The 1,153,433-nt window shown below is 39.7% G+C and overlaps 7 protein-coding genes, 1 long non-coding RNA gene, 6 other non-coding genes and 1 pseudogene across 18 annotated transcripts; 5 read left to right on the top strand and 10 right to left on the bottom strand.

Moving 5' to 3' along the window:
- Positions 1–25,843: 25,843 nt before the first annotated feature.
- On the bottom strand, positions 25,844–26,581 carry LOC784773 (60S ribosomal protein L31 pseudogene; annotated as a pseudogene).
- A 286,478-nt stretch (positions 26,582–313,059) lies between these two features.
- Positions 313,060–329,485, top strand: IRS4 (insulin receptor substrate 4). The gene is made up of 2 exons (XM_005227898.3): positions 313,060–316,841; positions 326,979–329,485. Exons 1-2 carry the CDS (start codon positions 313,082–313,084, stop codon positions 326,981–326,983), a joined length of 3,765 nt encoding a protein of 1,254 aa, XP_005227955.1. The 5' UTR covers positions 313,060–313,081; the 3' UTR covers positions 326,984–329,485.
- Positions 329,486–345,196: 15,711 nt separating this feature from the next.
- Positions 345,197–596,292, bottom strand: COL4A5 (collagen type IV alpha 5 chain). Its single transcript, XM_002699862.6, has 51 exons — positions 595,921–596,292; positions 482,336–482,395; positions 468,148–468,237; positions 460,319–460,363; positions 453,231–453,275; positions 453,081–453,143; positions 449,793–449,846; positions 449,444–449,470; positions 447,441–447,521; positions 445,681–445,743; positions 444,001–444,036; positions 443,776–443,817; positions 443,519–443,611; positions 442,113–442,166; positions 441,960–442,016; positions 441,632–441,676; positions 439,928–439,981; positions 438,370–438,411; positions 436,242–436,374; positions 427,539–427,712; positions 427,156–427,239; positions 422,768–422,860; positions 420,272–420,342; positions 419,796–419,987; positions 418,829–418,997; positions 416,773–416,865; positions 416,577–416,681; positions 415,257–415,354; positions 412,895–413,045; positions 400,566–400,679; positions 394,724–394,891; positions 393,773–393,862; positions 393,162–393,311; positions 391,464–391,562; positions 389,944–390,033; positions 389,278–389,417; positions 375,727–375,853; positions 372,730–372,810; positions 371,995–372,093; positions 371,395–371,445; positions 369,889–370,074; positions 361,152–361,285; positions 358,677–358,749; positions 358,473–358,544; positions 357,506–357,634; positions 356,571–356,669; positions 355,208–355,420; positions 351,064–351,241; positions 347,768–347,882; positions 347,272–347,444; positions 345,197–346,433 (listed from the first exon to the last, which is right to left on the bottom strand). The coding sequence occupies exons 1-51, from the start codon at positions 595,999–596,001 to the stop codon at positions 346,352–346,354; spliced, it is 5,058 nt and encodes a 1,685-aa protein (XP_002699908.1). The 5' UTR covers positions 596,002–596,292; the 3' UTR covers positions 345,197–346,351.
- On the bottom strand, positions 380,368–380,578 carry LOC112445280 (small nucleolar RNA U3). The gene has a single exon (XR_003033641.1). It is a non-coding gene; the product is annotated as a small nucleolar RNA U3 (small nucleolar RNA).
- LOC112445307 (U6 spliceosomal RNA) lies at positions 442,690–442,794 on the bottom strand. Its single transcript, XR_003033664.1, has one exon. It is a non-coding gene; the product is annotated as a U6 spliceosomal RNA (small nuclear RNA).
- Positions 596,293–597,651: 1,359 nt separating the features above from the next.
- Positions 597,652–935,659, top strand: COL4A6 (collagen type IV alpha 6 chain). 3 transcript variants are annotated; one of them, XM_005227897.5, is made up of 46 exons: positions 597,652–597,933; positions 598,123–598,174; positions 747,673–747,756; positions 862,816–862,950; positions 864,298–864,342; positions 874,791–874,907; positions 878,028–878,096; positions 880,206–880,241; positions 883,791–883,853; positions 884,652–884,687; positions 884,885–884,926; positions 885,930–886,022; positions 887,435–887,488; positions 894,092–894,151; positions 895,205–895,249; positions 895,739–895,792; positions 896,926–896,995; positions 898,027–898,134; positions 899,214–899,354; positions 900,286–900,390; positions 902,120–902,280; positions 902,771–902,950; positions 903,472–903,655; positions 906,520–906,573; positions 909,257–909,328; positions 909,730–909,837; positions 910,953–911,174; positions 911,543–911,704; positions 913,198–913,368; positions 914,252–914,395; positions 914,826–914,951; positions 915,718–915,899; positions 917,768–917,831; positions 920,242–920,316; positions 920,971–921,078; positions 921,166–921,273; positions 922,199–922,270; positions 923,136–923,261; positions 927,519–927,635; positions 927,903–928,064; positions 928,256–928,354; positions 929,747–929,893; positions 930,615–930,731; positions 931,609–931,800; positions 933,092–933,378; positions 934,067–935,659. In XM_005227897.5, the coding sequence occupies exons 1-46, from the start codon at positions 597,923–597,925 to the stop codon at positions 934,325–934,327; spliced, it is 5,121 nt and encodes a 1,706-aa protein (XP_005227954.1). In that variant the 5' UTR covers positions 597,652–597,922; the 3' UTR covers positions 934,328–935,659. The 3 variants fall into 3 exon arrangements, with proteins under 3 accessions (XP_005227954.1, XP_024844573.1, XP_002699932.2); XM_024988805.2 differs by lacking the exon at positions 864,298–864,342; XM_002699886.6 differs by lacking the exon at positions 906,520–906,573.
- Positions 679,566–679,638, bottom strand: TRNAG-ACC (transfer RNA glycine (anticodon ACC)). The gene has a single exon. It is a non-coding gene; the product is annotated as a tRNA-Gly (tRNA).
- TRNAW-CCA (transfer RNA tryptophan (anticodon CCA)) lies at positions 698,116–698,187 on the bottom strand. The gene has a single exon. It is a non-coding gene; the product is annotated as a tRNA-Trp (tRNA).
- LOC112445233 (U6 spliceosomal RNA) lies at positions 799,281–799,387 on the bottom strand. The gene has a single exon (XR_003033601.1). It is a non-coding gene; the product is annotated as a U6 spliceosomal RNA (small nuclear RNA).
- A 2,116-nt stretch (positions 935,660–937,775) lies between the features above and the next one.
- ATG4A (autophagy related 4A cysteine peptidase) lies at positions 937,776–970,958 on the bottom strand (the record flags this gene model as incomplete). The annotated part of the gene is given in 12 exon segments (NM_001001171.1): positions 937,776–937,846; positions 948,509–948,617; positions 950,037–950,093; positions 951,793–951,938; positions 957,230–957,308; positions 957,431–957,618; positions 958,306–958,385; positions 961,547–961,619; positions 962,042–962,143; positions 965,167–965,265; positions 967,908–967,979; positions 970,844–970,958. Coding segments are annotated over 12 exon segments (1,191 nt in total), but the record flags the coding sequence as incomplete, so codon positions are not given.
- An 831-nt stretch (positions 970,959–971,789) lies between these two features.
- Positions 971,790–971,853, top strand: MIR2284E (microRNA mir-2284e). Its single transcript, NR_031278.1, has one exon. It is a non-coding gene; the product is annotated as a microRNA mir-2284e (primary transcript).
- A 43,368-nt stretch (positions 971,854–1,015,221) lies between these two features.
- PSMD10 (proteasome 26S subunit, non-ATPase 10) lies at positions 1,015,222–1,024,711 on the top strand. 2 transcript variants are annotated; one of them, XM_005227878.4, is made up of 5 exons: positions 1,015,222–1,015,405; positions 1,017,691–1,017,789; positions 1,018,886–1,019,032; positions 1,019,128–1,019,294; positions 1,022,162–1,024,711. In XM_005227878.4, exons 1-5 carry the CDS (start codon positions 1,015,292–1,015,294, stop codon positions 1,022,313–1,022,315), a joined length of 681 nt encoding a protein of 226 aa, XP_005227935.3. In that variant the 5' UTR covers positions 1,015,222–1,015,291; the 3' UTR covers positions 1,022,316–1,024,711. The 2 variants fall into 2 exon arrangements, with proteins under 2 accessions (XP_005227935.3, NP_001039871.1); NM_001046406.2 differs by having other exon boundaries at positions 1,015,247–1,015,405; positions 1,019,128–1,019,215; positions 1,022,162–1,022,549.
- Positions 1,024,712–1,029,941: 5,230 nt separating this feature from the next.
- On the bottom strand, positions 1,029,942–1,063,233 carry VSIG1 (V-set and immunoglobulin domain containing 1). The gene is given in 7 exon segments (NM_001045930.2): positions 1,029,942–1,031,377; positions 1,032,172–1,032,319; positions 1,032,645–1,032,764; positions 1,033,150–1,033,305; positions 1,039,710–1,039,908; positions 1,047,693–1,047,856; positions 1,063,118–1,063,233. Coding segments are annotated over 7 exon segments (1,149 nt in total). The 5' UTR covers positions 1,063,167–1,063,233; the 3' UTR covers positions 1,029,942–1,031,064.
- Positions 1,063,234–1,123,194: 59,961 nt separating this feature from the next.
- Positions 1,123,195–1,132,667, bottom strand: LOC132344280 (uncharacterized). The gene is made up of 2 exons (XR_009493483.1): positions 1,126,050–1,132,667; positions 1,123,195–1,125,303 (listed from the first exon to the last, which is right to left on the bottom strand). It is a non-coding gene; the product is annotated as an uncharacterized lncRNA (long non-coding RNA).
- A 3,520-nt stretch (positions 1,132,668–1,136,187) lies between these two features.
- On the top strand, positions 1,136,188–1,141,253 carry TEX13B (testis expressed 13B). 2 transcript variants are annotated; one of them, XM_059883665.1, is made up of 4 exons: positions 1,136,188–1,136,459; positions 1,136,597–1,137,087; positions 1,137,501–1,140,068; positions 1,140,342–1,140,429. In XM_059883665.1, the coding sequence occupies exons 2-3, from the start codon at positions 1,136,629–1,136,631 to the stop codon at positions 1,138,227–1,138,229; spliced, it is 1,188 nt and encodes a 395-aa protein (XP_059739648.1). In that variant the 5' UTR covers positions 1,136,188–1,136,459; positions 1,136,597–1,136,628; the 3' UTR covers positions 1,138,230–1,140,068; positions 1,140,342–1,140,429. The 2 variants fall into 2 exon arrangements, with proteins under 2 accessions (XP_059739648.1, XP_024844422.1); XM_024988654.2 differs by having other exon boundaries at positions 1,136,365–1,136,459; positions 1,137,501–1,138,170; positions 1,140,342–1,141,253.
- Positions 1,141,254–1,153,433: the final 12,180 nt, after the last annotated feature.

Below are 1,153,433 nucleotides of genomic sequence, written 5' to 3'. Positions count from 1 at the left end.
AGTTTAAGGGAAGGAGTAGGAGGGGGAAGAAGCAGAGAGCAATGCTTGTGTGCTGAGGCTACACCATGTGTTTTGTATTTGCCTAGATTTACACGTGGCCTAAAGCCTGTTTGTTTTGTGCCTGTATTGTTTCAACTTCCATCCATTTCATTGGTTCTATAAATTGGCTTTAACCCAATTCCCTCTGTTTTGGTCATTAAATTTCAAATTGATTCTGGCTTTGTGTACAATCTCCTTCTTTCTTTAATAGAATCGATCTCACTCCCCAAAGTGATGGTCGGAAACTTGAAAGCAGGCTAGTTACTGTTCCCTTCCCTGCATTCAGTTTCCTACCATTTATCTTCCTTTGGATTTGCTCATTACAGCAGTGTCCAGCATCTTGGGCCTCAAATTCCTCTCTGATGGGCTGAGACCTCTTACGTGGAGGGAAGCTGGGTAATTCAGTGCCCCTTGGGAATACGCTGTTAGGATGGTCACAGCAAACAAGCCTGAAATGAGAAATTGAACCAAAGCAGTCTAGTCCTAGCCCAGTGAAGCTCTTTAGTTGGTAAAAGCCTTTGGACATTTGCCAAGACCCGAAATGGTCCCATCTTACCTGAGCATAGAAGGGAGCTATATCTGAGCAATGACAGATCATCTGGCCCAGAGATGTGCTGGTAAATGCTTAATGACTGGCATTGTGGGGGATGGGGGGAGGGAGAAAGCTCTGATTTGTCACATTTGCCATTTTCCATAGTGAAAATACTCTCACCATTGCAGGCAAGCTAACAGCATGACATCGCTAAATCTGGAGTTGAAAAAGAGATGAACACAATTGGCCCTTAAGGAAAGTGCCAGCAAACTCCAGTACCTCACCCAACAGCATCTGTAAGATGGGCCCACACAGTCCAAAGCTGCCAGACCTGGGTTTTCTGGGAACAGCAAGGATTGGGGAGGACAGAGTGGTGCTTACATACTGTCCTGCCTCTCCAAACTGCTCTTGGGAAAGAAGCATTAGAATTGAGTATAAAATGTCATATACTTTAAACTCCCCAGGAGAAAAACTCAGTGACATCATGTTCCTCTCAACATGTTTTGTTTTTCCCCCCCCTACAATTTGGGTCACCTTAAATTTCATTCATGGGACCCTAGTAGGCTTTTAAATAAGACTGCCTTCCTGTTTAAGTCTCTAGAAATGAACTTCCACCATATCCTGATAATGGAGAATCCTTTCTCTGTACCTAAAACCTCAGAAATGTGTGGTTCAACATAAATGCTGGAATCTGATTGTATCAAGGGACTGATCATCAAATTGATTGGCTCACAGTTAATCTAATCCACTTTGGTTACCTCAAATGTGATATTATCAGATTTATTTATGTGTGGCTATCCAATCACTGTAATGATTATACAGTGGAAATGAGAAATAGATTTAAGGGACTAGATCTGATAGACAGAGTACCTGATGAACTATGGATGGAGGTTTGTGACATTGTACAGGAGACAGGGATCAAGACCATCCCCATGGGAAAGAAATGCAAAAAAGCAAAATGGCTGTCTGAGGAGGCCTTACAAATAGCTGTGAAAAGAAGGGAAGCAAAAAGCAAAGGAGAAAGGGAAAGATATACCCATTTGAATGCAGAGTTCCAAAGAATAGCAAGGAGAGATAAGAAAGCCTTCTTCAGCGATCAATGCAAAGAAATAGAAGAAAACAACAGAATGGAAGACTAGAGATCTCTTCAAGAAAATTAGAGATACCAAGGAAACATTTCATGCAAAGATGGGCACAATAAAGGACAGAAATGGTATGGACCTAACAGAAGCAGAAGATAACAAGAAGAGGTGGCAAGGATACAGAGAACTATACAAAAAAGATCTTCATGACCCAGATAATCACGATGGTGTGATCACTCACCTACAGCCAGACATCCTGGAATGTGAAGTCAAGCGGGCTTTAGGAAGCATCACTATGAACAAAGCTAGTGGAGGTGATGGAATTCCAGTTGAGCTATTTCAAATCCTAAAAGATGATGCTGTGAAAGTGCTTCACTCAATATGCCAGCAAATTTGGAAAACTCAGCAGTGGCCACAGGACTGGAAAAGGTCAGTTTTCATTCCAATTCCAAAGAAAGGTAATGCCAAAGAATGCTCAAACTACCACACAATTGCACTCATCTCACACACTAGCAGAGTACATCATGAGAAACGCTGTGCTGGAAGAAGCACAAGCTGGAATCAAGGTTCCTGGGAGAAATATCAAGAACCTTAGATATGCAGATGACACCACCCTTATGGCAGAAAGCGAAGAAGAACTAAAGAGCCTCTTGATGAAAGTGAAAGAGGAGAGTGAAAAAGTTGGCTTAAAGCTCAACATTCAGAAAACTAAGGTCATGGCATTCAGTCCCATCATTTAATGGCAAGTAGATGGGAAAACAGTGGAAACAGTGGCTGACTTTATTTTTGGGGGCTTCAAAATCACTGCATATGGTGATTGCAGCCATGAAATAAAAAGATGCTTACTCCTTGGAAGGAAAGTTATGACCAACTTAGATAGCACATTTAAAAGCAGAGACATTACTTTGTCAACAAAGGGTATGACAGAGGATGAGATGGTTGGACAGCATCACATACTTGAATGGACAGGAGTTTGGGCAAGCTCTGGGAGTTGGTGATGGACAGGAAAGCCTGACATGCTGCAGTCCATAGGGTCTCAAAGAGTTGGACATGACTGAGTGACTGAACTGAGCTGAACTGAATTAGTTCTCAGCAAACACTATAATTTGGGCTGTGCTAAGGGTAGAGGGAAGACCTGAGTAACTGGGGCCATATGTGGTTGATTATTATTTCATAAAGGAGGAAGTGGTATTGGGAAATCCACACCATGGCCCAGACACCAATGACAGTGGAGGCTTACAGAGAAAGTCAATAGTCTACACCTCTTCCTGTTAGAAAGATTCATGTCTCCATGAATGATCTGAAATTGGGTTCCTCTGTAAGTTATCATCCAAATCAAGATACTCTTTAGAGTACTCTTTGGTGAATTAAGTCAACAGAAGTGAACTGAACTGTCTTGGGCAAACTAGAAAAGCTAGTTTCCCTGTCCTGGAGATAAAGCTCTCCAAAACTTGATGGTGTGAATTAACAGTAGAGGGCCCTACTCTAGGCCCATGTTGGACACATCACAGAGTGCCCATAGATGCCCAGAACAGCACAAGGAGATGATATATCTCCCTGGGCCATGCATAAACCAGGGCATCAGCTGGGGTTTTGTGTTCATATTTTGCAGTATCTTCTCAGATGAAATTGCCACATTGATTGCAAAAAGGAAGAACGATTAGCACATTAATTAATTAGAATCTTGTTTTTAATTCTGCTGTGAAGACTAATCTTTTGTCAACTTGAATGAGATCCTAAGCTTACCCTAGCTTTAATTATAGTGTTATTATATAAAAATATTGGCTGGCCCTGGTCCAAGGTGCTAGAGTGTTTAAATTTAAATACTCCAGAGATAATTTAAACACATGATAATTTACTCATGGGTACTAATGACCCAAAGGAATTCCACATTGTTTAGTTCAAACAAATGATTATGTTGATAACAGAGCCTGAACTATGCTAATCATATTTTAAAATTCTTGGCCAGGGAGCATGAGTGCCTGTAAAATGTGTGTGTGTGTGTGTGTGTGTGTGTGTGTGTGTGTGTGTGTGGTTGTCTCTGAGCAGTCGTGAGAAGCTGCAGCATGAAGGTGTTTGAGACTTGCAACCTTGCAGGGAGCCTGACTTAATTTGAGTTTCTGCTCTGCTAGAAGCCACCCTACCTGCCTGATTGTTGGTAAGTGACCATCTCCTCTAAGTTTTAGTTCCTCAGCTGTAAAATGAGCTTAATGACAGCCCTATCAGAGGAGTGTTTGGGAGGATTAATGAACCAGCATATTTAAAGTGCTGGGCACATAGTAGACTCCCTCCAAATGGAGGGGTTCCCCAGGTGGTGCTAGTGGTAAAGAATCCACCTGCCAATATAGGAGACATAAGAGACATGGGTTCCATCCCTGCTTTGGGAAGATCTGCTGGAGGAAGACATGGCAACCCACTCCAGTATTCTTACGTGGAGAATCCCATGGACAGAGGAGCCTGGATGGCTACAGTCACTGGGGTCACAAAGAGCCGGATGTGACTGAGGCGACTTAGCATGCACACATGCATTCCATTTTACATAGACATCGTGTTTGTAGTTGTGTATTCTTGTATGTAGCTTCAGGTTTAGATTTTCCAGGTGTCTGTATCTGACTTTGTATCCATGTACTTACCTGGGCTTGATTCCTGGGTTGGCAAGATCCCCTGGAGAAGGAAATGGCAACGCACTCCAGTATTCTTGCCTGGGAAATCCCATGGACAGCGGGCCACAGTTCATGGGGTCCCAAACAATCAAATGTGACTTAGCAATCAAACAGCAACAACAACAACTTACCTGGGTATATGGGTGTGTATTTTGGTGTTTGGTGATATGTCTTTGTGTGTGTGTCTATGTGAGTGCTGAGTGAAGTCTTGTTACGCAGCTGTATGTATGAAGTGAAAGTATATATGTGTGAGTGAGCGTCTGTATGTATGAAGGAGATATGCTGTATCTGCATGAATGAATGGATATCACAGTGCTTTCTGTAGTTCATGATCCCCAGCTAGGCTGAGAAGACCACTTTAAGCATGACTTTTCCATTTCCAGCAATACCTTAAATTCTTTGGCCTTGATTTCATCCTTGTTTAGGTGGTCCATGTAGTGGAGATGGTTTAGTTATGTTTCTTTCTTTTATGGATTTGTGAGTAGTGTGTGTATGTTAGAACCAATAACTCCTTGGCTCACAATTAGCTGTTTCCTTTCTCCTGCTTCCTTTGTTCCTGCTCCTCTCTTCCCTTTCCTTCTTTATTTACAGCCTTACTGGCTTTTCACTTCACTAACATCAGGGAGAAAAACATCTGAAGCAGGTGGGACAGCAGTCCTTGGCTGTGAGACAAATTGTGAACTCATTTCACATGAGCTCAGATTTGGGCCCCTGTGTGTCGGAGAGGCACATTAGCATATAAAAGGAAGAATGTACAGGCTGGAGAATCACCAGAGACCAACTGAGGGGCAGGTGCGCACCTTTGTGGTTTGATCTTAGAATAATCATGAAGTCCTCTTCCCCTAGAAATTGTTCTCACACTGGCCCATCAGGGCACTTGAAAGTCCACCATTAGGTCTTGTGTCTGGTCAGGCTTTTCCCTGTGCTGCAGACATAGCTTAGCAGCATGCACACATGCATGCTCAGTAGTGTCTGATTCTTTGCAACCCTTTGGACCATAGCCCACCAGGCTCCTCTGTTCGTGGGATTCTCCAGGCAAGCATACTGGAGTGGGTTGCCATGCCCTCCTTCAGGGGATCTTCCCAAACCTGGGGATTTAACCTGTGTCTCCTGCATTGCAGGTGGATTCTTTACCCACTGAGCCATCAGGGAAGCCCAGCTTTGTGGCACCCCTGTAATATTAGAGTACCAAGGCTCTGTCCCACCAGGTGAACCCATATCCTCCAGTTCTGAAGAGTCTTGGGAACCTCCAGAACCATTCTGCTGAAACTTGAATTGTCACTGAGGGCAGGGAGGCATTAAGGACAAACAATCCTCACCTTCCTCTTCCTGCCTTTCCTTAATTTCAAGTCAACAGCCTATTATCAAGCATCGACCACCTGAAGTCTCTAGGTTGGGTGTGGGGACCAGGCACACAAAGACCATCTCTTTCCTCTTGTTCTCCTCTCCACCTTACAATCTTTACCTTAGGCCCTCCTCACTGCTGCTAGGAGCAAAGCAGATCAGATTAACCAATCCTAAACTTCGTCGGTTAACCTTTCCCGTGTGTATTGGCATTTTAAAAGAGGGCCTGGGAACAGATTCATGTTCCTCCCCATGCTTAAGCAGTGCCCTTCTGCTGCTGCTGCTAAGTCGCTTCAGTCGTGTCCGACTCTGTGCGACCCCATAGACGGCAGCCCACCAGGCTCCCCTGTCCCTGGGATTCTCCAGGCAACAACACTGGAGTGGGTTGCCATTTCCTTCTCCAATGCATGAAAGTGAAAAGTGAAAGTGAAGTCGCTTAGTTGTGTCCAACTTGTCGCAACCCCATGGACTGCAGCCTACCAGGCTCCTTCATCCACGGGATTTTCCCGGCAAGAGTACTGGAGTGGGGTGCCATCACCTTCTCTGAGCAGTGCCCTTACGTTCTGATTAATCTCTCTGCTAATGACTGGAGACAATCTCTCATTTTGTCCACAGTGGAGATCGTCTGTGTGGTAGAGAGGAAACATTCTGATTAAATTAACTTGATTTAAGATGTGAATGATATCTGGCTTAATGTGTCTATCTTCCAAAATAAATGTACATTTGGAAAATGAACTTGTTAAAAAGAAATCGCCCTCAAAAGGTAGGAGTTTAACAGAAATCTGGGGCCCCTGGGCTTTCTGGGCCTCTCAAGATACAGCATATAAATAATTAACGTTTTCTTTCCCATGTTCATAATGTACTGATATGAGCACCCAGTTCTTCTGATGCTCACTTTTGTTTTCAACAAAGATCATATCATGTTGTGATAATGCAACATGCCATAGGCTTTCCCTTGACATAAGGGATGCTGGTGAGAGGGTAACAGGCAGGAAAGCTAGAGGCCCCCAAACAGAGGAAATAGGCTGCAAGTGTCAGACGTTTTTTATCTCTCTCTTAAGCTGCAGGAGGAAACAAACAAGTTTCATATTCTTTTTCCCTTACCTATACAAAATTAAAAGGAGGTTTCTTTTAAAATTCTGTGTTGCCGTGATGACACCTGGTTCCACCTGAACTTAACTTTCCTCAAACATTGAGCTAACCAATGCATTTTTCTTATGGAAATGCTTTTCTTAGGCTATGTTAATGAACTATGTATTTACCTTAGACTCTGTCTTTCTTCAAGTCGGTTCCACTTAAGACTCATAACCGACAAACGGACTCAGAACTCAACAAACCAGTAAGTTTTTCTCATACAAATGTTCTCTTAATCTATGTTAATGAGACTATGTATTTGCTTGGACACTGCCTTTCTTCAAGATTCATGTCAATAGATTTATGGCCCGGGATGACTCACCTTGTGCCAATGCTATCTCAAAATGCATGTTGTGGGTGAAGGGCCTGGTGCCACTCTCTGAGTTTTGCGACATTTCCTTTCTCTAATTAGCAGCTTGCTAGTAGGTATATAACTTCCTGTTAAAGACTAGAAGGGGGCACTCTTTCTGCCCCCTTCTGATGTCTATGTCAGAAGATTTATCTATCTCTTTTATACTTTAATAAAACTTTATTACACAAAGCTCTGAGCAATCAAGCCTCGTCACTGGGTCCAGATTGAATTCGTCTCCTCTGGAGGCCAAGAATCTCGGCATCTTTCATGGCTCAGCAAAAATCTTTCACTAGGCTCTACAGAAGGGTGAGAATCACCCTGGAGGTGTGGTGTAGGTATGGCAGGAAATCACCACTACCCTATCCACAACCACTAAACTGAACCCCAAGACTCCCATAGGAGTCTAGGTTAGTAGAAGTCTAACCTAGCCCCACATGCGTGTGTGCTAAATCCCTTCAGTCATGCCCAAGTCTTTGTGACCCCATGGACTGTAGCCCGCCAGGCTGCTCTGGGATTCTCCAGGCAAGAATACTGGAGTGAATGGCCATGCCCCCCTCCAGGGAATCTTCCTGGCCCAGGGATTGATCGAACCTGCAACTCTAGTCCCCTGCATTGGCGGGTGGGTTCTTTACCACTAGCACCACCTGGGAAACCCCTAGCCCCACATACCCCCATGTAATTGTTGCAGCCATTGCCTCAAAAATTAAGAACTTTTCCCTCTCTTCCCTCTCTTCTTCTCCTCTAACTTCTACTTTTTCACAAAGCATTTTAAGGACCTACTTCTACTTGGTGATTTACAAAGGGAGCCACATCACTATGGGACCTGGCTTCTGAGAGTAAGACTCTAAAGTTAAAAAGACCTGAAGAGTATATATTTGTATGGGACAGATGGCTAAATATACTGAAATAAAATTGTGAGAGGTTATTCTTAATGTCCTAGTAAATATTACTAGTAGTAGTTAACAATTTTTGAGCATTACTACGTGCTTGGCACTGTATTAAGTGCTTTGCAGGCCTTACATCTTTTACTCTCTTTGGAAGTATTGCAGGGTTGTGGTTAAGAAATAAGACTGCCTAGATTCACACTCTAGTGCCACCACTTACCAGTTGTATGACTTTGGGCAAGTTACCTAACTTCTCTTTGTGTAGGTAGTCCTATAAACCGGAGATAATAATAGTACCTGTTTTATTAGGTGGTTGGGAGGATTATATGAGATAATCCATTTGGGCTTAAAACAATGGCTGATTCCAAATACTTGGTCAATTAACACTATTTTTTGTTAATGATTCCCCCATTAACCCTGTAAGGTAGGTACTATTGTTAGCTTCATTTAAAGATTATAAAACTGAGACTCAGAGAAGTTAACTAACTTGATCAAGCTCAAACAGATAGTAAGTAGTAGAACTACTGTTCAAACTTGGGGGCATGTTACTTCTCCTTGAGCTACTTTCCTACTCTTTATTTAATCTATGTGACAGATGAAAAAATACAATGATCAATACATGAGTTCTGGCTTCACCTATATTTTTAAGTGTGATATCTTATTAATTTTTACTATGTTGTTCTACCTTCATTGAGATCATTAGTAAATCTTAGTTAATGTTACCGCATTCTAACACGTGTGTGCATGTGTGCTCAGTCGCTTCAGTCATGTCTGATTCTCTGCAACCCTTTGGACCGTAGCCTGCCAGGCTCCTCTGTTCATGAAATTCTCCAGGCAAGAATATTGGAGTGGGTTGCCATGCTCTCCTCCAAGGGATCTTCCTGACCCAGGGATTGAACCCGTGTCTCCTACATTGCAGGTGGATTTTTTTTACTGCTGAGCCACCAGAGAAGCCTCATTCTAACACATATCTACATTTAAAATTTATATTTCACAACAGGGACCGGCCTCTGCCAACACTTTTATACCCTAATATCTATAACCAAAACCTAGGATTTTACTTAAGCTACTAAATTAATGCATTGTGCAATAGCATTATGGATAGAATTCTGAGTCTCAGATTTATAAGCTATTTGTTTGTGCAGCGGACATTACTCTCTGTTAAATCTTTGGCCAGAACAAATTCTACCAATGTAAAGGAAAGGTAAGTGTACTTTAGTACAGGTGAGGCAATGAGGGCTAAGTATATGATTAGGGAAGGGAGAAAAGATGTGTGTGTTTCATGTCCAGGCTGAGCCAAAAAACCTGTCAGTTGCCCCATCAATCATAGAAGTGTGGAGGACTGATGGGATTTCAGAGCTGTCTAAAAGATGGGAAAGGCCTTTTGACTGCCTAAAGGAAAAGTATTCCATGGAGAATATATTGTATTGGAAAAGGTTCTGAGGTTGGAGTGGGATGTGCCTGCAGGGAACCTGAAACAGGTGTGCCTTCACACATAAGGTATAACCATAAAGTGATGAATGGGACTTCTTTTGATACAAACATCAGGTCAGTTCAGTTGCTCAGTCGTGTCTGACTCTTTGCGACCACATGAACTGCAGCAGGCAAGGCCTCCCTGTCCATCATCAACTCCCAGAGTCCACCCAAACCCATTTCCATCGAATCGGTGATGCCATCCAACCATCTCATCCTCTCTTGTCCCCTTCTCCTCCTGCCTCTAATCTTTCCCAGCATTACGGTCTTTTCAAATGAGTCAGCACTTCTCATCAGGTGGCCAAAGTATTGGAGTTTCAGTTTCAACATCAGTCCCTCCAATGAACACCCAGGACTGATCTCTTTAAGGATGGACTGATTGGATCTCCTTGCAGTCCAAGGGACTCTCAAGAGTCTTCTCCAACACCACAGTTCAAAATCGTCGATTCTTCGGTGCTCAGCCTTCTTTATAGTCCAACACTCACATGCATACATGACCACTGGAAACACCATAGCTTTGACTTAACGGACCTTTGTTGACAAAATAATGTCTCTGCTTTTGAATATGCTGTCTAGGTTGGTCACAACTTTCCTTCCAAGGAAAGTAAGCGTCTTTTAATTTCATGGCTGCAATCACCATCTGCAGTGATTTTAGAGCCCAGAAAAATATAGTCAGCCACTGTGTCCACTGTTTCCCCGTCTATTTGCCATGAAGCGATGGGACCAGATGCCATGATCTTAGTTTTCTGATGTTGAGCTTTAAGCCAACTTTTTCACTCTCCTCTTTCACTTTCATCAAGAGGCTTTTTAGTTCCTCTTCACTTTCTGCCATAAGGGTGGTGTCATCTGCATATCTGAGGTTCTTGATATTTCTCCCAGCAATCTTGATTCCAGCTTGTGCTTCTTCCAGCCCAGCATTTCTCATGATGTAGTCTGCATATAAGTTAAATAAGCAGGGTGACAATATACAGCCTTGACGTACTCCTTTTCCTATTTGGAACCAGTCTGTTGTTCCATGTCCGGTTCTAACTGTTGCTTCATAACCTGCATGCAGATTTCTCAAGAGGTCGGTCAGGTGGTCTGGTATTCCCATCTCTTTCAGAATTTCCACAGTTTATTGTGATCCACACAGTCAAAGGCTTTGGTATAGTCAATAAAGCAGAAATATATGTTTTTCTGGAACTCTCTTGCTTTTTCAATGATCCAGCAGATGTTGGCAATTTGATCTCTGGTTCCTCTGCCTTTTCTAAAATCAGCTTGAACATCTGGAATTTCATGGTTCACGTATTGCTAAAGCCTGGCTTGGAGAATTTTTAGCATTACTTTACTAGCGTGTGAGATGAGTGCAGTTGTGTGGTAGTTCGAGCTTTCTTTGGCATTGCCTTTCTTTGGGATTGGAATGAAAACTGACCTTTTCCAGTCCTGTGGCCACTGCTGAGTTTTCCAAATTTGCTGGCATATTGAGTGCAGCACTTTCACAGCATCATCTTTCAGGATTTGAAATAAATCAACTGGAATTCCATCACCTCCACTAGCTTTGTTCGTAGTGATGCTTTCTAAGGCCCACTTGACTTCACATTCCAGGATGTCTGGCTCTAGGTGAGTGATCACACCATCGTGATTATCTGGGTCATGAAGATCTTTTTTGTATAGTTCTTCTCTGTATCCTTGCCACCTCTTCTTGTTATCTTCCGCTTCTGTTAGGTCCATACCATTTCTGTCCTTTATTGTGCCCATCTTTGCATGAAATGTTTCCTTGGTATCTCTAATTTTCTTGAAGAGATCTCTAGTCTTTCCCATTCTATTGTTTTCCTCTATTTTCTTTGCATTGATTGCTGAGGAAGGCTTTCTTATCTCTTCTTGCTATTCTTTGGAACTCTGCATTCAAATGGGTATATCTTTTCTTTTCTTCTTTGCTTTTTGCTTCCCTTCTTTTCACAGCTATTTGTAAGGACTCCTCAGACAGCCATTTTGCTTTTTAGCATTTCTTTTTCTTGGGGATGATCTTGCTCCCTGTCTTCTTCAAAATGTCATGAACCTCCATCCATAGTTCATGAGGTACTCTGTCTGTCAGATCTAGTCCCTTAAATTTATTTCTCACTTCCACTGTATAGTGATAAGGGATTTGATTTAGGTCATACCTGAATTGCCTAGTGGTTTTCTCCACTTTCTTCAATTTCAGAGCAAACTTGGCAATAAGGAGTTCATGATCTGAGCCACAGTCAGTTCCTGGTCTTGTTTTTGCTGACTGTACAGAGCTTCTCCATCTTTGGCTGCAAAGAATATAATCAATCTGATTTCAGTGTCGACCATCTGGTGATGTCCATGTATAGAGTCTTCTCTTGTGTTGTTGGAAGAGGGTGTTTGTTATGACCAGTGCATTCTCTTGGCAAAACTCTATTAGCCTTTGCCCTGCTTCATTCTGTATTCCAAGGCCAAATTTGCCTGTTACTCCAGGTGTTTCTTGACTTCCTACTTCTGCATTCTAGTCCCCTAAAATGAAAAGGACATCTTTTTTGGGTGTTAGTTCTAGAAGGTCTTGTAGGTCTTCATAGAACTGTTCAACTTCATCTTCTTCAGTGTTACTTGTCAGGGCATAGACTTGAATTACCGTGATATTGAATGGTTTGCCTTGGAAACGAACAGAGATCATTCTGTCGTTTTTGAGATTGCACCCAAGTACTGCATTCAGACTCTTTTGTTGACTATGATGGCTACTCCATTTCTTCTGAGGGATTCCTGCCCACAGTAGTAGATATAATGGTCATCTGAGTTAAATTCACCCATTCCAGTCCATTTTAATTCACTGATTCCTAGACTGTCCATGTTCACTCTTGTCATCTCCTGTTTGACCACTTCCAATTTGCCTTGATTCATGGACCTAACATTCCAGGTTCCTATGCTATGATACAAACATACCAGAACTTAATTTCCCAGCAGTGTTGTCGTCTTCAAAGCAGACATCTTGGGAGTATAGATTCTTAATGAAGCTCAACATACCTTTGAATATTCTCTTCTGATCTAGCCTTCAGAGCCAAAGGTGCAACTTGTACCCATTCCTTTAAGAAAGAAAGTGGAAATAGCTAGTTGCAATGTAAGAAGACTCTTAAGGCTGGAATATGACTCATGGCTTCTTAGCCACCACCTTTGATGATCACTTGGTAAGCTGGCAAGGTTATCACCTACACCAATATTGTAAACAGAGCTATCTTACTTAATTAAAAATGGTGAGACTCTATGGCCTCTGGGACCATCTCCCAGGTATAACTCTTTTTTCATGTTTATCTTAAGCTGATGGTGTATCACCCTGCCTGAGTTTGCTTGCTTGCAAATGAACTAAATACAGTTAGATGAAAAATCTTCTACACTTTCTACTGTTTATGAAATAGACTCCATGTAGCTGAATGAATTACATCGAGGTCTTAAAGGATAGAGACAAAAGCAGGAGAGCTGTCAGAGGGAACTGGATGATACAAAATTGAATAGATAGAGATCACTGGGTGGTCCAAGATGCCTGATGACTGTTATCCTGAAGCCCATTCAAAGATATGTATGATGTTTATTCTATCAGAGGCTTAGGATATATATGAGGTTTATTCTATCAGAGGCTTCAGAGATATAGACAAGTATGAAAACAAACAACTGTCACTTGGATTTAACAATGAAAAATGTATGGGAAAATTACACATAGTTTGGGATGGAGTTTAGGGTCAGGATCAGGGGTCTCAAATGACAGTGGACAGTGCCCAGATAAATGCTGGGGCTTGTGAATTTTACAATGTGAGTATAAACAGTGCTACTATAAGAACTCAATGTTAAGAAGGGGAAAAGAGATGTCAGCGTGTTAAGTATCAGCATGTCAAATGTTAGATTTTGTTAGTTACGAAGTAAGGATGAACCATAATATTTATTAAACATCTATTATGCTCCAGGTTTTTAAAATATATTGCTTCAGAACAAGCCTATGAGCTAGAGATTATTGTACCCATTTTATTGATGAGGAAACTGAGGTTCAGAGAGGTAAAGTAACTTGCCCAAAGACATAGCTACTAGGTGGCAGAGCTAGGATTGAACACAGATTTCACTGACTCCAAAGCTCATGCTCTTCACTAGTATATTAAGCTGTTCTTTAAGGCTGGGTGCATCTTACTGTGCACATAGAGAAGAAAGAGCTAGAGGAAAAAAGTTTTTTCAATAAAAGCCTAACAGTCTGAAGGAGAAAGACTTAAGAATGTGGGCAGCAATGGGATCCTAGGTTGTTGCTGCCAATAATAGGGAATGTAGGAGGAAGATTTAAGCAGTGTTTTGAACAGAGATTGTAAACTGGTGGCCCATGGGCTAGATCCAGACAGCACATATGTTTTGTTTGGCCAGCACAGTGTTTTCTAAGATATCAAATTTATTTCCAGTATTTAAAGATAATTTTTTCACATAAAAGTTCCACATTCCAGCTTCTCTTAAAAAAAAAAAATCTGGCAACAAAAAGCCTTCAATCCTGCATGGCAAAGTCATCTGGAGCCAGGTTACACACTATACTGGTTCTTGTTCTCCAGTTTCCCAAAGCCTTCAGCACATCCTACACTTGAGTAGCTTTACTCATCAGGTTACCGTCGAATGCCTGTAAGTATTTTGATTTATGACTGGTAGTTTAGATGGTCACCCTGAATGGCTTCTTGTTTTCTTTGAAGAAGATACCATCTTCTGGCAGAGATAGCAATGAAAGTAGGGAAATACACTTTCAGGAGGTGACTCAAGGTGCTGAAATGTCTATGTGGCTCATTTGGTTAATGTCTGAGAGGAGCTAGAACAATTGTGGTTTCAGCCATCAGCCTAGCTGGAGGTTGGTAGGTTCTTTTTTAGGTGTTCTTTTTTAGTCATTTGGGTAGAGGAATGGGGGTGTTGGTTTTTCTTTTTCTTTTTCGCTGCACTGGGTCTTAGTTGCAGCACACAGAATCTTTAGCTTTGGCCTGTGGGATCTAGTTCCATGATCAAGGATTGAACTCAGGCCCCCTGCATGGTGAGAGTCGAATTTTAGCCACTGGACCACCAGAGAAGTCCCAGAGTGCTGTATTTTTTTTTTTCTTGTTTGTTTATGATACAAGGTTGGATTGTAAACAGTTTTTAGTTGGCAAGCAGAGAAGACAGTGAAGACATCTTGTGTCTTGGGTAAAATAGACCTCAAGATAACAACAGTAGGGTCTTTATGCATTGCAAAGAATCAACAGTGGCCAGAGGTGATGGTGTCTACCTGAAAAGGGGGCAGCAGCCTGAAAGCAATAAAGATGTCAGGAGGCAGATTGTCTAACTACATTAGGTGTTGGGAAGAAATGTGGAAATAAAATTGATCCAAGAGGATTCCAGTTTATTTTTTAAGTGAATTAACTAAGGGATTTTATCTAGAACTATTACAATTGAAGGGCTTCCCTGGTGACTCAGATGGTAAAGAATCCACCTACAATGTGGGAGACCTGGGTTCATTCAATCCCTGGGTTGGGAAGATGCTCTGAAGAAGAGGAGCCTGACGGACTATAGTTCATAGTGTCACAAAGAGTCAGATATGACTGAGCGACTAACACGCACACATTACAGTTCAATAATTAAAAGAAAAATAACCCAATTTGAAAATGGGGGAAATTATTTGAATAGGCATTTCTCCAAAGAAGGTGTACAAATGACCAATAAGTAAATGAAAAGATACTCAACATCATTAGTCATCAGGGAAATCTTAAACAAAACTGCAATGAGATACACCTTTACTCTCACAAAGATGGCTATGACTGAAATGACAGATAATAACCAGTGCTTTTGAGGCTGTGATGGAATTGGAAAATTCATTTGTTATTAGTGGGGATATAAAATGGTGCAGTAGCTTTGGAGAACAGTCTGGAAATTCCTCAAAAAGTTAAGCATACAGCTACTATATGACCCAGCAATTCTATTCTTATACTCTACAAAAAAGAAAACGCATGCCCACACAAAAACCTGTACATGAATAGTCATATAATATTATTTATACTAGCCATAAAAGTAGAAAAAAACCCAAAGTCCATCAGCACACAAAAGGATAGACAAGATGTGTTATACTCAGTACAATGGAATATTATTCAGCAATAAAAAGGAATGAAGTACCTATACATGCTATAATATGGGTGAACTTTGAAAAGTGAAAGTGAAAGAAGCCAGACCAAAAAAATATTGTATAATGAACATAAATTTCTCCAAATAAGAGATACAAATGCCAATAGTTACATTAAAAGATGCTCAACATTTATCAAGGGAATGCAAACCAAAACTACCATGAGATATCATCTCACAGTTATTAGGATGGCTACTATTTAAAAAAAAAGCAAAATATACCAGGTGTTGGCAAGGTTGTGGAGAAATTGGAACCCTTGCACACTGTTGGTGGGAGTGTAAAATGTTGTAGCAGCTATGGAAAACAGTATGAACATTCCTCACAAAATTAAAAGTAGAACTACTATATGACCTAGCAATCCCACTTCTGGGTATATATCCAAAAGAATCGAAATCAGGATCTCAAACAGAAATATGCATTCCCATGTTCACTGTAGCATTATTCGCAATAGCTAAGACATGGAAACAACCCAAGTGTCCATCAATAGATGAATGGATAAAGAAGATGCCATATATATGCACACACATATATATTCATATTATTCTGCCTTAAAATGAAGGAAATTTGACTACTTCTGACAACATGAATGAATATGAAGGACGTTAGACTAAGTGAAATAAACTGGCCATAGAAGGACAAATACTGCATGATTCCACTTATAAGATTATATAAAAAATCAAACTCATAGAAGCAGAAAATACAGTAGTGGTTGCCAGGAGGTGGAGGGTGGAGAAGTGGGGAGTTGTTATTCACTGGGTATAAAATTTCAGCTACACTAAATAAATAAGTTCTAGAGATCTGCTGTAGTTAACCATGTGGTATTGTGCACTTGAAAATTTGTTAAGAGGGTAGATCACATCTTAAGTGTTCTTACCATACATACACAAACAAACCAATGAACCCAAAGGAACACAAGAAAACTCTGGGAGTTGTTGGGCGTGTTTATTTCCTTGACTGTGGTGATGTCATCATGGATGCTTGCATATGTCCAAACTTATTAAATTGTATATATTTACAGTGTACAATTTAAATACATGCCATTCTTTGCATGTCAATTACACCTCCAAAAAGCTATGAGAAATATTTTATGAATCTATTCATACGAAGTGTCCAGAATAGGTAATCTGAGAGACAGAACTTATATTAGTGGTTGGTTGCCAAAAGATAGCAAGAAGAATTTGGAGGTATGGGAAATGACTATTAATGGATATAAAGTTTCTTTTTGCGGTGATGAAAATATTTTAGAATTAAATAGTGTTGATCAACTCTGTGAATATATACTAAAAGCCACTGAATTGTAGATGAGTCAAATGCATGGCATGTAAATTATATCTCAATAAAACTATTTAAAAATGAATTTATAAAACAGAAATAACCCTCTGTACTGCATCGTTTCCCAAAGTTGGAAAAAGAGAAAACTTAAAGATTTCTGTTCTTTATTGTAACCTTCATTCTTCTTTATCTCTTGAAAAAGCTTTTAGACCACTGCCCCTTAGAAATTCAGCTTAAGTTCACAAAGAAGGCTAAAGAGTTTTGCTCAGCATAAAAGTTCCTTTCCAATTGTGTGCCTATCAGAAAAGTCTCCCTGGCTTCAGTGTTCATTTGTATAACTACCTCATCATTTACTCCAGGCCACTCTCCTCAGTGTATCTGGTCTTTTCCTGACTGTTGTTAAAGACAAATATCATTGAAAACACACACACACAAAAGCCAGCTAACTAACAAACCCAAAGCACTACAGAGAATTCCCAAAGTCTAGTGTTACAAAGGACCTTGAAATGCAGTAATATACTCTAGACAAACTCAGATGGGTAATAGACAATCTTTTGCATGAACATATCTACATGAAGGCAATTTCATAATTTCTTGTTTTTTTTTCTAACTTTATTAGACATTGTAGTTGATTTTGGGAGGGGGTGGGCTGTGCTGTGCAGCTTGTGGGGTTTTAGCTCCCTGACCAGGAATCAAGTCTGGGCCAGTGGCAGTGAGAGGGCAGAGTCCTAACCACTGGACAGCCGGGGAAGTCCCCATAATTCCTTTTGATATGTAGTACAGCCAGTCTCCTTGCCTCATCTGGCAGTTTCATCTATTGTGAAATCTAAATTAAGTCCTGGGAATCCTCAAGAGAAAAAAGCATTATGAATCTAAAAAAAGAAAGTGGGGCAGAGAAAAGAATGGCTATTTTGTGGGGGTGGAAGTGACTAGCTTTTACTGAAGACTTTATAAACAGCAGTAAACAGGCAGACAGCACTTCAACTCTAAGACCATTACCCTAGCTATGATAACAACTTTTCTACTGATGTGGAGAAAAATGACTTTAAAGTGGAAACTCCCTAGGCAATTAATTCCTAGTTTTATCTAAGACTTTCCTTTCTGAATTTGAAACTGAATGATTTCCTTCTGTGGTTTTATCAATGGGCCAGAGGTCTGATAAAATTGCTTCCTTCCTGCACTTGAAACTATGCCATCTCTCTTGGAAGAAGTGATGTACCTGCCTTTCTGGCCTGGCTCAGGACTCCGTGGAACAAGAGGCACCGGTGTGTGGCCAAAAAGTGCAAAGGCAGACCAGTATGAGTAGTCCAGGGATGGGCCAGAACAGATTTGACTTGAGTCCTCTCTCTATCTCTGTGAATGTTGATCAGCTTGCATATCACTTTGCTTTGTCCAGTGAGTCTGTGAGTTGTATCAAGAACATAGTTTGGAAGTACCATGGTTTATGCATGATCTGGGTTTTCTCTTGTTGGCATTGTCATTAATACAGTTTTAGAAAATGTAGTCAGCTGAGTAAATCCCATGGCAGGAGAGAGCCATTATGTGGAACTCTTGAAGGTAAGTGCTCTTGACCATTTGAGCAACAAGGTGAAAAGTAAAACTCACTTTCATTGGCTTTGCTCTCTCTTCCCTCTAACCAATTTAAGAAAATCACAAGGTGACCTTTCAGCTTTGGCAAATATCCCTGGTGACCTGATACTGCTATCCTCACACCCAAGATCAACCTTTGCCAGAAGAAGAATAGGGAGGTCTCTTATCCCCCAATTTCCTTATCTACCATCATACTTACTATTCTGCCATATGAGGGCTATTCCTTCAGTTCAACCATTATGAAAAGGCAGCAATTACACAAGGGAAGAGTGATACATTAAGCCACCAACTACATTTCATTTGCTAGTTGGCAGAAGGGAAAGCAAGTTCCCTGAGGAATTAGGATATCTACTATTGAAGAGTAGAGGGATCCTGAGCCAGGAGGCTGGATAGAGGGAATCAGGATCAAGGAGAATGATGGTGCTGAAAGGACAGGTAGAAGGAGGCCAAAGACAATCCCTGCTGTACAGGAGATGAGCTCAGAGGAGAATCTTCAAAAAGGGACCCTTCAGCAATCCTGGCTCACCCGAGAGAACTGAGTGACACAATTACAGAGAATAGCACGGCAGCAGGAGATTTGGCAGCAAAAGAGAACTACTTGCAATGTGCAACTTTGTCAGCCACTAAAAGGTAGCTGATGCTAAGGCTGAAACTCCAGCACTTTGGCCACCTCATGCGAAGAGTTGACTCATTGGAAAAGACTCTGATGGTGGGAGGGATTTGGGGCAGGAGGAGAAGGGGACGACAGAGGATGAGATGGCTGGATAGCATCACTGACTCGATGGACGTGAGTCTGAGTGAACTCTGGGAGTTGGTGATGGACAGGGAGGCCTGGCGTGCTGCGATTCATGGGGTCACAAAGAGTTGGACACGACTGAGCAACTGAACTGAACTGAACTGAAAAGGTAGCTGACAGCTAGATTTTAACCACAAAAGGATTTGACATGTCTTGCCATTTGTAGATATGTGGGTTTGGTTACCCCAAAAAATGAGTCTGGAGAGAGAGTTGGGAGAATGAACAAGAATAAAGGTGCAGTGCCAAAGTTCATTGCAGCACTGTTTACAACAGTCAAGACATGGGAAGCAACCTAAATGTCCATCGACAGTGTGTGCGTGCATGCTACGTCGTTTCAGTCATGTCTGACTCTTTTCAACCCCATGAACTGTAGCCCGCCAGGCTCCTCTGTCCATGGGAGTCTCTAGGCAAGAATACTGGAGTGGGTTGCTGTGCCCTCCTCCAGTGATATTCCCAACCCAGGGATCAAACCTTTATCTCTTACATCTCCTGCATTGGCAAGCAGATTCTTTACCTCCAGCACCACCTGGAAGCCCATGGTGTATATATAACAATAGAATATTATCCAGCTGCTAAAAAGAAGGAAATAATCCTATTTGCAGCAACATGGATGAACCTAGAGATTGTTATACTGAGTGAAGTCAGACAGCGAAGGAGAAATATCATATGACATCCTTATATGTGAAATCTGCAAAGAAATGATACAAATGAACTCACAAAAGAGAAACTCACAGACTCAGAGAATGAACTTGTGGTTGCCAGGGGGGAGGAATGAGGGGAAGGGCTTAGTTAGGGAGTTTGGGATGGACAGGTACACACTGCTATATTTAACATGGATAACCAACCAGAACCTACTGTATAGCACATGGAACTCTGCTCAGTGTTATGTGGCAGCCTGGATGGGAGGGGGATTTCCGGGAGAATGGACACATGTATATCAATGGCTGAGTCCCTTGCTGTTCGCCTGAAACTATCACAACATTGTTAGTCAGCTATACACCAACACAAAATTAAAGATTTAAGATAAAAAGAATAAAGTTGTAGTGAATGTGAATGGGGAGTGGGAAGGTTGGGGGGATGACGGCCTCCATGACATTAAAGTGCTTGTCTGGGGCTCTCTGAGAAATGTTTTGCTGATTTCTTTTTCTCCCTTGTACTTCCCTTCTTTCCTCTCCATATTTGTCTCCTCTCTTGCTCTCATTCTCCTAGGAAATCCTGCCTCTCCCTGCCTTTTCCCCTGATGAGCTTTAAGGATGTCAGTGGTCCTCTTTAGTCTTCCTTTGGCTCTGGCTTATCTCAGTCCCAGCTGGTGTCCTTCAGAACCAGGAGGCTGCTGGCAGACATTGTTTTCACAAATTAAGTCACATATTGGGCCCAAAGTCTACATACACGGTGTTAATTATCAGCTCATCAATTAAGGGTGAGCAGCTGTATGCTTTGTGTGTTTTTCCAGAGCTGCACAGGGAGTCCTAGTAGCTGCTCACTAGTTTGGGCTCTGCTTCCCAGTGGAGTTGGAGGGAATAATTTGCTTTGGCTGTGGGTGACCTGTTACAATAGAATTGCTCTGTTTCTCCTTGGTATCCAGACTATTCCGTATTACCCCATCTGATATTCTGTAAGAACTTCCCCTGCACAGGGTGGAGCTTTGATAGCAACCCAAACAAAGAAGATGGAATAGAGACGCAGATCTAGAGAATGGCTTGTGGACACAATGGGGGAAGGAGAGGGTGCGACAAATTGAGAGAGTAGGACTGATGTATATACACTACCATGTGTAAAACAGATAGCTAGTGGGAAGCTGCTGCATAGCAAAGGGAGCCCATCTCGGTGCTCTGTGGTGACTTAGAGGGGTGGGAGGAAGGCTCAAGAAGGAGGGGACATATGTATACTTATAGCTGATTCATATTGTTGTACAGCAGAAACCAACACAGCATTGTAAAGCAGTTATATGCCAATTTTTTTTAAAGTATACATGAATAACTTAAAAGGAATGGGGCTAGATTTAACAAAAAGGGGAGCACAGAAGGAATCTCATCTTACCCAGCAGTCCTTCATCCTTTCTCAACAGCAACCTCCTTCTCCCACTTCCCATCATACTAGGCAGGTGTGGGATGTGGGTGAGGTGGTGTTTTTGTGCTAGGAGTTACCTCCTATAGATTATGGAAGGTTAGGAGAACCGTGTCTTTCTTTGTACCCAAAGGGCCACTGAGAAGGGAATGTAAGAAGCAGTACTCTCTGTCTCTAGCCATTTTTCTCCCCTCCTGGAGACTGGAGCAATAAGTAGAAAACACTGTCATAGATGTTTCTAAAGTCAGGTATTTCCCAGAGGCTCAAAGGCACTCTGAGTCTTCCAGGCTCAGTTGGCTTCTTTCACCTGGGGTTCTGCTGCTTCTTAAGCTCACATCGGAGGAGCAGAAGGAAAGGACCAAGGAGTCTGTTGGCCTCCTTGAACTATGCAGAATCTTATGGTTAAAGAAGTCAGAAGGAGGTAGTACCTGAGGGTGACGAGTAAGAGGCCATTGTGAGAGTTCTCCAGAAAGTTTAGTGGTCTTCAAATTCTACATATACTACTTCAACCTCCTATGCATATGATAGATGCTCATGGAATGCTTACTGACTTGAAAGGAAAATGAAGTCACATTCTTTGAAGCCATGGCTAGCTTCCATTAAGCCCATATAGATTTTTTTCTTGGATAGGGGCTAGTAACATAGCCTGTACCGATCTTCAGGACTTTTCAAATCATTGTATAGGAGCTACAACCATGATACATGTTGGGGAAAAAATACCCTTTTGACAAAAGCCAGCACCATCTGTAACATGCATTAAATTTAAGGGTTTGAGATTCACCGAGGTGAATTGACTTATTGAGCTTCTATAGTAGGATGAGGAGGAAGGTAAGACCATAAAATAAATATTCTAATTCTTCTTCTGCTAAGAGAATAATTTCATTCCCCTGGTTACAATGGTGACAAAGGAAATTCCACTGTTTGATAGTTCTGCTGCTGTCACTTCAGTTGTGTCCGACTCTGTGTGACCCCATAGATGGCAGCCCACAAGGCTCCCCCGTCCCTGTGATTCTCCAGGCAAGAATTCTGGAGTGGGTTGCCATTTCCTTCTCCAATTCATGAAAGTTAAAAGTGAAAGTGAAGTCACTCAGTCGTGTCCGACTCTACGCGACCCCATGGACTGCAGTCAACCAGGCTCCTCCATCCATGGGATTTTCCAGGCAGGAGTACTGGAGTGGGGTGCCATCACCTTCTCCGATAGTTCTGCATACTACTAATATAAAGGTGATCAATTCACCATAAGCGGGATGCAGCCCTGAAATTAAAAGACGCTTGCTCCTTAGAAGAAAAGCTATGACAAACCTAGACAGCATATTCAAAAGCAGAGACATTACTTTGCCAACAAAGGTCCATCTAATCAAAGCTATAGTTTTTCATGTAGTCATGTATGGATGTGAGAGCTGGACAATAAAAAGACTGAATACTGAAGAATTGATGCTTTTGAACTGTGGTGCTAGAGAAGTTTCTTGTGAGTCCCTTAGACAGCAAGGAGATCAAACCAGTCAATCCTAAAGGGAGTCAACCCTGAATATTTATTGGAAGGACTGATGCTGAAGCTGAAGCTCCAATACTTTGGCCACATGATGTGACTGGAAAAGACCCTGATGCTGGGAAAGACTGAGGGCAGGAGGAGAAGGTGGCGGCAGAGGATGAGATGGTTGGATGGTATTATCGACTCAGTGGACATGAGTTTGAGCAAACTCTGGGAGACAGTGAAAGACAGGGAAGCCTGGCATGCTGCAGTCCATGGGGTTGCAAAGAGTTGGACACGACTGAGAGACTGAACAACAAAAGAATAGGGAAGTAGCATTATGGTGACTCATCAGATGCAAGATGCCCACTCCCCAGCCCTGACTAAGTTGTATTTCCAAGAACTTCATATAGAATGTGACAATGCTAACTTTGCATATGTTTATGATTAAGGTCCTGCAACATCTCATCTCTTATGTATTTCCACAGCACATTTCCCTTTGAATACATGCATCTTTTTCATTTTATAAAATGCTAAGTACTATAATGGTTCCTTTTGCACATTCGTTTTCTTTCTGAAAACAATTTCTTCATATACGAACCATTTTTTTGTAACACAGGTTACATCTGCATAGCAAGGGAAGAATGTTCTTTGTCAATTAATGATGCTTGGTCAGTTGGATATCCATATAGTAAAAAAAAAAAAAGTGACTCAACTTCTATTTTGCATATGCACAAAAGTTCATCCCATGTGGGTTAATAAAATAGCATATTTGTGATCTTGTGGCTAGGCAATAAACATGTAGAGTAGCTGTTTTAATACCCATGTCTACTAATTCTCTTGGCTGTGCATTTTGGGGACTATTTATATTGATTGATTTTTCTCCTCATTATGAGTTGTATTTTCCTGCTTCTTTGCATGCCTGGTACTTTTTGACTAGATGCCAGACACTTTGGATTTTACATGGTTGGCTGATGGATTTTTTTTTTTTTTTAATTCCCTTTTTTAAAGCTTTGTTTTAAGACACAATTGAGACACTTGGAAACAGTTTGATCATTCTGAGTTTTGCTTTTAAGAGTTGTTAGATTATACCAGAAGCTACCAAAATATTTTAGTCTAGGGTTAAATTTGTCCTCTCTACTGAGATAATATCCTTCTGTGTACTTTATCTGATGTCCCAATCATTAAGAGATTTCTTGACTTTGGCTTTTAGGAATGTGAACTCTTAACAGTTCTGTCTGAGCTCCAAGAATTGTTCTGCCTGCTCCTTTTCTGAGGGTAGTTTCCTCACAACACATGCTCAGAACTGACTGGAAAATTGGAAAAGGTAGCATCTGCATGTTTCCATAGCTCTCACTCTGTGTATACTCCTATTACTGTGCCCTGCATATTCTAACACCTTGGCCTCCTGAAATCCTCCACTCTATCTCCTCAACTTAGTGAGAATACCAGACTCTTTCCAGTTTTGCACTTCCTGCATTATGTGCTGGAAACTATTTCCCAGAAATAAGCTAGGGCAATCATAGGGCTCACCTTCTGTGTTTCCTTTCTCTCAGGGATCCTGTGAGGTCTTGCTGTCCAATGTTTATAAAGCATTGTTTTGTATATTTGTCTTTTTTCCAGTTTTGTTTAGAAATAATTAACATTTATTTCTGTGTAAGTTGAAGGCACAGAGCATGATGGTTTGATATACATATATTGTGAAATGATTACCACGATAGGTTCAGCAAACATCCATCTTATAAAGATACAGTAAAGAGGAAAGAAAGAAAAAAAAACTTTTTGCTTATCATGAGAAATCAGGACTTACTTTCTTAACTTTCCTATATATCATATAGCAGTGTTAGCTATAGTTATCATATTGTATATTACAACCCCATTCTGTGCTGTGCTTAGTCCCTCAGTTGTGTCCAACTCTTTGCAACTCCATGGACTGTAACCCACCAGGCTCCTCTGTCCATGGGGATTCTCCAGGCAAGAATACTGGAGTGGGTTGCCATGCCCTCCTCCTGGGGATCTTCCCAACCCAGGGATCGAACCCAGGTCTCCTTCATTGCAAGCAGATTCTTTACCATCTGAGAAGCCCATATTATATCCCTAGTACTTACATATTTTGCAACTAGAAGTTTGGACCTTTTGACCACTTCCTCCAATTCCACCTCCATCTCTAATAATCACAAATCTGATCTCTTTTTCTATGAGTTTTTAAAAAAGATTTCACATGTAAATAAGGTCATAAACTATTTATCATTTTCTGTCTGACATTTCATTTAGTATAATGTCTTCGAGGTCCATCCATATGTTGCAAATGATAAGATTTCATTCTTTTTGTGGCTAAGTAATAGTTCACTGTGTGTGTGTGTATTTTTTAGATCATAACTTCTTTATCCATTCATCTATTGATGGGTATTTAAATTGCTTCCACATCTTGGTTATTATAAATAATACTGCTATGAATATTGGGATACAGATATATTTTTTAGTTTGTGTTTTCCTTTGGATATGTTCCAGAAGTAAAATTGCTCAATCACATGGTGATTTTATTTTTAATTTTTGAGGGCCTTCCATACTATTTTTCACAGTGTCTATACCAATTTACAATCCCACCAGCTGTGCACAAGAATTCTCTTTTTGCCACATCCACACCAGCATCTTTTTTTGATGATGGCCATTCTAACAAATGTGAATTTTTAATTTGATTTTAATTTGCATTTCCTTAATGATTAGTGATGTTGAGCATCTTTCCACATATCCGTTGGCCTCTCATATATCTTTTTTGGAATAATGTCTATTACAGTCCTTTGCCTATTTTTAAATAGGGTTATTTGTTTTTCTGCTATTGAGTTGTGTGAGTTCTTTAATATTTTATATGTTAATCTCTCATATGTATGACTTGCAAATATTTTTATCATCCCATAAGTTTTCTTTTCATTTTATTGATGGCTTCTTTTGCTGTGAAGAGGTTTTTTAGTTTGAGGTAGTCCCACTTGCTTACCTTTTTATTTTGTTGTTAGTGCTTTATGTGTCATATCCAAAAAAACCATTACCAAGACTCATGTCAAGGAGATTTAGTCCAATGTTTTCTTCTAGATGTTTTATGATTTCAGGTCTTACATATAAGTTTTTCATCCATTTTGAGTTAGTATTTATGAGAGGTATCAGGTATAAGGCATGTGTTCAGCTTCATTCTTTTTTTTATTGAAATATAGTTGATTTACAATATGGTATTAGTTTCTGGTGTATAGCAAAGGGATTCAGTTATATATATGTAATGTATATAATATATATGTATATATTCTTTTCCATGGTGGTTTATTACAGGATTTTTTTTTTTTTTTTGCAGTTCAATAACTTTATTGGTTAATCAGCAGTTAGTTCTCATCCACATTGACTGTCTGTAGATCTTTGAAGGTGGTGACAGGCACATAGGTAACCAACGTGTAGAGCTTGTTTGGCGAGTCTTCGTCTTCATTACGTTTTCTGGACAACTGCACACGGATCCGGTATGCATCATTTCTTATTCCTTGGGCCCAGATGGCTTTGTTGAGTCTGGTGTCGATGTGCACATCTGGAGTTCCCATCTCCTTCATGGTAAATTTCCAGATGTCTTTGAGTGCCCTAGGGGCATGCTTCTTAAAACCCACTCCATGGATGCGCTTGTGAATGTTGATAGTGTATTCTCTGATCACCATCTCATTGATGGCAGACCAGCCCTTCTTCTTGCCCCCCTTCTTTGCGGGAGCCATCTAAACAAACCCAGGTGACAAGGACGCTCAGGGTGAGTGTGTCAAACCTAAGTCAAGGCCTCCCTCCTGGCCCAGCCTCACGCAGCCGCTCTTGGGATGGTTTCTGGTCACCTATTACAGGATATTGATATAGTTCCCTGTGCTACACAGTAGGACCTTGTTGTTTATCCATTCTATATATACCAGTTTACATCTGCTAAACCCAAACTCCCAATCTAGCCATTCCCTCCCCCCTCCCCACCATGGCAACCACAAGCCTCTTCTCTATGTCTGTGAGTCTTTTCCTGTTTCATAGATAAGTTCGTTTGTGTCATATTTTAGATTCCACATATAAGTGACATCATATGGTATTTGTCTTTCTCTTTCTAACTTCACTTAATATACTGATCTCTAGATCCATACTTGTAGCTGCAAATGGCATTATTTCATTCTTTTTATGGCTGAGTAATATTTCATTATATCTATATATATGTATACACACACACACACACACACACACGCCAAATCTTCTGTCAATGGACATTTACGGTGATATATTGGCTATTGTAAATAGTGTTGCTATGAACACAGGGATGCATGCATCTTTTGGAATGATAGTTTTATCTGGATATATGCTCAGGAGTGGGATTGCTGGATCATATGGTAACTTTATTTTTATTTTTAAGGAACCTCCATACTGTTCTCCATAGTGCCTGTACCAATTTATATTTCCACTAACTGTGTAGGAGGGTTCCCTTTTCTCCAGACCCTTTCCAGCATTTGTTATTTGTAGATGTTTTAATAATGGCCATTCTCATTGGAAAAGACCTGGATGCTGGGAAATATTGAAGTTGGGAGGAGAAGGGGATGACAGAGGATGAGATGGTTTGATGGCATCACCAACTTGATGGACATGAGTTTGAGCCAGCTCCAGGAGTTGGTGATGGACAGGGAAGCCTGGCATGCTGTGGTCCATGGGGTTGCAAAGAGTCAGATACTACTGAGCGACTGAATTGAACTGACTGATTTGGACTGGTGTGAGGTGATACCTCATTGTAGTTTTGATGGGCATTTCTCTAATAATTACCAGTTTCATTCTGAATAGCAATTATTCCAGTACCATTTATTATAGATACTGTCTTTTCTCCTTTGCAGGTTCTTCATTCCCTGGTTGACTGTATATGTTTGGGTTTATTTCTGAGCTCTCAATTCTGTTCCATTGGTCTATTGAAATGGCAACCCACTCCAGTACTCTTGCCTGGAAAATCCCATGGGAGGACTCTGGTAAGCTACAGTCCATGGGGTCACAAAGAGTCAGACACGACTGAGTGACTTCACTTCACATCATACTATTTTGATGGCTATAGCTTTATAGTATAGCTTGAAATCAAGAACTGTGATGTCTCCTGCTTTATTAGAATTTTTTGACTATGAGTATTTTCTGGCTCTGTATAAATTTTAGGACTGTTTTTTTCTATTCCTATAAACAACACCTTTGTAATTTTGATAGGGATTGCACTGGATCTACAGATAGCTTTTGGTATTATTGACATTTTAACAATATTAATTCTTCCAATCCATGAATATAGGATACATTTCCATTTGTTTGTTCCTTCTTCAATTTCTTTCATCAATGTCTTACAGTTTTCAGAGTATAAATCTTCAATCTCCTTAATTAAATTTATTCCTAAAGGTTTTTTAAAAATACTACTGTAAATGGGATTGATTTCTTTATTTCTTTTTCAGAAAAGTCATTACTTTACACAAATGCTACCAATTTTTGTATTTTAATTTTGTATCCTGCAAATTGAATTCATTGATCAAATATGTTTTTTGGCTGAACTTTTAGGATTTTCTATGTATAAAATCATGTCATTTGCAAATAGAGACAATGTTACTTTTTCCTTTTCAATTCTACTATCTTTTTATTTTTTTCTTGCCTGATTGCTCTAGCTAAGACTTCTAGTAATTTGTTGAGTAGGAATGATAGAGTGGGCACCACTGTCTTGTTCCTAACCTTAGACAGCTCTGCATATTACTAATATAAAGCCCACTCAGTTTGCCATAAGCAGGAATAGAGAAATAGCTTTATGGTGACTCATCAGATGTAAAATGCTTGCCTCCACTCCACCCTCCCCAACTAAATTATATTTCATACAGAACTGTAATAATGCTAAATATAATAATGCTTTATGTATGTTCTTGATTAGAATCCTGTTACATTTCCTGTAACATCTGTTACATTTCCATGGTACATTTCCCTTTGAATACAAGTATCTTTTTCATTTTATGAAATGCCAGATACTACAATGGTTCTTCTTGCACATTTGTTTTCTTTCATGAAAATATTTTTTTAAAGTTTTCATTCATTGATTTATAGAAGCATGCTTTACTTTTAATGACACTGTATCTAAGCCGTTGCTAGCCAGGCCTTAATTATGTTCCTGCTTTCTGTCTCCCCTTTGTTTTCTCCTGTCTTTTTCTTCCTACCTTGTAATTATAAATAGTGTAATGTTCAACTTGACTGGCTTGCATTTAGGACTTTCCCCAAAGGCCTTAACAGAGGACCTGGGGATGAGCCAGTATTTCACAAGTTTGGTTTGGTTATGTACCGCAGAGGTTTCCCTAGTTTCCAGTCTGCCAAATTAGCCTAACAATCTCCCCAAAATCACTTCTCCTGCTGTGCTCTGCCCCTTGGACTTCTAGGGAATCTATTCAATTGGGCCCTTGTCTTCTTTTTTTTTTTTTTTTTTTTTTTAGGCCCTTGTCTTCTAAGAGGCCCAGGTGTGCTGGTACCTAAGGCATAGCTAAACAAACCCAGTAGGGAATGGGGAGCTGCCTGTGTTACCACCATCAGAAGAGCCATGCCTCTCATTCATCTTTCACCACAATTCCCAGCAAAGACATTAAGCACTTGGTTTCAAAGGAAAAGACACATTCCCCTGACTCCTGTGGCTCCTGTGCTGTGAGCACCAGTGACACGCTCAACCAACAGGCACACAAATATAAATGACATGCCTGCTGCTAAGTCACTTAAGTCATGTCCGACTCTGTGTGACCCCATAGACAGCAGCCCACCAGGCTCCCCCGTCCCTGGGATTCTCTAGGCAAGAACACTGGAGTGGGTTGCCATTTCCTTCTCCAATGCATGAAAGTGAAAAGTGAAAGTAAAGTCGCTCAGTCATGTCCGACCCTCAGCAACCCCATAGACTACAGCCTACCAGGCTCCTCCATCCATGGGATTTTCCAGGCAAGAGTACTGGAGTGGGATGCCATTGCCTTCTCCGAATGACATGCCTAGGAAATGCTAAAGGGGCAACACTGAACAATGGTGTGTGTGTGTGTGTGTGTGTGTTTCAAAGCCACCTAAGTTGAGGCAATGTTTTCTAGGCTTTTATCCTTTCCAAAAAATGTAGGGTAGAGATGCCTATAAATTAAATGGTACTAGTAGCCAGTACCTTTCCAAGCCCATGGCTTTATGCTTCCCCTTTCTCCATCCCTTTTTGAAATGGAGAAGAAAGTCCTGTAGTAAAGCTGTGTACAGCCATACTTTTATTTAGCAGAGGAAAAACATAACCATCTTACATGTGTTGTCCCTTCACTCCTCAGTTCAGTTCAGTCACTCAGTCATGTCTGACTCTTTGCAACCTCATGGACTGCAGCATGCCCAGGCCTCCCTGTCCATCACCAACTCCTGGAGCTTACTCAAACTCATGTCCATCGAGTCAGTGATACCATCCAACCACCTCATCCTCTGTTGTCCCCTTCTCCTCCCACTTTCAATCTATCCTAGCATCAGGGTCTTTTCAAATGAGTCAGTTCTTTGCATCAGGTAGCCAAAGGATTGGAGTTTCAGCTTCAGCATCAGACCTTCCAATGAATATTCAGGACTGATTTCCTTTAGAACTGACTGCTTTGATCTCCTTGCAGTCCAAGGGACTCTCAAGAGTCTTCTCCAACACCATAGTTCAAAAGCATCAATTTTTCAGTGCTCATCTTTCTTTACAGTTCAACTCTCACATCCATACACAACTACTGGAAAAACCCTTCACTCCTACCTTTCTTTTATTTCTTCCTCCTTCCAGTGTTCTTTTCAGCCCCTTTCTTAAGGAGATAAATCTGATCTCTCTCCATCTGTTCCTCTGTCTTATTAACCCCTAAAAACATCTCTTTTGGAGATTATAGCTGGAGAGAGAGAGAGTAAAGGAGGACAGAGGAAGGAAAAAGGAAGGGAGAGGAAACAAGACAAGGGCGGGTGAGGGCTTTATGGAAAAACAGCTATTTCTCCACGTCCTAGAATACAGATTCTCTGACTTCCCTTTATTTTCGAAGAAACTAACAGTAATAGGTACCATACAATGAATACTTATGTGCAAGTGCTTTCAATACATTATCACATTTAATTCTTATAACAGTTCAAGCTAGCACCATTGATTGCTCCCATTTTACAGATGAGAAAACAGAGGTTTAGGAAGATTAATCAAGTGGAACCCAATAGCTGGGGTCTAAATACTGACTCTGCTCTCTACTAGTTAAGTAAACTTGGGCATGTTGCTTACCTCTCTGTGCCCTGCCTATCACAGTTTCTCTCTTCTAGAAAGGCACATAGTCTGTATCCCATTTGCCAGGAGTTTGTACTTTACTCAACTGTTAAACTTGTAGGTACCAATTTGTTGATTGGAGAAAATCAGCCCAAATGTATTCCAGGACCTTCCTTCTCCTTCCATGGGTTTGATGCATTTAGCCAAGGATCTTAGGAGGACTTGGTTGGTGAGCAGTTCTGGCCAACTATTTGCTGAACAATTAAACAAACAAACAAACACACCTACTTGGTATTGGCTATTCCAAATTTCAAGGTTATAGCTGTGAACAAGACGACATGGCCCCTGTTCTCATGGAACTTTTATTCTAGTGGTGGAGGCAGACATTAATCACATTATCATATAAGTAAATGCATACTTGCAACTGTCATAAGTGCTACAATGGATCCAGTGGATAAGATCATGACACTATTAATAAGGAAGGCAGGGAAAACACCTGCAAAGAAGTGATGATAGAGGTAAGATCTGGAAAGAGATGGGGAGTTAATTCTCAAGAAGAGAGAAAGAACTTGCTAGAAAAAGAAATAGCTTGCCCCTTGTGGCAGGAGAGAGTGATGCAAATATGATGAACTGAATGCAGATGACAGTGACCAGAGTGCAAGGAATGAGCCATGTGTGGTAGGGTATAGTCAACACGTCAGTCTAGCAGGCACCGTTTTTGAGCACATGAACATATGTGGTACCCTTCCATCATCCTTTATAAGCATGGTTATAGCACATCAGAGATTTTCCAGAGCAGTAATGAATTTTAACATTCCATTGTATTGTTGCCGTAAGTACATTCACAGTGTTAGTTCATGTATTCTAATTTATAGTCTAAAGAATATGGCAGCTGTATGCATTCTCAGTTTCCTGAACCATGTCTGTTTTGTGGGAAAATGATTTGGCCACAAGAAGTTTCCAAATAGTGGAAGGGGATTAGGGTTAATATACCATGAAGGACACATTTACAGTAGGGTGAAGGCACTGGCTAGGCATCTTTCTCCATGATGTCTCATCACTTTCTGATCCCCTTTTCTGTTCCAACCCCTCACTACCTTGTGGGCTGAGGCACTGGTCAGGTGGGCCAGTTTCAAGATAGAATTTCCAGAGACAGGAGATTAAATTGGCCAGGGTAGTGACCTAAGACTGCGAAGATCAGCAAAAGCCAGGGGATGAGGGCAAGCCTGTTCTTAGAGAGCATTGAGAAGGTCAAAAGCTGAGCATAGCAAGCCTAAAGGGTGAATGCAGGGTCACAAATAGGAGATAGTTCCAAGAAGGTCTGAAGCCAGGTATGCCAAAGAACAGAGCAGGATGTGCAGAGCAAGGGCAAGAGAGAAGTGAGAGGGTTCAGAGTAACTGCCTCAAATGAAGTCCTGAGGTCTGTGACTCATTTTCTTTGGCCACCTGCCGCATAGTGTGTGGGTGAGTTGGCCCAGTGTAATGGCATGGGGCCAGGACTTCTCCCAGTTTGCCCAGTGAGAAGTTGTGACTTGCTCCAGAGCATTCTTGAGGTAAAAGTCTGGTTCCCACCAGCACTCTCCTAATCCACAGTCTTTCTCTTGCACCAACTCCTGCAACCAGCTCTGTGGATCAGAGAGTTTCAGCACCTCCTCTTCCCCCAGTCCCTGGTTGTCACGGAAGGACAGACATATGGGTAGTTTGGGCTTATTTTAGAGTGCTGGAAGCCACATACCCACTACATGGGCGGAGTTAGTATTGACAGGAAAGAGAATTCAAAGGGTTCACAATTTCTTGAATTGTAAATAGGCCCGGCAAGGTCTTCAAGCACTTAGTGGAGATGATGTAAATTGGGAGGCAACAGTGTTCAGTAGTTAATGTGGGATGTGTTCAGTGTGGGATGTAGAAAGAAAGTAGAAAGAAAGTGAAGTTGCTAAGTCATGTCTGATTCTTTGCAACCTCATGGACTGTAGTACACCACGCTCCTCCATCCATGGGATTTTCCAGGCAAGAGTACTGGAGTGAGTTGCCATTTTCTCCTCCAGGGGATCCCAATTCAGGGATCAAACCCAAGTCTCCTGCATTGCAGGCAGATGCTTTACCGCCTTAGCCATCAGGGAAGCCTGAACTCAAATCCCAGCTCTCCCATGTAATGACTGTGTAATCCTAGGTGAGTCACTCAACCTTTCTGTGCCTCAGTTTCTACAGCTGGGAAATGAGGATAATACTATTTATCACATAGATTGCTGAACAGCTTATGTGAGGGTATACATCTAAAATATTTAGCATTGTGCCTGGGATGGAGTAAATACCTGGTAGACGATAGTGTTTATTTTTATTGGGGAGAATGCTGGATATGATCTGCTATCTGAATTTTCTTCTCAAGTGCTTGGAATCAACAGCATTTGGGATGGGGCTTAGTAATTATGGCAGGAAGTGAAGAACTAAAGAGCCTCTTGATGAAAGTGGAAGAGGAGAGTAAAAAAGTTGGCTTAAAACTCAACATTCAGAAAACTAAGATCATGTCATCTGGCCCCATCACTTCATGGCAAATAGATGGGGAAACAGTGGAAACAGTGATAGACTTTATTTTGGGGGCTCAAAATCACTGCAGATGGTGACTGCAGCCATGAAATTAAAAGACGCTTACTCCTTGGAAGAAAAGTTATGACCAACCTAAACAGCATATTCAAAAGCAGAGACATTACTTTGCCAACAAAGGTCCATCTAGTCAAAGCTATGGTTTTTCCAGTAGTCATGTATGGATGTGAGAGTTGGACTGTGAAGAAAGCTGAGCGCTGAAGAATTGATGCTTTTGAACTGTGGTGTTGGAGAAGACTCTTGAGAGTCCCTTGGACTGCAAGGAGATCCAACCAGTCCATCCTAAAGGAAATCATTCCTGAATATTCATTGAAAGGACGGATGCTAAAGCTGAAGCTCCAATCCTTTGGCCACCTGATGCAAAGAACTGACTCATTTGAAAAGCCCCTGATGCTAGGAAAGATTGAAGGTGGGAGGAGAAGGGGTCGACAGATGATGAGATGGTTGGCTGGCATCACTGACTCAATGGACATGAATTTGAGTAAGCTCCAGGAGTTGGTGATGAACAGGGAGACTTGGCGTGGGGTCACAAAGAGTCAGACATGACTGAGTGACTGAACTGAACTGAACTGAACTGAATTAATGCAGGAAGGTGGCAAATAATGGAAACTGGCATTGCAGTAAGTGGGTTAAGGGTGCATTCAACATTTAAAATATCCTGAATGGGAACTCAGTGGTAGTAAACTAGGAAAATCCATCATGTTGCTATACAACACATACTAGCAGGGGTTTAATCTGATGGCCCTTGACAGTGGCCCAGGGCTTCCACATTGGGAGTTAGGTCTGGGGTTTCACTGGACCTAACTGGAATAGCCAGGAACAGGCAGAACCTGAGGGTGAAGCTACTCTTTGCTTAGGAAGCACTGAGATGGTCAAGTTTGGGAGATCTGTGTGAAGGCAAACACAGTGTGCAGAGCCAAGGTCAGGAGGCAAGTACACATAGGAACCAGTTCGGAGTGAATGAAGAGCCAGAGCAGGAGCAAAGTGAGTGGATTCAAAGTTATTGCCATGAAAAGGGCCCTGAGGACTAGTATTTGGATTTATTGGCTGCCAGCTGAATAGTGTGTGGGTGGGTTGACTGGAGTTGGTTGGTATGGGCTGGGGTAGACAGTAATAACAATCCTGCTAGGTAGATATCATTTCTATTTTGGAGGGGAGGAAACTAAGAATTAAAGATGTCAAGCAATTTGTCTTATGCCACACAGTTCATTGACTTCCCTGGTGGCTCAGACAGTAAAGCGTTTGCCTACAGTGTGGGAGACCCGGGTTCAATCCCTGGGTCAGGAAGATCTCCTGGGGAAGGAAATGGCAACCCACTCCAGTATTCTTGCCTGGAGAATCCCATGGACGGAGAAGCCTGGTAGGCTACAGTCCCTGGGGTCGCAAAGAGTCAGACACGACTGAGCAACTTCACTTCACTTCACTTCACACAGTTCATCACTAGCAAAGATGGGAAGGTGGGAATGATCCCTAAAAGGATAGTTGAGGTAACATGCAAAGCAAAACAAAGTTTCCCGTTGAGGGGTGGGGCAGGGGCAGGAGTAATAATAGAATGTTGGCAGTTGTTACACTCTCTGAGACCCTGTTGATTAGAACTGTCACATCATAAGGGATGCAGTGGGCTTCCCTGGTGGCTCAGTTGTAAAGAATCCACATGCCAAGAGATAGACATATGTTCAATTCCTGGGTTGGAAAGATCCCCTGGAGAAGGAAATGGCAATCCACTCCAGTATTCTTGCCTTGGAAATCCCATGGACAGAGGAGCCTGGCAGGCTACAGTCCATGGGGTCAAGAAAGAGCTGGACATAACATGACTTAGTGACTAAACAACAAGGGATGCAGTATGACTTAGCGGTTAAGGAGTATTTCTGGAGCCAGACTGCGAGTCAGACTTTGTTGTTGGTGTTTAGTTGCCAGGTCATATCTGACTCTTTTATGACCCCATGGACTGTAGCATGCCAGGCTCCTCTGTCCATGAGATTTCCCAGGCAAGAATACTGGAGTGGGTTGCCATTTCCTTCTCCAGGGGATCTTCCCAACCCAGGGATCGACTCAGGTCACCTGCCTGGCAGGCAGAATCTTTACCACTGAGCTACCAGGAAGACTGCTGGGGTTCAAAATCTACCTCTGCCACTAATCAGCTGTGTGAAATGGAGAGATTGCTTAACCTTTTAGTGCCACAGTTTTCTCACATGTAAGGTGAGCAAATAATAATATCTATTTTTAGGGTTGTTATATAATTCAATTTATTTATTTTGTTTATTTTTGTTTTTAATTTTTATTATTATTTTTAATTTAAATTTATTTATTTTAATTAGAGGCTAATTACTTTACAATATTGTATTGGTTTTGCCATACATCAGCCAGAAAGAAAAACACCAATACGGTATACTAATGTATATATATGGAATTTAGAAAGATGGTAATGATAACCCTGTATGCAAGACAGCAAAAGACACACAGATGTATAGAACATTCTTTTGGACTCTGTGTGAGAGGGGGGGGGGGGATGATTTGGGAGAATGGCATTGAAACATGTATAATATCATATAAGAAATGAATCACCAGTCCAGGTTCCATGCAGGATACAGAATGCTTGGGGCTGGTGCACTGGGATGACTCAGAGGGATGGTACATAATTCAATTTATTAATGTAATTAAAGCACTTAGAAAAGTGCCTGGCTCATAATAAGCACTATCTAAAATTTAGTTATAATAATAATAATAGGCTTATCTCAAATATTTAGATAATGCGTATAAAATACTTAGCACAATGCTTGCACATAGTAAGCACTCAATAGATGAATCAGTATTATTATAAATATTCTACAACAATTAAGATTGTGCAAGTATTGATCTCAGACGGAATGAGGCAGCCTCAGAAAATCCATGGTAGGGACTACCTTTATGCTAGAAATCTGAGAGGGACCGACTCCTATCCTGCAAATACTGCCCCTTCTCTCTGATACAACTTTTTAATTGCAAAAGAAATGGGCTAACCTGGGAGACAGAGTGCTCCTATTATTGAAGGCACTGAAGCATAGGCTGCCTAACCCCACTAGACAGCGTTACCATATCAGGGATTGACAGGTAATAATTATATCTAACAGTGATATAAATACTCTTATTATTCCTCTTCTACAGATAAGGAAACTGAGGCACAGAGGGTCATGCTCTTTGCTCAAGATCCCACAGCCAGTAGTGGCTGAGGTTTCCTTCTAACCCCTGACAACCTCCTGTAAGATGTAGCCGATTATCCCAACACAGTAATATGAGTGAAATTATTGGATTCCCTTTCCTTTTTGCCAGGATGAAGGGGAATGATGGTGAGTTCTGGATTAGAGAATTTAAAAGAGGAAAAATATAAAAGAAGACAATGAAGCTAGTGAGACCTCTAAATACCAACTTGATCATCTCACAGTCTTCTTCAGGAAGCCTCAGAACCTTGAACCTAACCTCGGGAGATCAAAACTGCCTGATTCTCTCTCCTAGGAATCCTCAGGGGCCCTCAGGATCAGAACTGCCCCAGAATTGGTAATTGGAGACCCAAGTGCCCACACAAAATTGTTCTGCCTGTTTCAGATCTGCAGGGAGCTAAGTTGCATTTTGCTCACTGCAGTGGGCTCTATTTCAGTCATCAGTTAGATCTCTTGCCAGAGCTGTGTTCACAGAGGAGGGGAGAAGAAGAGAGAGGATTCCTGGCATGTAGGACAGTTCAGAGACATGAGTGTGCAAGTCATTTATTGTCTCAGGAAACAAGATTACTTGGCTAGAACAATGAGTTGAAGTCAGACAGCAGCAAGAACTGAAGGAAGTTTAACAAGGAGTTTTTTTTTTTTTTTTTTTTTTTTTAGAGAGGGCTTTGACAGGGAAGTGAGGACTTTCTATGAGTGGTCATTATCTGAGCAAGAGAAGATCAAAACACTCCAGAAAGATTCCTACTGACCTATGCATCCTACATTGGAGGGAGGTGAGATAGAAGTTCAAGGAGGAGACTTGAAGATAGGAAAGGCTGTGTAATGACCCAGCCCAAAGACAACTGGAGGCAGAACTGGATGGAAAGGTAGTAAAAGCCAAAGGAAGAGAACTAGCAAGAAGGGATAAGTAAATAACTGGTTAATATCAAGCCTTCTTGATATGTGATGAAATATGTGTTTTACTTCATCACATCCTTACTGAATATAAGTCCTCTGCCTAGAATCCACTTCCTACCTTTCTTTAACATTCACTCATCTTTATAGACTTAATCCATCCTCCAGATTGTAAAAAAAATTATTCATATATATATTTTCTTTACTAGAGTTAGAGCTCCTTGAGGATGATATCTCTATCTACCCTTCCTCCCTCTTTTCCTCCCTCTCCATTCTGTCTTTCTTTTCTTTCTTTTACCGAATATTTTTGGATACTTACTACAGTCTAAGGAAATCAAGAAAAAACTTGGGACAGACATTCCACCTGATTCTGGCAATACTGAGCTTGGAAACTGATGGCATGTCTTGTGTGAAGCTGTCTCAGTCACTGCCAGAGAAAATGAACTCCTCTGGTGTCAGTAGAATAGAAGGTGTGATACAATAAAAAAAATCTGTTTGGTCAAAAAATAGAATAGGGAAACTCTTCCAAACACATTTTACAAGGCCAGCGTTACCCTGATAGCAAAACCAAACAAGGATGCTACACAAAAAGAAAATTACAAGCCAGTAACCCTGATAAATATAGAGGCAAAAATCCTCAACAAAATATTAGCAAACTGAATTCAACAGTACAGTAAAAGTGAGAGGGTGACAGGCAGGAAGGCCTGCTGCTGCTGCTGCTAAGTCGCTTCAGTCGTGTCCGACTCTGTGCGACCCCAGAGATGGCAGCCCACGAGGCTCCCCCGTCCCTGGGATTCTCCAGGCAAGAACACTGGAGTGGATTGCCATTTCCTTCTCCAATGTGTGAAAGTGAAAAGTGAAAGTGAAGTTGTGAAGTCGCTCAGTCGTGTCCGACTCTTAGCGACCCCATGGACTGTAGCCCACCAGGCTCCTCCATCCATGGGATTTTCTAGGCAAGAGTACTGGAGTGGGGTGCCATTGCCAAGACCAGGGGTCTCCAAACGTAGGAAATAGCCTGCAAGTATCAGACATTTTTATCTCTCTTAAGCGGCAGGAGGAAACAAACTAGCGATATTTTTTCCTTCTCTATACAAATTTAAAAGGAGATTTCTCTTAAAATACTGTGTTGCCATAATGACACCTGGTTTCACCTGAAGTTAACTATTCTCAAACCTAGAGATAACCGATGCATTTCTCTTATGGAAATGTTTATCTTAAGCTATGCTAATGTACTATACATTTACCCCAAACTCTGTCTTCAAGTCCCTTCCACCTCTTGGCTCAGAACCTACTTGACAAACCAGTATGTTATATTCAGATATTGTTCCCCTAATCTATGTAAACAAAACTATTTGTATGGTGATCTGCCCTTCTTCAAGATTCAAGTTAATCATTTTATAGCCCAGGATGAACCATTTGGTGCCAAGATTATCCCAAAATGCATCTTGAGTGAGGGGCCTTGTGCCATTCTGAGTTTTAAGACATTCTTTCATTAACAGACTGCTAGTGACTATATAACATCCAGCTGAAGACTAGCAGCGGGGTACTCTTTCTGCCCTTCTGATGCCTATGTCAAAAGCTTTCTCTATTTCCTTTATACTTTAATAAAACTTTGTTACACAAAAGCTCTGAGCAATAAAGCCTCGTCTCTGGCCCCGGATTAAATTCTTCTCCTCCAGGGGCCAAGAATCCTGGAGTCTGTGTGTGATTCAACAACAACCTTTCAAAAGGATCATACACAATGATCAAGTTGAAATTTATCCCAGGGGTGCAAGAAGGGTTCAACATCACAGAGCAGTCAATATGTATACACACCACATTAGCAACAACAAAAAAAGGATAAATATAGAATAATTATCTCAATAGATGCAGAAAAAAATGGAAAAGCCCCTCATCCATTTATGATAAAGGTTCCTAACAAAGCAGGTACAGAGGGGAAATACACAAAATAATAAAGGATAAATATGATAAGGCAAGCTAGTGGAGGTGATGGAATTCCAGTTGAGCTATTTCAAATCCTAAAAGATGATGCTGTGAAAGTGCTGCACTCAATATGCCAGCAAATTTGGAAAACTCAGCAGTGGCCACAGGACTGGAAAAGGTCAGTTTTCATTCCAATCCCAAAGAAAGGCAATGCCAAAGAATGCGCAAACTACCGCACAATTGCACTCATCTCACACACTAGTAAAGTAATGCTCAAAATTCTCCAAGCCAGGCTTCAGCAATACGTGAACTGTGAACTTCCGGTTGTTCAAGCTGGTTTTAGAAAAGGCAGAGGAACCAGAGATCAAATTGCCAACATTTGCTGGATCATCAAAAAAGCAAGAGAGTTCCAGAAAAACATTTTTTTCTGCTTTATTGACTATGCCAAAGCCTTTGACTGTGTGGATCACAATAAACTGTGGAAAATTCTAAAAGAGATGGGAATACCAGACCACCTGACTTGCCTCTTGAGAAACCTATATGCAGGTCAGGAAGCAACAGTTAGAATTGGACATGGAAGAACAGACTGGTTCCAAATAGGAAAAGGAGTATGTCGAGGTTGTATACTGTCACCCTGCTTATTTAACTTATATGCAGAATACATCATGAGAAATGCTGGACTGGAAGAAGCACAAGCTGGAATCAAGATTGCTGGGAGAAAAATCAATAACCTCAGATATGCAGATGACACCTCCCTTATGGCAGAAAGTGAAGAGGAACTAAAAAGCCTCTTGATGAAAGTGAAAGAGGAGAGTGAAAAAGTTGGCTTAAAGCTCAACATTCAGAAAATGAAGACCATGGCATCCGGTCCCATCACTTCATGGGAAATAGATGGGTAAACAGTGGAAACAGTGTCCGACTTTATTTTTTGGGGCTCCAAAATCACTGCAGATGGTGACTGCAGCCATGAAATTAAAAGATGCTTACTCCTTGGAAGGAAAGTTATGACCAACCTAGATAGCATATTGAAAAGCAGAGACATTACTTTGCCAGCAAAGGTCCGTCTAGTTAAGACTATGGTGTTTCCAGTGGTCATGTATGGATGTGAGAGTTGGACTGTGAAGAAAGCTGAGTGCCAAAGAATTTATGCTTTTGAACTGTGGTGTTGGAGAAGACTCTTGAGAGTCCCTTGGACTGCAAGGAGATCCAACCAGTTCATTCTGAAGGAGATCAGTCCTGGGTGTTCATTGGAAGGACTGATGCTAAAGCTGAAACTCCAGTACTTTGGCCACCTCATGCGAAGAGTTGACTCATTGGAAAAGACCCTGATGTTGGGAGGGATTGGGGGCAGGAGAAGGGGACGACAGAAAATGAGATGGCTGGATGGCATCACTGACTCGATGGACAAGTTGAGTGAACTCCGGGAGTTGGTGATCGACAGGGAGGCCTGGTGTGCTGCAATTCATAGGGTCGCAAAGAGTCGGACACGACTGAGCGACTGAACTGAACTGAACTGATGATAAGGCAACAGCTAACATCATACTCAACAATAAAATGCTGAAAGTTTTTCTTCTAAGATCAGGGACAAGACTCTCAGCACTTCTATTCAACATAGTATAGCCAGAGCCATAAGGTAAGAAAAATAAATAAAAGACATGCAAATTGGAAAAGAAGAAGTAAAACTGTCACTATTTGCAGATGACATGATATTATGTACACAAGAGCCTGAAAACTACACCAGAAAACTATAGAACTAATAAACAATCCGGCAGGATATGAAATCAATACAAAACTCTACTGTGTTTCTTTGCACCTAATAATGAGCTTTTAGAAAGAGAAACTAAGAAAACAATCCCATCTATAATTGCATCAAAAGAAATAAAATACATAAGAATAAATTTAACCAAGAGGTTAAAACTACAAGGCTTTAATTTAATAAATTGAAGAAGGCACAAACAAATGGAAAGATTTTTGATGCTAATGGATTGGAACAATTAATATTGTTAAACTGTCCATACTACCCAAAGTAATATACAGATTCAATGCAATCCTTATCAAAATTCCAATGGTATTTTTCATAGAAATAAAACAAACAATCCTAAAATTTGTATGGAACCACAAAAGATCCCAAATAGCCATAACAATCATGAGAAAGAACAATGCTGAAGGCATTGTGCTTCCAGATTTCAAACAAAATTGAAAAGCTATATCAATTAAAATAGTATGGTACTGGCTTAAAAACAGACACATAGATCAATGGAATAGAATAGAGATCCAAGAAATAAATCCACAAATATTTAGTCATTACTTTATGAAAGAGAAGCCAGGAATTACAATGGAGAAGGGACAGTCTCTTCAATTAACCATGCTGGAAAAATTGAACAGCCACACGCAAACAAAGGAAATAAGACTGCTATCATACACCATATACAAAAATTAACTCAAAATGGATTAAAGACATGAATGTAAGATTTGAAACTGTAAAAATCCTACAAGAAAACATAGATAGTTAATTCCTTGACATAGATCTTGGCAATGATTTCTTGAACCTGACACCAAAAGCAAAAGCAACAAATGCAAAACTAAACCAGTGAGACCATAATGAACTGAAAAGCTTCTGCACAGCAAAGGGGACAGCAAATGATAAGCAACCTATGAAATGAGAGAAAATATTCGAAAACTATGTATCTGATAAGGAATTAATACCCAATATATATAAAGAACTTACAAAACTCAATAGCAAAACAATTCTAATAATCCAATTTAACATAGGCTAAAAACTTAGACATATTTTTTTCTAAAGAAGGCTACATGAAAAGGTTCTCAATATCATTAATCATCAGGAAAATGCAAATCAAAAGCACAATAAGATATCACCTCACACTTGTTAGGATAGCTTTTATCAAAAAGACAAGTAACAACTGTTGGTGAGCATGTGTAGAAAAGGGGACCCCTGTACACTATTAGTGCGAATATACATTTTTGGTGCAGCCATTATGGAAAACAATATGGAGGCCATTAAATTTTAAGCACAGAAATACCGTATGATTCAACATGCCCACTTGTAGTTATATATCCGAAGAAGACTAAATCAGTACCTCAAAGAGACATCTGCACTCCCATGTACCTTTCAGTGTTATTCATGATAGCCAAGATATGGAAAAAACCTAAATGTCTATTGGCAGATGAATGGATAAAGAAGATATGGTACATATAAATGGAATATCATTCAGCCACAAGAAAGAATAGAATATTGCCATTTGCAACACCATTGACTGAGCTTACTGGTAAAGAATCCACCTGCAATGCAGGAGACTCTGGTTTTATTCCTGGGTTGGGAAGATCCCCTGGAGAAGGGATAGGCTACCCACTCCAGTATTTTTGGGTTTCCCTGGTAGCTCAGACAGTAAAGAATCTGCCTGAAATGTGGGAGACCTGGGTTCAATCCCTGGGTTGGGAAGATCCCCTAGAGGAGGGTATGACAACACACTCCAGTATTCTTGCCTGGAGAATCCCCATGGACAGAGGAGCCTGGCAGTCTACAGTTCATAGGGTCTCAAAGAGTTGGACATGACTGAGTGACTAAGCACAGCACAGAGGATAGTATGCTAAGTGGAATTATGTAGAGAAAGACAAATATCATATGATCTTACCTACATGCGGAATCTTAAAAGAAAAAAGCCAAACCCATAGAATCACAATGTAGAATGGTTACCAGAACATGGAGATCGAGAGATGCTGTTCAAAGGGTACAAGCCTTCATTTATTAGTTTAATAAGCTCTGGGTATCTAATGTACAGCATGGTGACTGTAGTTAATAGTACTGCAATGTGTACTTGAAATTTGCCAAGAGAGTAGACCTTAAGTGTTCTCAGCAACTACAACCACACAAAATGGCCACTATGTGAGATGATGAATGTGTTATTTAACCAGCTTATAGTAATCATTTCACAAAGTGAACATATGAAAAATCATCATGTTGTACATACATAATTTTAAGTTTCTATACAATTTCATGTCTATTACACCTCAGTAAAACTGAAAAAATATCCAGCACAAAACAAGGTAAAATTCACATCGCGCATCCAATAAATTACATATCAGATCAGGCAAACAAAGAAGCAGGAAAATACAATTCATAATAAAAAAAATCAACCAATCAGAGTAAATCCAGAACTGATACAAATATTAGAATTATCAGATAAGAATATTAAAATAGTTATTTTAACACTATTCCATTATTATAACTATACACCAGATGTTCAAAAAGATAAGATATGGAAGTATCTCAAAATTTCTAGAGATGAAAGATACCATTTCTGAGATGAAAAATATACTGGATGGAATAATGGCAGATTAAACATTCCAGAAGACTGATGAACTTGAAGACATAACAGTAAAAACTAACAAAAATAAAACTCAGGGAGAAAAGAGAATTAAACAATCAAATACAAAAAGCATTAGTGATCTGTGATACATGTAATTGCAGAACAAAGTTGGGAGGGCAGATATTTGAAGAAACAATGTGTGAAAATTATCAGAAATAAAGCTATCTCATAATGATAAAGAGGTCTACAAGGAAGAGCACATAATAATCCTCAATGTTTATGTCCCTAAAAAGAGATTCAAAAAACATGTAGAAAAAAATGACAGGACTGCAAGAATAAATAGAAAAATTTACAATTATACCCTAAGATTTCAATATCTGTCTCAATAATTAATACAATAGAGTGAAATCAGAAAGAATATAGTAGACTTGAACAACACAATCAGCCAACTTGACCTAATTAACATTTATAGAATACTGCAGCCAACAGCAGCGGAATGCATTCTTTTCAAGTGTAAATGTTCACAGAATATTTACCAAGATACCCTATATTCTGGGCCAAAACACAAATCTCAATATATTTTAAAAGTTTTAAGTCATATTAAGTATTTTTTTTACCACAATGCAATTAAATTTGAAATCAATAACAAAATGCCCTCTATAAAATACCCCCCAAATATTTGAAAACTAAATAACAAGCTTCTAAATACCAAAGGATAAAAGAAGAAAATTAAGGGAAATTTAAACTGTCCTAAATGAATGAAAATGAAAACACACATCTCAGAAATCCTGGGATGACAGAGGATGAGATGGCTGGATGGCGTCACTGACTCGATGGACATGAGTTTGAGTGAACTCCGGGAGATGGTGATGGACAGGGAGGCGCGTGCTGCGATTCATGGGGTCGTAAAGAGTCAGACACAACTGAGCGACTGAACTGAACTGAATGTTTTCCAGTGCTGGACAGAACCTCCAATACTTCCCCTATCTCCACTCCACTGTCCAGTTCCGTATATTTTTAGCTTTTGTTTGTCTGAAAATATTTACTAAGCATTTACCATGTGTGAGACACTGCACTAGACAAGGGTGGGGTGTAGGGATTTCAGATTACAAGTGAGAATAAGACATGGTCCCAGCCCTTAGAAAACTCTAATGGTAAACAGGTCAAAACAACATCCAACATCTAGGTGTGAAATCAGCAGTGTTTGTTTCTATGCTCCAATGCCCTTCTGCTCTCTTCCTCAGTCTCCTTATTAGAGAAAAGATTGATCAGATGTGGGTTTGCCATCCCTTACACTCAATCAGCCTTTGGCAGGGATTAAGACAGTGCCTGTCTACTTATTGCCTGAGATTGTTGGGAGCCAAGGAGCCTGGGAAATTGGAGACTTTCCTGCTTTTCTGGCTCATGCCTGAACTGACAGCCTTATCAGAATTCTCATTCTCAATCTGCCTGAAAACACGAAGATTCTGTGTACCTAGAGTCTATTGAAAACTCGACCTGGGTTTTCAAGTCCTCACACTTTCAGGTTTTTCTTTCTTTCTTTCTTTTAATCTGGTTTGCATTTTATTTTATTTTTTTATAAGATTTTTTAAAATTTTATTTTATTTAACTTTACAATATTGTATTGGTTTTGCCATATATCAACATGAATCCACCACAGGTATACACGTGTTCCCCATCCTGAACCCTCCTCCCTCCTCCCTCCCCATACCATCCCTCTGGGTCGTCCCAGTGCACCAGCCCCAAGCATCCAGTATCGTGAATCGAACCTGGACTGGTGACTCGTTTCATATATGATATTATACATATTTCAATGCCATTCTCCCAAATCATCCCACCCTCTCCCTCTCCCACAGAGTCCAAAAGACTGTTCTATACATTAGTGTCTCTTTTGCTGTCTCGTATACAGGGTTATTGTTACCATCTTTCTAAAGTCCATATATATGCGTTAGTATACTGTATTGGTGTTTTTCTTTCTGGCTTACTTCACTCTGTATAATAGGCTCCAGTTTCATCCACCTCATTAGAACTGATTCAAATGTATTCTTTTTAATGGCTGAATAACACTCCATTGTGTATATGTACCACAGCTTTCTTATCCATTCATCTGCTGATGGACATCTAGGTTGCTTCCATGTCCTGGCTCTTATAAACAGTGCTGCGATGAACATTGGGGTACATGTGTCTCTTTCAATTCTGGTTTCCTCCATGTGTATGCCCAGCAGTGGGATTGCTGGATCATAAGGCAGTTCTATTTCCAGTTTTTTAAGGAATCTCCACACTGTTCTCCATAGTGGCTGTACTAGTTTGCATTCCCACCAACAGTGTAAGAGGGTTCCCTTTTCTCCACACCCTCTCCAGCATTTATTGCTTGTAGACTTTTGGATCGCAGCCATTCTGACTGGCGTGAAATGGTACCTCATAGTGGTTTTGAGTTGCATTTCTCTGATAATGAGTGATGTTGAGCATCTTTTTATGTGTTTGTTAGCCATCTGTATGTCTTCTTTGGAGAAATGTCTATTTAGTTCTTTGGCCCATTTTTTGATTGGGTCATTTATTTTTCTGGAATTGAGCTGTAGGAGTTGCTTGTATATTTTTGAGATTAGTTGTTTGTTGCTTCATTTGCTATTATTTTCTCCCATTCTGAAGGCTGTCTTTTCACCTTGCTTATAGTTTCCTTTGTTGTGCAGAAGCTTTTAAGTTTAATTAGGTCCCATTTGTTTATTTTTGCTTTTATTTCCAATATTCTGGGAGGTGGGTCATAGAGGATCCTGCTGTGATGTATGTTGGAGAGTGTTTTGCCTATGTTCTCCTCTAGGAGTTTTATAGTTTCTGGTCTTATGTTTATATCTTTAATCCTTTTTTCTTAGCCCCATACATTCATAGTAGAGCCACCCCGTTCCCCTGCCTTGCCTTCCCTACCCACTCTGTGGTCCCCCAAGAACGACCCCTCACACACACCAATCAGGCTGAACCAGATGCCCCAGAATTTTTGTTCCTAGGAGTCTCTTAGATACCCAGGGGTGGTTCTTCAGAAGAGGAACATCACTCTCTGACTGTTCAGAGAGTAATTAAGGAGGGAGGCCAGGGGTTCTGAGAGAATACAAAGGAGTTGGAAATATCTGGTGCTGCAGCCCAATATCTAGGGACAAGAAATCTAGGCATTTCATCTGGCCATATGTCAAAATTTGAGGAATTCGTCATTTACATTGAGTTCCTAAAGTGTGCCTCCCCATGACCATAAAGCACGGTTATTTCTATGCAGATAATTCAAAAATATCAGAATAAACTAATTAGTTATAAGCTGCTTTTTATCATAACATCAAACTTTGTTCATAAATACTGAAGTTCCAAAGTAGTTGCTTCTATACAACTACTTTAAGACACATATTTCTTTAGGACACAAGGAAGTTGTGTCACACCCTGATAATATTTGAAGCAGAAAGAAACCCATGTTATCTTTGAAGGTTAATAAGTTGAAAAGGTATGGTCAATCCAGCAACTCTTTTCCTGGGCGTCATTTAACTGTCTTTTGATGCCATACAAAATGAGTTTGGGGACACAGAAAGTTGTATCTCTTCAGTGAGTTTTTGACTCTTGAAGGGTCCTCACCTTCCTATGATCAGGGTCTTCATCTCCTCCCAGCATGTGTACACCTTTCTAAATTTTTTGGCAGTGCTGGGTCTTCACTGCTGCATGCGGGCTACTCTTCTGTTGAGGTGCATGGGCTTCTCATTGCAGTGGCTTCTTATTGCCTGGGCTCAGAGGTTACAGCCTGTGGGATCTAGAGCACAGACTCAATAGTTGTGGTGCACAGGCTTGTTGCCCAGTTGCCCAGTAGCATGTGGAATCTTTCCAAACCAGGGATTGAACCCGTGTCCCCTGCATTGGCAGACAGATTCTTATCCACTTCACCACCAGGAAAGTCCCCACCTTTCTCAGTTGTTAAATCACTGGTTTCTTTCACCTCAAGGAAAGTCTCTGCAATCATAAAATCCCTAGGGAGAAGGGTGGCCACTAAGGCATAAGTGCATCAGGCCAAATAATATCCCTTTCTTGCTAAAGCTACTCCTGTCTCTTGAGCACCTTAGAAAATGGATGCTCCTTTTCAAAGATTCCTGGTTGTTCTGGAGGTAAGTATCTGAAGACTTCTGATAGTTAGAGAATTGTCTCTTGACTAAAAGGGGTGGGGGGCAAAGATATTATTATATTTGGAGTGGGGTTCTCACAAAGATGGGTGTTCTAGAAAACCCAAGCAGGTATGAGGCCACCGTATCAGTACAGAACCACCTCCTGACCTGGCCTGTTGTGTGCATCCTAACTGTAGGTGCCAGGGTAAAGTGCCCCTTGAGTAGAAGCTAGCCTGCATCTAACATTTCAAACCATTTTTTTTTTCCTCCTTTTTTTGGAACATGGTCTTTTTCCCTCTCCATTTCATTCTGTAAATTTATTTGGGAAAAACTATTCTGGGCCTTTAAAAAGCTTTACTACGAAGGAGGGAAATACCACTGTTTTTTCACACTGTGCTGTGCCAAGCTGTAACATTTTCTAGAATTAACCAAGACCAATGAGTTCCATCCCTGGAGTCTTCATGTTTTCTATATTTAAAGTTGTTCAGAGAATAAGCATCATATTCTACTTTAGGAGACCCATTCTATTATTTACCAAAGTTCAGTGCAGTACAGAGGGTTGAGATGAACACTGCCTTAGTGTTAAACTCCCTGAGCCTAGTTTTCCTCATCTGTAAATCGAGAGGGTTGAACTACATCTCTAAGACTATACTCTCTGAAGTTCCTTCTATTTCTGACATTCAATGATTTAAAATTCATTTATATACTCATTCAGTCATCAAATATCAACTGAGCATGTACCACGTGTCAGAGAGTGAATTGCCAGGGGTGGGATGGGGGTGTCAGATACAAGAATGAAAAAGACATGGTCCCAGCTCTTAGAAAACTCTGGTGGAATTTCTTTTCATGCCAAAGCCTTGAAGCTTTTCTGTAGGTGATGAGGAACCATCGGTGGTTTTATTGGAGAGGAGGAATGGGTCTTCCTCACATTTAGAAAGCCAAATCATCCCAGTAGAAACCACTGAAGAGACTGTTGCAGTGGTACCTGACAGAGATGAGGAATGAATGAGCTAAGTAGAAGGGTGGAGAGGAAGGGACCCATTCAACAGCTAGTCAACAATGTAAAATCCATAAAACTTGAGGGTCTCTTAACTGTGTAGTGTTGTTACCACCACGGAACATGCGAAATAGTATGAGAGTCTGCCTTTGTCTTCATAGCTTGAGGAGATAGTTACACGCTCTTCCAGAAAGTCAAGCAAAGCAAAACTTTCATTGTGGAGTAATGAGGGTGAGAGGAATAATTTGTAAGATGAGAAAGTGAAGTCAGTTGTGATGATTAATTCTTCTCCTTCCAAGGCAGATGCAAAGTAATGTAGGAGTTCAGGAGAGGAAGAAAATACACACTAACTCGAGTGGTCAAGTAGGACTTCATAAGGGAAGGGTTGGCAAATTTGCAATAGGGGAAGAAATATGTAAAGCCACCAAAGTATAGGTTGCGAGTGCCAAGAGATTTGTTTGTGGAATAGCAAGTGGTTGGGCTGGAGAGTAGTATGGAATACATGGTAAAGCTGTAGCATATAAGGTTGGATTAGATAGGTTGGAGTCAAATCTGCAAAGGTGCCAAAAGCCATGCTAGATAGATAAGACTTTGTTCTGAACGTAGTGAGAAACTGTTGACAATTTTTAAGCCAGAAGAGACAATCTGATATGGGATTTATGAATTGAATTTGATAGCAATATGGAAGATGAACTGTTGTAAGGAGAGATTGGGGAAGTTAATTAGAAAGCTCTCGTAGTATACTTTGTATGATCATTCTGCCCTGTTGCTTTCCCTCCCCACACACAGGCACACCCACTCATACCACCTACTTCTCTATTCCCTGGGTCACTGATGAAGCAAGATTCTGCTGGGGTCCTAAGTCCAATTACAGCATTTTCAGGTTGAAGTCACCACTCAGTAGCCAGGTCTTGAAAAATTTTCTTTTGGTCCTGCTTCCAGGCACTTAACCTCTTCCAAGTATTGCTAAACTGAACTTCCCATTGTGATTGGCTCAGAGCTCAGAGTTAACAACACATTTACTTGGCATGAGACTATCTTACCCCACTGCTTTTCTTGGGATTTTTCCAAAATTTTTTCCCCTTACATTTACACAAGATATATCTGCAACTTCAGACCCATGCTCTCCAGGAGACAGAACAGACCCTAAAGTCACAGGGACTTCTGGAGAAAAGGTAGTCATTTTGTTGTTGTTCAGTTGCTGCGCCGTGTCAGACTCTTCGAGACCCCATGGACTGCAACATACCAGACTTCCCTGTCCTTCACTATCTCCCGGAGTTTGCCCAAGTTCATGTCCATTTAATCGGTGATGCCCATTACAGATATCTGAGAACTGGAGTGGTATTCATACAGCCAGTCCAATTAGCTCAGGGTGGGGAAAATTCTGTTCCCCAGGGCAGCCTCCCTTTGATTTCCTAGGATATCAAAACTAAAGGGTTCCTTAGACATCATAATCCTACAGATAAAGTGAGTGAGACCCAGAGATAATAAGTAGATTTTTCTACATTACCCTGCTAATTATGACAGAACTGGGACTAGATGCAGTTTATTAAGCTCCGGATTTATCCTTTTTTTCATTATATTAGCTGTCAAGGCAATGTTGTTCTAATCTGTGTTGCTGCACCTACTGAAAATTTTGCTCTCATGTGGCCATTTTTCAGGAAATTGAAAATCTGAAGATAAGGCAGATTAAGAGACCTATAATAGTGATTAATCAGCTACTCAGAATTTCAAAAGAATGTAATAAGAGGTAACACCTTGAAGATTACAGAATGCCCAAGGGCATAGCAGCAATGGAAATAACATATCTTAAAATATTTGTTGTATTTATGGAATATATTTTGATGTTTCTAATACTTATCTTTTATTAGTTTGTTTTTATGGGTCATTCAACAATTCAGATATCTCTTTTAATCAAAATTTTCATTTTGAGATAATTGTGGATTGTCCTGCAGCTCTAAGAAATAATATTGAATGAACCAAGGGCTTCCCTGGTGGCTCAGTGGTAAAGAATCCACCTGTCAAGGCAGGAGACACAGGTTCAGTCCCTGCATCCAGAAGATCCTCTGGAGAAGAAAATGGCAACCCACTTCAGTATTCTTGCCTGGGAAATCCCATGGACAGAGGAACCAGGCAGGCTACAGTCCATGGGGTCTCAAAAAGAGTCAGACACACTTAGCAATTAAACACACACACACACACACACACACACACACACTTTATCCAGGTTTCTTTAATGGTAGCATCTTGTAAAACTATAGTGCAATGTTGTAGGATATTGACATTGATACAAATAGGATGCAAAATATTTCTACCACTGCTGCTTCTGCTAAGTCACTTCAGTCGTGTCCGACTCTGTGTGACCCCAGAGTCGGCAGCCCACCAGGCTCCCCCGTCCCTGGGATTCTCCAGGCAAGAACACTGGAGTGGGTTGCCATTTCCTTCTCCAATGCATGAAAGTGAAAAGTCAAAGTGAAGTCATTCAGTTGTGTCTGACTCCTAGCGACCCCATGGACTGCAGCCTACCAGGCTCCTCCATCCATGGGATTTGCCAGGTAAGAGTACTGGAGTGGGGTGCCATTGCCTTCTCCAAAATTCTACCACTAGCATTCCTTATATTGCCCTTTTATTGCCATACCCAGTTCCCTCCTGCCCCTCTCCCTTTCATAAATCCTGACAACCATTGATCTACATTTGTAAAATTTTGCCATCTCAAAAATATGTAAATAGCATCTAACAATATATAACCTTTTTGCATTTGCTTTTTTTCATTCAGCATAGTTCTCTGGAGGCTCATCCAGGTTGTTGCATATGTTAATAGTATGTTCTCTTTTACTGATTTCATAATAGGGATGTACCACAGTTTGTTTACCCATTCACCTCAATAAAGGGCATCTGGGTTATTTCCAGTTTGGGGCTGTCACAAATAAATCTGCCATGAACATCCGTGTACAGAATTTGTGTGAACATAAGTTTTCACTTCTCTAGAATAGAAGCCCAGGGACATGACCGCATGTTTAATTTTTAAGAAACTGCCGTACTGTTTTCCAACCGGCTGTACCACTGTACAGCAGCGATGTATGAGTGGTCCGGTTTCTCTGCATCCTTATCAGAGTGTTGTCATTATTCTGGTGTTGTCATTATTTTCTGTTTCAGCCATTATTGTGTATTTGTAGTGATATTTTGGTTTTAATTTGCATGTTCCTCAAGACTAATGAAGTTAAACACCTTTTCATGTGCTTATATCCCATCAGCATATCCTCTTCAGTTAAATGTTTTTTTCATTTTGGGGGCAATTTTCTAATTGTATTATTCATTAGTTTGTTTACTGTTGAGTTTTGAGAATTTGTTATATGTTCCGGATGCAAGTCCTTTGTTCGATTGGCAAACATATTCTCCTAGTCAGTGATGTGTCTTTTCATCTTCTTCACAGGGTGTATCTCAGAGCAAAATACTTTTAATTTGGTGGGGCCCAATTTATTAATTTTCCTTTTCTGAATTGTGCTTTTAGTGTCATGTCTACAAACGATTTACCAGTTCCTAGATCCTGAATATTTTCTTCTATGTGCTTTTCTAAAAAGTTTTATAGTTTTACAGGGTACCCATAGTCTATAAACCATTGTGAGCTAAATTTGAGGAGTAAGACTTAGGTCAAGGTTCTTTTTTATGTCTTTTGTCTATGGATGTCTATTTGCTCCAGTACCATTTTTGAAAAGGATTCTTCCTTCATTGAATTCCTTCTGCATTTTTGTCAATGATCAACTGGGCACATATTTCTGGGGATATTTCTGGATTCTCAATTCTGTTCCATCATTCTATTACTCTTTCAGTATCATTGAAATTGGGTAAAGTGTTTCCTCCCACTCAGTTCTTATTTTCCAAAATTGCTTTAGCTGTTCTATTTCTATTGGTTTTCCAAATAAAATTGAGAAGAATCTTGTCTATTTCTACAAGAAATCTTGCTGGAATTTTAAGAGGAATTATATTAGACCTGAATATTAATTTGGGAAGAATTGCTATCTTTATGATGTTGACTTGTTCAGTCCATGAACAAAGCATATCTCCATTTATTTAGATCTTCTTTGAATTCTTTCATCAGCTTTTTGTAACTTTCAGGATACAAGTTCTATAGCAATTTTGTTAGACTTACACCTAAATACATCATTTTTGAGCAATTATAAAAGATACTGTATTTTTAATTTTGGTGACCTCAGGTTCATTGTTAACATATAGAAAGTCTAATCATTGATTTTAGTGTGTTTGTCTTGTATCCAGTGATCTTGCTGAACTTATTAGCTCTAGGATATTTTTGTAGATTCCTTGGGAATTTTTATGTAGACAATCATGTCATCTTCAAAAAGGAAGTGTTTTATTTCTTCTGATCCATATGCCTTTTATATTCTCCTTTCTGGCTTTATTGCAGTGGTTAGAATTTCAGCCTTATGCTTAATAAGAGCTGTGAGAATGCACATCCTTGCCTTGATCTTATCAAGAAAGCAGTCATTCTTTTACCATTCAGTATAATGTTAGCTCTAGGTTGTTTGTTCCTTTTTAAGATGCTCTTTATTTTGAGGAAGTTCTCTTCATATGTCTTTTTCAGAGAGATATTATCACGAATAAATGTTGAACTTAGTCAAATTCTTTTTCTCTTGCATTGCAGGCAGATTCTTTTATTGTCTGAGCCACCAGGGAAGCCCTAGTTTATAGGGCTATTTAAATTATCTACTTAATATTTAGTGAGTTGTGGTAGGTTGTATTTTTTTTTTTGGAGTGATCCATTTCATGTTAAGTGTGTAGAGTTATTTGTAGCATTGTTTTATTATTCCTTTGATGCCTGCAGCATCTACAGCAAAATTCCTTGTTTCATTCCTTATATTGGTAAATTGTGCTTTATCTCTATTTTCTTTGTCAGTCTTGCTAGAGATTTGTCTATCTTATTGATCTTTTCTAAGAACCAGGCTTTTGTTTCATTGATTTTTCTCTATTGTTTTTGTTTTTAATTGTATTGATTTCTGCTCTTATGTTTTTTTATTTCTTTCCTTCTGCTTCCTTTGTGTTTATTTTGATATTATTTTATTAGATTCTTGAGGTAGAACTTATATTACTGATTTGAGACATTGTCTCTTGGCAAAGTAAACATTTAGTGCTATAAATTCTCCTTTCAGAATTGCTTTTGGTATGTCCCATATATTTGGATATGCATGTTTTCATTTCATCCAGTTTAATGCATTTTTAAGTTTCCCTTGATGCTAAAGCTGAAACTCCAGTACTTTAGCCACCTCATGCAAAGAGTTGACTCAATGGAAAAGACTCTGATGCTGGGAGGGATTGGGGGCAGGAGGAGAAGGGGACGACAGAGGATGAGATGGCTGGATGGCATCACTGACTCGATGGACGTGAGTCTGAGTGAACTCTGGGAGTTGGTGATGGACAGGGAGGCCTGGCGTGCTGCAATTCATGGGGTCGCAAAGAGTCAGACACGACTGAGCAACTGAACTGAACTGAAGTTTCCCTTGAAGCTTCTTCTTTGACTCATGGGTTATTTAGAAGTGTGCTCTTCAGTTTCTAAGTGTTTGAAAATTTTTCTGTGAATTTTCCAGTTTGATTTCATATGGTCAGTGAGCATACTCTAAACAATTTCAATTCTTTCAGATTTGTTAAGGTTTGATTTATGGCCCAGGATATGGTCTAGCTTGGAAAATGTTCCGTGGAATCTTGAAAAGAATATGTATTTAGAATGTGTATTCTACTGTTATTATATGCAATGTTCTATAAATATCAATTAGACCCTGTCAATTCTTCTATGTCTTTGTTGATTTTTGGTCTAGTTGTTCTATCCATCGTTGAGAGAGGGGTGTTAAAGTCTCAAACTACAATACTGTATTTATCTATTACTTCTTTCAGTTCTGTAAGTTTTTGCTTCACACAATTTGTAGTTCTGTTTCTTGGTGCATATACATTTAAGATTTCTGTCCTACTGGTGGATTGACCCTTTTATCATTTGTAATTTCTCTGTCTGTCATTGGTAATTTTATTTGATCCAAAATCTACTTTATCTGGCATTAATATAGCCATTCTTGCCTCTTTGACTAATGTTAGCATGATATATCTTTTTCCACCCTTCGACTTTCAGTCTGTCTAAATTGCTTTAACTTATGTGAGTCTTCTGTAGGCAACATATAGTTGGGTCATGTTTTTTAGTTCACTCTTCCACCTTATATATTGCTAGTGTACTTAGATTATTTACAATTAATGTAATTAGTGATTTGTTAGAGCTTATGTCTGCCTAGTTCCTCTGTGTTTTCTGTTTGTTTTCTCTGTTTTTCTTTTTCATGCCTTACTGTGGGTTACTGGAGTACACATTTCTATCCACATTAAATACTATTATAATATTTGCTTCAAACAGCAAATATAATTAGAAAACTCAAGATAAAAAGGAACGTCTGCTTTATTTATCCATCTTTTTTCTTTCTTTTGTTTTATCTTTCTGAAGTTAAAAAAATCCTTCTTTTGTTGTTATCTTTCTGTATACAGAACTTGTTTTAGGCATTCTTTTAAGGTAGGGCTGCTGACAACACATTCTCTTAAGGTTTCCTTCATCTGAGAATGTCTCAATTTTCCTTTTGTTGCTGAAAAGTTATTTCTATCAGATATAGGAATTTAAATTGACAGTTCTTTTCTTTCAGCACTATGCCACTTCCTTCTGGTCTCCACGATTTCTTAAGAAAAATCTGTGTCATTTGAATTGTTTATCTTCTATAAGTAAAGTGTCATTTCTCTCTCATTGCTTTTAAGATGCTTGCTTTTAGTCTTTAAGTTTTTAGAAATTTGACTATGATGTGTCTTGATGTGGATTTCTTTTTTTGGGTGGGAGTGTTTGCTTCTTGAATGTGTAGTTTTATATCCTTGGCCCAATTTGGCAAGTTTCAAATGTTATTTTTTGAGTACTTTTTCCATCTTGCCCTCTTTATTCTCTCCTCTGAGATGCCAATGGCATGACTGTTAGATTTGAGACTTTGTTCACTTTTTTCCCCAGCTATTTTCTCTCTGTTGTCAGATTGGGCAATTTCTGTTTTTCTCTCTTCAGGTTCACTGATTTTACTGATTCTTTCCTTTGTTCTCTTCATTTTGCTTTTGAGAATCATCCATGATGGGTATTTTTTTTTCTTTGTTTTTGGTAATTGGATTTTTCAGTTCTCAAATTTTCATTTTGTTCTTCTTTATATCGCCTATTTCCTGCTGAGTTTTTCTATTTCTTTGCTAACTATTTTTTCATTTGTTTCAAGCATGTATGTAATTGTATACTAAAGTATTTTTATGGGGCTTATTTGATATATTTGTCATGGATTTTTAATATTTCTGTCATCTTGGTGTTGGAACCTATTGACTCTTTTTAAAAACAGGTTTATTGAGGTATAATTGACATGCAAAGGACTGTACATATTTAATGTGGACACTTTGAGGAGATTGGGCATATACAAACATCTGTGATAGGCATTTCATTCAGATTGAGATTTTCTTCATTCTTGGTATGATAAGTAATACTTTTTATTGAAACTTGGATATTTGGGTTATTATTATATGAGATTCTAGATCTTACTTAAATTTGCTTTAGCTGGCTTCTTCTGATTCTGTTCTAGCAGAGAAGTGGAATGTCCCTTGTTATTGCCAGCTGGAGGTAGATTCCAGTTTCCCTCTTAACCTATTTTTTTTTCTAAATTTTTATTGTGTTAAAATATCTTTAACTTAAAATCTACAGTCTTAATCATTTTTTAGTTATTATAAAATATTGGCTATATTTCCCATGTTGTACAATATATCCTTGTAACTTATTTTATATATAATCCTACTTAGCCTCTCTTGAAACTCAAGTTGGGTGTCCTCATTATTGTTAGCGGTGGTATTTTTAGCTCCGTACTACTGATACATCCCTGATTGGGAGGGGAAGAGTGCCTCATTACTGCTTTCCATATGGCATCTAATGACACCATGAGGTGGAGATTTATGACTGCTGGTTGATAGTGAAAACCTTACTCCCCACTAGGCCTCCTCTGACACCAGCACAAGCTGGGAGGGGGTGAAGTGCCTCATCACTGCTAATGGGGGTGAAAGTCCAGGTTCTCCACACAGTCTCCACTGACACTGTGGCTGGTAAGTGTTTGACCTTGTTACCAGCCGGCAGTGATGAAAGTCCTAACTCCCTATTTTGCCTTCTCTGACTTTAGTCTCTAGTGGAGGGTGTTTTGCTTCCTGGTTACAGACTCCAGCTTGGATAGTAGGCTTGGATGTCCTTTACTAGCATGGATGGGGTGTTACCATTTTATCTGTAGTGTTGAGCTGGAGTAGAGCAGGTATTACCTAAAACGTTTTCTGTCTTGTTAGGCTGTCCTTTTCCTGGCCATTTAGCTAAAGAGAGGAGGCTTTTGTGGGGACCTTTTTGTTTCCACCTGTAGGCATTTTCTAATTAAAGGTTCCTTTCTGTTCCAAGTCTCTGATATGTGAGGCAAAAAAAAAAAAAAAAAACAAAACCCAGGGAACTCACCCACATGTCATTCTTCAGGTCCCAAATTTCCTAGCCTGTCTGCTTTCTTCTCTCCAATTTTCAGTCTTCTCTTATTTGTTTCATACATAATGTCCAGGGTTTTTACTTGTACTTAATTGAAGAGAATAGAAAAAGTAAATCCACTCCATCTTCCCACACTCAGAAGTAATCAAGTATCTCTTTTAACAAAACTTAATTTATACGTGTGTGTGTGTGTGTGTGTGTGCATGTGCTTGTATGTGTTCATACATGCACAGGAACCCATGCTTTTTTTCCTTTCAGTGGGTTTTTCTGGGCCTCTGGCATCCACGAAGTGTCCTAGAGTCCATGGCTCTATACTGAAAATTGTCTTGCTTCTGAATTAGTACCACTAACAAGTCTGGAGAAAATCTTACTTACTTGTCCCAAGAAGGCACATTACATTGGCATAAGACAATATTGTAGAGTGTTTTGGGACATAAACTCTAAAGCCAGACACATTGGGTTTGAGTCAATTTTGTCAGTGTGTGACCTCAGACAGGTTACTTAACTATTCCTCAGTGTTCTCATCTCTTATATGGGGAAAATGATAGGACTTTATATCTATAAAACATTTAGAACAGTATTTGGTTTATTATCGGCCCAAATAATATATAATTTAAACTGTTGTGCTGGCATTCTATGCTACTAAGAAGGATGTCTTCTTCTTGGACTTGGACTTAACTTCCAAGCTTTGAACCTTGTCCATCTATCCAACTCTCCTCTCACACCATTATCTCCTAGTTTTCTATATTCTGATTGCCTTGAATTTTGTTCAGTTTCTTAAGTATATTACATGCTCTTTCAGCTTCAGGCCTCCATACTGTATCCTACTCACTCTTCAGATTTCAGAGAGGTGCTTTCCTGAGTCACAGCCTGGAGGAAGTCTCCCTGCTTTGTGTTCCCAGAGCACCCTGCACTTCCTTATCATTTGTACCCCTGATCCCAAGCAGTTTCAGACCACAAAACTATAATCTGTGGCCTCTTGTGGCCCTAACTCAGGCCTCAAGCTATAAAAAAGTGGCTTATGGTAGTAACAATTCTGGAGCTAGTATGGTTGGGGCTGGGAACAAAGAGAGTTTAAGACTGACTGAAGCATAGCTTTGAGTATACAAATTTGTACAGGAACTTGGAGGAACTTAGGGCAAAAGAAGAGAAAGAGAAAATATAAAAGGAACCTCATTAACTCTGCTTTATAATTTCATTTTAAATGCAACTTCTTACTCTTGAAACTTTAAAAAATAACTTCACATGCAACAACAGTTTAGTTACACAGAGTTTCTAAACGGAGAAATTTATTATTGACTGGCAAAGCCTGAAATTAAGAGTGAATAAATGCTGACTTGGCAAGCCAGTTCTGAAAGGTTGCCAACCCCTGGCTTAGATGCCAGAAGACCCAGAGTGTCATCTTCAGTTGCCAATAATCACCATCGCCTTATGCCTCCTAGCTTAGAGGTCATGTGCTCCTGGAGCCCATCAGTCCTTTAATTCAAGCTATTTTTCTACTTTTTTCCTTCACCTTTAACCTTTTTTCCCATTAGTCAATCCTTATTAGCCCTTTCATAAATATCTCATCCATCTCTCTTTGGTGTCCTACCCCCTTCCAAGGTCAGCCTGTTCTTTCTTTGAATGCATGCTGGAGGCAGATAAAATATACAGCAATTCTTTGTTGTCAAAACTTGCTGGTCTTTTCCCCCTAGTGTCTCCTGTATATGATACTAGATTCCCACTGTGACCATGGTGGGGCAGGCCCCATTATCTAATTACTTTTCTTGCCTCCAATATCTACCTTCTCCAAAGTATTCTGAGTGTCATTGCCAAAATCATCTCTCTACATGGTACTTTTTATCATGCCATTTTATCCTTTAGCTTGCATGATAGGCCAACAGCTTTAATCTGGTTTCAATTCCCACCACAGTCTGATCCCAATTCAAGCCTTAACTAGAGCACAGAAACTGGACATAGCATAACACTTTCTTAGGTTTCCTACAGAAATTTCTAGATTATATCCTTTTAACCCTCCCTCAAAACCCTCTACCCTTTTAAAACCATTATGGATATACTGCTTTCTCCCCATCTATTTGGTTGCCTCTTCTCCCTTCCAAGATCCACACATACACATGACCATCCAGAACTTTGACCCCTGACCTGCAATGCTCTTCACTACTCCAAGTTCTGTTGTCTCTCTGAATGTAGCTGAAATAGTACTTACCAAATATCTCGCTGGCTTGCTTACACTTCTTGCAGTAATTGGGGCCATATAAATTGTACTGACCAGGTGGTGCTAGTGGTAAAGAGCCTGCCTGCCAATGCAGGAGACTTAGACGCAGGTTCAGTCCCTGGGTTGGGAAGAGCCCCTGGAGAAGGGGATGGCAACCCGCTCCAGTATTCTTGCCTAAGAAGCCCATGGACAGAGGAGCCTGGTGGGCTACAGTTAATATGGTTGCAAAGAGTCAGACATGACTGAAGTGACTTACAGTGCATGCAATGAACTATAAGCTGAAATGGCATATCTTACTTTTGAGCTGATGTAGTTAAGAGCCAATAGGCCTAAGCAATCTCTTCTCTTCCTCTGCTGTAGCAACTTTGGAAGCTATGTGTTGAATTGTCAAGATTCAACAAGGAAGAAGCCTGAATCCTAAGTTACTGGATGGAGGAGAAATCCTACCAGCCTACATGGGATTTTATATGAGTGGAAAACAAACCCTTGTTGCATACTTCCAGATTTATTTGTTGTTTCAGGTAGCATTAGTTAGCCTAATTCACTTAATAACTTCAAAATGTAACCTTACCATTTCCTAAGCTCTCTCAACTCCAACAAATATCACCTCTACTCCACTTTAGCAATTCAGCTACCACATTCTAGAGCTTGCCATCTTATAGAACTCATCTAGTTCCAGAAACATAATTCAGATATTTCACTCTCTGGTCAAAGCATCCTAATATTTGTACTCTCAATTTCCCCCACTCTCACTAAAGTTGTTCTTCAATATCTTTGAGACTTCCAAATCCTTATTCTCAAAACTACTCACTTCTTTCTGGCTTCATGTTCCATGCAAATCTGGGGCAAATTCTCATTCTTCTTATACCCTCACTTTTGCCCTTAATTTCCTCACCCACTTATCTTTCCATCACTCCTGCCCTGCAAAACTCCAACACCAGATGATTATAAAGATCCATTTTCTTTCATTTTAATCCTAGGTTGCAGAGTATTCCTGCAGAAAATAGCATAAGCAGCACACTGATGGTTACCATTTTCAAAGTTAAGATTTCCAAACTCACATATACTCTCCAAACTGCTAAGTAAAACTTATGCTTTTGTCTCAATCAGTTTCTTCTCTTTCACATGTCACTAATGTCTGTCACAGCCATTTATTCTACTCTTCTTAATACCCTTAAATTTGTACTTCTCAGTAGATGATCTTGCCTCTTTCACAGTGAAATAAGAAGCCACCTAGAAGTGCCCTAGACTAATTGTCCTATGTTTATTTCTTTTCCTCTTGTATTAGAGGAAGATATGTCTTTACCTTTGCCAAGACAAATCATTCCACTCATGATTTGCCTCCACAGAGTCATTACTTATCAGTTATCCCTCCTCACCTAGTTCTATGTCTCTAACCCTTCTTTTTTGCACTGGCTTTTTCACTCTTGCCTACAAGCATGCTCAAATCCTATCTTAAATAAGTCACTTTCCCTCAAGAGTGCCTCTCCCTCAAGCTCTCACCTTATTCCCTTAATTTTCTTCACAGCTAAGCTTCTGGAAAAAAGCAATTTGTACTCATTGGCTCTATTTCTTTGTCTCTTGACTTATTACTCAATCCACTGCAATATGATATCTGCTTTTTATCTGCTAAAACCATTCTCACTAGAGGCACTGGTGAATAATTAAACCAAATCAAATGATCTATTTTCCCCAAGTAAGATAAGCTACCTTAACTCTAGGCAATATTTAACACTCTTTACCATTCTTTCCTAGAAAGTACCTCTCTCAGTTTCCACAATATTACTCACCTAGTTCTTTGACCTCTGACTAGTTCTTTCTCTGTCTGACTTTCACATATTGATATTATCAAGGGTTCCAATTTGATTCTCTTCTCATATGAATCTAGACAGTTTTTCCTTCTCCTTTATTTATTTTAATGTCTTCAACCACTGTCTGTGAATGGTACTAATTCCATTCGTCTTATCTCCAGCTCTCCCCTTTGCCTTGATGTTCCATAGGAACTTCAAACTCAGTATGGCCAAAACTGTATCTCCCACATTGATGTTCTTGCTGCATTTTCTGTCTCAAAGAATTTCCCCATTTGTTCAATCCAGAAACCTAGAAATGATTCTCTTTTTCTTTAACATCCTCGCTCTTGCCGCTGTGGAAGACAGTATGGGGGTTCCTCAGAAAACTAAAAATAGAGTTGCCATATGATCCAGCAATCCCATTCCTGGCATATACCTGGACAAAACTGTAATTCAAAAAGATATATGCACCCCTATGCTCATAGCAGCACTATTCACAATAGCCGAGACTTGGAAACAACCTAAATGTCCCTTGATAGATGAATGTATAAAGAAGACATGTACATATATACACAATAGAATAGTATTATGCACAGCCATTAAAAAGAACAAAATAATGCCATTTGCAACCACTTGAAATCAACTACAGACTATCATACTAGGTGAAGTAAGTCAGAAAGAGAAAGACAAATACTATATGATATGACTTACATGTAGAATCTAAAATATGACAAATGAACCTATCTATGAAACAGAAACAGAATAATGAACATAGAGAACAGACTGGTGGTTGCCAAGGGAGACGGGTTAGGAAACAGATGGAAAAAGGTTTGGGGTTAGCAGATGTAAGCTTTTAGATATAGAATGGATAAACAACAATGTCCTACTGTATAGTACAGAGAGCCATATTCAATATCCCATAATAAACCATAATGGAAAAGAATATGTGTGTGTATGTGTATATATATATAAACAATGTATATACATGTATAACTGCATCACTTTGCTGTATAGCAGAAATTAATAAAACACTGAAAATCAATTATACTTCCTTTAAAAAAATATTAACATCCTCATTGGTCTTCTTCCTATACTCCTTAAAACCCTAGCACCAAATAATATTAGTTCTACTTGAAATTTTTTATGAATTTCCCTTCTTTTTATCTACTGCTCAAGCTTGGGCTCTTGTCCTATTTCACTTCAACTTCTACAAAATCTGCACAGATTGTTTCCCTGACTTTGGTATTTTCTTCCTGTAAATCATCATTCATCCAAATTGACCTTCAAAACCACGGAGCTTGGATTGTTTTCCATTGCCCATAGGATACGTTTCAAAGTTTTTAACATAGTGTATGAAGTCCTTCTTGGTAGGCCTGAACCTAATTTTTTTTTAAATTTAAAAACATTTTTATTTTATTTTTAATTAGAGGATAATTACTTTATCATACTGTGATGGTTTCTGCCATACTTCAACATGAACCAGTCTTAGATATACATATGTGCTCCCTCCTTAAATCTTCCCACCTCCCACCCCATTCCACCCCTCTAGGTTGTCATGGAGCACTGGTTTTGGGTTCCCTGTGTTATACAGCAAATTCCCACTGGCTATCTATTTTACATATGGTAATACATATGTTTCAAAGCTACTGTCTCAAATCATCCCACCTTCTCTCTCCCCAGGGTCCAAAAGTTTGTTCTCTATGTCTATATCTCCATTACTGCCCTGTCGATAGGTTCATCAGTACCATTTTCTAGATTCCATATACATGCATTAATATACAATATTTGTTTTTCTCTTTCTGACTTCACATTGTATAATAGGCTCTAGGCCTGAACCTAATTTTATAACCTCATTTTCCAGCATTTTTCTTCATACTCTCTACGCTCTAGCCAAATTGCAATATACCATTCCAAAATTCAAAGCCACCGTGTCATTTGCTTAGACCTTTCCTTCAGCTTGATTATGAACTCCTCTTGATTAATTTTATTAATTCTATTTTAGCCTTTATTCATGATGTGGTTCATTTTGAAAAATTTCCATCATTATCTATTCAGATTGACATTTTTTCTGTAATAACTAATCTCCCTTCTCTTCCATCTGGTGAATTTTTCAGGTATTGTATTTTTCAGCTCTAGAATTTTCATGAGTTTATTTTTTAACAATTCCATTTACTTTCTCTGTGTTCATGTATACTTTTAAACCCTGAGCATATTTATAATATCTGTTTTGCATTTCTTTTCTGATAATTCTATCACCTCTGTTATTTCTGGGTCTATTTCTATGGACTGACTTTTCTCCCAGTTATGGGTTGCATATTACAGCTATTTTGTTTGTTTAATAATTTTTTTTTTTTAATTGGAGAATGGAATTTTCTGGTCTTCCTTTAAGGACTGTTGGATTTTGTTCTGGAAGACAGTTGACTTACTTGCATATTACTTTGATCCTTTCAAGGCCTCATTTTAATTTGGTGAGATGGATGTAGGATAATCCCTACTCTCAGCCAATTTAGTCCTACTAGCCAGACATGATCTTTCTTAGTGCCCTACTATCTAATAGGAAGCCCTGGTTGCTAAAGGAGGCTACTTTACTCTAGCTGGTAGGAACTTAAATGTCTCCCAAATCTGTGTGAACTCTGAGAACTTTTTCACTCCACTCACAGTTCTCTGGTCATTCATTGCCCAGACTCACTGAGTTCTGCCTAGTGTGTGCAGGGCTTCTTACTTAGCAACAGACCCCAGGGAACCTCTGGGCAAGTTTCTAGAGTTCTTTCTCTGTGTAGATTCCTCCTCCATGTCTAACTCAGCCTCCCTGAATATTGATCTCTCTGTCCTCAACTCAGTGAAGTCACTGTGCTCTACCTGGATTCCCCTCCCTTGCACCATGGTCTTGTAGTACCTCTAGGTAGAAAGCCAAGGTTAACATCATTTGTTTTCTTTCTCTCAGGAGCTATAATACTGTACTTTCTGGTATTCAATATCTGAAAACAAATGTTTCTCTCTCCTTCTCATTTCTATTCTTCAGGATTTGAGAAAAGAGTCTTTTCAGTAGTTCATTCACCTGACTGCCTTAGTAACTAGGGCGTATGGTCATGCCATTCAGTTTCCATTCCTTTGCATTCAAAAAGCAGTGTTGAGACATCAGTTTGAGCATCTTCCATTTTTTTTCCCACTTAAAAAAGACTCAGATGGGAAGAAATACATACCTTGACTATTCTCATACTACTGCCTCTTACTAAATGTTTGCAGTAGACTGTGTTGAGTGCATTCATCTAGAGAATCCAAAGGGGGAAAAGGGGGGAGATAGAGTGAGAGGAGAAGAGCGCTATTTGTCCCACTAATCTCAATAATGAGTAATATTTACAAATGAATATTCAGTATTCAGTTTCCACTATCCAATTGGTATAGCTACTATAACCCATGTTGGTATCCTTTTTCAGGGATCGGTAGGATGAGCCAAAGATAATGATAGTTTTTGCTACAGATGGCCTATGACTGTACTTCTGTTGTCCCACTATACAAAATCATTTAAAAATCCATGGCACGGGTCCAGGTAAAAAAAGATAGATGCCATGATGCAGAACACATGAGAAGCCACAGCTCAGATGGGTTACAAAGATCACAGATCACAGAAAAAGTGTGCAGTGGCTGGTGCATAGTGTTGCTAATCTATAGTCTAACTTGTCTCCTGCCAGATTGGCATTGTGCTTTGGTTGATAATGAGACTTCTCAAAGCCAAAGAGCTTTAGAACAAATTATACTTGATGGGTTGCTATTTTACTGTGTGATCTTTTATTTATAGGATTCCAGAAAGTCCACAGACACATCAAGTCACTTCCCAATAATATGACAAAAGTAAAAAGAGATTGAAAATGTCACAATTGACATTAGATAAAGATTTAAAGTTAGCATGCAAAATGACTTTTCCATTTAAAAGTCAAATGTGATCTACAAAAACTGGATGACCACTACCTACCCTTCTCCATCTCTTCTTCATAACCATTTTTCTTTCTCTTTCAACTTTTCCTCTCCTTACCCTGTCCTCAACCCATTTAAAGACAGTCAGAGGAGAGTTGTGGCACATTTAGCTTTTGGACTTATTCAATTTTAATCAAGTTGATGATGACAGGGCCAGAAAACAGAATCATAGATGCTTTAGCTTGGTGAGGGAGAGCCCATACTCATCATCTATCTTGATTTGGCAGGTGCAGTAAGGGCCAAAAACAAAGAAGATGTTCCTGTCTCCCACTTAAGACCCCATCTGTTGCTACTGGCTTCTTGCTCAGTTCCAGAACATGTTACTTTATACACTTAGAAAGCAAGCAACCAGACAAAAACATATACAAATACATAAAATGAACAAACACGTAAATTCAAAGTCAAACCATATATAAAATAGAATATTACTCAGCCATAAAATGAAATGAAATTGGGTCATTTGTAGAGATGTGGATGGACCTAGAGTCTGTCACACAGAGTAAAGTGAGAAAGAGAAAAACAAATATCACATATAAATGTATATATATGGAATCTAGAAAAAATGGCATAGAGATGCAGACATAGAGAACGGACTTGTGGACACACAGGGGAAGGAGAGGGTGGGAAAAATTGAGAGAGTAGCACCGAAACATATACAGTACCATGAGTAAAATAGATAGCCAGTGGGAATTTACTGTATAACACAGTGAGCTCAACTTGGTACTCTGTGACAACCTAGAGGAGTGGGATGGGGTGGGGTGGTGGGAGGAAGGTCTAAGAGGGAGGGGATATATATATACATAGAGCTGATTCACTTGGTTGTACAGCAGAAATTAACACAATGTTTTAAAGCAACTATACCCCAATTTTAAAAGATATATATATAATATATATATATATATATATATATATATATAACTGAATCACTTGACTGTATGCCTGAAACAAACACAACATTGCAAATTAACCATAATTCAATAAATTTTTTTTAAAAAAATGCAAAATCTCAGCCCTCATCCCAGAGGGGTGCAGAATCACAGTCTGTGTCTTAATAAGATCCACAGGTAACACAAATGCACATTAATATTTGAGAAACACAGGCCTGGGAGATACTGGAGTCTTGAGCTAGAGGCAGCCTGTGTCCTGAACCACCACTTGGAAGTACACCGCGTGCTGACCAGGAATACTCATCCCACACTAAACAAAGAATAAAGTTCTCTTGTGGCTGAGGCATTTTAACTTGAGGTCTATTTATAACAGGTTAGCATGACTATTCGGAGAAGGCAATGGCAGCCCCTGTGCTGGACACATGCCTGCACAAGACTTTATTTGATACCAACCACATATTAGAGACACAGAGGTAAAGAATCCTCCTGCCAATGCAGGAGACGCAGATTTGGTCCCTGGGTTGGGAAGATCCCCTGGAGTAGGAAATGACAACCTACTCCAGTATTCTTGCTTGAAGAATTCCATGGACAGAGGAGCCTGGTGGGCTATAGTCCATGGAGTTGCAGAGTTGGATGTGACTGAGCAACTGAGCATGCACACACACACACATATTAAAGAATAATATTTTTGTTCTTAATTTTGAATGAGGAAAGTGAGGATTGGAGGGATTAGATGGCTTACCAAACCTCACAGTGAATTGAATATAACACTGTCTGACTCCAGTGACTCTTTTTACAACATCATTGTGCCCTGGGCAGTCACTTATCTACCTCTTTTGTCCTAATGTATTCCTATCATTATGAAAGAGAAAAGACCCTGGGACAGACAGAAAAGTTTAATGCCAGCGACCAAGCGCAAGCTCTTTCCTGTATAGAAAAGGGGCAAGGAGTCAGTTAAAAGCAGATGGAGTGGCCTCCTCATCGCCCTCCCCACTTCTGCCATTCAGAGGCCCAATGCACCTCACACCTGTCTCCTGTTCATTCTCTCTTGCTCCTTTTTCAGTCTCAATGTCCTACCCTTTCTGCAATCCCTAGGCTTTTCTCTCTTTTCTCTGGGCCACCTCACCCTCATTTCCCCTTCCTGTCCTTTGATTCCTCACCACTGGCACCACCACCCCACCCTCTGTCACCATCGTTTGCACCCCCACCTTCATTTCCTTCACTCCTCCTGCTCCTTCTGTTTATTTATCTTCTGCTCAGCTTTCAAGGCCTTATTAGGGCCCCACCATTGACTCTGCTTTTACAACGGCTCAGTGGTTTTGAGATGAAGTAAAACGTCACTAATTTGTTCTAATTGGGGGGAAAGGTCAGTCGGCCTTAAATGAAAAGTATGAGTGATAGGATATTTGGGGGGAGAAAATGCAATCTCATTACTTTCAAGTGCATAAAGTAATCCCAATGACCAAGACAAGAGGATAAAAAGCAGACCTATATGTCTCAGAGATCTGTAAGTGGTTTGACAAATAAGCATGGCTCATTTATAATTAGGACATTCAGTTTGGAAATACAAATACTGATGCTGAGGTCTATGCACTAAGTAGGCTAATATTTCCCTTGTTTACACAATTAGTTTGCAAAAAGGCTCTTTCATCACAGACACAGGTACAATCTCATTAGAAGGGTCCAGCATTTCAGACCCACTTTCTTATGTCACATGACCTGTAGGAAGAGTGCTTTGTTCAGTCAGTTCTCCAAAAGGAATAATGGTGAACAACAACAAAAGTACTCATTTTTCTGTTTCTCTTCTATGCAAGAGTTACTGTCAATGAAAGAAAAAAATCCCTATTCTGGTCTCATTATTTGAGGGTGAGGATGAGGAGGTGTATTGCAAAATATCAAATAGACACAAGCATAGCCAAACCTCAAATGGTCTTAGTTTGGAGTCTACTAATTTAGAATTGGTTTACTAATTTAAAACTGACGAACCAGTCTACCTTATTTTTATGCTGCAAGAAGCCAATTTGGTAAGCTAATTATAATAGTAAATAAGACTTTCCTGCAAAGATTTATAAAATTCCTTAAAACACCAATTTTCCATGCAGTGTTTAATACTTAAATAGCACCTCCTTCATTTGAGTATAATTGTTAAGTTTTTAACACTTAAATAGCACCTCCTTCATTTAAGTATAATTGTTAATTAGCTAAACTTCTTACCAATTTCTGGAAGCTGCTCCCTTGAGCAGTCCTATTAGGAAGCCTTCTTTGGCATATTTTACTTTATTGTGTATGGAAGTGAATAGCCATACTATTTTCTTTTTGAATAGCTTATAATCAAGGTTTCCCATCAATTTGAACCAGCCTTCTCCCATCCTACCTTTCTCATAGCTCAGCAATAATTTCTTCCTGTACAATTAACCAAAAATGGGAAGAAATGAGGGATGAATTCTACAAAGTCTCTCTGCACCATTAGGAGGTGAGGGTCCTTGAATTGCTATGCATCCTGACTCTCTATCCCTGATAGTGTGGAGATAAGTGGGTAACTGACAAACAGGAACATTCCACCATACTTTACCTTGTAGTCTTAGAGTGTTTCTTTGGCATTCAGAATGGAGATATTCCATGTCTTGCTATGGAAACATCATACGAGCTTTTCTTCAGCTACCAGGCGAGTCTATTGATATAAAACTGCTACCTTTTTCTAAAAATCATTAATCAGAGTCTACATCTTACAACTGTGAGAGTCTTCAGTTTTAACCCAAAGGATTCATGAAAGGGGTCCTTGAAATTGTTCAGCAGGCCAAAACTAGGGAAATAAGGGAGGAACTTTTGCTTACAAACCATTAGAAGTACATTTGAAGGGATTAACTTTGTTCAAAAGTCACTAAATTTGCCGAACAAGGTGATGGGGCCACTAGTCTGAAGTTCCATGCTTTGGAGTTCAAACAAACATCATGCTCGGAAAGGAGCAACAGGAATTCATTATTAACAGAGTATACTGAATGGGGTGAGGTTACTGGATTCAGGAATAGGGATCCATACCTGACAACTTTCAAGGAAAAGTTGAAAGGAAAGCACCTGCTTGCAAATTTCAAAGGGACACGTTCTAGATGAGAATATCATGGAGACGAGAATATGATGACTTCTATTTAGGGGTTTAAGAAGATAAAAAGGTCCAAGTTCCCTCCCCCCTGACTTTATCTCCCCAATGCCAAATTAGCACAATATTTTAATGGTAGCACAATCAAATTTAGTGTAATATAGATACAAATCAAGATTTTTCAGAAAAGTACTTGCTTTTTATGTACCATAGTTTAAAAGCAAGCAGGGCTGCCTTCTAAGTATGTTTGTATTCATATTGAGGTTCTGATATTTTCTATGGGTATATTCAGTTTTGACACTAGGATGTAAATAAAAGAGCAAATGGAATTTTGTTGACAAATTTCTGCTTACAAGTCTGTATGAATAAATCTGTAAAATGACCAAGGGTGATTTAAAAGAGTTTTAAAGAGTACATCAAAAGTAGTGAAATATACAAATTGAAGAATTACTGATTAATAAAACTGTTTGGCATATTTTTTAGTATACATGTTCTTAAATGAAGCATATCTGATTCCTGGAAGTAGTCCCACACCTGTGTGCTTTAGGATTGGAATCAGAGATGTTCTGAGTAGAAACAGACATTAGAGATTATCTAGCATTATTTTTTCAAGTTTCTTTTCTTCAAATTGCTTCAATCAACATAGGAAAGAACAATATAGGAACCTCATAAAAAGGAGAGTCTCTAATTGAAGTAGGGATCAGGGAGTCTAAAACCTAGTGTACTCCCTCACCACACCTTCTCCCACATTCGTTGTCCAGAGAAGCTGAGGTTTACAGAAACGAAGTGACTTGGCCTACTTCACTCAACAATAAGTGTGTCAATTTCCAATTAACACTCTTAGAGTTAATTTCACTCCTAATTTTCTTTCATCATCCTCACCTCCATTTTCTACCCCCTTATATCTCTAGGGCTTCCCTTGTGGTTCATCTGGTAAAGAATCTGCCTGCAATGTGGGAGACCTGAGTTCGATCCCTGGGTTGGGAAGATCCCCTGGAGAAGGGAAAGGCTACCCACTCCAGTATTCTGGCCTGGAGAATTCCATGGACTGTCCATGGGGTCGCAAAGAGTTTGACACGACTAAGTGACTTCCACGTTCACTGTATCACTAGTAAAAGAAACACATGTGCAAATACACACACACACAGACACACACACAGACACACAGACACACACACACACCATCCCAGGTGGCCATTAGAAGCTTCTCTTGCCTCTCACAGGCTGCTAACATCTCACTGTGAATGTCTTTATTACATTCTATCTTCCAGGAATATTTGCATTTCCAAAGAGAAAAGTAGGAAGACAGCAATAGTGAAACTAATGAAGTGAATCACTAAAGATAGCATGACAGCACCATGGCAAATTTTGCTGTGTGTGGCCTTCCTCAAATTACACACTATAGGCAACCTCGTATTTACCCAATATTTAAGCCTAACCCTGCTGGCTCATTTAAAAAGAGTGGCTTCAGACAAAACCTCAATAAGAATTTGCATTTAGACCATTTCTATCTTGAGATTTGAACAAGCAGAATGAGGGTGAAAGGTGCCCCCACTCTTCTTTAGGGGTTTCCACTTTACTGAACTTCTTTCTGAATAGGTGCAATGTTCCAGAATACTTTGCTTTGTTTTCTCTATGACTGGGAGACAGGCCTGTAGGCCTGTATGTGTGAGTATGTGTGGTGTGAGAGAGACAGAGGACATCCATGGAGAGAGACACACACAAAGACACAAGACTGACACAAAGAGACACACACACAGAAATAAAAAGAAATAGAAACACAGAGAGTGACACACACACATATACAGAGAGATACACACACAGAATGATACAAGAGAGAAAGAGACAATGACAGTGAAATATGGCAAGATGAAAACAGCGACACACATACACAGAGTGAAACAGAGAGAGGGTAAGATTGAGACTGAGAAATTGAGAGAGGTACACACGAAAAATAGAGCGAGAGACAGATCTACACAGAGAAGGAAACTAAAGAAAAATCTTTGAGAGGGAGAGGGAGGCTGAGAGTGATGGAGAAAACTGAGACATAGAAGAAGGAAAATCATGGTGATCAGGGAAGAGAGAAATCACTCCCATTACTTCTTTCTCATTGGAAACCTTCAATGTTTGTTTCTTTTGTGCTCCATGTAACTTGGAAATTAAGTTTTATTATCTCCTATTCAGAGGCAAACTGCTTACAGCAGTATCTGCTGCTCAGAAACAAATTATTATGATCTGTCTCTAGAAAATATGTTCTTTTTTCCCATTTTAGTTAACAAATGCAATTGTTTGGGAATCACAATTATGGTAGTATGTGAGCCAGAGCTGAAGCCAGGGCTAACAGGGGATCAACATGATGAATTGACCAACAGTTTTCCAGATCTCTAGTGCCAGACATTTACATCCCTCCTTAGCCCTGCAGGGCTATGTGATTTCTGGAGGGTATACTCCTTGTAAGGCAGATACAGGGCTGAATGTAGCCCATTTTCAATGTCTGTGTGCCTGGAGCTCATTACAGTCTTAGGATCTTCTCTGTGCTCTTGGTGGGAGCAGTGCTCACTTCAGCAGGGAGTTCTCCATCTTACCTATTCTGCCAGGTACCTTCCCACTGCCATCTAACACTGGATGCTATAATAGTTCTAAACAAAAAAAAATGAAAAAAGGGAGAGGCTCACATGGTCTCACAAGTCCATATTCTGTAAGTAGTTCTGACAAGCACATATAATAGTTTTGAGCCATTTTTCACACACACACACACACACACTCTCTCAAAGAGAAAAAGAGAGAGAGAGAGAGAAATCAATGCTTATGTCTACCAAAAATGCACACAAGAATGTTCATAGCAGCTTTATTTATGTGCTTAGTGACTCAGTAGTGTCCATCTCTGTGCGAGCTCATGGGCTGTAGCCCACCAGGAGGACAGACTGTAGCCTGTCCATGGGGATTCTCCAGGCAAAAATACTGGGGAGTGTGTTGCCATGCCTTCCTCCAGGGGATCTTCCCAACCCAGGGATTGAACCAGGTCAACCCACATTGCAGGAGCATTCTTTACCATCTGAGCCACCAGGGAAGCTCAAGAATACTGGAGTGGTCAACCTATCCCTTCTCCAGGGGATCTTCCCAACTCAGGAATCCAACTTGGGTCTTCTGCATTGCAGGCGGATTCTTTACCAACTGAGCTACCAGGGAAGCTCACTTTATTCATAATAGCCTCAAACTGGAAACAACTCAAGCATACAAAGTAGAACAAATAAATAATGTATAATTAATTATGTATTCCTATAGCAGAATGCTTCACAACAATAATAAATGAATTACTCATGTATACCACATTGCGGGGGCTTCCCTCCTGGCACAGCAGTGAAGAATCCACTTGCCAATGCAAGAGACACTGGTTCGATCTCTGGGTCGGGAAGATCCCCTGGAGAAGGAAATGGCAACTCATGTCAATAATCTTGCTGGGAAATCCCATGCACAGAGGAGCCTGGCAGACTGCAGTCCCCAGGGTTACAACTTAGCAACTAAACAACAACAAAAACCACATAGCTGAATCGCACAGCAGACAGGACCTATAAGAGAAGGAAAAGTGAAAGTCGCTCAGTCATGTCAGACTCTTTGTGATCCCATGGACTGTAGCACGCCAGGCTCCTCTGTCCACAGGATTTTCTAGGCAGGAATACTGGGGTGGGTAACCAATCCCTTTTCCGGGGCATCTTCCCGACCCAGGAATCAAACCGGAGTCTCCTGCATTTCAGGCTGATTCTTTACTGTCTGAGCCACCAGGGAAGCCCATAAGTGAAAGAAATCAGACACAAAAAAGTACATATTATATGATTCCACCTCTATGAAGTTCAGGCATGCATGCTCAACCACTAAGTTGATTCTGACTCTCTGCAACCCCATGGACTGTAGCCTACCAGGCTCTTCCGTCTATGGGATTTCCCAGGCAAGAATACTGGAGTGGGTTGCCAATTCCTCCACCAGGGGATGGAACCCACATCTCCTGCCTTGGCAAGTGGATTCTTTACCCCTGAGCCACATGGGAAGCCCTGTATGAAGTTCACAAACAGGCAAATCTCATGAATGGTAATAGTAATAGAAGTTCGAATGACTATTGCCTTAGTAGGGAGGGTATAAACTAAGAAGGGGCTTGAGGAAGATTTCTTTGGTGTTGGAGAATTTTTATATTTTAAATGGTTGAGGGAAAATGAAAAAAATAGAATATTTCATACCATGTGAAAATTATATGAAACTCACGTTTCAGTGTCCCTAAATAAATATTTATTGGCACACAGCCACACCCATTTGTTTACATATTGTCTAAGGCTGATTTTGTGCAAAGAAGGCAAAGTTGAGTAGTTGCGACAGAGACCATATGGCTTGCAAAGCCTAAAATATTTACTCTCTGGCCTTTACAAAAAAGTTTGCTGACTCGTGATCTAGGTCATGATTACACGGGTGTAGACATATGGAAAAGCTCGAGATGTGCATTCCAGATTAGTGCACTTTATGCACTTTATTGCAAAGATTTTTTTCATGATGGAGAAAAATGAAGATTAATAAGAATACTTGCTCAAATGCTTGGTGTACATTAGTTCAGAAAAGAAATACTGAATTCAGTCCCTTCTTTACTTTCATTCTTACAGATGAGAATCATTCCTTTATACACCTTCTTTATGACCAAAGTATTACGTGAAGCAGTATTAGAAGCATCTTTGATATAAATTAACCCATCAGTGAAACTCTTTCAAATCATGAAATTCAAATTGACATTTTGCAGGTAGGAAAAACATAATTCATATATCATTTCCTATTTTCTAAAAAAACAAAACAGTAAAATGGAAAGCTGTTTTGGCGATAACAAAATGTTTGACTGTTATTGGTGGTGCACCTCTGAATCAAATCATTGTTAAAGGTCATTATGACTTGACTGCTTAAAAAAAAATCCCCATGCAACCACAGGAAAATATCTGCTACAATGAAGAGGCCAGTGTAAGCCAAATGACAGTGATAAATGCATTATAAACATGTCATTTTGGAAGCTTGTAATGATGCAATTTCTTTACATTGTCAAATTTGCTCCTAACTTTAATTTCATATTTTCACTGTTTCCAATATTCATAAATTGTAATGCATATCAAGGAGCACATTTCAGTGTGAAAACGAAGAAAAACTGGAAAATGTATCTACAAGATGGCTTCAGGGTGGGAAATGCATTTGTTTCTAAAAGCCAGGAGATAAATTTAAAAATCACAGTCTGGCAGTCAGACAAGTCAGTGACAGCCTTTTCATTAAATCTTGGCTAAACTGTATAGTTGTTCTGTTGTTGTAGTTGCTGCTATTTTTACAGCTATAGTTGTGAACCAAACAATATGAGAGTGATCCAAATACAGTGGCAAGACAAAGCAGAGCAATATTGTTAATCAGCTTGTGTTCTTTATGCTCCTATTAAAGACATTTTATATTCATCTTCTAACTGCATCCAGCCTCAGATATTCCAACCAAGCATACTTCAACTGATCTGAGATACCTGGCAGCTTTTAATATAAGGTTGCCAGAGTTCTCCAGGCAAGCTCCAAGTCCTTTTTTTAGGATCTCTGATGACTGACCCCACCTCTTGAAGTGGTGGGAGGTTTTAGCTCCAATTTAAAGTCTACTTGGCTTCAGAAATTCATTTGTACATGAGAAATATCCTACCATGCAGTTGTTAGAGGATTGAATGAAACATGTAAAGTTCCAAGAACACAGTGGCGCTCTATGATTGATACTGATGTCAGCTTTCTAAGAAATCCATTTGGTCCTTTCACCTAATTTGGTGGTAGTTGGATCTGGGTAAAGCGGCACAATCACAGTGCTGTTTAATAGCACTTTCTGCAGTGATGGAGATGTTCTATATTTGCACTTTCCAATTCTATAGCCACTAGCCATATGTAGCTGTTGATCACTCGAAATGTGCCTAATGTGAATGAGGAACTGAACTTTAAATTTAAAATCAAAGGTAAATAGCCATGTGTGACTAGTGGGTGTCATACAGCCACAGCACAGCCTTAGGGGACTAAATTTTACTTACTAAAGTAGCTTTGAATTAGATGTCCTTATCCATTTTGAAGTGCCATGGACTTGTTGGGAAGTTTGGTGAAACCTATTGGAGAATTTCTTTAAAGTCTTTTTTTCCTTTCTTTTAAAATATAGCTTTATTGAAATATAATTCACATGCCACACAATTCACCCTTTTATATAATCAGTGGTTTCTGGTCTATTTACAGATATATGCAACCATTACCACAGCTGACTTTAGAACATTTTTTTAACCAACTCAGGAGGGCTTCCCAGGTGGTGCTAATGGTAAAGAACTCACTCGCCAATACAGGAGGCATAAGAAACATGGGTTCTATCCCTGGGTCGGGAAGATCCCCAGAGGAGGAAATGGCAACCCACTGCAGTATTCTTGCCAGGAGAATCCCGTGGACAAAGGAGCCTGGCATGTTGCAGTCCATGGGGTTGCAAAGCGTTGCACACAACTGAAGCAGCTGAACACCAGCAACTCTTCTACTCTTTCCTTGACCACACTCAGCTGTTAAGCTCCACTACTTGCCTGCTATTGCTCTATTAGCCATTACAATAGCTCTGAGGCATGAATTCCTCTACAGACTAATCTAATCAGTAACTTCCAAGGTCAGTACTTGATATTTGTTCTGATTTCATCAGGGTTCCTCCCAGCTCACTCATTACCCTGATTTCTCCTACAAACTAGCTGACCTATAGTGTAGCCTGTATAGGCATTAGGTTCTCAATCCTCTGCCCCATTTCCTTCACCATAATCTCTACTCTTTTTTTAGATTTACACTTCTCCATGCTCTACTGCAAAGAAAGTATGTTCCTAAAACAGGAGCGATCTGCTTAATGGTCTACTTCTCTCCTTCTCTCCCCATCCCAGGAAAATCTCTGGGCCTGGGCTCTAGCTACAGTGGTGGGGACGAAGGTAAGCTTCTCTTTTGAGTGACAACCCCATTCTAGGAGCACAGTGCTCAGGTAAGGTGGGGTGGCAGTATCTGAGGTTTTCTTGGCTTGTCTCTCCTGGTATGGAAATACCACCTTATGAACTGGGGCATGGGCTATTGAGGCCCAAGTATTTTCAGCATGCCAGAGCCAATGTAGAGCCACTGTTTCACAAGTGTGGAGTAGAGAGAAGAAAGGAATCCCCACCTCAACTGCACTGCCCAGGGCTTAGCCTCAGCAACAAGCAGCTGGGAGTAGGATGAGAAAACACTGACATCTTGGTCCTCCTGGAAAGAAAGCTGAAAGCTGTGGGGAGAGGGTTCTCCACAGAGCCCTGTGTTCTTGGCTCTAGCAATCTGGAGTGGAGTCTCCTCACTGAACTGAGAGGGCAGAGGGAGAGAGTGGTCTTGGTTCAAATACCAGACTTTCTTACAGGGGACTATAGTCAATATCTTGTAATACTCTATAATGGAAAACAATCTCAAAAATATTATCTGTATATATGTATAACTGAATCACCTTGCTGTGCACCTGAAACATTGTAAGTCAACTATACTTCAATAAAATACATATATTAAGAAAAAATTTTTCCATACATTTTCTTGAATAGCTGATTTTTCATTCCTAATTTGCCCTTATTGTTACTGAGTCCAAGCTTGCTCTGCTCGCTGCACAACAGGCCAGTGGATCCGAGAGACGAGGTGTTGAGGCAAGGAAAACGACTTTATGCGGAAAGGAGCTGATGGACAAGATGGCAGGCTAGTGCCTCAAAATAACCATCTTGTCAGGGCCAGGTCGCCAGGTTTTTTTTATGAATCAGAGATGGAGGGGAGGTGAGGAAATAGAGAAAAAAGACTATTTAATCCTTGCAAATGTCCTCAAGAATGGCAAGCCTCAGGCAGGGGAATGTGTTAGTTTCACTTCCTCACAGTTCTTCATAGGTGGGTGGGCAGCTCAGGTTGTCTCCCCAAAGCAGGCCATTATGTATGTTTATAATAACAAAAAAGAGTTAAAGTCACAAAGATCCAGTGTAAATTTTAAATTAACTCTTCCCGGTTACATTATGACCATTTCCAGAGGCTTTAAATGGGATATCTATATATATATATATTACCTATATACATAAATATATATAATTACATATAATATATTGTATGTAAATATATATAATTTTATATAATGTATAATCTCCATTTTATTGGGGAGCAGATCAGCAAAGCTCTTCACACTGTCATGTCAAAAGCTGATCTCTAAAAATCTCTTCAAATAGGTAAAATTAAATACACATGATTCCAAAGGAAACTAAATTGAAATATACAGCTTTCAAAACATTGACACACACTATGATATATTAACATATATGCTTTTAAATTAATGCATTAAATATTGATAATAAGACAGTGATAACTAAGAAATGTCATAAATTCAAAATAGTGATGAATATAAGTTGTATTTTAAAATATCTGGTAAAAGTTTAGTATAATATGCGAATATCTGTGATTATTACTGTTAGAAAAATTACTGGGATGGTTAAAACTACTGCAGTGTGTTGCCTATATTCATAATTAAAGAAAATGCTACATTTCAATTAGAGATTAGTTAAAATAAAGACATAAATTTTTCCCTTACAAATTCGGGGCACTTGAACCATATACATGGACTCTGGGGCAGCGGGGGCGGTCATAGATCCCAGATTCAGAACCAGTGCTCAAAACTGTCCCTGAGACAAGGAGAGAAAGTGAGGAACTCGGAGAAATCTCATCCTGCTCTATGATCAATAAAGCACTAGTAAGGCAAAACTGAAGTTTAGGCTATTGCAAAATCTAAATGTCTTTTCTTCAGTTTCCTTAACCTCCATTCCTTCTTTATCTGGACAGCTGAAATCATGATCTATACTTTTTATAATTTCTTTCTCTACTGTGTCTTTTCTCATATCCAGCCCATCTTTTCTCTCTGAAATGGATCAAAATGTTTCTGTTAAAATTTTCCTCAATTCTTGTTACCATGGCCACCTTAATCAATCCCTCCTCAGACCCCTGACTCTCAAATTGCTTGCTATCAAGAATGGAGCTTTATTATTTCTATCTAACAAGCTCACTGCCACATCACTTTGCTTCCACCACTCATTTCTTCTTCTCTTACAAGGGTTGGCTCAGTATGTGACATATGCAGTCCAGGGCTTTAAGCTAGAGGCACTCACCATCCCATGATTTTTTCAAAGGAAAGCCCTAGCACTAGGATCCAAGGAGAAGCTGGTTTTGTCATAGATTCCAGGAGATGCCACTCTGGACAAATTCAAACTGCCATTCTCATTTGTTGTTTTAGGATGTCACAGTTATTTGGAAAATGATTACCCTGATCCTCTGCTAAACCTTTGTTCATCTGTCTAACTAGCTTCTTCCCTCTCCCTTTTCAAATCCTGCCTTAAAATGTCTCTGATTTTCAAGGTATTGCCTCTGCTTTCTTTCACTTCTGGAGGAAATCAGTGGTTTGTTCATAAATCCAGCTGTTAACATTTGTTCCCAAAACATTTTTCTATTCCATCCCTGGGCAAAAGGCAATCTAAATTTGTAGAAGCCTACCCTGATTCCTTTCATAAAATGGCAAACTAAATGAAGTCCACATATATGCACTGCTTGCTAAGGCCATTTAATCAATCTAGCTACACACTTTATATCCAGACTCTGCAGCAATACTACTGAAGGGCTGTCTTTAAATAGAAGACTATATGCATAGGTAGGTGATGGAAGAAAAGAACAATGAACAATTCTGTTGCTCCCAATAGGCAAAGTCAATCAATTTTCTTTTAGTAAAAACTTCTAAAGGCAAAACGTTGCTATTGGGAAACATTCAGTGTAACAGAACCATTTTAGTGCTTGGGTAGATGACCCATTCTAATATTTCTTTGTTTATCAACTGCTTATACAAATTCTCTTCAATGATGATTCTGTACAAAAAGGCACTTCTCCCCCTACCTGTACATGTAATAACCTCTTTCTGTAATAAAAATACCTGGTCCTGTGCTTTTGTACTATATTCAGGAGAAGAAGAAAATTAAAACTGAACTGTAGATAGGGTCCTTAATCCTCATTTGTCCCGGTATCAAGTAGAAATTGCTGCTCAATTACTCCTCTTGGGGCATTCTTAAAATATTTCCCCATCATCTCCCCACCAAAATAACACACACACACACACACACACACACACACACACACCAAACCTAGCCTTCCAAATCACTGAAATCAAAACAAATTCTTAGGTGATGTTGTGTGTATACTTCCCACATTTCTCTTCTGGTATCTTCAGGAACAGGAGTCTTAGTAAAAACTTCAATGAAGAAAAATTCGGCATAATAAACTAATTGGAGATCCTCTTAACTTAGTAGAACAAGATAAAACCAGTGTGTAGGAAGAAGGAGGGGGCAGAGTGCCAGGTTGCCAGTTTCTTTTTGGATGTACTGAGTTTAAGAGTCTGGAGTAATATTATGGAGATGTTCAACAGGATGTTAGAAATTCAAGTCTATTGGCATTTCACAATTTTGCATTTTATACCAGAATACCAGACTCGTAATCTTAGATATTTATAGTGTTGATCTGAGTAGAAAGCTCCACTTAGACAACTGTCTTGTGGTAATAGAAACAATATGTGAAAAAAATGAATTAATGAATTTATTATTATTTTCTTGTTTTGGACATTGCCCTTTGTTCAGTCTTTGGCTCTTGGAAACACATAAGTTTTGAAAGCATTTGGCTCTAGATAGCATACTTGTGGTCCTAACACTGTTTTATATAACAAAATGTTGACTGACATCCATATTATTATAACATCATGCTGCTGCTAAGTCACTTCAGTCATGTCCGACTCTGTGCGACCCCATAGACGGCAGCCCACCAGGCTCCCCCGTCCCTGGGATTCTCCAGGCAAGAACACTGGAGTGGGTTGCCATTGCCTTCTCCAATGCATGAAAGTGAAAAGTGAAGTGAAGTTGCTCAGTCGTGTCTGAAAGGGTACCCTATTTTTCACTGTTTCCCAGAAGCAACAATGGTCATCTTTGTTTTTTTTTTTTTTCACCTAAACATTTCCTCTGAGCTCTACAGCTCAGCTACCTTTCCAGGCAGTTGAAACCTGAAGGCTGGCCTCATAACAGATAAAAGAAAAGGGTGTTTGATCATCTTTGAGAATTAAGCACATCATATTTCGAATGACACTAATAGTCAATAAAATTGGATGGTCTAATTGTCTTTTCACCCAAACAAAATGTCCCTAGCACCCTCTTTACTCATGTACCATTCTCTAGGTAATTTAGGCAAAAAGCTTCTGCTTTTATACAAATTACTTTGGACTGTCATGTGGTTGTTCTCAGCCTGAATTGTCCAGATATAGTGTGGGTTCATGAAAGAAAGGCAGGTTGCCTTTAAATAGATGTGGGAGTGGGATTTTGTACATTAGGTGCATGTCATTCTTCACTGAAGCCTTTAATGTCTGCAAAGAATACCTTTTGTGGAGAACACAGAAAACATGGTACATAAAAGCACTTCAGGATCTTTACACCCAAATTTAAATGCTAATAACAGGATACAGATTGCTCTATAGGCTTTGATGAACATGTGCACAGACAAGACCAAGTATTCAGTGATACCTAGCTTCACTCCTGTGTTGGTTACTTTCTGGAACCATATTAAATATCTATCCAATAGACATTATGCAAAATGTTACTCAGGAATGGAAACTGAAAGCAAAGCTGGTTTAATAAGTGGATTAAAAATAAGATGATCAGATGGCCCATACAGGTTCCACCTGTACCATATTGGTATGAGGAACCATTAAGTGGTCAAGCAATCATGAAAAGTTCCACACTGGGGTCCAATGAGGAACCAAGTTATACTGATCCAGTTAAAGAGAAGCCATAAAGGGCTTTGGAAAATTTTTCAAATCATAATATTTAAGTTAAACCAAGAAGAGTACTTTTGGGAACAACAACATGTAAACAAAGAATTTACAAGTGTTCTCTATAGATTCTGAACCCCCTCTGATCCTGAACTTGCACATAAAGTTTGGAGACGTAGGCCAAGACTGGTGTACCCTCTTTGACTGGGGTTAATGGGGAAAGTATGAGCAGAATCTTCTTGGTTGTCTTGTTCTGGCTGCAACAACACCTCTATGACTCTGTAACACTTACCAGAATCAGCCTGGAAACTACACAAAAATATTCAGGAATTGTCCTGTCTTGTTAATGTGGCTCATGGTGACTGGTCCATATGTGATTACTTAAATTGAAGAACAGTATATATTTGCTATATGCTTCCACATTACTAACAATTCCATACTTGATAACCCATTCTGAGCTGTTATTTTCAAATACACACACGCATATCTCCCAGTGACAGTATGCTAGAGAATGTTACTGCAGGCAGCCATAAATTCAGGATGACCTCAGCAATATATACAGTCGGTTGACATTTGAAATCATGATCAATATTGAAAGCAATAGTCAAAAATGGCCCTTGAGTTGATTCATATTGTTTATGGCAGACACCAACACAACATTGTAAAGCAATTATCCTCCAATTAAAAATAAAAAAATAAAGCTCAATAAAAATCGTTTAAAAAGGCAAATTTTATGTTATGTATGTTTTACCACAATTTTTAAAAAGCATGAAAATATGATGAGAAGGAAATAAGCAAAAAATTAAGAGAAGCAGTAAAAAAGATTAAAAAAATGAATACTTGGTACATTTGTATAAAAAATGACCCTTGAGTGTAAAAGGACTCCAATGAGTAGTTATTTGAAGAAAAATTTTCATGACATGAAGAATGGCATTTTCAAAACCAAGCAACAGACTGAGTCAGGTTGAAAAATACAAAAACATTATATTTGTCCAGGTGCTCCTAGAGATTCTCATCAATATTTTAGCAGTAAACAGTGAACTTATTACTAGGGTCACATGGCATGCTGGTTAATTTTTATTTAAAATGAGTGCCATTATTCATAATCATCCACATCTCTGAGATGGGCTCTTAAGTCCTGCTGAATGGAAGCTTGACGATGGTGATCTTTCAGAAAAATTCCAGCAGCCACTTGAAATATTTACAAGAATGTCAAGATGGAAAAAGTTATAATAATACTCATGGTCAACCTCATCATCTCTTAGGAGTGAGTCTGCCCATGTTCAGGCTTGGACACTAACGCAAGCTGATGGAGGATGTGGTTCAAAATGAAGATTTTTCAGAACTACAAACAGGAGAGCTGCTAATTTGCAAAGCAGAGTTTTAAAATTATTTGCCTCAGTGCTCCACTGTCTTTTGTAGCTTTTATACCCTAAATTCAATTGGTAGCTAGCTTACCAAAATGTGGCCTTGAATTGGAGCTCTCAGAAGAAACTGAAGGTTTCTACCTTAACTTCTTTCAGGTTTACTTCCTGAGATGGTTAATTTTATGTGTCAACTTGATTGAGCCATGGGTGCCCAGATATTTGGTTAAACATGATTCTGGCCGATTCCCTGATGGCTTAGTTGGTAAAGAATCTGCCTACAATGCAGGAGACCCAGGTTTGATCCCTAGAGATGGGAATGGCAACCCACTCCAGTATTTTTGCCTGGAGAATTCCAGGGGCAGAAGAGCCAGGTGGGCTACTGTCCATGGGGTCGCCAAGAGTCAGATATGACTGAGCGACTAACACTTTAACACTGGGTATTTCTGTGAGGATGTTTTTGGGTGAGATAATCAGATCATCCTCCCTAATGTGAGTGGCCTTCATCCATTCAGTTGAAGGCCTGAATAGGAAAAGAAGTCTGACCTTCTCTCAGTAAAACAGAAGTGCTCTTGCCTTACTGCTCTCCAATTGGAACACTGGCTTTTTCCTGTATTTGCACTCAAACTGAAACATCAGTTTTTCCTGGGTCTTGAACTTGTTGGACTTTAGTCTAGAACTATACCATCAGGTTCTAGTTCTCAGGTCTCCAGACTCAAACTGGAACTATGGTATGGGCTCTTTTGGGCTTGGAGCTTGCTGACGTACCCTGTAGATCTTGGGCCTTGTCAGCCTCCATAATCACATGAGCCAAATAAAAGCATATGTCTTTATGTTTATTAGATATATACATAAAGCCATATCTATTTAAATAGATATCTATCTATCTATTGATAGAAAAAGGTTGGACAACAAGGAGACAAGAAAGAGGACATGAAGTCTAGTGGGGGTAATATCAAGTTGGACAGAAGCCTGTTTGTTTCAATGGAAAAAAAATGAGTAAGTCTACAGAGAAAACACAAAAGAGGATGAACTGATAGAGAAAGAACTAGGAGAAGTTGAAACGGAGAGAACTGTTTCAAAAACACTTGAGAAATGACTGTTTCATAAACACAGAAAGAACAAATTAGTGGTACCTGTAGTATCTATCAGTATTCCTCCAACTGGAATATGTGATCTTCTTAGCCATGTTATCATGGAAATAAGGGAATCTTTGATTCTGCTGCAAGAATTGTGGGAGAACTTGAACACCAACTGCATTTCCCCATAGAAATAAGGCTCTAAATCCTGACTGCTGCTGCTGCTGCTAAGTCGCTTCAGTCGTGTCCGACTCTGTGCGACTCCACAGATAGCAGCCCACCAGGCTCCACCATCCCTGAGATTCTCCAGGCAAGAACACTGGAGTGGGTTGCCATTTCCTTCTCCAATGCATGAAAGTGAAAAGTGAAAGTGAAGTCGCTCAGTCGTGTCTGACTCTTAGCAACTCCATGGACCGCAGCCTACCAGGCTCCTCTGTCTATGGGATTTTCCAGGCAAGAGTACTGGAGTGGGTTGCCATTGCCTTCAATGTGGTTAAAAGAACAATATTACTCTCTTCAGCTATACTTTATTGTTATCTTATCTGAAGATCAAACTACCACTTATGACATTGTTTCTATGGGGAAATTCTCTCTCTCAATTCTCTGAACGACATAGTATCCAGATTGAGAATTGCCTGTTGATAGCTTGGAGGCTGTCCAACTATTCCAATGACACTACTATTGGGGGAAAAAATTGGGAACTCAAAATCATTTTCCTAACCATACAAGAAAACCAGCCTTATTGATTTGTGGGCATATCTCAATTCAACCCAAAGTGGCATTACTCAACTTGTTTGGCTTTCTTATTTACCACCCTTGGTTCCAAATGACTCTTAACCATTCCCTGAAATCAGTTTTCATCTTCTCAGTAGAAATGTTTTTGGCATCTGAGGAAATGCCAAAGAATGGATCACAGGCTCTGAAGGCAATATTAAAGAGGATTTTCAAGGATCATTTTGAACAGTGGTAACCACTTTAGAATAAGTTTGTAAGGTCCAAAGGAACAGCTCAGAAGTTTTGAGAAATAATTTTGCTAAGTTATAATATATTTGTCTGAAATTTTTTTAAAAACCAGAGGCTATATTTTAAACTATTAGTCGTCTCTTCAGGGAATAATTTCTTTTCTGGCCAGCTTAATTGTACATGTTAAGAGCCAGGGACTGTAGTTTCTTTATGGTTCGATATGTATCCCTATTTGGTGCCTTGCAAAGAGCTGATGTTTAAAGGATATTTTACATTGATAATCAATATGATACATGTTCTCTCAGTACTTATGACCTAGACATGAAAATAGTAGTAAATCTCATCTGAGCTGTTTTGAACAGAACATAGTACATGTAATAGAAAAAACTTGCAAAACACAGAAAGAACATATAAAATAGATGATGGCATAGCGCCAAAATTAGCTTTTAACACAAACCAAATGGAAGGAAATAGAGAAGACCCTAGAAGATGGAAAGATCAATCTCATTTTTTGAGCATAAGAACAGAAGTACATACTGAAACTTCCAACTCAATTTGACAGTTTGGGTGTAACTCTCGTTCTACAAACTACTCTGCCTTTCTCTCTCACTTCCCAAGACTTTTCCAGAAAAATCTTATCCTGGTTTTCCCCCAAATCCTATTCTGTTGACTAGCTCCACATCTGACATCAAATTCATCAGCTCTTACTTCTTTTTTTTTGGCTATAAATGACTCCAGATTTCAAAAGGCAAACTTACTATTTTATTGTCATTTTCTGTAGTGTGTTTCTAAATTGTTCTCAATATAATCCAAAGAGGGATAATTTCCCCAATTTATAACAGGACACCAAAATGCAGGTTAACAAAGCTAGCATCTTAATGAAAAAAATTCCACAGATTGATATCTTAATATCAATGCCATATTCTTAAAGACTGAAAATGAAATCTGAATTGCTATTGGATAGAGAAAATGAAAAATGATGATGTTGGCAGGAACAAGAGTACGAATATTCATGAAGAAGGACAAGCATATATTTGCCTAAAATGTAATGCTCTCCTACCCAGGGGAGGCCATCTGGCCTCTTTGATTGTTAGTTAAAACCAATTAAGACAAAACGGGGATACTACCTTATTGGGTTTCACCACAAGCTTTCTGATATCATCCTTAATATTATGGTTTCTTCCTAAATGTGTGTTAATGGTACAAATTGAAAACAACAACAGCAACAACTCACATTTAAGCTGAGCACAGTCCACCAGGTTCAAGCAAACATTCCTCATTAATATCTATAATCATTACCTTATCCCAAAGAAGCAAAGATAATAACAATACAGGCCTGCTCACACACACAAACTGTTTTCTTGGCTCTTAGAACAGCCACAGTGTTTGTTCAAGATCAGTCACTTCAGTCATGTCTGGCTCTTTGTGACCCTATGGACTATAGCCCACCAGGCTCCTCTGTCCATGGGATTCTCCAGGCAAGAATACTGGAGGGGTTTGCCATGCCCTCCTCCAGGGGATCTTCCCAACCCAGGGATCGAACACAGGTCTTTTTCATTGCAGGCAGATTCTTTACCATCTGAGCTATCAGGGAAGCCCTAGAACAGTCAGGCAGCCAGTCAACTGCTTATTCTTCACCCAAGCTGCCAGCACCTGAAGGCTGGGGAGTCTCTCAAGCAGAGTGGCAATAGTGTTGAAAACATTGATGACCCTGATTTCAGACACATTTCCTCAAACTGAGTTATGACAACACTGGAGTTTTGAAGCTTGTATTGCTTTACTTATCTATACATTACAATCACTGGTACATAGCTTCAAGTCCCTCAATATTGCTGATTTTTTCAGTGTTTTAGTCCCATCTTCCACCCCTTAACTGCTTACTAGTGAAGTCTGTTCTCTCCTTAGTCCAGATTTTCTTCTTACTAAAAATTTTTTTTTTCCTGACTATGGCTCCATCAGTCAGCCCTCACTTTCTCTTGTATCTGGGCCATAATCACTTCTTCAGATGGTCCTCATTGTTCTGTAAATAATTCTTCTGGTTCAGTTCAGTTCAGTCACTCAATCATGTCCGACTCTTTGCGACCCCATGGATTCCAGCACACCAGGCTTCCCTGTCCATCACCAACTCCCGGAGTATAATCAGACTCATGTCCATTGAGTTAGTGATGCCATCCAACCATCTCATCCTCTGTCGTCCCCTTGTCCTCCCACCTTCAATCTCTCCCTGCATCAGGGTCTTTTCAAATCAGTCAGTTCTTCTTCTGGAGAAGGTTAAAAAAAAAAAAAAGAAAGAAAAAAGATAGCACCTAATGACCCAAGTTTCATTCAACACATCCATTACCAAGCATGCAATTGTGATAAACTAGCTATATATACAAATAGCATAGAGTAGGGCACTGTTTCCAAAGAATGGCATGCATATTCTTTGTGATATGTAAGATGATTTTAAGTGGTACATAAACTAATATTTGAACTTCCCTGGTGGCTCAGTGGTAAAGAATCTGCCTGCCAAGTAGGAGACATGGGTTCAAGCCCTGGGTTGGGAAGATTTCCCTGGAGAAGGAAATGGCAACCCACTGAAGTATTCTTGCCTGGGAAATCCCATGGACAAAGAAGCCTGGTGGGCTACAGTCCATGGGGTCACAAAGAGTCAGCAACAACTTAGCGACTAAACAACAACAAACTATTATTTTCATGATAATATTTATATATTTATTTTATTGAATGGGTATACACACACATGGGTGGTATTAGAAAACTGATTACTCAGATTATATTGCCTAGGATAAGATTAAGTTTTCTAAAAAGGAAAGAGTAAATTTTTAAATTAAATAAGTAATAATATAGATGTTAATATAGATGTGGCAAAATCATGAAAGTGGTACCCAAAAGAACAAAATTTGGGAAATACTTGTGCTATAGTTAAGAACTTTCCCATGTTTTAATCCCCTGCTCTGCCACTTATAAGCTATGTGACTTTGAGAAAGTCCTACTCATTGAGCCTCAGTTTTCTTATCTATGAAATACATTTACCTCACAGTGATGAAAAATAAGAAAGACATAATCTTCCTCCCTGAAATAGATAGGTATATCCAAATTAGGGCTTGAATCGTTCAACTGATCTTTCAAGCTAGTATAAAAGGAGGAGACAAAACATAGCAATCAAATAGCAGAGGCATGAAATGGGGCTGGGGTTGTTTATAATAGAGCCTTTGCTCAAACTATCTCCTAGGATATCAAAAATTACTTTTTGGTGGATATTGGAAGAATACACTGGGTTTCATAATAGACTCATCTGGAATAAGAGACTGCTCTTCTAACATCCTCTGCATATCTCTATACTTACCAAATTGGTTTAGAAGTTATATGTTTCCATGTCTGTTTATGCCATCAGCTTGGGAGCATCATTACGACAGCAACTATGACTTTTCATCTTTGTATCCCAACTCCTCACAAAGTGTTTGTCCCAATGTAATGGCTCAATAAAGGGCTATTGAACTGAAAATAACAAGGCTGATTTTTTGTTTTTTTAATTTAAAGTCCTTAAAACCCTGGTAACTTTATGATGTAATATGCTATGTCTTGACCCACATATCAGTGAGAACAGAGATCCACTACCTGACTTTTCAATGCCTCCAGAGTACTAGAGGAAATGTCTATTTCATGAACGATACTGGATATAATGAAAATGGGAAAATTTCAATGCAAAGGGAAACCACATGATTCTCTCCCGCAAACAAGCACTTTGAGAAAAGCCAGAAATCCTTAGGTAGAGAAAAGAAAACTCTACTACCCAATGATGACAGGCTCCATATCCCATTCTTACAATTTACTTTATTGATATGAATACATTTCTGTCATTTCCTTAATGAAATCTGGTACTTGTGGCATGAGACTGAAAACACTGCATCTCCCCACCATCACCTGCTCTACTTTCCCTTATGATTGTAGCTAATGAATAAGAAGAGGGAGATAATCAGTATCATTGTTAGCTAACTTTTTGGAAGAAATCAAGACCGATGAAACATGGAACCACCTTACCCTAATCTTTATTATCAAGAAGAGAAGACCTTAAAATACCCCTGATTACTATTCCATAATAGATTAACTGTAGAAGATAGCACTGGGACTTCCCTGGTGGTTCAGTGGTTAAGAATTCGCCTGCCAACCCGTGTCCTCTGGTCCAGCAAGATCCTACATGCCGCGGAGCAACTAAGCTCATGCACCACAACTACTGAGCCCACAGCCTAGAGCCCGTGCTCTGCAACAAGAGAAGCCACCATAGTGAGAAGCCCATGCACAGCAACAAAGAGTAGCACCCATTTGCTGCAACTAGGGAAAGCCCATGCAAAGTAATGAAGACCCATCACAACCAAAAACAAATAAATAATTTTAAAAAAGAGAAGAGAAAGTAATTAGCCTCCAATTAAAATAAATTTTAAAAAAGAAAAGAACACATTGTCCACTCATAATATCAGCTAAGAGATAAATATATATAAATGAGTGATTATATTCTAATACTTGGAATTAGGAAACAAATTAGTTACTCCATTATTTTTCTAGCCTTTTGACACAACTTCAGTAAGTTTCTTTCCTGCTTATAAGTGAACAATTTTGAAGGGTGAAAAGACTCCAAGAACCCTTTCAATGTCAGATTCCTTAGAACTGTAGACTACTAATTTGGAGCACTTGAACAATAACCAGATAGTGATTGTGGCTTACTTGGTGGATATAACTTGATTAAAACTGTGTTGAGACATGGCCACTAACTTATTTCACATGGAAAATTAACATTAAAAGATCTGTGATATAGTAAATAGCAAAAACAAATATTTTAGATACTATTCATTGAATTGTGGCCAAATCAATGATCTAGAGATAAAAGGCTAGGCATTCAGCCATCTATTTAATATTTTCTTCTTTCATAAACATATGATCATTGATGTACTTATTTAGAAGAGATGTAGTAAATTACAAAATTGGGAAACACACCTAGGAAAGTGTTATAATAAGGACTTTCTGATCATCCCAGGTATGAAAGCTCTTTGATTTGGTTCAACTTTATGCTATGGTAGGCACAGTTAACAAACTGTTAACAATCAGTTAACAAATGAACCAAAGCCAAAATTTGAGACATCTCAATGACAGTCTTTTAGTTAATTTGATGTCATTGAAAGAACATCTTTTTGACTTAAATTATTACCTCTGACATTTTGAAAAATAATAAAAAGAACAGAGTGGAAGCCAATGGGCCTGAATTCTAGTCCTTAGCTGTATCTTTTAGCTTGTTTTACCTTGTCTTTTGACCTTTCGGATACTTATTTTTCACATGAGTATATCAAAAACAACATGTGCTTCATAAGATGGGCTTGAAAATTAATGAGATGATATCTGAGAAGTACTTGAATATCAGGTGCTCTGTAAATTCTAGGTACCGTTATTCAATATTAAAATTCATTACCCTTCTCAGAACCACCTAACTAAACTGCTGCATCTGTGGTCTGATAGCACATAGGTGTAAACAAGAAAATATCAAACTGGACACCATGTCCTTCTCACTTTAATAAATTTTACTCAAACTTCATTAGGAACTAGCCATACTTTTCTTCCTGAAGTTTTTTATTCAGAATGTTGAACAATCAGTTTATTAAGAGTGCATGGCCACCATTGATGGGTATTTTGAAAATCGGTTGTTCTTGAATGTAAATTCTTAGCAATACTAAGGAAGAAGGATTTCCACGTTTTAGGAAAGTCCACCCTTGACCAATCTTTTTCTCTCTGCAGAGAAGAAGTACATATCTCCAAAATCCAAAAAGAATCTCTTGTAGTAATGAAAGCACCATCGAGGAGTAAATATTATAGTGTTGAAGTTGCAAATTAACACAACAAAGGCCATATGGATGGCCTGATAATATTGATCTGTCCTTGACAGTACCCTGGAGGAATGTAATTTTTTGTTTTAGTAAACTGAAACAATAACAATAATGATAAATGATTTCTAAGCAGGTGCTTTTCATGTATGATCTCATTTGATGCATGATGAAAATATTTCTGAGATAAATGTTATATATCTGAAAATCAAGGCTCAGTAAAGTTTGCTACCAAGTCCAAGACCATATACCTAGTGAGTGACAGATCTAATATTTAACCCAAATCATCTGACTACAGATTTGATATATTTTCCATTCTACTGTGATAACTGAATATGTAGATATTCAGAGAACCCCCCCCACCTTACATTGAATCTGAGCTTTTTTTTTTTTTAAGACCACGTGGCTAGCCAGTGTCCTTCTCTGTCTGCCTCTGTGTTGCAATGGTTTCTTTCTTTTTTTTTTTTTTTTTTTAGGATAAATTTATTTATTTTAATTGGAGGCTAATTACTTTACAATATTGTATTGGTTTTGCCATATATTGAGATGAATCTGCCATGGGTGTACATGTGTTCCCCATCCTGAACCTCCCTCCCATCTCCCTCCCCATACCATCCCTCTGGGTCATCCCAGTGCACCAGCCCCAAGCATTCTGTATCATGCATCGAACCTGGACTGGCGATTCATTTCACATATGATAATATATGTTTCAATGCCATTCTCCCAAATCATCCCACTCTCGCCCTCTCCCACAGAGTCCAAAAGACTGTTCTATACATCTGTGTCTCTTATGCTGTCTCGCATACAGGGTTATCGTTACCATCTTTCTAAATTCCCTATATATATGCATTAGTTTACTGTATTGGTGTTTTTCTTTCTGGTTTACTTCACTCCGTATAATAGGCTCCAGTTTCATCCACCTCATTAGAACTGATTCAAATGTATTCTTTTTAATGGCTGAGTAATACTCCATTGTGTATATGTACCACTGTTTTCTTATTCATTCGTCTGCTGATGGACATCTAGGTTGCTTCCATGTCCTGGCTATTATAAACAGTGCTGCGATGAACATTGGGGTACACGTGTCTCTTTCAATTCTGGTTTCCTCAGTGTGTATGCCCAGAAGTAGGATTGCTGGGTCATATGGCAGTTCTATTTCCAGTTTTTCAAAGAATCTCTGCACTCTTCTCCATAGTGCCTGTACTAGTTTGCATTCCCACCAACAGTGTAAGAGGGTTCCCTTTTCTCCACACCCTCTCCAGCATTTATTGTTTGTATGCTTTTGGATAGCAGCCATTCTGACCGGTGTGAGATGGTACCTCATTGTGGTTTTGATTTGCATTTCTCTGATAATGAGTGATGTTGAGCATCTTTTCATGTGTTTGTTAGCCATCCGTATGTCTTCTTTGGAGAAATGTCTGTTTTGTTCTTTGGCCTATTTTTTGATTGGATCGTTTATTTTTCTGGAATTGAGCTGCAGGAGTTGCTTGTATATTTTTGAGATTAGTCCTTTGTCAGTTGCTTCATTTGCTATTATTTTCTCCCATTCTGAAGGCTGTCTTTTCACCTTGCTTATAGTTTCCATTGTTGTGCAGAAGCTTTTCATTTTAATTAGGTCTCATTTGTCTATTTTTGCTTTTATTTCCAGTATTCTGGGAGGTGGGTCATAGAGGATCCTGCTGTGATTTATGTCGGAGAGTGTTTTGCCTATGTTCTCCTCTAAGAGTTTTATAGTTTCTGGTCTTACATTTAGATCTTTAATCCATTTTGAGTTTATTTTTGTGTATGGTGTTAGAAAGTGTTCTAGTTTCATTCTTTTACAAGTGGTTGACCAGATTTCCCAGCACCACTTGTTAAAGAGATTGTCTTTTCTCCATTGTATATTCTTGCCTCCTTTGTCAAAGATAAGTTGTCCATAGGTGTGTGGACTGATCTCTGGGCTTTCTATTTTGTTCCATTGATCTATATTTCTGTCTTTGTGCCAGTACCATACTGTCTTGATGACTGTGGCTTTGTAGTAGAGCCTGAAGTTAGGCACGTTGATTCCTCCAGTTCCATTCTTCTTTCTCAAGATTGCTTTGGCTATTCAAGGTTTTTTGTATTTCCATACAAATTGTGATATGATTTGTTCTAGCTCTGTGAAAAATACCATTGGTAGCTTGATAGGGATTGCATTGAATCTATAGATTACTTTGGGTAGTATACTCATTTTCACTATATTGATTTTTCTAATCCATGAACATGGTATATTTCTTCATCTACTAGTGTCCTCTTTGATTTCTTTCACCAGTGTTTTATAGTTTTCTATATATAGGTCTTTAGTTTCTTTAGGTAGATATATTCCTAAGTATTTCATTCTTTTCGTTGCAATGGTGAATGGAATTGTTTCCTTAATTTTTCTATTTTCTCATTATTAGTGTATAGGAATGCAAAGGATTTCTGTGTATTGATTTTATATCCTGCAACATTATTATATTCATTGATTAGCTCTAGTAATTTTCTGGTGGAGTCTTTAGGGTTTTCTATGTAGAGGATCATGTCATCTGCAAACAGTGAGAGTTTTACTTCTTCTTTTCCAATTTGGATTTATTTTATTGCTTTTTCTTCTCTGATTGCTGTGGCCAAAACTTCCAAAACTATGTTGAATAGTAGTGGTGAGACCTTGTCTTGTTCCTGACTTTAGGGGAAATACTTTCAATTTTTCACCATTGAGGATAATGTTTGCTGTGGGTTTGTCATATATAGCTTTTATTATGTTGAAGTATGTTCCATTTATTCCTGATTTCTGGAGGGTTTTAAAATAAATGGATGTTGAATTTTGTCAAAGGCTTTCTCTGCATCTATTGAGATAATCATATGGCTTTTATTTTTCAATTTGTTAATGTGGTGTATTACATTGATTGATTCGAAGATATTGAAGAATCCTTGCATCCCTGGGATAAAGTCCATTTGGTCATGATGTATGATCTTTTTAATGTGTTGTTGGATTCTGATTGCTAGAATTTTATTAAGGATTTTTGCATTTATGTTCATCAGTGATACTGACATGTAGTTTTCTTTTTTTGTGACATATTTTTCTGGTTTTGGTATTAGGGTGATGGTGGTCTCATAGAATGAGTTTGGAAGTTTACCTTCCTCTGCAACTTTCTGAAAGAGTTTGAGTAGAATACGTGTTAGCTCTTCTCTAAATTTTTGGTAGAATTCAGCTGTGAAGCCGTCTGGACCTGGGCTTTTGTTTGGTGGAAGATTTCTGATTACAGTTTCAATTCCCGTGCTTGTGATGGGTCTGTTAAAAATTTCTATTTCTCCCTGGTTCAGTTTTGGAAAATTGTACTTTTCTAAGAATTTGTCCATTTCTTCCAAGTTGTCCATTTTATTGGCATATAGTTGCTGATAGTAGTCTCTTATGATCCTTTGTATTTCTGTGTTGTCTGTTGTGATCTCTGCATTTTCATTTCTAATTTTATTGATTTGATTTTTCTCTCTTTGTTTCTTGATGAGTCTGGCTAATGGTTTGTCAGTTTTATTTATCCTCTCAAAAAACCAGCTTTGGGCTTTTTTGACTTTTGCTATGGTCTCTTTTGTTTCTTTTGCATTTATTTCTGCCCTAATCTTTAAGATTTCTTTCCTTCTGCTAACCATGTGGTTCTTCATTTCTTCCTTTTCTAGTTGCTTTAGGTGTAGAGTTAGGTTATTTATTTGACTTTTTTCTTGTTTCTTGAGGTATGCCTGTATTGCTATGAACCTTCCCCTTAGCACTGCTTTTACAGTGTCCCATAGGTTTTGGGTTGTTGTGTTTTAATTTTCATTCATTTCTATGCATATTTTGATTTCTTTTTTGATTTCTTCTGTGATTTGTTGGTTATTCAGAAGCGTGTTGTTTAGCCTCCATATGTTGGAATTTTTAATAGTTTTTCTCCTGTAATTGAGATCTAATCATACTGCATTGTGGTCAGAAAAGATGCTTGGAATGATTTCCTTTTTTTTTTTTTTTTTTGTCAGGAAGCATTTAACAGGAGGCTTCCTGTGTACTGTTTTGGATCTGTCATGAATCCTCTGTCCCTTATTAATTCCTGAATATTCAGGAATTAAGTGGAGTAGCAAACTACTCCTGAGGGCTTAGGAATGCATGCATTTCCTTTGTTACTTTTTCCATATGGTGATAAGTAACTATTTATGACCCTCTTCCTTTTTATGAACCATACTGTGAAAGTGATTATTTACAACCCTCTCTCTTTCATATGGATGACCTCATGTTTCCTTGATAACTTTTGATTTTATCTCTGCTGAAAATAGCTACCTTGTAAGACAGTATAAATACTCACACAATGTTGAATAAAACACCTTTGCTCCATCAGAGCTTGGGTCCCCATGTCTTTCTTTCTTTCTCTCTCTCTCTTACTTTCTTATTGTCGACTCTGGACTACCAGGTTCCGGTCCATTAAAGGGCCTCAACAAGTGGCGCCCGAATAGGGACCTGGTACATGTGGCAGATTCAGACGGAGTGACCTCAAGGGCCTATTGAGGCCGGTAAGTACTAAGACATGGGTCAAATGGCTGGAAAGCCCCATCACTTTTCTACTTTACTTCAGCACTTATTTAAAGTTCAGGGATTTTCAGTTTTGCCTCAGTGAATAGAGGCTTGCCTTCAGACAGTGGTTGAATGTAACCCTTGGTTCCCTGATGAAGGTAGTTTTGATTTAGAAATTTGGCTCCAGGCCAAAGAGAATGTTGAATGTGCCACCAGACAAGGAAAAAATATCCCGATAGATTTTTGGCCTCTATGGGCTCTCATTGAAGCCGTGATTTTGCCATTTCAAGGTAACTCTAGCCCTCCTAATATTCGGCAACAGGCAGAACACTTATTACATGAATATGAATTAGATGATGAAACCTTATGAAAGGCCCAATTAGAAAAACATAAAATATTTCAGAATTTTCCTACAAGCCCTGCCCCGGTTGCTCCAAGCACTCCTCCCCTGCCAGCAGGCACAAATCCCAAAGTCTCTCCCTTGCCAGAACCTAATGATTCTGGCAATGACTCCCCTAAGACACCTTTTGACATTAAAACCAATAACACCTTTCCGAATAACAATAATCTACCTACTCACTCTCCATCATGAAAGAGGCTCTCTGAATTGCTTGCTTTGCAATCACAGGTCTCTTAAGCTGATGGTTTCTCCACCTTTCCAGTTTTAAGAAATCCTGATGCTCAAGGGCACATAATACCTCAATATAAAGGTATTAACTTCTATCACATGTAACAAATTAAAAAAGCCATAACTACGTATGGCCCACATTCACCTTTTACTAAAGTACTTCTAAATTCTATAACATCCTCTATTGGAAATTTTATTCCCCATGATTGGCGAACTTTAATAAAAGCTCTCCTTAAACCAGGAGAATATCTTCAATGGATGATGTGATTTCATGATATAGCCAGAGATCATGCCAACAGAAATGCTTGAGCTGGTGCTCCCCAAAATCAAATTACTTTTGAAATGCTAACTTGTACAGGACTATTTGACACTATAGAAGCTCAAATACAGTGCCCTCCCTTGCTACATGAACAATTAAAAACAGTGGCCCTTGAAGCTTGGGATTGAATTACTCTTCAAGGGGAGCCTACAGGTAGCTATACAAAAATATTACAGGGACCAAATGAAACGTATGCTGATTTTTTAGCTAGATTACAAACTGCTATTTCCCATACTGTAATTGGAGAAGAAGCCAAAAGGCAACAAGAGAAATTACTTGCTTATGAAAATGCAAATCAGGAATGTCAAAAAGCTATAGCTCCAATTCGTGAGACAGGGACTATTATTGATTATTTGAAGGCTTGTCACAATCTAGGATCAGAAACTCAAAAGATGCAAATGCTAGCTGAAACAATGGCTGTTGCCTTAAGAAAGGGAAATGAAGGATGCTTTACATGTGGAGATAAGAACCATTTAAAAAGGGACTGCTCTAAGAAAGTTAATAAAAAACCTCCAAAAACCTGCCCTCACTGCTGCAGAGGAATGCATTGGGCTAAAGATTGTAAATCTAAATTTGACATTGAAGGGAAACCTATTCCGGAAAACTCCAAGCAGGGGACCCCCCCCCCCAGGTCCCCTTCAACAAAAACCAGGGGCAAATTCCATCTTTTCCCTCAAACCCTCAACATCTGGCAGTGCTGCCATTGATATACCAGCCCTAAATGACTTTCTCCTGTACCCTCAGGCAGTCCCCTCTAGAATACCTACCTGACTTTTTGGACCCCTGCCCCCACAAACCTTCAGTCTTTTACTTGGCTGATCTTGTTTGACTTCAAAAGGAATTACTGTTCACCCTGGAGTAATTGATTCAGATTATAAAGGAGAAATTCAAATTATGATGTCATCTCAGATTTTATGGCAATTCAAAAGGTGGGATAAAATTGCTCAATTCTTTTACCTTACATTGCTATTAACTCCTCTAATGTGCAGATGGGTGGATTCAGCAGTACAGATCAAAAACAATCCTTTTGGACATCATTAGTATCTGAATTTGCCTGACTCACTGTAAATATCAAAATTAATGGTAAAAGATTTTCTGGTCTCCTCGACACTGGATCTGATATTACTATTATTTCCAAACATTTATGGCCCAAATCCTGGCCTGTACAAAAAATTTCTCACCAAATTACAGGGACTTCTCAAACCAAAGTACAAAAGGTTTATCAGAGTACTCAAATTCATCCATGTGAGGGACCAGAAGGCCAACCTGCAACATTAAAACCTTATGTGATAGATGCAGCCCTTAATCTAATAAGAAGGGACTTACTTATGCAATGGCAAACTCAGATATACATTCCACATTTTTCCTAGGGGCCACTGCTCATTTAACAAACAATACAATTATTAAAGTAACTTGGAAGAATGACGAGCCTATTTGGACAGAGCAGTGGCCCCTCATGAAAGAAAAATTACAGGCGGCTAAAGAACTTATAGATACACAACTAAAATTAAAGCATATTCAGGAATCTTGTTCTCCTTGGAACTCTCCTATTTTTGTTACAAAGAAGAAATCTAACAAATGGCATCTCCTAACAGATCTTAGAAAAGTTAATGCATCTATGAGACCTATGGGTGCATTACAACCAGAAATCCCATCACCTACCACTATTCCTCAAAATTGGCATATTATTATTATTGGTTTACAAGATTGCTTTTTTAATATACCTTTACACCCTTTAGACTGAAAGAGATTCGCTTTCTCTCTTCCTTATGCTAATCATATTGGACCTCATAAATGGTACCAATGGACTGTACTGCCACAAGAGATGATGAATTCTCCTATCCTGTGTCAGTAGAACGTAGCCAAAGCCCTTGAGCCTGTGAGAAAGCAATTTCCTAACTTTCTTGTTATTCACTATATGGATGATATATTGTTTTCTGTTTTTGGCTCCATCTGTCTTAGAAACTCAACACATGTTTGATATAGCTCAACTATGCTTAAAAAACTCTGGATTAATCATTGCCCCTGAAAAAAAAAATCAAACCTCTACACCTTACCATTACTTGGGGTTTGTTGTTAATAGACAACGTATTACCCTCCAACTAACTCAGATCCATACTGATAAATTATCAACCTTAAATGATTTTCAAAAGCTCTTAGGTGATATAAATTGGATTAGACATTCTTTAGACATTGCTAATTATCAATTGAATAACCTATTTAATACTTTAAAAGGAGATCCTGATTTAAATAGCCCTCTTTCACTTTCTCAAGAGACACGAGGGGAACTCAATTTAGTGCAAACTAAATTACAAAAACAATTTCTTACTCACAGTAAACTAGATTTACCTCTAAAATTATTTGTACTCCCCTCTCTTCATTCTCCCACAGGACTTCTTGCCCAACAAGAACACCCAGTAAAATAGATCTATACCCGTTTTAGGGGAATAAAGTCACTTAAACCCTACCTTGATTTAATTGCTCTAATCATGATCAATGAAAAAATAGGACTAAAACTCTAATTGGCTCTGATACTCTTAAAATTATAATACCTATCAATAAATCTCAATTTGAGAATGCATTACAAACTTCTACCGATTTCCAAATAGCTTTTCTGGAATATTTTGGAGAAATTTCATTTCATTATCTTTCTGGTAAGCTGTGGAATTTCTTCAAAAATACTGAATTTATTATTTCTCGCATTATCAGCTCACAGCCTATAACACAGGCTGAGGTTTTTTATATAGATGGGACTAAAAACGCCAAAGCTTCATTCTGGTCTCTTAAGGAATATAAGGTCTTTTATACTAAATTTCATTCTGCTCAACAAAATAAATTACATGCTCTTATTCAAGTTATTTGCCTACATCCTTACCCCATTAATATAGTCTCTGACTCTGTATATTCTGCTTTTGTACTAAAAAAATATAGAAACCTCCACCATAGAAACCTCCAATCAACCTATTATTCAACAACTCTTTTTCGAGCTACAATCTGTTGTTAAAAACCACAATTCTCCCATTTATATTACACATATTCGAGCACATTCTTGTCTTCTTGACCCCATGACATGATAATGAGCAGGCTGATAAACCAGTTTCCTTTGCTACTCCAAAAAAACAGCATGCTCTGTTACATAACAATGCTGGCTCCCTACACCAGCTATGGAAAATCCCATACCACCAGGCTAAAGAAATTATTAGTAATTGCTCTACTTGTAGACCTCTACATCTTCGACCCATCACACAAAGTATTAATCCTCGCAGTCTGCAACCTAATGAACTATGGCAAATGGATGTAACTCATTGCCCTGAACTTTCTCCATTTTCTTTCTTCTTCTATTTGGGCCACACCTCTTCGTGGTGAAGCTACACAACACATTATAATTCACTTATTAGCTTGTTCTGCTGTAATGGGAACTCCTAGTTCTATAAAAACAGACAATGGCCCTGCCTATATTTCTAGACACTTTAAACAATTTTTACAATCTTTTTCTATTAAACATATTACAGGTATTCCTTATACTACACAGGCACAAGACATAGTCAAACGAACACATCACACACTAAAGTTGCAAATAAAAAAATTTAAAAAGGGGGAATACACAGGAACACTACTCTCTTCTTTATGTAAAGCAGACTTTACTAGATTCCAACGTAAGATATTTTCTAAACCTCTAACTATTGTTAATACAGCTTTATTTGTTTTAAATTTTTTAAACTTACCACAGGGAGATATCTTAAAGAAAACAGGAAGGCATTTTGAGGAATTGAAGGACACTTCTCTTCCTCTGCCCATTTGGTACCAAGACAGGTTAATGAAACAATGGAAATCTGGGAAACTAATCTTACAGGGAAAGGGGTATGCTTGTATTTCCCCAGATGGATCCAACAAACTCACATGGCTTCCTCTTCGAAAGGTTTGACCCAAGGGGGCACCCGGCCTTCAAAATGGAGACAGGACAACAAAACCCCCAGGAGGAAGAGATTCCAATACGGGCCATGGTGGCATCACCCTTATGATCTCCCCACTTGGAGACAAATAAAAACCTTTACTAATCAAGCTAAAAATCTGGTTTCTCAACAGGAAATGCCTCGGAGGCCTGAAAACCTCAGTAGGCCTGCTCGACCCCTGCTTAAGCCGGATTAACTAATCAGACTTAACTGGGTTTAATTTACCCAACCCCCCTTTAGTGCAGGCCGTAAAATGGACCAATCCTGTCCACCAATGACTCCATCCATATGCCCCCTCCCTGGAACGTGAAGGAGCCATCACACCCTGGCGAAGAGAGAAAACTAATTAACATTTCTTTAGGCTATGAAGTCCTTCCACTGTGCCTAGGCCCAGAGAAATTGTGCATAAACGTCAGCCGACAAACTTGGGCTTTCGCCCTGCCTCCCAAAAAGGACTTCTGGATGTTGCTTGGACTATTTACTGCCCTTTCTTTGTCTGTGAACCATGTATATACTACTGAGACTTTAGGGAAAGAGTTAGGGAAAGAACAAAGAACATTATGCAAAGGGTTTACTTATAAGAACTTTACATATACTCCTGTTCATTGGGACAAATGTCAAGCCAAATCAGGAAAATGAATGCTTGTGGCTAATCATACAATTGTTGATTGGGGAACCCATGGTATGTGGTTATCTAACTGCTCAGAAGAGGTTAATAGCATAGTGTGTGACTATGTTATGCAAGTGACATGGAAGGTCACTGACACTACGATGGAGCATTACCATGACAAAGGACTTCTTCGGTGGCTTGACAGTGGATTAGCCCCACCTCGTCCTAGTATTGTCCTCAACAAACAGAGTGGGCCTGAACAATGGGACATTTGGAAACTTGCTGTGAGCACTGAAGAACTTGGAACTTGGACCGGACATTTCACAGGGACCAGTCGTGGAAATGGTAACTATTTCTTTCGCTATAATCAGTCATATTTCATACAGGCCTGTGTCCTACTTCCATTTGTTATAGCCATAGACAAAGTATTACCCACAGCGTCGGATCTGGAACTATAACTTTGGGGATTGTCTTGGTAATTATATTTGTTGTTTATCGTTGCCTTTCTATAAGGTTGGTTAATACTAAACAAACTCAATTGGTCAGGACCTTTTTTACAAATATAATAAAATAAGGGGAATTGTCAGGAAGCATTTAACAGGAGGCTTCCTGTGTGCTGTTTTGGATCTGTCATGAATCCTCTGTCCCTTATTAATTCCTGAATATTCAAGAATTAAGTGGAGTAGCAAACTACTCCCGGGGGCTTAGGAATGCATGCATTTCCTTCATTAATTTTTCCATATGGTGATAAGAAACTATTTACGACCCTCTTCCTTTTCATGAACCATACAGTAAAAATGATTATTTACAACCCTCTCTCTTTCATATGGATTATCTCGTTTCCTTGATAACGTGTAAGTTTTGATTTTATCTCTGCTAAAAATAGCTTCTTTCTGCTGCTGCTGCTGCTAATTGCTTCAGTCGTGTCCGACTCTCTGCAACCCCATAGACGGCAGCCCACTAGGTTCCTCTGTCCCTGGGATTCTCACACAATGTTGAATAAAACATCTTTGCTCCATCAGAGCTTGGGTATCCGTGGCTTTCTTTCTCTCTCTTTCTCTTTCTTACTTTCTTATCATCGACTCCGGACCACCAGGTCCATTGAATGACCTCAACAATTTACCAAGGCTAGATTTATGGCCCAGGATGTGATCTATCCTGGAGAAGGTTCCATGTGCACTTGATAAAAAGGTGAAATTCATTGTTTTGGAGTAAAATGTCCTATAGATATCAATTAGGTCTTACTGGTCTATTGTACCATTTAAAGTTTGTGTTTCCTTGTTAATTTTCTGTTTAGTTGATTTATCCATAGGTGTGAGTGGGGTATTAAAGTCTCCCACTATTATTATTGTGTTACTGTTAATTTCCCCTTTCATACTTTTTAGCATTTGCTTTACATATTGTGGTGCTCCTATGTTGGGTTCATATATATTTATAATTGTTATATTTTCTTCTTGGATTGATTCTTTGATCATTATGTAGTGTCTTTTTATCTCTTTTCACAGCCTTTGTTTTAAAGTCTATTTTATCTGATATGAGTATCGCTACTCCTGCTTTCTTTTGGTCTCTATTTGCGTGGAAAATCTTTTTCCAGCCCTTCACTTTCAGTCTGTATGTGTCCCTTGTTTCGAGGTGGGTCTCTTGTCACAACATATATAGGGGTCTTGTTTTTGTATCCATTCAGCCAGTCTTTGCCTTTTGGTTGGGGCATTCAACCCATTTACATTTAAGGTAATTATTGATAAGTATGATCGTGTTGCCATTTACTTTATTGTTTTGGGTTCGAGTTTATACACCCTTTCTCTGTTTCCTGTTTAGAGAAGATCCTTTAGTATTTGTTGGACAGCTGGTTTGGTGGTGCTGAATTCTCTCAGCTTTTGCTTGTCTGTAAAGCTTTTCATTTCTCCTTCATATTTGAATGAGATCCTTGCTGGGTACAGTAATCTGGGCTGTAGGTTATTTTCTTTCATCACTTTAAGTATGTCTTGCCATTCCCTCATGGCCTAAAGAGTTTCTATTGAAAGATCAGCTGTTATCCTTATGGGAATCCCCTTGTGTGTTATTTGTTGTTTTTCCCTTGCTTCTTTTAATATTTGTTCTTTGTGTTTGATCTTTGTTAATTTGATTAATATGTATCTTGGGGTATTTTGCCTTGGGTTTACCCTGTTTGGGACTCTCTGGGTTTCTTGGACTTGGGTGATTATTTCCTTCCCCATTTTAGGGAAGTTTTCAACTATTATCTCCTCAAGTATTTTCTCATGGTCTTTCTTTTTGTCTTCTTCTGGGACTCCTATGATTCGAATGTTGTAGCATTTAATATTGTCCTGGAGGTCTCTGAGATTGTCTTCATGTCTTTTAATTCGTTTTTCTTTTATCCTCTCTGATTCATTTATTTCTACCATTCTATCTTCTATTTCACTAATCCTATCTTCTGCCTCTGTTATTCTACTATTTGTTGCCTCAAGAGTGTTTTTGATCTCATTTATTGCATTATTCATTATATATTGACTGTTTTTTATTTCATCTAGGTCCTTGTTAAACCTTTCTTGCATCTCCTTAACCCTTGTCTCCAGGCTATTTATCTGTGACTACATTTTGTTTTCAAGATTTTGGATCATTTTCACTATCATTATTCGGAATTCTTTATTAGGTAGATTCCCTATCTCTTCCTCTTTTGTTTGGTTTGGTGGACATTTATCCTGTTCCTTTACCTGCTGAGTATTTCTCTGCCTCTTCATCTTGTTTATATTGCTGTGTTTAGGGTGGCCTTTCCGTATTCTGGCAGTTTGTGGAGTTCTCTTTTTGTGAAGATTCCTCGCTGTGGGTTGGGTTGGGCAGGTGGTCAAGGTTTCCTGGTTAGGGAAGCTTGTGTTGGTGTTCTGGTGGGTGGAGCTGGATTTCTTCTCTCTGGAGTGCAATGAAATGTCCAGTAATGAGTTATGAGGTGTCAATGGGTTTGGAGTGACTTTGGGCAGCCTGTATATTGAAGCTCAGGGCTATGTTCCTGTGTTGCTGGAGAATTTGTGTGGTATGTCTTGCTCTGGAATTTGTTGGCCCTTGGGTGGTGCTTGGTTTCAGTGTAGGTATGGAGGCGTTTGATGAGCTCCTGTTGATTAATGTTTCCTGGATTCAGGAGTTCTCTGTGTTCTCAGGATTTGGACTTAAGCCTCCTGCCTCTAGTTTTCAGTCTTATTCTTACAGTAGCCTCAAGACTTCTCCATCTATACAGCACCTTTGATAAAACATCTAGGTTAAAGATGAAAAGTTTCTCCACAGTGAGGGACACCCAGAGAGGTTCACAGTGTCCATGGAGAAGATAAGAGGGAGGAGGGAGATAGAGGTGACCAGGAGGAGAAGAAGGGGAATCAAAAGAGGAGAGAGCAAGCTAGCCAGTAATCACTTCCTTATGTGCGCTCCACAGTCTGGACCACTCAGAGATGTTCACAGAATTATACAGAGAAGAGAAGAGGAAGGAAGGAGACAGAGGTGGCCAGGAGGATAAAGGGGGGAATCAAAAGGAGAGAGACAGATCCAGCCAGTAATCAGTTCCCTAAGTGTTCTCCATAGTCCAGAACACACAAAGAGATTCACAGAGTTGGGTAGAGAAGAGAAGGGGGAGGGAGGAGATAGAGGCGACCTGGTGGAGAAAAAGGAGAGTCCAAAGGGGAAGAGAGCAGTCAAGCCAGTAATCTCGCTCCCAAGTAAAAATGGGTACTGAAGATCGGGTTCTTAAAGGTACAAGATTGATAACAAATACCAAAAAGCAAAGTTAAAAATCTAGAGTAGAGGTTGGATTCTCAAAAATACAATATTAAAAAAAAAAAAAGAAAAGTCACAAAAATTATAATATATATATATATATGAAGTTTGCTTTAAAAAATAGGGTCTTTTTTTGCAAAGTAATAGTAGGTTATAAAAATTAAAATTAAAGGAGTAATAGAGGACTTAAAATAATTTTGTTTTAAATTAAAGAATGATAATAGTAAAAATATATCTAGGACTTTCTCTTTTGTTGTTGTGGACAGTGTGGGGTCAGTTCATTTTCAGATAGTTCCTTGATCTGGCTTATACTTCTTAAGATCTATAGGCCCCTTCCTATGTAGTTGGTGCTAACTACAGGGTTTTAATTTATTGCACCTGTCACTTCCAAGGCCGTTCCCTCTGTTTTAGCTTCTTCTGTTTGCTGGTCTCTTCAGTGTCTAATTTCCACCCTGACACAAAGGGGTGAAGGTGGTTGCTTATTTAGGCTCATTTGTTCAGTCGTGTTTTGGGGAGGGAGGAACTCTGAAAACAAATATCACTGGCGTGTGTGGGGAGTGCTCAAAGTGTCTCAGCCACACTGGGTTTGCCCCCGCTCATCGCATGTGTGCTTTCCCAGTCTACACTGCTCAGGCTCTAGCTTGCTCTGCCGGGAACTGTCTGAGGTGGGCCCTGGGTTGTATGCACTTCCCAGGTCTAAGCCACTCAGGTTCAGGTTCTTGGGTACTCCACAAAGGTGCAGACTCGGTTGGGCCTGCCATTTGTGCCCTTCCCAGGAACAAGCAGCTCAGGTGACCAGGTGTTTGGTGAGTGTGGTCGCTGCGACTTATCTCCTCCCTCATCCCTGCCACTCGGTTTTCTGGGTATACAACCAGCACACCTTCTCAGGAGGATGTCGACCATCCAGAATCCCGAGAAGCCTTGGTTAGCAACGAAGTCTGCTTGCAGTTTGGTAGATGATGCCTCTCTGGGGCCGCGATTGCCCCCTTCCAGCTCTGGCTTCCCTCGCTTGCCTGTCTCCAGCGGGGGATGGGCCGGTCTGCAGCTGGCTAGCTCTAGTCAGTCCTTTGTTCTGTGAGCGGGCCTGGCAGTATCTTAAGTTAGGCTTTTCTTTTTTTTTAATTTAATTTTATTTTTAAACTTTACATAATTGTATTAGTTGGAGGGAGGAGGGAGGAGGGTTCAGGATGGGGAACACATGTATACCTGTGGCGGATTCATTTTGATATTTGGAAGTTAGGGCTTTTCGCAGGGTAGCTATCCCACAGTTTGGTTTGCTATCTCAAGTTAGTTCCCTCAGATTGCCCTTGGGGCATTCAGGCCTGGTCCTTACTCTAAGCAATGCAGTCCGCGCCTCCCTGCCCAGCCCCTGCTTGCTAGTGGTGGATGCAGGGGTCTGCGCCACTTCTCCTCTAGGAGTTACCATTGGGCACGTATTATGTGGGGTTTAATTATTTATTTATTTTTTCTCCCAGTTATGTTGGCCTCTGAGGTTCCAAGGCTCCCCACAGACTCGCCAGTGAGAGTGCTTCATGGTATTTGGAAACTTCTCTCTTTTTTAAGACTCCCTTCCTGGGATGGAGCTCTGTCCCTACCTCTTTTGTCTCTCTTTTTATCTTTTATATTTTTTCCTACCTCCTTTCGAAGACAGTGGGCTGCTTTTCTGGGTGCCTGATGTCCTCTGCCGGCATTCAGAAGTTGTTTTGTGGAATTTACTCAGCGTTCCAATGTTCTTTTGATGAATTTGTGGGGGAGAAAGTGGTCTCTGCATCCTATTCCTCCACCATCTTAGGACGGCCTCCCTGAAGCTTTTCTAATGAACCTAAATTCTCTTCAAGTGACTTTTCACTGAAAATTCCTATAGGGTTACCAAGGAAGTTACTCAATCTGCTTTGCTCTTACAAGTCTGTCTTTGATTACCTTCTTCAGAGCTACGATTGTAGGAATTAAGGAATACAACTTTGAAGACTGTTTCCTATTTCTATGCATAAACAGCTTTCCATCAACTCAATTACATTGCTTTCTTTCTGCTTCTCCCTCTTCTCTATTTCTTTTTCTCCCTCTGTTTTCACAAATCCTTTTGATTGTTTTTCCTCTAGGGTCCTGTCCCTTGCAAAGTTTCCACGTGAAGTGCAGCTATTTCCTACAAGAAATTCCAGGATATGGACAGTCATACCACCAAGCACCATAAGCTATATATAGCTCCAGCAAAAGATGGTGTTTTCTGTTCTAACAATGTCCCTCATGCTTAGGGAGTCAAACTCCTCCACATACTGTTTTTCTTTTAACTTTAACCGCTTAAAACACATATCTTTCATCTGTCAATACACTCCTGTTTCCTCTTTTTGTAGGGGAAGAGTGTGAAGCAGGGACTCCTGGTGGAAAAAAAGGCAGAAAGTTAGCCATATAACTAAACCAGGGGAAAGACTCTAAGAAAACATTCTTAGTATGGATGGTGAAGTAACAACAGGGGATATATGTAAGACACAGGTGGTCAGCATGTGTTTTGAGCAAAGGCAACATTATCCAACAGACAGTAGAATTCCTTCAGAATATTGCCATTTGCTCAGATGGCTAGACGACAGGTTTTCCTCCAGGCAATCATTTCTACTGTGTCAGGTTGTATTACACCAAGCAAAGCCTGACTAAAATCCTGTATGCTCTCTAATAAGACTGTATTTTAATTCCACACTAACCAATCTCTATAAGTCTGCAATCATAACTTAGTCCAGGAAGCAAAAACACTGCCTGGCACAGTGCCTCCTGGCATACATAATCCACATCCTCCCTTATCTAAAATATCATCTCTAAACACTGACAAGAAAGCTCCCTGGTAAATATCAGCTATTGTGTTCTTCTAATAAGAGCATAAATTCCAGGTGACTCAATTTTGGCCATCTCAGGAACTAGAGAAGAATCACTTTCTTCATTTTATTGTTATGCTGTGTCTTCCAGAAGTGAGGCTAAAAAATCACCAACAGATGGCTGTGGCAGAGATGAGTCCAAGGGTTTGGCTGTTGACAAATCTTCCCAGAAAGATCTTTCCTTTTGATCATTATGTTAATGCCACACCTGCCCATCTGCCTCTGGACTCACATGACCCATGGTCTGTTGCCTAAATTAGACAGCAGAAATCCAGCTTATGTCAGCTTCTAACCTACTAGTGGAGACAAAGTCTCATGGTACAAATGAGTGCTTTGTAGGCACAGTCATACATTCATTCATCAACTAACAATTATTCATTAAATCCATACCATCTGTTAGGAGGTCATTTTAGGTGGAAAGGGAGTAGCTTCGGGAATTTAAACTTTTAAGGCCTCATCAAAGTCAGAGTGGACACAAACAGGGCAAGGCTGGAGATGTCACACAATTAGTAAATCAACAAGTTTCCCTCACTATATTGAATATAAAATGACAAAAGAATCAACTGAAGACCTAAGCAGTATCAGCCAGTCTCCCTGAATAGTCCTCTTCAGTACATTCTTAGTTGTCTGCATGATCCTTTGATTATGACTATTTGCTTGAAGGTGCTGAGGTGTGATTGTGACAGTTTGGAGAATGCTTCAGACCATGAATTTTGCATACACATCTGGGGAAGGTGTTCTGACAAAAGATGGTAGCCTGAGTACATGTATTTAGTTCTCTTTCTTTCCACAGTCTCATTGAAATGCAAGAAAACACATTTTCAAAATAAATAAACCATAACAGGGCTAAAAAAATAAGAAAGGCATCCAGCAATAGCCCAGAAAGTTTGAGGAAGCCCTTAAAGATAGAAAGTAAATGGGATCTGATCAATGGAGTAAACAGAGGTGGGGGGGTGGGGTGGGGAAAGGTGACCTAAAACTAGGGTTGTAAGAGTTCTTCCTTCCAAGAAGCTCTAAGAAGTGCCATGTCCAGACTGAGACTCAAATACAAGAGCCTAAGTGGGCCATGGGGTAATTTTCAGCATAATTAAGGAACTGTATGATGGATCTAGAGTCTGTCATACATAGGGAAGTCAGTCAGAAAAACAAATATCTCATATTAACACATACGTATGGAATCTAGGAAAATGGTGTAGAAGAGCCTGTTTGCAGGGCAGAAATAGAGACACAGACATAGGGAACAGACCTGTGGACACAGTGAGGGAGGGGCAGGATAGGACGAATTCGGGGAGTAACATTGACTTATATGGTCTTCCCAAGTGGCACAATGGTAAAGAATCTGCCTGCCAATGTAGGAGGCACATATTCGATCCCTGGGAAGATCCCTTGGAGATGAAAATGGCAACCCATTCCAGTATTTCTGCCTGGGAAATCCCATGGACAGAGGAGCCTGAAGGGCTACAATCCATGGGGTTGCAAAGGGTCAGACATGACATAGCTAGTAAACAACAAAAACAGTAGCTGATTCACTTGATTATACAGCAGAACCAAATACAATATTATAAAACAATTATACTCCAATAAAAGTAAATTTAAAAATAAATACCCCCCCCCCCCCCCCGCAAACTGCTAGGCCAGTTGCTAACTCCTCCTCCTACCTAACTCCAGAACAAGCCATTCGAGGTAAACAGTGGCTAGCAGTTCAGACTTGTCCCCAGGATTAAACCTGAAAACTGCATCAGCATTATAAGACAGTAAACTATTCCTGGAATGGAGAGGCTCCAAAGGTATTGAGTTTTTAAGAGAGTTTGAGGTAATTTTAGATCTCCACAACAGATAGCCCTGAACCAATGATTCTCAACTCTGCTTGCATATTAGAATCACATAGAAAGGAGTCAAGTAGAAAACAACTGCTCTAAAGCAATGTTCCGATATTCTAATGCATTTGTGAACCACTTGGGGCCTTGTTAAAATTCAGATTATGATTCTGAAAGTCTGAGGTAGGGCCTGAGGTTATGCATTTCTACCAAGCCCCCAGTTTCCCAAATTCCAAGGCAATTGATAGAGGGACCACACTTTAGGTAGCAAAGTAAGTAAGTAAGTGTTAGTCGCTCAGTCATACTGACTCTTTGCTACCCCATGGACTGCAGCCCACCGGGCTCCTCTGTCCATGAGATTTTCCAGGCAAGGATACTGGAGTGGGTTGCCATTTCCTTCTCCAGGGGATCTTCCCAACCCAGGGATTGAACCTGGGTCTCTTGCACTGCAGGCAGATTCTTTAGCAACTGAGCTACAAGGGAAGCCCTTAAGTAGCAAGGACCTAAAAAAATCACAAAAGACATCATTTCAAAACAGAATGGAAATATTAACCAACTTGATCATATGAAAGGTAAAAGTTGGGAAGCCTCTTATCCTTATCCATTAGAGGGCAGACAGAATGAAAACCACAATTACAGAAAACTAACAAAACTCATCACATGGATCACAGACTTGTCTAACTCAATGAAACTATGAGCCATGCCATATAGGGCCACCCAAGATGGACAGGTGATAATGGAGCATTCTGACAAAATGTGGTCTACTGGAGAAGAGAATGGCAAACCACTTCAGTATTCTTGCCTTGAGAACCCCATGAACAGCATAAAAGGCAAAAAGATATGACACTGCAAGATGAACTCCCCAGGTTGGTAGGTGCCCAATAAGCTATTGGAGAAGAGTGGACAAATAACTCCAGAAAGAATGAAGAGATGGAGCCAAAGCAAAAACAACACCCAGTTGTGGATGTGACTGGTGATGGAAGTAAAGTTCGATGCTGTAAAGAACCATATTGCACAGGAACCTGGAATGTTAGGTCCATGAATCAAGGCAAATTCAGTTCAGTTCAGTCGCTGAGTCGTGTCCAACTCTTTGCGACCCTGTGAATCGCAGCATGCCAAACCGACCTGTCCATCACCAACTCCCGGAGTTCACTCAAACTCATGTCCATCGAGTCAGTGATGCCATCCAGCCATCTCATCCTCTGTCGTCCCCTTTTCCTCCTGCCCCCAATCCCTCCCAGCATCACAGGTTTTTCTAATGAGTCAACCCTTCATATGAGGTGGCCAAAGTACTGGAGTTTCAACTTTAGCATCATTCCTTCCAAAGAACACCCAGGGCTGATCTCCTTTAGAACGGACTGGTTGGATCTCCTTGCAGTCCAAGGGACTCTCAAGAGTCTTCTCCAACACCACAGTTCAAAGGCATCAATTCTTCAGCACTCAGCTTTCTTCACAGTCCAACTCTCACATCCATACATGACCACTGGAAAAACCATAGCCTTGACTAGACGGACCTTTGTTGGCAAAGTAATGTCTCTGCTTTTGAATATGCTATCTAGGTTGCTCATAACCTTCCTTCCAAGGAGTAAGAGTCTTTTAATTTCATGGCTGCAGTCACCATCTGCAGTGATTTTGGAGCCTAAAAAAATAAAGCCTGACAATTTTTCCACTGTTTCCCTATCGATTTCCCATGAAGTGTTGGGACCGGATGCCATGATCTTCGTTTTCTGAATGTTGAGCTTTAAGCCAACTTTTTCACTCTCCCCTTTCACTTTCATCAAAAGGATTTTTAGTTCTTCACTTTCTGCCATAAGGGTGGTATCATCTGCATGTCTGAGGTTATTGATATTTCTCCCGGCAATCTTGATCCAGCTTGTGCTTCATCCAGCCCAGTGTTTCTCATGATGTACTCTGCAATGGAAGTGGTCAAACAGCAGATGTCTAGAGTGAATGTCAACATTTTAGGAATCAGCGAACTGGAATGGGTGAATTTAACTCAGATGACCATTACATCTACTATTGTGGGCAAGAATACCTTACAAGAAATGGAGTAGCCATCATAGTCAACAAAAGAAATGCAGTACTTGGATGCAATCTCAAAAACAACAGAATTATCTCTGTTCATTTCCAAGGCAAATCACTCAATATGACAGTAATCCAAGTCTATGCCCCGACCAGTAAAGCTGAAGAAGCTGAAGTTGAACGGTTCTATGAAGACCTACAAGACCTAGAATTAACACCCAAAAAAGATGCCCTTTTCACTATAGGGGACTGGAATGCAAAAGTAGGAAGTCAAGAAACACCTGGAGTAATAGGCAAATTTGGTCTTGGAGTACAGAATGAAGCAGGGCAAAGGCTAATAGAGTTTTGCCAAGACAATGCATTGGTGATAGCAAACACCGTCTTCCAACAACACAAGAGAAGACTCTACACATAGACATCACCAGATGGTCAACACCGAAATCAGACTTATTATATTCCTTGCAGCCAAAGATGGAGAAGCTGTATACAGTCAGCAAAAACAAGACTGGGAGCTGACTGTGGCTCAGATCCTTATTGCCAAATTCAGACTTAAATTGAAGAAAATAAGGAAAACCACTAGACTATTCAGGTATGACCTAAATCAAATCTTTAATGATTATACCTGGATAGCATATTAAAAAGTAGTGACGTTACTTTGCCAACAAAGGTCCGTCTAGTCAAGGCTATGGTTGTTCCAGTGGTCATGTCTGGATGTGAGAGTTGGATTGTGAAGAAAGCTGAGCACCGAAAAATTGATGCTTTTGAACTGTGGTGTTGGAGAAGACTCTTGGACTGCAAGTAGATCCAACCAGTCCATCCTAAAGATCAGTCCTGGGTGTTCATTGGAAGGACTGATGCTGAAGCTGAAACTCCAATACTTGGGCCACTTCATGCGAAGAGTTGACTCATTGGAAAAGACCCTGGTGCTGGGAGGGTTGGAGACAGGAGGAGAAGGGGACGACAGAGGATGAGATGGCTGGATGACATCACCAACTCAATGCACATGACTTTGGGTAAACTCCGGGACTTGGTGATGGACAGGGAGGCCTGGTGTGCTGCAATTCATGGGGTCGCAGAGAGTCAGACATGACTGAGCGACTGAACTGAACTGAACTGAACTGAACAATTATACAGTGGAAGTGAAAAAAAAGATGTAAGGGACTAGATCTGATAGAAAAAGTGCCTGATGAACTATGGACAGAGGTTTGTGACATTGTACAGGAGACAGGGAGCAAGATCATCCCCAAGAAAAAGAAATGCAAAAAAGCAAAATGGCTATCTAAGCAGGCCTTACAAATAGCTGAGAAAGGAAGAGAAGCCAAAAGCAAAGGAGAAAAGGAAAGATATACCCATTTGAATGCAGAGTTCCAAAGAATAGCAAGGAGAGATAAGAAAGTCTTCCTCAGTGATCAATGCAAAGAAATAGAGGGAAACAATAGAATGGGAAAGACTAGAGATCTCTTCAAGAAAATTAGAGATACAAAGGAAACATTTTATGCAAAGATGGGCACAATAAAGGACAGAAATGGTATGGACCTAACAGAAGCAGAAGATATTACGAAGAGGTAGCAAGAATACACAGGAGAACTGTACAAGAAAGATCTTAATGACCCAGATAACTATGATGGTGTGATCACTCATCTAGAGGCAGACATCCTGGAGTGTGAAGTCAATTGAGCCTTAGGAAGCATCACTACAAACAAAGCTAGTGGAGGTGATGGAATTCCAGCTGAGTTATTTGAAATCCTAAAAGATGATGCCGTGAAAGTGATGCACTCAATATGCCAGCAAATTTGGAAAACTCAGCAGTGGTCACAAGACTGGAAAAGGTCAGTTTTCTTTCCAATCCCAAAGAAAGGCAGTGCCAAAGAATGTTAAAACTACTGCACAATTGCACTCATCTCACACGCTGACAAAGTAATGCTCAAAATTCTCCTAGTTAGGCTTCAATAGTATGTGCACCAAGAACTTCCAGATATTCAAGTTTGATCTGGAAAAGGTAGAAGGACCAGAGATCAAATTTCCAACATCCATTGGATCATATAAAAAGCAAGAGAGTTCCAGAAAAACATCTACTACTGCTTTATTGACTATGCCAAAGCCTTTGACCGTGTAGATTACAAAACTGTGGAAAATTCTTCAAGAGATGGGAATACCAGACCACCTCACCTGCCTCCTGAGAAATCTGTATGCAGGCCAAAGAGCAATAGTGAGAACCAGACATGGAACAATGAACTGGTCATAAACTGGGAAATGAGTATGTCAAGGCTGTATATTGCCACCCTGCTTATTTAACTTATATGTAGAGTACATCATGCAAAATGCCAGGCTAGATGAAGCACAAGCTGGAATCAAGATTGCCAGAGGAAATATCAATAACCTCAGATTTGCAGATGACACCATCCTTATATCAGAAAGCAAAGAGGAACTAAAGAACCTCTTAATGAAGGTGAAAGAGAAGAGTGAGAAGCTGGTTTAAAACTCAACATTCAAAAAACTAAGATTGTGGCATCCAGTCCATGATTTCATGGCAAATAGATGAGAAACAATGGAAACAGTGATGGATTTCACTTTCTCGGGCTCCAAAATCACTGCAGATGGTGACTGCAGCCGTGAACTTGAAAGATGCTTTGCTCCTTTGAAGAAAAGCTATGACCAGCCTAGACAGCATATTAAAAAAGCAGAGACATTACTTTGCTGACAAAAGTCCATCTATTCAAAGCTATGGTTTTTCCAGTAGTCATGTATGGATGTGAGAGTTGGACTCAAAGAAACCTGAGGACTGAAAAATTGATGCTTGTGAACTGTAGTGTTGCAGAAGACTCTTGAGAGTCCCTTGGACTGCAAGAAGATCAAGCCAGTTAATCCTAGAGGAAATCAGTCCTGAATATTCATTGGAAGGACTGATATTTAAGCTGAAGCTCCAATACTCTGGCCACCTGATTCAGAGAACTGACTTGTTGGAAAAGACCCTGATGCTGGGAAAGATTGAAGGCTGGAGGAGAAGTGGACAACAGAGGATGAGATGGTTGGATGACATCACTGACTCGATGGACATGAGTTTGAGCAAGCTCTGGGGGTTGGTGATGGACAGAGAAGCCTGAGGTACTGCAGTCCATGGGGTTGCAAAGATTCAGACATGACTGAGCAACTGAACTGAGACTTAATTTATTATTGAAATCTATTTTAAAACCTTAAAAATAATATAATAAATATAGGGTAGTAGAATAGAAATAGGAAGCCATGAAAATGGGGTAGAATTTTCATCTTTCAGGATAATAAAGATAATAACATTACTGAACCTTGAATATGTCATAAGCACTATCTAAGCATCTTACAAAAACATGTACTCTTCACAAAAACACTGTGAAGTAAATACTACTATTATCTCTATTTTAATGATGACAAAATGGAGATCCAGAGAGATTAAGGAACTTTCTCAGGGTTACAGAGCCAGGAAGCAACAGAACCAGGATTCAAACTCAGGGAGTCTGGCTTCTGGATCTATGTTATTAACCACTGAATTGAAATGAACTAATAGATGTTATTTAAAACATCAAGAAATAGAAGCATGAACATATTATCTAATAGGAAATTTGAAACCACTTGAAGAATAAAAACCTAAATGCAGTTTTTATCTGTGGGACTCAAGGGCAACTGGTGGATAGAGATGAAGATATTAATTTTACTTTTTATTTTAGACATTTCCGAGTTGCTTGAAGGTATTTCGCCATGTACAAAGTTATTTAATTTTTCAAAAGTAGTTTAATGTATTTTAGTGAATTAGAAAAATAGGAAAGAAACAAACCAAAGTACTAATGATAATTATTTTCTAAAGGTGGATGAGGGTAAGGATTTACGGCCATTCCCCCCCGCCCCTTTTTTCAACTTCTTTGTTTTGCTAAATTTTCTGGAGTTACTTTAATCTTCTAAATAATTTAAAACCTCAATCTGTAGTCCACATTGTCAAAAATAGCAGTTCTCATTACTCCATATATTGAAACCAGTTCGCACAACAGAGGTTGGAGGTGGTACTAAGGACCCTCTTTAGGGCATTTTGAAAGTGAGCCTACCTCGATGAAGAAATTGTTACCTTAGAATAACTCTCCAAACTTAATATGGATTCTTACCTAATTCTTCTGATCCCTCTGCTTCTCCATTCCCTCTCATATTCCACCCCTCTGCCCAGTAGAAAAGTAGGTACCTTTAATTTGTTCTTTTAAGTAACTTGTCGCAGGCTACACCCTTTTCCAGTCTTTTTGTATCAGAAAACAATTTTGACACGTCAGAAATATCTTCTATCTGAGGTTTCCATGCAAAAAAAAAAAAATCCTGGATATGCTACATTTAGCATGTCCAAGATAACAAGAAAGCTGACTTCTTGAAAAAAAAAAATGCTACAATTCCCCCATATAAGGCATTCCTTTTGGACAGATAACTCATCTTGACAGCTTTGATGGTTTTAAATTCTTTGGGTATTCCCTCATGGATACACTCTCCTGGTCCAGTTCAATACCCAGGCTAATCTGAGATCTCTTGCACTTAATTATGCAATTTGATCAGCCAGAAAGAGCTGAATCTGGGAGATCTTTCAGCATCAAAATTTCCAATGCAGGTGACTCAATATAACTTAGAATCTGAGGGGACAGACAGCTGATATTATCAGCATTCACTGGGTATGGTCCTAGAGACTTAGCTAAGGACTTCAGTGTTGTCTACCCAGTGACTATACAGAGTGCATCTCCTCTTGATTTGAAAAGTAATCCCCAAAGTGTTGAAAATAATACAAATAGTAAAGAAATATCATGAACCTAATGGTGGTTCTTCTTGATTTCTGTCATAGTAGGGTTGATTTGATAATTTGTGCTGAATTCTCATGTATAGGTAGTACCTGATCTTGAGTTTGCAAGCAAGTGGCAATGTCAGTGCTATTTAACTTTTGGGGTCTAAGCCAAAATAAGAAGATGTAGCTGATTTTATCTCATCATTCTAGTACATACACAGAAGCCAATAATTTCTTAATTCCGTATGCTGATACACCAAAACATAATTTTTTCTCGGTAGACAATGAAGTGACTCAGAAATTATTGACTTATGGAAGAAAAACACAGTAAAGATTGTGTTGCCCTCTGGGAAGCTTACAGATAATGATATTTTAAGGGAGAGGACTCTCCTGTATCTCCCCTTGTTGTAGGTGGTAGGAAGGGGTAGGGTTAATGCCAGTTGCCTAAGAAAGTGACACTGAAACAAAGGAAGTTTTACTTTCCTGTTTCTTTTGTTTGATTTAATTAATCAAGTCATGAAATAATGCCCTCAGATATTACTGGAGGGCATTATTCCAGATCACAACTGGAATAATCAGACACAGAATTTTTACAAAACTCTGAAAAATTCCAAAGGAGATGGCAATTTAATCCATGACAGGTACCTAATTCAGGAGACTTCTTAATAAGAACACTTTTATGGATATCTGTAGCTGCTGGATTCACTTGGGCAAGGTAATTTTTCTGAGATTCTCCTGCTAGCAAGACTATCAGGAGGCTGCTTGACTCCTGGAGCTAGCTGCAATGGTGGGGTGGGGGGTAAGTGCCTTGTGCACAGAGCACTCATAGTTTCTGTAGGCTCACAAGGCACACATTTGTAACTGTTGCAAGGACTTGACAAAATGCTCAATTTCTTGCTTTTCTAACACTTGGAATAAAAGGCATAGTGAATTGGTGAAACACAATTAAGTATTGCAACACATTAAGTAACTCTGGATAGTTTCTGAAAGTTCCCAGATCCTCACAGAATATCTTCAAAATCTGTTTTACAGCTTACTTCAGTTAAAATATTTTAATCTTATATTTCACACTGATTCACGTGGGTATGGACCAATTTCTTATCAAGAGGCCTTTGCACCACTCAGATGCTTTCCTGAAAAAATGTATAAAACAATAGGTTTTCAGCGTTTGATAGTGGACATGCAAGTCTGCTAAACTCAGAGAAGAAACACTCTCGAGTTGAAGTCCATATACCCCTTGACTTTCTGCCTGGGAGCAATTTCCAAACTGTAGTGCAGGGAAACGAAGCCTAAGCAGAATGTAGCAGTCTCATGGAGTGAAGGGAAGAGATCAGAGTCATGAGTTGTTAAGTTGACTAAAATATTTTGGACAGTTACTGGAAAAGGGGAGGAGAAATGTGTATAGGAATACCCATTAGTTTTTTGGCCAAATTCTCAGCTCAACAGAGATTTTAGAAGTCACATAGTGCTGAGAATATAATAAAGTTCTGACCCATCCAGAATAGAGTCCTTTGTGAACATACCAAGCATTCACTTGAAACCTGAGAAAAACCACAATTTTAGGAGTAGTAATTGCAAACCAGGAGTAGGGACTGCACCTCAGAACTAGGGGCAAAATAGAAATTGTACCACCCTCCCCACCCTTCTCCAACAAAACACGAAACCAGACATGTTTTCTTGATCTTGACAAGATCAAGATAAGTCTCCAGTAATGTAACTGCCTTCCAGCACAAAATTTAATCATCTTTGGAAGAAGACAACATAATCCAGAATCTCTACAACATACCATACATGTCTACATGTCCAGTAGACAATAAAAATTAACATACATGTAAAGAGCCAAGAAAATGTGAATTATAATACTAAAAACAAAATTCAAAATAAAAAAACCACAGTGAAGATCAAAGATTCAGTGTGCTGCAACTAAGACCTGGTGCATCCAAATAAATAAAGAAATCTAAATATTAAAAAAAGAATAAGATGGAAATTCTAGAACTAAAAAAATGCAATACCTAAAATAGAGAAGTCATTGGAATGAACAAATGGGGCTTTCCTGGTGGCTCAGACAGTAAAGAATCTGCCTGCAATGCAGGAGACCAGGGTTTGATTCCAGGGTTGGGAAGATCCCCTGGAGAAGGAAATGACAACCCACTCTAGTATTCTTGCCTGGAGAATCCCATGGACAGAGGAGCCTGGTGGGCGACAGTCCAGGGGTTGCAAAGAGTCAGACATGACTGAGTGACTAACACAACACAACCCATTGAATGAAAGATGACTGAACGTAACAAAAAGAGTTTGATGGACTTAAAGACAAGTCAACAGAAATTATACAAACCAAAATAAAGAGACAAAATAAGCAAAAAGAATGAAGAAATAAATCACAACAGACCTTCTGAGACTTGTAAGGCAGTATCAAATGATCTAGCTTAAGGGTCGGCCTGTTAGGAACTGGACCACTCAGTAGGAGGTGAGCAGTGGGTAGGCTGAATGAGTGAAACTTCATCTGTCTTTACAGCTGCTCTCCAATGCACTTGAATCATCCTGAAACTATTCCCCCATATTCCCCTCCAGTTCATGAAAAAATTGTCTTCCGTGAAACCAGTCCCTGATGCCAAAAAGTTGGGGACTGCTGGTCTAGAATACATGTAATTTGAGTCCCATCAGGGAAAGGACAGAGCAAATGAAGCATTTGAAAGTATTTGAAGAAATAATGACCAGATTTTTTTTTAATTGATAAAAGATACCAACTCATAAATCCAAGAAGCTCTGCAACTTCAAGCAGGAGAAATACACGGACCACATCTAGGGAAATCATAGTCCAAATTGGATCAGATCAGATCAGATCAGTCGCTCAGTTGTGTCTGACTCGAAAACCTTGAAAGCAGCCAGAGAAAGAAGTACCATTTTTTACAAGAAAGCAATAATAAGAATGATAACTGCTTTCTTTATCAAAAATAATAAAATCAGCATTTTAAAGTATCCTTTAAAAAGGAAAGTGAAATAGAGATATTTTTGACAGACAAAACTGAAAGATTTCATCTGCCACAGACCTGTACTATAAGAAATTTGTTGTTGTTCAGTCACTAAGTTGTGTCTGACTCTTTGCAACCCCATGGAGTGCAGCATGCCAGCCTCCTCTGTCCTCCACTATCTCTTGGAGTCTGCTCAAATTCTTGTCCATTGAATAGGTGATGCTATCTAGCCATCTCATCTTCTGTTGCTCCCTTCTCCTCCTGCCTTCAATCTTTCCCAGCATCAGGGTCTTTTCCAATAAGTCAACTCTTCGCATTAGACAGAAGAAGTATTGAAGCTTAGGCTTGAGCATCAGTCCTTCCAATGAATATTTAGGGTCGATTTCCTTAAGGAAATTGACTTGTTTGATCTCCTTGCTGTCCAAGGGACTCTCAAGAGTGTTCTCCAGCACCACAACTTGAAAGCATCAATTCTTCAGCACTCAGCCTTCTTTATGGTCCAACTCTCACATCCATACATGACTACTTGAAAAACCATAGCTTTGACGATACAGACCTTTGTTGGCAAAGTGATGTCTCTATTTTTTAATATGCTGTCTAGGTTTGTCTATAGGAAATACTGAAAGGAATTAAGTGAGCTGAAGGAAAATGTAATCAGAGAGAAACATAGTTCTACAGGAAGAAATGAAAACCACCAGAAAGTGTAAATTTGTTAATAAATACAAATAGTCTTTTAAACATTAATCTTATTATTATATTTATTATCATATTAAGTCTCTTTAAAGATTGTTGGCTATTTAATTCGCACATAACACCAAAGGAATGTGCAGGATATAGCATATATGAAAATAAAATATATGACAAGAATCCAAAGAGTAGGAGAGTAATCACTGTAAATATATTTTATGCTGCTGCTGCTAAGTCGCTTCAGTCGTGTCCAACTCTGTGTGACTCTATAGATGGCAGCCCACCAGGCTCCACCGTCCCTGAGATTCTCCAGGCAAGAACACTGGAGTGGGTTGCCATTTCCTTCTCCAATGCATGAAAGTGAAAAACACTGGAGTGGGTTGCCATTTCCTTCTCCAATGCATGAAAGTGAAAAGTGAAAGTGAAGTCGCTCAGTCGTGCCTGACTCTTAGCGACCCCATGGACTGCAGCCTACCAGGCTCCTCCATCCATGGGATTTTCCAGGCAAGAGTACTGGAGTGGGGTGCCATTGCCTTCTCCGAAATATATTTTATAAAATTATTAAATAGCTCACAAAGTAATAGAGTACATTTTGAATGTATAATAAGTTATAGATGTACTATAATCTCTAGAATAATCATTAAAATAAAATATCAATATAAAATATCATAAAAATGATCAAGAAAGAAAGAAAGTGAAGTAGCTCAGTCGTGTCCAAACTCTTTGCGACCCCATGGGCTGTAGCCCACCGTGCTCCTCCGTCCATGGGATTTTTTAGGCAAGAGTACTGGAGTGGGGTGCCATGCCCTCCTCCAGGGGATCTTCCCAACCCAGGGATTGAACCCAGGTCTCCCACATTGCAGGCAGACGCTTTACTGCCTGAGCTATCAGGGAAGCCTGATCAAAATGATCAAGAAGAATAACTAAAATATCTCAAAAGCAATCAAATTTGAGACTCTCAATATTTTCTGTATCAGTAGAATAAAGCATGGAATTAACAGATTCAATGAAGACCTGTCTTTCCCTTGTCACACTAGATGTCTAGTTGCCACTTGGATTGTGTTTAGAAGATGAGGAAGTACAGGTATTTCTTGGTCTAAGTCTCTTAACAGTAGAGATGTAGAAGGGAGAACAAGATTACAAAGAGACTGGCTGTTGACTGCAGAGCACCTGACTGCCTTGATGGTAGAGTTAAATGAATTTGGGGCAGCCAAGGTATTTTGGAAGGAGTTATTCAAAGGGTTACAGCAGTTGTTTGATTTGAATAAATCTTCATGGAAAGGAGTGGCACCCGAAGCAGCAGCCCCAGTCTGAGCCTGTCCACCCTTGCTCTGCTCATGTCCGCTCCACTGTCTTACTAGATGCTGAAACCACTGGCTCTGGGCAAGTGCAGGTAAGGTCAGTACTTAACAGATTTAATTAACCCTCCCCAAATTAGAAAAGTAGGAACTGAAAAATAAGAAAAAAAAAAAAACAGATGAGATAAATGAAAATCAAACACCAAGATGGTAGATTTCAATCTAAAATATCAATTTTATTATGTAAATAGACTAAACATCCTTGTTAAAATACAAGATTGTCAAACTTGATGGTAAAGTAAGACCCTACCATATATTTCTTAGTTGATACACACACTAAACATAGAGACAAAAAGAAGCTGAAACCAAAAGAATGGAAAAAGATATGCCATGCAAACCCTAATCATATAAAATATGTTATGGCTGTATTGCTATCAGACAAAGTAGCTTATGATGAGGAGATATACTAGTAATAGAGACATTTCATAATGATAAAAGTGTTAATTATTCAAGAAAAGAAAACACTCTTGAATGTGTTGATTCTGATGAAAAGTCCTAATATAATTAGGACTTTCATAAGTCCTAAATATATGAATCAAAAAAGTCCTAAATATATGAATCAAAAACTATTAGAAAATAAAGGATAGTCAAATCTACAAACAAGGAGACTTTAACAACATTCTCTCGGTAATTGATGGAACATGTAAAGAAAAAAATCAGAAATAATATGAAGGACTTAACATCATCAACCATTTGACCTAATTGACATTTATGTAACATCAGACCCATTAATAGTAAAATACACATTTGGTAAAGAACATTCACCAATATAGACCACATGTTAGGTTATAAAATAAGTCCCAGTACATTTCTAAGGATTGGCATCATGTAGAATCCTGCACAAGAATAAAAAGTGGTATTTTGGCACCCATAAAAACACAGAAATCAATAACAACAAGATACATAGGGAGTCTTCCAATATTTTGAAACTATGCAGTATACTACCAAAAAACTCAGGGGTCAAATGAAATCACAAGGAGATTAGAAAATATTTTTAAATGAAATATAATAAAACAGTTATATCAAATCTTGTGTGATACATCTGAAACATCTCTTAGAAGAAATTTTGTAAATTTGAATGCCTATTATTGGAAAAGAAGACATAGAATCAATGATTTTTATTTCCACCTCGAGAATTCAGGGAAGTAATAGCCAGCTAAACCCAAGTAAGTATAAAATATATATATATATATATATATATATATATATATATATATATATATATAAGTGAAATTAATAAAATGGAAAAAATGGCAGAGATTATCAACAAAGTTTTTTGGGGAAAATATTAACAGCATGAATACACACAGAACACATTGTATCAGGAAAAGAATGAAAACATAAATTATGAATGTTAGGAATGAAAAGGGAGATATCCCTATAGATTACATAGGTTTTATAATGATAATAAAGGAATAATGGGGATGACTTTATGCGAAAAAATTCAACAACAGAGAAGAAATGAATAAATTTGTTGGAAGAAGTAAATTGCCAAAACCAGTACAAGAAGTAGGAAATCTATACTTGTTAATGAAATTGAGCTTATTACCAAACAATTTTCCACAAATAGAGCTCCAGGTCCAGATGATTTCACTGATGAATTCTATCAAACATTTAGGGAAGAAATAATACCAATCCTATGCAAAATCATTGAAAAATATTTCTTACTAATTTATGAAACCAGTATAACTTTAATACTAAAATATAACATACAAGAAAGATAAATTATAGACAAATATCACTCTTGAACATAGATACAAAAGTCCTTGACAAAACATTAGAAAGTCAGATATAGCAATATATAAAAAGGATACTCTACCTTGATCAGTGAGCTTTTTCATATATAAAAATTGATTAATTTTTATCAGATTAAAGAACATCCTATAATTTCAGTAGATGCAGAAAAAGCATTTGAAAAAATACAAAAATCTTAGGGATAAGAGCAATAGACTAAAAACTATAAAGCATTGTTGAGAGAAATTGAAAGAAACTTAAATAAATGGAAAATAAGATGTTCTTTGATAGGAAGAATAAATATTAAGATGCCAGTTGTCCACAAACTGACCTAGAGCTGCACTGTCCAATCTGGTAGCCATTAGTCACTTTGTGGTTGTTTATATTTATTTATTTTTATTTTTATTGAGGTATAGTTGATTTACAATATTAGTTTCAAGTACATGGCATAGTGATTCAAAATGTTTATAGATTATACTCCATTTATAGTTATTATAAGATATTGGCTATATTCCTTGTGCTGTGCAGTATATTCTTGTATCTTATTTATTTTATACACAGTAGTCTGTACCTCTTAATCCTCTACTCTATCTTGCCCCTCCTCCTTTCCCTCTCCCCATTCATAACCACTAGTTTGTTCTCTATATCTGTGAGTCTGTTTCTTTTTATTATATTCACTAGTTTGTTTTATATTTTAGATTTTTGGTTGTTTATTTTTAAATACTATAATTAAATAAAACAATATCTTTGTTTTTCATTTATACTATCCACATTTTAATGCTCAACAGTTACATGTATTTAGCTACCATACTAGACAGCAGATACATAACACTGTCACCATTATAGAAAATTATATTGAACAGTATTGATTCAATGCAGTTGTGAAAAATCCTTTTTTAATAAACCTACATGCTGATTTAAAATTTTATTTGGAAGGCAAAATACCTAGCACAGCCAAAACAATCTAGAAAAAGAACAGAGTTGAAGGACTCATAACACCTGCTTTCACAATTTTGTATAAAGGAACAATAAACAAGAACATATGGTACTGGGGACATGATTTTTAAAAGGTTAGATGGAACAGCAGAGAGTCCAGAAATAGACCCAACACATATGATTTTTAAAAAGGGTGCGAAGCAGTATAGGGAGGAGGTGGGAGGGGGTTCAGGATGGGGAGCACGTGTACACCCGTGGCGGATGCATGTTGATGTATGGCAAAACCAATACAGTATTGTAAAGTAAAAAATAACAATAAAATTAAAAAAAAGATAAAGGCAAATTTCTTCAACAAATGATGCTTTGAGAATTGGGTATCGTTATGGAAGAAAATCCTAGATAACTACCTCATACCATACACAAAAAAGTATGCAAGATGAATCATAGACCTAACCACAGCAATTAAAATGATAAGGCTAATAAAAGAATACACTGGATAATATCTTTTCAAACTTGTGGTAGGCAGAGGTTTCTTAGAGTGAACACAGAAATCATGAACCATAAAAGAAAAAAATATATATTTTGCTTCATAAAAATGAAAAATTTCTGCTCATCAAAAGACAACATTAAGGGAATGAAAAGGCAAACAACAGATTGGGTGAAAATATTTGGAACATAGAACAGACAAATAACTTGTATTCAGAATATAATGAAAGAATTTCTGTGACTCAATAATGAATGAAAACCTACCCAGGAAAACACTTGAAAAGACACTTTGAAACAAGATATATGTGAATAAACAATAAGAACATGAACAGATGCTTAATATAAATCATCATGAGGAAAATGAAAATTAAAGCTGTAATAAGATATAGAAATACTTAATAAAATTGCTAAAAAATGAATGAAAACAAAAAAATGACAACATCAAATGTTGGAAAGGATATGGAATAACAAGAACTCTTGTATGTTGCTGGTGGGATGGCAAAATGGTACATCTTTGGAAGACTATTCAGCCATTTCTTATAAAGTTAAATGTAAATCTACTTTATAACAAAACTATCCCACCTCTAGGCAGTAATCCAAGAGAAATGAAAAGAAATGTTCACAAAAAGCACATACTGAATGATTCCATTAATATAATATTCTGCAACAGGTAAAACTACCCTATAGATGATAGAAATCATATCAGAGTTTACTTGGAGATGGTAGGGCTGACGAGGAGAGCTGGAGTGAATTTTCCAGGGTAATAGAAATATCCTGTATCTTGATAGGGGTGTGGGTAAAGTAAACATATGCCTTTTACAAAACCGATATGGCACACTTAAGATCTGAGCATTTTATTGAGTGCAAATTATAACTTTCAGTTCAGTTCAATCGCTCAGAACTTAAGTGTCCCATATTGGTTTTGTAAAACGCATATATTTACATTATGTGCAAATTATCACATTATGACATTATGTGCAAATTATCACAAACTTACTGACTTTAAACAACACCCATTTATTACTTCACAGTTTCTGTAGGTCAGAAGTCCAGTATAGCATGACTGGGTTTCTAAACGAAGGGTATTAAAAGGCTGAAATCAAGGTGTCAGCTGTGTAAAATTCTCAGCTCAAGGTTCTGAGGGAAAACATGCTTCCAAACTTATTCATACTGTTGGCTGAATTCAATTTGTTGATGTTGAGGGGTTGAAATCCACTCCCCTTCTTTTTTCTGACTATCTTTCAGGGACTGTTCTTAGCATCTAGAGGCCATTTTCAGTTCCATACCCCCATGGCCTCTTGATCTTCCATTCTAGCTCAGTTGGTAAATAAGCTGCCTGCAAGGCAGGAGATCCAGGTTCAGTTCCTGGGTCAGGAAGATCCCCTGCAGAAGAAAACAGCAACCCACTGCAGTATTCTTGCCTGGAAAATCCCATGGACAGAGGAGCCTGGTGGGCTACAGTCCATGGGATCTCAAGAGTTGGACACGACTAAGCAACTAAACCACCACCACCATGGCATCTTACATCTCATAACAGATAATCGTCCTCACATTGAATTCCTCTCACAGTTCAAATAGCTCTGATTTCTTCTTTGCTGCCAGTCAGAGAAAAATGCTAATGCTAAAAGGGCTAATGTTATTAGGTCAGACCCATCAAGATATTTTAAAACCAACTGATGTGAGACTTTAATTACATCTGCAAAATCCCTTCATAGCTGTACTTAGATTAGTGTTTGAATAACCAGGGACCAGGAATCAGGAGAGGGGCATTTTAAAATGCTGCAGACAACATAACGAAATAAAAAATGAAGGAAGAATAAAAACACTTTCAGACAAACATCTGAGAAATGCGTTGCCAACAGATTTTACTACAAGAAATACAAAAGGAAATTTTTCAGGGTGAAAGGAAAAAGGTATAAAATAAAAAGCCAGTTGTGTCCTTTCCTGGGAAAAATTCCCCAGAGGTCTTCCTTTATATTTACAATAAAATACACACTTCTTACCATGGTTTCAAGACCCTCTGTTTCCTTCTCCAACCTCATCTCCGACTGTCCTCCTATTTCTTCCTTGATCTGCAGCAATTTTGTCCCCTTGTTTGGTTATTTGTTTTGGTCCCTTGGATTTCCTGGTTGCCATAAGGGCTTCCCTGGTGGCTCAGATGGTAAGGAATATGCTTCAGAAGAGCCAGGTTTGATTCCTGGGTCTGGAACATTTCCTGGAGAAGGGAATGGCAACCCACTCCAGTATTCTTGCCTGGAGAATTCCATGGACAGAGGAGGCTGGTGGGCTACATAGTTCATGGGGTTGCAAGGAGTCAGACATGACAGAACAACTACCACTTTCCTGCCTTAAGGCTGCCCCATTTTTATGGAGTGGCCTTCCCAGACTTAATGCTTCTCATCATTCTATTTGTTCAAATCAGAATGATCTTCCCAGATTTCGGATTCCATGATTTTAGCGTCAAAGGAGATATCTACCCGTCAAAGGCAGACCAAATTCCCTGACTCTTACTAGATGTCTATATCACATTACTCTGTTTATTTTCTTCATAGAACTTAATATTCTCTGAGATTACCTTGTTTATTTATTGCCTTGTTTATTCTTACTAGACTGCTTGACCTTTATTGTGTTCTCAATACCTTGTCTCTTTCACTTTTTTTTCCTATCTTGTCCTTAGAGCTTAGTGTGGAGTCCTGTAAGCACACAAAAAGTACTTGTTTGTGGAAGAGAGAATGCAAAGAGAATTGGAATGGGTTGCAACAGATAGGAAGGAGACTTCAAATAAATTTCTGGAAGTCAAAAAAGCAGATGAAAGTATGGTAACTGGTAAAGTAGAAAAAAGAAAGCCACAGCCTAGAAAACATTGGGAGGGAAGCTAGAGGAGATGGAGTTGGGCAATCTTTTCACAAAAACCTCAGGGTGGGAGTAAGAAGTGAGTTGAAAATAAAGGAATGAAGCAGATCTGTATATGAAAATGTTGACCTACCCACACATTTCCCATTCTTCCACACAGAATGCCATGAAGCAAAGCATTTACCCCTGGCTGCATGGCGCTGGAGTGGCCAGCGGCCAAGAGGAGATACCCCAGGTCCAAGGTCAGAAAAATCTAAGACGGTAGGCACTGGAGAAGCTGTGAGATACCCCCTGTCCAAGGGCAAAGGAGAGCCTCAGCAAGAGGGTAAGAGGGGTGAATTCGCGTTCAGGATCAAACCCCATTCCTGCCAGAGATGCTCAGAGGGCTCAAACAAAGCTTGTGCACACCAGGATCCAGAGATCCCACAGAGACTGAGACAGAATTGTGTTTGAGCATCTCCTGTGGAGGTACTGCAGTGGTCTGCTGCAGGGACAGGGGCTCTGGGTGTTTGTATGGCATAAGTCCGCTTGGAGGAGGTCGCCATCAACCCCACTATAAAGCCGCCAGAACTTATATAAGACTGGGAAATAGACTCTTGGAGGGCACAACAGAACCTTGTGCACCAGGACCCAGGGAGAAAGGAACAGTGACCACCACTGGAGACTTGTTTGTGGGTGTCCGGGAGTTTCCGGTGAAGGCATGGGTCGGTGGTGGCCTGCTGCAGGGTTGGGGACACGGACTGTAGCAGTACATGCCTGGGATCTTTTGAGGGAGATCACCATTATCTTCTTACCTCCACTAAAGTTTCAGTCCCTCAGTCATGTCCGACTCTTTGCGACCCCATGAAAGGCAGCACGCCACGCCTCCCTGTCCATCACCAACTCCCAGAGTTCACTCAAACTCATGTCCATCGAGTCTGTGATGCCATCCAGCCATCTCATCCTCTGTCGTCCCCTTCTCTTCCTGCCCCCAATCCCTCCCAGCATCAGAGTCTTTTCCAGTGAGTCAACTCTTCACATGACGTGGCCAAAGTATTGGAGTTTCAGCTTTAGCATCACTCCTTCCAATGAACACCCAGGACTGACCTCCTTTAGAATGGACTGGTTGGGTCTCTGTGCAGTCCAAGGGACTATCAAGAGTCTTATGCAACACCACAGTTCAAAAGCATCAATTGTACAGCACTCAGCTTTCTTCACAGTCCAACTCTCACATCCATACGTGACCAGCGGAAAAACCATAGCCTTGACTAGATGGACTTTTGTTGGCAAAGTAATGTCTCTGCTTTTTATTATGCTATCGAAGTTGGTCATAACTTTCCTTCCAAGGAGTAAGCATCTTTTAATTTCATGGCTGCCATTACCATCTGCAGTGATTTTGGAGCCCCAAAAAATAAAGTCTGATACTGTTTCCACTATTTCCCCATCTGTTTCCCATGAAATTGGCCCCAGGTATATAGCAGGGAGGGAACACAGCTCCACCGATCAACAGAAAATTAGATTAAAGATTTACTGAGCATGGCCCTGCCCATCAGAACAAGACCCAGTATCCTCCTCAGTCAGTCTATCCTGATGGGATAGATTTCATAAGCCTCTTATCCTTCTCCATCAGAGGGCAGACAAACTGAAAACCACCATCACAGAAAGCTAAACAATATAATAACATGAATCACAGCCTTGTCTAACTCAATGAAACTATGAGCCATGCCATATAGGGCCACCCAAGACGGACGGGTCATGGTAGAGAATTCTGAAAAAATGTGGTTCACTGGAGAAGGGAATGGCAAACCACTTCAGTATTCCTGCCTTGAGAACCCCATGAACAGCACGAAAAGGCAAAAAGATAGGATACTGAAAGATGAACTCCCCAGGTGGGTAGGTGCCCAATATGCTACTAGAGGTCAGTGGAGAAATAGCTCCAGAAAGAATTAAGAGACTGAGCCAAAGCAAAAACAACACCCAGTTGTGGATGTTACTGGTGATGAAAGCAAGGTCTGATGCTATAAACAGCAATATTGCATAGGAACCTGGAATGTTAGGTCCATGAATCAAGGCAAATTGGAAGTGGTCAAACAGGAGAAGGCAAGAGTGAATGTTGACATTTTAGAAATCAGCCAACTGGAATGGACTGGAATGGGTGAATTTAACTCAGATGACCATTATATCTACTACTGTGGGCAAGAATCCCTTACAAGAAATGGAGTAGCCATCATAGTCAACAAAAGAAATGCAGTACTTGGATGCAATCTCAAAAACAACAGAATGATCTCTGTTCATTTCCAAGGCAAATCACTCAATATCACAGTAATCCAAGTCTATGCCCCAACCAGTAACACTGAAGAAGCTGAAGTTGAACGGTTCTATGAAGACCTACAAGACCTTCTAGAATTAACACCCCCAAAAGATGTCCTTTTCATTATAGGGGACTGGAATGCAAAAGTAGGAAGTCAAGAAACACCTGGAGTAACAGGCAAATTTGGTCTTGGAGTATAGAATGAAGCAGGGCAGAGGTTAATAGAGTTTTGCCAAGACAATGCACTGGTGAAAGCAAACACCGTCTTCCAACAACACAAGAGAAGACTCTACATATGGACATCACCAGATGGTCAACACTGAAATCAGACTTATTATATTCCTTGCAGCCAAAGATGGAGAAGCTCTATACAGGCAGCAAAAACAAGACTGGTAGCTGACTGTGGCTCAGATCATGAACTCCTTATTGCCAAATTCAGACTTAAATTGAAGAAAGTAGGGAAAACCACTAGACTATTCAGGTATGACCTAAATCAAATCCCTAATGATTATACCTGGATAGCATATTAAAAATCAGTGACATTACTTTGCCAACAAAGGTCCATCTAGTCAAGGCTATGGTTTTTCCAGTGGTCATGTATGGATGTGAGAGTTGGATGGTGAAGAAGGCTGAGTGCCAAAGAATTGATGCTTTTGAATTGTGATGTTGGAGAAGACTCTTGAGAGTCCCTTGGACTGCAAGGAGATCCAACCAGTCCATCCTAAAGGAGATCAGTCCTGGGTGTTCATTGAAGGACTGATGCTAAAGCTGAAACTCCAATACTTTGGCCACTTCATGCGAAGAGTTGACTCACTGGAAAAGACCCTGATGCTGGGAGGGATTGGGGGCAGGAAGAGAAGGGGATGACAGAGGATGAGATGGCTGGATGGCATCACCGACTTGATGGACATGAGTTTGGGTAATGGTGATGGACAGGGAGGCCTGGCATGCTGCGATTCATGGGGTTGCAAAGAGTCAGACACGACTGAGCGACTGAACTGAACTGAACTGAACAATTATACAGTGGAAGTGAGAAATAGTTTTAACGGACTAGATCTGACAGGCAGAGTGCCTGATGAACTATGGACGGAGGTTCTTGACATTGTACAGGAGACAGGGAGCAAGATCATCCCCAAGAAAAAGAAATGCAAAAAACCAAAATGACTGTCTGAGCAGGCCTTACAAATAGCTGAGAAAAGAAGAGAGGCAAAGCAAAGGAGAAAAGGAAAGATATACCCATTTGAATGCAGAGTTCCAAAGAATAGCAAGGAGAGATAAGAAAGCCTTCCTCATTGATCAGTGCAAAGAAAGAGAGGAAAACAATAGAATGGGAAAGACTAGGGATCTCTTCAAGAAAATCAGAGATACCAGAGGAACATTTCATGCAAAGATGGGCTCGATAAAGGACAGAAATGGTATGGACCTAACAGAAGCAGAAGATATGAAGAAGAGGTGGCAAGAATACACAGAAGAACTGTACAAAAAAGATCTTCATGACCCAGATAATCACGATAGTGTGATACTCACCTAGAGCCAGACATCCTAGAATGTGAAGTCAAGTGGGCCTTAAGAAGCATCACTATGAACAAAGCTAGTGGAGGTGATGGAATTCCAGTTGAGCTATTTCAAATCCTGAAAGATGATGCTGTGAAAGTGCTGCACTCAATATGCCAGCAAATTTGGAAAACTCAGCAGTGGCCACAGGACTGGAAAAGGTCAGTTTTCATTCCAATCCCAAAGAAAGGCAATGCCAAAGAATGCTCAAACTACTGCACAATTGCACTCATCTCACACTCTAGCAATGTAATGCTCAAAATTCTCCAAGCCAGGCTTCAGCATTACATGAACCATGAAATTCCATATGTCCAAGCTGGTTTTAGAAAAGGCAGAGGAACCAGAGATCAAATTGCCAACATCCACTGGAAAATCAAAAAAGCAAGAGAGTTCCAGGAAAACATCTATTTCTGCTTTATTGACTATGCCAAAGCCTTTGACTGTGTGGATCACAATAAACTGTGGAAAATTCTGAAAGATAATGGAATACCGAGATGGGAACACCAGACCACCTGACCTGCCTCTTGAGAAACCTGTAGTATGCAGGTCAGGAAGCAACAGTTAGAACTGGACATGGAACAACAGACTGGTTCCAAATAGGAAAAGGAGTACGTCAAGGCTGTATATTGTCAGCCTGCTTATTTAACTTCTATGCAGAGTACATCATGAGAAACGCTGGGCTGGATGAAGCACAAGTTGGAATCAATATTGCTGGGAGAAATATCAAATAACCTCAGATATGCAGACGACACCACCCTTATGGCAGGATGTGAAGAAGAACTAAAGAGCCTCTTGATGAAAGTGAAAGAGGAGAGTGAAAAAGTTGGCTTAAAGCTCAACATTCAGAAAACAAAGATCATCGCATCAGGTCCCATCACTTCATGGCAAATAGATGGGGAAAAATTGGGAACAGTGGCAGACTTTATTTTTTTGGGCTCCAAAATCACTGCAGATGGTGACTGCAGCCATGAAATAAAAATACATTTACTCCTTGGAAGAAAGTTATACCAACCTAGACACCATATTAGAAAGCAGAGACATTACTTGGCCAACAAAAGTCTGTCTAGTCAAGTTTATGCTTTTTCCAGTAGTCATGTATGGATGTGAGAGTTGGACTCTTAAGAAAGCTGAGCGCTGAAGAATTGATACTTTTGAACTGTGGTGTTGAAGAAGACTCTTGAGAGTCCCTTGTACTGCAAGGAGATCCAACCAATCCATCCTAAAGGAAATCAGTCCTGAGGTTCATTGGAAGGACTGATGTTGAAGCTGAAGCTCCAGTACTTTGGACACCTGATGCGAAAACCTGACTCAAAAAAGGACCCTGAAGCTGGGAAAGATTGAAGGTAGGAGCAGAAGGGGATGATAGAGGATGAGGTGGTTGGATAGCATCACTGACTCAATGGACATGAGTTTGAGCAAGATGATTGACAGGGAAGCCTGGCGTGCTGCAATCCACGGGGTCGCAAAAAGTCGGACGTTACTGAGCCATTGAACTGAACTAAAGACAGTCTGAAAAGAACCTAAAGAACTACATGTCTCAGAATACCATCTTCCTTATCCTGGCATTTCGGAGAAGGCGATGGCACCCCACTCCAGTACTCTTGCCTGGAAAATCCTATGGATGGGGGAGCCTGGTGGGCTTCAGTCCATGGGGTCGTGAAGAGTCGGACACGACTGAGCGACTTCACTTTCACTTTACATTTTGATGCATTGGAGAATGAAATGGCAACCCACTCCAGTGTTCTTGCCTGGAGAATCCCAGGGACGGGGGAGCCTGATGGGCTGCTGTCTATGGGGTCGCGAAGAGTCAGACACAACTGAAGCGACTTAGCAGCAGCAGCAGCAGCATCCTGGCATTTAGAGTTCCCCCGCATAGCAGCTCATTAACTGTCTGCTCACCTAAAGCAAAATCTGTGAGACCATGAGCCCAGCTCTCATATAATGACGTAGTCTATTTTACTATTCATAATGACAATGGATAGGCACCCACCACAGGACAACAGAGGAAATACTCTGACCTGAAAGTAAAATACCAAATTAACAAGAAATATTCTTTGAGCTAATAGAATATACGGAACTGAAGATAACTCCAAAACAACTACCACCATCATGAAATTTCAAAAGACCAAGAATAAAAAGATCCTACAGATTTCTAATGGAAAAAAAAGTTTACGCTCAAATGCAAAAGAATCAGATTTATATAGAGTTTATCAAAACCAGATGCTAGAAGATGATAGAACAATACCTAGAAAGTTCTGAGGGATAATTACTTTGAGCCTAGAATTTTAAACCAAACAATAATAGCAACTAAGTAAAGTGTTAGTTACTCAGTCGTGTCTGACCTCATGGACTGCAGCCTACCAGGCTCCCCTGTCCATGGGATTTCCTAGGCAAGAATACTGGAGTGGGTTGTCATTTCCTTCTCCAGGGGACCTTCCTGATCCAGGGATGAAACCCGAGTCTCCCGAATTGCAGGCAGATTCTTTACCATCTGAGCCTAAGATGATAAAATAAAGACATTCTTAGATATGAAAAGACTGAGAAAGTTGACGTCCTAGGCATCCTTTCTTAAACATTCCTTACAAGATTGTTACAGCAAAATGAGAAAGTAAAGAAAAAGAAAGTTGTAGGATTTAATAAAATAGATCTAAATCAGAATAGTAAAGGAAAGAGAAATTCTAGGACAGTCACTATGTAGTAGCTCACATTTGTTTTGTTTTTTTAAACTCTATTTTTATTGGAGAATAATTACTTTACAATGTTGTATTAGTTTCTGCTGTACAACGACATTAATCAGCCATAAGTATAAATATATTCCCTCCCTCATGAGCCTCCCTCCCCTCTCTCATCCCACCCCTCTAGTTCATCACAGAGTAGCTCATATTTCAAGATAGAAGGTAGAAAAGGATTCTGGGAGACCTGTCACTAGCATTGGTGTACCAAGGGTCAGGGCATTAAGAGTCATTTTCTCTGGGTGTAGGCAATAAGAAGATGCAATTTTATAGAGGATTAAAAACTATAGTGAAACTGAATAAAGTTAGTCAGCTTTTTGTTAACATCATGTACCAGAAATTCTAAAATATGTCAAGGATAAATACTCCTCCCTAAAAAAACCTTTCTTAGTCCAAGTTCTAAACAATTGTTGTAGTGACTGTTGAGTCACGGTAACTGCTCCCACCATCCTGCCCTGGGTATACCAACAGTATGCAGCCAAAAAAACAAAAGGAGGGGGGGGACACTGATATCATAATTGAAAATTTAAAACAACTTGAGGATATGATCAAGGCAATGGGTAGAGTATAAAAATACAAGAATCTATTTGAACTTGATCCTCAAAATATTCTCCATTGAATGATACAGGAGCATAATATCATTCCTGTAGAGAAGCAGTTACTATTCCAGCACACAGTCTGGCTATACAGTGAAAACTATAGTTATGATCATATAAAGACTGTCTGCTGGTATTCAACTTTTGGAATCAATAAATAAGTCTAATTATAGCACACTTAAATATGATACCATAACACAATGTAAATGTTATCAATCTTAACAATGTAAAAAATAAAGGTATAACTGAGATGATGAGGAACAGTGAAAAAAAGAATGGGAGTGTTAATGTCTTCATCTTATAACATGGGGAATCAAAAAACATGGAACCAGAGATTGAAATTCATTTCAGAGGTAACTAGTGGCAGAACTGAGAATAGGGCTATATATTACATAGGGAGAGGGAGAGTTGGACAGGGATTTATGTAAACTAACCATACACTTATCTAGCAGAGCAGGACTTCAATAGACAATGCTGAAAATCAATTAAGAAATAATAAACATAGGGACTTCCACTGCAGAGGGTTCCGGTTTGATTCCTAGTCAGGGAACTAAGATCCTTCATGCCTCACAGCAAAAATTTTTTTAAAGAAATAATAAACATATTACCTAAGACATATGGAGATAATGCTAGAAAATATTTAAACACTTTAAAAGTTAAAAGTGTTCATCACTGGGGAGCCATGTTGAAAGTGGAAAGGGGAGAATTTCCTTTTTACCCTCAGTTAAGCCCCTTTGTGATTACTTTGCCAACAAAGGTCCGTCTAGTCAAGGCTATGGTTTTTCCAGTAGTCATGTATGAATGTGAGAATTGGACTGTGAAGAAAGCTGAGTGCCGAAGAATTGATGCTTTTGAACTGTGGTGTTGGAGAAGACTCTTGAGAGTCCCTTGGACTGCAAGGAGATCCAACCAGTCCATCCTAAAGGAAATCAGTCCTGAATATTCATTGGAAGGACTGATACTGAAGCTGAAACTCCAATACTTTGGCCACCTAATGTGAAGAGCTGACTCATTTTAGAAGACCCTAATGCTGGGAAAGATTGAAGGCAGAAGGAGAAGAGGATGACAGAGGATGAGATAGTTGAATGGCATCACTGACTCAATGGACATGAGTTTGGGTAAACTCCAGGAGTTGGCGATGGACAGGGAGGCCTGGCATGCTGCAGTCCATGGGGTTGCAAAGAATCGGACATGACTGAGTGACTGAACTGAACTGAACTGTGATGTTTGATTTTTTTAGCCACGTATTTAACTGTATTACTTTGTGAAAAATTTCTAAAGTTTTAGAAAGGAGTAACTTTGAAGGATTTGACCATAAACTGTACAGAGGTTGAGCATACTGTATATACCCTATGACATATTATCTAAGAGTTCTTCAAAACTGTCTTAATGGAGATAGCACAGCTCTGCAACTAATGTAACAGAGTCCTCACAAGACTATTAATTTCATTTGTTTCATTCACTCAACAATGTGTGATGCTGAAGAGCAATGAGTTCTCCATAATTCCACAAAGTCATGCCATGGCTTCATTCCATGTCATAGATACAGGGCTCTGCGATAACCAGGGGTAGCAATGATAATGGCATATACTGTGTCCAATCAATGTTTAGAAGGAGACCACTGCTTTTCTTTGTTGTTGTTGTTCAGTAGCTAAGTTGTGTCTGACTCTTTGTGACCCCGTAAACTAGCACACCAGGCTCCTCTGTCCTCTACTATCTCCCAGTTTGTTCAAATTCATGTCCATTGAGTTGGTGTTGCTATATAATCATCTCATCCTCTGTTGCTCCCTTCTCCTTTTACCTTCAATCTTTCCCAGCATCAGGGTCTTTTCCAATGAGTTGGCTCTTTGCATCAGGTGGCCAAAGTATTGGAGCTTCAGCTTCAGCATCAGTCCTTCCAATGAATATTCAGGGTTGGTTTCCTTTAGGATGGACTGGTTTGGTCTCTTTGCAGTCCAAGTGACTCTCAAAAGTCTTCTCCAGCACCACAATTTGAAAGCATCGATTTTTCAGCACTCATCCTTCTTTATGGTCCAACTCTCACATCCGTACACGACTATTGGAAAAACCATAGCTTTTAATATATGGACCATTGTCGGCAAAGTGATGTCTCTGCTTTTTAATATGCCGTCTAGGTTTGACACAGCTTTTCTTCCCAGGATCAAGCTTTTAATTTCATGGCTGTAGTCACCATCTGCAGTGATTTTGGAGCCCAAGAAAAAAAGATCTGTCACTTTCTCCACCTTTTCCCCTTGTATTTGTCATGAAGTGATGGGATTGGAGGGCTTCCCTGGTGGCTTAGCAGTAAAGAATTCACCTGCAGTGGAGGATATGCAGGAGCTGTGGGTTCGATCCCTGGGTCGGGAAGTCCCCTGGAGGAGGGCATGGCAACCTACTTCAGTATTCTTGCCTGGAGAATCCCATGGACAGAGGAGCCTGGCAGGCTACAGTTCAAAGGGTCGCAAAGAGTTGCACACTACTGAAGTGACTTCACACACATGCATGCACGATGGGACTGGGTGCCATGATCTTAATTTTTTGAATGTTGAGTTTCAAGCCAGCTTTTACACTTTCTTCTTTCACTTCATCAAGAGGCTCTTTTGTTCCTGTTTGCTTTCTGCTGCTAGAGCAGCACCATTTGTATATCTGAGGAGGTTTATATTTCTCCCAGAAATCTTTATTCCAGCCTGGCATTTCATATGATGTACTCTGCTTATATGTTAACTAAGCAGGATGACAATACACAGCCCTGTTGTACTTCTTTCCCAATTTTGAACCAGTCAATTGTTTCATGTCCAGTTTTAACTGTTGTTTCCTGACCCACATACAGGTTTCTAAAATGAATGCATTTTAGCATATGAATCTTAGGGAGGAGGCTGATTAATTTTAGACTCTTTAAGATAACTCCTATGATCTGTTTTATGTAAAGGATTTTTTCTTGTAATATAGACAATCTGTTAAAGTATTTAATAGTTTTATTAAACAGTTGGTTTATCCACTGTACTGCCCAGAGTTTTCAGAAAAAAAAAGAAGGAATGTCATCCTCACAATCATAAATATGTTAGTATTGAGTACCACTAAGCCAGACAATGGACAAATTGTTTAAGAATGTTTATAGCTACCAAACTATTCTGAAACTAACTTGAATGATTTTAGTGTACAACCATAGTTACTTAAAGGAATGAAAGCAGTGACAAAGCATATAACCATTTCATGGGTAAGGGTTTTATTACTAGAATATATAAAGTTTGAAGGTTTTATAAACAACAGTTCTGTAAACAGTGTTTTTACTTTATTGTTCATAAATAAAGATAAACAAGTTAAAATTTTAACTTGTAACTTATGATCCTGCTATTATAGGATTATATTAGAAGAATTATTCCTAGCTATTCCCTTCTTATGTATTTCCTTTTTTCTTTTTCATCTTCTTTTATTTTCTATTGTATTACTCATTTTGTCTTTCTTTCTTTCTTTTTTTTTTCTTTTTCTCTTACCCAAGCCTTAGGCCTACCACTGGCACCCAGTGGCACCCAAAGGCATTGCTGATTGCACTCAACTATTTTAAGTGATAACTGACCATTGTCATTATTTCTTTGCTAAGAAAAGATCTTTTTCTATTTTAGTTGTATCACCAAAATGCTCCCCTAATTTTAATTTCTCCTCGTCTATAATACATGACTTTGTTTTAAGGTGTCACTGTTCTGTTGTCTCTTATTAGCACATTTTCCAGTACATCATTATCTCCAACCTTCATTCAAAATGTCTTTAAGATGGCTAAAATACATCAATTCATGTAACTTTTCCCCTTGAGTTGGAGTCACAACTGTCTTTGACTGTTTTTCGAAATACTTATCTTCTTATGAACTTAGTTTTTAGGCATGAGAAGTGAGAAATAATGCAGGGGCTTAAGAAAATAAACTTGAAAGTCTAGCCATGCCTTGGCAAACAACTTCAAATGAGATATTTATTAGAAAAGCCTAGTCCTTCAAAAGGGAATTGCCAATGAGGCGAGGAAATGGGTTTGTGAGCTGAAGGAGTCTGCTAATGGAAATCAACATTAGTTTCCAGTTTCTGTTTACAGAGGCAGGTCAGAGAGATACCTTGAGAGCTTCCATTCTAGTGTCTAGTTAGTACACTTCTGAAAGGATACTGGACACTTTTCAGCCACTTCTCCAAAAAGATAATCTAGAGACAGCCCAAGTATGTAAGGTTCCTCAAGTCTACTTTAATTTTCTATCTGGAGAAAAAATGCCCATGTGGATGTCATTCTAAGTAAACACTGCCACTTATTTTATTTTCCAAAACTCACCCACTGAAGATAATTTAAAAATAAGATTTATCTTCCTACTGCTATATTAGAATTTATCTTCTATTGTACTGAATGTTTTCCTCAGAGAACTATTTTCTTGGCTGACAAGTATAGAGAGGGAACACCATACCCTCTCATGACAGCCCCCTCTGTCAGAAAAGAACATTGTGTTGTGCAGTCAGTTCTTAATTAACTGGGGTTATGGGAAGCAGGCAAAGTATGGATTAAGTGTAATTCTACAGGTAAGTCCTACAGTTCATTTTTATCCTTTAATTTCAACCTCTTTCCTAATAACGACTTTTATCAGAGTTCTCAACAATGAAGTAAATACATAGATTTGTTTCACTTCCTTTTTATCCCTGTCTAATGAACAGGAAAATGGAAAGTGGGAAATGAGGGGAAGAGGTATTATCTACTAATATGATAATCAGTCATTGGATCTAAAGGAGCAGTCTGTATTGGCTCATTAGATAGCCTTAGTTTCTTCCTGATGTTTCCAGACTTTCATCATTTTCAAAAAATTAATCAATTTATTTTTATTGGAGACTAATGTTGCCAACATCCACTGGATCATCGAAAAAGCAAGAGAGTTCCAGAAAAACATCTATTCCTGCTTTATTGACTATGCCAAAGCCTTTGTGTGGATCACAGTAAACTGTGGAAAATTCTGAAAGAGATGAGAATACCAGACCACCTGACCTGCCTCTTGAGAAACCTATATGCAGGTCAGGAAGCAACAGTTAGAACTGGACATGGAACAGACTGGTTCCAAATAGGAAAAGGAGTACGTCAAGGCTGTATATTGTCACCCTGCTTATTTAACTTCTATGCAGAGTACCTCATGAGAAACGCTGGGCTGGATGAAGCACAAGCTGGAATCAAGATTGCCGGGAGAAATATCAAGAACCTCAGATATGCAGATGACACCACCCTTATGGCAAAAAGTGAAGAGCAACTAAAAAGCCTCTTGATGAAAGTAAAAGAGGAGAGTGAAAAATTTGGCTTAAAGCTCAACATTCAGAAAACTAAGATCATGGCATCTGGTCCCATCACTTCATGGGAAATAGATGGGGAAACAGTGTCAGATTTTATTTTTTGGGGCTCCAAAATCACTGCAGATGGTGATTTCAGCCACGAAATTAAAAGACACTTACTCCTTGGAAGGAAAGTTATGAGCAACCTAGATAGCATATTGAAAAGCAGAGACATTATTTTGCCAACAAAGGTCCGTCTAGTCAAGGCTATGGTTTTTCCAGTAGTCATGTATAGGTGTGAGAGTGGACTGTGAAGAAAGCTGAGTGCCAAAGAATTGATGCTTTTAAACTGTGGTGTTGGAGAAGACTCTAGAGAGTCCCTTGGACTGCAAGGATATCCAACCAGTCCATTCTAAAGGAGATCAGCCCTGGGTGTTCTTTGGAAGGAATGATGCCAAAGCTGAAAATCCAGTACTTTGGCCACCTCATGCGGAGTGTTGACTCATTGGGAAAGACTCTGATGCTGGGAGGTATTGGGGGCAGGAAGAAAAGGGGACGACAGAGGATGAGATGGCTGGATGGCATCACCAACTCGATGGACATGAGTTTGAGTGAACTCTGGGAGTTGGTGATGGACAGGGAGGCCTGGCATGCTGCAGTTCATGGGGTCGCAAAGAGTCAGACACGACTGAGCGACTGAACTGAACTGAATTACTTTACAATATTGTGGTGGGTTTTGCCATACATTGACATCAATCAGCCAGGGGTGTACATGTGTCCCCCATCCTGAACCTCCTCCCTCTTCCCTCCCCATCCCAACCATCTGGCTTGTTCCAGTACACCAGCTTTGAGTGCCCTGTTTCATGCGTTGAACTTGGACTGGTGATCTATTTCACATATGGTAATATACATGTTTCAATGCTATTCTCTCAAATCATCCCACCCTCGCCTTCTCCCATAAAGTCCAACAGTCTATTCTTTATATCTGTTCCTCTTTTGCTGTCTTGCATATAGGATCATCATTACCACCTTTCTAAATTCCATATATATGCATTAAAATACTGGATTGGTGTTTTCTTTCTGACTTACTTCACTCTGTATATATAGGCTCCACTTTCATCCATCTCATTAGAACTGATTCAAATGCCTTCTTTTTAATAGCTAAGTAATATTCCATTGTGTATATGTACCACAGCTTTCTTATCCATTCATCTGCTGATGGACATCTAGGTTGTTTCCATTTCCTAGCTATTGTAAACAGTGCTGTGATGAACATTGGGGTACACGTGTCTCTTTCAATTCTGGTTTCTTTGGTGTGTATGCCCGGCAGTGGGATTGCTGTGTCACATGGCAGACCTGTTTTCAGTTTTTTAAGGAATCCCCACACTGTTCTCCATAGCGGCTCTACTAGTTTGCATTCCCACTAACAGTGTAAGAGGATTCCTTTTTCTCCATACCCTTTCCAGCATTTATTGTTTGTAGACTTTTTGATAGCAGCCATTCTGAGAGGCATGAGATGGTATCTCCTTGTGGTTTTGATTTGCATTTCTCTGATAATAAGTGATGTTGAGCATTTTTTCATGTGTTTGTTCCAGGCTTTCATCATTAAGACTGGGCCCCAAATCAGGAATCAGAAGAACATAGCTGGGGTCAAATTTTTTTAAATCCAGAATCACATCAGATGCGTGAAATATAGCCTCTAGATACATAGCTCTGGCATCAAAACTACCAATGTAGGCAGTTTTGGTGCTAAAATTGCTTTTGTCTTCCTGAGCAATTTTTTTTTGCTCCCTGGTTTTTATTTCCAATATATGAAACAGGGATTCCTTCAAACTACTCTAGGGTTAGTTTGAAGAAAAACTCTAATCACTAAAGAGCATATTTGATTTAAAAAAGAAAGAAAGAAATATATCCTCAATATGTGCCTGGGTCATTCTGCTGTCTTCTGTGGAGGTTGTGAGTGATCCCAGGACTGCATGTTGGTCTCCCCTTCCTGGCACAAATAGTCAAAGCAAGCGCATATGTGAACTGCATGCTCATAAATAAGATAGCTCAAAATGGGAGTATTTTTCCTATTTCTGCCAAAGAATCCTTACTTAGATTGGAATTTCCCTTTCTCTTGACCTTATTCACTTCCTATCTGTAAAACGGGGAGTTTGGATTGGATTATCTCTAAGGTACCATCTAACTCTGAGTTTCTGATGCTGCTTGTAAAAACTTGCAACTTTACCCTTTCTCTTCTTTACTTCAAGCCTTGCCCTCAGCAGAAAAATAAAAAAGTTGAAAGCCAGTTCACGCTATACTGCTGCATTTTCTTTTTATAAAAAACAGTATAGTTTTATCTTTTCCTTTGGGTACTTTTGTTATACTCTGAAAACCAAAAATAAATATTGGAATTAATGTGGATACTAACTATACTTTCTGTGCTCCAGTCCAATCTTTATGCTTGGTAGTTGAACAAATTTTACCCAGGTGAGTCCATATGTTAAAAGAAACTACAAAGAGTAAAATACCACTTTATAGTGCTGAGTCATTGTCTTGGTAACAAACAAACAGCATCTTTTTCAGTAAAAAAAAATGATGTTATTCTAATTTAAGAAGAGCTTACATATTTGGAAAAACTGAATCAGTATCACCTGGGCTTCTCTGGTGGCTCAGATGGTAAAGAATCTGTCTGCAACACAGGAAACCCCAGTTCGACCCCTGGGGTGGGAAGATCACCTGGAGAAGGGAATGACTATTCACTCCAGTATTCTTTCCTGGAGAATTCCATGGACAGAGAGGCCTGGTGGGCTACAGCCTATGGGGTCACAAAGAGTCGGACATGATTGAGCAAACATAGGCACATAGACCATGGACAGCAATCAGCAATGATTTTCTTAAACCAGTTTATTAGGGACAAAAAGACATGTTAAATGTTATGTGCCAGCCTGGATGGGAGGGGAGTTTGGGGTAGAATGGATACATGTATATGTATGGCTGAGTCCCTTTGCAGTTCACCTAAAACTATCACGATATTGTTAATTGGCTATACGTGTTACGTCACTTCAGTTGTGTCCGCTTTTTTGCAACTCTATGGACTGTAGCCTGCCAGGCTCCTCTGTCCATGGGGAGTTTCCAGGCGAGAATACTGGAGTGGGTTGCCATGCCCTCCTCCAGGGGATCTTTCCCACCCAGGGATTGAATGCAAGTCTCCTGCAGCTCCTGCACTGCAGGCAGATTCCTTACCCCTGAGCCACCAGGGAAGTCTGTTAATTGGCTATACCCCAAAACAAAATAAAAAGATTTTTTTTTAAAAAAGACATGTAAATAGGTATGTGCAAAAAAAAAAAAAAAAAACTGTGTTTATATATGGCATAGAAGGGATTATGAAGGATTATGAAGCAGTCTGAACTGGAGGCAAGAAAGGGTGGTCAGAACAGAGAGTGTAAGTAGGGATTCATGGAGAAGATGGGAGAGTAAGCCTCAAGAGCCAGATCATACAAGACTTTATACATTCCAATAATAGATAGCATCAAAAATAGCATCACTGACTCAGTGGACATGAATTTGAGCAAATTCTGGGAGATAGCGGAGGACAGAAGAGCCTGGCATACTGCAGTCCATGTGGTCAGAAAGAGTCAGGCACAACTTAGGGATTGAACAGCAAATTACAGTAAAAATTTTTGCTTGATCCTATAGGCTAGTGTATCCCAAAGTAGGCTTGTACATATGAGGGATGCTATAAGGTGATATATGGATTACCTTGTTATTTTAATAGTATTTATTTCAACACATATTAGAAAAATAATAGACCTTCAAACTTGATTTTACCAGTATAATTGCTCAGGGGAAAGCTAAAATTATTTTAAATGAATGAATTTAAAGAAAAATATTACCTAAATAATAGTACAGATGGTACACAGATACGGCAAGAAAAATTATGAGGGTGATGAACAAATGACTGATATTTGGGAAAGAGTTCTACATGGGGGATGTTGGAGGGTTTTAAATAGGGGGTATTATAAGATTTATTGTTTTATTTAGAAAGTTCAATTGCCTATAGCATGGAGGATAGATAAAAGAGGGGACAAGTTAGGAGGGTATTGCTGTAAAATCTGAACTAAGGCGGTAGCAGTGAGACCAGGAGTACATATAGATATGAAGGCAGTTAAATAGACAGCATCTATAATGCTTGGTTAATAGGTGTTTTAATCCGTGGTCCAAACGAGAAAATAAAATCCACTCTAGGTATTTAACACAAAGGAAATTAAATACAACAATTTGTAACATTGAAGATGTTAGAACTGAGATGACACCCAGGGGATGTTGGAGCTACACAGAGATTAGCAACAGCAGGAATCCCCTGAGACTCCCAAGGCTGAAAGGACAACAAGAAGAAATGTTGTTACTAGAGACAAAGAGCAGAGGTCACACCTCTGCAGCTGGAATCGTTGCAAGCCTGTCAAGTGTTAGCTGAAGACATGGAGGAGACACAGCTGCTGCCCAAAACCACTGGATTGTCTTTTCCTCCCATCATCCAGTTTCCTTTTGGTTGAATTTAATCAGAGCCTCTTAATATGGAAACATGGGAAATGCAGCCTGCAGTGATCAACCTTCTGCAAAAAAAGAGCAGAGCAAAAAAAGGTAAGAAATGGATCTAAGGGCAATGATAAGCCTATGACTGGCACATTATGGGTGGAAAATAGGGAAGAGAAAACCTAGTTTTATGACTTGAATAACTGGTTAGTTAGTGCGGTTATTCTCTAAGAAATATTAGAGTAGAATAGGTTTAAGATGAGTTCATTTATTAAACTTTGAACTACATGTGAGGTATCTGTGAAATATTCAAGAGGATGGAGAAGACCAACAGGGAGTTGAAATACAGTAGGCAGAGCTGAGTGGTGATAGAGATTGTAATAATTTATGAGTGACAGTTAATAGTATGAAAATAAATTGCTCAGGTATTTAGTATACATTAAGAAGAAAAAATCCAAGTATTATGCTTTAGGGAAAACTAGCATTAAAAGAACAGATAGAGAAGAGAAGCCAGTAAAGGAGCCTGAGGAAGAACACTCAAAGAGGTAGGATTAAAAGTAATGGCATTGAAACATGCAAAATATCATGTATGAAACGAGATGCCAGTCCAGATTCGATGCATAATACTGGATGCTTGGGGCTAGTGCACTGGGACGACCCAGAGGGATGGTATGGGGAGGGAGGAGGGAGGAGGGTTCAGGATGGGGAACACATGTATACCTGTGGTGGATTCATTTTGATATTTGGCAAAACTAATACAATTATGTAAAGTTTAAAAATAAAATAAAATTAAAGAAAAAAGAAAATAAACACAACATATTAAAAACAAAACAAAAAAAAAAGTAATGCCTAAGGAGTCAGAGTAGGACAGAGTCTGAAGAAGGGAATCTTTTTTTTTAAGATCTGTTGTTTTTGTGGACCATTTTCAGTCTTTATTGAATTTGTTACTATATTGCTTCTGTTTTGGATTTTTTTTTGTTTTGGTTTTTTAGCCAAGAGGCATGTGGGATCTTAGCTCCCCAACCAGGGATTGAACCGGCACCCCCTGCACTGGAAGGCAAAGTCTGAATCATTGGACTGCCAGGAAAGTCCCAAGGAGAGAATCTTATACACTGCCAAATTTACCCAGCATGTTAAGTAATGTGAGAATCAGAAGAGTCCATTGGCTCTGACTGTTAGATCATTAGTGTCCTTTGCAAAAGCAGTCTCAATGGAGATTTAGGCAATGGCACCCCACTCCAGTACTGTAGCCTGGAAAATCCCATGGACAGAGGAGCCTGGTAGGCTGCAGTCCATGGGGTCACTGAGGGTCAGACACGACTGAGTGACTTCACTTTCACTTTTCACTTTCATGCATTGGAGAAGGAAATGGCAACACACTCCAGTATTCTTGCCTGGAGAATCCCAGGGATGGGGGAGCCTGGTGGGCTGCCATCTATGGGGTCGCACAGAATCGGACATGACTGAAGCGACTTAGCAGCAGCAGCAGCAATTTATAACGGCCTGATGAGACGATGGGAAATTAGGAAGGAATTGGGAGACAGTGGTATGAATCACTTTTCAAGAAGCTGGTGAGAGAAAAAAGGAGAAGAGAGAGGGTAGTAGTTTGAGAGGCATGCAGAGTCCAGAGACAGTAACAGAATTTTCAGTATGAAAGCAACTTGGACTTACTTGTATGTCAAAGGAAAGGGGGAAGATGTATTAAAGACAGAAAGGAAAGAGAGCAAAGCTAATGAAATTCTTGAAGAAATATTAAGAGATATGCACCAGAGCCAGATAGAAATATTAACCTTGATCAGGAGAAGGAAACTTCTGAGACCAGAGGGAAGAAAATGAGAATGGGAAGATAATCTTTAGGTATGGGAAATTGAAAGAGTTCATCTGTAGTAGTCTCAATTTTCTTGAGACTTCTAAAGAGAGTAGAAAGGTGGTGAAGTAGGACATTTTGGAATTTTCACACTGGGGCTTGGACAAAGGCATCAATCAGGGCCATAAACATGAGATTGGAGAAAACAAATTTGCTGCAACACTGATTAGCACAACTGTGTGGTTTCTTCAACAGACTGGTTGTAGAAGTTGAGAAGCGGGTAGATGGAATGATCCTAGACTGGAGTTTAGCAAAGTAGTTAGGTCAGAAAAACAAGAAGTGGAAGAAACTGTTCTTCAAGACAGACATTTCAGTGAAGCACTATGAGACCCAGGCTCAAGACCAAAGATATTGATGTGATCAAGAGCCTGGAAATCCCAGTATTGGACAAATTCTTCCTCTGCTACATAGCCCTGATGAAGTATTGGCTTCTTCTTGGTTTATTTTAGTTTAATTTAGTTTTGTAGCCTAGGAAGAGGAAGGAAAGAAATGAATTAGAGGGCCAAGTGTGTGTTACATCCTAGCTACAGAAAATACATTATTTTAATTAACCTTCACCACCTTCGCTTGCTTTTTGTTGCTTGTGTATGTGTGTGCTCAGTTGTGTTGACTGTGACCTCATAGACTGCAGCCCACCAGGCTCTTCTGTCCATGGGATTTCCCAGGCAAGAATGCTGGAGTGGGTTGCCATTTCCTTCTCCAGGGGATCTTCCCTGGGAAAGATCAAACCTGTGTCTCCCACATAGCAGGCTGATTCTTTACCACTGAGCCACCAGGAAAGCCACTTCACCACTATGCTATGGAATAAATATATTCATTATGCAGAGGACACAACTGAAGCTCAGAGAGCTTGAGAGAATTTGCTGAAGTTAACAACAGCAAGTAATGAACACAGAAGGAGTTCAAATTCAGTTCTGCCTGATTGAAAATTCAGTGTTTCCACTATTCTCTCTACCAAAAAAGAAGAAAAGAATATTTATAAAAAGAAAACATATTAAGTGAATTTATTACATGATCAAATGAGCATGCAGTACTCTTGGAAAACAATACTTCCCTAAATGGAGTCTCCAAATGAGACTATTACAGTCACCAAAAGTTATCCTAAGCAGGTTCACAGACTGATCCTGTGTGTGTTAACATTTGCAGTATGGCAAGGGCTATATTTTGGTTTCCGGCATGAGTAAATAATTTGCTTATGACATTTAAACCAGACATCATCTCATTGGTTTCTCATTTAAAGTAGTGCCAACGTTCCCATTAGTTTTAAGTTTCAGTTTTATTTTTTGTGCCTGTGGCAAGGGATAGTTGGGGTACAGGTGATTCACAGAGATTTTACCACTGGAAGAGGTCCACAGACTGAAAAAGACCAAGAGCCACTACATCAATGTCCAGTAGCTGTGGCCTGCCCTCGGAGCTGAGTTAAAGAAGTGACTGTGTATTTGAGTGAGGTATACTTGACACTCAAAATCTTGACCAATAAAGGCATAAAGTCAGGAGCAGATTGTATCAGCATAATAATAAAAGCTGGAGAACCAGAATCCAACATGCCTTCCCCAGAAATCTTCCTGGTGCCCAACTTTGAGTTGAGATGAACACAGGACAACTGATGCCTCTAGAACTCAGTAGTAGGTAGTGCAGAGGTGCAGTAGCTCAGTTGTGTCTGACTCTTTGCTACTCCATGGACTTTACAGTCCATGGAATTCTCCAGGCCAGAATACTGGAGTGAGTAGCCTTTCCCTTCTCCAGGGGATTTTCCCAACCCAGGGATCGAACCCAGGTCTCCTGCATTGCAGGCAGATTCTTTACCAGCTAAGCCACAAGGGAAGCCCAAGAATTCAGTAACTAGTATTTAAGGCAGGAAAGACTATTATTTTCTCTTCTGAATTAGAGATACCCTCACCTCAGGAAAAAAAAAAAAAACTCTAATAATTATCATATGATGAATTTTAGCAGTAGACAATCAGGAATGTAAGCAATTCCCCTATTAATACTGAAGTAATAGGAATTTACTGAGCACCTAATGCATGCCAGGCACTCATTTTATTCTTGTCATAAAAACCTTTGCATGCATGTGTGCTAAGTTGCTTCAGTCATGTCCGACTCTTTGTGACCCTAAGGACCTTAGCCCGCCAGGCTCCTCTGTCCATGAGATTCTCCAGGCAAGAATACTGGAGTGGGTTGCCATTTCTTATTTCAGGGGATCTTCCCAACCTGGGGATCAAACCTGGGTCTCTTGCATTGCAGGCAGATTCTTCATCACTAGTGCATCCTGGGAAGCCCAAAAACTCTGAGGCAAGAATTATTATCCTTAATTTACAGTTTAAAAACATGAGACACAAAGAGCCAAATGAAGTTTCTCAAAGTCATGCAACCAATAGATAACATAATTTGGGCTTGAACTTACATCTATATGTTCCAAAATGCCTCATCCCACAGGCATTAAGTAACAAGAAGGAGGTAGACATTTCTGATAGTGATCTAAGCAAGAAGCCTATATCCTGTTCATCCTATTTATGAACAAAGATACTACTTATTCTACTGGAATCCCTGGCAAGATTTCCTAATGTTTTTGAGTGTGCACCATGGACCTCTTTAATATATGGAAAGCCTATTAAAACCTTTTTAAAACTCATGAAAGACATATTAAGTTCTTTAATAAAGTTCTATTAAAATTTAGTTATCAAAAATTGTTTTTAAAATATATGACAATATATGTGCTTTTTTATTAAGGTTTTAAATATAAGATCTAGCAGTAGGTTGTTTGTTTTTTATGTTAAGCTGCATGAGCTATCTGTGTATTTCAGAGATTAAACCCTTGTCAGTTGCTTCATTTGCAAATATTTTCTCCCATTGTTGTCTTTTTGTTTTGTTTATGGTTTCCTTTGCTATGCAAAAAGCTTTTAAGTTTAATTAGATCCAATTTATTTCTGTTTTTATTTTCATTACTGTAGGAAGTACATCACAAAAGATCTTGCTGCAATTTATGTAAGATGTAATTTTTCTTAATACAAGTTTTAGAAAGATCCTAGAATTCAGACCACAGTCCCCTTATATGTTACCATCTGAGCCACCAGGGAAGCCCCCTTCTGATATGTTCCACAGAGATCTATATAGTGGTATGTTGGAGTTGAAATGAAATGGCTTACAAGGGATGACTGTTGAATTTTCAGGCAGTTTGCAAGCTGATTGCTAAATATATATATCCTTTGTTAACAAGTAAATTATATAAATTTACAATTCAATAAAGTATATTAAAAACAGTCAATAAACACTAAAAACTCATCACTTACTAATTATTTCATTGCATTCTATTATTGCCTATGCTCTTCAGGTTATTTATATCTGAAGATCTCTAGGGAACTTTTTCAAATTGAGAATTCTAGAGTAGGCCTAACAAAAGTTTTGTTTTTTTTTTTAATACAAGCATAATCCATAAAAGAAAAGTGAAAATATTGCAGATTGTGAAAGTGAAGATCTTCCTCTCTTCAAAGATACTTTTAGGGGAATGAAAAAACAGGTCACAGATCTGGAGGCACTATTTGAAGATCATATATCTGGTAAAGGACTTATATTTAAAATATATAAAGAGCTCTCACAATTCAATTATAAGAAAAAAAAATCAAATAAATAAAATGAACAAAAGATATAAACAGATACTTCACCAAAGAGTATATGCAGATGGCCAGTAAGCCCATGAAAAATACTCAGTATTAGTCATTAGGGAGATAGAAATCAAAATCACAGTAAAATACCACTAAAATTAAAAAGATTGATTATATCAAATGTTGGTAAATGCATGGGACAACTGGAATTCTCATACATTGATGGTGGGAAGGTGAAATGGTACAACCAGTTTGGAAAACAGTTTGGCAGCTTCTGATAAACTTATACTTCCCATATGACTCAGCCAGTATAGTCCTAGGTATCTTCACAAGAGAAATAAAATCATGAAAGTGAAGTGAAAGTCGCTCTGCTGCTGCTGCTGCTGCTAAGTTGCTTCAGTCGTGTCCGACTCTGTGCGACCCCATTGATGGCAGCTCACAAGGCTCCCCCGTCCCTGGGATTCTCCAGGCAAGAACACTGGAGTGGGTTGCCATTTCCTTCTCCAATGCATGAAAGTGAAAAGTGAAAGTGAAGTCGCTGAGTCTTGTCCGACTCTTACTGACCCCATGGACTGCAGCCCACCAGGCTCCTCCGTCCATGGGATTTTCCAGGCAAGAACACTGGAGTGCTTTCTCCGGAAAGTCACTCAGTCATGTCTGATTCTTTGCAACCCATGGCCTATACAGTCCATGGAATTCTCCAAGCCAGAATACTGGAGTGGGTAGCCTTTCCTTTCTCCAGGGGATCTTCCCGACCTAGGGATTGAACCCAGGTCTCCCACATTGCAGGCAGATTCTATACCAGCTGAGCCACAAGGGAAGCCCAAGAATACTGGAGTGGGTAGCCTATCCCTTCTCCAGCAGATCTTCCCAATCCAGGAATTGAACTGGGGTCTCCTGCATTGCAGGCAGATTCTTTACCAACTGAGTTATCAGGGAAGCTCTCACAAGAGAGAAAGAAACAAAATCATATGTCCATACAAAAACTTGTACATGGATGTTCATAGCAGCAATATTCGCAAGAGCCCAAACTGGAAACAACCCAAATGTCCATCAACAGATGAATGAATAAACAAACTGTGGTATCAACACACAATTGAACACTACTCAGTAATAAAAAAGAGTAAACTGTTGGTACATGTAACAACTTTGATGAATCTTTTAAAAATTAAACCAAGTGCAAGAGGCCAGTAATAAAAGAGTACATGATTAAAATAGTAATGAAAGAGTGTATGATTTCATTTATAGAAAATTCTAGAAAGTGTAAACTAAACTGTTTAGGTGTAAAGCAGATCAGTAGTTGTCTGGGGATGAAGAACTGTGGAGAAGGGCATAAGAGAAGGATTACAGAGGGGCATGAGGAAACTTGGGAGCAATGGATATCTTCATTATCTTGATCATGGTGATCATTTCATGGGTGTATACATATGTCAAAACTTAGCAAATGTTACACTTTAGAAAGTGCAGTATGTCAATTATGCTCCAAAATAAAATTTATTTTTTAAGAGGACTATACATATTATACCATACAATCCAACAATACCACTTCTGGGTATTGTTATTGTTTAGTCACTAAGTCATGCCCAACTCTTTTGCGATCCCATGGACAGAGCAGCCTGGAGGGCTACAGTCCATGGGATTTCCCAGGCAAGAATACTGGAATGACCTAAAGTAATGGAAATAAAAACAAAAATAAACAAATGGGACCTAATTAAACTTAAAAGCTTATGTAAAATGAAGGAATAAAGCAAGGTGAAATTCTCTCATTCTCTCATGAAATTCTCTCAGAATGGGAGAAGATAGTTGCAAATGAAACAACTGACAAAGAACTAATATCCAAAATATACAAGCAGCTCATGAAGCTCAATACGAGAAAAACAAAAAACTCAATCAAAAAGTGGTCAGAAGACTTAGACATTTCTCCAAAGAAGATATAGAGATGGCTAATAAACACATGAAAAGATGCTCAACATCGCCCATTATTAGAGAAATGCAAATCAAAACCAGAGTGACGTATCACCTCACACTGGTCAGAATGGCCATCATCAAAAAGTCTGCAAACAATAAATGCTGGAGAGGGTGTGGAAAAAAGGGAACCCTCTTGCACTGTTGGTGGGAATGCAAACTGATACTGCCACTATGGAGAACAGTACGGAGATTCCTTTAAAAACTAGCAATAAAACTACCATCAGATCAGATCAGATCAGTTGCTCAGTCGTGTCCGACTCTTTGCAACCCATGAATCTCAGCACGCCAGGCCTCCCTGTCCATCACCAACTCCCGGAGTTCACTGAGACTCACGACTCACGTCCATCAAGTCAGTGATGCCATCCAGCCATCTCATCCTCTGTCGTCCCCTTCTCCTCTTGCCCCCAATCCCTCCCAACATCAGAGTCTTTTCCTATGAGTCAACTCTTTGCATGAGGTGGCCAAAGTACTGGAGTTTCAGCTTTATCATCATTCCTTCCAAAGAAATCCAAGGGCTTATCTCCTTCAGAATGGACTGGTTAGATCTCCTTGCAGTCCAAGGGACTCTCAAGAGTCTTCTCCAACACCACAGTTCAAAAGCATTAATTCTTCAGCACTCAGCTTTCTTCACAGTCCAACTCTCACATCCATACATGACCATGGGAAAAACCATAGCCTTAACTAGACTGACCTTTGTTGGCAAAGTAATGTCTCTGCTTTTGAATATGCTATCTAGGTTGGTCATAACTTTCCTTCCAAGGAGTAAGAGTCTTTTAGTTTTATGGCTGCAGGCACCATCTGCAGTGATTTTGGAGCCCAGAAAAATAAAGTATGACACTGTTTCCACTGTTTCCCCATCTATTTCCCATGAAGTGATGGGACTGGATGCCATGATCTTCATTTTCTGAATGTTGAGCTTTAAGCCAACTTTTTCACTCTCTGCTTTCACTTTCATCAAGAGGCTTTTGAGTTCCTCTTCACTTTCTGCCATAAGGGTGGTGTCATCTGCATATCTGAGGTGATTGATATTTCTCCCAGCAATCTTGATTCCAGCTTGTGTTTCTTCCAGTCCAGCGTTTCTCATGATGTACTCTGCATAGAAGTTAAATAAGCAGGGTGACAATATACAGCCTTGATGAACTCCCTTTCCTATTTGGAACCAGTCTGTTGTTCCATGTCTAGTTCTAACTGTTGCTTCCTGACCTGCATACAAATTTCTCAAGAGGCAGATCAGGTGGTCTGGTATTCCCATCTCTTTCAGAATTTTTCACAGTTTTTTGTGATCCACACAGTCAAAGGCTTTGACATAGTCAATAAAGCAGAAATAGATGTTTTTCTGGAACTCTCTTGCTTTTTCCATGATCCAGCAGATGTTGGCAATTTGATCTCTGGTTCCTCTGCCTTTTCTAAAACCAGCTTTAACATCAGGAAATTCACGGTTCACATATTGCTGAAGCCTGGCTTGGAGAATTTTGAGCATTACTTTACTAGCATGTGAGATGAGTGCAATTGTGCACTAGTTTGAGCATTCTTTGGCATTGCCTTTCTTTGGGATTGGAATGAAAACTGACCTTTTCCAGTCCTGTGGCCACTGCTGAGTTTTCCAAATTTGCTGGCATACTGAGTGCAGCACTTTCACAACATCATCTTTCAAGATTTGGAATAGCTCAACTGGAATTCCATCACCTCCACTAGCTTTGTTCATAGTGATGCTTTCTAAGGCCCACTTGACTTCATATTCCAGGATGTCTGGCTCTAGGTCAGTGATCACACCATCGTGATTACCTGGGTCATGAAGATCTTTTTTGTACAGTTCTTCTGTGTATTCTTGCCATCTCTTCTTCATATCTTCTGCTCTGTTAGGTCCATACCATTTCTGTCCTTTATCGAGCCCATCTTTGCATGAAATGTTCCTCTGGTATCTCTGATTTTCTTGAAGAGATCCCTAGTCTTTCCCATTCTGTTGTTTTCCTCTTTTCTTTGCATTGATCGCTGAAGAAGGCTTTCTTATCTCTTCTTGCTATTCTTTGGAACTCTGCATTCAGATGTTTATATCTTTCCTTTTCTCCTTTGCTTTTCGCTTCTCTTCTTTTCACAGCTATTTGTAAGGCCTCCCCAGACAGCCATTTTGCTTTTTTGCATTTCTTTTCCATGGGGATGGTCTTGATCCCTGTCTCCTGTACAATGTCACGGACCTCATTCCATAGTTCATCAGGCACTCTATCAGTTCTAGGCCCTTAAATCTATTTCTCACTTCTACTGTATAATCATAAGGGATTTCATTTAGGTCATACCTGAATGGTCTAGTGGTTTTCCCTACTTTCTTCAATTTAAGTCTGAATTTGGCAATAAGGAGTTCATGGTCTGAGCCACAGTCAGCTCCTGGTCTTGTTTTTGCTGACTGTATAGAGCTTCTCCATCTTTGGCTGCAAAGAATATAATCAATTTGATTTCGGTGCTGACCATCTGGTGATGTCCATGTATAGAGTCTTCTCTTGTGTTGTTGGAAGAGGGTATTTGTTATGACCAGTGCATTCTCTTGGCAAAACTCTATTAGTCTTTGCCCTGCTTCATTCCATATTCAAAGGCCAAATTTGCCTGTTACTCCAGGTGTTTCTTGACTTCCTACTTTTGCATTCCAGTCTCCTATAATGAAAAGGACATCTTTTTGGGGTGTTAGTTCTAAAAGGTCTTGTAGGTCTTCATAGAACCGTTCAACTTCAGCTTCTTCAGCGTTACTGGTTGGGGCATAGACTTGGATTACTGTGATATTGAATGGTTTGCCTTGGAAACGAACAGAAATCATTCTGTCGTTTTTGAGATTGCATCCAAGTACTGCACTTCGGACTTTTTTTTGACCATGATGGCTACTCCATTTCTTCTGAGGGATTCCTGCCCACAGTAGTAGATATAATGGTCATCTGAGTTAAATTCACCCATTCCAGTCCATTTCAGTTCGCTGATTCCTAGAATGTCGATGTTCACTCTTGCCATCTCTTGTTTGACCACTTCCAATTTGCCTTGATTCATGGACCTGACATTGCAGGTTCCTATGCAGTATTGCTCTTGACAGCATCAGACCTTAATTCTATCACCAGTCACATCCACAGCTGGGTATTCTTTTTGCTTTGGCTCCATCCCTTCATTCTTTCTGGAGTTATTTCTCCACTAATCTCCAGTAGCATATTGGGCACCTACTGACCTGGGGAGTTTCTCTTTCTGTATCCTATAATTTTGCCTTTTCATACTGTTCACGGGATTCTCAAGGCAAGAATACTGAAGTGGTTTGCCATTCCCTTCTCCAGTGGACCACATTCTGTCAGTAATTCCACTACTGAGCATATACCCTGAGGAAACCATAATTGAAAAAGATACATGTACCCCAATATTCACTGCAGCACTATTTACAATAGCTAGGACATGGAAGCAACCTACATGTCCATCAACATATGAATGGATAAAAAGTTGTGGTTCATATACACAATGCAAAATTACTCAGCTATAAAAAGGAATGCGTTTGACTTGGTCCTAATGAGGTGGATGAACCTAGAGTCTATTATATGAAGTGAAGTAAGTCAGAAAGAGAAAGACAAATACGAGTATTAGCTCATATATATGGGATCTAGAAAAATGGTACTGATGAACCCATCTACAGAGTAGCAGTGGAGATGCAGACATAAAGAACAGACTTATGGACACAGTGGGGAAAGGAGAGGGAGTGATGATTTGAGAGAGTAGCATTGAAACATACATTACCATTTGTAAAGTAGGTAGCCAGTGGGAATGACACAAGGAACCCAAAGCCAGTACTCTGTGACAATCTAAAGGAGTGGAATGGAGAGGAAGGTGGGAGGGAGGTCAAGAAACAAGGTACATATGCATACCTATGGCTGATTCATGTTGTATATGGCAGAAATCATCACAATATTATAAAGTAATAATCCTCCAACTAAAAATTAAATAAATTATTGGAGTGGGTTGCCATTTTCTTCTCCACGGGATCTTCCCAACCCAGGGATCAAACTCACGTCTCCTGCTTGGCAGGCAGATTCTTTACCACTGAGCCACCTGGGCAGTCTTTTTAAGAGGAAGACTGATTTTATTGGTAAAAGACTTAAATAGACACTTCAGCAAAAAAAGATACATGGATGGCAAATAAGACTATTAAGGGTTATTTTTTTCTTAATTCATGTTTTGAGAGACTTTTGTTATGTCAAGCCACTGGGGGCCAATTATTTGAGGAAAGAACTGTTTCAGATTTGTTAAATGGGATTCCTTATAAATGTCTAAAATAATCCCTCCTAAGTAAATCATACTTTTCTCTGTATTCTCCATTTATTATATGAATGTATATGGAAGGAGTAAGCAGAAAGAGTTTTCCTTTATAGGTGAAGAAGCTGAGGCACAGCAATGCGTCTAGGTCACTGAGTAAGTCAATGGCAGAAATGAGACTAGAATCCAGATCTCCATCTTCTCATTCAAATGATTAAGGGAGGGCTCTCTGTTGGAAGAAAGAGCCTTCTGTGTGATTCCACAGGGTGATAAGAATTCATGGCAGGTCACTAAGAGGTAAGCGTGCCTGTTGAAGGAATCTGTGTTCAGTTCAATTTTAACATACCCTTGGGAGAATAGAATCAAACAAACTTTGTGCTCTGAAATGTTTAAAGAATGTTTTAAGTTGGGTAGCATTTTTTCTTCTTAATCAAAAGGTCTCTTATCAATATGCTATTGCTTGATACTGTTAATCTGTCCAATTTAGTACATAAAAGACTCACATTCATCCACAGATCCAAGAACAATATCTGAGCCAACATTTCATTAACTTGTATATTTTTCCCAAACCAATGATTGGTTGTGTCCCACCTACTCCCTGCACAACCCTCTTTCCCTTTAGATGTTGCTTGGGAGATTTTGGCAGAGCCTAGAAAAGGGAGGAAGGAAATGGGTAGGCAAAGGGGGAGTTAAAGGTGAGTTACCAGGAGCCACTGCTCTCAAAACAGACAAAAAGAAGAAACAAGAGTGGGAAAACCCAAGCCTCTTCAACCCCTCTCTCAGAGTCAGGGCCTCCATATGTGGAATCCTGCCAGAAATTTTAAGGTACCTCTAAGAAAGAAGGCAACAGGGATTGAGGATGTTCTTATACTCCTGTTTAAGGACCATTTACAGAGTATAGGCAGCCTATTATACCCGAACCCCTATCCTTCAATGCGAGACACAGTAAGCCACCCGTTCATACACAATGGTCAACAAAGACCTCAGCAGCTACTGGAGCACGTGTATGCTTTCAAGCAGAAACAAAGGGACAAAGGCAGACATCCAGAAAAACACACGGTTTTCAAGCCCTCAAAAAATTAGTTAGGCAGAAAAGAGAATTATTGGAGAAAGTGTAGGGAAAGCCATAGGTGGTCAGAGAGGCAGGGGTGAAGGTGAGAGACTGGATTAGCAGTGAAGTGTGAAAGAGAGAGGGTAAATGAGTTAGTCTGGTCTCATAGAAACTCCACCTAAGGGTGAATTAGAACAGAATGAGACACAAATCTCCCCAAATACTAATGTTTCAAAGCTAGAATTTTCTATGAAGCCTCTGAATTCCATATATTAAAGCAAATTATAATCACCTTCCCTACATTCTCCAGTAGATTCATTCCCCAGAACAATTGTGCAAGGGCAAAGTGATCATATTAGAATATATATATTTATTTTAATCATTCAGACACTTAGGAAATAGATTTCTAAGAAAATAAGCATGCACATCAGGTGATAGGCAAAAGAAGAAAGCAAATGCCAAAACAACCACGGCTATCTGAAAAGTGAAAAAAAAAAAAAAAAAAACCAAATCCTGTAAAACTGAGAACATCTTCTAAATATTGAAAAGCAGGAATTAGACAAAGGGAATTTAAAAAACTACCTACTATCTTTTTTCTTTTCAGATTTTTTTCTGGGTTGGCACACATTTGAAGGCACACAAACAGATGGCTAAATCAATGCCCAATATAATCTCACCATTGTGAGTCACTGGAGGCAGGGCTAGGCTGAAGTAGTGGAAAATCTGAAATACACAATATTTTTAAAGACATGCATTTTTATTACTTCCAAGTGCAAACAGTTACTCCAACTCTGTTAAGACAGTTTTGCCTGGTAAAGGACCCGCTTTAACAAAGAGTTCGAATGGATTGATAAGAACAATTGCAATTACCTTGAACCCAGCTACAAGAGTTTTTCAATGAAGCAGATTCTACCTTGGCACTCCATCTTTCAGAGAAACAACAATAGCTCATGTTTATTTTGTACTTCCTATATACCAGAGGAAATCAACCCTGAATATTCATTGGAAGGACTGATGCTGAAGTTGAAGCTCCAATACTTTGGCCACCTGATGTGAAGAGCTGACTCATTGGAAAAGATCCTGATGCTGGTAAAGATTGAAGGCAAAAAGAGAAGGGGGTGGCAGAAGTTGAGATGGTTAACATCACCAAGTCAATGGACATGAATTTGAGGAAACTCTGGGAGACCATGAAGAATAGGGAAACCTGGCGTGCTGCAGTCCATGGGGTCGCAGAGTTGCACAGGACTGAGCAACTTAACAACAAAAACATGCCAGGCAAGCACTGTTTTAATCAGTTTACCTGGGTTGTCACATTCATTCCTCACTATTAGTATGTGATATAAATTCAATGATTATCCTCACTGTATTGATGAGGAAACTTAGACTTGGGAAGATTAAGTACCTTGTTCAAAATCATAGTCACTTAAGAGCTAGAACCCAGATTTGAACCCAAACAGGCTGACTCCAGGGCCCGTGCTATTAACTAGGATACTGTGCTGCCTCAGATAAATAACCTTTGGCCTGAGGTAAAAAATTTGATATCAAGGATTTATTTTCAAAACGAAAGAAATTTTCAGAGTATGTTTTGGCATCAGCACACACTGAACCCTCTCTTTTACATTCTCCGGTCTCTGCAGGTACATATGTGGTTCCAAACAAAGGTCATTGACTTTCAGAGTCATGAGCCTTGGGGACCGCAGGATCCTCTGGCATTGAAGAAAGAGCCAGTTATCTGCAGAAGACTGCATTGCTAAAGTAGGAAAGTCAGCTAGCATCTTTCAGAGGAATTGGCAATGAGAGTTGAAATATAATGGCTTTCTGCTTAACTTTTGGTTTACCAGGAAAGTAAATCAATGACAACCTCCCTGCCTCAAGCAGTAAAAGTCATCAAGATTTTGCTGCAGGGAGCCTAACAAATGTTTACATGTATAAGCATACAGTTAAAAATTCCATCTCCAAATGTATCTGTTTAGCAAGCTTTCTGTCTTTAGCAAGTGCACAGATGACCTTCAGTCCAGCTTTGGCTTATCACAGCTTTCAAAGATCTTTAGTGGAATCAGGATTATGAATATTTTTGTATTTACCTCTGATAAACATCCTAGTGACAGTCTAATATGATCATTCAAGATTTTTATTGTGTGGTGAGAAATAATACCCTGTGAACCAGGAAAGATTATGACTACAGACCAAACAACAACAACAACAACAAAGCAGAGGGATAAAATTGAGGGAAAACTAAAGAAATCATCTTTTGATAGGTTGAAAAGTTAAAAAGCTGCTGGGCAGGTTGCCATGGATACCATGTCCTGAATATAATACTGGGCTTTTCCTCACAGATAAACACTAAAGGCCTGACTCTCCACCTGCACACCTCCATTCTGTGCATGCAGTAGTGACTACATGGAATGGAAATTCTCTATTTTGATGAATAAGAATGCAATGGGAAATTTTCTGTGCAAAAATCCTAACCAGCTGAAAGATACTCGAATGGGATTGATTCCAAAGGGATTTTTATCCCATTTTTCCATTACCCAAGACTTCGAAATTAAACTCACTAAACAGTAATCTTTATAAATCTATAATAAAGAAATAGAAATCAGGAATTGGTTATAATGCAGCAGATCTACATAGCTTCCTTTTTTAAAATAAGTAGCACTTGCCAACCAATCTTATTGTCCATCTATTGGAGTTTTATGGGGTCTTAACAGAACAAAGAATATGGCAAGATGGGAATCTCCTCCATAGACCACAGAGGCACTATACCAGAAATATATACAATAAGTTACTGTGTCAGGAGTGCACCGCTCTCTTCAAGGAGCAGAAGCAGCTCTGTGTATAACACATGGACTGTAGATTAAGACAGACCCACAGTTAGAGTCTAAAAGGCTCAAATCTCAGTTCTGTCACTTTACTAGCTGGAAGATCTTGGGTAAATTTCTTAATCTCACTTAGACTCTTCTTACTAATTTATAATATATGGACAACAACAGTACCTACACTAGAGTTGCTATAAGGACAAAATGAGTCATACAGAAAACACTTAGAACAGTGTTAATTCTTCACTAAATGGTCGCTTGTTTATTATTCCTCCACACCTCAAATCTTTTATCTCACTCTGGCTATGGCAAAAATATCAATACAAGCTATGATAGCACTAACTTCCACTTTTCATGTTCTGGGGAACACTGACAAAATCTTCATTGCCTACCTCCTTCCACATGCTCCTTCCAAGTTCCTTCCCCCAACCCCTCAACTTATCTATTAATTCCCAAAGCTCCAGTCTTTCTACCTTCCCACAGAAAGGAGGCAGCTAGATAAATTATCTTTAACATATACTGGCAATAAACTATATAAAAGTAATGAAGAGACAGACCAATGGAATAGAATAAAAGTTTAGAAATAGACAACATCATGGAAATTTTGCATATGATAAAGGTGGCACTTTAAGGGACAAAGATGGGCTTTTTATTAGTGTTAGAACAATTGGATGACTATTTGGAAAAAAAATTGGATCCATATTTCACACCATCAAGAAGACTAAACTGCATGGAGGTGAGAGATTCAATGTAAAAAGTGAAATTATATAAGTTGAGTGTGGGAAAGGCCTTTAATCAAAGATTCAAAAATCCAGATTCAATAAAGAAAAATACTGATGAATTCAACTATAAAATCTTTAAACATGCAGGCAAAACAATACAAGAAAAATTAAAGACAAAGTGCAAACTGGGAGAAAGTATTCTTAGCATATATCATAATATCTCTACTACATAAAGGACTCATAAATTAACAAAGAAAAAAACACCCAAACTCAATTTTAAAAAACAAGCAAAAGACATGAACAGATAACTTTTAAAGTGATATGAATGACCACTGAAGATATGAAATGATGTTCAATTTGACTCATAATAAAAAATGCAAATTAAAACTAATCCAAGATATCATTTCCAATCTATCAGATTGGCAAAAGTTCAAAGCCTTAATAAAATGCTGTTGAAGAGACTGTGCATAAAAGTCACTCTCATACATTGCTGTATTGAATACAAAATGGTGCAACTTTTATAGCAGGTGAGAGATTTGGCATTAACAAAACTACACTCAGTAATTCAACTTCTAGAAATTAACACTGGATATATTCCTCAAGAAAAAAAACATGGATTTTAAAAATTGGGGCATTATTTGTAAATGCAAAATATTGGGGGAAAAGTTGGCTTAAAACTCAACATTCGAAAACTACAATCATGGCATCCAGTCCAATCACTTCATGGTAGATAGATGGGGAAACAATGGAAACAGTGACAGATTTTATTTTCTTGGGCTCCAAAATCACTGCAGATGGTGACTGCAGCCATGAAGTTAAAAGACACTTGCTCCTTGGAAGAAAAGTTATGACCAACCTAGATACCATATTAAAAAGTAGAGACATTACTTTGCCAACAAAGGTCCATCTAGTCAAAGCTATGGTTTTTCCAGTAGTCATGTATGGATGTGAGAGTTGGACTTTGAAGAAAGCTGAGCACCGAAAAATTGGTGCTTTTGAACTGTGGTGTTGGAGAACACTCTTGAGAGTCCCTTGGACTACAAGGAGATCCAACCAGTCCATCCTAAAGGAAATCAGTCCTGAATATTCATTGGAAGGACTGAAGCTAGAACTCCAATCCTTTGGCCACCTGATTCGAAGAACTGACTCATTTGAAAAGACCCTGATGCTGGGAAAGATTGAAGGCAGGAAGAGAAAGGAACAACACAGGATGAAATGTTTAGATGGCATCACCGACTCAAAGAACATGAGTTTGAATAAACTCTGGGAGTTGGTGATGGACAGAGAGGCCTGGCGTGCTGCAGTCCATGGGGTCACAAAGAGTTGGACATGACTGAGAGACTGAAAGGAACTGAACTGAATTGAGAAAGTAGCATTGACATATATACTCTTCCATGTGTAAAATAGATAGCTAGTGGGAAGCTGCTATATAACACAGGAAACCCAATCTGGTTTTCTGTGATGACCTAGATGGGTGAAATGAGGTGTGGGGTGGGATGGAGCCTCAAGAGGGAGAGAATATATTTACACTTATGGCTGATTCATGTTGTTGTATGGCAGAAATTAACACAACATTGTAAAGCAATTATCCTCCAATTAAAAAAAAATAGAGGTAAATACCACAAAAGGATAATAACAATTAATTCATAGTGGTGGGAATATAACTAATTGTTTATTTGTCTGTATTCTTTTACCACTTTTTTTTTCTAAAATGCAAAAGATACTGCAAATTCTAAAAGAAAAGTGAGTTCTCTGGGGAGGAATTACCTTCCCTTACCTTCTAAGATGAAATGTGAGGCAAGTGAGGTAATCTTACTCTTAAACCTTCAGGACATTTTGGAGTTATGTAATTAGGACTTCCTCAAGGAATCTACAGAGAGTCATGATGATCTACAATGGGAATAAAGAGACCAACATTCTAGAGAGCTGGAGAATGGGCTTAACATCTTTCTGAGTCTCAGTTTCCTTTATTTAAAATGACAAAATCAAACAAGCCATGTAAGATCTTTCCAGTTATTAATATAAATATAAATATATAAATATATATATATATATATATATATATATAATTTTGCCCATGCAAACAGTAGAATATCACTAGATGTGAATTATATGCCAGTATCTTCATGAGAGGGCTTCCTGGGTGGCTCAGTGGTAAAGAACTTGCCTGCCAAAGCAGGAGATGTGGGTTCAATTCCTGGATTGGGAAAATCCCCTTGAGAAGGAAATGGCACCCCACTCCAGTATTCTTGACTAGGAAATCCCATGGACAGAGAAGCCTGGTGGGCTACATTCCATGGGATCACAAAAGAGGTGGACAAGGCTTAGTGATGAAAAAAACAACATCTTTATGAGGATGAAGATCTGGAGAGAAAAAAATAGGAAAGATTAGCATGTCATCTGAGAAAGATGTGTCAGTCAAGGTTCTTGATTTCTAGAAAGAGAAACTACCTGTGATGATCTTAGATAAATAAGAAATTTTTTGGAAAATCATCAGAGATTCAGAGAATCAATAGCTAGCTGTAGGATCAGTTCAGTCACTCAGTCGTCTCTGACTCTTTGCAACCCCACAGACTGCAGCACGCCAAGTTTCCCTATCCATCACCAACTCCAGAAGCTTGCTCAAGCTCATGTCCATCGAGTCAGTGATGCCATCCAACCATCTCATCCTCTATCGTCCCCTTCTCCTCTGGCCTTCAATCTTTCCCAACATCAGGGTCTTTTCCAGTGAGTCATATCTTTGCATCCAGTGGCCAAAGTATTGGAGCTTCAGCCTTAGCATCAGTCCTTCCAATGAATATTCAGGACTGATTTCCTTTAGGATGGACTGGTTGGATCTCCTTGCAGTTCAAGGGACTCTCAAGAGTCTTCTCCAACACCACAGTTCAAAAGCATCAATTCTTGGGCACTCAGCTTTCTTTATGGTCCAACTCTCACATCCATACATGACTACTGGAAAAACCATAGCTTTGACTAGATGGACCTTTGTTGGCAAAGTAATGTCTCTGCTTTTTAATATGGTATCTAGGTTGGCCATAACTTTTCTTCCAAGGAGCAAGTGTCTTTTAATTTCATGGCTGCAGTCACCATCTGCAGTGATTTTGGAGCCCAAGAAAATAAAATCTGTCACTGTTTCCATTGTTTCCCCATCTATCTGCCATGAACTGATGGAACCAGATGCCATGATCATAGTTTTTTGAATGTTAAGTTTTAAGCCAGTTTTTTTCACTCTCCTCTTTCACTTTCATCAAGACCCTCTTTAGTTCTTCTTTGCTTTCTGTCATAATGGTGGTGTCATCTGGATATCTGAGGTTATTGATATTTTTCCTGGTAATCTTGATTCTAGCTTGTGCTTTATCCAGCCTGGCATTTCACATGATGTACTGTGCATGTAAGTTAACTAAACAGAGTGACAATATACAACCTTGACGTACTCCTTTCCCAATTTGGATCCAGTCCATTGTTCCATGTATGGTTCTAACTGTTGCTTCTTGACTGGTATATAGATTTCTCAGGAGGCAGGTCAGGTGGTCTGGTATTCCCAACTCTTTAAGAATTTTCCACAGTTTGTTGTGATCCACACAAAGGCTTTGGCGTAGTCAATAAAACAGAAGTAGGTGTTTTTCTGGAACTCTCTTGCTTTTTCTATGATCCAACGGAGGTTGGCAATTTGATGGTAAAGAATAAAAATGTAGGGGTGGTCCTAAGATGGTGGAGTAACAGGATGGTGAGACCACGTTCTCGCCCACAAATTCATTGAAAGAACATTTGAATGCTGAGCAAATTCCACAAAACAACTTCCGAACGCTGGCAGAGAACAACAGGCACCAAGAAAAGCAGCCCATTGTCTTCTAAAGGAGAAACTCTTCAGGCCAGAAGGGAATGGCAAGACATACTTAAAGTGATGAAAGAGAAAAACCTACAACCCAGATTACTGTACCCAGCAAGGATCTCATTCAAATATGAAGGAAAAATCAAAAGCTTTACAGACAAGCAAAAGCTGAGAGAATTCATCACCACCAAACTAGCTCTTCAACAAATGCTAAAGGATCTTCCTAGACAGGAAACACAGAAAGGGTGTATAAACTCGAACCCAAAACAACAAAGTAAATGGCAATGGGATCACACTTGTTAATAATTACCTTAAATGTAAATGGGTTGAATGCCCCAACCAAAAGACAAAGACTGGCTGAGTGGATACAAAAACAAGACCCCTATATATGCTATCTACAAGAGACCCACCTCAAAACAAGAGACACATACAGACTGAAAGTGAAGGGCTGGAAAATGATACTTCACCCAAATGGAGACCAAAAGAAAGCAGGAGTATCAATACTCATATCAGATAAAATAGACTTTAAAATAAAGGCTGTGAAAAGAGACAAAGATGGACACTACATAATGATCAAAGGATCAATCCAAGAAGAAGATATAACAATTATAAATATATATGCACCCAACATAGGAGCACCACAATATGTAAGGCAAATGCTAACAAGTATGAAAGGGGAAATTAACAATAACACAATAATAGTGGGAGACTTTAATACCCCACTCACACCTATGGATACATCAACTAAACAGAAAATTAAGAAGGAAATACAAACTTTAAATGATACAATGGACCAGTTAGACCTAATTGATATCTATAGGACATTTCACTGCAAAACAATGAATTTCACCTTTTTCTCAAGTGCACATGGAACCTACTCCAGGATAGATCACATCCTGGGCCATAAATCTAGCCTTGGTAAATTCAAAAAAATTGAAATCATTCCAAGCATCTTTTCTGACCACTATGCAGTAAGATTAAATCTCAATTACAGGAGAAAACCTATTAAAAATTCCAACATATGGAGGCTAAAAAACACGCTTCTGAATAACCAACAAATCACAGAAGAAATCAAAAAAGAAATCAAAATATGCATAGAAATGAATGAAAATTAAAACACAACAACCCAAAACCTATGGGACATGTAAAAGCAGTGCTAAGGGGAAGGTTCATAGCAATACAGGCATACCTCAAGAAACAAGAAAAAAGTCAAATAAATAACTTAACTCTACACCTAAAGCAACTAGAAAAGGAAGAAATGAAGAACCCCAGGGTTGGTAGATGGAAAGAAATCTTAACAATTAGGGCAGAAATAAATGTAAAAGAAACAAAAGAGACTATAGCAAAAAACAATAAAGCTAAAAGCTGGTTCTTTGAGAAGATAAATAAAATTGACAAACCATTAGCAAGACTCATCAAGAAACAAAGGGAGAAGAATTAAATCAATAAAATTAGAAATGAAAATGGAGATATCACAACAGACAACACAGACATACAAAGGATCATAAGAGACTACTATCAGCAATTATATGCCACTAAAATGGACAACTTGGAAGAAATGGACAAATTCTTAGAAAAGTGTAACTTTCCAAAACTGAACCAGGAAAAAATTGAAAATCTTAACAGATCCATCACAAGCATGGAAATTGAAACTGTAACCAGAAATTTTCCAACAAACAAAAGCCCAGGACCAGACGGCTTCATGGCCGAATTCTACCAAAAATTTAGAGAAGAGCTAACACCTATCTTTCCTCAGTGATCAATGCAAAGAAATAGAGGAAAACAACAGAATGGGAAAGACTAGAGATCTCTTCAAGAAAATTAGAGATACCAAGGGAACATTTCATGCAAAGATGGGCTCAATAAAGGACAGAAATGGTATGGACCTAACAGAAGCAGAAGATATGAAGAAGAGGTGGCAAGAAACACAGAAGAACTGTACAAAAAAGATCTTCACGACCCAGGTAATCATGATGGTGTGATCACTGACCTAGAGCCAGACATCCTGGAATATGAAGTCAAGTGGGCCTTAGAAAGCATCACTAGGAACAAAGGTAGTGGAGGTGATGGCATTTCAGTTGAGCTATTTCAAATCCTGAAAGATGATGCTGTGAAAGTGCTGCACTCAGTATGCCAGCAAATTTGGAAAACTCAGCAGTGGCCACAGGACTGGAAAGGTCACTTTTCATTCCAATCCCAAAGAAAGGCAATGCCAAAGAATGCTCAAACTACCTCACAATTGCACTCATCTCACATGCTAGTAAAGTAATGCTCAAAATTCTCCAAGCCAGGCTTCAGCAATATGTGAACGGTGAACTTCCTGATGTTCAAGCTGGTTTTAGAAAAGGCAGAGGAACCAGAGATCAAATTGCCAACATCCCCTGGATCATGGAAAAAGCAAGAGAGTTCCAGAAAAACATCTATTTCTGCTTTATTGACTATGTCAAAGCCTTTGACTGTGTGGATCACAAAAAACTGTGGAAAATTCTGAAAGACATGGGAATACCAGACCACCTGACCTGCCTCTTGAGAAATCTGTATGCAGGTCAGGAAGCAACAGTTAGAACTGGACATGGAACAACAGACTGGTTCCAAATAGGAAAAGGAGTCTGTCAAGGCTGTATATTGTCACCCTGCTGATTTAACTTATATGCAGAGTACATAATGAGAAACGCTGGGCTGGAAGACACACAAGCTGGAATCAAGATTGCCAGGAGAAAAATCAATCACCTCAGATATGCAGATGACACCACCCTTATGGCAGAAAGTGAAGAGGAACTCAAAAGCCTCTTGATGAAAGTGAAAGTGGAGAGTGAAAAAGTTGGCTTAAAGCTCAACATTCAGAAAATGAAGATCATGGCATCTGGTCCCATCACTTCATGGGAAAAAGATGGGGAAACAGTGGAAACAGTGTCAGACTTTATTTTGTGGGGCTTCAAAATCACTGCAGGTGATGCCTGCAGCCATGAAATTAAAAGATTCTTACTCCTTGAAAGGAAAGTTATGACCAACCTAGATAGCATATTCAAAAGCAGAGACATTACTTTGCCAACAAAGGTTCATCTAGTCAAGGCTATGGTTTTTCCTGTGGTCATGTATGGATGTGAGAGTTGGATTGTGAAGAAGGCTGAGCACTGAAGAATTGATGCTTTTGAACTGTGGTGTTGGAGAAGACTCTTGAGAGTCCCTTGGACTGCAAGGAGATCCAACCAGTCCATTCTGAAGGAGATCAGCCCTGGGATTTCTTTGGAAGGAATGATGCTAAAGCTGAAACTCCAGTACTTTGGCCACCTCATGCGAAGATTTGACTCATTGGAAAAGCCTCTGATGCTGGGAGGGATTGGGGGCAGGAGGAGAAGGGGACGAAAGAGGATGAGATGGCTGGATGGCATCACTGACTCGATGGACATGAGTCTGAGTGAACTCCGGGAGTTGGGGATGGAAGGTAGGCCTGGCGTGCTGTGATTCATGGGGTTGCAAACAGACACGACTAAGCGACTGAACTGAATTGAACTGAAAACCTATCCTACTCAAACTCTTCCAGAAAATTGCAGAGGAAGGTAACCTTCCAAACTCATTCTATGAGGCCACCATCACGCTAATACCAAAACCTGACAAAGATGCCACAAAAAAAGAAAACTACAGGCCAATATCACTGATGAACATAGATGCAAAAATCCTTAACAAAATTCTAGCAAACAGTATCCAACAACATATTAAAAAGATCATACATCATGACCAAGTGGGCTTTATCCCAGGAATGCAAGGATTCTTTAATATCCCCCAAATCAATCAATGTAATTCACCACATTAACAAATTGAAAGATAAAAACCATATGATTATCTCAATAGATGCAGAGAAAGCCTTTGACAAAATTCAACATCCATTTATGATTTAAAAAAACCCTCCTGAATGCAGGAATAGAAGGAACATACCTCAACATAATAAAAGCTATACATGACAAACCCACAACAAACATGATCCTCAATGGTGAAAAACTGAAAGCATTTCCCCTAAAGTCAGGAACAAGACAAGGGTGCCCACTCTCACCACTACTATTCAACATAGTTTTGGAGGTTTTGGCCACAGCAATCAGAGCATTAAAAGAAATAAAAGGAATCCAGATTGGAAAAGAAGAAGTAAAACTCTCACTGTTTGCAGATGACATGATCCTCTACTTAGAAAACCCGAAAGACTCCACCAGAAAATTACTAATCAATGAATATAGTAAAGTTGCAGGATATGAAATTAACACATAGAAATCCCTTGCATTCTTATATACTAACAAAGAGAAAACAGAAAGAAAAATTTAAGAAACAATTCCATTCACCATTGCAACAAAAGGAATAAAATACTTAGGAGTATATCTACCTAAAGAAACAAAAGACCTATCTATAGAAAACTATAAAACACTGGTGAAAGAAATCAAAGAGGACACTAATAGATGGAGAAATATACCATGTTCATGGACGAGAAAAACCAATATAGTGAAAATGAGTATACTACCCAAAGCAATCTATAGATTCAGTGTAATCCCTATCAAGCTACCAATGCTGTTTTTCACAGGACTAGAACAAATAACTTCACAATTTGTATGGACATACAAAAAACCTCAAAGAGCCAAAGCAATCTTGAGAAAGAAGGATGGAACTGGAGGAATCAACCTGCCTGACTTCAGACTATACTACAAAGCTAGTAGTATGACTACAGTCATCAAGACAGTATGGTACTGGCACAAAGACAGAAATATAGATCAATGGAACAAAATAGAAAGCCCAGAGATAATCCCACGCACCTATGGACACCTTATCTTTGATAAAGGAGGTAAGAATATATAATGAAGAAAAGAAAATCTCTTTAACAAGTGGTGCTGGGAAAACTGGTCAACCACTTGTAAAAGAATGAAGCTAGAACATTTTCTAACACCATACACAAAAATAAACACAAAATGGATTAAAGATCTAAACATAAGACCAGAAACTATAAAACTCCTAGAGGAAAATATAGGCAAAACACTCTCCGACATAAATCACAGCAAGATCCTCTATGACCCACCTCCCAGAGTAATGGAAATAAAAGAAAAAATAAACAAATGGGACCTAATTAAAATTAAAAACTTTTGCACAACAATGGAAACTATAAGCAAGGTGAAAAGACAGCCTTCAGAATGGGAGAAAATAATAGCAAATGAAGCAACTGACAAAGAATTAATCTCAAAAATATACAAGCAACTCCTACAGCTCAACTCCAGAAAAATAAATGACCCAATGAAAAAATGGGCCAAAGAACTAAACAGACATTTCTCCAAAGAAGACATACAGATGGCTAACAAACACATGAAATGATGCTCAACATCACTCATTATCAGAGAAATGCAAATCATAACCACAATGAGGTACCATTTCATGCCAGTCAGAATGGCTGCTATCCAATAGTCTACAAGCAATAAATGCTGGAGAGGGTGTGGAGAAAAGGGAACTCTCTTACACTGTTGGTGGGGATGCAGACTAGTACAGCCACTATGGAGAACAGTGTGGAGATTCCTTAAAAAACTGGAAATAGAACTGCCATATGACCCAGCAATCCCACTGCTGGGCATACACACTGAGTAAACCAGAATTGAAAGAGACACATGTACCCTAATGTTCATTGCAGCACTGTTTATAATAGCCAGGACATGGAAGCAACCTAGATGTCCATCAGCAGATGAATGGATAAGAAAGCAGTGGTACATATACACAATGAAATATTACCCAGCCATTAAAAAGAACACATTTGAATCAGTCTAATGAGGTGGATGAAACTGGAGCCTATTATACAGAGTGAAGTAAGCCAGAAAGAAAAACACCAATATAGTATAATAATGCATATATATGGAATCTAGAAAGATGGTAATGATAACCATGAGACAGCAAAAGAGACACAGATGTATAGAACAGTCTTTTGGGCTCTGTGGGAGAAGGCGAGGGTGGGATGATCTGAGAGAATAATTTTGAAACATGTATACTATCATATGTGAAACAGATCGCCAGTCCAGGTTTGATGCATGAGACAGGGTGCTCAGGGCTGGTGCACTAGGATGACCCAGAGGGATGGGATGGGGAGGGAGGTGGGAGGGGGGTTCAAGATGGGGAACACATGTACACCCATGGCTGATTCATGTCAGTATATGGCAAAAACCACTACAATATTATAAAGTATTTAGCCTCCAATTAAAATAAATAAATTAAAATTTAAAAAAGAATAAAAATGTTAGTGATTCTTTTTAAAGTTTTATTGAAACATACATGCACAAAAATGAAGAAAACATAAGCTTTAAGCTCAGTGAATTTTCACAAATTGAAGGCCCCCATGTAACCAGCATCCAGATTTAAAAAATAAAGAATAAAACATCACAGAAGCCCTCCTCAAGTCTCCTTCTAGTCATTCCCTTGATAATGGTGGCTACTCTCCTGACCCATAACATCATATTTTTTTTTTTTGCCAGTGTTTGTACTTCACATAATGGAATCATACTGTATGCACACTTTTGTGTACTCTTTTGTCATATTATAATGTATTTATTCATAGTGTGGATGAACATTTGAATTCAGTATTTACATTTTATGGTCCCCTAGTAGCTCAGATGGTAAAGAATCTGCCTGCAAGGCAGGAGACCCAGGTTTGATCCCTGGGTCAGGAAGATCCCCTGGAGAAGGGAATGGCAACCCACTCCAATATTGTTGCCTGGAGAATTCCATGGTCAGAAGAGCCTGAAGAGCTACAGTCCATAGAGTTGCCAAGAGTCAGACACAACTAAGCAACTAACACATTCACCTTTACCTTTTATGAATAGTGCTGCTATTAGGATTCTTGTACATCTCATATGTTGACAATATAAAAGCATTTATGTTGGTTTATAGAGTCAGACATGACTTAGCTACTGAACAACAACAATTACCTAGAAGTGAACTTGCTGGATTATAGTGTGTGCATATGCTCAACTTTAGAAGATACTAAGAGAGTTTCCCAGAATTGTTATCTCAGTTTATGCTCCCACCAGAATGTATGAGTACAAAGCCTTTTGATATTTGTTGTCTTTCTCGTTTTAGCCATCCTGGGTTTTGTGTTTACATGTCAGTGTGGCTTTACTTTGCACTTCTGTAATGACTACCGAGTTTGAACATCCTTTGTATATTTATTGACTGCTTTCTATCTTTGGAGAAGTGCCTATTCGAATCTGTTATCCATTTTTCTATGAGTATAGTATGTTTTAAAATTGGTTTATGGGTGGTCTTTATACATTCTGTATGTGTCCTCTGTTATTTGAATATGTGAACTGCAAATAACTCATTCTATGGCTTACTTTTACAAGGACAGTTAATTGTGGAAACATCAATAGAGCCTTTTATTTATTATTTAAATTAATTTTTATTGGAGTATACTTGTTTTACAATGTTGTGTTAGTTTTTACTGCACAATAAAATGAACCAGCCATATATATACATATATTCCTTCCCTTTTGGACTCCTTCCCATTCAGGTCACCACAGTGCATTAAGTAAAGTTCCCCGTGCTATATAGTATGTTCTCATTAGTTATCTATCTTATACATAGCATTAATAGTGTATATGTGTCAATCACAATCTCCTAATTCCTCCCACCCTGCCCTTCCCCCTTGGTATGTGTACATTCGTTCTTTATATCAGTGTCTCTATTTCAGCTTTGCAAAAAATTCATCTATGCCATTTTTCTAGATTGCACATATATACAATAATATATAATATTTGTTTTTCTCTTTCTGACTTACTTCACTTTGTATGACACTGTCTTGTTCCATCCACCAGTAAGGCCTTTTAAAAAGTCACTTCAAATACCTAACTTATCCTCAACCAGTCCCTTTAGTAGGCAAGGGAAGGAAATTCTGTCCATTTTATAGATAGGGACAGCAATTAGAAAAATTAAGACATTAAAGTGAAGACTGGATTATCATTACCCTGAGCCTGTTTGTGTTCCATTAATACCAGAGTCTACTTTAGATTCCTCTCTTCAGCACCTTTGCCACCCTCTCCAACAACCACATGTCTACATATAATTTGATTGCAAATTAACATTTAGTTTCCTCTAGGAGGAAGATCAATCTTGATGTCAACTATAACCAAACTCAGTTTCTGGCTCTTCACTCCATTCTGTATTTCCAGAGAGATTACACAAACATTAAACCAGTCACCAACTAAACAAATTTATAATAACATGAAACTGGAATACTAGCAGAAAGGTGTCTCACACATTAAAAGTACAGCAACTTGTAATTTCATGACAAAGGGTTCCCACTGGCATTTTAAGGTTACTTGAGGCAAGAGACGGATGTACTCAGAAGACCTACTTCTGGGAAAAAATGTGATTTCAGATGCTCACTCAATATTCACTAACTGTTAGAAAAGAAGAAAGATTTGCTTTGTCTCTGGAGAGGCCCTGGAAGCCTGTAGGGGTTGGGCAGGACACATTTATGGACTTCACAATAGAGGATAATTTTTTAAAGTTTGACAGAACCTTTGTTCTGGGTGAGAAAAAAATGTATACTATCACAAGCCAATATCCTAACATCTGTGCCCATCACCTAGTGCAACACTATTAAAAGTCATCATTGGACTATCAGGAAATAGAATCACAAGGAAGTGAGTTCACAGACCTAAGCAAGGTCAACTCCACCTCACCCACGTATTTCTTTATCAACTGGCTGAAAATGTAATCCAAACTTTATTTTCCACTTTAAGGTTTTTATCTCTATTAATATTAAATTTGGGTATGTATGCTGGAAAATCCCATGGACGGAGGAGTCTGGTAGGCTACAGTCCATGGGGTGGCTAAGAGTCGGACACGACCGAGCGACGTCACTTTCACTTTTCACTTTCATGCATTGGAGAGGAAATGGCAACCCACTCCAGTGTTCTTGCCTGGAGAATCCCAGGGACGGGGGAGCCTGGTGGGCTGCAGTCCATGGGGTCGCTAAGAGCCGGACACAACTGAGCAACTTCACTTTCACTTTTCACTTTCATGCATTGGAGAAGGAAATGGCAACCCACTCCAGTGCTCTTGCCTGGAGAATCCCAGGGACGGGGGAGCCTGGTGGGCTGCCATCTATGGGGTCGCACAGAGTCAGACACGACTGAAGTGACTTAGCAGCAGCAGCAGCAGCATGGTTGTGATGTTTGCACAACAACACGAATATACTTAATGCCAGAGAACTCTATACGTAAAAAAGATTACAGTGGTAAATTTTATGTATATTTTATGTATATCTTTCATATTTTGTGAAAAATAAACAAACAAAGCAATTAAGTTTGGGTATGTGAGGCCACAGTATAAGGAACATTCTTTAAAATTCTTTCAGATACTTTCCTGAGAAAAGATTTGTATGAGGGAAAATGTGAGCAAGGAAATGATATATTTATGGAAGGCTTTAAGATACTAGGGCTTAATTGAAGAAAAGAATTTCAGAGACCTTTTGTATAAATGTAATTTGTTCTGAGTCTATGCCCCTTTTGTGTGAGCTGTAGTTCAAGTTCAATTTTATACTCTTTTCCACTTTCAGTTCCTTCCTCGGTAAGTATCATTACCCTCAAGTACATTAATTAAACATAGGCTAACAAAAACTGTATGCCTAGAAGTCATTAGGGAAATCTTCTTTAATGAAAATAGACAAGAGTTATTATTAATTAGGATATCAATTATTTTGTATAAATCACTTTAAAATTGTTCTAGGGTACTTGAATATGGTTACTATTATTCTGCAAAAATGAAGAGAGGAATTTCTAACCAAGATAATCTTGAGGCTGGTCCATCTGGATTGTCTCAATTTCTAAATTAGTATAATCAGAATTTATGAGGTTTTAAATGTCTAGATTATATGAGCACCTCATGTCTGATTAGTTCATAATGCATTCTGTACAACATTCAGTACAATGGGTACTTAATAAAAATAATTTATATTGAGGAAGACATGCAAAGTAATAGATTTTGCAATTATTGACTTAAAATATAATGCATTCATATATTAAACAATGAATATTCATGTCAGTCATTGTTGCAGGAACTCAGAATATAAAATGCATCATTCTTGCATATGAAACCTGACAGTCTACTCTGGGGGACAGTCATGTGAGTAAATCATTGGAATATAAATTGAGAAATGCTTTAGTTTTAGCAAAACATTATAAGATAACAAAAGAAAAATCCACTATTTTGGGTGCAGAATCAGAAAAGACTTCTCAGAGAAAGCAACATTCGAGGTAGTTCTTGAAGGAAAAGTAGAAATTGGTTGAACTTTGGTGGGAGTGAGAAATAATTGTGCATGCATAGAGACTGACATTGTTAAAGGCCATGGCAGCTCAAGAAACTTTATACAGAGGAAATTGGGAATGATAAGCTGAATGGTAGGAAGGTTTAGGAAACTTCTCTTAAAGTGACAAGGCCATTTTTTCATAGAAGACACATCATGTTTTCATGCCTGCTTTCACTTTCACACACACTTTCAATTGTGTCTGACTCTGTGCGACACTATGGACTGTACCTCGCCATGCTCCTCTGTCCATGGGATTCTCCGGGGAGGAATATTGGAGTGGGTTGCCATTTCCTCCTCCAGGAGGTCTTCCCAACTCAGAGATCGAACCCAGGTCTTCTGCATTGCAGGTGGATTCTTTACTGTCTGAGCCACAAGAGAAGCCCCATGTTTCCATAGGTTGGGTATTTATTTGGGATGGCTATGGCGGGATAATTAGGTTATGAGAGCTCTAAAGTTCTCTGAAGCTCCACTTACATTAGAGCATATATTTAGGAACTAACAAAGGATTGGTTTGGTGTGTTAGAAGCATTTAGGTGTTGTGCCAGGGTGTTTTGGGGGGGGAACAGAGAGGGTAAGAAAGGTAACCTTCCCTTCCTTAGTAGAAAGGACAGGAGATGAGGATTCTAATATAACAAACCAACGTGTGTGCATGCTAAGTTGGCTTTGGTTGTGCCTGATTCTGTGCAACACTATGGACTATAGCCCACCAGGCTCTTCTATCTATGGGATTCTCCAGGCAAGAATACTGGAGTGGGTTGCCATGACCTCCTCCAGGGGATCTTCCTGACCCAGGGATCGGACTCATGTCTCTTACATCTCCTACATTGGCAGACAGGTTCTTTAGCACTAGTGCCATCTGGGATGCCCAGCAAATCAACACTGGACAACTAATACTTTCATAAACAAGGAATAGTCTTCCTTGTTATAACTAAGACTATTCATTTGTTTGGTTTTAGAAAGAGAATCTGACTTCATTAAAATTATTAATTCCTATGATTAAGAGACAGCATGTTTAGAATTTATATCAATATTTGAAGTTCATGTGTCTTGTATTTTATAGGGGGTATGAGCTTTCATCAACAATCTTATGTGTTTGTCACTGTAATCAAGCCATAACAACTAACTTTAGCTAACAAATAATTATTTTCATATTATAAGAATAACCTCAACTCCAAACCATAAATTTACTAATTGCTTCTCTTTATGGAGCACAAGAACTGCTTTCCATGCCTATATTCTGGCTCTTTACAAATCAAATATGCCTTAGTCTAGATTGACTTATAAAACTTACATAAATATAAATCTTACAACTAGAGTATTTCTTCACTTTTCTATCTACTACCTGGAACATAAACCAAAGATAAGAGTAGCGGTTAGTACCTTTGTTATCAGATATAATTTTTTCCCACTTAATTGCTCATATTAAAGCAGAATATGTTAGCCACTTCAATTTTGTTCTCTTGAGTGGAGCAGATGTGTAGTGGGAGAGAATACCCAAAAAAAGACCAGAGATGTTGCAGTGTTGGCATAGGGTGTGATTTATATGCTTACCAAAACTCACTATGAGGTAGATCATTGGCATATCTACCCAACTGGGAACAATGGGCCAATGGTAGATAGGCAAGTATCAAACAAACAATTCGGGGATAAAAACATGACAGAGGTTTGGTCAACAGGCAGAAGCACACACATAAGCAGAGACACATTAGCATGGCGGGCAAGGTAGAGAGAGGTCAGAAGCAGGAAGGATAAATAGGTAAGGGCATAGTGGTTAGCTGGAGATTGTTACAGAAGATCATTGAGATAAAAGTGAGATGGAAAGAAATGTGGGTTGTAAGAACTCAAGAATATTAAAACAAACAAACAAACCAGGAGTGAGTGATGGTGATCATGTTGCAAAGGAACCCAGCAAGCCATGAAGAGAATCAATGATCTCAGTGAAGTGACTGGAGCAATTTAGAGTCCTAGTGAAATCAGGAAGCTTGTAAGAAGATTGTGGTTTGAAATAGAGCTGGGCTGAGTGAAGTCCTAGTACTGTTAGTGAGTGATAAATGTAGCATGAAGGCAAACATTAACAAGGTTTAGAAGAGCAATGACTCCAGTCTCTGGCATCTGGAAGGTCACTAAAAATAAATATTGATTGATAGATGGCTTAACATAAATGTTGCTGAGAAAACAGCAAAGGAAGAAGTAGAGAGAAAAGAGTCATCTAAGTGCTCAGTTCAGTTCAGTTCAGTCGATCAGTCGAGTCCAACTCTCTGTGACCCCATGAATCGCAGCACGCCAGGCCTCCCTGTCCATCACCAACTCCCGGAGTTCACTCAGACTCACGTCCATCGAGTTAGTGATGCTATCCAGCCATCTCATCCTCTGTCGTCCCCTTCTCCTCCTGCCCGCAATGCCTCCCAGCATCAGAGTCTTTTCCAATGAGTCAACTCTTCACATGAGGTGTCCAAAGTACTGGAGTTTCAGCTTTAGCATCATTCCTTCCAAAGAAATCCCAGGGCTGATCTCCTTCAGAATGGACTGGTTGGGCCTCCTTGCAGCCCAAGGGACTCTCTAGAGTCTTCTCCAATACCACAGTTCAAAAGCATTAATTCTTCGGTGCTCAGCTTTCTTCACAGTCCAACTCTCACATCCATACATGACCACAGGAAAAACCATAGCCTTGACTAGACAGACCTTTGTTGGCAAAGTAATGTCTCTGCTTTTGAATATACTATCTAGGTTGGTCATAACTTTGCTTCCAAGGAGTAAATGTCTTTTAATTTCATGGCTGCAATCACCATCTGCAGTGATTTTGGAGCCCCCAAAAATAAAATCTGACACTGTTTCCACTGTTTCCCCATCTATTTCCCATGAAGTGATGGGACCAGATGCCATGATCTTAGTTTTCTGAATGTTGAGCTTTAAGCCAACTTTTTCACTCTCCTCTTTCACCTTCATCAAGAGGCTTTTTGGTTCCTCTTCACTTTCTGCCATAAGGGTGGTATCATCTGCATATCTGAGGTTATTGATATTTCTCCTGGCAATCTTGATTCCAGCTTGTGCTTCTTCCAGCCCAGCATTTCTCATGCAGTTACCCACAAAAGAGAAAGTGATAAAGGGGTGGCAAAGAGAGAAGTGGGTCTAGCCTACCATAGTTATGATTAGTATGTGAGTGAACTTTGAGATACACACAGTTTAAGGGAAAGTCTCTGGGCCTCAAATTTTTCTACTGAAGAACGTGGTATGGGAGGTTTGGACTAATTATCAGCAGGGTCGCCATTCAGCTTTGATACTTCATGGTACATGTTCTAAGGTGAAGCTCTGACTGCATCACTGGAACACCTTCTCAAGTCCTCTGAATTGAAAGAAACTACACTGAGTTGAAAAAGACCACCTTGGTGAGTCCGTAGAGAAATTTGTGTTTGCAGAAGAGAATCAGAGTGAGCTGGAGAGATAAGAGGAAATGAGTTCTAAGATTTGGTAGGGATTTGAGGCTGACCTACATAATGGATTAAGAATATAGGGAGAAATGATAAAGAACAAGTGATGGTTTTCAGGATATCATGAAAAGAATGCTATGAGATTACTAGATTTAAAGAAAGGACCACAGTAATGACAGGTTTGAAATAAGAACAATAACATGCAAAGGAGGGATGGAGGAGGGATTTTTATTGAGTAACACAGTAAAGATCAAGAGTCAGGCAGACAGAGAGAAAGAGAGAATTAAATCAGGGCCACTGCAAGGATGTTAGCTTGAAACCTAACAAGTGATCTTTCACTCTCAGCCTTCTCTTCTGGCTCCTCTTCAATCTGCAAACACAGACAAACATTTGACTTCTTCATTTCTCTGAGCAACATGGCAGAGTGCAAACACGGGAGCTTTGGAGCCAAACAAACTTAGTTTGAATACAGCTTTGTACTACCTGGGTGACTTTGAATAGGTTACTTCAATGCTTTGTATCTCATTTTTCTCAGATGCAAAATGGTAATAGTACCTACATCATAGGATTGTTGTGAGGCTGAAATGAGTTAATACTCTAAGTTCCTACAAGACTTCTTTCCTCTCCTCCAACCTAGAGCCAATCAACTCCTCACAACTGTGACCTCAACCTTGATGTTACTCTTCTGCTCAAAGTAGGGACCTAAAGGCTAAAAGGCTGATGGGTCACAGAACCCTGCTAAATGTCACATGGTCAGTCTCCTGTAGTGGAATGCACACTACATTTGGAATAAGACAGAACTAGATTCAAATCCAATTTCTGTCACTTAGAAGCTTAGTTTTAACCTTGGTCAATTACTTCTCTCAGCCTTAGTTTCCACACCTTCATTGGGTGGGTGAGGAATGAAATAACAAATATAAAGTGGCAGGTACATTGTAGGCATCAATAAACTTTAATCTTTTTTTTTCATCACCAAATTTCCAGAGTGAGTTCTTAATACTGTGTATTTAAAATATTTGGATTTTCCTACCTTCAACTTGGCTTGTTAAGGTCACTGAAGACCTCAGTACCACATCAAAAGATAGTTTTTCTTTATTATATCTACTTATCTGCTGCTGTTGATACCACAAACCACTAAATACTTCTAAACACACTCCCCAGTCTGAGCCTCAGGAATATTAGTCTTCATCTGGTTTGTGTAGCATGTCTTTGGCTTCTTCTATAGTATCTGTTTCCATACTTTCACATCAAAGCATTTCCCACTGGCCTTAAGATGCCCATTTGGGGATTTTTATTACTATACAAATGAGGCCTTGTTTGTTCTTTGAGGAGCTGTCAGGGATCCCCAAATTAAAGGGACTTACAGGTCTTTGTACTGCAGGAAGAGGAGAAAAGTTATTCTAAAAGATATCAACAAGAGAGATGGAGGTACATCTTCCTTGGCTGAATTAATAAATCATCCAAGCTAAAAGTTCTATCAAGAGAGATTAGCAGTTTTGTGCTGATTGCCCATAGCACTGGTTTCTGCTGAAATTATGAAACCACCAAGTTGCACAATTCTGAACATGGTGGGTTTACTGTACCAGGGTCAATATGATCTGTCTCCTGGATTCAATTATCATCTCTGTGGATGACACACAATTCTACTTGTCTGCACTGAACTTAATCCATGGGTTCAGTCCTGTATAACTAAGGCTACTATATTTTCTGCATCAAAAGTCAGGAGACATATGCATGGCCTGACAAAGGATTTTTTTTTTCTGATCTGTGAATTATTCATATGAAGACTTGCAAAGATTCAAAAATTCAATCACCTTTAGTTGTACTGAATTTAATTTACTGAAAAGAGGTCTAACAGATGTCTATCTGTGTCACCATCAGTGTGAGCATAGATTTATCCTTGGTGGCTTCCTTCAGGCTAAACTTTCCTATCATAAATGGGAAATTTGATCATTTTTTTTAACATCCCCAGTGAGGTAACTTAGGGTAATTAATGTTCAACTCATACAATCCCTGTACACATTTAGTTTTTAGATTATCACTTCTTTGAGAAAAAGTGCTTTTTTTCCTACTTTATTCTTCCTAGTTGTGCTGTCACCATCGTCATACAGACAGGTGGTTCATCAACTGATGTGTGCACCAGGAACGACTGGAGAAACCTGTTAAAATGACCAATGCCTGGGTCCCACCTCCACAGAGCTTGATTTGATAGAGCTGGCATACGGCTCAGAAATTTGCAGCTTTAACAAGTTTCCACTTGTTTCCGATGCAAGTGTTCAAAGGACCACACTCCCGTAACACTGTTCTGTGTGAACTATTTATTTTGTTATTAATGTTTAAATCCAACTGTTTTAGCAAAGGCTTATATTTTTGGCCATACAAGGATATTGAGGGAAAAGTTAATGTCTGAAATTCAACTTGAAGATAAAACACGTGTCTTGTAGATTTAATTGTGATACAGTATGAATCAAGACACCTACTGGGCCCATTATAATAGCCCTGTACTCTAATTGTGGGCAAAGTACCTGATGAAGAAAAAAATAACCCTTTGAGATAAGGCTGAAGAGTTGAGGACTAAACAATCTTGCCTGTGGCACTAAGGAATCTGCATTTTACTCAGTAGATCAATGAGGAGCAATTGATGAGTTGTAAAGAGGAGCAACATGAGCAGGCTTAGATTTTAGAAAGTAATTCTCAGGTGATAATTTGAATAATATACATACTTAGGGAGGTTAATTAGGAATCTGTTACAATAATTATTTTCAATTGTAAAAAAGGAGGAAATCTAGTAGAACCATGTTTCTGACATTGGTGATGAAGTTGGTGCTAATAATTTTCTTTTTAAAAAATAGCCCCTTGAGGGCTGAAGCTGCATATCAAAGATCCCAGATAATAATGGCAATACCACAAGTAAAATTTACAAAGTGAAGTGAAGTCTCTCAGTCGTGTCCGACTCTGCCACCCCATGGACTGTAGCCACCAGGCTCCTCTGTCTGTGGGATTCTCCAGGCAAGAATACTGGAGTGGGTTGCCATTTCCTTCTCCAGGGGATCCTCCCAACCCAGGAATTGAACCTGGGTCTCCTGCATTGCAGGCAGATGCTTTATCCTCTAAGCCACCAGGGAAGCATAAGTGCCTGGCTTCAGCTTGTTTTCATTTTTAATTTCAACCTTATTTGAGACTTTTTAATATTAGTAATAAACTGCTATATTCAACTAATAGTAATTGGGTACCTGTGAATGCCCACCTGTGCAAACTTATAGAGAGGCCACAATTTCAGTTTACACTGCATACCATCTAATTGCTTATTCACTTCCTCATCTGTGAGACTGGAGGCATCCAAGGCCAGAGGAGAACAGGATCTAATGCCAGAGTAGACCTAGATGCCTATGAGTATCACTAATGTAGAATATGAACTAGTGTAATGTTCCATCAATGCAGGAGATGCAGGTTCGATCCCTAGGTCAGGAAGATCCCCTGGAGGAGGAAATGGCAACCCACCGGTATTTGTGCCTGGGAAATCCATGGACAGAGGAGTCTGGCAGGCTACAATCCATGAGGTCACAAAGAGTCAAACGCAACTTACCAACTGAACAACAAGTGTTCCATCTTAGGAGGTTACACGGCCTACATGGGAGAAGGTACACTACACTATCACAGGACTTCGTTTTTGGAAACGCTGGCCCATGTTCTCCTGTATTGCATTCTCTAGCAAAGGACCTATACTCTTGCAATCTTCTTCCTGTTCAGCCTCAGTGGCTGGCTCCTCCAGCCATCTCTCAGGGGTGTTCATGTCTTCACTTATCATTTACCATTTCTTTCCCACTGCCTATATTTTATCTGGTTTCCTTTGTAATCACTGCTTTCTCAGACATTGCTTGTTTAGTTCTGTATAGGACTCCTTGCAAAAGTAATCCTTTTCTATCATTACACTTGCAAATATTCTAGGATAAAGTAGAAACATTTTTTATATTTCTTTGCTGGGGTAGATTATGTTTTCTAACTCATAGGCATGCCAAGACCCTTTGTCACCTTCTTATCTTGGACAAGATTAACAGTTTGTTCAGTGAGATTACCATTCTGCTTCTGTGTCTGTTGGTTTGGAGAAAAGAACTATGGATATGTTAATTTTTAAAATTTATATCTATAAACATTAATATACTACATACACAATATTCTCTACATTAGTTAGTTCAGTTCAGTTCAGTCGCTCAGTCATGTCCGACTCTCTGCGACCCCATGAACTGCAGCACACCAGGCCTCCCTGTCCATCACCAACTCCCAGAGTTTACTCAGACTCATGTCCATGGAGTCGGTGATGCCATCCAGCCATCCCATCCTCTGTCGTCCCCTTCTCCTCCTGCCCCCAATCCCTACCAGCATCAGTCTTTTCCAATGAGTCAACTCTTCGAATGAGGTGGCCAAAGTACTGGAGTTTCAGCTTTAGCATCATTTCTTCCAAAGAAATCCCAGGGCTGATCTCCTTCAGAATGGACTGGTTGGATCTCCTTGCAGTCCAAGGGACTCTCAAGAGTCTTCTCCAACACCACAGATCAAAAGCATCAATTCATCGGCCTCAGCTTTCTTCACAGTCCAACTTTCACATCCATACATGACCACTGGAAAAACCACAGCCTTGACTAGATGGACATTTGTTGGCAAAGTAACATCTCTGCTTTTTAATATGCTATCTAGATTGGTCATAACTTTTCTTCCAAGGAGTAAGTGTCTTTTAATTTCATGGCTACAGGCACAATCTGCAGTGACTTTGGAGCCCCCCAAAAAGAAAGTCTGTCACCGTTTCCATTGTTTCCTCATCTATCTGCCATGCAGTGATGGGACCAGATGCCATGATCTTAGTTTTCTGAATGTTGAGTTTTAAGCCAACTTTTTCACGCTCCTCTTTCACTTTCATCAAGAGGCTGTTTAGCTCTTCGCTTTCTGCAATGAGTGGTGCCATCTGCATATCTGAGGTTCTTGATATTTTTCCTGACAATCTTGATTTTAGCTTGTGCTTCAGCCAGCCCAGTGTTTCTCATGATGTACTTTGCATACAAGTTAAATAAGCAGGGTGACAATATACAGCCTTGACATACTCCTTTCCCTATTTGGAACCAGTCTGTTGTTCCATGTCCAGTTCTAACTGTTGCTTCCTGACCTGCATACAGATTTCTCAGGAGACAGGTCAGGTGGCCTGGTATTCCCATCTCTGGAAGAACTTTCCAGAGTTTGTTGTGGTCCACACAGTCAAAGGCTTTGGTGTAGTCAATAAAGCAGAAGTAGATGTTTTTCTGGAATTCTCTTGCTTTTTCTATGATCCATTGAATGTTGACAATTTAATCTCTGGTTCCACTTCCTTTTTTAAATCCAGCTTGAACATCTGGAAGTTCATGGTTCACACACTGTTGAAGCCTGGCTTGGAGAATTTTGAGCATTACTTCGCTAGCAAGTGAGATGAGTGCAATTGTGCAGTAGTTTGAGCATTCTTTGGCATTGCCTTTCTTTGGGATTGGAATGAAAACTGACCTTTTCCAGTCCTGTGGCCTCTGCTGAGTTCCAAATTTGCTGGCATATTGAGTGCAGCACTTTTACAGCATCATCTTTTAGGATTTGAAATAGTTCAGCTGGAATTCCATCACCTCCACTAGCTTTGTTCGTAGTGATGCTTCCTACTTTTCTCACAACTTTATGCTATGGAGTCTGGTAAATTCTAATCCTTTTCATCCTACTCAGTCTTTTCCTTTTACTTATGCACTTAACCATCAGTCCATCCTAAAAGTAACAATTTGTATTTTTCCCCCTTATGTTTTATCATGTTGTTGTAGGGATACACACACATGCATGTGTGTGTGTGTGAGAGAGGCTAACAGGCAGGAAGGCCAGGGGTCTCCAAAATAGCCTGCAAGTGTCAGACATTTTTATCTCTCTTAAGTGGCAGGAGGAAACAAACAAGTGATATTTTTTTCCTTCTCTACACAAATTTAAAAGGAGGTTTCTTTTAAAAAACTGTGTTGCCATAATGACACCTGGTTTCACCTGAAGTTAACTATTCTCAAACCTAGAGATAACCAATGCATTTTTCTTATGGAAATGTTTGTCTTAACCTATGCTAATACACTATGCATTTACCCTAAACTCTGTCTTCAAGTTGGTTCCGCCTCATGGCTCAGAACCTACTTGACAAACCAGTATGTTATACTCAGATATTGTTCCCCTAATCTATGTAAACGAAACTATTTGTATGGTAATCTGTCCTTCTACGAGATTCAAGTTAATCATTTTATGTCCCAGGACGAATCGTCTGGTGCCAAGATTATCCCAAAATGCATCTTATGGGTGAGGGGCCTGGTGCCATTCTGAGTTTTAAGACATTCCTTTCTTTCATTAACAGATTGTTAGTGACTATATAGCATCCAGCTGAAGACTAGCAGGGGAGTACTCTTTCTGCCCTCTTCTGATGCCTATGTCAGAAGCTTTCTCTATCTCCTTTATACTTTAATAAAACTTTATTACACAAAGGCTCTGAGCGACCAAGCCTCATCTCTGGCCCCAGACAGAATTCTTCTCCTCTGGAGGCCAAGAATCCCGGCGTCTTTTCTTTCAGCAACAACTTTTCATGTGTGCTCAGTCATGTCTGACTCTTTGAGACCCCATAGGCTGCAGTCCACCTGGCTCCTCTGTTTACAGGATTCTTTAGGCAAGAATACCGGTGTGGGTTGCCATTTCCTCCTCCAGGGGATCCTCCTGACCCAGGAATCAAACCTGCATCTCCTGAGCCTCCTGCATTGGCAGTAGGATTCTCCCTGGTGGCTTAGACAGTAAAGAATTGGCCTGTGATGAGGGAGACCTGGTTTCCGTCCCTGGTTTGGTAAGATACATATATATATATCCCCTCCCTCTTGGACCTTCCTCCCACCCTTAACCCCCAACACAGAGCACTGAGCTGAGCTCCCAGATATACAGCACATTCCTACAATCTGCTTTACACAGAACAGTGCACACACATCAGTCCCAGTCTCCCAGTTCATGCCATCCCTCCTCCACTCTGCTTCCCTGTGTCCAAACGTCTGTTTTCTACATGGAACAGACTGTTTCTTGACATATGCAGCTCCTGAATCCCAGAGGCATTTAAGCACAGGTTAGAAAATTCCCATTTCTCTCCTAAATTATACCATCTGTCATCATTAAAAGCAATTAATTAAAATTTAAAATGGAAATATCTATTATTTTACTGAATATACATGAACATGATAGAACATTAAAATTGTACACAGAAAATGAAAGCCCTCATTATTTCAACCCCAGGGATCCCCGCTGTTAACAGCTTCATGTTCATTCATCTAGACATTTAATTTGTCCATGTAAACATCTTGGTTTTTACACAAATGAGATCATATTATATATGATGTTTTGCTAACTGTTTTTTCCATTTAAAAGGTTGGATATTTTGCATGTCAAGAATAAATATTTTTGTACTGTACATTATATAAATTCTGTTAGTTTATAAACTATATGCCAAATTCAAAATCATAGAGAATCAAAAAGTGAGTTACAGTAAGATTATCCTACACATACTGCTTTTTCAACTTTTTAAAATTAAATTATAGTTGCTTTACAATGTTGTGTTAATTTTAGGTGTACATAAAAGTGATTCAGTTATATGCACATGCATTTATGTGTGTGTATATATCAGTTTAGTTCAGTCGCTCAGTCGTGTCTGACTCTTTGTGAACCCATGAATCGCAGCACGCCAGGCCTCCTTGTCCATCACCAACTCCCAGAGTTCACTCAGACTCATGTCCATTGAGTCAGTGATGCCATCCAGCCATCTCATCCTCTGTCGTCCCCTTCTCCTCCTGCCTCCAATGCCTCCCAGCATCAGAGTCTTTTCCAATGAGTCAACTCTTCGAATGAGGTGGCCAAAGTACTGGCGTTTCAGCTTTAGCATCATTCCTTCCAAAGAAATTACAGGGCTGATCTCCTTTAGAATGGACTGGTTGGATCTCCTTGCAGTCCAAGGGACTCTCAAGAGTCTTCTCCAACACCACAATTCAAAAGCATCAATTCTTCAGCGCTCAGCCTTCTTCACAATCCAACTCTCACATCCATACATGACCACAGGAAAAACCATAGCCTTGGCTAGACAGATCTTTGTTGGCAAAGTAATGTCTCTGCTTTCCAATATGCTATCTAGGTTGGTCATAACTTTCCTTTCAAGGAGTAAGAGTCTTTTAATTTCATGGCTGCAGTAACCATCTGCAGTGATTTTGGAGCCCCCAAAAATAAAGTCTGACACTGTTTCCACTGTTTCCCTATCTATTTGCCATAAAGTGATGGGACCAGATGCCATGATCTTCCTTTTCTGAATGTTGAGCTTTAAGCCAACTTTTTCACTCTCCCCTTTCACTTTCATTAAGAGGCTTTTTAGTTCCTCTTCACTTTCTGCCATAAGGGTGGTGTCATCTGCATATCTGAGGTGATTGATATTTCTCCCAGCAATCTTGATTCCAGCTTGTGCTTCTTCCAGTCCAGCATTTCTCATGATGTACTCTGCATATAAGTTAAATAAGCAGGGTGACAATATACAGCCTTGACGTATTCCTTTTCCTATTTGGAACCAGTCTGTTGTTCCATGTCTAGTTCTAACTGTTGCTTCCTGACCTGCATACAGATTTCTCAAGAGGCAGGTCAGGTGGTCTGGTATTCCCATCTCTTTCAGAATTTACCTGTTTATTGTGAACCACACAGTCAAAGGCTTTGGCATAGTCAATAAAGCAGAAATAGATGTTTTTCTGGAACTCTCTTGCTTTTTCCATGATCCAGTGGATGTTGGCAATTTGATCTCTGGTTCCTCTGCCTTTTTTAAATCCAGCTTGAACATCAGGAAGTTCACTGTTCACATATTGCTGAAGCCTGGCTTGGAGAATTTTGAGCATTACTTTACTAGCATGTGAGATGAGTGCAATTGTGCAGTAGTTTGAGCATTCTTTGGCATTGCCTTTCTTTGGGATTGGAATGAAAACTGACCTTTTCCAGTCCTGTGGCCACTGCTGAGTTTTCCAAATTTGCTGGCATATTGAGTGTGGCACTTTCACAGCATCATCTTTCAGGATTTGAAATAGCTTAACTGGAATTCCATCACCTCCACTAGCTTTATTCATAGTGATGCTTTCTAAGGCCCACTTGACTTCACATTCCAGGATGTCTGGCTCTAGATGAGTGACTACACCATCGTGATTATCTGGGTCATGAAGATCTGTTTTGTACAGTTCTTCTGTGTATTCTTGCCACCTCTTCTTAATATCTTCTGCTTCTGTTAGGTCCATACCATTTCTGTCCTTTATCGAGCCCATCTTTGCATGAAATGTTCCCTTGGTATCTCTAATTTTCTTGAATAGATCTCTGGTCTTTCCCATTCTGTTGGTTTCCTCTATTTCTTTGCATTGATTGCTGAAGAAGGCTTTCTTACCTCTCCTTGCTATTCTTTGGAACTCTGCATTCAAATGGGTATATCTTTCCCTTTCTCCTTTGCTTTTCACTTCTCTTCTTTTCACAGCTATTTGTAAGGCCTCCCCAGACAGCCATTTTGCCTTTTTGCATTTCTTTTCCATGGGGATGGTCTTGATCCCTGTCTCCTGTACAATGTCATGAACCTCCATCCATAGTTCATCAGGCACTCTGCCTATCAGTTCTAGGCCCTTAAATCTATTTCTCACTTCCCCTGTATAATCATAAGGGATTTAATTTAGGTCATACCTGAATGGTCTAGTGGTTTTTCCCTACTTTCTTCTATTTAAGTCTGAATATGGTAATAAGGAGTTCATGATCTGAGCCACAGTCAGCTCCTGGTCTTGTTTTTGTTGACTGTATAGAGTTTCTCCATCTTTGGCTGCAAAGAATATAATCAATCTGATTTCGGTGTTGACCATCTGGTGATGTTCATGTGTAGAATCTTCTCTTGTGTTGTTGGAAGAGGGTGTTTGCTATGACCAGTGCATTGTCTTGGCAAAACTCTATTAGTCTTTGCCCTGCTTCATTGCATATTCCAAGGCCAAATTTGCCTGTTACTCCAGGTGTTTCTTGACTTCCTACTTTTGCATTCCAGTCCCCTATAATGAAAAGGACATCTTTTTTGGGTGTTAGTTCTAAAAGGTCTTGTAGGTCTTCATAGAACCGTTCAACTTCAGCTTCTTTATATACATACATATATAATACTTAATATTTTATAATAACTTATAAGAAAAGAATCTGAAAAATTATATATATATATATACACACATATGCATATATATATTGTATATAAGTTCATTTGTGTGTGTGTGTGTTTTTTTTTTTTTAGATTCCACATGTAAGCAATATCACATGATATTTGTCTTTTTCTGTCTGGCTTACTTCACTTAAAATGATTATTTTCAATCATTTAGAAAAATTGAAAGAAATATATAGTGAATTCTAAAATGCTCACCACCTTGATTCTACAGTTGTTAACATCTTATTTGTTTTACACATATCTGTCAGTCCATCATCCATCTTAATTTTTGATACATTTCACATGAAATTGTAGATATCAGTAAAATTTACCCATAAATATTTTTGTATGAATATCTTTAACTGGAGTCTACTGACTTTTTAAAACCTATTTTCCATTCATCTTTATTGAAGTATAACTGACAAATTGTAAGATATTTAACATGTACAATGTGATGGGTTGATATTACATACACATTGTGAAAAGATTCCTCCCATTGAGTTAACACATCCATCACTCCACATATTTCCCTTTTTCTTTATTTTTGGTGAGAACATTTAAGTTCTACTCTCTTAGCAATTTCAAGTATACAATACAGTGTCATTACCTACCATCACCATGTTATATATTAGAGCTTCAGACCTTATTTATCTTATAACTGAAAGTTATACACTTTTACCAACCTCTCCCTATTTCCTCACCTAGTGTCTGACAACAACTTTTCTATTTCTATGAGTTCAACATTTGTTTGTTTGTTTTTTTCCTCTTAGATTCCACATGTAAGTGATACTATGCTGTATTTGTCTTTGTCTGGCTAATTTCAATTAGTATAATGCCATTCAGCTTCATCTATCTTGTCACAAATGACAGGACTTCCTTCTTTTTTAAGGCTGAATTATATGTGTGTATGTATGTATGTATACACACACACACACACACATACACACATATATATATATAAAGACTTCCCTGGTGGCTTCCCTAGTGGCTCCGTGGTATATGGGCTTCCCTGGTAGCTCAGCAGTAAAGAATTCACCTGCCTATGCAGAAGACCCAGGTTCAATCCCCAGGTCAGGAAAATCCCCTGTAGAAGGGAATGGCAACCCACTCCAGTATTCTTGCCTGGAAAATCCCATGGACAGAGAAGCCTGGTGGGCTTCAGTCTGTGGGGTCACAAAAGTGCTGGACATAACTTAGTGACTAAACAACAACAACAAATTCATACACACACACCTTGGCTATTGTGAAAAATGCTGCTATTAACATAAAAGAGCATATGTTTCTTCAAAATAATTATTTTATTTCCTTTGTATATTTACCCAGAAATGGAACTGCTGGCTCATATGGTAATTTTATCTTTAATTTCTTAAGGTAACTCCATACCCTCTTCCATAGAGGCTACACCAGTTTACATTCCCACCAATACTGCACAATGGTTCCCTTATCTCTACATCCTTGCCAAACTTTTTATTTGTTTTTTTTTGATAATATCCATCCTACCAAGTATGAAGTGATATCTCTTTTGTGGTTTTTATTTGTAAATGATTAGTGATGTTGAGCATGCTTTGATGTACTTGTTGACCGTTTGTATGTCTTCTTTGGAAAAATATCTCTTTAGGTCCGTTGCCCATTTAAAAATTTTTATCAGTTTTATTGACAAATATTAATACTTGTAGAAATTTAAGGTGTATGGTGAATTGATTTACATATATTGTGGAATAATTGCCACAATAGATTTAGCTAACATCTATCATCTAATACAGATACATTAAAAAGAAAAGGAAAAAAACTATCTCTGTGATGAGAACTCTTAGGATCCACTCTCTTAACTCTCCTATATATCATATAGCCATGTTAAATATAGTCATCATGATGTACATTACATCCCTAGCACATAATTTGTCTTATAACTGGAAGTTTGTACCTTTTATTAATAAACACCTTCTTCCAATTTCCCCTCCCCTTAACTCCATGCCTCTACTACCACAAATCTGATCTCTTTTTCTATGAGTTTGGTGAGGGTTGTTGTTGTTGTTGTTGTTGTTGTTTGCTTTTAGATTCCACATGTAAATGAAATCATACAGTATTTGTCTTTCTGTAAATTATTTCATTTAGCATAATGCCTTCAAGGTCCATCCATGTTATTGCAACTGGTAGGATTTTCTCATTTTTAGTGGATGAATAAGATTCTTTATCCATTTACCCATTGATAGATATTTTAGGTGTAGGCTACTTGGTTTTTTTGATGTTGAGTTGTATGAGTTCCTTTTAGTTTTGGGCTATTAAACTCTTATCAGATATATGGTTTGCAAATATTTTCTCCCATCTGTAAGTTGCCTGTTCATTTTGTTGACAGTTTCCTTCGATGAGCATAAATTTTTATTTTGATGTAGTTTCACTTTGTCTTTTTAATTTTTGCTTTTGTTGTCTTTGTTTTGGTATCAAATTCAAAAAATCGTTCCCAAGGCCAATGTCAAGGAGCTTACTCTCTATGTTTTCTTCTAGGGGTTTTATAATTTCAAATATTACATTCAAGGTTTTTTTTTTTTTAATTGGAGGACAATTGCTTTACAATTTGGGTTGGTTTCTTTCATATAACATTAAGAATCAGCCATAGTTATACATATATCACCTCCCTCTTTGCCCTCCCCACCACCCCCCATCCTAGTCCTCTAGGTCATCATAGAGCACCAGACTGAGCTCCCTGTGTTATATAGCAACTTCTCATCAGCTTTCTATCTTATGTATGGTAATGTATATATGTCAATATTACTTTTGAATCCACTTTGAGTTGATTTTTCTATATAGTGTAAGTTAGGAATCCAGTTACATTCTTTTGTTTGACTCTTTAATTAGATAAAATTCAGATAAAGTGAAATACAAAAATTTTTAGGGGTACTATTTAATGAGCTTTAAAAAAATGCATACACACATGAAACCCAGGAATCACTGAGATAGACACATCTTTCCAAAAGTTCTTGCTGCATACTGTTTTGTAATGCACTCATTTTGCAGTTAAAACCATATTGTGATCATCATTTGTTGCTAATAAATATAGATCTTATATCTCTTTTTACATTGTAAATGTAAAATATATCCAAGACAAAATTTCAGATATCTTTTCTTTTCAAGTGGTGAGATCATATAAACTATACCATTCTGCACCATGGTTTTACTTTTATCACATTACAATATATCTTGGATATCTTTCCATACCAGTAATACTGAGCTACTAAATCCTTTTAACAGATGCATAATATTCAATAATATGAATAATTTATATAATCGTCCACCTATTGATGAATGTTTGAGATGTCTAGTTTTTCACTATAAAGAACAAAGTTATAATGAAAACCTGTGTAGATATTTATCTCATTTGTTTTATTATATTCTTAAGATAGAGTTCCAGAAATGGGATAAGGGGACTTTTAGGCAAAGTTCACTCCCATACACACCCCAAAAACAGTGTGTGCTGTTTCTGTTATTTGAAAGTGTGTTTTCCAGGTTTCTATAGCTGGCAAGATAAAGTTTATATTCTAAGACAGGAGAGGGCAAATTAGGGATCAAAGGATGGAAAACCAATCTAGGACTTCTGGACTAGGAATCCAAGCATTGCACAACCCCAAGACAAAGGGATCTGGGACAATCTTTATAATAATAATAGTGATTAACACCTGCAAACAATATATCATCAGCCCCATAAAGGAAAAAATAAGGAAGGAAGATACTTAATTATCCAGGAAATTCATAAATGCTAGAAATCTAGAGCAGTGGTTCTCACACTTGAATTCATATCAGAATTACCTGCAGGATTTGTTAAAACACAGATTGCTAGGCCTTACCAGATTGCTATGGAGAAGGAAATGGCAACCCACTCCAGTACTCTTGCGTGGAAAATCCCATGGACGGAGGAGCCTGGTGGGCTGCAATCCATGGGGTTGCGAAGAGTCGGACACGACTGAGCGACTTCACTTTCACTTTTCACTTTCCTGCATTGGAGAAGGAAGTGTCAACCCACTCCAATGTTCTTGCCTGGAGAATCCCAGGGACGGGGGAGCCTGGTGGGCTGCCGTCTATGGGGTCGCACAGAGTTGGACACGACTGAAGTGACTTAGCAGCAGAGAATTTAAGTTTCCAGCAAGCTGTCAGCAGCTCATATTGCTGGTGCAGGTCATACTGAAAAACCCTTACCAAGAGAAGACTAGAAAGAGAATTCTCATATTTTAGCCATACTGGCCGAAATTTTGTTCTAATTTTTCATTTAGCCCACATGGACAAATTCATGTAGATAGAGATCTAGTGATAACTATTTCTAACTTTTGTTTGTCCTTTTTCCTATGTGTTTATGAAACCATGTCAATTTCCTTTTAATCTCTGCTCTCTTATTGTTCTATATTTCTTGAACTCCATTACAAGGCTGATATTAGAAATTTAAAATTTAATGAAAAACATCTTTAGTAACTGATTATCAGGTGGCAACATCTGAAATACAGGTACAGATCTTTGTCACATATGCCTACATAAAGCCTATCTAGAGAAAATCACACAGATTTAATATATGTACTGGAAAGTTGAATTAACTACCTTTCTCTAGATAGAATGGATATTAATTCTGTTCATTTACAAGGTTGTATGTTAAAATCAAAATAATGCTGAATCAGAAAAAGAGAACTATGAATGCTTGTTTATGCATACATACATAGTATGTCTCAGGGTTATTTAACTTTTGAGACATGAAATTTACTAGTCTTTCAGGAACATGCCACCTCCATATGTCACAAAATTTCTTGTAAAATATATATATATACATATATATGATTTCAAAGGTGGTGCTAGTGGTAAAGAATCCTCCTGGCAATGTAAGGAGGTGCAAGAGACGAGGGTTTGATCCCTGGGTCAGGAAGATCCCCTCCAGGAGGGGAAAGTCTTAATCCAATAAGATTGTTGCCCTTATAAGAAGAGGAAGAGAGAAATCACTCTCCCCATGCCCATGCACCAAGGAAAGACTTTGTGAAGACACAGTGAGAAGGTGGCTATCTGCAATCCAGGAAGAGAGCTCTCACCAGAATCTGACCATGCTGGCACCATGATCTCAGACTTTCAGGCTCCAGAACTAGAAAATACAGGTCAGCCACACAATCAATAGTGTTTTGCTATGGCAGACTGAGAACACTAAGAGGATATTGGTAGGCTGATTTTGCACAAGAAGTTATGATAAAACTTTAGAGTAAGTTGGGATTTCTGAGCTCATCTTGGCCAAGAGCCCACTGGGTGCAAGAATAAATTCTACAGTATCCTTTGACTTGAAGCTATCCAGTGATAAAGGACTGGATATCAAATGAGGCAACCTATACCATAATGGATAGCTTTGAAAATTGGAAAAGCCTTATATCAATATTCAATCTGTCTTTCTCTAATTGCCACAGTCTTTTATTTTGCTCTCTAGAGCCACGCAGCACAGATTGGAACCTCTAAGACTGCTAGCTCTAAGAATCAGCAAGGGTTCATTTAAAAAAGCTGAGACTCCTTTCAACTTTACATTTATAAATTGACCTGAGGTTGAAGATTTGTGCTTTTACCAGCAACCATATATGGAAAATGTATACTGACTAGGAATTTCTACCAGAAAAAATTATCTTAAGTCATTTACCTGAGTCTGCAATGTGAATCTTGCAATAGCTGATGCTACACTCAAGCTATGTTCCATCTGTCATAACTCATAGGTTGAAGCTCCCAATGGCTTTATTTTCTCCACAATTTCAAGAATTTTCAGTGTTTCCACAACATACACTAGCATGCATGTATTCACTTATTATAACAAAACAATAATATATATATTGTTTCAATATAATAAACATTGGAAGTTTATTTAGATTATAAAGCTTGACCTAATAGAAATATCCTAGGTTGTTGATAAGAACAACAGGGTTTGGTTCTTCCCATGTACTCACTTGAGGCTTCCCCAGTGGCTCAATGGCAAAGAATCTGTCTGCAATGCAGGAACTGCAGGAGATGCAGGTTTGGTGCCTGGGTTGGGAAGATCCCCCAAAGGAGGGCCTGGCAACCAACTCCAGTATTCTTGCCTGGAGAACTCCATGGACAGAGTAGCCTGGCAGGCCATAGTCCATAGGGTCAAAATGAGTTAGACACAAATGAAATGACTTAGCACATGAGAGTGAAAGTGAAGTCGCTCAGTCGTGTCTAACTCTTTACGACCCCATAGACTGTAGCCCACCAGGCTCCTCCATCTATGGGATTCTCCAGGCAAGAATATTGGAGTGGGTTGCCATTTCCTTCTCCATGGGATCTTCCCGACCCAGGGATTGAACCCAGGTCTCCCGCAATGCAGGCAGATGCTTTAACCTCTGAGCCACCAGGAAAGGTCTAGAACTCACTTAAAAAATCATTACTTTGCATGGGGAAGTATCTAATGCTTCTGGGCCTCAGTTTCCTTATTTCTAATACATGAATATTATTTGCCTTTCCATTATGAATATGTGTTGAGAATAAAATAAAAAGTTCCTTAGAAAAAGTCTAATACTCTGGGAGGTGGGTCATAAAGGATCCTGCTGTGATTTATGTTGGAGAGTGTTTTGCCTCTGTTTTCCTTTAGGAGTTTTATAGTTTCTGGTCTTACATTTAGATCGTTAATCCATTTTGAGTTTATTTTTGTGTATGGTGTTAAAAAGTGTTCTAGCTTCATTCTTTTACAAGTGGTTGACCAGTTCTCCCAGCACCACTTGTTAAAGAGATTGTATTTTCTCCATTGTATATTCTTGTCTCCTTTGTTGAAGATAAGGTGTCCATAGGTGCATGGATGTATCTCTGGGCTTTTTATTTTGTTCCATTGATCTATATTTCTGTCTTTGTGCCAGTACCATACTGTCTTGATGACTGTAGCTTTGTAGTAGAGCCTGAAGTCAGGCAGGTTGATTTCCCCCAGTTCCATTCTTCTTTCTCAAGATTGCTTTGGCTCTTCGAGGTTTTTTGTATTTTCATACAAATTTTGAAATTATTTGTTCTAGTTCTGTGAAAAATAGCATTGGTAGCTTCATAGGGATTGCATTGAATCTATAGATTGCTTTGGGTAGTATACTCATTTTCACTACTGGAAATAAAAACAAAAATAAACAAATGCGACCTAATTAAAATTAAAAACTTTTGCACAAGGTGAAAAGACAGCCTTCAGAATGGGAGAAAATAATAGCAAATGAAGCAACTGACAAAGAATTAATCTCAAATCTTTATAATCTCAAATCTTTATAAGCAACTCCTGCAGCTCAATTCCAACAAAATAAACGACCCAATCAAAAAATGGGCCAAAGAACTAAACAGACATTTCTCCAAAGAAGACATACAGATGGCTAACAAACACATGAAATGATGCTCAACATCATTCATTATCAGAGAAATGCAAATCATAACCACAATGAGGTACCATTTCATGCCAGTCAGAATGGCTGCTATCCAATAGTCTACAAACAATAAATGCTGGAGAGGGTGTGGAGAAAAGGGAACTCTCTTACACTGTTGGTGGGGATGCAGACTAGTACAGCCACTATGGAGAACAGTGTGGAGATTCCTTAAAAAACTGGAAATAGAACTGCCATACGACCCAGCAATCCCACTGCTGGGCATACACACCAAGGAAACCAGAATTGAAAGAGACACATGTACCCTAATGTTCATTGCAGCACTGTTTATAATAGCCAGGACATGGAAGCAACCTAGATGTCCATCAGCAGATGAATGGATAAGAAAGCAGTGGTACATATTCACAATGGAGTATTACTCAGCCATTAAAAAGAATACATTTGAATCAGTTCTAATGAGGTGGATGAAACTGGAGCCTATTATACCAAGTGAAGTAAGCCAGAAAGAAAAACACCAATACAGTATACTAATGCATATATATGGAATCTAAAAAGATGGTAAGATAACCCTGTATGTGAGACAGCAAAAGAGACACAGATGTATAGAACAGTCTTTTGGACTCTGTGGGAGAGGGCGAGGGTGGGATGATTTGAGAGAATAGCATTGAAACATGTATATTATCATATGTGAAATGGATTGCCAGTCCAGGTTTGATGCACGATACAGGATGCTCAGGGCTGGTGCACTGGGATGACCCAGAGGGATGGGATGGGAAGGGAGGTGGGAGGGGGTTCAGGATGGGGAACACATGTACACCCGTGGCGGATCCATGTCAGTGTATGGCAAAACCACTACAATATTTTAAAGTAATTAGCCTCCAATTAAAATAAATACATTTATATTTTTAAAATTTTTAAAAAAGGAAAGAAAAATTCTACACAAACATGTTCTGAGACTTCTGCAGAGACTTATTTTTCTGAGGAGACAGTAGACAAACTTTTCCTTATTTCTTCCACTCAGAACAACCTTGTATATGGAAAGAATATATAGTATATAATTTTACATATATTGTGTGTATATATATATATGTATATATGTTATAGCAGCTATAACATATATAGCCACTATATATGTTATATAGCGTAGAGAAACTGTCCAGTTACCAGTACGAAAACTGGACTTTTTTCCACCTGGCAGTAATTAAATGCACTCTCATTTCCTCCAGTGGGAGAGTCTTAGGGCTGGGAAGCTGAAGCAGAACATTTTAAGAGGAATAAGAGTCTCATAATTCCTGAAAGCTAGACTTCCATCAAAAATATTTTGCAACAAGAATCAGGAAGATATCTAACTGAATGAAAAAAAAGACAATGAATAATATCTTGCCAAGATAACAGAGATATCAGAATAATCTGATAAAGGTTTTAAAGTAGCCTTCATAAAAATGTTTCAACAAGCAATTATGAATATACATTTGAAGAAAATGACAAGATAGAAAGCCTCATGAAAGAAAAAGAAGGTCTCAGCAAATAAACAGAACATGTAATACAGGACCAAATGGAATTCAGCAGTTATAAGGTACAAGATCAACACATAAACACATTGATATCATTATACACTACCAATGAACAATCTGAATATAAAATTCAGAAAAATTCCATTTAAAATAGCACTGAAAGAATAAAATGTACAGGAGTAAATTTAACCAAATAGGTACAAGATTTGTACAACTGAAAATTATAAAACATTGCCAAGATAAATAAAACTTAAATAAATGGAAGAGTCTTCCCTGGTGGCTCACTATTGAATCCACCTGCCAATGCAGGAGACATGGGTTCTACCCTGGGTCAGAAAGATCCCCTAGAGAAGGAAATGGCAATCCACTCCAGTTTTCTTCTCTGGGAAATCCCATGAACAGAGAACCCTGGCAGGCTACAGTTCATGGGGTTGCAAAAGAGTTGGACACAACTTGGTATCTAAACAACAACAACAACAAAATAAATGGGGAAAGATCTTGTGTTCATCAACCAGAAGATTTGATGACGCTAAGATGACAATACTTAGAGCAATCCACACATCAAATGCAATACCTTTTAATATCCCAATAGCTTTTTTCCCACAAGAATGGAAAAGTTTATGCTAAAATTCATATGGAATTACAAGGTACTCATATATCAAAGCAATCTTGAGAAAAAACAAAGTTGGAGGAGTCACACTTACCAATTTCAAAACATATTATGAAGCTAACATAATCAAAATAGTGTGGCACTGGCATAAGGGTAGACAAAAAATCAATAGAATAGAACAAAGAGACTAAAAATAAACCATCAAATATATGGTCAATTGACTTTCAAGGAGGGTGACAAGACCATTCAATAGGAAAAGAATACTTTCTTCAATTAATGATTCTGGGTGGATGACCACGTGCAAAATAATGAAGTTGCATACACTTAACACTTTATACAACAATTAACATGGATCAAGGACTTCTTCTCTGAAGAAGACATAGAAATGACCAATAAGCACATGAAAAGATACTAGGGAAATGTAAGTCAAAGCCACAGAGAGATACCACTTCACCCCCACTAGGCTTGCTATAAAAATAATAATAATAAAAGAGAAGATTACAAGTGATTGTGACAATGTGAAGATACTGTAATCCTCATGCATTTCTGGTGGGACTGTAAAAAGGTGAGGCTGCTATGAAAAACTGTTTAGACAATTCCTCAAAAATTTAACACAGAATTACTATATGACTCAACAATTCCACTCCTGGATATATACCCCAAAGAACTGAAAACAGATGTTCAAAAAAATCTTATGTATAGGTGTTCACAGCAGCATTATTCACACTAGCCAAAAGGTAGAAACAACACACATGTCCATAATTGATTAATGGGTAAACAAAATGTGCGAAATCCCTACAATGGAATATTATTCAACTATTAAAAGAAATGAAGTACTTATACATGCTACAACATGGGTGAACTTTGAAAATATGCTAAGCAATAGAAGCCAAACACAAAAGGCTACATATTATTATTGTATTATTTCATTTATATGATATATACAGAATAGGCAACTCAATAGAGACAGAAAGCATATTAGTGGCTGGCTGGGACTTGGTGGAGAGAAGAATGGGAAGTAACTACTTAATGGGTATGAGATTTCTCCTTGGGGTAATGAACATGTTCTGAAACTAGATAATGGTGATGGCTGTACAACATTGTGAATGTATTAAATATCACTAACAGTAAATTTTCTGTGATATATATTTTATCACAATGAAAGAAAAGAACAAAATGGACATTTTAGAATTAAGAAATGTAAACAAAATAAAAATTTAAAAAACATAATCAGTAAGCTCAAGAACAGAATGGAGGAGACAAATGAAAAAAGTAGCAAAACTGAGGCTAACATAATTAAAATTATGCAATTTGAACAACAGAGAGAAAATAGATTTTAAAATTAAACACAGCCTTAGGGATCTGTGAGACAGTAACAAAAGATCTACTATTCATGTACCTAGGGTCCTGGAAGACAAGAAAAAGAGCACTATACTGAAAAAATACTTAAATAATTGTTGAAAACTTGCCACATTTTGCATGACATAAAGTTACAGGTTCAAGAAGATTTTCAAGCCTCAAACCAGAATAGTACCACAGAATCCACACCAAAACATCATGGTCCGACTTCTAAAAATGAATAACAAATTAAATTGTCAAAGAGCCAAGAAAAATGACATCTTGCCTATAAGGGACAAATAATTCAAGTTATTCAACTAGATATCAGCACTTACATTAAATGTAAATGGTCTAATGACACCAACACCAACTAAAAGACAGGAATTGGCAAATTGGATTTTAAAGCATGGCCAAACTATACACTCTTAAAAAGAAATTAGTATTAAAAATACAGGCTGGTAGAAAGTAAATTGATGAGCAAAGATATGTCATACAAAAATTAATAAAAGTAAAGTAAGAGTGAATATATCAGATAAACTTCAGGGCAAAAGAAATTACTAGGGGCAAAGATGGACATCATAAAATATTTAAAGGATCAATCCACCAAGAAGACATAGTGATCCTTAATAAAAATGGAAGGAGAAATAGTCAAATTCACACTTATAGCTGGAAACTTAACCATTCTCTCAACAAGTGATAGAACAACTAGACGGAAAATCAGCTAATTTATAGATCTCAACATCGTCATTAACTAAAAGGACCTTAGACATATTTATAGAACACTCCACCTGACAAGAGTAGAATACATGCACTTTTCAACTGCCCACAGAATATATACCAAAGTAGACTATGAAAAGTTGTGTCTCATACTTTGAGACCCTATGGACTGTAGCCTGCCAGGCTCTTCCATCCATGTAATTCTCCAGGCAAGAATATTGGAGTGGATAGCCGTTCTCTTCTCCAGGGGATCTTCCTGATGCAAGGATCAAACCCAGGTCTTGTGCACTGCAGGCAGATTCTTTACCATCTGAGCCACAAGAGAAGCCCAGAGTAGACCATGTTGTTCAGTTGCTAAGTAGTCATGTCTGACTCTTTGCAACCCCATGGCCTGCAGCATCCTGGAGGCTTCCCTGTCTTTCACTGTCTCCTGAAGTATACTCAAATTTATGTCCATTGAGTCAGTGATGCCATCCAACCATCTCATCCTCTGTCGCCCCCTTCTCCTTCCATCTTCAATCTTTCCCAGCATCAGGGTCTTTTCAAATGAGTCAGTTCTCCGCATCAGGTGGCCAAAGTATTGGAGTTTCAGCTTCAGCATCAGTCCTTCCAATGAATATTCAATAATGTTTATAACTAGTCAAAAATAGAATTTCTTGGCTGTCCAGTGCTTAGGACTCCATGCTTTCACTGCCAACGGCTCAGGTTCAATCCCTGGTTGGGGAACTAAGATCACACAAGTTGCTTGGCACATCCAAAAAAAATTTTTAATTAAAAAATAAATCGCTTATAAATGTAAAAAACATGTACAGGATTTGCATGTGAAAATTAGAGAACACTGATGAAGGAAATAAAAAATATCTAAATAAATGGAGATTAATACTATTCTTTGGAAGGAATGATGCTAAAGCTGAAACTCCAGTACTTTGGCCACCTCATGCAAAGAGTTGACTCATTGGAAAATACTCTGATCCTGGGAGGGATTGGGGACAGAAAGAAAAGGGGACGACAGAGGATGAGATGGCTGGATGGCATCACTGACTCGATAGACGTGAGTTTGAGTGAACTCTGGGAGTTGGTGATGGACAGGGAGGCCTGGCGTGCTGCGATTCATGGGGTTGCAAAGAGTCGGACACGACTGAGTGACTGAACTGAACTGAACAGATTGAAAAACTCAGCATAGTAAAGATATCAATTTTCCCCAAATTAATAAATAAGATTATCATCAAAATCTCAGTAAGTTTTTTTTTGTAGATATAGGAAAGATTATTCTAAAATTTATATGGAAAATCAAGAGGACTAGAAAGCTAAAACAATTTTGAAAGAGTAGAATAAAATAGAGGAGTAACTCTATATGGTTTTAAGACTTGTATAACTACTGTAATCAAAACTGTATGGTACCAGTTTAGAGGAAGACACATACATGAATTCATATGTAAAGAACCCAGATGTAACATACATATACTAAACTGACTTTCGACAAAGGAGAAAAAGCAATTCAGTACAAGAAAATTTGTCTTTAACAAATGCTGTTGGAGAAATTGGACATTCATAGGCAAAAAACAAAGTGAACACTGGTTTAATTCTCATAAATTATTCAAATGTTAACTGAAATGATTATAGATTAATGGTGTCCAGGGCTTAAGTATGGTCAGGCAGCAAAAATGTGGTTGTGATTATAAAAGCGTGACATAGTGAATTTTTGTGGTGATGAAACTAACTGTGTCAATGTCAATATTTTAGTTGTAATATTGTAGTATAGTTATACAAAATATTACCATTGAGGGAAACTGAGAAAAAAGTATTTGGGATCCCTCTGCATTCTTCTATTGAAGTGTAGTTGATGTATAATATTATATAAGTTACAAGTGTACAATATAGTAACTCACAATTTTTAAAGGTCATACTCTATTTATAATTGTTAAAAATATTTGTTATGTCCCCCATGTTGTACAATATATTCTTATAGCTTCTTTTATATCTAATAATTTGCACCTCTTAATCCCTTTCCCCTATATTGCCCCCTCCCCCATCTCTCTTTCCCCACTGGTAACCACTAGTTCATTCTCTAAATCTGTGAGCTTTGTTTCTTTTTTGTTATATTCACTAGTTTGTTGTATTTTTTTTTAGATTCCACATATAAATGATATCACGCAGTATTTGTCTTTCTCTGTCTGACTCATTTCAGTTAGCATAATGCCTTCCAATTCTATCCATGTTGCTGCAAGTGGCAAAATTTCAGGCTTTTTTATGACTGAATAGTAGTCCATTGGGCCTCCCAGGTGGTGCTACTGGTAAAAAACCTGCCTGCCAATGCAGGAGACATAAGAGATATGGGTTCGATCCCTGGGTCATGCAGATCCCCTGGAGGAGGGCTGGCACACACTCCAGTATTCTTGCATGGAGAATCCCATAGCAGAGGAGCCTGGTGGGCTAGAATCTATAGGGTCCCAAAGAGTCACACATGACTGAAGCGACTTAGCAGCAGCAGTAGTCCATTGGATGGATATATATATACATATATATATATATATAATCTTCTTTATCCAATCATTTGTTTATGGATACTTAGTTTGTTTCCATATCTTGGTAATTGTAAATAATGCTGCTATGAACATTGGTGTACATGTGTATTTTCAAATGGATTAAAGACCTAAATGTAAGACCGGATACCATAAAACTCCTAAAGGAAAACAGGCAAATTGCTCTTTGATATAAATCACAGCAATATTTTATTTTGGATTCGACTTCACAAACAAAGAAAATGAAAGCAAAAATAAACAAATAGAACCTAATTAAACTTAAAAGCTTTTGCATAGCAAAGGAAACAATTGACAAAATGAAAAGATAACCTACTAAGTGGGTGAAAATATTTACAAATGATACAACTGATAAGGAGTTAATATCCAACATATATACACAGCTCATACAACTCAACACCAAGAAAAACACTTAGAAATGGGCAGAAATGAATAGACATTTTTCTGAAAAGAAAATGTAGATGGCCAACAGGCATATAAAAAGATACTTAACATCACTAATCATCAGGGAAATACAAGTCAAAACCACAATATGATATCATCTCACATCTGTCAGAATGGTTACCATCAAAAAGACTACAAATAACAAATGTTGGCAAGAATGTGGGAAAAGGGAACCCTTGTATACTGTTGGTAGGAACATAAACTGGCACAGCCACTGTGAAAAAACAGTATGCAGGTTTCTCAAAAAACTAAAACTAGAACTACCATATGACCCAGCAATTCCACTCCTGGGTATATAACCTCTGTGATTTTTATGACTGTATGTGAATCTACAATTATTTCAAAATTAAAAGTTTGGTTGTTTTTTTTTTTTAAAGATTAGGCTACATAAAATGCTGAAAATTGTAACAGCATGGGTGCTCAGTCACTCTGTCATGTCGACTCATTGTGACCCCATGGACTATAACCCTCCTGGCTCCTCTGTCCATGGGATTTCCCAACCAGAATACTGGAGTGGGTAGCCATTTCCTTCTCCAGAGGATCTTCCCAACCCAGGGATCAAAGCCATGCCTTCTGCACTGGCAGGTGGATACATTACCACTGTGCCACCTGGGAAGCACTATAACAACATAGTTACTGATATTTTACAAGATTTTAAGTAGAGTTCTTTTTCTCCTCCAGCATCCTTCTGACTGTTGGAGAAAACACTAACCAAGAAATATGAAAGATTATTCTAGAGCCACAATTTTAAACTTTCCAATTAAATCACAGGAAGAATCAATAAACCAAATGATACATATATTAATATTTAGAACCCAGGCTCAGTGGCAAAGAACTTGCCTAACAATGCAGAAGACACAGGTTCGATCCCTGAGTTGAGAAGATCCCCTGGAGAAGGCAATGGTACTCCAATATTCTTGCCTGGGGAATTCCATGGACAGGGGAGCCTGCAGGGCTATATTCCATAGGGTCACAAAGAGTTGGACATGACTTAGTGACTAAACAACAAAAACATGTGACATATACTTCAAAGGATTACAGAAAAGTCTAAGACACAGATTCTGCCTTTGAGCAGCTTACTATCTAGACATGTACATAAGAAATGCTACAATTAATAAAAAATCAATTTCATCCATTTTAATATGTACTTTTTCTCATGTTAACTTTTCTGAAATCAAAGTATCTTGGGGTAAATGAAATTCAGTAAACAAAAGGCACTATATGTATGTGACAAAGGAGTAGGTTCAGTAAAGAGTTCTCTTAATATTTCATAGGATAATTCATTGTAATCAGTAGCAAGTAAAGACTACATAGAGGAGGTGAGAATTAACAGAGCCTAATGAATAGGTAACCCCACTCCAGTACTCTTGCCTGGAAAATCCCATGGACAGAGGAGCCTGGTGGGCTGCAGTCCATGGGGTCGCTAAGAGTCAGACACGACTGAACGACTTCACTCTCACTTTTCACTTTCATGCATTGGAGAAGGAAATGGCAACCCACTCCAGTGTTGTTGCCTGGAGAATCCCAGGGACAGGGGAGCCTGGTGGGCTGCCGTCTATGGGGTCGCACAGAGTTGGACGCGACTGAAGCAACTTAGCAGCAGCAGCAGCAGCAATGAATGGGTAAGATTACAAGAGACAAATGACAGACAGGTGAGTGGTTTAAATGGAAAAGCAGAGAATGGAATTAAACATAAAAAGGAGCTGGAAATTGGGAATATGCAGATCACATTTCAAGTAAAAGGGCACAAGGCAGTTTGGCTTAAGTCTCCACTGGGGGGAAAAAAAAAAAAAAAAACATAGAAGAAATTCTCCTTTTGATAATTGTCGGCTAGGTAATTCCTACTGATGGCTCCCTGTTAGGAAGGATGAAATATTTTGAAATCATCTTAAAAGTATCAAAATACTAACTGGATAGGAATTGCTTTTTCAAAGTCTCAGAGAAAGCAATATTCCAGAGAGGAAAGCCTAGTATTAAAAGCTGCTTTTCTCCTAAGATCTTTTGACAATCTGAAATAAATAGCTGTGAAATTGAATAGTAGTTTTTGTAGTGGCATTTGGTGAGGAAAACAGAAATCAAAGCCCTATACCTTCTCAAAGTGGAGATTCTGATAAATTTCCTTTGTCAGAAAGCTCAAACCCCAACAGGCTACATCCTCAGGGTAAAGAGAGTACTGGACTTGCCCTTCCGTGGATGTGCAACCCAGTACTTGAGTAGCCCAGGGACTCTCAAGCCATAAATCTAGGTTAACATGTCTCTGAATTGCTAATGCACCCTGTGCTTAGTCGCTCAGTCACGTCCGACTCTTGGCGATCCCATGGACTGTAGCCTGCCCGGCTCCTCTGTCCATGGGGATTCTCCAGGCAAGAATACTGGAGTGGGTTGCCATGCCCTCCTCCAGGGAATCTTCCCCATCCAGGGATTGAACTGGGGTCTCCTGTATTGCAGGTGAATTCTTTACCAGCTGAACTACCAGGGTAGCCCAGGTATACACGCTGGCACCTGGAAGAAGAATCAAAAATCTTCTCTGGTGAGGGTCCCATCATCCTTGACCTTGAATTATTCTTGCTAATAGTTATTAAGAGTTAATTGTCAGCCTATAGTCAAAGGCAACCAGGCACATATAAAAACAATATATCATGTGGATAAACCAGTAGAAAAACAGCAGAAACCAGCCCAAAGGACTTCAGATTTGTGGCTCATCAGGCACAGACTAAGAAATATCTATGGTTACTATATTTAAGAAGTAAAAGACCAGCATGAATGCAGTCTGCATGGAACACAAAACCACAAAAACAATACAGCAGATATGAAAAAGCACCAAACATACTTCTAGAACAGAACAACTCAGTGTCAAGATTAGAAACTCTTTGGCTGGTATAACAGCATATTAGGATAGGTGTTAGCTCTTCTCTAAATTTTTGGTAGAATTCAGCTGTGAAGCCGTCTGGACCGGGGCTTTTGTTTGCTGGAAGATTTTTGATTACAGTTTCAATTTCCGTGCTTGTGATGGGTCTGTTAAGATTTTCTATTTCTTCCTGGTCCAGTTTTGGAAAGTTGTACTTTTCTAAGAATTTGTCCATTTCTTCCACGTTGTCCATTTTATTGGCATATAATTGTTGATAGTAGTCTCTTATGATCCTTTGTATTTCTGTGTTGTCTGTTGTGATCTCTCCATTTTCGTTTCTAATTTTGTTGATTTGATTTTTCTCCCTTTGTTTCTTGATGAGTCTGGCTAATGGTTTGTCAATTTTATTTATCCTTTCAAAGAACCAGCTTTTGGTTTTGTTGATTTTTGCTATGGTCTCTTTTGTTTCTTTTGCATTTATTTCTGCTCTAATTTTTAAGATTTCTTTCCTTCTACTAACCCTGGGGTTCTTCATTTCTTCCTTTTCTAGTTGCTTTAGGTGTAGAGTTAGGTTATTTATTTGACTTTTTTCTTGTTTCTTGAGGTGTGCCTGTATTGCTATGAACTTTCCCCTTAGGACTGCTTTTACCGTGTCCCACAGGTTTTGGGTTGTTGTGTTTTCATTTTCATTCATTTCTATGAAAAGACAGCCTTCAGAATGGGAGAAAATAATAGCAAATGAAACAACCGACAAACAACTAATCTCAAAAATATACAAGCAACTCCTACAGCTCAACTCCAGAAAAATAAACGACCCAATGAAAAAATGGGCCAAAGAACTAAATAGACATTTCTCCAAAGAAGACATACAGATGGCTAACAAACACATGAAAAGATGCTCAACATCACTCATTATCAGAGAAATGCAAATCAAAACCACTATGAGGTACCATTTCACACCAGTCAGAATGGCTGCCATCCAAAAGTCTACAAATAATAAATGCTGGAGAGGGTGTGGAGAAAAGGGAACCCTCTTACACTGCTGGTGGGAATGCAAACTAGTACAGCCACTATGGAGAACAGTGTGGAGATTCCTTAAAAAACTGGAAATAGAACTGCCTTATGATCCAGCAATCCCACTGCTGGGCATACACACTGAGGAAACCAGAAGGGAAAGAGACACGTGTACCCCAATGTTCATCGCAGCACTGTTTATAATAGCCAGGACGTGGAAGCAACCTAGATGTCCATCAGCAGATGTATGGATAAGAAAGCTGTGGTACATATACACAATGGAGTATTACTCAGCCATTAAAAAGAATACATTTGAATCAGTTCTAATGAGGTGGATGAAACTGGAGCCTATTATACAGAGTGAAGTAAGCCAGAAGGAAAAACATAAATACAGTATTTATGGAATTTAGAAAGATGGTAACAATAACCCAGTGTACGAGACAGCAAAAGAGACACTGATGTATAGAACAGTCTTATGGACTCTGTGGGAGAGGGAGAGGGTGGGAAGATTTGGGAGAATGGCATTGAAACATGTAAAATATCATGTAAGAAACGAGTTGCCAGTCCAGGTTCGATGCACGATACTGGATGCTTGGGGCTAGTGCACTGGGACGACCCAGAGGGATGGTATGGGGAGGGAGGAGGGAAGAGGGTTCAGGATGGGGAACACATGTATACCTGTGGCGGATTCATTTTGATATTTGGCAAAACTAATAGAATTATGTAAAGTTTAAAAATAAAATAAAATTAGGAAGAAAAAAAAAAAACAGCATATTATACAGAGCTAAAGAGAAATTGATGAACTTAAAATAAGTCAAAACAAAGTATCCAGAATACAGTACATAGAGATAAATGATAGAATAAACAGAAAGAAGAGAGGATAAGAGACAGAGGATAGAGTGATAAGATTTGACATTTGTTTAATTGGAATCCAGGAGAGGAGAGAAAAAATGGGGCAGAGGTAATATTAGAGAAAATAATACTTGCCAATATCATTAAACTAATGAAAAAATCTAATCCATGAATTTAAAATGTCCTAGAAATATGAACTAAGATAAAAAGAAAGCTGGACCTGAAAACAACACAGTAAAATCACAGTAAAATAAAGACACAGAAGTAATCTTGAAAGCATCCTAAATTTTAAAATGGTAGATATAACTATTTCTTAACTATATGCAATAATAAAATAGTGTAATGGGTAATAAAAATAATAATATAAAATAAAATGGTAGATTACTTTCAAAGAAGCGAATTAGACAATGGCTGATTTCTCAAAAACAGAGGAAAAAGGAAGACAATGAAATAATAACTTCAATTAGCTAAAAAATAACTACTCACCTAGAAATCTGTAGTCAGCAAGAATATCATTTAAAATAAAGATAAAACACTTTTTCAAACAAATGAAAACTAAATCATCTTTAGAAGAGTGAACTAGAATTAAAGGTATTCCAAAGGATATGATCCAGGCAAAAGGAAGAAGGAGTGAAGAGAAAAGAAAGTAGCAAATCTGTGGACTTCCTTGAAGTCCAGTGGTTAAGACTCCATGCTTCCAATGTAGGAGGTATGGGTCTGATCCCCGCTCACGGAACTAAGATGCTGTCTGGCGTGGCCAAAAGAAAAAAAAAAGTGGTAAACACATGAGTAAATCTAAATGAATACTGACTGTCTGAAACAATAATTATCCTTTGGAGAGTATTAACAATATAGAATTAAAATGCAGCAACAATAGCATAGAAATCTAGATGTGGAAAAAACAGAATTAAATTCTTCTAAGAAATAATGGAAGATAAGTTTGGACAAGATAATTGAGACTAAACGATTAGGAAGATTAAATGCCAAGATAATGAGTTAGGATTTCAATAAAGAGACAGTAGATTCAGATGTTTAATGACACAATGAGAATGGCATGTTAAGAAGATGAGCCTGGACTTCTGTTTAAGTGGTTTAGAAGAAATAAATACAAGAAGTAGAAGGACCAGCACAGTAAACAAGGTGTGGAATAGTAAGGTATGGTGGTGGCAGTGGGAAGTAAAAGGCATAGAGAGTATGAGACTAATTGGGAAGGAAGAACAGACAGAAAATGACTGGGTGTAGAAGGCTGACAGAGAAAGAAGTTGATGATCCAGAGGCTTCATCAACTATGTAATGGGAAAAAGAGCTCGTTAACAGAAATAATTCAATCAGAAGAAAAGTTACTTCACATGAAGAATAGCAAAAGTAGTGAGCTTATTTCAAGATGTATCGAGTTTGGGTGAAACAAGCAAGTGGGATTTGAAGATGAAATGAGCTTGGAGAAATACTAGGACCTGGGGAAGATTTTGGAGTCATGCACATTTCAGTGCCATTTGAAACAATGTGGACACAGTGTGTATTCAAAGAGTGCCAAAGACTGAACTGAAGCACACACATTTGGGAAGCAAGATTTTGAAGGAGATCAGCAAAGATAGAAAAATAGAAAGGGGCAGGGGGAGAAGTAAGTCAAGAACAATACAGTATACAGTGTCATGGAAACCAAGAGCACAAAATTTCAAAAGGTAGAGGATGATCTTCATTAAGTGGTACAGGCAGCTAGAGATCAAGGATAACGGAGTCCAAGAGGCTCCTGAAGCATCACGTGTCCTTTTTATACTATCTCATCGGCCTTATTCTTATTGAAAAAAAAAAAAAAGAAATCCAAAGAAAATAGAAAATGAATTAAAGATCATTTGCAGCTTATTTTTATTTACAGTCTAAATCCAATCTTCTCCAAGCTTTTTGTGGTGAGACACTATTATATTTCTCAACAAAACCAGCAGGGACAGTTGCTGCTGACAACAGAAGATGCAGAAACCTCTGAGAATTCCCCAGAATCTACCAGGAGAAGCAAAAAAAGAGGGGAGAGGGTAAGAGTGACACTAGCATTTCAAGTAGAGAGCTGAGGGTATGGGAGCATTGTAACCCAGCATTACCCAAGTTGGATTTTATGATAAACTATAGTGGCTCCCTGACCAAGAGGCAATATTTTTAGAAGAGATACCTATATGGTTGTTTTCTCTTGTAATTAAATCTTACATTTGTATAATACAACCCACTTAAAAACATAAATGTTGTTTGTAATTAAGTACATGTCTTAATTTTCTGCAAATTTCATTAGTCTTCCATGGCTAACTTTATTTTTCTCACTGATCCAAATAAGGCACAGTTTCTGATTATGATTAAATACTAAAATGCTATATTAGGTCCAGGCATCCACTTTCTGTAATACTTTCCCCCAAATCTCATTCATAAAATGAATAAATTGACTGTTAATATATTATGTTCATTATGGCACACTGTGAATTCATGGACTCTAGATGCTTTGAACATCTCTATGTAATTTGGCTCAAGCACAAATGTAATTATGATAAGAACCCATCTCTACCCACTCTTTGCCCTGCTGGAGAGAGATGGTCAATTATAATTTTCACCTATCAATCACATGCTACCATTTTCAATATCAGACAACTTCTTTCCACCTGGTATCACTCTGGTCTCAGGGTCCTTCAGCTGATTGGCAGCTGCTGCAGGCTCTTGTTTATGGCATCATTTCATTCTGTATGGGCCTGTAGCTAGAGGAGTTGAAAAAAGATGCTAGAAAATTTCTTCTTCACACTCAGGTTCACCAATTAGGAAATCTTTCTTTCACCAAAATACTCTATTGGAGTTGTCAGAGCAACAGGGAACTTTAGGGTAGATTTGTAAGCATAAAGGATGAACAACTAGACTTGATGGGTGATTTATATCAGCCCCAAAGATCAAGCCATTCAGTCGTCATGTAAAGTGAGCAAAAGGAAGGAATTGATGATTCATATTTGGATGAAGTCAACTTTATATCTCATTCTGGGTAGACACCACAATATGGAGCCTTATTTTTGTGTTTGATGTAGCTATCTCATTCCGCAGATCACCAGACTCACTTATTAACTTAATAATAATATTATTAATAGTAGTAGCTAAAATTTATTGAATACTTACTACATGCTAGGCACTATTCCTAGCGCTCTACATGTATAGTATGGCAGAAGGCAAAGAAGGACTGAAGAGCCTCTTGATGAAAATGAAAGAGGAGAGTTAAAAAGTTGGCTTAAAACTCAACATTCAGAAAACTAAGATCAAGGCATCCGGTCCCATCACTTCATGGCAAATAGATGGGGAAACAATGGAAACAGTGAGAGACTTTATTTGCTTGGGCTCCAAAATCACTGCAGATGGTGACTGCAGCCATGAAATTAAAAGACTCATTCCAGTAGTCATGGATGGATGTGAGAGTTGGACTATCAAGAAAGCTGAGCACTGAAGAAGTGATGCTTTTGAACTGTGGTGTTGGAGAAGACTCTTGAGAGTCCCTTGGACTGCATGGAGATCCAACCAGTCCACCCTAAAGGAAATCAGTCCTGAATATTCATTGGAAGGATTGATGCTGAAGCGGAAACTCCAATACTTTGGCCACCTGATTCGAAGAACTGATTCATTGGAAAAGGCCCTGATGCTGGGAAAGATTGAAGGCAGGAGAAGAAGGGGACGACAGAGGATGAGCTGGCTGGATAGTATCACTGACTCAATGCACATGAGTTTGAGTAGGCTCTGGGAGTTGGTAATGGACAGGGAAGCCTGGCGTGCTGCAGTCCATGGGGTCACAGTCAGACACAACTGAGAGACTGAACTGAACTTAACTGAGGCACTGTTCTTAGTGCTATATATGTATAGTGGTAGGCATTCTTACATTTTATGAATGTCAAATAAGTACAACACGATGTATGTGAAAGACACAAGATGATAAAATGACTCCTGTTTTTCAACACAAAATTTAAAGTCTGCAAATATAAATTATATTAAGAATATAAAATGAACAGATTCTAATTGGCAAAAGACAAGTCAAAAGATAAGATGAACAGCTAAAGAGGGAAATATTTGAAATATGCATGGCAGATAAGGGATTAATATCCTTACTATCAAAATAGTTGCATTAAATAAATTAGAAAACAGAACCTTAGTAAAAAATGGACAAGGATGTAAACAAATTCACAAAAAAATAAATACAAGTGCCGAAAATTTTTTTAATATACATCCTCAATATTATTCAAAGAAGTGTAATTTAAAATAGCTATGAGATAACCACTTCTCACACTTCAGATATGCAAACAAAACCTGAATATACTCAAGGATGACTGGAAATAGGCACTCTCATATATTTCTGGCAAGGGTATGTGTTGTTATAACCCTTTATAGATGGCTAGTTGACAATATGCACCAAAAGCCCTAAAAAGAAATATAAAAGAATGTCCTTTGACACAGAAATCAACTAGAATAATTTATTATAAGAAAATAATATAATATTTGCAAGAATATATGTATAAGGATGTTCATCCCAGCTTTGTATGTAATAATAAAATATAAACCAATGTTAAAGTAGGGGAGCCACTGAATACAATACATACATACATACAATAGAGTTTTATATAGCCACTAAAAAGATCAGGTCAATTTGTATCTATTGGAATAGATGGATTCTTGATGAATGGGGAGAAAACCCAGATTTAAATAAATACATATAATATGCCTATAAAATATGCATCCCTCTCTATGCTTGTACCCAGAAAACAAACCAAAAAGGTATAATACCTAAATGCCAACAATGATTATAATTCTTTTTTCTATTTTTAAAATTAAATCAACTTGATTGAAGCATGATTTTCTTAGGATAAAATATAGAGATTTTAAGTAAACATTTCAAGGAGTTTTTAAAATTTCTTTCTTAGCTAGCTTTATTGAGATATTCCAGCACAAGCTGGAATCAAGATTGCCAGGAGAAATATCAATAACCTCAGATATGCAGATGACACCACTCACTGCAGAAAGTGAAGAAGAGCTAAAGAGCCTCTTGATGAAAGTGAAAGAGGAGAGTGAAAAAGTTGGCTTAAAACTCAACATTCAGAAACCTAAGATCATAGCGTCCAGTCCCATCAGTTCATGGCAAATGGGAAAATAATGGAAACAGTGAAAGACTTTGTTTTTTTGGCTCCAAAATCACTGCAGATTGTGCCTGTAGCCATGAGATTAAAAGACACTTGTTCCTTGGAAGAAAAGGTATGACCAACCTAGACACCATATTAGAAAGCAGAAACATTACTTTGCTGACAAAAGTCCATCTAGTCAAAGCTATGGTTTTTCCAGTAGTCATGTATGGATGTGAGAGTTGGACTATAAAGCAAGCTGAACACCAAAGAATTGATGCTTTTGAACTGTGGTGTTGGAGAAGACTCTTGAGAGTCCCTTGGACTGCAAGGAGATCCAACTAGTCAATCCTAAAGGAAATCAGTCCTGAATATTCATTGGAAGGATTGATGCTGAAGCTGAAACTCCAATACTTTGGCCACCTGATGCGAAGAACTGATTCATCTGAAAAAGACCCTGATGCTGGGAAAGATTGAAGATGAGAGGAGAAGGGGACAACAGAGGATGAAATGGTTATGGCATCATTGACTCAATGGACATGATTTGAGTAATCTCTGGGAGTCGGTGATGGACAGGGAAGCCTGGCGTGCTGCAGTCCATGGGTTCGCAAAGAGTCAGACATGACTGAGCGACTGAACTGAACTGAATTTAGATATAATGAACATATAGTAATGTACATTTTTAAATTTTACAATTTGATAAGTTTTGACATACTCATGCACTCATGAAACTATCAACACAATCCAGAAAATAAACACATCTATTATCACTAAAAGTTTCCTCATGTTCTTTGCAATCAAACCATCCTACCTCTTCCACCATCCTGCCTCCATCTAAGCAACTACCAGCTGGTTGTATATCACTATGGATTAGATTTTCTAGAATTTTATATAAATAAAATATGCTCTTTTTTGTCTGCCCTCTTTCACTAAGAATGATTATTTGAGATTCATCTATGCTCTTGGGTTATCAGTAGTTCAGTTCTTCTTTTTCTGACTAGTATTTCCTTGTATAGACAAACTACAATTTGCTTATCCATCCATTTCTCTGTTGAACATTTGGACTTCCCCAGATTGTATCTATTACAAATAAAGCTACTATAACCCTGGATGAGAGGGGAATTTGGGGGAGAATGGATACATGTATTTGTATGGCTGAGTCCCTTCGCTGTTCACCTGAAACTATCACAACATTGTTAATCAGCTATACCCAAATACAAAATTAAAATTAAAAAAAATAATGCTGCTATAAACTTATGTATAAGTCTTTATAGGAACATATCCTTTCCTCAGGGCTTCTCTGGTGGATCAGATGGTGAAGAATTTGCTTGCAATGCAGGAGACCCAAGTTGGATCCCTGGATCAGGAAGATCCTCTGGAGAAGGAAATAGCAATTCACTCCAGTATTCTTGCCTGGAAAATTCCATGTACAGAGGAGCCCAGCCAGCCACAGACCATGGGGTCACAGAGAGTCAGACACAACTGAGTGACTAAGAAAGTTTAATAAAACATAAAAAAAAAAAAACTTGCCTCATATTTTCCCACACATTTCATTCATTATCGCTGTGGTGTTCCTTATTTCTTCCTGTTTAAATATACATTTAATATCATTTCCTTTCTGCCTTAAAAAAAATTCCTTTTAATACTTCTTATAATGAAGATCCGCTGGAGACAAATTCTCTTTGCTTTCATTTATCCAAACGTGTTTTTTTTTTTTTTTACCTTCATGTTTGAAGATTATTTTTTGATGGGTGTCAGATTCTGGGTTGATAGGTTTTTTGTTTTTATTCATACCATTCCGTAGACATTTGGCCTCCACTTATTCTGATTAAATATCAGCTCTTTTATTGTTTTCCCTCTGTATGTAATATGCCATTTTTCTTTACCTGCTTTCAAATTTTCTCTTTATTTTATATTTTTGGCAGGTTGATTGTAATGAAACTAGGTGTGGATGTCTTTGTATTTTTTTTATCCTTATTTGACTTCACTTAGCTTCATGAATCTATATAGATTGCTGAATATCACCAAATTCGAGAAATTTTCAATCATTACTTCTTAAAATATTTTTTTCTGCTCCCTTTTCTCCCTCTCTTCTCCAATCTGGGATTTTAACAGGTCTTGACAACTCTGCTCATTTTCTTCCCAATCATTTTTCTCTCTATTATTTATATTGAGTCATTTCTATGGTATCTTCAAGTCCCTTCAATCTGATTTTATATTCATCTAGCTTATTTTTCATGTATATTTTTGGGCTTTTTGTTTCTATAACTTAAATTATGCTATGGATCCCTGTTTTTTTTGTCCTTTAAAATAGCATTTTCCTTTATGTCCTTGAATATGTTAAAAATTATTAATTTAAATCTGTGATTGATCATTCTAATATCAGGATCATCACAGAGATGTTTTCTATTGACAGCATTTTTTTTTCTTGGTTTTGGTTGTATTTTTCTGCTTTTTCACATGTCTAGTGATATTTTTATTGCATGCCAGATATCGTGACATTTTAAGGAGTCTGGATTTTACATCCATTAAAGAATGATGACTTTTGTTCTGATATTCAGTTTATTTACTAGTGGTTCTCCTTTATACTGTGGAGTCTTGGTTTTAAGCTTTGTTATAATACTCTATGTGTCTAGAGTAGCCCAGTGCTATTTATTGTTAAGGCAAGGCCCTTCTGGTACCTAGGTTTTAACAAGTTCTCTCCATTCTGGCTAGAATTGAATTCTAATATCTCCCTGCATTATGTGACCTCTACAATCTTCATTCTGCTCACAATTGCTCATCTTCATTCTGCTCACCTCTGACAGCCACAGTCTGCTAGGTCTCATGGCATCTTATTCTGCACTTCTGCAATTCAGGCCTAAGTCGAATACCTAAAGGAAACCCTCTCACAAACTCTAGTCTCTGTGCCATTGCTGGAAAATTGTCCCCAGGCAGAGAGATGGGAGAATGTGAGGCTCTCTTCATTAGTCTCCCTCTCTCAAGGTTCATATTCCCATACCACCTATTGTCTAGTTCCTGAAAATAGTGTCCTTAAATACTTTTTCTAGTTTTATTGTTGTTTATGGCAGAAGGGCAAGTCCATTGCCAATTACTCTGTCATGTTTGCAGGGTATGTTTGGTTATTATATTTTTCTAAATTTTAATATTCTTACTATATATATATATTGTTTGAGTAATCAGATGAAAAAATAAAGGCATTCAAAAAGTTTCGGGCCCATGCTGCTGCTAAGTCGCTTCAGTCGTGTCCGACTCTGTGCAACCCCATAGATGGCAGCCCACCAGGCTCCGCCATCCCTGGGATTCTTCAGGCAAGAACACTGGAGTGGGTTTCAGGCCCATAATAAAGTAAAAACTCCAGGTTCAGTTCGGTTCAGTTCAGTCGCTCAGTTGTGTCCAACTCTTTGTGACCCCATGAACCGCAGCGCGCCAGGCCTCCCTGTCCATCACCAACTCCCGGAGTTCATCCAAACCCATGTCCATCGAGTCGGTAATGCCATCCAATCATCTCATCCTCTGCTGTCCCCTTCTCCTCCTGTCTTCAATCTTTCCCAGCATCAGGGTCTTTTCAAATGAGTCAGCTCTTCGCATCAGGTGGCCAAAGTGTTGGAGGTTCAGCTTCAACATCCGTCCTTCCAATGAACACTCAGGACTGATCTCCTTTAGGATGGACCAGTTGGATCTCCTTCCAGTTCAAGGACTCTCAAGAGTCTTCTCTAACACCACAGTTCAAAAGCATCAATTCTTCAGTGCTCAGCTTTCTTTACAGTCCAACTCTCACATCCATACATGATCACTGGAAAAACCATAGCCTTGACTAGACGGACCTTTATTGGCAAAGTAATGTCTCTGCTTTTTAATATGCTGTCTAGGTTGGTCATAACTTTCCTTCCAAGGAGTAAGTGTCTTTCAATTTCATGCCTGTAATCACCATCTGCAGTGATTTTGCAGCCCAGAAAAATAAAGCCACTGTTTCCACTGTTTCCCCATCTATTTGCCATGAAGTGATGGGACCGGATGCCATCTTAGTTTTCTGAATGTTGAGCTTTAAGCCAACTTTTTCACTCTCCTCTTTCACTATCATCAAGAGGCTTTTTAGTTCCTCTTCACTTTCTGCCATAAGGGTGGTATCATCTGCATATCTGAGGTTATTGATATTTCTCCCGGTGATCTTGATTCCAGCTTGTGCTTCCTCCAGCCCAGCGTTTCTCATGATGTAACTCCAGTAGAAAATACCAATTTTGAATCAAAGACAATATTAGATCTCTATTTTACACCCTCCATTAGCAAAATGTTATTAGAGATACAAAGATGGAAAAGTATAAATGATTGAATTATGTTGGGTTGTTGATGACATTTCTTTGTCGATTTGAATATTCAAGTTGGAGAAAAGTATAAAAACATATGAATAGAAGCATCTGTGTACAAGTTAGTGCAATGTGGAAGAGTCTTCAGTCTTTGAGAGTACTTATGGATGTTTGTAGAATGTGAGCATGTGAAATGAAAAAGATATGATTGAGTATATAACAAGAAAATGGGGGAATGGGGGAGGCAAGATGTATGTTGAGGAAAGAATTCTTTTAAAAATAGGAAAAGAGTGCACATAAATCTAGAATATGTTACTCTCATTATTCATATTATGTATTAATTTGCTCACAATATTCTTATTTGCTTGTGGTAACTGGATACACAATAGAGCCTTAATAAGAATGTGATATTTCATTCACTGTTTGTAAACAAATAAATGTGTACTGGAATATCTGTATTTGTTCCTACAGACCACCCTATTGGGAAAGAAGAACCTCTGCTATTGTACTCCAGTTTATCAGCATTACTTACCAAATTAGCAAAGATAGCACCTGCTGTATGTTTCTTGTAAATGAATATTCTTGACTGTATTAACTACTTAGGACAGAAGAGTTAATATCAATAGCTGATGGGTGCAGGGAAGCATTAATTGAGAGTGATTTCAACAGTAGGAATAGTAATTAGACCCTGAGGCCCAGGAAGCCCAGCTAAACAATAGATGGAAAGAAAAGCTTGGGAAGAGGTCGGGGAGTAAAAGGGAGCTGGTACAAAATGGAAAAGTCAGTCAGGGACCAATGATTAGTGTGAAAGTACAGTTCTCTCACACTGCTTCTTTTATGTTTCTGAATTGTCTGTCTCTGGCTCATCCAGCTCTCCTCCTTCCTCCCACTTACTTCCTCTGGCTGTCTCCAAAAATTCAGTTCTTGCCCCCATCCATTCCCCTTTGTACTCACTCCATTAGGGAAGCTAACCTATTCTGATTTTGGCTACTCCTTGTATACAAATGAATCTAATGTGTCCAGAATCAGCACTGACTAACACTAGTTTTTTATTTTCTTTTCTGTATTCTAGGTCCAGTTGCCCACAAGATATTTTTCCTTTAGCTTTCCTACTGTCCCCTGAAATTTAATATGTCAAAATTTTAATAATTCTCCCTTCTCATTCTCAGGATCCTTTTTAAAACAAGAATTCCTCCTAATCTCACCACCACCAACACCAACACCATTAGCTTTCCAGTGTCTTATCCCTGAAACTGAAATGCTTTTTATTTTTCTCAAATTTATACTACATCCAAATATTGCCAAATCTTTCTAATTCTTTCTCTGCAAAATTCCTTAGTTTGCAGCTTAATTTTTCTTTCTAAAATGACATCAAGTAATATCAAGACTATCATAATATCTTTTCAAATGGCTTCCTTGCCCTAGCTTATCTTTGCTCCAGTGCAACTCTCACAGATGCTAAATTTAAATCATTGTTGTTGTTCAGTCACTAAGTCATGTCCGACTCTTTGTGACCCCATGGGTTGCAGCACACCAGGTTTTCCTGTCTTTCACCATCTCCCAGTTTGCTGTAACTAATGTCCATTGAGTCAGTGATGTCATCCAACCATCTCATCCTCTGTAACCCTCTTTGTGTTACTCCATTTCTCAGAACTCCTTTAGTCTGCTGACTTTATCAAGTTAAACTCATCAGCCTAAAATTCAGCACCCTACTTCAGTTGTCTCCCTGTCCATGGCCCTCCCAAACTGTTCTCATTTACCTCCAAAGGAGAATCACAGAAAATATATACTAGAAGGTACTTTTAAGTCAGAAATGTATGTGAGACATTTAGAAGAAGTTTCTTTTAATTTTTTATTTTATATTGGAGTATAACTGATTAACAATGTTGTTATAGTTTCTGGTGGACAGCAAAGGAACTCAGCCATACATACATATATATCTATTCTCCCCCAAATTCACCTCCCATCCAGGCTGCCACATAACATTGATCAGCCTTCCCTGTGCTGTACAGCTGGACCTTATTGGTTATCCATTTTAAATACAGCAGTGTGCATAAGAGACCTAGAACTAGGTGTAAAAGTCATCCAGATATCCATATTAGTTGAAGAGTTAGAAGTAGGTAACATATTGGGAAGGTTAAGTGTGATGAAAGAAGAGATTCAGGGGCAAAATCTTGGGCTATGCAAATCATTTTAAGGATACAAAAGGAGGAAGATTCAGCAAAAGAGATTTTAAAAATCAGTCACAGAAGGTAGAGGCAAATTACTCAATAGTGTCTAGTATATACCATGTATTTTATATCCATTGTTTCTAAAGCTTACAAACTCTTGGCAAACCAAATATTATTACCAACATCTTTTAAAGATGAAAAAAACCTGCAGCTGAAAAAGTTACATAGTTGCACATCTAGGATTTTAATCCAAAACCACATTGGTTTTGGTCCAGAGTCTGTGCTCTTTTCATCGAAGTCCATTGCAAAGGAATCAAGAATGAGGAGGACTAAAAATGTATTTTTGGATTTGGTTAGAAAGGGGATTTATTAACCATCCTGTGTTCAGTCTCTAGTTAGAAATGAAAGTGGAAGTCAAATTGCATGTAGGTTGAAACAGAAAAAACGACAAGACTTAAGAAATTTGATAGGGGAGATAGATGAAGCTGTTGCTGGAGTATGTAGTAGGGTTGAAGGAAGGTATTTTATGGTAAAGGAGGCATGTGCATACTTGTCCCCAGAAGAGAAGAACCCAGCTGAAAGGAAAGGTTTGAAAATGCATTCAAGAAGGGTCATAAAGAGGGAGGGGGAAAAGATGCGAAGACAAAATACAGGTATGAAAGGAATCAGCCATGGCAAGAAGAAAAGAATTTTTTTTTCATAAAGACAGAATATAGTAAGAAAGAGAAGAGGAAGTCAAACATTGTGAAATAAAAACTATGGGTACATGTAACTGGACCTAAGTCACTCCAGTTGTGTCCAACTCTTTGTGACCCCATGGACTTTAGCCTGCCAGGCTCCTCTGTCAGTGGGATTTTCCAAACAAGAATACTGGAGTGGGTTGCCATTTCCTCCTTCAGGGGATCTTTCCAACCCAGGGATCAAACCTGCATCTCTTACATCTCCTGAATTGGCTGGTGGGTTATTTACCACTAGAGCCACCTGGGAAGCCCCCAGAAACTATGGGAGTTCTCACTAAATCTCCATAATACATTTGTTGAAGGAGCCATTCATGGGATACTTGAGAATGGGAAGGAGCTGAAGAAAACATTCCATAAGGACCTATAATGTTTCAAGCACCTTATACATATTTTCTCTTTAAATCCTCATGACTATTTCTTAAGCACACAACCTTGTCATGGTGAAGGGGCTTGTGTAACTCAATGAAGCTATGAGACATGCTGTGCAGGGCCCCCCAAAAAAGATGGATCATAGTGGAGAGTTCTGACAAAATTCGATTCACTGGAGGAGAAAATAGCAACTCACTCCAGTATTTTTGCTGCAAGAATTGCATGAAATTTATGAAAAGGCAGAACAGTATGACACTGGAAGATGAGCCCCCAGGTCAGAAAGTGTCAAATATATTACTGGGGAAGAGCTGAGAACTCCAGAAAGAATGAAGAGGCTGGCCAAAGCAGAAATGATGCTCAGTTGTGGATGTGTCTGATGGTAAAAGTAAAGTCTGATGCTATAAATAATAATATAGCATAGGAACTTAGAATGTTAGGGCCATTAATCAAGGTAAATTGGACATGATCAAGTAGGAGATGTCAAGATCGAACATTGACATCTTAGGAATCCATGAACTAAAATGGATAGGAATGGGCGAATTTAATTCAGATGACCACTATATCTACTATTGTGGACAAGAATCCCTTAGAAGAAATGGAGTAGCCCTCATAGTAAACAAGAGTCTGAAATGCAGTACTTGAATGTAACCTCAAAAATGACATGATTTCTGTACATTTCCAGAGCAAACCATGCAACACCATAGTAATCCAACTCTATGCCCCAATCACTGATGCCAAAGAAGCTGATATGGACTGGTTCTATGAAGATCTACAATACCTTCTAGAACTAACACCCAAAAAGATGTCCTTTCCTTTCCATCATAGGGGATTGGAATGCAAAAATAGGAAGTCAAGAGATACCCAGAATAATAAGCAAGTTTGGCCTTTGAGTACAAAATGAAACAGGGCAAAGGCTAACAGAGAACATGCTGATCACAGCAAACACCCTTTTCCAACAACCCAAGAGATGATGCTACACATGGACATCACCAGATGGTCAATAATGAAATCAGATAAATTATGTTCTTTGCAACTGAAGATGGACAAGCACTACACAATCAGCAAAAACAAGACCTTAAAAAATAAAACCCAAGACCTGGAGCTGACTGTGGCTCAGATCATAAACTCCTTATTGCAAAATTCAGGCTGAAATTGAAGAAAGTAGGGAAAACCACTAGGCCATTCAGGTATGACTTAAATCAAATCCTTTATGATTATACAGTGGAGATGACAAATAGATTCAAGGGATTAGATCTGGTAGACAGATTACATGAACTATGGATGGAACTTTGTAGCATTGTACAGAGGGCAGCGACCAAAACCATCCCAAAGAAAAAGAAATGCAAGAAAGCAAAGTGGTTGTCTGAGGAGACTTTACAAATAGCTGAGGAAAGAAAAGAAGTAAAAAGCAAGGGAGAAAGGAAAAGATATATTCACCTGAATGCAGAGTTCCAGAGAATTGCATGGAGATATAGGAAGGCCTTCTTAAACGAACAATGAAAACACATAGAGGAAAATAATAGAATGGGAAAGACTAGAGATCTCTTCAAGAAAATTGGAGATATCAAGGGAATATTTCATGCAAGGATGGGCAATAAAGGACAGAAACAGTAAGGACCTAATAGAAGTAGAAGAGATTAAAAAGAGGTGGCAAGAGTACACAGAAGAACAGCACAAAAAACATCTTAATGACCCAGGTAACCATGATAGTGTGGTCATGCACCTGGAGCTGGACATCCTGAAGTGTGAAGTCAAGTAGGCCTTAGGAAGCATTACTAGGAACAAAGCTAGTGGGGGTGATGGAATTCCAGCTGAGCTATTTAAAATCCTAAAAGATGCTGTCAAAGTGCAATATGTCAGCAAGTTTGAAAAACTCAGCAGTGGCCACAGGACTGGAAATGGTCAGTTTTCATCCCAATCCCAAAGAAGGGCAGTGTCAAGAATGTTAAAACTACCATACAATTGCATTCATTTCACGTTAGCAAGGGTACGCTCAAAATCTTTCAAACTAGGCTTCAGCAGTACGTAAACCAAAAACTGTGCATCTGAACCAGATATACAAGCTGGATTTAGAAAAGGCAGAGGAACCAGAGACCAAATTGCCAACATTCATTAGACCATGGAGAAAGCAAGGGAATTCCAGAAAAAAACATCTACTTTTGTTTCATTGACTACACTAAAGCTTTTGACTGTGTGGATCACAACAAACTGGAAAATTCTTAGAGATATGGGAATACCAGACCACCTTCCCTGTCTTCTGATAAATCTGTATGCTGCTCAAAAACCAATAGTTAGAACTGCACATGAAACGACTGACTGGTTTAAAATTGGGAAAGGAGTACGTGAAGACTGTATATTGTCACTCTGCTTACTTAACTTATATGTAGGGTACATGTGAAATGCCAGGCTGGAGGAATCACAAACTGGAATCAAGATTGCTAGGAGAAGTATCAACAACCTCATGTATGCAGATGATACCACTCTAATGACAGAAAGTGAAGGGTAAAAGAGGAGAGTGAAAAAAAACTGGCTGAAACACAACATTCAAAAAACTAAGATCATGGCATCCAATTTCATCACTTCATGGCAAACAGAAGGGGAATTGGAAGCAGTGACACATTTTACTTTCTTGGGCTTCAAAATCACTGTGGACAGTGACTGCAACCATGAAATTAAAAGATGCTGGCTCTTTAGAAGGAAAGCTATGCCAAACCTAGATAGCATATTAAAATGCAAAGACATCACTTTGCCATCACAAAGGTCCATCTAGTCAAAGATATGGTTTTTCCAGTAGTCATGTTCAGATGTGAGAGTTGGAAGGCTGAGCGCCAAGAATTGATGCTTTCAAATTTTGATGCTGGAGAAGACTCTTGAAAGTCCCTTGGACTGCAAGGAGATCAAACTGTTGCAGGAAGGGGGACTCCTTCCAGGGCCCGAAACTGGGCTAACACTCAGAAATGAACTGTCTGAGGAGACACATGTGCTGACAAAGCAAGAGATTTTATTGGGAAAGGGCACCTTAGTGGAGAGCAGTAGGGTAAGAGAACCCAGGAGAACAGCTCTGCCACATGGCTCACAGTCTCCAGTTTTATGGTGTTGGGATTAGTTTCTGGGTTGTCTTTAGCCAGTCATTCTGACTCAGAGTCCTTCCTGGTGGTGCACGCCTTGTTCAGCCAAATGGATGCCAGAAAGAAGGATTCTGGGAAGTGGTCGGACATGTGGTGTCTCCTTTTGACCTTTCCCGAACTCTTCATGTTCAGTTCAGTTCAGTTGCTCAGTCATGTCCGACTCTTTGCGGCCCCATGAATCGCAGCACACCAGGCCTCACTGTCCATCACCAACTCCCAGAGTTCACTCAAACTCCATCTTCAGGTTGGTGGAGGCTTATTAGTTCCGTGTTCCTTACCGGGACCTCCTGCCGTAAAACAACTTATGCAAATGGCTACTACGGTGCCTGGCCAGGGTAGGCGGTTTCAATCAGTGTGCTTCCCCTAACAAAACCAGTCAATCTTAAAGGAAATCAGTCCTGAATATTCATTGGAAAGACTGATGCTGAAGCTCCAATACTTTGGCCACTTGATGTAAAGAGCCGACTCATTGGAAAAGACTCTGATGCTGGGAAAGATGGAACACAAAAGAGAAAATATGTCTAATTTATAAATTAAACTTTATTATAGAAGTGTATGCACATATAGGAAAAGACATAGTATATATAGGATTCAGTATTATTCTCGGTTTCCAGCATCCACTGGGGGTCTTTGAACATATCCCTGGAGGATAACAGGGGAACTACTGTACTCTCTCCCATGTGCTGTGCTTTGCTTAGTCGTATACAACTCTTTGCGACCCCATGGGCTATAGCCCACCAGGCTCCTCTGTCCATGGGGATTCTCCAGGCAATAATTCTGGAGTGCATTGCCATGTCCTTCTCCAGGGGATGTTCCCAATGCAGGGATCAAACCCAGGCCTCCCACATTGCAGGTGGATTCTTTACCATCAGAGCCACCAGGGAAGCCCAAGAATACTGGAGTTGGTAGCCTATCCCTTCTCCAAGGTATCTTCCCAACTGAGGAATCGAACTGGGATCTCCTGCATTGCAGGCAGATTCTTTACCAGCTGAGCTACCAGGGAAGCCCACTCTCCTCCATACTATTACCTTTATAAGGCTTTTTTTTGCAGCCTTCCCCCACCTGCCCTTCCTTATCACCGAGTAGGGTGCTGAGCACATTCCTAAATGCTGTTTTGAATTAATCATGGTTGAATATTCCTGAAGAAAAAAACTGACAAGGCTATGGATGGAGAATAAAAGACAGTGTTAAGATAGGAATAACTGACCAAGGCTTGAGGAGGTTGTTTTGAAACCAGAGAGGAAAAGGACAGTGGGGAGAAGGAGGAAGAAGGGAAAGAAGAGAGTAAACTGAAAGGAAAAATGGTGGGAGAGAACTGAAAGGATCTACATTAGGGGAAGAGTAGGGTTTAAGGCGGAGAAGGCAATGGCACCCCACTCCAGTACTCTTGCCTGGAAAATCCCATGGACGGAGGGGCCTGGTGGGCTGCAGTCCATGGGGTCGCTAGGAGTCGGACACGACTGAGCGACTTCACTATTTTTTCACTTTCATGAATTGGAGAAGGAAATGGCAACCCACTCCAGTGTTCTTGCCTGGAGAATCCCAGGGATGGGGGAGCCTGGTGGGCTGCCATCTATGGGGTAGCACAGAGTCGGACACGACTGAAGCGACTTAGCAGCAGCAGCAGGGTTTAAGGAGTATCTCATAAGCCTGTTTTGAGAATTACTAATACAAGAGCACATATTGTTTCTTTTTCCTACATACACATACAAATAACCCAGCTACACTCACAGGGTTAAGCTACAATTTCCCCAAACTCTATCCTTCACACAGTCATTTAAACAAATTTTGTCATATATACCCATACCCATAAAAAGACAAATCTCAGATGCACACACCCTGATACCCTTTTTCTGACAGCACACGTCCACACAGACACACAGCCAACCCCCTTATATATGCTACTGTGCACACAATCCCCTTAAACCCTTCCCCACAAATTGACAGCCATGTATCTGTGCACACACACACAAATACACACATCTACATGGCTTAGTTCCAGAAAATTCATCTCCACTCCTGTCTCCTATTTACCATCTGCAGTGGGAAAGAGCTCTCTTTATAGAGAATAACTATTAAATAGATAGGGACCAGAATAATCATTTGTTGTACATCATTGTTGTCAGTAATTTTGATAACCAGATCAACAAAGCACTATTATAATGGACCATCTGCAGTGACATGGAAATCAGGGTTATAAAGAACCCTTATAATAGGATTTTTACCTCTTGCTAAGAAAAGAGGTCTACTAACAGATTTAGCGTAAAATAGGGGAAACATCAGCCTATTTAAAATTGAGGGCCTTACAGCTGCATAATAATCCTAATTATCCATGATTCTTATGTCTTTGTTACAGCACTTGTATGACTCTCTTAGATTCTGTTCCAGTTAGCAGTGTTACTGGATGTACTTAAAAGTAAAATACAATTACATGTCTTTCAAAATGTTCTATTACTTAGATTTTTCATTAATTCAGACTGACCTTAACTACTCCCTTTCTCGCCCCCCCTCCCCGCTCCACCCCCTACCTCCACTCCACAATTAGAATGACTTAGAGTAGTTTCAGTGTATGTAAAGACTTAAGGTTTTTATCCTTTTCTGCCTTGTACTAGAAGAAAGTAAGGGAGAGAGGAGAATGTCAACATTGAGGCCCTGGAGGGGAGAAATCTGGGAGGTCTGAACAGATGGATCAGAAGGAAGAAAAACAGGAGGGGGATTAGAGGGAAGGGAGGAGAGTGGGAGAGAGGGGTACAGAGAAGGGGAGTGCAGAGAACCTGACACCAGAGTTGAAAGCAGCAGGGAGAGAGAAGCTGAGAGGGAAAGAGGCTAGGGACCCAAGTGGAGGGAAGCAGGGAACTGAGGAGGGAGCGGGATGGGGGTGGGGGGTGTAATGGGAAACCCAACATGAGAGGTAATGAGCAGGGGCTGCAGGAGGAAGGGCCTGGGAAGGAAGCAATGGAGGGCATTCAAAGCCTGAATACTGTGCTGAATACTCTGTGCCTCTAGGAATTTTACACACACACAAACACACTTTACTCAAATGTGTTTCGTTCTCTTAAAATATGGATAAGACCAAAGATAAACTGTGCCTCCCTCACCATTTTGCCCACGAGCAATCGTGCACACTTAAACACAGAACACAAACACTGCCCCGCTTTATTTGGAGAGGACCTGAAATTGCTCAGCTACTTGGAGCAGACTTAAAACCATCCAGCATAGCTGCCTGTGACTGTATATACTCCACTTTCATTTCCCAATATTACACCGATGACTTAGGCACTACGTCGCTGATTGATTTGTTTTCTCTTCATTTCTCTCCGACAACCTTTCCCCCCAACCCCGCCTCGCACACACCAAGGAACCTCCCCTCCAAATTCTTTCCAACCACTCAGTCCTCTGAAGCAGCCAGATACTCCACACCCCAATCCTGGCTTCATAGCAAAAAAAAAAAAAAACAAAAACAAAAACTGCTGCTGTATGGGCAGCTTGTGGGTGTGTCGGGGCCCAGCTGTGAAGCTACTCTCAAATGTGGCAGATCCTTGGGGTCTCTGTGGAGGCGCTGCGCAAGGTAGCAGGCTGGGTGCTGAGGTGGGGCAGTGACTCACCTCACTAATATTTGCAACTTTTCCTGAGGCTCCCAGAGGGTAATCTGGCTTTTTGCATTCACAGACTCATCTGCTGAAGACCTTGGAGCAGGTTGTCAGGAGCTGAGGGGGACAGTATTTTACTTACTTGCTCTTTTGTCTTACTCAAAAATGCTCTTCCTGAAAATGAAACAGCAAGTCAAGATACCATCCAGAGCTCTCAGTGTTCATCTTGTTGTTGTTTAGTCACTCAGACATGTCTGGCTCTTTGCGACCCTATGGACTGTAGCCCACCAGGCTCCTCTGTCCATGGGATTCTCCAGGCAGGGATACTGGAAAAGGTTGCCATGCCCTTCTCACAGGGGATCTTCCTGACCCAGGGATTAAACCCACATCTCCTGCATTAGCTGGAGGATTCTTTACCACTGCACCACCTGAGAAGCCCCAACACTCATCTACCTCTGGATAAAATCCTATCTCACTCTTGACACCATGATCCCCTTCCCCAGAAGGTGAGGAGTAAGGGACATTTTTTGTCCTCTATTTGATCAATAGTATTAAACTTATAGTCTTATATCCTGGCCACCAATCCCCAAGTCTTCTTCACCACTTACCAAAAAAAAAAAAAAAAAGATTCTGATAGTCCTGATCCAACTATGTTCACTGACAACAATTGATCATGAAGGATGTAGGGATAGGGATACGTGATGAGGACCTCCCTCTCAAATGGATGCCAACCCAGACCCTCACTATATTCAGGGACTGCAGTCATAGGGAAAAATAAGGAAGTGAATAGTATTCTAAATGTGCATGCGTGCATGCTAAGTCACTTTAGTCGTGTCTGACTCTTTGCAACCTCACGGACTGTAGCCCGCCAGGCTCCTCTGTCCATGGGGATTTTCCAGGCAAGAATAAGGAGTGGGTTCCATGCCTTTCTCCAGGGAATCTTTCCTACCCAGGGATCAAACCCATGTCTCCTGCCTTGGTTGGCATTTTCTTTACCATGAGCACCACATGGGAAGCCCAATATTCTAAATACAGCAACCAGATAACCCCAAGACTTGGTTCCTAGGATGAAGCAAGCTTCCACATGCCAAATATGCTAGACTCCGTGGGTGGCATCCTTCCCTGCCTGACCCACCAGAAATGTACAGATAAGCCAAGCTACATGTCATAGAGGTTTCTAGCTGCCTTCCCCCAATACCTCTATTCTCAGGACTCTTCTTCCTGGGGAGATTCCTCACCCATATGTCTAAGTTCTTTGAATCATAGAAAAGGTGTTCCTAACAGGGTTCTGGGTGCCCATATCCCAGATTCCAGGCAGCTAGACTAGGGAATTAAAGAATTCAGTACTGCATCTTCAGCAGTAGGTTAAGCAAAGGGGGTGGGGAAGAAAGAATTCTTTGAGATGGATGAGAAGATGAAAACAATGAAACCGTAGATTAGAAGCTTCTCTGGTGACAGAGACAAATGTGCACATACCTACAGTGTGAGAGGAAAGCCATAAACATGTCTTTTTTTCAAAGTTATTTATTTCAGGGAGTGTTCCCCTGGTTACTTCTTTGGGACTCGAAGTTTTCAGCAGGTGTGACATGCTGTGCACTCCATGTCCTGGCAGCATTCGCACCTGAGCAGCACAAGAACAAGATGGAGTCACCCAGGAAGAAGAGATGCCTCTAGCTCACTGATCGCCTGGTTCAAAAGCAGATTTGTGCAAACCAAGTCGCTTTAGTCATGTCCGACTCTTTGTGACCCCATGGACTGTAGGCTGCCAGGCTCCTCTGTCCATGGGATTCTCCAGGCAAGAATATTGGAGTGGGTTGCCATTTTCTCCTCCAGGGGATCTTCCCAACCCAAGGATCTGGGAGTACTATAACTGGCAAGCTATACACTCAAACCCAAGAATGCTGATATCATTATTATTTGAAAGAACTCCCAACCAAACCCACTCCTCACTGTCCTAATATCTCAACAGGTCCAAGATTACAGTGAAGCAAGAAAAATGCCTAAGGTGCAAAGCTGAATAAGGCATTCACTCCCAGGGTCATGCAGCTACTAACCATGCACTTACATGGCCATGAGAAGTGCCTCCTTAAATTTTGCACCTTAAGACATTTCTCTTGTCTTATCCTATTCCTAGCCTTGTATCTCACTCTAAAAGGAAAATTCCATCAGGCCTCATCTGGACTGGGAAAACCAGAAGGAAGCCCATTGTCTCACTGCATCTGATTGTACTATTCAGTTTACACAGACAAAGGAACGCCAACAAAACACGGGGACCACACAACCAAGAATTAAGACAGGGCACATATTTGTAAGGATGCAATTTACCCTCTGCTTAATTTCTTCTCACAGTGGGGAACTCTTAAGCTTCTCAAGCAACTCATTTCATCTTTGGTCAGCTCTATCAGAAACATCTTTCATCACTGAGCAGTAATTTGTCCCTCTCCAAGGCTTCTACCCATAGCTCCTGATTCTAACACATAGCAAAGCCTATCTCATCCTCAACAGGACATTTCTTTCAATATTTGAAGATAAGTAAAACAATTATGCATCCCCACATGTACATAAAGTTACCACTTATTACACATCAACAAAGCCCCAGCACTTTGCACTGAGCCACATCACCCACCATCTCATTTAATCCTCACAGTAATCTTGTATAAGGTATATGATGAATATTAACTCCATTTTACTAGTGAAGAAACTAAAACTCTCTTAGGGCAAGGCACACATGTGCATGTGTGCTCAGTCGTGTCCAACTCTCTGTGACCCCATGGACTGTAGTCGGCAAGGCTCCTCTGTCCATGGGATTCTCCAGGCAGCAATACTGGAGTGAGTTGCCATTTCCTTCTCCAGGGGATCTTCCCAAGCCAGGGATCGAACCTGAGTCTCCTGTGCCTCCTGCATTGCAGGCAGATTCTTTATCCACTGAGCCATTGGGGAAGCCCAAGAGTAAGGCCTGTGCCTATGTATATCACCATTGTAGACTCAATGCTTAGCAGAGTGCCTGACACGTAGCAGGTGTTCATTGATTTGAATGAGTGCGATCCAGCGCCTAAGTCACACAGCCGGTAAGTGGTGGAGCTGGCATTCAACTTCCAATCCAAAGCCTGCTATCCTTTCGTTATTCCCACCTTCCTAGTTCCCTCATCTGACGTTCAGAAGGCTTCATTTGAGTCCCTTCATCCTGATGGCTTTCCTCAAACATTGGTCTGTATCTGTTTGAAGAATGACTGGTGTAACTGACCCAAAAATGCCAGCATGTCTTCTAACAACACCGTTCATGAATTTTCAGACAGGTGTCTATTATATCAGACAGGTGATATAATTGTACTCCAAGTCCGCTCACAGTAGGTGTTCCTGTTACCCATCCACTCCAACTTCCAGCTAGAAGTTCTATTTAATCAGTTCTCCGTTATACTGATGAGCACATTTAATGTCCTGAGTTCTAATACAAATTTCACTTTACTGCACATACAATCTCTAGCCATTAGTAAACAAACAGCTGTGGACACAACACTGACTAGCCCTCTCCCTAATTGCTTTCTCATGTTAATCAGCAGGTAAATCCTAAACTTTGATTTTTTTTCCCCTTTTCCTGTCATACCTGATTTCCCCCACTGAAACTAGATTTAGTATCTAAGCATTTTTCTCTGTTATTTGACACAATCTTCATAATTAGGCAGCCACTTTCCAAAGGCCCAGGCTTTTAAAAGGAGAAACAGAAAAACAAGCAAAGCACCTGTGTTCCTCAATTCCTGGGCCATTCAATTTACTACCACAAATTTCACAATCTTTAGAGATATCTCAGTGATCATCTGATGGTGTCCTAAGAATCAGCAGGAATGGGTAATCATCATAGCTTTGGTAAGTCTCTGCAGGATCTACAGCACATTCTAGATACTCGCTCTTAGAAGACGGCACACTTTCAGGTTGGCAGTATTTGAGTTACTCCCAACTTCCTCTACACCTTCAGTGGGAAATCCTACCAGCTAAGATTTGGCTCCCCTGAAGGTCTGTAGCACGTTGTCTTGCTTCTGATAATGCTCAAGAATCCATGTAATTTGTGCTTTTCAAGATAGTCTAGTGGACTCCATGTGATTAGAGTCACACCCCCTGGAGAAGGAAATGGCAATCCACTCCAGTACTATTGCCTGGAAAATCCCATGGACAGAGGAGCCTGGTAGGCTACAGTCCATAGGGTTGCAAAGAGTCGGACACAACTGAGCAACTTCACTTCACACATCTATTATTATGCCTTATATATATTTATATTTTTTTACTTACAGTTGTGGACTTCCCTGGTGGCTCAGTGGTAAAGAATCTGCCTGCCAATGCAGGAGACACAAGTTCAAACCCTATGTGGCCTTGGAGAAGGAAATGGCAACCCTCTCCAGTATTCTTGCTGGGAAATCTCATGGACAGAGGAGCCTGGCAGGCTAAGTCTATGGGGTTGCAAAAGAGTCAGATATGACTGAGTGACTAACCAACAAATTTACAGTTGTACAGTGATTCCCCTCCTTCTCTTACTTTTCTGTGAACCTTTCTCCTACCATCCTCCATGACTCTCTTTAGCCATGACACCTTTTTCCCGTAGATCCTGGGATGTTGCTGCTTTTTAAAAAATACTCAAGCTTCATCCTCTGGGTAAAAAGGCCTTACACCTAATGAAAATGTTATATATTTTACTGGTTCAGGGAGTTTTATTTCTCTTTCTTTTCCTCATCACTGACAAATTCAATGAAAATTCAACTATGAGCAAGGCATTAGTTTAGGGACAGTGAATACAAATCTATAGTTGTTAAAGATAGAAACGCTGGCATAAAATGATACAGCTGCTATGGAGAACAGTATGGAGATTCCTTAAAAAACTAGGAATGAAACTACCATATGACCCAGCAATCCCACTACTGGGCATATACCCTGCTGCTGCTGCTGCTGCTAAGTCGCTTCAGTCGTGTCCGACTCTGTGCGACCCCAGAGACGGCAGCCCACCAGGCTCCCCTGTCCCTGGGATTCTCCAGGCAAGAACACTGGAGTGGGTTGCCATTTCCTTCTCCAATGCATGAAAGTGAAAAGTGAAAGTGAAGTCGCTCAGTCGTGTCCCACTCTTAGCGACCCCATGTACTGCAGCCCACCAGGCTCCTCCGTCCATGGGATTTTCCAGGCAAGAGTACTGGAGTGGGGTGCCATTGCCTTCTCCAGATATATACCCTGAGAAAACCACAATTCAGAAAGATACATGTTCCCCAATGTTCATTGCAACACTATTTACAATAGCCAGGACATGAAAGGAACCTAGATGTCCATTGACAGATGAATGGATAAAGATGTGGCACATATATAAAATAGAATATTACTCAGCCATAAGAAGGAATGAATTTGAGTCAGTTGTAGTGAGGTGGATGAACCTAGAGCTTGCTATACAGAGTGAAGTCAGTCAGAAAGAGGAAAAGAAATATCATATATTAACACATATATATGAAATCTAGAAAAACAGTACTGATGAACCTATTTACAGGGAAGAAATGGAGATGCACACATAGAGAATGGACTTGAGGACACAGCAGGGGAAGGAGAGGGTAGGACAAATTGAGAGAGTAGCATTGACATATACGCACTATCATATGTAAAATGGATAACTGGTGGGAAGCTGCTATATAACACAGGGAGCCCAGCCTGGTGTTCTGTGATGACCTAGATGGGTGGGGTGGAAGAGGGAGGGAGGCTCAATGGGGAGGGAATATATATATATATATATATATATATATATATATATATATTCTACATATATATGTGTAATTATGAATGATTTGCATTGTTGTATGCCAGAACCAACATAACATTTTAAAGCAATTATCTTCCAATTTAAAAAAAAAGAAAGGCTGGCAATGTTGCCTTAGCTTTGAGCTCTTTCTGTTATTAAAATCTAAAAATTACTTGTTTGCTTTTAATCATATTGCCTCAATTGTTGTGAATGCTTTCCATCTTTCCTGATAATATGGAGTCCAGAGAGATGCTTTGTACAAATTTTCCTACTCTCAAGATGCGGCAGCTAGATGGCTTTTGGTAGCCACTCCAGCAAGAAGTACAGTAGCTTCAAGTTACTAGAGAAGTCCCTTAGGATTGTCTCCTCTTGTTTTGGGTTGAGATTTTATGTAAAGCCTCATCTTTCATGGGCACTATTGGTAACCAACTGGTTCAACATTGTAATTATGCCACATTTTCTGTTGCCCTGGTAATACAAGCTTTCGCTGAGTACTTTGTAGAAAAAAAAAAAAAGTTTTTTCAAAATAAACACTTAAATTACATACAAAAATACCCAAGTAACATGCAATTTTACCAAAAGTTTATAAACATTTACTGCCTTTTTAAGATAGTTAACTCATCATCACTGGGGACATTGAATTTGAGATTGTATGACCACCTGTAAGGGAGATTCCTACATTTTTTTGTTGTTGAGATTTATTTTTTATTGTTGAGATGTGTTAATTTTTAATTGAAGGATAATTGCTTTACAATATTGTATTGGTTTCTGCCATACATCAACATGAATCAGACATAGGTATACACATATCCCTGCCCTCTTAAACCTCCCTCCCTCCTCCCATCCCATCCCACCCCTCATTGAGTTGGAGGCTGCTGCTGCTGCTAAGTCGCTTCAGTCGTGTCTGACTCTGTGCGACCCCAGAGACGGCAACCCACCAGGCTCTGCCGTCTCTGGGATTCTCCAGGAAAGAACACTGGAGTGGGTTGCCATTTCCTTCTCCAGTGCATGAAAGTGAAAAGTGAAAGTGAAGTCGCTCAGTCGTGTCCCACTCTTAGTGACCCCATGGACTGCAGCCCACCAGGTTCCTCCATCCATGGGATTTTCCAGGCAAAAGTACTGGGAGTGTGTTGCCATTGCCTTCTCCGGAGTTGGAGGCTAGTCTAGATAATTTCTAAGGTTCTTCCAACTCTAAAATTTCATGTTCAAAAAACTAACCCTCAGAGGGTATACCCCATGTTATATGACCCAGAGCTAAGTCCTAGGCTCTGGGGGCCCTCTGCATGTGTTGTGAATATCTGGCATTTTTGTTATCCCTGTTATACACACTGCACTCTGGGATAGCTTTAAGATAATTTCAGTGTGTGATGGAATACATTGCCCATAGGTAGGCAGTATCTTCATATTCCTCACTATATTTGGTACAGTCATGCACATGTTAAGAACAGAATGAATGCTTGTTGCATTTGAGCTTTGAGATCCAAAGCTGTCACAGAATACCTGCTTTCTGTCATCCCTGAAATTCATGGTGTTCTGGTGATAACATTTGGCCAGGTTGTATCCATAGGTCTGGCAATTTACTGGACTGTTCCCCCTCTATCATGGCATTTTTTAGGGTGGCACGAACTCAGAGTCATCCAGAGGAGGACTGATTTCCACCCAACCTCTCTTCATATTCCTAAACCTACTTACAGGTAAATAAGTTTTCAGTGTACATTTGAGGTAGCATTCAATAAGGAAAATAAAGTGAAAAGAAAATATGTTGGAAGTAAGGAGAAATTGCCCAATTACTTCACACTGGAGATAACTGGAAGTTTTTATGAGACTGTTTGTACAAAAGTCTCTAATAATTTTAGTGCTCACGAAGGGAATTACTTCTTCACTACCTATGTCCTTAGGCAAGGAGACCTGGGCAATTTTGAATTCACAGGGCCCTAGGGAAAATGTTGCCTCAAATTTTTATTGATTTTTTATTTAGTTGCTAGGATATTGAGTTCTTCCTAGGTATGATCCAAGGTTGTACCACTTACCAGAAAACAGTGATAACAGAAGTTCTTTAAGATGGTATATGGATTAGTGGGCATGTAGATAGAAAGAGAATGGAACAGATGAATGGAGAATAGGTGGCACTAGAAAGAATGGCTCAGTAGGTAGATGATGGAAATTGGTGTCGGCATCTTAGAAAGGTCATCCTTTCACTGCCTGAATTCAGAATCTGTTGTGAACTAAGACAAAACAATGAGCTTTTATCACTCATAAGGGATAGGCTGGAAGATGTAGCTCATAACGTTAGTCAGGAGGGTTTCCTGATACTGAATTCCAGAATTAACAGAGATAACCACCCAGGCACAGGCAATGATCTATGAGACAGGCCTTTCCCCATGGGATATGTTAAGAGTCCTTTTCTTATAAAAGCAAAGGAAGAACAAAAGAGGTTGCAGCTCATTCCCAAGAAGGAAGGAGGGCACTATTCAAATCCACTTTTTGCTCCCAAACTCACTAGCCATGTCACTCCACCTCTCATAGGAAGGTGCAGTAAAGAGTGGAGGGAAGCCAAATGCATGACAGTGATAGCCAACCCTCCACATGATAAGGAAACATCAAGAATGGAGAAGAAGCATTTCATACCTACCTTCACTACAAAGTGGCCTTTTAGTGAGAAAATTAATGGTTAGAAAACTGACCCCAAAATATTAGCCATTTTTATTTTCCACGTGAGAAATACTCTTAGCATGATCCACAGCATGCTATTACTTCAACCTACAATAAGTTATCTGAATCTAGTTAGTTCAATAATTCAGAGCCATATGCTATAGTGATGAAAAAAGAAAGTCCTGGTCACATTTAAATATTGTTTATATTATAAAAACCATATTAACCTAGGGTAACTTTAGTACACATGTGATGACTTATTTTGACTATCCTAATAAGAGATCCAAGGCCCAGAGTGGAAATAACACATCAATATGCATAGAAAGTGGCTGCCAGTGATAATGGATTCCAAATATCTAAGAAACTGGTATAATTAATACCTGAATTCCTCTAAGACTGATCTTTTACTGACAAGCACACGGGTAGGACAAGTTGTCCCTTGGATTTTATAACAACAGTCATCTATCATAGAGGTTGAAAGGTAATTAATATTTTTCCTTATTCTAGAGAGCAGTCACACCTAGAAGACAAAACTCAATAACCCTGTCTATCAATCATCATTTACAGATGGACAAATTCAGTATTGGGTTTAGGATTATGAAAGAGGAAGTTTGAAAGAATTGCAAACAACACGACAAAGATAGAATAATATAACATGAATTATGAGTCCATCTCCTTCAGCATTTTTTAGGATTAGCTCTCAGCTTAGTTCAGTCACTCAGTCATGTCTGACTCTTTGTGACCCCATGGACTGCAGCACACCAGGCCTCCCTGTCCATCACCAACTCCCGGAGTTTACTCAAACTTTTGTCCATTGAGTCGGTGATACATCCAACCATCTCATCCTCTGTCATCCCCTTCTCCAGCCTTCAATCTTTCCCAGCATGAGCTCTAGCTGGAAACTATTACTTTGAACACAGTTATTTTCAAATTTTAAATTAAAAACATATTTCCTTAATCATCACACACAATTATCATTTGAATTATTTCTCTGAAGGTTTAAAAAACTACATGCAATGTAAACATAATTTGGCTACAGACAAAACTGATATTGATATCGGGCAGAGACTAGTTGACAGTAGAACACGCAGATACGCACTGTGCCCTGCTTTTGATCCTCTCCACAATGACTAGGCTTCTTCCCTTGTAGTTTAGGTCAAACAGCAAAATGGAACAAATGGAAAATATGACTAGGAGCTTTATTTTAATTACTACAGAAGCTACAATCAAGACAAACCATTGATGAGGAGAGTAATTAACATCGCTATGAGCTGAACTGGTGTTCATTTCTGTCCATTTCTCTAACACCCATGAGGAAAACCAACAGCATAAAAACAATGTGACCCCCCAAAATGTTAATGTTGGTAATTAACAGCTGATTTTAACATTTTAAAAGAGTAATTACCTTCTAGAGTTTCTAGAACAGTCAGATCAAAACTGAATGTACAGGGCATTTACATGAAAGTAGCTGTTGCTGTCTTTGCCTGCAGTTAGATACATAGTTTCTGGATGCTGTGATTTGTTGAATCCAATAAATATATTTCCTCTGCTGACGACTGAAATTCTGCTCTCTTTTTGGTTTTAAGAACTCCCTCTTTGGCTTTTTACTTCCCATTAGTCTATAAAGGCAACAAATATTTATTGAATACTGACTGTTCCAGACAGCATACAGGTTGCTGGGGTTACAAAGATAAATAAGAACCATTCTCCACCCTCAGGTAGTAAAAACACTCCTCAGAGGAGTATCATTAAATTCGTAACACCTAAGTGAGAATTAGTTTTATCGATCCCCTCCTGCAAGAGATCCTGTGGGATAAAAAGGGAAAAGGAGAGTTTTAAAGGGAGCTTGGAATGCACTTCTACTAGCATTAATTCATGCCTTTCCTCTGAGTCATTAATCCCTTTCAATTTCATCAGGAATAAATTCTAAACACATGAAATAAAACAGTAATTATACAAAATATCTACTTGCTCCAATAATATAAAATACTATTTTTTCAACTACAGGATGGAAACAGGTTCTGTGTGCACACTTCACTTATTAGTTTAAAAAAAAAAAAAGGTGAAGAAAGCCCCTGTTTTATAGGCAGAAAGGCCTAGGGTTCAAACTTAACTCTGCCATTTACCACTGGTGTGATCTCAACCTCTTAATGGCCCTGAACATCTGTTTCTTTTCTTTTTTAAATATTATTTAATTTAAATAATTATTTATGTTTTGGCCATACTACACAGTATGTGGGATCTTAATTCTCTGACCAGGGATCAAATTCACACCCCCTGCATTGGAAGCATGGAGTCTTAACCACACGACCACTAGGGAAATCCCCTGAACATCTATTTCCTCATCTATAAAGTGGGAAAAATAACAAGTAATGTATGCAAAAGGATTCCCTGGTGGCTCAGCAGTAAAGAATCCACCTGCAATGCAAGAGACATGGGTTCAGTCCCTGGGTCGGGAAGATCCCCTGGAGAAGGAAATGGCAGCCCACTCCAGTATTCTTGCCTGGGAAATCCAATGGACAGAGGAGCCTGGCGAGCTACAGTCCACAGGGTCGCAAAGAGTTGGACATGACTGAGCAAGAGTATTGTTCATTTTAAATGAATTAAGAAATAAGTATTTTAACCTTTCTCAGTTTTAATTTCTAATATGGGAAATATTGATGGATATAATTCATTCACAAAAACAAAGCTCTTAAATCTAATTTTAGACTTGGCATTTCCTAAACTTATCTCTATTCTTTTCAAGATTAATATATACCAACAGACTTAAGGTTTACCACATTCTTATTTGGGCTTCTATCACTCTTTGGTAAAAGTGCGACTATGCCATGACTATGCCATGAACCAACAAAGATGTGTGCAAGAAGAGATGCAAAGGGCCTTAAAATTTCCTCATATGATTAATCATCTCTAATTATTAGCCATAATAATTAATTTAATAGCTCACAATTTGTTTTACTACAGGGAGATTTATTGAGATACAGTGAATTTCACCTTTCAGTGTATATTCTATGGATTTTAACAACTGTACTATGTGCTTAGTCACTTAGTCCTGTCCGACTCATTGCGACCCCATTGAGTGTAGCCTGCCAGTCTCCTCTGTCCATGGGATTCTCCAGGCAAGAATACTGGAGTGGGTATCCATTCCCTTCTCCAGGGGATCTTCCTGATCCAGGGATTGAACCCAGGTCTCCTGCATTGCCAGCGGATTCTTTACTGGCTTAGCAACCAGGAAAGCCCTTAACAACTGTATACAGCTGTGTAATGGTGATGGACAGGGAAGCCTGGCATGCTGCAGTCCATGGGGTCTCAAAGAGTCAGACACGACTGAGCGACTGAACTGAACTGTATCACAATCACAAATATTCCCTTTGTAGTCAACCCTTACCCCTTCCTCGGCCACTGGCAATCACTGGTTTGATTTATGTTCTTGTCTTTTTTTTTTCCTTTTCCATAATATTATACAAATAGAATCATACAGTATGTAGCCTTTTGAGTCTGGTTTCTTTCACATAGCAACACAAATATGAAATTTATCCATGTTGTTGCATGTATTAGTAGTTTGTTCCTATTATTGTTGAATTGTATTCTGTTGCATGGATGGGTGAATCAGCTTGCTTCTCCACTCTCTCGCTGATAGATATTTGGACTGTCTCCAGTTTGGGCAATTATGAATGAAGCTGCTATAAAAAGTTGCTTACAGGGTTTTGTATGGGCATATGTTTCTCTTTCCCTTAGGTAAATACCTGTTAAGAAATATCCAAACTGTTTTCTAAAATGGCTGTAAAAATGACTTTTCCACAAAGCATGTCATTGATCAAAATTTTAAAATTTCAGTAACATCTCCTATTGGAGATCTATGTTTGTAGACAGTAAAGAATAGACTTTAGGGAAAGAAAGAAATTAGGGAATATAAATGCATTCTGCTTCTCATCTTAAAATTAATTCTGAGAAATTCAGTTGAAATTTCCATATATTGTTCTGCTTTTTAGCTTTTGTTCAGTATAGATATTTTGTTTACATTTGATTATCCATAGACAGTAAAAGCTTATGCATTTTGAATAGTGATGTCACAAAAAAAATCATAAAACATTTGATGTCTCTTTTTTATCTGGCCTCCCTATAAAATATAAAACAAAACCTTACAGAGAACATTCCCTCTCACCTCTGAAAGGGGCAGGGGTGAACACAGTAGAGTTATTTCTTATTTAAAATTGTGAGCCTAACAGTGTGGCCTTATCCATGATTTGCGGTAAAACAATAAAGAGCCAGTTAGAATCAATGCTTAGAGAGCAGAGTTATAGTTTTCTTTGCTCTTAAAACCACACAGAGTCAAAGGAGATTATTTCCAGGATAGGAGACCTGAGGAAAGCCAAAATTTTTAGAATTCAATATTTTTATCAGTAGCTAAAATCTGTGCTTTTTTACATATTATTAGAGGGCAGATACTCAAAAATTCATAAGCTATCTTGAGTTTTGTTGGTACTGTTTTACACGCTTCTATACCTCTGGTTTTTCTGTTAAAATATTAGATGGCAAGAGGTACTACAGGACATACAGCATTCAATCCTGTGGCTCTTTTGGTAAATGATGGTTACAAATGTGGCTTCAGAATCCCTTAATCCATATGAGAAATTGTCTTTCAAATAGCCATGATGAATTTCTAATCATTTGGTTTTAAGATAACAGTGTTCAGGTGAGTGCATTTAGGTATATTAAACGAAACCTGCACTCTGATAATATGTGAATACAGGAAATTCCTGCTTTAAAACAGTTGATTATATAAATCTATACACTTCAGTTGCCTTGGCAGACATAAACCTATCTTTTCAAAATTTGAAAAGCTCTGACATTAGTCATTCCTAAGGTACTGCTAAGCTTTGAAAGCTTTGAGCCAAGATTCAGATGACTATCTTCACTCAATTTTGTATTATATATCAGTTAAGGTGCCAGAGGAAATGAGGCAGGGAGGTTTAGATGATCACTAGGGCTGAAGCCAAATTGCAGAGTATGCCCAGTTGGTTTTGACACTTCTCATCTTCTTTTCTTGTGGCTCAACTGGTAAAGAATCTGCCTGCAATGCAGGAGACCTGGGTTTGATCCCTGGGTTGGGAAGATCCCCTGGAGTAGGGAAAGGCTACCCACTCCAGTATTCTGGCCTGGAGAATTTCACGGACTGTATAGTCCTTGGAGGAGCAAAGAGATGGACACGACTGAGCGACTTTCACTTCACTTCACTTCACCTTCTTTTCTGATCCCCACTCTCATTTCTGGTTAGACTCTCTTCACCACTATTCAGGACCATTATATTATCCCGTGGCTTCGGTAAGTTCAAAGTAATCCAAGATACCCTCCTCAAAAGTGATTTATACTGACAGAGAAAGACAAATACTGTATGATATCACTTATATGTAGAATTTAAAAAATAGAACTATCTGGTGAATATAACAAAAGGGAAATGGACACAAATATAGAGAACAAACCAGTGATTACCAATGGGGAGAAGCAAGGGGAGGGGCAAGATAGGGATAGGGTTTAAGAGGTACAAACTACTATGTATAAAATAAACATTTTTTAGATTAGTTGTTTGTCAGTTGCTTCATTTGCTATTATTTTCTCCCATGAAATGAATCGCCAGTCCAGGTTCAATGCAGGATACAGGAAGCTTGGGGCTGGTGCACTGGGATGACCCAGAAGGATGGTATGGGGAGGGAGGTGGGAGGGGGGTTCAGGATGGGGAACATGTGTACACCCGTGGCGGATGCATGTTGATGTATGGCAAAACCAATACAATATTGTAAAGTAAAATATAATAATAATAATTTAAAAAAATTAAAAAAAAATAAAAATTAAATAAACTACGAGGGTATATAGTACAATACAGAGACTATAGTCAACATTTTATAATAACTATTAATGGAATATAACCTTTAAAAATTGTGAATCACTATGTTGTACACCCAAAACATGTAACATTATCCATCAATCATATACCTCAATAAGAAAGTGATTTATACTAAAAAATAATCTTCTTTCTTGCTCTTCCCTTTCCCTAAGATCTTGTTCCCTCAGCTGACTAGCCAAAAGGAAATAATTCTGGTTATTGAAAAAAATAATTCATATTAATTATAGTATGAATGATTGATAGACTCAAACTTCTTGCCCTAGCTATTTTCCATTGTGTCCCCAGATCCATTTCTACCCTTTTTCATCCTGATCTGTGACCTGGGAAACTGGACTTTATAGGGTGCATCAACAGGTCATCTTGTCCTCTGGCTTCCCATTAGGTTTGGCCAATGGGAAATACTGGCAGATGACTTAAGGGCATCATAATGAAATCAGCATGTTTATTTCCTCAATTTCTTCTCTGTTGCATTACAATGGTTGTCTAAGTCAATTGAACAAGGGCCATACCTTCTGTCCGGGTGCCCTCTTATACAGTTTTTAATGGGTTTTGTCAGTTGTGCAGTCCTCTTGCTCTCTTGGCGCTTCCCTGATAGCTCAGTTGGTAAAGAATCCACCTGCAATGCAGAAGACTCTGGTTCGATTCCTGGGTCGGGAAGATCTGCTGGAGAAGGGATAGGCTACCCACTCCAGTATTCTTGGGCTTCCCTTGTGGCTCAGCTGGTAAAGAATTGGCCTGCAATGCAGGAGACCTGGGTTTGATCCCTGGGCTGGGAAGATCCCCTGGAGAAGGGAAAGGCTACCCACTCCAGTATCCTGGCCTGGAGAATTCCATGGACTATATAGCCCATGGGGTTGCAAAGAATTGGACACGACTGAGTGATTTTCACTTGCTCCCTTGTGCCTATAGACTCCTCACTGTTTCTAGTCCTAGGATCTCATACCATCCTTTGTTATATTTCCCTAACCCTGCCTACACATTTGCTAATAGCACCTTTAATAAGTTTTCCTCAATTATACCATTTAAGCATGTCATCTCTTTCCTATTAGGATACTAACTGGGTTCCCAAGTAATTTACCCTCCTTTCTTCCTGCCCTGCCCCTTTTCCAGGAAACATAAATTAGACATCCCAATTCTAAAAGGTTATGAGACCTGTAAGATAGGGAAAGAAACCTCTGTTTCTGGACATAGTGATATATATACTCTTCTGATAATTCAAGGATCATCTCTGACTATCTAGGAGATAATGAAGAAAGAAGCTTATAATGATAGTTCATATATTTTGAGTATTTGCTATGTCCCAAGTAATTTCTATGAATTATATCAGTTAATCTTCAAAATGACCCAACAGTTTTTATCCCCATTTTAATTTTCAGAAATTTAATTATGATGTTTCTTGACATGGATTTTCTTGGGTTTATCCTGGTTGGGGTTTATTCAGCTTCTTGAACCTGTAAATCTGTGTCTTTTGTCAAATTTGGGGAGTTTTTGGCCTTAGTTTTTCAAATACTCTCAAGTCCCATTCTCTCCTTTCCTTCTGGACTCCAATGATACAAATGTTGGATCTTTTGTTATTGCTGCACTGGTCCCAGACAGAGGCCATTTTCCTTTTTTCCCCCAGAATATTTTCTCTCTGTTGTTCTGATTAGGTAATTTCCATCAATGAATCTATCAATCTATCTTCTATCAATCTATCTTCAATCTATCTTCAACTGATTCTGTCCTCTTGTCATCTTCACTCTACTAACAAGTTCATACAGTGAGTTTATCCCACTGAGGGAAAGGGGAGTCTTAGGCCCAGGAGATCAAAGGGGTACAGACCTGGCTACTTTTTGTGTCATAGTCCCTCTTTCAGGTCATCCATCTCTCCAACAGCCTCAGGGAAGGAGAAGGAAGTCTCTGACCTGCAGGGACATAAAGGCTTCCCATGTCAGGCCACTCCCTGGTGCCTGTCACCTCAGTATTTCTCAGGGGAGGAACAGAATTTTGGGCCCAGTCTCAAAAAGAGCACTTCACCAAGCTGCTTATTGTCAACAAGACTTCCAGTGCATCAATCTTCACTACTTTCTGGGCTTGCCTGGTCTTATCGGTGGAACTTGCATCACTGAAGGAAGAATGAGCCTACCTAGGCTCTCTTCTATTTCTAGGGTGGGAGTCAGGAAATTCTGGGCCTGGATCATCTTCTTCTGTTGGGTGGTTCTATGCATTGCTGCTGTTTTTCCTCTATTCCTTATGTCCCAAACCAATACTTTTTCCTCTTATCATTACTCAAACTTAGCTTGCATTATTTCCTGGATTTGAAGTTGTGTTTAATAGGGAGAAGCAGGCAGAGACAAGTCTATGCTATCTTAGTCATATGATAGATTCTCATTCTTATTTTATAGAGGAGCAGACTATATTAGAAACCTTAAGGTATTTGTCAAAGTTTGTAAGCTAGGGAATGGCTGAAGTGGGATTCAAATCGAGGCAGTGTTTTTTCCCATGTCCATTTTCTTACCTTTGGATTTGGGGAAATTCATCAAATAACCAAGGCCTCTAGACTAAAATATCTCTTTTCTTGTACATGGATCTAGTGAGCCCAGTATATAGCTGCTTATCCATGATACGTTCTAGGGAATGGTTTCAGTTCCTTCCAATGGTATGGTTCATAAAGAGAAGAATTTGAAGGCATGGAGTTAGGAAATATTGACCTTGATTTAATTTAACCTTTTCTAAAGTACACACCGCTTGAAAAGGAATAAAGACTGAACTGTTTAAAAACTAAGATCTCAGTAACTGAATAATTAATTCTAAATGAACAAGTATGAGATATATTTGCGACCTGAGAATTTAGGAAAAGAAAATTTTGTTAGTTTTCCTTACTTCAGGACTGGGAGGGCATTTTGCTTGAGAGCTGCTGGTTATTGGAGAGGACCCCTTCATATTTCTAGGAATATTTATTAGTATTCACTAAAAGACATCAGAAAGAATTATAAGATATTATACATAATAGTCTGGCTATCCTTATCTCTTTTCACAATTCCTTACATGCTGCTACTGCTAAGTCACTTTAGTTGTGTCCGACTCTGTGTGACCCCATAGACAGCAGCCCACCAGGCTCCCCTGTCCCTGGGATTCTCCAGGCAAGAACACTGGAGTGGGTTGCCATTTCCTTCTCCAATGCATGCAAGTGAAAAGTGAAAGTGAAGTCGCTCAGTCGTGTCTGACCCTCAGCGACCCCATGGACTGCAGCCTTCCAGGCTCCTCCATCCATGGGATTTTCCAGGCAGGAGTACTGGAGTGGGGTGCCATTGCCTTACATGAGTTACACATTAAAGAAGTAATTTTTGATCTCAGCCCTATTCACAAAAGTGCAATTCACTTTATATAAGCTTCAATTGCGAATTCTGTAAATCATATGATCAAATTCACACTCACCTGCTTTTATCCATGTGCTGATGGGGTGGTCCCCCCTTATTAAATAGTTTTAAGGCAACCCACTCTTCCATCTCCTGCTCATAGTACTAAATTTACTAAAGAAGGGATCAAGGAGAAAAATAGGTCATTGGACTCAATACAGGCTCCAAACCTCAAAGGATAAGGGGATTTCAAGACTAGGCACACAACTTCACAAATAAAGAGGTTCCATGGTTTTCAAAATATGAGTCATTATCCCATAATTTAAACCGTACTGTAAACTATAAAAAAAAAGAGTATCCTAATGATCCTTCTACCTTTCTGCTCCCTCTATATGAAGTGGCCTTCTCTGATCAAATATAGAATCTGTTTGATTTATAATTTCTTCCCTGTTTCCTCTTTAACATTGCTATAATATGGTGGCACAAAATTTTTTTTTGGCTCTGTATAATGATGTACAGCATTTTCTAAGTGCACCTACCTATCCACATTATCTTCTCCCTCCCTCTACCATAGTTAACAAAAAGACCTTGATCAGGCAACAAAATGCAATTTCTTTAAACGCCTATGTATATCAACTCATGCAAATAGATCCTCTCAAAGGTATTTGGTTCTACAAACCCTGGTTTTGTAGCACTCATTGCTTGTACAAACTGTCATCCAAATTAGGTACAAATAGAATACCCAGCTGCATTTATAATAATGAGAGAACTGGAAACAACTTATATTGTCCAATCTTAGGGGAAAGTTTAAATAAATATATTATGTTGTAGAGTTGAGTAATATGCAGTCTTTGAAAAGAAAATAAATAGTACTAAAAGGAACCAGAGAGAAATGGCTGATTTCAGAAATGTGGCAGGGTAGGCATAAGAGGAGCCTGGTATTGAAGAAAGTAAGGAAGTACTTTAGAAAAGTGATGGGAACATGTCAAAGGAAACAGGAGCCACCCTGAAGGAGCCACCATTGGCCAAGTCTGAAACAAAATTAGGATCAGGAAAAAAAAAAGGCAGCAATTAATTATAAAACACTGAAAAAGTAAGAATCTGGGAATTCATATTGATAACAACTAGACAGATAAGTAAACTGGAGAGGAAAGAGGTATTTTGCTTTCCTAGAATGCTGAGTGCCAACTGGTAAATGTGAAGGAAGTGATAAATTGAAAGATTATCATTTTTCAGTCATTATGCTAAAGATAGGTCCAGGCAGGAATCATCAATGGATGTTTAGTCTATGGAAAATTTTTGATGAAAAGAAGAATATTTTCGTGTTATGAAAGTGGCTTTCTATAGACTGCTTATTATTTTCAAGGGAAAATACTAATTATACAGTGGATAAATCGGATAACATCTTGACTGAATGATCACAAGTAACATCACCAAGGAGAAACAGATAAATATTGTATGCCTACTGAATGGTACCCCAAGAAGGACACAGCATCATTAAGTACTATTCTGGCCAGAAATGCATAGACTAAATCTAATTATGAGAATATATCAGAAAAAAATGAGAAACCTTTTATGAAAAAAGAGAGGATGAGACTGTATTCTTCAAAACTGTCAGTGCAAACAAAACCAAAATTAGCATGACTGTTAACTGCAATACCTGGCCCAAGACTGAATACTCTACTAGAAGGACATATGGGGGTCAATTAACATAAGTGTAATACAGATAAACGAGTAAGTCGCTCAGTTGTGTCCGACTCTTTGTGACCCCATGGACTATACACTCCATGGAGTTCTCCAGGCCAGAATACTGGAGTGGGTAGCCTTTCCCTTCTCCAGGGGATCTTCCCAACCCAGGGATCAAACCCAGGTCTCCCGCATTGCAGGTGGATTCTTTACCAGCTGAGCCACAAGGGAAGCCATGGAAGACTAGAAAAATTATTGTTCCGATGCTATATTTCCTGAAGTTGGAAAGTGTACTATTTTGTAAGACAATACACCCATTCTTAAGAAACACATACTGAATTATTAAAGGAGTTAAAGTTAAATTATTTTTAGGAGTTATTTTAGGAGTTAAAGTTACAGGACATTTTGCTGCTGATGCCAAGTGGCTTCGGTCGTGTCCAACTCTGTGCAACCCCATAGACGGCAGCCCACCAGGCTCCTCTGTCCCTGGGATTCTCCAGGCAAGAACACTGGAGTGGGTTGCCATGTCCTTCTCCAATGCATGAAAGTGAAAAGTGAAAGTGAAGTCACTCAGTCATGTCCGACTCTTCAAGACCCCATGGAATGTAGCCTACCAGGCTTCTCCATCCATGGGATTTTCCAGGCATTTTAGGAGTCTATTATACAGAGTAAAGTAGTCAGAAAGAGAAAATCAAATATAGTATATTAATGCATATATATGGGATCTAGAAAGATGGTACTTATGAGCCTATTTGTAGGGCATCAGTGGAGATGCAGACATAGAGAACAGACTTGTGGACATATTGGGAGAGGGAGGGAGGGATGAATTGAAAGAGTAACATTGAAACACATGCATTACCATATGTAAAAAAGATAGCAGGTGGAAATTTGATGTAAGACCCAAAGCTAGCACTGTGTGACAACCTAGAAGGGTGGGATGGGGTTGGAGGTAGGAGGGAGGTTCAGGAGGGAGGGGACATATATATACCTATGGCAGATTCATGCTGATGTATGGCAGAAACCCCAACATAGTATTATAAATCAATCATTCTCAAATTAAAATAAATTTAAATATTTTAAAATAGATGAATATTTGGTTAAAGGATAAGAATGAATTAAAACTCTGTTTTAATATATATATGGTGAAATAAATGGTCATTGTATATTTTAAGGGAAGAAAAGCAGACTGTGGTATATAACTAGTATCCAATTTTGTAAAGAAAAAAATATGTATATGTAGGTTCATGTATGCATAGATAAATATGTGGAAGGATATACACAAAACAATTAAAGTTTCTCTTTGAAAAGTAGAAATATTTTCATAAAAACTTATTTTTTACTTTATACCTTTCTGTACTGCTTGTATTTTTACAATTAACTTGAATTACTTTCATGACTATTGAAAATATTTTCCACTTAAAAGAATTCACATGGGTAGACATCTTCTGAATTCTAACATAAAGAACAAATCATTCAAAATGAAGTAATATGAGGAACTAAAATCAGTTTAAAACACACACGCAATATAGACAAGTATAACAGATAATTCAAGTAGTCAGTAATAAAAACGTTAATATCAAGTTGCAGCAGGATCTTTTAGCAAAATAAGCCCAGACCAAGTCTAAAGTGACTTACTCAGAGAAAAATGAAATATTTTGTGAGTGTGCTAAGGACCTATGTGAAGAAAACCACAAAATTTCACTGAGAAACAGAAAAGGCATAAAAGAAGATGTAAATGAATGGAGAGACATATTATGTTTCTCAATGGGAAGACTTAACAGTGTAAAGACAGAACCGCTCTCTTTCCCTTGAAACACATTTTTCTCTTGGCAGTTATGCTATAATCTTCTGTTTTCATTCTACCTTACTGCTTGCTTCTTTTCAGTCTCCTTTCCTGTGTTCTCCTCCTCCCAGGAACCTCTGTGGCATTTAGTCCTTAAGGATCTTCCCTTCTCTATTTGCATTCTCCCTAAACCAATTCACCTCCTCCTGTGGTGTCAAATACTATTTATATGTTGATAACTTCAGTACTGACCTCTCCTCTGACTGCCTACCTGACATTATCACACTGATGACTCTTATGTACATCAAACTTCAAAGGTACAAAACAGAACCCTTGATGTCCAACTTCAGCTTGGGACACCTATCCTCTAGATCCTCATAAGGTTTCTTCTCATTTAGATCTCAGTTCAAATGTCAACTCCCTGGGACAGTTGATCTAAAATACTCCTGTCCATTTGCTGAAACAGATATTCATATCACATTGCATGTGTACTAGGTTGCTTCAGCTGTGCCCAACTCTTTGTGACCCTATGGACTGTAGCCCACAAGAATTCTCTGTCCATGGAATTCTCCAGGCAAAAATACTGGAGTGAGTAGCCATTCCCTTTTCCAGGGGATCTTCCTGACCATGGGATGGAACCCAGGTCTCTTATGTCTCCTGCATTGGCAGGTGGGTTCTTTACCACTAGTACCATCTGGGAAGTCCCTCATATCATATTACCTTGTTTTAAATGTCTTCATGGAATTCATTATTATCTGAATTAATTTCTCTATATATTTACTTGTTTAGTATCCTTCTCCTCACTACTACTACTGACTAAAATGTAAACTCCTCAAGAGCAATGATCTTGTTTGACTTGTTCATTGACTTGTTCATTTATTTCCAGCATGTATTATAGTGTCTGACACAGAACAGATGCTCAATGAATATTTATAGAATGAAGGAAGGAAAAATAATGTATAAATTTTAAATGATTTCAATCATATCCCAAGAATATATTGAGAAAAGGGGTCCTTGACAAAAAGACAATTCAGTTGTTTGGGGAAAAGTAAGAATAATGGTATAGTAAGGAAATCTTTGAGGAAAAAAAAAGAGTAAAGAAGGAGAATTTGCCATAGTAGGAATTTTTAAATGTTAAAAATTGAATAATGAATAATTGAAATAGTGCAGTCCCGTTGAGGGATTGAAGTGGTAGATCCGTAGAAAAGAAAGTCCAGACCAGAGCCAAATACATATAAACATTTACTATATGACAAAGGTAGCATTTTGTATGAACCACTGCCGGTAGTGAATGGTAAATTATTCAATAAATAATGTTAATAATGTACAGATAACTAAGTCTCCCTTTCTCCCATGTACTACAACCTCCCTGAAGTGTTAACAGCTTCTTGTATATCCTACCAGAGATAATCTCTGCACTTTCAAAGATTTTACATTTATACATCCCTTTCTCCCCCAACAAATGGTAGCATACCACCACATTGTTATGCATCTTGCCTTTTGTTGCTTAAAAATATCTTGGACATCTTTCTGTATAACTACATGTTGAGCTGCCAAATTTCTTTTAATAACTGCATAATATTCCATTATATAGACATAACATAATTTAAAACTAGTTCTCAGTGACGGCTGGGATTTCCCTGGTGGGGCAGATGGTAAAGAATCCACCTGCAATGCAGGAGACCCAGGTTCAATCCCTGGGTTGGGAAGATCCCCCGGAGAAGGAAATGGCAATCCAGCCATTTCCTGGAGAAATCCATGGACAGAGGAGCCTGGCAGGCTATAGTCCATGGGGTCACAAAGAGTTGGACATGACCGATTGACTCACATTTTTTACTTTTCACTCAGTGATGGTTATTTCCAATCTTTTGAAAGTATAAATCAGGCTGTAATAATTAGTTCACTCAAATATGACTGTATTTATAGGATGAGTACTTTGGAGTGCAATTTCTAAGTCAGAAGGTTTGTCTCTTTATTTTTGATAGATTGTTTTCAAAATGTCCTTCATAGAGGAAATGTCAATGTATTTTTTCCAGTTTTATTGCAATACTATTGACATAGAACATTGTGTAAGTTCAAGTTGTACAGCATAATGATTTAATGTATTTATATATTGTGAAATGATTACCATAATAAGTTTGGTTAACATCCACCACCTCACATTCTTATGAGAAGAACTTTTAAGATCAACTTACTTATCCACTTTCAAATATACAATACAGGATCATTACTTATAGTCACCATGCCATACATTACACTCTCAGCACTTATAACTGATTGTACCTTTTGACCACCTTCACTCACTTTCCCCAACCCCTCACTCTCCACCTCTTTTTTTCCTCTGCTAACCACCAAACTGTCCTCTGTTTCTGTTAGTTCAGTTTTTAAAATTTCACATATAAGTGAGATTATACAGAATTTGTCTTTCTTTCTCTGTCTGACATTTTACTGAGGATGTACCAGTTTAAACTCACATCAGCAATGCATGGAAGTGCCTGATTCCCTTGACTGTTCCCAAAACAGAGTACTAGAAGCTTTTTGATCTGTGTCAATAGATTAGAAATGTTATCTTGAACTTGTTTGATTTGCATTTCTTTTATAAGTGAGTTTGACATGCTTTCATATCCTTTTATACAAATTATCTAGTTATATCTTTTGCCTATTTTTTATTTTTTGCCTAATTGTTGGTCTGTTTCCTTGTTGATTTATAGGAATAATTTACATAGTAAGAAAAGTTAGCTCACCATTTGGAAAAAAGTTCCTACCCAAAGCCATAAGCCAAAATGAATTCTATATGAATTTAAAATGTGAATATAAAAGAAGAATAGGATACTGGTGAATATATACATAATCTTGTGATGAGGAGGGGCTTCCAATAAGAACTTAAAGGCAGAATTCATAAAGGAAAAAGATAACAGATTGAACTATAAAAAATTTTCAAATTTTATGTAGAGCAAAATTACAAACAAACTTAATAAGCAAAGGACAGCTGTACATGTGCATATATTGGGGGAGGGGGGAAAGAGAAAGCAAACATAGTGAAAGCAGTAAATATAGAAAGTGGTCATTATTCTACTCTAGCAATTTTTTGATAGGTTTAAAAATTTTCAAAATAAACTGTTGAGAAACAGTAATATTAAAAAAACAAAACAGAGAAATCCAAACAAAGTTTAAAATTCAAAAATTAAACAATTTCTATAGCATAATAAAGATTCTTTAAAAAATAAGAATAAAGTTGTATGCAATAAACTGGAAAATCTTGATGAAATACAAATGACAGACACCAAAATAAAAAGCAATATTTAAAATATATATGATTGCCAAAAGAATAATATTCTTAATATAGAATATAATCTTATGAATGAATAAGGAAAAGATATAGGTGAAAGTAATTGACAAAGAACAAGATCAGACAATTTACAAAATAAGAAATACAAATGACCAATAAACTGTAAAACAAAATTTTAAAAATTCAACTTTGCCTGTAATCAAAAAATGAAAATTAAATAATGAAATACCATTTTCTATCTATCAGATTGATAAAGCTTACCAAAATATGAGAAAAGTCAATGTTGAGCAAACGGAGGAAGATGGACACTATCTCAGATGCTGGATGGTGGGCAGATAAATTGTCACAATTTTTCAGGAGGGCAATTTGAAACCATGTATTAAGAGTCCTCAAAAGTTCATATCATTTTACTTTGCAATCCTTTTGCTAGGAATTTTTCTAAGGACATAATTGGACAAACGTAAAAAGACTGGTAGATAAGGAGGTCTAACATACCATTAATTTTCATTCAAAAAATTAGAAACAAAATTATCAATTAGAAACTGGTTAAATACTTATAAGGTCACTAATACAACTATATATGTGTATGTTTATTGATATTCAAAGATTCACAGTAAAGTTTAAAAGTTATGCATATTATGATCACATTTGTATAGAAAAATTTTCAGAAGATATACACCAAAATGTCAACAGTAGTTGACTCTGGGTGGGTGAATTTTGTTTGCTTTTCTTTGGCATTTGCTCATCCATGTTTCTTATATTTTTAGAATGATAATATACAATGTGCATAATGAAATTTATACCATATTAACACACAAAGAATTTTTATCAACCAATATGTAAAGGCAAAATAGTTTTGATACTAGGGGAAAATGAGCAAAAGTCATAAACAGGCAATTTATCAAGTAAACAGTGCAATAGCCAACAACAAGAAATACTAAACATCCTAGTAATTAAATTAGCGCAAACAAAACAATGTACTTTTTTTTAACACATCAGATCAACCAAAATAATCAGGCGGAGGTATAAAATAGTACTCCTCTACCAAAGGTGGCTGTTTCCAATGGTACCAACATTTTGAAGGACTTTTTGTCAATAAGGATCAAAAATCTGTAACTTGTGTATACCCATTGATCCAAGAATTCTGCTTTCAGAAAATAATCAGACAAGGGTGAAAAGATGTATATTTAAGAATATTCAGCAAGGTATCATTTATAAGAGCATGATATTGGGAATAACTTCAATAATAGTTGGTTAAATTATATAAGTCCATCTTATAATGGAATGTTATGCAACCACTAAAATTCTTATTTTTGTGTTACCAACAGAGAATGAGAGAGAGAATCACAATATGCTTTCTTTCCTTGTTCTCTGAATGTGTTTTTTTTTTATTATTTTCTTTATTTAATTGGAGGCTAATTACTTAAATAGCGAAAAAAAAAAAAGATTACGTATAGGTTACAACATGGATGAAACTTGAAAACAGTATGCTAAGGGAAATAAGTCAAAGGCAAAAGGAAAAATATTGTATGATCCTCCTTATATGAGGTACCTAAAACAGGCAAATTCATAGAGACAAAAAAGTTACCCAAAATTAAGGAGAAAGGGGAGTGGGGAGTTATTATTTAATGGGTACAGAGTTTCTTCTGGGGATGATGAAAAAGTACTGGAAATGGATAGCGACGATGGTTGCACAACATTGTGAATGTACTTAATGCCTCTAAATTGCACACTTAAAGCAGTTAATATGGTAAATTTTATGTTACATATATTTTACCACAATTTTAAAAAGCACATTGCAAATAACTCTATGTAACATGATCTCATTTTGTGCTTGCCATGTCAAAGTTGTAGTGAAAGTGTTAGTCACTTAGTCATGTCTGACTCTTGGCAGGCCCATGGACTATAACCCACCAGGCTCCTCTGTTTATGGAATTCTCCAGGCAAGAATACTGGATTTTCCTGACCCAGGGATCGCACCTGAGTCTCCTGCATTGCAGGCAGATTCTTTACCATCTGAGCCACCAGGGAAGCCCCAATCATGTATAACATGATTCCATTTTGTTCTGACCATATAACCATATAATTCACTAAAGTGTCCAGTTGATTAAGCAACACAATGGAAACAGTATTTTACATCATATGGAGATTTTATGGGTGCTTTTATTTTTCCTGTATACATTTGTCTGTATTTTTTCATGAGTGCAATACTTGTATAAAACTATTTTTTTTAATTAAAAGTTATCAGAAATATATGATGAGTGAAAGTGCAGAGTCAAAAAGCAGAGATCTTTAGAAGTTTGGAAGAAATAAAAACCAATTATAACTCTTAGTTAACCTACATGTCCCAAACAACAAAGATTACTCTTTGTTCTCTCAAAGAGAACGTATTTGGAAATACGTTCTCTGCTATGCATTTACAGATTCTTTATTAACCTATATACACTTTTAAAGTTAAGTTTTAAGGTTTTATTTCCTTTGCTCTAAAATGTTCAAGATAGGAAGTTTTGCTTTAAAATAGATATCTTCAAAAATTTTACAATATTTAACAGATAAATATTTATGACCCTTTTGGGTTTTTTTTTCCTTTTTTAAAAAATTTTTTTAATAATTTTATTTTATTTTTAAACTTTACATAATTGTATTAGTTTTGCCAAATATCAAAATGAATCATGTTGTATTGAGTTGAAAATGATACTTTTATCAATTCACTGCAAAATAAAGTTTAGTAGTATTTTTTTCTTTTTAAGTTTTATCCTGTTGTAGGACATACACACACATATGCGTGGGTGCATGCTCAGTCATGTTCGAATTTGTGCTACCACATGGACTGCAGCCCACCAGGCTCCTCTGTCCATGGCATTTCCCAGGCAAGGAGTATTGGAGTGGGTAGCCATTCCCTTCTCCAGGAGATCGAACCTGGGTCTCTTCATCTCCTACATTGGCAGGCAGGTTCTTTACCACTGAGCCACCTGGAAAGCCCCAAGTTTAGTAGAGATGGGAGTAAATTATGTGTCATTGACTTAGTCAATATTTATTGAATACCTAATACAGCAGTGAAAAAACACAAACTTAATACCTGCTTTCATTAAAAAATGAAAATTAACTGAGACTAGAAGAATGAGATGGTGTAATAATAGTTAGGTAAACAATTGGGAAGAGTGACTCCAGGAAGAGTGACTAGTGTCTGCAAATTTCCAGAAGTAAGAAAAAGCTTAAAATAATTCAAGACATATTAGTGAATGAGGAAGAGTATAGCTAGAGTGTAGGAAAGGAGTGAGGAAGAAAATGAAGATGGAGAAACTGCAGCCAGATCATGGAAGCTCTTAGAGATATAGTAATACTCTTAAGTTCAATCAGAAGCCACTGAAGGGGATGACATAATCAATCATACCTTTTTAAAAGGTCATTTTCTAAGGTAGGCTTCCCTGGTAGCTCAGACGGTAAAGTGTCTGCCTGCAATGTGGGAGACCCAGGTTCAATCCCTGGATTGGGAAGATCCCCTGGAGAAGGAAATGGCAACCCACTTCAGTATTCTTACCTGGAAAATTCCATGGACAGAGGAGCCTAGTAGGCTACAGTCCATGGGATTTCAAAGAGTCAGACATGACTGAGCAACTTCACTTTCTAAGACTTTCCTTGCTATAATTATAGCCACTAGTTTTTGTGGGGGTACTTGAAACTTTTCAAGACTTATCCCAACACAGTATCTTCCCACATCCTGTTGGGTAGATATTTTCTTCATTTTACTTAGGAAGAAATCTGAGTTCGCAAAATATAAAAGTGGACTCACTAAGATCATGTTGTTAAGGGACAAAGTCAAGAATCTAGTTGAGGTCTTCTGATACCAAATCTCATACTCTCCATTGCCCTACTTTGGATACTAATCATATCACTGGTATTCAACTATCCACATTATCTTTTCATTAACTTTGAAACATTAAACTTAAAAGCAGGACAAGACAACTCTTTGTAATCCACTTAATTTTTTTCCCTTTGGTCAGGAAAATAAAAGTCTCATGGATCTGGAGAAAAAGTTGAGCATTCCACTTAGGGGAAATCACGCTAATAGTGGGGTTTTTGTACAAGATGAACTGCACTCACCATGGTTAATGCTGTTTCCCAGAAGTTTGATTGTGAGACATGAAAAATATAATAAAACAAAATAGAAAAAGATTAAGGTAGATGAACACCAAATAGCATATAATAGTTAATACAAGTAAACACTGCAAAATAGAAAGCACTTACCAGTAACTCAGATGTAACCAATTATTAGAGAATATTTCCCATAGAAATGGTATTAACAGTAACTACAGCTAGACAAAAAGATATATTTTCAAAAACATACACAAAGCTATGGAGCATGATTCGGGTACATACAGATAAGTACTATTTACCAGCAAGGCTGTATCTATCTATACGTGCACAATGAATGAACTGAAGTCTAGTCAACCAATTTATTTTGGCTTTCTTCATGATTGATGTGGATAGCCAAATGATTGAGTGAACCAGAGAAATCAGCATCAATCTTGAGGATGCCAAAATGAACAAGTTGCTGTAACCTAACTCAACAAGTAAGCAAATCAAGTGAACAAGTGCTTGCATAGCACTGGCTGTATGCCCAGAAATGTTCTAGATTCTGTGGGGGCTAGAGTTAGAAAACATTGTGTCTGCTTATGAACTTACAGTTTTGTTGGGGTTATAAGTATATAAACTATCAAAGCAGTATAAACCTAACTATAGCATATACTTTCAGTTTATGCTATATGGCTTCAGAGATCAGTGAGCCGGAGTGAGCAAAATTAAGTTGGACATCAAAGAAAAGATAGGATTTGAGTTGCTGAAGAGAAAGAGAGAAAAAGTATATCACACATTTGCTGAGTGCCTCCCCTCAAAAATCTGTTTTTCCCTTCTTGAAATAATGCTGAATTCTTGTTTAGGAAACTATTACATCAGCAACTCTCAGCCAAGTGCTTCAGGCCGAGTTGACTCTCACTGTAGGTGTGCATGATAATTGTATTAAGTCAATCAAGATATTCTATCCTCCTGGCACCAATGACTGCCTTAGTGATGGACATGTAACCCAAGCCTAAATGAACTGCTGCATCTTATTCCCCTCTGGCCTTAGTAATTAATATAAAAGATTCCTAAAAGCTCCTACCAGAGTAGACTTCTGCATGTTTTCTGAGAATGCTGGGACACAGATTTCTCTTCTACTGAATATTATATTATGAAGACTTAAAGTTTCTAGTCTTTTAAAATCAAACCACATAGGTGTTTTATGAAGGAGGGACCTGGAGTTGAGAAAGATCTACTATGTGGCCCTTGTGGGTTGGTATGGACACCATTGAAAGAATATTCGGAAGAGACTCAGAGTATACTTGTACCCTTAGTAACATCACTAAATTGCTAGATCTTTCCTTGCCTGACACCAGTTTAATCTCTGGATTTTTTTTTGTTATGTGAGCTACTAAGTTCTCTTTGTTTGAATAAAATCAAGTTCTGCCCAGCCATTCATGTGACTAGAGCAAAGGATTCATGTTGGTGAATAGAGAGCAATCATAGTGGATAATGAAGAGAGCCTATATTGTAGAGAAACAAGTGACAGAGACAGGATTTGGGATATGATAGTCAATTAAGAATCATGAAATTTCATTAAAAGATAATGATATGAATGAAGTGGTAACCTAGGAATATTGATCAGACGGAGGTGAAGTTAATGGATTTCGGGGAAAACAACAAGAAGACAGCAGGAAAATCCTTTAGGAGGATTTGAGGGCCTGGTCTATGGTGGTGGTGATGGAAATATAGAGAAAAGGACTGAGAAGTATTTTTGTTAATAACATGAGTTCTAGAAACTGCCTGAGTTAGAATTTAGAATCTACTATTGCTACTTATACTCTACATTCCCATATTTTGAATAAAACTTCTATCCAGTTACTTCTATCCAGCTAGTCATATCATCTCATTATGATGTGAAACTTTAATCTTAGGGAGATTACATATCTTTTATAAGTTATTTGGTATTTCTTCCCCCCAATTTTCGCATTTGCAAAATGAGAATAAAAATAGTACCTAACATCTTAAGATTGTCATTATGATTAAATGTAGAAATACATGCACAATGAGACAGGGCACTCAGGGCCAGGGCACTGGGATGACCTTGAGGGATAGGATGGTGGGGGTGGTGGGAGGGGGGTTCAGGATGGGGGACACATGTACACCCATGGCTGATTCATGTGAATGTATGGCAAAAACCACTACAATATTGTAAAGTAATTGGCCTCCAATTAAATAAATTAATTTACAAAAAAAAAAGACTGAAGGAAGGAGAGCGTTCTACATACAACAAAAATGGAGTCATATCCAGTACATATTGTTAATTGAAAAATGTGCACAACAGTGTGTGTAATTTAATACCATCTATGTAAAAATGACAGGGAGATACTTCTACTCTTTTTAGTGTGCCCAACATTTCTGGAACAGTGGTTAACTCTAGAGAGTGTGTCCGGAAATTTTACTTTTTACCTTACAACCTTCTTTGCTGTTGGGATGTTTTAACCATGGGCCTATACTAATTTGTAAATAAAAAGCTACTTTTTTTAACTTTTACAAATGAAAAAGAGAAATACCATCTGTTTAAGGAAAGTTTCTGTGGACAACACGGAGTTTTAGTTTTTCACCTCTCTTAAATAATATATTTTCAACTCTATTGAATAAATGGAAGATTCTAAATTTGGGAAAAAAAGAAATACATGCAAAATACTTAGAAGAGTCTGTATAACATAATATATCATATTATATATCATATTATATATAACATTGGGCTTCCCTGGTGGCTCAAACAATAAAGAATCTGCCTGTTATGCAGGAGACCTGGTTTCAATCCCTGGGGTGGGAAAATCCCTTGGAGAAGGAAATGGCAACCCACTCCAATATTCTTGCCTGGAGAATTCCACAGACAGAGGAGCCTGGTGGGCTGCAGTCCATGCGGTACACAAAGTGTTGGATATGACTGAGCGACTAACACTTTCACTTTCATTTATAGCATTAATATGTTATATTAATATATTTTATATAGTTATATAGAAAAATTTTATGTAACACTTTGAATGCATTAATTAATCTTTTCAAAAACTGTGTAGGGTGGACCATTTTACAGATAAGGAAACTGAGGCACAGGATTTTTAAATGATTTCTTCAAGGATATAAATATTTGAAGCTAGAACCCAAAGTCAGAGCTTTGCGCTCTGAATACCACATTTAGTGTGGCTTGATACCTTAAATTTTAAATGTCAGGGTTATCATGGGACCTACAGCATCTCTGAAATGTGTGGTGTTTCCACATTAAATTCAGAGCATGCTTGACCCTCATTGAATAGGGTAAATTTCTGTCAGTAAGTACAGAAGAAGTAGCAGATAAAAACAGCATCAAAGAGCTTCTAGATTACTGTAGAATATCCCCATTTCCATAAGGGCAGTAACTGTGGTGCTCAGGATGGGAAAAAGCCTTAAAGAAGGTGAACTTGAACAGAAAAGGACACTTAGATGAGATCCAAGCATTAATATGTTGCTACAATGTTCTACATATGGAGAATATGTCTCCAAAATAGGTTATCAACCAGTGGTGTTGGTAGATTAGATCGCAGAGTGCATAGATAGCCATGCCTATGATAATAAAGGTTACATAAGAGCATGAAGCATTACTATGAACAAAGCTGGTGGAGGTGATGGAATTTCAACTGAGATATTTCAAATCCTGAAAGATGATGCTGTGAAAGTGCTTCACTCAATATGCCAGCAAATTTGGAAAACTCAGCAGTGGCCACAGGACTGGAAAAGGTCAGTTTTCATTCCAATCCCAAAAAAAGGCAATGCCAAAGAATGCTCAAATTACCACACAATTGCACTCATCTCACACACTAGTAAAGTAATGCTCAAAATTCTCCAAGCCAGGCTTCAGCAATATGTGAACTGTGAACTTCCAGATGTTCAAGCTGGTTTTAGAAAAGGCAGAGGAACCAGAGATCAAATGGCCAACATCCACTGAATCATTGAAAAAGCAAGAGCATTCCAGGAGAACATCTATTTCTGCTTTATTGACTATGCCAAAGCCTTTGACTGTGTGGATCATAATAAACTGTGGAAAATTCTGAAAGAGATGGGAATACCAGACCACCTGACCTGGCTCTTGAGAAACCTATATGCAGATCAGGAAGCAACAGTTAGAACTGGACATGGAACAACACACTGGTTCCAAATAGGAAAAGGAGTACATCAAGGCTGTATATTGTCACCCTGCTTATTTAACTTATATGCAGAGTACATCATGAGAAATGCTGGACTGGAAGAAACACAAGCTGGAATCAAGATTGCAGGGAGAAATATCAAGAACCTCAGATATGCAGATGACACCACCCTTATGGCAGAAAGTGAAGAAGAACTAAAGAGCCTCTTGATGGAGGTGGTGCTAAGATGGCACAGGAATAGAGCAGGGTGACCACTTTCTCCCCCACAAATTCATCAAAAGAACATTTAAACACTGAGTAAAATCCACAAAACAACTTCTGAATGCTGGCAGAGGACATCAGGCACCCAGAAAAGCAGCCCATTGTCTTCAAAAGGAGGTAGGAAAAATATAAAAGACAAAAAAAGAGACAAAAGAGGTAGGAACGGAGCGCCATTCCGGGAAGGGAGTCTTAAAAAGAGAGATGTTTCCAAACACCAGGAAACACTGTCACTGCCAAGTCTGTGGTGAGCCTTGGAAGCACAGAGGGCAACTTAATAGGGAGGAAAAATAAGTAAATAATTAAAACCCACAGATTATGAGCCCAACTGTAACTCCCCCAGCGGAGAAGCAGCACAGATGCCTGCACCCGCCACTAGCAAGCGGTGGCTGGGCACGGAGGCACGGGCTGCATTGCTTAGAGTAAGGATGGGGCCTGAATGCCCTCGAGGGTAATCAGAGTGAACTAATTTGGGCTAGCAAACCATACTGTGGGACAGCTACCACGTGAAAAGCCCTAAGACATTGCCAGGCCCGCACACAGAACAAAGGGTGGAACAGAACTAGCCGGCTGCAGACCATCCCCCTCTGGTGACAGGCAGCCAGAGCCAGAAGGGGGCAATCGCAGCCCCAGAGAGACATTATCTACCAAACTGCAAGCAGGCTTCTTTGCTTACTAAGACTTCTTGGGGTTCTAGACAGTCATCCGCTTGAGAAGGTGCACCAGTTGTATACCCAGAAAACTGAGCGGCAGGGACAGGAGAGGCTATAAGTCACAGTGACCACGCTCACCAAACACCTCATCACCTGAGCTGCTCGGAACTGGGAAGGGCACAAAATCCAGGCCCAATGGAGTCTGCACCTCTGAGGACTACCCTAGTGCCTGAACCTGAGTGGCTTAGACTAGGGGGGTGCATGCAGCCCAGGGCTGGCCTCGGACGGTTCCCGGCAGAGCAACCTAGAGCCTGAGCTGTGTGGACAGGGAGGGTGCACGCGCCATGAGCGGGGGCAGGCCCAGTGTGGCTGAGACACTACTAGTGCACGCCAGTGTTATTTGTTTGCAGCGTTCCTCCCTCCCCACAGCACGACTGAACAAGTGAGCCTAAAAAAGTGTCCACCACCGCCCCCTTGTGTCAGGGTGGAAATAAGACACTGAAGAGACCAGCAAACAGAAGCTAAAACTGAGGGAACCGCCTTGGAAGTGACAGGTGCAATAGATAAAAACCCAGTAGTTAGTACGGACTACATAGGAAGGGGCCTATAGATCTTGAGAAATATAAGCCGGACAAAGAAACTATCCAAAAATGAACTAACCCCACACTACCCACAATAACACCAGAGAAAGTCCTAGATATATATTTACTATTTTTATGATCATTCTTTTTTTTTTCTTCTTCTTTTCTTTTTTTCTTTTCTTTTCTTTCTTTTTTTAACTTTTTTTTAAATTTGTAAGTCCTCCATTACTCCTTTAATTTTCATTTTTATAACCTACTATTACTTAAAAAAAAAGACTTTTTTTAAAGCAAACTTCATATATATATATAAAATAACTTTTGTGACTGTCTTTTTTCTTCCTCTTCTTCTTTTCTTTAATATTGTATTTTTGAAAATCCAACCTCTACTCTAGAATTTTAATCTTTGCTTTTTGGTATTTGTCATCCATTTTGTACCTTTAAGAACCCAATCTGCAGTACCTGTTTTTACTTGGGAGCGAAATTACTGGCTTGACTGCTCTCTCCCCCTTTGGACTCTCCATTCTCTCCACTAGGTTGCCTCTGTCTCCTCCCTCCCCCTTCTCTTCTCTACCCAACTCTCTGAATCTCTGTGTATTCCAGATGGTGGAGGACACTTAGGGAACTGATTACTGGCTGGATCTGTCTCTCCCCTTTTCATTCCCCACTTTTATCCTCCTGGCCACCTCTGTCTCCTTCCTCCCTCTTCTCTGTATAACTCCATGAACATCTCTGAGTGGTCCAGACTGTGGAGTATACATAAGGAAGTGATTACTGGCTACCTTGCTCTCTCCTCTTTTGATTCCACCTCATCTCATTCGGGTCACCTCTAACTCCCTCCTCCCTCTTCTCTTCTCCATGTAACTCTGTGAACCTCTCTGGGTGTCCCTCACTGTGGAGAAATTTTTCATCTTTAACCTAGATGTTTTATCAATGGTGCTGTATAGAAGGAGAAGTCTTGAGACTACTGTAAAAATAAGACTGAAAACCAGAAGCAGGAGGCTTAAGTCCAAATCCTGAGAACATCATAGAACACCTGACTCCAGGGAACATTAAGCAATAGGAGCTCATCAAACGCCTCCATACCTACACTGAAACCAAGCACCACCCAAGGGCCAACAAGTTCCAGAGCAAGACATACCATACAAATTCTCCAGCAACACAGGAACATAGCCCTGAGCTTCAATATACAGGCTGCCCAAAGTTACTACAAATCCACTGACATCTCATAACTCATTACTAGACACTTCATTGCACTCCAGAGAGAAGAAATCCAGCTCCACCCATCAGAACACTGACACAAGCTTCCCTAACCAAGAAACTTTGACAAGCCACTGATACAACGCCACCCACAGCGAGGAAACTCCATAATAAAGAGAACTCCACAAACTCCAGAATACAGAAAGGCCACCCCAAACTCAGCAATATAAACAAGATGAAGAGACAGAGGAATACCCAGCAGGTAAAGGAACAGGATAAATGCTCACCAAACCAAACAAAAGAGGAAGAGATAGGGAATCTACCTGATAAAGAATTCCAAATAATGATAGTGAAAATGATCCAAAATCTTGAAATAAGAATGGAATCACAGATAAATAGCCTGGAGGCAAGGATTGAGAAAATGTAAGAAAGGTTTAAAAAGGACCTAGAAGAAATAAAAAAGAGTCAATATATAATGAATAATGCAATAAATGAGATCAAAAACACTCTGGAGGCAACAAATAGTAGAATAACGGAGGCAGAAGATAGGATTAGTGAAATAGAAGATAGAATGGTAGAAATAAATGAATCAGAGAGGAAAAAAGAAAAACTAATTAAAAGACATGAGGACAATCTCAGAGACCTCCAGGACAATATTAAACGCTACAACATTCGAATCATAGGAGTCCCAGAAGAAGAAGACAAAAAGAAAGACCATGAGAAAATGCTTGAGGAGATAATAGTTGAAAACTTCCCTAAAATGGGGAAGGAAATAATCACTCAAGTCCAAGAAACCCAGAGAGTCCCAAACAGGATAAACCCAAGGCAAAACACCTCAAGACACATATTAATCAAATAAACAAAGATCAAACACAAAGAACAAATATTAAAGGCAGCAAGGGAAAAACAACAAATAACACACAAGGGGATTCCCATAAGGATAACAGCTGATCTTTCAATAGAAACTCTTCAGGCCAGGAGGGAATGGCAAGACATACTTAAAATGATGAAAGAAAATAACCTACAGCCCAGATTACTGTACCCAGCAAGGATCTCATTCAAATATGAAGGAGAAATCAAAAGCTTTACAGACAAGCAAAAGCTGAGAGAATTCAGCATCACCAAACCACCTCTTCAACAAATGCTAAAGGATCTTCTCTAGACAGGAGACACAAAAACGGTGTATAAACTCGAACCCAAAACAATACAGTAAATGGCAACGGGATCATACTTATCAATAATTACCTTAAATGCAAATGGGTTGAATGCCCCAACCAAAAGACAAAGACTGGCTGAATGGATACAAAAACAAGACCCCTATATATGTTGTCTACAAGAGACCTACCTCATAACAGGGGAAACATACAGACTGAAAGTGAAGGGCTGGAAAAAGATATTCCATGCAAATAGAGATCAAAAGAAAGCAGGAGTAGCAATACTCATATCAGATAAAATAGACTTTAAAACAAAGGCTGTAAAAAGAGACAAAGAAGGACCCTACATAATTATCAAAGGATCAATCCAAGAAGAAGATATAATAATTATAAATATATATGCACCTAACATAGGAGCACCTCAATATGTTAGACAAATACTAACAAGTATGAAAAGGGAAATTAACAATACCACAATAATAGTGGGAGACTTTAATACCCCACACCTACGGATAGATCAACTAAACAGAAAATTAACAAAGAAACACAAACTTTAAATGATACAATAGACTGGTTAGACCTAATTGATATCTATAGGACATTTCACCGCAAAACAATGAATTTCACCTTTTTCTCAAGTGCACATGGAACCTTCTCCAGGATAGATCACATCCTGGGCCATAAATCTAGCCTTAGTAAATTCAAAAAAATTGAAATCATTCCAAGCATCTTTTCTGACCACAGTGCAGTAAGATTAGACCTCAATTACAGGAGAAAACCTATTAAAAATTCCAACATATGGAGGCTGAACAACACGCTGCTGAGTAACCAACAAATCAGAGAAGAAATAAAAAAGAAACCAAAATTTGCATAGAAACAAATGAAAATGAAAACACAACAACCCAAAGCCTGTGGGACACTGTAAAAGCAGTCCTGAGGGGAAAGTTTATAGCAATACAGGCACACCTCAAGAAACAAGAAAAAAGTCAAATAAATAACCTAACTCTACACCTAAAGCAACTAGAAAAGGAAAAATTTAGAAACCCAGGGTTAGTAGATGGAAAGAAATCTTAGAAATTAGGGCAGAAATAAATGAAAAAGAAACAAAGGAGATCATAGCAAAAATCAACAAAGCCAAAAGCTGGTTCTTTGAAAGGATAAGTAAAATCATCAAACCATTAGCCAGACTCACGAAGAAACAAAGGGAAAAAAATCAAATCAATAAAATTAGAAATGAAAATGGAGAGATCACAACAGACAACACAGAAATGCAAAGGATCATAAGAGACTACTATCAGCAACTATATGCCAATAAAATGGACAACATGGAAGAAATGGACAAATTCTTAGAAAAGTACAACTTTCCAAAACTGAACCAGGAAGAAATAGAAAATCTTAACAGACCCATCACAAGCACAGAAATTGAAACTGTAATCAAAAATCTTCCAGCAAACAAAAGCCCAGGTCCAGACGGCTTCACAGCTGAATTCTACCAAAAATTTAAAGAAGAGCTGATACCTATCCTATTCAAACTCTTCCAGAAAATTGCAGAGGACGGTAAACTTCCAAACTCATGCTATGAGGCCACCATCACCCTAATACCAAAACCTGACAAAGATGCCACAAAAAGAGAAAACTACAGGCCAATATCATTGATAAACATAGATGCAAAAATCCTTAATAAAATTCTAGCAATCAGAATCCAACAACACATTAAAAAGATCATACACCATGACCAAGTGGGCTTTATCCCAGGGATGCAAGGATTCTTCAATATCCACAAATCAATCAATGTAATACACCACATTAACAAATTGAAAAATAAAAGCCATATGATTATGTCAATAGATGCAGAGAAAGCCTTTGATAAAACTCAACATACATTTATGATAAAAACTCTCCAGAAAGCAGGAATGGAAGGAACATGCCTCAACATAATAAAAGCTATATATGACAAACCCACATCAAACATTATCCTCAATGGTGAAAAATTGAAAGCATTTCCCCTAAAGTCAGGAATAAGACAAGGGTGCCCACTCTCACCACTACTATTCAACATAGTTTTGGAAGTTTTGGCCACAGCAATCAGGGCAGAAAAAGAAATAAAAGGAATCCAAATTGGAAAACAAGAAGTAAAATTCTCACTGTTTGCAGATGACATGATCCTCTACATAGAAAACCCTAAAGACTCCACCAGAAAATTATTAGAGCTAATCAATGAATATAGTAAAGTTGCAGGATATAAAATCAACACACAGAAATCCCTTGCATTCCTATACACTAATAATGAGAAAATAGAAAGAAAAATTAATGAAACAATTCCATTCACCTTTGCAACGAAAAGAATAAAATACTTAGGAATATATCTACCTAAAGAAACTAAAGACCAATATATAGAAAACTATAAAACCCTGATGAAAGAAATCAAAGAGGACACTAATAGATGTAGAAATATACCATGTTCATGGATCGGAAGAATCAATATAGTGAAAATACTACCCAAAACAATCTATAGATTCAATGCAATCCCTATCAAGCTACCAACGGTATTTTTCACAGAGCTAGAACAAATAATTTCACAATTTGTATGGACATACAAAAAACCTCAAAGAGCCAAAGCAATCTTGAGAAAGAAGAATGGAACTGGAGGAATCAACGTGCCTGACTTCAGGCTCTACTACAAAGCCACAGTTATCAAGACAGTATGGTACTGGCACAAAGACAGAAATATAGATCAATGGAACAAAATAGAAAGCCCAGAGATAAACCCACACACCTATGGACACCTTATCTTTGACAAAGGAGGCAAGAATATACAATGGAGAAAAGACAATCTCTTTAACAAGTGGTGCTGGGAAAACTGCTCAACTACTTGTAAAAGAATGAAACTAGAACACTTTCTAACACCATAACAAAAATAAACTCAAAATGGATTAAAGATCTAAACATAAGACCAGAAACTATAAAACTTTTAGAGGAGAACATAGGCAAAACACTCTCCAACATACATCACAGCAGGATCCTCTATGACCCACCTCCCAGAATATTGGAAATAAAAGCAAAAATAAACAAATGGGATCTAATTAAAATTAAAAGCTTCTGCAAAACAAAGAAACTGTAAGCAAGGTGAAAAGACAGCCTTCAGAATGGGAGAAAATAATAGCAAATGAAGCAACTGACAAACAACTAATCTCAAAAATATACAAGCAACTCCTGTAGTTCAATTCCAGAAAAATAAACTACCCAATCAAAAAATGGGCCAAAGAACTAAATAGACATTTCTCCAAAGAAGACATACAGATGGCTAACAAACACATGAAAAGATGCTCAACATCACTCATTATCAGAGAAATGAAAATCAAAACCACAATGAGGTACCATTTCACACCATTCAGAATGGCTGTGATCTAAAAGTCTACAAGCAATAAATGCTGGAGAGAATGTGGAGAAAAGGGAGCCCTCTTACACTGTTGGTGAGAATGCAAACTAGTACAGCCACTATGGAGAACAGTGTGGAGATTCCTTAAAAAACTGGAAATAGAACTGCCATACGACCCAGCAATCCCACTGCTGGGCATACACACCGAGGAAACCAGAATTGAAAGAGACACGTGTACCCCAATGTTCATCGCAGCACTGTTTATAAGAGCCAGGACGTGGAAGCAACCTAGATGTCCATCAGCAGATGAATGGATAAGAAAACTGTGGTACATATACACAATGAAATATTACTCAGCCATTAAAAAGAATACATTTGAATCAGTTCTAATGAGGTGGATGAAACTGGAGCCTATTATACAGAGTGAAGTAAGCCAGAAAGAAAAACACCAATATAGTATACTAATGCATATATATGGAATTTAGAAAGATGGTAATGACAACCCTGTATGCGAGACAACAAAAGAGACACAGATGTATAGAACAGACTTTTGGACTCTGTGGGAGAGGGAGGAGGGGATGATTTGGGAGAATGGCATTAAAACATGTATAATATCATATAAGAAACGAATCACCAGTCCAGGTTCGATGCAGGATACAGGAAGCGTGGGCCTGGTGCACTGGGATGACCCAGAGGGATGGTATGGGGAGGGAGGTGAAAGGGGGGGTTCAGGATGGGGAACATGTGTACACCCGTGGCGGATGCATGTTGATGTATGGCAAAACTAATACAATATTGTAAAGTAAAATAATAATAATAATAAATAATTTTTTAAAAAGTGCTGCCAAAGCTTGGGGGAAAAAAAAAAGAGCCTCTTGATGAAAGTGAAAGAGGAGAGTGAAAAAGTTGGCTTAAAGCTCAACATTCAGAAAACTAAGATCATGGCATCTGGCCCCATCACTGCATAGGAAATAGATGGGGAAACAGTGGAAACAGTGTCAGACTTTATTTTGGGGGGCTTCAAAATCACTGTAGATGGTGATTTCACCCATGAAATTAAAAGGCGCTTACTCTTTGGAAGGAAAGTTATGACCAACCTAGATAGCATATTGGAAAGCAGAGACATTAATTTGCCAACAAAGGTCCATCTAGTTAAGGCTATGATTTTTCCAGTGATCATGTATGGATGTGAGAGTTGGACTGTAAAGAAAGTTGAGCACCGAAGAATTTATGCTTTTGAACTGTGGTGTTGGAGAAGACTCTTGAGAGTCCCTTGGACTGCAAGGAGATCCAACCAGTCCATCCTAAAGGAGATCAGTCCTGGGTGTTCATTGGAAGGACTGATGCTAAAGCTGAAACTCCAATACTTTGGTCACCTCATGCGAAGAGTTGACTCATTGGAAAAGACTCTGATGCTGGGAGGGATTGGGGGCAGGAGGAGAAGGGGACTACAGAGGATGAGATGGCTGGATGGCATCACCGACTCGATGGACATGAGTTTGGGTAAACTCCGGCAGTTGGTGATGGACAGGGAGGCCTGGCGTGCTGTGATTCATGGGGTTACAAAGAGTCAGACACGACTGAGCTACTGAACTGAACCGAACTGAAGAGCATGAAGCCATATTAGCCACACAGCTAACATGTGCTAGGCAAACTGAAAGTGATGGCAGGAGGAAAAGCCAGTAGTCATTGCATATTTAAATATCAAGACTTAATAAAATTTAGTTCTTGGAGGCCAAATATAGAGCACTAGGTAAGAAACCTAAGGCCAAAATCTCTATGTTGATGTTTTCAAAAAAGCATTACTTACAAACAGAAAAATAAGAGTGGACACTCCAAATTATTCCTAACGGAACATAAAATTTTTAATTACTGTTGTCACTCAGTCACTAAGTCATCTCCAACTCTTGGAGATCCCATGGACTGAAGCATGTCAGGCTCCTCTGCCATTCATTACCCCCCGGACTTTGCTCAAATTCATGTCCATTGAGTCAGTGATGCCATCCAACCATCTCATCCCCTGTATCCCCTTCTCCTCATGCCCTCAAACTTTCCCAGCATCAGGGCCTCTTCCAATGAGTTGGCTCTTCACATCAGGTGGCCAAAGTATTTGAGCTTCAGCTTTAGCATCATTCCTTATAATGAATAGTCAGGGTTGATCTCCTTTAGGATTGACTAGTTTGATCTCCTTGCTGTCCAAGGAACTCTTAAGAGTCTTCTCCAACACCACAGTTCAAAAGCATCAATTCTTTGGCACTCAGCCTTCTTTATGTTCCAACTCTCACATCTGTATATGATTACTGGAAAAACCATAGCTTTGACCATATGGACCTTTGTTGACGAAGTAATGTCTCTGCTTTTTGATATGCTCTCTAGGTTGGTCATAGCTTTTCTTCCAAGGAGAAGGTGTCTTTTAATTTAGTGGCTGCAGTCACCATCTGCCATGATTTTGGAGCCCAAGAAAATAAAATCTGTCACTGTTTCCACTTTTTCCCCACATATTTGCCATGAAGTGATGGGACCAGATGACATGATATTAGTTCTGTGAATGTTGAGTTTTAAGCCACCTTTTTCACTCTCTTCTTTCACCCTTGTCAAGAGGCTCTTTAGTTCCTTTTCACTTTCTGCCTTTAGAGTGATATCATCTGTATATCTGAGATTGTTGATATTTCTCCCAGTAATCTTTATTCCAGCTTGTGAGTCATCCAACCTGGCATTTCTCATGATATACTCTCATATAAGTTAAATAAGCAGGGTGACAATATACTTCCTTTACGTACTCCTTTCCCAATTTTGAACCAGTCCATTGTTCCACATCTAGTTCTAACTGTTGCTTCTTGACCTGCATAAATATTTCTCAGGAGACAGGTAAAGTAGTCTGGTATTCCCATCTCTTTAAGAATTTCCCACCGTTTGTTGTAATCCACACAGTCAAAGGCTTTAGTGTAGTCAATTAAGCAGAAGTAGATGGGTTTTTTTAGAATTCCCTTGCTTTTTCTATGATCCAACAGATGTTGGCAATTTGATTTCTGGTTCCTCTGCCTTTTCTAAATCCAGCTTGTACATCTGAAATTTCTTGGTTCATGAGCTGTTGAAGTCTAGCTTGAAGAATTTTGAGCATTACCTTGCTAGCATGTGAAATGACCACAATTGTATGGTAGGCTGAACATTCTTTGGCATTGCCTTTTTTTGGAATTGGAATGAAAACTGACCTTTTGCAGTCCTATGGCCACTGCTGAGTTTTCCAAACTTGCTAGCATATTGAGTGCAACACTTTGATAGCATCGTATTTTAGGATTTGAAATAGCTCAGCTGGAATTCTATCACCTCCACTAGGATTGTTCATAGTAATGCTTCCTAAGGGCCACTTGACTTCACACTCCAGCCAGACATTGTCTGGCTATAGGTGAGTGACCACACCATTGTGATTATCTGGGTCATTAAGACCTTTTTTTGTACAGTTCTTCTGTGTATTCTTCCACCTCTTCTTAATCTCTTCTGCTTATGTTAGGTCCTTACCATTTCTGTCCTGTATTGTGCCCATCTTTGCATGAAATGTTTCCTTGATATCTGTAATTTTGTTGAAGAGATCTCTAGTCTTTCCCATTCTATTGTTTTCCTTTATTTCTTTGCATTGTTCACTTAAGAATGCTTTCTTACCTCTCCTTGCTATTCTCTGGAACTCTGCATTCAGTTGGATATATCTTTCCCTTTCTCCTTTGCCTTTTGCTTCTCTTCTTTTTCAGATATTTGTAAGGTCTCCTCAGAAAACCACTTGGCCTTCTGCATTTATTTTTCTTAGGGATGGTTTTGGTCACCACCTCCTATACAGTGTTACAAATTTCAATCCATAGTTCTTCATGCACTCTGTCTACCAAATCTAAACCCTTGAATCTATTTGTCACATCCACTGTACCATCATGAAGGATTTGATTTAGGTCATACCTGAGTAGCTTAGGAATTTTCCCTAATTTCTTCAGTTTAAGTCTAAATTTTGCATACTAGATCATAAATTTGGAGAAGGAAATGGCAACCCACTCCAGTGTTCTTGCCTGGAGAATCCCAGGGATGGGGGAGCCTGGTGGGCTGTCATCTCTGGGGTCACACAGAGTCGGACACGACTGAAGCGACTTAGCAGCAGCAGATCATAAACAGGCTTCCCTGGTGGCTTAGATGGTAAAGAATCTGCGTGCAATGCATGAGACCTTGGTTCAGTCCCTGGGTTGGGAAGATCCCCTGGAGGAGGGCATGGCAGCTTACTCCAGTATTCTTGCCTGGAGAACCCCATGGACAGAGGACGAGCCTGGCGGGCTACAGTCCATGAGGTCACAAAGAGTCGGACATGATGAGTGGCTAAGCACAGACCATAAACAGGCAGGCACAGTTATGGACATGATAGTAAGTGATATACATATGAAGGTGCCACTTACTCTTGTTTAAAGAAATTCAAGGGTGAAATGGTAGAACAGTAGCTTCAAGAGGTAATATGTTGCCAAAATAGAATCAGGAGATCTTCAAGATGACCTACATCCACCAGAAAAAAAACCCACAAAATCTAGAAAACTTCTTTTGGGAATTTACTTCCATAATCAGCCACCTGATAGATCAAATAGCATAAGACTGAGTCCTGAAATAAACATAGTATGTTGGGGAGACAGAAAAAACTGCCATCTAAGTTTCAGATACTGATATACTCAATTGAATGCAGAGTTCCAGAGAACAGCAGAAAGAGATAAGAAGGTCTTCTTAATGAACAAAGCAAAAAAATAGAAGAAAACAAAAGAATGTGAAAGACGAGATCTCTTCAACAAAATTGCAGATGTCAAGGAAATATTTCCTGCAAGGATGAGCACAATAAAGACAGAAACAGTAAGTAAAGACTGAGCAGAAGCAGAGGGGATTAAGAAGTGGCAAGAGTGTTTTGCCTATGTTCTCCTCTAGGAGTTTTATAGTTTCTGGTCTTACGTTTAGATCTTTAATCCATTTTGAGTTTATTTTTGTGTATGGTGTTAGAAAGTGGTCTAGTTTCATTCTTTTACAAGTGGTTGACCAGATTTCCCAGCACCACTTGTTAAAGAGATTGTCTTTAATCCATTGTATATTCTTGCCTCCTTTGTCAAAAATAAGGTGTCCATATGTGCGTGGCTTTATCTCTGGGCTTTCTATTTTGTTCCATTGGTCTATATTTCTGTCTTTGTGCCAGTACCATACTGTCTTGATAACTGTGGCTTTGTAGTAGAGCCTGAAGTCAGGTAGGTTGATTCCTCCAGTTCCATTCTTCTTTCTCAAGATCGCTTTGGCTATTCGAGGTTTTTTGTATTTCCATACAAATTGTGAAATTATTTGTTCTAGCTCTGTGAAGAATACTGTTGGTAGCTTGATACGAGACAGCAAAAGAGACACTGATGTAAAGAACAGTCTTATGGACTCTGTGGGAGAGGGAGAGGGTGGGAAGATTTGGGAGAATGGCATTGAAACATGTAAAATATCATGTAAGAAACGAGTTGCCAGTCCAGGTTCGATGCACGATACTGGATGCTTGGGGCTAGTGCACTGGGACGACCCAGAGGGATGGTATGGGGAGGGAGGAGGGAGGAGAGTTCAGGATGGGAAACACATGTATACCTGTGGCGGATTCATTTTGATATTTGGCAAAACTAATACAATTATATAAAGTTTAAAAATAAAATAAAATTAAAAAAAAAAGAAGTGGCAAGAATACACAGAAGAACCATATAAAAAAGGTCTTAATGACCTGGATAACCACAGTGGTGTGGTCACTCACCTAGAGCTGGACATGCTAGAGTGTAAAGTCAAGTGGCCCTTAGGAAGCATTACTATGAACAAAGCTAGTAGAGGTGATGATATTCCAGCTGAGCTATTTAAAATCCTGAAAGATGGTGCTATTAAAGTACTGCACTCTATATGTCAGCAAATTTGGAAAACTGAGCAGTGGCCACAGGACTGCAAAAGGTCAGTTTTCATTCCAATCCCAGAGAAGGGCAATGCCAAACAATGTTCAAACTACCATACAATTGTGCTCATTTCATATGCTAGCAAGGTTATGCTCAAAATCCTTCAAGCTAGGCTTCAGCAGTACATAAACCAAGAACCGTCAGATATACAAGTTGGGTTTCGAAGAGGCAGAGGAAGCAGATATCAAATTGCCAACATTCATTGGATCATGGAGAAAGCAAGGGAATTCCAGAAAAAAATATCTACTTCTGTTTCACTGAGTACACTAAAGTTTTGACTGTGTGGATGACAACAAACTGGAAAATTCTTAAAGAGATGGGAGTACCAGACCATATTACCTGTCTCTGGAGACACCTGTATTTGGGTCAAGAAGAAACAGTTATAACCAGACATGGAACAATGGACTGGTTCAAAATTGGGAAAGGAGTGTGTGCTAAGTAGTGTCTGATTCTTTGCAACCCTATGGACTGTAACCCACCAGGCTCCTCTATCCAAGGGATTTTCCAGGCAAGAACACTGGAATGGGTTGCCTTACCCTCCTTCAGGGGATCTTCCTGGCCAAGGATTGAACCCATGTCTCTTACATCTCCTCCATTGGCAGGTGGGTTCTTTACCACTAATGCCACCTGGGAAAGGAGTAGATAGGCTGGATATTGTCTCCCTGCTTATTTAACTTCTATGTAGAGTATATCAGGGCTTCCCAGGTGACATTGGGACATGGTACATGGACATGAATTTGAGCAAACTCCAGAGGATAGTGGAGGACAGAGGAGCCTGGTGAGCTGCAGTCCATGGGGTCACAAAGAGTAGGACATGACTTAGCAACCGAACAACAACTTTTCGGATACTCTGGAGGTCAAACATGTTGCCCTTCTCTTTTTCCACCTCCTGGTGTTAAACCAAGTGATGCCTCTTTCAGAAAGCATTAATTTAATAGTATTGATACTCTCTGATAAACTTCAGAAGACAAAATATTCTGAAAAAATTAAAATGATTTCTACCAAGACAAAAAACTCTGTCAGCTTTTTGGCCTTCACAAAAAAGAGAAATCGGCTTTTCTGGCAAGATTTCCCTGAAGAGGAAAGTCTCCCTCCCAATACAGAAGGGTTTTACATTGAGTAGGAACTATGGACCCCAAGTAAGAGTGATCTTGCCAAAGTAGACAGTGCTAACTTAGGCTCTGAAATCCCTCACTGATTTGGAAATCCACGTCTTTCTGGTAGTTTATTCTAGTAGTATTTCATCAGATAAATGGAGCAACAAAATATCAGTAAAATTACATGTTATAATTTTAAGAAATAAATTTAACTATTTCCAAAGAAGCTAAGAGCATCCCATTTCCATTTATATAGACATTTCTAATTTTTTCCTCTAATGCACAGTTGACCATTAAAGCAATTTTCCATAAAACTACTTCTCATAATTCTGCTTCTTTTTGTAGCTATGAGAATTACAGCATTATTAGATGGTGTTCTTCTTATGAAGTAAAAAAGAATCATTCCTCGTAGATTTAGCTGGTTTCTGATTCTTTCATGCCAAACCATACTTTTTTTAATTTGAACTTTTACACTGGGATTATTGTAGGTTCACATGCAGTTGTAAGATATAATACAGAAATATCACACATAACTTTACTCACTTTTCCCCAAATATAGTACCATATCACAACCAGGATTTTGATACCCATACAATCCAACAATCTTGTTCAGACTTTGTCAGTTTTATTTTTACACTTCCATCATCAAAAAGATCACACATATTGTCTCTTCATAACCACAGGCACTTCTCTTGTATGTCCTTAACCCCTGGCAACCACTAATCTGTTCCCCATCATTCAAATTTTGTAATTTTAAGCATATTACAGGCATACCTCAGATACATTGTGTATTTAGCTCCACATCACAACAATAAAGTGAATATTACAGTTAACTGAATCACACAATTATTTTGGTTTTCCAGGGCATATAAAATTTATGCTTATATTATACTATAGTCCGTTGAGTGTGCAATAGCAGTATGTCTTAAATACAACATAAATACTTAACTAAAAATACTTTATTGCTTAAAAATGCTAAGTATCATCTGAACCTTCAGCCAGTCATAATCTTTTTGCTGGTGGAGAATTTTGCTTCGATATTTGTGGCTGCTGACTGATCAGGGTGGTGCTTGCTGAAGGTTGAGGTGGCTGTGGCAGTTTCTTAAACTAAGACAACAATGAAGTTTGTGATATCAGTTGACTGTTCCATTGATGAACAATTTTTCTGTAGCATGCATTGCTGTTTGATAACGTTTTACCCACAGAAGAACTTTTTGGGCTTGGCAGCTCACTGGTAATGAATCTGCCTGCCAGTGCAGAAGATGTGGATTCGATCCCTGGGTCAGGAAGATTCCCTGGAGAAGGAAATGGCTACCCACTCCAGTATTCTTGCTTGGAGAATTCCATGGACAGAAGAGCCTGGCAGGCTACAGCCCACTGGGTCGCAAAGAGTTGGACGCGACTGAGCAACTAACAAACAAGAAAAGTTATACCTGATAGCACAGAAATACAAAGGAATTATGAGAAACTACTATAAATAACTATATGCCAACAAACTGAAGACCTAGAAGAAAGGGATAAATAAAAATATATAATCTTGAAAAATAGAATCATGAATGAGTAGAAACAGACAAGGACAGCACAAAAATAGAAAATACAAACCCTTGTCCATGAGGAACCTAGATGCAAAAATCCTCAACAAAATATTTGCAAACTGAATCCAACAATAAAAGGATCATGTACCACAGCCGAGTGGGATTTATTCCAGGGATACAAGGATGGGTCAACATCCACAAATCAATCAATATGCACATCACATTAACAAAATGAATGATAAAAATTATATGATCATATCAATAGTTTCAGAAAAATATATTCACAAAATTCATCATCCACATATGACAAATACTCTCAACATTGTGGGTACAAAGGGAACATATGTCAACATAATAAAGTTTATATATGACAAACTCACAGCTAAAAACAGATATGATGGTGAAAAGCTAAAACTTTTTTCTAAATTCAGGAATAAAACAAAAATGCCCACTCTTGCCATTTTCACTTAACATAGTATTGGAAGTCCTAGCCACAGCAATTAGACAAGTAAAAGAAATAAAAGGCATCCAAATTGGAAGGTAAGAAGTGAAACTGTCACTATTTGCAGATTATATGATACTACATATACAAAGTCCTAAAACCTCCATCCAAAAAAACACAAAAACCCTCTTAGAAGTAATAAATAAAATCAGTAAAGTTACAGGATGCAAAATCAATATACAAAAATCTGTGGCACTTCAATACACTAATAAAATAATCAGGGAAATAAATTAATTTAAAAATCCCATTTACAATTGCATAAAAACAATAAATTAACTAGGAATAAACTTAAACTTAACCAAGGAGGTGAAAGAGCTGTACATTGAAAACTATAAGACACTGAGAAAGAAATTGAAGAAGATAAACACAGACACAAATAAGGAAAGATACTCCATGTTTATGAATTGGAAGAATTACTATTGTTAAAATGTCCGTACTACCCAAAACATCTACAGATTTTATGCAATTCCTATCAAATTCCAATGACATATTTCACAGAACTAGTGCAAATATTCTAAAATTTATGTGGGAACACAAAAGATCCTGAATAGCCTAAAAATATTGAGAAAGAAGAAAAAAGCTGGAAGTATCATCTTCCCTAATTTCAAACTATATTACCAAGCTCAAAAACGTATGGTACTTGCAAAGAAACAGAAAAAGAGATGAATGGAAAAGAACTGAGACCTCAGAAATAAACTTCCACATATATAGAATATTAATTTATGACAAAGAAGCAAAAAGCATACAATGGAGAAAGGATAGACTCTTCAGTAAATGGTGTTGGGAGAACTGGGCAGCCACATGCAGAAGAATGACATTAGACCACTATCTTACACCATACACAAAAAACATCTCAAATGGATTAAAGACTTGAATGTAATATCTGAAACTATAAAATTCCTAGAAGAAAACATAGGTAGTAACTTCACTGACATCAGTCTTAGCAATTATTTTGTGTATCTGACTGACTCCAAAGGCAAGGGAAATTAAAGTAAAAATAAACAAATGGGAAGACATCAAACCAAAGAGCTTCTGCACAGTGAAAGAAACGATCATCAAAATGAAAATTCGGACTACTGAAAGGGAGAAATATTTGTAAACATTTATCTTATAAGGGGCTGATATCTAAAATATATAAAGAATATACAACTCAATAACAACAACAAAAACAATCTGATTAAAAATTGGCAGAGGTCTGGACATTTTTCCAAAGAAGATATATAGGTGGCCAATTGGCACATTAAAGACATTCAATATCACTAATTATTAGGGAAATGCAAATCAACACAAAATAAGATACACCTATTAGAATGGCTATTATCAAAAACACAAGAAATAACAAATGTGAGAGATGTAGAGAAACAGGAACCCTCATATACTTTTGGTGAGACTGTAAATTGGTGCAGCCACTATGTAAAACAGTATGGAAATGCCTCAAAAAATTAAGAATAGAATTACTACATGATCTAACTATTCCACATCTGGGTATTTAACTGAAGAACACAAAAAAACACTAATTTGAAATATATATATATATATATATATATATATATATATATATATATACACACACATATATATTTGCACCTCTGTGTTCATTGCAGCATTATTTACAATAGCCAAGATATGGAAACAACCTAAGCATTTATTAATGGATGAATGGATAAAGAAGATATGGTCATCGATACAATGGAATACTATTCAGCCATAAAAAATAATGAAATCCTGTTCTTTTTGACAACATGAATGCATCTTGAATATATTATGCTAAGTGCAATAAGTCAGAGAAAGACAAATAATGTATGATTTCACTCATGTAGAATCTAAAAACAACAAAATGAATGAGCAAAATAAAACAAAAAAGAACACCTCATAGATACAGAGAACACATTAGTGATTAGTAGGGACCACAGGGTTGATGGTTGGGCAAAATGGGTGATGGGGATTAATTATATGGTAATGGAACACAGGAGACTTTTAAGACAATGAAGTTTTTTTTTTTTTTTTTTTTGCATGATACTGTAATAATAGATAACATGTTGTTATACATTTATCAAAAACCCATAGAATGTACAACACAAAAAGTGAATTTTAATATAAACTATGGGTTTCAATAATAGTGTATCAATATTGACTCATCTTTTGTAAATGTACCACATTAATGTAAGATGTAAAAAATTGAGGAAATTGTTGGGACATAAGGGGCATATGGTAACTCTCTGTACTTCTAATTTTTTTCTATAAACCTAAAACTACTTTTAAAAGTCTATTAATTATAATTTTTAAAAGGAATGAAATCAGTTGGGATACACTAAGTAGACAGGAAAAGCAAAGTGTTGAAGAGTGTCTATTATAAGTCATCTTTTGTGTAAACAAAAAGGGAAAATAAAAAAAATGTCTATTCATTTATGCAAAATGAAGAAAAAAGCAGAAATAATGAAATTTATACATATATAGGGGTGGGGCAGGGTAGAAATGATGGGGGATGTGAATGGGATATAAAGGATGGAGGTAACTACATTTCTCTGAGCATTCTTTTGTCTATAGTTCTGACTTTTGGAACCATGTTAGTGTTTCACAAACTCCAAAAAAGAAAACAACTAAAATAAAAAGGGATAGGGTAAAGCATAAAATGGAAATAAAAACAAATGAATCAAGTTTATAACCGAACTGAAGGAGGGGGCAGAGTAAACCCAAGTAATGTGTAAATGCAGTATTTTGATTATATATCTTCAGACTAAAAACCAAAAAAAAAAAAAAAAAACCCTATAAACAAATCTTGAATTTGAGTTATAGGCTTGCTTTTCACAGTGGAATTAGTTAGCAATCATAAAACTGCTTTCTGTGCATTCTAGAATTGAGCAAATGAGTAAATATATTATAGATAATGGGAGTCAGATTTCTCACTGTTGGAAAAGAGAGCTACAACTATAGAAAGGGAGTAGTCTAGAATCAACCCTATGTTATTGGACTAGAGTTAGAGGTATCAGTATGAATTCTTGATGTTCACACATACATATAATAAAATATGTGTAAAATTATAACTTTATTGTTATTGTAACAAACTTATACTTTATGTATATAACTAAACAAATATATATATGTATATGTATGTAGCTTGGCCTATGTAGATATACAGGGCCTAGAAGCAGTGACACTCCAGTAGCAAAAAGCACACATAGTACCCAGGACTCCTTAAAGATATGTCTCATCCAGACTTGGAACTGAGAATTTAAAAGATGAGGCCGGGGGAGCCTATAGAGTCAGAAAGGACGGAAGGGTTCAAAGAACTATGAGTACACTCCCAGGGTACAAATATCTGTATGAAATGGCTTTCATTGGCCAAATCTAGGACTACTTGAATATCAAAATAAATAATCACAGTTATAAATTATAACCTATTAAATAAGAATACATGAATTCATACTACTTCAAGTAAACAAATAAATAAAGAACAAACTGTCCCATTCTTACATTAGAATGTCAACCAACAAATGTAAAATTAATAATGGGATTAGAAAATCTGAATTTGGCAATCAAATCATCATCATAACAATTGGCTTGGGCCAGAATTTTCAGTGGATATTAACACAAATGGCTGAACATTTTAGAAGCAATTAGAGGGACTTCGCTGATGGTCCAGTGGTTTAAGACTTTGCCTTCCAATGAAGGAGGTGTAGGTTTGATCCTTGGTCAGGGAGCTAAGATCCTACATGTCTTATGGACAAAAATCCAAAACATAAAACAGAAGCAATATTGTAACAAATTCAATAAAGACTTTAAAAATGATCCACGTGAAAAATTTTAAAAAGATATCTCTTTAAGATATTCGTTATTTACAAATTGAAAAACTGGAAATTTATAGTGGTGAAACTTGGTAGATTATACCTTAAACAAGTAATTAAAATTAATATCAACAGAGGGGGACAGATAAACATAGTTGAGTCCTCATATAATGTTCTGAGGAAAACACAATATTATTTCTGTGGTAGTCCTGCCAAAATGTGTTGCTTGGATCTAGCCATGGAAAAACATCAAATAAACAAAATTTGAGAGCAATTTACAAAAATAACTAGCCTAAACTCTTCAAAAGTAACAAGGTCATTAAAGACTATGAACGAATAAGGAATTATTCTAAACTAAAGGAGATTAAAAAGACATCACAAATAAATGCAATGTGTGATCCTGGATTGGAACCTAGACCAGAAAACAGAAATCTTTTTCTATAAATGACATTAGCATAATTGGCAAAATTTGAATGAAGTTTATAGATTAGATAATAGAAATGAACTAGTGTTAATTTCCTGATTTTGATAACTGCAGTGTGGTTATGTAAGAAAAAAAGTTTCTAAGAAAATGCATACTGAAATATTTAGGGATAAACAGTCATCCTATCTACAGTGTACTCCTAAGTGGTTTGAAAATTATATATATAATACATATCTTAAAAGTTTAGTAAAAGAATAGTAAAATAAATCCAGGTAAGATAGAAAGAAGGGAATGATCATGAATAAAAGCATAAATTAATGAAACAGATCAAAGCAAACAGAGAGATGAATGAAGGCAAAGATGATTCTTTGAAAAAACTAATAAAACTAACAAAATTACTGTCAACATTGATCAAGAAAAATATGATAGAAGATATAAATAAACAATAATAAGAATGAAGTGGAGTACCTAATTATAGATACTGCTGCTGCTGCTGCTGCTAAGTCGCTTCACTCGTGTCCGACTCTTAGCGACCCCATGGACTGCAGCCTACCAGGCTCCTTTGTCCATGGATTTTCCAGGCAAGAGTACTGGAGTGGGGTGCCATTGCCTTCTCTGATTATAGATACAGCAGACAATAAAACAAGTATAAAATATATCATAAACAAAATTATGCCCATAAATGTTAGTAATCTGTATAAAACAAAGAAATTACCAAAAATTATATAACTTACTAAAATTGAACTGGAAAGAAATAGAAAATCTGAGTGATTTTATAACTCTTAGATAAATGAATCATTATTCAAAAGTGTATCTATAAAGAAAATTCCAGCTCCATAAGGTTTACTAGTGAGCAGTGTCTCACATTCAAAGAATAAGAAATTCCAATTTCACATTAACTATTCCAAACCAGTCTCATTCATGGACTAAGATATATAAATCATTTTTAAAATCAGCAAATTAAATCTAAAAAGTATTAATAATAGCATATCATTACAAAAATGTATTTGAGGAATACAAAATTGATTTTGATATCAAATAATGTAGTCCATGACATTAATTGTTTTTTTAAAAAGTGGTCATTTCAATAAATGTAAAAAATACTTAAAATTTCACATCCATTTATAAGAAAAATTCTTACAAAACTAAAAGGAACTTTTTTAACCTGATAAAATGAAGTGAAGTCACTCAGTCATGTCCGACTCTTGTGACCCCATGGACTGTAGCTTACAAGGCTCCTCTGTCCATGGAATTTTCCAGGCAAGAGTACTGTAGTGGGCTGCCACCTGATAAGGGGTATCAGTAAAAATTCTTTAGAAAAGATCATACTAATTTATTTAAAAATTGAAGACGTTTCCTTTAACATCATAAACAAGAAAAAAATTGCCCATTATTACCATTTTTATTCACCATTGTACTGAAGAACCTAGCCACAAAGACAGAAATATAGATCAATGGAACAAAATAGAAAGCCCAGAGATAAACCCACACACCTATGGACACCTTATCTTTGACAAAGGAGGCAAGAATATACAATGGAGAAAAGACAATCTCTTTAACAAGTGGTACTGGAAAAACTGGTCAACCACTTGTAAAAGACTGAAACCAGAACACTTTCTAACACTATACACAAAAATAAACTCAAAACGGATTAAAGATCTAAACGTAAGACCAGAAACTATAAAACGCTTAGAGGAGAACATAGGCAAAACACTCGCCAACATACATCACAGCAGGATCCTCTATGACCCACCTCCCAGAATATTGGAAATAAAAGCAAAAATAAACAAATGGGATCTAATTAAAATTAAAAGCTTCTGCACAACAAAGAAACTATAAGCAAGGTGAAAAGACAGCCTTCAGAATGGGAGAAAATAATAGCAAATGAAGCAACTGACAAACAACTAATCTCAAAAATATACAAGCAACTCCTGCAGCTGAATTCCAGAAAAATAAACAACCCAATCAAAAAATGGGCCAAAGAACTAAATAGACATTTCTCCAAAGAAGGCATACAGATGGCTAATAAACACATGAAAAGATGCTCAACATCACTCATTATCAGAGAAATGCAAATCAAAACCACTATGAGGTACCATTTCACGCCAGTCAGAATGGCTGTGATCCAAAAGTCTACAAGCAATAAATGCTGGAGAGGGTGTGGAGAAGGGGAACCCTCTTACACTGTTGGTGGGAATGCAAACTAGTACAGCCACTATGGAGAACAGTGTGGAGATTCCTTAAAAAACTGGAAATAGAACTGCCATACGACCCAGCAATCCCACTGCTGGGCATACACACTGAGTAAACCAGAAGGGAAAGAGACACGTGTACCCCAATGTTCATCGCAGCACTGTTTATAATAGCCAGGACATGTAAGCAGCCTAGATGTCCATCAGCAGATGAATGGATAAGAAAGCAGTGGTACATATACACAATGGAGTGTTACTCAGCCATTAAAAAGAATACATTTGAATCAGTTCTAATGAGGTGGATGAAACTGGAGCCTATTATACAGAGGGAAGTAAGCCAGAAAGAAAAACAGCAATACAGTATACTAACGCATATATATGGAATTTAGAAAGATGGTAACAATAACCCTGTATGCGAGACAGCAAAAGAGACACAGATGTATAGAACAGTCTTTTGGACTCTGTGGGAGAGGGAGGGGGATGATTTGGGAGAATGGCATTGAAACATGTATAATATCATAAAGGAAACGAATCTCCAGTCCAGGTTCGATGCAGGATACAAGAAGCTTGGGGCTGGTGCACTGGGATGACCCAGAGGGATGGTATGGGGAGGGAGGTGGGAGGGGGGTTCAGGATTGGGAAGACGTGTACAACCGTGGCAGATTCATGCTGATGTATGGCAAAACCAATACAATATTGTAAAGTAATTAGCCTCTAATTAAAATAAATAAACTTAATTTTAAAAAAGCAAGAAAACTTTTTTTAATATAAAACATAAGGATTGGAAAGGAAGAGACAAAACTGTCATTATTCACAGATATATAGTATACCAAAAATAAGAAAAAAGCAACTATAAATAAATCATTAGAATAAATAAAATTGTTTAGCAAGGTAGCTGAACATAAAATCAATCTACAAAAATAAATTGCATTTCTATAAACCAGAAAAAAAACAAATGGAAAATGTGTTTTTTAATGCTTTTTCTAATGTACAGGACAAAAATTTCAAATAGCTGGGGGGTAAATATAATAAAAGATGTACAACTGCTTTTACAATGAATATTATAAACACTTCTCAGAATAGACATAAATGAGCTGAGAGTTATATCGCATTCATGAACTGAAATTCTCAATATTGTTAGGATATCAATTCTCTTCAAATTAGACTACAGAGTTTGGTTTTTTTGCTGCGCCCTGTGACTTGTGGGATCTTAGTTCGTTGACCAGGGATCAAACTTGGGCCCCAGGCAGTGGAAGCACAGGGTCTTAATCACTGGACTGCCAGGGAATTCCCTGCAGATTCATTTTAATCCAAATCAAACTCCCAGGAAGATTTTTTTGTGGAAATTGATAAGCTAATTTTAAAAATCTAAAATGCAAAGAATCTAGCATAACCAAGACAATCTTGAAGAACAACTTTGAAAGATTCATACTACTAGTTTTTATGACTTCCAAAAAAGCTATAGTATTAAGATAGTGTGCTATTGTCAGAAAGACAGACAAATGGATCTATGTAAGAGAACAGAATTCAGAAATAGACTGCCTTGATGACTATTATAGAGAAAATGAATTCAAAATGGATCTTATTTTTAAGTGTAAAGTGAAACAAAAAATTCTATAAGAACACACAAAGAAATAATTTTGGGACATTTGGATAGGCAAAGATTTCTTAAGTAGGATACAGAATATACATAAAATTACAAACTGGACTTTACTGACATTAAAAGTCCTGTGCTGCTCATCAAAATATCATCATTAAATTCATCAAAATAAAATCTTTGTGCATGAAAGGACACCAAGAAGAAAGTGAAAACATAATTCACAGAATTGAAGATATTAGTATCATATCATACATCTGACAAGGGACTTATATCTAGAACATATAAACAATCTTACAACACGATCATAAAGATAAAATCCAACTAAATATGGCAAAGAATTTGAATGTACATTTCTCCAAAGAAGATACACAAGCTATCAAGAAGCACATGAAAAGATGTTCAATATCATTAGCCATCAGAGATACACATATTGAAACCATAATGAGATGTTATTTCACATCTTCTAGAATGGCTATAATCCAAAAATACCAGGCAATATATATGTATTAGTAAGGATATAAAGAAACTGGAACCTATACAGATTGTTATTGGGGATGGAAAAATGGTGCAATCACTTTAGAAAATGATCTTGCAGCTCCTCAAACAGCTAAACATAGTTAAAATATAATTCAGTGACTTCACTCCTGGATATATTCCTCAGAGAAATTAAAACATATATCCATGCAAAATTGTGTACATGAGTGTGCATAATAGCATTATTTATAATAGACAAAGTGTGTGAACACTCCAAATGTCCATAAACAGATGAGTGGATAACAAAAATCATGATATGTCCATACAATGGAATATTATTTAACCATAATAAGGAAAGAAGCATTGATATATGCTACAACATAGACGCACCTTGAAAACATTCTAAATGAAAGAGGTCAGTCATAAAAGATCACATATGATATGATTCCATTTCTATGAAATATGCAAGAAAGGCAAATCTATAGAGTCAGAAAGCAGATCATGGTTGCCAAGGCTGAGAATACTGAGGCACAGTGAAGAGTGACTGCTAATGGGTAATAGATTTCTTTATGGAGTGATAAAACGTTCTAAAATTTATTTTGTTGCAGGTTACACAACTCTAAAAGCCATTGAACTATACACTTTAAATGTGTGGTCTGTGAATTCTAAGTAAGGCTGTTTAAAAGGACATGTTTACAAAATGAAAAAGCAAACTAGGGGATTCCAAAAGATATTTTCAATGCACATATCTGACAAATGACTCATATTAAATATATAAAAAGAAATTCAATTTATACAAATTAGTAATTTCTACAAGTTATTTCAAAAAAGAAAACAACAAAAATGTGGGGAAAAAACTTGAACAGTTTATAAAGAGGATAAAAATGACCAATTAGCATACTAAAGGGTACTCATCATCATCAGTCCTCAGTGAAATACAAATTAATGCCACAAACAGACTGGTTCTAACTAAAAATATTGACAATATTAATTGTTAGAAAAGATGTAAAGAACTGGAACTCTTATACACTTCTCTTGGAAATGGAAAACTGTATAGCCACTTTGGAAAACTCTTCGGAAGTATTTGCCAAAGCTAATCATATTCCTGTTCTGAGATCTAACAATTTCATTCCTGGAAACATATCCCACAGTAATGAATGAATTTATCCACAAAAATACGTGCACAAGATTGATCATAATACCTTTTCTATAAAAGCAAAAAAACTGAAATCAACCCAAATGCTCATCATTTAAAAAGTTGCCAAATAACTGTGGTATATTCATAAAATGCAATTCTATTGGAAAATAGGAAGAATGACACACAAATGGTATCACAACCACTAAATTATAGGGAATATAATAGGGTGTTATAGTTTCTTTATAAGGGTGATGGTTATATGGGTGTCAAAATAAAATTTTAAAAATTAATAAGATACGTTTACAAAATTAATTTCTTTAAGGTTAAATTTTAGTCACTTATTTTTTAATTTTTTTTAGCTTTTTGATATTTTTATTTAATTTTTTAATATAAATTTATTTATTTTAATTGGAGGCTAATTACTTTATAATATTGTATTGGTTTTGCCATACATCAACATATATCTACCACAGGTATAATTTAAAAAATAAAGATTAATGCACTTTATGTACTTTACTGCGTATATGTTACCCTTCAATGAAAACAATAACATGGTCAATAACAAAACATAATTTAAGCAAAAGAAGCCACATAGAAATCATACTTATGATTTCATATGTATAAAGTTCAAAAATGGGCAAAACTAGACAATGTTCTTTTTAATGATACATATGTAAATGTTAAAACTTTAAAGAAACAAGGACTGATTAACAAAATCAGCCTTGTACAGGGCTTTGGGGGTACAGTAATATTCTATTTTTAAGACTGAGTAGTACATACATGAATGTTTTATTTTTTCCATCAACTATACAAACACATTTCCATATATTCTTCTGTATGTATGTTAATTTTAAAATTAAAAAAATATGAAACAAAACTACTACCATATAAAGGAAAAAATATATTAAAGTATATCACATAGAGCTAGTTCTCTGAGAATTTCACTAATATTCTAAGGCTGAATAATTTAGTAAACTATCCAATCCTGAAAGATGATGCTGTGAAAGTGCTGCACTCAATATGCCAGCAAATTTGGAAAACTCAGCAGTGGCCACAGGACTGGAAAAGGTCAGTTTTCATTCCAATCCCAAAGAAAGGCAATGCCAAAGAATGCTCAAACTACCACACAATTGCACTCATCTCACACTCTAGTAAAGTAATGCTCAAAATTCTCCAAGCCAGGCTTCAGCAATATGTGAACCGTGAACTTCCAGATGTTCAAGCTGGTTTTAGAAAAGGCAGAGGAACCAGAGATCAAATTGCCAACATCTGCTGGATCATCGAAAAATCATCGCAAAGAGTCAGACACGACAGAGCGACTGAATTGACTGACTGACTGATCTATTGTTTGCCATCAAAGGAGAGTGTTTAATAATTGGTGTGGAATAAAAATATTATATTCAGTCATGCCAGGGAACCTGTGTGAAAAAATGTATCTGAACACTAAGAAAATCTTCCAAAAGGAAATACTCAGAATGTTAAAGTTATGAAACATTTATCCAGGTACAGCAAAATATTTCCATAATGGAATTAAGAGAGTAATTAAACAAATTACGTATAGCACTGCCAAAAGATTATGAACTGATAATATATCAGAAAGGTGAACTAGCCCAGTAGTCTTTCAACATATTCTTTATTTGCAGAATTCACTGAACTGTTGTTTATAATAGCAAAAATTGCAAGAAATTTATGCCTTACAGTTACATAGTAACTAAACAAGTTATCACTTCAGTTCAGTCACTCAGTCGTGTTCGACTCTTTGCGACCCCATGAATCGCAGCATGCCAGGCCTCCCTGTCCATCACCAACTCCCAGAGTTCACTCAGACTCACGTCCATTGAGTCAGTGATGCCATCCAGCCATCTCATCCTCTGTCGTCCCCTTTTCCTCCTGCCCCCAAGCCCTCCCAGTATCAGAGTCTTTTCCAATGAGTCAACTCTTCGCATGAGGTGGCCAAAGTACTGGAGTTTCAGCTTTAGCATCATTCCTTCCAAAGAACACCCACGACTGATCTTCTTTAGAATGGACTGGTTGGATCTCCTTGCAGTCCAAGGGACTCTCAAGAGTCTTCTTCAACACTATAGTTCAAAAGCATCTATTCTTCAGTGCTCAGCTTTCTTCATAGTCCAACTCTCACATCCATACATGACCACTGGAAAAACCATAGCCTTCACTAGACCGACCTTTGTTGGCAAAGTAATGTCTCTGCTTTCCAATATGCTATCTAGGTTGATCATAACTTTCCTTCCAAGGAGTAAGAGTCTTTTAATTTCATGACTGCAGTCACCATCTGCAGTGATTTTGGAGCCCCCCAAAAAATTAAGTCTGACACTGTTTCCACTGTTTCCCCATCTATTTCCCATGAAGTGATGGGACTGGATGCCATGATCTTTGTTTTCTGAATGTTGAACTTTAAGCCAACTTTTTCACTCTCCTCTTTCACTTTCATCACAAGGCTCTTTAGTTCGTCTTCATTTTCTGCCATAAGGGTGGTGTCATCTGCATATCTGAGGTTCTTGATATTTCTCCCGGCAATCTTGATTTCAGCTTGTGCTTCTTCCAAGCCCAGCGTTTCTCATGATGTGCTCTGCATATAAGTTAAATAAGCGGGGTGACAATATACAGCCGTGGTGTACTTCTTTTCCTATTTGGAACCAGTCTGTTGTTCCATGTCCAGTTCTAACTGTTGCTTCCTGACCTGCGTATAGGTTTCTCAAGAGGCAGGTCAGGTGGTCTGGTATTCCCATCTCTTGAAGAATTTTCCACAGTTTGTTGTGATCCACACAGTCAAAGGCTTTGGCATAGTCAATAAAACAGAAATTGATGTTTTTCTGGAACTCTCTTGCTTTTTTGATGATCCAGTGGATGTTGGCAATTTGATCTCTGGTACCTCTGCCTTTTCTAAAACCAGCTTGAACATCTGGAAGTTCAAGGTTCATGTATTGCTGAAGCCTGGCTTGGAGAATTTTGAGCATTACAGTTATAGGACATCCATATAGTGAAGTACTCTGTGAACTATTAAAATGAACAGGTAGATATTATATACCTGTGCTGTCCAATAAAATAGCCACTAATTTTATGTGGCTATCTAATTGAAATTAATTAAAATTAAATACAATTTAAAATCCAGTTTCTCAGTTGAACTAGCCACATGTGGTTAGTGGTTACTGCATTGGATCACACAGAATATTTCCATCATTCCAAATGGTTCTACTGGACAGTAGTGTATAGATGTCTGCAGAAGGTTGTTAAGAAATGTAAGTTCTGCAATTAGAAGGTAACTAAGTTCTAGAAAGCTAATGCACAGTATTGGGATTATAGTTAATAATACTACATTACATACTTCAAAGTTGCTAAGAAGCTAGATCCTAAATATTGTCACTATAAAAGAAAAATATGATAATTATGTGATATGATGAAGATGCTAGCTGACACTATGGTGGTAACCATATATCCAAACATGTTGTACACTTTAAAATTACAGTATGATAGATCATTTATATCTCAAGCTTTAAAAGAAGTATAAGAATAGAGTCATATCTAAATCTATATCTGTATTTGTGAATATTTGTGGAAGGGTATTCCAAAATTTTAACAGTGCTTATTTCTAGGACGAGCTTCTGGGATTGTGGGTGGTTTTTGCTTGCTTTGTCCTACTTTTGTCCACTTTCTGCAAACTTCTACAAGCATGTGTTGGTTCTATAACCAGAGAAAGTCAATCAATTATTTCATTTTCTGAAAGAAAACTAGCCAAAATTTTTTTGTGTTCTTTGCTATATTTCTTGAAATATTTCCTAAGGGAATGACCAGGATCAGTAGCCTATTCATGGCAGCATTCTTTATAATAAAGGGAAGCTGGGGTAGGGGTAACTCTAGGAATCCAATAGTAGTAACATATAAGTAAATTTCTGGTTTGTCTCTGTGATGAAATATTATGTAGTTGTTAAAAATAAAATGATTTGATACTTTTATTGTTTTTCAGCTTTATTAAGGTATAACTGGCAAGTCAAATCATGATTATTTAAGCTGTACAATGATGTGATTTAATATACATATACATTGTGACATGGTCACCATAATCAAGTTAATGAACGCTCCATCACCTCACATACTTACTTTTATGTCTGTATGGTAAGACCACTTAGAATCTAGTCTCTAAGTAAATTTTAAGTATACAATACAGTATTATCAACTATGCTGACCATGCTATACATCAAATCCCCCAAATTTACTCATCTTATAACTGTAGGTTTATATCCTTTGATCAATATCTTTCCATTTCACCACATCCCTGTCCCTGACAACTACTGTTTTACCATAACTCTGGTTCTATAAGTTCAACTTTTTTAGATTTCATATAGAAGTGAGATCATACAGTATTTGTCTTTCTCTCTCTGGCTTATTTCTCTTCAAATACTGTCTTCCAAGTTCATAGATGTTGTAGTAAATGGCAGGATTTCATTCTTTTCAATGGCTAAATAATATTCCATTGAACTTATATACCACATGTTCTTTATCCATTCATCAACAGACAAACACTTTGGTCATTTCCATATATTCACTACTGTGAATAATGCTGCAATGAATTCAAGAGTGCATAAATTTATTTCTCAAGTTCTGGAAGTCTGAGATTAGTATGCCAACATGGGGAGGTTCTCGTGAAAGCCCTGTTCTGAGTTGCAGACAATTGATTTCCTGCTGTATCCTTACATGGCAGAAGAGGACCCAATGAGTCCCTGGATAGGCAGGAATTCTCCCGGACTTGGGCTAAGTGGGACTGGAGCTGGTTCACTGGGCTGCTTAAGAATATGCACTTAGACTTGAGGTTGGTGGGCCTGTCTCTGGGAGCACTGACAAATGAGTCTCCAGGAGGGTTGCTGGGCAGGCAGAACTGCTCCTAGATGTTGGCTTGGAGGTGCTGAAGCTAGCTTACAATACCACTTCAAGATCTGCTGTTGAGTTGAGGCCTGTGTGCCACCTCTAAAAGCACAGATGGGTGTGTCTCCTGTGGATCCCTGGGTGGGCAGGACTGTTCCCTGATCATGGCTAAAAGGGACTGGAGTCAGGCCACTAGCCACTTCAAGTCCACAACCACAGGGCAAAGGTTGGTGGGCCTGTTACATGAGACATGGGTAGATGTGTCTCCTTCCAAGTCCCTTGAAAGATGGTATCACTTAGTGGTAGGAGCAAGGCTAAATGGGGCTGTATCTGAGTTCACAGGGGGACAGGGTTATTGCACAGTCTATTTCCAGGACCACAGTGGGTTGAACCTGCCACTCTGACAAAGGCCAGTTCTGTGAAAGTGGTCCTCCTGACTTTGTCGCCACTGGGCTGTCACAGTCTACTACCTGGATATCAAGGCTCCCACAAAGAAAGTTTTATCTGTGGGTGACTGCCAAACTATTGTCACTGAGCAGATATAAGAAGAGGGGAACTACTCTGCCATTTTGCTGATGTCACTCTGTATAGTTTAAATAACATGAGAAAACACAAAGTTAAATGAAAAAAAAATAGAATTGCAGTTGTAATATGCTTCTAATTAAGAAAAATTTTAAAAAGATTAAAGAAGACTAATTTTTTATTTCTTGTTTATACTTACGATTTTCTCATGGGAATTTTTACCCAATGGGAATGTATTTAATATTTAAGTTATGAACATAGCCAAGGAACTCTTCCTTATGAAGTCTTCCAGCATGTAAAATAAAGTCCTAATGAGAAAGGGATTCCAAGCAAAGATGAATAATTGAATGTATACATTTATTTTTCTTCTTCCTCAAACCCCACTAGAGCAATAGTAAGAATTATGCAAAGGTTTAAACTTACAGAGACATGCAAATTTATATCAAGAGTAGATAAAATGCTGCAGGAATTCAGGTAAGCAGATAGAAAATTGGTAACTGCCAATCGTGAGGAAAGTGCTCTCTCCTGACTCAGTTCCCAGAATATTGGAAGCCAGGCCTAGGGCTCCAAGGTAAGAGATTTAAAAATTCTTCTCAGAAATCTGACTCTCCAAAAGAACTGTTTTAGAGAAAGAAACATTGGTGTTTCTCACCAAAATTACCTTAAAACTTAAAATCACTTTAAAAAAAGTATTGTGAAATATTTTATGTATATTTTAGATATAATACATATAATAGATAAACAAACAAGTGAATGATCACAAATAACATTTGAGTAACCACCATTCAAATGAAGAAAACTCGCCATCAGCCCCAGAAGTCTCCTCAAAGCCCCTTCTAAATCTCTACCTGCTCCTTCCTTACCTAGAAGTAACCACTATATGGATTTCTATAGTATTTTCTTGATTTTTCTTTCTATCTCAGTATTCACCTCTAAAAAATACAGTTTAGTTTTGCCTGTTTAAACTACATATAAACAAAACCAAATAGCATACATTACATGTGGCTTCTTACACTCAACGTAATGTTTGTGAGATTCACCTACGTTGTTGTATATAGCTATAGCTCATTCATTTTCATTATAGTAGACCCATGGTTCTCAAGGACTTCCAAGGTGGCTTAGAGATAAAGAATCTGCCTGCCAATGCAGGAGACATGGGTTTGATCCCTGGGTCAGGAAGATCTCCTAGAGAAGGAAATGGCAACCCACACCAGTATCCTTGCCTGCGAAATCTCATGGACAGAGCAGCCTGGCCCTGCTTATTTAACTTACATGCAGATTACATTATGCAAAATGCCAGGCTGGAGTTAAGATTGCTAGGAGAAATGTCAACAACCTCAGATATGCAGATGATAGATACCAGTCTAATAACAGAAAGTGAAGAGGAACCTAAGAGCTCCTTGATGAGAGTGGAAAAGCCATCTAAAACTCAACATTCAAAAAACTAAGATCACGGCATCCAGTCCCATTACTTAATAGCAAATGGATGGGGGAAAAGTGGAAACAGTGACAGATTTTATTTTCTTGGACTCCAAAATCAGTGCAGATGAGGACAGCAGCCACTGAATTAAAAGACGCTTGCTCCTTAGAAGGAAAGTTATGACAAACCTAGACAGTGTATTAAAAAGCAGAGACATCACTTTGCTGACAAAGGTCCATGTAGTCAAAGCTATGGTTTTTCTAGTAGTCATGTACAGATATGAGAGTTGGTCCAGAAAGAAAACTGACTGCTGAAGAATTGATGCTTTTGAATTGTGGTGCTGGAGAAGACTCTTGACAGTCTCTTGGACTGCAAGCAGATCAAACCAGTCAATCCTAAAGGAAATCAACCCTGAATATTCATTGGAAGGATTGCTGATGAAGCTCCAATACTTTGGCCACCTGAATGCAAAGAGCAGACACATTGGAAAAGACCCTGGTGCTGGGAAAAATTGAAGGCAAAAAGAGAAGGGTATGGTGGAGGATGATATGGTTATATGGCATCACCAACTCAATGGACATGAATTTGAGCAAACTCTGGGACATAGTAGAAGATAGAGGAACCTGGCATGCTGCAGTCCATAGGGTTTCAAAGAGTCAGACAAAACTTAGCAACTGAACAACAACATGGTTCTCACACTCAAGTGTCAGAATCATCCAGAAGGCTTCTTAAAACACAAATGTATGGGCCCACACCTCCAGAGTTTCTGATTCAGAAGGTCTAGGATGGGGCCCAAGAATTTGCTTTTCTACTCACTTTATGGGTAATGCTCTATGCTCATCCAGGAATCACACTTTAAGAATCACTGCTATGTAATATTCCATTGTGTGAATATGCCATGGCTTGTTTATCCATTCTACTATTAATTAATGGACATTTGGACTGTTTCTAATTTAGCTAATTAGATAATGCTACTATAAATAGTCTTGTACATGTTCCTTTATGCATATATGCATATGTATCTACTGGAAATACATCTTTGCTGGATATATTTTTAAATAAAGGTACAAATATTTTTAAATTAGTGGGTAAGATCAAGTAATTTTGCAAAATACTGTACCAACATACATTCCCTCAGCACTGAGAGTTTTGATTAACCCATACATATCCTTGTAAACACTTGGTGTTAACCATTTTATTTGATCAATTATGTTATTACATTGTGGTTTTTATTTACTCCCTCATAACTAAGGATGTTGAACAATTTTTCATACATTTATTGGATGTCCTGCTTTGGGAAGAGCATATTCATGCCCATTATTTTATAGATTCATAGGCATTCTGGATATGAGCCCTTTGTCAAATAGATATCTTGCAAATATGTTCCACAGTTTCATTTTTCATCCATCAACTCAAACAGATTAAAGATCTAAATTTATGACTGGAAACCACAAAATTCCTAGAAGAAAACAGGCAGTATACTCTGTCATAGCAATATTTTTTGGACCTGTCTCCTCAGGCTAGGGAAACAAAAGCAAAAATAAGTAAATGGTACCTGATTAAACTTAGAAAAGCTTTTGTACAGCAAAAGAAATCATCAACAAAATGAAAAGACAACCCACTGAATAGAAGCATACGTTTGCAAGTGACAAGTCTGATAAGGGCTTTACAGGTGGCACTAGTGGTAAAGAATCTGCCTGCCAAAGCCGGAGATGCAAGAGACAAGGTTTCGATCCCTGGGTTGGGAAGACTCCCCCAGAGTAAGAAATGGCACCCCACTCCAGTATTTTTTCCTGGAGAATTCCATGGACAGAGGAGCCTGGCGGGCTACAGTCCATGGGGCCGCAAAGAGTCAGACACAGCTGAGCAACTGAGCACATACACATGTTTGATAAGGGGCTAATACCCAAAATATATAATGAGCTCATGCAACTCAATATCAAAGAAACAAACAACCAAAACAAAAAATGGGCAGAAGACCTAAATAGACATTCTTCCAAAAAAGACATAAAGATGACCAACAGGCACATGAAAAGATGCTCAACATCACAAATCCTTAGAGAGGTTCAAATCCCCAAATGAGAAGTCATTGTGATAGGCTGTGAAAGGAAAGGAAAGTGAAGTCACTCAATCGTGTCCAAGTCTTTGCAACCCCATGGACTGTCCTCAAAAAGACAACATATAGTAAATGTTGGCAAGGATGTGGAGAAAATGGAACCCTAATACACTGTTGGTGGGAATGCAAATTGGTACAGTCACCTTGGAAAAGCTTATGGAGGTTCTTCAAGAAACTAATAATAGAGCTACCATATGATCCAGCAATTCTACTCCTTGGTTTGTATCTGAAGTAAATGAAAATACTATTCTGAAAAGATAACATATATCCCAGTGTTCATAGCAGGACTAATTACAATTACAATTACAGTCAAGATATGGAAACAAGCTAAGTGCCCATCAACAGATGAATGGATAAAGAAGATGTGGCACACACACACACGAATATTACTCAGGCATAAAAAAGAATGAAGTTTTGCATCTGCAACAACATGGATGGAGGGTATTATGTTAAGTGAAATAAATCAGGCAGAGAAAGACAAATATTATATGTTTTCACTTATATGTGGAATCTAAAACAGCCAGACTCATAGAAACAGAGAGTAGAACAGTGGTTACAGGGACTGGGGGTGGAGGGAAGAATGGGGAGATGTTGGTCAAAGGATTCAAACCTCCAGTTAAAAGATGAATAAGTTCTGGGGATCTAATACACAGTATTGTGAACATAGTTAACAATATTGTGTAATACTATAGACTTCAAAGTTGCCAAGAGAGATCTTTAAGTGCTTCTCACCACAAAAAAGAAATGGTAACTATGTGTTTTGATGAAGGTGTTACTTAACACTATGAAAGTAACCATATTACCATATACAAGTGTATCAAATCAACACATTGTACACTTTAAACTTACACAATGTTATATGTCAGTTGTCGCTATATGTCAAAAAAGCTGGGAAACAACAAGGATGACAAAAAAAAAAAAAGAAAGCTTAAAGGTTTCTAGTCTCATTACTTCTGGTCAGTCCCATGAGGGAGTAAGCACAAAGACCTTCTCTAGACTTAATTTTTAATCCTTTCTCTGTTTTACTTTGGGGTTTTTTTTTTGGTGGGGGGGTGGGGGATGAAGGCTTCTGGTTGTGTTTTTTTTTTTTTTTTCTGTTTTTGCCTCTGAGGTTTGCCTGACTCTACCTCAATGCAATGGTGGACACATGGAGGTCATCTAAAAATAAATTTGAGAGTAAAGAAAATTCTCTTTGATTTTTGCTAGATCCCATTGTCAGGAAAGAGAATGCTTAAGTGGAGTTTCCTGAAAACTACTTGGGGCCAAAATTTTATCTCTTGCTTGTATTGTCTTACTGATTATCATTGGTTTCTTTTAGGATATTAAAAGTGGTTGGGTTTTTTTAACCCTGAAAGGTAGGCAAATTATAGGAATCTTAGAAAATCAGATTATAAACCGTGAGTACAGCATGCCTCCTTCTGCCTGTCTCTGGACTGCACTGTCTCCCTTGGAAGACAACCCAGTAGCTAAAAGTAGCACAAAGCAAAAGACACACCAACATACTGAATTTTAAAAATCATTTCCTGTAACCCTGCAGGTTCAGTCAGCAGCATGCAGTCTGACTTCCAAGATATCCTAGGTGACTCTTTCCCCTTTAATGAAAGTCTATTGTCTTCTTGATCTGAAAAATCTGCCATTAACACCTGCTGCTTAGCCATCCCTACTTTGTCAATATATGAAGAGGCCATGAATTTTCTGTCACATGCAGAGAATAATTATAGCTCTAATCAATATCTCCAGTGATATTAGAGAAGATATTGCAACTATGAAATAATAAAATGATGCTATTTTAAAAGGAAGATTTAGAGGATGAACAAAGAACTCTAAGATAATTAAAAATATGAAAGCAGAACTAGAAACACAGTAAGAGCAAAGAGTAAAAATATGAAAAATGAGACAGCAAAGAAAATGCAATGATTCCCAGTATCTAAATGAAATGAAAGCATATTTAAAAAATAGGTAGTGGATATATGAATGAATTAGAGATAATAACATAAAAAATTAAACAACAAAATAATTATTAATACAACAGAAAAAAACAAAGTTATAGATGACATTGAAAGTATTATAGTACCTCACTCACCTGTTAATTGCATTTACATAGTAGAAGTACTGACAATACATTGTATTTATAATGGGAAAATGAAGAAATGGGAAGTGTGTATGTGTGTGGTGTGGGTATGAGCATATATGTGAAAAAGAGCAAAATTCTTATATGGCATAGAAAAAAGCCAACAGACATCTAAAACTGAAAAATCAAGAATAGGAAAACAAACATTTAGCTCAGAAATAATGAGGTAAGTAGCAAAAATTAAGCTATAAAGAGTAAACATGGTTCCTCTAGAGAGGAGAAAATGGAAGAGCCCTTCTGTTTTTTTAAGAAGCTTGTAGAGATATTTATTTTTTAAGCCATGTGCTCAAATGCAACAAGAACAAAGATGTAACACTTACCACCCTACCAGGATTCTACAAGTTAAGTATACAGTCATCCCTCTGTATTCATAGAGGATTGATTCCAGGAGCCCCAAAGATACCAAAATCTACAGATGCTTAAGCCTTTATATAAAATGATGTAGGATTTTTGTATAACCTATGGACATCTTCCAATATACTTGTTAAATCATCTCTAGATTAGTTATAATACCTAACGCCATATAAATGCTATGTAAATAGTTTTAAAAATGATGTAAACCCTAAGTAAATAGTTGCAGGTGCTTGGCAAATTCAAGTTTTGTTTTTTGGAACTTTCTGGAATTTTCTTTAAAATTTTTCAATCTGTGGTTGGTGGAATCCACTGATACAGATCCTGTGGATATGGAGGGCTGACTGGTTTCAGATTAAACAGAAGCACTAGAATTTGGCACTCAATTGTTTTTATGACTATCAATCACAGACTACTATAAAGAGCCTGATGGCCTTTTGGAGTTTTTCAATAGTCTCTTCTATGAGACATAATCTTTGCAAAGCAAATGAGAAGGATGGATGAAAGCAGACATAGCAATCTTCAGAAAGGAAATAAGAAGAAGAACAGAAGAAACACTTCAAGGGCATTCTGAATTAAACAGAAAAAAATCAAAACTTCAAACAATGTAGCATTCTATGTTCAGCTGAGAAATAATAGCAATAGAAGGTATATCAGTTTGGTTTGTGTAGCTCTCAGACACTGAACGACTACTTCCAAACAAAGGGTCTAACATACACCACTATAATCTGAAAAAAAGGATTATCATAAAGGTGGGAACCATCTCTGTATGTGTACTGGTTTTGTGCAACAGAATCCTATATGTCTAGCCACACATGAAAATAGCTACAACCACCAGTTAATTCATATCATGTATGACAATATTAGTTATAAAATGGCTTAATACTGTATTTTGAATTAAGTAGGATAAAACTTCCTCGATTGCTTTTAGGTGTTCCATGTACTTAACCTCCTCCAGAGTTGCACAGTATTTTTTTTTTTTTAATTTTAAATAAAATGATGTGGTTAGTTACCTAGTAAGTAAAGGTGTTTAATAAATGCTTGATAAAGATGCAAAGCAGACCTGGGAGAGTAGTATGGAAAGGGCCCCAGAATTAGAGTGGTGGTGTTTTTAAAAACATGTATTTTAAGATTGGTGTGATAATAGGAGATATTACAAATTCAATTCCAGACTACCACAATAAAACAAATATTGCAATAAATCAAGTCACATAATTTTTATGGTTTTCCAGTGCACATAAAAGTTATGTTTACACTATACTATAGTTCTTTAAGAGTGTAATAGTATTATGTCTCATAAACAATGTAAATGCCTTAATGAAAAAATACTTTATCGCCAAAAATTGTTAACAATTATCTGAGCCTTTAGCCAGTCATAGTTTTTTTGATGGTGGAAGGTATTGTCTTGATGTTGATAACCACTGACTGATTAGGGTGGTAGTTGCTGAAGGTTAGGGTAACTGTGGCAATTCTTTAAAATAGTAATGAATTTTGCTATATCAACTGACTCTTCCTTATATGAATAGTGTCTCTTTAGCATGTAATGCTATTTAATCACATTTTACCTGCAGTAGAACTTCTTTCAATATCGGAGTTAATCCTCTCAAAACCTACCACTGCTTTATCAACTAAGTTTACATAATGTTCTAAACAGTTTGTGATCATTTCAACAATCTTCACAGCATCTTCACCATGAGTAGATTCAGTCTCAAAAAAACCACTTTCTTTGCTCATCTATAAGAAGCAACTCCTCATCCATTTAAGTTTTATGACACTGCAGCAATTCACTTACACCTTAAAACACCACTTCCAATTCTAATTCATTTGTTATTTCCACCACATCTGTAGTTACTTTCTCCACTGAAGACTTGAACCCCTCAAGTCATCCATGACAATCAGAATCAACTTCTTCCAAACTCATGTGAATGTGGATGTTTTGACCTCTTCCTACAGATCAAAATGTCCTTAATGGCATCTAGAATGGTGAATCCTTCCCAGAATGTTTTCAATTTACTTTGACTGGATCCACCAGAGGAATCACTATCTATGGAAGTTATAGCTTTAGGACATGTATTTTTTAAATAATAAGACTTGAAAGTTGAAATGACTCTTTGATCCATGAGTTGCAGAATGGATGCTGTGTTAGTAGGCATGAAAACAGCATGGATCTCATTGTATATCTTCATGAGATCTCTTGTATGATCAGATACATTGTCAATGATAGGTAATATTTAATAGGTATATATATATATATATATATATTTTTTTTTTCTGAGCAGTAGATCTCAGCAGTGGGCTTAAAATATTCAGTAAACAATGTTGTAAGTAGATGTGCTGTCATCTGAGCTTTGTTATTCCATTTATAGAGTACAGGTAGAGTCAATTTAACACAATTCTTAAGGACCCCAGGATTTTCAGAATGGTAAGTGAGCAGATGATATCACTCTAATGGCAGAAAGCAAAGAGGAGCTTACTGATGAGGGTGAAAGAGGAGAGTGAAAAGGCTAGCTTAAAACTCAACATTCAAAAAACTAAAATCATGGCATCCGGTCCCACCACTTCATGGTAAATAGATGGGGAAAAAATGGAAACAGTGACAGATTTTATTTTCTTGGGCTCCAAAATCACTGTGGATGGTAACTGCAGCCACTAAATTAAAAGACACCTGGTCCTTGGAAGAAAAGCTATGACAAAACTAGACAGCATACTAAAAAGCAGAGACATCACTTTGCTGACAAAGGTCTGTATAGTCAAACCTATGATTTTTTTCAGTAGTTCTGCATGGATGTGAGAGTGGGACCATAAAGAAGGCTAAGTGCTAAAGAATTGATGCTTCTGAATTGTGGTGCTGAAGAAGACTCTTGAGAGTCTCTTGGACTGCAAGGAGATCAAACCAGTCAATGCTAAAGAAAATCAGTTCTGAATAGTCATTGGAAGGACTGATGCTGAAGCTGAAGTTCCAGTACTCTGGCCACATGATGCAAAGAGCTGACTCATTGGAAAAGACCCTGATGCTGGGAAAGATTGATGGCAGGAGGAGAAGGGGATGACAGAGGATGAGACAGTTGGATGGCATCACCAACTTGATGGACATGAGTTTGAGCAAGCTCCAGGAGATGGTGAAGGACAGGGAAGCCTGGCATGCTACAGTCCATGGGTATCACAAAGAGTCCGACATGACTTACTGACTGAACAACAACACATGAGTACTGGCTTCAAATTTAAAGTCACCAGTTGCCCTAGCCCCTAAGAGTCAGCCTTTTCTTTGAGGCTTTGAAGCCAGGCATTAACTTCTCCACTCTAGCTATGAAAGTACTAGATGGCATCTTCTTTCAATAGGCTGTTTTGCCTATACTGAAAATCTGTTGTTTAGTGTAGCCACCTTCATTAATGACCTTTGGTAGATACAGATAAACTACATCTTCTACATCAGCACTTGCTATTTCACCTTGAACTTTTATGTTATGGGAACAGCTTCTTTCCTTAAACCTCATGAACCAACCTCTGCTATCTTCAAACATTTCTTTTGCAGCTTCCTCACCTCTCTTAACCTTCATGGAATTGAAGAGAGTTAGGGCCTTGCTCTGGCTTGAGCTTTGGCTTAAGGGAATGATCTTCTATCTAGACCACAGAAACGTTCTCCATATCAGCAAAAAGCCTGTTTCACTTTCTTATTATTCATATGTTCATCTGAGTTAGCACTTTTAATTTCCTTCAAGAGCCTTCCTTTGCATTCACAACTTAGCTAACTGCTTGGTGCTAGAGGCTTACCTTTTGCTCTATCTTGGCATGCCTTCCTCAACCAGCTTAATTATTTCTAGCTTTTGATTTAAAGTGAGAAATGTGTAATTATTCCTTTAGTTTAAACACTTAAAGACCATGTGGGGTTATTAATTAGCCCAGTTTCAACTGTCGTGTTTCAGGGAATAGAGAAGTCCAAGTGGAGGGAGAGAGATGGGGAACAACCAGTTAGTAGAGCAGTTGGAACAGACACAACATTTACAAATTATGTTTGTCATCTCATATGGGCATGGGTCATGGCGCCCCCCCAATTACAATAGTAACATCAAAGATGACTTATCTGAGCTAATCATAACAAATATAACTAAATAATGAAGTATGAAACATTGCGAGAATTACCAAAATGTGTACATAAGAAGAGAGCAAATACTGCTGGAAAATTGGCACTGATAGACTTGCTCGATGCAAGGTTGCCACAAACCTTCAATTTGTAAAAACAAAACAAAACACAGGATCTGTGAAGCTCAATAAAGTGAAGTACAAGGCGTGTCCATAAAACAGAGGAATGTATGAGAACGATAGTCATGTTGAAAATAAGGTCAAGTTAAAAAGTAACATCTAACTTTTCAAACTTTCTGCCTCATTTATTACAGTTATGCAAAACCATGAGAGTATATTAAAATGGAAGAAGTTATGAAATCCTATAGAGTGTAAAGTTCAACTGTTCTATATTCTATAAAAATACTTGCACTAAACCTGTTCATGCCAAACACCTAGGAGTTACCTTTGATTCATCCCTATCTCTCACACTCTAAATCCAATTCCTCTGCAACTTCTGTAGACCTTCCTTCCAAAATACATCCCAACTTTGTCCATTTATCTCTGCCTCCACTATTATCACCACTATTTCATCTACCTTTATCTGGAACACTAAAAAATTCTAGTTGGTCGTCAGCTTTCACTTTTAACCACCATTAATCCAAGTGACAGTTGCATGGTGTCCATTTTAAAACATAAATCAGATAATGTCATTCTTCAGCTCAAACCTCTCCAATGGTTGCCCAGTCTATCTAGAAAAATTTCTGGACTCCTTACCCTAACATATAAACCCTTCCCTGATGTGGCCCTTGGCTGTCAGACCCCACTACGGTCCAGCATCCTGCAATCTTTCTGTTCCCCCAACGCTCCATGCTCACACCTGCTTTTTATGTCTTGTACTTTCTGTTCCTCTGCATGGAATCCTTCCTTTGATCTTTGCATGGCTCAGTTCCTCTTGGTATTTGCATGTCAGAACAAATGTCCTCTCCTCTGAGAGACGCTTTTTTCTGATCACCCAACTCAGTTATGTTCTCTATCATATCACCCAATTCCATTTTTTAAACAGCACTTTTCACCATCTGGTATTCTCTTATGCATTTATTTATTTGGCTACTCCCTACTAGAATGTGAACTCCATGAGATTAAAGACATTATCTTATTCACTGCTTTATTTGCAGCTTCTAAAGCACTATCTGTAACATATATGATTTATGATAAATATTCTTAAGTGAATGAAAAAAGATGGAAACAAATTTGTGTTTAATAATTTAAAGAGATATTCAATTGTTAAAATTTTTGATCCAAGGGCACACAGTGAAGCTTACTGTCTGTGGGTGGTTCAAAATAACACTCTAAATATATGGCAATTGTGATGTATATATCTGTCTCAGAAACATTAGAAATCACTTGTTCCTAACTTTTCATTTTTCAAAAGAGTAAACACAGATAAATAAGATTAAATGCACACACAGATAGTAAGTTGCAGAAACGGGACTGAAACCCACCTCGCCTGGGTTCTGACATAGTGTTCTTTCCATACCTTTCTTATTATTAAAAATAAACACTTTGGTCATTATCAAATACTTGTTCTCTTTTTTTTTTTTTCAAATACTTACTCTACTATGATATAACAAAACTTCAAAGGTAGGTCTTTCATGAAAAGAATTAATGAATTAAAGAATGCTTTATTTATGAGTATATGGTCTGCTATGGGTGAGAACTTAACATTGTAAAACAAAAATAAATCACACATGTTCAATCCTCATGAAAAACTAACACTTAGCTAAAACTGAATGATGACATCTAAAAGTTAGAGATGTATTGCAATACAGTTGCTAAAACTAATTTGTAACATTGCAAAATGTGACAGATGATTAAATTTTAACATATTACATTTTCAATTCACAGAAAGATTGTATATAGTAAATCAATTTCCACTTCATGTAACAGAAGTTTTGAAAGGGCATAAGCCGATAGTTCTAGTAGTTGAGTGAGATTTTTTTTTAAATTAGGGTCAGAGTCACAAAAATGTAACCTAGATATCTGAAAATCTTCAAAATTGATTTATAGAATACTATTTTAAAAGATTTCCAGATCACAGCATGCTTCCACATTTATACTTCAATTATTTTCATTGTACAAAACCCCTGAAACATACAATTAATGATTATAATGTCTCCAGATCATATGCATCACAGGACAGAAGGCTGATCCCTATATTCACCAGCAGAAATTCTTTTGGGTATAAAATGGATGAAACAAGGAGTCACAAGCTATCAGAATATGACATGTATGCATATGAAATCAAGCAAAAGTATTAAGTGACTATCACAGAGCTAGGACACTCAGTGTGAAAGATAATAGATTATCCCTGTCCCCAATAAATTTACAGTTGTTGATGAGAAAAAAATTTATATCAGAAACTACAATTGTATTGTACACGCATATACACAGAGGGAAAAATCATAGAAAGTAAATAAACTTTTAGAGAAAAGTAACTCTTCCCTGATAAATATCAGCTTGTACTATTAGGTACTATGAATAAGGCTTCTCAGCTCACATGTCTCAATTTTTGGAGTGCTCTCAGCTTTGATTCTACAACACCTCAAAGATTCCAGAAGAGTGTTGAACCATGTGACAAAAGTCTTCAGGTGGATCTTGAAATAATCTTTAAAGAAATCTTCTCAGGTAGGCAAAACACTTTGTTTCATTTGGCTTTTGTTTTTTAATTTTAAAAGCATTTTTTTATTTTCCAACAGACACCTCTTTTCAGATGCAAATGTAACTAGTCCTTAAACACTCCTTTCAGATGTTAACATTATACCTTTCTGAATGCTAATTAACAAAAAGAAGAAATGGTTGATACTTGGTTCTTGATTTTGAATCAATGTGAAATATTGATGTTTTCCTCTTAGGCTCAGATTTTTCTTTAAGATATCTTTTCTTTGATTGTAAAATATATCATATATACAGAAGGCTGTACAAAATACATTGTGCTGTTTAAATAACTACCTACTGAATGTTCATGTAACCATCACTCAGGTTAAGAAATAAGATCCTAGGTATTTTTTAATGTATTGTCACAGAAGGAAGGGAACAATTTATGATGAGAGAGTCTAAATTTCCTTGTTGTTCTTTAATCAGAAATGAAAAATTCCCCTAATCATTTCTCTTTTGACATGTTACTCCCAAATTTGTTCACTGAAGTAAACAGTAAACAAGTGCAAACATCTTACATCCTAAATCCAAATTAAATTCTTTACCTAATAGTTTATGATGCTCCTTGATGTATTTAAGGGGAAGAGGCAACATATAATTAATAAAGAACAAATTATTTTAAACCTATGCTGTTGATGTTTATAAATTATAATTGTGATTTATTGTCCTATATTGTTGCTAATGTTTTTAAAGCCTCCTGTGAAAATGTTTGACCATGAAGAATGATTAACAAGCCTAAATAAAATGTGGTCTCTAACATGATTTTTAAGTACAGTGGCCCTAAATATTGAAAAGTACATTGAATGACTGTTTCTTCTTTTGCAAAAAATAATCCATTGTCTTCTGGGCTTATCACCTTATGTAATATTTTGCATTAAGGTAAAATCCTGCATTCAACAAGTAGTTACTGAGTTCAATGCAGTACTAAGCACCATGAAGAAGTGAACAAAAGTAGAAAAACATAATCCCTGCCTTCAGGGGAGCTTAAAAACACTGGGGAAGCTAAAGCATTCACTAATGAGGCAACTGAAAAAATACTTACAATCCATAATCAATTGTCTGAGAGTAAAGCACAGACTGATTATAGAAACTCACGAAACTAAAAAATTGGTTGTATGTCAAAAGGAGTTTGTAAGGGTGCTCTTTTGAATTTCAAACATTTTACCAACAGAAATATTATAAATACATGCTGACTGGATTTATAGGTTTGCCAAGAGAAACTCATTTAATTCATAATATATGGAAATTCTCTCTGTATATTTGCCAAGAAAATACAGTAGAAAGCAAAAGTGTTGTAATACTATTAGACAAAAACTGGAAAACAAAAATGGGTATGAAATAGGTTTGTAAAATACATCTTGACATATTCTGAATGCTGATGCTTGAGAAGGAGTGTGTTTATTAATAATTAAAGCAGGTAGATGAAGACTGCTGTGGAGATTTGGAAAGGCATCACTATCAGAAGCACTTGTGGTCCAAGACGTAGCTCTATTTCAACTCAAAATATACATTTTTCATTTTCATTCACTCATTCAACAAGTATTTATTGAGAATCTCTACTATGTGTCAGGCACTGTTCTAGGCACTGGGAACACACGGGGGAGAGAGCATGGTGAACTCAGAGCTTCCCTTCTAGTCGGGGCTGGGAGGGAAAAACAACAGTGTCAAGAAGAGATAAGTGTTTTTCCTTGCTTCATCTTGAACATTACTCAAGATTATAACAAATATTAATTTTATATTTACCTTCATGGTCGGGATTCCCTGGTGGCTCAGAGGATAAAGCATCTGCTTGCAATGCGGGAGACCCAGTTTCCATCCCTGGGTTGGGAAGATCCCCTGGAGAAGGAAATGGCAGCCCACTCCAGTATTCTTGGCTGGAGAATCCCATGGACAGAGGAGCCTGGCGGGCTATAGTCCACGGGGTCGCAGAGTCAGACACGACTGAGCGACTTCACCTTCACCTTCACCTTCACCTTCATGGTCAGGGTTGGAATGTCTCTTTGTCCTAAATGGAACTAAAAAGAAGGGAGGGGAAAGTATAGGGTGCAGACATTTCCTAGGGTTTCTGGCAACAAACACAAGATGGAAAAAGAAGTATGTTGGAAAAGATTACTTCTGTTATGATCAATGAGAGGGGAAAAAATGAGTGTGATTCATTTGATGGGAAGGGTGTTATTTTACATCAGGCAGAAATCACCAAGCCTTGGAGAGCTTGGGCACTGTTAAAAGCAATCTAGAGGAGGAGGCAGTTTTCATTGACCATTTAAACCTGTCTTGGACATTTCTCCTCTTTCTCTCCCTTCCTCCTTCTGTGCTTCCATTCCTCTCTTCCTTCCTCCCTCCCTCCTCCCCTCCCTCCTTCTCTTCTTTGCTCCCTCCCTCATCCCCTCCTTCCCTCTCTTCCTTCCTTCCTTTTTTCCTTCTTTCCTTCTCTCCTTCCTTTTTTAAAGCAAACATATACTGGTGATTACCAGGCACAATCCTAAGCGTTAGAGATAAAAACCTATGACACAGTCCTGGCCTGGTCCTGAAGCAACTTAAGAGTCTAAAAGAGTGTTCCCAACTCAGGAATTAGTTATATCCAGAGGAAGCACTTTTTTTTTTTTAATTTTATTTTATTTTTAAACTTTACATAATTGTATTAGTTTTGCCAAATATCAAAATGAATCCACCACAGGTATACATGTGTTCCCCATCCTGAACCCTCCTCCCTCCTCCCTCCCCATACCATCCCTCTGGGTCGTCCCAGTGCACTAGCCCCAAGCATCCAGTATCCTGCATCGAACCTGGACTGGCATCTCGTTTCATACATGATATTTTACATGTTTCAATGCCATTCTCCCAAATCTTCCCACCCTCTCCCTCTCCCACAGAGTCCATAAGACTGTTCTATACATCAGTGTCTCTTTTGCTGTCTCGTACACAGGGTTATTGTTACCATCTTTCTAAATTCCATATATATGCGTTAGTATACTGTATTGGTGTTTTTCCTTCTGGCTTACTTCACTCTGGATAATAGGCACTTTTAACTACTTAATAACCCATGTAGCACAAGCCTACCAATGAAAATATATGCCAGTCAAGGTTCCAGAGTAGAATCCCGGAAATGCACTGTAGATAGCCTTGTATGGCTGTATAGTGGAGAGGTGGGAGGAGCTCCTGAGCCAGGAGCTGGAGTAACCAGGATAATTGGGAGGTAACGGTACTTGGGGAGGGGGGGGTCACCATAGTAACTATTTACCAGATGCTATAAAAGTATTAGTCATGTTAACAATGATTGTCATTTAATGATGATATGACTGTATCAACGAGTACCAATTAAATCCTTGGCTCTACCTACATCCAATGCTTAGGAAAAGAAGGAAGTGGTTGTAGTGAGATTACGTGAGTGAGGGAAGCTCTGCTGAGTGAGTCCTGAGCTTAGTCTTGAGAAAGAAGATTGCCATTAATTGGTGACTAGGACGGAGAGGACATTCAGACATGAGAAATGGCCCAAGTAACAGTGGAAATGGATAAACCATATACAGAATGTCATTAAAGAGACCTACTTAACTGGAAATGTAGGCAGTGAAAATGTATTACGCTAGAATGAAGAGTGCACATGGAAGAATGGGTTGTGTGCAAGCAGCAAGGCAGAAGGGGAACGGTGGTTGTGGTGCTAGGTTACAAGCTTAGTTCTGACATAGCAGGAAAAAAAGGGGGAGCTACTCTGTTTGTCCTAATATGATGAATGTGACATATGAGGAAAAATATTCTGCTGACTATATGTAGACTGAAGGAGCATAAAGCCAGTTTAAGTGGCTATCTCAGCAGCCCTGGTAAAGTTCATTAGGGCATGAACCAGTGTGTTGACTATGGAAATGAAAGGAAGGGTTCAACCTGATAGATACTGCAAGACCATGTGAGGACTGGAGAAAAAGGAACAGATGATAAGCACAATCTATTATCTTAAATATGACAGCTGGTTTTCTAAATGCCCAAAGAAAAATACAAGTCTCTAATACTAATTTCTTAAAGAACAGCAATTTAGCCATATATGAATCCTATTTAATTTACAAAATAAAGATCCTAACTTCTGATGATGGGGCAGTATGAATTGATAATCTTTTGACACTCAGAATGAGGCTGCTGTATTATACCAACAAGGAAGAGCGTTAAGTTTTTTTTTTTTTTTACTGTTTATTGATATTAACATAGAAAATGCATATAGTATGAAATCATTGACATGTATCTGAAATCTGCTAGATTTAATTGTTTTGATGTTCTGTTTACTTACTAAAAGTCACTTCCAAATGAGTTTTATCTTTTGAAGGTGGGAAGAAATGCTTGATTTTTAACTGAGTTAATTTTCAATTGACTCCTAAGATAACAGGGAAGCTTTAGGAGCCTAATTAAGCCATGTATTTACTCTAATTACTTTAGCTGCAGACTGCTAGGAAACAAAAGCAGCAAACAAACCTGCTCTGTGTGCAACACCCAGGCATTTGACAGTTGTTTTCTCCAGCAGAGATTTTGAGTAGCACAGAAGTTAAGCTGAGATGAAAAGCCATCATCTGCAAAGTGGTGGCTGCAGCTAGAAATCACAGGGCAGCCCTTTTTGCCTGAATAGTGTAGAAAACATCATTTATCATGCATCATTTTATTCATGTCCTAACACAGAGAAAGCAATCATCACTAGCATCATTTTTAATATCAAGGTAGCACCACATTTTTATCAACATAATTGGATGTTAGCTCACAAAGACTATAGAGTTAGTACTTAAAGAACAATTTATATATTGGGCAAGAATAATAGTGCTTTTATACTGCTTACTTTTTCCTCTTAGGCTTTATTCTCTTGAATAATGTCCATATTTAATGTAACAGTTTGCAAGCTAAGTAAATTCACACTTCTTTTATCCATTTTGATTTCAGTACAAGTGGAGTTTAGAAGACTGATGATCATGTGTATAAGGAAAAAAAGCAGATGAGGTTTTATTACTACTGACTACTCAATTCAGTCAAACAATTGTTTTCTTAAAACAGGATTCACAGGAAATTCCTTTTAAAGGCAAACCCCACTCAAGGCATATTTTTTCAATAGAAACTATTTCAAAGGTAGTGTGGCTGTATTTATCTGTTTACCTTAGTTTCTAAGTGTAAAATATCAGCTGAAGTGCTTGAGTTCTCCCCTCAGCTACTCTAGTAAACAAATAAGAAATATTATAGGTTTTATTACTTCTTATCTGTTGCTTTAAAAATCTGTGTTGGAGATTCTTGTTTCAGAGTCCAAACTTTACAGAAATTATGACACTTTCAGCTTTCTGGGGTAACTTGTCCTAAATATAAAAACAGAAAATTTTAGAGATAAGAATCTACAACCAAAGTAGAGTAGAACATTAAAAGCAACCATCTGGTAAGTTCAGGCTGAACACAAAGTCTCTCCATTTTGCCTGAACCATCTAGAGGTCTGTATCAGCTCTCTGCTTTATTTTGCCTATGGAAACCTGACCTAAACTAAACAACTATTCTATATCATTAAGTTGTCCAGGAAAATGAATGTTTAAATATATGTCAGACAAGCTACAGCACCTGGTGCAATTCAGTAATGATTGTCTCCTCCAGAGAGCTTCAGTACTGGAACAAGTTTTAGAACTGAAGAGATTTGGTTAACCCATGTAAAGGAAAAAACATTCTTCAAGCCATACATTCTCCTTACTCACAAATACTAATATTGCCACATCCTCTCCCATTGTAGGAAACATACAAAGTAAAATCAATCCCTCTATAAAACATTTCATTACATCTCTAGTTCCATTCTGCTGCAGTCAAATAACACACTTTGGATACAAATAATCAGCATTCTTAAACTTTTACAGTAGTTGTCTAAAATTATTTTCATGCTTTTTTTAAAAATACATTGATAAGTCCAAAGGGTTCTCTCCTAGAGAATAATGTCTTGTTAACACGAAGTATTGCTTATTTGAGTGCTGCATAACATTTAACAAGTACAGATGCTCTCTTATAGTTTGTTGATATGAGAATAAATTGAGTTCTGTCTTCAAAATAGCACATAAGCTTAGATATGTGAATTTGTTTAAAAGAAGGTTAGAAGTGATCATGGTGAGATGTGTGTTTCAATATCTCCCTTCTCAACTGCACTACAGACCTCCTTATGTCAAATTTACACATCTTTCAAAACAGAAGAGAATGTAGTTTAAAAGTAATGGTTTTTCATCAGTAGACTGGGGGAAATTTGCAACAAATATGACAAAGTTTTAATATCTTTATTATGTAAACAAATCACACATTATAAGAAAAAAACACTAAGAATCCAACAACTAAGGAAGGCAAAGGACACAAAAAGACACTTTACAGAAGGTAATCTATTGTCCACAAATACATGTAAAAGTTTTAAATTCTCACTAGTATAAAACATTGCAAGTTAAAAAAAAAACATGGAATACCATTTCACCCATCTTATCAGTAATTTTATTTAAAAAAGCAATATACAACTCTGGCAATCAGTGTGGTAATCAGGTAAACTGATATATTTTTGAAAAACAACACATGAGATTCATATATTCATATATTTCAACTCAGTAATTCCACTCCTCGGTTTCTACCCAAGAGGATAATTCTCAACATTAAAAAAAAATTTTTATAGGTTCCAAGATGTTCCCTGCATCATTATTTCTAATATTGGAAAAAATGAAAACAATCTAAATACCTCAAACAGAGGGATGATTAAGTACATTAATATACAACTGCCTAGAATATTTTACTGCATTTTAAATGATGTTTAGGCTAATCTATAATCATATGGGCAAATGTTATCATGTAATGTTAAGTGAAAAAAAAATATTATATACATTGTAAGCATACCACTCTACGATAAAATTCTATAAAGACATGAGGATTTTTAAATCTACTATTCTCAGTATTTCCCAAATATTCAACATGCAGTTTAATGTTTTTCAATACATTTTAAAATGTCATTTGTTTTTTACTCAAAGCACTTTCAAATGCACTGCTTTGTTTTCAAAATACGTCTATCTAAAGCAAAACCGGTGCTTGTAAAGGCTTATGAAATATTATAACACCTATCATAAAAATCTCAAATGATTTTATTAATTATCATTTTGGTTATAAGAGTAGGGAATCTTCTACATAATGTGACCAAGCAGCTGAAACGTGGGTAGCAGCTCCAGTCAGAGTTCTGTCAGCATCCACTCTCCTCCTACTTCCAGCCTCTTTCAGAAATCACGGCTGCTCCTAGCACCTGTGAATATACTGTGTTTATAAACCGGTGGCAGCGGAGGGAATGATAATGTTTTTTTTTTTTTTTTTTGAGATAGCCAAAACCAAATCTTTTTTTCTCAAAATCGGAGCATCAAAAAGGAGCCATTCATCCAAATGTGTTTATTCTGTTTCTAACAGAGAACAAATTCTTAAGAGGGCAGGGTTGGGGGTTATTTTTTATGATGTATACCTTGCCTGGTTTACTGTTAGATTTTATAAATAATACGATTTGCAGCATCTACCCAAGGACAAAGGTGAACTGACATTCCATTCCCACATCCCACCCTCCCTCTCCAAAATCCCTCTTTGCAACTGCGGTCACTCCTTTGACATTTTAATGTAACATCAACCCATTGCCACCCTCAGGAAGCTGAAATCCTAGTAAAAGAGAGAGCAGGATAGAGAGATACTGAGAAACACTTCAGGAGGTTGCACTTACACTCCACATTCCAGCAGTTTGTCCAGAAACAGAGGAGGCAGTAGTTCTTATTTTTGTGGTGTCAAGCTGTACACTGAGATTCAGCAAAAAGCTTCCTTTCTTAACGTGAGGAATGTGAAATATATTCTAGGATATGTGTTAAGTATGATCCTTTGTTCTAGGTATGAGCTTTTCTTTTTCTAAAGTTTTTCGCTCTTGATCAAGCAAAGGGAAACAATATTATTTTGAAATTCTCTTAAAGGCGCCTTTCAAAGCCTCTCCCACGGGAAAAGATCACCACAGCTCAACACTGCTGTTTTTGAGTAAGAATCGAGTCCGATTTTTTTTTTTTTCAACATGGCTGTATACTTTGCAGGCCCCCAAATTTGTGCTTTCATAGTCAGCATTAATCAAACAGCCAGAACCACCCTCTTTAGCCAACCTACGTTTCGTGGACTAAAAACGCACCCTGATGAAAGAGGAGGCTCATTGTGAAAACCTCGCTGTTATTTGTGTGCCCCACACTCGCGGGCTTTTATCAGGGCTGGAGCAGGCTCGCGAGTGCCTGCAGCGCGGTGGGCGGCAGGTCTGAGGGCCCTGGTCGTTAACACGTTTCCAGGGGTTGCCCACACTTTCTCCCGAGACTCTCGGCTCTCCGGGCGCGGTGGGAACTAGTGAACCAGACTGTGACAGAAAGAGAGAATTTATGTGAGGGACGGGAAGAAGAGAGGGCACCCGACACGGTCCCCGGGTCAGCGTGGCTCGGGGATTTGCACGAATTTATCAGTACCATTAACAGCTATTTGCAGAGGGTTGTTTACCGCCGAACGCGCGACAACCAGACAGCGGAGCCCACTCTGCGCCCCAAGCCACGCCTCCTTGCCCCTCAGCACCCCTCCTGCCCCCCAAACTAATTAATTCGAGGCGGTCTGCCTGCTAGGCCCTCCCATTGGCTCCCACCCCATCCAATGAGAATCTTGCAACAGTTTCACCTGGCTTCTGCTTCCCAAATAAACAAACAAGCCGTCCCGGGACCCTGCCAGCTCTCCTCCCCGGCGCCGCCCGAGATCGTTGTGCTCCGCCCCCTCCCGCCACCTCTCGCCCCCTCCAGCCAATCGAGCCCGCCCGCGGTGCCCCCGCCCCGCCGCCGTCTCCAGCCGCTCTCTCCTCCGCCCCTCTCGAACTTCTCCTGATACTCCCCCCACCCCCAGTCCGTGCCTCCTTGGGGTCCTCGTTAGGACCAGCGTGGCCAAGGGCCCCGCCTCCTCCCGTAGGTCCTCCCGAGACCCACAGGCCGGGAGATTCTCCCAGAGGGTCTAGGAGGGGTTGGAGGCAGCCCCACCTCTCCGGCCGGCCACCCCCTCCCTCGCACACCTCCGCTGGCGGCGGCTCGCGCCCCTCTGCTGCGCTTGTAGCAGGAGCCGCAGCGGCCGCCGCGTGAGGCAGCGGTCACGTGTTGTTTTGCCCGCCGCCGCGCGCTTGGAGTGGAGTGGGCGGGGGCGCGGGCCTAGGGGGAGGGGGGGGGCGGGCGGAGGGGGTAGACGGCCTCTTCCCCCAACTCTCCCGTCCCCGAGCCCCCCCCCCCCCCGCCTTTCGCTCACCTTAAAACCCTCGTGCATCACCATGGCTAGTTGCTCCTTCGCTCGCGACCAAGCGACAAGGAGACTGCGAGCTGCAGTAGCGGCAACAGCGGCGGGTCTAGCTGCGGCGGCGACCACCCCATTTCTTTCCTCGGGAACCCCCACCGCACTCATTGGGACCGGGTCGTCTTGTCCGGGAGCCATGTGGCTCTCCACGGCCACTGGCTCCCGGTCAGACTCGGAGTCCGACGAGGAGGACCTTCCCGTCGGGGACGAAGTCTGCAAACGCGGCTACCTGCGGAAGCAGAAGCATGGGCACTGGCGCTACTTCGTGCTCAAACTCGAGACAGCCGACGCCCCAGCTCGGCTGGAATACTACGAAAATGCCAGGAAGTTCCGGCACAGTGTCCGCGCCGCGGCGGCTGCAGCGGCGGCGGCCGCCTCTGGCGCCACGGTCCCCGCGCTCATTGCACCGCGGCGCGTGATCACCCTGTACCAGTGCTTCTCGGTGAGCCAGCGGGCCGACGCAAGGTACCCACACCTCATCGCTCTTTTCACCCAAAACGAGTATTTCGCAATGGTGGCAGAGAATGAGTCGGAGCAAGAGAGCTGGTACTTGCTGCTCAGCCGCCTCATCCTCGAGAGCAAGCGCCGCCGCTGCGGCAGGCTCGGCGCGCAGCCGGAGGGAGAGCCGGCCGCGCTAGCAGCTGCAGCGGCGGCAGAGCCACCCTTCTACAAAGATGTGTGGCAAGTAATAGTCAAACCCAGGGGGCTGGGGCACCGAAAAGAGCTGAGCGGCGTGTTCCGGCTCTGTCTTACCGACGAGGAGGTTCTGTTCGTGAGGTTAAATACCGAAGTGGCCAGCGTGGTTGTCCAGCTCCTGAGCATCCGTCGCTGTGGGCACTCGGAGCAGTATTTCTTCTTGGAAGTCGGCAGGTCCACCGTCATCGGTCCGGGGGAGCTCTGGATGCAAGTGGATGACTGTGTCGTGGCCCAAAACATGCACGAGCTGTTTTTGGAGAAGATGAGAGCCTTGTGTGCAGACGAATACAGAGCCCGCTGCCGCAGCTACAGCATCAGCATCGGCGGCCACCTGTTAACCCTGCTGTCCACTAGGAGGCACCTGGACATGCTGCCGCTCGAGCCCGGCGGCTGGTTCCGAAGGTCCCGCTTTGAGCAGTTTTGCCACCTTCGGGCCATCGGTGACGGGGAAGACGAAATGCTCCTCGCCGGGCGCTACATAACACCCAGTGAGCCAGTGCCCCGCTCCAGACGAGGAAGACTACACCTGCCCAGAGGGCGCAGATCCAGGAGAGCGACTTCAGTGCCAGCCAGCTTTTTCCGCCACGCCGCACCCAGCCCTGTGCGCATCCGGTACCCTGCAGAAGCCCTCCACGACCGAGATCCCGAGTCTTCTGAAGCCTCTAGTTCTGGCTCTGGCAATTCAGGGGAAGAAGGCGGTCCTCAGCGCAAAGAGGATCAGGAAGAAAACGAAGGTGACTATATGCCCATGAACAACTGGGGCTCGGGAAATGGCCGGGGCTCAGGAAGTGGACAGGGTTCAAGTGGGCAAGGCTCCAGTAGCCAAAGCTCCGGGGGAAGTCAGTGCTCAGGCAGGGGGCATGGCTCCGGAGGTGGTCAGGGCTCAAGTAGCAGCCATGGCTCAAGTGGCAGCGGTTCCGGGGACCAGAGTGCAGGAGGAAACCAGTGCTCTGGGGATGGCCAGGGCACCGCTGGGCATGGCTCAGGCAGTGGCCAGGGAGCTGGAGGTGGGCATGGCTCAGGCCGTGACCAGGGAGCCGGAGATGGCCATGGCTCAGGCGGTGGCAAGAACTCTGGAGGGGGCAAAGGCTCAGGGAGTGGGAAGGGGCCTGAAGGCAATGGTGATCGTGGGAAATCTCTGAAGAAAAGATCCTACTTTGGCAAATTAACTCAAAGCAAGCAACAGCAAATGCCACCACCTCCGCCCCCTCCACCCCCACCAGGTGCAGCAACTGGTGGCAAAGGGAAGTCTGGGGGAAGGTTCCGACTTTATTTTTGTGCAGACAGAGGGGCCACAAAAGAACGCAAAGAAGCCAAAGAAGGGAAAGACACAGAGCCCCCAGAAGGTGCAGCTCGGGGTCCCCACAGAGCCAGAGCTTTTGATGAAGACGAGGATGATCCATATGTGCCAATGAGGCCAGGCGTGGCTGCTCCTCTCGCAAGCTCCAGTGACTACATGCCCATGGCTCCTCAAAATGTCTCTGTGTCCAAAAAGCGCCACTCTCGATCACCTTTTGAAGATTCTAGAGGGTACATGATGATGTTTCCCAGAGTGAGCCCACCACCTGTGCCAAGTCCTCCAAAAGAACCTGATCCTGCTAAAGAGGATGACTCAAAGGACAATGACAGTGACAGTGACTATATGTTCATGGCCCCTGGAGCTGGTGCCATTCCTAAAAACCCCAGAAATCCTCAGGGAGGCTCTTCCTCCAAAAGTTGGAGCTCCTACTTCTCTCTGCCAAATCCTTTTCGGAGCTCCCCATTGGGACAGAGTGACCACAGTGAGTATGTACCAATGTTACCTGGAAAATTCCTAGGAAAGGGCCTAGAGAAGGAAGTCTCATCTAACAGAGGCCCCAAAGATACAGCTTCAAAGCCTTCAGTCAAAGGGTCTTTCTCAAAGCCTAGAGATGGGGGATCACCTTCCAAGCGTTCAGGTGACGGGCCCCCCAAGAACAAGGCTAAGAGACCTAATCGACTTCCTTTTATGACAAAAGGAAACAAAGTCAAGCCAAAACCACAAAAGCCCACACAGGAGCAGAGAGAAGCCGACAGCCCCAGGGGCTACGTCAACATTGACTTCCCTAAGAGAGGTTATAATATGCCAGATCCATGTCTTCAAAGACTTCCAGGTGTGTGGGGCATAATTGCCGACCCCAGACAGTTTGCCTTTTCCAATTATGTGAATGTTGAGTTCGGAGTGCCATTTCCAAATCCAGCAGACAACCTCTCAGATTTCTTCAGAGCTATCCCAGGTGCCAATCCCTTCTTTCTGGACGGTGCTACCGGGAGCAGTGCTAATAGGGAAGAAGGTGACTACATCGAAGTGATTTTCAACCCAGCGATGACACCAGCCGTGCCTTTTGCTGACAGTGCCATTCGCTACGATGCCGAAACTGGTCGCATCTACGTGGTCGACCCATTTTCTGAGTGCTGTATGAACATTTCTCTCTCCCCCAGCCGCTGCTCCGAACGACCACCTGTAGCGAGGCTGCTACTGCTAGAAGAGCTCGAGCGAAGGCGCCCACAAAGCCGTTCGCAAAGTTTCTTTGCAGCCGCCAGAGCCGCCATCTCTGCTTTCCCTACAGACAGCCTCGAGAGAGACCTATCCGCCTCCTTCGCCGCGGCCGCGGCCGCCGTGCCAACCTTAGCCCTGGGCCGGGCTTTAGCCGCCGCCTCCGCTTTGGTCGCGGCTCCCGGCATCGGCGCAGCAGCCGCCGGCCTCGAGGCCGCCGCTGGATTTGACTCCGCCTCCGTCCGCTGGTTCCTACCTGTTGCCGATGCTGCTGGTGCCGCGGTCAGGGGGGCCCAAGACATTGCGGGTGGCTCGAACCCCAGACCCCCAAACCCATCAGCAGACCTGGCCGGAGGTGAGAACCGAGCCGGTGGGGCTGCTGCTGCAGTCGCCGCTGCGCCTCGATCACCTGGCCGCGGCCGGGTGTCCAGACCCCCAGAGCGAGAAGATTCTGACGACGACGACACGTACGTGAGAATGGACTTTGCAAGACGTGACAACGGGAAGTTCGACTCTCCCCAAAGAGGTTGGTGATTCTTTAATTCATTTCCCTGAAGTTAGTGGTGATTCCTTAATAAATCGATGTACTCCCCCTGTTACAGTGTTAGGAGTATGTTTCATTCACTGGTGCTTATTTAGAATGGAAAGTAGAATTCTGTTTTAATCATTCATTCATGTGAATCATTATTATATTAAAACTTAAATTTTAATATAGTAAGTTTCTTTACCTGGAAAGCTCTGATCATCGATTAAACATTGGTTCGACTTTTTAGAAGTAGTTTAAACGTAAGGATGTGTAACGTGATGCTTTCAGATAGCCTTTGATTTACGCAAACAGGACGTCGTTGTCCGTTGAATCCCATCAACTCATTTTCAAATCAACATGTAAAAGCTGCTTTTCTACAAATGACCACATTTAATTGCAGGTCATTTAATAAGAGCACTGGATATTAAGCAGTAATAATCAACCGTTAACCTTTGAGGGTTGATGAGCTTCTCAGAAAATTACTTTTTAAAGAAGCAGTCATGGTTATGTTGGTTTGCTGAGATTTACCAAGAAGGTTGAATCTCAGTTGTTAGTGTGAATGTCTGGCGGGAACCAAAGGTAAATAATCCAGAACAACAGGTAATTGAAAGAAGATGGTGTTTAACTCTGGAATGTGTTTTGGTGTTGATTTGTTTTGTTTTTACACAGGATAAATTGCCGGAAACCTTGAGAGTTCCTTTTCTATGTCACTAATAGTGACAGGCAAGTCATCTGCTGTGCCACATTTTCTTCATGTAATTCCCCCCCGCCCCGCCCCCACCAAAGAGGGTATGGTGACAACACAATAATGGGTATGACTATTTGTTTGAAAGGCTTAAAAACCATTTAAGATATCTAATTGGTGCATTTTCTGGGCAATTCAGTAAAGCAGGATAGTAAGGCTGGGGGCAGACCTGACCCCAGGGGCAGCTTACCCTGGAAGAGTGAAAGTTTTTTTTAAAGGGTTACTTTTCCAAAGGAAGAAATAAGAAAGAATAGGATCTGTCAGACTTGGAAATAAGACTTCAAGTAAATCTGTTGTATACATCTTGCAGTGTTGTTATCAGTGTCCCTGGAGATATTCTTGAGAAACTATTTTGGGAGATGATGTCTCCATAGTCTCCACTGCCTCCCCTCTTTACTGATATGTGCTTCTTTTCCAGGAAAGAGAAGGGATGGACCCCAGCAGTTTTCATTCCAGTAGTCAGTTTAGTGAAGATTCTTGCTTTGCTTGCTTTGTGGAATGCTTTTGTGATTGGATCTCTGCCCACTGTGCTTGATCAGGCAGAACAAGTCGGGGAATGATCACAACAGTCACCTAACAAGCTCCCTATTTAGTGCAGGTGTAGCCCTCCTCCCCTCTTTCCCCCTGCTTTAGAAAACTTGCCTTACAAAAACTCATGTTTGTAACATGGACACATTAAGGAGTGATCATTAAAACGACAAAAGGATGCTTTGGCATGCCAAAGGATTCAATTCAGGTCTCCTTTAAATTGTGAGGGCCCCTGCCCCCCCCCCACACATGTGGGCACACACACACAATCATCAGCACTAACAGAACCATGCATTTAAAATATACAATTCTATTTCCAAGCATTTAATTCATACCAAGCTTTTCAAGAACAGATCTATTTTATTCTGTAAAGTACACCTGGAAATTGGTCTTAAGCCATTGTTTGAGCCTAACTGATATTGATGTGGGTGTTCCATAGCAATCTATGTCCCTGTGGTGCTTTGGAAAGGACAAGTTTTCATAGAGGTTTGTCTGTATTTTCCACTACTCTTTGTTTCAGCAAAGATGAAAATTAGTGAAAATTTCTTGTTCCTTAAATAAATCCTGTCTTCCCAAATATTATCTAGATCATGAAATAATTAACATTTATTTTAGTATAGGTTACTGATTTATGAATAACTTCAAATAACTTTGTAGCTATTCTGGAGGCTAATGTTCTGTAAACGTGTTGTTCCTTGAGGAAATTCCTAACTTTATGGAGCAAGGAGGCTGTATCTCAAAGGGATGTAAGTGATTAGGTTAAAACAAGAGAGCGAATGTGAAAGGACTTTGTGCCTTTAAAGCACTTTGCAAATATAAGATATTTTAATTTTGTCGTTGGATTAACAAACATTGACATTTCAACAATTTCAACAGGTGATTTAGTTTCTTGCAAAAATGATTGGTCCTGAGATTGATTAAGGCACATTATTTGCTGAGATATATAAAAGGAAGGATATATAGAAAGAAACTGAAGGAAATTACTTTTACTACCACCTTAATGCAAATTGATATGGTGGAATGTTGTCTGTGAAGGGTTAAGAACAAGCTGGCTGATTATGATCATTTTGTGACTATAAAGCTGTAGAATAGTTTTCACCCATTTCTGATCGTGCTTCACCTTCCTAACAAAATTTAAAAAAAAAAATCACTTTAGAAAATAACAAAAATGCTTTGACAAAAGAACAAAAGCACAGTCTTCATTAGGAGTTAGGTATCTCTCGGGGTAATTTTAATTTTTGCAAATGCTTAAAACAGTGCCTGACACGTAGTAAGTGTTACACATGAATTATTATGCAACTAATGCAACTACTGTCATTGTTGTTACTGTTGTTGTTGTTATTACATTTAGAAAAAACACGAAGCTAAAGTTCTGTGTCCCCAAATCCCACTTTTAAGTTTTCACTTAAAATGGTTTACATGCTTGTTCAGAATTGGCATCTTTGTAGTTGGGATCTGTTTGTAACTTAAGTGAAATGAAGGGAGCCCATAAGGCAGTGAGACAGCTTTGTTCATATAACACAAAATTAACATGTAATCTCATTTACCCACAAGTCATATTGCATGTAAGTAAGTACTTCAAAGCCATTTGTTTAAGACACTTGGAACCACCCAGAAATATAAACTGGACTTGACTTTTTAATAAATGAAATAATTTAAGAAGTGTGAAGTCCTCAGATTTTAAACACATGGTTATAAGTATTAACATTTATAAGGAGAATGCAGTTTTTTTATATGGTTATTCTGGCTCTTGATTTATGAATCATTTTTACTTCTTTTACTGTTGTATCTGATGGAGAATTCATAGTTTGAAGTTAGTTAAGGTTAAAAAATTTCACTGATTTTCCATTCCAAAGATGAGAAGGTAAGAGCAGCTCTCAGAGGGGTGAGAGAATTGGGCAAATTAGTAATGTTATAATAGTACTTGGTATTAAAAAGCAAAAAAAAAAAAAGCTGTATTAATTACCTTTTGAAATTTTAGTCCTTGTTATTAACACGTAGGAGGTATAAGCTTCTTTTCAGTGTACCACTGCCAAATCCTCTTGATATAAATTATAGATGCTGAGAGCAAATTTTTTGTTTATTGGACTTATTTATTATACATTACTAGAGTTAAATCTCTGCATAGCAGAGATTTCTCAGTCACCATTGTTGGGTCACTTACTTTAGACAACATTCATCCGCACCAAAAAAAAAAAAAAAGGACAGTTATTTGGAGTAGAGGTATTTGATCTATAACAATTAAAGAGGATTTCATTCTATTAAAGTTAACTAAAGCTATTGGCAATCATTATTTATGTGGATTCATTCTATTTTTGAGTAATGCATCCCAGGTGATTTTGGAATATTGGTTACTCACTAGCAAAGTATCCTCTTTAAACAAGGACTAGCACACATGCATCAATACTCAAATAAGATCTCTTGCTTTCTTTTCCTCCCCCTAATTACCAAACATGAACTAAGAGGCTTCAGAGTCATTGACAGGAAACTATTTGTGAAACAAACTCTTTGAGTGACCCCCAAGTTTTCATGTTGAAATAGGTGAGGATAACCAGTGTAGAGAGAAATCGGGCATCTTGTGTGTGATTTAAAAGGGATCATTGTTAACTTGTTGATGGAGGAAATGCTTTACAGTTGCCTACTGCCTTATAATTTGCAAAGCATATTTACATTCATTATTTTACTGGGGGATAGTAGGTACTGGAACTGAAGCCGGTGTTAAGAACTTTCCCATTGTCGAAGAGGTAAGTGGCAGAGCAGAAAATCAAACCCATACATATGATTTATTTTTTTTAATTTTTTAATTATTATTTTTTGTTTTTACTTTACAGTATTGTATTGGTTTTGCCATACATCAACATGCATCCGCCACGGGTGTACACGTGTTCCCCATCCTGAACCCCCCTCCCACCTCCCTCCCCATACCATCCCTCTGGGTCATCCCAGTGCACCAGCCCCAAGCTTCCTGTACATATGATTTCAAGTCCAGTGCTCCACCCAGCATACCACACTGCCCTTTCATCAGATGTTCAATCTGCTATTTTCCTATTGATGAAGATTATGATATAGGCAAGGTTGGGGAAATTTCCAAGTCTTCTTGAATTTGATAGTATCCAATTTGCTTGTAAGTAATTCATTCAGAGTGTTATAATTGTGAGCCATCCACCAGAGATTGGATCATTTTCATTACATTGAACTGTTTATAGCTTTGGAATAAAAGAATAGAACTTGTATTGGAATTGAAAGTTTTAAATCTGATTGCAGGAGGAGTTTGCTCATCTTTACCTCCCAAACACAAATATTCTGTGTATCTATTTGGATTTCACAGAAACACTGAAAGGAATAAACTTTCTTAATTTAACAGAATAAACTTCTGTTAATGGTCCTTTCCTTAAGTAAAGTCACCCGTGTGTGGTTTTTCCAAATAATCCATTGACATTTGCCAGTTATTGCCCAAATTTTTTCAATTCCTTTTTGTCCATATGTATAAAATCTGATATTCTAGTCGGCACCATCATGGTGCAAACAAAACACAGAATAAGATGAGACAGGTGGGGAAAAAAGCATTGTAGTAAGAGATGCTCTTCATTTGTTTAAAACTCAAATTTGCTCTTGGCAGTCAGGGAAGAAGATTTTAGAAGCCTCGAAAATCAAATCCTTTCCTAGGGACATAAAAATCTTTGTTTAAAAATAAATTCATTTTGCTTAGCACCGTTTTTAAAAATGCTTTACGACTATGTAAAAATAGCTCAGACATTTTATTGGCAGTATTGGAAAATAACTTGTAAAATGCTTAATTAAAGCCTGCAGTATGTTTTTTCTAAGAGGTGCTGCCAGGCTCGAAGATGGTGAAGATCATTTGCTGGAAAACACTGCGTGGTCCTGAGTGAGAAATGAGAGATGAAAAAGGCTACATTTTATAATAATGAAATGAATACAGCACACTCAGTTTTTATCACAACTATCAGATTGCTAATTTTAAGGCTACTGATAAAAATTGCCAAGACAATAGGTTCACCATATGACATTAAATGCCTTCCCTAGCAATTCTGCATTGGTTATTGGTTGTTCAGCAACAGGTCTTAGATCTTCATCTTCTTTTTCAGATGTTAGGCTGCACACTTGAGAAATAGGGATTTTTAAAGTTGTTTTTTTTTTTTAATTTAGACCTATATCCTAGTTCAGATTTGCATTCTTTTAGAGGGTACCTTACTATTTCTGACTAATTCCTTTTAGAATTAATGAAAATGTGTACTGAAATATTTAGTGAAATGAGAAAGTTATTGCACTTTTCCTCTAGCTTCCTGACACCCTCTTTCTTATGGGTGGTTTTCTATGAGTCTTACCCTCGATAATTTCGGGAAAACATGCCTTTCCTAGCCTCTCTCTGGCAGTAAAGGTGAGGCCACTCTCCTTTCCACGAGGAGTTCCACAAGGAAAGGGAGGCCCTCAGAGGGGAAGACTGCTTTCCTGAGAAGTTGCTGCTCCTAGTTCACAGCCTGCCTGTGCTCAGCTCACAGGAACAGCATTGCTTGCCTGCCCTGGTCTCGCTTGTTGGCACACAGGCAGCTGGGCTGGTGTTTAAAGCAGTTTTCATGGTTGGATTGACCACACTATGTTTGGTGCTAGCCAGATCTTCTGGGTTTACTGAATATCCAATTCCCCATAAATTGTAGTCACTTTAGTTTTCACAATTTATATCATTTGCCTCTCTATGATTACTAATTTGTTACTTGTAGACTTGAAACTTAGAGAATATCAATGAAGACTGTCTCTAAATTCACCTTGAAAATGATTCACACCTGCACCCATGGTGCCTTTGAAAGTCTGACCAATAAATATGGTTTTAAACTCCTGCTGCTGCTTTTTCCTTTTTTTTTTTTTTTTTTCTTTTTTTGGCCACACCATGTGGCTTGTGAGATCTTAATTCCTTGACCAGCGATCGAACTCGTGCCCACGGCAATGAAAGCATGAAATTTTAACTACTGAACTACCAAGGAATTCCCACTCCTGCTTTTTGATAAGTTATGCCTCTGTCCTCACCCTCAGACCTCCCCAACCCCACCCACTACTGCCACCCATGAAGGACTTAATTGTGGCTGTGACTCTGACCATAGTTTCTACTGCAACCCTGGCCCTGTTATTACAGCTGCTTGAATTTAGGAGACCCTATTCTTACTGCTATGGCTTGAAGAGATCTTTTCCTGGAGTCTCGTATTGAAACTTCGAACCTGTCTCCCCACAGAAATGATGTTACACACGACCGTCGGGTGCAGTCAAAATCGTTCCCCTCTCAGTTTGGGATCTGCTTGAGTGGACGAACCTACGAACCTGTCCACTATTTATTTATGACATTGTTTTCACAGGATAATTTATTTTGAGTTTCAACTAAACAGTGAGCCCTGGAATATGGCTCTTGTAAATCAGAGACTGCCTGTATTAGAATTCCAGTAACTTGCATTCCTCGAGTCTTCAGTAACTAGGCAGCAGCGTGAAGTGGCCTGAGTGTGTGTTGGGAGGGAGTGGAGAAGCTGACCTGCGATGAAAATCCTGTAGCTGATCCCCAAATAGTTGGTATCCGGATGATCAAGACCTGAATGAGCATGCATAAGTGGTCCAGGGCCTGCTTTCAAATGGCAGGTGTGAAGCTATTGAACTGACCTTTGAGGAGATGGAGGTTTACAAGCATCATTCATTTTCCTTAACAGATTCTTTTGAGTATTCCATCACAAAACCATTGCCAGTTAAGGGAGAAGCATATTTGAGCTTCTAATCTATGAAGGAGACAACAGTCTGTTATGATTGGTGTTGTAAAGACTAGCAGCAGTTATTGCTAGTTTTCACCCTTGAGGGACAGCACTTCAATTAAGCTCTTTAGAGTCATCTTCCTACGTATTTACAGGGCATAGAAAGATGTGATGATCTGTTTCTTATTGGTGGAAAAAAAAATCTACATATAAGCCAGAGGCAATGCTAAGCTAAGTAATATAACTGTATTATTATACACTCATCTTTGGGTTAAATGCTTCCATTTTCTCATTTACTTTGTTCATCTTCAGTGCTTATTGTTGCCCCTGCTTGTTTGTGATCACCAGTTGACCATGGGGATGGATAGCATGTTGTCTAATAAAATTTTCAAAAGAACTTGAATTGTTTCTTTAGTTCTAGGAAGATTGGAAGTAAGATAACTGAGGCCATGGGATTGGGGAGAGTGGAAAAAGAATTAGAGACTAACTGGATGTATTGTTATTTGGGCTTCTCTGGGCAGGGGAACCACTGCTCCTTTGGACTTCAGGCAGTAGTAGAAGCATGTTTGAGATTCATATGAAGAGACCTGGAATGCCCTGGAGGAACTGCCTACATTGTTCACCCTACACATTTGTGGGAGTATTGATGTCATGTGTGTTTTATCAGTATATTAAAGATTAATGGTCAGGTTTATATAATTATAAAAACAGAGAGAAACATTTGCTGCATTTGTTTTTGAGAAGAAAATGATATCTGTCAGATTTGGGGGGCCATGAATAGGAAAATGTTTTGACCCTTCAGAGTCCATTGAGGTTTTCTCCCTTCTGGAGAAGGGGTGAAATTAACTTGTCATTAAAAAGACTTTGCTTAATCAGAAAGTTAGAATACCTGATACAGTAATTATTTATAACCCATCAGTCTCAAGTGGAAGTAATACATCAAAATCAGATCACGTTATTAAAAGCATCACCATTTACCTTCCTGGTGGTGAAATGATATCAAAATGAACAGGAAACAGAACTCAGATATGACTGTCAGCCCTTTGATTCATTTTGCAGACTGTTTCTGATGGAGTGTTAATCCCAAATTGCTTTCCTTTGCCAGCCAGCAAGCTTCTGGGTTATTTCTTATGGTGTTCTTTGAAATGTTCTTGGGGAATGTAAACTCATTTTAATATTGACCTAAGTAAAACAGGATTATACAGGTAAATCTGTGGCTCAAGTTCCCACAATGCATTTCAAAAGCAAATTAAATTATTTTTGGATTATCTTGTTTTTGATAGCATTCTTTCTTTCTACTGGCAAGGCTAATCAAGAGTTGACGAATATATTTTGTAAAGTAAACTTGAAATCACACCATTATTTGCTAGTTTTTAGTATGTTATCAAGCATTCACTCAATGCTGGTGTGTAGGTGTCATAGGAAAGCAATTGAAATATGAATCAAATTTTTATTAGAATCCCTGTCACTTTTAAAAAAGTAAAGAAAGAAAGCTCTAATAGGAACAAATGCCCCTAATTTCAGGCTTAGTGTAATGTTGTTGGGGTAGTCAGATGGAGCTTAATTTGTATGTTTCTAGGAAAACACTAGTGAAATACAGGGAGTAGTAAGAAATCTCCTTTAAAGCATAGTCAGTATACTATGTATGAACGTTTTTATATTAAAACAAAGCAAACCAAATTAGGTACAGTACCTTTCTAACCTTAAACTTCTGTTAAAAACCTCTAGCTGACAGTAGCTTCAAAATTCTGTAATGCTAGTAGAGTCTAATTTTGCAGCAGATAACTGAGCATGGACCATCATGGTTAACCTCTACTGATCACACCTTTCATCGCATGTAAACTTGATAAATACATAGAGTCTAAAATTTCCTAAGCCCACTGCTGACAGGAAAACAATATCTTTCCTAATCTACGGTGTTAATTAAAAATTTTTTTCACATGGAGGAACAGCCCTATAGAGTAAATCATGATGAATGGCCATAAGTAGGTGGGAGGGGAGTGGAGAGCTTTGATGCTGTATGGAGATGCAAGTGGTTACATTTTGAAAACCTCTGATGAAAGAGTGAATAGTTAACATGTGTCAGTTCAGTTCAGTTGCTCAGTCAGGTCTGGCTTTGTGACCCCTGTTTTAACACCAGATCTTGTACTAGCAGCCTACTTTGGGGGATGCTTTCCATGGATTCTTTTAGGTCAGCTATAATGAAATGGAATATTTGGTTCTTCAGTGTGACCTGGTCTTAACACTCACATCCCGTAATCAATTTGCTGACCATTTATCCCCATCCCTTCTGCAATCCAGCACCTTCCTCAGTATACCGGACACCCTTCCTCTGCTCCACTCCCAATTATATACCCTCTCAATAAGCAAAAGGCCAAGAGAGTAATACCAGAACTTTTTCTTCTTCTTTTGTTTTAGACAGATGGAGATTTCATTCAAATCTCCTTTGCAGGTATGACCTTGCTCTTTTAGATGAAATCCTGGTGGCTCAGACAGTAAGAGAATCTTCTTGCAGTGCAGGAGACCTGGGTTCAATCCCTGGGTTGCGAAGATCCCCTGGAGAAGGGAATGGCAACCCACTCCAGTGTTCTTGCCTGGAGAATTCCATGGACAGGGGAGCTTGGCGGGCTATAGTCTACGGGGTCGCAGAGTCAGACACGACTGAGAGACTAACACTTTAGTGATTGAATCTGGAGACTAGCACCAAGGCTGTGCTTGAATCATTTGACTCATGCCACATAACTGGTTAAGGCATAATCAAACATGTGAGAGAAGAAAAAGCTTCTCTTTGTCCACCCAGTGCCAGGCTGACTTGCTGGCCTCACTGGGAGAAAGTAGAGCAGTGCATGCACATTGACAAAGCTGCTATCCACTGGAAAATTCAGAGTGAAGCCTGGGGGCAAAAGGAGTAACTGCCCTTAGGTCTTTGTCGGGCTTGTGCTGGTGTTTGTCATAGGCATTCAGCCTAGTTACGTATGTCCTGGCCAAGGAAGTGTCCTCAATATGGTTCTCAAAACTACTAGTTCAATTTTGTTTTAGAACAGGGTGGGGGTAAAAGTGCTTCAAGTTTAATCCTGAAAGTAACATTTATTCTGTCATCTTTTATTTTTTTCCTAGAGTGATTACATTGCCACAAAAAATTTAGAAGAAACGTGATGCTTATGGAATTTCATCTTTGTCTACTCCAGATCTGCCTAAAAGAGAATTCACAGGCTTCTGAATAGAAAGCAACCTGAATTTCTAAAAGCCTACAAGTGGATGCTGGCAGTTGAATAATCTTAACACAGATCATTCTTAGTGCTGCCTTATAGATCCAATGATTTTGAATTAAGAAATTCACTCTACTTTGTTTTTATTTTCTAATTTCCATCTCTAATGTGTCATTTTGAAAGGAAACAAATGTATAAAAGTGAACATCTCACAACTTGCTCCTTCTTAAGAATGTTACTGACCTATGAATAAATGTGGCCAATACCAATTTTACTAATGTATAATACTTAGATTTAGTTTTGAAGTTGAAAACCCTTGAAATAAGAGGAGATAAAGAAGGTTATCTTCCTGAGAAGGTAGGTATGATCTGGAATCTTTCTGAGTAGTATGTATACAAAACTTTTCTTGATCAAAGACTTAAACCTCAACTAGACTGATATCTGAATGGGACATTTCTAATATTTTAAATGCAGGACCAAAGGGCAGATTATCTCAGTTTTGTTCATGAACAGAACTGCAACTTTCTGTCCACATTCAATGTTAACTAATATCTTGACTGAACTTTGCCAACATTATAAAGACAGAACTGGAGAACAGAGGATCTGTTTCTTCATATACAATACTGTGATGTTCTGCTTGCAAATTGATTGAACATTTCCAAAACCATTATTTTTAAAAAAATTTTAAAACCTACATTTTCCCCCTAAATGAAGCAAAGTTCTTCAGAAAGTCTCTCCACAAAGACCCCCTCTGCCACTCTGGGCCTCCCCCTTTCACCCTCCATTCCCCCCCTCTTTCTGGTTCTTCCCTTGACACACTTTCCCTCCTATGCCCAGGGCTCCTATAAAGAGATCAGTTTCCCATATTCAAGAAATTAGTGTGTACAAATCAATCAGTATTCTGACCAAAACTTAAGCCAAAAGGAACCTCTTATAAGGTTTTGTTTCCCTTTGGATAACAAGACTATATAAGATGAACAGAATTAAAAAAAAAAAAAAAGAATCAGAGCAAGCTCCCCCTTCCTATTTTTGCTTGTCTCTGATGGAAACTGTATTAAGATTTTAGGAACCTGGACCTTTGAGAACATGACACTAACAGGTGGTGATCACAGAGGAAAGGTACAAAGGTCTTGAAGCTTGCTTAGAGCTTTGTTACGTGGTGGCACACAAATCACAACTTGTTGTACCATCACTGGCAAACCTCATCACCGATGGGTGTGAGTGTAATAACTGTGTGAGTGCTAACGTGTGTGCACACATTCGTGTACCTGTGTACATGTGATTGTAGATGTACCTGTTGTGCATAACTCTGTTTAAAAAAAAAATTGCTTCACATTTGGTGTGCAACTTTGAAGTAGTGTAGTATTTACCTGAAGTTTTCTGCCACTCGGTTCTGATGTCTTTGAACGTGTACTTCAATCGTCAAGCAGGCTTCTAGTACATGTGTTGCTACACTAACTTTTCTGAAAAACCGAGTTGACTTCTATTATTCTTCCTTGCCTGTCAACCAAGGGGTTGGGGTGGGGGCTCTTTTCTTGTTTGTTCCCTTGTGAGTGGTGCTGAGGAGAGGATGTGGCTGCAGTACCAATCGCTACTCCAGTTACTGGTCACTGCTAGGGCATCAGTCTCACCAGTTCCTTCAGACTCGTCGCTTTTTCCCAACCTAATCAAAGAAATGCAGGGTGGCTTTTGTTCATTATGGTAGCAATGCAGTCTTTAGGCAGCCTTTCTCAAGCCTTCTCTCACCATTTTCTTTTTCAAGTTACGTCATAATCGTTCAGAATTGTGGAAAGAAAAGATTATTCGGGGGGAAAATGCTTTCTTGCTTTATTTGCATATTAGGTTCAGAGGCTGCCGACAGGGTACAGCACAGACGTAACACTTGCTGAATAAATGAAGGGGAAACCTCATACACAACAGTACACATAGTAACAGGTACAAACAGTCACAGGTACAGCATAACAAATATGCAATCTTATGACACAACTTCTTAGTTCACAGACACAACTAATTTATTCAGTATTGTGCTGGAAGAATCTTTTTAGAGTCAGTGTACCAACATATCACTTACCTTTCAGCTACGAGTTTATGCTGCTGTTAAGAAAAACCAATGATGGAACGATTTTTTGTGACCTCTCCACTTTATTTGGTATCAGACATAGTTAACTTGGTCAGTAAAAACTAAAATGTTCCAGTTCCAACAGTTCATTAATTTGCTCTTTCTGCTTTCACAGATCTGCTTTGAGTTGCTCTGGCTTTGTCTTCCTTTGTAAATACTCTTCTATTCCTTTTTTCTTTGTAAGCATCTCATTTGCAGTTTGGGGAGACAACCTTGCAACTCTGTATAGTGTTTATATATATATCTGACTTGCCTTTCCATAGAGCTACTCGCAATAAATGTGTTCATGAATGTTATTTGTGTGGAGATTCATTTTTTTTAATGAATACTGTTATCTCGACCTGTTGTTTAGTTGGTCAGTCATGTGCAACTCTTTTGCAACCCCATAGACCAGAGCCCGCCAGGCTCCTCTCTCCATAGAATTTCCCAGGCAAGAATATGGGAATGGGTTGCCATTTTCTTCTCCAGGGGATCTACCTGACCCAGGGATTGAACCCCCATCTCCTCTGTCTCCTTCATTGCAGGTGGATTCTTTACCACTGCTCCACCTGGGAAGCCCGTTGCTTCCAGTACTTCATTTTAAATATATTTTTTTCTGCCCCATTAAGAATTGACTGCATTTTTCAGAATAAAGCAGTTGGGATAACTGAGGGTTTGGGTTAAAGTTACTATGCCTCAAAACTGGAGGCTTTTTAATAGTTAATACCTCAAGTGTTCATTCTCCAAATGTGGAGGTAATGCCACGTGGCATGTGGGATTTAGTTGCCTGACCAGAGATTGAACTTGTGCCTCCTGCAGTGGAAGCACAGACTACCAGGGAAGTCTCCAGTGTAGAACTTGAATTTTCATGTCAATTCTGATAATGTATGAATCCTAAGTAGAAGAGACAGGTCAATAAGGCTAAGGTAAGCAGTTACAGTTTTTTTTCATCTTCTCTTGTTACTTACTCATGCCCTTTAAATGACTCCCTTTTCATTTACTTATTTTTAACCACTGGGAAGGCGAATATGAGTACATGGAAAATACACCAGTGAACAGGCCAAAAACGTTTCTGCATCAATGAATGAATTGAATGTCAAGAATATATTAGCACATTTATTGTCAGCCTAATCAGAAGCCAAAGGTTTAACGGAACACTAGACAAATGATTACCTCCTTGCTTGCTCAAGGATCAGTGCGGGAAAGGGGAGGGGATTGGTGGAGTCGGATGGACTACAGGGTAGGAAGCAGTTCCCACATCATGTGCATAATCTACAAGCTGCATGGGTTGTGTTTGTGGACAATAAAGTTCAATGTACAGCTTGACTTGATGTACCTGAGCAGTTGTGTGTAAAAGAATATCACCTTGGGAATGCACAGTTAGACTGCCTTTATCATTAGAAAATGTCCACAACAGAGATTATCTTAAAAATATGTAATGTGTATCTGTGCATGCATGTGTGCTAAGTCGCTTCAGTCATGTCCAACTCGGTGCGACCCTATAGATTGTAGCCCACCAGGCTCCTCTGTCCACAGGATTTTCCAGGCAAGAATACTGGAGTGGGTTGCCATTTCCTTCTCCAGGGGATCTTCCCAACCCAGGGATGGAACCCCTGTCTCTTAAGTCTCCTGCATTGGCAGACAAGTTCTTTACCACTGGGAAGCTGTGGGTATGCATCCATGTGAAGTCGCTTCAGTCAAGTCTGACTCTCTGAGACCCTATGGACTGTAGTCTGCCAGGGTCCTCTGTCCATGGGATTCTCCAAGCAAGAATACTGGAGTGGATTGCCATTTTCTACTCCAGGGGATCTTCCTGACCCAGGGATCAAACCCGTGTCTCTTATCTCTGGCATTGGCAGGTTCTTGACCACTAGTGCCACCTGGGAAGCCCGTATGTGTGTATATGTATGTGTATATCTACACACCTACATAGATATATAGGAACTCTAATCCTCTCTTCAAGGGAAGCAATCTGTATTTATCATGGCATAGCCCAGAGATATTTTTTCATCCCAAACAGCCCCTCAGAAACAGGCACATCTGTGCTTTTTAGTCTATATAATCATTGTATACTCATTTGGTGATTCACATTTTAATGGAGCTTGGATTCCTGGAACAGTAGGCATAGTCAGTGTGGCTGCTTTGACAATCAAAAGAACCTGACAGCTGGAAAGATTTACATTGAAGAGTATGTGAACAGAACTTTAGCGTCTCCACTCCCTTAATCACATATAGCAGCCACATGCTAACTATAGAATGTGAAGGGATACTGTTTCTTTAAAGCATAAAACCTATTCAGAAGACTTGTCAGGTAAAACATGCCTAAGTACGCACTAGTTAAGCACCTCCAGTGACTGCTTAGAAAAATATTACTAGGTGCTAATTGACCCCAAAGGGCATCTTGGAAATGCACCAAAATGCTTTTTTAAATGTTTTGAACTCAAGGCAGAACCTGGAAAATGTGAGTATGGCTATATGGGTCAACCAAATCATGGCCCCTAATTTATAAAATGTGCAAAAGAAATTATGCAAAATTAATGTACAGAATGAGGCTAAACTGTATTCTGTTTTAGAAAAACCAATACATTTTTCCTCTAAGACATGCATTTTAATGGTTGCTGGTTTTCAGGCAGCTACCTTAAGTCCCAGTTTGCTGCTTAAGTGTACTTCAGAGATAAGAAATGCAACTGAGCTGTACAAAATGAGACAAATTTCCCTCCTGTCTCTTGTGAATGATAAATGCTAAAGCAATTAGGAACCACTGTTGCATGCTACATTGGAATTTGTCAGTAACATCAGTGCTGTGCTATATAAATGGGGAAAACTTAGTTAGAATAAAGTCCTAAGAATTTAGCAGGAGACAACTGATTTAACTTAAATATTGTGTCCATCGAACTGAAACAGAAACAATCCCCTCCTTGACATTTCTTGTTTTGTTTTTTTCTTTTTTTAATAGAGGTGTAATTGACATGTAACACCATGTTTCAGGTATACAATGTAATTATTCAACATTGGCATACACTATTACCATAAGTATAGTTACCATCTGTTGCCATACAAAGTTACAAATTTTTTTCTTGCCATGAGAACTTTTAAGATTTATTCTCTTAGCAACTTTCAAATCAGAACTACAGTACTGATTATAAGTCATCTGTAATGCTGTACATTACATCCTCATGATTTATTTTATAACTGGAAACTTGCACCTGTTGACCCCCTTCACTTATTTCACCCATCCTCCATCCCCTGTCCCCCAATAACCACCTTTTTGTTTTCTATATCTGTGGATTTTGTTTTCTTTGTTCATTTGTTTTGCTTTTCAGATTCTACATATAAGTGAGACCACATGTCATTTTTTCTGTCTGACTTATTTCACTTGGCATAATACCCTCAAGGTTCATCCATGTTGCTGTAAATGGCAAGATTTTATTCTTTTTGTGACCGAGCAATATTCCATTGTACATATATACCACAACTTCTTTATTCATCCATTGATGGATACTTAGATTGTTTTCAAATCTTGACTATTTGGTAAATAATGTTGCAATGAACATAAGGGTGCATATATCTTTTCAAATTAGTATGAATTTTTTGGGTAAATACTAGAAGTGGAATTGTTGGATTTTATGGTAGTTTTAAGTTTTCTGAGGAACTTCGGTACATTTTTTTTAGTGGCTATACCGATTTATATTTCTACCAACAGTGACCTAACGTTCTCTTTTCTCCACACCCTCACCAGCACTTGTTATTTCTTGGCTTTCTGATGATAGTCATTCTGTCAAGTGTGAGGAAATATATCATTTTTTTTTTGGATCTGCATTGACCTGATGATTAGTAATATTGAGCATCTTTTAATGTACCCATTGACTGTCTTTTTTTGGGGGAAATGTCTATTCATATCCTCTGTGCATTTTTTAAATCAGATTGTTTTGGGTTATTTTTTGTTTGTTTGGTTTTGTTTTGTTTTGTTTGCTATTGAGTTGTGCAGTTTTTTATATTTTGGATATTAATCCCTTATTGGATATATGATTTTCAAATATATTCTTCCATTCAGTAGGTTGCCTGTTCATTTTGTTAATGATTTGAGTTTTTAATCTCAGAATATGCATTATAAGGTGTTCTGTTTCACTGGCAGTTACCTGAAATATCATTTCAGTAACAAAATGAGCAAGGAAACACTGAAATGGGAAGCAAATTCTTAAGTGTGTACAGAAAAATGTGATGCCCACAGTTCATTCTATATTTCCATATTTGTAACTCCCAAGAAGTTTTTCAACATTTTTGTGCTTTCTACAACATTTCAGGGAATTGAATGCATGTTTGCCATTTAAAATATATCTATGCCTAAACTTTTCTTATTGTTTTAACTTTCTCAGAAGCATTTTGGGAACCACCTTTCCAACCTTGCCTTTTTGTTATGTTTTTTTCCTCTTTATATGAAGATTATGCTCATTCTGGGATGACAGGAGGTGATGGTGCTTAGTACTGAGAATTATAGCTAAATATCTCACATTACACAGTAGATATACTTCATATAAGATATAGAAACTGCAAAAACTTATTTTTTTGCAAGACTACCATGTCTTTCGTAGAAGCACAACAATGACAATAGGTCAACATTCTAATTGTCAAGGGTTTCAGTTGGTTACTTTACGTCTTAGAAAACTATAGTTGACTCTTGCTTTGTTTGTATAGAGTTGATATTCTGGAAATAGGTTTAGAACTACAGGGGATCTTAGACATGCTATAGACCAAGCCCTATGACCTTTCCAAATAATTCTCTTTTCATCCACTTTTCTCCCTTGGAGAAGTTATTTTAACCATCTTTCCTAGCTATTAAAGTCCTGATAAGAGGTCTAGTAGAATAGGATATAAGGATTGGGATTGGAAAGATTTCTTCTTAGTCTAGAGTTCTATGACACATGGTACATGAAAATATTGACAGTTTGCTATGTAGGATTTGAAAGGAGGATTTTCACTTCTCCTTCCCTGTTTTCATACTCCTTACCCCCACTAAGAAATGTGTTCATTCACCAGTAGTGCTCACAATATTTCACTTTGTGTAATCAAAGCCTAAAACCATTTTTGTTCTATTTTTCCCACTTATGATAAAGTAAAACTCTGTATTACTAGAGTTAATGAAAATAATATCTGAAACTCCAATTGTTAAGTCACAGCTGAGACAAAAGACCAGGCTATTCTAATAAAATATTCATAAGAGGTAACAGATGACCCTACATTTAAAGGCCTATGTGCCATATAGTAAACAAAATCCTCTACAAAGATCTAGGCCTGCTGTTGTAATAAATATTTACCCTGTGCTGGCACCAAGTAATTGTAAATAATAAGATATTAAGACTTCTACTTCTGACCAAGGTGGACCATATTTAATCTCCCACTTGAACAACCAAAGAAAGAACCTCAGAATATGAAACAAGGGGTTTCAAGACACTACATATCAAGTAATAAAGAACGGTGATCCCTAAGAGGGTGAAACAAACTTGATAAGACCTACATCTGCCCTGTCTTATTGCCTTCAGAACAATTTCAGGCCATGGAGCTGGGTCATGGATAATCTAAGCCAATTCCTTGAATTAAAGATATGGACCTCTAACTCCAAGGAGGCCAGTGTGGCTATGATTCATGGGATAGACAAGACAAAAGATAAACAGGATCCAAATTATTAAAATCAGATATAAAGGAGAGGCATTACTACTAATGTTACAGAGATAAAAATGACTATAAAAGAATGTGTGTTTTTCACTCAGTCATGTCTGACTCTGCAACCCCATGGACAATGGCCTGCCAGACTCCTCTGTCTACAGAATTTTCCAGGCAAGGATACTGGAATGGGTTGCCATTTCCTTCTCCAGGAGATCTTCCCAACCCAGGGATCGAACCCAGGTCTCTTGCACTGCAGGCAGATGTTTTACCATCTGAGCTACTAGGGAAGCCCATCTACAAAAGAATACTATGAGCAATTGTATGTGAATAAATTAGACACATCAATTGGAACAAACATACTTCTAGAACACAAACCACCAAAACTGACAATAAATAATGAAAAAACTGAATAGATATAACAAGTAAAAAGATAGAACAATTAATTTAAAAACTTCCCACATATAAAACCCTAGAACAAGATAACTGGTGAATTCTACCAAATATATAAAGAAGAATTAATACCAATCATTCACAAAATTTCTCCCCCCAAAATTGAAGAGGCAAAACTTTTCAACTCATTCCATGAGGCTAAAACTTCATAGATACCAAAACAAGAGACACATGATGAAAAAACTACAGAGCAATATTCCTTATGAATATAGACAAAAAAACCTCAAAAAAGAACAATAAATGCCACTAGCAAATCCAATTAAGCAACATATAAAAAGCACAGGACCAGATAGCTTCACTGGTGAAGTCTACCAAACTTTTAAGGAAGCATTAACAAAACCTTGGTCAAACTCCTCCAAAAAAATTGAAGAGGAAGGAACACTTCCTATATCATTCTATGAGGTCAGTAATATGCTGAGAAGACATTGTAAGAAAACTACAGATTCAGATTCTTATGAATATTGGTATAAAAATATCCTCAACAAAATACTAGCAAAACAAATTCAAAAGCATCTTAAAAGAATTATATACCATAATCAAGTGGGATTTCTACTGGAATGTAAAGTTGGTTTGACATATTAAAATTCATCAATGTGATACACATAATTAATAGAATGAAGGAAAAAACCCACATGATTATCTCAATTGATGCATAAAAATCATTTGACAATATTCAACAACTGTTCATGATAAAAACACTCACTAGCTAGGAATAGAAAGGAAGTTTCTTACCCTGACACAGGGTATCTATGAAAAACCCCAGCTAACATCACACTTAATGGTGAAAGACTGAAACTTTTCCCATTAGATTAGGTACAACAAGATGTCTCTTTTCATTCATCTCTATTTAATATTGTACTAGAGTGTCTAGCCTGATCAATTAGTAAAAGAAAATAAATAAAATGCATAGACATTGGAAAAGAAGTAAAATCACTTCTGTTTTGATGATATGACCTTATATATAGAAAATTCTAAGAAATCCACTAAAAGCTATTCAAGCTGTGTGTGCTAAGTAGCTTCAGTCATGTCCGACTCTTTGCAACCCGATGGACTGTAGCCCACCAGGCTCCTCTGTCCATGGAATTCTCCAGGCAAGAATACTGGAGTGAGTTGCCATTTCCTTCTCCAGAGGATCTTCCTGACCCAGTGATTGAGCCCCTGTCTCTTATGTCTTCTGCATTGGCAGGTGGGTTTTTTACCACTAGCGCCACCTGGGAAGTCATTCAAGCTAGCAAATGCATTTAATAAAGTTATAGGATACAGGCTCAATATACAAAAAATTGTATTTCTATACACAAGCAATGAACAATTGAAAGAGAGAATTAAGGCAAAATTTCCATTTATAGTAGTGGAAAAAATAAAATACTTAGGAATAAATTAAAGAAGTATAATATTTGTTTACTGAAAACTACAAAATACCTTTGAAAAGTTAAAGAAGACCTACATAAATGATAAGACACCCTGTGTTCATTGGTTGTAATACTTATTCTTAAAATACAATATTCCCCAAAGTGATATACAGATTCAATGCAATTTATCAAAATCCCATTTGCTATTTTTCCCTTGAAGTAAGTGACGAGCTGATCCCCAAACTTATATGGAATCACAAGGGAGACTGAATAAGCCAAGATAATCCTTAAAAATAAGAACAAAGTTGGAAGACTCACACTTGACAATTTCAAAACGTACTCAAATGTTACAGTAATTAAGACTGTGTGGTACTGGCATAAAGACAGACATATAGATCAATGGAATGGAATTGAGAGTCTAGAAATAAACCAACACATTTGTGATCAATTGATTTTTCAAATTATGCCAAGGCAATTCAGTTGGGGAAAACTGTCTTTTCAACAAATTGTGCTAGAACAACTGAATAGCCACATGCAAAATAATGAAGTTGGACCTTTACCTCGTACCATGTATAAGAATTAACTCAAAATGAATCAAAGATTTGAGTGAAAGAGCAAAGCAATAAAACTCTTGGAAGAAAAATAGGGGCAAATCTTCATGATCTTGGATTAGATATGACTCTAACAGCAAAAGCAACGAAGTGAAAGTAAAAGCTGTGTCTGACTCTTTGCAACCCCATGGACTATACAATCCAGGGAATTCTCCAGGCCAGAATACTGGAGTGGGTAGCCCTTTCCCTTCTCCAGGGGATCTTCCCAACCCAGGGATTGAACCCAGGTCTCCCACATTGCAGGTAGATTCTTTACCAGCTGAGCCACCAGGGAAGCCCAAGAATACTGGAGTGGGTAGCCTATCCCTTCTCCAGCAGATCTTCCCGACCCAGGAACAAAAGGAAAAATAAATAAATAGGATTTCATCAAAATTAAAATCTTTGGTACTTTAAGAGACACTGAGATAGTAACAAGATGACTCTCAGAATGGAAGGGAATATTTGGAAATATTGATGAGGAACTAGTATTCAGAGTATATGAAGTAACTCTCACAGCTCAACAGTAAACAGAAAAATAACTCAACTTAAAAATGAGCAAAACATCTGAATAGACATTTCACTAAAGAAGACACACAAATAGCCAACGAGCACACAAAATATGTTCAACAACATTAGGTATTGTTGTTGTTGTTGTTTAGTCACTCAGTCATGGCCGACTCTTTGCAACCCCATGGAGCCTGCCAGGCTCCTCTGTCCATGGGATTTCCAGGCAAGAATACTGGAGTAGGTTGCCATTTGCTTCTTTAGGGGATCTTCCCAACCGAGGGATCAAACCCATGTTTCCTGTACTGCAAACGGATTCTTTACCCCTGTGCTACCTGGGAAACCACCATTAGGCATTAAGAAAATACAAATCAAAACTACAATGAGATACCACTTTACATCCACTGCAGTAAATACTTAATGTACCTAATAAGAGATTTTGAAAATAGAAGAAGAAAAACCTGATATAGCTGCAATGGGAAAGCCTTAGTACATTGTCTTGTGCCTGTGGCTGCTTCTGCTTGCTCAGAGAGAACAAAAAAAAAATAATAGTTTCTGCACAATGAGATAATACCTCACACATGTCAGAATATCGGCAAAAAGCCTACGAATAGCAAGTGTTACTGAGGATGTGGAAAAAAGGGAACTCTTGTACACTGGTAGTGAGAATGTAAATAGGTGTAGCCACTATTGAAAACAGTATGGAGGGTCCTTAAAAACTAAAAATAGAATTATCATCAGCTCAGTTCAGTCCTCAGTCGTGTTCAACTCTTTGTGAACCCATGGACTGCAGCATGCCAGGCTTCCTTGTCCATCACCAACTCCCGGAGCTTACTCAAACTCAGATCCATCGAGTCAGTGATACTATCCAACCATCTCATCCTCTGGCATCCCCTTCTCCTCCCACCTTCAATCTTTCCCAGCATCAAGGTCTTTTCCAATGAGTCAGTTCTTCTCATCAGGTGGCCAAAGTATTGTAGTTTCAGCTTCAGCATCGGTCCTTCCAATAAATATTCAGGACTGATTTCCTTTAGGATGGACTGGTTTGATCTCCTCGCAGTCCAAGAAACTCTCAAGAGTCTTCTCCAACACCACAGAATTACCATATAAGCCAGCAATTCCACTCTTGGGTGTATATATATACCAGGAAAAAAATGAAAATACTAATCTGAAAGATAACATGAACCCCAAAGTTCATAGCAGCACTATTTACAATTCCCAAGATACAGAAGCAACCTAAATGCCCATCAACAGATGGATAAAGAACATGTGGTTTATATTTATCCATCCATCCATTCATCCATCTATATAGATATACACAATATATTACTCAACCATAGAAAGAATGAAATTTTGCCATTTCAACAGCATGGATGAACTTGGAGGGCATTATGCTAAGTGAAATAAATTGGACAAAGATAAATACAATGTTTTCACTTATATGTAGAATCTAACAAATGAATATAACAAAAGAGAAACATATATTTAGAACGAACTAATGGTTATCAGTGTGGAGAGGGAAGTGGAGAGAATCAAGACAGCAGTAGAGGATTAAGAAGTACAAACTACTATGTATTAAATAAATAAGCGACAAGGATATTTAGCACAACACAAAGAATATAGCTGAAATTTTGTAATAACTATAAATGGAATATAACCTTTAAAATTATGACTACAACATATGCCTGAGACATATTAATATTATAAATCAAGTATACTTCAATTAAAAAAAACAATACAGGGAAAAAAAGAAAATACCACTTTCTCAGAGCAGGAGGATATGTTTGTTAAAATGGCTTTAGGCTGTTATCTCTCTCCATTCTATATGGGTGGTTTTCTGTGTGATTGCTGGCCTTAAGGTGGGCAACAGCTGCCACATTTGGATTCACAGATAATTTAACATATTTAAGCCTAGTAATCTCAAAGTCTAGCTTCTTACTCTACTGATTACTATAAGCTAAGCAGGGCCCTATTTTAGCCAAGATGTTTTCCAACTTGTCTTTAACACTTCCTGTATCTCTATTCTGATAAGTAATCTCATACTCCTTAGCTCAGTTGGTTTGATGTTTGTTCACCTGATTCCCAGCCTAAATTTCTGCTGAGGGAAACCAAATGAGGAAAGTTACTACATGTAAAACATGACCAGTGCATCTCATAGTTAGCAAACTCTAGCTGCTTCTGTGTTTATTTATACTGGTGTTAATGAAATATAATGAACTTCCCAGGGAAGAAAAGTTCCCCTCCCCCAGGGTACTTTTTACATTGTCTAAATCAAATGATAGATAGTATCTTCATGGTCTCAGGTTTCATAGCAATTGATACACAATGTTCCTTACTTGGACACTGGTAGCACTGGAGCATCTGTGAACCAGAGCATTCAAATTCCAGGGGCTCATTTGGATTCAAGATCCCCAAGAAAGGTTATGTGAGGCCAATACCAAGCCAGAGTCACAAGGTTTCCTTTCATTGCATAGACAGACCAGACAGAGAAGAAGATCATGAGGTACCATGGATTTACTGAGTCCCCTAGGTTGAACAGCTAATTCAAGAGGGTCTCAGGTGCTACAAAGGTGCTGGGAAAATCACTCTTCATTAACTAGGGACCAAGATTTCGAAAACATGCAACTTATCATTTCTCAGGAGGCAGAGATCCCTGTAGTGACAAGCATCTCTAGTACATAGGATTTTGAATATTTTGATATAGGTCTCCTAATGACTAGATAGTGATTATTAGATTTTGAGTGAAAAAGAACTTAATAGTTTGTTCTGTGACCTTGGGAAAGTCACTTAACCATTATAAGGCTCAGCTTCTGCATCTATAAAATGGACAATGGACTTTTGAATATATCAGCCTCACTGAGGCTCAGATGAAATAATGTGTGAAGAATGAGATTTTAATGAGAACTGTTGAGTCCTGTCCCCAATGACATTTTAATGAGAACTGTTGAGTCCTGCCCTCAGGCCAGAGGTGTGAGGCCTTGTGCCAAGGCCACAGAAGCAGAGGCCAGAACCAAGGTTATCTTCGAAGCTAACTGAGCCCCTTTGTAACTGCTGCCGAAGACCCCCTGTTCATCACTAACAAGCTTCCTGACTCCCAATTAGGCAAAGATGCCCACTCCAGTAAACAACCTATTATGCCCCAACCAATCACCTAACGTCAACCTTCCAGCAGGAAGTTTCTTTGTCTTGAGGCTATAAAAATTGGCTATTCACGAAAAGTGTCAACTCTCCATGGCCTGTCAGAAGTTGTCACCCCATTGTACTCCCAGTGCCCACTTTATCTCTACTCTTTAATAAACTCACTCCTTTCTGCAATACTCTGTCTGGAAATTCTTTTCCAACTCACACTCAGACTGCCTCAACAAGAACTATATAAACATGTTACTCTTGTTGCCATTGAGGCATCAGGAATAGTGTTCCTTACAGTCCAAGCAAGAGTCAAATTACTGCTTCAAGAAAGACACAAAAAATCTGGCACCTCATTTACCATTCTGGCTTTGTGATAGACTCTAGTGGCCCTAAGGAAGTCAACCATAAAACTACTTCACTTTAAATGAAAGTATCATCACTTCTTGGCAGGCTCTATGTGGCCCTGGTTGAAATTTGCAGGTAGTCTCAGACTGCCTTTGGTTTTAGAGGCTGTCTCATCTTCCATAATCCCCAGCCTAAGTCTTCACTCTTGTACATTCAATGATGACTCCAGTATTCTTGCTGGAAAATCCCATGAACAGAGGGGCCTGGCAGGCTACAGTCCATGCAGTCACAAGAATTAGACATGACTTAGCAACAAAACCACCAACTTTGAAGTTAGAAAACCACTTGTTTTAGGTGGCTTAAAGTTGTCTATTTCTTGGCTTAGTAACACTTTGGGACTTTTTCACTACCAGCAGGCATGTGCACCAGACTTGGCAGATCTCTTGGGTGGAAGCAGTACTTCTAGGAGTTTTCTTTCAGGAGTTTTCAGGAATCAAATTGTCAGTGCCAACTGAGATTCTTCATTTGGTGTGGTGTGAAGCAAACCAAATGACCAACTGGGGGGAAAGTCAAGATGCATTCTTTTGAGACACAGTGATACAATATTTGAAAAAAAGGCATATAGTTGAAGATTATAATGCATATATTTTTGCCTCATTTCACCCTAAGACCTTGGAACACAGCTTCCAATAAAGCTTAGTAAATAGGTCTTAGATTAGGTGATATTAAGTCATTTCTTCTGGCTTATCCCTCAGCACAATGTGGAAAGATGCTAATCATGCATGTCAGCTTTATCAATTCAGCCTCATTTTGCCACCTATAGAATGAAGCACCTCCCACAGATTTTGGAAATGAGAAGTGGTTGTGCATTCATCAGGTTATCAATAACAGATAATACATTTATATTAGGACAAGTCTGTGGAGAGTATAGAAAGATATAGGTAGTCTGTTGGGAAACCACAAAATACAGGAATCCAGGGTGAGCAGCCCAGGAGCAGCAGACTTGTCATCATAAACAGAGACCTGAAGGGGTAAGAGATGTTACTAAAATCAGAGGGGGAGATAATTAAAAACAGGTCATCTTGAGAGGAGAAGAGACATTCGATTGAAAAATACAAGCCAATCTGAGGTGACCTTAGAGGCCTCATAAAAATAAATACCATAATCTCAGTCTTGGCCATCACTCTGTCCTATTGAGGAGTCCCATTGGTTGACCCCAAGCAGAAGTCAGAGAGCACAGGAACCTTTGGGGGCAAAATGTAGGGTGAAGAATGCAATACGAATCTGGAGGAGAAAAACAAGACGATATCTGACATAAATGAATATGCTATCAGCAATTCGTCATCCTATGGAGTCAGGTGTTGGGCATGCTGTCTACTCATAGAAAAATAGAGAATTACAGTTACATAAATGGCTACCCACTCCAGTATTCTCACCTAGAGAATCCCATGGACAGAGGAGCCTGGTGGGCTACAGTCCATGGGGTTGCAAAGAGTCGGACACGACTGAGTGACTAACACTTTCACATCAAATGTGATTTAGTCTGTCCATGTATTAGAGAATGGACTGGTGAATCAGCTTCCTCCAGTCAGCAAAAAGCCTTAGGATCTGTTCTGGTTTGGCCTAGAATTAGAAAGATTTAGCAGTCAAAGACAGAGCAGCATACCTCTTTTTGGAAGTATATATTAAAGTGATGACCTTTCTGGTTGAGCTGATTTCGGATTGCTGTCTATCATTGTGCCCTACAAGGTGCTGCCGCTACTGCTGCTAAGTCGCTTCAGTCGTGTCAGACTCTGTGCGACCCCATAGACGGCAGCCCACCAGGCTTCCCCGTCCTTGGGATTCTCCAGGCAAGAACACTGGAGTGGGTTGCCATTTCCTTCTCCAAAGCATAGAAGTGAAAAGTGAAAGTGAAGTCGCTCAGTCGTGCCTGACTCTTAGCGACCCCATGGACTGCAGCCCACCAGGCTCCTCTGTCCATGGGATTTTCCCAGCAAGAGTACTGGAGTGGGGTGCCAAGCTAATAAGTATCTAATGAATGTTTGTTGTTATGGAACTTGGGAGACAGGCCTAACTTGACTTTTTCCTTCAGTGTCCCAACTTATGAGTGCTTCCACCATAAAAAGCTTCCAAACATCCCAAATATACTTTAGAAACCACTGCTGTAAAATTGAAATGACATATGATTTTAAAATATTATTCAATATATGTTGGAACTGCCTAGGGATGAACATGTTTTTAAAGTCCAGCCTGAGAACAGAGCTTCTCTGCTAAAGATGCCAACTGAAATCCTGGCCAAACAAAAGTGATTGCACAGAGGAGCAAGGACATTTGCTTCTGTGTTGAGAGGCACAGGAATTACTACCAGAGCCAACTCCTAATCAAGCTCTTAAGAAAATCTTTGACAGCAGAGCTGTCCCTTATTTTGGATGCAAATATTGGGTAACTGGGCCATCTCTTGATATACTTGCTATTGATCTTCATGAAGATGAAAGAATACATGAAACCAAAACAAGGAATCTAAAAGGTAGGGCTTTAGACAACTCCACTGCCATCATCAACAATGAGCTCAACAAATACATGCTGAGTTATTTCCATGTTGATTTATTTTTATAGGCTATAGTGCCCTCTTGTGATTAACATATGAATAAACTTCTGATGGCTTGGCATGACCAGTGAGTTTTTGATTATACATGTCAATTGAAGCAAAGAACCTCACTAGCACCATAAGAAAGTACTTTTCAAATTTGGCCAGGTGAAAAAAGACACTATACAATCCACAAGGTGTCCAGTAAAAACACTTCGGAAGCTTGGAAGTGATCAGTGTGATAGCAACGTGGCATACACACACACACACACACACACACACACACACACATAATCTCACTTGGTTGCTACATGTAATAACTATATCTTATTAAGTAGAAAATTGCCTGCCTATGTGGGAAAACCATTAACTATTTGACTGCAAAACTCACTATAGGTAACTACTAGAGCAGTTACATCAGAATAATCTGAATATTCAGTGGCAAGGGTGAGTTAACAGCATTAAGGTTCTGGAAGGGATTTGGTTCGTGTACTTTAAACAACAAAACAGGGTTGGGAATAGTTAGGGCATTCAAGAAACACAAAGACCAGCTATACATGCTACTATTAAAATCTAGGAGGTTCTTTTTGAGCCAAGATTTTCAGTCAGCTAAATATGAAAGAGAAAGCTACAAACAGCAAAATCTCTGGAATCTGTGCTTGCAGCTATAACTCAAGGAGCAACCTTCAGGTGTATAGCATATAGAAAAATGCATAGAATGTAATATGGAATTTCACTTACAATAACCCATTAGTGTTTTCGTGTGTGTAGCTCACAGAAAAATAAAGCTAGAATTTGCAATTGATTAGCCTTGAAATCAACAGCATTACTGGAAATCAGCAGTATTATCTACCATTGTTTAGAACCTAAATTTTACAACTATAGGCTCTAAGCTTTAGAGCTTAGAGCATGAGCTCACATTAGGGTCTAAACTTCTCAAAATCCTTTGGTTGTTTCATATCTTAACTGTAACACACATTTTATTATAGAGGCAAGTCTACGACTATTTTAGAGACCTACATGTGTTCACTCTTAATCAATAGGAATATTAACTCACTAATCCGCTTTAAATACTATTAATGAATTCCCAAAATGAAAAGTAGTTCTGCTTCCTTTCTTAGCCATCAACACAACGTTAATAAATTTATCACCTCAAAATACTTCCCAATGTGTTGTTCTCTTCACTGGAAAAAGTGCTTTACTATGTCTCCTATTGGGCTTCCCTGGTGGCTCAGCTGGTAAGTCTCCTTTCAGGTATCAGAGTGATCAAAGTCTGCAGAAACCTCTTTTGCCTTTGAACTGTTCTAAATGGTTCTCTGAGAAGAGTGACTACTTGGTGATGTGCAGAAGTGTGGTCTATCTGTAAATGAGCAGTATTTTTACACATAGGCTGAAGAGATACACAACAAATCATCCTTAACATATGATATCTTTAATTAAATTGATATTGGTGAGTTAAAAACATTTAGTGAGAAGATGACAGCTAGGGAAATAAGGTGTTCTATGACTATAATAGTGTTTAAAATAAAACAGTAAGAAATATCAGTTGGCTTTGTAATTGAAGAGAGAAGACAAACTAAGTATTGTCTTCCCAGTTCTTGAACAAGCAGAGACCACAGGAGAATAATTCTTATGGAAAAAGCACAGGGAAGAAAATCGTCAACTTTTTAAATGTTTTTGTTTTACAAAATTATATGGGAGAATTTGCCCAGTCAGGGATGAGCAAAATCAAGATGTAAGAAACATCAAAGCTGGGGGCGTCTAGTGTTGAGTGTCTTGGAGAATACAGCAAAAGAGAAGTTGCATCATTAGATATTATCATTTGGTATGTAAGATGTACATTTAAAATTCTGATTAAAGTGACTAAAAATGACCTTTTTTAAAAAAGTCAAATGAGAACTTTGGGGAAAAAACTCAAATTTACTCTCAGTAGTGACTTGATACAAGAATATAAACTCTCACTTTGATAAACCTGGATATAAAATCTTGCTGTCTGTATTCTAGATTTTCCTAAGTTTTCTGTAAAAGTGATTCATGTCAGGTCACCTGTAAATGACAACATTTTGCACTAAAAGGCTGTTTACACAATATACACATTCTTTACTTACAGAGCAAAATAAGCTTAACACTTTTATATTAAAAAACTGGGATACAGTAGGATTAGTAGCACCATGAAAAATAATTCTTCCCCCAAACTGCAGTCTTTTATTTTACTCAGTATGATTCTTCTCTTAATTGAATTTTTAACGTGCCATTTTAGTTACTGGGCAAAATATACAATCTTCATCTTATAATCCTTGGAGAAAGTCATCCTGGACCCAAAAAGTAAATTCATTTCCTCATTTCACTCGTAGAAAAATAGAGACCTTGCTCCGGCACATTGCTGAGGTACATCTGAATCTTCAGGATCTACTAGTGCGCATGTTCTCTTGGTCGTATATAGTAGCACCATGGTGGCAGCAGTGGTGAAACTGGGGAGAGTGAGACATTGCATCCTGGGAATTTTATATACATATATGTATATCTATATCACATTTAAAAACACACAAAGAATTCTTCAAAATGTTATGTCCTCTTCATGCACACTTGACATCGGCTAATACGTGTCCTCAAGTCTCCTGCTTTCAGCGTTTCTGATTGAGGTTTGCTGGGAAATAAAAAACAAGACTATCAAATTAGCCTTTTCTGGTATTTTAATTCTATTATTGGTTCAATTCATACTTTAACACTCTATTGTGTTTAAGTAGTTGACTTAATGGTTAACTTTTGAGCAATGCAATCTAGTGCAATGACTGGTATGGCCTAAGAGCCATTAGTGGTTATAGGTATCTTAGTGATTCTCCTCCCCACCACTCTCATCCTCGTCTATTTGTTTCTCCCTCTCTTTCTCTTATAAATTCTTCTAACAGTCCTAGAACGAGGGGCAATTGATGATGAATAGATGATAATACATAACACATAACGGTTACAGAAAGATAATACATAAGAAAAATGCTAATAACTCAAAAGAAGCAACATATAAAAATAGAAATAAAAAAAAAACCAATAGAATAAAGTCCCCTGCAGGCACATGTATTACAGGTGGCCTTACTCATTCAAATACTTGGATGAAAGCCTTGAAAACAACCTGGGAAAGAGACTACTGGACTGGGGAAGCAACACAGACTACTTCAGTTTCTAGGGTGGCTTCAGTCTAGTCGAACAGTTGCTCATGGGTTACTGAGAAGGTCACACAATCTTTTCTTGCTCTGTTTTGCTTTTAAAGAATTATCATCATGACATCTCAAACCACATACACCTATTATTAGTCAAGTATGTTTTTCTGACCTGAGTCTGTTATATGAGGAGAACAAGCAAGAATAAAGTACATGGTCCTTTAAATTTCTAACATTTGTTGGGTATAAACCATTCACAAACTGCCTCTCTCTTCCTCCAGCACCTCTGAAGGAGGCTTAAGACCTAAACTAAAGCCATAAGCGCCTTACCTGAACATGTCTGACACATCTACAGTCGCCAGCCAAAAGCTGTAGGAGTTGGCGTAATAGTTGCAGGTCCCCCGCCCATGACACTCAATGAAGGGAGCTGAACGAAACTCTTCTAAGCAGGAACCAGGGGAGGCCAGGGCTTGGCCTGAGCCCTCTGCCCCTGCACTTGTGTGCTAGAAAAGACAAGGGAAAATGTGCCACAATACCCATGAACCTTAGTGAGTATCCAAAGATAAGTGCTGACCTTGGCCAAATATTCAAATCCAGTGAAGTAAATAGAGCCAAAGTTAAGAGAACAGAATCCACACCAAAGGTTCTCAACAAAACAAACAGGTAGATTGTGAACATCTGTTCCAGCAAATGTATGAAAGGGAACACAGTGCTTGGATAGAAGCTATACGAGGTTCAAATGACAGGGATTCCTCATACTAGGAAGAAATGTAGATATGGTGGACAGTTGGCTAGGATGACAAAGCCAAGGAAGAGTGATTCATACCATCATGAAGGAATAACCAATCCAGAGAGAATCCCATCCCTGAGGACAACGGGGAATCTGGATGGTCTGACTGTGGACTGCAATCACCACGGCCGGAGCTTCACATACTGCACATCTGGTAAGGGAAAGGCAGAAGGAACACAATCTACAGAGTGAGCACACAGGAAATAGCAGTCCCTCTTCTTTGGAAGCCTTCCTGTTATAAAATCCCATCAAGGGGTCTACAGTGCTCAGAAAAAAGAGGAGAGAAATGTACTTTGAGGACTGCTTTTGAATAAGCCCAGCCTCCCAATATACGTAATAAAGTTATAAATGAAACCTGTAAGTTTTTTTTTTTTTTTTTAAGAAACTACAGAACCACTGCTATGGCACTTTCATTTTCTATCCTGCCCTAAACTTGTATTCATACTTGCAATAGTCAATGTCATAACTGCTGCAAGACTTTGGCTTGGCGTATTGCGCATACTACTTGCTGTCAAAGTGTCCAACTTGAGGGTAGACATTCAGTACTACTGAAACTGTGCTAAGAACAATGTCTGGTAAACTGAAGAAGACAAGAAACAAGACACTTTCTTAATCCCTGCCCATTATTTTTGGCCCAAGGGATATTTATTAACCATTTGGCTCTCTCTTTAGAAGTACAACATAAACAGAATACTGGACAAGTACCAAGGCACTTGGAGATGCGGTGTCTGGGTACTTGTCTATAAAATCAAGTACAGTGCAGCTAAGTCTACCAAATCTTTAATAAAGAGCAAGACGGGACCTTTTGAAATATGACTAAACCAATTTGGCAAACTTTATCTACCAAATAGGGAATGCCTTTAGGAGATCTTTTACTCCAAAGAATTGGGACTGTTAAAAAAAAAAATCACATGCACAAAAATGAATTCCCAGAAGAAGCCCTATTTATCTTTTTTTATGATTTATTCTTCTTGTCCCTGTCTAGGAGATCTTTACTAAACTCATAAGATTTTTACCTTACCCTCTCCTTGAAAACTTACATAGTTTTGGTTTTACCTTTAGGCCTATGATCCATTTAAAGTTGATTTTTGTATATATGTAAGATGTGAGGTTATGGATCTTTTTTATTTATTCACTGCATATGGTTATCTAATAGTTTCAGCACCATTTGTTGAAAAGATTATCTTTTTATAAAATTATCTGAATACCTGTTTTGTACTCATCTGTTAATGATATGAATTTGGATCTATTTTTGAATTCCCTATTTTTTATGTTAGTCTATATGCCTCTTCTAACACCAATTTCATACTATCTTAATTCCTGTAGTTTTGTAGTAATTCACACTGTCAGGAAATGTGAGTCCTTTGACTCTGTTCTTCCTTATCAAAATTTTTTGGGCTCCTCTATGCCCTTTGCTTTTCCATATAACTTTTATTATCAGCTTGCCAATTTCTACAGGAAATATAAAAACCTTATAGAATTTTAATAACGATTATACTGAATCTGTGGATCAATTTGGGCAGAACTGACATGTCAAAAATATTGCATTCTGCATTCCCTGAACATAGTATATCTCTATAGTTACTTAGCTCTTTTTTTTTTTAATTTAAATTTAAGTTACTTGGCTCTTTTAAAAAAATTTTCTCGGTGTTTTGTAGATTTTTAGTTTACAAACATTGTACAGCTTTTGTTCATCTTATTCCAGGTATTTTATGTTTGGATGGCAATTGCAAATAATTTTTCTATCATAGGAATATAATCATTATATATCCTGCAACTTTAATAGACTCACTTGTTAGTATTAGAAAATATTTTATAGATTTGTGAAGGAAAGGGTAAGATTTTCTATGTAGACTATCATGTCACCTGTGAATAAAGATAGCTTTATTTCGTTATAAAAATGAATTCCCAAAGGAAAGATGGTAACAATAACCCTGTGTATGAGACAGCAAAAGAGACACTGATGTATAGATCAGTCTTATGGACTCTGTGGGAGAGGGAGAGGGTGGGGAGATTTGGGAGAATGGCATTGAAACATGTATAATATCATGTATGAAACAAGTCGCCAGTCCAGGTTCGATGCACGATACTGGATGCTTGGGGCTGGTGCACTGGGACGACCCAGAGGGAGGGTAGGGGAGGGAGGAGGGAGGAGGGTTCAGGATGGGGAACACAGCTATACCTGTGGCGGATTCATTTCGATATTTGGCAAAACTAATACAATATTGTAAAGTTTAAAAATAAAATAAAATAAAAAAAAGAGTGGCTGAACTAGGCTTAACCTTTATATTTAATGTCAAAGAAACTAAAGTTTCCAATGATTCATCCTTTATGGTTACTAGACTCCTAGATCAATTGGGTCATGATCAGAATGAAGATGGCGATACCTAATATGCTTAGGAGGTAGAGTTTTACCCGGGTTCTAATGTGGCAACATTCTAGGAAATCTTTATTAACAGTACCTCCCTCCTCTTAGATACTCATGCTCCAAGTCTCAGCTATCACGTTTCCTTCCCATAACTAATCAATTGCCAAATCTTATTTATTCTATTAATGTGATACACGTACCCCACTGAGAGTTCCAAACCACTCCTACAAGGACTATAGCAATATGCTTAATCTATCTGGTCTCTTACCCCTGGATTATCCCCTCTGGAATCATGTTACACATTTATGCTTCTGTAATCTTCCCTGAAATGTAGCTCAAAAACTTCAAAGGTCCCCATTATATACCAAATAAAGTTCAAACTAAAACCTGACACTGAAAGCCTTCTACTGACTGGGTCCAAATTAACTTTCCAATCTCTTCTCCCTCTGCACCCTTTGGACACTAATAGTATATTCTAGACACATCGGTCTACAAATCCATTCCCATTTTCTCTACCTAGAATGCTCTTCTCCATTATAAATGCCTGTCTCAAGTCCTTTACATCCTTAAAGGGCTAAACAGTTCAAAACACATTTCTTCCATATCTCAGATTTCTCCAGTTGGAATTAAATATCCCTTTCCTAATACTTTCATAATACTTTATTAGATTTATTGCTGCATTGAGCCCAAGCCTGATACGTATTAATTTATGTATACTTGCCTAATGACTAGATTGTGAGGGTTTTTTTTTTTTTTTTTTTGGTGATATTACACTAGTATATCACTGGTCCTGGTCAAAAGAAGATCCCCAATAAATATGGATCAAACTACATATTGAACATTATAAAGTTCCTCTGTTCTACCTAACCTGAGAGGAATATGGTCAGATCATTATCTCTGGACTCATTTCTAACTAGCTAAACTAACTGGATATCAGCAAATGTCAACGGTACCCATGTCTCACCGACTAATGAATGGCTGGATGCTCTGCCCCTTCAGGGGTTCCATGCTCATTGGCATGGGCTCTGGGGTGGAGAGCCAGTAAGAATAATCATTTCTTGAAGCAAAGTTGCAAACATTATTGATGTTGCAGAACATGAAAGGCATGGTACTGAAACGACGAAGGCAGCTGCCGGCTGTTCCTGGGAAGAATCAGGGAGAAAAAGGAAAGTGTCATGATAATTAGTTTCTTCTAACATACTAACAAACAACCTGTCAAAGAGGAACTTTTCCCTATTTCTTAGATGATAACCAGGTCTTCTCTGGTGACTCAATCAGTAAAGAGTCTGCCTGCAATGCAGGAGATCCATGTTTGATACCTGGGTCAGGAAGATCCCCTGGAGAAGGAAATGGCAATGCACTCCAGTATTCTTGCCTGGAGAATTCCACGGACAGAGGAGACTGGTGGACGATAGTCCATGGGTCACAAAGAGTCTGACATGACTGTGACTAACACTTTCATTTTCTAGATGATAACTACACTTTAATTCTTCAATTAAAAGATGTACATTTACTCATATTTTAACATTTCTAAAATCAGGATATATCTTACAACTTATGTAGACATTTATTGTGCTAGCTCATTATATATTCCCCAACACTCTTTTTAAACCAGTTATGCGTCTTATAAACAGTGGTGCCTTATGGAGAATATTGAGTAATTTATTATGCAAAAATGAAGGGCACACACTTAGTCCTTACAATATGATTTCCTCTCCAGTATGCCCTCCCTTCTTCCAAGACATCCCTAGTATGTGTCTTATGTGGGTTCCCCATATCTTTAAGCCTAGGGACAATTGTAGTGCTGACTAATAGGCACAGCAACCATGGACAGGTTTGGAAGTAAATAATACAAGGGGGAAAAATAAATGAGGGAGAAAGGAAAGAAAGATGCGGGGTGGGGGGTGGGAGAAAGGAACTAGAGCGTTGAAATTTCTGAGCTGGTAGGGACAATAATATCTCTACCTGCGATCAGGCTTTTCTTTTCTCATTTACTCACAAAGAATGATGAAAAACGATGTATCTCCCTCACATTTTTAAGTTGACACCTCAAATTTTTCATCAGAAGTTTAAATTGATACTGTGCCAGTTATTAAGATATTATTGTCTCTTGGACCCAAACCCACCCTTCTATACTTGGTAATACTGGAGTCTGGAATTTTGCAAACCACATTTCAACGTTACCAGCTGTCATTTCCAGTGTTTTGTGAATATTTATATTTAAAAGCAAACTTTGACATCACTCTTTTAAATGTATCCAATGTAATTATTTGAAACCTAAAACAATAAACCTTTTTAAAAGTACAGAAACTCATATTTAACAATTGGAAATTATACAATGCTCCTTTTACATTGTATTTCCATTCTACTTCTCTCACACAGTTTTATCCTAATGTATTTTTTTTTTATTATTCAATGTCTTTTACTGAGGATCCAATCATATTCTCTGAAACAAGAATTTAAAATAATTTGAACTGATTTTCTGTGACTCTAAGGCTTTACATGTTACATATTATTTTGAATGATCATAATTACTATTAATTCACACTGATCAAAAATAGGTTATTATAAATTTTGATACTGACTAAAAATTAAATTTTTATTAGAAATGCATTTTCTAATGAGATAGATTAGAAGTGAATTATAGAACCTGAGTTAACAGATACTTTAACAAAGCCATTATTTTGAATTGTTCCTCTGAATTTGTCTCTTAGAGGTTTTTATGTTTCAAGGCAATATGCCAAGGTATGAGTCTTTTATAAAATAGGAGATGGGTGGTAGAGAAAGAGGATATAGGAAAAGAGATTATCTAAAGCATATACACAGGCAGTTCAACTTTAGGAGAAAGTACATATGAAAGTTGAGGATTTATAAACTAATACCATTAAAATTATACATTGGAAATTCCTCATATATCCAATGGAGTATGTTTATCTCAGGCTGAGGATGATTGATAAAAGATCAATAATTCTTAAAATTGGTGGACTGTCAGAATCACTGGGAATTTTTATATTATAGTTTAGGAATGGACCTAGGAATCTTTTCAAAATTTCCCCAGGTGGAAAATCATTGATTTAGCCTAATTTATACTTTTTTCAGAGGAAAAAAAAATAGCTCAGAGAGGTGAATGACTCGAAGTCATGTGAGAGCAAATGAGAAAACTGACATAATTGAAAAATGGATGGGTTTGCAATTGATAGGTGTTACAAACAAACCTATCTTCAAAACAGAAACAGATTCACAGACACAGAGAACAGACCGGTGGATGCCCAGCAGGGCAGGGGTTCGGGGAGGGATGGAATGGGGGTCTGGGGTCAATAGATGCAAACCGTTACATATTGAATGGATAAACAAGTTCCTATTGTATAGCACAGGGAACCATATTCAGTATCCTGAGATGCATCATAATAGAAAGAATATATATAAATATGCATACATATATATTCTTTTGTGATTCTGAGACCAGAGATATTTCCATCCCTGTCTCTAATTAGTAATGCTAGTTTTATTTTTAAATTAATTTATAATTAAAAAACACTTTCAGAGACTTCCCTGGCAGTCCATTGTGGCATTGAATAGGTCAGGTCACTTAACCTCTTAGCCAGTTTATGTGTGTGTGTGTGTGTGTGTGTGTATAAATATAAATACAATACTTGCCCTATAACTTTCTTGATTATTTTAGTTTTGAAAATCAAATTGTCTAATGAATATGAAAGTGCTTTTCTTTCTTTTTTTTTGAAAGCGCTTTTCTTTTTGGCTATACCACATGATTTGTGGGATCTCAGTTCCCTGACCAGGGACTAAACCTTTGCCCCCTGCAGTTGAAGTGCAGAGTCCTTCCCACTGGACCACCAGGGAAGTCCCTGAAAGTGCTTTTTAATTATAAATTAAAAATAAAACTAACATTACTAGTTAGGGACAGGGATGGAAATATCTCTGGGTCTCAGAAAGAAGAGACTAGGAAGATGTACATAAAAGGAAGGTCTACAATGATGAGAACATGGGTGTTTGGTTGCATTTATGCTGTAGGCTACCTACAGTGATGCAGAATTCTGGTTATAGTCTCCAAGCATTCAAAGATAGGGTGATCTCATGAACTCTCAATACTCTCATATTTTGAAACTATAAAGTTTTAATACACTAATGATTCTGGGTATGCATTTTGTTTTTTCAGACAGAACATTTTCAGTATTGTCTGTTTCCTCCACCACTACCATCTTTTTTATACACCATAGTCCTTTCACTAATTCAGCACAGACTATGTATGTATTTAGTGAGGTGATTGTTTCTTTAACATCAAACTTCTTATTTTTATTCTTTGCCTAGGCATCAAGATATCTCCAATTTGATCCCTGAATGAGCCCTGGCAGAGACCCTGCAATCCTGTATCACACTTGAAATATTGGGTACTATCATGATGTTCCTATGGCTGAGGCCTAAGCTGTACTTGAGTCAGGTCTAGTTTATAGCCTCTGCATCTGAATACATACTATGACAGCCCTTGCTTGACCAAATACACACATTTTGAAAAGTTGTAGGGACATAGTAGATAAGAGATCCTATTTTTTCTTTGCTTTACATTTGTGAATTTCATGATGTTCAAAAACTTTTAATGCTTCCTGTTCACTTACTAGGTTAGGAGTTTAACATTTATAAGCTTGATTATGGGTAGAAGTTAGATTCTCACAGTAAAGAGAGAATGGACTGAAGGGAAAAAAAGTAGAGAACATTATCTAAAAGATAAGAGTATATTTACAATGAAGATTTGTCAATTGTAAAATTAGAAAAAGATTCTACATAAGGTGGCTCAGATGGTAAAGAATCTGCCTGCAATGCAGCAGACTGGGGTTTGATCCCTGGGTCAGGAAGATCCCTTGGAGAAAGAAACGGCTACCCATTCCAGTATTCGTGCCTGGAAAATTTCACGGACAGAGGAGGCTGGCAGGCTGCAGTCTATGGGTTTGCAAAAGAGTCAGGCACGGCTGAGTGACTGACTGTGAGTGAAAGAATAGAGAGATGCACTTTGTCCAAGGTTACTCTAGAACCTAACAAGATTTTCAAAACAAAATAGAAATGCATAGTAAGAAATAAGATGCTGATTATCTCACCCAAGTCTTGACCATGAGCTCTTTTATTTCCTTGTACATACAGGAGAGAAAAGCCTTCATACACCTGGATGGTTCCCTGTGGGCATTGTGGAGCATCTGTTGTCTGGCTGTGACGTGTGATGAGAAACCCATGGGCAATAGAAGAGGTTCCAGGGGGACCTGGAGGACCCTGCAATCCATCTGGCCCGGGGGGACCATCCAAGCCACGAGTACCTATTTTCCAAAAAGCCATCAGTATACAAAATTAAGTGAGCTCTGATTCACTATTATGGCTACTGACAAAACATTATGACCTCGTTTGATTAGTTAATTTAATCAATATTTATAGAATGTCTACACAGGCATTGTCAGACATCACAGATTTGGAGACAAACAAAACATGGTCCCTGTCCTCAAAGAGATTAATTTTTTTTTTCCCTTCTGGAATTGGTTGATGACATTAGGCACTAAATAAATACTGAGTGAATGGAACACTAGATGGGAAGAAGTGATGCCCATTTGGGAAATTTGTATGTTACCTAGTCTCTCACTGTACTAAAGGAGTCCAAACCCAATGACAAAATCTCAGTCTGCTGTTTAGTTCATCACTTAGAAAGGAAGGGTGTGGTTGCTGTCAGTCTGCCAGCTTCAGTGCTGAAAAACATTTTCCTTTGAATCTGTCTAGAGAATTATTCTCAGGCATACATTCTTGTTTAGAGAATAGGCAGGGTACTCTGAGGAAACTTTTTAAAATGTTTAATTTCAATCTGTCACTGGTTTCTGTTCTCTATTTGGCCACTCGATTTGAGCTTATTTTTTAAAAATTCTCTATATACAGGCCTTTGGCCACTGTGTGTATAGATTTTCACTTGGGGGAAATGTCACAGCAATGCCTGTATGTGATGAAGGTGACACTGACCTGTTTCTTCCCTAGAAAGACAGTTAATGAGATGGCAGGGTGTTGGTTCTAGGAGCAACAGAGACAGCACCAATCTGCTTTGCTGCTACTGCTGTTTTTTTGTTTTGTTTTGTTTTACCAATACAAACCTTTACATTTGTTATTTAGAGTTATATTTACATTATCTACAGTTGTAAAAACACTGAAAATTATCAGAACAGTTAAGCACAATGAATACCTGAAAAATCCTCATCTTGAGGAAAAGCTGACTTTCTAGGGCTGTAAAAACATTTAAAATGAAAACAGCCTTCCTGTGTTTCTCTTATACTGGCAAACCTGTGTCATTGTATTTTTCCCAAGCAACAGACTCCCCAGCTAGCTGTGCTCTCTCAAGAGGAGGCTTTCACAGCTCCAGTTGGAGGGATATGTCCAGAGGTCTCCCAGACTTAAAAACTACTATCAGCAGCAGTGTTTTACTTGTCTCACCTGGCTGGCCTGGCAAACCTGGGTCTCCTTTGCGTCCTCCTGCACCATCAAAGCCAGGGAGTCCATTGCGTCCAGGATCTCCTGGAGGGCCAATTGGACCTACAGGAGAAAGCAGTAGGGTTTTCAAATGTGCGTAGAATAAATCCACATCCAGATAGAGCTAGGACACTTGACATCCATGAGTGGCACTGAATTCATAATCTGGTTTTGTCTTTAATTCAGATAAATGAAAGAATAGTTCAAGCCCAGGATGAAAAGATGCAGACAAGGATTTAGGTTTAATTTTAAACAATCCATTTGCCTCTGTGGAGAATTCTATAATATGGTGGTTGTGTGCTCCTTGCCTTCAGTACAAGACATAGCACAAGGCCCAACTTTTGTTCTATATCCCAACAAAAGGCAAGGCTGTTGCTGCCTGTATACTTCATTTATGAAAAGACTGCTGTTAAGCCACTAATAAACTGGAAAGACTGAAGTTAGTTTCTAGTTTTCTTTTAGAATCACAGTTGGCTGCAAGTATAGAGTGAATTGGCCAACTAGACAGGATTTAGTTTAAAAATCATACAACCTCACAGCGTGGAAACTAACAGCCCATCAAATCAGCCTTCTATCCTTCTGGTGGTTGGGACAGAGAAAGCATCAGATCTTAAATGCATATGAATTTCATTATAGAGATTTTAAAAACATTAACCTAATCATTCAATTAGGATAGCCAGATGAGCAAGAAAAAATTGGACTGGGCCTAAAAGAAATTAGGGCATGAGAAATGAACCTTTCAAGAAAGGTTCAAAAGAGAAAGTGCAACCCATGGTGGTGTAGTATTCTACTAGCTGCTGAGACTCCTGTCGTCAAAGACAAACTCTGACAAGTGAAAGGAGAATGAGGGAAATGTTTGCAAATACATAAGGCTTGAAAAAGATGATCTACAAAGGTACCTGGTAAACCCTGAGGTCCTGGGAGTCCTTGTAAACCTTTTAATCCAGGCTGGCCTGGAATCCCTGGTGGGCCAGCATCTCCTTTGATTACAATACTCTGTCCTGAAGGACCAGGTAATCCAGGGGGACCTAAGAGGCAAAATATATAAAGTTGAAGGTAGGGAAGAGAAAGGTTGGAAAGAATGAATGCCAAAATAAACCTCAGATCAGAATAAGAATTGGTTTGAGAGAAATGAGTTACATGTATTGGAATTTACTATGTCCAACAGAAATCTGTTTGGGAAAATTACCTTTATTTCCCCCAAAGAGCCAAAAAAAAAAAAAAAATTTCTTAGGGTCTTATTTGTCCATAGATTAGGGTCTACGGACAAATTAGGCATATAGTCCCTATTTTCAAGCCTTGAAGTGTGATTGCAAATCTGTGAACACTGGTGTCAAGGGAAGACAGTTCTGTTTCCTGATGAATCCATTCTGATTCTAACGTCATTTGCGGATCTTGTTTGTTGAGTTTGTCAAGGGAGCCACTGAACTAACTAGTAGAGGAATTTAGTAGATACCCTGTTTCATAGTTTATAGGAAATGTCTGTAAGTCTCTCAGCAAAAGGAACTATTTTCATATTAAAAATATAGAAACATACCTATGAGACTTGCTCTTGTGATCTATTCTATTGAATATGGGAAAGTTAGTATAAAAGGTAAAAAAAAAAAAAAAAAACACAACTCAATGAAGCATTCTTGTTGGTCCTGTATCTATCTTAAATTTAAAAAGTCTGTTCTTGATATTACATTATTGAAACAGAGAGCTTGAGAGATTAATATAATAAGAAGAGGGAAAGTCCTGCCTATTTCCCCTCAGTTGTTGGGGACTGAGACTCTGAAAGTTTCAACTGAAAGGCAGAATGCAAACTTTCAAATTCTTCAATGAATTTAAGTATCAGGTATAACTAGCTCCAGAAATAAGTCTTACCTGGTGGGCCAATAAGTCCTGGATCCCCCTCAGGGCCAGTTGAACCAGGTACTCCACTGGGTCCTTTCATGCCTACAAAGAAGGTACAATTGCACAGCAAAGCAACAGGGCCATAGCCTTTACCCAGCCAGATCAGGAACTGTGTGTGTTCTCCCAAAGGAATTTAATGTAAAGGGGGAAACTGCAAAACATCCCTTCAAATACCTGGAAATCCTGGAACACCAGGGAGACCAGGATCTCCTTTCATTCCATTGAGACCTGGCCGGCCAGGGTTACCCTGAATAAATAAAATCATTAATTTTAGAACAATATTGGGGGCAGGGAAGGAAGAGCATAGGTGGTATTGCACAGTGATTTGCAGAACTGGCTCTAGAGTCAAACTTTTAGGATTCAAATCTCAGTTCACCTTTTAGTAGCTTGTGTGACCTTGAGTTGATTGTTTATTCTTTCTGCTGCATCATTTTCTTACCTCTAACAGAGAAAATAATAGTATCTACTTCATGAAGTTGTTGTGACGATTAAATGAGATAATTGATATTAAGTACTAAGAAAACTGGTTATGATGTGTACTTAATGGTAGTTATTATTCTATAATAGCTATATTATTTTATAATATAATGGTAATTATATAATGACAATAATATTTTATTATCATTAACAAAGGCACTTCTTTTGAGTGTAGCCCTGATGTAATAAGTGCGTGAATTAAAATCCAAGAAGTGATGAAGTCTAACAGACTAAGTAAAAAATAGAGTAGGCTTGTTAATTAATTGGGTTTGAGGGCCAGGAAAACTATGGGGAGAGGAAGAGTTGAGAATAACTCTAGAATGAACCTAAAGGAAGAGTAAGTGTGGAACAATGAAGTTTACTAATAGTAACAAACAAAGAGACAAGTCTAGAACATCTTAAGCAAAAATGTAAGAAAGAGCTTAAAGGGGGGCCATGTCATAAAGTCATAGGATCCAGCTTGAAGGGGCTCCCAAATCTAGGACAGTTTGAGAATCAAAATAAGTAAGGATAGTTTAAAAATTACAAATCATTGAAAAGAATGAGAGTTTATGCGTCTATGATGATAACAAAGAGCCAATATATGGAAGAGAAGGGAGGCTCTTGGTTACAGAAGGGCCAAGTGGAATATGTGGAGGCAGTGCTAGAGTGGGACAATCATCAGTTGCCACTATCACAGAATTGAATGGCTGAGGCAGAAATCATAGACAGATATTCTAAGAAGAAATTCTGATGTGGAACAGTATAGTTGTATGATCTTAATGTGTCTTCCTGTAGTTTTGCTTATTAGTTGCAAGGGGAAAAACAGTAACCATGTAGTGGAGAAACCAGGTAACAACTTAATGGGAAAATAAAAATTAAGATAATTAATTAAGGGCAGATGAATATTGTGGGCCTCCATATCTGAGAACACACCACTCATAGAGTATTCCATCTGGGGAGGCACATCTTCAATCTAATTATGAAGAAACAGCAGGCAAAAGAAGAAACATTCTTTTTTTAATGGGAAGGGGCTACACATATTTCTTCAAAAATGCCCAGGTCATGAAAGAAAAAAATAGGCTTATTTCAGAAAAAAAATACATAATTATACATATACACACAGAGAAAATACACATAGAGAGCAAATGGGGCAAAACATTAACAACTGGTCCATTTGGGTAAATAGGGTTTTTTACCATTCTTGAAAATTTTCTATAAGTTTAGTATTATTTCCAAAATGAAAATTAGAAAGGGTACAAATGTAAGAACTTGCATAAAAGAAAATGAATAGAACTTGAAAATACCATGTTTATAAAACGTTGGTATCAGACAGTAGTCTTGAATCTGGCAAAGTGACATGCAAATTGGAACTACATTGGAAATGAATGAGGTAGGGAGTGAGTAGAGAATGAATAAAAAGAGGATTAAAAATTTAAGTCTAGATGTCTAAAAGAATAGCGATAACAGGGAAAAAGGTGGGTTGTTTTAAACTTTAAGGACAATTTCTTTAGATTTTTTTTTCTGCTATAAAGCAGCCATCAAAGCTAAAAGACTAAGCCCAGACTTTGTTGGCTGTCAAATCTAACAACAACCCTCCTGAATGAAGGAAGGAAGCTTTGAGGGTACATAAATAAACATGTGACTTTCTGGGTCACTCAAACCAAGGTGGAAAACGCATGAATATAGACGTGGGGATATGTTATTATTCTCCTTTTACAGGTAAAGACAGAAACACAAAGTATCTGTCTGCCTTCCTCATAGACACAGAGCACAACTGTACAGTGGAGCTGCAAAGTGACTCTAACTACAAAGTCTAACATATCCCCACTCACCATGATCAGTTCTCTATGGAAGACTCATCCACATGCAATGCTTACACACACACACACACACACCACATATCCTTTTATAATTTGCTTTTGCTGAAATCAAAGTTTCTGAAATCAAAATCTATACACACCAAGAACTCCAGTTAAAACTATCTTTGGGGGAACCCGTTAACTATAAGGTAGCAAAGTCCCTTTAGTTGGTAGAAGACAGGAACTTGCCTTTTTCTCTGTACTTCACCAGGAAGCCATGCAAAGAGCCTTGACCAGTAAATGCGAATTAAAACAATGCAGTTTGGAATTCTCATTTTGAATGCAAACACCCACATCCATTTCTCATCAAATATCTATTCCTATTTCCTACCTGGAGTCCTGGAGGACCTTGATCACCTTTCAAACCAGGCAAACCAGGTTGCCCAGGTTGGCCTGGGTTACCTCTTTCTCCTTTAATAGCCCCACTTCCAGGTAGACCCCGGGGACCTTCTGGACCTGGTGGACCTTGATAATGCACAACAAATAGCCACATTTCAGTATAACATAAGAACAGCATAAAAGGCTTTTAAATTATCCAAATACTCTTAGTCATCTATTAGTTTGCAGAATAAAATCCAGAGTACATTAAAATATATAGATCAGTGCTGACTCTCTAATGTAAACTGGGCTGGGTTCTTTTTGTTATGAACACTGGGTTGCAGATTCTTTAATTTTGTATTTTATTATACATTAAATCCAATAAGCTCATATCTAAAGGAAGGACTTCAGACATTGTAACAAAGATTGCTTCTGTAATCCTTAACTGTTTGATTTAAGTGAACCAAAACAGATACCATAGAGCACTGTTCTCAAATTGGAAATGCATCAGAATCCCCGGGAGGGCTTGTTAAAATAGATTCTTGGATATACCCCCAGAGTTTTGGATTCTGTTAGGCTGGAGAGGGGCCCAGGAATTTCCATTCTAACAAGTGCCCTGTAAATAAAAAGTGTCCTGTAGCTAAAGCTGCTGGTACACCGCCACATTTTGTAGGGCAATCAGGGATTCACATCATTTGCTTCATTATGATTAAAATAAAGTTGCTTTATTTGTAAGTAGTTACTTTTATTCAGTTTGTATTACTATGCAATTAAGATAGTTATTTAAGCAAACTAATTGCCTAATTTCATTTTAGTGATATGCTTAAAACATGGGAATATTTTAATGTCAGAAATTCACGGAGTCAATATAGTACTTTTAACTTAATTTAAAAATGCTTTTGTGTTATTTACATTTTAAATATTTCTGAAGAAAAATAAAGGACTTGGCATATAACTTCTGAATAAATAAATAATTTAAAAGGGGATTTTGCTAAGCTCCTTCCTTATACTATGTTTTAAAATGTTCCTTCTAAATAAAGTTATCGGGTTCATTAAGTGACCAAGAAGATCTTATAAATAGCCACATTTTTCCTCACTAGGTGGGAAATAGCTGTCTTGCCTGCAGAGTGCTGAGGTGGAGACTAAATAGCCCTGCCTTAAGAAAATAATTACAAAGTCCCAAATAATGAACAGTACATAGTGAGCACCTATACCTTCTCTCTTCCAGTAATCTTAGTTTTTCACTGGTTTCAACAAAAAAGGAAAATACGTAGAGTTTATTTTTAAGGGAAATTTCACAGGCATATGAATTTAGAATACTGAATTCATGTTTACATACAGACAAAAGGTCACATCTTTGATCCCGTCCTTTCCAGTACTCTTATGACTCAGAATCAGTGGCTTCATGCTAACAATGCAGCATGGCTTAGAGATCATGAATGCTGGACTCATTAATCAATCATTAGCTATTTGACCTCTGTAAGTTTTATTCATCACCTTGGCCTCAATTTCAACTTCTTTAAAATGGAAATAAGAATAGAACCTACTTTATCAGGATGTTCCAAGAATTAAATAAGATAATATCTATAAACACAGTGCCTGGCACATAGTAAGAATTATATAAGAATTTTTAAACAATTATTATCTTCATTACTAGTAAAACTGAAGGTAAGAACATATTTAAAAATATGAACCTGTTTTTAATCTTTCAGCTATTTCTATGTAATTTCATAATATAATACTGTCACTTGAGAAAGAGGAAGCAGGTTCACAACAGTACAACAATCATTTATCTTTAAACAGTTTAAATCATACAGTTACCCTAGCCCAGCAACCAGATAGACACTCTCAGAAATTCCCTTCCCAATCATAAAGAAAGGGTTGGGTATTTTGAATTTAAACAAATAAAAACAATTATTGAGTTCAAACCCCTAGGTAGGGTTTTTGGACAAAAATTGTTACCTTCTTCCATAATGTGTAATTTAGACTAGAAATCAGGTAGCAAATCAGATTATTAAGAGAAAAGTAAACTATCTGTGAATCAATCTACGAGTGACTAGGGTAAGATTAAGAGGAGAAAAAAAGGGAACATTTTATTCTTCTCTCCCCAATCTGAAAAGTAATCAGAACACTTATCATTTTGAAAAAAAAAAAAGTAGGTATGTTTTAGGCATTGTTCTGTTCGCAATTAAAAGGAAATTTGGGTAAATTTACATGTTATTGATTCAGACCTATTGTTCTAGTGTCTCTCAAATTTAAATTACTGATTTGCTAATAACACAAGGGGCATGCAAGTTTTATTTATAACAATACTTGAAAGTTACCCTCTTTCATTATTGAAAATAGCCATGAAAGCACAGCTCTGATCAATCTCAGGCAAAAAAAATTCAAGAAAATAAAATCAACACACAAAGGTTACAAATGGGTCAGATGCCTGCCTAAATAATGCGTCTTAAATATAAAAATAAGTGTATTTCCATTTAAAATTCAACATGTTTCTATGTATGAATTACCTATTATAAAAAATTGAAAGCACAAAGACCTAATGTTATTTCAAACTTGATTATAAACAAGTCACATTACCTTCACCAAAATGTTAAATACCAGAGCACGTAGTTATTTGAGGATAACAGCACTCTTCAATGACTTCTGAATTATAGCAAAAAAAAAGTGCATTTCTCTTGTCACACATACAAAGCATTAAAAAAAAAAAAAAATTGACCAGTCTAACCTTGAAAACCTGGGAAGATCAGAGTTCACCAAAGCCCAAAGATCGATGTTAGCAGTATCAGACATCACACAGTACAAAATAAGATTATGAGTTAGAAGTGGTTCACATTATAGCACAAGTTAAACAATAATTCTCTTTGCCAGCATTTCTTACACCTACAGCATAATCAGTATGCAAACAGAACCATACAGGAGTATAGAGAGCCAAATATTTTAAAATAGAGCTTATTCTATGAAATAAGCTGCTAGTTTTCATTAACTCAAATGAAATGCTACAATGGCTTTCCAAAAGTTAGAACCTCAAAATATGAAAGTTGGAAAGGGAGTACCACTTCACTGATAGCCTTCTACTCCTTTGGGTAAAACTTTTGGGTAAAAGTTTATCTTGGCCTCTGCCATTCTTTAGCAAAAACACAAGGTGCAAATTTCTTGGTATAGGCAGACTGCTCCAAGGAGCTACAGTTGAAGACCTTACCAGGCAAATATACAAAGATCACAGATGACCTAACAGAGAAATTAAAACACAAATATACAATGGCCATTACCAACTGTACTTCTGTTTGTCTTCTTTGAAAATCATTCCATGAAGACAGATCGTGATTTTTAAAAATAATCCATCAAGAAGCTTTCTTCTCTTCCATTATTACTTGTAATATACTCAAAGAGAAAAAACCAATATATGTTTGCTCACCATTGAACTTGAAAACTAAGAGTAGAATTTTCCAAAGATGTGAAGACCATCACTGAAGGGGCCCTTCAAAAATATTTTGGCATGCAATATCCCACCCCAAACTACAGAAAATATCACATCTACTTTATATTATTCAGTGTACATATTAAATTAGACTATTAACTATTAAAAGAAGGATCATTAAAAAGATAAAAAGCTTACAAACAGGACAACTCCTGGTTAATGTTAATTGACTATAAACCCAATTTCCTTTTCTTACAAGTCTTGCTATGATTTATAGGTTGAGGTTTGCAGAGAGAATAAATTGTACTAGCATACTGAATCCTAGAAATTAGAAGACCGAGGATTTATTCTTGGCTCTACTACTTACTTATATCTATGAGATTCTGGGCAATTCAATCTCTCTGAGCTTGTTTTCTCACCCACACAATGGGAATAGTGTTGTCTACCCTAATGTCCTTCAGAGTTGTTTTAAAGATGAAATATATTTTTAAAAATGTTGACCTGCCATGTGCAAGATGACACAGGGAACACAGAGATTAGCTAGACCCAAACTCTGCCTTCACGGAGCGTGATATAAATGATGGTGTGTCATATAAATATAAAACATTACTATACCAAGTAATAAGACTCTTAAAGCATTTGACAATTTGAAATCCAGGAAGCCAAAAAATCAGCTTCTGTTTGTTTAAATGGTTTCTAAATCACATACAGCAAACTGACTCAAGACAACACTTTGAGCAGAGTCTGGCAACACTATTAGCTAGATAAATTAGAATTTCTACTTAAGATAATTCAGTTTGAGTAAAGACATTTTATATATGTGTTTGCTATAGAAGGACCAAAATAAGAACTCTTAGAAAAATATCTCATTGAAATATATGATATTTCAGTCTAAGTAACAAGGAAAACTTCAGATCATATCATAGCAAAACTTCTAAGACTTTAATTTCTAAAAGGTAACATTTTAATGAGTTATATGCCAAGTCAATTTTGTACACGAGTTTCTAAATTATTTCTCAAATGACCTAACAAAGTTTAACTGAAAAACCAAATAAAACAAAAAATCTCTTATACATGAGTAGTAATAATTAAAGATAAGCTAATGAATTGATTGGTAAATTTTAAATCCAGTTTCCACTTAGGGTTGCAGTCTCCAATTGCTGCAAAGAAGAGAATACTACAGATACCGGGTTCCAATAACTGTGATTTAGAGTACATCTTGTAAATAAGTTGTCAAATCAGTTTTAAACTAATATGGCTACTTTCCTTTTTTTTTCTCTGAATATATTCTAGAGCCTTGGAATAAAACAATCTTGTGGCTGACAGTAAAGTCTGGAAGTGATCAAGGCAGCAACTTCTATGCAAGTCAGACAGGGGGGGACTCAAAATTACTTCAAAGTATACCTTAGTCTTCTCTTTATCTTGGCAATAGTTAAATAGCATGCATCTGTCTTAATCTTTTTGATGACATCCATTTAGGAAAACACAAGAAACAGTAGGGGTTGATGGAGACTTAAGAGTTAACAGCAAACAAAAAAGCAAAGGCAAGGCCCAGTCTGCTGTGCTAAAAGTCTCCTAAAATGGCAGAAGCAGCTTTGTTCAATCACTTATCATATTTATAACTAGAGTAAGAGGCCAGATCATAAGCATCAAGATATGTAGCTGTCTGTGTGGAAAGATGATATGTTTTACTAGTAGAACAGATACTTAACTAAGTACTGGGGAACCCCAAGTCAGATTCCCTGCTATGCCAGTAACTAACAATATGACCTTGAGCAAGCTTATTCACTTCTTTGGGCCTTAGTTTTCTTATCTGTGACTAAACTTCAGACAGATTCCTCTGAGCCCTCTTCTCAATTAGGCCTTACTCCTTGGGCCCTGTCCTTGGTCTGTTGAGTCCACTTTTAGCAAGAATCTTGCTAAGTCAGTTTAGGGTGAGTTGCCCCCGCCCCCGCCCCCGATATCTGATCACGTTCCTTATTCCTCATCCTTAATGTCTAAGTCCTTAGACTGCCTTTAGCAAGACTCTAGCAAGACTTTGGCAAGACCTCAAGGACCCTGATAGCCCTTAGACTACCTTTGGTGAGAACTCTAATAGGCCAGTTTAGCAAGAATCTGTTTACCCTTGATATCTCTTTTTAGTAATTTTTCATCCACTGAGTCCTTTACTCTGAATGTGAAGTTGCTCAGTCGTGTCCGACTCTTTGCGACCTCATGGACTGTAGCCTACCAGGCTTCTCTGTCCATGGGGTTTTCCAGGCAAGAGTTCTGGAGTGGTTTGCCATTTCCTTCTCCAGGGAATCTTCCCATCCCAGGGATCGAACCCAGGTCTCCCGCATTGTAGGCAGATGCTTTACCATCTGAGCCACCAGGGAAGATCCTTTACTCTACTAGTTGAATAAAATCCCCATTTGACCTCGTTGTACTCCGACCTGAGCTCAGTCTCTCTTTCCTGTTGCAATAGTCTTTCCCCTAATGCAATAGTCTTGAATAAAACCTGTCTTACTACCATTAGCTGGTATCTAGTGAATATCTGTTTGACTAATGTAAAACTTAGGTCCTTCTGGAGTGATAATATATAGTTATATGAAATAATGGGTTTGTGGGGTAGTAATAAATCAAGGAATCAATTCAGATAGAGATAGACTGCTTTCTAAAAAGCATCTTGAAAAAGTATAAATTTTAAAATAAGAAGAAGATAAAATTTCCTGCCATTCCCAGTAGCTAGAACTTAGGATTATACTTTTTCCCCTTTTAGCTGCTCCTCAGAAATGTGAAAAGGGCTCTTTATCTTGAATAATAAACACATTCAGATATTTGTGATTCTTTTTACTTCTGATTAGGTGAAAATCTTTTAATATTAATCAGCAATTTTCTAATGGGCAGCTCTTGGTAACTATTTCTAGGTGTGTACTGTTTATATGTATAGGATGAAAATAAGATTAAGAGGTTTCTAATCTTTGCTGGTTACACTAAATTTATTTTTAACTCTGAGCCTATTAGTTCATTTATATAGTAGCAGAATTTAGAACTTTGTGACAAACAAAAATGTGAAGGTGGGATGGTTTGAAAAGTTACAAGAGGTATGGTTCATCAAGAATTGCATATTTGCAGGATCTGATAATATATATTATTCTTTAAAAATATCTTTTTGAAGAATAGTTTAATTTCAATAATATTAGCAGATATGAAGCAAAAATAGGAAATACACAGAAAATGTAAAATAGTATATAATATAGTTTTGAATACTATAAATTTCCAACTAAAAAAAACATAGATATATAAATTTTAAAATGATAAATCAGTTTTTCTAAGTAGGTTATTTTGAGTTATTCCAATAGACAGAAAAACTGGACTGTACAAACTCCTAACAACTTTCAGAGATAGACCAACATGTAAGAACTGAATTGGCATATATGCTCTTAAAATATATTCAAATACTTGAAAACATTAGACACATGTGTATATATACCTATATATACACATACACATGTGTATATAAATAATATACACATACATATAAATATATATATATATAAATAAAAGAAAAAGTTTCATATTTCATGCAGATACTACTTTGGAGTTAAGGAGCTAACCTGTAGGACCTGGATAGGGATCAAAGTTCACCAAGGCCCAATGTCATCATTAACAAAAAGGAAAAATATCAAAATTGTTAGAAATATCAAGAAACTAAAGCATTACACTAATTTTTTTCAAGTTAAACTTTAATTCAATAAAAGAATACCCTGCAAGTTTATATTCATGCATCTGTATATAAACCAAATTATTGCCACTTCACATCAACATTAAAATAAAAACAGCACATGTGACATATTTTGAAAAGCCAAAAATCATTCTTATAATAATCATTACTATAAGTGCAGACAACAATCAATTCTAAGAGCAACTGGGTTTAAAATTCCATTTTAATTTGTAGTTTATGAACATGTTGAAAGGTTACAAATACTCATCAGATGTGTGTTCTTCTTCTGACTACTTTTGTTATTATTTCTTTTAGAAATGGTAATTTAAAAAAACTTTTATGAATGATGCCTTTATGTTGACATATTTCAAAATAATTTTCAACATTGAACTCCATTACTGATAATAAATAGCCACAGTGCTGATTAAAATACTAAAAAGGAGAATAGTTTGGTTTATTTGAATTATTACATGCATAACCAAGCAAGATATTCGTGTCAATGCTTTACATTACATGCCAGATAATTAACATAGCTGAGAGCTTCACTGATTTTCTTCAATAGTAAAGCAAAGGAAAACTTTATAAATTATACCTTCTATAAATAGTCAGATCAGATAAAATCTGGTTTTGAAAATGATCTTCTGAACAAAGTATGTGATGCCATTGATTCATGTTTTTACAGAATATCTTATTAAAACTGACTGCAATCACTTCAGAGTTTATGGAAATTTGCACTTTTAAATACATTATAAAAATGAGTCAGACCTTCAAAGGATAAAAAGGCAATTTTTTTGTTTCTTTAATTTTACATTTATCTTACTTTAAAAAAATCAATGAGGGCCAAATTTTCAATAATTAGAAATTAAAAAACTGAATATTAAGTCTCAAGTATCTGTTAATAATCTATCTTCAGCGATTGGGCTCAGCGACATTAATCCAGAATGAAAATGAGCATTTCCAAACTTAGTAAAATGAAATGAAACAGCACAAACACAAAAGGAAAAGTGAACATTGGATGCAAAACTGAGACTATTAGAGCAGTTAACACAAGACAAATGAGGTATAGACATGAAGCTGGTATGAAGAGATCACTATTCAATTTAATCATGCTGTGATGTTGAAGATAAATTTGATTGCCTAGCTCCTATAGAAGATAAATTTTTTTATTGTGCTTAGTGACATGTGCTGATCATATGACAGAACCATAGCAACATTTTTGGTATGGACCACAAGCATCTATTGGGTGATCACTAAAATGATTTCTGTGATAACATGCTGAGCAGCTCACATTAAAAACGCAGCTTGCATTTTGCTGTCAGGTTATCAGTATAGTTTTTTTTTCCCCTCAGTATAGCTTTATTTTAATAAAAAGACTAATAAATTCACTATTTCCTTTTTTTCCTCCAAGTTGGTTTGTTTTAGCTCAACTTTAAGTAAATGATGAAATACATTACTGAAAAGAATTATTAGATGCCATGGAAATGGATGGAGCCAGGAATAAAACAAGCTATTTCTTTTTAAGAAGTTCTTTGGATTGCAGATTTTAACATCCTGAAGACTGAATAACCTGCCAGCAAAAATGGACTAATAAATAGACCATTCCCCTACCACTCATGTACATACCTGGTCTCCCAGGAGGACCTTGGGGTCCAGGGCTGCCTTTAGGGCCTTCCAGAGCTGGACCTGGAGAACCAGGAGGGCCTGGGGGACCCTGCAGACCAGGGAAACCATGAAAGCCTGGTTCACCCTTTGGACCTGGAAGGCCAGGGTTTCCTGGAATGCCAGGTAATCCTTCATCACCCTTTTGACCTATGAAAGCAAAGTCATGTTATAGAACATATTAAGTGATACTGAATACTAATTAGGCTTGCCTGTAAGACTAAAGCTACTCCCACTTATTAGAAAAAATAACAGGATTTACTAAGGTCATTTCTACCTCCTACCAAATTCCCAACCCATCCAGAAAACCCATTTTTTCTATTAGGTTTATCTGTTATCAGAACTATTTGTTAGAGTATGTATAGAAATATAGAAACAATAATAACTTGCATTCTAAAAGATATCCTTTGTGTTAGGAGATAGAGCAATGATCACATGACCAGTAGTTAGGAGGAAAAAAAGGAGAAAAAAACAAAAGTATAAAATATTTACAAGAATAGGTTAGAGATAACTAGAGGAAATTCCTAACACAAAATATTTTTTAAAAATTATTTATTTTAATTGGAAGCTAATTACTTTACAATATTGTGGTGGTTTTGCCATACATTAACATCAGCCATGGGTGTACAGGTATTCCCCCATCTGTTTTGAGACACATTTTTGAGACCATTGGAAGATATGGATCTTCAATGGTTGCTGTGAGTCCCCAACGACCATTCCATCCAAGATTTAGAATCACAATCTAGACAAACTGTTTTCAACAGCTTTTCTATACCACTGACATGCCGGAGAGCAATATCACAGTTGTACATTAGAGTAATAATTTTTATGTTGGATTCATAAAAGGAATACAGGAATTTCTAAGTGGTCTATGTGTGGTTTGAAAAAATCCTCCATAAATAGCTGATGGTCATTTCAGAACATAAAAATACGTATCTGTACACATTTAGTCATTTAATTAACTACTTGGGGCTTACAATGAGGGTAAAAACAAATGAGGGAGGTAGATGCGTGTGCACACATACCATCCAAGATGCAAGATATAAATTAAAATGGAGTTTTCAATAGACATTTTTATGATTGGTACATATTTCTACAGTTTACTTATATTATCTTGGTTTTGGTTTCCATGGGGAAAAAAACAGTATTTTTCTTCTGGCTAAAAGAGCTTTTAAAAAATTACTGAAAAAAAGAAAAACTTATTGAAACCTAACTCTTCCTACAATTTTGCTTTCTTTATCATTTCCTTAACATTTATTTATGAGGTTAATGAAGAGTTATCTGTATATTAATTTTCTTAAGTGTGCATTTTTTATAGTACAATAGCTTATACTAAGTTGCTAATTAATAAATGCTTCAAGATGTAACTCTAGCTTTGAGTTGTCTGGGGTTGTATGTGGAGATGAAAAAAGTGTACTGGAGAATATTATCTTTTTACTGACTGATTTAACATGCTTTGTTAAAGTTTACCAGAAAGTCCTGGAAGTCCACGGGGTCCTGGGATTCCAAAGCCTGGTTGACCTGTCAGAACATAAACCCAAAACTTTCAAACAGATAATAATAACTGAAATAAGAAGAAATTATTTTTGGATTATTTAGGTTTTTAGCAAATGTTGCAATGTATATCATACGAAACATGGAGAAGAGTTATTTCCAACATGGAACTACAATTTGAACATGAAAAAATTATATAAACTTATATTCTACTTGTGATGAGTATTAAGTATATTTTTAAATACACATATCATATATATATATATATATATGTTTATATATATTATATACATTGCATGGTGAAAGAAGGTCATCCAGAGTAGTTAAAAAAAAAGCTAGATAGCTTCTTGACATGGAAAATTGAGCAATAAAAGATTATGGAGTTTTTCATAAGAGGGAGGCAACTTGATTCAGTAAATGTGAGGTAATATTCTCAGGAAGAAGGTAATTAGGAAGGGAGAAGTGTATAGTAGCTTAGAGGATAAGGAAGAATTTCACTATGGGTACTTAAGGGCAAAAGCTAAAGTAGACAAGGAAGAAATTAGAAAATTAAGGACAATTAAAAAAATATAGTACCTGGTTCACCCTTCTGTCCAGCTGGTCCAGGAATACCATCTTGACCTGGCTTGCCTTTTTCACCTGGAGGCCCTGGTGGCCCAGGACGACCTCCACCACCTAAAGAACAGAGTACAGCAGGTTACACTTTTCTTCTCAATTTCCTTTTTCTCCTATATTCACAATTCTTTTGATTTTAGCCTCAAATAATTCTAGCCAAAAGACACAGAGTGTCTCTGGGACATTTCTTTAAGTAATGATACCTTGTGAAAAAGAAATAAAGGATAATGAGAATAAGGAACTGTTTTATCATCCACTCAGTATTCAAACTCACTTTCTCATTTAACCTACCTTTAGAATATGTAAAAAAGCAAGGTGTGTGTGTGTGGGGGGGAGGATGGAAGTGGGGTGAATTATAGGCCTCATAGGGGGCCAAAAGGAGTGATTTGCTCAGAACAGTAAACAAGCAAAACTACACTTTGCCATTCTAAAATAATGAGAACTTCTATCTACTATTATAGGATACCTGAAATAACTCTCCTTGGAAAAAGTGAGCCTGAAAAATAAGGTCCCATAATAATAATTTTAAGCAAATCTTATTAAGAATTGTTCATTTTGTATCTAGCAAGTAGTATGGAGTGAATGATCAGCATGTTTGTCTTGAAAACGCACACAGCTCCCAGAAATGATTTGACTTTCCAAAAATGAATAAGCCTTAATTTTATAGCATGGCAAACCCTTAGTTTTCATTCTTACCTACAGGACCAGGTTCTCCTGGAAGGCCAGGGTTCCCAGGAGGACCACTAATACCTTTTGGTCCAGGAAGGCCTGGGGTTCCTAGAGTAAAGAGCTCAATTTAATGATAAACAAAAACTGCATTGCTTTGAGAGCTACAATTCAAAGTTACAATTTAGAATGTTAGCATAGAAAGAGTAAAGAATAGCAAGAAAACCCCCAAACATACTGGTGTTTGCTTGATGATTTAAGAATAATTTTAAGTTTTATATTGATTTATTCAGAGGCTGGCATTATTATATATTCATAATAAAAATAATTACCATCATATTATACTTGTAGAGTTAACTGGTAGGATTCTATTGTATGGACATACCAAAATTTTAAAAATCCATTCGTGTACTGTTGAACATTTGGGTTGTTGTCAGGTTTTAGTTATTATGAACACTATTCTATTTATGGAAACCTGGTCTACTTAGCTATTATGAGTAATGCTTCTATAAATATCTCTGCACTGGTATTTTTGTAGACACAAGTCTTAATTTATCTTTGGATAAATACTTAGATGGGGTGAAACTGCTGAGTCAGAGAATAGTTATATGCTCTGATTTATAAACAAACAACAATATTTGGGAATTCCAGCTGCTCCAGGTTCTTATATAACATATACTGATCCAATTGTTTTAATAATAGCCATTCTGGGCAGAAATGTAATGCTACTTCATTATGGTTTTAATTTGCATTTCTCATATTGATCACTTTTGCATGTGTTTATTGGACATTCATCTTATCTTCTTTTGTGAAATATCTGCTCCAAGTTTTCCTCATTTAAAAAAAATGGACTGCATGTCTTATTATTGAGTTGCAGAAGTTCTTTATATATCTCAGACATTAGTTATTTATGAGATATATGTTTTGTAAGTATTTTCTCCTAATGTGTAGCTTCCCTATTCATTTTTTAATTGTGTCTTTTGATGATCAGAAGTAAAGAAGAACTCAGTTTCTTTAAAATAAAAAAAACAGTGTGGGGCAATCGGACATTTGTATGAAAAAAAAATTAACCTTGATCCCTAATCACATGATAAAACTCTTTTTATTCAAGACAGACTATAAACTTAAATATCAAACCTTAAACACTGAAAGCTATAGAAAAAATTAGAATAGTTCCATAAACCTGAGTAGGCAAATATTTCTTAAATAAGATACAAAAAGCACTAACCATGAAAGAATATAAGAAATTAGACTTTAAAATGGAGAAGGAAATGGCAATCCACTCCAGTATTCTTGCCTGGAGAATCCCATGGACAGAGGAGCCTGTCTACAGTCCATGGGGTTGCAAAGAGTCAGACATAACTAACTGACTAAACAACAAGAAGACTTAAAAAAAAGAAATTGGATTTTATTAAAATTAACATCACATAACAGCATTAAGAGTGAAAGGCAAATTTGCGACAGAATCTATTTGTAATACATGTATCTGACAAAGAACTCATATCCAGAATATATAAAGAACTGCTCTGAATCAATACCAAAAAAAAGGCAAACAACTCATTAAATAAGAGCAAAAAGACTTAGAGCAGGCTCTTCATAAAAATGCTACCCAAATGGCCAATAAGTATATGAAAAGGTGTTTAATATTATTGTTCATTAGGAAAATGTAAGTTTAAACTTCATTGGGATACTTCTATATACTGACCAAAATTGCTAAAATTAAAAAGACTGACAATATCAAATGAGGTAAGGATACAGACAAATGGACACTTCGCAATACAAAGTACTAACCACTATATGATCATGGCAAGCCACCAGGAACTACCCGTAGACATTCATACATTGCAGGTGGGACTCTAAGGTATAAAACCACTTTGGAAAACTAACACCATCTACTAAACTTAAATGTACACCTACTTTATGATTCAGTAATTCTATCACATAAAGTTTTGTGTGAGAGAAATGAGTATGTAGGTCCCCAAAAAACATGTTAAAGAATATTAATAGCATCTTTTTTCTTCATAGTTCCAAACTGGAAACAACCCAGAAGTCCATCAAGAAGAGAATAGGTAATTGATTATGGTTTATTTCTTCAATGGAATATTATGGAGCAATGATTAAAAAACCAAACTGCTGACAGGCAACAAGATAACTTTATCTTATATACATAATGATGAGTGAAAGAAGCTAGACACAAAGATATATACTGTATGATCCCATTAATGTGAATTTCAAAAACAGGTAAAGTTAATTGGCAGTGATAGAAGTTATAGTAGTAGTTACCTGGGAGAGGGAGATTCACTGTGAAGGGGAATAGGTAAATTTCATGGGGTAAGAGAATTGTTTTACACTTTGATATGTGTGGTGGGTACATGAATATATATATATATATGTGTAAATATTCATCTATTTTCTTGTACATTTTACTGTATCTAGGCTATACTTTAATAAAAAGGTTAAGGAAAAGATAATCAAAGACCCACTCCATCTGTGCCACAGTGCAATCCAAAAATCAAACAAAAATAAACACAAACATAAACAGAGCAGATACTTTATCAAGTTCAGATCACCTACTTGATTATAGTGCTAAGACCCTTTGCTTGCACAACTCAGTCCTTATCATTTGAATAAACTGTATAATTGTTCTACCAACAGCTACCGACTGTGTGCCTGAGGACACACTCTAAGAGAATCAGCAGCAGGCTACAGAACGGTAGTGTACATTACCACCTACAAAAATAGTAAGGCCTCTTAACTGACTTGTGGCTAGCAGTTAGACTCAAAAATGCTCCACCAGTCTCTCTGCCCACAGGATATTGTGCTGCTGAATTGGTAATGCCCATTTTCATTTTCTATGGAAAGAAATGTGGGCAAAAAAAGAAAAGTAAAAGAGATAGTTCAAGATTGCATTGCTGGTCAGTATCTGAGAAATAGAACAGAGGTCTGTCAACTAAGACGTTGCTTTATGACACAGATTAGAGTAAATAAGGAAGGAAAGAAAGAAGCATTTAAGAAAAGTAGTATTACCAGGGAATCCAGGAAGGCCTGGTTGTCCTTTTGCTCCAGGGGTCCCCGGTAATCCAGGCAAACCAGTTTCTCCCATAGAACCTTTGGTACCAGGGTTCCCTGGGTATCCAGGCAGACCAGGTTCACCCTAAAAATATGAATAAGAAGATAAAACCGAAGTCTCTACATGATTTGGATTATATAACAACATAAAATTATTCATAGAGCTTTTACTGGATGTCAGGTATTCTGTTAAGTGCTTTACATAAATTGCTTCATTTAATCATCAAAACAGCCCTTTGAGTTAGGCTTTATCATCTCTATTCAGAAATGTGAAGATTGAAATCTTAGAGAAACTCAAGTGCCTAAGGTCTCTGGTAAGTAGCAGAACTGGGATTTGAACCAAGGTCTGTCAGATTCCAGATCTCATGCTATTCCCATGAAACGTGGATGCATTATTCTCTTTAATACTAACAACTCTATAAAAAAGATACTATTATCCCCATTTTACAGTGATATAGCTAATAAGTGGCGGAATCCGAATTTGGGTCCAGGTAGCTTGATTTCAAAACCTGTGTTCATCATCCCTAGCATGCTACATTGAAATTAATTGCTTACAATAAGCATGCCACATAATAACCACAGTAGGTTCTATTGTAAAAGAAAAATTTCATCTTCACATGAAGAGGTCTATGAATTCTTCACTAGACATCTCAAATCCCCATTTTGTCCATGAAAACTTCCAGGATAAAGACAGCTAACCCTAAAAATTAGGGTGGGTTCTTATTCCATTATGTTTATAATGGTTTCACATATGCATGTCTTAACTCTTCAACTACACTGAAAACTTCTTTGTGGTCAGAGAGAATTCATATATAGCTACTTTTGCTCAACAAATATTTGCATTGTTTTCTTCTAATAAAGCCTTAGAAGAATTCATACCCATTTTCACAATTAAAACAATTTTTCCCAATAACAATGAGAATATATATGATAATACTAAATCTACCACAGTGTTCCCTGCTCTGCTCATGAGGACTGTGACCTGTCCAACAAAGTATTCAACATCACCTACTGAATATTTCCTTCTTCATTTAGTGCTTCTGCTTGTCTAGGGGCATAAGATCATCTATTTGTGACTCAAATGTTTCCACATTATGTTAAAAGCTTTTTAAATAAATGACTTTTCTCCTTACATCCTATTTTTTAAAAAGTTAACAATCTCGCATTTGGAATATATGTATTTTTGTCTGAACACTTATAAATCAAACATGTGGCACACTTTTACACACATAATAGGTATACAATTAAAATTTGGATTGAACTGGTTCCATCTTGGGTATTTACACAAAAAGCTTCGAATAAAGTATCATAATTCTTGTTATTCATGAACCAATGATAGTTATATATCAAAATTAAAAAATAAGAAGAAAATAACATTATCCTGCTAGTGGTAAACATACAAGGCAGTAGACAAACTTTTGATTATTTATAATGAAGTATGTTAAATTCTACAAAAAACCCCATATTGCAGTTTCAACCACTACTTGTTTCCTAATACAGTTCTTCTTACCACTCTATGGCTTACTCCTTCAAAACAACTAAATTGTAAAAAAGAAAGGAAATATTTCACTAAAACTTCTGAAAAGGACTAAAATTTTCTTGCTTAAGTTTCATCTAAGCTTTTATTATTTATACACTTGCAGAAAAAATAATGAGTTTCAAAAAAATATATGCAAGATGGGAAAAAGAAGAGAGCACTCAGAAAATCAACAAACTGACCAAGAATCCTGTAAATCATTCTGAGAAGGGAAAATTCTAGTCTATGTAATATTCTCAGCAAAAGCTAGGCATGACTTCAGTTCAGTTAGTTCAGTTGCTCACTCGTGTCCAACTCTTTGCAACCCCATGAACTGCAGCACACCAGGCCTCCCTGTCCATCACCAACTCCCGGAGTTTACTCAAACTCACGTCCATCGAGTCGGTGATGCCATCCAGCCATCTCATCCTCTGTCGTCCCCTTCTCCTCCTGCCTCCAATCCCTCCCAGCATCAGAGTCTTTTCCAATGAGTCAACTCTTTGCATGAGATGGCCAAAGTATTGGAGTTTCAGCGTTAGCATCATTCCTTCCAATGAATACCCAGGACTGATCTCCTTTAGAATGGACTGGTTGGATCTCCTTGCAGTCCAAGGGACTCTCAAGAGTCTTCTCCAACACCACAGTTCAAAAGCATCAATTCTTCGGCACTCAGCTTTCTTCACAGTCCAACTCTCACATCCATACATGACCACTGGAAAAACCATAGCCTTGACTAGATGAACCTTTGTTGGCAAAGCAATGTCTCTGCTTTTGAATATGCTATCTAGGTTGGTCATAACTTTCCTTCCAAGGAGTAAGCATCTTTTAATTTCATGGCTGCAGTCACCATCTGCAGTGATTTTGGAGCCCCCAAAAATAAAGTCTGACACTGTTTCCCCTGTTTCCCCATCTATTTGCCATGAAGTGATGGGACTGGATGCCATGATCTTCATTTTCTGAATGTTGAGCTTTAAGCCAACTTTTTCACTCTCCTCTTTTACTTTCATCAAGAGGCTTTTTAGTTCCTCTTCACTTTCTGCCATAAGGGTAGTGTCATCTGCATATCTGAGGTTCTTGATATTTCTCCCAGCAATCTTGATTCCAGCTTGTGCTTCTTCCAGCCCAGCATTTCTCTTGATGTACTCTGCATATAAGTTAAATAAGCAGGGTGCCAATATACAGCCTTGACATACTCCTTTTCCTATTTGGAACCAGTCTCTTGTTCCATGTCCAGTTCTAACTGTTGCTTCCTGACCTGCATATAGGTTTCTCAAGAGGCAGGTCAGGTGGTCTGGTATTCCCATCTCTTTCAGAATTTTCCACAGTTTATTGTGATCCACACAGTCAAAGTCTTTGGCATAGTCAATAAAGCAGAAGTAGATGTTTTTCTGGAACTCTCTTGCTTTTTCGATGATCCAGCAGATGTTGGCAATTTGATCTCTGGTTCCTCTGTCTTTTCTAAAACCAGCTTGAACATCTGGAAGTTCACAGTTCACATATTGCTGAAGCCAGGCTTAGAGAATTTTGAGCATTACTTTACTAGCTTGTGAGATGAAGGCATGACTTAAATATACTTAAACCATAAGTATCTACATTTATTCTAATATCAAGCTTTGATATAATTCTTCTAAAATTTAGATATAATTGACATATTACTTTCAGGTGTACAACATAATGATTCAGTATTCATATATATTATGAAATGATCATCATGGTAAGTTAATACTAATCACTTTTGTTCTTGTGATGAAAAGTTTTAAACAATTTTGAATATACAGTATAGAATTGTAACTATAATCACCATACTGTATATTATATGCCCATCACTTACTTAGTTTATTGCTAGAAGTTTGTACTTGTTAACCCCTTTCATCTATTTCACCCACCTCCACCCACCCCTGCCTCTAGCAACCACCAATATATTCTCTGTACCCATGAACTTGGTTTTTGTTTATTTGGTTTTATATTCCACGTATAAATGATATCATATGGTATTTGTCTTTGACTTATTTCATTTAGGATAATACCCTCAAGGTTCATCTAAGTTATCACAAATAGCAAGATTTCATTCTTTTTTATACGCTACTTCTTTATCCATTCATCTGCCGGTGGACATTTAGGTTGCTTCCACAGCGTGGCTATTGCAAATAATACTGCAATGAACAGAGGAGTGCAAATATCTTTTCCAGTTATTCTCTGGATAAATACCCAGAAGGGGCGCTGCTGGATCACATGGTGTGGTTCTATCTTTAACTTTACGAGGAACCCTGGTAGTGTTTACCATAGTGGCTGCACGCATTTACAGTCCCACCAACAGGAGGCAAGGGTTCCTTTTCTCCACATCTTTGCCAGCACTTGTTTTTTTTTTTTTGATAATAATCATTCAAAAAGGTATGAGGTGAGATCTCATTATGACTTTGATTTGCATTTTCCTGATGATTAGTGATACTGAGAACCTTTACATGTACTTGTTGGCCATATGTATGCCTTTTTAGAAAAAATGTCTGTTCAGATTCTCTGCTCATTATTTAATCAGGTTGGTTTTTTGTTATTGAGTTATTTGAGTTCTTTATATATTTTGGATACTAACCTCTAATCAGATGTATGACTTGGAAATTTTTTTCCCATTTAGTAGCTTGTCTTTTCATTTTGTTGATTTCCTTTCCTGTGCAGAACTATTTTAGTTTGATGTAATCCCACTAATTTATTTCTTCTTGTTTTTGTTGCCTCCGCTTTGGTGTCCAGTTAAAAAGCTCATGGCTAAGACCAGTGTCAAGGAGTTTACTATGTGTGTTTTCTTTTAGTTTTATGGTCTCAGGTCTTATGTTCAAATCTTTGATCTATTTTGAGTTGATTTTTGTGTATGATGTAAGATAATGCTCCAGTTTCTTCCTTTTTTTTTGCATGTGGCTGTCCAATTCTCCCAACACCATTTATTGAAGAGACTGTCCCTTCTCCACTCTATAATCTTGGCTTCTCTAAGTTAATTGACCATACATGCCTGGGTCTATTTCTGGGACACCTATTCTGCCCCATTGATCTATGCATCCATTTTGTGTGAATTCCATACTGCTTATTTTATTTCAGCTCAGACAACGTTCTTTCCCTCTTACTCTCCCAAAGGAAGAGAACAATCATCAGTGACTAATGGCAGTTGCAGGAGCAACACCAACAGCTGGCTTCATATTCAGGAGAGACTGCTGTGCCTCCTCCTTGTGGTTTTGGGTAGTCCACACATTCAGAGAAACTTCTCTAGTAACAAACGACAGAAATGATCCCTGAAAGTATAGTTTTCATCCTGTTTTGATTACTATAGGTTTGAAATATAGTCTCAAATCAGGGAGTATGATGCCTCCAGTTTTGTACATTTCTATTGCTTTGGCTATTTTGGGGGCTTCCCACATAGCTCAGTCAGTAAAGAATCTGCCTGCAATGCTGGAGACCTGGGTTCGATTCCTGGGTTGGGAAGATCCCCTGGAAAAGGAAATGGCAACCCACCCCAGTATTCTTGCCTGGAGAATCCCATGGACAGAGAAGCCTGGCAGGCTACAGTCCATGGGGTTGCAAGAGTTGGACATGACTTAATGCTATCTTTGGCTATTTTGGGGTCTTTTATGATTCCATACAAATTTTAGGATTATTTGTTCTATTTTGTGAAAAATGTCATTGGAATTTTATAGGGATTGCCGTGAATCTATAGATTGCTTTGGTAGAATGAACATTTTAACAATATTATTTTTTCCAATCCATAAGCATGGAATATCTTTACTTTTGTTTGTGTCTTCTTCAATTTTTTCATCAATGTCTTACAGTTTTCAGTGGATAGGTCCCTTTGTTAAATTTATCCCTAGATCTTTTATTCTTTTTAATGCAGTGATAAATGGAATTGTTTTCTTAAGTTTTCTTTCTGCTAATTTGATTAGTGTATAGAAACACAACAGATTCTTAAAATATTTATTTGGCGTCCTACAAATTGAATTTGTTTATTCTGATAGTTTTTTGTTTTTTAAATATATAATATGTAACTTGCAAATAGGAACAGTTTTACTTCTTCCTTTTCTATTTGATTGCTTTTTACTTCTTTTCCTAGCCTAATTGCTCTGGCTAGGACTTCCAATGCTATGTTGAATAAAAGCGCAAGGGTGGGCATCCTTGCTTGTTCCTAATCTTAGAGGAAAAGTTCTCAAGTTTTCACCACTGAGAATGATGCTGCTGCTGCTGCTGCTGCTGCTACTAAGTCACTTCAGTCGTGTCCGACTCTGTGTGACCCCACAGACGGCAGCCCACCAGGCTCCCCCGTCCCTGGGATTCTCCAGGCAAGAACACTGGAGTGGGTTGCCATTTCCTTCTCCAATGCATGAAAGTGAAAAGTGAAAGTGAAGTCGCTCAGTCGTGTCCAAATCTTAGCAACCCTATGAACTGCGGCCCACCAGGGTCCTCCGTCCATGGGATTTTCCAGGCAAGAGTACTGGAGTGTGGTGCCATTGCCTTCTCCAGAGAATGATGCTAGTTGTGGGCTTATCTTGTATGACCTTTATTATGCTGAGGTATGTTCACTATATGTCTACTTTGCCTTTTTTTTTTTTTAAATATGTGGGTGTTGCATTTTTTCAAATGCTTTTCTGCATCTATTGTGAGGATCATATGATTTTTATCCTTCATTTTGTTAACGTAGTGTATCATATTGCTTGATCTACAGAAGTTGAGCCATCCTTGTGACTCTGGAATAAATTCCTCTCAATAATGGTGTATGATCCTTTTAATGCATTGGAGTTTGGTTTACTAATATTTTATTGAGGATTTTTTCATCTATGTTTACTAGTGTAATTTTCTCTTTTGTGGCTTTTCCTTGTGTGATTTTGGTATCAGGGTAATGCTGGCTTCATAAAATTAATTTGGAAATGTTCCTTTGTCCTCTAATTTTTGGGAAGAGTTTGAGAAGGATTGGTATTAATTCGTCTTTAAACTTTTGGTAGAACTCGCCAATGACACTATCTGGTTCTAGACTTTTGTTTGTTGGGAGCTTTCATATAACTGAAAATGGAATATATATCACCCCTGATGAGTCAAATTTAACATTGTGAAACTAACAAATACAGTAGCACTATAAGACTAGAAAGCCATTTTTTAAAACTTTTAACTGGAGGATAATTACTTTTCATATTGTGTTGGTTTCTGCCATACATCAACATGAATCAGCCATAGGTATAATACATATGTCCCCTCCCTCTTGAACCTCCCTCCCACACCATCCTTCTCCTCACAGAGCACCCGATTCGAGCTCCCTGTGTACTATAGCAAATTCCCACTGCCTATCTGTTTTACATATGGTAATGTATATGTTTCCATGCTACTCTCTCAATTAATCCCACCATGTCCTCCCACTGTGTCCACAAGTCTGTTTTCTATGTCTGCATCTCCACTGCTGCTCTGTAAATAGGCTTATCAATACCATCTTACTAGATTTCATATATATGCATCAATATACGATATTTATTTTTCTCTTACTGACTTACTTCACTCTGGATAACAGGCTCTAGGTTCATCTACCTCATTAGAACTGACTCAAATGTGTGTTTTTTTATGGCTAATATTCCATTGTATATATGTACCACAACTTTTTCATCCATTCATCTGTCAATGGACATCTAGGTTTTTTCCATGCCCGAGCTATTGTAAATAGTGTTGCAATGAACACTGGAGTACATGTGTCTCTTTCAATTATAGTTTTCTCAGGGTATATGCCCAGTGAGTGTGATTTGTTGGGTCATGTGGTTCTATTCTTAGGTTTTTTTTTGTTATGGAAATCTCCATACTGTTCTCCATAGTAGCTGTATCATTTTACATTCCCACCAACAGTGCAAGAGGGTTCCCTTTTCTCCACACCCTCTCCAGCACTTATTGTTTGTAGATTTTTTGATGATGGCCGTTCTGACTGGTGTGAGGTGACACTTCATTGTAGTTTTGATTTGTATTTCTCTAATAATGAGCAGTGCTGCGCATCTTTTCTAGTGTTTTTTTAGCCATCTGTATGTCTTCTTTGGAGAAATGTCTGTTTAGGTCTTCTGCTCATTTTTTGATTGGGTTGTTTTACTGATGTTGAGCTGTATGAGCTGCTTATATATTCTGGAGATTAATCCTTTGTCAGTTGTTTCAATTGCAATTATTTTCTCCCATTCTGAGGGTTGTCTTTTAATCTTGTTTGCTGTTTCCTTTGCTGTGCAAAAGCTTTTAAGTTTAATTAAGTCCCATTGGTTTATTTTTATTTCCATTACTCTAGGAGGTGGGTAAAAGAGGATCTTGCTGTGATGTATGTCATAGAGTGTACTGCCTGTTTTCCTCTAAGAGCTTTATAGTTTCTGGCCTTACATTTAAGTCTTTAATCTAATTTGAGTTTATTTTTGTATATGATGTTAGGAAGTGATCTAGTTTCATTCTTTTACATGTTGTTGCCCAGTTTTCCCAGCACCACTTACTGAAGAGGGTGTACAGATGGAGAGATACACCATGTTCTTGGAATGGAAGAATCAATATTGTGATGATGAATGTACTAACCAAGTAATCTACAGATTCAATGCAATCCCTATCAAACTAACAATGGTATTTTTCACAGAACTAAAACAAAAAAAATTCAAAGTTTGTATGCAAACACAAAAGACCCCAAAGAGTCAAAGCAATCTTGAGAAAGAAAAAATGGAGCTGGAGGAAGCAACTTTCCTGACTTCAGATTGTACCACAAAGCTACAGTCCTCAAAACAGTATGGTACTGGCACAAAAACAGAAATATAGACCAATGGAAGAAGAAAGAAAGCCCAGAGATAAACTCACACAACAATGGGTACCTTATCTTTGACAAAGGAGGCAAGAACATACAATAGAATGCTTTTTAACAAGCCTGAAACTAGAACTGCTTTCAAGATCACTGTGTGGTATAACAGGCAGTCCATGTAGAAATACTTGTCAGGTTGATAACTTTTTTTGCTTTTAAAATTCAAATTGGTAAACTAAGAGCATTTAGATCATAGTCATTCTCTACTATCTCTTAATAACAGGATCTCCCTTCCATTCCATGCAATAACTTAAGACTTGGAATAAAATATCATGCTGATCCCAATACACAAAATAGAAGACATCAAAGTTGGTGAAATAGCTAATACTCTTTGTTATTGTGTTCCATTGTAATATTGAAGAAGCACTGCCAGTAAGGGAAAAAAAATAGGATAAGCTGAAAATATTTGATGAGAAAGAATAAAAACCATACTTTGTTTTATGGCAAGAAGAGTATTACAATAATAGTCCAATCATTTGGAAGCTGTGGTTCCCACATAATTATTAAAATTTTACAGTTAAATTTATATTTGCAGATTAAAGATACGATGAACCAAGCCATACATAAGTTCTTCTTTAGTTAGGAAATATTAATGATAGGGATACTAAAGAGTGAATGCAGAGATACTCGTAGTTAACATTTTACTAAATGATGTAGCAAAGGCAGTATAAAATAATATCTTCAAGTCTGCATGCTACTTACCTCTCCCAGGTAGTGAAATTTTAAGCTAATAGGGACAAATTGATAAATAATGGCTCAAAGTTGCTTGAGTAGGCCAAAATATGGTACACGGGATTCAAAGTACATGTTAAGGTGATGAATTTAGAGAAAAGGTGATCAACTTAGAGAAAAATATTATGAACTACGTTTGTAACATAATAGGCCCCATGGTATCCTTCACCACCCAAGGAAGCTAAAATCTTTAGTAACTATAGGTCTATTCAGAAAAATCTATTCTTTATCATGCAGCCTTGGTAAATTGTATGTTTTTAGGAATTTGTCTGTTTCAAAGTTATCCAATTTGCTATTGTACACTTGTTCACAGTACTCTCTTTTTTATTTCTGTAAATTTAGTGGTGATGTGCCCTCTTTCATTTCTAATTTTAAGTATGTGAGTCCTCTCTCTCTTAGCCAGTCTAGCTGAATGTTTTTCAATTGTGTTTATCTTTTTGAAAGAACAACCTCTTGGTTTTATTCATTTTCTCTATTCTTTTTAATCTCTACTCTATTTATTGTTGCTTTAATCTTTATGATTTCCTTCCTTCTACCAGTTTTGGGGTTGAGTTTGTTCTTTTTCTAGTTCCTGAAGGTGTAATGCTAAATTCTGATTTAGGATCTTTCTTCTTTAATGCAAGCATTTACACTATAAATTTCCTTGTTAACATTACTTTTGCTGGCTCGTATAAGTTTTGGAATTTTGTGTTTTCATTTGTCTCAAGATGTTTTCTAATTTCACTTGTGTCCTCATCTTTGCCCCACTGGTTGTTAAGAGTATGTCCTTTAATTTCTACATATTTGTGAATTTTCCAGCTTTCCTTTTGCTGTTTACAATCTAATGTAATTAGAAAAGGATCTTTGTATGGTTCCAATGTTTTAAAATTTATTAAGACTTATTTTGTGGCCTAATGTATGCTCTGTTCTGAAGAATGTTTCTTGTGCACTTGAAAAAAGCTGTATACTCTGATGTTGTGAGATGGCCTGTTCTGATGATAGCCATTCTGGCTGGTGTGAAGTGATATCTCACTGTAGTTTTGATTTGCATTTCTCTAATAACTGGGGTGGCATGTTCTGTATAAGCCTGTTAGGCCTGATTGACTTTGCCCATTTAAAAATTGGTCTACTTTCTTATTGAATTAGAGTTTTCTAAAAAATAAATTCTGGATACAAATCTCTTGTCTGATATATCATTTGCAAATATTTTCTCCCTTTCTCTGGGTTGTCTTTTCACTTTTTGACATTATCATTTGCAGCATAATATTTTAATGTGGTTCAATTTATTTCTTTTTCTTTGTTTGCTTGTGTGTTTGGTGCCATGTTTAAGATATAATTATCCTAACCCAAGGTCATAGGATATGTTTTCTTCTAAGATTTTCTGCTTGTCAAAAAAATCTATCTAGGATTATAACAAGAATTGTTCTGTCTATAGTATGATTGGATTTTAAGAAGGAGTAATGGGAGCTAGAAACATTATGCCACATTAAAAGAATATAGTCATTAAATATAAAAGTTATAGAAATCTTAGATACTATCTAGTCCACCTCTCTCATCTCACAAAGATTATGTATAGAATACTTTATAAAGTGTTTTTTAATCTAGTTGAAACCTCACAATATCTCTGTGTAATAGGTTATATAATTCTTCTTTCTATTTTACTGACAAAGTAATGAAGATAGAAAAGAATTAAGTGACTTACAAGGTCATTCAGACAGACTCAGGACTCAAGCTTCTGCCTATTAATTCTCTGTCCAGGGTTTTCAGTGTACTTATATTAATTATACTTTTTGACTAACAAGGACACTCTCTTATAAAGTGTGTCATTTGTAAAACAAAGTACCATCTGACCTTTTACCACTTTATCCTTACTTCTTAACAACTCACTAATTACAGAATTTTTTTTCTATGCTTGACATCTCCTGATCATACTATCATGTTCCTGAGACTTTTATTCTACTCTTCTTTTACAGTAATAGGCAGGAAGTCCTCATTTTGCTCAATAGTATGGGACTACAAAAATGAAAATGTAAGATGAAACCATGTAACAAGATTTTAAAAAATCAATGGGAAAAACATGATTCTATGACCTTTAAAAGTTTTTCTCATAACATTAAAATCCTCTTCACATCAGTTACATATATAAAGACAGTCAAGTTCATATGTTGATCATTTAGTCTTCACTAGCTTTCTTGGCTGCACATCTGAAGTCTCTAAAATGGTGGCAATGTAAACATTTCTTTGGTTGGCTATTTCATCTCTAATTACATCTACATTAGATATAAATTTCACTTCCAGTGTTATTACCTTTCCTTTTTTAAACTGCAGTTTCATCACTGTTGATCAGTTTTCTCTTTGATTATTCACTTTTGTTAAATTTCAAGTTGGTTTGTCAATGAGAGACAGAGGCAACACACCTACATTGCTTTGCTGTCAATGCATGATGGGAAAACAGATTCACAGTGACTAATTACTGACAGAATTTGAAAGAAGTGAAATGACTGCTCACTGATCATGATGCACAGTAGTTCTTTACATAATGGTTTAGGGACTGAAGACTAATATATCATGGTGACTTAAACCTGATCTGTATTGTTGTGGACTGATGTCATTTAACTAATTTGTGGTAACAAATTTGGCATGTCAGACTGTACAAAGCAAAGACTGCCTGCATCTATTAGAACTGAGTGTAAGATCTTATTTTTTAAATGTGTCATCATTTTAAGATAAAATAATACCATCTTAAAGAAACAACAGAATACTTCAAATACATGACTTCCTGGTTTTATCAACTCTGCAAGTATCCAAGCTTAGTGTAGAATTTGCTTATTGAAATACATTTGTAGGCTGCATAGAAAAACTAAGAGTTAGCATCTTACTTAGAGAGTTGAATACATTGTGGACACTGGCTAACTGAAACATGTTTTTCTGCTGAATTTATTATAATTTCAGAGATGATTTGTTATGGTCATTTTGGTTCCATTATATGGATGCTAAAATTCGCTCAGTCTAGAAAAAATATGGATAAACATATCTATAAAATTTTTAAATGAAATTTAAAATCAATGAGTAAAGAATGGAGTTTGTAACAAATGGTTTTAAGTTATACGGATAATTTATTTGGGAAAAATATATAGTTCCTCACCTCACACAACATATAGAAAAGAAAAATTTAAGCTCTATACTGCTAATCTGTAATTAATAAGCAGAAATTTCTCTTGATTACTTCTTGCAATAAGTTGACTAGGCAATCAAAATATAGCCTTTTGCATACTATTAACAAGAAATTATCTTAAAAATATTATTCAGTGAATTCTTATCTCAGTGAGAGCTTTCACTAATTCCACAATTACTTTTCTAATACTCTCAAGTTTTGTGTTGTAACTGAATGATTGAACATCACTGCTGCTGCTGCTGCTAAGTCGCTTCAGTCGTGTCTGACTCTGTGTGACCTCATAGACGGCAGCCCACCAGGCTCCACTGCCCCTGGGATTCTTCAGGCAAGAACACTGGAGTGGGTTGCCATTTCCTTCTCCAAGTGAAAAGTGAAAGTGAAGTCACTCAGTCATGTCTGACTCTCAGGGATCCCATGGACTGCAGCCTACCAGGCTGCTCCATCCATGGAATTTTCCAGGCAAGAGTACTGGAGTGGGGTGCCATCGCCTTCTCCATTATGAGACAAACAATTCACTGTGAGAAGACACTTGCAATGTATATAATAGACAATGGACGCATCTTGGTTAGTTATAAAATACTTCTGCAAATAGGAATTACTACCCTTTTACATGGAATTAAGCAGTTATCAAATATTTGAAAGTTCAGTGATTCTTAAACAAGTTCTAAATTTGATCCCTTGAGAAATAACACCAAAGTTTTCACAGTGACTAGCGGCATAGAGGGATATGTAGAACTGTTTCGGAGAACCACTTCATACATGCATTTAAGAATACTATTTCACTTTAATTAATTTTATAAGTTACTTTGCTTGTAAGCCTCTTCAAGTTAGTTGATAATAATATTAGGACAAAGACCAACAACTCCATCACTAAAAGGGAAAGGAAAACCAAAACTAGGCAGAAATATGCCTTTCAGTTATTGAAACATACTCAAAGAGCAAGATAGAGAGAAAATAAAGAAATCAGAAAGATCCCCCTTCTTTGGATTGGCTGCAAACTCTAAAACAAATCTCCTGTGTTCCCCATCCTGAACCCTCCTCCCTCCTCCCTCCCCATATTTGGCAAAACTAATACAATATTGTAAAGTTTAAAAATAAAATAAAATTAAAAAAAAAAAACAAATCTCCTTACAATATAAAAGAGAAAGGATGAATTTCTTGCCCAGAGATTCATGTCACACTATAATATATCACACTATAGTTTAAGGAAGAATTAGGAGCAAGCACAGTGTTAAAGAAAAATCATATCTGCTCAGGCATATACCTGAGTAGGATTACCTTTGCGCCAGGAAGACCTGGAAGACCAATGCCTGAAATACCAGGATCACCTTTTTCTCCTTTCTGTCCAGGTAGTCCTGGGGAGCCAGGTTGTCCAGGAACTCCAGGAGGTCCGAAAGACCCTTTTGGACCCTGTGGGCCTGTTAAAAACACATAACATGCAATCTTTTACAAAATATTGTATAGAACATATATAATGCACATGACCACACAAAAAGATTTTTAAAAAGAATTTCACAAAGTCTGATTTATATAATAAAGAGCTTTATAATCAGAATTGTATAAAAGCCTATTTTTAAAGGAAGTTTAAGTGAAAGGGAGTATGTGTTCATGCTAAGTCGCTTCAGTCATGTCAGTCTCTTTGTGACCCTATGGTCTGTAGCCTGCCAGGTTCTTGTGTCCATGGGATTCTCCAGGCAAGAATACTGGAGTGGGTTGAAAGGGGGTATAGTTGGAGAAAAAAATGTAAGTTTGTGAATTCTTTCTAAAGTTCTGTCTCTTAATTCCCACTTCAAATACTCGTGTAATGAGAGAGCTCTACCCACTGACTACTTTAGTTATCACCTCAGTTTGACTCTGTCAACAACAGTTTCTTTTCTGATAACAAAGATAGTCAACCATCTTCCATTAATGGAACTAAATATCTGGGAGATTTTCATCACTCACCTGGAAAACCCATATCACCCATGTTTCCTTTCAGTCCAGGAGGTCCTGTAAGTCCTGGCATTCCAGGGAGACCAGGGTTACCCTTGGGACCTAGAAAAGTCAAATTGTTTAAAATTAAGACAAGTCAGCAACATTATGGTTGCTTGGTTTCCTGGAATGGGTCGTAATTAAAATGAAATCATGAGGCTGAATGGACCAAATCTTAATATATGATAAAGTTCTACAGATCTAACTGGACATAAGATAGGCAAAAATTATCAAGAAATCTCCTTAGGAACATATTACAATATAATCACAGCAATAGAGGGCTCCCAATACACATTTATTTAAAAATGCAAGAATCTTGTGTCTTGCCCTAAAACTACTCCAATTAACTGGTCTTATTTGTTGTACACATATAACTATCACCAGGACATCTTGTTTCTTGCCCTAAAACTATTCCAAACACTTGAAGTCTTATCTGTCATATGTATATAATTACCTTACCATATTTATCACAGATAAATCCAATTTAAAGAGAGTCTTTTAAAAAGATTCAGAAGCTTTCCCATTGAAAGCCTTATCATGTGCAACCAGAAGAGGAAAGTGGTAACCTGTCATGATACATACACCTTTGGCACATTAAGCCAGGGTTAGGTAAGAGTTGATGGAGATGTACTGGACTATCTTCCCCCAACAGTCATGGCTACTGTGTTCAGTCATGGCTGCTGTGTTTGCATTCTTCCCAGAGCTTAGATACTTCAGTTCTGTGGTGTCACCTAGGTATTTTCCAAGGATCACAATGTTGCCTTCAACATTATTTGCTTTTATTTTTTCTTTCACACTGTCTTCTCACTTGGGAAAGAATGCAAAGTATATGAAAGATAGATACGGAGATAATTCTTCCAACTACATTAAGATAATATAGTATACAGTTCAGAGCAGAATAACTGATCTAAAGGGCTCTTAGGAGGATGGTAACCAGCCACTCTTTATTGTTTAGGGGTCCAACCAAAAAAAAAAAATGGTTTAAGCAGCAGCAATAAAAAGTTTTATTAGAAATTAAAAAATCCACATTTATTGTAAGAGTGATTAATGCTATAAAACATTACCAATGAAGGTTGTGAAATTCTTACTCCTAGAAACTTTTAAAACTAGAAATGGTAGTCATCTGTTTTACATGGTTTAATGATTAACTTGTCTGAAGGTTAAAAAAATGAAAAGGGTGAATTCTTTAGGCTCCTAACAGATAACTGTCTAATTTACATATGCTACAATGTATATAAATAAAATATAGCACCTTACTTGGATGTACTTCTGATTCTGTGTATATTCTGAGGCCACAAAAAAGAAGAAATTGAGTAAAGAAAAATATCCTACAAGTCTTTTCTGTTGACATTTGTGCCAATGGCAACATTTTTGTTAAGGGGAGGTCCATATCTCAGTTGCTTCAATTATCACTACACATGATAAATACATGATTACTTTGTTCCAGGGTCAGGATCAGCCACCAACTGCTACAGGTGGTTTATCATACTTACCTGCTAGTCCTGGCAATCCAGGTTGTCCACTCAGTCCAGGTTGCCCTGGGTCTCCAGGCAAACCCTGGTAACCTTTTGGCCCTGCAACTCCAGGAATACCTTCCAAGGATGAGTATAAGAAAGACAAGTTAGGCTGGTATTATTAATCATTAAATCCATTTGGCAAAGCAAGCTATCCATACTCTGAAATATGAATGAAATATAGGAACCAGTGATATTCTGATATAGTATGAACCAATAGCACTGGACTCATTAAAATCTCCCACTTTTTAATGTAGCTACCATTAAGAACTTCGGAGCACTCAATAATTAAGCCACTTTCCTCTTTGGGCCTCAGTTTCTTACACTGTAAAATGAAGGAATTGGGGCAGGCTGTCTCTGCATTATCTCTTAGATTCTATAACTATCTTTTATAACCTTATATCAAGGCAAATACAGTTTACTGACACTATTTTGCAGAAGGTATAATGGAAAGAGAAGCTTTGCAAGAAGTAAATCAAGAAATATAACTCATTTTAACAATAATACAAAATTAGGTGGCCTTGCCTCTTTCATGATTATATACAAAATTACAGTAATGTCTTAAAGTTCTTGTTTGAGGAGAAATCTCACCAAGCCCTGCTCACAGGGAAACTTATAACATCTATGTACACACACACACACACACACACACCTGCACACACACTCACACACATACATGGACTGACAATAGTAATGGTTTCAACACAGAAAGAGCCACAAACCTTACCTCAATCTGCAAATAAACATAGTTTAAAAATTCTACGTTGTTTGAAAGGATATTCTATGCAGATTGGATTGTGTTTTATTTATTGATTTGTGCTTATTCATATTTTTCTCCTGGTGGTTCAGCTGCTCAAGAATCCGCCTGTAATGTGGAGGACCTAAGTTCGATCCCTGAGTAGGGAAGACCCCCTGGAGAAAAGAACGGCTACCCACTCCAGTATTCTGGCCTGAAGAATCCCATGGACTATCCATGGGATTGCAAAGAGTCAGACACAACTGAGCGACTTTTACTTCATGTATTTTCTGATGCTTTGTTATGAATATGTTATAGTTTTATAAAAAGAATAAAGGATTTTTATTTTAAAAATCTGTTATTCTTCATATCTCATTTGCTTCTAAAAAAATAACTGTAATAATACAATTGTTCCCTAGACCTACTTTCAGCAACCTTCCCCAGGGGTGAGTTTGGCTGTTCTTAGTCCAATATTTGTTTATTCTTCTAGGTTAGAATAACAGTGAACTGTACTTAAAAATCAAGTATGATATGGGTATCAAAAATCTGCAGGACAACAGTGTACCACTCATCCTCATTTGGTTTTTAAGAAAAAGAATTTAAAGGGCCAGGAAATTTTCCAAACACTGAAATCTGTTTTCCAAGTAATTCTGTTTATTTATCCATTTTCTCTTGATCATATTCTATACACTACTTTCTGGAAGGCTTGAAAGTGACTGTTTATTTTAAAGTCTCATAGTTTGTGATAGATAAACTACAAAGTAAATAGTCAAGCAAAAGTTGATCAGTGAAACAGTATAAATCAGTGAAAACTAACTTACATTACCAAAATTTGATATACCTAATTGCCTTAATCCTGGATTACAAGTCACTTTCCATGCTAATAAAAATTAAACTTCATACACACCAGGAGAAAAATTCAAATAAATGCATTCACTCACCTGGTAGTCCAGGGTCCCCTTTCTCTCCTTTTGAGCCCAGCAGATCTGGATCCATTGGCCCAGGAAGGCCTGGAAGGCCAGGCTCTCCTTTACTACCTTTCTCTCCTGCAGGGCCAGGAAGTCCTGGCTGACCCTGCAAACCATCATCACCTAAAACCAACATGTGTGGGGAAGACACAGCAGATCAGGTTCATCCATCCAGGATTAATGCATATAAAGATTATTCACATGTTACACAGTTGGGTAGGCTACTGACCACCCAAAACACTCATGCACCTTATTTATTGTTTACAAATAACTCGAGCTCACTTTTACACTCAAACAACAATCTCTCTCCTGGTGTTCTCTGACAAATACAGACTGTAAAAAAAAATTTAAATTCCTGTATGTTGTTATTTTGAGTTAATGCTTATCATATTTCATAGTATTCAACTAAGCATGCCATCAAACTGAAAACAGGAACTACTTAAATGCCATGTCACCTAGAAACAAAATACAAGTAAAGCATTGCTCATTTTTAAGTAGTCAAATAAAAGTATTCTGCATTGATGTAAAGCAAAATTTTTAATTTTCTTTCTTTCATAAATCTGCCTGCAAACCCTGAATATTACCTTTGAGACCAGGAACACCACTCCTGCCAGGAATTCCCAAAGGTCCTGGTGGGCCTGGAGGTCCCATCATACCGATTTCACCTTTGGCACCTTTAAAAATATCAATAGGTACCTTTTTACCTTTCTTTGACCTTGGAAAGATAAAAGATCAGTTTAAAGATGTCAACTAGAAAACTACTGAGTTAGAGGGAAGGTACTATAAGGTTTCCCCCTTTCCAACTATTGTAATCTTAGTGACCATTACTGTCTATATCACTGTGGTAGTTAGTCTCTAAATATGGTCCCCAAATGAACTGCACTTCCCAGTACACACAGCTCTGTGTACCCTTCTCCCCTTGAATTTGGGATGACTCTATGCCTTAACATTGACTATGTGTCCCTGTATAACTCCCAAAGCTAGATGATAAGAATTCTTGCAGCTTCCACCTGGGGCTCTTAGAACACTCAATTTCAGTTTTGGGGATTCTCTCTTTTGGAAACCCACTGCCCTGGAAAAAGAGCAACTACCCTGATACTAGCAAATGTGAGGTACTTCTGTGGATAATGAGATACCATGTGAAGAAGCCAATGAACACTCAGGTGTCACAGTAGTGCCACGTTGGAAGTAGATCCTTCATCCCAACCACTCCAGCTGGAACCATGTGGATCAGAGATAAACAACCCTGTCTAAGTCATCCAATAATTCCTGACTCACAAAATCTTGAGCAAAATTAAAAGGCTGCTTTAAATCATCAAATTTTGGGGTCATTTGTTACACAGCAATATATAGCTGGAGCTCTCAAAGAGAAAAAGTGCAATGCAAATAGCAAAGTGAGTTTCCCACAATCAGAGACATTTAATACATTTCCTTAAAGGATAGTGTCTATAGAGAAAAGTACAAGAGAATAATACATCAGAGTCATATTAGTTCTAATTTCTGGAATCCAAAAGCAGGGAAGGCTAAAAAGTTACCTGGAAAGCCAGAGGCACCTGCTTTTCCTGGGAGCCCTGGTGATCCTGGGGGTCCCATAGGACCTGGTGCTCCAGGGATCCCTGGGCTGCCTCTCTCACCAGGAGGTCCTGAAACATCAAATCCAGGAGGCCCTGGATCCCCCTTCTCTCCTGGTAGTCCATGCAAGCCTAGTTAATACAAACCAATATTAAAAAGTATTGAAGCAGTTTTAAGAGATGTATCTGGTTATTTTTCTAGCAAACAGGTAATAGAATCCTGTATATAACAAACCTAACAGTGAGTTAGGGATACTTTTGTTATCATGCACAGAATATAATCTAATAATAAAACTTTAGGATTTTCAAGTATATTTCCCTAAGAATGGACTTCTGAAATTATTTCTCAAAAAAGACCAATCTTTTCTTAATTGCTACAATCATGTACTATTTTTAATAAAATGTAATAAAAAATACCAAAAAACTGAAATAAAAAAGACATAAAAATTCAATCCTATATGGTGGTTATTATCGTCAAATAATATATTAATACAGTTATACAGTCAAATGCTTACTCTCAATTTCTTCTAATTCCAGTGCAGTAACAAACAGTCTGTGATTTGATACTGATCCACTGCCCACACTTGGATTTCCACTTTTCTAAGGTATTATGAATTATTAAGATACATTTCTATAATCCATAAAAAATTAATTACTAAATAAGTCAGTTATATGGGCCCTCTTGACTTTAGTTTGGCTTTGTTTTAACGTGTTGTTTTAATAACACATTACTAGTAGTTTTTGTTGTTAACTTTTGTTTCTCAGTAATTCAGCCAGGATTTTATAGAAAAATTATGATATGCAAAAATACACTCCAGAAAACAAGGTACTTAAAATATGTTTAGTGAATATGTTTAGTGAAAGGAATTACACTACAAATATAGTACAAGTTCCCACACCAACACCTATCAGCTATGTGACTTCTTAAGTCACTTAAAGTTATTGGTCTTCTTCTGGTAAATGGGGATGTGCCATAATGGACTGAAAGCTAGGGGTGAAACAGGTGACCATTCCAAGCATTTCTTCAACAATATGACCAGTTTTACTGTTGAAGATTCACAAGCAATTATTGTTATAAGAGAACAAGATGGCTGGTATTTTAAGACCTGTTTGGTGTCATTTTACCAGCATGCCTTTAAACTGATAAAATTCACTTTGAAGATTAGAGATTTCCATTTAGTTGGCACAGTAGTGATGATTCCAATGCTGCCATTTCATAGTAAAAAATACTATTAAAGGGGAGAGATATTTTATATTTATGAAATATGATGAGATACCTGATAATGTACACAATTATAGCTCTACATGGATCACTGTTTATTGTTATATTACAGCCCAAGTAGTTTTTAATAGCTGAGTTTTCAAGGTAACTATTTTGTCCTTTTAAATATTCTCTAAGAGAGCAGTTCTACAAAATAATTAAAAGACTTCAATGTGGATAAATCTTGCTGCTTTCCAAGTTTAAAGCTTGAAGATATGGCTTTTGGAAAAAAAAAAAAAACAGATGAATAAGGTAGGAGGATCTAATGTAATAACATGGTGACTATCACTAATAACATTATTGCGTAATTACAATTTGCTAATATAGTAGAACTTAAGGGTTCTCACACACACAAATCAGTAAATATGTAAAGGTGATGGATGTGAGAACTTGATTGCGAAGATTCTTTCACAATGTATACATATATCAAGTCATCACATTGTACATTTGAAATATACTACAATTGTCTATGTCTTTTATACCTCAATAAAGCTCAAAAAATAAATCAAAGGAAAAATAAATATCCTATTTACAGCTTCTCAGAACTGTTTTCATGTGCTATCTTTTGCACCTTTTATGATGATGCTATTATATTTGGATGATTTTTTTTCTACTATTTGTTCTAATATAATAAATTTTCAATATTAAAAAAGAAAAATATGGCTTTGAGTGAGAACTACAATACCTGGTAGACCTGAAGTTCAAGAGGCAGGAAGTTACAGTTCAGAGCAAGATGAACCACCCAAGCAGAAGCAAGTTACAAAAAGATTAATTAGGTTAGGAAACAAAACTAACCATGTAAAGATTAGAACAAAAAAAGTCTACAAATAGAATGTATTAGATATTGATTCACTACTAACATATTAGTAATGAGTAAAGAAACTTGTTTTAGGCATTTGCTCAGATGCTCATAAACCTATACTATAAATATGTTTGCCAATAGAATAAAATATTTACTTCAGAAAAATACTTTTTGATGAAGATCAGCAGTACACTCTTGTTTATTTCTGATCTTTATACTGCTTTGAATGATCATTTCGGAATTTAAGCTCTTAAAGGTTAGTTAAATATAAAATTAAACTTGATTTTGTACTCTAACAGGTTAGGTTGTTGTTTAGTCCCCAAGTCATGTCCGGTTTCTTGCGACCCCATGGACTGCAGTCCGCCAGGCTCTTCTGTCCATAGGATTTCCCAGGCAAGAATACTGGAGTGGGTTGCCATTTCCTCCTCCAGGGGAGCTTCTCAACCCAGGGATCAAACCCACATATTGTCAGGTGGGTTTTTTACCACTAAGCCACCAGGGAAGCCCTTACAGGTTAGGTACAGAGAACTCAATAATTATTAGTGCATGTCTATGATGAAACAAACTACATATTCTAGGCTAAGATCTCTTCATTGTTATTAGTAATAACAGTAACATATGTTATGCTGTATTTTTCACAGCATAGATCTTTTCCATGACTATTGTCAGGAATTGGCATCCGGGTAAAATCCAGGATGAAGAAAGTCAATATAAATTCAAAAGTTCTGCTGAATCTTATACAATAACAGGAATTATATGGATATATCTATAGAGCCTAAGTGCATTAGAGGTGTATAATGCTCTTAATTTATGGACAGCCAAATGGAACAAGTTAATGGAAAAAAAAGAAAATTCCAAAAACATGCATTATCTGTGAAAATGTTACACACACACACAGTCCAAGGGTTTTATAGCCAAAAAAAGTTAGAAAATGACAATGTACTCTCCTTCATCTATGAAAATGACATGAATAATGCCTTGTTTCTTTGATTCACATTAGTGGTGATAAGTTTGAACTCATTTAGCCATGCACGTGTTCCTGAGACTGGACAAGTGTACAACACATTTGACTCAGGTTGGGGTATTACCTGTGAATATGGAATTGAGTATATTTAACTGACCTCTAAAAAGATTCACTAAAGCAATTATCTTCCAGCTATTGGCCAGACCAAATAATAAGAACCAACAACTTCCATTTCTCCCTTGCTGCTGCTACTGCTAAGTCGCTTCAGTCGTGTCCGACTCTGTGCGACCCCATAGACGGCAGCCCACCAGGCTCCCCCATCCCTGGGATTCTCCAGGCAAGAACACTGGAGTGGGTTGCCATTTCCTTCTCCAATGCATGAAAGTGAAAAGTGAAAGTGAAGTCTCTCAGTCGTGTCCAACTCCTAGCGACCCCATGGACTGCAACCTACCAGGTTCCTCTGTCCATGGGATTTTCCAGGCAAGAGTACAGGAGTGGGGTGTCATTGCCTTATAGGGCATAAGATGAAAAGCATTCTGCTCCTTGTCCTTTGGCATTTTTACCTATTCCAAATGAGGAATTGATATTCAACAAATCTTTAACTTAAAAACATGCATTAAACCGTACAGTCTGCTTTGGAAAGAAGAGTGACAAATAGTAAAGCTTAATTAAATAATAGCAGAAAACTGGAGTCAAAAGAAAAGCCTGAAAAGGATATATCTCTGGAAAAATGACAAGATAGAATACTTAGCAGTAAGTTTTCTACTACAAAATGAAACACAGCAAGTATATTAAATAAGGTTTTTATTTTAAAAATAGGTAGTTAGAACTTCAGCCATGCAGTATAAGTCGGGTGTATCAAGATATTAGTAGTAGCCTTGCTGATAGTCCTGTTATTGAGATGTACAAACAAAAATAATGGTATTTTTGAAATGCACTAAGACAATATTCTGCTTTGGTGATTCATGTAAAATTTACTTTAAAAATGAGTATACATAGATATTATCAAATACAAAATATAGTCATCCAGTGGTAAAAAAATTGTGATTTGAGAATATTTCTATATTAATAAGAATATATTCAATACATTTTTGTGGCAGTTGCTGTTAACTTCATTTATTTGTTGAACCATATTAGTTCAGATCTTCAGGTGTATGGCAAAATATATATACAGAAGAAAGAGCTGTGATTAAATTCAGCATCATTACTTTTCCCCCTGCCCATCCTATATAGACTTTATAAATATATCTATATATCCATGAATTAGAGAGAACATTAGATGAATAAAATATTGTACAATATTAGCTAAATTTTAAAAAGCATTAAAACACAAATAAATGTATTTTTATTTTGTTCAGATTGGTATTAATTGCTTTAATTATCTCTTTTTTATTCTTGCTCAGCTGTGATTTAAGAGTTCAAAATGCTTCTGAAACCGTATGTAATTTTGGGAAACAAAATGAAAAAACACAACAGAAATCATAAATTCTTTTTAGCCATTTTGTGAAATAGCAGGCCAAGACTATAATGACCAAACATAAAAATTGTTTTTTTCTCAAGATCCCTCTGCTATGCTAGACAGAAGGGTTTCTCATTAATGTTGAAGCACCTGCTTTTTAACCAGTTGGTTCAAAGCAACACCGTAAGTTTTCTTTTTGTTTCTAAATCAGTAGTGACATGTTAGGGGCCATTTAAAAAGAGGTAGTATGTGCCATAAAACAAATGTTTAAAATAGGGCATAAGCAAAAATAACCTTTACTTTTCAGGCTTTTTATATTGTTAATCAGTGTTTCTATATTTTTAGCATAATAAACTAACAAAATACCTATTGGCATTTAAGGTCAGAAACATATTCCATTGCTTCAAAGTCAACGATTGTATATCTGAACAGTGCATTTAAGTCATCCGATGTATTCATGTGAATTAAGGAATGACTAAATGTTCCATATTTGCTTTAATCTCATATATTATTATAGTACTTTGCAATAACAAAATCTTGGCCCACGTGTGACCCTTACTATATCTTCCTAGATTAAGATAAAAGTAATTCATATCACCAGATAGTTCAGAATCTGTAAACTCTCACATGAACACAGAGGAATCATATGATTCTCTATGAGGTTACAAGCTGACAAATCTTTTTTGAGTATTCATATTAAAAAAATCTTAAAAACCTTAAAAAACTCATAACCTTAGCATGCTTATGAGTTGTAAAGTAAATGTTGATTTATGGGCAAAAGAAGAGAAAATTCAATTAAACTCACTTATTTAAAAAATTGAGGATGCCTAAAAAATATTTTTAACAGGATTTTTTAAATTTATTTTTTAACTTTACAATATTGTAACAATAACCCTATATATGAGACAGCAAAAAAGTATTTTTTTAATCCTGTGCTAAGAAATGTTATGAGGTTTCACAGACAAAGCTCTATTAATGCCATATAGCTACTCAGGTCTGAAATGATTAGCACCAGAAGTTCCTAAGATTCCAATGGTATATGATTAGCTCAACGATTATAAGCCATGGAAACATACTGCAATTGCTAAACTGCACTGTTGTTAATAGATCAATCTTAAATGAACAGAGAGGGGAAATATCAGGTAATATTAGCTCTTCTGCTGTGATCTGTGCTCTTTTGCTTTTATATAATTATATACGTGGACATGTTAACTCTCAGATCTGCTTTCTGTAAGACTATTACATAGGTTACACTTTATTGAGGGGCTAACCAACCTCTATATAAATGTGCTACAAAATGCATATTTACTCCAATCTTACCAGGTTGGCCTATTGGTCCAGGAATTCCTGGTGGCCCTGGTGGTCCCTGAAAACCTGTTCCTGGCAGCCCAGGAGGTCCAATTGGCCCAGGTTGTCCATTTGGTCCAATGTCACCTTTAAGGAATAAATATAGTTTAGATATTAAAAACAACAGCTGAGTCACTCGTCTTTAGCATTGGGTCACAAAGTTATAATTACAATGATTTTGTAGTATGTTTTAACTTATGTTTGCTAAACATTAACTTTCAGAATCAGTTATGTCATGTCCAAAAATTCCTACTTGAATTCTCATTGAAAATGCAGTATATGTATAGACAGACAAATGTAGGGAGAATTGACTATGTCTTCCCATCCACACAGAAGACTTACCAAGTTCTTAATAACAGTTTTAATTTTTTTCCACAAATACATTAGGCACATTATGTTTTAGTCATTTCCAAATATGACACAGATGGTTTTTTTTTTGCAAATTACACTTTAGTTCCTATTTATTTTGATATTTACAAACACACCATTCCATTTGTCACAATGATATTTTGCATGTTATTTCTGCTACCTGGAACATCCTTCCCTAAAGACTCAGTTCAAATGTCACCTCTTATATTGCTTCCCAAGGCACCTTAGAAGAGGCCCTGAACAAAAGTAATACATGAGGTAAACTGAATGCTTCCAAAGTCATCTTTTCATTTTTGTTTAATGATTCCAATGGTCAATCTTAAGCACATTTTCTCCTTCATATGGTTCTTTCCTGATGGATATTAGCCTTACTAATTTATTATTGGTAAAAGCAGAGACATTACTTTGCCAACAAAGGTTCATCTAGTCAAGGCTATGGTTTTTCCTGTGGTCATGTATGGATGTGAGACTTGGACTGTGAAGAAGGCTGAGTGCCAAAGAATTGATGCTTTTGAACTGTGGTGTTGGAGAAGACTCTTGAGAGTCCCTTGGACTGCAAGGAGATCCAACCAGTCCATTCTGAAGGAGATCAGCCCTGGGATTTCTTTGGAAGGAATGATGCTAAAGCTGAAACTCCAGTACTTTGGCCACCTCATGTGAAGAGTTGACTCATTGGAAAAGACTCTGATGCTGGGAGGGATTGGGGGCAAGAGGAGAAGGGGACGACAGAGGATGAGATGGCTGGATGGCATCACTGACTCGATGGACGTGAGTCTGGGTGAATTCCGGGAGTTGGTGATGGACAGGGAGGCCTGGCGTGCTGCGATTCATGGGGTCACAAAGTCAGACACAACTGAGCGATTGATCTGACCTGATCTGATGTTGCCTTGAAAATGTTGTATCAATTTCTCCTAAGTTTTAATACCCAATCACTGGTATAAATATATCTAGTGGGTTAACTTTTACTGTGATCTGCTTGCTGTGTTTTGACTGTGGTCTATTGGTCCAAAACATTAGTGATACATACTCATAAAGGTTTCTATAGAGATAACCAAGATCATGGTAATGCCTTCTATGATTATTTTTTTTTACAGTAGAGTACAATCTCTGAGATATTCAAGAACAGAATCAATGCCTTTGTGTTTCAAGTGATTAAAGTAGTAGGCATACAATAAGAACATACTAAATGTTTGAGGAATAAAGGAATTACATAGCAGAAAGTCCCCAATTCTTTTTTTTTTCTAGCACCTTAGAACATTACTGAGTTTTAATATTTGAGAATGAATCCTATGTAGGATATGGGGATTCTATACTTCAGTGGTTAGGCAAGTGATTCATAGGGAGCTGATATTTAAACTAGGCTTCAACCTCTTTCTTCCCAACCTCTGTCTCAAGGCTGTTATTATAAACAAAGTATAGCGAGAGAACAATTTCCATATAGAGATTGTTAGCCATATAGCTTATCATTTGAAATGTTTCTATCTGTAAGTTTTGGGGTCACGGGTCTAAGCCTGGGAAGGTAGGTGATAGGAAACACTACCTATAACTTTGACTATCACAGTTTATAGCTGGCCAGAACTGTCTACTCAAGGACAGGAAGGTATTTTTATTTTTTTAAATATAAATTTATTTATTTTAATTGGAGGCCAATTACTTTACAATATTGTAGTGGTTTTGCCATACATTGACATGAATCCACCACGGGTGTACATGTGTTCCCCATCCTGAACCCCTCTCCCACCTCCCTCCCCATCCCATCCCTCTGGGTCATCCCAGTGCACCAGCCTCGAGCACCCTGTCTCATGCATCAAACCTGGACTGGCGATTCATTTCACATATGATAATATACATGTTTCAATGCCATTCTCCCAAAACATCCCACCCTCGCCCTCTCCCACAGAGTTCTATACATCTGTGTCTCTTTTGCTGTCTCGCATATAGGGTTATCGTTAGCATCTTTCTAGATTCCATATATATGTGTTAGTATACTATATTGGTGTTTTTCTTCCTGGCTTACTTCACTTTGTATAATAGGCTGCAGTTTCATCCACCTCATTAGAACTGATTCAAGTGTATTCTTTTAATGGCTGAGTAATATTCCATTGTGTATATGTACCACTGTTTTCTTATCCATTCGTCTGCTGATGGACATCTAGGTTGCTTCCATTTCCTAGCTATTATAAACAGTGCTACGATGAATATTGGGGTACACGTGTCTCTTTCAATTCTGGTTTCCTCGGTGTGTATGTCCAGCAGTGTGATTGCTAGGTCATATGGCAGTTCTATCTCCAGTTTTTTAAGGAATCTCCACACTGTTCTCCATAGTGGCTGTACTCGTTTGCATTCCCACCAACACTGTAAAAGGGTTCCCTTTTCTCCACACCCTCTTCAGCATGTATTGCTTCCGGACTTTTGGATAGCAGCCATTCTGACTGGCGTGAAATGGTACGTCATTGTGGTTTTGATTTGCATTTCTCTGATAATGAGTGATGTTGAGCATCTTTTCATGTGTTTGTTAGCCATCTGTATGTCTTCTTTGGAGAAATGTCTGTTTAGTTCTTTGGCCCATTTATTGATTGGGTCGTTTATTTTTCTGGAATTGAGCTGTAGGAGTTGCTTGTATATTTTTGAGATTAATTCTTTGTCAGTTGTTTCATTTGATATTATTATCTCCCATTTTGAAGGCTGTCTTTTCACCTTGCTTATAGTTTCCTTTTTTTGCAAAAACTTTTAAGTTTAACTAGGTCCCATTTGTTTATTTTTGCTTTTATTTCCATGCTCTGGGAGGTGGGTCATAGAGGATCCTGCTGTGATTTATGTCTGAGAGTTTTTTGCCTATGTTTTCCTCTGGGAGTTTTATAGTTAGTTTCTGGTCTTATGTTTAGATTTAATCCATTTTGAGTTTATTTTTGTGTACGGCATTAGAAAATGTTCTAGTTTCATTCTTTTACAAGTGGTTGACCAGTTTTCCCAGCAGCACTTGTTAAAGAGATTGTCTTTTCTCCATTGTATATTCTTGCCTCCTTTGTCAAAGATAAGGTGTCCATAGGTGTGTGGATTTATCCCTGGGCTTTCTATTTTGTTCCATTGATCTATATTTCTGTCTTTGTTCCAGTACCATACTGTTTTGATGACTGTAGCTTTGTAGTAGAGCCTGGAGTCAGGCAGGTTGATTCCTCCAGTTCCATTCTTCTTTCTCAAGATTGCTTTGGCTATTTGAGGTTTTTTGTGTTTCCATACAAATTATGAAATTATTTGTTCTACTTCTCTGAAAAATACCATTGGTAGCTTGATAGGGATTGCATTGACTCTATAGAGTGCTTTGGGTTATACTCATTTTCACTATACTGATTCTTCCAATCCATGAACATGGTATATTTCTCCATCTATTAGTGTCCTCTTTGATTTCTTTCACCAGTGTTTTATAGTTTTCTATATATAGGTCTTTTGTTTCTTTAGGTAGATATATTTCTAAGGTTTTATTATTTTCATTGCAATCGTGAATGGGCTTGGTTCCTTAATTTCTCTATTTTCTCTTTATTAGTGTATAGGAATGCAAGGTATTTCTGTGTGTTAATTTTATATCCTGCAACTTTACTATATTTATTGATTAGCTCTAGTAATTTTCTGGTGGAGTCTTTCAGGCTTTCTATGTAGAGGATCATGTCATCTGCAAACAGTGAGAGTTGTACTTCTTCTTTTCCCATCTGGATTCCTTTTATTTATTTTTCTGCTCTGATTGCTGAGGCCAAAACTTCCAAAACTATGTTGAATAGTAGTAGTGAGAGTGGGCACCCCTGGCTTGTTCCTGACTTTAGGGGAAATGCTTTCAATTTTTCACCATTAAGGACAATGTTTGCTGTGGGTTTGTCATACTTTTATTATGTTGACGTATGTTCCTTCTATTCCTGCTTTCTGGAGGTTTTTTATCATAAGTGGATATTGAATTTTATCAAAGGCTTTCTCTGCATATATTGAGATAATCATACGGCTTTTATCTTTCAATTTGTTAATGTGGGGTATTACATTGACTGATTTGCAGATATTGAAGAATCCTTGCATCCCTGGGATAAAGCCCACTTGGTCATGATGTATGATCTTTTTAATAGTTTTTGGATTCTGCTTGCTAGAATTTTGTTAAGGATTTTTGCATCTATGTTGATCAGTGATATTGGCCTGTAGTTTTCTTTTTTTTGTGGCACCTTGTCTGGTTTTGGTATTAGCGTGATGGTGGCCTCATAGAATGAGTTTGGAAGTTTACCTTCCTCTGCAATTTTCTGGAAGAGTTTGAGGATAGGTCTTAGGTCTTCTCTAAATTTTTGGTAGAATTCAGCTGTGGAGCTATCTGGTCCTGGGCTTTTGTTTGCTAGATTTCTGATTAGAGTTTGAATTTCCATGCTTGTGATGGGTCTGTTAAGATTTTCTATTTCTTCCTGGTTCAGTTTTGGAAAGTTGCACTTTTCTAATAACTTGTCTATTTCTTCCAAGTTGTCCATTTTATTGGCATATAGGTGCTGATAATAGTCTCTTATGATCCTTTGTATTTCTGTGTTGTCTGTTGTGATCTGTCCATTTTTATTTCTAATTTTATTGATTTGATTCTTCTCCCTTTGTTTTTTAATGAATCTGGCTAATTGTTAATTTTATTTAACTTCTCAAAGAATCAGCTTTTGGTTTTGTTGATTTTTGCTATAGTCTCTTTTGTTTCTTTTGCATTTATTTCTGCCCTAATTTTTAAGATTTGTTTCCTTCTACTAACCCCCGGGTTCTTCATTTCTTCCTTTTCTAGTTGCCCTAGGTGTAGAGTTAGGTTATTTATTTGACTTTTTTTTTCTTGTTTCCTGAGGTAAACCTGTATTGCTATGAACCTTCCCCTTAGCACTGCTTTTACAGTGTTCCATAGGTTTTGGGTTGTTGTGTTTTCATTTTCATTTGTTTCTATGCATATTTTGATTTCTTTTTTAATTTCTTCTGTGATTTGTTGGTTATTCAGCAGCGCATTGTTCAGCTTCCATATGTTGGAATTTTTAATAGTTTTTCTCCTGTAATTGACATCTAATCTTACTGTATTGTGATCAGAAAAGATGCTTGAAATGATTTCAATTTCTTTGAATTTACCGAGGCTAGATTTATGGCCCAGGAAGTGATCCATCCTGGAGAAGGTTCCATGTGCACTTGAGAAAAAGGTGAAATTCATTGTTTTGGGGTGAAATGTCCTATAGATATCAATTAGGTCTAACTGGTCTATTGTATCATTTAAAGTTTGTATTTCCTTCTTAATTTTCTGTTTAGTTGATCTATCCATAGGTGTGAGTAGGGTATTAAAGTCTCCCACTAGTCAAGGCTATGGTTTTTCCTGTGGTCATGTATGGATGTGAGAGTTGGACTGTGAAGAAGGCTGAGTGCCGAAGAATTGATGCTTTTGAACTGTGGCATTGGAGAAGACTCTTGAGAGTCCCTTGGACTGCAAGGAGATCCAACCAGTCCATTCTGAAGGAGATCAGCCCTGGGATTTCTTTGGAAGGAATGATGCTAAAGCTGAAACTCCAGTACTTTGGCCACCTCATGCGAAGAGTTGATTCATTGGAAAAGACTCTGATGCTAGGAGGGATTGGGGCAGGAGGACAAGGGGACGACAGAGGATGAGATGGCTGGATGGCATCACCGACTTGATGGACGTGAGTCTGGGTGAACTCCAGGAGTTGGTGATATTTATATTGTTATATATTGTTATACCTTCTTCTTGGATTGATCCTTTGATCATTATGTAGTATCCTTTTTTGTCTCTTTTCACAGCCTTTATTTTAAAGTCTATTTTATCTGATATGAGTATTGCTACTCCTGCTTTCTTTTGGTCTCTATTTGTGTGGAATATCTTTCTCCAGCCCTTCACTTTCAGTCTGTATGTGTCCCTTGTTTTGAGGTGGGTCTCTTGTAGACAGCATATATAGGGGTTTTGTTTTTGTATCCATTCAGCCAGTCTTTGTCTTTTGATTGGGGCATTCAACACATTTACATTTAAGGTAATTATTGATAAGCATGATCCTGTTGCCATTTACTTTGTTGTTTTGGGTTCGAGTTTATACACCCTTTCTGTGTTTCCTGTCTAGAGAAGATCATTTAGCATTTGTTGAAGAGCTGATTTGGTGGTGCTGAATTTTCTCAGCTTTTGCTTGTCTGTAAAGCTTTTGATTTCTCCTTCATATTTGATTGAGATCCTTGCTGGGTACAGTAATCTGGGTTGTAGGTTTTTCTCTTTCATCACTTTAAGTATGTTCTGCCATTCCCTCCTTGCCTGAAGAGTCTCTATTGAAAGATCAGCTGTTATCCTTATGGGAATCCCCTTGTGTGTTCTTTGTTGTTTTTCCCTTGCTGCTTTTAATATTTGTTCTTTGTGTTTGATCTTTGTTAATTTGATTAATATGTGTCTTGGGGTGTTTCACCTTGGGTTTATCCTGTTTGGGACTCTCTGGGTTTCTTGGACCTGCGTGACTATTTCCTTCCCCATTTTAGGTAAGTTTTCAATTATTATCTCCTGAAGTATTTTCTCATGGTCTTTCTTTTTGTCTTCTTCTTCTGGGACTCCTATGATTCGAATGTTGCAGCATTTAACATCATCCCAGAGGTCTCTGAGGTTGTCCTCATTTCTTTTAATTCTTTTTTCCTCTCTGATTCACTTATTTCTACCATTCTATCTTCTACCTCACTTATCCTATCTTCTGCCTCTGTTATTCTACTGTTGGTTCCCTCCAGAGTGTTTTTTTAATCTCATTTATTGCATTATTCGTTATATATTGACTCTTTTTTATTTCTTCTAGGACCTTGTTAAACATTTCTTGCATCTTCTCAATCCTCGTCTCCAGGCTATTTATCTGTTACTCCATTTTGTTTTCAAGATTTTGAATCATTTTCACCATCATTATTTGGAATTCTTTATCAGGTAGATTCCCTATCTCTTCCTCTTTGGTTTGGTTTGATGGGCCTTTATCCTGTTCCTTTACCTACTAGGTATTTCTCTGCCTTTTCATCTTTAGATTGCTGTGTTTGGGGTGGCCTTTCCATATTCTAGCATTTGTGGTTCCTCTTAATTGTGGAGGTTCCTCACTGTGGGTGGGGTTGAATGGGTGGCTTGTCAAGGTTTCCTGGTTAGTGAAGCTTGTGTCGGTGTTCTGGTGGGTAGAGCTGGATTTCTTCTCTCTGGATTGCAATGAAGTGTCCAGTGGTGAGTTCTGAGATGTCAATGGGTTTGGTGTGACTTTGGGCAGCCTGTATATCAAAGCTCAGGGCTATGTTCCTGTGTTGCTGGAGAATTTGCGTGGTATGTCTTGCTCTGGAACTTGTTGGCCCTTGGGTGGTGCTTGGTTTCAGTGTAGGTATGGAAGTTTTTGATGAGCTCTTATCAATTAATGTTCCCTGGAGTCAGGAGTTGTCTGTTGTTCTCAGGATTTGGACTTGGCCTCCTGCCTCTGGTTTTCAGTCTTATTCTTACAGTAGCCTCAAGACTTCTTCATCTCCTTTCGAAGACAATGGGCTGCCTTTCTGCGTGCCTGATATCGTCTGCCAGCATTCAAAAGTTGTTTTGTAGAATTTGCTCAGTGTTCAAATGTTCTTTCAATGAATTTGTGAGGGAGAAAGCGGTCTCCCCGTACTATTCCTCCACCATCTTAGGACTGCCAGGAAGGTATTTTTAAAAGTGCTTATCTGAGAAGAATTTGTATTGGTTCAGTTTGGGGTCTTTGCTGGCAAAATATAGCCTGGTTAAATTTTGTTCTGCTGTTCTGTTGCTTTAATCAGAATCAATCCAACTTTTTTCAGGAGCATGGGGTTGTTTAGACTTTTCTTGGGGGGCGAAACTGTTTACCAGGAGAGTCTAGTTCCTTGCAAGCCAGAAAGGAAAAAAGAAACAATCGCCAAACCAGTTAAGATGAATTCTATTCATATATATAATTAGGGAAATCAAAATCAAGGGGATAGAAGAAACCAATAAAGAAATGAACAAAGGACATGAGCCAGTTACATGAAAAATATATATCCTTTAAACATATGAAAAGATGGTCTATTTCACTCATAATAATGGAAATACCATTATTTTCACTATAAATTTAAATTACCCTGAAAGTAAAGGCAAAGGACCTAGTATATCCAAAGAAATTTTTTTAAAAGAACAAAGTTGGAGAACTTACCTTACCTGACATCAAGTCATACTATAAAAATACTGTAATGTAAACAGTTGGTACTGACTTAGGATAGTAAAATAGGTAGAATTGAGAGCACAGAAATACACCTACACATAAAAATTATTTGATTTTTGACACAGGCACCAACATAATCCAATGGGGAGAGAGCTATTTTAAATAAATGATGCTAAGCAAAAATCATTTAAAATGGATGACAGTCTCCAATATAAAAGCTAAAACTGTAAAACTTATAAAAATAAAACAGAATATATTTGTAACTTTGGAACAGGGAAAGTTTTCTTGGGCAAAACACAGAAAATAATAATCATACAACAAAAAAAACTGATAAATGAAAAATCAATAAAATTAAAACTTTTGCTCATCAAAATACACTGATAATAAAATGAATAGGCAAGCCAGACAGGAATAAAATACTCATAAACATATATTTGACAAAGAACCAGCATGCAGGATATGTAAAGGTCACTTTCAACTTATGAATAAAAAGGGGGAACAAACCATATTTCAAAGTGGGAGAAATATCTGAATGTGTAGCTAATCTGCACATACATGCAAAAGAGCTCAACATCAATAGTCATCAGGGAAATGCAAACTGAAACCAAAACACATTACCAACATACCTACTAAAATTCAAAAGTGAAAAGATCAATAACAGCAAATGCTGGAGAGAATGCAGAACAACTGAAACTTTCATACTGTATTGGTTAGAAAATGATACAATCATTTTGGGAAATGGTCTATTAGTTTCTTTTTTTACTACTAGGTATAGGTGATTTACAGTATTATATAAGTTTCAGGTGTACAACATAGTGATTCACAATTTTTTTTCAATTTTTATTTATTTAAAAATTTTATTTATTTTTTAAGTGGTAGAAAGCTGCTTTATAATTTTGTGTGGGTTTCTGTAATACTATAGTCAGTATTACAGAACAACTGTACTGTGATTCACAATTTTAAAAGTTATGTAGTCCATTTATAGCTATTATAAAAATACTGGCTATATTTCTGGTACTGTACAGTATGTCCTTGTAGCTTATTTTATACATAGTTTCTACCTCTTAATCCCTTACCCTATCTTACCCCTCCCCACTGATAACCACTAGATTGTTTTCTATATCTAAGAGTCTGTTCCCTCTTTGTTATATTCACCAGTTTTTTTTTTTTTTTTTTTAAGATTCTACATATAAGCCCTATCATACAGTATTTGTCTTTTTCTGTCTGATTTGTTTCACTAAGCATAATATCCTCCAAGTCCATTCATGTTGTTGGAAATGGCAAAACTTCATTTTGCCTTTTTTTTTTTTTTACTGTGTGTGCACGTGTGCTCAGTCATGACTCTTTGCAACCCCATGGAATGTAGCCCACCAGGCTCCCCTGTCCATGGGATTTCCCAGGGCAGAATACTGAAGTGGGTTGCTGTTTCCTCCTCCAGAGTGTCTCTTGAGTCTCCTAAAATGGCAGGCAGACTCTTTACCACTGTGTCACCTGGGAAGCCCTGTTGTGAATAGTACTGCCATGAATGGGCTCCCCAGGTGGTGCTAGTGTAAAGAACCTGCCTGCCAATACAGGAGATGTAAGAGACACCGTGTTCAATTTCTGGGTCAGTAAGATTCCCCCGGAGGAGGGCATAGCAGTCTACTCCAGTATTCTTGCCTGTATAATCCCATGGACAGAAGAGCCTGGTGGGCTATAGTCCATAGGGTCGCACAGAGTTGGATACCTGAAGCGATTTAGCATGCACACACTGCAGTGAATATTAGGAGGCGTGTGTCTTTTTGAATTATAGTTTTCTCTGGATATATGCCCAGGAGTGGGATTGCTGGATCAATATGGTAGTTCTATTTTTAGTTTTTTGAGAAACTTCCATACTGTTTTCCATAGTGGCTATACCAATTTATGTTCCTACCAATAGAGTACAAGACTTCCCTGAGAAAGGTCTAGTAGTTTCTCATACAACAAACACACATTTTTCTTATGACCCAACATTTCTACTCTCAGCTACTTAATCAAGCATAATGAAAGCATATACCCATTAAAAATTTGTAAAATAATGTTCTTAAGAATTTTCCTCATAATAATACAAAACTTGTCACAGTCCAGGTATCCATCAACACTGAATGGATAGACAAACTTTGATATACTTGTACAACAAAACGCTCAATAAAAAAAAATAAAGAACTACTGATAAACACAACAACGTGAATGGATTTCAAAAACAATAGTCTGAGTGAAAGAAGCCTTACAAAGAAAGTACATGCTGTATAATTCCAAATGGATTTCTAAAATAGGCAGAATTAATTTATGATAAAAAATCATTACAGTATGGTTGCCATTGTGGATGCTAGGGTAAGAACTGAAGAAAGGGGCAAAAGGGAAATTTCTAGCATTATATGTTGATAGGGGTTTGGTGACACAGAATTACGTATCTGCTAAAATCCAGAAAATGTACCCTTAAGATTTGCACATTTCATTTACTGCGAATTTTGTATCAAAGAAAAAGAACCACCATAGAATTGCAATGAATGACAAGCATGCAGCAGTACTGAAGGAGAAGTTATTGCTGTTGTAGTTTACTTTGAGTTGCATTAAAAACAAGTCAATGAAAGGAGAAAGGGATGGACAAATATTTGGCAAATCTTACATAGTAAAATGTTGATAGTAGCATATCAATGGTGGGTATAAAGTAGTCACTATCAAATTCTTTCTACTTTGTTGTATAAATACAATTTTTAAAAATTAAATGTTGGAAGAGAGAAAAAATACTAGTGTAGAATCTAGGTGGTAGATATATGGATTTTCCCTGTACAATTATTGTTAGTATTTTATGTGTGTTTGAAACTTCTCACAATAAAATGTTTAGAAAACTATACTGAGATACCTACTTGTTTCCAACAGTTTGGCAAAAAATCCAAGAGGTCATCAACATACTCATTTAGCAAGGCTGTGGGGAAACAAGCACACTCATACATTTTTGCTGGGAGTGTAAAGGGGTACAAATGGAGAGGAATCTCTCAATATATAGAAATGCATTTGTCTTTCCATTCAGAAAATCCATTTTTATTGTTCTATTCTAACATTATACGTATGAAATTACATGTATGCAAGATTATTCACTGCAGCATTATTTCTAATAAGAAGATTGCTAAAATCCCAATCTAGCAACCAGCAACTGGTAGAACAAACTGTGGTATACCCAAGCAATTCAATACTAGGCAATTATTTTTTTTTAAATCATGATCTCTATACACTAATATGGAGGGATCTCTAGAATATAAAGTTAAATGAAATAAGTAAAATGCAAAGAGTCAAAAGGTAGTGCTCTATTTTTCGAGAAAGGTAGGAAATATATATACATATATATGTGTGTGTGTGTGTGTGTGTGTGTGTGTATATATATATATATATATATATATATTCCTATTGACTTGTATTTGTATGAAGGAACACCAGAAGGATAAATAACTAAAAAATATCTATACATGTGATGTGGAGGAACATAGTAGATGGAGATGAGATAAAGGGAAAACTTCTTATAAATGTGTTACTTCAATACATATATATCACCTATACAATGAAATAAAACACAAAAATATCAATGGAGGATTTTTAAAAAGCCATGATGGGGAGTAACATGGGCTTTCTAGTTAATTGGATTTATCACCCATAAACTTTACCAACAGTTTCAATTTCTTCAAAAGTTAAAAGCAAATTAAGAAGCAGTAAATGCCTCCATACCTTTTGGTCCAGGTAGCCCATCCAAGCCAGCTTGTCCTGGAGGACCTTGAGGTCCTGGGAAACCACGATCCCCTTTTGGACCAAGTATTCCTTTGAAACCTGGGAGTCCTGGAGGCCCAGGTGGCCCAGGTAGCCCAAATCCTGGTTCTCCCTAGAGCATACACATGATAAAACACAACAAAATTCTCATGACTTTCTTGGTGTTTACTGTTTACTATAGAGAATTTAAAGCAGACAACACAAGGTAATATTCCCCCCTGCTATGATACAGGGAATAGGATAAATAAATGAAAAGTAATTGGTACGCAGTACAGAACATCTGGAAGGACAGGAAACGGCTTAGTAAAACAAATTGAATTATTTGGTCTTGTTTCAGGACAAGAAAGAAATATCTGAGAGAGCATGAGACTAAAGAACCCAAGTGAGGAAATGTGATTACAGATTGCTGCTGCTAAGTCGCTTCAGTCGTGTCCGACTCTGTGCAACCCCATAGACGGGAGCCCACCAGGTTCTGCCATTCCTGGGATTCTCCAGGTAAGAACACTGGAGTGGGTTGCCATTTCCTTCTCCAATGCATGAAAGTGAAAAGTGAAAGTGAAGTCATTCAGTTGTGTCTGACTCTTCGTGACCCCATCGACTGCAGCCCACCAGGCTCCTCCGTCCATGGGATTTTCCAGGCAAGAGTACTAGAGTGGGTTGCCACTGCCTTCTCCAGATTACAGATTAGGTGATTATTTTACATTTGACTAAGAATGATAATGGGATTGTGGGTTTTGTATAAAATGTCCATTTACTTAGAGGTGAATACTGAAGTATTATATGTATTTATGGGCCTCCCAGGTGGCTCAGTGGTAAACAATCTGCTTGCCGGTGCAGGAGACACGGGAGACATGAGTTAAACCCCTGGGTAGGGAAGATCCCCTACAGGAGGAAATGGCAACCCACTCTAGTATTCTAGCCTGAAAAATCCCATGGACAGAGGAGCCTGGCGGGTTACAGTCCATGAGGTCACAAGAGTCAGACATGACTGAGTGAGAAAAACATATATATTTATATGTGAAATGACACAATATTGAGATTTAGGTTAAAATCCTTCAGCAAGGAAAAAAAAAAAGAGTAGATGAAGCAAATATGATAAAATCTTGATAATTTGGCATCTGAGTGACAGGTATATGAAAGTTCATTGTTATTATTCCTTGCAGTTTTGCGTTCATTTGAAAAGGTTTATAATAAAATAAAAACAATTACTAGAGAAGTGATTTCTCATGAGAACTGTGGTCATGATCAATGTTTCTTTCCATGGGAAAAAAAGGTAGTAATGATAAAAACACAGGAAATTTAAATTAATTAAGCACGGAGAAAATACAGGAACAGTTAGGATAATTATGTACTACAATAGTTTGCTAAAGACTGACTAAGGAAAATTTTAGATCAGATAAAATATTATAAGAGGAGAGGAAACCAACTTAAACACAGTATTATTATTACTAAGTCAATAGCAGTGATTTGAATTATGTATCTGGGATGGAACAGAGGGAAAAAGTATGAGACGTGCTTGACATGATGTGTGTGTGTGTGTGTTAGTCACTTAGTCATACCCAACTCTTTGTGATCCCAAGGACTGTAGCGTGCCAGACTCCTCTGTCCATGGGATTTTCCCAGGCAAAAATACTGGAGTGGGTTACCATTCCCTTCTCCAGGGGATCTTCCCGACCCACGGATCAAACTCAGGTCTCTTACATTGCAAGCGGTTTCGTTATTGCTTGAGCTACCAGTGAAGCCCACTTGTGATATTCAACACCATTTCAACCAACCACCATACAGACATGGGCAGAGATTAAGTGGAATAGCGATACTACAGTAAAGCACAGAGGAAGCTGACGATTGTATTCTCTCATTCTCCTCAAATAACCAGTCATTCTAAAACAAGTACAGAATTTTTTTTAAATTTTGCTTCAAATTCGACCTCTTGGACTATTAAAAAAGTGTTTGGAGTTAAATATTTTTAAATAAAAATACAGTAAGTTAAGTTCTATTTATATAGTACAGACTTGGGATGATGTCTAAGTCAAAATAGAGAAAGCTAAGGGAAGGAAAGGCTTCCCTGGTGGCTCAGATGGTAATGAATCCACCTGAAATGCAGGAGATGTGGGTTCGATCCCTGGGTTGGGAAGATCCCCTGGAGAAGGGAATGGCAACCCACTCCAGTATTCTTGCCTGGAGAATCCCATGGACAGAGGAGCCTGGTGGGCTACAGTCCACGGGGTTGCAAAGAATCGGACACAACTGAGCAACTAAGCACAACACAAGAAAGGTAGGCGGAATAGAAAAAGAAGAAAGAAGGAAGTAAAATGTCTCAGACCTTTGGTCCTGGAAAGCCTGGTGGCCCAGAAGGACCTTCTAGACCGATTCTTCCAGGTGATCCAGGTGCTCCTGGAGGTCCTGGAATTCCAGGAAAACCTGTAAATTAGAAGTCATTTTTAATCCCCAAAGAGAAGACACTGTAAGAAAGATACCCAAACTCCTAAACCCACATTTCACCCTATTATATCATGCTTAGTGACTACAGTAAGATGTTAAAAGCACAATGACATTCTAGATGACTATTTCAGACCAAGCCTTACAAATACCTGATATTCTCTCTCAATCACCTTGTGGTCCTATTATTTTCATACAGGGCTAAATAGCATTTGTGGCTAATGCTCTTCTAAAAGAAAGTAAAAGCTATTACCAATGAGATAGAAGAACTAAACTTAAGAGATGAATTCCACACAAAAATGCAGAGAAACTTTTATTCTGCTTACATCTTGATATAGTATGATAAAAGGCCTACCACATAATTCTGGAAATGAGCTAAAAACAACGCAGATGTTATACACATATATACACATAAAATCAAATCTGACTCTTTTGATGTCATTTAGTAAAAATGATTAAGGACACGTTTAAGCACTGTTCTCAGATTAAGACACATGCTTGCAGTTCATGAGAAAAAGTTCTGTGAAGAATAAAGCAGAACTGAAACAACAGCCCTAGAAGTTTCAGTGAATCATGAGAATATGACTTAAGGATAAAACATTACTTGGATAAATGTGTGCAATAAATCAGTTTTCTGTTTAATATAATCCATTCATTTAACAAATATCTACTGAGTGCTTACTATGTGCCAAAAACTCTTTTGAGTCCTTAAAATATAATGGTGAACACAAAAGACACATTACTGTGATTTTTAAAGTTTATATATCATTTTTGCATATCTAGGATTTAGATGTTTCCTTGTCTGGAAAGTTTTAGATAAAGACAACAAAACTTTAGCACACACATTCTGTGACTTTTCATTTAAAACTTTTTATTACACAAAGGGTCTTCCTTAATGGCTCAGCAGATAAAAGAATCTGCCTGCAATGCAGGAGACATGCATTTAATCCCTGGTTGGGAAGATCCCTTGGAGGAGGAAATGACAACCCACTCCAGTATTCTTGCCTGAAAAATTCCATGGACACAGGAAACTGGTGGGTTACAGTCCAAACGATAGTAAAGAGTCAGACGTGACTGAGCACTGAGCAAACTACACATAGAAAAAGTTAAAACTAATATATTTTATCTATTGTGTAAACTATATCACAGAATAATATCACCTTAAGCAGTTAACCTACCTTGGCTGCTACCCAGTCCTACATACCTTTGGGACCAGGTGGTCCAGGAAGCCCGATTCCAGGGATACCCGGTTCTCCTTTGCTACCAGGTATTCCTGGCAAGCCTGGCTGGCCTGGGAGTCCAGGTTCACCTATGGAGAAACAGCAGTTTTTTTTCTGGAAGTAGCCAAAGAAAGAAGCCAACAAACGTTGAGGACATGGTCAAATAAATTCCTCACATACCTGGAAGACCTACTTCACCGTCTCTGCCTGGGTGACCAGGCAGGCCAGGCTTCCCTGGTTGGGTTATGGTCTGACCTGGATCACCTTTAGGACCTATGTGGGAATTAATAGTGAATAGGAAGTGTTCACTTGACTAAAGACCTCCATTAATTAAAACAAAAAAAATATTTATAATCTTTTGAAAATGCAAACTAATAAAAATTCAAGAGAAAAACAATCTTATATATATTTTCAAGGAAGATACTAAACAGAAGAATGAAATTTCAAAGAGAAAAGTATATTACAGTTTTAAGAATTTTCATGAAGATAGCATCTATAAAAATATTAGGCATCTGTAAAAATATTTTCTAAATGCAGCTCAAAAGAAAAATATTTCTTTTTGGTTAACTACTGGTACTTTAAGGTTTTATGTGTGCAAAGTCCAAGTACACATACTACTCATTAATTGAAATAAGACTTTGAAAAAGGTTGAGGATAAAGATGGATTTCTTAATCATGGCATAAAAAGCACTAACCATGAGAGAAAAGACTGATAAATTTGGCTACACTCAAATTGATTTCTGTTCATTAAAGACACCATAAAGAGAGTGAAAAGGGCAAGTCACAGTGAATGAAAATTTTGCAAAATAAATAGCTAAGAAAGAACTAATACACAGAATCCACACACACACACACCCCCCTCCAAATCAGTAAGAAAAACAATCCCAAAGAAAAAATGGTCAAAACACTTGAATAGAAATGTCACAAATGGAAAATTCAAATGGTCAACAAACATATGAAAATATTAATGTTTGAACTTTATGTTAATGGAATCATGGGGTAAGTATTCTTCATGTTAACTTTGTGTATGGATATTGCATATTCATTTTTATTCATTTATATATCAGAGAAATATAAAATAAATCTGCCACCCTATATATCACACTCAACAGACTGGCAAAAGTGTAAAAGCAGCAATACAAAATGTTTTTGAAGATACAGACCAACAATAAATTTCTAATACTGCTGGTGGGAGTATGAATTGATACAACTGCTTTGGACATGGTTTGGAATTATCTGGTAAAACTGAAGATGTATTTATTCTGTGCCTCAAAAATGCAAATCTTAAATATATACCCTAACCCAGTTACTGGCAATTGTTTTCTGTAAAGGACTAGACAGCATATACTTTAGGCTTTGTGGGCCATACACGGTCTCTGTGGCAACAACTTACCTCTGCAGCAGTAGTGCAAAAGCAAGCATAACAATAGCGAATGGGTGGGAATCTGTTCAAATAAAACTTTCATTTATGACAACATGTGGAGGGTCAGATTTGATTTATGAACTGTAGTTTGCTGATCCTTGCCACAGAGCACAAGAATATATAAGAGAATGCACATAGAAGCATTATAATACCAGGCCCGAACAATAAATAATCCAATTGTCCATTAACAATAGAATGCATAAATCAATGGTGACACACACACAGTGGGACACTGTACAGCAATAAAAATGCTATATCCATATACAAAGGTAACATAAAGAATACTTACCCTATGATTAACATAAAGTTCAAAAAGAAGCATAAAGTACTTTATTTAGGAATATATATCTAGGTGATAAAACTATTTATGGAAGAAAATTATGCAAAAGTGAAGGCAGTGTTTACCTCTGGAGAAATGGAAGAAGATTTTTAACAGGAAAAGACAGAGAGGGGAGCATAGGTTTCCAGAATACTGGCAATGTATATTTCTTGGCACATGTGGTAGTTACGCGTGTGTTTCGATTATAATTATTTGTTAAACTTTGCATTACGTATGATGCACTTAAAAACAACAACAGGAACAATAAATACAGTCAGAGAAACTTTAAAGAGAAGGCATTCTTAAAACATACACACACATGCACACACATGCACATACGCATTTGTGTTTCCTTGCTAAGGAGCTCTGGAAAGCCCAAATATAAATAGCCAGGGAAAAACACCTCTCATGAAAGGAACCCAAAATGGTCAAAAGATAATGCATTTCTGTTTGTAAGCACCAAACTAAAAATGAAACAGCCATAGCAAACTCACCTGGTATTCCTGGTTGGCCTGGATTTCCTGCCCCACCTTGTACGCCTTTTTCACCTACTGGACCAGGAGGACCAAAACCAACAGGGCCCATAGGCCCCCTATTTCCTGGGAGACCTGGCAAACCTGGGTTCCCAGGGGGACCTCTTTCACCCTTAAAAGCCATTCCACCCTGAAAGGGAAAAGGTTAATACAGAAATACATAGATATAACAGCTATCTGTAGGTTGGTATTAGTACAGCTAGAGAAATGATACAGCCATAATAGTTCTTCTTAAAAACTGAGTGTGTGTTACTATGGGATGGTATGTGTGATCACTCTATTTATACATTCTTTCATTCAACAAATATTTTTTGAGTTCCTACTATGTGCCAGGAACTGGTGATAGAGCAAAGAATAAAAATAGACTAAAGTCTCTATGTTCATTAAGCTTACATTCTAGTGTTAAGTCAAGAAGTTTACAGGCTAGTTAACATTTTATAAAGTATCACTTTCTACCTAAATATCCTAGGCTGTGTGTTGCGCACAAAATAAGGCTCTACTCATTTATGTTCAATCTTTAGGCTCCATGGCACATTTAACACAGCCATCTACTCATACTAATCTCTAAGCTTACTGTATATAAACCAAATTAGACCTTTATTGTCAGGTCTAAACAAAACCACACAAGGCTATATAGGATAAGAAAATGGGAAACTTACACTGATCTACAGGCATCTTAACCTTCTGCCTATTTGGTCATAGCAAACAGTACTCAACATAATAGTGGGTTAAGCAGAAAGAATTAACAAAACCACTTAGAGAAAAGAATTATAAAGAAACTCTACATAGTCAATAACAATGTGCCATTAGTACATATAATCACATTCTTTTAAGCATTGATTAGATGTTCATCTCAGCACCAGGCCCATCCTAGAAAACATCACTAACAATTTGACACCACAAAATCAAGAATATCAAGCCAACTTACAGGTTCTCCTTTGGGGCCAGGAAGTCCTGGCAATCCATCCTGTCCAGGGGTGCCAGGTAAACCAGGAAGCCCTGGAGCTCCAGGGGAACCCAAATCTCCTTTGTCACCCTTCATTCCTGGAAATGTGAGGATGTCACCGGGTTCACCTTTAGGTCCAGGAAAGCCTGGAGCACCTGGAGCTCCTGGTATGCCCTGAGGGGTTAAAAAAGAAATAAAAGAGGAAAAAAAGAGGAGAGAGAAGAAAATCAGTTTCTTTCTTTTTTTCTAATATGTTCTCCAGTTTATCCAATCAACCTGCCCAATAACATTTAGTATACAAAGCTATGAGTCAAATGAGACATATGAGCCAGCAAGAGTAAAAGAAATAAATCATAATATAAAAACTACATTTCCTTTATATATATCCACAAGTGAAAACTCAAGGTGTAAATGGGTTTCTTCTACTTCTTTTGCTCTATAATATACTCAAAACTTACTGATAATCCTTTGGGACCAGTTGCACCAGCATGTCCTTTTTCGCCCTTCTGTCCAGGGAAACCAAGAGATCCTAATACACACACATACACACACACACACACACACACACACACACACACACACACACACACACAGAGAGGAGAGAGAGAGAGTCAAATGAGCTTTGGGCTTGAAATTTTGATAAAGCTTATATAAACATCAGCAAGTCAGGAAGTCAAGTCTTAAAGTAAGAATATCATTCAATCTCATTTGACAAGTCACATGTTGATTTCTCTATTTTATGTTCTCAAGATACAGAGATAATCCCTTCTTTTAGGTAGATCTAACCTTTCATGGTATACACAACATTGTATCCTTCAGTTCAGTTCAGTTCAGTCGCTCAGTCATGTCCAACTCTTTGCGACCCCATGAATTGCAGCACACCAGGCCTCCCTGTACATCACCACTCCCAGAGTTCACTCAAACTCATGTCCATCGAGTCAGTGATGCCATCCAGCCATCTCATCTTCTGTCGTCCCCTTCCCCTCCTGCCCTAATCCCTCCCAGCATCAGAGTCTTTTCCAATGAGTCAACTCTTCGCATGAGGTGGCCAAAGTATTGGAGTTTCAGCTTCAGCATCAATCCTTCCAATGAACACCCAGGACTGATCTCCTTTAGGATGGACTGGTTCGATCTCCTTGCAGTCCAAGGGACTCTCAAGAGTCTTCTCCAACATCACAGTTCAAAAGCATCAATTCTTCGGTGCTCAGCTTTCTTCACAGTCCAACTCTCACATCCATACATGACCACTGGAAAAACCATAGCCTTGACTAGACGGACCTTTGTTGGCAAAGTAATATCTCTGCTTTTCAATATGCTATCTAGGTTGGTCATAACTTTCCTTCCAAGGAGTAAGTGTGTTTTAATTTCATGGTTACAATCACCATCTGCAGTGTATTTCCAATTCCAAAGTGTCTCAAAGCTTGTAGCTACCAAGTACTATGCATAGAAGTACTCGGCTTCTATAAGCATCCCATTGTCAAAGGCAGAATGAGATAAGGACAAAGTCTGCATATTTTTCTCTGTTCTTACTTGAACAATTTTCCTAGATTCCTACCAGTTCTTTATTTGGTTTATCACTCCCTAAAATTTACTTTATGAAAAAGGATTGGTGCTCAAAGACTAGAGGAACTACTACTAAAGCAGTGTTTTCAAAATGGTTCCCTGAAACAGATGCATTTGCACCACCTGGGTACTGGCTAGAAATGCTAATTCTTGGGCCCTCCATCTCAGGTCTACTGAATCAAAAATTTGGGGGGTGGGACCCAGCAATATGGGTTTTAACAAGCCCTCCAAATAATTCTGATGCACTCCCAAGCTTGAAAATCACTAGACCAGAAGTACAAGGCTAGATGATGAACTTCCAGGGGCAGCTATTAGACTTGCTGAAAATCTATTTCCAAGCACCAAATGAAATGGTTCACTAGGGAGATACACTAGACAGAAAGGTAAGAGATCTGGTGTCTATTCTCAGCCCTGACTGACTCAGACATAAAGTGTGATTTCAAGAGAATATTGGGGTATTCCAAGAAGCAGCTAAGTGAAAGTGTTGTGGGTCTGATGGATATCAAATACAGTTCTGCTTGGAAATGGGGAAGGAGTTATATATAGAAAGAGGAAGACAAATATCATATGATACTGGTTATATGTGGACTCTAAAAAAAAGGGTACAAATGAACCTATCTACAAAATAGAAGTAGAGTCACAGATGTAGAAAACAAATTTATGGCTACCTGGGAGTAAGTGGGGGATAAATTGGGAGACTGGGATTGACACATACACACCACTATACATAAAATAGATAATTTATTAATCAGGACCTTCTGCATAGCACAGGGAACTCTACTCAATACTTTGTAATGGCTTATATGGGAAAAGAATCTAAAAAAGGGTGGATATATGTGTGTATATGTGTCTGATTTATTTTGCACTGCAGAAATTAACACATTATAAATCAACAGTACTCCAATGAAAATTACAAAAAAAGAGGAACAGTTTTTAAATTAAAATAAATAAAGAGGGATATTGGCAGTTGATTTCCAAAATCTAGTAAAAACCCCATTTCTCAATGATAACATATGATACATCCCAATGACTAGAATCTGACACTGGAAATGATATTCAGGGGTCAAGCATTATGAACATTTTCCCCAGTTTTCTGGAATAAAAAAGTCTGACTCTGTTTAAGTTATTTTCTTCACCATATGGAAAATAAGGACGATATTTTTCCTGGAATAATATTGTTGAAATGCTTTAATAGAAAATGTGGGTAGCTTCAGGTACAGAAAGCAAGAGCATAATTTATTTCATAGCAGATACTGATATTACATATTCAATTATTTATGAATATGAATGACTAGCTATAAAAGGAAAAACTGGCATCATTCTAAAGCTATAAGCTCACCAATATCTAGCAAGAAATATTTTAAAGGTTGTCCCAAGGCAGAATGTTTTACCTGGGGGACCTGGAAGACCTGGCAAACCAGGCTGACCTGGAGGCCCTGAAACACCAGTTCCAATACAGTTGAAGCAGGTGTCACCTTTGTCACCTAGAGAGAACCATAATAAAAAACAAATTTTACTTCAGTGGTTACATATATCTTCTTTAGACAGGTTCTAAAGAACTTATCGGGGATTCCCAGGGGGATCTATGGTAAAGAATACCCCAGCGAATGCAGGACAAGCCAGTTCAATCCCTGGGTTGGGAAGATCCCCTGGAAGAGGAAACGGCAACCCACTCTAGTATTCTTGCCTGGAAAATCCCATGGACAGAAAAGCCTGACGGGCTACAGTCCATGGGGTTGCAAAAAGTTGGACATGACTGAGTGACTGAACACAAGGAAGTTTGCACTAAAGGACAATATTCCCATGCAACAGTGTAGTTAGAGAAGCTTATATTTAGAATCAATTCATTTGATATATATTTACTGAGCACCTACTATGTGCCAAGCACTATTAGAGGAGTCTATAATACATGATAAACAAAACAGACAAAATCCATACATTCATGGTGCTCACATTCTACCATTGGCTGAGTAAGTCAAACTGGATATACTTAGGGATGGGTGGCAGGTTGCAATTTTGAATAAGATAGTCAGGATAGAAATCATTGAGAAGATGACATATGATAAAAATAAAAACTTAAAGGACATGGCATTTGTGCAACAACTGTAGAGCAGTCCAGGCAGAAAGAGTAGCTATGTCTTCTAGCACACAGAAAGAACATCAAGGAGAAGAGATTACTGGAATAGAGTGAGGAAGGGAAACCAGCTCAGACCATTAACAGGTTATAACAAGTGGTATATCATAAAATATCATATAGGCCACCATGAAGACTGTGGCTTTTACTGTGAGTAAAATAAGAATCTAGGAGAAGAAATTCAACAGAAAAGCAACATGATATGACAAGTTTTAAAAGGAGGACTCTGGTTGCTATGTTAAGAATGTGATCTAAGTACAAGGATGGAAACATATTAACTATGTAAGTAGCTACTGCTGAAGTGATCTAGGAGAGATGGAAGCTCATTCCAGAGTGACGGCAATGAACATGATGAGAATTGGTTAGATTCTGGACATACTGGAAGGTAGAGCCAATGGGATTTTCTCATGGATCACATAAAGAATGCAAAAGAAGGGGGGAATCAAAGATGACGTCAATATACATCAAAAATCAAAATAAAAAGGAAAACAATAAAGCTTTTAGAAGAAAACAGAGGAATATCATCAGGTCCTTGGGGTAAGCAAAGATTTCTAAAATAGAACAGAAATAGCACTAATCATAAAAGAGGACATTTATAATTTGATTTCTGTTAATTAACAACCTCTCTTCAAGAAAAGACATGAGTAAAAAATCAAGTCACAGAACGGGAGAATATATTTGTGATACATATATCCAACAACCCAATTAAACACAGAAAAAAATAAGTACTTTACAAAGAGAATGTACAAACTATACAAGAGGCTCAGCATCAATAATTGTGAGAGAAGTGGAAACTAAATTCTCTTTGTCAAATGGTTTGGTGATATCTATAGAATCAAAATCTATACCTATCCTGCTGCTGCTGCTGCTAAGTCGCTTCAGTCGTGTCCGACTCTGTGCGACCCCATAGATGGCAGCCCACCAGGCTCCCCTGTCCCTGGGATTCTCCAGGCAAGAATACTGTAGTGGGTTGCCATTTCCTTCTCCAAAGCGTGAAAGTAAAAAGTGAAAGTGAAGTCGTTCAGTCGTGCCTGACTCTTAGCGACACCATGGACTGCTTACTACCAGGCTTCTCCATCCGTGGGATTTTCCAGGCAAGAGTACTGGAGTGGGGTGCCATTGCCTTCTCCGATAAGGTTTACACAACAGGAATGAATGCTTATATCCTATAATACACACACACACATATATATATATATATATGTATATATATGTATATACACACACATATATGTATATATGACATAATATATATATGAATGTTCATGGCAGCTTTATTCATAATAGCCCCAGACCAAATGCCCATTAACATTAGAATGGATATTTAGGAATATTTAATACATATAATATTAAGCAAAACAAACCAGATAAAATATTAAGACATAAAAGGGCCTATATGATTCCATTTCTACAAAGTTCAAGGCAAACTGAGAGGACAAAACAGTGGTTACCTTTCCAAGTGCTGATTAGGATGCACAAGAGAGTCTTCTAGAATTCTGGTTAAGTTCTATATTTTGATTTAGATAGCAGTTACATATGAGATGATAGACACACATATAGAGATACACATATAGAGACAGAGTGTATATAGGGAGAGACATATCTATATAGATAGAGACATATCTACTATATATGTGTGTGTGTGTGTGTGTGTGTGTGTGTGTGTGTGTGTGTGTAGCTCAGTTGGTAAAGAGTCTGCCTGCAATGCAGGAGACCCGGGTTCGATCCCTGGGTCAGGAGGATCCTCTGGAGAAGAAAATGGCAATCCACGCCAGTATTCTTGCCTGGAGAATCCCATGGACAGAAGAGCCTGGTGGGCTACAGTTCATGGGGTCACAAAGAGTTGGACACAACTGAGAGAATAACACTTTCACTTTCAACACTTTCCACATAGAAGATAAAATCATCACAGTGTCTTACAAGGTCCTGTATGATCTGCCACAGACTGCCCCCCCTCAAATGATATTACATCATATTCTACGGTTCTCCTCCCAGCCCTGCCATGCACCCTGACCTAGGCTCAGTCTACTCCAATCACAATGGCTCCCTTTCACATATATGCCAGGGAGGAAGGAATAAAAACAGAGCAGGTTATTTATTGAAAACCAAGTGAATAAACTGTTTAAAGAATGCAAAAATCAAGTAAAATAAGGACTGAGACAATATTTGAATTGGTAGTGAATAATCCCATGGACAGAGGAGCCTGGTGGGCTATAGCCCATACAGTCAGAACACTGAAGCGACTTAACACACACAGGCTACTGGTGACTTTGACAAAAACAGCATTTATGGAGTGATGCGAGTGTGTGTGTGTTGGGGGGGGGGCGAGTCCTGATTGGAGTACGTTTAACAGAAAACGATGGGCTTTCCTAATAGCTCAGCTTATAAAGAATCCGCCTGCAATGCAGGAGACCCAAGTTCAATTCCTGGGTCAGGAAGATCCACTGGGGAAGGGATAGGCTACCCACTCCAATATTCTTGGGCTTCCCTGGTGGCTCAGCTGGTAAAGAATCCACCTGCAATGTGGGAGACCTGGGTTCAATCCCTGGGCTGAGAAGGTCCCCTGGAGAAGCGAAAAGCTACCGTCTCCAGTATTCTTGCCTGGAGAATTCCATGGACTATATAGTCCATGGGGTTGCAAAGAGTCGGACACGACTGAGCGACTTTCATTTCACTAACAGAAAATGAGAGGAGAGGAGAGTTATCTAGAGACAGTGAGTAGAAAATTATTGAAGAGTTTTGCTGCAAATGAAAGAACAGGAATAGAGTAGTATCTAGCAGCTGAAGTGAGATTATTATAAGATATTTTTTAGATGGGTAAACAAAGACATATTTGTATACTGCTAGGAATGATCCAGTGAAAGGGGAAAATTGATGATATGGGAGAGATAAGAATTTCTCAAATGAATCTTTGAGGGAAACAAGAGGAAATGGAATCTACTGTACAAAGAAGAACTGTTTTAGATAGGAGCAGTAACAATGATCAGCAGGAGGCAGAATAAATGTGGTGGTGGTGGCAATTTGTGAAAGTTCTCTTGTTATTGCTTCAACTGGTCTGTGGAGGAGGAAGCTAAGTCAGAATCCTAAAATAAGAATAGAAGAGGATGTATTAGAAGTTTGAAAAGGGAAAACCAGGTGCAGGCTCAGAAGAGGTGGTAATTTGGAATTTGTTGTTCTTCAGTCACTTAGTCCTGCCCAACTCTTAGCAACCCCATGGACTGCAGCATGCCAGGCTTTCCTGTCCTTCACTATTTCCCACAATTATTGAATTACCAGGGCTATCTTTTGGTTCCAATGGCAGGAGAGGAGGGCAAAGAAGTCAAAAGTTTATGCATGGGATTGACTACAAGGATTGATCATGGAATTTAAGCTGGGTTAAGAGATAAGAAAAGACTTCAAAAGGCTGAGGGATAATAAAGGTTGGCAGGTTTCACTGAGTTTGAAGTAATGTTGGAGTCAGGTTATTAGAGGTAGTGAGCTAGATAGATAGGATATAGTGGTCAGGAAATCACAATTTGGAAGTGTTCACTATTGGTAATGTATGGTCTTGGGGTCTGACCATGGGAGTGAGTGGCTGAGGAAGGGTGGAGGATATAGGGAAATTTGCTAATGACTTGAAAGAATGAAGGAATATGGGGATCAAACCTTTCATTCCTTGTTCTCCTTGGAGTCCTCTATCACCTGGAGATCCTGGAGGGCCAGGAGGGCCTGCTTCACATATCTTATCACCTGAGATAAGATAAAGCAATAATAGCAAGCCAATTGTAAAATATCCAGAAGACTCAACAAAAAGAAAGTCTGATAGGCTAGAAAAACAAAGATTTATTTTCGGTTGTTTCTATGATATTAATGACAATTTGAAGAACAAATTTAAATATCAAATAATCACCATAAATAAAAAGTAGAAGCAGCGGAAGACTCTTATTTATCAGAAATACAAGAATGATGCAAACCATCAGATTCACTTATAAATGAAGATAAAACAAATACAACAACAGAACTTAGTAGGAGAAAAGTATATAGCTTACTAGGAGGGATGTGAGGGCCGGGAGGGCCAGGGGGGCCAGGAGGACCAGGAGCCCCAGGCTGTCCATCAAGTCCAGGAGATCCAGGAATGGAAATTCCAGGTGGGCCTTCATCACCTTTCTGGCCCCTTTCCCCAGGAAAGCCAGGGGGTCCAGGAGGACCTATAACTGCAGGTCCTAAGATAAAAACAAATACCCATTAAAGTGATCAAAATGATCTTATTTCAGACATATTACTTTGGGTCTCAATGAGACATTAAGTAATGATAAAATCTTTCTTTAATGTATTAATATCAGTTATGGTCTTATTTTTTTCTATGTATAATACGAGCTATGTTCTTATTTTTTTCTATGAGAATCAACATGTAGAGAAAAGATGAAAAGTCCCAATAATGTAAGTACCAGTTTGAATATAAGAAAGAATATTACTTTTGGAGGGCTTTCCTGGTGGCTCAGGTGGTCAAAAAAAAAAAAAAAAATCTGCCCACAATGTGGGAGACCCAGGTTTGATCCCTGGGTCGGGAAGATCTCCTGGAGAAGGAAATGGCAACCTACTCTAGCATTCTTGCCTGGAGAATCCAATGAACAGAAGAGCCTGGAGGGCCTTAGTCATGGGGTTGCAAAGAGGTAGACACGACTGAGCAACTAACACTCACATTACTTTTGGAAACGTACTAGTAACTAATTCTCTACACTTTGACACTACGATCTCTTAATCTCTGAAATACTAGAAAGCCACTGACAAGAGAAGAGGCACCTCAAAGTTTTCAGGTAAACATGGCTCTGTTTCTGGACATTCTTCTGTTCTGCTGTCTCTTCCTGCATCACTAACACATTTTTTCATTACTGCAGCTTTATAATATTTTCAAAACTGGCAAGGAAAATATACTCATCTTTGTTCTTTTTAAAACTATCTTTGTTCTGTTTAAAACCATCTTCACTACACTTACAAATTTATTCTTCTAAATAAATTTCAGAACCAGCTTATCAGTTACATTTTTAAAAAAATCACTGGTATTTTGAATGAGATTAATTTGAATTTAAAGATTAAATTTTGGTGAATCACTTGTATATAATACTGAATTCCCACATCAAGTAATAATTACATATATCTTTCCATTTATTTATTAATTTTATATTATTTAATAATATTTTATAAAGTTATGCAAAGAGATCTTATACATCTTTTGTTAGGTTTATTCATGGGTAAATTTGATTGCTAATGTGAATTTTATTGTTGTTTCTATTGTTAACTGATTTTTTCCCCTCTTGTATGTTTAATCATTTCTTGCTGGTTTAAAGCAAATCATTTAAATTTTCAATTCATATTTGGATGCCTTGCAAACATTAAGTTCTGATAATTCGTCATTTGATTCTTTTAGGTTCTCTGAGTAGATAATCACATGGCTTTTGAATAACCAAAATGTGGGGCGGGGGGTTTGTTTTCCATCCATATACCTCTTTTTCTTCTTCCAGACTTACTGGCTGGGATCTTTAGTTTAAGAACAAATAACATTGGTGACCATTGGTGACCATCTTTATTTTATTCTTGACTTGAATGGGAATACTCCTGATGTTTCACCACAAAGTATATTTCCTGCACAGTCCTATACTTCCTGTATGAAGTAGACTGCTTCATCAAATTGAGATAGTTCCCTTCCAATCTTAGGATGCATGTTGATGTATGGCAAAACCAATACAATATTGTAAGGTAAAAAATAAAAATTATAAAAAAAAGAATTTTTTTCCTTTTAAAAATAAATACGTATTAAATTTTGACTGTTTTCTTTTTATCTATTGTCCTATTCTTTTTCAATATGTCAATGTAGTCAATTAAAGTAATGTTGAACCATCCATGTAGTCTTAGTGTAAATACTATTCAGTTACAAATACATTATTTAATATACTTCTGAATTGATAATATTTAAGATTGTTACTCCTACATTCATAAGTTGGTATCATACCAAACATTCATAGTTTGGTATCAATTGTTAAATTGAATTTCCTTTTTAAAAAAGTGTTCTGGAACAGTTTTTAAACTATGAGAATTGCCTGCTCAGGAACTTGGTAAAATTCATTCATAAAACCAACCCACAAAACTAATACTTTTTCAGGGAGACCTTTAACCTTCCAAAATCTTCTATGACAATTGATCTACTTAGGTGTCCTACTTTCTCAGGAAAATTTTTATTAAATTATGTTTTCTGTTTCATGAAGAATGTATATTTCATATAGAATTTCAAAAATATTGACAATTTTATAGTTTTCTTATAATTCAAGAATTTGAATTGTATTTTATGGTATCTTTTTTTCTTTACTGATTTTGAGTCTTTTCCTGCCTTTATCTTGATCTTACTTTATTTTTACCTTTATCAAGTTTTCCATCTATTTTGTTTATGCTTCTGTTTTAAAAATTTTATTGGCATATAGTTGACTTACAATGTTGTGTTAGTTTCTGGTATACAGCAAAGTAAGTCAGTTATACATAAACATATATCCACTCTTTTTTAGATTATTTTTCCATATGAGTAGAGTTCCCTGTGCTATACAGTAGGTTCTTACTAGTTATCTATTTTTATACGTGTGTGTGCATGCATGCATGTGCTACGTCTCTGTTGTGACCAGCTTTTTGAGATGCCATGGACTGTAGCCTGCCAGGCTCCTCTGTCCATATACAGTAGTGTGCTATGTCAATCCCAATCTTCCAATCCCACCCCCCCCCCCATATCCATATGTTTGCTTTCTACATGTGTTCTTCTATTTCTGTTTGTAGATAAGTTCATTTGTACCTTTTTTTTTTAGATTCCAGATATAAGCAGCATCACATGATATCTTTCTCTGACTTCACTTAGTATGACAATATCTAGGTCCATCCATGTTGCTTCAAATGGCATGTGCTTGTTTTATTTCTTACTATTTTTACAACTTAGCTCATTTAAGTTTAGGATCTCTAATTTTGTGATCAATTAAGTGTAAGACTTTTGGCTATATTTAATGAATTTTGATATGAAATTGTTTAGCATTTAGTAGTTCATCATCTCCATTTCTGGAGAAGGCAATGGCACCCCACTCCAGTACTCTTGCCTGGAAAATCCCATGGACGGAGAAGCCTGGTAGGCTGCAGTCCATGCAGTCGCTAAGAGTCTGACATAACTGAGCGACTTCACTTTCACTTTTCACTTTCATGCACTGGAGAAGGAAATGGCAACCCACTCCAGTGTTCTTTTGCCTGGAGAATCCCAGGGACGGGGGAGCCTGGTGGGCTGCCATCTCTGGGGTCACACAGAGTCAGACACGACTGAAGTGACTTAGCAGCAGCAGCAGCATCTCCATTTCTGTATCTTCTTTACCTATAGAGCTATTTACAAATGTGTACTTTAATATAAAAATATTTGGTGGTTTTTGTTGTTAATTTCTAACTTCATTTTACTGTGGTCACAGAGTATGGCCTGCATATACTTTTTTTTTAATTTATTTTTTATTGAAGGATACTTGCTTTACAGAATTTTGCTGTTTTCTGTCAAACCTCAACATGAATCAGCCATAGGTATACATATATCACCTCCCTTTTGAAACTCCCTCCCATCTCCCTCCCCATCCCACCCCTCTAGGTTGATTCAGAGCCCCTGTTTGAGTTTCCTGAGCCATACAGCAAGTTCCCGTTGGCTATCTATTTTACATATAGTAATGTAAGTTTCCATGTTACTCTTTCCATACATCTTACTCTCTCCTCCCCTCTCCCCATGTCCATAAGTCTATTCTCTATGTCTGTTTCTCCATTGCTGCCCTGTAAATAAATTCTTCAGTACCATTTTACTAGATTCCATATATGTGTGTTAGAAAATAGTATTCATCTTTCTTTTTCTGACACTTCACTCTGTATAATAGGTTCTAGGTTCATCCACCTCATTAGAACTGACTCAAATGCATTCCTTTTTATGGCTGAGTAATATTCCCTTATGTATATGTACCACAACTTCTTTATCCATTCACCTGTCGATGAACATCTAGGTTGCTTCCATGTTCTGAAAGTGAAAGTGAAGTCACTCACTTGTGTCCGACTCTTTGCGACCCCGTGGACTGTAGCCCACCAGGCTCCTCCGTCCATGGGATTCTCCAGGCAAGAATACTGGAGTGGGTTGCCATTTCCTTCTCCAGGGGATCTTCCTGACCCAGGGATTGAACCCAGGTCTCTCGCATTGCAGGCAGACGCTTTAACCTCTGAGCCACCAGGGAAGCTTCCATGTTCTAGCTACTGTAAATAGTGCTGCAATGAGCAATGGGATACATGTGTCTCTTTCAATTTGGGGTTCCTCAGGGTATATGCCCAGGAGTGGAATTGCTGGGACATATGGTGGTTTTATTCCTAGTTTTTTAAGGAATCTCCATACCGTCTTTCATAGTGGCTGTATCAATTTACATTCCCACCAACAGTGCAAAAGGGTTCCCTTTTCTCCACACCCTCTCCAGCATTTATTATTTGTAGACTTTTTGATGATGGCTATTCTGACCTGTGTGAGGTGATATCTCATTGTGGTTTTGATTTGCATTTCTCTAATAATGAGTGATGTTGAGCATCTTTTCATGTGTTTGTTAGCCATCTGTATGTCGTCTTTGGAGAAATGTCTCTTTAGGTCTTTTCCACACTTTTAGATTGGGTTGTTTGTTTTTCTGGCATTGAGTTGTATGAGCTGCTTGTATATTTTGGGAATGAGTCCTTTGTCAGTTGTTTCATTTGCTATTATTTTCTCCCATTCTGAGGGTTTTCTTTTCACCTTGCTTATAGTTTCCTTTGCTGTGCAAAAGCTCTTAAGTTTAATCAGGTCCCACTTGTTTACTTTTGTTTTTATTTCCATTACTCTAGGAGGTGGGTCATAGAGGATCTTGCTTTGATTTATGTCATCGAGTGTTCTGCCTATGTTTTCCTCTAAGAGTTTTATAGTTTCTGGTCTTACATTTATGTCTTTAATCCATGTTGAGTTTATCTTTGTGTATTGTATTAGGAAGTGTTCTAATTTCATTCTTTTGCACGTAGCTGTCCAGTTTTCCCAGCACCATTTATTGAAGAAGCTGTCTTTGCCCCATTGTATATTCTTGCCTCCTTTGTCAAAAATAAGGTACCCATAGGTGCATGGGTTTATTTCTGGGCTTTCTATCTTGTTCCATTGGTCTATATTACTGTTTTTGTGCCAGTACCATACTGTCTTGATGACTGTAGCTTTGTGTGCAGGCTATGTTGTGTGCTAAGTCACTTTAGTCGTGTCTGACTCTTTGTGACCCCATGGACTGTAGCCCACCAGGCTCCTCTGTCTGTGGGATTCTCCAGGCAAGAATACTGGAGTGGGTTCCTCCTCCAGGGGAGGAAATGCTACCAAAAAGAAAGCTGGTTTAGCAATTCTAATACAGTATGAAATAGAATTAAATGCAAAAATTCATTAAAAACAGATATTTCATATGGATAAATAGACAAATTATACCACAATGATATAAAAGTCATGAAACTTACTCATCTAAAAATATAACCTGAAGTCAAGAAGCTTGATTCCTCTAGCTGCATTCTTCTTTCTCAAGATTGCTTTGGCTATTTGGGGTCTTTTGTGTTTCCATATGAATTGTGAAATTTTTTGTTCTAGTTCTGTGAAAAATGCCATTGGTAATTTGATAGGGATCGCTTTTGGTACTGTGGTCATTTTCACAATATTGATTCTTCCTACCCAGGAACATGGAATATCCCTCCATCTGTTTATGTCACCTTTGATTTCTTTCATTAGTGTCTTATAATTTTCTGTGTACAGTTCTTCTGTCTCCTTAGGTAAGTTTATTCCTATATATTTAATTCTTTTTGTTGTAATGGTGAATGGGATTGATTCCTTAACTGCTCTTTCTGATTTTTCATTGTTAGTATATAGAAATGCAAGTGAGTTCTGTGTATTGATTTGTATTCTGCAACTTTGCTAAATTCACTGATTAGCTCTAGCAATTTTTTGATAATATCTTTAGGGTTTTCTGTGTACAGTATCCTGCATACACTTTTAAAAGATTTTTTCTGGTCTAATAGAGTCCATTTCTTGACTACACAATTTCAAAGCTACACATCACAAATGCTTCATGTGTGTTTGAAATGAATGTACATTCTCTGCTGCACAAAATTTTTCTCTCTCTCTCAAAAATACAGCTTGATTGTGTTACTCAAATCATTTATATCCATATTTATATTTTACTTCCTTGATATACTGGGGAATTTCCAATTTATCCCTTGTTGTTTATCAGTTTTCACTTCACATATTCAAAGCTATAATTTTAGATGAGTAAATGTCATGACTTTTATATAGTTGTGGTATAATTTGTCTATTTATCCATATGAAATATCTCTTTGTAATGCATTTTTGCATTTAATTCTATTTCATACTATATTAGAATTGCTAAACCAGTTTTTTTTGGGTAGCATTTGCTTAACATTCTCTCATTGCTTAAATTTCATATTTTCTACATTCTTTTACTTTAGATGTCTCTACTGTGCACAGCATATAGATTTTATTCCAATTTTATTTTAGGTTTTGTTTATTAATCAGTGTTTAGTCCTTTCACATTTATTGAAGTTACTGATTTGTTTTTAACTTCTTGTCAGTTTATGTTTTTTTATTTATCCAGGTTTATCTGTGTCTGTTTTGTCCCAAACCTAACTTGTATTACATAGGTCAAGATTTTGGTCATCTTCTTTCTTCAACAAGTAAGTAATATATATTATTTTAATTATTTTCTAGTGGTTACTATTAAAATGTTTAACCTAGGAACGAAAATATGTATTTTTTGAAAACCTTATATAGTTGGTAGTATTTATACTCTCTCCCTCTAACAAGACAATAAACCATATAATTCACTTCCCCATTCTCTCTGTATCTCTACATTCTATGTTAGTAGTATGTACAATTATACTTCCATATTGTTACTTAAAATATTTGTTATTTTTTATGATCAATACTTATTTAGACTTAAAATGCTTTATTAACATCTTTCTTAACCATTGTTTCTTCTGTGTTACCCACCCCTACTCCCAACTTCATCCTGAATTCATTTCCTTCTTCTTGGAGTAAAAGCTCCAGTAACTTTCAGAGATCTGGAGGTCCTCATCTTCACCTTAGGATGACAGTTTGATGTAATATAGGATCTCAAATTCATAGTTATTTTTCCTTTTTGTTTTGAAAATTTGCCCCATTATCTTCATCTGACTCTCACTGATTCGTAAGTGATCTGCTTTGGGTCACAGACAGTTTTTAAGAACTTCTTTTTATCCTTAAATTCTAAAATGTCCTTACAATGTGTTTAGGTATGTATTCTGTATTAATTTTGTATTATTACTTTTGCTTTGTAATTCATAAGCCTTTTTACAGGGAAATATGCCTTTTTTAAATAGCTAGAAGTTTTAACCATTAATTTTTCGAATATTGCTTCTTGTCCTATTCTCTTTTTGAACTCCTTCATGTTGGATTTTGGGACATCTAGGTTTATCCTTTGTGTGTCTTACATTTTATTTCATACTATCCAACACTTTAAATTTTTTGCTATATCCCTGGAGAATTCCTTATCTGAATTTGCCAGACACAGTTATATCTTTAGTCCACTACCCTGAAGATAGAAATACAAAGGGTATACTTTATATAAAGTATATAAAGTGTATATATAGTATATAAAGTATATAAAGTGTATATATAGTATATAAAGTATATAAAGTGTATATTAGTATATAAAGTGTATATATAGTATATAAAGTATATAAAGTGTATATATAGTATATAAAGTATATAAAGTGTATATATAGTATATAAAGTATATAAAGTGTATATATAGTATATAAAGTATATAAAGTGTATATATAGTATATAAAGTATATAAAGTGTATATATAGTGTATATACTTTATATACACTTTGAGCAAAATGGGACCCACAACTTATTCTCTTTCTTCTTGGCAGAAACACTGAGCAGCACTCATCTTATCATGTTAACATTTCATTAGGCAAATATTTTTTATGGAAAAGTAACCATAATTTATTAAATACTTATGTGTGACAGATACTGTACCAGATTTTTTTTCAAATTTTACATGAGAGGCATACTATCACCTCATTTCAGAGAACATCCAAATAAACATGCTAAACAAGGGCACTGCTCAATGAGCAGCCAAATTAGAAGTGCTCTACTGTACTGTGTATCTTCAATAAGGAAGTGATATAAAATTGGTACTGAGCTCCAAGATTTTACTGCACAGCAAAATCGCCATGGGGATTTCTAGGTAGATGTTTCTGGCATTCTAAGTGGATAGTGCTGTTTACTACATAAAAATACAGTAAATCTTACATAACTAGGCATCATTAGTACAATGTTTCCTACCATAACAGCATGAAAGGTACAATGATTAATATTTGGCTCACAGTAATGTTTGGTGTAATTTATTAATAACAAAAGATAGAAATGATATTTTTTATTGTAAGACAACACTATTCAAGTAATTCTGATTTTTTTTTTAAGTATACATGAGGAACTTGGAAAGGTTATAGTTAAGAGCTGAGGTGTTCCTATCAATTAAAAAATACTTATGTCTTCTAGTGCCATGCTCACCCTGGAACTAGTATGATAATATTATATACATGGATTAGTAAAGATACTATAAACACAAGTGTATTAAGTACAGTACAGTCTCATTTACCTGGAGGTCCAGGAAGGCCGGGTGGACCTTGTATTCCAGGAAATCCTCGATCTCCTTTATCTCCAGGCAAGCCAGGTAACCCAATGTTTCCTTTTTCTCCTACAGTTACACCAGTCCCAGGCCTAGGTATTACCTTTATTAGGAAAGAAAAAATAAAGGAATTCAAAGAGGAAGAGACTTGTTTTTCTGAAAATAACCTGGTAGGTCCATATGATTACAATGCATCGTTTTCACAAAGTGTTCAGATGCAAAATCATCAAGACTACCTTACATAGATTGTGAGCAGCACGCTTCAACAGATTAGAAAATGTTCAATGTCAGTATCAATATTACCATCCACTTGAGCCCCAGGCTTACAGAGTTAGAATTATGTTTGATGTCTCTTATCATTTACATTCAATTCATTCCAATCACCTAAGCCTTATAATTCTTTGTTAAAATAGTCTCTCCAATTTGTCCCCTTCTTTTCTGTGACACCTTCTATCCTTACCTCACACTTGGACTAACAGAAACAACTCTGAGCTTTTCCCTTTAAATCCAAATCTACTACTAGGATATACTTCCTCAAAAAGCAATTTTTCTGTGTTACGCTTCCTGTTAGAGCACTCATAATTGTTCATTACTTCTCACTATATATTATGTCACTTTATAGCCTGGACTCTAAACATACTTCTCACTCCCAATACCTCTCTCATCTGTTTCATGTCCTGTTAGTTCTAGCAATGACTTTTTAGGAGAGCGAAGTCTGATTGTAACCACTTCATGCATCTTGCACATTCCTGCTTTTTCCTTTAAATATGCCATTCTAAGGATGCCTTCCCATAATCTTTCTCTTTGTCAACTCATATTTTTTTTTCTTCTTCTTAAAAAGAAAAAGAAAAGTCATTCTTCCAGGAGGGCTTTATTAATTAAAATCAACTAGCTAATAATTCCCTTTCTATCTTCTTAGAACCTCATGCCTAAAGAATTTTATATTAAATAATCTAATATAAAGAGGTTAACTTCATAGAGTTATGAAGGTAAAGTAAGCTTTACTTTTAAGCAACTATCAGTCTGAGACAGAAATTATCACCTACTGGCAATATTCATCCTGGCTCTTTTGGATACAAGAAATATTCAGACAAATGGCCATTTGTCGGACCTAGAATTGGGATAGTAGTTCAAAGGGGAAGTGAGCTATTGAACAGGACACACTCTCAAAATTTCCATTTCTTCTCAAGCTCATCAAAATTGTATCATCTCATTTTTTAGAAAAAATATTTGTTAGAAAAGTAAAATTCTGATTTTAAAATGAAAGCAAATAAAAATTATCTTAAGATCTTCTTTAAATATAACACATCCTCATCATTGTATTTGATAAAGTACCAAGTATCAATATCTGAGACCCACTATGGACAAAAATAATTAAATAAACATTATTCAAATGTCTTATCATATAGGGTTTATGGCACTTGCCCCTTTGCAACTTTAGTGAAGTCTAAAGCCAGGAGTCTTAGCAAATTTCAATGAAAGGAAAACCAATATGTCAACTGCAACAGAGATATTTTATTCTTAATAAGAATGAAAACATATGTGACTAGAATTTCATGGTAAATACAAATATGACAGAAAAGTTGTAAACCCCTCAAGTATTCTTTCATAGAATAGTTTCCTGCATTTGTTATGAAGAGCCCCTAAAAGCACACACTCCAGGAAGAAAGAGGTGTGAATCAGACAATTACAAATTGAGAAAAGCTATTAAGACCAAATCCATCTTTCTTCTGAGCCCTGCAGGGGAAAGGACCAATCCCTAGTTCCCCAAGTTTCATTTTTTGAATCTTTGTAAGCAACACTTGCACCACCTGCTGGTTACTTGAGAAATGATTTGGCAATCATTATGCAAAAAAACCTAATACCATAATTTTGGAGCTTTATTATGGAGAAATAATACACAGGCAGACCAATACAAAGACTTTGAGGTCAACCTCACTGAAGTTTTAGATGTAAAGACTTTTAAGACAGGAGGAGTTGATAAAGACTTGGAATTTTGTGTTCTATGAGGAAAAGGTACGGAGTATATAATTAAGACAAAAAATTTAAAATGCACTAATAAATTTAATAAATAAAAACTGAAAGAAAAAAAACTTACAAGTCCAGGAGGCCCAGGTAGGCCAGTGTCACCTTTTTGACCCTGTTCAATACAATTATACAATAGATTAGTAAAAATCACATGAAAACATCAATTTCCTCAAAAATATAACTGATAATTAAGTTTCATAAAGACCCAGAAATCCATAATAAAAAATGTCAAAGAGAAATACAAAATGAGTTAATAAAACACTACTTAGCTAAGCCTAGGAAAGCCTGTGCTGTTATGTCAGATTTACAAGCTATATGATGCTGACCAAATCAATTAACTTCTTTGCCTTATATATAGACCAGACTTCTAAAGTATTTCTAGCTGTAACATAGAGAAGACACTGAATTTAAAAATTGGTATTACTAGAATCAGCTAAAATCTTTACCCTTTTCTTACATTTAGCCATGTTTTTTTCAAAAAACTTGTCAGGGGCATAAATTTAGTGTCATTTCCATTAGTAACAGATATTTTAAAGCTGATGGAGTTAACTATCACCAGGAATAGCTAATAAATCATAATTGGTTTGTGACTTTGCTCTTAGACTGTACTGAAAGACAAATTCAGACAAAACTATTACCCTTAACCAGTAGATACAACAGGTGAAGATCACAGTATTCAACTGTTACTCCACTGGCCAAGATCCAAGAATAGGTGTACCTCTCACATCTCTACTCTCATTCTAGACTTATTCATAGAAACCTTTCATCTATCTATAAGCTTCTTTTAGTTTAAGGAGATACTCTGTCCTATAACTTCACATACAACTAGAAAAACAAAATTTTATTCTTTGACTATTTATTATCTTCCTTTATTGTAGTTGTGCCTCTTAAGCCAGTCTAGAACTTGGATCTAGTTTAGAGATAAAATCATCATTAAAACATGTGCCCTCTGGGTACATTCAAGTTTCTCACACGTTCCTGTCCCTGAAAAACAAAGCTTTTCATAGAAAGCAATTAAAGACCAGAGATTGGAAAAATGGATGTTTTGTGATCTGCTATAAATATGGAAACTGTGGGCTTCATACATTTTTTTCAAAGTCACTTTTAAAATAGGGAACTAAATAAATAACTTCAGTCAGGCTGCATGGCCAAATGAAAAAACAACAGCCAACAACAACAATAACAAAAAACAACAACAAGGATTAGCCACCGGCTTCCAGACAATAATTGCCTAGAGAATGGAAATGTTTAGTGCCAACATTCTAAATTCACAGCTATAAGCCTTTTTTAGTATGAGGGCCTCACTAAAATAGTGCTGAATCCTCCTTCCGGAGAACAAAAGTTTTGCCAATACATGCTCAAAGTAAAGGCATCAGCTTTTAACAATGGAAATGCTAAAGTTAAACAGTTCTCCATGTGTTTCTATCAGATGGACTGTGATTCAGGATAGTGAATAAAATTTAGGGAATTGGTATAAGAGAAAAGGGAATACTATCAAAAGATGGATAAAGAAGGTGTAGTTTGAATACAAAATCTAGTCACTTAGAAATTTTTCATTTATAACTGGGATGAAAAGGATTGTGCTAATCAGAATAAAAGCAGTTCCCTAGGCGTTCTAAAATTCTTACCTTTTCTCCATCTCTTCCTGGTTCACCAGGGTAACCAGGATCACCAGGCAAACCCTTTAAAAACATAGAAGACAGCAACATCAGCAAAAATGGTGGAATAAGAACCTCCAAAATCCCTCTCCTCCATAAAAGCACCAAAGACATTGACAAAAATGGTCAATCTTTTTAGAACTCTAGAAATTAAGCAAGGGTTTGCAGCAATCCAGGAAATGTATTTTTTGGGGGAAAAAAAGACTGAATCTTTGTTAGAACAAAGTGGTTTGTGGCTCTGTTCTCATCACCCTTCCTCAGTTTTACAGCAGCCTTGAAAACCAACAGCTCACAATCAAGGTAAAGACCAGCAGCATAGCAGCAACCGGAAGGGAAAGAACCAGGCTGAAGCTTCTTCAAAGCCCCATCCCCACAGAACTGTCATTTCTGGTGGTTCCCAGAAAGATCCCATTACCTGACCTAATTTTACTTCTCCCAGTGCAAAGAGAGAAAAGCCTTTTCCCTAGGGATATCTGTCAAAAACAGAGGCAATTGTTGAACATCATGACTGCATAAATCATTGTTTCAAAAGAAGACAGGAACTGAGGTCCTGAATTGGAACCCCCACTCTGGAGAAGGGAAAGGTTACCCACTCCAGTATTCTGGCCCCGAGAATTCCACGGATAGTATAGTCCATGGGGTTGCAAAGAGTTGGACACGACTGAGTAACTTTCACTTTCACTTATGCCATGTTATATGTTTAAGCCATTGGTGAAGCTACAGTTTGTAAGTTGAGGACTGCCTGTTTAGCAAAATTATTTAGAAATCAATTTATCTGATTCTATTGAATATTACTTTACAACTTCCAGTCTTATTAAGAATGCTCCCTTTCCTGCAGAGTAGTCTCCAAATTTCATCAAATTTTCTATCTGTCCTTGAAAACATCTTTTAACATCTATGGTGGATACTCCTGATACTAAGGCTGCCTGAAATAATGTTCCTGGACTTCCATATTTTTACTTGCCTCTTTTTTAGTAGTAATTAGAATTATATGTCAAAACTTTAACTGGAAAAAGAAAACTTATGTTCACACCAAACAGAGTATGTGAAGGTTTTTAGCAGTTTATTCATGATGGTAAAAAACCAGAAACAACCAAAATACCCTTCAATGAGTAAATGTATAAACCTTGGTACTCCACATAGTCATATACCGGTCAGCAATTAAAAGTGAATGACCTACTGATATACAATACAGTGTGTTATACTATGTGAAAGAATTCTGATTCAAAAAGCTGTATACGCTATGACTCCATTTTTATGACACTCTGGAGTAAGCGACATTACAGAGATGGAGAACAGATCAGTTGTTTCAATAGACACTGGGTGAGGGGAGGGGAGGGAATAACTATGAAAGACCATGAGAGAACTTTTGAGAGAGATGGAACTGTTTTTTATTATGGAGATTGTTACACAACTTATGTGTTTGTCAAAACACATAGAACTGTGCACCAAAATGGTTCATTTTACTGTATACAAATTATATCTCAATAAATCTGACTTAAAAATCTATCTTGAAAAGCAGAGACTTTTTAAATTCATATTTAAAAGAGATGGAAAGGATAGTTTCTATTCATTTAAACTATTTTCAAACCCAAGCCTCTTTGCCATCCTGCTTCTTTACCAACATGTACAAATGTTGCTATTCGGAGGGGAGGGTGGGTTTTAAATACTTACTGGAATTCCTGGTTGGCCATTCTCTCCATCTTTGCCTGGTTTACCCTATTTAGGATTCAAGGAAATGTAATAATATAAATTAGTTATTTAGAAATATAAGGTTAAAGGATATAACAAGCTTTCTTCCAGCCTGGGACTCTCTTCAGTAGACTTTCTGGACTTTAATGTTATAATAAATAAATAAATATGTCATTCATGCCATTTTGAGGGGATCAAGGCAGGATTTAAGAGGAAAAAATAAAATTACACACATGCACACTGCATGAGTACGTGCTCAAAGACATGTTTAAAAATTTTTGTAAAGTTTATTAGAAGCCATAACACTTACTCTTTTGCCAGGCTCTCCTTGCTCACCCTTCTCACCTTTCACACCACCTGGAGGACCCTATACACACAAAAGTAATTTTACATTGGTTCATGCAGTACTATGCGAGATTATCAATTTACATTAAATTTTGCTAAAGAATTTTAGGTTACTTACTGGAGGACCACGTATCCCTGGGGGTCCAGGAGGCCCTCGGTCACCAGGAAGTCCCTATGCAGTGGTAGGGAAAAGGAAAGCAATATTAAAACTGTTAGTACTGTTAGGAACAATTTTAACTAGCTGAACTACAGACTCATGTACTATAACCAAAGATGTTTCAAATTCAAAGTTGAAATCTACTACACAAAAAAATCTAGGGCCATCTTTGCTTATTTCAGTTAATTTTTAGTGTATGTACAAGCCAAGTTTTGAGGTAAAGAGCAAGAAAGCACTTCAAATTAAAGTACTAATGATTTTTTTATTCTTATAAAATATTTTGTATAATATAATTTGATCCCCTCATCTACTCTAGTGCATGTATGCTAAGTCGTATCAGTCATGTCCAACTCTTTGCGACCCCATGGACTGTAGCCTGCCAGGCTCCTCTGTCACTGGGATTCTCCAGATATGAACACTGGAGTGGGTTGCCAAGGGAATCTTCCCGACCCAGGGATCAAGCCAGGATCCCTTAACCTCCTATATTAGCAGGCAAGTTCTTTACCACTAGTGCCACCTGGGGAGCCCCCCCCCCACCGCAAATATGGAACACTTCACAAATTTGCATGACATCCTTGAGTAGGGGCCATGCTAATCTTCTCTGTATCATTCCAATTTTAGTATATGTGCTGCCGAAGAGAAAATCTATCAGTAATACCATCTTTCTCCCTGAATATCAGTGAATTATAGAGAACATGGTCATGTAAAACAGTGACAATCTTACAATGACTTAATTTTGTACATAAAGGCATTATTTATAATAGCCAAAAATGGGAAAAAAGTCAAGTGTCCATCAACTAATGAATTAACAAACAAAATGGGGAATATACATGCAAAGGACTATTAACTCAGCCATAAAAAGGAACAAAATACTAATACACACTACAACACAGATGAACTTGAAAAGATTATAATAAAAAAAGAAACCAGAGAATATCATATACTATATGATTCCATTTATATAAAATGTCCAAAAATAGGCAAATCTTTGGAGCCAAGAATTAAATTAGTGGTTTCATTTAATTAAACTTTCAGGGCTTGAAAGTGTAGGGAAAAATATTAAGTGATAACTAATAGGTGTGGGGTTTTGTTCAGGGGGCTCATGAAAATGTTCTAAAATCAGACTGCAGTGATTGTTTGACTATCTTGTGAATATATTAAATAAATGTAATTGTACACTTGAAATGGGTGAATTTTATAGTATATAGAGTATATCTCAGTCAAGATATTTTAAAATTTTAATTATCTCTAACCCTTGTTATTTCAAAAAGACTATCACAAATAACCTTATTCCAGCTTGTACTGCATTTTAATGGAATGCCACTTTCATAGCAAGATATTCATTGATTTCCTCCCTACATACTCACCTGATCTCCTTTCTGAAACTCTACATCGATTGGTCTTTTTTGTTCACTGATCTGCCCAGGTGGCCCAGGGGGGCCCTGAAGACCTTGCTCACCCTGTTTGCAAGATGAAATAAGTAGGTAATATTTCATAGTTTAAACAGACAATAATATAATATAACATGCAAGCTAATTTAGTTGCAAGAAGCAAAAAGACAAGTTCAAATAACTGTGAAAGAAAAAAACTGAGGGTTGAATAATCAACTTTTTTCTCTACTCACCTTCTCACCCTTGGGTCCCTGGAAATTTAAGCCCATATTCCCCTGAAGAGAGAGATTTGAATTTAAAACCTCGTTGACTATGGCAGAAACCAACACAACATTGTAAAGCAATTTTCCTCCAATTAAAAAATAAACAAATTAAACTAAAAACCTCATTGACAATAACAACAACAACAAAAAAAATCCACACCAAATAAAAGATGCTAAAAGAAGAAAGAAAATTACCTTTGGTCCTGGAAGTCCTGGTGGGCCAGGAGGGCCCTAAGAGTGAAAGACACAGAAAAAGGAAAAAAGAGCTATATTAATGAGTATATTAAAAATAAGTTGGTTTCATAGAAGGACTGAAAAAAGTCCTTTAAAATAATATTTCCTGAGTTTTTTTTTCTCATTGTTTTCTCATCAGAGACACATATTTAAATTGATTTAGAGAAACTAGATAATAGTGGTGACTTCTCTTGACAGGCTACAGATGGGTGAGGGAAGAAATGCAAGGATGGGTAGAGGCCATGGGGTAGCACTCATGCCAAAAATCAATACAAAAATTAATCTCAACAAATATCAAACTTATCATATCAGAATTATGGGTTGAACTTAGGTACCATTAGACAATTAACTGTCCATTTCTAAAAAGTACGTGTTTACTTTTTTAGTGCAATTTGATTTTATATGATTTTGTATATTTGAGAATGTTTTAAGGTTTGAAAAGTTAAATTGGCATTTGTCTGTCCAGAGAGATCACCTCCTGATGTCAACTGATCTGTTTATTTACATATTATACCTTGGTAGCATTTCTAAGACTTTGCTTCATCCTTTGAATCAAGGTTAATTGCAGGGACATTAAGAACAGAGTGAATGTATTATGTGGTCACAAGAATTAAGGAAATTCAAGGTGTAACAATACACCTAGGGTAGGCCAAAGTTGTAAGAGTTCGGAAAAAGTGCCATGCTCCAGAGTCTCATGTTTTGCAAGATATTTACAACTAAAACAAATTAAACAAAGAGGTTTTCTAATCCTCTCCTAAAGATTCCTTAAAAAGCAGAAATCACAAACTTTTCCTGGTAGATCTTCTAGTATTTATCAAACATTATTTCATTATTCCTTTCATTCATGAATAGAGGACCAATGGTCACAAGGAAAAATGTATAATCTATAAAGGTATAATGAAAACTGTCCTTTAAATATATGATAGATGAGAGATAGAGTGGCACATGAGAAATTACTTTGAAGTACAATTTTCTTGCCCTTTTAACAGGGCAACAGTAAAGTTCTAAGTTTAAAATATGACTTAAATGAAATTTAAGTATTTCAGGGGTAAAAGTACTTACAATTTATTAGAGTAGAAATATAAGTGACGATACAGGTAGTAAAGTAAGAGAACTGGTTGCACATTCAGGGTCTTTGTAAGTTTTTGCTTCTTTCCTGGGGAATAAAAATCCTTATCCCATTTCACAGTGATTCACTACCCTCACCAATCCTACCGTTCTGTCACAGGTCCTTAAGAAATGAGAGCCGATACTTTTTTGTGTATGAATATCTATTTTTATTCCTTTTTAACAGAAAACTGCATCTTGAAGAAACACGTTTCATCAAGTGACTTAAGAATTGCCTTAGAAGTCTTCATAAGATGGCCCCAGAAGTGACTTCAAACCTGACACATCAAGAGTTAACCACCAAGATACTTTATTTGAAATCTTTCCTTTTGTGTACCTCATTCTTTCCATCTATAAAATGGAGCTATTATTTAGCATATATATTATTCACCATAACACTATAGAATCTCCTATATAAGAAAATTTAAGAAAACTATAGATCAAATTCATTATACTTTCAAGTAATACAAATAATATTAATATTTTTAAAATGAAAGAAAAGGAGGAGAAATGAAATTACAGAAGCAAGCTCACCATCAAACCTGGTGGTCCTGGGGGACCAATTGGCCCTGGTATACCAGGGGGACCAGCTGGGCCCTGTTATAAAGAAAGTAAAGAAAAGGATAAGAAAAAACTTGTATAAAGAACTAAATGGATGAAATTTAAGTTTAGTTGCCAGAATTCTGTTCTACAATTCTATAATTCTGAAGTTCTATAAGCAGAATTTTAAAATGTAGAAGAACAAAAGGACTGAATGACTATAAAGAAATTCAACTAAACAGAATGAATGCAGTTTTTAGAGAACTTGTTTTACAGTGGTATACAATAAATATGGGACAAATGTACAGTACGGAAGTTTTAAAATATGAAGCAATAAAGATGGGCATTTAGTGAAGCTTTTATGCTAGAAATGGGAAGGGAAAGCCTACTAGTTTCAAGGTGGCTTCCCTAATTTTAAAATAAAAATACATAAAATTAAACACAAAGAGGGAAGTCAGAAAAACTGGGACAAAAGATAAAGGAATGATGTAATGGTTGTGGAGCAAAATTAGGCATCTTAATAAGTTGAAAATTTGACTGCCTTGAAATCTAGCAATTTTATATCTAGATATAAATTATGGATTATTTTATAATTTAAAAAAATCTCAAAACAACCCCAAAATCCAACAACAGGAGATTAGAGAAACAAAATCTAGTATATCAAACAATGGAGTGTAACATGGAAGTGAAACTGAATTAACTATGGTCATATACAATAATATGGGTGAATCTTAACATATCAAATAGAAAAAGTTGCAGAAAACTACACACATATTTCATATTACTCTAAAAACTAAATACTAAATGATATATGTGCAGGTAATAAAACTATTTTTAAGAAGAAATGGAAAACCCAGGATGGTAGCTACATCTTGGGAGAATGCAGAAGGATGTGACTGCCAAGAAAGGTTGATTGAAAATTACAGTGTTCTAGTTCTTAAATACCGCATTGTGTTCATGAGTGCTCATTTGGTCATTTTGCTTTATAACCTACATATACTTTGCATGTATTCTGCTATATTTTCAAATATAATACAGTAAAATTTAGAAAAGATTGGTAATACTTAACATATGGATGGGTGATATCAAGTATGTATTTAGATGATTAATGAAAAAAGTCCCTGACATTGTATCTTAGTGATCAAATATTAGAAAGAATTGATTTTTATTTTTAGTAAAGACAGCAATCGTCATGAAATATAAACCTTAAAAAAATTAATTCCCTAATCAATAAATCCCCAAAAGTTGTCATCTCTGTGTATGTTATGTGTAGGCTGACATGATAATTTTTCTAAAGATTACACTTGATGTTCATGATACATATATTTTATTCTTTCAGCCTTCAAAATATGTTCATACATTATGCATAACTAATAATGTTATAAATGAATTCTTCAAATACCTTGAATGGGAAACCTGAAATTTTTATCAGACCATTTACTCCTACTACCCTATTGATTCCCACAGCACAGAAATAAGACTATATAGAAGGCTGTTTCCACTGCAAAACTCTGAAACAAAAATTTCCATGGAAACTGGATTTGAAAGGTAAAAGAACAAGCCACACTTCTTAAAAAGCTCCCTGGTCAAGACTGCTTTTATTTTCACATACAACATACCTGCCATATCTATCAAACCTTAGATGCTAATTTCTATAATGAAAATAGAGAATACTAAAGGCTGAGGATTAAAAAAACTGATGCTGTGACCTGATTTAATCAATAGGGCCAAGTAGAAAGTCAGCAGATGCTTACTTGAATTCCAGGAGGACCTGGATAGCCTGGATTACCCTTTGGTCCTGGCAGGGATGACATAATTATACTACCCGGTTCTCCCTGAAAGAAACCATAAGTGGCAATTGTAAGTAATAGTTATGATACAGCAAAGCTGGCCAGAATACAAAAAATGAACTAGGCGTTCAATTTGTCACATAAGTGTCCTCAAAGATTTAGGCGACCTCAGTGGTTAAATGAATACATTTACTCTTCAAAGGAAAATGAGGAAGTGGGTAGAGTACATGGAAGTCCACTCAATTTGTTAAGAACCTGTCATACCTTTGGTTACTCATTCATGAAAAACATTAAATATTAATATTTGCCAAGAATTGTGTTAGGCTTTGGATGCTTTGTAGCAAAGAAGATAAAACAAGACACCTGTTCTCACTGTGCTAGTAATATACTGGAGAAATTCATATCATAACATGTAAACAAATAAGATGATAAAATTTTCTGTTTAGGACTATAAAGGAAAACTACATGGTACATGATAAAGAAATGGTGGAGAACAATCACAGAAATGATAATTATGTGATGTCCTAGAGGGGCTAACTATCGTTATAATGGAGATCATATTACAATATATAATTAACATGTACACCTTAAATTTACACAATGTTATATATCAAATATATTTCAATTTAAAAAAAAGAAATAGTGGAGAAAATTTGTTTGGGCAGTAAAGAAGGGCAATCTATAAAGGCAACATTCAGGCTGAAATCTAAAGGATCGTGAGTCAGCCAGGTGAAGATGGGGGAAGAGCATTAGGCAATGTAAGCAGCATGAACAAAGGACCCAGAAAGGGAAGAATCTGGCACATTCAAATAACTTAGTGCAGACTGGTGTGATCAGGGAGCCCAAGGAAAAGCAGCTTAGGGATGAGGCTGGAAATGTGGGGCAAGGACCAGAATATGCAGATCTTACAGGCCATAGAAAAAAATGTGGATTTATCTTGGATGCAGTGGGAAACCCTTGAAGGTTTATAAGGAGACATTTAAATTACTGATTCATATTTTTAAAAGATCATTCTTGGCTGCTTTGTATAGAATAAATCATGCTGGGAGGTGAGGGGGACGAAAAAGAAACTAGTTAAGAGGCTACTACACTAATCCAGATGAGGCATTATGGTTAGTGTGCTGGCAGTGGAAATGAAGAAAAAGTAGATGAATTTTAATATATATACTTACAGGCAAAATTAACAGTATTTAGAGATAGTATGCAATGAGGAGATGTGTGAAGGAATAGAAAATGCAAATACTAACTCTCAGGTTTTGGTACATGTAAAAGTGTACATGGTATATAGTGATGCAAATTTTAGAGATGAGGAGAACAGAAGGAGGCAAAGGTTTATTTGGGGGTCTGGGTTAACTCTGAGGACATTAATTTGAATGTCTGGGAGATAAGTCAGAGGGATGTCAGGGAAGCAGTTTAATGCACGCATATAACTCAGAAGAAAATTCTGTTTTAGAGACAGGAATGTAGGTGTTCCATAACTAGACAGCAATCAATACCATGAGCAATAATGATATTGCTAGGCATAGAAGGGAAGAAGGGATCAGGACTGTGTCTTGATGCCTGCTAGATAGAACAACATGAGCTTGCACAGAAGACTGCAGAACGACTGGAGATGCAGAAGAAAGATTAGGAAAAGGGAAAGAATATTCCCAGAATATTCCCTTGCAGAAGCCAGAGAGAAAGAATATTTCCAGAGGGAGCAGGTGGTCAACTGAATCAAAATGTAATAAGGAAGGTATCAAAAAGAACTGCGAGGCTGATATACACATTTGCAAGCATACCAGCCCATAAAAGGTACTTAAAGCCACAAGAACAAAGGAGAATACTTAAGGAGAGCTCATAAATGTGCACCTGTGCAACTTCTAGAAGCATCCATTTTAACACAGAAGTCAGACACATTATCTGACTGAAGATGCAGGCTTTCCAAATACTTTAAAATGCTTACCTTTCCAACATGAGATACTTACCTTCATACCTGGGATCCCAGGAGGTCCCTATTATTAAAAAGAAAAGGAATTATATGAATGAGAGGAGAAGGAGCAAGCAAAATTGAATAGATTGCTATAAGATCATTCTGAGGAAAAGGTATCTTAAGATACTTAGAGATGACATTTATATTAAATATGCACTACAGAATCTTTGCTTTTACCCAGCAGAAAGCTCTATGCACTACTAACTTCTATTTTTAAAAAATCCTTTTACTTTATTGCTTTGAAAAGTACTATTTTGTTCCATACAAATGCACTGAGCTCACTTTGTACACTTCTGCTTATGTTAATTCCTGTGTTCATTATAATTTCGAATTTTATAACTTACTGGAGGACCCTGTAAACCAGGAAAACCGGGACTGCCTGGAAATCCACGTTCTCCCTAGAAGGAGTTAAAAATAAAAAGCATGGAGGAACAAAAAAAAAAAGCATCATTATACCAACAAACAATGACTTACTGAAAAAATTTCTGCAAGTCATTTTGAAACATGCCAGATTGTCAAAAATTCATTAGCCTTCACTTTTCAATTACCTTATATCAACTATCCATATCAATTCAACTTTTTAAGATACTTTTATCTCCACTCATGAATCCCAATCAGAAATAAAGGAAAAAAATCTTCTACTTTAGTCATTTTCTTCTGACAAATCCATTTTGAGAGAATCATATCACAGATTCCTGGCTATCATCACATTTAATAGTTAATGATCTGCCCCAATTTCCTGCCCATGTATTATATAGATTCATATTTTAACTGCCCCATTGCTTTTTTCTTTTATTGTAAACTATTTCAAATTATTTTTGTAAAGAGGAAAAGATGGTTAGAAAGAATGCCATTAATATCACCAAGAGTATAATCATAGCAATAGTTTTAGCAATTGCAGGTCATTATGTTCTCTAGGCATCCAGTCTTTCTCACTCCCTATTGTAAAGTACTAATATGGACATTTGGTTTAGAAAACAAAGGCTAAAATGGCTGTAGAAGAACCCCATTGCAACCTCCTTTCAAATACCCATGTGCTGTAGTACTTCTAGAAACATCCTCGTCAGAGGCTTAAAAGAGTAAATGATACAGCTATGTACCTTTCACTTATTGTCCAATATCCCTTTCTCCACTACTTTTTATACATGGAAAAAATAAGCCCAAACAGAAAGGAAGTGGCCTATACATCGAGTTTAGAAAACAGAGAGCAAAAGAATCCATATATTTTGACTCCATCTCTAGGGTTCATTCAATTAGTTACATAGTTAGAAATATAAGAATCCATTTAATCTGCAGGTACACATAATGCTTTTTTCAGGCCGGTATTCTGGAGTGGGTAGCCTTTCCCTTCTCTAGGGGATCTTCTCAACCCAGGGATCGAACCCAGGTCTCCCGCATTGCAGGCAGACTCTTTACCAGCTGATCCACAAGGGAAGCCCAGTTACATAGTTAGAAATATAAGATTCCATTTAATCTGCAGGTGCACATAATGTTTTTAAAATTTTTTTGTTGCTTACATAATTGGAGGGGACTCAAATGCAACTAATCATGAGATCTGCTAAGGTGTTGCTTTAACAAAAAAAGAAAAAGATACCTTTAATCACATAGCATACTATACTCATTGTAGATATATCTGGTCTTATTAAAACTTTGACTAGTAGTCTGTCTGTTGCTCAAGACATGCTAGCAAAAAACAATCAAATTACCATAATAGGCACATGAATGTAGCCTGCTTTAACAAGCAATATGCCATGCAAGCTAACTCCATGTTGGTCCTATCACTGTAAGGTTGCCCCAAGCAAAATTGAAAAACACAAGTAAGCCTCACAAATCCAAAATCAGAATATTATTATTAGTGGCAAGGATGACACTGACTTGGAGAAATATTGGAGGTAACAATAACTTTATTGCCTACAAGTATACACTACAATGATTATCATAAACTGTGATGGCCTGCATAATACAAAATAGTTTGTTCAAGTTATTTTAAATATTATGCCCTAATATAAAATATGACAAATGTCATTAATTAGAAAGATCTGCGGTATTTCAGAATAGTTTCACAGAGTATTATGTGCAATATTGAAATATCAAAAGGATACACAGAAAACAATATTTCATTAACCTATATAAGGAGAAAAGTGAGGGAATAAGAAATGGAAACAAATACTTGTAAGCTTTTAAAAAGAGCAAATTTTCCTCTGTTTTTTCTTGTTCTCACTTTATACTTAATCCAAATAGTTGGATTTAGTCTTGACTAAAGAAAAGAGGGCCAGGAAACATTGTTTGTAGCATATGATACTTTATTTTCTCACTTGTTAAATTCATTATTTTCTACGATGGAGAAGTTTCAGGTTTCATACTAATAGTTCATAGTAAAAACTGATGTGGTGTATTACATATAGATTCTTAGGATTTTTCTTCAGGAAGTTATTAGGCAAGATAAAAAAGGTTTAATATGGAGGGAGGTGGGAGGGGGGTTCAGGATTGGGAACATGTGTACACCCGTGGCAGATTCATGTTAATGTATGGCAAAACCAATACAATATTGTAAAGTAATCAGCCTCTAATTAAAATAAATAAATTTAATTAAAAAAAAAGAATATGAAAGATTTGAAAATTTTAAGTGTACCTAGTTTAAAAAAATCAAAGTTAATGAATGACATTCATAAGTATTACTCTTAAAAACTGATAATATAGATGTGTTTGTGTATGTGTGTATATATATATATATACATACACATACATGTATATGTGTGTTTATATGTACAAACATGTACTGTGGTGTTGGATAAGACTCTTGAGAGTCCCTTGGACTGCAAGGAGATCCAACCAGTCCATTCTGAAGGAGATCAGTCCTGGGTGTTCTTTGGAAGGAATGATGCTAAAGCTGAAACTCCAGTACTTTGGCCACCTTGTGTGAAGAGTTGACTCATTGGAAAAGACTGATGCTGGGAGGGATTGGGGGCAGGAGGAGAAGGGGATGACAGAAGATGAGATGGCTGGATGACATCACTGACTTGATGGACATGAGTTTGAGTGAACTCCGGGGGTTGGTGATGGACAGGGAGGCCTGGCGTGCTGCAATTCATGGGGTTGCAAAGAGTCGGACACGACTGAGCGACTGAACTGAACTGATATATCCTAATTCCTTTTTAACTCTCATTTAACTCTCATTTCATTCACTGAAACATGTATATTATCATATGTGAGATAGATTGCCACTCCAGGTTTGATGCATGAGACAGGGTGTTCAGGGCTGGTGCACTGGGATGACCCTGAGGGATGGGGTGGGGAGGGAGAAGGGAGGAGGGTTCAGGATGGGGAACACATGTACACCCATGGCTGATTCATGTCAATGTATGGCAAAAACTCTCATTCTACTTAACACTAAAACACAAAAGGGATTTGGTAGGTAATCTTCAACTCAATGCAATATCCCAACTAATTATACAGGCTTAAAGAATTACTGATGTTTCAGTATATTGAAAATGCTAACTCAGAACATACCCTATGTTTGTCCTAGACATGAAGCTACTATATCTCTTATTTGACATTCTCGATATTGATTCCTTGAAATGTTTAGTCCATTATCAAGCATACTGCCTAAGATTAAGTCAAATAAATCTCACCTTGGTTCCATTGCATCCAGGGATACCTTGAGGTCCTGGGGCCCCATCATGGCCTGGCATTCCCTTTGAAAGGAGATATACCACATGTATAATATTTCTTAGATTACTGTTTTAAGAGATTTTAAAAATAAGAAGCCAAATTCTACTTACAGGAAGACCTGGTGTCCCTGGAAATCCAGGAAGTCCAGGAGGACCCTATAAAAAGAAATAAATAACCAAATAACAACCAATGACAATAAAATAATATCCAACCTAAGGGAATTAAGAAAACTACATTTAGACAGCAACAGACAAAATGTGTCTCATTGATTATTACCACTCATTCTTTTTTAAACACTATAGAAGAAACTATACATGTTTAAAATCTCATTTATAGAAACCTATAGAAGATACTCCTATTTGATTGAATTGTTTTAATTGTCCTAAGTTCAGTTCAGTTCAGTCACTCAGTCATGTTCGACTCTTTGTGACCCCATGGATTGCAGCATGCCAGGCTTCCCTGTCCATCACCAACTCTTGGAGTTTATTCAAACTCATGTCCATTGAGTCAGTGATGCCATCCAACCATCTCATCCTCTGTCATCCCCTTTTCCTCCTGCCTTCAATCTTTCTGAGCATCAGGGTCTTTTCAAATGAGTCAGTTCTTTGCATCAGGTGGCCAAAGTATTGGAGTTTCAGCTTCAACATTAGTCCTTCAAATAAATATTCAGGACTGATTTCCTTTAGGATGGACTGGTTGGATCTCCTTGCAGTCCAAGGGACTCTCAAGAGTCTTCTCCAACACCACAGTTCAAAAGCATCAGTTCTTTGGTGCTCAGCTTTCTTTACAGTCCAACTCTCACATCCATACATGACTACTGGAAAAACCATAGCCTTGACTAGATGGACATTTGTTGGCAAAGTAATGTCTCTGCTTTTTAATATGCTGTCTAGGTTGGTCATAACTTTTCTTCCAAGAAGTAAGCGTCTTTTAATTTCATGGCTGCAGTCACCATCTTCAGTGATTTTGGAGCCCAGAAAAATGAAGTCTGTCATTGTTTCCACTGTTTTCCCATCTATCCATCTATCTGCCATGAAGTGATGGGACCAGATGCAATGATCTTAGTTTTCTGTATGTTGAGCTTTAAGCCAACTTTTTCACTCTCCTCTTCACTTTCATCAAGAGGCTCTTAAGTTCCTCTTCACTTTCTGCCATAAGGGTGGTGTCATCTGCATATCTGAGGTTATTGATATTTCTCCTGGCAGTCTTGATTCCAGCTTGTGCTTCATCCAGCCCAGCGTTTCTCATGATGTACTCTGCACAGAAGTTAAATAAGCAGAGTGACAATATACAGCCTTGATGTACTCCTTTACCTATTTGGAACCAGTCTGTTGTTCCATGTCCAGTTCTAACTGTTGCTTCCTGACCTGCATACAGGTTTCTCAAGAGGCAGGTCAGGTGGTCTGGTATTCCGATTTCTTTAAGAATTTTCCAGTTTGTGGTGATGTAGGAGCAGGCAAATTAGTGGATGAAATGTCTGTTCTAAAAGACAAAGTGATTATCCAAGGTTTGTGATGAATCCTGAATACAGCAGGGTATGGATAAGTGGCAAATACTGACATATCTGCCTCTGAGAACATCAATGTGATCACCCCCAAAATCTTAATCAAATATCCCTGTCAGGATTGACAAAAAATACAAGTTTGACAAAATTCTCTGTAGGTAAGGCCAAGAAGAAAAGGTACTTTCATACAACTGCTAGTGGAATTTAAACACCATAGAGAGAAATTTGGAAATATCTAACAAAATTACACATGTATTTATTTACTCTTTGAAGCAACTCATTTCAAGAAATCTATCCCAAAGGCACATAAGAAATTATAAAACATGAAATCCAAGGTTACTGACAGAATTATTGTAGCTGAAGTTTAGAAATGGACATATAACCAGAATTACAGCTGAAGGTTAGAAATAAGGCATGCATGTGTGCTCAGTCACGTCCAACTCTTTGTGACCCCTTGGACTGTAGCCCACCAGGCTCCTCTGTTCATGGAATTGTCCAGGCAAGAATACTGGAGTGGGCTGCCATTTCCTTCTCCAGAGAACAAATAGGGACATGAATAAATAAACTATGGTATATCTGCATAATAAGAAACCACACAGCTTTAAAAAAGAATGTGGAAGATCTCTGTACACTGAAATACATACTGATCTCCAGGACAGAATGTTAAGTAAAAGAAACAAAGTTTAAGTACTGTATATAATATACTACCTTTTTATAACAAAGGTAGTGATACTAAACAATGAAAAGATAAACAGCAAATGAAAAATGATTACCTCTGGGGAAAAGAGGAAAGAGAATGGGGAGATGGTAAAGAAGGATGGGAAGCATCTCTGACTATACCTAGTCTTACCTGTGGCGGATTCATTTCGATATTTGGCAAAACTAATACAATATTGTAAAGTTTAAAAATAAAATAAAATTAAAAAAATAATGAAAAACTTTAAAAAAAGGTAAAAAGGAAATCATCAACAATTGAAAGCAAGCTGGAACCAATGAACCTAATGTATATCAAACTATGGACAGTGACCATACATAGAAGAAAACTACTTTTGACTGAAATGAGTCAATTCAGCAAAGAAATAATTAGTGGCAGTTAAGATTTCTACTATTGCTTTTAAAATTGAAATGTTTATTTTGTTTATTTATATATTGTTATTTTGAAGTCATTATAGCTATAGTGTAGGACAAAGGAATTAATTATACTAATATAATTGGGAAATGAAGATTTTCATGTTAGAGAGAGAAAGGTGGCAGGGGGAGACAACAAGTATAAAAAAATTTATATTAAAGTTCAGTTGGAAATAATAATATGAACTCATTTTTTCTCTTTAAAAAATACATATTTCTTAACTCTGTCCACTTAAAATGCATCAAAATAGTGACAAAACTAGTAGCAATGAACACTCCTTATATTCAGACTGTGGAATCTAAATCACTGAAAGAATCTGTAATCAGAGACATGGTCAATTCCAGATCTAGAGAGGACATGCATAAGTTGAGCCTGAAGGGTCTTATGTCAGAAAGCAAAGAAATTATCAAAGATCAATAGGGTTTTGTCAATAGGACAAATCACAGGGGCCAACTTGAAGAGGCTCCCACAGACAAAGATGAAATAATTTGAGCTTCAAAAAGAATAATGAGTACAAGTGATTGAAAAACAGAAATTCCATGTTTCTAATGATAAATTAAAGAAAACCTTCTTTGATCATCACTCGAAGTTGCCAGTGTACAAACTCATTACCCCACTAGAATTCAGCTGATAAATCAGAATTCAAGTTAATGAATTAGAATTCAAGCTATTCAATGAAGGACTGATAGACTTTTAAAACTTAACATTTTGCAACTCCAAATGAAAAAAATAAAACAAAAAACAAAAACTTGGATCTAACCAATGATCGTGGATGGATGCTAAACCACTATGTGAAAGTTGATAGGGAAATTCTGGTGGCAGAATCAGGCTCATACATTTGAGACCATTGACCAAATCTAGCATCAAAAAAGTGGGATAGACAGACGTTTGTGCCATGAGATGTAATTCAATAATAAATATACAGCAGTACCTATAAAGTATTGTTTTTCAATTTTCTTTCATTTTTTAATCAGTATAGTTTATATATAGTAAAATGCACACATCTTAAATGTACAGGTTTTTCTTTTTTCCTAGAAAGTTCTCTAGTGCCTCTTCTAAGGCAACCTCAAAGTTGCAGGAAACATGGGGGGCAGAGAAATAAGTTAAATGACATCATGAGGAAACAGTCAGGCAGATCCAGATTGTGGAACACAGTACAACGCCATGATGCAGTTTCTTCAACGGCATAATAGAAGAGGCTTAAGAAATACATCAAGCCAATGCAATATGTGGAACTTGCCTGGACCCTGGTTTGAACAAACCAATTGCAAAAAGAAATCTTTGGGACAATTGAGAAAATCTGAATATGGACTGAGTTTTAAAGGATATTGAAAAGTTTTTGCTAAGTTTTTGAGGTGTAATAATGGCATAATGTGGTGATAAGTTCAAGAAACATAATATTTATTGGTGGAATGATGATGTGAGGGATTTACTTTAAAATATTACAGGCAATAGTGGTGAGGTATAGAAACAAAGCTGTCAAAATGTTGATAGTTTTTGAAGCCAAGTAATGACTTCATGGGGGATGTCATTGTAATATTAATATATTCTCTGTAAATCTGTGTATGCTTTAAATTTTCCATAATAAGTCTTTTAAAATCTGCATGCCAACAGCTGCCTGTGAGCTGAGATCTGAGGATGCAGGAACTATTAGGCCACCAAGTTCTAAGCACTCTCAGACACTTGAAAGTGGGAAGTGATAGAGTAGACAGATTTTCTTAGTCTCAGCAATACTACAGTTCAGTTCAGTTCAGTCGCTCAGTCATGTCCGACTCTTTGCGACCCCATGAATCGCAGCACGCGAGGCCTCCCTGTACATCACCACCTCCCGGAGTTCACTCAGACTCACGTCCATCAAGTCAGTGATGCCATCCAGCCATCTCATCCTCTGCCATCCCCTTCTCCTCCTGCCCCCAATCCCTCCCAGCATCAGAGTCTTTTCCAATGAGTCAACTCTTCACATGAGGTGGCCAAAGTACTGGAGTTTCAGCTTTTAGCATCATTCCTTCCAAAGAAATCCCAGGGCTGATTTCCTTCAGAATGGACTGGTTGGGTCTCCTTGCAGTCCAAGGGACTCTCAAGAGTCTTCTCCAACACTATAGTTCAAAAGCATCAATTCTTCAGCGCTCAAATTTCTTCACAGTCCAACTCTCACATCTATACATGACCACTGGAAAAACCATAGCCTTGACTAGATGGACCTTTGTTGGCAAAGTAATATCTCTGCTTTTCAATATGCTATCTAGGTTGGTCATAACTTTTCTTCCAAGGAATAAGCACCTTTTAATTTCATGGCTGCAGTCACCATCTGCAGTGATTTTGGAGCCCCCAAAAATAAAGTCTGACACTGTTTCCACTGTTTCCCCATCTATTTCCCATGAAGTGATGGGACCAGATGCCATGATCTTCGTTTTCTGAATGTTGAGTTTTAAGCCAACTTTTTCACTCTCCTCTTTCACCTTCATCAAGAGGCTTTTTAGTTCCTCTTCACTTTCTGCCATAAGGGTGGTGTCATCTGCATATCTGAGGTTATTGATATTTCTCCCGGCAATCTTGATTCCAGCTTGTGCTTCATCCAGCCCAGCGTTTCTCATGATGTACTCTGCATATAAGTTAAATAAGCAGGGTGACAATATACAGCCTTGACGTACTCCTTTTGCTATTTGGAACCAGTCTGTTGTTCCATGTCCAGTTCTAACTGTTGCTTCCTGACCTGCATATAGGTTTCTCAAGAGGCAGGTCAGGTATTCCCACCTCTTTCAGAATTTTCCACAGTTTATTGTGATCCACAGAGTCAAAGGCTTTGGCATAGTCAATAAAGCAGAAAAGGATGTTTTTATGGAACTCTCGTTTTTTTGATGATCCAGAGGATGTTGGCAATTTGACCTCTGGTTCCTCTGCCTTTTCTAAAACCAGCTTGAACATCTGGAAGTTCACGGCTCACGTATTGCTGAAGCCTGGCTTGGAGAATTTTAAGCATTACTTTACTAGCGTGTGAGATGAGTGCAATTGTGCAGTAGTTTGAGCATCTTTGGCATTGCCTTTCTTTGGGATTGGAATGAAAACTGACCTTTTCCAGTCCTGTGGCCACTGCTGAGTTTTCCAAATTTGCTGGCACATTGAGTGCAGCACTTTCACAACATCATCTTTCAGGATTTGAAATAGCTCAACTGGAATTCCATCACCTCCACTAGCTTGGTTCGTAGTGATGCTTTCTAAGGCCCACTTGACTTCACATTCCAGGATATCTGGCTCTAGGTGAGTGATCACACCATCATGATTATCTGGGTCATGAAGATCTTTTTTGTACTTAGGACATAGTTAATGGTAGCTATAGCTATTAAGATATATGTTATGATTATTATGAATGGCTTTAATAGTATATTGATATTCAGTTATGATAGAAAAACACAGAAGCATGTCTGCTAAAAAAATGTTAAGGGTTTTGAGTTTCTTTGCTGCTCTTCCACTGCTCTACGTACACTAGTCAAAAGTAGCACACAAGGCAAGTTATGTGTTGTTAAGACGTATATAGCAAACAGAATATTTTAAACATTTATGTAAAATGTATACATCTACTAAATTTCTGGAGATCAGAGGATCAGAATGTTTTTCTTTGTAATACACATAAATATCTAAGCCATCACCCATATATTCTATATTCAAATTCAGGGACCTTGTGAATCTATGAACACAGAATTACAGAGCTAAAAGAGACCATGGAGAAATTCTTGTTTGACTTTCTAATATAACAAATGAAGAAACTGAGGCTCAGAAAAGTTAAATCTGATTTTCCAAAAGCCAGTACTATTTATAAACTATAGTTTCCTCCCAATCTAAAACACACTGAAAAGTATATGTCTACTTAAAAGCTATTCAGAAAAATTACACTAAATGTGCACTTAAATTTTCAAACACATCTTGAATTCCAGAACATTAAAACTTGAATAATCATACATCTCAGAACTGATAAAATACTGTATTTTTCCAAAAATAGTTATTCTTTTTTTTAATATTTTGCTATCATGTAGTTACATGGTGGTATAGGCAGTAAAACTTTATGGAACCAACCTCCTTTTTCAAAAATAGTTATTCTTTAACACAATGGCTTCAACTAGAGGCTTCCCAAACTTACTCTCTTCAAGACACACAAATAAAGTTATACTATTTGTACCTGGTTCCCAGGGAGGGTACAATGACCTGAGGTGATCAGTTCTCTGAACTCTGAGATGATCACCCTGGTTGGGTAGTTCTGCTTTAAACCACTTGTGTGATGTATATTTTTAAGAATTTGAAAAATTATTGAAATTTAACACTTTCACATTTCTCAACCATAAGCTACTTTAAAGTCTTCTTATATTAGTTTAAATAGACATCTGGATATATAAAGACAACTACCAAAATACTAAAGAAAGGCTAATTATAGACATATAAATTCTGAAACATTAAAAGATTTCACTTCTCTTCCTGAATTTCTATATGAGTCTTTTTCCAGTTGCCTTATAACACTTCAGTAGCTTCTTCGTTTGACCAACAAAACATTTGATACAGCAAATATCACTTACTCTGATCCCTTTTGGTCCTGGTGGCCCTGGAATTCCATCATCACCCTGAAAAATACAACATATTTAGTTATGTTTCCTTCAAAAAGAGCCCTCGAATAACTAACTTTATATTGTAAACTGAGACAAATTTTTGTGAGCCTTTGTGAAAGTTAGTGATAAATTTACATACCCAAGGAAGAAGTATTTATTATTGAGACTAAAAGCACTAAGATAAGTCAAAAGCTAAAAAGTAAGAAAGGCCTTTATTTACTAAGAAGAAAACTGTTGACAGGCAGAAGAAACTTTATACCTGTAAAGTTAGTTATGAATAATGTCAAGAAAATAAAGATGAAATAGTGGTACAGATATCCTTCAAATCATTTGTGCGTGTGTGCATGATCAGTCGCTCAGTCATGTCTGACTCTTTGGGACCCCATAGACCATAGCCCACCAAGGATTATCCTGGTCCATGGATTATCCAGGCAAGAATCCTGGAGTGGGTTGCCATTTCCTCTTCCAGGGGATCTCCCTGACCCAGGGATCGAATGCATGTCTCCTGCATCTCCTGCATTGCAGGTGGAATCTTTACCACTGGGCCACCGGGGAAGCCCCAAATCATTTATGCATAAACAAAATTAGAGCTGAAAACCTGAACAGTTTCTATATTGTGTCAATCTGCTTACCATGCTGCTAATAAACAGCATCACCTCTGAACCTCAATATGAGTTGTTCATGAGTTTGCTGTTTTAAAGCTTTGCTACATTTTATACAGGCACTTCCTACTGTCAGAGCTAAGGAGGAGTAAGAAAGAACCACAGACTTTCCTTTCAAGCTTCTGCTGCAGACTCCATGCAAAAGAGGCTGCCCACAGGATTGTTAATCTATTTACCCATTTCTAGTTACAACTGCATTGCTGAGAATTTAAAGTCTTGCCTCACTAAGTTTTCCTAAGTAGTTTTTTTTTTTTAAAGGAATAAAGAAAACCTAATCCTGCTCCAATAGGCAATATTTTCAGTGGAACATACAGTTAGTATGTCACCATCTGAGGCTTTAGATAGTTTTACTAACTTGGGATATCTTGCTTTATACAAGCTTCCAAACTACTCTACTTACAATCCTAGAGATTCCCTTGTAGATTCCTTTATGCCCGTGTCACAGCCCCTCTTCAATCAGTAAAGCTCTGTTTTTATCATTTTTATTTGGGGTTTCCATGAAAATTTTATTTGGAGAAAATGTTACCTGATGTATTAGTTTCTTATGCTGCTCTTACAAATTACCACAAACTTAGTGGGCTAAAAAATAAAACAAAACAATATTACATACAGTTCTGGAAGTCTCAGTGGAAGAGCTGTGTTACTTTTTGGAGGGTTGAGATTTCATTTATTTTCTTTCTCCAGCTTCGAGAGCTACCAGCATCCCTCTGCTCATGGCTCTCTTCAATCTTCACAGTCAGTGACAGCTGAATGAGTTTTTCTAACATTGCATCACTCTGACACTGATTCTTCTGCCTCCCTCTTCCACATTTAAAGGACCCTTATGATTATACTGGGTCTACTCAGAGCAACCAGAAAAATTACCCTAGTTTAAAACCAGTTGACTAGCAGCTTTAATTCCACCTGTAATCTTAATTTCACTTACTTTTATAACCTAACATATTCACAGGTTCTGGGGATTAGTTATGGATATCTTTGGCTTCCTGGTACTCAGATGGTAAAGAATCCACCTGCAATGTGGGAGACCTGGGTTCGATCCCTGGACTGGAAAGATCCCCTGGAGGAGAGCATGGCAACCCACTCCAGTATTCTTGCCTGAAAAATCCCCATGGACAGAGGAGCCTGGTGGGCTACAGTCCATGGGGTTGCAAAGAGTTGGACACAACTGAATGACTAAGCACAATTAGGAAGTGGATATTAATCTGCCTACCATACTCTGCTTAAAAACAAGCTTAATAATCTACTCTTTTCACAACAGATGCATCTTTAAGGAAATTAAAGTAAATCTAAATATATTTTAAAACTAGAAGATTGATTGCTCAATGAATCATTTTATGTCTTCCCACTGAAGGCAGAGATAAGACAAGGATGCCTTAATACTATATTGGACATACTAAGCAACATGGCTAAATAAAATAAATTAGAGGTATAAAAATTGGGGAAAATGAGGCAAAACAAATTATTTGTAAATAATATGTTTGTATGCATGGGAAATCCAAGTTAATTAAATGAAAACTTACTATAATCAATAAAATAATTCAGTAAGGTAGCTGTATATAAAAATAATATGAAGAAATCAATAGCTTTCTTATATACCAACAACTACCTGTTAGAAAACATAATGGAAGAAAACATGCAGAAAAAGATAAAATATTTAGCATCAAACTGAATAAGATGTAGAAGATTTCAAGGTGACTAATGTTTATGTGGAAAAATAAGTAAGCAATAACACTGAGAAAAATTCTGAAGAATAAAAAGACAAATGAGGGGACACTAGCAGGGTCAGATAAAATATAACAAGTCAGTCATTAAAATAGTTTGGTTCTCATATCTGAATAAGCAGACCACTGGAAGAGTATGCTACTGCTGCTAAGTCGCTTCAGTCGTGTCCAACTCTGTGCGACCCCATAGACGGCAGCCCAACAGGCTCCCCCATCCCTGGGATTCTCCAGGCAAGAACACTGGAGTGGGTTGCCATTTCCTTCTCCAATGCATCAAAGTGAAAAGTGAAAGTGAAGTCGCTCAGTCATGTCTGACTCTTAGTGACCCCATGGACTGCAGCCCACCAGGCTCCTCTATCCATGGGATTTTCCAGAAGTCCAGAAACAGGTCCATATAATCATGTGAATTTGGTATATAATGAAAATGCATTACAAGTCAGAGCAGAAAATTATATTGGGGCACACTTGTGAGGACATCTAGAAAATAAAAGTAGAATTTATATCACAAACCATACCAGGGTGAATTAGAAATTGATATAATATTTATATGAAAAAAGTGAAACTATTAATATACTGGAATAAAACATGTGAGAATTATTTTACAATCTTACAGTGGGGAAGGCATTTCCTATTCAAAACCCAAAGCCATAAAAGACCTTCGATAAACACAGAGGCACATAAATATACACATACATAGATAAAGGGCAATCTCCCTGAAATATAAATAGCTCACTGAAATATGAAGACACCAACAATCCAGTAGAAATGTGGGCAAATTATATAAACACACAGTTCACGGAAATGAAAAGATGCTCAATTTTCATAAGAAAATAACATGAGTATTCATTACGAATGTATAGACCTCAGTGGCTAATGGACACAGTGGAAAGGAGGTATTTTTCACTGTATACCTTTTATGTTAATTTATTTGGAACAAAATGAATACACTATCTATGGAAAATCAATTGTTTTTAAGAATAAAGCAATACTTTGGAAATTTTTATATATACACTCCTATATATATTTGTTTTCTATACTTTTACTTTCATATACAAATGTATATAGATTAAAGAATAATCCTACAAAATTTTTGACTTGGTATGTATGTTAATATATACACGTGTCCAAACATCCAATCACATAAAAAGTATAAATTCAGCTATATTGGGAAGTATGAAGTCATAGTGGAGACTGAAGCACAAAGTGCTTCCAATTAAAAAGCCCAGAGCTTAGAAAGCAGTGAAACCTTCTCATTTTATGGATACAGAAATGGAATCACAGCAAAAGATTGAATTGCTTTCTTAATTTAAACTGCACACAACTGCACATTTAAAAATTATCATACTGCTATACAATAGTCCCAATTAATTGTAAATTATTTCAAAAAACCTAATGTAGTTAGTTTTCAATAATTTGACATAAATTTTATTAAAACTGAAACCACTCAGTGAGGAGGGTGTGCAAGAAAACTCAGCACCTAATACCAGTTAAACTCAGATACAGCAAATGTAACTTTATTTTTTTATGGTTCAACTTAATTACTAAGGACCCATTTCACTAACATCGCTGAAATTTAACCTCAATTGGCTGGACTTCCCACCTCATTTTCACAAGGCTGCACCTAAGTTATGGAGAGCTTAAGTAGTTTCAAGGTGTTAAGGGGGTGGGACAGTACAAACTCGAATTCATCGAGATGTCCTTTGCCAACAGTGTGCGTGGGTTACTGCTGAGTTAGTGCCCAATTCTGGGCTTACCTGGTGGCTCACCTCAGCCTGCAATGTGGGAGACCTGGGTTTGATCCCTGGGTTGGGAAGATCCCCTGGTGAAGAGGATGGCTACCCACTCCAGTATTCTGGCCTGGAGAATTCCATGGACTGTATAGTTCAAGGGGTCGCAAAGAGTCGGACATGACTGAGAGACTTTCACTCACTGGTCTTCCTTGGTGGCTCCAATGGTAAAGAATCCACCTTCAATGCAGGAGACCTCAATTCAACCCCTGGGTCAGCAAGATTCCCCTGGAGCAGGAAATGACACCTCACTCCAGTATTCTTGCCTGGAGAATCCCATGGACAGAGGAGCATGGAGAACTACAATCCATAGGGTCGCAAAGAGCTGGACACAACTGAGCAACTAAGCACCTAGTGCTCAATTATACCCACTTGACTCAGATCTTTCTGTTATTTCTGTGTTGCCCTTGGGTGTACAAGAAACATTCTGATGTTTTATACCTCATTAGACTAGAAAATTCTGTTGTATATCCCACCTACTTAAATTTTATGCCTTCATTTGGAGTTTTGATTTTTCCTCAGTGTAAAAGTTCTCTATTCAGGAAATTTATACAAGTCCTGTCTATTCTTGAATCTAGCAAAATTCCTTGGTGAACTGCCACCTCCTCAGAGATCATGCACAAACCTATTCCCGTAATCTATGCTATGGTATAGTAAGTGTTAAAAAGTATTATGTATTTAAGTTAATTTTCCCCCTTTACTAAGAAAACCACTTGGTTAAGTATCCATTTGATTCCCTTCATGCTCTAATGGCATGATGTACCACTATTCCATGAAATAAAATTAGGGGAAAAAAAGGGGTTTTAAACCGGTTTTCTTTTCCAGGAAAATGAACAGAACTAGCCCTTTCACCTATCAGTTAATCAGTCTAATACAGATAATAAAGGAGAATGAGCCAAAAGAGCCATTAAAAAACTTCTCCCAATCTTAAAATTCACTATTATCTCTTCCCATTCCATATCTTAACATGCAATAAGATGTTATCCTTGCTCATGATATAGGAGAGACTGCCCACACAGAAGTCAATGGGGAAAAGTATTACCAACTGACAGGATGGCAGCATCTTTGGATCTTTGAGCGTGGGTACACGCTCAAAGAGAGAGGGTGCATGTATCTACCCTCTCTTCTTTCTCTCTCATAGAAAAGCCTACGTGACTTCCTCCTCACTAGATTCATTGATACATTTGTCCCAGATAGTGACCACTCAATTTGACAAACTGGTAGACATGTCACCCATCACCCAACCCTGCAGATAAATGTCTGCTGTGTCCCTGAATACAACAAATGGGTATTTCTCTAAACATGGACATTCTTAGTACCTCAGATATCCCAACCTTGTTACACAGATGTGTTGCCACAGTTGGACTCTGATGCTACAGAAATAAAACACCTCTTCAGATGTCAACTTTTTCCTAAGCTGGGATTAACTGAGGCATCTGGGAAAAGGGATATGGAATTTGCCACTGGAGCTATTTTGATATCAGTAGTGGTGGCCTTCTCCCCCATACATTCCTCTACCTTATACAATTTTGCAATTCCACTCAAGGACTCTACCCACCAGGAGGGACTTCTGGCTGTTTGGTTCCTGATTATCAATGACTTTTACCCTCCCATCACCGTGTGCACCCCATCTTGGGATATTTCTTTTGTAAAAGTCAGGCCTTTGACTTTCTGACCAATGTGCATAGTGGAGGCATGGACAAGAGACTTCTAAATATTCAAAACAGCCTCTCCCACTGAGCACATCACAGTAAAACAGAGTAACAGTGGAACTCAAGGTAGATTGTGGTTACTCAAGAGAATAGTCTACTCATGTTTATGTTCCTGGCAACTTTTCCCACTGTCAGGGCCATTCATTAGGAAAAGTTGTGTGCAACGTGTCCTTGAAAGTGAAGTGAAAGTGAAAGTTGCTCAGTTGTGTCTGACTCTTTGCGACCCCATAGACTATACAGTCCATGGAATTCTTGGCCAGAATACTGGAGTGGGTAACTGTTCCCTTCTCCAGGGTGTCTTCCCAATCCAGGGATCAAACCAAGGTCTCCCACATGCTAGTGGACTCTTTACCAGCTGAGCCACCAGGGAAGCCCAAGAATACTGGAGTGGGTAGCCTATTCCTTCTCCATGGGATCTTCCCGACCCAGGAGTCGAACTGGGGTCTCTTGCATTGCAGGCGGATTCTTTACCAGCTGAGTTACCAGGGAAGCCCCAACTTGTCCTTGACCTCTCCTAAAGTCATTAATGATACCATTTCAGCTTTGGAAGCACAACAGACCAGCCTCACCAACCTGGCCTGAATAGTACTGGATTAACAGCCTAGTCTTCAACTTCCTGCTGGCCAACCAAGGAATGGTCTTGCTATTGCCAGAACTTCATGATGTACCTACATCACTAAAACTGGCAAGGTAGAGCAGTCTATCACTAGACTTAAGAAAAAAGTCTTCTGGCTCTCTAAATTTGATCAGATGGGCTGTGGGCCATCTATTCCTGGTTTGATAACCATCTGAGCCACCAGGGAATCCCAATGGTTGGGGCTGATGGTTAGACTCACTCCTCCAGGCAGGCCTGATCATCCTACTTGGAGTAATTTTGATCATGACCATGATCCACCCTAGCCTCATACTAATTATATTGTGACATAACTCCTCAAAGTCCGACCCATCCAAGTCCATGTTGGAGTGACCTATGTTTCTCATTTGGGTCTTAAAAAATCAAGAGATGAAATTGAGGAGTCTGGCTCCTGGCTAAAGACCTACGTGTGATTTTTCAGACCCAACAACAGGCAGTTACAAAGACCTCATGGTAAACCTCATATAGAAAAGCTGCCCATCCCATGCCAGAAAGCCTCATATAGGAAAGTGGCCCATCCCACACCAGAATTAGTGCACAGCCAATGCATGTCAGTCTCTGAAGGGAGTTGTAGTTAAGGTATCAGTCCTCCTGGCTGGTCATGCTCTTATTCACATCTGCATTGAAAGGCCTCTTTATATGGAGCCTTGGTGAAGACCTCTTTATTGAGTGCAGGATGGGGACCTTGACATTTGTTTCTGTTCTCTGTACTTTTCCACTCCTAGCTCTTCCCTCTCTCCCTGCATCCATCCAGCCCTCTGGTATACTAAAAAACAGCAGTTTTTTCCCTCCAAGCTTCCGGAGCAATGAAACAATTCCCCATGCTGAAGCATTTGACCCTCACTGGCACTTTTCCATGAGGAATAATGGAACAGTGGGGAAATCCACACTTTCTCTGTTTATGTTTTGCTTATCACACTGTCACAGTGACTAAAGGCTTGACTGTTACTTTCCTTTTGGCTTGTTGTCTTAACCAGTACTCTGACACCTGGCAGTTCAGCTCTCTCCAGTTCAGCTGAGCTCCTGACAGGACTTAATTTTTGTTCAGGATCCCAATAACCACACACCATTAACAGTATCTTCCAAAAGCATTTGAATACAGCAGTAATATTTAGCCTTTTACAAACACCAACAATGAAGTATAAATTCTTGGCCATTCTAATGTTTTATTTAAATATTAGTTTTTGGCTGTAATTCAGTAAGTTTTTAATTCATCTGACACTTATTCCATATTAAGATGGCTTCATTTCTTTGGTATTACTGACTGGCAACTTGGCACGTACCTTTTGTCCCCGAGGCCCTGGGGGCCCTTCTGGACCTGGAAATCCAGGCAAACCTGGGTGGCCTTCCAAACCTGGAAATCCTCTCTCCCCCTGCAATTGAATAAGAAAGAAAGATAAGGTCACTCGTCAATTTTCAAGCAGAAGCATGGATGAGATTCAAAAACATCAAATGACTAGAGAAGATTAATTTATTTATGCTAAATTCAGAGTATCTACTAACATGGAGAAAATAGTATGATATGAGTAGAAAAACACAAACCACTCTAATATCTTATTAGATATATCTAATATTGTATTTGGTAATGTAATCTCTTGCTTTCTCATAAAATTTAAAGGCTTATCAGAGATGAAATAAAGTTGAAACATACTGACATGAAGAATTTAACAGGGAAGATGGCAATAAATTCAGGAAACTAGGTCTGAAGGGGTTACAGTGAAATAAGTATGGTACACAGATGAAGAAGGCTAAAAGAACATCAGAGAAGATTTCAGGTTTGTAGTAGAGCACAGAATTGTAGGATTATTAATAATGGAAATTAATTAACTGGTCAGTGACAAGTTAGCTAGAAAAGGGCTTGATAATATCAAGATCTTTATATATTTAATTGTAAAATTAAATAAAAAAAGGAATCCATGTTTGTTCTGGAAAAAAAGAAAAAATTCACCACTAATTATGACTCAAGTCCCAGTTCTGACCACGCACTTATCAACACCAGCACAGGAGGGCTGCCTACCTACTAGTGAGGATCCACCACATCTTATCAGCATCTATCAACAAAGGTTGCCTGATGTGCAAATCTCTACAACCAGACAGGTAGGGGCTACAGAGCCACCATGTGTACTAACATACCATTAGACATATTAGAGTTAGTTAACTTGCATACAGTCAATTATGCTGAGTGTGAACCCCAACATCTCCAGGGGATCCAATCACAGACAGCAAATTCACCACTATTACATTTAAGAACCCCAAGGGCTCATAGTTCCAAGGCATGAGCTTTCAACTGCTTGGCTGTACGCAGTTCTCTACTTTTCTAAGGCTTGAAGGTTGAGTCTCTGGCCAAAGGCTCTGGACCTTTTTCTGTAAACCCCTCTCCCCAGATTCTATCCATAGTGACAGCCTAGGCAGCACGTGAGAAAGACGAAGCATCTATATCTACAAGGCAACTGACTAATGGCCCATAAGAGGCATATACCCCTGGAGGTTAAGGGACAACAGACTTTCATTCACAATCCCAGTGGGCATGTGTATCTGTGTGTGTGTGTGTGTGTGTGTGTGTGTGTGTGTGTGTGTGTTAAGTACTAAGTTTAGCCTGGATAGCTTAGATAATCTTGTACTGAATACTTTCTTTTTATGTTGAATCATACTATAATAAATATAAGAACTTTGAAAAGGCTACTTCTGGTCAGTTTTCACTTATTACTTCAAAACCAAAAGCAAATGTTACCCAATTAATGTTAGGTCTCAACATTCCTGTAGCATTGACAATAATTATCATTATTGACATATTACTGTATTTTCTATTTTCAATAAATATATCTCTCTGTTGTTTTAATTACTCATAGGATTGTGATAATTTAGCATCCAAAGGGCTTCCCTGGTGGCTTAGATGGTAAAGAATCTGTCTGCAATGTGGGAGACCCAGGTTCGATCCCTGGGTTGGGAAGATGCCCTGGAGAAGGAAATGGCAACCCACTCCAGTATTCTTGCCTGGAGAAGTCCATGGACAGAAGAACCTTGTGGGCTACAGTCCATGGGGTCGCAAAGAGTCAGACACGACTGAGCGACAAACATACATACACATACACACACAGAATCTCAACTCCACTATTTTGAAGAAAACAGAACAAGAAAAGAGAAATAGAAGATTAAAAATTTTTAGACTTGGATTGCCTCAGTTCACTACATAGCCCATTTCTAGCAGAGCTGGTAACAGAAATCTAATCAAAAGTGCCAGTCAGAAAGGAAGCTAGAATGAAATAAAATAATCTAGTTGGAATAGATTTCCATAAGTGGAAAACACAGCTATGTTTTAGGATCTCTGCTGATATTTAGAGCATATCTCTGCCAAAACTTGAGGCTAATGCTTGAAGAGAGCTATATAGTTTCAGAAGCCAAATTGCTACTGAGCTATAGATAATAGAGGAATAAACTAGAAACTGAAAGTAGAGAGTGCTAAAAAGCTTAACTACACTTGTATTAATAAAAATCATATACCTATACCATATTCCTATCCTGAAATTTCCTCACACAATAGTCAAATAATGTTGTAGTCCTATCTAGCTGACAGAGAAGTATCATCCCAAGAAAGACAGAATGGCAGCTACTGGAGGAAAGTAGCAGAAAAATTGCAATAGCAACCCCCAGTCTTCAAAAGGTAGAAAGGTTCCTGCAGTAGAAACTATAAAAGGCTTCCATGAGGAGAGGGTGCAAGAGGGTCCTCTAACCTAATTCCTAATACAGGAAGTAGGGAAGGCTGACATTTGTTGCATGCCTACCCTTTCTACTGGTTGTCAGGCAATTATTTAATCCTTATAGCTACCTAGATTTTACTGTAATTTGCTAATACCACTCACTAACATAGAAAATGATGTGGTGCACCTATTTCTGAAGGTTAAACTTAAACCTGGTTTGTGCTGCCTGCCCACATTTGGATAAAAAATATTATTCTAATTTTTCTTTGTGGAATAATAGTCTTCTCTCTCTGCCTGTCCTTTAAATATTGGTATTACATTGAATGCCCTTTTTTGACCCTTTCTCTGGGATATCTCAAATATCAACATATTTTTTCCTAAAAGCTGGGTTCACAGGGCCAAATGTCTTAAACATCTCTTGAATATCACACAGGCACCTAACACTCAACAATAACAATAGCAAATGTGTATTGAATGCTTTCTATGTGCCAGAGTTCATTCTTAATTCTTTCCATGTTTCATCTTATTTAATCATCCCAATGACAATATTAGGTAAATACTATTATTATTTTCACTTTATAGATGAAGAATTAAAGCAAAGAGAAGTTGAATAATTTTCTCAAAAGCAAATTTAACATAAAGAACATTGAAATCATTATCTTTCAGCCATCTTATTTATTTCAGGAAATAACACAATCCAGCTACCTTGGCCAGAAATTTATAATAATCTCAATTCCATTCTCTCCATTTTCCCTTCATCTAACCAATTATGCTATGTTCATCATTGTATTCTTAGTGCCCAACAGAACAAATATGCAGTAAATATTCATTCAATGAATGAACTTCCTTCAGTTCAGTTCAGTTGCTCAGTCGTGTCCAACTCTTTGTGACCCCATGGACTGAGCAGGCCAGGCCCCCGTGTCCATCGCCAAATCCTGGAGTTTACTCAAACTCATTTATGGCACATGCTTTCCTCAAAGATTCAGAAAAAAATAAGAGCTAGGATTAGGGGAAATTATACATAAGATGACTTTTATTTGCAATAAAGCTGGCTTACATACAAGCTAGAATTTAAGAGAAGGATAATAAACTAATTTCAGTTCAGTTCAGTCACTCAGTTGTGTCCGACTCTTTGCGACCCCATGGACTGAAGCATGCCAGGCCTCCCTGTCCATCACCAGCTCCAGGAGTCTACTCAAACTCATGTCCATTGAGTTAGGCCATCCAAGCAGCTCATCCTCTGTCGTCCCCTTCTCCTCCCACCTTCAATCTTTCCCAGCATCAGAATCTTTTCAAATGAGTCAGCTCTTCGCATCAGGTAGCCAAAGTATTGGAGTTTCAGCTTCAACATTAGTCCTTCCAATGAATATTCAGGACTAATCTCCTTTAGGATGGACTGGTTGGACCTCCTTGCAGTCCAAGGGACTCTCAAGAGTCTTCTCCAACACCACAGTTCCAAAGCATCAATTCTTCAGCGCTCAGCTTTCTTTATAGTCCATCTCTCACATCCATACATGACTACTGGAAAAACCATAAACTTGACTAGACAGACCTTTGTTGGCAAAGTAATGTCTCTGCTTTCTAATATGCTGTCTAGGTTGGTCACAACTTTCCTTCCATGGAGTAAGCGTCTTTTAATTTTGAAGTAGGATCTACTTTGTGAGTAAGACGTACACATAAAAATGTTATAGGAAGGGCACTTTATAATCACAAGAAGAAAGTTATGTGATCATGGAAATAAAAAATAAATTCTAAGAATAGTTTCTTGGGGCTTCCCTGGTGGTACAGTGGTTCAGAATCCACCTTGCAATCATGGGACACCAGATTGATCCCTGGTGCAGGAGGATTCCACATGCCATGGAGCAACTAAGCCTGTGTGCCACAACTACTGAGTTTGCACTCTAGAGCCTGCGAGCTGCAACTACTGAAGCCCACAAACCCTAGAGCCCACAGTCCACAACATGTGAAGCCACCACAATGAGCAGGTCCCGCACTGCAACTAGAGAGTAGCCGTCATTCACTGCAATTAGAGAAAGTCTGAGTGTAAAAATGAAGACCCAGCACAGCCAAATGTAAAAATAAATACAAAATTTAAAAGAAAAAAACAGTTTCTCAAAACAGGTACACAATTAACAGGAAAAATATTGGATTTCTGAGGATAGGAAAAATAAAAATTAGGACAAACTGTCACAATGACAATTATAATTAAAATTATTTGAAGATTATACTATTGTAAAAAGTAAAAATTATATAAACCTATGGACAAAGCAATACCCTTAACAGACAAATGGCAACAATGATTTAATTAGGTAATGCAATTATAATGGTTTTATAAGTATATAAATTATGGGCAACTGTGTCTTCTTTTGTTTAATTTCTATTGTCTTTGTAATTATATACCATAAAGAAATATTTGAAGTAATTACAACAAGAACATGGATCTTTAGGAACTGTCAAAATGGAAATAATCTAGGTCAGAAGATCTCAAATTTTAGCTTGCATCAGAACCACTTGGACAGCTTGTTGAAACAAGGTTACCTGGTCCTGCCTCAGAATTAGATTCAGTAGGTCTGCTATGGAGCCTAAGAATCTGCATTTCTAACAAGCTCCCAGTAAATGCTGATGCAATTGGTAGAGGGGCACACTTTATTTAGATAATATTTGACTATGACATGAATTTTGGGATGTCAATTGATTGATTTCTTGTTCTCATTAGCAGTCTGGTGAATTTTGTTTTTAGCAGTAACACATTCCTTTGGCAGAATGTACATGCTTCTGTGTTAAACTTATTTTTTAAAAGCAGTTTTATTGAAGTAAAATTAATATACAATAAATTTCACTTAAAGTACACAATTTGAAAATTTTTGTCATATATGTGACAACCAAAATAATGAACATATCTATCACTCATAAAAATTTCCTTGTCTTTTCAACAAATGGTCCTAGAAAAACTGGACATTCCCAGAAAAAAAAATTCTAGACACAGACCTTACACCTTCATAAAAATAACTCAAAATGGATCAGAGACTTAAATGCAAAACATAAAACTCCTAGAAAATAACATGGGAGAAAACCTAGGTGACCTTGGATGTGGTGGTGACATTTTAGATGCCACAACAAGGGCACAATCCACAAAAGAAACAATTGATAAACTGGACTTCAAGAAAATGAAAAGCTTCTGCTCTGCAGGAGACAATGTCAAGAGAATGAGAAGACAAATCACAGACTGGGAAAAATATTTTCAAAAGATACATCTAATAAAGGACTGTTATCCAAGTAGACAAAGAATTCTTAAAAACTCAACAATAAGAAAACAACCTGATTTAAAAATGGGTCAAAGACTCTATGGGGCTCCCCTGGTGGCTCAGACTGTAAAGAATCGCTCTGCAGTACAGGACACCCGGGATAGATCCTTGGGTCAGGAAGATCCCCTGGAAAAGGGAATGGCTACCCACTCCAGTATCCTTGCCTGGAGAATTCCATGGTCAGAGGAGCCTGGAGGGTTACAGTCAATGGGATCGCAAAGAGACACAACTAAGAGACAGAGACTCACTCACAAAAACTTTAACTGATACCTCACTGAAAAAGATATACAGATGGCAAGTAAGCATATGAAAAAAATGCTCCACATCATATGTCATCAGGGAAATGGAAATTAAAAAGTAACAATGAGATACCTTTACACACCCATTAAATTGGCCAAAATCCAGGGTATTGACAATACCAAATGCTGACAAGGATATGAAGCAACAGGAACTCTCATTCATTACTGGTGGAATGCAAAATGGTGCAGCCACTTTGGAAGACACTTTGGCAGTTTCTTACAAAACTAAACATACTTTTATCATATGATCTAGCAATCGTGTTCCTTGGTATTAACCCACAGGAGTTGAAAATGTATATCCACACAAAAACCTGCATTGAATGTTTATAGCAGTTTTATTCATAATTGCCAAACCTGGAAGCAACCAAGATGTTTTTCAGTAGGTGAACAGATAAAATGTGGTGCATTCAGACAAAGGAATATTATTAATATCAGTCCAGAAAGAAACAAGCTATCACACCATGAAAAGACATGAAGGAAATTTAAATGCATATCATTAATTGAAAGGAGCTTATCTGAAAAGGCTGCATACCATGTAATTCTAACTATATGACATTCTGGAAAAGGTAAAATTATACCAACAGTAAAAATATCAGTGGTTGCCAGTGGGTGTAGGTTGGGGAGATCAATAGAGGGAGCAGAGTTTTTTTTTAGGTCAGTGAAAATACTCTGTATGATAATTTAATATGGATGCCTGTCATTATACATTTTTCCAAACACACAGAATGTATAACACCAAGAGTAAACGCTAAGGTAAAATTTAAATTTGGGGTGATAATGACATATCAATGTAGGTTCATCAACTGTAACAAATGTGCCAGTATGGTATAGCTGGGGAGGCTATGCATGTGTGGGGGCAGGGCACATACGCAAAATCTGTATCTCTTTTGATTTTTCTGTGAGCCTAAAACTGCACCAAAAAATAAAATCTTTTTAAAATAACAATATTAAATGAAATATTATAAATATTGAAAAAATTTCCTTGTCCCCCTTTATGTCTTCCTCCTGCCTCTCCTCATAACCCCAGGCAATAACTGATTTGCTTTCCATCACCAGAGATTAATTTGCATTTTTCAAAGTTTTTTATTAATGGAATTATACAGAATATACATTTTGTCTAACTTTTCACTCAGCATAATTATTTTGTGATTCAGAAGTGTGTCAATAGTTCATTCCTTTCTATTGCTGAGTAGTATTCCATTGTATGTATATATATATATCACCCTTGAACAACATGAGGGTCAGGAGTGCCAACCCCTGTGTGGTTAAAAATCTGAGTATAATTTTACAGCTGGTGCTCCAAATCTTCAGTTCTGTAACTATGGATTCTAATCAGCTACAGACTGTATACTACTGTAGTATGTATTTATTGAAATAAATCTGAATATACATAGACCCATGAAGTTAAAATCCATGTTGTTCAAGGATCAGCTCTACTACAATTTGCTAAGATTCATTCACCTGTTAAAAGGCAGTTGAGTTGATTCCTGTTTCTGGCTATTACAAATAGAGCTACCATGACATCATGTACAAGGATGGTATAGACACATGCTTTCATTTCTCATGGGTAAATGCCTAGGAATAGAGGGGGTCATATGACAGGTTTATGTTAACCTGTTTAAGAAACTGCCAAACTATTTTCCAAAGTATTTGCTTCATTCTAGATCAGAGAAGGCAATGGCACCACACTCCAGTACTCTTGCTGGGAAATCCGATGGACAGAGGAACCTGGTAGGCTACAGTCCATGGGGCTGCTAAGAGTCAGACACGACTGAGTGACTTCACTTTCACTTTTCACTTTCATGCATTGGAGAAGGAAATGGCAACCCACTCCAGTGTTCTTGTCTGGAGAATCCCAGGGACAGGAGAGCCTGGTGGGCTTCTGTCTATGGGGTTGCACAGATTCAGACACGACTGACACGACTTAGCAGCAGTAGCAGCAGCAGCAGATCTCTACCAGCAATCTGTGATAATTTCAGTTGCTCCACACATTGATCTGTATTTGGTATGGTTATGTTCTAATATTTACACATTCTTATAGGTTTATAGTAGTATCTCCTCATAGATTTATTATACACTTCCCTAATTATTAATATTGAGTAACTTTTCATGTGTTTACTATATGATGCCATCATCTATTCTTTTGGGAAGTGTCTTCAAAGCTTTTGCCAACTTGTTTTTAATTTAATTTTACTTGGGGATGTTTATTATTTAGTTTTGAGATTTCTTTATATATTTTGGTTCCAAGATTCTTATCAGATAGGTAATTCATTAATATTTCTTCCTAGTCTGTGAACTGTCTTTTCATTCTCTTAGTATCTTCAGAAAAGAATACATTCTTGGGCTTCCCTGGTGGCTTAGTGGTAAAGAATCCACCTGCCAATGCAGGAGACACGGGTTCGATCCCTGATCCAGAAAGATCCCACATGTTGCGGAGCAACTAAGCTCATGCCCCACAACTATTGAGTCTGTGCTCTAGGGCCTGGGAACCCAACTACTGAAGCCTGTACACCCTAGAGCCCATGCTCGGCACCAAGAAAAGCCATTGCAATGAGAAGCCCATGCATACAACTGGAGTGTAGTCCCTGCTCACCACAACTAGAGAAAGCCCGTGCAGCAATAAAGACCCAGCACAACCAAAAATAAATAAATAAACTTATTTTTTTTTAAAAAATACATTCTTTATTTTGATGAAATACAATTTATCAGTCTTTCTTTTACAGATCATGTTTTTATTGTCATATCTAAGAAATATCTACCTAATCGAAGGTCACAAGGATTTTTTCCTGTGTTTTCTTCTGAAAGATTTGTAGACTTAGGTTTTATAGATTAAGGCTTTATATTTAGGTCTATGACCCATTTTGAATTAATTTTTGCATATAGGGCAAGCAGTGAGTCAAAGTTCATTTTTGTAAATATGCATATCCAGTTCTTCCAGTACCCTTTGTTGTAAATACCATCTTTTCGCCACTGAATTGTTTTTGCACTTTTGTCAATAAATCAATTTATCATGCACCTATGGTCTAGTTACGGACCCTATTGTGTTCCATTCATCTATATGTCTATCTTTTTTGCTATTAGCACACTATCATGTTTACTGTAGTTTTATTCTAAGTCTTCGAATTGTGTAATATAGATATTTTAGCTTCATTCTTTTAAAAAGCTACGTTAGCATTTACACCTGATTTTATTTAGTTTTTTAAAATATTTATTTATACTGTTGTGTTGGGTCTTAGTTTTGACATGTGGGATCTTTCATTGCAGCCCACAGACTCTAGTTGTGGTGTGTGGGCTTAGTTGCTCTGTAGCAGGTAAGAACTTAGTTCCCTGACCAAGGATCAAACCTGAGTACTCTGCATTGCAAGGCAGATTCTTAACCACTGTACCACAGGGAAGTCCCTACACCTGAATTTTGTGTGTACTAAGTAGCTTCAGTCGAGTCCAACTCTTTGTAACCTTATGGACTGTAGCCCGCCAGGCTCCTCTGTCCATGGGATTCCCCAAGCAAGAATACTGGAATGGGTTGCCATGCCCTCCTTCAGGGGATCTTCCCCATCCAGGGATCTAACCCAGGTCTCCCACACTGCAGGCAGATTCTTTAATGTCTGAGCCACCAGGGAAGCCCACACTGGAATTTTATAATCAGCTTAATTTCTACAAGAAAAGTAAGAAGGTCTATTAATCTGTATATAAATTTGGAGAGAATTGGCATCTTAGTAATGTTGAGCACTTTAATACCTAAACATGATATATATCTATGTTAATTCAGGTATTCATTTCTCTCAACAATATTTTTGTAGTTTTCAATGTACTGGACTTACACATTTTTGTCTGACTTGCTCCCATGTATTTCAAATTTCTGGTGATCTTGCAAAAGGCATTTTTATAACTCCTATTTCCAAATTTTCATTGTTCAATATATACATATAAATGATCTTTATTGATCTTATCATGTTTGTTTATTCTGATCTTTCTACACTCACAAAGTTTATAAGCATTTTAGTATTGTTCATCTACAAAAAAAGAGAGTTTTATTCTTCCATTCTAGTATGGATGCTTTTCCTTTTCTAGTCTTACTGCACTGGCAATGTTGAATAGAAATAGCGAGAGCAGACATGTTCCTATCTTAGAAGAAAGGGATGTAGTCTTTCTCCATTGAATATAATTTTGGCTATAGGGGTTTGGTAGATGCTCCTTAAGATTAAGGAAATCCATTCTATTTCTAGTTTGCTGAGATTATCAGAAATTGATGATGAATTTTGGTAAGTGCTTTATTTGTATCTATTGAGATAATTATATGGTGGGCTTATTTATGTTTAAAATTTTTATTTAGTTTTTTAACATGGTGAATTATAATTTTTGATTTTCAAATATTAAACCTACCATGCATTACTTGCATAAACCCCACTTGGTAAGGACATATTATCTGCTTTATACACCACTGGATCTGATTTGCTAAAATTTTGTTCTTCATTTCTTCAGCTCTATTAATGAGCTATAGTTTAATGATTTTTAACTTTTGTCTTTTGTTTGGTTTTAGGGCGTATTTGTTTCATAAAATTAGTTGGACATCAGTCCTTATCCCTCCACTGTCTGAGTTTATGCAAGACTGATATTGTTTCTTACATAAATGCTTCATATAATTCCTCAGTGAAAACTTCTGCACTAGAATTTTTATGTGAGTGTGGGAAGGGTTTGATAATTAAATTTCCTTAGTAGATATAGAGCTATTCATATTTTGTTTCATTTAATTACTTAGTTGGTTAGTGTTAGGTAATGTGTGTTTCTCAAGTTATTTGTCCATCTTTCTTCAGTCTTCTTCATTCTGCTGTTAAAAGCCCATCTGGTAAATGGTTCTTTCTCATATTTTGCTTTCCTTGCTTTCTTTTTACACAATTTCCAGTGCTCTGTTATGATTCTCTATCTGTTCACTTATTATTAGCAGAGTTCCCTTTAAACCAACAAATATATTTATCCTATCTGCTTTAAATTACTCTCCATTTTTAATTATTTAATTTCACTGTCAGTCATTGATTCATAGGTTTATACTATTTAATCATCAGCAACAATTGCACTCATCTCACATGCTAGTAATGCTCAAAATTCTTCAAGCCAGGCTTCAGCAATACATGAACTGTGAACTTCCAGATGTTCAAGCTAGTTTCAGAAAAGGCAGAGGAACCAGAGATCAAATTGCCAACATCCACTGGATCATCGAAAAAGCAAGAGAGTTCCAGAAAAACATCTACTTCTGCTTTATTGACTATGCCTAAGCCTTTGACTGTGTGGATCACAATAAACTGTGGAAAATTCTGAAAGAGATGGGAATACCAGACCACCTGACCTGCCTCTTGAGAAATCTGTATGCAGGTCTTAGAACTGGACATGGAACAACAGACTGGTTCCAAATAGGGAAAGGAACACATCAAGGCTGTGTACTGTCACCCTGCTTATTTAACTTCTATGCAGAGTACATCATAAGAAACGCTGGGCTGGAAGAAGTACAAGCTGGAATCAAGATTGCTGGGAGAAATATCAAGAACCTCGGATATGCAGATGACACCACCCTTACGGCAGAAAGTGAAGAGGAACTTAAGAGCCTCTTGATGAAAGTGAAAGAGGAGAATGAAAAAGTTGGCTTAAAGCTTAACATTCAGAAACAAAGATCATGCCATCTGATCTCATCACTTCATGGGAAATAATGGGGAAACAGTGGAAACAGTGTCAGACTTTATTTTTGGGGGCTCAAAAATCACTACAGATGGTGACTGCAGCCATAAAATTAAAAGACGCTTACTCCTTGGAAGGAAAGTTATGACCAACCTAGACAGCATATTGAAAAGCAGAGACATTACTTTGCCAACAAAGGTCCGTCTAGTCAAGGCTATGGTTTTTCCAGTGGTTATGTATGGATGTGAGAGTTGGACTGTGAAGAAAGCTGAGCACCAAAGAATTGATGCTTTTGAACTGTGGTGTTGGAGAAGACTCTTGAGAGTCCTTTGGAATGCACGGAGATCCAACCAGTCCATTCTGAAGGAAATCAGCCCTGGGATTTCTTTGGAAGGAATGATGCTATAGCTGAAACTCCAGTACTTTGGCTACCTCATGCGAAGAGTTGACTCATTAGAAAAGACTCTGATGCTGGGAGGGATTGGGGGCAGTAGGAGAAGGGGATGACAGAGGATGAGATGGCTGGATGGCATCACCGACTCAATGGATGTGAGTTTGAGTGAACTCCGGGAGTTGGTGATGGACAGGGAGGCCTGGCGTGCTGCGATTCATGGGGTCGCAAAGAGTTGGACATGACTGAGCGACTGAACTGAACTGAATACTTTGTAATCAGTTGTCTAAAAATTCTAACATCTGTGTCATTGCAGAGTTAGTTTTCATTTATTGGTCTTTTTCTTGACTATGGGTCACTTTTACTTGTTACTTCACAGATCTTGCTGTGTTAGTGTCTAGCAAGTTTTAATTGCATACTGGACATGGTACTTAATATGTACACACATCCTGGATTCTTTTATATTGTCTGAAAAGTACTGAATATTTGTTTTAGGAAATAGCTAACTCGGCTGAATTAACACTTAAAACTCCATTTTCCTTTCAATGGACAGCAGTTAAATCTGTGTTGCCTTATTGAGGCCTTTAAGCGTTCCTTTCTGCTGGGTTGAATGAATCCTCCTGTATACATATAAAGTTCAAGGTTCAACCAAGTATTTTGGTGACATTTGCAAGCAGATATTTGGGCTCTCCATTCTGTAACTCTCTCCATTCCAGCATATCTCCCATCATTTTATAGCCATTCTGGCATCCTCAATTCTGTCCTTGACTTCTCAAGCCACTAGGACTGTGGTTTTCTGTCTGCCATCTTACCATCCGTTGCCATGCAGACTGAAAGGTATACCCAGGATAAAAAGGTACATAAGTGCAAACATGCCCACTGTACTTCCCTTCTTTAAGAGGCAGAATTTGCTCTACTGTTTTCCTACTTTGGTCACTCTCCTATGCTATTAAATAGTTGTTATATTTTGTCCAGAATGTTCACTTCTTAAGAGTTAATCTGATAAAAGGCATTCCACTAATGTCAGAATGAATCCCTCTTGGTCTTTTTACCACTACAGAAATTACCTTTACCATAAAACTACTCCCCTCAAACTAATGTTACTCAAATAATGGTTCTGTATAACACTCTTCAATTATTATTAATAGGTGTTCTGTTGGAAGGAAAGTGGGTTAAATAAATAACTTTGCAAAACAAATAGGTTTCTTTACTCCAGGACTTTTAATGCTAGTGTACCCTTTAATATGCTAGTGTACCTTCTATATGCCTAAACGGAATATGCTCAAGATACTGTCCTGAACTTTTTCTTATATAATTAGTAACATTCAGTTATTCATTCAAAAATATTGAGTCCCAAAGAATGAAGACTAGAGTATGATCACCTTCCCCCAGTACAATTCTTTGTAAGGTACTGTCCCTTTTTAAACACATCTAATTTCAGTGTCAGTCACTGATTCATAGTAGCTAGATTTGTGCTATTTAATCATCACTAATACTTGGTAATCATCATATCTACACAGTAAGGACGCTGTTATGAGAAAAGTAAGATGAAAGTAGAGATGCAGCAATCATTAACTTACATGGACTAGATAAAAATACATGAAATTGCCTAGTGTCTAGCATAGATTAGTAGCCTGATAAATATTTTGTTCCTTAATGTTCTTTTTACTTTCTTTTGCCTATTAAGTCAGTGATTACAAGATGCATCAGAGATTGGCAGACTATAGTTATCAGGCCAAATGCAGTCAGAAGCCCATTTTGTATAGTCCTAAAAGCTAAAAGTCTTTTTAACACTACTAAAGGACTATTTTTTAAAAAGGAGAAAAACATGTGACAGAGACCTTATGTAGCTCAAAAAGCCTAAAACATTTGCTATCTGGCTCTTTACAGAAAGTGTTTGCTGACTTCTGAGATATAGCCTAATCCCTATAGTAATCTAAAATAAGAAGCATAGTAAAATTCATTTTACTTAATTATATTTATCTATTTATCTATTTATTTTATTATATTCATTTTAATTATATGCTGGGGTGGAAGTCCTATTTTTTTAATTAAAATCAGTATTTTATTGGTTTTCTAAATTTTTGAAGGATTAACTCATATCTTACCTTTTCTCCTTTTATACCACTACAGTCACACTTTGATCCTGGAGAACACCCATAGCAAGCCTATAAGGAAGAGAAAGAGGGAGGAAAATCATTAAATATGAACCTAAAAACCAGACTCTGACTTATGGCTCAGATGAATTCAACAATCCAAACTTTTAAAACAACTACCATAAAAATATCTAAAAGGATAAATACTAAACTATAGACAATGTTTATCTCTGAGGAATCATCCATCTTTTATTGTATACATTTCTGTTTGAACTCTTTAAAATGAGAAAATACAATACTTATAAAGTGAAAAATGTCTTTTTATAAATGAAAAAAATCCATACAACTTCCCTTTAATATGATTTTCAGCTCTAAGGAACTTCTTTTTTTCTCCTAACATCACTTGTAAGAAATTACCTCTCAATCTATGTTAGCAAAGTCTTTGGCAACTTGCCAAAGATGACTGCCACTTAAAGTCCCTTGCTTTTCAGCATTCATTAGCAATCAGGGAGCATGAAATATATACTACCTTTTACCACCTTTCTTTCCATTGTTTCCACTCTTTCATCACTAGTAGCTTAGTCTCTAATACCTCCAAGCTTTACTTCAGATGCTGTTCCCAGAGCCTAGGTGTCTTAAACAGCCACTACTAACAAGCTCATTCTCTCATACTAGGAACTGAAGTACTGGAGCCAGAAAAATATCCTTCTCCAAAATAAGAACCTTAGGACAAGAAGACAACAGATGATGTCTGCCATCCCGATCTATCCTTTACTCTTGCATGAAGTTGAACTGCTTAGAAAAACAAATAGTAATTAGTTTAACATATGTAGATAGTTCACCATTTATGTAAAATAAGGGGTTGTGCTCCTCATCAAATAAAAGAAATTTTTATGTGATATAAATACATAAATGTTTATAATGTTCAGCCTTGGGAGGCTATGATTTAAAATGTACTGTAACCTCCTTCCCAACATTCCACACTTTCCTTTACTCCAATCATTACCATAGTACCTTCCCCAATTCTTATCAAAGTACTAACCTTGTCCTTCTATTTAAAACTCCTAACACACTCAGCCACAACTAGAAGTCACTCTCACGCCAGAACTCCTTTTCCTAATTATAACAGCAAATAATAATAGCTTGATATTGGGGGAAATCTCCCACTCACATTGCAAAAAGCTGTTTCAATAAAAGATGTGCATTTGACATTTCTAATGAAACTGTTATATGTCTATAATTATTCATAGGTGATTAAGTTATACACTCTGGCTTTAGTGTTATGTATCAACTACATTACAGGTTAAATAGACTTATTCAGACTTACTTATTCATCAAACATAAACTGAGCATTATAAGAAGTCAGAAAACACGTTAGGTGTTAATACTGAATAAGGCACAGCTCATTCAAACATATATAACTAATTCAACAAATACATATTGATCACCTGTTATGTGCCAGCCACTTGGTTATGTTAGATGCAGGCAGTGATACAAAGACAGTGTATCACTGCTCTCTAATGGGTAGGATAATCCCATACATAAATATTACATTACAATGTGTCAGGAACAGACGTTAGGATATTTAGTAGTGTTCTGTGCAAACATGAATTCTAGATTCCAAAGTAAAACTTAAAAATTTTAGAATTTATTGACTCATGAGAGTAGTTATATTCACTGAATTAGACTGTGCATATTAAGAGCATTCAATTACATGCATTAATGGAGGAGTAAAGGATAGTGATAATCAAAAATGACTGTAAATCTAAGAATTAACCTTTGACTTTGCATTATAAATGTAAATATATTTGCATAGATTTTTGGTTTTGTAAGTAAAAGATGGTGTGATATTCTATTGTCATCTATCATTAACAGTTCTTTTTATGTATTATCTGTATGTTATATATTATATATGTATATATTTATAATACTGCATGTGTGTGTGTGTGTGTGTGTGTGTGTTAGTTGCTCAGTCATGTCTGACTCTTTGTGACCCCATGGACTATAGCCCACCAGGCTCCTTTATCCATGGAATTTCCCAGGCAAGAGTGCTGGAGTGGGTTGTCATTTCCTTTTCCAGGGGATCTTCCTGACTCAGGGATCAAACTTGGGTCTCTGGCATTGCAGGAAGATTCTTTACCATCTGAGCCACCAGGGAAGCCCATAATATTGAATATTTTCACTTATATGTGGAATCTAAAAAGTAAAACAAACTAGTATATATAGCAAAAAAGGAAATAAACTCAGATATAGAAAACAAATTAGTAGTTACCAGTGGAGGGAAAGAAGAGGGGAGAAGGGAGATAGAGATGGGGATTAAGAAGTACAAGCTATTATGTATCAACTAAATAAGCTACCAGTATATATTGAACAACACAAGGAATATAGCCAATATTTTTTAACAACTATAAATGCAGTATAAATTTTAAAATTGTGCATCACTAGGTTGTACACCTGAAACTTATATTGTAAATCAACTATAGCACAGTTAAATTTTTTTTAATTGAAGGAGTTCTACCTTTTTAAAATATAAACTAAGTTCTTGAAAATAATTCAAAGCAACAACCTAATAGGATTTCATCAATATGGAGAAGATAGTATGCAACTTGTCTTTATAATTGCATTTCTGACTTTTCAGTATCCAACAATATCCTTCAACTTGTAATAAGATTTATAAACAAACAATAAAACTTTAGTCATGCATCCCATTTTGGAAGTGATTTTATACAAAAATTTTCTAAAAATTAATAATCTTATCATTTTGCACTTCTTTATAACTTAACATGTGGTTATACTTTAGAGAGGTCACTGCTTGAAACATCTGGTGGCTACAGAAAAATCTCCTTCAATTCAATTTGAACATTTAATTTATATTCTATTTATTGCACCTAGGTGGCAATGGCACCCCACTCCAGTACTCTTGCCTGGAAAATCCCATGGACGGAGGAGCCTGGTCGGCTGCAGTCCATGGGGTCGCTAAGAGTTGAAAAGGACTGAGCGACTTCACTTTCACTTTTCACTTTCATGCATTGGAGAAGGAAATGGCAACCCACTCCAGTGTTCTTGCCTGGAGAATCCCAGGGACAGGGGAGCCTGGTAGGCTGCCATCTCTGGGGTCGCACACAGTCGGAAACGACTCAAGCGACGCAGCAGCAGCAGGTTATGAAAATGACTCCAGTACTCAGTTCAAGAAACAAAAGGAAACTGTAATACACAAACCAACCACTAGATGCCACTTTTCTTATAGTTATAACTGTGATGCTCACAAGGAAATAGGTTCAATTTGACATCTGTTTAATGGAACAATTAATTTTTTATCAACATCTATCAATACTGATTAGGTGCTTAATAAGAACCAAGCACAATATTAGGGCTGAGTTGTACAAAAAAATTAATGAGTGCTGCCTTTAAGGAACTTCCAATCTAGTGAAACAAAACAAATCAGGCCCAAACAAATGAAAAGAATACTTAATATAATGCAATAATGATATAGCATACAACAGGAAGAGAAAAAGCTCCAAGATGCAACAAATACATCCTGATGTTACCTCAGGAACTGATTCACTACGTGACTACAGATAAGTCATTCCTATACCCTAGAGTTCAGGTTTCTTGTTGGTAAAATTATAGAGATAGACAATATAATATCTTTAGGTATTTTCCAGCTTTTATAGTCTGTGATTCAGTAGGATTTACCGAGTGAAAATGAATTGTATAATCAATAATTGTTATCAAACTTAAGAGACTTTCTTTGAGCTTGGGAGTGTCCCTAATGGCTCTGCAGAAAATGTAAATAGCTACACTCCAATTTTTAAAAATGCAGTAGAAATATATCTAGAGCAAAATGGCCATGCTAAGCAATAAAATTATAATACAAATTTTTGTGAACAAAAAACAATATTAAGTACCTCAGTTTAAATGACTTCTTAAATCCACAGGGGAAAACTACTATAGGAGTTAAGTTTAAAAAAAAAACTTTCAAAACTTTGGAAAAACTATTCTACAAAGTCACTGAAGACTGTTGAAGCAAGAAAACCAGTGCAACTATAGCAATGCTGTACACTTTTTAGTGTGGGAGAAAATAATAAAAAGTAAAAAATATTTTTTATTATCACATAATAAAACATATCATGAAGATACAATAATTAAAACAGTATGGTATTGCTCAAAGAATAGGCAGCTCAATTATCCAAAATACAAAGGCCAGATACAGATATACATACACAGACACACACACGTTTACTATATGATAAAAGTTGGAATATGAAATAGATAGGTCTTCCCTGTAGCTCAAATGGTAAAGAATCTGACTGCAATACAGGAGACCTGGGTTCAATCACTGGGTTAGGAAGATCCTCTGGAGAAGGGAATGGCAACCCACTCCAGTATTCTTACCTGGAGAATCCTATGGACAGAGGAGCCTGGTGATTCCTATGGTCTGTGGGATCACAAAGAGTTGGACATGACTGAGTGACTAACACTACTATGAAATAGATGTAAAAATAATGGGCTGTTAACCTTGATGCTGGGTAAGTATAAAAAAAACAATAAATTTAGATTTCAGGGTTCTACAGTAAAAAAAATAAGATTAAAAGTATAAATAAAAGCAAACTTCTGTATGCATTAGGATCATTTATAAAACCTCACAGAAATTCAGATACTAGGACCCCATCCTAAAGATTTGGTTTCAGTCAGCTTGAGGTTGGCTATCAGAACCTAAAATTCTAATAAACATTTCTAGGTGATTTTGCTTCAGATGATCTGAGATATATACTACAAAATAATGGCACAGAGAAATAATATACCAATAATGGAGTTAGGTATCAAGACAGTTAAAAAAAAACAACTTTTATGCTTGAAAAGAATGTAAAAATATCTTAAAAACCTCCAAGAGAAGCACAATAGGATTTATCAGGCCAAAATCTAAGGGGGAAAAACTCCAATAAACTGACCACAGAAAACTACTTTTGCCCCAAGGGCATTTACTAGACTTGGGGAATTTGAGATTCTTGTTTTTAGTGTAAGAGAGAACCATATACAAAATAACTCCAGAGAATTTTAAGAAAAAGATATTTTGGATCTCAACAAGAAGAACAAGGGGAAAATATCCTTGAAAAACTATAACCACAAGCTGGCCATCGTGCAGATTTGCAACTCAAGTTAGCATTTAGCTGGGTGGCCCACTAACTTCAAACTGTAAATTTTTTTAGAGTGGACTCAAACTGCTTCAACCTCCTAGAGTCTGGACAGAAATGCATATAAATCCTATGCAGAAGAGCATGTGTGTGTGCTTAGCAGTGTTCAACTCTTTGCAACCCTATGGAACATGAACTGTAGCCTGCCAGGCTCCTCTGTCCATGAAATTCTTCAGGCAAAAACACTTGAGTGCATTTTATTTCCTCCTCATGCATCTTCCTGACTCAGAGAGGCCACGTCCCCTGCATTGGCAGGCAGATTCTTTTACCACTGTGCCACCTGGGAAGCCCATAGAAGAGCATATGTTCATATTAAACTTCAGAGAATTAAAAAAAAATCCTTTTTGAGAGGAAAATAAGCACTCACATTCAAAAATCACTAAGCATACAAGGAAGCAAAATACCATAAGCAAAAATCAGGAGAAACATGTCACAACAGAAACTATTCAGCAAAGATTTCAAATATTAGAATTATAATGACTGTTTTTACAATGATGAAAGATTTTTAACTTTAAGACAATAAAGGAAATCATGTAAAAAAGGTAACAGCTAAACTGAAATATAAATTCTAAAAGTAAAAACTATGATATTTAAAACTCAATGGATGAGCTTCACAGCAGACTAGATAACAGCTGAAGATAGACTTAGTAAAGTTAAAACAATTAAAGTGAAAAGCAATGATCTATAATGTAACATGGAGATGAAACATATGAGAAATGTAAAAGAATAGTTAAGAGCCATGGAAGAAAGAGTGAGGTCGTATAGCAAACAGGTAATTTGGGTTATAGAAAGAAGAGGTAAAAGAGGGAATGGGGCAGAGCCAATAGTGGAGATAATGGTGGAAAGTTTTTAAGAGCTAATTAAAGACATCTGTGAGTCTAGAAGTCTAGCAGATCCAATGGAAGAAAAATCGAACCCCAAACTAGATGCAAAATAGGGTTACTTCAGAACATAAAGCCAAGAAACAAAAAAGCCCTTCAAAGCATCAATAAAAGCAAGATAGACTGCCTTCAAATGGGTGACAATTAATTTACAGATAAGTTCTCAGATATTCAACAGAAGACAGAATACCATGAAATTGCGCCTTTAATACGAAGAAAACTGTCAACCCATAGTTTATACCCAGTGAAAATACATTTCATTTCTAGACAAACAGAAACTGAGAAAGGATGCCCCCAGCAGGACCTCACAAAAGGAAATTTAAACCTTTTAAATATCTTCTCCTGTGTAAGAAAGGAAATACAAATGAATTAGAAGGTTTAAAATACAAAATGGAAATAAGAGAAAAAGTAATATACTTGTGGTTGAATTTTAAACAATACTAACTATAAAACAAAATTATAAAAATAGATGCAGTGCTCAAAAATACAATACTAACATAAAAACTGTGATAAAATAATATAAGTCAGGAGAGGATGAGTGAAGTTAAAGATCCTAATGTCCTTGTAACTGTAAAAAACAAATATGGACATTGATTACTTTAGACTTTGATATGATAAGCATACAATATAGGAATTCTAATTTCTAGGATAAACCATAAAAGAAGCCAAGTTTTCCACATTATTAGAGAAAGGACAATACTAAAATCCAAAAGAAGACAAAAGAGAAAGACAGAAACAGAAAGTGCTATCTTAGAAAGGACAACACAATGGCACACTGTGATGAAATAATCAGACAAATCTGGAATACGGTACATTTTGGAAAAAAACTATGATGGACTATTCAAAAACTCAGTGCCATGCCATGAGAGAGAGGACTTTGTAAATGAGAGCTTGAGGAACTCTATGAATCATCTCCCTAAGGAAACAACAATAAATGATGAAATTTAGAAAAAAAAATTCTGGATATTATCTGAAAAACCTACAGCAAATGAAGAAACACTTATTCAACAAAATTTACTAAATTTCAGTCTGAATAGAAAGAATGTATGGCATTTTAGCCATGACCCACTCCTTTCCTCTCCTCCTGCCCTGCTGAGTTTGACAAAAGCTCCACGCAAGGTGGGAAGCAGACATGAATGCAGAGCTCCTTCTCCCTCCATCACCCAGTTGAGCATTACAGTAATGCCCAGTTCCAAACTACAGAAGTACTCCAAGCAAGAACAGTTGAGTTTTGTGATTCTTCTCTTCCACACAGTCCCAACTCATAAGATAAAAGATCTAAGCTCTTGCATGGCAGGCTAAGAGTACTGGACTCAGTCACTCGTAGAACAAAAGCTGATGCTAGTGTAATCAAGCTGAGGAGACCAGATGTTACTGTCCTTCTCAGTGCCCTGTTCACAATGCAGGGTGTCACTCTAAAAAAGAGGGTCACTTCGTCTACTATCAGTTCTGGAGAAGTCACAGAGATTTTGCGTGGGTGGGTCAGTTGACAGGTAGGGAGACCATAAAAACAAAGATCTCTGAAGATCTCCCTAAGGGACCTGACTTTACCTGGAACAGATGTGGGGAATTTTAAACCAAAGGGCAAAGACAACAGAAATTTTGGTGGCAAGCAATTAAGAAAAGGCAGTTACCTCCATGAGAACAAGTCAAACCACAAATCAGTTACAATTTACCAAAGATAATTGGAGAAAGAGAAAAATAAGAAGAGAAGCCCTGAGACTAGAACAAGTCTCAAAGATTTGGCTTCAAAGATTAACTTCTGAAACAGGCCCTAAATTAACTGTCAGAACCCGGAGCAATGCGTGCCCAAGTAAGTAAGTGTTAGTTGCTCAGTCGTGCCCCAACTCTTTGTGACCCCATGGACTGCAGCCCACCAGGCTCCTCTCTCCATGGGATTTTCCAGGCAAGGATACTGGAGTGGGTTGCCATTTCCTTCTCTGGGGGATCTTCCCAATCCAGGGATCAAACCTGGGTCTCCTGCACTGCAGGAAGATTCTTTACCAACTGAGCTACAAGGGAAGCCCCATGCATGCCCAAAGACACTGTCAAAAACAATACAGCCACTAGTAAGTCATCAGTGAAGGTTTATAGCTGGGTAAGATACCAACAAAGGAAATCACCTTAAGAAAGAGAGCAGGGGAAAAAACCATCAAAGAGATCCCTGATAAATACACAGTCATATCAAGGTGACTGTGGACATGTCTAAGGCTACAACCTTTGGGTAGTGACATGAGATGCTGTACCATTTTGGGGAAAGAGACCTTAATCAAATAGTCTAGCAAACTCGTTGAAAAAAAATGGACAAGCAAGCAACAAGCCCTGGAGAGGAGGAGAATCAATAATCAGATTGGCTAAAATACATTACCTAAAATGTCCACATTTCAACAAAAGACAGTAAGACATATAAAGAAACAGGAAAGTATCCCATACAAAAGGGGAAAAAACAAGCAATAGAACTACTTTTCACAGGGCTGAGATGATAAAATTAATGCACAAAAATGTCAAAGCACCCATTATACAAATATGTTCAAAGAATTAAAGGAAACAATGTTTAAAGAAGTAAAGTATAATGGTAACATCTCAACTAATAGATAATATCAATAAAGAAACATACTTAAAAGAACAAATGGAATTCTGGAGTTGAAAAATAAAAGAAAACTAAAAAGAAAAATTCATTAGAGGGCTCAATAGTATATTTGAACTGGTAGAAGAAACAATCAATGAACTTTAAAATAGATGGTAACAATCACACAACCTGAACAACAGGAAGGAAAATGAGGAACAAAAATAAACAGAACCTCAGAGAAGTATAGAGCATCATTGAGGGCATCATCTTACATGTAATGAGAGTAACAGAATGAGAAGAGACAGAATAAGTAGGAGAAAAAATAATAGAAGAGGACTTCCCTAGTGGCCAGTGGTTAAGAGTCCACCTGCCAATGCAAGGGACACAGGTTCAATCCCTAGTCCAGGAAGATCCCACATGCCACAGGGCAGCTAAGCCCACTAGTCACAACTACAGAGCCCATGTGCTGCAACAGCTTAAGCCCTCATGCTCTAGAGCCCATGCTTTGCCACAAAAAAAGCCACCACAATGAGATGTCTGCACATGGCAATTTAGAGAGTAGCCCCTGCTTGCCACAACTACAGAAAAGCCTGTGCATAGCAACAAACACCCAATACAGCTAAGAAAAAAGAATAGAAGAAATAATGGCTAAAAATGAACTACATACATAATATGGTAAAAATATTCAAAAACAAGGACAATGAAAAAGTTTTGAAAGCAGCAAGAGAAAAATGGCATTCTCTAGCACTGAATTCCAGAAAGATTAACAAATAACATCTCAGAAACAACGGATGCCCGAAGACACTGGGATGGCATATTAAAAGTACTCAAAGACAAAAACTATTAACCAAGAATCTTATATCCAGCAAAGCTATCTTTGGAACACAAAGGTGAAACAAAGACATTCCCAGATAAACAAAAACAAACAGATTTTATTGCAATCAGACATGCTCTACATAAACTACTATAGGAAATTGTTCATGCTGAAAAACAGTGAATCCAGACAGTAATTTGAAGCCACAGGAAGAAAGAAAAGGAATGCTGTTAGACACAACTATATAATTGTAAGGGCTCCCCAAGTGGCTCAGTGGTAAAGAATCCACCTGAAATGCAGGGGATGTGGGTTCAATCCCCCCTGGGTTGGGAAGATCACCTGGAGACAGGAATGTCAACCCACTCCAGTGTTCTTGCCTGGAAAATTCCATGGACAGAAGGGCCTGGTGGGCTACAGTCCATGGGGTCACAAAGAGCTGGACATGACTGAGCAACTGAGCATGGCACAGCACATATAACTGTAAAAGGCAGTAAAAATGCATATTTCTATATCTTTCTTCTCTTAACTGACTTAAAATTCAATTACATAAAACATATGGTATAATGGGATGGGCCTATAACATATTGAAAGGTAACATATTTGACAATAACATAACCAAGGAGGTCATGAGAGCAAAGTATTGAAATAATTTACAACAGTTAATAATGTGAATTCAAATGAACAAAAAACCCGGAAAAGTTAAATAAGAAGTTCAGTATAAGAAACTATATATACTTCCTTTCCTTGCTTTTCTCAGTTTCTTTAAAGACATAAAGTTATACAACATTCTAATTTCAATTAAAATATTTTATTTTTAAGTTTCTAACATACAAAGATGTAATATGTATAATAATAGGAGGAAAAAAGAATAAAGCACCATAGAAGTAATATTTCTATATTTTAGTGGAATTCAGTTGCTATATTTTAAGTAGATTATGATAGGTTATGATACCCATAAGCCCTAGAGCAACCATAAAGAAAACTAAAAAAAAAAAAAAAAAAAAACACAGTGAAGAAAAACATTAAAGCAAATTTTGTATTAAACTAGAAAATATCCACTCAAAAATGAAGGTAATAAAAGAGGAATAGAGGAAGAAGAAAACAACAAAATGGATGAGAAATACAGAAAACAAAAAGTAAAATGGCAGACAAAATCCAATCATATTAATAACATTGAATGTGAATGGATTAAACAAGCCAATCAAAATTCAGATTTTCAGACTATATAAAAAAGCAAGATCCAATGACGTCTACAGGAGAACACATTGGATGAAAACATACAAAAAGACTGAACATAAAAAAATGGAAATAATATAATTGCCCAAACAGCAATAGAAATGGACTGAATATTTGTTCCCTGTCCCTACAAATGCATATGTTGAGATGCCAATTCCAATGTTATGATATTAAGAGGTGAGGTTTTGTGGAGATACTTAGATCATGAGGGTATGATCCTCATGAGTAGGATGGTTTCCTTATAAGAAGAAGCCAAAGGGTACCCAGCCCTCTTTCTGTCATGTGAGGATACAAGAAGTCAGCAGTTTGCAACATGGACTCTCTCCAGAACATGACCATGCTGGCAGCTTGATACAGAAATCCCACCCTCCAGAAATGTGAGAAATACATTCCTGCTGTTTATAAGCCACCTAATTTGTGGTAGCTCAATTTCCTGGGTAGCTCAGCTAATAAAGAATCTGCCTGCAATGCTGGAGACCCTGGTTCTATTCCTGGGTTGAGAAGTTCCCCTGGAGAAGGGATAAGCTACCCACTCCATTTTTGGGCTTCCCTGGTGGCTCAGATGGTAAAGAGTCCACCTGCCAATGCATAAGATATGGGTATGATCTCTGGGTTGGGAAGATCCCCTGGAGAAAGGAATGGCAACCCACTCCAGTATTCTTGCCTGTAGAATCCCCATGGACAGAGGAGCTTGGCAGGCTACAGTCCATGGGGTCACAGAGTCGGACACAGCTGAGCGACTAAGCACAGCACAGTTTGTGGTATTTTATCATACAGCACAAACTAAGATAGCAACCATAACAAAGCTGTATGGATATACTAACAGACAAAATATATAATAAAACAAAAAACATTACTAGAGATAAAAAAGGATATTTTATAATGATAAAAGAGTCAATGTATCAGAAAGACATTACAAGTAGAAACATAGATGCACCTAGCAAAAGAACCCCAAAATACAAGAAACAAAAACTGACAAGTTAGAAATAGACAATTCAACAATAGCTGGATTGTCTTCAATAATGGGTAAAATAGCAAGGCAGAAAATCAACAAGGAAATAGAGGACTTGAACAACAACATAGATCAGCTAGACCTAACAGACATCTATTCAACCCTCTACCCGAGAAGAGTATAATGTACATTCTTCTCAAGAATGCATAGGACATTCTCCAGGATAGCTTATATGCTAAATCTTATAAAATCAACTTCAATAAAAGTAAAAGAACTGAAAACAAAGTATGTTTTTCCATGAAAATGGAATGAAATTATAAATGAGTAACAGGGGAAAACTGGAATATTTACAAGAATGTAGAAAATAAACAATTTGTTCCAAATTAACCTTTGGGTCAGAAGAGAAATAACAGGTTATATTATTACTCCATTTATGAAGTAAATGAAAATAAAACCAGAAAATATGACAGCATATGAGATGCATTTAAAACTGTTTATAAGAAAATTTATAGGAGTAAATGACTATATTAAAAAAGATGTCAAGTTAATAAACTAATTTTCCACCTTTAGACTCAGCAATTCCACACCTACATACATGCCTAAGCAAAAGAGAAACAAAACACAAACACATACATGAATGTTCATAGTAGTATTCACAATTGCCTAAAAACTATTGAAAAAAAAGAATGTCCATCAACTGATAGACTGGTAGGTAAAATGAAACATATGTGTCTGGTGGAATATTATTTGGCAATGAAGAGGAATAAAGTACTGGTGTACACTACAAACATGGATGAACTCTGAAAACATTATGCTAAATTAAAGAAGCCAGATACCAAATACTACATGTTGTCTGACTCTATTTACATGAAATGTCCAGAGTAGAGAGCCCTCTAGAAACAGCAACTAGATTGGTGGTTACCTAGGTCTGGGTGGTTGCAGAGTCATGGGGATTGTGGATTTCTTTTGGGGCTGATAAAAATGTTCAAAAATGAATTTGAGTGATTGTTACACAACTCTGTAAATATTCAAAAAACCCACTGAACTGTGAACTTTAAGTGAATAAATTGTATGTAAATTATCTCAGTGAAGCTGTTAACAATCAGTGTCATAAAATAAAATGTGAGAAAACCACTCTGTCAAAAACTGTGAAGGGTCTGAGATTTTCTTTACTTGGAAGCAAACAAGTTAGCTTGCCATAGTTTCATGGATGCTGTCAGAAAATACAAAACTTTTTTGACTAGAGACAACACATAATTTATTTACTTACAGTAACAGCCTAGGCTTCCCTGAGCCCCAGTTCCCATAGGCTGACATGAAGAGGACAAGATAATGCCTTCACATACACATTATTGTCACAATAAATAAATTGAGTGTTTAGGGAACCTGCATATTTTCTAATGGGAAGTAAGCTTTCTTGACAATTGCTCTGAGATTTTATCTTTACTACACTGGACAGGAAAGAAATCTGGATTTCACTCCAAAGGGAGATACTATCTTTATTTTCCAAGGTGTTCACTATATAAATATTCTTGAAAAGATAGTTGAGAACAAAGAGCTAGTTCCTCTCATCTCAAGATGAGCTAGTTCCTCTCTTCTCAAGATGTATAGACATACAAGAGATCCATGGAAATTTTTCTTCCAAACCACCCCATACTTTTAGAAACTTAATTCCAGATTTTTAAGAACTTTTAAAAACTTAAGAAAACAAATGTCATAAATGAACAGCTATGAAAGGACCATTTGAATATGACTTGAATATTAAGCTATACTTTAAAATTGTTAACTTTTTTAAGTGTGATAATGATATGTTGATACAGTATAATGTTCTTTTCCTCTGCTAAGTCATGAAACATGCTGAGATATTCAGGTTTATAACATGTCATGATGTCTGAAAATTATTTCTGAATCATTTAGAAAAAGTGCATACACAAACAAGATTTCTTTTAAAGTCACTAAATCAACTTATATAATCATTAAATACATGCACACACAGATGTTAGAGATAATACAAAAATATAAAGCAAATATGGCAAAATGATAGGTATTGAATCTAGAGGGAAAATATATTTGTAATTCATTAAAATTTCTTTCAGCTTTTTGAAACTATTATTAAAAAGTTAGGTTTGTAAGTACATTGTTTAAAAAGTACTCAAGAGGCAAGTATTCTCAGACTGCAGAAAACTGGGTAAACTGCAACACGTATGCTATTTTGGACACCAAAAACAAAAATTCAGAGAAGATGAGAAAAGTTATTCAAATAATAAAGAAAACTTATATAGCTATGTTCAATTCAATTCAGTCACTTAGAGACTCATGAGACTCACGTACATCGAGTCAGTGATGCCATCCAACCATTTCATCCCCTGTCTTCCCTTTCTCCTCCTGCCCCCAATCTTTCCCAGCATCAGGGTCATTTCTAGTGAGTCAGTTCTTTGCATCAGGTGGCCAAAGTATTGGAGTTTCAGCTTCAACATCAGTCCTTCCAATGAATATTCAGAACTGATTTCCTTTACGATGGACTGGTTTGATCTCTTTGCAGTCGAAGGGATTCTCAAGAGTCTTCTCCCATATCACAAATCAAAAGCACCAATTCTTTGGTGCTCAGCTTTGTTTATAGTCCAACTCTCACATCCATACATGACTACTGGAAAAACCATAGCTTTAACTAGAAGGACCTCTGTTTTTTAATATGCTGTCTATGTTGAACATAGCTTTTCTTCCAAGGAGCAAGTGTCTTTTAATTTCATGGCTGCAGTCACCATTTGCAGTGATTTTGGAGACCCAAAAATAAAGTCACTCAATGTTTCCATTGTTTCTCCATCTATTTGCCATGAAGTGATTTGACTAGGAGATCCAACCAGTCCATTCTGAAGGAGATCAGCCCTGGGATTTCTTTGGAAGGAATGATGCTAAAGCTGAAACTCCAGTACTTTGGCCACCTCATGCGAAGAGTTGACTCATTGGAAAAGACTCTGATGCTGGGAAGGATTGGGGGCAGGAGGAGAAGGGGACAACAGAGGATGAGATGGCTGGGTGGCATCACTGACTCGATGAATGTGAGTCTCAGTGAACTCCGGGAGTTGGTGATGGACAGGGAGGCCTGGCATGCTGCGATTCATGGGGTCGCAAAGAGTCGGACACGAATGAGTGACTGATCTGGTCTGATCTGATCTGATTTGACTAGATGCCATGATCTTACTTTTCTGAATGTTGAGCTTTAAGCCAACATTTTCACTCTTCTCTTTCACTTTCATCAAGAGGCTCTTTAGTTCTTCTTGGCTTTCTGCCTTAAGGGTGGTGTCATCTGAATATCTGAGGTTATTGATATTTCTTCTAGCAATCTTGATTCCAGCTTGTGCTTCACTCAGCCCAGCATTTTGCATGATGTATTCTGCATATAAGTTAAATAAGCAGGGTGACAATATGCAGCCTTGACATACTCCTTTCCCTATTTGGAACCAATCTGTTATTCCATGTCCAGTTCTAACTGTTGCTTCCTGACCTGCATACAGATTTCTCAGGAGGCAGGTGAGGTGGTCTGGTATTCCCATCTGTTGAAGAATTTTCCACAGTTCATTGTGATTTACACAGTCAAAGGCTTTGGCATAGTCAATAAAGCAAAAGTAGATTTTTTTTGGAACTCTCTTGCTTTTTCGATGATCCAGTGGATGTTGGCAATTTGATCTCTGGTTCCTCTGCCTTTTTTGAATCCAGCTTGAACATCTGGAAGTTCACGGTTCATGTACTGTTGAAGCCTAGCTCAAAAGCAATTTTGAGCATTACTTTGCCAGCATGTGAGATGAGTGCAATTGTGCAATAGTTTGAAGATTCTTTGGCATTGCCTTTCTTTGGGATTTGAATGAAAACTGACCTTTTCCAGTCCTGTGGCCACTGCTGAGTTTTCCAAATTTGCTGGCATATTGAGTGCAGCACTTTCACAGCATCATCTTTCAGGATTTGAAATAGCTCAACTGGAATTCCATCACCTCCACTAGCTTTGTTCGTAGTGATATTTTCTAAGGCCCACTTGACTTCACATTCCAGGATGTCTGGCTCTAGGTGAGTGATCACACCATCGTGGTTATCTGGGTCATGAAGATCTTTTTGATATAGTTCTGTGTATTCTTGTCACCTCTTCTTAATATCTTCTGCTTCTGATAAGTAACATACAGCTATGCTGCTTTCAGACAAAACAGACTTTAAGGCAAAAAACATTACAAAAGATAACAGCCTCACTTCAATTCAGAATAAAAAAAGGTGTTTTTTTTTTTTTTAAAGAAATACACTTTAAAAGAAAAACAATTAAATTTGTATATACGAATAAGATCCTAAAATATATATAGTTAAACGGTCCAGATTTACAAGGAGAAATAGACAAATCCACAATCACAGTTGCAAATTTTAAACAGATCTCTGTGAAGGTGCAGAAAGATTTGAACATGATTACAAACTTGTTCTAATCAACATAAATAAAACACTGTGCCCATCAAATGTAGAACATACATTTTTTTTAGGTGCACTATTTAAAAAAATAATTTTATTTATTATTAGTTGTCCTGGGTCTTCATTGCTGCGTGGGCTTTTCTCTAGTTGCAGTGAGTGGGAGCTACTTTCTAGTTACTGTGTGTGGGCTTCTCATCATGGTGGCTTCTCTTGTTGTGGACCATGGGCTCTAGGGTGTGCAGACTTCAGCAGTTGTGGCATGTGGGGTCAGTAGTTGTGGCTTCCAGGCTCTAGAACAATGGATCAATAGCTGTGATGCAGAGGCTTAGTTGTCCCACAGCATGTGGGATCTTCCCAGATCAGAGATGGAACCCATGACCCTTGAACTGGCAGACAGATCCTTCACCAGTGAGCCCACACCTTGAATATTTACAAAAGCTGGCCATAAACAGGGCTTTAACGTTAGTCAAGATATATCTCAAAGGAATGGTTTCACACAGGACATGATATCTGACTATAATGCAATTAAGCTATAACAAATAATTTAAATCTAACCAAACTCTTCCAGAGAATGAACAGAAGAGGAAGAATAAAGCTAACATAGCCTTGATGTCAAAATTAAATAAGACTGAATGTGAAAAGCAAATGACAGTTTAATTTTACCAATGAATATTTATGTAAAAATCCTAAATAAATTATGACGAAGTTGGATTTAACTTAAGCCTTAGCCATTATTGAAATGGAAAAAAAGTTTGGAGAAAAAGATACAGAAAATGTCATTCACAGATGATTTGATTGTACAGATAGAAAACTTTTTTAAATATACAGAGAAGTTAGAATTAATAGTGTTTACCAAAGTTGCTAGGTATCAATCCAATAAATGAAAGTGAATTATATTTTTATATATCATCAATATAAGGCCACTTGTGATGATGTCCCAAGTCTATCTCCCAGGAAAAATGTAAGGGAATGAGATACAGTGCAGCTTTTGAAAGAAACAAAGGTCATGAGAAATACATTATGAAAACAGAAGAAATGGAATTAGAGACTCTGGGGAAAAGATCAACACAATAAAAAAAAAAAAACAGGTATTGGCAGGAGACATGATGGAGAAGGAGAATGACTTGAGCTTACCTTCTCTGATGAAAAAAACCAAAATCACAACTAACTGCTGAACAACCATCAACAAAAAAGACTAGAACCTACCAAAAAAGATACTCTATATCCAAAAACAAAGAAGAAGCCACAACAAGATTGTACGGAGGGTGCTTTCACAATATAATCAAATTCCATACACACTGGAATGCATGACAAACAAACGAGAAAGTAATTAATTGCAGAGGTTCTCTCACAGGAGTGAGTGTTCTAAGCCCCATGACAAGCTCCATAGTCTAGGGGTCTGGCATTGGGAGGAAGAACCCCCAGAGCATTTGGCTTTTGAGGTCAGCAGGGATTGAATGCAGAAGCTCCACAAGACTTGGGGGAAACAGAGACTCCACCTGTGGAGGGCACACACAAGGTTTCACATGCACTGGAACCCAGGGAAAAGCAGTGACTTCATAGAAGCCTGGGCCAGATATATTTGCAAGTCATGCAGGTCTTTTGGGGAAGCAGGGGTCAGCTGTGGCTCACTGTGTGGGCAATGTCAGTGGTGGCAGAGGCCCAAGGGAGTATTCATCTGTGCAAGCTCTCCAGGATGTCACCATTTTGGCCCTGATACCTGGCCTTACCTGACAGCTTGCAGGCTCCAGTGCTGGGATGCTGCTGCTGCTGCTAAGTCGCTTCAGTCGTGTCCAACTCTGTGAGACCCCACAGACGGCAGCCCACCAGGCTCCACCATCCCTGGGATTCTCCAGGCAAGAACACTGGAGTGGGTTCTCATTTCCTTCTCCAATGCATGAAAGTGAAAAGTGAAAGTGAAGTCGCTCAGTCATGTCCAACTCTTCATGACCTCATGGGCTGCAGCCTACGAGGCTCCTCCATGCATGGGATTTTCCAGGCAAGAGTACTGGAGTGAGTTGCCATTGCCTTCTCCGTGCTGGGATACCTCAAGCCAAATAATCAACAGGGTGGGAACACAGCCTTACCCAATAAAGATAAGCTGCCTAAAGTTGTTCTGAGTACACAGATGTCTCTAAACATACCACTTGACATGGCCCTGCACAGAAGGGCAATAAAACCCAGCTCTACCAACCAGTGGACAGGCACCAGTGGCTCCCACCAAGAAGCCCATACAAGCACCTGGACCAAGCTCATCCACCAGGGGGTAGATACCAGAAAAGAGAGGAGCTACAAACCTGCAGCCTGAGAAACAGAGACCACAAACACATAAAGTAAGACAAAATGAGACAGCAGAAAACTGCGTTCCAGAAGAAGGAACATGATAAATTCTCAGAACAACTAAATGAAGTGGAGATAGGCAACCTGCCTAAAAGAGAATTAAGAGTAATGACAGTAAAGATGATCCAAGCATAGACCAAGAAATACACAAATGTTTAACAAAGAGCTAGAGAATTTATAGAAAAAAACAAGTGGAGATGAAGAATACAATAACTAAAATGGAAAATACACTAGAAGGAATCAATAGCAGAATAAGTGAGGCAGAAGAACGAGTAAGTGAGCTGAAAGACTGGTAGTAATCACTGCTGTGGAACAGGATAAAGAAAAAAAGAATTTTAAAAAAGGGGGACCATCTCAGAGACCTCTGAAAAAAACATTAAATCCAAGTACATTTGCATTACAGGGGTACCAGAAGGAGAAGAGAGAAAGAGTTTGAGAAAATATTTAAAGAGATAAAAGCCAAAAACTTCCCTAACATGGGAAAGGTATACTCATGCAAGTCTAGGAAGTGCAAGAGAGTCCCATACAGGATAAACCCAAGGATGAAAACACCAAGGTACGTATTAATCAAATCGACAAAACTTAAAGAGAAAATTATTGAAAGCAACAAATAACATACAAGTGAATCCCATTATGGCTGTCAGCTGATACTTCAGCAAAAACTCTGACGGTCATAATGGAGTGACACAATATATTTAAAGTGATAAAAGGGAAAAACCTACAACCAAGAATACTCTACGCTAAAGGGATCTTGTTCAGAGTCAACAGAGAAATCAAAGACTTTACAGACAACCAAAATCTAAGAGAATTCAGCACTACCAAACCAGCATTACAACAAATGCTAAAGAAACTTCTCTGGGTAGAAAAGAAATAGCCACAATTAAAAACAAATTTACAAATGGGAAAACTCACTGATAAAGGCAAACAAACAATTTGGGAGATCATCCACATATAAATATGGTATTGAAACCAGCAATCATGAGAAGACCACAAATGCAGGATACTATAAATGCATTTAAAATTAAGATACTAATAGCATAAAACATTTCAGTACTCTTGCCTGGAAAATCCCATGGACGGAGGAGCCTGGTGGGCTGCAGTCCATGGGGTCGCTAAGAGTCGGACACAACTGAACAACTTCACTTTCACTTTTCACTTTCATGCATTGGAGAAGGAAATGGCAACCCACTCCAGTGTTCTTGCCTGGAGAATACCAGGGACGGGGGAGCCTGGTGGGCTGCCGTTTATGGGGTCACACAGAGTCAGACATGACTGAAGCGACTTAGCAGCAGCAGCAGCAGCAGAAGCATAAAACAATCATGTGTGTGTGTGTATAGACTGCTATATCAAAACCTCAAGGTAACTTCAAACCAAAAACATACAACAGATACACACCAAAAAAAGAAAAAGCAATCCAAACACAACTCTAAAGATAGTCATCAAACCACAAGAGAAGATAATAAAAAGAGAAAGGGAATAAAAAAGACCTATAAAAACAAATCCTAAACAAATAACAAAATAGTAATAAAAACATATATATATTGATAATTTCTTAAAAGAAATGAGTTAAGTGCTCAAACCAAAAGACACAGACTAGATGAATGGATACAAAAATAAGACCCTTATAAATGCTGTCTACAAGAGACCCACTTCAGATCTAGGGACACATACAGACAGAAAGGGGATGGAAAAAGATATTCCATGCAAATAGAGATAAAAAGAAAGTTGTAGTAACAATACTCATATCAGACAAAATAGACTTTAAAATAAAGACTGTTTTAAGAGACAAAGGACACTACATAATGCTCCAGGAACCAATCCAAGAAGATATCACAATTGAAAATATATATGCACCTAACATAGGAGCACCTCAATTCACAGGGCAAATGCTAACAGCCATAAAGGGAAAAACCAATGGTAAGATAATAATAGGGGGGACTTTAACACCTACACCTGCATCAATGGACAGATCATCCAGACAGAAAATCAATACAGAAACACAGGATTTAAATGACAGATTAGAACAGATGTGCTTAATTGATATTTATAGGACATTCCATCCAAAGGCAGCAGAATATATGTTCTTCTCATGTGCACATGGAACATTCTGCAGGATAGATAACATGCTGGGCCACAAAGTAAACCCTGGTAAATTTAAGAAAATTGAAATCATATCAAGCACTGTTTCTGACCAAAACACTGTGAGACTAGAAATCAACTACAAGAAAAGAACTGTAAAAAACACAAACACATGGAGACTAAAAAATGTTATAAACAACCAGCGGATTACCAAAGAAATCAAATAGGAAATCAAAAAATACCTAGAGACAAATGAAAATGAAAACATGATCATCTAAAACCTTTGGGACACAACAAAAGCAATTCTAAGAGGGATATTTATAGCAATAAAATCTTACCTAAGGAAACCAAAATATCTCAAATAACCTAACCTTACACCTAAAACAACTAGAGAAAGAAGAACAAAGAAAATCCAAACTTATTAGAAGGAAAGAAACAATAAAGATCAGAGCAGAAATAAATGAAATATTAATAGAGACAAAGAAAACAATAGAAAAGATCAATGAAATGAAAAGCTGGCTCTTTGAAAAGAAAACAAAATTGATAAATCTTTATCTAGTCTCATCAAGAACAAAAGGGGACATGGCTCAAGTCAATAAAATTAGAAATGAAAATGGAGAATTTAAAACTGATACCAGAGATATATGAGGTTCATAAGAGACAATTTCAAGAACTATATGTCAATAAAATGGTCAATCTAGAAGAAATGAATATATTCTTAGAAAGGTACAATCTTCAAAGACTGAACCAGAAAGAAATGGAAAATGTGAACAGATCAATTACAAGTACTAAAACTGAAAATGTAACGTTAAAACTTCTAATAAACAAAAATATAGGACCAGATAGCTTCATAGTCTAATTTTATCATTTAGAGAAGAGTCAACACCTATACTTTTGAAACTTCCCAAAATTGTAGAGGAAGGAAGACCTCCAAACTCATTCTATGAGTCCACCATCACTCTAATATCAAAACCAGAGAAAGATACCACACAAAAAGAAAACTACAGGCCAATATCACTGATAAACATAAAACAAAAATCCTGAGAGAACAAGACGGCAGAGGAATAGGTGGATGTGAAGTACATCTCTCTCCATGGAGACATCAGGAATACACCTTCAAACACAGAAGTGCTTGCAGAATACCAGCTGAGAGCAGACAGCAGTACGTGACCACCAGAAAAAGAATATACAGAACCACACAAAACTCGGTAGGAAGAAGGAACTAGGGGTAAAAATGGGAGTGTTAGAAGGACTGGACCTCACCCACCCTCAGCAGGTGGGTGAACTGAAGCAGGGTCCAATCTCTGCATCAGGGCAATTTTCTGGGTCAGAGGAGAAACATTTAAGGCTGAGAGTGAAGCAGCTGATCTGTGGCAGCCTAAATGGAATGAGAATCAGACACTCTGTGCCGCAGCCATATGTACCCCAGGGAGGGATGCAGGTCCCCTAGAAGCTGTAGCAGCTGGGAACTGGAGTGTAGGGACTGTGGAGCAATCCCAGGTTGAGGGCTGCTGTTGACTGCAGAGATAGACCAAGGGGACGTGAGGGAGGAGATTGTGGTGGGAAATGCCTGTGGAGGAAAGCCAGGCAGCCTGGAAGCAAGGCAATACTGCTGAGTCATGCATAGCAGGTGAAGCCATTACCGTAGCCTCTCTCTTCCCACATGCCAGCATCCACAGCTGAACAGGCGGAGCGACACAGAAAGACTAGCCAAAGAGGCCTTCTGATCACCAGCTATTAAAGGTTCAAGAAAAGACTCTGATAGAGCCATAACTCCTGCAGCTGAGACAGTCCATGTCTCTGTACATTTGGCACCATCAAGGTCCACTCGGTCCAAGCAGCTGTGCTACCGTTACATTTAACATTCACTGGGCAGAGCTGCCAAAGGCAAAAAAAGTCTTGCATCTATACATGCAGAGCTGCTTCAGTTGTGTCCAACTCTTTGTGACCATGTGGACCGAGGCCCGCCAGGCTTCTCTGTCAGGGAGGGGGGTTCTCCAGGCAAGAATACTGGAGCGCATTGGCCAATACTGGTTCCCATACCCTTCTAGAGCACTCTATTTCCTGATGCCCTAGCCACCAAATCTCTGAGTACCTGGTGCTGCCAGAATCCCTGTGACCCAAGCAACTGCACCACCTCCACACCTGGCCCTCACTGGGGCAGACCCAAGTCCTCCAGGGAAGCCTCAGGAGCAAACCCAAGTGGACCACCCATATGCAGAGATGGAAATAAAACCACAATTGAAACCCAGGGGCACTGTGGCTAAGGAATAAGACCCAAAACCTTCCCACCAGCAAGGTAAAAAGACAACCCTCAAAATGGGAGAAAATAATAGCAAATGAAACAAATGACAAAGGATTAATTTCCAAAATACACAAGCAGCTCATACAACTCAATGCCAGAAAAACGAACAACCCAATCAAAAAAAAAAAAAAAAAAAAAGACCTAAACAGACATTTCTCCAAAAAAGACATACAGAGGGCTAACATACACATGAAAAGATGCTAAATATTGCTCATTATTAGTGAAATGCAAATCAAAACTACAATGAGATATCACCTCACACCAGTCAGAATGGCCATCAACAAAAGTCTACAAACAATAAATGCTGGAGAGGGTGTGGAGGAAAGGGAACACTCTTGCACTGTTGGTGGGAATGTAAATTGATACAACCATTATGGAACACAGTATGGAAATTCCTTGAAAAACTAGGAATAAAACCACCTTATTACCCATCAATCCCAATGCTAGGCATATACCCTGAGGAAACCAAAATTAAAAAAGACACATGTACCCCAATGTTCGTTGCAGCACTATTTACAATAGCTAGAACATGAAAGCAATCTAGATGTCCACAGACAGATGAATGATAAAGAAACTGTGGCACATATACACAATGGAATATTACTCAGCCATAAAAAGGAACACATTTCAGTCAGATCTAATGAGGTGGATGAACCTAGTGCCTATTATACAGAGTGAAGTAAATCAGAAAGAGAAAGATAAATATCATATACCAATGCATATACATGGACTCTAGAAAAATGGTACTGAAGAATTTATTTGCAGGGGAGTAGTGGAAAAACAGACTTATGGACATGGGGAGAGGGGAGGAGAGGGTGAGATGTATGGAAAAACTGACATGTAAATTTACATTACCATATGTAAAATAGATAGCCAATGGGAATCTGCTGTATGTCTCAAGAAACTCAAACAGGGGCTCTGTATCAACCTAGACGGGTGGGGTGGGGAGGGAGATGGGAGGGAGGTTCAAGAGGGAGGGAATATATGAATATCTATGGCTGATTCATGTTAAGGTTTGACAGAAAATAACAAAATTCTGTAAAGTAATTATCCTTCAATATAAAATAAATAAATTTTAAAAACCACTTTGGAAGACACTATGACATTTCAAACAAAGTTGAATAAGTATTAAAAAAAATACTCAACAAAATACTAGCAAACTGAATCCAACAATATACTAACAGGATCATACACCAAGATCAAGTGGGATTTATCCCAGGGATGCAAGGATTCTTCAATATCCACAAATCAATGTGATACACCACAGTAACAAATTGAAGAATAAAGACAATATGATCATCTCAACAAATGTAGAAAAAGCTTCTGACAAAAATTAATCATCCATTTATGGTGACATAGATTGAAAGATATAAAATGTTCTTAGACTGGAAGAATCAATGCTGTCAAAATGACTGTACTATACAAGGCAATCTATGGATTCAATGCAGTCCTTATCAACTAACTCCCCAATAGCATTTTTCAGAGAATTAGAGCAAAAAAAATTTAAGGCTGTATGGAAACACCAAAGATCGCAAATGGCCAAAGGAATCCTGAGAAAACAAAAAACAGACCAAGGAGCAATCAAGCTCCCTGACTTCAGACTATATTACAAAGCGACAGTCATCTAAACAATATGGTACTGCCACAAAAATAGATGCAAAGATCAATGCATAGAAAGCCCAAAATAAACATACATAGCTATGGTCAATAAATGTATAACAAAGGAGGCAAGAACATACAATGGAGAAAAGGTAGTCTCTTCAGTATGTGATGCTAGGAAAATTGAAAAGAATAAAATTAGAACATTCTCTAAAACTATACACACAAATAAACTCAAAATGGATTAAAGACTTAAATGTAAGACTGAATACTATAAAACTTTTAGAGGAAAACATGGGCAGGACACTGACATAAACTTCAGCAATATCTTTTTGGACCCATCTCCTAGAGTAATGAAAATAAAAACAAAAAACAAACAAATGTACCTAATTAACTTAAAAGCATTTGCACAGAAAAGGAAACCATAAACAAAATGAAAAGACATCCCATAAAATGGGAGAAAATATTTTACAAACAAAGCAACTAACAAGGGATTAATCTCCAAAATACACAAACAGCTTATGCAGCTCAATATCAAAAACACAAATCCAACCAAAACATGCAGAGAAGATCTAAATAGATATTTCTCCAAAGAAGACATACAGATGGCAAAAAAACACATTAAAAGATATTCAGCACCACTCATTATTAGAGAAATGAGAATCAAAATTACAATGGGATATCACTTCACATAGTTCAGAATGGCCATTATCAATAATATAAACAATAAATTCTGGAGAGCACGTGGAGAAAAGAGAACCCTCCTACACCACTGGTGGGAATGTAAATTTGTATAATCACCATGAACAACAGTATGGAGGTTCCTTGAAAAACTAAAAATAGAACAACCATATGATCCAGCAATCCCACTCCTGGGCATATATCTGGAGAAAACCATATTTTGAAAAGCTATATGCACTCCAACATTCACTGCAGCAGTATTTACAACAGCTAAGACATGGAAGCATCCTAAATGTTCATCAACAGAAAATGGATGAAAAAGTTATGGTATGTATATACAATGGAATATTATTCTGCCATAAAAGAATGAAATAGTAACATTTGAAGCAACATGGATGGACCCAGAGATTATCATACTCAGTGAAGTAAGTCAGATAAAGACAAATATCATGTAATATCACTTATATATGGAATCTTAAAACATGTTACAAATGAACTTATCTACAAAACAGAAACTGACTCAAACTTCAAAAACAGACATGGTTACCAAGGTGGAAAGGTGGAGGGGGAAGGATAAATTGGTAGTTTGGGACTGACATATGCACACTACTATGTTTAAAATAGATAAGTAACAAGAACCTACTGTATAGCACAGGGACCTGTACTCAATAATCCTTTAATAACCTATATGGGGAAAGAATCTGAAGAAGAATGAATATGGGTAAATGTTTAGCTGAATCACTTTGCTGTACACCTGAAAAAGAACACTGTAAGTAAACTATACCCCAATATAAAATAAAAATTAAGTTAAAAAATAACAAATAAAATTGTAAAACTAAGAATAATTTTAAAAAGAAATATAATGAAGAGAGTTTTACTTGGCTCTATAATAAGCAACATATTCATAATATTCACATATTCAAAATAACTTAAACATAACTTATTGAATTAACTGGTTACAGAGTTAACATATTGGGGGGAGATGAAAAAGAGAAGTAAGGGTGGTAGCAGAAATAACAGCTCATTTTTTATAATACAGAGTAAATAGATAATGTATTGATAAAGCAAAAATTATTTACCCTCAAGGAACTGATCTAGGAAGTCAAAAGGGATGAGAAAAGAAATTGTGGTGTTTACTATTTGCTGTACTTTACACATATGCATGCTACGATATCATATTGTCACACAATGGCTACTCTCATGAGTCTCATAAACTCTTAGAAGACATTAATATAAATTTAAGATTTCTAAACAGAAGCCATCTTTGACCTGGCTATTCTGAACACAAAATTTCCATTTTGGGGGGTAGAGAGGGCATACATTCACCATTTGTTAACAGTCCAAGGGTAAAAAATTTACATATTTTTGATATATACCTCTATTTGATATCCTGACACAATCCATACCTAATAAATGTTATCAATAGAAGAATGCTATCAGAGTTGAAAGGAGTCTTAGAAATTACCTAACATATCCCTTCATTTTAAATACAAAGAAATGGCAGGCCAGTCAATGACAGAGCCAGACCCACAGTTAGCTTCGTGACTTTTTCAATATTCCAAATCGATTCCCATTTACTTTCAAATTCTGAGCAAAAGCCAAGATGTTTCACCAGATTTTTTTTTTATGAAGAGGAGACATATTCTTTTCACTATCATAAAAGTATTTCTTTAAAAAATCAAATCATAGGTGAACACAATCAGTTTGAAAGCCTTTTAACCAAAGCAGCAGCTGCCACTTTCTACAAATCAAGAACTAAAAATATGAGGAAACCCATTAAAAATATGATGACTACAGCATGTAATTCACCTATACTAACACAGGTAATGAGTTTTCTTGATGAAAAACATTACAATTTTTAAGGTAACTAAAGAAAGAGACACACTCATTTAGTTTTGAAGATTCTTTTTTTTTCTTTTTTTTAATTTTATTTTATTAAACTTTACAATATTGTATTGGTTTTGCCATATATCAAAATGAATCTGCCACAGGTATACACGTGTTCCCCATCCTGAACCGTCCTCCCTCCTCCCTCCCCATACCATCCCTCTGGGTCGTCCCAGTACACCAGCCCCAACCATCCAGTATCGTGCATCAAACCTGGACTGGCGACTCATTTCATATATGATATTATATATGTTTCAATGCCATTCTACCAAATCATCCCACCCTCTCCCTCTCCCACAGAGTCCAAAAGACTGTTCTATACATCAGTGTCTCTTTTGCTGTCTTGTTATACAGGGTTATTGTTACCATCTTTCTATTTTCTTTTTCCAACAGGGATGAAAGAATGTTGGGAAAAGAAGGTAGGGGCCTAAGAAAGGTTACCAAGCAGAAGTATTACTATGTCAGACTTTAAGGATGCTCATAAACTAACAATCAATGTGAACTCAAATATTTAAGGACATCATTTATCAGACAATGGAGCTATTCTGGAATCTAGTCTGGACAAATTAGCAAATGCTTCATTATCATAAGTACTTTAACCTTAAAAATCCTCAGACAGTTGCTTACATTAGCTCCAGTGATTTTATATTTAGGGTGGGGAAGCTATACTTATTTCAGATAAATTTTTTTTTTTCATTGAGTTAGGTATAGCTTTTATTTATTTTTTGGGGGGGGTAATTTTTTTTATTTCCAAGAATTTTTGGATACCATTTGGAAATATGTGAAATGGGGGAGCTTTTGATATATGGCAAAACCAATACAATATTGTAAAGTAAAAAAAAATAATAATAAAAAATTTAAAAAAAAATAAACCCCAACTGCTACTGAAAAAAAAAAAAATTAGGTTACCAGATGCTTTTAATGATGTTTATATAAATGGGATTTTTACATTAGAAAATTAACCAGACTCAGAATGACATGTGTTGAGAGTAGATTCCGTGACTGGCAGATAGGAAAAAAACAAGCATAAGCGACCTTAATCAAGGCCAACTTTCTTCCCAGTTTTAGGTACCAGTAACCATAAGTTAAACTTCAGAAAGGTGTATGGATGTTATTAAATATCTTATCTCTCCAGAAAATTTTATAACCAAAAAAAGGGAATTAGAGAAATAAATTAGGATTTATTAGACAGAATGAGATAAATGACATAAGATGAACGTAAAGCATTATGAACACTGAAAAAAGAAAAAAAAATGCTTAGTAAACTGGTAACACACACAAAATATATTTTTTCATGTTACTCTAGTAGATTTTTCCCTAACCAGAATTTCCAAAGTTTTTAAGGGGAACAAGCAATATTTAAAGGAATAAAGTATATGTAAGTATGTCAATAATCTAAATTGAAAATAAACAGAAGAAAATATCACAACATAGCGGAATTAGAAAGATTTCCAGTTCTTAGCTCTATATCATTGATGCTGTCCACCTAAACATTTCCAGCCATCTAGCCTCACCTAGTTCACACCTCCAGTGATGCTGAACTCATAATGTAGCTCACAGCATTAACATACTTGTACAGTAAGAGACTGAACCTGCCTAAGTCTCTTACAAATAAAAGTCAACAATGGGAACTCAAGCAAGTAACAGACTAACATCACTTTAAAATGAGATCAACCCAATGAATCACTTAATATTGTTTCTCAAAGGCTATAATATAAGCCAAAGAAGAAATATTTAATCTCCCTACATGAACTAAAAGCAGTTATTTTACTTTGTGGGTAGGGGGAGATGGGCAATGTTTACTCATAAATTGTTTCTGTTGGAATGATTATTATTCATTTTTCATATGAAACCTTAGTAAGAAAATCCGGTGATACATACATTTTCAGTAGCAAAATGAAACATACATTCTTAAGTGATACTAGCATATCTAACCTGCTACTAAGGGATTGTAAGCAGGAGATATTTATATTAAAGATTTTATGGTAAAAGGGTTGCAAAATACCAAAAATTATAACTGACATTTATATAGCTCTTTACAGGGCTTCTCTGGTGGCTCATGTGGTAAAGAATATTTCTGCAATGCGGGAGAACAGGGTTCGATCCCTGGGTTGGGAAGATCCCCTGGAGAAGGGAACGGCTACTCACTCCAGTATTCTTGCCTGGGAAATCCCATGATCAGAGGAGCCTGGCAGGCTATAGTCCATGGGGTCGCAAAGAATAGGACATGACTTAGCATGCATGTTTATAGTTTACAAATGATATGACATATATCATATTTGGGCTTCCCTTGTGGCTCAGCTGGTAAAGAATCCTCCTGCAATGCGCAAGATCTGGGTTCGATCCCTGGGTTGGGAAGATCCCCTGGAGAAGCGAAAGGCTCAGTTCAGTCACTCAGTCGTGTCCGACTCTGTGACCCCAGGGACTGCAGCACGACAGGCCTCCCTATCCATTGCCAACTCCCGGAGTTGACTCAAATTCATGTCCATTAAGTTGGTGATGCCATCCGACCATCTTATCCTCTGTCATCCCCTTCTCCTCCTGCCTTCAATCTTTCCCAGCATCAGGGTCTTCTCAAATGAGGTAGTCAGGTGGCCATCAGGTGGCCAAAGTATTGGAGTTTCAGCTTCAGCATCAGTCCTTTCAATGAATATTCAGGACTGATTTCCTTTAGGATAGACTGGTTGGATCTCTTTAAAATCCAAGGGAAAGGCTACCCACTCCAGTATTCTGGCCTGGAGAATTCATGGACTGTATAGTCCAAGGGGTTGCAAAGAGTTGGAGAAGACTGAGCAACTTTCACATATCATATTTGGTCCTCTCAGTAATATTGTTGGAATGTATGCAGCTATACTTACCTATGGTTTCAGATGTAAAAATGGAGGTTTAGAGAGCTTAAATGACTTGATTTAGGATGACATAGTCAGCTAAGATTTAAACTCAGATTTTTGTCTTGCCTCTAAATGCCATGTTCTTTCCACTACTAACTCTGAAAAAATATCCAAAATTTCCAATTAAAAAAAAATTGGTGGTCCAGAATGATGGAATTATAAACATAAGTAACATAATAAAATAATTGGACTTTATGTTATAATGTATTTCCGGATATTATGAAAACTTCCAACACCATTTAAAATGATTTACTTTCAGATAAATGAATTAACCAAAACTATGGATTCACTGAGAAAAGAAAATTGAGAAGATAAACCCTGATTTTGTAGCAAGAAGATTTTTATAGACTGGCTATTGAAAGCACTGTGGCTTTCCAATCTACCAGGCCTGTACAGACATATCCTGAGTTTCAACATCTTTCTCAGGATTGCAGTAAAGTGGTTCCATAAATGTAAAGAGATTAGCACAAGTTGAACTTATCTGAGTTATTTGTTTTAACTTGGCCTTGGAAAAGTACTAACATCACAGATAAAAGAAACAAACAAAAAGACCACAGTACCATGATAATAAGAATAAAAACTTCAGAGTTCTGCTGAGCATAAATATGTCTGGAATGTCTCCTATGAAGCAGTTAAAACCTGTATTCTAAGTGTGTTTAAGATTCAGTGTGTCCAACTCCAGGGCTCTATGCCAGTGTAAAAATGCACTAACATGCCCTAGGCATCCCTGTTGGCTGCTGGCAGGAAGGTAAGAAGAAATTGTTTTTTGCCCTTACACTGAGTAGACCAACATTTCCTGTGCATTTCTAACAGAATTACTGGCTGATCATCTCGGCAGTTGGTATTCATGATAGGAGGAGTTAATATGATCTTCATTTCACAGGCAGCAAAGCAGGAAACCCTGCTATCACTGAGTATGGTAACTGTTCTGCATGAAAGACTCCACGGTATTTTCCAACACAAGCAGAAATCAGCAAAACCCTAGTTTAGTACAAACACAAAAAGATGGAATGCTTCAGTTCTGGCTTATAATCAGCTTATAATTTCACTTATAATTAGCAGGAAAAAAAAAACAATGCCTTCTTAATAGTGTTCTTGATGATGGGACACTAGTTACATAAAGTCACATATGAAAGGTGAGAACTACTATGCCACTACCACCATCACAGTCCCTCCTAAATCACAAAAGCTCTACCTACATCTAATAGGTTGGTAACTGTCAAGTCAATATTTAGAAAACTTATAACCTCCTTTAGTAGTAAAGTAAGCAGTACTTTTTCAATATTTGTCATTTAAACAGAATATTTACAAAGCAGCTTCGATTTATGTATTATTCAGAATCTACTGTCATTTTGTGCATGTCATGACAAAAATCTGTCTTTACTTAGCCCTGTCTTAGAGAGATCTGTGGAAGTACAGGTGAGAGAGATGAGTTGACAAACAGATCTAGGAGACTGTAGATGGAAAATCCTGCAGAGGCAGAAGGAGTCCCTATACACCTTACATACAGGGTCAATCAATGAGCTTTTATTTTAATAAAAATAGCAAAAACTTGGCAATTTGCTATTTAATCAAGTTTGTTAACATGGTATTGTACTTGATTTCCATCATCAGTTCCTAGGAACAAATCATCATTTCCTTGGAACAAATACTAGGGTTTGGTGAACAGCTTTAAGAATCATAGATAAACTAGCAAAACAACTTTAGAAATCAAAGTCTACCTGGCTAGTCATCTATAAATATAATTCAAGGCAACATTGAAATTGAAACAAAAAGAATGAAATAAATACTACATACCAGAAAATCATAATTCAAATGGTACATCTGGTAGAACGAGAGCTAACACACACGACTAGACAAAATTGGAACAGAACGTACGCTATCTGACTTGTGGCTAGATATTTGAAAATGGAATGTCTCCTTATTCCTGAGAGAATACTGACCACATTCCTCTGTAATATGCAGACACACGAAGAAATGGGTTCTATGTAATTCAATTTCAAAAACATTTATTGCTTGATTTACTAACTCAGAAACCAATGAGAACTGCTAAGGATGGGGAAAGATGGCACAAAGATAAATACGGTATGCAAAACATGCCTTCAAACATCTGGCAATTTAGTCGGAGAAACACATGGGCAAATCAATTATTGTAATACAATAAAAACAATATGAAATAAAAATGCTATGATGGAAGTTTAAATAATGTGCTAGGAGAGGAGAGATAAAGGATTAATTTTAATTAGGAAGAAATCATGACAAAAGAACAAATCAACGGGCATTTTCTATAGTAGATTTTAAGGTAAAATAATATGGTTGTTGTTGTACAGTAACTAAGTTGTATCCCACTCTTTGCAACCCCATGTACTACAGCATGCCAGGTTCCTCTGTTTTCCACTATCTCCAGAAGTTTGCTCAAATTCATGTCCATTGAGTTGATGATGTAATCCATCTCATCCTCTGCCACACCAACTGTTCATTTGGACCCACTCTGACCAATACAGTGGCCACTAGCCATCTACGGCTACTTAACATTTGAAATATGGCTAGTCCTACTGAACACTTGAAATATAGCTAGTACAAATTGAAATGTGTTATGAATGTAAAATACACACCAAGTTTCAAAGAGTTAATAAATATCTCATTAATAAGCTGAAGTTGAATGGTTCTATCAAGACCTACAAGACATTCTAGAACTAACACCAAACAACGATGTCCTTTTCATTACAGGGAATTGGAATGCAAAAGTGGGAAATCAAGAGATATCTAAAGTAACAGTCAAATTTGGCCTTGGCATACAAAATGAAGCAGGGCAAAGGCTAAAAAGAGTTTTGCCAAAAGAACACACTGGTCATAGCAAACACCCTCTTCCAAAAACATAACAGATGACTCTACACATGGACATCATCAGACGGTCAATACAAAAATAAGATTGATTATATTCTTTGTAGCCAAAGATGGAGAAGCTCTATACAGTCAGCAAAAATAAGACCTAGAGTTGACTGTGGCTCAGATCATGAGCTTCTCATTGAAAAATTCAGGCTTCAATTGAAGACAGTAGGAAAAACCACTAGATCATTCAGGTATGACATAAATCAAATGCTTTATGATTATACCATAGAGGTGACAAACAGATTCAAGGAATTAGATCTGATAGACAGAGTGCCTGAAGAACTATATGGATGGAGGTTCATAACACTATGCACGGTGGTGACAAAAACCATCCCAAAGAAAAACAAACACAAGAAGGCAAAGTAGTTGTCTGAGGAGGTCTTACAAATAGCTGAGGAAAGAAGAGAATTGAAAGGCAAAGGAGAAAGGGAAAGATATATCCAACTAAATGCAGTGTTCCAGAGAATAGTAAGGAGAAATAAGAAAGCCTTCTTAAGTGAACAATAAAGAAACAGAGGAAAACAATAGAATGGGAAAGACAAGAGATCTCTTCAAGAAACTTGGAGATACCAAGGGAATGTTTCATGCAAAGATGGGCTCAATAAAGGACAGAAACGGCAAGGAACTAACAGAAGCAGAAGATATTAAGAAGAGATGGCAAGAATACACAGAAGAATTATACAAAAAAGGTCTTAATGACCCAGATAATCACAATGATGTGGTCACTCACCTAGAGCCAGACATCATGGAATATGAAGTCACATGAGCCTTAGGAAGAAGCATTACTATGAACAAACCTAGTGAAGGTGATGGAACTCCAGCTGAGCTATTTCACATCCTAAAAGATGATGCACTCAATATTCCAGCTAATTTGGAAAACTCAGCAGTGGCTACTGGACTGGAAAAAGTTTCCATTGCAATTCAAAAGAAGGACAATGTGAAAGAATGTGCAAGCAACCATACAATTGCACTCATTTCACATGCTAGCAAGGTAATTCTCAAAATCCCCAAGCTAGGCTTACACAGTATGTGAACCGAGAACTTCCAGATGTTCAAGCTGGATTTAGAAAAGGCAGAGGAACCAGAGATCAATTAGTCTACATAGGTTGGGTCACAGAAAAAGCAAGGGAATCCCCCCAAACAGGTACTTCTGGTTCATTGACTACACTAAAGCCTTTGACTGTGTGGATCACAACAAACTGTGGAAAATTCTTAACAAGATGGGAAAACTAGATCATATTACCTGCCTCCTGAAAAGTGGCTCAGATGGTAAAGCATCTGTCTGCAACGCAGGAGACCCAGGTTCAATCCCTGGGTTGGGAAGATCCCCTGGAGAAGGAAATGGCAGCCCACTCCAGTATTCTTGCTTGGAAAATCCATGGATCATGGAGCCTGGCAGGCTACCGTCCATGGGGTCGCAAAGAGTCGGACATGACTGAGTGACTTCCCTCTCCCTTGAGAAAACTGCATGCAGGTCAAGAAGCGACAGTTAGAACCAGATATGAAACAATGGACTAGGTCTAAACTGGGACAGGAGTATGTCAAGGCTGTATATCGTCACCCTGCTTATTTAACTTATATGCAGAGTATATCATGCAAAATTCCATTCTGGATGAAGCACAAGCTGAAATCAAGATTGCAGGGAGAAATATCAACAAGCTCAGATATACAGAGGATACTATTTTAATGGCAGAAAGCAAAGAGGAACAAAGAGCCTCTTGATGAGGGTGAAAGAAGAAAGTGAAAAACCTGGCTTAAAACTCAACATTCAAAAACCTAAGATCATGGCATCTGGTCCCATCACTTCATGGCAAATAGATGGCGAAAAAGTGGAAACACTGACAGATCTTATTTTCTTGGGCTCCAAAATCACTTCAGATGGTGACTGCAGCCATGAAATTAAAAGACACTTGCTCTTCAGAAGAAAAGCTGTGACAAACTTAGACAGCCAATTAAAAAGCAGAGACATCACTTTGCCAACAAAGGTCCGTATAGTTAAAGCTATGGTCTTTTCAGTAGTCATGGACAGATGTGAGAGTTGACCATAAAGAAGACTGAGAGCTGAAGAATTGATGCTTTGGAACTGTGGTGCTGCAGAAGACTCTTGAGAGTCCCTTGGACTGCAAGATCAAACCAATGAATCCTAAAGGAAATCAACCCTGAATATCCATTGGAAGGACTGATGCTAAAGCTGAAGTTCCAATACTTTGGCCACCTAATTCAAAGAACTACTAACTAATGGGAAAAGACCCTGATGCTGGGAAAGACTGAGGGCAGGAGGAGAAAAAAGTGACAGAGGATGAGATGGTGGACAGCATCACTGACTCAATGGACATTAGGTTAAGCAAAGTCCAGGAGATAGTGAAAGACAGGGAAGTCTGGCATGCTGCAGTCCAAGGGATCACAAAGAGTCAGACACGACTTAGTGATGAACAACAACAATAAACTATATATTACATGATGAAATTATAACATCTTTGGATACAGTGAGTTAAAGGACACATTACTAAAGTTCACTTCACCTGTTTTTTAAAGCATTTTTATGGTCATTTCTAGGAAATTTTAAATTATGTGTGACATGCCTTAAATTCTTAAATTTAAATTCAATAAAGCTGATGTAGAAAACAAAAGTGACAATTGTGATTGTTACTGAAAAGATATATTCAGTCTGTAAGTACAAAGAGTTATTTTTCTAGAAAATAAAGGATTCTTACACAAGACAGAGAACCAAGAAAAAAAGAATAATGAGGAGTGGGTGGGAAAAAGTTATTTTCTAATAAAAGGAAATATTAAAAAACATGATAGTGAATAAACAAAAAATCTCATCACTTGGAAAATAGAAAAATTATTGTACAGCTTCCTTTGTTATTACAAAGGTAGTCCTAAATCGGAGTGCCTTGTCCCCAATCCAGACAAAGTAAATTAAATATAATGTGCACCCGAAGCTGAGAACCAATGTGTTTAAAAATTTTGGAAGACTCGTTGTCTTCAAAAGGTGGTTGAAGTCAGATTATTTTCAACAAGAGCATTCTATTCTATAAGCCTGAAGAGCACAGTTGAACAGACTGATATTTGGTAGCAAAAGGAACCTAAAAATGACAAATTGTAATGTCAGATTGGAATTGTTAATAGTAAGGGAAGAGAAAGCTGAGCATAGTCAACTGCAGACCCTGTAAGCTAAAAAGCAGATTTCGGAAAATTAAAAATTATAACTGTGATTTAATGACCAAAGACTCTAATAGCATAGTGATTATAGGCAATTCTACAAAGTAAAATTCTATCACACAAGTATGAGAATTCAATGACAAAGAAAATAGAGCCATGTGAAATGAACCAGAGGGACAACAGAGGGAATACTCTGACTAAATCGAATTTTTGAATGTCAAATGATAAAAAAAGGAAAAAGGAAAGGAAGAAAGTTACAAACGAGTAACAAAAACCTGTAAGAACAATCATGAGAATGCTAAAAACATAAAAGGGACCAAAGCTCATGGAGGAAAAAATGCTTTAGAAAAGCAAAAGTAGAAAACATAGTGGGTAGTGTACTACTTGGGAAACATTTGGTTTCCTTCATCTCCAAGAAGAAAGGTAGCCTTCTTTTTTTTTTTTTTTATTAGACCCTGGAATTTTATTTTTTTTAATTTTATTTTATTTTTAAACTTTACAAATTGCCTAACTGGACAGAATAGAAGTTGAGACTCTAACTAAAGGGGAGACAATGTCATAACTGTTGGATGTATTCGTGTGTCCAGGTTCAAGTAAATTATGCACTAAGTTAATGCCACCTTTCTCATAACCACTGTTAGGAAAAGTTTTAAATGCATGGAAAGCGGTAAAGATGTTGGGATGACTCATATTGGAAATTTTTCAGTGTTGTTAAAAACAGAATTAGAGGAACTACATAAAAGTTAACATGACATAAATGCCAGGTAAAATAATAGTTTTTTAGATAAAGGAAATGGAATAGCTCAGTGACTTTACTTTCAGCATGGCATTTAACACAATGTACTTAAAAGTGAACATCGAATTCTAGGAATCAGTGAACTAAAAATGGACTGGAATGGACAAATTTAATTCAGATGACCATTATTTCTACTACTGTGGGCAAGAATCCCTTAGAAAAAACATAGTAGCCCTCATAGTGAACAAGAGAGTCCAAAATGCAGTGCTTGGGTACAATCTCAAAAACGACAGAATGATCTCTGTTCATTTCCAAGGCAAACCATACAATATCACAGTAATCAAAGTCTATACCCCAACCACTAATGCCAAAGAAGCTGAAAGGTTCTATGAAGACCTACAAGACCTTCTAGAACACCAAGAAAAAAATATATATATATCCTTTTCATCATAGGGGACTGGAATGCAAAAGTAGGAAGTCAAGAGATACCCGGAGTAATTCCAAAGGAAGTTTGGCTTTGGCGTATAAAATGAAGCAGGGCAAAGGCTAACAGAGTTTTGCCAAGAGAACACTCTGGTCATAGCAAACACCCTCTTCCAACAACACAAGAGACGACTCTACACATGGACATCACCAGATGGTCAACACTGAAATCAGATTTATTATATTCTTTGCAGCCAAAGATGGAGAAGCTCTATACAGTCAGCAAAAACAAGACCGGGAGCTGACTGTGGTTCAGCTCATGAACTCCTTATTGCCAAATTCAGACTTAAATTGAAGAAAGTAGGGAAAATACTAGACCACTCAGGTATGACCTAAATCAAATCCCTTACGATTATACAGGGGAAGTGACAAATAGATTCAAGGGATTAGGTCTGATAGAGTAGCTGAAGAACTATGGACAGAGGTTTATAACATTGTATAGCAGGCTGTGATCAAAACCATCTCCAAATAAATGATGCAATCAAAAAGTGGGCCAAAGAACTAAACAGACATTTCTCCAAAGAAGACATATTGATGGCTAACAAACACATGAAAAGATGCTCAACATCACTCATTATCAGAGAAATGCAAATCAAAACCACAAAACCGTGAGATGAGGTACCATTTCACGCTGGTCAGAATGGCTGCTATCAAAAAGTCTACAAACAATAAATGCTGGAGAGAGTGTGGAGAAAAGGGAACCCTCTTACACTGTTGGTGGGAATGCAAACTAGTACAGCTACCATAGAGAACAGTGTGGAGATTACTTAAAAAATTGGAAATAGAACTGTCATGCTGCTGCTAAGTCGCTTCAGTAGTGTCCGACTCTGTGCGACCCCATAGACGGCAGCCCACCAGGCTCCCCCGTCCCTGGGATCCTCCAGGCAAGAACACTGGAGTGGGTTGCCATTTCCTTCTCCAATGCATGAAAGTGAAAAGTGAAAGTGAAGTCGCTCAGTCGTGTCATACCACCCAGCAATCCCACTGCTGGGCAAACATACCAAAGAAACCAGAATCTAAAGAGACACATTATACCCCAATATTCATTGCAGCACTGTTTACAATAGCCAAGACATGGAAGCAACCTAGAATGTTCATCGGCAGATGAATGGATAAGAAAGTTGTGGTACATATACACAATGGAATATTACTCAGCTATTAAAAGAATGCATTTGAATCAGTTCTAATGAGATGGATGAAACTGGAGCCTATTAAACAGAGTTAAGTAAGTCAGAAAGAAAAACACCAATACAATATATTAACGCATATATATGGAATTTAGAAATGACCCTATATGCAAGACAGCAAAAGAGACACAGATATAAAGAACAGACTGTTGGATTCTATGGGAGAAGGCGAGGGTGGGATGATTTGAGAGAACAGCATTGAAATATGTATATTACCATATGTGAAATAGATCACCAATCCAAGTTCAATGCATGAAACAGGGCACTCAAAGCCAGTCCACTGGGAGAACCCTGAGGGATGGGATGGGGAGGGACGTGGCGGGGGGGGTGGTTCAGGATGTGGGACACATGTACACCTGTGGTTGACTCATGTCAATGTATGGCAAATACCACAATACTGTAAAGTAATTAGCCTCCAATTAAAATAAACAAATTAATTAAATTAAAAAAAAAAAAAAACATTCCCAAGAAAAAGAAATGCAAAAAGGCAAAATGGTTGCCTGAGGAGGCCTTACAAATAGCTGAGAAAAAAAGAGAAGCAAAAGCCAACAGAAAAAAGGAAAGATATACCCTTCTGAATGCAGAGTTCCAAAGAATAGCAAAGAGAAATAAGAAGGCCTTCCTCAGTGATCAATGCAAAGAAATAGAGGAAAACAACAGAATGGGAAAGACTAGAGATCTCTTCAAGAAAATCAGAGATACCAAGGGAACATTTCATGCAAAGATGGGCATAATAAAGGACAGAAATGGTATGGACCTAACAGAAGCAAAAGATATCAAGAAGAGGTGGCAAGCATACACAAAACTATACAAGAATGACCTTAATCACCCAGGTAGCCACGATGGTGAGATTACCCACCTGGAGCCAGACATCCTGGAATGCGAGGTCAGGTGGGCCCTGGGAAGCATCACTATTAACAAAACTAGTGGAGGTGATGGAATTCCAGTTGAGCTATTTTAAATCCTAAAAGATGGTGCTGTGAAAGTGCTGCACGTAATATGACAGCAGACTTAGAAAACTCAGCAGCGGCTACAGGACTGGAAAGGTCAGTTTTCATTCCAATCCCAAAGAAAGGCAATGCCAAAGAATGTTCAAACTTCTGCACAATTGCATTCATCTCAAAAGTTAGTAAAGTAATACTCAAAATTCTCCAAGCTAGGCTTCAACAGTATGTGAACCAAAAATTTCCAGATATTCAAGCTGGATTTAGAAAAGGCAGAGGAACCTGGGATCAAATTGCCAACATCCATTGGGTCACAGAAAAAGCAAGAGAATTCCAGAAAAACATCTACTTCTGCCTCATTGACTATGCTAAAGCCTTTGACTGTGTGGATCACAGTAAATTGTGGAAAATCCTTAAACAGATGGGAATACCAGACCACCTGACCTGCCTCCTGAGAAATCTGCATGTAGGTCAGAAGCAACAGTTAGAACTGCACATGGAACAACAAAATGCTTCCAAATAGGGAAAGGAGTACGTCAAGGCTGTATATCGTCACCCTGCTTATTTAACTTATATGCAGAGTACATCATGAGAAACGCTGGGCTGGATGAAGCACAAGCTGCATTCAAAATTGCTGGGAAAAATGTAAATAACCTCAGATATGCAGATGACACACCCTTATGGCAGAAAGTGAAGAGGAACTAAGGAGCCTCTTAATGAAAGTCAAAGGGGACAGTGAAAAAGCTAGCTTAAAACTCAACATTCAAAAAACTAAGATCATGGGATCTGGTCCCATCACTTTATGGGAAATAGATGGGGAAATAATTGATACAGTGACAGACCTTCTGTTCTTAGGCTCCAAAATCACTGCAGATGCTGACTATAGCCATGAAATTAAAAGACGCTTGCTCCTTGGAAGTAAAGCATGAGAAATAGACAGCATATTAAAAAACAGAGACATTACTTGGGCAACAAAGATCTGTCTAGTCAAAGGTATGGTTTTTCCAGTAGTCATGTATGGATGTGAGAGTTGGACCATAAAGAAAGCTGAGTGCAGAAGATTTGATGTTTTTGAACTGTGGTGTTGGAGAAGACTCTTTGAGAGCCCCTTGGACTGCAAGGAGTCAAACCAGTCAATCCTAACAGAATTCAATCCTGAATATTCATTGGAATGACTAATACTGAAGTTGAAACGCCAATACTTTGGCCAGCTGATGTGAAGAACAGACTCCTTGGAAAAGACCCTGATGCTCAGAAGGATTGAAGGTAGGAGAAGAAGGGGACAACAGAGGGTGAGATAGTTGGATGGCATTACCGACTTGATGAGTAGGCGTTGAGCATGCTCCGCAAGTTGGTGATGGACAGGGAAGCCTGGTGTGCTGTAGTGCCTAGGGTCACAAAGAGTCAGACACGACTGAGTGACTAAACCAAACTTACAGATAAAATTGCAAAATGTGCCCAGATGAAATTATAACTCAGTCACATGAGTTCCCTAAAATCCTTTCCACAGACTACAGGGTGGTCTCACAATACTGTATCTGACTCCCTCCTGCCTTTCAGAGCTTATTTCTCACTCTACCCTATTGTCTAACCTCTTTGCTCAGCCTCAGACATAAAGAAGATTGTTCATGCTTTAAGGCTTTTTCTTCTGCTGTTGCCTTTGGCTGGAACAACACAATCCTAGATATTCACATACTTGGCTCACTCTAATTCATTTCATTCAAGTTTTAGCTCAAATATTATCTCTTCAAAGAGTTTTGCTGTGATTACTCTATCTAAAAGAGCAAAACTATCATTCTCTATTTCTTATTTTTCTTCATAGTACTTATTATTCACTATGTGGTTGTTGTGTATGTGTTTGTGTGTGTGTGCACATGTATACTCTGTCTCTGCACTAGAATGTAACTTTCATGAAGACAATGAGGGCATTTTGTTCACTAGTAGTCCCCAGAAGCTAAAACAGTGGTATTCAACTTCTCCCTCTTCCTAGCCATCTAAATCCCTCTCATCATTAGCTATTCACTCTATGGGTCTTGGTGTGACTTAAATATTCATTCCTAAGGGAATTAATCCTTTGGTAAAGATACACCTGTTACATCAGAGTTGCTTCAGGTATCCATTCACAGTTTAAACAGGGCAAGGAGATATTAAGTAGATCCCCTAGGTTTCGCTCGTATTCTTCCTGACCTTGTATGAGTAAACACAGCTCAACATTCTCATTAGAATCAATCCTTGCCAAGACGGAAGGCCCAGGACTAAGTGCAAGAATGGAATACTGTGGTTCACCCAACTAACCTCTCTCTTCTAAGTTTCCCCTCAAGAAGACAGGATCATGGGCACCATGCATGGACAAACTGCTCCCCAAATTTGCATTGGGAAGTGGATATGTGTAAAACAAGGGAATGTGGGGCTATGGGAATGTACCACTCAAATCTATTGCAGGGGTCATGGTGGATTTATAGTCCAAGCCTCTATCCCTCTAGATCCACCATCATGCTTAGAAGAAGCGGCCATGTTTTACTCAGACTGCTCCAAGACAATGACTGAGCATACCAGGAATTCTATTACAGACCCATTCTTATAGGACAAGGGACTCCACCACCAAATGACTTTGGCTCAAGGACTCTCTGCTGGCCTGGTTAAAACTTTGTTTGAATTGCACTGTTCTTTCCATTTGTCCTTTCACAGGTGTCAGACTACAAGGCAATCTGAAGGTTATTGTTCAGTGGCTCAGTCGTGTAGACCCTGCCTATTACTGCTTTTCTGCAGTTATGATACCTTTTTGAACAAGCCAAGTTATTAAAACTGAGTTGCCTACTGAAGGCTCTAATATGCTCAGAAAAAATATGATGATAATTCTACAAAAAAGTTGATAAAAGACTGTCAGATATAAACTATAATGAAAACCATAAAAGTTGGTAATCACCACTTCAAAAAGACTTTCCTGATGAAGAGGACTTAAGTACATGTGAGTAAACAGTAAAGTGCTACTGATTCATTTAATTCAGTCTAGTTTCTTGAAAGTGAAAGTGAAATTCGCTCAGTCATGTCCAGCTCTTTGCGACTCCATGGACTATACAGTCCCTGGAATTCTCCAGGCCAGAATACTGGAGTGGGTAGTCTTTCCCTTCTCCAGGGGATCTTCCCAACCCAGGGATTGAACCCCAGTCTCCCACATTGCAGGTGGATTCTTTACCAGCTGAGCCACAAGGGAAGCCCAAGAATACTGGAGTGAGTAGCCTATCCCTTCTCCAGTGGATCTTCCCGGCCCAGGAATCGAACGGGGATCTCTTGCACTGCAAGCAGATTCTTTACCAACTGAGCTATCAGGGAAGCCAACTGAGATATCAGAGAGACACACAATAAATGAGATGGCTAGTTCCTTTTGTATCTACTTCAATACCACATGTGTTATTTACATTATTGAGACAAATACTATTAAAGAGTGTGAAGTCTTAGTGTTCAATGAAATTCAATTTAAACAGCCAAATTATTGATATTACTGTTATCCCTAAAACAAACATGATGTTATAATCTATAATGCTATCACTAAACACAACATTTACAGAATTATCTCCACGGGTACAGCTGACTAGTCTAAACAGCCATGAATATATTTTTTAATCAAAAGTAAGCCTTCCTGGGAGTTCCTGGGCAGTCCAGTGGTTGGGACTGGGTGCCTTCACTTCCATGGGCCTGGGTTCAGTTTCTGGTTGGAGAATAAAGATCCTGCAAGCCATGTGGCATGGCCAAAAAAAGGGAAGACTTCTCCCTTACCCTTTCAAATGGGAGGAAATGGAGGCATACAATGAGGAATCTCATCACTATAACAGAGGCCTGGCAACAGAAATGACAACTTAAGAAACTGATAACCTACCCACACAAAGATGTGTGGGTTATTGTCCTATTTCAGGGAAGAGTGTTCAGTTTTGACACACATCAGACACTTTTCAGAAGAAGATGTTATGAATATTAAAAGCTACCTTTCACTGAGCACTTACTTCATTGCAACTACTGTGTTAAGTGCTTTACATGCATTATCTCAATCTTCACAGCAATTGTGGGAGGTAGTAATTGTTATTTTCATTTCAGAGATGAGGAAACTATCAAAAATGTTCCTAACTTGCCCAAATTCACATAGTAAATGGTAGAGCCAAGAATCCCACCAATATCTTTGATTCCAGAACCAGCATGAAAAATCACTTAACCAAAGTAAAACACTCCTATTCTGTAACAATGGTAATTAAACTATAGATTAGAAAATCAGATAAAACACTTATGAATAGAAAATTGGGTAGCAACAGAAATAAAAATAAGCAAATTTCTCTACCTTCTGCCACTTACATAATAGGAACAAATGACAGTTCTGAATTTCTAACCTGTTAGGAAAAAGTCATAGTTCTGATTGAGGAGATCATACTAATATCAACTTTTGAGCATCTCTTAATTATCAGAACAGGGAAAGAAAGTGAAAGAGGCAGAGAATAAAGAAAATATTTGTCCTATTATACAGAATGAAGTAAGTCAGAAAGATAAAATCAAATACCATATATTAACCCATATCTATGGAATCTAGAAAGACGGCACTGATGAACCTATTTGCAGGGCAGCAATGGAGATGCAGACATAGAGGAGACGTGGATACAGGTCAGGGGGAGGAGAGGATGGGATGAATGGGAAGAGTAGCATGGAAACACACACTGCCATATGAAAAATAGAGAGCCAATGGGAATTTGGTGTATGACTCAGGGCACTCAAACCAGGGCACTGTGATAATCTAGAGGGGTGGGATGGGGTGGGAGGGAGGTTCAAGAAGGAGGGGACATATGTCTGTCTACCTATGGCTGATTCATGTTGATGTATGGCAGAAACCAATACAATGTTGTAAAGCAATTATCCTTCAACTAAAATAAATTTTTAGAAAATTTGTAAGTATATGTACAGAATTGTCCTTTATTCATTACACTGAGTTTAACTAGATAGATGTTAGCAACCTCAAATACATAAAATGTCTTTAAATAAACCTGTCTTGTAAACAAGTTCCCCAATGGTTGAAATCAATTGGAGATTCAATAATAAGAGACTGTTGCTTAATTAATTAAATAATTGTTATTTGCTTTAATGGCAAAAAGGTTCAATGAATTATATACCTTTCACTTTGGCACATATATACCTTTTCACTTTGCCAAAGTCTAAAAGTCCAAACTGATAACATCTAAAAGTCCAAACTGCAGTATGCAATAGCCTTATATGCTGGATTTTAACTTTCGGGGCTGTAGAAGATGCAAAGGTGTGAATGGAAGGAGCTCTGGTGATATTACAGACATTATCCTTTAGCCAGAGAGAAGCTGCACTTTTATATTTGCTTCCCTTTTATGATGCAGTTAAAAGAGATGGTTGAAACTAAATTTCCTATTCTATCTAAAGGATGCCAGACATGTGATGACCTACACAATATGTATTTCTCTTATCTTTTCCTCATCTTTCCTCTCTGTTCTCTTTCTTTTATTTACCTTCCTAACTATGCCAGTGTGAATGGCACCCCATGGAGTTAAACAATACAAAATTAGTGTGGTGGTCTTGGATCCTGAGTTCTACTAAGAGTTTCAGGAAAGGTTACCTAATACTAGGTTCAAATATTCCAAAGGATTATGCCCCAAATTACACACATCATCAGAGTAGTTTTCCCTAGTAAATTGAAATGACCTTCTGAAAATTATAATGGTTCATTTAATAAAGTTGAAAATACTCAAAATGAATCACCATTCATATAAGGAAAATGAGGGTATTTTTTATAACTTAGCTTAAAGCTTGTTTTTTAAATTAGATCTTTTGGTTAATCTTAGGGCTTAGTCACAAAGTTGACTTCAAGACTTGTTACAAAGGTACAGCAATTAAGATAGCAGGGTTTCATAAGGATTAAGAAAGAAAGAAATTTAACAGAATATAGCATACTTGATTTTCAATAAAGGTGCCAAAGCAATCCAACAAGGGAAAATATATTTTAAAATGGTGCTGGGACAACTGGATATCCCCATGGGGAAAAATTAGCCTCAATCCCTAGCTGATAACAAACGCAAACATTATTTGAAATTATTCAAAATGGAAAAAAATAGAAAAGCTAAAACCACAAAGTTGTTAGAGGAATATATAAGAGGATATCTTTGTAATCTGAGAATAGGCACATATTTTCTAGACAAGACAAAGACAGGAAAAACCATAAGAGAAAAATCTGATAAATAAGATTTTAAGAAAATTCAAAATGTCATCAAAAGATATCATTATTAATATGAATAAGCAAGGCAGAGATTGGAAAAAGATATTCACAATTCATATATCTGACAAAGAACTGATATCTAGGATATAAAAAGAACTTACAACTCAAGAGTAAAAACACAAACAACCTAATGGAAAAACAGGCACAAGATTTAGACCAACACTTCACAAAACAAGATATATAAATTTCTGATAAGGACATGAAAAAGTGATCAACATCATTTATTATCACTGAAGTGAAAGCCACATTAAAAGCAGAATGAGAAACCACTATACAATCAGCAGAAAGGCTAAATATGGAAGAGGTGTGGAATAACTGGAATGCTCATACATAGTTGATGGTAATGTAAAATGAAATAAACATTTTTGGAATACTGTGGCAGCTTTCTTGAAGCTAGACATATACCTTCCCTATGACCCAACAATTCCAGTACTAGGTGTTTAAGAGAAATGAAAACATACAATCACTAAAAGGCCTGTAATAAAATGTCTATTGCAGCTTTATTTATAATATCCAGAAGCTGGAAAGAGGTTAGGTATGTACCATTATGAAAATGAAGTTATCCTTGATAACTTCATACAGTGGAATACGAATCAACCATTAAAGGAAAACAATATGGATTAATTTCAGAAACAGCATACTGGATAAAAGTATTACACAAAATAATAAGTATTATATGATGCCATTTATATAAAATACAACAGGCAAAATGATTTTGTGGTGGAAAAAAATCAGAACAAAGAACAAAGGATGCCTTTAATGAAGGTAAGGGAAAATTGACTAGGAAGGGGGCATAAGTGAGCTTTTTTGGGGTGATGTTAATGTTCTATAACATGACGAAGGAATGGGTTACACAGGTATATGCATTTGTTGACACTCAGTGAATGCACCTTTGAGATTTATGCATTTCATTCTACATAATTTTTATATCAAAAGGAAAAATCTGTAAACACATCTTTAACAAATATTGAGTATATATTAATAACATTATGAACATATATATTGAAGTACTTGGGGGAAAATGTACTGACTTCCTCATGGGGAAAAAAGAGAGTCTTAGGAGAAGGCATTCCATAAATTTTCAAACTACCAGATCTGTAATTTAAAAAAACCCAAAGAGGGATGGGATGGGGAGGGAGGTGGGAGGGGGTTCAGGATGGGGAACACATGTACACCTGTGGAGGATTCATGTCAATGTACGGCAAATCCACTACAATATTGTAAAGTAATTAGCCTCCAATTAAAATAAATCAATTTATATTAAAAAAAAAAACCTAAAATATATAATTTCCCAAACAAACTATAGTAATCTATAGCTGAAAGGTCTTTTACAGAACTATGTTATGGCTGAAGGTTAAATTTCTCACATTATTGCACTTCCATCACAATCATCAGCAGATAGCTTTCTGGTTAGGATCATTCTGACTAAAAATAAATAGACAAATAAAATACTATAACTCCACAACTATTAGAGACTACCTAATAATGAGCAGAGGAAATACAGCCACAAGGAGATATAGCCGTCCACCAGGCAGTTGCCTAGGCTCACTCACAAACTAAAAGACTTGCCCTATACTGCCTTCTGACTTAAAGGGGGCATTACTCAATTTGGTGCTGCAGTAAAACTACAAGTAACTGTATGTAATGTATCTTTAGTTCAGTACTGAAAAAAGAAATGATAAGGCAGAACAATTTGGAAATAAGTGACATCTATTCCAGATGAAAGAAATTATTCACACTTGTGTTTAAGTGGGCAGGGGTGAGATGGGGTGGAAAAGAGAATTATGGATCAGGAAGGGGCTTCCCAGGTAGCTCAGTGGTTAAAAACAAACAAACAAACAAAAAACAACTGCCTGCCACTGCAGGAGATGTGGGTTCAATCCCTGGGTCTGGAAGATCCTTTGGAGAAGGAAATGGCAACCCATACGAGCACTCTTGCCTAAGAAATCCCATGGACAGGGGAATCTGGTGGGTTACAGTCCATGGGGTCCCAAAGAGTTGGACATGACTTAGCAGCTAAACAACAATAAATGTATCAGGAAATAATGGCAGGAAGTCAGCCTTATACACTAGATAGCAGTGGTTCTTAAACTTTTCTATGCTATGAATCGTCTGTGAATTTTGTTAAAAATGCTGATCCCAGGTTCAAATTCTCACAAATTCATTTCGTTTGAAGCAGGTTCAGGACTCTATTATATTCTATTTAGCAAGCATCTCAGGTGACAAAACTGCGGGCAGTCTTCTGACTATACATTATAAGATACTGATTAGAGAAATGGGACAAAGAAAATTTTATTTCTTTTCATTCTTTCTTCATTTTCATACGGCCTCATTATTTGTCCTTCAGTTCAGTTCAGTTCAGTCGCTCAGTCATGTCTGATTCATTGCAACCCCATGAACTGCAGCACGCCAGACCTCCCTGTCCATCACCAACTCCTGGAGTCCACCCAAACCCATGTCCATTGAGTGGACATGCCATCCAACCATCTGGTCCTCTGTCGTCCCCTTCTCCTCCTGCCCTCAATCTTCCCCAGCATGAGGGTCTTTTCAAATGAGTCAGTTCTTCACATCAGGTGGCCAAAGTACTGGAGTTTCAGCTTCAGCATCCGTCCTTCCAATGAACACCCAGGACTGTTCTCCTTTAGGATGGACTGGTTGGATCTCCTTGCAGTCCAAAAGACTCTCAAGTCCCAAGGGACTTCTCCAACACCACAGTTCAAAAGCATCAATTCGCTGGTGTTCAGCTTTCTTTATAGTCCACTCTCACATTCACACATTACCACTGGAAAAACCATAGCCTTGGCTAGACGGACCTTTGTTGACAAAGTAATGTCTCTGCTTTTTAACATGCTATCTGGGTTGGTCTTAATTTTCCTTCCAAAGAGTAAGCATCTTTTAATTTCATGGCTGCAATCACCATCTGCAGTGATTTTGGAGACCAGAAAAATGAAGTCAGCCACTGTTTCCACTGGTTTCCCCATTTATTTCCCATGAAATGACAGGACTGGATGCCATGATCTTACTTTCTTGAATGTTGAGCTTTAAGCCAACTTTTTCACTCTCCTCTTTCACTTTCATCAAGAGGCTCTTTAGTTCTTCTTGGCTTTCTGCCATAAGGGTGGTGTCATCTACATATCTGGGGTTATTGATATTTCTCCTGGCAATCTTGATTCCAGCTTGTGCTTCTTCCCGCCCGGAGTTTCTCATGATGTACTCTGCGTATAAGTTAAATAAACAGAGTGACGATATACAGCCTTGATGTCCTCCTTTTCCTATTTGGAACCAGTCTGTTGTTCCAAGTCCAGGTATAACTGCTGCTTCCTGACCTGCATACAGATTTCTCAAGACGCATGTCGGGTGGTCTGGTATTCCCATCTCTTTCAGAATTTTCCACAGTTTGTTGTGATCCACACAGTCAAAGGCTTTGGCGTAGTTAATAAGGCAGAAGTAGATGTTTTTCTGGAACTCTCTTGCTTTTTTGATGATCCAGTGGATGTTGGCAATTTGATCTCTGGTTCCTCTGCCTTTTCTAAAACCAGCTTGAACATCTGGAAGTTCACGGTTCACGTATTGCTGAAGCCTGGCTTGGAGAATTTTGAGCATTACTTTACTAGCGTGGGAGATGAGTGCAAGTGTGCGGTAGTGTGAGTATTCTTTGGTATTGCCTTTCTTTGGGATTGGAATGAAAACTGACCTTTTCCAGTCCTGTGGCCACTGGTGAGTTTTCCAAATTTGCTGACATATTGAGTGCAGCACTTTCAGAGCATCATCTTTCAGGATTTGAAATAGCTCTACTGGAATTCCATCACCTCCACTAGCTTTGTTCATAGTGATGCTTCCTAGGGCCCACTTGACTTCACATTCCAGGGTGTCTGGCTCTAGGTCAGTGATCACACCATCATGATTATCTGGGGTCGTGAAGATCTTTTTTGTACAGTTCTTCTGTGTATTTTTGCCACCTCTTCTTAATATCTTCTGCTTCTGTTAGGTCCATACCATTTCTCTCCTTGCTGCTGCTGCTGCTGCTAAGTCGCTTCAGTTGTGTCTGACTCTGTGCGACCCCATAAACGGCAGCCCACCTGGCTCCCCCGTCCCTGGGATTCTCCAGGCAAGAACACTGGAGTGGGTTGCCATTTCCTTCTCCAAAGCATGAAAGTGAAAAGTGAAAGTGAAGTCACTCAGTCGTGTCTGACTCTTCGCGACTCCATGGACTGCAGCCCACCAGGCTCCTCTGTCCTACTATCATTTAATTCTAGACTGATCTAAGAATAACATATTTTAGGTACAGATACAGATAGGAGCATCCTGAAATCATCCCACTTTGAAATTTAAAAAAGTTCCTCACCATATGCCCAATACTCTTTTTGGATTTTTCCTAATTATTTTTTTTTCTAGTTTTTCTCTCTACCTCACAACAACCTCTCATCCTTCCTTGGTCCTCTGGTTTGTTCCATTCTTGGTACATCCACCCCTCACCTAATCCTGGTGGCTCAGTAGGTGAAGAATCCACTTGCAATGCAGGTGACCCAGGTTCGATCCCTGGGTTGGGAAGATCCCCTGGAGAAGGGAGTGGCAACCCACTCCAGTTTTCCTGCCTGGAGAATTCCATGGACAGAGGAATCTGACAGATCACGGGATTGCAAAGAGTCAGACACAAGTGAGTAACTAACACTTTCACTTTTTCATCCCTCACAGGTGATCTGAAACAGCTTAAGTAAACTGACTTCTAATGATTACACCTTTTTTTCACAATTTTATCGGAAAAGAGGATTCATACTAGATCTCTACTACATACAAGCACCTTTTTAAAAGCCCTCTATTTTTGTTCTTTCAATGTTTTTTTTTTTTAACTTATAAGCCTCTATTACCTTGATACAAAAAGTACACAAAGGAATTACAAGAAAATATAGACAAATATACCTCAAGAACATAGATACAGAAAATTTAATAAAATATTACCAGACTGAATATTGATACATAAAAAGGATATTATATCTTGCTCAAATAGGCTTTAATTCCCAAAATGCAACATTGATTTAACAAAGATCAATAAATACAATATTATTCATTAACATATTAAAGGAGTAAAATTATATGGCCATTGGATAAAACTCAACACTATGCTTAATAAAAACTGTCACCAAACTAAAAGTACAAGGGAACTTCCTTGATGATGTGCGTGTAAAAAAAATACATCTAACATTATACTTAATAGTGAAATATTGAAGACTTTTCTCTCTCTGATTAGAAACAGACATATATATCCTCTCTTATCACTTGAAGATAATATGATTAATAAATGTAGAAAACCCCAAGTTATGTGTGAACAACTGCAAAATTCAAGTGCATTTTGTGAAATCACAGTATAAAAATTATATAAAAATGAAGCTAATATTAAATTATAAAATTAAAATTGTTAAATAATATGATTTATAATATTATTAAAAAGTTGTATATTACTTAAGAGATAAAGTTAATGAAAGATGTGCAAGATACATACAATGAAAATAACAAAATATTGCTGAGAAAATTAAATTTCTTTTTTTTAAATTTTATTTTATTTTTAAACTTTACATAATTGTATTAGCTTTGCCAAATATCAAAATGAATCCGCCACAGGTATACATGTGCTCACCATCCTGAACCCTCCTCCCTCCTCCCTCCCCATACCATCCCTCTGGGTCGTCCCAGTGCACTAGCCCCAAGCATCCAGTATCGTGCATTGAACCTGGACTGGCAACTCGTTTCTTACATGATATTTTACATGTTTCAATGCCATTCTCCCAAATCTTCCCACCCTCTCCCTCTCCCACATAGTCCATAAGACTGTTCCATACATCAGTGTCTCTTTTGCTGTCTCATACACAGGGTTATTGTTATCATCTTTCTAAATTCCATATATATGTGTTAGTATACTGTATTGGTGTTTTTCCTTCTGGCTTACTTCACTCTGTATAATAGGCTCCAGTTTCATCCACCTCATTAGAACTGATTCAAATGAATTCTTTTTAATGGCTGAGTAATACTCCATTGTGTATATGTACCACAGCTTTCTTATCCATTCATCTGCTGATGGACATCTAGAGAAAGCCTTTGACAAAATTCAACACCCATTTATGATAAAAACTCTCCAGAAAGCAGGAATAGAAGGAACATACCTCAACATAATAAAAGCTATATATGACAAACCCACAGCAAACATTATCCTCAATGGTGAAAAATTGAAAGCATTTCCTCTAAAGACAGGAACAAGACAAGGGTGCCCACTTTCACCATTACTATTCAACATAGTTTTGGAAGTTTTGGCCACAGCAATCAGAGCAGAAAAAGAAATAAAAGGAATCCAAATTGGAAAAGAAGAAGTAAAACTCTCACTATTTGCAGATGACATGATCCTCTGCATAGAAAACCCTAAAGACTCCACCAGAAAATTACTAGAACTAATCAATGACTATAGTAAAGTTGCAGGATATAAAATCAACACACAGCAATCCCTTGCATTCCTATACACTAATAATGAGAAAACAGAAAGAGAAATTAAGGAAACAATTCCATTCACCATTGCAACGGAAAGAATAAAATACTTAGGAATATATCTACCTAAAGAAACTAAAGACCTATATATAGAAAACTATAAAACACTGGTGAAAGAAATCAAAGAGGACACTAATAGATGGAGAAATATACCATGTTCATGGATTGGAAGAATCAATATAGTGAAAATGAGTATACTACCCAAAGCAATTTATAGATTCAATGCAATCCCTATCAAGCTACCAACAGTATTCTTCACAGAGCTAGAACAAATAATTTCACAATTTGTATGGAAATACAAAAAACCTCGAATAGCCAAAGCGATCTTGAGAAAGAAGAATGGAACTGGAGGAATCAACCTGCCTGACTTCAGGCTCTACTACAAAGCCACAGTTAACAAGACAGTATGGTACTGGCACAAAGACAGAAATATAGATCAGTGGAACAAAATAGAAAGCCCAGAGATAAATCCATGCACATATGGACACCTTATCTTTGACAAAGGAGGCAAGAATATACAATGGATTAAAGACAATCTCTTTAACAAGTGGTGCTGGGAAATCTGGTCAACCACTTGTAAAAGAATGAAACTAGACCACTTTCTAACACCATACACAAAAATAAACTCAAAATGGATTAAAGATCTAAACATAAGACCAGAAACTATAAATTTCTTAGATAAACAGAAAGACATGTGAAGTTCATGTACTAGAGTCTAAATATTGTTATCAATTTTCCCAAAAATTGATCCATAGATTCAATACCCCATCAAAATTCTAAGAGACCTTGTTTAAGAAATGGACAAACTGATTATAAAATTTATATGGAAATGAAAAGGACACAAACTGTTCAAAATAATATTGAAAAAAAAAGAATAAAGTTGTAAAACTTCCTCTACATGATATTAAGAACCACTCACTAGAATCCTATACAGTCAAGACAGTATAGTATTAGAAAATAGATAGATCAGTGAAAGCAAATGGAGAATCCAAAATTAGATACAGAAAAATCAAGTCAAGTGATTTCCAAAAACGATACCAGAAAACTTCACTGGGAAAAGAAAACTTTCTAGAAATTTTGATGAAGCAATAAGATATCCATACTTTCTAAAACAAAATGTCCATTTCTATCTTGCATCACTCAAAAACATTACTTCAAGATCAACCATGCCCTTAAATATAAATAATACTTTAAAGCTTTGAGGGTAAAAAAAAAATGAAATACCTTTTTGACCCTGGTATAGGAAAAGATTTGTTAGACAAGATATAGAAGAAATAAACACTAAAAAAATTAGATTTAATAAAAATGAGGAGCTTATACTCATCAAAGAAAACTGTTAAAATGAATAAACAAGCAACAGACTGGAAAAAGACCTTTGTAAAACATATATAATAAAGGATGATATCCACAATAAATAAAGAACAGTTAAACTGAACATAAGTGGCAATTTTACCTTGGACATGTAGATAACTAGAAAGATGTTACTCCCAAACTTGAAATAAATAAAATGCTGTACAAGTTGCAGGTTAACAACTTTTCTTGGACCTATTACAGATAAAAGAGATCACAGGGCAAACAATAGTTTAGAGCATTTGAAATCAAACTTGTGGTTACCAAAGGGAGGTGGGGGGACAATTAAGAGGTATGATATTAACAGATACAAGCTATTATCTGTGGTGTTGGAGAAGACTCTCGAGAGTCCCTTGGACTGCAAGGAGATCCAACCAGTCCATTCTGAAGGAGATCAGCCCTGGGATTTCTTTGGAAGGAATGATGCTAAAGCTGAAACTCCAGTACTTTGGCCACCTCATGCGAAGAGTTGACTCATTGGAAAAGACTCTGATGCTGGGAGGGATTGGGGGCAGGAGGAGAAGGGGACGACAGAGGATGAGATGGCTGGATGGCATCACTGACTCGATGGACGTGAGTCTCAGTGAACTCCGGGAGCTGGTGATGGACAGGGAGGCCTGGCTTGCTGCGATTCATGGGGTCGCAAAGAGTTGGACACGACTGAGCGACTGATCTGATCTGATCTGATTATGTATAAAATAACATTGCTATACTGTAGAGCACTTGGAATTATAGTTATTATCTTCTAATAACCTATAATGGAATACAATCTGCAAAAATACTGAATCACTACACTGTACATCTGAAACTAATATTGTAAATCAACTATACTTCAGTTTAAAAAATGGGTAGCATACAGCTAAAACAGTTCTTAGAGGGAAATTTATCAGAATAAATACATATATTAGAAATAAAGGGTCTCAAATCAATAATTTAAGTTTATGCCTTAAGAAATTAGAAAGGAAAATACAAAATAAAACCAAAGAAAGCAGTTAGAAATCTAAAGAGATCAGTGAAACTGAAAGCAGAAAAACAATAGAGAAAATCATTGAAAACAAAAGCTATCAATATAATTGATAGGTTCTCTAGCCAGGCTGACTAAAGTAAAAAATACACCTAAATTATCAATAGCAGAAATAAAAGAGGAGGCCTCACTAGTATTCAAGAGCTCTTGAAATGATAATAAGGGAATACTACAAACAACTCTATACTCATAAATTTGACAACTTAAATGAAATGAACCAATTCCTAAAGATCTACAAATTACAAAACTCACCTCAAACATAACAGATAGTTTGAATTGTCTTGTAACTATTAAGGAAATGGAATTCATTGTTAAAGACCTTCAGAAAAAATACTTAAGCCCGATTGATTTCATTGTCAAATTCTACAAACATTTAAAGAAGCAATAAAACCAATTCTATATAATCTCTACTGGAAAGTGGAAGAAGATGGAACACTTTCCAACTTATTTTATAAGGCCAGCATTATTTTAACACCAAAAACATATTTAGACAGTACAAAAGGAACAACATTACGACCGAATACCCCTTATCAACACAAATGAAAAAATTCTCAATAAGAAATTAGCAGATGGAAGCCAGCAATATACATAAATAATAATATACTGTGACCAAGTGGGATATGTTTAAGGAACACATGAAGTACTTCAATATTTGAAAATCAATCAATGTAATCCTGCGTATTAAAAACTTAAAGAATAAAAACTTCATTCAGTAAAAGCATTTAACAAAATACTTATTCATGATAAAAACCTAATGAGTTAGAAATACAAGAGAAATTTCTAGGTAAAAAAGCCCTTGGAAATCAACAGAACACTTCATATAACTAATAACTGAATCTACCAAAGCTGTACCAATAATTGAATCTACCAAGGTTGTACTCAGCTTCCCAGGTGCACAGTGGTAAAGAATGTCCCTGCAAATTCAGGAGATGAGAGACGTGGGTTTGGTCCCTAGGTCAGAAAGATCCTCTGGAGTAGGAAATGGCAACCCACTCCAATATTCTTGCCTGGAAGATTTCATGGACAGAGGAGCCTAGCAAGCTACAGTCCATGGAATTGCAAAGAGCTAGACATGACTGAGCATAGCACACACAAGGTTGTACAGTAGAAGAGAACTACAACGATCAGCTTTAATTAATTAATGCAAATCAATAAATGGAAAAAAGACAGAAAATATCAATTATATTTTATATACTAGCAATGTAATTGAAAACTGAAACTAAAAAAGAAATATCATTAAAAACTCCAACAAATAAAATATTTTGGTATAAATTTAACAAATTGTGAACAGAACTATAGGCTTTTAAAATATTTTGATCACAAAACATTCGTAAGAGAAATTAAAGACTATATAAGTAAATGGAGACACAAACTATATTTGTTGACTGGAAGATGAAACATAACAAAGGCATCAACTCTATCCAAAATGATATATACTTTCGGTGTAATTCCAATACAAGTCGTAGCAGAAATTTTTGTAGATCTAGGAAGGCTAGTTTTAAAATTTATGTGGAAAAATAAAGTAGAATAGCCAAAACATTTTTAAGTACAGTAAATCAGGAAGAATCCCACTGCAGATTTTAAGATTTTTTAACAACAAAGCTACAGTAATCAACAGAGTGGTATAAATGAAAGAATACACACATAGATCAGTGTAAAAAAAATAGTCAGGAAATAAAACCACACGACCATGTTCAAGTGATTTTTAACGAAAGCACAAAAGCAATTCAATGGAGAAAGGGTAGTCTTTTAAACAAATGATATTCAAACAATTGGTAATTCATATACAAAAGCATAAACTTTAAGTGAAATTTCACACCTTACACAAAAATTAACACAAAATGGAATAGACATCTAAATGTAAACTTTAAAAGACTATAAAACTTTTATAAGAAAATATAGGAGAAAATATTCTTTAGGCAAAAAAAAAAAAAAACAAACTTTTCAACAATAAAATCTAACACACACACACAGAAATTCTTAGAGATATAACAAAGAAAGCACATTTCATAGAAAAGGAAAAGGATTAATTGTACTTCACCAAAATTAATTTTTTTTAATTTCGGACCACGTTTTCTCAGAATTCTCCAACATGACCTGTCCATCTTGGGTGGCCCTACACAGCATGGCTCATAGTTTCATTGAATGAGACAAGGCTGTGGTCCATGTGATCAGATTGGTTAGTTTTCTGTGATTGTGGTTTTTAGTCTGTCTGACCTCTGATGGACAAGGATAAGAGGCTTATGGAAGCTTCCTGATGGGAAAGACTGACTGAGGGGGAAACTGGGTCTTGTTCTGATGGGTGGGCCATGCTCAGTAAATCTTTAATCCAATTTTCTGTTGATGGGTGTTCCCTCCTTCTTATTTACCTGGGACCAAACTATGGTAGAGGTAATAATGAAGATAATGGAGACCTCCTTCAAAAGGTCCCATGCACACACCGCTACACTCAGTGCAGCAGGCCACCTCTGACCCACACCTCCACCAGAGACTCCTGGACACTCATGGGCAAGTCTGGGTCAGTCTCATGTGCAGTCACTGGTCCTTTTTCCTGAGTCCTGGTGTACACAAGGTTCTGTTTGCACCCCCAAGAGTCTATTTCCCCAGTCCTGTGTAAGTTTTGGCAGCTCTACGGTGGGGTTAATAGTGACCTCCTCCAAGAGGCCTTATGCCATACCCAGGTCTGCAGCAGTCAGAGACCCTGCTGCTGTGGCAGTCCACTGGTGACCCGTACCTGCACAGGAGACACTCAAACACAGTTCTGTCTCAGTCTCTGTGGGGTCTCTGGGTCATGGTATACACAAGGTATGTTTGAGGCCTCTGAGTGTCTCTGGCAGATACGGGGTTTGATTCTAAATGTGATTTTGCCCCTCCTACCATCTTGCAACATTTTAGGAATCATCGAACTAAAACAGACTGGAATGGGTGAATTTAACTCAGATGACAATTGTATCGACTACATGGGCAAGACTCTCTTAGAAGAAGTGGATTAGCCATCATAGTCAACCAGAGAGTCTGAAATGCAGTACTTGGATGCAATCTCAAAAATGAAAGAATGATCTTTGTTCATTTCCAAGGCAAATCATTCAATATCACAGTAATCCAAGTCTATGTCCTGACCAGTAATGCTGAAGAAGTTGAAGTTGAACGGTTCTATGAAGACCTACAAGACCTTCTAGAATTAATACCCCAAAAAAGATGTCCTTTTCATTATAGGGTACTGGAATGCAAAAGTAAGAAGTCAAGAAACACCTGGAGTATCAGGCAAATTTGGCCTTGGAGTACAGAGTGAAGCAGGGCAAAGGCTAGCGGAGTTTTGCCAAAAGAATGCACTGGTCATAGCAAACACCCTCTTCCAAAACCACAAGAGAAGATTCTACACATGGACATCACCAGATGGTCAATACCAAAATCACACTGATTATATTCTTTGGGAGCCAAAGATGGAGAAGCTCTATACAGTCAACAAAAACAAGACAGGGAGCTGACTGTGGTTCAGCTCATGAACTCCTTATTGCCAAATTCAGACTTAAATTGAAGAAAGTAGGGAAAACACTAGACCACTCAGGTATGACCTAAATCAAACCCCTTACAGTTATACAGGGGACGTGACAAATAGATTCAAGGGATTAGACCTGAAAGACAGTGTCGGAAGAACTATGGATGGAGGTTCATGACAATTTACAGGGGGCAGGGATCAAGACCATCCTCAAGAAAAAGAAATGCAAAATGGCACAATGGTTGTCTGAGGAGGCCTTATAAATAGCTGTGAAAAGAAGAGAAGCAAAAGGCAAAGGAGAAAAGGAAAGATATACTCATTTGAATGCAGAGTTCCAAAAAATAGCAAGGAGAGAAAAGAAACCCTTCTTCAGTGATCAATGCAAAGAAATAGAGGAAAACAATAGAATGGGAAAGACTAGAGATCTCTTCAAGAAAATCAGAGATACCAAGGAAATGTTTCATGCAAAGATGGGCACACTAAAGGACAGAAATGGTATGGGCCTAACAGAAGCAGAACATATTAAGAACAAGTGGCAAGAATACACAGAAGAACTATACAAAAAAGATCTTCACGACCCAGATAATCATGATGATATGCTCACTCACCTAGAGCCAGACATCCTGGAATGTGAAGTCAAGTGGGCCCTAGGAAGTATCACTATGAACAAAGCTAGTGGAGGTGATGGAATTCCAGTTGAGCTATTTCAAATCCAAAAAGATGATTTAAGGTCAAAGTGCTGCACTCAATATGCCAGCAAATTTGGAAAACTCAGCAGTGGCAACAGTACTGAAAAAGGTCAGTTTTCATTCCAATCCCAAAGAAAGGCAAGGCCAAAGAATGCTCAAACTACTGCACAATTGCACTCATCTCACACACTAGCAAAGTAATGTTCAAAATTTTCCAAGCTAGGCTTCAACAGTACATGAACCTTGAACTTCCAGATGTTTAAGCTGGTTTTAGAAAAGGCAGAGGTACCAGAGATCAAACTGCCAACATCCACTGGATCATTGAAAAAGCAAGAGAGTTCCAGAAAAACATCTACTTCTGCTTTATTGACTATGCCAAAGCCTTTGACTGTGTAAATCACAATGAACTGTGGAAAAGTCGGAAAGAGATGGGAATACCAGACCACCTCACCTGCCTTTTGAGAAATCTGCATGAAAGTCCTGAAAGCAACAGTTAGACCTGGACATGGAACAACAGACTGGTTCCAAATAGGAAAAGGAGTACGTCAAGACTATATTGTCACCCTGCTTATTTAACTTACATGCAGAGTACATCATGAGAAATGCTGGGTTGGATAAAGCACAAGCTGTAATTAAGATTGCCAGGAGATATATCAATAACCTCAGATATGCAGATGACACCACCTTGATGGCAGAAAGTGAAAAAGAACTAAAGAGCTTCTTGATGGAAGTGAAAATGGAGAGTGAAAAAGTTGGCTTAAACCTCAACATTCAGAAAAGTAAGATCATGGCATCTGGTCCCATGACTTCGTGGCAAATAGATGGGGAAACAGTGGAAACAGTGACAGCCTTTATTTTTGGGGGCTCCTGAAATCAATGCAGATGGTACTCAAGCCATGAAATTAAAAGACGCTTACTCCTTGGAAGAAATGTTATGACCAATATAGACAGCATATTAAAAAGCAGAGACATTACTTTGCCAACAAAGGTCCATCTAGTCAAAGCTATGGTTTTTCCAGTAGTCATGTATGGATATGAGAGTTGAACTATAAAGAGAGCTGAGCGCCAAAGAATTGATGCTTTTGAACTGTGGTGTTGGAGAAGACTCTTGAGAGTCCCTTGGACTGCAAGGAAATCCAACTATCCATCCTAAAGGAGATCAGTCCTGAATATTCATTGGAAGGACTGATGTTGAAGCTGAAATTCCAATACTTTGGCCACCTGATGCGAAGAGCTGACTCATTAGAAAAGACCCTGATGCTGGGAAAGACTGAAGGTTGGAACAGAAGGGGACGACAGAGGATGAGATGGTCGGATGGCATCACTGACTCAATGGACATGAGTTTGAGTAAACTCCGGGAGTTGGTGATGGACAGGAAAGCCTGGCATGCTGCAGTCCATGGGGTTACAAAGAGACATGACTGAGCGACTGAACTGAACTAAGTTCTTCAGCATTTTCTCTCTTGAATTAGGCACTGGCTATCAAATGTAAGAACTCTTGATCCAGCTCTAGACATGAAGGATTTTCTCATATTTTTTTCTAAAAGTTTTAAAATTTCAGTTTTACATTTAAGTTCATGATCCATTCTGAGCTAATTCTTTTAAAGATGTGAGGTCTGAGTCAAATTGCACCTTTCTGTCTATGGATGTCCAACTGCTCCAGCATCATTTGTGAAAAAGTTATCCTTCCTCCATCAAATTTCTTTTGCTCCTTTCTCACACATTAGGCAGGCATATTTATGTATGTCTATTTCTTGATTCTCTCTTCTGTTTCATTGATCTATGTGTTTGTAGCTCATCCATTACCACAATCACAGCAACTAACTGAAGCTATTCAGTAGGCCTTAAAAGATCAAGCAGAATGATTCTTTATACATTTATTCTTTTTTTTCAATATTCCTAACTGTGTTCTTTGCATCCTGCTCTAATCCAGAGGCTGAACACATCAAGTGTACATCTATATAAGTAAGTTCTCATCCCCAAAGACACTAAGTTTAATCATGAGAGTAGAGAGAATGGGAGGATAAAAAAGCTTAATTTTTTATATGTAACAATAGTTACAAAACTGGCATTATTTCTGCAGTATAGAATCTGCTACTCATATATCTTAATACATTTGAGGCATTCTGAGAACATGTGAGTGACTTAATCTATGATTGCTTATTTATAAAAAGTCAATTCCACATAAACCTCTTGTACATTATTTAATCTATGAATACTGCCTTTAACACATCTGAAAAAACATGAGCACTTTATAACAACAGAAAAAGTCCTTGTGGAAGTAAATGCTTATAGGATGCTGAAATACAAATTAAGAAAACAGCACAAATGTATTAAAACGTGAAATATTCTCTTGTCTATAAAAGATTTAAGCATTTCAAAAACAAACAGAAGCAGATGTCCTCTTATTTCCTGTCTCTTGTAGTTAACTGTAGCTGACTATAACTTTACTTATGGATTTTTTTTTCTCCTGTGCCCTTCCTATCACCCATTTGCCATAAGGCTCGTTTATATAAAATGCTGACCTATAAGGAAATCCATGTATCGGACTGAAATTTTTTTCTAGAATAACAATTTCAAATAATTAAATAATGGGTCTTATTACACCCTGAAGCAGCATCTTTTCTGCATTCTCCATAATGCTAGATCTGTTTGGAATTACAGAGAAATTCTACAAAATGACACACAGAGTCCAGTATTATAACTGTTTAATTGAAACACAGTCTTAAATATTAATATAACCTCAATATAGCCGTTGCTTGAAATTTACAAAAACAAGAAAGAAGTACCATAGACTTAAATAGTTGCCATTTGTATTCTTATGAAGAGTTTTTATTATTTTCTGAGCATCGGCCAATATAAAAATAGACCACAAATAAAGCATGGTCACAATTCAACATTGTATTTTAATATGCTTTGCATATAATTTTAGCCTATTTCAGGCAAAATGCTAATTTACAAAACAATTAAAAGTGAAATCAAATGTCAAAAAAAAAACATTTAAAATATACTATTTTTTGTATCAATTCTAGGTTGGAGACACAAAGTAAGCCCTATTAAATGCTGGTTAATCTTCCACACAACTAGGGAGCTCCCATGAGTGAAATACTGTACATTATTTGATGGCTTTGTAGACCCAAGGATTACATCACTATATTCCTTGGATAACAGAGAAACTATATTGTACACACATTTAACCTTTTTTAGGAAAAACAGAATTGGAGTTAATCAACAGTATATCTATTGCTTCATGATTTCTACTGAGGAAATGATTCACCAACATAAAGTACGTAACATTTTGCTAACTTTGGTAACAGATTTAAAAAACTGTATACATATGATATGTAGATTTGCATTTGCATTTCTGACTCAGTCTATGCAAATGTAGACACAGGCCTGTATAGATAAATCAAACCAATTTAGTTATCTCTATGACATCATTGTGGCTTCCCTAGTGGCTCAGTCAGTAAAGAAACCTCCTGCATCTCAGGAGACCTGAGTTCAATCCCTGGGTTGGGAACATCCCCTGGAGGAGGGCATGGCAACCTACTCCAGTATTCTTGCTTAGAGAATACTCATGGACAGAGGAGCCTGGTGGGCTGCAGTCCATGTAGTTGCAAAGAGTCATACACGACTGAGCGACTAAACACACATGACATCAGTGAGGTTCAAACTAGGCAATGAACAATAGGTAGACAGTTTCCAATTTAAGTTGCACTCCATTATATTTATACAACATATACAAATATTGTTAGATGAAGACCTGAAATTTGTTCATTTTCACAAAAGTAATGTGCACGATGCAAATATTAGGTACCAGCAACTTTCTAAAACAAAGAACTAAGACAACTCTGAATCAATTTTACATTCTAGTTAATTATACACACAGTGGAGATATCCTTTCTAAAAACTAGTATTTAGGCCTAAATAGCCCTACTTCAAGTTAGTATATGCACAGAAATTATTTTTTACTATTATTGATCATTGTGACAACTAATCTAGTTGCAGCATGCAGGATCTTTAGTTGTGGCATGCAGAATCTAGTCCTCTGACCAGGGATCAAACCCAGGTCCCCTGCACTGGGATCATGGAGTCTTAACCACTGGACCACCAAGGGAGTCCCATGACAACTAATCTAAAGTCCTCTCTAAGTGAAATGGTCCTGCAAATAGTTCCTGACACAAGGCCAGCCATGGGCAATTATGTTTTAGATCCCATGAACATGACTATATGTACTCGCTGTTGTTGTACAGTCACAGTTGTATAGTACTCTTTGCAACCCCATTGACTGCAGCACACTGGGCTTCCCTGTCCTTCACCATCTCCCAGAGCCTGCTCAAAATCATGTCCATTAAGTCAGTGATGCCATCCAACCATCTCATCATCTGCCATCACCTTCTCCTCCTGCCTTCTACCTTTCCCAGCATCAGGGTCTTTTCAAATGAGTCAGCTCTTTGCATCAAGTGGCCAAAGTATTGGAGCTTTAGATTTAACATCAGTCCTTCCAATGAATATTCAGAACTGATTTCCTTTAGGATTGACTGGTTGGATCTCCTTGCAGTCCAAGGGACAATCAAGAGTCTTCTCCAGCACTACAGCTCAAAAGCATCAATTCATCAGCGCTCAGCCTTCTTTGTGCTCCAACTCTCATGTCCACACATGACTACTGGAAAAACCATAGATTTGACTAGACGGACCACTGTCGGCAAAGTGACGTCTCTGCTTTTTAATATGCTGTCTAGGTTTGTCAGAGTTTTTCTTCCAAGGAGCAAGTGTCTTAATTTCATGGCTGTAGTCACCATATGTAATTATAGACCAGGAAGAAGTAAGATAACTCAAAAAGCGATCAATCTATAGATTGGCCAGTGGTCTATGATGAGATAAACATGAAAAGATAAATTGTACCATCAGATTGTGTCGATTTCCTCCCATGAATTTAAACCAGGAAACAGCAAGAAATTCACTTAGGCAGCAATGAGAAGGAAGCCAGGAAGCCACAATACAGAATAGCTACAAAGGCATGTTGGCCATGTGCAAGTCAATATACATGCACCTCTGTGTTCACTGCAGCACTATTTACAACAGCCAAGACACAGAAGCAATGTAAATGTCCATTGACAAAGGAATGAATGGATAAAGATGTGGACAGGATATTATGCATCCATAAAAGAAGAACAAAATAATGCCATTTGAATCAACAGGGATGAACCTAGAAATTGTCATACTAAGTGAAGTAAGTCAGGAAGAGAAAGAAACATATCATATGATTTTGCTTATATGTGGAATCTGGAAGAACTGGTACTCTGGAAGAACTGGTACAAACGAACTTATTTACAAAACAGAAATAGAGTCACAGATGTAGAAAATAAAATTATGATTATTGGGGGTAGGGGAAGTAGCTGGGCAGGGGAGGATAAAATGGGAGGTTAGGACTGACATATGCCCACTACTATATACAAAACAGATAACTAATAAGGGAATTAGCACAGGGAACTCTTCTCAGTACTCTGTAACACCCTATATAAGAAAAAAATCTGCTGGTGGGAATGCAAACTAGTACAGCCACTATGGAGAACAGTGTGGAGATTCCTTAAAAAACTGGAAATAGAACTGCCTTATGATCCAGCAATCCCACTGCTGGGCATACACACTGAGGAAACCAGAAGGGAAAGAGACACGTGTACCCCAATGTTCATCGCAGCACTGTTTATAATAGCCAGGACACGGAAGCAACCTAGATGTCCATCAGCAGATGAATGGATAAGAAAGCTGTGGTACATATACACAATGGAATATTACTCAGCCATTAAAAAGAATACATTTGAATCAGTTCTAATGAGGTGGATGAAACTGGAGCATATTATACAGAGTGAAGTAAGCCAGAAAGAAAACCACCAATACAGTATACTAACGCACATATATGGAATTTAGAAAGATGGTAACAATAACCCTGTATAAGAGACAGCAAAAGAGACACTGATGTATAGAACAGTCTTATGGACTCTGTGGGAGAGGGAGAGGGTGGGAAGATTTGGGAGAATGACATTGAAACATGTATAACACCATGTATGAAACGAGTCGCCAGTCCAGGTTCGATGAACGATACTGGATGCTTGGGGCTGGTGCACTGGGATGACCCAGAGGGAGGGTATGGGGAGGGAGGAGGGTTCAGGATGGGGAATACATGTACACCTGTGGCATATTCATTTCAATATTTGGCAAAACCAATACAATATTGTAAAGTTTAAAAATAAAATAAAATTTAAAAAAAAGAAAAAATAAAATAAAAATTAAATTAAATTAAAAAAAAAGAAAGAAAGAAATCTAAAAAAGAGTTGATATATGTATATGTATAACTGATATACTTTGCTGTGCAGCAGACACATAACATCACAAATCAACTGTACATCGATAAAAATTTTAAAAATAAGATGAAACGAGGAAGCAAAAAGTATAATGAAGAGAAAAAAGAGCAAAATAAACATGTATAGATAATACAGAAACTTGGAGTTTATAAACAAGTTATTCTCTTTTCACTGTCTCACCTCTAGAATGTGAGACATTCTACAATAACTACTCCACCCACATGTGGGTAGAGTGGATATTTATCTCTCAGAACCCAAACCATCCTTACTCTTTATTAAAATAGACACAGTACTTCTCCAATCAAGATTCAAGCAATTCTACTGCACTAATTAATTTTATTTAAAGAAATTATAAATATTTGAACAGATTGGGCTTTGATAAAAGGCAACTGCACAAGATACCATGCTATATGCAATGCTATTTCATAAAAATTCAGATTTTTACAGAAACATCTGTAGATATTATTCCCTATAAATCAGATTTAATTGTCTCTACAGACTTAAGGGAAATTTTCCAAAAATGTGCTTACTGAGAATAACAAAGAAAGTGAGCAGTGAAAAATCACTAATGTCTCAAAAAGAATTCCATAGAACAGAAATTCAATAAGAATAGGAGGTTTAACAATGGAAAGTACTCAAAAAGGATTTTTAAAACTTTAAAATATATGGTTGTGATCTAACAAATGAAATAGACAAAAGAATCAATGGTTTGAAATATATAATCGTTTCCAATATTCCTATCAGCATACCATTCAATTTAAACTACATTTTGAAGTGTGATTCAACTGTTTAACATGACAGGAAGCATACCTGTTTTGCTTTTCAGGGTTATCTATTTTAATATAAACTTTACACAGGCTTCTACACACTCCTTGATCTTTTATGAATGAAAAAGGAAATACAATGTGACTCATATTTTTAATATCATCAGCCATTTATGCCAGATTTCTCATATCAAAGGTTATATATGCCTTCCCTTTTGACATATACCTGCTTACTTAACTTATATGCAGAGTACATCATACAAAATGCCAGGCTGGATTAATCACAAGCTGGAATCAAGGTTGCTGGGAGAAACATCAACAATCTCAGATATGCAAATGATACTGCTCTAATGGCAGAAAGTGAAGAAGAACTAAAGAGTCTCTTGATGAGAGTGAAAGAGGAGAGTGAAAAAGCTGGCTTAAAACTCAGTGTTCAAAAAACTAAGATCATGGCACCTGGTTCCATCACTTAATGCCAAATAGATGAAGAAAAAATGGAAACAGTGACAGATTTTATTTTCTAGGGCTCCAAAATCACTGCAGACAATGACTGTAGCCATGAAATTAAAAGACATTTGCTCCTTTGAAGAAAAGCCATGACAAATCTAGACAGCATATTAAAAAGCAGAGACATCACTGCCAACAAAGGCCCATATAGTCAAAACTATGGTTTTTCCAGAAGTCATGTATGGATGTGAGAGTTGGACCATAAAAAAGGCTGGACACCAAAGAATTGATGCTTTGGAACTGTGGTGCAGGAGAAGACTCTTGAGAGCCCCTTGGACAGTAAGGAGATTAAATCAGTGAATCCTAAAGGAGATCAACACTGAATATTTATCGGGAGGACTGATGCTGAAGCTGAAGCTCCAATACTCTGGCCACCTGATGTGAAGAGCAGACTCACTAGAAAAGACCCTGATGCTCGGCAAGATTGAGAGCAAGAGGAGAAGGGGGAAACAGAGGATGAGATGGCTGGATAGCATCATCAACCCAATGGACATGAGTTTGAGAAAACTCTGGGAGATAGTGAAGGACAGGGAAGCTTGGTGTGCTGCAGTCTATGGAGTTGTAAAGAGTTGGACACAAACTAGCAACTGAACAACCACCACCAATTCATCAAAGATATTTAAAATGCTATGTACAAATGGCTCAAAAAACACTTATTTAAGTCATAATTAATCTGACAATAAGATCAATAACCTCAAATGTAAAGAATCTGAAACCTTGAAAAATAGTAAAACAAACTCTCCTAACAAAAATTGATGTACAAAGTTGGTATTCTTTATTGTACTGGCCACTACCAACTGTAAATACACCTACTTAATGAGTTTATCATGTGTTTTACCTGCTAAAAAATCTATAGATGCCATTAATGCTTTGCCATAAATCACATTATAGTATAAATTCCATGAATTCAGGAATCTTATTTTTTTAACAGCTATATATTAACAGGTCTCATCTAAAAGTGGGGAAACCAGGAGTGACTCCATAAATGAATAGATAACTCCTCAGATTTTCCTGTTTCAAGGAGGAGTCACAATCTTATCCAATATGTCCTTATTACTCCATGATGTGATCTCTCTAGTACAGGACAAGCTTTTATATCTCCTGTCATCTAAATAATCACTTACTCCTACCTCCTGACTTTACCTTCTCCATACCCTCAATTTTTTTTATACTGGGCTCAAAAATTACCAAAAAGACATTTTTCAAAGATTACACCCTCCCTCCAATAAGTCCTTACTCATGTAGTCAATAACCCCTCCTTCAGTTTATCATATTTATGTACTACGACAGAGATAAAAATCTTTATAGTAAATATTATTACAAAGTTTCCCTAGTCTAATACAAATGCTATTTCTCTAGTACAATTTCTCACCTGTTTACATGGTTGAGTAGTGAGTAGTGCATACTCAGTTGGTCAGTTGTATCAGATGTTTTCCAACCCTATACACTGTAGCCTACAAGGCTCCTCTGTCCATGGGATTTTCTAGGCAAGAATACTGGAGTGGGTTGCCAGTCCTCCTCCAGGGGATCTTCTAGACCCAGGGATTGAACTCACATCTCCTACATCAGCAGGCAGATTCTTCACCACTGCACCACCATTTACAGGGTTATGATCTTTAAAATTAAACTAATACTACAAACACAAAATATTATTTATCAATTGCAATAGAATAAGATAAATATACCTGCATTGTTAATTAATTAATATTGAATGAGTATTAATAAACAAGCTTAATCATTCTCAGCAAGCCTATAGAAGCCTATAGAAAACCAGATTAATATATGCATTCCAATTTGACAACAAAACAAGGAAAACACCATAAGGACTACTCTATGTAGAAAAATCTAAATAGTGGAGTTACATACCATGCTCATGAACTAGAAGACTCAGCATAGTAACGATGTCAATTCTCCTTTATTTTTCTGTAGGTTTAATTCAGTTTCTATCAAAATTCCAGCAAGGGTTTATAGACATAGATAAACTAATTCTAAAATTCATATGGAAAGGCACAGACCCTAGAATATCTAAAACTATCTTGATAAAAAATAATAAGTGAGAAGAGCCATTCTTTCCAATAGGGCTTACTATAACCAAGATAGGTGTTACTGGTAGAACAGACACACAGATCAAAAGAACAGAATAGACAATCCAGAAATAGATCCACACACTAAACCCAACTGATTTTTTTTTAACAAAAGTTCAAAAAAGCACTTCAATGGAGAAAGGATAGACTTTCCAACAAATGGATCATGGACTTAAATGCAAAATGTAAAACTAGAAAACTTATAAGAAAATCTTCAGTATCTAAGGCTAGGTGAAGTTTTCTTAGACTGACACCCAAAAGCATAATTCATAAAAAGAAATACTGATAAATTGGATTTCATCAGTTTCAATCATTTGTACTACAAAAGAACCTATATAGATGACAAAAAGACAAGTTACAGACTGGGAGAAAATATTTTCAAACCACACATGTGACAAAGGACTAGAACATATAAAGAATTCATAGAACTCAATAGAAAAAAGAACAAACAGTCCAATTAGAAAAGGGGCAAAAGCCATTTCACTGAAGAAGATACAAAGACAGAAAACAAGCCCATCAAAAAATGATCAATATAATTAGCCATAAGGGAACTACAAACAGAAACCACACTGAAATATCACTACCAACCTACTGCTGCTGCTACTGCTAAGTCGCTTCAGTCGTGTCCGATTCTGTGCGACCCCATAGATGGAAGCCCACCAGGCTCCCCCGTCCCTGGGATTCTCCAGGCAAGAACACTGGAGCGGGTTGCCATTTCATTCAATGCATGAAAGTGAAAAGTGAAAGGGAAGTCATTCAGTCGTGTCCGACTCTTAGCGACCCCATGGACTACAGCCTACCAGGCTCCTCTGTCCATGGGATTTTCCAGGCAAGAATACTGGAGTGGGTTGTTGTTTCCTCCCCTAGGAGATCTTCCTGACCAAGCGATCTATCCTGTCTCTCATGCATCGGCAGGAGGATTCTTTATTGTCTGAGTCACCAGGGAAGCCCAATTATACAGTACATACATAAAATGGAATATTACTCAGAAATAAAAGGAAATAACGAAGAACTCAGATGTATCTTCAGGGAATTTTGCTGATGAGAAAACCTAATCACAAACAGTATTCTTCACAGAGCTAGAAGAAATAATTTCACAATTTGTATGGAAATAAAAAAACCTCGAATAGCCAAAGCTATCTTGAGAAAGAAGAATGGAACTGGAGGAATCAACCTACCTGACTTCAGGCTCTACTACAAAGCTACAGTTATCAAGACAGTATGGTACTGGCACAAAGACAGAAATATAGATCAATGGAACAAAATAGAAAGCCCAGAGATAAATCCACGCACATATGGACACCTTATCTTTGACAAAGGAGGCAAGAATATACAATGGATTAAAGACAATCTCTTTAACAAGTGGTGCTGGGAAATATGGTCAACCACTTGTAAAAGAATGAAACTAGACCACTTTCTAACACCATACACAAAAATAAACTCAAAATGGATTAAAGATCTAAATGTAAGACCAGAAACTATAAAACTCCTAGAGGAGAACATAGGCAAAACACTCTCCGACATACATCACAGCAGGATCCTCTATGACCCACCTCCCAGAATATTGGAAATAAAAGCAAAAATAAACAAAGGGGACCTAATTAAACTTAAAAACTTCTGCACATCAAAGGAAACTATTAGCAAGGTGAAAAGGCAGCCTTCAGAATGGAGAAAATAATAGCAAATGAGGCAACTGACAAACAACTAATCTCAAAAATATACAAGCAACTCCTACAGCTCAACTCCAGAAAAATAAATGACCCAATCAAAAAATGGGCCAAAGAACTAAATAGACATTTCTCCAAAGAAGACATACAGATGGCTAACAAACACATGAAAAGATGCTCAACATCACTCATTATCAGAGAAATGCAAATCAAAACCACTATGAGGTACCATTTCACACCAGTCAGAATGGCTGCTATCCAAAAGTCTACAAGCAATAAGTGCTGGAGAGGGTTCGAAAAGGGAACTCTCTTACACTGTTGGTGGGAATGCAAACTAGTACAGCCACTATGGAGAACAGTGTGGAGATTCCTTAAAAAACTGGAAATAGAACTGCCTTATGATCCAGCAATCCCACTGCTGGGCACACACACTGAGGAAACCAGAAGGGAAAGAGACACGTGTACCCCAATGTTCATCGCAGCACTGTTTATAATAGCCAGGACATGGAAGCAACCTAGATGTCCATCAGCAGATGAATGGATAAGAAAGCTGTGGTACATATACACAATGGAGTATTACTCAGCCATTAAAAAGAATACATTTGAATCAGTTCTAATGAGGTGGATGAAACTGGAGCATATTATACAGAGTGAAGTAAGCCAGAAAGAAAACCACCAATACAGTATACTAACGCATATATATGGAATTTAGAAAGATGGTAACAATAACCTATATACGAGACAGCAAAAGAGACACTGATGTATAGAACAGTCTTATGGACTCTGTGGGAGAGGGAGAGGGTGGGATGATTTGGGAGAATGGCATTGAAACATGTAGAATATCATGTATGAAACGAGTTGCCAGTCCAGGTTCGATGCACGATACTGGATGCTTGGGGCTAGTGCACTGGGACGACCCAGAGGGATGGTATGGGGAGGGAGGAGGGAGGAGGGTTCAGGATGGGGAACACATGTATACCTGTGGCAGATTCATTTTGATATTTGGCAAAACTAATACAATTTGTAAAGTTTAAAAATAAAATAAAATTTTAAAAAATGTCACATACTATACTATTCTATACATATAATATTTTTTAAAGGACAAAATTTTAGAAATAGAAAACAGATTACTTGTTGCCATGGGTTATGATAGTGGGAATGGGACTGGAAGGTGTATGTAATTATAAAAGGGAATACAGATATTTTTATGGTGTTGGAGCTGTTTGATATTTTAACTGTGGTGGTAGATACATAAACTTACATATCTGATGAAACTGTATAGAATGAAAACAAACACAAATGAACACAAGCAAATCTAGTGAAACCTGAATTGACTAGTGGATTGTGTTAATATTAACATCTAGTTGTGATATAATATAAAACATTTTCAAGTTGTTACAATTGGGGGACAAAGGCAAAGGGTATAAGAGATCTCTCAGTATTATTTTAGAATTGCATGTGAATCCATAATTATTTCAATAAAAATTTAAATTAAACTGGAGCCTATTATACAGAGTGAAGTAAGCCAGAAAGAACAACACCAATACAGTATACTAATGCATATATATGGAATTTAGAAAGATGGTAACGACAACCCTGTATGTGAGACAGCAAAAGAGACACAGATGTATAGAACAGTCTTTTGGACTCTGTGGGAGAGGGAGAGGGTGGGATGATTTGGGAGAATGGCATTAAAACATGTATAATATCATATAAGAAACGAATCGCCAGTCCAGGTTCGATGCAGGATACAGGAAGCTTGGGGCTGGTGCACTGGGATGACCCAGAGGGATAGTATGGGGAGGGAGGTGGGAGGGGGGTTCAGAATAGGGAACATGTGTACACCCGTGGCAGATGCATGTTGATGTATGGCAAAACCAATACAATATTGTAAAGTAAAAAAAATAATAATAATAAACAAGCAGTAATTTGAAAAGCTGTTCATGCTGCTATAAAACCTTCTAAATTACTTATATTAGCCATGACCAGAACTTTAACTGCACATTTCAAATTACATATATAAATTGGGAATTTTAGTGAAATGAAACAACTAATATGCCTTACCAAAGTGTCCAGTCTACCTATTGCCCAATTAATACTTAGAATTGACTGTGGCTAGAATTAAAGTAGGACTTTGATGGAAAAAAATGAAGAGCAAAGAAATATATACCAAAGAATCTACCTCTTCAATGATATAATAAGAGAAATATTCTAAGTAATTCTTTTTAACACAAAATCAATAATATTAGCAGAAAACAAACCCAAGCAGCATTAGAATGAGATTTTACAAGAAAAAAATCAAACAATATGTGGGAAAATGTTTTGAAAAATGCAACCTCAGAACCCCAATGTAAATGTGATTCAATTCAATTCGACAAACATGTTGTGAGTATGAGATATATGCAAAGCTCTTAAGCTAGTGCTAAAGGGGAATACAAATTATATCCTCTAGAAGTTCACGATCTAGTGAGAAAGGCAGACACATAAATAACTAATGATGATACATGCCAGACGTTGATAAATGCTGTAATAGATGTGATCTAGTATGCCACAAAGCTGAGAACAATTCTGTTGTATGATACAAAATAGTCCAGAGCCATTTATGAATCAGCCAACACATTTAAATATACACTGAACTTCTAACCTTCCTGTAATGTGGCTTAGGTATCAAGAAAGAAAATTGTATACACATACTTCAAATGAAAACATATCATACTTTTAAATAATTCTGTGTAAATTCTAACACACTGGTAAGTTTCTAAGTAAAGAATAATTTTATTTATCTTAGGATATAAAAATATTTCATAAAGTACAATCTATATTAAGAAGTAACAAATAATGAGCTAAGTTCCTTACAAGTAATTTACATTATTTAAAATTATTAGGGGATGTTGGTTCAGTTGTTTCTCAACCATGATATGTTGGCTGTATAATGAGTTATAAAAAGCTAGTGAATTTTTTTTAACCCATAAAATGTTCCTGGCTTAGAGTTTATTTGACCTAAACGTGCTCTTTGGAATCACCTCTGTTCTTTTGTGCAAAAGAACATGTCCATAGGATAAGGAGAAAAGATGCTGTGCCAATCAACCCAGTCGCATTCTGACCATCATAAAAAGGAAATTATTTTTTATAAATATCAAAGGGTCTTAAATATATGAAAAGATAAGGCGAGGGCTGGGGAAACAAGCACGTTTATATCTATTGCTGATATAAGTGTAAACTGGTACAACCTCTATGGAGGATGATTGGCTATATCCGTCAAAATGACAAAGGTACATACTATCCAACCCAGCAGTTCCATTTCTAGAAATTTATCCTACAGATAGGACATATCTGAAATGACCTGTTACAAGGTTATTCATTATAGAAATGCAATAGCAAAAATCAGAAAACAATCTACATATTTCTCAACAGGAGACTGGTTAAATAAATTATGGCATTCATACCATCGAACAATACTATAAACTCATAGCTCTTCACGTACTAATATGAAATGATCTAAAGCAAAGAACATAAAAGTGTGTAAAAATAAGGGAAAAAAGTGTGTCTATGTTTGCGAGTGCCCAGTCTTTTTATGTATGAAATAGCTCTAGAAGCCAAAATAAGAAATGTTAACACAGGAGGCTCTGGGAAGAAGAACTATGTAGCTGGGCATGAAGAGTGCCCTTTAACTGTATACTCTTTTATAACTATTAAAATCTGAACCACCTGAATGTATTATCTAATCAAATATAAACGTAAGGAGGGAACAAAACAAAGAAAAATAATCCAAGGTAGCATAGCTCATTTTCAAGATAGCAATTTTATTACAGCTAATTCCTCCTGTTTAAAAAACACTTTGGGGGCAGGGTAAGAACGATAGATACCAATTTATTTCAGTCACAGAACCAGTGATCAGGTTGATGTTTGTTTCATAGTATTATAGTTTACGTTTTCCCCACTGATGTTTCCTGATATGCTATGTGACAGCTTCACTTTTAGCAGATCCTCCAGATCCAAAAGAAAATACTTGGTCAGAGAATCAACATTTTGGAATAAATAAATCAACATTTTGATAAATACAACACTGTATGGGTCACTACTTTTGAATTAGTGTAAGTGAAATATACAATGCTGTTCGGTTTACTTAATTTTCCTTTCAGATCAGTTAACCCCCTTTACTCTCTGTCCCCCTTCCTCCCTCTATTATCACACACAGACATAAGACATGCACACAAAGAGTTTTTTTTTTTTAGAACTCAATATAGTTATGTGCTTTATGTATAATTCTAGTATTGTACTCATCATGCTATATTATAATTTCTTTCTCATCAGAACTGTGAGATCTTTGAGTTTGAGGGGATTATGCACTACTCAGTCTGACACATATATTGCAATGCGAAAGCTTGACAACTGTCTCACTAACTTCCTCCCTGAAACACTCTCTCACATAATCATTATTTGCTATTATTTTGCTAAGTTTAAGTCAGAAGAAAACAACATTGATATCATGTCCTTTCACATTTTTCTTGTTTAGAAAACTTTGGGAACACCTGTTTTAACCTTAATCTATCTGAACATTTGCACATAAGAATATTTATATTTGGCATATAGACCAAAGGGCTTCTCAGGTGACACTAGTGGTAAAGAACCTGCCTGTCAATGCAAAAGATGTAAGAGACATAGGTTCGATCCCTGGGTTGGGATGATCCTCTGGAGGAGGTCATGGTAACCCACTCCAGCTTTCTTGCCTGGAGAATCACAAGGACAGAGGAGCCTGGTGGGCTACAGTCCATGGGATTGCAAAGCAGCAGATACAAGTGAAGTGACTTAGCATGCATGCATGCACACATATAGACCAAAATACATTGAAATGAAAATATTTTCCAAGGTGTCCTTTGAAAGTACAAATAAGAAACATTTTTATATATGATGTACTAGTTTGAATATTGTCCTTGCAAAATTCATGCTCACACATGACCTTAGAATGTAACCTTATTTGGAAGTTAAGTTCTTTACAGATGTAATCAAACTAAAAGGAGGTCATACTGAATTTGGGTGGGCCCTAATCCCTTGTGGCACAGCTGGTAAAGAATCCACCTGCAATGTGGGAGACCTGGGTTCAATCCCTGGGTTAGGAAGATCCTCTGGAGAAGGGAAAGGCTACTCACTCCAGTATTCTGGCCTGGAGAATTCCATGGACTCTATAGTCTGTGGGGTCACAAAGAGCTGGACACAACTGAGCGAGTTTCACTTTCACTAATCCAAAGACTGATGTATTTATGAGAAGAGACAAAGTTGCACACAGAGACACACAAAGAAAGAACACCATGTGGTGACAGAGGTAGAGACTGGAATGATGCATCTATAAGCCAAGGGAAACTAGGAATCACCAAAATCTAGGAAGAGGAAATGAAGGATTCTATTCCAGCGCCTTCAGAAAAAGAATGGCCACGCATTTCACACCTTGTTTTAACATTTCTGTTCTCCGAAATTGTATGAGACAATAATTTTCTGCTATTTTAAGCCACTCAGTTTGCAGTATTTTGTTAGAGCAGCCCTTAGAAACTAGCACATATGGAAAATTAAAAGGTTAATGCCAAGTAATATTAATACCATTATCACATTTCTAAAAACATCCTAATACTTTCTAGCCCAGCTGTAATGAGATAATCAACAGAAGGGTAAAAATTACTTTCCACATCTCCCAATACAAAGCTCTGTTAGCCAGTGTAGTCTCAGAAATCCCAAATAAATCAAGTGTATTCCTAGATCCAGGTTTTGTTCCAGCTGTTTATGGACCAGGAAGGGGGCTTTCACCAGACATCAACTCTGCCAGCACTTTGATCTTTTGACTCTCCAGCCTTCAAAACTGTGAAAAATAAATTTCTCACCCAGTCTATGACATTTTGTTAGAGCAACCTGTTGGTAATTCACTATGTTAATAGAAAGAGGGAGAACATACTATATAATCATCTGTCTAGAAGCAGAAAAAAATAAACAAAAATTCAATAGCCAATTCTGATGAAAACACATCGAAGTTGGGGAAAAGGTAATTTCTTTAATTCAATAAAGGACATCCTTAAAACTTAGAGCTAACACAGAGATTCTCAGCAATAGCATTATTGCTATTTTGGCCTGGATGATTCTTTGTTTCACAGAGTAGGTGGGTGGGGGTCTTACGCATTACAGGATGCTTAGCATCATCTCTTGCCTCCATCTACTAGATGCCAGTAACAGCCCCCAGTCATGAAGATCAAGAATGTCTCTAGATGTTGCCAACTCTTCTCTGTGGGTAAAGTTTCCCCACAAGTTGAGAAATACTGAACTACCATCACAATGGTAACAAACTGAATGCTCTCCCCCAATAACAAAAACAAAGCAGGGATGACTGATCTTACCACTTTGCTCTCACTGCTTCTACTGCATATTGTACTGAATTCCTAGACAAGAGACCAAGGCAAAGAAAACAATACACAGGCATAGAGAATGGAAAGACAACATAATTGTGCCTACAGAAGATTCTTGAGAATCTATAAAAAGCTACAAATATTGTTAGAAATTATAAAACTGGTACACTGAAAAGTATAAGATATTGCTAAGAGAAATTAAGGAAGACCAAAAAATAAATATAGACTTGTATTAAAAACTCAGTATCATTAATGTCAACTGAACTATAGATGACATGCAATCCCAATCAAAATCCCAGCAGATTTTTCAGAAACTAACAAGCTGTTACCAAAATGTATATGGAAACAATAAAGTCAAAACAGTTAAAAACAACCTTGTCTCATTTCAAGAATTACAATAAAGCTACAATAATCAAGATGGTGTAGTAACTGGCATAAGGATAGACAAATAGATCAATAAAACAGAGTAGAAAGTCCAGAAGTAGATTCACACATACATGGTCAATTGACTTGCAACAAAAAAAAAAATGAAAAAGTAACTCAACTGGGAACAAACTGTCATTTCAAAGAACAGTGAAAGAACAACCAGATAGTCATATTAAAAATTACATTTGGACATGAGTGGAAATGGTGAAGTAGGATGCTCTAAACATTTGTCCCTCCACAGAAACATCAAAAATCAAACAGATGACCCAGAGGGATGGTATGGGGAGGGACGTGGGATGGGGGTTCAGGATGGGGAATACGCATACACCCGTGGCAGACTCATGTCGATGTATGGCAAAACCAATACAATATTGTAAAGTAATTAGCCTCCAATTAAAATAAATAGATTAAAAAAATCAAACAAACTATCAGAACCAATTTTTTTTTAGAAATCTGGAAAACAATTTAAGGTTTAGAACAACCAAGCAAATATTGACTCAAGAAAAACAAAACTTAAGATGGTATAAAATGTCTGTAGTGCTTTTGCTTGCTCTGACCCAACTGCTTTTCCAGCTTAGTGGCAGTTTTCAGACGGCAGCCATATTCACATTGTGGAACCCTTATTCCAGGTTCCAGAGCGGGCGGGGGAAACTGTTCACAAAGAACTGTTTGTCTAATTTCTATGTGGGCTACCTAAAACAATGATGCAGGGCCCTTGCCTTTGTTTCACCTAACTTAGAAAAGACTCTGGATAGAAGAACCATACACACTGTGAGAAAACACTGTAAAGTGAATGAACAACCTACAGCTGCCTGGGGCAAAAGCTTACAGGTGAGGTAATATGGAGTGCCAAAACTCTGGGAGGAAAAGTAGGAGAGAGAGTTTCTTTGGGAAAACTAGGACACTGAAAAGTGCCCATGTATACTAGAAAATTTTACAAACCAGGCCTACGCCCAGAGAAGGACTCATGCTCAGGAAAGACAACATGAGAAAAACCTTGAATTTTCACTCTAGCTGATCTTCAGGCACAGTGTAACAGGAAGTAAAAGCAAAGGCAGAGTTACACATGGCCTGGCTAAGTAGTAAAAGAGTGCCACAATACACAACACACAGATATTCAGTACAGTTCAGTTCAGTCGCTCAGTCGTGTCCGACTCTTTTTGACCCCAAGAACCGCAGGATGCCAGGCCTCCCTGTCCATCACCAACTCCCGGAGTCCACCCAAACCCATGTCCACTGAGTCAGTGATGCCATCCAACCAGCTCATCCTCTGTCGTCTCCTTCTCCTCCTGCCCTCAATCTTCCCCAGAATCAGGGTCTTTTCAAATGAGTCAGCTCTTCGCATCAGGTGGACAAAGTATTGGAGCTTCAGCTTCAACACCAGTCCTTCCAATGAACACCCAGGACTGATCTCCTTTAGGATGGACTGGATCTCCTTGCAGTCCAAGGGATGCTCAAGAGTCTTCTCCAACACCACAGTTCAAAAGCATCAATTCTCAGCGCTCAGCTTTCTTCACAGTCCAACTCTCATATCCATACATGACCACTGGAAAAACCATAGCCTTGACTAGACAGACCTTTGTTGGCAAAGCAATGTCTCTGCTTTTCAATATGCTGTCTGGGTTGTCATAACTTTCCTTCCAAAGAGTAAGCGTCTTTTAATTTCATGGTTGCAGTCACCATCTGCAGTGATTTTGGAGCCCAGAAAAATAAAGTCAGCCACTGTTTCCACTGTTCCCCCGTCTATTTCCCATGAAGTGATGGGACCAGATGCCATGATCTTCGTTTTCTAAATGTTGAGCTTTAAACCAACTTTTTCACTCTCCTCTTTCACTTTCATCAAGAGGCTCTTTAGTTCTTCTTTACTTTCTGCCATAAAGGTGGTGTCATCTGCATATCTCAGGTTATTGATATTTCTCCCAGCAATCTTTATTCCAGCTTGTGCTTCCTCCAGCCCAGCGTTTTTCATGATGTACTCTGCATATAAGTTAAATACACAGGGTGACAATATACAGCCTTGACGTACTCCTTTTCCTACTTGGAACCAGTCTGTTGTTCCATGTCCAGGTCTAACTGTTGCTTCCTGACCTGCATATAGGTTTCTCAAGAGGCAGGTCAGGTGGTCTGGTATTCCCATCTCTTTCAGAATTTTCCACAGTTTATTGTGATCCACACAGTCAAAGGCTTTGGCGTAGTCAATAAAGCAGAAATAGATGTTTTTCTGGAATTCTCTTGCTTTTTTGATGATCCAGCGGATGTTGGCAATTTGATCTCTGGTTCCTCTGCCTTTTTTAAATCCAGCTTGAACATCTGGAAGTTCACGGCTCACGTATTGCTGAAGCCTGGCTTGGAGAATTTGGGGCATTACTTTACTAGTGTCTGAGATGAGTGTAATTGTGTGGTAGTTTGAGCATTCTGTGGCCTTGCCTTTCTTTGGGATTGGAATGAAAACTGACCTTTTCCAGTCCTGTGGCCACTGCTGAGTTTTCCAAATTGCTGGCATATTGAGTGCAGCACTTTCACAGCATCATCTTTCAGGATTTGAAATAGCTCAACTGGAATTCCATCACCTCCACTAGCTTTGTTCATAGTGATGCTTCCTAAGGCCTATTGACTTGACTTCACATTCCAGGATGTCTGGCTCTAGGTGAGTGATCACACCATCATGATTATCTGGGTCATGAAGATCTTTTTTGTACAGTTCTGTGTATTCTTGCTACCTCTTCTTAATATCTTCTGCTTCTGTTAGGTCCCCACCATTTCTGTCCTTTATTGAGCCCATCTTTGCATGAAATGTTCCCTTGTTGTCTCTAATTTTTTGAAGAGGTATCTAGTCTTTCCCATTTTACTGTTCTCCTCTATTTCTTTGCATTGATCACTGAGGAAGGCTTTCTTTTCTCTCCTTGATATTCTTTGGAACTCTGCATTCAAATGGGTATATCTTTCCTTTTCTCCTTTTCTTTTCATGTCCCTTCTTTCCACAGCTATTTGTAAGGCCTCCCCAGACAGCCATTTTGCTTTTTTGCATTTCTTTTTCTTGGGGATGGTCTTGATCCCTGTCTCTTGTACAATGTCACAAACCTCCATCCATAGTTCATCAGGCACTCTATCAGATCTAGTCCCTTAAATCTATTTCTCACTTCCACTGTATAATCATAAGGGATTTGATTTAGGTCATACCTGAATGGTCTAGTGGTTTTCTCCACTTTCTTCAATTTCAGTCTGAATTTGGCAATAAGGAGTTCATGATCCAAGCCACAGTCAGCTCCTTGTCTTGTTTTTGCTGACTGTATAGAGCTTCTCCACCTTTGGCTGCAAAGAATATAATCAATCTGATTTCGGTGTTGACCATCTGGTGATATCCATGTGTAGAGTTTTCTCTTGTGTTGTTGGAAGAGGGTCTTTGCTATGACCAGTGCAATCTATGACCAGATACTAGATGACATATAATATATGTCAGATCATATGACAATATCTATGACCAGATAGATATTAAGTTGGTACAAAAGTAATTGTGGTTTTGCATTGTTGAAAACTTCCATTTGATATTGGAATACATTCTTAAATAAATGTGGTTATGTTACATATCATTTTAATGCACATTTCTCACTTTGTTTTTTTTGCTAATGACTTATTACTTGTTGTGTATTTTATATTTACTTTAGACTAGGGAAATGATGTTAGACAAAAATCAAATTTGAGTGATTTCCTCATTTGAGTTCAAAATGGGTTGTAAAGCAGTGGAGACAACTCAGAACATCAACAAGGCATTTGGTACAGGAACTGCTAATGAATGTACAGTGCAGTGATGGTTCAAGAAGTTTTGCAAAGGATATGAGAGCCTTGACAATGAGGAGCATACTGGCTGACCATTGGAAGTTGATGACGACCTATTGAGAGCCATCATCAAAGCTGAATCTCTTAAAACTACACAAGAAGTTGCCCAAGAACTAAACATCAACTATTTTACGGTCATTCAGCATTTTAAGCAAATTGGAAAGGTGAAAAAGCTTGATAAGTGAGTGCCTCATGACCTGACCACAAATCAAAAAAGTTGTCATTTTGAAGTGTCATCTTCTCTTATTGTACACAACAATGAACCGTTTCTCTATCAGACTGTGATGTACAATGAAAAAGTGGATTATTTATGACACCAGGTGATGACCAGCTCAATGGTTGGACCGAGAAGAAGCTCCAAAGCACTTCCCAAAGCCAAACCTGCACCAACAAAGGTCGTGGTCACTGTTTGGTGGTCAGCTGCCCATCTGATCCACTAGAGCTTTTTGAATCTCTGCAAAACCATTACATCTGAGAAGTACACTCAGCAAATCGATGAGATGCACCGAAAACTGCAACACCTTCAGCCAGCAAGAAAGGGCCCAATTCCTCTCCATGACAATGCCTGACCACATATCATACAACCAACACTTCAAAAGATGAACGAATAGGGCTATGAAGTTTTGCCTCATCCACCATATTCATGTAACCTCTCACCAACTGACTACCATTTCTTCAAGCATCTTGACAACTTTTTGCAGGGAAAACACTTCCATAACCAGCAGGAAGCAGAACATGCTTTCCAAGAGTTCATTGAATTCTGAAGCATGGATTCTTATGTTACAGGAGTAAATAAACTTATTTCTGGTTGGCAAAAAATATGTTGATTATAATGGTTACTATTTTGATTAATAAAGATTTGTTTGAGTCTAGTTATACTTATTTAAAATCCACAGTCCAAAACGGCAATTACACTTCCACCAACCTAATATATATACAGAGAACTTTCAGAATTTAAGCTGAATTTAGAAAAAGCAGAAGAACCAGAGATCAAATTGCCAACATCCATTGTATCATAGAAAAAGAAAGAGAATTCCAGAAAAACATCAACTTCTGCTCACTGACTACAGTAAAGCCTTTGACTGTGTGGATCACAACAAACTGGAAAATTCTTCAAGAGATGGGAATACCAGACCACCTGACCTGCCTCCTGAGAAACTTATATGCAGATCAAGAAGCAACAGTTAGGACTGGACATGGAACAAAGACTGGTTTCAAATTGGGAAAGCAGTACGTCAAGTCTGTATATTGTCACCCTGATTATTTAACTTCTATGCAGAGTACATCATGAGAAATGATGAGCTGGATGAAGCACAAGCTGGAATCAAGATTGCCAGAAGAAATATCAATAACCTCAGATATGCAGATGACACCACCCTTATGGCAGAAAGTGAAGAGGAACTAAAGGGCCTCTTGATGAAAGAGGAGAGTGAAAAAGCTGGCTTAAAACTCAGCATTCAAAAAACTAAGATTGTGGCATCCAGTTCCATCACTTCATGGCAAATAGATGGGGAAACCATGGATGTCCTTATAGTCAAAGCTATGGTTTTTCCTATAGTCATGTATGGATGTGAGAGTTGGACTAAAGAAGGCTGAGCCCTGAAGAATTGATGCTTTTGAACTGTGGTATTGGAGAAGACTCTTGAGTCTCCCTTGGACTGTGAAGAGATCAAACCAGTAAGTCCTCAAGGAAAGCAATTCTGAATATTCATTGGAAGGACTGATGCTGAAGCTGAAGGTCCAATACTTTGGCCACCTGATGTGAAAAGCCGACTCATTAGAAAAGACCCTGATGCTGGGAAAGTTTGAGGGCAAGAGGACAAAGGGACAACAGAGGACAAAATTGTTGGATGGCATCACTGACTCGACGGACATGAGTTTGAGCAAAATCTGGGAGATGGTAAGGACAGGGATTCCTGGTGTGCTGCAGACCATGGGGTAGCAAAGAATCAGACAGGACTGAACAACTGAACAACAACAAATATATACAGAAACAGAGAGATTTTTCTTCACTCTCATCTTTTTTCTTTAATCCTCTTCTCTCTCTCTCTTTTATTGATTCTTGGCATTCTAAGAAATATCTATCCAAACGTAAGCTAAAGGAACACAAATTTCAGCACCACACATGACAAGGGATATGGTCTCTGCAAAAATAGGTTTTAAAGTCTCTGAACAGATAACTGCAGCTTTCAACAATCAACAGTAACAAATTCTGGCAACAACCAATAATCTGATTTCCAGAGTTACCACATTAAAAAATACAAATACCTAGTCTTAGCAACTAGAGAAGGAAATGGCAGCCCACTCCAGTATTCTTGCCTGGAGAATCTCAGGGATGGAGGAGCCTGGTGGGCTGCCGTCTATGGGGTTGCATGGAGTCGGACACAACTGAAGCGACTTAGCAGCAGCAGCAGCAGTCTTAGCAACATTTTTGTTTGTATATATCCTCTCAGGCAAGGGAAAGAAAAGCAAAAATAAACAAATGAGACAACATTAAAAAACTTTGGTACAATAAAGGAAACTATCAACCAACCAAAAAGGCCACCTATTGAATGGGAGAAGATAACGCTACACAATATATCCAAAAATGGGTTAATATCCAAAATATATAAAGAACTCAACTCAACAGCAAATAAGTAACCAACCCAACTGAAAAAATGGGCAGAGGATCTGTTTAGACATTTTTCCAAAGAAGGCACACAGATTGCCAACAAGCATGTGAAAGGATGCTCAGCAACACTATCTGTCAGGAAAATGCAAATCAAAGCCACAATGAGATATCACCTCACATATATCAGAATGGCTATCATCAAAAAGACAGGTGTTGGTGAGGATATGGAGAAAAGGGAATCCTTGTGAACTGCTGGAGGAATGTAAATTGGTGCACTCACTATGGAAAATAGTATATAAATTCCTCAAAAATTAAAAATAGAACTACTATATGACCCAGCAACTCCACTGCTGGGTACTTATCTCAAGAAAATAAAATGTTACTTTGAAAAATATATGTTCCCCTCTTTTACTGCAGCATTATTTACAGGAGCCAAGATACGGAAGCAACCTAAGTGCCCACTGATAGATGAATGGATAAAGAAGATGAATAAAGAAGACTATTACTCAGCGGGAAAAAAAAAAAAAAAAACCTCATAAAACTGAAATCTTGCCATTTGTAACAACATGGATGGACCTAGAGAGTTTTATCCTAAGTGAACTAAGTCAGAGGAAGACAAATACTATATGATTTCACTTACATGTAGAATCTTAAAAACAAAACAAATGGGCAAATCTCACTAAACAGAAACATAGTCACAGATACAGAGAATAGGTGGTTCCCAGAGGGGAGGGGATGGGGGGAAGAAAGAAATAGATGTGGGAGATTAAGAAGTATAAACTTCCAGTTGCAAAATAAATGAGTCAAGGTCTGAAATGTACAGTGTGGAAAATATAGTCAATAACCATGAAATACCTTCATATGGTGACAAATTGTAACTAGATTTATCCTGGTAATCCTTTCAAAATGTATAGAAATACCAAATCACTATGTTGCATAATAAGAACTAACAGAGTGAAGTAGGGCAATTATACTTCAAAAACAAACTTATAAAAAAATAGACCAGATTTGTGGCTACCATTGGTGGGGGATGGAGAGAGAATTGGATGATGGCAGTCAAAAGGGACAAACTTCCAATTAGAAGATAAATAAATACTAGGAATCTAACGTGCGTGCATGCATGCATGCTCAGTTGTGTCTGGTTCTTTGTGACCCCGTGGACTGTAGCCCACCAGGCTCCTCAGTCCATGGGATTTTCTGGGCAAGAATACTGGAATGGGTTGCCATTTCCTCCTCCAGGGGATCTTCCCAATCCAGGGATTGAACCCTCATCTCCTGTGGCTCTTGCATTACCAAATGGATGCTTTACCACTGAGCCACTTGGGAAGCCCAGGAATGTAATGTACAACATGATAAATACAACTAACACTGCTGTATGTTATATATGAAAAGTTGTTGAGACAGTAAATCCTAAGAGTTCTCATCACAAGGAAAAAAATATTTTTCTTGTTTTTTAATTATGTATCTGTATGTGGTCACAAAGAGTCGGACACGACTGAGTGACTGAACTGAACTGATGTGATGATGGATGCTCAGTAAGCTTATTGAGATAATCATTTCATGATATATATATATATATATAAGTCAAATCATTATACTGTACATCTTAAACCTACATAGTATTGTATGCCAATTATATCTCAATAAAATTGGAAGAAAAAATTCAAATTCCATTTTCAACCAAATATTACAAAGCATACAAAGAAACAGGAAAGTATAGCCCATTCAAGAAAAAAAATTGACAGAAATCATCACTAAGGAAGTACAGACATTGGCCTTATTAGACAAAGATTTAAAGCAACTATTTTAAATATGCTCAATGAACATAAGAAAACCATGGACCATGAACTAAAGGAAACCACAAAAACAATGTGTGAACAAAAGAAAAATATCAACAAAATTTAAATAGTATAAAAGGAACCAAATAGAAAATCTAGAGCTCAAAAGCACAATATCTGAAATGGAAACCTCATAAGAGTTCAACATTAGATATTACCAAGCAGAAGAACCAATGAAAATCAAACATAATTAAAATTATCCAATCTGAATAGTAGAAAGAAAAAGAAAGGAGGAAAAATAACAGAGTCTAAGGGACCTATGGAATACCTTCAAGCAAACCAACATATATATTTTGGAAATAAGAGAAGAGAAAGGAAAAGGCTAAGAATGAATATTTGAAGAAATTGTAGCTGAAAACTATCAAAGTTTCATTATACATGAATTTATACATTCAAGAAGTTCAATAACTCCAGGTAGGACAACCTCAAAGAAATCCAAGACATATTATGATCAAACTGTCAACAGAAAAAGAGAGAATTTACAAAACTTCAAGAGAAAAGCAACTCATCACAAGGAAGGGATTTTCAATAAATTAACAGTGGATTTCTCATCAGAAACCATGGAGCCCTGAAGGCAGTAGGATGACATATTTAAAGTACTGAAAGTAGGACTTCCCTGGTGGGGAATAATGGATTAAATTCTCCAATCAAAAGAGTGGCAGATGGATAATAAAACATGGATCCAGGTATATGATCTCTAGAAGAGATTCACTTTAAATCCAAAGATACAAATAGGTTGAAAGTTAAACAAAGGAAAAATATTCAATGCAAATAATGACCAAAATAAAGTGAGGTGGCTGGCTATAATAATATCATACAAACTAGACTTCAAGTCAAAACCTGTTATAAGAGACAAAGAAGGACACTGAATATTTTTAAAGGGTAAATGCATCAATAATTTATAACAATTATAAACACAGTCACCAAAAAGAGTCCCAAATATATGAAATAAACATTGACAGAAATGAAGAGAGAATTAGACAGTTGTACAATAGTTTGAGATTTCAGTCAACCTAGATGAAATAGACAAATTCTTAGACACAGAAATCACCAAAAGTAACTCAAGAAGAAATCTAGAATTTGAGAAGGCTTATGACAAGTAAAGACATTGAATCAATAATCAAAAACCTCACAACAAGGTCCATAATCAGATACCTTCATTGGTGAATTTTACCAAATATTTTAAAGAAAAATTATCACTAATTATTCTCAAAATATCCCCCAAAATAAAAAGAGGAGGTAACACAACCTAACTCATTCTAAGAAGCCAGAATTATCCTGATAACAAATTCAAAGATATCAAAGAAAATTATAGACTGATATCCTCTATAAAATAGATGCAGCATATTTCAACAAAATGCTAGCAAACCAAATCCAGTAGCTGACTAAGAAAGGATTATACAACATGACTTAGGTAAAATTTATTCCAGAAATTCAAGAGTGATTAAACATAAGAAAATCAATCAATATAATATGCCACATTAATAGAACAAAGGGGAAAACACATAATCATTTCAACTGATACAGAAAAAGCACTTGACAAAATTCAACACACGTTCATGATAAATGTACTCAGAAACTAGGAATAGAAGGGAACTTTGGTGGCTCAGACAGTAAAGCGTCTGTCTACAACATGAGAGACCTGGGTTCGATCCCTGGGTTGGGAAGATTCCCTGGAGAAGGAAATGGCAACCCACTCCAGTACTCTTGCCTTGAAAATCCCATGGACGGAGGAGCTTGGTGCAGGCTACTATCCATGTGGTCGCAAAGAGTCGGGCACGACTGAGCGACTTCACTTCTACTTCTTGTTCTCAATATGATTGAATGCATTTATGAAAAACCTACAGCTAACTCAATACTCAATGGTGAAACATTGAAAGCTTTTCCTCAACGATCAGGAGTGAAGAAAGGACGCTTACTTTCACCACTTCCATTTAACATAGGCTGGAAGTTTTGGCCAAAGTTAATTAGGTAAGGAAAAGAAATAAAAGGCATCCAAATTGCAAAGGAAGAAGTAAAACTATGTATGTCTCAGACATACATGCAGTAGTCTTAAAGTATCCACAAATGAAATACCAGAGCTAATAAACATATTCAGCAAAGTCTTAGCTTACAAGATCAACACACAAAAATCAATTTTGGTTTTATACAACCACAATGAACAATCTGAAAGGGAAATTAAGAAAACAATTTCCTTTATAATATCATCCAAAAGAATAAAATACCTAGAAATGAATTTAACCAAGTAAGTGAAAAACATGTACATAGAAAACCAGAAAAAAAAAAAAAAAACTGCTGAAAAAAATTAAAGAAGACATAAATAAACGGATGATTTTTGCTCTCCCTGATGGCTCAGTAGGTAAAGAATCTGCCTGCAATGCAGGAGACAAAGGAGACATGGGTTCGATCCCTGGGTCAGGAAGATTCCCTGGAGATGGAAATGGCAACCCACTCCAGTATTCTGGTCTGGAAAATCCCATGGACAGAGGAGCCAGACGGGCTACAGTCCATGGGGTTGCAAAGAGTCGGACATGACTGAGCGACTAACACTAATACCACCCAAACCAATCTACAGATTCAGTGAAATCCATATGAAAATTCCAACAGCCTTTGAGCAGAAATGGAAAAGCCAATCCTCAAATTCACATGGAATTTCAAGGGGACCAAATAGCCTACATAATCTGCAAAAAATAAAAGTTGCAGAACCCATACGTCCTGGTTTCAAAATTTACTACAAAACTATAATCATCAAAACTATGGTACTGGCATGAATGTGAAAGTAAAGTTGCTCAGTCGTGTCTGACTCTTTGCGACCCCATGGACTTTAGCCTACCAGGCTCTTCTGTCCATGGGATTTTCCAGGCAATAGTACTGGAGTGGATTGCCATTTCCTTCTCCAAGGGATCTTCCCAATCCAGGGATCGAACCCAGGTCTCCCACATTGTAGACAGACGCTTTACCGTCTGAGCCACCAGGGAAGTCCAAGTACTGGCATAAGGATAAACAAATAGCCCATGGAATAGAAGTAAATGCCCAGAAATGAATCCATATGGTAAACTGATTTTTCAGAAGGGTTCCTCAACCATTTAATGGGAAAGGATGGTCTCTTCAACAAATTGTGCTGGGACAACTGGATATTCACACATGAAAGAATGAAGTCAGACCACTACCTTATGTCATTTACAAAAAACTAATTCAAAATGGATCAATGACTGAAATATAAAATCTAATGTCATGAAACTCTAGTAATAAAACAGGAATAAATCCTCATGACCATGGATTTGGCAATGGAGTCTTAGATATGACACCAAAAGTGTGAGTAACAAAACAAAAAAGATAAATTGGAGTTCATGAAAAAAATTTTAATTGTGCATAAAATCATATTATTAAGAAGTTAAAAGACAATTTAAAGAATGAGAGAAAATATTTGAAGTCATGTATTCATCTAGTATCCAGAATGTATACAGAACTCTCACAACCCAACAACAAAAAGATAAATAGCCTAATTATAAAACAGGCAAAAGCCTTAAGTAGACATTTTCCAAAGATAACAGGTGGCAAACGGGCACATGAAAAGATTCTCAACATCATTAGTCAGTAAAAAAAAAAAAAAAAAAATGCAAATAAAGACCACAATGAAGAATTACTTCATTAACAAACTAGAATGGCAATAATAATAAAACAGAAAATACCAAATGTTGAAAGGATATGGAAAAATTGGAATGCTAGTGCACTTCCAGTGGGGAAATAGTTTGATTATTCCTCAAAAACTTAAAGACAGAATTACCATATAGCCAGTAATTCTACTCTAGGTATATACCCCAAAGTATTGAAAACAGGTACTCAAACAAATACATGTACATACATGTTCATAACAGCATTATTCACAACTGCCAAAAGGTAAACTACCCAAATGTCTATCAGTGGATGAGTGGATAAACAAAATGTATGATTCCATTTGGATGAAATATCCAGAATAGGTAAATTCAGAGACAGAATGCAGATTGGTGGCTTCCAGGGCCTGGAGGCAGGGTGGAAATGGGGAGGAACTGCTTATTGGCTAACAGGTTTTATTTTGGAGTAATAAGGTTTGGAAGTAGACAGAGGTGGGTTGCACAACATGGTTAAATGTACTAAATACCACTGAATACCAGTGAATTCTTCACTGGGAAATAGTTTTCCTATATACTGCTAGTAGGAATGTAAAATAGTAAAATCGCTTTGGCAAACATTTGAGCAGTTTCTTATAAAGTTAAATACATTATACGCTCCATTCTTTTGCATTAACCTGGGAGAAATGAAAATTATGTATACAAGATGAGTGTATACAAATATTCATAGCAAAAGATACCAGAGTACAGGAATAGGACAAGATTTTACTGGGAAAGGACACAAGTGAACTCCTTAGGGTAATGAAACTATCTAGTATCTTTGATTGTCAATACTGGATAGTTTGAGGGTATATTGTTGAGGGTGTATACATTCTTCAAAATTCATTGAACTGTGCACTTAAAATGAATGCAGTTTACTGCATTTAAACTATACTTCAATAAAGGTGACTATTAAAAAATAGAAGGGAGGGAGCCTGAATTGGGACTTGGACCTCTTCAGTAAGATTTCCAAAGGCAACTCCCATGAGGGACGCTTCTTTGAGGTCCCTGTTTGCACCGAGGAATGCGGAGGCAAAACATTGTTGGAATAGCTAAGTTATTCACTTGGTCCCATAAACTTACTAAACGGCATGATGTATTTCCTGAACTATTTAAAGTATTTATTTAAATTTCCTTCAGGTGAGAAGGACCCTCAAAATAAGCTTAGGTATAACAAATTTACATATATGTGACATACATGCAGGCTGACATGCATATCCATACTATAACTATCTAAATATTTAGTTTCAACCAAATACATCATTTAATAATTAAAAACCTTAGGAAGCTTCCCAGGAAATTAAAGTGAGCTAAGAAGTTTTAATAGTTTTTCTCTATGGCTGCAGATAAACTTGCTTTCTTATTTATATGCTAGTTTTAATTTAGTCTTTACAACTACTTTCACATCCCCATTTTCCTGTCTCTTTTGGACCATTTCATCTCTAGTCAGACAACACTACATAAGAAATTATATGCTTTTAGTATATCAAATATTGGTATATGTGAACTTAACTGATATAATGTCTAGCCAATATCTCCAGAAATAAACTGAAACAGTGTTTCTATGGCATTTTTTCCACTTCATGTTAAAGACCAGAGATGAAGAAAACTAATCAAGAAAGAAAATTAATTACTAGGCCCAAAGAAAGGCAATTAGATTTCACTAAATTATATTGAAAGAGTCTACAGATCCTGCAGGAAATCATGGTTATCATTTATTGAATATGTATTATATGCTAAGAATTAAGATATTTTAGGCCAATAATATTAGCATAATTAGTAGGTGGAAGAGTCATGACTTAAACCAAACCTGATGTCAATGTCCATGCTTTAAACTAAACCATTACACTATACTACTATGATAACTTTAGAACCAGTCATCGCAGGGATATGTACTGCCACAATAAAGAAGAATCGGTCCTACCTACTGTAAAACACCAAAATTCTAAGGCTGTCCACCATTCTAATTCCTGACCCTTTTCTGTTCAGGATAAACTCTCTATGCAGTCTCTCTGTAACCCAGTTCTACAGAAAAAAAAAAAACAAAAACAAAAACAAAAAATAAAACTTCCAAATCCTGTTCTTTCCAATAATTTCCTGTGAAAAAGTGAAACATTAAAGCAACAATGTGGAGAAAGAGACTGTACCTCCCACACTACATGCTGAGTGACTCTTAAAGGAATGACTAAGAAATGTGCAGAATCCTAAAAAAAAGATGGGTACAACATGACTAATGGGATGCCACTCTCATTTTTTCCAGTCGCATTCACTTACATCATCTTCTGCTGCTGCTGCTGCTGCTAAGTTGCTTCAGTCATGTCCGACTCTGTGTGACCCCATAGGCGGCAACCCACCAGGCTCCCCCGTCCCTGGGATTCTCCAGGCAAGAACCCTGGAGTGGGTTGCCATTTCCTTCTCCAATGCATGAAAGTGGAAAGTCAAAGTGAAGTCGCTCAGTCGTGTCCCACTCTTAGCGACCCCATGGACTGCAGCCCACCAGGCTCCTCCATCCATGGGATTTTCCAGGCAAGAGTACTGGAGTGGGGTGCCATTGCCTTCTCCAAATTGTCTTCTAGACAGACTCAAAAAATGTACCTTCCTCTCAGCAACATAAACTCTAAAAGTATCTCTCTCTACCACAATACCCTATTTCGGCTATGAAGACAACTCTCAAACACTCACTGAGGCTCAACTCTCAGCCTCACTGAGGCTGACATGATTTTGTTTTTCAGGGAAATAAAATGGGGTGGAGATTAGAGCAGCAACAGGTAATATAATCTAATTATTTTCAACCAATACTGGGAAACAGCATAAACTAGTTAAAATGTTTTATTAAGGCTTTAGAATAAATTATAGAACTTGTAAGCAATTAAAAACTAAGATATCTTCTTGAAGTGTTTTGTTTATTAGAGACTTACTACATGTTTCACAAATCTTGAATATTACTAATTCATCCAGAAAACACCCAAAACATAAAGTTGAAAAGTCTTCCTTTTTTCACCAAAAGGGAATTTCAATTTTATCAAAACTTTTTTGTCAATTAAAGATTCTGGATACATTCACAAGACTTTAAAATAATATCACAGGATTCTCACATGCATTACATATTTTGCTCCAAATAAATGTGAAAAGGTTGAATCCAGCATTCAAAATCACTTTTTTTTAATGTTGGGAAGGTGTTTGGCACTCAGTGGGGGAAAGAGATGAGAATACATGTTATATTTTATATGAAAATGTACACACAAATTAAAGAAGACTGGTCCCCATTTGTGTTCAATGATAGAATTACTATTGGCATTAGATTATTCTGGCAGACTCTGAAATTTTTTACTTGGAAAAAAAAAACACCACTTAAATTCTACTTCAAAAAAAAAAGATAAGGAAAACTCTAAAATTTATCTGAAACGTTTAAAATAATAAATTCCTGTTTTAGATTTTTATTAATTCACCTAGCTAGAGGTGGCAAGAATACACAGAAGAACTATACAAAAAAGATCTTCATGACCCAGATAACCACAATGGTGTGATCACTCACCTAGAGCCAGACATCCTGGAATGTGAAGTCAAGTGGGCCTTAGGAAGCATCGCTACGAACAGACCTAGGGGAGATGATGGAATTCCAGCTGAACTATTTCAAATCCTAAAAGATGATGCTGTGAAAGTGCTGCATTAAATATGCCAGCAAATTGGGAAAACTCAGCAGTGGCCACAGGACTGCAAAAGGTCAGTTTTCATTCCAATACCAAAGAAAAGCAAGGCTAAAGAATGTTCACACTACCGCACAATTGCACTCGTCTCACATGCTAGTAAAGTAATGCTCAAAATTCTCCAAGTCAGGCTTCAATAATATGTGAACCGTGAACTTCCAGATGTTCAATCTGGATTTAGAAAAGGCAGAGGAACAAGAGACCAAATTGCCAACATCTGTTGGATCATAGAAAAAGAAACAGAGTTCCAGAAAAACATCTACTCCTACTTTACTGACTACACCAAAGCCTTTGACTGTGTGGATCAGAACAAGCTGTGGAAAATTCTTAAAAGAGATGGGAATACCAGACCACCTGACCTGCCTACTGAGAAACCTGTATGCAGGTCAAGAAGCAAGTTAGAACTAGACATGGAACAACAGACTGGTTCCAAATCAGGAAAGGTGTACATCAACACTGTATATTGTCACCCTGCTTATTTAACTTCTATGCAGAGTACATCATGAGAAATGCCAGGCTGGATGAAACACAAGCTGGAATCAAGATTGCTGGGAGAAAAAACAATAACCTGAGATATGCAGATGACACCACCCTTATGGCAGGAAACGAAGAAAAACTAAAGAGTCCCTTGATAAAAGTGAAAGAGGAGAGTGAAAAAGTTGGCTTAAAACTCAACATTCAGAAAACTAAGATCATAGCATCTGGTCCCATCACTTCATAGCAAATAGATGGGGGAAACAATGAAAACAGTGTCAGACTTTATTTTCTTGGGCTCCAAAATCACTGCAGATGGTACTGTAGCCATGAAATTAAAAGACACTTGCTCCTTGGAAGAAAAGCTATGACCAACCTAGACAGCATTTTAAAAAGCAGAAACATTACTTTGCCAACAGAGGTCTGACTATTCAAAGCTATGGTTTTTCCAGTAGTTATATATGGATGTGAGAGTTGGACTATAAAGAAAGCTGAGCGCTGAAGAAGTGATGCTTTTGAACTGTGGTGTTGGAGAAGACTCTTGAGAGTCTCTTGGACTGCAAGGAGATCCAACCAGTCCATCCTAAAGGAAATCAGTCTTGAATATTCACTGGAAGGACTGATGTTGAAGCTGAAACTCCAATACTTTGGCCACCTGATGTGAAGAACTGACCCATTGGAAATGACTCTGATGCTGAGAAAGATTGAAGGTGGGAAGAGAAGGGGACAAGGATGAGATGGTTGGATGGCATCACCGACTCAATGGACATGAGTTTGAGTAAGATCCAGGAGTTGGTGATGAACAGGGAAGCTGCGTGTGCTGCAGTCCATGGGGTCGCAAAGAGTCAGACACAACTGACTGAACTGAACTGAGCCTTGTTTTCCTTTAACAGGAATAATGGCAGAGGGACTTCCCTGGTAGTCCAGTGCTTAAGACCCTGCACTCCCAATGCAGATGGCACAGGTTCAATTCCTGGTTGGGAAACTAAGATCCAGGAGGCTAGTATTCAATAGTTTTTAAATGTGTTTATTGTAAAAGTAATAAACATTTACTATAGATAACTAGGGCTTCCCAGGTGGCTCAGTGGTAAAGAATTTGCTTGCCAATGCAGGGGTCAGGGTTCAATCCCTTGTCTGGGAAAATCTCCTGGAGAAGGAAATGGCAACCCACTCCAATATTCTTGCCTGGAGAAATCCATGGATAGAGGAGCCTGGCAGGCTACTGTCCATGGGGTCTCAAAGTGTTTATGAATTAGCTGGTGAAGAACAACACAGATTGCTGAAAAAATAGACAAAGAAAAACCAAAAAATAAGGACCTAATCTCTTCATCATCCTCCAAATCTTTTTTCTACATTTAATTTTGGATAAACATTTATCATAGAGACATTCTTTGTTAATATAAAAATTTCATGTTTAGACTGATAATGCATTTTTAATGACAATGGTAGGAAAAGGATATGAAACTTTATGCCTTATTCTACCCAAAATGAACCATGTTAATGTTCCTATGAGTACAGATTTCTATTAACTGTGATTTAATGAGAACGTATGTCTACACTCTTGTACTCCATAATAATTTCTGATTTTATTAATGATTAAACCTATTAAAATCTTCACAGAACTTTTAACTATTATGAAGAATACAGATGAAAAAATAGACACGTAAGCAGAATTAAGAAAACATTATCCTCACTGTTCAGTCACACAGTCGTGTCTCTTTGCAACCCCATGGACTGCAGCATGCCAGGCTTCCTTGTCCTTCACCATCTCCTGGAGTTTGTTCAAACTCATGTCCACTGAGTCAGTGATGCCATTCAACCATCTCACCCTCTGTCGTCCCCTTCTCCTCCTGCCTTCAATCTCTTCCAGCATCAGGGTCTTTTCTAATGAGGCCACTCTTCACATCAGGTGGCCAAAGTATCGGAGCTTCAGCTTCAGCATCAGTCCTTTCAATGAATATTCAGGGTTGATTTCCTTTAGGATTTACTGGTTTGATCTTGCTGTCCAAGGGATTCTTAAGAGTCTTCTCCAACACCACAGTTTGAAAGCTTCAGTTCTTCAGCATTCAGCCTTCTTTATAATCCAGCTTTCACATCTGTACATGAGTACCAGGAAAAACCATAGCTTTGACTATACCGACCTTTGTCTGCAAAGTGACACCTCTGCTTTTAATATGCTGTCTACGTTTGTCATAGCTTTTCTTTCAAGGAGCAAGCATCTTTTAATTTCATGGCTGCAGTCACCTTTACAGTTATTTTGGAGCTCAAGAAAATAAAGTCTGTCACTGTTTCCATTGTTTCCCCATCTATTTGCTGTGAAGTGATGGGACCGGATGCCATGATCTTAGTTTTCTGAATGTTGAGCTTTAAGCCAGCTTTCTCACTCTCCTCTTTCACCTGCATCAAGAGCCTCTTTAGTTCCTCTTCACTTTCTGCCATAAGGGTGGTGTTATCTGCAAATATGAGGTTATTGGTATTTCTCCCAGCAATCTTGATTCCAGCTTGTGCTTTATCCAGCCCGGCATTTCTCATGATGTACTCTGCATATAAGTTAAATAAGCAGGGTGACAATATACAGCCTTGACGTACTCCTTTCCCAATTTTGAACCAGTCCATTGTTCCATGTCCGGTTCTGATTGTTGCTTCTTGACCTGCATACAGGTTTCTCAGGAGACAGGCAAGGTGGCCTCATATTCCCATCTCTTTTAAGAATTTTTCATAGTGTGATGTCATCCAAACAGTCGAAGGCTTTAGCGTAGTCAAAGAAGCAGAAGTAGATGTTTTCCTGGAATTCTCTTGGTTTTCCTATGATCCAACGGATGTTAGCAATTTGAACTCTGGTTCTTCTGCCTTTTCTAAATACAGCTTGTACATCTGGAAATTCTTGGTTCACATACTATTCAAGTTAAAGCTTGAAGGATTTTGAGCATTACCTTGCTGGGATGTGAAATGAGTGCAATTGTGCAGTAGTTTGAGCATTCTTTGGCATTGCTTTTCTTTGAGACTGGAATGAAAACTGACCTTTTCCAGTCCTATGGCCACTGCTGAGTTTTTTCATATTTGCTGGCATTTTGAGTGTAGCACTTTCACAGCATTATAACCTGAAATAACTTAATCCTTCTTGCATTTAATATTTTCAGTTTCTTCAAAAATAAATCAGGACCTGATTCTAAAATAAAGCTGAGTGGTATTTCCCTGATGGTCCAGTGAATAAGCCTCTGAACTTCATTCAGGAGGCATAGGTTTGATCCCCAGTTGGGTAATTAAGATTCCACATAGCAAAGCAAAAGACAAAAAATAAAGCAAAACAAAACAACTCACGACAACAAAGCATGAGTAACATAATGTATATAATGCCTTGTGGAAATCAGAAAGACCTGATTTTGGACTCACCTACTTTTTTTTAGCATATTGTCAATTTCAAATTATAATGATTTAACCATCTGAAGAAAAATGATACTTCTCTTTCCCTATCTGGGAATCATGGAGTGGAGGAAAAATGAGGTCATGGGTTTGATAATCTACTAGGATACAGATAAGTTTATAAGCTCATGTCTTAAATATAACAGTTATCAATCTGAAAATTCAAATGTGTCATTCAAATTAGTCAGGAAAACAAATAAAAGCCCCTGAAGATGAATCTCTTTTTCTGCCTCTAAGAAAGGTGACCTTTCTCAGTTTAATCTCATTTGTTATTTTACAACATTAGTTTGTAGTTTTTTCCATTATACATTATATACAAATGAAGACATGAAGGCTGTGATAAGGTATAATAAGCTTGTGCTATAACAACAACAACAAAAAAAATCTTTACTCCAACTGTGGAGAAAAATGAAATGCTTAAATAGGCTGCAAAAGATAAGCAAGCAAATAGAATTGAGAGGACTAAGAGCTAAGCATGCATTTATTCACTATGAACTATAAATTGAGTACATTCACTCTAAAGAAAATTTTTAAAAAATTAAAAATCCAGGAATTCAACTGACCATAAGAAGTGAAAGAAAAAAGTTATTATTTTTCTTCTTCCAAAATGTATTTAGTATCTTCAAGGAGGAAAATGGGGTAGGGGGAATCTAGGGATATGAATCTTGCTAGACAAAAAAACTTTCAACATACCATACCTGAAGAAAATGTATAGCTTACTTTGAAACAAAACAATAAAATTAACATGACCTTAAAACTATAGAAACCTGGCTATAGCCAGCTAGGAAAAGTACTCAGAAGGGATACTAAAGTTTAAATAAATGATTCACATTTCAGAAGGCTTCCTGAAATTAAATCATATTAATGACAAATAAGGCCATTTCCTACAGGGTCACTGTTCAAGCATTTCTCCTATGAAGTCAAAATGAAGGAAAGTTAGAGTATTCCTCATCTCAAAATAAACTTAACTATATGTTTTTCTAAAATATTTTCATCAGTTACCAAATCTTAGACCTACATATAGCTTGTTTCATACACTGTTGTCTGTGCTTCCCCAGTGGCTCAGATGGTAAAGAATTTGCCTGCAATGTGGGAGACCTGGGTTCGATCCCTGGGTTGTGAAGATCCCCTGGAGAAGGAAAAGGCTACCCACTCCAGTATTCTGGCCTGGAGAATTCCATGGTTGTTGTTTAGTCCCTAAATGGTGTCCAACTCTTTGTGACCCCATGGACTGTAACCCACCAGGCTCCCCTGTCCATGGGATTTTCCAAGCAAAAATACTAGAGTGCGTTGCCATTTCCTTCTCCAAGGGATCTTTCTGACCTAGGGATCAAACTCACCTCACCTGTGTCTTCTGCATTGGGAGGCAGATTCTTTACCACTGCACCACCTAGGAAGTGTCTGCTATTAGCTTAAAAGTAGACATATATATGGAGGAACTTTAATTAAGAGTCCAAAAATAGACCCATCCACATACAGTTAATTGATATTTGTAGGGAAAAAGCAAATTAGCCAAGATGGGGATGGTCAGGCTCTCTCGCCTTACAGCCTCTTGCTCTTGCCCCACATTTTGAAAATAATGATTATGTAACAGTTGAAATCACTTATAGCACTGAGCATACACATCATGAGGTACTTGCTTGGCCACAGGCTACTTTTGTTCTGTACACAAATATAAGCTCCACCTGGAAAGCCCTGAGGTGGGGGGGGTGTGTGTGTGGGGGTGTGTGGGGGGGGGTGGGGGGTGGGGTGTGTGTGTGTGTGTGTGTGTGTGTTGGGGTGTGTTGTGTTATGTCATGTCATGCCATGACTGCTGCTACAGCTGCTGCACCAGCCAGGAAAGAATAAATGTGTCTGCAATTCCTGTGGTTTCTGGCATTTTCTTTCAGCCCCTTAGCTCACACCTTGCCTACCATGGGGTTCAGTGAACAGTGAGCATAGTGAAATATAGCAAGATAATATTCAACAAAAGCACCAAGATAATTAAATGAGGAAGGGAACATTTATTCAAAAAATTGTGCTGGAACGAGTTAAACACATGGGGAGAAAAAACCCTTACTAAATACCATACATGAACAACTAAATGAGTAAAAGGATAAAACTGTTTTCTTTCAACTTTTAGAAGCAAACATGGAAGAAAATCTTGGTGAGTTTGGTGTACTCAAACATTTCTTATAAAGAACACAGAAAGCCATAAACGTAAAAAGGTGATAAACTGTGTCAAAATTTAACTTTTATTCTCTGAATATACCAGTTAAGAAAATAAAAAGACAAGCCACCAAATGGGTGAACATATTCACAGAACTTGTATATATCAAACAAAGATGTTGGATCCAAAATATATAGGAGCTCTTACCCCTCAAGTGTAAGAAAAGAAAAAAGAAATGGCCTAATGATAGACACCATATGGATAAATGTCAAATGTATTACATTAAGAGAAAAAAGTTAAACTCATTAGGTTACATACTGAATGATTTGATCTATAATAAATACATTATGAAAAAGATATAAAATTATAGAATCAGAAAATAACCAGGAACTGTGGGTAAGTGGAGGGGCTAATTACAAAGCAGCAGCATTAGGAAATACTGTGAGGTGATGGAACTCTTGTGAATCTTGTTTATGGCAGTGGTTACAAGATTGTATGCTTTTATCAAAGCTCACAGACCATACATCATGGACAGTAAATTTTACTGAATATAAATTTTTAAAAAAGAGCTATAAGAAAACTTACAAGGAGACAGCAATAATCAGACATCAAAACAGCTAAAATTAAAAAAGAGTTACAGTAGTAAATGCAGGCTAGAGTGAGAGACAACTAGAATTTTTATACATTGGTGGAATGTACAATAGTACAACTACTTTAAGAACAATTTGGCACTTTCTTATAAAATTTAAAATAGACTTATGATACAACCCAGCAATTCCATTTCTTGATATTTACCCAAGAAAAATGAAAGTATGTCCACATAAAAACTTGCTCACAACATTCATAGCAAAACAAGTAGGGGAAAACTCTGAAGACAATTTTCTTCATCTGACACACTATTCAGTACATTTTCATTCACAGCATTTCTCCTCTTCCTCCCCTAGGTCTCTAGGTCTCTAAAACTGCAGGAGCTTTTTGCTTGAGGCTCCTTCATCAGTGAGATAACCTAACCCCCAAGTCTGTACTGATCTGCCAGACCTGCAGTCACTGCATGGAGAAAAATGTAAATGGGAGGGAAGGCGAGTTGGCATTTTCCCTGATTTAGTCTCTTGCTTATCAATCATAGTAAGCAATTAAAGGGATGTTATTTTCATTCTGGCTTGTTTTTTTTAATTGGCTATGAAGACATCTAGCAACCCAGCTGAGTTCCTGACAATATGATCATTGAAACAGATACAAATTATTTCTGATGAAATTTAACATCATTTTTTAATGCCAGCAAACAAGAATAGAAAAGGAGTTCCTCAATCTGCTACTGTGTAAAACTTAAAGGTAATATAAGAGCAAAACATTGAATATATTCCCCAAAAGAGTGCAAAAAAAAAAATGGATGTTTTTTTTTACATTAAACTTACACTGAAAGTTTTAGCCAGTAATAATAAGGCAGAGAGCAGAAAAAGACATTCAGATTGAAAAGGTGAAAAGGAAAAATTATAACTCAAGAGATATTGAGATGATACGATATCTCAAAGATATTTGCAGATAGTATGATTATGTACACGAAAAATACAAAGTTAACTACTAGAACCTAATGAATAATCTTAGAAATGTTCTTCTATATCTTAAATGACTACACTTACTATTGTATGCACCTGTCAAAATTCACAGAAGTGTGCATAAAATGGGTATATTTTACAATATATAAGTCATGCCCTAAAAAAAACAGTAATATCTTGGGATAAAAAGATTGATATAAAAATGAATGTCTATATCATGGCAACAACTAAAAATACAATTTTTAAAATTATACCATTTACTATACAATCATAGGCATAGGAAGAAATAACAAATGCTGAGCATGACATCTATGATGAAGTTAATTAAATAATATCTAAATTAATGGAGAAACATACCATATTCACAGATTGGAAAACTCAATACTTTTAGTATTTCACTTGTTCCTAAACTGATCCTTAGAATTACTGCTATCCTTACCAAACTCTCAAATGGCTTTTTAGTAAAAATTGACAAGATGAATCTAAAAATTATATGGCATAATTATTCAAGACAATAATCAAGACAACCTTGAAGAACAAAAAATTTGAAGGATTTATACTACAAAATTAAAATTATTATATTGGCCACCTGATGTAAAGAGGCAACTCACTGGAAAAGACCCTGATGCTGGGAAAGATTGAAGGCAGGAAAAGGGGACGACAGAGGATGAGATGGTTGGATGGCAACACTAACTCAATGGACATGAGTTTGAGCAAATTCCAGGAGATGGTGAAGGACAGAGAAGCCAAGTGTGCTGCAGTCCACGGGGTCACAAAGAGCTGGACATGACTGAACAACAAATAATGTCAAGATAATGAAGAGACCATAATACTGGAATAAGGATAGACAAGCAGATCAACAGACCAGACTAATAAATTCTGACCTATACCTATACATTCAACTGATTTTCAGTAAAGCCATCAAACCAAACCAATGAAAAAAGGAATTACATTTCAATATAAGGTACTGAAACAACTGGTGATCTATGTAGGAAAATTTGCCCTGAAGACAAAATCTGAAATTATAAATATTCTGGAGAAAACCATGATAAATATCTTTGCAATCTTGGAGTTTAAGTTTTAATAAATGACATAAAAGTCACTGAAAGGAAAGGGGCAAGATGGAGCTTTGAGTAATGGAAATGTCTGTATCTTGACCTGGATAGTGGTTACCAAATTTTACACAATTAAAAAAATAATTAGCTGTTCACCTAAAATCAGTGCATGTCACTTTACGTAAATTACGCTTCAACAAAATAACTGTTAAAAAGCAAAAATTAATATGTTCATAGAAGCTTTACCTGTAATAGCCACAAACTGCAAACAACCCAAATACCCATCAATATGTGAAGAGAAAAACAAAGTGCAGTATATCTATACAATGGAATACTACTCAACCAGGAAATAATGAACTATGGATACATACTACAATGTGGATAAATGGGAAATGATGAGAAAAAAAAGATACAAAGAAAGTGTACATTCCATATGACTCCATTTATATAACTGAAATGCTGAGAAAAAAGATTCAAAACAAAGAAAGTGTAATTATCATTTGACTCCATTTATATAACTCTAGAAAATGAAATTAGTGTACAGAAAGCAGATCAGTGGTTACCTGTTGATGCAGGAAGGAAGAGGAACTATTCAAGAGGATGAAAATCTTTTGGAGTGACTTATATGTTCATTATATTTAATGTACTGATAGTTTCACAAGTGTGTACATAATTGTACACTTTAAATATGTGCAGTTCATTTTATGCCAATTATACCTTAGAGTTACTTAAAATTATAGAGACAAGGATTGGAGCTCAAAAAATTTCCTTCTAACAACCAGAACAATAGAATTTGAGTTGATTAAGACTTTGTGGGTATTGCCAACAAAACAGTATCTGCTCTCTATTCAAGTACTTTTAGTAATGGGGCATTCCTGTTACTAAATACCTTAATGGTTAGAAAATAATTGATATCAAGAGTTCCTATAAACTGACATCATTGATTCCAGTTCTTCCCTCTTGGCAAATATATCTACCCTTCCCTGAAATCCAAACTTCATTCAACAACTAGCTACTGAGAATCAACTACATACAAGGAAACGGTCTATACACTGTGGAGAATACAAAGGTACGTAAGACAAGAACTCTGGTTTTATGAGATTTCCAATTTGATACCTAAAAATAACTAACTATAGTTCATTGCCTTTCTTCATCAGTGTCTCTTCTGCTGTGGTTTGTAATAGTAAGAATGTTTCTGACTTGTCAATTAGACTGAACTTGGTAGGAAAGATACAAGTACAATTAGTACATTTTCTATTTGATATTCTAATTCCATCTACTAGGATGAATAAAATGACAAAGTCATATCACCAATCCATAAGCCAATGTGGTATACTGGAGATAATATACTGGAATATAATATACTGGAATAATATTACTTCTCTGCCTCTGCAACTGACAAGCAGCATCTTCCATCAACCACTTCACTTTCCTATAAAATGATAGAGTTGGTCTCTGGAGAGTGGTGGTTTTCAAACTTTTCAAGATCCTTTTTTTAAAAAATAATTATTTAGCTGCACTGGGTCTTAGTTGTGGCAAAGGGGATCTTTAGTTGCAGCATGCAGGTTTGTTAATTGCAGCATGAGAACTTTTAGTTGCGGCATGTGGGATCTAGTTCCCCGACCAGGTGTCAAACCTGGGCCTTCTGCATTAAGAACTTGGAGTCTTAGCCACTGGACCACCAGGGAAGTCCCTTTAAGACCTTTATCCTATCTTAAAGATCACTGAAAGACCCCAGAGTTTTTATGTGCATTAATATCTATCAATATGTACCATATAAAATAAAACAGTAATAATTAAAATATTTATTCATTTAAAAGCAATAATGAACTTATTACAAGTTAACATGTATTATGCATTTTCATGAAAACTATCAATAGTTATATTTTCCAAAACAAAGAAAGTGAGACGAGGGATTGTTTTACATATTTTTTTGCAAATCTCCTTAATGTCTGCCTTGATAGAAGACAGCTGGATCTTTATATCTGCTTCTGCACTCACTCTTCTGCAATATGTTATTTTGGTTGGAACAGTTGAATCCTCATATCTGTTTCTGTATTCGCTCTGTTGCAATATGTTGTTTTGGTTGAAATATATGAATAAAATCTGGCTTCATGCAGTTGTATATTTGGAAAATTAAGTATTTTAATACCCTCTTAAGATAACTGTGGATATTCTTTGATGTTATGCCAAAGTTCTGCAAGTGGTAGACTCTTTTAGATAAGTTGCAACATAGAATCTGCTATCTATTTACTTCTGTACTTGATTACATTAAAACTGATTGACCTATTTTGTCTTTCAACCGATCTTTTAGCCATGCATGATTTTGTAACATCATGCACTAGTCATTTGGAAGATACTAGTTCACTGGGATTTGCAGAACTTCCAACTGTTGACAGATTTTATTACCTAATATCAAAAAATATACACATTAATATAATTACCAATTTCATTAGAAAAGACTAAGTTTGGGGAAGCTGTCAAGCCCATATTAAAGATTCAAGCTTTCTAAAATTCTAATACTTAACTTGAAAAGCTCAAATTTTGTCACTGGCAACAAATACAGCCAGTTGCTTTCCTTCAAATGACAGACTCATTTTACTCATTTTCAAGAAAATTCCTGCCAAATCCTCAAGCCTGAATAACCATAGTCTCACTTGTTCTCTTTCGTCGGGGCTGCGATGGGTCTTCATTGCTGTGAGTAGGCGTTCTCCAGCTGCGGCGAGTGGTGGCTACTCTTTGTTGCAGTGTGTAGTTTTCTCACTGCAGTGGCTTCTCTTGTTGTGGAGCATGGGCTCTAGGCACATGGGTTTCAGTAGTTTCAGCACACAGGCTCAGTAGTTGAGGCTCCCGGGCTCTAGACCACGGGCTTAGTAATTATGGTGCATGAGCTTAGTTGCTCTGCAGCATGTGGGATCCTCCTGTACCAGGGATCGAAACCATGTCCCCTGCACTGGCAGGAGGATTCTTAACTACTGGACCACCAGGGAAGTCTTCAGTTGTTCCTTCAAGTAAAAATCTGTTCCATGCAAAAATCAGCTAATTCAGGCCATAATTCACACAATTGCACAAGGGCTATTTTTAGAAATAATGATATCATTTCAGCATACAGAAGTGTTTTCTGTATAATCCCCATTTTGTCATACAGAAATTTTAAAATATCTATACTTAATGGCCAAGATTTAATAAAAAAGCAATGCTACACTGAGGACACTGTTAAATAAAATTGGCTTTTTATCCTCCAAGACTATGAAGAATACAACTACTGGGACAATTTGTTTTATACTACAGTCTTACCCATCATCAGAGCAAATATCAACACAGTGAAAAAGGCAAAACAGTCTTCAAATTACTGTTCAAATAGTCCTCATGTTCCTCCTGATAGGATCTTAGGAATCTCAAGTGTCCACAGACCATACTTTGAGAACCATTGACCAAAAGGATCCCTAACATCCCTTCAACACTAAAATATCTATAATTATGTAAATAGCCAACATCTTTCATTTGCACAACTCTATAAAATGTTACTTTTCCTATTAAGAAATATATCTTACATTTAACATATACATCAAATTGTTACATATCTTTTAGTGAACTGATCTTGATGACAAACTCATGAGGTTATAAAGCAGGAACTGTTTCCTCCTTCCTAAAATAATACTGATTTTATTCAAATTTTCCCACTCTCTGGCTTTTCAAGGCAGCAATGTGATCTGGTGTAGGGTGGGGGCGAGGGGAAAGGTGGGGGTTGTAAGTCACTTATCTAACCTACCTTTATGGTTCTATTCCACTTGCCAATGTACTGGTCTAACCATATACATGTAACACAGTTCAAACCAATCAGATGTAAGGGTGAGGGTGTGGGACTCCTGAGAAAATTTTCATTGTTGATTAAAAGGAACACAAAAGAACAGTTCATGCTCTTCTTCTATTGGGCATTGTGGCATCTGCACGTGATCCCTGGAACTGCAGCAGCAATCTTGCAAGTATGAGGGGCACTAATCTGAGACAGTAAACTGATAGGCAGAGTATGGCAGAGCAGAAAGTGGAAAGAGCCAGGGTCACTATTTGACTGAATTAATTAACCTTAGAGGTACTCTACCTCCAAACTTCTTGTTACGTGAGCTAAAAGTTTTCTCTGTTATTAAGGCAGTTCAATCAGTTTTCTACTACTTGCAACAGAAAACAACCTATCTGATACAAACAGGTACAATTATATCTTTCATATACAGAAATGTTTCACTATATCAATTAGATTATGGAAAGAGAAGGACTCTCCTTCTTTAGCAAAGTCCTGGAGAGGTCAAAACACAGAATACATAAAACAATTTTTCACTAGTGTCCCACTCTTTTTATTTACTGGAGGATAATTGCCTTACAAAATTGTGTAAGGTCATCATACGGAAGTTGATGTATGGTCTCTGCCATACATCAAGGCCAATCAGTAATAATTATACATATATCCTTTCCCTCTTGAGCCTCCCCTCATTCCACCCCTTGAGGTCATCACAGACAGCTAGGCTGGGCTCCCTTAATATCATCCCCCCTCCACCAGCCAAAGTTTCAGTATCTCCTTCAGTATTCCATTAATGTCACATATACTATATGAAATTTTGGAAGCAAATCAGCCAGTTCTCTTAATGTATATAAAGAGTGTTATTTGACTGAATTATAAGATGATACAAATGCCAACAGAATTTCTTCCAGTTCTATTTTAGTACTGTCATAAAACCAATTCCATTAACCCGACTAGCACTTACTTAAAGGTGCTTAAGTCTCTGTACAAGTTAAAAAGTAAAGTGAATGATGTAGTAAATTTTTTTTTAAGTTAAAAGCTACATTTACCAAAAACCTGTTTCTTTTATAACTTTTGCCTTTGGTTATCTTTGGTTGGCAAATAGTAAGGGATTTAAGGTTCCCGTTTCAGCAGGGTAGCAGGTACTATCTCAGGCTACACTTTTGGTACAAGGCCAGCAGAAGCTTCTAAAGGAACAGGGCTTCTAAAGGGCAGTTGGACCTGGACAGATTATGAACGTAAATAAACTCAAGCATTGATGCATAAAATGAGAATCTGGTTTGTTAAAATGAAAGAAGCTAATGTATCAGGGATCACACTAAAGATGCCACTCTAAAACACCTCAAGAATTGGTGCTATTAAAAACAGTCTTTGTAATGAGGACTTAGTTAAGTGGTTGGGTGGTTCATTTATAATGTTAATTAGAGAGAATTTATTTTCAAAAATCACTTCTGTTCCATGGTTGCTATTGTCAGAAGGGGATGAGATGATAGAATGATTACATTTTAAAAAGAAAATCATTAGAGGATAGAACCAAATGTGCCAACCAACTGGCAACCAATTGAGCATCAATTCTATAGTCACTATACTAGATAGAAAAAAATTATTAAGACTGTCTCATAGGTACTCTTTTACACTACTGATAGGAATATAATTGGTAAAACCATTCTGGAAAGTAATTTGGCAAAAGCAGATCCCTATCATTCAGAAGCTTAAAGTTCAGCTATTCAAATGCCACCTGGAAAAACCATAATGCTTAACAGTTTGTGATTTTGTGGAGAAATACATTTGAATCGCACAAGCCACAAGGCTATGATAAAGGCTGTAAATTCACTTCGCTTGTGAAGAAACACAAGGAAAAGGCAAAGTAGGGGTACTGCAAAATGGATAGGGGGCCTCTCACTCCATACGTACTTCCAAGTTTGTTGAGAAAAAAAGAGGATATGGGGGCTGGAATAATATCACCCTAAAGTAGGAAAAACGGATTAGCAATTAAAGAGGGTAAAATTCTGGAGTATCACTAAGGGAGGATGAAAGCAAATGACAATATTAGGAGGCAAAGACACAGGTATTTAAGTGTAAAAGCTCATAGGCAGCTACGGGGTAGGGGGTGGGGAGAGAGGGTAAAGGGGTCTCTCATTTCAGACGTGTTCCAAAACTCTCCTGGACGAGGGGAATGTCAGTGAGTTTGGAGTATGTATACCCTTGCTATAGCTAGGAAGAGGTCAGTGGGGGAGGTATTCATGGAGAACAGGTTCCACCTTCAGTACATGGGAGAAATGTAGGCAGCTGCATGGTTTACAAAATTAAAATTTAGGCCCTTGAGGATGAATGGCCTAGGCAATTATAGTAAAGAGTTATTAAAGGATGAACTGGTGGGTGAGCCTATCTTTAGAATCAATTCAAGTGACTAGTCATGGAAAGGGTAGTGGGAATTATTCAACATTTCAACATGACTTATTTTTCTACTGTGAATGAAACAGGGGTTGAATAAAATTTCATGAGCATGTTCTAGAGCTAAACTGCTCAATCACTTACTGTGTGACCTCTGGTAGTTTTTTAACCACCCTGTGAGCCTCAGATTCCTCCTACGTATAATGGGAATATTATCCACTTAACTGGGTACAACATAGTAACCACTAAAAAAAGTTAGCTATCATATTATCTGTTGCTATAGCCTTTCTAAATGTCAGAGTCTACTGAAAGTACCAAAGACTTTAAAAATATGGATGACATCTAACATAGTAATTCCCCATGAAGAAGGCAGTACTAACAAAATAATACAAAATATGGAATAGGAATTGTTTATGGCAGTATTTCTTGCAATGGCTAAAACCTTGAAATTTAAAAATACAGTCTATAAAAGTGAACAGGTAAATTAATTGTGGTGTGTATAAATTAAATTGTACGCAATCATTTAAAAAATTTAAAACTAAGAATTTTAATAACATGGGAAACTGCTGGATAAGTAAATAAAACATTAACATAAAATTGTATACAGAGTAATCCCAACTTTTAAAAAATCTTAACCAATTTACTCTTTAAAGAAAATATTAGATACCTTAAAAAGAAAAATCATTCAAAACAATAATACAGATTATTTCTGTGCTGTTGGTAGAACTGTGGAGAGATTTTTATTTTCTTCTTTATAATTTTCTCTTTTTCAAATTTCCAACATTAAGCATGTATTATTTTTGTCATCAGACAAAATCAACATGTAAAGTAGTTGAATGAATGAACAAGTATACAGTTCTTGCTTCAAAAAGTCTATCATCTAACAAAAGAGACAAAATCCCATGAAACAAAATGTTTGTAAGACGAAATACATTTAGATACTAGTCCAGAGGCTTAATATGACAAACATTCAAAGAAGGGTAAAATCAGAAACTGACATAATAGTAAGGGAAAGTTTCACAAAACTATATATATATGCTCACTAGCATGGAAGCTCCATGAAGGCAGGGACTGTATCTTATTTAATCTATAGTGTCTAACACAAAATGATTTTGTGGATAGTACATATCCATGAGAGTAGAAATAGAAAAACATGAATATAATTCTTAAGTACTTATGAGTTGCTGAATAAATATCTGCTGAATGAATGTAAGGGTTATGCTGAAATTGAGGAAAGATTTGGGTCCATAAGACTCTAATCAAGATGGAGAACCAATGGGATTTCCCTGATGAGCCAATGGTTAAGACTCTTGAACTCCCAATGCAGGAGGCCTGGGTTCAATCCCTGGTTGGGGAACTAAGTCCCACATGCTGCAACTAAAGAATGAGTGTGACCAAATAAATAAATAAGTATTTTTAAAAAAGAAATGGCAAGTCAATAAATAGTTTGTAATGACAATAATGGAATCTAATTGAAATATTACTGAGCATTTACTATATGTCAAGCACTATTTTAAATGCTTTACATAACTTCTCTCATTTTATCCTCAAAACAAGGTGTAATATTCGTGTACCACTGGCTCCCTTTTGCTAATGAAGACATTAAAGCTCAGAAGTTACTGCTTGTCAAAAGGTCACACATCCTCCAATCAGATTCTAGATCTGACTCCAGACGGCAATCTCTTAAAGACTGTCTTTAAGAGATTGACTGAGGAGAGGTACCAGAAAGCAGTAAGATAACGTAGCATCAAAGAGGTATGTTTATTCTGTGGTCTTGGACTGGAATGAGAGGTATCAGTGCAAATTAACAGTTCTGTAAGGAATACAGAAGTGGGTATGTGACTATGTATACATACATCTATTCCCTAGTTCTGTCTGCTGAGAAGGCGTAGAAGCAATGACACTCCAGTAACAATGAGCATGCCAAGTACCCAGATTTCCAAATACCCAGATCTCTAAATACCATTAATCAACAGAGCTTCCAAGAATCAGAGCTTCTTGGAAAAAATAGCTCATTCCAGGGTTGGGGCAGTGGAGGTAGAAAGTGAGTTGGGAATACCTTGTGCTACCAGAATGTACAAGAGCGCTCAAAAAATGATAGGCACACATTGAAAGGACACCAGAGCCAACTGGAAGGGGCATCTACTGGCCAAATCTAGGGTAATTTCAAAAAAAAATAGTAAAAATAGCATAATTCATTAAAGTTCATAGAATAAAACAAGCATCCATAAGTCTATATTACTATGAACAAATTACTGAATAATAGATAAAAACAAATATCAAAGAACGTAAAGTTCTTTGCTACATTAGAATTCAATAAATAAATACAGAAAATTTTGAAAACTTAAGATTACTATTTGGCAAATATCACAGCAGTAATTACTCAGGTTAGAATCCTTAACAGATGCTAAAATAGTGGATCAAACTATGATGAAAGGCAAGACATGAATCCACCACGGGCTGATGTATGGCAAAACCAATACAATATTGTAAAGTAATTAGCCTCCAATTAAAATAAATAAATTTATATTAAAAAAAAGAAAGGCAAGACACGTACACTGTCTTACAATATTGCCCCATACAGTCTCAAAGTCTGGTTGTTTTGTAATTACAAAGGGAAAAACTGGTGAACTTACAGTGCGTAAACCTGGCAGATACAACCTTGACTAAGTTATCAATGTTAACTCAAGATAGAGTCTCATGTGTTGCATAAGCTAACTTCAAAAAGCCAAGTAAAAACATAGGAAAAAAGTTATATACTTTTACACACAGGATAGATACAATATATAAATATATGCACAAGACTTAAGCAAACTGTGCTACCACATACATACTCTGTTTTATCACAACAGACATACATGCTACTGAAAATTTCAGTATATTTAAAATTATTATGAAAACTAATTGAAAGTATAATAAGGCAAGTTTTTCCTCAAAATAATCACCTACCACAAATTACACTTGTTTTATAAATCTAACTTTCTATATATGCAATTATATGTAATCATATAATCTGCAACAAGCAATTGCTTCTAGAGTACTTTTAAATTACCTCTCTATAAATAGACATACATATAGAGATCAAACTCTGAACTTTTTATTCTAGGCCCAGAGCTGTTTTCATTATACCATGATGCTTCTCCTAATATCAGCAGGAAGAGATGTAATCCCCATTATATTTTCCATTTCACTTCCCGTGTCTCCCTTTATTAAAAAAATACAATATTGTAAAGTAATTAACCTCCAATTATAATTAATAAATTTATATTTAAAAATTTTTAATAAAAAATAAAAATTACAATTAAAAAAAGTAGTAGAGATCCCAATACTCTGAACAGCAAATACAACTCTACAGATACAAAGGAGGCAGCATAGGACAGTCATTAAGAGTAAAGAATTTGGAGTCAAACTGCCAGGATTCAAATTTACAGCTTCACAGCTTGCTAACTATGTGATTTGGGCACATTACTTAACCTCTATGATCTGCAGTTCCCTGACTGGTAAAGTAGGAATAACAATAGTATATACTTCATTGGTCTGTTGTGAAGATTAAACATGATAATGTACATTTCCATATTAGCACAGTGCCTGGCACATATTAAACATGCAAAAATGAGAATGGCATTAAAACATGTATAATATATAAAAATAAAATAACAGTGAAAAAAACATGCAAAAATGTTAAGTTTTGATAACAATGTCAACAAATTCTTCCTATGGAGCAGTACACTTTAGAGGAAAAATTGTTCCATGGCCACAAACCACACTGCTACCCTTAACAAGCTGTTGTTCCTAGTCACAAGGGAGATAGTAGATTGAAATCTACTCCATACACACACAAAGTTACTAACAATTGCATAGTAGTAGTAGAAGTTTAAACAAGGTATCCATAAATCTAAGTGTTATCCTACTAATGTAGAGTCAGCATAAATACTTTAACATAAAAATACATTGTTTCCATCACTAGACTTGACCTTTCCAACTAAATTTGCCTTCTTCCCTTATTGCTAATCTTTTGGAATGAGTTATTTTATTCCACCTGATAAACCCTCTACCTAAAAAAATTTTTTCCACATATTTGTGATATTCTAATTTGGCATGACTTCAGAGAGAATGAAATCAGTTAACTATGAAAAATTAAAGCAATTTAAGTAGTAACACTCTTCCTGGTGTAAAAGTTCCAATACTAGACTGAGTCAACAAGTGGCCCCACTACCAACCAGTTTACTCTGCAGGTCACCAATATCCCCAGCACTAGTATGGAGAGCAGATACCATTCATATCTTTGAGATGATTAAAACATTCATCTAACTAGTATTTTAATGTGTGAAGCAGAAAAAACAAGCTTGGTTTTACTACAGGCACAATATACTAATGATAAGGAAATGGAGTATAAAATGTTCTTTAAAAATTATATAGGAAAAAAATAAAAATCATATAGGAGAAAAGAGAAAAAAACTGCCTGGTATCTACTGTAATTTCTTTATGAACACTCAGTTATTAAATAGTCCAAGAAAACAAGCTTGCTCCCAAATTTTATCAATCATAAAAAGAAATTTCATTTTTAACATAACATGATTTAATATAAACTGAGGTATAGTATAGCTGTACATACCTGTATGATTGGTATCTGGTGCACATTTATTAATAGTAACATCAAAAGAAAAAAATGAGAAATATTTAATCAAATATCCACAAAATCTTTGCCCTCAGGCCAAATGCCGCTAGCACCAAGATGATGTTTTTAAAAGTTAACTACTTTCAACAACACAATTGTAGTTTTATCCAAGGGTCTGTAGCCGTCCAGCGTGGCTAAACCTTAGTCCATTAAGAAGCTCTGCATCATAATAGCAATTTTAAATCATCTGTCTACTTTGATGGAGGAAAAATTCTGGCAAGTGGAATTAAAAATAGTTGATATACATGGCCTTTTTTTTTTAGGAGAGTTGCCATTATGTTGTGTTAAGGTAATATGAAGATTAGTTTTCACACCTTTAATACACACATTCTGGAGGATGGAAGAAAGGCTGTAACCTGAGGCATTCTGAGCGTAAAGAACAGCTAGAGGTAACTCACAAGTGGACCCATAGAAGCTATAACATAGCAGTTGCATATAAAGAATTGACAATCACTCAACCATGTGAAGGCCTAAGCCATGATCTCATATTAAAGTGTTTTTAAAACCACCCATTATGTTCACTCAAACATAACTTTTCAATAATTTGTCACACACTTAATTCTTATTTAGAGGTTAAGTGAAATTAAGGAAGATGAGTTTAGGCTAGAGAACATTTTCTCTGACAAAGCCATTCATTCCTTTAGATTTGCCTTTCACCCCCAGAAGGATACTGGGTGGGACTACCTAGACACCCTTATAGGAGATATAATTAAGATTTTAATTCTACATTCCTAAAACTGAATGGTACTTTTTGCTCTGTCATTTCACTTCCCTGCTTCGCTCCCCTTTAAACCAGAACACTCATTCTCCTTTGAAAAAGATAATCCTTTTCCTTTAAATAGGTAATGGGCAAACTCTCGATTTGTTTCAGGTGATTTAGTAAGCAAAAAAAGTAAAGAACGAAAACCTAGAACTTATAAAAAGAAAAAAAAAAGAGAGAGAGAGAGAGAGAGAGATGAAGAAGACCTGAAGCCTGAAACCATTCCTGGTATGTTACCTGCTCATTTGCAACAAGATGTCAAATAGACTACAGAGGCTTTACTGACTAGAGGTGAGGTTAGGTTCCTGTTGCTTAAGGAAAAGGCAAAAGGAAAGAACTTCAGGGGCGCGCTTAACACTTTGGTGGAAGCTGGATTTTAGAAAAGTCAAAACAGTAAACTATCGACAAAGTTGAAAGAGTGTGTGGATTGGGCACAACTAGTGAAAAGCTTACCCGGCAGGTAGGGAAACCCTCGAGGGTGGAGAGTAGAGAGGAAAAGTTTTAAATATCCACCAGAGCCTAGTGATCTATTAACTTGCGTCCTCCTCCCCAGGTTCTGCTCTTGCCCCCAGAGCAACTAGCCGCAGGAAAGCAAGCACCTAAACCTCTCCCTCGGACTTGAGAAGGCTTGAGTTACTAGCGCTGTAAATAATGTTTCTTCCTAAACTGAAGGCACATCTGACTCCCCTAGCCAAGGCCCAGGAGAAAGGAAGATAAAAGGGACAAAAAGTGATTTCAGCGTGAGAGCGAGGTGATGGGGTGGCGGGGCGGGGGGGGGGGGGGTTGGGGGGAGTGTAGAAGGAAGGACTTACCGCAGCCTCTGCGGGCTGCCCCCAAAGACTCAGGGCCAGCAAGGACAAGCCGGCAGCCAGGCTGACTCCACGCAGTTTCATTCTTCTCCGGCTCCCGCAGCTCCTTCAGCACCCGCACGAAATCCCTGGCTGGCTCTGACCAATTGACATAATCTTGAGGGTTTATAGGGGAGAGCTAGAGCCGGAGAGGGACAGCGAGGGTGTCCCAATTGTGCCGGTCGTCTTGGGTGAGGAGAAAAGCTTTTTAAGAGTGGAGGGGGGGGGGAAATGAAGCACCAGCAACTAGTCTTCCCTCCCCCCTCCCCTCCCCAAAGCCGGTCTCTCGGGAGCACTTGTCTCTTCTGTCCAGACTTGCAAACTTTTTCCTCGCGCAAGTCCCACAGATCTACTTTCCTCCCTCTCTTCCCCCGCACCGCCCCCTCCCCACCAGCCCTGGGGAATTTCAGGATCACTCCGCCACAGCTTTACACTGCACCAGCAACCTGCGAGGGAGTGACGCTCAGTTATTTGGCGGAGGGAAACTTCCAGACCAGTTGACTGCGCACCCCGAGTCCCACCGGGAAAGTTTTCTGTTCGTTCAGTGGCACCTTAAGTTGATACTCCTTTTCCCTGCCCAGTTCCACTCTCAGTGATGTGAGCCCCGAAGTCAATTGCAAATAGACCTGAGCTGGGACTATTTTTTGTAGCGGAGGGATCTCAGAGAAACGCTCCTTTTTATTGTTAATGATTAGAAACAAATTTTGGTCGCTGCTCTGGGGGCTGCCGGGGTTGTTTGCTTTCCACCTGCTCGCAGGACGGAGTTTCTATATACAACAGAAAATGTGCAAATATGAGAAATATATAAATATATTTATATAATTAAATATATGCTTACAACTGAAGAATTAAAATCAACATAAGTATATGTATATGAAGACTTTATGCATGTTATATACATATAAGATTTGGGGGCGCTCAGTAGATATTAGTAATTATGTGGTTGGATGTTTAATAAAGTTATATCTTTTTATTTAGCTACATTGAATGCCATAATTAATATTTACATCTTATATTGACTAACATAAAAGTTATTGACTCATTGCAGTTGTTTTTCAGAGAGATGTAAGGCAGGGAATTAAATAACTTTAGTGCAATTTTCCTTAACACTAACATGAATGCCTAATTGGAAATATTTGTATGATGTTAATGGAAGTTGAATTGGTCTCCCAAATAAAATGAGACTTGAACGTTACTTTGGTAATTCTGATATATAGATTTTTAAAAGCACCAACAGGCCCAGAAAATGCTTTATGTGAACTCCTTGGAGGAATTCTTCAGAACAGTTATTATTTTAGACCCTAGAATTTACCACTTTACAGTCTTTCGGGGCTTTGGACTTGTTTCAAGCACACCCACTTATCCTTAGGTTCCACTCAAGTAAGGGTAGGTTTACAACTCCAGAAACCACCACTACCACCACCACCCCAAGAGCTTAGTGTACAATCAATTAGAGTAACTGGTATGCATTTGAGCAAGTGTGCAAGGATACTTTGGGGCCCATTTGTCTCTGTGGGAATTGTATGCCTTAATCTGTGTATTTGTAACAGTTTTTAGTGGTTTAAGGAAGTGTCTTAGTGTATAGGTCTGTGGGTCTGTGGAGATGCGTGGGAATGTTATGGGTGGAGGTGCCTGAAAGTGGGAAAGACGACTGGCTGCCCAAGGTAGGGGGATGATTGACAGCAAACAGCCCCGCCCCCTTCCCCTCCATTCCTTCCTCTCCTGGTGCATGGAACTATCCCTTGAGTGCAGCAAGTTGTAGCGGGCACCGCTGATCGTGTTTCCCTTTGGGGCACCTTTTATCTAGAAGCCGAGTTCAGTTTCTTCCAAAGTGAGCCACTCCGCCCCCCTACTCCATCCTCTTGAATAAGGAAACAGCCGCCAAGCATCAGCGGAGCCCAGATGAGCCGGGGCCGCGGAACCGCTTAGCAGTCTCCCGGGACCCAGCTCTGGAGGAGCCGCAAGCATGCACCCTGGGTGAGCTGTTGCTATCACGAGCTCCCCTCCTCTTTCTTACTTTGGGCTACTTTGCTGGACCTGCACTGTACTTGTACTTCTGTCACTGCAGAAAAAGTGGCTGTAGTCAGCAAAAAGGGGTCGGGGGTCTATGGACAGACACAGGATCCCGGAGAAAACCCATGTTATTCACCCTCCCTCCCGTTTCAGGTTGTGGCTGCTTCTGGTTACTTTGTGCCTGACCGAGGAACTGGCAGGAGCGGTGAGTCTTTTCTGTCGACCCCCTTCCCTCCTTCTCCTTTGACCCCCTCGGCATCCCTCAACACAATCACAACTCTCATGTTTGTGTTAAGGGGCTACACTGTGAAACGGAGTTCACATCACTCTCACTTCTTTTGGGAGTTAGTGGGGTCCTTAGAGAGGAATAGCACAGTGTCAGGCTAATGCCTTTGGGACTCAGACATCATTCTGTCCCAAAACTTCGTAAGGGGTTGAGAAAATAAAAGTAAAAGACACAAAAGGCATACATTTCTGAGCGTCTTCCTGGACGACTTGATATGACTGACATCTGATCCCTTTCTCTATATCGATCTACAAGGCAGAAGAAATGTGTTTTTCCCTGGTCTACAGGAACATGAATTGGCACACACGTTTGAAAGTGGGAGGAGTACACAAGAAATGGGACTTGGAAGTACGGCGAATGCTATAGAAGTTAAACTTAAGTATTTTCTTTGGAGTCATTTGACAGTACCAGGTGACAACATCTGGGCTCTTTAACCAGCTAAACTGCACTGATACTACTAGATGATGTTCAGTTTCTGCCCTATGTTTCCTTTTACTGGTTTTCTCTCTCATCGGAAAGTTAAAAGTTAAAGCGGTTTTAAAAGAAAAAAAAAATCTAAAACTTAACATTTCATAGGCTGTTTAGATAATATCCATCAAATCGGCCAGGGACTGCAGGCAAAGGAATTTCTGTAGACATTTGGTCAAGAAAAGTTTAATGGATCCCAGAAAGGAGTAATTCCAATGAAATTACTCGGATAAGTTACCAAAGGTGGCGAGACCTTAACAATCAGAGATGCTGCAGTTTTCCAGACTCACTAGCAACTTACGCCCACAGAAATAAACTGTTGAGTTCAAATATGAAGTTGTTCAACTATTGAGTACTATTTCACTGCTCTATTTTTAAAAATTCTTAATAATAGCCAAAGCCATACATGTACTCTAAATATATATGTGTGTATATATGACAGATAAATATATATTCCAAATCTTTACCTTCTGAGTTTTGACAAGTTTAACTGATTGACTCTATTTTTAATACTTTAAATATTTAAAAATACTATTTAGAAAGCCATACTTCAGTCAACCCAATAAAATCCCCTAATACTTTTATGGGAAAAAATGATTTACTTGTCATGGTATATGTCTTTAAGAAAATTTTGGAATAAAGTGAAATGACTTCCCTTATGAAAAGAGGATGATTAAAGAAATCTTGACTCTTAACATTTTGTGACCCTTTAACTCAGAACATCAGCTTTTATTTTAAGTGAATTCAATACTTTGTAAGCAGAAGTATTGATCTAGGTTTCCACACTCTTCTTTTTCTGATTCCTCTAGTATACAAGTTTAGTTATGTGTTACCTTGGGGCTCAATACTACATTTATTGAAAATGCCAGGTTTTGATTAGTTAACAATTTGTCTGGGAATCTTGGCACTTATAAAAATGTCATGCATGGGCAGGATACCCTCCAGCAAAACCTTTATTTCAGACTCTGGCTGATGGTATTCAGTGTACTTTTGGGAAAAACATTAACAAATCATTCTATATAGTTGGAGACTATCCAAAGATGGCATCCCATCACTTGAAATCTTTGTAAGTCACTAGAGGATGTTGCCTTCACTTCTCAGAAATATTAAAGCATGTCTCCAAACTCAAGCACTACTTTGGTGTGTGGATTTTAGACTGTGACCCATTGTTTTACAATGTCACCTGCTCTGTCAGTGTGACTGACCCTGGAAAGACTAAAATAAACCTTGAGATGCACTGACAATACTTTATATTTTGCTTTAAGTTCATAACTGCTTCACTGACCTATTGTTTACTTCTGCATAATATCATTGACATTGTAAAGCTTTTTTTTTAATTTTTGGAAAAATGTCAAAGAGAAAGAGGAGAGTTAACAGGGTGAGTTCTCAGAAGGTGACTCTTCTAAGGGGAAGTTCTTTATTTTTTTAATTTATTTACTTTAATTGGAGGCTAATTACAATATTGTAGTGGTTTTGCCATACATTGACATGAATCAGCCATGGGTGTACATGTGTTCCCCATCCTGAACTTTGTTTATGCTCTTTGTACTGGATTCTCATCCATATTGGCTGGATGAGAATAGTCAATTTTACTCTCAATTTCAGTTCATCCTCTGGGTTTATAATGTTTTTCACCTTTCAGATGGTTTTAAATATTTGAATTCTCCATACCTTTCTGACTTATATTAATGAAAAAGAACATAAATAGATTGATAAGAACTATTTTGTGCTTCAGTATGAGGAAGTCTCTTCACTGTGAGAATTACATTGTCTATAATGGAGTATTGGTGAGCATTGGAGATAGGGCCATTTAGATGCTTTTGAGTTCTTTCTTTGTCAGACTTTATTAAGCAGTGTTTTCGAAGGGATGGAATGCAAAATGTTAAAACCCAGAGTTAAATAATGAATTTTCATTAAATTTCATTTAAAACAGTGTTGGTCTTTATTTATGCGAAATATTTTCACAATTTATCTGAGTGAGATAGAGCATAGAAATTCAAAATATCCATAATCATTTTTGGTTATTAAGTTCCTAAGGCACAACACACAAAGATTTATTTAAAAATTGTCTCTAACTCTGTATGAGTTCACTTTCTCAGGCAATGGTAGTCATTATGTTCCTTAAAGGATAGGATTGTTATAGTTATTGTTTAGTCTTAAGTCATGTCTGACTCTTTTATGACTTCATGGGTTGTAGCCTGCCAGGTTCCTCTGTCCATGGGATTTTCCAGGCAAGAATACTGGACCAGGTTGCCATTTTCTTCTCCAGGGTATCTTCCTGATGCAAGGATCAAACCCACTGGCTGATTCTTTACCACTGAAAAATCATGGAAGCCATTTGGGATAGGATACTTGATAAATTATTATCTGCATCTTGTTAGAGAAGAAACTAAAAAACTCCATGTCTCATCATAGGCTGATATGTTTAAGAGTTAAAATATATCCCAAATTAGTCAGGATCCTTATGTTTTCTTCCCACTTTGCCCCAAATCTGCTTACACAAAACGCTGCAATACAACCAAGTGTATTTATAAGTCAAAGCCCAGTAGGAGAATTATTTGAGTGGCGAAGGGGTAAAGGGGAGAAAACACCTCTGTCTATTATCAACTCTGCCTAGAGCACAGGTAAAGCACCTTTGCTGCTGCTGCTAAGTCGCTTCAGTCGTGTCCGACTCTGTCCGACCCCAGAGATGGCAGCCCACCAGGCTCCCTCGTCCCTGGGATTCTCCAGGCAAGAACACTGGAGTGGGTTGCCACGCCTTTAGCCATGTTCAAATCACAGTCTGATTGAAATACAAACTTCTTAAAGTTGTAGTAACTTGCTCAAGTTGGTCCTTTCCAATTTGATTTTCAGCCATAATCACAGTCATCAAAGTATTGAATAGAGTGTTAAGGTTTTTCAGATGAAGAAAATCCCTTCCTAACTAGGGATCAAGAGGAATATTTGCCTTGTTTGGGGCTCTCAGATTTCTTTTGCTTTTTGTTTTATAAAACAGATTTACTGAGATATAATTTAAATACTATAAATTCACTCATTTATGTATATCATTCAATGAATTTTAGTAAATTTGCCAAGTTTTACAACCATAACTATATCCAGTTTTAGAACATTTTCATCACCCCCAATAAGATCCTTCATATCCATTGAATTAATCCCTGCTCCTACCTGCAAGCCCAGGTAAGTATGGATCTCTTCTCTGTCTCTATAGATTTGTCTTTTCTGGACATTTCATATAAACAGTACCATATAATATATAATCTTTTGTATTTGGCATTTTTCACTTAGCATTAATATTTTAAAAATTCATTAATGTTGTAGCATGTATCAGTATTTTACTCTTATTTTTTAGTATTGTTATTGGTATTTGGTATTGGTATTCCACTATGTGGGGGGGCTTCCTAGGTGGTACCAGTGGTAAAGAACATGCCTGCCAATGCAGGAGACATAAGAGATAAAAGTTTGACCCCTGGGTCAGGAAGATCCCCTGGAGGAGAATATGGCAACCTACTCCAGTATTCTTGCTTGGAGAATCCCATGGACAGAAGAGCCTGGTGGGCTATAGTCCATGGGGTTGCAGAGAGTCAGACAGAACTGAAGCAATCATCAAAGGACTACATAAATAGGTAACGATAGATGGTCATGTAGTTACATTATGGACAGGTCAAAAGAAACATTTCCAATAGGAGTAAAGAGGAAAATAGATATTTAATGTGTAACTAAAGAGACTGGGCTTCCCTGATGGCTCAGTGGTAAAAAATCCACCTACCAATTCAGGAGATCCAGGTTTGATTCCTGGGCTGAAAAGATCCCCTGGAGAGGGAAATGGCAACCCACTGCAGTATTCTTGCCTCGGAAATCCCATGGACAGAGGAGCCTGGCAGGCTACAGTCCGTAAGATCGCCAAGAGTTGAACACAACTTAGCGAATGAATAACAACAACTAAAGAAACAGATATATTACTATCTATCTCAAATTTGTTTCACTATATATTTTGATTCTGTTTCAGTATGATTGGTTTCTATTGTAATCCCATGTATTTTATTGACTATGTTTAAGAATATTATTCTGAGAGGGAGTCAGTAGATAGGCTTCACTTGACTGCCAGAGTAATTCATGGTATTGAAAAAGAAACTCTCTAGTTATGAATTGGTTTTTACAATAAACAATTTGTGACTGACCCTGGGTCAGGAAGATTCCGTGGAGTAAGAAATTAAAACCCACTCCAGTATTTTTGCCAGGAAAATTCCACGAACAGAGGAGACTGGCGGGCTACAGTTCATGGGGTTGCAAAGACTGCATGACTGAGCACGAGCATGAAGGCATCTTCAGATGTGAGGGCATTTGTATTGACTACAAGTGCCAACAACCTTTTAGACTCTAGGCATATTATGGTATTTCTAGTAAATATGCCCCTGTATTTTATAAGATCATAGTCAAGCAGGAGCAAAGTGTGTCCTTCCCCTAATTAATTCATTAATATAATATTGAAACAAATAGATTGACCTCAGTTATCAATACATATTGGGTTTTGCTTGCTTCTGTTTATGCATAATTCTGTGATTTCACCACCATGCTTGGAGTATAGACTTGTCCTATTCTGTGTAAATGACAAGACATACGCATATAGAAGAAGATATTAGGAAAACACCATGCTGTATTAAAGGACTGTATTTAAAAGGACTATGAAGTCCTTTTAAGCTGACCAAATATCCCAGTGGGGCATATCATAGGGCTCTAACTTGTTTTAAAGTCTAGCTAAATATAAATACAGACCAATAAGCATGTCCAAGAGACTACAGTGATGGGGAAATTAACAGAGAACAATTATCCACTTTTTTACCATCTGTAATTTACCCCTCTCCTAGGAATTTTTTGGTTCTACAAACAATATTGAAATCTCTTCCATTATAAAAACAAATAAAAATTTTAAATCTATGGCTTCATTTTCCTCTGTAACTCTAACCCCCTCAATCACATTATTGCCAAATTCCTGGTCACTGTCTACTCTTCTTCAACAACCATTTACCCTTAAGCCTATTGCAGTCTGGAATGAGGCTATTCTACCAAAATTGCCCTCTTTTGGGTTTTTAATAAATATCTAACTGCCTAGCCCAAAGATTTCACTGTAGTCCCCATTCTATCTGGCTTGTTGAATTAGTGCTTGGCATTTTCCAATCAAACAACCTTTCCCCTTTTGTCTTCTGAGTCATGATGCTTCATTGTTTCTCATTACACTTCTCTGTTTTTTTGGTGGGAGGAAGTGGACACTGTGCCACTGGCTTGCAGGACCAGGGATTAAACTCTCGCCATTGGCAGTGAAAGCACAGAGTCCTAACCACTGGACTACCAGGAAATTCACTCTGATATTTTTATTTTATTCATTCAACATATATTTATTGAGCAGCCACTGTATTCTAACTAGTATACCATGCTCTGGTGACACAGTGGTTAACAAGTCAGGCATGATCTTTGCCATCACAAAACTCATAGTTTTCATCACCCCCTGCTCATAAAATGGTGGTTTTACTCAGTATTTTTATCCTTTCTTTCTTCTTGCTCCAACAGTTCTAACTATGCCTCCTATACATTGATGACTATCAAATTTGAATTTTCAGGCCAGGTGTCTCTTTGTAGGTCCGAACTTTTATTTCCAGTTACCTACTAAGTCCCTGTGGGCTTCCCTGGTGGCTCAATGGTAAAGAATTCACCTGCCAATTCAGGAGATGCAGGAGACACAGGCTTGATCCCTAGGTCAGGAAGATCCCCTGGAGAAGGAAATGGCAACCCATTCCAGTATTCTTCCATGGGAAATCCCATGGACAGAGGAGCCTAGAGGGTTGCAGTCCATAGGATTGCAAAAGAGTCGGACATGCCTGAGTGACTGAACAACAACAGCTAAGCCCTTGTACCTATATCTCATTTAGTGGATACATACAAAGCACTTAAAATGGTGCCTAGAGCTTAGTATAAGCACTCAACCAATGCCAGCTCTAATTGTGTTGTATTACCCCAAAACACAGTATATCCAAAAATGAAATATTTTCTGGTCCTTATGATGGCACTCCAACCAGCTATCTTTTTTGTATTTGTTCAGTGTCATCACAATCCACCCAGTTTCAAGTGAGAAACTATAGAATCAGGCACCGACCCTCATTATCTCCATCTCTATCAAGTTCCTTTAGTTTTACCAAAAACCTGCATCATCTAGTTTCCTAGTCATATCCTAGTGGCTCCAAATCTCATCATCATATATAAATAACCTTGTAACTGGTTTTTCTATTCCTGACTCCATTCTGATCTCTATCCTGCCACCAGAGTTCTTTTGTTAACAACAAACCCAATTATGTTATTTCGAGATTTAAGTTTTGTTTGTTTCTATTTTCTTCCAGGATTAATATACATACTCCTTGACTTGACACATTAAAGGCCTTCATTTTCAGGCCCGAACTACCTTTCCAGCTTCATGTCTAAGTGTTCTTTTCCTGCCACCTCTCCTTCTCAAACTCATAGTATACATTACACTTCATTGAGACTGAACTTGTCTCCATTCGCAAGCCACTTGCTTTCACATTTTATTTCACATTTGTTCTTTCACATTTTATTGCTTTTGCTTATGCCATTGTCTCCATATGGAATGGCTTTCTCCACCATTTACACATTCTCTTCCTAGTAAACTCCTGCTCAACCTTTAAAACCAAGAAAAAATGTCATTTTCTCTGTAAAACAGTTCCAGACCTCTTCAGAAAGAATTTATTCTTCCTTGCCCTGTGCTTCCAAAGTTCTTTAGGCCCCTTTGGTGGCATCTACCATGTAGTTGTGAAATTCCTATGTTTATATGTCATGTTCCCCTCTTTAAATTATAATGTCCAGGATACTGCCAAGCATATGGGAAGTGAACGACAGATGCCTTTCAAGTGGGTAAACAGATCTACTCCTAATGGCCTGCAACAACTACCTTGTCCCTGTCTATCTTAAAGAATTATGAATGGTGACTCTAATAACAATGCTCTGATGGAAAAATAAGAACCTTGTTCAGTGGGATAATATTTAAGAGAAAGAACTCTGGAATCAGACTTATGTTTGAATGCTGCCTCTGCCCTCTGTGATTTAGGGCAACTCATTTTACCTCTCTGAGACTCAATTTTCTCATCAGTACAAAAGGGATAATAATACCTTCTGTCTTAGAAAGTTGAGAGATTAAAAGAGAGAATTTATGTGCAAGTTATACCATTCACAAGGTGCTAAATCCTCACTCTATCTCTCTACAAGTATTTTCTATTTCTTTCAATGCTGAGGAAAAATTTTTAAGTGTTTCCCAGTTTTGACAACTGATTCATGACAAGATGAGAAAAAGGGAAATGTCAGATAAGAGTCTCACTTTGTAGATTTCTGTCTAAAGATGGTAATATTTCTCAATTGTCCCTCTCAGCTCTTTTTCTCCTCTTCTCTGTGTGTACTAAGTTGTTTCAGCCGTGTCCGACTCTGCGACCCCATGGACTGTAGCTGAAGAGGGTCCTCTGTCCATGGGATTCTCCAGGCAAGAATACTGGAGTGGGTTGCCATACCCTCCTCCAGGAGATCTTCCCCACCCAGGGTTCAAACCTGCATCTCTTCCACATCTCCTGCATTGGCAGGTGGGTTCTTTACCACTGGTGCCAATGGGAAGGGGCTTTTCCCTCTTCTACCACTTTAATAATGACATGTCATTACTAGCACTTTCTCAATATTAATTTATTAGCAACTCAGGACTACCTTAAGAAATATTGGGTTAGCCACAGAGTTCACTCGGGTTTTTCTATACCATCATACATAAAAATCCAAACAAACTTTTTGGCCAACCCAATATATAAGGTGAATACTCAGCTCAGAGAGATTAACTAGATTTGTGATCTAAGATCCAGCAAATGGCAGATTTGGAGTTGAAACCCACTCTACTGGGCTGTCTCTCTAATTCAGGTATTTTATCATCTCTTATCTAGACTCCAAAATAGACCTGACTGTCCTTCTGGTTTCAGTATTCCCCTGCCTCCCAACCCCTCTCTCCTGATCTCCACCCTCTCTGCAAGCAAGGGGCCTGTTCTAAAACACAGATCCGATCATGCCACCCCGAGCTCCCCACACCCATCAGCATCTGGCCCTGCCTACTCATCTAACTCTGTCTCCTATTATTGTCCTCATACTGATGTTTAGACTGTGTTACGGTTTTGATGTTGGCTCAACATGCCATGCATAGTCACCCCTACTCTTCCTTCTGCCTGAAACACCCTTCTTTTCTCATCCCTTCCTTCCTCCTGTCTTTGAAGATGGACTTAGCATTCTTCCCTTAAGGCCCACTTTAGTGAATATTTTCTAGAAGTCCCCCCTTCTTTCTAGCCTTCTGTCTCCACTCTGTTTTCCCCTTTCCTTCCTTCAACAAATATTTATTTAGTGCCTTCTGTGTGTTAAACACTGTGACTGTCTTGGTGTTTGAAGAACCATGGCAAGTACCAAGCCAGTGTGGCTGGAACACAGAGTGGGAAGCATGGGGAAAGAGTCAGAACACCATGTGAGATGAGGCTGGAGGAACAAGAAAGGACCAGACATGTCCTGCACTCTTACTGTCTCATGACTCCTTGGAGCATTTATCTAATGCCTGTACTAAAGGTGTGGGCTACTTCCCTGGTGGCTCAGTGGTAAAGGATCTGCTTGCCAATGTAGGAGGCATAGGTTTGATCACTGGGTTGGGAAGATCCCCTGGAGAAGGAAATGGCAACCCAGTCCAGTATTCTTGCCTGGAGAATCTCATGAACAGAGAGAAGAGCCTGGCGGGCTACAGTCCATGGGGTCTCAAAAGAGTCAGGCATGACTTAGCGACTAAACAACAAATATACACACAATTTGGCTATTGTGAAAACTGCTGCTGTTAACATAAGAGAACATATGTCTCTTCAAAATAATTATTTTATTTCCTTTGCACACAACTGAGCATGAGCACAGGGATACACAAGGTGTATTTCTCCGGATGGAGTGTAGTAGACATTATAAGTTACTGCTGGTCACCTACTCTGTGTCTTTGTTCCTCCTTATGCCCAGAGGGCTCACTCCTGTGGCACATATCTATCCCTTCCAGATTTATAAAACTGAGGTGACTACTGTATAGTTCAGGGAACTCTACTCAGTGCTCTGTGGTGATCTAAATGGGAAGGAAATCCAAAAAAGATGGGATATGTGAATATATTACAGGCTTCGCAGGTGGCGCAGTGATAAAGGACCTTCCTGCCACTGCCAGAGACATGGGTTTGATCCCTGGGTCGGGAAGATCGCCTGGAGGAGGAAATGGGAACCCACTCCAGTATTCTTGCTGAAAATTCCATGAACAGAGGAGCATGGTGGGCTACAGTCCATGGAGTCCCAAAGAGTCGGACATGATTGAGCTACATTACAACAACAATGTGTATATGTTAGTTGATTCACTTGACTGTACAGCAGAAACTAACACTACATGGTAAAGCAACCCTTTCCCTTCTCCAGGGGATCTTCCCAACCCAGGGATTGAACCCAGGTCTCCCGCATTGCGGGTAAATTCTTTACCAGCTGAGCCACAAGGGAAGCCCTGTAAAGCAACTAGCTTACAATAAAAATTAATTTTAAAAGTAAATAAAATTTAGGGAGGCCATGAAGTATGTGTCTTTCCTCCAGCTTTTTGGGGATTCCATGTTTTATGTCTGGAGGTCTATTTCCTGATAGTGTGGTTTAAAAAATACAGAGCTCCATGTGCATGTGTGTTACGTCACTTTAGTTGCATCCAACTCTGTGCAATCCTATGGGCAATAGCCAGCCAGGCTCCTCTGTCCATGGGGATTCTCCAGGCAAGAATACTGGAGTGGGTTGCCATGCCCTCCTCCAGGGGATCTTCCTGACCCAGGGATTGAACCTGCATTTCTTATGTGTCCTGCATTGGCAGGCAGGTTCTTTACCACTAGCGCCACCTGGGAAACCTCCATATTTGGAGCCAAATGTTTCTCGGTGCTGATACAGACACCATCATTAACTATGGCCTGAGGACAAATCACTAGCTGTATTATTAGCTGTAAAATGGTTACTGTTGTTGTTATTCTGTTCCCATCACTCACTGTGACTGCCTCTGTACTAAAAATGAGTGGTGAGCCCATTTGGGGATGTTTTAGAGAAAATTGCTTAATTATGTGTTGAGTTTGTATTTCAAGCTTCCTAGAGGGAGAAAAAGCATTAGAATTGTTATTTTTGTTCCAGTTTCTCCAAAGCCACTTCTATCTCTGCTCCCCTACCTTTGTGACATCCTGTAGAGATCAGGATATCCACTAAAGATTGTGTCTGTAGATACCTCTTCAGGTATCTTTGAAGTCCCAGTTCCCCTTAGTCTAACAATAGGGCTAGTTCACCATTATCTTTCAATCTGGTTGCTCTTACTGAGGGGGAGTTGGTACTCTTTAGTGGAAATTTCCCTGGCCCTAAAATTCTAACTGTATTTACCTCAGAGAGACCAGGCTTTCCCATAAATGTCTGGGATTTCTGGCCAACAGGCTGAGTCAGTCCTTTGGGAGACAGATTTTCTCTAGGGGACAGAAGCAAAGTTAAGCAGTATTTCTCCTTTGCTCTGTAAAGCTTTGTGACTGTTTTCCCTCACCCGAAGGGAAGAGGGTTGGCAGAGAAAATCTGAAATGCCTAGAATCTCTAAATTCTGTTTGTGAGTGTAGCAAATCCCTTGAGGATGGGGATCAACTTGAGAAAGATTTATGTGTCCTTGCCTTGGCGATAAGATTAAATTGCATACTTACCAGCATCTATATACCCAGAGCATGTTCATAGATAAAAATGTTGGTGTAGATGCTGATAATGATGACAAAGATTAGAGCTCTTTTCAAAATTTACAGCTGTAGACCCTTTTCTCCCCCCAAAAAATCTTTTATGACTCCTCCAACATAAAAGCCAGACCAAACTGAGTGTTTTGCTAATAAGTCAAAGTTTTTAATATTTATTTATTTGTAAAGTAAGTAAGAAGGAAGAGAATGAAAAAAAATATATAAAATCTGAAATTGAAGACTATGAAAGTCTTAGTTTCCAGTTTATTCCTGCCTGGATAAAAGTCTAATGTACTGAAATAAGTAGTTGTTTTTTGCTTAATTGTTTGGATTGTCAACTCAGGATGCTCTTCAGTTAAAAGGACAAGGCAGTAAAATCTATATTCTAGGTATACATATACTACCCTCTCCTCTCACTTTCATTCTCTCTTTCTTACCTAAATACACATTGTTAACTTGGCAGCATGCATCGGCACAAGTAGTGGTGGTTTCTGATGTGTGAATGTTTGGTGTGGAACCCATTTGAATGGGACATGCTGTGTTTTATTACAGTCTTAAAATAGTTTAACATATATTTTTAACTGAAATTAAAATCAGATGTGGAACTGTTGAACTACTACCACTATTTTAAAACACTGGATTATAGGATAATCCAGCATTAAACATCATGGATCAGAATGAAGTGTTCTAGAAGGTGAAAGAAGGAAGAGGTCAATAAGGACTGTAGTTTGGGAAACTTGCAGAAGCAAAATTTGTCCTAGGCCTTGAAGGACTCAAAATAAATTATAAATGTGGAGATTTATTTATTTATTTAAAATATTCTAGATTTTTCCAGGACATCTCTGAGATTTCAAGTTTTTGTCTCTAGGACTCTATAAATATACTTGTATTTATCGGGACGGATCATTTTTTTATATTTTATTTTATTTTTTAACTTTACAATATTGTATTGGTTTTGCCATATATCAACATGAATCCATCACAGGTATACACGTGTTCCCCATCCTGAACCCTCCTCCCTCCTCCCTCCCCATACCATCCCTCTGGGTCGTCCCAGTGCATCAGCCCCAAGCATCCAGTATCCTGCATCAAACCTGGACTGGCGACTCGTTTCATATATGATATTATACATGTTTCAATGCCATTCTCCCAAATCATCCCACCCTCTCCCTCTCCCACAGAGTCCAAAAGACTGTTCTATACATCAGTGTCTCTTTTGCTGTCTCGTATACACGGTTATTGTTACCATCTTTCTAAACGCCATATATATGCGTTAGTATACTGTATTGATGTTTTTCTTTCTGGCTTACTTCACTCTGTATAATAGGCTCCAGTTTCATCCACCTCATTAGAACTGATTCAAATGTATTCTTTTTAATGGCTGAGTAATACTCCATTGTGTATATGTACCACAGCTTTCTTATCCATTCATCTGCTGATGGACATCTAGGTTGCTTCCATGTCCTGACTATTATAAACAGTGCTGCGATGAACATTGGGGTTACATGAGTCTCTTTCAATTCTGGTTTCCTTGGTGTGTATGCCCAGTAGTGGGATTGTTGGGTCATAGGGCAGTTCTATTTCCAGTTTTTTAAGGAATCTCCACAGTGTTCTCCATAGTGGCTGTACTAGTTTGCATTCCCACCAACAGTGTAAGAGGGTTCATTTTATGTTTGATTTTTTTTCATTTTGGTCACACTGTGCAATGTATGGGATCTTAGTTCCTCAAGGATTGAACCTGTACCCCATGCATTCAGAGTGTGGAGTCTTAACCACTAGGCAACCAGCAAAATCCCTATCTTTGCTTTTTAAATGTAGTCCTACTAAATATCAGAGAAACAAGCTGATCAGAGCATGAGCAAAAACATAGAGGAGGTATTAACGTGAAGCGTCCTTGAGGAAATTTGAAAAAAAGCACACTTTCGTCCCGGCAGTCAGAGTTCCTTGCTATGACTCACTCCTTGGTGAGCAGAAAGCAGTGTAGATTTCAACTCCCACATGGCCCCTCAGTCAATTTCCTTTTGTAGTGAACCGTATGAACAGTTATACACTGCAACACTAGCAAGAATGAATATGACTGAATGGAAGAAGACATTCCTGGCTAAAGCACAAGAGTAGAAGGAAATGATTATGTAAAGTTGGAGTAGGGTTAGGTTATGGAGGTCTTAAAAGTGAAGCAGAGAGAAGAATTTGGCTACAAAGCACTGTTATTGATTGTTATTTGAGGGAAATACTGACATGATCAGTGGGTCTTTTGCCCACTCTTCTTATGTCAGACAAGTGCCTGTGCATAAAACTCCCTACATCCTATACATCAAACATAAATACACATACACATACCAAAAGTGTCACTGGGAATCAGTTGATGGAGAAAATCAAGACCAGCAGACCAAGAGTCTGCTCTTTCTATTGGTCTCTTTTTTATTGTAAAAACTAACACTCTAGCTTTAGCCCCAGTCTTTGCCTTTACTTTCTTGCCTTCTATTTTATTGTTGTTCACTTGCCAATCATGTCTGACTCTTTGTGACCCCATGGACTGCAGCACACTAGGCCTTCCTTTCCCTCACTATCTTCTCCTAAATCACCACTTTATCCTTCCCCTGCTCAACTAGTTGTACCATCACCCAGATGCCTGTTCCATTAAAAGTGGAGTTGTACTTCTCCCTCTACCCCCAAATCTCTTCCTACTAGACTACCTGAAGAATTGGAGGCACAATGGTCAAGTTGTAAGAGATCTGTACGCTTTCTCTGGTTTAGTGTCCAGCACCTCTCTAGAGCCCTCAGCCTGTGCTTTCCAGTCTCGAATCCCTGAGACTAGCTTGCGGCTCCCAGTTTCCCTGACGATTGTGGTAATCAGAGGTGCTCAGAGAGATGGCTGCTTCTCCGTCAACTGAGTCCCAGTTATACTATCCCAGTCAGAGTATAAGTCAGCAAGAAAAAGAGGGCTCTGACATAAAACATTGCACTTTAGAACCAAATTGATAGAACTTCCTTTGTCTGTTTTAAAGGATCTCCCTATGCATTTCTGTGTGTACATTTCTCTGTAAGTTTGGTTATGCCCTCCCATATACCTGTGAGAATGTATGTTCATTAACATTTTTTGTTAGTCATTTTTTTCTTTTTTTGTGTTGTGTCTTTTACTGTTTTTTTTTTTTTCAGTTTTCAAAAAGTTTCAAAAAGTTCAAAATTACAGAAAGCTTCAAGTATGCTACAAATTTTTTTTCTTCAACCATTTGAGGACTAAGTTGCCCATCTGATACCATATCACTCCTAAATACTTTAGTGTATATTTCCTACAAACAGAGATGTTCTGTTATGTACTCATTTTTTCCTCTTTAAAAAAGATTATTATGAAATATTTTAGGCAACAGAAATGTGATACTGGGTTGGCCAAAAAGTCCATTCAGGTTTGGGGAAAGTCTGAATGGACTTTTTGGCCAATCCAATATATATATATATATATTGGATTGGCCAAAAAGAAATAAAATACTACCAATGCAGTTGAAACCACCTGTTTATTACTTCCAGTTCCATCTCCACCATCTTGAATTTAATATATATCATTCATTCCTAAGATGGAGTTTCTAAATGGGTTTCAGGTGGGTCTATAAGTGCCCTGAAATTGTGTGTAAAATTAGGTATGCATATATATTTTTCTGGGGAAAAGATCCATAGCTTTGATGAGATTTACATGCATAAAAGTAAGTTGTATGTGAAGTACCAGAGTTTATGAAAACATAGTCTACAGTTAATGCATATCTTTTTCTGCCACCCATTTACTGTTCAGCTCTTGGTCTTCTGGCTTTTTCCCCAACAAATTCACTGAGACTGATTTCTTAAAGGTCACTTCCTAATCACCAAATTCAATTGCTTCTTCTCAGTCCCTATCCTCATTGAACTACCAGTAGTATCTTACTCGATGCCCTTCTCTTTCTAGACTCTTTCCCTCACCTTGGCTTCTGCACTATCTTGACATTCTTCAATCTCCTCATTCAAAAAGTATAATACTTACCTCATATGATGATGAGGGTTAGCTGTAATGTTCATAATGTGCCTGATGGTTGTATGTGCTCAGTATATTGTAGCTATTGGCAGAAGATGGCAGAAGATGTTTGATCCCTTGGTTGGGAAGACCCCCTGGAGAAGGAAATGGCAACCCACTCCAGAGTTCTTCCCTGGGAAATCCCATGGACAGAGGAGCCTGGCAGTCTACAGTCCATGGGTCGCAAAAGAGTCAGACACGACTTAGCAACTAAAACAACAATTCTCATACCACTGTGGTGCATCCCCAGCCCCCTGTTTAAGGTGTTGTGAATGGACAGAGACAATTACTGCCTCAGCTCTCTGTAGTGCTGTTCATTAGCCTCGTAGTAGCCCTATACCTATGAGTAGTTCTGGTTAGGGCAGGATCAGTGATCCTAATAGTCTTTAGGTAAAAATAATTTAGGTGAAGGCTGCTGCTGCTGCTGCTGCTGCTGCTAAGTCGCTTCAGTCGTGTCCAACTCTGTGCGACCCTGTAGATGGCAGCCCACCAGGCTCCCCCGTCCCTGGGATTCTCCAGGCAAGAACACTGGAGTGGGTTGCCATTTCCTTCTCCAATGCATGAAAGTGAAAAGGTAGCCTTAAATTACATAGGGATATAGTTTTAAAATTTATCCCCTAAAGTTTGTAACACTGTTCTCAGCCTGGTCTCCTTTAAGAACCTCAGATGGTAAAAGGATAGTTCTCCTTTCCTTGTTTGTTCAGCTTTTTACCACTTTGCTACTAAATAGACTAAAAATTGTAGGTGCCAACTGTATTACGAAGGGCACCTGCTGGCTTTAAACTGGCCTAGGGCCAGTTATCCTGGACAGGCCATTGAAGAACCTTATGACTTTCAGTTACTATTTACTTGGAACAGAATGAGAGGAAGGATTTCTATCAAGTTACCAGTCCCCTGAGGCTGCTCTGTCCTGAACTGTCCTCTTTATTTTTCACATTCTCTGTTAGCTGCCAGTAACGGTGACATACTTTTGTTTATATGCATAACAGAACCTTATAATATCTGAGGGCACAAACCTCTGAGTAGGGCCAAAGCCCTTACTGAGGCCTATCAGTAAAGTTATTTTTGCCCTCTGTTTGGTAAAGTGCTTGACCTCATAACTGCCATCTCTTCAGTCAGCATAGGATAAGTTATGTTGCTATAGCAAACAACTCCCAACATCTCAGTGGCTTAAAATAACAAAAGTTTATTTTTTGTTCATACTGTAAGTCCATCATGGGTCATCTGTGAGACATTGCGTGGTACTCAATCTAGGACCCAGAGGGAACAGCTACCATCTGGGATACTACTGATCATTGTGGCAGAGGGAAAGAAAGAAAGCTCTGGGGGTCTCACATGGAGCTACCAATTAAATCTTATTTTTGAATATGGAACATGTCATTTTTTTCATATACCATTGATCAACCTTGATCAGAGACCAACTGGAAGCTGAGAAGGGCAATTCTACCATGTGCCCTGAAGGTGGAGAGCTGGAAATATTCAGTCACACCGTTATTTAATATTCCCCGTAGAAGGACATCACTGGTGTCTCTAGCTCTGCCCCTTCCCTTGGGACATCTTGCTAAGTCACTTCCCTTCAGTTTCACTCATTCTGGTTTATTTGACTCTGCAAAAACCAAGCTACTTCTTATCAGTTTGGTAATTATTATGCATAGCATAGAAAGCTGTATTGTTTAATGCAAGGATGTTTTCCCCCTTGATTTGAATTCCTTCAGCTTCTTTGGTATTTCTGCAGTTGTACACTGCTGTGATATATAGAGGTAGTAACTTGGAATAGCTTTGTTTCAATAAAATGCTATCTTTTGGACTCATCCTCACCACCTGCTGTTTACAGTTGTAAGTAACAGAATCGCTTAATTCTGTAATCCTCTAACCATAAAGATGGGATTGAATGACTGAGTCCAAACTAGAACTCAGGTTTTCTGACTCAGAGTCTGTTTTCTTTTTATTACACCAGGCCCTATTATAAAGAAAGTTGTCTAACTGGCAACTCTGTAATTTACTACCAGAGATGACTGGTAACTTCGGATTCTAGTCTTTAATCTTGAACAGAAGGAATTTTCCATTTCAGTGTCTCCTTTTGAGTCTTTTGATGAATTCCATGTCATAAAATCAGATTCCTGGGATTCTGATGCCAATAAGTTTGTGTTCTTTCTTGAAGCAAATAAACAACTGGCCCTGAATGAATCAAACACATGATCCTGACTATCTGTAAGTCCCAAACAAATGACTTGCACCTTATCTCAATCTAGAATAACGCATTACATGTATTGTGTTGTCACAGATTTGTTTCTCACTAGTATTTAGAATGCAAGACGATGCTCAAGTCTTCAAATTACAAATGGTATCCATATCTCCTGGTGAAAGCATTACTGCACAAACTGTGTCAACCTATTTAAATTTGGAGTTAGTTTTTGTGTGAACTACTGTGGGCTTTTCTCAGGTATAGTTTACTATTAAGCTCTTCAATGGCACTTCTTGTATTAACCAAATTTACTGTTGCTAGTGGTTTAATAAAAAGCCCTAATCAATGAGACTGTCACTAAAAGTCATAGATAATAAAGGAGGCATCTCTAATACAAAGACAAGACCTAACACCCAGGCACAGAAATCCTGCTAAGATATGAACAAATATGACATAGGTGGTTCAGAGTATCTGCAGGTAACATGAACCTTTGCCTAGGCTTAACAGAAGAATATGTCATTTTATATAAATTTAATAATATAAATTGTAACTTAGGAAGAAATAGCTTTTTTAAAGAGTGCCACACAGTACTCATTAGAACAATATTCTGAATTGTTCCAATAATTTGTCTTCTGGCATCAAGTGATCTTGATTACTCTTTGAACACTAAAACCCAGCATTATTGTCATATAATAGAAGCACAAGGCTAGCTATCTAAGGACACTGGCCATTGGTGCAAGGTCAAAGCCAATTTCCCTTACCTTCTATCTGTGGTGATATAATATCTTCCATAATATTTTTTCAGAGTCCCTTGCCATAGTCATTTAGCTACTAGGTCATTTTTTTTTCCTCATGGAAAATGTTATACATGAATAAAGCAGAGAGAACAGTATCATATGCCCTCATGTTCATATCACCCAATTTCAATAACTGTTGTATCAATTCATGGCCAATCTGCTATGAGAAATTTATAAGGATAATCATAATCATTTGCATTTCATGCCTATGAACTGGTTTTTAATGACTTTTCACTTTTTTATGGTATTTGCATATGTGTGCCTAGTCGTGTTCGACTCTTTGCGACCCCATGGACTCTCCTCCATCCTTGGAATTTTCCAGGCAAGAATAATGGAGCAGGTTGCCATGCCCTCCACCAGGGGATCTTTCCAACCCAGAGATTGAACCCACATCTCTTACATCTCCTGCATTGGCAGGTGGGTTCTTTACCACTAGTGCCACCTGGGAAGCCCTTTTTATGGCAACTGTAAGTATAAATAGTAGACTTTTACATAAAGAAAGTGGATTTATTCACATGACTAGAAAAATAGTGTTCAAAATATTTATGTCAACTGCAGATGTTGTCAACTAAGAAACAACTAAGAATTTCCTAAGACATTCTTAGAGTCAAGGGAGCCAGAATCCTTCCATTAGGATCTAATACATTGCATCAAATCACTGAAAAGCTAGAAAAGCACCACTGCTTCTCATATTGTGGTCTATCAACATTTGAGTATCAGTAAATGTATTCCTCAGTTCAGTTCAGTCGCTCAGTCATGTCTAACTCTTTGTGACCCCGTGGACTGCAGCACACCAAGTCCATCACCAACTCCCGGAACTTGCTCAAACTCATGCCCATCAAGTCAGTGATGCCATCCAACTATCTCATCCTCTGTTGTCCCATTCTCCTCCCACCTTCAATCTTTCCCAGCATCAGGGTCTTTTCCAACGAATCAGTTCTTCTCATCAGGTGGCCAAAGTACTGGTTTCAGCTTCAGCATCAGTCCTTCCAATGAATATTCAGGACTGATTTCCTTTAGGATTGACTGGTTGGATCTCCTTGCAGTCCAAGGGACTCTCGAGAGTCTTCTCCAACACCAAATGTGGCAACATATGGCAACACCAAATGTATTCCCGGGAATCTATAAATTCTTAAGTTTAAGAAACATTTTCCTATATCAAACTGGTAATAATCCTTCTGAGTATTCACTCATACTAATGAATTCTTTTACCAATGCTTATCTTTTAAAATGGCAGTGCATATATTTGTCTTTCTCTGTCTGACTCACTCCACTTTAGTATGATAATCTCCAGATCCATCCATACTGCTGCAAATGGCATTATGTCATTCTTTTTATGGCTGAGCAATATTCCATTGTGTATCATATTATATCACTTATATGGGGAATCTAAAATAAATGATATAAGTGAATTTAACTATAAAACAGAAACAGACTCCCAGACTTAGAAAATGAATTTATGGTTTCCAGTGGGAAAGGATATGGGAGAAGAGATAGACTAGAAGTTTGGAATGGACGTGTATACACTGGTATATTTAAAACAGATAAACAGCGAGGACCTACTGTATAGCATAGGGAACTCTGCTCAATATTCTGTAATAACCTAAATGGAAAAAGAATTTGAAAAAGAATAGAAAAAAACTTTAAATAATTGTTTGAAAACTAAATAAAAAAGAAAGTCAAACTCCAAAAAAATGGCAATGCCTTATTATCAGAAGGCATTATAAAATAAGATCTCACTTTCTTATGCTGGTGTTTCCCAGATAGATCCATGAATCCATTCTAGAGTTCCTTAGAGTTCTGAAGGATATAAGATACTACTCTGAATTAAAAACACAAGAAAATTTGAGAGTTTAATCACATAAGTTACCATTGAAACAAATAGATAGGCCCTGAGAGTTACACCAGTTGTGCCCTCAGTGAATAATATGTGGACATCCTGGTGGAGAAAAAACCTTTCTGAAGAATATTAGGATAAAAAGTTAGTAGTGGAAAATGACATTATAAATGTATATTGGAACAAGATTATTTAAGTTAAAACATAATACCTGACTGTAAGGTTAAGAAGTCTGCACTTTTATTGTTTTTGTCAGTATAAATTTATTTTATGTGAGGTTAGGAATGTTGTCTTCTGTAAATGAGGATTCTATAAATTTGGCAGGCTCAGTAGGAGAATATTTTAGAAGTAATTTTCTGCTCTCATATACATTGTATTAGCCTATCTCCAAATCAAGGTAGGATTTTATACTGGATTTTAGTATTATGTTAGGCAAAACAATATTCTCTCTACATTCATCTCCTAATAAGCATTGAAACTGACAGCAGTGAAGTTTTAATCCTTTTTGTTGTGCAGAACTGAACATTATTTTAATTTCATACCTATAGTACATGTAACAATCAGCTGCTAGGGGGAGGACTCCTGTCTGCTGAAATATAGGTTACTTACTGGCTTTGGAGAATTCTTACAGGTTACTTAGCAGGCTTTGTGATGAAAATTTACTAGTGCTTTCATTTCTCACTCCAGAGCTCTGAAAGGCATGACCATAGCTTAAGCTATTGTATGTAATTATTTCCTGCTAGCACCAATAATACAGTAACAATAGCAAAAGAGGATGATAATGCCATCTGCCAGTCTTGGTACTAAGTATCTTAATTACAATTTTATTTCATCCTCACAACAACCCAAGGATAGTAGGGTGAGAGGATCTTCCTTCCCTGTTTGCTCAAGGTTTGTTTGTTGGTATCAGGTAGTGCATTTTGGTGAAAGGCCCTAGAGCTCATCTGTTTTATTCCTCTGGGCACTTTCTCCATCTTGCAGTGGATTGTGTCGACTGAAAAAATGCACAACCTAAAAATTGAGAATTATGTGTGTGTTTTTTTGGCAAAATTTCTGAGGACTAAAACCTGGAAAGCAGCCTCTCAGATAGCTTTGATGAATTGCTCTGAAGAGGTAAGGGAGGAACCAGGATATATAGGAATTTTGCAACAAAAAGATTACTGTCAAAAAATTGCTATTAATTAAAGAAAACCAGATACTTCAAGTTAATGAATTTAGCACTTTTCTGTCTATGGGAAGATGCAAGAGTCTGGGCTGAGTGAAATCGTCCCTTTAATATGCACCTCAGCTATCTAGGGTGGGTGTACTGTTCTTTCCAATCCTGAGTCCCCTCAGGTGCACTCTTGGGGGTGGCTGCCTTGACTGTGGGCATCCTTTGTTTGGCTAATATGGCAGGTGACATTTTTCATTCACAGTTGCTTCTGCTTTGTCTTTTTCCCATCACAGTATGAGAACTTCATCAGTATCTAATATTTGCATGCAGTTAACAAATCTCTGTTATGTGTACTATCTCATTTGATCCTAGCAGGAACACCATGAAATAGGAAGGAAACATGTTGTACAATATTATACTCATTGAGGATGAAAAAATGCAGGCTCACATACTTCTTACTTGCTTAAGGTATAAGACTTCTTCACATCACCTTCTGCTACTATAGTATTCAGCCTTGACTCCTCTTGAACAGTTGAAAGTGTGTGCGTGTGTATATATATATACACACAGGCTTCCCTGGTGGCTATGATAAAGTGTTAAAGAATCCGCCTGCAATGCAGGAGCCACAGGAAATGTGAGTTCAATCCCAGGGTCGGGAAGATCCCCTGGAGGAGGGCATGGCAACCCACTCCAGTATTCTTACCTGGAGAATCCCGTGGGCAGAGGAGCCTAGTGGGCTACAGTCCATAGGCTTGCAAAGAGTTGGACAGAACTGAAGCAACTTGGCATGCACGCATATATACATATATTGCTTACAAAGGAGACAGAAACTAATCCTCAGTTACTGTATATCTTTCACCTAACATGATATCAGGCACACAGTAGGCACCTGATAAATGCCTGTTGACTTGGATTGTTAAGAGTTTATACTTAAATAGAGGAAGAGCTAGGAAAATAAAATAAATTTGAGATAAGACTTGCTTTTAGTATATGGCTATTCATTAAGCTATATAATCTTCTAAACCTTCCTAAGAACTTCCTGCTACAGAGGGGTCTAAATGTTTTACTTGCTATTTATCACGTTATAAAATTAAACTCCTATAGATCCATTCCCTTGGCCATTGATACTCCTAGACATTATCCTTAATTACATATATCTCTAGAAAGTACAAGTCATTTACACATTAGTGTAAAATATATATTTTTTAAATCTTTGCTGAGGGTTTGGCCAGGGTAACTTTGAAAGAGGCAAAGGATCATTTTGGAGCATGGATCACTACTAGAGAGACTCTGTGCCTTAATTTCTATTATCATCCCATTTTACAAATGAGATATCTGAGACTCAGAAAAGCAAATGGCAAAACTGGGATTTAAACTAAGGTCTGACTAAACCCGAGTCTCCCATTCTTAACCAATAACTTGTACTACCCAATCAGTGGGAGTAAGGAAGAGAAAGGAAGAAAAATGAAAAAGAATGTGTAAATGGTTGCTAGGAAGATGCCCAAGCCAAACATTTACTTAAGTCACAACGAAGACTTCAAATCTGTGGGCTCATAGTTCTATGACACTTATTTTGGCCTGGATTCCCCTGGATAATCACCTTCCTTTCATTCAGCATTACTGGCTACTTTGCCTTTACTTGCGTTTATTTGATTACTCTCTTCAGTCTTCATTGTTATTATTTCTCAAGAGGTGCCTGAACCATATAGTCAGACATTCTTTACATAAATCTTATCTCCCATGTGCAGCTCCAAGTGTGTTCCTTATAAATTCTTGTCATGCAAGGCTACTAGGAATAATGAATAATATGTAATGAGAGTTGCTTTTTACAACTCGTAAATAGAAAGATTGATCATTCTTCCAGAGTGAACTTTAAACAACCCATTCTCACAGGCTGGATTGATGAATAATAATGATGACATTACTTTTACACTTGTGTTTAGGGCTCTCATATGAGCTACTCAGCAGTTGTATGACACTGGTGGTAAAGAACCCGCTTGCCAATGCAGGGAAATAAGAGACTTGGGTTCAATCCCTGGAAAAGTAAGTGGCAAAGCACTCCAGTATTCCTGCCAAAAAAATCCGCATGGACAGAGGAGCCTGGCGGGTTATAGTCCATAGGATCACAGAGTCAGACACGACTGAAGCAATTTAGCACACACTCAGCAGTTAATATGAGAGAGGTAGGAATTATTATATCCATTTTATATATGAAAGGGACTGAAGCTAACTGATTTTAGGTGATCACCTGGTTCATAAGTAGAAAACTCATTCACACAGCTACAACCTGAATTCAGCAGTCTTCCAACAGTCCCACATTATTTGCTTTTCTGTCCATCCTGTGACTTGATATATCCCATCTTAAGAAGAGATCTGCTATTTTATTGCAAGTCTCTTCTGTGAACCAAATAAATGGTATAGACATTAAGTCCTAGAGTAGTCAGTTGGGGGTGGTTGAGGAAAGAGCCCATTTGAGAAGAAGATAATCAGGAAAGTTTCCTTATAAATTTGAGTTGCAAGATGGTGAATCAATTTCCCTCCTTATTTGAAAAATATCATAGGTGGGAAAAAGGATATGTTTTCCTGATTCTAAATTGATGGAGGTATAGATATGTACAGATAGAGAATGGTGATTGTGTGGGGAGGGGTGTTGTTTGTAGGCCTTTCAAAAGTATGTTTACATGAAACGAAAGAGTTGGAAGAAGAGAAATCCTGCTCACCTGCCAAGGTGCATTCAAACTGCACTACTTCTGCAAAGCATGCTTTTACCATTCTGGCCTCCATTAATCTCCCTTTTCTTTAAAATCCTCTAATAATTACAGTCTAGACTAGAGGTTACAAACTGGTGACCCATGGTCCAAATCTGGCTCAAAGATGTGTTTTGTTTTCATCATGCTGTATGCTAGAGGTTGGATTTTATTGGCTTTCTTAGAGAAGAGGGCAGAACTTTGAGCCCTTGGGCTTGCCACAACCCCTCAACGAGGCCCTCCAGATGCTCTGGTGTGATGAAATACAACTATACTGGGAGAGTCAGCTTTCAGCAGTTCGTAGCTAAGGATATGTGTGGTTCATTGAGCAAGATGGCCCTCTTCTTCCTCAGAACTGATGTAGAATACACTTAGGAATGGTCTCAACTAATGCATCTCCCCAGTTGGAGAGAAAAGAGAAAGTGGCACTGAGCCTTCTGAGAGATTAGGTCAGTGCCCTATTATATTTCTTTCTGCCTCAGAGCATTTTCCACTGAAATTGATTAAAGTCTTGTAGTTAACAGGCAGATTGAATATAATCTTTTCCTCCACAACCTATTAGTCACTGACTACTGAGCATAACTCTGAGAGGTTTGATTAGAGAGTTCCATTAAAAATCGTCATACACTGCATTTTCCATGTCTCTATGAATTTCTCTTTGCTCAGTGCACTGGCCATAGATTTAACCCTCAACCCATGAATTTTGTAACACATGAGATAGGGAGAGAATGAAACCTTTAATTAGTATCTCTTGAGGATGTAATGGTTGTGAACAGCTTTGCATAGTGAGAACCATTAGATATTATCCACATGGTCCCTGAAAACCAGTAGTAATAGATGTTTAACTCCTACCTTGCCTTCAGTCTCTGTGAACCTCCAGAGTGCCATGGACCTAGGCTGGGAAACTAGTTCTGAACAAACTGTCTAGAAGCCAGGCAAATCCAGTGCATCCTGTTTCCAGCAAAGCAGTGGGAATTGCCTGAATGCTGCTATAAGCATGGTGTGGTTATCTTTTCCCTTTGGGGTCCTGAATCAGCTCAAATGCACTAGACTGACCCTAGCCCCCAGTGTTATGATTAACTTTGTAAGCCAGGCAATCCACTGACTCAGTTCTAGCCTATGAAAAAGTGAAAATGTTAGTTCCTTTAGTCATGTCCAACTCTTTGCAACCCCATGGGCCGTAGCCCACTAGGCTCCGCTGTTCATGGGGTTTCTCCAAGCAGAAATACTGGAGTGGGTAGCCATTCCCCTCTCCAGGAGATCTTCCCAACCCAGGGATCAAACCCAGGTCTCCTGCAGGATTGAACCTGGGTCTCCTACAATGCAGGCAGATTCTTTTACCGTCTAAGCCACCAAGGAAACATCTTATAGCCTATTTCTTTTCTTTTAAAATGTGTGAACGTTAACTCTGTCATCTTTCTACACCCAGATTTTAACATTAGTACTTTCATTTGGAGATTCACATCTTTACACAACTTTGTGTGAGACTATGGTGCCAACTCCCTAACATGATGATCCCAAATTGAGTCTTTTTACCTCATATTACTTTAACTGAGGTAGCAATCCTCCTGTATGCCATCAATACTACTGAACATTCAGGGTATATAACCTACAAATTCCACAAGAAGGTATTCCCAACCTTCAGTTTCCCCAAACAACAGCAGATGTGTCAAATGATATACACTGCCCAGCAAAAACTAAGAAGACCTTTCAAAAGAAAGTCACTTCCCTAGCTTTGATTATTTGGCACGCATATACCAAGTCAATTTCACAGTACTCCAGGCTGTGCAAACTGATTGTGCCAGAATTTTGTTGAATTAGCTGAACGTGAAATTCAATGTTTTATTTCCTGGATCAGGGAAATGCCTTTGTTCAGCTAACAGGTGTGTACCTGAAATCCTTATGCACTGGCTATCAAAATCCCGGTGCATTTCCTATGTCAACTGGACACCCTTTCCATTCAGTGTAGTTGGGTGCCAAAAAGTCACAGGAGAGGCAAAGGCAGTTTAGTGTTTTTATCAAATTAGTAGGGTGTCGACTAAAAAAAAAAAAAGCACAACCTGAAAGTTGAGAATTATGTTTCTTTGGCTTACTGCCTGAGGACTCAAGCTGGGGAGGCAGCCTCTTGGACAGCTCTGAGGAACTGCTCCAAAAAGGTAAGGGAGGAGCCAGATATATAGGGGTTTTGGCTAGAAAGACTTAGTAGTTGGAACATCAAAAGATTATCACTGCTAATTAAAGAAAACCAGATACTTTAAGTTAATGGATTTAGTGCTTTTCTTTGTATGGGAAAATGCAAGAGTCTGGGTTCACTGAAATCATTCCTTTGATATGCACCTTAGCTATCTAGGGCCTGTATCCTGTTCTTTCCCATCCTGAGTGCCCCCAAGGTGCACCACTGGGGATGGTACAGTGGCTGAGAGCTTGGCAGCCCTTGGTTTTCATCCTGAGTTCCCTCAGGTCCACTTTCAGGGCAAGTCATGACTGACGGATTGATGGCCGCAGCATCCTTTGGTTGATGATATGGCAGGCCACATTTTTCATTCACAGGGGACAGGGATAGGATGGTGAGATCCCTCCACAGATCTCCTACACACAGAAAATGGCCCCTCGTGGCACGTTATGATAATGATGCACCCTTACCCCTCACCTCTGCTTCCCCATCCTTTCTGAATTTATGACAGTGCTGGATTAAGCAGAATGCTCCTTCACGCAGTAGGCTTAAGACATGTTCAGCAGCAAGAGACTACCTCTGTTCTCAGGCTTCTTGGGAGAGGGATATATTAACAGAAACTCTAGCCAGTGCACTGTCCTGCATCTGATATTTCTGAGAGAATATAAATCTTTGTTGGTCCTCAGTTGTGCCAGATCATCTAACTGATATAATGAGAGTGAGTAGTAATAAACCAGTATTTACATGCAATGCTTGTTTGGGGAAAGCTAGATAAGCCTACAAATCTACTGACACCATTTCTCACTCCTTTTATTGGGCAGGCCTTTTGGATGGGTCCCAAAATACATTTCCTGCTTTTCTATTAAAACAAACATTAATATTATTCCTGTAAGGTTTTTTTTTTTCCCCTGATAAGGCTTATCTCATGCTCCTCTTCATTAAGACCTAGGTGTGCTTTTGTGAAAATGTGTACTGTAGCATGTGAAAGGCAGCCCCCAGCACAACAGGCACCGCTATGGCCTCCCTTGCATGTGTGCCTGTGTGCTCAGTCATGTCTGACTCTGTGCAACCCCATGGGCTGTAGTCTGGAGGCTCCTCTGTCCATAGAATTTCACAGACAAGAATAATGAAGTGTTTGCCATTTCCTTCTCCAGGAGATCTTCCTGACCCAGTGGTCAAACCCAAGTCTTCTGTGTGTCCTGCATTGGCATGCAGATTCTTTACCACCTACCCACCTGGGAAACCCCTCACATTCATGGTCTCCAAAAATCTCTCTTCTTCCCTCTGATCCCACCCCTGCCCTCAACATTGAGTATCACCTCCCTCCCAGTAGCAGTGGGGGGAAAAAATGAAACTAAAGAGATGCACTTGAAATGTCTGCAGGTTTTAAAATAAAGCTTAATGTTCAACACTGGCATGCACAGGTGCCCTGCATTTACAGGTCTCAGGTACTTACAGTTCTAAGGCAATTGAAGTACATCTCTGTTCTGCCATTAGATTAGAATATCCTAGATAAACTACATTCATATAAAATTTTTTTAAAAAATTCATAGATAACCTAGTACTTTTATCTAAGCTTTGTTTGTTTCAAAGGGATAGGAGTAATGGAAACTCATTGGGTACCAATTGGAGGGCTTCTGGCCCTACCACTGTGGCCTTCGGTATTTCACTTCAGTTCTTCCTGAATTTCTTCACTTGCAAAATGGTGATAAGAGTATCTGCCCTGTACATCTCACAAGGTTGTAGCCAATTTCTCACATAATAGTTAATGTGTACACAGGGCCGCACAGAACATGAACATTATATTATTTCAGACATCTTCCTTCCCTATCACAGAGGAGCCAAAACTAATTACCACTTCCTATCAATTGGCAGCCAGAGGAAATTGCAACATGAACTTACTATAATCATCAATCTTTTCTGTAGTTTTTTTATATTTTTAAGACACTGTCCACTTACCAACGGAGAAGGCAATGGCAACCAACTCCAGTACTCTTGCCTGGAAAATCCCATGGACAGAGGAGCCTGGTCGGCTGAATCCATGGGGTCGCAAGGAGTCGGACATGACTGAGCAACTTCACTTTCTCTTTTCACTTTCATGCATTTGGAGAAGCAAATGGCAACCCTCTCCAGTGTTCTTGCCTGGAGAATCCCAGGGACAGCGGAGTCTGGTGGGCTGCTGTCTATGGGGTCGCACAGAGTCAGATATGACTGAAGCGACTTAGCAGCAGCAGCATCCACTTACCAAGTGAAAGGTACCTTCTCAAAAAGACTTGATGATCCTGTATGTAATTATGATTTACTGGCAAGATTTTTAAGAAAAGATATTTACTGTGCCTGGCTTAGCCCACCTCTGTGCTTATCTTTCTTGTGCATTAATCACTGTTTGAAGTGCAGTTTATTTACTTTTTAATCTACCTCTACTGTGCCCAAATTCTTCATCTTTGCAGATGTTGATTGTTTTACCCTTTGACAGCTTTCTCTGCTTTTCTAGTATGAGTTGATGTCTAGACAGATAACAGTTATTAAAAGTTGGGGAAATATTGTCCTAGGTGGCCCAGTGTAGAGTTTGTTTAGGAGAAAACATTCTCTGTCTAAGCGTAAAAAAATACACACACAACTCATTTGTGTTTAATACAAGATGGAAATTGAGTTATTCATGCAAAGGTCACCAAGAAAATGGAAATATGAAGTAGTAAAGTAACATGAATTTTGGGACTTCTGTTAGGACAGTGAAAAGTAAGTCTTATTGACCGTGATATTACGATAATCAGTCATTGAAGAGATATTTATTGATGAATTATATTAATTATGTATGCATGCACAACCTTCATAAAACATACTGATCAATTTCCAAACACCCTCAGAGCTGATGCTTGACAACCACTGAGAAACTTTTTCGTTATTCTCAATTTCTCACCTTCCCCAAGGATCTTTTTTCTGGATGATAGGAGGAGGATCCTGGAGAAGACTTCAGGGGACAATCCTGGAATGAGCTGCTTGAGATACACAGAAGTGTTGATCATGCTCAGTTCAGGGGAAACATTGTTGGGGGCTGTCTCATTATCTATTCAATGGAAAAATGAAGACTATCCTCTGCCCTTTACCATACAGTGCCGCTGTTGAGCTTTAGGGTCATAGCTTCCAGCACGAGATTTGGTATCCAACCCCCTTCTTTGCCTGATGCTTTGCCATCCTTTCCTACTACTTTATTTTTTATTTTTTTTTAGTTTTTTGAATGTTGAGTTGTTTTTTTTTAAATTAATTTGTTTATTTTAATTGGAGACTAATTACTTTACAATATTATGGTGGTTTTTGCCATTCATTGACATGAATCAGCCATGGGTGTACATGTGTTCCCCATTCTGAACCCCCCTCCCAGCTCTCTCCCCATCCCATCCCTCAGGGTTGTCTCAGTGCACTGGCTTTGTGTGCCCTGTTTCATGCATCGAACTTGGATTGGTCATCTATTTCACATATGGTAATATACATGTTTCAATGCTATTCTCTCAAATCATCCCACCATCTCCTTCTCCCACATAGTCCAAAAGTCTGTTCTTTACATCTGTGTCTCTTTTGCTGTCTCGCATATAGAAGACATAAAGAGAACAGCAGGATGGAGTTTTTACAGAGCTAACTGGGGGCAGCAGGGTTTGTCATAGTTGTGAAAACACAGGAGGTAGTATTAAATAGACCTCAGTTCAATTCCAGTTCTTCTACTTCCTAGCAGTGGGAACTTGTTGAAATAATTTAACCCCTTCACATTTACTCAAGCCTGAATTTTTGCACTAGTAAAATAGGAATAGTAGTACCCATATATTAGGATTGTTTTGAGAAATAAATGAAATGGTAATAATAATACATGTGCCAGGTAGCACAATGGTAAAGAATCCACCTGCCAATGCAAGAGATACAGGTTCAATCCCCCAGTTGGGAAGATCCCCTAGAGAAGGAAGTGGCAACCCACTCCAGTATTCTTGTCTGGAAAATTCCATGGACAGAGAAGCCTGGCAGGCTACTCTGGGGTCCATGGGGTCACAAAGAGTTGAACACGACTAAAGCAGCTTAGCACATGCACAGCATAGTACTCACGTGATTGCTGGTTGTTGTTCCCAATGTCATAGTTTTGTTATAATTATTATACTAATAAATAGCAACTTCCTGTCTTTGTGGCCATTATAATAGGTCTCTGGAAAGCTCTGTGGGCCGCAGCTCACGAACAAGAGTTTGCTAAATTCTTCTCCTTACAAACTCAGACCAAGTTCCTTCTACCTAAGGTGATTATGCCTTCTGTGAATATAGACTGCTTAAAAAGCTAGGTGTTGTAACCACTAGGTTCCCAATTATAGACACCAAAGATCCTGAATATTTCAGTTAGGCTGTATCTCTTCTTAATTCCCAAAGGGCAGTCCTCAAATGCTCTAGAACAGTGGTTTTCAAAACTTGTTGAATAGCAACTTACCTCTTTTTCACCCACATGAAATCATACAAAGAGCCATAATATGGAAAACATACAAAGGTTTTTTAAATAAAGGTTTTATTACTTTGAAATTTTTATATGTTAATGTATATAATATTTATGTATTTATATATTCAGTGCAAAAAATCAAACTAGGTGTTAAGGATGACAGTTGTAGTCTTTTATCGATGTAATCCAATTTGTTTTGTGTTTTATTTTCCACATGATTAAAAAAGTAAAGTTCACATATAGTAATCAAAAATAGTTGCAGAGTTTGTCTTAATAACTAATCTAACACTTAAAAGATTATTAATAGAAAAAATATGCACGGACTTGTATAAGCTACTTAACTTCTCTGAACCTTGGTTTCCATTTGTATAATAGTACCTAGCTCAAAAGTTTATGAGAGAACATAAGATATTGTATGTAAAGATCTCTGAAGAATTTTGAATCGGTTCTAATGAGGTGGATGAAACTGGAGCCTATTATACAGAGTGAAGTAAGCCAGAAAGAAAAACACCAATACAGTATACTAACGCATATATATGGAATTTAGAAAGATGGTAACGATAACCCTGTATGCGAGACAGCAAAAGAGACAGAGATGTATAGAACAGTCTTTTGGACTCTATAGGAGAGGGAGAGGGTGGGATGATTTGGGGGAATGGCATTGAAACATGTATAATATCATATAAGAAACAAATCACCAGTCCAGGTTCGATACAGGATGCTTGGGGCTGGTGCACTGGGATGACCCGGAGGGAGGGTATGGGGAGGGAGGTGGGAGGAGGGGTTCAGGATGGGAAATGTGTGCGCCCGTCGCAGATTCATGTTGATGTGTGGCAGAACCAATACAATATTGTAAAGTAATTAGCCTCCAATTAAAATAAATAAATTTAAATTAAAAAAAAAGAATTTTGCAGACTTTTCAGAATGCCTGGAACATAGCAAGCAATTAGTATATACTAACTTGCGCTGCTGTGATCACCACCAGCAGCAGCATCTGCTTGAATTCCTTAAATCATATAGTGATAGAATTATTCAATATATTCCTTAGGTCCTTGCATCTTCTCTGTTTGGTAGGAAATACCTTTTCCAATGTATCTTACAACATCATAAAATGCTTCATTTTAAATGTCCATCTGTGTCAAATACTCACTCTAGGTTCTATAGTACAGCAGTCCCCAACATTTTTGGCACCAAGGACTGGTTTCATGGAAGACAATTTTTCCACAGATAGGGGTAGGGGGTGTGATGATTCAAGCACATTACATTTATTATGCACTTTATTTCCATCATTATTACATTGTACCATATAATGAAATAATTATACAACACACCATAATGCTTGATTAGACCATCAGGCTTTAGACTCTCATGAGAAGCACACAACCTAGATCCCTTGCATGCACAGTTCACAGTAGGGTTCATGCTCCTATGAGAATCTAATGCTGTTGCTGATCCTGACAGAAGGCAGCACTCAGGCTGAAATGTGAGTGATTGGGAACAACTATAAATACAGATGAAGCTTCACTAGCTTGGCCGCTGCTCACCTCCTGCTGTGCGGCGGCCTGGTTCCTAACATGCCATGATCTGGGACCAGTTTATGGCCCTGGGTTTGGGGATCCGTGCTATAGTACACAGTTTGGAAAGCACTGGTCTAGACATCTTATTAGGTTTCTGTAAAGTCTTGTCTGACAGATTATGAGCTCTTCAAAAACAGAGGCTATAGATAGATAGATAGATACTTTTTTGGCCACATTGCATAGTATGCAGGATCTTAGTTCCCTGACCAGGGATTGAACCTACACCTTTTGCATTGGAAGTGCAGAGTCCCAACCACTGGATCACCAGGGAAGTCCCCAGAGGCTATATTTTATTTATCTGTGTATTCTTTATAATGCCTAGGATAGCAGATGTTCAAAAACTATTTCTTGTATTATATTCAAGTTCACTTTACTGGACTTGAAAGAACATCCCATCACCCCTAAACCCCTTCCCACATAAAATTTAATTTTCTTCTTGGTCTTCCACTCAATTTTATCCAACATTGGTATTCTTTTATTATCTCCTTAATTAAGGGTCCCAACTTTTACATAGGTAAGAAGATCCTCAGCTTCTCAGTTAGAACCTTCAGATATTGAAGGACTTAATATCCACTAAAGAAAGAAAGCGAGTTACTCCTGTTCAACAGTCACTAAGAGGTCACTGGCCCTCCTTCTCAAACCACAGTTTGGGGCCCTCCTGAGAGCTTGCATTTTAGCATTAATCTCTCATAGGAGAGGCAAGAAACAATTGATTTTAGGCTTGACAGTTTCTGGTTGTAAAAATTACTTTTAGCAGCCATCTAAAAATCATTAGCAGTCACAGCATAGTCAAAGCCATTTGATTACATATAATTCACTGGTAGGTTTCTTGTACTAAAATCACAGATGCCATAAACCCTTGATTGTTGTTGTTCAGTTGCTAAGTCATGTCCGACTTGTTGCAACCCCATGAACTGCAGCATGCCAGGCTTCACTTCCTTCACTGTCTCCCAGAGTTTGCTCAAACTCATGTCCATTGAGTCGGTGATGCCATCCAACCGTCTCATCCTCTATCACCCCTTTCTCCTCCTGCCCTCAATCTTTCCCAGAATCAGGGTCTTTTCCAATGAGTCAGCGCTTCACATCAGGTGGCCAAAGTATTGGAGCTTCAGTATCAGTTGTTCCAATGAATATTCAGAGTTGACTTCCTTTAGGATTGACTGGTTTGATCTTCTTGCTGTCCAAGGGACTCTCAAGAGTCTTCTCCAGCACCACAATCGAAAGCATCAATTCTTCAGCACTTAACGTTCTTTATGGTCCAACTCTCACATCTGTACATGACTACTAGCTATATATTAATACCACCTGTACTTAAAAATCCATCAGGCAAATTTAGGCTGCCATTCCTTACAGAGATGACTGTTGCCTTCCTTTCTTCCACAATACCCTGTAACCACAATCATTACCACCACCATGATCAGTCCTTGCCCTCAAGGAGTTAAATATCTAGCAGACACACAAACAGATTTCCATTGCATTTATTGCATAACATTCTACTTGGGCTTCCCTGGTGGCTCAGATGGTAAAGAATCTGCCTACAATGCAGGAAACCTGGGTTCGATCCCTGAGTTGGGAAGATCCCCTGGAGAAGGGAACGGCTACCCACTCCAGTATTCTGGCCTGGAAAATTCCATGAACTGTATGGTCCATGAGGTCACAGAGAGTCAGACACGATTGAGCAAATTTCACTATTTGAAATATGCAAAGAATATAATGAGAGCAAAGAGAAGAGAAGCACTTAATTAAGTCTCCATGCTGCTGCTGCTAGGACATCCTAAAAGATAGAAAAGAGTTTTCCAGGGAAGAAGGTGAAGATGGAAAGAAAGACTAAAGCAGAGGTTGCTGAACTGAGCATAGAACCAAGGCAAAAGCCAGCCTGGTGTGTTTGGAAAACTCTAAACAGTTCAGTGTTAGAAAAGCACCATGTGCCAGGTAGAAATCAATGAAAACAAACCCAAGATAGGCAAGTGCCAGATCAAGAAGGATCTTGAATAACATAGGAAGCCTGAAATGTATCATCTAAGTGATAATAATTTGCTTGAAAATTCTAGCATAAAGGTGGATACTAGGTGCCTAGTAGAATGATTGGGTGACAGTTTTTCTGAGTTGTACAGTGAGTAAAAAGTGATAAGGGCAGGAACCAGGACAAGAATTGTAGAAGTGGAGTGGAAAAAACATATTCACAAGAGCTATTTTGGACATAAAACTGATAGTATTTTTTATTTGGTGCACATGGGATGATAAAAAGATGAATTACTCAGGAAACCTCACATCTTAGGTGTCTAGTGATGGCAATGATTGATTCAATACATGAAGAGGGAGAAATTTAGGAGGAATTAGACTTGACATCAGTTTGGGATGTTTTAAGTTTGAGGTGCCCAGTGTCCGTTGATCCGTGCAAGTGGAGATAACCATGAGACAGTTGGATGTACTAATTCTTGGTAGAGGTTCGATGCTTAGATATGCAGAGGATGAGATGGTTAGATAGCATCACCAACTCAATGGACATGAATCTGAGAAAACTCCAGGAGATAGTGAAGGACAGGGAACCTGGCATACTACAGTCCATGGGATCACAAAGAGTCTGACACAATGACTGAACAAAAAACAATATATACATATATATATATATGTAAATAATGGATATAATAATGGTAGTTCAAACTATAAGAATGGATGAGCTTACTCAAGGAAAACATATGGAATAAAAAGAACAGATCTGAGAATAGAACACTGGTACATTAATATTTAACAAATGTTTCCTGTCCATGCTAAATATAAGAGGGCCCTGACCTCAAGCACTTTACAGCATACTTAAAGATAATACTGGATTTCAAACTGTTCCTCAAAGTGCCAGGGTTCTGAGAAGCTCTGTTGAGACTGCTGCAAGGAAGAGGCTGTGCAGCCACTTCAGTCATGCTAGAACATGCTTCACTAGCTGCATGCTTAACTAGAGCACCTTCATTTCTACTCTGGGTAGGGGTGAGCAAGGACCTTACTGTTAAAAAAAAGAGCAGTTGGCAAACACTTCTCTAAAGGACTGATTTAAATATAATCAAAAACCAAAACATGTGGGATTAATTTAATGGCTCAAACTCTACTTTTGGTGAAAACAAGGAATGAGATCAGCATTGAAAAATTGGTAATGATATATGACCAGTGTTCAGTTCTGTGTCATTCACTTCAACATCATTAAATCATCACATATTGCTAAGCATGAGCCAATAGATGGGAAATTGGAATTTCTATTCGTTAGAAAATGCCTGCCAGATGAGGTATTGGGTACTGAGACAAGGCTAAATAATGAGACAAGGCTAAATAAAAGATTCTTAAATAGTGTGCTCTCGAGTTTGGATATGATCAAATGAGCAATTAGAAGCCATTGTTCTTCAGTGGGCTTCTGCCATTCAACCTTTTCACTCATCACATATGACACATGAGGTGAATTGATAATCGCCATTACTCAGTGATGAAATTTCTACAAACTAAAACTTTTGGTAGTTTGATGGTCAATGTTTCTTCTGAAACCCTGGGAAAGGATAATCTACATATGAGGATGATAGCTTCTGTCTCTCCTCCATCCCATGCCAATAATTAAGCACTAAACTTTTATCAGGTTTATGAGTTATCAGCAAAGGAAGTAAATTCCTGGAAGTCAAGCATATAAAGATGATTAATGTTATAGTTCTGATTGGAATGGATTAATAATGTTTATACATTTTAAAAGTTAAAAATGAAGTGCTTCTGCAAGTCATTATTTTTCTTTATTAAAATAAGGTATAATTGGTCTATTAAAATAAAATAATTGTGCTTATTTATTGAATTATTATCCTGAAAGCTCCCAGATTCCCCTCCATTGGTGGAAATCCTGTATTCTAGTCAATTAAATAGAACTTATTTATTAGAAATGAGCAATGTATTTATTGAAATAAGAAATGCAGTGACTGGTTAAAATAATACCTCAGGCCACAAGTGAAGAAAGAATTGGTAAGCTAGAAGAAAATCTAGAATTACCTACAATAGAGACAAAAATACAAGGAGATAGAATATATTTTTAAAAATAGAGAGAGATGGAGTACAGAATGTGAACACTTGAGTTATATCTAATTAGTGCCTCAGAAGGAAGAGTAGAGGGAATTGAAGAGAGGCACTATTTGTAGATATAATCACTGAGAATTTTCCAGAACTGCTGAAATACATGAATCAGCATATTCAGGAAGCACAACATATACCAAACAGGATGAGGGAGAAAGAGACAGAGATAGAAAGTTAGGATTGGAAAGAGAAAGAGAGTGAGAGAGAATCCTAACCTAGGCAAATGTAGTGAAACTTCTAGGACCCCATCAACAAAAAGATCTTAAAAGCAGAAAGATCACTTACAAAGGAATTGCAGTTAAACTGGTAGCAAATCCCTTACCACTCACAATGGAATTTAAAGTTTAATACTAATGCAAGAAGAAATTAACAAATCTGTCATCTTACAGGGAGATTTCAAAGCGCCGCCCTCAATTATCGATACTATACTTAAAGCGGCTTCCCTTGTGGCTCAGCTGGTAAAGGATCCGCCTGCAACGCAAGAGACCTGGGTTGGATCCTTGGGTTGGGAAGATCCCCCAGAGAAGGAAAAGGTTACCCACTCCAGTATTTTGGCCTGGAGAATTCCATAGACTGTATAGTCCATGGAGTCTCAGAGTCAGATATGACTGAGCGACTTTCACTTTCACTATCCTTAAAGCAGATAAAAAATTAAAAAGCTATAGAATATTTGAACAACCTAGTTAATCAACCTTGATATAATGAATGTATTAATATAAAGAACATAGTACCCAACAATTAGAGAATATACATTCTTCTCAAACACACATGAAACATACATCAAAGTTGACCATGTCTTGTGCCCTAAAGCAAATCACAACAGAATTCAAAGAAGTCTATATCTACAGAGTATGTTTTCTAACCACATTGAAATTAAGTTAATCAATAACAAAAAATTTTAATCCTCTTGCATTTAGACATTAAAATCACACATTAAAAAAGTAATCATAAATGCAAATTAAACATTGAAACTGAATTATTAAAATTCCACATATCAAAACTGTGGGATGCAGTAAAAGGTATATAGAGAAGAAAACATACAGTGTTCAATGCTTATAACAATGAAAGGCTGAAAATTAATAGTATAGGCCCTTAAAAGAAGTTATAAAAATAGAATAAATCTAAAATGTTGAAGAAAATTAAAATATGAGATAGAAAATAAAGATGCAGTGGAAAGCATCATTAACATCAAAAGTTGATTCTTTGAAAAGAATAATAAAACTGAAAACCTCTGACAGAAGAATAAGGTCATAATCAAATAATCAATATGAGTAACTTTTTTTAAAAAAGGATAAAAATACACATGTAATAGATATCAAAAATACAATAACGAGGCTTCTCTGGTAGCTCAGTGGTAAAGAATCTACCTGCCAATGCAAGAGACACAGGTTTGATCCCTGTTACAGAAAGATCCCACATGCCATGGAGCAACTAAGCCCGTGCACCACAACTACTGAGCCTATGTTCTAGAGCCCAGGAGCCGCAGCTACTGAGGCCACATGCCACAACTACTGAAGCCCATGTGCCCTATAGCCTGTGCTCTGCAACAGGAGAAGCCACTGCAATGAGAAGCCTGCACACTGCAATGAAGAGTAGGCCCTCCTCACTGCAGCTGGAGAAAAGCCCATGCAGCAACAAAGACCCAGCACAGCAAAAATAAATAAATAAAATTATTTTAAAAATATATAATAAGGGTGTTATGCACAACTTCATGGCAGTAAATTTTGAAAGTGGACAATTATCTAGAAGGATAATTATATTTTTCCTTTTAATTTATTTTTTTATTGAAGGATAATTGCTTAACAGAATTTTGTTGTTTTCTGTCAAACCTCAACATGAATCAGCCATAAGTATACATATATCCCCTCCCTTTTGAACCTCCCTCCCATCTCCCCTCCCCATCCCATCCCTCTAGGTTGATACAGAGCCCCTGTTTGAGTTTCCCGAGCCATACAGCAAATTCCCATTGGCAATCTATTTTACATATAGTAATGTAAGTTTCCATGTTACTCTTTCCATACATCTCACTCTCTCCTCCCCTCTCCCCATGTCCATAAGTCTATTCTCTATGTCTGTTTCTCCATTGCTGCCCTGTAAATAAATTCTTCAGTACCATTTTACTAGATTCCATATATGTGCATTAGAATATGCTATTTATCTTTCTCTTTCTGTCTCACTTCACTCTGTATAATAGGTTCTAGGTTCATACACCTCATCAGAACTGACTCAAATGCATTCCTTTTTATGGCTGAGTGTATATATACCACAACTTCTTTATCCATTCATCTGTCAATGGACATCTAGGTTGCTTCCATGTTTTAGCTATTGTAAATAGTGCTGCAGTGAACAATTGGATACATGTGTCTTTTTCAGTTTTGGTGTCCTCAGGGTATATGCCTAGGAGTGGGATTGCTGGGTCATATGGTGGTTTTATTCCTAGATTTTTAAGGAATCTCCATACTGTCTTCCATAGTGGCTGTATCAATTTACATTCCCACCAACAGTGCAAAAGTGTTCCCTTTTCTCCACACCCTCTCCAGCATTTATTGTTTGTAGACTTTTGGTGATGGCCAGAATGGTGATGGCCATTCTGACTGGTGTGAGATGATATCTCATTGTGGTTTTGATTTGCATTTCTCTAATAATGAGCGATGTTGAGCATCTTATCATGTGTTTGTTAGCCATCCATCTGTATGTCTTCTTTGGAGAAATGTCTCTTTAGGTATTTTTCCAACTTTTTGATTGGGTTGTTTGTTTTTCTGGCATTGAGTTGTATGAGCTGCTTGTATATTTTGGAAATGAGTCCTTTGTCAGCTGTTTCACTTGCTATTATTTTCTCCCATTCTGAGGGTTGTCTTTGTACCTTGATTATAGTTTCCTTTGCTATGCAAAAGGTTTTAAGTTTAATCAGGTTCCACTTATTTATTTTTGTTTTTATTTCCATTCTTCTAGGAGGTGGGTCATAGAAGATCTTGCTTTGATTTATGTCATCAAGTGTTCTGCCTATGTTTTCCTCTAAGAGTTTTATAGTTTCTGCTCTTAACATTTAGGTCTTTAATCCATTTTGAATTTATCTTTGTGTATGGTGTTAGGAAGTGTTCTAATTTCATTCTTTTATATGCAGCTGTCCAGTTTTCCTCAGCACCATTTATTGAAGAGGCTGTCTTTGCCCTATTATATATTCTTACCTCCTTTGTCAAAAATAAGTTACCCATACATGCATGGGTTTATTTCTAGGCTTTCTATCTTGTTCCATTGGTCTGTATTCCTGTTTTTGTGCCACTACCATACTGTCTTGATGAGTATAGCTTTGTAGTATAATCTGAAGACAGGAAGGTTGATTCCTCCAGCTCCATTCTTCTTTCTCAAAACTGTTTTGGCTATTTGGGGTCTTTTGTGTTTCTATATGAATTATAACATTTTTTGTTCTATTTCTATGAAAAATGCCATTGGTAATTTGATAGGGATCACACTGAATCTGTAGATTGCATTTGGTAGTACAGTCATTTTCACTACATTGATTCTTTCTACCCATGAACATGGAATATCTCCCCATCTGTTTATGTAATCTTTTATTTCTTTCATCAGTGTCATAATTTTCTGTGTACAGTTCTTTTGTCTCCTTAGGTTAGTTTATTCCTAGATATTTAATTCTTTTTGTTAAAGGTGAATGGGATTGATTCCTAAATTTCTCTTTCTGATTTTGCATTGTTAGTATGTAGAAATGCCGTGATTTCTGTGTATTGAATTGTATCCTGAAACTTTGCTAACTTTAATGATTAGCTCTAGTAATTCTTTGATACTATCTTTAGGGTTTTCTATGTATAGTATCATGTCATCTGCAACCAGTGAGAGCTTTACTTATTTTCTGATCTGGATTCCTTTTATTTCTTTTTCTTCTCTGATTGCTGTAGCTAGGACTTCCAGAACTATGCTGAATAATAGTGGTGAAAGTGGACACTCTTGTCTTCTTCCTGATCTTAGGGGGTATGCTTTCGGTTTTTCACCATTGAGAATAATGTTTGCTGTAGGCTTATCATATATGGCCTTTACTATGTTGAGGTAGGTTCCTTCTATGTCCCTCTTTTGAAGAGTTTTAATCATAAATGGGTGCTGAATTTTGTCAAAGGCTTTTTCTGCACCTATTGAGATTATCATATGGTTTTTATCTTTCAATTTGTTAATATGGTGTATCACATTGGTTGATTTGCATATATTGAAGAATCCTTGCATTCCTGGAATAAACCCAACTTCATCATGGTGTATGAGCTTTTTGATGGTTTGCTGAATTCTGTTTGCTAAAATTTTGTTGAGGATTTTTGCATCTATGTTCATCAGTGATATCGGCCTGTAGTTTTCTTTTTCTGTGTTGTCTTTGTCTGGTTTTGGTATCAGGGTGATGGTGGCCTCGTAGAATGAGTTTGGTTGTGTTCCTTCCTCTGCAATTTTTTGAAAGAGTTTAATAAGCGTAGGCATTAGCTCTTCTCTAAATGTTTGATAGAATTCTCCTGTGAAGCCATCTGGTCCTGGGCTTTTGTTTTTTGGGAGATTTTTGATCATAGCTTCAATTTCAGTGCTTGTAATAGGGTTGTTCATAATTTCTATTTCTTCCTGGTTCAGTCTTGGAAGATTGAACTTTTCTAAGAATCTGCCCATTTCTTCCAGGTTATCCATTTTATAGCCATATAGTTGTTCATAATAGTCTCTTATAATCCTTTGTATTTCTGCATTGTCTGTTGTTACCTCTCCTTTTTCATTTCTAATTTTATTGATTTCATTCTTCTCTCTTTTTTCCTTGATGAGTCTGGCTAAAGGCTTGTCCATTTTGTTTATCTTCTCAAAGGACCAGCTTTTAGTTTTATTGATCTTTACTATTGTTTCTTTCATTTCTTTTTCATTTATTTCTGCTTGGATCTTTATGATTTCTTTCCTTCCACTAATTTTCATTTGTTCTTCTTTTTCTAGTTGTTTAGGTATAAAGTTAGGTTGTCTATTCGATGTTTTTCTTGTTTCTTGAGGTAGGATTGTATTGCTATAAACTTCCCTCTTAGGATTGCTTTTGATGCATCCCATAGGTTTTGCCAACAAAGGTCCATCTAGTCAAAGCTATGGTTTTACCACTAATCATGCATGGATGTGAGAATTGGACTATAAAGAAAGCTGAGTGCTGAAGAATTGATGCTTTTGAACTGTGGTGTTGGAGGAGACTCTTGAGAGTCCTTTGGACTGCAAGGAGATCCAACCAGTCCATTCTAAAGGAAATCAGTCCTGAATATTCATTGGAAGGACTGATGCTGAAACTGAAAACAATACTTTGGCCACCTAATGAGAAGAACTGATCCATTCTTGTAATTTTCTTTATTTTAAGGTCTGTTTTGTCTGATATGAGGATTGCTACTCCAGCTTTCTTTTGCTTCCCATTTGCATGGAATATATTTTTCCATCCTCTCCCTTTTAGTCTATATGTGTCATTAAATCTGAAGTGGATTTTTTGTAGACAGCATATGTATGGGTCTTGTTTTTGTATCCATTTAGTCAGTATGTGTCTTTTGGTTGGAGCACTTAAGCAATTAACATTTAAAGTAATTATTGATGTACATATTCCTATTGCCATTTTATTAATTGTTTGGGTTGATTTTGTAGATCTTTTTTCTTCTCTTGTATTTATTGACTATATGAGTCTGTTTAACATTTGTTGTAAAGCTGGTTTGGTGATTCTGAATTCTCTTAAGTTTTTCTTGTCTGGAAAGCTTTTTGTTTCTCCATCAATTTTGAATGAGATCCTTGCCAGGTACAGTAATCTTGGTTGTAGATTTTTCCCTTTCAGTACTTTAAATATATCCTGCCATTCCCTTCTGGCTTGCAGAGTTTCTGCTGAAATATCATCTGTTAAGCATATGGGGTTTCCCTGGTATGTTACTTGTTGCTTCTCCCTTGCTGCTTTTAATATTCTTTCTTTGTGTTTAGTCTTTGTTAGTTTGATTAGTATGTGTCTTGGTGTGTTTCTCCTTGGGTTTATCCTGTATGGGACTCTTTGTGCCTCTTGGAGTTGATTGACTATTTCCTTTTCCATGTTGGGGAAATTTTCAACTATAATCTTAAAAATTTTTCTTAGACCCTTTCTTTTTCTCTTCTTCTTCTGAGACCCCCTATAATTCGAATGTTGGTGCATTTGATATTGTCCCAGAGGACTCTGAGACTATGCTCAGTTCTTTTCATTCTTTTTACTGTATTCTGCTCTTCAGAAGTTATTTCCACCATTATATCTTCCAGCTCACCGATTCATTCTTCTGCTTTAGATATTCTACTATTGATTCCTTCTAGAGGTATTTTTAATTTCAGTAATTGTGTTGTTTGTCTCTGCATGTTTATTCTTTAATTCATCTAGGTCTCTGTTAATTGATTCTTCCATTTTCTCCATTTTGTTTTCAAGGTTTTTGATCATCTTTACTATCATTGTTCTACATTCTTTTTCAGGTAGTTTGCCTATTTCCTCTTCATTTATTTGGACTTCTGTGTTCCTAGTTTGTTCCTTCATTTGTGTAGTATTTCTCTCCCTTTTTAAAGTTATTGTGTTTGAGGTCTCCTTTTCCCAGGCTTCAAGGTTGAATTCTTTCTTCCTTTAGGTTTCTTCTCTCCTAAGGTTGGTCCAGTGGTCTATGTAAGGTTTGTATAGGGCTAGATTTGTGCTTAGTTTTTGTTTGTTTGTTTGTTTTTGTTCTGATGGGCAAGGCTGAGTGAGGTGGTAATACTGTCTGCTGACAATTGGGCTTGTATTTTTGTTTGTTGTTTAGATGAGGCATCCTGCACAGGGTGCTACTGGTGGTTGGTTGATGCTGGGTCTTGTATTCCAGTGTTTTCCTTTGTGTGAGTTCTCACTATTTGATACCCCCTAGGGTTATTTCCCTGGTAGTCTAGGGTCCTAGAGTCAGTGCTCCCACTCTAGAGGCTCAGGGCTTGATCTCTGGCCAGGAACAAAGATTCCACAAGTGGTTTGTTATGGCATTAAGTGAGATTAAAACAAATATACAAAAATGAGAAACCGAAGATGAATGCCAGACGAACGGCAGTTACAAAATCAGGAAAATAGTAATTAAAATAATGGAATATACATATACACCCATGAGCAAAGCCAAAACAGTCCAACAGAAATAAAGTACAGTAAACCAACCTGGCGAACAAAGGAAATCAAAAATTTTATTTACCAGTTAAGATCAAAACTAACTGAAGCACAAACTGGAAAACAAAACCAATCAAGGTGCCAATTGGGTAATAAAGCAATGAAAACAAAACTCACATATATGTTGAGAGGAAAGGAAAGAAAGAAAAGAAAGAAAGAATAGATATGCAAAGTTAAATAGAGGTAGATGAAGAAAGATTTATATATATTAAAAATTAACTGCAAAGGGAAAAGAACAGTATGAAAGGCAAACAAAGGAATAAATGTAGAAAAAATATAGGTTTAAAAATTAAAAGTTAAAATTATAAAAAAGAGAAAAGGAAAAAAAATGGAAGAAAAAGAAAAAAGGGGGGAAAAAAGGAAAACTCCACAGAACTGCAAAAGCCCAACATAGATGCAAAGGTTTATAACAACAGTAAAAAGTGTGACTGAATATACACATATACATATACACCCATAAGCAAAATCAAAACAGTCCAACAAAAAGAAAGTACAATAGATTGACCCGGGGAACAAAGGAAACCAAAAATTTTACCTACCAGAACAAAACCAACTGAAGCACAAACTGGGAAACAGAACTAAAGCAAGGTGCTAATTGGGGAATAGAGCAATGCAAATTAAACTAACAAATATGTTGAGAGGAAAGGAAAGAAAGAATAGATATACAAAGTTAAATCAGTTCAGTTCAGTCGCTCAGTTGTGTCCGACTCTTTGTGACCCCATGAATCGCAGCACGCCAGGCCTCCCTGTCCATCACCAACCCCCGGAGTTCATTCAGACTCACGTCCATCGAGTCAGTGATACCATCCAGCCATCTCATCCTCTGTCGTCCCCTTTTCCTCCTGCCCCCAATCCCTCCCAGCATCAGAGTCGTTTCCAATGAGTCAACTCTTCACATGAGGTGGCCAAAGTACTGGAGTTTCAGCTTTAGCATCATTCCTTCCAAAGAAATCCCAGGGCTGATCTCCTTCAGAATGGACTGGTTGGATCTCCTTGCAGTCCAAGGGACTCTCAAGAGTCTTCTCCAACACCACAGTTCAAAAGTAGATACAGAAGATTTATATATATTGCCATCTCCAAGGGAACGTCCCAACCCAGGAACTGAACCCAAGTCTTCCCTATTGCAGGCAGATGCTTTACCAACTGAGCTATACAATAAAGAAAGCTAAGAACTGAAGAACTGATGCTTTTGAACTGTGGTGTTGGAGAAGACTCTTGATAGTCCCTTGGACTACAAGGAGATCCAACCAGTCAATCCTAAAGGAAATCAGTCCTGAATATTCATTGGAAAGAGGGATGTTGATGCTGAAACTCCAATACTTTGGCCACCTGATGCAAAGAACAGACTCATGGGAAAACACTCTGATGCTGGGAAAGATTGAAGGTGGGAGGAGAAGGGAATGACAGGATGAGATGGTTGGATGGCATCACCAATGCAATGGATATGAGTTTGAGTAGGTTCCGGGAGTTGGTGATAGACAGGGAAGGCTGGCATGCTGCAGTCCATGAGGTTACAAAGAGTTGGACATGACTGAGCCACTGAACTGAATTGATATATATATTAAAGATTATCTGCAAGGGGAAAAGAACAATAGGGAAAGCAAACAAAGGAATAAATGTAGAAAAAATAATAGATTTCAAAAATTAAAAATAGAGAAAAGAAAAAAAAAAAAAGGAAATCTACCCAGAACTGCAAAGCCCAACATAGAGGCAAAGGTTTATAATAACAATAAAAAATGTTACTAAGAAAAAAAGAAAACCTCAAAAGCTTAATTAGATTCCATAATGCCAATAAAATCAGCAACTACAACAGAGGCGGGGGGGGGGGGAGGAAAAAAAGAAAAGAAAAAACTATCCAAAAGAATCTACAGAATAAGTTAAAACATAAGAATAATAAATGTTTTTCTTGAGTCACTGTTGTCAGAGTCCTTTCCCTCGCTGGGAGTCACAGTTCGCCTCACCTCCCTAGGATGCCCTCTCACACTATGCTGATCTTTGGACCTGCTGTTTGGGCAGCTTAGATTCTAATCTGGCCCTACTCTTCCGTATTCCCCAATGTCCACAGCTATCAGAACTAGAATATTTTCCTTTGTGAGAGCGCTCAGTGACCTTTTTTTATATTCCATAGACACAGATTCTGCCTAGTTGATTGTGTGGATTTAATCTGCAGCTGGTATGGCTGGTGGGAATGTTTTGGGTCTTCTTCCTTAGCCACACTGCCCCTGGGTTTCAATTGTGGTTTTATTTCCACCTCTGCATGTGAGTCATCCACCTGGGTTCTGCTCCTGAGGCTTCCCTGGAGGACTTGGGTTTGCCTTTGTGAGGGCCAGGTGTGGAGGTGGTGCAGCTTTTTGGGTCACATGGGTTCTGGCAGCACCAGGTACTCAGGGGGGTTGGCGGCCAGGGCAGCAGGAAATATAGTGCTCTAGAAGGGTATGGCAACCAGTGTTGGCCAATATGCTCCAGCATTCTTGCCTGGAGAACCCCCTCCCTGACAGAGAAGCCTGGCAGGCCACAGTCTACAGGGTCGCAAAGAGTTAAACACTACTGAAGCCATCCTGTGTGCATAGGTGCAAGACATTTTTTGCCTGTGGCAGCTCTGTCCCAGTGAAAGTTGAGTGTGAAGGTGGCACAGCTGCTTGGCTTGCAAGGACCCTGGCTGTGCTAAGTGTGCAGGGACACGGACTGCCTCCACTGCAAGAATTATGGCCCTATCAGAGTCTTTTATTGAGCCTCTTGTAGCTGGCGGCGATCAGAAGGCCTCTTTGGCCAGTCTTTCTCGATAGCTCTGCCCATTCAGGCCCTTATAGGGCTTCCTTGCCTTATAGGGCTTCCTTCCTTCTCTGTTGTTCAGCGTGTCAGGCACATATAGGGGCCCCCCCTGGCTGGGGTCCTACTCTGTAGATTGGTGTGTCAGGCACTTAAAGGGGCACCATTGGTGGGGTCCTACTCTGCAGTTCAGTGCATCATGTGTTTGATGGGCTAGCCTCTCTGTTGTTCAGCTGCCAATGCTGGCGTGTGCAGGGAGAGAGGCTATGGTCATGGCTCTACCCCCTACACGTGACTCAGCAGTATCACCTTTCTTACATGGCTGCCCCGCTTTCCTCGACAGGCATTTCCCACCACAGTCTCCTCCCTCACATCCCCTTGATCCGTCTCTCCACAGTCAACAGCAGTCCTTGCCCGGGGATTGCTCCACAATCCCTAAAATCCAGCTCCCAGCCCCTGCACCTTCCAGGGGATCTGTGTCCCTGTCTGGGGTATGTATGGCTACATCAAGGACTATCTGAGTCTCATTCCATTTAGGCTGCCACAGATCAGCTGTTTCACTCTCAGCCGTAAATGTTTCTCCTCTGACTCAGATAATTGCCCCGATGTAGGGATCGGACCCCTGCTTCAGTTCCCCCACCCACCGAGGGCAGGTCCAGTTCTACTAACACTCCTGTTTTTCCCCCTAGTTCCTTTGTCCTACCAAGTTTTGTGTGGGTCTATTTATTCTTTTTCTCTGGTCAGGTACTCCTGTCTGCTCTCAGCTGGTGGTCTGCATGCACTTCTGTATCTGAAGGTGTATTCCTGATGTATCCGTGGAAAGAGATGTACTCCACGTCCAGCTACTGCTCCACCATCTTGTGCTTTCCTAGAAGGATAATTATTAAATAAGTGAATTCTGTAGTTAAAAGTTTACCAAAACTTCATAAAGCATATTATTGCAATCTTAAATTCTTCCAGAGAGTAGAAAAACTGGGTGTATTCCCCCAACCCACACAACTCATTTTTTGAAATAGAGATAACTTTAAACAATAAAATGACAAAAAAAATGGATAGTTTCTGTTGAGAATGTAGACATTAAAAGCCTAAACAAATATTAGAGAAATAAATCCATCAGGATATATAAAAGGAAAATCTATCATGACATGTTGGGTTAATTCCAGGAATATAACTCTAGGACATATACAGGCATACCTTGTTTTATTGTGCTTCACTTTGTTGCATTTTTTACAAGTTGATTGTGGCAGTCCTGCATCATTCAAGTCTACAAGCACCATTTTTCCAACAGCATTTGCTCACTTCCTGTTTCTGTGTAACATTGTGTGATTCTCACAGTATTTCCATTTTTTTCATTATTATTATATTTTATGGTAATATGTGATTAGTGATCTATGATGTTACTACTGTAATTATTTTGGCATTTTAAAGCAATAAAAGTTTTTTTTTTTTTTTTGGCTATGCTGGGGTTTTGTTGCGGTGCATGGACTCTTTTTTGAGGCACACAGTCTTCTCTGGTTGTGGTTCATGGGCTCTCAAGCTGTGATGCTAGGGCTCATTAGTCGTGGTGTGCAGGCTCTCTAGTTGTGTGGAGTGTGGGCTCAGTGCTGTAGCCCACAGGCTTCTCCAGTTGTGGCAAGCAGGCTTGGTTGCTGCACAGCATATGGGATGTTAGTTCCCTGACCAGGGATCGAACTCATGTTCCCTGCATTGGAAGGCAGATTCTTTACCACTGGACCTGCAGTAAAGTATTTTTGAATTAAGGTATGTACAAACACAGGCAGTATGATCAATATTTCATATTAACTAACAATAAATGGAATATAACCTTTAAAACTAGTGAGGTGCTATGTTGTATACCTGAAACTTACACAAAATTGTGCATCAATTGTACCACAATAAAAAATACAATAAAGGAAAAAAAATCAAGGAATGTACATTTTTTTAAGACATAATGCCATTGCACACTTGGGGCTTCCCGGATGGTGCTAGTGGTAAAGAACCTGCCTGCCAATATGGGTTCAATTCCTTGGTCAGGAAGATCCCCTGGAGGTGGGCATGGCAACCCACTCCAGTATTGTTGCCTGGAGAATCCCATGGATAGAAGATCCTGGTAGCCTACAATACAGAGTCAGACATGACTGAATGCAAGAACCCACACATTATTGCACGCTTAATAGACTTCAATTTAAAAAAATAGACTATAGTAGAGTGCAAACGTAACTTATTTTTTTAGCCATGGCACAGAGCATGCAGGATCCTAGTTCCTTGATTAGGGATCAAAACCCCATACCTCCTGCAATGGACATGCAGAGTCCTAACCACTGGCCCATCAGTAAAGTCCCCAAACATAATATTTATATGCACTGGGAAACCAAAAAATTTGTGTGACTCACTTTATTGAGATATTCAATTTATTGTATTGTTCTGGAAACAAGCCTGCAAGGTACATCTGTATAAATGTAATTTACCATATTAATAGATTCAAGGAAAAGAAAAACTTATGCTCCTCTCAGTAAGGAGCATTTCACAGAATAGTACATCAATAACTCTCTGACAATTAATTTGATCTCCATAGGGTCTGAAACATTTTTAAAGAAATAATAAATAAATTTTATGTCTCATATTTCAGTTTGGTTCAGTTCAGTTCAGTAGCTCAGTCGTGTCGGAATCTTTGCAACCCCATGGACTGCAGCACACCAGGCCTCCCTGTCCATCACCAACTCCCAGAGTTTATTGAGACTCATGCCCACTGAGTCAGTGTGCCATCCAACCATCTCATCCTCTGTCATCCCCTTCTCCTCCCACCTTCAATCTTTCCCAGCTTCAGGGCCTTTTCCAATGAGTCAGTTCTTTGCATCAGGTGGCTAAAATATTGGAGTTTTGGCTTCAGCATAAGTCCTTCCAATGAACATTCAGGACTGATTTCCTTTAGAATGGACTGGTTGGATTTCCTTGAAGTCCAAGGGACTCTCAAGAGTCTTCTCCAATGCCACAGTTCAAAAGCATCAATTCTTCGGTGCTGAGCTTTCTTTATGGTCCAACTCTCACATCCATGCATGACTACTGGAAAAACCACAGCCTTGACTAGATGAACCTTTGTTGGCAAAGTAATGTCTCTGATTTTTAGTATGATGTCCAGGTTGGTCATAACTTTTCTTACAAGGAATAAGCATCTTTTAATTTCATGGCTGCAGTCACCATCTGCAGTGATTTTGGAGCCCCCCAAAATAAAGTCTGCCACTGTTTCCCCATCTATTTGCCATGAAGTGATGGGACTGGATGCTATGACCTTATTTTTTTGAATGTTGAGTTTTAAGCCAACTTTTTCACTCTCCTCTTTCACATTCATCAAGAGGCTCTTTAGTTCCTCTTCACTTTCTGCCATAAGGGTGGTGTCATCTGTATATCTGAGGTTGTTGACATTTCTCCCTGCAATCTTGATTCCAGCTTGTGCTTCATCCAGCCCAGCATTTCACATGATGTACTCTGCATATAAGTTACACAGTTACACAGTCTTGACGTACTCCTTTCCCAATTTGGAACCAGTTCCATGTCCAGTTCTAACTGTTGCTTCTTGACCGGCATGCAGATATCTCAGGAGGCAGGTAAGGTGGTTTGGTATTCCCATCTCTTGAAAAATATTCCACAGTTTCTTGTGATCCACACAGTCAAAGGCTTTAGCATAGTCAATGAAGCTAAAGTAGATGTTTTTCTGGAATTCTCTTGCTTTTTCTGTGACCCAATGGATTTTGGCAATTTGATCTCTGGTTCCTCTGCCTTTTCTAAATCCAGCTTGAACATCTGGAAGGTCTTGTTTCACATACTGTTGAAGCCTAGCTTCTAGAATTTTGAGCATTACTTTGCTAGCATGTGAGATGAGTGCAACTGTGCAGAAGCTTGAACATTCTTTGGCATTGCCTTTCTTTGGGATTGGAATGAAAACTGACCTTTTGCACTCCTGTGGCCACTGCTGAGTTTTCCAAATTTGCTGGCATATTGAGTGCAGCACTTTCACAACATCACCATTTAGGATTTGAAATAGCTTAGCTGGAATTCCATCATCTCCACTAGCTTTGTTCGTAGTGATGCTTCCTAAGGCCCACTTGACTTCACATGCCAGGATGTGTGGCTCTAAGTGAATGATCACACCATCGTGATTATCTTAGTCATTAAAATCTTTCTTGCATAGTTCTTCTGTGTGTTCTTGTCACCTCTTCTTACTATCTTCTTCTTCTCTTAGGTCCATACCATTTCTGTCCTTTATTGTGCCCATCTTTGTATGAAATGTTCCCTTGGTATCTTTAATTTTCTTGAAGACATCTCTAGTCTTTCCCATTCTATTGTTTTCCTCTATTTCTTCACACTGTTCATTGAGAAAGGCTTTCTTATTATCTCCTTGCTGTTCTTTGGAACTCTGAATTCAGATGGATATATCTTTCCTTTTCTCCTTTGCCTTTCGCCTCTCTTCTTTGCTCAGCTATTTGTATGGCCTCCTCAGACAACCATTTTGCCTTTTTGCATTTCTTTTTCTTGGGAATGTTTTTGATCACTGCCTCCTGTATGATGTCAGGAACCTCTGTCCATAGTTCTTCAGGCACTCTGTCTATCAGATCTAGTCCCTTAAATCTGTTTCTCAGTTCCACTGTATAGTCATAAGGGATTTGACTTAGGTCATACCTGAATTGTCTAGTGGTTTTCCCTACTCTCTTCAATTTAATTCTGAATTTGACAATAAGGAGTTCATGATCTGAACCACAGTCAGTTCTCAATCTTGTTTTTGCTGACTGTATAGAGCTTCTCCATCTTTGGCTGCAAAGAATATAATCAATCTGATTTCGGTGTTGACCATCTGGTGATGTCCATGTGTAGAGTCTTCTCTTATGTTGTTGGAAGAGGATGTTTGCTGTGACCAGTGCATTCTCTTGGCAAAACTCTATTAGCCTTTGCCCTGCTTCATTCTGTACTCCAAGGCCAAATTTGCCTGTTACTTCAGTTATCTCTTGACTTCCTACTTTTGCATTCCAGTCCCCTATATTGAAAAGGACATCCTTTGTTTTGGTGTTACTTCTAGAAGGTCTTGCAGGTCTTCATAGAACTGTTCATCTTCAGTTTCTTCGGCATTAGTGATTGGGGCATGGACTTGGATTACTGTGATATTGAATGGTTTGCCTTGGAAACAATCAGAGATCATTCTGTCATTTTTGAGATTGCATCCAAGTACTGTATTTCTCTCTTGAAGAGAGTACTCTTCTCTCTCTACAAGAGACTGCTGGACTCTCTTGTTGACTATGAGGCCTACTCCATTTCTTCTAAGAGATTCTTGCCCACAGTAGTAGATATATGGTCATCTGAATTAAATTCGCCCTTTCTGGTACATTTTAGTTCACTGATTCCTAAAATATCAATATTCATTCTTGCCATCTCCTCTTTGATCACTTCCAATTTACCTTGATTCATGAACCTAACATTCCAGGTTCCTATGCAATATTGTTCTTTACAGCATCAGATTTTACTTCCATTACCAGTCAAATCCACTACTTTGTTTTCACTTTGGCTCAGCATCTTCATTCTTTCTAGAGCTATTTCTCTACTCTTCTCCAGTAGCATATTGGGCACCTACCAACCTAGGGAGTTCATCTTTCAGTGTCATATCTTTTCCCTTTTCATACTGTTCATGCCTTTTCATTCCTTCCTGTTAATATGAAGATATTGTGAATTTAATTTTATTTAACATTAAAACTGATAATTTCCTTATTGAAAAATTATATATATATACATATATCTTCATTGTAGAAAGTAAAAAAAATACAGAAAAGCACAAAGAACATTATCCATAATTCCACAACCCCTAACATTTTTGTGCATATCCTTCCAATAGTTTTGTTTGTGTGTGTATTTATGTAATTTACATGAATGTGACTATACTATGCACTCTACTCTTTTGTAACCTCTTATTTGCATTTATCAATCATAAATATTTGTCATGACACATCCCTAACAACTCTATACATTATCATTTAGTCGCTGTATTGAATTATATCAAATGACTATTGTAGTTCAGGGGACATGAGACAGCAATTTCACCCTGCTATACTTGGATCCCAGATAGAAGGCATATTCCTTCTATCATGCCTCTGAGATGCAGCTCTAGTCTTGAGCTAAGGGAAGAAAATAAGAGGGCTATGAAAATCTGGGAATGACTATTAACATGCTGATAATTTAAGCAACTTATTCCAAGGTTTTGAAATGATTTAATGAGACAGTACCACGTGTGTGTGGTTTGTATGACTAAAGCCTTTATGCCATGCTGTGCTCGGTTGCATCGGACTTTTTGTGACCACATGGTAGCCCACCAGGCTCTGCTGTCCATGGGATTTTCTCAGCAAGAATTCTAGAATGGGTTGCCATGCCCTCCTGCAGGGGATCTTTCCACCCCAGGGATTGAACCCTGGGTCTCCTGTGTCTCCTGCATTGCAGGCAGATTCTTTACCACTGAGCTACTCGGGAAGCCCATTGTAATAAAGAAATCTTATAGTTTAAGACCCTCTGGGATCGAGAGGAGAGGAAAAGAGAAGAGATAAGAGAAAGAGAGAAGGCAGAATTAAACTATAAACCTAGGGATTTTTATTTCCAAGACATAGTAAGGGCTAAATATTAGCCCAGCAGTAATTGTGGTAGAGAACTCATTTCATGTAGAATTATCATAGATGCATTTTCCTAGCAAATACTAATCTTTACTAACCTTCACCTCACAATAAACAAGTTTAGTGTTGGTCTTCAGAAAAGAAAGTTTTTATTGGCAGCCATGTAGTCTAGATAGAATGTCTTATAGAAATCATAAAGCATGCCTTGACTAGTAGTCATGATGACAAACATAGAATAGCTTTCAGGCATTAAAAGGAACACAGTAAACTCCCTAAAATTAGCCATCTCAATTTTCTTCCTCAATGTGAAACTGACTTTCCAAAACTTAAAACTCAGTGTGACCTCTATGTTAGACAATTAGAAAAATAGAATGGGCTGAGAAGTTGGAAGTTTCTCCATTATCTGTGTTTATATACTTGGATGGACTTTTCCATGGTTCTTTTTCATTGTCAAACTTTCAAAATGGTTAATAATGAAAGATGTTAGGGTGAATCATTGGGCTATTCAATGGTTATTAAAATCTGCTGCCTTCCCTGGGTGTCTCTTCCAGCCCTAGCATTTTGTGTGTTGAAAAGAACATTGCCTGAAGGGGAAACACTTGGACAAATAGTACACTTGGAAACAATCCAACTAAAAACTTTGAGGCATGTTCCTGACCCAAATAGGAACATATCCTATTGTCTTTTTGCCCCAGTTTTGCTTGATTTGTAATATCTGAAGTGTTGCAGTTTTGAATAAGTTGCAGTCTAATTTAAACCAACCTAGACTGTAAATGTACTTTGGCAGTTTATAAATTAGACAGGTCTAGTATTTACAAAAGACATAAAACAGAGAATCTTAGAGAATATTTAAAACCATCAACCAGGGCAGACTCTAATATAGTACATTGAACCTAGTAGGCATTTAGTAAATGCTCGTTAAATTGAACTGAATGGTTTCATAAAACAGTGTTCTTTCTTACTGTTTAGCTAAAACTATCTTCAGTGGCCCTCTGTTAGTGAGGAATCCTAGTTCAAAATCTTTCCATTCTGTAGCCAGCAGTAGTCACCAGCTTTATTTCATCCTACCTATTGTCATTTCTCCTTCACAATGGCCAAAGAGATAAAAGGCCCCCCACGCTCTTGACTACCCATACTACAAGAGGAATGCTCTCGTTTCAACTTAACCAAACAGTTCACACCCTTCCACTTACAACCTGGGTTCCACATCCTCAAATTATTCTGCCCTGACACTACCTCCAAAGTACTTGTTCCCACTTTTCTCTTTTGGCTCCCCCTCTAGTTTGGCTTATCAAGTATACTTATCAGTTTCTTCATATTTCAAGTTAGTCAGTCTTTTTTTGTCAACTAGATTTTTCACTCCTAGAAATGTCTCAAATCTCTTTTGTCTGGATTATTAACCTAAGGAATGGATCCCTTAAAAATCAGTGGATAGAACTGTATTTCAATGTAATAGATTTCTTTGTAATCCTACATGCTTATTTATTTTTAAAAAATTTTCATTGAAATAGAACATACATCCAGAAAAGTACACAAATCATAGGGTACAGCTCAATGAAATTTTACGACGTGAACAAAACTGTATAATTAGCACCCAAAATAGGGAGTAAGCAGATTACATGCACTCCAGAAGGGCCCCTCAGGCCCCCTTCCAGTCAGAACCTCTAAGGGTAACACTGTCAGGACTCGGACACCTTAGGTTAGTTTTACCTGTTCTTAAACTTTAAATGACAAACCTAGATAGTGTATTAAATAGTAGACACATCACTTTGCTGACAAAAGTCTGTATAGTCAAAGCTATGGTTTTTCCAGGGGTCATGTATGGATGTGAGAGTTGGATCATAAAGAAGGCTGAACGGCAAAGAATTGATTCTTTCAAATTACAGTGCTGGAGAAGATCTTGAGAGTTCCTCAGACCACAAGGAGATCAAACCGATCAATGTCAATCCTAAAGGAAATCAATCCTGAATATTCATTGGAAGGACTGATGCTGAAGTGCCAATACTTTGGCCACCTGATGCAAAAAGCTGACTCATTGGGAAAGACCCTGCTGCTGGGAAAGATTGAAGTCAAAAGGAGAAGGGGGTGGGCAGAGGATGAGATGGTTCAATGACATCACCAACTCAGTGGACATGAATCTGAGCAAACTCTGGGAGACGGTGAAGGACAGGGTAGCCTGATGGAGTCCAGTCCATGGGGTTGCAAAGAGTTGGACATGACTTAACAAGTGAACAACAACAACAAACTTTAAACTGTACAAATTCACTGTTATGTGTTTTACATTATGCATTTAAAGACTTTATTCTGTCTCCAAAGCCTTCACCAGACTGCTAAAATGTCCGTGACACCCCTGCCCTCACCCATATACACAAACACAAAAAGTACAAAACCCCTGGACAACCCCTCCACTCTTTCCAGATCTGGGATTTCTAAGAGTCTGATTCTTTACATAAAATGAGGGAAAATGTGCAAACCTAATAGCAAGAGTAAAGTGATTCAGAATCTGATAATGCCTAAAATAGATGGGCAGTGCCGAAGGTTTGCAGAGATTGATTCATCATTAGTCAGTTCTTGCTGCGAGGGCAGGGTGGGGAGAGTACTTTTTGACTGAACAAAAATGAGCTTTATTTAACTATTTTATCATATATTGCTCATGGCATTGTGTTTTGCTTTTTCGAAATAAGTTCCAGGATAGTCACCTGCTTTGTGGACTGAACTCTCACATCATCTAACACAGGGTCCTGCATGTAAAAGGAACTCAGTAAACATCTGATTCCTTATTTTGTGCTTCAGTTGGCCATCTTGGAACAAAATGTCAGCTAATTAATTCTTTCAAAAAGGTACATCTTTTCTACTTGGCAGTCTTTAAACAAGCTTCAGTGGAATGTGTTTGCTTGGTGTCTGTTGTAGGGAGATATGTTTGCACTGAAGGTGAACAATGCTACATAGCCGTCCAAGTATGGGCAGAGGCTGACCTACCCCTAATTGTGTTCTTTCACCTAGCATCTTATTGTTCTGAATCTATTCTGCTCATTTGATGTCATTTTTGAGAGCTTACTATGCACACAGCACTGCTTTCAAAGGCTGTGACAGATGAAACAAATATAATACAGTGATCCCCATCATTCTATAATTTAATAACTAGTTTGAGAAACAAGATATGATAGTAAGAGAGCTAAAAAGATGCAAGGCTGACTATGTTTAAGTAACCATAGTAAATGGTAAAGACAATACAAATGATTGAATGTAACTTCTCTTTGGAGAGGTTGGAGAAAGTCTCAAAAACAGATCGTCACCATTATGTTTGGTTCAGAATTTCTGTATAGGAGAGGCTTAGGGGATGGCAATCTGATTAGAAAGGAGGGCTGAAGGACTTATCTGGAAGTTACATTTATGTTAGAAAACACATAACTCTACTGTAGACTATATGTCTATTTGTGTTAGATCTTAAAGAATAGATGGGGTCTGGCTTGGTGAAGAGGAGAGGGTCTTCTTGGTCAAGATTAAGAATCTCTTGTGTGTCTAACTGCCTAAGGACATAAGGTGTAACACAAGGTACCTATTCTCAAGAAAGTTGCAACCTACATGGAGAGGAATGATTTACATACATAGAAATAGTAGAAATACAAATTTAACTACAAATAGAAATAATTTTCAAATAAGTGTCAAGTTCAGGCAATGAGGGATCAAAAGACAGCATGCTCAGCGTTTGCCTTGGTGTTCAGGAAAAGCATCCTGGATCAGATGGGACTTGAGTTAGACCTTGAAAGTCGAAATTGGATAGGCACAAAGAAGAGGGAACCCATGTAGAATGACAATGATTTGTCTTCCCTGACTTCCTGGTCGCATGGAACTCTCTTCCTGTGACTAACTCATGAGTGGCATAATTTTATAAATCTTAAGTGAAAAGTACTTTGAATTGTTTCTGAATTGTAAGCCTATTTCCCCAACCAGCCTGTTAAATGGTTACTTAGCATTGTGAGGTGGTGCTGTCCTGAAATAGTTAACAGAGCTTCTATAGGTATCTCACTGCCAGGAGTTCAGGCACTGGGCCACAGACTTTAGATAAGAGAATGTCTTTGTGCTGGAGTGCACTTAACTAGAGACAGCGCCTCTGTCCCGATGCATTTGATGAATTCACTCAATTTGGGAAAACCCAAGCCAGTGCACAGACATTAAGATGAGTAAAGAAAAAGCTCCGTTCACCTTCTTCATTCCAAGGTTGTGAATTCATTCTTGTGAGGCCTTGAGAAGGGAGAGTAGAAAAAGGAGGAGGAGGAGTGGAGGTGGGGGATACAGAGTTTCTGACCTGAATTCCTCAACAGAGGAATGTGTGAGCAGTGAGAGGCACAGGTACAGGCTAGTGCTCTCACATACCTGGGGAAAGCAATTTTTATCCAACCCCCATTCCTCCATAGACAGTTGACAGAATTAACATTAAATGGAGACTAATGTTGGAGAATTAACCTTAATATTAATATTTTCTGCTTTTCTTCAGAGTTTGGGGAATGAGAGAGGGACAGCATGGAAAAGGAGAGACAATTAACATTTTTAAACACTTACAGAGATATCCAGAATGACAGCATGAATGGTTTAATGCTGGTGAAAGCTGTCCTGGATCTACCATGTTTAAATGAGGAATACAAGGAATATGAACTGAGTTTGTTCTGATGCATCATAAAACTGCAAGATGATTAAGTAAGTAAGTATTAGTTGCTCAGTCGTGCCCAACTCTTTGTGACCCCATGGACTGCAGCCCACCAGGCTCCTCTGTCCATAGGATTCTCCAGGCAAGAATACTGGAGTGGGTTGCCATTTCCTTCTCCAGGGGATCTTTCCAACCCAGGGATCGAACCCAGGTCTCCTGCACTGCAGGCAGATTCTTTACTGACTGAGTGATTAACTAGGAGAAAAATTGTGGTCCACCCCCTCTTATTATGAAATTTTTTGGAAAAGCTAGTTAAATGTATTTTGGACTGCCTTAGTGAGAGACTCTTGGAATAGAAGTTAAGTTCACAAAATGCACAACATATTCTGGTACAAGGGGCTTCCCTGGAGGTTCAGACAGTAAAGAATCTGCCTGCAATGCAGGAGACCTGGGTTCAACCCCTGGTTTAGGAAGATGCCCTGGAGAAGGGAATGGCTCCCCATTCCAGTATTTTTGTCTGCAGAATTCCATAGACAAAGGAACCTGGTGGACTTCAGTCCACACGGTCACAAAGACTGAGCAAAACTAACACACACATACATACTGTAACAAGCATAGTGCATTTGTTCAAACTGTCATGTAAACTCTAAGGGAAAATACCAAATATAATTCAGGGCATCTAAAAAGGTGAAGGGAATGTGGATCGTGCATAATCAGATTAACAGGATAAACCAAAGTAAAGTCCATTCTATTTTATCAGATTTAATGCACTCTAGATACTGATTTCGGAGAAGGCAATGGCACCCCACTCCAGTACTCTTGCTTGGAAAATCCCGTGGACGGAGGAGCCTGAAAGGCTGCAGTCCATGGGGTCGCTGAGGGTCGGACACAACTGAGCGACTTCACTTTCACTTTGCACTTTCATGCATTGGAGAAGGAAATGGCAACCCACTCCAGTGTTCTTGCCTGGAGAATCCCAGAGACGGGGAAGCCTGGTGGGCTGCCATCTATGGGGTCACACAGAGTCAGATATGACTGAAGCGATTTAGCAGCAGCAGCAGCAGCAGATACTGAGTTAAGGAAAAATCTGAGATACCTATAGTTATAGTTTACACTCATGATTTTTCTTTCTGTCATACTTCTCCTTTGAGATTGATGAATACTGTCAGGGGGCATTTGCTCCTTACTTAAAGAATCATCCTTTTATTGAGGGGGTACATTTCATAGTGCACACAGAATCTACTGTCATGGAGGATAGTCTCCCTCAGCCCTCAAACTGATAAGTTCTTCCCATTCTAAATATTGAATCAGAATCTGATGTTCCAGACATAGCATGTGGAAAGCCATGCAGTAACACACATTTAGCCTTTGCTGAGGAGCTGTTTATAAACTTTGCAGGAAAGGGTATTCTTGTCCTTGTTTTTAGTTTCATTTTTCTTTAATGCACCAAGAGACAAAGGCAAACTGTGGTAAATTGGCTGAGGTTGGGATGGGATGGTGACGATATTAATACAAAAACAACTCCACTCTTCCACTGCAGAGGGGCATGAGTTTCATCACTTGTACAGTAACTAAGATCCTGTATGATGCGTGGCATGGCCACGAAAAAAATTATATATATATATATTTATATATGAATATATATTTTTATATATTATATATCAGAACAAACTTCACTAAATAAGCTACACAAATATACCTTCCTAAAAAATTGATAAATGGCAGCATTGAACCCCAGAATTTCTTTTCATATATGGATCATTTTAGTGTCAATTCTTTATTGAGTAGTAATACACATTCGATAAAGTACAAAAATGAACCTTAGTTGTTCAGTTCAATGTATAAAAAACAACCTCCTAGATGAAAATATAGAACATTTCCAGAATTGCATCGGACTTCTTTCTATCTAACTTCTGTCACCATTGATTAGTTTTAACAGTTTTTGAACTTCATAAAAATGGAATCATACAGTGTATATTCTTTTATGTCTAGCTTTTTTGTCTCATCAGATCTATGAGATTCATTCATGTTGTTGCAAGCAGCACTTATGATTAGTGAACAGCTCAGTAATTCTTCAAGTAGATAATGAATGCCTTTCATATTACCAGGCAATGTGCTAGGTGCTAGGAATCCATAGCCTAGTTATATGTGGTTCTTGCCTTCAGGGAACTTTAGAAGGTAAGATGGACAGATTAAAAATAATAATATAGCCACACCCACTTTCTTGTGACTAATTTTTCTGAGGGTTATCTTTCTCATTATTTTGCTTTTAACCTGTCTGTGTCTTTATAGTTAATTGGTAACATTAAATTCATTTAAGGTGTACAATTCAATAATATTTAGTATATTCACAGATATGTACAAATCATCACTACCATTTTAGAATATTTTCACCATTTCAAAAAGAAATCCTGTACCCATAAGCAGTCACCACCCCCCATAACCTCATCTGCCTAAATCTAAAGTAACCATTTATTTTCTCTAGAAATTTACCAATTTTGAACATTTTATACAAATACAATCATATAGTATGTGGTGTTTTGTGACTGGCTTCTTTCACTTAGGATATTTTCAAGGTTTGTTCCTTTGTAGCAGGTATCTGCACTTCATTCTTTTTATGGTTGAATAATATTCCATTGTATGGATATACCACATTTGGTTATCCATTCATCAGTTTAAGGCCATTTGGATTTTTTCCACTTTTTTACTATTAGGAATATTGTTGCTAAGAACATTCATGTACAAGTTTTTGTGTAGATATGTTTTTATTTGTCTAGGGTATATACCTAGTAGTGGAATTGATGGATCAAATGATAACTCTATACAAACCTTTTAAGTAACTGCCAGACTGTTTTCCAAAGTGGCTTTACCATTTTACATTCCCACAATCAGTGTATGAAGGTTCTAACTTCTTACATCTTCATCAGCTCTTGTTATTGTCTTTTTGATTATAGGTATCCTAGCAGGTGTGAGATAGTATCTCAATGTGGTTTTGATTTCTTTTCCTTAATAGCTAATAATGTTGAGCATCTTTTCATGTGCTTATTGGCCATTTGCATATTTTTGTTGGAGAAGTGTCTATTCAGATCATTTGTCCATTTTTAATTGGTTGTCTTTTTATTACTGAATTGTTGTTGTTCAGTTGTTAAGTCATGTTCAACTCCATGGACTGCAGCGTACCAAGCTGCCCTGTCCTTCACTGTTCCCTGGAGTTTTCTTAAACTTGTGTCCATTGAGTCAGTGATGCAATTCAACCATGAGTTCTTTAAATATTCTAGATACAATTTTTTATCAGATATATGAATGTCTCTCATTGTCTTTTCAATTTCTTGATAATGTCCTTTAAGATACAAAAGTTTTTAATTTTGATAAAGTCTACTGTATTTTTTCCCTGTGTTGCCCATTCTTTTGAAGTTATAAGAATCCATTGGATTTCCCAGATGGCTCAGTGGTAAAGAATCTGCCTGGCAAAGCAGGAGACATGGGTTCAATCCCTGGGTTGGGAAGATTCCCCTGGAGAAGGAAATAGCTACCCACTCCAGTGGGTAGAGAGCTTGGTGGGCTGCAGAGAGCTGGTGGGCTACAGTCTATGTGGTTGCAAAGAGTTGGACCCAGCTTAGCAACTGAGCACCATAAGAATCCATTGCCAAAACCAAAGATTTATCCCTGTTTCCTTCTAAGAGTTTTGGACTTTTAACTCTTACATTGAGAACTTTGATTCATTTTGAGTTAATTTTTATATATGATGCAAGGTAAGGATCCAACTTCATTCTTTTGCATGTGGGTATCTAGTTGTCCTATCATTATTTGTTGAAAAGACTTCCTTTCCCTTGACCTACCTTGGCACCCTTGTAAAATATCAGTTGATCAAGATGAGATGTGTAGGCTTATTTCTCAATAAAGTCTTGATTTTGTTTTCTTGATATAAGTATCTATCCTTATGCCAATATTACAGTGTCTTAATTACTGTTGCTTTGTAGCAAGTTTTGAGATCAGAAAGTGTGAATCCTCCACCTTTGATCTTATTTTTCAAAACTGTTTTGGCTATTCTTGGATTCTTAAATTTTCTTTAGATTTTAGAATTGACTTGTCAGTTTTTACAAAGAGGAAGCTGGGATTCCTTTTTTAAAAGTTTTTTATTTTGTATTGGGTATAGAAGAAAGTGAAGAAGAACTAAAGAGCCTCTTGATGAAAGTGAAAGAGGAGAGTGAAAAAGTTGGCTTAAACCTCAACATTCAGAAAACTGAGATCATGGCATCTGATCCCATCACTTCATGGCAAATAGATGGGGAAACAGTGGAAATAGTGGCTGACTTTTATTTTGGGGGGCTCCAAAATCACTGCAGATGGTGATTGCAGCCATGAAATTAAAAGATGCTTACTCCTTGGAAGGAAAGTTATGACCAACCTTGACAGCATATTAAACAGCAGATATTACTTGTCAACAAAGGTCCATCTAGTCAAGGCTATGGTTTTTCCAGTAGTCATGTATGGATGTGAGAGTTGGACTATAAAGAAAGCTGAGCGCAGAAGAATTGATGCTTTTGAACTGTAGTGTTGGAGAAGACTCTTGAGAGTCCCTTGGACTGCAAGGGGATCCAACCAGTCATCCTAAAGGAGATCAGTCCTGGGTGTTCATTGGAAGGACTGATGTTGAAGCTGAAACTCCAATACTTTGGCCACCTGATACGAAGAGTTGACTCATTTGAAAAGACGCTGATGCTGGGAAAGATTGAGGGCAGGAGGAGAAGGGGACGACAGAGGATGAGATGGTTGGATGGCATCACTGACTCAATGGACATGAGTTTGGGTAAACTCCGGGAGTGGCTGATGGACACGGAGGCCTGACATGCTGCAGTTCATGTGGTTGCAAAGAGTCAGACATGACTGAGCAACTGAACTGAACTGAACTGATAGCCTATTAACAAACTATATTGTGATAGTTTCAGGTGAACAGCTAAGGGATTCAGTCATACATATACATGTGTCCATTCTCCCCCAAATTCCATTCCCCACCCTTCCAAGCTGCCACATAACAGTGTCAGATGAGTTTCTGTTGAGAATTGCATTGAATATGTTGACCTATTTGGGGAGTATTGCCACTTAAAATATTATTTTCTGATGAATGAATATGGATGTTTTCCCACTTATTTAGATTTTCTTTTTTTTTTTTTTTTTTGCGTTAATTGCTTTCTGAGTAGTACTTTTATTTTATTTTTTTTTTTATTCTTCCAATTTTATTTTATTTTTAAACTTTACATAATTGTATTAGTTTTGCCAAATATCAAAATGAATCCACCACAGGTATACATAGATTTTCTTTAACTTCTTTCCAAAATGTTTTATAAATTTCAGAGTATAAATTTTGCACTTCTTTTAGTAAATTCTTACACATGTTATTGTCTTTAATGCTATTGCAGATGGAATTGCTTTCTTAATTTTATTTTCAAATTGTTGCCAGTGTATAGAAATGCAATTGATTTTCATATATAGATCTTGTATCCTGCAACTTTGCTGAACTCTTTCCCTAGTTCCAAAGTTTCTCTTGTGGTCTGTCCTGGGAAATGTTTCATGTGCGCTTGAAACTAAGATGGTCTTTGAACCTGGATCTCAGAGATCAATGTAGGGGTTAATATAACCAATTAATCAGACTAGAATGACCATAATATTTCCACTTATCAATTACTTATTATATGCCAGGCACTGTGTTGACTGCTTGATACACAGTAAACTAAAGCATTTAATCCTCACAAACAGCTAATGAAGTAGATACGATAAAACCAAGACTTAGTAACTTTCCAAAGGTCACATACCAAGTAAGAAGCAGATATAGAATTAAAACCCTGGCAGACATAGTGGAGATGAAAGGGAAATTATATATTATTGTTGGAGTACATTTGAAGACTTCTGAGTAGAGGTAAGATGTGAGCAGACTCGTATTTTAGCAAAATAACTCTGGCTACTGTATCGGAAATGGATTGGAGAGTACAAAAAATGAGGGCTGAGAAACCAATAGATGCTATTGTTACAACCTAGGTGAGAAATGACAAGTGTATAAAATTAGACAGTAATTCTGGAGGTAGAAATTCAAATTCAAGAGAAAAAGAGAAATGTACATATTAGAGCCAATATGACCTGATACATAAGGAGAGAGAAAAGGGGGGGGGGAATCAAGAATTGAAAAGTCCCTACCCTACCTTATGCCTCTATTACTGTGTGAAACTGAGGAAGAAAGAATAAGTAATCATATCAGTTATTAATAACAATATCATCAATTGCAAATGACATATGTTAGAGTGTATACTAATGCTGTTGTCATTAATAACATTAGTGTTGTTGTTTTTAATGATACCCTTGTTACCAATAACCTTTTAAATGAATATGATAATGGTTTACATTTACTAAGTGCTACCTAAGTGCTCCTGACTCATTGGAAAAGACTCTGATGCTGGGAAAGATTGAGGGCAGGAGGAGAAGGGGGTGACAGACGATGAGATGGTTGGATGGTATCACCAAATCAATGAACATGAGTTTGAGCAAACTCTGGGAGATAGTGAAGGACAGGGAAGCCTGGCATGCTGCAGTCCATGGGATCACAAAGAGTCAGACACGATGGAAAGACTAAACAACTCAAGTGCTTAGAACTGTTGTAATTATTTTCTTTACATTACATCAATTAACCCCCATAATAGCCTATGTATGTGGGCTCAGTTGCTCAGTCCTGTCAGAATTCTTCACGACCCCAGGAATAGTAGCCTGGCAGGCTCCTCTGTCCATGGGATTATCCCAGCAGGAATACTAGAGTGAGTTGCCATTTCATTCTCCAGGGGATCTTCCTGACCCAGGGCTTGAAACTGCATCTCTTGTGTCTCCCTCCTACATTGGCAGGTGGATTCTTTACCACTGAATCACCTGGGGAGTCCAGTCACCTATGAACTAGGTACTATTATTCTCATTTTGCAGCTATGGAAGCTAGGGTACAGGGAGGTTAAGTAACTGCCCAAAGTCACACAACCTAGCCAGTAGTGCAGCCCTATCTACTCTGTAGGTGCAACTATCTTTTGTTTGGTCTGTACAATTTTTTTAAAATTAATTTGTTTTCAACATGTAAAGAGCAAGACAATTCATATTTTAAATAGATATAGATTTTTCAGGTTCATTTAAAATATATGCTAAAATCTAGCTACACTTGGCATGTTTTGCCCACATGGCAATATTCAGCTGGACTTAATGAGTTTCTGCTTTAGACAGGCCATAGGCTGTCTTGGACCTCAATGCCTAACTCATTTATGTTATCTGAATGTACTCGTAGGGATATGAGTCCTAGTCCTTCAGGTGTGAGACATCCCTACAGTTCTCAGGGAATTTTGGAGGGGTACAAACATAGATAAAACAGTAAATATTACAACTTATAACTTAATAATAGACCTACAATTGAAGGCACATTTTAAAGGTATAGGTAAGAACTGGGCATTCTTACAGCAGATGACTTATTTTGAAGAGTGGGTGAAAATAGAATCATAGGTGGGGTTGATCTACTTTGTTGAAAATAATACTCCAATAATAGTGTTCACGATGTCCTAGGCATTGAGTAAATATTTATGTGAGTATATCTCTTTGAATCCTTTCAAGAACCCTATGAAGTAGATGATTATTATCCTCTTTTTTGGATGAGGAAACTGACACCCCTACTAGTTTTGTGATTTGCTTAAGAACCCACAGCTACTCAGTGACTCAAGAACCCTGAGCTCCTGATTTCTGGTTCAGTATCCTTCATACATACCTTCAGAAAGAGCTGAAAATCTGGGCAGTTTCTCCATTCTCTAAGGAGAGTTTGTAAACCGAGTAGGTCAGGTGGCTTAGTGGTAAAGAATCCACCGCCTGCCAGTGCAGGAGACACAGGAGACGCAGGTTCAATCCCTGAATCAGGAAGATCCCCTGGAGAAGGAAATGGCAACCCACTCCAGTATTCTTGCCTGAGAAATCCCATGGACAGAAGAGCCTGGCAGGCTACAGTCCTTGGGGTCGCAAAGAGTCAGACATGACTGAGTGACTAAATAACAAAAATAGTTCTTTATAGAGTAGTTTCAGAAAGAGCTGAAAACCTGGGCAGTTTCCCCATTCTTTAAGGACAGTTTGTAAACTGAGGAGGTGATGGTGTTGCAAAGAATTTGCAAGTAGGATTTACCTCAGGTGTTTCACAGTTGCCTCTAAATGTCTTTCGAGGAGCTATTGAAAAAAAGATGAGACAGATCAGTAGTGGTAAAAGAGATTCCCGCCGCCCCCCCCCCAAAAAAAAAGAGATCCCCAAAGTTAATCAATATCACAGATTGTTCTGGATTGAAATTGATGTTATTGCCTGTGGAAAAGCTCCTAAGTCCAAAGTGTATCCTATCCCCTATTATGAAGCTCAGTAAATAACCTGTGGGTCAATAGAGACTTCACTATTCACTCTGGCCAGGGCATGATCTATGTCTCCAGCCCTGAAGAAATCCAGTTTCTAAAAAGTGATTCAGTTAAATTTTTTTTAATGGCAATTCAGCTATTTATGAACTACTTTATGGAGATAATCCCCTTAAGCTGTAGAGAGCAATTTATACAGGAAAGAATATTAACAACATTCTTGATTCACAGAAGGAAAAAATAGCCTTCTTAAATTTAATCCATATTAATTAAATATATTAACATCTCCATTAGCTTGTGTTCTTAAAACAGTGGATTGACACCATTACCTGGTTAACTAAGTGGTAAGCACAAACTCCCCTGCTGAAAAGTCTCAATTACGCATAAACCCAGGAGATTCCATGCTGAGTTCTTAGTGTGTTGGGTTAGTTAGTGGGTGGGTTCTTGGGATCATTATCAAATACTGAGAGCAGAGAGATTTATAAGACAGAGCACCAGGTTCACCTCTTCTAAGGAGCTCTGAAGACCTCTAGTTGTTGGCAACCCGGAGGTGAGCACACACCAAGGGAAGCAGAAGTTAGAGCAAATAGTGCCACATCCTTGGAGGATGTTGTTTCTGTACCATCCAGCCTTGATAGCTTTTTAAAAATATTAATTTATTTGAAATGTGATATGGAGACAAACCTAGTGTTTTTTCACCATATGTGCTGTAACACTACTCCTGTGTCTCCACCAGCTATGAAGTGCACAAGTATATATTAATAATAACATACTAAAATTTGTGAATTTCTTAATATAAATAAAGCAGACGAGGTTATTTCTTGTATCAGTCATGATCCCAGCAAAAAGCTTATGGCACATTCAAAAGACTAATAAAAGACAATTTAATAAAGTGGCTATTCACAAAAGTGTAAGTGTTCTCTCTGGATATAAAACAGAGTAGAAAAATGTGGACAGTCGATCTGGAGGAGCAAGCAGAATGTCTAGCACATCCCCTAACAATGTGTGCTCAATCGCTTCAGTCATGTTGAACTCTTTGTGACTCCATGGAATGGGCTGTAGCCACCAGGCTCCTCTGCCCGTGGAATTTTCCAGGCAAGAATACTGGAGTGGGCTGGCATTTCCTCCTCCAGGGGATCTTCCCAACCAAGGATCAAACCTGCATCTCTTGCATCTCCTGCATTGGCAGGCAGGTTCTTTACCACTAGCGCCTCTCCCCTAACAATATGTTAGGCCAATAAATAAACCACAAATTTCAAGGGCTTAACATAATCAAGGACCCAGGTCCCTTCCATAAGTAGCCTAAGGCAGAGGTCAGCAAAAATTTCTGTAAATAGCCAAGTAGTAAATACTTCAGGCTTGTGGGCCATACAGTCTCTGTCACAGATGCAACAACTATTGTAGCAAAAGAGCAACTGAGGATAATACTTAAATGAACAAGTATAGCTGTATTCAAAAAAAATTATTTACAAAAAATAGGTAGCTGGATTTGGCCATTGGACCATAGTTTGCCACCCCTAGTCCAAGGCATCACGTCTTTCTTAGAATCCTCTGCATCTGAGGGAAAAAAAAAGAGAAGAGAAAGTATGTGGAGGATTGTGTGGGTGGCTTATTACTTCCAGCTTTGCTGTAAACTGTTGTTTCCCAAAGGATGTTCCATGTGTGCAACACATGTACTGGAGACTCTCTTAGGGGGAAAAATGAGGCCATATTCCCAATTTATATGAGGCCAGGTAAACTGGGAAATATGTTTTGTAGATTCCCCCTATGCGTTGAGATTTATAATGGATATTAGTACATCAAAGGCTCTGAAAAATCCTTTAGTATATAAAATTAAAAAAAAAAAAAACTTTGGTAAATGCTGCTTTATAATGAAGTCACTGATACTCACTTGCATTCTGAGTGAGAGATGAAGGAAGCAGAGTTCCAGGTAATGCTGGTGGTATTATTTTCAGTCCCAGAGGTGCCCATGGGAATTCCTCATGCATAAAAACTTTAAAAAAATTAACTGTAAAGTCAGTAGATGCACATAGTTAAAAATAAAAGTAAGATTCCTTTTGATCCTTCTCTACCACCTATACCAATTACTTGCTTACTTCAATTTCTGTATATTATGTTTGTAGGTCTATTTCTATGCTCTTCCTCATGCCTCTGGCATGTTGTCCATCAGGCCACCTTCACCTTCAGCTTTAATTTTGATTCCAAAGACATTTGTCTGTTCTATCCCTCACTGTAGTATCTCCAACGCCTAAAATACTATTTGACACATAGTGCGTGATCCATCGGTCTTCCAGGTGACACAATGGTAAAGAATCCGTCTACTAATGCAGGAGACACAAAAGATGTGGGTTCCATCCCTAGGTCAGGAAGATCCCCTGGAGCAGATCCGATATTTTTGCCTGGAGAATCCCATGGGCAGAGGAGCCTGGTGGCTATAGCCCATGGGGGTTGCAAAGAGTCGGACATGACTGAGCAACTGAACACATACAGGCATGGGTGCTCAATAAATGCTGCATAACTGAAATCTTGTACTGTCTGGTAGAGTAGATTTCCTCTTAGTACCTACAGCTATCTACAGTAAGTCCCCCTACCTACTAATAAGTTTTGTTTTGAGAGCACATTCATAAGTCCAACTTGTTCATACGTCCAACAAAGTTAGCCTAGGTACCCAACTAACACAATCAGCTATATAGTACTATGCTGTAATTGGTTTATAATAAGTGGCTCAGATGGTAAAGAATCTGCCTGCAATGGAGGAGACCCAGGTTTGATCCCTGGGTCAGGAAGATCCTCTGGAGAAGGGAATGGCTACCCACTCCAGTATTCTTGTCTGGAGAATTCCATGGACAGAAGAGCCTGGCAGTCTGCAGTCCATGGGGTTGCAAAGAATCAGACATGGCTGAGCGACTAACACTTTCACTGTAAATACAGAAAAAACAAACACAAAAAAATAAACATTTGTAATCTTACAGTACAGTACCTTAAAAAGTACAGTGGTACAGTACAACAGCTGGCATACAGGGGTTGGCATTTAATGAACAGGGAAGAAGAGCTACTTACTGGAGGAGGGAGAGGAGGTGAGAGATGATAGAGCTGAGAATAATGAGCAATGGGAGATTGAGAGCAAGCTGCAATTTCACTCACGCCTGATGTTAATGGAACACATGTTCACATCTTGGAAAGTTTGCAAGTTGAAGGTTTGTATGTAGGGGACTTAGTGTATTCTCTCTCTATATATATATCCCTATGTATATCTCCATCCAATAGTCTGTTCCAGTTTCAAGCACCCTCAATTTAGGACAGGTCATTTAGGGTATCAAACACAGCCTCCCTTTTGTTTAGAGCAGTGATTCACAAACCTAGATGGTTATAAAAATCACCCAGGGAACTTTTAGGAGAATGTAGATTTCCAGCTTTCCAGAAATAGAATTTCTAAGGATGGGATCAGAGAATCTGGAACTTTGAAAAACTCAATTCTTATACCTTCAGAAACATAAATATTTAATGAAAGGTTGTTGAGAACCAACTGGGAACAAAATAGACCTTTATTTCATGGAGTTTGTATTCTAGTAGGGGAACCAGCAAGTAAAACAATTAACAAATAAATATATAATATGGCAAGTAGCATTATAGGTGGCTCAGTGGTAAAGAATCCACCTACCAGTTCAGGAGCCACAGGAGACGCAGATTCAATCCTTGGGTTGGGAAGATCCCTTGGAGAAGGAAATGGCAACCCAGTCCAGTATTCTTGCCTGGAATATTCCATGGACAGAGGAGACTCCTGGTGGGCTACAGTCCATGGGGTCACAAAGAGTTGGGCATGACTGAGGTACTGAACATCCACATATGCACACAGGTAGCATTAGGTCTTAGGGACAAAAAGAAACAAAACAGAGTAGTGGGGCCCAGAATGTCAGGAATGCATCTAATAATTTAACTAGACTGGGCAATGAAGAGGGCTGTTTTTTCTCTGATTTCCACTACCTCCCCATTCCCACCATCTCACTCTATACCAGCTTTCACTTTGCTCTTACCCATGATAGCCAGTCTCCAAAATGACACCTAGTGATTCTCAGCTCCTGCCTTTAACATCCTTATGTTGTCATCTCCCACTTTGCTCAGAATCCATCTGTATGACCCAGAGAATATGGCAATGGTGGCAGGGTGTGATTTTCAAGGCTGAGTTATAAAAGACATTTGCCAGGCGCCATGTCAGGAGGACACTCAAGTAGCCCTGTGGAGAGGCCCACATGGGAAGAACTGAGGTCTCCTGTCAACAACCAGCATCATCTGGTCAATCCTATAAAATGAGCCACCTTGAAAGGGAATCTTGCAGCCCCAGCTGACATCTTGATGGCAGTCAAATGTGAGACACAGGGCCTGAACCACCAAGATAAGCTGCCCCCACATTCCTGACTCACAGAAACTGTAAGACAAAATAAACATTTATTATTTGAAAAGAAACTCAAGTCACTCTGATGTTTTGTTAGGTTTAGAAACTCCAAGTTTCAAGCATTCTTCTCAACCTTGTTTTCCCTTAGCTTTGACATCAGATGAAAATTCACATGTATGACACAGAAAATATTTGAGTGGCTAGTTCCAAGGAAAGAGACAGGAATATATCTGAGAGAGAGGTAGGAGTCTGTATGTGTATATATACAAATACATATCCAGAACATATATATCCAGAATATATATACACATATCCAGAATATATATACACATATCCAGAATATATATACACACATATCCAGAATATTTATATACACATATCCAGAATATATATATATATATATATACACACACACATGCCCATATTATATATACACATATCCAGAATATATGCACATATCCAGAATATATACAAACATATCCAGAATACTTATATAAACATATCCAGAATATGTGTACACATATACAGAATATGAATGCTAACTCATTTTAGTCATGTTGACTCTGTGAATCTATGGACTGTAGCCCGCCTGGCTCCTCTGTCCATGGGTTTCTCAAGCAAGAATACCAGAGTGGGTTGCCATAACCTCCTCCAGGGGATCTTCCCAACCCAGGGGTTGAACCTGTATCTCTTCAGTCTCCTGCATTGGCAGGTGGGATTTTTATCATTAGCACCACCTGGGAAGTCCTATATATATCCTGGATATATGTATTCTGAAGGTACATATACACATATACATATATGACATATACAGATATCCTGAATATCTGTATATCCAGTATATATACACATCCAGAATATGTATATACATATCAAGAATATATACACAGATTTCCAGAATATACACATATCCAGAAAATATATACATATTCAGAATATGCATACATACCTGGAATATATATGTATCCAGAATATATATACACATATCCAGAATATATATGCATGTGTCCAAGATATATATACACATATCCAGAGTGTGTATATGTATATATTATATATATACACACACATATCCATAGTATGTATACACACACACACACACACACATATCCAGAATATAAGTGCTATGTCACTTTAGTTGTGTCTGACTCTTTGTCACCCATGGACTGTAGCCTGCCAGCCTCCTCTGTCCATGGGATTCTCCAGGCAAGACTACTGGAGTGGGTTGCCATGCCCTCCTCCAAGGGATCTTCCCAACCCAGGGATTGAACCCTTGTCTCTTAAGTCTCTTGTATTGCCAGGTGGGTTCTTTACAATTATCACCACCTGGGAAGCCCTACATATCCAGAGTATATACATATACATATCCAGAATAGATGCACATATCCAGAAGTTATATACATATCCTGAATATATGTACACACATATCCAGAATAATTGTATACACATATCCAGAATATGAATGCTAAGTCACTTCAGTCATGTCTGACTCTTTGTGACTCTATGGACTGTAGCCTGCTAGCCTCCTCTGTTTATGGGATTCTCCAGGCAAGAGTACTGGAGTGTGTTGCCATGCTCTCCTCCAGGGGATTGTCTCCCAACGCAGGGATTGAACCTGAATTTCTTAAGTCTCCTGCATTGGCAGGAATGTTCTTTACTACTAGCACCACCTGGGAACTCCTACATATCCAGAATATATATATACATATCCAGATTTTATACACATATCCAGAATATATATATATAGAATATACATGCATATCCAGAATATATATACATATCCAGAATATATACATATCTAGGATATATCTATACATATCCAGAGTATATATACATATTTAGAATATGCACATATATATCCACAAAATATATATATATCCAGAATATATATGCACATATCCAGAATATATATGTATATCAGAATATACATACATATCAGAATATATATACATACATATCCAGAACATATATACACATATCCAGAATATATATACATATCAAGAATATATATATACATCCCAGAGCATGGCTGCAATCCTACAGATAGGTTACTGAGCTAAGGGAACTAGGAAACTCAGGCAACATAAACAATCCAGGAAAGGATAGAGGAATCCAGTTTCTATTATTAATAAGCATATGAGGTGGTGACCAGTTATCTTTTAGATTCTCATGGCACCCTAGCTCTGAAAAAAAAATTCTATGATATTTTAAGATTTCACATCTGAAACCTAAGCTGAGCTATCTCCAAGGCCTAACTAGAGTACCTGGCACATAATAGATGCTTATTGAAGCTTGCTGGAGTGAACCTAACAGCAGAGTCATCAAACTGTAAGAACTGAGATACAAAGTTAGGGCCAGACTGGCAATGACAGTGACCCAGTAATGACTATAGACGAAGGAGTTGAGTTAGGGCTCTTTAAATGCTCCTTCTTTCTCAACTATTATTTAGATTAATCCTAGGGGTTGGAGCCTGGCTGAAGCTGCAGGTGATAAGTAAATGGCCACAAAAGGGAAAACTGCAAAGGCTGGAAACCAGGGAGAGGCCTGACTGGTATAGTAAGATACCTGAAGAAAAGATAGTGTTGGAATAAGTAGTGGCAACTATTCTATACCAGAATACAAATAAGGGTGTTAAAAGCAAGAATTTCCCAAGAATCTCAGATAGCATGTTAAGTTTATAAAATCTCACTGATTCTGATGATAAAAATTCTCTTCCCCAGACAGCTCAGAAAAAATCTTTGGGAATAATATTCTTTCTTACATTTTCCAGTCAAATTAGTCCACATTCTTGTGATCAGCAATTTGTAGCCCTTAAAATGTTAAGGAGAAGCATACCAGGCATCACAGATTAGTAACGTTCCCCAACGAAGTAGATTGTTACACCTGCCCACACAGGTCAGCATTTTTCATTACATGCCAAATTTGGGGGGAAATTCTCCCTAATTCCTGAGACAAGCACCATCAAAATGATTGAAAATTCTACAGCCCAAATCATTCACATCTTAATCTCTAGAGATGCTCTTCTCTTTCGACCTAACTGAGTGAAGAAGGCACTTCCCTGGAGATGGCAATTAGATTAAAAAGCCCAAGCCTTTCCCTTGATTACTTAAAATGATACTAAGTCCTTGAGCTAACTTAGATGGATGGTAATGGTTTCCAGGGGACAGACAACTTCAAAAAGATAACTTCATTGCACTTTCTTTCCAGTTTACTTACTTAACACATTGAAAATACTTTTGGAAATTTTATTAAAGAGGCGTGAGCCTTTTTAAAATGGATCAGAGAGCTCTCTCCTGATTTCAAATAGCTGAATGAAATTCTGCCAAGTGCTAATAATAACAATCCTTCTGTGTTATGGTTGGTCAACCCTTACTCCCACCCTAGAGCAAGCATGAGGTTCTAATCAGTATAATGAATGAAGTAGTTATTAACATTTCGGGAAAAAACACCCGAAATTGTTGCTCTTTTGTGAATTATACTGGTAGATTGTAGCTCTTTTTCTTTGGTCAGACTGTTCATCCAAGGACTTTGTGATTAAAAAGGCAGGAGGTTATTTACCAAATGAATAAATGAGGGGGCTGTTTAGTAAAGAATTCAGTTACCACTGGGAACCTTCTCTCTGTATTGAAAATAGGATTTGATTTATACCCCTTGACAATTACTTTCCAAGACTGAAATGTCAAGGACACCTGTACGTTAGGGACCATCCTATTAGTGATTTATGAACAGTAAACAAATGTGTAGGGTATCCTTGCTGGGTATATATTCATCAGCTAAGGTTAGCACCACCCCGCTGCCCCTCGCCCCTCAAGTCACTTAACCTGGATGTCTCAGTTTCCCAGTTGTTCAAGTATGGAATAATAATACTTTCCTACCTCAAAAAGGTCTTTTGAGAATGAAGCAGTTAGTGAGCTGCTTCAAAGATGAACTGCCTTGTTTTCATAATTTCTTTGTTTGTAGTCTGGCTCACTCACTACAGCAGTTAAATATATATGGTAAACACGTTATGTTTGGTTTTCACGTAACCATACACTCTTGAAAACAAAATTTACTTGAGATATTTTCCCAATTCTCTGCCTTTAGTCTGTGTGGGACCTGAGGTTAATTAGCATCCACAAGCTCTTATCTGCACCTTTTTGAAGGACTAATTAGTGTATATTTTGTCAAATTCTAATGAGAAGTGATAAGGAGTCTTTTTACCCGGTTTTCTTTTCTCTCAGGGGGAGATACATTATTTTAGCCAACATTTGTTTTTCCCAAGGAGACAATATTTGTTGATTTAACCTATGTTTACTAAGCACTTTTAAGGCCTATGGGGCTATGGAAGAATACAAAAGAGCATTTTTAAAAAGAGCTAATGGATCTGAGAAGGTTGCTGCTGCTAAGTCACTTCAGTCGTGTCCAACTCTGTGTGACCCCATAGATGGCAGCCCACCAGGCTCCCGTCCCTGGGATTCTCCAGGCAAGAACACTGGAGTGGGTTGCCATTTCCTTCTCCAATGCCTGAAAGTGAAAAGTGAAAGGGAAGTCGCTTAGTCATGTCGGACTCTTCGCGACCCCATGGACTGCAGCCCACCAGGCTCCTCCGTCCATGGGATTTTCCAGGCAAGAGTACTGGAGTGGGTTGCCATTGCCTTCTCCTGAGAAGGTTAAGCTAGTTATAAAAAACAAATTGAAAGCCACAAACATTATGCATATGTGAGAAGGGACTCTCCAGTAAATGAGCAGTGAAGTGGGCACAAGGTGACAGGTTTGACTGATGTAGAGGTCTTGCTTTGGATGGTAATGAGCAAGATGAAATGTGTAGGATGGACTTCGGAGAGACATGTAATGGGCTTTATCATGGAAGGAGAGCTTAATCAAGGAAGAGGGTGGGGAAATGAGGAGGAGACTGTAGGAAAAAGAGTTATGGACTGGGATTCAGTAAAACTGGGTTTAGTCCTGATGCAAACTTTATTCTGCACTCAGAATTTTAGGTCACCCCTCCACATTGCAAGGTTTGGGACCACATGTGTATGCTCATTCAGTCTTGTCCGACTCTCTGTGACCCCATGGACTGTATGTAGCCTGCCAGGCTCCTCTATCCATGGGTTTTCTAGTGTTCTAGCAAGAACACTAGAACAGGTTGCTGTTTCCTTCTCCAGGGAATCTTCCCAACCCAGGGATCTAACCTGTGTCTCCAGCATTGCAGGCAGATTCTTTACCATTGTGCCACGTGGGAAACCCTTGGGACCACATAAGGGACTTCCAACTACAGCACTCTAGGATTTAAAAGCTTCCTCAGAGATGTGAGTTTAAAAATTTAAATCCAGTCAGGTTCTCAAGTTCTCAATAGGTTTCATGGCTGAAGAAAGAAAGAATACAAGGCAGAGGAATGAATATCACGAAGGCACCTCCATTATAATGGCCAGAACCAGGGGTTTCCCTGGTGGTCCAGCGGCTAAGACTCTGACTCCTAATGCATGGGGTCGGGAACTAGGTCCTACATGTGGAAACTAAAGGTCTCACATGTTGAAACTAAGACCTAGCAGAGCCAAATAAATATTTTTAAAAATAACTCAGGACCAGAATAAGGCAAACCAGTCATGGAGAAAAAACACATGAGAGAAAATTCTGTATCAAATCAACTAAATTTAAGGGGAGGTGGTATTATGTAGTAGAAGGGACATAAGCTTTGCAATTGACTATACCTGGCCAGGGTTTGAATCCCATTTTATCCACTTGGTTGTGGTTTCAGGCAAGTTTTATAACCTCTGAGCCAAAACTTTCTAACTCAAACTGGAATCATAATACTATATTCTTTTTTTTTAGCCAAAACTTTTTATTTTATTTTATTTTATTTTACCGTGGCAGATTCATGTTGATATATGGCAAAACCGATACAATACTATATTCTTAATAGACTTGTTTTGAAAACTAAATGAGTTAACCTGAGCAAAGCACATTGTACCCACCTGGCTTGCCATAAGCACTCAATAAATGGTGGTCATTTATAGCTCCCAATTACTGAAGCCCTGATTTGTCTTGACTGTTTTGCTAGACAAGTTAGATTACACAAAGGGGCCTCTTTAGCTCCTCCTTAGAGACTGAGCTTTTATCATCTTTAAATTGAGGGCCTCCGTGTCAGCTTACACAACAGCCCCTCCCCCAACACAATTAGACTTCCTCAGCTCCCCAGAAAACAGGTTTTGAAGCATCTCTGCTATTTTCAATTTGTCAGTATCTGGATCTGCCTGGTCCTAGTCAATCTAAATGGAGAGAGTTGGACCATATCCTTGTCCTTCAAATGCCTGTGGGTATAACTGATTTAATTTCTGTCAGTATAAAGAGTTTTCAGAGGATACTGAGGAAGCCATTTCCCATAGCCAGGCAGCCCTGACCGCCCTTCTTCCTCTTGCTCACAGGGGCTTACTGGGGGGCCTCTGCTCTGGTAAAGACTTTGGCTCTGTTACTCAGATATGTTAGGCAAAGATCTGTTTGGTGATTCATTTGATTAGATAGGAGTTCCACACAAAAGGGGGCTTGTGCATTTATTGTAGTTACTGAGATTAAGGGAGCCAGGTACTGCTGTGGGAAGCTGCCTCGTTGAAAAGAGAGGCCATTCTTTGATGTTGAGAGAACCAGCCTTCCTCAATGAGAAAAATAACTATTAGTTTCCTTGATTTGCAAATCACTTGAAAAGCGCATTAACTAACCCTTTCGCTTGTTTTGTATAATGCTTGTTTGAGGGTGGGGGTTTCGGTCTGTGCAAAGGAAGCAAAGAGGAGAATTCACTTTTTTAATTGTTTCCCATGATCTCAGTGGCAGCTCAACTGATTCCCCGCCCCTCCAACCCCAGCTTTTGTTCTTTTTTTCATCTTTTACACTTAGTCACACACTCTTCTTCCTCACCTCCCATGCTGGTCTTTTTTCCAAACAGCACCTCGGTCATGGTCCACATTAATCTAACCCATAGCTCTCTATGCTACTCACCCATTTTATTTTTTATTTATTTATTTTTTTTGACACATGCAACCTCTACCACTGTATATACCTCTTGCATTCAAGTTTTTCTTCTCAGTAACTAATATACTTAGTTATTTGTGTGATTGGAAGAAAAGAAATTATATAATCCTGAAGAGGATAGGTTTGTATTTGGGATCTGCATTGTGCTTAATATCAGAGTAGGAGTATGTCTGATCTTGAAACAGCCACGAAAATAAATTCACAGGGTATACTATGAGGAAGACCTAAATGTGTGAAAACCTGAGAAGTGGTTCACTTCTCGGTGCTCTCTGTTTTGTGTGTCCCCCTACTCTGTATTGAAGCTGGACAGTGTCAGCCCTCAAACTGATTCTAAAAGATAAGCTTAAGCTAAGCAGAGTAGCTCCCTTCCTCCCCCATCCTGTCTTCTTCTTTTCCCTGTCTTTCATTTCATCATGTATGGAACATACTTGGCACTGGGCCAGGCATAATATTAAATAAATAACTTAACCAACCCCTGTACTTCTCTGGTAGCTCAGATGGTAAAGAATCTGCCTGCAATGCAGGAGACCCAGGTTCGATCCCTGGGTTGGGAAGAGCCCCTGGAGGAGGAAATGGTAATCCACTCCAGTATTCTTGCCTGGAGAATCCCATGGTCAGAGGAGTCTGGTGGGCTATGGTCCATGGGGTCACAAAGAGTCAGACAGGACTGAGCGACTAACACTTAACCAACCCCTGGTTGTCCTTATGCCCTTCCCCTACTTTCTAAGACTAGTCACCATCTGCCATACTATATATTTGAGTTAGTTTCTTTGTTGTATCCTTTCCATGCCCCCTAACCCCCAGGTCCTCCCATTACAAACACAATATAGGCTCCACAGAGGCAGGAGCTTGGGGTGTTCAATGCTGCACCACTAGCCTGGTACTTGGTATTTGCTCAATATGTATGTGTTGAATAAAATAAGCAGCTTCTGTCTGTCTGTTCTTCTCTGGGCCATTGGATTATGTGGACACTCTGCTGAAGATCTCAATGAACTCACTCCTCTCAAGTGAGGAACCGCATTTGCTATCTTACTCTTGGTATCAACCAAGACCTATGGGAAGATGAAAAGTCACCCACCTCCACACCAAGGAGACAACAGTGCCAATGACAGCTCAAAGCTAAGAAGTCACCTAAAAGCACCTTGCTCTCAAGTGCGGGTTTTTGTTACCTAGATGTCCAGAGCAATGGATAAAATGAGACAGCATTTTTCTAGAGACGATAGATCCTTTCCCAGAAGATGCCTGACTGGGGGCAGATTTGTGGGCTGGCTGAAACAATGGTCCAGAAATCTGAGAAGACAATCAGCTAAGCAAGGTTAGGAGAGGGGGCAGAGAGAGCTGAACTCTTGCTTCAAATCTGAGTGATTTCAGCTGCTCCTGTGGAAGAAGGCAGTGTTTTTCTTGCATAAAATCTCCAACCCTGCATCTGGCCTTATTGTCTATCTTGCTGTGCTTTGGCTCACAGATGCTGCTTTGAAGAGAAAACTTTCTCCTTGAATGGCTTTACTTGTAAACTTCTAATTTGCTAAAGCCAATTAGTGGTTGAAATTTCACAGGAAGTCAGAGTATTTCAAGGTTGAAAGTTTGAGAGGGCATTTAGTGCAACAATTCTCAAACCACACTTTATGAATGTAAGTTAGGTACAATCACTTTCTTTGGCAATTAAAACATTGGTTACTGCCAAGTGTTGGCAAGAGTGTGGGAAAATGGTAGATCTCAGACCTTGCTGGTAGGAGTGAAAATTGATGTAGCCTTTTTGTGGGGGAAATTTAGCAACACGTGTCAAAAATTTAAATTCATGTACTCATTGACCCGTCAATTCCACTTCTTGGAGACTATTCCACAAATATACCATATTGCATCAATTCTAAATTTTCACACTTATATATATGCATTTTATATACATTTTAATATTTGTGCGATTGGGATGCACCTTTGATTCAATGGAATATGGTACTTCCCCACATCACAAGAAGCTACCATATGGATTTTTATTGCAGTGTCACTTATAACAGCAAGATCAAGGAAAACCTGCATGCCCATAGATAGAATACTGATTAGCTAACTTACATTCATCCCAAATAATATCACATACAGCTACTTAAAAAAATAAGCTTGATCTATATTTGATGATTTGAAAAAAATTTTCTGAGATACATAATTAAGGGGAAAAGTTTAGGTATATAATATTGTGTTTAGAAAACTTTTGTGAAAAAAAGACATTTCAATTATATATATATATGTTTCCCAGGTGGTACAGTGGTAAAGAATCCACCTGCCAATGCAGGGGACACGAGACACGGGTTCAATCCCTGGGTCAGGAAGATTCATCCCATGGAGAGGGAAATGGCAACCTGCTTCAGTATTCTTGCCTGGAAAATTCCATGGAGAGAGGAGCCTGGTGGGTAGAGCCCCTGGGGTCACAGAGTTGGATACAACTGAGCACACACACATATATGTATGTGTGTGTGTGTGTGTGTGTATATATATATATATATATATTCTGACATATACATACAAATGTATTTTTGGTAGGCTATGTAAGCAACTGTTATTAAAGAATTCTTTTAGGGTGAGGGTTGGGTGTTGGAAGAGTTTTACTTGTCATTTTGTACCTTTTTTGTAGAGTTTGCATTTTCCAAGTTTGTTCCCATATTGCTCTATTTTCTTAAAAACCAAAAGAGGTTTCTGAGAGATGAATTATGGTTATTTGCCCCTTTTTTATACTTTTCTGTATCAAAACACACAATAGATGTTATTTTTAAAAGGAAACTGGTAAGACAATCCCTGTCTCAGTGGAGTTCTTAATGTGATTAACCAGAGAACAAATGCTTTACTAGGTCCAATAATAGAGATCTGAATGAAGTGCAGAATGGGAGAAGATGAAGGGAATCTGATTCAGTGTCTCCAGATGTGTCAGGAAAGTGTCCCAGAAGAGGAGACATTTGAGCTGAGGCTTGGTAGAGCAGAGGATATGTGGTGGAAGCATTCCAAGAAGAATAGACAGCTTGTGTAAAGGCACAGTGATCTAGATTGCTAGTTGTAGGAGTGTTGGAAGGTTCCATGTGGTTGGAGACTGTCTGTGGATGAGGGAGCATGATGAGTAATGAGAACAGATGAGTGTATACTGTGTGCTGGACACTGGGCTAGATGTTTTGAGTTTTTCACCTCCAATGCTTAGAAGGATATTAAAGAATAAATACTTTGCCAACAAAGGTCCATATAGTTAAGGTTATGGTCTTTCCAGTAGCCATTACGGATGTGAGAGCTGGACCATAAAGAAAGCAGAGCACTTAAGAGTTGATGCTTTAGAACTGTGGTGCTGGAGAAGACTCTTGAGAGTCCCTTGGAAAGCAAGGAGATCAAAGCAGTCAATCTTAAAGGAAATCAATTCTGAATACTCTTTGGAAGGACTGATGCTGAAGCTGAAGCTCCAGTACTTTGGCCACCTGATGCGAACTGCTGACTCATTGGAAAAGACCCTGATGATGGGAAAGATTGAAGGCAGGAGGAGAAGGGGACGACAGAGGATGAGATGGCTGGATGGCATCACCGACTCAATGGACATGAGTTTGAGTAAACTCCGGGAGTTGGTGATGGACAGGGAAGCCTGGTGTGCAGTCCATGGGGTCACAAAGAGTCAGACACGACTTGGCAACTAAACAACGACAAAGGAATAAATGGCCTTGAGGACTTGAAATGTGGTAAAGACAGCCCAGGGTTTCAACATGAACCAAGCTGAGTTTCAATCCAAGCAGTTTAGTCTATCTGATCCTTCCTTAAAGAGTTGTGAAGAGGTTTTTAAAAATATATTTTTATTTATTTGGCTACTCTAGGTCTTAATTGCGGCATGCAGGATGTTTTAGTTGCAGCATTGAACTCTTAGTTGCAGTGTGTGGGATCTAGTTCCCTGACCAGGGATCGAACCTAGGCCCCCTGCATTGGTAGCACAGAGTCTTAGCCACTGGACAATCAGGGAAATCCCTTGATGAGGTTTTAACAAAGCTGTATATAATGCCCTTGACATATAGTCAGAATCTAGACAAGTTGGTATTAATATTCTCATTCTCATCATTCCTCCCTTCCCAAGCCTACCAGAGTACTGTGTATACAGTAGGAACTCAGTGAATCTCAGCTACTGAACAATTTGTGAGAATTGGGTAAGGTGTATGGTAGGACATGACGTGACAGAGCCCTTGTCTCCTAATTGCCCATCCAGCCCTTTAATACCATATGTCAGAATTTTTGCCTTAGAGAACCTAGTATATACTCTCTGAAAACGTGAAGAGGCAGAACTCCAGGCACCTAAATAAAATAGAAGGAGTTGTAAAATCTTTCTATGAAGCTGATCACTCCCAAGGATTTTAGACTACATGGATGATATAATAAAGAGTAAAGATGAAAAACTGGGCTTCCCTGGTGGCTCCCACCTACCAACCAATGTGGTAAAGCACCCGCCTACCAATGCAGGAGACCCAGGTTCAATCCCTGGGTCGGGGAGATCCCCTGGAGAAGGAAACAGCAACTGCACTCCAGTATTCTTACCTTGGAAATCCCATGAACAGAGGAGCCTGGCAGGCTACAGTCCATGGGACTGCAGAAGTCAGACATGACTCAGCGACTAAACAACAACAACAAAGATGAAAAACCACCAGTGCAAATCAAATTTAAGGCAAAGTCTGTTAGCTTCAATAAACAAAGCAGTATAGGACCAACACCAGGATTGAAGCAGACAGACCCTAAAACATGGCTGCGATGTCCTGAGAACTAAAGTTGCGAAAGTCCCCACTTTGTCCTTTATTAGTAGTGTGGCCTTAAACAAGCCATTTCCCTATGGAGAAATAGCCCCTCTCTCTTCTCACCTATAGAATATGACAGTTGAGTTAGTTAAGGTCAGCAAACTGCAGCCAAATGTAGTCTGCCACCTGTTTTTTGTAAGTAAAATTTTGTTGGAACACAGCTATGCCTATTCATGTCGTATTGTCTATGGTCTGTTTTGCACACAATGGCACAGTTAAGTAGTTGTGACAGAGACCGTATGGCATACAAAGCTGAAGGCATTGACCATTTGACCCTTTGTAAAAAACAAAAAGCTAGCTGACTGCTGGTACATGTATAACATCTCTTCCACCTCTGACATTCTGTGATATCTGTACTGCTAAAGGCTTAATGCATGAGACCATTGGCAGTCACTAGGTTCATCTTGGAAAACTTCCATGAAATTTGGAAATTTTCCAGAGGCCTCATCTGTAAATTTGTTACTAATGCAACAACACTTTTTGAAGCATCTTCTGTTTGCCACAGACTCTACTGGTTCTGGGGTGCAATAGGGAGCAAAATCAGACATGATTCTGGCACTCATGGAGTTTACAGTCTATTAGAAGAGACAATTTTTAACAGAACCTCTTCACAACATCTTTCACTTTGGAAAGTAAAGCCAACTAATTATTCCATAGTAGGTTAATAACTTACTAGGTTTACGTGTGGATTTATGAGCATTTTCATTCATTCATTCACTTATTTATTAGTTTGCTCATTCATTCATTAATTCAGCACATATTTATAGAGTTCTTACTATGTGCCAGGTGCTGGACTGGGTTATATACTGAAACGTACTAACGAAAAAGATGGACAAAGTTGCTTATATTCTGTGGACCTTATATTCTGTTGTGGATTATATATAATAAAAAAATCACTGATATACAGTTTTTAACTGCAGTGAGTGCTTGAGGAACATGATCCTACAGCAGCATATAACAAAGGAACATGCTCTAGACTGGAGAGGTCGAGAATGATTTCTGAGGAAGCATTTCAGCTAAAATTGAAGGATGAGTAAGACTGATAATCTAGAGTGCTAGTGGGAACTGTTTCTTTCTGGGTTGTTGGTTTGGGTGCATTTAAATCAGTATTTTTCAAACTAAAGTTTGAATGAAACCCCTCCTGTTTTGTTTTGTTTTTGATCAATTGTTTGGACCCTGACCAACATTTGTTTCCTAATAGAGTGGAAAGGATAAGAGGAGTAGGATGAGTGAAACTTTCATATTACATTGCTGGAAATAATTATTCTGTGAAACTATGTAAAGTGCATTTCTTACTATGAGTCAGTCCAGAAAGTAGGAGTCACTGATCAGAAGGATCTGCTTTAGCTCTTTAAAGTTGCAATTTATCAGATAACAGCTCTGTTCTTTAGTTTCCTGCCTTTAAAGTCAGAGGGATGTGTTCTTCAGGTCTGTTTCTTTTCATGTCCTTTTTAGAGAAAGCATGACAGTGAGTAAAAGAGCACGAGCCATTATTTACTGAGCTCCTGCTTTGGTGCCAGTCAGTGCTTTGTATAAATTATACCATTTAATCCTCACAGCTATCCTACGAGAGAGGCACAATTCATTATCGCCTTTTCAGATAATGATGCTTGCAGCTCAGAGAGGTTAAGTGACTAGCCCATGGCCACACAGCCAGTAAAATTCTCTTGCCTAAATAGCTAGGAACAAAATGAACACAAATGAGCTTAATTTGGTACTGCCTGAACATTTAACTGATAAGTTAGAAATTAGTCAAATTTGAAATGCTGGTTAAGAACCTCCTAGGTTTCTTTTTTAAAAAAGTTTTAATTTTGTACGGGTGTATAGCTGATTAACAATATTGTGGTAGTTTCAGGTAAACAGTGAAAGGACTCAGTCATGCATATATATGTATCCATTCTCTGCCAAACCCCCTCCCATCCAGGCTGCCATATAACATTGAGCAGAGTTCCATGTACTTTACAGTAAGGTCCTTGCTGGTTATCCCAAATTCCCTAACTATGCCTTCCTCTCCAGCAACCATAAGTTCAAGAACCTCCTAGGTTTCTATCACCTGTTTGATGATACAAGTTCTGTAGACCTTTCAGTTGAGTCCATCTCTCTCTCTCTCCTTCCTAGAAAAAGTGCCTCTTAATTCCTGAGCTGCTTAGATGGAATTTGGACCCATTTAATTCCAACATGGCAAAACTCATTCTTTCCAACTGAAAAGAAAACATCGGAAAAGATGACACTGATGTCACAGCATCAGTCCCCTAGCCCTACAAGTCTCAAAAAAAGTCACTAAAGAAGGGAAATTTGGGAACAATAGACTCCTGTAAGATCACAATAAGCAACAACAGAGTGATCAGGTCTCCAGGCTGGGAGATACAAACAAAAGATGCACAGCAAGTGAAAGTACAAAAGAAGGCCCGTGGGAGGAGACTCTGATGCTATCATTAAGAGATTCCCACTGGTTCCATTTAATTTTCTCAAACAAAATAGATTAGCAGGGACCTCCTCATATTCTTCCTCCAATAATTTCATTCTTTAACATACAATGAGAATGGAGGGCACAGGGAGAAATCCTTCAGTTACTAAATAGAAGGAAATTAATAGCCTTTTGGGTCAGAGAATTATAATTCTAAAGGCAGATTTTCCTTAGTCAGATAATGAGCTGCAGTTAAAGAGAAGATTGAAATAATGTGAAGATAATTTCACAAGTGCCCCTTTTCAGGACCCTCTGTTTTAAAGTGGCAATCTACAACATGATGTGATGAAAAATTACTTTGGAGTGGGTGTCATAAAAACTTGGTTTGGCTACTGTCTCTAATCCAAGTTTGGATAAACTTTGAAAAGTAACTTCACTTCTGTGAGCCTCAGTTTCCTTGGCCTGTAAAATAGCAACGAAAACAAAACCTAACTCCCTGTGTTATTGTGAGGATCAGATGACCTTAATGTGTATGAAATGTGTTTTATAAACCAAACATTTATATAATTATATAAGGTGTGAAGATGATACATCAGGTTCTTAAGAATTTACAATGGCAAGTCCAGAATCCTCAAAAGAGGCTTTGATGAAGCTAATAATGTGGTCCGATCTCAGTCTCTCTAGCCTTCTCACTCATTACGCTCTTATAAGAACTCTCTGCTCTATTTACCTGGTTCCATTTACTCCTCTGCTAATTAAACTTGATCTTTCCTGCTTCTGTTACTTGGCTTATATTGTTCTTCCTGACTTTAGCTCCTCCCGTTGCACCTAGCATAAGAAGTGCCTCCTCCAAGAAGGCTTTCTACATCTTCACTGCTACTCCAAGTATGGTGCCCACACAGCAGGATCAGCATTGCTTAGAAGTCTATTAGAAATGCTGATTTATGGGCACCTCCCAGACTCAGTTCAGTTCAGTCGCTCAGTCGTGTCTGACTCTTTGAGACCCCATGGACTGCAGCATGCCAGGCTTCCCTGTCCATCACCAACTTCCAGAGCTTTCTCAAACTCATGTCCATTGAGTTCAGTGATGCCATCCAACCATCTCATCCTGTGTCATCCCCTTCTCCTCCTGCCTTCAATCTTTCCCAGCATTAGGGTCTTTTCCAATGAGTCAATTCTTCACATCAGGTAGCCAAATTATTGGAGTTTCAGCTTCAGCATCAGTCCTTCCAATGAACATTCAGGACTGATTTCCTTTAGGATGGACTGGTTGGATCTCCTTGCAGTCCAAGGGACTCTCAAGAGTCTTCTCTAACACCACGGTTCAAAAGCATCAATTCTTTGGTGCTCAGACTACTGAACCGCCCAGACTACTCAACTGGTTTATGATCAGGCCATTCAAGATGGCTCTTCTCTTTCTCTCTGTACATCCCCTGCTCCACCAGTGCCTGCTCCACCCTACTCACATGACTGACCTTCCCTCTTAATCATACAGTCTAACCAGTACACAACCTACCTACTTGCCTCGGGCCCCACCTAGTGATTGGGGTGACACAGTGACAATCACTGTACCTAGTGATTGTCCTAACCTTTAGCTCTACCAGGAGAGCTTATCAAAGGTGCAGTGCCCCTCTGCTGGTTTCCCTGGTAATTCATGAGCCAACCTGACATCAATTCACACACACACACACACACACACCCTCTTGGTAGTGAAGACTACTCCCATGTCCTGTCCACTGTCAGTCCCACACAGTGAGGTGTTGCTCCAGGACCTTTCTTCAGATGTGTGAAAATTCCCCATCCATTAAACCACTGATGCCTCTGTCACTGACTCCGGGGCCTTTCTTCGGCCATGGAGCTGGGCAAGTACAGGGCTTGCAGGCCTATGGAGTGCAGCCCAACAGTCAGCTTCTCCATTTGAACAAACTCCTCACTTCACATCACAGCCTGAGAAATGTTGTCCTACACAGATCCAGCCTTCACTTACTTCTCCCTTCTATGAACTTCTAGAGCACTTGGAGTTGGTTGTCTATTTTCCTTCCCAGTTAAACTATTCTACTTTTAGGCTGTAAGCACTTGGGGTGTAGCTATTTAGTGATTTTGTATTTAAGAATAATTTTTTTTAACCTGCTTTCAATTTCACAGAGATCTCCTGTGTATAGGGCTTCCCTAGTGGCTCAGCCAGAGAAGGAAATGGCACCCCACTCCAGTACTCTTGCCTAGAAAATCCCATGGACGGAGGAGCCTGGTAGGCTGCAGTCCATGGGATCGCTAAGAGTTGGAGACAACTGAGCGACTTCCCTTTCACTTTTCACTTTCATGCATTGGAGAAGGAAATGGCAACCCACTCCAGTGTTCTTGCCTGGAGAATCCCAGGGACGGGGGAGCCTGGTGGGCTGCCGTCTCTGAGGTCGCACAGAGTCGGACACAACTGAAGCGACTAAGCAGCAGCAGCAGCAGCAGCAGCAGCAGTGGCTCAGCAGTAAAGAATCTGCCTGCAGTGCAGGAGATGTAGGAGACACAAGTTCAGTCCCTGGGTCAGGAAGATCTCCTGGAGGAGGAAATGGCAACCCACTCCAGTATTCTTGCCTGGAGAATCTCATGGACAGAGGAGCCTGGTGGGCTACAGTCCATAGGTTGCAAAGAGTGGGACACAGCTGAAGTGACTTAGCACGCATGCATGGACACTCCTGTGTACAAGCCATTGTGGGTACAAAAATGAGTAAGATGTAGTACCTACCCTACCCTGAAGGAGCTCAATGTCTAGTAAAGGGAGGAATTCCTCCCTTCCTTCCTTCCTTCTTTCCATCCCTCAACATTTTCCACACACTACTGTGTTGCAGACACTGCTAGTTGTGGGAATATAGGATAGTGAAGACAAAGCCTCTGCTTTTGAGTCTAGTGGGATTACAGATAACTGTAAGCAAGTATCTTTTTAAAAAATTTATTGTATTGAAATATAGTTGATTTATAATGTTGCATTAGCCTCAGGTGTACTTCAGAGTAACTGAGTTATATATGAAAGTGAAAATGAAGTCGCTCAGTCATGTCCAACTCTTTGTGACCCCATGGACTGTATGTAGCCCACCAGGCTCCTCCATCCATGGGATTTTCCAGCCAAAAATATTGGAGTGAGTTGCCATTTCCTTCTCCAGGGGATCTTCCTGACTCAGGGATTGAACCTGGGTCTTCTGGAATGCAGGCAGACTCTTTACCATCTGAGCCCCAAGGAAGCCCCATTATTTATGTATGTGCACACACATTCTGTTTCATATTCTTTTCCATTATGGTTTATCACAGGATACTGAATACAGTTCCCTGTCCTATGGAGTAGGGCCCTGTTGTTTATCCATTCTATATATAATAGTTTGCATCTGCTATTCCCAAACTCCCAGTCCATCCCTCCCCCTCCCACCTACCCCTTGGCACCCACAAGTCCATTTGCCATGTAAGCACTTCTCTCTAATAAATGTCTCAATGCTCTAATAGTATTGCCTTGGGAGTGGATTTGAGTGATTGATTAACTGATTTGGGAACTGAGGAGGCAGGAAAGGCTTCAGGTAGAAATTTGGGTTAAATTTGGAAGTTGACTTTGAACCCCCAGGTAGACTGAAGTTTCCCACACAGAGGGAACAGCATGAACACATGAACACATGTGTGCAAGGGAACTTGCACACATGCATGCACATGTGTACACACACACACATAACATGATATATTTAGAGAAGAGCAAACGGTCAGGTGTGCCTATATCATGTGGGCTCATGTGTGCATGCTGGGGTGGATGAGGGCAGAGGAGGCTGAATAGCTGGAAATAAGGCTCAAAATTAGGCTGGAAGTCACAATACTGAAGGTCCTGTATAACATGTGTAACACTGAGAAACTTGTGGGGTTTTTTTTCCTTTCATTTTGCAATGGGGAGTTCTTAGTGATTTTCAGATACTATCATCTCATAGCAAGTACTCAATAAAACTTCCTTGAATTGATTGTGGAAGGAGAGAGAGGAATCTCTTTAAGGGTTAGGCAAAATGACCTTTTATTTGCTCTGGATTCTGCAGTCTTGATTAGGATTGTCAAGAGGCTGCCATGGTGGGGAAGGAAAGTGTGCCTGACTGAAGAGAGCTTCCAATCAGAACAGTCAATTTAAAGCACAACTTAAAGGCTCAGAATAAATTGATCTGTATAAAATGTGGGTTATTATGTCATTGAAACCCATACAGAATATCTGATGTGAAGAGCACTTGAAGGCCCTCTTTTTACATATGCTTTTCCATTATAGTTTCTTACAAGATATTGAATATAGTTTCCTGTCCTTTACAGTAGGACCTTGTTGTTTACCTATTTTATATATAGTCATTGGTATCTGTTAATCCCAAACTCCCAATTTATTTCTCCCCTCTTCCCTTTTCCCTTTGGTAATTACAAACAAATTTGTTTTCTATGTCTGTGAGTCTGTTTCTGTTTTGTAAATAAGTTCATTTGCATGATTTTTTTTATATTTCACATATAAGCAATATCAAATGACATTTGTCTTTATCTGACTTACTTCACTTAGTATGATAGCCTCTAGGTTCATCCATGTTGCTGCAAATGGCATTATGTTGTTCTTTTTTGTAGCTGAGTACAATTCCATTGCTCTCAGTCACTGCAGTGATGCCAACATAGGCTGGATGTTTTTCAAAAGCAGGGAAGATGTTGTAGAGGACATTTCAGCATTAGATTGGCTCCCTTGGTGACCCCTGAGATGCTCTCGAAGAAGCCTGATTCTCCAAGGAGTCATTGTAAAATCACTGGACTAAGTGACATTTACTGTCTAGTTTATGCCCACGTTCACACATCAGTGTCTTAACGTCTGTAGATTTTACCCATTGGTTGAAGTTCTACAGTCTTGTAATCTGCTTCTCTTTAAATTTTTTTTTTCTTAAACTTCTATGTAAGGAGCTCTGTGCCTCCTAGTAAATTGTATTTCTCAGGTTTCCAAAGGGGGCCTTTAGCCAAATGACCTGTGGCCACTCCATGAAGGCAGGAAAAAGAGTTAGAATTATGTAATACGTGTTCGTTCTCGCTCTCTCTCTCCCTCCCTCTCTCCTCCCTCTCTTCCTCCCCCACCCTCCCCTTCTCTCTCTGTCTCTCTCTCTCTCTCTCTCTCTCTCACACACACAACTAGTTTGATGAAATTGAAATACAGAGATGCCAAATGACTTGTCCAAGATCACATGGCTACTTACGTTAGATCAAGGAATGGAACCAGAAAAACATGTACTTCATTATTAATGGTGTGGCTTGAATTTCTGAAGAGATAGTAAGCCCTTCTCTAATATCCTCCACCAAATATTTTATTTTATTAATTTATTGAGAAGTATGTGTTAGTAAGGTAAATCTATGGTTTCACAATATAAAACAGTATCTCATGGTATTTGTGACTGCATCTATCTCAAATCAGTGAAGTTTTACTTGCCTCTGAAGCTGCTGTGATCTTAACACAAGAGACTTAAGCTGACTATGGGCATGCCTGTTGCTCTTAGGAGCTCTCCTGTGAAAGATTCTGGGGTGTTCTTTATGCATGCTGTCCAGGTTTTATCACTTGGAAGTTCCTCCAGCTTCCTTTAAAATCCCTTGGCTACAATCGAGTGCTGTCCTAGGAATGACTTACTGCACTGGGCCTGGGAGAGAGGGCTTCCTCTCTTGGATGGCTGAGTAGCTCCTTTAATCTATTTATTCCAAGTGTTCATTGCTCTGGGGCTCTGGGATTCTTCAGGATGAAAGCCCTCTATAAATATTTGTTATTGTTATGATAACCAGTATGGCTTCCTGAGTGAGATAAATTTGTCTTCTGGCTTCTGCTTCTCATAGCTTCCTTCCCTATCCTTTTATTTCTCTCTCCAGATAATATTTTGTATTAGAGAATCAATCTATTTGTACAGTTAATTAAACTGAATGCAGTGTAATAGACATTAGCAACTTTTCAGGTTGTGACTGCTAAGGGATAAAGGCATTGAAGCTGAGAGTTTGTACCATAAATATATTATTTTCATCAACCAGAGGGGAAAATATCCTCAAAAATGGAATTAAAAGTGACAGCATAAAAATGATTAAATACTGCATGGAGAGGTCATGGGGACTGGTTTCCACAAAATTAAAAATAATAAAGCAATGTTTGAAAATCCCAGAGACTTGTCCTGATAACCCTGACTTTTCAGGTTCCTATAGGATGAGAGTCAGATCATTTACCAGGAAAACAAGACCTCCCTGATCTGGCCCCAGACTAGTTTTCCAGACTCATCCGTTCCTTCTCTCTCCCATGAATCATTCTCATCCCTCCTTGCTTATAAAGTCCTCCTCCTTCTTTAATCACAACCCACTGGTCCTTCCAGAGTTCAGGTGACAACTCCAATTTGAAACTGCCCTGACTATATTTACCCCCAAATATCAATCTGTTTCCTTTTCTGAAATCTTATATACCTGCCTGCATTCTCATTTGGCATGTCATCCTTCAGGGCAGTAAATTCAAATAGTCTTCTCGTGTGAGTCATTCTTATCTCCCAAATATTAGTAGTTTGCAAGCTCCTGAGAGACAGAGCCTAGTACTGCTTTAAGTTATGTATCATTGTGTTCCCAACAGCACCATGTGCAGAGGAGATAGTAAATGAATCAGTTGAGAACTTCATGTTGAGGAGAGTTGTAGTTAAGCAGAGTAGAAAAATGAGACTCACAATTGGCAGGAATGAAAGGATATAGGGACACAAGCAGTTGAAATGAAAATGGGATAGATCTCTAGAATTTGGGATTATTTAACAGTTGGGTAGGGGTATTTTATGGTAGCCAGCACACAGACCAAAACATCTGGTTGCCTCCAAATATGATTGGCCCAGCTGGTTAGGGTGCTCAGAAATACTTTGCTCTTGAAGTTTAATGGATTTTGTCCAGCTGTGTCGAGTATTCTAGCAGCTGCTCAGAATATAGCACTTCTGGGTCACATCTGTTGATGACACAAGGAAGATATGAACATGGGGATTCTTTTATTTCCTTGACTCCAAATATGCAGGTAGTGTTTCCCTGAAACTTGTACTTCCCAGAGGCAAATGATGACAGCCTCTGTCCTTTAATTTTCCTGACCACGTGTGCATTTGAAATAAATAGTATACATTGGCTCACTCATACCTACTCCCCACCATCTTGCATTCCATATTGATACACTGCTCCCACTTCAAGCTATGAACTTGTATTGAGTTCTGAAACAGAACAGGCACCTAGTAGGCACTTAATAATTTTTTCCAGGTTTGGCTGATTTAATTACAGATCTGCTAACTGGCTCAGACGGTAAAGAATCTGTTGGAATGACATTTGAGGGCCAAAACCAGCATGGAGTGAAATCAGTCTATCAGGTCTTTATTGAGAAATCACCCAGCTCCAGGCCACAGACTGTGAAACAGCCAGTAGAGGAGCCTTTTGGATCTTGTATAATCTAGTTCCCAGGGTGTACAATGATAAAACTACCAGATGTCTTCCAGCTCCAACATTCCTTTTACTCTTGTCCCAGTCCTGTGTATTTTCAAACTCTCTGCCCATCATTGTAAGCATTCACTGAATGAATTATTGAGACTTGTCTGTTTGTATAGATGTACATTTAGAAGATAATACTAAAGAGCATGATACAACTGAAAAGGAATAAAGGACAGTCTAGTATGAGGTGATGTGGACAAAAGTATTTAGACTTCAAAAACCTTCTTTTAAGAGGGAGGGGATTCGGTATACTTATGGCTGATTCACATTGTTGTATGGCAGAAACCAACACAACATGGTAAAGCAATTTTCTTCCAATTAAAAATAAATTTAAAAGAAAACTTTTTTTTTCCTAAAGGAATTGAAAAGACTTTTCTATACTTTGATATTATATCATGAAGACAGTATGTTCATGTTTGCAGGCATTTTTGAGTTTTTTCAGACAAAAAACTGCTACTTCTGCTCTTACTATTTTAATAGATAAGTATTGCAGATGAAAAATTCCAGGGAAATGAAGAATGACAGTTACACCCCTGAACTGACTGTCTGCACTGATGACACGTTGCCAGCTTCTTTACACTTATCTCGTTTAATCAGGCTGTTTTTCTTGGAGAGCTCTTCAGCCAGGTGATAGGAGCTTGGGTTTTATGGTTGTTGTTTGTGAAAAGGGTTAATATTCCTATATTCTGGTATTTCCTGCCCTTTTTCTGATACTTCTGAATGTTTTAGAAAAGTTTAAGTCTGGATGCTGAGGCACAACTCCATAGATCAATATCGCACATTTTAAATCTGATTCACTATAAAGTGAGTTATTTTGTAGTTCAAACATTTTTTTTAGGATCCCAGCTACTTGGGCTATCCCCATAACTTCCTAGCTTGCTTTGTAAGACTTTTCAGTGTGTGTTAATGCAAATTTAAACTCTTAAGGATAGATTCTTATATTGCTTGCACATATCCCCCGCCGTATGGTTTAGATATAGGCTATGGAGCAGGATTGCCTAGATTTCGATCCTAGTCATGTAATTTAATAGGTACTGACTTTTTCAAAGCTTTTATTTTATGGAAGTATAGTTTATTTGTTGTTGTTTAGTCACTAAGTCATGTTGGACTCTTTTGTGACCCTATGGACTGTATCCTGCCAGGTTCCTCTGCCCATGGGATTTCCCTGTCAAGAATACTGGAGCAAGTTGTTATTTCCTTCACCAGGAGATCTTCTCAACCCAGGGATTGAACCCGCATCTCCTACATTTGCAGGCAGATTCTGGTGGCTCAGTGGTAAAGAACATATCTGCCAATGCAGGAGACGCGAGTTTGATCCCTGGGTCAGGAAGATCCCCTGGTGAAGGAAATGGCAACTGGCTCCAGTATTCTTGCCTGGTATCCCATGGGCAGAAGAGCCTGGCAGGCTACAGTCTATAGGGCTGCAAAGAGTTGGACACAACTTAGCGACTGAGCATACACACATATAGTTGATTTACAATGTGGTGTTAATTTCTGCTGTACAACAAAGTGATTGTTATACATACATACATTCTTTTCACATTCTTTTCCATTATGGTTTATCACAGGATATTGAATATAGTTCCCTGTGCTATATACTATAGGACCTTATTGTTTATTCATTCTATATTGTTTATTCATTCATTCTATATATGATAGGTAGTTAGGTAGTTAGAATAGGAGAAAGGAGTCCAGAATGGCGGTGGCTAAAAGACAAGGAAGGGAAAAGCCTGCAAAAATAGAACAAAGGAAGGTCTGAGGACCGGAGTGAGGACCTCTGGTAGAAAAAACAGCACTCCTGGCTAGCCCAATTTATATAGGGCAGGCCCACGGGGAGGAAAAATCATATAAAAAGAGGAGCCAACGGGCCGGGGCTCTCTTCTCTTCGTGTCTTTTGAGTCAGCATGCTCTCATGCCTCAAGGATGTATTTTCCTTTTATTTTCTAAATAAAACTGAGCTCTAACATGAAGCTGTAACACTGATCTGTCCAAGAACTATAACATGGTCTGTCCAAGACCTGGGACACCTTCTGAGGGCTTTACTGTCTGTTGCTTCAAATTTTTGTTGTGACAAGACAGAACCAAGGAATTACACACTCCCCTGACAATAGTTTGCAAAATCTGCTAACCCTAAACTCCCAACCCAACCCTCCCCTATAATAGCTATTGACTTTAGGCTAGTCTTGCAACTTCTCTTTGTCTTCATTTCCATCTCTGAAAACGGGTTATTCATAGTATCTACCTCAGGGTGTTCTGGTGAGAATTAAATGATTTCAACAGTAAAGCATTTGAACAGTGCCAGTCCCAGAGTTAATATTATTATTTGCCTCTGAAACTGTGTATTTGCTCTTTCCTGTCTCCATAACTTTCTTTCCTACATGATATTCATGGCTGACTATTTACAGCATACACATGTTCATTCTAATGTCATCCCTGATGGATACCTCCCCTGTCCACCTGCTGTATGCTAGGTCCCTCCCTGCCATGCACTATTATATCACCATGTGATTCCCTTAACTGTCTATATCCACTCTCTGAAACCATTTGGTTTCCATGTTTACATATGATCTGAATATTCTCACTAGAACATAAGTTCCATGAGGCCAGGGTCCTTATCTGCCCTGTTCACCACTGTATCTGTCTGGTACTGCATAGCACACTCAGTTCAGTTCAGTCGCTCAGTCATATCTGACTGTTTGTGACCCCATGGACTGCAGCATGCCAGGCCTCCCTGTCTATCATCAACCCCCGGAATTTACTCAAACTCATGTCCATTGAGTCAGGGATGCCATCCAGCCATCTCATCCTCTGTCATCCCTTTTTCCTCCTGCCTTCCATCTTTCCCAGCATCAGGGTCTTTTCAAATGAGTCAGTTCTTTGCATCAGGTGGCATAGCACAAGGCAGAGTTCAATTAATATGTGTTGAATGAATAAACAAATACAGTTACTCTATTTTCAAGCAACCTTTTCTGTCAAAGAACCTTTATGTGCTTCAAGGTAAAAGAAACAGTAGCAAGATACACTTTGGATCCTAAAATACTGAAGTGTTTTGCACATTTTCAATGGTTTAGGTGGGAATAGAAGAGAGAATGTCATTAGCACTGGCTTAGAAAATCAAAGCATATGATTTTTGCAATGCCAGTGTCTCCTACAGGGGTCTTTGCCAAATGAGTACCTGATAATGTTGGTCACTGCCTCCTGCTCCCCTCTCTGGACACACCTTGCCATTTTTATTATAGTATCTCAAGAGCATTTAGCACATGATTTGCACGCAGCAGGTGCTCAATAATTATCCACTATATGAATGAACTTACTCTTTTTTTGTCATCAAAACTCTATATGTCAATGAGATATGGAAAGAAAAGAAACCATTTGCATAGCAATTTCAAGAGTTAAGGCTTATACTTGTGGGTTTGAGAAGTGCATACACTAACAACAGCCAAACTCTTAATACAGATTTTCTAACTCAGGCCCTTGGAGACTTCTCAAAGAGACCATTGTTTGGTTATTTTAAGGTGGGCTCCCTCTCAAACTTTCAGGTTTCCATAGAGATGGCATGTTTTTCTTCCTGAATGATATTTGCTTGTAACCTCAGAAGCCTGGTCAGCAAATTAGCACAGGTGATTTAAGAGTGGAGAGGGGTGACTATGGCAGCTTCGAGGTCTTGCTACCCTATAAAGGTCTAGTTTGTTAAATGTAGTGAGGAAAGAGAAGCTAAAGATCATCCTAAAAAAAAAAAAAAAAAAAAAAACAAGGCTACTGTTGGAAAGTCTTTCTTTTCCTCTCTGATGAATAAGGATATGTTAATATGAGGAAAGAAGGAAGGGTTCCAGGTTGCAAGTTTCAAAAGTCAGGACTGGCTGATTCATGTTGATGTTTGGCAGAAACCAACACAATACTGTAAGGCAATTATCCTTCAATTAAAAATAAACAAATTTAAATATTTTAAAAATGTCAGAGCTGCAATGTGCTTGTAATAGTTGTCATAAAATAACATTTGTGGGGGCAAAATGTGTGTTCAGAAGTTGTTACAGTGTTCTACAATAAAGCACTTATATGGTAGAAGTGAACTGAGTAGCGTGGAATTGTTTAATGGTGTTTGTTAGTTTCAGTTTATCTGAGTATATGCTTCTTGAGGGAGAAGACCCTATCTTAACATTCCTTTTGAATCCTATATAGCATGTTGCCCTGTCTCATCTGAGAAAATGGGGTTTCTCTCATTTTCCCACTCTCTTGTATTAATGTTTCTAAATCACCTCTCTGATAGCATTGCTTTCTGTCCAAACCTTTAATGGTGCTTCCTTGCCAGTCAAACCCTTAAGCCTGACACTAAAACCCTTTCAAGATCTATCTTTTAGTTTGCTTTCCCACCCATTCGAAAATATACCCTAATCTCAGACATCCTGGAGTACTTATCTTGCATTTCCTGGTTATTCCCTGTGCTTTTTTGGTTCAATCTTTCCCACCAACCCTTCCCCCACCAAATGTTTGCTTATGCTGTTCCTTCCCTCTGGAATGCCTCTCCCTCACCCTAGAATCTCTAGCTAATGAAATTCTTCCCATCCTTTAAAGCCCATTGAAAGGCCACCTCGGTGGGAAGTGATCTCTTGGTGTTGCGAATTCCATTAGCCTTTTATCCTAATCTTCTTTTCATTCTGCTAAGGCTCAACACAAAGCCTCCATACAGGTATTCAAATATTTGGAGACTCATAAATGAACTATAGGTTGATTCACATGTATCCCAGGGCCAGAGAGGCAGAAATGACCACCATCTAGCAAGGCTGGCCAGGAGGTATTCTATATACTAAAGCCTGTTTTCATTGCCTTCCTTAATAAAAAGAGAAGATGAATTGGGGGGTTGTTTGGGAAGTGATAATCAGGCAGAGAGAAGGAGGCTTACTTGATTACAACTGAGAAGGAACTTCTCAGGAGACCTGACTTGTCGCTGCCCTGAGGAGTACAACATAAGCCTTAGAGGGAAAGGCATCGGGATCTAGAAACACTGAGGACTGTGGCTTTGTCTGGTCTTTTTTACTTCTTGCCACCACTATGCTGTGCAGCTCAACAAGCCTGTCAGAAAACTTATCACCTCTTCAATCAGTGGCCATCACTCTGATGCCAAGGAAACTATAGGATTCCACAGGGAAGTAATAGATAAGAGGAAAGCAAACCATACATATTCCCTTCATTAAGACATTCTCACAAGGAACCCAAGTTCTAGCAAATCACATAAAATGAGAGACAAAAATTGCCTTGTTTAGAAGCAGTATGGCAGAGTGTGATGCCAACAGCAGAGATTAGTAAGCATATATATATATATATATATATATTCCTTAGGGACCATGGCATGGTGGCCCAAAGCACTTCCCATAAGTTTGATGCTTATGCTTTAAATGCAGACCTGCTCTGTAATCTCATCCATAATGTAACTGTGTTTGTATTTAAAATAATGATTATAGTCAAAGTCACCTCTCCAAAGAGGGTACCACGTTTATGCTGCTGGGACTTTCAGGGACTACCTGGCATACCACTGAACATTCCAGACTATTCTCAACCCAGATTGGAATAGTGAGGATTCAATGAGATAATATATAGAAAGCATGTAGCCCAATGCCAGACAGATAGTAAGTGCTCTACATATGGGACCTGTTCATAGTTAATTCCTCTAGGAATATGGTTTTTTGGCCATTAGGAGATTACCATCTTCCTCAAAGCTTTGTCATGAGGATTCTGTGAGGCATGGATACAAAGCAAATTGACTCCTTGATTCCTGGCCAAGTAAAAGTTCACTTTTTAGGGTAGCACTTTATTATTCACATCTTCCAGAGTAAAATGTTGAATTGCATTCACATTAACACATTTTAGAATTTGTCTCTTATGGGTGAAGTGTGTCTCTCCCTTTCTATCCTGAGATAGAGGAAAGAAGACAGGAGTGACAGCCACATAAGAAGCATGCATGCATGTATGCAGGCAGACATGCACATGTGCACACATGCTCACATGCATTCCATGACAGCCTTATAAATACTCCTCCTAATGCCTGTGCTCACCTAAGTGCAAAGCAAGGACCACAGGCCAGAGGGTTCTGACCATGATTCCTATGTACCAAAAACCATTCCACCTTGATCAAGGAAGAAGAGGTCTTATAATATGATGGCAATTATCCAGGCAATTTGCAAAGCATATTTTACCTGCCATGTGCTCTCTGGCAGAAATGATCTCTGATTACAAGCCTTATGCAATAAATATATAGATATCTTGTTTTACTCTCTTGCTTCTGTGTGTGTGTGTGTGTGTGTGCTCAGTCACTCAGTAGTGTCTGACTCTTTGCAACCCTATGGACTGCATAGCTTACAGGATCTTAGTTCCCAGATTAGGGATCGAACCTGGGCCCTCAGCAGTGAAAGCACCAAGTGGTAAGCACTGGACCACTGGGGAATTCCTGAATACTGCTTATTTTTATGTTTAAACCTCAGATTTAAAAATTAAATTATACTTGTTACAAAATATTTTTAAATCAAAAAATGCAGATAAATATATATATTAAAAAAAAGACCATCCCTCTCCCCACCAAATAGCTGCTGTTAACATTTTTTGTTTGTTTTTGGCCACGCTCCATGGCACACGGGTTCTTAATTTGTCAACCATTGCTGGAACCCAGGCCGCCTGCATTGGAAGGGCACAGTCATATCCACTGGACGATCCCCTGCCACTGTTGACATCTCTAACAGTGGTTATTATATTTTTTGAGTACAAAGATTCATTTAATTTCACCTTTGTAACAAATAATAAGCTGTCAATAGGGCACAATTCTTTAGGGGATGACAGTCATGTGACTGGAAGCAACGTCAAGGTGCTAGAATGTGCACCTGAGAACTTATGAGTGCCCTGAGGCTCACCTTGGCTGCAGCAGAACTCCTTGTGGAAGAAATGGAGAACTAAGTGTCAGAACAGAAGCCATTTCAGAGGGATTGACAGTCCCTGCTAAGGCTCTGTAATGTAAGCAAAACTTTCCCAGCTCATTGCTGGTGAAAGCCTTGAGGTCTCGCTCGTGAAAAGGCGGGGTTTGTTTTGCCAGTCACCTGCAGGTGCTCTTCGCCTTCTCATTGCCCCCAGAGTAGAGACAAAGTCAGTACTGAGTACCAAGGTCCTTTGAACATCACTTATTTTCAGAAACCACTCCTTCAAAAAAATCTATTATAGGTGCTTTTGGGGAGAGTGGGATGTGTGGCAGAAAGATGGGAAGCTCAGTGTTCAGCAAGATTTAGTTGTTACTATAGAACAATGAGTGATTTAAATCTTTCTTGAAGCTGTAGCACTTTAAAGACACTGTCACCACCCATAAGCATGTCAGGGCAATATATTTATATGTAAAGATTTCTTGAGACATTTTAATTGTTTTTCATTCTTTCCACCTACACCTACAGCTCTGGTTCTCAGATTGTATATGCCTCAGAAACACTCTGAACATGGGAGAACAGAGGAGAAGGGGGTTTGCTCCCAATTTTGGGGGCCTGAGAATTTGCATTTTCCGTAAGTTTTTAGGTGATGCTGATGTTGCTGGTTTAAGGTCCAGATTCTGAGAACCATTGCCCTACTAGAAATATATAGGAATGATCCTATCCCAAAATACTTAGAGAGAAAATGAAACTGCAAATTATCGAAAATACTATTCTTGAATTAGGTGATTGTTAAATTTTATTATATTTATTTTTCTGGCCTTGCCATGTGGCTCATGGGACCTTAGTTCCCCAACCAGGGATCGAACCTGGGCCCTGGCATTGGAAGCATGGAATCCTAACCACTGGACCACAAGGGAAGTCCCTAGGCGATGTTTTAGAAAAATTATTGGCATTAGCTACCACCACACTTCACCAGTTCTTACATATTGCAGATTTTATTTTTCAGATCCATGACAGTATTTGTGTTGCAGAGTTCCTTTTTATCTACCTCTGTACCTTCTAATCAACAAAATTGCTCTGATATTTATGTTTCTGAAAAAATATAGTCTTCCAGCACTTTCAGGAGATATCTGGGTTATTTGTTTTTGGGAGAGAGGATTTCTGGCCCTGCCAATGATTAACTGTAGATCCTTGAGCGTTATCTAACATCTCTGAACTTCAGTATAGGTGGAGCAGTGATAAAGAATCTGCCTGCCAATGCAGGAGATGTGTGTTTGATCCCTGGGTCAGGAAGGTCCCCTGGGGTAGGAAATGGCAACCCACTCCGGTATTCTTGCCTGGAAAATTCCATAGACAGAGGAGCCTGGCAGGCTACAGTCCCTGGGGTCGCAAAGAGTCAGACACGACTGAGTGACTGAGCATGCATGCATGCATCCACGTCTGTAGAAAGGAAAAAACCCCAAACAGAAAAACACCTGGTTTGCCCAAGGGAGTGTGAGCATTAGACAAGATAAAGCATGCATGAAAGGCCTAGCATGGGGCCAATAAATATTAGGCCTCCATCTCCCATTTATTATCTACATTATTACTTCAAGTGATGCTCTACCACTGTTTCCAGTACTGATTGCTTTGTAACAGATTATAATATCTGACGGAGCCTGGGCACCATCTCACAGATATCTTAGCAATCCCTATAGTTCTAAGGCATTTTGTGTCAGGGCCAAGTGGGAACAGGTTTAATAATAATAGAGTTTATTGGTGCCCACTACTAGGACAGCTGAGAATGATCTCATCTAATCCTAACAACAGCCCTATAATGAAGGTATTATTATTATCATCATTATTTTTCAGATGAGGAAATGGGGACTCAGAGAGGTTAGGTAACTTGCCTGAGGTCACACAGATGCTAGTGAAGGCGGAGCCAAGATTTAAACTGAGGGCTGTCATTCAATAAAAGAGAAAACAGAGAAAAATAAACCCAGGGCTGTCTTCTCTCCAGAGTGTGAACCTCTAGCCACTACCTCTTCACCTTAGAATTACAAGCTGTCCCTGTTTAGAAGAGATTAGACATCATGGTCTGGTCCTCCTACAGTAGAGATGAAAGAACGGAGGTACAGGAAGGGCAGTGACATGCTCTGGCTCACTAATGGCAGATCCAAGAGCTCAACTTGAGTTGAACTCAGCTTCTGTAGCTTTTACAACAGTGTAGTTTTGCTTTCATACACATAAAAGTTTTCATTCCCAGTTCAATCATTGGACAAACAATGGTTCTGCTGAATTAGGAGGGGAGGTTAGATATTCCCATGTTTAACAACAACCGGCTCTCTATGGAAAGAGGGGAAAGCCCTATTTCGTAGCATTTGCCAATTTCCACAATATAAATACTCCCACCAAAGCTGATTTCAAGTTCTCAGTGTGATGTCACTAAATGCAGAGTTCAGAAGAGATGCATACAATCCAGAATCTTGAGTTGGCTCTTGCATGCCACTGCCTCCCTCTTTGTAGAGGATGACAAACCAAACCCTGGGTATTGTTCCAAGGTAAGATTCCAATAGTCAAGAAAAAAAAGTGAATGTTTCTTATATGCCAGGATTCTAAAATTCAATATAATTGGTGTTCTGGCCAACTCTTCTTTTAGAGTTTAGGACTGGCTCTATTAGTGATATTGAGTCCCTGCCAAAGGGAGTCTTGGGATTTATTTATAGAATCTTTTTCCCCCAAAAGGGTACAGGAATATATTGTGTCATGCTCTATCTTTAGACATGCAAATCCCTTTCTCAAATGACATCTTAGAGGACAAATTAAGACACTCCTAAGTTGTTTGTTTGTTTTCATTTTGGGGAAAAAAATCTATGATAGCCAAAAACTCTTTGAAATTTTAGAAAATAGCCTAAGGAATACATGTTTATTTTTAGGAAATTTAGAAAATACAAGCAAACAAAAGAAAATATGTTTAAAACTCATCTGTTCTTCCAAGAGCCAGAGATAAACATGGCTAACATTTGAGTGTGCCTACTGCTAATATTTTTCTCTTATATGCAGATAGATTTTTTTTTTAATGGCTGTACTGCAAAAGAAATCCATTTCCAAAATGAAAAGATATCACAGATTATTATCCTCCAGGTACAGGTCTTGCCACTCTATTTGTATTCACGGAAATGGTATGTTAGCTATATTTATGCTGATGTTCTACACACATTTGAAGATAATATTACTAATGGGGATTGTTATCTGTGAGCACAGATGGGGCTCAAAAGACCAGGGTGACAACATCAGCCCTTTCCAGTCCGTGGACCACTGTACACACAAAGACTGTTTTTGAGTCACAATTGCAGCTGTGCCGATAGTGTGGTTGATTGGGACTCTGCCTCTGAGACCTGAGGTCATCCTGGAGCTCAGAAAACAACCCCCTCCAGCACTCCCTTATTGCCTTAGCCAGCCCAGCCTGCCTGCTGTTTGTTTCCTGCTGCCCGCAGCTCGGCCCCATTGTTTGAAGTGGGGCTTTAGAGCTGCTTTAATGGGTTTTCTTCTGCTGTCCCTGCTTGGGGTTGCCTCACTGCAACTCACCATACAGCAATCTGATCTGGCATCCTGGGGCCATCCTTCACACATGTCCAGCACAGTGGGGTGCTGTTAGAAATGGAATTTGTTCATTCCCTCTGCTTCAGCCTTGATTTTCGGGACACAATATCCTAGAAAAATTTACCAGTCATTGTAACAATGCAAGATCACTGACTCTAGGAGATGAATATTTCTTTCTGCAATAGATTCTCATTATTAAGTTTGGGACTGGTAGCCAGTTAGAGTTGCCAAAAGGTAAGGGAACGTAACCGACCTCTCTGGAATCTTGGCTTTCAGCTCTCCATCTCAAATGTGGATTTTCTTGACAGATTCTTTTCTACTATGTTTCCCAAGTTTGGTTCCCTACCCGAAGGCCACAGTTGAAAGATGGATAACTGCAAAATGTTTGGAAAAATGTAACTCGTGACGAGGAGTTGCTTAAAGTTGTAGTAAATTGCATATATAGACATAGGTGATATTTGGTGGATTTATGCTGACATTTTTGTTCTAATGCATCATTATTGATGAGGGTAGACTGTATGGCTCCCTTCAGAGAGAAGAAACCTTTTTAGCTAGGAAAACAATGTGACCAAAGAGAACCCAGGCCTCTAGACAGTACATGAAAGACCAAGTATTTTTTTTAGTTTCAGAAGAGTGAAGAGTAGCAGCTGGGTGACCTTAGGAAAATCACTTCACCTGTCTGTGCCTCAGTTTCCTCCTCAGTAAAAGGCAATGACTAATAGATATCTCATAGGGATGTCACAAGGATTAAATCAGACAGAGCACATGAAGAGCTTTACACACAATGCCTGGCACAAAGTATCAGTAAATGCCCATTCAATGTTGACTGTTTTCTCTAAAGGGAAGCCAGTGTCCTCATAGCCCTAGTTGTAAGGTAGCGATCCCAAGGCAGGAAGCCAACTGACCTTCCGGTTAGTTCCATGGAAGGTGGGAGGAGGGGGAGCTTCCCCTTTCCCCTTATTATGTTGCTTTGAATTCTTGTGAATCACAACATTTAGACCTGTAGTTCTCAACCTCGGCTGCACATTGGAATGACCTGCAGACTTTTAAAAAATACAAATGTCTGGGCCCCACCTCCAGAAATATTGACTTCATTCGTCTGTGGCGGCACCTGGGGAATGGGAAATTTCACAGCTCCCCAAGTGGTTCTAATGTGTGTTGACATGAGAACCACTTGGTTTTAGGCACATGCTGCACATCTGTGATAAAGATGATGAAAATCAGCATCAAGCCATGGAAGGGAGCAGAGTGCCACTACAGCCACTGCTGCCACTGCAGCCTTGATCATGTATTCCTTCCAAATCTTTTGACTCAGGGCAGTAATCACCAATCCACAAAATTTGCATTGGCTCCACCTGTATTTACCTGATATCATCCCCTCTCTTCCTTTAATATGTCCAATGTGCATAAGGGAGGATTTAAAAAGCTCACACCTGGCCTTGTGTTTAAGTTGAGTAAAGGTATGACGGTAGTCTAAGAGTTAATCTCGTTAAAGCTGATCTCCTATGCTTGGGCTGTTAGCTATTGCTCAGCATCTATTAATTTAGGCTTCAACATGTATCTGCCTTGTCCACAGTTTCAGGTGGTGCTATAACTCATGCCCTTCTGTCGGTTCCAGAAAATGACTGCATGTGTTTTATTTAGATAAACTGTAATTATGCCAACTTGCAAGTCTTTTGGTAATTTTGGCCCATTTGTGGATGATAAGTAGTAAAATCCACTCTTCCCTATTACATACTAAAAATCATCTGAAAACAGGTTTGTTTGGTTAATGAAGTCTTATGGGATGGGGGAGACAAGGAAAGGAACATAGTACTTGAGGTTTTCATTCAGCATGGATTACAAACAAGTAGAACAACTTTTGTTTGCTTAGAGGGCTCAAAGCCAGGCAACAAAAACTTACCTTGAGAGGACAGCAGTTAGGAACATGTCTCCACCCTATGTGACTGTGATGTATTCTAGCTTGGTGTAGACACTTAATCCAGGGTGGGGCCTATTAGTAATATAGGCATAGTCATTCCCCCCTTACCCTCTATGGTTACTGTTCAACTGGGTAACAAGCTCAGTTTGTAGTTAATGTCTATGTAAAATGGAAATATAAATCATCACTCAAATACTTGCTTTTGTGCCTGGATTCTTTCCTATAAAAATCTCATTGCTCTTGATGGAGGAAAATGGATGTGGTTTTTACACAGGAACATGATTTATGAAGTAATTGTCTGAAGCCCCCAAAAACCAGTTGCAAATAAATTTATCAATTTGAAATGAGATGATCTCGAATCAGAAACAAATGATGGTTACTGAGTTTGGGATAGACATGTACACACTGCTATATTTAAAATGGATAAGCAACAAGGACCTCTTGTATAGCACAGGGCGCCGGCTCAAAATTATGCAACAGCCTACATGGGAAAATGAAAAAGAATAGATATATGGATGTGTATAACTGAATCACCTTGCTGTACACCTGAAATTTTCAGAACATTGTTAATCAACTATACTAAAATATAAAATAAAGTTTAATAGAAACAAATGATTGATCATGCAATATTGTATGAAATTAAAGCATTCTCTGAGAAAGAACATTCACTGGAAATGAATTATTGATAATACAGTTTTTAATATGTGATTTAAATTGCTGTAGAAAAGTTTGAAGTTTCTTTCTGAAATGTTAAAATAAAAACTGCCTTCTGGAAGGGACTTAGTGCTAAGCCTCAGCAAAATTTAAGTTTTATCTTAGGCACAAATCTTTTATATTCCAAAATCTTCCTCAAAACTCTGATATTCTGCCAAGTAGGATGAAGAAAGCAGAAGGGGAGGATAGTTGGGTTTGTTTTCTTTATAAAGCTGTTCCTCTTTCTTGTTTATTCGCTGTGGCTGGGAGAGAGGTCCTGGGCTGCTTTGTTCTTCAGCTGGGATAACTACTTTACCGAATGAAGGGTTTTGAAATCTTTAGTCTGCTCCCTCGAAGTGAAAAACACAGGCAACATTTGTTGTCTCTAAGTACATTCTAAGTGGAAACTAAAGTTTTGGGTGTTTCAAGGGGCTGACTTTAGACACAGAGTTTTATCCTGAAACTTTTAATGCAGATCTGAGCCTTCCAGAAATAGTAGTTTTTGAAATGGAGTTGTTTTTATTATTGGAGTTTGATTAAATGGATATAGTACAAACCAGCTACAGTCAGTAAAGTTGGTCTTTATAGACAAAACATTCATGAAAAAGAAAGAAAAATCAAGTTATTATATTTTATTCCTGCCATTTGATTATATACAGGTTGTCTAATCAATTTAACTATTGTTGTTTGATCGGACCACCTTTGGTTAATGAATAGATATGTTTGCTGCTGCTGTTAAGTCGCTTCAGTCGTGTCCGACTCTGTGCGACCCCATGGACGGCAGCCCACCAGGCTCCCCCGTCCCTGGGATTCTCCAGGCAAGAACACTGGAGTGGGTTGCCATTTCCTTCTCCAATGCATGAAAGTGAGAAGTGAAAGTGAAGTCGCTCAGTCATGTCTGACTCCTAGCGACCCCATGGACTGCAGACTACCAGGCTCCTCCGTCCATGGGATTTTCCAGGCAAGAATACTGGAGTGGAGTATGTTTAAATGACAGCAAATGAACTCTGGCCTGTCCTTGCCCTCCCCCTACCCCACCCCAGCTTTTTTTTGGCTTTTGGTCTTTGCAGCCCAAAATAACTAGTAAATTATGTTCATTCTCATCCTAATTTGGAATGGAAGGATAAAAACAAAGTTTTCCTGCAATCTTTTTGGTGCCTCAGTCACTTTTGGCATCCAGTGACTCTAAACTTTATTGAGTGTCTGGATAATGAAGGCTCTGTATCCTACTTAAACTAAGAGTTAATTCAACAATGAAATCAAATCTCAAAGTCAAGGTCTCTCCCAATACCCAATCCTGTTTATCGCAAACCTATATACTGCTATGACTGGAATATTTATTGCTAGATAGTGCCTTTGTTAGGGTTTTATTTTTCTTGAAAGACTTCAGTTCAGTTCAGTTGCTCAGTCCTGCCCGATTTTTGGTGACCCCATGGACTGCACCATGCCAGGCCTCCCTGTCCATCACCAACTCCTGGAGCTTACTCAAACTCATGTCTTTTGAGTTGGTGATGTCATCCAACCATCTCATCCTCTGTCATCCCCTTCTCCTCCTGCCTTCAATCTTTCCCATCATCAGGGTCTTATCAAATGAGTCAGTTCTTCACATCAGGTGGCCAAAGTATTGGAGTTTCAGCTTCAGCATCAGTCCTTCCAATTAATATTCAGGACTGATTTCCTTTAGGATGAACTGGTTGGATCTCCTTGCAGTCCAAGGGACTCTCAAGAGTCTTCTCCAACACCACAGTTCAAAAGCATCAATTCTTTGGTGCTCAGCTTTCTTTATAATCCAACTCACATCCATACATGACTACTGGAAAGACCATAGCTTTCACTAGATGACTTGTGTTGGCAAAGTAATGTCTCTGCTTTTTAATATGCTATCTAGGTTGGTCATAACTTTTCTTCCAAGGAGCAAGCGTCTTTTAATTTCATGGCTGAATTCACCATCTGCCGTGATTTTAGACCCCCCCCCCAAAAAAAAACCCAATAAAGTCTATCACTGTTTCCATTGTTTCCCCATTTATTTGCCATAAAGTGATAGGACCAGATGCCATGATCTTAGTTTTCTGAATGTTGAGTTTTAAGCCAACTTTTTCACTCTCCTCTTTGACTTTCATCAAGAGGCTTTTTAGTTCCTCTTCACTTTCTGCCATAAGGGTGGTGTCATCTGCATGTTTGAGGTTATTGGTATTTCTCCTGGCAGTCTTGATTCCAGCTTCTGCTTCATCCAGCCCAGCATTTCTCATGATGTACTTTGCATAGAAGTTAAATAAGCAGGGTGACAGTATACAGCCTTGACATACTCCTTTTCCTATTTGGAACCAGTCTGTTGTTCCATGTCCAGTTCTAACTGTTGCTTCTTGACCCGCATACAGATTTCTCAGGAGGCAGGTCAGGTGGTCGGTATTCCCATCTCTTTAAGAATTTTCCACAATTGTGATTCACATAGTCAAAGGCTTTGGCGTAGTCAATAAAGCAGAAGTAGATGTTTTTCTGGAACTCTCTTGCTCTTTCAGTGATCCAACAGATGTTGGCAATTTGATCTCTGGTTACTCTGCCTTTTCTAAATCCAGCTTGAACATCTGGAAGTCCACAGTTCACATACTGTTGAAGCCTGGCTTGGAGAATTTTGAGCATTACTTTGCCAGCATGTGAGATGAGTGCCCTTGCGCAGTAGTTTGGACATTATTTTGCATTGCCTTTCTTTGGGATTGAAATGAAAACTCTTTCCAGTCCTGTGACCACTGCTGAGTTTTCCAAATTTGCTGGCATATTAGGTGCAGCACTTTCACAGCATCATCTTTTAGGATTTGAAATAGCTCAACTGGAATTCCATCACCACCACTAGCTTTGTTTGTAGTGATGCTTCCTAAAGCACAGTTGACTTCGCATTCCAGGATGTCTGGCTCTAGGTGAAAGATCACTGTCATGGTTATCTGGGTCATGAAGATCTTTTCTTGTATAACTCTTCTGTGTATTCTTGCCACCTCTTATTAATATCTTCTGCTTCTGTTAGATCCATACCATTTCTGTCCTTTATTGTGCCCGCCTTTTCATGAAACCTTCCCTTGGTATCTCTAATTTTCTTCAAGAGATTTCTAGTCTTTCCCATTCTATTGTTTTCCTCTATTTCTTTGCATTGATCACTGAGGAAGGCTTTCTTATTATCTCCTTGCTATTCTTTGGAACTCTGCATTCAAATGGGTATATCTTTCTTTTCTCCTTTGCCTTTTGCTTCCCTTCTTTTCACAGCTATTTGTAAGGCCTCCTCAGGCAGCCATTTTGCCTTTTTGCACTTCTTTTTCTTGGGGATGGTCTTGATCCCTGTCTCTTGTACAATGCCATGAACCTCCATCCATAGTTCTTCAGGTGCTGTATCAGGTCTTATCCCTTGAATCTATTTGTCACTTCCAATGTATAATCATAAGGGATTTGTTTTAGGTCATACCTGAACGTTCTAGTGGTTTTTCCTACTTTCTTCAATTTAAGTCTGAATTTGGCAATAAGAAGTTTATGATCTGACCACAGTAAGCTCCCAGTCTTGTTTTTGCTGACTGTATGGAGCTTCCCCATCTTTGGCTACAAAGATTATAATCAGTCTGATTTTGGTATTCACCATGGTGATGTCCATGTGTAGAGTCTTCTCTTGTGTTTTTGGAAAACGGTGTTTGCTATGACCAGTGCGTTCTCTTGGCAAAACTCTACTAGCTTTTGCCCTGCTTCATTCTGTACTCCAAGGCCAAATTTGCTAGTTACTCCAGGTGTTTCTTGACTTCCTACTTTTGCATTCCAGCCCCCTATAATGAAAAGGACATCTTGTTTGGGTGTTAGTTCTAGAAGATCTTGTAGGTCTTCATAGAACCTTTCAACTTCAGTTTCTTCAGCATTACTGGTTGGGGCATAGACTTGGATTACTGTGATATTGAATGGTTTGCCTTGGAAATGAACAGAGATGATTCTGTCATTTTTGAGATTGCATCCAAGTACCGCATTTTGGACTCTTTTGTTGACTGTGATGGCTACTCCATTTCTTCTAAGGGATACTTGGGAGAGGCTGTTATTTATGTAATAGCTTTCATTCTATAATTAGACATCCTATCCAACCAAAAATGAACCTTAAGAACCTCAATCACTTTTTTTGCTGCCCTAGATTGTTATGTATGCTTCCCAGATCTTACCATACTACTGTCACCCAGGTTTATTAATATATGCTGTGAAGGCAAGGGCCGTCTTTTACTGGCTTACACATAGCAGATATTTGTTGAATGTATGTACCTTGTAGCTTATGCATACGTTGCCAACGCTTCAAGTTCTGTACATATATAGTATGTATCTTAATAAATCTTAATATATTCTACACATATTAATAAATCTGGGGGAATTGAGTTCATAGTGTGTGTTTGAATTGAAAAAGGGTAGGAATTAGAGTAGGAATTGAAGAATTTCCTTGCTTAGAATATAATTTGTAAATGAGCATGTGTGTTTATGATGTGTCAATGGGGTCATATATACTTTGCTAGAGAACCAGATTATTGCTAAAGTATTCATATTCCGAAAATTATAAAGTTTGTTACAATTTAAATAAAAATGTTTGATACCTTTAAAAAATTTATCCATAAATATTTCAGTGTGCATCGCTAAAAAAAGTGAAAGTGTTACTCACTCAGTCATGTCCAACTCTTTGTGACCCCATGGACTGCAGCCCGCTGGGCTCCTCTGTCCATGGAATTCTCAATTCCAGCCTGGAATTCTGGAGTGGGTTCTCATGACCTGCTCCAAGAGATCTTCCCAGGGATCGAACCCAAGTCTCCTGCATTGTAGGTAGGTTCTTTACAATCTGAGCCACCAGGGAAGCCCCTACTCTCTAAAAAATAAGGAGTACTTTAACACAACCATAGCACAATTATCACAATTGCAAAAATTACCAGCCATACATTTTAAAAGTTAAATGTTCTTAACTATCACCCAAAGTTCCCAACTTCTACCTACTGAGAACATCTTGCTGCTCTCCTAGTCCACCTTTATTTTGCTTCTTCTACTATGTTCTTTTGCTTCCTCAGAAAAGAGAGTCTCATGTGGTTTTTGATGGAGTATGACCAATTCTTCTGAATCACCCATTGTTAAATCCTGGGCTTGGATATTTTTTCAGTTAGACTTCTTGGGGAGGGGGAATATGAGCTTTTTTATGTGTGAATACTGGGGCAGGCACATGAGTTGTGTCCTTTAATCATTACAATAACCCTGCCAATGTAGATTATCAAAAATACCTGACAGTTGAGTTTTCTAAGTCCCTTTTGGACATTAGATATGAGTCTATATAGGTGACCTGGACAAGGCAGAAAGAATAATAAAGGAAGCCAATGACCGTTTATTGATTACTTGCTATGAACCAGGCACTGTATGAGAGGCCTTTTTTTTAATCTTTTGACCTCACTGCATAGCATGTGGGATCTTCGTTCCCTGATCAGGGATCAAACCCATGCCCCCTGCACTGGTGGCACAGAGTCTTAACCACCTGACCACCAGGGAAGTCTCTACTAGAGGATTTTTTAATTCTCAAATCACTCTAGTAAGTAATCGTTCTAATCCCCAGTTTATAGGTAAAAAATAAAATTCAGTGTTATTAAATATTTTGCTTATTTTTCAGACATTTAGTTAAAAAACCTAAAGTTTCTAAAGACATGAGATATGTGTGGAGTTAGTTGTCTAGAATGAGAAAGGAACTGAATGTTTTTTGCCTGTCCTGCATGGTTTAAAACATCTCACCAAAACTCTATAACATATGTAGCATTTATCCTTAATTTAAAGATGAGGCTCAGCAAAGTTACTTACCCAAGGCCCATAGGTAATGAAGTAACATAAAGGGAACTTGGATCCAGATCAACCCTAAAACTGTGATTGTCCCCTTACCTGTGCTATTTCTTTGGTTACTGTTAAGTCTGAACACACAGAGTTGTCTCTGTACCTTACTTATGGCAATTGACATGTTACTGTGTATTCTGTGTATATTTTCTGTATTCAGCTGAATACAGAAAATTAAGCTGTATTTTCAACTGAATGTAAACTCCATGAGGCCAGGGATCTGTCTTTTTGTTGTGTTTTTGGTGTTTGGTTTTTTTTTTTTTTTTTTGGCTGCTCCATGTGGCATGCAGGATCTTAGTTCCCCAGTCAGGGATCAACCCTGTGTTCCCTGCAGTGGAAGAGCAGCAGGGATCTGTCTTTTTGGTTTACTGATCTATTGCCAAGACCTCAAACAATGTTGGAGAAGGCAATGGCACCCCACTCCAGTACTCTTGCCTGGAAAATCCCATGGACGGAGGAGCCTGGTAGGCTGCAGTCCATGGGGTCACTAAGAGTTGGACATGACTGAGCGACTTCACTTTCACTTTTAACTTTCATGCACTGGAAAAGGAAATGGCAACCCACTCCAGTGTTCTTGCCTAGAGAATCCCAGGGACAGGGGAGCCTGGTGGGCTGCCATCTATGGGGTCGCACAGAGTCGGACACGACTGAAGCGACTTAGGAGCAGCAGCAGCAAACAATGTTTGATACACCGTAGATATTAAATAGATAATTGGTGAGTGAATATGTATGATTTTTGCTCCACTGAGATACACACTTCTTGAGGGTAAGTGAGTCTTGGTCATCTAAGACAATGCCTAGTACAGTGCCATGCCCCTAATAAATGACCAGTAATAATGCCTTTAAATTGGGCTTTATATTTACCAAATTATTGTCATGTATGTTAACTTTAGTGTTAATATAAATTGAAGAACCAAAGCCAAGATTTCTAGGAGGCATCAGGGGGTGGAGAGAGATGGTCCCCAGAAGAGTGATAGAAACCTAACTGCACATGTGCATGCATGTGTGCTCAGTCATTTCAGTAGTGTCCGACTCTGTGTGACCCTATGAACTGTAGCCCCCCGCCCCACCCCCCCCACCTCTGCCAGGCTCCTCTGTCCATGGGGATTCTCCAGGCAAGAATACTAGAGTGGGTTGTCATGCCCTCCTCCACTGGATCTTCCTGACCTAGGGATTGAACCCACATCTCTCAGGTCTCCTGCACTGGCAGGTGGGTTCTTTACCACTAGCACCACCTGGGAAGCCCCAACTGCATATCTGCTGCTGCTGCTGCTGCGTCACTTCAGTCGTGCCCGACTCTGTGCGACTCCATAGACAGCAGCCAACCAGGCTTCCCGTCCCTGGGATTCTCCAGGCAAGAACACTGGAGTGGGTTGCCATGTCCTTCTCCAATGCATGAACGTGAAAAGTGAAAGTGAAGTCGCTCAGTCATGTCCGACTCTAGCAACCCCACGAACCGCAGCCCACCAGGTTCCTCCATCCACGGGATTTTCCAGGCAAGAGTACTGGAGTGGGGTGCCATTGCCTTCTCCAACTGCATATCTACATACATACATACATACAAAACTACCACTTAGTACTTTTCTATTTGCATATCACTTAAACAATTCTGTGAGTCACTTTCCATGAGGGCAAGAGCCATGTCTGTCTTATTTTCCACCTTATCTTCAATATATAATACAATGTCTAACATATATCAGGCACTCTAAAATATTTGAATAAGTGGAGACAAAATCCCTTTTCTGGCCCTTAAACCAAGCCCAGACAACTCTCTAATTCCACCATTTAGAGGGCATAGAATCGAAATTTAATTCATTAAGTACCCGCTGGGTACTTACCTAGCCAAGCACTGTGCTGGGTCCTATTGCACACCCAAAGAATTTCACGAAACATGCCTGCACTTGAAAAGCTTGTGTCTAAATATGGATGGAGAACACACCTATGCATCAAGATTTCTGCCTTAAATTATTCATAGACTGTGCCATTGTTATTCACAGTCATTAAAAAACAGTGTGTTTTGGGTTCAAAAGGGGTGATAGATTAGAAGTATTTTCAAGGGAAGGTTACATGGCCCTTTGGATGGCACCTTACTTAGTTCCCCACATTTCTGGGTTTGACTCTAAGCTTTGCCCACTTAGGAGTTTAATTTTGTCACCCTAGGGGGACTGTATAATTTTCTTAGGACAACCTATTATAATTGAGTTCACAAGAAGTGGGCACCTAAACCAGAATACTCATTTATTAATTTCAGTTCAGTTCAGCTCAGTCGTGTCCAACTCTCTGCGACCCCATGAATCACAGCACACCAGGCCTCTCTGTCCATCACCAACTCCCGGAGTTCACTCAGACTCACGTCCATCGAGTCAGTGATGCCATCCAGCCATCTCATCCTCTGTCGTACACTTCTTCTCCTGCCCCCAATCCCTCCCAGCATCAGAGTCTTTTCCAGTGAGTCAACTCTTCGCATGAGGTGGCCAAAGTACTGCAGTTTCAGCTTTAGCATCATTCCTTCAAAAGAAATCCCAGAGCTGATCTCCTTCAGAATGGACTGGTTGGATCTCCTTGCAGTCCAAGGGACTCTCAAGAGTCTTCTCCAACACCACAGTTCAAAAGCATCAATTCTTCAGTGCTCAGCTTTCTTCACAGTCCAACTCTCAAATCCATACATAACCACTGGAAAAACTGTAGCCTTGACTAGATGGACCTTTTTGGCAAAGTAATGTTTCTGCTTTTCAATGTGCTATCTAGGTTGGTCATAACTTTCCTTCCAAGGAGTAAGCGTCTTTTAATTTCATGGCTGCAGTCACCATCTGCAGTGATTTTGGAACCCCCAAAAATAAAGTCTGACTTTCTTTCCACTGTTTCCCCATCTATTTCCCATGAAGTGATGGGACGGATGCCATGATCTTCGTTTTCTGAATGTTGAGTTTTAAGCCAACTTTTTCACTCTCCTCTTTCACCTTCATCAAGAGGCTTTTTAGTTCCTCTTCATTTTCTGCCATAAGGGTGGTGTCATCTGCATTTCTGAGGTTATTGATATTTCTCCCGGCAATCTTGATTCCAGCTTGTGCTTCTTCCAGCCCAGCGTTTCTTATGATGTACTCTGCATATAAGTTAAATAAGCAGGGTGACAATATACAGCCTTGACGTACTCCTTTTCCTATTTGGAACCAGTCTGTTGTTCCATGTCCAGTTCTAACTGTTGCTTCCTGACCTGCATACAAATTTCTCAAGAGGTAGATCAGGTGGTCTGGTATTCCCATCTCTTTCAGAATTTTCCACAGTGTATTGTGATCCACACAGTCAAAGGCTTTGGCATAGTCAATAAAGCAGAAATAGATGTTTTTCTGGAACTCTCTTGCTTTTTCTATGATCCAGCGGATGTTGGCAATTTGGTCTCTGTTTCCTCTGCCTTTTCTAAAACCAGCTAGAACATCTGGAAGTTCATAGTTCACGTATTGCTGAAGCCTGGCTTGGAGAATTTTGAGCATTACTTTACTAGCGTGTGAGATGAGTGCAATTGTGCGGTAGTCTGAGCATTCTTTGGCATTGCCTCTCTTTGGGATTGGAATGAAAACTGACTTTTCCAGTCCTGTGGCCACTGCTGAATTTTCCAAATTTGCTGGCATATTGAGTGCAGCACTTTCAGAGCATCATCTTTCAGGATTTGAAATAGCTCAACTGGAATTCACTAGCTTTGTTTGTAGTGATGCTTTCTAAGGCCCACTTGACTTCACATTCCAGGATGTCTGGCTCTAGGTGAGTGATCACACCATCGTGATTATCTGGGTCATGAAGATCTTTTTTGTACAGTTCTTCTGTGTATTCTTGCCACCTCTTCTTATTAATTTATTAATTAATATTAATTTTTATTATACTAATAAGAACAATATATTATATTAATATTATATATTGTATATAATATTATATATAAAGAATTAATATATTCTATTAATTAATAATATATTAATTAATTAATATTAATTTCTTCTTATTAATTTAGCCTAAAAAAAATAACTACTGAAAAGAACCAGATGGTCACATGAGTGAGTCTTCAGCCAGTAGAAAAACTCACGTAGGAAGCCAAGAGATAAGAAGGTTGGTTGGTGTGTATGGCACCACAACAAGGGGACTTAGTTGTATAGTCCTAATATTTGCTGGCAGTCAACTCTAATGAAGTGATCTTTCCATCTTCAGGATGGGGATGTGCTGATCTCAGTGAAAGGAAAATAAATTTCTTGAGCCAAAGTTTGTTCCTAGCCTTGGATGTTCTACATTTCTAAGGACTTCATTTGAAAAATCCCCTTTATTAATATTTCCTGCTGACCTTCCTCCCAGTGGACTCTCTTTTATTATGCTTTTATTGAAGTATACTTGATTCACAATGTTGTGTTAGTTTCAGGTGTACAGCAAAGTGATTTAGTTATACATATATATGTTTTAAGGGCTTCTCTGGTGGCTCAGTGGGTAAAGGGTGTGCCTGCAATGTGGGAGAGCCATGTTCGATCCCTAGGTTGGGAAGATTCCCTGGAGAAGGAAATGGCAACCCACTCCGGTGTTCTTGCCTGGAGAATTCCATGGACAGAAGTGCCTGGTGGGCTACAGTCCATGGGATCACAAAGAGTTGGACATGACTGAGTGATTAACACTTTCATATATGTTAAATGTTAATATATGTATATGTACATATGCATAATATATATGTATGTATTAATATTAAACTCCTAATTTACCCCTCCCCACACTTTTTCCTTTGGTGACCATAAGCTTGTTTTCTGTCTGTGAGTCTGTTTCTGCTTTGTAAGTAAGTTCATTTGTGTCATAGTTTAGATTCCACATATAAGTGATACGATATATTTGTCTTTCTCTGACTTATTCCACTTAGTGTGATAATCTCTAGGTCCATCCATGTTGCTATAAATGGCATTATTTCATTCTTGTTATGACTGATTAATATTCCATTGTATATATATACCACTTCTTCTTTATCCATTCATCTGTTGATGGACATTTAGGTTGCTTCCATATCTTGGCTATTGTAGATAGTGCTGCAGTGAACACTGGGGTACATGTATCTTTTCAAATTAGTTTTCTCTAGATATATGCCCAGGAGTGGGATTGCTGGATCATATGGCAACTCAAATTTTAGTTTTTTTAAGGAATCTCCAAACTGTTCTCCATAGTGGTTCCCCCAATTTACACTCTCACCAACAGTATAGAATGGTTTCCTTATCTCCAAACTCTCCAGCATTTATTATTTGTAGACTTTTTGATGATGGCCATTCTGACTGGTGTGAGCTGATACCTGATTGCAAAACAAAATTAAAATGGACTGTCCTTTAGATATTGTAGTAGCATTGATTGGGTTACTGTCTGGACTGACTCTCAGCCTGGAACCTCTACTGTCTCTTTTAAGATGACTTTGTATCTCACTGGTCTTATCTTATACTGGTGCTTTCATTTTATTCATGAAATTCCTTGAGTTTGTTGAGTGCATTCTGGGTCCTCTGTGCTGTATAATCTAGTATAGTTCTCAAATGGAACAGCAAAATGCATTTGTGACCCAAGAGTCACTGTCATTTTGTCAGGTGGAAGAAAGATTATTCAGTGGTACAAGTGATTATTTTGTCATGGGCAGTTTTAAAAGACTTTCTAAAGCAAGTGACATTAGAACTGCATCTCAAATTAGAACCTTTGAATGTAGGGTGGAGAATATAGTGATTTTCAAGTAGAGAGAACAACTTGTACAAATGTCATTGCATACCTGAAAGGCACTGTTCTGTATCAGGGTGAATAAAACACAGCCCACTGGAAGTTTAGGTAAGTCCACCGGTAGAGGACTCAGGTACATCCCCTGTGCCGTGGCTCTCAACCGACCTTCCAAACCCTGTGACATAGCAACTACTGACCATTCTCTCTTAATCACTGCACACAGGCTAAGCCTTGGCACTTGAAATGTCAAAATGTGTTCTAATACATGTGATATAAAGAATATCACTTATATGTGGAATCTAAAATATGATGCACATGAACTTATTTACGAAACAGACTGACAGACTTAGAGAATGAATTTATGGTTACTGGGGGTAACAGTGGCCTCAGAGACAGATTGGAGGTTTGGGATTGACGTGTGTGTGTGCTTAGTTGCTCAGTCTTGTCCAGCTCTTTGCAACCCCATAGACTGTAGCCCACCAGGCTCCTCGGTCCACAGGATTTTCCAGTCAAGAATACTGGAGTGGGTTGTCATGGCCTCCTCCAGGGGATCTTCCAGACCCAGGGATCGAACCCATGTCTCTTGCATCACGTGCATTAGCAGGTGGGTTCTTTACCATTGAGCTACCCAGGAAGCCCAGGATTGACATGTACACATTACTGTATTAAAAATGGATAATAAACAAGGACCTGGAATACCAGATCACCTTACCTACCTCCTGAGAAATCTGTATGCAGGTCAAGAAGCAACAGTTAGAACCACACATGGAACAATGGACTGGTTCAAAATTGTGAAAGGAATACATCAAGGCTGTATGTTGTCACCCTGCTTAATTAACTTATATGCAGAGTACATCATGTGAAATGCCAGGCTGGATGAAGCACAAGCTGGAATCAGGATTGCATGTAGAAATATCAATGACCTCAGATATGCAGATGATACCACATTTATGGCAGAAAGTGAAGAACTAAAGAGCCTCTTGATGAAGGTGAAAGAGGAGAGTGAAAAAGCTGGCTTAAAACTCAACATTCAGAAAACTAAGATCATGGCATCCAGTCCCATCACTTCATGGCAAATAGATGGGGAAACAATGGAAACAGTGACAAACCTGATTTTCTTGGGCTCCAAAATCACTGCAGATGGTAACTGCAGCCATGAAATTAAAAGACACTTGCTCCTTTGGAAAAAAGCTATGACAAACCTAGACAACATATTAAAAAGCAGAGATATAACTTTACTGACAAAGGTCCATCTAGTCAGAGCTATGGTTTTTCCAGTAGTCATGTATGGACGTGAGAGTTGGACCATAAAGAAGGCTGAGCACTGAAGAATTGATGCTTTTGAACTGTGGTGTTGGAGAAGACTCTTGAAAGTCCCTTGTACTGCAAGGAGATCAAACCAGTCAATCGTAAAGGAAACCAGTCCTGAATATTCATTGGAAGGGCTGATGCTGAAGCTCCAGTACTTTGGCCACCTGATGTGAAGAACTGACTCATTTGAAAAGACCCTGATGCTGGGAAAGATCGAAGGCTGGAGGAGAAGGGGACGACAGAGGATGAGATGGTTGGATGGCATCACCGACTCAATAGACATGAGTTTAAGCAAGCTCTGGGAGCTGGTGATGGACAGGGAAGCCTGGTGTGCTGCAGTCCATGGGGTTGCAAAGAGTCAGACACGACTGAGTGACTGAACTAAACAAGAACCTTCTATATAGCACAGGGAACTCTGGTCAATATTATGAAACAGCCTAAATGGGAAAAGAATTTGAAAAAGAATAGATACATGTATTTGTACAACTGAATCACTTTGCTATACACCTGAAATGAACACAACATTGTTAATTAGCTAAGTGTGCTCAGTCACTAAGTCACATCCAACTCATTGCCACTCTGTGAACTGTAGCCCTCCAAGATCCTCTTCTCTGTCCATGGGATTTTCCAGGCAAGAATACTGGAGTGGGTTGCCATTTCTTTCTCCAGGGGATCTTCCCAACTCAGGGATTGAACCCATGTCTTCTGTGTCTCCTGCATTGACAGGTGAATTCCTTACCACTGAGCCACCTGGAAAACCCTAATCAACTTATACTCCAATATAAAATAAAAAGTTTAAAAATTTATTTTTTCCAAGTCATCCCATGTATTGACTCTCAATATATGGAAAAGAAAACAAACCCCCAAAAAGCATATGATCTTCAACACAAGCAAGTCCATCCCTAGACATATACACTAGGTCTAGACTATTCAGTATGGTAGCCATTAGCCATATGTGGCTGTTTCAATCTTAGTTAATTTAAGTATCAGTTCTTCCGTTGAACTAGTCACCTTTCAGGTGCTTAATAGTCACATGTGACTAGCGGCTGCTAAATTTAACACCACAAACATAGAGCATTTCCATCATTGCAGAACGTTCTATTGAATTCCCCAGTTTTGCCTTGCAGAATGATTTATTTGCATATGCCCAGTATAATCTGAAAGTAAAAAGCATCTGATATCTACGAAATGAATGAATCTGAAAATTTTGCATTACAAGGCATTATATGGGAATTGTTAAATGAGTTTCAGGAATAAGAGCTAAACAAGTTTATAAGGGGTGGAATTTGAGCAGAGTTTCTAGGTCCTGTGCATGAGTTCGGCCTCCCTGGTGGCTTAGACAGTAAAAAATCTGCCTGCAGTGCAGGAGACCTGGGTGCACGAGTTTGGAGGAGAATTGAGCAAGGTGTTTATCCAGGGCAGTGAAGTGCAACATAGCGAGAGAAGGAGCTGGAATCATTATTGTGAAGGAAATCAGATAGCTCAGAAATAGAGAAGCTGTAGCAAGAATAAGATCCAAGGCAAGACTGCAAGTGGGGAAAATGAGTCATGAGGTCAGAAGCCAAGAAGATTAAAAGGAGGCCAAGAAGTAGAGTGCAAGGCAGGTCAGAAAGAGCAGTTCAGGACAGAGGCAGTGAAAAATGTGAAGATCTCTGAAGCCTGAGCACTCCTGGCTTTGAGATCAAAATCTTGTCATTTCCTGAGCAGATTATCATCATCCACAGGAAGGGAGGCCTGTCTGCTTTTAGCAAAGCTCTCCGTTAGGAGAGGGTTTTCTGGAAGAGTGTGGAGTAAGATTGGGATTGGGGTCCCACTACAAGTAGCTGTGGACATTTGGAAGTGTGAGGGTGGTGCCCGATTAGGCTGCTGAGAACTGCATTCTGAGAGGAAATACACTGGAAGCAGTAAGTGCCAGGGAAAGAGCGGGTGTGATAAAAGAAAAGCAGATCCCAAAGGAAGGAGGATGAAAAGGGAAAGGGTCAGATGAAGACGGAATACAACAAGAGGGGGCATTATACATGCCTTAATACTGGTTTTCAATTAATTGTAGGGTTCTTTCTATAAATTAAAAAATAAGCACAGGAATGAGGTGTGGGATTCAGAAGCCATGGGTCTGATTTAGTCAGAAAGTACACTTCTAGCCCCAGGCTTTTTGAGCTGCTTTGAAGTCCACACCTGGTTTTCCAGAAAAAACCCACCCATCCCCACCCGAATCCACCAACTTTCCCCAAGTTGGAGGTACTGATGAAAAAATTCTGGTCCCTAACATTTTCAGCAGGGAGGGGACAAAGTGTGTGGACAAAGGGGGAAGTGGACTCTGAGTGGAAAGTAAGAAACAGCCATTTGAAAGTGCATGAGTTGAGCAGGGTATCCCATGTCACCCTCTGAAATCTTGTGAAGCTTAGCTTGACAATAAAAATCCTCTCTCCTGCCCACCCCTCATCCTTTCACATGCTCTAGATAGTCCAAACTCAGATTTCTGTTGTTATTTTGAAAACTCCACCAGATTAGTACCTACCTTCAGAACAGATCAAGGTATAACTTCTAGGAACAGATGAAACAAAGCTCTATTCATTCGCTTGATTACAATATTGCAAACTCATTTCTAACCATGGCTTTTGAGGAGCAAAGCTGATGGTAGAAGAGCTAGAGACAGTTCACCCAAAGGGGAAACCAATCTAGCTGACCTTGAGAGCAGCCAACTGTCTGCCAACAGTGGGTTTGCCATCCCAGAAATCTTTCTCAATGGCTTTCTATACCCTCCAGCAACATTGTCAGAGATTTGGATTCCTGAGAAAGACCAGTCTGAAAGTGCTGTGGTGTGTGTACTGCTAATTCTTTACAAAGATTACAGCTCTTTAATTCCCAAGGCTATTTTTTTGTTCTGACTCCTCTTTTTCTTTCCACCTCATGAAACTTCACTCTTTAGTCTCAAATCCCTGTGCCCAGGCATGAGCCAGTCTACTGAAACATGGGCAACTGTCTTGGCATGCATGGGCAATCAGATATTTGAAGAAAATTGATGAATAACCATGTGTCCGAGAGACCCATAGGGCTTAGGGAATTAAAAGGCTTATTCTTGTGGTTAAACACTGGGAATGCCATCTCATTCCCGTGCACTGATTTCTCTATTATCAGCTGGTAAGCCACAAGCAGATCCCTTGTTCATCTGCCAGGATGCAAACTAGCCCTTCTTTCAAGCCCCACTTTTGTTCTCAAGCTTAGGAACGCTGCAGTTATTCCAAAAGGAATCTGGCCGGCACAGTTAATTGGACTTATTAGGTCATAATTACAGTATCACAGCATCAGCCTGCGTTTTTCTGGATTTGATTACTGAGCCTTCCTAATGTATATCTTTGGGCCCTGGTTCCACATTTAGGACCCAATGATTGAATTGATGGATAACTAGGCCGATTACTTCCCTGAGCCCTAAAACTATGAATAAACTGTGTCCTTAGGAGGGGTTTTAGGAAAGCAATCGATAATTATAAATTCTAACAAGTTGAGTACTTGCTATGTATATGCCACTATGCTTGCATTATCTCATACATTTTTTCACCTTGTTTTGGGAAATATAGTTTATTTACAGTGTTGTGTTAGTTTCAGCTATATAGCAAAGTGATTCAGTTCTATATATATATATATATATAGAAAGAGAGAACTTTTTTTTACATTCTCTTCTATTATAGGTTATTACAGAATATTTAGTAAGTTCCCTGTGCTATACAATGGGTCCTTGTTGGTTACCTATTTTATCTATGGTAGTGTGTATATTTTAATCCCCAAACTGCTAATTTATCCCTCATTTTCCCCTTTCCCCTTTGGTAAGATAAATTTGTTCTCTATGTCTGTGAGTCTTATTTCTGTTTTGTAAATAAGTTCATTTGTATATATATATATATATTTTTTTGCATGCTTAGTCTCTCAAGTCATGTCTGACTCTTTGCGAACCCATGGACTGTATAGCCCACCATGCTCCTCTGTCCATGGGATTCTCCACACAAGAATACTAAACTGGGATCTTCCCAACCCAGGGATCAAACCCGGGTATCCCTCATTGTAGGAAAATTCTTTCCTGTCTGAGCCACATCAATATATTTATAACACACAGCATGGGGAGGTACTGTTATTAACATCCCACATTTACAGATGAGCAAACTGAGGCACAGGGGGATATGGTAACTTACCCAAGATTACACAGCTAGTAAACACAGAATTGGGATTTACTCCCATGTGTTTTGAGTCAGAACATATGCTTTTAACTAGTACACCACATTGTCTCTTCTTGAAAAGCATCTGTCTGTTCCTTGATTCACTAGTGAGAGCTCATCTGATTTTAATTTGTTAGAAAGTAAAATTCAGTAGAATAAACAGATGTTTCCTTTCTGATGAAATGATGGATTATATTGTTCTATTTTATATGTTAGTGATGGGTTTGAGGCAGATGTTGAAAATTTGTAGGTCACTCATCAATATTTATTAGGCATCTATTATGTGCCAGCACATGTTGGGTGATTCAAAGATGTGTGAGAAACAGGTATTACCATCAAGGAGTGAGTGTATTACCAGAGATATAAGGCTAACCCACAAGAACCCCACTGAGAACATATACATATATATGTGTGTAAAATATAATTATTCCCATTCAGGTGATAACTCTAAGTGCTGTGGGAGACAGTGAGGTATTAATAGAAAGGGCACTGGTATAACAGCCAAAAGGTGTTGTTTTCAAAACAGTCATATAATGTTTGGAGAAGGCAATGGCACCCCATTCCAGTATTCTTGCCTGGAAAATCCCATGGGCGGAGGAGCCTGGTGGGCTATAGTCCATGGGTCGATAAGCGTCGGACACGACTGAGTGACTTCACTTTCACTTTTAACTTTCATGCATTGGAGAAGGAAATGGCAACCCACTCCAGTGTTCTTGCCTGGAGAATCCCAGGGATGGGGGAGCCTGGTGGGCTGCCATCTATGGGGTCGCAGAGAGTCGGACATGACTAAAGTGACTTAGCAGCAGCAGCAGCATATAATGTTAACTTTTAATATTAATTTTAAAATAAAGTGGGCTTACTTGGGTCATTCTGGATTTCTTGATTAGAAAAAGAGAATAACTGGGGAAGTCTTCATGGAAGGGCTGGTCACAATTGAATTGGTTGGGCTTGGACAGAGGGAGGAGGCTCCAGGTCTTAGGAAGAATCAAGAAGGGACAGTAGGAGTTATGGCAGAGAGGGAGAAATGAACCCAGAATGCTGAGAAGCCAGCAGAGAAGAGACTTTCAGAGGCAAAACCCACAGTTAGACAAAGGGAAGACCAGGGACAGATGGTCTGCTTAATTGATTGATTTTTATTGTGGTAAAATGTGTATCACATAAAATTTACCATTTTAACCATTTTACAGTCTACAGTTCAGTGACATGAGTACACTCACAGTGTTGTGCAACTATCACTACTACCTCATATCAGAACTTTTTCACAATACCAAGTGGGAACCCCATATCCATTAAGCAGTCACTCCCCATTCCCCCCTTTCCTCAGCCCCTGGCAACAACTAATCTTCCTTTGTATCTATGGATTGGCCTATTCTGAATATTTCATGTAAAGGAAATCACACAATATGTGGCCTTTGTGTCTGGCTGCTTCCACTTAGCATATTTTTAAGGTTCATTCATGTTATAGTATGTATCAGAATTTTGCTCCTTTGTATGGCTGCATAATGTTCCATTGGGGCTTTCCTGGTAGCTCAGCTGGTAAAGAATCTGCCTGCAATGCAGGAGACCTGGGTTCGATCCCTGGGTTGGGAGGATCCCCTGGAGAAGGGAAAGGCTACCCACTCCAGTATTCTGGCCTGGAAAATCCCCATGGACAGAGGAGCCTGGCAGGCTACAGGTCTTGGGGTTGCAAAGAGTCAGACATGACTGAGTGACAAAGCACAGCACGGCATAATGCTCCATTGTGTGTTGTGTGTGTGTGTGTGTGTGTGTGTGTGTGTGTGTGTGTGTGTACACCACATTTTGTTTATTCATTCATCTGTTGACAGACATTTGGGTTGTTTACACTTTTTGACTATTATGAATATACCTCTTATGAAGGCTGGTATATAATTTTTTTTTTTTTTTTGAGCACTAGTTTTCAATTCTTTGGAGAAGGCAATGGCACCCCACTCCAGTACTCTTGGCTGGAAAATCCCATGGACAGAGGAGCCTGGTAGGCTGCAGTCCATGGGGTCGCTAAGAGTTGGACATGACTGAGCGACTTCCCTTCCCTTCCCTTTTCAATTCTTTGGGGTATAACTCATAGTGGAACTGTCGGGTCACATTTAAACCTGTGTTTAATTTACTGAGGAAATGACATGCTTTTCATCGAAATCCAGCATAGTGGTTACAAACAAAGGTTTTGAAGTTCGAGCTGAATCCTAGCAGTGCTACTTACTAGTTGTATGGTATTCAGCAAGTGATATAACCTCTGAGCTTAAGTTTTCTCATCTACTGAATGGCGTTGTTTGAGGGATTACTTGGCATTATACATATAAAGCACTTAGCACAGTGCCTGGCACGTAGTAAGCACTAAACACATGGCAGCTACTAGGAATATCCTATATAAATCTCATGCTGAATGTGATGTATAGTCAACATCACAGATAAGCAGAGGCACAGCCCTTTCATTGACTTTGCCACTTACCCTCATGCCCCCTTGTAGAACTCAGCAAGTGATATTAATTTCCAGAAGAATGAGGTACACTGATTTCTGAACCCTTCAATTTTTAATTATTTAAATTGTGTATATGTATAAAAATTTCCACACACATACCTACATACACACATGTACATATTAATTTTTCTACTTGTTAAATTTCTTTAAAATGTCAAAAGCCTGTGTGTTTTTTATATAATACACACTTTCCAAGAAGAGACAGTGTACTAGTTAAGAGCATGTGTTCTGAATCAGATGTAGGGGTAAATTCTAATTCCATGGTTTCTAGCTGTACAATTTGGGGAAAGTTACCTCACCCCTCTGAGCCTCAATTTCTTCATCTGTAAACATGCGGATATCAGTAATAGTATCTACATTTTTTGGTTTGCTATGAATGTTAGATGAGATCACGCACGCATAGTACTCAGTACATGGCAAGTTTTCACAACTCACCCCCCAATATTTACTTATTATTTGGCTGCACCAGGTGCTAGTTACAGCAGGTGGGATCTTCAGTCTTCATTGTGGCATGTGAACTCCTAGTTTTGGCATGTGGAATCTAGTTCCCTGACCAGGGATCCAACCTGGGTCCCCTGCATTGGAAGCATGGAGTCTTAGCCACTGGACCACCAGGGAAGTCCCAACCTTCTGTCTCTTGCTACAGAGATACCCAGGACCTTGCCTTTCCCTGCTTTCCCACATCCCTAAGCCATCGACGTGGCCCAAGGGAATTAAAGAATCAAGGGACTTTAGCATGATTTGAAAGAATATCAAATGATCATAAAGATTCTTTCCAAATGAAATTAGACCAGAACAAAAGCAGCTCAAGACTCTATAATCTCAAATATATCTTTTGAGTTTCCTGCTTATGATTAGTTTCTCTGTTGGAAGCTGTATTTTTCTAAGAGGGATTAATGTTCCACCTACACAAAACAGAATCATATCGTTTTTGTGCTGCAAGGAGAAGGGGCAGTGATAGTAATTAACATCCATTGTATACTGTGCACTCAATTTGTTTTCTTCAATCTGTAACAAACAACCCTGGTGTGAGGTTATTCCATATTCCCACATTGCTGCTGCAGAAATGAGCTCAGTAGCAGCTTACCCAGAACTATTAATAGTAAGTGTCATAAACCAAGATTTGAACCCATATCTGTCTGAAAGCTTCAATTTACTGTACCACAGTTGCTTTAAAGACTGTCTGAGATGTCATCTTGCTGTTGGTGAAGCAGAAACCAAGAGAAGTAAAGTGAGTTGCCCAAGGTCCAGTAAGCCATTTAATGGTAAAGAAGGGACTAGAAACCAGTTCCACAAATGCCAGCTCATGTTACTTTCATAAATCTAAATGAATGAATAATGTAGTGGTGCATCAGTTTACAAAATGATTAAAAGATTGACTGGAATCTAAAACTAAGTTCTGTCTGTACCTTAATTAGTTCCATTTAATGTTTCATGGGCTTTACTGAAAAATTGTTTTGTCCAGTTAGGAATGAAACGGTGACCTGTATTCCCTGATATCTGTGTGCCCACTGTATTTGCTACTTGATTTTCAAAAGTAGATATGCAAATGTGGGCAGCCCACAGGTGATTTCAGTTCTATTTTATAGACATGTATTAACCCTATGGTGGTTAATTTTATGTGTCAACTTGGCTGGGCAATGGTGCCCAGATGTTTGCTCAAACACCAGTCTAGATATTGCTATGAAGGTATATTTTAGATATGACTAACATTTAAATCAATAGATTTTGAGTAAAGCAGATTACCTTACATGATGTGAGTGGGCCTTGTTTAATCAATTGAAGACCTTAGCAGAAAAGACAGATCTCCTAAGGAGGAAGAAATTCTGCCTCCAGACTGCCTTTGGACTTGAGACTAACATTAACTCTTCCCTGGGTCTTCACCCTGACAGCCTGCCCTGAAGATTTCAGACTTGCCAGCCCTCATTGTATGAGCCAGTTCCTTTAAACATGTACAGACATATGTATAGATGCACATACATGCATGAATACATACAATAAACACACACATCCTCTTAGTTCTCTTTTTCTGGAGAACCCTAACTAATACAACCACCTACTAATATACCAGGCACAGTGCTAGGCTCTGGGGATATAGAGAAAAGGTCTCTGTACAAAGAGATTTATACAATGTGGCAAAATATGACAAAGCACATTGACAAAGATAGGACAAGGTAGGAAAATAAAGCCACAAGAAAAGTACTCAGTAAAACAACTATCCTCCAATTAAAAATAAATTAAAAAAAAGAAAAGTACCCAGATGTATTTCCTGCTGCCCTTTACATCTACTAATAATGCTAGTGGCACCCAGCCTTTATCTGTAAATGGACAATGGACTTAATTCTGAAGGAGAAACGTTGCCACTAGGCAACAATAGGTTCTGCTTCTCTCTTTAGGCTACTGTTTAAATGTATTAATTCAATACACATTTATTGAATCTTGGCTCTCTACATGGTGTGTAATGGCAAAGGTGTGACGATCTAAGAAGCCTCAGGGTTGCCAGAGCTTCTCCCTAATCTTGTCCTAATCACTGGAATGCAGGTTAGGGATGGAGAAGTTGCCTCATGTCACTGTGCAGTGAAAACCAGGCACATGGAAGCTCTTGGACAACACACTTGTCTCTCTGGCGACTTGCTTTGAGCCAAATTAGTGCATCGATGGACTGGGACAGTAAACTGTCACCAGCCTCCCACCTCCTCATATTCAGGACTGCCTCTTCAATGTTCAGGCTCTGTCAGTGCCTAACTTGCATGTGCCACCCATCAAAAAGGCTTACCTGGTATTTTAGAGAAGATTTATGTCATTAAAGTTTGCTAAATTCCACTTATTCCCCAAATGCAAGCTCCTCTCTTACTTTCTGCACTGGAGTCATTTACAGGCTTAGGCGAGAAGAGACTAATAAATGCCCATAAAATACTTGGAGAGCCATGCCCAAGGCAGTAGATGAGTATTTTCAAGTTTGTCTTCTCCCCAGTATCTAAGCCAGTACCAGGCCTATAGAGCTTAATTGAGTATGTCTCCTTGGCTAAAGTGTGAGTTCTCCAAATGCAGAGTCTTTGTCCGATTCTGCTTTGTATCCATATAAGTTTGGACCTGACTTTGGCTCAGATCTTTCATTTTTTTGTGTGCTGCATCATCCAGCATGTGAGATCCTAGTACCCTGACCAGGAATTGAACCCAAGTCCCCTGCATTGGAAGGCAGATTCTTAACGACTGGACCACCAGGGGTGTCCCCTTTGATTGACTTTTGAATGTTAAACCAACCTATCATTCCTGAGATAAACTGTACTTGGTCATAATGTATCATCATTTAAATTTAATTATTTATTTATTTTTGGCTCTGCTGGGTCTTTGGTGCTGCATGGGCTTTTCTCTAGTTGCTGAAGTGAAGTGAAGTGAAGTGAAGTAGCTCAGTCGTGTCTGACTCTTTGCGACCCCATGGACTGTAGACCACCAGGCTCCTCCCTCCATGGGATTCTCCAGGCAAGAATACTGGAGTGGGTTGCCATTTCCTTCTCTAGGGGATCTTCCTGACCCAGGGATCGAACCTGGGTCTCCCATATTGCAGGCAGACACTTTAACCTCTGAGCCACCAGGGAAGCGGGGTGGGGGCTACTCTGTAGTTGCAGTGCACAGGCTTCTCATTGCAGTGGCTTCTCTTGTTGCCAAGCACAAGCTCTAGGTTGTGCAGGCTTCAGTAGCTGCAGCATGTGGGGTCAGTAGTTGTGGCTCCTGGGCTCTAGAGCACAGGCTCAATAGTTGTGGCACATGGGCTCAGCTGCTCTGGGGCATGTGGAATCTTGCTGGATCAGGGATCAAACTTGTGTCTCCTACATTGGCAGGCAGATTCTTTACCACTGAGCCCCATCATTTTTATATACTGTTGGGTTCAATTTCCTAAATTTTTGTTCAGAATTTTTGTGTCTATATTCCCAAAAGATATTAGCTTGTAATGGTAATACTTGACTCATAGAATGATTTAGGAGGTAATCCCTCATCTTCAATTTTCTGGCAGAGTTTTACAGGATTGGCATTATTTATTCCTTACATGTTTGGTGAAAATCACCAGGGAGGCTGTCTGGCCTAGGAATTTTCTTTGTGGGAAGGGTTTAACTACAAATTCTACTTTTAAAGTCAATATAGGACTATTCAAATGATCTATTTCTTCTTCAGTGAGTTTTGGTAGGTTATATATTGAAAAAGAATTACCAAAGATGTAGCTGAGGCTTTTCTGTAGATGGGCTTTCTGAAATGAGTTTTACATGTCATTTTGCCTGGAAACAAAAAGTAGATGAGTTTTGAAGTCACAAAAGAGAATCAGAGACAGAAATACTGTCACACTCCTTTGCTTGTGGCTTTTGGCTATGGCCAAAAAGTTTGAACTGCAGTTTAACTTTGCTTATGACATGTTTTGATTTTATTTTTTTTAGCATGTTGCTTTTTAAAGTCTGTTCCCACCAACCAAGTAGACTACTCGACTAGTTTCTATTTTCTGCATATGAAAAGGGATTAGGGCTGTTTTTCCTAATTTTAGAAATGCAGGCATACGTGACAAGTTGGTTTGTTTTACTCACCCTGCAAGCAAAATTAAAATCAACTTCTGAAAGGATTTACAGCTTAAAATTGCAGCCATAAAATTAGGTAAAAGTAACATGCCTTTCTTGGCAAATGAAGACAGCAATCCTAGTCTGCTATTTACTGTGTTCTGTACTTTGGGAAGGGGTTCCCTCTCATTTTTCTTTTAGTCATGCATGTATGTACATGTGTGCTCAGTCATGTCCAACTCTTTGCAACACCATGTACTGTAGCCTGCCAGGCTCCTCTGTCCATGGGATTTCCCAGGCAAGAATACTGCAGTGGGTGGCCATTTCCTCATCCAGGTGATCTTCCTGACTCACGGATCAAACCCATGTCTCCAGCATCTCATGCATTGGCAGGCAGATTCTTTAACACTTCATGAGGGATGGATTTGCTATGAACCATTATATTTCCCTGGTTTAGATCCTCTTCCCCATGTCCTCTTTCCTCATTTATGAACAAACAAAACATCTGTACTCTTATCTATATCAGTAGACCTTACAGACTATTGTATCATGAGCTAAATATATAACTAAAATTATCTTTATGGAAACAACTTGTATTTGTGGCCTATTCTATCTCCTTCTAGTAATTGCTACTTCTGGTGAATTCCATATGGACTTGCTATCCATCTCAACTGAGCATTGGTTAAATTCTCTCTTCCAAATACAAAAGAAAGAAATGGCAGTGTCCTTGATCCTTTGGACTCAATAATAGATGAGACAGTCTGTCAGGATATTTTCAGCAAGCTGAATACTCTGCCCTAGAATCGCAATCCTTCCAGTTCCTGTAGATCTAATTCTTAGAGAACTTACCGACTTTTCCATCTTAACTTCAGCTACCAACTAGAAATCCTAAGGGATTTTTGTCAACTTGGAATCATTTCCCTAAAGACATCATATTATAAATAAGACTTAAGGCTCTGGGCCAAGCCACTAAAGTTCATGACACTGTACGCCTAAAGTCTAATAGCAAGAATAGGCTCACAGAAAGTGAGACACACAGCCCCAACAAGCTTTGAGCAGCTGAGGATTCTTATACTCAGCCTGACCACTCAAAATAATCTTATGTATTTTTATTAGAAACTGTCACTGCGGTTTCTCTGAAGCAGTCAAAAGGAGAAGCTGTTAGAGTGGGCCATGAATACCATCATGAAACAGAAATAGTGCTATTGTTGGAAAAGTGAAAGTGTCAGTCACTCAGTTGTGTCTGACTCTTTGTGATCCCATGGACTGTGTGGCTTGCCAGGCTCATCTGTTCATGGAATTCGCCAGGCAAGAACTGGACTGGGTACCCATTCCCTTCTGTAAGGGATCTTCCCAACCCAGGGATTGAACCCAGGTCTCCCGCATTGCAGGCAGATTCTTTACTGTCTGAGCCACCAAGGAAGCCCCGTTGTTGGAAAAAAAGCAAGGTAAAATTTAAGAAAAGAAATGTGAATGAATGTATTGTATATGAATTATATCTCAATAAAATTGCCACAAAAAAGACAAAGAAAATATGTGACTAGGATTTCCACAGAAATGGGTAGGATATGAACAGCATTCCATAAATATGGAATTGCTGATAAATAGAGCTCTATTAGTAGAATATTGGAGGTGATAGGTTGGTCTACAATGTTGGTTGAGTCTGATTTAAAGAGGCTCTTAAATCTCATGCTTGAATTTTGAAGTTTGAAGCTAAGAGAGAGTCATTAAAGGTTTTCGAAAGAAAACAGGACATAATCACGTCTAAGTTTTAGAAAGATATCTCTTTACCTTTTTCAATAATACTTGTCACTTTTTCTTCATTCGATTATAGTTGTTCTTAGCCTTTAAATTCCTTGCATGTAATGAAAATTTTCTAAATATTTGTCTTTCTTCCATAGTGCTCAACACAGTGCCTTAACATATAGTGTGCGTGTGTGCTTAGCCGCTAAGTCATGTCCAACTCTTTTGCAACCCCATGGACTGTAGCCCACCAGGCAAGAATACTGGAGTGGGTTGCCATTTCCTACTCCATTACTACATAGCAGGTGTGCATTAAAGATTGTCCTCAAATCAGTGAAGTGGACTTGGTATAAGAAAGCCTTGTTCTTCTAGTCTTATTCCTTTCTGATTGTGATTCTTATTCCCTATCTTTAAATATGTCTTAGATTCATTCACTTCTCCCATCCAACCACCGTAACCCTTGTTCAGGCCACCATCTTTCCTCCAGCAGTCTCTTAATTGTCCTCCTACCTCACTATTACCCTCTTCTGTCCATTATCTATACTGCCACTAGAAATTTTTTTCTAAAATATCAATCTGATCACATTACTCTCCAATTAAAATTATTCAATGACTTCCCGTTACTCTGACAATTAAACCAAATCTCCTAACATGGCCCACAATACTCTGCACGAGCAAGTCTTTGCCTGCCCAGACAGCGAAATTTTCTGTCACTCTCCCCTTTCCTTTCCTGTTTCAGTCACTCTGGCTTCCTTCAGCTTCTCATATGTGTCATGTTCTCTCTCACGGCATGTACGGCGATCGTTTCCTCTGCCTAGAAGATTCTCTGCCTTACTCCTATCCCTTGACCTAGTTGATGGTTTCTATTTTTCAGACCTCAGTTTAACTGCACTTTCTTAAAGAAACTTTCTCTGATCCCATCAAGGAGGCCAAGTGTCCCTGTTCTACATTCTCATATCCTTCCATTGGTCTCCTTCATATCATATAACACAATTATAATCAAAAGATTATTATTTACTCTTCCAACATCTATCTCCTCTTCAAGAACATGGAGCAGCGGAGCAAACTTATTTTATTTAATAGAATACTCCCAGGACATAATCCAGTCTCTGGCACAGAGGAGGCAGTCAATCAATATTTGCTGAATGAAGAAGTAATGCTTATGTTTTAATGACTTAAACATTGTAAACTTTCAGAGAACCCTATTTTCCTCCATCACACTTTCAAAATGATTATTTTTCAAATATTTGTGTGTTTATCTATATCCCATATGAGCTCTATAATGGTAGGGATTATACTTACTTTTGAATAAAATTATATTTTACAGACAATAAAATGTGCTGATTGTAAATGTATACTTTCATAAGTTTTGACAAATGTGTACATTGTCTCTCCAAATAAGATACAGAATATGTCCATCATCTCAGGAAGTACCCATACCCCCACTCAACCTCACCCTAATACACCTGCAGAGGTAACCACTGATTTTTATCATCATGAAACCATTCTGATTTCTATCATCATATATTTGATTTGCCTATTCTTGAGCTTTGTATAAGTGGATTCATACTGAATATGGTCTTACCATCTAGCTTCTTTCACTTAACATAGTATCTGTGAGATTTATCCGTGCAGTTACATGCATCAATATTTTGTTCCTTTTTTATTCCTGAATAGTATTCCATTGTACAAATGCACCATAGTTTGTTTATCCACTCACCTACTGATGGAAATTTGGGCCCTTCCAACTTTGGGGTTATGAGGAATAAAACTGCTATGAATCTTCATGGAAAAGTCGTATTCAATTTTTTTATCATGCTATCCCCAGTACCTAGCACAGTACCTGGTACACAGCAGGCACACAATAAATATTTGTTGAGTAAATGAATTAATCTAATCCTTCCCATGTTAGTGATAAGTATACCTTTCCTTCCTGTTTTGGAAACCAAATTAGAAAGCAAATAAGTAAGAGAGACTCAGTTGCAAAAAAGAAATTTGAATACCCTCCTAATGTTTTTAAAGTAAGTTGCAAAGTTTGTACTTTAAATGTTATTACTGACAATTAGTGACTATAGGCACTCCACAACTGAACTTGTCACGTGAGTGTGTCATGATGCTACTTGTAGGATTTCCAAATAAAATACAAGATGCCAAGTTAAATTAAAATTTTATATAAACAACAAATATATTTTTAGTATAAGTATGTCCCAAATATTGCATGGAACATCTTTATGCTAATTTGGGACATACACAAAAATATGCTAACTGGGACACACTTAATGGTTTTTCTGAAATTCAAATTGAACTCTGCATCCTGTATTTTTGTTTCTTAAAACTTGCCACCCTAACTACATGTGAACTGTGTGACCTCTTGTGCTCAGTCTTAAAGCTTCCAGCCTTAAAGCTCAAAGATTCCTCACTTTCTCCCAGTATCTTTCTTACTTCTTTTTCTCACATCTCCTCAGAAATTTTGATCTAAGAGCATTATGGACAACATTTAGTTTGTCTATTTATGTGTCAAGCATTTGGTTGGTGAATGCTCTTTAAGGTCTAGGAGGACCGTACATCCCTTCAGGCCTTGGTTCATTCTGGCTGGCTAGGCCATTTCCAAGTGAAACCCAAAATGCCTGTTCCTCTCCCCATCCCCTGACCCCATCAGTGGCATGTGTGTATGTGTGTGAACACAGTTTCACAGATGGATGGAAATACTTTCCTGAACTACTCAGCCATGTCTGTTGTCAGCTTCATCCTTAAAGTGTGGCTGACAAGTCTCACCTGGTAGCGAGCCAGCTCCTGGAGATCTTTTCTTCTCTTCCCAGAGCCATTTATTCATAAACTCATAGAAATGCACATTAAACATGGGACAAGACTAAGCTGATTCATTGGAAAAGACCCTGATGCTGGGAAAGATTGAGGGCAGGAGAAGGGGATGACAGAGGATAAGATGAGATGGTTGGGTGGCATCACTGACTCAATGGACATGAGTTTGAGCAAACTCCGGGGGATGGTGAAGGACAGGGAAGCCTGGCATGCTGCAGTCCATGGGGTTACAAAGAGTCAGACACGACTGAGTAACTGAACAACAGTACCACAACTACGCTTGGTTTAGTGTGTGTGTGAGTGTGTGTTTGTGTGTGTGTTTAAATTTCAATGGACAGGTTTTGTTTTAGAATTGCTCAAAGTAAAGCTAGACTTTTTAAAAAATTATATTTCTTTTTAATGACTGATGGTTGTTTTACAATATTGGTTTGATTTCTGCCATACATCAATATGAATTAGCCATAGGTAAATGGCAATCCACTCCAGTACTGTTGCATGGAAAATCCCATGGACAGAGGAGCCTGGTAGGCTACAGTCCATGGGGTCGCAAAGAGTCGGACACGACTGAGCGGCTTCACTTTCACTTTCATACATATGTCCCTTTCCTCTTGAACCTCCCTCCCACCTTCCACCCTTTCCCACCCCTCTAGGTTGTTACAGAACTCCAGTTTGAGTTCCCTAAGTTACACAGTAGATTTCCATTAAGGCCAGACATTCTGAATTATTATCACCAAGTACAGAAACCTAGGATTAGGCAACTGGAGGCCAGGCTTAGTGGAAGAGCACAAAGAATTTGAGTCAAACACTGGGTTTGAATTTGTGCCACTCCCTAGCTGTACGACCTTGAGTAGGCAAACTAGTAAACCCCTATAAGCCTCAGTTTTCTCAGCTGTGAAATAATGGTGGTAATGGTGCCTACCATTCAGTGTGTAGCTGGGACAGTCGTGTGAGATACCAAATGTGAAGTACTTAGGCAGGCACACAGCAGATACCCCATCGGTGGTACCTGTTATTATTAATGTGGCCCCAGACTAGTTATGATCCAGCCTAAGAGGCTTCTCTTGGTTTCTGGACTCTGAGGCAACTGGCAGGGATTGAAGGTTATAAAAGGGCACCTCTGTATCTTGTATTATTTTCCTTTTTAAAAGTTTAGCTGTACACTGGAAAGAGAGGCCCTGCTTTGAATCTTCACTTTGTCACTTAACTATCAAGTGATAACCAAATCCGAGAGTCAGGTTTATTTTTTTTTTAATCTGGAAATTTTATATATAATTTTTCCTTGTTTCAAAAGTAGTTATGAGAATTATAAGAAGGTTGTTTATAGAAAGTGTACATGCAATGCAAGTTATTGTAAAGTAAATAAACTCATCTTGATTTAAAAAAAAGGAATAAAAAGTAATCTTACTAACACTCATCTTTCTTTTCCTGAATTGAATTCTCAATTTCAAGCTAATTCCTGGAATTGGTAACAGTGGGTTCAGTGGAAGAGAGTGAGGGCTGGTTTCTTATCCCAAATCTGATACCTAATTTCCTATGGTGAGGAAGTCCCTAACAGCTGAGCCGTCATTTTCTCATCTTTAAAATGCAAATTAGTCATCACATGTTCACCTATGATGTAGGCACCATACTAGATGTTATAGTTATAAATAATACCAGGTAACATATTGCTATACTGAGCATACTATAAGTGCCAAGCACTTTGCTAGGGGCACTATCTCTAACCTGCCAATACCCAGAAGTAAAACATTATTATCCATACTTTATAGTTGAGGAAATTGAAGCTTAGAAGGTTCTTTAACGCATTTGCTTTATGGTGAGCAAACCAACATCATCTCAGAGGAACTTACTATCTAGGGGCATAGGTGAAGATATAAAGAAAGCATTGTAGTACTGTGTGTGTGTGTGTGTTGTTACATCTACCCATACGTATAAAACACCTAGTTCAGATTTGTGGTAGAAAATCAAATGAAATTTGGAGTGACAAGTCTTTTGAGGAAATCTGACAGTAAAACAGAATAGTTTTATGTTGTATGAAAGCAGGATTGAGCAGCCATTTCAGCAACCATTTACTGAGCTAATTCAGGAAGTGGTTATTATATTCCTAGAGCTGTCTTTTCTGGTAGCAGGTAGAGAATTAACAGGCCCTAGCCTCTTTATAAAAAATTTGTACTGATGTATAGTTGGGCGTCCCTGATAGCTCAGTTGGTAAAGAATCCACCTGCAATGCAGAAGACCCTGGTTCAGTCCCTGAGTCGGGAAGATCCCCTGGAGAAGGGATAGGCTACCTACTCCAGTATTCTTGGGTTTCCCTGGTGGCTCAGCTGGTAAAGAATCTGCCTGCAATGCAGGAGACCTGGGTTCGATCCCTGGGTTGGGAAGATCCCCTGGAGAAGGGAAAGGCTACCCACTCCAGTATTCTGGCCTGGAGAATTCCATGGACTGTATGTATAGTCCATGGGGTTGCAGAGAGTCGGACACAAATGAGCGACTTTCACTTTCATTGTTGATTTACAATGCTACACTAAGTTCTGCTGTACAGCAAAGTGAATCAGTTATACATATACATATATCCACTCTTTTCAAGGTTCTTTTCCCATATAGGTCATTACAGAGTATTGAATAGAGTTCCCTGTGCTATACAGGTCCTTATTAATTATCCATTTTATATATTAGTAGTGTATAGTTGTCAATCCCAATCTCCCAATTCATCCCTCCCTGCCCTTACTCCCTCGTAATCATAGTTTGTTTTCTATATCTGTAACTCTGCTTCTGTTTTGTAGATAAGTTCATTTGTACTGTTTTTTAAGATTCCACATATAAGCAATATCTATATTTGTCTTTCTGCATCTGACTTACTTCATTATGACAATATTTAGCTTCATCCATGTTGCTGCAAATAGCATTATTGTGTTCTTTTTTAAGGCTGAGTAATATTCCATTGCATATATGTACCATATCTTCTGGCCCTAGCACCCTCCCCTTTTATTGGTCACACTGCACAGAATGTCGGATCTTAGTTCTCTGACCAGGGATTGAACCTGGGTCCCCTGCATTGGAAGCACAAAGTTTTAGCCAGGGAAGTCCCCCTAGACTCTTCACAGCACCACCTCTTCTTTATTCTGAGATCTGGTCACAATCCTAAAACCCATACATTTCTTCCCAAACCCATTAATGGATCAATCATCCATTAAATCTACTATCTGTATGTTTTTTAACTGCATCTTACCACCTGTGCTCATTTTCCTCCTTAGGAAGCCTCGATTCCATGGTCCATTATTTCAATGACTTCTTTCCATACACCTTTGAGTCCATTGCTCCTCTTTTCCTTTATTATACTCACCTAGCAGAACCCAACCCCTGATTACATCCAAGTCTTCTGCTAATCTGCATCTGTGCCCATCTGGCTTAACAAGGCTAAAGAAAACCTCACAGTATTGGTAACTGGTGTTCCTTGAAGTCCATGATCACTCCCTTAAGGGGGGGCCTTAGAACTGCATCACGATTCTCCCACATTTCCATAATTCTCCTTTCTTAAATTGCTCTGGTCCAGATCACCACCTTGCTGAAATTTCTCTGGTCCAGATCACATTACTAAATCCATTGGTATATTCTTATCTCATCCTTACTTGACTTATCAACAATTTGGTACATTGTATCATCCTTTTCTCCTTGAAATACTTTCTTTACTCGCCTGCTGGGACCTTTCCCTATATTTGTTCTCTACCTATCACACTGGCTCCTCCTTATCAGACTCTGTCTCTGGTACCTTCTCATTTTCTCTTAACATTGAAGCACCTCAGTGCTCAGTCTCCTCTCCCCTTTATCTGTGTTCATTCCCTAGGTGACCTCATCTAGTCTTGTAGCTTTATATCATACCAGTGGTGGCAGAGATGGTGCTCACCAAATAATTCCTGTTTTCTTCTATTTTCCATGCTATTAGGTTGTCCAATGTGTTTAGTTTTTGTTAAGGAAAATAGGGACATGGTCAGGGCAATTAAAAGCAAGATGGTGGAGTTGCTTGACAAAAGTAGCTTGGATGTCCAAGTCACCCTTGAAAGAAAGCCACTAAGGAGAGCTGCCTTTACCTCATTGGTAACATGAGCAAGAAGTGAACCTTAGTTGTGTTGAACTACTGAGATTTGGGGCTTGTTACCATAACATAGTCGGTTCTATACTAAGGTACCACATGCATATCTCCAAGCTAGCCATCATCCTTGAACTCCAGCCATCTACTTGATTTCTCATTAGATGTCTAATAGACATCTCGACACCAGAATTCCTGATGCCCCCCAAAAGCTTTTTCTCCATCTGAATAAATGATAATTTCATGTTTCTAGTTGCTTAGTTCAAAAACCTTAGAGTCATTTTTTAAACGTTTTATTTTGTGTTGGGGTGTAGCCAATGAACAGTGGTGTGATAGTTTCAGGTGAACAGTGAAGGGATTCAGCCATACATATACATGTATCCATTCCTTAGAGTCATTTTTGGCTCCTCTCTTTCAGGTATATCCCACATCCAATCCATCAGCCAGTCCTAGCTATTCTGCCTTAAAAACATACCCAGAATCCTTCTACTTCTGCCAGTTGTTACAACCACCCCTCTGATCCAAGCCACCATCATCTTGCTGTTGGACTACCACAACAGCTTCCTAGGTGGCCTTCCTGTGTCCATCCTTGCCCCACCACAGTTCACATGAAGCTAGAGTGTCACTCCTATGTTCAGAACCATTCAGTGTTTTTCCAAAGGCATAGGTTCTTAGAGTTGTCTATAAAAATCTTCCATTCTCTGGCCCCTGCTACAGCTCTGGCCTCATCATCTAACCCATTCACCTTACCCATTCCTTTCCAGTACTCTGGCCTCATTGCTGCCAACAGGGAAGCCCAAGAATTGGATTTCTAACAGATTTCCAGTGCTGCTGATGCTGGACCAGGAATTGTGCTTTAAGAAGCAAGGTCATCTGCTCCAAAGTCAGCTTTGGGCAAAGCCTTCCCTGACTTCCCTAAATAAAGTAACAACCTGATGCCAATACTTCCTATCCCTCTTACCCTGCTTTATTTTCCTCCTTAACATGTATCATCTGACAAACATGGATGTAATATTTATTTGTTTCCTCTCTGTGTTCCCCTCTGGATGATAAACCACCGGGAGAACAAGGATTTGGTTTCCCTTGTGGCTGTACGATGCAGCCTCTTTCTCCCGTGTCTAGCACAGTGTCTAGCATATGAAAGAAGTGAAAGTAAAGTGTTAGCTGCTTTAGTCGTGTCTGACTCTTTTGTGACCTCATGGACTGTGGCCCACCAGGCTCATCAGTTCATGGAATTCTCCAGGCAAGTATACTGGAGTGGGTTGCCAGGTCCAGGTGCTAAAGAAATACTTGTGGAGTGAATTGGTCAAAAGATAATGTTGCACAGCCAACCTTCTGTGAACTAAGCTTCTGGAGGAATTGCTCACAAGGATAACTCACATTTGCCAACCATTCAGTCACTCCAATTAGGCTGCTCTTAGATTCCATCTTGCTTCCTGTGTTACCTTTTGCGTGGTGATCATCCCTGCCACCACTCATGCCAGAAGACACTGGTGATGCCTAGAAAAGCACATTGGCTTGTGGAGGGAACACTGTGATGTCATTCTTTAGTTCAGGAACCCAAAGAGAGAGGGAGGAGCCCAAGTGGACCTGGTCTAACACTTGTAACTCAGTTGTTCTGAGAGTGATCATTTCACAGCCCTTCCTGAGTATCTGCTGGGCAAGGGCTATAGAGAATAAAACAGAGTACTGTGCCCAGTTTGATTGGCAGAACCAAGAAGATTGAGGCAAATATGGCAATTCACCCTTAACAAAGAGGAAGGAGTAAGAACTTCTGCCTGAAATCGCCAAGAAGGTAGAATTTGAGGGTGCATTCACCAATAAGATGGTGTTTAAGCTAGGCTTTAAGAATGAGTAGAAGTTCGGCCGGTCATAAGTGGGAAAAGGGATAGGGAAGTCATTTTAGACAATTGAACCAGCATCAGCAAAGGGATAGAAGTGTGAAGTAGTAATAACATTAACAATATTTACACAGACATCATCAAATCCAAATAGATGTTCTAACCAAGCAGAGTAGACATCCATCATAGACAATCTGCTGTGGCCATATCGTTGCATACCCCTTAACTGTCAGCTCTAGAGAGAAACAAAAGTGTTACAGAAATTCTGAGTAAAACCATAATGTAAAAAGACACAGGTATCTCAGTGTTTCACTGCAGCACTATTTACAATAGCTAGGACATTGAAGCTACCTAAATGTCCATTGACAGGATAAAGAAGATATGGTACATATGTATGATAGAATATTGCACAACCATAAAAGGAATGAATTTGGGTCATTTGTACAGTTATGAATGGACCTAGAGTGTGTCATACAAAGTGAAGTAAGTGAGAAAGTGGCTTCCCAGGTGGCTCTGTGGTAAAGAACCAACTTGCCAAGCAGGGGATATGGGTTTGATCCCTGGGTCGGGAAGATCCCCTGGAGAAGGAAATGGCAACCCACTCCAATATTCTTGCCTGGGAAATCCCAGGGACAGAGGAGCCTGGTGAACTACAGTGCATGGAATCACAAAAGAGTCAGATACAACTTAGTGACTAAACAACAACAGCAAAATAGGTTGACCTTTCCCTTATAAAGCCTTACTGTTTGGTTGAGGAAACAAGATTCTCAGCCTAAGGAACATTGTAAGGATACTTGCCCAATGAGTGGGATATATTTTCCCTGAACTAGAGTAATCATGAAAGAAATGGAACTTGAAATTGGTCTTGAGAAGTATTGAATAGAGGGAAAAATATGGAATTAGGATCAGAAGTGCTACGGTCTACTCTCTACCAGTGTGACCTGGGCCGAAGTACTTTCCTCCAGTGTTCTCATCTGTACAATGGGTGATTTGGATTAAACTGCTGCTGCTGCTGCTAAGTCGCTTCAGTCGTGTCCAACTCTGTGCGACCCCATAGATAGCAGCCCACCAGGCTCCCCCATCCCTGGGATTCTCCAGGCAAGAACACTGGAGTGGGTCGCCATTTCCTTCTCCAATGCATGAAAGTGAAAGGTGAAAGGGAAGTCACTCAGTCGTGTCCGACTCTTAGCGACCCCATGGACTGCAGCCTACCAGGCTCCTCCATCCATGGGATTTTCCAGGCAAGAGTACTGGAGTGGGATAACATTGCCTTCTCCGTGGATTAAACAAATAGTTCTTAATTGAAATATTCTACTCCCAGGAGGTATTTTGAGAGCAATTTTGGTCAAAATGATTGGGAAAAGCTCTTAGGTAGGCACCAAGTATGACAGATGTTCCATACACTACAAAGAATTGTCCTTCATCCTATGCTACATTTGGGATACCCCTGGATATTCATGGAGGTGAAAACTCTGAACATAATCACACTTTACTTACTGAAATGGATGTATATCTTTTTATTATTACTAATGAAAACTACCCAGTAATCAAAGAATGAATTTTTTTTCTCCAGAACTTTCCCATGAGTTATTCACCATTTCAGACAATCACTACACTAATAGCAACTCCAATTGTAGTACTTGAATCAGCAATACCACATTCCAGAATCATTCTGCTTCAGCAGACGGTAACATTCCTGATGATTCTGCATCTAGCTGTGGGCCTCTGATGACTTCATTACATCTTCTAATAAAGCCATGTATGAGCATTTACATATGAAAATACATATTGTTTCGTTGTAAATGACTTTTTTTGTTGAAATGCAATTGCTTTACCATGTTGTGTTACTTTCTGCTCAACAAAGTGAATCAGCTATATGTATATCCCCTCCGTCTTGAGCCTTATAGATGACTTTTGTTTTTTCTTTGCAATATAATTATGCTTATATTGCATATATATGCAATATATATGCAATATAATAGGTGCTTTCCAAATTATTGCTTCAGATCAGATCAGATCAGTCACTCAGTCATGTCCGACTCTTTGCAACCCCATGAATCTCAGCACGCCAGGCCTCCCTGTCCATCACCAACTCCCAGAGTTCACTCAGACTCACATCCATCGAGTCAGTGATGCCATCCAGCCATCTCATCCTCTGTCGTCCCCTTCTCCTCCTGCCCCCAATCCCTCCCAGCATCAGAGTCTTTTCCAATGAGTCAACTCTTCACATGAGGTGGCCAAAGTACTGGAGTTTCAGCTTTAGCATCATTCCTTCCAAAGAAATCCCAGGGCTGATCTCCTTCAGAATGGACTGGTTGGATCTCCTTGCAGTCCAAGGGACTCTCAAGAGTCTTCTCCAACACCACAGTTCAAAAGCATCAATTCTTCGGCACTCAGCCTTCTTCACAGTCCAACTCTCACATCCACACATGACCACAGGAAAAACCATAGCCTTGACTAGACGAACCTTTGTTGGCAAAGTAATGTCTCTGCTTCTGATTATGCTCTCTAGATTGGTCATAACTTTCCTTCCAAGGAGTAAGCGTGTTTTAATTTCATGGCTGCAGTCACCATCAGTAGTGATTTTGGAGCCCAGAAAGTCTGACACTGTTTCCACTGTTTCCCCATCTATTTCCTATGAAGTGGTGGGACCGGATGCCATGATCTTTGTTTTCTGAATGTTGAGCTTTAAGCCAAATTTTCACTCTCCACTTTCACTTTCATCAAGAGGCTTTTTAGTTCCTCTTCACTTTCTGCCATAAGGGTGGTGTCATCTGCATTTCTGAGGTTATTGATATTTCTCCCGGCAATCTTGATTCCAGCTTGTGCTTCTTCCAGCCCAGCGTTTCTTATGATGTACTCTGCATATAAGTGAAATACACACGGTGACAATATACAGCCTTGACAAACTCCTTTTCCTATTTGGAACCAGTCTGTTGTTCCATGTCCAGTTCCAACTGTTGCTTCCTGACCTGCATACAAATTTCTCAAGAGGCAGATCAGGTGGTCTGGTATTCCCATCTCTTTCAGAATTTTCCACAGTTGATTGTGATCCACACAGTCAAAGGCTTTGGCATAGTCAATAAAGCAGAAATAGATGTTTTTCTGGAACTCTCTTGCTTTTTCCATGATCCAGCGGATGTTGGCAATTTGATCTCTGGTTCCTCTGCCTTTTCTAAAACCAGCTTGAACATCAGGAAGTTCACGGTTCACATATTGCTGAAGCCTGGCTTGGAGAATTTTGAGCATTACTTTACTAGTGTGTGAGATGAGTGCAATTGTGCAGTAATTTGAGCATTCTTTGGCATTGCCTTTCTTTGGGATAGGACTGAAAACTGACCTTTTCCAGTCCTGTGGCCACTGCTGAGTTTTCCAAATTTGCTGGCATATTGAGTGCAGCACTTTCACAGCATCATCTTTCGGGATTTGGAATAGCTCAACTGGAATTCCATCACCTCCACTAGCTTTGTTCGTAGTGATGCTTTCTAAGGCCCACTTGACTTCACATTCCAGGATGTCTGGCTCTAGGTGAGTGATCACACCATCGTGATTATCTGGGTCGTGAAGATCTTTTTTGTACAGTTCTTCTGTGTATTCTTGCCACCTCTTCTTAATATCTTCTGGTTCTGTTAGGTCCATACCATTTCTGTCCTTTATCGAGCTCATCTTTGCATGAAATGTTCCTTTGGTATCTCTGATTTTCTTGAAGAGATCTCTAGTCTTTCCCATTCTGTTGTTTTCCTCTATTTCTCTGCATTGATCACTGAAGAAGGCTTTCTTATCTCTTCTTGCTATTCTTTGGAACTCTGCATTCAGATGTTTATATCTTTCCTTTTCTCCTTTGCTTTTCACTTCTCTTCTTTTCACAGCTATTTGTAAGGCCTCCCCAGACAGCCATTTTGCTTTTTGCATTTCTTTTCTATGGGAATGGTCTTGATCCCTGTCTCCTGTACAATGTCACGAACCTCATTCCATAGCTCATCAGGCACTCTATCTATCAGATCTAGGCCCTTAAATCTATTTCTCACTTCCACTGTATAATCATAAGGGATTTGATTTAGGTCATACCTGAATGGTCTAGTGGTTTTCCCTACTTTCTTCAATTTAAGTCTGAATTTGGCAATAAGGAGTTCATGATCTGAGCCACAGTCAGCTCCTGGTCTTGTTTTTGCTGACTGTATAGAGCTTCTCCATCTTTGGCTGCAAAGAGTATAATCAATCTGATTTCGGTGTTGACCATCTGGTGATGTCCATGAATACAGTCTTCTCTTGTGTTGTTGGAAGAGGGTGTTTGTTATGACCAGTGCATTTTCTTGGCAAAAGTCTATTAGTCTTTGCCCTGCTTCATTCCGTATTCCAAGCAAATTTGCCTGTCACTCCAGGTGTTTCTTGACTTCCTACTTTTACATTCCAGTCCCCTATAATGAAAAGGACATCTTTTTTGGGTGTTAGTTCTAGAAGGTCTTGTAGGTCTTCATAGAACTGTACAACTTCAGCTTCTTCAGTGTGACTGGTCGGGGCATAGACTTGGATTACCCTGATGTTGAATGGTTTGCCTTGGAAGTGAACAGAGATCATTCTGTCGTTTTTGAGATTGCATCCAAGTACTGCATTTTGGACTCCTTTTTTGACCATGATGGCCACTCCATTTCTTCTGAGGGATTCCTGCCCGCAGTAGTAGATATAATGGTCATCTGAGTTAAATTCACCCATTCCAGTCCATTTCAGTTCACTGATTCCTAGAATGTCGACATTCACTCTTGCCATCTCTTGTTTGACCACTTCCAATTTGCCTTGATTCATGGACCTGACATTCCAGGTTCCTATGCACTATTGCTCTTTACAGCATCGGCCCTTGCTTCTATCACCAGTCACATCCACAGCTGGGTATTGTTTTTGCTTTGGCTCCGTCCCTTCATTCTTTCTGGAGTTATTTCTCCACTGATCTCCAGTAGCATATTGGGCACCTACTGACCTGGGGAGTTTCTCTTTCAGTATCCTATCATTTTGCCTTTTCATACTGTTAATGGGGTTCTGAAGGCAAGAATACTGAAGTGGTTTGTCATTCCCTTCTCCAGTGGACCACATTCTGTCAAATCTCTCCACCATGACCTGCCCGTCTTGGGTTGCCCCACGGGCATGGCTTAGTTTCATTGAGTTAGGCAAGGCTGTGGTCCTACTGTGATTAGATTGACTAGTTTTCTGTGAGTATGGTTTCAGTGTGTTTGCCATCTGATGCCCTCTTGCAACACCTACCGTCTTATTTGGGTTTCTCTTATCTTGGGCATGGGGTATCTCTTCACGGCTGCTCCAGCAAAGCGCAGCCATTGCTTCTTACCTTGGATGAGGGGTATCTCCTCACTGCCGGCCTTCCTGACCTTCAGTGTGGGATAGCTCCTCTAGGCCCTCCTGCGCCCGCACAGCCACGGCTCCTTGGATGTGGGGTTGGTCCTCCCGGCCACCGCCCCTGGCCTTGGTCCTGCGGTTGCTCCTCCCCACCGCCGCCCTTGGCCTCAGGCTTAGGGGCGTGGGGTAGCTCCTCCCGGCTGCCGCCCCTGGCCTTGGGCATGGGGGCGTGGGGTAGGTCCTCCCAGCCATCGCCCCTGGCCTCTGGCTTAGGGGTGTGGGGTAGCTCCTCCCGGCCGCCGCCCCTGACCTCAGACGCAGGGTAACTCCTCTCATCACCACCCCCGACCTCAGACGCTGGTTATTTCCTCCCGGCTGCCGCCCCTGACCTCAGATGCAGGGTAACTCCTCTCATCACCACCCCCGACCTCGGACACTGGTTATTTACTCTCGGCCGCGCCCCCGACCTCAGATGCGGGGTAGCTCCTCTCGGCCGTTCCTGCACCGTCGCAGTCTGGTACTCTCCACTGCTGCGCCCGACCTCGGACGTGGGGCTGCTCCTCTCAGCCACGCCATGGCGTGCTGTCGCAGCCGCCTGCGCCATGCTTACATCTTCATTATAACTTATTCCTATGATTTTCTTTCCATGAATCAAGAAAGAATGATAAATACTTATAATAAAATATGGTGTGCTGCTAATGCAGAACAGTATGGAGATTCCTTAAGAAAGTAGGACTAAAACTACCATATGACGCAGCAGTCCCACTACTGGGCATATACCCTGAAGAAATCATAATTGAAAAAACACATGTACCTCTGTGTTCATTGCAGCACTATTTACAATAGTGAGGACTTGGAAGTAACCTAGATGTGCATCAACGGATGAATAGATAAGGAAGTTGTGGTCCATATGTGCAATAGGATATTACTTAGCTACAAAAAGTAACACATTTGAGTCAGTTCTAATGAGGTGGATGAACCTAGAGCCTATTATACAAAGTGAAGTAAGTCAGAAAGAGAAAGACAAATGTCATATATTAATGCATGTATACAGAATCTAGAAAGATAGTACTGATAACCCTACTTGCAGGGCAGCACAGGAGACACGGGCATAAAGAACAGACTTTTGGACTATGTGGGAGAAGGAGAGGGTGTGATAATTTGAGAGAATAGCATTGAAACACATACAGTACCATATGGAAAACAGATAGCCAGTGGGAATTTGCTGTATGACACAGGGAACCCAAAGCTAGAGCTCTGTAACAGCCTAGAGGGGTGGGATGGGGAGGCAGGTGGTTTCAAGAGGGAGGGGACCTATGTATACCTATGGCCAATTCATGTTGGTGGATGGCAGAAACCATCACAGTGTTGTAAAGTAATTGTCCTCTAGTTAAAAATTTAATAATAAATAAATAAATAATGATGTGCTGGTCTGATAGAGTTAAGACCCAGTGTCTTCAGGGATCTCTCAGGGCCTTTCCGGTTCTAATTTTCTGTGGCTATAAGAAGTGGTTGGATTTTAAGAGAGGGAGAGAGCATTCCACAATGGGAATGACACCAGTGATGTAGCCTGGTTTAGCAGGGGTTAGCATGTCCACAGACAAGCCAGGATAGGGCAGAGACTTCCTCTGTGCTTGATCTTGCCATGTTCCCTGGAAGCCACTCCTTTTATTCCCTCCACCCCTCAATGTAACTGAAGACTCCTGCGGGAACTGCCAGGGCCAGCATTACAGGAAATTGCCTTGTGGCCAGTGGGGCTTCTCTGGTTACTTTCCTCAGTGACAGAAGACAGTGACGGCTTCCTGTCTGTTAGCTGGGTGTTTTTGCCTCCTTGTTCTGCCAAGTTCCTAAGAAACCTTAGCTTCTGCTCCTTACATTTTTGTTCAGCTCCTGTTATTGGGATTTCCCCCCACTGTCTTGTCCAGCTCCCTTGCCTCCAGCCTCCTTGCTCCATACTAGAGATCTGAAAACTTTGGGTCCATAGTAGACAAATGTTATGGGACATATAAAGGGCAATGCTTGAAATTAGGCCATAGCTACAAACAGATAGCACTTCAACTTTGGCAATGCCTGTTGAGTCCACTCCCTTGAAAGTGATGAATGTATTATCTGGTTACATACTGGTTTTATTTTCTTCTTACTAATTATGTGTGTTCATTGAAGACTACTTGGAAAATACAGAACTATATGGAAAAGCCAATAGAAATGATCCATTATCCCAGGAAATATAGTACTCAACATTAGACAAAGGGAGCACAGCATCAGTGAGGATTCAGTTCAATGTTGCTGTCTCCCTATTCTCTATTCCATCCCAGCCTGCAGCTTCTGCCTCCCACGGCACCTCTTGATCTCACCCTTATGAAAACTTGCCTGTCCTGTATACCATAAAGTGGAGGGCAAACTGGAAAGTGTACAATAGCACTTACCATGTCAAAGGCATAGGAGAGAGATAAAATATCTCATATCAGGAAGGTGTTTGGAATCTAAAATAGCAATATTTTGTCATAGCTCTGCCATCACTACCTTATTACCGAGGTGTTGTGGTGATAAAGGGTTGCGGGAATGTCTAAAGAGATAAGAGACCATCTGAGAAATTCACAGTGCTCCCTGGGAAGCAGGAAAGGGCTCACAGTACAAAGAGGCAAGAATGATTAAGTGTGAGGCTGGCTCATAAATATGCCTTTCTCTTTTGAAAAAAAAAAAAAAAACAGCCAACATTAAACAAAAAAAAAAGTTGGATGATACTAAATCCATCCCAGAGATAAAGTTCTTATTTCAGATAATAGTTAGAATTTATGTTTTGCTTTTTCCCCAAGGTGGATAGGGTCAGAATGGCAGTTTCCTGATTTGGGGGTCTTTGCACTGAGACAGAAGACTTAGAAAACACTAAGACATAAGGATTAAGATCAAGGCATTGAAGTCAGCCAGACCTGTGTTCAAATTCCAGCTCCATGAGGTCATCAAACATTTGTCACATTGGGAATGCAATGTTGGACAGCACAGATAAGGTCCCTACTTACACGGAGCTTACATTCTAATGGGGAGAGACAGAATGTTTAATGTTGAAAGGTAGCATTGTGGTATGATTGGAAGGAACTAGGGGCCGCTTGGGGTTGAGTGGCAAGGAAAGGACTCTCTGAGAACAGACAGTTGAACTGAGACTTGGGTGATAAAAAGTGGCCAGCTATCAAAAACATCTCCGGGAAGAGCATTCCAGGCAGAAGTGACAACTGGGGCAAAGTCCCTGAGGCAGAACAGGTGAATGGATTGAATACCACTGTGACTGAAGCAGAGTGAGCCAGGGAGAGAGCAGAGGAGAAGAAAACAGAGAGGGTCAGCACCTGGCAGGTCATGTAGTGGGCAGGGGCTTGTAGAAATTCAGCTAGTAATCATTATCATCATAAAGCAAAGAAGGAAAAGGAAAGTTGGCGAGTTTGAGGGGATACTGTACAATATCACCTCAGGAACTTGGATCTGACTAACTGGGCCCCGGGGCATCACTGTAAGGTTTGAATGCTGTGCTGAAAGTGGGGCCTGAAGAAAACAATTCTGAAGGCAGAGTGCAAGGTGGGCACTTTCTTCTACCATTACATTGCTGGCACTTGAATTTCTCTCAAGTTCTCTGCTACAGCCACTGCTTTCTCAGTGAGTGCAAGGATATATGTCCAGTGGGACACAGGGTATGTCTAGAGTCTATTTCCAGCCCCATATAGAGAAATGCTCTTGTATTTTATGACTGGAATGTCTACCGATGAGCGAGTATTTAAGCCACAGTTCCCCAACCAGCTATCAAACTGGCTCTTTAATGAGGTATGTTGAGGTTTGGTTGCTAAGTCATGTCTGACTCTTTGCAACCCCATGGACTATAGTCCGCCAGGCTCCTCCATCCATGGAATTTTCCAGGCAAGAATACCGGAGTGGGTGGATAACCATCTCCTTCTCCAGGGGATCTTCCCGACCCAGGAATTGAACCCACATCTCCTGCAATGGCAGAAGGATTTTTTACCACTCAGCCATCTGGGAAGCCTTAGTGAGGCTTAGACGTGACCTAAAAGGGTGCTTGCTTAAGATGACTTTTTATTTCATGTGACTCATGACACCATCAAGTGAGATGATTAAGCTGCTCTGATTTATTTGGTTAGTAGGAGTGTGGCCGCGGATTATGCTCCCTGGGCAGCATTGCTTTTTGCTTCACATGGTGCACTAACTTTTTTTTATTTTCTTTTTAATAGGGAGAGAAGAAGCCCTATGGGAAGCCATGTGGGGGCCAAGACTGCAGTGGGGGCTGTAAGTGCTCTCCTGAGAAAGGAGCCAGAGTAAGTTGCTGCTTTCATTGTTGAAAGACAAATAGTCACAGGAGCCGATTTCTGAAGTGTGTATGTTTTCTTTAGAATTAAACTGCTTAGAATTTACTCTTGTGACCTCACGGAGCAAGCAAAGTGATGAGGACCAGCTGGAAGGAGCTTTGCGAACTAATGATAGACAGAACTAGATCGGTCAATCTCTGAGGGATCGTGAAGAGGTTTCTTTCATTGACTCAATGCCAAGGTTTCCTCCAGGTTTCATCTGGACTGTTTCCAAAAGGCAATTAGGTTGTGCATATTATGATATGTTTGTAGATACATGTAAATTCCCATAGCTCATTTATATCCACTTGGTCCTTCCCTACCACTCTGGGGAACAAGTGGTCTGATTGTTATCTCCAGACTAGGGATGTGATTCATCCAAAATCAAGGGTATAGGGTAGCCATAAAGTCTAAAAATAGAGGTGACTATACATAAAGAATGATTTATAGCTATTATGTTAAGGCATGGGACATGTTGCATAACATTATGTGATTTATTCAATACATTGTCCTTTAATAGCCATGCCCAGTTCAAACTGTTGTGCAGATTGCAATGAACACAGTGCCTTGACACAGCATTTCTATCAATCCTCTATGCATATGTGATGTATTGCCCTGGGTGACTTGTATTTTTGATTTGCACTGAAAAAACCTGCATCTTCAGTATAACTCAGCCAAAGGATTCAAGGGGCTTCAATCTATAAAACAATAAAATCCAATCTATTAGTATGTTTTCTGAATTTATGGCCACCCTGTAGAATTCAGATCTTCTGACTTCCAGCATTGTATCTGCACTCTCATCACACTCAAACAAGCCTAAGAGCTTATATTGTCAAAGAAAAGTAGCATTAATAGGTCAACCAAACCCTCAAAAACAGCTGAACAGAGAACAGAGTGACCGCTCCACCTCCTCTTTCATTATCTTCCATTTGCAGGAAAGTGAAATGTCAAAGTCTGCCAGAATTTGAAGGAAAAGTATAAAAAGCCATCTCTAAATCAAAATGGGCCAGACCTATTGTATAGTAAAGGCACAGACTCAGAGAATCATAAAATATCAGAAAGGGAAGATATCTTCATGAGCTTCTCATCTTAACCACAGTTTGTATAGAGGAAATAGACTCTGAGAAGGAAGATGACTTCCCAGGGTCACACAGCAAATTGATGACAGATTCAGACTATTACCTGGGTCTTTTGATTTCTCGCCTATTTACTTTACCCACTGCTGTCTCCCAGGGAAGTCTTGTTCACTCTAGTCACTGAGGCCCACGTTCTTGCCTCTGATCTACAATCAGGGAACACTTTGGAAAAAAATAGTAATTCTACAACAAATATGTGAATACGTTCTTAAACAACAGCAAGCAACACAGACAAAGCAACATCTTCCTTGATGTTCTCGCAGTCCCACAATTGTCTTTCTGGTCTTTCCTGTGTGTGATCATAGATATATATGAATATGTATAAAAATATTGGGTTGGCCAAAAAGTTCATTCAAGTTTTCCTATACGATCTTATGGAAAAATTGGAATGAACTTTTTTGGCTAACTCAATAGTTTCATTTTCTGTTTTTCTCCAAAATATAATGGTATGTGTATACTCTGTGCTTTTTTCATTTGTTTGTTTGGTCAAATGATATATCCTTAAGATCTTTTTCCTCTACCCCGCAGTTTAATCTAGCCATTACTCTTTTGGTGAACACTTATTGTTTCCAAATTTCTGCTATTTTAAAAAATGAAAGTGCTGCAGTGGAAATCCATGAACAGGCCTCCTTGTACTCATTTTTAATATAGATACAAAGGATCAGAATTACTAGATATTAGGGCAATGAGCATTTTAAATTTTCAAAGCTACAAGTACCCTACAGATTACCTATTCTAATTTATTTACACTCCGTCAGCATTGTTGTTCAAGAGTGTCGAAGTTTCTGTACCCTTGCCAGCACTTGACATTTTTGCTAATATGGGTGAAAATCATTCCAATTCCCAGACTATATAAAAGCTTAAGCATCTTTTCACATATTCATTGCATGTTTGTATCTCTTATGTGAATTTTCTGGACATATCCTCTCCCTATTTTCCTAAGGGGTGATTCTTATGGATTTATTTTACCCCTGCAAAGATATAGCAAATAAAAATGGCTCAAGTGGAAGCAGATGAGATTTGAAGTTTGACACAGAAGGGCATTTCCTGATGGATTGTGGGGGGTAGGAAGTTGCTCGAACCCTGAGAAACTGAGAAATAGTTCTGAACTGTTGGTGGGGTTGGGGAGAATTTAAAAGTAGAAATTCTTGTATATTCTGAACAGAGGTCAGTCCTACACCAGGCGAACATGCTTATGATGACCTCATTGTTTCACCCCTGGCTGAGATTTTGATCTTTGAAGATGGAAGGCAGTGGATTTCCTCTGTGAGGAACTCTCATCTGGATTCCAAACATCTGGGGCCCTAATCTGGCTTTTCCTTTGAAAACATGAGTGGTTGAAGGGGCGTGGGACAGAGAAAAATAGAATATCATTGCATAGACTTTTTTCTTCAATATTTAAAACACTCGATATCCACACAGTCAAATATGTTCCTAAAAGTTTATTTGTGAAAGCCTGAAGTTTCTGGGAATGTTTGTTGAGGTTCGTGAACTAAACCAAACTGTATTTCTTGAGTCAAGAGCATGGATGTCCTATTTCCCAAGGAGACCAAGAGGGCACCACACGTGGGGCCGATCCAGAGCACATGGGTGCTTGAAGCTGCCCGAGCAGCCAGGTCTTTTTACTCATCCTCCCTACCCTCCTGCGTTCCCAGGGCCAAGCAGGATTGTTTAAACTAGCCCCACAACCATTGACCCTGCAGGGCAGCCCCTCAGTACCCCTTTTGTGCAGATGTCAGAAAGATTTGAGACTGTTTTCCTTAGCCAAGAAGAGGGCCCCATTTGGATTTCAAGCTGTTCCTCTCAAGCTCTGTGGGTTGGGAGTGGAACGGAATGTTGGGTCATCCCTAAGATATGCCACAGCCCTTGGCGGGCCTGCCTCCTGCCTTGGGGAGACATTAAGCTCATAGCTTGCTGGGCAGTGTGTATTTTTTCTTTGCCAAAGGCCTCTTGAACTGACTAAGACATTTACACAACACCTAGCACTTCTGTGTGACTAGGATCCAACTCTTTGGGGCTTAAGTCATCTCAAACTGATTTCTCGAAGGTATGCTCTACCTGTAAAAAGTCCTTGCCCAATGTTGCCGTGCCACTTTGTACTTTCCAATGCATCTTTTTCTCAGGGTCTGTATCATAATCTGTATGCAACAAATAAGCTGTTAAGTGACTTGTCCAAGGTCACTAGCCTGTTGGTGGCTAAATCAGCCTACTTTAGGAGAATGGCAACTTTTTTTTTTTTCCTTTTTGGCTGTGCAAGATCTTAGTTCCCTGACCAAAAATCAAACCCATGCCCCCTGTAGTGGAAGCGCGGAGTCTTAACCACTGGACCACCAAGGAGGTCCCGAAAATGGCAAAGTTAAAAATGACATGCCTGGTAATGTTACATAAAGCTGTTCTCCCCATCTCCCCTGGACATTTAAATTTGGGTTTAATCTTTGACTTCCAGCTTTCTTTCTTGGGGGTAAGTGTTTTTATCTGGAAGAAACATTCTTTTTTTCCCCATATTTTATTTTTTAAAACCTTTTTATTTTGTATTGGGGTATAGCCGATTAACAATGCTGTGATAGTTTCAGGTGGACAGCAAAGGGACTCAGCCATACATATACATGTATCCATTCTTCCCTAAACTCCCCTCCCATCCAGGCTGCCACATAACATTGCGCAGAGTTCGCTGTGCTATACAGTATGTCCTTGTTGGTTATCCATTTTAAATATAGCACTCTGTATGTGTCCATCCCAAACTCCCTAACTATCCCTTCTCCCAAGCAACCATAAGCTCATTCTATAAGTCTGTGAGTCTCTTTCTGTTTTGTAAATTCATTTGTATCATTTCTTTTTAGATTCCACATATAAGGGATGTCATATGATATGAAAGAAACATTCTTTTGAGTTGTATTTTTTTTTCTTCTGCCATTGGATTGATCAAATCATTGTACGTTGACATTTCCATCCCTTGCCCTTTTTTCCCTCCTGGATTTGAAAGCTGTCCCTGCATTATACTCCATCAGTGTGTTTTCTGAGGTGGGAGCAGGCAGGACTGCTGGTTTTATTCTAAGCCTACTATTCCTTACTAACATTTCAGAATTTTCCATTTTAACAGTGTTCTGGTGTTTGCGTACAGAGTGGGGAGCTCCTACTTATCCGTGCCACCTAAGGGTGCATTATTGCAGAAAATCTCAAACTATGGGAAATGTTTGGATGCCCCCAGATAAGGGCTGTTGGCCCCTCTTTTTTGGCCGGGGAAGCTATGTCCTAGCTAGAGAGCTGATGCGGCTAGCCTGAGTTTCACGTGAAACAGCCCAGGTTTCTTAATTCTTTATCTCTGGCTTGCATCATGCTGCTTCTTTGGCACGAAGTGTGTTTCCCATGGATTCCAGAGCTCAGATGCATTCACCACCAGCCCTTAAATTTACTCTCCTCCTGCAAACAGCTGGCGTTCCCTGTGTCAGCTGACTGGTGCCATGGCTACCGAGAGGCTGTTTCTTTTTTTTTTTTTTTCCCCTGAATCAGGGCTTTGCTGTGCACATCTTTCCTTTCTCTCTGGGTGCCCTCCCCCACACCCATGCCCCGACTCACTATTATAACAGACACCGTGGTCCTTAACCTCTGTGGGTCCAAAGCGACAGCAATTCATGTGCATGACCTCCTGGGGTGGCCAGACCTTGTTCCAGTTACCTGCGCTCAGACATCTTGCCTTCATTGCCCACTGACTCCTCATCCTTGTGCAGGCCGGCCTCACTGCTCACACTGGTCACCACTAACCTGCCTGTTGCCAAAAACAATGAATGTTTTTCATTCTTATCTTCTTTGACTTCTCTGCTGCATGAGACACCTCCTTCTTTCCTGAAACACTCTGTGCCCTTGGATGTCATCATGCTTTACTCTCCCGGTTCTTCCCTATTCCGACTAGAACTCCCCAAGGTTCTATCTTCATCCTACTTCTTTTCTCAATGTAGCTCTCTCCTAGGAAAAGTGAAAGTGTTAGTCACTCAGTCATGTCCGACTCTTTGCAACCCCATGGACTGTAGCCCACCAGGCTCCTCTGTCCATGGGGATTCTCCAGGCAAGAATACTGGAGTGGGTTGCCATTCCCTTCTCCAGGGATTTCAGCTACCACCCATACAATGATAGATATTCAGTCTCTAGCTCTAGCTCAGACCTTTATCCATAGCTTCAGGTCAGCACTGTCAGTTTCTTGCTGGATATCTCTGCTTAGAGTTTCACTGGCACCATAAACATGTATCACACAGAATTCAACCAGTAACCCCCACCAGACATGATACTTCCTAAGTCCTACCTATTTCTTCCCCATCTCAGTGCATGGCCCCACCGAGCACTCCATTGCTCAAGCTGGAAATCCCAGAACCATTCCTATCTTCTTTTTCTTTCCCCTACTATCACCTCCATTTCATCATCAAATCCCATCTATTTATCTTTCTAAATCAAGCTCAGAAAATCCATCCACGTTTCTCCATACCTATTTCTTCAATCCAGAGCTATATAGTTTCTTGCCTGAGTTCCCATAATGGCCTCCAGACTGCTCTCCCACCCTCCAGTCCCACTGTTTCCCATCCATTTGTACTCTGCTGTCATCATCTTTCTAAAACATAAATATGATCATGAAAATCTTGCTTAAAATCTCTCAATGGCTCCCCATAGATCCCACAATAAAATCTTAACTCTAGCAGGCTTATCAAGTCCTCCATGGCAGGCCCTTGACTTCTCTTCAGCATTCTCTTTCATCACAAGGAGCCTCCCTCTTCAGAAAAAGAAACAAGACAAAACCATACACAAAAATGGACTATTTACAGTCTATAGTACCTGCTATGTTATTTAATGTGCTCCAGGTTTTATACCTGCCACTCCCTTTACATGTCATTCTACTTTGTATGTGCTTCCACTAGCTCTATCTTTTCTCTGCTGACTTGCTTCTATCTACCCATCCTTTGAAACTGAACAGACTTCACCTCTGGAGAAGCTCTCCATGATAAACGGTTATCCACTCTTCTCATCCTGAACTGCAGCAATCTAGTGATTTGTCTGCTCTCCGTTATCTTTATGAACTCCTTAAGGGAAAAGACTTGGTGTCCTTAGACTCTGCAGGGGCAGTAGGCGCTTACAAACTGTTTCACAAAGGTCTGACCAACCAACCAGCCAATTTGTTTGGGTATGGTTCTAGCCTTGCTCATCTGAATTAGCTCTTAAGTTGCTATGAAGTAGATGAGAGTCTCTTCTAGGGAGGAATCCATCCTGCTAAAAGAAGGCAGAGAGCCAGGGCAGTCATTTCCATATCTCTTCTCAGTCCTGTTCACTGTGAGCTGTTCACTGCAGCTCCTTCCCACACTCTGGTTCCCATAGCTTGCTTTGGGATTCTGCTCTACCTAACTCCTCTGGGTTTTTGACCTTGACTGCTTCTTCTGCCTGATTGCTTCTTTCTCTGTGTCTAGCAATGCCAGAGACTTGGCAAAATGCTGTTGTTTAACTACCAGCAATTCATTCTTTTTCCAAGGTGAGGACCTCTTTATGAATAATTGTGAGTAAAAGATAATCGCAAACTTTCGTTTTGACATTGCTTTCACCCTTCTCTCCACCAAACCTTTTGCTTACAGCCTCGTAGCCTTATGCAGTGGTAATGGTCTTCAGTTGCCCTTGCTCTTCCTTGTGGGGGTAACGGGAAAGTGTCTGTGCAGGGAAGTAACCACTGGGTGTTTAAAGGTAGGGGAGGGAGGTAAAAAACAAACAACAACAACAAAAAAAAAAAACAAAGATCCCTGTGTATTTTAAATATAGTTATTTAGGTCAAGGATAATTGATGATAATGTTAAAAGTCAGTGTCTCTGCCCTGAGTCAAGATGCAGTCGTAGACCAGCAGATGTTTGTGGTTATCTTAATCCTCTCTTTGATCACACAGGGACAGTATAGGATTTATGGAATATATTATCTGTACTAGTGAGGGAGGCTTCTGTTAGAGAGGAGCCAAGGAGCTGGAGGAGGAGATAAATACACAGCTGTGGAGTCAAGGGCACTGCTTTAGATACCCAGAAACAGTGCCAGGCCTGAACTCTGCCAACTGGATGACATTAGGCTGGTGTTCCCCCCTCTCAGGGTCCCAGTTTAACCATCACTAAAGTGAGGGGTTTGGGTGGGGTGATCTCAAAGAACTCACCCGCTCTGATGATCCAAGTCAGACCCTGTATTACTGTACCGTGACAGTTCCTTGCCCCTAAAGTGTCTTATCGCATTTTCTAGTGTTGCAGTGAGATATGGAGGGCCATGTTTGACAGTGTTTTACCTTCTGGAGGGGTGTCTTGGCAGCTGCCTCAGACGGAAATCACTTGCCATGGCTTTTTACTTCAGATGCTGGAAGCGCCTAACAGCTGAAGTTGCTTCCCTGCAGGAATGCACTGTGCTCTCCTCCTTGGCCATCTGGCTGGTGTGATATGAAGAGACTCACAGGGATGTCGCCTTGCCACAACCTCCCCCGACTCCCGATATCTTCCCTGCCTGGCCAGTTTGCAATTCTAGCTTTAGAGACCCACTCCTTACGTTAAGCATGGCTGTATCTTTGCATTGCTTGAATCTGTTACATAGGCTTCTCTGATAAGAGGAGGCAAGCTTATCCTGAATACCTGGGGAGGAGCAGTGTGCACAAATCTTTAGGGACTTCTCAGTTTCCTTGTGCTGCCCTGTTCAGCCATATGTCAGAGACACTGGATATCAAGACATGGGTGAGCATCTCACCTGCCGATGTGTGACATGGTTTCTCCTCCTGGAGTCTGCCTTCCTCTTCCCTCCCCAGCCATATACAGGAAATCCCCTACACACAAGCAAGTTCCATTCCAAGAGTGCATTGTAAGTCCAATTTGTTCATAAGTCCAACAGAGTTAGCCTAGGTACCCAAAGAATACAATTGGCTATGTAGTGCTGTACTGTCATAGGTTAATTATACTTTTCACCCAAATAATACATAAAAAACAGATAAACATAAAAATAAAGAAAAAAAATTTAATCCTACAGTACAGTACTTTGAGAAGTACAGTAGAACAGTACAACAGCTGGCATACAGGGGGCTGGCATGGAGTGAACAGGTAAGAAGAGTTACTGACTAGAGGAGGGAGAGGAGGTGGGAGATGGTAGAGCTGAAGGATAGCCAGAAATAGAGATGGAGGGCAAGCTGCAATTTCACTTACACCTGATGCTGATGTATCTCACGTTTGCATTTTTGAAAGTTCACAACATGAAGGTTCATATGTAATGGATTTACTGTAATCCTCTCTCCTCTTCTTGCTGTTTTCTGATCTCTAACTTTCTTCTTTCTTCTTCCTGTCTTCCCTCCCTCTGGCTCTAGCATCGCTAGCTCTCCATCAGTCATTCTCATTTTCCCTACCATGGCCTCCTCACCTCAGTTACTTCCCTCTGCTTTCAGTTGCCTGGGCTTGCTTCCTTTGTCACCAGTCCCATTTTCTTCTTCTATTGGAGCAGGCATGATAGTAGCAGGAGATGGGAAAGAGAGGCTGAGATGTACTTTACAGAGGAGTTGCACTTCTCCAGAGATTCTAAATCTCAAAATATGAATCAGTGGTCTCCAGAATTGGTGGGGGTGAGGGAAGAGGAGGTTGGCACAATCAGTCCACTGTAAAATCAGCATAAAAGAAAATATTATGACTCCTATTTCCATTTAAATTGAAAATGTCCAGAAAGAAACTAAGATTTGGATTTAAATGATTTAATTTATGTAAAGTGCTTAAAACAGTGTGTAGTACACTGAGAGCTGTCTAAATATTAGCTATTATTATCACTACTATTCAGCCTTTCAAATATGTAATACACATATTGCCACTGGTACCCTCTGTTGCATATGCTTTGTAAGGTATTCTGAGGGAAGAATGGGAGCCCACAGGTGGAAGGGTTGACCCTGGGCCCCTTACTTTTTTTTTTTCCTGAATGTATACCAGATATATTGCTATCTCCTTGGGTCCAGGTAAGTGGATTTCTGGATTATACTGTCTAACTACATTAACCCTCACAAAATGGGCAAGTGGCTTAAGAAGATTCCTGCAAATAAGCCATGTGTTGAAGGTAATGCCAATAATGTAAGAACATGAAAATGGCAGCGCTCACATTTCTCTTACTCCTCGAATGGATTTTTCCATCAGCCTCACTGTGAGGGAAAACCCATGACAAGCTAATCATATGTGACAAGAAGTCAGCAAAAAAGTAATTCAGGGATAATCAAAAAGACTACATGAAATATGGATTTATGCTCATTGTCAGTAATGAAAGATCTTGCCCTAAGTGCATATGCTGCCTTGAAATATTAGCTAATAATATAATGAAAGTGAGAGTGAAGTCACTCAGTTGTGTCCGACTCTTTGCGACCCCGTGGACTGTAGCTCACCAGGCTCCTCCATCCATGGGATTCTCCAGGCAAGAATACTTGGGTGGGTTGCCATTTCCTTCTCCAGGGGATCTTCCCAACCCAGGGATCAAACCCAGGTCTCCCACATTGAAGGCAGACACTTTAACCTCTGAGCCACCAAGGAACACATCACAATTAATAAGACATTTGACATACCATATATTTCATCTTTATCTCATTTTCTATTTATTGTGTGTGTTTCATAATATATATGTGTGTACATATATACATATATGCAGAATAGGACATGTATATAATTTATATAATTACTAATAATGTAGTGTGTACACATATAAAGCATGCTGTATTTTTTAACTGCAAAGCATGTAACCAGGAAGACAGCCATACAGCCAACTTTAGAGCCTCACCTTAACAACTGTACAGAAAATAAAGAAATGGGGATGTCAAGAGTTGGAAGAAGTGAGACAGCAAAGAAATTTTAAGATCATAAAATCTCAAACCTGGGAGACTGGATCCAAGCCCCAAGTGGCATATCATAGTTTATAAAAGGCTTTCCCAGCATGTACATGAATGCTCTTTCCCTCTCTTTAAATATGAAGACTTTTGGAAGAAGCCATTTCAGAGAGGTGAAAAGACTTTCCCAAGGTCCCTTGCGAGTAGCATAGCAGATTTGAATCAATTATTCTATCCCCCCTGCTTGGTGTTCTTTCTACCATGTCAAATGTCCTCTTAATTTCATGGCCGTAATCAGCTGAGCTCATCATAGCCAGATTGTTATGAATGGTAGAATACTTGTAGTGGAGAAAATCTGCCAAAGAGATGTAGACCTGATATCAACAAATCTATCATCCTGCCCCCACCTCGTGAGAAATAACCCCTGACCGCATGTATAGCATCTGTTTATATCCTTGTCTGAGTTTTAAAATGTTTTCCTAGTATCTCAGTCTTTTAAAAGTTACAAGAACTGAAATCCATGCATAAGGAAAGCCTGGTTTTCATCTGTGATTACAAGTCTTCTGAGGCATTACATCAATTTTTACAGCTCTGAAACAGGCCTGTCCCTTTATGTAGGCCACTCACTGTATAGAAATTCTCTGCAATGGAGTTAGAAATGTGTATAGATGAAACAACCAACTATATGTCAAGGAAATAATATGGTGTCTGTTCTGAGAAAACTTGCATTAATGGAAGTCTTCCAAGAATGTTTAACAAAATTAATTGCATGGCATCTCTCCTAAGCTATAGAAGTCGATGGGAAAAATTATGCATTGCTTTGCAGAAATTTGCCTCGCTGTCATCTTTTCAAAAGAGCTTTTATTTTAACAAATAAAGCAGATGGCCAATTATTTAATGACCACCTTTACTAACAGAGGTAGAGGTCCTAGACTATGTTCTATGTTTTATTTTTCTCATTGTGTTGCTCTCTGGAGAATATAGACATATTACAAGTACCAGACTTAAGGAGAGTACACACACACACACACACACCAGCTAGTAACAGCAACAGCCCTTAATTATACAGCACTACACCATCTGATTGAAAGTCTGAATGGCAGAACACAAGTCCTCAGAAGGAGGTATTGGTATGGACTGGAGTGAATTTAAGCAAACTCTTTTTTTAAATTATCATGACAAAAATGTTTCTTTAGGAAGATGAATGTAGTGGGGGCTGTGCAGAATGGCTTAGAGTTAGAGACACGATAGGCAGATAGAATGCTGTCCATTTTTAGAGCTTATGAGGCATGTCGCAAATCCCCTAGCACAACAGAGTGGAAACTTTGCATTTTCTGCTGCTCAGATCCTGTCTTTCTTTAAATGATTCTCTGCAACCTTGAATACACACACAGAGACACATACACATTCAAGGAGTGATTTGATGACAAGGACTTGTCTTCATTTTAGGTGAAGGTATCACCTTCACCTTTGGGGCTTCCCAGGTAGGGCACAGCAACCCATTCCAGTACTCTTGCCTGGAGAATCCCATGGACTGAGGAACCTGTGGGCTACAGTCCATGGGGTCGCGAAGAGTCAGACACGATTGAAGCGATATAGCACACGCACACACACACATCACCTTTTTATCTTTTTAATTAACTGAAAGATGGTACTAGTTCCTTTCCACCACATTCATCTAACTCCTTGGTAACCAGTATCTCCATTAATTAGTCCCTGATATTCCCAACTGAGAAAAACTCATCCCCAAACCAAGTGGAATCAGCAGCACTGAAATGATCCTATTTTGATTACAGAAACAACTGTATGATGCTTCTCTTCATCAGATGCTAAAAGCTCCAACAGTCACTATGATACCCAGCAAGAAAGGCCAGCTCAGTGGGTTCTGAAAGAGCTTCTGTTTCCTACTTGATACATTTCATTGTGGGAGTTATGAGTGAATGGTAGAGTTTGAGGAATCATGAAAGAAAGAAGTCATTGGTTCATAGAAGACAGATCCTAAAGCTTGGTCAGCAGAGAAATCTACAGAATCCCTTAGAATGGTACCCTTATCCTGTATTACCAGTTGGGACATTAGCAGGCTCTGCGGACTTAGCACTTGATTTTGCTTACAGTCAAATGACAGCTTTTACAGTTTTTGGACGGTTAAGTTTTACTCCTTAATTTTTGAAAAGCCAAAGTTAAAAATGCTCATTCCTCTAGACCCCAGGAAGATTAATGTATATGTTTGGTTATGAGCCATATCAAAGAAACCATGGTCTCTGTCCCTGTACATGTCCTTGCTAGTTCAAGTAATTGGAGCGACTTGGCATTCCTCTGCTTTAGTTGGGTTCCTCTTGGATCTGACACCAGTCAGTGGTTGCAGCCCCCTTCATATGTTGCTGGGGGAATGCCAGTAAAGCTATGAGTAAACCAGGGATCTGGGGAGAAACAGGCTGTGGGGCCCAGAATGGAATGAGGGGTAACCAGGTTTCAGGAGCCAGATTTCCCCAGAGAGAGACAAAAAGAAAGCAAACAAAAGGAAGAGACAGGTCTAAACAGGCACCCCAGACAGGGCCCCTGTGCTGTAAGAACAGAGCCTTAAACTTCACAAAGCTCAGGAAGGGAAGGGAGCCAGGGGTTAAACACAGCCTTTGCAATTCACTTGAAGAATGATTAACTGAACACACATAGAAAAGCCACACATGTTCATATAGAACAATATTATTCTTAAAACCCACTTAGACACTCCATGAATTTAGAAATCTACCTAAACCTGTAGATCCACAGAGATATTAATATTGATCCTCAGAAACCCCAAGGGTACACACCTTTAGAAACAGACTCAGAGAGGCTCAGCAGCACAAAAATACCAGGACTCCCACCATGCCTAACAGTGGGCTGGTTTTTGAGGCATGCAACAGAGTTTAATGAAATCATAAAATCCAGTACTGGCACCTGGGCCCAAGCCTCCAGTGACTGGCACCAGAGTAAGAAAAATGAACCTCTCTTTGAATTTTACCTACCAAATCAAGTCCAAACCTAGCTCTAGCTCTAAGAGCAGGATGGAAGCCTGTCTCTTCCATCTCATCCTGTGTAAAATGAGGAGCCAGGCTTGAAGGCCTCCCAGGTCCCTTGGAGGAAGCAGAGCATGCAGTGTGGCCCCCTCCTTCCCCATAGGCTCATTTACAGCCTAACAACAAACAGCCCCCAGACCCACACTTTGACCAGCCCCCACGGGATCTCCCTCATGCCCAGCTATCCCAGAGGAACTTGATATCCTGGGGTTTGGCACCAGCTCTTCACACGGTCTCCAGAAGTTCCTGCTCCTCGGGGCCCTTCCAGCCCAGTTCCCACTCCCACACCCAGCCAGCCCCAGGGGCCTGGTGGCTGGGTCTCCAAGGGGACCTCTGGGGTTGGTTCACAAGGCTGCCTCTGAGGGGAGGAGGCTGGCCTGGCCCGGAGGAGATGGTGTCTCTGGCAGGAGACACAGAATTGCCTCAGCAGCCAGAGAGGGCGGCCCAGGGCAGCCTTGAACCACTGACCCACCACCCCACTGCATACTCGGCCCAAATCCAGTGGCCGCCAGCGTTTAGCAATGGGAAAAGCCAGTTTGGAAGAAGCAAACAGGAAAACAAAGACAACCTGGGAACTTTGGACCAACTTCCAAACTGAAAGTCCTCAAGTATCCCTTGTCTGCCCCCTCGCAATAAAAGGCCCTCTCATGAAAAAATGGGGGAACCTTAGATTCCATGATGGCAGAGCCAAAAGCACCTCAGGAATCCTGTAGTCCAACCATTTAATCTTACGTATGGGGGTCCAGAGTGAGGAAAAGATGCAAACTCTAGGGAGTTTTCCTTGATTATAAGGCCAGGTGTGTGTGTGTGTGTGTGTGTGTGTGTGTGTGTGTGTGAGTGAGAGAGAGAGAGAGAGAGAGAGAGAGAGAGACTATCTGAGCTGCAATCCTGAACCACAGAACTTGTGAGCAGGTATGCCTTCACCCCAGTGACCAGAAATTTTTCCCACTGCCCAGGGATCCACAGGTACTCAGGACAGGGTTAGGAAAATTTTCCATCTTGGTAGTACAAGAAATTACAGTGGTTGAGAGCACAGGTTTTAGAACCAGATCTTTTAAAAGCCCATCTTTTAAGATCTGGCTCTATTATTTACTAGATATGTAAGCTTTACCCAGTGATTCTCAACCAGGGGTAGTCTTACCAACCAAGGAACATTTGGCCAGGTATGGAAACATTTTGGGTTGCCATAACTGGTGGGGTGCTACTGGCATCTAGTCGATAGAGAACAGAGAAGCTGGTAAACATCCTATGTTGCACAGGACAGTCCCCTACAACATGGAAGTATCTGACCCAACATGTCAATAATGTCAAAGTTAGGAAACCCTGTGTTAGGCAAGTAATCATCCTGAGCTTCAGTTTCTTCATCTGTGACCTGGAGTAACAGTAACTATCCCACAGGGTTGTTATAATAATTAAATAGACTAAAATATATAATACCAATTAGTGTAGTGCTTGGCACAAAGTGCTTTACTAATTATTAGCTATTAGTTCCTCAAACCGTCCCTTAACTCCACCTTCTCTTATAGTTATCTGTGCGTATCTCTATTCCCCTTACAGCATAACTCTCTGAAATAGTCGTTTATACTCAAAATGTCCACTTTTCACATTCTCTCTCAAATCCACTCTAATAAAGGTCACCAATGACATCCACTTTGTTAATTCCAACAATCGTCTCTCAGTCTTTGTCTTACTTGACCTGCCACCAGAATTTTAAATGGCTTTCACTCTTTCTTTCTTGAAAAACTTTCTTTGCTTGGCTTCCAAGACAGCACGCCTTTGATTCTCCACCTACCTTGATGTAGAAAGCTTTGCTCCAAGAGGAGAGGTACTTGGTCTGATTTGTTTTGTTTTGTTTTGTTGAATGAATGAATTAATGAATACTATTTATTATAACTCATTGGAAAAGACTCTGATGCTGGGAGGGATTGGGGGCAGGAGGAGAAGGGGACTACAGAGGATGAGATGGCTGGATGGCATCACTGACTCGATGGACGTGAGTCTGAGTGAACTCCGGGAGTTGGTGATGGACAGGGTGGCCTGGCGTGCTGCGATTCATGGGGTCGCAAAGAGTCGGACATGACTGAGCGACTGATCTGATCTGATCTGATTTATTATAAGGATTAAATGAGATCATGTGTATAAACTACTTAGTGCACATCAAGCACTTAATAAATGGCCCCTGTTACCAATACAACTGCAATTATTACCACTGATATTTTTGCTATTATTATCATTCTCCCCTCCAGGGCTGTGAGCCTTGTGAGCATGGATTAACATTTAGTTTATCTTGATCTTTTCTTATATGGAGCTTTATTCAATAAAGAAGAGTATATATCCAAACTTGGATATATATATCCAGAAAACAGTTTGCTATGGATGAGAGCAGCTGATGAAGGCATGAGCCTAGAGCAGGGCCTTAGAGGAGAAACAGGTTTGAAAGAGCTTGATTGGGGGTGGGGGTGGATGGCTAGAGTCTCGTAGGCATCCGAAGGGAGTCACACTTAAGCCATGTCTACTCCCCTCTTCATAAATGATGGGATCATAAAAGGTAGGGAGTAACAGTTCTCACCCATTAATCATCTCAATTCCTTCCCTCCCAGGTATGGGGGAGAAGCAGGACTGTAGCCAAATGTTAGCATGAACAGGGCTTATCTGTTGGGTTTGACAGAGTAAGCAAAATAAATTCACTTGACTCATAGTACTGGTTGAACTTCATTTTCAGTCGTCTTGAACTTTGAGCAACTTTGTACACTAATCAACTCCTATTAGCATCTGTACAAATTTGCAAGTAGCACTTATATTAGCCTGAAAATTTGGACACTTAGGGATCACCGTTAGAAAAAGTACACAATCCAAATTGTATTAGAAAACTTGTGAATACTCAAAACATCCATTAGGTGTTACTGATCACTCTAATAACATAATTTGGCAGCATTTTGAGTGAAAATGAGATAATAACCAAATAGTCTATTTGAACCAAGACTCTTTTTTCCATTAAAAATAGAATGTCTAGTTTTTATAATATTCATGCTATTAACTACTGCCAATTGTGACAGTAAATAATGGCTCATTTCAGTTCAGTCGCTCCGTTGTGTCCACCTCCTTGTAACCTCATGAACTGCAGCACGCCAGGCCACCCTGTCCATCACGAACTCCTGGAGTTCACTCAGACTGACGTCCATCGAGTCAGTGATGCCATCCAGCCATCTCATCCTCTGTCGTCCCCTTTTCCTCCTGCCCCCAGTCCCTCCCAGCATCAGAGTCTTTTCCAATCAGTCAACTCTTCCCATGAGGTAGCCAAAGTACTGGAATTTCACCTTCAGCATCAGTCCTTCCAAAGAAATCCCAGGGCTGATCTCCTTCAGAATGGACTGGTTGGATCTCCTTGCAGTCCAAGGGATGCTCAAGAGTCTTCTCCAACACCACAGTTCAAAAGCATCAATTCTTCAGTGCTCAGCTTTCTTCACAGTCCAACTCTCACATCCATACATGACCACTGGAAAAACCATAGCCTTGACTAGACGGGCCTTTGTTGGCTAAGTAATGTCTCTGCCTTTCAATATGCTATCTAGGTTGGTCATAACTTTTCTTCCAAGGAGTAAGCGTCTTTTAATTTCATGGCTTCAGTCACCATCTGCAGTGATTTTGGAGCCCCCAAAAATAAGTCTGACACTGTTTCCACTGTTTCCCCACCAGATGCCATGATCTTAGTTTTTTGAATGTTGAGCTTTAAGCCAACTTTTTCACTCTCCACTTTCACTTTCATCAAGAGGCTTTTGAGTTCCTCTTCACTTTCTGCCATAAGGGTGGTGTCATCTGCATATCTGAAATTACTGATATTTCTACTGGCAATCTTGATTCCAGCTTGTGCTTCTTCCAGCCTAGCATTTCTCATAATGTACACTGCATAGAAGTTAAATGAGCAGGGTGACAATATACAGCCTTGACGTACTCCTTTTCCTATTTGGAACCAGTCTGTTGTTCCATGTCCAGTTCCAACTGTTGCTTCCTGACCTGCATACAAATTTCTCAAGAGGCAGGTCAGGTGGTCTGGTATTCCCATCGCTCTCAGAATTTTCCACAGTTTATTGTGATCCACACAGTCAAAGGCTTTGGCATAGTCAATAAAGCAGAAATAGATGTTTTTCTGGAACTCTCTTGCTTTTTTGATGATCCAGTGAATGTTGGCAATTTGATCTCTGGTTCCTCTGCCTTTTCTAAATCCAGCTTGAACATCTGGAAGTTCACAGTTCACGTATTGCTGAAGCCTGGCTTGGAGAATTTTGAGCATTTCTTTACTACCGTGTGAGATGAGTGCAATTGTGCGGTAGTTTGAGCATTCTTTGGCATTGCCTTTCTTTGGGATAGGACTGAAAACTGACCTTTTCCAGTCCTGTGGCCACTGCTGAGTTTTCCAAATTTGCTGGCGTATTGAGTGCAGCACTTTCACAGCATCATCTTTCAGGATTTGAAATAGCTCAACTGGAATTCCATCACCTCCACTAGCTTTGTTCGTAGTGATGCTTTCTAAGGCCCACTTGACTTCACATTCCAGGATATCTGGCTCTAGGTGAGTGATCACACCATCGTGATTATCTGGGTCATGAAGATCTTTTTTTTTACAGTTCTGTGTATTCCTGCCACCTCTTCTTAATATCTTCTGGTTCTGTTAGGTCCATAGCATTTCTGTCCTTTATCGAGCCTATCTTTGCATGAAATGTTCGCTTGGTATCCCTAATTTTCTTGAAGAGATCTCTAGTCTTTCCCATTCTGTTGTTTTCCTCTATTTCTTTGCACTGATTGCTAAGGAAGGCTTTCTTATCTCTTCTTGCTATTCTTTGGAACTCTGCATTCAGATGCTTATATCTTTCCTTTTCTCCTTTGCTTTTTGCTTCTCTTCTTTTCACAGCCATTTGTAAGACCTCCTCAGACAGTCATTTTGCTTTTTTGCATTTCTTTTCCATGGGGATGGTCTTGATCCCTGTCTCCTGTACAATGTCACGAACCTCCGTCCATAGTTCATCAGGCACTCTATCAGATCTAATCCCTTAAATCTATTTCTCACTTCCACTGTATAATCATAAGGGGTTTGATTTACGTCATACCTGAAAAGTCTAGTGGTTTTCCCTATTTTCTTCAATTGAAGCCTGAATTTGGCCATAAGGAGTTCATGGTCTGAGCCACAGTCAGCTCCTGGTCTTGTTTTTGCTGACTGTATAGAGCTTCTCCATCTTTGACTGCAAAAAATATAATCAATCTGATTTCGGTTTGACCACCTGGTGATGTCCATGTGTAGAGTCTTCCCTTGTGCTGTTGGAAGAGGGTGTTTGCTCTGACCAGTGCATTCTCTTGGCAAAACTCTATTAGCCTTTGCCCTGCTTCATTCTGTACTCCAAGGCCAATTTGCCTGTTACTCCAGGTGTTTCTTGACTTCCTACTTTTACATTCCAGTCCTCTATAATGAAAAGGACATCTTTTTTGGGTGTTAGTTCTAGAAGGTCTTGTAGGTCTTCATAGAACTGTACAACTTCAGCTTCTTCAGTGTGACTGGTCAGGGCATAGACTTGGATTACCGTGATATTGAATGGTTTGCCTTGGAAGTGAACAGAGATCATTCTGTCGTTTTTGAGATTGCATCCAAGTACTCATTTCGGACTCTTTTGTTGACTATGATGGCTACTCCATTTCTTCTAAGGGATTCCTGACCACAGTAGTAGATATAATGGTCATCTGAGTTAAATTCACCCATTCCAGTCCATTTTAGTTCGCTGATTCCTAGAATGTCGACATTCACTCTTGCCATCTCCTGTTTGACCACTTCCAATTTGCCTTGATTCATGGACCTGACATTCCAGGTTCCTATGCACTATTGCTCTTTACAGCATCGGCCCTTGCTTCTATCACCAGTCACATCCACAACTGGGTATTGTTTTTGCTTTAGCTCCATCCCTTCATTCCTTCTGGAGTTATATCTCCACTGATCTCCAGTAGCATATTGGGCCCCTACTGACCTGGGGAGTTCCTCTTTCAGTATCCTATCATTTTGCCTTTTCATACTGTTCATGGGGTTCTCAAGGCAGGAATACTGAAGTGGTTTGCCATTCCCTTCTCCAGTGGACCACATTCTGTCAGACCTCTCCACCATGACCCGCCCGTCTTGGGTGGGCTCATGGGCATGGCTTAATTTCATTGAGTTAGACAAGGCTGTGGTCCTAGTGTGATTAGATTGACTAGTTTTCTGTGAGTATGGTTTCAGTGTGGCTGCCCTCTGATGCCCTCCTGCAACACCTACCATCTTACTTGGGTTTCTCTTACCTTGGACGTGGGGTATCTCTTCACGGCTGCTCCAGTAAAGCGCAGCTGCTGCTCCTTACCTTGGAGAAGGGGTATCTCCTCATTGCCGGTCCTCCTGACCTTGAACGTGGAATAGCTCCTCTAGGCCCTCCTGCACCCTCGCAGCCACCGCTCCTTGGACATGGGGTTGCTCCTCCCGGCCGCCCCTGGCCTTGGGCAGGGGGTAGCTCCTCCCGGCCACCACCCCTGACCTTGGACGTGGGGTAGCTCCTCTCGGCCACGCTATGTGTGCCGTCACAGCTGTTCCTTCCTTTTCTTCACCATCTACTCCAAACAGAACGCCCACAGATTGGACCCTAAGAGATACTATTAGATAATACCCATATGTTTTCAGTCCCTGACCATCTAAAACCTACACTCCTGCTCACTTGCATTATAGCTCATATGCAGTAACCAATGTGCTTTACAGATGGGTCAGCCTATCTGAAACTTTCCAGATGGGACCTGCCCAGGTGCAGAGAAAAATTGTAACCTGCTTTACATCAACTGACCAAAGATTTTTTTTAATCCACGAAACTCAAACCTTTGACTTCAAAAGGAATTATATTAATGCAACTTTATTTTCAAATCAGCATTTATTTTCTGAGTTTGAACTTGCCATCAACTCAAAGATCTTCTAAAAATTAACTGTTTGAAACTTTTGTAAACTTTTTGAACAGTCTTGTTTTTTAAGGGTTCCTATAGGCACTTAATAAATACACAAGTGACATAAAGGCCACCATGATTTTCCAACTGACTGGGCTGTTGGCGACTTTTAGAAGTTCTATTATTATTTGTCAAAGATCCTCCAATATCCATCTGGGCCCACAGATAGCCAGGCTCTTGAAAGAAGTGTTGATAGAGCCCTCGGGGAGTCGGGGGCGGGGGTGTGATTCACTATGGAAAGATGACCCAACTGCCCCGAGTCCCTTGAGTCTCCTATAGATGCCAAATGAGCTCCTAGCCTAGGAATCCCATCTGTGATCTAAATGTATCCAGAAACCACCCACTCATCTCCTCATCTTGACTAATGTGCTCACAGAGACATATTTTCCCTATTAAGATATAGGAATTGCTATCAGAGAAAATGATTGTCATCTTTTTAATCATTGTCATCGCAAAAATAACATGTAACAACGAGATAATAGTAGTTATTACCATTTAAAACGTTTTTACTCTGTGCCAGGCATTGTGCTGGGTATTTTATATGTGTCATCTCATTTAATATTTTCAATGAGTTATAAATATCATGGATGGTTGCCCAACCATCACCACTCTAATTCCATTTACATTTCATCACCCTGTCTCAGTTAATTTTCACAGTAGCCTTGGGGAGTAGGTATTTCTTTTAAACCCCATTTTACAGATAGGGAAACAAAGATTTAGAGAGGTTAAGTTTTTTGCCAAGTTCCCACAGCATGTGAGTGGTGGAGCTGAGAGTCAAAGGCTGATCTCTCTGGGCCACAAACCTGTACCTCTTTCTATCCCCTTGCTGGTCCTTTATTTGTACCATAGTCCATTATAGGCGCCACTAACAGGGACACCAAAGGGAAAAATTGTAACTTTCTTGTTTCTCTCTTCCACATCTTGCCCTCCTCTCCTTTATCTCTCATGGGATTGATGGCTTTGGTATCCCTAGCAACCACCTTCCTCCCCCCACACTGCCTTCATGTACATCCGAATATACAACACACAGTTCCCCTGTCAAAATCTCTTCTCAACTAGTAATCTGAATTTGCAGTTAAGGTCTTAAAGACTTATAAAACTAACTTGTTTTACCCTCTTACCCCCACCCTCCCCATGCCATACAACATGCAGGATCTTAGTTCCCCAACCAGGAATGGAACCTGTGCCTCCTGCTTTAGAAGCACAGAGTCTTTACCACTGGACGTCCAGAGAAGTCCCTGTTATACTCTCTTAGGCCTACTTTTGTTTAACAGGATTTCCCAGGTGTCTCAATGGTAAATAATCAGCCTGCCAAATCAAGAGACTCAAGAGACGTGGGTTCAATCCCTGAGTCAAGAAGATCCCCTGGAGGAGGAAATGCAACCTATTCTAGTATTCTTGCCTGGAAAATCCTATAGTCAGCAGAGCTTGGCAGGCTACAGTCCATGGGGTCACAAAGAGTTTGACATGACTGAATGATTGAGCACACAAACACAAGCCATCATTTAGGACAGTGATATGAACATAACTTTTGGCATCAAGCTTAGATTTTAAGTTCTGGTCTGGTTTCCCCATGCTAAATATGTTACTCTGGGCAGTTCACCCCTGTGAGCCCCAGTTTCCTCAGCTATAAAATGCAAATAATAATAGTACACTCAAGACTTCCCTGGCAGTCCAGTGGTTAAGACCTCCAATGCAGGAGGCATGTGTTTGATCCCTGGTTGGTGCTAAGATCCCACCTGCTACGTGACATGGACAAAAAAATAATAATAATAGTAGTAGTACACACATCACAGGACTATGTAAGCTGAATGACATATACATGCCAAATGTACAATGCAATGCCTTGAAACAGAGTGCATGCATGCTAAGTCGCTTCAGGAGTATCTGACTCTTTGCAACCTTATGGGCTCTAGTCCACCAGGCTCCTCTATCCATGGGTTTCTCCAGGCAAGAATACTGGAGTGAGTTGCCATGCCTTCCTCCAGGGGATCTTCCCTACCCAGGGATCGAACCTGTGTCTCTTATGTCTCCAGCGTAAGAGAGCCTGGCAGCAAGGTTCTTTACCACTCGTGCCACCTGGAAAGCCCTTGAAATAAAGTACATACTCAGTAAATGGTGGTAGTTATTTTGGTGACTTCAGCGAATGGGTAGAATAGGGAATTATAGAGTACCCATCAAGATATATGGCCTGGAATCTCTTTAATCTCTTTTTTTAAAGCATTTATTATGCAAGGATATGAATGATAGTTTGTCAGGCAGTATACCAATCAAGTTAAATAGTTCCTGAAAATTCTTGCCAGTTTAATCAACTAAAAGCATAAAGATCCCTTTTAGCATTAAATCTCTGCTTTCCTCACAGCAGTCATGGCATTTCCCTCTTTAAGAAACTACACTGCTTCCCTATTGTCATCAAAAAGCAAAACTTGACTTGACTTGAAGGTATTGAGCATAGCCAGGAGTGGTACAGATCTGGTTGGGTCCAACATGCCTGAGAGATCAAGTAGTCCTGGCAGACCCCACATGGTGGGATAGAGGTCAAAGGCCCAAATATAGTTAAGAGTATAACCTATGGGCTATTTTAGAGTTAGTAGGTTAAGATGAGAATCTGGAATATAGATTTTAAGCCAGGTTAGCAGGTTAGGGTTTAGGTCACTTCCAACATACAATCCGAATAGGAGCAGGGTGAGCAGTCAGCAGAGATCCAAACAGCAGGATGCCCTGACACAATCTAAGATAAATGCCAGAGACCTGAGCTTGACTCATGATCATGGTAGCCACTGTTTATATATCGTATAACAGGCACTGCGCTATGGGTTTTACTGTGCATTCATTATCTCATTTAATTCTTACAACCATCTTATAAGAGTAAGTAGCATTATCCTCCCTGTTTTAAAAATTAAGGAAACCAAGGATCATAGCACTGAAAAGTGGTGAAGCCAGGAGTGAATCCTATATCTGTCCAATATACATGCCCTCAATCACTGTGTTATATTAATGCCTCCCAAAATATCAGAGTACTGATGGTAACCACAGGCCACACACCTGGAGACTTTATTGTTGTTGTTAAGTCACTAAATTTTGTCCAACTCTTTGCAACCCCATAGACTGCAGCACACAAGCTTCCCTGTCCTTCACCATCTCCCAGAATTTGCTCAAAATCATGTCCAACATTTTAGGAATGTCAGTGATGCCATCCAAACATCTCATCCTTTGCTTTCCCCTTCTCCTCCTGCCCTAAATCCTTCCCAGCATCAGGGTCTTTTCCAATGAGTTGGCTTTTCACATTAGGTGGATAAGTAGTGGAGATTCAGCTTCTGCATCAGTCCTTCCAATGAATATTCAGGGTTTATTTCTTTTAGGATTAAGAGGTTTGATCTCTTTGCAGTCCAAGGGACTCTCAAGAATCTTCTCCAGCACCACAGTTTGAAAGTATCAATTCTTCAGCATTCAGCCTTATTTATGGTCCAACTCTTACATCCATACATGACTACTGGAAAAACCATAGCTTTGACCATACAGACCTTTGTTGGCAAAGTAATGTCTCTATTTAATACACTGACTAGGTTTGTCATAACTTTGCTTTCACGGAGCAAGCATCTTTAATTTCAGGAGATGGCAAGAATGAATGTCAACATTTTAGAATCAGTGAACTAAAATGGGCCAGAATGGGTGAATTTAACTCAGATGACCATTATTTCTACTACTGTGGTCAAAAATCCCTTAGAAGAAATGGAGTAGCCCTCATAGTTAACAAAAGAGTCTGAAATGCAGTACTTGGGTGCAGTCTCAAAAACTACAGTTTGATCTCATTTCGTTTTCAAAGCAAACCATTCAAAATCACAGTAATCCAAGTCTATGCTCCAACCACTAATGCTGAAGAAGCTGAAGTTAAACAGTTCGATGAAGACCTACAAGACCTTCTAGAACTAACACCAAAAAAAAATGTACTTTTCATCATAGGGGATTGGAATACAAAAGTAGGAAGACAAGAGATACCTGGAGTAACAGGAAAGTTTGGCCATAGAGTACAAAATTAAGCAGGGTAAAGGCTAACAGAGTTTGCCAAGATAAGACACTGTCATAACAAACACCCTCTTACCACATGAGATGACTCTACATATGGACATCAACAGTTGGTCAACAGTGAAATCTGATTAATTATATTTTTTGCAGCTGAAGATGGAGAAGCTCTATACAGTCAGCAAAAACAAGACCTGGAGCTGACCATGGCTCTGATCATCAGCTCCTTATTGCAAAATTCAGGCTGAAATTGGAAAAAGTAGGGAAAAACACTAGGTCATTGAGGTATGACTTAAATAAAATCCCTTATGATTATACAGTGGAGATGGAGACTTAGGCACAAGGATTAAATGATCCCAACAAAAAAGCTGATTTTCTGCTTAGCCAGAGAATTACTGAAGTGAAGGATCATGGTTTTTCCTACTTTTTGATGGGAGTAGTAGGCTGAGAGTCTGAGGTAGGGCTGAGAATATCAAGAAAGGGCTATGGCAGGGTCTGGGTTGAACCGAGGTGGGTTACTGAAATGATTTTTTCAGGCTTTTGCTTTATTTGCTGCTGTACACAAGTTCACTTTGTCTTATAGATGTGCCCTGGAAATGTCTTGATTGCCTCATATATTTTAATTTTCAGTGGTTACAAATAGAATAATAGCTCCGATCACTCTACCTTTAAATGTCTTACCTGTTTCCCTTGATCTATAAACAAAATACAACAAGCAGGAGAAGATGCTTGGATGGAGTTTGGGTGCTCAGAAACAGCTTCAGCAGGAAAGAGCTGAAGAGAGTGGTAAATGCCTCTATTGGAAGCATTTATTGGAGCCTTTATTGGAAAGCACCTTGGTCTTCTTGGAAGTGGAGGTAGGCTGTGAGCTACCTCTGAATGTTTTCTCCCCTCTAGTGGTAAGTGGAAGGAGGAAAGAATGGTGGTATAAGCGATGCCCACTTTGTACTGTAAATGCAATCCTGGAAATAATATCCAAAGAAGATTGCTTCCTTAAGAACAGTGTTATCGGCACCAGAGGGGAAGGAGAGGGTGGGATGAATTGATAGAGTAACCTTGAAACATATACATTACCGTTTGTAAAACAGATGGCTAGTGGGAAGTTGCTGTATAGCACAGGGAGCTCAACCTGATACTCTGTGTCAACCTAGAGGGGTAAGATGAAGTGGAAGGTGGGACAGATTCAACAGGAAGGGGATATACGTATACTTATGGCTGATTCACATTATTATATGGCAGAAACCAACATAACATTGTAGAGCAATTATCCTCCAATCAAAAATAAATATTAAAAAAGAACAATGTTATCATTGGAGCTATATTTCAAACCAAGGACACTGTATCCAATAAATTTAAACTATGACCAACGATTTGTCATATTAGCACAGATACACTTACAATAAGACTATGATAATTCTAAATAATAAAATTAATGTGTGCACCTTATAATGGACACAGATACAGTCTACATAATTATTACAAAACGGAGCCATGCTGCATGCCATATCACCTTTTTCATATAATTATAAAATTCACCTAAAATAAACAATACAATATACATTGACTAAACATTTTATTAACAATTTTTTCACCTTCTTAGACGTTAACTTGAAAGTGCTTTCCAAAGTAATCCAAGTTCTCTCCACAGAGCCATTTATAAAATGAAGTTCCACAATCACCAGGATACTGTTCAAACAATTTCCAAATGTGTCTCTAAAATTAATACTGCCAATTACCCTTCCCAATTAATCCTCTCTGCATTTTGGCAATGTGTATCAATAGCCTTAAAAATGTTCACAGCCTTTGACACAGTAATTCCACTCTTATAAAGCAAAGCAGTACAGAAAGATTTATGAATGAAGATATTCATTAGAGCCCTGTTTATAACAGTAAAAAGTGGAAAAGCCTAAATTTCATACAATAGGAGAATGGTTAAGTAAAGAAATATGGTATATACCTTGCAGTGTAGTATTGTACAGTCATTGGTATGTTTCTTTGAAGAAAGCTTATGATATAACATTAAGTGGGAATTATGGGAAATGAGTATTTATACAGTATGATCACAAGTTTGTAATGATAATTATAATGTATACCCAACTGTGAAAAAAAAATACTGAAAGAACGTATACAAAAAGTTAGCAGTGGTTATCATCAGGAAGTAGAATTGTGAGGGAAATTTTGGACACGCAGAGAAACAAGAGCCCACTAAAAAGACTGAGAAAGTATTCCTAAATATGATGCTAATGAGATCTGAAGGAATGAGGTGATGAATGAGTAGCAAAGCCCAGTAAGTTTTCTTGGGAAGAGGCCTGGGTCTATTCTGTGAATCAGAGGGCAGACTCAAGTAGGATGACCAATCATCCTGGTTAATCCAAGAATAAGGGGTTTCCCAAGAGTGGGAGTTGAAGCATTAAACCAGGAAACTTCTGTGTACACTGGGATGCATTAGTCACCCCAGACTCAAGCCAGCTGAGACTGGGAGATGGGTAGTGTCATGACCAAAGTCACACAGGAAGCAGAGCACTGGGCTGGAAATTCAAAGGGCTTCATTCTACTTGCTATTCTGATGCCTCTTAGCAAGGTACTTCATTTCAGTCTTAGTTAAGGCTATAAACACTTGCCTTTGTTTCTTTACTTGTTCCACAGACTAAATTCAATTATTCTCAAATACAAGGGATTGTCAGTAACAATAAACATGTAGTAGGCACACACTACATCACTTTGAGGCACTGTTCTAAGATTAGGGGAGTATTAATGATTCCCAACATATAGAATTTTGAAGTCTGAGAAGTGAAAGTGAAGTCGCTGAGTCGTGTCCGACTCTTTGCGACCCCATGGACTATAGCCCACCAAGCTTCTCCATCCGTGGGATTCTCCAGGCAAGAATACTGGAGTGGGTTACCATTTCCTTCTCCAGGGGATCTTCCCGACCCAGGGATCAAACCTGGGTCTCCCGCATTGGAGGTAGATGCTTTAACCTCTGAGCCACCAGGGAAGCAAACTTGAAGTCTGATATTATATTTCTAAATAAATTAATACAATGTTTATTTTCTAGTAAACACTCATTAAACATTTGCTCTGATGATACTATGTGACTGATTATATGTCTCAATTTGAAAAAACAGATATGGGAATCCCCTGAAATCAACTCTATGGGATAGTACTAGAGTACAGATGAGAAAATTGTGGCTCATAGAGGTTAATTGCCTTGCCTAAGTGTATATAGTCAGTAAGTGATAGGACTCAAAGCACTGCACTCAATATGCCAGCAATTTGGAAAACTCAGCAGTGGCCACAGGTCTGCAAAAGGTCAGTTTTCATTCCAATCCCAAAGAAAGGCAAGGCCAAAGAATGTTCACACTACTGCACAACTGCACTCATCTCACACGCTAGCAAAGTAATGCTCAAAATTCTCCAAGCCAGGCTTCAACAGTACCTGAACCATGAAATTCCAGATGTTCAAACTGGATTTAGAAAAGGCAGAGGAACCAGAGATCAAATTGCCAACATTCATTGGATCATTGATAAAGCATGAGAGTTCCAGAAAAATATCTACTTCTGCTTTATTGACTATACCAATGCCTTTGACTGTGTAGATCACAACAAACTGTGGAAAATTCTTCAAGAGATTGGAATACCAGACCACCTGATCTGCCTTTTGAGAAATCTGTATGCAGGTCAAGAAGCAACAGTTAGAACTGGACATGGAACAACAGACTGGTTTCAAATCAGGAAAGGAGTACATCAAGGCTGTATATTGTCACCCTGCTTATTTAACTTACATGCAGAGTATATCATGCGAAATGCCAGGCTGGATGAAGCACAAGCTGGAATCAAGATTGCTGGAAGAAATATCAATAACCCCAGATATGCAGATGACACCACCCTCATGGCAGAAAGTGAAGAGGAACTAAAGAGCCTCTTGATGAAAGTGAAAGAGGAGAGTGAAAAAGTTGGCTTAAAACTCAACGTTCAAAAAACTAAGATCATGGCATCCGGTCCCATCACTTCATGGAAAATAGATAGGGAAACAATAGAAACAGTGATAGACTTTCTTTTGGGGGGCTCCACAATCACTGCAGATGGTGACTGCAGCCATGAAATTAAAAGACACTTGCTTCTTGGAAGAAAAGTTGTGACCAACCTAGACAGTATATTAAAAAGCAGAGACATTACTTTGCCGACCAAGTCATCTAGTCAAAGCTATGGTTTTTCCAGTAGTCGTGTATGGACATGAGAGTTGGACCATAAAGAAAATGTAGTGCTAAATAATTGATGGTTTTGAACTGTGGTGTTGGAGGAGACTCTTGAGAGTCCCTTGGACTGCAAAGAGATTCAACCAGTCCATCCCAAAGGAAATCAGTCCTGATTATTCATTGGAAGGACTGATGCTGACTCTGAAACTCCAATACTTTGGCCACCTGAGGTGAAGAACTGACTCACTGGAAAAGACCCTGATGCTGGGAAAGATTGAAGGCAGGAGGAGAAGGGGATGACAGAGGATGAGATGGTTGGATGGCATCACTGACTCAATGGACATGAGTTTGAGCAAGCTCTGGGAGCTGGTGATGGACAGGGAAGCCTGGCATGCTGCAGTCCATGGGATTGCAAAGAATCGGACATGACTGAGCAACTGAAGTGAACTGAACTGAAAGTGGTAGGACCATCTGTCCCCTGGTCCAACACTCTGCTCTTCCCTGGTAGCTCAGTTGGTAAAGATTCCGTCTGCAATGCAAGAGAACCCAGTTTGATTCCTGGGTCAGGAAGATCTGCTGGAGAAGGGATAGGCTACCCACTCTAGTATTCCTGGGCTTCCCTTGTGGCTCAGCTGGTAAAGAATCCTCCTGCAATGCAGGAGACCTGGGTTCAGTCCTTGGGTTGGGAGGATCCCCTTGAGAAGTGAAAGGCTACCCAGTCCAGTATCCTGGCCTAGAGAATTCCATGGACTGTATAGTCCATTGGGTCACAAAAAGTCAGACACGACTGAGCAACTTTCACTTTCTTTTCTTTCCAGCACTCTTTGGGCTTCCCAGATGGCTCAATAGTAAAGAATCCACCTGCCAATGCAGGAGACATTGCGGGTTCGATCCCTTGGTCAGGAAGATCCCCTGGTGTAGGAAATGGCAACCCACTCCAGTATCCTTGTGTGGGAAATCCCATGGACAGAGGAACCTGTCAGACTACAGTCCATGGGGTTGTGAAGAGTTGGACACAGCTGAGTGACTGAGCACCAGCATTCTTTTCCGCTTTCATTAAACTGCCACCCAGCGAAAAGCTTTTTGGCCTTTTTTGAGAACACTGACAACAGGTTTTTTTTTTCTTTTTACTGTAGACAACGTTCCTACCTAAATCTTCAGTTTAGTCAAAGTCTACTCTTAGACCAAATACAGGCCACCAGGGAACATTCTATGGGATATTTGTTTGCAAGCCTCAGAGAACTTCAGGATTCTTTAGAAGAGCTGTAAATTACAAGGCCTGCAGGAGACTTCTCACAGGGTAAGGATGAAAGTCAGTAGTGTTATAGTAAATGTTTAACCACTGGCTCTGAGAGAAGGGGTAGAGGGACCCTAATTTGTAGCATGTGCAGACATCACATCATAAATATTTCCACCAGGGTTGGTTTCAAGCTACCACTGTGATTAGCTTCTGTGAACCAGTGCTAGCCAGTATGAAGTAGTGCAGGCCAGTTCCAGCACATTACTAGAAGCAGAATACTAACTTTGAATCGGTAGCTTTCCTGAGCTTATATAAACCCAGTGAGAATTCAAGTATGGGCATTATTCAAGGAGCTTGGTTTTAGTATGTGAAAAAGGGAGAAGGAAGGGAATACAAGGTAATGGGTTATGATACTCCAGCTAGTGGGATAATTTAAAGGATGGTCCAGGGGAACAGAGAAGCTTCTGGTTACTTCCTGCAGGTACAGATCTGGCCACTCATGAAACCTCTCAGTAAAGCCAAGCACCTAAGGATGAGAGAATTTTTTTCCCCTGCTTGTCAAGCTTTTCATTTTCCCACCAACTTTCTAGTTTGAACATTTTCAAACCTTCATTAAAGTTACAAGAATAGAACAAAGAGCACCCATATAGCCTTCACCTAGATTTACCTATTCTTTATATTTTCCCACATCTACTTTATTTTGTGTGTATGTTATTTGCTCAATTGTGTCCTCCTTTTTGCAACCCCATGGACTGTAGCCTGCCAGGCTCCTCAGTCCATGACAAGATTCTCCAGGCCAAAATATTGGAGTGGCTTGCTGTTTCCTTCTCCAGCACATCTTCCCAACCCATGAATCAAACCCAGGTCTCCTGCATTGCAGTCAGATTCGTTACTGTCTGAGCCACCAGGGAAAGGCTTATGAACTATTTGAGAGGTATTTATAGATATCTTGACTCTTCACCCCTGAAATACTTGAGTAAGAGTCTCCTAAAAACAAGGGCACTATCCTATGTAATTACAGTATAGTCATCACACTCAGCAAATACAACACTGATACACAGACAGGTATAAAGTCTATAGGGCTTCCCAGGTAGCACTACGGGTAAAGAACCCACCTTCCAATGCAGGAGACATGAGTGATGTGGGTTCAATGCCTGGGTCAGGAAGATCCCCTGGAGGAGGGCATGGCAACTCATTCCATATTCTTGCCTGGGAAATCCCATAGACAGAGGAGCCTGGAGGGCTACAGTCCATAGAGTTGCAAAAGAGTCAGACACGATTGAAGCAACTTAGCACACACACATTCATAAAGTTTATTTTCACACTTCCCTTATTGTCTCAATAATGCCTCATAGTTTTTTTTTTTTTTTTTTTTTTTTGATGCAATAAAATATTACGAATTCCATTTAGTTTTTAGTATCTTGGGTCTCCTTTAATCTGGAATCCCACACTCCACTTTTATGATGTCAGCGATTTTTTTAAGAGTCCAGGCCAGATGTTTTGTGGAATGTCTCTCAGTTTGCTTCCTCTGATTATTTCTCGGGCTTCCCTGGTGGCTCAGATGGTAAGGAATCTGTCTGCAATGCGGGAGACCCGGGTTCGTTCCCTGGGTTGGGAAGAGCCCCTGGAGGAGGAAATGACAACCCACTCCAGTATTCTTTCCTGGAGAATCCCCATGGACACAGGAGCTTGACAGGCTACAGTCCATGGGGTTGCAAAGAGTTGGACATGACTGAGCAACTAATGAATACATTAAGCTTAAATTTTTTTGTTTTCCATAATGTTATATCCTTCTTAGTGCCTCAAAACAAAGGAACATGTCATTTCGTCCATTATTGATAATGTTAAACTCAATCATTTGGCTAGGGTGGTATCCAACTGGTGGTATCAGTCCAATTTCTCTGTTGCACTGATATTAGTCAAGTTTTGAGTTTGTGTGAATATTCTGTTCAAGGAGAAGCTTCTTTATGCCACAAGTATAAATTACCTTATTACTCAAGGTATAAATTACATAGTTCACTGCAGAACCATGGGTTGAAAAGGCATTTTCCCTAATTAAAAGGAAAAAATAGACGGGATTTATTTTTTTTTAAATGGCACTAAACCTCTTAGCCAAATTCATGAGCTATTCACATGATGAGGGATCTTATCTAAATAAGGGGTTCCTTATCTAAATTGTGAACTGCTGGTGGAGGCTTATGTTCCAATTTATACATATATGTGTTCCTAGAACGTAGTCTAGTGCCTAGGCAACCATAGGTGCTCGGGGAAAGTTTATGGAATAAATATCTCTCCACTGTACTGTCTCCATGAACAAGAAATTAATCACACTAAGCAAAAAAATGTACCTTATTTTTTCAACTGGCAGCAGCTGGAATTGATTTGGCTACTTAAGCACCACTCTTCTCATGGGAAATGACAGAGCTTTCAGTTTCATCCAGGTATTTGACCTTACTCAGGCACTATTCAAGACTCTGGTTATTCTAAAAATCTTAGCTTCTCTATATTAAAGTCAGAAACTGCTCTAAATAAATCAAGGATCAGCCCTGCATTTGTTAGGATTAGACTTGGCTGCAAATGACAGAAAACCCAAAATAACAGTGGGTTAAACAATACAGTCATTTATTTCTCTCTGATGTAAAAGTCTGTAGTTCTGGCCAAGATGGAGTAACAGGGACTGGATTTACCCTCCTGCCTGAAACAAGTGAAAAACCAGACAAAATGAAAACAGTAGTCTTCAGACATTGGACACCAGGCAACAAAGAACAGTGATTTCTGAGAGACAGGAAACAAACAAGGTGAGCCCTATGATTCCCCCAGCTTACTGCCTGGAGAGAGTTTCCAGGCAGCAATAGAGGGAGAAGGAACCCGGGCAGGGCCAGGTGGATGAAGATATGGAGCTGGGAATTGGAAAAACTAGGGCAGCTAGAATTTGCAAGACAAGACACCAGAGAAGAGAAAACTGTATACAAAGAGAACTTTGGAGACTTGCACAGTCCCCCCTGATTCATCAACTGAATTCTGATCAACACATGTTTATGAGGCTAGGAAAAAAATCACCCAAAAGGATCAGAAGAAACAATCCTCAGATACAATTACACAAGACTATAAATAGTGCCTGTTCCTTCCAGCCAGAATGGAAAATCTCATAATTCAGAGTATCAGAGTTCTCAAAAGGGTCTTGCCTCAATAATGGTGCCAAGTTAGCCCTAGACTCAAGGCTGCTCTAGAACTGCCTAATGAAGTTTTAAAAAGAGCCTTGAAACAATCAAACTGTTTCCAAGTAATTTAACTGTGTTCCAGAACAAAGCCCAAGACTATTTATAGAAATACAAAATATCCAGCAAGATAAAAGTCACATCTGACATCCAATCAAAAACTTCTAGGTATCCAAAAGAAGGAAAATATAACCCATAATAAGGAGAGAAATAAATTAATCAAAACTGACTCAGAAATAACACAGATAATGGGACTGGTATACAAAGCCTTTTAAACAATTATTTTGACTACTTTCCATATGTTCGAGAAGCTAGATGAAGAATTGAACATGTTAAATAAAGACATGGGAGGCATTTAAAAGACCAGAATAGAACTTCAATGTCTGAGATGATATAAAAGTCCATAGTTGAGGGCTTATATGGGATCTCCATGATACCAAGGGACCCAGGTTCCTTCTGTGTTGATGTTCTCCCGTTTTCAACATATGGTTTCCAATTTATGATCCAAAATGGCTACTCTAGCTCCAGCCATCATATCTGCATTCCAACCAGTCAGTTTGCAGACTAGGGGAAAAGAGTATGCCCCTCCATTTAAAGACACTTAGAAATCACGTGACATCACTTTCCCTTATATCCAGTTGGTCAGAACTGAGTCTCAGAAAGTGAGACTCTGCAAGTGAGATCAAGAATTATAGTTTTTATTCTGGGTTACTATGTGCCCAGCTAAAATATCAGAGTTTTACCACTTAGTAAAGAATGGGAGAACCAAAATAGGGGGACAACTAGCCACCACTTTTCAAGTTCAGACTCCTATCAATGCAGGAGATGTCCTGATCCAGTTTTAAGAACATTATGATTCCTGGCTTTAAAACAATCCAAATAAAACAGCACCTCAAAAATTAACAATCTAATTAATTTGGTTTAAGGTTGTTTGACTTTCAGCCCCCATACCTCCATACAATTTTGAGCTTATCTCAAACAAACTGCCAGAGTTGTTCCATTTCCCCAATCAGTGACACCAAGCTAGAGATGGAGTTTAACATTTTGTTTGACTTATGCCAGCATTTGTCCTGGCAAAGAAAGCAGGGTCATTCATTGTGTTTATGGCCTAGTCCTGAAACAGCTCACTTTCTTTCTTTCCTAATAAAATCACTAACACCTGTAGCTGAAATTAACTTTCACAAGGGCATCCATATTGCTCACCCCAGAACCTCAGGGCCTTGTGCCTTCTTCCTGATGGAGAAAGTTTTAGCACACAATATATACAATCTATCTTCCACAAGAGATGGTAGGTGGACATGCAATTGATCTGTTTTTGTCAGGCAAGAAACTATTGCTGAAAAATGGGAGTTCTTTCAAGGTACCATACAAACCAAATGTATATCTGGCTCACTGAGTCTTCCCGCAGAACATTTTGCACTAGCTCTGTGTGCTTTCTTGAGCAACACAGATGAAAAAATCTGCAAGAAGTCATGCCCGGGTGCTATCCAGTTGGTAACGTTTAAAACCTTCTACTCAGACATTGCAGTGTAATATTTCCACTTTCTCCCCATGTGAGCTCTCTCCTCTTATAATCACACCACTGCTCTATTATTAGCATCATTATTATTTACACTAAACAATAGTGATTTTTGAAGTATAACATGCATAGGGTTTGCATATAGCAAACTAACAGTCCAAAGAAATGCTTTGGTGGAAGGCGTTGAGATGGAACTTACAGTGCTAATTTGGACTCCAGATTGTGACCCTCAGGGGAAGACTCTTTCCTTGTTACAGAACCAAATTTGGGTCCACTCTCCTGTGTGCTGTAAAGCCTAATCTACTGTCACCACATTGTGGTGACAGAAAGTACAGCGTTTATTGCAGGGCACCAAGCAAGAAGAATGGGCAGCTCATGCTTAAAAGACCCAAATTCCCCGAGGGCTTTCAGGAAAGGGTTGTAAAAGACAGTGTGAGTGAGGGGGCTGCAGGTATGTGATCAGCTTGTGTGCAATTCTCAGGTAGGTTGGCATCAAGGTGAAATTTTGTGCATCATCAATTTGGTTTCAACCAGTCTGGAGTCTATGTGCTTGTGGTCAGCAGTTTTCTTCTGGTGGGGTCTACTTCCTGTAAAACAACTTAGGAATGTGTGTCAGACCTTTATCTATATCTTTCAGGGAACTGAGAGTTCAGTGATTCTTCTATGTGGCAGATTTATAGTCTAAATTGTTACCAGTTTCCTGGCTCAACAAGTATTCTTTGTTTATACATCTTCACATTTCCTAATCATTAACTCTTGAGCCAGGCTTTTGAGACTCAAGGGAGGCCTGAGAGACTAAAGCAAAAGCCTTTTACTTCAAAGGACAGAGGTACTGGGGCTTGTATATGTTTCAATACCCCCTTTTCTTTGATATTCCTGAATCTTGAGGGGAACAAGTTTGGGACAAGAAAGAGAAGACAATTTTGGGCAGAGACATTAATCATAAACCCAGCAGAGGAACTCAGCTTTAGGGAAACTTGGTTGAAATCTCCACTCCTGTTTCAACCTTCCCCAAATCTTTGGGAGAATGGGGCAACAACCACTTTGGCTACTCCTGGACTCTCTCACTGTGAACCTGTCCACAAGAGGTCACACTGGAGTATATTCAGTAAACACAGTCCTGCTGCACCCTATCTAATTTGGTTTCCCATTGGGCATCCACTAGACCCAGAGCATACCATTTGGGTCACCTGGGAAAGAGCTGATGGTTTCTGACTTAACAAAATGTTTTTTGTCAGGTACAATTTCATTTTCAGTAAGACCTTCATATTTGAATAAAATGAAGGGTAGAGATGGAGAGCTAATGTAAAGGGGATAACTCATGAGACTGGGTGTGTGTTTTCACCCAAGAAATGGATACTAACAGGTTAAGTTGTTTTCCAGGTGAAGGTGAAAAGGAAGCCTTTGTTAGGCTTGGAGGTGTATTTGAAGCTTGATGTTTTATGAGCTCTAAAAACTAGAACTTTGTTCCACTTATTCTAACTAAGCCCTCATTGACTGTACTATCAAAAGATTGGGGTGAATACTTGAACTGTTGATGATTATTAGCAGTGTATAAATCACAAACATTTGCTAGCTGAGTACCTGTTTTTCTGACCGCTCTGTTTTATTGATTTGGAAAACATTCTTTGAACAGGTTAGCTCCAGATCTGTGAAGTGTTTTGGATCCAAATAGTGAATTGCCACAAATGAGGCAAATCAAAGAGGGTTTTTGTGGTCTTTGAAAAAAAAAAAAAAACTTGTTGAGAGTTTCACCCAATAATATACAAAAGGACAATTCAGCTTTAGGTCTTTGTATGTTTCTTTTCAGTGGATTAAACCTAAAGCACAAGAGCTCTCTCTCCTCTACCATTCAGACAGGGCAATAGAGTAGTATTAGCAAATCAATAAATATAACACTAAACCTATTGAATGTGTTACAATTCTGTCTGTATTTTGGGCTTCTTCATCTTGTTCACATTTCTCAAGTGTGGCTCTTCTTCAGATGTTGTCTTATATAACCAGAATATCTTTTCAAACAGTAAATTAGTACCCAACAATCTTCCTCCCCCAGCACCCTCTATTAAAGAGGCTCTACCTTCCTCCCCTCTTTTTTCTTGAGAGCCCATATCTAATACATTCTTGTCACTTTTATGCCCTTGTCATGGCAGATTTTAAGGGCTTTTTAAAGTGCTCCAGTTATAAAGTACTGCGTCCTGCCATTACCTGTAATCAAGGATGTCAGATCCCAGAATTGTCAGTTACAGCTACTGAAGAGAATAAGAATGAAAGACTTACACCCTCAAAAGAGAGCCTCATTTGAGGCTCACTTCCCCCCAAAACTTCAGAGAGCTTGGACAAAAGAGACTGTTCATCTTAAGGTAAAGACACCCCAGTGCAAACATTCTCTTTGAACCAACAGGTACATAGCAAGTGTTGCTGAACACCTATTATGTGTACTAGACAGACATTTCTCCAAAGAAGACATACAGATGGCTAACAAACACATGAAAAGATGCTTGACATTGCTCATTATTAGAGAAATGCAAATCAAAACCACAATGAGATATCACCTCACACTGGTCAAAATGGCCCTCATCAAAAAGTCTACAAACAATAAATGCTGGAGAGGGTGTGCAGAAAAGGGAACCCTCTGGCACTGTTGGTGGGAATGTAAATTGACACAGCCACTATGGAAGATGGTATGGAGATTCCTTAAAAAAGCTAGGAATAAAACTACCAGATGACCCAGCAATCCCACTCCTAGGCATATACCCTGAGGGAACCAAAATTGAAAGAGACACATGTATCCCATTGTTCATTGCAGCACTATTTACAATAGCTAGAACATGGAAGCAACCTAGATGTCCATCGACAGATGAATGGATAAAGAAGTAGTGGTACATATACACAATGGAATATTACTCAGTCATAAAAAGGAATGCATTTGAGTCAGTTCTAATGAGGTGGATGAACCTAAAACCTATTATACAGAGTGAAGTGAGTCAGAAAAAGAAAGATAAACACCATATTCTAACACATATATACAGAATTTAGAAAAATGGTACTGAAGAATTTATTTGCAGGGCAGCAATGGAGAAACAGACATAGAGAATAGACTTATGGACATGGGGAGAGGGGAGGAGAGGGTGAGAGGTATGGAAAGAGTAACATGGAACTTACATTACCATATGTAAAATATATAGCCAACGGGAATTCGTTGTATGGCTCAGGAAAGTCAAACAGGGGCTCTGTATCAACCTAGAGAGGTGGGATGGGGAGGGAGATGGGAGGGAGTTTCAAGAGGGAGGGGATATATGGACACCTATGGCTGATTCATGTTGAGGTTTGACAGAAAACAGCAAAATTCTGTAAAGCAATTATCCTTCAATAAAAAACAAATAATTTTTAATGGTTAAAAAAATTAAAGTGATATCTTTCAGTGATGTGGCTCCCAGTTATTATATAGGCAAAGAAAATGAGGATTTGTGAACCAGAATCCAAGTCCATGCTGAGTTAAATTGGTTTCCTAGATGGATGCCAATTTCATATATTATTTATTGGAGTCAAGGCACATCCTTCCCTTTTCAGGGAACCTGGCAGGGATTGGCAATCGTAGTGTGCCCAACGGTGCCAGGACAGAGAGCTAAATAGAGGGTGTGATACTATGTTTCTTTAAAGCACAGGTCTGGAAAATAGTATGCGTTGCTTTGCATCTCATAATTGGACTGGCATAAATAGAGAAGAAAATTGTCAAAAAGGATGGTTGTTTTTCTTGGATAAAATCAATTCTCAAAAAAAAAAAAATCACAATGAAGGGATTTCCTCACTTGCAGTTAACATACTCATGCATTACTGCAAAGAGACCTAAATGGGAAGAACCCTCTGTTTTGGAGACATAGCCTGGGAAGCATCATTGATGGCATTGCCTGTGGTTTCCTGGAGCATTTGCTTCCTGTTTAGTTTCTGTGACTTTGGCTGGGGAATTTTCCAAGGTGAAGGTTACATTTTGGTCTTGAACTTCAAAGCTCCACTCATTTGAACCCCTAGAGTTGATTTCCTTCTGCAGACATATGTGCTTTCCTTTGAGTTGCTGACTTTGATATTTCAAGTCCAGTGTTCCCACTCTGCTAGTTCTCCTTGGATTGTGGAAAAAAGCCCCTCTTCTCCTACTTGCCTTATCTCTTCTGAGCAGTGGTCCTAACTTATCAAAGATTAAGCAATTTACCCCAGAATTCTTGGATAGAAAGTAGCAAGAGCCAGGAGTAGAATCTAGGCAATATAACCTTAGAATTTAGGAGCTTAACCCCTACAGTCTATTGCTCAGGGATTCCAAAATCAAGAGGAAGCACCTCATGCCTGGTAGAGTCAAGGGTGAGTTTGCAGAGAAAACAGCCATGGGCCTTGAGGGATAGATTTTAACAGAAACAAAGCAGTGAAATAATACCAGTGTACCACACAGGTAGAAAAGCACAAGGTAAAATATGGGCCAGGGTAGGGTAGTTTGGCTAAAATATGGGGTCATTTGATGGGGGAATTGGAAGATGATTCCTTAAGCAGAATTGGGATTATGATATGGGGAACCTGTCTTGACAGGATAAATTTATGCTTATTTCAGTAAGCAACTGAGGGTTATTTCCTTCTTCCTTTTTTCCTTCCTTGCTTCCAAAGTACTATCATTTCAGTTCAGTTCAGTTCAGTCGCTCAGTCGTGTCCGACTCTGTGACTGAATGGACTGAAGCATGCCAGGCCTCCCTGTCCATCACCAACTCCCAGAGTTTACTCATACTCACGCCCATTGACTCGGTCATGCCATCCAACCATCTCATCCTCTGTCATCCCCTTCTCCTTCTGCCTTCAATCTTTCCCAGCATCAGGGTCTTTGCCAATGAGTCAGTTCTTCACATCAGGTGGCCAAAGTATCAGAGTTTCAGCTTCAGCATCAGTCCTTCCAATGAATATTCAGGACTGATCTCCTTTAGGATGGACGGGTTGGATCTCCTTGCAGTCCAAGGGACTCTCAAGAGTCTCCTCCAACACCACAGTTCAAAAGCATCAGTTCTTTGGTGCTCAGCTTTCTTGATACTCCAGCTCTCACAACTATATATGACTAGTGGAAAAAACATAGCCTTGACTAGACGGAACTTTGAGGCAAAGTAATGTCTCTGTTTTTTAATATGCTGTCTAGGTTGGTCACAACTTTTCTCCCTAGGAGCAAGTGTCTTTTAATTTCACGGCTGCAGTCACCATCTGCAGTGATTTTAGAGCCCCCCAAAATAAACTCTGTCATTGTTTCCATTGCTTCCCCTTCTATTTGCCATGAAGTGATGGGACAGGATGCCATGATCTTAGTTTTCTGAATGTTGAGTTTTAAGCCAACTTCTTCACTCTCCTCTTTCACTTTCTTTAAGAGGCTCTTTAATTCTTCTTCGCTTTCTGCCATAAGGGTAGTATCATCTGCATATCTGAGGTTATTGATAATTCTTCCAGCAATCTTGATTCCAGCTTGTGCTTCATCCAGCCCAGTGTTTATCATGATGTACTCTGCATATAAGTTAAATAAGCAGGGTGACAACATACAGCCTTGACATACTCCTTTTCCAATTTGGAACCAGTCTATTGTTCCATGTCCGGTTCTAACTGTGGCCTCCTCACTTGCATACAGATTTCTCAGGAGGCAGGTCAGGTGGTCTGGTATTCCCATCTCTTTCAGAATTTTCCACAGTTTGTTGTGATCCACACAGTCAAAGGCTTTGGCATAGTTAATAAAGCAGAAGTAGATGTTTTTCTGGAACTCTCTTGTTTTTTCACTGATCCAACAGATGTTGGCAATTTGATCTCTGGTTCCTCTGCCTTTTCTAAATCCAGCTTGAACATCTGGAAGTTCACGGTTCATGTACTGTTGAAGCCTGGCTTGGAGAAGTTTGAGCATTACTTTGCTAGTGTGTGAGATGAGTGCAGATGTGTGGTAGTTTGAGCATTCTTCGGCATTGCTCTTCTTTGCAATTGGAATGAAAACTAACATTTTCCAGTCGTGGGACCACTGCTGAGTTTTCCAAATTTGCCTGCATATTGAGGGCAGCACTTTCACGGCATCATCTTTTAGGATTTGAAATAGCTCAACTGAATTCCATCACCTCCACTAGCTTTGTTCATAGTGATGCTTCCTAAGACCCACTTGACTTCACATTCCAGGATGTCTGGCTCTAGGTGAGTGATCACACCATCATGGTTATCTGAGTCATGAACAACTTTTTTGTATAGTTTTTCTGTGTATTCTTGCCACCTCTTCTTAATATCTTCTGCTTCTGTTAGGTCCATACCATTCCAGTCCTTTATTGAGCCCATCTTTGCATGAAATGTTCCCTTGGTATCTCTAATTTTCTTGAAGAGATCTCTAGTCTTTCCCATTCTGTTGTTTTCCTCTATTTCTTTGCATTGATCACTGAGGAAGGCTTTCTTTTTTCTCCTTGTTATTCTTTGGAACTCTGCATTCAAATGGATATACCTTTCCTTTTCTCCCTTGCCTTTCACGTCTCTTCTTTTCACAGCTATTTGGAAGGCTTCCTCAGACAATTATTTTGCCTTTTTGCATTTCTTTTTCTTGGGGATTGTCTTGGTCACTGCCTCCTGTACAATGTCATGAACCTCTGTCCATAGTTCTTCAGGTACTCTATCAGATCTAATCCCTTGAATCTATTTCTCACATCTACTGTAATGGTCTAGTAGTTTTCCCTACTTTGTTCAATTTAAGTCTGAATTTGGCAATAAGGAGTGCATGATCTGAGCCACAGTCAGCTAGTCTTGTTTTTGCTGACTGTATAGAGCTTCTCCATCTTTGGCTGCAAAGAATATAATCAATCTGATTTTGGTATTGACCATCTGGTGATGTCCATGTATAGAGTCTTCTCTTGTGTTGTTGGAAGAGAGTGTTTTTTTATCACTAGTGTGTTCTCTTGGCAAAACTCTACTAACCTTTGTCCTGCTTCATTCTGTACTCCAAGGCCAAATTTGCCTGTTACTCCAGGTGTTTCTTGACTTCCTACCTTTGCATTCCAGTCCCCTATAATGAAGAGGACATCTTTTTTGGGTGTTAGTTCTAGAAGATTTTGTAGGTCTTCATAGAACAGTTCAACTTCAGCTTGTTCAGCAATCCTGGTCAGGGCATAGACTTGTATTACTATGATATTGAATGGTTTGCCTTGGAAATGAACAGAGATCATTGTCATTTTTGAGATTGCATCCAAGTATTGCATTTTGGACTCTTTAGTTGACTATGATGGCTGCTCCATTTCTTCTAAGGGATTCTTGCCCACAGTAGTAGGTATAATGGTCATCTGAATTATATCCACCCATTCCAGTCCATTTTAGTTTGCTGATTCCTGAAATGTCAATGTGCATTCTTGCCATCTCCTGTTTGCCCACTTCCAATTTATCTTGATTCATGGACCTAACATTCCAGGTTTCTATGCAACATTACTCTTCACAGCATTAAAGTTTACTTCCATCACGAGTGACGTCCACAACTGGGCGTTGTTTTTGCTTTGGCTCTGTATTTTCATTCTTTTGGGAGTTATTTCTCCATTGATCTCCATTAGCATGTTGGGCACCTACCAACCTGGGGAGTTCATCTTTCAGTGTCCTATCTTTCTGCTCATACTGTTCATGGGGTTCTCAAGGCAAGAATACTGAAGTGGTTTTCCATTTCCTTCTCCAGTGGACCATGTTTTGTCAGAACTCTCCACCATGATCCATCTGTCTTAGGTGGCCCTGCATGGCATGGCTTATAGTTTCATTAAGTGAGACAAGGCTGTGGTCCATGTGATCAGATTGGTTAGTTTCCTGTGATTGTGGTTTTCAGTCTGTCTGACCTCTGATGGAGAAGGAAAGGAGGCTTACAGAAGCTTCCTGATGGGAGAGAAAGACTGAGGGTGAATCTGGGTTTTGTTCTGATGGGCAGGGCCATGCTCAGTAAATCTTTAATCCAATTTTCTGTTGATGGGTGGGGCTGTGTTCCCTCCCTCTTATTTGCCTGGGGCCAAACTGTGGTGGAGGTAATGAAGATAATGGCGACCTCCTTCAAAAGGCCCCATGCATGCACTGCTACACTCAGTGCCCCCAACCCTGCAGCAGGCCACCTCCGACCCACGCCTCCACCAGAGATTCCTGGACACTCCCAGGCAAATCTGGGTCAGTCTCTTGTGGGGTCACTGCTCCCTTCTCCTGGGTCCTGGTACATACAGGATTCTGTTTGTGCCCTCCAGGTGTCTGTTTCCCAGTCCTATATAAGTTCTGGCAGCTCTATGGTGGGGTTAATGGTGACCCCCTCTGAGAGGGCTTATGCCATACCCAGGTCTACTGCACCCAGAGCCCCTACCCCTGCAGCAGTCCACTGCTGACCCATATGTCCACAGGAGACATTCAAACACAGTTCTGTCTCAGTCTCTGTGGGGTCTCTGGGTCCTGGTGTGCACAAGGTTTGTTTGAGCCATCTGAGCATCTCTGGTGGGTATGGGGTTTGATTCTAAATGAGATTTTGCCCCTCCTACCATCTTGTTGGGGCTTCTCCTTTGCCCTTGGACGTGGGGTATCTTCTTAAAGTCACTCCAGCACTGCACAGCTACCCTTCCAGCACCTACCATCTTGCTGGTACTTCTCTGCCCTTGGACATGGGGTATCTCATTCCAGTGCTGGGCAGCCATAATTCCCAAGTACTATATATGCTAACAATTAATACCTAAAAGAGAAAAAATAATTCCACCTCAAAGGACCTCAGCAGAGATGATTCATGTTAATATACTCCCCCTTTCTCTCCATGTATGTAGATATATCTTTCCAGACTTTTATCGCATCCAAATATATACATAAGCATAATTCCATATTGTGGAAGGCAAAATGCTAAGATGGCTGTTCCCTGCCTATATGCTGTATATAATCCCCTTTTCTTGAGTGTGGGCAGATCTGTGAGTATGATGTGCTATCACTCCCTTAATCAAGTCATATTTTATGGAAAAGGTGTTAGGATAGTCACATCTGTAATCCCATTACATTATATAAGAATTTCCAGCCAACTTGGAAGAAGAATATTTGCATTGTGAAAGGGCCATGTGGCTGGGACCTGAGAGCGGCCTCTAGGGGATAAGAGTGATTCCCCAACAGTCAGCCAGTAAGAAATCTGGGACCTTAGTCTTGAGATCACAAGGCACTGAATTCTGCCAATAAGCAGTGAGCCTGGGTCAGAGCCCTGCTGATGCTGTGATTTCAACCTGGTGAGTGTACTAACTATATTTTCTTCTTGTCTGTTTTCTTGATGCTCTGGCCTTTGGGGCCTGCTGTCTAGGGAGAGACTGGCCCTCTCAGGACTACCCAGGTCTTAAAGATAGCAAATGACTGGCCCAGAAGAGTGCCTTTCATATGCAAACCAACCAATCCAGAGATGGTATCTGAACCACTTCCCTATTTGGCCTACCCTCTAAGAGGCAATATTCCTCTGCCCTAATCATCCCAGGGCCAGGTACCAGACAACTAGTGATAGCTCCAGTAGCCCAGAGCCCACTAAAATTCTTCAAACTAACTGTCCTAAACTTGATTACACTACCTTACCTTGCTGTTCTCATAGAAACTACAATAAAGGCCCTTGCCCATGCTTTTACCACATTTCTTCTGCCACCTGGCCAATCTTGGCACTTCTCATGTGGCCCTCTGTGGTGTGCTATGTCCCTCCTCTTGGGATCTATAATAACAAATTATCTTTTCAATGGCAGTCATCTGATCTGTTGCACTCACTATCCTTGACTGATGATAAAACCTACATTTTAAAAGAGAGACCCGTGTGCATGTGTGCATGCTAGATCAGTCGTGTCCCACTCTTTGTGACCCCATGGACTATAGCCCGCCAGGCTCATCTATCCATGGGATTCTACAGGCAAGAATACTAGAGTGGGTTGCCATGCCCTCCTTCAGGGGATGTTCCCGACCTAGGCATTGAACCTGCATCTCTTATGTCTCCTGCATTATCAGGCAGGTTCTTTACCACTAGTGCCACCTGGGAAGCCGCAAGAGAGACTCTTAGCAGCAGTTAAACCATGCTCAGAGGCCTGGCTGATGGAAGTTGTGACTTAATAAATTTGTTTTGTTTTAAACTGCTAAGTTTGTGGAAATTTGTTATGCAATGATAAAAACTAAGATACACATAAAATTGAGATTTAAACATACTATATTCTTCTCTAACCTGTGTTGTTTTAATATAGCATATATGTTTGCAGAAAGTGAAAGTGAAAGTGAAGTTGCTCAGTCGTGTCCGACTCTTTGCAATCCGGTAGACTGTAGCCCACCAGGCTCCTCCATCCATGGGATTCTCCAGGCAAGAATACTGGAGTGGGTTGCCATTTCCTTCTTCAGGGGATTTTCCTGACCCAGGGATCGAACCCAGGTCTCCTGCATTGCAGGCAGACACTTTAACCTCTGAGCCACCAGGGAAGCCCCATATGTTTGCATATATATAGATAAATAGAAATAGATATATAGACATTCCATTAGAAAGCTTCCCAGGTGGCACTAGTGGTAAAGAACCCACTTGCCAATGCAGGAGATGTAAGAGACATGGGTTCAATCCCTGGGTCAGGAATTGATGAACAGGGAATGATGGACAGGGAAGCTTGGTGTGCTGCAGTCCATGCGGTCGCAAAGAGTTGGACATGACTGAGTGACTGAACTGAACTGAACAGTGTTATTAGGACAGTTTTCATGGGAAGATAGAAACTGGAGGCTGCTTATGCATGCATGGTGTGGCAGGAATGTTGAAGAGGTCTCAAGGAGCATTCCAACCAAAGGAAATGTTATGAGCAGTTTCAAAGAAGGGGATTAGGGTTCCAGGTATAAGCCTGAAGTTGGTAGTTGATGCAATGAGTGAAGTTAGAGCAACAGGGTTGTCACACAGAGGCTCTGATGATGTAAGAAACTGGGAGTCATTCTCATTCTGTGAAAAAAAGGAGAATGAACTGATTTTTCAAAATGATAGCTGGGGAAGATGACCAGAGTGCAACATGAAGAAAAGTCAGAGAAAACTTAAAAGCCAGGGGTCTCACAGGCTGTTGCAGTAAGCAAAGCATGGGGAATGGAGCCTTTTATAGGGCAGAGCAATGGAAGGGGAGAGAAGCAGGACAAATCCAGAGATGAAACTGAATAAAAGGCAAATTGGAAAGACCTGTTGGATGCAGGTTGCCAAGCTTTGGGCTTAGCAAGATGGTAATAAGGAATTTGGTCAAAGTGTATCTATTTTGGCATTGTAGTTAAAGGCAGGGTAAATTGATTAATTGGTTCAGCTGGTAAAGAATCTGCCTGCAATGTGGGAGACCTGGGTTTGATCCCTGGGTTGAGAAGATCCCCTGGAGAAGGGAAAGGCTACACACTCCAGTATTCCGGCATGGATAATTTCATCGACTGTATAGTCCATGGGGTCGCAAAGTCAGACACGACTAAGTGACTTTCACTTTCATTTTCAAACTGGTTAATTAGATTTCAAGTTCTCCTGTATCCCTGATGGCAGCTGGATACTAAGAGAATTCATCGACTGTATGCTTTCGCTGAATCAGAGTGAATGGGTGACAGATCGTTTTCACAAGGGAAACATGGTAGAAATGAAGCGGTTTGACAAAATCCGCATTTTCACAGTCTTTATAAAGGAGAGAGCTCCCTTTGGACAGTTGCATCAGGTGAGAACCAGCAATCCCAGCTGCCAATAAAGAGAGCACACAATTTTTTTCCCCTTTACAGACCCCCAAGGTGGCACTTTCTAAGGCTGTGTCTGGTTGTAATTTATATTTTTGGCTCTGGTTCAAGCCTTGGCCTGTGACATGTAAGCTAGTCACTTGTAGCTGGAGCAGCAGATGGTCGTTCCTCCTTCCCTTAAATGGCTCAGTCTGCCCTGGATCTTTAGGAGTGTAAATAATTTACTCTCTAGTCCACTGATCCCAGTTAATATTACTTCTCAAAATACCCCTGCCTGTGCTCTTATATTTACTTATACTTTTCTTGCCAAGGTCTTCTAAATATCCCTTCTGATATTTATTTTATGGGTAGAAATACTGGCCTGACCCAAACTCTGAAGTAAATTGTGAAGGATGGGAGCATCTTTAGTCAGCCCAGTGGGATTTTTAAGTACAACTGTCCCCCTCCCTTGGGGGAGTTTTTTACCAGAAACAACCGTGTGAGATCCTGCTTTCCATCAAGGGTTTATTGGTTAATGAGGCCTGTGGCTGGTGTGGTTTTCCTGTGTTTAACTTTTGGAAGTCTCAGAGACAGTTGCTTGGAATAGAGAGCTGACAGAATTATTGCCCAGCAAGCCTGCTGGCCACAGCCCACAAGACTCCACCAACATCGATGAATTTTATGGCCAATTCAGTGAACAGAGCAAGTATTTGAAGAGGCACATGGAAGAGCTGTTGGCATCCTGTTCTGCTATCTGAAGAAGTCTGCAAGGCTTCTCATTAAGCCATCCTTTTTCTATCTCCTTTTACTCTAGGCTTTGTTGTTCTTCCTCAGCTGCCTGACCAGGGACTCATGGGCAGCAACGACTTCAGGATGAGGTCGCTGGGGTGGAACCTTGGGACTTAGCTCTGCCTCGTTTACTTGTGGCAAAGGGGACCCTTTCAATTAAGAACTGCAGTAACAGAGCATGACCAAATTCCACTTTATCCTAGCATTCCAGCCCTTCAAGCTACTACCACTCTAAAATAGTCCCTTGCATTTGTGTAAACCTTGGAGATTTTCTACTCTCATATATTATCACATTTGAGACTCATATCACATCTGCAAGTTAACATATTAAATAACTGTCACTATGTAACAAACCATCCCAGAACCCAGTGGCTTAAAACATTTCTCACCAGGCTGCAGCTTTCTTGGGCACAGGCCAGTATTAGTTGGGCTCAGTCATGACTCTGTGGCAAGCCCAGGAGTTACCTGGTTTAGGCTGGGAGTGGCTGTGTTTCACGTGTTCCTCATCCTCCCCCTAGAACCGCAGGCTAACCTGAGCTTGTTATTTTCGTGGTGAAGCAGAAATGCAAGAATGGGTAGAAACCGTAATGCCTCTTAAGGCCTGGCCTCATGATTGTCTTACTGTTATTTCCACATTGTCCAATTTGCCAAAGCAAGTTCCATGATCAAACCCAGAGTCAATGGATGGGAGATGGCAGGGGCAAAGAATTAGGGGTCAATAATGCAATTTTTCACAGGTAGCTAGGGCATATATAACTGCTCTCATTTCATAGATGAGAAACCAGTGACCCAGAGAACTGAAATGATTTGCCCAAGGTCACATGGAAAATTCTAATCCTCTCTGTTTTTTGGCAAGCTAAATTCCATGATCCCATAACGTATGTGGCTAGGTAAAGGTCCATGGCTCTTTTCTCATCAAGGAGGAATCCTTATGGCCTACTCATTTTCTCTTCTCTCTTATGCCCCTGGAATTTGCCTCCTTCACAGTCATCACCATCTACTCTTCCATTTGGACCTGTTTGGGGGTGAAGGATGGATGAAGTTCCTCTATTGAAATACATAGACACAAATTCTCCCATCCCTGAAACAGACATACCAATCTCTCCATTTTTAATAAAAATATTAAAAATTAATTTAAAATATTAGATCTTTAAACTAAACATCCCATGTTAGTTGAACCAGAGTGACATCAAACCTCAATATACCATGGTTCTTTGAAGAATGGGAGGATTATAAGTGTCTGAAATCTGAAATCTGTCAACATGGTTTTTACTAACTCTGAGCTTCACTTAGATGTTAACGGGTTCAGGCTAGCCCTTACCTGACTGCCTTTGTAGAGTTTTTGGTTGCCCTCAAATCGTGACTCTGCCCCATCCTGCCCAATCTGGTCTGGGTAGAATTTTCATCTGAGCTGCTCAGAGCCAGCCTAAAGAGATGTCAGCTGGTATCTTTGATACAGCCTGCAAGATTTTTTCAGGTGTGAGTCTCCATGGCAACCCTGTGTCTGTGGCTTCTGATACACTTGCACTGCTAACTATGGCTTCTGGCATAGTAAAGGTAGAAGGTACCATCTGACAAATTCTCCTCCTCGGGGTTTCTGACCAACATGCACTGGCAATGTGTTTGCCTTATATGAACCTTCTAGACAGAGGTCTCCATGACTCCAGTCTCTGAAAGCCTCTTCCTTTTCCTTAGCATGGTTCTCTTTTATCATTTTTTTAAAAAATTTGCAGCCTAACTTCCACAGCTGGTTGATATGGCTGTCTGGCTATACCATTCAGTGAGGCTCCGTCTAATCTCTTTTGATTCTAAGGGCTAACATGCCTTAGCCAGAGCAACGAGGCAGAGTCCTGATCTCTTTTCCCATACTTCCATGGAAGACTGGAAGACAGATTACTTGCAGTAATTTCTGGAGGCAGAAGGTAAGTGAGTAGCCTCTATAGTGGTAGAACCAAGAGGGAATGATGGTTGTCCTGGAGCCTTCAGAGATGATAGCTAAACCCAGAGAGAAGTAAATAAGGACAAGTTTGAAAAAAAAAATGCTGCTACTCATAAAGAAACTAGGTACATATCCCCTTGTGGTCCCTGTTTATCTTGCTGGGTCAGTGCTAGAGAGAGAAAGAAGCAAAGAAGTCTGGTTAGGAGCATTGCCATAGATATATTTTTTAATTAATTATTTTTTATTTATTGGCTGTGCTGGGTCTTCATTGCTGTGTGCAGGCTTTTCTCTAGTTGTGATGAATGGGGACCACTCTAGTTGCAGTATACAGGCTTCTCATGGTGGTGGCTTCTTTTGTTGTGGAGCATGGGCTCTAGGGTGCACGGGCTTCAGTAGTCCTGGCGTAGGGGCTTGGTTGCTCCACAACATGCGGGATCTTAGTTCCCAAACCAGGGATCAAACCCGTGTCTCCTGCATTGTCTAATGGATACTTAACCACTGGACCACCAGGGAAGTCCTGCCATAGATATTTTGCCTCCCTCGTTGGTACAGCCCACCATTGGAATATTAACAGAAAGCAAGAGGTGGCTGGTAGGGTGGCACCATATGTTATGCTTCCTGACTGGCTTGTCTAATCATTGACCACAGAGTATAATATTAGTAAGTGTGGGATCTTGAGCCAGACTACTTGGGCTTGAATGTCTTCTGATGTGTGACATTTAGTGAATTTCTTAATGCTTAATTATCTCATCTAGAAAATGGGCATAATCCGGCCTACTTCGTATGGTTGTCATGAGGATTAAATAATGTTTCTAAAGCTCTTGGCACCATTATAAGCACTAAATAAATACTAACCATTGTTAACACTAGCTGATGCACATTTTGGATGGGGGCATTTTCAAGAAGGAATTCAGTACAAGAGTACATTGGGACTGTGATATACCTCTTGAGTGCTTCTTTTTCTTTTTTTGGCCATGCCACACAGTTTGTGGGATTTTAGTTTCCTGACCAGGGATTAAACTTATGCCCTCAGTACTGAAAGCACAGAGTCCTAACCAGTGGACCACCAGGGAACCCCCAAGTGTCCCTTTTTTAGTAAACTCTTAAATATAGTAAAAGCTCCCATCACTAACATCTACTTAACCAATATGGTAGATTGAGTTGATGCTTTTCCTTTCTACTGAAATATATACTGACCAATGCTCAGAGCACAAAGAAAGATTATGGGCAGTAAGTCACCCTTCGGTCGACCCATACACTTCTGCTCTCATGTGTCAAGTTGATGCTTACCAAGTTGTTTTCATTATCAGCTGGCACCGTTCATGGAACATACTGCCCTATAGCCAGTGAATTAAATATCATTTCTGTCATATGAGGTCACAAATATATTTAGCTTGATCTGGAAAAAAAAAAAGATTTAGTTGTTTTGTCACCAAACCCATTTTTGCCAGTTGTACTTGCTAATATAATTAGATAACGTAAATTTATGAACTATGAATACAAAAGGAAGGCCACTGTTTCCACGTGAATGAAGTTCAGTTCTTTGGAAAGACTTGATAAAGAAAAGTTACTTTTAAAAACCTCTCTATTGTTAGGGGAAAAAAAACCATGAAGCTGGAAAGCAAATGGGATGTATTAGGGATGTAGTTTATGCAAGAAAGAGTCAGAAATTTCAGCCAAAGGACCCACGCTCAGAAAAAGCACCTTGCTTACGTCACATCACCAGATGGCTGAATGAATATGCATTTGTGTGTTTTAGGTTGAAATAAAGTGCTTAAGGACCATAAGTATAACTTTATATGATTCTTCACTCTAATCAATCAAGTACTTGTTATGCAAGAGAGTGTTATATATACAAGGGAGCTTCTACTATATGGCCAATGTATTGTGTTAAGTAGGACTTCCCGGGTGGCTCAGTTGTGAAGAATCCACCTGCCAATGCAGGAGATGGGGTGTGATCCCTGGGTTGAGAAGATCCCCTGGAGAAGGAAATGTCAACCCACTCCAGTATTCTTGCCTAGAGAATCCCATGGACAGAGCCTGGCACGCTATATTCCATGGGGTTGCAAAAGAGTCAGACACGACTTAGCGACTAAACAACAATTGTGTTAACTAATTTATATGCTCTGGGCTTGAAAGAAAGCTCAGTAGAGTCCATTTACCAGCTTTATTGGTGCAAGTTCGTAGTAGGCAGAATAATGCCCCCCCAAAGATGTCCACATCCTAATCCCTGGAACACGTGAACATGCTATGTTATATGCCAGGGGGAAATGAAGCTTGCAGATGGTAGTAATGTTGCTCATCAGTTGACCTTGAGATGGGAAGATTATCCTGGATTCCCTGGGATGTAATCACAAAGGTCTTTACAAGTGGAAGGAGGGAGGCTGAAGGGAGAATGTCAGAGTGATATGAGGTAAGAAAGACTTGACCCAAGTTGCTGGCTTTAAAGATAGAAGGAAGGGGCCATAAACAAAGGAATGCAGGCAGCATCTAGAATCTAGAAAGGCAAAGGAATGGATTTTACCCCAGAGCCTCCAGAAAGGAATACCATTCTGCCAACACTGATTTTAGCTCAGTGAGACATTTTCAAGACTTCTGACCCAGAATAATAAACTTGTGTTGATAAGCTACCAAGATTGTGGTAATTTGTTACAGCAGTAATAAGAAACTATTGTAGACATTGAGCTAAGTTGAAGACAAACAACAAATTGTATCCCCTAACCATCACCACCACCACCACCACCACCCCCCCTCCCTGTCCTGCAACTGTGCTTATAGGAAACCTAGTCCCTTCATAATTTCAAGTACCATAGACACAGAATTTATACTTAATATCTGGCTCTGGACTTAGAAGCACCATTTTTTTTAAACACTTCACAAATTTACGTGTCATCCTTGCTTGGAGGCCATGCTAGTCTTACCTGTATCACTCCAAATATAGTATAGGTACTACTGCAGTGAGCACAGAAGCACCATATTTACTAAGTTCCTACCATTTGCCAGGCAGTATGCTAAATTCTGGGCTTTCCTGTGGCTCAGTGGTAAAGAATCTGCCTGCAATGCTGGAGATGAAGGAGACATGGGTTTGATCCATGGGTTGGGAAGATCCCTTGGAGAAGGGCATGGCAACCCACTCCAACATTCTTGCCTGGAGAATCTCATGGAGAGAAGACCCTGGTGGGCTATAGTCCATGGGGTTGCAAAGTCAGACATGACTGAGCACACACTCATGCATGCTAAATGCTAAGGCCTCATTTGTAAAAATTATTTTTTAATGTATTTGGTGATGCTGGGTCTTCGCTGAAGCATGCAGGATCTTAGTTGCAGCATGTGGGATCTAGTTCCCTGACTAGGGATTGAGCCCAGGTCCCCTGCATTGGGAACAAGGAGTCTTGGCCACCACATCATCAAGGAAGTCCCCACTAAGGCCTCTTCGATGAACAGCATAAATAAAGGATCTTTGTGGAGCTCTCAGGCTATTTTCATTATGTCTTCCCATTTCAAAACCTATACTTAACAGGAAGGTGGTTCTCAACATCTTCCTGTTTCTTGACTGAGGAATACCTAGTTTTCTGTTCATTTGTAAAACAGAGTGTTTTGGGCCATTACAAACTCCACTCTTCCTCTAATCCTTTTTTTCAGATTGCTTTGGATTTGGAAGTCCAAAATCTCTTCTTTCACTCATTCACCCATCCTACAAAGTGACTTTCCTGTATTCTATTGTTACAGTCTTCCAACATAAAAATATCAGCAACAAAACAGTTATTTCCACCAAGGAAAGAGGATGAATCCTTCATGCTCCATCTTCCCACATGACTATGTTCATTGTGAGCTTTCCACTCCATTCAGGTGTTTTCCTCCATCCAAAATGGGGGACCTTATGAACCCCAAGTCTCTCCTATAGATAAGGTCCAGCTCATGCCTACTTTCAACAATAGCCTCCCCAGCCATAGCAGCTCACCTTTGCCTCTATAGTATGCAGTTCTGAGTCATACCCTTGTGCCCCAAATTACTGGTCATTTTGTCCTCTATTACATGTAGTATCTGTGTTTTATTGCCTTCCTTATTGGACACCCCTTCAATGGTTTCCCACTATCCTAAGAATAAGGTCCAAACTCTTCATCGTATAGCACTGTGAGTCATCATGATCTGATGGCCCTGTCTTCCTCTCCACATTCCAGCGCCATTCTCCACCCTTCCCCACCATCTGTCTTAGTCTTTTAAAGCTGCTATGGGCTTTCCTGGTGGCTTAGATGATAAACGGCTTCCCTCGTGGCTCAGCTAGTAAAAGAATCTACCTGCAATGCAGGAGACCTGGGTTCGATCCCTGGGTTGGGAAGATCCTCTGGAGAAGGGAAAGGCTACCCACTCCAGTGGCCTGGAGAATTCCACAGACTGTACAGTCCATGGGGTCACAAAGTGTCAGAATGACTGAGCAACTAAACTGAACTGAACTGAATCCCACTCATAAGGGCTCCACCTTCATGCCCAAATCACCTCCCAAAGGCCCCACCTCCAAATACCATCACACTGAGGAAGTAGGTTTCAACATATTAATTTGGCAAATACACAAACAGTTTATAGTACTATCCTCAGCAACCATTCTGATATTTTCAGTTCCTGCTAGATGGTAGTTATAATGATTGTTGTTGTTTAGTTGCTCAGTCATGTCTGGCTCTTTGAGACCCCATGGACTGTAGCCTGTCAGGCTCCTCTGTCCATGGGATTCTCCAAGCAAGAATACTGGAGTGAGTTGCCATTCCCTTCTCCAGGGAATTTTCCCAACCTGTGTCTCCTGCATTGCAGGTGGATTCTTTGCCATCTGAGCCACCAGAGAAGCCCTACAGTATACACACACACACACAAATACTAATTAAAAACAATGTTGGCATCTTTGTAGAGTCCAGTCAAAACATACCTTTGTTAAGTCTTAGGCAACTTATATATGAAGGAAGAAATGATGGCAGAGAATGTGCCCTGTGTTTGGGGATTCCCCCTGAACCTGGAATCCTGAAATTCACTCCCATTTCCTTTCCTATCATTTAAATGGTGTTGGTTAATACCATTTAGAAATTTTGCAGTGTTGTTTGTCTCAAGTACTACATAATTTTCTCCATATGAATTAATTGGATATTTTGTAAGATAAACAAGCTAGATATAATTGGCCCTATTGGATAGATCATGCTGTGTGTGCTAAGTTGCTTCAGTGATCTCCAACTCTGTGACACTATGGACTGTAGCCCACCAGGCTCCTCTGTCCATGGGATTCTCCAGGCAAGAATACTGGAGTGGGTTGCCATGCCCTCCTCTGAGGGCTCTTTCCTACCCAGGGATTGAACCCATGTCTGTTACATCTCCAGCATTGGCAGGAAGTTTCTTTATCACTAGTGCCACCTGGGAACATAGAGCGGTGACTCTTAAACTGAATGTGAAGCAGGATCACCCAGAGTGCTTGCCAAATTTGCTAATTCCCAAAGGCAAGCCCAATTCTGATTCTTTAGATCTAGCGTGTAGCCCAGGAATCTGTATTTTAAAGCTCCTCCCAAGTCATTCTGAAGCCTATTGGCCAGGCTAATAATAATATTAGCTACCATTCAATGATAATTACTGTTTGCCAGGCACTGATATGTTCTAAGAGGCCTTATAGAAAGCTACCATTATGTAATTTAATCTTTTCCACTAGTCTATGAGGAAGGTATTCATTTAATCCCTCATTTTGCAGATGAGAGAGCTGAGGCTAAGAGAGGTTAAGTAATTTTGCCTAGAGTCACACAGATAATAAATCACAGAGCCGCTCAATATTATTCTAATTCTAAAGCCCTCTTCTTTCCCTTAATTCCAGGCTACTTGCCTCCCCTAAGGCTTTCCTCATTTGTAGACTTCTGGTTCCTTGGTAGGTTCAGTGTGCACCTACCTCTCCAATCCTAATGAGAGTTACAATCTGTTGCCTTTAAAGGTGCTTTACAATTTAGTGACTAAGCAACAACAACAATGGGAAAAGCTCTGTCTTCCAACAGTTCTTTGTTCTGCATTTGTGCAAACCATGAGTGTCCAGGAAGAGGCCCCGTTTTTTTTTTTAATGGCATAAATATAGACATTTATTTACTTATTTATTTTTAAATTTTTTATTGTGGTAAAAGTCACATAATATAAAACATACTCTTTTAACCATATTTAACTGTACAATTCAGTGGCACTAAGGACATTCACATTGTTGTGCAACTCTTACCATCATCCATCTCCTGAGTTTTTCACTTGTCTAAACTGAAACTCTGTCCCCATTAAATACTAAATGCCTATTCCCCCTCCCCACCCCACCCCTGGCCCCTGGCATCTCCCAATATACTTTCTGACTCTGTGAATTCGACTGTTCTAGGTATTGCATTTAAGAGGAAGTCACTTATAGAATAAAAAAAATTATGTTCTTTCTGCCCTCCTCACATACCACATTAATTATCAGGTACAGAAGAAACTGCTGAAACTTCTGGCCCACTTGGCCTCTCTTCTCCTCCAAAACCAGGAAGCAGTACAGCAAGAGAAGAGCTTCATTTCTGAAGTTCAAGTGCTCTCTCTCATGTACCATTGTTGTTGTTGTTCAGTCGCTCAGTTGTGTCCAACTCTTTGCAACCCCGTGGACTGCAGCATGCCAGGCTTCTCTGTCCTTCACTATCTCCTGTAGTTTGCTCAAATTCATGTCCATTGAGTCAATGATGCCATCCAGCCATCTCATCCTCTGTCGTCCCCTTCTCCTCCAGCCCTCAATTTTTCCCAGCATCAGGGTCTTTTCCAATGAGTTGGCTCACGTACCATATGAAGTATATGAAGTGTGTTTGTCATTCAGTCATGTCTGACTCTTTGTGAGCCCATGGACTGCAGCCTGCAAAGCTCCTCTGTCTGTGGAATTCTCTAGGCAAGAACACTGGAGTGGGTTGTCATGTCCTTTTTCAGGGGATCTTCCCAACCCAGGGATCAAACTCAGGTCTCACACATTGCAGGCAGATTCCTTACCATCTGAGCCACCAGAGAAGCCCTCATGTACCATAGCCTGGGACAGAAGTTCAGCATGCTGCATATGAGTCCTGTGATAAGACAACCGTCAAAGGGTAGAATGTTTATGGAATGTGGATCAGGATATACAAACAAGAACTCTAATTTGGATTTGAGGTAAATACTGAGTGAACTCCCTTTATACTTGGGAACTCCTGTACACTTGATATTAGGAGGTCATACAGAGTCCCTCCATGAGCTCAATACAATAAATTCCTCTGCTGAAGGCTTTCTACTTACATCAGAAGCTGAGGTTGAATGTGTTTCACTTGGTAGTAGAGGTAGCTAGATGAGGGATTTGTCTACTGCACCCACCTCTGGCTTCTACCTTCTCTTACTTAAAAAAAAATGTCCTGGTAAACAGCAATCTGGACCCTTAAGTATGATACTAGAAGCAGAAGCTTGAAGGGTTCTCCATAAGTTGTTTTATTTCTACCAGGCAGGATCTAAGGTAAAGATGGCAAACAGTAGTTTCATGCCCACTCCATGTGTGAGAGTAGCTGCCTAGAACAATATAGTGAATAGAATTATGCGGCCACTGTTGGGTTCTGCAGGAAAGAGTGCCAGAATTGATTAGTGATGTCTGCCACGAACATTAAAGTTTGCCAGCAAATGATCTACTTTTTTGGCTTGGAGCTCTTGCTTGGGGCTATTAGCTCCTTAACCTGATTGTACACAAATCACAGGAAGCTTTTTAAAAAATACTGGCACCTGGAGTCCACCCCAGATTAATTAAATTAGATTTCTCTGGAGGTAAGATTCAGCTGTCCAAGCATCCAAGGTTGAGGACCACTGCTCTGTACCATCACAGATATACAGAAGACCTAACTCAGTAGTTCTCAAGTGTACTTTCTCCAACAAGGACATGCCAGGCTGGTTGCGTGAGAATTGTCTGAATAACTTGTTAAACTGGAGGTCCCTGGGACCAAATCCTCAGACTTTGAATGTGGAAGTACGGGGATAGGTCTCAAGAATTTGTATTTTTAAAAACTTCACGGTAGGAAGCTGATATGCAGCCAGGTTTGGAACCCACTGTCCTAAGCTCTTCTTTTATTTACTATTACTTATTAATTTTAATTGGAGGATAATTACTTTATAATATTGTGATGGTTTTTACCATACATCAATATGAATCAGCCATACATATACATGTGTCCCCCTCCATTCTGAACTCCCCTCCCACCTCCACCCCACCTCATGCCTCCAGGTTGTCACAGAGCACTGGTTTTGGGTGCCCTGAGTCATATATCAAACTCCCACTGGCTATATATTTTTACATATGGTAATGTATATGTTTCAATGCTATTCTCTCAAATCACCCCACCCTTTCCTTCTCCCACTGAGTCCAAAAGTCTGTTCTTGATGTCTGTGTCTCCTTCGCATGCTCTTCTTAATGCCTCAAATAAATGACAGCTCTGAGGAGAACCATGCACTCTAGGGCAGTGGCTTTCAACCCTGACTGCGCATCAGCATTTCCTGGGAAACTTGAGAATAAGAACAGTTGTTACTGTTGTTGTTGTTTAGTCACTAAGTCATGTCTGACTCTTTGCCTCCCTCTGGACTGTAGCCCACCAGACTCCTCTGTCCATAGGATTCTCCAGGCAAGAATACTGGAGTAGGTGGCCATGCCCTCTTCCAGGGGATCTCCACCACTCAGAGATCGAACCTGGGTCTCCTGCGTGGCAGGCAGATTCTTTACCACTGAGCCACCTTGGAAACCCTAGAGACACCAGTTCTTGAGTCTAACTCCAGATCAATTAAATCAGACTCTCTAGAGTAGAACTTGGATGGTTCTAATGTGTAGCTAACACCCTAAGAATAGCTGCTTTAAGAAGTAGGATGCAGGAACCTCATTTGGGAAGTTCATCAGGTAGATTTCATTTCTCTTTTGCTATGGATTTTGTCCCTGACTTAGTCTATTGCTTTGACTTGATGTTAGGTGGCAGAACCACTTCTGTTTCTCAAACCTTGTTTACCCACTAGAATCTATCATTTATTATGGTTATTTTGGTCTTATCGGTCTTCCTGAACTATGTAAACATTGGCTGCAGTGGCTGACTCATTTTTTTACACAAAGAGCTACTGTGTGTATCTGGATGTTTATAAAATGTAGATTCCAATATTTTCTACTTCCATTAAGAAAAGTTTATGAGGATCATTTTTAAAAATTTTTATTTAGATAATCAAATGAAAATTAGGGTAATTGATGCTTTTAAGAGATAGAGTCATTGTAAAGACAAAGTTGTGTTTCAAGTGAGAGGCCTTTGACGGCCCTCACTGTGAATTAGTAGGAGCAAAAAGATCAGTTTAACTTACCCATCCATGACTGGCTCTTGTAGGGGAGAAAAAGTTTTCCTTCATCCTCTTAGTGTCCTTGGCAGGGTCTAAATTACACTGAGAGAGAGACAGAGAAGCAGGGGAAAAGCATACAAATTACTTTAAGTTTTACATGATATGAGAACTTTTAGAGGGAACTGGAGACAACAAGAAGCAGTTACACTTGTGTTTTAGGCTAGGTTTGATGAAGAGTGGGCAGTTGTATAGAAATATGATAAATTAAGTGATGGCAAGAGTGAACGTTGACATTCTAGGAATCAGCGAACTAAAATGGACTGGATGGGTGAATTTAACTCGGATGACCATTATTTCTACTACTGTGGGTAGGAATCCCTTAGAAGAAATGGAGTAGCCATCACGGTCAACAAAAGAGTCTGAAATACAGTACTTAGATGCAATCTCAAAAATGACAGAATGATCTCTGTTCGTTTCCAAGGCAAACCATTCAATATCAGAGTAATCCAAGTCTATGCCCCAACCAGTAACATTGAAGAAGCTGAAGCTGAACGGTTCTATGAAGACATACAAGACTTTCTAGAACTAACACCCAAAAAAGGTGTCCTTTTCATTATAGGGGACTGGATTGCAAAAGTAGGAAGTCAAGAAACATCTGGGGTAACAGGCAAATTTGGCCTTGGAATTCGGAATGAAGCAGGGCAAAGGCTAATAGAGTTTTGCCAAGAGAACACACTGGTCATAGCAAACACCCTCTTCCAATAACACAAGAGAAGACTCTACACATGGACATCACCAGATGGTCAACACCAAAATCCGATTGATTATATTCTTTGCAGCCAAAGATGGAGAAGCTCTATACAGTCAGGAAAAACATGACTGGGAGCTGACTGTGACTTAGATCATGAACTCCTTATTTCCAAATTCAGACTTCAATTGAAGAAAGTAGGGAAAACCACTAGACCATTCAGGTATGACCTAAATCAAACCCCTTATGATTATACAGTGGAAGTGAGAAATAGATTTAAGGGACTAGATCTGATAGATAGAGTGCCTGATGAACTATGGATGGAGGTTCCTGACATTGTACAGGAGACAGGGATCAAGACAATCCCCATGGAAAAGAAATGCAAAAAACCAAAATGGCTGCCTAGGAGACCTTACAAATAGCTGTGAAAAAAAGAGAAACAAAGAGCAAAGGAGAAAAGGAAAGATATAAGCGTCTAAATGCAGAGTTTCAAAGAATAGCAAGGAGAGATAAGAAAGCCTTCCTCAGCGATCAGTGCAAAGAAATAGAGGAAAACAACAGAATGGGAAAGACTAGAGATCTCTTCAGGAAAATTAGAGACACCAAGGGAACATTTCATGCCAAGATGGGCTTGATAAAGGACAGAAATGGTATGGAACTAACAGAAGCAGAAGATATTAAGAAGAGGTGGCAAGAATACACAGAAGAACTGTACAAAAAAGATCTTCATGACCCAGATAATCATGATGATGTGATCACTCACCTAGAGCCAGACATCCTGGAATGTGAAGTCAAGTGGGCCTTAGAAAGTATCACTATGAACAAAGCTAGTGAAGGTGATGGAATTCCAGTTGAGCTATTTCAAATCCTGAAGATGATGCTGTGAAAGTGCTGCACTCAATATGCCAGCAAATTTGGAAAACTCAGCAGTGGCCACAGGACTGGAAAAGGTCAGTTTTCATTCCTATCCCAAAGAAAGGCAATGCCAAAGAATGCTCAAACTACTGCACAATTGTACTCATCTCACATGCTAGTAAAGTAATGCTCAAAATTCTCCAAGCCAGGCTTTAGCAATACGTGAACCATGAACTTCCAGATGTTCAAGCTTGTTTTAGAAAAGGCAGAGGAACCAGAGATCAAATTGCCAACATTTGCCAGGTCATCGAAAAAGTAAGAGAGTTCCAGAAAACCACCTATTTCTGCTTTATTGACTATGCCAAAGCCTTTGATTGTGTGGATCACAATTAACTGTGGAAAATTCTGAAAGAGATGGAAATACCAGACCACATGACCTGCCTCTTGAGAAACCTATATGCAGGTCAGGAAGCAACACTTAGAACTGGACATGGAACAACACACTGGTTCCAAATAGGAAAAGGAGTACATCAAGGCTGTATATTGTCACCCTGCTTATTTAATTTATATGCAGATTACATCATGAGAAACGCTGGACTGGAAGAAGCACAAGCTGGAATCAAGATTGCTGGGAGAAATATCAATAACCTCAGATATGCAGATGACACCACCCTTATGGCAGAAAGTGAAGAGGAACTAAAAAGCCTCTTGATGAAAGTGAAAGAGGAGAGTGAAAAAGTTGGCTTAAAGCTCAGCATTCAGTAAACTAAGATCATGGCATTTGGTCCCATCACTTCATGTGAAATAGATGGGGAAACTGTGGAACAGTGTCAGACTTTATTTTGGGGGGGGGGGGCTCCGAAATCACTGCAGATGATGATTATAGCCATGAAATGAAAAGATGCTTACTCCTTGGAAGGAAAGTTATGACCAACCTAGATAGCATATTCAAAAGCAGAGACATTACTTTGCCAACAAAGGTCCATCTAGTCAAGGCTATGGTTTTTCCAGCGGTCATGTATGGATGTGAGAGTTGGACTGTGAAGAAAGCTGAGCGCTGAAGAATTGATGCTTTTGAACTGTGGTGTTGGAGAAGACTCTTGAGAGTCCCTTGGACTGCAAGGAGATCCAACCAGTCCATTCTAAAGGAGATCAGTCCTGGGTGTTCATTGGAAGGACTGATGCTAAAGCTGAAACTCCAATACTTTGGCCACCTCATGCAAAGAGTTGACTCGTTGGAAAAGACCCTGATGCTGGGAGGGATTGGGGGAAGGAGGAGAAGGGGACAATAGAGGATGAGATGGCTGGATGGCATCACGGACTCAATGGACATGAGCTGAGTGAACTCTGGGAGTTGATGATGGACAAGGAGGCCTGGCGTGCTGCAATTCATGGGGTTGCAAAGAGTTGGACACGAGTGAGCGACTGAACTGAACTGAACTGAAGAAGTATGAGGTAAGTGTAATAAACTGGGGAACACTTAGCAAGGCCTGTTTGTTCAGATTTTTCTTGGCATCTCTTTGTCTTTGAAAGACAAGGATGCTCCTTTCCTCTAGGTATGGGGAGGTCATCTCTCACATGAGGGTTTTACGACCTGTTTCAGGGGAGAAGGGTAGGGGAAGGTCAGAGTGACCTTCCTACATCTGCTGTTGTCTCAGATTCCTTCAGCTTAAAATATTCATTATGCCGAGCTTCCATATTTGAGGGGTAGCATGCCCTGTACCCCATCACCCGGTTGGTCCTTTCTGAAGCAAATGGAATCTCTCTGATTTCTTTTTTTAGAAGCTAGACAACCATAGATAGAGCCAGTCTAGCAGGGATGATCACACCAGACTTGGTAAGCTTTTCAGAATACAGTAGGACTCCTTTTATTCCTCAAAATGCATTTTTGAAAAATTCCATCTATTTCCCCACTTAGGCTTGACTTTGCATCATTAGTGATTAATATACTTGGTTTAAACCTTTCCTCATCAGATCCATGGAGAAGGCAATGACAACCCACTCCAGTACTCTTGCCTGGAAAATCCCATGCACAGAGGAGCCTGGTGGGCTGCGGTCCATGGGGTCGCTGAGTCAGACATGACTGAGCGACTTCACTTTGCCTTTTCACTTTCGTGCATTGGAGAAGGAAATGGGAACCCACTCCAATGTTCTTGCCTGGAGAATCCCAGGGACGGCCGAGCCTGGTGGGCTGCCGTCTATGGGGTCGCACAGAGTCGGACACGACTGAAGCAACTTAGCAGCAGCAGCAGCAGATCCATGTTTTCAAGTATAAACAGGGCTAACCCATTAAGTCCCCAATACCTCCAATGTGTACTGTCAGGAAGGAAGAGCCATGATTATCTTGGTGAAGAAATGATACATAAAAGAGAGGTTAAAAGGACCTCACATGGGGTTCCCTGCTGGCTCAGATGGTAAAGAGTCTGCCTACAATGCAGGAGACCTAGGTTTGATTCCTGGGTCAGGAGGGATGATCCCCTGGAGAAGGAAATGGCAACCCCTCCAGTATTCTTGCCTGAAGAATTCCATGGACAGAGGAGCCTGGCGGGCTGCAAAGAGGTCACAAAGGGAGCCTAAGGCTTTGAGGACTAACTCCTCTTTAATGCAAGTTGTTTTTTCCTGCGCTTCTCATTTTAGGAATTCCTTGCAGCGGTAACCTGTTTTAAAAACCAATATGAGTCCTTCAAAGGGATGTTGGGCCCTTACCGCTTAAGAATAAGGGTATAGAGTCCTTCCGGGGGTGGGGGCATGGGGAATGAGACAGGCCTAGGACCTGGGACCCTTGGCTGTAGTGCTGCAATGCTTGCAACTGAACACACATTTCCTCCAGCAACAAAATACAAGGAAACTATGTTGTTGTTTGTGTGTTGTTTAGTCCCTAAGTTGTATCTGACTCTTTGTAACCCCAGGAGCTCACCAGGCTCCTCTGTCCATGGGATTTCCCAGGCAAAAATACTGGAGTGGGTTGCCATTTCCTTCTCCAGGGGATCTTCCTGACCCAAGGGTCAAACCCATGTCTCCTGCACCCCCTGCATTGGCAGGAGGATTCTTTAAGCCCACAAAGAAACTAAATGGGAGTAAAAATAACTGCATGTATGCACAGTTAGGGTAAATTCTGGACAAAACATAGAAAGAGACCAGAAACACCCAACTGCCACTTTTGAGGAGCCTGGAGCAAAAGCAAGGGGTCAGGAGCAAAAGCAGGGTACTGTGCATGCCCCCTGCACAAAACACCAGCTAAGGGGTGAGCAAATCACCTAAGCCACCCTTCCAACCTGACCCTTGAACATACCCCTACCCTCATCCCATATAAGGAACAAGCTTTCCCCCCATCCTCAGGGAGCAAGCAAGCAAGAGAACCTGCTATTTCTTCTCAGTCCCCTCCTGCTGCAGCAGGGGCCCAATAAAACCTTGCCTGAAAAAAGAAAACTGACGTGAGTCCTTTGAGAAACAGTGTGCTGGGACCCAGCCATCGCTGTAGCCCCAGCACCTGGTTCAGGGTAGTTGAGGGAATGGTAGCCAATGAAAATCTACCATCGCAGAACTACCATGGGAGGTTTTGGATCCAGCCTTGGACCCAGCCAAATGAGTCCCAACAGCCAAACTTTTGGAGGACAGCCTAATAGTCCTTGTAAACAAGACCATTTCCTTTCCCCTCTGCCCATGGAACAGGACCCAGTAAATCCCTCACTGGTACAGTATCCCCATCCATGTGCTCAGAGAATAGACCATTGTATTTTTGCCAAGAGCTGGCTATCCAGTGAATAATCTGTTCCTATACATTTACACTCAGTGCGGAGTATCCTAGGACATGTTTATACTCAAGAAAGGTTAGTGTTAACATTGTGTCAAGGGATTAATCTCTTTTAATTGCATATGTCAAGAATAAACCCCCTTCTTTGGGGCCTAGATGTATGACTTTGCTAAATATTTATAGATAACTTGGAATGTTTACTCTTCATTCTGGAGCTAGGTATTTACTTGCACAATTGCATACTCTTCCCCAACCTCCTACCCCATTCAGTGTTCTCCTGATGTTTTCTCTCTATAAGGAGCAACAGGGAGATAATGGGCATACCTGGCTACTGGAATAGAGCTACTGATGTTGGGGGGAGCTGACCCCAAGCTAGTAGTGTAACCAGAAAAATACTATAGGTATATTACCAGGATCATGGAATGAGGAGAGGCCTCAGAATCAGGAATCCTGGATTCTAGTCCCCAGTCTGCTATCAATTAGCTGTTTGACCTTTGCTGGGCCTCAGTTTCCTCATCAAGAAAACAAAAGAGATGAATTTGAATTTTTAAAATTTCTTCCAGCTCTGAATCATCATGGAAATGCTCTCTAAGCCATTTTGAAAGCCCTACCCACTCCAGGTGTGATACTCAGGCCCTCTGGAGCAGAGCCATTCTATAGTACTTTCTGCCATGATGGAAATGTCTAATAAGGTAGCCTCTTCAGTTCAGTTCACTTCAGTTCAATCGCTCAGTCATGTCTGACTCTCTGCGACCCCATGGACTGCAACACTCCAGGCCTCCCTGTCCATCACCAACTCCCAGAGTTTACCCAAATTCATGTCCATTGAGTCAGTGATGCCATCCAACCATCTCATCCTCTGTTGTCCCCTTCTCCTGCCCTCAATCTTTCCCAGCATCAAGGTCTTTTCAAATGAGTCAGCTCTTCGCATCAGGTGGCCAAAGTATTGGAGTTTCAGCTTCAACAGCCCAGGACTGATCTCCTTTAGGATGGACTGGTTGGATCTCCTTGCAATCAAAGGGACTCTCAAGAGTCTTCTCCAACACCACAGTTCAGAAGCATCAATTCTTCAGTGCTCAGCTTTCTTTGTACTCCAACTCTCACATCCATACATGGCCACTGGAAAAAACATAGCCTTGACTAGACAGACCTTTGTTGGCAAAGTAATGTCTCCGCTTTTTAATATGCTATCTAGGTTGGTCATAATTTTCCTTCCAAGGAGTAAGTGTCTTTTAATTTCATAGCTGCAATCACCATCTGCAGTGATTTTGGTGCCCAGAAAAATAAAGTCAGCCGTGGTTTCCAATGTTTCCCCATCTATTTGCCATGAAGTGATGGGACCGGATGCCATGATCATAGTTTTCTGAATGTTGAGCATTTAGCCAACTTTTTCACTCTCCTCTTTCACTTTCATCAAAAGCCTCTTTAGTTCTTCTTCACTTTCTGCCATAAGGGTGGTGTCATCTGTATATCTGAAATTACTGATATTTCTCCCAGCAGTCTTGATTCCAGCTTGTGCTTCATCCAGCCCAGTGTTTCTCATGATGTACTCTGCATAGAAGTTAAATAAGCAGGGTGAAAATACACAGCCTTGACATACTCCTTTTCCTATTTGGAACCAGTCTCTTGTTCCATGTCCAGTTCTAACTGTTGCTTCCTGACCTGCATACAGATTTCTCAAGAGGCAGGTCAGGTGGTCTGGTATTCCCATCTCTTTCAGAATTTTTCACAGTTTATTGTGATCTACACAGTCAAAGGCTTTGGCATAATCAATAAAGCAGAAATAGATGTTTTTCAGGAACTCTCTTGCTTTTTTGATGATCCAGCGGATGTTGGAAATTTGATCTCTGGTTCCTCTGCCTTTTCTAAAACCAGCTTGAACATCTGGAAGTTCACAGTTCACGTATTGCTGAAGCCTGGCTTGGAGAATTTTGAGCATTACTTTGCTAGAATTTGAGATTAGACCAGTTGTGTGGTAGTTTTAGCGTCCTTTGGCATTGCCTTTCTTTGGGATTGGAATGAAAACTGACCTTTTCCAGTGCTGTGGCCACTGCTGAGTTTTCCAAATTGCTGGCATATTGAGTGCAGCACTTTCACAGCATCATCTTTTAGGATTTGAAATAGCCCAACTGGAATTCCATCACCTTCACTAGCTTTGTTCATAGTGATGCTTCCTAAGGCCCACTTGACTTCACATTCCAGGATGTCTGGCTCTAGGTGAATGATCACATCATCATGGTTATCTGGGTCATGAAGATTTTTTTTGTATAGTTCTTCTGTGTATTCTTGCCACCTCTTCTTATTATCTTCTGCTTCCTTTAGGTCCATACCATTTCTGCCCTTTATTGAGCCCATCTTTGCATGAAATGTTGCCTTGGTATCTCTAGTTTTCATGAAGAGATCTCTAGTCTTTCCCATTCTATTGTTTTCCTCTGTTTCTTTGCACTGATCACTGAGGAAGGTTTTCTTATCTCTCTTTGCTATTCTTTGGAACTCTGCATTCAAATGGGTACATCTTTCCTTTTCTCCTTTGCTTTTTGCTTCTCTTCTTTTCACAGCGATTTGTAAGGCCTCCTCACACAGCCATTTTACTTTTTTGCATTTCTTTTTCTTGGGGATGATCTTGCTCCCTGTGTCCTGTACAATGTCACAAACCTCCATACATTGTTCATCAGGCACTCTATCAGATCTAGTCCTTTAAATCTAATTCTCACTTCTACTGTATAGTTGTAAGGGATTTGATTTAGGTCATGCCTGAATGGTCTAGTGGTTTTCCCTACTTTGTTCAATTTAAGTCTGAATTTGGAAATAAGGAGTTCATGATTTGAGCCACAGTCAGCTCCTGGTCTTGTTTTTGCTGAATGTATAGAGCTTCTCTATCTTTGGCTGCAAAGAATATAATCAATCTGATTTTGGTGTTGGCCATCTGGTAATGTCCATGTGTAGAGTCTTCTCTTGTGTAAGAGAAACCCAAGTAAGACAGTAGGCATTGAGAGAGGGCATCAGAGGGCAGACAGACTGAAACCACAATCACAGAAAAGTAGCCAATCTGATCACATGGACCGCAGCCTTGTCTAACTCAATGAATCTAACTCAATGAAAGGTAGCCTCTAGCTACATATAACTATGGAGCATCTGAAATATGGCTAATGTGGCTGAGGGACTGAGTTTTAAATCTTATTTTATTAAGTGTAATAGCCACATGTGATTAGTAGCTACCATATAGGGCAGCAGAATGCCAGACAATTAGCGGTAGTATTGGCTTGCTTCTTACAGAAGGCCATTATCTGCGCTAATGATGGCTTCTAATTTAGAGAAGATTAAAGAAGTGGTTGGTAAACACTGCTCAGTTGGAATGCTCTTTCTTTGATGTAGAAGGTGGGATACAATCAAATATCCTTAGATGTGTTGAGATTTTCAAAATGTACAACTCCTGAGTTCTTATTAGTTCCACTAAAAAGTGGCAAGCCATTGAACTAATTTCCTCTTTTTTTCTGTCTGAAATGTTAATATGCTTTTAGCTGCACTTTGTTAAGCTGGGGAAACAATATGAGAGTAGGGCATTCTGAGACATCACAGCAGACTGCCCAGAATCAACTTTCATCATTTCACATTAAACATTTTTTATATCAAAAAAGTGCTTGCTTGCTTAATTCTCAAAGTGTTTCTCTGCCATTTAATAGTTCACTGTTCTATGTTTCATAGCCATGGCTGCAGACAGTTAGTCATCTGTCTGAATTAAAAACAGTGGCAGCTCTGCTTTGTACAACTTATCAAGTTGAAAACCAGCTATGGCTGTTCTTGGACTTGTCTTTCATGCTTCCAAATTTACAATATTTGTCTCTATATAGCAAATAATATCAAATATTAGTATTAACTATTGCTAAAACTACTATTAGGAGTAGTAATAACTAAGTAATAATAAATGTTAATAAGAAAGTAAAAATTTACTCTCATTGTTCTTATAGAGCAAATAGCATTCATGATAAGTCTTGGGGATATTTGAAAAAACACTAAACTCCAGTTCCATGGACTAGTTAGAATAGAGGTTTCTAACAAATATGATCCAGTTGCCCAAGTGATATTATCTGTGCCAGGGTTGGTAAATCCATGGCCTGAAAGCTAGCATTTCCCACCTTTGTCTTTGGCTTTCTTTCCTGCTGAACTTGAATCTAGTCTCAGAATTCTTCTCAACAGTGTTCTAGGCAGCCAGTATCAAGCAATCAAGGCAATTAGATGGCAACATTTAAGGTGAAATTTATTTTCCCTCTCTAGTTTTTGCCATGTGGACATGATCAATTTGCAAGAAACAAAATACAGTAAAATACACACTCTAGAGCTGAAAGGACCCCTAAGGAGCATGCCATCTAATCCCTTGATTTTGTAGATGAGAAGACTGAGGCTGAAAGAGGTGAGGGGTGGTAAATAAGGTTAATAAAGTCAGTTGGTGGCAAAAATGGGACTAGGTCCCAGCCTCCTGACTCAGACAGATTCAGCAAGACATGGCCTCCAGCCTACCATGTGGTAATTGTACTTTGGATATTTGGTACAAGATTATCATCATTCTTGAGTTTACTAGAAGTGATATCTACTTTCCTGGACATGTGAGACTGGAGAGGCCTGCCTATTAAACTGGGCCCATCCATTGATTTGTGTGGTAGCCACATCCAAACAGATTATTTGGTTTATTTTCCCATGATTCAGACTTACATGTTTTCCAGACATCTATGTCCAGTGCCACCTGATTGCAAGAAAGAGGTAGTAGCCCATTAATTGAAATGACCAACCCTAGCTTAGCAAAATCTATGGGCATGTTTAGTTCTGATCAACTAATACAATCTTTATTTTTATCATGAGCAAATTCCTGTATGTTTGCCTTTGTTAATGGGTTGCTCTCCACCTAATAATTTGCTCCTCTTACTATGTCCTCAGTAGGCGTTGTTCTTATGCGAAAACTGTGTTCATTAAGTTTTAATAACACTGATATTGTTAGGCTGTGTCGAAGAGTTGAACTCTCACATTTTAAATAGAGAGGAGTGAAACCTGCTATTCTAATCAGAGGCGGTAGCAGGAACCTGGGAGTCTTGGTTATTCATTCTTTATTATTTTTATTTTATTGAAGTGCAGTTAATGTACAATATTGTGCCAGTTTTGGGTGTATAGCAAAGGGGTTCAGCTATATATTCATATATATATGTAAATATATGTATATATGCACATATATGTATACATATATAGTCTATTCCAGATTCTTTTTCATTATAGATTATTATAAGACATTGATATAGTTCCCTGTATTATACAGCAAATCCTTGTTGTTTATTTTATATATAGTGGTGTGTATCTTTTAATCCCATACTCCTAATTTATCCCTCCCCCTTTTCCCTTTAACTCTTCTGCTTCTGTTAGGTTCTTACTGTTTCCATCCTTCATTGTGCCCATCTTTGCATGAAATGTTCCCTTGGTATCTCTAATTTTCTCCTCTAGTCTTTCCCATTCTATTGTTTTCCTCCATTTCTTTGCATTATTCAATTAAGAAGGCTTTCTTATCTCTCTTTGCTCTTCTTTGGAACTCTGCATTCAGTTGGGTATATCTTTCCCTTTCTCCTTTGCCTTTTGCTTCTCTTCTTAATGACCCAGATAACCAAGATCTTAATCACCCAGATAATTGCAATGGTGGGGTCACTCGTCTAGAGCCAGACATCCTAGAGTGTGAAGTCAAGTGGGCTTTAGGAAGCATTACTAAGAACAAAGCTAGTGGAGGTGATGGAATTCCAGCTAAGCTATTTAAAACCCTAAAATGATGCTGTTAAAGTGTTGCGCTCAATATGCCTGCAAATTTGGAAAACTCAGCAGTGGCCACAGAATAGGAAAAGGTCAGTTTTCATTCCAGTCCCAAAGAAGGGTAATGCCAAAGAATATTCATTCAAACTACTGTATAACTGCACTCATTTGACATACTAGTAAGGTAATACTCAAAATCCTTTGAGCTAGGCTTCAACAATAAGTGAACCAAGAACTTCCACATGTACAAGCTGGATTTAGAAAAGGCAATGGAACCAGAGATCAAATCACCAACATCTATTGAATCATAGAAAAAGCAAGGGAATTCCAGAAAAACCTCTACTTCTGCTTCATTGACTACACTAAAGCCTTTGACTGTGTGGGTCACAACAAACTGTGGAAAATTCTTCAAGAGATGGGAATACCAGACTACCTGACCCGCCTCCTGAAAAACCTGTATGCAGGTCAAGAAGCAACAGTTGGAACCAGCCATGGAACAATGGACTAGTTCCTAATTGGGAAAGGAGTATGTCAATGCTGTATATTGTCACGCTGCTTGTTTATTTTATATGCAGATTACACCATGCAAGATGCTGGGCTGGATAAAGCACAAGCTGGAATCAAAATTGCCAGGAGAAATATCAATAACCTCAGATATGCAGATGATACCACTCTTATGGCAGAAAGTGAAGAGTAACTAAAGAGCCTCTTGATGAGAGTGAAAGAAGAGAGTGAAAAAGCTGGCTTAAAACTGAACATTCAGAAAACTAAGATCATGACATCCAATCCCATCACTTCATGGCAAGTAGATGAGGAAAAAATGGAAATAGTGGCTGACTTTATTTTTGGGGGCTCCAAAATCACTGCAGATGGTGACTGCAGCTATGAAATTAAAAGACACTTGCTCCTTGGAAGAAAAGCTATGACCAACCTAAACAGCATATTAAAAAGAAGACACATTACTTTGTTGACAAATATCCATCTTGTCAAAGCTAGTTTTCCCAGTAGTCATGTATGGATGGGAGAGTTGGACCATAAAGAAGGCTGGGTGCCAAAGAATTCATGCATTTGAATTATGGTGCCAGAGAAGACTCTTGAGAGTCCCCTGGACAGCAAGGAGATCAAACCAGTCAATCCTAAAGGAAATCAACCCTCAATATTCATTGCAAAGACTGATGCTGAAACTGAATCTCCACTACTTTGACCACCTGATGTGAAGAGCTGACTCATTGGAAAAGACCCTGATGCTGGGAAAAATTGAGGGCAGGAAGAGAAGGGGGTGACAGAGGATGAGATGGTTGGGTGGCATCAGTGACTCAATGGACATGGGTTTGAGCATACTCTGGGAGACAGTGAAGGACAGGGAATCCTGGTGTGCTGCAGTCCATGGGGTCACAGAGAGTCAGACAAAACTTAGCAACTGAACAGCAGCAACAACCCCTTCCCCTTTGGAGTTACCCCTTCTTTAGATTGTAGGCTACAGTCCACAGGGTCGCAAAGAGTCAGACACGACTGAGCGACTTCACTTTCTTTCTTTCTTTTAGATTGTCTTTATGATCTAAATGATTCTTTAGATTGGCAATGTTAAATGATTTGCAGAGTGAGAATCACATTTATTATTTATTAAGTAGTATAATGACTATAAATGAACAATCAGGAGAAGGGTATAATTGTGGTTAATGGCATTATCATTTAACTGCCAGGTGCATCTGTTTCTAAACAAATATTCGGTGCCTCTGGGTAGAAGGTGTGTTTATATCCTAAAGTTTCCCCCGCTATTGAACATTCCCACTAAACCACAAGTTGTATCAGAGAGTTTACTCTGGTTCCTTTTTTTTTTTTTTTTTTAGCACTTTGTTGTGTCTTAAAGATCCCATACTTGTTTTTGCAATTAGTTGCTTGTGATCCTTTCAATTAGTTGTTTTTCAGTTTGTTGATTATAATCCTTATAATCCTCTCAGTAAAGCAAATTTCAGTGTCTGAAGCTTCTCAGCTCTTCTGAAGGCACAAGTAAGAGAGGCCTGATCCCTAGTTTCCACAGGAAGACACACCTTCTACTAGTAACTTATAATTTTCTTTACAAGATTGGTTTGTGGTACTTACCTGGTGGTCCAATGGTTAACACTTGGTGCTGCCAATGCAGGGGGCATGGGTTCAATCCCTGGTTGTGGAACTAAGATCCCACACACTATGTGTTGCAGCCAAAGGATTAAAATATACCAAAAAAAAAAAAAAAGATTGGTTTGGCTTGGTTCCTGCCATACCCTGGGTCTAGTGGAAAACAGGCCAGACACTCAGGCTTTCTTGGCAGAGAAGAATGTCAGTGTCCTCTACAACAGTGCAAACGTGGGAAAGAGAAAGTTGTAAAAATTTGGGCCTTTTTCATTTATCCGGGCTTCCCTGGTGGCTAAGAGGTTAAAGCATCTGCCTGCAATGCGGGAGACCTGGGTTCAATCCCTGGGTCAGGAATATCTATCCCCTGGAGAAGGAAATGGCAACCCACTCCAGTATTCTTGCCTGGAGAATCCCATGGACAGAGGAGCCTGGTGGGCTACAGTCCATGGGGTCGCAAAGAGTCGGACACGACTGAGCGACTTCACTTTCACTTTTCACTTTCCTCTTTCAGTAAGACCCCATAGCTCACCCATAATGAGCTCTATTCCAACTGTACCGCAGACTATCTCCTCTGAGATGTTCACTCCTAAGATTTTACTTCTCCCAGGGATATTTAGCCTCAAAGAGGTCCCTCCCGAAGAGTATATGTAGTAGAAGTCTACACTCAAAAAAACGAAAGTCTCACTGCCAACATTACCTCCTTCAGCTTTTGCCAGATCATTCTTCTTTCTCATCTTGCTGTCACCACCAGCCTCATTTTCACCTGGAATCAGATACCTTCCAATCAATAAAGAGGGAAGTTATCTCACATGCTTTAGACTTGTCTGGTGGCTCAGATGGTAAAGAGTCTGCCTGCAACATGGGAGACCCAGGTTTGATCCCTGGGTCAGGAAGATCCCCTAGAGAAGGACATGGCAACCCACTCCAGTGTTCTTGCCTAGAGAATTGCACAGACAGAGGAGCCTGGTGGGCTACAGTCCATGGGTTTGCAAAGAGTCAGACACGACTGAGCAAATAATACATCTCATCACACACCAGGATCCACCCATTTTACTCAGATCATTAACTCCTTGCACATTACTCAAGGCCTGGTATCAGAGCTTTTCCTGTGTTATTCACATAGAGAACAAAACCTGTATAATGGTGAGCTTTCCAATTATAATTTATAAAACCCTGACATTTGTCTCTATGTTACTGATAGAATTTGAATGAAGCAGGTCCCCTGTTGTAAAGGTCTGGGTTTAAGGTTATCACAATCTCTACTTCTACTCCTCTTACCTCCTTAGAGTGTGAGTTACTCTTAGCCTCAAAACATTCAACCCTGAGATATCTGCAGAGTCCACATCTTTGCTCATATAGCAAATCATAGTTGGGGAAGAATCCTTTGTTAGCTTAGGACCTCTGTAAAGCAGACTCCAATATGACATTAGAAATTCTCCAGGTTGGTCTTCCCAGGTGGCATAGTGGTTAAGAATCCACCTGCCAATGCAGGAGATGTAAGACATGTGCCTTCAATCCCTGGGATGGGAAGATCCCCTGGAGAAGGAAACAGCAACCCACTCAAGTATTTTTGCCTGGAAAATTCCATGGACAGAGGGGCCTGGTGGGTTACAGTCCATGGGTTTGCAAAGAGTCAGACACAACTGAGCGACCGAGCACGCACACATGCAAGAGGTTTATTGAGTTGGGTGCCCGTGAGGAAAAAAGGAAAGGGACCCAAAGAAAGTAGGGGCTGTCAGATCACAGTGCAGGGCTGACCCTTGTGAAAGAGAGAGGGGAGGAAAGAGGATTGGACCAGTAGAATCTCAGATTACAGGACAGTCCTGAGAGTGTTTCAGCCAAGTCAGTAGGGAGTTTTCAAGCCAAAGCTGCCCATTGGAGAGGAGTCCTCTGTCTCACAGGAAGTGTGTGCTCAGTCAAAGAGTTGTGTCAGACTCTTTGTGACTCTATGAACTGTAATCCACCAGGCTTCTCTGTTCATGAAAGCTTCCAGACAAGGATACTGGAGTGGGTTGCCATTTCCTTCTCCATTTCCCAGTCCAAGGATCAAACCTGCGTCTCTTGTGTCTCCTTCATTGGCAGGCAGATTCTTTACCACTAGGACACCTGGGAAGCCCATCTCACAGGAAGGGGCCCACCTTAGTATTCTTGCCATGCTCAGCCACTGTCTGGGAACTGCCTGATGGAAGCATGACCTTGGCTCAAATGTGGTGATGGATTCAGAGATCAGCAGCTACAGCCATCTGTCAATTATGCTCCCCAAAGCAAGAGACCTTAGTGGCACATTTTCATGGCTGCCACAAAAACCAATAATCACTGGGTTTGGTTTATTGGAAAATCTTCATCTCCAGCTGCTACTATGACCTAAACATTGTGAGTAAAGATTATTTCACCCATGTCAGTGGCTCACAGGAGTTTGTTTGAATCAGTCATCTCTTGCCTCAAAAGCTGGTCAGTTCCCCTGCACCATCACTAAAATCTATTAATCTTTTTTTTGGTCATATGAGTAAAAAGTCAAAAGCATCGGCTTCTTCCCTGGGTCCATTTCTGTCATTTCCAGTACTCAAGAGATAGCCATCCTCTGTCCTCTGTGACCCCAAGCTGCTCTGCTTTCTTCCTCTTCTCCTCTGTTTCCATAATCCATCCATAATCGGACTCCTTCCCTTCTGCTATCACACATGTCCAGGTTTCTCTAATCTTGTATCAACCTTCACTCTACCTCAGTTTGCCATCCACATTACTTTCCCATCATCCCACACTTGTTGCCATTGGTTCAGGCTAGTGCATTACAGTGTGGTACACACTCCAGTGTGAGTTTGCATGTCAGAGTTACCTGCACGGCTTGTTAAAACACAGATTATTGAACCTCCCTCCCAGAGATTCTGATTCAGTAGGTCTGGGGTGGGGATCTGATCATTTGAGTTTCTAGCAAGTTCTCAAGGGATGTGGATGCTACTGGTCCAGGAACCACACTTTGAGAAGCGCTGATATAGACTGTGGCTTCTGCATCCAATCTGCCTGAGTTCAAATCCTGGCTCTGACTCTTAAGTTGCGTAGTGTTAGGCAAGTTCATAGTCCCTCAGTTTCCTCATTTGTAAAATAGAGATAATAATAATAATGCCTACCTCATAAGGTTGTTGTGGAGATTATGTGATTTCATATATATAATTCTTAGTACCTTGGCGCATGCCTGGAACATAATAAATGCTGTAAGTTGTTAGTTATTATTATTTAAGTAAGTAAGTAAGTGTTAGTTGCTCAGTCGTACCTGTTTGTGACCCCATGGACTGCAGCCCACCAGGCTCCTCTGTCCATGAGATTTTCAAGGCAAGAATACTGGAGTGGGTTGCCATTTCCTTCTCCAGGGGATCTTCCTAACCCAGGGATCAAACCCAGGTCTCCTGCACTGCAGGCAGATTCTTTACCGACTGAGCGACAAGGGAAGCCCTATTATTGTTTAATTGGCCCAAAATGCTAGAACCAGTAAGACTGATCTAGCCCATCCCTCACTAAATCCAAGTTTGCATAATACCTTTATTCTTGCTGTATGTAGTGTTTATTATTTAACTAAATGCTGTTCTTTAGGTTGGTTCATGATTGTACCTGGCTAAATTTATTTTAAAATGAAACTAAAAATGGAAAAGCAATGTTTTCCAAATTTAGGATAGAATATGTGCTTAAGCATTAGAATAAAATAAACATACCTTAAGCCACCAGCAGTTTGGAGATCCCTCTTTGAAAGAAGACTGATGTCACTTGTAAGGCTTCTTTGCAAATATGGGAACTGATGGTAGAGCTGAGACCAAGTTTCCTAACTCCTTGGCTAGGATACTGTCATTACTACCTCTTGGAAGAAATACCCCACTATCCTCTCCTCCTGCCTCAGGATGACTTTATAGCAACTGTCTCTTTAATACTCTCTATCAAGGTTTTGTCATTTAACCTGATTTTATAGGTCTGTGACAGCATCTGTTGTTATATCATAGGGATTTTGGCTGTGGTTGATTGTTGTCCTAAGAGCTTAGAGTTGGAAGAGAAGCCTAATATGCTGGCTGCCAGATAATTAGGAGGAAGTGTGAAAAATGAACATGGGCAAGAAAAAGAGTCAGGGCTTTTTAACGGGGTGAGATTGGCAGACCACTGACAAGAGAGAACTAAAAAACAGATTCAGGGCACATACAGAACTTGGATCTTAACAAAGTTAGATGATAGAGGAGAAAAGGGCAAGTAAGAGAAGAGGCACCGAATGCTGTGTTGTTTGGTAGGCCATAGGCTGGCAAGGGAGAAGTCTATTTATGGGTGAGTCTCTTTACTGAACCATCAGTCTTGGGCCTCCCCCTGGTGGTACAGTGATTAAGACTCTGCACTTCCACTGCAAGGGGCACGGGTTCGATCCCTGGTCAGAGAAGTAAGATCCCACATGCCGTGCAGTGTGGCCAAAAAAAACTGTATTGAACCATCAGTCCTTTCTCAAGTTCTTTCAGTCCCCAAGGGCATCCTAGCCCCTCACTTTGTGAAATGCTGTTTTACATTTTTGTGTGGAGCATTAACACAGACTTTTCTAGGTAACATAGACCCTCTCCTTGGGCCAATTCAAATAGCAGGCCATCAGAGCTGAACTTTGCATACAGCTGTCTTGAGGAAGTAGGCCTCCAGCATTCTGAGGCCCCCTTCCTTTTTTCTTCTTCCCTCTGAAGCTCAGAGTGGCTTGGGCAATCAGCAGAACCAACAGTGGTGGTGCTTTGTAAGTGCTCTCAAGAGGGATAGAGCCTTCTTAAGCCATCCAGTTTTTGGAGAGCTTCCATGGCAGATCTAGGGGAAGGTTTATACAAAACTTGGTCAGGGTTTGCTTTTTTCCTGAGGCACCATTTTCCATTGTTGCTTTTTCATCACTGGAGTTAAGAAGTTCAGGATTTGCCTGGATAAGGTAAAGTAAACAGAATCTCCAAGCTTAACTTCCCATCTCCCCATCCACTACCATCTTTCGACCTCAGTCCCATGATCCTGATATATTCTCATCTCTGACTCCTCTTCCAATCAACTCAGTTCCCCAAGACAAGCAAAAGTCATACAGGTAGCTATATACAGAGTATCCACAGGTGTTACCACATCAATTTTTTTTTTAATCTGACCTTCTTTTAGGAAATATTTGTATTTTTTTAACATCTCAGAATCATTTGGGTTTTTTTAACTTTTTATTTTACATTGGAGCATAGCTGATTAGGGCTTCCCTGCTGGCTCAGATGGTTAAGAATCTGCCTGCAATGCAGGAAACCTGGATGGCAGAAATCATCACAATATTGTAACTATCCTTCATTAAAAACAATTTTTTTAAAAGAACCCATTTTACTCTTTCTTATGCAGACATTTATATATTTATCTATACACTTACAAACAAAAGGTAAGATTTTATTTTACTTGTTAAACCCTTCTATCACTATAGAGCTTCCCTAGCAGCTTAGAGGGGAAAGCATTCGCCTGCAATGCAGGACACCTGGTTTCAATCCCTGGGTTGGGAAGATCCCCTGGAGAAGGGCATGGCAACCCACTCCAGTATTCTTGCCTGGGAAATCCCATGGACAGAGGAGCCTGGTGGGCTACAGTCCATGGGGTTACAAAGGGTCAGACATGACTGAGCAACTAACACTTTCAGTTTTTCATTTCATAACCGATCAACAATGTTGTGATAGTTTCAGGTGAACAGCAAAGCGACATACATGTATCCATTCTCCCCCGAATTCCCCTCCCATCCAGGCTTCCACATAACATTGAGCAAGATGTAGAGAAGTGTGTGAGCTGTGCAAAATGGACATTCCAGCCTCAAATCAATGGGCATTTAACATGTACAGTTGATCGATCTCACCTTTTTTTCTTCCCTAGACAGGAATTAATCATTTCCCTTGCGTGTTAGCAAACCAAAGTGTCACATTCTTTGGGACTCGGAATGTGTTCATTCAAATCAAATGACAAAAGGTCCCTGATATCAACCACAACTGTCTAGGAGGATTTTTGTTGAATCCCTACTGCATCCATCTTAGGATAAAAAATGATAGAGTAAAAATCATTTCCCTTAAATGAGGTATGCCCACTGAAGTGCCCACTAAAATCTTAACAGGCCAGAATCTCTGCTATCTGGGATATTTGTGGTATTCCTCTTTTAGGAAGAATCACATATAAATTAAAATGACCTGAGAAGTCAGGGATATAACCCAGAAAAGAAAAGAACCTCCAGGTAGTATCCTTGGACCCCTGCTCATTTAGTCTATGTCCTACACCTCCAAAAAAATAGTCTCAAACAATGGAAAATGATCTACTGGAGAATAACTCAGAAGCCACTGAGTCCTCAAATAGCAAAGAAAGATTTTCCATTATCTCCAAGTGACTCTGTCTTATGAGATAGAAAGGTTGCCTCTAACAATCAAGAGAGATTTGCATCAATAAGGGTTTTCCTCTTAGGCCTCAATGAACCTTACAATTCTGTAAATTTGCACAGTGCATACTCTAAGAGTCCTCATTACATAAAAGATTTACTGTAAGTTCTAATAAATGCATTAATAAGTTAATGAGTTCTCTAGAAAATGGGGCCCACGAGAACTCACAAATCCTAGAATAAAATTTCCAAGGGCTGAGGAAGGGCTTGTGAATCAGACAAGGACTTCTCCAGCTTAGGAAAGAAGTAAGGAGTCTAGTTCTGTTCTAGCCTAACCTGGACTTCACAGAAATCAATGCATTTTCTCTCTCTCTCTTTTTTTTAATAATGTAATTTCTCTTTATTTTGAAAATTTTAAAGAAACACAGAAAACTATGAACATGTAAACCCACAATCCAGAAATAACAAGTGTTAATATTTTGTCATATATGCTTTGCATTTTTTGAAATAAATTTAAATCTGTAAGTATTTGTAGTAACAGTTATACTGTATACATATATATGGAATCTAATTTAATCCATAAGCATAAGCTAGACCCACACAGTGCATTCCCTATTTTTACTTGGGCTTCCCTGGTGGCTCAGAGGTAAAGAATCCACCTGCCAATGGAGGAGATGCAGGTTTGATCCCCTGGAGAAAGAAATGACAACCCACTCCAGTATTCTTGCCTGGGAAATCCTATGGACAGAGGAGGTTTGCAGGCTAGATTCCATGGGGTCGAAAAAGAGTCAAACATGACTTAGTGGCTAAACAACAATGACAACTGTTTTTACTTGGTTCCTGGGCTATGTAAAATCATTCAGTGGTCTCAGTACCTATGACATGGTCCAGGACTCTCATTTCAACAAATATTTCGTGGCCATGTGGCTAGGTTCTAAGGAAATTAATGTGAATAAGACATAGACTCTGCCCTCAGGCACCTCATTACCTGGTGGCAGAAGAGACCAAGAGATTAACAATCACAGTTCAGAGGAGTAAATGTTATTATTGAGGTATAAACACAATGAAAAGTGAGCACTTTTTGTTATTTAACAGATAGTAGATATAGCTATAAGGATGATTATTTCCTTTGCTTATGTGATCACTTTGTTACCATGGGTTAAGATCAGATTTATTTGAACTAGAAAAAAAAGAAAAAACATAATTAGTTCACTCCTATACACTCTAAGGATTTATGTTGACCAGTATAAAAACTTTCAAAAATGTTTTTGCATGCCAATTCATGTTTGGACCTTTATTTTCTTCCCTAATGACTCAGATGGTAAAGAATCTGCCTAAAATGCAGGAGACCAGGTTTGATTCCTGGGTCAGGAAGATCCCCTGGAGAAGAGAATGGCAACCCACTCCAGTATTCTTGCCTGGAGAATTCCATGGACAGAGGAGCCTGGTGGGCTTCCATCCATGGGTTGCAAAGAGTGGGACACAACTGAGCGACTAATAGTTATATACCTACATTACTTAGTATATAACACAACATTACTTTTGTATCTCTAGCTCCCTTCTATGATGTCAACTACATGAGGGCAGGGATTTTTGCCTGTTGTATCTGCAGAGCCTAGAACTGAGCCAGTAAATGTGTCATAAATATTGGTTGAAGAGATGAGTAAATTAAATATAGATAATTAAAAATGACAAGTGCAATGAAAACAAATTAGTGTGTGTGGTTAGAGGCTATAAGGGGATCTGATGTAGATCAGGGCATTGTGATGGGTCTTTCTGAACTAGAGACATTTGAACAGAGACATGAAGAGTTAGTCAACACAAGAGTGTTACCCTTCAAACAACAAACAACTCCTATTTGGCATCCAAAAACCCCTGGTCACCTGAAGATGTTTGGGTTTTAAGTGACTCACATTTGTAGGTTACTCAGCTGACATGTTAAGGAATGGGTTTGAAGTAGCAATTTGTGGGAAGGGGCACTGGTTGATTATCTCAGTCCCCCAGTTCTACCTAAGTCATTGGGTTGAAAACCAAGGCAACAGTAGTTCATAGCCAAGTTTCCCTCCTGCCTCAGTCCCCATGTGAGATTCTGGATAGACTTAGCTCCATGAATTCAGCCTCTTGGAACTTCTCTGTGACCTCTTTGGAGCTGGCACCACTACTCAGGATGCTCTTCTTCCTTGGTTGCCTTGGCAAGACACAGGTCTGCCATCTGGAGTCAGAAAAACCTCCTGCCAGCCACTGAACTGTTCGGCCTGGGCCTCGGACAATGAGAATCAGGCAATAGCCAATTCCTTGTCTGCAATTTGCTGATTATCACACCCCAGGGTGTGGGATTGTACAGCCAGGACCGCTTTGCTCTGCCTCTCATCAAAGCAGAATGAACACAGATCCTGACAGGTCAAATCTTCCCCCAGACCTCAGAGGTTGCTGTACAAAGGACCAGGCTTAATCTCTGGCCAAGTGTATAATTCATTTATCTGCACGGTCATGAATTCTGGGCTCTCAGGGCAGGAAGCGTGGGGCATTGTGACTGGTTCTACAGGCCCAGGGAGTCACTTAAGCCCTGATTGTATTGTGGAGGGAGGGATTTTGGAGACAAAGGCCTCTGTCCTCCAGAGATTGAGCGGACTGGAAGGGGAGCCCATGCACACAAAGGAATGGCGCTGTAGGGAGAGGTTGACAGCCTTGTCATCAGTGCCCATGAACTTCTCTAGATCATGTAAGTGATGACAAGGGGGCTGGAATTAATTATTTCATAGACTTTAGCCAAGAAGAATTGAGATAGGTAAAGAGTTCATCTCAGGATGTTTGCCTACTGCACATCCGCCACTTTGTAGTGGAGGGCTATTTTTTTCATTTGTCCACTTCTCAGGGAGTTGTTGGGGGTCTTTCTGGCCTCCAGCTGTCACAGCTCCTTTACCACCACCCCCAAAGACTTGAAGTAAAAGGCAGTGCTCTATAGAGAGCTGCTGCTGCTGCTGCTAAGGTGTTTCAGTCGTGTCCGACTCTGTGCGACCCCATAGATGGCAGCCCACCAGGCTCCCCCGTCCCTGGGATTCTCCAGGCAAGAACACTGGAGTGGATTGCCATTTCCTTTTCCAATGCATGAAAGTGAAAGGTGAAAGTGAAGTCACTCAGTTGTGTCCGACCCTCAGTGACCCCATGGACTGCAGCCTTCCAGGCTCCTCCTGGGATTATCCAGGCAAGGGTACTGGAGTGGGGTGCCATTGCCTTCTCCAATAGAGAGCAGATACTTTAAAGCTAATTGGAAATTGTTTGGAAATTTACAGTTTCCTGGCTTGGCCAGCTGGCGGTCTCTCTCAGATCCTCTGGACTTCCTGCTGAACAGAGATGGGAATGGGATGGCATTCTGTACTCCTGGAGTTTCATTCACGCAGTTCCACAGCCTGGGGGTCGTTGACCCATTGCAATAAACATAGCCTCGAATTTAGAGTTATTTGGATTTGAAGTATTGATACTTCAAGTGTCATGTTTTTCATGTCACCACAACCTACATTGAACTGTGCAGTGGAGGGCATTTTAATCATGAACTGTATGTTATATACATACTGCAGGCTCCAGAAAGGGAGGAGGTGGAGTGTCATGGAAGGCAGAAAGCACTGCAGAGGAAGGCAAAGAATAGGACTCTAGTGCCTACTGTGACCTTGTGCACTTTGCCTCTTTGTGTGGTAAAAAATCCTGATGCCCTAATTTTTACTTTTTTCCCTATTCATTTTTGGGGTGTGAGGTGAAGGACATGATGAAATACCAAGACTAGATCTCCCTAACCAATTCTGCTAGTACCTACACTGACAATCCCTCACCTCTCCATTGAAGGGTCTCTAAATGCAGCCATTATCTGAGATGGGATCATGCATTAAATACATTATCAGTCATTAATACCTTTCCCCTCAAATGCATTTATCAAATTAGTCTCAAGAGAAAATTGGGACCCCCCGGCAATATGGACTGAAAGTATAAAGCTCTCTAGGGTGACTGGAGAGGATTTTGTTTGCTTGGGCTTTTTACCCTTTGAAAGCTGGTTCCTAGATCATCATCAGGAAGCACTAAAGATGCCCTGCTTTGTATGAGTTCACTTATCTGCCAACCAATAGCTTTATCACTGGTAAAATCATCAGAGGACTCTCTATCCCAGTGCATCTCAAGCAGTTTGTTACTCTTTTCAGCAAATCTGTATTAAGCACTAGTTCTAGCACTGTGCTAGGTCATGAAGCAAGGGTCCTGAACCTCCAGGCCATGGACCTGTACCTCCTGTCAGATCAGAGGTGGCATTAGATTAGAAATAAAGTGTACAATAAATGTAACACACTTGAATCATCCTGAAACCATCCTCTGCCCCCTGGGTCCATGGAACAGTTGTCTTCCACGAAACCAGTCCCTGGTGACAAAAAGTTTGGGGACACTGCGACAGTAGGGAAAATATTTCCATAGTCTTCCTTTAATGAGCTTGCTTTCTGAGTGTTGGAGATAAGTCAATAAATCTGCAATGTATACATTTAAGAACCATGTACTAAGTGACATAGTTAGTGCTCCAGATAGAGTTTTGCAGTGACGTAGCAGATGGATTAGTCAGGAGACTAATCTTAAGGACTCACCTCCTTCTTTAATATGAAGAGAAGAAGGAAGAGGGCCATCTGTGCAAAGAGAATTACATGAATCAAGGTCCAGAGGTCGGAATGAGTTTATCAATGCATATGGAGGGGTTTTGTGAAAGAGATAAGGGCAGTAAAAACAGCTTCAGACCAGAGAGCAAAGAGCAGAGGAATCTTGATTTGATCCTTTACAGCAATATCTTCAAAACCTTTTTGATCATACATTCCTCTCAGAGAAATATCTTAGCATATCCCTAATATATATATACATGTACATGCATGCTAAGTCACTTCAGCAGTGTCTGACTCTTTGTGACCCTATGGACTGTAGCCTACCAGGATCCTCTGTCATATGTATATTTATTTATAAAGGGTTTATAACACACACTAATTTATATAGTTTGTAACATACACTAATGCACTTTTATATAATTTATATAATTATATATAAATTAAATAACACTAATTTATAACATACACTAATGCACTTTTTTTGTTTAGTCACTAAGTGGTGTCCAACTCTTTGCAACCCCATGGACTGTAGCCTGCCAGGCTCCTCTGTCCATGGTGATTCTCAGGTAAGAATACTGGAGTGGGTTGTCATTTTCTTCTCCAGGGGATCTTCCCAACCCAGAGATTGAACCCACATCTCCTGCATTAGCAGGAGAGCCACCACTGAGCCAGCTGGGAAGCCCCACATGAATGCACTAGTTCTTTATAAAACATAAAGAAAATTATACAGGATGATGTAATAGGATTTTAAAAGTCCTGATATTTCCTTTTCATACCCCAAAGAATCATCTGTGTTCCCCCTGGGGTGCCAGTGCCCCCATTCTGGATACTACTGCCTTAGAGCATCAGTTAAACATTTTGGGACCACAGAGCTCTTTAAGACTCTGATGAAAGCGACATATCTTCTTTCCTCAGAAATCCATGTACAGATGCTTAAGCTTTTCCTACAGTTAATTTCAAGAAGGGTAGGGCACGTGATGGACACTCTGAAGCCCAATTTTAGACCCCAGTTTAAGAACCCCTTCCATGTGTGGAGAAAGGTACTAAAGACTTTTGAGTAGTATAACAACAGCCTGTAGACTTTAATCTTGTCCTTGAATTTGGTCATCATGCATAAGGTGAGGGCATTCCTGGTGGCTCAACAGTAAAGAATCCACCCACAATGCAGGAGATATAAGAGACTCGAGTTCAATCCCTAGGTTGGGAAGATCCCCTGCAGGATGGCATGGCAACCCACTCCAGTATTCTGGCCTGGAGAATCCCATGGACAGAGGAGCCTCGCAGCCTGCAATCCATGGGGTGGCACAGAGTCAGACAAGACTGAAATGACTTAGCATGCTCGCATGCACACTTAAAATAAATTAGCTGCAGCCAGGGGTGGCATGGATGGAAGGCAGATGGTATTAACAGAAGCAGGGAGGCAATTTAAGAGGCTATTTCAAAACCTTAGGCCTAGGGTACAAAGATAATGACAAAGGAAAAGAGAACAGACTCAAATGACATTTCAGAGGAGCATGGGCAAGTCTCAGTGATCAATAGCCAATGAAGGGGAGGGAGGGGAATCAGTGGCAACTCTGAGGCCTCAAGTTAGGGGTAGTAGAGGCGGGGCAATGATTCTTGGAAACTGTAAACTGGCTCAGATGACAGCCCAGCATCCCAACAGAAATCAGCCGAGGACAGTGAGAAATGTGGGGAAGAAGCTGGGCAACAATCAGACAGGAGACACAGATTGGGGAGTTGGAAGAATGGGAGTAGAGCAGTTATGAGAAGACAGACGGAATAACAATCCTAAACATTTTTATAGCAGGTACTGTCCTAAGCTTCTGAGGTGGCACTAGTAAAGAATCCACCTGCCAATGCAAGAGACTCAGGACACCTGGGTTTGATCCCTGGGTTGGGAAGATCTCATGCAGAAAGAAATGGCAATCCATTCAACGGCATTCAAATGGCAATTCCATTCTGCCTGGGAAACCCCATGGACAGAGGATCCTGGCAGTCTACAGTCCATGGGGTTGTAAAGCTCAGACACAACTGGGCACATGCACAAACTAAGCACTTTCTAAACACTTTACACACGTTGACTCAGTTAATCTTTATGACAGCCTCCGTGAGGCAAGGGTTATTACTATCTTCATTCCATATTATAAGTAGGAAACTGAAATAAAGCAGCTTGCCCCAAAGTCACACAGCTAGTGGGTATCAATAAGGATACAAACTCCAGCAGTCTCCAGAATCTCTCCCCCTGAGCACTAGTCCATGTGGCCTCTCAAGAGTGAGGGTTGGGGAGTAAGTGATGGGAGAGTTCACAAGGGAGAGGAGAAGAGGAAAGGACTAACACGTACGGAGTACCCGTATGGATCAGACATTGTGCCAGTGCTCTAATAACAATAAAAGCAGCAGCAACAGCAGCATAGCAAATACCACCAAGAGCTTTCAACATGCAAGGCACTGCGCCAAACACTTTATGGAGCATAGTAAATATGTAATAAAAATCACTCAGCACCCATATTTAAAATGGATAACCAACAAGGACCTACTGTATAGCACATGGAACTCTGCTCAATGTTATGAGGCAGCCTGGATGGGAGGAGAGTTTGGGGGGGAATGGATACATGTATTTGTATGGCTGAGTCGTTTTGCTCTTCACCTGAAACTATCAAAACATTGTTGATCAGCTATACCCCAATACAAAGTAAAAAGTTAAAACTAGGCAAAAGATTAAAAAAAAATCACTCAGCACCCAAATGCCATTTCTAGCTGGAAAGAATTCCCCATTGCATGAGTCTTGTTGTAGAGCGGGGCTTGACCCCTTACTGTTGAAGCTGAAGGAGACCAGATACTTTCTTTACCTGTTCTGGGTAGCTAGGAGATGGGCACAAGACCAGGTGAATAGGCTGCTTTCCCTGCAACTTTCAGTCTGGAGCAACTGAAGCTAAGATGAAGAGACAGAATTCAACCACAATGGTAGTCCGTGGCTGTGGCTATGGTACCTTGATCAGACTGTTCCTGCTACTGAGGTTCCAAAGTCTTGTCCACCCTTCCATCTATCCCAGAAGTCTCTATATCACAGATTATCAAACTAAAAATCTGGCCCATTACCTTTTTTTTTTTTTCCAAATAAAGTTTTACTGGTACACAGCCGTGCACATGTATTTACTTGCTGCTTTGGCTGCTCTGGGGCTACAGTGGCAGGGTTGAAGGGTTGCAACACCATACAACCCATAAAGTCTAAAATATTTACTACCTGGCCCTTTACAGAAAATTTGCCACCTCCTACTTTGCATCTTTCCAGTAAATCACCTCCCTCCCCGCCCCCCCACTTTTTTTTTTTTTTTGCTTAGTAAATACAAACTTGACTTCTGCTCACAGCCAAGAACTTTAACTGTTTCAAATGGATTATCTCATCTAATTCTCACAGCAGCCCAGACAAGTAGGTTCTATCATTAACCTCCATTCAAAGAGAAGTAAGACACTGGGAGGTTATCTGGCCGGGATCACACAGAGATAATAGGTGCTAGGAAGTGCCACAGCTGAAATTCCAGCCCAGTTCTACCTGACTCAATCATACATGAAAGAAATGAAAATGGAGATGAAACAGTTAGCAGTCCCAGACCTCTTTTGAGATAGCAAACGAAGGAAAATTCTTTCCCCGTGTTGTTCAGAAGCACCAAAGTGATCAGCACCATGGAAACAGAGAGGAGCAACGAATAGTGATAGCAGCAGCTTGGGTTTGACATGTTTATCTCTCTCTTGGCTGATTCTATGCAGTCTATTAAAATGTTGGTTTGAGTCTCTGTTGAAAGATTACACTGACCTCTCAGTTCTAACATCTTCAGCCAGCCCTTTGCTTGCTGAGAAATGTAGAATACATTTGAGTTGCAGCCCAGAACTTTACTAGTCTGTGGAGTTTGAATTCCCTCTTCAGGTCACTGGGACCAGTGTTGGGTCCAGGTGACAGGAGTCGAGGTACCCTCTGCTAAAATCTTTGCCTTTTGAGGACAGGGTGTGTTGGGCTGCACTCCACAGGCCTGTAAAGGAAAGTGAAGTCGCTCAGTCGTGTCTGACTCTTTGTGACCCTGTGGACTGTAGCCCACCAGGCTCCACTGCCCATGGGATTCTCCAGGCAAGAATACTGGAGTGGGTTGCCATTTCCTTCTCCAGTGGATCTTCCCGACCCAGGGATCAAACCCAGGTCTCCCGCATTGCAGGCAGATGCTTTAACCTCTGAGCCACCAGGGAAGCTCACAGGCCTGTAAGCCTGTAAGCCTTATAGTTATCCAGCCTCAAGACCAAAGAAAGAGCTGGAGACAGCGACAGAGATGTCAGTGGTTTGTTGGGTAAGGGACCTTACCCGTCTTCAGCAAAAGGGCCTGGAGTGACATGCCCACTGTGGATGGCAAGCAAGACATGGCAACCATCTTCGCTCCTGGGGGAGAAGTCAGCTACCGTTTATAGGGGGAGTTATATCAGATTGGCTTCCCAGGTGGCACAGTGGTAAAGAATCTGCCTGCCAAAGCAGGAGACACAAGAGACATGGGTATGATCCCTGGGTCAGGAAGATCCCCTGGAGTAGGAAAGAGCAACCCACTCCAGTATTCTTGCCTGGAAAATTCCATGGACAGAGGACCCTGGTGGGCTACAGAGTCAGACACAACTGAGCATGCATGCATGTATATCAGGTTAGCTCATCAGTTACCAGGGAAATCAGCAGCCAGGGCACAGCCCCAGGTTAACAACCATCACAAGGTTGTTATGTTTCCCTTTAATAAAATAGCAGGTGGAGCCTTTTGAGGCTAAGAATTAGAACAATCACTAGCTAGGCAGGGGGCAAGCATGTTCCTGTGAGTAGGGTGTGGGTGAGGCAGAAACTGGTCGAGCAGGGGATGTACAGAGAACAAGAGGACAGCCATCTTGAGTGGTCTGACCATACGGGTGCAAGGCTTGCTCACTAATACCATCTATATATTGAAATATGTAGCCAGTGCCCTCTTTTGAGATGGCTTATGTGCAGATGACCACAAAAGCTAGTTTAACAGACAGCCCTCTGTCCTCTCTGTTTGACTAGGGCAGATGGTAACTTTCACCCTGAGCTCAGCAGTCTGGAGCATTTTGCTTTGCTAAATGCAGAAGACAATGGCCAGTAAGCCACAGCTTTTCGGGGTTGGGTGGGAGAAGGTTCTGGCATTTACAGCTTTTCATTCTCATCCACTGGGCCTGGAGTTCCTTCTGTGGGGCTCCTGTGAATGCTTACAATAACAGGATGTTCCCTTTGCTCAGTACACCATTTAATTAAGCTAATTAATGGCAAGGAAACATCTCACAGCAGTGAGGTTTCTGTTGAAAGAGTCTGGAGGTAGGAAAGAGCAAAATGCAGACTGGTGAAGGTTTCTTGGACCAAGGCTTTTGGAGCGTTATTGGACTGACCTGTTCATGTATGCTCATGGGCACACACACACATGCACACGTGCGGGCCCACCATGAAAATAATCTTTTAAGCTAGTTGGGAAAGTTTGTGAGTTTCTTTATTGTCTTGTCACATGTACCTGATGGAGTGATTTTACCCCCTGCAAGCTTCTCTTTCTGATCATTTAAAGAAGAAAACCCTACTTCCAAGTAGGTTGGAAGAAATTTTGTGAGGGTCTTGTATTTTGAAGCATGTATGGTCACCAGGAATATCTTTTTTTTTTTTTAACTCTACTAATGTGCCCAAAGGGACACCCAAAATGATGTCTAAACAGAAAACAGATGTCTCTTTGCTGTGAGTCAAAACCCAACTCCATGGCCATCTGAGCTGGCTCTTTTTTGGATGGGTGCTTGGAGTGAACAAGCAAAAAAGTGAACCCAGGGAAGCCATTAGGAACTTTCATTATTATTTCTTGATGATCTGCGTGTTGGAAAGGAGTGTTGGTTAGTGGAGTTGAACCAGCCTGCAGTTTACTCATCCCAAGCACTTCAGCAAACACATTTTTGTGAACTCATCACCATGGTCTGATCACAGTCACCTAGTACTGAATCCTTCTTCAAAGCACTTCCCCACTAGTGCAAGATTCTCATTAAACCCTCAGAACAATCCAGGGCAAGTTACACATTTAGGGACTGCCCTGTAGATCAGTTGGTCAACAGCTGTGCCCTTCAGTAAGTCAGGCACTTAGGTGTGTGTTTCCAGGTGCCCTGGGCCTGGCACTTTGGAATCGTGGCATTACTGGGAGGCTCAAAGAGAAGCAGAGCCCAAGCAACTGAACTCACCGTAGCATGTACTTTTTAATATTTATTTTTCTGTATTTACTTATTTGACTGCACCGGGTCTTAGTTGTGGCATATGGGATCTAGATCCCTGATCAAGGACTGAACCTGGGCCCCCTGCATTGGTAGGGAGGAGTCTTAGCCACTGGGCCATGAGGGAAGTCCCCAGTTGCATATTTTTATGATCAGTGGCCAATGATGCACAGAGAGATGACACTGAGAGATTTTGAGCATCTCAACCCTTTAATTTTGCTGTAAAATTCTTTTGAATTAAATCTTTGCTGACCAAACTCAATGTTAACTCTGAGATGGTTGCTTAAAAGCGAACACTGCATAACACATTGCAGCAACGGAGCCTTGTTTGTGTAATCAGAGAAGAGAGTTTGATAGTTCATCTTCCATTTTCCTGTGAAGGAAGCAAAAAATGTTGATGAACACATCTGAAGAGCCCATTCTTCACAGGGCTTTCCCTATGCCCACTCAGACAAGGGGATCGTATGTCTTAGTTAAGTCCACAGACAGAAAATACAGATCATAACATTGTCCACAGCCTTTCTGAAGATAACCAAAAGAGAAAATACAACAGCTGTCATTTCATTAAATGTCACAGAAGCTGCCCCAAGTTTGGGGGAGGACTTTCAAGTCTTTGATGGATAGGACTAAGTTGTTTGAGCAGGAAGGAGACTTCTGTCTATCCTGCAATAAAGCAGTGATGCAGGTTAATGTTTCTGCAAACACATGCAGTAGCTTTTGTGTTCACACTGGTACAAGGGTGACGCAACTTTGACGCTGCATTCACTTCAACTACCATGTAAAGCAGAGGCTCCCAGCTTTGGCTGCACATTAGAATCACATAGAGAGCTTTTCAAACTCCCAGTGCCCAAGCCACACCCTGCCTAGCATAGGCTATCATAACAAAATATACTGGGTGGTTTTGACAACAAAAATTTATTTGATTCCAGTTCTAGAGGCTGGAAGCCCAAGATCAGGGTGCCAGCATGGTCGAATTTTGGTGAGAGCTCTCACCCTGGCTTGCAGATGGCTACCTTCTCAGTGTGTCTCACATGGTGGAAAGAGAATGCTGGTGTCTCCTCTTCTGATAAGGGCACCAGTTCTTTCTGATCAGGGCTCCACCGTTATGGCCTCATTTAACCTTAATCACCTCCTTAAGACTCTTCAATTTGGTCATGGTAGCAGGAGCAGTAGGCTTCATTATAAATTTTTGTTCAGTCACTCAGTTATGTCCCTCCCCATACCATGCCTCTGGGTCATCCCAGTGCACCAGCCCCGAGCATCCTGTATCATGCATTGAGTCTGGTCTGGCGATTCATTTCACATATGATATTATACATGTTTAAATGCCATTCTCCCAAATCCTACCACCCTCGCCCTCTCCCACAGAATCCAAAAGACTGTTCTATACATCTGTATCTCTTTTGCTGTCTTGCATACAGGGTTATCGTTACCATCTTTCTAAATTCCATATATATGCATTAGTATACTGTATTGGTGTTTTTCTTTCTGGCTTACTTCCCTCTGTATAATAGGCTCCAGTTTCATCCACCTCATTAGAACTGATTCAAATGTATTCTTTTTAATGGTTGAGTAATACTCCATTGTGTATATGTACCACAGCTTTCTTATCCATTCATCTGCTGATGGACATCTAGGTTGCTTCCATGTCCTGGCTATTATAAACAGTGCTATGATGAACACTGGGTACACGTGGCTCTTTTAATTCTGATTTCCTCGGTGTGTATGCCCAGTAGTGGGATTGCTGGGTCATAAAGCAGTTCTATTTCCAGTTTTTTAAGGAAACTCCACACTGTTCTCCATAGTGGCTGTACTAGTTTGCATTCCCACCAACAGTATAAGAGGGTTCCCTTTTCTCCACACCCTCTCCAGCACTTATTGCTTGTAGACTTTTGGATCGCAGCCATTCTGACTGGCGTGAAATGGTACCTCATTGTGGTTTTGATTTGCATTTCTCTGATAATGAGTGATGTTGAGCATCTTTTCATGTGTTTTTTAGCCATCTGTATGTCTTCTTTGGAGAAATGTCTATTTAGTATGGAAATACAAAAAACCTCGAATAGCCAAAGCAATCTTGAGAAAGAAGAATGGAACTGGAGGAATCAACCTGCCTGACTTCAGGCTCTACTACAAAGCCACAGTCATCAAGACAGTATGCTACTGGCACAAAGACAGAAATATAGATCAATGGAACAAAATAGAAAGCCCAGAGATAAAGCCATGCACCTATGGACACCTTATGTTTGACAGAGGAGGCAAGAATTTACAATGGAGAAAAGACAATCTCTTTAACAAGTGGTGCTGGGAAAACTGGTCAACCACTTGTAAAAGAATGAAACTAGAACACTTTCTAACACCATACACAAAAATAAACTCAAAATGGGTTAAAGATCTAAACGTAAGACCAGAAAATATAAAACTCCTAGAGGAGAACATAGGCAAAACACTCTCCGACATAAATCACAGCAGGATCCTCTATGACCCACCTCCCAGAATATTGGAAATAAAAGCAAAAATAAACAAATGGGACCTAATTAAAATTAAAAGCTTCTGCACAACAAAGGAAACTATAAGCAAGGTGAAAAGACAGCCTTCAGAATGGGAGAAAATAATAGCAAATGAAGCAACTGACAAACAACTAATCTCAAAAATATACAAGCAACTCCTGCAGCTCAATTCCAGAAAAATAAATGACCCAATCAAAAAATGGGGCCAAAGAACAAAATGCAACAAACTTTTAAATTACACATAATTTACAGTGTAGCCAAATCATAAGTATACAGCACAAAGAATTTTTACAGAGTTAACATACTCACATTAACAATCAGATCAAGATATAAAACATCATCACCCCCAGAAGTCTCCCATATATCCCTCCCAGTTATTACCCACAATTGCTCATTTATTTTTGTTTCTGTTCAATTTCAGAGATCCTTCCCCCTCCATCTTTCATAATTTAATGTAACTTGTGTGTGTTTGGTTGCTCAGTCCTGTCTGACTCTTTGCAACCTCATGGACTGTAGCCCACCAGGCTCCTCTGTCCATGGGATTTCCCAGATAAGAATACTGGAGTGGGTTGTCATTTCCTCCTTCAGGGGATCTTCCCCACCCAGGGGTCAAATCTGGGTCTCTTGCATCTCCTGCAGTGGCAGGTGGATTCTTTACCACTGTGCCACCTGGAAGCCCATATGCAAAACATTAACATGGTTCAAAAGCCAAAACTGTACGATGGTTAGCAATTCCTTTTTCCTACTTCCCTTTGTTTCCTCCAACATCTAATTTGAAATAAAATGACTGTTTATTTTTAAATGAGAATCACATGGCATTTTTGTCAGAAAATTGTGTGGATAGTAATTTCCAAAGCATTGTGAAGTACTTCACAGACCCCTCAATTCAGTTCAACCATTGTTAAGTGAGCACCTTCTATGGCAAAGCACAGTAGTGGAAAAAGAGGTGAAGCATAAGCCCATCTTTAGATGCTCCAAACCCGGTTAGGAAAACAGACCCTCATATATAGAATTCTATTAATAGTTCAACACACACTCCAAATATACAACAGAAGTGCAAATTTCTGTATGGAAAATTACCATTCACAGTAACAACAACAAAAAAAGAAAACCTGTAACATCTTTTTGTTAGTAATTCACCTAATGAAAATATATTGAACATTTTCAGATAAATTTTTTAATTCCATTATTAGACATAATGATCTGAATAAATGGTGGTATATACCATGTTGGCAGATGGATGACTTATCATTGTAAAGATGTCAATTTTCCCTGAACCTGTCAATTCAATGCCATATCCTGCTGGTATCAAAATACTAGCAGGATATCTTAAGGAACTTGCAAAAACTTACTCTAAAGTGTATATAGAAGAATAAATGTCTATGAACATCTAAGTCAATTCTGAAAAAGAATAGATAAGAGACTTGCCCTTTTATACTTTGAGACATGGTTCAAAGACATGATCTTTGATCTTCCCTAGTGGCTCAGAGGTTAAAGTGTCTGCCTCCAATGTGGGAGACCTGGGCTCGATCCCTGGGTCGGGAAGATCCCCTGGAGAAGGAAATGGTAACCCACTCCAGTATTCTTGCCTGGAGAATCCCATGGATGGAGGAGCCTGGTGGGCTACAGTCCACTGGGTCGCAAAGAGTCGGACACGACTGAGCAACCTCACTTCACTTCACTTCAAAGACATTGTCATCATCATCATCATCATAAACTGTAGGACTGATATAGTAGAAGGCAAATAAAGCATAAGACTAGAACATAGAGCACAGAAACAGATGATAATAAGTTCAATGCAATTTCACGGTAAGGAAAGAATGGACTGTTTGGTATGGGAAGGAGTGGGTCACTATGTGGCAAAACTTCCCAATCAGGTGTCATTCTGAAAGCTACAAAATGGATTATAGGGGTGTAGAGCTAAAGGGGCCAGGGCTCTAGTGGCCTCCACCTCTGGCTATGGGGAGCTCCATCTGTTTACCACATTATGCTGAGCACGTACTATCATAGTCTGTCTATGCCATGACATAGGAAAGATTGAGAAGCACTTTTCAATAGGGAGAAAAATCAAGTTGTATCACTACTGTATATCACTGACCACGGTGAATTGCAGGTGAATTCAAAGCCTAAATGTGAAAGGTAAAACTATAAATATAGAATTTCTTTATAGTTTGAAATTATGTAGGACTTCATAAATAAGACCATGAAGTCCAAAACATAAGGTAAAAAAGCCATGGCTTCTACTACATCAAACCCAAGACTATCAATTCCAATGAAATGATACCACAGACAAAGTCAACAGACAGATGATAGACTTGCAGATGTTTGCAATGTCTAAAACTGGCAAAGCATTGATATCTAGAATATCCAGTGAACTCTCTAAGTTAACAGGAAAAAGGTGGAAAACACAATAGATCAAATGCACAAAGTATATTCACAAAATAGACAACTCACAAAAGGGAAAACTAGAGTGGCTAATAGGCATATAAAGAGATGATTGACCTTGCTAATATTCAGAGAAATTCAAATTAAAATAACAGTGAGAGATCAAAATATACTCGTCCAATTGACAGAAATTAAAAAGTCAGATAACACCAAGTGTTTGTGAGCATGTGGGGGAAAAGAGGAATTCCTGTGTATTGCTGGTGGGAGTGTGAACTGGAATCATTTTTTGAAAAGCAATGTGATGACATCTTTTGATAGTATCTACATATATATTCTGACAACCCAGCAACCTCACCCCTGAGTATATATCCTGGGGAACCTCTCCATAGTTCTAAAATGAAACCCTTATGAAGATATTTATCATAGAATCATTTGTTTTTAAAAAAATCAGTTGTGTAAGAGATTGGAGGCAATTTATGCTTTTGAACTGTGGGGCTAGAGAAGACTCTTGAGAGTTCCTTGGACAGCAAGAAGATCAAACAAGTCAATCCTAAAGGAAATCAACCCTCAATATTCATTGGAAGGACTAATGCTGAAGCTCCAATACTTTGGCCCCCTGACGCGAAGAGCCAACTCATTAGAAAAGATTCTGATGCTGGGAAAGATTGAGGGCAGGAGGAGAAGTGGGCAACAGAGAATGAGATGGTTAGATGGCATAACCAACTCAATGGACATGAGTTTGAGAAAACTCAGACAGTGAAGGACAGGGAAGCCTGGCATGCTGCAGTCCATGGGGTCACTAAGAGCTGGACACGACTTAGTGACTGAACAACAACAAGGTAGTCCATCAGTGAGGGAATATACCTATAAAGCCAGGCAAAATTAACTATAGTCCAATATGAAACAAAAATTTTTTAAAGCAAGGCAAATGCATTCTATGCATACTAACAAGGTTTAGGAACAGTGAAACAGTTGTGCAATTTCTATTATAGATCTTGAAAACATTCTCATGAAAAAAATGAGAAATGGAAATCTATAACCCAATAATATTTGCATCAATTTAAATACCCACACACCAACAATACAAGATAGACATAGATGTTAATATAGATATAGATATACCCATAGGTGTAGGTATTGTTGTTCAGTTGTTAAATCGTGACTGACTCTTTACAATTCCATGCACTGTAGCCCACCAGGCTCCTCTGTCCTCCACTATCTCCCTGAGTTTGCTCAAATTAATGTCCATTGAGTCAGTGATGAGATATAGGTATAGACAGAGATAGATAGCCTGATTGTTGTTGTTTAGTTGCTCAGTCATGTCCAACTCTTTTTGACCCCATGGACTGCAGCCCACCAGGCTCCTCTGTCTGTAGGATTCTCCAGACCCGTGGGTCTGGACCCACTGTAGTGGGTTTCCATTTCCTTGAAATAGATATTCTGGACAGACATCAAATACCTTAGAGAGGGTTCTTGTGAAGTGACAAGAATGAGAATGGAGATTTGAAGGAAGGAAAATTGAAAAATAAAAGGAAAGGCCTTATATGGGCTAATGATGTGATTTTTGCCCTGAACTGAGGGGTATGATTAATTCAACTATCTATAGCTAAATTCTAAAACAAAACTTTTAATTGTTTTTTTTAAAGGAAGACATGAACTCAATCAAGAGAAACATGAGAAGTCTTTTTAGAAGAGGTCAGATTTGAGTTGAGCTTTGAAGGATGTATACAACCTTAGTAGAGAGTTCTGGAGGAGAAGGGTATTTTTAGTGAGGAAACCATGTGGTTGGAAGCCTAGTGGAGAGAGGGCACAGGATGGATTTAAGCATCAGCTTAGAGTCTAGGGCAGGTAAGGGTGTTTAGTGGGAAAAATAAGCCTGCAAAAACAGGTGGGAGCTGAATGGTGAAGGGCTGTTGATGCCTGGTTAAGAAGTAAGGGCTTCATTGCGAAAGTAATGGGGAGTGATTTACAGCTTTGAGCAGAGAAGCAATAGGATCAGACTTAGGAAGATTACTGTCCAGAGTGTTAAGAGAGATTGCAGCAACGTCTGACTGGACTCAGAACTCCAGAGGCTATTGCCATTATCCAGGGGAGAGCTAATGAGGGATTGAGATAAGCTTTGGTTATTGGTCCCTAAGGGGACCAATAATAGTGCTGTGGACATGACTTGGGAAATTGACAGGACCTGAGATATAAATTAGAGTGATGCCTTGTCTTTATAGAGGACGTGGTAGGAGCTGTAGGTGGTGGATGAAATCACCAAGGGACAGGCAAGAGCCTTTGGGAAGAATGGAAGGGGCCAATGAAGAAGATGGTGAGATGATAAAAGACTCACCAGAGTATAGAGCAATGAAAGCCAGGGAGAAAGTTTCAGAAGGTGAAAGTGTGTTTCACAATGACAAGAGCTGCAGAGGAGGCCTATGGGATCAGAATTTAGCAGGGGTCACTGGTTACTTTCCAGAGAGGACTTTCAAGACAGAAGACTTGGGGGACTTCCCTGGTAGGCCAGTAGCTAAAACTCCATGCTCCCAATATGGGGACCCCCAGTTCAATCCCTGGTCAGGAAACGATCCCACGTGCTGCAGTGAAGAATTCAGAGGCCTTAACTAAAGATCCTGTGTGTGGCAACTAATACCCAACAGAGCCAAATAAATAAATAATTTTTTTTTAAGAGAGAGTTGGCCAGCCCAGATGGCCAGGGGGTGAGGAAAGTGGTAGGAGAGGAAGTAGAGGTAATGAGTGATGTGTATTAAGTTTGTTCTGGAAGGGTGGTGGAAAGATGGAGTGGTGAGAGCAGCAGAGGAAGGATTTTTGTTTATTTTTTCAGCATCAGGCAGATCAGAGCACGTTTTGAAGAAGCCAAAGGAAAGCAGCTAGAAAGAAGCTAGAAGAGAAAGAGAGGGTGGTCACAGGGGTAGTATTTGAAAGAACAGGAGAACTCCTCTGAGCCCTGGAGGGCTTCCCCAGTGGCTCAATGGTAAAGAACCCACCTGCCAATGCAGGAGACACAGGACACGTGGGTTCAATCCCTGGATTGGGAAGATCTCCTGGAGGAGGAAATGGCAACCCACTCCAGTATTCTAGCCTAGAGAATCCCATGGACAGAGGAGCCTGGCAGGCTACAGTCCATGGGGTCCCACAGAGTCAGACATGACTGAGCACACACTCTGAGCCCTGGAGCAGCCTCCCTGGCCATGCTTTTTGAAAGCTCCCTGGCTATATCTCCCACCTTTCCCCAATCACGCTTCTTCATTTTGCCCTTGGGAGAGCTTCCCTCTCCCAGAGAGACTTACTAGAGCTTTCGCGCATCCCCCTTTGACACCTCCTCATTTTTTTTTTCCTTCTCCTGGGTTCCGGAGACTAGTTGAAACTAGACTAACAAAGAAACCTCTCCATGTCAGTCAGCAAGTCAAGAGAAGTGATTAGCTGCTAGGTTCTTTGGCCAAAGGACCTGCAGCACTCAAAGCCTTGAAGGGGAAAGCACTTGAAGGTTTGTTTACCACTCAGCTTTAGGGGACAATTGTTGGTACTCTTGGCTACAGGCTTCACTGGGACTTGATTGCTGCAGAATTCTCTGTTCACTTTCTCTGAAAGATTGCCAGTACCAGATCTAGAAGCTTTTAAAAGCCTCATAAAACCAGAGAATGAAAACAGTAGTGAGGGATGGAGAGGTAAGGGGGCCACAGTGCCTCTTGCCCAGATAACATCTCCAGGCCAGGCCCCTGGACAGGCCAGCTCCCTTTTCATATCTTTTGACCCCCCAGGTCCTAAAGTTTGGCTCCTTTCGATTTCTTATTTAGCTGCCACTCCCTCCTGCCCTCATTTCCTACCTGGGCTCCTCTCAAAGTCATCTCCTAATTAATCCCTAGCTGTGCTTTCTCTGGGAACCAGATCACTGTTTTTAAGCTGTTTCAAGTGTATTCATTGCTCCTACCTCTAAGGGAATCGTTGGGCTCAGTGTTGTTGTTCAGTCATTAAGTTGTGTCCGACTCTTTGTGACCCTGTGGACTGCAGCACGCCAGGCTTCCCTCTCCTTCACTATCTCCAAGAGTTTGCTCAAACTCATGTCCATTGAGTCCGTGATGCCATCCAACCATCTCATCCTCTGCTGCCCCCTTTTCCTCCTGCCCTCAATCTTTCCAGCATCAGGGACTTTGCCCATGGGTTGGCTCTTTCACCAGGTGGCCAAAGTATTACAGGTTCAGCTTTATCATCCGTCCTTCCAATGAATAGTCAGGGTTGGCAGAGTTCAGCTCAGTTCAGTCCCTCAGTCGTGTCCAACTCTTTGTGACCCCATGAATTGCAGCATGCCAGGCCTCCCTGTCCATCACCAACTCCCGGAGTTCACCCAAACCCATATCTATCGAGTTGGTGATGCCATCCAACCATCTAACCCTCTGTCGTCCCCTTCTCCTCCTGCCCTAAATCTTTCCCAGCATCAGAGTCTTTTCAAATGAGTCAGCTCTTCACATCAGGCGGCCAAAGTACTGGAGTTTCAGCTTCAACATCAGTCCTTCCAATGAACACCCAGGACTGATCTCCTTTAGGATGCACTGGTTGGATCTCCTTGCAGCCCAAGGGACTCTCAAGAGTCTTCTCCAACACCACAGTTCAAAAGCATCAGTTCTTCGGCACTCAGCTTTCTTTATAGTCCAAATCTCACATCCATACATGACCACTGGAAAAACCATAGCCTTGGCTAGATGGACCTTTGTTGACAAAGTAATGTCTCTGCTTTTCAATATGCTGTCTAGGTTGGTTCATAATTTTCCTTCCAAGGAGTAAGCGTCTTTTAATTTCATGGCTGCAATCAATCACCATCTGCAGTGATTTTGGAGCCCAAAAAACTAAAGTCAGCCACTGTTTCCACTGTTTCCCCATCTATTGGCCATGAGTGATGGGACCAGATGCCATGATCTTAGTTTTCTGAATGTTGAGCTTTAAACCAACTTTTTCACTCTCCTCTTTCACTTTCATCAAGAGGCTTTTTAGTTCCTCTTCATTTTTTAACATAAGGGTGGTGTCATCTGCATATCTGAGGTTATTGATATTTCTCCCAGCAATCTTGATTCCAGCTTTTGCTTCCTCCAGCCCAGCGTTTCTCATGATGTACTCTGCATATAAGTTAAATAAGCAGGGTGACAATATACAGCCTTGACATACTCCTTTTCCTATTTGGAGCCAGTCTGTTGTTCCATGTCCAGTTCTAACTGTTGCTTCCTGACCTGCATACAGGTTCCTCAAGAGGCAGGTCAGGTGGTCTGGTATTCCCATCTCTTTCAGAATTTTCCCCAGCTTATTGTGATCCATACAGTCAAATGCTTTGGGATAGTCAATAAAGCAGAAATAGATGTTTTTCTGGAACTCTCTTGCTTTTTCAGTGATCCAGTGGATGTTGGCAATTTGATCTCTGGTTCCTCTGCCTTTTCTAAATCGAGCTTGGACATCTAAAAGTTCATGGCTCACGTATTGCTGAAGCCTGGCTTGGAGAATTTTGAGCATTACTTTACTAGCATGTGAGATGAGTGCAATTGTGTGGTAGTTTGAGCATTCTTTGGCATTGCCTTTCTTTGGGATTGGAATGAAAACTGACCTTTTCCAGTCCTGTGGCCACTGCTGAGTTTTCCAAATTTGCTGGCATATTGAGTGCAGCACATTCACAGCATCATCTTTTAGGATTTGAAATAGCTCAACTGGAATTCCATCACATCCACTAGCTTTGTTCATAGTGATGCTTTCCAAGGCCCATTTGACTTCACATTCCAGGATTTCTGGCTCTAGGTGAGTGATCACACCATTGTGATTATCTGGGTCATGAAGATCTTTTTTATATAGTTCTGCTGTTTATCCTTGCCACCTCTTCTTAATATCTTCTGCTTCTGTTAGGTCCCTACCATTTCTGTCCTTTATTGTGCCCATCTTTGCAGAGTGAGATATAATAAAAACATAAATGACATTGTGCCAGTGGGAAGGTATAGAAAACCAAGAACTGGAACAAAATATGTCCTCAGGGAACTATGAACCGGGGAGTTACCTGATTGCCCCTGTACCCATGCCAGTAACTCTGCCCTGGGCGTGGGCACCATTATCCAGCCTAATCCATCTCTGTTTGAGTTGGATGCTATGCTACAAAGTCATGTAGATGTAGCATGACATTGCTAACAGTTTGGAGGGGTTTTTTTTTTCTATATTTCAATCCCCAGGTTGCTCCCCCTGACTCCAGATTTGTCTCGACAGCCTTGAATCAAGCAATCCATGCTGTGCAAAATTCATATCTATAGCTAGTTTGGACCTCTCACTTTAAGGAAGGTCCAAATTGTCTTGGAAATCATTTGTTTCTCAGGAATGGCTAGCTCCTCTCCAGCTTGCTCTCCAACCTGGACCCCAAGATCAACAGTGCTTTCACATCCTCCTTTTGGGCCCAGCCCTCACCCCCAGAAATTCTGATGTAAGTGCCCACGTCCAACCCTGGAAAACCCCACCACCTGCCTTGCCTACTCCCACTCCTGGGCTGCCAAGTATTGTTTGAGGAAGCTTCCCAACAACAGTACCTTCTCTTGTGTCAGTGGAGCCCTCAGAAATGCTTGGCAGCCTTTCACACTTTTCTAGCAATTGACTTCCTGCCATGGCCTCTGCAGCATCTCCTCCCCACCCTTTTTAGTTGCCCTCAACCTCAAACCCCTTCACTCTCTATCTGCAACCTCACATACTACATCTATTGAGAACATTGAGGTCAAGTCGAAATGGACTTTCTCCACTTCCCTCTTCTCCAGACTCATCCTGGCTCCTTTTATTTACATATCCTTCTCCACTCTGTAGTCTGAAGGGATAAAAGATGCCCCTCTACCTTTAAGACAAAACTATTGATGGTCCTTGGGTTCTGACTCATATCCCTTCTGCCTTCCTCTGCCTTGTAGTATATTCCTGTGTGTACATAGCTAGTCTTTCTGACATGGACTGAGAGTTCCTCAAGGGCAAAGATCATGTTTTCATTCTGTGTGTTCCCAACACGTGGCACCATGGGTGGCACACAGTAGGCAATCCATAAATGCTTTCTCAATTGATGCATTATGAGGCAACCAAGCAGGTTGAGTTCTCTATCCTTTGTGCATCTACTTAATTGGTTAATAAAGGTGCCACTGGGCAGCAAGAAGGATGAAGGGAAAGTCTAAAGGATTCAATAAGCTCCAGATCCAGAGTTTTGTGTGGAGGTACATTTTTTGTGGGAATTTTGAACCCAGAATTGACCAGTCTCTTAAAAAAGAAAGAGAGATAAAATAGCAGAAAGAGCACCAGAGTGGGACTAAGGTTTTTCAGGTGGCTCAGTGGTAAAAAATCATCTGCAATCCTGGAGATGCAGGTTCAATCCCTGGGTGGGGATCCCCTGGAGAAGGAAATGACTACCCACTCCAGTATTCTAGCCTGCAGAATCCCATGGACCGAAGAGCCTGGCGGGCTACAATCCATAGGATCACAAATAGTCAGACACAACTGAAGCGACTTAGCTCACAGGCACACACTAGAGCTTCTATTTGTCACCTGCACCACACCATCCTCCACCTTCATCAGCCCATCTTTCTTGTTGCACACAGAGATTGATTTCATCTCAGCTTCCCATTGTCCATTACATAAAAGGAAAAGAGATCAGAAATGTGCAGCCCTCTCCCTCTAGACCCCCTCTTGGCCTGTGCATGTCTGGGCTTGTCTACAAGAGCTATTGCATACAGCTGGCAGGGTGAGTTGTAAGACATCGCATCTTCTTGAATTCAAATCCATGGCTGACTGAGAGGTGTAGGGTAGGCTATGCCAGAGTACCAGCAAGTCCTACCATTTTAGCAGACTCTTGTGCCTGTGGGCATGTGTACTGGAGTTGGAACACCTCTTTATCTGCATGCATGTAGAAATGAATGCTCCTCTGGATCTAAATGAATGCAGGGGTGTGGGCTTACAGGAAGGCAGCATGGAGACTATGTGAGTAAGCTGTTCCTCTCCCTCCCCTGCCCTCTCCTCCCTTTTCTGAGCTCCCTGAGTTCTTTGGCAAGGGGATCTTAGCAGGAGATTCCTTTGATCCTATCCTCCATTTCCTCCTTCCGTTTAAGGAGCTGTCATTGGTTCCTCCCTGTTACCGTTTGTTCCCAAAACTTGATGACTTCTCACTATAGGCTTGAGGAAGGCAACATTGATCCAGAAGCAATCCACTCACACCAGCTTAGTATTGGACCAAAGGTTGTACAGTATATCAATGATGGATAATTTACTATGTCAAAGAAAAATGCCACAAGTATCCCTTTTCTAATGGACTAGATACAACTAGCCAATCTGATCACATGGACCACAGTTTTTCTAACTCAATGAAACTAAGCCATGCCGTGTGGGGCCACCCAAGATGGACGAGTCATGTTGGAGAGGTCTGACAGAATGTGGTCCACTGGAGAAGGGAATGGCAAACCACTTCAGTATTCTTGCCTTGAGAACCCCATAAACAGTATGAAAAGGCAAACAGATAGAATACTGAAAGAGGAACTCCCCAGGTCAGTAGGTGCCCAATTACGCTACTGGAGATTAGTGGAGAAATAACTCCAGAAAGAATGAAGGGATGGAGCCAAGGCAAAAATAACAACCAGTTGTGGATATGACTGGTGATAGAAGTAACGTCTGATACTGTAAAGAGCAATATTACATAGGAACCTGGAATGTCATGAATTAAGGCAAATTGGAAGTAGTCAAACAGGAGATGGCAAGAGTGATCGTTGGCATTCTAGGAATCAGCGAACTAAGATGAACTGTAATGGGTGAACTTAACTCAGATGACCATTATATCTACTACTGTGGGCAGGAATCCCTTAGAAGAAATGGAGTAGCCATCAATAGTCAACAAAACAGTCTGAAATGCAGTACTTGGATGGAATCTCAGAAACGACAGAATGATCTCTGTTCGTTTCCAAGGCAAACCATTCAGTATCACAGTAATCCAAGGCTGTGCTCCTACCAGTAACATTGAAGAAGCTGAAGTTGAACGGTTCTATGAAGACCTACAAGACCGTATAGAACAAACATCCAAAAAAGATGTCCTTTGCATTATAGGGGACTGGAATGCAAAAGTAGAAAGTCAAGAAACACCTGGAGTAACAGGCAAATTTGGCCTTGGAGTACAGAATTAAGCAGGGCAAAAGCTAGTAGAGTTTTGCCAAGAGAACGCACTGGTCATAGCAAACACCCTCTTCCAACAACACAAGAGAAGACTCTACACATGGACATCACCAGATGGTCAATACCAAAATCAGACTGATTATATTCTTTGCAGCCAAAGATGGAGAAGCTCTATACAATCAGCAAAACAAAGACTGGGAACTGACTGTGACACAGATCATGAACACCTTATTGGCAAATTCAAACTTAAATTGAAGAAAGTGGGGAAAAACACTAGACCATTCAGGTATGACCTAAATAAAATCCCTTATGACTATACAGTGGAAGTGAGAAATAGATTTAAGGGACTAGATCTGATACACAGAGTGCCTAATGAACTATGGACGGAGGTTCCTGACATTGTACAGGAGACAGTGATCAAGACCATCCCCAAGAAAAAGAAATGCAAAAAAGAAAAAAGGCTCTCTGAGGAGGCCTTACAGATAGCTGTGAAAATAAGAGAAGTGAAAAGCAAAGGAGAAAAGGGAAGATATACCCATTTGAATGCAGAGTTCCAAAGAATAGCAAGGAGAGATAAGAAAGCCTTCTTCAGCGATCAATGCAAAGAAATAGAGGAAAACAATAGAATAGGAAAGAGTAGAGATCTCGTCAAGAAAATTAGAGATACCAAGGGAACATTTCATGCAAAGATGGGCTCAATAAAGGACAGAAATCGTATGGACCTAACAGAAGCAGAAGATATTAAGAAGAGGGGGCAAGAATAAACAGAAGAACTATATGAAAAAGATCTTCACAATCCAGATAATCACAATGGTGTGATCACTCACCTAGAGCCAGACATCCTGGAATGTGAAGTCAAATGGGCCTTAGGAAGTATCACTACGAACAAAGCTAGTGGATGTGATGGAATTCCAGTTGAGCTATTTCAAATCCTAAAAGATGATGCTGTGAACGTGCTGCACTCAATATGCCAGCAAATTTGGAAAACTCAGCAGTGGCCACAGGACTGGAAAAGGTCAGTTTTCATTCCAATCCCAAAGAAAGGCAATGCCAAAGAATGCTCAAACTACTGCACAATTGCACTCATCACACATGCTAGTAAAGTAATGCTTAAAATTCTCCAAGCCAGGCTTCAGCAGTACGTGACCCGTGAACTTCTAGATGTTCAAGCTCGATTTAGAAAAGGCAGAGGAACCAGAGATCAAATTGCCAACATCCATTGGATCATCAAAAAAGCAAGAGAGTTCCAGAAAAACATCTATTTCTGCTTTATTGACTATCCCAAAGCATTTGACTGTGTAGATCACAATAAACTGTGGAAAATTCTGAAAGAGATGGGAATACCAGACCACCTGACCTGCCTCTTGAGAAACCTGTATGCAGGTCAGGAAGCAACAGTTAGAACTGGACATGGAACAACACACTGGCTCCAAATAGGAAAAGGAGTATGTCAAGGCTGTATATTGTCACCCTGCTTATTTAACTTATATGCAGAGTACATCATGAGAAAACTCTGGGCTGGAGGAAGCACCAGCTAGAATCAAGATTCTTGGGAGGAACATCAATAACCCGAGATATGCAGATGACACCACCCTTATGGCAGAAAGTGAAGAAGAACTAAAGAGCCTCTTGATGAAAGTGAAAGTGGAGTGTGAAAAAGTTGGCTTAAAGGTCAACATTAAGAAAACTACGATCATGGCAGCCTGTCCCATCACTTCATGGCAAATAGATGGGGAAACATTAGAAACAGTGGCTGACTTTATTTTGGGGGTGCTCCAAAATCACTGCAGATGGTGATTTATTGCAGCCATGAAATTAAAAGATGCTTACTCCTTGGAAGGAAAGTTATAACCAACCTAGACAGCATATTAAAAAGCAGAGACATTACTTTGTCAACAAAGGTCCGTCTAGTCAAGGCTATGGTTTTTCCAAAGGTCATGTTTGGATGTGAGGTTTGGACTATAAAGAAAATGATTGCCGACGAACTGATGCTTTTGAACTGTGGTGTTGGAGAAGACTCTTGAGAGTCCCTTGGGCTGCAAGGAGATCCAACCAGTGCATCCTAAAGGAGATCAGTCCTGGGTGTTCATTGGAAGGACTGATGTTGAAGCTGAAACTCCAGTACTTTGGCCGCCTGATGTGAAGAGCTGACTCATTTGAAAAGACTCTGATGCTGGGAAAGATTTAGGGCAGAAGGAGAAGGGGACGACAGAGGGTGAGATGGTTGGATGGCATCACCGACTCAATGGACATGAGTATGGGTAAACTCTGGAGCTGGTGATGACAGGGAGTCCTGGCCTGCTGTGGTTCATGGGGTCACAAAAAATTGGACATGACTGAGTGACTGAACTGAACTGAACTGAGATACACTACAGAAAATTTTCTATAAAGTGAATTTCTGGCAAGGCCTGTTTCACTTTGATTTTTTAATTATAAAACCATGGCTATGTTTTGCTAGAAAAAAAATGAAAAAGACTAGCTCCAGGTTGTAATTAAACCATGTCTTTTAAAATAAACTACATATTTTTCAACTACAATAATAGGATAATAGAGTAGGTTCACATCCTTTCTACACTATAACGACAGCCCTGTGTGGACAGTCAGTTTGCTCCTACCTTTCACAGCTTTACATTCTGCTCCTTGTTTCATTCCATTTTTTCCCTACTGAAATCTCCTCCTCATGAGCTTTTATTTCTTTAAGAGCTTATTGCCCTATGAGCCCAGCAAATGGATTTTTTAAAATTGGGAGTCTAGTTACTAGGGTTTTTTGCCCCCAAAACAAAGCTTAGTCAATGGAATGAACCCTCAGCCCATTTTCACATACATTGTCTCCACTGATGCTCAAAGCAATTCAAGAAATAGGTAGGGCAAATAGGCCCATTTTTCTGATGAGAAAACTAAGGCTGAGAGATGAATTGACTTTCTCAAGGTCATACAGTTAGAAAGTGAGAGCAGGGAATAAAACCTTAATCTTATGATTCTGCTTTAAGCAGGTGAATTTTCTGTTTACTAGAGACCTGTGCCATCAAATCATACAGAAGTTGCCCCTCAAATTCTAAGATGGAAAACTAAATTATGGTTAATTATTTCATATTTTTCCAATGCATGGAAAAATTCATGGTTTTAAGTTAAATTCATCCTAAGTAGATAGAGCTGTATCTATTTCCTCATGTGGTCTGGAAACTTACCACATACTTTATCATACGGTGGGGCTCTGTATAATCTGCATGTATATTTGAAGGGTTATGGGGGCTCATTCAACCATTTGTAATGGTTACAGAGGTGTTTGGTTATTTTTTTTAATTTTTGTGGCCAACTATTGGTCATATTTCCATTGGATTTGGGGGTTCTTGACCATCCCAATTATATTATTATCACAAAAGAAAAACGTTCTCTGGTTTCTGATGTGATTTTAGGAATATGTTATAGAGAAAGGGGAGACCTGAAAATTTTTCATCAACTTATTTGTCTCTATCTAGCAGACATCTCTGCTTCATCCTGTTTTAACAATTAACCCACTCCAATGTTCTTGCCTCGAGAATCCCAGGGATGGGGGAGCCTGGTGGGCTGCCATCTATGGGGTCACACAGAGTTGGACACGACTGAAGTGACTTAGCAGCAGCATTCCACAAGGGCAAGGAAAAATACAACATGTTTAAAGCAAAATCACCAATTTCTGCTCATCACAATGATCAAATTAGTATACTCTGCCTGTATTTCCCTGTCCACACCTAACTGAATAAGCTAGCATAAGGGACTCATAACACATCAGAATTTGTCTACAAGAACCTAGAAAAATCTCCATTGATGACAGACCAATCAACAAAGCCACTTCAATTATTAAACAAGAAGTAATCTTCCATCTTTTTAAGGTGTAAGGTGTGCTATTCCTTAAAGTGCATTTTATCACCTAATTTATTAATTCTATTGAGTTTCTATGAAATAGTACCTGTTCCAGTGAAAAGACTGGGCAAATTAAAATAACTTGTCCCAGTATCAATGAAAATAGAAATATTTTCTGCCCAGAGTAGCTCTTACTGCCCCTCTTCAAGTGGGTTTGTGTTTCTACTTTCAGAGCTTTATTCTATGCAGAGAGGCAATATAAACTAGGTAGAAGCAGCAGAGGATTTGATATCATCAAAATTGGTTTCACTAGTTGCTTACTGGGTGCTCTCAAGCAAATTCCTTACCCTTTCTAAATTTCAGTTTCCTCATCTGTAAGAGGCATATCCACCTGTTAGAGCTGTTAAGAGGATTAAAGGAAACAGGTTAAATGAGAGGCACTTAGTATGTGCCTGGTAAAAAGAAGATTTTTATCTTTTAGAAGAGAAATGTGAATAAACAGATAGAAGGGAGGGATGCAGAATATTGCCCAGAAAGAGTTAACTTTAGTGCTCTGGGAGGTGTCTTTCCAAAAATTTCAACATGCTGACAGCAGCCAATGAGATGGGTGTGTGTGTCTTTGCAAACAAAACATGTAGACGCATGTCTTCATGCCTGGGCTGGCTGCTTCAAACACTGATTATTGCCTCAGAACTAGAAAATAAATGTGTTTTCATCTGGGTGTTGAGGCTGAGACTCTGATACTGCTTCTCAGCTAGGCAGAACACTGAGAATTTGGGGAGTTCATTCTTTGGTAGACACCAAGCACTTTTTTTTTTTTTTTTTTTGGAAGACGGGAAGGGTCACTGCTCATGCTGGCAAAGCGTAGATGATGCTAATATTATCAAGCTGAACCAGGGCTTCCTGGGTCATCAAATGGATGTCTGTATATGTCTTTATCTGCCATACTTTAGATCTATTCTTCACCTACTGGTGTTCTTTCTCCCTTATTTACTTCTGCAGACAACACTAGCCCATTAGTGCTCCTGTGCTGTGCGCTGTGCTTATTCACTCAGTCGTGTCCAACTCTTAAGACCCCATGGACTGTAGCCCACCAGGCACCTCGGTTCATGGGGATTCTCCAGGCAAGAATGATGGAGTGGGTTACCATGCCCTTATCCAGGGGGTCTTCCCAACCCAGGGACTGAACCCAGGTCTCCCACACTGCAGGTAGATTCTTTACCATCTGAGTCACCAGGAAAGCCCAAGAACACTGGAGTTACGGGTAGCCTATCCCTTCTCTGGAGGAAATTCCCAACCCAGGATTTGAACCAGGGTCTCCTGCATTGCAGGCAGATTCTTTACCAGCTGAGCTACCAGGGAAACCCCATTAGTGCTGTTACTCAAAGAGTGGACTTTGGGGCTCTCTGGGTGGCTATTTCTGTTTGTTGCAATAGAAGGAGCATAGAGTTGATGGGGCGGCCCTGATACTCCCTCTGCCACTGCATAGCTGTGTGAAATTCATAAGCCCCATTGACTAATTGCTTTTCCAGCTTGGTGCCCGCCACCTCTGTCACAAGTGTATTGTGATGCCCCAAAGGAATGGTGAAAGGAAGCATGTTCTGAAGGTTCTTAAGTAATCTGCCTTTGGGGGATATCACTGATGGTTTCCTTCTTACCACATATTTTGTGGCTAGGAGGGAGAGCCCATCTCCTTAGGCCAGAGTCTGTTAAGTTCTTGCACCCCCTCTGCCATGGCCTCATAGCTGAAATGGGAATTCCAGTTGAAACGTAAGGAAAAGTTATAGAATTTAAGCCACATGGTCCCAGGTTGGAGGTCAGGGATTTCTGCTACCCTTTTCCCAAAGGCCACCAGGGATTTTGAAGGTTGGCAGCAAAGTCTTTTAATCTCATTTTGCTCCTAATAAGACTTGGAAGTGGCCTTCTCGAAGATTCCCAAGTGCGCATTTAGTTCTTTATTTTCATTCATTCCACAGTTGAGCTTTTTCCACACAATTATGTTTTGAGGGTCTACTGTACACCAGACACTGAATCTCCCAGAGATACCAGGACAAAGTCAACTGAGCTCCCTGTCCTCTCGGCCCTTCCAGTTTAGAGGCAGAAGTAGGTTCTGAACATCTTTCGAGACAGTCCATAGGTATCTTAACCCTCACCTCTCCAAATGTGAATGCCTCATCTTCCATCCAAAATTCTTCCTCCCCTAGGCTTCCTCATGTCAGTGAAGAGATTCACTCAGTCACCCAATCAAGAAAACTGGGAGTCCAGACATGAATATGTATGGCTGAGTCCCTTCACTGTCCACCTGAAACCATCACAACACTGTTAATTGACTATATCCCAGTACAACATAAAAGTTCAAAAAGAAAACTGGGAGTCCTCCTTCCTACCTGTCTCTGTCTTACTCACCTATTCCAATCTTGCATCAAGTCCTATCGTTTTTAGGCTCTACAATATCTCTTAAATTTGTCTTGCTAGTTCAGGTCATCATTATTTCTCTCCCAGTGAACCCAACCTCCTCACTGGGTTCCTTGTCTCTGGTCTTGCTATGTAAACTCTGAACTTGAGTTGGTCCCTTTCCCTTTCTAAGAGCTTCAACTTCTCCATCCTCAACTGGATCATTTCCTAAGTCTGGTGCAAGTCTTCTTCTGTAGTTCTGTGATCAGATGGCTCTTAATTATACTCTAGTGTAGCCATCCAGACTTCCAAAGAAGATGTTGATATACCTGAGCCACTGGCTTCTTGGTGTGTGTATTCATTCATTCATTTCTCCATTCAGAAAATACTGAGCACCCACTATATATGAGGAACTGTAGTTACCACAAGTGACTCAATGGAAAGTAAGACACAGGCCCTGTTTTCAAGGAGGTCAATTTTTTGGGGAGTAAGGACACAAACAGGTCACCTAGTCCATTCTGTGGAGGAAGGGTAATCATGTTAGGTTCCTTGGAAGAGCTAATGTCTTGGTTGGAGCCTGAATGATAAATAGGAGCTAACCAGGAAAACAAAGATATGTACGAAAACCCTGAGGCAGAATGCCAGGAGAAAATAAAGTTAGATTAGAAGATGGCAGACCATTTGGGAAGCTGTAGCAACATTCTAGGGGAGAGATGAGGAAGTCCTGAACTAAGACCATCAAAGTAGACAAAAATGAACAGATTTCAGTTATATTTTAGAGGTGGAATTGACAGTCCTTGCTGGTGAATTGGATGTAGAAGATAAGGGAGAGAGGTCATGGAGGACCCTTGGGTTTCTGGCTTTATCAACTCTGTAGATGAACCGCCATTTACAGAGTTAACTCAGAAGGAAGAATCTGCTTTGGGGAATGAAGTTGGGGAAAAGATGATAGGTTCGGCTTTAGTCATGTTGAATTTGAGTTGGAATATCCAGGTGAACAAGTCTGCTAATTCATTGGCTATAAGGATCTGGCACATTGAGAAGAGAACTCTGGTCTGGAGGTTCAGGTTGGGGAGTCATTACCTTGTGGATGAGGTCTACAAGGAGAATGAGCAGACACTGAAGAGCTGAGTGCTCAAGAGAACCAGGTCATCAGTACTAAGAGGGGAAATACTCTCCCAGATATGGAGTGCCCATTCATTCCTGGAACACATTTCTGTCCCACAGAGAGTTTCTGAATAATGTCAGTGCATCTCTTACTTAATAAAAAGAGTTTTAAGAACCCAATTATAACTTCTCCTTTTGCCATAAACATGCCTTAAAGAAGAAAGGAAATGGATACATTCGTATGTTCATGCTATCCACCACATGTGTTACATTCACTGACTCACATGCTCCCCATAACTCTGCTGCTGCTGCTGCTAAGTCATTTCAGTCATGTCCGATTCTGTGCGATCCCAAAGATGGAAACCCACCAGGCTCCCCCATCCCTGGGATTCTCCAGGCAAGAATATTGGAGTGGGTTGCCATTTCCTTCTCCAATGCATGAAAGAGAAAAGTGAAAATGAAGTTGCTCAGTCATGCCTGACTCTTAGCGACCCCATGGACTGCGGCCTACCAGGCTCCTCCGTCCATGGGATTTTCCAGGCAAGAGTACTGGAGTGGGGTGCCATTGCCTTCTCCACCCCATAACCCTACACTAGAGTTATTACTGCTTGGAGCCCTTAGGGACTCAGAGTGGTTAAATCACTTGCCCAAGGTCCCAGAGCTATTAAATGGCAGTAAGATCTGACACCAGAGCCTGCACCATGATACCACCTAACAGCAACTGCACCACTTCTAGCAGTATAGCCAGATCCTTAAGAAAGCGTGTGCATACCCCTTTTCCCTTCTGCGCTTCATAAATATAATTTGAGTCCCCTAGCTTAACGCTTTGCTCTCCATTAAAATACAAAACCCCTGGGGAGAAGTAAAGCTCTAAGTTGTTGCCAGTCATTTATGCTTCAGTGGGAATGAGTTTCAGATTCTTACTTAGGAACAAATTTTAATTTTATGAGAGAAGGACACTGGAACCTTGAGGGAGAGATGAAAAGGCAGAAGTGGGCCTTGGAATGAAAAGTCACCCTCCTCTTAGTTTTACAGTTCTACCTGGTCAGAGGCATGTGCTTTTAATGTTCCAAGATGCTATTTCTGCATAAGTGTACCTCTTTATATGCAGACCCATTTTGGGGTCGGCTACCCTAGTTATCTGGGGCTGGGGCTTGGGTGTGGTCTGATCAAAGGTAAAATTAAACTACGCACTGACCCCAACCCACTGTGATCAGCAGGAGGAAGTCAGCCCCGAGCTGCGGTTCCTTGCCTTATGCAAAAGTCCCAGGCCACTCTTGAGAATTTGACCCTGATGTGCTTATTTAAAATCTGGAGCAGATGGAGGCAGGAGAGCTGGTTGGAAAGACTTGGAGGAGTCCCTTCTGCCCTGTCTGGGTCTATTTGCCAAAATATATGACATGTATCAGGGCAAGGCATTGGTCCAAGCCCATTGAAATTCTGCTAGCAATCCAAACAGTGATGGTATTTCAGATTGGTTCTGTGAAATGATCAGTTAGGAAGAGAGAAATGAGGTGTGAGCATCTGGCTACTGCAGCCTAGTGATTGGGACAGTCCCAGGGGCGGGCTCGGGGTGAGGGGGGCATCCTCAACTACCCCCCCAGGACATCTGCCACTGGAAAACAGGGAGAGAGCCACGCACTGGCAGCAGGTGGTCTAATTTGAGTCGCATGCCGTTTCTCACTACCTACATGATCTAAGCAAGTCCTTCCCATTCTCTCGGCCTCCTTTTTCCCCCAAGTATAAAATAGACCCTGGATGGAATGGTCTCTAAGGGCCCTTCCTGCTAGAATATTCTGTGACTTCTCTGACACTGGTATTTCTTTTTCTCTGTAGTGGGAGAGGTCCACACATCCACCTGTTTATCTGAAGCCTCTATGTTCTCACACTGCCCTCTGCTGGCCATTGTGAAAAAGTGCCACCGATAGCTTCTTTGGAGTAAGGCAAACCAACTAAAAAACCCATCATTGATTTAGTATTAAGCATCAGCAGTACACTGGGCATGGTGACAGAAAGCCTATACATTGGAGACAAGGGAAATATCATACCGGAGAAGGCAATGGCACCCCACTCCAGTACTCTTGCCTGGGAAATCCCATGGATGGAGGAGCCTGGTAGGCTGCAGTCCATGGGGTCGCTAAGAGTCGGACACGACTAAGCGACTTCACTTTCACTTTTTTCTTTCATGCATTGGAGAATGAAATGGCAACCCACTCCAGTATTCTTGCCTGGAGAATCCCAGGGACGGGGGAGCCTGGTGGGCTGCCGTCTATGGGGTCGCACAGAGTCAGACACGACTGAAGCAACTTAGCAGCAACAGACGGCTGACAAAACAGCCCACGAAAGACATGTCTTCATTTTTTTTCTTTGCCATCTTCGTCTGTTCATGGTGTTCTGTGCCACTGTATGAAAGAAAGGAGGCTCAGGGGATGGTAAGGCTCCTTGCCTCATATCCCAGAACTTCAGGCTCCAGGGGCCCTGGCACCACCCTAAAGAGGCAGTTCTGGGCCAGCAGTGCCTCAGAGGTGTCAAGTCATCCCCAAGGCCCTGCTTCCACCTGAAGGTTTTGAAACTCAGGACCAGCTCAGAAGTACACCTTCCATACCATTTCAAATGCCCTTTTTGAAAAATAATTCGAACTCAAAGAATCCATGAGCTCTTTAAGAGCCCTACTTTAAGCTCTCTGGCTAGAACGGAAGAGTCAGCTATGTGACTGTGGTCGATTCAACACACCCTCCCAGACAAGAGACAGGGAGTGGGCCATGGAACCCAGCCTTTTCTGGATGGAATCATATTTCCTATTAAGTGCAGCCCGAGAATTGCCTCACTCCTATGTCTCTTTGCTTATTCTCGCTGAGCATGCACTCACTCACCAAGGCAAGGGACCTGGCATGGGCTAGCCCATGTGCACACACCAGGCACCGCTTGGGCTCTAGTGCCGTGAGCAAGATGGGAATTGGGCCATGCCACAGTCTGCTCTCTTGGTAGCAGCTCAACAGTTTATCAGGCTCTCACCTCTTAGCCCTTGATGCATGAAAGCTTTGGGCAGGGCTCAGATTTGGATCAAGCATTCAGTACCCTGACTGCATGCATCTCCTTTGCTAGTAATAACATGGTCTCGGCAAGCCTCACCCTCCCACCAACCAGTCCTTTCCTCCCCCAACAGCTGGTTCTTATCTGTCTTCCTTGTTCCAGCCTCAGGCAGGCTGCCCTGGCCCTAATGCTCTCTCTCTCTCTCTCACACACACACACACATGCACGTTCTCCTAAATACTCATTGATGAGTTTCAACATTGAAACTGCCTTCCTCCCACCTACCCTGTCCCCAAACCTCTAAGGGTTCCCTATTTCCTGTCACATCAAGTCTTCCACTTCCCTGCCTTGCTTTCCAGGCCTACTTCAGTTGGGGCCCACTCAGCCTTTCCAGTGTGGCCAGTGGCTGCCCCCACCCCCCCACCCCATCATGGACATAATGTAAGCATTCCACAAACCCTCCATGGTCAACCCTGCCTTTGTGTTCCTGCAGCACTTATCCTCCATTCCGGACTTGAACTGTTTGCTATAGCTTTGTGTACATTAGTCTTGAAAGCTAGGCCGACATTTTAGACTTTGTTAATCCTCAACAGCAGCCCAGCACTATTTTTTAAAGTGTTCTATTACTTTTGAGTTGTGTATGTGTAGTGAAAATTTTTAAGAATAATAAGAGAACCACCATAAACAAAAGTTCAGCAGCAGGAGGTTAGAGCATAGAAGTTAAAAGTTCAACTCCCATCCCATCATTCCCAGAAATAAGCCTAAGTTAAGTGCTCTGCAGCCTAGCACCCTCTCTAGGTTTGTGTTGGAAAGATTGCGTGGTAGGTGGTACACCCAGAGAATTAAATTGCCTGGGGAAGAGCATCTTTTACTTCTTGACAAGAGTCCCAGGTCTTTGTCGACCTGGTAGACTTTGGAAATTTTAGTCCAAAATCTGCACACAGCTGGCGGCCACTTGGGTGTCCAGTACGTGACTCTAATCACCCCATAAAGCGTCTGTCCTCTTTTCAGCCCTTTCAAAAGTAAACCTTGAAGGTGAATAGTAAAGAGCACATTTAATGCACTTTTCTCAGAGTTTTTCACAGGACTGTAGGAAATTGCAGACAGTAAGTAAAGGGGCTGAGGGACAGAAATGGGAAGCGTTTATGAAAATAGGCTTTCTACCTGATATGATGTTGTTTTCTCTGAGAGTTAATGCATATTACTAATGGTTTTCATTTTTATGCCAAGAAAATTCAGTCCCTACTGGGATTTGTGCTAAATGGTAGCCTAGCCCACCTAGGTAGCCTAGTTGCACCCACTGGGGTTAATTCTGCATCTCAATCAGCTTGAAAATGTCAGCCTGAACTCTCAGACTTAATTGTTACAGATGCTTTATAAATAGGGCATTCAAAATCCTCAGGCTGTTCCCTCTTGCTATCATAATTGATACTTAATGGATATTCTCAGCCTTCTTTGGTTTTACACATTCAACACTGTACAGATGGCGGGGGTAGTAAAGGGAAGAAGAGAGACACAGAGGGGGCAGATAAACAATGTGTGTGTTCGCTGTGGGTGTCTGTTTCCAGTTGCAGTCCTGGAGTTCTGGGAACGGCTGACAAAGGTGAGCTGGCAGGTTGTCAGCTGGGGGTTTCTGGGTTCTCTTCACTGTGGCCCCCCAAGGCAGTGTTCTATGGGCGCAGCCATCTCTGAACTTTAGCTCAAGCACGTTGGCCATTTGGATGTGAGTTCGAAAACGTTCCAATGCTCTCCAGAGTTCTGTTCATTTGCTCTTTTGACAGTCTGATGGATGACCTGGCATTAACTAGGAAGAGGACAATATTATCCAGCCTGAATAACTAATCTCCTAAGAAGTACAAAGTTGAAGGATCTTGGTGCACATGAATCTTATTAAATGTGCTTATAAAATATGTTCTATCCAAATAAGCTTAGCAACCCCTAAAATAGCCTCTTCTGATCCGTGTCTGGAACTTTGGCACGCTTCATAGGTCTCTAAGCCAAAATTATTCAGTGGAGTGATGACAGTGTTCTTTGTGCATGGGAAAATGGGAAGTGGGGATGGTAACTCCTCTGTTGACTAATTGTACTCCTTCTGTCCATCTCAGGGGAGACCAGGACCAATTGGAATTCAAGGTCCAACAGGTCCTCAAGGACTTCCTGGCCCTAGTGGTTTATCAGGGTTAAAAGGAGAAAGGGGCTCCCCAGGCCCGCTGGGACCGTATGGACCAAAAGGCGATAAGGTAAGAGCACCAAAGCTTGAGTTTTCCTTTGACTCTTGGACCATGGGTATGAAGGTGAAAGGTTCTAAACCTCAGCTGTCTATTCATGAAAAGAATACTAATTGCACATACTTTGGTGCCAGGCTACACACTTTAATAATAGGCAGGATGGGTGATATGCTCCCATTTCTAGGGAGAATCCCATAGCCAGCAAGTCAGAAAGTCAAGATATCAGCTATTTGCCAGATAAGTGGGATCACCGTGGTGGAAAAGTCCAGAGGGTTTGAGCTGGAGATGGATCAGAAGGCCAATCAACAGGGCAGCAGAGGGATCCAAACAAGGGGAATGGGACGCCAGGGGTCAGAATGCTTGGAAACCAGCTGGGCCACAAATGTAGGGGAAGAGATGCAAGAAAGGAGATTGGTCATGTCATGGCAGCTGGCTGTCTGAGGTTAGCAATTAATCACCTCCTATTTACTGCATTGGTGAGAGCAGGATTCCTACCCTAGGGTTCTGCAGATGGCCAAGCATGTGACACCTGGCACAGGACAGAAGAGATCAACAACAGGTTTATAAGTCACATGCACTCACAGCACAGTGGAAGAGGACATCACACGCCGTGCAGGGCCACACAGTACTTTCGCTCTGGAACAAAATAAACCAGAAGGGCTGTGGGAGGCACACTCTGCCATGTCAAGAGGGTGAGTGTCCCTAGGTTCCTGAAGGAGGATATGCCTGGCTTGTTTGAATAATTAATTGGGTCAGCAGGGAATTGAAACCTACAACTCAGGAACAAGCAGGAACTGTGCCCGGTATATTTGATAAAGAGAGTTGTTTGCCTGAGAGATCTCATCAGGAGCAAAATGCCCTTTGAGGCATTCCCAGTTTTCCCAGGGCTTCCCAGGTGGCACTAGCGGTGAAGAGCCTGCCTGCCAATGCAGGAGACATAAGAGACATGGGTTTGATCCCTGGGTCAGGAAGATCCCCTGGAGGAGGAAATGACAACCCACTCCAGTGTTCTTGCCTGGAAAATCCCATAGACAGAGGAACCTAGTAAGTTAGGATTGCAAAGACTTAGCAAGCCCACATGTAGCCTTCCCAGATGTCAAGGCACCATATAATATTGAGCCTTATTTTTAGGTCTGACACCACATGGTCTAAGACAAGAACTGCCTAAGACCTTAGGTAAAGGCTAGTGATCACTTGGAAGTGTAGTAGACAGCAAGGTGATGTGATGTGTGTGGGGGGAGGGGAAGATGGGGTACAAAACACTTCTTAACAACTTAGGTCATTAACTACATGAACAAGCCTACCTCATCTAATGGAGATCAGTTGGACCATCTCTTACATTCCTACTGTTTTTTTTAGGGTCCCATGGGTGTTCCCGGCTTTCTTGGCATCAATGGAATTCCAGTGAGTGTGTTCATAGAAGCATTTTGAAATTTTATTTTATTGAAGTAGACTTGATTTACAAGATTGTGTTCACTTCTGCTACACAGCAGAGTGATTCGGTTATACATGTGTATATATTCTTTTTCATGTTCTTTTCCATGATGGCTTATCACAAAATATAGAATATAGTTCCCCTGGGTTATACCTTGTTGTTTATCCATTCCATAGAGGCAATTTTAATACAACTTCTAGTTTCTGCCTCATAGCTCAAGTATTTTGGTCTTAACCACATCCTATCTCAGGCATGCATGATCAGGGCTAAGTGTTGAGATGTGCTTGGTAAGGTTTGAAGAGCAGTGCTCACCCACACTTTCCTTGGGATTCTGTTATGGGGAGCGCTAAATCATATAGTTGGGGATGCAGAGATATGTACAGGCATAAAAAACCATCAATATCTTAGACAAAAGGAGTTGGGTCTTCTAGGTTGAGGGCAGCGTTCACTGGGAATGAGGGACTGGTTCTGAAGTGTGAAGACAGTGCCACATGAGAACACATGTATCCTCATTATCAGAAAATTAAGAAGGTACACGAAATTAGATAGAAAAATACTTACTGATACTTTAATACATTTAATTTCAATAATTTGTTCTCTTCAGCCTTATTCCCAAGTGAATTTCCCTTTAGATTTTTTGGACTTCTAAGTACAAATTTTAAATATTGCTTTCCATCTGTAGTTATTACAAAATCCTGGTTATATTCTCCAGGTTGTACGATATGTCCACGAGCCTATCTGATGCCCAACAGTTTGTACCTCCCACCCTCCCAACCCCTAAAATTAGTGCCCCCCACACACACCAGTAACCACTGGTTGTTCTCTAGGTCTGAGAGTCCACTGCTTTTTTTGTTATATTCACTAGTTTGTTGTATTTTTTAGATTCCACATATGATTGACATCATACAGTATTTTGCTTTTTCTTTGTGATTTATTTCACTTATCATAATGCCCTCCAAGTCCATCCATGTTGCTGCGAATGGCAAAATTTCAGTCTTTTGTACAGCTGAGTAGTATTCCTTTTATATATATCACATCTTCTTTATCTATTCATCCAATACTCAGGTTGCTTCTATACCTTGAGAATTGTAAGTAATGCTGCTATGAACATTGGGGTATGTATATCTGTTTGAATTGGTGGTTTTTTCATATATATACCCAGGAATGGAATTGCCAAATCATATGGTAGTTCTATTTTTATTTTTTTGAGAAACTTTCATACTTTTTTCCTCAGTGACTGCATCACTTTACATTCCTACCAATAGTGCAGGAGGGTTCCCTTTTCTCCACATCCTCGCAAACATTTGTTTATTTGTGTTCATTTTGAGAATAGCCATTCTGATAGGTGTGAGGTCGTACCTCATTGTGATTTTGATTTGCATTTCTTGATGATTAGTGATGCTGAGCATATTTTCATGTGCCTGCTGGCACATGGAGATGGAAGAAGAAAAGAAGATACTTTTCTTCTTTAGAAAAGTATCTATTCAGTTCTTCTGCCCATCTTTTAATTGGCTTTTTGTTTCTTTCATATTGAGTTTTATGACCTGTTAATATGTGTTGGATATTAACCCCCTATCAGTCATAGTTTTTGTAAATATCTTTTCCCATCAGTAGGTTGTCTTTTCATTTTGCTGATGGCTACTCCAAAGATCACTTGAAGACAACCTCTTCCCTTCATGCTGAGGACCTGGTTTTGCTGGAGATAAGTGGGGAGTCTGGAGCTCACAGACATGTCCTTTTCCCATTCCATCCAGCCCAATCCCCCCTTTTTTATTGAGTTTCTGCATTTTTACTCAATATCCCTACTTATCCTGCCTAATGGATATTGCATGGTAACATTTCTCCAGCTTTTAAAGTACAGTATTTGGAACTTGGTACTATCACTTTTTAGTTTTATTCTTCAGTGCTTCTCTATATATTTAATCTTTAACCTGGGCTATGTTTGCCTCTAGCAGTGGTTTTCAACCTTAAGAACCAAATCTTGTGTGGAAGCTCAGCATGTAGAACAGAAAAAAAGTGGAGCTCCTCCATGTGAGGGAAGTCCTAGAGCCCGCTTTTATCTTTCTAACAGCCTCTAAGGGGTTCTTTTGAGTCATATCAAAACAGTTTAGTTAAGTCTTGACTTAACAGCTTCTCGTGTTATACTACATAATCATCTAAGATCAGGTAAGGGAGTTCAAATTGCTTTGTGCCAATCTACAGGTATTTTTCTTGAGTACCTACTATGTGGTAGCACTCTACTATGGGAATACAAAAAAAAGGCATCTGGCTCTGCCCTCAGAAATATTATCATCTGATTCATTTTTATCCCCAGATCTAGTGTACATTTGTGGCTTTGGTGAATAGAAGACTCACTTACCTTGTATTTGTTACACATATCAACAAATCAGCCATCAAATTTTGGCCTTTTATTCAACTGCAGAGTCTGCAAAATCCCAGAAATAGGCCATTGGAGAAGTAAGAGGTGGATGGGGTTGGTTACTCTCTTATGACATCCCCTGGTATATTCTCATGGCTATATTCGCGTCTCCACTCAGTGTATGTGTCTTGAGGGAACCAATGGATGATTGTTGTTATTGTTCAGTCATTATGTTGTGTTTGTCTCTATGAGACCCCACAGACTGCTGCACACCTGGCTTCCATGTTGTTCACCATCTCCTGGAGATTGTTCAAACTCATGTACACTGAGTTGGTGATTCTATCCAAACATCTCATCCTGTCATCCCCTTCTCCTGCCTTCTATCTTTCCCAGCATCAGGGTCTTTTCCAATAAGTCAGTTCTTTGCATCAGGTAGCCAAAATATTGGAGCTTCAGCTTCAGCGTCAGCCCTTCTAATGAATATTCAGGGTTGATTTCCTTTAGGATTCACTGGTTTGGTCTCCTTGCTGTCGGGGAGACTCTCAAGAGTCTTTTCTGGCACCACAGTTAGAAAGAATGGAAACTAGCAAACTAGAGGTCACATCTTCCATTTATCCTGTGGATCCAGCCTCACCAGATATGAGTGGAGGATTTGAAGCTCACAATAGTGCCACACCCTTCCTCCTGCAATCTCTTTTTAATGGGGGCCGGAAGAAATGAATCCTGTGAAGCAGAGGCTGATTCCCATTCTGAGCTGGAACCCACCCCAGAGTCCAGCTGGACACTTCTGCGTCCAACCGTCCAACTTGTGGCCAAAAGAGCCTGAGAACTTCTAGAAATCAATCACTTCTTTTGGGGGCCTTTGTTGCTTAGGAGAATAAGTCCAGATTCCTCCAAATGAGTCTGCTGCTTCCAGTAGACGTCTCCATCCCCTTGGCTCTCTTCTTGCCCCACCCCCTTGACCCCTTGACCTAAGGTTGTACATATATTTTTTGACTTTCAATCTCTTTAGCTTCAGGATTCACGACTCAATTACTCCAAGAAATTTTATCCCCTGTTCCCTTCCCTCTCTTCCAGCTATTCATGATGTATTAAGGAGCACCTTCTGTTGACAGCTTACCTCTCTTTTCCATCTCTAATCTCCCAGGAGTCTTTGGGGTCTGTACCACAAACTCTAGCTCCTTATTGCATATAGTGCATGGTGTTTATTGATTTTCTTGTATGTTAGTCTTATCTACTTTAGCATTCCAGTCCCCTATAATGAAAAGGACATCTTTTTTGGGTGTTACTTCTAGAAGGTCTTGTAGGTCTTCATAGAACCATTCAAATTCAGCTTCTTCAGCATTATTGGTCAGGGCACTGTATTAGTGTGATATTGAATGGTTTGCCTTGGAAGTCAAGAAACACCTGGAGTAACAGGCAAATTTAACCTTGGAGTACAGAATGAAGCAGGGCAAAGGCTAACAGAGTTTTGCCAAGAGAATGCACTGGTCATAGCGAACACCCTCTTCCAACAACTGAAGAGAAAACTCTACACATGGACATCACCAGACGGTCAACACCGAAATCAGATTGATTCTATTCTTTGCAGCCAAAGATGGAGAAGCCCTATACAATTAGCAAAAACAAGACCAGGAGCTGACTGTGGCTCAGATCATGAACAGCTTATTGCAAAATTCAGACTTAAATTGAAATAGGGAAAACCACTAGACCATTCAGGTATGACCTAAATCAAATCCCTTATGATTATACAGTGGAAGTGAGAAACAGATTCAAGGGATTAGATCTGATAGACAGAGTGCCTGAAGAACTATGGATGGAGGTTCATGACATTGTACAGGAGGCAGTGACCAAGACAATCTCCCCCAAAAAAAGAAACACAAAAAAGCAAAATGGTTGTCTGAGGAGGCTTTACAAATAGCTTTGAAAAGAGAAGTGAAAGGCAAAGGAGAAAAGGAAAGATATACCCATCTGAATGCAGAGTTCCAAAGAATAGCAAGGAGAGATAAGAAAGCCTTCCTCAGTGATCACTGCAAAGAGAGGAAAACAATAGAATGGGAACAACTAGAGATCTCTTCAAGAAAATCAGAGATACCAAGGGAACATTTATGCAAAGATGGGCTCGATAAAGGACAGAAATGGTATGGACCTAACAGAAGCAGAAGATAAAAGGACAGAAATGGTATGGACCTAACAGAAGTAGAAGATAAAGGACAGAAATGGTATGGACCTAACAGAAGCAGAAGATATAAAGAAGAAGTGGCAAGAATACACAGAAGAACTATATAAAAAAGATCTTCATGACCCAGATGATCACGATGGTGTGATCACTCACCTATAGCCAGACATCCTGGAATGTGAAGTCAAGTGGGCCTTAGGAAGCATCACTATGAACAAAGCTAGTGGAGGTGATGGAATTCCAGTTGAGCTATTTCAAATCCTAAAAGATGATGCTGTGAAAGTGCTGCACTCAATATGCCAGCAAATATGGAAAACTCAGCAGTGGCCACAAGACTGGAAAAGGTCAGTTTTCATTCCAATCCCAAAGAAAGGCAAGGCCAAAGAATGTTCAAACTACTGCACAATTGCACTCATCTCACACGCTAGCAAAGTTATGCTCAAAATTCTCCAAGACAGGCTTCAACAGTATGTGAACCATGAACTTCCAGATGTTCAAGCTGGTTTTAGAAAAGGCAAAGGAACCAGAGATCAAATTGCCAACATCCGCTGGATTATTGAAAAAGCAAGAGAGTTCCAGAAAAACATCTACTTCTGCTTTATTGACTATGCTAAAGCCTTTGACTATGTGAATCACAACAAACTGTAGAAAATTCTTCAAGAGATGAGAATACCAGACCTGTGTCCTTAGAAATCTGTATGCAGGTCAAGAAGCAACAGTTAGAACTGGACATGGAACAACAGACTGGTTCCAAATAGGGAAAGGAGTACATCAAGCTGTATACTTTCACCCTGCTTATTTAACTTATATGCAGAGTACAGCATTTCTCATGATGTAGCACAAGCTGGAATGAACATTACCGGGAGAAATATCAATAACCTCAAATATGCAGATAATACCACCCTTATGGCAGAAAGTGAAAAAGCACTAAAGAGCCTCTTGATGAAAGTGAAAGAGGAGAGTGAAAAAGGTGGCTTAAAACTCAACATTCAGAAAACTAAGATCATGGCATCCTGTCCCATCACTTCATGGAAAATAGATGGGGAAACAATGGAAACAGTGAGAGACTTTATTTTGGGGGTTCCAAAATCACTGCAGATGGTGACTGAAGCCATGAAATTAAAAGACACTTGGTCCTTGGAAGGAAAGTTATGACCAACCTAGACAGCATATTTAAAAGCAAAGATATTACTTTGGCAACAAAGGTCCATCTAGTCAAAGCTATGGTTTTTCCAGTGGTCATGTATGGATTTGAGAATTGAACTATCAGGAAAGCTGAGTGCCAAAGAATTGATGCTTTTGAACTGTGGTGTTTAAGAAGACTCTTGAGAGTCCCTTGGACAGCAAGGAGATCCAACCAGTCCATCCTAAAGGAAATCAGTCCTGAATATTCATTGAAAGGACTGATGCTGAAGCTGAAGCTCCAATACTTTGGCCACCTGATGCCAAGAACTGACTGATTTGAAAAGACCCTGATGCTGGGAAAGATTGAAGGTGGGAGGAGAAGGGGAAGACAGAGGATGAGATGGTTGGATGGCATCACTGACTCAATAGACATGAGTCTGAGTAAACTCCAGGAGTTGGTGATGGACAGGGAGGCCTGGCGTGCTGCAGTCCATGGGGTCGCAAAGAGTTGACACGACTGAGCGACTGAACTGAACTTAACTGAGTCTTATCTAGCTCCTTGAAAGCACAGACTTTTGTCTTCTGTTCCTCTCAGAGGCCCCAGGGCTAAATTCAGCACAGGGTAGGAACTCTAGAAATCCAACCTCTAGTACCTCATAGCTCTAGTAGTAGCTACAAGAGGCTTCCCGAGTAGGTCAGTCAATAAAGAATCCACCTGAAATGCAGGACATCCATGTTCCATTCCTGGGTTAGGAAGATCCCCTGGAGAAGGAAATGGCAACCCACTTCAGTATTCTTGCCTGGGAAAACCCATGGACAGAGGAGTCTGGTGGGCTACAGTCTATGGGGTCACAAGAGTCAGGCATGACAGAGCGACGAAACCACCACAGTACCTATAAAAGCAGCAGTACTCAGACTTGCAGGGCTCCCTCAGACAGAGGAAAACACAGAGACCCTAGGATCAGTCAGACTAACTATTTTACCCAGCTTTCAGCAGCACTTATTAAGCAATTTGGCTAAAACCAACACATCTTACTAAACTGGATCACTGCACAAATCTGCTTCCCCTCTTAATATTGGCTGATTGCTCACATCTGTGCCACTGGTTTTGGTCCCAGAACTCCATTTTTGCTGTCACGTAGATGATTTCCACATGAATGAGCAAGATCATCCAAGTCTGTGCACCCAGGGGCACGGTCACCAGTTGAGAGTGAACAAATAAGCAGTCGTCAAGATATTCAACAGTAAAATAACATAGACAAGGGACGATAGGACTGTGGCTTTTAATGATATCACAGACGTGAGTTGAGCTGTTGGCACCTCCCAAAAATGCAGGTTGATCCAATGTTTTCAGTTCAAATAAGTTGGAAGCAGAAGTTTTCAAGTTGTCCTTTGCGATTTATGTCGAGCTTTTCCCATGGAGTTGATCTCAAACATTTCCCCGCCTAGAGACTCATAAATGAACACACCAGATTTATATCTTCAAAGTGACCATGTACCACTCACCAAATGGAAACATTTCCTTTCCAATCTGGGTTCTATGGAACATTTGTTGTTGTTGTTGTTCAGTCACTGAGTCATGTCCAACTCTTTGTAACCCCATGGACTGTAGCACACCAGGCTTCCTTGTCCTTCACTATCTCCAGAGTTTGCTCAAATGCATGTCCATTGAGTTGGTGATGCCATCCAACCATCTCATCCTCTGTCACCCCCTTCTCCTTCTGCCTTCAATCTTTCCCAGCATCAGGGTCTTTTCCAATGAGTTGGCTCTTTGCATTAGGTAGCCAAAGTATTGGAGCTTCAGCTTCAGCATCAGTCCTTCTGATGAATATTCAGGGTTGATTTCCTTTAGAATTGATTGGTCTCCTTTCAGTCCAAGGGACTGTTAAGAATCTTCTCCAGCACCACAGTTTGAAAGCATCAGTTCTTTGATACTCAGCCTTCTTTATGGTCCAACTCTCACATCTGTACATAACTATTAGAAAAACCATAGCTTTGACTAGATGGGCCTTTGTCGGCAAAGTGATGTCTCTCCTTTATAATATGTTGTTTAGGTTTGTTATAGCTTTTATTCCAAAGAGCAAGCATCTTTTAATTTCACAGCTGCAGTCACCATCTGCAGTGATCTGGGGGCCCAAGAAGATAAAGTCTGTCACTGTCTCCATTTTCCCCATCTATTTGCCATGAAGTGGTGAACATGAACTGGGCACACTGCTTTTCTGTAGTACAGCATATCCACCTGTCCTGTGTGTTTAGTCCCTTGTGGTTTTATAGAACCATGGTTTTCTCTTTCAAAGAGCTATATTCTCTTGGAGAGCTAGCACACACATATGTGAAGTCATTCATTATCTCTACCCAGAAAGGGCATAACCAAGGTCCCAGGACTAAGTAAGATCCCTAGTACTGAGCCAGCCTGTTGTCTTAACTCATCTCTGTTACCCAGTTGAGAGATAACCCCTAGCAAATTTGGCTGGGACATTTTTTGATGATGATTAGAACCCCAGGAAGAAGTAGACACTCCACCTAAAGGAATTGACTGAATAGAGTTAAATGAAGGGTATATTTAAAGCAGGTGCCCCCAACCTCTGGGATCTAATGTGTGATGATCCGAGGTGGAACTGATATAATAATAATAGAAATAAACTATACAAAAAATGTAATGTGTTTCATCCCCTTTACTTCTGGTCCACGGAAAAATGTCTTCGTGAAACCAGTTCCTGGTGCCCAAAAGGTTGGGGACTGCTAATTTAAAGGATGCAAACAGGATTAAGGAAACAGCAGTGGATGCAGAAGTAACCAACACAAAGCTTTTACCACGCCTAGTCCCAAATAGGGAGAGGAGGAATAGTAATACTGGAACTCTAAGACTGGGAGCCATGGACTAGCACTTGTCCAATGGGAACTAATATTGTAGAGAAATATGGCCACGGCCACAAATACTGCCAGGGAGGAAGAGTATAGGAGAAATAAACAACCTGAGCTCTTCCTCTTCCTGGTCTCCCATCTCCTGCTTGTGCCTCCCAGTGACCACATACAGCTGGAAGACAGAGGGAAAGGGAGCCTAGGGGTACCACGTGTAAAGGTCAGCCTCCCAACGCACAGATGTGGGGAAGGTAGAGTGTAGATCTCCAGGGCCAATAGGGATAGCCATCTCATTTGGTAATAAAATGTTGATGACTCTAGTGATGTGCTGTGCTGTGCTAAGTTGCTTCAGTCATGTCGAACTCTTGCAAACCCATGGACTATAGCCCTCCAGACTCCTCTGTCTATGGGATTTTCGAGGCAAGAATACTGAAGTGGTTTGCCATTCCCTTCTTCAGGGGATCTTCCCGACACAGAGATCAACTCCACATCTCTTAGGTCTCCTGCATTGGCAGGTGGGTTCTTTACCACTAGCACCACCCTGATCACTCTAGTAAGCTGTCTCAATTTCCCCAGTTCAACTAAGACTCATCATCTGAGTCTGCAGAGGCATAACTTGTAATAAACAGCAAGTTTATTGCAAAGATAAGTTTATTGATCACTCCTCTGGACTCTGTGTTCCGTGAGTCCAGCAGTCTAGACTCACAGTGGACCTCTATCTCCTACAAGTAGAACAATAATAATAAAAACAAAACTGAATTCTCCAGAGCATTCTCACAATAAACATTTGTCAAAAGATTGTTTCCTCTAATAATTTGAAAAGTTGATTTTTGAACACATGACATGTTTTCTTCAAATAAGTAAATATATATTATATATATATATATGTATGTTTAACCAAATACATATATATATAACCAAATACATATATGTGTATATGTATATACCTATATGTATTTATATACATATAGGTATTTGGCTTTAATACATACATATAATATATATTTTATATATATAATATGTATTTGGCTTAAAAAGTGTATGGGTAAGTGGGAGACTACCTTTTGTTGATCTGCCTAGAGTTTTGGTCTTTTAGGTCATCTCTTTGTGCCATACCCAACACATACCTGCTTTTGATTTCCTACACATAGGTAGGAAATACACCAAGTACACTTCCTATACACCAAGAAAGCACAGAATTATTGAATTCAGACACCAACTGTATGTGAATGATTACTGATTCCCCAGCAAAACAACTGCCTCAGTAGTGAGTATGGAGAAAAGGAAAAGATGCAGTTCCCTGGCTGAAGAAATAGCATGACATGAGATAATGACAAAATAAAGTTCCAAGTGTGATTCTTGCTTGTCTTGTTTATTTTTGAGCAAGCGGTGTTCAGGAGAGGTGGTGCTATGGAAACTCCTTCTGCTCTGTTAACCAAAATCCAGCATCATTTCCCATACAGAGCTTCTAATACAGAGAGCCAGGCCAGGCTGCCCAGGTTCCAGTCCATTGTGAGGAATCCCAAGGCCTGGCATGATTCCCTGTTGGTAGCAATTCAGCTGCCAGGCAGCTAAGACCCATCTTAGTGCATCTTTCTACCAAAGGAAGGTAAAGTCACAGCACTCTTTGTAGCCCATCTCTTCATGCTCAATCCCTTTGGTTTCAGCTTGTAAAGCATCAATCCTTTGGGCAGGGGAAACACTGAGCTGTCATCAGCTACCTACACCTGAATATAATGAACAGAGATGGGAGCAGAGGTGATGAGGCAAAGGCAGTGGACAAGGAGCCAGAATTTGGGAGCATCCTTGGCATCTCTCACTGTGGAACTTGTTGGATTAGCTGAGAGTCTAATCCTGTGACTGACTCAATCCCTTCTTTTCTCTTTCATCAGGGCCACCCTGGACAGCCAGGACCCAGAGGCCCACCTGGCCTGGATGGCTGTAATGGAACTCAAGGAGCTGTTGGATTTCCAGGCCCTGATGGCTATTCTGGGCTTCCTGGACCACCTGTAAGCTGCCACATCTTTGTACATTATTTCAATGGTTTTGCTGCCTTCAAGTGTGCCCTCTCTTCTGCTTCTCTGATCTTGTTAAGTATCCATGGGGCAATCACTGAAGCCCTTTGTCCAGTGCAGCACCACAATGTCAAAAGTCTAAAGAATACCAGTTTCAGGGGAGTGTACACATGCTACGCTAGTTAGTTTTTTTTTTTTTTTTTTTTTTAATGATGCTTTTAGAGTTGGCAAGATTATTAAAAAAGACCGTAGTAAATTTTAGAGCAAAGTACATGTTTGGCTATTTGACATTTTCCCACATTAGATGATATTGGGAAATGCAGTACTTGGAAGGCTTACATGGGATCATGGAAGCACTAACAGTGACCCAAAGGGCTTGGCAGGCTTGGTCTCTACCAGTGATTCTTAAGCAGTGGTGATTTTGCATCCTTCCCGAGGACATTTGGCAGTTATTATTGACACTTTTGGACTTCCCTGGTGGCTCCGGTAGTAAAGAATCCGCCTGCAATGCAGGAGTCTCCAGATCGATTTCTGGGTCAGGAAGATCCACTAGAGAAGGGATAGGCTACCCACTCCAGTATTTTCGGGCTTCCCTGGTGGCTCAGTTAGTAAAAAATGAGACCCCAGTTCGATTCCTGGGTCGAGAAGATCTGCTAGAGAAGGGAATTGCTACCCACTCCGTATTCTGGCCTGGAGACCCCCACGGCCTATACAGTCCATGGACTGTGTATTCTATGGACTATACTGGCTTCCCTGGTGGCTCAGATGGTAAAGCATCTGCCTGCAATGCAGGAGACCCGGATTCAATTCCTGAGTCAGGAAGATTCCCTGGAGAAGGAAATGGCAATCCACTCAAGCACTCTTGCCTGGAAAATCCCATGGATGGAGGAGCCTGATAGGCTACAGTCCATGGGGTCGCAAAGAGTCAGACACGACTGAGTGACTTCACTTTCACTTTCATACTGTCCATGGGGTTGCAAAATGTTGGACACGACAGAGTGACTTTCACATCCCATAATATAACTACATATACATATGTAACATTGACACTTTTGGGCTTCCCTGGTGACGCAGCTGATAAAGAATCCACCTGCAATGTGGGAGACCTGGGTTCGAACCCTGGGTTGAGAAGATCCCCTGGAGAAGGGAACATACTGGAACCCACTCCAGTATTCTGGCCTGGAGAATTCCATGGACTGTATAGTCCTTGGGGTCAAAAGAGTCGGACACAACTGAGCAACTTTCACTTTCACTTTCAATGACCCTTTTGGTTCTCACATTTGGGAGCATGCTACTGGTTCAGGACAGCCCCCACCATAACATCAACTTATCATCTGCCCCAAAGTGTCAATAGTCAGAAATAACTGAGAAATACTACTCTACACTGACATAGTTTTCCTCTTGCCATCCTTTCCCCACATCGGAACTCTTGGTTCTGGAATTGATAAGGCATTTATTGGATATTGGTGTCATCACTTTTGCTTCATTCCATTCGTCCAGATAGAGCTCAAATATTTGGACCTAAAAGATCTCTAATAGATGCCATGCCCTTACAAGGCTGCTTTTGTGAGTGGCTGGAAAGAGAAAAATAATATATTTCAAACCCATTCTCAACCTCATTTGAAATAATCTAAGTGAATAAGAGCACTGATATGTTTAAATGGAAATTGCACTATCTATTAGACCAATTCCATAGCTACACGAATGACTTGGCATTTTACTGGAAGGGCATTGCTTTCAGTGACCAAGTTGTAGATGTGAATGTACATGTAAGAAGATGGGCCAGACAAAGCACAAACCCCAAATTGGCATAAGGGACTTTCACAACTAAGGACCAAGCCAATATATAGCAGAGAGTCGGGGAGAAAGATGTATTACCAACATAGTATGAGCTATTAGAGTCACAAAGGCCTCCAACCACTGCCATGATAACAGGGCAAGAGAACAAATCACATCTGTGTTAAAACAATGGAAATCTGGAAAAGTAAGGAATCCCAGCCCCCAAGAGGGAGAAAAGAAATCTTGAAGTAATAAACAGCCCCTGGCAGCCAAAGGACCAGGGTAAAACCCAATCCTGTCCCTACACCTTCCTTTAAGCCTAAATAGGAACATGGTTGTGGATTTTTAGTAAGCTGAACCTTACTAACCCTACTGAACACTGGATAGATAGCCTTCATAATTTATTTGATGAAAGTAGTGGCCACAAGCATAAGGGAAAATAGAAATGTTAGGAAAGAAACAGTTTGTGCTTTGGGAACCACATGGTACGTTTATTATACCTATGGACCTTGAACTCGGGAATCCATCATTCAATCAATGCTTCTGTCCCCAAAGTTTAGGCCTACCCCCAACACTAATCCCAACTTCCATTTAGGTATCGGGACATTGATTTTCCCCAGGAGGTCAACATCTAGCAGATATTAGCTGGTGTCTGCCACTGAGACATTAAAAACTCTGGCTGATTAGACAGGTTGGGCATACTTTGAATAGTTTTCCATGTTGACAGTGAGACACACCTGCTGCTTAGATATCAAAGCTGAAGTTGTATAGTAAAAGCACAAGATGGAGATGGTTATGTAAAGCAGGGATCTGTAAACTGGCCCACATTACCTTTGTCCTGTGGTTTCTTTTTCCACTTTTTAAAAGATTGTGAAGAAAAACAGAATACAGGACAGAGCTCAGATATGACCCCCAAAGTATATATTATTTACTCTCTGGCTCTCTACAGAAAAAGTCCACTAACCTCTGTCCTAGACAAAGTTCCCATCAGTGACTTATACCTGTGACATATGGAGCAGGTGAGCTATAGGCTTATAAGAGACATGTGTATTTTATGTGGATGTTCAGATTGGTTCTCTGAATAGATTCAAAATCTATGTTCTAATTCCTTAACAAACCTCTGACTTGGAGGCTGGGGAACAGGCATATAGCTTTGAGACACAGCACCTGTTCATGGGCTGAACTTTGTCTGCCTATCGCTGCTATAGAATATACCACATGGTTTCAGGCTTTTATTTTTCCATATGATCAGATCATACTATTAATACCGTGTGTGTGCGTGCGTGCATGCGCGCGCGTGCACATTACTTCACAAATTTTTCTTATTTTACGCAGGGGCTTCCTGGTCAGAAAGGCTCTAAAGGTGAACCTGTCCTTGCCCAAGGTAGTTTCAAAGGAATGAAGGTAAGAGCCTTTTAGGCAGACAGCTGAGTAGGCTATAAGCTGAGTTCCCCCAGGATGGAGCACCGCATCCAATGAAAACATTTCTGGAACTAGCATCTGCATCTCTATTTAAGGAACAGACCAAGCTGGATTTAAAAAGGATCTGGAACTTTTTGTGGTGGAAACATTGACAGAAATGTTTGCAACCATACTGTCAAAGAGATTTGCTTTGTCAGAGCAAGACCAAAAATAGGGGACAAATCAGCAAACTGTGTGCATGGGTGTCGTTTTCCTTGACAGGCCGAGATACTTCCTGAAGGCAGATGCCTTTGTTCTACTCCAGAATCCTTGATGTCCGCATACCTTGGTTTGAAGCCATGTGTGTCTCTACCCATCTTAGCTTGGCCACCAGTCCAGGATCATAGCTCTGCCCTTTTCTCTATCTGCATACCAGCCCGTCACCCTTGCTGGGCCCCTGGCTGTCGGCAAAAATTGTCCATCAACTCTGTAGCTGGTTGGAAACTTTCATCTCTTCCTAGAATTGACAAGAACCTTCTGTATTCGTGTGGCTCTATACTTGGTGTAGGCTGCCTAGTATCCTGTGGGCCTTCAGTAAATTCTGGTGTCAGAGGATCGATCCTAATCCCTTGCAGAGTGGGATAGGAGCCCATCATTTCCCTGGGAGCAGACAGGAACCTATTGTAAGTCCAACATGGGAGAGGAAGACGTACCCAAGCTCGCTTAGCTGGAGATGGTACCTTTCTGCCCTCTACCCATGCACAGAGCTGGAGCCGGTATCTCCAGCTCTTTAGAAGGCAGTGATGGGTGTACATAGCTGGGAAATGAAGAATGTAAAGGGTTTGGGGTTTTGATGATAGTGGGAATGGCATGTTAGACTTGGAAAGGACTTTACTTTTATTTTTTATAAAGAAAAACTTTCTTTTCAGCATAAGAAGCACACAGAAACACACACAGTACACACCAACAGAAGTTTAAAAAGTGCACTATGCATCTTTGACTGCCAATTCACAGTTCAAAAGATACTGCCTTTTAAATATATAATATTAAAAAAAAAAGAAGAAAAAATATAATAAAAATCACTGATTTAATAATGCAGCACATTGGAACCTACCTGCAGCTTCTGAAAACCAAAGAGCAGCCCATCTTGGGAAGCTCCTGTTTGGGAGAGGGATGGCCTGTACCTGCATTTTGTTGCAAAGAGCTCAGGACACCAAAAGAGGAAAACAGGGTGGCCTAGGTGGTAATAAAAGCTCTACTGAACAGGAGAACAATTGTGTGATGGGGGAACAGGAGAGGAACTGGGCTGCTCTCCAGAGAGAACCTCATGATTCTCGAATTCATGTGGCTCATTTTACAGATAGAAAGACTGAGGTGGCCCGAGGCTCTGTGACTTGCTCACAGGCATAAGCCAGCTTCCCAAAGAGCTAAAACCCAGGCAGTACTCTTCCCAGGTTGCAGAGAGCCAATTTTTTACTATAAGCTAAGTGGGGTAAGACTAGCAGGTATCCACATATGGCCACTGTTGTAGCAAACACTGATTAAGTGGTTTTGTCAAAAATCAAAGAGACCCTGGACCCAGTGGAACACAGTAATTTCCACAGGATGGTTATATTACAGATTCATATGGTGACTTAAGATGCTGTAAGGTAATTAAAATGTAATCAGAGACTATATGCTCTGTTGATTCTCCCTTGAAATGTCTGATTTGCCTTGTATACATATGGGCACAGATTCTCTGGGGATGAAGGTGCACAGCAAGGTAGCTTTGCTTTCTTCCAAAAAGAGCAGGAAAATCACCAGCCCACAGAAGCAGTCTCTAATTGATAAGTTCCTAGCAAAGTTGGAAATTAATTAATTCAAGTAAAGAATGAAATCCTGTTCAATCAAGGTTATAATATTTTTCTTCTAGAGTCTAGATTTTTCATAGAAAAAAAGAAATGGTTGATTATGTCTGATGCATGCATTATTTAAAACACAAGACCTTGACAGAGGAGGCTCAAGCTTCAGCCATGCATTTTTATGCCCGTGCATCTTAGGTCAGTTATGTGTAAAATACCACAAGCTTAATTTATTCATCTCTTCAATGTCCTGCCTTTGTCTGTTACTCAGGGGGAGTCTGGGCTGCCCGGACTGGATGGAATCACTGTAAGTTGTTACCTATGTGTTGAGCTCTCAGTGTTTGCTTAATAGTTACTGATAACCCCTTTTCATTCCTCTCCATGATGTTTGAAGGTCTTCGTAAACCTTCAAGGAAAATCCAGAGGGTTGGAGTAAAACCGATCAGTCTATTGACATTTTCAAAATAAGAATGTACTAAAGGGATGGACTATCCGCCTCCAGTGACACGGCACCAGGCTTTCAGACCTCTCGGCCAGGGACCTACATCTCACCCAGGGATGATCAGGAAAGAATCTTGCCTTTCACTGCACAACCATTTGCTAAGTTTTCTGTGTGTTCAGAGGGCTATAGGTAAAACAAAAGAAGTAAAACACTCTCCTTTTAAAAGGTAGTCCATAGAGAAATTCCTTTTAGGGATTCAGTAATAGTGAGTCCATGAAAGGCCATGAGGTGTAGTAATAAGAGCTTTGTTTTACCTTGATTTTCCACATTGTCACCACTTGCCTTTGAAGTAGCTTAAAAAAGGCCCCTTCTCTCTTCCTCTTTTCCTGTATCAGGCTTCCTTCCTTTCTTCTTCCATTCCAGAACAGATATTGAGCTCCTACCATCAGCAAAGGGCCATGAGTGATTTCTGAGACAATGCAGACACAGTCTCTGCACACACACACACACACACACACAGCCACCTCCCACCCCCAGGATGTGAAAAACTAGTAGGAGTGTGGAGTAAAAATTCCACAACAGCGTCAAAGAAAGGGATGCTATCCACCTAAGGCTACATCACTAAAAGAAGGTAGCCTCTAAGAAATGTGAGTGATATTTAGGCTGGCTGGCAATGGGAGGACACTTCCTAAACAGAGAGAGTATGTGAGAAAAGGTGGGCAATAAGCAAGATCTGTGCAGGCATACCTGTAAACAGAGATGAATGAAGACCAAGAGCACAGAGGTCTCCTAAAGTGGAACAGCATTGGCTTAGATCGTGGGTTAACTACATTTGTGGAAGAACATCCAGTGTATTTGCTCCATAACTTCTCCTGGAGATGCATTTCCCTGCCCTCAAAGATACAGTGTTTGTCTGCATATCCAGACATGATAAATAAACCACTTAGCTTTAGGGAGGGAGGGTTCATGGCTGGATAAGAGATTTGTGGTCAGTAAGGAGGCCAAAGGTTATTAGTTATTGTCAGAGCAATGTTCTACTCTCATATATTCCTGGGGAACCTGTGAACCCCTACTCTCTCTCCCTCCTAAGTCTTGATTTCACTTAATCTCTCCATCCTTCACCTAAGCACAATCACCTTGTCACTTATCATTAAACTTATCACTTATCATTAAAACTGGGGAGCATACCATCTTTCCCCATACCATCTTTCTCTTCAGATTTCATTCTCTCACTTTTAATATTGTCATCATACAGTTCAAAATATTTTCTAGTTTTCCTTCTAATTTTTTTTTTGACCCATGGGGATTCATGGTGGTTAATTTCCAAATATTTGGTGACTTTCCAGATATCTTTCTGTTATTGGTTTCTAGTCTGATTTTATTGCAGTTAGAGGGTACCCTCTGGATAGTTCCATGCTTTTAAATTTGTTGAGGTTTATTTTATGGCCCCACTTATGGAATTATCTTGGTGAATATTCCATATGTACTTGAAAAGAGTATGTATTGAGCTGGTTGAGAGTATAGTGATATAAAAAATATGCATTAGGTCTAAGTAGTTAATAATGTGCTTTGGATCTTCTTTTTCCTCACTTTTTTGTTCAGTTGTTCTATTAATTACTGAAGGAGGGATGTTCATATCTCCATCTAGAATCATGAACTTATCTATTTCTCCTTACAGTTCCATCAGTCTTTGCTTTGTGTATTTTGAAGCTCACTATTAGGTGTATGCACAACTAAGATTTTTATATCTTCTTGATGAATTGAACTATGTTACTGTTACAAAGTGCCCCCTCTTTATCCCTAGTAACATTCTTTGTCTCGAAGTCTACTTTATTTGATAGTTATATAACAGTTTTTTTCTTTTTTAAGTTTTTGGCTTTTTCATAACTTTAATATGAAAATTTTCAAATAGAGAGCACAGTTGAACCAAGTTTGCAGTGAATAGTGTACCATTAGTACTTTACCTGCTTTATCACACTCCCATCCATTAATCCGTCTTAGTTTTGCTGCATTTCAAAGTTAACTGCAGACAATAATACTCCTACCCCTAAATACTAAATACTACAGCATGGCTATCATTAGCTAGGCTTCGAAATTTGTTTACAGTTTTTCCTTTCCTGTAAAATTTACGTATAATGAAATACACAAATCTTAAATGTGCATTTGCTGCATTTTTACAAATAAACATTTCTGTGCAATTCAACCCCTCCTAAGGTGTAGACCATTCCCATCACCTCAGAAAGTTCTCACCTGGGAACTTGCCTGGTGGTCCAGTGATTAAGACTCCACCTTGCAATGCAGGGGGTGTGGATTTAATCCCTCGTCGAGGAGCTAAGATCCCACATACCCCATGGCCAAAAAAACAAAACAGAAAACAGAAGCAATATTGGAACAAATTCAATAAAGACTTTAAAAATGGTCCATGTCAAAAAAATCTTGAAAAAATAGAGAAAGTTCTCTCCTGCTCCTTCCCAGTCAGCCCACATCAAAGGCAATCACTGTTCTGATTTTTTTCTATCATAGATAAGGTTTTCCTATTCTAGAACTTCATACAAAGAGAGTAATATATATGTAGGCTTTGGGGTCTGGCTTCTTTCACTTAGAACAGAACTTTTGAGATTCATTCTCTTTGTTTCATATATCAATAATTTGTTACTTTATATTGTTGAGTACTTATTCTACTATATAGATGTATTGGGTTTTTTAATCAGTTATTCTATCACTGGACACCTGGGACATTTACAATTTTTAAAAGATTTTATTGAAGCATAGTTGATTTATAATGTTGTATTAATTTCTGCTGTATAGCAAGGTGACTCAGATATATATATATATATATATATATATATATATACACACACATATATATATACACACACATTATTTTTCATATTTCTTTTCCATTATGGTTTGTCACAGGATGTTGAACATAGTTCCCAATGCTATACAGTAGGACCTTGTTGTTTATCCAGCCTGTATATAACACTCTGCATCTCCTAATCCCAAACTCCCAGTCCATCCCTCCCCTACCCCCTCCTCCTTGGCAACCCCAGGTTTGTTCTCTGTATCTGTAAGTCTGTTTCTGTTTCATAGATGTGCTGATTTGTGTTGTGTTTTAGATTCCACATATAAGTGGTATCATATAGTACCTGTCTTCCTCTGACTGACTTCACTTAGTCTGATAATCTCTAGGTCCATCCACGTTGCTGCAAATGGCATTATTTCAATTTTATGGCTGAGTAATATTCCATGATATTAATATACCACAACTTGTTTATCCATTCATCTGACATTTCCACTTTTTAAGTATTCTGAATAAAGCTGTTATGAACATTCTTGTGTGATTCTTATGTGTGTGTTTTTCCTGAGAAACTGTCTTACTTCTTTGACTTTGGTAAAAACTTTGCTCTCTAGGGCCCACAAGGAGCACCCGGATCTCCAGGAGCTGTAGGACCCAGAGGACCACCAGGATTGCAAGTAAGACTGGCCTAAATCTACCATGTGATCACAGCATTTGCATGAATGCTTTCCCCTGGATTAAAAGCCTATGTAAATGTAGGCCTTCCTAGCAGAGAAAGGCAGTTTCCGTTCTTAGAGGTTTAAGTGAAGCATGTTCTTATAAGGAGCTATTTGTAACCTGTATTTATCAAAATCTCTGACCATCTACTCTGGGCCTCCAAAGTCTCCTAGTCTAGCTCAACCTAAAGTATAGCCCAAGGATGGCTAATACCCAGCACATCTATTGTGACCTTCCATTCCCCTCATCCATGATAGACATTGCTAATTAATCATACCACCAGCATCATCACCCACCCTCAGCACAGAAGCAACTTAAAAATCTTTCTCAACACTTCACCTTGGAGAGCTCTTCCCACATACCTATTTGCCATCACTGGTTCTAGGAAGAACATAGCCAGTTAGCTGTGTGGTACCCAGAAAGCCTCTCTCCAGTATGTGAAAACCCACCCCTGATTAGTTTGATTTACTTTCACCAAAAGTCATCATTTAAAACTGTCGGGCCTAATGGGAAGAATGACACATGAAGTCAGTACCTTAGCATGACTGTGATTATCAGGTCAACTGGGGAAATTTCAAAGGAGATTAAAAAAAAAAAAAAAAAAAGGAACTCTGGGGAGAAGGAGCTAGAATCTGCTATACCAAAACAGGGCCACACCATGCCGGTAGGGGACTTACCCTCAGTGACTCTCAACATGACTAGGTTCTTTGGGGCTGAAACTAACAAGAGTTAACTCTTTCTTTTCTCTTTTAATCCAGGGTCCTCCTGGCCCCCCTGGTTTCCCTGGTCCTGATGTAAGTATACTTTGTCTTGGGGCATTTGACTTCCTACCACTAAGTACGCTAGTTTCCCCAGAGATATTTCTTGTCTGGTTAAACATACTCTGGCTAAAAAAAAAAAAAAAAAAAAAAAAACCTGCATTCCAATTTAAGTTCCTGGAACTTATTTAGTAATTGATTTTGTTTTTCTTCCCTACATCCCTGTGCCCCAGGGGAATATGGGGTTAGGTTTCCAAGGAGAGAAAGGAGTCAAGGTAAATAGATTTTGGAACATACACTGCTTTCCATGTGCTTCCAGAAATGTCTCTAGTTGCACACGTGTGCCTGCTTGTGTTGGGGGCTTTGGCTCTTTACCTTGGAAAGTGAGCATTTCCCATCCCTCATGAGTCCTCTGGTGGGTTTCCTTGAGGGCTGCATGTGCACACATAGGCTTGTGTAGTCTTTTTCCTTCCAAATATTGTAGTCTTCCCACTTCCTACTATGAAGTGTACATGTCTGATGAATGTACTCTCTTGAAATTTATTTTATCTTCCTTCCACCTGGGTACGTCCCTACTGATTTGTATTATATTGTGCTATTTTCTCTTTCCTTTTCTCTGCTTGTCTTCTCTCCATCCTTCCTCCTTCTCTTTCTTCTCTCCCTCCATCTCCCCCTTCTCTCCTTCTTAACCCTCTCTTATCATTCCCTTTTATTTTCCTTCCCTCATTCTCCTACTAATATTTCCCTCTATAGAAACTGTAAAGTCATTTAAGAGCCTCAAGGGAGACTGGGAGCTTGCCCTCCCCTTCCTTGGTGGCTGCCTCTTGTAGACTGCACTGTTTCAGGGAGCAAATCCAGTCTTCAGTGTTCCAACACAGACTTTACTGCCTCTGCTTGTGCTCTTGGCAAAGACTGGACCAATTAGATTCTGATCACTGTTGCCAAGAGGTTGCCATTCACCTTGCTCAAACCCTTTTTTGGCTTTCTTCTAAACACCCTTTCATGCATGACCATGGAAACCGTGAACCTGCTGTTTCCTTTCATCCATCTTGCTTCCTCCCTCTGCAGTGCTGGTACAGAATGCATTTGGTCAGGCTTATAATTCTTTTCACCTCTTGGAACTGATAGTTTTGGTTCCTCATTGCTGCAAGGGTGAGAGTGAAGAAGCTAAAGTCACGGACAGTTTATTTGTGAATTATATCTGGAGGACAAACCTATCCTCAGGAGAAATGGTCTGTGTGGTGTCTGCTTTGCTTAATGTTTCGTTTGATCTTACAGGGAGATGTTGGCCTGCCTGGTCCTGCAGGACCCCCACCATCTACTGGAGAACTGGAATTCATGGGATTTCCCAAAGGGAAGAAAGGATCCAAGGTAGTGAACATTTAAGAACAAGTTAATAAGTCTTTCCCTATTAATACTAGAGTTCAACTCTAATAACCAGACTATACTAAGATAGAAGGTTCTGGGTAATGGATTTTTGTTTGGAAGTAAAGATAAATCCTTCTTTGTTCTGTCCCTTGTGAAAGTTTGATAGAGTCTGTTTTCTGCTATATGGTTATGAGTGTGTCTGGGTTTCTTAATAATCATTCAGGTGCTATTGTCTGTGTTTCAGTTATGTAGATTCAGTTATCAAGATGCTGAATAACTTAAAACAAACATTAAATAGTTGAGTTTTTTCCTCCTAACTACCAACCCTCCGTAATAGAACAATAGGGTATAATGGTTGCTCTTGAGTTATCCTCTTAAAGAAGCTAGTTGCCCTCAGAACTGGACCCTGCAAACAGGCTATACTGTTACCAAGTGGCAATAGATGCCCTACTTCACCTGATCTGAACTACCAAGGCTGAACCTGTTTAAGTGAGATATTTTATAATCTGTATTTTGATATGCGTGTAGACCTGATTGTATTTGAATGGCTGTTTCCTGTTAATCTTGGAGAAGGCAATGGCAACCCACTCCAGCACTCTTGCCTGGAAAATCCCATGGACAGAGGCGCCTAGTAGGCCGCAGTCCATGCATTCACAGAGTTGGACACAACTGAGCGACTTCCCCTTCCCTTCCCTTTCCTGTTAATCTGTGCAGATATCTTTTAGTAACCTGCATTCCATTCCTTCCTGGCGATCCCTTTAGTTTTGTGATCAATCTTGTACCTGTAGTCAAGGGAGGTGCTTAGTCCCATTTCTTTGTGGAAGCAACAGCTCTAGGCATCCTCCAGGTTTACAGGAAGTAATCATTGTTTTGGGAACAGTTTGGGAGCATATGAAAAATTCCCTGCCTTCCTAACTATTCCCAAACCTTAAGGAGCCCCTTCAGGGTACTAATTGGTAAATTAGCATATGAAAGAAAGACAGATTAGAGTATTATGCAGCACTTTCCAAACTGTAATCATTACTCTTTGCCCAAAGCCATTGATGTCTTTGCAGCCAGTAATTTGCTAGAGGAAATTGTACTTAACAGCTTCTTCCACTGGAAAGAAAACAGCTGATCATCTTTTCTGCCTCCCAATTAACCTGGGCATTTGAGATTCTGTTTTGGATAGTTTTTTTTTTTTTTTTCCCCTGCCATGGACTTTGGTCCTTTCCACACTACAAAAGGCTCCCTAAATTTAGACATCCTGGTGTAGTTACTAGTTGTGAAGCCTGGGCAATCTGCATCAGCATCTGGCATCCCAAACATGATACCCTATGATTGCCCACTGCCCAGCCCAAGTAACTCAAGGGAGCCATCTCCTTTATGTTCACTGCTGCCTGCTGCTACTCACTGAGCTTTGGTTGATTTTCCAGGGTGAACCAGGGCCTCAGGGCTTCCCAGGAGTAAGTGGTCCACCTGGTCTGCCGGTAAGTCTCCCTATTTGGTCAACATGTATTTGAGGATCTGATTGGACAACAGCTATACTAATAAAAAGCAAACAGAAATACTTGCCTCCTATGGTTATTGTAGAGAATTTAACCATCTTCATTGTTAGAAGGTGTTTAAGGACATGTTCTTGTTTTTCAAACCCATGGGGGCATTAGGTTCTTCATGTGACTTATATAGCTTAGAGGATATTATCTCAAGCTCTAGAGTTGAAACAGACCTATAGGCTTGACTTCTAATTTCACCAGTTTCTAGCTATGTGACCTTGGACAAGTTTCTTAACTTTTCTAAGCCTCAGTTTCCTAACCTACCAAAAAAGGGGGGACAATAATGGGGTGGTTATGAAGATTAAATGAGATAATATGCATGAAAAGGACTTAATAAATGCCTGGCACTTATCAATTGTTCAGTAAATGGTAATGTTAGTGATCCTATTTTCACTTTCCTAAATGCCCTTGTACCTTAGATTTTTTTACCCAACAAATACTTTTTCAGGGCCCCTATATGCCAGGCCTTCTGCTGGACTCTGAAGCTGCAACAGTAAATAACAATCAGATAGGTACCAGTCCCTGACCTTGAGGAAAGTACATTCAAAGGGCAGAGGGGTAAGGGAGAGGAGAGAATTAACAAGTAAACAAATGAATGGAGAACAAGTTCCTATCATGGTAAGTGATACATAGATGATAAAAAGAGTCAAAGTGATGGAGAGTGGATGGGGAATGGAATTGGTAACTTTGGACAGAGTGGTCAAGAAGGGCCTGTCTGAGGATGTGCTTATTATAAGGGAGCAAGTCACGTGAAAGTTTGGGAAGAGTGTTTCTGGCCAAGAGAACCACAGTGTCAAGACCCTGAGAGGAACAGCAAGAAGTAGGTGGGTGGAGAAGAGTGAGAAAGGCTAATAACCAGAAAAAGAGGCAGGAGCCAGATCATCGAGACTTTTGTAGGTCAAATGTGGCTTTTATGTTAAATGTAATGGGAAGCCATTGGAAGGCTGGGACTTGTATTTTTAAGAAGATCTGTCTTTGTGGTGGTAGGAGGTTGGGGGGGGTAATGGAAAATAGGGGCAAGGAGTGGGGGTCAGCAAACAGAGGCTACTGTGACAGTACAGGTGAGAAATGGTAGTGTCTTGGACTAGGGTGATAAAAATGGAAATGGAGAGAAGTACATGAATTCAAAACGTAAAAAGTTGAAATTTCTTGTTCTGGAACATTTCAAACATATACAAAGTGAAGAGAATGGCATAATGATCCCCCTGTGTCCCCATCACCTGGCTTCAATAATTAGCAACTCATGGCCAATCTGAAGCCAGTAACAGACATAGTACTTCACTGCAAACACCTCAGTATTTCTAAGAGATAAGGACTTTTTAAAGATATCATGATGATTTCATCATCACTAATTAATTATCAGTAATGACTTAACATTCTTATCAGAATTCATATTCATGATTGTCTCATAAATATATTTTTTAATAATTACCTTGTTCAGAATCAGAATCGAAACAAGGCCAACACACTACATTTGCTTGATATATCTATTAAACCACAAGATGAGTTCTGAAGGAGCTGATGAAATTTCCATGGATTGGGTGTCAGGGTTGGGAGGGAAATGGATAAATCAAAGATGACTAGGCCTGTCTCGGCTGGCTGGAAAAGTGAGAACAGAGGACTCCAGTGCTTCCCTGAAGTTCTTTGAAACACTTTGGGTCTCTCCTGATGGCCAGAAAACCCAGCCAGTAGAGCCAGTGGCACAGGTGGCTTTCACGATGATGGCTACTACTCCATAGAGACACAGCAGCACAGAGAACCATCTGTTTGATGGCTTTGATTTTAATCAACAGAATCTAATGATTCAGAAAGGGAAAGAATCCTGATGTTGGAGACAGGATACCTAGACTTCAGCCCCAACCCCAGGTCTGGGACTTTAAGTCTCTGAACCTTTCTGTATATATGTCACATGGCAATGGTCATCTCTCCTGTTTTGAGATCAACTCATGATGTACGTCAGGTTTCTTTTGCAAAGTATAAAGCTGTGCTGTCCAATATAATAACCACCAGCCACAAACACCTACCAGTCCCTTGAAACGTGGCCAGTCTGAAACGAGTTGTGCTGTAAGTATAAAACACACAACGTATTTCCAAACCTAGGTGTAAAGAAAATAATAGAGAGTATCTCATTTTTTAAACAATTTTTACTTCAGTGTTGAAACAATATTTATGATGTGCTGTGCTATGCTGTGCTAAGTCTCTTCAGTCCTGTCCGACTCTTTGTGACCCTGTGGACCGTAGCCCACCTGGCTCCTCTGTCTGTGGAATTCTCTAGGCAAGAATACTGGAGTGGCTTGCTGTGCCCTCCTCCAGGGGATATTCTCAACCCAGGGATGGAACCTGCATCTCTTACATCTCCTGCATTGGCAGGTAGTTTCTTTACCACTAGCGCCACCTGGGAAGCCCAATATTTATGACATATTTGATTAAATAAAACATTGTCAAATTAATGTCACCTATTTGTTTTACTTTTAAATGAAACTACTAAATAATTGAAAATAACATAGTAGCTCACATTATCTTTTCATTGGACCACACAGATATAGAGTACTTTGCAAGTGGGTTGGGGGATCAAGTCTGTACCTTTCTTTGTGAGCATTTCACATAGATTCTAGTCACACGTCATGTCTGTGATGTAAGCAAGATGGGCTGAGCTTTTATCCCTGTACTGATGAGGAAACCATGGCCTGAAGAGGTAAAGAGTCTTGTCCAGACTCTTTACCTATACAGCAAGTTATTAGCAGAACTGAGATTGAAATTCAGTTCTCTTGAATACTAGCCAGTTCCAGGCTTTTTCCGCATACCACACTGCCCCCTACAGTTCAGTTGGTTCTTGTCATGGTGGTGGTGGATTGTGTGATCTCTGCTGCTCTGCCTGCCGTTCACTGGCTCCCTCCTTCCCATCCCCTTCCCTGTTCTACCTCAGAGGAATTCCCTTCTGCAATTTCACTCCGTTCCCTTTTGCCCTGTAAAAGAAAGACAGACTGACAGCAATGAACAGTGATAAACTGCAATGCCTTTTCAAGCTCAGCATTTCCAGTGTTTCACAGTGTGACCTGACAAATAGAAACCCCAGCTGACTGTAAAGACATCCAAGCTGGAAAAATACCTTTCTTTATATGGTACAGTGTATTTTCAGAGAGTGGGAATCAAGAAACCAGAGTTCTCAGCCCACTTTGGCATGGATTCCATGTGCAACCCTGGCCAAATCCTGTAACTCCTTTGCTCCTAATATCTCTATCTGCTTAGTAGGGACATTCATAGGTACCTTCTTGCCTTCTGTCAGAAAAGTTGTAACAAGAAAGGTGGTAACGTGTTTCAGATACTCTGAACTTTTCGAAAGGAACACACTTCTCAAAGCCAGAACCCTCCCATCAGCTTTCAATTATCCACACTCACTGAGAAACGAGACAGCACTGAGGGTAGAAATCTCTAGAGAATCCGAAATGTTCCCTTCAACCGTTTGTTTTCTTTCCATTCTAGCCCAGATCTTTGCAGGAGCTGACAAGTGGCCGACCTGACTGGTCTAGACCTCTTCTCCCTTCCCCTGCCCTAACCCTAACCCTAACCCTAACCCTAACCCTAACACTAAACCCTAACCCTAACCCTAACCCTAACCCTAACCCTGCCCCTTCTGCAGTGGCCCAGCATTTCTGCTTTTGTGGCTCAGCCCCAGCTGCACACATTTCACCACACTGTCCCAGCAACACACTCACACGTAGGCCACAGGTGCTCCTGTGGAGACTCTCAGTCATTTACCTCTGTGCCCTCCAAGGTGCCAGCAAACACAGGGTAAGGCAACATGGCAGATGGGGGAGAGAGAGAAGAAAACAAAATGGTGAATCCTGAGGTGATTGTTGGGTAGAGCTGAGGCAACTACTGGGCAGGTGGGAGTTCTCCTTCAGCAGAGCCCCAGGCTTTCCAGGCATCTCAGGTAGGTCTTTCGGAGGAGTAGTCCCAACTTGACAGACTTAAGCTAGGCCCTAGGCTCTGGTGCCCTGAGTGGGCAGTAGCAGCAGTGTGACAGGATCAACTGAGGAAGACTGACTTGTCTAACCTCTCAAGTTTCACATCTCAAGTCCCCCTGCAGTGCCAAGCTGAACTGATTCCTGTAGTTTAGCCTCCCAAAAATGACCCCCAAATATGATCACTCCCTGCCCGTCCCCTGTGGCCTTAGCCCCTCTTTTCAGACTTCAGCCTCCCTCCTGCCTTCCTGCTCTGGTTGTGCAGATGGGCCTCACCCTTCTCCATGGCCCTTATGGGGGCTGGGAGAGGAGCCTGGGCAGAGGGTGACCACCCTGGCAGCCTGCCTTCTGGGCCAGCAGGTCTCTGAGGACCGAGGGCCGGAGTGTCTTTCACTCCACAGTGGGGCCTGACAGCCCCTAGTTGCAGCCTAGTGTTTGCAGCTCGCCTTTTTCTCACACCACGCTCCTCATCCTGCCGACCCCCCTCAACTCCTGGCCATGTGATTGAAGTTGAGTTTTTACAGAGCCACTAATATCCTTGAACCAAAAATACCAGGAGACCAAGACCCCTAGAGAGCAGACCTGTAAACAGCTAAGCTAGTTCTCTAATGAGGCGTTCTTGGCCATGGCTGAGAAGGGGCGTGAGAGCAGTGGGTGCAGTTCAGGTCATGACGAGCACTGACTGGGACAGGGCCGGGGCCCGGGACATCTTGCTAGAACAGCTTGTTCAGCAGGCCTTGTATGGGGCCTCCATGTGCTGGGAGACAAGCTGAGTCTACAGCCCAATATCTTGCCAAGCCATCTATGTTTTATTGGCTTTAACCCACACACACAAATTGCTTTATAATTTTTTTTCCTTTTTAAACATTTTGTGTATTTATTTTTGTTCACATTGTAGCTCAAGCTCTCAGACCCTCTCTCTGAGAAAGCAAGAGTCCAGAGGCTCCTTCTGCTTTCTGAAGAAGGACAAGGCCCCTTTGTCTTTACAACTGTGGACAAGATACGTAGGGGCTGTGAGATGGTTCCTGGACATTCTTCCCCTCACCCTTTTGAACACTTTTGTTCCCTGGGTCACTGTTCGATTTAGTTCAACAAATATGTATTAGACCACCTTGTGTGTGTTCATCCTACAGTAACATGCCTTGGAGGAGACAGAAGTGAATGTGATACAGAACTTTTGCTCATAGACTTTCATCTAGAACCCATTTTAGTGCTTGAAGAGTTTGGGGGCAGCTTGGGCTGCCATGGGCTTCCCTGCTGGTGCAGAGGGTAAGGCATCTGCCTGCAATGTGGGACACCTGGGTTCTATCCCCGGGTCGGGAAGATCCCCTGGAGAAGGGAATGGCAACCCACTCCAGTACTCTTGCCTGGAAAATTCCAGGCTGCCATAGCTTCCTGCCATAGGCCAGGGAAGGCTCCATGAAGTGTTTGACTTCAGACGCCAGTAGACACATGCCACCAGGGGGCATCATGCCTTGGTGTCCAATTTGAGCTGCAGAACTAAGATTTCAAAGACGTTTGCATTCAGTTTGACCCACAAACCATTCAAATAGAAATTCTATTCAGCGTGAGGGCTGAGCTCTTTGACTCCTAGCTGTAGATGTAGAAAAAAGAAAAGATAAGCTGGAACCAAAGCCTGCTTTGAATTGGATCCTTAACAGATATACACTCCTCACCTCAACAACCACAACGACAAGAAAAAAAACTCACATAAAAAAAAAAACAAAAAACAAAACTTGGGCCTAGAAAGGTAAGGGAGCCAAGCAACTGTACCCATGGGAATGCTGTAAGGATGAAAGAAGAAGGAAAAAACTATTCTACAAATGGGTTTGGAGCAGTGCTTTTTACAACCAGCTGAGCCAGATCACATCAAGAGGACAACAGGACGTGTGCCATAACATTTAGTGTCTTTCACAAGCTTCCTTGTGAGAAGATTTCACTGCCTTCTTTACTCTAATAGGCATAAATGTTATTTTCCAAAATCTATGCTCCAGAAAGTCCAACTTTAAACACTGACAACAAAGTAACTCAATTATGTTTGTCGTGAAATACTTTATCCACTTTAGCAATGAATTCTTCGAATATGCTTCCCCTGGACCCAGAGGGGAGGAGGTGCTCTCATTCACTCTGCTTTTGGGATTTCTGCTTGTCCCTGGAAGATCCTCAAGTCATGTCCATGCCTGCATGCCCTCACCTCCTGTGAGCAGGGCAGGAGAGGTTGGTGACCATCTTGCAGTCCCTCTGGGAATGTTCCTAAGGCCTGCAAGGTTCTAGACCATGCCTAGATAGAAATGAGCTTCCCAGGTGCCTCAGTGGTAAGGAATCCACCTGTCAATGCAGGAGACCTGGGTTCAATCCCTGGGTCAGGAAGATCGCCTGGAGGAGAAAATGACAACCCACTCCAGTATTCTAGGCCTGGAGAATTCCATGGACAGAGAAACCTGGCGAGCTACAGTCCGTGGGGTCACAAAGAGACGGACATGACTGAGTGACTAACACTTTCACTTTGGATGGAGCCAGGAGACCTATGAGGAAATCAATGTTATAACTTGTGGTTTCTTTTTTCCTTTAGGGATTTGGAATTGCTGGAGAAAAAGGAGAAAAGGGAATTCCTGGTTTGCCAGGACCTAGGGTATGAATATGGAATATTGCTTGCCTGGATCTGTGAAGTCAGCTGGTCCATTTTCTTTCTTGTTTGCATCTTTCTATTATATAACCTGATGGACTCCTAAGCTTCTCTTATTTCTCTTTCTAAACCCTCAGGCAGGTCCCTAAGTCCTCTTCCTCTTCTCTGCCACATTCCCTTGACTTAGTGGTTCCCTTGAATAAGGAATGATGTACCTTCTACACCAGGGGCTCCTCAGCACATTTACTCTTTTTTTGTCCTCACATATAATCATCTTCTGGGCTAAAGAATGATGTGAATGTTTTCTTACTTTCATTCCATCCTATCCTGGGAGGGGGAAATTTGCAGGAAGGCAAGAGAGAGGCGCAAGTGCAATTTTTATAGAACAGAAACCAGCCTGGGAAGTTCTAGAACATAGTGAATTTGAAGTCAATAGTTTCCAATAATAATCTCACTTCAAGTGGAGAACTAACTGTTAGCCTCTCTGATTTCTAGCTTCAGGCACTTGGGTCTTAGCTTGTAAACAACTGGCCAACCTTCACCTTAAAGAAGCAACATTTCAGAGAATTAATTCATTGTGTTTTTAGCTTGGTCATGAAGCTTGTTAAGAGTCTTGAGTATTCAGCAATGTTCATCCATTAGGCTGCCATTTCTTTCTCCACTATCCTCTACTCCCTTGTCTTGAAAACATATAATCACCAACAAAGAATACATTTGGGGTGAGAGACAAGAGGCCCTCCCACAATCTATTTAAAAATCTCTTGACTTGGAACTAATGCAGACTAAGTATAATACCACCCAGCCCTTCTACCAAATTCCACCTACTACTTAAAATGTTTCCATTTATTTAGCTCTTTAAAAATTCCCTGTGCCTCTATTCAGCCTGATGGATTAGTGCATAGAAAGAAGTCATTAAGCCAAGTCTAGGAACATTCTCTTACCTGATTTTTAGGGGCTGCTAAATCCTGAACTCAGTTGGAGAGCTTTGTTATGTAAGTCTAGTGGCTTTGTCTACTGTGGGCTATTAATCTTTCTAAGGTACCTCTATTCTCTTTACAGGGTCCCATGGGTTTAGAAGGAGTCCAAGGCCCTCCGGGGAGTCAGGTATTTTGGCTAATATCATTAAAGTCTCGGTGTATAAAATCCTGACCAAAAGGCCCTCCTACTTTATTTAACATGACCATCCATCCAAAGGGAAACACCGCTTATAATGCAAATTGTCTACCTCTATTTGGTTGATAGAATCTCAGCTACTCACTTCTTTTGTTTTTACCCAAGAAGATGAGTGTGCAGCAAATTCGGTACCATAATGCAGTCATACTTCTTTAACATGATATCAGGGCCTAGCCATGCCAGCCTGCTTATATTCATCTCTAGCCTTGTGGTCTTTGTACCCACTAACATGCAGTTTGGCTACCTAGCACCATATTGCTTCCTGGAATATTTCATTGCTTTCAGAGTCAGGTACAATCTATGCATGTTCTGGAATGCAAGCCAAAAATCCCTGTGCCTTTTGTCCTGGCCTAATCCAAAAACCAACCTCTCTTATGCACTTAGACACTAAATTTAGTTGTAACTATGTTTCTTTCACAGGGCAGGAAGGGGTCTTCAGGTTTCCCCGGGCTTAATGGATTCCCAGGAATTAAGGTAATGCTGGTGGGAAGTGAAAATCCAGGATTGGGAAGATGGAAGGGTAAGGAATTAGTATAAATGCTATTTTGTCTATTTGGGCTGCTGTAACAAAATATCACAGACTGGGTGGCTTATAAACAAGAGGAATTTATTATTCATAGCTCTGGAGGCTGGAAATCTGACATCAGAGTGCCAGTATGGTTGAGTTCTGGTGGGAGCTCTGCCCTCGTGACCTAGTCACCTCCCAAAGGCCTCACCACCTAATATTATCACCTTGGGCATTCGGTTTTCAACATGAATTTTCAGGGGACACAAACATTTAGATCATAGCAAATGCCTACATAATGAGATGGAGTATTTTTTAGTGTTTTGATATTTTAGATGTCACCCTTTTTACCCCAAATGCATGCAAGCTACTTTGAACACACAAAGCTGATGATCATTCCTTAGAGACGACTTGATCAGTGATAAACTAAAGAGTGGCGGTCAGGGTGTGAGAGCATATCCATCCCTACAAGGAGAAATATTCTATTCTTGATATCATTTAGAATCAGCAACTTTGGGGTTTTGTTATCATTCTTAAATTCTTTCAGACAATGCACCCCCCTTATTGCCTGAACCTGGGGCAAGGGGCTCCTGCCACCCCGCCCTGGATATGCCACTCTATCTGATTCTGGTACCTGAGTCCCTCTTTTGAGAAAAGTAGGACTCTTTTAACTTCCTCAGCTTGATGTCATCCAATAACAAGGGCAGTGACAGTAGCAGTTTCAAGCCTGCCGAACATGGGAAAGAAAGTTAAAACTCTATCCCCTCCTCAGAACCTCTTGAATATAGCCATATTGTTTCTTCCTGCAATATGTTTCCCAGGTCCAGAAGCAGATTGTCCTGGAGTCAGGTTACAACATAAATCAGGACCCCTTGTCCTCAACAGATTTGCAGTTGAGTGTCAGGCCTCCAGCCTGCCTTGTGTCACCTTCATCTTAAATTTATTGGACTTTGAAATTAACCTATGGACAATTTGGCCCTCAAAAATAAGAGGTTACAGAAGGAGGAATCTTTCATTGTCTTGGGGAATGGTTTTGAGGGAACATAACCTTAGGTGATGAGGTCACAGAAATATTTGTGTTTAATGGATTTAATCTTTGCAGGGTGAAAAAGGTGGCATTGGCCTGCCAGGCCCAGATATTTTCATCGATACAGATGGTGCTGTGATCTCAGGTGCAACTTTTCATTGAGTTGAGTGGGAAAAAACAGAAAGTTGAATTCTATATCCCCTGTAATTATTTAAAGGATACTGTGTCAGCCATTGGATTGCTGCTAAACCCAACGCCCACAAGGGCCATTCATGGATCCTGAAGTTGGGGAATAAATTGAACTCCAGTGTTTTAGGCAAACAAGCCAATCCCCATTAATCCGTGTTTGTGTTAGGTCGCCAATCTGGGATTTGCATTGGCCTGGGTCTCAATTAGCTAAAAATGGTCCTCCTAGTGATGCTTAGGAAAGGATTCATATCCTCTCAGCTAGGGTAACTTCAGCCTGATGCAATGGGACACACAGAGTCTCATGTATGTGATCCCATGCATGCTTGAGCTTAACAATTTCACAGGAAGTGGGAAAGTATCTTTAGCTAGGGGAACAAGTGGTCAACAATGCTCAGTAGTATGACACTTTGGAAGTTTGTCTTTACCTCTCCTTGTTGTAGTTACTATATGCGTCCAGTTCTTCCTTTTGGCTTCTCCAGAGATCCAGATGCTCAACCAAAGGCTTCTGCTATAGTACCTATCCACTTGGATCTCCTAACTAATCCCTCTCCTCACATCCTCTCAGGCCCATGCCCTGTCTGGTAAACTCATTAAAGCTGAGGTGTTGGTAGTTGACAGTGGCTTCCTGTGTTCCACGACCAAGAAACCTGTGCAAACTTGAAGGGTACACCTCAACACCTTAACCCAAATGGTAGACGTCCGAGACATGACAGAAGATTACTAGTGGTAGGAGAAACTTCCTAGTACTTATCAGATCTTACCATCGAAGGCAAGCTCTAACCAGTCCAGTTCTGAACACTAGGAGAGCCTTAGCTCAAATAGGCCCATCATCGCATGAGCACATTAGCATCTGGGAGACCTGTGAAGGGCAAGAAAGGCACTTCCAACGTGAGAACATCTCCTTGCAACTCTTTTGAGGCATTTTGTAACATTTGTGGGCCTCCTTTGGTTTGCTTACTGCTTTTTTTTTTTTCTTTGCAATGCCAGGTTATCCTGGAGACCCTGGTATGCCAGGCCTCCCAGGCCTTAAAGGAGATGAAGGCATACAGGGCCTACCTGGCCCTCCTGGCGCCCCTGGATTACCAGCTTTACCAGGTGAAACAAACCAACCCACCAACTCCACAGATTTGTCCTCTATCCACTCTGGCACTCAGCATCCCCTGCTATACCTCTGGTCTGGGGACTTAGTTAACCAAAGTCAAAAGAAAGGTAGACCTAGTCAGTAAGCTCCCCACTGTGAGTGCAAGGCCAAATGTACATAAGAAAAGGGCCTGGGTAAGCAGCATTCCTTTGGCCTCAGTAATGTACCATGGATAGGCCATCAGTGAGGCCTAGACCATCAGTGAGGAGGCCTGGCTTAGACTGCCGAGGCCCTGTCACTCTTCTGTGGGTGTGCCATTGCAGCTGATGCTGGCCAGAGGGAGCTAACAAAAGCCTAGAGGAAAGTTTGTACCCAGACCTTCACTGTGTGCTTAACCCAGGCAGTAAATGGCCCCGGGATCCTGTGGATGACGCCCTTGAAACAGTCATTGGAGGCACACGCCCATATGTCACTCTATTAGCAGTAAAAAGAGAAAGGGCATAACAGAGTCTGGGAGGCACTGATATCCCAAATACAAAGCCAGACATTACTTTTAAAAACAGCAGTCTCTAAATTCCTCAGAGATGGGCCTCTGTAAGGATATCTATGCTTTTAAAACAGCCCACAAGGGACTTCTTGGCAGTCCAGTGGTTAAGACTCCATGCTTCCAATGCAGGGGGCACAGGTTTGATCCCTGGTTGGGTAACTAAGATCCCACATGCCACATGGCACAGCCAAAAAATAAAAATTAAAAAAAAAAAATAAAACAGCCCCTTGGAGGAGGTACAGCTGATCCTAGCACCAAGGTGGAAAAAATCTAGAAATGGGGGGCTGGAGTCCCAGTTTTCTCTCTCATGTTTGCTACTGAGAAGTTCTAGGCCCTTGACCATGTTTCTGTACATCTTTGGGCCTCTGTTTCCCAGGAGGTTAAGCTAGATGATTCCTAGGGACCCTTTTAACTTAGCTGCAGGAGAGGGGCAAATGCTTTCCCAAACTCTTCCTTGGAGTTAGTGTCTAACATATGGCACCAATTGCACTCCCCTGAAGAGGAGGCTGATGTGATTAACATTTTTGTATGGGCTTATCCTTCCAGGTGGCCCCGGTGCTCTGGGGCCCCAGGGAGCTCTAGGCCTGAAGGGGGAACGAGGAAACACTGGCCGGACCACAACGGGGGCAGCTGGTCTCCCTGGCAGAGATGGTTTGCCAGGCCTGCCAGGCCTACCAGGCCCACCTGGTAAGTTGTTTCTCCCTTTGGTCTTGAGATTCGCGTGTGATCCAGACTGTAGAACAGTCCTGATTTTTGAGGGAGGGAGCATTTCACAGGTTAGGGACCACAGCAATCAGAGTGTTCATCAAGGAAGACGAGCAAGGGCCATCTCAGTGACCAGACACTCCCTAATGCCTTCCGACTTCTGTAGTCATTTCATTTCACCCCTCACTGTTCTCAACCTCTAAGCCTGTGGACTGGTAGCTCTCAAAGGAGCAGAATTGGCTCTTTTAAGCTTTCTCTGGTCCTCAGGGCTGAAAGCTCGAGAAATTAGAAACCAACCCTGGATCTTCATGTCTCTGTGTGCTCAGTCGTGTCCAACTGTTTGCAACCCCATGGACTGGGGCCCACCAGGCTCCTCTGTTCATGGGATTTCCCAGGCAAGAATACCGGAGTGGGTTGTCATTTCCTCCTCCAGGGGATCTTCATAGATGGCTGCTGAAAGCCTCCACAGGGCTTATTCTTCTTAGATCATCTACCTGAGGATGAGACTCTAGATTCTAAGAAAAAAGGCTAGAAATACACCCTGCATGTTTCTTTGTAACCTACATCCCCTGACCGCTGCAGCTCGCCCCCGTCTCCTCTTTTGTCCTAAGAGGACTTCCTGGGATAGACACAGGGGTGTCTGAGTTGCTGAAGCTGCCTTGCTTATCTCCACATCCCCACTATCTAGTCCAGTGCCTGACCATAGTGAATGTCCTGTAACTAGTAAAAGTAGAGTGAATTGAGCCAATAGAGTTGGGAAATTGCTACAGACTTTGGGTCCCTGTCTTGGGTTTTTTGGGGGGAGGGTATCTCTGTTTTGATAATTGATGCTCCAGGATTCTTGATGACTGAGCTGCTGTGCATGAGCCCAGGTTCTTGAGTTGCCAAGCTTTTATGTTCCTTCTTCCTGAAGGTGCAGCATCTGAGACGGGAACCCTACAGAGCACAGAACCGGGATCGCCGGGACTCCGAGGGGAACGAGGTCCAAAAGGACACCCAGGCCTCAAAGGAATTAAAGGTGATCTTTGTCTGCTTAGGTTTCTTTGTTCCCCAAACTCCTTGGAGAAGGCCCCCTGGGAAGGAGCCAACCAACAGCCTTGGGAACCCGAACAGGAGCAACCTTGGATCTTGATGTGATTATAAGATTGTCGAAAGTGCTATGTTTGGAGCTCGAAGACTGAGGCTGGCGATTGAGGTTGCACAGGACAAAGTGGCCCCCAGGCCATTCTTCCTGCCCCTCCACCTGTAGAAGCTATTCTGCATATCCTGTAACCCCTCTCTGTTTGCAAGGCCAAGGCAGGAAGTCACTTATCATTACCTTCAGCCTGCAGGAAAGGTCAAGACCTGAACCTCTGAAAAAGCCAGCTGGCTCCAGGAAAACAACTCCAATCCCCACTGATGCCGAAGGACTGACTGATTGTCCCAGCCTTCAGCTGTCCTGCGTACTCCATCTTCCTGCTGTCTTTTGGTCATTCCTCTGTTTCATACTCTAAGGGGCAGATGCTAAAGTGTAAATAAATCAATTTATAATAGTTACAGCCCAGGGCAAGGTGGAAGAAGAGGTGAAAGTGCCAACAGTTGCTGAAGAGAGGTTTGGAGATGACCTGGGGGGTTCAGGTACCAAGATCTCTTCTCAAAGGAATTTATAGCTCTCCTCAGCCTCAGAGAGGTTTTCACTCACTCCCCTCCTGTCTCATTGCCCTATCATAAAATGGCACTACCTAAGTATAGGAGCTCATTCAGACATTTTTGAAAGCTCCATCTCTACTTTTTAGACACAGGGAAGACTGCTGGGGGCAAAGGATAGTAAATTGCAAGTCTTGACCTAGGGTGCCAGTTTTGTTTTCCCTGACTCACTGCAGAGCTACTGTGCTTCTTGATACCATTCTCATACTTAAAAACAGGGCCAATTCTAATGCCTCTCCTTCTATATTCCCATGGTGCCAGAAGGTTTTCTTTCTCTCTCTAAGTCTGGAACGATGATAGTAATTCTCAACTGATTCACTAGACATGAGAATCACCATGGGGAGATGGCTACAGATTAGATTCTTGGATCTGGCCACCTGAGAGTCTGATTGATTAGTCCTGGGGTGAGGCCCAGCAAGCTGTCTTGTAAACAAGTGTCCCAGGTGACTCAAACTCAGGCAGGAGGTCCATGGATGACACTTAAGAAATGATTGTTTGGTGAAGAGATTGTCCTTTCAGAGTTTCAGTGACTATCAAGTGATTATCAATTTTCTAAAAGTAGGAAGAGGCCCTTTGGGATCTTAGGGAAACTCAAAGTCACCTATGTCGGCCCAGAGTCTCTTTTCTTAGACCGTAAGCACAGATGGTCTAGGTGGCTGGGCCACAGTGCTAGTGACTCCATGCTATCTCTTCAAAGATGCTTTGCTGAACTCTCTACCATTAATTTCTTTGGCATTGTCTCTGTATACAAAGACGTTTTGGTGAATAAAACCTTCACATAGCTTGGATTGCAGACTCTCAGCTGATTAGTATAGGTCAGTGGTTCTCAACTCTGATGGCACATTAGACTGGGCTCTACCCTAGATGAATGAAATCCAAATCACTAACACAGATGTACTTTGATCGAGAGTGAAGCTAGTTCATTCGTGTCTGTTCTCTGCAGGCCTTCTGATTCCCTCCATGGAGTTGTTCAAGTCACAAATTACAACTGGCGAGTCTTCCTTCTTCTTGTAAAGATGGCCCACTTAGTTTAATGTTGTCTTTTTTAATTTTTCCTCCAGGGGACCCAGGTTTTTGTGCTTGTGATGGTGGTGTCCCCAACATGGGGCCACCTGGGGAGCCAGGCCTGCCTGGGCCACCAGGACTTCTGGGCCTTCCAGGTCTTAAAGGAACCAAAGGTGATCCAGGCTCTGGGGGTGCACAGGGCCCATCAGGGGATCCAGTAAGTCTTACCAAACTTGGCCCTGAGGAATCAAATGGGAGCTTGTCAAATGTCCCTCACTCCTCAACAAGCACTTTCTTAAAACACATAAAAGAAAGATGGGGATAAAGCAAACCTTCAGGATTTTGATCTGTAATGTGAAGAAATCTGCTTAGCTATCTTGAAAGTCCCTTTCTGCTTGAACCAACTCGTGTTCCCTCCCTTCCTTTCTCCCTTCCTTCCACAAAGTAACTTACAATTGACCCACACTGTGTCAGGCCTTGAAAATAAAATTTGAATTAAGGCAAAGTTCCCATCCTCAAAGATTTCAAAACTTAGAAAGGGTAAGAAAATAAATGGGCAATGATAATCCAAGGTGATGACATAATCCAGTGTCCATTTTTTTTTGTGCCAAAATGTACCCAAAGACTTGTTTTAGGTCGAATCTATGCGAGGTAATAAAATTCCATGAAGTCTGTATCTCCTAATCATTCCCTTCTCTTTTTGTCAGGGTGTATTTGGGCCTCGAGGTCCAACAGGCCCTAAAGGAAAGAAAGGGGACCCAACTCTCAGCACAAGATCAGGGATGCCAGGAGAGCAAGGTGATCCTGGCCCCCAGGGGCTCCCTGGTGAGACAGGAGCCCCAGGCAAGGATGGAATACCAGGTTTACCAGGGCTGCCAGGCCTTCTGGTAAGTTGATTTTTCTTGGGTGACTAGTGCTATAAATCCTCACACTTGACTTGGCAGGGGAGGAGGCTGATGGCAGCTTCCTACCCCTGTCACTAACACTGTGCTTTTCCTTTCTGCAAAATGGGAATCTTTTTCTCAGAATGGGTCATTGGCTCACTTGATAAATGCTAGTGACAACTGACCATTATCACTTAAAATGCTTCAGTTTCTTAGGACATTTCCCTTGCAGGCAATCCAGCTGCCTTCTGTGACCAATCCCTGCCCCTTATACAGGGTTGTTATCTCTGCTCCCCTCACCTGGAGCCTTTTGCATTATCAGATCACGCAGGGTTGACAAGCTTCATTCCCATTACCTCAACTCAGAGGAATTGATTGAAAAACTAGAGTGATAAGGAATTTTAACTGAAAAAAAAAAAAAAAAAGCCTTGCTCCCACTGGTTATGTGTCTCTTTCCTATTGTCAGAGGGCTCTGCAGATGTGTCTTTAAGTCACGCTTTCATTCTTTCCTATGTGTTGTCTAGGGTGATGGTGCACAGGGCTTCCCCGGTGAAAAGGGGTTACCAGGACTTCCTGGTGAAAAAGGCCACACTGGTCCAACTGGCCCCCCAGGAATTGGGCTACCAGGGGCTCCTGGACCTCGTGGACTTCCTGGAGATAAAGGAGTAGATGGATTACCAGGGCAACCAGGCCCCCGTGGAGTTCCAGGTGAATAAGCGAATCTGATGGCTTTGGGCTTGGAAAACTGACTCCTTGAGTATAGATATGACCTAGATATATGAAATGTGTCATAAGAAGACTAATTGTAGTCACTGCTCTCAATCCTCTAGAGGGTTTTCATGTGGAAAAGGGATCGTAATTGCATTGTGGTACAGGTACACAGAACAATAGAGATTTCGGCTCTACTTAGTGAAAAACTTCCTAATAGAACAGTCCAAACAGAGTTGCTTTGGGAGGTTGTGAGCCCATCATCTCTGGAACATTTTAGACAGAAGCTGGATGACCATTTACTACAAGCGTCATGAAAGAAATAAGTGGAAATTGGACAATAAAGGTATCCTCTAAGTTGTATGGTAATATCATCAGGGAAGAACCTTTCTTTAATTCATAAAATCTCAGATTGAGAAGAGACCCTAGTTCTATCTAGTCTGATTTCCATTTCATACTTTAAATCCCTCCTATTTACATCACTTCTTTTTCTACTTGAATTTCAGGAATTATAGAATGATAGCTCTGTTTATAGATTGTTAATGTGCTATGCTAATAATTTCCCTTCTTGCACACAGCTAGAGCAGCTCTTCATCCCAACTTCTGTGTTTCCACAACTTCTATGTTCCCATTAGTGGTACCATACTTCTTATAGTCATCTGGAATTGCAAAACTTGAAATTTGTCTCATATCCTTCATTTGCAATACCTCTTATAATCTTCCCTTCCTCTTCTTGGTATTAAGTTCTCGTTATCTAATGTCTAGCTTATCAAATACCTATATGCTTGTTGGGGTGGATGGATGGATGAATGAATGACAACAATTTCCTAAGTAGTTTTACATCTCCTACCTCTGGACTTCCCCACTCAAATCCACTAGGAACACTTCTGCCAATTTTATATCTGTAAAGTGCTGATTGCCTGTTACTCCCCCAGCCCAAAGCCACAAATGGTTTCTACTGAACAGAGAAACACTCTACTGAAACTCCTCAGACTGGAATTCAAAAGTCTCCAGACATGGACACAACCAACTTCTCTAACCTGGCCTTATCTCATACTGTTCATAATTAAAACCAAACACTAAAACAACAGTTTCTCTCACTGTCCCCGCAAAAAGGTTATTCATTTCCACCGCCAACATTTTGCCCATGTTGCCTTTTTTTCTGGGATACTCTTCTTCTTTTGTCTATGTACTCACATCCCATCCAACTTTCAGTGTTCAATATAAGCCCTAATTCTTTCACTAAGCTTTCTCTTGACCCCTACGGTATGTCATTGCTAGTTATATATTTCCTTCCGTTAATGTTTTTAACTGTTTCTAATTCATTATAAGCCTCTGGATACTAAGGAAGGAGAATAATCCTTTCTAATGTTTCTCAGTCTGCCTAGTATAGTGCAGTACTCCACAAGAGACTAATATACACACTCACAGAGGAAAGGGCCTTCCCCATAACCAAGAGGGTTTTTCTTAGATCTATGTCTCCTCTTTCCACCTCGTCACCTTGAAGAATTACAAAAAAGAGGACAGATACCGGGTCTTGTAAAAATGTATTTGTTTTAAAATGTACTTTTGTGAATTTATATAATAGTACAAGTTAAAAATTGATCATTCATGACTCTTAAAGCCAAGTCAGTATTTCAGTCCAAGGCAGTATTCCTCTTAAGGTTGTGAAGAATTTTTTTCAACCTTTTATTTTGTATTCGGGTATATCCGATTAGCAAACAATAGTTTCAGGTGAACAGTGAAGGGACTCAGCCATACATATACATATACATTCTCCCCTAAACTCCCCTCCCATCCAGGCTGCCACATAATATTGAGCAGAGATCCCTGTGCTATACAGTAGGTCCTTGTTGGTTTTCCATTTTAAATATAACAGTGTGTACATGTCCAGCCCAAACTCCCTATCCCTTCCCCTCATCTTTCCCTACAGCAAGATTGTGAGGAATTTTATCAAACAAGATATGCTTCCTTTTGGAAGTCTTGGTGTCAGCTACAATTTTGCTTCCACCTTGTTCCCCGAAACATTATTCATGGTCATTCCACTGCCCCTCTGCCAATTGGATCTTCACTCTAGGTCAACCCGTTTGGCAGGCAACTAGGCTTTAAACTGAGTTATATTAACATGGTACCTATAAACTTAGATATACTCAAATTTGGATATTATCAATATTCAAACTGCTTGAAAACAGGCTGAGTCAACAGAAGGAACCCCAGGGTACCATTTCTGTCCTAAACTTCACTGCCCCTGGGCCTGGAAAGTTCTCAAGAATCTAGTGATCTAAAAAAGCTACATAGCCTGGGAGATGCCTTATGCAGAAAATATTCTTGTTGCAGTACCAAGACTTTCCAAAAAGTGACTTCAATTAACAGCATTAGCCTTCTTTTTCTCTCTATGGCCACCAAATATAACTCCTCAAGCCAAGCTTTCTTTCCACACAGATTTAAAAACACTTCACCTGTGGGCCCTAAACATTTACAATTGTGGGCATGACTGTTGCCATGAAAGATGAAGATGCCGTTCCTAAACGTACTCACTCCAGCCAATTGTGGCTCAGGCTAGGACACATTGCCAGGAAAGGGAATGTAGTAATTGAAGCTTTTCAACCTAATAGTGTGAATTATTACAAACCCTAGGCAAAGAGACAACTAGCTGTTTCCAAAGAGGCTCTGATCCAGATGCTCATAGTAATCAATCACCCAGGTTATCACTGCAGTGGCTACTGTGTCCTTGATCCTGTGTGGATGCCAGTTTTCTCCACTCTATCCAGACAATTTGATCAGTGGGCTACAGACAAGACTTTCCTTGGGCCTCAAAGAACTTCCATCATGGTTTAATTTTCTTCTTTACTTGATTGGTCTAGGTGACTGCTGCTGCAAGGAGGAGGTTGGGAAAACAGACTTAGACACAGAGGGAGGTGAGACTTAGCTAGGTCTAGAGGTTCTCAGATGCCAGTGGTGGCAATCCTCCCCCCCTTCCCTTTTGTTCACTTTATCTCAGATATTCACAATGGCCTGAGCACCACACTGGAGGCCTGAGTCAGGGAGGGGTGATCTTAAGGCTGGGGTACAAAGGCTCATGCTGACACTGCTTCAAGGCTCCTTAGCACACCTCTTCTGGGAGGGAGGACTGAGGAAGTGGGCACGCAATCTCTGCAAGCGGCTGGGCACCTTCATCATGCATGTTGATGGCTTCACTCATCTCTGCCTTGAGTATCTTCATTTACAAACTTAACTGAGGCCATGACTTGCCTTGGGAGTTACCTAAAAGGATCCACACATCCGATATTTATTCATTTGACCTGGAATCAACTGAGATGTTAGAATCTTGATAACCAGAACTGCTTTTTGATTCTGAAGATGAGTTTTGGCATTAATGGGAAAATTCTGAATAAGGATGTCATTTGTTGCACTTGTGAAATAGAACATGGGTAGAGCTGGTTTCTGCTTTATTGGGGAGAAGGCTCTGAATTGATGTAAAGTAAGAGAGCCAGATGTATGACTTGAAGTCCTTACCTTCTCGCCATTTTGACCCTCTGCTTGCAATACACAAATGTGGTGTGTTGTACAGGACTGGTCTGAGGCAAAAGGGAAGCATGCCCTTGACTCCTTCTGGTATCTACTCATCTTCCATTTTCTCATTATTTTTCCTTCCCTGGAACCTTTCCAGATGCCTGTCCTCAGCCCCATCCTCTAAAGGTTTTGTTTTCCTCTGGTGATCACAAGTGAAAATCATCTATAGAATTGATATGATAAACTGAGGATAGGTGGTTTCATGTTTGGAACCGGCCCAGAGATATTTATCTTTTGCCCAGTTTGTTTGTTTAAGCCATCAAGCAATGGAACTACAATGTTTGATACATTAAAGTCAATTAACTACTGAAATAGTTGGGGCAGGAGAGTTTTCTCCAGGGTCCCTCTCAGAATACCACTTAGGGAGGCAGTTCTTCAGCCTAGTCCAAAGCTGAGGGCAGGACTGGCAGCCCTCTCCCCATGAAGCATCTCATCCATCATGAGATGCTTGCTCATAGAGCATCTTTCTGCAGTAGGGAAATATCCCTCTGAAAGAGCTCCATCATTTCAGCTCCTGGCAGGATGGAGATGGGTATAACCAGCTGTGGAGGAAGATCAGGCTTGTGCCTCTTTCCACCTGTGAAAATGTAACTATAGGAGCTTGAATTCTAGAAGGCAGAAAGCTGCTGCCAAGGCTACAAAATATGTCACTAACCTGAATGAGGTAGAATCTAGGGGATGGCCTCGAGGAAGCTCTTCTGAATACTCCTCCTTAAGTAAGATACTAAAAAACTAGTATTCATGGAGCACATACCAAGGTGCCCAGCACTGCTAAGTGCTATTAGCACTATTCCATATAATCCTCACAAGTACCATATGAGATAAGTAGCTCCAATTTTACACATGAGGCTCAGAGAGGTTGAGTATCTTGCTCATACAACTAGTTAGTAGCAGAACTACAATACAAGCTCAGCTCTGTCTGGCTTCAGAGCCCAACCTCTTAACCAATACATTATACTGTTGAATTCCCAATTTTGATTTAAGACTTAGAACAGGTGGGCTAAAAATGCCATCAAGCTTTTGTACTGGAAAGTAAAAGTGAGACTCGGGGAGGAATGCCAGCCAGTTGAATAAGCTGTCTGAATCATAGGTTATATACATATCTTTAAGAGATGTAATCTGTGATTTAAGTACAGGAAAAAGCTATAGCAGTTTCTTAGAACTGTGGGCTCTGTGACTTAAAGTAGATCTCTGGGGATTGTTTTAATGAATAGGCAAGACTAATTTTAATTAGCAATTGTTTATAAATCGCCTCTGAAGGAGCCAACTAACAATTCGTTCACTGGTATTTTATTAAACCTCCCCTCTGTGATCTTAGACTTTTTATTTGCACTGTGAGTGAGTAAGGAAGAATTTTCTAGGGGAAGGGCTATGCACATCAATTTCAATGTCTTGAATACTGAAATTGACGACCCCTTCTCCCAGTAGCAGAGTTGACAGTTTCAAATGAGGAGCTAAGCAAAAAGATCACCATCTGTCATGACCAAGAAAGTGGAGTTCAGTGTTTGCTTGGTGCAGACATATGTGTCCATCTGACCAAGGATAATGGATAGGTTTCAGTAGAACCTAAATGACATATGTCAAAAGAACCCAGTGGTTTGGGAAAAGCCTCATTCCAAGAAAAGAGCAGTCATGTGAACTTGAAGGGTCTTGTCTTCAAACCCTCCAATCTAGTCATGTGGACATAATAATAACTAACCCTAAGCATGCATTCTAGGGAGGGGCTCCACCTGAGGGCAGGGTGAATAGGCAACTGCTGTTTGCTGCTGTTCCTACACAACAGGAGACTTTGTTAGAATGTGGTGTCCCCGCACTAGGACACGAGGGACATTCTTCTCCATGAGAAATTGCACTAGGAGTAACTCCCAAGAGCTTCTGAAGCCAAGATTTTTCTGCATGGGCTCCCAGCTTCTGGGTGGAAAGAATAACTTAGCTGTTGCATTCGATGGAATGGAAGTAAAGGAGCATGCTAGGGGGAAGTCGTCCCTGACTCGATCGGTTCAGCTGTTTACATGTTACCATTTACAGGTATCACCTTGCCTTGTATTATTCCTGGACCGTATGGTCCATCAGGACTCCCAGGAGCTCCCGGATTCCCAGGTATGGAATGAGGCCAGAAAAAGCCACTGAACACACATGTAAGGGCCATGTACCAAAGTAAGCCAAGGATAGCCCAGTAGCATTGGGGGATCCACGTTCCTCCTGAGAGGGCAGCCTTGAGAATTGAGGAAATAGAATGGCTGCTAGAGAGGGCTGTGTGGGGAGGGGGGAATAAGAGAGGCCCTCCAAGAGATTAGGTTTTTCTTTTTTGACTGCACTGCATGGTTTGTGGGATCCTAGTTCCCCAACCAGGGAATGAACTTGCACTCTTGGCATAAAAGCACGGAGTCATAACCATTGGACTCCAGGGAATTCCTAAGACTAGGATTCTTGACTGGACATCACAAATCATAGCCACACCAATGTTCCTTTCCCCTTACCACTCACATTTGGGTTTTCAGGCCCTAAAGGGGCCCGTGGCCTCCCTGGGGCTCCAGGCCAACCTGGATTGCGTGGAAATAAAGGGGACCCCGGAAGTCCAGGATTGGTTCACCTGCCTGAATTGCCAGGTAAGAAAAGGAGCTTCTCCCCCTGCCCCCCGCCTCTCCTGTTGTGTGAGTATGTGTTTGGATTGTGGTAGCCATCTACCCACTGTAGGAAGTTAGGTTTGTGCTCTGGTGTAATTGGGGTGGTTTTGATTTCATAGTCAGACAAGACAGAGCTTAGAGCTATAGAAGGACAGCATCTCAGAGCAATAAGGGCCATTTGTGATGAGCTGAGCCAACCCCTTCAGGTTCAGAGGAAGAAACTGGCGCATATAGAAAGTGACTCGCCTGAAATCACAAAGTCACTAGTGACAGGGCTAGGACTCTGCCGGGTGATCTGACTGCATGTTCTGTCAGTTGGTCTGATTGCATGTTCTGGCAGTTCCCTGGATCAACTCCTGAAAGGTCAGAAACAGAGATTCAGATAAGGGAGAGGGGAGTTGTCATATTTCAGACCCTTGGCTGACACCCTGTTGTTCCAACCCGAGCTTCATTGTGCTACACTGCACCAGCGGTTCTCAAACCGTGTTCCCTCAGCCAGCAGCGTCAGCGTCACCTCGGAACTTCTCAGTAATGCAGTTCCTTGGCCCCTTGGCAGAGTTACTGATCAGAAGTTTTGTGGCGGGGTTGGGGTATGGGCCCGGCAATCTGGGTTTTCCCAAGCACCCCTGCCCCAGGGGATTCTGACACATGCTCAGTCTGAGGACCACCCCTGCTCAGCAGCAGGGGACTCATCTTAGGCCACGTTTCCTTGGGTTTATTGGTGTCTCAGGTCCCTCCACCACCCAGAAAGAGGGAGGCATGAGGACGCGAGTTAGACAACTCCAGAAGAGACCCGGCCTTTGACAGGAGGTCCTGGCTCTAACCTGTGCTCTTCGGCCACTATAGGAGCCCCAGGAGCGGGTTACTGAGCTCTGCCTAAGGCCCGGCCTCATTGAGCTAGAACCTCCTCTGGGTCACATGTTGCAGTCCCTGCCACCGGGCAAGTCTTCCCAGGACCAGAGACCTTTAAGAAAAGCCACACACATTACTAATGTGACAACTTTTGTAGTAGGAAAAAAATCTGTGTCAGAGTCCTCTAACCAAACCCATGACTTCTAAACCTCCATGGCCTTTTATTTTTGACTCTTCACATTTAGGGTTTCCTGGACCTCATGGAGAGAAGGGCTTACCTGGGTTTCCTGGGCTCCCTGGAAAAGACGGCTTGCCTGGGAAAGTTGGCAGCCCCGGCTTACCAGGTCCCAAGGGAGCCCCTGGTGACATCCTTGGTGCTGAAAATGGTGCTCCGGGGGAGCAAGGCCTACAGGGACTGCCTGGGGACAGAGGATTTCCTGGAGACTCTGGCCTTCCAGGACTCAAGGGTGACTTTCTTTTCCCCACCTATTTGACAGTCTGCAGAAAGGCTTTCAGTACCTGGTGTACCTACATTAATAACTGCATGAATCTGGGGTGATGGATGAACTAGGGCTTGAAATGAAAAGTCATTGTGTTCTCTCCCTGCCTTTCTTAAATCACCTGAGTCCATTCTCCTGTCTCAGTAATTCCAGAAGTATCTAGAATCCATAGTCAGATGTCTTGCAAAGCCCATAATTAGCAGCAAGGCTGGAGCTGATGAGACAGTGGCACGTCAGAGGCATCCCGGGGCTGGGCTCCTCTGCTGGAAGGTGGTTTGATGAGCGGTCCCTGCTATCAATCCAGGCTGTGATCATCTGCCTCTTCCTTTTCTTAGGTTTGCTTGGGAAGTCGGGCTTGCTCGGCCCCAAAGGTGAGCGGGGCAGCCCTGGAATACCAGGCCGTGTGGGTCAGCCAGGACCCCCAGGCCCTAGTGGTCTATTTGGCATCAAGGGCAAACCCGGGCTCCGCGGACCCCCAGGCTTTCCAGGCATTTCAGGTAGGTCCTTCAGAGGAGCAGCCACAATTTGACAGACAAGCTGGGCCCTGGGGCCCTAGCACCCTGAGGGGCAGTAACAGCAGTGTGACAGGGTCAGAGCCGAGAAGGAGACTGAGTTGTCTTACCTGAGTTTCACATCTCAAGCCCCCTATGGTGCCAGGTTGAACCAGTTTGGCCTCCAAAAAGTGACCCTCAAATATGAGCACTTCTCGCCCCTCCCCCATGGCCTCCGCCCACCCACCCACAGACCCCACCCCTGACCCTGGCAGCCTGCCTCTTGGGCCAGCAGGTCTCTGAGGACCCAGGGCCAAAGTGTTTTTCACTCCACAGTGGGGCGTGACATCCCCTGGTTCCAGCCTAGTGTTTGCAACTTGCCTTTTTCTCACACCACCCTTTTCACCCCTGACTCCTGGCCACGTGACTGAAGTTGAGTTTGTATACAACTATTAATATCTTTTTTAATCCTCTTTGTGGTTGTGTGTTTCTGGGGTCTTCACATAGGCTGTCCAGGTGAGAAAACAGCACGCAAGCTCACAGACTAACACCCCCACCAGCTTGGCCTCTCAGGGAATTATCTTACTATACATTACAACCTGGTAAGGCCAGGGGTCCCTGAACTCATACTGTGGGGTTGGCCCCCATTGACTTTCCTTCCCTTGTTGTGGAATCCCCTTCACAGCCTCCCATTAGAATCCTGGGGCTCCCAGCTACATGATGCTTTTCAATCCATAGAAAGCCAAGCCAGCCATTCATTTAGGTCCTTGGGGGCCCAAATACCTCTCTCATCACTGATTTGATCCTTTGATTTTTTAATTTCCTTGCTTTGTACCTGAACATTCCACTTTGGCAGCAGCTCAAGAGGTTAATCCCATTGAGTAACTGAAAGCCTGGTGAAAGAAGTCTCAGAATACCTAGGAGACCAGATGGGCCTTGGGAATTTCTACAGTACTTGGCACTAGGGGGTCTTTCAACTCTAATGCCAAGGAACTGGCTGACTTAACTGCTTGCATGAGGGATTAAAAGGGCAGCCCTGATCCATGACTCCCTGGGAGGCTGCAACAATTGTTGGGCTTTAACCTCTACTTCACCAGTTGGCTCAGGAAACAGCCATTGTGGACTGATTCATGCTGGAATTACCAGGAAACTAGAGTCCACTTGCCACCCTGGCTCCCTAGAGCTCCATTCAGAGGCTAAAGTATGAACCACATTCATAAAGGGAGAAGAGTTGTCATCAGAAGGGGTTTGCTCATCCGCCCTGCCAGCTATAGTGCCATGCTGGTAAAGGTAGCCACTGTGGGGCATCCTGGGTGACAAGTGCTATGCATCAGCCAACTGAAAACCACTCTTCCTGTTAGCCTGCATGGCCCATTGTTCAAAGGCTGTTTACAAACCCCAACAAGTCAACCAACAAGAAGCCAGGGGAATGGGCAGTGGCCCAGATCTGGATAGTCTCACTTGACAGCCATCATGTATTCTCTCCTGTGCTGATTCAGGATATCCTGGAAAGAAAGGTCCAAGAGGCGAGATAGGTCTCCCTGCGTCAGCTGGAAAGAGAGGCCTGCCTGGGCTGAAAGGGCTTCCGGGACTGCCAGGGCCAATTGGCTTCCTGGGGAACTCAGGCTTGCCAGGGGCCACTGGGTTACCAGGCCTGCCAGGTCTGAAGGGTAAGTAAAATGATCAGGAAGGCACCAGTGGGTACCCAACTTGCCTCCTCCCTCCTCTCTGCCTAGGAAAGGGGAATGGGGAGGGAGGTGAACAGGGCTTCCCTGGTGGCTCAGACAGTAAAGAATCTGCCTGCCAATGCAGGAGGCCCCAGTTTGATCCTTGGGTTGGGACGATCCCCTGGAGGAGGGCATGACAACCCACTCCAGTATTCTTCCTGGAGAATCCCAGGGACAGAGGAGCCTGGTGGGCTACAGTCCATGGAGTTGCAGAGTCAGACACTGAGCAACTAACACTTTCACAACAGGAGAAGACAAATGCTAAAGGAGGACTCCCACCCACAGCAAGTCACTTTCCCTGCCTGCTGGGTGGAACACTGGGCTGAATAACTTGAGCAGGAAAGCCCAGGACAGGAACAGCCACACCAGATTTACTCATTTGCATGAACCCTGCATACAGCCTGATGGCTCTCACTTCCTTTGATTATTCTACTAGACACCAGGAGTTGGGCAGGAAGGGAAGTAACTGGTCCAAGGTCACACAATTGGTTAGCAACAGCACCAAGCTAGAGCTCGTATCTCTGCCTCCTGCCTAAGTTTATTTATTTATTTTCTCTGTGCTACACATGACCTCTAACTTGACAAATTGTAAGAGAAGTGCCCAGCTCTTCTTTTCTTCCTGGTACTTAGTTCCATGTCCCTATTCAGGGAAGTAGCATAACATGTACTAAGAGCTTGGGATTTAGAGTTAGAGAAACTTGGGCTTGAGCCTCTCCTCTGCAACTTTCTAGGTATGTGACTTTGGGTGAGTTAATTAACCTCTCTGAGCATCCATTTCCTTGTATGTCAAACAGGGATAATGATAGAATTTCTTGTTTCTCAACAGGTGAGAAGGGGTCTGTTGGACTGACAGGTTTTCCAGGGATTCCAGGTCTCCCTGGTATTCCTGGAGCAAGTGGATTAAAGGGAATTCCTGGGTCGACAGGAAGAGTGGGGCCATCTGGATGGGCTGGTAGCCCTGGTGAAAAAGGTGAGCTGGGGAACCCAGTTCTGGAATTGCCACCCATGCTCCCCAAGGTACATTTTATTTATCCACCTTGTCATTCAAGTGGCTTGTACCAACCTCAGGATTTGAGGTTTCTCAATGAAATCCTTTTAAACCCAGAGAACTCAATCACTCTGCATTACCACAGCATGTTAGGGGCCTTGACACACATTCCCAGATGCTTAGTGGAGAAGGGTTTTGAGTAGGGTCTAAAATTGTAGGATCTTGGGCTTGTCCAAGAAGAGGGCATGCCTGTTAATGCAAAGTTGGGGAAACAGGGGCAGTAAAGAAGCTGGAAGAACCCAGAAAGGGCCCTGGAGTGGTGCGGGAAGAGCTGATATGAAAGAGCTGATATGACATGCTTACCCTGTGTCTAAGCCCCCCTCATGCGGCTTCATTACCTCCATCCCTGCAGGAGACAGAGGTGACCCAGGCCCCTTTGGGATACCCAGTCATCGACCTCCAATGCTGAACCTCCGCTTCAAAGGAGACAAAGGTTCTCAGGGCTCACCTGGAGCCATTGGATTTCCTGGACCCAGAGGTACTGGGGCAGGGAATGGGAAGGAGAAATACCCAAGACAGTTTTCATGACCAAACTGGACTTCTTTACTGGAAAAAAGTCCCCACAGTAGAAGGACCCTCAGAGCAGCAGTGTGGGTGGCAGTGGCTGGTGGGGAGGAGCACGGAGGCCACCTTTCCTGGGCCCGAGGAGTATCTGGACTGTGAGACTGCCGGTTTGCACTGTCCCTGTGGAACTCAGTTTTTGAACCACAGGTGGCTGTGCCCCTGGAGGGGCCAGGCAGATAGTGGGGGGTGGGCACTGAGTGGCTTTCCCACTGAGGAAGCTGGGGTGGCCCTGGCTGGTGCCCCATAAAGCCAAAGGCACCTTCTCCTGCTGCTGCTGCTGCTGCTAAGTTGCTTCAGTCATGTCTGACTCTGTGCGACCCCATAGACGGCAGCCTACCAGGCTTCTCCATCCATGGGATTCTCCAGGCAAGAACACTGGAGTGGGTTGCCATTTCCTTCTCCAATGCATGAAAGTGGAAAGTGAAAGTGAAGTCGCTTAGTCATGTCTGACTCTTAGCGACCCCATGGACTGCAGCCCACCAGGCTCCTCCATCCATGGGATTTTCTGGTCAACAGTACTGGAGTGGGGTGCCATTGCCTTCTCCTGCACCTCCTCCTACCCCAAGCTAACTGTCCCCAAACTTTCCTTTTGCCTGCCTGTGACCCAGGGCACCTGCTGCTTGGGGAACAGATTTTCTTTTGCCCAGAGTGTTTCCCCAAGACTTTTGCTTCTTTCCCAGGTGACAAAGGAGAGGCTGGCCACCCCGGGCCACCAGGCTTGCCTGGAGCTCCTGGCTTCCCCAGCCTCATCAAGGGACTTAGTGGGAGACCAGGCCCCCCTGGCTCCACAGGACTACGGGGCTTACCTGGCCTGAAGGGGTACCCTGGAATTGCAGGTTTCCAAGGAATTCCAGGAGAAAGTGTAAGTGGGCCCAGATCTTTGTCTCCCCACCAGGGAACGGCCTTGATAGCAGGGGGATGGGCCCCTATTGCCCACCTTCCTGATCTCAGCCCACTTCCCATGCCCTCCCTGAGCTAACCCCAACAAGGCACCTCCTTGAGTTGGCCAGGTCTTCTCACTTGTTCCCGAACATCCCCTCTTCCGGGCCTTTGTTCACACTATCTCCCTCACAAGGCAGAGCATCCTCCTTGCAATTGCTGACAACCTGCTGGTCCTTCAGGCCCCAGCCCAGGTACCCGCCCCTCCAGGAGTCCCTGAGTTCCCACCCTGCTGACATCCTACATCTCACACTGCTTCCACTGATCCTGGTTGGTTCTGCCTGGGTCTGATTTCCTCAATGAGATTGTTAGGACTTGAGAGCAAGCCTTGCTTGCTTTTTTGTCTGCATCCCACTGCCAGCATCCCATGTTGAATTTGGCACATCAGAAGAATTCAGTACAGACTATTTGATGTTTTGATTTCAGAAAGATCTTTGTTGCCTCTAGGCAACAACTGGCAAAGAATCAAAGTCAGTTTTTTTTTTTTTTTTTTTCTGGATTTTTTTAAAAGCAGGGTGGTAGGGTAGTTAGCAATGAGACAGGCATAGGCTTGATTCTCCGCTCCATCACTCATTAGCTCTGTGATTTGGGGCATATCACTCCACTTGCTGGAGCCTTGCTTTTCTCATCTGTTCAAAATGGGAATAGTATTCAAACCTTATTCAGCCCATAGTGAAGGTTAAGGGAGCAGGTATGTATAAAGCAGGTAGCATTGTATTTGGTACATGACAGACTCTGAATAAATAGTAGCAATAATAGTACTGAAGGGACTAAATAAATTGGATCACAGGACACCTGTGTTCCCTGCAGGCACAGTCCTTGACCTTTAAAAGTATCAGTCCAACTGATAGAGAGAAAACACACACACATACACACACACCTGAAAAAAAGGCAAAAAAAAACAGTTCTCAACCTGCTACTTACACACTAGGAAGGATGCAGTCAAAGTGGGAAGGCATTCTGGGAGGGGTCCCAGCATAAGCAGGGGCTCTGAATGAGTAGTTATGGCAATGCACAGAAAACCCCAGGTGAATGGGGGGTGTCATGGTTACGGTCCAGGGAGCTAAGTGACCCAAATCAGACTGCCACCCAAGGTCCTGGGTAGCATGTGTCCTTACTGGGTACATCTCAAACCCAAACCATACCAGATGCCAGGGGAGGAACTGGGCCAATTGCAGCCAACATGCCTGCTTCTCAGACTCAATATGTTGGACATTAGCCAGTGAGGACAGTTTTTCTTGTGAAAATTATGGGATTAAACCAAATTCAGACTCCAGTACCTGCCTGCATACAGCCCGCTACCTAGTGGCAGAAAGACTCCACATTCCTTGCAGAACCTGTGGCAGAGGCCTAGCTCCACGTGGGAAGGCCACACTTGTTCTCGTCCATCATGGCTTTGGCATGGGTGGTGATAGCCAAATGTATGCAGAGTGAATCAAGTTCCTGGACTGTCTGTTAGGTTCTGTATTTTCTAAGAGATTTGCTAGAACATCTACACCTCGATTTCCCATGATACCAATTGTGTTAGGCACTGGGAAGTTATGAATGACAAGACCAGGGTTAATCTGTGGATCAAACTCTTCCCCAATTTTTACCATAAATTACCATAAATATGCATTTCTCCCCTTGCATATCAATTTCCCCTCTGCAGGATGCCCCCCTCCTCTCCACCCCAGCCACAGAGTATGCAATGGACAGGTCTCAAGCAATGGCTCAGTGAAGGGAGGGGGAAGAGATGACGGGAGGTCCTGAGTGCTAAGCAGAAATACTGATTTCTGTATTGCTTTGAAGGGTTCACAGGGTCTCAGTGGAGTTCCCGGGCTACCAGGAGCATCTGGTCTCCCAGGTTTAAAAGGTAAGGAGCTTACTTCACTCTGTATACCTGGCTCTAGGTTCATCTACCTCATTACAACTAACTCAAATTCATTCCTTTTGATGGCTGAGTAATATTCCATTGTATACATGTACCACATCTTCTTTATCCATTTATCTGTCAATGAATATCTATGTTCCTTCCACATCCTGACTATTGTAAATAGTGCTGCAATGAACAGGGGGTATATGTGTCTTTTTCAATTATGCTTTTCTCAGGGTATATGCCCAATATATTAATGCATATATATGGAATCTAGGAAGATGGTATTGATTAACATATTTGCAGGGCGGGAATAGAGACACAGACACAGAGAATGGACTTGTGGAGATAGCAGGGGAAGGAGAGGGTGGGACGAACTGAGAGAGTAGCAATGAAATATATACATTCAGTTCAGTTCAGTTCTGTTCAGTTGCTCAGTTGTGTCCAACTCTGCAACCCCATGAATCGCAGCACGCCAAGCCTCCCTGTCCATCACCAACTCCTGGAGTTTACCCATACTCATGTCCATCGAGTCAGTGATGCCATCCAGCCATCTCATCCTCTGCCGTCATCAGGGTCTTTTCTAATGAGTCAACTCTTCGCATGAGGTGGCCAAAGTACTGGAGTTTCAGCTTCAGCATCAGTCCCTCCAATGAACACCCAGGACTGATCTCCTTTAGAATGGACTGGTTGGATCTCCTTGCAGTCCAAGGGACTCTCAAGAGTCTTCTCCAACACCACAGTTCAAAAGCATCAATTCTTTGGTGCTCAGCTTTCTTCACAGTCCAACTCTCACATCCATACATGACCACTGGAAAAACCATAGCCTTGACTAGATGGACCTCTGTTGGCAAAGTAATGTTTCTGCTTTTTAATATGCTATCTAGGTTGGTCATAACTTTCCTTCCAAGGAGTAAGCGTGTTTTAATTTCATGGCTGCAGTCACCACCTGCAGTGGTTTTGGAGCCCAAAGAAATAAAGTCTGACACTGTTTCTGTTTCCCCATTTATTTCCCATGAAGTGATGGGACCAGATGCCATGATCTTAGTTTTCTGAATGTTGAGCTTTAAGCCAACTTTTTCACTCTCCTCTTTCACCTTCATCAAGAGGCTTTTTAGTTCCTCTTCACTTTCTGCCATAAGGGTAGTATCATCTGCATCTCTGAGGTTATTGATATTTCTCCCGGCAATCTTGATTTCAGCTTGTGCTTCTTCCAGCCCAGCATTTCTCATAATGTACTCTGCATATAAGTTAAATAAGCAGGGTGACAATATACAGCCTTGACGTACTCCTTTTCCTATTTGGAACCAGTCTGTTGTTCCATGTCCAGTTCTAACTGTTGCTTCCTGACCTGCATATAGGTTTCTCAAGAGGCAGGTCAGGTATTCCCAACTCTTTCAGAATTTTCCACAGTTTATTGTGATCCATACAGTCAAAGGCTTTGACATAGTCAATAAAGCAGAAATAGATGTTTTTCTGGAACTCTCTTGCTTTTTCGATGATCCAGCGGGTGTTGGCAATTTGATCTCTGGTTCCTCTGCCTTTTCTAAAACCAGCTTGAACATCTGGAAGTTCATGGTTCATGTATTGCTGAAGCCTGGCTTGTACATTACCATATGTAAAATAGCTAGCTAGTGGGAAGTTGCTGTATAACACAGGGAGCTCAACCCGGTGCTCTGTGACAACCTAGATGGGTGGGATGAGGAGGTGGGTGGGAGGGAGGTTCAAGAGGGAGGGGATATATGTTATACTTATGACTGATTCACATTATTGTATGGCAGAAACCAACACAACATTGTAAAGCAATTTATCCTCCAAAAAAAATAATTAAAAAAATTCTTTTGTTAAAGAAAGATAAGGAACATTTCCCCTTTTACTGTGTTTTTCCAGAGCAAAGGTGGATTTCTAACAGGCCCAGGGTTCTCCCTGGGGGAGACTGTGTGTTTACAAGAAAATGAACTAATTTGCACTTCTGCTTTGGCCAAACCCCCTTTGCAATCTTTGTTAGTCAAAAGTAGGCGAATAGCAGTGGTTTGACCCACCTGCCTTCCAGATTCAGCAGCAGAGGACACCCTCAGCTCTAGACAGTCTCCTCTTCTGGTGATATTTTAGGGCTCCTCCTATCGTCTTCTCTGCCCATACCAAGCCTAGTAATGTGTTTCCCAGTGGAGATATGCTGCATGTAGCAGCATTTCTTACCAATAGCCTGGTAGCATCCCAGCCCTGCATTGCAGCATAAAAGCATAACATTTTACCCAATGGGTAATTGTGTCAAGGAGTTTCCCTGGCCGTGATTTTTCCTTCAAAAGATCTTTTTGCTATACCCCAATATAAAAACTTTTTTTCCTATTTGCTGCAAATTGAGCTATACCTTCTCCTGATGAATTAAACAGTATCTTGATATCCCCAGGAGATCAAGGCCAGACACTTGGAATTTCTGGTAGCCCAGGACCCAAGGGACAACCTGGGGAGTCTGGTTTCAAAGGTAAGGCTGCTGTACTTTTGTCTCCTACATTTCACAGACTCCTTAAAACTGAGCATTGGAAGGAATTTTGGAGGCCAAACCTAAGTTCTGCAACTTCTGTCCAGTGCAGAAAAATTCCTACCTGACATATATCCACTCAGAGGCAGTCAACATTTTCCCCAAGCAAACCAGCCTACTTTTTCTTCAAGACTCACAGACTTACAGGATAGTCTAAGACCTTTAAGATAATGGTGTCCACTCCCATAATTTATAGTTATCCAAACTACTTCTGGAACCTTTCCACTCATCACTCCTACTTCTGGGAACACTCAGAACAAGTTTACTTACTTTTTCAGTTGGGCATGTGTGCATGCTAAGTTGCTTCAGTCATGTCCAACTCTGTGTGACCCCATGGATTGTAGCCCACCAGGCTCCTCTGTCAATGGGATTCTCCAGGCAAGAATTCTAGAGTAGGTTGCCATGCCCTTTCAGTTGGGCGGCACCTTTCAAGTATGAAGACAGCTGCCACAATACCTTTCAGAGTTTCTTCATTGGATCCAGCTGCCATGGTGGCTCAAAATGGCTTCACCTTCCTGCCCCTACCCCCACCTCCTGTGGAGGAACATACTCCCTGAACTATACCCTGATCACTCAGCACTTTTCTTGATTTTGTAGGTGTGAAAGGAAAAGACGGACCAGTTGGTGATGTGGGTTTCCCAGGAAACAAAGGTGAAGATGGGAAAGTTGGTATTTCTGGAGATGTTGGCCTTCCTGGCTCCCTAGGTACCATGACACATGACAACTTTATTCTGAAAAATTTCAGATCAGCGTCAAGACTCCTTCTGATTTCTGCCTTTTTTTCATTCTTAGGACTCCCCGGAGTTGCAGGCATGAGAGGAAATCCAGGGCTTCCAGGTTCTCCAGGCCACCCAGGGGCAACTGGGCCCCTGGGTCCCCCTGGCCTAATAGGAACCAAAGGTATGTGTATTAGGGCGTGGCAGTGGGGAAAAGGGTCCTTTCCTCAAAAAAGGGTAGTAACTACTTTCTATTAGGAGACCCTAGCTGGGGTTAAGCCATATCCAGGGGAGTCATTGACTGAGCTGCATGAGAGGTAATGGGAAAGGAGGAAGAAAGGAGGACGGGCATGAGTGGAAGCAGGAAAACATGGGGTCCATGGAGAGCAGAGTTAGGAAGGAAGATCACCGCCCTGGCATAGGTAGCCTTTCCCTGACTGAGAGAGCGGGCAGCAAGTCTCTGGGAGCTGGCAACTCAAGGTCTTGGCATTGCCACTCTGAGTTCTTCTTGAAGTTACCTAATTATCTACCATCCTGGAGGAGGGCATGGCAACCCACTCCAGTATTCTTGCCTAGAGAATCCCATGGACAGAGGAGCCTGGCGGGCTACAGTCCATAGGGTCGCAAAGAGTCGGACATGACTAAAGTGACTTAGCACAGGACAGCACTGCTCTTAAAGCTATGTGTACATGCATGTTCAGTCGCTCAGTCAAGTCTGACTCTTTGCAACCCCTTAGACTGTAGCCCACCAGGCTCCTCTGTCCATGGGATTCTCCAGACAAGAATACTGGAGTGGGTTGCAGTGCCCTCCTTCAGAGGATCTTTCCAACCCAGGGATCAAACCCTTATCTCACGTCTCCTGAATCAGCAGGCAGGTTCTTTGCCATTAGCGCCACCTGGGAGCTGGTCTCTAATGAGAGGCAGAAACACTTAGGGTGGAAGGTAGAGACTAAGGGTGGTCCAGTCTCCCTTAGGGCATTAATTAATGCTTCAAGAATGCTCAGGACCTTTGAAATGAGGACTTTGCAGTGCCCTCGGGGGCAGGACCTTTTGCTGACCCTTCATGATTCAGAGTTGCTGGAATCATTTCTGATCTTCTCTCCCCTCAGGTTTCCCTGGACTTCCAGGTTTACATGGACTGAATGGGCTTCCAGGAACCAAGGGGACTCATGGAACTCCAGGTAAGCAAGACCCTGGAAGGCAAGGAGGAGAACACCAACTCTTCCAGAAGCCTGATGGGGCTGATCTTGAGTTCTAGGCCACAATGTATCCCATATCCTTAGACTCCTAGATGTCCTTAGTATGAGTGAGTGGAAGTCGCTCAGTCGTGTCTGACTCTTTGCGACCCCATGGACTTATACAGTCCATGGAATTCTCCAGGCCAGAATACTGAAGTGGGTAGCCTTTCCCTTCTCCAGAGGATCTTCCCAACCCAGGGATCGAACCCAGGTCTCCCACATTGCAGGTGGAGTCTTTACCAGCTGAGCCACAAGGGAAGCCCAAAACAGTGGTTAGAGGTGGCTAGATTAGAGTTTTATATAAATTTGGTTAACATTTATTGAGCATTAGGCTAAATATTATACCTGAATTACCTTATTTACTGGAGTGGGTAGCCTTTCCCTTCTCCAGGGGATCTTCCCAACCCAAGGATTGAACCCAGGTCCTCCACATTGCAGGCATATTCTTACCGGCTGAGCCACAAGGGAAGCCCAAGAATACTGGAGTGGGTAGCCTATCCCTTCTCCAGCAGTTGAACCAGGGTCTCCTGCATTGCAGGAGATTCTTTACCAACTGAGCTATCAGGGAAGCCCTTTAGATGTCCTTGCCAGCCCCCAGTTGGGGATGCCTTGATGTGTGTGGGGGGGGGGGGCAGGAGGGGTAGAAAGTTGAATGGAGTTTGTCTTTCTACCTGCATCAGCTCTCCTCCCTATCATTTCAGCCCTCAGCCTCTGGTGTCTGTGAGGCAGACTCCCTGCAAGTGAGCTGGGCACAAGGGCCTCAGCCCCACTGAGTTGTGTCCCCGCATCTCTCTGCATCTCCTCCTAGGACCTAGTATAACCGGTGTGCCTGGGCCAGCTGGCTTGCCTGGTCCCAAAGGGGAAAAAGGTTCTCCAGGAATTGGCATCGGAGCCCCAGGAAAGCCAGGTATAAGAGGACCCAAAGGTAGTCAAGGTAAGTAAGCCCAAGTTACACTTGGCTGGGCAGCCAGGGTTGGGGTTCCTTGGGGTCATGTGGCTCCCAGGGATGAGTTGTGCATGTCTTTACATCTCTGGGGATTTCAGAACCCAACTACTGACAAAAAGAGGGTAGGCTCCACCTCAGGCTTTCCCAGGAAGGGGTGTCAGAGAGCAGTTCAATGAGTCCTCTCTAGCCTCCAGCTTCCCTCCAGCTCTCCCTTATTAACCACAGGGCCTCTCTTTCTCACTTTGTCAGAGTCTAGTTTTAATGGTCCTGAGGGACTGGGCTTGTCCACTTAGCGAGAGGTTTTCCAGAAATCTCTTGGTGTCCAGGGCAGTTGGCAGTCATGGGGCCCTGAGAAGACAGTTGTGGCTGCTGGAAGGAAGCCAAGACTAAGAGGATAAATATCTCCCTAGGATAGGCACACAGCAAGCAGTTAATTAGGATTTACTGGGTTTACTAGAAATAGATTTCACCTTAATCTCAGCCCCTGACTCATCACATAGTCTGAAGTCCCTTTCTGAGTCTCCCTTCCCCTACTTCTCGGGCTTCCCTGATGGCTCAAACAGTAAAGAATCTGCCTCCAATGAAGGAGACCTGGGATCAATCCCTGGGTCAGGAAGATCCCCTGGAGATGGGCATAGCTACCCACTCCAGTATTCTTGCCTGGAGAATTCCATGGACAGAGGAGCCTGGTGGGCTACAGTCCATGGGTCACAGAGAATCAGACACAACCGACTGACTTTCACTTTCACTTTTTTCACTTCCCCCACCTCTCAAATAATAAGAATGAATTCTGATTCTTTAACTCTCCTTAGAAATGTTGTAGAGATGCATATACCTCCCACTCAGTGTAGAACAAGACATTCATTTCATGCATCACCATAGCTGAGAGCAGGGGCTCTGAAGTCGGACTACTGGATTCAAATCCCAGCTCTCCTTCTCACTAGCTACATGACCTTGAACAAGCAGGTTACTCACCCCTCCATCCCAAAGGAACCCATAGGTTTCCTTTTCTATAAAATGTGAATAAGAGAATCTACCCTATATATTTGGTGAAACATCAATGAGGAGTGAGGTAATACATATGGAAGCACCTAGAACAGTGCATGGCGGCTTCCCTGGTGGCTCAGGTGGTAAAGAATCTGCCTGCAATGCAGGAATCCTGGGTCTGATCCCTGGGTCGAGAAGAGCCTCTGGAGAAGGAAATGGCAACCCACTTCAGTGTTCTTGCCTGGGAAATCCCATGACAGAGGAGCCTGGCAGGCTTCAGTCCATGGGGTCACAAAAGAGTCAGACATGACTGAGCGACTAAGCACCTTACACCTTAGCATGGCACGTAGTAGTTGGTCAAGAAACATTGGCCATTCTACTATCACATGTTACCTGGGGAAATCATGTATGCAAAATGTTCTGTTCCTCATAGTTCTGGGGCCTGATGTCCAGCACATCACTTTATGCATTTATGTGCATGTTTGTATAATCTGCGTAGGTTTTCCAGGAACTATATTCATGCATTAATTCATTTCCAGCTGCATTTTATGTTGGGGCATCTGCTGTCTCTGTGTTTACTCTTTCCTTTGTCTGGACCAACCTGTACTTTTCTGAAAGCCAGCAGTTTCTCCAGAAGTGAGGGCTTAGGAAGGGAAGCTTTATGGCTTCTTTGGCAGGAGATAGAGAAAGGTCTGGGTCCTGGGTGGAAGCACAGGCATGCCTTTTCTGTTTTTAAATCTTGACTATGAATTCCTGGTCATTACATTATTCATTGCCTTTGGCTATCTGAGGTAATAAAACCACAAATACAAATGCAGCAAACAGCACATGTCAAGATGGATACATTTCAGGTGCATAATGTTGAAGGGGGAGAAAGGGGAAGTTGAAGAGGAATATGTTTAGTGTGATTCCAACCAATATGTTGTTTAGGGATGCAAATATGCATGGATATTCAAACTGTGATGAAAAGGGAATGATGAACACAAACCTCAGGACTGGTTGCCTCTGGGAGGGAGGGAAGATGGTAAAATCTGTAAAGGGTCTGAAAAGAACAACCTAGAGGGATGCGATGGGGTGGGAGGCAGGTTCCAGAGGGAGGGGACTTATGTACACCTATGGCTGCTTCACGATGATGTATGGCAGATGCCAACACAACATTGAAAGCAATTATACTCCAATTAAAAATAAATAAACTTAAAACAAAAAAGCCAGGAAAGAAAAAGAAATTCAAAGGTATTGCTATCTTCTTTTCCTTAAATTGGGTGGTTGGAACACAGATGTTCATTCTATCTAGATGATTGTTTACATATGGTTTATAAATATTCTTCTCTTCTTCTCAGTATCTAATTAAAAGAATTTGTTTTAAAACATACATATCAAATATCATATCCCCCAACAGTAACTGAATCTCTAATTTGATTATAGAAATCAATGTATAACAAAGGTTTACCCCTTAGGAAATTTCCTAGGAGCAAACCCTGTCCCTACAATACATTTATCTAAATAACATTAAATTATGCCATTGATTTCCATATTTGCAGTATATACTTGAGAGGCCACATTAGTATATTTTGGGTTTTTTTTTTAGGGCTGTGATGATGGAATAAGTTGGGAAAATATGCCATCTTGCATTTCCATCATGTGATCACTGAAAATACCTCATTCTTAAAGAAACACTTGAGCTTTTTTTTTTTAACTATGTGAGGTCAGTAGTACCTTTATTTCAGGTTTAATAATATATTAGTGTAATTTTAAAATCAAGAAACAGTTCGAAAAGAGGAGTTGGCTGTAAAAATTGCCATGGAAACAAACTTTATAATCTGTGCCTAGCCCACACTTACTCTACTATATGTGGTGTCTTGTTTACTTGTTTTGCATAATTTCAGCCCATATATATGTATAGATATATGAAGATATATCTTCAGGACAAAAATACAGTATGTCTTTCTTTTCAGATTTTTACCTTTATGAAAATAAAAACTACTTCAAAGACTCATCAAGACATAACTAAAAGTAGTACCATGTGGTTTTGTGACTAGTTTTGCTTTTTGTTTTTACTTTGTTTCTTTTCCAGACTTCTAATAGTTGGAGACTTATTGATATTTATTTTTTCCTCATTTATGTTTCATCAGTATTCAATTAATCAATGAGCTATTAATGATGCCCAAATCAACCAATCTGCCATCTTCCCTTACAAGTTTTCATGGATTTTCTATTTCTTAGCAAAATATGAGAAAGTCTACATTAATATTTTCAGCTTTTTGGTCAGAACAATCAAATGCAACATTAATATTTTGGTATTTTCTTGTCACAAACAAGAATCTCAACCAGCAAAACAGTTTATCAATCAATTTGAATTAATTCCTCTTCATTTAAATACCTTCTAGAATATACCAAAGTAATAAATACACTCCATCCATGTTACAAGAATAAAATAGATTTCTGCATTTGTATATGTGGCTTTGATATGTTTTCCCAGCAAGATTATCATCTATGTTTTTGATGTATGCATATTACATACATCTTCTATAATCTGTTGAAATTTTTTTGGTTTTGAACCTAATAGAAATCATCCCACAAACAGAAATTTGAGCAAATATTATGTACATAGGCCAGTAAGTGGCTATTTTCCTTGGCCAAACGGAGAAGGGATTTAGGCAATTAAGAAAGCATTTAGCTAATATCATGAATCACCTATAACACTGGTTTCCAGCTTGCCTGGAAGACCCAGAAATTAGCCAGATAAGACACCAGGGGTCTCAGCACCCTTCCCACCTCCATTCTGCTGGAGCAGGTGAGGTTCTCTTCTGACTGGTTAGGGGCTACACCCTACCTCCGTCTATAACCTTCTCTGGTCAGCAGCAGACAAGACTGGCTAACTGAATGAAACATTATACAATAGGGACAGTAGGTGTAAAAACACCTCAGGGAACTTCAGTTCCAAGTGCTACAGTTATACCTTCTTTTCTTCCTGATTTTGGGGAAATCTGTTTACCATATTTCTATTACCAGAGAGGTTGGAGAGCTAGAACTTTCTGAGGCTCTATTCATCCCAATTCAATGCCAGTGGGGCCTCTCTGAGCTCCTGTCAGCTGTTTGGGGCCACTGGCTGCCAAGGGAGGAGCAAGGGATAAGAGCCCTCTCTGCTGGCCTAGGCTGCTCTGGCTGCTACCTAATGGCTTCCATTTTCTCTGAGAGAGCCTGGCCCTCTCTTAGGTACACAAAGCCCCTGCAGCCCCTTTTATTTATTCTTTGCAGGTTTTCCAGGTCTCCAGGGCGCCGCTGGTCTCCCCGGTGCACTGGGCCTCTCCTTGCCTTCAGTCATAGAAGGACAGCCTGGTGACCCTGGGCGACCAGGTCTAGATGGAGAACGAGGTAAAGCCAGGAAGCCCAAAAAAGGCTGGCATTGCCTTGTCTACAGTCCAGCCTCACACCCCTCCCGCTGCAGGGACACAGGGGACCAGAATGGGCTACATTTTGCTAAAAGGGTTTGGGAAGGTCTGGTCACTGGGGCCCCACAGAAGGCGAGGGAACATTATTTGCCTTGGGAATGGGCTTTGGCTTCCTATCAATGTCAAGGCCTTCCACAGCGGCCGTTTCCTCTGTCCCCTGCCCTCATCCCTCTTCCTATCTTATTCCTAGGCCGCCCAGGCCCTCCTGGGCCCCCAGGCCCCCCTGGGCCTGCCTCAGATCAAGGCGACCCTGGAGACCCTGGCTTCCCTGGAATTCCTGGCCCTCAAGGGCCCAAAGGAGACCAAGGAATTCCAGGTTTCTCTGGCCTCCCTGGAGAGCTAGGATTGAAAGGTATGACTGCATGGCTGGCAACTGGGCCCTTTCCCACTCCACAGTTGGAGATGGCCCCTTCCTGCCACCCTGTGAACAGAGACCGGCTGATGATGCTCTTCCGGCCTTTGTCTCTGCTTAATCTCAAGCCCCCTTCCCCCACCAGCACCACCGTGCCAGGCCCTGACTTGCTTTCCTTTGGGCTTTGCCAGGCATGAGAGGTGAGCCTGGCTTCATGGGGACTCCAGGCAAGGTTGGACCACCTGGAGACCCAGGACTTCCCGGGATGAAGGGGAAGGCGGGGCCAAGAGGTGAGTTGAGAGCATGTTCCTGAGTTCGAGGGAGGGCTTGGAGTGAGATTCTTTCAGGAGTCATTTATCACCGTGCCAGAAACGGAGTTTGTCCACCTCGGGAATACCTCTGCCACCATCAGCTCCCAGGACTGAAGGCCACTGCTGCCTTGCAACCATGAATCCTACCACTGATCTCCCCTCTCTGCATCATTTCTGCATTAGTGTGTACTGGGCTGGCACTCAGTTACCACTTATCCATTTGCTGAATCCAGAAATGAAGCCTGTCTTTTACACCACTCCCCTCAATCACACACATCCAATCCTATTAGCAACTCCTGGGGGCTGTGTTTCCAGAATGGGCCTTGCATCCACTCCCCTCTCATCACCTCCACCAATACCTCTCAGATCCAAGCCACCAACATTTCTCATGTGAATCACTGTGGTGACCTGCTGACTGGTCTCCGTGCTTTCATTATGCACCTCCCCCAACAATCGTTTCTCCAGACTGTGGTGGGAGAGGTCTTATAAAAGCAGAAATCATCCATTGGTATCCCATGGCATCCCTCATCACCAGCTTTTACCCTTTGCTGCTCACTGTGCTTTTCTCACACTGGCCTCTTTCTGTTATCCAAAAACATCACACCCTGGCTGGCCACAGGGCCTTTGCACATGCTAGTTCTACTTCCTGGAATACTACCTCCAGCCCCTTCTAATGCTTTAATAATCTCAGCTTAGGTGTCACTGATTGTAAAAGGCCACTTATCACTAAAGCAGGTTCTCTCGGAGAAGGCAATGGCACCCCACTCCAGTACTCTTGCCTGGAAAATCCCATGGACAGAGGAGCCTCGTAGGCTGCAGTCCATGAGGTCGCTAAGAGTCGGACACGACTAAGCAACTTCACTTTCACTTTTCACTTTCATGCATTGGAGAAGGAAATGGCAACCCACTCCAATGTTCTTGCCTGGAGAATCCCAGGGACGGGGGAGCCTGGTGGGCTGCCATCTATGGGGTTGCACAGAGTCGGACACGACTGAAGTGACTTAGCAGCAGCAGGTTCTCTACCCTGTAGCCCTCTCTGCTCCATCCCACAGTCACTGCACTCTCCATTTCCTTTGTAGCACTTTTCACAATTTGCAGTAAGGTTAATGGTTTTTGTCAGGTTATGCATATTTCATCTTTATCAACAGACCATTGTCTCATAAAGGTCTTACTCACTGCTCTATCCCCTCATCTACCAGGGACTAGAACTCAGTAGGCACTCAAGCAAATTGACTTATTTGGCTTCTATCAATAAGCCAGCTGGTTGAGTTTGAGGTCCTAGGCTGTGATGCCAACTGAACCTCCAGGGGCCTTCCCTAGCCACCTCCTCTGCCTCTGCCTGACATTTCCGTTTCTTCCACCCTCCCACAGGCTTATCTGGCCCTCGAGGTGCTCCTGGACACACACCCATTGCAGAAGCCATCCAGGCTCCCCCTGGACCCATGGGTCTTCCAGGCATTGATGGAATCCCTGGCCTCATGGGAGACCCTGGGGTCCAAGGACCTGTGGGCCTACAAGGTGAGTAGGGTGCCAGGGAAAGGGAACTTAGTTGGGAGCTGAGATGGCTTTGATTGGGATGCTGAAGCAACTGGCTAGGAACCCCGCAGCTTCAAGGGGGTAGCTTCATCAAGCATTTCCTTGGTTTCCTCACAAAGCTCCCAATCTTCTTGCCAGGAAGGAGGGCCCCCAGGGCCAGCAATTGTACTTGGCTTCAGAGAACGTGGGCAGAGCACAATAGCTAATCCAGACAGCTTGTCCCTCAGTAATGTGCTGCTGCAGAAAGGAGGGAGTATGGTGGGCAATAAAAAGAAAGGGAGAAAACCCAGGGTTGGGGGACAGAAAATCCAGCTTCTAATTCCAGTTTTGCCTCAACTGGAGTAAGCTAACAGTCTCTCTAGGCCTCAGTGTCCTCATTTCTGACTCGGGACCCCAGCATTTGCCCTGTGTCCTTCCCAGAGTTGCTGGGAGGATGAGACGAAGTGAGGACAGGTGTGTGAAGGGGCTCAGAAGGGCTAAGTTCAGAGTGGGGTCCCAGGGCCGAGCTACCCAGACGTGAACTAAGGACTAGCCTGGGAGGCTCAGCCCTGTCCTCAGCCTGCACTCCCAGGTGATGGCCAAATCTGCCCTCTTCTGGTGAGTCCTGGGCATGACACACAAGTCCCCTTTCTCCAGGGAAGACCTGGAGAAGTCCCTCTTCCTCCACATTGAGTACCCCACTGTGGGCCTTCTCTCCTTGCAGGATCTAAAGGTTTACCTGGCATCCCTGGCAAAGATGGCGCCAGTGGACTCCCTGGCCCACCTGGGGCTCTTGGTGATCCTGGTCTCCCTGGACTACAAGGCCCTCCAGGATTTGAAGGTCTGGCAATGTCAGCACTAGCAGGCAGAGGGCTTCTATAAGGGTTTGAGGCTTGGTAGTGAGTCAAAATCTCAAATCTTGGAATTAGGAAATCTGGCAGTAAAGCTTGACACTACTAGGAGGCTGGAAAACTGGGCTCTCATCCATTCACGCCGACTCCATTCTGAGCTGTGACGGATCAGAGCCCTACATTCCAGAAGGTGAAAAACTGTTCCAAATAGTTCTCTGGGTTCTCTTCCAGCTCTTAAGAGCTATGACTCCCCTGCCCTGCACCAACCCCCTTCTACCAAGGGATTCTGATGTGGACAGAAGGGGGGTTGGTTCCAGGGAGAAGAAAAACTGAGGTAAGATATAGCTGTTCTGCTACTTACCTCCTTTTATATCAAAAATGGCAAATCAACATTCCTGAGGCTCACAGGAAAAGTGCCATGATTGTTAGCTATGCCTGACAGGAAAGGAGGGTGTGATTTTGCCTCGCTAACCCCAGCTCTGCCTTTGCTGCCTTTGATTCAGTGAGTCCTCAGTTATCTCCTATGAAAGCCTGCAACGCCAGCCTGAGAAGTAGCCCTCTCTGCTCATCCCATCCCAGAGAACCCAAGGTTGGGTGACTGTGGAAGAAAAACTGGGTCGTGTGCTTTTCAAAATGAGGACTCTCTAGCCAGATACATCTGAGTTGGCATTCTAGTTCTACCACTTACTAGCTGTAGGTGGTGAGAGTCAGTTTCATTATCCACAAATTGGAGAGATGAGGTTGTAAGGATTGAGTGAGCTAATGCTTGTACATAATGGCCCCTGCTCAACGCTTGCCACCAAGTGAGTACCTGCTGTTATTATTGGCTGTACCTGGCTCACCCCTTTTCTGCTCTCTCCATCTCAGGAGCTCCAGGGAAGCCGGGCCCCTTCGGGAGGGCTGGAGTGCCTGGACAGAGCCTGAGAGTGGGCTACACCTTGGTGAAGCACAGCCAGTCAGAACAGGTGCCCCTGTGCCCCAGCGGGATGAGCCAGCTCTGGGTGGGTTACAGCCTGCTGTTCGTGGAGGGGCAAGAGAAAGCCCACAACCAGGACCTGGGTAGGTACCAGCTCCCACAACCACCCCTGGCCATCTGTCCCCACAAGTTCCACTCCTTGTTCCTCCCAACCATTGGTGGGCCCATGTTGGATAGTGGGTTATAAGTACCAGGTCTAGAGTCATTCATGCAGATCTGGGTTCAAACCCTGGCTCTGCCACTTACTCTGGACATGTTATTCAACCTATTTTACCTTCTGCCTCCTTCTCAATGGAACAAGGCTAATTCTAGTACCTGTCTCATAGGTTGGAGTGAGGATTACAAAAATCACCCATGTAAAATGCTTAGAACAGTGTTTTACATATATTTGTTGTTGTTGAGTTGCTAAGTCGTCGACTCTTTGTGACCCCATAGACTGCAGCACACCAGGCTCCTCTGTCCTACACTATCTCCCAGAGTTTGTGCAAATTCATGTCCATGAGTCAGTTATGCCATCTAACTATCTCATCCTCTGTCACCCCTTCTCCTTTTGCTTCAGTCTTTCTCAGCATCAGGGTCTTTTCCAATGAGTCAGCTCTTTGCATCAGATGGCCAAAGTATTGGAGCTTCAGCATCAGTCCTTCCAATGAATATTTAGGGTTGATTTCCTTTAGGATTGACTGGTTTGATCTGCTTGCAGACCAAAGGAGTCTCAAGAATCTTCTCCAGCACCACAATTCAAAAGCATTAACCATCCATTAAACAGTAATGATTAGTGCTAAGGTGCTTAGTCACCCATTTGTATCTGACTCTTTGCGACCCCAAGGATTGTAGCCCATCAGTTTCTTCCATCCATGGGATTTCCAGACAAGAATACTGGAGTGGGTTGCCATTCCCTTCTCCAGGATGTTTCAGACCCAGGTATTAAACCCAGGTCTCTTGCCTTGAAGGCAGATTCTTTACCATCTGAGCCACCAGGAAAGCAATTAGTAGTAGTAATAATAATATGATCTGTGAGTAACAATGATTATCCCAGAATTAACTGAATTGTCTTCAGGTGTGCTGAGTGTGAAATGTAGACTCACTCTATTAAATGTTGGTTTTACAAAATGGGTTGATTTAGGGAGTCTTCATTCAGTTTCTAAAAAGATTCTTTTCATTATCCAATTTCTCTGGTACACAGAAAGTAAGATTTGATCAGCAGACATCAGGGTGTAGTCCAGGACCGGAAGGAGAGGCAACCATGCTCTGGAACAAGCAGTTGGATATGAATCCAAACCACAATCTAGTCCAGTCGTAGTGGCTCCGAGGACAATCCCAGCCTGGTCCCTCAGCCAGACCTTACCTGCTCCTGCCTATCTTCTCTCCTTCCAGGGTTTGCTGGCTCCTGCCTGCCCCGCTTCAGCACCATGCCATTCATCTACTGCAACATCAATGAAGTGTGCCACTATGCCCGACGGAATGATAAGTCCTACTGGCTCTCCACCACCGCCCCCATCCCTATGATGCCGGTCGGCCAGACACAGATCCCCCAGTACATCAGCCGCTGCTCTGTGTGTGAGGCGCCCTCGCAAGCCATTGCTGTGCACAGCCAGGACATCACCATCCCACAGTGCCCCCTGGGCTGGCGCAGTCTGTGGATTGGGTACTCCTTCCTCATGGTGAGGCACCACACTGCCCCTTCCCCCAGGGTAAAGGCCGAGGGTAGGGAGTGCTTGGAGGGAAATCCTGAAATCGAGTGCTGAAGGAGCTGGGTGACACGAGGGCCAGAACTTTAGGCCAAATATGAGGCTCATCTGTACTCAACAGGTGACACGCCCCCTCATGGCCGTGGTACAGATTGCAAGTAAGAGTTCCAATAAAGGTGACTTCAGAGTAGGAGCTGTTAACAGATCCATGAGGGGATGGGCCCATGGTCTAACCCCCTGGTAGACTATTCCATGCTCTCTCCCTTCTCTGGAAAACACCATCATGGGCTTGGAGCAAAGGGTTCTGAGAACTGCATTCTGAATCCCACTGAATTTTCTTTAATTCAGCCTTTCTCAGATTTCTTCGTCAGTGGAAATCTGCCAGGGGCACTAGCATACTTGGGGGACTTGGCGGGCATCAGCAGTCTGAGAGAAGCTGTCTAGCATGTAGCCACAGCCCAGGAACTGTGGGCTAGGAGGGCACTCGGGAGCTCAGAGGGGGCACTCCTGGCCCTGAGGCGGTGACAAGGATCCAAAACACAGTGTTTGGTTTATTGACCTGACATGGGGGCTGAACCAAGGGACCGGAGCTCAGGGCTGGAGAAGCAGAGCCTGTTGGCTCCCAGGTGACCAGCTCACGGCCACCCTCTGTCCGTTTCAGCACACAGCCGCCGGTGCAGAGGGCGGGGGCCAGTCCCTGGTCTCTCCCGGATCCTGCCTAGAGGATTTCCGGGCTACTCCTTTCATCGAATGCAGTGGTGCCCGGGGCACCTGCCACTACTTTGCCAACAAATATAGTTTCTGGCTGACAACAGTGGAAGAGAGGCAGCAGTTTGGGGAGGAGCCTGTATCTGAGACGCTGAAAGCTGGACAGCTCCACACCCGAGTCAGCCGCTGCCAGGTGTGTATGAAAAGCGTGTAGGGTGGCACCTGCCACTCTGCCCCATGCCCTCCCCTCCTGCACACAACGGTCACCTCACAAACCCGAATGGTCTGAAGAAGGAAGGCCTAAGCCCTTTTGCCCATCTGTCAAGCTGCACCTTGGAGTCTCGTTTGGGCTGGACTACTGGACCTTGGTCACCCCCACCCTCAGGCCCCCTGGGTGAGCCCACCCTGCTGAGGTCTGCTATCCCATTTCAGTCAACCTGGTGCTACAATTCGGTCTGGATGTTTGCGTGATTCTTCATGGCTACCTCAGAAAGACCGCTAGGCCACCACTTTCTTAGAATGCTCGCTTTCCTCACCATCTTGATCAGAAAGCTCTTCATGATAGCTAAGGAGTCATTCCTCTATGTCCAGCGGTCACCACACGTTATTTGGCTTAAACTAGAACCCAGTGTTTCCACACAAAAAAAAATTTTCTCTGGTTCAACATTATGGATGGATGGAGCCTGCACAGGGCAAACTCTCACTCTTCACGGAGACCGAATGAGGTGCTAGCCAGTAACCTGGGGTGAGCTTTGACTCCTTCGACAGTAAGCACGACTGTGCTGGAAGGCCAGCTGCCAAGAGGGGCTCATCAACTTCATATGGTCGTAGACAAATCAATTCCTCCTTGTCAGCTCCCTCCCCAGCCACAGGCAGCAGACTTGGCCTGATGTAGAGTAGAGCAGAGGATGTACCAAATGGGGTCAGACCCATAAAGGGAAATGCGAACTGCCACCCTTTCTCCTGGGCTGGGGGTAGAGAGGAGGATGGGTAAGGAGGTGTGAATTTTGCTTTTGACTCCAGGAACAAAAAGGTAAATCCCTTGTCCCAATTTCTCAGAAGCCCTTGTTTATTCCAAATGCCATCCAGATGTGTGCAATGTGGCAAATCAACACTGCAGTGCTGGTTGCTTTGCATTTTGAGGCTGTGAGAGACTTGCCATTAAAATTTCCATCCAATTGCTCTTTCATAGGTAGCCTGTTAAACCATTTTGATGTTTTTTTAATCCTCATAAAAATCTAGCACACTGCTCTCTTTAACAGTTAGCAGACCCAAAGCAAGCCTGGACAGATTATAAACTATATCGTATTCTGTTTAGGGGGATTATTTTAACCATTTCCTTTAATTATCAATTTCCCAGAACACTTAGCTATGTTGACATGAGGCAATTCCTTCCAGGTGATTCTGTTTCCTTAAATATTATATAAACTGTGCCAACACACACAAAGCATAATCAGTATAATCCGACCTATTGTTACCTTCACTTCTTGAGTAATAAGCATGGTGTCAGCTTTGTACATTGCAAATAAAAGGAATTCAATGTGAACATTTGACTCTTTGACATTCTTTGATGAAAATTTTTCTAAAGCCCATGTCACTGAAATTCCTAAGTCCCCCTCAGAGCCTTGGGGGTTCTTGTTACTGCAAGTTGAACTTTACAACATAACAGTGAGGCACAGAAAAATACAATGAAAGTCAAGGGCTGAAAATGTCTTCCAATAGGCAACAAATCTACAAGGTTCAAGATAAGCTTACTACTGTTTTTAGCCCCATCACATGCTTGAGTTCAAGAAAGGGCTTTCCATACTTCTGGGTTCTCAGGATCATTTGTAGATTAATCAAAAGGAGAGAAATTTTAAAGTCATTAAAATCAAATCTAAGATATATGTGCATGTATTTGTATATGCATAAAATATAGCCTCTGGAAGGATAAACAAGAAATTAATAACATTGGGAGGGTTCAAGGAACAGAACTGACTTGTGGGAGGGAGAGACATTTCACTGAATACCATTTTGCATCTTTCAAATTCTGAATTCACTGGAATATACTACCTACTGGGTAAAATAAAAATATGGAATCTAAGGAAGTGAGTATTCAAATATTCTTAACTGTACCAAAAAAAAACAAAACCACCTTAGTTTGGTTTATTTCCTTTATTTGATAGTTTTCATACTGCAGTTGCTGGCCTTCCTGGGGCCTGCTGGGCACTTTGTTGAGCATGGAGGTGAAATGCATACAGGTTGAAAAAGACAACAAGTGGAAAATGGGAAAATATCACTGGGATGTGAGGTACATCCACACAGGAGAATGGTTAGCAAAACCAATTTGATGAATATGTGCTTTAAAACTTAGTATGTTGCTAGTCTTGAAATTAAGGGCTTCCCAGGTGGCTCAGTGGTAAAGAATCGTCCTGCCAGTGCAGGAGACGTGGGTTTGATCTCTGCATTGCAAAGATCCCCTGGAGGAGGAGGAAATGACAACCTACTCCAGTATTCTTGCCTGGGAAATCCCACAAACAGAGGATTTCAGTCCTCTGGCAGGCTACAGTCCATGAGGTCGCATAGAGTGGGACACGACTTAGCGACTGCACAATAACAACAGTCCCCAAATAGTATTTGATACACAGATTAAATGTCACCACATGAATAATTATCTTTCCAATTATGATTATAAAGCAAAAGGGAGTCAAATTCAACCACAATTTTTAATTTCCCAAACAAAAATCAATAATTTAAGTCAGTGATTAGCAAACTACAGCCTGGGGCTAAATCCAGCCCTTCCCCTTTTTTTTTGTAAATAAAGTTCTATTGCATTACAGCCAGGCTCTTGTGCATGCACACTGTCTAGGGCTGTTTAGGTGCTTCACCAGCAGAGATGAGTAGCTGTGACAGATGCTACATGGCCTTCAGAGCCTAAAATATTTCTTCTCTGGCCCTTGACAGAAAAAGTTTGCAGACCCCTGAATTAAGTGATAAATGATTTAAGGACAGGGTGACATCTGACAAAAGTATCAGTTAAGATGGGGACAATGACCCATTCAATAGTAAGCTTCTCTCAAATAGGAAGATCAATAAATATGCATTTGATGTAATGTCTTTGACATACTTTTTGAGATCAATTATGATTATTTAAATACATATTCAAATACTTTAACGAGAACATTTTGTTCTTGTTACAATTGTTCTGATACAATGATTAACACTTTATTATTAGAGCAAGGGAACAGATTGCTTCTTAGTATTTAGCCCAAAGAAGTCAAACCTGAAAGGGTAAAGAAGCACAAGGTAACCATCTCTCATCTGCTGGTGCTGAAAGCAAGGTGGGAGTTGCTGGCTGTCCTCCATACATCCACCTCCTCATTCCAGCAGCTGAAGATTTGCTGTGGCCATGTAAGAAGCTGGGAAGCAAGAGATGGCTCCTAATCTTTCTGCTCCTAGACTCCATGATTGTTTTAGTTCCTTCTGGGGAAAGGGTATATTGTTCATTCTCTCTCTCTTTTTTTTTTTGTTGAGAAATGGTGATTGGCTCAGTCATGATTCCTATCAAGTTTGTATGCTGTTGGCATATTAGGCACTTGCTGACTAAAAAAGTTTTACGTGATGAGTTCGTGTTCTTCTGGTGCCAGATGGAAGACAGATCTCCAAGATGAGCTCCCACTATCCTATATGCTCAGAATCTCGAAATCTTCCTCCAGGTCAAATTCCTCTAGTTGTTCAGTAGAGTCAATGAACTCTATCAGAATACAGAAATGAAGGGGAAAAAAGCTTGAAAACCTTTGGTTCAACAGGTCAGTGCGTTACTCGGTAGTTAAGACCATACATTTTTTAATTGCTTTGCTACACAAAAGCTAGTGTAGAGGAGACTTATAGGTGGGACCACTGCCAAGTGTTAGCAATTCTCCATAAAGAATCAAAATAGTTTTAGGGGCCCAAGATGTGAGAGTAGAAAGATCTTGAGCTCACCTCCTCTTCCGAGCACAACAAAACCAAAACTATCTGCAGAACAACCATTGATGAAACAGACTGGAACCTACCAGAAGAGATCTTCTACAAATAAAGTCATAAAGAAGAATTCACAGCAATATGGGTAGGAGGGGCAGACTCACGATACGATCAAATCCCATACCCACAGGCGGGCAACCCACAAAATGGAGAATAATATCGTAGAAGCTCTCCCACAGGAGTAAGAGTTCTGAGCCCCATGTCAGGCTCCCCAGACTGAGGGTCTGGCATTCGGGGGAGGAGCCCCCCAGAGCATTTGGCTTTGAAGGCCAGCAGGGGTTTATTGCAAGAACCCCACAGGACTAGGGGAAATACAGACTCTATGCTTCAAGGGCCCACACAAAAATTTCATGTGTACTGGGACCCAGGGCAAAAGGAATAATTTGATAGGAGCCTAGACCAGCAAATTTGGAAAACTCATCAGTGGCCACAGGACTGGAAAACGTCAGTTTTCATTCCAATCCCTAAGAAAGGCAATGCCAAAGAATGTTCAAGCTACTGCACAATTGCACTCATCTCACATGCTAGCAAAGTAATGGTCAAAATTCTCCAAGCCAGGCTTCAACAGTATGTGAGCCGTGAACTTCCAGATGTTCAAGCTGGATTTAGAAAAGGCAGAGGAACCAGAGATCAAATTGCCAACATCTGTTGGATCATCAAAAAAACAAGAGAGTTCCAGAAAAGCATCTACTTCTGATTTATTGATTATGCCAAAACCTTTGACTATCTGGATCACAACAAACTGTGGAAAATTCTTCAAGAGATGGGAATATCAAACCACCTGACCTGCCTCTTGAGAAATTGTATGCAAGCCAAGCAACAGTTAGAACTGTACATGGCACAACAGACTGGTTCCAAATTGAGAAAGGAGTATGTCAAGGCTGTATATTGTCACCCTGCTTATTTATATGCGGAGTACATCATGTGAAATGCCGGGCTGGATGAAGCACAAGCTGGAATCAAGATGGCAGGGAGAAATATCAATAACCTCAGATATGCAAATGACACCACCCTTATGGCAGAAAGCGAAGAACTAAAGAGCCTCTTGATGAAAGTAAAATAGGAGAGTGGAAAAGTTGGCTTAAAACTCAACATTCAGAAAACTAAGATCATGGCATCCAGTCCCATCACTTCATGACAAATAGATGGGGAAACAATGGAAACAGCGAGAGACTTTAATTTTGGGGGCTCCAAAATCACTGCAGATGGTGACTGCAGCCATGAAATTAAAAGACGCTTGTTCCTTGGAAGAAAAGCTATGACCAACCTAGACAGCATATTAAAAAGCAGAAACATCACTTTGCCAACAAAAATCCGTCTAGTCAAAGCTATGGTTTTCCCAGTAGTCATGTATGGATGTGAGAGTTGGACCATAAAGAAAGCTGAGTGTCAAAGGATTGATGCTTTTGAACTATGATGTTGGAGAAGACTCTTGAGAGTCCCTTGGACTGCAAGGAGATCCAACCAGTAAATCCTAAAGGAAAGTAGTCCAGAATATTCATTGGAAGTGGAGAAGGAAATGGCAACCCACTCCAGGCAACCTACTCCTGCCTGGAAAATCCCATGGATGGAAGAGCCTGGTAGGCTGCAGTCCATGGAGTCGCTAAGAGTTGGAGACGACTGAGCGACTTCACTTTCACTTTTCACTTTCATGCATTGGAGAAGGAAATGGCAACCCACTCCAGTGTTCTTGCCTGGAGAATCCCAGGGACGGGGGAGCCTGGTGGGCTGTCATCTATGGGGTTGCACAGAGTTGGACACGACTGAAGCAACTTAGCAGCAGCAGCAGCATTCGTTGGAAGGACTGATGTTGAAGCTGAAACTGCAATACTTTGGCCACCTGAGGCGAAGAACTGACTCATTGGAAAAGACCCTGATACTAGGAAAGATTGAAGGCGGGAGGAGAAGGGGACGACAGAGGATGAGATGGTTGGATGGCATTACCGACTCGATGGACATGAGTTTGAGCAAGCCCCAGGAGTTGGTGATGGACAGGAAAGCCTGGCGTGCTGCAGTCCATGGGGTCGCAAAGAGTCAGACATGACTGAGTGACTGAACTGACTGACTGACAGGCCAGACCTACCTGCTGGCCTTAGAGACTCTCCTGGAGAGGTGTGGGTAGGCTGCAGCTCACCAGGGGGACATAGACACTGATGGCAGTCATATTCGGGAATATTCTACCACATGAACATTCCTGGTAGCTGACATGTTGGATCACTAGTGCCAAGACCTGACCCCACCCAACAGCCTGTAGGCACCAGTGCTGGGACACCTCAGGCCAAACAAGTAATTGGGCAGGGCTTCCTTGGCAGCTCAGTGGTAAAGAATCTGCCTGTGATGCAGGAGACCCAGGTTCGATTCCTGGGTTGGGAAGATCCCCTGGAGAAGGGAATGGCTACCCACTCTAGTACTGTTGCCTATAGAATTCCATGGACAGAGGAGCCTGGAGAGCTACAGTCCATGGGACCCCAGAGTCGGACATGACTGAAAGAGTAACACTTCCACTTTTCAGACAAGCTGCCTGAAGAAGTCGAAAGCCCACAGCCTCTAGACATGCTCTCAGACATGGCCGTGCCCATCTGAAGGCCAAGTCCCAGCTCCACCCACCAGTGGACAGGCCCTGGCCCCTCCCACTAGGAAGCCTGAACAAGACTCTAGATCCGCCTCATCCACCAGGGGCCAGACACTAGGAGCAAGAAAACTACATCCTACAACACAGACCAGACCTGACCCTGGGATCACCTCAGCCCTGGCCCTGCCCACAGCAGGTCAATGAAATCTTTGGGACACCCCAGACCTCATACCCAACTGTATCAGGAACTAGCCCCACTTACCAATGATCTGAAACATGCTCTGGGATCCCTGGGCCCAGAAGCCACACTACAGGAACTAGCTTTGCCTGCCAGTAATCCAGCACTAACCTCTGCCATTAGTTGGCACAGCCCCAGAGTCTTCAGAACCCTGACTCCAGCCACCAGTGAGCCAGCACTAGCCCTTGGGCCCCCTTGGATTCTGCAACCAGCCACCTCATGACCAGGCCCCACTAAACAGCAACCAGCAGAATGTGCACAAGGCAGGGCCTGACGACCAACCAGACTTGATGCCAACTAAGTTAGTAGATGGCCCACAGAGTCAGCCCACCACAACAGAAAGAACCAAACAGCCCTCATAGGGGGAACACCTAGAGCACATAGAGAGGAGTGCACTTCTGGGACATATAGGATGCCTCCTTCAGAGGGCCACTTCTCCAAAGTTGAGAAATGTAACTAACCCACCACAGACTTAAAAATACAAATAGCAACTTAGGCAAAATGAGGCAGCAGAGGAGTATATTCCAGACACAGGAACAAGATAAAACTCCAGAAGAACGAAGTGAAGAGGAGTTAAGCAATCTATTCAAGAAAGAGTTCAGAGTAATGATTATAAAGATGATCAAAGAACTTGAGAAGAGAATGGATGCAAAGAGTGAGAAATTAGTTTTTAACAAAGAGAACATACAAAAAACAACCAAACTGAGATGACAAATCCAATAACTGAAATGAAAAATATACTAGAAGATGTATACCTATGGCTTATTCATGTTGAGGTTTGATGGAAAACAAAATTCTGTAAAGCAATTATCCTTCAATAAAAAATAATTTAAAAAAAGAAATGCAAAAATATATATACTAGAAGAAGCCAATAGTAGACTAAATGATACAGAAGAATGGACCAGTGTGCAGGAAGACAGAGCAGTGGAAATCACTACAGCTGAACAGAAAAAAAAAAAAAAAAGGAATGAAAAGAAATGACAGTTTAAGAGATCTCTGGGACAGCATCAAATGCACCAATATTTGCATTATAGGGGTCCCAGAAGAAGAGAGAGATAAAAGACCTGAGAAAATATTAGAATAGATAACAGCTAAAAACTTCCTTAACCTGGGAAAGGAAACAAGCATCCAACTCCAGGAAGTGCAGAGAGTCCCATACAAGATGAACACAAAGAGGAACACACCAAGACATGATGTAATGAAAATTACAAAAATCAAAGATAAAGAGAGAATACTAAAAGCAGCAAGAGAAAACAAATAACATACAAGGGAACTCCCATAAGGCTATTAGCTGATTTTTCTGCAGAAATTCTGCAGGCCAGAAGGGAGTGACACAATATATTTAAAGTGATAAAAGGGGAAAACCTACAACCAAGAAAAAGATTCTCATTCAGATATGATGGAAAAATCAAAAGCTTTACAGACAAGGGAAAGCTAAAAGAATTCAGCACCACCAAACCAGCTTTACAATAAATGTTAAAGGACTTCTTTGCATGGAAAAAAAAGATCACAAATAAGAACAATAAAATTACAAAATGAAAAAGCTCACTGGTAAAGGCAAACATACAGTAAAGGTAGAAAATCATTCAGACAAAACTAGTAAGGAGGTTAAAAGAAAACACTTGTAAAGTCACCTGTATCTACAATAAGCAGATAAAGGATTCAAAAAACAATTAGATGTAAAACATGATATCAAAAACAGTAATCATGAGGGGAGGAGAGTACAAATGCACAGTATTTAAGATGCATTTGAAATTAAGAGATCAGCAACTTAAAATAGTCACATTTATATACAGACTTAAACAAAAACCACAAACCAAAAATCTATAATAGATACACACACACAAAAAGAAGGAATCCAAACATAACACTAAAGGTAATTATCAAATCACAGGAGAACAAAAGAAGAAAAAGGGGGAAAAAGACCTACGAAAACAAACCCAAAACCATTAACAAAATCGCAACAAGACACATATCAATAATTACTTTAAATGCAAACGGACTAAATTTTTCCAACCAAAAGACACACACTGGCTCAATGCATTCAAAAACAAGACCTATATATATGCTGCCTACAACATATTCACTTCAGATCTACAGACATATACAGACTGAAAGTAAGGGGATAGAAAAAGGTATTTCACACAAATGGATATCAGAAGAAAGCAAGAATAGCAATACTCATCAGATAAAATAAACTTTAAAATGAAGACTGTGACAAGAGACAAAGAAGGACACTACAAGGGATGAATCAAGGGATTCAAGGGATGCATCCAAAAAGAAAATATAAAAATTGCAAATATATATGTACCCAACACAGGAGTACATTAATATATAAGGCAAATAATAGCAGTTATAAAAGGAGAAATTGATAGTAACACAATAATAGTAGGCAACTTTAACACTCTAGTTACATCAATGGACAGATCATTGAGACAGTAAATCAATAAGGAAACACAGTTATTAAAATAACACATGAGACCAAATGAACTTAATTGGTATTTATATAGCATTCCATCAAAAAACAGCAGAACATTCTTTTCAAGTGCACATGGGACATTCTCCTGGCCACAAAATGAGCCTTGGTAAATCTAAGAAAACTAAAATCATATCAAGCATCTTTCCAACCAGACTCTATGAGATTAGAAATCAACTACAAGAAAAAACTGCAAAAATCCACAAACACGTGGAGGTTAAACAATATGATACCAAACAACCAATGGATCACTGAAGAAATCAAAGAGGAAATTTAGAAGTACCTAGGGACAAATGAAAGTGAATATACAATGATCCAAAACTTATGGGTTGCAGCAAAAGCACTTCTAAGAGGGAAGTTTACAGCAATATAAGTTTACCTCAGGAAATAAGAAAAATCTCGAACAACCTAAACTTACACCTAAAACAACTAGAGAAAGAACAAACAGTACCCAAAGTTATGGAAGGAAATAAATCATTAAGATCAAAGCAGAAATGAAACAGAGACTAAAAAAACAAATAGAAATGATCAATAAAACCAAAAGCTGGTTCTTTGAAAAGATAAAAAAACTGATAAACCTTTAGCCAGACTCATCAAGAAAAAAAGGGAGAGAACCCATATCAATAAAATCAGAAGTGAAAAAAGAGAAATTACAACTTACACCACAGAAATACAAAAGATCTTAAGAGACTACTATGAGCAACTACACAGCAATAAAATAGTCTAGAAGAAATGGAAAAATTCTTAGAAAGGTACAATCTCCCAAGACTGAACCAGGAAGAAACAGAAACTATGAATAAACCAGTTACCAGTACAGAAATTGAATCAGAAATTTAAAAATTCCCAACAAACAAAAGTCCAAGACTGGATGGCATCACAGGTGAATTCTACCAAACATTTAAAGAAGAGTTAACAGCTATCCTTCTCAAACTATTCTAAAAAATTGCAGAGGTAGAAACACTTCTGAATTCATTCTATGAGGCCACTAACACCCAGACACCAAACCAAACAAAGATATCACACACAAAAAAGAAAATTACAGGTCAATATCACTGATGAACATAGATGCAAAAATCCTCAACACAATACTAGCCAACTGACTCCAATACATTGAAAGGATCACACACCATGACCAAGTGGGATTTATCCCAGGGATGCAAGGATTTTTCAATATCTGCAAATCAATATGATATACCACATGAACAAATTAAAGAATGAAAACCATATGATCATCTCAATAGATGCAGAAAAAGCTTCTGATTAAATTCAATATCCATCTATGATATAAACTCTCCAGAAAGTGGACATAGAAGGAACATACCTCAACATAATAAGGCCATATATGACAAACACACAGCTAAACATCATATTCAATGGCAAGAAGCTGAAAGCATTCCCTTTAAGATCAGGAACAAGATAAGGATGCCTACTCTTGCCACTTTCACTCAATATAGTTTTGGAAATCCAGGCCACAGCAATCAGAGAAGAAAAAGAAATAATAGTAATCCAAATTGGAAAGAAAGAAGTAAAACTGTCACTGTTTGCAGATGACATGATACTATACATAGAAAATCCTAAAGATGCCATCGGAAAACTACTAGAGATCATCAACAAATTTGGTAAAGTTGCAGGGTACAAGATTAACATACAGAAATCTATTGCATTTCTGTACACTAACAATGAACTATCAGAAAGAGAAATTAAGGAAATAATCCCACTTAGTATCACATTAATGGGCTCCAAAATCACTACAGATGGTGACTACAGCCATGAAATTAAAAGACGCTTACTCCTTGGAAGGAAAGTTATGACCAACCTAGATAGCATATTCAAAAGCAGAGACATTACTTTACCAACAAAGGTTCGTCTAGTCAAGGCTATGGTTTTTCCTGTGGTCATGTATGGATGTGAGAGTTGGACTGTGAAGAAGGCTGAGCACCGAAGAATTGATGCTTTTGAACTGTGGTGTTGGAGAAGACTCTTGAGAGTCCCTTGGACTGCAAGGAGATCCAAACAGTCCATTCTGAAGGAGATCAGCGCTGGGATTTCTTTGGAAGGAATGATGCTAAAGCTGAAACTCCAGTACTTTGGCCACCTCATGGGAAGAGTTGACTCATTGGAAAAGACTCTGATGCTGGGAGGGATTGGGGGCAGGAGGAGAAAGGGGACGACAGAGGATGAGATGGCTGGATGGCATCACTGACTCAATGGACGTGAGTCTGAGTGAACTCCGGGAGTTGGTGATGGACAGGGAGGCCTGGCGTGCTGCGATTCATGGGGTCGCAAAGAGTCGGACACGACTGAGTGACTGATCTGATCTGATCACATTAAAAAGAATAAAATACCTAGGAATAAATCTACACAAGGAGGCAAAACACCTGTACTCCCAAAACTATAAGATGCTGATGAAAGAAACTAAAGATGACACAAACAGATGAGAAGATATACCATGTTCTTGGATTGGAAGAATTAATATTGTTAAAATCACCATACTACCCAACACAATCTACAGATTCAATGTAATCCCTAACAAATTAACAATGGCATTTTTCACAAAACTAGAACAAAAAAACTTTCCAATTTGTGTGAAAACAGAAAAGACCTCAAATAGACAAAGCATTCTTGAGAAAGAAGAACAGAGCCAAAGGAATCATGCTCCCTGATTTCATACTATACTACAAAGCTACAGTCATCAAAACAGTATGGTACTGGCACAAAAACAGAAGCATACATCAATGGAACAGGACAGAAAGCCCAGAAATAAACCCATGCACTTAGGATTAATTAATCTACAACAAGTGTAAGTTGCTCAGTCAAATCTGACTCTTTGCGATCCCATGGACTATACAGTCCATGGAATTCTCCAGGCCAGAATACTGGAGTGGGTAGCTGTTCCCTTCTCCAAGGGAATCCAAGGGATTCTTTATATCTGAGCTACCAGGGAAACCTAAGAATACTGGAGTGGGTAGCCTATCCCTTTCCAGTGGCTCTTCCCCACCCAGGAATCAAATCAGGGTCTCCTGCATTACAAGTGGATTCTTTATCAGCTGAGCTATCAGGGAAACCCAATCTACTACAATGGAGGCAAGAATATACCATGGAGAAAAGACAGTTCCCTGAATAAGTGGTTCTGGGAAAATTGGACAGTTACATGACAAAGAATGAAATCAGAATATTCTCTAATACCATATACAAAAAATAAACTCAAAATAAATTAAACACCTCAATGTAGGACTGGATACTATGAAACTCCTAGAGGAAGACATAGGCAGAATACTCTGAAATAAATTTCAGCAATATTTTTTTGGATCTATCTCCTAGAGTAATGGAAACAAAAGTAAAAATAAACAAATGGGACCTAATTAAACGTAAAAACATTTGCACAGCAAAGGAAACTGTAAACAAAACAAAAAGATTACCTATGGACTGGGAGAAAATATTTGCAAATGATGTGACTGCAAGGGATTAACTTTCAAATACACAAACAGCTCATATAGCTCAGTATCAAAAAACAAACAGCCCAATCAAAAAACAAGCAGAAGACTTAAATAGATATTTCTCCAAAGAAGCCATACAAATGGCCAACAGGCACATGAAAAGATGCTCAATATCACTAAGCATTAGAGAAATGAAAATTAAAACTACAATGAGGTATCACCTCACACTGCTCAGAATGGCCATCATCAAAAAAATCTACAAATAATAAATGCTGGACAGGATATGGAGAAAAGGGATCCCTCTTATACTATTGCTGGGAATATAAATTGATGTGGCCACTATGGAGGACAGTGTGGAAGTTTCTTAAAAAACTAAAAATAGAGTTACCCTATGATCCAGCAGTCACACTCCTGGGCATAGATCCAGAAAAGATGAAAAATCTAATTCAAAAAGATATATGCACCCCAATGGTCACAGCAGCACTATTTACAATAGTCAAGACATGGAAGCAACCTAAATGCCCATCTACAGGTGAGTGGATAAATAAGATGTGGTGTGTACATATAATCGGAGAAGGCAATGGCATCCCACTCTAGTACTCTTGCCTGGAGAGTCCCATGGACAGAGGAGCCTGGTAGGCTGCAGTCCATGGAGTTGCTAAGAGTCGGATACTACTGAGCGACTTCACTTTCACTTTTTACTTTCCTGCATTGGAGAAGGAGATGGCAATCCACTCCAGTGTTCTTGCCTGGAGAATCCCAGGGACGGGGGAGCCTGATGGGCTGCGGTCTATGGGGTCGTACAGAGTCAGACATGACTGAAGCAACTTAGCAGCAGCAGTATATATAATATATGTATACACACACATGCATGTATATGTAATGGAATATTACTCAGCCATAAAGAAGAATGAAATAATGCCATTTGCAGAAACATGGATGGACCTAAAGATTATCATACTAAGTAACCTAAGTCAGAAAGAGAAAGGTAAATACCACACGATATCACTTACTTGTGGAATCTAAAAAATGATACAAATGACCTTATTTATAAAACAGAAATAGACCCATAGACATAGAAAACAAATTTATGGTTACCAGAAGGGAAAGGGGGGGGCTACAAATTAGAAGTTTGGGTTTAACAGATATATACTACTATATATAAAATAAATAAATAGGAACCTACTGTATAGCAAAAGGAACTATATTTAATACCTTATAATAACCAGTAATAGAAAATAAACTGAAAAACTTTATCACCTTACTGTATACTTGAAATTGACACAACACTGTAAATCAACTATACATCAATTAAAAAAAGAAATGAACTAGACTTGTTACACAGTCCTGTTCACTATGATGAAGATGAGGCTCTGTAAGATCTTTGAGGAACCTTTTGAATTACCCATGTCCTCTGATTTGTTTTCTAAACCAGACCATGAAAAAAAAGAAATTCTACTCATTTTGATTTTCCATGGAGCTTATTTTCTTTTACTATTATTCTTTGAAATTGCTAAGTATCAGTTCATCAGAAGAAATACCATTCTTTGATCAGTCCAACAGTAGAAATTTTCATTCCACAGAAAGCATGACCCACAATTGCTTCTGTCTCATAAAACAACTGCTATCCAAGGGTCTGCTGGCCAGAGAGCTTCTGAATAACAGCTTACCTGCCCCTGTGGTTGTTACTTCTGGCTTGGCTGGAGGAACAAAGGGAGGCCAATGTGATGGATGTTTCTGAACTAATTCAAACATCCTTAAATTTTCCTTTAAAATTTCCTGAGGAGACATAGAATCAGTTGTAAACACTGCAGAGTCACTACATTTCTGTCCAATTGGCAATATATGACTCCAAACCCCAAGAGAGTGATCTGGTTATTGAAAGGTGAAAGCACAGGCTCAACAAATATACCCATCCTGTACCAGACCCATCTGAAGACCCATCCCTCTTCAATTCTAGATACTTTTGGCCAGGGAAGAAAGGATACTGGTGGGAGGGATCTGATGGAAGGCTAGTACCCACTGCCTGTGCTCCATCATAAGGTTCAGGTCATTTGCCAGTTGCACGGGACCAACTCAACTTAGGGATAATATGTTCCTGAAGTGTTGGCTCCAAAGAAATGTGGGTTAATTAATTAAATCTGCCCCCAAAGAACATCAGTACATGTTGGCATGATTTCAGTTTTAGTCCAAAACATATGGTATATGTCCTAATTTAAAGACCTTGATCTTATCAGAAATTTTTCTTTCTAATGTTAAATGGGATATACAGTTTTGCTGCATTCTGAACTAATTTTAGAAAATAATTCTCCATGATGTCTCAGTCAATTATTAACTGGGGTTTCAGATTCAGCTGGGGACTTTGGAATTATTTGTTTACCTGTGAAGAAAAATCTTCCATCCTTACACTTAGGAGAGGCTCTGGGATCCCATCTCTCCAACCCCTCTGTTTTGCAGATAAGAGAATTATGTCTCCTGCCACCCCACCCAGGGCTCTTTAGACTGCTCCCTATGATCTCCCTTCATTCTTTCAATAACCATTGATCAATGTCTCCCACAAAACTGGCATGTGTTAGAAGCGAATGATGAGGGGGGCAGATACAAAGATTAGGAGCCAGCAAAACAATAAATATCTTTTGACATAAAGTGTCCAAGAAAAAAGAATAGCTTGCTTTCATATTTACACAGATTTCTGCAAACTGTGTTTCCTTTAAGTGGCAGTGTGTCTATATTTTATCAATATATAAATAAAACAGTTACTAGAAAGGTAAGCCCCTTAAACCATAATGGAATACACTAAACTGTAAATGAACCATGAAACAAAGAGAAGAGTAGTTTGGTTTATCCAACCACCTCAACGTTATAATCAGAGTATAGAAGAATTTAGGCTGACCTATATGAAGCTAACATTTTTAGGTTAAAATGGTAATTAGTTGAAGATTTCATTGACTCATAACCTCAATGAGATGGAACATTCAGTAGCTAAAAATATCACTCATTTGACAAAGTAAGCATATTTCACACCAAAGTTTTCCTTTGGTTTCCCCAAAGTTCTGTATAATTCCCCATATCTTAGTTTCTTTCTCTTGCAATAATGTCATATCAGGCTGGATTTGTTACCATGAAAAACCGTTTTGGAAAGGAATTATGTTGAAAAACATTTGGTTTTTTAAGACTGAGAAAAACATAGATCTTTACCTTCTGAACAAGGCTACACCAGCTATCAAAGTCTTTTTCTTCTTTGCAGAAAAACCCCTTGGGGGGAAGCAAAAGAAGACAACTTAGAACTGTTCATGATATATATACACTACCCATCTCATATCTCCAGTTCCCTATTGGCCATTTATATACGAATGTCCCTTCTCTAATTTGTTATTCATCCAAAATTATCTTGCCTCAAAAAAAGCCCTCCTATCTAGAGAACGGACATATGGACACAGTCGGGGAGAAGGTGAGGGTGGGATGAATTTGGAGATCAGAATTGACATACACACACACACACACACACACACACGTAGACCACCATGTGTTAATTAGCTAGTGGGAAGCAGCTGTATAGCACAGGGAGCTCAGCTCGGTGCTCTGTGATGACCTAAAGGGGTGGGATGTAGAGGGTGGGAGGGAGGTTCAAGAAGGAGGGGATATATGTATACATATAGCTGCTTCACATTGTTGTACAGCAGAAACTAACACAATATTGTAAAGCAATTATATTCCAATTTAAAAAAAGAAGAACTGGTCAGGGGTACCAAGGCAGGCCTTATGTATTGCAAGACGGAGCCGTTGGCCCAGAGTCGTGACACAACATGCGGGCCACTTCCTTTGGCTCTATCCTCCCAGCAATAAGGAGGAAGATTGAAGTTTATCACTCTCCCAGATCAGTGCCTCACTAGGACACACACATGCTCATTCATATTTTCTCTCTCTCTGCTTCTCACTCTTATTCTGTCCCTTTCCCTTTCACCCTATCCCTTTCCCTCCCCATCTCCCACTTCACACTGTGAGATAAACTAACATGAAAACCAATCTCCAAAGCACAGGGTTAATTCCATTACATTCAGTGCACAAATATACCTACCTAGAAAAAAAAAAACAATGTAATAAAACCAGCAGACAAAAGCCAAATAGTACTTTTAACTAGAGGCATTAATTAGTAAGGTGGCTTTGACCTTAAGGAAAATATCTGTTAGAATAAAGAGAACCATGGGCCTCTTTATCCATCCTCAGAACATCCTACAGAACTAAAAGAATGGTCCAAAACAAGAGGAGGACTTGGTCAGCTCTCTACCACTGGCACCCTGACAATCAAGTTAAACTGGAAGAGAGGATTCAGACAGGCCTCAGAACCACTGGCTAGTTCCCAGACAGCTGCCCCTTCCATGTGTCAACAGCAGACATTCTTCCAGGGGTGGGTGGGGGGAACCCTGCAACTTCCTGGATTGTGTGCCCAGAGGAATGGACATTTTCCACCCAGGAGGTCTTGGCCTCTTATCTCCCTCCCTATGTTTCACCTTATTCCCTGTGCCTGGGTGGCAATATTTAGGGGGCAAGAAGGAAAACGGAGAAAGATGGTAAGAGTAATAATAACCAACATTTCTAGAATGCTTACAATATGCTGGGCACTGTGCTAAGTACCTTACACATAGCATACCTCACACAAGTCTACAAGGAAGGAACAACTGTTTTGCCCATGGGAGGGATGAGAAGGCCAAAGCTCAAGTTAAGGAGGGACTCCCCCTCAGTCCATGGCTGGTAAGTGGCTTGGATCCTAACTGGAGCAACTCGGCTTCAGGGCCCATTCCTTCCTGCTACACTACATAACACTACCTCTTGTGGGTGTGGGAAGCAAATATTCTCTTGCCATCCTATCTAACAACCTGGATAACTCCCAGGGAACCAAACTGTGACAGGGCAGCGGTGTGTCTCTTGGCCCACCCAACCTTCAGATACCAACCAATGCTACGGAAGGATCCAAGTTCAGGATGTTCATCCGCTGCGGGGGTTGCAGACAATGGAAAGTCTGGTCGTCAACCGTTCCATTCTCTTCAGTGTCAACAAAGGTCTGGGTTGTGTGAGGGTCCAGGAAAATGAGCTCATCACCTGTTTTGAATGACACCTGATTAGCCTTTGAAGAATCACCCGCCCTGGCCCCACTGCTGTCCTTGGAAGGGTCACTCTGGTTGTCCTAACCCCTCCCTTGGTGACAATGGGAATGAGATAACAGAAAGCCCGAAGGAGAGTAAACATGCTCAAAGGAAGCCACTCACCCTCAAAGCCAATCATTCCATGTGAAGATTTGCCCTAGCATTTACATCTCCTCAAAGTCCAAGAACAAAAATGGAAAGGGACAGGTTTGGGGACAAGGGAGGAATGAGCAACCACAGATGACATGGCGGGCTCGGTGAGCAGCAGTAGCCAAGAGGTGGTAGGTGGAATCACCAGGCCATGAGTCCAGGTGCCATTAGGGAAGCTTCCTGACTCTTTCAACACTGGAAAGCACATTGCTCTAGACCATAGGTTCTTAGACCTATGGTCATAGAGCACATCTGGGCAAGAAAAAGGCCTTGGCCTCCCAAAGAAATGGGAATGCTGACTGTGCCACAGATGAGATACCAGGGAGGTGACTTCTGGTCTTAATTTGCTAGCAAGTTAGTCAGTGTTAGAAAGTCAGTAATTCCTGTCAGAAGGCACTGCTTGGTCACATGAGTATAAGCACAGATACACCTCACTGGGAAAACTCAGTTTGAGATGATCAGCTGTTACAAATGGGAGAAAAAACAATGCTTCATCAAAAGGAAAATGTCTAGCCCAATAATGACTTGGGGGGGGGGATTTGGGATAATAAAATCTCTACTTTCATCTGATATTCAAAGGGTTGAGAGTACCACTAAAGATCATGAGCTGATGTACCTAAGGGAGCACCCCAACCTCACTGTCCAGGCCTGAGAACCAAGTGGGCCTCTGTGTTCTAGACTGGGTTAGGGAAGCAAAGAGAGATCTGTCTGAGGCAGGGGGATGGGGTAGGGAAGGACACCCCAAAGGTCTCTGGAATGGCATTCACGATTGTGTTGGGTACATCTAAGTGCTTCTGTTGGCAAAGAGTGTTTGTGACATCTGATGCCAAGTTTAATTTGTCTCTATCACAAACCTAAGACAAACCACTCCACTCTGTCTTAATTTTCTTGTTTTTAAACTGGGGTCACTGGGCCTGTTCTAGTTGGTTCACAGAGAGTATTATCAGAATGGGAAGATCTCACTTCTGTGAACTGCTTGAAATACAATACAAACTCAGGATGTATCTTGCTCAGACTCTTTGCAACCCCATGGTATGTAGCCTGCCAGGCTTCTCCATCCATGGGATTTTCCAGGAAAGAATACTGGAATGGGTTGCCATTTCCTTCTCCAGGGGATCTTCCTGACCCAGGGATCGAACCCAGGTCTCCCACATTGTGAGAAGACTCTTTACTGTCTGAGCCAGCAGGGAATCCCCTTAAATGATCTGAGTGAATTGACTCTTCTGTAAAACAGCTTTATTATGTGATTTTTTTGCATGGGTTCATGCTCCTTTGGGCTTCCTTGGTGGCTCAGACAGCAAGGAATCTGCCTGCAACGTGGGAGACCTGAGTTTAATCCCTGAGTTGGGAAGATCCCCTAGAGGAGGCCTTGGCAACCCACTCCAGTATTCTTGCCTGGAGAATCCCCATGGACAGAGGAGCCTGCGGGCTATAGTCCATGGGGTCGCAAACATGGGGTCAGTCAGACATGACTGAGTGACTAAGCATGCCCACATGCTCATTCAAAAATTGCACAGCCATGTGTCTGACTTCGTCAGGACTTGGTCAATAGATGTGGATCACAGACTTATTTATAGAAATAAAGTAACTTACTGACTAGCCCAAGTTTTTAGTTCAAACCAGTGGTCAATCTTTGACAGGAAAGAAAGCATTTCTTCCTCCAGAGGATCCTGCGTCTTCTGCATTGGTAGGAAGATTCTTTTAGTGCTGAGCCACCAGCGAAGCGTTTGGTTTAAGGTACTAGGAATAATAACAGTGTCCTCTCTGAGTCTGGCCCTTTTCCATGTGTTTGTGTATATCTGTATGTGTATGTATACATGAATGTGTAGTGGAGCTCTGTGGGCTGGACTATTTCTGACATTGCTTAAAAGAGATACAGTAGATTGAAAAAGCCCTAGAAATTACATGGGGACTGTATCAAGGTCTCCGACGAGGCCCGAGAAGAAGGAGCAGGCAGGTCCACCATCTGTAGACACCCAGTTCATGTGACAAGAGCTCCAGGTGGCACCCTCTACCAAACCACAGGAGACAAACATCTCTTCTCTAAGCAGAAAAAATCGCCCAGCCAGGCCACAGTCTTGTACACCAGGAGCATCTCCCAGCTTCCTACTGGGCAAGAGACCACTAGAGAAGCAAGGGGGTATGTTAGCTGCTGCTGCTACTGCTGCTAAGTCACTTCAGTCGTGTCCAACTCTGTGTGACCCCATAGACGGCAGCCCACCAGGCTCCCCCGTCCCTGGGATTCTCCAGGCAAGAACACTGGAGTGGGTTGCCATTTCCTTCTCCAATGCATGAAAGTGAAAAGTGAAAGTGAAGTCGCTCAGTTGTATCCGACTCAGCGACCCCATGGACTGCAGCCTACCAGGCTCCACCATCCATGGGATTTTCCAGACAGGAGTACTGGAGTGGGGTGCCATTGCCTTCTCCAAAAGAGAAGCAAGGGGGTATGTTAGCACAGACAGCCAAATTGGGGTCAAATTCTGGCTTTGTTACTTTTGAGCTCAGTGACCTTGAGGAAACGACCCCTCTAAGTTTTCCACTAGGCATAAATGGAAATAATTATCTCTACCCCTCAGCGTTAAACCTATCTATCTATCTACAGCTAGATACATCTCTATATTCATGTTGCTTAGTCACTAAGCTGTGTCCAACTCTTTTGCGACTCCATGGACTGTAGTCCACCAGGCTCCTGTCCATGGGACTTCCCAGGCAAGAATACTGGAGTGGGTTGCCATTTCATTCTCCAGGGGATCTTCACAGATCAGGGACTGAACCTGTTGTCTCCTGCATTGCAGGCAGACTCTTTACCACTGAGCCACCAGGGAAGCCCCATCTCTATATAACTATTGATACTAATCTGTATCTCTCTATAAATGTATTTATATTTTAATATATTATATAAATATATATTTATATATCATAAACAATATAATGATCAGTATATGTGCTCAGTCGTGTTCGACTCTTTGTGATCCCATGGACTGTAGCCCACCAGGCTCCTGTGTCCATGGAATTCTCCAGGCAAGAATACTGGAGTGGGTTGCCATTTCCTCCTCCGGGGGAACTTCCTGGCCCAGGAAGCGAACCGCATCTCCTGTATCTACTGCATGGCAGGCAGATTATTTACCTGCTGAGCCATTGGGGAAGCCATTATAATGATAAATTATATATATATATATATACATATATATATATATATATACACACATACATGGAGAGAGAAAGGGGGATGGAGGAAGAGAGAGTACCCTCTGTAGAGTTCCTGGTTCAGAAAATGGAAGCTGTCATCTGTCCCCTCCCTTCAGACGTTCTATCAATCAGGTCCCCCACCCCAAACCTAATACAGTAACTGGGTGAGTCAGAAAGGGGGAGTTGAGGTGACTTTGGAGCCTCAAGTAAAGGTTAAACAAAAGATTTATGAAATTAATGGGCAAGTGGACACTATGTAAACCTCTGTTTTGGGAACTGGGGATTGTCACACCTCTTTCATAAGCAGTCCAACTCCACCAAAGTCTCCCCAGCCCAGGGGCCCCCCAGGAGAAGCAGAGCTATGACAACTTGGCAAATTCTCTCTGGGTAACCTGGGATAAGGAGGCCAGGGTGCCCAGGAATTCATTGAGATCCCTCCACAATTATTTTCCAATCAGTTTTCAGTTTGTCTTCAAGCACAGACAATAGGAAATAGATTTTTGCAAGAGTTCCTTTGACAGGAACCCAGAAGCTTAGAAACAGAGAACATCTAAATTTATAAAACTCCAACTACTGGGTTTTGAACTTTAGAAAGTAAAAGCCTCCACGTTTCAAGTGTTCCATCAAGCTGTAGTTCTCAAGCTCGACCAGGAGGTGGCAGCGTTCGAGAGCGAGCCCAGCAACTGCAGAGAAACCCCACCTTAAGGAGTGAAGAGTAAGCAGCTGAAAGAAGCATTGGGGTTAGGCTGGCTCTTTACTGAGTGCTTTACTGTGAGCTGACAACATGGTGAGCTGGGGGTCAGCCCTATTTTACACAAAGGGAACCTGAGACTGAAAGAGTTGCCTCGCGAACTCTGTCACACACCGAGCCAGTGGAAGGCAGGCCACATACAGGGGCCAGGTCTGTCTGTTCCCACTCACCTCACCTCTCTGAATCTCTGAGGAAGAGATGGGTTGGGAGGGTGGCCAAGCTCATCTCACTGTGTCCTCTGCACATCCCTCACACCATTCCCCACGCCTGCTCTGGCTCTCCTTTGTACCCTAAACTCATAAGTTCCTCAAAGCCCACTCCTGCCAGAGGTGGCGGTATTCCGCTTCCCTGGCCACATCGCTCCCTTACTCTGTCGCACTAACCAGGTAGGCCCTTGGTACTCAAAGTGTGGCACCAGCAGCACCTGCCCTACCTAGTGAGAAATGCAGGCTCTCAGGCTCCACCCCAGACCTGCTGAACCTGCATGTTAATCTCAAGGTGATTCGTGTGCATGTGAAAGTTTAGAAGAGCCGGGCTGCTCCTTTTTTGTGCCAAGGGCCTTCAATGTCTCTGGTCACAGCTAGTGAGGAAGATGGCGGGGTTTCCAGAGGTGTCCACTGAGGCAGGAATGTCGGGCTGCTCATCAGGATCCACATTAGGTTAGCTGTTTTAAGGCTGAGCCTCCATTATCATAAAAGGGATACCTCTGTTTTCACCTCCTCTAATTTCCACCCAGTCAAGCCTCTGAACAATAACCTAGGAGGCCCAGCTGTGTGGTCTTGGGAAGTCAGAAGATGGCTCCTGGCCCAAATGCCCAAGCTCCAGTAAGAAGGAGATCGGCAAGGCCAGGGAAGTGAAGCCCTGCCGCTCTGGGTCCCAGAGGAAAAAAGAGGTGCTGAAGCAATGCTGTGACCTTGGGGTCGTCCAGTGTGAACACAGCCATGGAACCATCATATTGAGAGGGAAAGAGACGGAGACACTGGTCTCTGAGGCACAGGTAGGTGTTATCCTCCTGTAACACCTACAGGCAGGATGAGCTGCCTATAGGCCACAGCATCTCCAGGCTAGGCCAGGGCCTCCTAACTGGAATTGCAGACCTTGTTGTGCCCACCCTCCCCTAGCCCACGGTGACTTACTTGTGATTACTCTTTTCTTACCTAAGAATCCTATGAAATAATAGGCGTTATTTGGTTTTCCTCCTAATGCCCCTAAAGACTGTGGCATCTTAAAACACTCCTGGAGGGAAAAAGAACGCAAGATTCTCAGCTCACTTGTGGACTGCTGCTCACGGATCTCCGTGCTCACGATGGTGGTGGGATGGGCGGGCCACAGGCGGCTTGGGGAAAGGTGTGACTTACTTTGAAGGCGTCGACATAGACGGGGTTGATTTGGTTTATGCCTAGGCGGAGGGGCACAATGAGCAGCAAGGGTTTCCAGGCCGTGCAGCAGGCCGAGGGGCCCTTACTTTGGTTGGAAGCAGTCAGAGACTCCAGGGGCCTCTCGGCAGGTGTGTCAGCACTCAAGGACAGGGTACGGCACATTTTTTCTAGAAACAGAAGACAGGGCTAGGTAAAAAAGGGGTACCCGGCCCTAAGAGATGCACCATGGGCAAGACTAAGGGAGACCTGACGTGACAGTCCCCACCTGGAAGGCCCTTCCCGCTGCCACCTGGGCCCTGCTGCCCTACTTGGTACAGGAAGCCCCGGGTACTCGTCCAGCCCTTACTTCTCTTCCTTCTGACAAATGAACACTCCTTGTGTCTCCCCAGATATGATGGGCTCATTGGGAGAATCTCATTTGTCAACTAGGCTACAAGGGCCTTGGAAACAGGGACTGTATCTGTTGGTCTCTCGAGCCCCATGTTGGGGAGTACAGTGGAGGAGGGGAGGCCAGAGAAGACCCATGGGTGGTTTAACTGATTATCTGCACTTGGGGTGTCCTGCAGGGAAAGAATCTGGTACTTCACTGAGCACACCAAAGATCCTCTCATTTTTTCCCCTTTCAGAAAGCTGAAAGGGAAGAGAAAAAAGGGCACAGGGAATGATTAACCAGAGCTCTGTGCTCCCCTGTCTTGCTAGAGGGGCGGGCTAGAGAGAACGTGTGTGTGTTTATTCTTTCTCTTTCTCTCTCGCTTTCTCTTTCTTTCTCCCTCTCTTGCCCCCACGTGTTCTGAATGGTAAAGAAGAACCTCCATACCCAACCACCCGAAAAGGTAAACTGGCCAAGGACTCACTGATATCTTCGATGACCACGGTGTTATCCATTGAAACATAAACAGCCAAGGAATTCCATTCGTCAAATAAAGCAAGTTTTCTGCAAAGCAACATACAATGAAGTCACAATTGGGGAAGATGGACATCTCGACAGAAAATAGTACCATCTATGTATGTCCAGTGTTCCAGAAGTTACCGAATGCTGAGCCACACAGAAGTAGTTCTCTCTGTGGGATTCAGGTCAGGTCTGGCTCCTTTGACCGAGCTCTGGAATATTCCATGTCCAGGGACTTTGAAAATGCCAGAGTCACTGTTTCTGAGCCTCAGAAAGAAGGCCTTGCTTTTTATAAAAATGGAACAGGCTGCCTTGCAAAATGATGTTACTCCAATGGGCAAGAGAGGACCAGTACACCTGCTCCCAAGAGATTTTGTTTTCTTTTCTAAAATGTGAGACATTCTGACTCATTGCTTAAAAAAAAAAGGAAAACTGTTACTTATATATATGTGTGTGTGTGTGTGTGTGTGTGTGTGTATATATAGGCTTCCCTATTGGCTCAGCAGGTAAAGAATCTGCCTGCAATGCAGGAGATTCAGGAGACCCAGTTTTGATCCCTGGGTTGAGAAGATCCCCTGGAGGAGGGCATGGCAACTCACTCCAGTATTCTTGCCTGGAAATCCCCATGGACAGAGGAGCCTGGTGGGCTACAGTCCATGGGGTTGCAAAGAGTCAGACACAACTGAAATGACTTAGCACACACACACATGCATATGTGTGTGTGAATGTATGTATGTGTGTGTGTATGTGTGTGTGTGTGCGCGCATGTGTGTGTGTATATATATATATATATATATATATTTGTTTAGAAGCATATATAATATGAAGAATAAGCCCCAGGGAAATCCAGAGAGAGAGAGAAACAGATAGAGGAGATGATCTCTTCGGTCCCTCCCCAAATGCAGTAAGAATGGTGTCCCAGGAGACTTGCTGGGCCTTGTTGGTCAAGAACTGAAGACATAGATAGAGCCATAGATTGTGCTGAATTGCGTGACTTCAGAGGCTTCCCTGGTGGCTCAGCTGGTAAAGAATCCACCTGCAATGCAGGAGGCCCCAGTTCGATTGCTGGGTTGGGAAGATCCCCTGGAGGAGTGTGTGGTAACCCACTCCAGTCTTCTGGCCTGGAGAATTCCATGGACTGTATAGTTCATGGGGTTGCAAAGAGCTGGCCACAACTGAGTGACTTTCACTTTCAGAGGAGATTAGAAAGAAAACCCGTTTAAAAAGAGATTATCTGAGGAAAATATGTTGTCTATTTCTCCCTTATTTTCTTCTCTAGCAAGTTTGAAGAAGACATTTTTAACCTGGCTACTATGGGATTTTGGGGTAAAACCCAGTCTCAACAACCAACAAAATGAAACAAAAACACATTCTCTCGCAAACTAAAGTAGCTCCCAGTAAGAGGTTAGTTACCATTATATTTTCATTTCATTCATTTTATCTTTCCCCAAAATAATAATAACATAATCATTATCATCACATACTGCTGTTCCTGATAATAACATTCATGATGAGTAAGAATCCACCTAAATTCTTTTTCAAATATATGTTTCCATTGACTTGTTGTTGGGAAGTTCAAATTTTAGAAGAAAGAAGCAAATTCTGAGGGATATCATTTATAAACCAACAATATCAAACTACGTTTTGGGATCAGCACAGCCATTCCAATTTTTTATACTTTCTACCCTGGCTTCTTGCAGTGGTTCCTGAAATACCACCAGATCCTCACTCACCTAACCAACAATGGCCCAAAAGGCACTACAGACTAAAGTAAGAAAGTGGTCTCAGAGAGGCTGCACTGTTAGCAAAGGGTGATTCCAAGATAATAGGTTTCACCTGGGTCCCCAAGAAATCCAGACTACTCCTCTCACAAGCACATTTCCAAAACATTCTAGTTCACTGAAGGTTCGCTAATAACTGAAACAGTGCCCATTTGTATTTTGCATGAAGCAGGTCCTGTCATCATGCTCCAGAGAGCCTAAGAATTAAAGTAGCAACCAAAGAAGGCTGCTGCTGCTGCTGCTGCTACGTCGCTTCAGTCGTGTCCGACTCTGTGCGACCCCTGAGACGGCAGCCCACCAGGTTCCCCCATCCCTGGGATTCTCCAGGCAAGAACACTGGAGTGGGTTGCCATTTCCTTCTGCAATGCATGAAAGTGAAAAGTGAAAGTCAAGTCGCTCAGTCGTATCCGACTCTTAGCGAAACCATGGACTGCAGCCTACCAGGCTCCTCCATCCATGGGATTTTCCGGGCAACAGTACTGGAGTGGGGTGCCATTGCCTTCTCCGACCATAGAAGGCTAGATGGTTTTAATTTTCTGATGCCTAAATCAGCATCAAACTCTGGCTGCCATTTTCATTCACTCATTCATCAGGTATTTTTTGAGCACTTACAGGTACCAGGTGGTTTCATGTGCTAATGTTATAGGCGTGAACAAGGAAAACACAATTTCTGCCCTCATGGAGTTTCCATTTGGTAATAGGCTGTCAGGAAGGACAGTGACAATAGGTGAGGTGGCCTGTGGGTGTAAGTGCCAATGCCACTCACCCCATTCATTTCCAAAGCAGTGGTCCTGGCCTCTCCATGTTACCTCTTGCTGTGGGAGGTGAATTCTGGGACTTAATAGGACAATGGCAAAAGGACCATGCTGGGGTACCCTGAGTTTACTAAAAGATGACAAACTGATTCCAAGACTCCCTTGGGGTTTGTGTCTTCCAATAGGTGGTGAGTCCCTTGAAGCAAGAATTATACCTAGTTTATTTTTGTACACCTAATACTTAGCATAGTAGAGGTGCCCAATAAATGTTGAATGAATCAATGAAGATTTTTTAAAATACCATACAAAGTGGGAGTCTGTGCCTTCCCTAGGCTGGTTTAGGCTTCCCCCTCCTCCTTAGTACAAACCCTTTGGCTTCAAAGTGACCCTCAGGCTGATGGTTGAGTGTCTGAGCACCAATCTATCAAGGGGATACGGAATGAGTACTGAGGGGCCTCTACCTGGACTGATACTCATGACTACAACTCTGATAAACAAAGACAGTTGTCTACACACATTACACACTTCAAGGAAGTATTTGAGCAAAATGGTACAGATGTTTGGTGGCTCAGTGGGATGGCAAGAACTGCTTGGTTGATGGGATACTGAGTTGGTGGAGGCAGGCATAGGAGACAGTAGAATAAGGCTCGTGCCCAACCTTTTTACTTACTTCAACACCTGTGCAACTGTATTTGGTCCAAACCATTCGCCAATTGATTTCCCTTCTCCTACGCCCATCTGTGCTGTTTTCATGTGGAAAAAATAAACATGTTAGTGAAAGGTCTTTCAACAAACCAAAAACTCCTAATTTTTTGCATAAATAATTAAGTAGATAGATGACTTAGTGGAGCCACATATAAAGCAGGGGACAAGAAAAGCAAGTACAGGGGTTTTCTTGGTGCTCCAGGGGCTGAGATGCCTAGCTCCCAATGCAGGGGACCTGGGTTCAATCCCTAGTTGGGGAACTGATGCAACTAAGTTCACATGCCACAGCTAAAAGATTCCATGCGCTGAAATGAAAGATCCCACATGAAATAAAATATTTTAAATTGAAAAACAAGAAAAGCAAGTACAGGCAAAGTAAGCTGAATTTCACAGTGTTTCTTTCCTCTTAATTGGACTATGCAACAGAAAGACAGTCTTTAAACTACTCATGTGACCTTACCCATTTGATGGATAGAGTAGCAACAGTCTTTTCTATCTAAGAAGCACTGTAGGATTCGTTGGTATTCTTTGGGTTGTTCTTTCTGTTTCTCCCAGTTCCAGTCTTTTTAGGGAAAAAAAAAAGAGTTAAAATCATGTTTATAACCATTTGTTATCTCTGCAGTCTTACTCTGACTACAAGGTTAGAAGGAAAACAAAGGCATTACATCCAGAAAGTGGGAACGATCAGGTCAGAATATTCCCAAGTATCTTTAATATTGATGACCAAGACATCTGGAAACGGATTTCTTTCAGAGACTCAGTGGGTGTAAAGTAAAAACAAGACAAGAAGTTGACCAAAAAATTGACTTTGCCCATGAGCTGGAGTTGGATAAATATTACTTGAAAACAGGGACACAAGGCCTTCCTGGTCAGCTATTCAGTGACCAGGATGTCACCTCAAAACCCAGCAGTATATCCGGGTCTCACTCAGACACTGTAGTGTCTCACGTCCACACAAACACCAATGGCTTTGGTTTGTATATTCCAGTAGCACTGACAAGAGTCTCATGGCGGGTGAGGGGAAGTGCCATCCTGACACACCAGTATTTCCAGGGGAATAAAAACAATTTGCAACTAAGAAGGTTTTTTAAAGAAATGCACACTGCCATTTTTTACACAGCCTTTTTAAAAGGCCACACTGAGCTTTGGAAAAACAAATACCTTTGCTATCAGGTGTTGAAGGTTTCCTTATGACCAAAACTAAAATAATTACACCTGTAGAGATCTGATCTATGCCTCAGGCACAGCCCCCCAGTTCTACAGGGGCTGCTTATGACTTGCTGAGGACAACTCTGAAAAAACGCTCATCGTCACCTCTGTGGACAGGACACACTGTTCCCATTCCCTCAGCTCTAGGAACTCTGTCTAATGGGACAGATTTCTGAGACTTAGTTGGCTTCCAAGACAGAAATTTCTCTCCTGAGGTTTTAGAAAGTGTTTGAATTCACAAGTGAAATCTACTGGAAGGCAAAGGCCATTATCTCCAGAGTCTTTAATTCTCTTTGCTTTTTTTTTTTTTTTTAGAATTTTTTTCAATAGGGGAACAATTTTTATTATTTATTTTTAAACATTTAAAATTTTTTTGGCATATAGTTGTTTTACAATGATGTGTGCTTTTGTATTTCTGAAACCAAATGTTTAAACTTTATATCCAGCAGTCTTCAGAGGGTGAACAGCATTCAACTGTTTTTCACCAGCTAATGAACTGTCTGACTCTGGGGGAAATCCCGATTAGCTGGCTGCTATGTACCACTAAATATTTACTGATGACAGTGATAAGTCAACTAATACCCCACCTCAACTGCAAAATAACCAAAAAGGAAATGCTCCAAAATACTTTATAAAATCACATCTTCTCATTCGAATATCTTAGCTACGAGATCTATATCCACATTCTTCCTGCTGCTGCTGCTAAGTCGCTTCAGTCGTGTCCGACTCTGTGCGACCCCATAGACGGCAGCCCACCAGGCTCCCCTGTCCCTGGGATTCTCCAGGCAAGAACACTGGAGTGGGTTGCCATTTCCTTCTCCAATGCGTGAAAGTGAAGTCGCTCAGTCGTTTCCGACTCAGCAACCCCATGGACTGCAGCCCACCAGGCTCCTCCATCCATGGGATTTTCCAGGCGAGAGTACTGGAGTGGGGTGCCATTGCCTTCTTGCTTTTACATTAAAACAGTTGAGACTGCTGATTGTGGGGAAAACCCCCCAGTTTGCTCTCCACAAAATTCATTTCCAGAAGAATCATCTTGAAGTGTTTCATAAATGAGAAAGTAAAAACAGTAAGAATGGATCTGTTCCAAGAAGTCTATGTACAATAGAGAAATCACTGGACAAGAAGGCAGAAGACCTGCATTCTATTCCCAAATCCAGGTCTCTTGCTGTTCAGCCGGGGGCAAGTTACCGTATTTCCTGAGCCTCAATTTCCTCATCTGTTAAACAGAAATTATGATACTACCCAGGGGACGCAGGCACGGGACATTCTAAACCCTGAAAAGCAGGCATGAAGCCCTAAAGCCTCCCCAGACTCTTCTCCAGTCTTCTCTGTAACCACAGGAGGATGTGTGAGGTTGTACAGTCAGGGAAAGGGAGTCGGTTGTTGTACCTCTGAATCTCAAGGAGTAACAGCTGAAGATTTCAGCAGCCCGATCTCATCCAAGGTGGCCTTTCATCCCCTCATCCCCAAGGCAAACCAGACTTTCACCCAACTTCCTGAACTGGCATCTAACCAAGGTCAGCCCACGGGGAAGTATGCATATGTCTTAAGAAAACAAGACTCAAGTGTTCCAACAATGATTACTGGAAGGTTCTAATTTTAAGATAGTGTGTACCCTTTATTATTTAAAAAATTTTGTAAGCTTTATTGAAGTATGACTGACAAATAAAAATTGCATGTGTTTAGCTTAAACAGCATGATTTTTAAAAGGATATATGATGTGATAATTTAATGAACCTATACATTATGAAATGATTATCATAATCTACTTAATTAACACATCTATTACTTCACATAGTAACTTTTTCTTTTTTTAAACTTTTTCTTTTTTAAATTAATTTATTGGAATATAGTTGCTTTACAATGTTGGATTGGGAAGTTCTTAATAAAGCAGCCTCCTGAGAAAGCTAATTTAAGGATTCCTTCATTATCAAGTGGACCTCATCAGTGAACCCACACCAAAATAGCACTGGTTCCCTCATTAGCCACTTCCTTTAGGTCACTGACATCTTTCACCAAATAACTTAAATGAGGTCAAAAAACAGGCTCACCACCACACCCTTCTTCCTGCTCCTTTTGTTATCTGACCTGTTTAAGAACCCACGTGAACAATAGTGAAGATGCAAACTCTTCGATACACTTGACTCAATGTTCAGTTCTGTCCCAGGAAAATAACTCTCTGGCTTAGTGAGTTACAAGGAAATGCAAGCTGTTTCCTTCTCATGAGAGGGTTTGTTGACTTGTCAGCCCCACCACTTGGGCTTACAGAGAGCACTTCAGGACCTGCAGCTGTGTTCCCTTTAGCACCAAGGCTAAACCATCAGCAGTAAATGTGACTGCAGAGGTCTCCAAGACAGAACAAATTTAACTCACCCCTTCCCAAGTGTCTGCAGATAAGGGCTTGAGCCAGCATCATCTGTCCACAGCGTAGCATACATCCCCAGCCAGCATCTGATGAAGGGCCTGTTCCCCCTGTTGGCAAAATGGATGAGAATGAATGTGAGTTCATTAAACTGCCCTTTCCTGAAACATCAGCATATTGGAGAATCATACAATATAGATAGGCACACATACTCAGAATAGAGAGGCAAGAGATAAAGCCAGATATCCAACAAGGTTTGTTACAGGGTAGAACTTGCAAAGATAATGCTGAGTTAACCAAAATGGGTTCTGTGACCTAAGGCAAAACAAACAAATGAACAAAACCTGCCCTGTATGTTTTCTGCTTAGAGACATCCAGGCATGCATTCAATTTTGGTAGATGACTGACTACCATGTATGACTACCAACACTTAATCCATGACATGTCATCATCTGCCTGACCAAATCTGGCTTTTCACAGTTCACTTCCAGAGGAGGGCAATCTTATCTGAGTTAAAGAATAAATGCTACCAAAGTTGATCATCAGTATGGTCAAGGAAATCTGGAAGGCTCTTGACCATTCTAAATATAAGAGACACTGATGTATAGAACAGTCTTATGGACTCTGTGGGAGAGGGAGAGGGTGGGAAGATTTGGGAGAATGACATTGTAACATGTAAAATATCATGTAAGAAACGAGTTGCCAGTCCAGGTTCGATGCACGATACTGGATGCTTGGGGCTAGTGCACTGGGACGACCCAGAGGGATGGTATGGGGAGGGAGGAGGGAGGAGGGTTCAGGATGGGGAACACATGTATACCTGTGGTGGATTCATTTTGATGTTTGGCAAAACTAATACAATTATGTAAAGTTTAAAAATACAATAAAATTAAAAAAAAAAAATAAATAAATATACATTATGAAGCTCTGAATGGTAAGGAGAATGTAAAATAGAGGAAAGAGTCCTAGGTTAGGCATCAGAAGACCAGTCTCTAGTTACCTAATCTAAGTCTCATCTGTAAACTGGAGATAATAGCATATACCTTGCCTACTATCAGTGGATACTATAAGAATTAAATGAGAGAGTATCTATAAAAGTATTCTACCACTCATTCAAGATGATGTAAATATTTGGGATAATGAGTATGGTCATAATGTTGTTGTTTAGTCACTAAGTGGACTCTTTGCAACCCCATGGACTGGGGCCCACCGGGCTCCTCTGTCCATGGGATTATCCCAGCAACAATACTGGATTGAGCAGCTATTTCCTCCTCCAGGGGATCCTCCTGACCCAGGAATTGAACCTGTGTCTCCTGCATTGGCAGGCAGATTCTTTACCACTGAGTACAAGGGAAGCCCTAATATAAAATACTATTAATAAATTAGAAATATACTATATTTTTAAAAGGTACAAAACCAGTTAATAAGACAACAGGTTCCATTTAAAGAACACTTGATGTAACAAAAATCCTATATATGTGGCCGGGCATGGGGTGGGGGTGGGGCACTCAATATCCTTTTTCAAAGTACTTTGAAGTGAGACAACTTGGATGGCAGAGGAGACATTATGCTTTCATTGCTTCCTCTCCCAACACAGAAGTGGAAAAGTATGCTATAAGCATGGTCTCACAAGACTAACCGTAAATGACATCATCAGCCATGTAAGACACGTGGTCCAAGATGGCTGCTCCTTTCCTTTTGTTGTGGGGACTGAAGGAGAGTTGCTACAGCAAGATGAGGAGAGTTGAGCCAACTTGTCAGCTGGAAGTGGAGTACGTTGGCTCTTGCTAATGGTGGGATTATAGGCCAGATTAGTAGGGAAATATGGAATGAAGCCCACATAAAGAAGGGATCATCTCTTTCAAAACATTGTCAGAGTTGAATTGCAAATGTTTTCAAATCTTGCAAAGATCTTGCAAGATCCAGAAAAGTTAACAGTTTAGAATCACTAGGTAGTAAAGATTGTTCTTTTGTGTATTTTACTCAGGTACTTCCTATGGAGAGCAAAAAAAAAAAAAAAAAGTGTGTGAACTTCATTTTTCACACTTATCAGAAAGATAGATTTCACTCCAGTTATTAGGTCCAGTCCCAAAACAAAATCAGTCAGACAGGTTTCCTCTAAGAGAACAGCTTCCACCAACTGAGTTTGGTGATCCTTTTCTATAGGACCACAAGATTAGAAAGAAGTAACCCTGTTTGCAAACATTTTACAAATTTTCTCTGGAGGGATCCTATTCACTTAGCTCATTAAACTGTCCTTTTTTCTAGACAGCAGCTGGTATTCTTAACTGCCTAGAATTAGTTCCAAGGATATCCACTATAATTCATTTCTCAGTGGCAAAGTGTTTTCATATCATAGGAAGAAAAAAAAGCAAGAGAATTATTTTCTTTCCTTCAAGGTACAAGTCATCTTTAATAATCAAATAACTCCATAAAGCAGTGGACTGTATCAAGTTAAAAGTTTGACTGTTTTGTTGCTCTTAGACTTAAAACAGTATCTCTAGTGCCCAAACACTTGGAGGTGGGCTCAAAAGTAAACCGGCATTACACATTAACACCACGGAACCATACATGCTGGGGCGCATTGGCAATGAAACTTCTGTATGAAGCATAAGACTTAATCAACTACTCCCCCAAACTAAATTCTTCACTATAGTGAGTTGGTAATTCTGAGATTTCCATGATATCACTGATAACCTCAGGAAAGCTATCTACAAGGAAGAAAGCACAATATAACAAATGATATACCTACCAATTGGTGAAAATTTCCTCCTGTATGTAAACCATAGACGAGCACTTATATCAGACAACAGCTTAGATTTTTCTGTAATTAAATGTGAAATTAAAATTAAATCACCATATCCCAACTAAAGATATCTGTCTTTGATTTCTGAGCCAGGGGCAAACTAAATTTCAAATAACCAGTCATTTCCATTGTTATGAGGCTAAGGGAAATTCATAGGAAACCCAGTCTCATTTTAGCCAAATAATTTCAGTATTTCCTCCCGCCTATATTTTGACCAGAGCTACTGGCTACAATGATGCTGAGTGGCTCCTATCTCTTCACTGAGCTCCACAGCCCCAGCAGGTGCTTAACACTGAGATCACATGGCCAAAAGACAAGGACTGGGAAAAGCAAGGGTCCTGGGTAACCTAATGATAGGCAGTCAGCCCCTGCCTGATGGTTGGCTGGATCTCTCATCAGCATCCATGGTCTGTTACCTAACACGAGGGATAGGTTGTTGGCATTCGTGTGTGCATGTAAATCTTTAACTAAAAAGATGTCCCTGCTAAGCAAATTAAGTGTGTAAGAAATTAGTGCATTGGCATTTGTAATCTAAATGGTGATATAACATCACAAATGCTTTTGTCATTTTTTTTCAAAGCATGCTTTCCTGTATATATTTTACAGTGTAAATTTACTTCAGTGGCCACAAATATGGCTTCCACATGTCCATCTGTACTTAGTTGTGCTTCTGTCTTTCTTAGTCTTCTCTCTTCCTCTTCTCAACAACACATCTATAATTGTAATTCTGTACAGAATTTATAGTCATTGCACTTTAAAAGAAGAAAAAGAAATTCAGTGTTAACCAATAGTCTCTATTTTCTCTTCTGCCTTTCCTTTGAACAAATCAGAAAGCTGAGCTGTCTGGATTTTTCTTCCCCTTCATGTCACCAGTGCCTAGCACAGTATGGGAGCCAGATGTAAAATGGTCAAGCTCTGCCTGGGTTTGAGACCTGATTCTGCTACTTACCAACTGTGTGGCCTTGTTACTTAACTTTTCTGAGCTTCAGTTTCCTCATCTATATAATGGGGAGAATAATTGCACCTACTTCACAGAGATATGAGTATTCAACAAGATAACACTACATGGAAGGCAGGAGCTTATATGGTACAGTACACAGTAAACCTGAGGTAGATGTTAGCTATTATTTTATCCCCTTGCCTCAAATGCTCATGCCCCTCACTCCTTCCCCTGATATTCTCTATGTATTCTGGCTTGCCTATATGCTAGAAAGGCTGGTGAAAGTTGTATAGACATTTTTTAAAGATTTATTTATTTATTGGCTATGGTGGGTCTTCAATGTTCTGTGTAGGCTTTCTCTAGCTGTGGCAAGTGGGGGCTACTCTTCATTGTTGTGTGTGGGCTTCTCAATGGCCTCTCATTGTGAGGCATAGGCTCTAAGCACTTGAGCTCAGTAGTTGTGGCATGTGAGCTCTAGAGCACAGGTGCGTGGGCTTAGCTGCTCTGTGGCATGTGGGATCTTCCTGGACCCGGGGCGGGACCTGTGTCCCCTGCATTGGCAGGCGGATTCTTAACCACTGGACCACCAGGGAAGCCCTAGACTTTAATAAGAGTTTCACCTTGAAAGGGCTTTTCCAACTTAACATTTGAAACTGGGCATATTTGGCAACTTGGGGATCCCTCTTTTAGGGAATGCACAACTAGAAGAGATCACCTGCAGTCCCTCTCCTAGTAATTACTGGCAAAAGGAGTTAAGATCCAGAAAGTGACTTATCCGAGGTGAAGAGTCTGAATACAAAAGGTCTCCTAATTGTTAGCACTAGGTGCTCTCCACTATTCAGGGTTTTCCAATCAAAAGGATAAAGCCAGACTCAAATGGAATTAGAAGATGCTAACTTCTTCTCTTGCCTTTTTATTTATTTATTTGTTTTTGGCTGTGCTGGGTCTTCGTTGCTGCGTGGGCTTTCCTCTAGTTGCGGTGAGCGGGGGCTAGGTGCAGTGTGCAGGCTCTTTCTCTTGTTGCAGAGCACAGGCTCCAGGGCACGCTGGCTTCAGTAGTTGTGGCTTCCAGACTGTAGAGCACAGGCTCAGTAGTTAGGGTGCACAAGCTTAGTTGCTCTGCAGCATGTGGGATCTTCCTGGATCTCGGATCAAACCCATGTCTCCTACACTGGCAGGTGGACTCCCTACCACTGAGCCACCAGGGAAGCCCCCTCTCTTGCCTTTTGGTCAGTTTCTTCCTGCCCCTCCCTCCATGCTAGGGCCTCCAAAGAGGATCTCTCTTCAGACACAAAACTCAGAGCTGCCTATTTCCAAGTTCAGGTTTTATCTATGTGCTGGGTTGTTAGCACTTTCAGGTAAAAGGTCTTTCTCAATTTATAAGAATGTAATGGAAAGGAAGAGAAAGCCAAGCCTCCTTTCCATCTAGCTGCAGTGGCTAAAAGTTCTGTACAAAATCAGAATAAACTGAGACAGTACCACAGTCAGCAAAAGCTCTAAAACTATATGCCTTCTCAGTGTCTGAGACTGTTTCTGACAGCCACGGGCTATTTAGAAGTCCCTTGGATGGCAGTGTTTTTCATCTAGATAGAAAAGGACATGAGAGGAATGAGAAGTATGTAGTCTTCAAAGACTAGATACTGGTTAGTAATACCCAGAGCCGGTCCATGTTTTTTGAAACCTGAGGCTTAAAGAATTGGTGGGTTCTCCTTTAAGAAAAAAAAAATGACTTTTTCAAATTGTACAAATACCTATGATCATGTGAACACATTGCTAGGGCCTCAGAAGGGTCTTTGCACGCAAGAACTCCTCTGGCTGTAAAGTAAATCTGCCTAGCAGTAGCATTAACCCCTTATCAACCCAAGAAGGAAAACAGGGTAGACTTCAACCTCGGGCACCCATCTCATTTGGGTTCTCACAGACAAATGCAACCAAACCTTACCTGTTTTAAGAAGATGCTGTTTTCCCAAGATCCATACCAGCTCATCTGTATCTGGAAACTCTTCTAGGTAGTCAGCAAAAATAGTAATCTGGTTTTCATACTTGGATAAAACTGAAAAGGAAAGAAACTTAAACAAAATGTAATAGAGGGAACTTGCTTCTATGATTTATTAATTATTACCTTTGTCCTGAAGGTAAAAATTAGAGTTTTTTTAGATTCATCACTGGAATCTAATGGAAGCAAATCCTCCTGCTTGAGAAACAAAGACACTTATGGGGCCTCAAAATCTTTTAAGAGAGGGATTTCCTTTTGACCACCTGTTTAGACCTTCCTTTTCTCATGGTCCCATTTGGTACTATCTCTGAATGATGTTTTGGTCACAATTACATCAAATATTTTTTTCTAATGGGGCTTTCTTTGTAAACAGCCACTTTCTAGCTTGTCCTAGTGTGAGTGGAGTACAAGATGACACAGTAGTACCTGCATACCTGACCTCTTTCCATGTCTAATCAGACCCTAGGGACTAATGTGAGGTTTCTAGCAGCCAGTGGCTTAGAAGGGGCCTATGACAAGCCTGAAACACTATATATATACAACTCTGAAAATGTAATATTTTAGCTGGAAGTCCAGATGTTTTATCAGTAATTTAGTGTTTTATTCACTTACAACTTCTACAAAGAAGAATCTTGAAGCAACTGATAAATAGAACTTGTTCTTGGGATTCACAAATGACCATGGTTATCTCTCAACAGAAAGGAACTGAACAAAATGCAATTAAATCTCATAAGTTCACAGGCCACACTCTCAGAACTTATGTCCAGGTAATGTGGGATGAGTTAAAATTCACTTCTGTACCGCCTGTGGGGAAAGGATCTGCTAAAAGTCCCAAGATTGACTTGTGAAGGGAAGGATCTTATCACAAAAGTTTCCTTTAAGTACTGAGTCAGCCAACAAGTTCGTTCGGATTTTTCCATATGAGGTTATGCGAAAACCTGAACAAACATTTTGGCCAAGCCAGTATTTTCTGAGAGAAAGAATATCATAGGTGGTAAATAAGTTTCCAAGCCAGCCCAGAAAAATCTATCTTAACCTATCAGCAGAAAAATGAAATTGTTAGTATATTTCATAGTTTATGGTGCTGTTTCAATGACAAATCATATTTCAAGTTCAAAGCTGAGACAACCGAGCACACATCTTATCATTTCAGCAATTGGAGGCTACCAGACGCTACAGGGAGGGGAGCTCAGAGCCAGCAGGGGCCATTTTGTGCGGCTACTAGTAGCTCTCCCAGATCAGCCCCTAAGAGCGCCAAGGGAATAGTCTCCTATAAAAAATATCATTGCGGGATGTGTTTAGCTCACTTGAAAGGACAAATTGCTTTCTTCTGGCTTTGTTTTCTAAGGCAGGAGCATGCTGTTTTCATAGAAATAAATGGTCTTTCCTAGAAATAAATAAATGAGTCTTATCTGATCATGAAAACAGACTACTCGGTTGGAGGCTGACGTTATACTTTGTATCATTTGTATACATTGAAGTCATAATTTGTTTGAAGTTATAATTTTAGAAACACAGCTACCCGGGATACTGCCCTTCTTGAAATATGTGACAGAAGTCCAGTCTTTCAGGGATTTAGGTAGCCTTTCTCCTCAAGATGTTTTCATCATTAGGGTCACAGCCATGGCGCTATTTCCAATGTACAGAAGTTAGAAATGAGACAGCCATTTCATTCCCCAGTGAAAACTCATCACTGCCAAATCTGCCAGGGAGCTTGTGTCACAGTCTTAGCCTTTCTGCCCCTGGCCACAGCCCCTGGCCCATGCTCAGGAAATAGCAGGCTAAAAATGATCATCCAGGTCAGGCCATCCCCAGGAGGTGGTGGACAGAGGTGGCGTAAATCACACTGTGTACCTTCCCACCCCATTCTCCACCCCTCACAGGCAAGAGAAATCAGGTTAAAACAAACATTCAGTGAAGCCTAGAAAAGGGGGGCAGAGGGGAGGGGTGAGTCAGAAAATGAGCAATTTGAGAGAAGTGTGGGAAAGGGGCAACCTCTCTGGCATTCCCCTGGTAGGGATGAGGAAGGTGGTATTGGATGAATGTACAGCATGTATGCATATAAGCCTTGGGTCTTTTTTTAGTACTGGCTGAAAAAAAAATTCTCTATCGCCAACCCTGTCTCAGTGAGTCATTACCCAGCTATCTGGTCAAATTAGTACAGCCCCTACAGCCTGTGAGAACTGCACTGCTTCATTTGAGATGGCTCTGACCAAAATGATAGCCAAAGAATTTTCCTCTTGCTCTTACACCCCTCACCCCCAGGCCAGGAAAAAGGGCAATTACAGTCTCTATTCTTCCAGAGTCTCCTCTTAGAAAATAGACTCCATGAACGCAGTGTGTCAGCCCATAACCAGCCTGAGTTGAAAACTAAAGGGATGAAACAAAAGAAAGCCAGACCAGAAGATGAGATTAACAGAAGTACAGAGTGATAACATGAGGAGAGCGTATAAAAGGGAGTCTGGGGAGGATAGAGGGCTTGATCTTCCACAAGAACTCAGAAAGATGAAGAAGCCAACTGGGTTGTGGTTGAGATGCAGAAGTGAAATGGCATTTCCAAACAAATCACTTCTCACTAACAGCAATCCTTCTGAAAAAAAATTTCATAAACTACTTTTGTCCTACCTTAAAATTAACAAATTTTATATTAACAGACTTATATGAGCTCCTTGCGCTTTCAACCTGTTTAAAGACATAGGAACTATACAGGCAGAGCTACAAATATTGCAGCTTGGTGGACCAAGAATCAGCTTCTATAAGGTCTGATGGGCAACAGGCTTCACTCTGTTCCATTCTACTTTAATAATCATTAAAAAGAATGAAGTCTCTGCTGGGTTAGCTTAGTAGTCAAATAATAACTGAGAAAAAGATTTCCATAAGCTCCTGGAACCAAAAAGTCTCCCAGTCTTGGGCAAGACGCTCTGTGTACATGCTAGGGCATGCTTTCAACACTCAGCCAGGCAGTTGATTAACTATGCCTTAGTCTTCCCTTTCTGCTTATACAGAGCTCAAGGTCAGCCAGAGTGAGAGCTGAGGGCCTTCTCAGGTCTTTCCTGAGCATGCACATAGCCTTGGGACTGTACACATCCCTGAGCAGGCATGTGGTCCTCTAGGTTCCCAAGAATATGCTGGAACTTTTCAAAGTCCCAACAAATATATTATTCTTCAGCTTTACCTTTCAAACTTTTTGGTTATCTACTCCTCAAATAGCTGTGAAGTTAATCATTTGCCTCTAATAGTTTTCCAGAAAAGCCCCCCCGCCAACCCAGAGAGGGGGAGGCTATCTGCACCTCCAAGACAAGACAAATAAAGTTTTACATGTGGGGTTTTCTGGGGAATTGCCAGACAGATCAAATAATGACAGCTCTCTAGAAATGAGGATTTAACAGTTTCAAACCTGTTCTGCATCCTCCAGGGGTTACCAGGTTGCTGGCTTTCCCTATGGTTGCAAGCTGTGAATTCTCAAGGCCACTGAAAAGCTGGAGAGCAAAAGATGGGCATAGCACAAGTGAAAATGCCACAGAGCTGACTATTATAAGGCAGTCATTTTTCATGAATAAATGAATATTCCACAGATTGGTGCAAGCCTTTGGTTAATTTCCAGAGTGCAGCAAAAGTTGGTTCTGATCGTCTTTGCCAGTTCTTTTCATTTCTATTATGGGTAGAATTTTCAGAAGTCTTCACTCTGCCATTTTTGCTGATGACTTACTTGAATAATTTGCTTTCCAGTGATTGACTATATTTGTAAGCGTTATTTTGTAAAACGGCAAGTAAATGAAAAAAATCACTTTTTTAACAGATTTTCTGATAGCACTTAACAAAACTTGTGCATCAAGTCTCCTAGATTCTGTGGGGTTTGTTCCCCACAAACAATAAAAAGACTCTAAAAGGGAAATCAAAAGGTCACAGAGTCTCAGGGCCAGAAAAAGCCTGAGACACCACAGAGTATCTTGCTTGTGAAAAAAAAAAGTGAAAGTGTTAGTTGCTCAGTCACGTCCAACTCTTTGTGACTCCATGGACTGTAGCCCGCCAGGCTCCTCTGTCCATGAGATTCTCCAGCAAGAATACTGCTATTTCCTCCTCCAGGGGATCTTCCCGATCCAGGGATCGAACCTGGGTCTCCTGCATTGCAAGCAGGTTGTTTACCATCTGAGCCACCAGGGAAGCCCCATACCATTTATAGTTATTATAAAATATTGACTATGTTCCCTGTTCTGTACTATATGTACTTGTAGCTTATTACAAAGTACTTTGTGCTTCTTAACCCATTACCCTTATCTTCCCCTTCCCACATCTCTCTCCCACCTAGTAACCACTCACTTTTTCTCTGTCAGTCTGTTTCCTTTTTGGTATATTTACTAGTTTAATATACACACATTCAACATATTTTCAGGTCACACCTTCAAAATCATAAGAAAATGGTCACAGGAGACAGGTATGGTAAGTTCTATTCAGTTCAGTCACTCAGTCGTGTCCGACTCTTTACGACCCCATGAATCACAGCACGCCAGGCCTCCCTGTCCATCACCAACTCCCAGAGTTCACTCAGACTCATGTCCATTGAGTCGGTGATGCCATCCAGCCATCTCATCCTCTGTCGTCCCCTTCTCCTCCTGCCCCCAATCCCTCCCAGCATCAGGGTCTTTTCCAATGAGTCAACTCTTTGCATGAGGTATGGTAAGGGCTGAATATAAATTAATATACTCATTCTATAAACTTTTACAGAGTACCTACTATGTGCTAAGGGGGCTTCCCAGGTGGTGCTAGTGGTAAAGAACCCACCTGCCAATGTAAGAGACCTAAGAGGTGTGGGTTCTATCCCTGGGTTGGGAAGATCCCCTGGAGGAGGGCATGGCAACCCACTCCAGTATTCTAGCCTGGAGAATCCCATGGACAGAAGAGCCTGGTGGGCATAGGGTTGCAGAGAGTCAGACACGACTGAAGCAACTTAGCACGCACATACATACTATATGCTAAGCACAATGGAAAAGACATCACTGAGATGTAGCCTCCATTGTCCAAAGCATTTAACCTAGTAGAGAGGATAGGTCTGCAAACAAACAACAATAAGTACTATAAGAAAGGAAAGTGGGAGAGAAGAGATCAAGATGGTGGAGTAAGAAGAAATGGAGCCTACCTCCTGCTACAAATGCATCTAAAATACACCTACACGTGGAACAATTCTCACTGAAACTAACTGGAAACTGGCAGAAGCACTCCTGTACAACCAAGGTTGTAAGAACAATACACACATAATCCAGGAGGAAAGGAAGAAAAGTAATCAGGTCAAGACCTGTACCCCTGGGAGGGGAATCAGAAGAAAAGGGAGGTTGCATAGGTGGGGTGTGATCAGGTCAAGCCACAGACTGGGTGTCCCAGACCTAGGGTCCTATGTACAGGAGACAAGCCCCCTTGGCTGGCCAGAGGACTGGACTCCACTCATGAGGAGGGCATGCATTGGCTGTCTTTGAGGCAGGGCAGAGAAAGATTTGCTCTGAGCCCTCTGGGTTTCCAACAACCAGCTAGCCATGCACCCCAGCCCAAAGTACCAAGCAACACTCCCATCCTGTCTATTCTGTGTCATGGCACAGCAATTGGATCTGGGGAAGCCATGACCAGGGAAAAGACTTGACCATGGGACACAGAGGTGACCAAGTCCCAGGGTAATGCCATTGTTGACACCTACTCAAACAGCAACCCCCAGAAGTTGCCCAGATCTCAGACGGCAGCCACCCACCACAGCTCACCCCCCACCTTGATACACACAGAGTGATCACAAGGGCCCCACCCACCATATCCAGCAGTTCTACAACACGGCAGGAACAGCTGAGGCTGGGAACAGTGATCAGCTGTGAGAGACAAAGGAGAACTGCCCCTGAGGCAAGGCAGAGAGAGGTCTGGCTTAGCAGCTCTGGGTTTCCTGTGACCACTTTGCCATGCCCACCAGCCTGAGACCAGTGAATACTCTGGTCCTGCTCAACCCATGCCATAGTGCTGAACTGGATCTGGGGTGCCCACGACAGAGGAAGAGATTCAACCATGGGACACAGAGGTCTGAGTGGAACTTTCTTAGCTCTTACTGAAGCAGTGCCTCAGAACCCCCCAGATGTCTGACAGCAGCCACTGCACCACAGCTGACCTCCCAATAGACATGGAGAGTTCACACAGGCACCGTCTTTCCTGTAGAGAGGTTCCATAACATGGTAGGGGTGGTGAAGGCTGTGAGGGACAAAGGGGATCTGCACCTGAAGCTATGTCTGAGTGAAGCTGTGGACATCTGTGCAGGCAGTCAGCACATGGGGCCCCACTTGCTTTAGCATTCCCCTTATCTGGGGCAAAGGTCCTAGTGTGAGGAGGAGAGAAAAACAGAGTCAGCTCAGGCCCCACCCCTGAGAGGGTGGTGACAGCCACTGAGCAGAGAGGAAGTCCCATCTCACACTCACCACCAGCTCTAGCTGCTCTGTCTCCAGCCACAACCATTACCAAGGTGATAGTGGCCAGTGCACTGAGGAAAGATGTGACTTGTGTCCACATCAAATCCAGCTCTCCCACCAAAGGCACTGAGCACACACAGCCTGTATAGAAATGGTTCCACCGAGAATGACTTGTGTTCACATCGAATCCAGCTCTCACACCAAACGCACTGGGCACACACAGTATAGAGATGGTTCCACTGAAAAATACACTTTCAAGACTGCAGTAGACAGCTGTTTCACCTAAACTCATAGAGGCGGGAAAGTCAAGCAAAATGAAAAGGCACAGAAACTACTCTCAATTGAAAAAGCAAGAGAAAACCCCTGAAAAATAATGAAAGAGAAACAAAAGAGATTTAAAAAAACAGAAATAAAAAAATTTACGAGATAATTCAAAACATTGATAATAAAAATGTTAACTGAATTAGGGAAAACAATTGATATAATCGAGAACATTTCAGCAAGGAACTAGAAAACATTAAAAAGACCCAGTCAGAAATGAATAATTCAATAGCTGAAATAAAAGACACACTAGAAGGAATGAATAGCAGACAAAGTAATACAGAGGAACACGTAAATGATCTAGAAGTCAGAAAAATGGAAACCACACAATCAGAACAGCAGTAGGAAAAGCAAATTAAAAAAAAAATAATAAAGCAACTGAAGATATTCTTGGGACAACATTAAGCATCCAAATATTTGCATTATATGGGTTCCAGAAGGAGAAGAGAGAGAAAGGAAGATCAAAAATGTATTTGAAGAAATTATGCCTGAAAACTCCCAAACCTGAAGAAGGAAATAGATACACAGGTATAGGAATCACACAGGATCCCAAATAAGATAAACTCAAACAGACCCACACCAACACATATCATAATCAAAATGGCAAAAGTAAATGATAAAGACAGGATTCTAAAGGCAGCAGGAGAAAAACAAGAGTCATTTGCAAGGCAACCTCCATAAGGCTATCAGCTGATTTCTCTGCAGAAACCTTGCAGGCCAGAAAGGAGTAACATGATATATTTAAAGTGTTAAAAGGTAAAAACTTGCAACCTAGGACAATCTACCCAGCAAAATTATCATTTAGAAGGAGAAATAAAGAACTTCTCAGATAAACAAAAATTAAAAGAGTTCCTCAATACTAAATGTACAATAAAAGAAAAGCTGAAGGATCTTTTCTAAATGGAAAAGTAGTAAAAATCTATAGTAAAGGGAAAATCCCAATAGGAAAGGCAAATAAATATGTAGTAAGGACTGGGGTAAAACACTTAAATAAGCCAGTATGTAAATTAAAAGACAAAAAAATTATATAAGCAATTATAACTACAATAAACAGTAAAGGGATAATATTGAAGATGTAGACTGTGATATGACATCAAAAAACACAAAATGATTTAAAAATGGTAAAACCTGATTTAAATGATTTAAAAATGAGCAGACCTGAATAGACTTTTTTCCAAAGAAGACATACAGATGGCTAACCACTATATGAAAAGATACTCAACATCACTAATTATCAGAGAAATGCAAATCAAACTAACAAGGAGATATGATCTCACACCTGTCAGAATGGCTATCATCAAAAAACCTACAAATAACAAATGTTGGAAACAATGTGAAGAAAAGAGAACCTGTGTACACTGCTGGTGGGAAGGTAAATTTGTGCAGCCACTATGGAGAACAGTATGGAGGTTCCTCAGTAAATTAAAAACAGAACTACCACATGATCCGCAATTCTACTGATAATACACTCAGAAAAAAATGAAAACACTAATTCAAAAAGATACATACACCCCAAAATTCATAGCAGCACTATGTACAATAGCCAAGATATGGAAGCAACCCAAGAACCCATCAACAGCTGAATAGATGAATAAGATGTGGTATATACATATATATATATACACGTACATACATACATACAATGGAATACTACTTGGTCATAAAAAGGATGAAATACTGCCATTTGCAGCAACATGGATAGACCTAGAAAATATTATGTTTAGTTAAATAAGTGAGATCAATACAAATGCAGTATGATATCACTTATATGTACAATATAAAAAATAATGCAAATAATATATGTAAAACAGAAACAGACTTATAGATAAAGAAAACAAATTAATGGTTACCAAAGGGGAGAGAGAAGAGGAGAAGGGCAAATTAGGGGTATGGGGTTAAGAGATAAAAACTACTATGTATAAGATAGTGAAGCAACAAGTATGTATTGTATATAGCAAAGGAAATTATAGCCATCATCTTGTAGTAATTTTTAATAGAGTATAAGCTGTAAAAATATTGAATCACAGTGCTGTATACCTGAAACTAATATAAATCGACTACATTTCAATTTAAAAAAGGAAAGTGATGTGGAAGGCAACAAATGATTAACTTGGGGATGAAAAGACCTTCAACAACCTTGAAAAGGTAGCATCAAAGCTGAGCCTCAGGACTTCCCTGGCAGTCCAGTGCTTAAGACTCTGTGCTTCCCAGCCAGTGGGAATTTGCTGTATGATGCAGAGAGCTCAAGCCCAGTGCTCTGACAACCTAGAGGAGTGGGATGGAACGGGAGGTAGGAGGGAAGTTCAAGAGGGAGGGGACACATGTATACCTATGACGGACTCATGTTGATGTATGGCAGAAATCAATACAATATTGTAAAGTAATTATCCTCCAACTAAAAATGAATAAATTTAAAAACTAAAAATAAAAAGATATAAAAAAAAAGACCCCATGCTCCCACTGCAGGGAGCACCGGTTCGGTGCCTAGTCAGGGAACTGACATCCTACATGCCGAGCAGTGTGGCCAAAAATTAAAAAAAAAAAAAAAAAAAAGCTGAACTTTAGTGAAAAAAAAAAAGATAAAAAAAAAGAAAAAAAAGTGAGATGGGGGAAGGGAAGAAACTCCTGGTTGGAGGAACACCAAAAGGATTTGGCAAGCATGTGGGATGGGTCTAGGAAAAGCGAGACAGAGAGTAAAAAATAACTTGTATTTTTCAAGTGTGGGTGATGAAATGGTAGCAGAAAAACATAGTGGTGGGGGGTAGGGGATAATAATCTTGATCCAGCCAGAACATGGTAGAGTCATGGATTTGCTTGACAAAGCAATGAGAGGCTACAAAAAATTCAGAGGAAAATCAACCTGCACAGGGGTCGCACAGAGGTACCTGGCAAATGGCAGGTTGATTAGCAGAGCTGAGGAAAGCAGGAGGAACCCAGAAGAATAACACTCAGCCTAAAGTGTACCTTCATCCCCTTCCTCCTGGGTCCATGTAGTGTCCTGGTCTTCCCAGCCTCTGCTCGTCCGTGCATAGGCCCCGCCCCCATTTTCATTTCTCTTCCTCCCAGTGCCCTGCTTTTCTGACACCCAAGAATTTTGAAAATAAAGAACTAGATAGCAATTCTTAGCATTTCAAAGGGGATTTTTCACATTCAAAACTGCAAGTTTCCTTGAATTTATTCAGCGAGTCACACCTCAGTGATGCTGGGTTGTCAAAGAATGCCAAAGACATGAATGATTTCTCTACAGACCAGTGTAAACTCTGACACCCTAAGAAAACAATCTTGTCATTTTTAGACTTAGGCTAGAAAACCTTAGCCAAAGAGTTACCATTCAGCTAAAGTTTATGACTTTTTGAGATTCTATTGAACTGACTAGTATTGGTGGTAGTGCAAGACAGGAATCTGCTCCTGACAGATTTCAGGACGAGTCAGCAAAGAGATAACCAGTCACATTGTCAAAGGAACCATTGCTAAGTGATAAGACCCTTTGGTTTTCAGCTATAAAAAGCAATTGGGCCATAGAAACTTGGCCCCTCAAAACACAACATTTCTTAAAGATTTCAGTCAGTTCATCTTATTGGCAACAATGGTAGAATCAAATGCAATTAAAAAATGGACTCTTTCTGGTTTTCTTTAAAGTGACAAGTTTGAAAAGCTTATCGTCTTGTAAATATATTTTGTTTGCTTTTTACACTTCAGTTCAGTTCAGTCGCTCAGTCGTGTCCAACTGTTTGCAACCCCATGAACTGCAGCACGCCAGGCCTCCCTGTCCATCACCAACTCCCGGAGTTCACTCAGACTCACGTCCATCGAGTCAGTGATGCCATCCAGCCATCTCATCCTCTGTCGTCCCCTTTTCCTCCTGCCCCCAATCCCTCCCAGCATCAGAGTCTTTTCCAATGAGTCAACTCTTCACATGAGGTGAGTTATTGCCTGCTGTTTGCTACCTGAAATGCCTTTAGATACACCCATGAAGAAATGGGATTCCATATACAAATGGGTCAGGAATGTACGTAACATAGAGACTACTGAATCTCTAGATGGCTGCTTCTTTCTGCTTTTGATAAGGTAACTCTGATCTTCTTGAACAGATGCATTTTTCAGAAGAATAAAAATATGCTACTTTTATAATGGTTATCTTTGTTGATTAGGCATATAAAGATGGTAGCACACTGGAGGGAGGGGGAGGGAAGGAGGAAAAGTATTTGGTCACTTTATAATTCAAGATTTGAGGCAAATTCCACAAACTGAGGTGAGAATCACCTTGATTCTTCATCAGTGGGTTTTGTTGTTCTTAAGAATCAACCTGTTTTTATGAAAAGAATGGTTATATTCCCAAGGAAGACCATGTCACATTAGTGCCAGTGTTACATCATCCAGTGGGTCCACAGCAAGCCTCCATTGTATGTATCTTTGATTTTGGACAGTATCCAAACCAAAAAGCAGCAATACCCAAATACAGAGCTTATATTTTATGTAGGAAGCAAGACAATGTGACAATATTTAGTCAGAATGAGTGTGTCAAATGGTTTTTCTCTAACATTAAAAAGAAAAACATTGGGGGTGGCTTTTATTTTGTCATGGTGAAGAAAAGGAGGAGTCACCCCTCCTGAAAATAGCTCTAGCTTAAGAACCCTAAAATGTAAGTTCTAGTCCCACTCTGCCGCTAACTAGCTATGTGACCTTGGAAAACTTACTGTACTTCTTTGGGCCTCAATTCTCCATCTATAAAATGACAAGCATATGTTTTCAAACAGCATATCATAACTCATCAGTTGGTTGTGTGTATATAAATTGGATTGAAATATAAAATTTATTTCTCAATGTATTCTTGGATTTAAAAAGTTGGAATATCAGTGGTCTAGACGTATGCTATCCAATACAGTAACCATGTGCAGCTGCCTACATTTAAATTAATTCAAGTTAAACACAACAGACTGGTTCCAAATAGGAAAAAGAGTACGTCAAGGCTGTATATTGTCACCCTGCTTATTTAACTTATATGCAGAGTACATCATGAGAAACTCTGGGCTGGAAGAAGCACAAGCTGGAATCAAGATTGCCGGGATAAATATCAAGAACCTCAGATATGCAGATGAAACCACCCTTATGGCAGAAAGTGAAGAGGAACTAAAAAGCCTCTTGATGAAAGTGGAAGAGGAGAGTGAAAAAGTTGGCTTAAAGCTCAGCATTCAAAAAACGAAGATCATGGCATCTGGTTCATCACTTCATGGGAAATAGATGGGGAAACAGTGGAAACAGTGTCAGACTTTATTTTTTGGGGCTCCAAAATCACTGCAGATGGTGACTGCAGCCATGAAATTAAAAGACTTACTCCTTGGAAGAAAAGTTATGACCAACCTAGATAGCATATTGAAAAGCAGAGACACCACTTTGCCAACAAAGGTTCGTCTAGTCAAGGCTATGGTTTTTCCAGTGGTCATGTATGGATGTGAGAGTTGGACTGTGAGGAAAGCTGAGCACCAAAGAATTGATGCTTTTGAACTGTGGTGTTGGAGAAGACTCTTGAGAGTCCCTTGGACTGCAGGGAGATCCAACCAGTCCATTCTAAAGGAGATCAGCCCTGGGTGTTCTTTGGAAGGAATGATGCTAAAGCTGAAACTCCAGTACTATGGCCACCTCATGGGAAGAGTTGACTCATTGGAAAAGACTCTGATGCTGGGAAGGATTGGGGGCAGGAGGAAAAGGGGACGACAGAGGATGAGATGGCTGGATGGCATCACCAACTTGACGGACGTGAGTCTGAGTGAACTCCGGGAGTTGGTGATGGACAGGGAGGCCTGGCATGCTGCGATTCATGGGGTCGCAAAGAGTCGGACACGACTGAGCGACTGAACTGAAACACAACTAAAAATTAAGTTAGTTGCATTAGCCACATTTCAAGCGCTCAACAGCCACATGTGGTAGTGGCTACCATACTGGACAGCACAGTTGTAGAATAGTTTTGTCATCACAGTTCTATTGCAGTCCTATTCTAACAGTGTTTTTATGATTCTACTGGAGGTGACGGTAGGGTGGGTTGTTAGGAGGGGTACTCTAAGCTCTTAGAAAAGAAGATAGGTTCACTTGTCTCTTTCTTAAGAGATTCTGTGTGAATTTCTAAATAAATGAGCCAGCAATTGTTTATTAAGTTCCATACTTGGTTCTGTGAGTAATACAGAGGAAACATCCTCATACACATTCACTAAATGTTAAATGAACAAGCGAAGACATCATAAAGTCATAATCTAGTTAAACACACGAACCTTAGGTAAAAGGAAAGAGCTAAAAATAAAAGGTAATGTACATAGGCAAGTGTTGATAATAACTAAGTACTGTCGAAATTCAGAAATGGGGGAAATCCCCGAGTATTAGAGTCATCAGGGAAGATTTCAAGGAGGACGTAGGATGTGAACTGGTCCCCAAATTACCGCTTGGTCCCTAAATGAGCAGAGATGAGTGGGGAGAATATTCCAGATGAGGGGAACATCTCACATGTGTGTCAGAGATGGGGACTGGTTCCAGAGAATACTGAGCAATGAGATTAAATAGGTGGCTTGGGACTGGGTTGTAGAGAGTGGAAAGCAAGCAGTTGCGTCCATGTCTGAGTAAAGCCATTAACAGTGTTCAGAGTGCTTTCACATGATCCTGTGACAGCCCCTTGAGATAGCCATGGCAAGGATCATTACTTTCATGACCTTCCGTTGAGTCTCAGGTGATATGACTTGCCCAGGGTTATATAGTTAATGAACAGTATAACCAGGGTTCAAACTGAGTTCATCTTATTCTCCATTCAGTATTCTTCCTACTATATCTTGCTGCTATGATAAAACCTTGATGTGAGGCACTAGAGAGAGGGAGACCAAGGAGAAAGTTGTAATAATCCAGGCATGAAGTGTTGAAGGCCTGGCCTAAGGTGGCAAGAAACCAGATACTCTGATTATATAACATCCTATAAAGCAGACTGACAATGCAATACCCACTGTTTATAGGGGAGACTAAGAGTAGACAGTCTGAGGTTGGAACAGTGTAGTTATTTTTAACTGCAAATGATCTAAACTACCCCCAAAGGAATAAATATTAACAATATAATTCATATACCGTGTCTGGATTTTTCCGGACAGCTGAAGGCAATGTTTTGGACACGGTTGCTAAGCAAACAACACTTTATATGTCTATGCATTTTTATGAGCCATTTCTAACTTGATAGTGTTTCTCTCCCCTGTCAATTTCAATGTTCATTTCTCAGAACCATCAGTCATATGATTTCTTACCTCATCTACATTTCCAGTGAGAAAGGACTAGTGCATAAATGTCAAGGAGCTACAGGCCTTGGAGTTTTTCCACACTATTTAGTAAAATTATTAGCTTAGCAATTAATTACCTAATAATGATTTACTAAGAAAACACTAAAGCACACCTTTGCCAGACTAATCTTAAAGGATTTCTCCACCCATGTCACGAAGCTGGTCAGAAACTTCCATGGACTTCTAAGATTGCTCCAATGTATAGGAATCAAATACAAATTCATCGACCTGGCATTTGAGACCCTCTCCAATACGGACACGACTGAAGCAGCAGCAGCAGCAGCCAATACAGCCATGTCCTACGTTTCTAATTGTTCCCCACTGCTCATTACTCCTTCATGAGATCTACTCTTTTCAGACAATATAAACCACATGATACACGGGAGACTCTTTGCTCATTTATGTCCTACTTGCACTTAATTCCTACCTCAAATACAAATGGCTTCCCAGGTGGCTCAGTGGTAAAGAATCCACCTACCAATGCAGGAAATGCAGAAGACACAGGTTCGATTCCTGGTTCAGGAAGATCCCCCAGAGAAGACACCCACTCCAATGTTCTTGCCTGGGAAATCCCATGGGCAGAGTAGCCTGGTGGGCTGCAGTCCATGGGGTCACAAGGAGTTGGACATGATTTAGCAACTGAGCATGCATGCCTACCTCAAATACTACCTTCTCTATGAACATTTCTTCCTCAGTCTTCCCACCAAAAGAAGCACTTGCTCCTTCCACTAAGCTTCTATATGTAGTCCTTTATTTATATCTCCCTAATGGCACTGGGCACTTTGTACTTTAGGTTATTGTTATTTGCAGGCATGTCATCTCTCTGCTATTGGAATGTACTCCCATCTCAGCCCATGTAGTGTTCATCTCTGTATCCCCTATAGCTCTGATTATAATGCCCTGCAGTAAGTTTTCCCCTAAGGGCCTTCAAATGTTTATTGAATGAATGGGGACACTGACTAAAGTCCAAAAACTGGTTTATATGTCCACCTAAACAGAGTTGGACTGTGAAGAAAGCTAAGCGCCGAAGAATTGATGCTTTTGAACTGTGGTGTTGGAGAAGACTCTTGAGAGTCCCTTGGACTGCAAGGAGATCCAACCAGTCCATTCTAAAGGAGATCAGCCCTGGGTGTTCTTTAGAAGGAATGATGCTAAAGCTGAAACTCCAGTACTTTGGCCACCTCATGGGAAGAGTTGACTCATTGGAAAAGACTCTGATGCTGGGAAGGATTGGGGGCAGGAGGAAAAGGGGACGACAGAGGATGAGATGGCTGGATGGCATTACCGACTCGATGGATGTGAGTTTGAGTGAACTCTGGGAGTTGGTGATGGACAGGGAGGCCTAGTGTGCTGCAATTCATGGGGTCACAAAGAGTCGGACATGACTGAGCGACTGAACTGAACTGAAACATTGATTTAATAATCCTTTACTGAATGCCCTTCATATGACCAGAACTGGGCTAGGCCCTGGGGACAGCGACATATTTTAAGCAACATCAAGTCTAATGGAAAGAGAAAGAAAAGGAGAGTTAATTTTGATACAGTATGGTCAGTGTCTGCACATGGGGCTAGGGCAGAACAGCAGAGAGTTGTGTAAGTCAGTCTAGGGTCCAGAGAAGGCTTTGGGAAGAAAGGTGATGGCAGGACTTAGCCTTAAAGGATGAAAGTTAAGCCTATTGGGCAGAGGAAGGATGTTCCAGGTCGAGGGGAAACTTGTACCAAATCACTGAGAGCTGAGAGACTGGAATAGTGATGCCACATGGAGACCATCAAAGGTTGAGGTTAATGGGGCACACAGGGCTGGGAGATACTGGCCTTAGAAGCCTTGGTAAAAATTCTGGATTTAACCCAGGCTTCATGGAGCCTCTGAAGGGTTTCAAAGACATCCAAAAGGAAGTCTAGGTATTGCACTATTTGCAGAACACAAGCAGTGCAGCAAATAATTGCCTATAATGTAGGGTGTTTTTTATTTTTTTTTTTTAACATTCATTATCAAATTAAATTTGGTTAAGAAACAAAATGAAAACTTTATCAAGGAAGGGGTTAAGGTGAGTCTCTGTCTTACCACACGCTCAGTGGTACAGCACAACTGGAAAAACTCTGAATTCTTCCCAGAAACACTACTCTTCATTTGGAGCATTTTTCCAGTTTTCTTCTCTGTTTACAGCCATCTCACCCGCTTCCCAGACCACAGGAATTTTCCCCACACCCTTTCAACATCACACTTCATTAGTAAATGTTGCTAGCAGACATATGATGTTTAAAAATTCTTTACCTTCAAGGTAATGTAAAATTATACTGCCAGACTGAAGTTTTTTGGATTACATAAAATTATATGTGTACCTTAACTTTCAAACCAAAAGATGTACCCCAAGCTCATCCTAAGACAAATTCCTGTAAAGTGAACTTGATTTTTCAATGTTATTCTATGATGATTTGAGCCACATTACCCAAGAAAAGACAATCTAATCCCATCCAAAAAAGGTACAACTTGTATTTAAATGGTTCTTTAGCCCTCATGTGCACTCTATGTACCAGACACCAGAAAAATAAATATCTATCTACCCACAAGCATGAAAGACTCAACCCATCAACCACAGCAAAAATACTTTCTAATATCTTGACATGCTAAACAACACAGGTCCATTTTTAATCCCTAAAAGTGGCTGTTCACAGTGACTTTTCTTATTCTCAGCCATCAGTTCTTTCATTAATACTAAGTTAAATCATTCTAAGTTAAATTAATTCAAAGTTAAAATGTCCTTTTATTGCATCTACACTAGCAATTACACTCTTAGGTTTATAGCCAAGAAAAATGAGTACTCATGCTCAGCTGGTAAAGAAGACCGCAATGCAGGAGACCCCAGTTTGATTCCTGGGTCAGGAAGATTCCCTGGAGAAGGGATAGGTTACCCATTCCAGTGTTCTGGGGCTTCCATGGTGCTTCAGATGGTAAAGAATCTGCCTGCAATGTGGGAGACCTGGATTCGATCCCTGAGTTGGGAAGATCTCCTGGAGAAGCGAACAGCTACCCACTCCAGTATTCTTGTCTGGAGAATTCTATGGATAGAGATGCTGGCAGGCTATAGTCCATGGGGTTTCAAAGAGGCGGACATGACTGAGCAACTTTCACTTTCATGTCCACCAAGAAATATGGTCAAAAACATTCATAGCAGCTTTATTCATAATATCCAAGACCTAAAAACAACCCAAATGCCTTATGACACAGGTACGATAGACTGAACGCTTGTGTCCACCCAAAAATTGCATGTGGAAGCCCTAATCCCCAGTGTGATGGTACAACAGGTGAGGTCTTCAGGAGGTAATTAGGTTATGTGGGTGGAGCCCTCATGAATGCGATTAGTGTCCTTTATAAAAAGAGACATCAAAGAGATGACCTCTCTCCACCATATGAGGACACAGTAAGATGGGGGCCGTCTGCAGCCAAGGAAGAGGGACCTCATCAGATACCTAATCTGCTAGTGCCATGATGTAGGGCTTCCCAGCCTCCAGAACTGTGAGGGGAAAAAATGTCTGTGGCTTAATCCACCCAGTCTATGGAACTTTGTTATAGCAGCTTGAATTGACTAAGACAAGGACAATGGATACATTGTGGTAAATCACACATGGAAATGGTACACAACAACAAAAAAGAGTTAACTAATAATATATGCAAAACATGGATAGATCTCACATACATTATGTTAAACAAAAAGAAACCAGACACAAAACAGTACATATAATACAATTCTATTTATATAAAGTTTGGAATCAGGAAAAGTTAATCTATGATAATAGCAGTCAGAGTAGCTGTTGCCCTTGGGAAAAGATGCTGACTAAAAGGAGGCAAGAGAGAACCTTCTAGGGGACCAGAAATATTCTGTCTTGATATGGGTGGTGGTTACTCATATGAAAATTTCATTGAGTTGTACACTTAAGATTTGGGTACTTTATTGTCTGTAAGGAATACTTCAATTCAAGAAAAAAGAAAAAGATAAATTCTTACAGTGGATATTTCTGGTACAGATTGGCAATGCAAATCAAAAGTATGCTAACAACAAAATATTATTTTGTTATCAGGAGATATAGTTATGAATTTATCCCTGTATACACACACAGATCAAGTCCAACTGCAAGTAGTTTGGGGCTTCAGATATTATTCAGATTTAAAGCTAATTTAATTGGATTTTTCGATTTATAGCACTTCAAAATGCTATCTATTTTTACAGGCTCATTTTGATTGGAAGCTCACTTCATCTGAGAAATATTTTTAATTTGTTCCCTAAATCTTAATGAAATAAAACATAGTAGACTGAAGAGAACACTGACCTATGAATTGGAAGAGCTAGGTTCTACTTCTGCTCTTCAACTAGCCAAGTCACCTTGGGCCAATCTTCAAGCTAAGATTGCCTTTCCTTATCCATAAAATGGTGATAATATTTTCCTCTCTACAGAGCTGTAGTGAGGTTCAAATGACAGAATGGATGTGAAAGTACTTTGTAAAATGTAAAGAAGTACTAATATCCCCAAAGCTGAGTTTAATAACTTGTGTAGCCAATAGAAAATATGCTTAAATTTCAAAGCTTGTATTTCAGTTTTACATATCTTTCATTTCACCAGAGTCAGGATTAGCAAGTACACTCAAATTCTAAGATCTTTGAAAAGTTGAAATAATTCTATTGAAAATAGATATGTTCAGGGAAGTAGAGTTAATAGCTGTCTTCCTCATTTTTTTCTAATTATGACTTCTAGATGTAGCTCTAGCAGTGTAATATACATTATATTCAGTTCTCGCTTCTAGAACTTTGAACTGTTTCTACAACACAGTCACAATAGTTTCCCTCTCCATTATGAACTTCACAATATCTGACCCTGAAGGATGCTCCCATTTCTACCCTCTACTATCCATTGTGACCACTATAGAAAAATTTTTAAATGCTCTGAAGTCCTTGTTAGAGCCTTGATTACTCCTTGTCAGAGAGCCCCCAATGGAAGTTCTTTTGTGTCACCTTTGAAAGCTTGTTTCTCTGATGAGAGGAAGTGGTATACGCCAGAGTAGCCTCAAAATGCCTCCTGTCATCAACTATTCTTTCCAACACATCCAGCAGGAAACTCCTGATTGGAGAGCCATGCAGTGTGAGAGGAACTTGGATAAATTATGGATATTTGGCTTCAAGGCCTCCAATGGTTCCTATTCCTGGAGGTTTTGTTCTTAGTTCCACAGCTAAGCTCCCCAAACTAGAAGAGCCTGCAGATAAACAAAACAGACTAGAGAAGGTAAATCCTGAGCCTCTCAAGACCCTTGAGAAACATTCCCTTTAGGCATTAAGCCCTAGTTAAGAAGTCTTTGCTGAGCCTACTAAGCTATGGAATAGGGATTAATTTTACAAAAGTATATCAACAGCAGCCAGAAAGTCTAGCTGACAAGGAAAGAGACAGAAAACCAAGAAAAACTAACATGGATTCACACACACATACATACACACACACACACACACTAAATGGCCTATGATCAGTTATGCCATATTGCAAGGGCAAACATTAAATTACATTTCAATAGGCCTTAGGATGGGCTTCCAGGTGGCTCAGTAGTAAAGAATCTGCCTGCCAATGCAGGAGATGAGGGTTTGATCCCTGGGTCAGGAAGATCCTTTGGATGAGAAAATTACAACCCATTCCAGTACTCTTGACTGGAAAATCATCCCATGGACAGAGGAGCCTGGAAGGCTACAGTCCTTGGGGTTGCAAAGAGTCAGAGACAACTGAGCACACACATGCATACAAGCCTTAGAATACCACTATATTACAATACGGAGAAGGCGATGGCACCCCACTCCAGTACTCCTGCCTGGAAAGTCCCATGGACGGAGGAGCCTGGTAGGCTGCAGTCCATGGGGTCGCTTAGGGTTGGACATGACTGAGCGACTTCACTTTCACTTTTCACTTTCATGCATTGGAGAAGGAAATGGCAACCCACTCCAGTGTTCTTGCCTGGAGAATCCCAGGGACGGGGAAGCCTGGTGGGCTGCCGCCTATGGGGTCACACAGAGTCGGACACAACTGGAGCGACTTAGCAGCAGCAGCAGCATATTATAATAACTGACACTATTCAACAACTCACAGTCATAATAATGATCCTTAACCAAAAGGATTAAATTATGTACATCAACATTGTATAAGAAGTCAGAGGAGTAGACTGTTTGTTTGGAGTTTTTTGGTTTGTTGTTTGTTGGAAAATTCCATTCAAAATGTTTTATCATGGTGGTTAAAATGTTTTTTAAAACACACATTATACTTAGAAAAATCATGAGCCATTTGAAAAACCTAGTTGTTAAAAACGTCTTTTTCCCAGAAACAGCCACGTAACAGAACTTTTATTTTAATTGGTAAGACAAGATGAATATTGGGTTGTACAGTAGAAGCAAGCGTTAGAGGAGATCTGAAAAAGGATATAAGTATGGGATAGCTTGGCTTCCCTAAATAGCTCAGTTGGTAAAGAAGCCACCTGTACTTCAGGAGACCCCAGTTCGATTCCTGGGTCGGGATGATCCACTGGAGAAGGGATAGGCTACCCACTCCAGTATTCTTGGGCTTCCCATGTGGCTCAGCTGGTAAAGAATCGGCCTGCAATGCAGGAGGCCTGGGTTCGATCCCTGGGTTGGGAAGATCCCCAAGAGAAGGGAAAGACTACCCACTCCGGTATTCTGGCCTGGAGAATTCCACGGACTTTACAGTCCATGGGGTCACAAAGAGTCAGATATGACTGAGTGACTTGCACTTTCACAGGACAGCTTATTCAGAGAAGGCTTCATGGAGGAGGCAGGGCTCAGGGTTGGATTTACTTTGAAGTCTCTCTCCATTCAAAGTCTGTTTCTGCCTTTTTCGATTTCTACCCTTTAGAAGACCTGACAGAGCCTCAGGCTGAAAGTCACTAAAGGAGACTAGTCTTAAGAGAAATATAATGATAATGAATAAAGAGAAAGACAGGATGCAGACCCTGCTGCTGCTGCTGCTGCTAAGTCGCTTCAGTTGTGTCTGACTCTGTGCTACCCCAAAGACAGCCTCCTACCAGGCTCCTCTGTCCCTGGGATTCTCCAGGCAAGAACCCTGGAGTGGGTTGCCATTTCCTTCTCCAATGCATGAAAGTGAAAAGTGAAAATGAAGTTGCTCAGTCATATCCGACTCTTAGCAACCTCATGGACTGCAGCCCACCAGGCTCCTCCGTCCATGGGATTTTCCAGGCAAGAGTACTGGAGTGGGGTGCCATTGCCTTCTCTGGGATGCAGACCCTAGCCCCACTCTATTGTACCACAAAGGAACTAGGTTAGGCATCAATGCCTGAATGAGTAAAACCTCTGGTGTGGGCAGCAGCTGTGCTAAACAGCAAAGAATCTGTAGGAATAATGAATGGTATCCCATCATCCATAGTTCTTTACTCTGGAAAAGCAAGGTTTAGCAAAGAATTTTTACTTGACAGTCAAGTTTTACTAAGTATATAGAAGTACACCAGGCTCACCTGGTGGTCCAGTGGTTGGGAATCCATCTGCCCATGCAAGGGACATGGGTTCGAGCCTGGTCCGGGAAGATTTCTCATGCTGTGGGGCAGCTGGGCCCATGCACCACAACTACTGAGCCTGCATACCACAACTGCTGAAGCCTGTGCTCCCTAGAGCCCGTGCTCTGCAATGGGAAAGGCTACCACGGTGAGATGCCTGCAAACTGCAACTGGAGAGTAGCCTCCACTCACCACAACTGGAGAAGGCCTGTGCACAGCAACAAAGCCCCAGCACAGCCAAAAATACACTATGCACATACAATGAAACATTATTCACCCTTAAAAAGGAAGGGAATCCTGTCACATGCTATAACATGGATGAACCTTGAGAAAATGATGCTAGGTTAAATGTCAGTCACAGAGGGACAAATATGGTATCATTCTATTTATATGAGATGTCGAAACTAGTCAAATTCATAGAAACAGAAAGTAGAATGGTGGTTACCAGGAACTAAGGAAAAGGTAAATTGTTTAATGAGTACAGAGCTTCGGATTTAAAAGATAAAAAAGTTCTAGAGATCTGTTTTACAATAATGTGAATATACTTAACATTCCTGAACTGAAAACTTAAAATCAGTTAAGATGGGTTTTTTTTGTTTTTTTTTTTTTTTTGGTTATGTGCTTTTTTACCATAGTAAAAAAAAAAATTCCTAAAAAGAAGTATACCAATGCAGGTAGGGGTCAGAGTGATTTTACCTATTCTTATCTAGATTTTTATTGGACAAAGGCTATAGCTAATATAGCATCCATGTTTTTAAGTAACCACTTATGTAATTTCTGGTTCTAAGAAAAAATAGAATAGATACATTTCTTTATTCTTCCCAATAAGTGCAGCTGAAAACATTGGACATTATACTATATATGATAATAAAAATATATTAATATATATAATAAGAAACATATTAATATAATGATACAATAATATTAATATAGCATGCACACACACACACACATGAACTTTGAAAGGTAGAAGACAGTTTGGCTAGGGATCTCAAGACCCAAGCAATGACCTGACAATGAGTTTCTTGGGTTTTTTCTATAAGTAATATATCTCTTAGACCTCGTGATGGAGAAGCCAGTAACGCAGAAATGCCAATGGATGCAGACAAAAATGTCCTCCCAAAAGTTCTAGCCAAAAGAATAGGAAAGTGGTAGTCTAGCAAGACAAGAGAAAGCACCAGAGAAAACACTGTGGCCTCATTCCACACTCATCAGCAAAGACCGAGTGGGGAGAAAGGCTTCTACATTCATCTGGCTATAAAGAGCCACCCACACCCTTCCCTCACTCCCTAAAGTGGTTTCAAAAAAGGATAAATGGGGATCTGGGACATTCATCCCTTTCAGGCAGTAATGAAGCCCTTAGAGCATGATGGTAGAAGTGGCCTCAAGCAATAATAAGCCAAGATGATGTCATCAGAGGTTGAGAGGGAAACATGAGATCTCACCCTTGCCCAGTTCCCCCTACTCCTACCTCAGTATCAATGGATTATGAGTGGGAACACTTGACTCCCACCCACACCTGGCAGTAATGAAGCCATGCCTCCATTCCTGCACCTGAGCAATCTCAGAGCTGACCCACTAAAAGAAAAGATTGATAAAAGATACAGGGTCTCATAATACCCAAAATGTCCAGGATACAACAGAAAATCACTTATCATACAAAGAACCATGAATACCTTAAGTTGAATAAGAGAACACAATCAATAGAAACCAATATGGAGATAACATATATACTGGAATTATCCAAGAAAGATTTTAAAGCAGCCATTATAAAAATGCTTCAACAAGAGGGAAGGAGAGAAGTATAATGTGCACCAGCATTTTGGCCTTTTAGGAGAGCTGCCCAAGGGACTGGTATCTGTCTCACCAGAACTGGGGTGGTGATAGAGAGGTAGCATACGTTGGATGCCTGGTGGTGTCACTGAGATGAAAAGAGAGTGGAGCAGCCTGCTGCTACAGAACCAGATAACATGCATCAGCACAGACAGACACCAGTGGGAACAAGGATTCACAAGCTCCCAAAAGACAAACTGGCAAGTCTAACAGAGAAATTGCATGTATAGGACCAGAGAAAACATATCCCCCTATAAAAGGTTTCAGAAACCCCAGAAACTGTAGCCATGCTAATTGGTGAAGGTCTTTCACTGTACCAAGTCAGTCCATGAAAAATGGAAGAAGTGGCTATTTTCTCAAATACACAGACCCAACAAAAAGTTAGATGACACACAAAGGAACAGGCAAATATGACCAAAAAAAAAAAATCTCCAGAAACTGATCCTAAAGAAACAGAGATATATAAATTACCTAACAAAGAATTTAAAATAATCATGGGGGCTTCCCTGGTGGCTCAGTGGTAAAGATTCTGCCTGCCAATGCAGGAGACATGGGTTCAGTCCATGGTCCAGAAAGATGCTGCATGCTAGAGAGCAACTAAGCCCATGCACCACAACTACTGAGCCTGTGCTCTAGAGCCCAGGAGCCACAACTACTGAGCCCATGTGCTGCAACTACTGAAGCCCATGCACCTAGAGCCCATGTTCCACAACAAGAGAAGCCACCTCAATGAGAAGCCTGTGCACTGCCAACTAGAGAGTAGCTCCCACTCACCACAACTAGAGAAACGCCCACACAGCAATGAAGACCCAGCACAGCTAAAAATAAATAAATAAATTTAAAAAATAGATAAAACAACCATCATGGATGAACTACAAGCTCAAGAAAAGAGTGTATGAACAAAACAGGAATATCAACAAAGTGACAAAAAATATTTTTAAGAGGACCAAACAGAAAATTACAGCAGAAAAATATAACTAAAAAATTCACTAGAAAGTTTCAACAGCAGACTTGAGTAAGCAGTGTAACCAGTGACTCACAGACAGGTCATTTGAAATTATCCAGTCAGTGGAACAAAAAGAAAAAAGAATGAAAAAGAGTAAAGAAAGTCTAAGAGACTTAAAGGATACAATCAAATTTTATAAATGTATTTTGGGAGTCCCAGAAGGAGAAGAGAGAGAAAGGGACAGGCAATTTACTTTAAGAAATAATGACTGAAAACTTTCCAAATTTGGGGAAGAAAATCAACATGCATATTCAGAGGTCCAATGGACTCCAATGAGAACCCAAAGAAACTGACATTAAGACATTTTATAATAAAACTGTCAAAATTTAAAGGCAAAGAGAATTATTAAATCAGCAAGAAAAAAGCAACTCCTCATGACAAGGGAACCACTATAAGACTCTGAATTTCTCAGCAGAAACCTACAAGGAAAGAAGGGAATGGCATGATATCTTCAAAATGCTAAAAGTAAAAAATAATGCCAACCAAGAACATTATACCCAAGAAAATTTTTCTTTGAAAATGAAGGAGAAATAGACCAGATAAGCAAAAGCTGAGGCAGTTCATTACTCCTAGATCTGTCCTACAAGAAATTCTGAAGAGAGTCCTTCTAGTTGAAACAAAAAGAAACATGAAATCATATAGAAGTATAAAGCTTATTAATAAAAGTAAATATATAGACAAATACAGTATAGTGAGTACTGTAACAGTAATATATAAATCATTTTAATTCTGCAATGAAGTTAACAGACAAAAGTATAAAAAATGACTCCAACTATAAAAATAGGTTAGTGGATGCACAATATAAAAAAATGTAATTCATGACACTGATAACATAAGGTGTGGTGGGAGAAAAACTAAAAGTGTAAAGTATTTGCATGTAATTGAAGCTATTATTATCAGTTTAAATAAATGATTATAACTATGTTTTATATAAGCTCCATAGTAACCACAAAGAAAATGCTTATAGAATATACACAAAAGAAAATGAGAAAGAAATCAAGCATGTCACTAAAAATGAAAGAAGGGAAGAGAGCAAGGCAGTTAAAAAGGGACCAAAAAAGGTACAAGACACACAGAAAATAATAAAATGGCAATGGTAGTTCCTTCCTTATCAATAATTAATTTATATGAAAATGAATTAAATTCTCCAATCAGAATACAGAGTGGTTGATGGATAAATAAAATCCAACTGCAAGTTGCCTGCAATAGATTCACTTTAGACTTAAGGACACACATAAGCTTCATTTGAAAAGAGGGAAAAAGATATTCCATGCAGAATGCAACCAAAAGAGAGGGGGTGTGGCTATACTTATATCACACAAAAGAACTATAAGTTTAAAAAAACACTATTAAGAAAGGCATTATATAATGATAAAAAGTCAATTCACCAGTAAGTTATAAAAATTATAAATATAAATATAAAGCATGCAACATCAGAGGACTACTGACAAAACTGAAGGGAGATATAGACATCAACATAATTAATAGTAGGTGATTTCAATATGTCACTCTCAATAATGGATAGACATTCAGCCATAAAATCAATAAGAGAACAAAAGACTTGAGCAATACCATATGAACCTAACAGACATATATAGAACATCCCACCAAATAGCAGCAAAATACACATTCTTCTCAAGTGCACACAGAACATTCTCTAAGATAGATCACGTTAGGTAACAAAATAAGTCAATAAAATTTTAAAAACTGAAGATCATACCAACTATATTTTCCAACCACAATGGAATGGAACTGGAAATTAATGGCAGGAGGAAAACTGGAAGATTCACAAATATGTGGAAATTTAAAAAACATAATCTTGAATAACCAATAAATCACAGAAGAAATCAAAAGGGAAATTGGAAAATACAATGAGACCAATGAAAGTGAAAGCACAACATACTAAAACTTATGGAATGCAGCAATAGCAGTAATAAGATGGAAGTTTGTAGTGGTAATTACCTATATTAAGAAAGAAGAAACTTTTCAAATGAACAATCTAACATTACATTTCAATAAACTAGAAAAAGGAACATATTAAGTCCAAAGTTAAAAGAAGGGAGTAATTAAGAACATAAATAAACAAAACAGAGAATAGAAAGAAATTGATGATACTAACTGTTGGGTTTTTAAAAAAGATCACCAAAATTAACAAACCATGAACTAAGTTAGTTTAAAAAATACTCAGATAAATAAAATAAAAAATTAAAGAGGAAAAAAATTAAATGAAAGAAGACATATTGTCATGAATGCCATAGAAATTAAAAGAATTATAAGAAACTACTATGAATGATTATAAGCTCCAATACTTTGGTCACCTGATACAAAGAACCAACTCATTGGAAAAGACCCTGATACTGGGAAAGATTGAGGGCAAAAGAGAAGGGGATGGCAGAGGATGAGATGGTTAGATGGCATCACTGACTCAATGGACATAAGTTTGAGCAAACGCCAGGAGACAGTGAAGGACAGGGAAGCCTGGCATGCTGCAGTTCATGGGGTTGCAAAGAGTCAGACATGACTTTCCAACTGAACAATAACAACAATGAACAGTTAAATACCAACAAACTGGATAACCTAGAAGAAATGGATAAATTCCTAGAAATCTGTAACTTAACAAGACTGAATCATGAATAAACAGAAAAAGCTGAACAGAACTGTAACTAACAAGGAGATTGACTCAGTAATCAAAAACCTTCTAACAACTAAAAAGCCCAGGACCAGATGGTGAGTTCTATAAAACATTTAAAGAAAAATTAACTTCTTTTAACACGACTGAGAGACTGAACTGAACTGAACTGAACTGAAAGAATTTTAAATTCATATCTAAGTTAATTCTTAATTTAAAGAATTAGCTCTAATCCTTTTAAAAAAGAGTTTCAGAAGCCACTCTCAAACTCTTTCAAAAAGCTGAAGAGGAGGGAGCCCTTCCCAGTTTACTTCATGAGACCAGCACTATCCTGATGCAAAACCAGAAAAAAAGATATTACATCCCTCTGGGTCATCCCAGTGCACCAGCCCCAAGCATCCAGTATCATGCATCGAACCTGGACTGGTGATTTGTTTCATATATGATATTATACATGTTTCAATGCCATTCCCCAAATCATCCCACCCTCTCCCTAACCTCCAATTAAAATAAATAAATTTATATTTAAAAAAAGATATTACAAGAAAACTATAAACCAATATCACTGATGAATATAGATGCAAAATTTAAAATAAAATGCTAGCAAACCAAATTCAACAGCACATAAAAATATCATACACGGTGATCAAATGGACTATACCCCTGGAATGCAAGGGTAACTCAACATATGCAAAGCAATCAATGTGATACACCGCATTAACAGAATGAAGGGAGAAAAAAAATCACATGATCATCTCAATAAATGCAGAAAAAGCATTTGACAAAATTCAACACTTTTTCATGTTGAAAGTTGAGTAATCTAAACTCAACAAACTAGGAATAAAAGGGAATTACCTCAACATGATAAAGGCCATATATAAAAAAATCCACAGTTAACATCATACTCCATTGTGAAAAACTGAAAGATTTCCTAATTCAGAAACAAGACAAACATGCCCACTCTCACCACTTCTATTCAACATAGTACTGGAAGTTCTAACCAGAGCAATTAGGTAAGGAAAGAAACAAAAGTTCAAATTAGAAAGGAAGAAGTAAAATTAGCTCCATTTGTGTGTGTATATATATATGACCTTATATGTAGAAAACTCTAAAGATGCCACAAAAATTGTTAGAACTACTAAATTAATTCAGCACATGCTTGAATTATTAAGTCTTTACAGGATACAAAAGCAATATACAAAAATCAGTTATATTTCTATATGCTAACAATGAACCATGTGAGCAAGAAATTTAGAAACCATTTCCATTTAATTTCATCAAAGAGAATAAAATTCTTAGGAATGAACTTAACCAAAGCAGCAAAACTCTTGTACACTGAAAATTACAAAATATTGCTGGTAGGAATTTAAAGGTACAAATAAATAGAAAGATATCCCATATTAATTGATCAGAAGACAATATTGCTCAAATGTCTGCACTACTCAAATGAATCTACACATTCAATATGATCCCTATCAAAATCCCAATGACATTTTTATAGAAATAGAAGAAACAATCCTAAAATTCATGTAGAACCACAAAGAATTCCAAATAGCCAAAATAATCTTGAGAAAGAAGAAAGCTAAAAACCTTATACTTCCTAATTTCAAAACATATTACAAAGTTACAGTAATCAAAACGTAATGGCACGGGTATAAAGACAGACATATGGATCAATGGAATAGAACAGAGTACCCAGAAATAAACCCACATATATATGGTGAAATGCTACTTAACAAGGATGCCAAGAGTACACAAGGGGGGGAAAGATAGTCACTTCAACAAACAGTGTGGGGCAAACTGAATATCCACATGCAAAAGAATGAAACTGGACCTTTATCTTACACCACACACAAAAATCAACTCAAAATTAAAGTCTTGAACAGAAGACCCCAAACTATAAAACACCTAGAAGAAAACCTAGGGAAAAAACTTCAAAATACTGATGTTAGCAATGACTTCTTGAATATGACACCAAAAGCACAGGCAACCGAAGCAAAAACAGACAGATAGGACTACATCAAACTAAAAAGCTTCCGCATAGAAAAGGAAACAACCAATAGAATGAAAAGGCAACTGACAGTATAGGAGGAAATATTTGTAAAGCATATTTTTGACAAGGGATTTATACTCAAAATATATAAGGAACTCCGTCAACTCAAAAGCAAATAATAATAATAGCAACAACATCAACTTTAAAATGGGCAAATAACCCTTCAAAGAAGACATCCAAATAGCCAAATGGTATATGAAAAAAGTGCTCACCATCACTAATCATTAGGGAAATGCAAATTAAGACCACAATTACACATCATCTCACTCCTGTTAGAATGGCTATTTTTTAAAAAAAAACAAAAAGATAAGTGTCGCCAAGAATGTAGAGAAATGGAACCCTTCTTCACTGCTGGTGGGAATACAGAATGACAAAGCTATTATGGAAACTACTATAAAGGCTTCTCAAAAAATTATAATAGAACTACTATATAATCCAGCAATACCATTTCTGGGTATTTATCCAAAAGGATTGAAATCAGGATTTGTAAGAGACATTTGCACTACCATGTTCATTGTGGTATTATTCACAATAGCCAAAAAGTAGAAATAACCTAAATGTCCATCAATGAAGAAAATGTGGTATATGTGGTATATAAAAAGGAAATCCTGTCATAGACTACAAGTTGAGGAACTTGAAGACATTGTGCTAAGTGAAATAAGCCAGTCAGACAAGATAATACTGCATCGTTCCACTTAAAAGACGTGTCTAAAGTAGTCAAACTCATAGAAACTGAAAGTAGAATGGTGGTTGCCAGGGACTACTGGGAGAACAAAATGGGGAGTTGCTATTCAACAGGCATAGAGTTTCAGTCATGCAAGGTGAAAACAACATTGTGCCTACTGTTAAAAATATTGTGTAATGTACACTTAACATTTTAAGAGGGTAGATTTCATATTACATAATTTTTTACCACAATAAAAAATATGTGTGATATGCAGCTAAACCACTGCTGAGTGGGAAATTTATAGCACTAAATGCTTACCTCAGAAAAGAGGAAAAGTCAAATTTAAAAATGTAATTTTCCACCTTAAAAAACAGAAAACTAGAAAAAGAGTAAAATAAACTGAATGCAAGGAAAGAAATAATCAATTTGAAAGCAAAAATCAGTAAGACTAAAAACTGAAAATTAATAGAGAAAAATCAATGACATAAAGAGTTGGTTCTTTGAAAAGATCAACAAAATAGACAAATCTTTAGTGAGACTGCCAAATTTAAAAAAGAGAGAAAACACAAAGTATTAATATCAAAACACAACAGGGGATGTCACTTGAGACTCTGCAAACACCAAAAAGATAAAGGAAATACAGCAAACAAACCTACACAAATTTTACAATTTTTATAAACTGGACCAATTCCTTGAAAAACACAAACACACACAAGCACTCAATATGAAATTGATCATTTGAACAGTCCTATAACTATTAAGGAAATTGAATCTGTACTTTTAAAACTCTAAAATAAGAAATCTCCTGGCCCAGTTGGTTACACTAGAGAATTCTGCCAGCCACTTAAAGGAAAATTAATACCATCATCACATAATCTCTTCCAGAAAATAAAAGGAGAGGAAATATTTCCCAATTCTCATTAGAAGGCCAATATTTCATTGATATCAAAATCAAAGGCAGTACCCCCAAATTAAATACAAAACCAATATCATTCATGGAGACACAAAAATCCTTAACAAAATGTTAGCAAATAGAATTCAGCAATATATAGACAAATTTCAGAGAAGGCAATGGCACCCCATTCCAGTACTCTTGCCTGGAGAATCCCAGGGACAGGGGAGCCTGGTGGGCTGCCGTCTATGGGGTCACACAGAGTTGGACACGACTGACGCGACTTAGCAGCAGCAGCAGCAGCAGCAGAATAGACAAATTTATATACTATGACCAAGTGGGTTTGTTTTAGGAATGCAAAGTGGGTTCACTATTTGAAAATTAATCAGTGTAGTAACAAAAATCACATGACCATATCAATGAAAAAGCTGTTTGACAAAATTCAACATTCACTGATGATAAAAATCCTCAGAAAACTAGGAATTAGGGAGGAATTGCCTCAATTTTAAAAAGTATATACCCCCAAAAAACTACAACTAACATCACAGTTAATGCTGAAAGACTGACTGCTCTCCCCCTAGGATTGAAAACAAAGTAAGGGTTCAGCTCTTACTACAGTTAACTAGAATTCTGAACCAGAACAATAAAGGAAGAAATAAATAAAAGGCATTAAAAAGTGGAATGAAAGAAATACCACTGTTTCTGTCCCACCATCCCTATGACAAGCTGGTCTACAAAATAAATAAATAAATAAAATGCCAAGAAACCAACAGAAAAAACCTCCTAGAACTTAATCCATATTCAGCAACATTGCAGGGTACAAGATCATCATACAAAAACCAACTGTATAACTATGTACTAGCAATAAACATATGGAAACCAAAATTTAAAATACAATACCATTAATGGTCACTAAAAAAAAATGAAGCAAAATTCTAACAAAACACGTACAAGACTTGTATGCTGAAAACTACACAATGCTAACGAAAGAAAAGATGTGAATAAATGGAGAGATATGCCAGAGATCAAATCAGTCAATCCTAAAGGAAATCAGTCCTGAATATTCATTGGAAGGACTGATGCTGAAGCTGAAGCTCCAATACTTCGGCCACCTGATGCAAAGAACTGACTTATTGGAAAAGCCCCAGATGCTGGGAAAGATTGAAGGCAGGAGAAGGGGACGACAGAGGATGAGATGATTGGATAGCATCACCGACTCGATGGACTTGAGTTTGAGCAAGCTCCAGGAGTTGGTGATGGACAGGGAAGCCTGGCATGCTGCAGTCCATGGCGTCGCAAAGAGTCGGACACGACTGAGCGACTGAACTGAACTGCCCTGTTCATGAATCAGAAGATTCAACATAGTAAGGATTTCCGTTTTCCTCAGGTTAATGTACAGGCCTTAAACAATTCCTATCAACATTCTAGCAATTTTTTTTAGATATTGGCAAGTTTATCCCTGTTGGCTCAGCTGTTAAAAATCCACCTGCCAATGCAGGAATTTGATCCCTGGGTTGAGAAGATCCCCTAGAGAAGGAAATGGCACCCCACTCCAGTGTTCTTGCCTGGAAAATTCCATGGACAGAGGAGCCTGGAAGGCTACAGTCTGAGGGGTCCCAAGAGTTGGTCACAACTTTGCGATTAAACCACCACCATTCTGAAATGTATACGTAAAGTCAAACAATATTGAAAAAAATAATAAAGTAGGAGGTATCACTATAACAAATTTTAAAACATTATAGAGCTATAGTAATCAAGACTGTATGATGTGGCAAAGAGACAGACACGTGGATCATTCAGTCAGAACAGAGAACGCTGAAACATGCCTACACAAGTACAGCATACTCATTTTATATTATAGTTCAGTGGAGCTGAAGCAATGGGATATCCATAGTTTAAAAAATTAACTTCAACCTAAACCTCACACTAAATACAAAAATTACCTCAAAATGGATCATGGACTTGAATGTAAAATATAACTAAAAAACTTTGGGAGAACATCTTTGAGACCCGGGGCTTAAGGGTCAATTAGACATAAGAACAAAAGCACAATCTAAAGAATTAAGAAAAGAATGAATTGGACATCATCAAAATCAAAAGCTTTTGCTCTATGAAAAATCCTATTAATAAGATGAAAAGACAAGCCACAGACTGGTAGAAAAATATTTGCAAACTACATATGTGACAAAGAACTTGGATCGAGAATATATAAAGAACTATCACAATTTAACAGGTAAAAAACAAAAAACCCCAAACAATACAATTATAAAATGGGCAAAGGATTTCCAACAACATGGATGGAATTTGAGGGTATTATGCTAAATTAAATAAGTCAGATGGAGAAAGACAAACACTGTATGATTTAACTTATATGTGAAACATAAACAAACAAACAAAATAAATTAACACAGACTTCCCTGGTGGTCCAGTGGTTAAGAATCTGGCCTTCCACTGCAAAGAACATGGGTTTGATCCTTGGTTGGGGAACTAAGACCCTTTATGTCATGTGTTGCAGCAAAAAAAGAACAAATGAAACTATAAACAAACACATAGAAACAGAAAACAGAGTAGTGGTTACAGGAAGGGAATGGGTGGAGGGAGGGCAAAATGGGCAAAAGGAGTCAACTGCATGGTGACAGAAGTGAGATTTTGGGGGGTGAGCATGCTACCATATATGCAGAAATAAAATGTGGTACATGCGAAACGTACAATGTTATGAACCAATTACCTCAATAATCTTTTTTATTTCAAAGAAAATGGGACTACAAGCAATAAATGCTGGAGAGGGTGTGGAGAAAAGGGAACCCTCTTACACTGTTGGTGGGAATGCAAACTAGTACAGCCACTATGGAGAACAGTGTGGAGTTTCCTTAAAAAACTGGAAATAGAACTGCCTTATGACACAGCAATCCCACTGCTGGGCATACACACTGAGGAAACCAGAATTAAAAGAGACACGTGTACCCCAATGTTCATCGCAGCACTGTTTATAATAGCCATGACATGGAAGCAACCTAGATGTCCATCAGCAGATGAATGGATAAGAAAGCTGTGGTACATATACACAATGGAGTATTACTCAGCCATTAAAAAGAATACATTTGAATCAGTTCTAATGAGGTGGATAAAACTGGAGCCTATTATACAGAGTGCAGTAAGCCAGAAAGAAAAACATCAATACAGTATACTAACGCATATATATGGAATTTAGAAAGATGGTAATGATAACCCTGTATGCGAGACAGCAAAAGAGACACAGATGTATAGAACAGTATTTTGGACTCTGTGGGAGAGGGAGAGGGTGGGATGACTTGGGAGAATGGCATTGAAACATGTATAATATCATATAAGAAACAAATCACCAGTCTAGGTTCGATGCAGGATACAGGATGCTCGGGGCTGGTGCACTGGGACGACCCAGAGGGATGGTATGGGGAGGGAGGAGGGATGGGGTTCAGGATTGTGAACACGTGTACACCCGTGGCAGCTGCATGTTGATGTATGGCAAAACCAATACAATATTGTAAAGTAATTAGCCTCCAATTAAAATAAATAAATTTAAATAAAAAAAAAGAAAATGGGAAAGGACATGAGGAGACATTTCACTGAAAAAGACATAGGGATGGAAAATAAACACATAAAAAGATACTGACCATCATCAGCTATTAGAGAAATGCAAATAAAACCACAATAAGATAATGCTGCAGTGAAAAGGAAAAAAGAGGAACGAGTTTTTTCTTTTCCTTTCCTGAGATCAAAGGAGATAAAGGGAACAATGAGTGAGCCTGGTCATTCCTACTTTTTACTTTAACTGTTCCTAATCTGTAGTCTGTAACAAAGTTTGTTTTTCTGCCCCTAACTCTGCATGAGCTATATATTGCACCTATTATCCTTTGACTCTGTGCTAATTACATCATGTATCTGGTTATGATACACAGCACTCTTCGCAGATCACCCCTGGTAGTTTTTCTCTTTTTGCATTACAGAAAGAAGGCTGCAGGGTTACAGAACTGCATGACTCAATTACTGGGCTACCTGACACCAACCTATGACTCTTTTTGAAATGATGCAAGAGGAAGAAGAGTCAGTCAGTTCAGTTCAGTCTCTCAGTCGTGTCCAACTCTTTGCAACCCATGAACCACAGCATGCCAGGCCTCCCTGTCCATCACCAACTCCCAGAGTCCACCCAAACCCACGTCCACTGAGTCAGTGATGCCATCCAACCATTTCATCCTCAGTTGTCCCCTTCTCCTCCTGCCCTCAATCTTTCCCAGCATCAGGCTGTTTTCCAATGAGTCAGCTCTTCGCATCAAGTGGCCAAAGTATTGGAGTTTCAGCTTCAGCATCAGTCCTACCAATGAACACCCAGGACTGGACTGGTTGGATCTCCTTGCAGTCCAATGGACTCTCAAGAGTCTTCTCCAACACCACAGTTCAAAAGCATCAATTCTTCAGCACTCAGCTTTCTTTATAGTCCAACTCTCACATCCACACATGACCAGTGGAAAAACCATAGCCTTGACTAGACGGACCTTTGTTGGCAAAGTAATGTCTCTGCTTTTTAATATGCTGTTAGGTTGGTTCATAACTTTCCTTCCAAGTAGTAAGCATCTTTTAATTTCATGGCTGCAATCAATCACCATCTGCAGTGATTTTGGAGCCCAGAAAAATAAAGTAAGCCACTGTTTCCACTGTTTCCCCATCTATTTGCCATGAAGTGATGGGACCGGATGCCATGATCTTCGTTTTCTGAATGTTGAGCTTTAAGCCAACTTTTTCACTCTCCTCTTTCACTTTCATCAAGAGGCTGTTTAGTTCCTCTTCACTTTCTGCCATAAGGGTTGTGTCATCTGCATATCTGAGGTTATTGATATTTCTCCCGGCAATCTTGATTCTGGCTTATGCTTCTTCCAGCCCAGCATTTCTCATAATGTACTCTGCAATAAGTTAAATAAGCAGGGTGACAATATATAGCCTTGATGTCCTCCTTTTCCTATTTGGAACCAGTCTGTAGTTCCATGTCCAGTTCTAACTGTTTATTCCTGACCTGCATACAGGTGTCTCAAGAGGCAGGTCAGGTGGTCTGGTATTCCCATCTCTTTCAGAATTTTCCACAGTTTATTGTGATCCACACAGTCAAATGCTTTGGCATAGTCAATAAAGCAGAAATAGATGTTTTTCTGGAACTCTCTTGCTTTTTACATGATCCAGCAGATGTTGGCAATTTGATCTCTGATTCCTCTGCCTTTTGGTTGTTCAAAACCAGCTTGAACAACCTGGAAATTCACAGTTCACATATTGCTGAAGCCTGGCTTGGAGAATTTTAAGCATTACCTTACTAGCGTGTGAGATGAGTGCAATTGTGCAGTAGTTTGAGCATTCTTTGGCATTGCCTTTCTTTGGGATTGGAATGAAAACTGACCTTTTCCAGTCCTGTGGGCATTGCTGAGTTTTCCAAATTTGTCAGCATCATCTTTCAGGATTCGAAATAGCTCAACTGTAATTCCATCACCTCCACTAGCTTTGTTCGTAGTGATGCTCCTAAGGCCCACTTGACTTCACGTTCCAGGATGTTTGGCTCTAAGTGATCACACCATCGTGATTATCTGGGTCGTGAAGATCTTTTTTGTACAGTTCTTCTGTGTATTCTTGCCACCTCTTCTTAATATCTTCTGCTTCTGTTGCTGCTGCTGCTGCAGCTGCTGCTAAGTCGCTTCAGTCGTGTCCAACTCTGTGCGACCCCATAGATGACAGCCCACCAGGCTCCCCCGTCCCTGGGATTCTCCAGGCAAGAACAATGGAGTGGGTTGCCATTTCCTTCTCCAATGCATGAAAGTGAAAGGTGAAAGTGAAGTCGCTCAGTCATGTCTGACTCTTCACGACCCCATGGACTGCAGCCCACCAGGCTCCTCCATCCATGGGATTTTCCAGGCAAGAGTACTGGAGTGGTGTGCCATTGCCTTCTCCGCTGCTTCTATTAGGTCCATTCCATTTCTGTCCTTTATTTAGCCCATCTTTGCATGAAATGTTCCCTTGGTATCTCTAATTTTTTTAAAGAGATCCCTAATCTTTCCCATTCTATTGTTTTCCTCTATTTCTTTGCATTGATCACTGAGGAAGGCTTTCTTATCTCTCCTTGCTATTCTTTGGAACTCCGAATTCAAATGGGTGTATCTTTCCTTTTCTCCTTTGCTTTTCATTTTCCTTTTTTCACAGCTATTTGTAAGGCCTCCTCAGGCAGCCATTTTGCTTTTCTTGGGAATGGTCTTGATTCCTATCTCCTGTACAATGTCCAAACCTCCGTCCATAGTTCATCAGGTACTCTATCAGATCTAGTCCCTTAAATCTATTTCTCATTTGCACTGTATAGTCATAAGGGATTTGATTTAAGTCATACCTGAATGGTCTAGTGGTTTTCTCCACTTACTTCAATTTAAGTCTGAATTTGGCAATAAGGAGTTCATGATCTGAGCTACAGTGAGCTCCCGGTCTTATTTTTGCTGACTGTATAGAGCTTCTCCATCTTTGGCTGCAAAGAATATAATCAATCTGATTTCTGTGTCGACCATCTGGTGATGTCCATATGTAGAGTCTTCTCTTGTGTTGTTGGAAGAAGGTGTTTGCTATGACCAGTGCGTTTTCTTGGCAGAACTCTATCAGCCTTTGCCCTGCTTCTTTCTGTACTCCAAGGCCAAATTTGCCTTTTACTCCAGGTATTTCTTGACTTCCTAGTTTTGCATTCCAGTCCCCTATAATGAAAAGGACATCTTTTTTGGGTGTTAGTTCTAGAAAGTCTTATAGGTCTTCATAGAACCATTCAACTTCAGCTTCTTCAGCATTACTGATCAGGGCATAGACTTGGATTACTGTAATATTGAATGGTTTGCCTTGGAAACGAACAGACATCATTCTGTCATTTTTGAGATTGCATCCAAGTACTGCATTTCGGACTCTTTTGTTGAGTATGGAAGAAGAATACAAGAGCCTTATACCTTTGTTCCTCATCACCAAGCCCTGACTGCAAGCCTTCCTAGACTCCTCATGGAAGGAGGGGGACACAGTTCTTAAGGCATAAGCCTTCTGTATCTCCCCTCTGCCAGTTGAGGATTAAAGTCGTCTTTCTGTTTCCTCCAAACTCTCCATAATTTTTTATTTGGCTTTGGTCGGCAGAGAAAACCAAGATTTTGACTGCAACAATATCAATATGCAAGAATGGATAAAATAAAAAACAATGACAACAGTGGCAAGGATGCAAAGAAACCAGATCTCTCATATACTGATGGGAGTGTAAAATTCTATGCAGCCACTCTGGAAAAATTTCTTTAAAAACTAAATATACACTTGCCACATGCATGCATGCTAAGTCGCTTCAGTCATATCGGACTTTTTGCAACATTATGGACTTTAGGCCTCGAGGCTCCTCTGTCCATGGGGATTCTCCAGGCAAGAATACTGGAGTGGGTTGCCTTGCCCTTCTCCAGGGGATTTTCCCAACCCAGGGATCAAACCTGCATCTACTGCGGCTCCTGCATTGCAGGCAGATTCTTTGTCACTGAGCCACTAGGTCTGCCCACACTTACCATATGACCCAGAAACGACTTTCCTGGGCATATATCTCAGACAAATGAAAGTTGTGCTCAGTTGCTCAGTGGTGTCTGACTCTTTGCAACTCCCTGCACTATAGCCCGCCAGGTTCCTCGGTCCATGGGATTATCCAGGAAAGAATATTGGAAAGTTGTGCGTGCTAAAGTCACTTCAGTCATGTTGCACTCTTTGCGACCCTATGAACCATAGCCCGCCAGGCTCCTCTGTCCATGGAATTCAACAGGCAAGAATACTGGAATAGGTTGTTCTGTCCCCCTTCAGGGGATCTTCCCAACCCAGGGATCATACCAGAGTCTCCTGCATTACAGGTGAATTCTTTACCGTTGAAACTCCAGGGAGGCCCACTGGAAAGTTGTCTACCCAAATTCTATACACAGATGTTTATAATAGTTTTATCTGTAACAGCCCCAAAATGCAAATAACCAAAATGTCCCTAATTAGGTGAATGGTTAAACAAACTGTATTATATCCATAGCATGAAACACTCCTCACCAACAAAAAAGAACAGACTATTGATACATGTATCAACTTGGATAGATCACAAGGTCATTGAACAAAGCAGAAAAAATTGAAAAAATCACACTTTATGACTTCATTTACATAAAATTCTCAAAAGGACAAAATTATAGAGTAGGAAAACAAATTCATATTTGGCAGGGGTTATGTATGATGGGGGTGTTAGGTGTGCCTATGAAGGGTGGCTCTCTAGTGAAGGAATATTTCTACATCTTGGTTGCAATCATGGTTGCACAAATCCACACAAGTGATAAATAACATAGACCTGTACATATACAACATTCCAGTGTCATTTTCCTAGTTTTTTGTATTGTAGTATAATTATATAAAATGTAATGATTGGACTAAACAGGATGAAGAGTATGTGGAGCATTTCTGTACTGTTTTTGCAACTTCTTGGGAATCATTCGTTATGTACCATAAGTTAAAAAATAAACCACTTATAAAGCAAGTAACTCAGAAAACAAGAGTGTGGAAGCTAAAACCCAAGGAGCAAGTAAATACAATGTTATAATAATAGCCTATAATAACATGCAGTTTTATGAAGAGATATTTTAAATAGGGAAGATTTGTATAAGCCAGTGATATACAATACCAAGATCATTTTTATCTGTAGGATTAAAACATGTGCTAAAAAATATTAGAGCCACAGATTAAAATGTCTCACCTTAAACCAGCCAACTGGCTATTATGAATTGCTTGCAATTAGTCACATAAACAATGAAAAAATTCTGCAAAGAATTAAAAAATAATTTGCAAAGTATCTTCAGGCTAGTTGTTCAAACTTTATCTAGTAAGTGGTGGGAATGAAGAAGTTTCATAATGGATAAGCCAGAACCTATTCCTACAACTGTCATACAGTTAATTGATTTGTGTATGCCCTGTGTAGGATGTCCTCAAGTTTGTTTCACTACAGAATACATTCATTTTCAGCTGTGCTAGGAAAAGAATATTTGCACTGAGTGAAATGTTTAGTGATAATTAGAAAGGAGCAGATAGGGGAAACCTGCCTCTCCCTCCTTGGACACAAAATGATAACCACTAGCCATATGAAGCTATTTAAATTTTTTAAAATTAAAATCTAATTTAAAATGTAGTTCCCAGATACATTTCAAGTGTTCAATGTGACTAATGGCTACCATATCAGAACAGCTTAGATATAGAACTTTTCCATCATCACAAAAAGTTCTGTTGGACAGTGTTGCTCTAGAGCATGAAAAACATGTCATTTCCCCACAATCATGGGTAGTGTTACAGCCCAAATAGCTCTGACAGAAATTAGTATTGCATTATCTGAGGTTTTCATTTACACACAATTTTATCTTCAGCAATACTGAGCAATATGTTGCAGTGGTTAAGTGCTAGGGTTTTAGGGTAGAATAGCACTGGATTACCATTTTAGCTCCAACCTTTGCCAAGTTGTGTGACCTCAAGCATGCTATTTTGCTTCTCTGTGCCTGTATTCTCCCTTTTTTTTTTTTTAAAGGTGGGGGCTCAGGAATAATGGAAACTCCCTCAAAGAGTTGTTGCGAAAGACTAAATGAGAAAAGCGCAATACCTGACACATGTGATCTGTAAATATTATTCTTGAAGTCCAGACGATGGATTTGGCTTGTTCTAGGACTTTGCCAACAAAGGTCCATCTAGTCAAGGCTGTGGTTTTTCCAGTGGTCATGTATGGATGTGAGAGTTGGACTGTGAAGAAAGCTGAGCACTGAAGAATCGATGCTTTTGAACTGTGGTGTTGGAGAAGACTCCTGAGAGTCCCTTGGCCTGCAAGGAGATCCAACCAATCTATTCTAAAGGAGATCAGTCCTGGGTGTTCTTTGGAAGGAATGATGCTAAAGCTGAAACTCCGGTACTTTGGCCACCTCATGTGAAGAGTTGACTCATTGGAAAAGACTCTGATGTTGGGAGAGATTGGGGGCAGGAGGAGAAGGGGACGACAGAGGATGAGATGGCTGGATGGCATCACTGACTCAATGGACGTGAGTCTGAGTGAACTCTGGGAGCTGGTGATGGACAGGGAGGCCTGGTGTGCTGCGATTCATGGGGTCGCAAAGAGTCAGACACGACTGAGCGACTGAACTGAACTGAGGACCTAGACTCTAGACGACCAGTAGAAAAGGGCATATTCAATTGTACAAGTAGCAAGGGAGTCCATCCCTAACAGGGCCCCCCTTTGACTCTTGATAAATAAACAGTAACCACTCTGTTCCTCCATACTTGGGGACAGTAACGAAAGAGAAGACATCTTCTCCCTTAGAGATCTATTTGTCTTGCAGCTTTCAAAAAGTTGAAGAATATCTTACCCTTGTCCTTAAAGGATTCATAATTGAAGTTAACCACCCGGTCATATCAAATAATTTAAAAGCACAACACACCATCTATAAAAGGTTACCCAAACAAGTCACTCAGTAGTAGGGGCACTTGGAGTTTGTCTCCAGCTGTTTCTGGCAATCAAATCCAATTTTTTGATTTATTATTATAGTAAAATGTTACTATACCCAATCCTTTGTGAGTACCACACAACAAGCCTACTGTACCTCTGAAATCAACTGGATATTTATTGAACACCTACTAAATACAGGACACTTTCACTATACACCAGCCATTAGCAAGCTACATCTGGCAAGTAAAATTAGGTCCACTTTGTATTTTCCTTATGGTAAGGAAGGTATGAATGACTTTTACATTTTTTCACCTGTTGGAAGAACTGCCTTCACCCACTAATACCAAACACCAAATGGCCCTGGACATTAGCTTTTGCTCCAGACTTGATAATGTTTCTTAATTAATTCAACCTAAAATTACAAGACAAAAGAGCACTTATATGTGAAACTTATACAGTAGGAAAGTCATTTCAACAACTAACACTGTTTGAATCATAAGTGATGCCAACACGCTTTATACACTTTCCGTGCTGTTACAAATCAAAACAACAAAATCACAATGAGATACCACTTTGCACCCACTAGAATGGCTGTAATAAAAAAAAATAGACATTAAAGATGTGGAGGAGAATATACATTGTTAATGGGAGGGGAAAATATACAGACACTTTGGTAAATTCTGGCAGTTCCTCACAAATTTAAACACAGAATTCCATATGGCCCAGCAATTCTACTCCTAGATAGGTACCAAGAGAAACGAAAGCATATATCTGCACAGAAACATGTACATGAATGTTTACAGCAGTATTACTCATAATAACCAAAAGGCAGAAGCCAACCAACTGATGAGTGGATAAGTGAAATATGGAAAGCCATACAGCAAAATATTATTTAGCCATTAAAATGAAGTATTGATACATACTACAATTTGGAAAAACTTCAGAAACCTTATGCTAAGTGAAAGAAGCTAAACACAAAAGATTTTTGTATGATTCATACACACTGGCAATAAAAATTAATGAAGTACTGGTACATGCTACAATATGGAGGAACCTCAAAAATATGCTAAGTGCAAGAAGCCAGGCACAAAAGACCACTTCTTACTTGATTTAATTCAGATGAAATGCCCAGAACATGCAAATTTATAGAGACAGAAAATAGATCAGTGGTTACCTGGAGTTGGGAGTGGGAATGAGGATTAATTGTAAATAAATGAGTATGAGGGATTTAGGAGGGAAGTGAAAATGTTCTAAAACATTATGATTATGGTTGCATCATTCAGTAAAGTTACTAAAAATATTGAACTATACACTTGAAATGGGTGAATTTTTTGATATGAAAAATATATCCTAATAAAGTTATTAAAAATAGGAAAGGAAGAGTAGGGGAAACTGGGTGAGGGGTGCACAGAAATTCTGCATTATCTTCCCAACTTTTCTATAAACCTTACACTATTCTGAAATTTAACTAAAAAATAACAAGAATATGTTTGTGCATTCATACCTATCTGTGTGAAAAGACATTTATAAAGATAAAATGTGTAAAATCTCATTATAGATGAGCATTAACATGAACATTTGAAACTATTTTGACAACAGAGAATACTATTAGCCCCAAATAAAATGTTACCTCCCAAAAAGAATTTCATTATTCTCATTAGTTGTCCTGCATTACCTAAAATAAATGCTCAATTATTATTACTTTGAATTTTATCAATAAACATTTGCTAAAATTTGTTTTCTCCTTTGTCATATAAGTACCTACACATTATCCTCGATTTTGTTTTTTGGCCCACAGAGCCTAAAATATTTACTATCTGGTTCTTTACAGAACTGTGTTCTACACTATTACAGGATAAATATAATCAGTCTCCTTCTTGAGTGTATTGTTATCATTACCTAGTTTTGGCATAATGCCCTTAGTATATTAGTCGCTCAGTCCTGTCCGACTCTTTGTAACCCCATGTCCGGCGAACTCTGGAGGCAAAAATACTGGAATGGGTAGCCACTCCCTTCTCCACGGGATCTTCCTGATCTAACCACGGTTTCCTGCATTGCAGGCAGATTCTTTACCATCTGAGCCTCCAGGGAAGCCCGTCCTTAGTATAGATCCTATAATTTTGCCTTTTGACTCACAAAGTCTAAAGATATTTATGTAGCTCTTCACAGAAAAGTTGCCAAGCCCTGTTCTACACTGTAACAGGGTAAATATAATCAGTCTCTTTCTTGAGTATATTCTTATCATAACTTAGCTGTGGTATGATGCCAGTCTGGATATCCCCTATAAAGGATAAGCCGTGCATTTCTTCTGCTGTGGCACTATTTAGGATTCCCATAAATAGAAACACTACTAGATTAATAGTCTAGCAAAACTTCGATGTCACCTTTATTATCATGATATTAAAGAGTCAACACTATAGACAGTGTCAAGATGACCCTCAAGTTGTTATGTCACCACGCCATGGACTCCGTGAGATCTCTTAGATATCAAGTGGCTCCTATGGCATCACACCCTGCCTTTGGCATCACCCTGGCACATCACCTTAGTGTCATATGCCATCACTGTTGTGGCAGAATTCTGCCCTAATGCCACTCCACCGAAATGTCAGCATAATTAACCCCTATTTCCTTCCAATCCTTTGGCAGCGGCAGGAGCGATGGGGAGGGTGGCCACAGGCACTGGTTCGAGCTCAGGAGGTAATACTCAGCTGCTACCGTTTTCCCTTCCGCTTACCACTGCAGATCAGGGCCCCCAGGACCGGACTTTTTGGCTCCCATAACTCTCTTGCCATGACCCCGCACCCATTTCGCGTCACTGACTTAGTGTCCCAACAGCGACCACCCACCCCGGTTCTACACGAAGCCGCTCCCCATACCTGACTCCATTCTCCAGCTGTCATCCTGGGCCAATTCCACCGGCCACTTGACTACGGAGGCTGCAAGGGACCCTGGGACTCGTAGTTCCGCGCCGCTAGGGTCAGAGTCGGGGAGAGTGGCGAAGGCGCCTCCCCGCCCGGAACTGCGCTCAGACTGCAACTCCCAGAGGCGCCCTGCGATGGGAAAAGCAAAGGAAGAAGAGAGGATGGTGATTGGTGGAGCTCTACGGGCTCTTTTGATTAGCGCTCGGAGCCTGCGAAGTGAGGAGGTGGTGGATCTGGCTGCACCGAGATCCTGGGAAAGCGAAATGGAGGGGTGTGTGTCTAACCTAATGATCTGCAACCTGGCCTACAGCGGGAAGCTGGAGGAGTTAAAGGAGAGGATCCTGGCGGATAAGTCCCTGGCCACTAGGACTGACCAGGTAAAGCAGCGCTGGACCCTCTCCGCAGGCGGCGGCGGCGGCGGCGGCGGAGACAACGTGGCTGCACAGCCCTGCCCAGTCCAGGGGGAGGCCGGTTCCGAGAGGGCGGGATTCCCGCCCGCGCCTCCCCATCCTTACCCCTGGGTCACCTCAGGACTCGGGATAGAGCGGCCCAATCTAGCCCCGCAAACTGCCAATGTTTCCCCCCCTCCCCCTTTGGCCCGGTACTTAGCTTGCTGTATTTTGGATATTTCTAGAACGTTTAGCTCATTTCTCAGAAATGCCCAATCTTTGAGGCATCTGTGAGAAGGAAAGTTTTTGGATTTTTGAAATGGATTTCTTTGCTTTTATTAGTGATTTTATTCGAGGCAACATGTGTAACTGAACGCCTCTTCTGTGTCAGGCAGTTACTGGAAGGAGCAGACGTGGATAAAATAATCCCAAATCACGTCCGATTCTAATTGTGGTATTCTTCGGGAGAGAAGTTGACGTGGTGCTTTCAGAACATATCATGGAAGGACCTGATTTAATCTGGCTTAGGAAAGCCGAATGTTGTAAACCTAAAGACTTTGCAAAGGAGGGAAGATTGACTGTATCTTGAACAATGAGTGAGGTTTCCCTGGAGGATGAATGGGCAGTTTAGGCAGAAGCGAAACAAAAGAGAGTGGACCTTGGGAATGTTTCTTTCTGCTCTCCTACTTAAAGAATCCTCATGCTTTCACCCTGAGTTTCTAGAAAGGTTCATGGTGCCCTCAGTAAGCCAACAAACATTTATAGATTGCTTCCTGTTTGACAGGCACAGTGCTAAGCACTAGCAAGATAATGTCACATAATTAAAAATCTCCATTTTGTGTCTTTGGGAAGAGAATTAGAAGTCGGGAGGCTTCTCTGGAACTTTCCTTTGCTGCTCAACCTGAAAAATCCCTTTGCCTAGTTTGCCTTTAGTTTGGTCTGGTAATGTTTAATACTTTAGATTTAATTTAACAAAATTAAGATTTAATAATACTTCTAACCATTCTTCATCAAGTCAATGGCATAAAAAAGGGAGAAACTATTCAGGATCAAAAGACTTAAGAAACAACTGTTGGAACTTGTGGATCTTGTATGGATCCTGATTGAAAACAAGCTAACTGCAAAAAGACATTTGGGATACTGTTGCGCAAATCTGAATACAGATTGGGTATTTGATGTTATAAAGGAGTTAGAGTTAATTTTAATCAGTGTAATAGCTATGTAGTAAAGTATTTTTATGGAGAAGGAAATGGCAGCACAGTATTTTTGCCTGGGAAATCCCATGGACAAAGGAGTCTGGCAGGCTACAGTCCATGGGGGTCACAAAAGAGTTGGACAGGACTTACGGACTAAACAACAACAGAGTGCTTTTTAGACACTCAAATATTTAGGGATGAAAAGTCATGATATTTAAGATTCGTTTTTTAAAATCTCTTTAAGAAAAAAAAAACAGATGAAGCAAATATAAGAAAACATTTGTACAATGTAAGTGATTGGCCTATTTTTATATGAATTTGAAATTTTTGTAATAAAGCTTATAATACTATTTTCTTTTACCCAGAGCTAAGAAATATAGCAGTCACTGCAAAAAAAAAAAAAGAGCGAGAAATTCTTATTGAGAAACATGACTAACTTCTTTCTAGCTTATTTTTTTTTTAAATAATGTTGCTTTCTAATTCTGTGTGTGGTATGTTTTTAAAATGGCTGTATAGGGAATCTCAACTAGTTTTATGAACATTTCCTTTCCATAAGATTCACTTGTTCTTTCTAGAGCATCTAGAAAATTCAGATGTGTCCTAATTTCACCATTTACTAGCTATGTGACCTTGGACAAGCTGCTTACCTTGAGGAATCTTAGTTCCCTGATCTGTAAAATGGGGATAATATATACTGTATAGGATCATGGGAATTACAGGAGATGATAGACATAAAATTTTTAGCACAGTGCCTGACATAAAAATATGTATGTAGTTAAAGCTCTATTTCTGCCAAAGCACTGAAGTAAGTTTTTTGCTCTATTGCTTTCATGGGTCTATTCTACCCAGAATTACCTACATTCATCAATGTATTCTCCACATGGTACTAAAACCTTAGGCTCTCTTATATAGGTAATGTAGTTTAAGGTTACCTACCTGAGGATCCAGTCCTCTCCATTTCTTGTTTCCAAACCGTATGTTCACTGGCTCAGGATTAATATGTTCTGCTTTCTCGTCTTAGTTCTTTTATTTCTTTTCAAGAATGTTGATCTTACTGCTTCTCTGTTTCCCGTGTAGGACAGCAGAACGGCGTTGCATTGGGCATGCTCAGCTGGACATACAGAAATTGTTGAATTCTTGCTGCAACTTGGAGTGCCCGTGAATGATAAAGATGATGTGAGTACTAGGCGGAGTTGATAAATTCCCTGTTATCTTTAGAGTCCAGACTGGTGTTTACTGAAGCCCAAGAATTAAAGCCACAAACAAATTTTAACCTTTATGACTAGGAAGTTGCAGCATGGCGCCAGTGACCAAATACAGGACTGGTGGTTGCATTATTTCAGAATGTTCATTTTGCCACTCATAGCCTGTAATTTAAGGTAAGCCTGCAGATCAAGGCTTATTGCAATGACCTCTAAGAGACTACAAACCCTTTTTTATTATGTTAAAAACTTTTTGGTGAATAGTGCCTAGATATTAGAATGAGGGCCTAGAACCTTTTTTGTTATATAGAGATTTAGTGCAATGGTATTGGTTATATTAGAGTAAGACTTCTTGCAGGAGACCCCGGTTCGATTCCTGGGTTGAGAAGATCTGCTGGAGAAGGGATAGGCTACCCTCTCCAGTATTCTTGGGCTTCCCTTATGGCTCAGCTGATAAAGAATCTGCCTGCAATGCAGGAGACCCGGGTTCTATCCCCTGGAGAAGGGAACGGCTATCCACTCCAGTATTCTGGCCTGGAGAATTCCATGGACTGTATAGTCCATGGGGTCGCAAAGAGTTGGACTCAACTGAGTGACTTTCACTTTCTGAAGAATAGGGTGAAAACTTTGTAAACAGGTTCCTTTTCAAGGATGCTTGAGGAAGTAATATTCATAATGGCAAAAAAAGAAAAATAATGGAGGAATAGTTGAATACAGTATGTATATCCACATAATTGTATGCAGCCAATAAAGTTATGATTCCAAATGACAGAAAAATTCCTACAACATGATGGTAAGTGGAAATTGTGGAAAATACAACTCAACGAAGCTTAATATCCTACGATCCCTATTTAAAAACACATTAGACTTAGGTAGTCTCCATGTTACAGAATTATGGATGCTTTTCTTTTGTATGTATCTGATTTCCAAATATCCTGCAGTGCTTAATGAGGGAAAGAATATATTTTCTTAAAACCATTCATACACAGCTTTGTAAACCCTGTCTTAATGTTAGCGTTAATCCCTGTGACTTTTCTCCCTGGTTTGTGTTCTGTCCACCTCTTTTATAGGCAGGTTGGTCTCCTCTTCATATTGCTGCTTCTGCTGGCCGAGATGAGATTGTCAAAGCCCTTCTGGGAAAAGGTGCTCAAGTGAATGCTGTCAATCAAAATGGCTGTACTCCCCTACATTATGCAGCTTCCAAAAACAGGCATGAGGTAGGGTTCCATTCCTAGGCTTCTTGAGTTTTAAACCTCTACGCAAACACAAATATTAACAGATATCTGCACTGTTTTCTTTTACATCTTCTCAGATTGCTGTCATGTTACTGGAAGGTGGAGCTAATCCAGACGCTAAGGACCATTATGAGGCCACAGCAATGCACCGCGCAGCAGCCAAGGGTAACTTGAAGATGATTCATATTCTTCTGTACTACAAAGCTTCCACAAACATCCAAGACACTGAGGGTAACACTCCTCTGTAAGTGATGAATAGCAGTCATTTGTATTCTACCTGACATTAGCCCTCTTGCACTAATTCTTACACACCATTTTTTTAAATTCTGCTTATAATACATCTTTATGGCCAAACAAAAATTGAAAGTACACAAAAGTATAAAGATAAAAATTCAAAGTGCCTATCGTCTTGCCACCCGGAAATAACCACTGACAGCATTTTAATGTATTTCCTCCCTGTCTTTCATATGTAAATATGCATACTTTACCTATGCTTTTTTTTTTGTAAAATTGGAACCATATTGTGTATGTAGTTTCATATATTGTGCTTTTTACCTCATAGTGTAATCATTTTCCAATGTTAATAAATATTTGATTTTGAATGCCTATACACAACACTATTTTATGCCAGAATTTAATAATTCCTCTATTCCTGTATATTTAAGCTTTTTTGAGTTTTCCACTATTATAAATAATGCTACATTGATCAAACGTTATACGAAAACCTTTGGCCGTATTGCTGATTAGTATCTTAGTGTAGAACTAGAATTGCTGGGTCAACAGATACACATTTTAAAACAGTTGCTGTATATTCCAAAATTACTTCCAGAGGAGTTGTATTATTGCCTCCTCCCAACAGCAGTTTGAGAGTGCCTATTGCCCCTTTCCAACACAAAAATATCCTTTTCTTATAGGGAAAATGGTGTTTCAGAGTTGTAACTTGCATTTTCTTACTATCAAGGAAGCTAAACATTTTTAGTGCCTATGACTATATTTCTTCTCTAAATTATAGCTTTCTATATCCCTTTCTCTGTTTCCTTTTGGAAAATTAATTTATTTTTACTGATTTGTTTGCATAGCCTTGACATAGTACAAATATTAACCTTCTTCCGTGCTAGTTGAAAATATTTTTCCCAGTTTGTCTTTAAATTTTATTTTTTTGAAATGACAGAAGTTTTCAACTTCTATATAGTCAGATCTATTAATCTTCCCTCATAGCTAGAAAGTGCTTCCTCACCCTGAAGTTAGATATTCACCTGTATTTTGGGGCTTCCTGGTGGCCTAGATGGTAAAGAATCTGCCTGCAATGCGAGAGACCCAGGTTCAGTCCCTGGGTCAGGAAGATCCCCTGGAGAAGGGAATGGCTACCCACTCCAGTATTCTTGCCTGGAGAATTCCATGGACAGAGGAGCCTGGCAGGCTACATTCCGTGGGGTTGAAAGAGTCGGACACAACATAGCAACCAATATATTTTCACACGCTATAATCGAGAACTCAGGCATTTTCATTGCAGATCCAGTCTCTTTATATTTATTGGGCTTCCCTGGTGGCACAAACGGTTAAGAATCTGCCTATAATGCAGGAGACCCAGGTTTGATCCCTGAGTTGGGAAGATCCCCTGGAGAAGGAAATGACAGTCACTCCAGTATTCTTGCCTGGGAAATCCCATGGACAGAGGAGCATGGTGGGCTATAGTCCACGGGGTAACAGAGAGTCAGACACAACTGAGTGACTAACACTTATTATACTATGTACACTTAAGTCACCTGTATTTTATTGCTGTTTTACGAAAAAAACATTGTATTGGTTTGGTTTAACTTTTTTTATGTATTTACTTTAATTAAAGGCTAATTACAGTATTTTATTGGTTTTGCCATACATCAACATCAATCCGCCACAGGTGTACACGTGTTCCCAATCCTGAACCCCCCTCCCACCTCCCTCCCCATCCCATCCCTCTGGGTCATCCCAGTGTACCAGCCCCAAGCATCCTGTAGTTACTGCTTTTCATTTAACTCACATGCATCTGGCACTGATTATGTATGATCTGAAGCCATCCTCTACCTTGATATTTCTTCTACAGTACTTGGCCACTTTTATTCCTTATTAAATGGTGACTTTTTTGAACCAGAAAATCTATGAGTCTTCTTTTTAGTCCAGAGTAAGATTCAGTGTTGTTTTCTTAACTCTTTGTTTTAAAATTTTTCTCTGTAGTTCTGTGTGGCTTTATTTAGAAAAACATGCATGTTCTAGCCCTTTTCTCCAAATAAGAAAGGGAGGGTGGCCTGGAGGAAATTTAGGAGTCACAGGCAGTGTTGGGTCCTGGGAAGAGCCAAAGATTAAGGAATAGTTAGATGCTATTTGCTGTATCCAAAATCAGCCACTTAACAGCTATATTAAATATTTGTATTAAATAACTTGGAGAAGTTACTTAAGTTTCCTGAGTCTAATTTTCTTATCTGTAATATGAGATATGTAAAATTCCTTCCTCTCTAAGGTTAAATAAAATAACATGTTAAGTGTATAGTACTCTACCTGGTAAACTGTTAAGTGCCTCACAAGGTCCCCACCTCTACCCCTGCCCAACTCACTGCTCAGCCATGTTGTCATCATATACAAAGACTTTAACCTCTGTCACAATTTCAACTGTAAAATGGTGATAATAATACCTTGCTAACTTACAGAGTGCCTATAACAATCATATGATATAAAAAATTTTATAGACTGCTTTTCCAATATTTAAACCACACAAGTTGCTATTAGCAGATTATATATAGAGGTTTTTCTGAATTCTAATCCAGAATTATTGTATGTGTTTGGTGTAACCTACTAATCTCCATAAATTGAGGGCATTGTTCCTTAGGCTGGCATTTAGATCACTTTTGTTGTAGTAGGGTCAGAATTGTTATTTATGATCTGAGATTATAAAGCTATATTCCACTGAATTTTAACTTATATACACTCTTCTCCATGGAAATAGATTTTCCTTTCAAGATTAAATAACTTTCCAACATCACACGACCATATGCAGTTTAGACTACCTGTCAGGGACTCCTAAACATTACATAGAATTGGAAATGATTAATCAATCTCTGTGGTCCTTGATTTCAGACACTTAGCCTGTGATGAAGAGAGAGTGGAAGAAGCAAAATTGCTGGTGTCCCAAGGAGCAAGCATTTACATTGAGAATAAAGAAGAAAAAACACCCCTGCAAGTGGCCAAAGGTGGGCTGGGTTTAATACTCAAGAGAATGGTGGAAAGCTAAGCAGCTTGGATTTAGTCTTACTTTGTTTTGTGGCTGTCCCCTAATGTACTGGTAACTAATGTACTTGTGCACAAGACATCATCTATGAATGATGAAGTTTTTTCATCTCCTAAGTCTTGTAAACATGTTTACTATTGTTCCTGCTGAGTTATTTGTTCTTAGCTTACAACTTGCTTTCCAGGCATTGAACAACTGTTGACATTGTTCTACTCTAATATATTATTCTGTATTGAATTTTGGTTACGTCTGTGCAAGTGATTCTGTGGCTATTGTGAGTCTTAAGCACCCTATCACACACCCTCTATCCCCCTTTGAGGCAGAACAACCCCAGGAGCACCAGGCCAATTGTTCTGCTAAATGTTTCTAGGTAGATTCTAGAATGTTCCTCCATACAGTTAAAACACATCATAACTCATTTTTCAAGATCACTCAGAAGCCTATGCCACATATTTCTGTTTTTTCCGACAATACGGTTTAATTTGTTTTTGTTATCGGAAGAATACTTACATCTTGTGAGGACCAAGTTTTCGATTCGGGGATGCTGTCCAAGTTTGGCATTCAAGTACCAGTGTCTTTTTTAATGAGCTATTTCCCTCCAAAGTAAATTTAAAAAGAAAATTTTAAAGTACCTATATTAAATCACACCATATTGAAAAGAATGTCAAGTTTGTTACCATGATGTATAACAAAAATGAATTTTTATTTGTATTTCAGCAGCTAAAAGAATAAAATGCTGAATCTCCTGATTCTTCTTTCAAATCAGTTAGATACTCACTTAAGCCTTTAAAGGCTTTATAAAGATACTTTCTTAATTTTTGGTAACTCTAAAGTCAGTAAAATTAGTGAAGCTTGAACTGCAGCTAAAATATGTAAAAATCTTCTGAATTGCTAATTCAATTGGAGCAACAGAAAATTAATAAGTATAAACTTGATCTCAATTTAGGGAAACATTTTAAATGATTCAGTTCAGTTCAGTTCAGTCTCTCAGTCGTGTCCGACTCTGCGACCCCATGAATCACAGCATGCCAGGCCTCCCTGTCCATCACCAACTCCCAGAGTTCACTCAAACTCATGTCCATTGAGTCGGAGATGCCATCCAGCCATCTCATCCTCTGTCATCCCCTTCTCCTCCTGCCCCCAATCCCTCCCAGCATCACAGTCTTTTCCAATGAGTCAACTCTTCGCATGAGGTGGCCAAAGTACTGAGAGTTTCAGCTTTAGCATCATTCCTTCCAAAGAACACCCAGGGCTGATCTCCTTTAGAATGGACTGGTTGGATCTCCTTGCAGTCCAAGGGACTCTCAAGAGTCTTCTCCAACACCACAGTTCAAAAGCATCAATTCTTCGGCGCTCAGCCTTCCTCACAGTCCAACTCTCACATCCATACATGACCACAGGAAAAACCATAGCCTTGACTAGACGGACCTTTGTTGGCAAAGTGATATCTCTGCTTTTGAATATGCTATCTAGGTTGGTCATAACTTTCATTCCAAGGAGTAAGCGTCTTTTAATTTCATGGCTGCAGTCACCATCTGCAGTGACTTTGGAGCCCCAAAAAATAAAGTCTGACACTGTTTCCACTGTTTCCCCATCTATTTGCCATGAAGTGATGGGACCAGATGTCATGATCTTCGTTTTCTGAATGTTGAGCTTTAAGCCAACTTTTTCACTCTCCTCTTTCACTTTCATCAAGAGGCTTTTGAGTTCCTCTTCACTTTCTGCCATAAGGGTGGTGTCATCTGCATATCTAAGGTTCTTGATATTTCTCCCAGCAATCTTGATTCCAGCTTGTGCTTCTTCCAGCCCAGAGTTTCTCATGATGTACTCTGCATATAAGTTAAATAAGCAGGGTGACAGTATACAGCCTTGAAGTACTCCTTTTCCTATTTGGAACCAGTCTGGTGTTTAAATGATTACTAGCCATAAAATCTAATGAACTCCAAGTGACTCTTCTAATTATTTTTATTTGAATTTTATGCTGCAAATAGTGCTTGAAATAAGTAATCCAAATGAGTCCACAACCTTCAATTAATTTGGGGTCAGAAACTTAATGAATGGTATCTAAAATGGGTTTTGTAAACATAAATGTGTTGTTGATATGCAAAACCCTTTTACGTAAGTATTTTGAGTGCTGAGCTTTACAATTATTAATCAGGGAAGCATATTCTTATAGAACTAGACTTTGTTTATTGAATGCTAGAGATAGAATTGATGATGGGAAATAATTTCTTTCTAACGTTTTTTAGCGTGATCACAGAGTAAAGTTGTATCTAATAGAGCCTGTTAGGACTGAAGGTATTCATAAGTGCTGAGTCTTTTTGTCTGAGTTAGTAGGTTTTATGAATGTAAAAGAAAACTCATCTTAATTCTTTAATAAACAATACGGATGAAACCAAGCCTCATGTAATTTGTATGCCTTTGGCATTTTATTCTATTTTATTTTTTTGCCTGCATCATGTGACACATGGGACCTTAGTTCCCTGACCAGGGATCCAACCTGCATCCCCTACATTGGAACTGTGGAGTCTTAACCATTGGACCACCAGGGAACTCCCTATTGGCATTTTAAATGAAGTGGCTTAACATTTCAATCACTAAAACTGAGGGTATTGATGGCTTCAGATATTGATCAGATTGTTTCATGTTCCCTATAGGAAACCCAGTAGAGATTAAGCTGATTCAAGTTCAGCAGGTTTTACAGTTACGTTCAAAATGAACTCAGTGATGACAATTTTAACTGTAGAGCTTAACTGAGAATATAATATGGAAACAATAGATAAACAAAAGAGTGGAAAAATTACATTCGTATTTATTGGAGGGAGTCTGCGATATCAGTGTGGTTCTTTGAGATTCAAGATAATTGTACATTTTACTTCATCATCTCTGACTTAACAATTTAGCTGACCCTAGTGTTTTGATGCCCCAATATAACTATACCAGCTACACTGAATTTATTACATGGCAGTGTCTTCTGCTTTTTGTTTCCATATCCTGTTACACGATCAAGCCCCCAGGTTCTTCTGTTAGCAAGTTTGATATAGTATGGGAGCTCCTCACTTTGAGGTGTATGACTATAACTTCACAGTTGTACTGACTACCTAAATTTGAATGCAGACATTTTAATGTGCATTTTTCTGGCAAGAGGGTTCTGTAGCTTTCGTCAGATTCTCAAAGGGATGTATGACTTCTAAAAAGGTTAAGAATACTTGGTTGAGGGGAAGGATGGGAAGAAGGGATAGTTAGGGAGTTTGGGATGGACACTGCTTCCCTGATGGCTCAAAAGAATCCGCCTGCAGTGCAGGAGACGTGGGTTCAATCCCTGGTTTGGGAAGATCCCCTGGAGAAGGGCACATCAACCCCACTCCAGTATTCTTGCCTGGAGAATCCCACGGGGAGAGGAGCCTGGCAGGCTGCAGTTCATGGAGTTGCAAAAGAGTCGGACATTGGATAACTAACAAGGACCTACTGTATAGGACAGGGAACTCCACTCGATGTGGCAGCCTGGATGGGAAGGGAGTTTGGGGGAGAATGGATACATGTATATATATTGCTGAGTCCCTTTGCTGTCCATCTGAAACTATCACTACATTGTTAATTAGCTAAACTCTAATACAAAATAGAAAGTTTAATTAAAAGGAATCCCCAGTTGAGAGAAAGAAATACTGAATCAATTATCAGCAGACATAGGTTCTCCAAAAGTAGAATACCACACTTTATAATTTTTTACATCCATTCTCTATTGTAGCCATTAAGCAGGCAGAAATCATCTCCATTTTACAGATGATCAAACACCAAGAGCTAGAACTACAACTAACACTAAATTTCCTGGATCCTGATCCTGAAAGAAAATTATTCATTTTCTTTCCGCCTCTACTCAAAAAACAGTGGGCCAAATGGAAGGTACTGTGACATTTTGACAATAATCCATTACTTGTAATACCCACCCACTGAAGCTGAAGCTTCAATACTTTGACCACCTGGTACGAAGAGCTGACTCACTGGAAAAGACCCTGATGCTGGGAAAGACTGAGGGCAGGAGGAGAAGAGGGTGACAGGATGAGATGGTTGGGTGGCATCATCAACACAATGGACACAAATTTGAACAAACTCTGGGAGATGGAGGACAGGGAAACCTGGCATGGTGCAATCCATGGGGTCACAAAGAGTCGGACACGACTTAGCAACTGAACATATACACACGCACACACACCAAACCCTGTGCTTTTCTTTACATTGGTGGACTTGTGGGGTGATTTATTTTCTTGTTTCCCAGAACCTTCATTATCATCTCTGAATTATTTTTGGTTTTTAAACCAAAGCTTCAAAGAAAAGTGGGATTATTGAGTCTTTAGATTGGTTTGAACCTTTTATGACACCCCATAACCTGTTTAATAGGCTTCCCTGGTAGCTCAGCTGGTGAAGAATCTGCCTGCTATGCAGGAGACTGCCGGGAGCCGGTGAGGCATTCCACTCGTGACAAAGGTCATGAGGAAGGAGGCTCGGCATACGCAAAGGCGGGATCGAGCCTCAGGAGTCCGCCCGGATATTCTCGAGCATCTACCCCCCAAAAAACCAGAGTCTGCCTACTTTATTGCTTTGTGCTCTCACCTCTGACTTTACTGGGGGCTGTCCCCTACCACCATCTCGCTCTCTCTGTCAAAGAGTTAACTTACAGCTCCCATTAATAAAGTTCCTGGGCAATTAGGAGTGTTTAAATCCAAACCCCTCAGATGGCTCTCTAACTCGCCTGACAAGTTTACCCGGACTCCCACAGCTATGCATACGATTGTTTACAGTCTCCCAGCCTCCAGAGGCATGGGAAGCTTAAGATATTCAAATAGCTTAGAGCCTCTCAGAGAGTTAGAAACTTTCAGAATAAGACTAGTAAAGGATTTCATTGATGAGCCAATGCTTGCTGCCAAGTTTTCACATCCCCTGAATTGTATCCTTGAATATGTATTAATTAATAGTTGGTATGTAGAAAAAATAAGTAGTGACCTTGGTGTTAGTAACTTTAGACCCTTAAGGTAATAAATTCTTTGCTTTGTTGTAAACCCATTACACATCCGCCCTATAGGAATGCAATTTTATCTTTGGAAGATGGCGCCAAACCTTAAAATAATTACTCTTAGAGAAAATAAGTCTTTGTTGATAAGTCCTTGTCAAGAGTCATAAAATGTTAGTAGGCCTTCTGGCCAGAAGATGATGTAAATCACCTAAACCATTTGTATACGATAAATTTGCAGGAAAGAAACCCTGGTTTTTGATAAGGATCAAAAACTGCTGACTTTGCATCCCGTATTATCCTCTATGTGTAACTTAGGGTATATAAGCCCCTGTTAAAAATAAAGCTACGGGCTCAAAGTGGGGCGGGACGTTGGAGTGAGCGGGTGGGCCTGGGCGGCACGGCGCCTGCGTGTTTCCAGCTCCGCTGCTAAAAAATTTTAAAAAAAAAATAAATAAATAAAGCTACGGGCCTTGCTCACCAGCGCTTGGTCTCCCCATGTCATTCTTTTCACATTCTGGCTGAAGTCTCCATCTGGAGCGCAGAACCCACCATGCTTACTAATTATGCCTGGGCTTCTAAGACCCACTCGAGAAGGTGTCTAGGGTGAGGCACCTTCCGCTATTCGAGAGGGCGCCTGCGGCCTACGTAAGTGGTGCAAACTTCTTGTCTTGAAGTTTTATTGGTCTCCCGCGTAAACCAAGCTACTCAACCTCTTTTCTCCACTGAATTTTCCTACTGAGCTATCCTCATTCTATTATTCTTTATATCTCTAATTAGCATATAAATAGTCGCCTAAGCCGTCTCTCCTTCGAATACTCTGGATCAGCCGGGGCTGGACCTCTGCAGGAGACCTGGGTTCAATCCCTGGGTCAGGAAGATCCCCTAGAGAAGGGATAGGCAACCTGCTGCAGACCTGAATGGGTCACAGAGCCAGCAGCATGACAGCACATGACAATCCCCAGTATTTGGAAAATAAGATGCCAGAAGGCCAAGGGCGCTGAAAACAGAGATCCAAAGATATTACTTCTGATTAACCTCACCTACTTCCCAACCTTGCCCAGCTAGGGTTTCTGCATGGGCAACGTGTACTCATATCCTTAAAGCAGGACCATACCCTCCATTGCTGGCAAACTCATTATGTTAATTTCAAGTCAGCTCCCAGACTATCAAGATCATTTTGAGTCATACAGCAGAGTATCCATGCACCCCAGGATACATGATTTTATTAAATGTGCCTTGGATTCTGGGCATCTGCAATTTATCTAAAACTGGACACTGTGTGTGTATAAGCATTTTTCTAAGGAGAGGGGTCCAGAGTTTTCAGTGTTTTCTCAAAGTGATCCATAGCCTAGAAAAAGGTAAAAAACCACTAATCTATCTATCAACATTTTGATTAGAAATGAAGACACTAAGTCGTGTCTGACTCTTTGCCAGGCTCTTCTGTCCATGCAATTTCCCAGGCAAGAATACTGGAGTGGGTTGCCATGCCCTTCTTCAGGGGATCCTCCCATTTTGATCAGAGAAATACTAACAAGAACAGAACTCTAGGAAGTAGCCGAAATAGCTCAGTTGGGAGAGCATTACACTGAAGAACAGAACTCTATTAGACCACCAAGAGTCCCTGCCTTCCTGCTCAGCACCAATTCATCGAAAATTTGGGAGTGGTGTTGTTAACTATTACATAAGTCTCTTTTCTTGTAATTTGCCTCTATCATAAAAGTAGAAGGGAAGGTGAATTTCAGCTACTTTGGCATTCTGGACACTGCTGGTATTTGGTTTTTAAGATCTAAATATTAGGTCATTCTTAAGACCTTCATCATTTTGCTTCCTGAACCCATCAGACACTATATGTCATAATATTATAGTCTGAACAGAATTACACAATCTTCAAAAATCCCTGCAAATGGCTGAAAATTAACACATCACAGAAAATATATAAGTAAAAACTTGCTATCTCTTCTCTCCATGACTCTGGACAAGTGTAATGTTAATTTCAATGTCTGTCTACCCTAAAATCTTCTGAGACTCTATCTCCATTAGTATATAGGTATGATCTATATATACAGTTTCTCAGCTTCCTCTACATGAAAACCTAGATGTGATAAGTTAAAGATTCATTTCTTTATTTAAAAAGGCTTCACTTAGAAGGAAGTAAGACACACAGAAAAGTACACACAGTATGGTCCTTTTTATATGAAGGTCAAGAGAAGACAAAGCTAATCTCTAATGATGAAAAATAAATCAATGGTTGCCTGGGTCCAGGGTGATCGTGAGAGTGCACAAAGGGGCACAGAAAACATTTTGGGATGATGGAAATGTTCTATTTAGATTACCATGGTGCTTTCATGAGTGTACTGCTGGCTCAGTGGCAAAGAACCTGCCTGCAGTGCAGAAGCTACAGGAGACACAGGTTTGATCCTGGGGTCGGGAAGATCCCCTGGAGGAGGAAATGGCAACCCACTCCAGTATTCTTGCCTGGGAAATCCTATGGACAGAGGAGCCTGGGGGAGCCCACCAGGCTCCTCTGTCCATGGGGTGGCAAAGAGTCAGATGCGACTGAATCAAGTGAGCATGTATGCAGGCATTCGTAAGTGTACACATCTGTCAAAACACATCAAAACACTTGAAATAGGTGCAGTTTATTATACATAAAGTTAAAACCAATAAAATTATTCATAAAAGATTTACCTTAGGCTCATTAAAGTAAGATTTTTATTGAGTATTATTTTAAAGATTTAAAATCTGATTACACAAATGAAAAAGTCTACGTGTAAATTTATTCAAAGTGGAGTGTGGATAAATATAATCAATAGAAAAGCTTTTTAGCAGGTGAAGAGGTGATATGAATGCATTTTAGTTAATAGTTAGCATTTACACAAGAATGATATCTCTTTGTTAATGTGAAATATCCCAACAGTAAAACAATTAATGTGTTCTGATTATCTAAGATAGATCTTAGGTGTTCATTTAGTTTGGCCCTTCCAAAGTAGAGAGAGCATCAGTGAGACAACATAATACCTCATTCAAAGCTAAATTGTACATTACCTGTGATATCAACATTTTGTATTCATTGAAAGAAAGTTATATTTGGAATTGTTTGCCTGTACATTATTTTGCATTTAAAAAGTTGATTTAATTTAAAATTTTGCTGTGCTCAGATATTGGATAGCAGAGTGGTTCTCTGGGAAATCTAATACGATAAATGAAGCATTAATTTTAAGACCTAGTTTTAAATGGTATGTACTAATTAATAGGTACCCTTTCTTCTCTGGAATTTTAAGGATTTTTTTTCCCAGTCTATGAGATAATGCTGGTGAATTCGTACTGATCAATGTGAAAATGAATAGGGAAGCTCTGATAACAGCAAATCCAAGAAATAATATTCAATCCAGTTAATGGCACCTTGTCATGTGTGCATGTGGAATGCCAAAGAGTAGCTAAAAATAGAGAAATAAGATTTCTGAAATAAGACACAGGTGTTGTGGCAAAACACCTTCAACTGAGTTCAGAATCACTTGTCATTAATTGTGTTTACAGGTTAGTGAAATTAAGTACTCTAGACTGGTAATGCAGGAACCCTTGCGTTTATTTAGTAGTTATTCTGGATTGATGGTAAGAGCTCCATGTTAGAAGAGGGTTGGCCAGAATGGAGGCAGGTGGTGGGAAATTAGTTAGGTCAACTCAATTCCACATGCCACTAATGGGTTCCTTGGTGATGAACATTGGACTCAGGCCGCTGGCCTATGGCTTAATCACCTTCTCCTCATCACAAAATGGCTCATCTACAATCAAGGGCTCGGGCTCCTGCTGGGGCGCAGGCTCTGGCTCCAGCTGGATCTCAAGCTCAGACATGGGGACAAGCTCAGGCCCAGAGGGTGGCTCCACAGTAGGCTGCAAGGCAGGCTCAGGCTCGGGGATAGGCTCATGATCTGGCCCCAGGGTAGCATTAGGCTCAGTCTCATGGGTGGAAGACGGAAGGGTGGCTTCGAGTTGGATGGCATCTTCACGTGGCATTGTCTCACCCTCCGTTCTTTGGTTTATCTTTGTCATTGGTCTGTGGGAAGAAGGCCCAGGCAAGAACAAGTTAGGGTCTGACATCTCATGTGGAGCCATAGGCTCTGTAGCCTCAGTGACCATAGGTCCCAAACCTCTGTGATTTCTGATAGTCTGACTCACTGTCAGACCATGGGTCTCCATTTAGGGTGCAGAAAGGTTAGGTCTTAACTGTATAAGTATACTGTCAAGAGAAACAAACCAGTGTTTAAGAGGCAGGAAAACTGATGTCAGGAGGAAAGGGTATAAAGATCTAACATGGTTGTTGGGGGCCAAATCCATGGCTCCAGTGCCTCTCTAGCACCCACTCCATCTAGCACAATACTTGGCAATTGCTTGGTACCCAATACATAGTTGTGGAAGCACAGAAATGGAGGGAAGAACAAATGAACATGTGTGATATACATTTGATGAGGAAGAATAGAGTGGGCAAGAGCCTGGGCTGTCAGCAGTTTTGTGTCTATTGACCTCTTGTTCCATAAAAAATAATATTAAAAATTGTATTTTATTTCCTGTTCATAGACAAATAGATGAATATATTAAAACATTTTCTTAGCCCTAAAAGGACTGTTGTCACAGGTAAATGAGTTGATACACATAAAATTGCTTAGAACAGAGTCTGGCACACAGTACCCAGTACGTGATAGCCATCACTGCTCTTTCATAAAGCAATGAGAGCGAGCAGAGAGATGGCCCTCTATCTTATGCTAAAAGGCGTGCTTAGGAAGAGCTGACTGAGAGAGATAGGCCTGAGACATGTCTATTCAAGGAAAGACAGAAGAAGTAAGGTCTTACTCGAGTTCTGTGGTGGTTTTAGAATTCCTCTTCCTTTCCTTCCCCTTTGCCTTTACCTTACGCCTCACGAACCACACCACAGAGATGATGATGATGACACCTATCAGGGTCCCCACAAAGGCCCCAACAATGATTCCAATTCCTGGATCTGGAGGATACAAGCAGCTGGTTAGTAAAATGGAGCACAGTGTCTGCCCCATCCCGTGCATCTGTGACCAGTGGGGAATATTCAGGGCATTCATATAGTGGGATAGTGCCTTGTATAGGCTGGGACCGTGGAAAGTCCTAGAACTCTACATATATAAAGTATTATGTAAGCATTAGATATTAGGATGGTCGTCCATCGTATCATTCTATAAATAAAGCACCAAAATCTCCAGAGTCAGGAAGGACTAAAAAAGAATTCTAAGTGACTTGATTGGCAGGCACAGGATACTTAAGGAGAAACTGTTAAAGTTATATGATCCACTTACATGGAGTAGTTAGGTCAATTTCACAGGAACTATTGCCAAGTATGTTAATAGCGGTGCACTGGTAATAACCTTGTTCAAAAGTGGTCAGGTTTCCAATAAACAAAATCCCGGTGGCTGGGTCTGTCAATATCAGAAAATAGTGTTTTGAAATCCTGTATGTCGGTACAGATCATGTGAATGGAGCAGACCATCCAATGCCCACCCACTTCCTCAGATTGGCCTCCCTTTCTGGAGATGGATCAACTAGATTCCTTAAGACTCCCATCTGGGACCATGCCTATTTTCTCCATACCCGCCACCTGCAAGCTAAAAATGGTCTTGACTTTTAGAAGTTGGGGAGAAGACCAGAGGACAATCATTTTGATGACAGGCTGACATTCTTTGTATATTTCCCTCCCAGAAAAACAGGACTGAGCTCTAAGGACGAGCAGCCAGTCACATATACATGCTGTCAACCAAGCCCACATGCCAGGCCTTGCCAGGCGCAGCAAAGATATATACTTACTGAAGTTTTCTTTCACTGGGACAATGTTTCTTCCTTCAAGTTTATACCAGTAGTACACAGGGGAAGGTGTTCCAAGCACCGAAAGGCAAGTAAGAGATATAGGATGGCCAGTTTCTGCTATTCCTTGGATGCTGCAGAAGGGCTTAGAAGGTTTGACTGTAAGGCGATGACAAAGGGTAAGAAATCAGGCATGATGAATGTCAGTCTGTACCACTTCCTCACTCTCATTTTGGAGAATATGTACACTTTTTTTTAATCTTAAGAAAACTTGTTGTGACAGTTTTCTAGTTGTACCACCAGATGGGAGTAGAGCACTTCAGGTGCAAAGACCTCTCTCGTCACTGGGCCATTAATAGTCTAGTAGCATCTCTTCCATCTGACTCTTCGTCAGATTCATATCCATGAATTTCCATATTGTGCCTTAAAATATGCCATTATTAAAACAGTCAAGTGTAAGCAAACATTAAACTAGGAACAGAGGTTATATTTTGGAAGCATGGTTTTAAAGGAAAAGAGAACATTAAACACTTTGAGATAACCACTTTTTTTCTAAAAAATTGTCTTATTAATGCCATATTTTTCTTTTCCTTTGTGAGTTGTTTTTTGGCATTAATTCTCCTGGTGGTGATACACAATGGAAGGTTTGAATTTGCCCATGTCCCTCACTGGGAGGGGAAACCCATTGTGGGGGAGGGGTGTGCCACAAGGCACTGAAATCTTGTTTCATCCTTCATGCCACAGCATTTACTTGAGTGTCTCCTGTGTGCCCAACACTGAACTAGGCACCAGAAATTCAAAAGTGCCTCTGACACAGTTTTAAAATGGAGTGGGGGGAGTGGTAAGATTAGGCTAGAGAGCAATGGAGACCAGAGCTTCAGGGGCTTTGTGTTTCACGTTTTTTTATCCTGAGAGCAGCAGGTCCACAGAAGGAATTTAAGTAGGTGCGGGGCAGCACAATGATCATTCTAACTGAACTGTTCTGACTCCGGGAGTGCATGAGGCAAGGGAGGGAGGAAACAGAGTCAAGAGGTATTAAGAAGTCCAGAGGGCTTGGATATGTGGCATGAGGAAGAGGGTGGGCTCAGTGATGACTCCCAGGTTTCTGATTTGGACAGCTGGGTACACCATCTTGCCACCCCCTGAGATAAAGAACTCAAGAAGAGGAACAGGTGTTTGGGGAAGGAGTGAAGAGGAGGAAGGGGCAAAGATGAGGTCAGTTTGGGCTATGCTGAGTTTCTATGCTTAAGGGTAAGTCCTGTGGGAAGCTGAAAATCTGATTCTTGCCACTTGTCTTACTGCTCACAGCTTATTCTAACCTCAGTCTGACATGCAGATAAGGATCTGAATCGATACTTTCCCAGTCACCTGCCTTATATTAATTTGGGTATAAGATACTCCAAAGGCATAGATTCTCTCCCTTAGGCTTAGGCTGTAAATGCTCCAGACTGCCCAGCTCTCTGACTCTTATTTGGGAGGCAGCAGTTAAGAGCACAGCTCTGAGTCCACACTGAACACTGGGTCTGCAGCTTTACACCAGATGTATTTAGGCAAGTAACCTAACATAGCCAAGCCTCAGTTAATTCATCTGTAAAATGTGCACAAGACCTCCAGCTAATCCAAATATATTGTGTTTATACAAATAAAATCATGTATATGGTATCTTACACATAGAATTGCTGTTGTCCACAGGCAGGAATAAACACTGCTGCCACATTTCTGACCTTGCAACTGACAACCTTCCAGTCTCGGACACTAAACCACTATACATATGAGCAGAAAAACGGATACAACTATAGCTGTTTGAAAATTTCACCATACCTTCTTATTACACTATACTTGATTTGAAATATTGTGTTATAGTTTTGGGTACACAACATAGTAATTCAGTATTTTTGCAGATTTTTATTCCATTATAGGTTATTATAATGGGTATAAATTCCCTCTGTGTTATACAGTATATCCTTATTGCATATCTATTTTATATATAGTATTTTGAAGCTGCTAATCCCATACCCCTAATCTGTGCCTCCCCCTTCACTCTTCCCTTTGATAGCCAGTAGTTTGTTTTCTATGTCTGTGAGTCTGTTTTGCATATATATTCATTTGTACTATTTTTCAGATTCCACATATAAGTGAGATACAGTATTTGTCTTTCTCTGTTGGATTTATTTCACTAAGCATAATATTCTCTAGGTCCGTCCACGTTGCTGGAACCAGCAGTATTTCACTCTTTTTATGGCTCAGTAATATTCCATTGTATATATGTACCATATCTTCTTAAACCAATTGCCTGTTGTACAATCCCTTCTTTTAAACAGGTATCTTTTAATTAAAAGGAGTAGTTTTCTGGTTAGCTCTTTATTCTCTCTTTCCTGGTATTGATTCCTCATCTGCAGACAACTCTTTGGATTCATTTTAGTTCAGTTCAGTCGCTCAGTCATGTCTGACACTTTGTGATGCCATGAACTGCAGCATGCCAGGCCTCCCTGTCCATCACCAACTCCTAGAGTCCACCCAAACCCATGTCCATCGAGTCGATGATGCCATCCAACCATCTCATCCTCTGTCGTCCCCTTCTCCTCCTGCCCTCAATCTTTCCCAGCATCAGGGTCTTTTCCAATGAGTCAGCTCTTTGCATCAGGTGGACAAAGTATTGGAGTTTCAGCCTCAACATCAGTCCTTCCAATGAACACTCAGGACTGATCTTCTTTAGGATGGACTGGTTGGATTTCCTTGCAGTTCAAGGGACTCTCAAGAGTCTTCTCCAACACCACAGTTCAAAAGCATCAATTCTACAGCACTCAGCTTTCTTTATAGTCCAACTCTCACATCCATACATGACCACTGGAAAAACCATAGCCTTGAACAGATGGACCTTTTTTGGCACAGTAATGTCTCTGTTTTTTAATATGCTATCTAGGTTGGTCATAACTTTCCTTCTTATGCTCATTCTTTGGATTTGCCTACCCTAAATAAACTAGGCTATTTAACCAGAAATCCAACTATCACTAGATTTAGATACTGCCTTTTTTAAAGATACTGCCTTTTTAAAAACATGGTGAATTTTATAGCTTTTACAGTGGAACAGAATAATTTGAACAGAAAATTAAATGGGGGTGTTTCATCACAAAGCCAGACCCCAGGACTTGAATTAATTATGGACCAAAACCTGGAATGACTTGCATTCATTTCTTGAGCCCAGAATCAAACCCAGATATTTTTCTGAACACATTTTTCTCCTTTCATTTTTATTAACCAAACACTCAGTGAATCACTTTGAACCAAATCCCAAACCCATATACTTTCTAAAACTACTGATTCAGGATTGAATTGACATTTCATCCAGTTACAGTCCCCGACAGAACTTGGATTTTTACTGGCAAAGCCACTGATCTACCATTTAGCTTTATTGCTTTCAATAGAATTGCAGTGGGAAGAAGAGGCTCACCTCAGAAAATAAATGAAAATGTTTCAGTGTGTTCTCAAACCTTCCTAAATTCATCATTTTCTTTTTACATGCCAAATTGCAGAAGGAAGATGATGTTCATTCCAAATGCATACAAAGTAATTATTCAAATTTCTGCTGGGTATTTTTCAGAGATTCATTTTCCAAGGCTGTCATACCTAATAGAAGTCTTTCAGATGAATGATCATGCAAACCACCTCGTCCTTTGCGCACTGCTGCTTCCTTCACCTAAACTGCACTCTGCCACCTCAGCCCCTCTTCTGCCTGACATGCTCTTACATATCCTTCAACATTCACTGCAGAAGTCACTTTCTCCAGGAAGCCTTCTCCAGTTCCCTCTGCGATCTCCCAGCTCACCTCTACTCCCTCCACTATAAGCTTATGTGATACATCTGCCTCCCCCACTATATACTTACAACTTTAGGACGGCTTGGAGCCTATCTTTTACATCTTTCCATCTCCACTGCCTACCACAGTGACTGAACATCTGTTCAGGGTGTGCCAAATGAATATATACATGAATGAGTGAGTGCATGGGGTTTGTGTCTACCACTGGGTTATCAAAGTTTCTGAAAGATGCATTGCTAGGAAGAGCAATATTTAAGGAAATGTCAATACCTCCCTCTTTTGGTCTCCCTTACATGCTCGCCTGGGCTTCCCAGGTGGCACTAGTGGTAAAGAACATGCCTGCTAATGCAGGAGATGTAAGAGTTGTGGGTTCAATTCCTGGCTTGGGAAAATCCCCTGGAAGAGGGCAGCGTAACCCAATCCAGTATTCTTGTCTGGAGAATCCCATGGACAGAGGAGCCTGGTGAGCTACAGGCCATAGGGTCACAAAGAATCGGACACAATTGAAGTGACTTAGCAAGCACATGCTTGCCCCCACCATGCCCCACCCCTCAGTCAGGGCAGACAAAACAGGCACTCATATGCAATAGAATTTGAGAACTGCCAACAGCCTCTGCAATTTTTAGAGAAAATTATCAGTCTCAAAATTTCCAGAAAGCATAAATTTGTAGAACATCTTTGTTCTTAGCCTAATTAATTAAAGTGGGATTTTGAGAATTCCCAAAGAAATCCAGAGTCTTCTGTCTCTTACCTTGCCTGGATACTGGAGGCTTAAGGAAAGGTCATGACTCTTGGGAAAGAAAAACTTAGAGGGGAAATAACCCTCAACTTCTTATGGAAGTTCATTAGGAATTCTCTGAACTTTAAGAATATTAACCACCCTCTCTAACTTTACCTCGGGGCTAATTCCAAGCTCAGAAAAAAAAGAGGCTTGGCTTCTTTAGTTTGTTTCTCGTCAGAAACAACCCAGAGCCAGGGAGTAACAAAAATAGTAGAGGACTAATCCCTTAAATTCTGTGAACACTGAATCTCCAATATATCATTTGATTCTCATAATAATATCACAGGGCAGGAATTACAACTCATCTTAAAATGGCCAGAGAAAGGTGAACTGACTAGCATTGAGGCCAGTGAGTAGCAAAGTAAGAGCTAAAACCTAGGTCTTCTGACTCCCGAGCTGATGTGCTAGCATCTATTCCACATCATTTAGTTCCCATGTATATGGCTAGTCTTTCAATCTGGAACATCAACTCTCCCAGGAAAGGGTTTATGTATACTTGTCTTGTTGTCCCCTGTACCCCCAAAGCCTAGCACAGGATGCAGCAGAAATAAGAACACGATGGAGTTACCTTGCTCCTAGAAATCAGCTCTTGATTATCTTTTCCTCTTTTCCAAGTGAGTAGATGCCGTAGCAAGCCTCACAGTAAAGAGTTGTTTCTTTGTTGGCATCACTTGGGCAGCAAGCTCAGACAATACTGGACAGTCCTCCTCCGTGTGCACCTTGTTACCAATTGAGGTTTTTCCAAGCTACTCAATTATTGTCACTGGTTTGATCTAGTTCCTTTTTTTCCAGGGGTGGATGTACACAGCTCAAGAGCAGCCATGGCTAGACCAGTTCCACTTGAGGTTACATAAAAGTGGGAGAGCCTTTAGCTCAACTGGTTAATGGGTGAAGTTTGACAACCCTTGCCTCCCTCCCATCCACACGTGTGAAGACCTGCAGATAGGACTTGCTAAGTAATACAGAGGAGAAGGCAAAGGCACCCCACTCCAGTACTCTTGCCTGGAAAATCCCATGGATGGAGGAGCCTGGTGGGCTGCAGTCCATGGGGTGGCCAAGAGTCGGACACAACTGAGCGACTTCGCTTTCACTTTTCACTTTCATGCACTGGAGAAGGAAATGGCAACCCACTCCAGTATTCTTAGCCTGGAGAATCCTTGGGGTCATACAGAGTCGCTGAAGCGACTTAGCAGCAGCAGCAGCAGCAGCAGCAAGCAAGCAATACAGACAGGGGCAAAACTCCCACTGTCCTCTCAGACAGAGATTGGAAGGAGCCCTAAAAATCACCAATATTGTGAACTTCCCCAAGAGCAGAAACCATGCCTCTATCATGGCTCCTGACCCGAAGCAGGCACTTAATAAACACCACATGAATGAACCACTCCAAATTCATTTGAAGAATGGATATGACTTGCTCCATGTCACATAATGAATATTTGTGTATAAATTAATGAATCAACTCTGGTCCTTTTTCCAAATACCATTAATATTTTAGAAAAGAACCTTTCTGCCTTTATTTCAAAGAATAATTTAACAGTGGGAATTGTGGCTGGCTTAGGAGAGGTCACAAGTTGACAGCTGTCACCCCCATGTAGGACTGGCTTCAATTGGAGGTTCTCACCGAAAGAGTTGCTAGTGATCATTTAGTGAGACTGTGGGTTGTCCTGTCTGTTCTCACTGCATCCTTCAGAGATAGGAACCCAGGAGGTTTGGTCATCTATTGCTATCTGTCATGGTGGCAGCCCTGTTTGGTTTGACAACTGTTTCAACATGTTTTGTGAGTGATTTTTCAGTGTTACTCTGTGGGTTAGATTGGTGGTGTGTCTCTATTTTCCTGGTAATAAAAGAAGTAGGGAGGATATTCACCCTTGGGACTTAATTGGCACCATAACTCACTGCCTTGGCTCATTCAATGTCCTAAATTGAGAACAAGAAGAGAAAAAGCAGAAGATAAAATGTCCATACCTAACACGCTGACGCTGATGGTGCCTTGATTTTTGCCGAAAAAGTCAGGGGGGTTGTTAACATCACAGATGTAGATGCCACTGTCTTCTGGCTGCATATGCGAGATGGTGATGGATGCGTTACCTGAAGTGTTGGATCCTACAATGCGATCTTTAAATTTTCCTATGGCTGTAGCTTGTCCACCTTCAGAATAGTAAATCTAGGACAGAAAATGACATAAATGAGAACTGGACAATGTCTGAGGCTAGGATAAACTACTTGGAATTTCTCTCTATCCAATGTTTCCTTCTTTGATGCTAACTAGAATCCCCCCACCCCTCCCACCCCTGGTAAGACCCCTGTGGCAAAGATTTCTCAGCTCAGCGGGACACTGTAGGTCTCTCAAGGCTGTACACAGTTGTGGCCTCATTTGTGCTCAAAGCAGCTCTATGATATCATCAGAGCACAAAGGTATGCCTGTCTCCAGGCAGCCAGAGCTGACAGGATTCAACTCCTAAGCTTAGGCTAGGAGATCAAGATACACCCCGATGAGTCTATCTGAAAGAAACTCATTGTTTAGGACACAAATGTCTGATGGGGAAACCAAACCATCATTTATTCTACTGTATAAACTTTCTTTGCCTTGAGTTTACCCAGTGGGCTTATCTAGAGTATCTGATTCCTCTAAAAGAATATTCATGCTCCTTTTGAACACGCATATTCTTTTGCATAAGCAAAACTGAATTCATTCTGTTTGTTAGGAGAATAACATTTCAGAGCAGAGAGGCTCCTGAGAAACCATGTGGCCCCATCCTCTCACAGTGGTGGTATGAGGATGAAGCAAAGTCACTTAGTCAAGGGCCTAGGAAGTGCGTGGTCAACAGTAGCTACTATCTAGAAAGATAGTAGCTCACATGGCAGGAAGAAGAAATGGAATTATTAATGCTTTCAGATAAAGGCAGGTACTCAAGTACAGAGACTAATGACCCACCCAAAGTCATAAAGATTTATATATTATTATTATAATTAACTAGATTTAAGAAATATCTTGATCCTAGTCCCATCTGTATTATAAAACATGGATATTAAATCATAATGGTAACCATGGGAGCAGCAGAGTGTGATGTAAAAAGGCCTGGTCCAGGAATAAGAAGACCTGGGTTTTAGCTAGACTGGGCCTCTGATTATGACATGGGAGAGGTAGCTGCTGGTCATGTCTCCATGGCAACCTGCTTTGCAGTAAGAAAAAAAGTCATTTAATCTCTTCAATGTTTAGTTTCCATATCTGAACAAGGAACCAGAGCAGTCTTCTCTAAAGTATGATATGTATTCTAGTATAGGTACATAAGTTGATTTTAGGTGTGGTAAATAATTGGAAACTTAAAAATATAATGTGTATTAGAGACATATCAAACACATCAAATCTGTGAATTCATGGATGTTACTGGTTACAGTGAAACTAAGGCAGATGTTTTTAAGACTTTACAAAACCAAGTCAGGGAATTCTTTGGCAGTCCAGTGGTTAGAACTCAGTACTTTTAACTGCTGAATGGCCCAGGTTCAATCTCTGGTCAGGGAACTAAGATCTCGCAAACCTCACAGTGTGCCCCCCCACCCAAATGTCAATATAGAAAACATTAAACAATTACTAGTGCTGGTAATACACAAATAATGACAAAAATCATGAAGATGAGACATGAATAGACTAAAGCTTAGGAATCACTGGATTAGGTGATCCCAGAGGTCCCTTCATAATACACAGTCTATGTACACGCTTAGTTAGTTTAATATAAATGTCTATGATTCCAGTGATTGTTTTGCATTATTCAATAAACTGGGATTTCCCTAGTCCACTGGCAATTAATATTTAATAAAATCTACTAGAAGAGACTTATGGTTCATTTAATTCATTCTTCTCACTTTAAAGAAGAGATTGAAGCCTAGAGAGGTTTAAAAAAAGACACACAAAATTAACAGCTAAGTCATGTCTAGAACCCAGTTCTTCAATTTCCTTGTCCAGCATTCTTTACATTAACAGGCTAATGAGACAGGGAAGGCAATCAGAAAACCAAAAGATATTGTCTACATAAATTCAAATGTATTCTTTCAGTGAAAAAGCAAGTAAGTTTTTAAACTAAAGCAGAAAGGGAGAGTCTGATGGAAAATTCAAAGAAAAGAATATCTTTAAGGAGAAAGCAACTTCTCTCCTGTGGTTCTCTAACATCATCTAGCTTTCTTTCGTGCCCTGAAAGAGCCATTTATAAGTCAATTTGTCCATTCATACCTACTGAAATCATAAACTCTTGCCCCAGAGGGGTCTTGTTTGACTTACAAACTGGTCAGTCAGTGTAACCTAAGGTATTCAAGTGGGGCAGGAGGAAGTTCAACTAGTCAAAGTTCTATTTCCTTTAAGTGAGTTGACATCCAAGATATCCGGCTTTCCATTTCACTAGCCAGCCTGGCCTTATTTACTTTCTAATTAACAATTTGTGGCCCTGCAGACAATTACCTGGAATGCAGCCTGTGGTCTATCAAGGAAGCCCTTTGCAGCTTAGGTATCTGGCCGCTTCCCCTGCTACCAGGAAGACTGGGGGGTTGGTCAGCCTGTTTTATATTGAGGCTTGATGACATCACAATGAGAAACATCAGTCCTGCTTACAGCCTGCAGTAAGTCCCAGAAGATGTAGGGGAAAGGACTTTATTTCTACAGAGAGTAGGGGGCCAAGAGAGTGTGTTTTAGGTCAAGACTAGGACATGAAAAGAAGCCACATGTCAGAGTTTCATGGTTTGGCCATGTATCAATGAGCAAATAAGTCATGAGGCCCTAGATTTGTAACTTCCCTGAAAAAAGGACCTTCACCAACCCTTCGATCCTAGCTCCTCACACTGTAGCCTAATAAATTCTGTGCTCCCACAAATATTACTGAAGATGTCTGGAATGGAAGCAGAGGTAAAGAGGTGTAACAATGGACACATAAAAGGGAAAGGCCCTGGCCTCAGGGTGCTGTGTGAGAAGGAAAGTCCCCAGGGCTAACCCCTCCACCTAGACACACAGGTGGAGGGGCTTTCTGTTAGGAGAAGTCCACACTGGCATATCGTCCTTGTGAAGAAAGAAAATGAAATGCTTTCCTGAAACTACTTATCTAATCACACAGGAAGGAATTGCAACTTGGTTCCATTTTCCACAAAAGAATAATTCTTTTAAAAACCAAAGCTGAACAATGGCCAAAGCCTGGCTCATGATCCTGTGAGGCTTGTACACTTTTCAAGGGAAGTATATTGTCAATTTAGAGATCAAACAAATTGAGGTCCAGGAAAAGCCATGGCTGTTAAACAGGCCACATCCTTTGGGGGTGATGATGGGGGGTGGCAAGTCTGCCCTGAGAACACACATCCATGTATTCCCTTAAGTGGCACTTGTTCATTTTTTGGCCACTTGCCTTTTGTGGCTGTGTTCACAGGAGAATGCCCTACTTTCCCCCCAGGGTCCTCTCTGCCTGCCCCATGGTGATGTTAGAGGCTGATTATGGAGACATAACAGCACAAAGAGATAACTCAGCTCATGGTTGCTAAGGCAGAGGAGCCTTCAGGAACCAGCTGGATACTGGAAATATGGGAACTAGCTGGGAGGGGTTGGTGGGTAGTAGTAAGATCATGGAGGATAGTAGAGACTGTGGTGAACTGCAGAGCCAGAACAAACAAGGCTTTCAAACTGTGCAAATAAACAAAATACAGGGCTGGCCGACCAATGCATCCACTGGCCAAATAGGGCCCAGAGGCTGCCAGTCTGCAACCTCTGATTCATCCTCTTCTACTACAGGAAAGGACACAGAGGCCCCATAAGAAGAAGTGACCATCCCAAGGTCACACACTTGGTAGTCAGACCTAGAATCCAGACCTCCCAAGTCCCTTGAATCCATGAACATGGCACTCACACGCCTGCGTTGGACCAGGAAGAAGACTTCCAGGCCACCCTACCCTTTTGGGGCCATTCCATCACCTTCTCCAGCCCAAACCTTCTCCTTCAAATCACTGCTATTCATTGGCATGATGTTTCCCATGCCGAGTGGGTTCACCACATGATGCCTTCAATGGATGCCAGCTGCAATAACAGCCTTTCTCTTCCTCCTGTGCCAAGCTCCTATTCACATAAGGCTGTGCAGCTGGGAGCCAGATTTGTCCAAAAAGAATTTTCCCCTCAGCTTTGTGACACAGATCTCTAACTAGAAGTTGGAATATGAACAAGAAGGGTTGAAAGAATTCAGTCTGCTTTCTGTTTGAGTCTGAGTCTGAGCTAATAAATGCCTTTAGCTTCCAGAGCTGCTTTTGTGGGTTCCTTTTGGAAATGTGCAAGTCCACAGCAAACCATCCATTCTTTCCCTTCCAGCTTCTTCCTTTTCTGCTCTGCTCATAAAGGCACTAACCATAGGAGAAGAGGAATGTAGAGTAATGATGGTCTCAACCCTAGAATTTTCTCTAGACTAGTGAAGGAGGCTGGGATTGCACATGGAAGGAATATAACACCAAAAGGAAGGCTTGCCTGTTCCAAACCACTCCCTTCCCAGCCTGCCATGTGCCTGAGACACCCACCAATTGAACTGTTTCTGTAAGTCACGGAAGGTTTCTGCTTAAATGGTTTTTTGTGAGAGAGAACAAAGTAAATGATCACCAGTCCTTAACACCTTAGCATTACATTAATTTATCAGATTTAGTATTAATAGACATCTGAGTAAATGGGACACTGAAAAGAAAAAATTTGATTGGGAGGGGTGCTGGGAAGGGAAGAAGCTGGAATATTTCTCAATGGGAGCCACACTGGCATTTGGGGCAGACAATTCTTTCCTGTGTGGGTCTCTCTAGACACCATCTACTAAGCATCAGTTGTGATTCCCATTTATAACAATTAGACCAACAGTTTGCTCATTTTCAAATGTGCTCCTAAGGAGATTAAGCACCCTCACTTCACCAATAATTGAAAAGCATTGGATATAATACTATCTGTAGAGGCCAAGCTAGAAGAATCCAAGCAGCCATGGAGTACAATGATACTAGGTTCTAGAAAGAAGTTGTTCACATTATATGGGTGTTAGAGAAATGAAGATGGCACAGGGTTTCTTCCACTGTGGCTATCCTAGATGAGTGTGTGTTGTTTGAGAGACTCATGCTAAGTAGGTTCCATGCCTGTCCTTCATGGGCAGGTGAGGTCCCTGTATTAATAATTTTTCCAGTGACTAGCTGAATGAAGAGGCAGCCATTCATAATAAGGGAACCAAAGCTTCCAAGCTAGCCTGCCTGTTCTGGGGTCTAGAGTCTTCAGCTGTGACTCTTGCTGAGGAACTGACTATCTGAATCTGTCCATGTCTTCTGAAAGGAGGGCTTCTCTAAAAGAAAGACCATGCTAATGAATATCCTTTGGCCACCTGATGCGAAAAGTCAACTCATTGGAAAAGACACTGATGCTGGGAAAGACTGAGGGCAGGAGGAGAAGGGGGCGGCAGAGGACAAGATGGTTGGATGGTATCACCGACTCAATGGACATGAGTTTGAGCAAACTCTGGGAGATAGTGAAAGACAGGGAAGCCTGGCATGCTGCAGTCCATGGGGTCGCAAAGAGTTGGACACAACTTAGTGACTGAACAACAACAAACAACAAATGAATATCCTGGCACCTGGTCAGAAGACTTATGGAATACTTCCATAGCCTCTATTCACAAAGGAACCCCATGGAGGGGGTAGTCCCTAGGAGATAATATTCTCTCTTGGGTACTGAGAAGTACTAGGTCTTGGAGTCAACTGCTCCTTTAATACAATGATCTTGGGGGAGCAGAAGATGAGCTTATTGCAAGAGTTGACCATTGCCCTGCTCAAGGCAGCAATAGAGCCTGAAACTTTTAGAGGAAGATGAAAGGAATTCCAGACATAGGCATGAGAAAGCAAACTCAAGACTGTCTCAAGGCTTCCCTGGTGGCTCAGTGGTAAAGAATCTGCCTCCCAATGCAAGAGACATGGGATGGATCCCTGATCTGGGAAGATCCCACATGCTGTGGAGCAACTATGCCTGTGCACCACAGTTATTGAGCCTGTACTCTAGAGCCCAGGAGCTGCGACTATGGAGCCCACGCGCTGCAGCTACTGAAGCCCTCACACCCTAGAGCCCATGCTCCGCAACAAGAGAAGCCACTGCAAGAAGCCTGCATACTGCAACGAAGAGTAGCCCCTGCTCATTGCAACTAGGGAAAAGGCCCATACAGCAATGAAGACTCATCACAGCCAAAAAAAAAGATTGTCTCACCTCTGCCAGGGGCTTGTGCTGATCTCAATTTTTACCAAACTCTGACCCTCCTATCCCACTTTGAAAATCTGGTGCCACTAGCCTAGAGACTCCAAACAATGAGCGGGTCCAGTGGTACAGGTGTTACTGCCTGAGAGGTCCAACTACATCTTCCCCAAGCATCTCTTGCATGCACCAGTTTTAGACACTGACTGACTGCCTTTTTCTCAGTATTAAAGCATGGGCTGTGCTGTGTTTGAGCAGAAGTGGGTGGATCTGAGGACTGAATGCTACAAGGTATACTGCCCATGTAGAAGAATATTACTGTTCTACCGTAGTTTGAAGAGAGGCACAGAGTGATTCAAATACTTGTGTGACCCCATGGACTGTAGCCCATAAGGCTCCTCTGTCCACAGAATTCTCCAGGCAAGAATACTGTAGTGTGTTGCCATTCCCTTCTCCAGGGGATCTTCTCGACCCAGGGATCAAACCCAGGTCTCCTGTATCGCAGGCAGGCTGTTTACCATCTGAGCCACCAGAGAAGCCCGTCTAAGGTAACCAGTACTGAACAAAACTGTTGAACTTTGACTAGAGGGTGGCACTGATAGAGTCTCCTCTTGAACGATGTTTCCTGCTGAACAAATGTTCAGGACCTTTGGTACAAAGAGGAGTCAGCACCTCCAAAAGCTCAGTGATGGCTGAAGTGACACTGGCGCTCCTTCTTCTCCACCTCCACCCTTGGGCTTCCTCCAGCCCTCTCAACTTCCTTCTCTCCCTATCTTCTATCATCACCACCTTTGCTTTCCTTCAAGGCCCAACTCAACTATATCCAAACCACACTGATTTGTCTCTTCTCTGAACTCCTTGTTTTGGATCATACATCCTTTTGAAAATGTGATGAAAGCTACAGATTTTTCCCCCTCAAGGGATATGTATTAGCATGTATGCTTGCACACTCACATGCATCAATGTGCACACATATGCCCCCTCCCCCAACACACACACATAAACCACACACTTTTGAGTATATTCATTTTAGTCTTTAGACTGATTTAAAGAAGGAATTACCCTTAAGGCCAGATGAAAAAAAAAAAAAAATCTAGGAATAGGCAACTTGCAAGTAGAATCATCCTCCTCTGACTTTCATCCACCCTCCCCCAGTTACCTCTTACCCAGACCCTAGCCTCCCTTCCAGTCCCTTATCCTCTAGCCTCCAGCTGCCTCTGATTCCCCAGGGTTCATTACTACTTTGCCCTTACTGACCCATGTAGAGAGTCTCATTCTATTAGGACTCAGTCTGGCACAATGAGCTAGCTCACTCAACAAGCAGCATCCAGATATTAAGTTTCACAGAGATCTGCAGATCAACTAGGACACATATTTGAACCAGGGTTTTCTGAAAATAACAGGGAGAGATATGGAGGGGGGAGAAGCCCTTTGAGAACTACTGCTCATTTCACCTAAGAAAGACCCTTCCTGCCTACTCTAGAATACATGATATACTTGATGCTGACCTACACAGAGTGGAGGTCACAGGCCATAACTAAATATGAGGAGAGGACAAAGGCTGTCACTTAGATGACGATCTTCCCTAAACAGCTATCTCCAAACTTCTAGTATTTGAGGCTCTGCTCCTGTTGCCACTGGCTTACCATTCCTTCTTCACACACTGACCCCAACCGTTTATGTCAGAACTACTGAAGGGGAATAGTTCATGGGGAAAAAGTTCTTACAGAAACTGGTTGTGACGCCTCCTTATGGAAGAATGTCCACTGAATGGAGAGTTTGTTCAGTGAGGCCACAGTGGTGGCGTAGGTGCAGATGAGAGTGACATCAGATCCAACAGTCACATTCACAAAACTGTCTGGGATGGTCACTTGCACTCCATTAACTTGACCTGAAAAGATAATCATCAAAAAACAATGGTACACCTTCACATTCTAGTGATATTTTTTCACTACAAAGCACTTTCAATGACATCTTGAGGAGAATGTAGAATGAACCATGTCTGAAAGTCAAGCAAGCAACTGGCATGGGGTAGGAGAATTTCTAACTAATTACAGTGTGAAGATCTTCAACTCCTATGCAGTGGTGAGTTAACAATACTGAACTGAGAATTTCTTCTGTGTGAGTATGGCCTGACATGGAAGTTCTTAAAGTGTTGTCCAGAGACCCAAAAAGTCCATGAATATTGAGAACAACCAATGCTGTTGGCCCAGGGCTGATGAAGTTCCTTGGATGTGGCACATTCAGTTTTAAAACCAGGTAAGTCTTGAGCAAGCAATGCTCGTTTTGCTAGGACTTTTTAGTGCTTAAACCAGGAAAGTCCCAAGAAAACTAAATGAGTTGGTTATCCTAGCCCCAAGACCATTTTAGGGAGGCTACAAGATCCACAGTGGTAAAGAATCCACTTGCCAATGCAGGAGATGCAGGTTTGACCCCTGGGTTGGGAAGGTCCCCTGGAGGAGGAAATGACAACCCACTCCAGTGTTCTTTCCTGGAAAATTCCATGGACAGAACAGTCTGGCAGTCCACGGGGTCGCAAAGTCAGACACAACTGAGGAACTTAACGTAGGCACAAGATCAAAATTATGTTCATAATATTTTTGTATGTCTTTGTCTGGTTTTTGTATCCAGTTAATACTAGTCTCAAAAACAAGTTTGAGATGTTCCCTCCTCTTCTTCTATTTTTTGGAAAAAAATTGTATAAAATTGTTAATTATTTTTTAAACATTTGGTAGAATTGTACAGTGAAAGTATCTAGGCCTGGAGATTTCTTTTCCAGGAGGTTTTTAAATTATGAATTCAATTTCCTTAATGATTATAGAGATAGTCAGACAATACATCTTATATTGAGTGAGTTTTAGTACTTTGTTGTTTTTGAGGAATTGATCCATTTCTTCTAAGTCATCAAATAAGTGAATAAAGTTCCTTATAGTATTCCCTTATTGTATTTTTAATGACTGCAGGATATATAGTGATACCCCATATTTCATTTCTGATATTGACAATTTGTGTCTTATCTCTTTTTATTTTTACCAATCTTGTTAGAAGTTTATCAACTTTTTAAAAAAAAACAGACTTTATTTCATTTAATTTTCTCTATAGTTTTCCTATAACTATAGGGGGTTATAGGTGCGAGGCGAGGAGTAGCTCCTCTCAGCCATGCTTCTGCGTGGTCCATCGCAGCCAAGAGTGCCAGGCTGCGATGACACAGGAGTGGCCTAGAGGAGCTACGGGTCAGGGGCGAGATCAGGGGTGGCAGCTGAGAGGAGCTGCCCCGCATCCAAGGAGCAATGGCTGCATGGGTGCAGGAGGGCCAACAGAAGCTACTCCAGGTTCAAGGTCAGGAGGGGCAGCCGTGAGGAAATAACCCTCGTCAAGGTAAGGAGCAGCGGCTGTGCTTTGCTGGAGCAGCCGTGAAGAGATACCCCACATCCAAGGTAAGAGAAACCCAATTAAGACAGTAGGTGTTGCGAGAGAGCATCAGAGAGCAGACACACTGAAACCATAATCACAGAAAACTAGCCAATCTGATGACATGGACCACAGCCTTGTCTAACTCAATGAAGCTAAGCCATGCCATGTGGGGCCACCCAAGATGTGTGGGTCATGGTGGAGAGGTCTGACAGAATGTGGTCCACTGGAGAAGGGAATGGCAAACCACTTCAGTATTTTTGCCTTGAGAACCCCATGAACAGTATGTAAAGGCAAAATGATAGGATCCTGGAAGAGGAATTCCCCAGGTCGGTAGGTGCCCAATATGCTACTGGAGATCAGTGGAGAAATAACTCCAGAAACAATGAAGGGATGGAGCCAAAGCAAAAACAATACCCAGTTGTGGATGTGACTGGTGATAGATGCAAGGTCCGATGCTGTAAAGAGAAATATTGCATAGGAACCTGGAATGTCAGGTCCATGAATCAAGGCAAATTGGAAACCGTCAAACAGGAGATGGCAAGAGTGAACGTTGACATTCTAGGAATCAGCGAACTAAAATGGACTGCAATGGGTGAATTTAAGTCAGATGACCATTATATCTACTACTGTGGGCAGGAATCCCTTAGAAGAAATGGAGTAGCCATCATGATCAACAAAAGAGTCTGAAATGCAGTAGTTAGATGCAATGTCAAAAATGACAGAATGATTTCTGTTCGTTTCCAAGGCAAACCATTCAATATCACAGTAATCCAAGTCTATGCCCCGACCAGTAACGCTGAAGAAGCTGAACGGTTCTATGAAGACCTACAAGACCTTTTAGAACTAATACCCCAAAAAGATGTCCTTTTCATTATAGGGGACTGGAATGCAAAAGTAGGAAGTCAAGAAACACCTGGAGTAACAGGCAAATTTGGCCTTGGAGTATGAAATGAAGCAGGGCAAAGGCTAATAGAGTTTTGCCAAGAGAATGCACTGGTCATAGCAAACACCTTCTTCCAACAACACAAGAGAAGACTCTACACATGGACATCACCAGATGGTCAACACCGAAATCAGATTGATTATATTCTTTGCAGCCAAAGATGGAGAAGCTCTATACAGTCCTCTGTCCATAGGATTCTCCAGGCAAGAATACTGGAGTGTGTTGCCATGCTATCCTCCAGGGGATCTTCTCTACCCAGGGATCAAACCTACATCTCTTATGTCTCCTGTACTGGCAGGTGGGTTCTCTACCACGAGCACCACCTGGGAAGCCCACCTGCACAAAGAGATGTACTTTGAGAATAGCATTGAAACAAAACATGTATATTACCATATGTAAAATAGATGACCAATTCAAATTTTATGCATGAAGCAGGGTACCCAAAGCTGGTGCTCTGGGACAATCTGGAGGGATGGGGTGGGCAGGGAGGAGGAAGGGGGGTTCAGGATGGTGGGAACACATGTACATCCATGGCTGATTCATGTAGATGTATGGCAAAAACCACCACAATATTGTAAAGTAATTAGCCTCCAATTAAAATTAATTAATTAATTTTAAAAAACACTATGAAAACTTACCAAGACAGACCACATTGTGGGCCATAAAGCAGACCTTAACAATTTTAAAAGAACAGAAATCAAACACTATCTGCTCTCAGATCACAATGAAAATAAAGCAGAAATCAATAACAGAATAGATTACTTGAAAGTCCCAAAATACTAGGAGATTAAACAGCATGCTTCTAAATAACATATGGGTCAAAGAAGAAATCTCAGGAGAAATTTTTAAATATTTTTTAACTAGATGAAAATGAAAATACAACTTATCAAAATTTATGATATGCCGCCAAAACAGTGCTTAGAGGAAGATTTACAACACTGAATGTGAAAGCTCTAAAATCAATCATCTGAGCTTGTTCCTTAGGAAACTAGAAAAGGAAGAGTAATAAACAATAAGGTCTTACTGTATAGCACAGGGAGCTATATTCAGTATCCAGTGATAAACCATAATGGAAAAGAATATGAAAAAGCATATATATGTATAACTGAATAACTTTGCTGTACAACAGAAAGGAATACATTGTAAATCAACTATATTTCCATAAAATTAAAAAAAATTTAGGAATATATTAAATTCAAAGTAAGCAGAAGAAAAGAAATAATGAAAATTAAAGTAGAAATCAATGAAACTGAAAACAGGAAATAAATGGACAAAACCAATGAAACCAAAACTGGTTATCTGAAAAGATAAAGAAAATTGATAAGGCTCTAGTTAGGCTAACTAAGAAAAAAATACAAAGTATATAATTACTAATAAAAGAGGGGCCATCACTGCAGAAACCATGGACATTAAAAGGATTAATAAAAGAATACCAGGAACAAACCTATGCCCACAAATTTGACAACCTAGATGAGATGGCTCAATTTCTTGAAAGACACAATCTGCCAAAACTCACACAAAAAGTAGACAATTGGAACAGGCCTATGTCTATTCTGTATCTATGAAAGAAATTGAATCAATAATTAAAAACTTTCCAAAATAGAAAGCACCAGGTTCAGATGGGTTCACTGGTGAATTCTACCAAATTATTTAAGGAAGAAACTGTATCAACTGTCTACAATCTCCTTTAGAAAACAGAACAAAGGGAATGCTTCCTAACTCATCCTAAGATCCAACATCGCCCTAATACTAAAACCAGAAAAAGATATTACAAGAAAACTATAGACCAATATGTCTTATGAATACAGATGCAAAAATCCTCAACAAAATATTAGCAAATCAAATTCAACAATGAGTAAAAACAATTTCTACACCAAGACCAAGTACGATTTATACCAAGCATGCAAGCCTGGTTCAACACTTGAAAATCAATTCATTACCACAGAAATAGGCTAAAGAAAAAAAAATCACATGATCATATCAATATATGCAGAGAAAGCATTTGACAAAGTCTAACATATATTCATGATAAAGACTCTCAATAAACTAAGAATAGAGGACTTACTCAATTTGATGTAGAACACTACAAAATTCCTACAGTTAATATCATACATAATGGTGAAAAACAAGAAGCTTTCCTACTAAGATCAGGAACAAGGCAAGGATATCCCTTCTCATCACTCCTTACGAGTCTTATACTAGAAGTCCTAGCTGATGAAATAAGACACAAAAAGGAAATAAAAGGTATATGGATTGTGAGAAATGACAGATGACATGCTGCTTATGCAGAAAATCCAAAAGAATCAGCAAAAAAACTCCTGAAACTAGTAAGTGATTATAAGAAAGTTTCAAGATACAAGGTTAATGTACAAAACTTTATTGCTTTCCTGTATACTAGCAATGAACAAGTAGAATTTGAAATTAAAAACACAATGGGATAAATTAGGAGCTTGGAATGAACATACACACACTACTGTACATAAGAGAGATAACCAAAAAGGGCATTCTCTATAGCACAGGGAACTCTATTCAATATTCTTGGATAATCTATACGAGAAAATAATCTGAAAAAGAATGAATATATGGGTATTTGTAACTGAATCACTTTGCCATACACCTGAAACTAACACAACATTGTAAATCAACTATGCTCCAATAAAATTAAAAGAACACACAACCATTTATATAAAATACACAAAATTTAAATAAAATACTTAAGTCTAACAAAATATGTACAAGATATATATGAAGAAAACTAAAAAACTCTGATGTAAGAAATGAAAGAAAATTAATAAATGGAGAGACATTTCAGGTCTAAGGATAGGAAGACAATATTGTCAAGATGTCACTTCTTCCCAACTTGATCTATGCTGCTGCCAAGTCGCTTCAGTCGTGTCCGACTCTATGCGACCCCAGAGATGGCAGCCCACCAGGCTCCCCCGTCCCTGGGATTCTCCAGGCAAGAACACTGGAGTGGGTTGCCATTTCCTTCTCCAATGCATGAAAGTGAAAAATGAAAGTGAATTCGCTCAGTCATGTCCGACTCCTAGCGACCCCATGGACTGCAGCCTACCAGGCTCCTCCACCCATGGGATTTTCCAGGCAAGAGTACTGGAGTGGCATGCCATTGCCTTCTCCAACTTGATCTATAGACTCAGTGTAATCCCAATCAAAATCCCAACAAGTTATCATGTGGATATCAACTAAGTTACTCCAAAGTTTATATGGAGAGACAAAAGACCCAGAATAATCAACACAAAATACTAAAGGAGAAGAACAAAGTTGGAGGACTGATATTATCAACTTTAAGACTTCCTATAAAGCTACAGTAATCAAGACCATGTAGTACTGATGAAGGAATAGACAAATAGATCAATGGACCAGAATAGAGAGGCTAGAAACAGACTCACATAAATGTAGTCAACTGATCTTTAACAAAGGAGCAAAGGCAACACAATGGAGGAAAGAAAAATCTCAACAAATGGTGCTGGAACAGTGGATGTCCATGGGCAAAATAATAATAATCTATACATAGATCTTACACATTTCACAAAATTATCTCAAAATGGATCACAGATCTAAATGTAAAAAGCAAAACTAAAAAACTCCTCACTATAGACAGCATTGGAGAAAATCTAGATGACCTTGGGTTTGATGATGACTTTAGATACAATACCAAAGGCATGATCCATGAAAGAAAAAGTTGACAAGCTGAACTTCATTAAAACTGAAACTAATCTGTGAAAGACACTGTCAAGAGAACTCTTAAAACTCAGTAATAAGCAGACAACTGGATTTTAAAAATGGACTAAGTACCATCAAGAGACATCTCACCAAAGGTAATATATAGATGGCAAATGAGCATATGAAAAGATGATCCCCATTGTATGTCATCAGGGAAATGCTAATTAAAACAACACTACAGGCGGTACTTCCCTGGCGGTCCAGTGGTTAAGACTCCAGGCGTCTAATGCATGGGGTGCAGGTTGGAGCCTTGGTCAGGGAACTAAGATCCCACATGCCACATGGCACAGCCAAAAAAAAATTTTTTTTAATTAAAAAAATTCACAACACACAATGCTGATGAGGCTGTGGAGCAACAGAAACTCTCATTTGTTGCTGGTGGAAAGGCAAAATGGTACATCCACTTTGAGACAGTTTGGTGGTTTCTTACAAAACTAAACATACTCTGACCACACTATCCACCAATTGTGTTCCTTGATATTTAACCAAAGAAGCTGAAAACATATGTCCACACACAAAAATACACACAGGGATGTTTACAGAAGATTTATTTATAACTGCTACAACCTGGAAGCAGCCAAGACGTCCTTCAGTAGGGGAATGGATTAAAAAACTGTGGTATATCCAGACAATGCAATGTTACTCAGCGCTGAAAATCAATGAGTTATCAAGCTGTGAAAAGACACGGAGAAATCTTAAATGCATATTCCTAAGTTAAAGAAGTCAATCTGAAAAGGCTACACACTGTGTGATTCCAACTTAAGTGACATTCTGGAAAAGGCAAAATTATGGAGACAGTAAACAGATCAATGGTTGAAAGGTGCTGGTATAGAGGAAGGCATCAATAGGTAGAGCAAAAGGGATTTTTAGGACAGTGAAAATACTCTGTACAATAATATAATGGTAGACATATGTGATTATACATTTGTCAAAACCTATAGACATTTTGTCTATTATGTTAGGAAACTCCTATTTTAAATCTTTCATTTTAGCAGATAGTCCATTTTATTTATGTTCTGTGCATAGGTCTCAGCCTACTTTGTGGGCTGTATTTCTAATGCTAGTTTAATTTTCGGTCTTTGTGGTATTGTTTTGGTCTGTTTGGTTATCTGGAGTCAGCAGGGCTTCTGTACATCGCTGACCCTGTTGCCTGAGTGGGTGGAAACATTTCCCCAGGTCAGGCTGCTGGGTGTCTCTTGGCTGGGGATAGGTATGGCAAGATACTCCTACTGGAACCCCCAGCTACTCTGGTGTCTCTGTTTGGGGGAGGAGAGACAAGAGCCTTCTAGAACCAGGTACTTGCTGTGACTTCATCCCTCTTTTCTGTTCCACCCTCCCACCTCAGTATCGCTAGGTGAAAGTAGTGAATCTCAGGCCCAGTGAGGAAGGAGATTGCTTCTTTTGTCTACTATTGTTGGCGGGACTCCTGATGATTCCCCCCTGCCAGTGTGTTTAGCTCATCTGATGTCAAAGGGACTCCCATTCATTCTGGGTTCCCGTCCTCCTTTGGGTAAAGAGACATAAGACACCCTGCCTCTCTGTTGTTTCCAGGGTCCCAAGCAAGTTTTCTTTCTTCTTTTTAAATAATTTTCATTCATTCATTTTTGGCTGTGCTGGGTCTTCGTTGCTGTGCAGGTTTTTCTCTAGCTTGTGAGAGAGGGGGCTACTCTGTAGCTGCAGTGCGCAGGCTTCTTCACTGCGGTGGCTTCTCTTGTGGGGCAAGGGCTCTAGAGCACAGGCTCAACAGTTGTGGCACACGGGCTTAGTTGCTCAGCGGCATGCAGGATCTTCCCAGATCAGGGGTCAAACCCACGTCTCCTGCATTGGCAGGCAGATTCTTCATCACCAAGCCACCAGGGAAAGCCCTGCTTTCTTCTTAATATCTTTCTGAGTTCTCCTTTGGTCGTCTCTTGCATTATTTCCAGGGAGGGTTTATACTTGTGCTTAGCAGGGAGAAGCAAGGAGAAACATATCTGTGTCATTTTGTCCAAACCAGAAATCTCCTTCAAGATTTAAGACTGTAAAAAGGGCCTGAGACCACGATGTTTGAGAACTGTTGACCTTACAAAATAATCTGCTGCCCATATGATTTGGAGGAACACCGAAGAGCCTCCTACTCCAAAATTCAGCCTACCAGTGTACTTGAAATCCTTAGTACTATCCCAGCATTTTCCCAAGGGATGTTACAGGCGATGTTACTTTGGATAACACTATAGAGGCATAGTATCTTCCCTGGTGGATCAAACGGTAAAGTGTCTGCCTACAACGCAGGGGACCCGGGTTTGATTCCTGGGTTGGGAAGATTTTCTGGAGAAGGACATGGCAACCCACTCCAGTACTCTTGCCTGGAAAATCCCATGGACAGATGAGCATGGTAGGCTACAGTCCATGGGGTGGCCAAGAGTTGGACATGACTGAGTGACTTCACTTTCACTTTATAGAGGCATTAGCTCATTTGAATAACTGGTTATTATCCATTGCAAAGTCAGAGCATAGAATATAGAAGCTCTCCAGGGTGGAACATGACTGTCAGGCAGTTGTTAAAAAATGGTCAAGTTTAAAAGATGCTCTCTATGCTGCAGGGGGGCTAGAATGAGAACACTAGCTACCCTCAGGGTTGGGACAGGATGAAGATATAAAGATGACAGGAAGATCAGAGGAAATAGTACAGAAGGACAAATTCCTGGCCCCCTTCCCAAAGATGACTTTAGTTTTTTTTTTTTTTTTTCTTAGTGACAGTGGTCAGGCAAAAGGAACTCAGGGATTTAACAAACATTTTGAAAATTTTAAAGAAAAGCAAACTATTGTACTGATTACCCCTAGTTTCCTGGACTCAATAGCCGTGTTCTCTGTCACAGCCAGGTCATCTGATCCAGTTGCTTCTCTCCCAGAGTTGGCTGTTTACATCAATGTCTTGATGAATTGAGAGAAGTATTTTAGGGTAAGCACTCACGCAGCATCTTATGACTCCACGCAGTTTTCCTTCTCCCAATGTTCTCCTTCCTATGCATTCCTGGTTCCTATAACATCTCCTCCCAAAACAAAGTTGCAGTGCAGAAAGCAGCTACTCTTTTTGATGGAAAATTCACTGGAGATCGCTAAGTGACTCTCCTGCCCTCAAAAGCCCATTTCTTTTCTCCTGGAAGTTAGGCACATCCATCCCTGCTGCTGCTGCTGCTAAGTCACTACAGTCGTGTCCAACTCTGTGCAACCCCATAGACGGCAGCCCACCAGGCTCCCCTGTCCCTGGGATTCTCTAGGCAAGAACACTGGAGTGGGTTGCCATTTCCTTCTCCAATGCATGAAAGTGAAAAGTGAAAGTGAAGTTGCTCTGTTGTATCCGACTCTTCGCAACCCCATGGACTACAGCCTACTAGGCTCCTCCATCCATGGGATTTTCTAGGCCAAAGTACTGGAGTGGGGTGCCATTGCCTTCTCCGTCCCTGGTTATGTGCAAATAGTGACTTCCAAATGTATTTAAAGCACCCAAAATTAAAGGGATAGAATGAGGATTTGGTGACCATTAAAGTTACCATAAACTTTCCTCTAAAAAAGGGATTTTGAAGATATTATTTGGCGGTCATTTTTGTCCTCTAGTTTACATCCCAAAATCTTCTATGGAATTGAAATAAAGTGAAGTGAAAGTCACTCAGTCATGTCCGACTCTTTGCAACCCCATGTACTATACAGTCCATAGAATTCCCCAGGCCAGAATACTGGAGTGGGAAGCCTTTCCCTTCTCCAGGGGATCTTCCCAAACCAGGGGTCAAACCCAGGTCTCCCACATTGCAGGTCGATTCCTTACCAGCTGAGCCACAAGGGAAGCCCATTATGGGACTGGGTAATGGTAATAACTTTTGATAGGTAAAGTAAAACACACACACACACACACACACACACACACACACAACAAAACAGAAAAGCCTCTAAGAGCTGCTCTCAACAAAAGTGCCTAAAGGCAGAGTAAACACAATTCTCACACAAAGCAAGCCACGGAAAAAGTCGTGATGCCTATCAACTAATATCTGCTGAGCACCTATTTTATGCCATGAACAGTGCTAACACTGGGGAAATAATAATGAACAAGACAGACACAATCTCTGTGTGCCATGTCAATGCACCATGAACCATTTATATAGCACAGACCAGAATGGAGGCAAATGAAAATCAAGGAGTTGGTAACAATCTGATTTAAATATTTTCAACGTATTTTTAATAGAAGCCATATAAATATGGTGCTAGTGGTAAAGAACTAGCCTGCCAATGCAGGAGACGTAAGAGTCATGGGTTCTATCCCTGGGTCTGGAAGATCCCCTGGAGGAGGGCACAGCAATGCACTCCAGTACTCTTGCCTGGAGAAGCCTGGCAGACAGAGAAGCCTGGGCGTCCATAGGGGTGCACAGAGTCAGACACAACTGACGCAATTTAGCACATATAAATATGTACATGACATGTATAAAAGCTCAACAATATCACCTCAGAATAAGTACAGTAACCTCCAAATCTATTGTGAGACAAAATATTTTTAAGGATACAACATGTTGTTCTATAAATAGGTAACAATTGGCAAGGCAATATTCCCAGACCATTTTTATTGCCCTGATTCCCAATACTCAGCACCATAATCAATCCTTAAATTATGAAGAAAAGACAGTTTTCAGAACTGTCCATCTCTAATATAATGACAATGCACTTCAGAGCTAAGAGTTATATATTTCCAGATGAAGTTTTTAAAAATGTCACATCATTCATTAGTGAACATTACTTAAGCCTCTGAGATCACTGCCTAGTCTAGCACTGTCCAATAGAACTTTCCATGATAAAAGTAGCCATTCAAAGTGAAAAAGTAAAAATGTCAGTTGTTGTGTTCAACTCTTTGTGACCCCAGCAGTTAGGACTTCACGCTTTCACTGCTGAGGGCATGAAAGTGTTAGTCCACCAGTCTCCTTTGTCCATGGGATTTCCCAGGCAAGAATACTGGAGTGGGTTACCATTTCCTTCTTCAGGGGATCTTTCCAACCCAGGGATCGGACCCAAGTCTCCTGAATTGCAAGCGAATTCTTTACTGTCTGAGCCACCCCCTGGGGAAGCCCATTACCCACATGCAGTTATGGAGCACCTGAAATGTTGCTAGTGCAACTGAAGAACTGAATTTCTTAGTTTATTTAATTTGAATTAAGTTATATGTGAATAGCCACATGTGGATAGTGAAAAGTAAAATTTAGTCTTAAACTGAAAGTGATTGTGTGTGTGTCAGGGGAAAAAAAATGTTCCCTTTCTTTGGATTCATTTAGTCTAAATTGAGAAATTATTTAAAAATTGAAGAAGGAAAAAAAAACACCTATACATTGACAAGACTCTGACTATACAGCAAAATAAAGACTAGCACCTGATTTAAACAAAACTGAGGACTGCAATTTCACTCACTGACCTGGCTGAATTAAAAAAACACCCCCGCACCCAAAGAACACATACATGGTTGAAATATGTATGACTGCTTTTAAAAATCAGTGCATACTATTAAAGTAAAATAATCCAAGGTGTATACACTTGAGTTAATCAACACTCTAAACAGATTTTAAATGCCTCATGTTTTGGTAATGATTGTTCATTCATCTATTTAATGCCTACAATGTGACAGGCTCTTTGCTTAGGGGGATTATTATTCTAACATACCAAAAAGACATATTTGACCTGTTGCAATTTAAGTGATTTAATTTCAAGCTGCTGCTGCTAAGTCGCTTCAGTCGTGTCTGACTCTGTGCAACCCCATAGACGGCAGCCCACCAGGCTCCGCCGTCCCTGGGATTCTCCAGGCAAGAACACTGGAGTGGGTTGCCATTTCCTTCTCCAATGCATGAAAGTGATAAGTGAAAGTGAAGTCGCTCAGTCCTGTCAGACTCTTAGTGACCCCATGGACTGCAGCCCACCAGGCTCCTCGGTCCATGGGATTTTCCAGGAAAGAGTACCTGAGTGAGGTGCCATTGCCTTCTCCTATGTTCAAGCAACTTCATGTAAAATTGCTTCGTTTTTGAGTTAGGCAATAATCAAGTGATCACTAACTTTATGGATCTGACTAAAGTTCAAATATATTACTGCATTAAAATGCATAGCACATACCTTGTGAAAATGGAAACATTAACATATCTTTCAAACAGGTGACTATAGTACAAGCATCTAAAATGATATGCTTGAACTTTTTGAAGATTTTTTTCAATAAAATTATTTTCCTGAAGTGGAATATACCTGACTTCCTTACAAGTCAATAGAAAGGCTTTCACTAAAATAAAATGTGTCTTGCTTAGTTGTCCAAAGAATTCATTTTATATATGCATGTGAAAATCATTTCTGAATGTTTGGGGTTTGAGAAGGTAACTCACTCTTTTATTTTTCTACCTTTACTCAGATACAATTTACATATAACATTGTATAAGTTTAAGCTGTACAAAGTGTTGATTTGACATATATTGCAAAATGATTACCACCAAAGCATTAACTAACACTTTCATCACATCACATAATTACCATTTCTTTTTTGTGGTGACAATATTTAAGATCTACTCTCTAAATAACTTTCAGGTATACAGTATTGTCAATTATAGTCATCATGCTGTACATTAGATCCCTAGTTCTTACTTATCTTCTAACTGAAAGTTTGTACCGTTTGATCAACATCACCCCCATTATCCCACAACCACCATCCCTGGTAACCACCACTATACTCTCTGTTTCCATGAATTCAGGTTGCTGTTTTTTCAGATTCCACGTATGAGTGAGATCATACAGTGTTTGTCTCTCTCTGACTTATCTCACTTAGCATAATGTCCTTAAGGTCCATCCATGTCACAAATGGCAGGATTTCAGAAGGTAATTACTTTTAAGTAAACATTTCCTATGTGCCCACTATGTGCCAAGCACCATGCTTGACACCGAAAATGTGACATTCTTCCTGACCAGGAAACAAGTCCAGATAACACATCAAATTGCACGTTGATGGAAACGCTACCAGCTGCCTCACAGCCATTTCTGGATCAACTGATGGACACTACTAATACCAGGCATAGCTTACTGAATTCTTTCTTTCTCTGACTTCCATACATATGTAAGCACTGCAAACAACAATATATTGTACCATATTTCCATTCTATCTGCTAGACTGACACTACCACATTTTGTTGGGCCAGCTAGATTATATATGTACACTATGCATTAGCAAAATCAGTTAGACAGTAACTTAAAAACAAAGGCTCTGAAGTATTTATTGGTAACTCTGGGCTTTGTTCAGCAAGTCACAAGTAAGATCCTGAGATCATCTAAGTAAGTTTTTAAACAATAAAAAAATTGTATACAAGATATAAACTCAATTTGCAAGAGGAAAAAAAATAAGAAATTCACCAGAATCTCTGATAAGATTTCTGGTGACTTTTATTTTCTTATTTATATGTTTCCATATTTCCAACTGTCTACAAAGACCATACATTACATTTATAATCAGTAAAAATTGTATCTACATTAGTTATAGTAGAAGCCACTTTTGTAACTGTTCCAAAATGGTATCTAGTATAGGCCAGAGTTAGGCCTCAGAGAGGGAGGTAGGTGTTGACTACAGGTGTGATTTTAGAGGCTGCTGTAGAAGGCCCATGGCGACCCAATTAGCTAATGACTGGAATCTCTTTAAAAGGGACAAAGACTTTCACTGTCTAAAGTTAAGGTGTAAAATGAATATTCTTGGGGGAAAGGGAAAATAGGAACATATGTTCCCACCAGGATGGAAATTGAGAAAGGCAGCTTTTTCCAGCTCTAAGTCCTGGCTAGATCACTGGATAAATGTAGTATTGCCTTCTGGTAACTCCACAGAACATGTCTGCTTAAACATTTAGCAATGAACATTTAGAGAATTATTACTAAATATCATATAGTTTTGAAAAGTAACATTTCTGATGATAAACATAGTGTAATACAGTGTTCTTTGTAGAAACCATTGAAAGTATGAAAAGGCTGGGGAATAAGATTAAAATCATCTATAATCCCATCAGCCAGAGATAATCATCATGAACAGTTTGGTACATAACCTTCTAAGAATTTATTCTAGGCATGTGGGTATATCCTGCTTTTCACTTAGTATTTTATCTTGAACATTTTCTTATGTTGTTAAATATGCTTAGTAAACCTCATTCTAATAACTGCCTAATATTACTTAGGGCTTCCCTTGTGGCTCAGCTGGTAAAGAATCCGCCTGCAATGTGGGAGACCTGGGTTCGATCCCTGGGTTGGGAAGATCCCCTGGAGAAGGGAAAGGCTACCCACTCCAGTATTATGGACTGTATAGTCCATGGGGTTGCAAAGACATTTCTTGGATAAACAATTTTATTGAATCTACCATGGACCTAATTTATCATAAGAAGAGATTCAAAATATATCTGGTATCTGAAAAAACTAGCCAAGGGATTTTTCTGAATTAGTGATCTCTCCTGGGTCTACCAATATTAGGATTTGACTCTAAAAATGATTTTGTTTTGCCCAAACCCCTAAAAACACCAAGATTGTGCACAACGATAAATTACTCACATATTTTCCTAAATACCATCTTATGCTTTGAAAAGTACAATTCTTAGGAAATGTTAGATAGTTAAGCATGACAGGCGCTCCCAGCCAGGTTTAGCAAATTGATCAAAATGAATTTGAAGGAAACAGTCAAGTAAAACAGAGGGAAAAAAGTATCCTTGGCACAAACTTCAGCTTCTGAGTAAATTCATCTGTTCAACCTTCAAGCTAAAAAAAGAAAGATACTGCAATTTGGGGGGTGGGGGGAATTCTAATTCAGAAGCTACATAAAACAATTTTATTTACAGCCTGGGTTCCCAAAATATTAGCATAGCACATATTTGCTAAGCAAGTTTTCTGAAAATTGTTTTACTTAGCACACTAATATAGTTCCTTTTAAGCATAGGAGGGGAATATTCTATGTACAAAAATAATTGCAATTTCAGTTTAAAAGGAAACTCCATTCCCAAAGATCTTTAGTGGGCTGGGGATCCACCCCCCGCTTACCTGCAAGGCAGTTGAGAATCAGAAACACCTTCCAAAATGTTAACCCCATTGTGCTGAGGTTCGCTGAGCGCAGTCAAGGTCCAGTAGCTTGCCTGAGCTAGGCTGAGTCTCAAACTGACTTCTTCAGTCACACCGAGGTTTGCCAGGCTTATCTGCCGGCATCACCAAGCAAACAAGCTTCTTGGGGCTTACTTATTGGTTACAGACCTTTCTCAGAGCAGACGTGTGTTTCTTTGAAATGTTTTTCATGGGGCGTGTTTCCTTGATATATTTGCTACTGTGTTAATGATAAACCCACATATTTAAATTCTTAAAGTTCTTTGTACACAGATTCCTATTTTATTGTTTAAAATTAATCTTATTAAGAAGTTATACTTGAGGGGAAAAGATATAATTGGAAGAAAACCTATATAGATAAAAGTTGACAAGGTTAATTAATTTCAAATATTTCCATAAATGCCTTATGGCATTGATTCACTAACCTTTTACAAATTAAGTTAGCAAATTAATGTTCTAAGATTTTCTCAGGAGACAGGGTTCACAGGAAGGGCATGGGGGAGTTGAAGCAAGAAAGCATCCAATTTCTATGCGAACAAACTTTGGACACATCACACTTTTTTGAAGCCCTAGTAGTAGAGTGAATTTCATGTTTTTGTCTTCCAAGTTAGAAACCCTGTAGCATTTATTCATTCACCTAATTTTGCAAATTGGTTGGACTTGCCCGATGGTTCAGCAGGTAAAGAATCTGCCTGCAATGCAGGAGATGCAGGTTTGATCCCTGGGTCAGTAAGATCCACTGGAGGAAGAAATGGTAACCCATTCCAGTATTCTTACCTGGAAAATGGATAGAGGAGCCTTGAGGGCTACAGTCCATGGGGTCACAGAGTCAGACACAACTGAGCACACACGAGCAATTTTGTAAAATGAGGTAAGTAAATAAATGAGCTAAGACTTCCACTGGATGAGTCTGAATTTTTGCAGAATTAGGATACTGAATAGGTGCCACAGGGTTAACTTAGAAAGGGGGTTCACTAGAAGGGAATGGCAGGCTGCATAAGTGAGAAGCCTTCAACTGAACATCAACATTTAACAAAGTTGCCCTCATGCTTAACTAACCCTGAGATACATACGGGCCTCCTTTGGCTCTTCCCTTGTAATCTCTAAGTCTTGGTGTTTCCGTCTCTACTATGGTTCTCAGATTTGTTTCTTCCATCCTGGTCCCGGTACTCAGGTCTCCACCCCTGGCCTACTGTAGCAGCTTCCTAAATGGGCCCTCTCCTCACTCCTTTCTCCTTCAGTCTCTGTACCAGCCACATGTCAGTGTTCCAACCCTGATCAAGCATCTTCAATGACACTACAAGGGACTCTTTCATCAAGTCCAAAGTCCTTAATTTGGATTCCCAACCTTCTAAGATCTTGCCCATGCCTCACCTGAATTTAAGTCATGTTAAATCGTCCACCTGAAAAATGCTGTCAAAAGTTATTGCCCCAAAGAGTGTTCAATCGCATGAAATATGTACAAATTGCAGTGATATATTTTATGAACTTTAAGTTACAGAAAGCATTTGACACCATCTCATCTCAGCCAAGCGAACTTCCCACCACTCCTCAGAAAGCCATTTGCTCTCATCACATATCATACCTTCTCGAAGCATTCCCTGTCCATGCTCATGTCTGATGCCAAACCTTGGCTTCCAGTGAACTCGATCCCTACTTAGAACTTTCTCCTCTTGCTATCTAAGCATATTCTTAGCACAGATCAGTCATACTGTCCTATGTGAAAATTTTGAAGAGCACACAAACCGCCTCTCTCTGGGCTCCCTCTTGGATAAATCTGTATTATACTTAAATCCAATACCCTCAGTTGGTACCAGATTACTCTTCAGTAGTCTGTGTATTAATGAGGTCTCCCCTACATCAACTGTCTATGAGCCCCTCCAGGATGGGGACCAGGTCTTATACAGGCAGTTCCCAAGTTAAGAAGGAGCGTGTCCCAAAATGTATTGGTTAGCCCATTGTTGAATCCAAGAATACATATTTCCTGCTAAAGCAATGCTTAAATGAAGTCTTGTTCCCAAACCCACACAGAGCATACTCTAGCACTGGCTTGAATTCTGGGTGCTGGGCAATACAGGGTAGGGGAGAAGAAGAGTTGCAGGTGGCAGAGAAAGAACATTCCTTTCCTTTCTCAAGACACAGGTTGAGTGCAAGGCAATGCTTTTTCCCCCAAATAACCATTACACGTCTTTGTCACCCACCTTCCCTTTTGCACCCGACCCCGCTGCCACCCACATGGTCTACTGGCCCTTTGGGTACCTAGGCTTCCCTGAGGGAGGGTCTTGTGCTGTGCTATGCTTAGTCACTCAGTCATATCTGACTCTGCGAAGCCATGGATTATAGCCTGCCAGGCTCCTCTGTCCATGGGATTCTCCAGTCAAGAACACTGGAGTGGGTTGCCATTTTCTTCTCCAATTACATGGGACAGATAGTATAAATCATGACAGTCCCAAGCAAACCTGAACGTCTGGCCTCCCGCCCACAGGGGAGTGCTAAGCATAAAGCAAGTGCTAAGAAGACCCTGTTAATTAATTCAGTATATCCAAGATGGTTGACCCTGAGATGGGGAGAGGAGGGGCTGGCTTAAAGCTATTGCTAAAATCCCGCAGCATCAGACAGAATCTCTCATACAAACACAAAACACTCTAGAGGATTTAAGTAAAATGCCTGCACTGCTGCTATGTGTGACCTAACTTGGACAGGTAGCGCTCTGTGAAAATAAACTCTAAGAGATAAAGTTTCCACTTTGAACTGAATTTGGTATCACTGACTATCGCTCAGAAGAATCAAATCATTAACTGGGACATGAAATATTATCAAATATCTTGCACAGTTTTACAGAGCTTCACAATTTTTAGAACTGTTTTTCCATTTTATCTTCACAACTAACAATAAAATAGATAGGGCAGGTATTATCTACATTCTCTATATAAGAAAATGGAGGCTCAGAAATGTTGTGTCTTTCCCAAGGCCACATAACACGCATTTGATGCTGTCCCTCCCATCACAATGCACAGTGGCCCAGTGTGAATTTGTAGTAACAAACATGCTACTGCCTCCAGGGTTCTTCCTTGGGAACATTCAGAAACTGGCAGTATCTGATTTTTCCCTCGTTTTTATACTTAAAAATTACAAAAGTTACATTTTGCTTGTGAAGGGATATCAAAGAACAAAGAAGCATACAGAGGATAAAACGAAAGCCCCATTCTCTCACCTGCAGAGAAAGCCCCATTCTCTCACCTGCAGAGAAAGCCCCATTCTCTCACCCATGTGTGTAATCGCATGCCATGATCACAAGCAATGGGAGTTTTGCATTTTTCTCAGCCTTTCTATGAATTTACATACAGGCATATGAGGTGGGTTTTTTAAAGGAAAGGCAATCATAATATAGATTGTTCTATAAATCACTCCCCCCCTCCAGAAAACATTTTTGTTCTCTGTTTATGTTACCATGCACAACTACATCTATAGAGCTACCTTATCTCTTTTAAGGCCATATGATATTTCATAGTATGAATGTACCACAACTTATTTTAACATTCTCCTAATGGGGAATTCTTAGGCCATTTCTAGTCTTTAAAACAAAAGTCTTATAAACAATGGTGAAATGAACTTCCTTTTGCTTGTATCTCTGCCCACTTATGTGATGATTTCTCTAGATTAGGTACCTAGAAATGAAACTGCTGGATGATCAAAGGGTATGAACATTTTAATTTTTGGCATATTATGAAAAATTGCTCACCAGAAATTCTTTACAAATCTACACCTCTGTTAAAAGAGTGTATGAGAGTGCCTGTTTCTCCATGGCCTTGTCAACAATGAGATTTATCAGTCTTTTAATTTTATTAATATAACAGCTGAAAACTGGTATTGCATTGTTATTTAAATTTGTATTTCTCTAATTAGGTTGAGCCTCTTTTCATAGATTTGTTGGCCAAACTGGTGTACTTTTTCTTGTAAATTGCTTGTTTTATGACCTTATACCATTTTCCCACTTGAGTTTTCTTTTCATATTGCAGAAGTACTCTTTATAGTTATGAATGTTAACCTAAGTTTGGTATATACATTATAAATATTTTCTTCCAGTCTATCACTTTTATTAAATTTTTTTAATTTAAATTTATTTATTTTAATTGGAGGCTAATTACTTTACAATATTGTATTGGTTCTGCCACACATCAACATGAATCTGCCACAGGCGTACACGTGTTCCCTATCCTGAACCCCCTCCCACCTCCCTCCCTGTACCATCCCTCCGGGTCATCCCAGTGCACCAGCCCCAAGGACCCTGTATCAAACCTGGACTGGCGATTCATTTCTTATATGATATTATATATGTTTCAATGCCATTCTCCCAAATCACCCCCCCCCTACAGAGTCCAAAAGACTGTTCTATACATCTGTGTCTCTTTTGCTGTCTCTCATACAGGGTTATCGTTACCATCTTTCTAAATTCCATATATATGTGTCAGTATACTCTATTGGTGTTTTTCTTTCTGGCTTACTTCACTCTGTATAATAGGCTCCAGTTTCATCCACCTCATTAGAACTGATTGTCTTTTACCACAAAGACTTTTGCATTTTGCAGTAGTTAAATCTAGCAATCTTTTCCTTGTAGCTTCCGAGTTTCATGTCTTCTTTAAGAAATCCATTTCCAATCTAAGATTATAGAAGTATTATTACATATTATCATGTTAATATTAAAGTATTATATTTTATTTTAATGCTTCTATAATTTTGTTCCATCTTTCAGTTATGGGAATTCTCTCCTTCCTCTTCCTCAGGCCAACAGCCTTTGTGTTATCCTTGACTCCTCTCCTTCCCTCACATACATCTAATTCATCAGCAAATTCTTTTTGTGTCCATGTCCAAAATATTCCCAGGCTCCGACCACTTTTCCCACTTTAATTGTTACCATCTGACTCTGAGTCACCAGCGTCAATTACCTGGCTCACTGCAATTGCCCCTAACTGGTCTACCTGCTTTTGTCTCGTCCCCATTGTCTATCTTACAGCAACTGGAATGATTCTTTTCTATGCAAGTCAGATCACATCTCACTTTTGCTCAAGATCCTCCAGTAGTTCCCAATTTCTCTCAGAATAAAAGTCAAAGTCTTTAAAACAACAACAACTTTGTTGTTGTTCAGTTGCTAAGTCGTGTCCAACTCTTTGTGACCCCATGGACTACAGCACACCAGGCTTCCCTGTCCTTCACTGTCTCCTGGAGTTTGCTCAAATTCATGTCTATTGAGTCGGTGATGCTGCCTAGCCATCTTATCCTCTGCCAACCTTATCTCCTACCATTCTTCCCTCTATCATTCTGCTCCAGCCACCTGCTCTTCTTTTTTTTTTTTAAAGACATTTATTATTACTATTTAAATTTTTTGGCTAAGGTGGATATGGGATCTTAGTTCCCCAACCAGGGATCAAACCCATGCCCCCCACAGTAGGAGTGCAGAGGCCTAACCACTGGATCACCTGGGAATCCCCCAACTGCTCTTCTTGTTGACCATCCAATCCAGCCAGATATGCTCCCACTTTTTAGGGCATTTTCACTGGCAGTTGCCTCTGTTTCTGACAATCTAGCCCCAGATATCAACAGGGCAAACTCCCTCATCTTGAAGTTTTTGCTCAAATGTCAATTTTCAACATCTCCCTTGTTCACACAATTGTAGACTGCAGCTTACCTGACTCCAGCCTTTCCAACCCCTACTAGCTTTTCCTTTTTTCATAGCACTCATTAATGTCCAACATACTATACAGCTTACTTACTGTTTACTTTTTCACCTACTCAGAAAGTAAGTTTCAAGAGGGCAGGGATTTCTGTCTATTCTTTTTTTGTTAAATGAACAAACTTGTGACCTGGGTTTGATCTCTGGATTGGGAAGATCCCCTGGAGAATGGAAAGGCTACCCATTCCAGTATTCTGGCCTGGAGAATCCCATGGACTATGGGGTGGCAAAGAATACAACTGAGTGACTTTCACTCACTAACTCATTTGTGAAACTGGATTTAATCCATTTGGAATTTATCTTTGTGTATTGTGTGAGATAGGGTGAATTTTTTTTTAATGCCCTCATGTCCTAAATAAGAGCAAATCTTTACCCTTTAAGGGAATTTTCTCTTAAAATAGCTATATCATTTGAGGCTAATTCTAATCAATTAAATAGGTGATCAGTAATGCTGTTCTGTGGTCAAGAAATGAGGCATAATTATAAGGTGATGAGCCTGCTGGCTTTGTGTGGCTTGGGACCTGGCTCAGAAGTCAATCTCAGGTTTCCAAAAGACAGACCAAGGCCATTCTTAGGGCACCATTATTAGAGAGAGACAAACAGAGAGATTTGGGAGTAAAGCTTTTCATATATATTTTTGATAGTTGAAATGTCTGATTTTCGTGGGAAAAATCAGAATTTATTGGACTTCCTTATGAACATTTTATGGTTTTGTATAATTTTTTACAATGTTGAATTATGTATAGAAGGGCACAATCTAGTCAGTGCTTTGAGTCTAAAGATTTTCATTCATTCCTGTTGGAATGGTTCCGAAGAACTTGTTTCAAAAACTCCTTGTGCAATCACCATGCCGTTGAAGCTTCAGTGCTTTTTCCAACTGCCTGCCACGCGGCCCTGCTTATATGCCCCACTAGGGCTTCAAATTTTACCTCCCACAAGTCACCCTCTGTTGCCAAACCTGTGCCACTCCCCGGTCACTGTTGCTGGTGCTCCCACGCATTGACTTGTACTTTTAGTCACTCTGTCAATGCTCCAGTACCAAATCCTACTGAGAACGTCTTTGTAGTTCATCTTCTTCTTTCCATCTCCTGTCATCCTTTGGTGCAGTCACTGTCATCTGTCATTTAGATGGCTGCAGTAGCCTCTGAGCCCATCATCTCCCGTACTCAGATCTTCTTCTCAAATCCATCTTTTGTATCCCAGTAAGATAAGCTTTCTGAAAGTCCAATGTAATCATGTCATTCTTATCATCAAAAATCTGCTGTGACACCCCATCACCTTTTTGCCAAGACATAAATGTTTTTATCTGGCATCCTCAACCTTCTTCTCCTGTCTATTTTCTGTTATTTGTAACACCAAAGAGTGTCAGAACTGGCCAAAGTCTTACAAGTAGTCTCCAAACAAAATTACTCTTTCCTGAACCTCTGCCTCACTTTCCCACCCCTGTGCCCTTACAAAGCTACTCCCTCCTTTAGATATCCCACCCCATCAAGTCTAATTGTCAAATTCCTACTCATCCCCTGAGCTTAACCCTCCATATACTGTCTCTTGATTCCTATATGATGTGAATGGGATTCCTCATCTTTACAGCACTAGTGAATACCATTTGCCCAGCACTTAGAGGCTAGGGCAGCTATTCATGCACTGGTCCTCTGCATGCTTCTAAGAATGCAAGCTCTGAAGGAGGATAAGGACTGTTGTTTAGGTGATTTTTCCCTCCCTCCCTCCTCCTCCCTCTACCACCACCCCACCCCCCCCCCCCCCCCGCCCCGCCACACACACACTGAGCTTGTTATGGGCCAGACATTATGCTAAGCTCTTTATATTCATTATATCACAATCTTTTTCAAAGCCTTATGATATAGGCAGTTTTATGATGCTTATTTTATAGGGGAAGAAACAGAAGCACAGGGAAATGAAGCAATTTGCACAAACCTCATATATAGCAACACACAGCCTCAGGACTCATATTCTCATCCTCTCAACTGGCCTCGAATATTCCTGTTATTTTATATAGCCTGCGTCCTACTCACTTGCACACTTGAGTGGTCTTCTGCTCTCTTCGGAGGGCAATACCTATTGGCTCCTGCTCCCCCTCCCCATCCTTTACTGTGCACATCTACTGAGCAGCCATATTTATCTTGCTTTACCAGTTCCCTGTTGTGAAATGGCTGTCAGTCATCCTCCTCAGAAGTAAAACTGCTGGTGGTCAAAACCTCAGTTCCAATAACCATCTTATTGCTGAAAATGAGGCTGAGAGAGAATTTTTCCAAACATTACATAAATGACAGAGTCAGGACCTCAGCCCAAGATACCTGGTTCTGGGACACATGCTATTAACTTGTGGTTTTGTTGTTGTTGTTTAGTTAATTAGTCTTAGTTGCTAAGTCATGTCCAACTCTTTTGCGACCACATGAACTGTAGCCCGCCAAGCTTCTCTGTCCTTGGGATTTCCCAGGCAAGAATACTGGAGTGGGTTGCCATTTCTTTCTCCAGGGGATCTTCCTGACCCAGGGATCGAACCCACGTGTCCTGCATTGCAGGCAGATTCTTTGCCAGTGAGCCACCTTTAGAAGTACACTAACTTATGGTAGACTGTGATTTAAAGGAACTGACCTAGTAATGTTTGGTGAATTCACTTTTCCAAATTCTTGGTATATCAAAGTGAATATTTAAAAGGCGGAATTTATTTGGGTGTGTATGATCTGGTATATTTGTTAATAAACAAATCTAGAGTAATATCTGGAGAAGGCAATGGCACCCCACTCCAGTACTCCTGCCTGGAAAATCCCATGGATGGAGGAGCCTGGAAGGCTGCAGTCCACGGGGTCGCTGAGGGTCGGACATGACTGAGCGACTTCACTTTCACTTTTCACTTTCATGTACTGGAGAAGGAAATGGCAACCCACTCCAGTGTTCTTGCCTGGAGAATCCCAGGGACGGGGGAGCCTGGTGGGCTGCCGTCTGTGGGGTCACACAGAGTTGGACACGACTGAAGTGACTTAGCAGTAGCAGTAGCAGAGTAATATCAGTATCATCAACAACAACAAACTTCTTTTTCCAAGTTAACATTGAGTTGCCTTGAAAACGATAAAAAAGAAGTGGCACATAATTTTGCAGTTCTCCACAGAAGGAGGCTGGGAGTTCCAAAGTAGGAGTTCCAGAAAAAAAAATCTGTCAAGTGAATTCTGTGATGGTGTTATTCAGTGAAAGAGTCCCTCCTCTCCCTACCATCCCTGAGTTGTAAGGACTGGAATTTCCTACGGCAATCAACCTGGTGTGAACTCACACCCCCTAAATATGCTCTCTGGAAACCTTATTGAGAGTCTTCCAGCAGCCTTCAGTAAAGCTCTGAATCAAAGGCACTATGGGAATATATTTAGGTAGAGCTGTGGAGGTTGCTGTCCTGTTGAATTTGGGGAATCTTTGTTTCCTGTCCGGGAAGGAAGAAGCATCCAAAAAATTCTCCTTTGATAAGTTGTGTTTTAACGAAAAGTATGAGTCAGCTTGTGTCGAGTAGCATGGGATTGCTTACCTACTGATAGTAGGGAGGCTGGAAAGGGTTAGTACCAGGAACCCTATGTTAACTGATAGTGTGACTCAATCCGCTGTGTACATTAATGTGTTTGGGGAAGCCTACTCCTAGGCAGTTTGTGTTGACGCACTGTACAAACACATGTCATAGGCTCTGCTTCAAAAAATACATATGTGCAGGCACAAGCACCTGCAAATGTGCGCACACACAGGGACACATCTACATCTATTCAACGCAGAGGGGTCCCAGACCCTCCCATTCCTTCCAACTGGGAGAGATCAAGTTTGATTTAAATCCTGAAAAAAAAATCACATTCTAATTGTATAATTGCAGGGCCCTGCTTTGGTTTTGGTTTAGCTGCTTGGTGAGTTGGTTTAGTTGTTCAACTAGTCCTATTCAGCACTTCCTAAAATTGCCATACCTGAGTGAAGTTAACCCTAAAAACAGAGATTTTTTTTTTTGGAGCCAAGAGATTGAGGAGTTTTACAGCTCCATGAGCTGATTAATGGCACTACGACATAGTAATAAGAGCTGCCAAATGCTGAAGGCTTACTAGCTGATAGGCCCTGGGTTAAGCATTTCATATGCATTGTGTTTCACACTAACCTTGTGAAGGAGGTATTAGGTATGCTCCTCATTTTACAAGTGAGAGAAATGAAGTTAAGAGAGGTAAAATGAGTTTTCATTGGTCACAGAGTTTGTAAGTGGCAGAGCGAGGCCTTGGGCCCAAGTGTGACAGCTCCAACTTCCATCCCCTTGCCAATTAAGTGATGTGACCTCCTGGCTCTGAACAAGGGACAGTAGAATACAGTTAACACAGCCCCTGCTTACATGGCTCACACTCTTGTTGGGGAGACAAGACAAATACATACTAAATACACACTTAGGGACTGATGCTAACAAGTACACAATTATGAAAGGCCACATTATGCAACACAGAGAACAAATAAACACAAGTACAGAAAGAGGCATGTGGGCCATTGAAAGGGAGGGCTGCAAACACCCAAATCTTCTTTGCAGAATGAGTTCCATGGGATCCACCAGGCAAGAGAGAGGGGTTCCGGGAGGATGTGAGTAGGATTTTTGAAGGTAAAAATCTAGAATGAACAATGAAAACAGAGAGGGAGAATGATGATAAGGCTAAGAGGCCAGGTTGCTTTATGGACAGGCTGGGGGAAGAGTGTTGGGAATATCTAAAAAAGAGTTGTTAAGATGGAGGTCAGGCATGAAGGAGCTTACAAAGAAGATATTACAAAAGCAGGAGAAAACAGAAAAAGTGTCAAATTCTGTTGGATTTGGTTTAAAGCATATGAAAAGCCTGTTTTTGTGCTTACTTGTCTGCTTGCTTTTTGTCCTGCATGGTGTTTTGTTTTTGCTGTTTGTATAAGGTTTGCTTGTTTGCTAGTTTTAATGAGGCAGCCTAGCAAAGTGACAAAGAGCATGGTCTACAGAGTCAAGCTGCTTGGCTTTAAGCCCAGGCTTTGCCACTTTCCAGCTGAAGGATTGTGGGTAAGTTACTTCAATTCTTTGTGCCTCATTTTCCTCACCCATAAAATGAGATAAAAGAAGACTGACCTCATGAGACTGCGATTACTGTAAGAATTATACACCTTATTATTTGCAAAGTGCTTAGAACAGTGCCTACATATAGTAAGTGCTATAGATGAGCTTGTTGTATTGACACAAATGTAATTCTTTATCAATATTGAAATATGTGGGAAATTTCTAAAATCACTTTGTAAAGATCTTTCTCCTAAAACCACTGATAGATAAGGCCATCCAGGCAGACTGCAGTGTGGCATCAACTGAGGACATCTGAGTGGCTGCTGCCTTTACATGGGGCTTGTAAGCCTCCAGTGCTCACAGTCCCTACAACCCTCAACTGCTTATACCAGGCTCACATCATATGATCTTGCAACTTCCGGTTTAAAGTGACAGGGATACTGTGGCTCATAATACACCCCTATATTTACAGAGCTTATAAAGGATGAAATTTGGGCCAGGAGCCCAGGCCCAGCTAAGCTCACAGGATGCTTCAACCCTAGAGTCTAAGGGAAGTATCTGTCCTCCTCCCCCACCTGGGGTCCCTCCTTGGCCCCAGGTGTTGGGCCACTGGGTGGCACCAGCACCCCCACCTCCAAAGCCTCCTCCACTGACTCAAGTCTTCCTGGGCAGTTCAGCACTTCTGATGCAAAGGAGGACTTAGGGCTCCCATAATCCTTGGCAGCAGCAACTCTGGGGGAAGCACAAAACTGAGATCAGCAAAGCAGGAGTAGGGAGGCTTCCTGTGAGTGACCAGACCTTGATAAGTTGTATCCTTCTCCTATGCTCATCTAGGAGATTAAACTGTGCCTCCAGGTCTGAAAGCTCCAGGACTCAGCAATAAATTACAGAATAGCTAGCCCCAAATCACGCTACAAGGTCAGTCACATTTTCCTTCAGAGCCACAATCCATTATAGAACTCCCAGGGAGTCAGCTCTTAGTGGTCCCTGGCACTTCGTGTGCTGGAGCTGCTCAGGGCCACTCAGCAGAGACCTTGGCCTGAGCCTCCCCCACTGGTTTTTCTGACAGTCTGGAAGCCTGTGTGTCTCTCACTCAAAGGAGATGTTCTGTCTTTCTGCCTTCCAGGAGCTTGACTGAGTCTTGCTTGGGTAGGGTGGGTGTTCAGGCCTGCTGGATCCCAGATGTTACCCCCAGAGATAGCCCCTCACCTTTACTTGTGAGGGATGATTAATGGCAGGAATGTCAGGGCATGCAGGAGAAGAGAAGCTGTGGGAGACAATGTTTGGGAAAAGAGACCTTGGGGTTTCAATCAAACTCTGCCACCACCACTGTTTTTGAATAAGCTGCACAGTTATGCTTATACCTGCATGCAGCTACATGAAGAGGCCCACAGGAAGCCCACTTCCAGATGAGAAATCAGGTGGCCTGTCATGCAGGAAGAGTTAAGACACAGACGTGATGTGACAGCTCTAGACCATCGGGTCCAAATCCTTCATTTCATGGAGCTTCAAACTTGCCCTGGGTCTCATGAGACCCAGGGCAAGTTTGAAGACTTCTTGGGAGAGGAAAGCTCCCTCTTCCTGGGAGAGGAAAAGGTGTAGAAGTGGGAAACTTGAGACTTGTATCTGATGAATAACAGCTCCGGAGCCCTTTCCAACTGGGTGGAGGTGTGCACCCTGGTTCCAGCCCCAACCAGCAGGAAATAACTGACCAATCTCCACCACTTCATGACCCTCCCAAGGCAAACAGCACCTGGTCTCAGGTGGGACCTGCATCTTGAGAGCCTTGCAGTAAAAACTCTGGATAGTAAGGACATTAAGAGAAGCATGTATCTGTGAGAAAAGCCATTTTGACCCATGTGTATCTCCCTGGCACTGCTACCACACAACCCAGCAAGGCTGAAATTCCGTACCCCATTTTTCAGCTAAGGCTTTGTGGTCTATGGGTGGTTGAGGAGGGTGACGATATTATGGTCTAGCCCTCTGTTGCCTCTCTGATCTCCCGCCACTCTCTCCCTTGCTCACTCCCCGGTAGCCACTCTGGCCTCCTTGCTATTCCTTAAACATGCCAACCATGCTCCCGCTCCAGGGCCTTTGTACTTAGTGTTCTCCTCCAGCTATCTGTATGGCTTGCTCCCACCCCTCCCACAAATCATTGCTCGTGTAACCTTTCCAGAGATCCCTTCCCCAACTACCCTATCTAAAAGTGCACCTGTCACCTTCTAAGGCTTCACCAGCTTTTATATTCTCCTTGTGGCATTTATTACTATCTCACATCATAGTATATATTTTGTTTGGTGTCATCCCACACTAAAAGATGAGCTATGTGAAGACAGGGACTTTGCCTGGCATGTTCATTCCTGAATCTCCATCACCTAGAACAGTCCCTGGCATATAATTGGTGCTCAATAAATTTCTGCTGGATAAATGGATGAGTGGATAGAAATGGAGCTTCATATTTTTCTTGGTTCATGGTTACATATAGCAAGTGACCTTGTAAACACACATTCATTCCATTTATTCATTTACAAAATAAACATTCATTGCATGTCCTTATGTCCCAGGCACAGTATACTCAGACTAGTGGAAAAGAAATATGAACAGACAGGGAATGACAACACAGTACAGTTAAGTAAGTACTAACCAGGGTTTTAGGAAGAACAGAGGAGGAGCTGGTGAAGGCTGGCTTCTTAAAGGAAGATAGCTCTTAAAGAGTAGGAGATGTTAGGAAAAGAAAATTGAGATGGGGATGTGGAGAAGGACATTTCAACTACATATGCATGAACACAGAGGATCATGTGGAGAACAACTTTACTGTGTTGGGCCACAGAGCAGCAAGGAAGGAGAGATATAGACAGAATCAAGGCTGGGATGAAGCAGAGGTGTTGGCTAGAAGGCTGTGCCTGCTGTACCAAGTACAGAGTTAAGCCTTAAAGTCAGGGGACAAACTTGTCAACCATGGAGAGAGTCAGCCACAGATGTATAGTTGACCTACAAACTTATTCTTTGAAATGAAGCAGTTTATACTTTGAAAAATAAAAATTTTCACATGAAAATCTAGAATTTTAGGTTTTTTTGAACTATCAGAGTATTACCCCCAACTAGCCCACATAGCTATGACTGTCAGCATCTGAGCTGCTATCCCCATTAAACAGGGATTTTGCTCTCCAATTTGTCAGTCTTCACTCTGCCTGCTTCACCGATTAGGTTATAGCTGATTCCCCAACCCCTATGGCTAGGAAGTGGCAAGGCTTGGGATTTGAGTCTTTGTCCTAAAAATCCATACTCTTAGTCAGTATACAATTAGCGCCTAGCACCAAGAAGGCTCTCCACAATACTTTATTTGAAAAATGAACAAATTCATACTATTATCTCTTACTGGAAAGTCTTTCCTACCGTCTCAGTTTAAGCAGATCCTGCCCCATCTGGGGCCTTCCCCAGTTCAGATACAGCCTCCTCCATGAAGTCCTCCCTGATTTCATGCTCCTCACCCAACAGAGGTGACCTGTCCTGTGGCTATGGGGTGGAGTTTATGAAGGCAAAAAACCTGGGGTGCAAAGATATCTTGTGGGGAGCATTGGGATGGTTCAAGCTGTGTAGTACAAGAAAAGGAATATCTGACATTTGAACTTGAGAATCTGAGTATCTGAGTGGAGAGTGAGTAAATGGTGGAAGCTGAGAGACAACTGTAAAAGAAGTAAAATATATCCCAGTTTTTTCCTTGCTCGAAATATCTTTTTATTTTTCTTATTTTTGCTCCCTGTCCCCTGTACCTTAACTGGCATTCAAGAGTTAACAGAGGACCCATAGGCTCAAAAAAAGTCAGCTTTGAAAGAACTGTTCTGCAAGCAGCCAAAATGAGATTGCCCAGAGAGCTGCCATAAACCAGAACACTCTCCAACCATTCCAACCACAAGGTGTGCGGCACTAACAGCTGAAGAAAACTGCAACCTGGGACATGACAACAGTCCTATAACCCTCCTCATCCTATGAAACTCCCAATCCTGGGACTTCCCTGGTGGCTGAGTGGTATAGAATCCACCTTGCAATGCAAGGGATGCGGGTTTGATCCCTGGTCAGAGAACTAAGATCCCACAAGCTGCGAAGCAACTAAGCCTGCACGCTGCAACTTTTGAAGCCCACGCACAGAACTAGAGTCCGTGTGCCACATGGAAAGATCTTGCATGATGCAATTAAGACCCGACACAGCCAAATAAATAACTAAACCCAATCCTGCTTCGGCTCAGGGAGAGAGCTAATGTCGAGATGCTCCCGGATGCAAATCACCTGAATAAAATCTGTAACCTCAGATTGGGTCTGGATAACCCTCGGGCCTACTGAGATTCAGCTACGGATACAGCATACTGGGGAACCTCTTCCTCCCTTCTTGGAGGCCCCTGCTGGGTCAAATGGTGAGTTCCATTCCCGCTCATGTGCTCCAGTTCTTTGTTGTTGCGCACAAGTTGCAGGCTTCGATTCTTTGAAAGGGTGAACACACTGTCTCACTGCCTCTATTTTCTTTTTGTCTTTTGAGGTTCTCTGGGAACAGAGAATGGGATGATGATTCTAAGTTTGAGTGAGGTCTTTCTCTCTTCTTCTATGTTGATCCCTTTTATTATGGGCTGAATGGAGTGACTTTGAGGAAGACAATTTTGTTTCTTTTAAATTTAATTTTTATTTTATATTGGGGTATAGTTGATTTACAATGTTGTATTACTTTCAGGTGTACAGCACAGTGGTTCCGTTATACATACACATATATGCATTCTTTTTCAGATCCTTTTTTCATATAGATTACTATAGAATATTGAGTAGAGTTTCCTGTGTTATATGGTAGGTCCTTGTTGATTGTCTGTTTTATATATAGTAGTGTGTAGGCTTCCCCAGTGGCTCAGTGGAAGAATTCACCTGCAATGCAGGAGATGTAGGAGACTTGGGTTCAATCCCTGGGTCGGGAAGATCCCCTGGAGGAAGGCATGGCAACCCACTCCAATATTCTTGCCTGGAGAATCCCATGGACAGAGTAGCCTGTTGGGCTATAGTCCATGGGGTGGCAAAGAGTCGGACACGATGGAGGCAACTAAGCACACATGCATGCACATAGTAGTGTGTATACGTCAGTCCCAATCTCCTAATTTATCCCTGCCCTGCACTTCTCCCCTTTGGTAACCATGTTTGTTTTTGAAGTCTGTGAGTCTGTTTCTGTTTTGTAAATTAGTTCATTTGAATCATCTTTTAGATTCCACATATAAGTGATATCATATATCTTTGACTAACTTCACTTAGTCTGATAATCTCTAGATCCATCCATGTTGCTACAAATGGCATTATTTCATTCATTTTTATGACTGAGTAATATTCTATTGTATATATGTACCAAATCTTCTTTACCCATTTCTCTGTTGATGGACATTTAGGTTGTTTCCATGTCCTAGCTATTGTAAATATTCCTGCAATGAACATTGGGGAGCAAGTATCTTTTTGAATTATGGTTTTCTCCAGATATATGGCCAGGAGTGGGATTGCTGAATCATATGCTAAGTCTATTTTTAGCTTTTTCAGGAACCTCCATACTGTTCCCCACAGTATCTGCACCAATTTACATTCCCACCAACAGTGTAGTAAGGTTCCCTTTTCTCCACATCCTTTCCAGAATTTATTGTTTGTAGACTTGTAGATGATGGCCATTCTGACCTGTGTGAGATGATACCTCATTGCAGTTTTGATGTGCATTTCTCTAATAATTAGTGATGCTGAGCATCTTTTTGTGTGCTTTTTGGTCACCTATGTGTTGAGGAAGACAATTTTGAACTGCAGTGGTCAACTGGGGACTCTCAAGGCCCATCGAAGTGTGTAACTTAGAATAAAAGGAAATAAGATGGCTAACTAACAATGGACAGCTTTCTTTAACTGGTAATGAGAAACTGAGAAAATAACCAGTTCAGAACAATTCCAATTTATTGAGTTCTCTCTTAAAATAATCTCAGCCTTCTCTCTTCCCAAAGATCTTCTCCTTTCTAACTGTGACTGACTCTTATAAACTAATTCCCTCCTGGCGTTCCTCCTCTCCTGCTCTCTGTCTTTTGCTCTGCCCTCTTTCTCTCCTCTTTCCCTTTCTTAGCTTCCTCTCACCTTCAGGTCCCTGCCTTCAGAACTCTCCAGATACGCAAAAGTCATAGAGATAGGAGAAAGTCTTTTCAAGGCAATCCCTGAAGGTTTTCCCTCTTCTACTGACTAAGGAATAATCCAAACCTGTCAACAAGAGCATGATGAATCTGTTTCTAATTGTAGGGACCAAACAGAAACCCCTTCTAAAGAATATTCAGGGTTGGGTATTAATGCTAACACCTCTACAGCAATCTGCACATTCTTTGTTAAAGGCTTTAAAGCCTGAAATATTGGAAGCATAAAACAGGCTGGCAGACTATACCCATTCATGAGTTCCACTTGGTGCCCAGCACTTTTTGTTCATCATTTTGTGGAGAGCATAATAAACAAACAGAACACCACACACCACAGATTTATGTAGTAATGAGTTGAACAGCTTGAAGGAAATAAAAGGCCCTCCACAAATATAACATGGATAGATTTGAATACCTGCAGATATTGCAGAGAAAATGACACTGGGCCTGCGACTGTCCCACTTTGGCCAACGAGGGTTGCCAGATTTAGCAAGATAAAGTACAGGATTTTTTTTTCAGATAAACAACAAGTAATATCTTAGCATGAGGATGTCTCTTGAAATATCTGGGACACACGTACACTAAAAAATGATTTGTTCCATATCCAACATTCAAATTTAATTCCTGTATTTTACCTGGCAGCTCTACACAGATTGCTCAATAAGAAACAAATTCCTCCCCTCCAAGGAAGACATCCTAGAGTATCCCTAATTGCCTTTGGATCAGCAGGGAAATAACTCCATTTAATCATAAATGCTGTCCCTTGGACAGCAAGGAGATCAAATCAGTCAATCCTAAAGGAAATTAACCCTGAATATTCATTGGAAGGACTGATACTGAAGCTCAGTATCAATACTTTGGCCACCTGATGTGAAGAACCAATTCATTTGAAAAGACCCTGATGCTGAGAAAGACTGAAGGCAGGAGGAGAAGGGGATGACAGAGGATGAGATGGTTAGATGGCATCACCAACTCAATGGACGTGCGTTTGAGCAAGCTCTGGGAGATGGTGAGGGACAGGGAAGCCTAGCATGCTGGAGTCCACAGGGTCAGAAAGAGTCGGACACCACTGAGCAACTGAACAACAATTAATAAATGGTCATTCAATCTCATTTTTAGTAGACACTGGAGCCACACTCTCTACCATTAACTCCTTCTAGTTTCCTACCACCCTCCCTTAGGATAATAAAAAAATCTCCATAGTGGGATTTACCAATTGAACAAACTCTGTCTTGCTTAGCCCTTTGCCTATCTTAACTTCTAACTTTGCCTAACTAACCCTGAGAAACTTAACTTCTCAACATACCTTTCTCTTTAGTCCTTCCACCTTCTCTAACCAATTCAGATGGGACCTTTTGGCTCAATGGGAAACTACAATTAGGTGTACACCCAAAAGACTTTTTCTTGATCTCTTAAACTCTGATAATACATCTTAGGTTGGCTTTGCTTGAATACCTGAGTAGTATCTGAAGACTACTCTTGAGCCCTCCATTCACTTCCCCCCTAAAATTACCTCCGTTTTCTGATTTAATTTTTTCATTACCCAATATCCTTGGGGCCCCCTTATCTACAGATACAGGAAAAATAAAGGCTATAGAACCCTTACAAGTCAATACTGACCTTGAAATGCCTCTGCCTAAATGGGCTTAAAACTCAAAGCACAAGAAGGAGTATAGCCCACTGTGACAGATTTCATAGTTAAAGGTTTAATCATTCCTTGTTCCAGTGTCTGCAACACTTTTATCCATCCACTAAAAACATCCTAATGGACATAAGCACCTCTTTGTATAAGATGTAAGGATACAAACCATATTAGTATCCCATGATGTACAGGTACAAACTGTATAGTATCCCACATTTCTCTATGGTTCCCAATCCCACATTGTCTTGGCTTCTATATCTCCAAAGTCAACGTACTTCATAGTAGAAGATGTCTGTTCAGTCTTCCTTGGTGATGCCTTATATCCTGATTTCCAATACCTTTTCACTTTAACATGGAAAAACCAACAGTACACCTTGACTGTGATGCGACAAGGCCTCCCTGAAGCCCCTTCATACTTATCTCGGGTTCTAAATCATGATCTCCAAGCATTACAGTTTGTCTGTTCCTCTACCTTGATCCAATACGCAGGTGAGCTGCTCTTATAGTCACCTTATATCACCTCTTCTCAAGAGGGCTCTCTTTATCTCTTAGAAATGTTGGCTATAAAAGGACCTACAGTTTGTAAGAATACACTACAATTTTGTTACATTCAGATTCACTACCTAAGCCATGGTATATCCTAAGGAGGCAAATCCCTCTGAGTAGACAGAAGTACAGCCATTCAAAATTGCCCTCACCTTATTACCAAATGGCAACTAAGTAGATTTAGAGGATATTGCAGTTCGTGGATTCCTGACTTTTCTGAATCAGTTACCATCTTCTATTACAGACTAAAAATGGCACCCACCCCTGAACCTCTGCCTTCAGAGGGCACTACAGAGTCAACTTTGGACCAACTCAAGGCTACTATCTACAACCCTACCATTCTCGGTCACTCTCAAATTTTATAAAGGCTTTTTTTTTTTTTCTGTTTAAACATAAAAGGGGCTTCCCTGGTGGCTCAGATGGTAAAGAATCTGCCCGCAGTGCAGGAGACCCAGGTTCGATCCCTGGGTCAAGAAGATCCTCTGGAGGAAGGAATGGCTACCCACTCCAGTATTCTTGCCTGGAGAATTCCATGGACAGAGGAGCCTAGCGGGCTACAGTCCATAGAATCACAAAAGAGTCGGAAACCACTGAGCAACTAACACTTTCACTTTTACATTCAAACGTAAAAGGGATGGTCAAGTTCTTGGCGTTTCATCTCAGAAACATAACGGAAATCAGAAACTCATTTGGTATTACAATCTTTCTCCCTACCCGGTAGTTAAACATATCCCTCTTATCTAAGAGCAATAACTGTAGCTGCATTTGATCTTGGGGGTTACCTTTCTACTTAATGGTTCCTCATGAAGTTTAAATGTTTCGCCAAAAGCACTCAACATTTTTCTACTTTCAGATTCACTTCCCATGAACTGCTGCTCCTGTCCTCAGCTCATATTACCTTCTACAGAAGTAATACTCATTTTCAAAATTAAGATATAATTAATATACAATAAGTCCCCTACATACAAACAAGTTCCCTTCTGAGAGCACGTCTGTAAGTCCAATTTATTTATAAGTCTGACAAAGTTAGCCTAGGTACTCAACTAACACAATTGGCTATATAGTACTGTACTGTAATAGGTTTCTAATACTTTTCACAGAAACAATGCATAAAAAACAAACACAAAAATAAAGAAAACATTTTTAATCCATTCATATATCTCTTTGTCATGATCTTAATCCACCTATCTTATTCCCTCCTCCAGAGAAGTGAAAATCTCATGACTGTTTAAACTAAGAACTCCATCTGTCTCTTTCTTAGCTCCTTGAAACGTCTCCACAAAACCCAAACTTAGGGCTTCCCTGGTGGCTCAGTGGCAGAGAATCTGCTTGCCAATGCAGGAGACACAGTTCCCTGATCCAGGAAGATCCCACATGCAGAGGAGCAACTAAGCCGGTGCACCACAACTATTGAGCTTGTGCTCTACAGCCCAGAAGCTACAACTAATGACCCCACGTGCTGCAACTACTGAAGCTCATGTGCCCTAGAGCCTATGCTCCACAACAAGAGAAGCCACTGTAATGAGAAGCCCGCACACCACAACTAGAAAGTAACCCCCATCGCTACAACTAGAGAAAAGCCTGTGCAGCAATGAAGAGCCAGCACAGCCAAAAATAAATAAATAAAATAATTTTTTAAAAATGAATCATTTAAAACAAATCTAGACTTTTTTGTAGACAAGTTACACCTTGACACTGAACAAGTATCTACTCAAGTTAGTTATGCTATTACCACTTCCCAAGAGCTTATTTAATATAAATATTTTCCTGAAGTCCACTTACTATGACTAGCTGAACTTATAGGATTGATTCTAGCCTATCAGTCAGCAAAGAATGAAAGGGCTAACATACACGCAGAAATAAATGCCTTTGGTGTGGTTTATTATTTTGGTATACTAATGAAACAAGAGAACTTCCTAATAGCTGCTGGTACTTACGATAAGCAGTGTGATCACATTCAAGTTTTATTAGATATCATGCTCCTCTCCAAGAAAGTGACTATAATTAAAGTCCATGCTCACACTAAAGAACAAACCCATGAGGTGAAAGAAAATGCCTTGGCTGACCAGTATGATAAACAGAGTGCCTCTCATCCAAGTTCAATTGACTCAACAAATCAAAGACTTCATCTGGATAATCCAGATTACTTCTATGAAACCTTGAGCAAACTTCAATTAAAGCATCAGACTCTGAAAAAATAAAGGATATTGGGAGAAACAGGTTATGGAGACTGTCCCTTGGTCTCTCCAGTCTCTCTGGAATAAAGTTTGATGGAAAATTTGCAGGCTATGAACTGTCATGGTAAAATAACTCGGAAACTGCCCTGGGACAACATTGTTGAGAAAATTTAAATCAGATAATAGCTGAAGTCTCCAGTCCATGTTCCATTTTCCAGATTCGTAACCTTGGAAAAACTCTTAAGGTAGGATCTGTACAGAAACCATAGCCTTGGGACACGTTGAATATTTACAAATTAACTTTGTGTAACTCCCTACATCATAAGAATTTGAATATGTATTTACTATCATCTACCTTCACTCTGGATAGCTAGGAGTTTTTCCAGGTCTTTGTTTACTATAGATTAGAATGTTAATTGTGACTCCCAGGGCAACCACTAAGAAAGTAACTTGAAAATATATATTTTAAAAAATGACTAGAGAATTTAAATGGTACACTATAAAACATCTATTGAACACAAAAGAATTCAGTAATGAACAAACTGAGAACAACAACAATAAAAAAAATGAAGTGAGGCATATAGAAAACATAGCAAAATGGCAGAAGGATGTTCTTCCTTACCAGTAATTACATTACATGTAAATCAGTCAAAGGCTTCTCAGGTGCCTCAGTGGTATAGAATCTGTCTGCCAATGCAGAAGACATGGGAGATGTGGGTTCAATCCCTGGGTTGGGAAGATCTGGAGAAGGAAATGGCAATCCACTCCAGTATTCTTGCCGGGATAATCCCATGGACAGAGGAGCTTGGAGGGATACAGTCCATGGGGTCACAGAGAGTCGACATGACTGAGCAACTAAGCATGCGTGCATGCAAATGGATTACATTCCCAATTAAAAGTCAAAGAATGACAGAACAGAAATTAAAAATTATGATTCAGGTATATGCTGTCTTTAATGGACTCATTTATAACTCACCAAAAACAGGTCGAAAATAAAAGGATGGAAAAATATGTTCCATGCAAACAAACCAAAAGAGAACTAGAGTGGCTATACTAATATCAAGCAAAATAGACTTTAAAATAAAAATTGGTATAAGCAAGAAAGAAGGACAATATGTAATTTTAAAAAGGGTCAAACACTCAAGAATATATAACAATTATAAATATAAGTTCCCCCAAAAAATCAAGCCCCAAAATATATGAAGCAAAAATTGACAGAACTGAAGTGAGAAACACAGTTCCACAATAATAATGGGAGATTTCAATACTCCACTATCAATATTGCATAGAATAAATAGAGGGAAGATTATCAAGGAAATAGAAGACTTGAGTAATTCTATAAATGCACTAGCTTTAACAGACATCTAGAGAATACTCCACCCAGCAATAGTAGAATATACATTCTTCTCAACTGCATATGGAACATTCTCCAAAGGAGACCATATATTAAGCCACAAAATAAGTTTCAGTAAATTTTAAAAGTGAAATGATATAAGACATGCTGTCTTGTCACAATGGAATGAAACTAGTAGTCAATAGAATGAAATTTGGTAAATTCACAAATAAGAGGAAACTAAACACCACACTCCTAAATAGCCAATGAGTTAAAGAAATCACATAGCATTTAGAAAATATTTTAAGATGAATAAAAATGAAAATGCAACATACCAAAACATATGGGATACAGCAAAAGCAGTGCTCAGAGGGAAGCCTGTAGCAGTAAAATACCTACATTGAAAAAGAAGAAAGATCTCCGAGTTTTTTAAGGAATCTCCATACAGTTTTCCATAATGACTGTATCAGTTTACACTCCCATCAACAGTGCAGGAGAGTTCCCTACTGCACTGGTTCCACATACTTTCCAGCATTTGTTGTTTGTAGATTTTTTGATGATGGCCATTCTGACTAGTGTGAGGTGATACCTCATTATACTTTTGATTGCATTTCAAGAGAAAAACATGTATTGTATATTAATGCATGTATATGGAATTCAGAAAAATGGTACTCATGAACCTAGTAGAGAACAGACTTGTGGACACAGTGAGGGAAGGTGAGGGTAGGATGAATTGAGAAAGTAGCATTGACTATCATGTGTAAAACAGACAGTTAGTGGGAAGTTGCTATATAACACAGGGATGGAGAAGGAAATGGCAACCCACTCCAGTATTCTTGCCTGGAAAAGTCCATAGACAGAAGAGCCTGGAGGGCTGCAGTCCATGGTGTTACACTATTGAGCACACACGCATGAGGCTGGTGGAGGGGATGGGTTGGTAGCAATAAACTGGTAGAACTAAAAAAATAAAATAAAATTAAACACAGGGAGTCAAGCTTGGTGCTCTGTGATGACCTAGAGTGGGGGGATGGCAAGAGGAGAGGGAGGCTCAAGAGGGAGGGGATATATATATATATATATATATATGTGTGTGTGTGTGTGTGTGTGTGATTATGACTGATTCGTGTTGTTGTACAGCAGAAACCAACATATGATAAAGCAATTTTCCACCAATTAAAAAATAAATTTAAAAAAAATCTCATAACAATATCCAAATGTCCACCTTAAGTAACTAGAAAAACAAGAAGAAACTAACCCTAAAGCAAGCAGAAGAAAAGGAATAACAAAGATTAGGGAATAAATAAATGAATTGGAGAAAAGAAAATCAATTAATCATTCTTTGGGGGGAAAAAAAAAAGCAAAACTGACAAAACTTTATCGACTGACCAAGAAAAAAAGTCTCAAATTACTAAGATCACAAATCAAACAGAGGACATTACTGCTGACCTTAGAGTAATTTTTTTAAAGGATTATAAAGAATACAAATGTATGCCAACAAATTAGATAATCTAGATGGAACGAACTCCTAGAAACACACAAACTATCAAGAAGAAACTAGACTCAGAAGAAACTAGAAAGTCTGTACAGCAGGTAAAGTTAGTTAGTGTTCAAACTGAGTTTTCTTAGAACCTGTATCTGTCTCTGGCATCCACTAATTACAGGGCCAAACGAACGGCCAAATTTGTTTACTCTGCCCCTGTAGTCTAGAGCCCATACTTTGAGCCATCTCCTTATCTAACTCTCATATACCAAGCCAATATTTTCCCTGAACTAAGTCAACCTACGCCAGATACCAGACAATTAGAGACAACCTCCCTATGCCCCAAGGCCCACTAGAATTATTCAGACTAGCCAATCCTAAACTATTTACCCTGCTCTGCCTTGATTTCCAGGAAACCCAATAAAGACTCTGGCCTAGGCTTTCCAATTACTCCTTCTTGCCTATTAACTTACATTGGTGCTTCCCCATGTGGCCTTGTGTGGTATGGCATACTCCCTCCTCTTGGAAAATGTAAGGGATAAAAACCTTTCAATATCATTAACTTCTCCATGTTGACATTTAGTCACTCTGCAAATTCAAACACCTTGGGTATAATCACTGACACAGCAGGGGAAAAAATGAAACAAACAAAAAAAAAGTTCAAGACCAGATGATCTCACTGGGGAATTCTATAAAACAATTAGAGAATTAAAACCAATACTTCTCAAACTCATCCAAAAAGTAGAAAAGGAGGGAACACATCCCAGCTAATTCTATAAGGCCAACATTATCAAAGCCAGTCAAAGACATCACAAGAAAAAAAAAAAAACCTGCAGACCAATATCCCTTATGAACCTAGATACAAAATACTAGAAAGTCAAATACATCAGCATGTTAAAGAATTATATGCAGGAGACAGAGGTTTGATCCCTGGGTCGGGAGAAGGAAATTGCAACCCACTCCAGTATTCTTGCCTGGGAAATCCTGTGGACAGAGGAGCCTGGCAGGCTACAGTCCATGGCATTGCTACAGTCCACTGTCTGACTCTCTTATATATAAGAGAGTCAGACACCACTTAGCAACTAAACAACAACAAATGACATGACTGCTAAGTTGCTGCTAAGTCGCTTCAGTCGTGTCTGACTCTGTGCAACCCCATGGACTGCAGCCTACCAGGCTTCTCTGTCCATGGGATTCTCCAGGCAAGAACACTGGAGTGGGTTGCCATTTCCTTCTCCAATGCATGAAAGTGGAAAGTGAAAGTGAAGTCGCATAGTCGTGTCTGACTCTTAGCGACCCCATGGACTGCAGCCTACCAGGCTCCTTCATCCATGGGATTTTCTGGGCAACAGTACTGGAGTGGGGTGCCATTGCCTTCTCCCAATGACATGACTACGTGGGGTTTATTCCTTGAGTGCAAGATTGGTTCAACCTATGAACGTCAACAAATATGCAATATCAACAGACTAACGAGGGAAAACATAATTATCCCAATAAACACGGGAAAGCATGTGACAAAAATCCAACACCCTTTCATGATTAAAAAACTTAAAATACTAGGAATAGAAGGGAACTTTCTAAAGATGACAAAGGGTATCTACGACACACACACATAGGTAACATAATGGTGAAAAAAGGATGTTTTCTCCTAGGATCAGGAACAGGGCAAGGATGTCTGCTCTTGACACTTCTATTTAACATTGTATGGGAGCCTCTAGTCAGGGTAATTAAGAAAGAAAAATAAATGGCATCCATATAATAAAAGAAGACTCAAAAGTACCACTGATCACTTGATCTTATATATAAAAAACCCTAAAGTACTCACAAATAAACTATTATAGCTAATACATGAGGTTCAGCAAAGTTGCAGGACATAGATCAACATACAAAAAAATCAGTATTATTTCTATACACTAGCAGTGAAAAATAAAAAAAAGCACACTATTTAATTTACAATAGCATCGAAAAGAATGAAATAAGAATATTAACTGAGAAAGTGCAAGACCTGTACACTCTAAACTACAAAATCTGTAGAAAAATATTTTAAAGACTAAATAAATGGAAACATATCTTGTGTTCATGGATTGGAAGACAATACTATTAAGACGGCAATATTTGCCAAATTAATCTATAGACCGAAAGCAGTCCTTATCAAAATTCCAACTGCTTTCTTTGGTGAAACTGACAAGCTGTTCCTAAAATTTATATGGAATTGCATGGGACCCAAAATAGCAAAAACCATTTTGAAAAAGGAGAGCTAAGCTAGGATCTAACACTTTCCAATTTCAGAACTTACTACACACCTAGATTAATCCAAATAGTGGGGGTATTATCATAAGGACAGACATATAGATCAATGTAATAGAACTAACAGTCCAAAAAGAAATTTACACACCTATAGTCAATTGATTTTTGATAAGTGTGCCAAGGCCATTTAATGGGAAAAAAGATAGTTTTTTTTTTTTTCAAAAAACAGTGCAGGGACAAAGGGATATCCACATGCAAAATAATAATAATAATTTTGAACCCCACCTCACACAATATGGAAAAATATACTCAAAGTGAATGAAAGACTCAAATGTAATAGCTAATACTGCAAACTCTTTGCAACCCCATGGACTGTAGCCTACCAGGCTCCTTAATCCATGGAATTTTCCAGGCAAGAGTACTGGAGTGGGTTGCCATTTCCTTCTCCAATAAAACTCTTAGAAGACAGGTAATAAATACTTGTACCTTATGTTAGTGGAGACTAACTACCTAGACACTACCAAGACACTACCAAGAAAGTGAAAAGGCAACCCATGGGATTAGAGAAGATATTTGCAAATGAATATAGCTGATAATCTAGTATATAGAATACATTAGAATGCTTAAAACTTTATAAACTCAGTAAAAAGACAAAGAACACAATTTAAAAATGGGCAAAGGATTTGAATAGACATTTCTCCAAAGAAAATATACAAATGGCACAAACACATGACAACATCATTAGTTATTTGGAAAGCACAAATCAAAGTCACAGTGAGATACACTCATTGGGATGGCTATAATTGAGCAAATGGAAAAAATAATACTGTGTCAGTGAGGATTTGGAGAAATTGGAACCCTCATACACTGCTGTTGTGAATATAAATGGTGCTGCCTCTGTGGGAAAAAGCTTGGCATTTCTTCAAAAAGTTAGACATAGAGTTTCCATGTGTGCTTGCTAAGTTGCTTCAGTTGTATCTAACCCTTTGTGAACCTATGGACCATAGCCTGCCAGCCTCCCTGTCCATGGGATTCTCCAGGCAAGAATACTGGAGTGAGTTGCCATGCCCTAATCCAGGGGATCTTGCATCTCTTTGTGTCTCCTGCATTGGCAGGTGGGTTCTTTACCACTAGCACCACCTGGGAAGCCCAGAGTTATCATATGACCTTGCAGTTCTACACCTAGGTATATACTTAGGTGTGAGACGTGAAAACCTACATTTAAACAAAAACCTATGCCCAAATGTTCACAGTAGCATTATTCATTATAGTCATTATTCAAAAACTGGATACAATCCAACTGTCCATCAACTGATGAATGGATACAGGAACATGGTATTCTCATACAATGAAATATTATGCAGCAGTTAAAAAGGAACAAAGTCTCTCGACCTTAGCACCACCTTCTGAGAAACTTCCGTGCCATGACAAGTGAAGTGGGGGAAGAAGCAAATGTGCAGGCTGAAGCACAAAAGAAGAAAGATGAGGCAGAGATCCAAGTAAACCTGTACACCCATGGAAGCCACAGGAATAGAAACAAGGGAAGCCAGAAGCCAGGGACACTACTGCAAATTGTTGGACTGCATGCCTACCGTCTAGAACTCATTTCAAAGGATCTTGAATATCTATGGCCATTCTGATCACCTCGACTACCTTTGGGAGACCCACTTTGCTCATACTAAAATGGTCCCTTTTGTTCTTTTAGAGCTTCCCTTGTGGATCATACAGTAAACTATCTGCCTACAATGCAAGAGACCCAAGTTCAATCCCTGGGTCGGGAAGATCCCCTGGAGAAGGAAATGGCTACCCACTCCAGCAGTCTTGCCTGGAGAATCCCATGGACAGAGGTGCCTGTTGAGCTACAGTCCATGGCGTCACAAAGGCTCAGACATGACATGAGTGACTAACACTTTCACTTTTGGTCCTTTGCCCTGGATCTCTGACATTCTGGACTAATTTGTTCTCAGTTGTCACTGAGTGTAACCCATGTACAACAAATAATCTCTTTTGCTGTCTTAGTTGAAGAAAAAAAGGAATGAAGTGCTGATACATACTACAACACAGATGACCCTTGAAAACATTATGGAAAGTGAAACAAGCCAAACACAAAATGGCATATATTTTCTGATTTTATTTATATGAAATGTCCAGAGTAGGAAAGTCCATAGAGACAGGAAACAAATTAGCAATTGCCAGGTGGAGAATGGGAAACAACTATTTAAAGGGTACTGAACTTATCTTTGGGTTAATGAAAAAGCTCTGGAATTAGTGGTGATGGTTGCACAATATTGTGAATATATGAAAAATCACCAAACTGTACACTTTCAAGTGGTTAAAATAGCAAAATTTATCTCAGAAAAACTTAATTCTTGAAAAGAGAAAAAAATGGAGCCTTACTTCTAGACAGCCTATGACAGCAAAAAAAAAAAAAAAAAGTTTTCTTTTAAAAGGCTTGGGGGAAAGTCAAGAGCATCCTTTTCAATTACTGTATATACAGGGGACTTCAAACAAGGGACAGAAAGTCTTCCCTGGGTGTTTCTATTGACCAAATGCAGCATGCTGTCTTGCCTTTTCTTTTTTTCCATTATTGTGGCCTGGTAGAATGGAGACCACCCATTGGTCACTGACTCCCCACCAACTATTTATCTTTTTTCAGGATTCCAGCAGGCTTCTGCTCTGGCAAAGACTTTATTCATTGTTGCCAGGACCCAGTAGCGTCTCACCCAACTGGGAAGAGCAGTCACACCAGAGCCCCAGGACTGTGTGGTTCCATGCTCTGAAGTTGAAATGGTCTAGCTGACACCCACACTGGTCCCCCTCCCCCAGTCCTCAAGGCTCCTCACAGTCCATCTAGCATCTGGGCTGTCACCATTATTCTTGCCACACCAAGCTCACTTCCCAAAGGTGCCACATCCTTGGTGACCTGGCCAGGGTGGACTGGGAGGGCATCAGCTGCAGGCATGGTCAGGACCCAGGAAAGCCAATACAGCCTTCAGATCACAGTGGGTGAGGTCACCACTGTCTCAGGGTCAGGACTGGACTGGTTCCAGTGGCAAGGGTTCCAGGTCACTGAAGTACCAAAGCCACTGTACACCATCCCCTTCCAGCTCACAGCCCAGCCTGGCTAGGAGGTCTCCGGGGCTGGAGCTCCAATCTCACCTTGCTTTCTGCTGGAACTGACTACTTGAGCTAATGGGGTTTCAGGCTATCTAAACTTTCTGAATACTTACACCTACATTAGCCTAAGGTAGTGTCATTGGCCCTAAGGGGCCCTTTCCTTCTGGCAGACACTGATTGTCACTTGATGACTATATCACAGACTAGTGAAGACTGGGCATTACACACCAATTTTCCACTCCACTGTGCTATAAGCAGATACAATCCAGCACTGCAAAAGACTAATGCAACAGACTCAGACTTATTACCAAGAGGTTCAAACTGCCTTTCCGGGCCAGAACCCTCTCTTTTTACCCCTGATTTTGTTCCCTGGTATTTATAAGGGTATAAAAAGAGTGACCATAGTTCATTGCTGGCTCCAGGAAGTTCTGGGACTTACCTCCCTGCGATGAAAGTCTTACCACAATGAAAGTCTTGTCACAGTATACAAAGACTGGCAGCACCATTTTTACAGCCTGGCTTGGGACAATGAAGTATAAGGCCACTAAACCTTGCACTAATACTTACGGGTTCCAGCAGAAACCCTCACAAACACATCCATTCAGCCCCTGAGGACCACACAACTACCCGCACAGAAACAATAAAAAGGAAACAACATGGCTGCCACAGCCCCCTGCACATGTGCACAGAGGCATGGGGTTGTTGGAGAGGTGGACGAGGGACCTGGAGCAGTGTCTGCAAACAGGGTCTGGGGGGCTTTTTTTAACCTGAGGCTGGGGATGAGGGAGTTGGAGTTTTGTACCTGAGTTTGCAATACTTTAGTTAAAGTTGCTACAGATAAATTCAAAAATCACCAAAATGGGCCTCTGGTGTATCAGGACAGAATTCCAGCTACGAGGGATTGGGGGGAGGAGAAGGGGACGACAGAGGATGAGATGGCTGGATGGCATCACCGACTGGATGGACGTGAGTTTGAGTGAACTCCAGGAGTTGGTGATGGACAGGGAGGCCTGGCGTGCTGCAGTTCATGGGGTCGGAAAGAGTTGGACACGACTGAGTGACTGAACTGAACTGAGGAAGCATATTTGGGCAGCAGGAATTGGATGGAAAATGGATGCAAGTTAGACAGCTGCATTTGAGCAGTGAGGGTGCCCTGGGAGCTGCTTCTGGGACCCAAGGAAAAGAGGAGGCTGCTATAGGCAGTGAGGCCAATGTGGTGGATGAGGGTAAAACCAGGTATTTGGGACTGTGAATGAAAAATGTTGCCTATGATTTCCCCAGTGATCCAGCGGCTGAGACTCTGCACTCCCAATGCAGGGGGCCCAAGTTTGATTCCTGGTGGGGGAACTAAATCCCATATGCCACAGTTAAAGATCTGCCTACCACAATCGAAGATCCCATGTGCTGCAACTGAGACTTAGCATAGCCAAATAAATAAATATTTTTTAAAAAGAAAAATGTCCAGGAGGGAGGGGACATACGTATACCTATGGCTGATTCATGTTGATGTTTGGTAGAAACCAACACAATTCTGTAAAACAATTATCCTTCAGTTTAAAAAAACTCATTTTAAAAAATGCTTTGTAAAACTGGAAAAAAGGAAGTTGGCTGGCTATCTTTGCTGTGCCCCTCACTACCTCAGCCCTTTGTTCTCAATAAAATCTTTATTCTTAAAAAAAGAAAAGAAAAATGGCTCTTGCCATATTAGCAAACAAAGGATGCCCTCAACCACAGCAGCTGCCCCAACGGTGAGCCCTGAGGGGACTCAGGATGGGAAAGAACAGGATACTGGCCCTAGATAGCTAAGGTGCGTATCAAATGAATGATTTCAATGAGCCTAGACTCTTGCATCTTCCCACACAGGAAATTCCTGGAGTAGGAAATGTCAACCCACTCCAGTATTCTAGCCTGGAAAACTCCATGGACAGAGGAGCCTGGAAGGTTATAGTCCATGGGGTCACACAGAGTCAGACACGACTGAGCATGCACACAAAGACACAGGAAAAGCACTAAATTCATTAACTTGAGATGTCTGGGTTTTCTTTAAATAGTGGTGATAGTCTTTTGATGTTCCAACTATCTGGTCTTTGTTGCAAAACTACTGTATATCCCAATTCTTCCCATAACTCTTAAGAACCATCCCTTAGAGCTATCTGAGAGTCTGCCTCCCAGGCTTAAGTTCTCAGAAAGTCCCTTGAATAAATTCTAAATCTCAACTTTTAGGTTGAGCGTTTTTTTTTTTTTTTTTTCCATCCAACAGAGCCTAGGTCCTGCTGACTCCAAAGTCTGTGCCCTTCTTCACCTTGTTCCTAGAGCCTGGCACGTAGGAGATACCAATAAACATCATTTGAATAAGTAAATTTACACCATGGCTTTTCTGAAAAATTCCTTCCCTCCATCTTTGATAAAATCCCTCCCAATCTCTCAAGGCCCAGCTGAAATGTAGCCTCTTCCATGTAGCATTGGGTAATTTTGTGTCCCCTGTCAACCCAGCAGATGTGGTCACTCCTGTGGCCATGGAGTGAGTAAGGGGGAGATAGGGAGAAGCATTCATGCTGGAGTGCAGAGGAGTGTTGGGTCCTTTGGGATGGGACAGAGATGGACTAGCAGGAAAATTCTGAGTTTTGAAAATGGAGATTTTTGGCTCTTGAGTTTGTCTATTGGAGTTAAGGTTGCTACAGGAGATTTTATCTGATTAAATCCATAACTTAATAACCCATCCTAAATCCTACTGTTAGGTAGTTGGAATAGGAAAAAGGAGTCCAGAATGGCGGCAGCTAAAAGACAGAGAAGGGGGGTGGTCCTAAGATGGCAGAGGAGTAGGACGGGGAGACCACTTTCTCCCCCACAAATTCATCAAAGGAATATTTGAATGCCGAGCAAATTCCACACAACAACTTCTGAATGCTGGCAGAGGACATCAAACACCCAGAAAGGCATCCCATTGTCTTCGAAAGGAGGTAGGAAAAAATATAAAAGATAAAAAGAGAGACAAAAGAGGTGGGGACAGACATCCATCCCAGGAAGGGAGTCTTAAAAAGAAAGAAGTTTCCAAACACCAGGAAACACTCTCTCCAGTGGGTCTGTGGTGAGCCTTGGAATCTCAGAGGGCAAGATAACTGGGAAGAAAAATAAATAAATAATTAAACCCCACAGATTACGTGCCTAACAGCAACTCCCAGCAGAGCAGCAGCCCAGGCTTTCACATCCTCCACTAGCAAGCGGGGGCTGGACAGGGAGGTGCGGGCTGCACTGCTTAGGGTAAGGACCAAGCCTGAATGCCCCGAGGGCAATCTGAGGGAACTAGCTTGAGATAGCAACCCAGACTGTGGGACAGCTATCCCGCGAAAAGCCCTAACCTAAGACACTGCCAGGCCCACTCACAGAACAAAGGACTGAGAAGAGCTAGCCGGCTGCAGACTGGCCCATTCCCTGCTGGAGATAGGCAGACAAGGGCAGCCAGAGCTGGAAGGGGGCAATCGCGGCCCCAGAGAGGTATCCTATACCAAACTGCAAGCAGACTTTGTTGCTAACCAAGACTTCTTGGGATTCTGGATGGTTGACATCCACCGGGAGTGTCGCAGCCAGAGATCAGCTCCCCAGAAGAGATACATGAGCAGCTGGGACGGGGCAGGTGATAAGACACAGCCTTCAACTGGAGGCGACTGCACTCGCCAAGCACCTGGTCACCTGAGCTTCTCGGATCTGGGACAGGCACAAAACACAGGCCCAACCAAGTCTGCACCTTTTTAGAGTATCCGAGAACCCGAACCTGAGTGGCTTAGACCTGGGGAATGCATGCAACCCAAGGCCCACATCAGACAGTTCCCAGCAGAGCAACCTAGAGCCTAAGCAGTGTAGACTGAGAAAGCACACATGCCATGAATAGGGGAAAACCCGTGTGGCTGAAACACTGTGAGCACTCCCCACACATGCCAGTGATATTTGTTTGCAGTGTTCCTCCCTCTCTACAGCACGACTGAACAAGTGAGGCTAAAAAAAGTGACCACGACCGCTCCCCTTGTGGCAGGACAGAAATTAGACACTGAAGAGACCAGCAATCAGAAGAAGCTAAAATAAACAGAGGGAACCACTTTGGAAGTGACAGGTGCAATAGATTAAAACCCTGTAGTTAGCACTGTATACATAGGAAGGGGCATATAGATCTTGAGAAATATAAGCTGGATCAAGGAACTATCTGAAAATGAACTGACTCCACACTGTCAACAACAGCTCCAGAGAAAGTCTGAGATATATTTTTACTATTATCATTTTTAAATTAAAAAAATTTTTAAGTCCTCTATTATCCTTTAATTTTCATTTTTATAACCTACTATTACCTTGCAGAAAAAGACCCTATTTTTAAAGCAAACTACATATATATTTTATAATTTTTGTGACTTTTTTAATATTACATTTTTGAGAATCTAACCTCTTCTCTAGATTTTTAATTTTTGCTTTTTGGTATTTGTTATCAACTTTATACCTTTAAGAACCCAATCTTAGTACCCATTTTTACTTGGGAGCAAGATTACTGGCTTGATTGCTCTCTCCCCCTTTTGACTCTCCTTTTTCTCCATCAGGTCGCCTCTATCTCCCCCCTCCCCCTTTTCTTCTCTACCCAACTCTGTGAATCTCGTTGTGTGTTCTGGGCTGTGTAGAACACTTATGGCACTGATTACTGGCTGGATCCTCCTGGCCACCTTTGTCTCCTTCCTCCCTCTTCTCTTCTCTGTAACTCCATGAACATCTCTGAGGGATCCAGACTGTAGAGAGCACATAGGGAAGTGATTACTGGCTAGCTTGCTCTCTCCCCTTTTGATTTCCCCTTTCTCCTCCTGATCACCTCTATCTCCCTCCCCCCTCTTATCTTCTCCATGTAACTCTGTATACCTCTCTGGGTGTCCCTCACTGTGGAGAAACTTTTCATCATTAACCTAGATGTTTTATCATCAGTGTTGTATAGATGGAGAAGTCTTGAGGCTACTGTAAGAATAAGACTGAAAACCAGAGGCAGAAAGCTTAAGTCCAAATCCTAAGAACACCAGAGAACTCCTGAATCCAGGGAACATTAATAGATAGGAGCTCATCAAATGTCTCCGTAACTATACTGAAACCAAGCACCACCCAAGAGCCAACAAGTTCCAGAGCAAGACATACCACACAAACTCTCCAGCAACACAGGAACACAGCCCTGAGCTTCAATATACAGGCTGCACAAAGTCACTCCAAACACACTGACATCTCAAAACTCATTACTGGACACTTAACTGCACTCCAGAGAGAAGAAATCCAGCTCTACCCACCAGAACACTGACACAAGCTTCCCTAACCAGGAAACCTTGACAAGCCACCCGTACAAACCCACCCATAGCGAGAAACCTCCACAATAGAGGAACCACAAACTGCCAGAATACAGAAAGGCCACCCCAAACACAGCAATCTAAACAAGATGAAAAGGCAGAGAAACACCTAGCAGGTAAAGGAATAGGATAAATGCCCACTAAACCAAACAAAAGAGGAATAGATAGGGAATCTACCTGATAAAGAATTCCGAATAATGATAGTGAAAATGATCGAAAATCTTGAAAACAAAATGGAGTTCCAGATAAATAGTCTGGAGACAAGGATCAAGAAAATGCAAGAAAGGTTTAACAAGTACCTAGAAGAAATAAAAAAGAGTCAATATATAATGAACAATGCAATAAATGAGATCAAAAACACTCTGGAGGGAACCAATAGTAGAATAACGGAGACAGAAGATAGGATAAGTGAGGTAGAAGATAGAATGGCAGAAATAAATGAAGCAGAGAGGAAAAAAGAAAACAGAATTAAAAGAAATGAAGACAACCTCAGAGACCTCTCAGACAATGTGAAATACCCCAACATTCGAATCATAGGAGTCCCAGAAGAAGACAAAAAGAAAGACAATTAGAAAATACTTTAGGAGATAATAGTTGAAAACTTCCCTAAAATGGAGAAGGAAATAATCACCCAAGTCCAGGAAACCCAGAGAGTCCCAAATAGGATAAACCCAAGGTGAAACACCCCAAGACACATATTAATCAAATTAACAAAGATCAAACACAAAGAACAAATATTAAAAACAGCAAGGGAAAAACAACAAATAACACACAAGGAAATTCCCATAAGAATAACAGCTGATCTTTCAATAGAAACTCTTCAGGCCAGAAGGGAATGGCAGGACATACTTAAGAGTGATGAAAGAAAATAACCTATAGCCCAGATTACTGTACCCAGGAAGGATCTCATTCAAATATGAAGGAGAAATCAAAAGCTTTACAGACAAGCAAAAGCTGAGAGAATTCAGCACCACCAAACCAGCTCTCCAACAAATGCTAAAGGAACTTCTCTAGACAGGAAACACAACAAGGGTGTATAAACTCGAACCCAAAACAATAAAGTAAATGGCAACGGGATCATACTTATCAATAATTACCTTAAATGTAAATGGGTTGAATGCCCCAACCAAAAGACAAAGACTGGCTGAATGGATATGAAAACAAGACCCCTATATATGTTGTCTACAAGAGACCCACCTCGAAATAAGGGACACATACAGACTGAAAGTGAAGGGCTGGAAAAAGATATTCCATGCAAACAGTGACCAAAAGAAAGTAGGAGTAGCAATACACATATCAGATAAAATAGACTTTAAAACAAAGGCTGTGAAAAGAGACAAAGAAGGTCACTACATAATGATCAAAGGATCAATCCAAGAAGAAGATATAATAATTATAAATATATATGTACCCAACATAGGAGCACTGCAATATGTAAGGCAAATGCTAACAAGTATGAAAGGGGAAATTAACAATAACACAATAATAGTGGGAGACTTTAATAACCCACTTACACCTATGGATAGGTCAACTAAACAGAAAATTAATAAGGAAACACAAACTTTAAATGATACAATAGACCAGTTAGACCTAATTGATATCTATAGGACATTTCACCCCCAAAAAATGAATTTCACCTTTTTCTCAAGCATGCACAGAACCTTCTCCAGGATAGATCACATCCTGGGCCATAAATCTAGCCTTGGTAAATTCAAAAAAATTGAAATCATTCCAAGCATCTTTTCTGATCACAATGCAGTAAGATTAGATGTCAATTACAGGAGAAAAACAATTACAAATTCCAACATATGGAGGCTGAACAACACACTGCTGAATAACCAACAAATCACAGAAGAAATCAAAAAAGAAATCAAAATATGCATAGAAACAAATGAAAATGAAAACACAACAACCCAAAACCTGGGGGACACTGTAAAAGCAGTGCTAAGGGGAAGGTTCATAGCAATACATGCTTACCTCAAGAAACAAGAAAAAAGTCAAATAAATAACCTAACTTCACACCTAAAGCAACTAGAAAAGAAAGACATGAAGAACCCCAGGGTTAGTAGAAGGAAAGAAATCTTAAAAATTAGGGCAGAAATAAATGCAAAAGAAACAAAAGAGACCATAGCAAAAATAAACAAAGCCAAAAGCTGGTTCTTTGAGAAGTTAAATAAAATTAACAAACCATTAGCCAGACTCATCAAGAAACAAAGGGAGAAAAATCAAATCAATGAAATTAGAAATGAAAATGGAGAGATCACAACAAACACAGAAATACAAAGGATCATAAGAGACTATTATTGGCAACTATATGCCAATAAAATGGACAACTTGGAAGAAATAGACAAATTCTTAGAAAAGTAAAACTATCCAAAACTGAACCAGGAAGAAACAGAAAATCTTAACAGACCCATCACAAGCACAGAAATTGAATTGAAACTGTAATCAGAAATCTTCCAGCAAACAAAAGCCCAGGACCAGATGGCTTCACAGCTGAATTCTACCAAAAATTTAGAGAAGAGTTAACACTTATCCTACTCAAAGTCTTCCAGAAAATTTCAGAGGAAGGTAAACTTCCAAACTCATTCTATGAGGCCACCATCACCCTAATACCAAAACCTGACAAAGATGCCACAAAAAAAGAAAACTACAGGCCAATATCACCGATGAACATAGATGCAAAAATCCTTAACAAAATTCTAGCAATCAGAATCCAACAACATATTAAATAGATCATATATCATGACCAAGTGGGCTTTATCCCAGGAATGCAAGGATTATTCAGTATTTGTAAATCAATCAATGTAATACACCACATTAAAAAATTGAAAAATAAAAACCATATGATTATCTCAATAGATGCAGAGAAAGCCTTTGACAAAATTCAACATCCATTTATGATAAAAAAAAAAAACCCTCCAGAAAGCAGGAATAGAAGGAACATGCCTCAACATAATAAAAGCTATATATGACAAACCCACAGCAAACATTATCCTCAATGGTGAAAAATTGAAAGCATTTCCCCTAAAGTCAGGAACAAGACAAGGGTGCCCACTCTCACTACTACTATGCAGCATAGTTTTGGAAGTTTTAGCCACAGAAATCAGAGAAGAAAAAGAAATAAAAGGAATCCAGATTGGAAAAGAAGAAGTAAAACTCTCACTGTTTGCAGATGACACGATCCTCTACATAGAAAACCCTAAAGACTCCACCAGAAAATTACTAGAGCTAATCAATGAATATAATAAAGTTGAATGATATAAAATTAACACACAGAAATCCCTTGCATTCCTATACACTAACAATGAGAAAACAGAAAGAGAAATTAAGGAAACAATTCCATTCACCATTGCAACGAAAATAATAAAATACTCAGGAATATATCTACCTAAAGAAACAAAAGACCTATATATAGAAAACTATAAAACACTGGTGAAAGAAATCAAAGAGGACACAAATAGATGGAGAAATATACCGTGTTCATGGATTGGTAGAATCAATATAGTGAACATGAATATACTATCCAAAGCAATCTATAGAGTCAACGCAATCCCTTTCAAGCTACCCATGGTATTTTTCAGAGAACTAGAACAAATAATTTCACAATTTGTATGGAAAAACAAAAAACCTCAAATAGCCAAAACAATCTTGAGAAAGAAGAATGGAACTGGAGGAATCAACCTACCTAACTTCAGGCTCTACTGCAAAGCCCACGACCCAGAGGGATGGTATGGGGAGGGAGGAGGGAGGGGGGTTCGGGATGGGGAACATGTGTATACCTGTGGCGGATTCATGTTGATGTACGGCAAAACCAATACAATATTGTAAAGTAATTAACCTCCATTTTGGAGATGGCAATGGCACCCCACTCCAGTACTCTTGCCTGGAAAATCCCATGGACGGAGGAGCCTGGTAGGCTGCAGTCCATGGGTCGCTAAGAGTCGGATATTACTGAGCGACTTCACTTTTACTTTTCACTTTCATGCATTGGAGAAGGAAATGGTAACCCACTCCAGTGTTCTTGCCTGGAGAATCCCAGGGATGGGGGAGCCTGGTGGGCTGCCGTCTACGGGGTTGCACAGAGTCAGACACGACTGAAGTGACTTAGCATCAAAATAAATAAATTTATATTTAAAAAAAATTTTTTTTAAAAGACAGTATGGTACAAAGACAGTATGGCACAAAGACAGAAATATAGATCAATGGAACAAAATAGAAAGCCCAGAGATAAATCCATGCACCTATGGACACCTTATCTTCAACAAAGGAGGCAAGAATATACAATGGAGGAAAGGATCTCTTTAACAAGTGGTGCTGGGAAAACTGGTCAACCACTTGTAAAAGAATGAAACTACAACACTTTCTAACACCATACACAAAAATAAACTCAAAATGGATTAAAGATCTAAATGTAAGACCAGAAACTATACAACTCCTAGAGGAGAACATAGGCAAAACACTCTCCAACATAAACCACAGCAGGATCCTCTATGACCCACCTCCCAGAATATTGGAAATAAAAGCAAAAATAAACAAATGGGACCTAATTAAAATTAAAAACTTCTGCACAACAAAGGAAACTATAAGCAAGGTGAAAAGACAGCCTTCAGAATGGGAGAAAATAATAGCAAACAAAGCAACTGACAAAGAATTAATCTCAAAAATATACAAGCAACTCCTGCAGCTCAATTCCAGAAAAAATAAACAACCCAATCAAAAAATGGGCCAAAGAACTAAACAGACATTTATCCAAAGAAGACATACAGATGGCTAACAACACAGGAAAAGATGCTCAACATCACTCATTATCAGAGAAATACAAATCAAAACCACAATGAGGTACCATCTCACGCTGGTCAGAACGGCTGCTATCCAAAAGTCTGGAAACAATAAATGCTAGAGAGGGTGTGGAGAAAAGGGAACCCTCTTACACTGTTGGTGGGAATGCAAACTAGTACAGGCCACTATGGAGAACAGTGTGGAGATTCCTTAAAAAACTGGAAATAGAACTGCCATGTGACACAGCAGTCCCACTGTTGGGCATACTCCCCAAGGAAACCAGAATTGAAAGAGAGACGTGTACCCCAATATTCACTGTTTATAATAGCCAGGACATGGAAGCAACCTAGATGTCCATCGGCAGACGAATGGATAAGAAAGCAGTGGTACATATACACAATGGAATATTACTCAGCCATTAAAAAGAATACATTTGAATCAGTTCTAATGAGGTGGATGAAACTGAAGCCTATTATACAGAGTGAAGCCAGAAAGAAAAACACTAATACAGTATACTAACGCATATATGTGGAATTTAGAAAAATGGTAACAGTAATCCAAATGCGAGACAGCAAAAGAGACAGATGCATAGAATAGTCTTTTGGACTCTGGGGGAGAAGGCGAGGGTGGGATGATTTGAGAGAATAGCATTGAAACATGTATATTACCATATGTGAATCAGATCACCAGCCCAGGTTTGACACATGAGACAGGGTGCTCAGGGCTAGTGCACTGGGATGACCCAGAGGGATGGGATGGGGAGGGAGGTGGGAGGGGGGTTTGGGATGGGGAGGGAGGTGGGAGGGGGGTTCAGGATGGGGAACACATGTACATCCATGGCTGATTCATGTCAATGTATGGCAAAAACCACTATAATATTGTAAAGTAATTGGCCTCCAATTAAAAAAAAAAAAAAACAAAACAGAACCCAGCAGAGTGCAAGCTTCAGTGAAGCAGGATATACATGGCCTTGAGGATAACCTGTGCTGGTCTGTCTTTTGGTTCCCTGGAAAGGATGAATTTACATAATTTCCAAGCCTATTTTAAGTTTTTTGTTGTCTGCTTGTTTGCTCACTTTTGTTTTTGCAGCCTAAAATAAAACTGCCAAATATAAAAGAGTTGAAATTAAGATAATTATAGATTCACATGTGGTTATAAGAAATAATACAGAGATATCTCATACCCGTCACCTAATTTTTACCAACAAGAGCACTCTGAAAAACTGTAGTATAATATCCTAACCAGAATATTGACAGTGATGCAGTCAAAATATAGAACATTACCATCACCACAAGGATCTCTCACAGTTCCCTTAATAGCTATACCCACTTCTCTCCCAGATACTTGGTCTCTCCTATCCCTGCCCTTAACCTCTAACCAGTCCTTTGTTTCTAAATTTGGCCATTTTAAGAATGTTATATATGTGGAATCATAAAGTATGTAATCTTTGAGACTGGATTTTTGCACTCAGCATAATTCTTGGAAGATTCATCCAGGTCATCATGTGTATTGCATAGTTCATTCCTTTTTATGGTTAAGTAGTATTCCAGGGTATGAATATACCAGGGTTTGTTTAACTTCTCTATTTGCCTGGTGAAAGACATTTGGGTTGTTTCCAGTTTGTAGCTATTATAAATAAAACTCTAATGAAGATTAATTTCTAGGTTTTTGTGTGAACATAAATTTCCACTTATCTAGGATGAATGCCCAGGAGTACAATTACTGGGTCATATAGTAGTTCCTGGCCTGCAAGAACTGTATGAAGGTCAAGAAGCAACAGTTAGAACTTCTGTACGCAGGTCAAAAAACAACAATTAGAACTGGACATGGAACAACAGACTGGTTCCAAGTCGGGAAAGGAGTACGTTGAGGTTGTATATTGTCACCTTGCTTATTTAACTTAAATGCAGAGTGTATCTTGCAAAATGCCGGGCTGGATGAAGTACAAGCTGGAATCAAGACTGCTGGGAGAAATATCAATAACCTCAGACACGCAGATGACACCACCCTTATAGCAGAAAGTGAAGAAGAACTAAAGAGCCTCTTGATCAAAGTGAAAGAATTGGCTTAAAGCTCAACATTCAGAAAACTAAGATCATGGCATCCGGTCCCATCACTTCACGGCAAATAGATTCCCTAATGGAAACAGTGAGAGACTTTATTTTGGGGGGGGGCTCCAAAATCACTGCAGATGGTGACCCCAGCCATGAAACTAAAAGATGCTTGCTCTTTGGAAGAAAAGCTATGTCCAACCTAGACAGTATATCAAGAAGCAGAGACATTACTTTGCCAACAAAGGTCTGTCTAGTCAAAGCTATGGTTTTTCCAGTAGTCATGTATGGATGTGAGAGTTGGACTATAAAGAAAGCTGAGTGCCAAAGAATTGATGCTTTTGAACTGTGGTGTTGAAGACTCTTGAGAGTCCCTTGGACTACAAGGAGATCCAATCAGTCAATCCTAAAGGAAATCAGTCCTGAATATTCACTGGAAGGATTGATGTTGAAGCTGAAAGTCCAATACTTTGGCCACCTGATGCGAAGAACTGACTCATTTGAAAAGACCCTGATGCTCGGAAAGATTGAAGGCAGGAGGAGAAGGGCATGACAGAGGATGAGATGGCTGGATGACATCACTGACTCGATGGATATGAGTTTGAGTAAGGTCCGGGACTTGGTGATGGACAGGGAGGCCTGGTGTGCTGCAGTCCACAGAGTCGCAAAGAGTTGGACACGACTGAGCACTGAACTGATAGTAGCTCTATGTTTAGTTTTATAAGAAACTGCCAAACTGTTTTTTTAGCACGGTTATACCACTTTTTATTCCCACCAGCAATGTGTGAGTGACTTTTTATCTCCATCATTATCAACATTTCGTATTATCACTGTTTTTTATTTTTGTCATTCTGATAGCTATGTAATGGTTTTTTGTAGTTCTATTTGCATTTATTTAATGACTGATATGTTCAACACCATTTTGTGTGCTTATCTGTATATCCTCTTCAGTGCAATATCTGTTCATGTCTTTTTTCCATTTTCTAACTGGACTGTTTTTGTTTTTACTTTATTGAAAGTTATTTATATTTTTCAGTTTTGAGTTCTCTGTTGGATATATGGTTTGTAAAACTCCCAATGGTTTTTTAGCTTGCCTTTTAATCCTCCTAACAGAGTCATTCACAGAGCAAAAAAATTTAAGTTTTAAATTTTGCATAGCCCTAGATCCTGAAGATTTTCTCATATGCTGTTTCTAAAGTTCTATAGTTTTTTATTTTGCATTTAAATTTGCAATTCATTTTAATTTTTGTATAAGGTATGAAGGTTAGGCTAAGGTTCATTTTTTTCTGCCTTTTTAAAAACTGTGTTGTTGTCACTGTCACTGTGTCTGCCTCTTTGTGACCCCATGGACTATAGCCCAGCAAGCTCCTCTGTCCATGGGATTTCCCAGGCAATATTGGAATGGGTTGCTGTTTCCTCCAAGGGATCTTCTCGACTGAGGGATCGAACCCATGTCTCCTGCACTGGCAGGCAGATTCCTTACCACTGAGCCACCAAGGAAGCCCACAACTATGAATGTTCAATTGCTCAAACACCATTTGTTGAAAAGGCTATCCTTCCTCCAATGAACTGCTTTTAAAAGAAGCTGGGCATGTTTGTGTGTGTCTATTTTTAGTTCTCTATCCTGTTTCAATGATGCATGTGCCTATCCCTCTTCCAATGCCATACTGTCTTGATTACTATAGCTGTGTAGTAAACCTTAATAGTTCGCTGATTCCTAAAATGTCAACATTCACTCCTGCCATCTCCTGTTTGACCACTTCCAATTTGCCTTGATTCATGGACCTAACATTCCAGGTTCCTATGCAATATTGCTGTTTACAGGATCGGACCTTGCTTCTATCACCAGTCACATCCACAACTGGGTATTGTTTTTGCTTTGGCTCCATCCCTTCATTCTTTCTGGAGTTATTTCTCCACTGATCTCCAGTAGCATATTGGGCACCTACTGACCTGGGGAGTTTCTCTTTCAGTATCCTATCATTTTGCCTTTTCATACTGTTCATGGGATTTTCAAGGAAAGAATACTGAAGTGGTTTGCCATTCCCTTCTCCAGTGGACCACATTCTGTCAGACCTGTCCACCATGACCCGTCTGTCTTGGGTGGCCCCACACGGCATGGCTTAGTTTCACTGAGTTAGACAAGGCTGTGGTCCATGTGATTAGATTGACTAGCTTTCTGTGATTATGCTTTCAGTGTGTCTGCCCTCTGATGCCCTCTCACAATACCTACCTTCTTACTTGGGTTTTTCTTACCTTGGATGTGGGGTATCTCTTCACGGTTGCTCCAGCAAAGCGCAGCCACTGCTCCTTAGCTTGGGTGAGGGGGTATCTCCTTACCGCCGCCCCTCCTGACCTTGTTCGTGGAGTAGCTCCTCTCCGCCCTCCTGAGCCTGCACAGCCACCTCTCCTTGGACCTGGGGTAGCTCCTCTTGGCCGCTCCTGCGCCGTGGCAGCCTGGTACTCTCGGCTGCCACACCTGGCTTCCGGCGTGGGGTAGCTCCTCCCGGCCACCACCCCTGAACTCGGGCGTGGGGTAACTCCTCCAGGCTAACGCCCATGGCCTTGGTCTTGGTAGCTCCTCTCGGCCGCTCCTGTGCTGTCGCAGCCTGGAACTCTACTGCTCCTGCGCCGTCGCAGCCTGGCACTCTGCTGCTCCTGCGCCGTTGCAGCCTGGCACTCTCGGCTGCAGCCCCTGTCCTCGGGCATGGGGTAGCTCTTCCAGGCCGCCACCCCTGTCCTCGGGTGCGGGGTACCTCCTCCAGGCTGATGCCCATGGCCTCAGGCATGGGGTAGCTCTTCCAGGCCGCCACCCCTGGCCTTGGGCGTGGGGTAGCTCCTCCAGGCCGCGGCCCCTGTCCTCGGGCGTGGGGTAGCTTCTCCAGGCTGACACCCATGGCCTCGGGCGTGGGGTAGCTCCTCCAGGCCGCCAACCCTGGCCTCGGGTGTGGGGTAGCGCCTCCCTGCTGCCGCCCCTGGCCTCGGGCCTGGGGTAGCTCCTCTCAGCCGCTCCTTCGCCGTCACCGCCTGGCACTCTGCGGCTACTGCGCCGTTGTGGCCTAGCACTTTGCTGCTCCTGTGCTGTCGCAGCCTGGTACTCTTGACAGCCGCCCCTGACCTCGGACGTGGGGTAGCTCCTCCCAGCGGTGGCCCCTGGCCTCGGGCATGTGGTAGTGGCTCCCGGCTGCAGCCCCTGGCCTCGGGCCTGGTGTAGCTCCTCCAGGCCGCGGCCCCTGACCTCTGGCATGGGGTAGCTCCTCCAGGCCACTGCCCCTGGCCTCGGGCATGGGGTAGCTCCTCCCAGCCGCCACCCCTGGCCTCGGTCTTGGTAGCTCCTCTTGGCCGCTCCTGTGCCATCGCAGCCTGGCACTCTGCCGCTCCTGCACCATCGCAGCCTGGCACTCTCAGCCGCAGCCCCTGATCTCAGGCCTGGGGTAGCTCTTCCAGGCCACCGCCCCTGTCCTCAGGCGTGGGGTAGCTCCTCCAGGCCGTTGCCCCTGTCCTTGGGCGTGGGGTAGCTCCTCCAGGCTGATGCCCATGGCCTCACGTGTGGGGTAGCTCCTCCAGGCCGCTGCCCCTGTCCTGGGGCGTGGGGTAGCTCCTCCAGGCTGACGCCCATGGCCTCGGGCGTGGGGTAGCTCCTCCAGGCCCCCCCCCCCGGCCTCGGGCGTGGGGTAGCTCCTCCCGGCCGCCGCCCCTGTCCTCGGGCATGGGGTAGCTCCTCCAGGCTGACACCCATGGCCTTGGGCGTGGGGTAGCTCCTCCAGGCCGCCAACCCTGGCCTCGGGCGTGGGTTAGCGCCTCCCTGCTGCCGCCCCTGGCCTCGGGCCTGGGGTAGCTCCTCTCAGCCGCTCCTTCGCCGTCGCCGCCTGGCACTCTGCGGCTACTGCGCCGTTGCGGCCTAGCACTCTGCTGCTCCTGCGCCATCGCAGCCTGGCACTCTCGGCAGCCGCCCCTGGCCTCGGGCATGTGGTAGTGCCTCCCGGCTGCAGCCCCTGACCTCGGGCATGGTGTAGCTCCTCCCAGCCACCACCCCTGGCCTCGGTCTTGGTAGTTCCTCTTGGCTGCTCCTGTGCCATCGCAGCCTGGCACTCTCGGCCACAGCCCCTGATCTCGGGCCTGGGGTAGCTCCTCTCGGCTGCTCCTGCGCCGTCGCAGCCTGGCACTCTCGGCTGCAGCCCCTGATCTCAGGCCTGGGGTAGCTCCTCTTGGCTGCTCCTGCGCCGTCGCAGCCTGGCACTCTCGGCCACCGCCCCTGTCCTCGGGCATGGGGTAGCTCCTCCCAGCCACCGCCCCTGACCTCAGGCATGGGGTAGCTCCTCCAGGCCGCTGCCCCTGGCCTCGGGCGTGGGGTAGCTCCTCTGGTCATGCTTCTACGCGGTCCGTCGCAGCTGGCGAAAGTTACGACCAACCTAGATAGCATATTCAAAAGCAGAAACATTGCTTTGCCAGCAAAGGTCCGTCTACTCAAGGCTATGGTTTTTCCAGTAGTCATGTATGGATGTGAGAGTTGGACTGTGAAGAAAGCTGAGTGCCGAAGAATTGATGCTTTTGAAATGTGGTGTGGAGAAGACTCTTTAGATTCCCTTGGACTGCAAAGAGATCCAACCAGTCCATCCTAAAGGAGATCAGTCCTGGGTGTTCTTTGGAAGGACTGATGCTAAAGCTGAAACTCCAATACTTTGGCCACCTCATGCAAAGAGTTGACTCATTGGAAAAGACTCTGATGCTGGGAGGGATTGGGGGCAGGAGGAGAAGGGGACGACAGAGGTTGAGATGGCTGGATGTCATCACCGACTCGATGGACATGAGTTTGAGTGAACTCCGGGAATTGGTGATGGACAGGGAGGCCTGGCATGCTGCAATTCATGGGGTCGCAAAGAGTCAGACACGACTGAGCGACTGAACTGAACTGAAAACCTTAATAAATGATGTCTATTTTGTTCACCACTCAGCTCCTTTAACAGTGTCTTGAGAATTGTAGATACACATTCTGAGGTGGAGCAGTTCTGGGTGAGGATGATGTCACAAGCTATGCTATTTAATAAGGTTTCTCCAATGATGAACATTTTCCCTATTTGCATTATTTAATAAGCCTGCCACTAGCCATATGTGGCTATTAAGCCCCTGAAATGTGGCTAGTGCAACTGAGAAGGTGATTTTTAATTTTTACTTAATTGTAGTTATTTTAAATTTAAGTGGCCACCTGTGCGAGAGGCTAATGTATTGGACTGTACAGGTCTAGAGATCAGCCATGAAAGAGCCTAACTAAAATGGAGGCAGGTCACTATGGAGAACAGTATGGAGGTTTCTTTAAACACTAAAAATAGAGCTATCATGTGGTCCAGCAATCCCACTACTGGGCATATATCTAGAGATAACTATAATTTGAAAAGATACATGAACCCCACTATTCATTTCAGCACCACTGACAATAGCCAGAACATGGAAGCAACCTAAATATCCATCAACAGATGAATGAATAAAGAAAATGTGGTATGTATACACAATGGAATATTACTCAGCCATTAAAAAGAATGAAATAATGCCATTTGCTCAAAATGGATGAATCTAGAGATTGTCATACTAAGTGAAGTCAGACAGAGAATGACAAATATCATAGGATATAACTTACATGTGGAACCTAAAAAATAATACAAATAAACTTATTTACAAAACTGAAACAGACTCACAGACTTTGAAAACAAACTTCTGGTTACCAAAGGGGAAAGGAAGGGAGGGATAAATTAGGAGATTGGAATTAACATGTATACACTACTATATACAAAATATATAAGCAATAAGGACCTACTGTATAGCACAGAGAACTCTACTCAATATGGAACTCTACTCAATATTCTGTAATAACTTATATGGGAAAAGAATCTGAAAATGGATGCATATATGTATATTACATATATATATATATATATATATATATATATATTTAACTGAATCACTGTGCTGTACCCCTGAAACTGAAAAAATTGTAAATCAACTATATACTAATAAAGATTTAAGAAAAGAAAAGAATCTGAAAAAGAATGGCTATATGTATAACTGAATCACTTTGCTGTACACCTAAACTGAACACACCATTGTAAATCAACTATACTCCAATTGAAATTGAAAAAAAAAAAAAAAAAACTTTTGGTTGTGCCATGTGGAATGTGAGATCTTAGTTCCCTGACAAGGGATCGAATTCATGCCCCCTGCATTGCAAGGCAGATTCTTAACCACTGGACCACCAGGGAAGTTCAAAATTTTTTTAAATAGCTAGAATGGAGGTTGGTCAAGGTCCTTAGGTTTTAAGAAGTCAAGAACTGCTAGGCCTACATTTTGGATGAATAAAACAGGTGAACAGTAAAGCCCATTGAAGACAATTTCATGATACTGGTAAAGAAGGCTGTCTGTTAAAAGCTAAATCCCCGATTTACTTTGAGGGCATGACCAGTGTCTATGCATTAGAATACACACACACACACACACACACACACATATCTGGGCTTCCCAAGTGGTGCTAGAGGCAAAGAACCTTCCTGCCAATGCAGGAGACAAAGAGCCACAGGTTCAATCCCTGAGTTGGGAAGATTCCCTGGAGGAGGGCATAGCAACCCACTCCAGTATTCTTGCCTGGAGAATCCCATGGACATATTAGCCTGGCGGGCTACAGTCCATAGGATTGCAGAGTCAGACATGACTGAAGTGACTTAGCACACAAGCACAGGTCCCAACAGTGGGTAACCATGTTGTAAACAAATGTACTGTCATCCAGGCTTTGTTGCTGCATTTTCAGAGCACAGGCAGGGAAGATTTACCATTATTGTTATGGGCTCTAGGATTTTTGTTGGTGGTTAGTTGCTAAGTCATGTCCGACTCTTGTGACTCCATGGACTGTAGCCTGCCAGGCTCCTCTGTCCATGGGGTTCTCTAGGCAAAAATACTGGAGTGGGTTGCTGTTACCTTCTACAGGGGATCTTACTGACCCAGAAATTGAACCTGGGTCTCCTGCAAAATCACTGTAGATGGTGACTGCAGCCATGAAACTAAAAGACACTTACTCCTTGGGAGAAAAGTTATGACCAACCTTGACAGCATATTAAAAAGCAGAGACATTACTTTGTCAACAAAGGTCCATCTAGTCAAAGCTATGGTTTTTCCAGTAGTCATGTATGGATGTGAGTTGGACTATAAAGAAAGCTGAGCACTGAAGAATTGATGCTTTTGAACTGTGGTGTTGGAGAAGACTCTTGAGAGTCCCTTGGACTGCAAGGAGATCCAACCAGTCCATCCTAAAGGAAATCAGTCCTGAATGTTCATTGGAAGGACTGATGTTGAAGCTGAAACTCCAATACTTTGGCCACCTGATGCGAAGAGCTGACTCATTTGAAAAGACCCTGATGCTGGGAAAGATTGAAGGTGGGAGGAGAAGGGGACGACAGAGGATGAGATGGTTGGATGGCATCACTGACTCAATGGGCATGAGTGTGAGTAAACTCTGGGAGCTGGTGATGGACAGGGAGGCCTGGTGTGCTGCACTCCATGGGGTTGCAAAGAGTTGGACAAGACTGAGTGACTGAACTGAACTGAACTCCTGCATTACAGGCAGATTATTTATCGACTGAACTATGAGTGAAGCCTAAGGTGAAAGTCACTCAGTTATGTCCAACTCTTTGTGACCTGCCGGGGTCCAGCCCCGGTGGATCCAGGGAAATTCGAAGGAGAGATGGCTTCAGCGATCAGGATACGATAGCTTTAATTAAATATTAATTAGAGATATAAAGAGTAATAGAATGAGGATAGCTCAGTAGGAAAATTCGGTGGAGAAAAGAGGCTGAATAACTTGGTTTATGTGGAAAGCTAATAAAATCCCAAGGCAAGGAATTTACGTCATCTACGTAGGCCGCAGGCGTCCTCCCATTCTCCCGAAGGAGAGGAGACACTAAGGCCTCCCCAGTCAGATCTTAGAAGCCCAGGCATGATTAGTAGGCTTGATGAGCCTCCACTGCCGGGAGCCGGCATATTGCATATTGAGTGCATATTGCATATTGAGTGCAGCACTTTTCAGGATCTGGAATAGCTCAACTGGAATTCTATCACTGCCGGTAGCCAGCGTGAGGAACTCCACCCATGACAAAGGTCATGAGGAAGGAGGCTTGGCATACGCAAAGGCGGGATCAAGCCTCAGGAGTCTCCCTGGAAATTCTCGAGCAATCTACCCCCAAAACCAGAGTCTGCCTACTTTCTGCTTTGTGCTTTCACCTACACCTCTGACTTTACGGGGGGCTGTCCCCCACTACCTCTCTGAAAAAAGTTAGCTTACAGCTCCAGTTAATAATTCCTGGGTGTGACAGTGTTTAACCTACAAACTCCTTTGGAAATCCTCTAGCCTGCCTGAATAGGTTTTCCGGCCTCATGTGATTGTTCACAGCCTCCCAACTGTGAGAGGCAGGAGATGTTCTAAACTGTCTAAACACAGATTCTTTTGAGTAGTTAAAAGATTGATTAGAAATTGTATTGGTGAAGGGATTTTCACTTGTTGGGCCAATGTTTGCTGCTAAGTTTCCATATCCCTTACCTGCTGTGTCCCTGGCAGTGTATTGATTAATATAATTGGTGTAAATAGTAGCTTTAATGTTTGTAACCTGGGACCCTTGAGTTAATTCTTTTTCTTGTTGTAGCCCACCACACCTTTGCTCTGTAGGAATGCAACTTTATCTAATGCTTTTGGAGGGTGGCTCCTGACCAATCACCTTTAGAGAAAAATAAGTTTTCTGAAGAAAAGGTCTTAAAATGTTAACAGGCCTCCGGGCCAGAAGATGATGCAAATCACCTAAGCTTTTGCATATGATAAGTTTGCAGGAAGAAAGCCTGGTTTGCTGCAAGACTCTACCCCTTCCCCCATTATCCTCTATGCATAACTTAAGGTATAAAAACTACTTTGGAAAATAAAGTGCGGGCCTTGTTCACCGAAACTTGGTCTCACCATGTCGTTCTTTCTCTTACCTTCTGGCTGAATTATTCAGCCTCTTTTCTCCACTGAATTTCCTCACTGAGCTATCCTTATTTCAGCCTCTTTTCTCCACTGAATTTCTTCACTGAGCTATCCTCATTCTATTACTCTTTATATCCTTAATTAACGTTTAATTAAGCAGTTGTTTCCTGATCTTCGCCTACGCCGTCTCTCCTTCGAATACCCTGGATCAGCCGGGGCTGGTCCCCGGCAGGTGGTGCCCGAACAGGGACTTTCGAAGGTAAGCTCCCCAAAGCAATCAGAGCCATCAGCCCTATTGCTCCCCGTTCTCGGAACAACTGGGTGACCAGCCCTCTTGTTCCCCCACGGAGCAGTTTGGGTGACCAGCCCTACTGCTCCTCCCTTGAACAGTTTGGGCCATCAGCCTACTGTTCCTCCCCCGGAACAATCTGGGTTATCAGCCCTATTGTTCTTCCAGTGTTCGGGACGGCTAGGACCCCACTCAAGGGTGCCGCGGACCCCCCTGTAGGATAGACAGGGCAAGAGGAGTGGGAAGTGTTGAAAGTGTTAAAAGAGTTAGACTTAGAGAGAGAAAACGGTTTCTAGAGTTAAAAGGCCAAAGAAAAGCCTGATCTTTTAAAAGCTAAAAGCTTTATCTTCTATTATACTTAATTTTCTGACATGGGTAACACTGAAACTAAGAATGGCAACTCTTTATACAAGTAATCTTGAAACTGTTAAAGAGGCTACTGTTAATTTAGATACTTGGGTGAAGGTAAAAAACAACTAAAAACTTATCCTATAAATATGATTAAAAATGTTCTGGACCCTCATCATGAGGCTGTGGGATAGCCTATGGGAGAGGCTATAGCGGTGGATGGTAGTGGGTCTCCACCTTCTGCGCAGATCATATTTTCTGCCATTGACGAATGAAACGAGGGAGACTGTGCTCTACCTCCGGAGGAAGGAGAGGGCTTACAGGACGCTGCGGCCGGGCGCCCTGGCGAGCCCCCTCCCCCTCTACACAAACCTTTAAAAATTTATCCAACAATTTCTGATTTAAGGCGACTACTCCACCTCCGCTTGCACCTCCCAGGGCCTAAAAATTCCCCAGTTTACATCCAAAGTCTCCCAGAGCATTGCATAAGGCTGAAAAAGATAAAAAAGATTTCTTTTAAACAAAGGAGCTTTTAAAAAATACATAATATACAGAGCCTGCTCCTTGCGGAAAACCCCCTCAGGGGGGCCTCACCCAAGGATAAAATAAAAATAAAAAGAGAGAAAAATAAAAAAAAAAGAAAGAAAGAAAAAAAAAAGTGAAAAAGAAAAAAGGAAAGAAAATAGAGAAAGATCTAAAGATAGAGAAAAAGCTAAAGAGTGAAAAGGAGAGAGGAACGGAGAAGGAAGGAATCAGGGAATGCAGCAAGATAGAGAAAGGAAGTTAAAAAAGGAGATACAGAGAAAAAGATAGGGAGAAAAAGAAAAAAAAGAGAGAGAGAGAAAGAGGGTAAAGGGAAAGAAACGAAGGAAAGAGAAGGGTAGCGAAAAAGGAAGGGGGAGAGAAAAGTGAGAAAAGCAGGAAGAGAGGAAGAGAGAGAGAGAGAGAGAGACAAGAGACGCTGTGACCAGGTGCCCTGGCGAGCTCCCAACTTGGTCTCACCATGTCGTTCTTTCTCTTACCTTCTGGCTGAATTATTCAGCCTCTTTTCTCCACTGAATTTCCTCACTGAGCTATCCTTATTTCAGCCTCTTTTCTCCACTGAATTTCTTCACTGAGCTATCCTCATTCTATTACTCTTTATATCCTTAATTAACGTTTAATTAAGCAGTTGTTTCCTGATCTTCGCCTACGCCGTCTCTCCTTCGAATACCCTGGATCAGCCAGGGCTGGTCCCCGGCACTCCACGTTCCAGATGGGGATTCAGCCAGAAGGTGAGAGAAAGAACGACATGGGGAGACCAGTCTTTCAAGGAACTGATCCCATTTTTTATTTTTCCAGGGTCTGTTTTTATACACTGAGATGTTATACAAAAGTCACGCGGGGTCAGCAGTCCTGACTTTTATTAAAGTCAGGTGCTTTATACAAATGTATACAAAGGTCTTAGGGATGTTACATCATTTTCTGGCCGGGGGGCCTGCTAACAATTTATGACCCTCTCCTTGTGATAGCGGTCAGTCAACCAGAACACTTATTTCTCCAGGGATGATTATTCTTAAAACAGACACCACCTTCCGAAGGTACCAGATAAAGTTACATTCCTATAGGATGAAGGTGTAGTGGGTTTTAATTAAGGAAAGAATTTACTTAGCCTAAGGTCTAACGTGATTAATATCAAAGGTTAATACTTATTTCTTCTATATATTCATTAATGTGTATAAGGGCAGGGGATGTGGAGACTTAGCAGCAAACATTTGCTCAACAAATGAAAAACCCTTCACCAATACAATTTCTAATCAGCCAACTATACTATACTAATAGTTTTCTAACTTCTCTAAAGAACCTGTTTTTAGAAGGTTGCCTTCATGCCTCTCACGGTTGGGAGGCTGTGAGCAATCATGTGTAGCTGGACAAGCCTGTCAGGCAGGCTAGAGAACCTTCAGAGGAATTTGTAGGTTGAAACACTCCTATCACGCCCAGGAATTATTATTAACTAGAGCTCTAAGTTAACTCCTTTTCCAAAAGAGGTGGTGGGGGACAGCCCCTCGTAAAGTCAGAGGTGTAGGTGAGAGCACAAAGCAGTAAAGTAGGCAGACTCTGGTTTTGGGGGTAGATGCTCGAGAATTTCCAGGGGGACTCCTGAGGCTCGATCCCGCCTTTGTGTATGTCGAGCCTCCTTCCTCATGACCTTTGCCACGAGCAGAGGTCCTCACGCTGGCTCCCAGCAGTGACCCCCTGAACTATACAGTCCATACAATTCTCCAGGCCAGAATACTGAAGTAGGTAGCCTTTCCCTTCTCCAGGGAATCTTCCCAATCCAAGGATCAAACTCAGGTGTCCTGCATTGCAGGTGGATTCTGCACCACAAGAAAAGCCCAAGAATACTGGACTGGATTGCCATGCCTTCCTCCAGAGGATCTTACCGACCCAGAAATCGATCCCATGTCTCCTGCATCTCCTACATTGCAGGCAGATTCTTTACCAACTGAGCTATGAGGGAAGCCCTCAGGATTTTTGGAATCCTAAAATGAGCACTGGCTTCAGCTTAAAGCCACCAGCTGCACTAGCCCCTAATAGGAGTCACCCTGTTCTTCGAAGATTTGAAGCCAGGTATTGATTTCTCCTTTCTAGCTATGAAAATCCTACATGGCGTCTTCTATCAATAGAAGGCTGTTTCATCTACATTGAAAACCTATTGTCTTGTATAGCCAGTTTCATTAATTTTTGTAGGTAGATTATCTGGATAACTTGCTGCAGGTTCTATATCAGGACTTGTAGCAGCATCTTGCACTTTGATGTTATGGAAACAGCTTTTTTCCCTAAACTTTATGAACCAACCTCTACTAGCTTGAAACTCTTCTTCTGCAGCTTCCTCACCTCTCTCAGCCTTCATAGAGTTGAAGAGAGTTAGAGCCTTGCTGTGGATTAGACTTTGGCTTAAGGAAATATCGTGGCTGTTTTGATCTTCTATCTAGACCACCAAAACTTTCTCCACATCAGCAATAGAGCTGTTTTACTTTCTTATCACTCGTGTGTGCATTGGAGTAGCACTTTCTATTCTCTCCAAGAACATTTCCTCTGCATTCGCAACTTGGCTAACTGGTGCAAGAGGCTGAGCTTTCAGTCTTTCTCAGCTTTTGACATGTCTCCCTCACTAAGCTTAACTGTTTCTAGCTTTTGATTTAAAGTGAAAGGCATGCAACTCTTCCTTTCACTTGTACACTTAGAGGACACTGTTGAGCTATTAACTGGCCTAATTTCAAAATTGCTGTGTCTCAGTGAATAGAGAGGCTCGAGGAGAGGCGGAGAGGAAGAGAGATGGGTAAATGGCTGGGCAGTGGAGCAGTCAGAACACACACAACGTTTATTGGTTAACTTTGCCATCTTATATGGGCACAGTCCATGGCACCTCAAAACAATTACAGTAGTAACATCAAAGATCATTGATTACAGATCACCATAACAAATATAATAATACTGGAAAAGTATGAAATATTGTGAGAATTACCAAAATGTGACATAAAGACACAAAGTGAGCAAATGCACAAAGACACAGAGTTAGCAAAATGACACCAACAGAAGACTCAACACAGGGTCTCCATAAAGTTTCCATTTGTAAAAAATGCAATATCTGAGAAGTGCAATAAAATGAGGTATGACTGTATGAGAACATGAGATATGATTGCAGTAAGGCTGCTCTCCCAAAGTGCTGAGGTGGTGACAGAGCTGGCCTCTTGGGAAAAATTTCTGTTGTCCTGATTATGAACTCTATAATACTTAGCTTTTGAACTTTTTTTATTTTGCCAGAAAGTGACTTTCTCTAAACCTGTAATGTATCTTAAACTTTGTATAAAAGTTAATATTTTGTGTAATAATTTTTTATTGTGGTAAATTACACATAGCATAAAGTGTACCACTTTATCTATTTGAAAGTGTACAATCTGGTGGCGCTGAGCACAGTCATAATGAGTGAATGGCTTTAAACAAAAAAAGGCTGGTGGAGCATATTTGTGGTGGTGGCCAATGATAACTCTGGTGGTCTTCACTATTCTCAAGGTTCCAAATGCAAAATATAGTGTCAAGGTGCTTCAGACCAAGTACTAGATCTTGAAGCAGCTGGTGGCTCCAGTGTACATTCTGAGGTGGGTGTAGCTACCTTTGTGCTCAGTTGCTCAGTCATGTCCGACTCTTCAACCCCATGGACTGTAGCCCACCAAGCTCCTCTGTGCATGGGATTCTCCAGGCAAGAACACTGGAGTGGGTTGCCATTTCCTACTCCAGGGGATCTTCCCAACCCAGGGATCGAACTCAAGTCTATTACATCTCTGCATTGGCAGGTGGGTTCTTTACCATTAGTGCCACCTGGGAAACCCAGTATTATTATTATTATTATTATTTTTTTCAGAAAAGGGGGCATGCCTCCTCCCACCCACCATTCTGATGCGGATTAAGGAGTGGCTTGGTGAGAGAGAGTGTGATACATTCACACTAGGGAGTGAGCATTTTTGGGTGGAGGTGGCTAACCATGCAGCTTACAGAATCTTAATTCCCCAGCCAGGGATTGAACCCACAGCCATGACAGTGAAAGCACTGAGTCTTAACCACTGGACCTCCAGAGAAGTCCTGGGAATGAAACTTTTTCAAGGAAGATTTCCTGGATTGGAAAAGCAAGAAAGAGACAAGTGAGCAAGAGAAACTGAAACAACCATAAACAAAACTGAGAAATGGGTGACATTTGCTTGTGGTGACCCCCTTTCAAGCCCAAGTCATTACTTCTCTCTCTAATTTAGGTTTTTACTGATACACACACACAAGCATCCATATTGTCTGCCAGTGCTCTAGAACCTTCCCCTCTCTTGTTCTCATCACCAAAACTCACTTGTTCTATATGTCCTAGACTCTTGGAAACCAATCGGGCACTAATTTACTAACCTGGGGCGAGATGTTAACAGGCTGCTAATAGTTTCTTCTTTTCTCCCTGCACAGCACTTTTGTGCACCTTAACTTACAAGACAGGCTGGCTTATAAAAACTACAGGTCTGGTTGGAAGGGAGGGGGCAGAAGCGGGAAAGTGTTTGGGCAGAGAAAACTTTCCCATTTTGCACAGGCAACTGCTTACTTAGCCCTTGATGGAGTAAATCTTGAACAGAAGAAAAGGAAAATTGGCAGGTCCTTCCCAGTAAACAACTTTGATGCCCTCAAAGTGCTAGTGAAAGTGTTAGTGGCTCAGTGAGTACAACTCTTTGCAACCCCATGGACTGGAGCCTGCCAGCTCCTCTGTCCATGGGATTTCCCAGGCAAGAATACTGGAGTCAGTCGCCATTCCCTTCTCCAGGGGATCTTCCTGACCCAGGGACTGAACCTGTATGTCTTGCTTTGCAGGTAGATTCTTTATTCTCTGTGCCATCACGACCACAATATACACCTCAAAGTTGCATCTCCTTTCCAATTCACACTCATTATCACTCTCACTGACATTACCTTTTCTGATCCTCTATCTTTTTAGGCTTTCCCAACCTTTGCTTGGGCTTTCCGGGTAGCTCAGCTGGTAAAGAATCTGTCTGCAATGCGGGAGACCTGGGTTCAGTCCCTGGGTTGGGAAGATCCCCTGGAGGACGGCATGGCAAGCCACTCCAGTATTCCTCCCTGGAGAATTCCCATGGACAGAGGAGCCTGGTGGGCTACAGTTCATGGGGTCACAAAGAGTCAGACATGACTGAGTGACTAAGCACAGAACAGCAGCAACCCCTGCTTTCCTCAGATCCAGAGTCTGTTGCCACCTGCTTGTTCTTAGATAAAAGAACTGCCCATTGCTTATCTAGCATGATGTTAGGTACTGATGGGTTGCCTTCCAGGCCAACCTTAAATGAATGGCAGGGGAAGTGGTGTGCTAAGGCAGAAATGTGTTGGTAAAGTTTTAACTGATGTCTTAGATGGTCAAGAATCCACCTGAAATGCAGGAGACCTAGGTTAGATACCTGGGTTGGGAAAATCCCCTGGAGAAGAAATGGCTACCCACTCCAGTATTCTTGCCTGGAGAATTCCATGGACAGAGGCGCCTAGCAGGCTACAGTCCATGGGGTCCCACAGAATTGGACATGACTGAGGGACTAACACTGTAAAGTTTTAACAATCAGCTTTCTGAGGGAGGGGGAGGAGCAAACGGTAATCCCTAATTTGTAGCATTTGCCAATTTCTGTGTTGTAAACACACCCACTATGACCAATTTTAAGTTACCAAGGGGATGCAGAGCAGAACACCATTATTTAACATTTCCACTATACAAATACAACAGATGTGAATTACCTCAAGAGCACAGATGATGACGTGATAAAAATAATTAGGAAGTCATGTTCTACAATATTTCTTATCTTTATTAAAATTTATTTAATTGCAGCTTTGTATCATGTGGTTTTAAAAAATGGCTTTAACAACTGACTTGAAAAATTCCTGAAAATGTAACCATCAACTTTCATCAGTCAGTATGAGCCAATTCTGGCACATCACTGAAAGTACCCCAGAAGTCACTCCTTTTCATCATGCACATGTCTCTTTCCCATCATCTACCACAAAAGAGCAGAAACAAACCATTTGCAATGTACTCCATTGATCTGAACTCTGCCTTTAGTGTACTAAAATGAGCAAGACCAGGAATAAGGACACAAGTTCTAATCCCAGTCTTAACATGAATTGGCTGTGACCTTGACCTCTTTGGATTCCAGGCTCCTTATCCATAGAATAAGGGGCTTAGACAATTAGTGTTCTTAAATGACTCTTTCAGACACATTTGTGTGTGTGTGTGTGTGTGTGTGTGTGTGTGTGTGAGTGTTTACAACTCAACTGAGGTGCAATTCACACACAATAAACTAGATATATTTTAAAGAGTATAATTTGATGAGTTTTGTCATCCACCACACCCAAATGTTCTCTTGTGCACCCTTATGTATCTCTGCCTCTCAACTGTCACTAGGTACCAGTAATCTTTTTTTGTCACTATAGAATACTTTGAATTTTCTATAATTTTATAAAAATGGAATCATACAGTATATACGTATTATGCTCTTTATTTTCTTTTTTTCTGCTTACTTTGGATTAAATTTGATCATCTTTTTCTAGTTTTTTGTTACAGAACCTGAGGTTATTAAGAGCTTTTCTAAAATAATGGTTCAGTGCTATAAACTTCCTTCTAAGTACTGCATTAGCTATATCCCACAAATTTGTATGTCTGTTTTCACTTTCATTCTTTTTAAAACACTAACTTCCCTTGAGACTTACTCTTCAGCCATGGATTATTTACAAGTGTGTAAATTTTTCCAAATATTTGGAAGATTTTCCATATATCTTGCTTTTACTGATTTTTTATTAAACTCCATTGTGGTCAGAGAATACACTTTGTATGACTTAAATCTTTTAACATTGAGACTTGTTATATGGTCCAGATATGGTAAATATTCAATGTGCACTTATAAAGAATGTTTTCTATTGCTGTTGGTTTGAGTGTTGTACAGGTGTCAATTAAATCAAATATATTGCTATTCAAATTTTCTATTTTCTTATTTTCTTTTTGGTCTATCCATTATTGATAAAATTACAGATTTGTCCTTCCTTGTTAAGTCAGTTTTTCTTCACATATTTTGAATTTGTTATTAAAATGCACATATATTTAGGGTTGTTATGTCCTTATGATCAATTAGCCACTTTATTATGAAATAGCCCTCTTTATCTCTCTTCACATTCTTTCCTTTGCAATCTACATTCTCTGGTAATAAGTCACTCTAGCTTTTTAAAAATTAGAGTTAACAGTGTATCTTTCTCTAGCTTGTATGTTTAACCTATTTGTGTTTTTATATTTAAAGTGGACTATCTATAAGCAGCATATGGCTGAGTAATTTATTTTTTCCATTCTACCAGTCTCAGCCTTTAAATTGGGTTGCTATAAAACCACTGACTATAATATGACTCCTGATAAAGTTCTGTTCAAAACTGCCATCTTGCTACTTTTTATTTGTCCCAACTCTGCCTGTTATCCAATGTGTGGAAACTGTTGTTTCCCATAATTTGCCCACTTTTGGAGTTGTTCATGTGAGAGGGCAAATCCAACTCATTGTTACTTCATTATTGCTGGAAGTCAAAGTCCTTTATGTTATGTTTTTCATACTGATTTGTTATTTATATTTGGGTATTTGTTATTATCAGAGAAGGCAATGGCACCCCACTCCAGTACTCTTGCCTGGAAAATCCCATGGGCGGAGAAGCCTGGTAGGCTATAGTCCATGGGGTCGCAAAGAGTCGGACACGACTGAACGACTTCACTTTGACTTTTCACTTTCATGCATTGGAGAAGGAAATGGCAACCCACTCCAGTGTTCTTGCCTGGAGAATCCCAGGGACGGGAGAGCCTGGTGGGCTGCCATCTATGGGGTTGCACAGAGTGGGACACGACTGAAGCGACTTAGCAGAAGCAGCATTTTTTATTATATATGGATATCAATCTTATCTTTATGCATGTGCCAAATATGTTCCTCCAGTTTATCAATAGTCTTTTAACTCTCTTTATGGTGATTTTTTCATGAAGCAATTTTTAATTTTGATATTGTCAAATATTTCTCTTCCTTTGGGTTTTTATGTCATGTTTATAGATGCCCTATATTTTCTTCTAAATTGTCATGGTTTAAAAGAAGAAAAATAACTTCTCAGTATGAATTTTATTTTTAACATCAAGTTTATTAATTATAAAAGTAATACATGTACATGGTAAAAATCTAGTAAAACAGACTACTAGAGATGAAACTGAAAAGTTCCTTTCCTGTTCTCCCAGTGCCCCTCCTTGCCAACTTCCTCTTGCCAGAAGTAACTCTTATTAGCAATTTCTCATATATATCCTTCCTTACACATTCTGGACACATACATACACATGCATATTTATCCATTTTGTACACAAACAGGATACACACATGTGAGTGCATGTGCACACACACACACACAGAATTGTGCAAATTTTTCATTTAACATTGTATTTTTGAGTTCTTAATGTGACTGAGTTTTATCAGATATTCACCAGACTGACAGAGGGACCAGGACAATCAGAGAACATGGTAGGGACAGTGCACGGCAAAAGGCATATTCATCTCTGCAAAGCCAACACTTAGCAAAAAAAAAAAAACAAACCTGGCACATAATAAATCCTCAATAAATGTGTTAAACAACTAAAAGGAAGGAAGAACTTGAGAAAACTGGAAACAAATTGCTATCTTGACCATCTCAGGCCAGACCGGGTCTCCTAACTGAAAATTACCACCTCCGAGGGCAGCAGGGAACAGTACCCAATGATAGATGAGGACATGGAGCAGCTAGACCTCTTGCCTGCAATAACTTTCCACTGTGTGTCTCTTTCCCCACTAGATTTACCACCTTCAGCACACACATTTAGTTTAAATGCACAGTTCACACTAACTACACAGCAAGAAAATCTGGGAGCTCAAAGACTACACATATCAGCTATATTACAGGTACAGGCTCATACAAACAGCTACCATTAATCAGTACCTACTGTGGGATAGGCACCAGGCTGGAAACAACAGCCCTGCAAGGTTAATGTCAATCTACTCCTATTTTATAGATTAGAAAACTTAAGGCTCCAAGAATCCCAATGACTTATTCAGGGTCACACAGCTAGCAAGAAGCCTCCAGAGACAGCTCTACACCTTAATTAGGTAAGCCTACTTTTCTGTCAGTCTCACAAACTCTGTGATATTTTCCTTGCCTGGCATTCCTTTTCTCCATTTGTCTCATCTGGTGTTTTGTGGAAGCCAGGCAGAGATAGAAACATGTGGTTGTGGATCCATCCTAGGCTATGGAATATGTTGTGAGGGATGAGAGGTGTCAGTCATAAAAGTCCATGAAGAAGAACACACACATGGGGTAGGTCTTGAAAGTTCAGAAGGGAAATAGAAACTGGGTACTGGAGAACACCTTCAGAAGCCTAAGATATGAATATCATGGCAGCGCAAGAAACTCTAACACAAATATTCCCCTCTTCCTAAGTGCTTTTGGTGAGCTGCTCATGAACATGGCCCCTTTGTCTGCAGTCTTACAGCTGCTGGCCAGTATATCTCCCCACATCTTAATCCTTTCATTCTCAAGGCCCACATTAAGTCTTACCTCCATGAAGCCTTTCCCTATTAATCCACTCATTCCTCTTACTTTCTTTTGTGAATTACAGTTTTACTTAAAATCAGCGCCATAATATATAACATGTGTTTGTTTGTACACCCTCTTGTCCTTTAATCATTTCAGGTATTTTGTCTCTTTAGGTGGACTCCTTCATGTTTTTTTTCTATTGTTCCCTGTCTGGTCTAAGTTTTGGGACTCCTGGTTGGAGGCTAGTCCCAACTCTCCCACTAATGAGCTGTGTAACTTGGAGCTCGTCACACCTTCTCTGAGCCTTATTTTCCCACCTGAGAAGGTTTTTGTAAAAACAGTAAACATTGTAACACAATATATTAATGTAAGGAATTATTGCTGAAGACATTTCAACTAAGGTGCTTCCTTTCATCTTTTACATTCTATTTAGTGGATGGTTCTATATAAATAGCAATCACTGCTGCTTGTTTCACACTAGCAGCCTCAGCAAAGGTTCAGAACAAGAATACTGCACAACTGTTAGAGATGGTGCCAGAGACAGAGGAGGTCTGTATGCAGCTGATTCAGGGACTCTCCTTGGAAACTACCAGGTCATTCCAGGCTTGCTCATTTTTAAAGCTTCTATTTTTCTGAATGTTTCTTCGTGTAAATGTTCTGTGTCAATGCTATGAAAAACAAAAAGAATCTTGTGTCAAGTCAAGCCGACAGATGCCTTTAGTACCTTTCCGAGTCTTTTAAGGATAAGATTCCCATTCACACTTGTGTCACATTCACACTCAGTTACTTGTGTCACACTGTTACTTCACCCACCCTGGTATCTACCTCCTCCCTTAGTCTTAACTCTTTTTCTTAGATCTGAGAAGAGAAAATTCTTAACTTCCTCCTGAACTCTCACTTCTATCCCTCGCTTACCTTTGCTGATGGTCCTGTATCTATAACCTCTCTCTCTATGAGCTCTTTTATCTCAGCCTAAAAACTGGCCTATCCTAAAAAAAAAAAAAAAAAAAAAAAGACAAAAAAGAGAACTCCACCCTCCACCAACAGCTACGACCCCACATTTCCTCTCCTATTCACAAAGATCTTGAAAAAGTAGTCTCCACTCCTTCTCTACTTCTTATCTCCCATCTTCTCAAGTCACTGCAAGCTGATTTCCAACCCCATCACACCACTAAAACAGCCCTTAACAAGGTCATCTATGGCCTCTTAATTGCTAAATCCAAAGGACACTTTTCAGTACTCCTCATTTTGCATTTGATACTGCTGAGCAATTCTTCCTTGAAACTCACTTTTACCAAAGCTTCCAGGACACCTTTCTCTCTTGGTTTTCCTTTCCATGTGGTGGTTGCTTAGTCACTAAGTCATGTCCGACTTTTTCGACCCCGTGGACTGACTGTTTCCTTTCCATACTCACCTCTTAAAAGTTGGTACTGTCCAGGGCTAATTCCCCAGGGATGTTTCTCAGCAGTGCTTCTCTTCTCATTGTCTCTAGAGGAATCTCATCCACTGCCATGGCTTCAGCTGTCACCTCCAGGGAACAATCCTATACCCAACTGCCTACCTACTAGAAAACTCACCACGATGTCCTACAGGCAATTCAGACTCCACAGGTGTATCCCTGATTAAAACCTACTGACTGTAAAAGAAGATATAAACTCTTTCAAGTGTGTAGTGAGTTACAGACTTTAGTTTTTAATGGATAGAAGCTAATCTTTATGCAGCAAAGGCAAATCAGTAGCTCTGCTAGTTACGCAATTGTAGCTAAGTAAACATTTAATGCCATGGACGTGTAACAAGACGTTTAGAATTTTTTGAATGACTTAGCAAAAGCTGTCTTACCTCCTGACATGTACAACTCACTGCTGGAGAAGAGGTAGGCCAATATGCTTAGGAAGCCTGGAGGTCTCCTGAGACTAATGAGACCACCTACTCTGAACCCCTTCTTTCCAAATTTAGAATTAAGAACATGTATCACGGTGATTTGGGGGGCCTTTATGCAAGGCCCAGTGCCTGGGAAAGGCACCAAGGCACCAAAAATAAAATATCTTGAAGAAAGAAGAGAGCTTAAGTGGAGCTCCTGCCTTAACTCATGGGCTTACATTTTTGTGGGCAAGGACTGGCTTCACACATATATACCTGTGGCTGATGGAAGGAGCTCTTCTACATCCAGACCTTCTGACACATATGGTATTTTAGAGAACAATGACTGCATATTTGGGTGAAGACGCAAATATATGTAAGCTGGGAGTCCAGATATAATGGCACTGCAGGGCTGGGAGGGATTGACATCAGTCAGAGCATCACTGTCCAGTCACCAAGCTTCTGTGGGATTGGGAAGGATCAGTCCTCAAGATGACCACCACGTGGCAGTAAAAAAGAGCACCAGCAGTGGACTGATTTTCCAACCAGCTTTGGGAGCAAAAGTGGCTCCATTTTCGGGACCAGTTTTGGAAAGGTGAGGGAAGGCCCTCAAACGTACTATACTCAGATATGTGAGAAAGAAGAGTGACAGCTGAATCTGTACCCAGAATCCTGTAAACACATCTTATTAATCACACATGGAATACAAAGCCTTGCTTACACCCTCAGTTTCATTTCTTGACACATTCTGCTTTGCACTTTGTTCCCATAATAGCAAACTTCCTAGACATTTCCCACCTGTATTCCTATCAAGTACTATAAAATATGCTGTTTATTGTCTACATTTGCTCATGCTAGCTCCTGAGTATAGACTTACCCTTCTCCACAGTTACCCCCATTTCCCTGGCTACAGTCCTGAGCCTCCTGAGCTGGGTGAGTTGTCCCCTGCCATGGTTCCCTTAAGATCTCGTAATTACCCTATTGCATTCATCAGTTCATATATCTGTCTCTACCACTAAGTCTACGGTCCCAGAAGAGTACAAATCAAGTCTCAAGTTATTCATTCTTGTCTCCTAGCACCTGGCACATTTGCCTAGCACATAGTAGATATTCAGCAAATGCTTGCAGAATGAGTGAAGGTAAGCATGGTAACTCTGAGGCCACAACCTCTTTTTTTTCCCTCGATCTTCTGAATGTCTAGACACCTAGTCTATATTGAACACATCATTAACTGTCTCCTTGCCTTGCCCTCAGATGCTCAAAATTAATAACTGGCTTCCTATATGTTTTTACTAAATGCAAAGCACTGAGCTGAAAAAGTTTACAGGGAAAAATACAATGAGAAATAAATTCAGACCTCACACTCAAGCAGTTCTTAGAAAGCAAACTTCTTCATTCAGCCTTTACCATTTCCAGACAGGACTCCCCTTTTAAGAGGCTCTCCTGGAACTTATCCCCTATCTAGCCTACCACATTAAATGGTCAACAGTTTCCTCTCACCTTACTTGGGTAAGTATATATTTCTACTGATTTCAGTGTTACCTGTCTATATACTCTCTAATGTTTACAATTTGAGGTCAGTGTATGGTGTCTATTCTGTGAACGTGTATCCTTTATTTTGTATTTTGAGCTATTACTGCACACTGCTATCAACTTACAATAGACTGACAAGTTATAAGGGTTTGAAGGTTGGCCTGAAAACACAGTGGAAGTAGATTGGTTAAGACAAAGAGTGAGAGAGACAGGAAACAGTACAACAATTCACAATTAGAAAAATAAATAATAACATGTACCATCTCAAAATAATTTATCCATATCATTTAAGACCTTTGCTGAAGCTTACATACTATAGAGTGCTACCACATTAAATTACTTTAAAGAAACATTAGGATTGATTGTTGAGTTTATTTCAAATTGCTGACAATATAGACTCCAGTCACTTTTTTCTGAGAAAGACATCATGGAGGTCCCTAAACCCCTGGGGTTTTTTATGTTGTGAATAATTCCCTCTTCCTAGTCAGTAATCACTATACTCTGGAGTCAAATAGACTTCACTTTGCTAGTAGAGAACTAGCTTCTGTTTCAGCCAGACTTGTAATCAGGCCTTTATGCTGTTTTCATTTATGTTTCAATCCATCAAATTGGCTTTGGAATGTGGAATTTTTGCACTCAGCCGTTATTTTCCATTATGTGTTCCAGTTCTGAATGACAGAAATAAATGGCCATTTGGCCACTGGTTAGCTGCCAAAAGAGCATAGCTATATCCTAATTAAGAATTATTTTGTGTGTTATGCCAGCCTGCTGAGCTGGCAGATGGACACTGACCTGAAAGGGTGATGACCTCCACTTTCTATAATTATAATTCTGTAATAGCTTCATTCCCCTGCATCTTAAAGGCTCTCAAAATGTAAACCACAAGCCTTCTATCAGGTATTAGAAGAAGAGAAAGGGTCTAATATTTATGGAGTACCTCTTATGTGCCAGGGTTGCATATTCATAATTAATGTCTTGCTTCATCCAGTCTCCATGCTAACACCAGGTAGTCAGGTACTACTCATGTTGGCCCCACTTTATAGATAAGGATGCTAAAGTTCAGGAAGGTAAAGTAAGAATGGTCACATAGCTAGTAGATGCCAGATCTAGTACATAAGCCAGACCTAGCAGAATGTGTATTTGGTGCTCTTTTTCCTACACCCTGTTTCTTTTCTTAGCAATGACATCTAGGACTATCTGTTCTTTACCTCTCTCCTTGCCTGTGTCCAGGGAAAAGGCCTGTTTCACTTACCTTGATATTTTGCCTAGGCACGGTCTGTCCTCAGCTCTTCCCTTTTCTCACTGCAATGGCTATGACCAAACCAGAATGCCTGTCCTGACCCCGTACCTCCCACTTCCCCCACTACTATAACTTACTAGAATGTTTGTAGTTTGCATATGGCATGAAGCAGTGCATCACACAGCATTTGAACTCCAAAATCCTTAAGGTGATTTCCACTCAAGTCTAGCAATGTTAGGTTCTCATTTCTGCTAAGGACAGAGGTGAGGGCTCCACAGCATGCACCTGTGAAATGACATTCTGCTAGCCTATGGGGAATTGGGGATTCAAGAAAGAAATCTGTTTACCCCAAGTTCCATAATGACCTTCCATTTCATACACAGCTGGAACAAGAGCCCAGTGAACAAAGAGTCTCTGTGAACTTACCCCAACGTCTGTAGCTTGCAGGAGGGGTGTTTCAGCCCTTCACAGGGCACCTGCATGCCTTCATCCCCTAAGGCACTGTCACTGAGTTCAAGGACTCTCAGGTGTTCATTGGTGTACAGTGCATTGCATGAATCCTGACAACACTCTCCAATTAGGTGACAAGTCCACAGTCTGCCAGGAAGTAAGATAGATAAGGCTGGCATAATTTCATCAGGATTGGGTTACTTTAGATATTGGGTTTACCCACTAGAAAAATACATTAGAAAATCAGTTTGTCATGTAAAAAAATCCCTTGGGCCAGGGCCAAGCAGAGATTGTGGACAGAAGAAGATTTATTCCCCCTAAATTATCGAGTCATCATATGTTTCGTTGGAGATTGTATCACCAGGCCAGAAAAAAATCATTTAATTTGGGGAGCTGCTCAAACATCAAGGAACTCTGCCTGTGGCTATTGTCCACGATACTTACACCAGATCCTTTAACTGACAGTCAGGCTGTTTTAATCCTTCACACAGCAATTTCAGTCCCAAATCTCCAATTTTGTTATTAATTAGAAGCAGCCTTGTCAGGCTCCAGGTAGAGCTTAGGACTTGGGTGAGAGACTCACAACAAGCTGGGGAGAGGGAACATTCAGAAAGCCTGCAGGTATGGGGACACCAACGTTGTTAACCATGGCAGCAGGAGTCCCACTGAACCTCAAATGCCATGCCCATGAGAAGGACAAGGATGAGCAGACACTTACACAAGATTCTTGATTATACTGTTCACATGACACAGACCTTCACAGAGATGCTGTACTCCTGTGTCCCTCAGGGAATTGGCAAACACAAACAGCTCTTTTAAAGTCTGACTCACTTGCAATAAAGAAAAGAGATACACACAGCTTGCATCTGTCAGGTAACATGTGTTCAAGCTACCCAGAGACAAAGAAGAAAAATCAGCCACTGCTGTCATTGAACTTCCTGGGAATGTTCTCCCAGCCTCCTCATTTAGCTAAGTCCTAGCTATCCTTCAAGTTCTAGCTCCTGGCCCACCACCTACATAGTCTCCTCCTGAGGTCTCCAGCCCACAGTGACCTTGTCTCTTTCCCTGGGCTCATCTGACATTTCTGAATGATTCCATAGTGTTAGGCACTTGATTACACATTCAACTGTGTTGCTCTCTGTTTCATATCTATGTGTCTTTAAGGGCAGCCTTGTCACTTGCTATCCTCTTGATAAATTCATTCACATCTAGCCCAGTGTTGGACACATAGTAGTATTCTTTATAGAGTTAATGTTTAATTAGCGTCACTCCTGTAAACACACAGGATGGTTGTATACTGGAAAGAGCATGGGATATGGATAAGATAGATTTTGGAGTCACATCTTGACTATACCACTTTTGTATAGAACAGTCGTTTGGACTCTGTGGGAGAGGGCGAGGGTGGGATGATTTAGGAGAATGGCATTGAAACATGTATAATATCATGTAAGAAACGAATCACCAGTCCAGGTTCGATGCATGATACAGGATGTTCGGGGCTGGTTCACTGGGATGACCCAGAGGGATGGGATAGGGAGGGAGGTGGGAGGGAGGTTCAGGACGGGGAACACGTGTACACCTGTGGCGGATTCATGTTGATGTATGGCAAAACCAATACAATATTGTGAAGTAATTAGCCTCCAATTAAAATAAATAAATTTACATTAAAATATTTACTTATTTATTTTTGGCTGTGCTGGGTCTTTGTTGCTGCATGAGGGCTTTCTCTAGTTGCAGACAGTAGGGGGATACTCTCTAGTTGCAGTGCATGGGCTTCTTATTGTAGTAACCTCTCTTGTGGAGCATGGGCTCTAGAGCACTCAGGTTTCAGTATCTGTGGCATGCAGGCTTAGTTTCCCACTGCATGTGGGATCTTCCTGGACCAGGGATAGAACCTGTGTCCCTGCATTGCAAGGCAGATTCTTAACCACTGGACCAACCAAGGAAGTCCCTGACTACACTAATTTTTAGTGGTATGATGTTGGACAAGTCACTTTCCCCCCAATCCTCAAAGTTTACTCATCTGTACAATGGGGCTAAGAAAACCCACCCTATATAGTTATTTCAAGGAATGAATTATGTGAAATAACTTCTGGCAAGCACCAAGCATAGATCCTGCCGCAGAGCAGGCATTCAACAATTTCAGTAGTTGTAAAATGACAGCAGACAGTTCTAAAAACTTACTCTTGTTTCTCCACCTTACAGTTCAAATGTCTGAGACCCTCACAGAGAAACTTCACCCCTGTGTCCCCCAGGGGATTTTCACTCAGGTCCAGCTCAGTGAGGTTTGGATTGCAAATGAGAACAGAGGCAAGATATCTGCCAATAGTCTCTGAGCTTCCAGGGAGAAAACTAGCAGACAACCTGGAAAAAAAGAAAGACACAGAATTGGCCACTCATTCCCTACCTGCAAAACATCATGAGAAAAGAAAATAAGGCCCACCCATAAGAGACCCCCAACCTTGAATATGTCACAGCCCCCTTTTACCTATGACAGGGATTTTACATTGCCCCCACAACACTGTATGCCCCAGTGAGAACTCAATAAATGTTGACTGCCACCAAAAAGAAAAGAATTGGAAGGAAATATCAAATGACCTAATCTCACTTTAATTCCCAGCATGAATTTTATCACTCTCATATCTTCTTTCAAATTATAGGAGAAAATGCTATAATCATCCTTAATACAGTCAAAAGATCTTTCCTTTCCTCTTATCTATAACTTCATTACTAATTAATAATTTGCCATCCTTAGAGAGACCTAGCCCATCACCATCATCCATATAATATTTCTTCTTGGGCACAAAAAGTGGTTTTTACTGACCTTCCTGTCTTCTCGATCTTTGTCTCTCCATATTAAGCAGTCCAATTCCTTAAACTGTTTCCCATCAACTGTCTCTGCTATTGCTTTCCAGAATTTCTATGATATACACTACAACATCTGAGTCCTCAATTTTTTTCTTGAGTTACCAGGCTCCAAATTCAATCTTGAAAAGGGCTCATGAAGACATCATGTATATATATTTTCCCAATTTAGAAATTTTAAATAGAGGTATTTTAAATAAAAATTAATTTCAAAGTGGATTTAGAAAGGTTTAATGCTTAAGAGCTTTTATAATAGAAAACTCCAAATATACATTGTGATTAATTTTATGTATCAAGTTGCCTGTCAAGGTACCCAGATTTTTGGTCAAACATTATTCTAAAAGTTTCTGTGAAGGTACTTTTTAAATGAGATTAACATTTAAATCAGCACACTTTGAGTAAAGTAATTTACCCTCCACAATGTGGGTAAGGCTCATCCAATCAGTTGAAAGTTTAATAGAAAAGACTGACCTCCTAGGAAGAGAGAATTCTGCCAGCAGACTGCATTTTGACTTGCAGTACAGCACTAGCTCTCCTGTGTCTCCAGTCTGCTGGCCTACCCTGCAGATACTGAACCTGCCAGCTGCGATAATCTGAGAGAGCACCAATTTCTTAAAATAAATCTCTCTATATGTTTATACACATTTTACCTCTCTGTTTCTTTGAAGAACCCTAATGAGTCAGGGTTCTTCAGAAAAGAAGATATATATATGGTAAATCTTTTATCAAAGTCATTACATGGACTTTGGGCTTCCCAGGTGGCACTAGTGGTAAAGAATGTACTTGCCAGTGCAGGAGATGTAAGACGTGGGTTTGATCCCTAGGTTGGGAAGATCCCCTGGAGAAGGTCATGGCAACGCATTCTAGTATTCTTGCCTGGAGAATCCCACGGACAGAGGAGCTTGGTGGATCACAGTCCATAGAGTTGCAAAGGATTGGACATTACAGAGGTGGCTTACCACACATGCATGTGGATTGTGAGGTCAGACACATCTGGGTTTCTTATTGTGTCTCTGTCATGTTATTTAGCCTTATACTATTGGGTTTCTATTGGGTTTCTCATCTGCTAAAATGGGGACAGTAATCTGAATCTTGCAAAGCTGTTGTACACATTAAAGGAAATCAAAGCACTCAGCACAATGCTTAGCACAAAGTAATTGCTCAGTGAGTTTTCATTATTGACATTAACATTATTGCTACTTTCACTGTTCTTCCTTTCCATAACTCCTTGAAATGTGTTTTGATTATACAACATCCATCTTGAGCTGCATTTTATAAATTTTTTCTTGCAGTATGAAAACTAATAGTGACAACTTACTTGAGCTTCTGTACTTTGCAATTCGGATCTTTTAAGCGTTCACAGAGTTATTTCAAAGCCAAAGCTTCCAGTTTTGTTTCACTAAATTCCAGCTCAGTGAGCCACTGATTGGTGCTGTGAACAGTTGCTAGTGCACCACAGGAAGCAGGAGAGATAAGGCATATCTCTAAAGGTTGTACCTTTACAACCTTTAGAGAACAGAAGAATGCCCTCATTACTTTATTCATGCTCTCCCCCAAAACAAAAGAAACTGACCACAAAAAAATTACATGAACACAAACAACAAATTCTCCTGCTCTCAGTTACCTCAATGTCTATAAGATACAGTTTGGCTGTTTTAATCCTTCACACAGAAGCTTCACTCCAGAATCTTCCAGGGTGTTTTTCACAAATACCAAATCTGTCAGATACTGGTTGGTTTCAAATACTAAGGCGAGGTCTCTTCCATAAGAGGCTGTGAGGTGGCAGAAAATCAGTCTGTGTGGAGAAAAAGCATTTCAGAGGAGAAAACAGAACTCTCTATAAAGGTACTTGTTTGCCTCATTACTGATATAATGAATTATTTCAATTCATTCAGCAATTAATTTATTAGGTGCTAACCACTGTGCTAGATGTGAAAACACAGAAATAATTAAAACCTAGCCTAGACTCTGCCCTTAAGGAATGCCCAGTTAATGGGGAAAAATTTTAGAAAATCATGAATTATAATACAGTGTGGAAAGTACTGCATGTGGTACACACAAGGCACCATGGAGACACAGAAAAGTGGCACAATCCAGCCTAGCCTGTGGGAAGGGGTTGGAGGATCAAGAAATACTTATAAGAGGAGCAAATACTTTAGTTCTGCTTGAAAGGGTAATAAAAATTGAACAGGAATTAAGTGGATGAGGAGAATGGGAGTGGGGAGAGCAGGAGGCACTGAGGAACAACCTGTTCATGAAGCAGCCTGTGCAAAAGCTAGGAGGCAAGAGAGGGGAGGCTTCAGTTGAGAAACTGTCAATTACTTGCTATAGGCTACTTTATAACACTGGAAGATACATATCAAACTGTTAACAATGGTTATCTTCCAGGTAGGAGGGAAGGGTTCGATTATAGAGAGACATTTACTTTCTAGTATTTAAATGATCAGAAATTATCAGAAAAAAATAGTTTAAGAAATTTGAAAAACATGTTTATTATAAATAAATTTTACAATAGAGAAAAATATAAAGAATAAAATTTTTTGAGAAAGTACTGTATCCTTACCACCCAAAAATAACCACTGTTAAAACTCTGGTATGTAACTTCCCAGATTTTAAATGCATGCATTTAAAAGACACTTAAGACACTTGCTCGGACACAACTGAGTGACTTCCCTTTCACATATGCTTCCACTCCTTTATCCAAGATCACAGAAACATATGTATGCACGCATGCTCCTACGCATGCGCGTGCACGCTCCTGCGCATGCGCGCGCACGCTCCCGCGCACACACAGGACTTGCGCATTTTACAAAAATAAAGTGAAGTTGCTAAGTTGTGTCCGACTCTTTGCAACCCCATGTACTGTAGCCTACCAGACTCCTCTGTCCATGGGACTTTCCAGGCAAGAGTACTGGGGTGGGTTGCCATTTCCTTCTCCAGAGGATCTCCCCGACCCAGGGATCGTACCTGGGTCTCCCACATTGTAGGCAGATGCTTTGCTGTCTGAGCCACTGGGGAAGTACCTATTTACAAAAATGGGACCATAGAAAACATTACTACTTTATATGCATTTTGTCATTCAGTCCTCATCTTAGGCCCATAGATAAAAACTGACAGTCACAGCACATCATATTGTAAGTGGTAAAGTAGTACTCAACCTGAGAGCTGTCAGGTTTATCTTGTAGGTTTGGAAATACCATCAGAAGTTTAAAGAGACAGAGTCAGATCCTTATGACAGGGTACGGCAGGAGACAAACCTGGTGCACAATGGCTGCAGGCAGGGCGAGGGGTAGGGGGTGGGGGAACGGTGGTGGTGGCTGAGGTGGTAAGCGCTGGAGGTAAACACATTCAAGACACGAGCATGTTTTGGGAATGGATATGGCCAGGATTTATGGCCATTTGAGGTGATGGGGAATGAGGCGGTAGTCAGGTTCCACCTCCTGCCTCCAGGGGGCAGCCGAAGCCACTGAGAGATGGGGCCATTGCCTGTTCCAGAATATTCCATCTGTAGAAGGGTCCGGCCCCTGAGTGGGACAAACCATTATGGTGGGGGGTTGAGAATTTTGGTATTTGATTACAAGCGCTTCATGTTCTTGGTTCTGAGTCTTTTCTGACCACTCCTGTTTTTTCCCACCTTTGAAGACTTGCAACACTGTAGGAGGTTCCCTTATGTCTGGGGGATGGGAGAAAATCTTCTTCATGCACCCCTCTCACCCTCGCAGTTTCTGGAAGTTGGAACATTCCCGAGGTTTCCCGAGGTAAAAACCTCGAAGGGTAGGCCAGAGCTTCTCTTTCCTTGGCGCCTTCCAGGAGAGAGAGGTACCTTTTGAGTGGGGTAGGCGGTTTTGTTTGGCCTGTACTCTCACTGGCCAGGAGGTGAGGCTTGGTGGGAGGTGTCCTGGGGCAGGGCAAAGGGTCTTTAGGAGGGTGTGTGGTGAGGGGGGAGGCAAGCGGAGAAGCGGAGATTCATGGGGTGGAGGAGGGGAGGAGGACTGATTCTTTCATCCCCACAGAGCCAGCCAAGCCCCAAAGGTACTCAGTCGTCATGGCCTTGAAATCTGAGGACCTCAGTAGTGGGTTCCGGCATGGCAAAGTGATGGCTTTCATCAACGAGAGGATGTCCAGGCACGCGAAAGGCCCTGAGTTCTACCTTGAGAATGTGTCTCTCTCCTGGGAGAAGGTGGAGGACAAGCTCAGGGCCATCCTGGAGGACCGCCTGGTGCCCAGCCAGGCCAAAGAAGCCTGTGCCTGGAGCAGCCTGGCCCTGGGCGTGCGCTTTGCCTACAAGCAGAGCCAGTTACACAGGCACAGGGTGCAGTGGCTGCATGACTTCGCCGGGCTGCACAGGTCGGCAGCTCAGGCGTTGGCCTCAGACTTGACGTTGCTCGCGGCACAGCACGAGGTGGAACGCAAGGAGGCGGCCTTCCGGCTGCAGCTGACCCAGGCCACCCTGGCGGAAGTGCAGAAAGAGCGGGACCTCCTGAAGTGGAAGCTCTTTAAGACCGTGAGATTACCATTACCGCGCTCGCCCAGCCCCCGCCCAGCCTCCGCCCAGCCTCCGCCCAGCCCCTGCCCCAGCCTAGCCCATCCCCCGCCCAGCCCCTGCCCCAGCCTAGCCCATCCCCCGCCCAGCCCCTGTCCCAGCCCAGCCCCTCCCCCGCCCAGCCCCTGCCCCAGCCCAGCACCTCCCCCCGCCCCGCCCCGCCCCCGCCCCCACCCCGCTCCTGCCCCTCCCCCGCCCAGCCTCTGCCCCAGCCCAGCCTCTGCCCCAGCCCAGCCTCTGCCCCAGCCCAGCCCAGCCCATCCCCGCCCATCCTCGCCCATTCCGTCCTGCTGCCCAGCCCCCCCCTGCTCCCCCCGCCTCCCCCCGCCCCCACCATGTCAGGGCAGGTCACAACTCTGCTCACTTCTTTCTAGGAGCTGCAGTCAGCCCAGGCGCCAGTCGCAGAGGGGCCAAGCTTGGCCACTGCCGGTGGGGCTGGAATAGAAGGAACAAGTGAAGAGGAGGAGACAGGGGCCACTGCTACTACTGCTGCAGCTTCTGAAGCCACAGGAGGAGGAAAACAGGAGGATGCAGAGGGGGTGGAAGCTGCAGAGGGGGTGGAAGCTGCAGAGGGGGTGGAAGCTGCCGAGGGGGCACAAGATCTGAGTGTAGACCTTATGCAGCTTCTTGGAGTTGTAGACCAGAAAAATTACACCTCTGGCGGGCAGAGGGAGGGAGGTTTTAGGTCAGTGGAAACAGCCATGTATTCTTTCTCTGGGATGCTCAAGCCCGAGGCAACAGTCTCACCTCAACCCCTTCCTGTCCAGCTCCCTGCCTCATTCACATACTCATACTCATGCCCCTTATCCCCCTTCTCAGATGCACCAGCACCATCCCCATCCACATCTCCACCACAAGCACCATTCACAGCAGGAGCTTCATTTCAGACATCTCCCTACTGGGAATCCTCTGATTTTAGCTTGTGGTCTGATGGAGGGATCCAAGGAGTAGACCCTCAAGAAGGATACAGGAGCGACTCTGATCCCCTTCAGCAGCTAAGACTTCCAGTATTTCGCAGTCCTGGGAATTGGGACTGCCCTTGGTGTAAGTCTGTGAATTTTTCACTGAGGGGAAGTTGTTTCCACTGTGGAAAGTGTATCTGACTACAGAGCCCTCAAGTGAATTCAGAAATGTGAAACAAAAATGTATTCAGAGGGGGGAAAGGTGGGGGAGGGGGCTGTGTGGTGTGGAGTCAGGGGAAGAGAGGGAGAATGAGGTTAGGGGAGGAGGGGTAGGAGTCGGGGAGGGTGTAGACAAGTCTACACCCTCCCCGACTCCTACCCCATCTCCCACCCTCTTGACCGGCTCTGTTCCAGGGGCTTCCCTGGTGGTGCAGACAGGAAGAAATCTGCCTGCAATGCAGGAGACCCTGGATCAATCCCCTGGGTCAGGAAGAGCTTCTGGAGAAGGAAATGGCAATCCACTCCAGTATTCTTGCCTAGAGAATTCCTTGGACAGACGAGCCTGGCAGGCTACAGTCCATAGAGTTGCAAAGAAGTCACACATGACTGAGCAAGTATCCACACCCCAGAACTTCTGCAGCTTCTGTTTGTATTTCTTTTCCTACCCCTAGTATCTGTTGGACCTCGGCAGCCAGCATATAACACTCCCACTCCCTACCCCTGCCCCCACACTAAGCTGTAGATGATTGGACCAGGAATGGACATTTGACCAATCCTGAGCCAAACATTTTCACATGGAGTCGGGGAGGGTGTAGACACCCTCCCCGACTCCTACCCCATCTCCCACCCTCTTGACCGGCTCTGTTCCAGGGGCTTCCCTGGTGGTGCAGACAGGAAGAAATCTGCCTGCAATGCAGGAGACCCTGGATCAATCCCCTGGGTCAGGAAGAGCTTCTGGAGAAGGAAATGGCAATCCACTCCAGTATTCTTGCCTAGAGAATTCCTTGGACAGACGAGCCTGGCAGGCTACAGTCCATAGAGTTGCAAAGAAGTCACACATGACTGAGCAAGTATCCACACCCCAGAACTTCTGCAGCTTCTGTTTGTATTTCTTTTCCTACCCCTAGTATCTGTTGGACCTCGGCAGCCAGCATATAACACTCCCACTCCCTACCCCTGCCCCCACACTAAGCTGTAGATGATTGGACCAGGAATGGACATTTGACCAATCCTGAGCCAAACATTTTCACATGGGACATGTGACCCATCCTGAGCCAAATATTCTGAGAATCTGAACAGAAGCAGATTCCATAGTCCAGATGATGTTGGGAAGTAAAGCAGTGGGTCACTGGGAGTCGGGGTCAGGATCAGAGTGATGAACACTGAGGCCACGGCTGAGACCTGGCCCTGGCTGTGGGGGAACAGAACTGTGTCCTTTCCAGAGACCAGGTGTCTTTTAGAGAATGACACTATGAGGGCCCAGGGGGCAGAGAGGCACAGAGAAGGGTTGATCCTGTGACCCCAGAGATGGACAGTGACAGCCTGACCACTTTTCCACTTCCTGCAATTTTGCTGAGTGAAAATCCACAGCAATCCTCTTTTTTTAAGCTAACTTGAGCAAGTTCTTGTTCTGGGCAACCGGATTTTTGCCAAGCCAGAAATTTATACCAGAAGAGAAGTTGCAAATTGTAAACCATCAAAGAAGATGTTGGAACTGACTGGTGAGGTGCATCAGAGAGTGATGGGTAGTAGGGATTCCTGCATTCCAAGGCTCCAGGAATGAACTGGACAAGAAGCTCATTCATGTTCTGAGAGAGTTACATGAGAAACAATTAAAGCAGACCTGAGGTTAACCCTGGGCTTACAACAGGGCAGAGATTCACCACCCCTAAGGGAATCCCCAGGGCTTTGTACAGAGGACACCAGCACCAGCTGCAGACAAGGACTGCTATCACTGTTCAGCCTCATGAGAGGAGAATCCTCCCCAGTCCCCACTTGGGGACAGGCAGATCTGAACAGGGAACTTGTGCCACTTCCAAGGTGAGTCAGCAACTAGCAATGCCTGGAGGGTTTGCTGGTCCAGACCACTGAACAAAGGATGATGCCATCCTGAGATTTTCTCCCCCCATCACCAGATTACAGTGGGAGGGGAGTCTGGCTACAAAGTTCCTAGTAAATTCAGAAATGCATAATAGAACATACCCTGATGGGAAATCAATTTCCAGAGGGAGGGGGTAGAAGGGGGAGGATGGTGTGCATCTCCCCATCTGATGCCTATAAGCTGTGTTGAGGGGAGCTAAATGTATGTTTTAGCCCACAGATGGAAGATGGATCAAACTGAGACAAATGGACATCACCTTGGACATCTCCTGGGAACTGTTGACCTAGATACTGAAGCTGTCATAACCTGGGACACCTCTGCAGTAACTGGATGTGACTTTGGGCTATATCCGGTTAGAGCAGATGTTAACAGTCATCAGGATTAGAGGCAAGATCTCTATTCTCCACTTGTCAGAAATTTCTTTGGGCTTGTTTATATCTTAGGCACTGTTTCCAAACCTCAGAACTATTTGACATTTGAAGTTAGATAATTCTTTGTTTCAAGAGGCTGTCCAATACACTAGGATGTTTGGCACAATCCCTGGCCTCTACCCACTAGATGCCAGTAGCACTCCACCCCCACCAAAACAACTCTTGACAACCAAAAATATCTTTATATTGGACGGCAAAACTGCACAGATTGGGAACCATGGAGGCAATGAAATACTTGGGAGTAGTTGAAACGGGGAAGAAAGTTGCAAGGGGTGGGACACTAAGAGAGGAAAAGTGTTCACTGGGTCTGGCCACGTCTGATCTTTAAGCCAATCTGGGTGGGGGGTGGGCAGAAGCCCAATTGCGAGGACTGAGGAGTGAGCAGAAGTGAGGAAGTGCAGTTACTGAGGAGGGGGGCTCTTCTTCAAGGACCCTTGACTGTGAGGTAGATCCTGCATACTGTATTGGAGACATGTCCACTGTACTATTCAATGAAAAAATATGAGTGCCATTGTGTTTTTGTGTGTGAAATAAAAGTTCCATTAACTTCTGTGATTATGTATGCTATGTATATTACAGATTTATGTGTGCCTTATGCTATAGATTTATATTTGAATATGCAAAAGAAAGATGTCTGGGAAGACATTTAGCAAACAAGCTATTAACTAGGGAGGGTGGTGGAATCAGGATTAGAGGATGGGAAGCAGAAGTAGGTATATGGGGTTGGGTGGGGTATGGGGCACCCATATGGGGTAAGGGTTTGAAGAGCCTTTATATTTTTATATACTTTTTGTGTTGTATGAAGTAAAATAAATGCTCACAAAAGTACAAAAAAATAAAAAGTGAATTTACTGGCTTGGGTGGGTTTGGAAAGGCCACCTCTTCCTCTGGGACAAGAAGGAAGGAAAGCAGACACTAATCTGTGTGGGGAGGAGGTGGGGAACCAAGGCAGCTCCTATTTGTGTGTTTATGATGTGGACAGACTAGACAAAGGGACCTGAGAGTGAATGAGAACATAAGGTCAGGGTGTGGGGTGGGTGCTTCTGAGCAATTGCACTTGGGGAATAACTGAGGAGGAGGGTGGGGGTGAGGAATGGAGGGAGAGAAAAGGAAACCAAAGGGAAGACTGGGAGTCTGGAAGGAAAAGGCTGGGGATGGAGTAAGGCAGGTCCAGAAGGGGCACCAGACACAAACCTCTAGGTATTACAGCCTGACACCCACTTGCTACAGCAAAAAGCAACACATAAAAAAGGGGAAGAGGCAGGAAGGGTTGGCAGAGATCTCTGCCTGACTCCCTACCCCTTCTAGGCTTGTAGCATATCTTTTCATTTGCTGCTCTGCTATGAAGAAGCTCAGTGCCAGTTATACTTTGTTTTCAAGTCCAATCAGATGGGAGTACCTGCAAATACCTAAGAGTTTAAAGCAGGGTCCAACTTACTTCAGGTCTTTGATTTTACAGTATGGATTATGCAGTGCTTGGCAAAGCAAGTGTAGTGGACAGACTGGCAAATTGTGCAGCTGGAAGGTCCTGCAAGATGAGAAAGCAAAAATAACTTAAAATTATTAAAGCAAAATTTTAAGTAACAGGCTTATTTTGGCTTCTATTGTCATCTTAGTACTAACTTACAAAAACCTTAGGAATTAATACCCCATTTTGCAGATAAGGAATCAAGGCACAAAAAGTAATTTGCCCAAAGTCAAATAGGAACAGAATGAAGTTAAGTATTCAGGTCTGTCTGACTCCAAAGTCATGGTACTGTGTCCCAGGCACTGAGGTAAGCACTTTACACACAATTTATTTTATCTTGTCCTTAATCCAATGACAGGTAATGTAATCACCATTTTGCAGGTGCTCCGAGAGGTCAAGTGACTTGCTCAAACTATATGTACACTATAACTGATTCTTGGCTGTCAGTACTCAGAAGAATTAATGACAGTAATTGAGAGCTAGGCAAATTCGATACAGTTGACCACTGAACAATGTGAAGATCAAGGGCACCACACCCCTGCAGTTGAAAATCCTGCATAAAACTTTCGAGTGAGCCCTTCTTATCCCTCCATATCGGAGGTTCTGTATCTGAGGATTCAATCAGCCTCAATCCTGTAGTACACATTTATTGAGAAAAATCTGTGCAGTTCAAATCTTTGTTGTCCAAGGACCAACTGCAATACACTCTCACTTAATCAACACGCCTTGAAGAAGAGGTTTTCGTGGGCTTTTGGTGTTTTATTTGGTTAAATTTTGAAAAGAATTTAAGCCCTCTGATAAAGGTAATGGGTTGAGGGGTGGAGACTCCATCTAAGGCTGATTTTCGGGAAACACCAAATGAACAAAAACCCTTTTTTGTTTCCATCAGTGCTTACTGTATATTGTGCCCAGTGTATATTGTCCATTATTTTACTTTATAATATACAGTTGGATTGAAGCTGTCATGAATTCATGAAGACATGGTAGCCAAGGTCTTTCATAATTCCAAGTCCAGGTAACTTCTACCCCTTCCTTTCTGGTCCCAAACACAAACTCTTGCTGTACCTCCCTGCCCCCCTCACTTCCCACAAACACACACACCCATGCTCAATTCCATTTTTATGCTACTGCCCACTGAGGAACTAACAATTACCAGAGAGAAGACTCGGGTTAACTCATTTTCCAAGTTGAGCCTTCTGCCCATTGTCATCCTTCTCAAGGTCCCCTACCCTTAACCTGACCCCACAACTAAAAGAGAGGCACTGTCCATATTAACCTGAGTATTGAAAACAGACTGACCAGTGGCATTTTTCTTGAGTCAGTCAGTAGAGCTGTACTTTGCAGTATACAGAGTACATATTGTGTAAGTGGTTTACCTAAGCCTCTTTGAACTCCAGCTCTCAACTCCCCACATAGGTGTCAGTTTGGCAGAAAGAACTCAGGCTTCATAGCAATATACACAGGAGTGCCTTATAGCAATATATACAGAGTAAGCTCTGTCCCTTATCAACCTGGAGCTCTATGAGGCCTCAGTGATGAAATACATGTAGAGAAGAGTGAGGACCAATTCAACTTTAAGTTTACAACCTTTTCCAAAATAGTCATCAACACCAAAATAGCAGAGTACTCAATTATAATCTTAATGATTTATATGCTCATTACCTTTTATAATTATACAACACCTTCACAAAGAGACAGTGAAGATTAATAGACACACATTTACAGTGGCTAGCACAGTGCCTGGCACATAGTAAGTACTCAAAAATGTTAGCTTTCCCTCAGTGTCTGCCTAGGTCAGTGTTCAATATGCAATACTCAATAAATCCTTATTGTGTTGACTGACAAACAGTATGAAAAGCAAAGATAATTCATTTTATTTATTGACAATGCTAGAAATGATCATGTGCCTGAATACTTGAAATAAACAAGAAGGCCGATCATTTCTGTAGGCCAAGACACTGGTGAAAAGATAGTAATATACTCACTTATTAAGTGTCAGTGTTGGTGGCATGAACGCTGAGGCTCAACCTTCCTATTCAAATCCAAGTAGGTGCTGACACTTCAGAGACACTGACAAGTGACTATGACTGCTTTTCACACTGAATGACATAGCCAGAATGTCCATTTTTTATACATAGGTTGAAGCAATATAATTGACCTTAAATCATTAATTATCCTTTTTGCATATTCTTCTTCTTGAGTGTCATACAAACAGTGAAACAAGTCCATTGGCTCAATCTGTAACCTATAAGGTTTATCTTTTATTTCTTTCTCAGTCCACTTCAGTAACTCTTCTTGAAGTCCTGGAGACACTTTTTTCCCAAAAGTTGTTAGCACAGCCTTTTCCTTTCCTTTATGTAAGAGGCCAAATAAGAACTGTATTGTTAATGATGAAAATCCTTTTTCATACTGTTGGAAGATTTCTTGCCATGTTTTCCCCACTTGATCAAAAAACATCCAGCTGCTGTCATTCTTCAGGGTGTAGAACACAGCAGTCAGGAACTCTTGGAAACTGAAGTGAAGGAAAGTGTAGACACCGACAACTTCAACTTTTTTCAAAAAGTGATTGAGAAAAGTGCAATTGGTATCATATACTCCTATCCCATGTCTTCTGAGGTCACTGACTTCAAATAGAACCTGCTGGTTCTGTAGTGCTTCCACAGCCAAAGAGCAAAGGCCCCACCGGCAAATTTGTCCCTTCCACACCAAGATTCTTGTAAGGGTGTTGAGACAGTTGGAAAAGTAAAACAAGATACGTATCAGTCATGGTCTGACGTGACCTCGTAAGAGTCCTGCCTCCATCTTCCTGTGACTCATCCAGGAGGTGATGGGAAGAGAAGACGTAATGTCAAGGCCTTCATTTTCTCGCAGATCATAAAGGACTCTCGTTGCTACATTAGCACCTGAAAACTGACTCAAGAAATATGCTCTTTTTTCAACATCTGTAAACCACAGGATCTCTGGATAGGTTGCTTTAACAGAGAGTGAAGCTTCTTCATGGTCATAGGCTGGGCAGTTATCAGGAGGGAGGATTCAAGAAACAGTTTTGTCTTCATGAAACTGTGTAACAGAGTCTCTACTGGCTTTCTTTCCAGGGGGTTGGTACTAAGATCCTCTTCCTGGTCACTGACAGAGTACTGAAGCTCAGGAAATCCATCAAGAATGAACAGAAGCTTCTCTGGATATACAAGAATAATGTCCATGATTGGTCCACCTGTATCTTGAAAAGTGTTATTGATCAGGTCAGCACCACTAAGGTTAGCAAAACGGCCATCTCTCTGCAGTTGATATAAATGACATAGTCAAATCTGCCTGGAGTAACCACTCCTGCTGCCCAGTCAAACATGAACTTATGTACCACAGCTGTTTTCCCAATCCCAGCACATCCCTGAAGCACCACAGTTTGGGATGAGATAGAACCCTCTTCATCAGGATCAAACACATGTTCCATCTCAATAAACTTATCTTGTTGAGGAATTCCGCATGGTGGCTTTTCTGATATACAGTGTTCTTTTTTACAACAAGCAGTCCTGTCTCTATGTTTACCACAATGATACCATCTATTGACTCTTATTTTTAGGTATTTTTCCTTTAGATGTTTTCTAAATACTTCCCAGTATCTAATAAGGTGACACCAAGAGTTAGTAATCACAGAATCCTAGACAACAGTACAAATAACTATAACGAATACTACCATCACCTCCATCTCTACTCAGATGTTTCAAAGGCTCCTCAAACTTCATGCATCTGAGCTCTTGATTTCTATTCCACTTCCCACTACCCTCTCCCCAGAAAAAAAAAAAAAAAAAAAAACCCTCCTCAGACATCTCGTCTTGGTTAAATGGTGCCACCCAGTTTCTCACAAAAATGTCAGGAGTCATTATTTCTTTTTCCCCCTTGAATCCTCCATATACAATAAGCAAGGCTTAGCATTCATATCTCCAAAACAAGCCTCCAACCCATTATTTATCACCACATCCTCAAATACCACCCAAGTACAAGGCACTATATCAACGCTTTTCTAAACCGGTGAAATAGCCTCCTACTCATCTACTCTTGCCATCAAGAGCTCCTCTCCACACAAGCAGCCAACATGATCTAAAAATATCAATCACATCATGTCATTGCCCTGGCCCAAAACTTTTTAAGAGCTTTTCATTGCACTTGACATTAAATCCAAAATCCTTACCTTATACGACAACTTGGGCCCTACCTACTTTGCTCCTGAGCCTTGTTTTATATCACTCTCATTCTCAGTTTCTATACTAAAGCCATACTGGCTTACTTTTGAGTGAAGTGAAGTTGCTCAGTCATGTCCAACTCTTTGCGACCCCATGGACTATAGCCTACCAGGCTCCTCTGTCCATGGAATTTTCCAGGCAAGAATACTTGAGTGGCTTGCCATTTCCTTCTCCAGGGGATCTTCCCAACCCAGGGATAGAACCCGGGTCTCTCTCACTGCAGGCAGATGCTTTACCATCTGAGCCACCAGGGAAGGAAGCCCTGATGGTTCAGAGGGTTAAGCGTCTGTCTACAATGCAGGAGACCCGGGTCTCCTGGCTTACTTTTAGTTTCTCACAAATGCCATGTTCTTTCCCACTTCAGAGCCTTTCTACCAGCTATTCTCTCTGCCTGGAAAATACTTTTTTCTGCTCTTCCCATGGAGATCCTCTTCTCATCCTTCAGATCTTAAACATTACTTGCTAAGAGAGGACTTCTCTGACCACCCAATTTAAAGCAAATCCTCTCTACTATACCCTTTCCCAGGACTCTGTTTTCCCTTTGTAGCACTTATCACAATTTATAATTGTTTTGTTTCCTTTTTTAACTGTCCTTCCCACTAATCTACATGAAAACAGGGATCTTATCTGTCTTCTTCATCAGAGTATCCTAAGTACCTAGCTGGTGCCTGGAACGTGGTAGACACTAAATAAATATTTATCGAAAATGGCTATAAAAAATAAAAAAAAAAAAAAAGAAAATGGCTATAAATGCTTGCTTTTGAATTACAAAACAAGCCGATTATTATGCCTATTCTGTGTCAGATACTATGCTGCTGCTGCTAAGTCGCTTCAGTCATGTCCGACTCTGTGTGACCCCATAGACAGCAGCCTACCAGGCTCCCCATCCCTGGGATTCTCCAGGCAAGAACACTGGAGTGGGTTGCCATTTCCTTCTCCAATGCATGAAAGTGAAAAGTGAAGTCGCTCAGGCGTGTCCGAGTCTTCGCAACCCCATGGACTGCAGACTACTAGGCTCTCCCCATGGGATTTTCCAGGCAAGAGTACTGGAGTGGGGTGCCACTGCCTTCTCCAGTCAGATACTATACTAGGCCCTTTACATATATTTTAAATTTAATTATCATAATAATCCCATGAAGTAGATATTATCCACATTTTACAGTTGAGGAAACTGAAAACTTATAACCAGGGTTATACGTTCATGGGTATGCAGTCTGTGCTTAGGCCTCGTGCTCAGAGGATCCATACTTTCTCTAATGCACTGCTGTTCCTATCTTGAATTTTTTAATAATTTTTGAACAAGGAATCCTGCCTTTTCATTTTGCACCATACCCCACAAATACGTATCCAGTTCTGCTTATAGCACTGGGTAACTTGTCCAAGATTCATAAGCAAGTAAATGGCAGAGACTTAAATTAAGACTCAGGTTTGTCTGAGGCCATGGCCTATGTGCTTAAATATTATACCACATAGCTTTTAACTTTCTGCAACTAAAATAAATAATCCAAGGAGTCAGTTATCAAGCTCTAACTTCTGTTAAGTGAATATCCAAGCTAGAATTTTCCAAATAAGTTTTTCATGGAACATTTGCAAGATATTAATAGGAGAGCTATGAAAAAGTTGTCCTGTGGTCAAATAAGGTAAGGCAAATGCACCTTCTATTCCATTTTTTAGTTTCTCAATGCATATTAGCATATGAAAGGCTCTGAGCAAATCAATGGTTTAAAAAAGTAGGCTGTTTGACTTTTGTTTAATCCATATTTTCTAGACTTAAATGATTAAGGAACCCTTTTTTAAAAGCAAAATTATTAACTTCTGGAGAATAGTGTTCTGTAGAATTCAGGTTGGGGAATGCTGATCTCAAGTGTTCTCAAACTTTTCCTATAAAATTTCATAAATAGATTAGGCTTTTAGGTCTCTGCTGCAATTACAAGCATACCTTGGAGATATTGTGGGTTTAATTCCAGACCACTGCAGTAAAGTACATATTGCAATAAAGCAAGTCACACAAATTTTTTGGTTTCCCAGTGCATATAAAAGTTATACTAACTATACTGTAGTCTACTAGGTGTGCAATAGCATTATATCTAAAAAACAATGTATATACCTTAATTAAAAAATACCTTATTGTAAAAAAATGCTAATCGTCATCTGACAATACAGGGTTGCCACAAATCTTAAATTTGTAAAGAACCATAATATCTGTGAAGTACAATAAAGTGAAATGCAATAAAACCAAGTATGCCTTTATTCAACTCTGGCATTCTAGTATGAAAGCAGCCATAGACAATATGTAAATGAATGAGCATGGCTGGTTCCAGTAAAACTTTACTTATAAAAACAGGAAGCGAGCTGGATTTGGCCCACTAGTTGTAATTTGTTGACTCTATCTAGATCATTTCAGAAGCAGACTGGTTTATTGTATCCATAAAGTCCCGTATATTTGTTGCTTTGACCATCATCAGAGGTCCTCCTAGGATTTGAATACTTATTCTAAAGGATATAAAAGTCCTATTTGCTATGACAGTTTGGGACTTCATGAACATTATCAAAAAAAAAAAAAAAAAAAACACATTGTTTGTTGCCCAGTGAATATGGGGGAAGATATGGGGGAGAAGTTAGGATGAGTAGGGTTCACAGGAGGCACTATTCCCAAAACAGAAAAAAGTAAAACAGAATAGACATCTGCCTGTAAGCTCCTTCCATGAAAATGAAGCCAGAGAACTTGAAGCAGCTGTGGGAGGAAGAGTTGGGGTTAACAGTATCCCAAATACACCTTCATACCAAAACATGAAATACACACAAATTTAGCCACACTGTTATAGCCATTCATGTTTTTCCCAACTAGAAATACAACAAAGAAAGCCACCTCATGTCTATTCTAACTGATTAAAAAGGTATTTTATAGCTAATGTCCAACATAAAGTAAACCTAAGATCTTTCCACACAATTATGAATATACTTAGGGTGTAAACATTACTATTTATATGATAAATAAGGAAATTTTTAGGCGTGAACTTAAAGGGGCATTCATTATTTGAAGTAACTGTTTCTGGTGTTTTGTTTTCCATTGAACATTAACTTATTGCTTCTGTTGGAGCTCTTGTTGAGCTTAACTTAACAAGAAAGAATAAGGCATTGCTGATATTAGTTCAACAGAAATATACAATAACCTACATTCAAATGCATGTACACACACATACACACATGCATACACATCCACATTCCTATAGGCTTTTAGTATTTGCACACCTTTGTAGGTAAGGGTGAGACATAGATGGGAGGTGTGACTAGGTGGGTGGGAGGAAGCAGAGTCTGGAGAGGCAGATATTAGAATGTCACAGAAGTGGGCAGCAGGTGAGTGGTCTGTTGAAGATAACAAGTTTCTATTCCCCATAACTAAACATTTCTTGGAGTTCAGGAATCAGCCACAATGGGAAGGAGTTCAGCAATCTTCACTCTTGACTCTTTTGTGCTGTCTCCTGTGAAAATCTGTGATTACAGTAAAAGGAGAGACTTAGAGTCTTTTATGATTATAAATGCTTTGGGGACTATGGAAAACAGTATAAACAACAAAACTTTCTGGTTTTTTTTCCCCCTCATTTTGGGAAACACAAAAATTACAGAGAAATTATAATGGGTAAATTCTATATCCATGTAATACCTTAAATACACATACCTCTACACATACAACACAACTTTAAAGATTCAGAAAAATCTCAAAGTCCATGAGAAGAAGTAGGAGGAAGAGAATGAAGATTATACCCTCTCTTACCTCATTCAGTTATTCACCTTTCTGTTCATACAATAAACTCCAGGTGCAAGCAGGTCCCATATCTTTTCATTTCTTTCAATAGTACATCCTGGCAAATCAAGAAAATTGTAACCCAAAACAGAAATGATTACTGTAAGGCCTGGTGGAAGCCCAGAGTACAAAAGCAACTCAAGAAAGACTACTCAAAGCATTGCAGAGCTGGGGAAATGAGAAGGCCTAATAAACAAGTAGAGAGCTAGGGTGGTATTAGGAGATCACAGGAAGACAGACCAAAATTAACAGTCTTCAATTTGAAGACAAAAGAAAACTAAACAGAAGATAGACTGTCTACACACTTTTGAAGAGTACAAATATGAGGAATGTCAAATTGAGCTCTAAAATAGATTACCAAGGGAAGGATAGGGTTTAGGGAGTATACCTCTGATGTCTGTGGTCAAGATAAGAATGACTGTGTCCTTCTACAACATAGCCAACTTGGTACCATTGGTAAAGGGAGAATTCTAAGACCACAGATTAGAATACTGTGATATAAGAGAAACACTCTAGAGAGTTAGGAGATCCAAGCCCTAGTTCCACTTCTATAACTATCTACCTCTATGTTCCTTAAGATTCTTCTACTTTCTGAATCTGTTTTATTATTTTCAATACGGTGGAGAGAATGTTAGCCCAGGTTTCTTTCCGGGTTGAACACTGCAAGATCAGTCGTCTAAATCCCAGTTGCACATTAGAATTACCTTCACACCACCTTCCTGAAATTTTTTGTTGCAATGTTACTTATCCATTTCTAATTCACATAATGATTTTCTCATGTATTTGGCTTATTCCCCCTTTAATTGAATTATTGCCCCCAATTCTCAGCCTTTGGCATGAATTTGGCAGGTCCGCACAAAAGAAATGAAACATTTTCCCACCTCTTATCTTTGAGCTCAGCTCTGAAACTTGATTTGGGTAATAGCTTGTACACAGATGTGACTCAAGTAGGGGCTTGGAATATGCTTGCACAGCTATACATGTGATTCTGCCACTGGCATGACACAAGCCATGAGAGAAACAAACCATTGGTCTAAGAATGAGAAATACATGCAGTACAGCCACCCTAGTTTACTCACAGTCCTGCAGCAAGACAGACAGTTAGCTCAGCCCAAATCAGAGACGCCCAACAGAACTCTGCCTAATCAGCTAAATTCCAGCTGACCTCCAAAACAGTAAGAATAAATGCTTAATAAATTCTTAGCTTTTCATGCCACAGAGATTTTGTGGTTGCTGTTATATATTGCTGTGGCAATAGCTGACTGATATACATCTTGTTAGAAAGTAAATGCCTAGAAACTGTTTGGCATACAGAAGACATCCATTACATGTTTATTGAATAAATGAGTAAAATCTTAAAAAAAAAAAAAAAAAAAAAAAAACAAGCACACAGGTACTGTGCTTACCTGATCAATTAAATCAGAATCTTTGATGGTGAGGTTTGGCACCAATTTTTTAAGTTCCCAAGGTGATTCTAACACATAGCCAGGGAAGAGAGCCACTGTTTTAAGATTTAGGTATTTTTGATAGAGTGTATTTGTGAAACACATAGGCTTTGGAATCAAATAGATGTGTTCAGGCCCTGACTCTACCACCTACTATGTGACAACCATGGAATTAACATTTCTAAATCCCAGATTCTCAACTATTAAACAGGGATAATGACAGTTTATAACAACAGGTGATCACAACCTTTCTTAAAAGGCTATTATGAGGATTAAATGAAGTTTGTATATGAAGTATTCAGTACACGACATGGTACATAGTAAGGGCTCAATAATCCTAAACTATAGCTAATGATTGTAGTGTGGTATCATTTGATAGTAAAAATGTCTGAACTCTGACAGGCTTTACTTAAATTCCATTTCCATTGCTTTCTAGCAACATGACTTTGAGTAAAATTACTTAAATGCCTGAGACTACAGTAACCTATCTGTAAAATGGTGGTGGTTTAGTTGCTAAGTCATGTCTGACTCTTGTGACCCCATGGACTGTAGCCTGCCAGGCTCCTCTGTCCGTGGGATTTTCCAGGCAAGAATACTGGAGTGGGTTGCCATTTTCTTCTCCCGGGGGATCTTCCCAACCCAGGGATCGAACCCAGGCCTCCTGTGCTGCAGGTGGTCTTCTGCATGTCAGGCAGATTCTTTACTGATTGAGCCACCAGGGAAGCCATCTATAAAACATGGTGATAATAATAACTACTTCATTGTTTTGTTGTGAGAATTAAATAAGGTGACACACATAATATTCTTAGAATAGGACCAAGTGCAACATAAATAATAAATGTTAGAGAAAGGATAACTGACATAAAGAAGTTACACTCTATTAAAATCTCCACATAACTACTTCTTATGAGACAGAATGTTTCCAGCACAGTTACATTCCCACATTCTGGATTCAGTTCCCAGTCACTGGGAATACCATGTCCTCTAAAAAGCAGGAAAAAATTCTCTAGTTAAAATTACTCCAGTAAGCACCCCTGCCCTCAGATAATGGAACTGGAGAGGTACATGGTCACTCACTTTCATTCTAGGCAATCTCTAAGATGCCCATGACTTCAATTATCCTTACAACTCCTAATTTGTTTATCCCAGTCCAGCTTTCTTCTCTCAGATCCAGATTTATTCATCTTTAAAGGCCTAATCAAGCCACTTGGATGTTGACACCTCTCTTTGTCTTATCTCTTTTGGTAACTACTTCTTGGTTTGTCCAGCATTCTTTCACTGACCTTGTTTTTGAAAAGATATCCCATATTTCTGAATGGAATAATCATATTCTCTGTGCCTGAATTTTAAAACCTGAATGGGGACTATACAGATTGAGTTTCCATTACCCAAAAGCCCCAAGCTTCCTCAGTTCCTGACACTCCTGAGGCATCATTTTGGAGCACTTCATGTATTTTGAAGCAACTCCAGTATTTTTCCAAAAATCCCTATTTTTGCTCAAGTTAAGTTATTCAGAATCAATTTCTGTTGCCTGCAACTGAAGAACTCTGACATAGAAATTATACCAGAGACATAAACAACAAAAGATCAGAAAGAGAAATTAAGAAAACAATCTCATTCACAGTTGCATCAAAAAGAATAAAATGCCTGGGAATGAGTCTACCTAAGGACAGAAAAGACCTGTACTCAGAAAATTATATACACTAACGAAAGAAACTGAAGATGATACAAAGAGATGGAAAGACACACTATGCTCACTGATTGGAAGAATTTATATTGTTAAAATGACCATATTATCCAAGGCAATCTACAGATTCAGTGCAATCTCTATCAAAATACCAATGGCATTTTCACAGAAAAAAATTCTAAAATTTGTATGGAAACACAAAAGATCTCAAATAACTAAAATAATCT

This window comes from Bos taurus, chromosome X (assembly GCF_002263795.3).
Source record: "Bos taurus isolate L1 Dominette 01449 registration number 42190680 breed Hereford chromosome X, ARS-UCD2.0, whole genome shotgun sequence".
NCBI lineage: Eukaryota > Metazoa > Chordata > Mammalia > Artiodactyla > Bovidae > Bos > Bos taurus.
The sequence above is the reverse complement of the archived record's forward strand: the minus strand, read 5'-3'. Positions and strand labels throughout refer to the sequence as shown.

What these genes read in the sequence shown, in the direction of transcription:
- IRS4 (XM_005227898.3), top strand. Translation starts at nt 313,082, where the DNA reads ATGGCTAGTTGCTCCTTCGCTCGCGACCAAGCGACAAGGAGACTGCGA.
- PSMD10 (XM_005227878.4), top strand. Translation starts at nt 1,015,292, where the DNA reads ATGGAGGGGTGTGTGTCTAACCTAATGATCTGCAACCTGGCCTACAGC. An exon ending in TGGCCACTAGGACTGACCAG is followed by an intron (nt 1,015,406 to 1,017,690) that starts GTAAAGCAGCGC and finishes TTTCCCGTGTAG; the next exon opens with GACAGCAGAACGGCGTTGCA. An exon ending in CCGTGAATGATAAAGATGAT is followed by an intron (nt 1,017,790 to 1,018,885) that starts GTGAGTACTAGG and finishes CCTCTTTTATAG; the next exon opens with GCAGGTTGGTCTCCTCTTCA.
- COL4A6 (XM_005227897.5), top strand. An exon ending in CTGGTTTCCCTGGTCCTGAT is followed by an intron (nt 884,688 to 884,884) that starts GTAAGTATACTT and finishes CCTGTGCCCCAG; the next exon opens with GGGAATATGGGGTTAGGTTT. An exon ending in TCACCTGCCTGAATTGCCAG is followed by an intron (nt 909,838 to 910,952) that starts GTAAGAAAAGGA and finishes CTTCACATTTAG; the next exon opens with GGTTTCCTGGACCTCATGGA.
- COL4A5 (XM_002699862.6), bottom strand. Translation starts at nt 596,001, where the DNA reads ATGAAACTGCGTGGAGTCAGCCTGGCTGCCGGCTTGTCCTTGCTGGCC. An exon ending in TGGACCACCTGGTCCCAAAG is followed by an intron (nt 415,355 to 416,576) that starts GTATGTAGGACT and finishes TCTAATTTACAG; the next exon opens with GTTTTCCTGGAATTCCAGGA. An exon ending in TGGTGTTCCTGGTCTCAAAG is followed by an intron (nt 393,312 to 393,772) that starts GTAATATTCAGG and finishes TGTTGGTTTTAG; the next exon opens with GTGATGATGGTTTGCAGGGT.
- TEX13B (XM_024988654.2), top strand. Translation starts at nt 1,136,629, where the DNA reads ATGGCCTTGAAATCTGAGGACCTCAGTAGTGGGTTCCGGCATGGCAAA. An exon ending in AGTGGAAGCTCTTTAAGACC is followed by an intron (nt 1,137,088 to 1,137,500) that starts GTGAGATTACCA and finishes ACTTCTTTCTAG; the next exon opens with GAGCTGCAGTCAGCCCAGGC. An exon ending in GAATTGGGACTGCCCTTGGT is followed by an intron (nt 1,138,171 to 1,140,341) that starts GTAAGTCTGTGA and finishes TGTATGTTTTAG; the next exon opens with CCCACAGATGGAAGATGGAT.